The sequence below is a fragment of the Ursus arctos genome, unplaced genomic scaffold (assembly GCF_023065955.2).
Source record: "Ursus arctos isolate Adak ecotype North America unplaced genomic scaffold, UrsArc2.0 scaffold_7, whole genome shotgun sequence".
In the NCBI taxonomy this organism is placed as follows: Eukaryota; Metazoa; Chordata; class Mammalia; order Carnivora; family Ursidae; genus Ursus; species Ursus arctos.
In genome coordinates, this window is record NW_026623089.1 from 50015221 (window position 1) to 51048727 (window position 1033507).

Genomic DNA, 1033507 nt, shown 5'->3' on the forward strand with positions numbered 1-1033507 from the left:
TCCTCCATTTCCTCCCCCACGGGGGGTGGGGAGGGCAGCCACAGTATGGGCTCTGCAGCCACTGGGGCCTTGGGAAAATCTGGTTTGAGGAAAACTCAAAGGGAAATACCCACCCCGTCCCTACCCAGGTACTGCCTTACTGCCAGCTGGCGGGCAGGAGGGACCAGCTCCCAGTATTCTCCCTTTCCTCGGCTCACTCTGCTCTTCCCGGCTTATTCCCCCAGACTCTGCATTAACTTCCTTATCGATGCTTCTTGAGTGATGTGATGTCTGGTCAGCCTGGTCCTCTCTCTTCGGGAGCTGCTAGAATTTTCCCTGCTCTGAGATTTCCTATACCCCAGCTCCTATCTCAGGGCCTTTCATCAGTCCATCTGTGTGTCCTCCCTCCCTTGAAATCCTTCCCTTTTCACATCCCTGTACAGGTATTCGGGCTTTGCCTCCTATATCTTCTAGGCCTAAAATGGGGCTCCTGGGACCCACAACTGGGACCCCAAAAGACTAGCTATCAAGCTTCCCAGGACTCTGGTTCAGTGCTGCTGGCTGCTAGGGCCATCCTGACTTTGGTAGTGACTGGGGATGAGGGTTGCGGCTTAGGCTGACATGAGAAAATTCATAAATAATTTAGTACATGTTGGTTTTCCCAGGATCATGTGCATGCTTTAAAAGGAGTGCTGGGGAAGGTGTTGGTTTTACTGGAATGATGAACTAGCTGACAGGGGAACTACTAAGGGGAAACTTACGGGAGAGGTGAGGGGATGCTTCTAGTTCCTTTTGGAACACACATCACAGATGAAGATAAGCCCTCTGTACCATCCATGCAAGGCCCCCATCAGGCCAGTACCGGCATGTATTCCTTGCTCGGGTATTCCCGGTATCACACGCTCTCTACCATATGGCTCGGCTGTCCTAGCCATAGATGGGTGCATCAGGACGGGCACCTGGGCACAGGCTTCTCCTTGCTCCCAATATTCTCCCCTTTTGGTAAAGAACTTCAGTTATGAGCTGGCTGGCAACGTACCCAGCTAACATAGAACGTCCCAACCTCCCTTGCTGGTAAGTGTGGCCACGTGACTACATTCTGGGGATTAGGATATAAGTGGAATTAATGTGTGGAACTCCCGATAAATCTCTCTAAAGGGGGAAGGGGAGTGCCCTTTGATTTCTCCTCTTCACGGTGTTGCCTGAAGTGGGAGGAGCATTGGCTCATCCTGGACTGCCTCTGCCTCCACGTTTCCTTTACGAAAGAAAGAAATGCTTATCCTGTTGAAGCCACTATTTTTCAAGTCTCTGTTACTTGCAGACAAACCTGGCCTCAACTGTTAAATCTCCTCACCCACAAGAAGCCAGAAGTCTGTGGGGTGGTCTAATGTGGGAGGCTGCCCCCATGGGTGCTCTTTCTTGGACAAGACTGCTGACCCAATGAGGTCCTCTCTTTTGGAGAGTTTGAGTGAGAGACGGTAGCAGGATGGGTGGGAAGCTACCCCGAGAGAAGTCAGGAAGCAGGAGCCATAATGTAGCGGTGTCTCGAAGTAGAGAAGCAGAGGGAATCAGCTGGTAGCTACGAGAATATCAGAAGCCAAACGGGGCAAAGCCAAGTTCACTGAAAGCCAGAGCCATGGGATGAGGAGCAGCCTGTACTTGACGAGACCCCAGGCTAAGCTGGTCACCGGAGTCATGGTATAGCCTGGGGGGCATTCCCATTCTCCAGGAGAGCTTGTTTTCAAGTGTATTCTTTCAGTGAATCTCTGAGGTCACATGATTTTAAATCTATCTTTTAGGCTGAAAGAACGTCATCTATTCATTTCATGAACTTCAATCGGACCACAGGCACAGCCGGGCAAGAATGAGTCCTTTTGGCAGGACAATGGGTCAGTGGATTCAGGACTGTCCCAGAATGACCACCACACAGAGGTGCCCAGCTGACCTGCCTCACTCTCAATCCAGCTTTGTCCCTCCTGAGAAGTAGCCGTGTGTCTCGCCACAGCGACCGTAATAGATATCACTACCACCAGCAAGCTGAGCTGCCTGGGGCGGAAAGGGAGTGACGGCAAGAACAGGAACCTGGGGTATATGCGGACTGGGGTTTTCACTCAGACTCGTCCTTGAACCGCCTGTGTGAGCCTGAGCAGTTAGCTGACCCCCCTGAACCTCACATTTCTCAAGTGTAAAACCAGGGAGGATAAGAGCATCACACAGGTCTGTGGGAGGAGGAAAACCAGCACCGAGTACATAGTAGGTGCTCAACAAAAGCTTGAGTTTCTTTCCTTCCAGGGGGTTGGGAAAGAAGATCCGGGTCTCCATCCTTCCTGAACGGGGAGGGTGAGAGGGTCACACAGACCCCAAGAGACATGCAGTCTTTTCCTGCAGCTTCCCAGAACAGCAATGGGGCACAGTGTGGCGGTCACACCCAGTCTGTTTCTAAAAGGCCATCATCTGGATTTAGTTTCGCATTCTTCAAAATAAATGTGTATGATTTATAAACTTTTGCCAAGCAGTTTTACACACATAACAGGCTCTGCATTCGATTACAGGTTTCTTAAGTATGGTTGTAAACTTACATTAGGCGATTAGACTGTAATGACAAATGCAGCCCTCTTACATAAAACCCCAATTCTCCAAACAGTAGAATATTTGCTTAATGAAAAGAGTTTTACAGGCTCTCTGGGCTCCCAGCTCATCTTTATTCTGGTCCTTAATTTAGAGAAAAAGAGAAAAATTAAATGTCACACACACACACACACACACACACACACACACACACACACACACACACAAGCATGCACCTCCTCATTTTTTCAACAAAAACTCTGATGTGGTCTGGCCAAAGTCTATGAGTATTCATGCACACACACAAACACAGACACACATACATACACACGCACATGCGTGCACACACACACACATTTCTGAAGGAGGCTTATGAGAAAAATCTGGAATGTCTTGGAATTTTGCTTCTTTTCAATTATAGCTTAATAAAAATGTCCTCATAAAAATTCTAGGTAAGCAACCACTTTGCCAGCAGGATGGGGCTACCCACATCCCAGGGAGGCCTGGCTGGTGAGATTGGGGGGTGAAGGGCAAGAAGCCAAAGGTGGCTCCTTCACCATCCCTCTGCCCCCCGTCCTCAAACACACATACTACACACACAGTGAATTCCTCTAAGGAATCAGGAATAGCCTATGCTAGGAAGGAGGTGGAGGGAAGCTTTCGTTCTGAAGCCCCTCTAAGTCTGTCTAGACAAGAGGCCAGCAGGGGCTAAGCCTTATTTGGGGCATAATATTTTGAAAATTATACAGCTGTGTTTTTCATTGCTCTCTGCCATAGCCAAGTTCCCTAGAAGTAGAAGTACCAGAGAAAATATAGGACACCAGTTAGATTTGAATTTCAGATAACCAACAATTTTTTGGTATAAATATGTCCTAAATATTGCAGAGAACATACTTATGCTAAAAATTTACTTGTACATCAGTCAACCCTACCTGGAAGTCATTTTGTCAGTATGGCCCCAGAGAAATGGGAAAGGAAGGCCAAATCCTTCCAAATCCAAAGGAGGAGGCCCAGAGGATGTTCTGGTAAGAAAGGAAAAGAAGTGGATGGTTAAAGAAGAAGACCGAGGAAGGGGAGCTGGTGGTGAGGCCTACAGCTGGTGGTGACCTCCATTGTGAAAGACAGTGTCCCAGGGACAAAGTGAAAAGTGGGGCGCTTTACTCTTTCGGCATCTGGAAGAAATAATTTTGTCCAACATCAGCAGCAGCCAGGCTCAAGGGGCCCCACACCATCCAGACCCCCTCCCCACTTTGCCTCTTACAGTAAACCTTGAGGTACACCCATAATCCATGTTGGGGAAGAGAGAATTCTGAGGGCTTGAGCTTTTAACTGGGAAAAAGACTGAGATATTATTATTTAGCAAATGAAGTGTCCTGAATTCCCAGCAGGGGGGATGGGGCTTGTGGGGGAGATTAGATGAGCTAATGGAAAATAAATGTGCCTCACTTTTCTTGCATATCCCAGCGAAAAGAAGAGCAGCAACAAGAGGGCAGTGACATCATATATCTTGTTGTCATTTTCCCCTCAGTTTCTAGAACACTGCCTAGCACACAGTAGGTGCTCTATGGGGATGGGCAGAGTGAGTGAATTTTGAACCCACTGTAACCCAGACTCCCTGCAGTGATGAAGGTCTCTCTGGGTCTGGGCTGTACTCTCTCCCCAAGACTGGCCTCAGAGACAGTCTGAGACGATGTGCACAGACACCAAAGGAGTCCCAGACTAGTAAAACACGAACTTCTTTCCTAACTCCATCCATCAGCACCTTGCGCAGGGATAAGTTACGTCATCAGGGTCAGAAAGCCGTTATTGAAAGAGCCACAATACTACTTCCATGCCGGCGCCTGTGTTGGACACTGGATGTTGTTCATTTATTCCTGAACACGCACACCCCTCACAGTCAAAGTTACGAGGCGACACTTCATGATCTACCATCAAACACACCTAGAGTCCGACTCCTCACACACTGCCCCCACCATCCTTGACCAGACCACTGGCATCTCTTGCCTGAACAACCAGAAGAGCCCCTCCCTGGTTCACCTTTTGCTTTCCACATCCCATTCCCCACATACCAGTCAAAATGTTCTTAAACATGCAAATTAGATCATGCAAGCATCCTCCCTAGAATAAAATCCAAACTCCTTTACCGTGGCTGCAAGGCCCTGCGGTCATAGGGTCTCTCATCTGCTAATACTCTCTCCCTCGCTCTCTGTCGAGCAACCACACTGGCCTTCAAACGCATTAGAGCAGGTTACTGTAACACACACTCCAAAACGCAATGGCTTAAAGGGACAGCTGTTTATTTCTCTCTCACATCACTGTACAGAGGTAGGTGGGCAGTCCAGACAGGCAAGGGGACTTGGCTTCAAGAGGCCATGTAAGGACCCAGGTTCCTTCCACCTCATTGCTCTGCCATCTCTGAGAGTGTTGTCCTCGTCTGGTGGGTTGAGCACCTCTGTATTCTATGGCTCCCCAGGTGCTTCAGCTTTACTTATTTGTTCCCGTAACCCCACTCACACTCTGCATGGAATCCCTTCCTTAACATCTTTTCATGTAAACCGTCCCCGATGAATTCTGTCCTTTTTGGACTGTGATTGATCAGGGTACACGAGGGGTCAAAGTCAATCCCTTCCTAAAATTGAGCTCACTCTGGCCGATAGGATTTGCTCAAGGAACCTGTCATGACTAAATTATTATGGGTTGGCCAATGCCTGTCATTGAACAAAAATGTCCATGACAGTATGAGGTAATATTACTCTCAGGGCAACATTTATTGAGTGACTACGCGGTTCACGGATGACCAGCATATGATCATGTGACACTCCCATTCGGCCTTCTTCACCCAGTGCCAAAGTGGGTCTTCTCTGAGCATTTTTACTGAGTCTCCTGGCTCTTCTGGGCAGCACATGGCCCTTGTGCACCCCATCACAGCCGTCACTCACTGAATTCACCCCAGGCAGGGCCTGATTTCCAGCCTCCCTGTTCTGCCACCTGCTTCTAGAACAAAGTCTGGACACAGAGTAGGGTACCACCTCAGTCAATGTCTGCTAAATCCACAGGAAGATTTGGGCTCCCAACAGTTTGTTAATTCAAGCCTTTTTAAGGACTGCTTCATCCTTCCAGTGAGCAGTAACATGATTAACCAGAGTTGAAGGAGAGTGAGGAAAAGAACAGCAGTGACTAGTATGTGTTGGTTGCTTCTTCCAAGCCAAGAGCTTTACATACATTATCTTATTTAACTTGCTCACTAACCCTATAGGTGAGGTCCTGTTAGCATTTCCAATGCACAAACTCAGAGAAGTTAGGGGACTTGCACCAGCTCAGAGCTAAGTGGCAGGGGCAGGATTTGAACTCAAGTCCTCCTGTTTTGCAAGCACATGCCCTTCACTCTTCTGCTCTCCTGCCTCCCACACACGAGTAACCACACTGTCAAGCCTCATCAATGTCACTTGGATGCACTAACAGGCCGTGAAGAGGAAAGTGCCATCTATCTGCGAAATAAACAGTCCTGACACGAAGACAGAGGTGCTAATAGAGACACAATTTACCCATTTGTCGAGGTCACTGACAGACTTGAGTGCGGCTCAAATGGCATTTAACCTCCCGGGAAAGGGAGGAGTTTGGGGGACCCCTGCCACTGCCCCTGCCCTGGGTCCTAGGGGCTCCAGAGCCCCCCAGCAGGAGGCTGGCAGCAGGCACTCCCAGTGTTTTGACAGCCAGGGAGATAAAGAGGTATCGATTTCAGAGAAACATCCTCGGCCCTTAGACCTTCTCTCCAAACACAATGTCCTCACATCGCTTCACTATCAGAGTCAAGAGTGACAGCTTCACAACAGATGTGGCACGGCCAGCTGCCAGCAAACTCCGGGCAAACCACAGAAACCTCTAAGGCACCCACACCACAGGCTTCAGGACCTGGGGACGACTCATGCTGGGAGTAGGGAAGGTCTGCGGTCATCCAATGGGAAGGAGGCAGGCCAGGCCTGGGCAGAAGGACAAATGGAAGTCCCCATTCCATATTCCCCTCCCCACACCGACGTGGCTCATCCTCAGTGATCTAGACCTGGACTGTCTAGTAGGCAAGCCATCAGCCCCGCGGGGCTACTGAGCACTTGCAGGATGGCCAGTCCAAATCGAGGCGTGCTGCAAGCATAAAATACAGATTTCAAAGACTTTGTCTGGAAAAAAGAATGTCAAGTATCTCAATGATTTTTCATATTGATTACATGTTGAAATGATAATATGTGGGGTATAGTCAGTTAAACAGGATATTTTATTAAAATTAATTTCACCTGTTTCTTTGTACTCTGTAATGTGGCTAGTAGAAAATTTTGAATTGCATACATGGCTTGCGTTATATTTCTGCTGGACCGCGCTGATCTGAAGGATCAAAAATAAAATGCAAGCGAATTCGAAGTGAACCAACGTAAATATTTTTATCAAAATGTAAAGTAAGTGAAAACAGTAAAAAACTAAAATTACTTCCATGTAGATTTTCAAAAGGGTTCTTTTTCTAAAACATTAGAAGTTTCTATTAAAAATAAAAGGGAACACAGAGTTATTGAATATCAAATTTTTAAATCAAAATTACCTAAATGAACCTGAAAGTCTTCACCGACTTCTTTGAAAGGTCTTCTAAACTACTGTTATAAAAGTAAAATCATTAAAAAAATAAAAGAAAATCCTTGATAATTCTAGTTGTCAATGTAAAGAATTGGAATTATGCTTCACACTTATTACATCTGGACCGACCTAGGTATGCCCGAAAGAATAGTCTGAATCGTTTAGTACACCAACATCTTCTTCAGCTGTCCTGTAACAGCTGTGAATATCCGACACTGATTCTGGACCCGCTCCAGAACCCCGGAGTAGAGCACGGGGACACTGTGGGCGCTCACCGCTACCAGCTTTTTGTACTGGGTGGACCACTGGTTAGCCGACTAAGCCGTCTTCTCCCTCACCGAAGCACTTCCACAGCTCAGATCCTCCCCACACTCCAAGCTGAGCAGCAAGCAACACAACCCACCAACGCGCACGGAATTCAAACTCGGTTACCTTTTGTTCTGAGGACCCAGCGCAAGACTGGTATTAATCACAAAAGTGGCCAGAACTTCCTGTCACACTTGACCAGTGCCGAAAGCCAGATCCCAAGGGAAAGAGGCGCCCATGTATTTTTTTTTTTAAAGATTTTATTTATTTATTTGAGAGAAAGCACACACACGAGTGGGGCGGGAAGGGGCAGAGGGAGAGGGAGAAGCAGACTCCCCACTGAGCAGGGAGCCCTGACTCTGGCTCCATTCCAAGACCCCAAGATCATGACCTGAGCCGAAGGCAGACACTCAACTGACTAAGTCACCCAGGCGCCCCACCCATGTATCCTTTTTATTTCTAAATTTACATATAGCAAAATCACTCCTTTTGGTTTTACGGACAAATGCACTTAGTTGTGTAACCATCACCGCGACGAAGATACGCAACAGTTCCAGCGCCCCCCAACATTCTTACCAAACTATATCATTGGGTTTTTGTTTGTTTTTAGCCGTTCTAATGGGTATGTAGCAGCGTCTCAATGATTGTACGTTTGTGATATGCAAGGACCTCTAAAAAACCTCAGGGCAGGGCCTCCTGTTTCCAGGGTCTACAGATATTATTGTCTAGGGAAGTAAAAAAGTTCCCCTTTTGGGTTGATGACATAGCCAGGAAAATGCCTTGGGGAGGCTTTTGAATGAGAGAGGGAGGCCCCAGGCTTACTCAGTCTGCTTGGGAGGTTGAGACTGAGAGGGAGCACCTGTTCGGCACAATCAGAAGGGACGAGGAATCTGGAGCCCCTTGAAAGACTCAGCTCGAGAGAGGTAGGTGGGAGACCAAGAATGGGAAAGGAAATCTGTGGTAGCACCTACAGAGAGGAGCCTCATGGACAGGGCAAGGACGGGGACAGAAGTCTGTGGAGGGAGAAATTCCCTGGGGAAGGGGCCCAGCCAACAGTCTCCTTAGAACAGGAGGCTAGAGATGGAAGTTGTCTCCTGCTTTGTGCCACGGTCCCTTCTGCCTCACACAATGGCACTGGGTGGATTGTTTTTTGCTTTGCTTTGTTTAACGTGAAAGGAGAGAGAGACCTCTGGGAGAGCAGAACGCTTATGGTCATCAGACGACACACATCGGTTATGGAGATGTGCCCTTGGCCCTCTCCGGGTGGAAGCCCTCTTCCCTGGGCTCAAGCTGGATTCAGTGTCCACATAAACTCAGGTATCCACAGAGCACTTGGAGCCTCTGGATCTTTTGGACTCAGGAAAGTCATGTATTAGTCAAATCTCATGTATCGATTTCCTATTGCTGCTGTAACAAATTCCCTCAAATTTAGTGGCTTAAAACAACACATGTATTATCTTACAGTTCTGTAGGTAGGAAGTGTGACGCGGGTCTCGCTGGGCTAGCATCAAGGTGTTGGCAGAAGAGCCTTCCTTCTGCAGGTGCTGGGGGAGAATCCATTTCCTTGCCCTTTCCAACTTGGCTGTGGCCCCTCCTTCCATCTTCAAAACCAGCAACGGGGAGTCGAATCCTTCACACACTGCATCACGCCAGCCTCCCCTGCTGCCTCTCTCTTCCGCTTCTTAGCACCTTTGTGATTACACTGGATCCACCTGAATGATCCAGGACACTCGCTCTATTTTAAGGTCAGGTGATGAGCAATCTTCATTCCATCTGCAACTTTAACTCCCCTTTGCCTTGTAACATGATATGTTCACAGGTTCCAGGGATTAGGACATGGACATCTTTGGCTTAAGGAGTGCATTTCTTCTACCGCACCTTGCCACTGGACACAAGTGGGATTCTGATCCAGAGAAGTTGGCGCAAAGAGCAGTGTCTACCTGTATCTGAAAGTGGAGAAAGTATGGGAGATTCTGGGGAAAAGTTTGCTTGTGAAAAGCACACAGGTCAGAGAAGTGGTGGTGGGGAGAAACACATGTCAAATGCTGACAAATAAATTCCCAAGAAGCTACAATGAACGTAACAGCTGGTGCTACAGATCTTACTTTACTTACCTGCTAGTGCTGCTTGCTGATGCGCAGAATCCTGGCGGATTAACCCTGGAGCTTGGAATGAGTCTAGCCGGTGCTTACCTGGCTTGCTCCCATCCTGGCAGAATGGTGTGTTTGCTGAGTCCACATAAGACAACACTTGGGGGGGACTACCCATTGCCTGAGTTCTACCCTTAGAGTTGTGCATAAAATACTATTGTAGAGCGCCCAGTGGCTCAGTTGGTTAAGCCTCTGACTTGATTTAGGCTCAGGTCATGATCTCAGGGTGGCGAGATCGAGCTGCGAGTTGGAGTGGGTGCTCAGTGCAGAGTGGGTGCTCAGTGCAGAGTCTGCTAGAGATTCTTTCTTCCTTCTTCTCCCTCCCCCTCTGCTCCTCCCCCTCCTTGTGTTCTCTCTCTCTCTAATAAAATAAATAAATAAAATCTTTTTAAAAACTGGAGGCACCTGGGTGGCTCAATTGGTTAAGCATCTGACTCTTGATTTCAACTCAGGTCATGATCTCAAGGTTCTGGGATCGAACCCTGCATCAGGCTCCCTGCTCCGTGGGGAGTCTGCTTCTCCCTCTCCCTCTGTCCCTTCCCCCCATCCCGCTCTCTCTCTCCCTCTCTCTCTCTCAAATAAATAATCTTAAAAAGAAAAGAAAATGCTATTGTTTCCATCACAGGTCAGCCCTTCAGCTGCTAGAAGACAGACCAGATGTCTCCTGACACCACCACCACTCTTTTCTAATAAAATCTTCCTAGGGCTTCCTACAATTCCTCATAATTACTGGTGTGGTTTTTCCACACTTCCCTAGTCTTCTCACCCTCTTTTGGGCATACTTGAATGTGTGAAGGATTGGGGCATATGGGATGTGGGGAGGGGGTCGCCACAGTCTTCTGATCAAGTGCATGTAGGGTCTACTCTAATGCAGGGATAATCCAGCAACCCACCTAATTCTTTTCTTGCCTTTATTTACTTGAATATCCCTCCTAGACAGTGTGAAATATTACCTCCCACTCTTATCAATCATCTATCTATCTCAGATGTCTTCAGATATTTGATTTTTGTCCCCTGCTGAACCTATATCTTCAGAGGCCCCTTTTGCTTCCTGAACCCTTGACTAGGGCTGGGGTTAGGGCAGGGGCTGGGACTGGCCCTTCAGGCGCCTTAGCTAGACAGAAATCATTCTCCAACTTTTGACAGTTCCAGCATCTCCATCTCCTTCCGTTCTCGGGGTAATTGCAGAAGAGCCTTTGACCCCGCTGCTCTGACTCCAGCACTTGGCAGTGAGGACACTTGGACCCTCACATTTTGACCTTATTATGCACTCAGGTCCTGAGTCTGTGCCTTGTGAATATTCTTTGTACCAAGAAATCAATACAAGCTAAGCGTTTCAGCAGTTTCACAATGAAAGATACTGGTAGAAATAATCACCCTAAATAAAACTGGTAGTAGCTAAACATGCCAATTGTGAGGAAGAGCTGAGTTGCTGAATACAAAGTTGCAGTGGACAATATAATCACCCCAGCATAAGAAGGCTTCGGTAAGTGAAGCATATGGGGAGACTGGTGACCCCGTTACCTTCCCCCTGATCCTTCACACTTTAAAGTAAGCCCAAAAGGGGGTGCCAAGGATGCGGAAGGATAGAAGAACACCTCATCCACTACAAGGAACTGTAGGAAGCCTTGGAAAGATTTTAATAGAATATTAGAGGAGCCTTGACAAGACGATGGCCCTCAGCACTAAAAAGAGAGATCATAGTAGCAGGGCATGAGAGGGGGCTCCTGGGGCAAAGAAGCCTAGAACCAAAGAGGCAGGAGGTTGAGAGAAGGCACCACCAAGAAGAGAGACCTGGGAGTGACTTTTAAATTGGAAACATTTCTGGGCCTCCTCGTATCATTTTTAAATGTTTGCCAAGTGTTTTCCATACTTTATTTCATTTAACCATCCTAATCACAAGAGGACAGCATTATGATTATTTTCCCCACTGAAGCCCAGAAGGGTTGGACACTTGCTGGAGGTCTCACATGAAATGACATGATGCAAATGAACCCAAGCTTACAGAGTCTCTGTCTGCTGTGTTTCACGGATTGCCCCCCACACTGCAGCATCCCTTCCCTCTACCTCCCCAGAGACAGCTGCCCAAACTTCTGGAAAAGACTGGAGTGGAGAGTCCTTCTCCAGTCTGGGTGCTCCCAACCTTCCCACACGCTCTGTGTTGGCTGGCAAACCTCCCATTCCAGCTGTTCTGGACCAAAGCCCAGGGCAGGGCCCCACGGACACCTGTCCTCGTCCATCCCAAGAAGACAAAGCTGGGAAATCCCCTTGCCTGTCCCCGCCCTGGGCGGCCATGTGTCCTGCCTCTGTCACTGGGCCAGGGACAACTATGTGGGCTGCAGGTACAGGGCTCCCAAAGTCAAGGGTTTCAGGTCACACTGGCACATCATTTTGCAAGCAGATGCCACGGGTCTCTTCCCAGACTGGGCAGCAGGCAAGGTCAGCGTCAGCAGATCTGACCCTAAAAATAGGCTCTTGGATGCCAGTGGAGGTGGCCGGGTGTGCGGCTGCCACCCACCCCACAGACCAGCACCTCCTGACCCGGCCAGGCCCCAGCGCACACAGGTAAGGCCCTTTGGCGGGGAGGCTGACACCTCTCGGGTCCAGTCAAGTTTTTTGGGGGCCTGGGTGTGGGGGTTGGAAGACCCCTTTCCACTTTGTTTCTAGAGTGGCAGAGAACAGCTGATATCCTTTTAGTATGACAGGTTTCTTGTTGCCCCATCTTTCTCTAGAGGCTCCATAGAATATTCTCAACTTTCCTCCTTCTCAATCTGAGCTTCCAGTTCAATGACCATTTCTCACGGATAATCGGGTGGGTCACAGCCCCGCGGACCTTGTGAGGCATTGGATGCCCTGGATCACATATCATTTCCCAGCTAGGTTCTGCATTTGTCCATTTAGCCAGCAGAGGGGAGAGGAATCTCAGCGGGAGGGGAGAGAGAAACACTGTAGGCTGTCTCATCGTGTGTGTGGAGCAGCACGAATTACAAATATAAGACTCAGAATCCCAGGCAGGAGAACTCTTTCTGTGTTCTGGATAATGGTAAGCATTATTTGGAAAGAGTCACTATTTTTAAAGCTTTTCCCAGTCCTGGCGGGTGGACGAGGATGGGGATGACTGCCCTGGTAGAGAAGGGGAGGCTGGGTCACCAAGGGACAGAGCCACTTGACCAAGACAGCAGCATGTGTGGATAAGAAGGTGGGAAGCCATCCTGCATCTCAGACCAGGGCTCTCCCTGTAGACCCTGGTGCTCTTGTCCTGCGGCCCAATGGCTCCTCATGGGCCTAGAACCCGAGAGCCATGGGAAGTGGGGGGCTCTGACGGTTCAGGAAAGCTGAAAACATTCCAAGGGAAAAGGCTCCCAAGTAAGAAGGGAGGGGGCATGAGGCGCGTGCGTGGGGAGGCCTCCTTACTTCAGGCCCCAGCACCCGAGTGTCCCTGGTACTTGGTATTTGTTCCGTTGCCCTGATCTTCCGTTTGTGGGCCCTTCTTGTTCTATTCATGAGAAAATCATTTTGGTCCCACCAATGACATTTATAAACAATACTTGAAGGGCTTCTGAGCTGAGATATGTTCAAGAAAAGAGCCTTGGGCCTAGGTTTAGGGGGTGGGATGTGGGAGAGGGTCTGAGGAATTCGGGGGCTCTTCAGGGGCAAAAGCACATCTGTGCTAAGGGTGACAAAGGAGGCCACGGTTCGCCACCACCTGGGAAGCTGGAAGCCCATTTCAGTCCTGGGGCATCAGTGGGTTGGGGAGACTCTAAGTCCTGGCTGAGGGTGGAGTTCCTGTGGCCCTTGTCTACCCCACAGGAGATGAGGAGCACAGCAGGGACACTGAGGCTGGAGGCCTGGCTGTAACCCTGTAACCCTGCCGAGGCCCAGCTGAGTCCACCTGGGGAGGAGGCCACCTGCCCTCCACACAGCCGGGGTCAGCTCTGCACAGCCTTATGAGTCTGTACTGTTTCCTGGTACTGATGACGTATCAGGCACGGTTCCAAAAGCTTTCCTTATAAGTATGAACCCGTTTACTCCTCAGACCTGGAACAGCCCTGTGAGGGAGGTACGTCCTCATCTCCATTTTCAGATGAGGAAGCTGAGACACAAAGGAGTGGAGAGGTTTGTCCGCGTCACACAGCCCAGACAGTAGTAGAGTGTGCCTTCGAGTAAGCTGGCATAGGACTGTGCTCTGGGGCCCCTCCGTGGGGTGGGGGCAGGGGTGACATCGTACTCCCCTGCTTCCCTTGATGCCTGAGCTCCAACCTGGGCCTGGCCCCCAGGGAACAGCCACTCCGGGTCGTGGTGCCAGGGGTCACGGCTCCGCTCGTCCTCAGCAGCCTGACTCCAGAGCAGACGGTGTTTGAATTTTCGCCTCCAGGGACCCCTGATGGTCTGGACCCCCTACTTCCACAGTAAATAGAGGGTCAAGTGTCATAGCAGCCTGGCATGGCCACCAGATGTCAACAGGCTGGAGAGAGCCCTTTCTCCTCCTCCCCAAAGCCTTGCTCATACTTTGCACATGAGCAAATGAGCCCCATCATCCATAGGAAGATGTTCAGGCCTTTTTATGCCCCAGCCCATCACATCCTCCAGAAACCCTCGGCCCTGGCCAAACGGCTCTCCCTACTATTCCCTACTTCCGGCTCAGAACTTAGGTCCCAGCACAATTGGGAATTCCCCATCCGGCCTCCCCACTGCTTCCTTATCCCCTTTCGGGGAACATTTTCTGAGCCCCATCGATGTGCCAAGGACTTATACCATCTCATTTAGTCCAACAACCAGTGAGGTGGATATGATCCCCATTCTACAGATGTGGAAGCCAAAGCCCGGGTTTGTTAGACTCCAAGGCCAGCGAGAGCTCTTCGCACGACTGCACAGCACTCTGGGATGCACATTAGGGAAGGAGGCACAAAAATGAAGGGCCCAGGCCTGCCCTCAGGAGTGCAAACCCTGGGACCAAGAATACAGCGACCTTCTACTGACACGGGTGGGGGTGCCTGGCTGCCTGGGTGGAGCCCCAGCCATACCACTTGGTGTCCTGTTACTAACTCTGACCTTCATTTTGCTCGGCTGTGAAGTGGGGGCAGCTAGTCACTGTCTAACAGGTTGGAGAGTAGATTATCACGGGGCACACGATACAGGTAACAACTGTATGATTATTTCCCTGGGGCCTGCCAGGCCTTGATTACTCAGTGAGCTTTCGTGGAGCTTTAAGAAGTGAGTGCTTGGCCCAAAGCCCTCCCAAGGCCCAGAGCCACCTCTGCACAGTACCGAGACAGGCCTAGTGAGTAAGCCTAGACGGGGAAATGGAGAGGTGGCAGGCCCATGGTGAGGGCCGCATCCCCACCATCTACCCCAGCTCGTCTTTTCCCCATTCACTGAAGCCTCGTGTCCTGGGGTGACGCACAGTGGGAAATAGCTCTTGGGAGTTGTGGGCTAAGAGGCCATCTTTTCCTGAATTCACGAGCTGTGAAATCTCCTGCACTATTTCCACACAACCTCAGAGAAGGCAAAAGCCCAGCCACTTAGGAGTCAGGAACCACAGCTGGCCTGGTCAGACGTCATGGTCTCTTGTCCCCTGAGCCAGAGCCTCTTCTCCCCCACCAGGGTCCAGGCCGCAGAGGTAGAGTCCATCCCAGCCTGCTCCCACGTCTGAGGAGGAAGCCGAGTGTGGGCCTCCAGCCTCCTCATTGTTTCTGGGAGGCTCAACTCTGCCAAACCAAGATTGGGGACATCAATTAGGAGTTCATAAACTACCACCCTGAAGTGCTTTGAAACCATTTGAAGAGTTAATCAAACAAGTTATGACATCAACACCATCACAGAAGGAATATTAAATTACCTCTTTAAATGAAGGTTTTTCTGTTTTTTTAATAAAAGGATTTTCTATTAATTCACATAATTGCCTCCTGTTAACATGCTTGCCAGAATCCAAAAGAAAAAAAGTCCGTTAAACTTGGATGTGTTGGATACGTTAGGAATTAAATTATAGACAACAAAAAATTCCCCGGGTTTTCACATCGAGGTTTTAATTTTTTAAAAATCCGCAACTTTTCCTAGTTGGGATCGTTTTTATGGGTTTGAGATGCGTAAAGACAAGCACTGACTTGCAGTAAATTAAAAGTATGTTTATTTATATACGTACATGGCTGCCAAATTCCAGCCCTTCATATACCCCAGCAGAAGGCATTACTCTCCTAATAGAGTAACTTATCCAACCACAGTAACATTTTTACTTTCCCTCTTCTTTCAAGGCACATTCCAAGCCCAACTTGGGTGGTGTCATGGAAGAAGTTTGGTGTACATGCATTTAAATACAGACTAACTTGCCCCCCGAGATCCCGATGCACTAGGAAGGTGAATACCCAATGTACGCATACGCACAGATACCAGAATGACTTCAAAGGGAGAGGAAATTGTTTTAAACTTACTTTAGAAACTGCTCTACTAGACCAAAAACTTCTAGAGATCTCTCTGGCCCTGGCCATAGTGGGTGCTTAACAGAGGGATGTGTGAGGAAAGGCTGGGGGTGGAGGGCAGGGCCAGGCCTAACTTAAGAGGTGAATTCAAAAAGAAAACGAGGCCACTCCTCATGCCCATTTGTGACCCCCCGGAGCACCCCTGATGTTGGCTGACTTAGGCTAAAGCAAGACCAGGTAAGGCAAGTCGAGGATGTTGGCTTGGGCACCAGGGGGCAGGGAAAGGGTGCTGCCCTCTTCGCCTGCGGTCTGTCTCCAGTCAGAGGGGAAGGAAGTTTCCCTCAGAGGTGGATTTACCCCAAAGCTTCAGAACCCCACATTTACATGGGCCTCTTCCAAGGCCCTATACCTATTTTGTTTCCCTTTCCTTTTCCTATTTATTTATGTATTTATCAGAGAGACAGCACAAGCAGGGGGAACGGCAGGCAAAGGGAGAAGCAGGCTCCCCACTAAGCAAGGGCCCGATGTGGGGCTCAATCCCAGGACCCCAGGATCATGACCTGAGCCGAAGGCAGAGGCTTAACTGACTGAGCCACCCAGGCGTCCCTAGAATGACCTTCTGGCATGACGTAGGCCTGGCTTTGCTACCAGAGGCCTCAAGGAGGGCATGCTCCCTTTGGGGAGCTCACACCTACTGGGAGGGCACCCAGTACCATGTGAGATGTAAGGACCACCTGGCCAGGCCTCGTCCTGAGGGTCACCTGCCTATGCCTTAGCCCGCAGGTTTACGGGGAGCATCTACTTTGTCCAGAACAATTCTGAAATAGAACTTTCACGGGCTTCCCCCCCACCCCCACCCCGCTTCATATACTCAAGTGATACGTGTTCAACACAGGAAGTTTAGAATACAGCATTCCTTAAAAAGAAGAAGAATCACATACAATTCCATCCTCCTAAGATAAGCATATAGCCAGTGTTGACTATTTTCGTGAATACTGTACATGCTTCATAAACTTGTGGTCTCTTCTCTCTACCTGCTCAAGCCTCTTTCCCTTTGATTTCTCAAAACCACTGCCAACGTCGCCGCCATCTGTTGCGTCTAACAGTTTCAAGGTTTAGGGTGACAAAGGGCTGCCATAGCCTTAGGGCACTGCCCAGTTCAGCACTGGGAGTCCCCGTTCTCAGCAGAATGGGGTGCGCTGGACACTCCACACCTGGCTGTCTGCGGCCCACGTCCTCCCTCCCTTCCCTCCAGCAGGGTCCTTTGCCCCTTTGGGGAATGTTCTAGGAGGCTCAGAACTCCCCTTGCTTCCTTGGACAGAATAATTTAGCTCTTTGTTTCGCGCTGCCATCTTCCCGGTCATACTTCAGGACTTACTATTTTCTCAACCAAAGGGTCCTCAAATGGTATTTTTTGTTGAGCAGGAGGCCTGTTCTGTGGCTCGCATTCCATGGTTACCTGGTCAGTCTTTGCAGGCTCAAGGGTCTACTTAGAGATTTAATTTTCCCCCTGAAATAAATAACGCATCTCTCCGCCTGGCTTCTCCCAGCCTCCCCTTAGAAAGACTTCAGGTTGGGTTTTCGTTTATTTGTTTTTATTTTTTTAATTTTTTTTTAAGATTTATTTATTTATTTACTTGAGAGAGAGCATGCACGAGCAGGAGGGGCAGAGGGAGAGAATCTCAAGCAGACTCCTCGCTGAGCAGGGAGCCTGACACGGGGCTTGATCCCACGACCCTGAGATCACAGCCTGAGCCGGAACCAAGAGTCGGACACTCCATCAGACGCCCCTATTTGTTTGTTTTTAAAGCCATCTTTACCCTTCTTGTTACAGCTCCATTTCATCAAGAAGAAAGGGACACTCAAGGAGGAAGCGATGCACAGATCTGAGAGTCTTCAGGGATTGTTGGGGCTGTGAGAGCAGACAAGGGCCTCAAGCCAGTGAATGTAGGGAGAGAGGGACAGGGAGGCGGAAGGGCCCCAGGAAAGTGCCAGGTCCTGGGAGCAAGGAAGACAGAGTGGAAATCACAGATTAGAAGTTGCAGGCAGCTTCCTGCTCAGCTGTTCTGTTTGGTCAGCACAGTTTAAAAATATAGACATGGTGGGGCGCCTGGGTGGCACAGCGGTTAAGCGTCTGCTTTTGGCTCAGGGTGTGATCCTGGCGTTATGGGATCGAGTCCCACATCAGGCTCCTCCGCTATGAGTCTGCTTCTTCCTCTCCCACTCCCCCTGCTTGTGTTCCCTCTCTTGCTGGCTGTCTCTATCTCTGTCAAATAAATAAATAAAATCTTTAAACAAAAACAAAAACAAAAAAAAATATAGACATGGTGATTTATTATAAAATATGATTATTTATTTGAAGAATCCCAAAACAGAAAACAGAAAAAAAATTCTCCCAGAGTCCTGACACTTGCTCACAGCACTGACATTTTGATATTTTTCTTCTAGTTAAAAAAACAAAACTAAACTAATAAGGTGTTTTGTTTTGTTTTTACATAAAGTCAAATTATGGTATTGAAAGGACAGTTTTGAATTCATTCAAAGCCTTCCCTCATTGGTCAGGGGACACCTTTAACCAAACGTGAGCTACACCTCAAAAATTGTGAAATGGAGTCAGAATTAACAAGGGGCCCCTGTGTTAATTATTCCTGGAAATAGCACCTCGAAGTCCAGGCCACTGTTTCACAGAGGGAATGCCACTCTAGGCCTTAGTGGTCAAGTGTCACTTGGCCTCTGAATTTTCTGTGATCACAGTGTCTTCAAATGTTTTAAAATTAGCAGTAAGTGTCTTAGTTTGGTTTCCCTCCAGAGCCGACCTTGAGACCAAGGTTCGGGTTCACATTATTTGCAGGTGCACCAGGAGTGTGGTGCAGAGCGAGGTGAGTCTGGGAGGAAGGAGAGGCAGAGCGAGGTGAGTCTGGGAGGAAGGAGAGGCAGAGAGAGGTGAGTCTGGGAGGGAGGAGTCAGCACGGGGGGAGCACGAGCAGGTCACCATTCTGGGCTGCTGGGGCTGGAACTCTCTGCGGGGCCTCCAGGAGACTGTGTAGAACAGACTTCCCACTGCGGTCCCCCTGAGCGGGGAGGATGCTGGGGTGCCTATTCGCCGATGCCTGCCCCTCATTAGCAATAACTTTTGAGGGTAACTCCTCATATTTTAGGCCTGACCAGCACGAAGCCCAGAAAACACCCTCCAGCAGGGAGATGCGGGGGCTTGAGGGAGGAAGTCTTCTGTGTAGCATAAGGGGACTGACCACTTCCACAGCAGCCATCTGAGCTGAGGAATGGGACAGGGCAAGGATAGCATCTCCGTCAGCTGCCTACACGTAAACAGCAGCAGATTTCTCACAAAACTCTGGCTTTCTGACTTCTCATAAAAACATCAGATAATCTGGACTCGCCTTCCCACAGGGAAGGGCAAGCTGCTGTCCCCTTCAGGGGAGCATTGCTATCGTCACTGCCGCAGTCCCCACCACTCCCTATTCTCTCCTGCCCAAGGCCAACAGTAAGGGGGTTTTGTCTGTGTTATTCTCTAACACCCAACCCACTTCCCTCCTCTATGGTACCTGCCTGGCCCCTCCAGGAAGGAGCCTGAGTTTGCTAGCCTTTGAGGAGGAGACAGGCCAAGTAGCCTTCAGGCTGGCATTTGGTTTCCTGGGACCGAACCTTTAAATATGAAGCTGTAACAGAAACCTGGAGGCCTCTCTTGACAACCTGCCCAGCTCTCATTATGACATTTAGCCTGTGATTGATATTATGTGTGTCATTGAGACCTTGGCAGTTAATCTCTGGGTCGAATCTATGGAAACCAAACAGAACAGATTTGTCTTCCCCTTCCATTTTGGCTGTGGTCTGGGAAACAGACGCTCTCGGCTGCTCTGAGATTCAGAAATTTGGGAGCCATGCAGAGAGGGATGCACACAAGCCGCCTTCAGGATTTGGAAAGATTACAGGTCTGTGGTTTCTGGACTGTTCTGTGCTTTGTTCTCTTCCCCCATCAAATCTGCACACTGGAGGATAATAGATCCCAGAGCTCCCTCTGTGTGCCAAGCTGCTCCGGGGAGACCGCACCACTTCCTCTTCTGTCTGGAAATCCAGCCGAGGCTTTCAGCACGGAGATGGGGATGGGGATGGCTCCTTCCAAGTCTAATGAAGGAGGAACAGCCTCAGCAAGGCTGAGGTCAGCTTCAGTGATCAAAGGAGGCAGGCGGAGCTTCCAGAATGCAGTTTATGCCAGCATCTCCCTAAAATCACCTCTCTAAAGCCTCCTTTAGTGGCAGACAGGGTTGCTTGGGCTGGTTCCCGCAACAGAAGTTTCTGGCCATCCCTGGAAACAATGCCTCCCTTTGAAACTGGAAACACCAGCAGGCAGGCCCCCACAGCAGAGTTTGGGTCTGAGAACCACGGGAGACTATCCGTCCTGCACAGTGCCCGTGGCTCACCTTTGCCCCTCCTCCAGTAGCCGAAAGACTCAGTCCTGCCCACTCATTTCTGGCTGAGTCCTTATTAGCACAGGCCATATTCTCCCTTCCTCTCAGCCGTTCACTCACTCATTCCATTCATTCACTACCTGCCAGACACTGGCGCTCAAGAAATAAACACCAAGGAGCCATCGTCAGGGAGTCCCTGGGTGAGGTCATCCAGCTCTTCCCTCCTCCCAGTCCTGCACCTTATTCGGGGCTAGAGACGTGGCCTCTCCTTCATTGAGAAGACAGGAAGTATACTGAACACCTGTTATCTGTCTCTGTCCTTCTCTTGACTCACCAGCTCCTTGACTCTTCAGCCACACTCTTGGGCAATCATTGTCGATCTTCAGTGAGCATCAGACTCACTTGGGAGCTTGTGAACATACACACTCCTAGGTCCCTAGCCCCAGGCCAGGATGTAACCCAGGGATCTGTATTTCTAGCAAATGCCAGATGATTCAGACAGAGGCGGTCTTTAGATCACACTTGGAGAGAATCCCGTGAAGGGTCGCCTCTGTTGCCGCCATCCCCAACTCAGGATTTTGCAGGAGGAAGTCACAGATCCTGGCTTCCCATGATCCCCAAAGACACACAGCTAGCTAGTAATCCTTTAATCCGTCTGCTGTGAACTTAGGAGAATCCAGGCCCTCAGAGCAGTTTCAGCCCTTTCCTTTTCTTCTTAACATTTTTTAACGAAAAATATCAAAGACACATGAAGAGAAACCACAGATACCCTGCAACCACCATCCAACCCCAACCACCACCACCCATGGCCAATCCTGCCTCTTACTTAACCTCCACCACTACTCCCCACCCCAGACACAATATATTGTTACATTTTTCTAAGAATATTATTTTTGAAGCAAATCCCAGACATTATATCATTTCAGCTGTGAATATTTTGATATGTATTTCTAAAAGGTAAGGACCTATGGTATAATTTAGCTGTCCTTGGAATCTCCTGCAAATTGGTTGTGAGGTCTAGACTCTGAGGACTCTGCTAAGATTCAGGTTTTCCTTTGGCAAGACCCTCATGGCGATGGTGTATTCTCCCAACAGAAGGTCCGTAATGTCTGATTCTCTCTTCTTGGGTTGTAAACAGAGTTGACTGTCTATAACCAATCGTCCATCAGGTGTTGTAAAATGGGGCTTTCTTCCATCTTTATTATCTGGAATACTTCTATAAAAAAGCAAATTTCCCTCATCTACCCAGTAGTACAGTTTGTATCAGAAAGGGACAATAAATGCTAGATTTTTTCCCTTTACTTATCTGTCTTCAAAAGAATGAACAGATCCTCTCCATCTTCCAACAGCGAATAATGTTTTAAGTATCATTATGATTTAAATGTTTGATGCTTTTCAGTCCATTGCAGTTATTTTTATTATTCATGTTCAAATTGTCCCCTTTGACCAGTGGGAGCCTCTCTGAGTTGTGTTCTAAGTCCTTTGACATGATCCTAGTGGTCTTGGAAGCTAGCAACATCTTTTCTTTTTAAGATTTATTTATTTGAGAGAGAGAAAGACAGTGTGCGAGTGAGTAGGGGGAGGGGCAAAGGGAGAGGGAGAGAGAGTCCCAAGCAGACTCCATCCTGAATGTGGAGCCCAGCGCAGGCCTCCATCTCACAACCCTGAGACCTCGACCTGCGCAGAAACCAAGAGTCGGAGGCCTAACCGACTGAGTCACCCAGGCGCCCCACACTAGCAAACTTTTTTTTATGTTCTTCAAATCCCTGGCCTGCCCCCCCTCACTCTGCACCCCCACCTCCCAGCAGCTATTTCTTTCTCAGAAGATTAAGACCATGTGTTACAGACATCCTCAACTTACAATTCTCCTGGCCGGTAAAACAGAGATAATAATAACAATGTCTACCTCAGAGCATTGTTAAGAAGATTAAATGAGTTAATACTTGTAAAGCACTTGGAACAGTGCCTGGCGCAAAGTGAGTGCCAGATAAGTATTTGTTAAATAAAGAACACTCCCTCTCCATCACTCACCTCCATATTTCTCAGTCTTGCTGCCCTTTTCTCCTCCCCTCCAGTCTCAGCGCATAACTTCCCGTCGGGCTGTCTGAGTGTAGATGCATCAGTCACTGAGCTCAGGGAACAAATGCTGCCCAATTCCACAGCGAATTCCTTTCCTTGGGGACAATGGAAACTCTTCTCCCGTATTCCATTTTCAGAGCCTCACAGCTCTCCAAATATGCATTTTAAATCTGCAAACGCAGCTTTCCAGCTTGGAACATCTCTTCTGACCCCTGGTAAGTTAGCACGACTGCCAACCCCCTAGTGTGAGAGCTGCCAACATTGCCTTCAACTGTCCTAACACGCTGAGCAACCCTCATACAGCCAAGCCTCCTTCCGCCCGAGGGCTGCTGAAGCTTCCAGAATGTGCATGGCTGCTCGGATCAAAGAGGCTCTGCATTTACAGGTGTGCCCTCTCCACTGGTGAAAGCTCCCTGCAGGCGTGGAGAATCACAGGCCTGGAATGGCAGGAACCAATGGCCAGAGCCAGCAGGTTCCGATCAGATAAAGGAAAAACTAGGCACCAAAGGAGGGCTAAAAGCTAAGAGAAAGGAAGCAAAGGACTGGCAGCCTACAGGGATTTCTGAGGCTTGAAGCCTGTCTTAGGTCTGCTGCAAACCCTCCTTGGCCCATGCCAGAAGGCCGCCAGCCCTCTTGGACCGAAGAAGACTGGAATGTTGGTGAAATGTGGTTTAACTGTCATCATGGTCCTCCTTGGTTACCCCTGTGGCCCGGGAAGAGGAAGCGGGAGCACAGCAGGCAGGGGAAATGCCTGCTGAATCTTCAGATCAGCTTATTCCCACTGCTTTTTGTAAAGACCAATCCCTACCTCTGTCCCCTGCTAACCCAAATTCTGACCCTCTCTCATGACCAATTGCAGAAAGGAAAGAAAATCTGGTGGCTCCAAAATGACATTGAGAGAACCGAAGACAAGCATCCGGAATGCCTACCCATCTCCCAAGAGGCTGCTGCCACAGGTGGAGGGGGAGGCAGAAGCAGACGACTACTGTACCCCGGGAGCCTTCGAGCTGGAGCGTCTCTTCTGGAAGGGCAGTCCTCAGTACACCCACGTCAACGAGGTCTGGCCCCAGCTCTACATAGGTGACGAGTAAGTGTCCAGGCCAAGCCCCACCTCCGACCTCACCCAGGAGAAGGCAGCCCGCCCCTCTGCGGGTCACACCCTTCACCTGCTCTTAGCCTTGGTTTGTTGCTTTTTAGGCTAGTTGTGTTGTGAGAACTCAGTTAGGGCTGGGTTTATCTTCATATTATAGAAAACCCAGAGAAGGGACTTATGCAACATAGAGGTTTATTGCTCTTTCATATAAAAGAAGTCCAGAAGAAGGCGAACTGGGGCTGGCATGGCGACCCCAGGGTCATCAGTGTCTCAGGCTCCTGGTGCTCCTGCCCCACCATCCTGAGGGTGCGGCTTCCTTCCTCGAAGTTGTGATATGGGCCAAGAGTGCTAATAGGGCTCCAGCTACCGTCTGTGGGATGGATCCAGGCCATAGAAGCATGGAGAGAAAGGAAGAGCAAAAGGGCATCTTTCCAGAGGGAAGGGTCACCCAAGACCTCCCCTGCCCCTCGCTGCAAGGGAGGCTGGGAAACGGAGCCTTTTACTTTAGCTGGGTATAATACCAGCAAGAACAAAGCCAGTTCTCAGACTGGTGGCACAGGAACACATCAGCTGATGAACTGGGAAGCATGGTAGGCCTGGCAAAGTTGAGGTCATCATCCCCTCCTCTAGATGTTTGTAGCCACCCTTCCCCACTCCTCCAACAACTGGGAAGCATCTAAATAATATTAATAATAATAATGCCTATCATTTATTGACTACTATGTTCCAGGCACTGTGCTAACCATCTCGCATGAATGATCTCATTTCATTTTCACGACAGCCCAATGAAAGAGGACATCTAATTACTCCCACAAGGCACAGGGCAGTTAAGCAACTGGCCCAAGGTCCACAGGTCAGCAGGTGGTAGAGAGCTGGGATTCAAACGCACTTCTGCCCTACCCAGAAGCTTTTACCTTGAGTAGCGCTCCTACTCCTCCCTCCATTCCCCAGGATTCCCACTCAGGTTTCATCTCTTCTGGGAACTGGTGGTGCAGGAACCCTGAACGCGCAACGTTAACATCTTGCTGTTTAAAACCTAGAGATAACTGTCTAGTCATGGGAAATTCCGGGGGCAGCATCTCCTATCCTTTTTTTTTTCTTAGTATTTTTAAATTGAAAAAGTTAGAAAAATTACATGCCCTTTTATACTGCATTAAACTAAATAGAGGGTTGTAAAAACAGACTGCATAATTTCCCTCTGTCCTCTCTCAATTCTTCCATTAAGCAGTATTAAGTTCCCTTGCATACTTGTATTATTTTAGGTACACTTTTGCAAACATAAGGTAACATATACACACACATAAAGGGTCTTCATTTCTTTTAAACAATTTTTAAGGAGAAAAAAAGGAATTGTACTATCCTGTACTTCTACTATTCCATAGTGGGGCCGTCCTGTAATTTATCCAATCATTTCCCAGTTGTGAACATTTAGGGAACCTCCCTGATGGGTATATAAGATTCTCTGTACTGATTTCTTTTTTAAATAGCTATATTGAGAATAGTTCACATTCCATAAAATTCACCTTTCTAAAGTGCAAATTCAGTGGCTTTATTACATTTACTAAGTTGTGTGACCAGCACCACTCATTTGAAAGCATTTTCATCACCTCAAAAGGAAACCACCTCAAAATTCTCCATTCCCCATCTTCTTACCCATGCAACTGACCCATCTGCTTTCTGTTCTATAGATTTAAACTTCTTCTGGGCATTTCATATAAATGGAATCATAATGCATGACTTTTGTGTCTGGCTTCTTTCACTTAGCATAATGTTTTCAAGGTTCATCCAAGTTGTACCATGTACTAGTATTTTATTCTTTTTTATTGCCAAATAATCTCTGTACTATTTTTGTGCCTTTTCTGTAACTCTAAAATGAGTTCAAAATTAAAAAAAGGTACACATATACTTTGACCCCAATATCACTTTAAGAAATGTAATTCACCAAAATAAGAGTATCAGGACATAGGAAATATGCAGAACAATGTGTATTTTATCCCTGAAGTAGCAAGAAAAAGGGGGGGGGATCTGAATCTCTTATCTCTTAATTATAAAATATTACATAAATGCAGTAAATACAGGTTTTCCTATACAAGTAATACAAGTATAAATATAGAAGTCTTACGTTCTCTATTTGGAGTAGGTTAACAAGAGGACCTTCCTCATTGGTTGTATGGGTTAAGGGAGATAGTATATGTAAAATATTAGTGCAGTGCCTAGTACATAGTGAGCGCTCAATAAAGGTTGCTCTAGTAATAGTGGTCAATGTAAGGAAGAAAATTTAATCTCAGAGCAATCACCAAACCCCATTACTCTGAGGCTACTCCTATTAATATTTCCTCCTCGACTTTCTGTGTATTATTTTGATTTGGTTTGAGTTGATCGATTGATTATTTTGGTTTTAAAACTTGCTTTTATATAGTTGTAACCATATTGATTATTCATCTTATCTTTTTTCCCACATAGGATCATTCATAAACTTCTCCCTTACTACATATATCTCATACACTTAATTATAATATAATACTATATATCAGATAATACTGTATCCGGTGGGTATAAGGTCACTTATTTAACCACTTCCCTACTGTTGGACTTTTCAGTTATTTCTATGTTCTCACTTTTATAAATACTTCAGTGGCCATCTTTATGGATAAAATCTTTCCATATTTAGGATTATTTCCTTAGATCTGACCCTAATAATGGTAAAACTGGGGGAAGAAGGATTAAGATTTTAAGCCTTACACTGTCTGTCTTTATCTATGCTGTTCCCTTTGCCTAAAATGCCCTGCCCATCACCTCATCTCTGTATGCAGATTCTATGCATTCTACAATGACCACTCAAGTCACTTCTGCCATGAAGCTAGAGTTCCCCAATCCCCGTAGTGAGAAGTTTTTTCTCTGTATATTATATACTATATTTACATTTCCTACAGCTAATAATAATAACAGCTACATTGTGTCGTATACATCTTACCATGTGCCCTGCCCTGTGCTAGTTAACCCTATGAAGGAGGTTCCGTTATTATTCTCATTTTACAAACGGGCAAACTAGGGCTCAGAGAGTTCATCCATTTGCTTAGTCAGTATTTACTGGGCACCTTGCTAGGTGCTGTGGGGGATACGAAGAGGAAATTGAGGCTCAGAGAAATTAAGTGACCAGCTCGAAGTCATACCAACAGTAAATGATAGAATTTATACCTAAACTCAGATCAAGAAAATGTGGTCAATCAGGTAAAGAAGTACTTTTATAGCTGAGGAGAAGAGAGGTGTAGAAATGGAACAGGGAACAGAAGAAGAATGGGTAGTGGAGTGGAAGGAGCGTGGGGTTCGAGTCTTGGCTCTGGCAATCACCAATTCTGTGATCTTAGACAATTTATTTTACCTCTCTTCACCTTACATGGCAGCAGAGATAGGGCTTATTTCATGGGGTGAAGATGAGATGAATTAAAACAAATAGAGTGCTAGGCACATAGTAAGTAAATGCTTCTCAGTGTTTGGTACGATTATGATTCTGAGAAAGTGTCACAGAAGGGGTGAATTCCAAGCGTGACTCTGGAAGATGCATAGGACTTCAACAGAGTTCTGGGCAGAGACAGCAGGATGAAGAAATGAATGCAGGTGAGAATAAGCAGGGTGGTTTTTCTGGAACACAGGTGATAAATGTGGTAGAGGTCCACTCTCGGGAGGTCTAGAACTGAGACATGTTTGACCACCATGCGTTCAGCTCAGATTTAGCCGTGCTACAGTAACAGGTGACCCCAACGTCTCGGTGGCCTACCACAGCAATGGGTTACTTCTCAGGCACGTGACATATCCATGGTGGGCCAGGTCTAACTCTGCTCTACATCCGTGTCCCTCCAGGACTCAGGATTCAGGCTGACAGGGCAGCCCCTATCTGGGATACTGCCAGTCTTCTGGCAGCGAGAAGGGCCGTGGACAATCACAAGCTGACTCAGAAGTGACACGTGCCACTTATGCCCACACATTTCAGTGGCCAAAGCAAGTCCAAGCCAAACCCTCATGTTATTAGGGCAGAAAAGCTTAACCTGTCCCTAGGCAGGGTAACACACAGTCCACTCCAGGTGTAGTGGCTTTGGCCAGGTGCTTTTACCACTGTGTGCCTATGTCCTTATCTCTAAAAATGATTACTAAAAAGATTCAAAGAGATATGGAATATAAGAACATTTTGTGTAGACAAATACAAGTATTATCATTATTGCTACTTAGTGACAAAGAAATGTGGGAAGGTAGGTCAGGGCCAGCTTGTGGAAGACTGAATGCCGGCCAAGGGACTCTCTTCAGGAAGCCACTGAGTGTCTTAACAGGAGAGGCAAATTCTAGTTAATAGAGTGCCAGACAACAGGGTGTGATGCAGTGAGATATGCCTGCCTCCTTGACATCTGACCACAATCTTGCTTCCTTCAATCAAGAAAATGTCACCGCCCTTTCAATTCATTCCAGCTCTGCCTGGTTGAGCCCCAAAACAAACACACATACGGCCAGTCTAGGCAGGCTCCATAGTCAGTGTGTATGCCCTGCGTGCACCACAGGGCAGGGCTAACGTCAGCATGGCACAGGGCTTGTCCTCAGCCCTGTTCAGGGTCCCTCCTCGACACCCATTTACAAGGGTAATGAGACTCACAAATGCTTATTGAGAGAGCAATTCATTCCACTGCCAATGCAACCGCATGGAGGCTACGACCCTGCTGACAGCAGGCAGGGCTGCCTGTGTTTCTTGGTCTCTTTGCCCAAAGCAGCAGCAAAAAGCTCACAGCTGGCTCCTTGTGCACAAAGGCTCAGTTTTAATTTCATAGTTGCATTTAGGTTGAACTTTTCCTTTCCTTAGAAGCACCTAAGATTTTTGAAAGGCAAGTATGAAGGCTCTGGAAGTTAGGGCGGTCAGGATCCGAGCGTGAGGATGGATGTCCTGGGGTAGCCAGAACCACTGGCCTAGACCAGTGATGTCTGGGGCCCGCTGGTGACCAGACTTAGCCCAAAGAAGCAGCTCATGTTTTCTCCCTCCTCTCTATGCCCCTCAAGGGCTTCTTTATGGAGACGCAGAATGGCTGAGCATCTGCTCCAAGGCCACCGTGCCCAGTCAAATACTGGTCCCCATGTGGCCTTGTGCACGTCACTCATGCTTTCTGATATTCTATTTCTTTACCTATAAGAGATGGATCCAATGAGTTAATACACCTGCCACTCAGCACAGTGAGTGGCACACCCAGTAAGTGTGAACTATGACAGATCAGGCAGGTTCCTGAAATTCAACTCCCCATGTGCGACAGAGGTAAAGAACAGTCACTGTGCTCTGTCATTAAGGGTTGCTCTGTGCTAAGGGCAGCCTTGAGACAGAAAACACCCCTGGCCAAACTTCTCCCATGGGATGCTATCAGGAACCCAAGGTCAGGTTGGAAGGAAGGTCCCTCCTAATGGGCTTTCTCTGGCTCATGTACCAACCTCCTCCACAGATACTGTCCTGGCCTTCCAGAAACCCACGTGGCCTAAGCCTAAGAAGGCAGAGCCACACCAAAACCCTATCGGCCTGTGGATTTCGGAACTTCTAGAACATTTTCTCAGTCTCGGTTTATTCCAAGGGGATTTACCAAGTGGAGGCCTGGTAACTCTACGTCCCCATGGCTTACCAGCTCAGGGAGAGCAGAATGGATGCCACCACTGAGGCCTGGTGAGAAGAAGCCACAGACAGGAGGGAGATCTGGTTGGTACTGAGTGTGCTGGGTCAGTGGAAGGGGCTGGGCCAGGCCAGCTGGCCACCTATCAGGTATTCTCACCAAGAAGTCATTCTGGCTGGCTCGAGGCACAGCCACCCTCTCCCCACACATTTCCCACAGCTTGGTAGGGGGTCTGAATCTGCCACAGGCGGGAACTGTAGGGTCAGCATGGAGTAAAGCAAAAAGCCTCAAATGGGATTCAGGGCACAGAGTTCAAGCCCCCAGTGCAGGTGGTCCTTAGGTGCTGCCTAGAGCAAAACATTTTCTTGTTCTGGGACTCAGTTTCTTTATTTGTAAAATAAAGGGATGATTTCAAAGGTCCCTTCCAGCTCTAAAATGAAATTCTTTAAGAAATGTGCTATTAAATAAATTAGGCTTTATTAGGTTCAAGCACATACTTGTTTTATTACTTTAAGTCATTCAAATTAGATTCAAATTAGGTTAACCAAGTGTTGCCCTCCAGAGAGCCAGGGACTGGCGTCAATGATGAGATAAGAATAATTCATTGCCTCTTATCAATCAGCAGTCCCTAAATGGGTGCTTCAAAAGTGCTTGAGTATGCTTGAAAGCACTAAGTTTCTGTAATTTAAATATTCTCCCTTTAATCTTATTCACATCTTTCATTTGCTTAGCAAAATCTTTTTTCTTTTTTCTTTTTTTTCCCCTGCAGTCAGCAGGAGGGGAAATATCCTGGCTACTGTCAAAGTGATTGCAAATTCTCAGGCAGGACAGCCTCCCACAGGCTTGGCTGAAGCAGGAAAATTGAGAAATCGCTCTTCTTCCTCCCCACGTCAGCATCCCTGTGAGCCAACGCCACCGCGCTAAGCTGCTCTGTCGCTTGAGTGGCAGGGCCGCTAAGCAGCTCTCCATTTTTATTAAAATGCAGTTGCCTCCAAGGTCTGGCTTTTGGGGGTCATCAACAGCCAGCTGCCTGTCCCCATAAAGCCGGACTCCTCCCTGTGGCCATCCCGACTCAGCCTGAGCATGCTATCGGGGGGTCTTGCTATCTTGCCCTTTCTGTTTTTCTCCTCCCAACCAGACCAATAGCCTCAAAAGCAGAGCCATCTCCAGGCCTCACTTGTAGTCGAGGAGGCTGGAAAGTGAGGTGAAAGCAAATCAGCCAGCTGAGATGGCCCTCGGCCTGTGAGAGGGCCTCTCACCGGTGCACACGGACAGCTGCACCCTCTCCCCACCAAAAGAAGGAACTAATTCAGCCTTAAGGCACCAAGCAGAGTTAACCCTTGACTGGCTTCTCCAGGGTGGGCCATGACTGCTTTAGGACAAAATGAAAACACAGCCAAGGTTCACAATTTAACAAGCTGAATGTTAATGGAAAGAACTAGAAAACCTGGATTCTGAACCTCCAAGTACCAAAGGTGACTTAGATACAACCGGGCACCGGTCATGGGCAGAGTGAACGGGGGGGACCGGGCTGGACATTTCCAGCTTCTCAGCAAGGGTCTCAAGCAACATCAACTACTTCCTTTCATGGGTAGCAAAATGCCTGGTCTAGTTAATAATACAACATCATTTCTTAGTTCTAGGCCTCCCAGTATTCTCTTTCCCCTTTTAACCTCCATCCCCGGGGCAGATGATGAAGAGGTTTCTAACAAGAGTTAAAAATGCTGGGGCCACCTTATACCTTTGAGTAGCCAGTGTCTCCGGAGAACTAAGGAAAACATCAATAAAATCATGGTATATGCTTACTTATTAAAGGAATATATGACATATTCATTACCAAAATTTACAAATGAAAGGAAGAAAAATTCTCTATAATCCCCTTACCCAGGGATAGCCAGTGGTAACATTTTGTTGTACATCTTTCTACTGCTTTTTTCCCTTGAATTTATCTTTTAACCTTTCAAAGAAACTAGAGTGCTGCATCAGTTTACAAGAATCTTGTAAGGAAAGTACTGCCAGAGTAATTGGTTCTGTTTAACAAAGGAAGAAAACTGGAGGTCCCAGAGGGTCGGCTGTTTCAGCTCGTGCAGCAGTGTGTAAGCTTACACACTGCACCTGTCAGCCCTGTGTGTTTGGAGAGGACTCCAAAGCAAGCAGCTTCCTCGTCAGCATGTAACAAGAACACCCAAGAAACCAGAAAGCCAGCGAATCTCCCTTTCCTATCAGGGGAATTGATGGAGATCAAAAGCTAGAAATGTGCCCCTTGTTTTGAAATCCACCTGCAAGGGGCCGGGATGGTCAAGACTCCAAAGGAGACGGTCCCCATCAGGGTCATGCCCATGAAATGACACGAGGCCACAAGTGTCAAACACACCAGAATGAACAGGATGCCAGACTACAGTCAGGGGCAGGAAATCGGCGGGTCCTCACAGACACAAGGGTGTGGAGACCCGGCCGATCATTAGCGGCCTTTCTTCAGTGCCCAGTGCAGAATGCTGGCAACAGGGCAGCAGCTGGTTTCCTGCCGGAGGGAGCTGGGGGAGGGCTTGTGGAGATGTAGACATGTGTGTCCCCCAAAATGGGCTTTTGGGCAGATGCTGAGGTGTTTGGGCTGGGAGTCAAGGGGGCACCGAGAGGTCTGGAGAAGTGGAATGTCAGGAGTGCTGCCTAAGGAGGCTGCTTCCCCAGGAGTGCTCTGATTCGCAGTTCCTCCAGGGTGGTGGGTTGAAACAAGCTTCCGGGAGGAACTTCAGAGGGGCTGGAAGGAGGCTGGGCCAGGCCAGATAAGGAGGAAGGGAGGGGAGGTCTCGGAATGAGGAAACTGGTCCAGACCAGAAGGAAGTCATTTCCCTGGCCCTCCAATCTAGAGTAAGAACCCAGAGCCAGGTCAGAGGTTTCACAGGGAGAGGAGACAAAGGGAATTGGGTCAAAAACAGAGATAACGGCAATGTTCTTCAAAAGTAAATTGCGTGAGTCCGACGAATGTGTGAGAAAATTTCCAACCTTATTGCTGAAAGGAATGAAAAGGAGATATCTTTATTTATTTACTTATTTTTGCCTATGAAATTAGCAAAGAATAAAAATCAGAATGTAAAATGAGCAAGCTTTCTGGAGGATAATTTAGTAACACGTATCAAATGTGTTAAAAATGCTCATACCCATTGACCCAGCAATTCCACTTTAAAAAAAAACAAACCTCTCCTAAGGACATAATCAAGAGATGTGCCCAAAGAAATACAGCGAAGTTGTTCATTTATAGTGTTTCCTATAATACCCGCCACTCCCCCTTCAGGAGAGAGATAAAGATAGAGACAGAGCGAGAGGGAGAGAGAGGAGACAAAGTCCAAAAATAGGAGCTGGGTGAGGTAAAATTGAGATTTCCCTGCAGAATGGAACAGCACACAGCTCCTGAAGGCTGTATGTTGACAGAGGAAGATGTTTGCAATATATCACCATGTCAAAGTTTTTGAAACTTACATATGGTATCATACCCCAAAACAAATCTCTATATAAAATATATAAATCTATGCATAGAAAAGCAACTGGAGAATCTTACATCAAAAAGCAAAAGACTTTATCTCTAGGGGGTAGAAATATAGGTGATTTTCCTGTGCGTATGGGAGGTGGAATCTGGTTTTCACATTCTGCACTGGGCATGTGTTATTTTTATAATTAGATGACATATTTTGATGACATATTATTCTTTAAATAAACAAACTGCTTATATTAGGATTTAATTTTTTTTTTTTTTATTAAACCTCCAGAAACTAAGGCTCCTGCATCATCTAGGTTCTAGAGTAAATTCCTAAGTCTGTTTTTCTCTGGAGCTTTTCTCCTCAGCAGAAGCACATTTTTTAGTCTCTCCCACATAACATATCTAAGCAGGTGGGCCTAACATTTAAGAAAACCACAGTACAGGGCTAGGGAGCCCCCTCTGACCCACTCCACTCCCAGGAATTGCTGAGCCAGGCATTTGGGCCAGTTGGGGCCCTGTGTCCGTCACAGCTGCTATGTACCAAGAGTGCTAAGAGTTTCTCTGTCTGCAGACCCCCATTCTGCCATGGATACTCTTCTGAGCTCTTAACTGGACTGAGTGTCAAGCTAGGGGGAAATCCCCAGAGTGGTGTGTAAGGACACCCACCACCTCCCTTTCCTGGCTCAGGCAGCCAGAGCCCATGAAAACCTGCAGTGGGCCTCAGACACCCAGCAGGTCTGATTTCCCCAGGGGCCCTTTTCTCTCCCTCAGACACAGCTAAAGCCAGCTCTGTAGGCTGACTGTGGAGGTGTCAGGCAATGAGTCTTGTCACATATCTACCCTGATCCTTGACCCCCTAAGCAGCAAAGTGCAAACTGGTATTTATTCAAACTGCTGTTTGATCATGTTGAAACACAGTTGCTGAACCCAGAGAGAACAGTCTTTATGGTGGGTAGGGACTTCCTGTCAAGGACAGTTAATTTTCATTTTTCCACTGAGCTCAACCTCAAAGTGAGGTTGACTGCTACTCTGCAAGATGGACTGCATTAGTGGAGGCTTTAATTGAGCGCAGATCTATGTCCCAAAAGCATAATGTTTGTTGTATACATACTTCGGGACAAGAAGAAAAATGAAAAACAGGTCTTTCTGAGGAAAAATTGAAAGCAGAATGTAGTCCATTGTCAGGATGGCAACACCAAAGGCCAGCTGGGGGGCTTGGAGGAACTCTCCACCATCCCATGGCTCAGTTCCAATGGGCTGTTTGCAAATGTTTCTAAAAGCTCAATGCCTGTGTTTGGGTCTCTCTTTCCCAAACACTGGACTCCATCGTGGTTCCTCTCATGACTCCAGGAAAACAGCAACAGACGAGGGGCCCTTGGCCAAGGGGCCATGGCATATGTTTCCTGCCACAAGGCTCCTTTTGGCCCAAGGTATTGATCAATGTTGGCATTCAATATGGTGCCTCTGTCTACATCCTTTTATCAGCGACCTTGAGATGAGCCCTCAGCTGGAGCGCAATGCTATTTCTGGCCTCTTATTGTTATGGTTCCAGACCCCTTATCTCTTTCCTGAGCTATAGAACTGGTCTTTGTGCTGTTGAGGGGAGATGTCATCTTAGAACCTAGTTAGGATCTCCCCTCCTCAAACACTATCAAAAGCTGTCCTTGAGCCCCCCAAATAGAGATCTAAGCAGTTCCATGATCCAACCCCACACTCCCTCTCCAGACCTTTCTCTCCCCTTGTCTCACATCCTATGCTCTAGCCAAATCAGCTTCCTCCTCCCTGTCCCCTTCCCTATCCATCAGCAAGGTCTGCTGTGACCCCACCTGCTCCAACCGCCTTCCTGTCTTGGCTGTACAACTGCAACAGCCTCCAACAGAGCTCCCTGCTTCTATTCTGTCCCCGTCTCCAATCCATCTCCACACATCTCCAGACTGATTTTTTAAAAAGCAAACAATGCTCACCCCTTTCTTCAAACCCTCCGTAGAAAGGAACACCCTCAGTGTTCCACCACACTGACAGTAAAATGCTAGCTCTTCCCTATGGCCTAGAGGGTCCACCATGACCCGGCCCCGTCTACCTCTCCCACTTGCTCTTGTGCCACTAGCCCTCTTGCTACTAGAGCCACATGTGTTTGCATTCTCTTCTTAGCCCTTGCTGTATCCTCAGCCTGGATGAGACATTCTTCCTCCTGCTCTTCCCCTGCCTAGCTCCTCACCCCTCAGTCTTAGCTTAAATACCACCTCCCAGCAAGGCCTTCGCCAACCACCTTACCTAAAGCAGGACCACAGCCATTCGGTGCAGCTCGTACTGCTATCTGAAATTGTCTTCTTTCTTTGTTTGTTGTTTATATGCTCTCCCTATGAGAATCTGTGCTTCCCAAGGGACCTTGACTAACCTGTTCACTGTTGCATCATCAGCACCCAGGACAGTGCCTGGCACACAAGAGATTCTAAATCATTATTTGTGATAAATGATTGATTACAGGAAATAATAAACATTTCCTGAAGGGCCTTCATTATCTCCAGCCTCCACCCCTTGGGCTGTGCTACTTCCTTGCCCTTGCCTCCCTCTTCCCCTCCATCACCAAGTGCTGACATTTGTAGTAAGGCAAACTCAAAGGGCCTTTGCCCAGGAAGTCTCCCCTGGCCCCTCTAGACATAAATAGCTCCTGCTGCTTCTGACAGCCTGCCTCTGCCCTATATTCCAAGACCACCTACTTCGGTAGAACTTTATTCTTTGTTCTTGGAAATTCTTGCCTAGAAAGATAAGGCTACAAATCAGAAAATCACAGTTGGCTCCAGGAACTTCCTGAAATGAACTCAAAAAATAGACAGCTCAAATAGCTCTCCTCAGAAAAATGCTTTGCCCAATTAGGCAATGATTCACCTATCAAAGCAAGAGTTCTATACTGTGTTCACCACCCCTGTGGACAAAAATGTCAAGAATTTTGCCCAATCCCAATCAATTCCTTGCACAGAAACAGCATCTTAAATCATTCATTCGAGCCCCAACCCACCAAACCCCACAAACATCTAGAAGGTTCAGAGGAGAGGCCTGCTCTAAGGCTGAGATGAACAGGTTTTCTGGTGGCCTTTAGGGGATTTGGCAGGTGCCAGTGCGTAGTGTCTAGCACCAACTCTTCTGTAGCTGGTGAATGATGAGAGTGAAGGGACCAATGACTAGCTCACCTACCCCACCCTTCATTCTCTCCCTTCTCAAAGCGGCGGAACTGGGAACATGCGCCAAGGGGTCCGTTAGAGCAAGGCTTTGGACTGGGAAGTCCTATTTCAGTGACTAGGCCTTACTTCGGAATCGATGGCAGAAACTCACCGGCAGCCCCCGAGTTGCCTCCTGATCCAGGCAGGCCAAGCCACCACGCAGCCAAGCAGCCTCTCCCCTTGTGCCCAGGGCGACGGCGCTGGACCGCTACCGGCTGCAGAAGGCGGGCTTCACGCACGTGCTGAATGCGGCTCACGGCCGCTGGAACGTGGACACTGGGCCCGACTACTACCGCGACATGGCCATCGAATACCACGGCGTTGAGGCCGACGACCTGCCCACCTTCGACCTCAGCGTCTTCTTCTACCCGGCGGCCGCTTTCATCGACGCTGCGCTCAGCCGTGACCACAGTAAGAGAGCCGTCACCCTCGGTAGCTCGACCCCAACAAAGCTGCCTAAGGCCCCGCCCCCGCCCCACGAAGGCCCACCCCCAACCCATGAGGCCCCGCCCCTCGCCTTGGCTGGAGGCGGGATCTGCGCACTCTCAAAGCCTGTTCTGCGGTCGGGGGATGTGTGTGATTGAGCTGGGACTGTCTGAGCCCCAGGAGGCTGGGAGCCACACCGAGGGTGTTGCTAGTGGGCTCTGGGCCTTGATTGCCACTGTGAGGAATCGGGATCGGGAGGGTTCAGAGGAAAGTCCTTCTGCCTGAATCCCAATTTCCTAAGGCTCACCAGCAGTCCTTGGAACAGCAGGGACGTCTGGATGCCCTCAGACCTGGGACTACAGCCCAAACGCTAATTGTGCCTGGATCCAAACCTGACTAATAGCTAGGGGCTTTAATGCCAGAAAACCTTCAGGGAGCTGACTTGACTGGGAATCCATTGAGAGACTTCAAATTCTCCTGCCAACCAACCGAGCCCGTGGCCTCCCCCAACTCTCCCCGACACACACACACACACACACACACAGAGTCTAGTGAGGCCTCCTATAGAAAGCTTACAACCTAGCCTTCTAAGTGTCAAACTGTATTTGAGAATCTGAGTTTTGCGTCCGTGATGTCCAAGTTTCCAAGGTTAATTATCCATTTTTAAAATCACAGTGCTAGTCCTTGCACTCAAAATGCAGTTTTAGCTGTTTTAATCCAGGTAAAGGCTACAAGGCTCTTTTGGAGAGAAGCGTTTGGCTTAGGTCTGATTTGAGGTAAAACAATACATAGTTATTGCTGCAAGGGGGTATTTCAGGGGCATTTCATAGAGGCCAGAGGGACTTCTACTCCCTACTCTGTGCTCTGACTTTAGGCCCACTTGCGGTACCTCTTTATGGGGCCATCACATAACTCAGGGTGTCCAGTTACTGAAAGCCTTCCTTGCCACAAGCGGCTGAGATTACGAGGCTCAGCGACTGGCTGATGCCTGCTTGGGGAACTTGCAGTCTGCCGCTGGGCCCAGGCAGAGTCCCAGACCTTGATGGCTGTCCCTTGGTGGTCTTGGCCCCACAGCTAGGCACCAACAGTCTGTCATAATTTTGGTTCAGAAAGCAATGTCGCAATGAAAAAGAAAAACACCTCACAGAGCTGAAGGGCTTCTATTAGGGGATGCCTCTGATTTCAAAGTCATGCTTTTATGAGACTATTTATGGACCATCTTTGCATTCTGCACATTCTGGGTTTCTAAGCAGTATCGAAAAGCAACTGCACTCTGACTCATCAACATGAGGTAAAATTCACCTCTGATTATTTGAAGTTAACCGAAAACATATTTGACAAGAAAAAACAAAAAGCTGCCACAGCCCAGTCCTTCGGTTTCTGTTTAATGTACTCTTTCGCCATTACTGTATCTCCAAACTTTCTCTTAATGGAAGGGGTCTGGCAGGCCTTGGAGAAGACAGGGCGGGGTTCAAATTCACGCCATACAACCTACTAACACTGTGATTTCTCTAAGCCTTGCTTTCTCAATCTGGTGATGAAAATATTTACCTTGAAAGGTTATAATGAGGGTCAGTAACCCACACAGAGCACTTAACGTCGAACCTGGTGCACAGCGGGTTCTCAGATGTGTTTGATAAAGAGAGGTCGTGCACCATGAAACACATAACCACACTAGCGTGTGTGCATCATAATAATGAAGTTTCCAATCCCAAAAGAAAAAAAAAGGAAAAAAGACATTCCAACTTTGAACTAGTACAGTGACTCACATGACAGCTTGTTTCAGTTCCTGGCACACCATTTTAGGGTCCTCAACCCTCTGCTGAGTTAGGAAAGAATGGGGCCGCAAGTCATATGTAGGCCTGGGGAGATCGCAGAGCACTGATGAGATGTCAGGCTGGGGTGGGACCCGACTCCTGGGTCATATGTTTGAGAGCACCTAGCAAAGAAAAGGGAGGGTCAAGTGAGAAAAGTACGTGCTCAAGTCTGAGAACATGCAGGGGCTAGAATCAGTGGGCGGGGGTGTGGGGCTAGACCAGCTGGCTGGGGAAGGGGAGCAGTGCATGACCTCATGGCCAGGTGGGAGACTGGGGTCCCTTCTCAGTGCCTTTGCGCTTGAATATCTTCAAGTCTGGGGTTCAAATCGAATGTGAACCCCGCAGAACCTGGCAGGGAGATGAAGCTGGACCGCGTGGGGGGTGGGGAGGGCGTGCTTGTGGCCAGGTGGAGAGTCCCATATACTCTCCAAGGGGGCGCCTGCTACTCAGTCTCAGCCAACATGAGTCTTGTGAGAATCAGTGCAAATGGGGTAGATCTGATTTTTCGGGAAAAGTCTTCAGTCTGGATTTTAACGTGAAATTGCCCAATTTTTAACTGTTGGCAACACCTTGAAAATTTCTTAAAATACTACAAAGGCCACACAAAAGAAATCCAGTGGCTGTCCGTTTGTAACCTAGGCTGAGTCGTCCGAGTAACGAAATAAAATGCTCATTAGCCAGCAGTGGCATTGTCGCAGGCTCCATCCAATGGGGACGGCAGGTGCTCAGCCTTCATGGGGCATGCGGTGGGCGGCATGGTGGGTCTAGTCACTCAACGGAAGTCTAGGGGACACGACTCGAGCATATTAGAGCCAGGCTCCCTCATGTGCTTCTTATTATACTCGTGATGTAAGAGGTGTTGATGGACAGCCTGGCCCGAACACAAGGCATCTCTCTCTCCCCTCTCTTGTCTTTCCTGTCTTCCTTGGCTGGTTTCAACCGAGGGTACACTGTTTCCCTCTGCTGCCCCTTGCGTGCAGTCTTGCTTACTCTTGTTGAAAAGCCTTGCTCATGGTGTTGCAGAGCTGTACCCGTGCCTGCTGTGAGCCCCATGGGACCCACCCCTCTCCAGTCCTACCCTGACCCATCTCTTCCGAAAGAACTTCCCAGACAACTGTAGTCACCCTTGCAAAATCTCAGAAATAAGCTAGTCCGGTGTCTGGCCCTTAGAGCTGGGGAAACAGAGGCCCAGAGAAGCCAAGTCACGTGCCCAGGGTCACAGAGCTAATGAGAGGCCAGCAGGAATTCTTTCTGTCACCCAGGCCTCTCAGAAGAGTCCTGTGCCCTTATTTTGAACATCCAGTGACTTCTCTGTATAAGAGGTCACCAAAAATCATGAAAAAGGTGAGGCATGCCAGCTGGTTATAAGATCTGAAATAGCTGAACGTGTCATTCTTCAGCCGAGAAAGAACTGCGGACAAAATACTGCCGCGAAACCCCGTTTGGACGGCCTGCACCGCTCCCGGCGTGGCCGCTTCGGAGGCGAAGTCACGCGGTTTTAATTTACGAAAGCCCGGCGCAGATACCGGGAGGCTCTAAGGATCAGGTTTTAGTATCGCCACTCTCCTTTTGTTCTTTCTTTCTTTCTCTTAAACAGTCCATAGCCTGCTTTTGAAGCCTTCTTAAAATCTACTATGGATAAGGCGGGTATGAACCCTGGCTCTCCGGTGTTTCTAAGCTTTACCCAGACCAGACTGTCAGGGTATTTTAAGGGTCCCCTGCCCCACGGCAGCACACGCAGCCCTGCCCCCTCGCAGTTCAAAACACCGCATGCACCCTTTTCCAGACGCCTTCCACATACCCAGAGCTGTTGCAGGGGGAGTATGAACCCCGCCTCTGCGGGGTGCTGAGGAAGGCAGGTGAGTGAGAGACGCGCGAAGAGCATTCCTCCAACACCAAGGAAGGAGGTTGCTTATGAGAGAACACACCTGGCAGGGGTGGGGTTGAATTGAGGGTGGGGGTTGGTGGGTCTGGTGGGTAACAGGCGTGGCCTGTATATCTGATTTCAGTGACGGGGCCTATCTTTTGGTCACCAGTGAAAATGTGCAATTGGGGACTAACAGAGTTCTGGATATGGGTTTTCTTTATATGATTGTGGGACTTTACCTTTTGGTAAAGGCTAAGGCAAATTATTGCATTGAAATCACCATTTTTGAAACATAGATTGGGACCTCTCAGTGCATCATAGAAATCAATTTAGTGGGTGCAACCAGCATTTCTTTTAAGAAAATGAATAGATTAGAAAAGAATTGAAAATATCAGCATGTATTGCACGTAGTAAAAGTTCCTATTACCTTGTGGAACTTTTGTCTGATATACACACACTTGTGATGCCACCAGCATCGAAGATCTCCGAATCGGCATCAGGTAGCCTGGGTGCGAATCACGGTTCTGCCACTTCCCAGCTGTGCAGACTGGACAGACCAGCTCTTTGCACTTCATCTCCCCTGTAAAGCGGGCATGATCATTGTATCCACCACATCCGTTTGCTGTGCCGATTGGCTGTGGTGAACTATGTACTTAGATTCGGGGGTGAGGTGAGTAAGCTGTGAACCGTGGTGTGCTGCAGGGGGGTGCACTGAACTAGGAAATGCCAACCCCGACAAAGCTGCCTTCGCGAGGGGCCCTCACCCTGGCTGGTGTCTAACAGAGAGCCTCCCAGAGTCTCTGGTGTGGGCCATGCCCGGAGCAGGCCCCATGCAGCTTTCCTTGCCCTTGCCCTTGTCTTTTTTTTTTTTTTAAGATTTTATTTATTTATTTGACAGAGATAGACAGCCAGCGAGAGAGGGAACACAAGCAGGGGAGTGGGAGAGGAAGAAGCAGGCTCCCAGCAGAGGAGCCTGATGTGGGGCTCAATCCCAGAACGCTGGGATCACGCCCTGAGCCGAAGGCAGACGCTTAACGACTGCGCTACCCAGGCGCCCCCCTTGCCCTTGTCTTCTGAACCCTCCTGGGAGCGTGCTCACCACCCCACCGGACGCTGGACCCCAAGGGGTGGTGCTTAGCTGAGCCACGGAGCAAAGAGGGAGCAGTGCCCTGGGGGTGCCGAGACAGGCCCTTTAACCCGAGGGAGACCTACCGAGCTCACAGGGCTGATGGCATTAATGCTTTTGTAAAACCAAAATTCAGCTCCTGGAGCCTCTGCCGGAGCCAAGTGCGCCGTTCCCTCCCTTCCCCCTTTCTCTTCCAACCCCCTCCATCTCCCTTCGCCCTTTTTCTCCCCTCCCCTCCTCCCACTTAACAGACTTCAGGCTCCCAAAAGACTTAATGAACTACAGCTTTCGTCTGTTTCAAGCATTTAGTCATGACAGAAAGAATTACCCTTTTTGCCAGGAGAGGAAGAAACGCTTTAGTTATCAGCAGAGCTGGCAAGAGGCCAGGCAGCCTCTGGAACAGTCTGTGGGGATTAGAATGCCAGAGGTACATTCCAGTCCAGGAGCAGTCATGCCACGCAAGAGCCAGGGCCGGCCTCCCCCAAACCCGACCCAGCAATAAAGAAGCCGGCCCTGCTTCTCGCCTTCCTTTCTAGCCCGTGTGCACAAGGAAAACGTTGTGTACTCACGTTCTTGTAGCTCAGCAACATGGCGGGTGGGATTGAGGGCCCCGGCTAGCTTGTGGAGATTCGTGAAAACGAATGGTGATAAAGAGAACAGTTCTTATGACGCACGTCTCTGTGCCAGCACTGGGTGTGCAGAGGGACCAAAATGGAGTCCTCCCTGCCGGGCAACGTGTGCGGGCCTCGCCAGCCGGGGGAGGAGAGAGAATCCCCGGGCCTGGTGGTCGGGGCCTCCTGGATTTCTCATGCTGCCTGGGCTGCTGACCATCGCCACTGTCCTGGGCATGGTCCCCTGGCAAGGTGAGGGGGTGAGTGTGAGAAGGACACGGGGGAGCCACACCTGCTCGGAAATGTCCTTTAGCAAGCTGTTCTCGTATCCTGCTGACGTTCCACAAAGCCAGTGACGTCCCTAAGTCTTCTCTGTCATCCTTCTGAGCTTCAGGTCCGAGACTCAGGAATAGAGACATGGCTGGGGTCACAAGTCACACAGCTCAAACTGCCCCAGCCATCTCAACCCCAGCCGAGCTATCCCACAGTGACAGGGCAGCGGCTGGGGCGGCCGTGGTGGGGACGGGCGGAGAGCTGAATCTTCTTACTTTCTCTGTCCACAGAGCACTGAGGCCAGTGGTCAGCACACAGAAGGGCCTCAATAGCAAGTTGCTTTAAACCATTTCTAGGGACGGCACTTGCTTTTTAGGTGACCTCTGGTATGTCATTTCACCACGCTGAGCCCATTTCCCATCGGTAAAACAGGGACGATGATAATGAAGCTTGAAGGTTCTGGTAAGGATAAAATGAGATCAAGCACGCTGACGCTGTGTGAGCTCCAGAGCGCTACCAAATTCTGTCCTGAAGGTCGGACAAGCTGCTTCACCTTGTGGCTTCTCAGCCGGACTCAGCTGACGCCATGGTCGTGTCCAAAGGGAGTTTTTTGGTTTGTTTGTTTATGGAGATTCTTCTAGATCTCTGGTTCTCAAGCTTTCTAGTCTCAGAACGCTTTGACACTCTTAAAAAGTATTGAAGTTTTCATAGAGCTTTTGTTCCTGTAGGTTTTATCTATCAATATTTATGCTATTAGAAATAAAAACTGAAAAACTTAAAAATATTTGTTCAAAATTTGAAAACCCATTGCATGTTAAAATAATAACATGCTTTGATGAAAAAAATTGTATTTTCTAAAATAAAGCTAGGGAGAAGAGTGGCATTATTTTACATTTTTTGCAAATCTCTTCAATGTTAGGCCTCTTATGATTCTGTTCGATTCTCATATCAGCTTCTACATTCAATCTGTTGCGGTACGTTGTTTCGGTTGAAGTATATGAAGAAAATCCAGCCTCATTCAGACATGTAGTTGGAGAAAGGAGGGTTATTATTTTTTAAATTTTTTTAGGGAGGGATATTTTAATAGCTTTTCCAGATAATTGTGGATATTCTTCTTTAATACTACACCAAAGCTTGACAAGTAATAGTTTGTTTTTTTATAATAATTTTTTATTATGTTATGTTAGTCACCATACAGTACATCCTTAGTTTTTGATGTAGTGTTCCATGAGTCATTATTTGCATGTAACACCCAGTGCTCCATGCAATACGTGCCCTCCTTACTACCCATCACTGGGCTATCCCAATCCCCCACCCCCCTCCCCTCTGAAGCCCTCAGTTTGTTTCCCAGACAAGTAATAGTTTTTTAAAGGCTAGCTGTGATGTGGCAACTGAAACATATTGATAAACTTCATACATACTCTGTTATATGAAAATCCATTGGTCTGTCTCGCACTTTGAATGGATTTTTTTTTACCCATGCATGATTTCATAATATTGGTCATTTGGAAAATATCAGTTCCCTAAGTTATGTTGATCTTTCAATTGTTGACACTTTTCATTTTACATTATCAAAAGAACACATTTATTAATATCATCAGTATTAGGAAACTGTCAACCTCACAGTAATAGATAAAAGTTTTCAAAAATTCTAATTTTGTGCTCAAAAGCTTGGATTTTATCACTGGCAGCAAATACCATTGGTTGTTTTCTTTGAAATGAGAGGCTTACTTTGTTCACTTTTGAGACAGAGCTTGCCAAATACCCAAGTGTGAATTATCCTGGTTTTTCTGTCATTTGTTCTTTTAAGTAAAAACAGTGTTTCATGAACAGTGGCTAACTCAGCTTGCAACGCGATCTCCCATGTGTTTTCCTTGAGATAACCATCTTACTTTGGTACTCAGCCAAAGCGCTTTATGGGAACGTACCATTTCATCACACAGAATATTAGGTAGAAGTGTAACCCAAAGCTGAAATTTGATAAAATTTATTTTTACTGCTTCATCAAGGGTGTTCGTAAGGGCAATGGGCACTTCTTCCCCCGAGAGTGCGTGGTGGCAAAGAACGCAATGACTGCTAGTATAGTTTGGTGCCTCTTCTCCCCACTGCATTTCAGGTAAGATCCTGGTTCACTGTGTCATGGGCCGCAGCCGGTCGGCGACCCTGGTCCTGGCCTACCTGATGATTCACAAGCACATGACCCTGGTGGACGCCATTCGACAAGTGGCCAAGAACCGCTGTGTCCTACCCAACCGGGGCTTTCTGAAGCAGCTCCGGGAACTGGACAAGCAGCTGGTGGAGCAGAGGCGACAGACCACGCACAGCGACAACGGTGAGAAGGCTGGTGAGACGGAGCCGTAGGGCCCCTCGCAGGGCACGCAGAGACCCTCGGAACGGAGAGGGAAGGCCGAAATCGCCCTGCCCTGGGGCTTGGGACAGTGAAACCAAAGCTTGACCTCCTCTTAAACTTCCCAGGTGCGCGCTGACGAGCAGGGAGGATTCAAAGCCGCCTCCTGGATGAGCGCTTGGCTTCCCGGCAGAGCGAGGCCGACAGCCTTCAGCAGAACTGGTTACAGATGAGCACACAGCTCTGCACCGAGGCGCCTGTATTTTTTTAATTTTTTTTATCTGGTAAGATGGAAGCAGAAAAGGATTGGAAAATGTGTAGGCATTGTGCTGTGATTAAATGTTTTGCCTTTGTCTGAAAGTCATACTTTTTTTTTTTAAGATTTTATTTATTTGTCAGAGAGAGCACAAGCAGGTGGAGCAGCAGGTTGGGGGGGGGGGCAGAAACAGGCTCCCCGCCGAGCAAGGAGCCTGATGTGGGACTCGATCCCAGGACCCTGGGATCATGACCTGAGCAAAGGCAGATCTTAACCGACTGAGCCACCCAGGCATCCTTGAAAGTCATATTCTTAAAAAATAATTTTAAAATATAATTTTTTATTTTTCTAGCTGCAGGAAAGTGCCCTGGGGAGTTGTGTTACAGGAGACTTGTGTTACACAAGAGTTTGTACAGCTTATTAGCAGGCCCCCTCTTTGGGGCATCCGTACTTTCTCACCAACTCCTGCATCCTCTTTTCCACGGAATCCCCAGGCTTGGGTCGCCCCCCGTAGACGCTGCTCTCTGCAAGGTACAGAGAGTAACTCATTTATTAGGACTGGGGTGGGTGTCCTGAGTCTCTGTACACAGGCCCCTGCCTGGTGTTCTTCCTCCTTCCTCAGGAGCCAGGGCTCTTTAGAATCTTAGCTAGAGCTGCCGCTACCCAGAAAAGTTCCATGAATTGTGGACAAGAGTTTGACTTTACAATTTCGGAAAAAAGGAGGATACTACTTGGAGAAGCTCCTTTCATTTTGATTCTAGTCAAAGTAACAAGGGCTTGTTTTCAGTCACACCAGAAAGTATTTGCAAACGTTGTTTGCTGTTTAATGGGAGCACAAGTCAGGTGAGCTCAGGTGTGGAATTTCCCTGCCCCTGAGGCCTAAGCCAGGAGCCACGAGTGTCTGATTTTTATTCTGAAGGAGAAAACAGCAGGAGGCACCAAGCAGGTAGATGGCTTCTGGAACCAGGAACCCTAAACTAGACAGAACGCACAGAGAGATGCCGATGGAGATGCCAGAGGTCAAGGACCAGAAAGGACCAAGATCAGGTCTTCATAATGACTCAGATTTCAGTGTGATGGGAGCTGTACACAGGCTCTTGGGAAAGATATACAGACCAAAAGGGGCTCCAGGGTCACAGAGGTGCCTACCTCGACTTTCCTGTCACAGGATCCCAATAACCCACTCAAAACTCATTTATCTCCTATGTCTAATCTATTCCTTGTCCAGAGAGAAATTAGTATTTCCATTTTAATGAAGTATTGTATTTAATACATCATAATGAAATACTTACATTTAAATGAATCCATTATGTAGGAAGGATGTAATGCTGGTGTTCTCTTGAGCTTCTCCGCACCTTCCTACATGCTCCCACCCCTTTGTGGGCTACGAATCCTACCGAGGACAGCAGAAGCAGAGAACTTTAAGGTTGGTGTACTGGTCTCTTCAAGATGGCTCCCGGGCACCAGAGGTAGGAGAAAGTAGCAACAGAAATTTTTGCAAAAGCATTTCAAGTCTTCAGAGGTAAATTATTTGGTCAACAAGTATTCACTGAGAACCTACCACATGCCCTAAACTGGGTTAGGAAGTCAAAAGTCAAAACAAAATGGCATGTTGTGATCGAGTGCAATGAGGAAACGGGTACTGAGGTGAGGAACAGTTGGGCATGGGGCAAAGACCTCTCTGAGGAGATGCGGTGAGCAGAGTCTTGAAGGATCACACCTTCCAAAGGGGGAGGGACCACTTTAGGCCGGGGAACAGAACAGCACAGGTGAAGGCCCCAGGGTGACAAAGAGGTGTCTTTGAGGAACTGTCCCTCAGTGAAGCTGGAGCTCGTGGGTGAGAGGGGAAGTGGAAGAAGAGGGTTATAGAAACTAGATTTTATTTCAAATGCAGAAAAAAACCAGAGTGGTATTAAGCAAGGGAATGGTATGACCTATGTTTTAAGGAGATCACTCCTGCCGAACTATGGAGAATGGCTTGTTGGGACTTAAGAAAGGAGGCAAGACGACCAGTCAGGAGGCTGATGGAACTGTGGACAGGAAGAGGAAGGTGGCCTAGACTGAGACAGCACCAGGGAACTAGTCCTCAAGATTTGTTTGGAATTACTCTGGAATCAACAGAACCTGCTGAGAGGGGAGAGAAAAATGAAAGATACTGATTTGGTTTCTTGCCTGAATATGGAGATGGGGTTTACTAGAGCAGAAATGGGGGGAGGGGGCTGGAGATCACTAGTTCTGTCAGGTTGGTAAGACATACAAAAGGTGTCCCATACCATTTGACCTTGAATCTAGAGGGAGCTTAGAGGAATGTTCACAAATGCTGATTAATTCTGGGTATTATCTGTATACAGGTGGTGTCTGAGCTCATTGTAGGACGAGGTGAGATGAGAAAAGAGAGGAAGCCCCAGGCCTGAGTGCTTCAACATCCATGTTTAAAGCTGGGCCTGGGTGGCAGAGGGAGATCCAAGGAAGGGGACAGAGAAGGGAGAAGGAAAACCAGGAGTGTGGAATTATGGGCACCTGGGCACAAAAAAAATGGAAGGTACTGCTTCACAACATAACAGAACTGGTACTCTGAGTATTGACTGTAGACCGCTGGAGACAACGCTTGCTCGTAACAACCAAGTAAACTATATTCGTATGGCACTTACCAGTTCCTATAGCATCATGGATTTGTTGGCTAAGCCTTTGAATCAGAGAGAGGACTATGGCGTTTTCACAAAGTCAGGTGTTGTAGGAAGAGCTGCCATTTGGAGAACCGGGTTTGTTTCAGCTCACAAAGTTTAGCTGAGGGAGTTTGGGCAATCGAGTTGGCTCCTGGGAGCCCCATCTCCTCACCTACACGCCAGAGACAACTGCCCCACCTCAGGCTGGGCGTGTGGATCACGTGGAAGCTGTTTGTGAAAGCGTGGCAACAACATTGAGTCATTATTTCTAAAACAGAACGTCGGTGAGGAAGGCTAATGCTTTCACACCTGGGAAGGAACCGCTTGAGCTATTCAAAAGTTAACGGTTGACAGCTGACAGCCACTAGACTCTTACAAGGTAAATGAAAGAACACATTTCTGGTCTTAAAAACGTGGCTTGTTAACGCATCTCAACCTAATGGTGACTCCATGTCACTCCTGACGAATCCAAGTTCCTGTTTTCCAGGATCCTTGGCATCACATTTAGGTCTGAACTGCTTTCTCTAGTGAGAGTGGGTAAGTGGGGAGGAGCACGCAGGGTGTTCTGAGGCCACTCTGACCCGCAGCTCCTCTCCTCCCCAAAGCTTTCTGTCCTGCCCGTGAATGTTGGAGATTGGGCCTCTACCTGGCTATGCTGCAGTCGCTTGGGAGCCTGTGACACAGGGTCCCCAGTACTGGTATCTAGCAGGTCTGGGGCAGTGACCACAACTTCCCCACGAGCTCCCTGGAGGACTGTGAGGCAGGCAGGGTGTGGGGGGTGACGGAACCCCAGTTTCACACAAACCATAGGGTGTGATTAGCAAGCCACTGCGAAAGGGAAACACAGGAGAATCTCAGTCCCCAAAGAACCTCAAGAGAAGAGACTACATAGGTGAAGGTTTCAAGAGGGGGCCTGTGGAAGCTTCCAGATCAGCTCGTTAGCAGGCCCCGCACCCCAGCTCCTGGGCTCAAGGCAGCCTCTTGCCTGACGGGCACACCCACTGGGTGGCTGAGATTCGAGATTGCAGCCCAACTGAGGCTGTAGCGGATTCGAACAAGCGGCACACCATCACCTCCCACTCTGGAGGTGGATTACTTTCCTCTCAGACCAGAACAGCACCCAAAGTTTCCTTCCCTTTGTGACAACAGCCCTTGCAGAAGCGTCCTGGAAGCGCTCCCTCAGCCACTGCAGGTATCCCCCCCACCGACTGCATCTGTAGAAGGGAAAGACCAAAAGACAAGGTCTTGCCACTAAACCCAGACGGCTTTGTAACTGTGACAGAAACATAGGGTGAGAGCACAGGGCAAAAAACCCAGCGGGCATCCTCCCTCTGCAGGGCCTGCGACCCCGGGCTGTACGAACTAGCCTGCCTTCTCCGTTTTATTCTGAGTCGGCTTGAGGTTTGTGTCTACGATCTATGAAACAGGTGATTTTTTGTGTTGAACCACTAGTGGAAAAGCAACGCTCTCCCTCAAAGAGGTCTACAAGAAGTGGCGGGAGAGTAGTAAGCACCCACATTTAGACATGTTGCGAGCTTAGTGGGCCGTTTTCACATGGGTGCCAAGTCAAGCATTTATTTCTATGTCTGTAGCTTAAACAATAAAATATTTGAAGGGTCAGACAGAACTTTCTCTGAATGCCATAAAATAATGTTTGTGAACAATGACTTTTTTTGGGGGGGGGTCTAAACTTAAGAAAACATCCAATCACTCATTCACAACAGAACAAAACTTTCACACTTTTTTTGAGAAAATGATTTTTCAAATATGCAGTCCCAAATTGGGTGCTTTTGGGTATTAACTTTTATAAAAATGAAGTTTGCTACCACTGTGCTGAGGCCCTGAGGGGTGTTTATACAGACTGTACAAATGAGGCAAGTGGCTATTTGTGCAGGGTCCCTTTGCAAATGAAGATCAAAGTCAAAAAGAAAAAAACAAATTCACTTTATTTTAAAGACAATGATTGGCATACAGAAGGTATGCACCAGCATAAAATAAACTTTCATGAAAAGCATTAAAATCCATTATAAATTAATTTATTAAATAGGTATTTGGTATATGTGATGGTTTTATTAGATATTACTCTTATTTATTGCCAACCCCCTCCCCCAAAGTCAAAACAAATCAGAAAATCTCGTAACTCCAATTTACACTAAATAATTTATTTTCCCAAAATGTGTATGTGTTCTGAGATGTGACACATGATACAGTTCAATTGGTCATTCTCTATCAATCATAATATGACAGGACACAAGAGGCTAAAAATGGCTCATCATAATTTATTTTATGTTAAAATGTACAGCTTTTTTTTTGTTTATTTTTTTTTTCTTTTTTTTGAAGTGACTGACTAAAAAGAGAACAGATAAATACAAGAGTGTCGCTGGCTCCTATTTTATACAAGGATTACGCCTCTCCTGCTTGGCCCTCACAGTCACCCTGTACAGGTACAAAGGCTACAAAAAAGGAAGCAATATAAACAGACACAAATAACTTTTTTGCTTTTTTACATGCGGTTTGTAAGCTTAGTTTGAGCTATTCACAAGCTACTTCTCTATTTTTCCTTAAAAAATAACTCCAATATTTTATAAAGATAGAAAAATCTACAGATGGAATGAAAATGTAAAGTTAGAGGCATTTCCATAAAATAGCAACTTTACACCAAATTCACTATTTTTTTTTAAATCCTGCCAAGTATTTGGACATATATGAAATGTTTCAAAACCTGACAGATAAACACTGAGATATGCTTCATTCAATAAACAGAAGTCTGCATTTATAAAACAGAAAGCTGCCTTTTTTCCCCAAAGAAATCTGTCACCAAAATGGAAAAGGGTCTCAACTTTACACCAAACATTTAGCAATAAAACCCTTTTGACTAACCAAATGGGAATAGCTTTTATAGCTCTTTACAGTTTTATAATTAACAAAAATATAGTTTTTTTTTTAAACCCTCAAATCAGGGCACCCTAATCAAGGCAAAAAACTTAAGAAATGGCTTACTGTTAGCACAACACTTGTACAGTACTACAAAATGCACTGTCACTAACAAAGACATTAGCGGCATGCTCAAGTGTCACCTTAAACAAAATATACAATAACTGAAAGGCTAAAGGCATTTACATGGAGTGGACAGGGAAGAAAAAAAAAAAGTTCTCGGTTCAGTATTAAAACAGATAATTTGGTGGGGCGGGGCTTGCTATCCACATCGTTTAATGGAAGCAGGCACAACAAGTGGCTGCCTTCAAACTGTAGTCCAGAGAGGCCTTCCTTTGCAGAGAATTTCATATAAAAGTAACAGAAACAAAGATACCAAAAAAGAAAAAGGAAAAAAAGAAAAACAACTTGTATAAGGCTTTCTGCTGCATACAGCTTTTTTTTTTTTTTTTTTTTTAAATAAATGGTGCCAACAAATGTTTTTGCATTCACACCAATTGCTGGTTTTGAAATCGTACTCTTCGAAGGTATTTGTGCAGATTCAATCCAATAGTGATGCCCGGGGGATCCCGTCACTGCCCCTGCCGCCTACCTTCTCATGTAGGAGCCATTGAGAGACTGTTTGGACATGCCCGTGTTCATGTAGCCGTGATGCCCGGGGGCCGTGTACATCATGTTACCGTGGGGCGGGGTCTGCATTGGCTGCTGGGCATATGGCTGCGTTCCCATCATGCCCATCTGCATCTGCATAGGGTACTGGGGTGTTTGATTCATGTAGCCATGATTGCTGTGGTAGCCACTGTTCATCATCGGCTGGGACATGCTGTACCCATTCATGGCGTTGAGAGTATTCATGTTCATGTTCACAGAGTTGACATTGTAGGCTGGGGCTGGCATCAGGTTCACACTCATGTTCATGCCTCTCTGCATCGTTAAAGTCCGCGCGGGACCCTGCATGGCTACCGTCTGGGAGCGCCCGTAGATCTGCGACTGATGGGTGGCAGCGGCTGGTGACAGAGACGCCGATTTGGTTCTCATGGAGACGTGGCCCTTGCTGGCGATCTGGGTTTGCAGTCTTTGGCTGTGGGAGATGCCAATATTTGATGCAGCCATGTTCCGTTGCAAAAGAGGCGGTGGCAGGTTCATTGGAGGAGGAGTCAGGTTGGGGGGTGGGGTCATGGTAGCTTGTGCTTGGGGTCCCCCGGGGACAGAGTGCGGAGACTGAGAAAGCTGAACAAGCCCTGTGTTACTTAATGGTGTGGACAAAGAGGCACTGTTTGCATAGGAAGTTACAGCAGCGGAATGGCTGTAAGGCAATGAATGATCAATAAGTGTATTAGTTAACTGCTGTAGTTTGGCAAGGCTGAAGGTGGCTGACGGCTGTGGGTAATGCCCAGCCCCAAAATCACTCTGACCCATTCGCTCGTATAAGCCAAGGTTGGCGTTGCCGGTCTCGGGGATCTCAGCCAGCTGCATGGGCGGGGTGAAGTTGGCAGCCATGCTGCACTGAGCCAGCTGCTGGCTGCTGCTCGGGGGCCTCTCCACCACACAGCCTTGAGGAGACTTGACCCCGCAGGTCGGGGGGGAGCTGATGCTGGTCTGCTGCAGCATGCTGCAGCTCCCACTCATGTTGGACATCTGCTGGGTGACAGCACAGCTGCTCTGCGTCAGATTGCTGGAGGTGAGGTTGCTATAGGAGCAGCTGTTCTGTGAGGAGCCGTTTCCACAAATGCTGCCACCCATAGTAGAATCATAGCTACTCGGGTTTTCGTAGTTCTCGGTTGTGCTCTCAATACTGCCCAGGTCACTAAATCCGCTGTCCACGACTTGCTGTGAGTGGTCTGACACTGACGGGACATCCATCATTGGACTGGTTTCCATGTTCTGCAAAGATGGCACCGAGATGGCACTTTGATCTGGGCTGATTTGGGCATAGCTGTTTTCCAGGGCAGGGACGCTTGGGCTGTTGACAGAACGTACTGACTGGCCAGGATGGGAATGGACGGATGAAACGGGGCTACTGTGGTCTGACTGCTGGCAATCGTCCAGAGTGGCGGCGATCTGTGGACTTTGGTCTGCGTGGGTGTAGTTCTGTAGGCTTCTACAAGCCTCCTGAGTCTCGGTGCAATCCTGGAAAGTGTCGTCCTGTTCGCTGTTCTCCTGGGTTAAGGACTGAACTGCCTGAACGGTCTCAGAGTCAATTTCCAGGGTTGCGGTATTTCTCTCTTTGAACCCAGCGTCCACTTCTTCGCTGCTCTTTTGGTCCTGCTTCTGTGCCTGTTCTTCTGGGGATTCCTCATCAGACTCAGGTGCAGCGTCGGTGTCTCCAGCAAGCTCCTTAGGTTCACTGTTACAAGCAGCGGCAAGGTCAACGCCACAGTCCATTAAGACTTCTGAGTTCGAATGACTAGGCTGGACACTAAGGTCTAAAAAAGCCTCCTGGTTTTCTAGTACTTCTTTGAAGGCTTCTCTCGGGCGTTCCTCCTTCTCTGCTTCTGTGCACTCCATGTGACTGTCATCCTCATCATCCGCATCATGGCCCTCGTTGTGAGATGGCTCTTCATCCTCTTCCTCCTCCTCCTCATGCTCATCCAAGGGAACGGGCTCTTCTTTGTCCATGCAGACTTCTGGTTCCTCTTTCTCCTGACTTTTAGCACCACCTGGGTCTTTGTCTACATTTTCTTCTTCTTCCTCCTCCTCCTCTTCTTCCTCCTCCTCCTCTTCGTCATCTTCCTCTTCCTCCTCCTCCTCCTCCTCAGGTTTGATGAGATCATCTTCTGGTTTTTCACCCGGTGATTTGTTTGGACTTACAGGTGCACATGTTTCGTCCCTTCTGTTTTCGTCCCGAGGCAGCAGGGGCTCCACGGTTTCCTTGACCTCCTCCTCAATCCTGGTGGGAGTGGGGCTAGTTTTGTCTTCCGGAGTCTCCTTCTGTTCTTCTACTGTTATCTGGTCATCAGGTTCCATGGGTGTTTCTGGCGGGGTGTACAAGTTCAGTTTAAATCCGGTCTTCCTCTCTTTGTTCGGCCTCCACTTAGACAGACCACGTTTTGTTCCTTTTGGCCACACTTGTTTGCACTTTAGAGGTTCGGGATTGTCTCTACTGCTGTCTTTCAAGTTATCTGTGTCGTCATCCATATTGTCTTAGCGAGGAGACAGAAACAGGAGGAGAAAAACAAAAGTCTTAGAAAGTATCACCTTGAACAACTTGAATTCATTCTTCTAAATTACTTAGTATGCAAGAGTCGATGATAAAGACACAATCAAAACTAATACAGAATCACATTGTGCCATAAACCAAGTAAATCACCTAAGTCTGGGACAATAATATGTATCTCAAATAGTCCCTCCCTCCTCCCCCAACAGAAAGTTGTGCTTTTTATAGAAAGCACGTGGATGCAGACAGCTATAATAAACTGCTTTGAGTTTAACAAGTAAGACGTTCGTTCTCTGACGTAAAAGCCCAGAATTCCGCAATGTAAAAAAATCAGTTTGAATACGTACGAATTAGAACCTACAGGGGAAAAGGAGTTAATGCTAGCTCATCTCGAAAGCACCACCGTCCTGGAGAAATGAACAGAAGCCCAACTCACACACCTATCCTGAGAAAGTGAACTTCTGTTTGTGGACATTTACTGGATTTAAATAATCTCAGATGACATTATTTACTTTGATTCGAATGTTCTCTCTGGCATAAAAAGAAACTGTGCACCTCTGAAACAAATGAAGAGATGCCTAAGTGTCCCGATCAGATGCGTCTGTAACGTACTAGAGGGTCATCATTTCCTGCACGACACGAACGATAACGTATTTACCATGAAATGAATATTTAAACTACAGGTATTCTCTCGACTGCTAATTCTGTCCACATTGTATTGAGGATCAACTTGCTGCTCGAGTGTAAGGTCTGAACGCTACAGTAAATAAGAAATAAACCATAATTGTCACGTTCATTTTAACTTGGCTAATCTTATTTTTACTGTACCTTTCTGCACATATGATTATAAAGAGATTTGTAAATATATTTATCTAAATATAAGCAAGCAAACAAATATACGAATAAATACAAATATAAAACACCTAAGTCTTCATGAGATCTTTAGAAAGAAAGTTAAAGTTCACACTGATCTGGAAGGGTCAATGTAAAGGAAAAGCTTTACAAAGAAAAATAGCCTTATTACAAACACTACTTTGGAAAACAGACATAAGATCTCACATTCAATGTGGAACTGAGATCCTTTTTGCCAGAATGGAGTGATTTCTAATCCAATCAGTACACAGCAGGGTAAGCTCTTAGTTCATTTATGTAACAAAAGGATTACACATAAACTTACCTCCAAGTATTACATTCAAATTGGCTAGCTGAGAAGAACAGGTAAGTGAGGCAGACTGATTCCTTCAGAAGTACAAAGTACAATACCCAATTAACAGTCACTCCAAGGTGTCCAAATGGTTTTATTTCTAGTCACACGGGCAGGTTAATAGCCATGCCAATGTGCCCATATTCCACATGCTACTGGACCTACCAGCTTTTGTAGGAACACCTCTCTAAATCAGAAGATGAGTTTTCTCATAATTAAGGAGATCCTGAAAGGAACCAGTTTAATATGGCCACTTAGAATTTTAAAGGCAAATGGCCCTAGAGTGGAGAATAAAGGTAGTGATGATTCCTTTACAGGCTCCTGAAAAGAAGCAGAAATAAGGCTCAATGTCCACAAACAAAAAATGGTATTTTACTGCAGTTTGTTGTTGCTGTTTGTTTGTTTGTTTAAAGAAACTAAAGAACAGGGGCGCCTGGGTGGCTCAGTCAGTTGGGAGCCTGACTCTTGGTTTGGCTCAGGTCGTGGGACAGAGTCCCTTGTGGGGCTAGCGGGGAGTCTGCTTGAAAGATTCGCTTCCCTCTGCCCCTGCCCCTCTTCACCCCTCAAATAAATAAATAAATCTTAAAAAAAAAAAGAAGAAGAAGAAAAAAGAAAGAAAAGAGAAACTAAAGAACAAGGCTTGGATTCTTTATACCCAGTGTAAGATGTCATTCTCTCAGCAAACGACTGTATACAGCAATAGTATTCCAGCTAATTATGAAAGTCAGGAAGATGCTTGCTCATGCCCTTAAAATTGTGGCTTTTCTTTTCTTTTCTTTTCTTTTTTTTAAGTAATCTCTATACCAAACATGGGACTTAAAGTCACAACCATGAGATCAAGAATCTCATGCTCCACCCACTGAACCAGGTGCCCCAAACCGTGGCTTCTCAAAAAGCAAGAGACACTAGCAATTCCCAGGGAAATGAGATGGCCTGTTTCTAGATTAGAAGAGATACTAGATTAAGTTCTTAAATTGAGTCATTTCAGCTGCAGAGCAGAGAGACTGTCCGCAGATCCTTATGATTCAGCTGGGAACTCAAGAATCCAAGCCAAAAGGCAAGGAATGGCTGCTTTTAAACACAGCATCAAAGATGATTTATTGGTGCTGGTATTTTTTTTTTTTTTTTTTTAAGGAGATGGGGTGGGGTGTCCCTGCCAACAGCAAATTGTAAAATAGTAATTTAAAAGGAAGGACAATTTCCTGATTTCCACATTATCCTATATTATCAAAGCTAATACTGATGCTGTGGTGAGTTTAAATGATTCTTGGTAATAATGTATCCTAAGACACCACTAATTACAAGCTGCACCATCCATTTACTAAATTCATTTTTCAGGAAGAAAGAAACTACTGCATTCGATGCTCACATTGACAGGAATATAAACCCTGATTCCGGAAATACTAGATGTGAAAAAAAGTACCTATGAGAATCAAGGAAATGCAGTGTGTTTCTTATTGAGAGACTTCAGAGTTTTTGAGGACAAGCCAATTTGTGGAAAGTAAGATGAACCCACCTAGAAGAATGTTCTGGCCTTAGAAGTTGTTTAAAATAAAATCCAATTCCAGGAAGAAGGGATAGAACCTTTCATGAATGAGAGAGGACAGATGAGCACTGATTCCTGGTGGGCCGACACAACCTCAGAGCTGCCTCTGGGCGGTCATATACGAGACATGCACAAGGATGAGATTTGTATAATCCCTCCACTTACTTCTACAAGGGTCAGCATTCTTAAAACAATGATTGTCTTTTTCTTCGTCTTCCTCTGTTTGTCTTTTCTTCCCAGGCTGATGTTGGAACACTTTTCTCAGGACTGGCTTCCCGCCGTCTTCCTCCACTTCAATCTCACAGGTAGGCTCCAGGTGCGGCATTGGCCTCTCTTCATCTGAGTTGTCAAAGGGCTCGTTCAGGACTTCTGTCGTCTCAGAAATGGTCTCAGTTGTTACGCTGCTGTTGATCCTCCTGCGTTTACGACCCCTTTTCTTCTTTAGCACAAAAGGCCTCTGAATTTAATTCCAAACATAATACATAAGAGCTCATGAGAAATTAAATGGTTGAGTCGATAGGCAGCAAACATGTACCAAAGGCCTGTCTGAGAATCTTACACGTAGAGACTTCTGGAACGCCTTTGTACTTAACCTTCCATCTGATGTTTAACATCCCTCTCGGGCTCTAACTACACAGGCAAGTGTCTTCCAAATAAAACAGCTGTTTACTCAAGAAGATGCTTTGAGAGGGAACACTGCCTCAGCTTAACTGTAGATTTTAAAAGCTAAGGTTTGCTTTTCTAGCATACATCTTCCAGTGGTACCTGCAGACTTCAATATCCTGTACATCATCGCTATTCAGTCATCACCAACACACGTTTCCGTAAATGTTGCAATAATCGACTAGCCACTGGGTCACTCATTTAATACTTGATAACTTCATGGAGCACCTGCTATAAGCAAAGTGCTGTAAAGATTAACCTACTTGTTCCCCGTTTCACAGGACTTCAGAACGATGAAAAGGGGATGAGGACAGGGTACTAGAAGAAAGGATTATTCTACTGCTTAAAATATTAAGACAGTCATGTACTGATGACTGCAAGGATGTCAGCAACTGGTAATTCTATAAAATATTTTATTATAGAAGGCATCTAAAGAATGGAAAGACATGTGAAATCTGTCTTATTTATGTAAGACAGGAAACTTTTTTTTCCCCCCAACTGCACCACAGGCTGGCACAGAGGACTCTCCATAATAGCAACTATAAAATACTTCTGCCCAAGCAACAAAGTATTTAATGAAGCAAAACTAAAACACAGGAGTAACACTTTTGCTGCTAAAATGCAATCTGTCAATAAAGGGCCTGAAAACTTATTTAAAATACATTGCAAAGAAGGTTCAATATGCTTGGTTAAAACTCTATACAAACTGTATCCAAGAATTATTGTTGGCTCACATTAACTCTCTGAACGTTCACCTATAAACCTGATGACCATATTCTATAATTTAACATTTATGGTTATTAACAGCCCCAGTTGGCCTGCCCTCCCTAACCCACTAGAATTTACTCAAACGTGAGTACAGCTGATATAAAGAACTGTTTTTTTCCTGACTGAATCCATTTATATGATGGGAATCCATATCATGCCTTTGATAATTCTGGTTTTGATGTTTTTAAAACAAATTTCTTTTATAGTATATACATAATAACTGAACACATTTTCCTTGTAAGCAATCAAAAGATTACCCACAAACCTGAAGTGTGCTTTACGGGGTGCTCTTTTCTACCCCCTTGCCACAGCTGCCCTCCCACTAACAGATGACCAAGCTGGGGAGTAGAACAGCAGGTTCTTTGACAGGCGGTCCACCAGACAACCTTGGGGCAGAGCCTCAACCTGCGTTATTTCTAGAAGTCTTGGCTAGACTAACAATAGCTGGTCCCTCACTATGTCACAGATACTGAAGACAAAGGTATCAGATCTGGGTTGAACAATTACCTAAGGACAAAAATCAATTTTTTACTTTCTGCACAAGGTATATCTAGAGAGACCACCCAGCTCTGAGAAATTTCAGCAATGTGACTTGGCCACAAAAACGAAGTATCAGCATGAACATGGACAGCCTGAAATACCTTCTAACAATTCTGTGCCAAGAACAAGAAACAGACACAGTTACCAGGGGCGCTGGGCTTGAAATCGGGGTCCTCATCTTGTTCTGGCTCCATCTCTAAGGAGTTGTGTGACCTTGGACAAGTCTCCTGGCCTCCTTAGGCCTTGGTATTTTCATCCAAATGCACTGAAGGGTGGCTTTAAGTGCTCTCCAGGACCCTTTTCTGCTCCCATAGCCTGACTTACTCTAGTCCCACACACCAGCAGGTGGCAGTAACTACTAGGCGAGGAAGCCTGCCTGTCTCTGTTTCCTGTCCCGGCACTAACAAACCTCACAAAGTAAACACAATCATGACTAAGAGAAATGATGATGATATATGATCAGCAGGACTGAATACAAATAAACTACATCTAAAGAACTGAGAATGAAACAAATACTAATAGACTGTTTGCAATGACAAGATTTGATTGAAACGGATTCAGAGTGCAAATCTAAACAGACACATACCTTTCTCTTTATGGCAACTGATTGTGGTTTAGTCAATCTTGGAGGAGAACTCTGAATATTTTCTTCTTCCTCTTCCTCCTCCTCCTCCTCCTCCTCTTCCTCCTCCTCTTCCTCCTCCTCCTCCTCTTCCTCCTCCTCCTCCTCTTCCTCCTCCTCCTCCTCTTCTTCGCTGCTATCTTTAGACAGCTCCATCAGCTGCCCTCGCTCCCCTGCCACTGGCCGGCTCTCCGGGGAATGCAAATATTTATTTTTCGATTGTACTTTTGCAGGTGATTGCCTACTGTTCGCTCTAGAGGACAGGATTTCTTGCTCCTCCTTTTCCCAGCAGCTAGCTTGTTCCATTAGCCGCTCAGCCTAAAGTGGGGGAGGGTAAAAACGGTGGGCCAGTGAAAGGGCAGTTAAGCCAGAGCCTCTAAGGATCAAAGGCAGAGGATGTCTTAAGTCGTTTCTGATCAGGACAGTCAGCCAGGCAAGCAACATTCCAGCTGCATCATCTCAGGACTCTTTTGCATCAGTTAGGATAACAAATCAAAGAAGATTGGGTTTCATGGGATATTTAGCAGTATTAATGATGCAGCGAATTGATTTGAGTCCTTTATCACTACATTACATGCTCGCTGGCATGGAGCACTTTAAGCAAGTTCATAAACACAAAGAATCGATTGACACTGCAGCCTTGGAGCTCAGCACCAAATGTGATCTGATTACATGCTGTCAGTAGTGAAAAATGCTGCTTTGTGATCAATGATAAATGTTTCATTTTTCATACTCAATTCAATAAAATTATCATGTCTTACCATGCAACCTCAGTTAGGATAAATTAGTGCCATATCATTTCACAAGCTCTCTCTACATAACCAAGCCTTTGACAACGACGGTAATGACTTTCTTAGCTTAAGAATGCTGTGACACTGAAGTCACACGACTTAGGCAGATGAAGCCAATCATTACCTCTTTCTCAGCTTCCCGCTCTTCTTCAGAAACTGCAGCATTAGAAATTAAAATTGGGGTCCACCTTAGACTTTCTGGATCAAGTTCATTGGTCCGGGAACAGGTTTTCAGCTTTTCCATGTGGCCCAATATCAACTTTTCCCTTCTAATGATGACAAATCTGTGATGTGATGAGGCAGAACAAAGCACAATCAAAAGCTGAAATTCCATTTCACCTTCACACGTTGACAAATGCTAGTGCTATTTCCCGGGGTACGACTGATGAGGAAGCTCATCAATGAAAAAGTATAGCGAACTGAAATCTGACCAGCAAAAAAGTATCATTTCCTGTTTTCTATTTAGAGGAAAGGTTCTGATAATACCTTTTATCAACCTCTTATCTTAAACTGGAATACATTCCCCTAACGCCAGGGACCCCTCCTGGTGTGAGATGCTTGAGAGGCAGCCAACGACGCGCCGGCATTGGTACTCACCTGCCATCCCTCTTGTCAATCATATGGAGGTGCTGCAGAGTGGTGGCGATGTCATGTGGGCACATGCCCGTAGCTCTGCTGATGGCCTTGATGCTGATGTGCCTCTCCTGGTGGTGGTAGAGATATTCTAAGATGACGCTCTTCCAGTAGGCCAGGTAGGAGAGACGGCCCAGATCAGAGAGTGGCTTTTCAGGAGACCCTGCTTGGCCTTCTCTTCTAGAAAGCAAATAGCCTAGGGCAGAAAAAGCCAAAGTTGACCTCACTGTGGTGTTTTTAGACATTGGAACAGGGGCCACTTGGAAATAACGTTAAGTAGCAATACGGTAAAAACAGTGTGACTTTATGTCTGTGGTCTCTTCCCAGTTACAGTGATTTGATCTCCATGAAGTTTACGCTTTTGTACCTTTTATAGTAGCACTCCAAGTCAACTCACATAGCTGGCGGCAGCATTCCAAACACACGTCACGGCATATTTAACAAAGCTAAGGTTGAGGGACGTTACTTCTGATAAATTTCAACATCCAAGTTTCCCACCAGCTTTAGATTAATCTACTTTCAAAAAATGAAATGTCAGGCACTTACTCAGAAATCCTGTCGAGGGACCACCCCAAACATTAATGGGCAAGTTGTTTTCCACAGGAAGGACCTAATGACCCTTTGACAGCTGGGTCTTAATAAAAGAGAAGGGTCTCTGTTGACTCAGATTCTATATTGCTTGTTACATTTAACTAGTCGGCTGATCTGAAGCTTTGTTTGAGGACTAATAAAAGAATGTCTTTTAAGTCAACTGCTGCAACTCACATCAGCTCCACTAGCTCTATTTTCACCTCTTTCATGTAAATTAATTTATAATCCAAACCCAGAAAACTGCCTCTACAAATTAAAACAAAACAACTTCCTTAAAATAAACTGTTTCATGTATTTTCAGAAAATCCCTGGGCATGGGTAAGCTTTGAATGTGCATCTATAGCATTATACGGTGAAGGTGCCTTGGCAAAGGGACTTTAAAATGATTTAAAACTTTAAATCCACTTGAAGGTAATGAATGAAAGCTGGCGGCGGTCTTGGTAATTAAGAGCCACTTATGGAGCAGAGAAGAAATGCTATAAACTAATGATGGCTACCTTGCTCTAATTATCGATTTCAATAGCCTCACCTTCATGAACTTCCTAAATTTAAACAAACATCACCCACGTACAGTAGGTGGCAGCAATTACAAAATCATGCTGCTCTGTACACCACCCGAATCTTCAGCACTTTTCTTCTTTATCTGCATTTCCAAAATGGCTGCATTCTCAAGAATTTTCTCAATTTTGGATTTTTTTCTTAGAAGGAGAAATCATGCCTCTGATGCATTTTCCTGCCTCTCAAAATCACTGTGCATAATGCAGAAATAGAGAACAAGAAATCCACCCTGACCCTAGAGGGGTGTAACCACAGCATTTTGCATTTTGACGGTTTTAATCTGAATGTCATTATAAAGAATAAGCATATATTTAACTTTAGGCTTTCCTGAAGTCTTCTGACTTATTTGTCTCTTTAACTCATGTTTAAGTGTAACGTATTTGATCAAATGCAAACAAGCACCACAAAATTTTGCAGTCAAACCGCTGTCGACACGTCATTCAGCTGCATACAGAGGCTTTCAAGAGCAGTGTCAGGAATGCTAACAGTGATGACCACGGTGCTCAATCTCGCCCAGATCATGCCCTGTCAGTTTGGAGAAGAGCTCTCTGTCACTCAAGTACAAACAGTGCCCAGGCCTCACGACGACACAGATAATTGGCACATCCGTCACCTGCCTCCTAAGTGCTTGGCACATGCTGAGAAATTTACTCAGCTGGCTGGAGGACCCAGCTCTGTCCCCTCTGTGCTGGGGGGGAGAGGACCAGAGTATCCAGGCTATGCAACTATCCTCTGGGGACCATGAGATCCCACAATTAAAAGTCCCCTGCAATGCCCGTGAAATTCCCTAGTCCCTCACTGGTTCTTATCTGAACCCCATAGGTAGGGACAGAAAGCCCCACTCCCACAGCCCAGCAGCAAGATTTCTGTACGACCTTAGTCAGAAGGTGGTAGGTGCCCTTCCTACCTTCTGTTCTCCACTCCTATGAGCAACCCTAGCCAGGAAGCACATGGATTTCTTTGTTCTGTCTTCTCTTCCCTTAATCCCTACCCCGGGCTCAACCAGAATCCCCCCAAAACATATTTTACACAGCTGTTCATGTTTTCACACCCTGGGGCAGTACAAACACCTTTATCAGGGCCTTAGCCTGAACTGGTCGGGCCACTGCAACTCTCAGGCAACATGGGGTCTGCGGAGAGCGTTTAGGCATGAACTGAAACTCAGCACCTGCGATTCCCATCATGGTAAGCGAGGGTGTCCTGGGACACTCCCTCGGACACAGTGTGCACTCTGTGACTGCCACTGCCACGGGAGAGTCCTGGGGCCCAAGGTGGGCTGGGGAGGCAGCAGCAGGGCAATAAGCCCCACTGAGCGTGCATACTCTGAGCCCGCTGAGCCCACTGGATTTTCACAGCAAGCACCCCACACCGCACCAGCGAAGACTACAGAGCAGGAAGGCTACCAACATCCGCCAGCAAGGGATAGTCTCCTGGGTGCTGGGGAGAAAAAACTGCCAACCAGAACTCCAACCAGAACACATCAAGCAGGTTTTCAGGGATGCTGTGCACCAACATTCCAGACCACACGGTGCCACTGTCTAAAGGCGTCCCTGCATTGCCTGAAGCTAGTTTTTCCTTCCCTGATTCATGAGACCCTCCAAGAGCTTATCCCAACGGAAGGAACTTGCACTTAAGCTGGAAGCCAGTAAGTCCACAGTCTCTTTCTGAAGGAAAAATTTTTAAATTAAATGGCATCCATTTCACAATCAAAACGACCAAAGGTAAATTTCTGATTCCTTACTACTTAAGTGAAATCACTTGTAATATGTTAAAATGCATAGCTTAGAAGAAAAAGCTGTTGTGTCTACTCTATTCCACTGGTGACCAGGTTGATACAGAACTTCACCTGCAGGAGGCACGTTCTCTCGAAAAAGCCGTAGCTGGTAGCACTTCACTAATCTGACTTTTTAAAAAGATTTTATTTACTTATTTGAGAGAGAGAGAGAGTGTGTGTGTGTGTGAATGAGAGGGACAGGGAGAGAGAATCTGAAGCAGGCTCTGCCCTGAGCACAGAGCCCAACATGGGGCTCGATCCCACAACCTCAAGATCATGACCTGAGCTGAAACCAAGAGTTGGATGTTTTACCGGCTGAGGCACCCAGGCGCCCCCTACTCTGACCTCTGTAACATGGGATGATTTAAATAATGAATTTCTTGCTACTTTTGTTTCATTCTCCTTTTTCTAGGCTCCTCAAATCATAATTACTACATAGCCAATTGACAGAATAATTTTTGGTAAGAACATTTAGATTATTGAGTAATTATAGCAACGTGGTGGTTTAATGTTACAGCTCTTACATTTAACTTACCAAAAAGATTCCAAATAATTGATCTAAGATGAGGGAAATAAAAAGCACTTATCTTGGAAGCCGGTGTATTATCCTGAAGATCTGAAACAAGTACAACACACCCCTGGTGAATAGATTCCCATGGTGCTTGAACACCTTTCCTTAACTGAGGACACTTTCAATCAGAAAACCTGAACTATCCCCTGGGGGAACCTGACTGTTCAGGCTAAAAACAAAGTGGTGTTTGGAGGACAAATCCCAGTAGCTGCAGTCTGATTAATTGCTGGTGAAATTATTCCCTTTAAAAGGTCCGTGAGCCAGAGGTGCTGGTGAAGAGCACTTACTCTGTGATCAGGAGACTTGTAATTGGAAATTGACTGGCTCATAAGCCCCTCACCCGCATCAACTATCTCGATACTACTGAAAGCCGGCTTTCTCTTTTGCTTTACTGGAACAACTTATTCAAAAGAAGACGAGTCTAACTTTCAGTGTATAAACCACACACTTAATTCAAAAGATTACCAAACTGTTTGCTTAAGTGGAAAGGTAAGAACAATGTGATATCTACAAAAAGTAGCATTTCTAAGCTGTACTGACTGCCTGGGACCCAAATTCCGTTAAGGCTGACCTACTTGTAGTAAGAGAATCAATTCTCATGTTAACTAGCCCTGATCCCTTGTGTTTGAAATGGTTAACTCTCTTCTAGGGAGAGGGGAAAAAAAAAAAAAAAAAGATGGTAGAAAGTTGCCTTTTTTTTTTTTTTTTGCCTTTCTGTTGACAGACAGATCTATTAGGATAAAGAGGGAACTATCTAGACAAGGTCAAGATTTGTTTTTACAGACCTAAATTCCCAAATTAATTGAGCTCCCAGCATATTAGCTGCAAGGTTAACCCTTGTTTAATATGAAACATTCCTTCCTTTTAAACTAGTAATATTTCAAAATTGTAAACTGGACCAGAAGTGGAATAATATTCATGGATAAGGATTTCCCCCCCCAAAGGCAGCCACCCCTCCTTCTGCACACCTTCATCTTCTACCATCTGGAACCAAACCATACGAACTTTCTCAAATACAAAGTGTGAACTTTGGCAAGCTACTCCCAATTCCCATCTGTCTGGATTATGTGAGTCTGGGGTTACTAGCTGCTTCTAGGGGAAGATAATCTTCAAGGATTACACACCTTTCATCAGACACCTGTTTAGCTCAGCAAACCTTGCTAAAAGTTTCATATCACTAGACAGCAACTGGGTTTGCAAGCCTGGGAACTGACACCAGGCCAGAGATTTATGGCAGCTCTTGAGCAGAGGAAATTCGATGGCTCTAACCATGTATCTCGTGACTAGGGACTGAAATTCACTGGTCTGTGCTCATCTGTTACTGGTTTCTGGGGTTAAGCAGCTCTGTGACCAACTGCATGAATGGCGTGTTATCAGTTTAAATAGTGATAAATGAACCTGACAGGCTATTTATGTCTCCTTGCTGAAATCTTGTGGTGATTTTGCAATTAGGAAGGAAGCTGAACCTTAGTCTTCCTACTGTTTTCAGAGAACTGGAGTGTTCCAAATGACCCATGACCTGCCAGATTTCTTACTACTTTCCATTTATTAAAAGATGTAGATGCATCCCTAGCAAAAATGGAAATTTCGAATTTTTGAATTATTTTATAATTTAAGAGATTGGTTTTGAAAAGGTGAATGTGATAATGTTCCCATAACTCTATGGGCTCGAAAAAAATATTGTTTGACTTTTCTACAGACTTGCTCTACTTCCTATGGACCAGTGGTTTTCAAAGACTGGTCTCCCAGACTGGCAATATCAGCATCACCTGGTAACTTATGAGAACTGCAAATTCTCAGACCTCCGAACCAGAAACACTGGGGGCAGGACCCAGCACTTCTGCTTTAACAAGACTGCCAGGTGATTCTGATGCACACAAAGTTGAGGACCACTGCTATAAACTCTGCTACGGAGCTGCTGGTTTTGACGAGGATGTGAAAATCACCTTTTGCAGGAGGAAAGCCACTAGGTAGACAGTGGGACTGAAGAATCTCGATGGGTAAAGAGACCTCACCCAGCAACTCAGTGGTAGAGAACTGGGGACAGGAATCTCCAAAGCCCCACCAGACAGAAATTTAGCAAGAGGTCACTGATTTGCTGAGTGGCTTTGTCCATAAATTTTATGTCTGTGCTTCCCAACCTTCACTGTGCAATCACCTCTTGTTACAAAGGGGCTCTGAATTGGCAGGTCGGGGGTGGGGCCTGAGATTCTGCATTTCTAATAAGTTCCTATGCTATGGGCCACATTTGAATTGTAAGGGTTTATACACTCAATCTGGTTCTCAAGTTTTTTGGTCTTGAGACCTCTTTACATTTAGAAAAGTATTTAAGAGCTTCTGTTTGTAAGAGCTATACCTACTAACTTAACAGAGAAATTTGACAAGTATTTATTAAGAACCGATAAACCCATTATGTGTCAACATTTTTTTATGAAAAAAATTGTATTTTCCAAAATACCAAAAAAAAAAAAAAAAGAAAAGTGAGGAGAGACACTGTTTTGCATTTTTGCAAATCTCTTCAATGTTTGGCTTGAGAGAAAAGCTAGATTCTCATATTTGCTTTGGTATTCAATCTGCTATGATATCACAGGTCATGAAATTACTTGACAACTCCAATGTACACTTGTGAGAGTGAAAAGGACAAGCAGCATCTTAGTAGTACTTTGAAAATAGTTATGGCCTTGTGGACTCCCTAAAAGGCCCTTAGGGATCCCCTGGATCATACTTTTGAGACCATCTGCATTATATAAAAAATGACAAGAATTTTTAAAAGTTGGGCAACAAGGCCATAGGTATTTTAAAACAATATGGCATTTATTAAATACAGTATGACAGGTCATAAAAGGGACTACAGGCTGCTTAAGAGCAAAGGTGCTAGAATGAGACTGCCTGGAATGGAATCCAGGGTCCACTACGAATTAACTATGTGACCTTGGCTGGGCAAGTTATTTAACCTCTCTGTGCTTCAAGTCCCTCTCATCCATAAAATTCGGAGAATAACCATACCTATCTCTTAGGGATGTCATAAGAATTAAATGAATAAATACAAAGCATGCAGAACCATGCCCGGCATGTTACCGAAAGGCTACGCGTTAGCTAGTATCATTATTCAACATACTGAATGAATGGAATCTCAAGGGGATCATTTGGGTGACTACATACAGTTAATGTAGGGGAAAGACAGAAAATGTGGAAGAAAATGTGGACAGAAGGAAGAAGACAGACTGCTCTATAGAATCAGACTGAGAAGAGTTACCTCTCTTTTCCTACTTCTGCCTTAGGCACCTGAAAATCATTCCATTTACTCCAATGCCTCAGACAAAAGTTCTCCTCCCCCTACCCCCCAGCTAACCACCCAAATATAAATTTAATTAAAGAAAGAAGCCATGAAAAAACACACACACAACATATTCTGCCTCAGGAATGATCTTAAGAAACTGACGACTGCAGTTCACAGTAAGCACAGTTCTGTGCTCCCCAAATTCCCTTTGGCCCTTAAGTCCTTAACTTCAAGGACTATCCTCAGAAAACAGCAAGGCCTGCAAACCACAAAACAATGATTGCTTGAGGGCGTCAGAAGAACCCAGAGACAGTCCCAGGACAGATGAAACAAAGACCCAAATGTTCTAGAAGACCCAAGTTTGTCCCTGCGAAAATGGTCTGAGCCAGCGAAACCCAGAGAAAGGAGACAGTGGGTCTTTGGGGGAAGGCAGGCTGGCTGCTCTGGGTCATATACCAGACTGTGTCTATCTAAGCCCCCTCTTAAGATCTCCCTTCTCACAAGCTCTTCAGCACACTGCTCAGGACGCTGAGCTCTGGCTCAATTATATGGCGGCAACACTGGACTTTCTTACTGCACGCGGCACCCGCCTCCTTCCTGGCCATGTCCACGTGGGAGAGGAATGATGCTCCTTCAACTCCCCCCCACCCCCCCAGTGGAAGAGGGTATGGTAGGGGCATGACTCCCCTGCTGCTGTTTGTGTAAGAACCTACAGACCATGCTGGAACTTACCAGAAGAGTTCCACGATTCCGTGACTGGGCGTGAAGGAGGTGGTCACATTCTGTGTGTCAGTCACCCAGGAAATACATGAACTCACCTACTGTATGAACTCACAAATAGGGCAGCAGGCAGCAGGGAAGGGAATGCTCCTCCCTCTGCGGTACCCTTGTGTTGAGGAGCGCGAGCCCCTGTGAACGAGCTTCCGAGCTGGGGATGACCAGGGCCAGAGACAGACCTCTGTGAGATAGTCACAGGCCAAAAACAAGTCAATGGTATTTTTATAACTGATAATCTAATTCACTGAGAATGTCTCTAGTTCTCCTTTCTTTACCCTCTCGTCTAGCCCAATGCTTCTCAACCCTGGCTGTACATTAGAATCACTCAGGGGCTTTTAAAAATTACAGATGTCCGTACCCTACCCAATCTCAGCTCATGCTTATCTTGGGCCAAACTGGTCATAGACTTATTATGGGTTATATTAAGCGAGGGGCCTTGAGGACTATCCCATGGCCAGAATGTTAAACAGGGGTGGAACACCAGTCCCACTCCCCCACTACTGCTACCCCAAAGGGCTGTGGTGGTAGCACTGGTGCCTGATGAGGGAGCTACGGAGAAGGGGAACCTTGGGGAAAATGTAGGCATCTAAGAGTTGAAGCTAAAGGGAGGAGATGGTCACTTGGTAAAGAGAGATCTGTGACAGACTTCACAGGAGTTTTCTTTCTTTAGACATTTAACTGAGGAATATTTGTTTGGCATGTCACCATACCAGCGAAGTTCTGGCCTGGTGTATTAGAAGAATGTAATTTTTCTTTCTGAGAAGATGATCGTATATAAAATAGATTCAGCCTCTCAATTTCTTTGTTATGAAAATGAGGCACCTCTGATAAAGGTTAAAATGGTCATGGAGCAAGAGAACTGTCAATATCACTTATTCCCAAACTAAATCATTTGGGGAAGGATTTTCAAAAATATCTTTCCTTAAATATAACTGGGAAGTAACCGCATTCTTCATGAAGCCCACTGCTTAGTACAAATCTAACTTGAAGCTTGGATCCATCACCCAGAGGCACCTCTGGTTAGGTAATGATAAAGCACTAGGATCATGGCCCTTCAAGAGACAGAAATTAGAAAGACATGTCAAAATAATGTCTTCCCTCTTTGACCTTTTTGATTTTCCACAGTTCAAGTCACTTTTAAATTCTGGCAAGTTTTGAGAAAAACAGATTTACAAACACAAGTCATTTTTAAGATGGAGTAATTTGGCATTTTAAAATTACTTCCTCTTATAAATAGGCAAAAAGTCCAGACCGGCAATTCAATCTGCAAAACTATTTCAGAAACAAATTTAATTCTCCCAAGTTAAAACCTGGATAAAATTTTCACACCTAAGTAACAAAACCTTGGTAACAAGAATTCACCACTGAGAAGTTGTAAGACTTGAAACATTGCATTAAACACATATGCACTTCCAATAAAGCATCCGCTCCAAGCAAAGAACTGCATGTACTTTTAATGCCTCACCTGTAAGACCGCTCTCCAGTTGTCAGAACACTACAATTAAACCTGTGGCAGCGTGGACACTGCCACTGATTTCAGAACCAAGCTCTGAGAGTCAGAATTGATAGAAGAGCAACTCTCCTTTTCACTGGCTCTCCCACAACCCACCCCAAATTCTGTGTGTGTGTACCAGCTATAATTTTCTAAAACAGAACAAAGAAATGTAATTCTAATTCTGAGTGATAAGCTCTCACTCAGCAAACACAAATCTCCAGCAAGACTGAAGAAAGGAAAAAGTGGGGAATACAAATCTCTCTAAAAGTTTTGTCTTCCAATTACATTTCAAAGGGAATCTGTCAGTTTTTGGGGATAACATTTGAAAATCAAAGCACAGGTCACCGCCCAATCTGACTGATCAATTAATGTTGAAAGCGTAAGGTAGAGAAACTATCTCTAGTTGTCCTCAGGTCATTTAGACAAACAGTCCTATCCCACTGTTCTGCAGAAGTTGAAAACTTCTCTTTTCACTTATTTTTTATTTATTTCCCATACGCTTTCCAACAGGAGTTGAGGTAAAAAGCCTCTGGCGATAAATGGTGGTGTCCCCACTGAGTTACTGTCGAGCCCGTTCTGACAGACACGTAGGCTGGGGTGGGATGAAGTGTTCCCTCAGTGTCTGGCTGCTTTGCCAGCAGATTGGTGTCATGTAGGTATCTAGCCCTTAATCCTACAGGAATCTTAAAGTCCAAAGTAGCTAGAGTTAGATGCTAGCTGTTGGGAAAACAAAAATGTATGAAATATCATCACTGGCAGTATTTATTAAAAGATGCCAGTTACTAGCCCCCTCAGTTAGTAGGTGACACCTTTCTCGAAGTGCACTGTTTACATTGCCTCCCTAATGCCAGCAACGCTTAGTGAGCCTTCAGTAACAATATATTAGTATCAGCACCGCTTTGGCCACAATATTATCCCCATGAGCCTTTTACTGCAGGGTCACTGTTAATCAAAGAAACTCCATTCATCTTTCCAAGGACTGAAATGGTTTAGTCCTGTGTTCAGCAGTTGAGTGCATCCTATGTTTCAGGCACTTTTCTAGTTAGGGTGTGCACAGACACTCCATTTTCTAAATTTAATAAGGAAAAAAGCTCTGGGAGTTTAATTTCTTAACTACTATGCAACTGCTGAACGCAAGAACCACAAACTACATAAATAACAGGAACTCAAATAGACATGTTAACAGCTCAAGTTCATTTTTAAGAATCAATTCAATATGCTACATTGCAAGCAATCAATCACCCTGCAATCATCATTTACAAATCAAAGTACAAGGCAGATACTCATGGGGGTATATACAACTAGGTGGAAGTGTGTGATTATGGACGAGCAGATTGAAACTGTAAATTATGTAACTGTCTCTTGTAATTACCCTGCTTGAGAACCAAAAGAAACTTCCTGTATAATTTTGCAGGAGAATGGGGATGGAGATACAGAATTGCTTTTTAGTTGGTTTTAACCCTTCAACAGCTATTTAATTATGTGTGATAAGGTCAAAGAAAGTTTATGCTTAATTTATGAAAAGTTGGCAGGGAGGTATTTCAAAGTAATCCTCCGAAAAGCTCCAGATTATTAATGAAACCTGATGATTTCGCTTCCTCCTCAGGAAAGATTTATCTAAATTATTTGGTAAAATAAACATTTAAAACAAATTCACAGATGTCATTCATTTTATTTTCTCTCTAACAACATTCATTATGGTCTCCAAGTTTTTAACTGGATGCAACTCGAAAAGCTGCAGGAGTACAAGGCTGTCAGAGTCCTCAGACATATCTTCTGCTTTGGTAGGAAAAAAATCTCATTAACTTCCTTAAATTCATGGGGAAAAGCTCCAACACTGGGCAAACCACAGGGCAGGACTTCTAATCTACGAACAGAGGACCATCATCTTCTTAAGAAGAAGGGAAGCCTGTTTTTTGCAATAAATAATCAGTAAAACTTCGTTTCAGGACATTCTAGCCCTTTTCTTTCCCTTTCTTAAAGTCTAACATTTAACACCTTTTCTCTTCTGTAAGCATGGTTTCTGGTGCCTAAAAATTTGCCCCAAATATCAGAACTCTGAATGCCCAGCATTCTGGGAGGAAGGAAGTTACAGTGGTGCTTTCCCTCATTTTAAATCAAAAAAGAAAAGGGAGGGAAGAAGGAGGGGAGAGGATAAGAGGGGAGAGACAGACAGACAAAGAACATGAGAAGTTCCAATGCTGCTGTGGCCTCTCTTTATTGCATTTTCTCTCCCATCCACCCCTATCCTCACGGCCATTCTTTGTCTGAATGCACTGTTTTATCACCACTCTGTTAACATACAACTCTTCAAGTATGTTTCTCTAGGTTTAAGAGTGGAAACACAATTTACAGGAATGCAGTTTTCTAATGGACTAGACTCAACACTTGAGAGGATATGATTCTGGTACATTTCAGTACATTTCCTTCGCATAAAACTAGTTTTGCAAAGTCTGATGTGGAGAAGCTCCTAATACACCAAATACCCATGTACTCGCATTTTATTTAAAACAGTAAAGGTGAAAAACTGTTATCTCTTTTATTTTACTTTTTATTTTATTATTTCTTTGAGAGAGAGAGGGAGAGAGAGAGTGACTGCTAGCAGTGGGGTGGGGTGGGGGGCGGAGGGGCGGAGGGAGAGGGGGAGAGAGAATCTTAAGCAGCCTCCACGCCCAGTGCCTGATGCGGGGCTTGATCCCACGACACCAAGATCACAACCCAAGCTGAAACCAAAAGTCAGAGCTAAACCAATTCAGCCATCCAGGTGCCTGAAAAACTGTTATCTCTTTTAAAAACATCACTAACATAATGCCACCAATAAATCAAAAAGTTTTCACTTTAAGAGTTACAAAAATCTAAGCTCCAAAACAGATACCGTAGGGCGTGAACTCCCATTTTAAAACCATCACTTTCTTAAAAAACAGTAAAAGGCAAAAATAAAACAGATTTAGAAAACGACATTAAACAAATATATGAAAGGCAACCACCTTTGTAATCATCAGCCAGGATCAAGAAATAGAATGTTTGCCAGTCACCCTGAAAAACCTTCCATTTGTCCCATCCCAGTCACCCCTTCTTTTTCCCTCGCAAGTAACCACTATCCCAACTTTCCTAGTAAATCCTTGTGTTCCCTTATGCTTTTATCACCAACATAGCCCTAGGTACTACAATACGGTCTTGTCCATTTAAAAAAATATGTATCTTTTAAGTCTCTTTTAGTCTATGCGTTTCCCTCTCCACTCCCTTTCTTTTCCTTGTAATTTATCTATTGATGAACTGGGGCCATCTGACCTACAGAGCTTCCACAATCTGGATTTTGCTGACTGCATACACGTGATGCAGTTCAATTTGTTCCTCTTTCCTCTGTGTTCCTGCAAAATGGCAGCTGGATCCAGAGGCTTGGTGAGACTTTGGGTTCCATCCTCTGGATGGTATGTCCCTTGATCAGCAAGCACGTTAATTTCTGGCTGTGTCCCTTTTCACAACGCTGTTGTTGTTGAAGTTCAAGGTCTAGATCAGTTAGTTCATTGGTAGAATCACAAAACGGCCATGTTTTAATTTTATCATTTCGTTTCATTTGTTAGCTGGAATATCTTTATAAAAAGATGTTTTCCCTCATTAACTATTTGTTTACCTAGTGGTATAGTTCATATAGGAAAGGCAAGTTAAATGCTTTATTTATCCATTTGTAAAATAATGAACTGGTTCCTATCATCCTCTAAATTCGTTTTTAAGTGTCATTATGAATGTGTGAGTTTAAACATTTGGTGAGTTTCAATCAATTGCAATTGTTGTCTTTACTGTTATATTTATTGTCCCATGGGAACCTCTTCAAGTTAAATTCTGAGCCCTTTTGACAAAACCCTGATAATTTTCACCTCCCTGCTACCAAGTATGAAAGAAGAAATATTCCAAACACTCCTTTTTACAGAAAGAACTCTCTACGTCATTTTAAATGATTCAATCAGCCCCCCAAAAAGGAAATATGCAAATGTATTGCATACAGCGAGGTCTACCTGTATCACATTTCCTCAAGATTTCACCGACACGTTTTCAATTCTTTTTGCTATATAATCACACTGCGTATTTTTTCAATGTGGACAAATAGTTACATGCATAACTGAATCGCTTTTAATCCACTCAACTATTTTAAAGCACTTTATAAGCTTTAATTTAAAACAATTTTATTGAGGGGCACCTGGGTGGCTCAATCGTTAAGTATCTGCCTTCGGCTAAGGGCATGATCCCAGGTTCCTGGGATCAAGCCCCATGCCCGGCTCCTCCGCTGGGAGCCTGCTTCTTCCTCTCCCACTCCCCCTGCCTGTGTTCCCTCTCTCACTGGCTGTCTCTCTCTGTCCAATAAATAAATACAACCTTTAACCCCCCCCCCCAAAAAAACAATTTTATTGAAAAAAAGGAGCTCCTCTATGATGTTAACCCAAAGCAGGACTCAATAGAAATAATTACAAAACAGAGGCTTTTGGATTAGTGAACATGAACATGGACCACTAATACCAGAGTAAAGACAAGCTAACCACAAATTGATGGGGGAGGGAAAAAAAAATCAGATTCCTAACTAGTATTTTCCTACCAGAATGCTGAACAAATGAGAGAAAAATCTTTTGCTTTACCCAAAACAAATTGATGTGGGGGGGAAAAAAAAAACCCCTACTACCTCATAGACAGCTGAGATTATAAATGTGCTGGTTAGAAATCCTATCATGAGAGGATGTTATCCTAGGATATTGTGCTACAAATATAAGACTACAAGCTGGAAAATATATTTAAGGGGACTGGGTCCCTGGAAACCAAAATCAGGTATAGTACTAATCTCAACCAATCAAAACAGAATCTTCCTTGATCCTGTTTTGGGTAACGTACAAATGCTTCCCTTGCATGTACCTGAACTGGGAAAACAGAGAGTTGCAGGCATTTCCTCTCTGGTCCTGACACAGCCCCATGTGCCACCCAAACATTCAGCATCGCACACCTGGGATGAATCCTTCGTGCATCTGACTGCCCACTGACCTGTGGGCAAGGCCGAGACCCTTTATCCTTATGGTCTCACCACCTAGGCCAGCCCCTGGCACAGTCCACGTAAATAAAGCATGTTTACTGAAGGAAGTGATGAGGGAATAAAAAAGGGGAAAAAAACAGACTGAGAAGACATCTCCGGTCAAGCATCAACTGCCATAAGCCAGCCAGGTGAATGTGGCAGGTGCCGTCAGGAACACAGAAGAGCACTGATGTGACGTCGGCATTCCTCTATTCACTGACTTCCACAACAAACCCTTTTCTGGCTCACCTACTATGTGCATCCCGCTGTGCTCACGGCTTAGAGTTCAGCAGTGAGCCAGCCTGGCCCTCATGATAGTACTGTCAGGCTTCCATTTACTGCTGAAGATAGGTTTTCCTGTACTAATTACGTGAACACAATTTGCCCAGTAGTAGGGTTCCAAAATGACTCACTACAAATGCCGGTCAGTGCTAGAAATCCAAACAGACCAAAGGTCTCTAAAAACAATCCACCTGCATGCCAAACCTTGGAAAAATTCTGAGCTACATGAGGCAAAATGGTAGCTGTGGACCGTATGTGTCTTACTTACAATGTTTTCATTGAAGCAATGAATACAAACTATTCTATAAGACCTATTTATTTGCTCTGATTTATGACAAGCTTTGTTAAAAAAAAAAGATACATAAATAAATCGTTAGCTGCACTGCCTTGTGCCACTTATTTCTAGGCATTTGGTAACAGTCAACCTCTGAATGAATCACCGAGCTCAATTTTCAACCTTGACGTTATCTTCAACATATTAAAATATATTGCACTTCAGTCCAATGTCATAAAACAGTCATGACAAAGGCTTTTAGCACAACATATTGTAGTGAGAAAATAAGGAAAAGTAGCCATTTTCTTTATTATATTATAAACTAGAATCCTATTAAAATATATGTCACCATGATACTTATTCTTCTGTAAGTCAAAACACATCTTCTAAAACCCAGCAAAAATCTGAGGACACAGCCCCCAGTCCTATCTTTCCACACGTGTCATGGTGGAGGTGTGGGGAGGGTATATTAGAAAAGGCTATAAAGGACTTGAGCCCCATTTCAAAAGCATAACTGATTATTCTTTAATGACTGCCTTGGCTGTGCCCACCCAGGGAGGAGAGTTGCCAGGAATGCTCTGCAAAGAAAAAAAGCTTTCTCGACAGTTCCTTAACACCAAAGTTGGAATTTTCCTTCCAAAATAAATGCATAAGGAAATGAATTATCTGATAAAAGTCAGGAAAAGATAAGCTTCTCTTCAACCAACTGTGTGTAAATGTGAATTTTGTCACAGCTCTCATCTCTCAGCCCAAGGGTTATGGTAGATAATGGCAATCTTCTTTCTGATGCAGCTTAAATGATCTTAAGACAGAACAAAAACACCAGCCCTCAAAAGGAGGCAGGGCACACCCGACATCATGTGTAAGTAAGTAAACCACAGCTGACTATGTTCTAAGAAAATAAAATTCTTCTTCCTAAGAATCACGTGTGAGGAGAGAAAGTACATTAAGAGAGCTCTTCTCATAGTAATTCATTCAACATTTGGTCAGCAAACAATAAGGACCTACCAAGTGCCGGGCTCTTTCAGGAGGGAGACTGCCCCAGCGAACAAAGTCTCTACGCCCAGGAATCTTACTTTTGGTGAAGGAAATGGGCAATAAACAATAAATATACAAAAGACACATGCAACTTTCTAAATGACTTTACACTTGCTCAGTCTTTAGCTGTTTTAATAGTCAGTGCCACTGAAAAAAGAGAAAACTATTAACTACAAGCTGCATAAGGAAATACTTACAGGGAATCAGAGGGTTTCAGTCCTATAACATGTCCCCAAGAGACATTGTCACAGTCCCTCAAAACCTTTGATGCTCGGCTTGTGGGGCTCAGAAATGGGGGAAAGTGAAATATTGACACTGCAATCCACCGAACTGAGGCCCCAAGTGAGTGCTTCATGGCCTCTACCCCATCATGGAGGGGACAGAATTCACATATCTCGCTGGGGTAAAAGGATGAGGCTGCTCAGAGTGAGGTGACAGGCGCCAGAGTTCTGGCCACCATGGGGCTGAAGGTAGTGCTATTTGTGCCTCCCTGTAACCATTCTTGGGTCACCCACTGGGAAGGGTAGTGATGCCCAGAGACCCTTCCTAAAGAAGTGGGATGCCTCACCAGGACCTGTCAGGCCAGGACCCAGCTCCTGGGAAGAATGTGCTTACCCTAAAATTATACTCAACTTGCTGTCAGAGAGAAGTCAGTGACCCCTACACAGTCTCAGCAACTTGGACTTAACCACCAGTCAGGTAAAACATGTCTTACGAGAATACAACCAACTGGATTTCTAAATAAAAACTCCTACTCAACTGGAGAGAGGCCTGTCAGTATCAAGAATTTACTCCAAAAAAGCAATTTTCATGTAGGATGAAACAACTCTAAATCTCTGGTTAAAAGTCGTCTTAAGTTCTTAAGCTTTACTTAAATTGTGTTTTGCAAAGTTTGTAAGTGGCAGGCCTTTTAAAGTAGTCTGCTGAAAGCTGACTATTAAAACTCCAAGTTGCTAGCTGATGACGTCAACTACTATGACACGTATTCCTGAATTCAGGAATCATATATTACAACATTTAAGCCAGTAGCTAGATCTAAGATACGGGGGAAGAAGCTGTTTTCTTTGAGAGAGTGGATATGGTTACCCTCTGAACATCACACTCTTCTAGGTTGAGATGAGGTATGCGGCTTCTTTCTTTCTTTCTAATTCTGCTTCATGGACCTAGAAGAGCTCTGAGAAGTAGGAAGTGGAAACCAGACAGAAGATGCTTTCTTGTTCTAAGGAGTGCTTTTTCAGGAAACCCGCCAAGAGTTATAAGGCGGCTAAGAAAGACAAGCCTGGGACTCTCTAGGTACCTGAGAGATCCCTGTCATCAGAACCAGAAGGGGGAAAGAATGAAGGTGTAGAAGATTAACCCACCAATTCTCAGTGAGAAAGAAACAAGATAGTAAATTGTACCAAGAGGCATCTTTCCTCCAAAGTTTCTTTTATTCCTTATTTTTCTTAAATCCAGGTATGTGTGTGTATATGTGTGCCATTTTTAAGAAAACAGAAGTCAAAGGACATTGCTGACTACACTGACAACGTGACCAAGTCGTAACTTGCAGGCACAAAACTGGGTCATCTGCACCCATCTTCTAGCAGCACTTGCTAAACACAGACTCAGTTCTTACATGGTATACATTCCTCATGAAAGCCACAGAGAAACCCCTCAACAGAAATCACAGGAAAGGTCAGCAAAGGGGACTTTCTGAAATGAGTGCTTAATTCAGTCAATCACTCCTACTTCCTCTCAAGTTCTATTCCATGAGAACAGTCCTGAGACACTGCACAATATTTTAATACTGAATAAAGAAAGCCAAGAATTTAATCTGCTTACAAACTTTCATCATTAGTCTACAAATAGACATTAATTTTAAAAAATGCCTAAATGTACAGTTAATGGACCATTTACGTAACTGATAAACTTACTGCAAGACCAAAGGTGTAAGTTTGTAAACTTTTGCACCTACTGTCATCTACCCTTTATAAAAGCTTCCCCAAGGTTATGCCAAGGCTGAAACTAATAAGAAAGAGGATTCTTAAAATTCTCGTATGTTTGATTATTTAAAATTAGGAAAGAAACTGAATTTCATCAAATGCCTTTTCTGAATTTGCATTAAAAAACCCATCTAGTATCACTTTTTGTTTTTCCCATCACTGCTCCCTGGCCTTCTTTCTACCAGTGCTCTAGCCTCTGTAGTTTAAAAAACAAAAACCAGGTTCCTGTGCCCCAGCCCTTGATGGTTGAGCTTTCTGAATTCACTTTTTTAAATTCCACATACACCACGGTCCTCCAAAGTATACTTCTTAGACCTTATCTTAATCTTCTTCTCTGGGGCACTGGGCACTGAACACAGGCTGGGGAGTGATTCTGGACAAGCTTCTCAGTGGTAACTTAACCAACCTCCTGAGGTCTTTGCAAGGATGAAGCAAATTAACCTGTGTAATTCAGGTGACGGGGCCTGGCACACACTAAGTGCTCTAGAAAGGTCAGCTAAGATTACGACTATTGTTGTTGCAATGCTGACGTCTTTTGGCTTCCCTGACCTCTTTCTCCCCTGATCCTCTTCCTACTTCTGGACCCTTTTCAGTTGCCTTGATAACTTCCTCATCCTCGATTAGCCCTTAACATGTTGGAACTTCAAGCACTCCAGCCTCAGCCCTGTCTCCCTACACCTCCCCTGGCTTGTCCTCATCTATACTTATGGCGGCCACCACTACAGTCTGCCCACCACTCCCAGCAGCCCCGTTTAATGCACTCCCCTGCTGAGCTCCAAACTCCCAAGGAAAGCCGCGCGTGGATGTTCAAAATCACAGTGAAGGCAACACAACCAAAGCTGCACTCACTACCTTTCCAAGCTCAGTTCATTCAACCATTCGCCTAGGACCTACTGAGCAGCTCGAGGTGCCAGGGAGAATTCTACCTGCTGCAGAACAGGGAACTACCTGCTTCATTTCCACGTGTCCTCATTGCCACTCCCCTAGGTCAGGCCTTCGCGGAGTCTGAAATTAGTTTTCTTTCTATTTATAGCAAAAAGTATGAAGAAGAAAATTAAAATCGCCTATGATTCTAATTCGAGAGAGAATCTGGAAGTGTGTTGCTTTCCCTTCTTTGCATATACTTTTCATGTAATTGAGAACACATACATATACAATTTTGAAAGCCATGTATTCATCATAACCATCTTCCTATTTTATTAAAAATTCTTTAGAACATAATTCTTAACAGCTAATAATATTCCATTATATAGATGTACCGTAATTTTCTCAGGGGAATGGTTCTGTTTTTTCTGAATGTTGAGATGGTTTCAGTTTTTTGTTTCTACTATGAACAATGACACTGTGACAGACAACTGTACCATTGACTCTCTGAGTAAGAGAAGTGTGGGGGATTTAATTTTCTCTTGTTATCTTATCTGTTTTCTAATTTTCCACTACGAGTTGTTATACTGCTGCAATTGGGGGAGGGGGTGAAGGGAGAAGGGAAGTCCACTCTTTAAAAAACTAACACAGAACAAAACATGCTGTTACATCAAATATGAAATTAATGCACAGTGATTAAAGTATACTGATTTCCTTAGAATAAATTCCTTTCTGATGTTTTTGATATATACTGTCAAAGTTCTGGAAAATGCCTACCATTTTACACCTTCTCCAGTGTAAATGTAATAGCCCACCTATGTCAGCTTAGATTTGGCTGTATTTAAAAGTCTTTACTAATTTGGTAGGCAAAAAATTATAATCTTGCAGTTATTTGAATTTCCATTTTTAAATTACCAACAATTTTTTTTCACATTTTCATTAGCCATTTGTACTTGACAGACTTTGGAGCATTGTGGCCAAGAGTCCAAGTGCTTGGACTCAAACGAGAGCGGTGCCATGTATTGTTTGTATAGCTGTGCCTTGTTTCCTCACCCATAAAGCAAGATTAAAATGTCTCAACCCGTGTTGTGAGAGTTGAATGAGTCAGGACTCTTAGGAAAGTGGTTGGCACGCAGCAGGCACTCAGCAAATGTCAGCAATGTTGCTGCCACCAAGCAGTTTCCTTTTCTGTGCATTTCTCATTCATGTCCTCTGCTCATTTTTCTATTAAGGTTTATGCTTTAACACTATCAAACCTTTCCTTTTAAATATGTTTAAATACTACAGCTGTCAAAGCTTTGCCTGGCATGTTTGTTGCAAACATCTTTCCCATTATATTGACTTTTAAATATTAATACTTTTTACCGTACAGACATTTTACCTTTTTATACAGTCAAATCATCTGTATATTCTTCTGTGATTTCTTTCGTTGTGTTAACACTTAGTGTTAGGATGTCCTTGACCATTCAAAGACCTGATAATTGTAGAGCCTTTCTTCTACTTTTTACAAGTTTTTGTGTTTTCATTTTCTGTTAATCATCTAAACCTTTTTTTCTTAAAGAGAGTGAGCGAGCGAGCAGGCGGATGGGCAGAGGGAGGGAGAGAATCTTAAGCAGGCTCCACATCCAGCATGGAGTCTGACACACCAGCCCAAGATCATGACCTGAGCTGAAATCAAGAAATCAAGAGTCGGACACTTAAACGCCCAGGGGCCCCAATCATCTAAGTATTTCATCTACCTGGAGTTTCCTTTGTAGTTATTCAAACATCTAACATGTTTCCTCCCATGGTCATGATTCAGATTCTCTCAGTCTGGAATGTTTTCATTCAACTTCTTATGGGCTCTCAATGTATACTTTACAAACATACTATCTAGCAACTTTTGACTTAGTGAACTTGACCACCCAGAAAGAACTATGTCTTCTTCAGTTCTGTCACTGCTGTTTGGCAGAGTGCCAACGAGGGTGCCCCCAATCAACAAAGGTTGCATGAAGAGGTAAAAAAAGAAACAGTCACACTTTGCTATCTCCCTCTGCTATCCAATTTAAAATCAGATAAATGCATTTACAACAAACACACCAGTAAGTTAACGATGATGCCACCTTCTTTCACAACTATCTGGCACAATTTTCTGCAACCTACTGCTCAATCAGTTTGCTTTCCTTAGGTCAGCTGAGAAGGATGGGTTTTGCATCCTGCTCCCCAGGTGGGTTTCTGGCTCTGCAGGCTCGAGTAAAAGACAATTCATTATCAGCTTATCTACTGCCCAGCCAAGCAGAGTCCTGAACAACTAAAGCATATATAATAAACCAAACCTGCTACATAAGTATGTATCAGTCAAAATATGCCCAAGGCTACTCACTACAGCACTTTTAAAACTGTGAAATATTGGGAAACATGCTATGTGCCCATACCTAAGAGAGCGGGTGGATAAACTGTACATCCACACACTGGAGTACAATGCAGTTCCAGAAGACAATAAGATCGTTAAGTAGTAGTATGGAGTGATTTCCAGGATATATCGTTAAGTGGAAAAAAGCAAAATATAAAAGACTATCTATAGTATGCTTCCTTTTGTGTAAGAAAGGAGGAGAAATTAGAAAATACACAACTTCTCATTTGTACAAAAAGGAACCTGGGAAGGATAAATGAAAACCCAACGAGGTCAGTGACCTGCAGGAAAGGACTGGGGATGGGTAGAGGGGATGGGGGAGGGGAATGACACTTCTCTGAGGGTACCCTTTAATATAGTTTCAACTTTGAAAATCATGTTTTATGTTTCAAAAACAAAAAACAAGGATATAGGAAAAACTAAATGGGTAACAAACAGAAACAAAAAAGCCTAACTGTATTTCAAATGAATGATATAACCACACTGAGGGGAGAAAAAATTAAAAAGAACTAAGCCAAGTAACACTCGAACACAATATTTTGACTAAATACACTTGCGATAAAGTTAAAAACAAATATATACAAATATTGACCTCTACTTAGGAAGTCTGATTTCTAGGTGGTGGTGTGAGTATTTCTGAAACTACTTAATGTGTAACCTAGGGCTGAGCATGTCAGGAAATATATTGTGGATAACAGAAGTCAGATTTCTCACTGTCAGAGAAAAGAGTTACAAATATGGAAATGTGGAAAGACAGAATAAAACCCTGTGGTGTTGCTGATCTGGAATGCAAGGTTCCAGTATGAATTCAGGACTGGGGTGTGGGGTGTGGTGTCTGTAGACAGAGAGGAGGACGACTTAATATCCTGACTGAAGAAGAGAAGGAATCTCAGATTCCAGGAGAGAAGGGATGGGGTATCAACTTCAACCTTGACAGTCACTCCTTCCACTACCCATTTAAGTTCTGAGCAGAGAGTCATAAAACCCATGAGGTGGTTTATGAACGTGCTGGGAGTTGGTACCGTTTAGTCACTTTGGCCAAGCTCCACAAATGACCCCTTGGGGAGCTCTGCTCCGACAAACCCCAGACAGGCTGTTTCAGGAAGAGTAAGACAACAACTTATTCCAAGGGCAGCATTTGGTCCCATGGATGACCATTCCCCCTCTGGATGGTCCTGGAGAACAGTGCTCAAAGTTTTGGGATTTGCAGTTCTTTATATACACACACTTCACACTGTATGGCACCCCTGTCTCTAATCCAGTGTGCAAGTGGAAGGCTGGGCAGCTACAGCTTTCTTCCTACTGCTCCTGTCTCAGCTTCCTAAACTGGCAGTTACTATAGACAGAATGTCTTCCTGCCTTACAACTTTATTTGAATTACTGAAAACACATCTTTTGACCAAAAGACCCTCAGGCTCATGTACAAAACAGAAATAAAATAAATCAAACCATTAAAAGGTCCCTTAAAAAAAAAAAAAAAAAGCACAGTTTAGAAAACCAGTAACCTTGGTTATCTGATTTGCCCTGAGTTCTGAATTATAAGGTTAACAAGGATTATGAGAGGTCATGAGGTTTATCTTCTTACTTTGCAAGATCGGATCCAAATCATTCTAGAAAGATATTTATCTACTATTATTTTAAGTAACTCCAAAGGAGAAGATGTTATCAATTTTTTCAGCAGCCTACTCTATCTTCTTTAAAACCTTTGTGGCCAAGGAATTTTTTTTCGGTTTTAAATTGAATTTCTATTGGGTTTACACCAGTTCCCATTTTCATTGAGTATTATAAAATTCTTCCCCCGGTTTCCTCTTCTCTGAAGGAGTAACACCAAGCCCTTTTCAACTTTATTCAAATCATTCACCACATTCCTTAACCCCACCCCAGCGTAGGGGCAATGTCAAGTGTACAGGAAAGAGAAAATCTAAAAATTATACCCTCAGCGCTGTACTACCCAGGCACACCCTAATGGATGGCATTCATCACGATGGCCCTGAGCAATCCAGCAACGTTCCAATGGGCTCCAGAGTTCTGGTTTAAAAATACAGGGTAGACTCAAATACAGTTTTCACTAAAACGGTTAACATAAAGATTCAGCATTTGAAGGGAACGTCTTTGTTGCTGGGTTGATCTCTTATGTAGGAGGCCTTAATATCAGATCATGCTGTACAAATAAGATGCTACTGTATTTAGAGACTTGCGTTTTTATCTGTTAAGTACTAGTCCCTTTAAAAATTTTAGATAGAAAATCATTGTGGGCAGTACCGTGTATCACTTTGGAGATTCCATTCAAATCAAGAAAAATACATTAAATGCAGATCACTGATCCTACTGACCTACTGAAAACAAGAAGGTATCCAAGGAATTCAGTCAGTTGGAAGTATGACACATCAGTTATCAGCACTAAAGCAGGCGCTAAGTCTAGGTGCTACGCTACAGAGATACGGAGCCAAGAAGGGAACGAAATCAATCTCCAGGAGGGGGGATCAAGGAGGGGAGATCAAACAGGAGAGATTCTTGAGCTGGTTCTTAACAAGGGGCAGGATTCTGAACAGGAGGAGGATGGGGAAGGAGGAACTGGTCACTTCAGGAGAGGGACTGCATAGACAAGAATGGAAATATGGAAACATGCTCAGAAAATGTGAGGAAAAAGAGATTAGCAGATGAACAATCAGCTGGAAGTAGGTGTGAGGAGACCTTCAATACTGAGCTCAGGAGTTTGCCGTATTCTGTAGGCACGAAGATGCTAAAAGTATCAAAAGGTTAAGGCTTGGGGGCGCCTGGGTGGCACAGCGGTTAGGCGCCTGCCTTCGGCTCAGGGCGTGATCCCAGCGTTACGGGATCGAGCCCCACATCAGGCTCCTCCGCTATGAGCCTGCTTCTTCCTCTCCCGCTCCCCCTGCTTGTGTTCCCTCTCTCGCTGGCTGTCTCTATCTCTGTCAAATAAATAAATAAAATCTTTAAAAAAAAAAAAAAAAAAAAAAAAAAAAAAGGTTAAGGCTTGGACCGTTGCTATGCACATCGGAAACCATAATGTTTATGAACAACTTCTATATGGTGGCCACACACACAAAAAAGGGATTTGCCCATAGAACCGATTACACCTAGAACTCTGTAAAATAAAAATGGTGACTTCCTGGTAAAATGGCCCTCCATGGGAGAACTAGATCAGGAAATGAAGGATAAGACTAAGATAATAAATTAATAACTGGAAATGTTAACTGAAAATATAAAAGTCACTAGATAATACTTCAAAAAAAAGAACAATATCCTCAATGTCAATAAATTGCTTAAATCTGCCCAAAACTGCTATACGGTCATTTTTTTACCCCAACTTTAATATTTCAATATCTAGTAATACAGATTTGGACTCAACGTATTTATTCATTATTTTCCTTGAGCACATTTATATTGTGGTTTTTGCATTTGATGTACCTTATGAAGATTATGCAATCTCCTAAATTTTCCTTCTTTCAGTTTAAAATCAGACAAACTACAATCTAGTAATGAAGAAGCACACAGTTCCCAGAAATTACTATTATCATGGATACTTGGCTTTTGTGTTATCTGGGTATTTTGAAATGAATTCTTCCAATGTAGCCTTAGCACTCCATTTACACACAAGGAGGAAAAAACCTACCCATATTTTTTACATTAGTGTGCATACTTTTTTGTATTAGTCCAATTTTAATTGAAGAGACTCTGAAGATACAAATGTATATAAAAAATATTTCTTGGGCAACCTTCTAGATAAAACACTGTAATAATTTCCGTAACAGAAAAAGGGAAATTAACAAAATAAGACATTTTGTTATTTCTACTAGAAAAGACTCAAAAGGATAAGCCACCAAAAGAATTGTTTTCTAGGTAGAAACATCCCTTTCTTGCTCTGTACTGATAAGATTATAGGTAAAATTTTAGAAAGCTGAAAATCCTTTTAAATAATACTTCCGTTAGCTCTAATCACAAATAACTGCCTCTTCTGGTGCTAATGAGCATGAGCGCCATGGAATGGAATGTAATTCTGCCGGTTCATTCAGGGTAATGGCTTTGTGAGCTAGTGACACTGCCGAGAAATCTAGTCTCAATTTCCTAGAGCACAGTAAGTGAGCAGCAGTAAATTTTTCACTTGAGGAAGATTTTCTAACCTATGTAAATATAAAAAGTAAGCCTATTATCTACTGATAAAAACAACAAAGTACGTTAAATAAAGTTTTATGTGTTACTCGTTTCCTTTAACAGCCATCAGCTCCCTGGGTCATGAAAGTAAGTAAAGCACTTCACTTACTGAAATCAATGAGAAACCGTCCAAATCCTTGCCTTTGGTGCTGGGGCATGATCATTATGCAGGAGACATTATACTTCTGCTGGCAAAGCTTTTCCTGAGGGAAGGAGAAACAGATCAAGTATGTCAGAGCTCTGCTGAAGTGGGCAATTCCCTGCACCTGCCACCATCCTTGCACGACAGTCCACTAAGGTGAGCCAATGTGTTAGGTCGGGATCAAGCAGATTAATCCCATTGTGTTGATCAATCAAACTACCTGCTAACAACAAACCATCAACTCCAGGCATGCTTCTCAATTACACCTTTATGCCTGAAAGTTGGGAGAATAAAATACGAATAAAGAATCCAAGTAATGACGAGCCAAATGAAACAGAACACAGACAGTATGCAAGAAATTATTTCCTTGCTCAAACAACTTGGGAGATGGAGGAAAAAACCCAAATATCCAGAGAGCCACACAGCGGGCTAAGGTAGGACTGTGCTGGCTACCTTGCTAAACAGCTTAGACTCTGCAACAGCAATCTGTCTTCTGCCTTTGACCAAATGCCCCAGGGAAACGAAAACGGTGCACGTGTAGGCAGATCTGCGCAGATACATTTCTCTTATGGATAAAAAGTCAAAGTAAAAAGCTAGAGAAGTAATTAATCTCATTTCAAACCGGGAAAACAAATCAAAACAAAAAAGACCAGGGCAATAGAAACCTCAAAGCCTCCACACAAAAGTGAGGCCAAAATATTACCAACAGTATGAAACCAGGAGGGGAAGACTGGGAAGAATATGGTGGGAAACCATCCTTAGAGTTAGGAAAAATTTGCAATTTTCATGGGATGTGGCATCAGAGCAGCAATATTTTATTCAGAGTACACAGAAGCAGCCAAAGCCTACACAGAGAAGATCTGGAAAAGGCTTTTGAGGTTGTGAATGCTCTGGCCAAATATAAACCACAAATAAGACTGACCACAAATGGTACTAACCACATGAAAGAATTACTTCAGAACACCCAGATCTTTAATGAACCTATTTGAAAGATCATAGGAAATTGTTGTGGAAAAAACCCTACAGGGCAGAATTAGAGATTTCTTTGTGAAAAAGATGTGCTCCCAACATTTCACATTTATAGCTGTCCTTGGAGTCTCTAAGAAATGAGAAGGAAGAAATAATGTGTGTCAGTTTCCCTAAGAAACTGGATTGTCCATCACTGGATGTGCACATCAGAGGGAAATGTTCAAATAATTAGTCTTCTCTGCAAAGTTAGACAAATGGTTCACTCTATCTAAAGAGAGATGTACTCTGCGTTGAAAGGAGTCATCCTTTATGCCATTCTTTTTTTTTTGGTCCCAAGCCATTCCTACCTTTTGATTTTGTAAGCCACCCCAACCCTCCCCTCCACCCCACTTCCACCTTTAACACATGTTACTACAGCTTAATTCTAATCTATGGATAAAGTAACTGTTCCTGCTTTCCCTCCTGTGTAGTCTTCTATTATCTGCCTGCAAAGTCATATGCATGTAATGACTTACAATGAAATTTTCTAGGTCATCTTGGCCATTCTCTAGCTATAAACTCTAGTATGGCTGGTTTAAGTATAACCCCAAAGGGCCACAGTCCTTCACACTCCAATTGACACATTAGAATATGGTTTAATTTGCATGTATCTAGACTTCTAAAATGGTTTTTTTAAGATTAATTTTTGTTTTACTACACTGCCCAAAAATGAGTTTTCCGGGTAGGAAATGACAGTAGCTGCTGCCATGCTATAAAAGAAAACTGTGGCAAAATGAGAAAAGTTTTGCTTGTTTTAAGTAAAATGCTGGGTTCCCCGGAAGAAGATAGGCAGACACCAAAACTATAAGAGTCCCCATCAACTGTAGACCCAGAGGCCAATTTGAGACAAGGACCATAGGCACCATTAAGCATCTACATTTAAACAGACTAGAAACATCATTCTTTTTTTTTTTTTTTTTTTTTTTTTTTTTTAAGTAGACTCCACGCACAGCATGGAGCCCAACGTGGGGTTGTGGGCTGACTGAGCCATCCAGACACCTCAAGAAATGCCATTTTCTAACAGGAAGGACAATCATGACCACTATTCCTTTTTTTTTTTTTTTTGAAGAAATTTCTACCCAACGTGGGGCTCAAACTTACAACCCTGAGACCAAGAGTTGCATGCTCTACCGACTAAGACAGCCAGGCGCCCCATGACAACCACTCTTTTTAACTCATTGGAGAAAAAGATCTTTATAAACCTAAACAAAAGGTAAGATGTTTACATTATATAAATAGATTTCCTATTTATTGTTTTTTTTGTGTGTGTGTTAATTCTCTGTCATCTTTTTAACCTGTTATGTGCAAATTAACTTTTGTCTTTTTTGTTTTGGAGCCTTACCAAATATGTGTACTAAAATACTGATGCTGTTTCCCATGAATGCTATCACTTATTTATATTTTTGTTTAGGACCTTTGGGTTGATTCTAAACTTTAGAAAAACTGCAGTTTGCAATGGACCTTCACATATACTCTATCTTTTGATATTCCATGAAAACGACACTTCCATAAGGCATTCCATTTACATTATTATGCAAGAGTAGATTCACTAAAATTCATTGATCACCTAACACACAAAACTGTATCATAAAATAAATAAAATATAGGGTTCAGCTCATTTACTGTGTGCATGGAAGTCTTATAATTACCATCCTGGCACATTAAACTATCTCCTAGGTGTGTAAGAAAAGTTAAGCTCATTACCTGGTAAATATCTCCAAACTCAGTTTTTCCTTATTGCATATGAGTTATTATCAGAAGCCTTTGAACAGAGGAATGTGAGTATAAAAGACAAACTATAACCACTCAGTATGTCACGGGCTTCCCTATTAACAGCTGGAGATACTCAGGCTTTCTAAAGGTGAGGCTGCTTTAGATCTTAAAACAATAGCATAGAGAGTAAGAGACAAAAGAGTAAACCTAGTCATTATATCACCTTGACTGTCCAAATGCCAACCTTCCAACTCACTGAGATACTGATGACCACAGAGGGAATACACTGAGGAGAAATGAGAACCATCTCTTAAATGCTACACTACACTGAAACCTTCATGTTGATACCACTGAGAGGGGGCAAGGGAAATAAGCTTAACATTTAAAAAAATCAAAGATGCTAGGTGGCCCAAGGCAGCAATTATAATGTTACATGGTTGCTGACAGTTAAGACAGCAAACACTGCTGAGGTCCTTTACACACTTTCTAGGCATGATGTTTACTGTTTTTTTAAATTAGCTCTGAACAAGAACCTGAGCTTTCAGAAATATGTATCACTTATTCAAATTATAGTCATTAAAAAAAAAACAACAAAAACCAACACTCTCCAAAGAATTGGGCTCTACCAAAAACATTTTGAATAAGAAAATGAAGGTCATACTGGCTCTTGTTTTACCTTAGAGAAGTATCCAACCAGATGACAGCCCTTTTCATCATTTTTTGTAAGGACATAAAAAAGGAATGGCTCGACATCATAATACAACGTTTTGTGGTCCAGGAAGAGCTTGGCTAACAAGCAAAGGTTTTGGCAATAAATTTTGCTCATATTCCCATCAACCTAGCAAAGAGAAACAGACATTATTTAACATAAAAATGCCACTCAATATAAAATTATTTTTATATGGTATTTTTGGAACGTATATAATTTTATTTCCAAGTCCCAAACTGAGAGATTGAACTACTCCATTTAACAAGTATAAAGTCAACCAGAAAACAGTTGTCACCTGGCAAATAAGAATTCCACTTTTTCTCTTAAATTAGGGTAAATTTAAGTTCGCTTAAATCTCTTTAAGCTACCTGAAGAAAGCCGAAACCACTAATGAAAGAGTCATTCTTGTTTGCAATTTACTACAAGTAAAACAATCAGGCATGTCCTCCCTGTTTGAACCAAGTAAATCTGAATTGAAGAAATGTAAACACATCAAAATACCGCTCAAGGAAGTTAAACTTTATGTTGTTTTCAAAAGGACTTCATATGAAAATAAAATAAATGCACAGTATTATTCTGATTCCTCAGAAGTGTAGATTAGCAAAAGAGGATTCCATTTTGGTTTTATCCCAAGCATCATTTGCAATATAATTGGAAGAGATAAAATTTCTATGTTGGGAATACTTACAGAGAAAGTGAGATGAATTTCAACCTACAATAAGTACCATGATTACAGTCTACTTCTCTTCAAAATAAAAGAATCAAGCTGTGATACTGATGGTTATAGACAGGAGGCTAGGCACAGATGCCAATTTCTTTGATCAAATGTAGTTACTTGTTGAAAACCAAAAGCACAGCAGATTCAAGAATTTCCCTAGCACTATTCTTAAGGGAAATGGGTATTTGCTAACCAGAGCTCTGTAACAATGAACTTGACCGTTCTCCAGTCTCCTGTGGACCATACAGGTTCTCATATTGCACAAATTATTTTTAGACTTCATATAACTATTTCCCTTGGATGAAACCTAGGTCCCACGCATAGCAACATAATCAAATATGGGCAATGGACACAGAGGATACAATTCTCTCTTTAATTAAAGGAAGTTTTTATGTATTTGAGAGTACGGTCCTTTCGGAAATGATAGTTCATTACAAAAAGGAAAGACAGAGATGTAGGTGTTGACAAACCAGAAAAAAAGAGGATGCTGCTGAAGCAAATTCTTATCAGCTGTGTAAGGTCTAATATGCACGCTTTCAAGAGGGATAAAGACAGGAAAGTATTAATTTATGATTACTCTTCGTTTACTATAAAGGTTACTTAGGAGACTGCTGAGAGAAAAGTTTCCTATATGCTATTCTCTAAATATTAACTCAGACTCTAGAATAGGGACTTTGGCACAGAAAATCCAATTCTTTCAAATATTTTTATGCATGCATTTTACTAATTTGTTTTCATTTTTCCCCTCTGATCTTGGTGATTGTTCAAAAGCACCTGCCCTGAAATAGCAGATCATTGTTGTCAGACTTCCAAAATTGACTCTCTTATCCCTGAGAGGACTCTGCCAGGATTTATGAGAGCTTAAACCCCACAAGCAGGTTCATGACGATTTAGTTCACCATTACTTAAAGGCAACAATGTGTTTTGTCCTTTGGGAAACAGAGACAGTGATTTTCATTTCATTTCGGTTTTAAGAAAGGATCCCAGGCATGAAGGAAGGAGCCAACAGGAAAGTTGAACTTGTGACATTACTTAAGCCTCCAATGAGAATAGCTCTGTTGTCTCACCTGGTTGGGGCTGACTGAGTGACATCCCAAGATGAACTTAATGACTTGCATTCACTTTCCCTCTAGCCCAGGGGGCCTCAAGGGGAGTAAGTTTGCCTCCTAAGCGACACTATGCCTGGAAAAAATTGTGCTTGTTACAGCTGGAAGCAATGTGGTACTACTAGCAGTTAGTGGGTAGAGGCCAGGGATGCCACCGAACACTCTACAATGCACAGGATGCTCCCTACGCTAAAGAACTATCTAGCCTGAGAAGTGAATAGTGCCCAGGCTCAGAAACCCTGCCCCTATCCTCTGGTAAGTACTAATAAATCATTAAATCTTCCTAGCAACAATACCCTTCTTCCTTCAAGCTTACCAAAAGAGCCTGATATAACCAGGAAGAGGGTCTTTAAAAAAATCCTAACACGCAGCTGGAGTTACTGTGCTCTCTGATTGGCCTTCAGAAAAAGCAGCGGGCCCTGGCTTGTCTGCAAGAGGTAGCCTAGTCAATGAGAGAAGCCTATGTGTGACCGTCCCCTATTCTAAATATAATGCAAGACATTACACACCAAAACTAAGGTGAAATTTGGGCAGAATAATAAATTTCAGTCTGACCAACTCAAAAATAGAGAAATCTAAAGTAAAACTGTATTTCAGAGAAAAAAAACACATGTCTGCTGCGCAGGGAAGGCTTGTTCTGAACACCCATGCATGAAAACAATGCACCGAGATGGGTAACAGAGAAGGGAATTAGGCAGGGCAATGGAAGTGCTCAACTGGAGGAACGAGAACAAAGTAGAGAATGAAGAATCCCTGAGAACAGGCAAGAACACAAAAGAAAGGCATGGTCTCTTCAAGGTACAAGTGACACAGCTAAACTGACAATAGAACATGATTAAACAATGAAACGATATGCAGGCAAAGACCTTTTGCTATTAAATCAGTTCTGAAAACACAAAATGTCTTTAAGAACCCACAATGACAGACACATGGCCACAAGGGGTTCCTGTGAACAGCAGAGTTCTCCAGGGGTGGCCATCAACCCAGATGAGGGGGGCAGTCCCAACATCTGCTAGGGTCTCACCAAAAGGATTATCCACCCTGCCAAGAAATGGATGGAAACACAGGTGGTTGTGTATTGAGGAGATATGTACAGCTGCTCAATTCCCTGGAAGAGTGAGCACCTGCCAGACATTGGCTGGAGCTGCTGAACAAAGCGAATTTCTCTTGCCAAAGAAAGTAGAATTTACAAAGAGTTGAGAAGATCATAAATTCACTGGTGAATATATCTGGTGCAGACAGGGATTTGGGGGAAGACAAAAAAGTTAATGTGATGAAGTAGGAATTCATCATCAATCTAAATGGTTGCTCAATATAGTTAAACATTCCAAAACATGGAGATATTTTAAAGAGCAGTCTAAATTTGAAGCCAAAATCGAATACACTGTGCACCTTCTAGAAACAAATGAGAATGTAATCAACAATTGGAAGTAGTAGGTCTCAAAAGCTGAATTTTTTATTTACACATGCTTACCTCAAATACTGAAAGGTCTTTCCTTCGGTAAATTTCATTTGCTGGAGGATGAAACCATCCACATTTCTTTGAGTGTCTTAACAAAATATTTTTACTTTTCATATATTTAAGACAGAATTCACACAGGTAAAGCTTTGGTAATCTGTTAAAATTTTAAAATCAAAGAATCTATCAGATTGATTATACTGTTCAGGAAAAAAATATTAAATATTGTTCGATTTTCTCCAAGTCATAATAAGGCTGTACAACAGTATTTGAAAGAAGTGGTTTCAAAAAAAGAAAAAGAAAATAGAAAGCCAATAGTAAAGAGAATGTACAAAGCTTACGTTATTTTTCAGTATAATAATATTTGCTGCCATTATTTTGTGAACAAATCATTTGTTTCCTTAGAAACACTGTACAGACAAAAAGGTTTTCAGACCTAGAACCACTACTTGAAAAATCAACAATAAGGATGGCCTGCTGTCAGGTAAACATGAATATTTTTCAAATTTCAGATTTAATGTCATAGTGTCAATAGTATGTATGGTCAGTGGTGTAACTAGTCATCTTTTACTCTGAGGGAAGTACATTCATTATTTTAAAAAATGATCTGTGTACTTATAAGGCAGAGAAGTCCTAGAATTTAATTAACATTTCTATTGATGGATGAGGTAACTTTAAAGTCTTATCACAATTACATATACATCTAAAGCAGTAAATGTAGAAAAATCCAAACATCTTATTTCTACAAATTTCACTGACTCTGAGTAACATTATACAAACAGGTTTCTCTTCCATGATGACTTTTTCTTCACTTTTAAAATTATAACATTTTTAATGTGTGCCCGATCACACTTAAACATATAGTTAGTATCGTTAAGAAAATGTTTAGAAGCACTTTACAGGTCTTTGGGGTATAAGAATGGGTAGAACGGTTTTGGGGAAAATTAGCTACAGACTCAGAGAATAGTAATTTAAAAATCTTGGAGTTATATACAAATTGTACTCAAAGCTCTCAGAACACATGACTTGTGATTACCCATACCAATTGAAGCTCATAGGTGTTTTTAAAAGTTGTTCAAGAACACACAGCAGAGTCATATAAGCTAGAAAGAGAAACCGAGACTCCTGACTCTTACTCTGCCACTTAACTTCTAAAACACCCTCCCCATTTTCTCCAGTAGATGATGGGCCAGACACCCATGTGGTGGAGAAAAGGACAATTATCTACTGTAGAAGAAAAGCAAGTTTGTGATTACCAGAAACTTCGCAGGCTTAAAGCATTTGAGAAGATACTAATCAAGTATATCCTGGTGTACCTGAAGGAAGAGATCTGGTCACAGGATAGCCACTTCTAGATACCTCAGTTCAAGACAATTTCACAGCTAATCTTAGTTCAAGACAAAAAGAACTCTAGATCATTATTTTCTCTTCATTTTTAACAAGTTAGTCACAAATGGCTCTAAAAGTAAAGATTTGGTGAAAGGTCTCTTAAGGCTACCCACTCCCACCTACTTTCTTTCATTTTTCCTTCTGCTACTTTTCTGTAAAAAACTTGAAAACAAAATGTCAGATATCAGAGATAAAACGAACAGGGCTAATTAGGAAAATAAACAGGGCAATGAGAAGAAACCACCAATTACTTTACAATGGTCAGTGTTTTTTCTCCTTATTTGGTTTCATCCACAAACAACATTTGTCCAATTAACCAGAGAGAGAAAGCATGATCTTAGAAGCTCAAAGGCAAAATTTACAATGCCTGTGTAAGTAAGGAGTGGAAGGAGTCTATGCAGAATAGTAAATACTACTATAAAAAGACACTGACAAAAGTAATAGTTTGGGAAGCGCTTAGACTTGACTATTGAAATTTATGTCCTATAAATCATCTAATTCCTGCTTCAGAACTGAGAAATCCCCTTCCTCACATATATGACATTCAAGTTATATGCCTTCTGGGCTGTTCCATTACCTTGCATATTCCTGTGGGTAAGGCGAGGAGTACCAGGTTTGGATTTCGTATTTCCCGAATTCTATTACAGAAGGGTACCGGCCACAGTCTTCCACTCCACTTTCACACTCTATTTTCTGTCAGAGAAAAGAAAAGGAAGGAAATAAAATGTGTGTATTAGAAGAGAAATTCTTCACTTACCTTTTGGTTCTTTCACCAGTGGATATGAAAACCTATCAAGAACAGACACTAATCTTCATGGGGAATTTTCATGTTGTTGAAAACACATTAGAGGATCTTGGTAAAATAATCAACTTTGTGTAAGATTCATATATGAACAAACTAATACCCTAAGAAACAGTATCACCAAGACAGAAAATGAGTACACGGTAAATACATACAAATGTCTACTGAACTGAATGAATTTAATGACCTGGTGCAATGCATTAAAACTGAGTAAATGAGAAGATGATCTAGCCGTTAGACACTCTCACAGTCCCCTGTTCCTCCATGAAGTTAACAGCGATCCCAACTGTAATTATATCATCAACTGTGAAAGGCTGCAGTTTAATAACCATCTCCTCTTTCTCCCCTTACTCGCAAGCAGTACACTCCATGTGGTTAAGAAGTTTGCCTGCCTGATACAGAGAAGAAATGTTCTTGAGTGAAATGCCTGTGTTACTGTACTGGAAAGAAAGGGCTTAAAATTTAACAGCATTTTTCAGATAATGGCCTACTGTTCATCAAGTCTGTCTATGAATGCCAGAAGTACGCTGAAAATGTGATAATATTTAAGGACTTCAAATCTCAGAAACTGGGAGAATTTCTGACATTTATTTTAGCCAAAGGAAAACAATACACAGCATACTGATGGGGAAGAATGAGGAATGGAAATATCCAATGGCTCCTTAAATTAGAAACTGTCAGAAGTATTTAGCCCAAGTGGCTGCTACTAAAAATAAAGCTTGAGAGCCTACAGATAGCTCCCTCCCCACACCACAAAAAGTGAGATTAGGTAGGAAGTCTCTCTGAATAGTTTGCCATAGAAACTGAACGTGCTGTACTGACGTAACACATTCATGCTCCATAATAAATCTGACCTCGAAAAGCCCAAAGCCTTGCCTGTCACCTGTTTTGGTGACAATAAACTACCTGGAGTTACTATTTTAAGTGGAATCATTTAAACAAATTACTGGACAATGAAAATAAAAGTGATTATAACTGATTGTGCAACACAATATTGTCTTAACGCCAAAGTGTTAAAATTACGAGACATTTTTCATATGGCTGGCCATCTGTGTTGGAAGAACCATTGGTAAATTTAAAAGTGATGTTCTTTTTAACCATTTAAAACTGCTGTTTTCTACAGTTCCACAAAAATCGTAAGAAATCTAGTCCTTCATACCTAGAAGCATTTTTCCAAATCTGCTTCAACTATTGCTACTCTGGTCTATTTTTTGAGACCAGCTGAGCCCTTATCAACTTTTGAGAGTGGAGACAATTTTATAAAGACACTCTGCTTTTGAAGCTAGAGTCAACACGAACAATCATGTAACAGTTAAAGGACCACAAAGGATTCTGAGGGGGATTCGCAATAAAAGCAAAGCAGTAATTTTGTAATAGTCACATACAGAAAAATCACATCTTATCCTTGTTACTATAATGTGGTATCCTGGCCTTACCTCCCAAGAAAGTTCCTGGGCCTGCTTAAAAACATCCAAATCCTCTTCAGTAACGGTATCCTTGTTTCCAATCACATTTATATCTGTACTTTCTTGTTTGATGCTTATTTTGATTTCAGTATCTGTTATTTAAAACCAGCAGAAAGTGCATTCACTGACTTGAATCATGAGTAACCACCATATATTACCAAAATGGCACCAAATTAGCATAGTGGGCAAATAGGGATATTTTTCTAAGCTTTATAAGCTTTTATATCTAAGCACTGCTCCAAGATCCAGCAGTACCCTTTCCCTGCTGTACCCAAATTTTTATTTGAATTACCACTATCATCTTTTTATAGTTTCAACAAATAAATGAGGGAAAGTAAGAGCAATACAAAGCAAAATCATATTTTTCAACCGAGATTAGAAGTTATATCAATGTTTAGTTATAGAATTCCCATTATCCCTTTTGAGATTAAAAAAAACAAACAAACTACCGCTTTGTCGAAATGACACATTTTTGTTTTTTGGTTTTTTTTTTTTTTTTTTTTTTTTTTTTTGGTTTTATAAAGGGTAGCAAATGTAATGGGCCAATTTGTTAAATGAAATCATGAAATCCGTTTTCTCCCTACGGTGAATATACACACAGACACACTCACACCCAAAAGCACACTTCACAGAATCACAGATCAGGCTTTGTGGAGAAGGAAGCAGGATGAACTTGGTCATGAGAAAGCAATGGAGCAGAGGGAGCGGAAATGAGGAGCTGAACCCCCCCTGCGGGAAGCACTGACGGCACGGAAGCAAGCGGCGCCGTGGCTGAGGGGGCGGCATGGCGGAGGACATGGCAGAAGCGTGACAGTGGCTACTCATGCGGGACTACAAAGCCAGAAGCAACACTATGGAGGCATCTGGGGGTCCTAGTGTCACTACGGATGGAAATAAATAATAAAAGGTGGGAGAGTATTAGTTGGAAAAAAAACATTTTGGAGGTTTAGTCAGCATTAGAAAAAGGTCAAAGTTTCACTGCTTCTGTATGAAAGTGAAGTGAGAACAAGAGAAATAGCTAAGACCTATGTGACAAATAGGAATTGATTGATTTATTTTTTTCGGGGTTGGGGAGAAAGGGACGGGACGCAGGTTTGGTTGGAGCTTTGACCTTTTGCTTACCATCATCCTGATCAGGTTTAATCCTTCCGTCTGTCAAGCTCCCCTTCCCTGGTGAGGGGGTCCCCATCTGAGGGGTCACTTTATATTTTAATCTGCCTAGCATCCTGTGCTTTTTAAGGAAAGTTGTTCGCTTGAAGTGAGCAATTGCTTTAAAAATACGTCCTCTAGCCATCCCCCAGCTAGAGGAGGAGGAGTGAGCAATAAACCTACTTCTAATATCTCTTTTTCCAAAGAAATGGGCTTTAGATTTTGCCGTGGAAGGTAATTCAGTTTTACGACGCATACGTTTGGGTGGTGCATAACTTGGGTGTCCCTTTTTTCGAGACTGTCCCTGAGTGGTATAGATATGAGAGAGTCCATCAAAGAGTGCCTTCAGCTGGCTGTTCTTAGTCAGACTGCTAAAGGAGGGCACACTGGACTGGCTAGAAGAACTCTGGGGAGAGGTAGAAGAAGTGGAGGTGCTGGACTTTTGTGAACTGGGGCTCTGACCAGAGATGGGGGTTGGGGGTGGAAGTGAAGAAGGTGGAGGTTTTAGCTTTTGTGTGGTACCTGTAGCCAACACATGAGAAGTGCATGACTGTTTCTGAGAGACCTTTTTCCTTGGACGATAGTGCTTTGAAAAGTCTATTATTTCACCTCGTGATCTGCGACCATCAGGTGATGGTGTAAAAAACTTAGTAAGGCCATCAATGAGCCCTTTGGTTTTCTTGTTAACTTTAAGTGTAGAGGCAGAAATGTAGGTGGAGGTGGTGGTGATTTTGGTGGTGGCACCAGGCCGAGTGGGGTCTGTAACAGCCAATCTGCTGCTTGAGTCCTTCCCAGATGCAGCATGACCAGATGAAGGTGTGGTACAGACTTTAGTCTTTTGACCCCTACCAGGTGACCCCCTTCCTGTGAATGCATTCATGGATCCTTCATCACTGGTTACAGACCTAGGCAAAAATTTAGAGAATAGTATCAGCATTTAATAATAGAATTATAAAGGTATCTAAAACAAATTTATAGCAACTAGATGCATTCAATGTGCTTAAACTTAAGAGCTGAACTGCAACCCTAAGAACTGTGTCTGTGTGTGCACCTCCATTTGGTGTTTCTCTGTTCAAACGGGAAGTGGCCACTACATGTGCATGTCGTGATTCTCCCAGGGCCCTTCCAGGAGGACTGGAAGAAGCCACGTGGACCCAGGGGCAATAGAAGTAAGACAATTTTTGAAGCAACTCAAAGAACATGCAATGCTTTCATTATACTTAAATAAAAATGGTACCCCCTGTGTGGTCACAAGTCATTATGATTTCCTATGTCTTTTAAAAAGTATTAAAGGACATAAGTCGTTAAGCATTATCTAGAAGTGAAAGAATAAGCTCATCTAATCTCTAGTGAGAAGCAATTTTAACTCAATTGGAAAATTTATATAAATAGAATTTGAGTAAGTCTATAAATTAGTACTTTGTTGTTGTTAAAGAAAACACTGAAGATATCCTCTTCCTCTCGGCAGTTTATGCTTAGGATGATAAGATAACCAATAATACTCTCTAAGTAGAGGAGACAATTAATTACAGCATAAAATATTGCTGAAAAAAGGACAACAATAGCAAAAACTGAAGAAATGATTAAAGAAAAGCTACAGCGGGTCAGACATGACATGGAAAGTCTGGTGAAGAAGCAGCACATTAACCATGGTCATTATCAGATACTTGGCATCAGAATCTTTATACACTACTTCAGCTCATTTGAGGCTGGTCCTGCCCATCCAGCTGTGTGGTCAATAGAGACCAGAGGCCACTCTACAACCACAGCTGCTTAGAACAACAGCAGCTGCCTGCCTTCACCTCAGGCTAGGGCTTGGAAAGCTACCCATTTTGCAGCAGAATTTTATACAATAGAAACATTTGCATGTGAATTATGGCAGTGCTGGGGCCCAAGAATGCACTTTAAAAATTATCAATTTAGCTGAAGGCTCATAATGAAGAAATGGAAGCCTGAAAATGATATGATATTCCATTATAAAAATATCTTAATTACAAATAGAAGAGCACATTTTAGTGGTCATCCTGTACACTAATGAACAATTTCAGCAGTCAGCTGCAGCGGATTCTGGTGCAGAGCAACTGGGCGAGCTCCTGGGCTCACGTGAGGCAGCTCCGCCGCCAGGAGCTCTGCCCAACACCAGTGATACAGCCGAATCAGGTTAACACTGGAGATCTCTAGTGTCACAGTGAGGGTTACCAATAAGCAATCATCCGAGCTAAAATGTTTCCCATTAGAATGCTGCATTTGGACTGTATCTGGAATCGATTGCCCAGAAAGGATAAGATGCTTATAAAGCATGTAAAAAGGAAAACTCCCTAGACCGTCTTAAAAATTCCTAAGCTCAAAGGACAATTTTGGACAAACAAAAAGTTAGGACTGGTGCCAGATGCAATTTTCAGCTGTGTCCTTTGTTTAGAAAGTTTATATCCTAATTTGGTTTTTTTAATTGGGCCCTGAGGATACAGTCCCATTTTGAGAACAATGCTTACACAGGATGAATGCAAAAACATATAATTTCTACTTCAAATGATGCTAATATGAAAGATTTTATTCATAAATGTTTCATGTTTGCCTCGAGAAATTAACAAAAATTCCATTTAAAAATGTCCACCAGTTAAAGGGCTTTCATAAAAAAACTCTATAAAGGAATGTGCATTTTCTACTTCTCCGCTGGGAAACAGAGGTGCAGGAGAAGATAGGTTTTTCTGAGAGTAGGTAAGGTAGTGAACTGCTTCAGATAAAATTAGGGGGAAGAGTAGCAAGTAAGTAAGATATCTGGTGTTTTGTTCACAGTGTGTGCAGAGCATCTGTTCATTTCTACAGCACAATGACCCTTTCATGAAGCTTAGAGAGGCGGGTGATGGTTTTATTGATAGAACTCCTTTAGATATGCAACTCCCTATTTGAATTGATAGTCAATTCTATATTCCAAAGGTTTAAAAAAACCCATCCATTTCTCCCCTTATCTCTCCTCTACTTCTCTAAGTTAAACTCCTGCTAAATGCTCTACTGGGCCTTAATGGCAACTATACTGACACAGGCTAGTAGAAACGAGATTATCATAGTACCCGTGCAGGCCACCGCGAACATACTATTTCATATGTATGTCTGCACACATGTGCACAGATCAAATGGTTCTGTCTAACTCTGTGTGTGCAAACATGAGGACAGTCATTTACAGGTTTCTCAGGGGCTCCTATTTCATATAAGGGATCTTAAATGCTGTAATACTAAATTAGCACCAGCAAAGAGAAGTACTTTTTTCTAAAATGCTATCTGGGGTGACAAAAGAGAACTCACTCATGGATGTGAATAAATCCCTCTCGTTTTAAAATCCCCATAAAAATATTTATATAATTAAGCTTTTCTAATGCTTAGCCAGTAATAAAGTAGGCAGAATGATTGTTTCCAATTCTTACATTCTGCTTCCATCCTGCTGCATCAGATACTGCCAACAGAAGATCCCCAAATGCCAATTGTAATTAAAAATGTTATTTTCAAAAAATTTCCACAGCTTATGCAAAAGGAGAACTATTCCTCAACCCGTGAGTTTATAAAATGATGCTAAAAAGTTAATGGAATCTAAGGGGGTTACAATCGCCTATATTTTAAAGCACAACATAAAAGATTTCTTTTGATAAGATCTCAACCTACAACAATCGTTGCTTTAATTTATTTTTCGGTCGTCCAATGGGTTTTGCATATCGTCGTTTTATTTGTGCAGCTTTCTCATGAAGCAGTTTTCTTCCCTTTTTCTTTGGTCTGCAGACTTGGCAAATCCACATCCCTGAATTAATATATATATGAGAAAAATATTTTAATGTTTCATTTTAGGAGAAGATATTAAATATAAACTGCAGCTGAAATAAGCTGCCCAAGGGTGCCTGTATGCAGAACTTTATTCCAGAAGGTAGGTCATTCCCTTGTGTCATCCTCCTCAGGGAGCCGTCATTAAAGGTTAATTTCCACCCCCCCCCCCCCCGGGGTCAAGGTGATGAGAGGGCTGCCCCTATCTCCAAACCCTTCTGTGAGGCTTTTTGCAACATGTCACCAAACCTCCCTCCACCACATAAACACACAGGAAAACCCAATCCTGTCAGATATATCTTTCGAATAGAGGGACACATTTTCAAGTCAATTGGTTTTTGGAATTTCGGGGGAAAAAAATTGTTTTATTTCTTTCTGGAAATCTTCCACACAGAAAGAAAGAAAGAAAGAAAGAAAGAAAGAAAGAAAGAAAGAAAGAAAGAAAGAAAGAAAGAAAGAAAGAAAGAAAGAATCAGTATAAAAAATAATTTTTGAATTAAAACAGAATTTTTAAGTACTCTGGAGCTGCAATAATTAAAACTATACGTCTGGCATAGGGAAATAGGTAACTGGACAAGAACTTTTAGACCAAAAACAACTAAAGCCTATAGAAAAGTTGAGCATATCAAAAGGTCATATTTCAAGTCAGTGGGGAAAGGATGAAATGACTCAGTGAAGTGGTGATAGAACAAACAGCCATCTATACGGAAGGAAAATAATTACTTCTTATCCTTTTTAAAAATAAATTCTGGGCAGATGAATATTGTGACAAATTAAATGTTACAAGTATCAGGAAAAATATATGGATATTTATTTAATTTAGCATGACTGGCATTTAAGACTGAAGCCATAAAGACAAAGATTCACAGATTGGACTACATAAAATTATAAAGAGCTTCTACAAATCAGTAAGAAAAAGGTGAAAACACCAAGAGAAAAATGATTAATGGGTAAAAACAAGCATTTTACAAAGATGATATACAAACAGCCAATAACCAAACACAAAATGCTTTCAGTCTCACTGCTTAAAGTAAAAAATTATCAGACATCTTTTTTTCTATTATCAAACTGGTAAAAATTTTAAATAATAGCATTGTATTTCACTGAGTCTGAGACACTACTGACTATAAAAAGCATCCAATTTAAAAAAAATGTGTCTAGGCTTAATGAAATATAGTAACGGTGAGTGTTGGGCATAATACAGGGAAACAGGTATTCTCACACACTGGTGGTCGGTCTGAAAACTGATACAACTTTTCATGTACATAGCCTTTGATCCAGCAATTCCTCCCCTAGGAATTTATCTTAAGGAAATAATTGTGGATGGAAAAAATTGAAAACATTTGTAATGTCCACCATAGGGGATTGGTTAAATAAGTTATGGTTTGTTTATACATGGGGTTGCAAAATCAAGTTATGTTCAGGAGCCACCCAGGGATAATGCATGTGACTGAAGCAAGCTGGAATTCAAGACAAGAGGGAGGAGTGAGATTGGAGCAAGTTTGAACATGCATACTCCACCTAAAGGACGCAAATTCAAAATTTTAAAAATATTGTACCAGCTCGCCTATAATGCATTTAGAGAAGTCTTAACATAGATGTATGTTTTCTCAACAAAGCCTACCTATGGCCCACAGTCACTGGGTGTGTAACCCCTCTCTATACTATGGAGTTCTCTGCACTCATTAAAAACTGTTTAGGAGAACATTTAATGATATGGGGATGTTAGTATCATAAAGATGGAAAAGACATAAGATTACAACATGTATAGAATGTCCCATTTCTTTTTTAAAAAGTGTGTAGGGAACTGGGAAGGAATTTCTGATTATTCTTCATACGCCTTTTTGTCAATCTGTATTTACTAAATCTTCCACAATAAGAAATGGATAAATTTTGTAAAGGAACAGTTATTTTTAATGTTTAATGTATTATAAGATGAGGAAAAGGAGGCTGAGCTAGGCTTACTTACACAACAAATAAAAGACAAAAATCCATATGTCATATGGATATATCCAGATAAAATAGTTCAGATGCTCATGTCGTAGGACTTTGGAGACATCATTACAACCATTATGGAAAATATGTAATTTCTCACCTCTGACCACAGTACTGAATAATATGGAGAATGTTCTGAACTTCTGACCTACCTAATCTAAATTTATTCTAATAAGGGAATGGTTTTGGGAGAGGAATGCTCTTCTTTATCCCTGTGTCTGAATTAGAGTCTTTATTATATACATTACCCGAAAACTAAAAGCTTTTACACTCCTCTGTTCACAACCTGTGCCAAACCCACAGGAATAAGGAAGGTGGGAGGGATGGATAAAGCTCATGGAATCTGTATACCTCTGGGCTGGACAAGGCTAATGAGTATGTAATAAAACACATTTTTACTATGGTTTAAAAGTTCACCTTTTGGCATTCTGGAAAGTGGGGGGTCACAGCACTCCATATGGAATCCTCTATCACAGGAGTCACAAAAAAGCATATTATCCTGTAAGATAACATATTAGAGAGTTAATTAAGACTGAAATCAGCTATAAAAGGTCACAAATTCTTATCTTATCTGATGAACAATAATAAAATATAATGGAGGGGTAGCACAATCTCTGCTGAAATCTGGTATCTCCTGTGTTTAAATCTTTGAAAATAGCAACAGTCTACAAAGATGAAAAATCTTAACACTGAAAGCTCGCCATTTACCTGGAGGTGGACTACTGAAGGCCGTACTCACCGCATTTTTGCCTTGGATTCTACATGCACTGCACGTCTTGCATTCAATACACTGCCACCTTAAGGCCTTTACGTTTGTTGTTAGTTCAGGACAAAATTTCAAACAGGACGGGTGTCCTAGAAGAACAAAAAGCAAATTGCTTTATGGGAATGTGGCTTTAGATTTTTTTCAACTCTCATTCCCTCATACTTAATAGAGAGTGATAATGTCAGTTAACGACCTGAAGAACTTGAAAACACAAAAAAGATCAGAGAGTCTACTTCCCTTTCTGCCTTTCTTCCCCCCCCTGTATATAACTGAGTGACTATACAAATGTTTCCCTAAGAGAAATTTGGGCAATTTATACCAGTTCCCATCACAAGTCTTGGAGACCTTGAAGATAACGTGTGCTCCAACCATGTTCTCATTCCTGTGCCTTCGGCGCATCTCCTTCCTGCCCTGGCCCTCCTCATCAACCACCATTTACGCAAAGTTTGCCGGTTTGCTGGACTGTGAGGAGAGTATGAAGTTCAAATAATTCCTGCTCTGTGTAATGAAATCATAAAACTTAAAATGACAGCTAAATAAAAAAACGGGCTGCTTAACAATACAATTGCAAATGCAAAAAAAAAAATATTCTACAGCGAATATCCCATTGCTGGGATATACAAAGATGATACTGTTGCCACCTTGCCCCTGGGTCCCTGAATTTAAATTTTGGAAGTAGAGGCAGAAATCATGAATTTGAGAGTTAAGAAGTTGGCAGATCCAGGTCAAATGGAATATGCCAAGAAGCAACACCCCCAGCAGGATTCCCCCATTTTTTTGAGTGTCCAGCTTTTTCACACTGTTTTGGGCATACTTTTCATCTAGCTTCGCTCACATCACGGAGGAAAAGTGGAGATCCTGAGGGGCAACGCCATTCAAGGAAGCCACCCAGGCTACACTGAGTCACAGATTCCTCCAAAAGGCTTAGGGAGTGTGAACCTACATTCTTTGGAAGACAGTTCAGTTTAAAATGTGATGGTCTTTTATCACACAGACCTGAGATCTCTAAACTTGATTTTATTTTTCTAAATCTGGTCTTAAAATAGTAAGAACATTAGTAAATCCCATGTGAAAGAACTTATAACCAAGCTGCAAAAGAAACCTGAGGGTAATAAAAAAAGCAGATTCTGCAATTTCAAAACTGTTTTATAATTTCCTGACTTTGGCAGGCTCATTGTTTAAATATGTATTTTGGGTTTCTGCCAAAAAGGTCCTCCTCCCTAAAGCTTAACAGGTGCTTCATAAAATTCCACCCACTAGGAGAGTTGGCTTTTTGAAGTAAAAACATTCAAAATCAATCATCAATACCGTTAATAAAAGCACACTATTCCTGAGTTAAAAAAAAAAAAAAACCCAAACATCTGTATTTAAGATGTTGAGCAAATAAAATGTTGTCATAAGATTACAACCTCAGGCTGCAGAGACACCCAGGCAGATGCATTTAACCTGTGACACCATTCTTTTGTAAGGGCTCCTCTCATTCAAATGAGTAGTACAGGGGGAGGTAGTTGGAATATATAAAAATGGTATCAATCACCTCTTTCTGTTCAGGAACAGCAAATAAAGACAGCTTGCTGGTCTACTTTAAGAAGAATACTCTGAAGGGGGAGGGGAGAGATCTACTTTGATCAAGGTTCCCCCACCCTTGGCCGCTTATATAGTTAGGGGGTAAGAACTCAAGTTTTAAAGAAGAGCAATTTAAATTCCACCCTTAAAATAGGTCCCATCAACTTAAAAGTATACCATTTACTTCTCTTTTCCCCCTTTTTATTACTTCCTGTAAGTCATACATCACTAGCACATATGACCTCAATTTCATGCACTAAATTTTTTTCTACGTTTAAATCTGCTTTTGTACTCTGTAGTTTAATATTCAGTAACTAAGGTAATTCACATCCTATTATAGTTTACTATTTATTCTCACAGAGATCCTATGGAAAATACTCTAATAATTGCACATTTTGAAAATTAATGGATCTTCAGCAACTGTCAATCAAAAGCAAGGAATATTCTTCCTCTTACCACTTTCTCTCACTTTAAGCAGCATTATATCTCTAAACTACGATTTAAGCTACCTTGTCAAATTCTAAAATCTTCAGCCTATCTTTCCTTTAGGCAGCAATCTTACCTTTATTTAGCTCAAGAGAATTGGCCATAGATCCCTTCCAGCTCTAAATTTCTATGACTCTGTAAAGGATGCTGAGGGATGAAGAAACATTGCCATTTTATTTTCTCACGACCACTTTAAATTAACACAGAAGACTGTAACTGAGTCTTGATATAGCACTACACAATTACAGTGATCAGATAAAGAACAAAAATGCTACTGATAATGAAATTCCTTACCTCCCATTTAACCATTCCATAAACTCAACAACTCCCTCTAAAATGTAGGATCTCTCTGCTGACACAATTTGTGGTGGTTTGTCTTTCTGGAGTTTTACTTTTGTGACGTGCAGTTTGTCAGATCTGAGAGCATAATATGTATTTATTCACTCATTCATTGTTATTACAAACACATATGAAGCACTAGTCGCTTACAGTAGTTTTATCTAACAAAACCAAAGGAATACTGTTTAAAATTAAACAAGTACCAATGAAACCACAAACCAGTAAAAATAATTTTTGGAGGAAATACTGTGGGAGAAAAAAAAAACATAGGTTCTGTAGTAGACAGAATAATGCCCCCCAAAGATGTCTATGCCATAATCCCTGTAACCTGTATCTATATTACCTGAAACGTTAAACAGGACTTTGCAGGTATGACTAAGGGTACGACCTTAAGACAAGAAAATTATCCTGGGTCATCTGGGTAGAGCCAATCTAATCATGAGTACTTAAAAGCAGAGAATCTTTTCCAGATGGGTTAGTAAAAAGAGATGAAAAAGGGAGGATGTGAAAGACTCCACCCAGCTTTGTTAGCTTTGAAGATGGGAGAGAGACCAGAAACCATGAAATATGAGTGGCCTTTAGAAGCAGGGAATGTCATTCACCTAACAGCCAGCAAGAAACTGGGGTCTTGGCACAGCTAACATCATACTCAGTGAGGCTTTAGGGGTGCCTGGCTGGCTCAGTCAGTGAGGCATGCAACTCTCGGTCACAGGGCCATGAAATCTGAGCCCCATGTTGGGGAGAGAGTTTACTTAAAAAATAAATAAATAAAATCTTAAAAACAAAAACTGAAAGCTTTATCCTCAACATCAAGAATAAGACAAGAATATCTACTCTCATCACTTTTATTCAACAGAGTACTGGAAGTCCTAGTCACAGCAATCAGACAAGAAAAAGGAATAAAGGCGTCCAATTGGTAAGAAAAAAGTAACACTTTCACTATTTGTAGATGACATGATAGTCTATATAGAAAACCCAAAAACTCCCCCATAAAACTACTAGCACTAATAAATGAGTTAAATGAAGTCACGGGATACAAAAATCAATCTACAGGAATCTGTTGCATTTCTATATGCCAATAATGAACCAGCAGAAAGAGAAATTAAGAAAACAATCCCATTTATGGGGCGCCTGGGTGGCACAGCGGTTAAGCGTCTGCCTTCGGCTCAGGGCGTGATCCCGGCGTTCTGGGATCGAGCCCCACATCAGGCTCTTCCGCTATGAGCCTGCTTCTTCCTCTCCCACTCCCCCTGCTTGTGTTCCCTCTCTCGCTGGCTGTCTCTATCTCTGTTGAATGAATAAATAAAATAAAATCTTAAAAAAAAAAAAAAAAAGGTAAAAAAAAAAAAAAAGAAAAAAGAAAACAATCCCATTTACAACTGAACCAAAAATAAACTTAACCAAGGAGGTGAAAGACCTATACTCTGAAAACTATAAAACATCAATGAAAGAAATTCAAGACGATGCAAAGAAATGGAAAGATATTCCATGCTCGTGGGTTGGGGAACAAATATTGTTAAAATGTCCATATAACCCAAAGCAATCTACAGATTTAACGCAATTCCTATCAAAATACCAAGAGCATTTTTTCCCAGAACTAGAACAAACAATCCTAAAATCTGTATGGAACCATAAAAGATCCTGAATGGCCAAAGCAATCTTATAAAAGAGAAACAAACCTGGAGGTATCACAATTCTAGATTAGTTATACTACAAGCCTGCAGTAATGAAAACAGTACGGTACTGGCACAAAAACAGACACATAGATCAATGGAACAGGAAAAAAAGCCCAGAAACAAACCCACAATTATATGGTCAATTGATCATCGACAAAGGAGGCAACAATATGCAATAAGAAAAAGACAGTTTCCTCAACAAATGGTGCTGGGAAAACTGGACAGCTCCATGCAAAAGAATGAAGCTGGTCCACTTTCTTACACCACTGACAAAAATAAGCTCAAAATGGATTAAGGACCTAAATGTGAGGCCTGAAACCATACAAACCCTAGAAGAAAGCACAGGCAGCACCTTCTCTGACACTGGCTGTAGCAACTTTTTTCTAGATGTGTTTCCTGAGGCAAGGGAAATATAAGCAAAATTAAGCCACCGGGACTAAATGAAAATAAAAAGCTTCTGCACAGCGAAGGAATCAATCAACGGCACTAAAAGACAAGCTACTGAATGGGAGAAGATATTTGCAAAAGACATATCAGATAAAGGGTTAGTATCCAAAACATATAAAGAACTTATAAAACTCAACACCCAAAAAACAAATAATCCAATTAAAAATGGGCAGAAGACATGAACAGACATTTCTCCAAAGACAACATACAGATGGCCAGCAGTTACATGAAAAGATGCTCATCACTTCTCAGGGAAATGCAAATCAAAACTACATGAGGTATCACTTCACACCTGTCAGAATGGCTAAAATAAAAAACACAAGAAACAACAAGTGTTGGTGAAGATGTGGAGAAAAAAGAACCCTTGTGCACTGTTTGTGGGAATGCTAACTGGTGCAGCCACTGTGGAAAACAGTATGGAGATTCCTCAAAAAATTAAAAATAGAACCACCATATGATCCAGTAATTGCACTATTGTGCATTTACCCAAAGAATCAAAACACTAATTCAAAAGGATATCTGCACCCTGATGTTTATAGCAGCATTATTCACAACAGCCAAATTATGGAAGCAGCCTAAGTGTCCACTGCAGATGAATGGATAAAGGTGTGTGTGTGTGTGTGTGTGTGTTGGAGTATTATTCAGCCATAAAAAAGAATGAAATCTTGCCATTTGCAATGATATGGACAGATCTAGAGAGTATAATGCTAAGTGAAATCAGTCAGTCAGAGAATGACAAATACCATATGATTTCATTCCTATGTGGAATTTAAGAAACAAAGGGGGGGGGGAATAAAGACAGACAAGCCAAAAATAGACTCTTAACTATATACAGAACAAACAGATGGTTACCAGAGGGGAGGTGGGTGGGGGATGGGTGAAATAGGTGAAGGGGATTAAGAGTACACTTATCTTGATAGAGCACTGAGTCACTGAGTTGTTGACTCACTATATTGTACACCTGAAACTAACATAACACTGTACGTTAACTACATGGAATTAAAATTTAAAATATATATACATACAAACATACATACACACACATAATATTCACATTAGCTTCATGGTGAAAGAGCTTCCCAAATGTATGGAGGGAGATGATACAGAGAGCCTCTGGTGATTGATCCTGAGTTGAGAAAGCACATTCACAGCAGCATCAGGGAAGAAATCCAGACTGGGTTCCTGAGGAGCAGAGAGGTAAATTCTTTGGACATTTTTTATTTACCTCTACTGGATTAGATCCCATTTTATCTATCTTGTGTGTTTTTTTCTAAATGTCAAGAAACATTATCTTGGAATATAACTTTGCTATCTTTATAAGGAGATGACTTTCTGAAATGATATATACAAGCATTTGTTTAAAAAAATAAAGGAAAGAAGGAAGGAAAGAAAATGGGGATCTTGGTCCTACAAACACAAGGAAGTGAGTTCCGTCAACAACTGTGGTAATTGGCTATAGCAGAAATGGAAAACTAATGAACACTCTGACATTGGGTGCCTCAGACTGGCTATCTGACCAATCATCTGTCCATCTGAGATGCCATAAGGAAAAGGACAAACATTTCAGATCATACAGTCTAGCAGGAAAGAGACACATTAAATTAAGAATTAGAATCAATGTCTGACAAGGCTGGTTCAGAGATATAGATGAATCTAGCAGGAGATCAGAGGAAGGGCTTCCTAAAGAAGAAACCCATAGGATGAGTGGCATTAGATGGGAAAAGGTGGGAGAAGCTAGCATGTGCTGAGGGAGAGGGGGACATGGCGCATTCACAGAGGAAAGGTGCAGTATTACCAGTGTGCACAATATTGGGGGGGGGGGTTGTGATGCAGAATAGAGTTAACAGGAGCCCAGCCAGAAGAGGGTTTGGGGGCTATATTCAAGAATTTGAATTTTTCCTAAGGGTAATTGGTAGCCACTAAAATAAATCTGCGAATAGATTTTGAAGTTTAAAAAATTCACTTAGCCTGCAGCATGGAAAATGGATGAGGGGAAAGAGGGTCAAGATTAGATTTAGGTTATTGTAACAGCAGATCTGAGTGGTTCTGGTAGGAGTGTGTGGATATATTGAGGATGTGGGATATAGATTAGGACATACAATCAATATATTTTTGGTGATTTCTTGGTGTGAGAGACAGGACAGAGGATGGCTTGTGGAAATGAGTGGCCAGTGGGGTGCCATTTGCTGAAACTGGAAATCCCTAAGGAGAAGAAAGAGGTTAGTTTGCTGAGATTTCTACTGTTACTGCAGTGTTCGCTGTTTTGGGGCGGCAGACGTACTGCAAGGTTGACAGGCTGTTTGGGATACTTAACTCTGAGAAGCCTATGGGGCGTCCAAGTGGAGAAATTCTGAAGGCATTTACATCTAAGGATCTGGAGCTCAGGGGAAGCTATGAGGCAGAGTAAGAAACACAGGGCTAAGGACAGAAGCCTGAAGAAACATTTAGGGGATGGAGAGAGACAAAGGAGCAAACAAAACATGTGTGAAAGGAAGTGATGATAGAACACACAGAGAATATGGGATCACAGAAGCCACAGGAAAAGAATGGTTAAGGAAAGAGATTTTCCACAGGCCAAATAGGGCTGGGGACTATCTGGTGTGAACTGAAAGATGTACGCTAGAGTCTGATACGGACTGAAAAGTGACCTTTAAATTTTGCCACATGCACGTCACTGGTAATCCCGACCTGCACAATTTCAGTGAAATAAAAGACCGGGCGCAAGGTTTCTGCTTCCTGTTTCTCCGCTTGGATGGTCAGTCCAGTGCAGACTATTGGAAGGTGGGGCTCACCAATCCTTCCTTCCTTGACCTATGTATTCCTCTTTGGATTCCATCTTTAAGTTTCTCTCTAGTCAAGGGTCTCCCTCCCAACCTGCTCATTCAAGCCTTGTCTACACAGCGTGAAGCTGGGTAACTAGACAACCAACCCCCGAGGCATTTTCGCACAGTGACCTTAAGAAACTAGTGATTTTGTAAATATACCTATTTATCTGCATACCACACCTACCAGCTGACTCTGGGAGCAGACAGCAGGCCAGTTTTGTTCAGGGTTGACACACATATAAAGACAAACCCCGCAGAGACGTCAGGTGTCCTGAGGGCAGATTGGAGTCTGGCGCCACAGCTTCCGTTCCCTTTGCTGTATGAAGGTGTTTGCCTTACCTTCCCAGCTGCACCACAGCAGCCCCTCTCTGCCGCCGGTTTCAACAAGCTTCCACTTAGAATGATGCTGTAATTTTGAACTGTACACTTATCGTAGATTTGCTAATTTGAAAACACGCATGCATACAACTCATCTGTAAGTAAGATTTAACCACCCAGCAATCTGAGCAGCAGACACAAAATTTCATTTGGTATAATATCTAATACTTATGTGAAGCTAATTAAAGATAATTTGGTCTTAATGAGGCAAAGAGAATATAACAGTGTTAATTTCAAAGTAGGCTGATCCATGAAAGTCAAGTAAAATCACTTCCTAGGCCCAACATTTCCAAAGACCTGAATATAACTATCTGATGATTCCCACATTCATATTAGTGGTTAGAATGAATAATCCTTCACCACCTGTGTGATGTTTTAGAGTTATTGATAATCTTCGTATCGTGGTCTCACTGGATGCTCACAACAGCTCTATGGAGCAGGGCTGCAGACGTCACCCTGGACATTTTACAGATGCATGAAAGGTGCAGTTACACAGCCGGCAGGCAGGAACCTGGAAAACTGTATTTGGGGCTCTGTGCACTCTGCACCTCACCTCATATTTTTACTACCTGCAAACCTGAATTATTTTTTCAAAGGAACTTGCAGCAGGAAAAACACAGTTAAAGAAAATACTGCCCATTTGCAGCACTAAGCCACATTAAAAATAGAGACATTTCTAATTGGCTTACTTTATGATGTAAGGAGAAGGAAACATTTATTACTCACATCTATGAAATCTAAGCAGAGTTTAAATGTGACATCATACAAATGGTACTTCAGACACAGGCGACTACAAACCAACAGGCACATATGGGAAACACATTTAAGAATGATCTTCTTTATGGGCTGCCATCTATTATTTCCTATTTCTGGTTTTATACTGCTATGGGTATTTTTTTCACATAAACATTTTACATTAGAGAGTCCTTTGATCATTACAAACAGTTTCAATTCAGTCCTAGAACAAATGGACTCTTTGGAGTGTGAGATAGTGGCCATTTCCATAAGGCCAACTAGGGGTGCCACCCACTCTGTAATTCCCACTTGAGAAACTGGACTGGACCATGACCATGGGGCTTCTGCCATTATCAGAGGGTAGTGTTGGGCCATGCCAGCCTATTTTATTACCTTCCCCCTCTAATTATCAAGTGTCACAGCAGAACATTATAACTGTAAGAATCCCCCCCCAGCTCTCCAAACAACTACTATATTTGATTTTGATTCGTCTTATTTAAAGAGTAGCACGTAATAAATCTACTCATCTGATCTACCAGAGAAACTAAATGTCTACAGTCCATCTCCCTGAGGTAGGAACAATGCTTTTTCTCTTGACTAAAGTAGCTAAATCCAGGTTGGCACAGTACATTCAAGGAAACATTAAGTGAACCTCAACACTGAGCCAGATCCCATGGTGGAGTGCAGAGAAGCTCTCTCAGCCACCCACTGTCCTTAACAAAGGGATATGATGCCCCCAGGGCTTGAATTTCCACCGTGACCCAAACCTTGACTCCAAAGCCTCTGGCTTTTTCTACCTGAAAGAAGGTGGGAAAGGAGAACTGGCTCACAAAATGACTCAAAGCTATATAAGCCTTCCAAGACAGTATCCTTAGTCCATTCTTCTCCATTTGTTAAACGAGAAAACATAACATTACACCTACATACCCTGGTAAAGTAAGAAACTTTAGGGGGAAAAAAAAAGTTCGGTGACCTCAAAGTACAAAGGAGATCAAACTTCTCCCCTGGCAGGTTTTCAATCTGGTAAAGACGAAGGGAGATTGATTACATCAGAAAATCTAAGATGTACTTGTTTAGAATTACACCTTTATACCTTGTGAAGGAGGCCTTGAAGTTATGATCTGGTAGATAATGATCTCAAATTCCTTATCAACTCAAGTAAGTGTCTCAGAAGTAAGGAAATATATGAAGGGAACTTTTCTTCCCACATTTAAGTGCATTTTTAATCTGTCTCGGAGCCCAGACAAATAGATACTCAAAAAAATAAATAAATAAGTAAAACAGTGAAGGTAGTTTTTAAAGTACCACCTTAAAAATCACAAAGGGTAAACCCCAGAGAAGTGCACACCACTAAACTGATCAGGCAGTTAAACAAAAGAGTAATTCATTCAGAGTGAGCCTCGTAAGAAAACCCAAAAGATAACTCCAGAGTCAGACCTGATGAGTGAGAGACTACCTCACCAGGATAAAACAGGGCGACTGTAGGATTGAAATTTATTAAACTGAACATACAGATAATGTTTCCATGCCCTTTCGTCACTATCTATGATACCATGGGCAGGTAAAGAATTTTAATGACTCTGTAAAGCCCATCAAAAAGACTGTCAGAATGCATTTCTCAGGCAGAGTTTGAAATGTCTTATTTCCAAGGCTCCCCTCCTAGTCAGGTCCTGAGAGCTGCAGAACCACATAGAGCTTATCCAGTTAAACCTTTATAGGAGGAGGAAGAATCATTACACAACACTGTCATTCCCCAGTGAATGAACATTTCCTCTAACCAACCGTCAAGCAGCTGTCAAAAATGATGATAAGATTTGAAATTATTTGCAGCAATCAAGAACAGTATCAAATGTGCCAAATAATGACAATAGCTGACATTTATAGCACACTTACCATAGTTGCTGTAGACCCTGTGCTAGGCTATTTACTTGTGTTCTCTCATTGAACTCCCACAAAATCCAAGAGGTAGGTGCTACCATTAGCTTATTTTTCTAGTGAGCAAATCAAGGCACAAAATAGTTAAGTAACTAACTCAAAGTAGAAGAACTGGGCTATGGCTGGCTCTTGAATTTTCCTTAACTACTATACTATACTGACTTCCTAAATGATGGTATGCTATGGTATTCTGCAAGACTGTTGTTGTTTTTAAAGTTAACTGTAATTAGAGAAATACTTGGTTATGAATGTTAAAATAACACTTTGGGAGGAAAGAAGTTTCTGTAGGCTGAGAGAAGAAAATTTAAAGATTAACACTAAGAGATTATTTTTTAAAAATCCAATTAACTACCACTCAATCTTTTGTGTGTGTGTGTGTGTGTGTGTGTGTATACATATACATAGCTATATATAAAACTATATATAGGGGCGCCTGGGTGGCTCAAGACGGTTAAACATCTCACTCTCAGTGTTGGCTCAGGTCATGATCCCAGGGTCCTGGGATCGAGCCCCAAGTCAGGCTCCCTGCTCAGGGGCAAGTCCGCTCCTCCCGCTCCCTCTGCCCCTCCCCCTGCTCACATTCTCTCTCACTTAAATAAATAAATATTAAAAAAAAAAAAAAAAAAGAAACCCTACATATATAAAGCCTAGGCAACTATCACATGATTAGCAAGAAGGAAGACCAGCTTGGTAAGACAAATTCTTTTAATGTAAGCACAATTTGACTTTTTTCCACTTTAAAGGTATGGTCTTAAAATCTTAGATTGAGAAAAAGGCAGAGGTGCCAGTATCTTGACAGCATTTTAAATATTGCGATTTGCCAATGGTCAAACCAGTGTCCCCACCCAGCAAATCCTTGATTTCAACATCACCTTCTATTTGACCACTCTTTTCCTCTCTTATCCTAGGCAACTGGAATTTTTTCATGATGAATTCTAAATTCTGTCATTGCAGTTTCCAGAACATTGTCCCTTTCATTTAGAGTCACACAGAGCTAGGTTGTAAATATTACATTTCACCAGTAGGTGTCATGACCTTAAACACTATATATTCCAACTCAAGAATCTCTTAAATTGAGGCCGAGGGTTATAGAAAACAAGTGATTCTAGTCGTATTCAGCTTGAAGACTTAGAATTCTCTATACTGGATTTACCTGCAATGTAAAATACTCCATACTGAATTACCAATGCTGGTATGAAATCAAAGCTTAATTATAAATATTAATATATAGTATTACATAAACATAAATAATATCTTTGTTACTGCTAATACACTCACTCTTCTTCCCCCGCTACCTGAACTTACTTTTTAAATTTGAATACTACGCTATAACCAAGTAATTGCTTTAAAAAATAAATGCAGTTTTGATAGAGATACAAATAACAGTTCTGGAGGAGACACTGTACACACACACACACACACACACACACACACACACACACACACAAAACAATACCAACTTACCACTACTGCCACAATCTGCACAAGAGAGGAGTTCTTCTGGTTTCTTTTCACGATTTGATTCTTTAGTCCCCAAACAGAAGCTACATATTGGAATGGGATCAGCACGTGGCTATGATAAAAATGAAAAAATACTGTCAGTTTTCCACTTCAAAATTAACAACAAAACATTAGAGTCAAAGCTTCTTATATATTTCTTTAACAACAAAAACCTGCTGAATAAGGTATTCCAATCAACATTTTCTAATTTAAAAAAATCTCTTTAATTATTTGATGCTAAAGTATTACCTGAATAATGCATTTAAGATTCAGAAGTACTTTTTGCTAAACCAATGAAATCTAAGACATTTACAGATTATATAACCTTCCTAAAATGAACATTATTAAAGATTCTTTTGGGGGCGCCTGGCCGGCTCAGTCCAGACAGCATGCAACCCTTGATCTCCAGGCCACGAGTTCGAGCCCCCACCTTGGGTATAGAGATTACTTAAAAAAAAAAAAAAAAAAAAAAAGATTCATTTGAAATCTCAATTGTTTCCATAATTTATAGGCCTATAATAAATTGACTCATCCATTCAGTATTATAATTTATGAGTATCATCTAGTTGTTATTTCAACTATCAAAAGCTTTAGTGCAGGTTACTATTACTCATCTATTAAATTTTTTGACCTATAATATATTGGTAAGCTTTTAGGTGACACAACAACAGAGAACTAAGCAAGAACTTTCAAATTCTGCAGGACCACTTGGGAAGCTCAAAAGATCATGGACAAGGACTTTCTGGCACCAAGGTCTTCAAAAGTAAACTGCACCATGCCACACAAAGGAGATAAACTCTCAATCTCTGACATTCCCACTTTAATAAAAGAAACAACAAAACATTTGTCTAAGCCCCTAGTACTCTTTAGCTCTCACTGAGGAAATTGCTTTTAACAATGTATTAAGGCTGCATACATCTCAGTGTCTCCAATGTTATTTATGGCTACCAGCAATGCTAATATTCCCATTCATATGAATAGTTGACTGTGCCTACAGATCTGGTCACATTTATTCTGAACAGCCAAAACTGTATGAAAATTAAAATTTTATTGCATATTCCAAGCCTTCACACATGTTGTCTCTAGCCATCTGAATGTAACTATAACGTATTTATATTTGAATCTCATGAATCAAAAATTCAGGGCAAGAAAAGTTAGCATAATCATACATGTTTTTTTAATGTAAATTAAAAAATGAGATCTTGCAAGGTCTAACTTTTAAAATATACATCAGCAGAGAATAAACCTCATTTATTCAGCTACTCTATCCCAAATGCCTAATTAATACATTGCCTGATACACAGTAGGCACTCAAAATATATGTTAACTGAATAAATGGAAGAAACATATGCTAGTTAAGAGAAGAAACCCTCATCTCTAAGATACTATTTCAAATGGTTATAAGGCTCCAACAAATGTCTTGGTTCACTGTGAAAACATGTCATCAAAAACCAGAATTCAGCTTATGACTGAGGATTTGTCAAATGTTCAATATGATTGTTAATTTCATCCTACAACGTGAGTGTTCATTATCTTGCCCTTATTTTCAGTTTAATTTGTTCTTTTAATATGCACAGCCTTTACTTTCTGAAGTAGCTATGCAAATGTGTTTTTGTAGCCCCAGTTAAAAAGCAGAATATGAAACACTTTGTACTAGAAAAACCCAAAAAGACAAGCTACAACAAATTGGTCACTGACTCCAGCCACAATTTTTTAAATGCCAGATAATCAGCACTGCATAATTATGGATCCATAGTTATTACTTGCAACTGCTCAACTGTAGTACCTTGGGAACACTTTTGTTCCTTTAAATAGCAATTAAAAGAACAATCTGGTTTTAAAGTGACAACATTCCCCTGATAGATTTTAGCTAAAACCCAGTCCTTGTACTAATGGGATTCCTGCTTTCATTTGATATAACAATGCTCAAGCCATTGCTGCCATCCTTGCGGTGATAAATAATTTACAAAATGTCACATATCATTCATGCAATGAAACAAATCTGAATCTGCAATCCCATTTTTCTTTCCCCGATGAATTTTAGCTGTAAGAAAGACATGGCCATCAGCCAGCACTCATGCTCATTTTTCGTTTTTAACTAAAGGTAACACAAAGGACAAAGGTTGCTAGTAGTTCATGGCCAGAAAGACTGATGTCCCACACTTTGCCCAATAATAGAAAGCATAGATGCTATCACTTCACGCTACATTCAAGTGAACCCCACCACGCTGATGTATGCTCACAACCATTTATTTTAGGGATAACTATCTCACAATACTCTATAAAACCACTGCATTATACAGAAATGTCTGCCCTGCTGAATTATTGATAATTCAAAGCACTTTTTGCTAACCTCAGTATAGCCGAGTCTAATTAACTTTAAAAAATTGTCACTTGTAAGAAATGAAACTTTTACAGTAATGCATGTAAATGGGTCACAAAATTATTATGATTCACTGTTCTCAATCAGACTTCATATAAACTGTTTCAAAAAATAATCCCTGGTAATAGATTAAAATGGACTGCAGTCAGAAAGAGGTCCAAATAAATGGCAATTCAATTCTACACAAGTCCACCACAGACAAATCATATTTAAGATGTCTGAAAATGAAACCAAACATCTCCTAATTCTTAACCACTTTCTTTGAAATTTCATAAAGGCACCTAACCTGTTGATCACATTTTTTTTTAATCAACGTGACTGAGTATTTCAAACTAATCTCAAGCATTAACACCCATGATGGATAGGTTTAAACTCTGCAAGCTCGGATCAGGAAGCAACTTCTCCTCATCTCCCGTGCAATCCGTGGTCCTCATGTAGCTGCCAGGTTACACTATCTCATTTAATCATCTCAACAATCCTGCCAGGAATGTTTATTATTATACCCATTTTAGGGAGGAAACAGAGGATCTGAGAAGTGAGGTAACTTTTCTAAAGCTGCCCCAAGTTCAACTGTGGAACTGGGATTCAAACACAGGTCTGTCTTCACTAAAGCCCATTTCTCACCTTCAGAACTTAATTCCCCCACCCCCCACTTCTCTCCTCTCAGAAAAACAAACATTTAAAATTATCTTTCCATCTGTGGGAATAACTCTTTACTAATGTGCTCATAATCTTTTCCACCCAATTTCTGCCATGACCAATGGCATATTTTAAAAACGATTTTAAAAGCAACCACTACTATCCTATAGATTATGTATTAATTACAATGGTGAAAAGGTACCTTTACAATGGAGACACCTCCTCACCCAAGTGATCAGACCTATCACCAGCATGTGATAAACTGACATTATGTGTCTCCCAAGTGTGGCATTAAAGGACTCAGCACAGCCTATGCAGGATTCTTGCGGGAATTATTCACCCTGAATCTAACCATAAGGAACCAATCGGGCAAATCCAAATGGAGGGACATTCTGAAAACAACTGGCCTGGACTCTTCGAAAAATGTCAATGTCACATAAGACCCAATTACAGGGCTGAACCGATTTAGGCAACTAAAGTGGAGTGGCCTGAAAACTAAATACAATTTGTGATTCGTATATGGATTCTGGATTTTTAAAAAATTGACCCTGGGACGCCTGGGTGGTGCAGTCAGTTAAGGGTCCAACTCTGGGTTTCAGCTCAGGTCCTGATCTCAGGCTCAGCGCCCAGTATGGAGTAGGCTTAAGACTCTGCCCCACCACCCTTGTGTGCACACTCTCTCTCTAAAATAAATAAATCTTTAAAAAAACTTTACTCACAGCTAATAAGGACATTATTTCGATAATTAGGGAAATACACACTAGATAGTAGACAATATACAAACAGGGTAGAACATAAACTTCTTCAGTCAACACAACTGGGTTTATATGAGAGAATGTCCTCGTTATTGGCAATTATGTGCTGAAATATTTTGGAGTAAAGTGTCATGATGTCTGTAACTTAAGCTCAAAAGATGCTAGGGGGGGAAAACTGTGTATTTGTACATGTATTAACAGTGTTAAGGGTTGGTCAATCTATGTAAAGGTTACATGGGTGTTCATTTTATTTTTCAATTTTTCTTCATGTGTGCAGTTTTCTAAACAAAACAGTGGGGGTGGGTGTAAAATAGTACCCCCTCCACTGTTAGAAAAAGATCTACAATGGATTGGATTATTATATAACTGGATTACAAGCGTTTATAAAATAAAGTATCTCAATCCAATTAATGATTAGTAGGCAATAGAGAAGACAGAGGACTTGTCAATCCGTACAGCAAGGGGATGCAAGTTACCAACACTCTTGAGGACAAATGACCCAGTTTTCTTCAACAAATAAATTAAAAGGGAGACAGAGTGAGCAAGCAAGGAGAGAGAGCAATAGATTCAGAGTAAGAACCAACAGATTAAGAGAGACTTAAAAGGCTAATCTGCCTATCACAATGTATGGTCCTTATCCTGATAATTCTTTTTTTTTTTTTTTTTAAGATTTTATTTATTTATTTGGCAGAGAGAGCACAAGCAGAGGGAGCGGCAGGCAGAGGAAGAGGGAGAAGCAGGCTCCCGGTGGAGCAGGGAGTCGGATGCAGGGCTCGATTCCCGGGATCATGACCAGAGCCAAAGGCAGACGCTTAACAGAGCCACCCAGGCGCCCCCTCATAATGATTCAAATAAAGTATAAAATAAAACACAACAGGATGACCCACTGAAGGAACTGGGGCTAGTCAGCCTTGAACAGACTGTTGGGAAGGAACAGGCTGGATGTCTTCATCCCCGGGAAGGGCTAGATTTGTTCTTCATGGCTTCAGAGTGCCAAACTTGAGTAGGGCTTATCCTAAAGGGAGTTAAAACTTTCCAACAGAAATGTCCAGAAACTGAATGGATTGTTTTTTCCTGCTTCCTTTATTTTTCTAATTGTGGTAAAATATACATAACACAAAATCTACCATCTTAACCATTTTTAAGTATACAGTTCAGTGGCATTAAGTATATTTACACTGTTGTACAACCAATACCATTATTCATCTCCAGAACTTTTTCATCTTCCCAAACTAAAACTCTGTCCCCATTAAACATTAACTTCCTATTTCCCCCTTCTACTTTCTGTCTCCATGAATTTGATTATTCTAGGTACCTCATGTAAGTGGAATCATATAGTCTTCACAGAATGGATTATTTTTGGAAGGCCCCCTATAATCAGAAACCACCACGGGAGAGGCTGGACCAGGATGATGAGGACGTCACAGAAGACAAAGCAATCTCATACAAGCTGGGGACACGGGACCCTTCCACGGTCCTTTCCAGATCACATATTCTAATGGTTCCATAGCTGGATAACCTCTGAGCGTCTTCCCAAGTCTGCTTTAATTTTTTTATTGATTCTATTATACTTAAAAGACATTTAAAAATAAGTCTTCAGGACCCTCAGCCTCAAAATTAAATAACCTTTTCTGAGAAAACATTCTTTAATTCCAAGACCATTCATTTTGAGAAGTTTTGTATTTGCTTATGGTTACTTTTGTTTCTGCCCTGAAGGAAACATGTTGATTAATCCTGTCGGTCTAAGTAAGTGGAGAAAAATAAATGAAAGTTCATGCTAGTTTGGAGCCAGGTGCACATCCTCTTTGACAATGACACAAAAAGAGGTTTTGTCTCCATGATCTCCACTCACAATGATCAGGGACACAGCCCTCTCTTTTCCATTATCCATATGCATTCACGCCTCGAGTCATCTAGAACTTTCTCGAATCTACTTAAAAAACATACCATTTTAGTAGTTTCTAGTGTTAAATGCAGCTCACCATTTTTCATTCATATATTCATACCTGTACCATTGTAAGATCTGGATTTAAATACTGATCTCAGCCACAGTTCTCATTTGTAAAAGGGCACAGTAGTGTCCACGTTGTCTAGCTCTGGGGTTGCTAAAGCCCAAAATGTGAGTGTGTGAAAGTACTTTGTACACTGTAAAGCTCTATACAAATATTCTGATTATTGCAAAATTCACTTTGGCCATAAAAATAAAAAGAACAAACAAACAACTTCAAGTCCTTAACAAACATCGGCACAAATGAATTGTTGTGGAGCTTAGAATTATTCTATAAAAGACTTTGACTCTGTGAGTCCCCATGATAAATATTAATCTCAGAGGGTTGTTATGGTTTTTTTAAATGAATTCATCAGGGAGTCAAAGAACAGGATAGAAAATGTCTCGACTGAGAGCCAAGAGGCCTGATTTAATAAAAGGAAAGGTCAAAGAAAAAGATGCCAAAGGAAGAAAAGCACAAACAAATATAAAATTGTAAATACCACAAAAGTAAACGAAGATGAATATAAATCCTTTTTACCCAAGTATCAAGCAGTTCATCTTTGGAGAGTGTTCTCTACACTTCAGCTCAGACAACTTAATTCGCTAACTCCAAAGCGTGTTGTATAGAAGGGTTCTAAGGCTCGTCCATATGCATCTCTTCACATTGTACCCTTTTACCATCTTGTACTGCAATCTCAAGTTTAGGTAATGCTTCGCTGTTTACCAAAATGCTTTCTTCAAGTGCTCACAAGTGACAAACACAAACCCTATGAGACAGGACTGCAGCTTTTTCTGGCTCCGTTTTACAGGTAAGTTAAATGCCTCCCTAAGGTCACACAGCTGTCAAGACAGAAGGTCCCAGGCTGCTGACGGCAAGCCCTTTGCTCTTCCACTTTTCTACAGCTGGCCCCTTCGTTTCCATTGGAGCTCACATTCAGATATCACCTTATCAGAGAGGCTTATCCCTGACCATTCTCTCTGAAATTGCATTCCACCAGCACCACTCCCGATCCCCCAGGCCTTGCTGTATTTCTCTGCAAAGCATTCATCACTGCCTGGCATATTCTGTATCATTTGTCTATTTTGTTTCACTTACTGAACTATCAAAGCTCCATTCTGAGGGCAGAGACTTTGTTCACTGCTGTGGCTCCAGCTTCAAAGTGCATTTGTTGAATAAATGAACAAATGAACAAACTGCTTTTAGGTTAGGAAGTGGTTCCTCTGGTTCGACAAGGTCCCAAGGACTATTGTTTTGTAACATGCATCCTTAATAACTACAATGTGACGTGGGGTAAGCAACCATCAACGGCAAGGCGGCTTCCATCACGGTCTAACCTGAAGGCTTTTTTTCAACTTTGACCATTTATAATGAATGACCATTTGGGCATAACTGTACTTTTCTGGGTATAACCTGACAAGACAGAACCACAACTTAAATAGCAGGTGGGAGGAAATTCTCTCCACCGCTACTGGGGCTCCCTCAGTGATAGTCACTATAGGTTGTATGTAAAATACATCTGGGGCCGTGCCCAGTTGCTAGTACCTAACTGGGAGCCTCCTTACCTTGTTTCCCTCTCAAGAGAGAATACAAGTTTAAAAAAAAAAAAAAAAAGTAGGAGTAGGAGTAGGAGCAAGAAAATGAATACCCTGAAGTGAGAATAACAAAAGTATAACAACAGCATGAATCTGTTCAAGCTATTAAAAAATATTTTACAAATGTTGGTGCTCTGTTATTGCTAGTGAATCATTTAAAATCCCACAGACTTCACAACTGATAGCACGGGTACCACAGAGGTTGAAAACTATTTGTTTTTAGGGTAACTTTTTTTTTTTTTTTTTGACGCTTATCTAATAAAGAATTAGGTTTCATTTCTTGCCACTTAACCCACTCATTCAACTGATCAAGCCGGCTCCTAATTAGGATACAGATCACACACACTCAGCATTTCCCTGTGCGGCAATCTGCTGTAAGACGTAGTCTCTGAAAATACAGTTAACTCTGAAAGCAGAGACTTCCCATGATGATCTAAATTGTCTTGGATCTTGAGACCACTATCTTGTTCCCATCGGCATGTGCTGTAACTGTGGTCAGTACAGCCCTGCCTCTGCAGGAAGGTTTGGTGACTGGCTCACGCTCATGGCCGTACTACGGCCACTTCAGGTCCTTCAGGGGCACAAAAGAACCTTGTTTGTGACATGTCTGTTGCCGTTTTCTCTACACTCACGAACCCTTTTGTTTTATTCCAACGCTATTCTTACAATTCTATTATGAATTTTGACTTGAATAGATGCCTAAATAATTTCTTCCAGAAGATAATTGGAGATACACTTACTGTAAGACTTTCCACAGGCAACAATTTTACCCTAATTTTATACTCGCTGTATAGATTTTTGTTTTATCACCTCCCCTGCTCATTATACTTCTCTGTGGGTAATTGGTTCTATGAGGGAGCACTACATTATCCCCACTGGCTCTGGACTGAGTTTCCGCATTACTCTGGGCAAAAGGATTTATTATTGCTAATGTATGGAGATCTTAAATGTGACTGCTTTGTATTTCACCTCCTTGCTACAGTGAAGAGGGTTCTCTGTATTAAGAGTGACAAATAAATTAAATCTAAAAAAATAAAAATATTTAAAAACATCCCCATACATATTCATAAATATGTCACTTCTTTTTTCATTTAAAGAATCCCTTAGAAACAAAAACAGTATCAATGACCAATACTAGGAAATACCCACAGTCAGAGGCTGATTCAGAAGCAAAAAACAGCAAAAGCCTGACATCAAAGAAATAAGAAAAGGACATAAGGAAAGACTTTCTAAGAACATCAGCCCCAACAGTTATCAATTGTGTAGAGCTAATTGAAATGCTCACACTGTATCTGTACTCTAGAACTTGTTCTAATTAGGCAGGTGTGCCATTTATAAGAGTGCTGATTAAGGAAAGGGATTCTATTGGAAGGAAACAAATTAATCCGGCATACTGCATTTAACAATAGCATCTCATTTTTGTTGTTTTGTTATTTATTTGTTTTTGTTTTTGGAGATAAAGCCTACAAATTTGTGGAGGGTGGGGAAAGCCATGAAACAATTGCTTTCACCAGCATCTTTAATTTCTTATCTGGACAGGGACTTAGCTTTTAAGATTTCATCTGAACGTCTCTCCTCCACCCCTACCATTAGAAACTGCAGATACTGCATTTATCTTCTTAAGAGGGATCAAAGTCTGATTCAACACAGCTGGAAATTCAACACATGGTTACAGGAAGTCTGCTTAGGATTTACAAACTATTCTCTTTGGCAAGCATGTCACAATATTAGCAAGAGAATATAAACTCTACTCTAGGTTTTGAAAAATGGAATTTAAAAATCAATTCATATTCAAGTGTCACAAATCTTTAATTTTTTTTTCAAACTTTTATTTTTTTTAAGAGCAGTTCTGGTTCACAGGAAAACTGAGAGGAAGGAACAGAAATTTCCCATATCCCCCTGCTCCACACATGCATAGCCTCCTCCATTATCAACATCTCCCCACCAGAGTGGTACCTTTGTTATAAGTTAAGAACCTACAATGACACATCAAATCATCCAAGGCCACAGATTACATCAGGGTTCTTTCTCACCATTCCATGTTCTACGGGTTTGGAAAAATTTATGATGCCCTGTATCTACCATCATATTATCATACAGAGTATTTTCACTGCCCTAAAAAATCTGCCTACTCATTTCTCCCTCCCCTCTAACTCCTGGCAAGCACTGACCTTATTTACTGTATCCACAGTTTTACCTTTTCCAGAATGTCATATAGTTGGAATAATAAAACTGGCTTTCTTGGTCACCTGAAGGCATCCGTTTTGATCTAGATGCGGTGCCAAATACCCCACGTAGGCACAATGTGAATCGCAGCCATTCACATTGCCAATTCTACCAAGAGAAACCTGCACTAACTGCTAAGAGACACAGGCTACTGAATCTATTGTAATTAGATGCAAAAAGGGAAGTAGAACGAGGAGATATAGGTAAGTAGGTATTAACAAACTAGAAAAGTCACATGTTAGTTTCTCAATATCACCATCGCCAGCACCGCTGACAATGTTCTGCATTCAGAGATTTATGTCAGTTAAGATGCTATGTACTATTCAAGAAGTTACTAATGTTTACTCAGCACCCAACTATGCCAAGGAGAATATAATTGGTACTCCAAGTGCTTGTCGTCACAGAACCAATAGAAGTAGCGTAATTCCATTACCACACTTAATTCTCAATTGCCGTGGGTACATAAACCATCTGGTCTACAGAATTTCCATGCCCTTGACTTTTCTGCTTTTGTTTTCCTCACTTTCAGATGACCTTTGACCCTTTCAATTACAGTAGTCACAAGCAGTAGGAAAAGAGAACTGCTTGGGTAATTACTGACTTGACCTTGTTTTTTTGGACTCTTCCCCAACTTTGTTGTGGTGGAGGCTCTAAATCTACTAATGCTTTAGGTCAGGCACCAACTGAGCATTACGGACACTCTGCTCTTTGGTGCTCCAGCAGCATGGCAGGCTGTGCGGGAACTGCACAAAACAGCCTCCCCACTACAAGTGCAAGCTACAGCAAGGCCAGGAAGAGAAACACCAGATGTCACAGGTTTTCCCCCCAAGGGCAAAGGTTTTTAAGCTCAATTTCCTAGAACTTTAAGTCTTACAGAAGCCTACTAAAGGGTATTCAATAGGTACAAGAAAAGCTCTTATTTACGTGAAATCTTTTTTTTTTTTTATTTTAAGTCAAAGCTTAGTACACTGTGAGTTCTTTGAAGAAGATCCATGTTTGTTTACCTAAATTAGTGCACATAATGAAGAACTCTACACTGTAGATGTTTGATAAATATTTGCTGAATATATAACTTTAACATTGTTTCTCATACCTGGTACTTTCTCATCATTTTCTAAATTACATTTCTACTTTAGTATATAAATGGTAAGTAAACAACAATAGAACAGCATGTGGTTATGGGGGACAGTAAATACTTTTTAAATGCCTGCCCACTTAGAACCTTCACATCCACCCTCCTACATTTTTTTTAACTGTAAAATATATATAACACAATACGTACCACTTCAAGCATTTTTAACTCCAAAGTTCAGTGGCACTAAATACATTCACACTGGTGTACAACTAAGTTAACGTGTATTTTCACATATAATGAAATTGACAGTTCAAAGTTTTGAATAAATGCATATAACTCATGTAAACTCATCACATCTCTATCAACATATGGAACACTCCATAACCCCAGAAGTTCTCTCCTGCCCCCTCCCAATCAAGTCCTTTCCTGTCTCCTTCTCAAGCACCCACTACTCCGATTTCTACCACCACATTTTGATTTGGTCTGCTCTAGAACTTCATGTAAATGGAACCAAACACTGAATTCTTTTTGTGGGGCTTCTTTCAACTCACTATATTGTCATAATCATTCATATTGCTGCATATATCAATAATTCATTTCTTTTTACTACTGAATAATATTTTATTGTAAAATCCACAAAAACTTGTTTACTCTCTCTATAGGTGATCAGCATTTAAGCTGTTTTCAGCTTAGGGCTAAAATGAATAAAAAATTGTTATAAACATTCTTACATAAGTACTTTTGCAGGCATGTGCTTTCATCTCTCGGGTAAATACCTAGGACTGGAACTGCTAAGTCATAAGGTAGGAAGATGCTTAACGTTATTAAAAACCTGTAACTACTCTACAGTTTTGAGCTGTATGAATAAAGCCACTATGAACATTCGTGTAAAAGTCTTTCTGTATCTATGTTTTCATTTCTCTTTGGTAAATCCTCAGGAGTGGAATTGCTGGGTCATAATGGTAAGTGCATGTTTAACAGCTAATCAAGAAAAGGAAAAATAGTTAATTACCAAAATAAGAAGAAGGGGATATCACTACAAATTGTTAAGACATCAAAATGATGGGCAATACCAGGACAGCTTCATGCCAATAAATCAGACAACTCAGATAAACAGGCAACGTCACTGACAGACCGAATTAATCAAACAACACAAGAGGAAACAGAACATCTGAATAACTGTAAATCCATTAAAGAAAATGATTCATTACTTTAAAAACCCCTATGAAGAACTCCAGGCCCAGACACCTTTGCTGGTGAAATCTTTCAAAGATTTAAAAATACAATACCAATCTTATACAATCTATTTCAAAAAAAAAAAAAAAAAGAGAGCGAGCAAGCAAGAGAGAGAAATGAACTATTTCTTAACTAATTTTACTAGGCCAGCATAATTCTGATACCAAAATCAGATGAAAACATTACCATAAAAGAAAATTAAAAGAACCACCAGTATCCTTCATTAACATAAACCCCCATTTGTTTTCTTCTTAAATTTTACTTAAAAAAAACAACTTTACTAAGGTATAATTTATATATAATAAAATGCACCCTTTTAAAGTTTGTACAAATACATATATTTATGTAATTTTCGCAACAACAGAGAATCAGAATCCTTTTGTCACTTCAGAAAGTTCCCTTAAGGGTGAAACAGGTGAAGGGGATTAAGAGTACACTGTAATGAGCACTGAGCAACGTATAGAATTGTTGAATCACTATATTATACACCCGAAACTAAGAGAACGCTGTATGTTAACTATACCAGAGTTAAAACAAGACAAAACAAAAAACAAGTTCCCTCAAGCACTTCTGTTCCCTCTACAGACGCAGGCAACCACTGATCTGCTAACACCACACATTATTTTGGCTGTTCCAGAATTTCATATATGACGTCATACAGTGTGCACTCTTCTGTGACTTCCTTATACTCAGCATGTTTTTGATATTCATCCATGTTGTTGCTGGTGAAGAGTTTATTCCTTTTAATGCTACACAGTATCACATTGTATCAATATATCTAAATTAGTTTATCCATTCACGACATTTGCACTCTACAGTTTTGAGCTGTATGAATAAAGCCACTATGAACATTTGTGTAAAAGTCTTTCTGTATCTATGTTTTCATTTCTCTTTGGTAAATACTCAGGAGTGGAATTGCTGGGTCATAATGGTAAGTGCATGTTTAACTTTTATAGTGTCAGTTCTTCCACAGTGACTCCCAGGACTTGCACTTGGTACTGCCAGTCTTTTTAATTTAACCATTCCAGGCAGTGCGTAGGCATGTCCTGTAGAGCTTCAACTTTGCATATCCTTGACAGCTAATGACGTTAGATAGGTTTTCATGTGCTTAATGGCCATTCATACATCTTCTTTTACGCAGTTTCTGTTACATCTTCCACCGGTCACCATGGTCTACTGCAATCTACTGCCAGACCCTTTTACAGTGAAAAATCTGCTGTCCCAGCTAGTAAGAATACTACAGGCAGTTTTCAGTTGACACTCCCTTCAGGGACTGCTTCAGCTGCAGGGAGTCATGTCATCTAAGGACACGTGACATGCCCCTTCTTGGGGTGGCCCACATCCAGGTGGTACAAGTCCTCCTCACTGACTGATAAATATATAAAGGCATGCTCAACTTGACCCAACTCTTTTTCCAATTCTCTCCAACACTGAAGAACCAATCTAGCTCCAGAGCTACATATGAAGTCAGCCAAACTGTTACTGAGCTGCGTCACTGCTCTCCCTCCTCCCTCTACACGATGCACTTTGTTGCTCTTCCTCCCAATGCAGGTGATAATCCTAAGGGCATCCCTTAATAAATATCCTATACACAAAACTTTTATCTCAGAACCTGCTTTCTGAGGAACACAATCTGTAACACCTATTTTTTAACTTGGGTTGTCTTACTGAGTTGTAAGAGTTCCTTAGATATGTATACTGAATACAAGTCCTTTGTATGTATATGTATGTATAATAATGTGTATTCTGAATATTTTCTCTCATGCTATGGCTTATCTGTTCATTTTCCTAACAATTGCTTTTGAAAAACATCAGTTTTTAATTTTGATGAGGTCCCACTTATCAATTTTAATCTTTATGTCCAACCTAAGAAATCTTTGCCTATTCTAAAGTTGCAAGGGCTTTGTCCTATATTTTCTTCTAATTTCATGGTTTTAGTCTTCAAGACTATGATCCATTTTTTAGTTAATTTTTGTATGTGGAGTGAGGTAAGAATCAAGATTCACTTTTTTCTGTATGTACATCTAGTTACTCCAGCATCATTTTTTGGGAGAATTTTCTTTTTCCCACTGAATTAGTCCTTCAAATTTGGTCTTTTGTTTCCAAATTTGTTTTTAGCTATTCTAGGTTCTTTGCACTGCCATGTAATTTTAAAAATCAGCTTGTTAATTCTAGAAAAAATAGTCTGCTGGGATCTCTCTTGGGATTGTGTTGACTGTATAGATCAGTTTGGAAAGTACTGACTTTGTAATATTACTGAGTCTTAGAATTTATGAACATAGATTTTTCTCCATTTGCTTAGGTCTTCTTTAATTTCTTTCAACAATGATTTACAGTTTTGGGGGTATACCTTTTGTTCATATTTTGCTAAATTTATCCCTATATATTTTCATACTGTTTGGAAGCTATTGTAAATGATATTTCGATTTCTGAATGTTTGCTGCTACTATACAGAAATACAATGGGATTCTGTATATTAACCTTATATCGTTGCTTCACTTCACTCTACCTTTTTAGTAGCTTTCTTAAAGATTCCTTAGTCTTCTATAATATAAATAATTGTGATCTGAAACTAGAGACAGGTTTACTCTTTCTCCCAATCTGTATGCTTTTCATTTCATTATGCTGCCTTACTGCATTAGCTAGGAACTCCAGTGCAATGCTGAGTAGAAATGATGAAAGGGGGCATACCTGTCTTACTCCTGACTTTACCAAGGAAGAGGTTGGTCTTTTACCATTACTAATGGTGTTGGCTATGTTGTATTTTTTTTTTTAAGATGCTTTGTATCAGACGGATGAAGTTCCTTCTATTCCTAGTTTGCTGAGAGGTTTCTTTTGTTTAATGATGAATGGATTTTTAGTTTTGTCAACTGCTTTTCCTGTATCTATTGAGATGATCAAATGTTGTCTTCATTTTAGAGTATTAAGCCAACCTCACATTTCTGGATAAATCCCATTCTGGATAAACTTTGTAATATATTATTCTTTTTATATGTTTCTGGTTGATTTGCCAATATTTCTTGAAAGATTTTCGTGTTTATGTCATGAATAATATTGTTCCATAATTTCCCTTTTTTGCAATGTCTTTGGTTAGTTTGGTATCAAAGTAATGCTGATTTCATAAAATGAATTGGGATGTGTTTCCTCCTACTTTCTGAAAGAATTTATCTAATGCCTGCATTATTAAATGTTTGATGGACTTCACCATTTACATTCACTGCCTACTCTTAACAACTGTAGGTCTAAGGGCCCCAGAGACATGAGCTGATATACATGATAATGCCTTCAAAGTAAGAAAAAAATATGTAAGTGTTAAAAATCATCGCTTAAGGGGCACCTGGCTGGTTCAGTCGGTGGGGCATGACTCTGAATCTTGGGGTCATGAGATCGAGACCCACATCAGGGATGGGGTTTACTTTAAAAAAAGAAAAAAAAGACACGGTTTATATCACTTCAATGAGTGGGTTATCTTGTTTTTAAAATTACAGAGAGGGGCGTCTGAGTGGCTCAGTCGGTTGGGGCCTAACTCTTGGTTTTTGCTCAGGTCATGATTTCAGGGTCATGGGATTGAGGCCCCATGTCCGACTCTGCACTCAGCATGGAGTCTGCTTGAGAGATTCTCCACCTTTCCCTCCCTCTCTACCCCTCCCCTGACTCATGCTCCCTCACGCTCTCTCAAATAAATAAAATCTTAAAACTAAAAAAATAAATAAAATTACATATATACATGGCTACCAAAAATAAAGTACAAAGATATACAGAATGGAAAAGAAGTCTCCCAGCTATGTCTAATCCCTGGACATTCAAATCCACTTTTTAAACTTCCGTTGATAGGCCTGGGACATGCAAATATATAACATCTTTAAAAAGAAAAACAAAAATGAGTTACACTAAACTATTTTCATTCTAATAGAGGTTATTACCACCCTTTTGCTCCTACAAAAATGTACATAAGTGTATTTGCATGTGCAAATATACTTGTAGGATAAATTCCTAGACACGAGAGTGGTGAGTCACAGAACATGGGCCCTTCTAACTGCATGAGGTTGTGCCACTGCATATCCCTTACATTTTGTCAAATTTTCCCTTGTCAGTTTTAACTTAAATTTGTTTTTCAAATCATTTTATTAAAAAATGGATTCAAAGGTCATACTTTGAAAGAAATGAGAATTTTTCCTCATCCCATAGTATATGATAATACAAAGCTGTGCCTCTACAATCTTTCATAATTCATGGTTCATCAGTGGTGTTATATATCCTCACAACTTTTACATAGGAGGAAACCAACCACAGAAAGGCAGAAGCACTAGCCAAACAACACAGAGAACGGTAAATGAAATGCTACTCTCCCATCCAATGATCTTGCAGGATCAGCATATAAGGGACATCATCTTGACACCAAAAAGTTAATTAAAGTACAATTAAGAGAACTGCACTGTGTGTGTACGTGAGAAAAGAAGAGGTATGTAATAACTGCTGATGCTGCGAGTTAAAAGTAAACTCTCCGAAGCCAGCTTGACAGATACCAACCCATAAAATTTCAGTCTTCTTTTCCATTCAGTGTCACAACAATGAACAATCTGAAATCAGTGAGCACAGACCCATCAACAGAATTAGAATATTAGAATTGTCAGGCATGGTTCTTCTTCTCTCTTTCCAATTACCTGTCACACGTCTACTGTGAAGGCCTGGTTCACGTAGTACTGTTGGTTGTCCACTGCTCGTAGTGATCTCTAAATTATTCAGATGATTTTGAAGATAGGTTGGGGGGGAGGGTGTGACAGGAAATTATGTAGATCAGTGCTTCTCAAACCTTAATATGCAAACATACGCCTAGCGATTTTGTTAAAATGCAGATGCTGATTCAGCAGTTCTGGGATGGGGCCAAAGAGTCTACATTTCTAACAAGCTCCCTGGTGATACTGACAATGCTGATCTGCAGTCCACACCTTAGAGTAATAAGAATAAAGATACTTTTAAACAGTAACCCCCGAACTCATATTCAAAGTTGGGATAGGATTCTCCACTTCAATAAGAGGATGCACCAAAGAGCTGAAAACTCTGGAGTGAATGCCCTGAAGGGGGAGCTATTATAATAGTGTCAGTAATAGTTGGTGTGGCAGTAGTTACAGGGTTAGTAGCAGCAGCAGTAACAGTAAATGGCAGCAGCCAACATTTGAAGAGCCCTCACTATGAACAGATACTCGGGTAAGCATGTATCTAATCATTAAAATGTTAGAAGGTAGGTACTATTTATTTCCACATTACAGATGAGGAAGATGGAGTTAATTTTCCCAAGACTATTATTATGCTCCAGGACCATGCAGAACCCTTGTCTCTGGTTATCAAGTCCACCATCACTGTGTAGTAATGGATGTCATCATTTCTCAACCTGACACATAGGAGGGGACGATTGTTTAAATGCCTTATTTTTTAGTTCCTGTAAAGTCCAGCTTAGATAAATAAATAGACAAATCATTGTAACGGATCACTCTGAGTCAAGGTCAGGAAGAATTTTAAACTATTATTTGACACTACAGATAATCTACCCCGAATAATCAAGACTGGCTGTGTTCAGAGGCCGCAGAGATGATAATGTTGTTGTTTTTAAAATCTCTTGGCTCTATGTGTTAACTATAGTGTGACAGAGTGGAAGAGCTTGCTTTTGAAGTTATCTGAAGACTAACTTTGGTTACAATATGAATTCCAGCATATTTGGCTTCGAAACTACATTTTACGCTTTTTAGAGATCAAGCTAAACATACAGTTCTCAGTAAAAAAGCCCTGTAGAGTAACCTGATATGAACGGGGCGCTTTAACTCAATGCCAAATAAAAAGCATGATCTCCTTATTCCACACAAATACCATTCTCGGATAGGCCAATTAATCATGAATATAACTTTTCAGACATTACATAATTTCACATAGACTTGCTTCCAGTAGCCTGCCAAAGAAAACAGCAATTTGTATCACTAGGAATAAATCTACATTTGAAAAGAAATGAAAGTTACAAACATGATATACTGCAGCTCTGGTCACCTTTTTCATGCCATACTCTGTCATAATTTCTCTAATAATTTTGTTTTACAAAACCTAATTAATAAAACCTAAAAATTAAATTTAAAAACCTAATTAATTAAAATTAATAAAACCTAAAATGTATAAGCAATGAAATTACATCAATAAAGTAAAATAAGGAAATACAAGTAATTTTTATACCAACAAGAGTAGCAACCTCTCAGATATGAGTAATGTCACTAAATATATATATATTTATTATGACCTTATTAGTCATATGAACACTTCATACTTCTGGGTCCTCCAAGATCACACAAATAACACCGGTGCATTAAATCATTTATTGTTATTTTTAGAAGGTTCCATTTTCCTACTTAAAATGATTTTTGTTCTCTAAATAAATGTTTCACTGATACATTTCATGGCAAATCAGGAATAAGAGATTAATTTAAAAGCAACCCACCAATATCTACAGTCAACATTTTAAAATAAAAATAATCAATATAAGCTGGTAAGTATTCTACATAAATACACCCCATCAGGGTGGCTCAGTCAGTTAAGTGTCGGAGTCTTGATTTCAGCTCAGGTCATGGAGCCTGCTTAAGATTCTCTCTCCCTCTGTAACCCCTCCCACCCCGCCCCGCACGAACTTGCACGTGCTCCCTCTCTCTCTAAAGAAATAATAAAAATTAAGAAAGGGAGGGAGGGAGGGAATATACCTGTCAGCCCAGGATTACCTTCAGCATGTTTATAAAATTCCTTAACAGAATATTTATAAGCAACAAAACTAGGAAAACAAAAGCCATTAATTATCCTCATGCCAAACACAAGCTGTACTGAAGATAGATAACAGCTTTAAGGGGCATGCATAACAAGATACATATTTATCTGAACCGGCCCAAGCCATTTTCAAAGAGGATGTTATCCACGGCACTATCCTTTTTTTAAAAAGTAATTTCTCTTTCATTTACTTAAATTGGGTGATTAGGGTCTGCTTCTGAAACTTACCTAAGGAAAATCTGTCACGCTAATCATTATCGCTCAGAAGCACGCAGGGGCCTATATATACATATGGGGCTCCAGTGCTTTTAAGCAAAGACCAAACCACCAACGCCAGATCTTTAGTAGATGCGCACAAACAACCAGCACAGTGATTCCTAAACCCTTGCCTCAGCCAGGATTTTGTTAATCTTATGTTGTGTGTTTTGCATTTACAAATATGTACTTTTTCATTTCTTAAAAAAAGTTACATCACAATTCTGAAGATTTTTCCAAACTATGCAACTAGGTATGTGTATGTGCAGATGTGTGTGCACACGTGTGTATGAAATGTGGCGGTGTGCCTTTCATTCTCCCCCCCCCCCCAGGCAATAAATAATCACAATAACAGCTGATATTTACTGCCTACCTATTTTGCGCTGGGTACCGTGTGAAGTGCTTAAATTATTTCAACAATCTCAGGTAGGTGTTGTGATTTTCCCCATCTTATTAAGGAGGAAACTGTGGCACAGAAAGCTCAAATAATGGGCCCAAAGGAGCACAGCTGCAAGTGGCAGAGCTCAGATTCCAAGTCAGGCAGTTGACCTTAGAACCCGCTTTGTTCACCCCCACCCCCATGTAAGTCTCTAAATTAGGAACAGTAACCAGAACAGGGTTGGGATATACTGTTATTACACATAAGTCAAGGTCAAGGGTCATTGTGGAAGTGGGAAGCAGAGATGAGTTTATAATGGGGGTGGATATTAGAGGAAGGAGCTATGGGAGGTCTGTTACTGTGAGGAAAGATGAAGAGAAGACCATCAGCAATTCTCTGCTTAATTCAAACTGACTATTACAGAAGATGGGATTTCAGGAGTTATTCAGAACAGAAGAAAAAAGAACAAGAGAGTCTAAGAAAATGACAGTGCTTGGGAGATGGCTCAAAGACTGATGTAATGAGTTCACAAGCAAGGTGAGAGAGAGAGAGAATGAATGAATGAAAAAGCTGGGGACCTAAGTAGCAGATGAGAGTAATGAGATAATCCAGAGCCTGCCAGTGACTGGCTTTGATGCATGGGGCGAACAGCTAGAGTAGATGCGAAAGGAAATGAGAAACCATTGTAAAGATTTAAGGAAGGGGTAGGTATGGTCAGGAAGTCCTCACAGCAGGAGTAACCGCCCATTCTAGGAACTTGGAAGAGAAGGCAAGGAGAAGAGATGGACAGGTCTAGGAGCTACTGAATTTAGTGGATTCCATGATGATTTCATAAAGATTGCTGTTATTCTGGACAAGTCTGTATGTTGAGGGAAAACAGTCGGCCAGAAATGGCTCTAAATTCAATAAAATCTTCAGAAAATATTGCCAAGGCAGAAAACTTCCTAATGCCTTTGCCAGTAAAGCTAATTGCTTAGCAGTTACTGGCCATGAGCATAACAGAAATTGCAGACATTTTAAAAGTCTTACACCACGAGGAACTATGTCTCAAAGCCCTTGAAATTTTTAGTGGTATTTGGGCATGCTCTGAGCAAAGTTCTCTACCCATGTCATCAGAATAAAGATGATCATTTTCCAAAGAAAATTGTTGTCTCCTCCATTAAGTCAGTTACCCTCCGCTAAGATGTATATATGAATAATTTATACTCACCTGGAATGGTTAGCAGATGAGCATACTATTCCAAAGATACAGCCAGTTTTCTTACACTTCATATCACAGAATTCCTACCAGCCCTTCTCATTTCATTAAAGGGATAAAATACAAACACTTACGGGGGGAAAATAACTTCAGTAGCTTATTGATTTAGCTTTAGGTGTATTTCACAACTGAGTCATTTCTAACGGCATACAATCAAGGGCATATCTAATCAATACTGAACATCTACCTTGCAGTTGGGGCTCATGAATTAATCAGCATCTATTCAAACCCAAAGCATCAGGCAAAAATCAACAGTGACCTAAATCTCTTTGAATACGGTTGAATCCCCCAAACGATGTTATTGTTTACAATAATGACAGCAAACTAAAACTCCCAACCACAAGCAACAAAACCAGTACCTCTATTCATGAGTTATTTATTTTTAGGTTACCTCTTTTTTTCCAAGGAACTATGAGCAGGAATTAAGGTTGCCACTTGCAACACCTCCCACATTGCTGTATTAGCCACATCACGTAACACTACAAACCAAAAGCTGAGAAGGGGCCAGGGATAACCCCAAGGCCACGTGGCAAAATAAGGGGGTGCGGGGAATCTGGATCTCTCCAATAGATTCAATGGTCTATTGTTAGGCCAAGTAACCTATTTCCTGATCAGCATGTGAGACAATAGAGGAGAAAATGGTGGGTAAGCAGAAAGTCTTTCCTCATGAGCTGCAAATTATATAAAGAAGGTTTTATTTCTAATTATGGTCATATAATTACAGACACTTTAAGGAGAAGAGCCTGTTTGTTCTCCCTGGTGTGAGCAACTCACTGATTTAGGCTCTCTTGAAGCCAGCAGCCAAGTGGCGGTGGCACAGATCCAGGAGTTCCTAGAGGAGAACAGATGGACAGCTATCCTAAAAAAAAGAGCTCCCTGATGTCGCCCCGCAGTGAGATGTGAGAGCTTGATAAATATACCATCCTCATTCAGGTGTTATACGTATAAATGAAAAGGTTCGCAGTGTAAGCAGATATCTTTCTCATTGGGTAGCAGACAATACCATACTTGGTCTCCTAGTCTCTCTCATTTTCTAATGAGGTCTTACCAAGGCATCCTATTTGGCAAAAATCTACTTCTGCTAAGGATTATTTTTTAGTTTTTCATTAAGTTTGGTTAAAAGAAAATGTATATATTATCTAAGCTTTTAGAACTTCTTACAGAAAGTTTCCAAAAGGTTGGTGACCCACACTATAGTAAAGGAATTAAGGGCATGGAATCTGAAATCAGACTCACTAGGTTTGACTCCTAGCTTTAACATTTTCTAGTATGACCTCAGCCAAGTATCTGACTCTTTCTTTAGTTTCTCTATCGGTAAAATGGGAATAACAACAGTTGTGTGAATCACATATATAAAGTGCTTAAGACAGTGTACAGCATGTGGTAATTGGATCAAAAGATGTTAGCAGCTATGAGATGTTATTTTATTTGATGTAGATTTTTTGGCCAGCATTTTTTTCAGTACCTGCTACTTACTTCCAATGGTTCAAGAGGACAGACTCTATCCACTAAGCCAAACACAATTCAAAGAATGCGAACATATGACCCATGCCTTGAAGGGTTTACACATTACATGGGGAAAGATCATACGTATACAATTCAAGAACATGCTTTCAGACAACAAAATCCCACCAACACACGTTCCTTGCTTTCTTCAATAGTATATCCTGTGGAATGTTAGCTAGTCACATTCTAAAAGGCCAGTTCCTTGACCATGCTTTCTTTCCCCCCTCTACCCCTTTTAAAAGAAAGGTATGGTGAACAGTTTGGACAATTAAACATCTCAAGAATTGTTATGTATGTCAACTGTATCTCAATAAAGGTGGGGGGAAAGTTATCCCATTATCTAAGTTCATATGGCTAAAGAAATATTTGCACACTTATTATATACGGGACATTATACCTGATACTAAAATTCAGGTTTCTGAAGTTTTGTTTCATTAAAGCTGTATAGACAGAACATAAAATTATCAATAGAAGTATAAAAGTTGAGTCCAGTCGATCCATAGGGCTTCTATAAAGAGGGGAATTTTGATGCAAATTTTTAAATGGAGGGTAGAGAGATTTTAGTTAGAAACAAACAGCAGAGGTTAAGGATATGGATAGGAAAGGGAGGGGTGGTGACCACGGCGATTAAAATATATGCACTTAAGCAAGGATTCAGGCAGGGACTGGAGAAAAAGGGAGGTCCTTCAGATAGACAGCCAATCTGCCAAGAGCCTCAAATTAAAAAACAAACAAAAAGCCTACGCTCTCTAACTGACCACCATGTGACAGCCTCAGCAGTGGAGAGCTCTTTATTTCCCCACAAAATGCTCATCACTAGTGGCTAATAAGCTATTGTGTAGGACACCTGTGCACTTCTGCTTCCACCTGTTGAGTTCTGTGCTTAATCGTGTTTGTTTTCAAATCTGTTTATGTCAGTTATGCCTGTTACTATAATTAAATACCTTAAGCAAACACTGTTCTCCAACAGCCAATAACCTATGTGTACAACAACAGTTGTAGTCTCTACGGACACTTAGTCAAATGTTTTTAGATCGGTTTGACTAACAGTGAAAAAAATTACTGCAAGATTTGGAGAAAATTACAATCTAGAAGAATTCTGCATTCAGACTGCTTCTCAAGTGCCTCTAAGGAAACTGAGACTGAAAATCTTTGAGAAAAAAGATGAGACACTCCAGCTCACGCTCCAAAAAAAAAGCCTGGAGCCCCCACTATATAACTGGCAAATATGTTATATACATCTTATAAGTTAAAATGTTAATTACATGTTTTATAGGGGCACCTGGGTGGCTCAGTCAGTTAAGCGTTCGACTCAATCTCGGCATCATGAGTTCAAGCCCTATGTTGGGCTCCACACTGGGCATGGAACCTAATACATGCATATAAACATACATTTATATAAATGTATGTATGACTTGAAAAATGTCATTTTTAAGTAGTGTTTACATATATAACTTCTAATTCCTTTTAACACACCTATTTAATTGACCAACCAATCCTTCCACATCAAATAAAAAAGCTTCTATAATGAAAACAAGTGGACCATACAATCATTTTTGGAAAAAAATGACCAAAAACCTCACCTGTATACAAGTGGGGGAAATCCTAGTCAAATACTTAAGTTTTTATATCTATCCTCACTGTCTTGTCTCATTTCAGCTAAGTCTCCATAAGTCAAAATAACAGGTAAATTTACACAAACACTGTTAAATATTTTGCCCAGAAAACTCCCATCTCATACTAACTTAGATATTTGTATTGTGTAGCCCCATCCTTAATATGTTTTCATTTTATCTAATGCAAAATAAAATCTCACAGTATCATAAAATAATCAAGAAAGGATAAATACTGCAAGGATACTCAGTCTATGAAAAGCAATCATTTTTTAAATAATATAATTTGACTCTTTTCCTTGAGTGGGTTAAAACACAGGTAAGAATGAGACCTAAGATGTATTAATAAGAATTATTTTATTTACTATGAATTATTTTGGGTACACACTTAACTGCTTCTGAGGCTAGCAGCCTAGTAAGAGCCACACATATTTTCCCATTAATTACCCAGAGCAGGTTATTAATCATAATTGCAAACAAATTGTTCAACTGATGGCTCCTTGGTTTTTTTGACATGACCATTTCACAGATAATTAGACTATAAAACCACTAAATAGGGACTGTGTCTTGGACTATGTCCTATACATGATGATGAATACACTGGTGGCGCTCAGTCAATGTATGACTAATGATAACACTGCCATTCGTTTATTTTTCAAATACTTTATATTCACTGAAAAATATTTATCACAGGATTTCACTGTATGCAAGAGCATCTGTAACACAGGGTAGAAACGGAATGTTTTCAAAACAGAGAGCCTGGAAACATTAGCCAGAACTCAGGCGGCCAGTATTTGGGGATTTTTTTGGCAGGCACATAAAATAGATCAGACATTCCAGTTAGAAAACTAAATTCCCCAGCAATAGGTAGAAGAAACCAATTTCATTCAAGATAAATGATTACTTTCAAATTCCATTAAGAGGAAAGAATCTCTGGTAGAAACAGGCATAAAATCATGAAAGACTATATATGCGATGAGGCCCAAATCACTACCACCTCGTATTACGCAGCATTTCCCATCACAGAGCCCAAAGACTTTACAAATTATTTAATTATAAATCACTAAACAAATCCTGGCAAGGGTGAGGACACACCTTGGACAAAAAGAGTCCGAACAAAAAGAGTCTAAGTGCTACCACACAACAAAAGAGAAAAACATTCAGCAAAGGAAAACCAAGGTTCTTGGCTTAATGCTCAACTCACCATCTTGTACTTATCAAAGTCATCTTAAGAGGCATTATTCTAGGGTTACTCTACTGTTGTCTAAAATCTAAAAAATGTACATGCACTGGCCCAAGGTCAGTGCTCAGTAAATACTTGCTGACTTGATGTCTTAATTTTTCAAGAAAAGGGCTATGAAATCTTTTGAAGTTTTAACAACTATGTATGAAAACTAAAGATGTCTTTCTCCAAAAAAGGTTAAGTTCATATGTCAAGTGACATAAATAAGCTAAGAATTTTAAGCTACAGAATAAAATCCAGGCTCTCCCACAGTGATTAAAAAGGTAATCCAAGTTTTTCTTACTGAGAGGAGAACAGAAAATATTACAAATATTTATTTCTCCCATAGTAGTGGATTTTACTAAATAATATTTACATCTCATCTTTCTTCCTTCCTACACATACAGTACTTAAAACTGAAATCATGCACTATTACACTTGATTCCCACTCAAACTATCTAGCATTCTCTGTTTCACATACATAAGTCTTATCCACTCAATCACACTGCTAGTTTCTTGAGAGAGGGTCTTATGCTTTTTACATCCTCTTCAGGGCCTAATGCACCATCAGGATATAACAGACTTTCAAAACATTACTTATCTATCAGGCAAGTGATAATTTAACCAGGCAAAGAGAAAGCAAACTCTTGCATCTGGCACAAGCAAGGGATACTTGCTTGACTCAAATATCCTGGCTCATAGAAAAGGATTAACAATTTCACACATTTTGAGCAGAGTAAAGAACATGGTATTACAGCTATAGAAAACACAATTTACTTTTCTCAAGTTTTGCAATGTACACCCTTGCATTATTACCCTTGATGAAATAGAGGACTGCCAGTTAAAAGAAATTTCCAAATAATCAATGCCAGGTAGACCATTTCTTTCTCCTGGAGCCCTCTTTGTGGGTGAGTTCAGATGTCTGACTTATGATCTGGGTTAGCTGGCATAAGACTGTGGAGTCCTCTAGAGTTTAAGCTCAGAGGGTCTTTCTACCTACAAGCATTGGAAAGCAGTACGTGAGCACTTGATCTGCATGCTTCCTAGGCTGGAGAGCACACAGTCCAAGGGCAAAGATCACTGTGGAAACTGCCACACAGTCTCCAGGTGCACTGCAGTGATACTGGATGCTTGCAAACAGCCAAGGACATCAACAAAGGCAAGTGGGTTAAGAAACATGGCGTCCACTCCAAGCCCGCATGAGAAAGACACCTGAGGTGAGGGGTGAGGGGCTGCGGAGATGAGTGGCTGAAAGAACCTAGAGGTCCCTGAGCCTTCCTCATCCCCTCAATGCCCAGTGAATAATCTAGCCCATCATTACTTCCTGATATTCTGAATCAGAAAGGATTTTAAATTATCTGTTTTTTAAAAAGGAGATTTTCAATTTCCTCAACAAGTCTGTCAGAGCCAAAAAAATGTTTCTTACAGCAGGCTCTAGTCAGCCAAGAAGAGGTGCCTCCTGCTGAGCCGCTGGCTCCCCAGTTCAGATTTCCTGAATCATTCAGGCTTTCCTGAGAGGTTTCTTTATATTCACAGAAACAGTGAGGTCTCACTCCACAGGGATGTGCTCTAGGCAGTCCCTTGCCAGTTGACAGATATGACTCCTAATTCATTAGCAGTCTGTACTACTGGGGTGGGGGTTTTAAGTGATGCACAGAAGCCTGAAAGGGGCCTTGTCAAGCACCTATACTGGGTCAACACACTAACTGGTGGAGAACTACTTATTACATCAACATTTAGGTCAAACCTAGAATACTGGTGTCCTTAGTAAGATTCTGAATTATATTTCTGGAATGTGCATTCTAAGGAACAATAGTAGTGCAGTAATAATTAATGCCAAGTATGAGGATTCCACTGCCTTACATTTACTGAATATGCTTAATTCTCACTTATTACACTTAATCTTCACAACCCTGTGTAAGAGGAAGGACAGATACCCCAAAATGAAGGAATGAGACACAGAGCTGACTTGACTAGAGGTCACTCCTTCCTGGGAGAGCTAAGCAGGAGCCTCTGATGTATACCGAGGAAGCTATGGAAACAGATAACAGTCCTTCATGAAACTTCTGTCTGATGCCTCCATGTGAAGTGGAGGACCAAGGTCTAGGACTTCGTAGATAAATATAACATGGTCCTTGTCCTTTAGGAGTTGTGAGATGCTATGGAAGGACCAAGGTGGCACGTAGGGTGGGTCTCAAAGGGTGAGCGGGCATTGCTAGGTGAACATGTGAAACTTGTTCAGAGGCGTGAACCCAAGAAAGAACTTGGGTCAGGTTATTTTTTTAATCTTTTTTTTTTTATGATTTTATTTATTTATTTGTCAGAGAGAGAGCGAGAGCACACAAGAAGGGGCAGCAGCAAGCAGAGGAGCAAGGAGCCCCGCTGAGCAAGGAACCTGATGCGGGCTTGATCCCAGGACCCTGGGGGTCCTGGGATCATGACTTGTGCCGAAGGCAGACACTTAACCAACTGAGCCACCTAGGCGTCCCTGGGTCAGATTATTTTTAAGACTATGTAAAATAAGTAGTAATAGTCTACTATTCTAAGTAATAGACATCGCTATGAATAGTCTAAGTCTAGTCTAAGTCTAGAAATAGCCTATTATCCTAAGCAATTCTAAGAAACAGACATACAATGGTGTTTTGTTTTTGATCACACATTCCTTTCTTGCCTAGTCCAAATCTTCAAATGTCCGTCCAATTAGAAAATCAAATTCAACAATTATTTACTGAGTTCACAATATACCTATTATTATACATATTAGGTACCCAGTTAGACACCCACTGTGCCCTGCACCTATTACCATCGTAACTACACGGTTATCTGTGTGATGCTCTGTAGACCGGCTGCCCTGCCCTCCACCCTGCCATGGGCTATATAAGCTCCATGTGGTACAAACTGCATCTGTTCCGCTCACTGCTCTCTCACCTGCACACAAGCCACAGCCACATCCGGCACATAATGAGCACTCAATGCATTCTTTCAGTGAAGGAATAAATGTCTATCAGGCACTGTGTTCTAAAAGAATTCCCACTCTTCAAAACAGAGTGACACCCAAAAACTAATGATAACACTATGTAATGAGAGCTGTAAGAGTTATTGTTAAAGAGCTTTGAAGACACAGATAAAGGAACAAATAATCCAGTTCAGATATCCTCCTACATATCACCCTATATAGTTTCTGCCTCTTAATAATTTGCTTTTATAACAAATACTCATCTAACAGAATCTATATTATCCTGTGAAGGAAATTTAAGCAATAAAAGTGACTCAATTTCTAGGTATAGGTTTCACAAAATGCTTTATTCTCTGCCAACCACTGTGATTACCAGCGCCTTTGTAAGGATTATCAAAAAGAAATGTTATTATAAAGAAAGACTGGAACAGACTAACCCTAGACCTACTTAGGAAATCCTCTTCACTGAAAATTCTGTGGGCTAGGGGGATAGGGGTGAGGCCTAGGGAGAGGGGAAGTGTAGAATGATTATCCCACCCAAAGAGAGAAATAGAGAGAGAGGGAGATTTTACATTTTGGTTTGGATACAGAGGCTAAAAGATCTCCTCTAGCATCCCATAAATTCCAATATCAGACCTTCAGCTTTCAGATGTTAAGAAATAGTTTATGTCCCAAAGGCTCAATTAAAACAAAGTTGAAAAAAATAATTCAATAGAGCAAACTGACAGATTCCATCATCTGATTTCATCACAGAGCAGTAGGAAACATTTAACTGGCCTATGGAGAGACAGAAAAGTGGTCCTCTTGGCTGGAAGGCACACAATCCCACTTTCTAGTTTTTTGACAAAAGGATTAGGATGTCCAATCAGCACAGTGAGGAGCAAGTTGTAGAAGTTCTAATTTTTAAAAGTCAATTTCATAGTTGAAAAGTGGTGTTCACTGGTAATGAATACCTTTTCATTTTTAAAACCTGACCAGAAGAATTAAGTCAGGAACATTCAACTAAGATAGGTATTTCCAAGGGTAATGTCCCTTCCTTTCAAAGTCGAAACTCCTAATATTCACTTGGCTTGGAACATGTTTTTTAGTCATTCCCATTCTTTGAATCTTTGCCTAATACAAGCTTTCATTTGGATACACCACTCCTATTGATGTTTATAAGAATGTCTTGCTATTAACCTCTAACCCAATTAGTCACCAAATTGGCAAAATACATTGCTATTTGGAAGCCAAGAGCTTATGAACGAAGTTAAAAAAAAAAATCTGAGCAAAATGAGCTATATTATGACTTTATTTATAGTTTTTCAAGATATTCTAGGAAAACTACAGTAACAAAATCAGAATAAAAGCAAGTACAGGTCCTTTGTGTGCAATGCCCAAGGAGTGCGATTATTTTAAATAAAAATAAATTGAAAAAACTTTGAAATGGGGCGCCTGGGTGGCGCAGTCGTTAAGCATCTGCCTTCAGCTCAAGGTGTGATACCAGCGATCTGGGATCGAGCCCCACATCAGGCTTCTCCGTGAGGAGCCTGCTTCTTCCTCTCCCACCTCCCTCTCGCTGGCTGTCTCTGTCAAATAAATAAACAAATAAATAATCTTAAAAACAAAAAAAAACCAACTTTGAAGTTACAGCCTACCTTCTACCATATGCATCCTTTGCCCTTACTCTCACTACTAACTGTTCATCTCAGTAAATGATACTTCATCCTTCCAACTACTCAGGCCAATAACCTTGAAGTCTTCTTTCTTTCTCTTTTAAAAAAAAGATTTATTCATTTATTTGAGAGAGAGAGAAAGAGAGTGTGTGCACGCATGTGAATGGGGGAGGGGAGAGGGAGAGAGAGAATCTCAAGCAGACTCCCCGCCAAGCTCTGAGTCAATGTGGGGCTTGGTTGTGACCCCAGCAGAATCCAAGAGTTGGACACTCAACCTACTGAGCCACCCAGGTGCCCCAGTCTTCTCTTTTTATAATACTGTACACTGACGTCTATCTACAAATTCTGGTGGCTCTACTTCAGAACATATACACAATCCGACCACCCTCTCCACCATCAACACCAGTCTAAACCCTCGTATCTCCGGCTTGATATACAGCAGTAGGCTCCTAGGCGGGCCTCACTGTGCCATCCTACAGTTTATTCTCCACACAGGAGCCTTGTTAGAACAGTCAGTCAAATCATGTCTCTCATCTGCTCAAAACCTTGCAAAGGCTTCCCATTTTACTCCCAAACCAAGCCAGAGGCCTTCCTTCCTGACTCTACCCTCATCCCTTACTACTCTCCCTTCTTACTCCACTCCAGCTACACTAGCCTCCTTTCTGTTTCTCAAACATGTCAGAGCACACTCTATCAGGGTACTTTGTACTGGCTATTCCCTCCATCTAGAGTGCTCCTTCCCCGAGCACAGCATGCTCCTCACTGCTTTCAGAATCAAGTGTCACTTCCTCAGGGAGGCCCTTCGAATCAAACCAATTAAAATAGCAATCTTGCCTTCCCAACCCAGTCACTCACTAACCCTTCTTTATTTATCTCCATAGTAATTATCACCAAGTGACATGCTATACATTTACTTGTTTATTATGTCTCCTCCCGTTAGAATGTAGATGATTTTCATGAGGGCAGAGGCCTGTTCCGTTCCTTACTGTATCCCCAGTGCCTACAACAGTGTCTGACATACTACAAGTGCTCAAGAAATACCGTTTGAATTAATGAATAAGTGGGTGAATGAATGAATGAATGCATGCATGCTAGGTTTCTCCCACTCCTCCATATTACTTCTAACAATAGCATTGTTTGCCCATAATTCCTCAATAAAATTGTCTTGAGTTTATAATTGTCTTGAGTTTGATCTGTTTTAAATGATTAACTCTTACAATCCTGGGCCTGCACACAATAAATAGGCAGGAACTGAAGAAACCAACTTAGTTACCTTCTGGTTAGTATTAGGGACCTAAGACCTTCCAATAACCCCTGCCTGCTTCTGAGGCCCTGCAGTTTCTTCTGTCACAAGGTACAATTCAGTGTTTCCCAATTCTCAGTCATTTCCAGACCCCCCTCAGTGATTTTGCTTCATCCACACATCACCTGTGTTATTCTTTTCTGTTTAACTTGACTCACTTTTGTTCTTTTTAGAAGTGTATATAAAAAGAAACTCATCTTAAGCAATATCCTTGAAACGGCAGGTTTGAAGCATTCCCTTACCCCACGCCTCATACTATCAAAATAAAAGTGTGGCATAGAAATGAAGTGTTTGTCCACAGTCCACGACCAGTGGTACAATACCATACTCTAGGATTCACTGATACAAGCCAGAGTTTACCATGGAGCCTGCAATACCTTTAGGAAGTCACACCACACCACACCACGCCCCCCTCACACTCCCCACTGCCTGCCTTTGCTTTACACCATGTAAGAATTCAAATCACAACTGAATCAGATCATCTACGGACTTGAAATACATCATGAAGAAATGTCTAATTTTCTAGCCAGATTGATTTAGATCATCGCAACTAAGCTCCTAAAGGGAAAATCTGTTCAATTATCTGTTGGGCCCTTTTGCAAGATATCATCTGCTAAAATGCTCCGGTAGGGGTGGCTCGGCGGCTCAGTAGGTTGAGTGTCTGCCTTTGGCTCGGGTCATGGTTCCCGGGTCCTGGGATGGAGCCTACATGAGGCTCCCTGCTGGCGGGGGGGGGGGCGGGGGGAGAGTCTGTTTCTTCCTCTCCCTCTGCCCCCCCCCCCGTTCATGTTTGTTCTCTCTCCCCAATAAACATATAAAACCGTCAAAAAGTAAAAAAAATAAAATGTTCTGGTAAAGACCAAACTTGCATGTTTTTCTAGAAAAGTTCTTTGAGCACCATTTGATTCATCTATATATGTATCTATCTTCTTTCCTTCCTCCCTAGTTCCTTCTTTCCTTCGTTTTAGAAGGGGCAAAGGGGCCTTTCTTTTTTAGGGTGGAGTAAAGGTGCCTGGAAGATAGTTCCTAAACTTGATAGATTTCTTCATATCAATTTTGTTGTTTATTTCTAGTGCCTTATCAAATTTGAAGAATCTCTGATTCTTAGAAAAAAGAACAAAGATCTTTTACAAGCTAAAATGGCATCCTTATTCTCAAATGTTTTAAAATGTTGAGCAGTATTCTAGACTTGATTCAGACACCCCCTACAATCACAGAGTTATTTTAAGAAAAAGCCTCAGATGGACATGTCTACGGAAGCTAATACTAATGTGCTGTTCTTCCAACGAAAAGGTTACTGACCTATCAGTAGGAGTTGTCTTTTCTGGCAGAGATGATAGATTTGCCTTGTCTTATCTACACCCCCTGCTCTGTCCCCATAATGAGCCATGGCATACATGTGCAAGACAGCTGGCAAGGGGGAGTCAGGGTCTGTGGCCATGGGCCAGAGCAAAGCTTACCAACCCACTCAGAGCCTGGACCTATGACCCGTGTCTCATTAGCACCTTGCTCCAAGCAACTGAGCTGCCACAAAGAGCAACAGTGGCTTAAGCCATTTTGTCTACAAGTGAAACAAATCAGGTTAGACTGACAACCAATAGTTCAAGCAGCCACTAGAGAATTGCCAAAGTACAGAAGAACCAATAGTGAGGAAGAATCACAAGGGTCTTGCAGTCCTGGTTTGGGGATACCCCTCCACCCAAGCAAGGATGAATTTGGAAGGGGAACAAGAATGTAATTTGAATATACCAAGTATTCAGTGCATGTTAATGGGAGATAATAAGAGAAACAGCTACAGCTTCATAGGTAATACCCTTCTTACTCAGTGGGTAGAACATACTTGGGTAGATGCATAAAGAAGAGCAAGAAACTGTACTCAGGAACTGCAAGCTTGAAAAATCTATAGTCTAAAAATACTTTGATTATAGTAATCCGTTTACATTAGGGAACCACTTGATTTAAGGCAAAATGGAAGAAACAAAAATAAATTAACAGCAAATCAAGTTCAAAAGAAATCATTATACAAATATCTCATTAGCAAAATTTTGGATTTCCAAAACATCCAAATAATCTTTCCTTTTAGAGCACACACAAGTTAATATTAAGAAAAGCTCCTTGTGTACCACTTTATGCAAGGCTTTTAGTGGTTACTTTAATTGGGGTTATCCCACCTTGGGGTGGAACAGTAAAGGAGAGGAGAAAAGTGGATATGGCTATTTTTTTTTTAAAGATTTTATTTATTTATTTGACAGAGAGAGAGACAGCCAGCGAGAGAGGGAACACAAGCAGGGGGAGTGGGAGAGGAAGAAGCAGGCTCCCAGCAGAGGAGCCTGACGCGGGGCTCGATCCCAGGATTCTGTGATCACGCCCTGAGCCGAAGGCAGGCGCTTAACGGATGAACCACCCAGGCGCCCCGGACATGGTTATTTTTAAACTGTAACAAATCTCCTTTTGAGGAACAAAAGCAGCCTTATGAATAATAAGGAGAAAACACCAGAGGTTGGAAAATTGCTGCTTTAATCTGATTTAATCAGTCATTCAACCAAGAGATAGTTATGAAGAACCAATTATCCAGTTACCGTTGCAATAAATGCTATGCGATATGGATAAGAAATATTAACACAGAGCCCTAACCACAAAGCTTATGATGTGGCTGAAGACCTAAGATTAACAAATGTTAAAAAAACAAACAATCCAACTAAAATACTGATCTAGTTTAGGCAAGTAAATGCTGGAGGCATTCTTCTGGCGATGGCAGAATAAAAAGCTGAACAAAGTAAATATATCTTCATACAAGCACCGAAGAGCTGAGATGGGGCTGAATTACCTGTCCAAGATTGGTGAGGGAAGGAGGCTGGAGCAATAAGCCCAACACCCACGGCCACTTTTGTCCTGAGGGTATTTACAACCCCGGAAGAGAAGCTGAGATGAAACTGTGACGGCCTCTAAGGCCAAAAATGTTGGGTGTCTCTAGTAGGCTAACCCCTACTGTGAGCTGGGCCACAGATAAGGGGGAACCATGAACTGTAAGTAACTAGCCTACACCTGGATTTGCAGCCCAAATCACAACACCTGAATTGTGAACCTGGACTGAGAAGGCCTTGAACCGCTCACCACTGAATAACTGCAATCAGGAAATCAATGAATGAGTTTAATGGCAGATTAGATACAACTATAGAAAGAATTGGTAAGCTGCAACTGAGAAGAAATTATTTTGAGTAAAGCTCAGAGAGATAAAAAGATGAAAAATACAGAAGAGGGGGTAAAAGGCATAGGGCATACAGTGAGAAATTATAACATATGTTTAAGTGGAAACCCAAAGAAGAGAGAAGAAAGAGGATGAATCAGAAACAATATGTAAATAAATAATGGCTGAGTATTTTCCTGAACTAATGAAAGATACCAATCCTCAGATCCCTAACAAAGTAAACTGAATGACATCTAGGCATATCATAGCAAAACTTCAAAGATAAAAACCAAAGAAAATAGTTTAAAAAGGAACCAGAAAAAAGGCAGTTGCCTAGACTGACAAATGAAGTCATAAAACAATGGAACAGCTTCAATGTGTCCAAAGTAAATAACCACCCAGAATCTATACCTAGGCAAGAATGAATGTGAAATAAAGATAAAATTATATTAGAACTAGAACCACTGGAATGTATTAGAACAAGAGCAGGGATTTTTCTGTTTTCTTTGTTGCTATGTCCCTCACCTAAAACAGTGTCATCACATAATAAGTGTCCAATAGATACTATAAAATAAATTCATAGTCTCATTACTGAGAGAACTTTTAAAATATTAGATGCTACCACTGACTTGAAACTCCAAAAATACAATGAATTCTTAAAGTGCATTCTAGAATTAAAAACACTAATCACAAATTAAACGCCCAAGTATGGGTAACTTGAAATTAAAAAAAAAAAAAAGCCAAAACTTGCCTCATAAGTATGAGAATATATTTATCTACTATTAAAAAAAAAAAAAGGAAATCAAAGGGGCATTTGCACCCCTATGTTTATAGCAGCAATGTCCACAATAGACAAAATATGGAAAGAGCCCAGATGTCCAACAACAGATGAATGGATCGAGATGGGGGGGGGTTATGGAATATTACTCAGCCATTAAAAAGAATGAAATCATGCCATTTGCAATGACATAGATGGAACTAGAGGGTATTACGCTAAGCAAAATAAGGCAGCAAGAGAAACAGAAATATATGATTGCACTCATATGTGGAATTTAAGAAACAGATGGGGGCGCCTGGGTGGCTCAGTCGTTAAGCATCTGCCTTCCGCGCAGGGCGTGATCCCGGAGTTCTGGGATTGAGCACCGCATCAGGCTCCTCCGTTTGGAGCCTGCTTCTTCCTCTCCCACTCCCCCTGCTTGTGTTCCCTCTCTCGCTGGCTGTCTTTCTCTCTGTCAAATAAAAAAATAAAATCTTTAATAAAAAAAAAGAAAAAAAAACAAAACAGATGAGCACAGGGGAAAGGAAGGAAAAATAAGACAAAATCGGAGGAGACAAATCTTAAGAGATGCTTAACTCTAGAAAATAAACTGAGGGTTGCTGGAGGGGAGAGGATGGGGGGATGGGGTAATTGGGTGATGGGCATTAAGGAGGGCACTTGATGTAATGAGCACTTTACATAAAACTAAGCTCTACAGAGCACTGTGGCATGCTACGGAATAGGAAACTATGCCATTGATAAAACTGTTAAGATTGTAATAATACAAATGCGAGGTCAGTTTAACTTAAGGAAAAATATGAATTATCAGGGAAAGCACCAATTCAGTAAAACATTTAGAACTACAGATATAAATGAAAGTACAAAAGTGATCTACAAGACAAGTTACCACTAAGCATTATGATGTCTCACAGGGTCACTTTGATGGCAGCAGCAGTATAAAAAAATTAGAGATTTTTAAATACTACAATCACAGGGCGCCTGGGTGCCACAGTTGGTTAAGCGTCCGACTCCTGTTGTTGGCTCAGGTTGTGATCTCAGGATGGTGAGATCCAGCCCCCCGTTTGGCTCCGCTTAGCACTCATCTCCCTCTGCACGTCCCCCCACATTCTCTCTCCCTCTCTAATAAATCAATCCTTTAAAAAAATACTACAACCATAAGCAATGTAAGTTAATTTTAAATCCTCTTTGGAACATTGGTAACAGTGGCAATGGGCAGCAAATACTGGAGTGGGGGATTTGAATTGATCCACCAGCATGAGTAATCTTGTGAAACGGTTTCCATTTCAGACAAAGGTAACTAGATAATTCTTTACCTGAAAGACCTATGATGAAGAAAGAAAACACTTTCAGTCTACAAATATTCCCAGAAATTTATTATGTGTCAGGCACTGTGTTAGAGTTGGGGATACAGAAAGATACAGCCCTCACTTTACTGGGGTTTAGGAGGAGACAGTACTAGTAAATGTGATTGTGTTGTGTTAGTTATAAACAGGAGACAGTGGCGGCTCAGAGTCTAGGCAGGGAAGACCTCCCAGATTCCAGTTACATTTACACTCAGATCTAATGGATGAGTCTCAGCTAGATAAAAGGAGTGGAGGTGTGAGGTAGGGTTCCTGCAATGAGGCACCTAATATGAGAGGAAATCTTCAAGTATATGGAGCATGGCCGATTCAAGGAAGCAAGGAAAATCACAACACTAGAATGTACAGTGGGATGGGGTAGAACCTGCACTGATCAGCCTGCAGCATGATTCTCAAAAATACTGAGAGACTTACATGGATGCTTTAAACAACTGGTTCTCTTAAGCTACACATAGTAATAATTTATCACTGTGATTACCACTACTTTTGCCAAAGTAAGTATATGTTTTAATGAAAAGCTGTATTTTCAAGTATGTTTTCTTTGCTTTTAGGGAATCTGTATAAACTAGGCTTTGAATACAAAGCAGAATCTGTCAACAGAAAAACTAATCAATTTGTACTGAGTGTACACTGGAATCATAACCTAGCTATGCAGGCCTTTTAAATTGTTGAATACAAAAAAGGATGGCTCATTATTAAAGAAATTCCTAATTTCTTGAGCCAGCTGCTTGAAAAGTTACCAATTTTGGCTGAAGTCCCTTACTCATAAGATCCTAAAATTTTCCAGAAGAAATAAATTGCTTTAATCTTCGCAGTAAATAAAAATTAAACATGATAAATACTGAATTAACCAAATCCAAGTTGGTTCTAAGCATCTAATATCAGGAAAATTATGTTGAAAGCTACCCACATAACAATTTTTCAATTTAGAAAGAATTCATTTAAATAATAAATCTGATTGAATTTTATTTCTCATTTTTTGTGAGAGAACAATATCTGTTTTCTGTCCTAGGACTTTTAATTTCTGGATTAACTAATTATACTTTGAGAAAGCACAGTGATACACTGTAAGAAAAAATGCTACAGTCTTGCTAAATAAATAACATTTACAGCTCATGCTAGACTTGAGGACAGGTCTACTGTACTGGCCTGAGAGAAATGGAGAAGCAGGAGACACGGGTGCTGGGCACAGCTCTCTGCTGGGGAAGCCCTAGGTGATGCCCACAGGTCAGGTTGCTTCACGTCTCCAGAAGCAGATATATTAGTGGGCCTTGGGCATACACGTTTTCTTTCATCCTTGTGCACTCTCTCTCTCAAAAATGCAAATTTCTAAAATACATTTTTGCTTAACTCGTATCAGGGAATGTGCTTCTTTAGCATGATCGAAGTCTAATTCAATCCTTGTGAATTCTAGAAGCAATTAACATTATGAGAGTATTTAAAAATCTATTTGAAAGTTTACCAGGAGGATGCTTAACTACAGATTGCCCTTAATAAAAGATATCTGCAGACTTCCCTAACATACAAAGTAACTACACTGAATAGCTTATTACACCAACCCTCTCTAACTAGTCTGCCTACTCTTTTCCCTCTCTTTATACCCCAAATTCAAGTAATACTTCACATGACACTTACTTATCTCCAGGATTATCATATAACTACCATTTATGTTTAGATCCTTTTTTTGCACTTGACTGAACTACCCAATCAATAGCAACAAGGACACTCTGCTGTCAAAAGCAGATGGCTGCTCTAGCTGCTGGTTCCCCCTGGGTCGATGTTGGGGAGCCATGTTAAAGAGCCCCTGCCAGGCCGGCACAATGCAACACCTTCACTGTGCTCTCTCCATCACAGAGACATGGACATCAGGTAGAGCACTAAATTACGTGGGTCAATTTAACGAACTTAGCCATAACTAGGCAATGCCACAGAATAAGAAATGAGGGAACGCATCCCAATATGTGTACAAATACAGGACAGTTCATCACAGCTTCCACTGTACTTGCAATTTTGAAAGCCTAAAAATTAGATATGGCTGCCTATTTTATAAATTGCAATTACACGTGTTATAACTAGGTTAAAGAGGGAGAAATAGGAGAAAGCAAACTGCCCACATAATAAATAACCTTTCCATAATATAGGCAGAGAGCTAAATATAAGACACATGGTTGAACTTCTGCATAAACAGATTCACAATACAGCAAGTTATATATTGACTGACTATTTAATAGAAAATCTATTAAAAGTTGGAATTCCTCCTCCAACCCTTTCCCCCACCCACTTCAACCTTTAACTATCATACACATATATGCAAGACATTTGAGTAACATGCCCAAGCAGCCTAGAAATTAGAATATTTGTAGGCTGAACTCAATAGCTACTAAAGATATGCTTAGAAGGAAACCAGTCTAGAAATCTTTTGTAATACAAAAGGAATTAAAATTCTGGAGAACAATCTGCTTTTTAAAAAGTAATCACAGGGGCGCCTGGCTGGCTCAGCATGCCAACTCCTGATCTCAGTGTTGAGTTCAAGCCCCATAATGGGTGTAGAGATTACTTAAAAATAAAATCTTAAAAAAAAAAAAGGGTGGGACACCTGGGTGGCTCCGTTGGTTGAGTGTCTGACTCTTGATTTTTGCTAAGGTCATGATCTCAGGGTTGTGAGATCAAGCCCTGTGGCAGGCTACCCACTCAGTGGGGAGTCTGCTTGAGATTCTCTTTATCCCTCTCCCTTTGCCCCTTTCCCCCTCGTGCGTGCTCACATGCATACACACATGCACTCACTCTCTCTCTCAAATAAATAAATCCTTTAAAAAAAAGTAATCACAAACACTATGTTTCCCCCTCAGATTATGGACATAATACACAGTCTTTCTAGAAAATGTATTAAAAATTTTTAAAGATAATTTGAAATGGATGCAAGAATCCCAAATATTACAAAATAATAAAGATAAATCATAATGAGAAGGCATCAAGAAAAACCAGTAACATGGTTCTATAAGCATGGCATGAACAGCAGGTAGACTAAGGCCTCAAATGTGTGAAAACAGTGAAAAATTATGTTTAATCTATTAAAAAAAAAAGTCCCCACCTACACACAGTCACGTACACATATATGTAGTCATTTAAGAGCATGAATCCCAGAGGAGTTCAAACAGTGTTTATCAAATATTCTCACACATAACATACTCTGCTAGGCAACTCGTAGAAATCAAAGAAAAATATGACTTTGAAGATTTTAGAAGAAAGATATTTTACAAATAAAGTACCCAATCTCAAAATATATGTTTAAAAATGTTCTTTCAAGAATGAAGAAAAATACCAAAATCCTCTCTCAAGAATCAAAGAAAAGTATCTTGAAAATGGCCAGGTTAGACAAGATAAAGAACTCAAGCTCAAGATGGGAGAAGAAATGGGGAGAGAGGACACGACTTCTGTGTATATATGTATTTATACAGTGCCTTTGTCCATAAACACTGATGGTGCTATCTGCTTTACAGTAGTTTCCAGGCCCAGATAAACTTCTTCTTAAATCCAAGAAGACTTAACAGGGAGGCTGACGATCTGTAGTCTGCTAATTAAGTCTGAAAAGTCAGGAGGAATGGCTGAGGTGCCTGAAGTCCGAACGGGAGCAGATGGTTTGTGTGTGCATGCACGCACTCGCACACATGAAGAATAGAAACTCAGAAAATAACAGACAAGAAAATACTGCATTTACTCTCTGCAAGCACTTGAGAGAAAAGTTAAACACATTATTTCTGAGTACTCAGAAATTAAGTATCTTTAGAAGCCAACATGGAGTTCGGTAAGCACTACACCTCTCTACTTGGTAAGGTCACAGAAAACGCCACCCAAGAAAGGCAGGTAATACATTCCTTTCATGCTAGAATTATGGAGAAATGAGAAAAATTAGCTTAAAGACAGGTGAATTCACTAATTGATTGAAAAACGACACTATGACCAGAGTAGACTGATGAATAGAGGCACAACGATGGGAGGTCTTTCCTTTGTCCCATCCTACTCAACAGGTACATGGCCTTAACACAGCAGGAGAGTAAAACAGTGGAAACATTGGGGGAAAGAGACAGCAGAATAGAAAAGTGTATTAGCCTCCTCCCTTAAAGTGGTTTGGGATCTAAGTTGTTTGGGGTGGGGCTCAGAAGCTGGGCACTCTGCTCGTCATATGAATACTACAACTACTCCACACAATTTCATTTGAAACACAGAAAGGGAAAGAGCTGATATCCGATCAATAAAGAACTGGACAAGGACCCATTCTTCTGCACAATCAAGAGAGTAAATTCTACAATTGATTTTAGGGAACGGGACTGGCCTCATTTACACTTTAGTAAGGCCAAGATAACCAAATTACTTTTCACAGATTTCTCATGTCATATATATATATATATATATTTGTGGACATGATGATTAAGAAACCGTGGTTCAGAGTCCAAAAACCTGAGAATTTGGGGAACAATTCACAGCTCATCTGGGGAAGAGGAGCTAAGGCCGAATTTGAGCTGCAGTGGGCCAAATCCCTGGGGCCTATCAGAGTAAAGATAACATAAAATAATAAAAATATATAAAAAGAAAAAAGGAACTAAGAACCTACATTAAGGACTTCACAGGATGTTATTTAACTAGAAGAAAATATAAACCAGAAAAGAAGATCATCAGGAGGAAAACATTGGTCGACCCATACAAAATTGCCATTTTTATAGGTCAAAAACAGGTATCAGCAACTTCACAAGATTCAAGTGAATATACATTGTAACACATTTTGCACTGGGAAAGACTGATTTACTCCATGCAACTGCACTGGACAGCTTAGACTCAATATGAACGTTGCACCTGACAAATGGGCAGCCAAACTGGGAACTGGAGGTACGGAAACACAACAGGGTAACCCTCTCTACACTTCTGTAGTGAGTGATCTTTAAGATCCCTTCTGAATTATTCCGAAGGTTCTTGCCCACTTAGTCTAAGCAAATTTTGGCAGCTTTGGCTCTGCCTGTAGTGAGAGTGGAAGACAGGTAGATGCGAAAAGAATGCATTATGAAAAGAGAATGGGACAAGAGAAATTCAGGAAGGCAAGCGAATGACCATTTCCACCAGTTTCAGCCCACCTTCTACAAAACCTGCAGATCACCCTGCCCTCAATGCCATGAAATCTCAGCCAACATCTGCAGGCAGAAAGGAGGAGGCCTGTAAGTATAGTCAGGACTTAGCACCACTAAAATGCAGTTAAGGGGTCTGGAATGGAAGGCTTCACTGAGCTAAAGGGACTTAAAACTGCAGAAGTGTGACTGGGCAGGTTTGGGTGGTTGGGTAGGGATGGTTAATTTGGGACAAGCACAGGGGAGAGCACTCCAGGGGTTGAAGTTCTAGAAGCAGCAGAGTAGAGAGACAATAAATTTAGCTGAACAGAGAGTCCGGGGCGATGAGTCAGGGAAAGTGGGCTGAGGCCAAGACTGGAAATCATCCTGATTGCCAAGCTCATGCTTACACTCTAAGTTTGTTCACTGAAATCTTTTAAGCATGGTTTATAGACAACATGAAAGAGTAAAGGATATATTTCATGTATTCATGTACACGTCTGAAATATAAATATCACAATGTTTAGGATTCAGACATAGAGAAAAGCAAAAATATGTTTTGATTAATCAGTTGTTTGATTTTTCTATTTCTCAGGTCAGATTTTGCTACATTCTACTCTTAGTGGTTTACGATCCGTACCAAAAATTTCTCATTTTTATTACACCAATTTTTGTACACACTTCTATCACACATGTTATTAGACCATGTTCACCCAGCATTGCCTCTCTAATGAAAACAATGAAAAGGTATTAATGAAGACATCTGAGCTGAGCTCAAATGTAAGAAGGGCAATAACAGCGTACGTTTTGAACACTTACATGGAAGACAGTGGCATTTCAAGGGGTAGATGGATGGAGTGGTTTGCCCCCCCGCCATGGTGCAGGCAATAAGGGGGAACCTTGCCTATAGAGAATTTAAAAACAGTAATAAACTCACTAAAAGTCGGTCTGTTTTTTATTATCACCTGCACTGGCAATTCCAAACAATTCTAACTTCTCCCTGCTGGGGCAAGATGGCTCCCACACAGCCACCCCTCCTTGGTTCACCGCCAGTATTAGTCCTCAGCATCCTGTCAAGTGTTTTACAGCCAGTCTCTTTTAACTCTCATTTCACAGACAGGAGAAGAAAGGCTCGGGAAACTGGGGCAAATGGGAGAATGGGGATTTACTGCAAGCAGTCTGATTCCCAGGTCTGCATATTTAACCTGTAAGCTACCACCACTCAAGGAAAATGAGCAAATGACAGCAGATACCCCAAGTTCAGCTCAACTTGAGTCACAGCTAAGTTTCAATGTCATCTTCCATTAGCCTACCTCCTACCTTTTCTATCAGTCAATCAACAACTGACTCCCTATAGTTCACAGAACACTTTTTACTTATTAATTCATTGCCCGATTCTTGACAGTTTCCCTAGAGAGTGAGGCAGGTTAACTCTGCCACATTCTTGGCCACCGTGGCCCGAGGCAGTGATCTCCCACAACAGAAGGGCGACAGTAAAAACCTACCTCATGAAAACATTCTGGACTCCTTAGCATTCATTTTAATGGGCAAGGACATCTATGTTTATGTAATGTCAAAATCCCCATAATAGAAAACCTTTTCCTTAATTGCTTCAATTTTAGACTATGCCTTTTACTGGAAGTCACCACACTGAAAAATGCAGGAAATAAATAAGTAAAAAACAAGGTACTTGCATTTCTTAGATGGTTAAAAATTTAACTGTGCAAGCAACTCATTTCTTCTCAATTTCTCTATCTATTAAGTGGAATGTTAAGTTACAATCTTGAAAAGTTCAGTAAGGGTAGAATTTGTCTAATAATCTAAAATCTTTAGACCATGGAACTACAAACAGAGGCCACTGCTGTCAGGACCTTGGAAATTAAAGACACTGTCCGTCATCGCATTCCCCCAACTACTAAAGGGAGAAAAAAATAAAATTGCCTTCACCAATTTAAACTTTAAGATCAACACATTCTGAATATGAGCCATGTAGTAACTTTAGTGATGCAAAACAGCTTCCAAGCCTGGACTTCTAAGCGCTGGATGTATTACCACTGTCACAGTGGCTGCACACTCATGCAGTGGTAGGAAGGATTCTAAGATAGTCTTCTAGTATATACATCCTCTAGAATTCCCTCCCCTGAAGTGTGAGCAGAACCATGAATATGACGCATTTCACTCCCGATCAGGTTATGTTATAGGACCAAGGTGAGGGGAATTTTGCTGATGTCATTAAGACCCCAAATCCATCAATTTTGAGCCCATCAGGAGGGAGATCATCCGGGGTTGGCCTGACTTAATCAGATTGAGGTTTTTAAAAGGACCAGAGATTGTAAAGATTGGATGCATATAAGAAATCCTCAAACTGACCTGAAAAAGCAAAAAGCTATGTTGCAGAGAGGGCCATGTGGCAGAAAAGCCTCTAGGAGCACAGGGCCTCTGTCCTACAACCACAAGCAACTGAACACTGCCCACAGCCAGTGAGCTTGGAAAAGGACCTCAACCCTCAGACAAGATCACAGCCTGAGCCGACATCTTGATTTCAGCTTGGTGAAGCCCTAAGCAGAGAACCCAACTAATCCATGCCTGGACTCATGACCTATGAGGAATGAGATAATAAATGTCTTGGTTTTAGCTGCCAAATTGTGGTGACTTGTTAATATAGCAACTGAAAACTAATACAGCAAATCTACAGTAAGTTGGAAGTACCATCCTAAACACTGTCGAGGACATAGGGAAGGCATCCCTGTTCTGGTTAGATGCCATGCTCACTAATACAAGACTGGCTTCATACACAGGTGTCCCTTCACAGAAATAATATACTGACCATTCAAATTGAGAATCTTGGTCTTTGGGACAATTATTTCTCAGGCAAACAAATAAACATACTGGTCCCCTGACTTCATATATATGTTTCTTTAGCTGGACTAATGTGAGTCTGTCCCTACAAGAGAGCTCTACCCTTAACATCCAGAGAAAATCAGGATATAATCTGACAAAGTTGACAATCAGCCAGATCTAGAACTGCATTAGTTTTCCACTGACACAAATGGTGGATTAAAACAACACCCATTTATTAGTTCACAGTTCCATAGGCCAGACATCCAGACAGGTTTGACTAGGTTCTCTGCTTAAGGTCTCACAGAGCCCAAATGAAGGCGTTGGCTAAGACTGGCTCTTATCTGGAGCCTCTTGAGAAGAATCCACTTTCAAGCTAAATTTAGGTTGTTGGCAGAATTCAGTTCCCAGTGGTTACAGAACTGAGGTCCCCATTTCTTTGCTGGTTGTCAGCTGGGGGAGTCACACTCAGCTTCTAGAAGCTACCCATATTCCCCGGTACATGTCCCCTCCATGTTCAAAGCCAGGAAAAACACAATTGAATCAAATCCTACTCATGCTTTGAATCTTTCTTCCCAGTAACCAGAACAAACTCTGTTCTTAACCGGCTAATGTAATGAGATTAGCCTACCTGGACACTCTCCCTTTTGCCATACGAGGAAGTGTAATCATGGGAGTGCTATCTCAACATATTCACAGGTTCGACCCAAACTCAAAGGGTTACACAAAGGGCAAGGGTCATTTGGGGGGTCATTCTTAGAATTCTGCCTACCACACCAGACCATGGCAAATCTAACAAGATAACAAAGGCTACCCTGGGAGGGAGGCTGAAAGAGAAGAACCAGCCAGCTTCCTACAGAAGGCATCTCATACACCACATGGACTGTCAAAATTTGCATTCATCTTAGAGCAAGTAGGCTATTTCCTTTATTGATGTATTTTGAGCACAGACAGAAATCACATTAAAAAAAATTAAACAAAAAGCACAGACCAAACACTGGACAACCACTTACTATGAGGCACTATGTTAAGCATAAAAAAATATATAATATGAATATATATGGTGCGCCTGCATGGCTCAATCGGTTAAGCATCTGCCTTCAGGTCATGATACCGTAAGCCCAGGGTTCCAGCCCCTCCTTCCGCTCCCCGCTCAGTGGGGAGTCTGCTTCTCCCTCTGCCCCTCCCACTACCTGTGTGCTCAAGAGCGCTCTCAAATAAATAAATAAATAAAATCTTTTTTAAAAAAGCGTAACTACTCTCAAAGGGACTGAAAAGTAATGCAAGTCGAAGATAATATAAATTGACTAATGATGCCACGCTTAATATCAGTCAGAAGTCCAGGAACTAATAAAATCTTCACACCAAACTGCAGAGCTTTTAAAAAATGCTTATAGCCAGAAGTATTCCTACTAATGTCACTGGTGACTTGCAGATATGAAGACCTTTATAATATTACCAATATGAAGGAAAAAAATGCCAATATGATTCTAAATTTTGGGGAGTGTTTTATGTGTATACAATTTTTTTTTAAGAGTTATTTGTTTGAGAGAGAAAGAGAAAGAGACAGCAAGCAAGCACACAGAGGAGAGCGGGAGGAGAATCAGACTCCCTGCCAAGCAGGGAGCCTGACACCGGGCTCAATCCCAGGACCCTGGGATTATGACCTGAGTGGAAGGCAGATGATTAACCGACCCAGCCACCCAGGAGCTCCTGTGTATCCAATTTTTATGTGTAAACAAGAAAAAAATAAAAGAGGAAATATACCAAAGTTGTTAACTATTTGAATAGTGCTATTATAGGAGATTTTAACTACATTTTTATCAATTTTTTAAATGTTCTCATTTTTTTCAATAAGCATGTAGCATTTTTATAATACGGGGGAATTTATATACATACAAACAAATATTTATATTGAGCAAGTCATGGCATTTGGTCCAACCAACCTTTCTTTCAGGCCAAATCCTGTCTTGTACATAGCCCCTTGATCTAGAAAACACAGGCAATTTTCATATAGCACAAAAAAGATTAGCAAGTAGAGACCCCACTATCTGAAATCTGAACAAGAAAACAGACTTGTTAACAGCAAAAAACTAAAGCTGAAAGGATACAAGAGAGCTGAAACTAGTAAGCTCCACAACAAACAGAGCACAATATAACAGAAATGATGAATAAACAGACACTATGGAGGTAGAGGAAAAGCTACAAGAGCGGAGAGGGAGGAAGCAACAGAGGAAAGGAGGGAGCGGAACAAGCCATGTGCAGAGGAAGGCAAAGGCAGAAACCAGATGGGATGAGAGGAGAATGGATGAGTGGAGGGCAGACGGACCAGCAGAGAGAGGGATGGACGGACAGATGGACAGAAAGCCAGAGCTAGCTAGTGTCCAGTGTCCAGTTCTCCTAAGGTGCCTTTAATCTCTGAGAATTTTCCAGCCCCACTTTTTAATAAATGATTTTTCATTCCTTTTGACCAAAATGAGCCCAACTAAAATGACATTAAAAATATTACTTCTATAAAGCTAAAAATTAAAATAAAAGACAAGTTTTTAAGGTCTTCTAAAAGATAATTTCTAAATTTAGGGTTTTTTTTCCCTTCTTCAAATCTAGTTCCTCCCAAAAGCTGGTGGGAATCTGGGAATCTCTGAATCTCCCCACCGCCAGCACTCACAAACAGAGCAATCCCAGCCAGAAAAGGATTTGCCTATTAGCCACGCTATCTCTACCAAGACAGCAGCCTTATTAAATTACAACTGTTTGAACAAGGTCAAGCACTCAGAGTTTAATTCAAAGTGTTTCCAGGTATAATGCTGTCAGGTCAACTTAAACAAGCCAACAGAGGCTTGGAGCCTGATTAAATATTAAAACAGAATCTTTCACATCTGTTTTTACCCAAGGATGAAATTACTGTACATCACTTCAACCAGCTCATTAATACACTATCCACACATCTTGCCTCAAAGGTTACAGGAATATCAATGCTTCCGAGGCCTGCAGTGAAACCTGCTCACACAGCCAGAAGTGAGGTCACTGCATACTTTACAGGACGTCAATACCTCTTTACAAAATGTGAGAGATAATCAGTTAGACATAGACACATTTTAAATTAAAGGATGAAAACCTCCATGAAGTTAAGCCAGTTGCTTTTGATCTAAACCTTTTAATCATTCATTCAGCTGGCTTTGATAGGTAACTTGATAGCACACGTTGAGCAAAAATTTTGATTCAACAGTAATTATTTTATAAAATGGAGGGCTGTCACATCCAAATAAATGGCCAGGGTGACTACATGTTTTAACTTACAAAAGCACACATATAAAAGGCACACATAAATACTTTAAAGCACAAACATTTGGGACACTCATGGTGCATTAGGTAAAAGAGTGGCTGCAGATTTGCTACTTTTAAAACTACTATATAACAGGGAATAACACCTGGACAAACAGTCTAGAATTACTTAGACTATTTCTGTGTCCCCCATACCTGACAGGTATGTGTCGTGGTTGATAGGTATGTGTCCCGTAGAACTGAACCCAGTGAACAATTTAAAAACTGCAATACTATGTTTGCCGTCGATTGTAACACCTATACAGTGTGGCTGCTATGCACATTTCCTACCTTCTCCCCTTCCACTGGTACACCACCCCGTTTCTTCTGGGGAGTGCCACTTCATTCCTGGTCCTGGAGAGCTGTCACTCACAGTGCCCTCGGCCCCTACCCTGGATAGACACACCCCCAAACCACAGTCCCCAGGCCTCTGGTGACAGTGGCTTGTCTAAGGGTTGGGCACATCAGGCAGGCCCTTTCTATATGTTTCTATATGCATGTTGAGAGAGAAAACAGTCTTTGGTGGCTGGGATTGCTTACCTGGCAGGATGTATGGGCAGACACTTTCCCATCCCCAAGAGCGCAGATACACAAATTACGTATATAGAGGGAGCAGAGCTGACGATGCAGAGAAACAGCCCCGTCCACATCCTCTGAGCAACGGAAGCCAACTGAGCTTGGTCCACCCTCCACTTTCTGTTTTGAATATTAGACGACTCTGGATAATATTAACATTGCTATTCTGACCCAAGGTACAGTTAAATGCATGCTTGCTCTAGGAAATCCTACTATCTCTCTTTTCTTAGGTTCTACAGAACTTCAGCTTCTACAACATTACCTGGAGATTATACCTTGCACTTCCTTCTTACAGCTTCATATGTATGATTGATTTAAAATTTAAATTTCTTGTTGCTGTATATTAAGAATATAAAGGCTGCTTAAATCTAAGATATTTTAAATTATGTAGTTAGTTCAACATACACAAGGATAGTAAATTCAAGCTATGTAATATCTGACCAAAAATAAAGACGCTAGTATTAATGTGTTACTTGTGGAGTCTGTTTCACTACAATATTGCCAGACCTCATATATTAAGGTTTGTTTTCATGAAAACAAATGATCATTCACTTACTCAGAAGAAGAGATCAACTTCTCACCCAAAGAAGAGTGGTTACAGTGCATAGATCCCTTGCAATAAAACCGTCACAATCCAATTTGAAGCCAAAGAACCAGTTGCTGGATTATGGAATTTTAAAAATCCACTTAGAATGGTGATATATTGTCTCAAGGAATAATTTGGGAGATGAAAAATCCAAGGTTCATTTTCCCCCCCAAAGTATAATTACATTGGAAAATGAAGGTGACTGTAAGTAAAGAACTGCTTTATGCTCCTTTATCTGCCACAGCACAGTAAATAGCATTTTCAGTGGAAAGACCACTGGACGTGGAGCCAGGAGACCCAAAGAGGAGTTCTTGCTCTGCCAGGAGCTGATCATGCGAAGATAAAATAGATAAAACTTTTCTTGAACCTGTTTTCTTAGCTGCGCAAGAGTAATGCCCACCTTACTCACTATATAAGTGGGCAGAAGACCCAGTGAAATGAAACCCATTGACATTTCAACATCTGAAAGCAATACACAAATAGAAGTTGCTGTCTAGAAAAAATACATTAGTTAAGATGATGTGCTATGATCCTAAACCTCTTCCAATTTTATAAATGAGAAAATAAAGCTCAAAGAGGTTAATCTTAACTTGTACAGAGCCACAGAGCCAGTACAAAAGACAGGTCTGTTCAGGGCCTACACCGTTCCCCATCAAAGCCCAGCCTTCAGTGACCACAAAACAAGGAAGCTACACACCTTGACTCATGACGATCCAAATTCTAGGTCACTTTGCCTGGTTTACAAATGCATTTCACATGTGCTGAGAAGATAAGAGTTCTATAATAGGCTCTTTATTTTTGTCCGTTTTTATTAAAAGCAGTTTATTACTGACAAAGAAAAGGCCTAGCAAATAGGCCCTGCTGTGTTTTGTTGAACAAAAATTTTACAGTATCTATGCTAGGCTTGATATGGTTAAAAAGCTAATTTAACACGGCAAAAATATCTGCAACTGAGTTCTAGTTAACTTCCTATGGAATTTTCAAGTTCTAAGAAATAAAACAGTTCCCAAATTTTCAACTTTTGGAGCCAAAACAGCAACACAGATCCCTACTTATAGGTTCATAGTGTTCATTTACTGAATGTAAACCGTGATGAATATATTTACATTTTTAATAAGATGCATTTTTTATAGAAACGCTGAAATTTCCTGACTAGTGATTTATAACATGACGCAAGTCGAAATCATTTAAAAATCAAGTCCATCTTGGATGAAGATCATTGCTAAGACGCAAAATAGATGCTCACACCATCTTTTATCTTCTGCAGGATGTGACCAACACGCCTTGTTAGTAGGTAACAGAAAAAAGAGAGTCTCCGGGTAGTCATGACTCACTGGGTGCTCCCTGCCCACAGGCCTAATGGAAGTTAAAGGAAATAATCAATCTACCAGGCCAAGGGTGAGAGCTGTGGATGCCTGAGGGGCTGCCCCAGTGGGGAGGGGGCTGCAGCACAAGGGCTACTAGACCACTCTGGGTGCACAATCTGATGATTTCTTGGACAGACATTTCATGTCATGTTGGGGTGAGGAGGAGGGGAAAAAGGAAGGCTCCCTGGTGTGTGTGCCAGAGTGTCTATGCCTGGGCTTGTTTCAAGGGTGGAGAAGGATGCGGTGAAACCAGAAGGTTAGGCTGTGTAATTATAATAAAAGCATTCAAATACTTAGGAAAAAAAGGCTTTTTAAAATCTTAAACCATTAAATTTAAACACCAATAGTTAATAAAATACAAAGTAATTTGTTTAACAGAACTCCAATACAGCACAATCTTATACCACACACAAATTCATACTTGAATGATACAATCAAGCAGAGTAAACCATACTAAATGTAAAGTCAATAAATTCTTTTTTGATTGTTCAGCCCCACCACCACCACCAGAGAAGACTATAAGGAATTTAACAGAAGGAAATTAATCATTATAATACTCTGGTTCAATACTGAGCTATAGTGAAATAATTTGGGCATTAGTACAGTTTACTTGAAGTAAGATTTAAAGCAGCACATTTAAATGAAGCAGAATTCATTAAGCAACCTCTCAAAAGGATCATTTCCTCTAATTATTGCTTTTATAACAGAAGAAAAAGCAACCCAATGTAAGTTCATAAAATCCACAATTAGCTGCCAAAAATCTTACCAGATAAAATTAGAAGAGAAAGGTTATTTAGAAACACCATTGGTAAAAGTTCTGTTGTTCCTTTAAAAAAGGCATTTGCTCTTTCTCCCCATAATCATTTAAAGCAGAGAAAAATCATGGGCCAGATATTGTGGTAGGTCCTCAAGAATGAAGGGGGGAAAGGAGAAGACCAAGCGGGATGCTCCAGCAGCTCACAGTGCTGGGGTGGAAGGGAGGAGGGTGATAAAAACTCACACTACCTCCAGACGAGTGTTCTAACATGAGCTGCATCGAAGAAGCTTTGGGAGAAGGAAGCTGTGACTACCTGGTTGAGTGGAGAATCTCCACATTTAAGCCGTGTCTCCTAGGAGGACAATGAGCCTAAAAAACAAGGTAAAAGAAGAGGGAAAGTAAGGCATTCCACAGCCTGTGCAAAAGAAACAACAGTGTGTGAAAGGGTACCAAGGATGAAACAGAGTATTTGAGGGAATCTTTGGACAGATGAGGAGTGGGGGAGAATAAGAAGGCATGATATGGGGTGCACACAGCAGGAAAGAAGAGTGTTTCAGTCTAACTATGGAATTAGCTCAAGCTTTATGCCTTACTCAAAAGGGCTTGCTGGGAAGATACTGAAGACCAGATCAATATCTGTCATATTATCTATTACACTTTTCAGTATTCCAAAGTATTTAGTAATTATACTGGTTTAACTGCAAAAGACATATATGTATAATTAAAGGCAAAATGAAAAGGCAACCCATGAAATGGAAGAAAATATTATCAAACCATATACCAAATAAGGGGTTAATTAATATCCAGAATATATAAAGAAATGCTACAACTCAACAACCGAACAACAGTATGATTTTTCAAATGGGAAAGGACTTGAAAATGGCCAGCATGCACACGAATGGAAACTCAACACCACTAATCTAAGAGAAATACAAACCAAAACCACAATGGGAAACACCCTAACATCCATCAGGATGGCCTCTATCAAAAGTACAGAAAAGAACAAGTGTTGGCGAGGATGCGGAGAAATCAGAACCCCTGTGCACTGTTGGTGGGAAGGTAATTTCCTGTGGCCATTATGGAAAACAATATAGAGGTTTCTCAAAAAATTAAAAAGAGAATTACCATAGGATTCCGGCAAGCCTACTTCTGGGAATATATCCAAAAGAAATGAAAACAGGATCCTGAAGAGGTATTTGCAACACGTTCACTGCAGCATTATTCACAACAGCCAAGAGGTGGAAGCAACCGAAATGTCCATTAACAGACCAATGAATAAAAACTGTGGTATATACATACACTGGAATATCACTTGGCCTTAAGAAGGAAATCCTGCCATACGCTTCAATATGGATAAACCTTGGGGATATTATGCGAAGTGAAATAAGCCAGTCACAAAAGACAAATCTTACATGATTCCACTTATATGAAATGTCTATGGTAATCAAACTCTTAGAAAGTAGAATGATAAGGGACTCCTGGCTCATTCACTCCGTAAAGCATTCAGCTCTTGATCCTGGGATCATGAGTTCGAGCCCCATGTTCTGCAGTTACTTTAAAAAAATAAAAATATTAATGGGATGCTTGAGTGGCTCAGCTGGTTAAGCATCAACTCCTGATTTTGGCTCAGGTCATCATCTCAGGGTCGTGAGATGAAGCCCCTTGTTGGCTCTGCACTCAGTGGGGAGTCTGCTTAAGATTCTCTTCCCTTCTCCCTTTCCCCCACTCCTGCCCCGCACATGCTTTCTCTCTAAAATAAATAAATAAATCTATTTAAAGAAAAGATTTGAAAATCTACCGTACTATATACCTTAACCTTAAAAATGGCTACAATGGCAAATTTTGTCTTGTTTTTCACCACTATAAAACAAACAAACCAATTAAAAAAAAATAAAAAATTACAATGAAAGGTTGCAAAGTTCCAGGTGAATTCATAAGGAGCCCCTGAATGCCAATATGGGGACATGACCTGTATTAGCTGTATAGTGAGTTATCAAATTTACAGTGTCCCACTTATAGGGAAATTTCAACTTTCTCAGATGACACAGTAATTGCTGGCAAGCTGTATGCCTGAAATCCGCAGGGCACAGAATAAATGAAACTGCACGTACCTGTAAGACCCAGCTCTAGTCAACTGGTACTGAGATTGTTCACTGTGCCGTCATGGAAGGATTTTTCAGGGTTCAGTAACCTACAACTACTGATTGGTAGCTAGAATTTAAAAAAGAAATCATGATCTCAAATGAATATAGCCAAACTTCCAGTTATTAAAAAGTCCAATTTAGTCTAAATCAAAACTAATTGCATCCAATGTGAAGCTTTTTCCCTCAGACCAGTAGCGAGGCGAGGGCAGGGCTCAGAGAGTGACATGAGGCAAGTGTGAGGCAAAGAAAGCAGAGAAGTCTATCCACTATCTATGGTCCCCTGGCCTGTAGAAGAGCTGCCAGTTGCAGGAGTTCAAAGGCAGGCTCTCTAGCGTGACTCCTTCACTGGGACCCCCACGATGCCTGATGCAGGCAATGGGGGCCCTTGGCTCATCTCTCACCACCTCCTCTCAGCTACCGCCCCTGCAATTCACTCACAGCCTCTTTCTGCTGGGGTCCTACAGCTGGACTGGCGGGCAGTCCTTGTACCAGGGACGGTCTTTCAAGATGACTCACAGCTGCCCTCCAGGCAGACCTCCTGGCCAGCAGGAAAGGTCAAGCATTTGCCGTCCCCTCTCCACACACTGTCCCCCACCCCCACCCCAGGGTAGCTCCAGCCACTCGTTCCCGTCTCTGTGCTCACAAGACATCGCCAAACTCAAGGAGATTCACACTACAGTCTCAAGAACTCTTTCTTAGGATTCCAATCTAACCTCATACCAGCTTGGGCCTCTCTCAAATGGGCTGTGGGGAGAATACAGAGAGGGAACTCACTTCCCCCAGAGAAGAGCACACTCTACTCCTAGGAGTTCCTTGCATGGAATCCTTTCTAGTCTTCCTGACACAGCCTGGGTTATAGGGTGGAGGATATAATAGTTGTTAGATACATTTGGCCACCTCTTGACAAATCCTGCAATGGATGATTCTACAGTCTCTTCAAACAATGTGGGTACTTACCAAACCTACTGGCAACTGCTTCGGGAGCTAGGTCAAAATTTCATACAACAGGAAAACTCCCACTTAAACTACAGTAATATATCTGTACAGTAACAGGAGAGAAAAACCATGAAGACTCCATCCAACTGAGGTACTCTGTTATCAGGTGCCCAAGGTACCTTCATGAGGCCCAAAATTCCTCAGAGGACAGTCTGAAATTCAGCTCTAATAAATATTCAAATAACAGCACAAATAAGTGCGAAGACAGCAACACTACTGAATGCAAACTGCTGGCTGGCAGGCAGTGTCACCATGCAAAAGCTTAGTCACCCAATGCTGAAAGTTCTGATTATGTGCACAAAGGTGGTTAGAGATATCAGTGCAAAATGTACAAAAGTAAACACTGTATTAACTCTGATGTGTGCAACTAAGACTATCCTGGAAGGAAATCTTCATAATTTTAGTAATTCTGCCACTACTAGAAGTGCCTACATTTTAGAACATTCTCTCCAGATTCAAACTCCGTCGTAAGAGCAGTCAGGAGGCTGAGCCTAAGTAGTGCCCCCCACCCCAACTCCCAGGAGGAAAGAACAGGAAACACTCATTAGACCTAAACTGGCTTCCACGCAGAAGGTAAACCCTACCATGGCCCACCAGTGCATAACCTATAGTGAACATCTTCCTTAACTCAGAATGTAAGTCGAAACAATACTAGCAATGACAAACTATGTTATTTCTGGCAGTCCACGTTACATGCCAGTATCATTTCATCTAAAAAATAATTTATAAAAGCGTATCATCACCACAATCTGCCATCACCCGTCAGAGTCAACAAAAAATGAAAGCTCCCAGAAGGGCTAAGATCATTAATGCAAAGCTGATAACAAAGATGCCAGGAGATTATTTAATTTTTTATGTCATATCATGTTAATTGTCATGTTTAAATTTGTAAATTGTTGCTTGTTTAAAAATCCATTTACTAAAATAATAAATAATGCATGTTGTGACATATTAGTGAAATTATTATTTTTTAAAGCATCACAGGCACAGATGAATAACCATTTCAGTGCAATCGCTTGTACCATTCAGAGAAAAACAAGAGGATCTGATTAAGTTACATCATGGCAGAAAAAGCAAGAATTGCTACCACATTTCCCTACAGCAAACTGACCCTCTACATTTCAGATTCTTTAGGTCAGCTCAGCTCAGCAAGGCACTTGGGGAGCCAAAGCCAGAACCTGAAGCAGTATCATCATCAGCGAACACGGAAGTTGAGCTAGCAATGGAAAGGTGGCCAGGTTTAAAAGAAGGGCTGTAAGGAACTGCCAGGACAAAAGATTTTCCAAATCATGCTATAGCAAAGAAAGCAAGGGTCATGGCTCTGCTCTAACTTTATTCCATAAATCTTTCATGTGGAATTTTCACCTCTTCATGCAGGACTCTGTTCTTTCATTGGATAAGGGTAAATACTAGCATCTCCTTTGAAAGTGAAGTGGTTATTTGCAAATGTTGGCAGGCAGAGAGCAAAACTAGAGTGTGTAGCACAAATGTAATTTTGAAATTCAGCCATTTACAAGCAAAAAAACTCCAATGTTCTACTAACTTTTAACACAAGATTTAAACCTCTATCATAAACCCTTAGAAAATAAACTTGAAGTGACTGAATTAAATAAAAGTCAAACCAATGATGTTACAAAAATACCTGGTAACCAAAGATTAAACAGAAAACATGAGCCTACTGAGTCAAGGTCAAAGTCCCAAACCTGACATTCTCAGCTCTCTGTGGTCTGGCCATAAGCTACCTTTTTAAATCTTACTTCCTACTGCGTCCCTTTTATACACCTGTTCTATATACCTGTTTGTATGCCTGTACCAAGGAAACTACTGCTCACAGTTCCTCATATTCCCCTTTTTGTGCCTTTGTTCACAGTGGTGAGCCCTCCTTCCTTTCCTTTGTATCCCTCCTTAAAAATTCACAGGTCCAAATTCTACCACCCCAAATGACATCTTGGCCAAGAAGCTTCCCTGGATTTTCCAGGGACTGCTCTCTCCTTCCTCTGGCTCCCACAGCTCTGCCTGTCGTCTTACAATAAATGACACTCTGTGCCTTTTTAATAGTCATCTTTGGTGATAGTGTCACTACTAAACTCTCGGTGTGTATCTTCACAATGCAGCTCTCATGGACAGCGAGCCACCCACACTATGCCCTGTTTACATACAAGGAGCCCAGGGTCCAGCCTCCAGAGCACAGCAACCTCTCATCTAGGGTAGGTCATCTCCTACCTGCCTCGTTACACCACCCCCCCCCCGGTATAAAAGCACATTTACTCCTTTTACTCTTCCCACTAAGCCTTAGCTCCCCACCTGGACAATGCGTTCTCCTTTCAATGTCACTGGGTAATATTCCTTGGTTTGACCTATTTTCTGCCTCACCATAGAACTCCTTCATCCAAACAGTGGATGGGATACCACCGACCGGGTGTGCAGCAGGGAACCCCCAGTAGGTGATGGGTAACCCTGCAGTAATTACCCCTGGCTAACCAGGCACCACCTTGTAGGCTGAGGTCTTCAATCTCTTCACACAGACAGGAAAGGTTACAAAGAGCAACTGGCCCTGGTCTCTACAGAGTCCTGCTCCCTCTTTTCTTGGACCTCAGCACCCAATTCTCTCCCACTCAATCTTTACAGCTATTTAACTTCTTAATGGAGCTGAACAATCTCTCAGTCATCTGGGCCTTGAAGTTCTCAGATGAAGCAGAGTATCAAGTATAATGGCAGAGGCGGAGATAGCTCAGAGAAGTGAATTCATTTTCATCATCAAAAGAATTTCAGGGACGCCAGGGTGGCTCAGTCAGCTGGGCGTCCAACTCTTGGTTTCAGCTCAGATCATGATCTTAGGGTCGTGAGACCCACATCGGCTCTGTGCTCAGCAGGGAAATCTGCTTGAGATTCTCTCTCCCTCTTCTCCACGCTATGCATGTGATCTCTCTCTCTCTCATTCTCTCAAGAGAGAGGCTCAATCTCGGGACTCCGGGATCATGACCTGAGCCAAAGGCAGATGCTTAACTGACTGAGCCATGAGCCACCGAGGCACCACTAAAAAAATCTTTTAAAAAAATTTTCAAATAATACAGATGATACAGATGAAGTCAGTCTCTACTGACATCTCCTCAATCCCATCCCAGTCCTTCGAGTCCTTTTCATTAATGCATTTATGTATCATCTGCCATCAAATCTAATCTTATCACTTATAATATATATCATGCTTCACCAAGAAAGAAGTTTAACTACTAAACTATGCCACCAATTGCTAGATACACTGATTTTAGAAATTCTAACATGTGAAAAACATGTTTTAGAATCCATGAAGAACACCTAGAATTCAAATGATTTTATATATAGATTTCATATGCACAACACATACAGAATCTATAAAATGCAATACATATAGAAATACATCTAGTTTTGAGGAGTTGTTTTTTTTTTACATATATTTTATAATTTATTTTTCTCAATAAAAATGTATCAGGGAGAGTTTCCCACCTCAGTTGCTACAGATCTACCACATGCTTTCAGGTGTTGCGTAGTATTTCACATGGGGGCTGTACCGCTATGCATTCAGTTATTCCATATTTTACCACTACTAACAATGACAGGATACGACTGTACACGGGTGTATCTTGCTAGACACAAAATTACTGAATCAAAGATACCTGACCTTATTTTCATAGTTACTGCCAAACTGCCCTCCCAAAAAGATCTGAACAATTTATACATTCACCATATGTAAATGATACCCATTCTTCCTCACTGTTGCCGAAACAGATTATTCATCTTTTTAATTCCTGCCAATCTAATGGGAGAAAATCATACCTGATTATTTTGCAGAAGGTTCCTTATATCCTCTGCATTTATAATTTGTCTATTACACATGGCCTATTTTCTCCCAGTCTCCCATTTGTCTCTTAATTATATTTGTAGTTTTTGCCTTCAGTGATACAGACATTTCATATCTTTAAAAAGTCAAATGTACCCATCTTTTCCCATCTATAGCCAAGATTACTTACTTTTGGAAATATTTTCCTCTAATAGTTAACCCATTCTTTGCAAACGCCACTGATGTTCTGGCCTGGCAGTGCTTAGAGGGAGATGGGATATACTCCCATAACCCCCACACTGGAAAATTTCCACACAGTTATCCTGAGCCCACCTCTGACAGGGGCAGGTGCCAGTCAGGGCTCTGTAAGCCTGTGGGCACTATGTCAGGAAGGACTAGCCAGTTCCCTTCCTTAATGTCTGAAGCAGAAGCCTAACCCATTCCAGGCTATGTGTGCCAAACCATTCCAGGCTACATGTGCCAACCCAGTCAGGCTGACATCATGGCCCAAGGCCAGAGACCAAGGACCCAAACACACAGACAGGCAAGCATCCCACTATCCACGGCTGAGTTCTGAGCCAGGAGTGTCTGGACACCTCGTGTGAAGACTGTCAACCCATGTCCCCGTACTCCCTCAGTCTCAGATGTAACAGACTGCCTGAGGAGCTGTATCCCTGACCTGGCAAAAACAAACCCCAGCACACTGGGTAACTCTGCTGACTCGATCCTGATGGACCCAGCTGCCAAGACACAAGTCCATGTGACACAAGTCCCCTGTCCCAGGGAGCCAAGGGGGAAAGGCTGGCTCTTCTCCCACCACATCTGCACCATGAGATCAGATCAGTAATTCCTGTGTGTCCAGCTCACCACTGTTTACACGGTCTCCCTTTCTTACTCCATAACCTACTGTTCCAGCCTGTCTGAGCTTCACCCTTCAGGCCCTCATGACTCACCCAACTGCCAGAAAGAGAGCCCAGGACAGTTAGGTTCCGAGTTCCCTGACTGCAAACAGCATAAAGTGAACGCTGGTTAGTGGCTCAGTGGGTAACAGACTGGTAGGAACACACACCCCTCTGCTATAAGTTCATGGTTTATTTAGCTAAAAACACAGAACTTAGTGAGCAAGTAAGGTGGCTGTACAAGTAGGAGCAGATACGGCCTGTTTTTGTGTGGCTTGTCCTTGACCCCTGGGTTTCCAACTAAGAGCACAGCCAAGTGAACTCAGGTGGGGTCTTACCAGTTGGGAGGGAAAAAAAAAAAGCTGAATTCTTACTGTGACTTTTAAAAATCTGGCTTGCCTAACAATCTCTATACTTCTGTTTAAGGGAATATTTATTTCCATTATTCACTGCTGGTTGTTGAGCCAAACTCAGCATTATCAAGAATTCTTCCTCAGCTCAGTGAGGGGGAGTGTGGATGGGGAAGGGTCAATGTTCAATGTCTCTGCATCCAGCATTCCAGAGACCAGGGAAAGCCCACCTCCCGGAGGTGGGGGAGACCTGAGGGGCCTGCTCAGACACACTGGAACCCGGCAGAGCTTCTTGCCGCGCGCACCTGAAGAAGTCCCAATCCCGCCTCAAGTCTCTCTTGACTGAAATCAATCTTGCCTGTCACAGCGGACAGGCAGCTCTCTGTTCCCGGGTATCAACAGTTCCTCCTTGAGCTGTTAAGCCCAGCCCTCCTGCAAAGCAATGAAGCCAAATCCTGATGGTAATGCCCGACTTGGCATTCTGTGATCTAGAGCGACAGAGCTCACCCGCTGGCCTATCAAAGCCTCTGGAGGAAAACTCAAACAGAAAGCTCCTTGAGGGGATGACCTAATTCCACTCACCTTCTAGCCTCCATATTCAGTATACTTCTTTATACATAGGAAATACTTTCCAAATTATTTGTTCAATTCATTATATGCAATTATTTTTGAAATGGAGACTTGCCTTCTCAAAGAAGTTCACTTCTAATATATTTAAGTCCAATAAACTCACATCTTTGTTAAAGAAGTCTTTCCCCATGGCTAAGAGCAATACTATCCATTATCAATTTCAAATTTAACCAGCCTCAACTTCCCAACCAAAAACAAGGAAATTTGAAATTCCAGGACGCCATTATACTAAACGGAGTTTTTCTACGTGCTCGAGATGTCTGCTATCCAATATGGTAACCACTAACCACATGCGACTACTTAAAATTTTAATTTTAAAGAAATTTAAAATGCAATTTCTGTCTCACTAGCCACATTTTAAGTGCCCCACAGTCATCTGTGCCTATTTTACTAAACAGTGTAGATATTGAACATTTCCATCATTCTTTTGCTCTAGATGCATTATACATCTTAAAAACCCAAAGAATTCTTAGCTTGCAGCCAGTATCAGATCATCAAAGTGCCATAATTAAATTTAAAAATACACTGCTCCTTTAATTAAAACAACAGAAAGAAACACTCTCACTGATGAGTAGAGAGCTTTTATAGTAATGGATTTGTCTCATCACAATGAAAAATTTAAATGCAGCAAAATTCTCATCTATCTCTGGTTGCCAAAATTAATATGCTATGCAGAGGGCAATGCATACTTGGAGTGGCATGAATCCTGTCTTTGGACAGATAAGATTTCTGGTTAATGGTCATTTAGGGAGCTAATTTTTATATAACTCTTAAAGTCCTAGGCTGAGTAGAGTGTGTAAACATCCAGGAAATGTTCAACCCAAGGATTTCAAAATGTATGCATACAAAACCAAAACATCTAAGTCTTCTAAGAGCTCAAAATTTGAAACTAGGAGGAAGGGTGCTATGAATACGTCAAGAGAAACTATGTAAATTAGAACACAGGAAGCCTCTAGGTGGAGTGTACTCTTTCCCCCTCCCCACTGAACGCCAACATGCCTTAACAGATAAAACACACATATAGGGAGTTAAAGCAAAGGGATCTTCTATTTCTTTTATAGACTTCTAGGACACTGAGACTTCAAGGTAAAAGTCCCAGGCAGCAACGTTACAGCTCTGGAATAAAAAAGATCTTCCCCCACAGTGAAGCAATGAGAGGGATAATAAGTGTGCAATGAAAATAAATCAAAACCCAGATGGATAACGATGTACAGAAGGGGAAGCCTGGGGGTAAGACAAAAGATAACTTATCCAGGAGTGTCAAGGTATAGAACAATGCACTGGAGTCTGAATTTTACACATTTTTGTAAGTATTTGTGATGTTCTCATTGGGTTTCCACGACACTGTCCAATCAGTTAAGAGTTAAATGCCCAAGGTCACTCACCTGAAGACCACCCCAGTGGGTCACAAACAACTCTACTTTGTTTTCAGCTCAGTTTTATGCTGGATCCTAAGGCCTAAGACAGCCTACTAATGTAAAGGTCAAAGGAAATACATCCCTAAAATATTTCCAAGACAACAGCTAGAGATATTACAGGCGACAAACAACTGGGAGCTTAGTGGTATCAACTTCTAACTTTCATCTCACCCTTTCCCCTCCACACTATCTCCTGCTCCTCAAACAGTGATCATCCTTTTATACCTGACTCCAGTGTCCTTGAAAAGTTATTTGTTATCATGAGATCAAACCGTATTTTCTCCTTTGGGAACACACATGTTGTATGACAAGACAGAAAATCCTTAGACCATGATGGGTAGAACTGTATTAGACTCACATACTGACCTTGACTTTACTGGAAAATTTCAAGCGGTAAAAATTTCATCAAGGTAAAAATTTCATCAAGGTAAGAGAGGAACAAATGAGAAACATTTTTCCCTCCACTTTACATATTCATTATTTCAATTCTGTTACCAAATGTTTGTAATTTTTTTATACTCTCAGGAACTCAAGAGAAAACAGTGCATGAGTCACTCTCCCAACAGCATATAAATGATGAAAAATATATTATCATATGCACACATTCATTGAAATTTTTATTTAGTTTTTTTTAATAAAAACCCGTATGATCATCAAAAGTGTATTTTAAGCATGTTACAGATTCTAGCACAGATTTCTTAAAATTCAGAAGAAAGTATGTGGACCAAAAAGGCATTAATACATCAACCTTCAGGAAGAGGCTTAAAAGGTTTAAAATATTAAAAACAAAATGTTAAAAGCCTTAAAAGATTAAAAACAAAATGTTTTAACTAGAATTTATCAGATTTACTAAAAAATTTCTTCACTGAAACATTAGAGAAGAAATTAACGTTTTAAACAAAGACAATTTCTTACAGTAAGCAATCTTACAAAATGTTTATCTAACAGAATCCAGGCATTCTGGCTATAGCATCTCTATTGACATACCTAAAAAACCACAAATTACTATGAAATTCAAGGTCTGGAAACATGTGGCCCACGTAGAAAAGGCCTTTAACAAAGAGAGAATTCTTTCTGAATTACGTCGGTGCTCAGGAGGTGGAACAACTGGTTACAGACGAAGAGCATTAGTCACACACTAAGTAACGCCTTTACCAATAAGAGAGTATGTCCGAATAGCACACCTTTTTTTTTTTTTTTTTAACAAAACTTAATCATCAGAGGCTAGAACTGAGAAGCATAGGGACTAGTTCCAAGATATCAGATAAGAGGATGGCTACAGAATGAAATTATCGTTAAATATTAACTAAACGTCAAACATGCAAGAAAATATTAAATACACATCCCAGTTTTAGGATGAGGTTAAGGAAAGAAGCCAGTGAGCCAGGTTCCTATTAACAGTAAGAGGAGAAGTAAGAGGACTCTGTTCAAACAGCGAAGGGAAGACAGCGGAGGAAAATCTTGAAGAAGAGAACTCTGGGCTGTAAGTGAAGTGAAGGGGAGGATCCTCCTGACTCCTGGAGGCCCAGCAGACACATCCAGCCCATGTCTCAGCTTCAGGTAGAGGGGTGGAGAAGGGAAAAAGGGTTCTTTCTGATCCTATTCTCCCAACCGTGCCACCTACGAAGGGTCTACATTAGGGCTGCTTTCAAGATCAACCTCAGCAGGAAGCCTGGCGTCACCAGGGCCTCTGGTGTCTAACAGTCTACCCCACGTGCGTGCTAGCGAGTGCACGCCTGCAACAGAGTTTAACACGCGTACCCTGCCGGAGACGACGTACAGTTCTTTTCAGTATAAGCAGTCAATTAATCAAAAGTACGGCAGAATCAGGTCTAGGCGGCTGTGAACAAAGCCCCCTAGAGTTGGGTAACACTGCAGCCCCAAGACACCAGGTCAAAATCTCACAGCACTAAGCAACATGGAGCGCTGCTTCCAATCTGCTCCACGGACTCAGTATCATTTATTTCTCATTGTAAATTATTAAAATATTATTTAATAGTTCAGTCATGATTTTATATAATTTATAATTAAGTTACTATCCTATATTATTAAATTATTTTTTCAGTTTTTGTAAGCCTAGTGAAGGCGGCTCCATACTCAAGAGATGACACAGTTAATAAAGAGAATAGGACGGGATGAAGGTGACAATCATCCTGGTTTTCCTACAGACTGTCCAGGTTATGGCACTGAAAGGCTTACCTCCCAGGAAATGTCTCAGTCCCAGGCAAACCAGGACACCAGTCACCCTAGGTAAGATCCAGAAGTTGGTAACTATATCAAGATAATACTGCCCTAAGAAGAGTAGATACTACGTAGACTGATAAAAACACACTCCACCACCTTCTCCTTCGCATTCTAACCAAGAAGACTGGAAAGTTAAATTCTTGGCCTCCCTCACTACCTCAGCTAGGGGATGACCTTGTGACTCAGCTCAGGATAATGAAATAAAAGCCGCTGGTGGGAAGCGGCCTGCCTCATTTACTAAATATGAAGGAAAAGCCTCAACAGGAGAAAGCTTTTGCTGTTACCCTTGGCCCATTCCCTCTGTTCCCTGCTGGAACAAAGAACTGGTGCGTAAACACAAAGAAGTTACTTTGTGAGAAGGGCGCCTGGGTGGCTCAGTTGGTTCAGCATTGCCTTCCACTCAGGTTTTGATCCCAGGGACCTGGGATCCAGTCCTGTTTTCCCTCTGCCCCTTCCCCTGCTTGTGCTCCCTCTCTCCTCCTCTCTCTCAAATAAATAAATAAAATCTTTAAAAAATAATAATAATTTACTTCGTGAGAAGGAGACGAGCATGAGAAAAACCTCTATGCTAAAGTTGGTGAAGCTGAGACATGCAAAGGCCCTGGTTCTGGAGAGCACTATGGCAGCAAAGGCAGCTGGCGCCCCACTTCAGCGTCCTCCCCATGACTGCTGCAAGAGACAAAGAACTCCCACATGTTCAATCTCCACTGAAGGTCCCCATTATCTGAGGTGAACATATCCCTAACTTATATTAACTGTGAGACTTAAGAGTCAGCAGGTCACTCCGGGCTTAAAGTACTCATGGGAAACAACTTAAAAAAGTAAACTGTTCTCTTTTGTGGTTTTTTTGTTTGTTTGTTTTGTTTACAGCAGGTATGTATATTTTACCAAGGAAAACAAGGGGGAAAAAAAAGGCTCAGGGATGAATAAGGCTTGGGTCAGACATGGGATAGGAGCGTTTGCTAGGTATACAGCTGGGTAATTTTTTAAAAGCTGAAAGGCAAATAGTTTGTTTTCCATGGTCAGGAAACAGGTGTGAACATCAACTCTACAACCACAAAATGGCCTCTTCAAAATGTCAGGTAGCTTTCTTGGAGATATTCCGGTCTGAATTAACAAATGCTTTTTCTTTTGAAGCTTCCACAGATACTAATCTTTCCACTTTGCAGATGAGAAGACTGTGACTTCAAGATAAAGGAAAAGGCCCAGAGTCACAGAGTTCAAATGTGGAGAAGCCAGTATCCACAACTAGCATCAGCCCAAAGACTCCCCCTGCCTCTGGCCCAGGGATGCGGGGCATGGACTAGAACACCCTGAACAGTGCACCACTCTGCCTGAACGAGGAGAGGGTACGTGGAGGTTACAGTGGCACATAGTACTTCATCATGATTTCTTCCAAAAAAAAAAGTTTTTTAGATGAGTTTGACTGTATTGTAAAGAGGCTTTATTTAGTCTTAAAGACAAAGATCTATATGTATTAGATAAGGAGGTATCATGTGGTTAAAAGTAAAATTTCTGCTAAGATATTTACTAATACAGGGGGCTAGTTGGTGGCTAGTTAGCTCAGTTAGAATGTGGCAGGGAACACCAACATCATGGGTTTGATCCCTGGAACAGGTCCTGAGGGCAGCAATTTTCATATTTAATAAAAATTAATTTAAAGAAAAGATTATTTACCAATACAATTACTACTTAGAGGGAACAAAATGGAAGTAAAACAGCCCAGAATACACAGGAATAACGAACAGGCCCCCTTCCTGGGCTACTCGTCGAATGTCGGTATTCCCAGAGACCAGTTCTCTTCTCCGCAACCATCACGCCTCAGACTCCTGGCTCTCATCTCACGACCATTCAGATCAGAAACGTCTCTGCATTTTGACCCATCCTCTCAACCCACACAGTTGCTGCGCTACAGCGGTTCTCCCTTACCTCACTTAGCATCTTAATCCCCAGACCCACAATCGAGTTTCACGCTTCTACCTGTTTTGTACCTCAAACATAATTCTTTCCTCCTCTGCTTAAAAGCCGACTTACAGAATAAGGCCCAATTTTTTTTTTCTGGACACAACTCTACCATCTTCACAGCTTCGTCTCCCACACACGTCTCTGAGCCACACGCTCTGCTCGGCCGTCCGCGACTCACCATTGCTCACGCAGGCAATCTGGATGGATCACGCCTCCAAAACTCGGGGCTTACTGTTCTCTCTGCCTAGAACGCCCTCCCACTTTTGGGCTATCTGGTGCCCTCTGATACTCACTTGCAACCTGAAAGTTCCTCCCTCTGCAAAGCCTTCCCCAGCAAAACAAAATTCTCCTTTGTGCTCTCAAGGTCATTCGTCCACTACAAGCCCAGGCACTCAGCACACAACATCAGCATTAGCAGTTCGTTACTGACGCACCCACCCTACTAGATCCCAGCTGAACACTCTACTATACCCATATTAGATACTAAGTGAATAAATATGGAATATCTGATGAAATACTGAATGTAAGTGAACCCCATGAATCCTTGAGCTTCTTAGGGGAAAGAGTTCTCTTACTCATTTCTATGTTCCTAACATGAGCAAATCTGAGATGTCCAATAAATGTCTGCTAAACTTATTATCATCAAAACCCCTTACAAAAATGTCTCCACTGGGGCACCTGGTTAGTTCAGTCTGTAGGGCATGAGACTCTCAATCTCAGGGCCATGAGTTCGAGCCCCATGTTGGGCACAGAGCCTACTTAAAATTAAATGAATAAATAAATAAACAAAACAAAAAAACACACCTTCGGTGAGTAACGATTTAATGTTGCCCCTTTCTGTGAACTGAGAAGTAGCATCATTCAAGGAAACTTCATTTCAATACGTGTATTTCTGACTTGTCTGAAATCTTTCTCTTTATATAAACAGCATGCATTATTTTTACAATCAGGTGTTTCCCTTTTGGGGAAAAGGAGAAAGAAGAGTGGGAAGAAAGACTGTCAACGGTATTACTCATTGTTGACTATACAGGATTAGAATCCAAAATAAATTGCCTTTAAATTCAGAAAAAGCAGGGAAAAAATTCTTTCTTCTCAAACTTCTATGCTGCCTTGTCTGAGGATGAAAATCTTAAAAACCACATCATTCCCACATCATTCTCTTTTCTCCTTAGCTTCTAGGATATTTATAACCAAATTATTCATTCTAGACACAAGGTTTACCTATTCCTTCACCTTAATTATTTCTGATGCTTTGAAAAACAGGTTAGTATACTAAATATCTTTTATTAACCTTAGTGACGTAAAATCATTTAGGGATGCAGGCAAAGTATAACCACCATGTAATAGATGAAATTAGGCAAAGCCACTTAATGCAGCTTGATCAAAACTGTAGTACAGCCATGAAAAAAATTATTTATCGCCGAAATCTGGGCAAAATCATCTCCCCTTTTCTAAAGTATCTCAATGTATTTTAACTAGCTTTTTCATTTTGATTGGCATCTTTAAACCATTACATACTCAGACATCATTTAAAACCTTCGTTTGTACAGCATTAGACTACCCACACTGACACACAAAACCTTAGCTCTACATTATTCTGTTCCCAGAAACCCTTGTGGCTGGCTTAATTTTGCCTTGGAACAAAAGGTCTACATAAATTGAGAAATAATTCTCTATGATAACTACAAAAGCAGTAACTCCTCAAAATAAAATTCTGTCTTGGATGCCTACAAAATAGTACTACAAAAAACAACAAAAAGTGAGGATTAGCTTTAAAAAAAAAAACAAAAAACAAAAAAAACAAGTCTTTGTGTGGAAAAAAAGTAATGCCCGTCACAAAGAAAGAACACTTACATAGCTCTTCCACATTCCCTACCTAACACAGCAGACACACTCCTAAGAAGTTGAAGCTTATTTTTCTACTGCTATAGCAGAAACATGGGAGATACATTTACATTTTCAGAGCAATGTTGACATGAAGTTTCAAGTGTAAATATTTGTTCCCTTTTGGTTTATAAATTTCACGATGATAAAATTCTGTGTATAAAGCCACTAATTAAAAAGGAATCTATTTGCCTAGTAGGATGCTTGAGGTTGTATGTTTATTCGAGATGAAGAAAATGGTACACACTAGTAAGGAATGGGAATTAGAATTTTGAACTTTATTGGTTTAACAAGTTCCTCCTGGGAAGGAAAAGAGAGTTCATTTGTCAATTCAAAGAAGCTTCTTCAGATGATAATTTGTGTGAAGATGTAGCAATATAGTAAAAATTACAATCTCCCCGACCTTGAAAGTAACGAAGGATGGTATGTGAGGAAGAAACAGCAAATTAAATGTTTCAGAAAAAGACGACCATTTTCCATTACTTTGATTTTTAGGGTCACTTACTGTCACCATTTAATGGCAATCTAGTAACAAGGTCCCCTCATTGTTCAAGACTGCTTTAATATGCTGCTCAGCTAAACAAAATTGATTATCACATAACACATTCAGATGAATAGCCAGCACTACTACTATCTTTCTTCTCTACTAATCTGGAATCTAGACCTTAGGCCTGAATTGATTTCTTATAATAAGCACCACTGCCACTAACAACTCACAGTGACTGAGTTCTTACTGTGTGCCAGGGACTGTCTGAAGCACCCTCTGTGTATTAACTAATTTAATTTACTGAACAGCTCTGCGAAATGAGTACTATTATCACCAATTTATTCAATAAAACATTTTAAAATCAAAACCACATATATCTTACACAGAGGAGTGAGTTCTCAAAATCAGTAACTTTCCTTACTGCTAGTAGGTCTAGAGCTCAAAAGTAGGGAGTCAACTCTACAAAAATTAATATTAAGCACCCCCCCTCCACAAAACACTTTCTCTCCCACAAGGCTTTCCTCTTTTGTCACTGTTGCTCCTTTCTCTTACCTGTCCTGGCAATCCGGCCTCAGGCCTCTGCTCTTCTGATCCACCCTTTCACCCAGGTAAACTCAGGTAAACTCGTCAGCCCCACGCCAGCTGTATATTCATGGGTCTCAAATTTCTATTTCTAGTCCACACCTCTTACCCAAGATCCTGACTATCGAACTGACCCCAATGAGCCTCTTTATGGATGCCCAAGAGGCCGTTCAACTTCATGGCCAGACAGAACTACAGATTTCTTTTTCTCTCAAATCACATTTTTCTATCAGCCTCCAGCCCTCCCTACCAGTGAACAGCACCATTATCTACCCAGATTGATCCTTAAGTCCTTCACTCTAAATCCTACATCCAATCCATTTATTAAGTCCTGTTGGCTTTATCTCCAACAAATATCTTAAATCTGACCTCCTCTCCCTCCACTCTCCCCCGATCCCTACACTACAGTTTCAAGCACCATATTTCTGTCCTCCTAACACCAGTGGCTTCTTTGCAACTCAAGGCTTTTGACCTGGGCTGCCGCTTCTGACGCTTTTCCCTGAGGCAAAGCAGGATCTTCAGTTTGTCAGGTCTGAACTCAAAACATCACCTTCCCAGACAAGTCCTACTGAATCAAAGCACCTATCAGTTAATACAGCGGAAGGAATATTTTGGTTTTACTTGGTAACATATTTAAAGGTAAGCTCCTTGAGGGCCATGTCTGTCCTGCTCACTCCTACTGCCAAGAACAATGCCTGGTACACAGAAAGCACTCGGTATTTGTTGACTTTAAGACTGAAAGTAAAGGATGACTAAGAAGTCAACTAAGAAAACACTGACTTATAGCTCATCAATCATTAAAGAAATAAACAACATAGGACAGCCAACAGTAGCCACCCAAGTGAGTTTGTCTTTTGCTTTCTTATTCCCATGGGAACTGCAAGACCTCTGTTTACAATAATCCTCTCTGCATGTCTTTCCAACTTTTGACTCTAACTCAAAGTAAAAAATATATTTTATCTTACGACCTAGTATATAGACATATACATATTTAACCAAAACAAGTTCCATGAGACCTTACTTACACCTTTCTTACACGGAACATGCTGTTTATTCGGTTTGTTTCTTTCTTTAACGATAAAGTAGTCATTCACTACACTGATTTCACAACCACCTAATGGCAAAGAATTCAGTTTGAAGAGCACTAATCCTATGCTTGTATTTTGGCTTTTCTTGGTAAAGAAAGTAAATTTTCTAAAAAAGTAAATTTTCTGCCCGTATCTGCTGACTTCGAAGGAGTCACTTCTCCTCCCTGAGCCTCCCCTCACCTGCGAAACGAATCCCTGTGGTAACTACCCAGAGAGGGGCAGGCTGGAGTAAAACAGATTGGGGGTGAAAGCTACTGGAATTCAGTCCATAACAATCAGGGAGCCCCAAGGGGCAACATCTATGTTCCCCTCTTTCGTTGGCCACCACATCCAATCCATCAGCAAGCTCTGCCAATTCCCCCTCCAAAACACATTTCTGATCTGTCCTCCTCTCTTCCTCTCCACTGTGACACCCCAGTGCATGCAGCCATCATCCCAACAGCCTCCTGCCGGCCGCCTGCCTGCCTCTCTCGCCCCCATAACTTCTCCCACACACAGCAGACTCAGTGACCTTTAGTTTTATTTTGAAAAACTTTCAACCCAGAATATTACAATAAACACACATATGCCCTTAACAATTTGCCATCTCTGATTCCTCCTGTTTTATCCTGAACCATTTGAGAATAAGCTGCAAAGATCATGACCCTTTGCCCCTCCTAAGAATGGGGGCATTCTGTTCATAACCACAATGGATTATCAAATTCAGGAAATTTAACATTGATATAATACTATTAACTAATATCTGGTGCATAGTCTAATTCTGCCCTTTGTCCTAATACTGTCCTTTAAAGCAACTTTTTTTTCCCAATCCAGAAACACACATTTCATTTAATTGTCATGCCTCTCAGTGATGTTAAAAACACAACCCGGGTTGTATTGTTCCCCAGCTTTAAACTCTCTGCTGCCCTTCCAAGGGTCTCTCTGCTTTAGCATGAGATGCCTTTTTCTTCCTCAAACACAATTACTGAAGCCTTCCCTCCAGGAGCTTGTCAGCGCTTCCCACAGCTGACCCCTTCTCATCCTTTCATCTCTCCTCAGGAACCTTCCAGAGCATGATGTCTACAGCCTCACTCCTTGGTTTTTCTGTCTCCCTTGGCTCAAGATTTCCTTCACATCACTTAACACAGTCCGTAATTACCTTGTTGGTTTATTTGCTTATCGTCATCTGCCCGCTAGAATATAAATTCCATGAAAGCAGGGGTGTCTCTGAGAACAGTGCTTGGCTCAGAGTATGCACTCAATAAATATTTTTGAATGAACAAAGGAAAGAATTAATAAATAAACTGCTGAAAAAGAGAAGTGGCCATATGTCAATGACATCCCTGGGTAAGACTACACACTGATAGGTACCAGTCAGTAAGACCCCTTCTCTTCCACAGGAAGCACAGTACAGTACGTAGTCACAACGGGGAAGCATTCAACATTAACACTCACCCTGAGATGAGCACTCCTGAAGGTTACCACAATGAGTAAGACCAAGATGGTTTAACATCCCCGAACAAGGAGGTTTACAGTGCTGGAAAGATACACATCCTCAGCTTGAAAGGAAAGCCCACCGTGGTATTAAAAAAAGGACTAGCTCTGCGGTCAGAAGATGGGGTTTGACTCCTATTATGTGTGACCCTACCTCTCTGGGCCTCAATTTCCTCATACGTTTAGTGAGGACAGTATGCATTCTGTAGTCCATCTGAGAGGAGAGGGTGCTACAGGAGAGTTGAGTGGCAGGCCCTTTAAACCCCTAAAAGGAAAATTGGCTCCTCAACAGAAGTGAGGAGGAAGTAAATTATCCTTTATTAAAGGTAACCTAAACACCAGGGTGCCTGGGTGGCTCAGCTGGTTAATCGTCCAACTCTTAGTTTTACTCAGGTCATGATCTCAGGGTTGTGAGATGGAGCCCAATGGCTCCACCTGCGTAAAATTCTCTCTCCCCTTCTGCCCCTCCCCACCCCCCACTCCACTCTTTCTCCCTCTCTCCAAAAAACAAAGCAAAACAAAGCAAGAACAACCGTAACACCTATCATAATGAGCACTGGGTAATATACAGAATTGTTGGAATCACTATACTGTACACCTGAAACTGATGACACTGTATGTTAAATACATTGGAATTACAATTTTTAAAAAATTTTCTAATAAATAAATAAATAAATAACCTAGACAAAACAAACCAACCAACCCCCCCCCACACACACACACACAAACCAGTAAGGTAAGTGAAATGTCCAGGACTGTGTCTGGCATGTCTAGGTACTCAGTAGTTCCCTTCTCCCTCCTGTTCAGCCCTATTTGGACCCACAGCAGAGAGCAGCTCCAAATATACAAATAGACAATAACACACCCTAAAGACAAAAACTGCTTCTGGGCATAGGGGCTCCCAACCTTGCAATATTTCAGCAGACGCTACATAACCATTTGTGAGGACTGCAGAAGCAATTCAAGCATGGGTTCAGCTACATGGCCCATAAGGTCTCTTTCAACTCTGAGATTCTGTAATTTTTTAAAAAACTGAATCAAGCACGTTCCTGTGGTAGGCAGCATGGATGATAAAAATAAGTTTAAGACATAGTCTCTATCCGCAGAAAAAGCATTTGGCAAAGTACAATATCCACTCATGATAAAAACCCTCAACAGAGTAGGTTTAGAGTGAACATACCTCAACATAATTAAGGCCAAAAATGAAACACCCACAGCTAACAACATTCTTAATGGAGAAAAACTGAGAGCTTTAAACCCTAAGGTTAGGAATAAGACAAGAATGTCCACTGTCAACCCATTTATTCAACAGCATATTGGAAGTCCTAGTCCCAGCAATCAGACAACAAAAAGAAAAAGAAGCATCGAAGCCACTAAGGAAAAAGTAAAATCACTATTTGCAGATGACATGATACTATATACAGAAAACCTGAAAGACCACCGAAACACTGCTAGAGCTGATAGATAAATTCAGTAAAGTCACAGGATACAAAATCAATCTACAGAAATCTGCTGCATTTCTATACACCAATAATGAAGCAGCAAGAAGAGAAACTAAGAAAACAAACCCATTTACAACTGCACCAAAAACAGTTAAGATACCTAGGAACAAACCTAACCAAAGAAGTGAAAGACCTGTACTCTGAAAACTTATTTTAAAACATTGATGAAAGAAATTGAAGATGACACAAAGAAACGGAAAGACATTACATGCTCATGGATTGGAAGAACAAATATTGTTGAACTGTTCATACTACCTAAAGCAATTTATAGATTTAATGTGGTCCCTATCGAAATACCAACTGTATTTTTCACAGAATCCTAAAATTTGCATGGAATACAAAAGACCCTGAATAGCCAAAGCAATCTTGAAAAAGAAAAGCAAAGCTGGAAGCATCTCAATTCTGGACTTCAAGTTATATTACAAAGCTGTAATAATCAAAACAGTATGGTACCAGCACAAAAACAGATACATAAATCAATGAAACAGAACAGAAAACCCAGAAATAAACTCACAATTATATGGCCAATTAATCTTCCACAAAGCAGGAAAGGATATCCAATGGGAAAAAGACAGGCTCTTTAATACATCATGTAGGGAAAACCAGACAGCTACAAGCAAAAGAATGAAACTGGAGCACTTTCTTACACCACTGACAAAAGTAAGTTCAAAATAATTAAAGAGCTAAATGTGAAACCTAAAACCATAAAAATCCTGGAGGAGAGTACAGGCAGTACCTTCTCTAACATCAGCCATAGCAACTTTTCTCTAGACAGGTATCCTGAGGCAAGGGAAACAAAAGCAGAAATAAAATATCGAGACTTCATCAAAATAAAAAGCTTCTGCACAGTGAAGAAATCAACGACGAAGGGCAACTAAAAGGCAACTTACTGAATGGGAGAAGATATTTGCAAATGACATATCTGACAAAGGGTTAGTATCCAAAATATATAAAGAACTGATACAACTCAATACCCAAAAAACAAATTATCCTATTAAAAATCGGGCAGAAGACATGAACAGACATTTCTTCAAAGAAGATGAAAAGCTGGGGCGCCTGGGTGGCTCAGTCGTTAAGCGTCTGCCTTCGGCTCAGGGCGTGATCCCGGAGTTCTGGGATCGAGCCCCGCATCAGGCTCCTCCGTTGGAAGCCTGCTTCTTCCTCTCCCACTCCCCCTGCTTGTGTTCCCTCTCACACTGGCTGTCTCTATCTCTGTCAAATAAATAAATAAAATCTTTAAAAAAAAAAAAAGATACTCATCGTCACTTATCATCAATAATGCAAATCAAAACTACAATGAGGTATCACCTCACACCTGTCAGAATGGCTAACATCAAAAACACAAAAAACAGGTGTTATCAAGAATGTGGAGAAAAAGGAACCCTCTTGCACTGTTGGTGGGAATGCAAACTGAAGCAGCCATTCTGGAAAACAGTATGAAGGTTCCTCAAAAAGTTAAAAATAGAACTACCCTACTACCCAGCAATCACATAATACAAAAACACTATTTCAAAGGGATATATGCACCCCTATGTTTATAGCAGCATTATACACAATAGCAAAGATGTGGAAGCAGCCCAAGTGTCCATCAAATGATGAATGGAATATTATTTAGCCATAAAAAAGAATAGCATCTTGCCATTTGCAACAACTAGATGCAGCTAGAAGAGTATTATGCTAAGTGAAATAAGTCAGTGAGAGAAAGACAAATACCATACGATTTCACTCATGTGGAATTTAAGAAACAACAGAGCGAAGGGGAAAAAAGAGAAAGGCAGACTGACAGACCAACAAAAAGACTCTTTAACTATAGAGAACAAACTGATGGTTACCAGGGAAGAGGTGGTTGCGAGAGATGGGTGAACTGGTGAGAGGGATTAAGGAGTGCATTTGTCATGATAAGCACATGATTAAAATAAAAACTTTTAAAAAATTAAAAGAAAAAAAAAAGACACAGTCTCCCTTTCCAAAGAGCTTCCAACTAGCTTAGAGTGTCAAGACCCATAGAACAGAGGAGTTACAGATAGTACCAATGAGGAAGACAGACAATAAAGATCATAATGTTACAATGGTTCAGAAAAGGAGAAATTACTAGAGGCAAGGAGACTGTCAAAGGGGAGGTGAAAAAGTTCTCACCACAAGAAAAAAAAACTCTGTAACTACATACGGTGACAGACGCTAACTAGATTTGTTGCAGTGACCATTTCACAATATATACAAATATCCCACCATTATGTTGCACGCCTGAAACTAATGTAATGTTATATGCCAATTGTACCTCAATTAAAAGAAAAAAAGCAGCAGCAGAGGCAACAAAAAGGCTGCTAGGATGCTACGACCGTGGAACATGTGGCTACTTGAGGGCTGTATCCTCTGCTAATCTGTATTAGTGGTACTTGCCTTCTCGTGCTGCTGGTTCCGGCCTCAGCCTGACACACAGCCATGTGTGGACACCGCCAGGACAGGAGGCACATCTAACTGCTGGTTTCATGTTCAGCACAGGTTCCAGAGCTTGTGGTTACTTGGCAAACATTCTGCTACTCGGATCATGACATGGGACAGTACGAAGGAGAAAGGACGGACTGTGGAAGAATCCTTTGGGGTGGGGTGGGGGGGCAGGAGAACAGTGAGCTTACAGAAGAAATAAGCAGACCTTGGCAGCAGCGGTACATGGTACGAAGCCTGCAGAATTAGAGTGAAGGGTGACTGAAATTAACTCCTGTTTCCATTTGTTCTCCTAAGACTCAAAGGCTGATCTTCCACCCCCTCAATTCAAAACTCTTCTTTTAAATGTCAAATATTAAAAATGACTTTTGTTTTAATTTGACTCTTCCTATTTTTTTTTCCATCTGCAGATATGTACACATTATTCTAGTAAGATTTTTATAATACTAGGCAGCTGGCTTTCTTACTCACCTAAAGTATCTGATTTATTTTAGACTTTCCTAATAATCACTATATACCCCACAGGGTTACGTGTAACACAGTCTCTTCTTGCAACCAAATTCTAGTCTCAAATAGTGACAAATCCTAATGTCTTTTATACTACAAACATTTGCAATGCTTAATTTGTTTCACTAGTTCATAAAAGTGTTTCGCAGGAGAGAAATAGCAATTAAAATAATCTTTCAATAGATAATTTAAGTTCAAACAAGCAAAATGAAAATGGAGATCAAATGGATCTATTTGAAATTAGCTGGTATCTGATAGGGAGACCCATTGGTCATCATTAAATAGATTCTTGCCACTGTTCATCCTAAATCAAGATACAGAGTAACCCAAGTGAGCAGCTTTCGACTGAAATGCAAACCAAGGCCTGCCATTTTAATAACCTAACCTTAGGACTCTGAATTTAGGTCTCACATTTAAAATGTCTCTATAGTACCTCTAACACAGACATATGACATATGTCTCCTGATCATCTTAAACACACTCTCCAAAAGCCCTCCAAATTTGGTGAAAATCTGTCCAATAGTTTCTGGACAGATTGTGTGTTTCTATGTTGGAGTTAAGAGACAAACGGAAACCCAATTTTAGCTAATAAATAATGTAACTACTTGCACTCATTCAACAGAGGTGAGCAAAGAGATATGGTCTCTGTATTTGTGGAGCTTTTCCATCTGGAGGGGACACTGAAGTTAAAAAGTAATGAGACAAATAAATACATAATTATAGACTGTAAAAAGGGCTAATAAGAAAAAATATAGGGCACTTCCTTAGAATTACTAAAGAGACTTCATTTAGATGGGAGGTTCAAAAGATCAGGAAAAGCCTTTTTAAAGACTGACATTTAAAATGGAAAATACTGGGGGGCGCCTGGGTGGCACAGCGGTTGAGCGTCTGCCTTCGGCTCAGGGCGTGATCCTGGCCTTATGGGATAGAGCCCCACATCAGGCTCCTCTGCTGTGAGCCTGCTTCTTCCTCTCCCACTCCCCCTGCTTGTGTTCCCTCTCTCGCTGGCTGTCTCTATCTCTGTCAAATAAATAAATAAAATCTTTAAAAAAATAAAAAAATAAATAAAATGGAAAATACTGGCCTGCCTGGCTGGCTCAGTTGGAAGAGCATGTGACTCTTGATCTTGGGGTAGTGAGTTTGAGCCCCACGTTGGGTACAGAGATTAAATAAATAAACTCTAGAAATAAAATAAAATGGAAAACATTTATGAAATAACAGTGTTTTTTCAAAAGCAGAAGACAGTTGCAGATATGCTTTGATTATAGTTACGGAGAAGGACAAGCACACAGACAAATCTGGAAGAGAAAACCAAAAACCAAATAGTTGTGTTAGGGTGCTAAGATTATGGACAGGGTTCACACTTCAAAAAAGTCTTTTACTGTTGTTCTATTATTTTTACCATAATTATGACATGCATCGACACAGAATCTGAAACCCTAAAAGAGAACTTTTAGTTTGCCTTTAAGTTTGACCAAAAAACTAGCTCAGTAACAAGACTGACCTTCCTTAAAACTACAGTCGGGCAGGGGCAGGGGCGTCTGGCGGTTGAGAATCCGACTCCTGATTTCAGCTCAGGGAGGAGTCTGCTTGAGATTCTCTCCCCCTCCCTCTGCCGACCCCCACCACCTCTCTCTCTCTCTCTCTCTCTCAAACACATAAAGAAATCTTGAAAACAACAGCAGCAGCAGGGAAGAATAGAATTTGAGCCTTGGAGGCTAAGAGCCTTGGACTCCAATATGGCCCAGGTACTAATTAGCTGCATGATGCGGGACAAGTTACTTGCGCTCCCTGGGAGGCTGTTTGGTCATCTCTAAGATGGAGCTAATACGACCTGCCTCATAAAGTTGTTGTGAGGATAGAACAAAAGGACAGAGAGCTGAGTCCAGTGCCCAGTAGAGAACATGTGCTTACTAAATGTTGATAGGCATTATGATCAATCCAAATGAAAAAGTGGGCTCTGTATCAAAAGTCTCCCAGGCCCAACAGAGGAGCAAACTAGAGAAATCAGATGGCTCCTCACCAATCACTAGTAAATGATTTCTCTCGGACAGTAAATCGAGGGGCTGCATTCATTTTCTCTGAGGACACCTACACTGTACCCTGAGTAAAACCAAAAAGAGCAGTCCAAGAAAAAATTTTCCTAAAGGAGAAATGAGCCCCAAATTTTAGCAATTTACTAAAAACAATTAAGGACACGTTTATTAAAAATGAAGCCTCATGGGGCAGCTGACTGGCTGAGTCAGTAGAGTAGGCAACTCTTGATCTTGGGGTTCTGAGTTCAAGCCCCACATTTACTTAAAAAAAGAAAGAAAAAAGAAGAAGCCTCCTGAAACAGTTTCCAGAAACTGAGGTAGAATCCATATAAAAATGTGGTAGATTTACACAGCTGGAATTTGCCAAGCAATGACATCACTGAGGCATGCTTTCATTTCCAGACTATTTGTGAAAATAAACTTAAAAAACAACAAGTCCATCAGACTGTCATGCATCTTCAAACATAGACACTGTCATTAAATTAGAAGGCTCTAACATCAAATATTAGGGTATTTTCTTCAACTTAAAACATTAGGTAAAAAAAATTGGGAAGCATTCAGCCAAACACTCAAAAAACCATTACTTTAATCATTTAGTTAATTGAGCAAAAAGTAAAAACGTTTTTGTTCATTCACTTCCATCAGAACAGAAAACAGTGTCAAAAGAGAAGAAGGCTTTCACTATTGCTTTGTTGAATACCTGGATTAGACTGACCACCCTTTAAGATAGTCTTTGTGTACTTCAAAACTCAAACCAAGCCACACAGAGCAGCTGCTCACTGACCAACTGGTCTGCAGAATTCAATGAACGACAAAAGGTTACCTTAATTCAATAAGATAATCAGCACACATTTACCCACCACCCAGAGTCTAACCATCTGCAAGGCGGCAGAGCCAAATGCCTATAAAACAACTGGCAGCATGCAGACATGTCCTCGTGTCCCTCATGTCAATGAAATTTCTCTCTTAGCAACAGCTAAAAAGAAGCTGAACTTTCAGAAAATCAAGATATCATGATCCAACAACTTGTTAGTAAGTTATTTTGAGTGCCACTGAGATTTCCAGGCCAGATGGGTAATATGTTTTATTCAATTGAGTCTTGTACTGGGATAACAAAATGTGAGGCAGACTCGATCTGGATCCTTTCATTGTTCAAGAGGCAAAGCAACCTAGTGGCTTCCAAATAACAGCAGGAACAATATAGCAGGAAAGAAAAAGAAAAAGAAAAGAAAAGAAAAGAAAAGAAAAGAGAAAGAAAGAAAGAAAAAAAAAAAAAAAACGAACCAGCAAAACCCCAACCACAAGAGCAACTTCAGAGCAAAAAACCAGTGACAATTCAGACTGCAAATCTGACATCTGCCTTTGGCCAGGATACCATTCGGCTAAACATGCATCTGTAGTGATCAAAACTACCAAATGATGATGATAATTCAACACAGAAGAGCACTGTAAACAGAATTCAATACAGAAGTTTATTTTCTTCCTAACACACTACACTTAAATCAATGGAGGCAGTATTTCCCAAGTATGGTGATGCTTTGAGGTGACCTGAATCTCAGAGTGATAAAGCTGTTGTTCCCTTTTCTATTTTCTTTCATACTCTCTCATTAAGCCAAGGAGAGGTCTCAGTTTGGTGCTAATATGTCTTTAACACCTCTGTAATGTTTGCTAATGTTCCTTTGAGAGAGCAGGCCTCAGACTCAGAGCCTTGGCAGATAGAAGTACCCAGCCACATTTTAATAAAATTTTTGAAAGTAACTTTTACAGTTACCTTCTATATCCTTTATGACAAGGAATGCTTGTTTCCTACTTATGGTAATAACAGTTTCCTTTTTCAATAGATCTATTAAAGTAAAGAAAGTGAGGTGATTTAATTTTTAATAAGTATTCTAATTACATTTAGTTTTCCAAATTTACATTTTGAAAAAATTGAGTCTACAAAAAAACTGAAGTAGTACAATCAATGCTTATATACCCTTCACCTAGATTCACCAATTAACATTTTTGCCTCATATCTTTATGTACGTCAGTATCTCTACGCATACAATCTACTCACACGTATATATTTGTGTACACACACCTCTGTTATGGTTGTTGTTGAACCATTTAGAAGTAAGTTGCATCAGCATGACACTTCACCATTAGATATTTCAGAATACATATCCTAACTTATAAGCACATATCTCAGATAACCAAAATGTCATTATTGTAAGAGCATTAATGCCTTAATTTCCCCTAATATTTGGTTCAAATTTAAATTAATCTAATTATCCCCCAATATCTGGTCCAGAAACCAAGGTTCATGTGTGGCATTTCATTTGTTATACCTGTTTAGGGGGGTAATCTGAAAGAAATATGAAGAATATAATTAATATAATATATGAAACTGGCAGAAATTGTGAAGGAGGCACATTCTGGTTTGAAAACAATGAACTGATTAATAACGTGAGGGGAACGAGGGAAAGAATAATGTAAATAATTAATAAAGAAGGAAAAAAGACCTCTGCTATTAAACTAAACTCATATTGATAGCACAAAAAGCTATGAAGGAAAATATTTAAGACCTTCTCTTTTTTACAGGGCCTTGAACGAAGACAAAAGTAAGTGAAAAGATCACTGTCAGATCATACAGTTATATGCCAAATTGTGCTTCATTAAAAATTCCAGAGCTGATATATGTTCAAAATAACTAGCTCATCTTTTTTTATTGAACAGACACTGTGCTAGGGCCTTAAATACATCATCTCATTAAATCCTAATTGGCAGCCCCATGAAGAGTATTTTTTTATTCCTATTTTACAGATGAGATGACTGAAACGCAGGGAGTTTGTATGGGCCATTGTTTTCTTCCTATCACTAGAACTTTCCCAAGAAGAATGCACTCATATATTTCTTATATACCTAAAAAACAAATTTCAAAAGAACAAAAAACACCGAAAGTATGAATCTATTTTTTGTTAAAATATATATACAAATGTATACACAGTATTTATTTACAACTGCTTTAAAAGGGCTTGGAAGAATACATACGAATCACTAACTATGGCTGTCTCTGGAAGGCTGTTTTAGGGGAAGAACATACAGGGCCAATGAGAAACAACTCTTACTTTTTACTTTATACATTAAAATTTTTGACATTAGGTATTACTTTTATAGCTTCTTAAAAGTCAGAAACTAAATTTTAAATGCCCATATTCTTTCAATCATATTATGCTGCCACACATATGTCTTCAGTATTACCACCCATTAAGACATACTTGGTTTTGATTTAATGGTAAAAAAATAATTACTTTAAATTATAAATTATTACACTATAGTTTATTACAATACAGATCTGGATATACCATGCATTACAATGTATTACATACATCACAGCTTCTAAAACCTAGGATGGTGTTTTATCCCTCTTGTATGATGATGTACTCTCTTCCCCTCCTTCCCCTCTCCCTCTTTCACTCCCTCCCTCCCTCTCTCTCACACACAAACATGCCCATGCACATCCGTGCATGCGCGCGCGCACACACACACTCTGGTCCCCTAATATAAGCATAACAAAAGGACTGGCAAGAGGGAATAAGCTTACTAATAAGAACACGTCTTTACTGAATAGACATGTTTATAAAATGCTAGAGGTATATTCATTAAGACTGAAATTTTAAAATATGTCAGGAAAATTTACTACTCAAAGGACTGTCACTCATTAAATAATACACCATGAACATGTGGGATTCATACTCTGAAAGTAAGGATGGTTAAATATTAGGAAATTGGTTATTATAATTAATCATATGAAAGATTAAAGGAGAAAAATCGTATCTCCATAAAACCTGAAAAGATATTCGGTAAAATTAAAAATCCACACCTGATATAACTTCTTTAACATAATGAATGCATAAGCCAGCATCACATTTAACAGGGAGATATTGAAGTATTCCCCCAAAGCATCTTCACTATCACTAGTATTCATTAACATCATAGAAAAAACCATATCATGCAAACAGTAATGGCTACCTGAGTATCAGAAAACAGACTTTAACATAAAGTTGTTACTAGAGGGATGCCTGGATGGTGCAGTCGGTTAAGCGTCTGATCCAACTCTGGGTTTTGGCTCAGGTCATGATCTCAGGGTTGTGAGATAGACTCCTGAGTCGGGCTCTGCAGTCTGTTTGAGAGTCTCTCTCCGTCTCCCTCTGCCCCTCCCCACCTCCTGCGCGCTCGCTCGCTCTCTCTCAAATAAATAAATCTTAAAAAAAAAAAGTTGTTACTAGAAAAAAAAAAGACATTGTATAATTATGAAAGGTTCAATAAATGAAGAAAACATAGCAATTATAAATACATATGCACCTAATAGGGCCTCAAGACAGGTTAAGAAAAATGGACAATAATGAAAGAACAGACTATTCAGTATTAATACTTTCAGTAATAATCAAGGAGAAGATCAACAAACAGAAGTTTTGAACAGCACTACAAACCAACTAGATCTAACCGACATTTACAGATGTCTCTAGTCAAGAACAGCAGAATACATCTTCTTCTCAAGTGCACATAGAACATTTTTCAGTTAGAACGCAGGTAAAGCCATAAAGCAAGCCTCAATCAATGAAAAAGGACTGAAATCATACAAACTATGTTCTGACCACAATGGAATGAAATTAGAAACCCGTTTTTAAAAAGTAAATTTAGGAAATTTACAGCCCAGTGTAAATCTCTGAGCAACACTAAATGAGAGTGAGGTAGCTGGAAAGGTCAGGCAGCAGGATAGGGGCCAGAGTATGATAGGCAACAGTTCAAAGTATGCCCACCAAGAAACCCACTCTCTCCCAACCGTGTCAGATTTAATGCAGCAAGCATTTCTGACAAATGCACTTTTACAGCATTAAAGCTAATAGCTAATCAGTTAAAATAAACCCTTTTTGGAACCCTCAGTTTCACAAGATGATCATAAGAAGTTAGTGAAACAGGCTGGCTGACATACAGGGATAGCTAAGACCCTCTAGTGCCCCTTTAAGGGGCAAATGATTTCAAGGATATATCTATTCCAGCAATCCTTGGAAATGGGAATACTGTACCATGGAGGCCACTTGCATCTTGCTTCCTCCCTCCTCCCCAACATTCCAAAGGAAAACTAGAGACAGAGAGCTCCACAGGTTAAATAAGGTTAAGTGAAATAAAAGTTGGAAAGTTAATTTAATTAAAATTTTCAAAGGCAAAAGTGAAACTGTATTAAGAGAGATCTGGATTTCTGATAGATATAAAGTTACTATATAATTTTATAAAAGCATCATAAATTAGTGCAGAAAGTAAGAATTATATGATACTGAAATAATTAGTCCACTATTAAAGCAAATGAACAAAAAACGGATCCTTATACCATTTACCAAAAGAAAAATTACAATTTTAATGACTTAAGTATAACAGTACTAGAGACAAACCAAAAAAAACAAAAGGAAATATTAGTAAATGCCTTCTCTTAATTCAAGACTGGGAAGAACATTCTAAAAATAACCAAGAAAAAAACAAAAATTGGTAATAGTATACAGTATACTTCATGGTTCTACCAGAGTAATATTTACATACTTATAAAAGTATAAACACTGAATACAAATACTGTCCTAAGCAAAAATGAAAGGCAATGGGAAAGGGAAGGGAATATGTGTATGAAAGAACTTTATCCTTATTTTTGCTCAGCAAGAAGTCAACAGAAAATGTCTAAAGTTGAAACTTAAGAAATAGCATTGTAAGAATGTTGTTTAAAAATACAAAACTCTACCTTCCAGAAGAAATGACTAAATATGGTTGAAAAAGTTGACGATGGTTGCCTCCAGGGGAAGAAGGATGGGGAGATAATCAAAACACAGTTATTGAACAATGGCTATTAAACACAAAACATGTTAGAGTTATTCATAAAGAAACGCAAAGGAAAGTAACAGGGGTTCACTCTTACGTCTACCACATTAGCAAGATAAGAAGCCAAGTGGATGACCAAAGCCTCTCATACTCTGCCTACTTTTTGACAATATGTTCCAAGAGTCTTGGAAAAAGAATTCATGTTTATGCTCCGGTATACCCCCTCCAATAATTTACCCTATGGGAAATAATTACCTCTATATGCACAAATTTTTAGTAGCAATAACAAATAAATATATAATAAATAAATAAAGTAAGGAAGGAATAAATAACTAAAACTGTAATAATATTACAGTATTATCTGTAATAGCAGAGCAGTTAGGAATATCCCACATGTTGAAAACATGTCAGAGGCAATACTTCCAGCCATTTAAAGTCACACTGCAAAGGATAATCAACAATATAGAAAAAGGCTCACAAAAGATTTTAAATGTAGAAAGCAACATATAAAAGTATATAGCTAATACAGTCCTCTTTTTTAACAAATATATACATGTAGGAGGAAAAAAAAGAGTGGAAGTACATACAAAGTTTTTAACAGTGTTTATCTTTGGAGTGAAATCTGCAGTCAGGGTGTATCGCCCCTGAACCTTTCTGTATTTTTCAAAGTCTATCCAGCAAACATGTATTACTCTGAAAACATACTCTTTTTCTGACTATGTAAATAACAAGAAGTGGGGAAGCAACAACACAGAAATGTGGATGTTAGCAACTCATGGCCTATGTGAATAGAGCAAGCGTCCAATAGGAAAGAAGGTCTTCATGAGAAGGTGATACAGACATCAATTTACACTTTTCCCTCAAGAGCAGAAGGGCCGCTGCCCCTTCCACAACCTGGACTCTGCTCAGCTGCCCCTCCTATCATGGCCTAGGAAAAGCTCAGTACCTCGCTATCTGAGGGCTATGCAGTTGGAGCAGACAATCCCCATTCAGTTGGTGCTATTATCTCCATTCATCGGCTGAGGAAACTGAGGCACAGACTGAACTTGGCCAGCAGGAAAGTCAGGATCTGAACTAAGCATTCTGGCTTCAGAGCCTTTTTCTTTAGAATATCTGTAAGATCCCTTTCAGCAGAAACCAGGGCTTCACCCAACTAGCACAACCTAGACTTCCCTCAACCACCTGACGAGACTCCTGCACGTCTACAGAAGAAAGTTAGCCCGGGGAGGGATTCCCAAACTTCCACTGCACACCGGCATTTCCTGGAGCTTTTCAAGAAGTTCTAATGCCTGGCTCCCACCCTCAACATTGATTTAGTAGGTATGTGGTGTGATCTGGGCTTCAGATTTTTTTTTTTTTTTTTTTTTTTTTTTTTACCAGTCATCTTTAGTGGATGCTAATTCTGAATTAGGATATGAAAGGATTCAAGGGTGCCAGGCAAAGGTCACGGTCAGGAATGCCGAATGTGCCTCCACACTGGGCCCTCTTCAGTGGTACTTGCGTAGCCGCTCGTGTTTGAGTTCCTTGTAACAACGACAGTAGTTGAAGAGCACGTAAGCTGCCAGCACCATAGAAATCCCAGCCACGCCCCCTCTCTTCACATTGATATACTTGTTGTAATACCGGTAGTAACCTCTTTGAAATGCTCCGGCAATGCCCTTAGGGGTGAAATCCCGCATCAGTATCCAGCTAGGCAGCTCTCCTAGTTTCACATCCATGAGCTTCTTCTCCACTGGTACTACTGACGCCATTTTGGAGTCCTGGGTGTCCCGGGCTTCAGAATTTTTAAATGCTCCTCAGATGATTCAAATGTGCAACAAAGTTTGGGAACCACTGGCCTGAGTCCAACGATTTGTTGAAGGAGAGGAGAGGGGAGAAACTCCAGAAAAATAATCATAAGCTAAGCCCAACAATTTGCATAAAACCTAGAGGTTCACAACTCCCTGAAAACAGTCCTTGGAACTTAGCTTAAAACACATAAACTTGGGGTCACCTGGGTGACACAGTTGGTTGAGCATCTGACTCTTGGTTTCGCCTCGGGTCATAATCTTCGGGTCATGGGATGGAGCCCCGAGTCAGGCTCCTCACTCAGCACAGAGTCCACTTGGGCCTCTCTCCCTCTCCCACGGCCCCTCCCCGCCGCACTTTCTCACGCTCTCTAAAATGGATAAATAAACCTGTAAAAACAACACATGAACTTGGTGATCTTAAAGTTCACCTGCAACTCTAAAATCTTACTCTTTAGTTGAAGAATTATCATACAACAGTTTTACTGAATTAATTCATGGTAGACAAGAAATGAATGTGATGCTTTTTGGTTTTCTTCTCTGAACCACAAACTACAACTTCAACTAATGAATGATTTCCTCTGGGATGTGTATTTGGGAGAAATGAGGAAAGAGATCAGTTGTATAACCTTTACTTCAGCACAATCCAAACTCCTCAACCAAACACAAAGATGTCTAGACAAATGAATGGTTGTTGTGAAGAGAAAGGCAGAGGGGAGGGCCCATCATCAAACCATCTTGGGAAACTGAGGGTTAAGCAAGTTAAATATCAGAACTCCTCAGGGGCTTTGAATCTCAGAACATTATTAGCATCATGAACATCTTCCAAAGAGTACTTCATTCTACCTCAGAACATCATCTGGGAAAAGCCACCTTATGTGATGTCATACTATAAATTTTAAGTCTTTTCAGTCACTCCTGTAATGAACACTAAAAAGGCACTTAGAGGTCCAAGTTTATACAAACCTGTGTAACTCTCTTTAATACCTTTAAAAGAAGTTTTTCTTCAAGAGGCAAATAAGAGGTAGTGTACCATAGTGGTTAAGTGTACAAACTACAGAGCCAAGATGCCTGGGTTTGAATCCTGGCTCTACTACACGACAGCTCTGTGACCTTGGGCAAGTCCTTTAACCCCATGTGCCTCAATTCCCTCTTTTGTAAACTAAGAATGAAAAGAAGGACTACCTCATAGGCAAGTTAACTATATTTAAAGCACTTTAAGTAGTGCCTGCCTCACGATAAGCAATACAGAAATGTTGGTGATTTTTTTAAAGATTTTATTTGTATTTACTTGAGAGAGAGAGACAGCGTGTGCACACACACAAGCAGGGGGCAGGGACAGAGGGAGAGCGAGCAGCAGACTCTACACCGAGCAGGGAGCCTGATGTGGGGCTCGATGCCCATGACCTGAGCAGACATTTAAACGACTGAGCCACCCAGGTGCCCTGAAACGTTGGTGGTTAGTATTCATTCCTATAGAAAAGATGATCTCAATCACTCCGTAAATGAACACTACCACACTGGTCATTTGAGAAGGAATCATATAGCTGCGTGTTTTGGTATGTTTCAATTGATAATCTTAATTACCATTTGGATATCATTTATATTTTATAATTTCTATAGTGCCTAGTACAGTGCTTTATATGTTAGAATTCTGTAGATATGTGCTGATTTCATCCAGGTAAAGGAGAAGCCTAGAAAGTGATGCTGTGGCTATATTCCAACCTTTGTGCCAGGATTAAAACACCAGCTCCAACATGTCCTGTGCACTCTTGGGAAACGTACCTTCTCTGGCCTGTTTCTTCATCTGTAAAATTCCGTTAATAACAGTACTTATTTCTCAGAGTTCATATAATATCATTTTGTATATAGTAAGTACGTACAGTGTTACCTGGTACATAGTAAGCACTGAGTGTTTAATATTAGTATCTTCTTACATGTTTTCTATAGAGCCTTCCTATCTAATATGAACTGCTTATTAAGCACACTTTACCAGGTGCGTGCTTTAACCACATTCCTTTGCTTCTGTTGTGTATCAGAGACAAAATGGGGAACTTTAAAATAGTCAAAAACACAAATAATGAATTTTAGAAGAGCCAAGGTACTTCCTGCAAGATACATGGTGATGTTTATGTCAGATTAAAAACGACCTAAAAAGTGGCAGTCTTGTCGGTATCTATTTATTTCATTTTGCTCTGAAATTTTCAGGAGCTAGAAAAATACATACAATTTGCACTTGATCAATGTTCTGCAAACTGCCTGCAGGATTGTATGCATACCCCAGTAAGATTTATTGCTAACCAACATGCCATGCTAAATTGAAATCAAGATATTACACAATATTCCAATAAAGAGGTAATTTTATAAGTTGGTATAAATGCTTTGTGAGGATGTAATTGTTGGCATCTTGTTATATTTCAATAGCTGGTAGAAAATGAGATAAGTTGGAAGGTTTACAGAGGGTCAGAGCTCATCAGATGAGAAGATCATCTTTTTTTATCAGCTCTACAGAGCACATTTATAGGCTGATAACTAAACAGCTATTCTTTAACAATTGGAACAGTCATTATTTCCAAAACATTCCAACCAAGTGCAGCTACTATGGGAGATTCTACTAAAACACTATGAAATGAAAGAAAAAGAATCCTTGAGGTTAACTGCCTTTGTGAATCTTGATTTGATATTTATCTTTTCTGAGTTTTTACTAAGAACTGAAAGAATACAATATATATCCACCTGCATATTTTACTTTCCAACTTTATTCAGATATAATTGGCATAACACTGTAAGCATGACATTGTTCTTTTTAAAATGAGTCCGTTTCTTTTTCAGCCTATTTAGAGTTTTCTAATTGAGGATTCAAAGACGACATAAAATTCTTCCAATGACACTTAGTATTTAAAATGTCACCAAAGAGCCTATCTTATTAAGTATCTTACATATTTTTTTCATGCACTCTGTGGGCATTTAAAGAAAGATCCTTCTTTACAACTTTAAATGCACTTCTCAGAGAACAGTCTGGATATCCAACTCCTATTGTTAAAAACTGCCAAATCCATCTTTCAACTTGCCAGTTAAGAAACACTAAGTGGAAGCAGGAGGCAGCCCCTGTTCCTGTTCTTATGGAAATGATTCAGGATGTACCATCAGGCCACCTGACTCCCAGCCTTCAGCTAGCATTAACCCCATAAACTGTGATTCATTCTTTTCTAAGCAGATTTATAGACCGTGTTACATCATAGCCCCCAAACCCTCAAAGACTGGCAACCTCCAATGTAAAAACTGATTTAGGTGAGGATACCGAGACCACTGCGTGGGAAGCAGAATAATGCACCACCACCACCACCACCCTCTCAACCAGTATCCACTTCCTAATACCAAGAACCTGTGGATCCGTCACCTTATATGGCAAAATGATCCTACAGGTAGGATTAAGTTAAGGACTTTGAGATGGGGAGATTATCCTGGATTCTCTAAATGGCCTCAATCTAATCACATGAATCCTTTGAAAGCTGTCCAGGTTGTGGTCAGAGAGAGATGTGACTACGGAAAAATGGTCAGAGAGATTCAAGAGATTCAACGCTGCTGGTTTTGAAGATGAGGGAGATGGCCAGAGCCAAGGAATGCAGGCAGCATGCAGAAGCTGGAAAAGGTGAGGAAACACATTTTCCCCTACAGGCTCCCTATCCACGCTTTGATTTTAATCCAGTGAGGCCCATGTTGGACTTCTGACCTACAGAACTGTTAAGACAATAAATTTGCATTGTTTTAAGCTATTAAGTTTGTGGTAATTTGTTACAACAGTAATAGAAAACTAATACACACAAATGAAAAACTAATACACACCATTCACATGGTAAAGAGAAATCTAAGAGCACCTTAGTCAACTCATCAAATAAGCACCACCATAACGAGACAACCTAAAAGGATGTATCTCCTGATAGGACATCACCCACACAGTATTCTTGCCAAAAAGAATCTGATCATGAGGAACACAATCATGTAAACACTAGTTGTGGGACATCCCATAAGACAATTGTCCTAGACTTGATAAAATGTCACTGATGTATTATGTGTCACTTATACTCAAATAAAAAAAATTAATTTTTAAAAATCGTAAAAAATAATCAAAAAATAAACCGCAAAAAAAGCCACTGATGTGAAAAGCAAAAAAAGAGGGAAAACCATTCTCTATTAAAGATATAACAACCAAATGCAATGCACAATCCTTAACTGGATCCCAGATTAAAAACAAAAGTTACTGACATTTTCCGACCATTTGGGAAACCATGGTCTACTGGATAACACTCTTGTTTCACTGTTGAATTTCTTACATGAAGTAACAATATTGTGGTTATATAGGAAAATGTTTCTCAGTATATAATTATCATTATGACTTAATATCATAACATCTTAACATCTTAATGTCTGCCATTTATTTTCGTAACAGTTTGGCCAAAAATTATGACTACGTTATGTATTTGTATACACACACAGAAGAGAGAGAAAGAACAAATGGACCAAAATGTTAACAACTGGTGAATCTAAGTGAAAGAAATACAGCGCTTACTGTACTACTCTTCCAACTTTTATGAAATATTGCAATTTCACAAATTACAAAGTTAAGGGGGAAATACCTTCCCAGTTCCCTTCACTACCTACCTTTCCTAGTCCCCTCACCAGCCACCAGAAGCCTAACAGGAATAAGGCATGTTCTTCAAACCACACTCTTCGTTAGCGGATCCTGTTTTCTGCAGCGTTACATACATCTCAAGCCTCAATAGCTAGGGTTGGGTTTTAATACAAGGTAGAAGCTTCTACATGGCATTAAAATACCAGTTTTGTAAACAAGCTGACCAAGTATCAAACAGGAATCATCATTTGATGTCCTTTAATTCTAGCTTTGAGTATGAGCCTCTCTCACTATTTCTCTTACCCCATATAACTTTTAACCTCTATTTCTTGAATTTCATCATGCCCATTTATGATTTGAGACAATCAGAAGCATGGCAGTAAACCATGGACAAAAATCAGGACTGGCCACATCAGATACTACTCCAGAAACATTCAAGTGCTGCCTGCCTCTGGCTCCCAGCCCACATCACTCTGAGTATCACAGGCAGCCCAGACCAAAGCTCACCTCCTTCCTGTAGGCCTCACTGCTGTCCATATGGCAGCTTACTGACATCAAAGAAGATGGAAGAAATTATCTAAATTCACCAGGCTAGTCCCATTCCCTCCCTTGAACTGTAGAAGAGTCACTGATATCTCAATTACCTCTTCTGCAATACCTTTTCCCTTGTATGCTAAGATTTTGCAATGCTAAATAAAAGGGGGGGCATGGGGGAGGATACTGGACTAACAGATGGAGGATTAAGAACAAAAGACCTCCCTGACAGGGGGAACAAGAGCTAAAATGTTTGTATACCTACCATAATAGTACAGAGGAACAAAAATTGAACTTGTAAATAAAATTAAGTTGTTCTTCTGAAACGCCTGTCTAGCTACAGACAGGAAAAGGCCCAGCATGGTTTCTATGTATGTTATGCTGTTTCTAATAGAAAGGACACAATCAAGCCAAAACAAACATCTGTTAAACAGTTAAGTTTGTTAATGAAACAAAATTGCAGCTGGTTTTATCAAAGATCAAAAGTGAAGCAAATTAGAGAAAGGATGTCTGAACAAAGCTGGTTTCTAAAAAATAATGGCTAAAGAATTCTAAACCTACTTGTCAAATTAACACAAATCCTTCCTGGATTTTACTTAGACCACTGATTAGTATTTATTTTGTAGCTTTGTAAAGACCAGACTCACAGTTTAAATCTAGTAACAGTCACTCTAGAGCTTTCGTCTCTATAGTTCATTTTGCAGATTTTTCAAAATGCTACCTTCATAAAGCAAAAAGTTATGCTCTCTGTTAATATTCTGTGACTTAAAAGGCTCACATGTAAAAGGAAAAAACAATAGTATACAGTTTGCAGCTCCTGGAGACGGCTGTGGGAAAGCAGTCTGACCCCAAGCAGAAACCTAATAATGGATTAGCACTTCACAAGGCACGGCCATACCTCCTCTTCTTACGTGTACAAAGCCCCCATCACCACCTGAAGACCGTGAGATAAGGGCACCTACACACAAATACAAACATGTTTTTTTCATGGCCCTGCTAACTCAAAATGTCACAAACAAATTACATGGCTGACTCATTTGCTAACTTTGATTTAGTCAGCTAATTGATGTTTACGTACTCAGAAACATTAATAGATCACAGAGATCAAGGTACCTGAGAAGATGCAGACTCATGTGTGAAATGCTGGTGTAACTAGAGATGAGCAGTTTCATCAAATCTACTGCAGCTTAACGTGCCAGCCAAGAAAACAATTTGTAAGCTAAACAAAGTCTTGACAATCAAAATTTGCCAGTGCAGTGATACACCAATGACGTTTTCTCGTGTACCCTTTGTACATGATTAATGCACAAAGAAAATACATAAAAAGAACAGAGACCTTCATTCTGAGAAACCTTAAAATATACTACTTATTAAAATAAAGTAAAATAAAGTTTGTAGAGAAAGGGCGAATAAAAATCTTTGCCAGTCCAGATACAATCTGAATGAATCACCAAACAGCACTTAACCGTTAAATAACTTCAAAGCTATAAAACAAAGATTTTCTTGGCACTTCAAGTACATCAAATGTGGCTCTTGTAAGCCAAACAGGACCATGGGATACAGTAAATTCCTGAATGCTACTGAAAATATCCAGAATTAGTCAAAAACCCACCCCCTTAGCATCCCTGACGCTTGGAAGAAAATGACAGGAGGAAATCAGAAAACAGACTGATCTATACACACAGATCATCCAGGACACACGTGCTGTCGAAAAGGCAGCTCCGGTATCAAGTACATCTAGGATCCAAAGAGTTAAAAAGGACGTTTTAAGACTCATTCTCCGACATAACGTTGCTACTTTACCTGAAGCCTACTCCATTAGGAGTCTAGACAAGTCCCATCTTGATCAAAGCTCAAAAGCGGAACAAGCTGTCGTGCCTCAGAGACCAACAGAAAGACTCATTCACTCTTCATTTTATCTTTCCCTTGACCCGACTAACTAGTTTGAGACAATCCAAGTGCTCGCTCAATAACACCTCAACAACTGGTATTATTATCTGCCCACAAAGTAGTCCTCAGATAGTCTATTTGGAAGAACTACCGAAGCTTAATTATAGAACAACGTAAACTGCAAGATTTTTCCTTCCCTGACCCCGAAACAGAAGGTATTTGATCCATCTAGTCTTCCACATTGTCCACACTGTCTGACTTTAGTCCTTCTAAAACTGACTTTTATCCACACCGATTCCAAAATTCAGGTTGTACGGAGGAGTGTATTTTACAATGTTTAGGGCTCTATCCCACTTTCAGCTGAATACACAGAGCTAAGCACTCTTTGAGAAATGTGACATCTGCAATACAAAGGACAGCAATTCAAAGGAAAACTAACAAGGTCAATAGAGAGGAGGACACTTGGACTCTATATAATTAGCAGATAGAAAATACACACATTTCTGCCAAAAAGATCCAGAGTCTGAGACTATGAACAATTCCCCTAGGGCCGAGAGACTTCTGGAAGCCTGCCACATCAAAGAACAATATGGACTAGTGAATGGTCCTTCACAAAGTACAGGCGATTGGAAAAGTCCCAGAGAAAGACAAGGAGGGTCTCTCTAGGGCAGGGATAATGGGACTGGAGAGGCAAGGACAAAGTGGAGAAAACCAAAGAAAGGGAACTAAAAATAAAGTTCTTTTATTTATGGCATTACACAACACAGGAAAGTAACGAAGGATGTACACTAATCTTATATTTATGGAAATATTTCATACTAATAACATTGTCAAAAGCCCTAATAAAGTATCTCCCTAAAAGGGAGCGGGGGACAAACAGAACAAACAACTGAACGAGCCAGGACCACAAGGGATTTTTAACACAGTATGGTCTCTCAGCCCTGTTTCAGATCATCTGTGGTCCTTTTTAAACTCCTTATGGAAAGTGTCACTGTTTTTGTTAATTCTTTTTGAAGGCTTCTACAAGATTGTTATTTCACTTCTTCAAGAAAAAAAACATCAAAAGCCCTACCTGATAATAGAAGCATCTCCCTTTCCAACTATAGCAGCCTAAAATGAGAGTTCCCATATTATGTACTGTACTGGAAACAGCAATATTTGATACTTAATTATAGCAAACATTGCCAATAAAGTGAAATACCAAGGATTCTGTTTAAAATTGAACTAAACTGGGGCTCCTGGGTGGCACAGCGGTTAAGCGTCTGCCTTCAGCTCAGGGCGTGATCCCGGTGTTACGGGATCGAGCCCCTCATCGGGCTCCTCCACTATGAGCCTGCTTCTTCCTCTCCCACTCCCCCTGCTGTGTTCCCTCTCTCACTGGCTGTCTCTATCTCTGTCAAATAAATAAAATCTTTAAAAAAAAATAGAAATAAAAAAATAAAATTGAACTAAACTGATTTTATAAAAATGCTAAAGCCCAAATATTCAAATGGAATCTTAATGCTACAAAGTGTGTGGTTGATAACTCAAGTCTCTCTCAGAATATTTGACTTTCCGAAGTCCTCATAATCTGACCTAATTGAGCTTTACCACTTTTAATGAGAAACACTAATACTATCCTTTAGGAGTTCCCTCACCAAGTCAAAGATAAAAGTTTTATCTTCAGTGGTTTAATTCATTTCCATATCACCTCACCAAAGAGAGCTTTCTTAAATAAATACAAAGAAGTTATGCTAAGGAGCCAGTGTGGTAATATCCAATTTGAATTCTAGACTATCAGAAGATGTGCAATTACATTTCAGAAAGGAAGGAGCCCTTCTATTTTAACTTGCATTGTATTCCTCCTAGCAGCCATGCATAGGAATGATGATGATGTTAAATCTAATTAGACACAGATTTACTACTTTCCCTACTGCTTTCCCATATTGCTAATATTATAAATAGTACCTGCTTTAAAAACTGTAATAAGCTCACTGCAACTACCAAATTTAAAATGCCAGAAATCTATTTGTTGAGGGAAAACTGCTTCTAAACATCCAAGGAAATGGAAGAGATACTTTTACTGTTAATGAAAAGCCACCACTGTTGACCAGTAAACAGCCCAGCAGTAAAGCCGTCTGGAGTCACAGTGTCTCCTCAGAATCCTGGCTTCACCACTCACCAGCTCTAGCAGTGATCTTGCGCAAATTACTCAGGCTTTGAGCCTCAGTTTTTCATGTGCAAAATAAGGATAAAAATCCTATGGCCCTCACCATTATTGTGTAAGTCAAGGAGATAATAAATATAAAGCACTTGGAATACTGCCTGCATTTAAGTGTTAAGAAATGTTAGTTATTATTTTTACCATTTTTGTCTTCATTTTCACAATTAAATGAAACTATTCAGCAAAAATAACTAGAGTAACAGCTTCTCTGAGACACATCAGTTGGCTAAATTGTAACTGAGATGACTCCATCTCTGTACAAACAGTTGTCATTTGTATGATGAACATCCCCCCACAATACAAACACTACAGATTTCTAGCTCATGGAGAACAATGATAATTTGCCCTTTGCATATATTACAAAAGTCCTATATATACAAAACCATAGTACAAGTAGTCTATATTCAGATCCAAGTTTAGCAGCTATAAAGTAAGAATAATCAAAAGACAACAACTAGCACATTATGGTTTTAGTAAAAAAACAACAAATATTTTCTAGAGTACTAAAATATTCACGTTGGCTATTTGACATTTTGGATCCCTTCGAGAATCGGGTAAGATAAAAACAAAACAAAACAAAAAAACGAAACAGACCTAAACCTTAGAAAAATGTGTGGATACAGATGACTTTATATTCCATTTCTGGGGATTTGTGGCCTATCTCAAGCTCATTCGTGGGCCCAAGTTAAGAATTTCTATTACATTTACTTAGCAAGTCTGCATGGTTGTAAACTATTTACCACTTGTAATCTGGAAGGGCAATATTACATTTTCAAAGAAAAATACTACTGTAACATACAATATAAACAATACAATAGCTTATGGTCAAATTGATTTGATATGATTTTTATTAAGCTATATTTCTTCTTTTTTAAGAATCAGATTATGACTACAGATTTTTTTTAAGAATCAGATTATGAATACTACAACTGATCTCCAAATTCCATTGAGTAAAAATTTTAGGACACATTTCCTCTGTTTTCCTTGTTCAATAATGGTGCTAACTGGACAATATAAAAAGATCAGCATCACAGAAGAGCAGTAACGACTGCAGGCTAAGCAATAAATTACTCTGTTTTCAATCCTAGATACTTTCAGACATGAATTTTCCTTTAGACTAAAAATACTTCCATACAGATGTTGCATGGAAAAAAGATAAGGTTAGCAAGAAATGATGGGCAAGGTTAAAGAGAACGATAGGAAAGGGACTGTGATTCCCTGGATCACAAATTTATTGAAACACTGTTAAGGTGCCTAAAGCTGCCTGAATTAGCCCATGTACCTGGTAATTATAAAACCTTAACACACCTCAGGGTAATGTACAGGTTTTAAAAACAAAGATATCCAAATCCATCAAGAAATGGTTCTACATTCCCTTAAGGAATTGCCCCATGGTGTATAAGCTTTTATAAAAATATTTCATGAGAAACAGAAGTGCTTAATGTGGCTGTGTCAGATGCATGAATTAGGATTTGAGTCACTCAATATATTTTTTTGAAACAAATGTTATTAAAAATTTTTTTCTTGTAAGTTTACTTACTTCTTTCTTTATGCCTACATTTTCTCACAAAGAACTGAGGGTTGGTTACACAAACACAAATGACACCAAAAGATAAATATATTTCAGGAAAATTAATACAATAAAAATTAAAAATTAAAAAATTAAGAAATAAATGCTACGGTTTAGATTAGTCTGTAAGAGGCAAATAACCTGGTCCTACCCAGTTTCTGGAGCCTCTATCAGCTTAAACCATTGAGGAGAGCAGGGTCCATCTCCAGAGCTGGCAGCATCCAAAGAGGAAAAACAAGCCATCGGCTACACAACTTTTCCTAATACTTGTGTTTCCATCACTTCTAGAAATGTAATCAACACATACAACCACTCTTTCTAACAACAATGAAAGGCCTGAATAGAAACAATTTGCTGTTGCTCTACTTTGGTTTTAGTTTGGGAGGTAACTTCAGTAGCTTTGAAATGGAACAAAAAGCCTACTCTAATACTTGAAACTGTAGCCATTGCTTAAGGAGAAATCTGCCATGTATATATATAAATACTACAGAAATAACGTAAGACCCAGAGAAACCAAAGAGTTTAAGAAAAGACACGTATGAGACAAAATAAACGTTCACTTTCACCCACTGAGAAGTGGACAATAATAAATGACTTTAAATAGGCAGGATTTGGGTTGCATTTTAAAACAATTCCAGGAATGCACAGGTTATCAGTATTAACTAAGTCTATAGTCTCCTCTGAAAATAATAAAGAAAAAAATTTATCAATTACACCTCAATAAAGCAGAAAAAAAATAAATTACAAACAATTTTAAAATTTTAAGAAAGAAAAATACACGATGGCCTTTCCTAGATTTTTGAAATACATATGGCTTGCCTTAATAAAGGAGGATTAAAGTTATCTATCCAGGTCCCTTCAAGTACTCGCCAATTAGAGTTTAAAAAACAAATCATATAATCATCACATTTAATTCTTACTTGACCAGTGAGGAAGCCCTCAATACATTAACAGTATAGAACAATTTATATTATAAACAATGTATACATTTCAAACTACAAAAGTCTGCTCTTAAGGCAAAACAGTTGATTTTACTCAGCTTCACTTGGAACTTTTGCCCATATAAAATTTAACTGAAACTGTGCAAGTCAGAGGGGCAATATTTAGAATGTATTAACCTTCTCTTCACTTACCTGGTCTTTCTCATGGGGTAGAAGGCTGACAGGTGGTAGCGAGGATGGGAAAGCACTGGGATATTTGGGAGCCCCTTTGCCATCTAAGCTTCCATAATTGACCCTGTACTGAGGTCCATCTTTCAGTAACCTCCCGTTGTTCACTGCACGTTTAGCCCCTAGTCGCAGCCGCTGCTGAAAGGCTGGGTTGTTGGTGGTGCTTGTGAGATCACTTTGACTTCTGAGATACTTCTCGATGTTCTTCAGGGAGGAGCCATTTGGCTCCTCGAGTCCTTCAATTGCTCTCCTTAAAAGTTTATTCCAATCCACATTGCGGAGATCATTACATGATCCCCTAGACCCCTTGGTTGACTTAGGAAAAGTGCCTGGTTTAACTGATGAAAAGCGCCCAGGGTTGTCTGGGTCCTTATAGGAGGCAAGGCCTTTGTTGGTGACTTTGAGAACTGAGCCATCCTGAACACTGAGTTCCAGCTGCTCAGAGACTGTCTTCTTATCCAACCCATGGGAAGTGCTGACTGCATGGCAGATTCTCTCTTCAGAGGGCCTTTGCTTTTGCTTTTTTATTTTCTGTATAGCTTCAAGAATCCACTCTGTATAAAGTGGGTTTGCAAGTTTTACCATGGTTGACAAATGACTTCTTCAATACCAAAGTTACCCATAGAGGTTCTCCTTGTATTTAACAGAACTTGAACATTTAAAAGTCATTTACAACTCAACAAATGGGCAGAATATTCCAGACCTTATTAAGCAAAACCTCACAAACATCCATCCTTAAGAGATTAAAAACAGGACACACAGGCAATGTTGATAGTTGTCTTAATTGACCAACAGGAAAGACTGCATTCGGGTGAAGAACATCTTTAACAAGGAAATCAAGACCTTAAACGATAAAAAGGGGGAAAAGGCTCTTAATAACAGAACTTCTAAAAATAAAAGACTATTTAGTATTACTTTTCAGATGCAAAAGGACCACAGAAGTAATGACAGGCAGGTATTATGTAACAAAGCCACAGTGACTGTATTTCCTAACCAGAAATTGGGTCATAGCCTGAGAAGGAAATTTTTTTAGGAATTTCACCTGTTATTTATATGAAGTCATTTATGGAGCATTTAAAAGATCACACCTAAGTTACTTATTTAATGGATTAACCTTTGTTGAAATTAATAAAATTACATGAGTGTCCAAGATATATGTCTATCATAAATATAAAACCAACCTCAAAGAGTAAGTCTATGACACAAAAACTCTGATGAAAGTACAATCGACCTGGGGCACCTGGGTGGCTCAGTCATTAAGCCTCTACCTTCGGCTCAGGTCATGATCTCAGGGTCCTGGGATCGAGCCCCACATCGCAGGCTCTCTGCTCAGCGGGGAGCCTGCTTCTCCCTCTCCCTCTGCCACTGCTTGTGCCCCATCTCTCTCTCTCCCTCTCTGTCAAATTAATAAATAAAATATTTTTTTTAAAAAGTACAACTGACCCTTGAGCAATATGGGGGATTGGGGCATCAACCCTCACACTGTCAAAACTCTTATGTACCCCAAAAACTTAATAGCCCACTGATAAATGGAAGACTTACCAACAACATAAATAGTTGATGAACACATGTTTCGTATGTTATATGTATTATATACTGTATTTTTACAATAAAGTAAGCTTAAGAAGATAAATTTGTTAAGAAAATCATAAGGATGAGAAAATACATTTACAGTACTGTATTTATTTAAAAAAAACAAATCCATGTATAAGTGGACCTACGCAGTTCAAACCCATGTTGTTCAAGGGTCAACTATACATTAACCTTACCTCAAAAAACCCTGAACTTGGGGGGGGGGGAGGGGGAAGAGGCAATAACCTTTGATTCTTCTATTTCAGCTAGATATTATATTTCTCAAGTCTCACATGTAAGAAAATTTCCCATCCAACCACTTCTACAGAATCATATCCTCCCATCCCTCTGCAAAGGGTCTGTAACACTCTTTAACCCACAGGTTGGAAAACTGAAACTAACACGTTAACATAACCCTTCACCTTTTAAATAATATACCATTCTAGGTATCTTAATCCCTGCTCAGTATAAGGAAGGTTCATACAAATCTGATTCCAGGTGAACAGTGGTATTGCTCTCTGAAAGCCTCCTGTGTACACCAAAACCACCCTACATCACTTATCTGTACTGAGTACACCTGAAAAGAACACCAGGAGAAAGTGCCCTGGTCCCAGACTTGGGTCATATCTGGGCTCTAATCTTGCCTTCCAAGGATAATATCCACGTCTGAACTTTTCTTATACTTTCAAGTTTACAGAGTATGCTCACATGTAATTTGTCATTTAATCCGCAAGACAACTCTATGGGTAAACTGATGTTCAGGGGAAGATGGAACTCATGTAAGGTAACAGTCCACAGTAAACTTAAGGCTCAAATGCCATTATTCTAAAATCCAAGTCCAGTGCTATCTTCATCTGAGCCACAACTGCCTCTGAAATCAGACTTAATGGCATGAATACCAGCTCTACCAACATCCAGTGGAGAAACCCTGGTAAATGACTTAAGTTTCAGTCACCTTACGTGTAGGGCAATAGTTGTATATCCCGCACAGGAGTGCTGAAGGAGAATTAAGTGAATATGATATCTAATATTCAACATACAGTAGCTATAACCACTTCCCATTTATGCAATGTCTGTATGCTTCGAAAAATGCCTCATAAAAAAGTTAAATTTATCTCTGGTTATTTATTTAATGTACCTACAAGGGAAAAATAATACCTTTCCTCAAAACTTTAGCCAGATATAATGAAATATGTAACATTTGCTCTGTTGCTGAAAAACTGGGCCACTGAACTATACTTGCTCAGTCAGCCTGAAAGAGGCAGTTTAAAAAGGACCATCCTCTTTGCAGTAAATTGTAGGTTCACTCCATTTTTCCCCTCTCGGATTCAGAAACTTGAGGCTAAAGGGACTGGAGAGGTCACCCCATCTAATCTCTAGTTATCCAGTAAAAGATCCCTTGTTCAATAACCCCAACAGATGGGCCACCAAGTCTAAAATACTTCCAGTAACAGAGAATGTATAACTTTTTGAGGCAGTTCACTTCGCTGTTAGACAGTTCTAACTGTAATAATATATTCCTTGTTCCCAGGAGCCAAAATCTGTCTTCCCATAACGTCTACCCTCTAGATTGTTTCCCTAAAACAATCCCAAGAAATTCTCACTAATTCTTTAATATGACAGGCCTTCAAGTATTTGAAAACAAGCGTCTTTTGAAAACCACTAAAACTAACTCCATTCTTCCTCCCACCCTACTTTAGACCACTCATATTCCAGCTCCTTAACACTTCCACATCACATGGTTTCCAAGCACTTCCTTCTTTTGGTTGTTCACTAGTTTGGCTAATGCCCATCTTAAAACCTGGCAGTCCAGGCATTATCCAAGTATAAATGCAGTCCAAGGTTACATGAACTTTCTTAACAGCCTTGCCACACAACTGACTCATGCTAAGCATGCAGTCCAACTAAAAATCCCACATCTTCTTTCGAAAATGCTGTCAAGCTGAGTCTTTCCATTCCCTTCCTTGTGCAAATATAAATGCTGGGATTTAAAATTTATTATGGCTCAAGTTCATTTTGTTGGTTTGAGTCTATCTTCCAACCTGTTAGATCGTTTTGAATCTTGATTCTGTCATCTATGTCATCTGTAAATCTAATAAGCTCTCCCCTTTGTGTCATTATATAAATCACTGAAAACATGTTAGACTTGGAATATGGTGTGTTTAAGAATGAAATCACTGGCTTTCATAGTGCAACTACTTTCAAGATAGAACATGGGAATCATTGTGTTTTATTAAGTTTATAACAGGACACATCTTTCCAAAGTAAAATGGTTTGGGGCAAAATTTCATTAGAAGACATTTCACTATGTCCAAGTAATTATTTCATCTTTCATCATTTACTCAGGATGAATCAACTAATTTAATTTGATTGCACAAAATACAACTGCAGGAAGCAGGAGGAAAGGTCACAGAAAAGTATCCAATATTGCAAAGGTGCTCTCAGGCATTTTGATTACACAAGTAAATGAATATACCTTAAAACAAAAACTAATAAATACTCAAAATATACCTTCATGACAAGCTATTATCACAATCTTTACACACAATCAACAAAATTGTTCTTATCCATTAACAACACACTTCAATAAGACTGACATTTTGTATCTTAAAAATATAATAAAGGGAAAATACCAGAATTGGAACTCCAAATGTATCAAAAGTCCATGACAAAAAAAAAAGATTGTCCAGATCTTCAAGCAAATCTGCCAAAGAAAAAAAAGTAAATGTTAATGTGGGCATAAAGACATCCTTCAAATTCAGGAACCATCTATGGATCTTCACAACCGTCCAATACAAACAACTGCAATGAGTTTAGCACTTTAATTTTGGTGCTATATTAACTCTTTCCTACCACTTAAGGGTATTTAAGAACATGGAATTCAGGACAGGAAATGAAGCCCCAAAGCAGCACTTAAATAAAAAAAATTTTGCTCTTAAGACCAGATTTACTTTCTAAATTTTAAAAATCAGGTTGTGGGGGCACCTGGGTGGCAGTCATTAAGCGTCTGCCTTCAGCTCAGGGCATGATCCTGGCGTTCTGGGATCAAGCCCCGCATCAGGCTCCTCCACTGGGAGCCTGCTTCTTCGTCTCCCACTCCCCCTGCTTGTGTTCCCTCTCTCATTGGCTGTCTCTCTCTCTCTGTCAAATAAATAAATAAAATCTTAAAAAAAAAAAAAAAATCAGGTTGTGATAGGGACACCTGGGTAGCTCAGTTGGTTAAGCATCAGACTCCTGATCTCAGCTCAGGTCTTGATCTCAGGTTGTGAGTTCAAGCCCCACACCGAGCATGGAGCCTACTCAAAAAAAAATAAATAAATAAATAAAATAAAATTTAAAAATCAGGCTGTGATAGAGTCTAAGAAAGAATGTCATCACGGGGGGAAAAAATCTTGGTATTACTCAAATAGCCAGGCAGGTATAACATTTTGTCTGAAAACAAGAAAGTCAAATGTTGTTTGAAGCTCAGTTATTAACTTTCCAGGAAACATTCACTATTTGTCCCAAAGGTCACCTGGCATCTGTGTACTGACTGGATAATCAAGATATGGCCAGTAACTGCACCTAAGAGAAGGATGTGCCAGTTTCCACAAGATGAGTATATACTGACACAGGTCCACTTCAGGACAATAGTGATCATTTTCACTTCACAGGCAAAAAATAAATGTAAAACAAAATTGTGAATAACTGCACTTTGATCTTACACAAACCAACCAAGGAACCTTAGGTCCTCCTTCTCCCCTCCCCCAGCCACAGACACACACACACCCCACTCCTCAATTTAATCTCAAAATTAGCTCTCATCTGACACCAACCAACAGAGTTAATTAGGCAGAAGCAGATGTAACTGAGCAGCTCTATGCTATAATCAGAATCTGTGCTAAAGTGTACACACACACACACACACACAGAGCTAGGAGAGGAACAAAATCAGTAGTCACTTATCTGTAGCCAATTCTCAACTAAACACATGTATATCATCCACTTTGTATATGATCCACTGCAAATTTTTTAAATCCTAGGAAGGTTTGTTACTGACATCCCACTGCCCCACTATAAATTGGTATACGCTAAGAGAATAGACTGAAAACCAATTTAATTTTAGTCTAAGCAGTATCCAACTAGAAAGACAAGTCTACAGGAAAAAAAAATGTTCATTCAAATAGCCAAATAGAGATGCTTTTTTCCCCCGATTTGGAATTATCCACACCACTTCTCTTTTTCAGAGTACTAGGATTTGTTCCACATATAGATAGGACATTCTATCAGAAGTACAACCTTAAAAATCATTATTCTCCTTTTATTTTTTTCTATAAAATGGAAGTTGGACTAAAAGGCCATCAAAAAGGGAGTGAATCATTCCAAATTAATTCTGGGGACTCATGCGACATCAAATTAAATTATTCTATTTTCTAAGGTTTTGAATCACTTTATTTTTAACTACAAAATAATATCAGTAAATTATATGGTTGTATGGATATATTTACATCGTTCATTACAAACTATTCTAAACAGATCTAGAGAAATGCTTAGTCCAACACGAGCTTCTGGCTTCATTAGGATTATATAAATATCAACACTATTCAGAAATATTCATGTCAGCATAAGAGGAGTCAAAATACCCTGGATCATAAATATTATGTGAAACCTCCTCAATGCTTTCACTAAAGCTGTGTGCTGTTTCAAAATCAATGTCGTAACACTCGAGTCGTATCATAGATGAGCCAAAAACAGTTGTTAAAAAAAATAAAGATTAACAATAGAGTTTACTCTTTTGTCATCCAGGGTTTTACTTGCTAACAGTTATTTTTAGCTTTCTCACTTTTATATGCTCCTGGATCTTTTCACAGCCAATTATGTAACTGAGTGAGGACCCACAAATCTTCTGCTTAAGGGAAGAGACCGTAACTTTTTTCTTGTATAACCACTCAGCACAGGCTATTTGCACGCTTGCTCAAAACAGTGTCCACAGTTAACAAATACCTGCTGTCTGACAACATCAAACATTATTCAATTTGTTATCTTTCAAGTCCTGGATGTATCTACTGCCCCGAAAATCAATGCTTGAGGCTCCAAATATGTGAACTGGAAGGAGAGGATACAAATACTAATCAACGAACAATCAACAAAATTTAGCAAGATATTCCCTGTATGCAGCCCTATGGTAGGTGCTAGGGGCATAAGCAGCAGCTCAGAAACAACAAAGCACTGTTTGGTAGTTCTTCAAAAAGCTGAACAGGAAATTACCCTAAGACCCACAATTCAACAACTAGGTATATACCCTGATGAACTGAAAACAGGTACTCAAATAAGTACACATACACACTTTTGTAACAGCACTATTTACAATAGCCAGAAAGTGGACAGAGACCAAATGTCCATCAACAGTTGAATGGAAACTGGGTGATGGGCATTAAGGCAGGCACACAATGGAATGAACACTGGGTATTATATGCAACTGATGAATCACTGAACTCTACCTCTGAAACTAATAATACACTGTATGTTAATTAATTGAATTTAAATAAAATAAAATTTTTAAAAAGTAATAAAGTAAAAAGTTTAAAAACAACAACATTTGAATGGATTAACAAAAAATGGTATATCCATGCAGTGGAGTTATTATTCAGTCATAAAAAGAAATGAAATACTGATACATGCTACAGTGTGGACAAACCTTAAAAACATGTTGCAAAAGAAGCCAGACACAAAAGTCACATGTGGTATAATGCCATTTATATGAAACATCCAGAACAGATAAATCCACACATAGAACATAGACCGGTGGGGCCTGGGGAGTGGAAGGATGGAGGGAAACTGCTTAACGGGTAAGGGATTTTACTTTAGATTGATGAAAAGGTTTTGGAACTAGATAGAGGTGGTGGTACTGGGAATGTACTAAATGTCACTGAATTGTTCACTTTAAATGGTTAAATTTGTTATGTAAATTTCACCTCAGTAAGTCTTAATCTAAAAAAAGAAAAGAAAGAAAGCACTGAACTATAATACCAGCCATTTTCTGACACCTACTGTGGGCCAGGGACTTTACACAGATCATCAGTACACAAACTAGATTATAAGTAAACCTTGAAACAACTCTGTAAGGTAGCACTGTTGCCCAATTTTGCAAAAGGAAAACTGAGACATGACTTGGTCAACGTTTCAGACCACTGAGTCATGAATGATTTTACCTCAGATGTTAAAACCTGAACTCTTTCCTGTGTCTCCACTGGCTTTCAAATGGGACTCCTTGGATCTCTTGTGAGAAAGTGCCTCAGGTATCACCTACAGGCGCTCCTGTGGGTTAAACACTAGGGTTAAATGAACTCCTTGCACCCAACAAAGGAGCTCCATTTTAACTGTCCCATTTATAATAGGCTTCTCCTGAAGATTCACTACACAGAAAGGGTTCCTCTGACTACAGAAGGGAAAAAGTCTGGAACCACTGTGACTTTACCTTGCTGAGTGGGCAGAACACCCCTTGGGTGGATGGGACGTAAACTGGACCTTGAAAGACAAGGCGGAACTTGGAACACTGCCCAGTTTCTTCACCCAAATGAAATAAAAATTCAAATCCTTCATGGTCCAGTAAAAACTGACACCTTCTCAGAAGCCCTACATCTCTTTGTCTAACAGGAAGCTTTTAGCTATCTTAGTATTCTAGCATTCATTTTTCCACTTTGTATTATGCTCATTTGTGTACTGACCTCATCTCCCTTACTAGAACTGTGAAATTCTTAAGAGCAGGATTCATGTTTGATTTCACCTTTGTATGTCCCTAGATTTCTCGGGACCACTACTTGAACATAAGAGGGGTGCCGTGCCTTTTTGCTAGATGAACGCATCAGTGAATGAAAGAAGAGAATCTAGCAGAGGGCAAAGGAGCTAAGAATGAACTGCCTTAAAAAGGGACACCAAGTCCATGTGCGTGTCTAGAGCCAGCTGAAAAGAAGTTAAAGAAGTAAGAAATAAAGTTGGATGTAACAAAAACCAGGCTGAGGCGTGTGAACATGACAGATGAAGTAATAGGAAGCCAATGCAGGAGTAGCGACACAATACGGCATAGTGAAGCGCACCCACACACATGCACGAATTTGTTGAGTGTCTGAATCACTCTGGCAATAGTATCCAGCCAGTAGAAGTTGGAGGGAAGGATGACTGAACAAACAAAAGCAACCAGGACTTCATCCCTCCCAACATCAATCTTGTTCAACTTATATTTATGAGCCTAACTCAGCAGCAAGCCCAGAGTAGGCACTCAATAAATGTTAATTGAATTGAATATTTAATTCCCCATTTTTTTGGAATAATAGTAAATTCTTTCTCACTACTCATTAACATCGAGAGTTTTCAATTCACAAGCTAATAATGTTTTCCAAGGATTTCTAAGAGGCTAAATCACCATGAAAATTATCATTTCAACTAATACATATTATATTAATTGGAGGTTTAATTTTTCATGTCATGCTCTCCTAGTTGACAATATCCTTGTTATGTCATTAAACTATAATTGTGTAAATCTGCTTCAACAAACAATAACTGAACCATCAATAAACTATTATGGCTTCCATAATCCCTAGCAAAGATTAGTTTCAACATCATCATCACAAATCAGTAGAGACATGCCCCAAATCTCCTGGTGAAACCCAAGAATTAGGTTTGCATAGTCGTCCCTACATTTATGTGCTCAATAGTTTTAGCCTCTAAACTTCAATCACACTGTTAGGAACCTCACAGGAAATTTGATCCCTTGTAAAACAGAGGATTTTAGACAAGATGAAAAGTCATTTGAAGTCATCAGGCCTTTGGAGCCAGGGTACACTGATTAGGAATGATATTATAACTAAGCACTCTCACTTAAGAAATAATCAACTAAATTTAGAATGTCTTTTTTGGCATTTAAAAATTCCTATTCAACCCTAGATTTCTTCCTAATTATACATTAGCTTAAACCAGCTTTTAATGAGAAAGACTGAGAAAAATGTATTGAGGAAAAAAAACCTGACATCTGAATTTTTAAAAGATTATTTTGAAAATACAGATCATATTAAGCATATTAAGAATTCTGCATTAGCTTTACTACAAGTCTTCAAACAGGACATCCTGTATAGCCTGAAAACCAATTAGTGTTCCCCTTTGAGTCAAGAAAACGACAGATCTATTTTTTAAAGTGAACACATGTACATACAGTCATTTGCATACAATTTCAAGGGTTTACAGGACCTCTATCACCTATCCTAAAACCCCTTAAGGCCCACTAACTACTCTACTTACTTTAATATATACAGAGAGGTCAATAATTTTATTGAGTTTCAAAGTAACTATCTCTATGTTTGCTTTATTTTATTTTATTTTATTTGAAGATTTTACGTGCAGAACACAAGCGGTGGGGGGGTAGGGGGCACAGGGCAGGGGGAGGGCAGAGGGAGAAGCAGACTCCCCAGGGAGCCTAAGCAACCCTGGGGCTCGATTCCAGGACCCTGAGATCATGACCTGAGCGGAAGGCAGACGCTTAACCGACTGAGCCACCCAGGCACCCCTCTGTGTGCTTTAATGAGGACATGTTACATTGTAAGTAAGAAAGTTTTCTCATTGGTTTTGGATATTATCAAACAGGGGTCTGAAATCTTATTCAACAAGGAGGTGTGCTGTGATGGGGCATACCTAGAGAGTTCAGGGATCAAGTCCCCACTTTGCAGCTACCTAAGCTGTGGAATACTGGACATGTTAATCAATCTAAATCTTAGTTTTGTCCTCTGTGAAAAAGATTATACATCCCTGTTTGACAGAACTGTTAAGAGGAATAATTGAGATAACAAATATGAAAGAACCAAGGATGGTGGCAGACACATAGCAGGTACACAGTAAAATGCTAGCTCATAAAAGGAAAAAGGCAATACAGTCAGCTGGAGACCTGTAAAATCTAATCTGGCTGAACTTCTGTCTATATGACCATTTTCTCCTGAAAGACAGGGGAAGTCGGCACCTGGCCCTTAGTTATAGTTGCAAACAAGTGAAAATTCAAGACAGAGCACAGAGGAAAGTGAACCAAAGCAAAAACAGATTTGTAATGGCAAGGGTAGGGTCAAGAACAGTGTATTTTACTCATGATCATACATCTTTTAACGTCAATAAAGCTTTTAGAAGATAATACCGCATAGGAGAATATCTTCTTGACCTGAGGGTAGGAAAAGAGTCTTAAAACAAGACACAAAAAGCACTAACCATAAAGAAAAGACCAATAAATCTGACTCCATTAAAATTAAGAACTTCTGTTCATTAAAAGACACCATAAAGTAAGTGAAAAGGCAAGCCACAGAATGGAAGCAGGCACTTGCAACATACACACGACAAAGGATCTGTATCTAGAGTAAATAAAGAACTTGGAAATACCAATAAAAGACACAAGGCCCAATTTAAAAAATAAATAAATTCCTTGAACAGGAATTTTACAAATGAGGAAATCCAAATGGCCAATAAATACATGAAAAGCTATTCAACCCGATTACTAACCAGTTAAATGCAAAGTTTACCAGATTCGCTAATTTGAAAACCAGCGAATCTGAGACTTGAAGAGGACAAGAAGCAACGGGAATTCTTATATGTCACCGAAGGGAATGTGGTCTGGTACAACACTTCGGAAATCAGTCTGACTATACCTAGACAAGTTGAAGACAAGCGTACCCCATGACTAGAGCAACCATACAACTCATCATCAGACATTTTTGAGAATTAAAGGTGTTATATTAATGATTACACTGCGAAAACAGCCATAAGCTAGGATAAATGGTCACCCTGCCCATGAACTAGCAATTTTGTTCCTAGGTGTATGCCTTAGAAAACATATGCACATGTGTAACCAAATGACGGGTACAGGAACACTCTAACAGCTCTGTTCACAATTTCCCCAAACTGGAAACAACTCAAATATCCAACAGTAGAATGGATGATTTAAAAAAAAAAAAATTGTGCAAGATTGTGAGTCTTACAAAAAGGCGCTTAAGGGTGCTTTGGAAATGCAAATTAAAACATTTTAAGGGAAGAAAAATATCCCTTCATCACACTTCTCCCACCCATACAATAGTACCATTCTGCAAGCAAAGACTGATCACTATAGCTCACACATCCCCAACTTTCATAAAACAATTTCCTTTCTGCACACTTTACACAAATATAAGCAAGTATATGCATGTGGAAAACTGAAGGTATTATGTAGAAAATGATCTAAGAGACTGAAAAGTCACCTGTTAGGAATCCTGGCATTTAATAAAGCCAGACCAGTTGGTTAACTGGTATATAAAAATCCATGAAGTTTTTTGAAGTATATTAAAATTACTTATTAAATTCCTCAGCTACCTTTCCACACTCACCCTATTTTACCTTTCACTCACGTTATGCCTTACACCTGACAGTTTCAATCTTATCTCCACAAGAAGTGCATGAGATAAACATTTGGCGTAACGGCAATGACGGAACACCCACTCTACTCAGAGGCCTGGGTATGGCTGGTAGGTAAAACTTCTACTGACCATGTCATCACCCCCAACCAGTCATTCCCCTAAGTTCCTCCTTTAATGTTACCACCTTCCTCTATGGTCTTTTTTTTTTTTTTTTTAAGTCATTATTTCACCTCCCCAACCTTCAACCCTAAGTAGAGGTTCTCAGGTAAAAATATTATCCTTTATTGAAACATGCAATATTTTCCTATTCTTCTTAAAAACATAAAAAGATTGCCCCAATTCATTTTGATACATATGTGAAGAATTTATGGGTAAGAATGGAATGAATGGAGGGGCGCCTGGGTGGCACAGCGGTTAAGCGTCTGCCTTCGGCTCAGGGCGTGATCCCAGCGTTATAGGATCGAGCCCCACATCAGGCTCCTCCGCTATGAGCCTGCTTCTTCCTCTCCCACTCCCCCTGCTTGTGTTCCCTCTCTCGCTGGCTGTCTCTATCTCTGTCGGATAAATAAATAAAATCTTAAAAAAAAAAAAAAAGAATGGAATGAATGGAGTGTTTTATTTCAGGGCTATCCCAGAAAATCTAGGATACACAAGTAAAGGAAGAATGTACTTTACTCACAATTATACCAAAATAATAATAAGGATAACTTTTTTGGAGCACCACAGAACACTATCCCAATATAATTAATTCCCATGTGCTACTTTCACCTCCTGTCCATATACAAAAGAGTTTTTATGTACTACCTTGAATTTCTTCGTACCTCCACCCCAAACATACTTGATACTTGGTTCATTGGTTCTCTTTTCTTATTTTCCACATCTGTAATTCTTTACCACTATTCCCTCACAACCTCTGTCTAATACTGTTTATCACATCCCAATACCTTCTCCCAATTGCAGGGCTTAAACTCCTTCATGGGGCACAGGAAACCATTTGTAATCTCTTCCTTTGCCCCTTGTCTCCCACAACTTCCTGCACTCTACCCGTACTAAACTACTTACAAATTCAAAAAGACACAATGTCCTTTCCCAAGGTAGTACTCGAGCCTCCCCTCCAGACAGACACCCTGCCCCACCTTCAAGACTCCAGCTCAAGTTTCACCCAAGAAATCCAGCCTGTCAACAACCTGGTCTCCCAAACTAACACCTTTCTCTGCCCTATCCCTACTCCTGGTGCAGTCCACCACATCACATTCACCCAGCCCCACGGCCCAGCCCCACCCATTTTTTTTCACACCCACCACCTTTTCTCAACCCCCTGAATCCCCCATCCCCATAAGATCTTCTGCTACAGACATTAATGCAAGTTCTGCTCTGCTGTCTTATCATCGTTAAAGACTCTCCCAAGCATATCCATGTCATTCTTCCATGTTTTTTTAATGCTTCATAGACCCCAGACATTCTTTATAATTCCAATGCCAATTTACCCAAGGACCTGCTACCCACTACGGCAACTGTACTTGCGTCTCACATTCCCCCAATACTTTCCCCAATTCAAAATCTACTCTGCACTGCTCTCAATACCACTCCATATCCACCACACCCAAACCTATTCTTACTGTCCCCAGAAAATTGCAATCCCACCTTTCTGCATCATTTCCTCCCCTCACATACCCCTCAATTCCCCTTCCACATCTCCAATGTGGCACCTCTCCCTACCCTCACTTTGCACCTGCTTGCACACCTCCAGTTTCCCCTCGGACCCACCCCCTCACCAGTCTTTCCAGACACTCACTGGCCCCCCCACGGTTCCTACCAGGTGACTCCCACTCAGAAAACCCCTCCAAACCCCCGCCTTCCAACCACCCGAGCCCCGCCCCCACCCCGGTATCGCCCCGCCCCCTCCACCATCGAGCCCCGCCCCTTGCCCTGGAGGCCCTGCTGAGGGGCGGGGCCTGTCCCTCCTCCCTTTTCCCCCCGCCCCCTACCGTCACGCTCAGGGGCAGCCTGACCCCGAGCGGCCCCGCGGTGACCCTCGCGCAGAGGCCTGTGGGAGGGGCGTCACAAGCCCCCGATCCCCCCCACCTTCCGCCCCCCTCCCGCCCAGTCTCCTCCCCCTGGGAATGCGCGGGGTGGATGACAGACCTGGCCGCGCGCCACCGCCACCGCGCCTGCCGGGGGCGCTGCCGCTGCCTGAGAAAGAAGCCGCGGCTGCCGCCTGGAGGAGGTGCCGTCGCCTCCGCCACCGCTGCCGCCGCCGCCAGGGGTAGGAGCTAAGCCGCCGCCATTTTGTGTCCCCCTGTTGTTGTCGTTGACATGAATCCGACATGACACTGATTACAGCCCAATGGAGTCTCATTAAACCCGAGCCGCGGCCCCGCCCCGGCGCTGCTCCATTGGACGAGACCACAGACACTTATGGCCACCCGTTGGCCTGCGGGTCTGTCCGTCACCCACACACTAGCCACTCTGCAGCCCATTGGGGCAGGTTCCTGCCGGTCATCTCGCCTCCGCATAGACACACCCCTCGACCCATCATCCCCCCCCTCCGGAACCACCCTGGGGGTGGGTCCACTGCCAGTACCAATCAACAGACTGCGGGGCCCGCCCCTTCTGGGCACCTATTGGTCCAGCCCTTTTTCTCTCTCCCAGACACCGCGCCACCTCTACTTCCACCTACCCGCCCCCCCACCTCTAGAAATGGATTGGGTCTACTCGCAGTAGAAGCGCTTGGCCTTATTGGCTGCACACAACGCCAATCAGAAGGCCTTTTCCCTCTCCCCTCCCCCACTCAACCCCAAATCCCCTAGCCCGCAGCTAAAGTTTGTGTGAGAGCTGATCGCTGGCGGCGGCCGCAGGATTTAGGGGTGGGCGCGGGCGGGCGCGCGCGGGCGGGCACGCGAAGTTAAAATTCGAGGTTCTCAGTCGCCAGCTCCCGCGGTGGGGCGCGCGGACGGGCGCGCCGCCCGGAGCGTTCCATCCCGCCCCCTCCTCCACCCTCTCCCGTCCCGTCCCGGGCGACTACTCGCCCGCCCCCTGGCTCGCATCCTTACCCCCCACACACCCCTACCCTGCAAGCCCCAGGCCGGGTGCAGGCAGAACGATGTCGCTGCAGCCTCCTCGCCATCCCATGCCGAAGGGGAGCAAGCCCCCTACCCGCCGGGCGTGCACCCCCCGGCTCCACACTCGCCCGTGTCTGCAAGCACGTGCACCGTTCGCCGCTGCCTCCAGCCACCCCGGTCCCCGGCTAACCTCGCCTGCAGCCCGGCCAATCGCTTGCTGCCCTTTGTTGCTGCAGCCCGGGTCTCCCCGCTGCCTTCCTCAGCCTCCGCCTCGTCCTTTGCCAGCCGCCCGGGTCCGCAGCGCCGCGCTCCCCCCGCCCGGGACCCACCGCCGCCGCCTCCTTCTCCTCCTCCGCCTCCTCCTCCTCGGCTCCGGGCTGCAGCGCACAGAGCCCGAGGCAGCGCCGCCCAGCCCCGCTCCCCCCGCGCCGCCAGCTAGCCCGCCCGGCCCGGCCGGGGGCGCAGCCTGGACCCCGCCCGCCCCAGTCCCCGCCCCGGGGGTACCTGCCTCCGCCCTGGGGGGCTCCGCTCGCCGCCCTCGGGGGAGGGCGGGGATGCCGGTGTCCGCGGGAGGATGGGGAAGCCTGGGCCGTTTGGGGCGGGGAGTGTGCCCGCCAGGGCTGGGACTGAGAGGTGCGGTCCTCGCCAACGTGCCCCCCCCCCCCCCGCCGCTGTGGGCCCTAAACTTCGTCCTCCACCAGGGCCTTACACCCTCGGGTGATCGCGGCAGTTTGGGGGTAGGAGATGCCTCGGGAGCTGTGTCTACCCTGATCAGGAGGAAGAGGGAGCAGTGACATTCAGCGACCGCGGACAGGGCACGGCGGCAGCATCCTTGGGTGGGAGTGGGGATGTCAGACGCGGGCAGGAGGGGGAAAACTGCCCCCTCAAGATGCCCTCTCCCGGCCTGCGATGAGCTGGAGAGCTCAGAGCTGCGTTCTGAGTGCTTTCTTGGGCGGTGCAGCCGGATGGCAGAGGTGCTGGGGGCGGGGGGAGTGGGGGAAAGACCGCTGGGGGGCCCTTCCCCCTCTCCTCTAGCCAGCGCTAGAAGGAAGGCTGATGGCGAAGTTCGGTTTTCCAGGCTTCCCCTGGGCCCCCCGAGTTCCTGAGGCCCACAGGAGGGAGGCTGGGGCTCCTCTGGCCGCCCAGGCGAGGCCACTCTGACGCTGCCCACATACCTCCCAGCGCCCTCCAGACTCTGAAAAGAGCGTCCCTCGCTCTTCCCAAGGATGGATGGGATGCTGGCAGGGGAGACTTCAGAAAATAGGAAAAGTAGGCTCGAGAAATGGCTCCTACAGAGTTGGAGTTCGAAGTTTCCCTTCTGAGGCGCCATTTCTTCCGGAGGGGGAGAACTATGGCTTTGTAAAGGAACCAAGTTCCAGGCTTGGTGGCCTGGGTGGAAAACCACCTGTTGACTGAAGTCTGTCCCTGGAGTCAGGGAGATCTTGGGCCCTGGCAGTGAGAGGCAAGGTGCCAGGGAGAGGCCCCCCGGCTTCCTGCCCTGGTTGACTCCAGCATCTTCAAGCCACTGACACTGCGGCAGCATCTTCAATCCCCCATGCAAAACCACTGTGCGAACTAGGTAGGTACTTCGTTAGAGCAACTTATCTCTGACAAACAAAATAAGCAGCACAACCCTGACAGCAAATGCAGAGCACAGTACACACTTCACTTTTTAAAGATGTCTGCTCCTTCGGGGTGTGAGCTGCCCCTACTTTACGTGCTTCTTGGCAACAAGGTGAGAAAGGAGCTAAGACAAAGAGCACAGAGTTGGATGAAAGGATAGAAAAAGGGAGAGGGGAGCAGAAGAGTTGTAATACTGCACTCAAAACTGTCACCGGTTCCATTATAAACCCCTTTTATAGGTGTTTTATTACTTGGTTGTTAGTTTTTAAAACAAACCTCTTTAGATTAAATCTTGGCATTCGCAGGCTCAGCTCAGGGAAACAAAACACGGGGAAACAAAACACGGGGAAAGTTCCCCCATCCACCACTGGCTTGGCTACTTTTGAGCTACATTACTGATAAAACAAACAAACAGTGGGTTGGGTTTCCTCAGTCTATCTCTCACTTAGTATCTTCAGTAGCTGGCTCAAGGTGAATTTTTACAAGCCATTAGTTCATAATTCAGCCTAGTTCATTTAGGTATTTCAAAGAGTAGGACATTTATAAGGTATGTTCTTTTTATAATGCAGGTGCTGGGTTTTTTCTTCTCCGAAGAAGTTACTAAGTGAACTTAAGAATCTTGGCAGACACATTAGCCTTTATGTTATTTTTTTCCCCCTACGGTCTGCCCAGATGCACTTTATTTTGTAACTTAGATTTGAGTCCCCCAGACTGCATTTTATCTCAAGTAATAAAAACAAACCATGTCTTAATTAAAAACAAGTTTCAAAACCCCAAATCTGTACACGGAAACTGAAGTATGCTAAGAAGCAATCAAAGACATTAAAAGCCAAAAAGTCCACATTTAAGATGTCTTCAGCCAATGAATTGTGGGAGATTTATGATCATCTAACACATGCTATCACTAATGAGTTAGCCACATGGATTTCCAGTGACACACCTTCAGAGGAGACACCTTTAGAAAGAAATGGTCCTTATTTGCCTGAACTTGTGCTCCTGTAACCCCCGGAGCTGGCAAACAAACACAGAAGAAAGAAGTATCTTTATCCAACATCTTGATGTGTTTTTTGATATTCTTAACATAGTTCTCTAATGGGCATGGCAAGGAAAGGGAATGTGCTGCTTTCCCCTTGATACTTCCCTCTAAGGTTACTTGTCCTTTGAGAAATCCTGGCTCTTCAGATAAGTGGAACTGGAAAGGATAAGAGAGGGACAGGCAGAGATACTTAATGCCTACTTCTAAACCTTTCTCTTATCTGTGGTATCTCAAGTCCTCTGCTGAGCTGAACAGCTCAATTAAGAAGTTACCCTAGAAATAACTTTGAACTGAAAACCAAGCAACCTGCAAAATTTGCAAGCTAACTGTGCTGGAGGATTATGAATCCAGGGGCTCATTTAACCGGTCCTCCTCCCTACCCCAAAACAGCTGCCAGTGGCCACCTGGCAGAATTACTGACAAGTACATTCATACTGCTCGGTCAGGTCCATAGATAGCCGGCATCAGAATGATCTGGCAACACAGTTTCCTTGGCCTACCCAAGAGATTCTGATTCAGTAGGTTGTCAAGTAGGGCTCCCAACTCTACATTTTCAGCCCCTGACTTGACTTGAAGCTTAATGATCACTGAATCTTGAGAACCACTGGCTAGGCTGAATCCTCTTCTTCCCAAGCTGGGAAAGAATGTTTATTCTGTGACTGTCTTAACCAGGTTAAGTACATTCCTAGCACTGGGATGATTCCATGGCATGACCTATTTGTCCTTGAGTCCTAAGTAAAGATAAAAAAGAATGCAGAGGAGCTTCAGGAGCTGAAGGGAACCTGAATGGTTTGATCTGTTGGGTTTGTTTACTTGCTCTTGAGGCAAGTGAGACAAACAGCCTGATAAGAGGTATCACTTCTACCAACATCCTAACAAGTCCTTCTGAAGGATATTAGGTAAGGAGGCAGCAAGCAGGGAACCCGAACTGATTTGTCCAGACCTCAGTGCGTGATGAATCTCCTTATTTCAGTTAGTCACTTAAAAAGCATTGGTCTGCACCCCACTTCCCACTGCCACATGGAATCCTCTCTCCTCACTGACCAGACACTGCGTCCCCATAGGATCATAATGTCTAGTTTTGTCAGTCAAGGGCGGAAGGGTCCTTGATCGGTCAAATCATCAATTTTAAATAGGCTAGCAAATTTAATCTATAGCTTTGTATGAACAGCCTATACTATCCTAAATACCAGTATTCTCTACCTACATCCCCTTTGTGCTTTTCCACTTATAAACACCTAATGTTTAAAATGCATTCTGGATCAAGTCTACACTCCTTCGTTAATCTACCTCTAAGGATGCGTACATCTGCACACAACCAATTACTCATCTCTAGCTTCTCCCAGCCTAACACACTCCTCTATGCAGGGCACACACTGTTCCCTCAGCAGCCGTGCCTCCCTACCTTATCTGATGAAGACCTTGAAGGAGGAGTCCTCCAAATCCCTGCTGGGCTGCTGCCTCTGCTATGAGGTTTTTCTGGTCTTTGCAGGTAGCCCGGAGAACGGTGAGCATACCTTTACTCCAGCCCTGGCACTTATTAAGGGCACTGTTATTATTTGTTGAATTACGGAATAAATGAAAGTGCTGACCACACTCTTGTCACATTTCGCCCTTCTGTTTTCCTCATTAGCTTTTCTACTGCACAGACTAGATTGATCATCCTTGGAACTGCCCTAGTACCTGACACGTAGAAGCTACTTCAGAAACATGATGTGTACATAACTGTGGTTCCCAGGCCTGGGGGCAGGTTAAAATCACCTGAGGGATTTTTCAACCAGTCTAGCCGCCCAAGTCCCACCTGAGGCCACTTAAATAAAAATACCTGGGGGTGTGGCCCATTCATCAGGGTTTGTTTGGTTTGGTTTTTTGTCGTTGTTGTTTTACGTAGACTCCACATCTAACATGGGGCTTGAACTCAGGTCTGAGACATCAAGAGTCACATGCCCTACTGACTGAGCCAAACCAGCCAAGCGCCCCTCAGGTTTGTGTGTGTGTGTGTGTGTGTGTGTGTATATGTGTGTGTTTTAAGTACCCTGTGCCATCAGAGTAAAAAAAACATTGATTTATAGAAACCAGCAGGATTCCTCAACAGTGAGAAACTGAAAGAGGATGGTAAAAGAGCTCAACATTAGCTAAATGTTGCTAATTTTGGAGAGGGCAGAGTTTTCAGGGATCTTTGCATTTTTGTTGAGACTTGAACGTGTGGTGGCCTCTTACTAATCCTAAGAGTCTTAATAAAGCAGTTTTTAGCATCAGGCTATACCTAAGAAAATCTGAACTACCCCAATAGTTAATGTAATGATTCCCAGTTGTTTGGATTTTGCAATTTGAGGGAAACTGACAAAGTTGCCAAATTTTCATTTTGCTCATAAGGGCATTTTTAAAAAGAACTAACTGCCATCTACTATCTGCATCGTCTCATAGAAAAAAAGGCATTTCCGCTCCCCAAATAATAAGAAAAACATAATCTGAATAAAGGTTAGCCCCCCACCTCCATGAAACGAAAGTGGGCAACTTTACATCAACATGTACAATTTCTTTCTTCCTCTTTTTTCCCCCCGTTTCAATGCAGACAGTGAAACGTTATCTCAAGTCTGGCTAGCTGACCTGAGTACATTTAGAAATCAAATCACTAAGCTATACTTTTCCAGGGGTTAAGAAACTATAGATCACGCTGAATCTAACCACTAACAGTTTTCTCCAATATGCCCTATACAATGTGCTCAACTGATCAAAGGTGGTCTTCCCTTATTCTGTCTACAATACAGAAAGAAAATGCACAGCTCAGAGGGTCAGCGGCAAGAGAAGATGGAAGAGAGCACCAAGTTAAAAGTAGAACTTCAGATTTTTACCCATCTCTGCCACCAACTAATGTACGTTCTTGGCAAATCACGGAGTAGTGAAAACTTGGGTTTTCTGGGACAGTACGCCCCATGTGGGCAGTGCATCCTCAGAGCTTAACACAGGCGCCTGGTTCGTCGTAGATGCTCAATAAATATTTGTGACATTAATGCAGAGATTAAATCAAGGGGGTAGTTTACATCAAATATGTAAAATGGTCTTAGCCAAGGCCCCAAATCCTACAAGTTATTTAAATAGTAAAGTCTCTGCCTTTATTAATTATTAATTTACCCTGTAATTCCTAAAAAGTCATTATTCTTGTATGTAAAGTGCCTGAAGAATGGATGAAAGAATGGATGAAAGAATGAAACTTCTGAATAACTACGGCATTTTTAATTGTAAAATGTGTATGCATATTTGTCACAGAAAGTATGGATAATACAGAAAAAGAAGGAAAATAAGGAGAAACATTAGTCGTAGGTCCTTACACTGAAAGAGAGTATTTTGGGACATTTTCTTCTAACTTTTTATGTCAGTCAAGATTTGTATTGTTAGTGGAGGTTGAGAAAAAATTTTCAGCTAAGGAAACTAGAGTAGTAAAAAGTAACTTCCAAGAAGTTACCAGAATGTTGTGCCTATCAGAGGGTTCTTCTTCTTATCATTATTCCATGTCTGGAAAAATAGCAATTTTTCAATATCATTACAGACAGAGAGCCTGACATAGTCTCCCCAGCCATTAGGTGTTCGATGCAGTCAACCTCCCATCATTCAAGTTAGCACACCTTTTACCAGCCTCATGCCTTTCTTGGTATTAGCAACAAACTGCTTGTGGGAGAACATGGTTGAGCTTGATCGTTAACAACCTTGCCATAAATTCCTTCAGGGTTGGGATTGGGTTTGGTTTATATTCTCCAATTTGCCTTGCACACAGTAATAATAAATGATATTGAGTAAAATTAAAGCAGAGGTAAGGAATCTGTTGTCTATCTGCCTATCTAAAGCCTATGTTCTAAAATTCATAAATTAGACTGTAAACCTCATAAGCTTAAAGATTTCCTACGTAGTGTTTTACACACCATAAGCATTCGTGAAATAAATGAAGTTTGGACAGATACATTTCCTAACCACTGTAAAACAGTACTTCCTGTTACCAAATCTAAAACTACTTTTTATGTATGTTTGTTGAGGAAATGTTAAATGTTTAACATTTGACCAATGAGTGTGTTTTATTTATTATATACATTTGCTTTTTTTTTTTTCTGCTATGTATACATGTATATACATAGTCTGGAACCAGTCTCATCTAATATCAAGAGTTCCATACTTTGCAGAGCTCCTCTCCATTCCCGCAAAGGTTTTAATTCTCCCCCCCCTCCCCGCGCCCCCAGCCCAGAGTTTGTGGCCTATTAATCTGCTCCCTGTGGCTTTTCAGTGGCTGATGTGACTTGACATGTATCTATTAGCTGTGACTGAGATCTTCTGTTTTCTTTCAATTGTAATGCCACACATTGAGTGATAACCTTCAGTAAACGGTCTATAATGGCTCCTGATTTTGTTTCCTGAATCATAATAGATGACCTGAAATTACAACTTCAAGTTCAGTTTATTTGTACTTTGTAGTATCTCAATCTCTGACAGAGAGATTAATGTTCATCAAATATTCCCCACGCTCCCCTACATTTCACAGCCTTCCTTTCAATTAAGTTAGAACCATGTGGCTAGTTTCAGCCAATGGTAATGAGAAGTGGCATGCCTTACTTCTGGGTCAAGAGACTTAAGGAACCCGGGCGGGCATTCTCCATTCCTCTCTTTCCCTTCCGGAGCATCTCAGAAGCCATGTGTCCCAGATGAGGAGCCGCAGAGCCACTATTAGCCTGGACCCTTAAGTGACTCAATGGAGCAGATTCTTCCTAACCTCCTCCTACACATACCCCACCACTTGCTTTGACATGTAATAGGAGAAATAAACGTGGTTTATTTATTTCAAATACCTTTCTTAAATCTCACTGACTGTGTCACTGAAGCAAAAGCACTTCCCTTCCCACTAATCAACCCCTCCTCCAGCACCCCACTTGACTGGCCAATGGCCAGGGTTGCGATGGATACGTCAGCTACATCAAGTTATGGTGGAACTTCCCCATAGTACTTCAGCAAAACTATTCATAGATGGAAAGAACTGAAAAGTGGATTTGGTTCTCCGTGTGAATAAAGCTGGGAAAGCCTGAAGCAGTAGTGTCATCCTCGGGCGAGAATCTACTATTTTGCCCCAACGGGGGAGAAAAGCAAGTCAGAATAACCTTAGCCCTTCAGTGTGACTACATTGGCTTCCAAATAATTAACTTTCTCGCCACTGTATAAGTCGAGCTTTTGAAATATGGACATTCCTTGGGAAGACAGCCGTTGCTTCTGAGAGAGAAATTCTGTCCCAGTCCATTCAGCAGCCTGCTTCCATCTCCTCAGCCTCGTTTTGGGAGCTCCAAGAAATGACCAGTGACCTAGGAGCTGAGCTGCAATGTGGCTAGGAGAAGCACATTCTCTTCCCGCTAACTAAAGGAGTAGCAGGGGGAGGCGTGTTGGTCCTTGGGTTACACGTCTGTGGCTCCACACAAAACCTCTAAAGATAAAACAGTGTGGGAACTCGGGATGCTGAAGGGGGCTGAGAGCATGTCTGCGAACATGGCTTTAGGGTGCTCAGTGTAACTATATTATTAATAATAGCTAGCACTTAGGCAGTATTTACAGTGCTAAGTCATTTCCCCAAATTGGCTCATTTGATCATCACAACGTTTCTCTTTAAATACTGCTACTAGCTCCCATTTTACAGACAAGGAAACCGTGGCCCCAAGGTGTTGAGCAGCTGGCAAGAGGTCCGAATTCCACCTGGCTCAACATTACACTCCGCCTGCGCCCCTCTGAGGCCGCTGCTGCGTGGTGTGTGCGGCCGATGAGGACCCGGAGAGGAACCTGCCCTCCCGGGACCGCCCAGGCGGCGCCCGTGGTCCAGGAGCAGCCCTGAGAACCGACGCCCTCACCGAGGCACGCAGGCCCGAGGCCCTTGGCCAGACCGGAGACTGGCGCCACCGATGATCTGAACGAACGAAGGAGGGAGGGAGGCCAGGGAGGGCAACGCGGTGTCTGGGGCGGAAGGAAGGGGTGCTGGCATGTGACGCAAAAGAGAACGAGAAGGTGCTGGGCAGCTACCCAGAAAAGAACCGTCTCAGGCCCGGCCTAGAAGAAGCCTGAGGCCCAACCATTTCCAGGCTGTAAGGACACCGTCATAACCACTTTTTGGCTTGCAAAAACCTCTCAACTTAATTCCTGCAAGAATCCTTGTACAGGGAGAGGGACAAGGGGCGAAGACTCCACCGCTTCCCCAGGCAGCGGCGGGAGCAGGGCCTGCTCAGCGCAAACCCGGTGCCCGCCGTGCCCCCGCCCCCCGCCAGCCCTCGCCACCCGGCGATGCTCTGCGCCTTTGTCATTCCGCATCCCTCGGTGCCAGCGAAGTCACTCAGCTGTCACAATCCGGCCCGGAGCTGCAGGATACAGAGTAACTCAGCGAGACCTCCCTGGGGCGGGGGCGGGGGCCGGAAGGCCGGGCCTTCTCCGCGTGCAAAGGAGCACCAGCTGCATCTCGCAAGTTGCTAAATTAGCCGGGCTGTTGTTTTGCTTTTAATTTTTGTGTGAATTCAAGAATAGGTCGCGGATGTCTTGGCAGCGTGTGAATGAGACTCTTTCCGAAAGAATTCACCTTGCTGAAGGGCCGCTGTCAGGCGCACAAAACTCGTAGTGAGAAGCGGGCTTTGACAGAAGCCTCCTGCTCGCTCTCCCCACTTCTGCTTACTTGGCCTCCCTTCCCCGCGGGCCTGCCTCCCGGAACCCTGTGCCTCCGAGCCACCGCCTCCCCTTCCTCGCAGGGCAGTGTGCCTGCTCCCTTCCAGCCGGGAAGCCTGAGCCAGAGCCCGGCTCTGGGCCTGGCGTGGCCTCCGCACCCTCCGCAGTCCGGGGGCCCTCGCCCAGCCCAGTGGCTGGGGCAATCACGCAGAAGGTTCTGGAAACTGACAGGCTTGCTCCTGGAGGAGCTCTACTCTGCGCGGAAATGTGCGCCTGCCTCTGGGCACTCCAGCCAGCGAGTCCTGAGGCCATCACCAACCCATCAACAATCAAACGGAAGGACCATTCCAGTGATGATGGCCCCAGACGATCGTCATCATTTGTTGCCCTAGCAGAAAGGGATACATAGATGGTAACATCCTGGTGTTGGTTTTATTTAAGCACCACACCCAAGGCCTTGCTGCTACCTGTCTCAATCTGAATGTGTCCGATTTCTCCTAGAGCGGTTTGTCCCAGGCCTCCTAGACGTGGATCTCCAGCTTCAAGGCAAGAACACAGAAGCAGCACCACCCATCTGGTTGCCTCGGTGGCAGCTTTTGCCCTCACTTACCAAGTGAGACTAGATAAGAATCCACAGGCTACATTTTTAAGAAGTTTTATATATTTTTAAAGATATAGTCAACCATGAACACTTGACAAAGGAGAAAAAGTACGAACAGCTAATAAATATATGAAAAATGTTCAGACTCACTAGTTACTGAAGACCTGTGAGACAATGTTTATTTCCCTTCCAAAAGAGCAAAATGAAAATATGGAATCCCCAACACTGGTCTGAGTGAGACGAATTTAGCACTCAGTTGGGGGTATAACCTGGTATGAGACTTCTGGAAAATAATTTGACGAAGCTTACTGAGACCCTGACATATACTCCACTCAGATGAGTGGGCTCTAAGTCAGGGGCTTGGGAGCCAAGCAGATATGAGTCCTGACCACCCACCATTCCAGCTGTGTGCCCCACGACAAATGACTTTGCCTCTTTAAATCCCTTTCCTCAAATAGGAAAGTGGGGGCTGCTCCTCCCTACCTCACAGGCCTGTTGTAGGGAAGAGAAAAAATATAGGCTGCTTAACAGTGATGCTTGCTGCAATGGTGGTTATAAATTCTCTTTGGCCCAGTAATCTGGACTGTCCCAAGGAAATAATCTGAGATGTGGAGAGAGATTCATTCACAAAAGGTTTGCACACACACACAAAAAGTCTATCTACGTTACTTAAAAAAACATGGAAACCAGCCACGTACCCAGCAGCAGGGGAAAAGTTAGGGAACTATGGTATGGTCTTATATAGAAACTCTGCGATAGTTTATGATATGCACTGTTCTGTACTTTGCTTTTTTCACTTAACGGTATGACATTTTGCAAGTTTTAAGTGTGTCTGTAGGGTAAGTACCTAGCACTGGAATTGCTGGGTCAAAGGATGTGTATTTTACATTTCGAAAGCTATGGCCAACTTGCCCCACGGGGAGGTTGTCCAACGCACACTCCCAACAGATACTGGAAAGCCTGTTTCCCCAGCTCTCCACAGTAAAATGATCAACCTTTTATTCTTGGCCAAGGTGAAAGGAGTATCCCATTGAAATTTCAATTTGCATTTCTCTTATTATGAGCAAGGTTGAGCACCTTTTCATATGTTTAAGAGCCATTCGTATTTTCTTTTCACAGAATTATAGTCTCAAGTACCTTTGGCCACAGTTTCTATTGAGTAGTGGGTCTTTTTTTTTTTTTTTTGCACTGTTTTAGCCACACATATGCAAATGTATTTTTCCTCCAGTTTCTCACTTATTTTTAAGTTTTAGTGGTTTTGCCATTTGCCTTTAAAAAAAAAAAAAGCATTGTCTAGGTTCTAAACAGTTGCTTTTTCTGTGCTCTAACACTCACTATTGTCCACACCCACTGACTCTTGTCACGGTCTCTGAGCTCAGGGAAGGGACCATGACTTTCATCTAGTTCACCCGGTGAAGCCTCGAAGCCCCAGCAGGCACCCACCAGATACTTGTTCAGTGACTATAGTCCCACCTTGAGAATGAGCGCCAAGAACCTGTGTTCTTGTAGGTAAATTTACATAGTATACAAGGAAAAAACATTCTCGATTTCTATCAACTTCTGCCACTTGCCATGAAAGTCACATTCAAATTGCAACAAAAACATAGGGAATTTTCACAGTAGTATCCCAGCCTGAGATGTCAGCAGCCTCAACATCCAAGAGCACATGGGTTGAGAAACCCACCCCCAGCCTCCCACCCAGCTCAGCCCCAGCCCAACCCCTGGCAGACTCACTGCGCTCTGGGTCCCCACTGAGCGGGCTGACAGGCAAGCCCCCATCCACAGGGCCTGGGTCAGCTTCGGAAGACCCTCAACTTGTCTTCTCAGGGGACTGGGAGGAAAAGGAAACTCCTTTTCTAACAGCGGAGAGCAGGGTGGCTCAGATTGTGTCATGCAAATGATTAACTCTAATCTATGGAGATTTTGGAGCATTCCTGGCCTCACCAGGAAGAACCAAGAAAATTCAAATTTAAAAAAAGGAAGAGGAAGAGGAAGAGAATATAGAAGTATTTACAGTCTTCAGCAGAGGTGGGCCAGGCTAGGCAAGTTTGCCAGGGTCTCGTATATTATTTCTGGTCAGGGGCAAAATTGGGTAGAGGTACGAAATTTAACCTTGTCCTGGAAGCTGACTGCACTTTGGAGCTTTGCCATCAGTATCAGTTTTCGAAGAGCTGTATTTCATGAACAAGGAACGTCGTTGTGACACGAGGAGGACTGTGTTCAGGCGTCAGATCCTCTACTCCCATGGCTGAGCCCCCTCTTCCCAGAAACCAGAAGGGAGCCAACTCGAAATTATGACTCCAACCGGACCAGAGATAGCGGAGATGTTTTTATATTTTTGCATATAGTAAAGGCTTTTTTATGTCAAATTTTTTATTTTGAAAAATACATCAAATCTACAGAAAAGTTGCAAAAAACACTTCAACGAACTCCTGTACACTCCTCACCTGGAGTCACCAATTATTTTTGCTACATTTGCTTTATCTCTCTATATACAAGATATACTATTGGTATCTTTTTAATGAACTATGAGAGCAAATTTAGACTTTTACCCCTAAATATTTCTATCTTTGCTACTAGCATTAAGGACAGCCTTTTAAATAATTACAGTACAATTATCAAATTCAGAAAATTCAACATTGTTAAATTACTGTTATCTAATCTGCAGTTCATATTCAAATTTCACTAATTGTCCCAATAAAGCCCTTAATAGCTTTTTTGTTCCCAGACCAGGATCCGATCCTGGCTCCATTTAGTTGTTTTGTCTTCTTAATTTCCTTTAATCTGGAAGAATTCCTCAACTTGGTCTTTATGACCTTGATGTTTTTAAAGATTACAGGCCAGTTGTTATGTAGAATTTCCTTTAGTTTGGATTTTCTGATGTTTTTCTCGTGATTATGCATTTTTGATAAAAAACACCTTTAATTGCTCCTGCTTCTTTGTATGGTATAACCAAATTATCAAGTGAGTCACATTTTGAAAGAAGTTTTCACGATAGTTCATATTCATTTGCAGCTTACTTTCTCAAACACTATTTTCTACATTTTTGTACTATCTTGGTAAATTTTCAACTTGGTAAAATAAATTTTTTTGCATTTAGTGTTTATTCCTTTTTGTTTGTCTTGGATTTGGGATTTTTTTGTTTGTTTGTTTTCATAATCTTTTTGCCGAATATGGGGCTTGAGCTCACCACCCAATGATCAAGAGTCCCAGGCTCCACTACGTCAGGTGCCCCTAGCTAGCATTTATGGTTTTGAACACAGATCAGCGTGTCTCTCTTGCTGGCTCACTCTCTTTTCGTCAGGTGTTTTTTGCATCTGTTTATAATATTTGGATATTGACAGTTTATTTTAAAACTAAAAAGTCGTTCCCCCCCCACCCCTGCCCCAGACCAAGTCTCGTTTGTTCTCCTCTGCATGCCTGTGTCTAGCAACAGTAATACCTGGCAACACTCAGGAAGCCTTCGGGAAACGCTGGTAGACTCACTGAATTAATTTTGAGGCTGCACACTGGATTTTCTGAAATCAGGTCCTCCTTAGCAAATGGTGTTGGTTGTTCGTAATTACTGGACACACTGAGAAACAGAAGAATTCAGGGATTACAATTTTACAAAAATTTCTTCTACTGATGATTTAAGCATCTCCATCTTCCAAGGAGCCCGAAGTCCACCATCTTTGACTGAAGCCCTATTGAGCACTAGTGCATTTGAAAAGGGAAGGCTGTGGCTGGGGGTGGGGAGTTGGCGGGTCAGAAGCCAGGTTTCTCTCAGGAAAGGCTCCTCCCAGAAATGCAGGCAGAGACAGGCCAGAGGCTTTCAGCCTCTACTGAAGGACACAGAGCCTGAATGCGGAGAATGTGACCTCAGTCACTCCTTAGTCTGAACCTTCTAGGTTGCAGTATGGGTCACAGTCACGTCAGCCCGAAGCTCTGGGCGCTTAGTGGGCCAGGTCTGCCCACCTCTCCCAGCTCAGCCTCTCCCTTCCCTCTGTTCCTTTTCTCTCCTCCTTCCAGTTGTGATGTTTGCTTCATTGATGAAAAGAGGCTCAAAATCACAGAGAATTACACAAAGTTAAACTATAATGAAATATCTGTTTAAATTGATCAGACTGGCAAAGATCAGATAGATTAATTATACCCAGGAATGTGGCCAAAAATACTTTTATGGACTTTCATATATTTTATGGCATCTGTTTAAATTTAAGGGGTCTTTACCTGCGGGTCAAACCTGTCCACCCTGGGACTCTTTCCTATGGAAATACTCATGCAAGGACAGAAAGAAACATGTAAAAGCATGTTTGCTGTAGCTTTTTTGCAATAAGGAAAACATGGAAACTGCTCACGCAACTATCCACCAGGATGATAGGATGATACAACTGGCTATCAATCAGCTTAAAAAGAAAAGGTAGATCTGCATGATCTACGATGGAACATGCCCAAGATATGTAGTGAAATGGAGAAAGCAATTTGTAAAACAGATTAAATACGGTTACTAATATGGTGAAAATATTAATTAGCTTATATTTTAATATATGCACGGCTAAAAATCTGGGAAACCTACATTAAACTACAAAGAATGATTAGCTCAGGAATGTGGGATTATGGGAGGCTTTCACATTCTCTGTTCTGTACCTTTGTGGGGTTTTTTAAAAATTTTATTTATTTATTTGTCAGAGAGAGAGCACGAGAGCATGCACAAGCAGGGGGTGTGGCACACACAGGGAGAAGCAGGCTGCCTGCTGAGCAAGGAGCCCAATGTGGGGCTCCATCCCAGGACACCCCCCCCATCATGACCTGAGCCGAAGGCAGACGCTTAACCAACTGGGCCACCCAGGTGCCCCTGTTCTGTGCATTTGTAATGTTTAAAATTTTTGTAAAAAATATTACTTGAGGGGCACCTGTCTGGCTCAGCAACTTTGGGGCACGCAACTTTGATCGGGTTGTGCGTTTGAGCCCCCTGATGGGGGTAGAGATTACTTAAAAAAATAAACAGAAAAAAGAAATATTATTTGAAAATCAGACAAAAACCCACAAAGATTTTAAAAAGCCCATCAGTCAAAAACACTGGTAGTGTGTGGGACCAGGAAATTGTTGGGGGTCCAGATGTAGCAAGACTGACCGCATGTTGACAATTACTGAAGCTATGGGAGGGGTACATAGAGATTCCTTCTATTCTCTAAATTCGTATATGTTAGAATATTTCATAATAAAAAGTAAAACAACAACAGCAACGAAACAACCCACGAGAAAACCCAGACGGGTAGGACAACAGCAAGCATAGCCTGTATGTCAGCAGCAGAAGGGCCTTCTACAGAGTTCCGTAAACATCTAAGTTTAGATTTTAGTAGGTAGAGAATGAGGAGCATTACTGACTTTTTAAAAGTATGAAAACTGATTTTTAGAAAAAATTTATATTATATATGAAATAAAATTATATTTTATATTTTTATACTCTGTATAAATCAAGTTGAAGACAAGGATTAGGGGTGAGGAGGCTGACTAGAAATCACTTTGCCACAGGCCAGCAGCAAAAAGGTAGAAAAGAAGGGTCAATTAGAGGTAGGATGGAAGTCACACAGAAAAGTCGTGGCGCCTGGCTGGCCCAATCCGAAGAGCACGTGGCTCTTGATCTTGGCTTTGTAGGTTTGAGTCCCATGTTGGGTGTAGAGATTACATTAAAAAAAAAAAAAAGAAAACTTAAAAAAAAAGTCACGGTGACTGGCGGAGGGTGGGAGGGGTGAGAGGAGTCCCATCTAATGTCTCAGTCCTACTTCAGAGAACCTGGTAGGCTGGTGGGGCCATCAACAGACTCAGGAACCCATTGGTTTTTTGAGCGCCACACTCCATCTGCTTTGCCTGCACTGCCCACCCAGGAAACCGTCCCAGCCTCTCAGCTGGCTCTTGCCAGAGCTTGAGCAACTGGCCTCTGCTTTTATTCCACTTTTCCTCTCTATTCCTCCCAACTCCATTTTCCATTTCTTGTAGGGTTCCCTATTTGGCTATAGGAGTTAGCCAGAAGGTGTTGTGTGTGTGTGTGTGTGTGTGTGTGTGTGTGTGTGTAATATTCATTTATTCATCAAGTATCTTTATTTATTTTTTTTAAGATTTTATTTATATGCCAGAGAGAGAGAAAGAGAGAGCACAAGCAGGGGGAGCAGTGGGCAGAGGGAAAAGCAGGCACCCTGCTGAGCAGGGAGCCCAATGCAGGCCTCAAACCCAGGACCCTGGATCATGACCTGAGCTGAAGACAGATGCTTAACCCACTGAGCCACCCAGGAACCCCTCATCTAGTGTCTTTAAGTACCCACAAGCCCAGACATTGAGCACACACAATGATGAATAGAATGGACAATTACTGGTCTTTTGGAGTCTACCATCCATTTTCCCACCATCACATACGTAGCTTTGTTTATTTTTCTCCTTTAAAAAATTATTATGATCGTTGTAGTCAAATACACATGACATAAAATTTACCATCCTAACCATTTTTAAATATACATTTAGGCATTAATTACATTCATTCTTGCAAGACTGAAACTCTATACCTATTAAATAATAACTTCCTATTCCAGGCCTCGTCCCTGCCCTTAGCAACCAGCATTCTGCTTTCTGTCTCTATTCTATTTCTGTCTCTGATTTGATACTTATCTCAGATAAGCGGAGTTATACAGTATTTGTCTTTTTGCGTCTAGCTTACTTCACTTAGCATATGGTCCTCTAGGTTCATCCATGCTGTAGCATGTGTCAGAATTTTTTTCTTTTTCAGGCTGAATTAACATTCCATTGTATGTGTAGCCCATATTTTCTTGGGTTACTTCCACCTTTTGGCTATTGGGGTAATGCTGCTGTGAACACGGGTGTGCAAATATTTCTTTGAATCTCTGCTCTCAAGTCTTCAGGTATATACCCAGAAGTGGAATTGCTGGATCATATGGTAATTCTATTTTTAATTTTTTGAGGAACTGCCCTCCTGTTTTCTATAGCAACTGCACTGTTTTGCATTCTCACCAACAGTGAACCACAAGGGTTCCAATTTCTCCAAAGCCTCACACACTTCTTATGTTGTTTGCTTGTTTGTTTTCATAGCAGCCTCCTAATGGGTGGGAAGTGGCAGGATAGATTTTAAAATGTAAAACTGATTTGCAACTAATATTGCTCAAGGATACATGATCTGCGACTCAAAAGGTTCTTTCGCCCTGTATTAAACCACCGCAATCAGAGGCCGAAAGCTCTGGGAAGGACCAGCAGTGAGCTCCTTCTTGCAAGGTGCCTAATCCCACCATCCCGAATACAGCACACGGGAGGGTTCAAAACAGGTTTTTGTTTGTTTGTGTTGTTTTGTTTTGTTTTTATTTGAGAGAGTGAGCAAGAGAGAGAGAGAGAGAGAGAGAGCACGATTACGGGGAGGAGCAGAGGGAGAAGGAGAAGCACACTCCCCACTGAGCAGGGAGTCCAACTAGGGTTTGACCCCAGGATCATGGCCTGAGCTGAAGGCAGATGCTTAACCGACCGAGCCACCCAGGCGCCCTGGAGGATTCGATTTACTCCACATCGGGTTGCGCTTTAGATCAGTCTAAGTTTACATGAGTTAATTCATCTAAGCACTTAGAACAGGGCCTGACATAGCATAAGCTCTGTGTAAGCACTTGTTAAATAAAATAATAAAAGTGTTTTTCCATTTTTGTGGCTTCTTTGGAGGTACGGATGGAATGTTAGAATTGCGTATTATCCTGGAAAGAAACGTTAGTTTAGAAAAGCTCTGTGGAAGTCAGGGACAGTTTGAGGCACTGGAAGGGGACACAGGAGATGGCCCCGCACTACCCAGGGGCTGAGGCACACCAGTAGGAGCGGTAAGGAGTTTCTGAACTCCAAGTTTCGTCTTACCCTGAATTAAAAACATGAGTGCTCATCGACTCTGGAACAGCACCGCATGCTGGGCACGGCCCTGGGCATTTTATACGCCATTTCTAATCCTGACCATAGCCTTCTAAAGCGGAGATTAATCCCAGTGTACAGATGATGAAATCTAGACTCTGTGGGGTTCAGTGACTTGTCCAAGATGGGGAGCATGGGAGGAGAGAAGTCTAGGAAGCAAACAGGGCCAGCTCACCCCAAAGCTTGAGACCTTCGGGTTCATGAACATCTGTCTTTTACTGAGTCTTGCCAAGCCAGGCCCAGGAAGCCTTTACACGTGGGACTCATCATGGGGCTCATCATTAGAGGAAGAACTCTTCAGGGAGGGACTTTCACCAAAGAGGAACCGGAAGCAGAGTGAAGCTAAATCATCAGCCAGGAAAAAGTGGGTTCATTTCCCAGTTGCCGGACATGTGGAAGGGTGTTTCAGCACTACCTTAGAGTTTAAAAAGAGACCACTTGCATCAAAATCGCCTGGGTTGCATATCAAAATGCAGACCTCAGGGCCCCCACCTCAGGCCCGCTAAATAAAAATCCGCTTAGGATTTGGGTATTTCAGTAAAGCTTTCCCTGGAGCCTGGAAATGAGGGGAACGGCCCACTGAGAGTTAAACCATGAAATCAGCATTAAAGAATCCGGCAAGATATGCAGTCACCTCTGAAGGGACAGATCAGTCTTCCTCTTTCCTCTTAACGCTAACCAGATTGATTGTATTAACAAAATAAGGGATGGATGAATAGGAGAAAATGCTATGACCTTGGCATAGAAGAGCATTTCTTAAATAAATCCCAAAAAGTACAAACCTTAAAAGGATTCAAATATTCAACCGTATAAAAATTAAAAACTTCTGTACAACAAAAGATGTCTTAAAAAAAAAAGTGACGACAAGCCAGAGAGGGGAGAAGATATTTACATTACATATAATCAACAACAGATTGTGCATAATTGACACGAGCTCAATATCTAGAATATATAAAGAACTTTTAAAAATCAATTTTTAAAAAAGGGAGTGGGGCGCCTGGGTGGCTCAGTCAGTTAAGTGTCTGCCTTCGGCTCAGGTCATGATCCAGGGGTCCTGGGATGGAGTCCTGCATTGGGTTCCCCGTTCAGCGGGGAGTCTGCTTCTCCCTCTGCCGCTCCCCCTGCCCGTGCTTTCTCTCTCTCTCTCTCTCTCTGACAAATAAATAAATAAAATCTTTAAAAATAAAAATATAAATAAATAAATTTAAAAAGGGAGAAATCTCTTCTCAGAATATGGACCAAAGGACGTGATCAGGTGATTAGAAGAAAAGCCCAAACCACAAATAAATGTGTGGAAAGGTGTTCAGCTTTACTGGGGATAGAAAAATGCAAATTGAAACCACAGAGTGATATTTTAAGGTCCAGGGAAGCTAGGCAGCGAATGAAACTTCACACACACTGATGCCCATGTAAAGCGGGACATGCTCTTTGCAGAGCAATTTGGCAAGAACTAATAACATTAAAGAGGCAAATACCCCACAATCCAGTCATTCTTCTAGAAAAATTCTCCCACATGGGCTCAAAGGACAAGTAAAAAAAATATCCACTGTATCACTGTATACAATAAAAATGGAGACAATTCAAACTAATAGGAGAGTGAAAAAATACGTATACAAGTGTATATCCTGCAGACCACGTGCAAAAGCTAAAATGAATGAACCAGATGTAACAATAAATATCAAATCCATGAACCAACATTTCATTTTTTTAATATTTTATTTATTTATCTGAGAGAGAGAGAGCGAGAGAGAGAGAGAGAGCACACGAGCTGGGGGGAGGGGCAGAAGGACAGGGAGAAGCAGGCTCCCTGCTGAACAGGGAGCCTGACTTGGGGCTTGATCCCAGGACCCAGGGATCATGACCTGAGCCAAAGGCAGACACTCAACTGACTGAGCCACCCAGGTGCCCTGAATAAACATTTTTAAAATGTAAGTCAGATCATCACATCCCTCCTCTGCTCCAAACACTTCAATGGCTGCCCATTTCATGAGGAAAGAAAAATCTTCACAATGGCCTACAAACTTCTCTGTGACTGGCATCCTCCATCCCATCAATTGTTTTTCTGACATTACTTGGAATGTGCTCCATGACTCCCTCCTTCACTTCTGTCGAGTCTCGGCTCAGCTGTCAACTTTCACGTGAGGCACACTGCTATCACTCAATTTACAATTTATTGTTACAATTACAAATTACAGTCAAAAATGCCTCGCCACTGGGTGCTCAAGCCCACCTGCCCTGTTGTACTTTTCCTTTCTCTCTAGCACGATCTCCTTTTAAATATAATTCCCATATAATATTTAGTGCTTACTTTCTGTCTTCCCCGAGTAGAATGTAAGTTGCATGAGGGCAGAGATCTTTTTTTTTTTTTTTTAAAGATTTTATTCATTTGACAGAGAGAGAGACAGCCAGCGAGAGAGGGAACACAAGCAGGGGGAGTGAGAGAGGAAGAAGCAGGCTCATAGCAGAGGAGCCTGATGTGGGGCTCGATCCCACAACGCCAGGATCACGCCCTGAGCCGAAGGCAGACGCTTAACCTCTGTGCCACCCAGGCGCCCCGAGGGCAGAGATCTTTGTCAGCTTTGTTGACTGCTGTATCCCAGACTCCAAGAATGAATGAACACAGCTAAATCTCAAAATCATATTAACCAATAAAATCATTATGCCGAAGGTCATTTCTGGTATATCATACTACATAAAGTTTTAAGACCTGTAAAACAACACTGCATATTGTTTATATATGCATACATATAGTAAAAGTATAAAAACTTGAGGGAATGATAAATTTAGAATAGTATTTCTCTCTCATTTCAGGAGTGAGGGCCATGGATTGCAATTGATTTGTGATGTTTTGTCTTAAAAAATTGATGTGAGACAAATATGACAAAATCTTGACACTTGGCAAAGCTGAGAAAACAGTTCCAGTGTTTTCTTTGCATAGCCTTGAAATATTCCGTAACTTTAGAAGAAAAAAATAATAAATGGATTCAAAAGAAGTTAGGTGAGCCTGACTAACCTAGACAAGGACAAAGGCTTGGAGAGAAGCTGTCCACCGGGAAATCATTGCAGCTCCTTTAGCTAAGACCGTCCTATTCTGAAAGGAAGCTATCAGCTACGGAATACTGAGCCACTAAAGGCCACTAAGTGCTGGCAAGGATGGGGAGTGATTGACACTTTTATACACACTGGAAAACTCTCTGTCAGCATTATTAAAACTGAACAGATGATGTCCTATGATGTAGCAATTCTACTCTCAAGGATATAACTAACAGAAATGCATAGGCAAGACCTCAAATGACATGTATACAAGAATATTCATAGCAGCACCATTCATAATTGCCATGAACTGGAAACAACCCAAAAGTTCACCAAGAGAACAGATACATATGGGGCACCTGGGTGGTTTAAGTCGGTTAAACATCTGTCTTCTGCTCAGGTCATGATCTCCGGGTCCCAGAATTGAGCCCCTTATCCCCACATCTGGTTCCCTGCTCAACAGGGAGCCTGCTTCTCCCTCTCCCTCTGCCCCTCCACCCCGCTTGTGCTCTCTCTCTCAAATAAATAAATAAAAGATTAAAAAAAAAAAGAGATAGAACAGATACATAAACTGCAGTGTGTTCATACTGGAGTACTTAGAACAATGAAGAGTACTACAGCACATCCGGCACCACAGGTAATGTTGAATCCAAAAAGCCAGATACAAAAAAACACATGTCCTATGATTTCATCTGTATATGGTTAAAAATGAGCAAAATGAGGGGCGCCTGGGTGGCTCAGTCGTTAAGCGTCTGCCTTCAGCTCAGGGCGTGATCCCAGCGTTCTGGGATTGAGCCCCACATCAGGCTCCTCTGCTGGGAGCCTGCTTCTTCCTCTCCCACTCCCCTGCTTGTGTTCCCTCTCTCGCTGGCTGTCTATCTCTGTCAAATAAATAAATAAAATCTTAAAAAAAAAAAAAAAGCTGCTAAAAAAAAATCAGCAAAATGAAAACGGGGTGTTAGAAGCCATGAAACTTAGTTTGGAGAGGAGGGAGGAGGTAGTAGTTGGGAGGAGTCCCAGGGGGCTGGTGCTTATTGGAAACAGGAATGTTGGATATCTTGACTGGGGTGTGGTTCCAAGGTTAGGTTCACTTTGGGTTCTTGTTTTGTTTTGTTTTTAAGGTTTTATTTATTTATTTGAGAAAGAGAGGATGAGCGCAAGTGGAGGGAGGGGCAGAGGGAAAGGGAGAAGCAGACTCCCCGCCGAGCAGGGAGCCCAAACGGGGCTGGATCCCAGGACCCCGAGATCATGATCTGAGCCCAAAGCAGATGCTTGGGCGCCCCTGTTTTTTTTAAAGATTTTATTTTTTTCAGTCATCTATACACCCACTGTGGTTCCAACTCACAACTCCAAGATCAAGAGTCACGTGTTCTTCCTCCTGAGCCATGTTCACGGGTGCCCCATGAATACGATTTAGTTTCCAAGGGAGAGAAAGTGCAAGCCACATTATCTGGTTTTTCCATTTTTTTGCAAAATTTTCTTTTTTTTTTTAAGAAGTTGTTTTTTAGTAGGCTTTACTTCCAACACGGGGATTGAACTCATGACCCTGAGATCAAGAGTAACATGTTTTACAGACTGAGCCAGTCAGGCGCCCCTCTTTGCAAGTTATTCAGTCATTAATTCAACAACTATTTATAGACTACCTCCCCTGTGTTGAGCGCCCTGCGACATGGAGGATATACAATGATGAACAAAATCAGACATGGTGCTCGCCTTTGTAGGGCCTACAGACTCGTGCTAGAGACAGCGCTGATGAGCCATGCACATTAAGAGCACTATTGTTTTATGCTCTATACATAAACTGGCTTTTGGCCATGATGGAGAATGCTTTATAAAGTTAGTGTGCAAGGTTTTGGTGGGAACATATATTCTCATTTTTCTTGCTCTCTTCCTAGGAATGGCTATGTCATATGGTAGCTCGATGATTAAACTTTGGAGGATCTGCCAGACCGTTTTGTAAAGTGGCTGCATCATTTACATTCCCCCCCACAATGTACAAGAGTTTTAATTCTCTGCATTCTTGCCAACATTTGTTATTATGTTTTTTTATTATTATAGCCACCGTAGTGGGTGTGAAGTGGTATCTCATTGTGGTTTTGATTCACATTTCCATGATGGCTAATGATGGTAAGCATCTTTTCATGTGCTTAATTGGCCATATATATCTTCTTTTGTTTTTGAGAAATATCTATTCAGATATCTATTCAGATCCTTTGCTCATTTTTAATTATTTTTCTATTTTTTTAAGTCAATTTATTTTTAGTTAATTTAGTTAACTAAATTAGTTAACTTAGTTAACTTAGTTAAATAAGTCAATTTTTAAGTTAATTTATTATTAAGTCAACAATATTTTGTAGTTTTCAATGTACCATGCTGCACCCCTTTGTTAATTTTATTTCTAAATATTTTGTTCTTTTTTGAATGAAATTATAAGTCGTACAATTTAATTGTTTCCTTACATTCATTTTTGGATTGTTCAATGCCAATGTATAGAAATACAATTGATTTTGGTATATTGATCCTGCAACCTTTCTGAACTTGTTTATTAGTAATAATAGTTTTTTTGTGGACTCCCCAGGATTTTCTATATTCAAGATTTATCATCTGTGAAAGATAGTTTTATTTCTTTCTTTTCAAGTCTGGATGCCTTTTATTTTCTTTCTTGCCCAATTGTCTTGACTATAACTTCCGTCACAATGTTGAATACAAGTGGCAAGAATGGGCATCTTGTTCCTAATGTCTTGTTCCTAATGTAGGAGGGAAAGCTTTCAATCTCTCATTAAGCGTGCTGTTAGCTAAGAGTTTTTCATAGACACCCTTTATCAGAGTGAGGAAGTTCTTAGTCTGGTGAGTGTTTGGATCATGAATGAATGGTGAGTGTTGTCAAAACTTTTTTCTGCATCTATTGAGTTCATTTGTTTTTGGTCTTTTGTTCTATAAATAGGTGAGTCACACTAATTTTTGCATGTTAAACCAACGTTGGATTCCTGGGATAAATCCTACGTGGTTGTGGAGTATAATCCTTTTGATATGTCACTAAATTTGGTTTGCTAGTGTGTTGTTGAGGATTTTGCATCTATATTTTTATGGGATTTTGGTTTGTAGTTTTCTTTATGTTGATTTTGGGATGAGGGTAATACTGGTGTCATAGAATGAATTTGGAATAATCCCTCCTCTTCTATTTCTTGGAAGACTTTGTGAAGGACTGGTGTTAATTCTTTAAACATATTGTAGAATTCACCAGTGAAGCCATCTGGTTCTGGGCTTTACTCCATTGGAAAGTTTTTGATGACTGATTTGGTCTTTGTCTTTATTATGGATCTAGTCAGATTCTCTCTTTCTTCTTGAATAGTTTCAGTACTTTATTTTTTCTAAGAATTTGTTGATTTCATCTACTTTGCCTGGTTTGTTTGTACACAATTATTCATAGAACACTTCTTTGGGTACAACTAGCAATTCATTCTTGATTTTAATAATTTGAATATAATTTCTTTTTTTCTCTGTCTAGCTAAACGTTTGCCAATTTCATTGATCTTTTCAAAGAACCACCTTTTGTGTTGTTAATATTCTCTGCTTTTCTAGTCTCTAATTCACTTATTTCTGCTCTGAATTTTATTATCTCTTTTCTTCTGCTTGTGTAGAGTTTAGTTTGTTCTTCTTTTTCTCATTTCTTAAGGTGAAAGTTTAAGTCATTAAGTTGAGATCTTTCTTCTTTTTAATATAGGTACTTAAAGCCATACATTTCCTCCTAAGCATTGCTTTCATTGCATTCCATAAGTTTTGGTATGTTGGCTTTTCATTTTCATTCATCTCAAAGTATTTTGTAATTTCCCCTGTGACTTCTTTGACCCACTGGTTGTTTAAGAGTATATCGTATAATTTCAACATATTTGTGAATTTCCCAAATTGCCTTCTGTTATAGATTTGTACTTTCATTTCATTGTGATCAGAGGCATATTTGTATGATTTCAGTCCTTTTAAATGTATTGAAAAAATTGCATGGCCTAACATATGGCCTATCCTGGAAAATATTCCATGTGCACTTGAGAAGAAAGTGTATTGTGCTGTTGTTAGTATATTCTATAGATGTCTGTTAGTTGGCTTATGATGTTGTTCAATTTTTCTATTTCCTAGTTAATCTTCTATCTAGTTATTCCACCCACTATTGAAAATAGGAAATTAAGTTTTCAACTATTTAAGTGAATTGTCTATTTCTTGTTTCAGTTCTGATTGTTTTTGCTTCATATATTTTGGGGCTTTGTTTTATTTATTTATATATATATTATATTATATTATATTATATTATATTATATTATATTATATTATATTATATATATATTTCCATAGACGTATGCTTATTGCTTTGTCTTCTTATATATTGACCATTTTATAATTACATCATCTTCTTTGTCTGTAGTAACTACTTTTGTTATAAAGTACATTTTGTCTGATACTCTGTAGACATCCCAGCTCTTTCAGTGACTGCATGGCATATATTTTTCCATTTCTTTGCTTTTAATCAATCTGTGTCTTTGAATCTAAAATGTGTCTCTCTTAGGGACGACAAAGAGCATGTGACTCTTGATCTCAGGGTCCAGTTTGAGCCCCATGTTCAGTGTAGAGATTACCTAAATAAATAATGTTTTAAAAGTTAAAAAGTTAGGGGCACCTGGTTGGCTCAGTTGGTTAAGCGTCTGAATCTGGCTCAGGTCAGGATGATCTCAGGGTCCTGGGATGGAGCCCCATGTGGGGCTCTGTACTTAGAGAGGAGTCTGCTTCTTCCCCCTTCCCTCTCCCTTTGCTTCTCCCCCTGCTCATGTTCTCTCTCTCATATAAATAAATAAAATCTTTTTTAAAAAGTTAAAAAAATAAAATGTGTTTCTTGTAGATAAAATATAGCTGGGTTACTTTTTATCTTTTCTAAAATCCTTACCTATTGATCGGAGTGTTCAATCCACTTACATTTAATTTAATTACTAATAATATCGGGTTTACGTCTGTCAGTTTGCTCTTTGTTTACCATGTGTCTTAAGTCATTTTTATTCCTCTGTTCCTCCATTCCCGCTTTCTTTTTTTTTTAAGTAGATATTTCTAGCGTAGCATTCTAATTTCACGTCATTTCTGAGGCACCCAGGGGCCCCTGCAGTTCATATCTTAAATCAATGAACCTCTTCTCCCCCTGGGACAGGAGAAAGTGCCCAGCTGCCCCAGGACATCTATCTCTGCTGAGTGTTTCCCAGACTTTACAATGAAGTATCAGTATTACTGTGTTATCATTAGCTGAGCTGTACTATTATTTGTGAAAAGCTTTATTTAACTAAACTGCTCTTTTACTTCAATGTAGTCAAAACAAGTATTTTTTAAAGATTTTATTTATTTGAGAGAGAGCAAGCAAGCAAGCACATGAGCATGGGGGGAGGGGCAGAGGGAGAGGGAGAGTCTTAAGCAGACGCTGTGCTGAGCACAGAGCCAGACACGGGGCTCAATCTCATGACCCTGAGATCACAACCTGAGCTGAAACCAACAGTCAAATGCTTAACTGACTGTGCCACCCAGGCGCCCGTAACAGAAGTTTTATATCAATATCATAAGTAGAAATGCCTGTATCACTTGCCTTCATTCATTTAAATATATATGCTAATGTTTGTTAATTTTAAAAAAACTCCTTTGTGTATTCCCTAAGGTGATCTTGGGTACCATACTTTGGGAAACACCACTTCTCACTCAGCACTCTTCCTATCATCTACACTGCCCGTTTACTTGGCATGTGGAATTTCTGATTTCTCCCTGTCCTTTGGCTTCCCAAGGAGCAGAGATGCTGTGTCCGATAGAAGACAAAATGTATTTCGCTTAATTTGAATTTATCTGGGGTTGTCTCAGGATGGTCCGGCAGAGCCCATCAGGCTGTGATGTTCCAGTTTGTACCCTGCTGTCCTCCATGGTTCCCAGTCACTGGGTCCCCGTGGTGCCCACTCAGGACTGAAGCCGCCACACCCTGCCTCTGAGTACAAAGCATTAGATTTTAATGATTTGTAAATCTGATTCCCAAAAAGATGAAGATAAGGGCCCACAGGAATACCTAGAACCACCAGGAAAAAAAAAAAAAAAAACCCATGCCATTATTACACACCATGTCATAGTCTCCAAATAGCCTGGGATTCGCTTTTAGACTCTGAAACTCAAGTATCTCTAAACATGCTAGGAGAAATTATTTTTTTTGGAGAAGTTATTTTTTGTAAAATATCCTACATAATTATATCATTGCTACTGATTTGTAATTTCCATTATAAACAATTTTGCTGAGAGGTTCATAACTCTGCTTTAGTTTCCATCAAGCTCCTTTTTGGCAGGTAGATTGTTGAATTGGATGCAAATCCTCTCTCTAAATTAAGTGAAAACTTGTTAAGTCACTTTATTTAGATCAAGGAGGGACTTTGATTTATTTTTGGAGAGGGTATGGATACTTTTTGGTCCTGCCACTTCCCACAGCTATAGAAGGCTGTTTTACAAGGAGAAGCTGGGGAGGTTTGCCTTGGTTCACATTTAAGTGCTGCTGAAAACTGGAAGGCCCTTTTCCTTCTTGCATGCTAAGGGGCAGAACTGCCAGGCGACAGGGAGCTAGAAACCAGTTCTCCTGTGCTCTGCTAGGGGAGAACCCACGCCTACCGGCAAGTGTGTCTTCCTCCTGCAGGGGAGGCCCCCAAATGTCCTACCCCCAGCTCTGCCCCTCCAGCCTGGCTGTGGTCACCAGAGTTCAGTTCTGACATGACGTGGCCCCAAGTGTCAGCAGGCCTGGGCAGGCCTCCAGGCTCTCATATCTTTGGTCCCAGCCTCCTACAGAATTTGATTCGAAGAATTTGGCAGGGCAGTGGGGAGGGGAGGGGTGCCTGGGTGGCTTAGTTGATTGAGGGAACAACTCTTGATTTCTGCTCAGGTCATGATCTCAGGGTCCTGGGATCAAGCCCCATGTCAGGCTCTGCACTCATGGGGGTTCTGTGGAGATTCTCTCTCTCCTCCCTTTCCCTCTCCCTCTGCCCCCCACCCCCCACTCTCACGCTCTTTCTCTCAAATAAATAAATCTTAAAAAACAAAAACATTAAAAAGGAAAAGAAGAATTTTAGGGACTCTTCTGGCCAATCCAAGTGACTGGTTAGCTCCCCCAAACTGATAAGTGACTGTGGCAAATAAATCACAGTCACTAATTTCAGAATATAAAGTCTAAAAATTCCATCTTGGAAAGAATATCAGCTACAAGTTTTTCTTTTAAGGCTCCAGTGAAGTCAGTGATAAAGTAGTTTTTGGCTTCCCTTGTGTAGGTCTTCTTAAGTGGGTGTGAAGGGGAAGGAAGGTGTCTTTTGACACCTTCTGTTTGCATTTGTTCTTTTGAGCATTTTTGTTTCTCAGTGACAGCAGCTCGGTGACCACACGGAGAACAGCAGAGGCTCTGTCTTCGGTCTGAGTCATTCCCACGTGCTCATATCTTCATGTTCACACAGAATAATTCCTATGAAGAAGAATTCACTCTCCACTGATAACATACCAGTGATTCCTGCTTCTGACGCTAGATGTTAACATCCCCTGTGTTGGGGAGGCCGCAGTTGCCTGGGCTGCGACTTTCATCAGTCCGTGTCACCTACCTGGAAAGCCATCTATATTTTTAACTGCCCATCTCAAATGCCGGATCGTCCAAGTTGCTTTTCCATCTCTCCCTCCTTGAAACATCCATAGCACTTCGTGGGTTTCTCCTCCAGCTTCCCTCGCTCTTCCCACGCGCCGGGCTGCCTGCACCTTGAAAACAGGACCTGTGTCACCTCACGTCCGGAGTCCAGCCTGACCTCCCGGAGGAGCTGACTACATTATTTATTGAACTCAGTCAAATTGCATCTCTCTTTGCTTCTTTATTTTCTATTCTCCCTCCCCCCATTTGAACGCTTAGCTTCAGTCTTCACAAGTTTCTGTATGTATTTTCTCTTTCTATTCACTCATGTCTTCAGTCCTTGAACATCTTTGTGTGCCTTCCAAGTGTCAGGCACTGGACTAGGCACTGAGGAGGGCACGGTGAGCCGAACACTGTCCCCGGTGCCAAGAAGCCCCAATCCAAGGGGAAAACAGGGAAGAGAGGACGCACAGTGTGAGGGAGGCCACAGAGGCAGTTTCGGGAAGCCGGGAAGGCCTTCCAGGGCTGCGGTGTCTAAGCTGAGACCCCTGGCATTTGCTTGTGTATTTCCGCTGCTTGGAGGGACTCTCTTCAACCCCTGAGAGCAAATCCACATGGTTCTCTCCCCTCCAAAACCTCCTCCTGGAGGTGGTCTCCTCTCTCAGTTTTCAAGATGGTTGCCTTCCTGGTCTTCTGACATTCTGCTCTTTCTCAGGATCCAAAGGCTTTGGCAAGGTTTTGTTCTCCACCTCCTCCCCATTCTTCCTGGTTGGGCCTCATCCGGATGCAGATGACGTCTCAACGTGTGTCTCTAAGCCCTGTCTTCTCGCCTGAAATACATGGCTACCTGCCCGCTGTTGACGTGCTGCTGTATCTTCAAACTCTGGCCCGTCAAGAACAGAATGTGGTGCTTTTCTGAGTAACTGCTCCTGAGACACTCAGGTGGTTGTGGTTATTCTCTAAAGGTTTTAGGCTGGAACCAGGTAGGAGGCAGGGCGCCATTTGCTTTTATCTTTTTATGTAACTGATACAAAGTCTATCCTTGTCATGTTCTCTCCCAATTAGACACACTCTTTTGTGACAAATACAACCATACCATTTTATTATTTGTCTCTGTTCATAGGTAAGGTTTCTATTGTGCTGCCTCAAGAAGCCCAGCTCATAGCTTACTTCTCTGATGTGGCCCAGCCATGGCAAGCAGCTGCTGTGGGCTCAGCTCCCATTGGTTGTGTTTGCTTGTGGCCAGTTGTCTGAACGCCAGTCAGTGCTGCTAGTTTAGGGGGGTCATTCCTACTAATCACCAAATACTTCCAGCTCTCTGCCCTTGCAAGACATGCATTTCTCAGGTATGTAACTCGTAGCTCATGAGTCTTCAGGGGAAGTACTCTGCCTGGGCTGCGGCGTTTCATTGTGAGTGCAAGATCCTTCTGAGGTCCGTCCCTTTGCATGGCGACTGGCAATGTGTGCAGTGACAGCAGCTTCCCCAGCCTGGGCCCTGCAAGGAGGAGATGTGGAGCAGGGGCTCCAGCCAGCTCATGATAGGCACGGAGCTCGGGTGAGAAATAAACCTTTGTTGTTAGGAACCACAGACGTTTGGGTTGTTTGTAATGTATCTTAAATCGACTAGCATCCTACTAGTGTGACATGAAGTCCTATTGAGCACCTTTCACATTTTAAGCCTGCATCCTCCGATTTTTATAAGGAAATAGCTGACACATCAATTTCCATGAACTCTGTAGATAAAATTCCCCAAAGCAATAGGTTTTTCTCTCTCTCTAAACAATGGTTGAAAATATATACACATTCATAGCGTCTATTTTATGCAAACCTCACCTGGGTGAAATCAGACTATGGAGCGCACTGAATGAGTCATAAAGGTAGGCTGGGCCCGCACTTACTGGCCAGCCTGCCCTTACTGGCCAGCCTGCCCTAACCACAGCTGCCTCTGCCGCCCGCCGCATGCTCGTTCTGCTGCTCAGCGCTGACTTGGGGTCCGCAGGACCCAGCAGGTGGTGGCTGCCTCCGGCCCCTTCGTTTCCACTGTCACTCACATTGACAAGTCAGAAGTGGTGTTTCCACTGGTGTGAACCCCTGTTCTAACCTGCCACCAGAGTTTCAAGTTAGAAGTGTCCCTGTGGTCACACACCCACTTCTCGAACCCTGGAACAGAGAAAGGGAAACCAGGTGGGACCATCTCTAAGTGGCAGAGGATGAACCCCCCAGGGTCCAGCCAAGGACCGTCCTTGCAGATCCTACCATAGACCTCATTCCCTCCGCTTCAAATGCTGCTCCAATCTCTAACCCCGATGTGGGACTCGAACTCACAACACCAGGATCAAGAGTTGTATGCTCTACTGACCGAGCCAGCCAGGCGCCCTGCACGCAGGTTCTTAATAAAGAAGCTAATGTTCCATTGGGAAGACGCAGAAGACAGCTGCTTCAGCCAGGTCTTCTGACTCCGTGTTTTCCTTTGGGCCCACGTGATCAGGGGTCACTCAGCAGGCAAGTTCTGCGGTGGCCACGCCGACTATCGGATCTTTTGAGGCTTCTCCATTTCACATCAATTTCCTTCATTTTCTAGAGCATTTAGAATAGAACAGAATCTCCATACAAGGTCCACCCAGGTTTAGGCTGACCCCCCTCTCTGAAGCTTGAATCTTTCCCACAGGAGTCTGAATAAATTGTAGGCCTGTCTCTCTTTGGATGTATCCAAGGCCAGAGGAAAGTCATTGCTTTTTAAGTAATAAGTTCTGTTAGTGGATGACTTGGTGATGACGGCGACAGCAGCAGAGTTACCACTATTTCTTGTGCCCTCGCATCGAGGTCACACACATCATCTCCTTTTAATTCTTACAACAACCATCGGAGACAGTTACTATTAGTCCATTTCACAGAGAAGCACGGAGAACGGATCTGCTCAAAGTCACACTATTATTTTAATGGTGTGATCTAGGTTCAAACCCCAGGTCCACTGGACTGCGAAACCTGTGGTTCTAAGCACCATTCCCTTTCCAAATACACGCTTGTGGTAGAAAACAGATTTGAGGTTCTCTTCCCCTCTCCAGGCACACAGTAGGGCTACATTTCCCAGAACTTTTTTGGTTAGGTGGGAGTGTAGTACTATTTCTAGCCTGGAACTTCTAGGCTGAGGCATCTAAGAGCAGGTGTGAGTTCTCCATTTTCTCTTTTCCCTGTTGCAGGAACCCTGGAAGCAATGAGATAGGGGAACTATGACACGAAAGGTGCCTGGATTTAATTTGCATGAGCAGGATACAAACTCTTATGTGTTAAGCCTCTGAGAATTTAAGGTTTGTTTGTTCGTGTACTGTAGACTATCCCATCCTGAGTATTAAAGCTGCATATTATAATTGACTCCATTTTTTTCCTTTTGATTGGAGTTCTGCCTTCTAGGCAAGGATATGCCTGCCGCATAATGTCAGTTTCTGGTACCTGCTATCTCGTTTTATTTGTGTTTGTCTCCTATGTGTTGATCTCAGGGTACTGAATAGTTATGATCTTCTTAGCAGGTCAGAGATTACGTTTTATGTTTCTTCTTTATGCTAACAGCTCTAGGCACAAAATTGGTGTAGAAGCAATGCTAGTTAATTGTTTAATCTATAATACCGAGAAAAAACTATTTGTATTTACTCTGGTTTTTACAAGTCACTATTCATTAGACTTTTAAGTTCAGTTGAGGACACTATTCTATTTATAAGTCTAGAATATTTTAGCAATTTCTTTTAAGGAACTTTTAAATAATAATTTGGTCCCATTTACAGATTCGGTTAAATACTTTCAACCATTTAAAACTGCATTTATAAATGTAATATATTCTATTTCCTTTTAGAAGTACTTCAATTGTCTGACAAACGTTCCCTAAGTACCTAAGTAATTTTTATAAATCTAATAAATTAAACATGCAGACATGGCGAACCTAATTTCTCTGAAATGTTTCACTACTATATATAAACTTGGTAAGATTTCTACTTAAAAATCATAAATGTTAATCAATTATCCGATTACGTGTTTTTGATACAAATACAGATTTATACAAAAGTTGAAAGTACGGTACAAAGACCTTTTTCTTTTCTTTTTTTTTTTTTTTAAAGATTTTATTTATTTATTCGACAGAGATAGAGACAGCCAGCGAGAGAGGGAACACAAGCAGGGGGAGTGGGAGAGGAAGAAGCAGGCTCCCAGCGGAGGAGCCTGATGTGGGGCTCGATCCCATAACGCCGGGATCACGCCCTGAGCCGAAGGCAGACGCTTAACCGCTGTGCCACCCAGGCGCCCCCAAAGACCTTTTTCTAAACCATTTGAGAGTAAGTTGCCAATCCGATGCCCCGTCACCTCTGAGTATTTTAGTGTGTGCTTTCCTACAGACAGACATCCTCCTATATAAGCACCACACAGCCCTTCAAAGCAGGAAATTAACGCTGATACATCACTGTTATTTACCCTCAGACCCCACTCAAGTTTTGTCTCTTGTCCCAACAATGTCCTTTAGAGCAAAGGGCTCCTGTCCAGCATCATGTGTTCATGTAGTTGTCGTTGTCTTTGTTCTCCTTCAATCTGGAACCGTTCCTTAGCCTGCCTTTGACTTCCATGTTCTCGATATTTTTGAAGCTTGTAGGCCAATTATTCGGCAGAATATTCCCTGGTTTGAGTATAACTGATCCTCAAGATTAGGTTCAGATTACGTATCTTGGGCAAGAATATCCCAGAAGCAGTATTGTGTTCTTCCTACTGCAATCTGTCAATTTCAGTTTTTCTCATTACTTTATCATGTTCACTTTTTATTTATTTATTTATTTATTTATTTATTTATTTATTTATTTATTTGACAGAAAGAGATAGCCAGTGGAGAGGGAACACAGCAAGGGGAGTGGGAGAGGAAGAAGCAGGCTCCCGGCGGAGGAGCCCGATGTGGGGCTCGATCCCAGGACTCTGGGATCATGCCCTGAGCTGAAGGCAGATGCTTAACGACTGAGCCACCCAGGTGTCCCTATCATGTTCACTTTGATTACTTGATTAAGGTGGTGTCTTCACCCTAAACTGAATTTTTAACCCCTTTGTAACTTAACAGTATTTCAAAACTATGCAAATATCCTAATTTTGTAAAAGTTTTCTAAGACCTTTATTTATTTGTTTATGTATGCCTGTATGTTTCCTATTTTGTTGAATGGGCTCTAATCCATTGCTACCATTCTTGGTTTTGATTCTCATAGTATCTCTAATCAAGCTGGCTTGTTCCTTTTGACCTGCCACTGTAACTTTTTTGAGCATTCCTTTGCCTCATGGCACAATAAGATGTTTCAGGTTTATATTGCATCTTCCCTGCCCTAGCCCCAGAATCATCCATTTCTCCAAGGAGCCATGGAAAATAGTATTTAGAAGCCAGGACCTACCCTTCGTGTATGCTCATTGCCATTGGGGTAATGTTGCTCCCAGTCCTTCCATTGGACAGAAAACAGAGAGAAAATTGGCTTCCATTGCCCTTCATATGTTTACTTTTTGGTCAATAGCTATGTATTGATTAATTAATCAGTCTCCCATCTGGGCTGCCACCCTCTTTGCCCTGTTTGCACTCTCTCTCCTCTGAGCCTCCCCCTGCCTGGGTCTCATCCTCATCCTGCTTGGGATCTGCCACCTGCTGTGGTCCGCTGCAGCTCCTCACTCTTTCTGAAGCTCTAGCAGATTCTCATCAGAGGTAGATCTGTTCTATAAAGTTGTTGCAAACACTGAATTAGTGAATACCCAATCTTTGCTCCTAAGGGAAATAGAGAGCTAGGTTCCTGAGGGCCTCTGGCCACATTTTTGTCAACCAATCAATACATACTCTGTTTTATGGGCATTTCTTATTATTTAAGGCATCTTATTTAATAGATATTGTTGATTCATTAACATTCAACTCACAGCCAACAGCACTATAACCCACGCCTGAGCAAAGCTTATCTACCACACATATGTTCTCCGTAAGGCACATCACAGCCTTCTTGCATTTGGGAAAAGCAGACAACACTTCAGGACTACACTTGGAGGCCATCTTACACAGTGAAATCAGCAATAAATAGAACAAAAATGTGAAACACACGGCACTAAGTAGACCAAGAAAAGGACAGTATTACTCACAGTACAAGAGCTAAAACAACAAGGCAGAGTGTCGCCTTGTTCGGCCTCAGCTGGGAAGGTGTTCCTGGGGTGTCTCAAATTTTCCGCCGCTCTGTGCATGTCTGTGAATGACGGCAAAAGCACTGTGAGTATTGATTTTGAGGTTACAAATGCATTTTAGTCAGTAGGCGAATTTGCAAATATGAGATCCTCAAATAATGAGGACTGACTACGAATCTATTTTGCTCTGCCTCACCTCACGGCTTTTGGACAGACAGGGAAGGAGAGGGAAAGGAAGGAAGACGAAGGGATTGACTGCATATTTGAAATTACAGGCACAAGGCTGAGCTGTTACACTAACAGGCTGAATTCCTTTCAGCATCATAAGTACATAAAAGACTGAGGAAGTACAAACATTAACCTGAACATATTAATACTATGAATTGTCTTCTTTTCAACATTCCCATACTTAATTCTAAAATAATCATCCATTAAGGGAATGATAATGTTTCACACAATTTCTGAAGTTATCTTCACATATCATGTTTGAAGTTGCTGCGCTGACTTACTTAAGGTTGCAAGAGTGCCAGAGAAGTGGGCTGCTGATGGGATTCTGGTTGGTGACCTTGACAGGAATCGGGGAATCTGAGTGTACTGAAGCCACTCGCGTAGGATCACGAGAGACGGCGGAGCCGCCTCTTCCCAGCTCTACGTTCCGGGCCTTGTGTTAGTAATTTGAAATTGGCCATGTTGGGTGTATTTACACCATGGAAATCTGCAAATGCTACAAGTCAGGGTTTTTTTGGAGAACTGGTTGTTAAATCTTAACCAGCACACCACTGCCGTGAACCCTATTTATAGCTGCTGTGCCATTGACTCTATAACCCAAAAAGGGAATGCTCACAAAGCCAGAGACCTTCTAACCTCTCCTCGCGGAAGTCTTCAACCCTTATATTGCTTGTTCAGATACTGCATTTCTTTGCCTCTTAAGATACGTAACCTCAACTCTGAAGATTTAAATTTGATGGCATCCTGGAGCGCCTGGCTGGCTCAGTTGGGAGAGCATGTGACTCCTGATCTTGAGGTCATAAGATCGAGCCCCATGTTGGGTGCAGAGATTACTATAAATAAATAAATAAATAAATAAATAAACAAACAAACTAACTAACTAACTTAAAAAAAAATCTTGATAAATTTGGTGGTTTCCTGCATTTTTTTACCTTCTTAGGAGCACAACTCTTACAATATGGAAATAAAATCTGACTGAGTCTGGGCCCTCATTCTCAGCTTCGTCCAGTTCAGTCATGACCTTAAGGTGATTCTGTGTCCCCCCATCTCCACCCCCAACTTGATGCATGTCCTCCTGCAGTGTCCAGCCCAGAATCCTCGTGCTAGAAATTTTCCTTGTTTCTTCCTTCCTGTGTAGGGTCCAGATCCAGGCTCCTTTTGCAGAGAAGCCCCCTGGCCTCAGAGCTTGGGGTGTAGGTACCCCCTGCCCTGCCTGCAGGTCTCCTTGAGTGGGGTGAGCCACCATAGCCAGCTCCTTTAACACCTGGCACCAGCATGTGGACAAAGAACTCATGCTGTTTGCTGATCCTGGGGACTCAGGTTGTAAAATTGCAGGCCAAGCTGTTAAACTCAGAGGCAGGTAGACAGCCAAACAGGGCCACGGCTGCCCAGCATCTGGGTTTTGGCAGACAGAGCAGTTTCTCCATCTGCGGGGGCCTTGGTGTGGCCTTTCCCTCCAGGAGGCAATGCCAGTATAATTTATTGGGCCATAATTGTTGAAAGGAATAGTCCTTCAGGCCATTCATTCAGGCCAAAAATGTTTCTTTATGGAGCATTCTCAGTGTTCTCAGCCTTGTGCTATGCGGAGTGCGTGTGTGCATGTGTGTGTGCGTGTATGTGTGTGTTGAGAGGAGAGTCACCAGAAAGACCCAGACCCAGTCCCTCTTCTCTGATTTTCCAGTTGAGCAACAGTAGAAAGCAGAATATGCTAAATGTAGGGGCATCTGACTGACTCAGTTGGTGGAGCATGAGACTCTTGGTCTCGGAGTTGTAAGTTCGAGCCCCACACTGGGTATAGAGATTACTTACAAAGAAAATCTTTAAAAACAAACAAATAAAATGAAGGTATTCCTTTTTTTTAAAAAAAAGAATATGCGGAATGACAAATAAGCAGTAGAAACATGAAATGCTGAAGAATTTCAGAGGAAACACTGTTTATCACCATGACGAGCAGCCTTCACAGGGTGGGTCTGAAGGAAGGATAGGATCCGGTTAGCGAGGAGCAGGGTGAGACAGCGCCTCACCGGGAAGAAGAGCTCACAGGGTGGGGGTGGAAGGGCCCAGGACCCGTTCAGGGAGTGGCGACTTGCAGGTGTGCAGCTCCCAAGGTGGCGGCTCCTGGGGAAGGTCTCCTTAGAGAAGAGCTGAAGATGTGGACAGAGGCAACAGGGGAGAGGACCTCAAATAACCAGCAAAGGAATTTAAACTCCATTCAGTAGGAAACAGAAACCCTCCTCAAAAGTTGTTTTGTTTTTAAAGATTTTATCCATTTACTTGAGAAAAGAGAGAGCCCGCGAGCTTGCGCAAGTGGGGGGAGGGGCAGAGGAAGAGGGAGAAGCAGACTCCTCACTGAGCACAGAGCCCAGCATGGGGCTCAATCCCAAGACCCTGAGATCACGACCTGAGCTGAAGGCAGACACCTAACTGACTGAGCCACCCAGGCGCCCCTCACCAAAAGTTTTTAAGGAGAGGAGTGGCATGATCTGGTCTTTGTCAAGTGAGGTCGAAATTGGGATTTCTGTTCTTACCGTTGGAGGTATTTTCTCTAAGAGGAGCTTTAGCCATGTTCTGAGGTTGCCAGGCTGAGGAGGTCATGAGTGAGGGAAGAAAGACGGTTTCCAAGAGCATCTCTTCTGTGCTCACTAGCCTGTTCTCGCCTGGTCACCACCTGCAGTAGATGTCAGAGATAATACCGTGGTCCATAACAATAACGACAACCATAAACAACAAGAATAGGTAAAATTTACTGACGAATTTCTAGGTACTAGATCCTGGGCCAAGCTCTCTATGATGATTTTGTAAAATACTTATATCAGTTGTATGATACTATTATCTCCATTTTACAGCTGAGAAAACTAAAGCACAGTGAAGTGAAGGGATTAACCTAAGGTCACACAGACTGGAAGTGACAGTGGGAAGATGAGAACCCAGCACTGTCCGAGCTGTGCCCTCCTACACTGTATATATATATTCTCCTCTGAGATGAATCGCTTTCTCTGTGGAGCCATCCCCAGGATATCTGTGACTGGATTGTGACTGGAAGGCCGCATTTCTACCCACGCAGGTGGTTTCACAAGTGATGGACGGACCACATTCAGCAGGTGATGGAGAGTGAACTCAGATTGCCATGGAAGGTGCTTTCTGGGACGTGTAGCAGGTGTTGGCCACCATCCTTAGAGTTCAATTAGCTTAATGATGAATGAATGGGTGAATGAATGAATTGATTGCTAACTGGTGGCCCACAGGATATCTGTTCTACAGATATTTTTGTCCCACATGCTGTTAAAAAGAAAACATAGAATCAGTGTTTTAAAATCAAGTGATTTTTTAAAAAATCCAGAATCCTAAATTCTCTTATGCAATTTGGAAATCTGGCAGGAGTACGTTTGCATTTCGGTGGAGCGATAGTCCGCTGGAATGAGCAGCCACCGTCCCCCACCCCCACCTATGCCAAGGGGCTTTATTCCCTGTTCACACAGCCCACAGCACTCACACGGAGTGTGCACTTACACCAGCCCCACTGATCCATTTATGTCACCTCCTCGGTCTCTATCGGTATTTGATTTTGAAACCCTGTTGACAGATGCTTCCCTAAATAATCATAGGTGAAGCGAAAATGGGAGGAATAGCAAGAAAATGGATAACATCAAGCTCCAGAAAGATTTAATCAATAGATGTCCATCTAGTGAAAGTTTAATCCAGATAAATATAAAGTCTTATAACTGTTCATCAAATCAAGTGTGCTAGTGGGGACACAGGGATATGGCTTAACAGTAATAAACTGAAAAAAAATCCCCACAAGTTTCAGCTGATGAAAACCTCAATGTGAGTCAATGGCATGACGTAAGTGTCAAAAAAACTGTGACTTTAGGCTATATTAACAGAAGTATATAGCCAATGTTTGGCTTCCTCATAACAGGGATTAGAGGTGTACTGCATAGCCTCCCGGGAAGAGTACAAATTAATTTTGCAGGGTGGAGGCTGAGGGAGGCCAGATATTGACATAGTGCAAGGACGCTGCCCAGAGCCGCCCAGAGATGGAATAGCGGCTCAGGAGGTGGCACGTTCCCTGGGAACTGGAGTGTTCAAGCACGGACAGGATGACCGCTTGGCACAAATCTGACAGACTGAAACGATCAGAGGATGATTGCTCTCAGAGAACTTCAGGTCCGTCTTGACCCTCACATTCCATGATTCCGTGTACTAGAAGTCTCTTTGGAGAAAGAGAAATGAATAGTACTCTTTGAGCCATTTCATGGGCGAGAGCTACACATATGGCCCTAGTTCGGCGGAAAGCACTGGTTAACTGTGAAAGCATCTAGCAAGATCTTTGAAAGCTGAGGGCTCCCTGCCTTAGGCTCATCACTGGAGGGCCCACCGTGGTGCTTCAGATGTGAGTTGGGCTGAAGATGGCATTTTGCCACCTCTCAGGTTTGCGGAATGGCGAACTTACAATGGAGACGTGGTGCACACTGAGGAGACCCACAGGCGTCGAGTTATTAAGTCACAGCCACTGTATGCAGACAACCTGCTAGTTTTCAGGGTTCCCTGGGTAGCCTCAAACCAAGTCTGGAAGTTTGCTCCCTGGCACCCCGTGGTAACCAGCGGGCTGGCCACGCGTCTGTTGTATCTAATGCCCATGATTGCGACACACAGGAGAAGACGCTACGCGGCGGGAAAGAACATGGGCTCCGGAGTCAGACGGCCCGGGTTCAAATCCTGCTCCAGGTTACTCCTGCGTAACAGACGGTGGATAATCACACCTACATACAAAATATATAAAGTGTTTTTAACTTAGGAAATGATGCACAGAAATTAACCAAAGACTTGTTTTTCTTTATGAATATTTTTAACACTGGCCTGTTTTTCTTGTTTTCATCCTGCTGTGGTTTGTCTGTGGGGCTGCTCGGATTTCAGCAGCTGTGGCCCCTTAGAGAAAATGTGTGTTGAGGAAACCGGATAGAGGAATTAGAAGACATGAGCTCCAGTTACGGGCAGAATCAACCCGCCATTCACACGGAGAGATCATCAATAGCGATTTTAAAAGGAAGCTCCTGGGGTGCCTGGTAGAGCTTACGACTCTTGATCTCAGGGTCATGAGTTCAAGCCCCACGTTGGGGGTAGAGCTTACTTAAAAAAAATATTTCAAGGTAAGAACTTCAAAAATTAAAAAAAAAACATAAAAGGAAGCTCCTTATTTGCCATCTACCTCAGGATCTCCTGTAAGAGTCTCGGCGGGAGGAATTTCTGTCACTAGCTCCTCAAAGTGCCACCTGCAGGTCCTCAAAATGCCAAGCACACCCTGACGGGAGCCTTTTTGCTTACTGGTTCTTCTGCCTGGAACTCTCTTGCCTCGGATATGTGCATGACTCAGTCTGTTCTTCATTCAAATATTGCCTTGTTGGAGGAAGCTTCCCCAGCAGCATATCTAGAAGAGCATCTTTCCCTCGTCCCGATCTCTCTCTTGCCCCGACGCCACCTGACACATGGTGTAATTAGTTATTACCTCTGTTGCCTCACTAAACGGCTGTTCCGTGAGAGCAGGGACTTGGTCATAAACAGAGCTCTTTCCCCGGGGCCTGGAAGCTGCTGGTGTCTGTGAGGTCTCCACGAACATTTTCGGGCTGGGTACTTTACTGTGACTTTCTGGGTGGCTTTATTGCTTCCCAGAAAACCTCTACCCCAAACCATCCTGAGTTCACTCCGAATAATAGGTCTGTGGCCAAACAGCAGTTCTAGAGAGACAACGCGACGCCCCCGTCCCGGGCACCTGAACGGGCCTGTTGTGAGATTGGCTCCCCTACTTTTTGCCTCCCTGCTGCTGAGGAAGGTAAACAGTAACAGCGAGAGCAGGAGCAGGAGCCGGGGCTCCTGGAAGAATGAGACACTTACTCACATAAAGGGGAAGCAGGACAAAGCGCCCTATTTCTATGGAGCCGACAGAATAATCCCTGGAAATGGGTAGCACTTACCAGTCCTGTCTTTCAATGGTCGGATTGTCTGGCACCACGGAGCTGTTAAAGCTGTTTATAGATGGGCTTTCACACTCGAGCAAGGCAAGAGTCTCCTTCTGATTGTGCAGCTGAAGGTAGACCTTTAATATGTCTCATCTGTATACAGCCATTGCGTTTTATTCACGTGGAAGCTCCTGTTTACTCCTTTGGCCCTTAAAGGGCTGATGCTGTTGAAGCAATTACTCAACCAGCAGTTCACCTGCTGCCTGAACCTGGACTTCAGAGCTGTGTTTGGCATGAGAGAGTCAATTGGCTTGGAGGGGGTGTGTGTGTGTGTGTGTGTGTGTGTGTGTAGCATTTGGCCTTGTTGGGCAGGGGGAACATTTGGGCTGACAGTTCAAGGAGTATCTTCTGATAGAAAGTGGTCAGATGGGGGCACCTGGTTGGCACAGGGGTTAAGCGTCTGCCTTCAGCTCAGGGCGTGATCCCAGCGTTATGGGATCGAGTCCCCCATCAGGCTCCTCCGCTGGGAGCCTGCTTCTTCCTCTCCCACTCCCCCTGCTTGTGTTCCCTCTCTCGCTGGCTGTCTGTCAAATAAATAAATAAAATCTTAAAAAAAAAAAAAAAAGAAAGTGGTCAGATGGATATGGCCGTGGATCTGATGTGAGGAGACATTTTTGGATTTCTATGAATACAATTATGTTTTGTATGATATTGATTTAAAAAATCTAAACCGATAAAAGTAAACAACTCACAGAGTGGGGGAGTGAGGGCTGAAAAACAACATTTAGATTTTAGTAAGCTAATTAATTCAGCAATTAGCCGTATTTGGTATTCTGTATTTGTCCTTCATAACATGCAGCATATGCGGCATTTGTCCTTGTCACCAGAGCTTGCCGTAAGCTGCTTCTGGCCACAGAGAACGGACAGAGGCTCCCGCCTTTCCTTCAAATTAGGGGATGGAAATGTGGTGAGAGTATGTATTTGGTGACTCCTTAATATATTGAATATATTTTGTATATATTCAATGCCCATAAAAAATGGCCGAGGCCCAGAGAGAGGAGAGGCAGAGATCATGGCCTTTTTTAAAGGACCTTCAAGCATGTAATAAACCAACTCTGGAACAAGCATAAACATACTTATTTCCATCTCTGTGCTACTCCTCCTTGTCTCACTCAGTAAGATGGTGAGTCATTAAATGGTGGAGTCTATGAGTCATTCCCCTGGGTCTAGAAAGTGCCTGGCACAGGGTGCTCAATAATGATTGTTGAATAGAACTGAGTGATCACAGAACAGAATTTCAGAAATGGAAGGACTTCAGAGATCATCTAGGCCAAGAACCTGATTTCATAGAGGAGGTGAGAGAATTTGCCTAAGAACCCAAAGGCTGGCAGCCACCAATGACCAGGGCTCTTGCTTCCTTGCCAGACCTTTTTTGAAAAACAGGGCTAAACGTGGCCTTGGCATTTGTGAAACATCCTTCAGGTGTGTGTGTGTGTGTGTGTGTGTGTGTGTGTGTGTTTCTGCTAGTAGCATAAAGAAAAAAATCAAAAGTCATCCTAACACTTTCATTCATAGATGAGGAGGTGGAGGTCCGGATTCACCAGGCAGTTCAGGATTCCACAGTCGGTATATGGCAGGCAGAGCCAGGGCCTCCTTATTCCCTAGGAGGTAAGCCTGGGGTTTTCCTGGGTGACCCAGCACCAGGCTCTCCAGGGAACTGTGACTCTAACGTAGTGCTCATGGGGACGTGTGAGACCATGTCATCCAACCACAATAAAACCCTCCCCAGCGGCAAAGACCTTAAACCTACCGCAGTGCTTAGCACACACTAGGTGTTCAGAAAGCATTCACTGAATGAATCAACTACTAAAAGTATTTTGAAGTGGACGATGTAGAAAAGGCTATAGAATTACAGCATAAAAATTAAAAAAAACCCACTTTAACAGAACATTTATATCGAAATGAGTCTTGTCTTCCAAAGGATTCACGTTTCGAGGCTATGTACATTTATTTCAATGTGCTGCTACTGTTCAAAACTGTTGAAAGTTCTCTTTTTGGCATTTCCGTCTGAGTTCTTTAATTAAGTCATATAAAACCAATGTCAGAAAGGATAAAAAGGGGGGTGCTTGGCTGGCTCGGTCGGTAGAGCACGTGACTCTTGGTCTCAGGGTTGTGAGTTAGAGCCCCACGTTGGATGTGGAGATTACTTAAAATAAAATCTTTAAAGAAAATATGATAAAATAAAACCAGTGTCATTACTTTATAGTCACATCCTCTTTTTTGACCTAAACAGAACTTTCGCAGTCAACCCTCCTGTCATATTCATCATATTTTACTTATTGAAAGATGTTTATTAAAAGTCTTTTGTATGCTAACATATCTGACTTCAAGATTTAGAATCCAGTCATACTATATATATGAGCAGTGAACGCTCATTGAATGCCAGTCACTGTGTTTATAAGCACTTCATAGAAAATGATTTATTTAATCCTCACAATTTTATTTATTTAATTTTTAAAGATTAATTTATTTGAGAGAGGGAGACACTGCGCATGTGCACGTGGGGGAGGGGCGGAGGGACAGGGACAGGGAAAGAATCTCAAGCAGGCTCCCCACAGAGCCCAACATGGGGCTGGATTTCACAACCCTGAGAGGATGACCCAAGCTAAAACCGAGAGTCAGACCCTTAAACTGACTGACCCAGCCAGGCACCACTCCTCACAACAACTTTGAAAAGTAGATATGGAAATTGAAGTTAAGAGAGGTTAACCAGATTGCCTCATGACACAAAACTTGGAAGAGATAGGTTTTGAATATAGGTCTGACTCCAGAGCCCAATGGCCTGAACATTCTGATATTTACTAAGTCAGAACATACTCTTCAACAGGATTTTTTTTTAATTTTTAAAAAAGATTTTATTTATTTATTTGACACAGAGAGAGACAGAGAGAGAGCACAGCGGAGGCAGAGGGAGAAGCAGACTCCCCACTGAGCAGGGAGCCCAATGCGGGGCTCCATCCTAGGACCCCGGGTTCACGACCTGAGCTGAAGGCAGATGTTTAACCGACTGAGCCACCCGGGAGCCCCAGGATTTTTTTTTAAAGTAAGCTCTAGGTCCCACATGGGGCTTGAACTCATGACCCCAAGATCAAGAGTAGCACGCTGTGCTGACTGAGTCAGCCAGGCGCCTCTCTTCAACATGATTTTTAAGGGCTCTGTGGTATTCCAGCATAACTTGACTATAACCCACCAAAGCAGCTTTCTATTCAGAACATTTAAATTATTTCCATTAAACATATTTTAAGGAATTTCATGATAAATATCCTCGAACACAAATCTTTACATACATTGCTTGATCTCTTCTTCAGAAAAAAATTCTAGATACAGCATTTCCAGGTCATATCTTAAAGTCTGTTAACCGCCTTCTACAGTATAGGAAGTGCTTGCTTCCCAGGACTTATATTAGCATTATTTAAACCATTGCCAGGCTGGGAGGTATAAAAAGATAACTTATTTTGATTTGTATTTTCATGTTTATTAGTGAGGATTAACATTTCTTTTTTCCATTTGTATTCTTTTGTGAATTGCCTTTGTTCTTTTGTTCATTTTATCTGAAAGGTTGTATGTCTTTTTCCTTCTGCTTTGCAAGACTGTTTTTCAAATTAAAAATAATAAGCCTTTGTCTATCTATCATGTTGCCAATATTTTATCCCTGTTTGTGGTTTGCCTTTTCATTTTTAAAAAAATCAAACATAAGTTTTTAAGTTTTATATAGGCAAATCTATGCATCTTTTATGATTTTTTAAAGATTTTAAAATAATTTTTATTTTTATTTTTATTTTTTTAATTTTTAATTTTTATTTTTTTTTAAAAGATTTTATTTATTTATTCGACAGAGAGAGAGACAGCCAGCGAGAGAGAGAAAGAACACAAGCAGGGGGAGTGGGAGAGGAAGAAGCAGGCTCATAGCAGAGGAGCCTGATGTGGGGCTCCATCCTGGAACGCCGGGATCACGCCCTGAGCCGAAGGCAGACGCTTAACCGCTGTGCCACCTAGGCGCCCCATAAAATAATTTTTAAATAATCTCTACACCTAACATGGGGCTTGAACTTACAACTCTGAGATCAAGTTATATGCTCTACCGACTGAGCCAGCCAGGTGTCCCCTTCTATGATTTTTGCTTTAGGTACTATCCTTTGAAAAACCTTTATGACTTACGATTACATAAAACGCTTTCTATATTCTCCAGTTATTTAAGGTATTTAAAAAAATAACTCATTGCGGTGTTGCGAAGTTGGTTAACTTCTGACTCTTGGTTTCGGCTCAGGCTGTGATATCAGGGTCACGGGATCGAGTCCTGCATCGGGCTCCACACGCAGTGCAGAGTCTGCTTAAGACTTTCACTCCCTCTCCCACTGCCCCCAACCCCTTAAAATCAATCAGTCAATCAGTCTTTAAAAAAATAACTCATTTATTTGGAGCTTTGTCTTGATGATTGACATGTAGTAGGAACTCAAGCTTAATTTTTCCAAACAGAAATCAAGTATCCCAGCACTATTTGCTAGCATATTTTCCCCCTCTGAGTTTTTTAATTGAGATATAATTGACATATAACATATTAATTTCAGTTGTCAACATAATGGTTTGATATTTGTATATTGTGAAACGATCAACACAATCAGTCTAGTTAATATCTGTCACTATAGTTACAAATTGTTTTTCTTGTGATGAGAACTTTTAAGATCTACTCTCTTGGCAACTTTCAAATATGCACTACAGTGTTATCAACTATTAGTCACATGCTGTACATTATAGCCCCAGGACTTAACTTATTTTAAAACTGGAAGCTTGTACCTTTTGACTCCCTTCACCTATGTCACCTTCTGATTTTAATTTTTTAAAAAGATTTTATATATTTATTTGTCAGAGGGAGAGAGAGAGAGAACAAGCAGGAGGGGAGCGGAAGGCAGAGGGAGAAGCAGGCTCCCTGCTGAGCAAGGAGCCTGATGTGCAGGGAGCCTGATGTGGGACTTGATCCTAGGGTCCTGGGATCATGACCTGAGCCAGAGCCACCCTCTGATTTTAAATGCTACTTTTATCATATACTCAATACTTGTATATATTTGGGTCTGTTGGAAAGTTTTAAATTTTATTTTACTATCTGTGCCAAATCTCAATGTTTTAACTATTCTGCCTTTATAATAGGTTTTAATACTTAAAATATCCCGTCATATTTCTTTCTTTTCCCCCAAAATTCATTGACTCACCCCTTCCAATATCTCTTTTGGATTTTAATGGGAACTGCACTACATTTATAAATTAGTTTGGGAAGAAGTCTCATATTTATAATATTGCATTTGCTTATCCACGGATGTGACATGTCTCTCATATATTTATCTTTTTTTAAATACTATATTTTTTATTTTTGGTTTTCAGGATCATTTTGGAAATATTTCTTTCCTTTTTCCATCTTTATTGAGGTGGAGTTGACAATTTAAAATTATATATATTTAAGGTGTGTGGCTTGATGATTTGACACATGTCCACTATGAAATGATCACCTCAGTGAAGGTAATGAATATACACGTCACTTCACATAGTTAACCTTTTCTTTTTTCTTTTCTTTTCTTTTTGTGATGAGAACATTGAGGATTTACAGCTCACTTAGCAAATTTCAAGTATACAATCCAGTATTTTTTAAAAGATTTTATTTATTTGAGAGAGAAAGAGAGCACAAGCAGGGGGGCGGGGGAGGAGGAGAAGGAGAAGCAGGCTTCCCCCTGAGCAGGGAGCCTGATGCAGGACTCAATTCTAGGACCCTGGGATCATGACCTGAGCCCAAGGCAGATACTTAACCAACTGAGCCACCAGGCATCCCTACAATACAGTATTTTTAACTATAGTTGCATTGTACATATATTTATCTCCTTTTATGTACCTTGGTAAAATTTTGCTTTCCTTCAAGTAGATCTTAAAAACATTTTGTTTATTACTGGATGAAACATATACATGTACATACATAAACACACACACACACATATAAACACATATATGCATTTTTATATACTTACATAGAATTGCTATAATTGCTACTTGAATGGGATCTTTTTCTCATTCTACTTTCAAATGGCTTATTGGTAGTGAATATTCATTTAGTCATTCAGCAAATACTTATTGTTTACTGTGTGCCGGTCATTATGTTGGATACCAGGACAATGTTATGTACCAAACAGACCCTGTATATAGTATTAATAAATTGTAGAATATTCATCACCCTTGCATTTCTGGGCCAAGCCCTGCTTGGTAATGGAATAATAGTAATGTATTGTACTGATGGGTTAGATTTAGTAGTATTCCATTTAGGATGTAAGTTTATTAATTCCATATAAATAACTTAAGTGAGACTGGTCTGGTCCAGACTGTGGGGTGTGTGTGTATGTGTGTGTGTGTGTGTGTGTGTGTTTATGTTAGCTTTGTAAAATAAATTGGAAACCTCCCCATGATTTCTATAGTGTATATAACATTGGAATTATGTGTTTCATTCTTATTCCTTGACGATCACATTAAATCATTAGGTTCAAGCTGGACGACTAAAATTGGGAAAGGCCCCAGGTTTCCTGAGTCTCAGACCTTTGAAGAATTTATGGAAACAAGACAGAATGAGGATTTATACAGCAACAAGCCAGAAGGCAAGAAATGTATTTCATGTTTTGGTCCTGCCCCTTCCCTGGGGAACAGTGAACTTGTCTGTGCACTTCTTGGAAGGACTGGCTTTTTTTCCAGGGACGACACCAAGTAGGACCCCATTCTAGAGCTTTCCAGTACTCTTGGTTGGTGCCAGACTGGACTGATGACTGGAGGCAAGGGTGACCAATTGGCTTTGTACGAAGTGAATAGAAAACTCCAGTGGCAGCAAGCAAGGGGCAAAAAGCAGCACTCATTCCTTCCTCATAGAACCTCCCCATAGAAACTGCAGAGATTAGACATGAATAAAAATCCAATATCTCCCACTTATCTTTATCCTGCACCTTTCTGAATTTCTACAACTGTAGCTAAATCTGTCAGACCGGTTCCATGCCCGCTGTAGAGTCCAAAGTCAGAGCCGACTTGGGAGCCGAAAGCCCTGGTTCTGTGATATAATAGAATTCCTCTAATAATATTTTTAATTGATATCCCTGAATATGTCTTCCAATTTTAAAATGTAAGCACCACTCTCCTTGCCTTCCTGACAAAGAATTTTTAAGCACACGGGGTTCCTAAATCTTTTCCCGATAACTCTTGTATTGGTTTTTTCTACCACCATGTAACATATTGGCACAATTTAGAAGATTGAAACAAGGGGCACCTGGGTGGCTCAGTCAGTTAAGCATCTGCCTTCAGCTCAGGTCACGATCTCAGGTCCTGGGATCTAATCCTGCATCAGGCTCCCCACCAAGCGGGGAGTCAACTTCTCCCTCTCCCCTGCTCATGCTCTCTCTTGCTACCTCTCTCTCTCAAATAAATAAGATCTTTAAAAAAAAAAAAAAAAACGAAGAAGAAGAAGAAGAAGCTTCAAACAATACACACCTTAGAGTTTTTAGTCACCAGTCCAGTGGTACTTCCCTTCAGATTTCAAAATGCCCAAATCGAGTGCTCTGCAGGGCTTTTTTCCTTACTGGCGGCTTTGGGGAAGAATCCTCCAACAAGTTCACTCTGGGGGTTGGTCAAATGCACTTCCTTGTGGTTGGACGGCTGAGGTCCCGTTTCCTTTCCAGCTGGAGCCCTGGAGCCCTGTCAGCTCATTACGGTTTCCTGTATTCCTGGTCACATTGCTTCTACATCTTCCAAGCCAGCAGGGGTGGACTGAGTCCATCCCATGCTTCATACCTGCCTGACTTCTCCTGCCTCATTTCTCCTCCTTCCTGCTGGAGAAAGTTCTCTGCTTTTCAAGGCTCGCCCAGATTAGACTGGGCTCACCGAGATCATCCAGAATAATCTCCTTATTTGAAAGTCGGTAACTTTAATTACATCTGCAAGGTCCCTTTTGCCATGTTATGTAATATGCTCACAGTTTTCAGGGAGTAGGGCACGCACGTCTGTGGGACTGTTATGCTTATCAAAGCTTTCATTTCTTTTTTTTCTATACAGGATATTTCAGGATCATCTTTTCCCCTGAAAAGGAAGACAGTTCCATCCTTTTGGAAAAAATAAACTGCCAGTCATCATCATGCCCAAAACTCACAGAAACATCATGCGTTCAGTTTATGACCATCAAGTTATTTGATTCTCGCATCAAACTCAGTGAAATTCGTTCGGTGGATTTAAAGATTTGAGACAGGGGCGCCTGGGTGGCACAGCGGTTAAGCGTCTGCCTTCGGCTCAGGGCGTGATCCCGGCGTTGTGCGATCGAGCCCCACATCAGGCTCCTCTGCTATGAGCCTGCTTCTTCCTCTCCCACTCCCCCTGCTTGTGTTCCCTCTCTCGCTGGCTGTCTCTATCTCTGTCAAATAAATAAATAAAATCTTTAAAAAAATAAAAAAATAAAGATTTGAGACAGCCAAATATTGACACACCATTAGGTGGCACTTGATTAGAAAACTTGCTTCTGCCTAAACTCTCCCAAGGCAGCAATCTGCCAAGATGGAAAGAAAACTCTGATGTAAATGGAGCAGAGTGGGGGATGGCGTCCTTAGTCATTGCATGAAAATCATTAAAGACAAAAACTATCCAAGACTTGAAAGTAATTTGTACATTCAAGCTAACTTTAGAGAGCTTAATTATTACTTAGCAACTGTAAACGGGTTATTTAAACTCTTTTACACAGGATAATTTTTATAAATCCTGGGGTCAAAAAATTACCTCTAATAATTTTTATTGGCTGCAACACTTGTATTATGTTAATAATGAGGAATTTCCATGGAGTGCTTATTATATGCAGGGGAGGGATATAATGAGCACTACAATGTCCTACTTACTCTGGCCCGTATTTTGCACCAAGCTGTGTTTCTCTGAAATGGTACCGTACAACAAAAATGTAATTCCAGCCATATATGTAATTTTTAACAGCTTTTTTTTGAAATATAATTTACATGCCAGTAAGTTTACCTGTTTAAGGCATATGATTCAATGGTTTTTAGTATATTTATAGAGTTGTGCAACCATCACCATAATCTAATTTTAGAATTTTTCATCATCTCCAATAGAAAGCTTGTATCCATTAGCGGTCACTTCCAACTCTCCCCTACCCTTAGGCTTAGGCAGCCACTAATCTACTTCCTGTTTCTACAGATTTTGCTGTTCTGGACTTTTCACATAAATGGGATCATACAGCACATGGTGTTCTGTGATGGTTCTTTCACTCAGCGTAACATTTTGATGTTCATTCATGTTGTACCATGTATTAGTACTTGATTTCTTTTTATATCTAAATAATAATACTCCATTATATGGATATAGCATATTTGTTTACCGTTCATCAGTTGATGACATTTGAGTTGCTGTCATCTATCAACTGATGAATGAATAAACGAAGTGTGCTATATCCTTATGAGGTAATATTATTCGGCAGCTGGAAGGAATGGACTGCTGCGTCATGCCACAATATAGATGAATCTTGAGAAAATTAGGCTATGTGAAAAGCCAGTCATAGAAGACCAAGTCGTGTATAATTCTGTTTATACCAAATGTCCAGAATAAGCAAATCTGGAGAGAAAGAAAGTAGATTAGGGTTGCTTAGGGTTGAGGGAGGTAGTAGGGGAGATGGGGAGTGGCTGCTAAGAAGTACAGGGTTTCTTCCTGGGGGATCAGAAAAGATCTGTAGATTGCAGTGATCGTTGAACAACCCTGTGAACTTACTAAAACTAAAAAAACATTGCATTGTACCCACTTGAATGGGTAAATAGTATGGTTTGTAAATTATGTCTCATAAAGCTGTTAAAGAATCCACTTGTCATTTATATGTGTCATTTATATTTCTGTACTCTATTCCTTTCCGTTTGTCTCTTTATGCAAATGTCACACTGTTTGGATTATTGCAGCTTTATAATATATCTGGAATCAGGTAATGTGAATCCCCTAACTTTGCTCTTCTTTTTCAGAGTTGTTTTGGCTGTTATAGGCCCTGTGACTTGCATATGAATTTTAGAATCAGTTTTCACAAAAGAAGCCTGCAGACATTTTTATTGTGATTGCACAGCATCTATAGCTCAATTTGGGGACAAGTGGTACCTTCACATTGCCGAGTCCTCTGATCTATGAAGAAGGTGAATCTTAGACCTTCTTTAATTTGTCTTGGCAGCATTTTGTGGTTTCCAGTGTAGAGGGTTTTCACATATTTTATCAGATTTATTCCTAAGTATTTCATATTTTTTGAAAATAACTTTCTGATGATTTAAAAAAAGATATTACCCTTTATTTGACACAGAGAGAGAGAGAGAACACAAGCAGGGGAACAGTAGAGGGAGCTGCAGAGGGAGAGGGAGAAGCAGGGTCCCCACTGAGCAGGGAGCCTGACATGGGGCTCCATCCCAGGACCCTGACATTATGACCTGAGCCAAAACCAAGAGTTGCTTAATTGGCTGAGCCACCCAGGAACCCTGAGGAAGTTTCTCTCTATTCTAAGTTTACTGAGAGGTGTTGTTGTTGTTGTTTTTTTAAATCAGGAATGGATACCAGATTTTATCAAATGCTTTTTCCATGTCTATTAAGATGATCATATGTTTTTTTTCATGGTTTGTTATTATGATGAATTACGTTGATTGATTTTGAATGTTAAACCAAATTTTGTATTTCTGTGATAAACCTCACTTGGTTCTAATGCACTAATCTTTTAATATATTGTTGGATTCAATTTGCTAAAAAAAATTTTTTTTTTAATATTTAAATCAATGTTCATGAAGGATATTGGCTTGTTATTTTTTTCAAATGTCATTATCTGCTTCTGGCACTGGCCTCACAGAATGAGTTGGGAAGAATTCTGTTGTCTTCATCTTTTTTTTTTTTTGGAAGAGTATATACAGAATTGTATTCTTTCTTCTTTACATGTTTGATAGAATTCATGAGGGAAGCCATATGGGCCTGGGGTGTTCTTTGTGTGAAGGCTTTTTTAGACTACAAATTCAATTTCTTTAACATATAATGGCAATTTATGTTATGTTTTTGTTTCAAAGTAATTTTTATTGAGATATCATTCACATATCCTAAAATTCACCTTTTAAAGTGTAAAATTCAGTGATTTTTTAAAAAGAATATATTCAGTTTGTGCAACCACTCCTGTTACCTAATTCCAGAATATTACCATCACTCCAAGAAAAAATTCCATAACCATGAGCCGTCACTCTCTGTTCCTCCTATTCTCCCAGTCCCTGGCAACCACTAATCTATTCTCTGGCTTTATGATTCTGATTATTTCCAATTTAATTTCAATAGTATCCAAAACCTTTGCTCCTATGTAGCTTTGTCCTCCTTTAATTTTGTATTCTATGTTGTTATTCTCACAAATTATATCTTTACACATTGCATGCCCATCAACATATATTTATAATTATTGCTTTATGCCATTATCTTTTTTTTTTTTGAAGTGAAAACAGAGTTTACTGTATGTGTAATGGATACAGTACAGCAGACACAGTGTCTGGGAGACTTGGAAAGAAGAGGACAGTGAGTCTAGTCTCTCTGTCACTTGGGGTTAGGAGTTTATACTGGAAAGGGGTCCAGCATCCATGTTCCTTCAGGAATTCAGGGTAGGGCAAGGTCCAATCAAAGGCAAGTGTCCGGCAAATAATAGGTGTTATTTCATAAGTCACTGAAGATAGGGGGTGTTGATGCCAGCATTGGCCCAGGTTTGTTTGAAGCTAATGTTCTGGAACATGTTTGGGATCCGGTTCATAGACATCATCAGGCGTCTGGGGGCTTATTGGTCCTTTGGAAGAGCAACTTGAGATCTTTCACAGGTTCGCTGGTATAAACTGGTGTTTCTTCCATGGGATCCTGGGGCGCCTGGCTGGCTCAGTCGGCAGAGTGAGTCCCGATCTCTGGGTTATGCGTTCAAGCCCCATGTTGGGTGCAGAGATTGCTTAAAAATAAAATCTTCTGCTGTTTGTCAGATGTCCCAAGGATTTCTCAGCTGCAGCAGTGTCCAGGACGAGCAATGTCTAGTGAGTTGAAGCATCCTGCCAACCATGCCAACTGTCAGGGAGGAAGACCTCCCTCTGCCCTGTGGTCCTTCTAGCTGGATTTAGAATCGAATTGATATGAGACAGATTAACAGGAGAAAATAAAGTTTAATAGGCATACCTACAAGGAATCCACACAGACCTGAAATCCCCTATGCGGTTAACTTTTAAATCAGATAGGATGAGTTACAATAAAAGTACATTATTAAAAAAAAATACTCACCCATGTAGTAACCCTGACCAGTGTTCTTCATTTCTTTGTGTGGATTCAAGCTACTGGCTAGTGTCCTTTCACTTCAGCCTGAAGGACACAGCATATCTTTCGGGGCAGGTCAGCCAGCAATGAACACCCTAAATTTTTTTTTTATCTGGGAATATCTCAATTTCACCTTCAGTTCTGAAGGATATTTTTGCTGAATTCTTGGCTAATAGTATTTTTTTTTCTGTCAGCACTTTGAATATGTCATCCCATAGCTTTTTTATTTTTAATATTTATTTTTTAGAGAAGTTTAAGGTTCACAGCAAAATTGAATAGAAAGTACAGGGAATTACCATATATATACTCCCTGCCTCCCCTCCACGCCCAGCTTCCCCTACTATGAGTATTCCACATAAGAGGGGTACATTTCTGCAACTGATGAGCCTACACTGACACATCATTATCACCCAAGTTCATATTTTACATTAGGGCTCACTCTTGGTGTGGTACCTTCTATGGTTTTGAACAAGTGTATAATGATGTATTCATTATTACGGTTTCATACAGAATAGTTTCACTGCCCTAAATATCCTCTGTGCTCTGCTTATTCATCCCACACCCCCCCGTCAATCTTTGGAGACCACTGATTTTTTTTTTTTTGAGTTTTATTTTTATTTAAGTAAGCCCTACATCTGACATGGGGCTTGAACTCACGCCTCTGAGATCCAGAGTCACATGCTCTTCTGACCAAGTCAGCCAAGCGCCCCTGGCAACCACGGATCTTTTTATTGTTGCCATAGTTTTGTCTTTTCCAAAATGTCATATAATTGGAATCGTAGAGTTTGTAGCCTTCTCAGATTGGCTTCTTTCACTTAGTAGTATGCATTTAAGGTACTTGCATATCTTCTCGTGTCTTGGTGGTTTCTTCTTTCTTAGCACAAATATTATTCCATTATCTGCGTGTACCACAGTTTGTTTATTCATTCACCTATTGAAGGACATCTTGGTTGCTTCCGACTTTTGGCAATTGTGAATAAAGCTGCTATAAAAATCTGTATGTAGGTTTTAGTGTGGATGTAAGTTTTCAGTTTTTTTGGGTGGATACCAAGGAGTGTGATTGCTGGATCAATATGAGAAGAGTATGTTTAGTTTTGTAAGAAACAGTTAAACTATCTTCAAAACTGGCTGCACTATTTTGTATTCCCGCCAGCAATGAATGAGAGTTCCTATTGCTCCACATCCTCAATAGCATTTTGTGTTGTCGGTGTTCTGGGTTTTGGCCTTTATAATAGGTGTGAAGTTGTTTTAATTTGCGGTTCCCTCATGACATGCGATGCTGAACATCTTTTCATACAATTAATTTTCATTTGTATAACTTCTTTGGTGAGATGTCTGTTCAGGTCTTTGGCTCATTTTTAATCAAGTTCTTTTCTTTTTCTTTTTTCTTTTTATTTTTTTAAAGATTTTATTTATTTATTTGATAGAGAGACAGCCAGCGAGAGAGGGAACACAAGCAGGGGGAGTGGGAGAGGAAGAAGCAGGCCCTCAGCAGGGAGCCTGATGTGGGGCTCCATCCCAGGACCCTGGGATCACGCCCTGAGCCGAAGGCAGACACTTAACGACTGAGCCACCCAGGCGCCCCTAATCAAGTTGTTTTCTTATTGTTGGTCTTAAGAGTTCTTTGTATATTTTTGGATAACAATTCTTTATCAGATATGTTTTTTGCAAATATTTTCTCCCAGTCTGTGCCTTGTATTCTCATTTTGTTCACCTATTATCTTTTGGCTTTCCTGATTTCTGATGAGAAATCAGCTTTTAATCTTGAGGATTCTTGGCATGTGAAGAGACTCTTCTTTTTTGCTGCTTTCAGGATTTTTTGTCTCTCTTTTGACAGTTTGATTGCGAATCTCTTTGAGTTTATCCTACTTGGAGTGTTTTGATCTTACCGGATGTGTAGATTTATGTTTGCCATCAAACTTGGGGAGATTTCAGCCATTATTTCTTCACGTATTCTTTTTCTCTCTTCTCTCCTTTTGGGATTCCCACGATGCATATGGTGGTATGCTTGATGGTATACCATGGGTCTTCATTTGTCTGCTTATTCTTTTTGCTCCTCAGATAGATAATCTCAATTGACCTACCTTCAAGGTTTCTGATTCTTTCTTCTGCCTAGTCAAATCTGTTGTTGAACCCCTCTAATGAATTCTTCATTTGAGTTATTGTAATTTTCAACCTCAGGGTATCAATTTTTTTTTAAGATTTTATGTTTAAGTAATCTCTACACCCAACGTGGGGCTCAAACTCACAACCCCAAGATCAAGGTTCACATGCTCTATTGGCTGAGCCAGCCAGTTGCCCCTGTTTGATTCCTTTTTATATTTTCTACCTTCTTATTGATATTCTCTATTTGGCAAGACATGATGCTTTCCTTTAGACGTGTTTTCTTTTAGCTATTTGAACATAGTTAAACTGGCTGATTTAAAGTCTTTGTCCAGTAAGTCAATGTCTGGGCTTCCTCAGGGACAGTTTTATATTAGTTGCTTTTTTCCCTGTGTATAGGCCATACTTTCTTCCTTCTTGCATTCCTTTGAGTGTGGGAGATGGGACTAAGTCAAGGTAAAATGCCACAAAGCTCATCATTATTAAGATGTAGCCATTTAAAAATTTGAGTATAGTTGATGGATGCAGGCATTTTTCTTAAAAAAAGTGCTCCCTAAGTTGCTTCAAATTTTTTATTACTGTCCAGAATTCTGAAGAAGTCGATTTTCACAGTTTTTGCTAGTTTTTAGTTGCTCTTATAGAAAGGTGGACTTTTGGCATGCCTTACTCAGTTATTTTCACTGACACCTGTCTTCTAAATCTTTAAAATCTGGCTTGCTTTATACTTGCAGCCCTACTCTTCCAATTAGCCACATTTCAAGTGATCAATAGCCAAATGGGGCTAGTAGCTACCATATTGGATAGTGCAGGCCTATAAGAATATATTCATCGTAGTTATTTAGAAAATATAAATGAGAAATAAGGTCTCTAATCTAATTGCTTTCTTGTACCCGGGACAGAATTGATTTCATAAGTACTTTATGAACCATAGATAGCAAATAATAACCACCACCTCTTAAGTACTTTACTTAATGCCAGATAACATTTGAAGACTTACATGTATTAATGCTTTTATTCTTTTCAAACATAATGGGGTAGGTATTGTTGTGCTTTAAGGATGCAGAAAATAAAACAGCAATAAGTTAAGCAACTTACCCAATATCTCACAGCTAAAAAGTGGCAGAGTCAGGATTCAAACCTTGAAAGTCTGGTTTAAGCCCATGCTGTTAACTACTACTCTATGCTACTTAGCAGACCTTAAAGAAGGAATTCAGAGAAAATTATTTTGACCAAAGGAGAACAGGGTGGGGAAGAAACACCCCTATGCAGAATATTAAAAACATAATAAAGCCCAAAACACACTTGCAAGAAAAAAACCTGTTTTATTGAGTGCTATATACCTGCACCTAGCATATTACTTGACACTTAATAAGCCGTGAATGTGTTTGTTGAATGAATGGATGACTCCTGCATATTTATACATTGTGCTAGTTCTTTAAAAATGTCTCACGCGAAGTCATTTTAAAGAGCAGAAACTGAAGCTCAGCCTGGAGTAATAATTTTCCCCCTTAACTGCTAGATGGTGCAGGGATTAGACTAGAGCCCGGTTCTCAAATTCTAGCTCCACTATAGCTTTTTCTGACACGAGAAAGGATCAAGAAGTCACAAAGGATAAAAGCTTGCACCATATCACACAATCATGCTTCATTTATGTGCATGTAGATTATGTGGTTGGAATGGGGAGAGAAGGTGTTTCAGCTGTGGTACTCTGGCTACCCTTTTCTCTTGCCCACTTAGGGAACAGACTTCTAAGAATGAAGATAAATAGGAAAGACAAGCGGGTTTTAGTGGGGAGAATGTGATCAGAAATATAGGCAGACACTATAAACAATTGTAACTGTCCTGGCAGCTAAAATCCTTGGTGATTTTGCCATCCCCAAGTCTCTAATTCACCACGGGGATCTGGAGAAATGAGAGAGGACTTCACTGAGCGAACATTTATTCAGCATTTACTATGTGGCAGTGGATAGTCCTACCTTAGATGAAGGTATATACATCAGTAAATAATGATATGATTGTATAAGCTACAGTAAGGCACATGTAGGGAAATATGCAAGGTACTTTAAGAGAAAAAAGGACAGAGCAGCAACTAACCTGGGAGGGTTAGAGAAAGCTTTTTAAAGGACCTGATTTTTGGACTGGATCTACAGCTGAGTTGTCGTAGAAGGAAAACAGTAATCCGTATAGAGGCATGAGCATAGATATATGCTTGGGCTGGAGTGAGGGTTACAAAGAGGGATGGCATTAGGAAGGCTGTTAAAGTGGTTAAATGGTGGATGGTCAAGAAGTTTAAACAGTCTTGTGGGGGTGGAGGCTTCTTGACACTGAAGAGAGCACAGGATTTTAAACAGATGAAGTAAGCAACTGAAACATTTACAACCCTTCTGGGTCCATACGAACATTGTTTTTCGCTTTCTGTACAGTATTTGAACATTACATGAAATATTCAGCTTTATTATAAAATATGCTTTGTGTGAGATGATTTTGCCCAACTGTAGGCTAAGGTAAGTGTTCCGAGTACATTGAAGGTAAGCTAGGTTAAACTATGACGCTCAGTAGGTGTATTACATGCATTTTTGACTTACAATATTTTCAGCTTATGATGGGTTTATTGGGATATGTAAATCCCAATCCCAAATTGAGGAAGATCTGTGTATTTTGTGTTATGTACTGTTTTATCTTCTTCATGAGATGCTGTTGATCAAGTTTCATAGGTTTTCCTAACTACTTTATATTTTCCCCAATGTTAGGAAAAATTTCAACCATTTGGAAATGTTGAAAAGCAAACATCCATTTACTACCTAGGTCCCACAATTAACATTTTGCTGTATTTGCTACATATCTATTCATCCCTCTTTCCATTCATCTTATTTTTTGATGCACTTCAGTGTAAGTTGAAGACATCAATGCATATCATTGATGTCTCTGTTGGCATGCATATCATTAACTAGAGTTCATGATTTGCTTAGGCTTCTTTGTGTGTGTGATTAAATAATCATGGAACTTAAGTAGGGCAGTCTCTGAGTTTTGACAAATGCATACACCTGTGCATCCCATGTTATGACACGGAACATCACTGCCAGCTTAGAAAGTCCCCTCATCTCCAGTTGTAGTTTCCTCTTCTCTCTTCCACAAAGCCAATCCTTGGTCTGATTTTTTCACTATAGGTTGGTTTTGCCTGTTCTAGAACTTTATATGGATTCTTAGTCTGTGCTCTTTCATGTCTGGCTTCTTTCACTCAGTAAAACGTTTCTGAGATTGACTCATGTTGTTTCATTAGTAGTTAATTTTCTTTTGCTGAGTATTAGCCCATTGTCTGCATACACCAGTTTTTCTCTCTTCTGCTGTTGGGCAACTACCCTGTTTCCAGTTTCTGGCAACAATGAATAAAACTGCTATAAATAGTCTAATACAAGTCTTTTTGTGGACATCTGCTTTCATTTCTCTTGGGTAAATACCAGAGTGGAATGGCTGGCTCAAAGAATAGGTGTGTTTAATTTTATAAGAAACTCCCAGGCCTTTTTCCAAAATGGTCGTTCCATTTTACACTTCCACTAGCCATGTTGCTTCATATCCTCTCTAACATTTGGTGTTGTCATTTAAATTTTAGTCATTCCAGTACAGAGCTAACTCACTGAGTAATTTTTAATGTTCGTTTCTCTACAACTAATGATGCTGAATACTTTATCATGTGCTTATTGGCATTCATATATTTTCTTTTGTAAGGTCATCTGTCTTTTCACTGTTGAGTTGTAGGAGTTTTTAATCTATTCTAAATATAAATTCTTTGTTGAAATGTATGTGTTCTGAATACTTCATCCTGGCCTGTGGCTTGTTTATTCATATTCTTAATGGTGTCTTGATGAACAAAAAGTTAGATATTTTTTGGAGTTCAGTTTATCAATATTTTTTCTTTTGTGGCTACTGCTTTCAAAGCCCTCTCCAAGAAACTTTTGCCTACCCACAAGCTGTGAAAATATTCTCGTATGTCTTCTTCTAAAAGCATACTAGTTTTGGCTTTTATGTTGTGGCCATGATCCAGCTCTAACTTTTATGTATGGTGTGAGGTAAGGTTCATTTTTTCTCATATAGATATCAAATTGTTACAGCATTATCTATTGAAAAGACTCCTTTCCCCACTGGGTTTCTTTGGTACCTTTGTAAAATATCAAACTACTTCATATTTAAGTTTATTTAACCACTTATAAAATGTTTTTACATATACTTTCTCTTAACATTCTGTCACTGGGAGTGGATATGTTTTCCTCATTTTACAGGTGAGAAAACCAATGCTCAGAGTAGTTCGAGAAGTTGTCCAAGGAGATACAGAGCTGGGGACTAGAACACAGAACCACTACTGAATCATTAAAAAAAAAAAAGTTTACATTTTAAACCTATTTTTTCTAATGGAAATATTACTAAATGGACACTTTTTCTGAAGGTGATGTAGTTAACAGAAATGAGTAAGAGTGTATTTTTCTATTTCTACACTGGTAGTAGTTTTAGACTGCCAGCCAAACACATGCTTCCTTTGTAGGCTTATGTATATCTAAACCAATTTTTACATTATGCATCTTTGTTTTAAAAGGGTAAAAAATTATAATGCTTGCTTTGCAAAATTTGGTAAGAATAGCTTTTAGCCAAAGTTGCTTGGCCTTTAGTTAAGATAAAGAATGTATTTCCCTCACCCTGATCTTAAAAAAAAAAAAAAAAGGCCTTACTCTGATTTTTTTGGAGAAATAAAGCAGTATTGAAAGGTACATATCATGAAGATAGATAGGTGGAAAAACTATAAGAAAACACAATAGCTACTCTTGTGTTTTTCTTTTTTCTTTCTCCCCTACTCTGTTATATACTCGAGCACCCAGCTTCTCTTCAAATGCTTGTACTACCTTCTTTTCCAATCTCATGGAAGCAATTTTCTGGCAGCCTTGATCATTTGCTGAGACTTGGCCAAACTCAATGTGCTAATTCTCCAGATCACCTATGCCCCCCCGCCCGAATTATCAGTCTTCTGTCCTTACCTCATTTGCCCAACTGTGACTCACAAATAAATGGCCTTTCTGGCTCACTACTCAGGGAAGAGCCACCTTTCCCCATGCACCTTTAAGAAGGCAACCTTATTAAAACTTTTACTAAACCTTAATAAAAATTAAAAAAAATTTAAGATAAAAAATATATTAAAAATATAATTACATTTTAGAGACATCACAAATAAAGTATCTACATCTGGTGAATTACATAGACTAAGGGTCACATGGGTATTTGAAGCCAACCTGGGGCCAGAGCTCATGTCTTCTTGATAACTTCATTATTCTTCTCTCATACTGCATGTCCTCCTCCGAATATCTGTTAAACCAGGATGCTATAAAGCAAGACTAGGTTAACTATTCCTCACTCCAAGATGCAAAAACTGAGGCTATAGTGGGGAATGCATAACAACCAGTCAGAGCCAGGTTTCCTGAGACCAAGTTTGTTGGGCTAGCTATTACCTTTCTTTTGTCCTTTATCAAAACAGAGAACTAAAAAAGGCGTCATAAACTCAAGGACAAAATACACATATCCCAAAGACTGTCTTTTATTACAAGAAAGTTATGTGATCTGTGTGCATGTTAAGTGCTACCAAATAGCATACTTTGGAATGTCCGTCTGACAATGACTGTCAGAAGTCTAGGTAGTAAGTGGTTCCTGATCAATAGTGTTGGGATAAGAAAGTTTCTCATCAGAAAGAGTAGAAAACGTTTACCAGTGTCCCTCTTACTTATTTAAGAGGAAGACATTCTGTAGTAGTTTTAATATGATAAAGATGCCCGACCATTCAAACTAATTGTTCTTGAGAGACAAAGTTGTAGGACTTACACTTCCTAATTTCGAAACTTACTCAAAGCTCCAATAATCGAAGCAGTCTGGACTGGTACAAGGATAGACATACAGAAAATGGAATGGAACTGAGAGTCCGGCAATTGAACCTTACATTTATGGCTGGTTGATTTTTGACAAGGGTGCCTAGAAAATTCAATAATGGAGAAAATAGTCTTTTCAATAAGGTGCTGGGACAACTGGGATAGCTGGATGCAAGAGAATTAATTTAGACTCTCTACCTCACATATATATAAAAATAAACTCAAAATGGATCAAAGATTAAAATGTAAGAGCAAAAACTATAAAACTCTCAAAAGAAAACACACGTGTCATTCCTTGTGATCTTGGATTAGGCAAATGATTTCTTAGATATGAAACCAAAAGCACAAACGACAAAAGAAAAAATAGACAAATTGGACTGCATACAAATTAAAAACATTTGTGCTTCAAGGGACACCAACAAGAAAGTAAAAACAACCCAGAGAATGGAAGAACATATTAGTAAATCATATACCTGATGAGACATATCTAGAATATATAAAGAACTCTTAGAAGTCAATAATGAAAGGACAAATCACTCAATTAAGAATGGGCAAGGGAGGGGCACCTGGGTGGCTCAGTCGGTTGAGTGTCTGACTCTTGGTTTCGGCTCAGGTCATGATCTTGGGGTCGTGAGATTAAGCCCCGTGCAGGGCTCCGTGCTCAGTGTGGAGTCTCCTTAAGATTCTCTCTCTCCCTCTGTTCTCCCCTAGCTTGCATGCTCTCTCTCTCTAAAATAATCTTTAAAAAGATAAAAATTATAAAAAATGGGCAATGGATACGAACAGATTTTTCTCCACAGAAAAAATTTAAATGGTCAAGAAGCACATAAAAAAGATGTTCCATATCATAAGCCATTGGGGAACTGCAAATCAAAACCATAATGAAATATCCCTTCCTACCCACCAAGATGGCTACAATCAGAGAGATAATAGCAAGCCCTGGGGATGGTGTGGAGAAATTGAACCCTCAAACCTTGTGATGAGAATGTAAAATGGTGCAGTCTCTTTAGAAAAAGTTTGGCAGTTTCTCAAAAAGTTAAACATTGGTTTACCGTGTCACCCAGCAATTCCACTCCTAGATATATACACCAAAGAACTGAAACCATAATCCACACAAAAAACTTGTACATGAATGTTCATAGCTACACTATTCGTAATAGCCAAAAAGTGCTAACAACCCAAATGTCCATCAACTGGTGAATGGATAAACAGAATCTGGTATATCTATACAATAAACTATTATCTGGCAAATTAAAAAAGTACTGATATACATTATAAGATAGGTGTGCCTTGAAAACATGCTAAGTGAAAGAAGCCAGACACAAAAGAACACACATTATATGACTCCACTTTTATGAATGTCCAGAATAGGCAAATCTATAGTGACAGAAAATAAATGACTTGTTGCCAGGGGATGGGGAGTGTGGTGAATTGGGAGATACAGTGTCTCTTTTGGGGGTGATAAAAACGGTGATGGATATACAATTTTGTGAATACACTAAAACCCAATGAACTGTATGAATTATATCTCTATAAAAAAAGAAAAAGACAAGTAAGCATAGCATACCTTAAAGTCTTCCTAAACATATAATAAACAAAAACTTGTACACTTTTCTATGGTTTGAATTCAGTTTTATAAATGTTACCTTTTTCTTTCTTTTCAAAAATTTTTACTTATTTATTTGAGAGAGAGAGCACATGTGTAAGCGGGGGGAGGAGCAGAGGAAGACTGAAAGAGAGGGGGAAAGGATCTCAAGCAAACTGCGCACGGAGCCTGACGCAGGGCTTGATCTTACCACCCTGAGCCAAAACCAAGAGTCAGAAGCTTAACTAACTAAGCCACCCAGACGCCCACCTTTTTCCTCTTCAACAATAATCATAATGATAAAAATAGCAGGTACTTATTAAGCACTTACTAGGCATGTAGCAAGCATTTTATACTTGGTATTCTCTCTCAAATCATCTCAGTAATCTTGTACGTGGAGTTATTATCCCATTTTATAGAAAGAAAATTGAAGATAAAAGAGGCAGAGTAATTTGCGCAAGGTTATATAAAGGTAATTAAGTCTGACTCCAGAGGTTCTGCTATGCAATTCTGTTTTCCTTAAAACAGTGACTTACTGGTCTCAAATACTAAGTTATTTTTCAATGTATTATGTTGTTCTTTCTATCACCATCATTGAGTTAGGTATCATTTCAAGGCCCAATATTAAATAATGAGCTTACTTCCTAAGTTTATTGAGCACAGAGCAAGGATAGAAAAAATTCCCATATGACAAGTTTTTATTTGTATCAAATCAGAGTATCATAGGTAAATATAAGATTATAATTTGAATATTGTAATATAACATAATTTGGCAAGTTATTTAATTATCCAAAGTTTATTACATGTTTGAGTATGTGCTAAAGAGATTATTTGGCATAACTTGGCAAGATATATATTTCTGTACCTTATTTGACCATTTTTCATTTATATATGTGGTACACATATACGTATGTATGCATATACACACATACATATATACATACATAAATTCCTAAATTAAATATACTTGTATAAAAAGCTGAAGATTGATGTGTTAGAATTAATTCCTGTTTAAAAATCTATAATATTAAATTGCATCTGCATTCAAAGCAGAAATGTAAAAAAAACTGATCAATTTGCTAAATACGCATGAATTTACAAAGTAATTGAAAATGAAATAAAAATTTCCATTGAAATGTTATATTCCCGTTTAATCAACATTTAAGTGGCACTATCAAACTATGGAAATAGACATTATTTTTTAGATTGTTGAGAGAATAAAGATTCTACTGAGCATTACTGTACTCCCTAAATTAAGAATGAATATTATTATAGTAGGAAAAGATGGCAGATAATTTTCTTCTTTATTAATATGGGAATTCTCAGGAAGCAATCAGGGCAGTGTCTATACTCCTGGGCTTGGGTTTCCTCCTTTTCTATCAGTGGAAGTCTGGCTTCTCAGGAAAAGTGCAGCCAGTCCGCCTAATTATGACGCTTGCGGCATAGTGGCCAGCACGGATGCATTCGGTCAGAGGCTTCTCAGAGACCAGTTGAGACAGAAAACCTGGAACACAGACAAACGGAAAAACATGAGTACTACATAACAGCATCAGAAAGGTCATATTGGGTCAGGCCAAAAAATAGTCTATGCACCGATCGCTTTCTTCAGTGTTTATAGTTAAGTGTTTAACCTCAAATGTTAGAGCGTTCTTCCCTCAAACATTATGAGCTTCCCTCAATATTTCTTTCAAAGAGCTCAAGCTGGGACATGACAACTTATCATGAAGTCACTCTAATCTTTGTATGCCTAAAGCATCATCATGCTTTCCTTTAGTTTTGAGATTAAGAGGTTGTGAGTAAGAAGTACTGGCCAACTAATATTACCTTGGGTTTTTACAGCTGAGAAGGTATTAGTTATCCCTCTCTCCAGCTCTCTGGATTCCTTATGTGTTGTTATTTCTAGCACACTGCTTTTGGACAAAATTCTATCATCTGGATGTCTCTCCAAGTACAGATGTAAGAGTTGAAGAGTTACAAAGGACCTTACATCTCCCTTTTACTCCCAGGAGTAACAGTGAAATGATTTCTATAGTCAAACATCATGGACCAGCTTGACATTAAATACATGTGATAAAGTAGAAAACAGTGTTGAGGACTTCTGTTTCTGACCAAGAGGAAATAAAAGGAACCACATTTATCCTTTCTCCAGAAACAACTAAAATAAAGACAAAGTAAATGAAACAATGTTTTTCAAATACTGTAAAAGATCCATGAAAGAAGAGAAACAAATGGGATAAACTGTAAAATTGCTCTAGCTTACCACCTAGAGAGAGTTACTAGGCTACAGCACAAGGAGCGACAACCTAGGCCGAGCTCAACAGTGTCACTCAGCTGAGGAGATGGATTGGGGAGTCAAAGTAGGACAAAATTAAACACGTAGGCAGGATGATCAGCAAGAAAGAGAGAGAAGACATAAATCACCAGTATTGGTAATAAAAGAGGTGATGTCACTATAGAATCTACATGCACTAAAAGAATAATAAAGAAACAATAACAACTTTGTGCCAATAGATTTGACAAGTTGATGAATTGGACAAATTCCTGGAAAGACACAAACTATCAAAGCTGAAGCTCAGGAAGAAATAGATAACACGATTAGCTTTGTACCTATTAAATATATTGACTTTACAGTTAAAAAGCTTCCCAAAAAGATAATTCCAGGTCCACGTGGTGTCACTGGTGAATTCTACCAAATATTTAAGGAGTAAAAATAGTATCAATGCTATACAAAAACCTCTTCAGAAAGCTGAAAACTGAAAATACTTCCCAAATTCCTTGAGGACAGCATTACTCTGACACCAAAATAAAAAAAGATGCAAATACTTTAAAGAAAATTTTAGCAAATCAAATCCAATAGTATATTTAAAAAGATAATAAATTATTATCAGATGGGGTTTATCCTAGGAATGCAAGGTTGGTTTGACATTCAAAAATTAATTAATGTAATTTGGCATAACTAACAAAACCATAAAGATCACCTAATGCAAGAAGAAAAAGCATCTGGAAAATTCAACATATATTTCTTTTTTTTTTTTTTAAGATTTTATTTATTTATTTAACAGAGATAGAGGAGACAGCCAGCGAGAGAGGGAACACAAGCAGGGGGAGTGGGAGAGGAAGAAGCAGGCTCATTTCGGAGGAGCCTGATGTGGGGCTCGATCCCACAACGCTGGGATCACACCCTGAGCCGAAGGCAGACGCTTAACTGCTGTGCCACCCAGGCGCCCCCTCAACATATATTTCTAATAGCAACTTCAAGCAACCTAGGAATAGAAGGGAACCTGCTCAACCTGATAAAGGGAACTTATAAAACTTACAGTTAAAATTATTCTTTTTTTTTTTTTTTAAAGATTTTATTTATTTATTTGACAGAGATAGAGACAGCCAGCGAGAGAGGGAACACAAGCAGGGGGAGTGGGAGAGGAAGAAGCAGGCTCATAGCGGAGGAGCCTGATGTGGGGCTCGATCCCATAACACTGGGATCACGCCCTGAGCTGAAGGCAGACGCTTAACCGCTGTGCCACCCAGGCACCCCATTAAAATTATTCTTAATGGTGGATGATGTAATGTTTTCCCTTTAAGATCAAGAACAAGACAAACATGTTTGTTCTTAAACACCGTACTGGACACTTTAGCCAGTGCAATAAGGCAAACAAAAGAAATAAACAAAAGGCATTAAGTGCTCACTTTGGCAGCACGTATACTAAAATTGGAATAATACAGACAAGATTAGCATGGCCCTTGCACAAAGTGACAAGCAAAGTCGTGAAATGTTTCCTATTTTAGAAAAAGGCATCAAGATGGAAAAAGAAGTAAAATTGTCTTTATATGCAGATGGTATGTCTATGGTTCTCCATGTTGGATAATTTTGCTCCCCCCACTGCCCCAGGACATTTGGCAATGTCTGGCAATTTTTGGTTTTCATAACTGGGGCAGAGGGTGCTATTGGCATCTAGTGAGTAGAGTGAGGGATGCTGCTAAAAATCTTACAATGTCTATAATCTGAGATCGAGAAATCACTGGTCTTTGTAAAATATCCTATGGAATCTAGAAAAAAGTTACTAGAACTAGGAAGTGACCTTAGTAAAGTTGCAGGATACAAGAGCACTATACAAAAATCAATTGAATTTTCATACCATATACACATCATACTGTGTGTATATATAGCAACTGTATATATTAGCAACAGTTAGAAATTGATATTAAAAATACCTTGTACCATACCATCAAATATGTGTAATACATGATAAAAGTGTAAGACCTACACACTGAAAATGACAAAACGATCCTGAAAAAAGCAGTAAAAGAAACCTACAAAAATGGGGAGATAGAAAGTGTTCACAGTCCAGAAGATTCAATATTGTTAACAGCTCTAAGAAAATTTTCTGTGGATTTAATGTAATACCAATCAAAATTCCAGCAGGCTTTTCTTTTTTTTAAAAGATTTTATTTATTTATTTGTCAGAGAAAGAGAGAGAAACACAAACAGGGAGCAGCAGGCAGAGGGAGAAGCAGGCTCCCCACTGAGCAAGAAGCCCAATGTGGGACTTGATCCCAGGACCCTGGGATCATGACCTGAGCTGAAGGCAGATGCTTAACCAACTGAGCCATCCAGGTGTCCCTCCAGCAGGCTTTTCATATAGAAACTGAGAAGCTGATTCCAATACTAATGTGGAAATGAAAAAGACTAAGATTAGTCAAACATACCTTTGAAAAACAAGACTACCTGAGTTAAAACTTATTATAGAACTAAAATAATCAAGACACTACACTATTGGCATAAAGAAAAACAAGTAGGTGAATGCAACTGCACAGTCCAGAAATAAACCTACTTCTGTATCAATTGATTTTTGACAGAAGTATCAAAGCAATCCAGTGGGAGAAGAGATAATCTTTTAAACAAATGGTCTTAGAACAGCTGGATGGCATATTTGAAAAAACAAACAAACCACTTCAACCCTTACCTCACATCACCTACAGAAATAACTTGAAATGCTTCGCAAATCTAAATATAAGAGCTAAAACTATAAACTTTCAAGAAGGAAACACAGAAAATCTTAGTGACTTTGAATTTGCCAAAAATCTCTTGAGTAAGACATAAAAAGTACAACCTTTTATGGAGGAAAAAAATAACTGGACTTTGCCAAATTAAATACTTCTACACCTCAATAAGAAAGAACCCAATAAAAAATGGGTTCAAAAGAGTTGAACTAACATTTTAGTAAAGAAGATAAACAAATGCCAAATAAGCTCAGGAAAAGATGTTCAATACCATTATTCATTAGAGAAATGCAAATTAAAATCACAATTAGATACTACTGCCAACCCACTAGAATGGCTAAAATTAAAAAGACTGACCATAACAAGTGTTGACAAGGGTGTGGGTGATTTGAAACTCTCATATACTGATAGTGGGAATATGAAATGATAATACCACTTTGAAAACCATATGTCAGCGTCTTAAAAAGTCAAACATACAATTACCATATGACCCAGTCATTCTATTTCTAGGCATTTAATTCAAGGTAAATGAAAGCATATATTCACACCAAAGGCTTGTAGTGAATGTTCACAACAGCTTATTTATAATGATCCAAATGTGGATGAGAAGAGGAAGGAAGCCAGGATTACAAAACAGCACCAGAATAGTAGATATGTCTACACTGATGGTTTCATGGATGTATGCATGCCTATGTTAACATTTGCAAAATTGTACACTTTAAATATGTGCAGTTTATTGTATATCAGTTATAGTAAAATAAAACTATAAAAGAAGAAAAAAGGGAAAAAGTGTTGTAGTTACAAATAAGACAGGTCAAGAACAGAAGAATCTGGGGCTACTTTCCCTCCAGGGGAAACGTGAGCTGCTTAGCAGCACTCAAATACTCAGAAGAACAGATAATGAGAAACTGTTCTGTAGCCAGACTTCCAGGCTGTTCCCTAGGCCCTGGCAGCCTGCTGGGGGTGAAGATTAATTGAGAAGCTATGGTATAATGACCTGTAGAGAGCATTATAAGAGATTTACGTCCTTTCTTCTCTACCATTCTGACCACACAAGCTTTTTCCCTGTCAGATTTGGGGAATGCTCTGTATCTAGTAAAATAAGTATTCCCAACCAAAGAATAAAATTAATTTGGTTAATGGAGTGATATATTTTGAAGACATTTGCTTAGAATGTGAAATCACTCCCTCAAGAGGTTTAGTACGAGTATTTGATCACTGAGTTTTCAGGTAACAGTCAAAGGTCAATATTAACTTTCAGCCAAACTGTGAGACTAAAATGCTCAGCCCACACAGTGAATGGAGCAGACGCCAAATTCAGAGTCAGATCAGCTTACAGTGGAAACACGTCTATGAGAAGCCTTATATGCAACATCTGTTTTCCTCATTCCTTCTGGTATGATCTTTGTGAGAAAAGGAAAAGCTTATGTTTATGAAATATTTTTGTGAAGCTAAGTGCCAGCATCCTCTAAGAGAAGAGCTAGTTGATGTCTGAAGTGAAGTACTCTGAAGAGACATTTGCTTTGACAAGTGGAAAGCCTGAATGCAGAAAAAAGCTAAGACCTTTGCCCTAGGAGAATAACAGTTTTCAATAATCTATTTTGAAAAACCAACTGAGACAAACTACAGGGTTATACAATCAATTGTAAGTGGAACCTTCATAAAGTAGCTGATGTGAATCTTAGAAGTTGTGTAAAATGGTTTAAACAAAGGGAGCTTATATTTTAAGAATCCTAGGGAATCCTATTATAACACGAATAAACATTCTAAGATAATTTTTTATTGTGTAAAAGATATATAACCTAGTTTACCATTTTAACCATTTTTAAGTGTGCAATTCATGGCATTAAGATCATTTTGTGAAGTTGTGTAATTGTCACTTTCATCAATTTCCAGAACTTTTTCCTCGCTTCAACAGAAACCCCAAATTCTTTAAACAATAACTCTATTCCTCCATACTTCTGGCCTCTGGCAACTGCTACTCTACTTTCTGTCTCTATGAATTTGCCTGTTCTAGGTACCTCATATGAGTGGGATCACACAATAGTTGTCCTTTTGTATCTGGCTTATTTGAGTTACTGTAATGTTTCCCAACATAATAGAATTTTTAATTATTAGCTGACCAAAAGTGTATTTTAAATAAAATGCTTTATTTGGAAATAATTTCAAATTCACAGAAAAGTTGCAGGAATAAAAATAATGTGAAAAACACCCACATATCCTTTACCCAGATGCACTTATTGTTAACATTTCCTCCTTTTGTGCACATAGACTCTCCCTTTCTACAGGTTTTTGCTGTATTTGAGAACAAGTTGCATTTATCATGCTTCTTTACCTTTAAATACAGCAGGGCTTCTTTCCTGAGAATAAGACTATTCTCTTAAATATCCACAGTTATTAACTTCAGTAACACTGTTAGAATACCGTTATCTAATTTCACTCTCCATATCCCAGTTTTGACAATGATCCAATAATCCAATAATTTTTTAAGACTTTATTTTTAAGTAATCTCTACACCCAACATGGGGCTTGAACTCACAATTCTGAGATCAAGAGTCACATGCTCTACTGCCTGAGCCAGATAGGCACTCCCAAATAATGTACTTTATAGCACTTTTTTTTTCCCCTTTCAGGATAGAATCCAGTGTAGGATTTGTTATGTTTTTGGTCTTCTATACTTTTGAACATCCCTCAGACTTTCTTTGACTTTTGTGACAGGGACATTTTTGAAGCATATAGTCTTCCCCTAATTCCTATTTATCAGAGTGATTCTCATTTGGGTTTGTCTGATATTTCCTCATATTTAAGTCAGATTATGCACTTATGGCCAGAATACTAGAAAAATTACGTTGTGTCCTTCTCAGGGTATCACATTTAGAGGTACATTATGTCTAGTTGCTAATCACTGGCGATGTTCATTTTGATCACCTGGACATAGTTTCCAGTGCTTCGCAGTCACAAAGAATGCCAAAATGGATAACTTTTTGCATATATGTCTTTGTATTATTGAGGGGTGATGTATCTTCAGGATAAATTTCTGGATGTAGAACTTTTGAGCTGAAGAGTAGATAAATAAGTAGTTCTGTTAGATATTGCCAAATCCCCTTTCATAGAAGTTGAACGACTTTGTATTTCCACTAGTAATGTTTAAGAGTGCTTGTTTCCCCATAACCTCACCAACAGCGTGTACTGTCAGGCTTTTGAATTTTTGCCAATGGGTCAGAAACGGTATCTCAATGTAATTTTAATTTGCATTTCTCTTATTATGAGTGAGGCCGAACATTTTATATGTTTGAAGAACAAATCTGGTTTGTTCTTATCTTTCACCTATTCTAAAGGATTTTTGGTCTTCCTCTATTTTTAAAAGTTATTTGCATTTTGGGGGTATTACTCTAATAAATTAAGTAGGGAAAAATATCAACAGTAGCAATATGCTATTAATATATACAAATACTATGTCAGCAAGGAAACAAAGTGATTGTTCATATCTTATTCACTGAATGTGAATTTTAAAGAGTGTGGTTGGCACACACTATAACAGATAAGTAAGGCTTGCAGATATATATCAAAAAAGAAGTTTGCTCTCTTTTAGTGAAGGTTTTGGGTCTATCAGGAATTCAACAAGAAAAATCTTAAATGACTGACTTGGCATGTGTGCTCAACATGAAAAAATCCTCTAGGAGACCTTTTCGTTGATGCTTTCCTCCTGGTTCTTATATTCCTCATCAGTACATTATCTTAAAAACAAAGGGTAAGGTACTGTATATATGCCTTCCAACATAGTCAAGAGAACAGAAACAGGAGGCATAAAACTGGAGAAGAAACATCAACATAGGTTTTCAATCGGGAACTCATATGCTGAGCCAGCTGTTGCCTTTCTACTTTGGTTCCTTCTCTCTGGGATCTGAAGAACTCCTTTCTAATCCTTCTACCAATAGGCTTATCCTATGGCCTCTCTGACTTTTCTGAAATTTAGGTCATGTCATGGACCTTAGGTCTCAAGCTGTTGAAGCATATGGTGGGTGAAGGCTTCTCACTGACAATGAATTTGGTTCCTGGGCTAGTGTTGGCTGGCTCTGAATCTTGGAACAATCACAGATCCAGAGGTATCAGAATAAACCTCTGTCCATTAGCAATCAGTCTAGCTTATTACCTTCTGGTTACTTTCATTTGGATTTTTCTTTTACTGATGTTAAGGAGAGTGATCATTTTTAGCATAACTGAATACAGTATCTGAGATGAGACCTGAAATATATATATATATATATATATATATATATATATATATATATATATATTTATTTATTTATTAATTATATGTTAGTCACCATACAGCACATCATCAATTTTTGATGTAGTGTTCCATGATTCACTGAAACATGTATTTAAACGATTCAGAGAGGAGGTGCTAGGCTAGTTTCCTCAAAGCACATGTAGAGGTGGGATGGCTGGTGTGGACAAAAGACAATATAATTTCCTGACTTAATATGTCTATTTTATGTAGTTACTGTATAAGAGATATAATACCCAGAATTTTTTCAGTGTGATTTACAGAAAAGTGAGAAATATGTCAGGAGGTATGAAAGCCTTAATCAAGACACTTAAGAGCTAGGGATATTTATGAAGAAATGAACAAAGTCTGTAAGTCAATTTTTTTCTTTTCCATATATCGTTCCTTCACCAATAGTTTTCACGGTGGGTGGAGCTAAAAGTCAGTAGACTCTATTATTGTTCATTCAACAATTCACAACAAAAAGAATGACTTAGCTTTTCTGGTTGTCCTCACATAAGAAAGCTGTGCCACACAGATTTTACGAACTTGGAAGAATTAAGGTTTTGTTGTTGTTTGTTTGTTTTGATTACTGATTCAGTTTCATTGCTAGTAACTGGGTCTGTTCAAATTTTCGATTTCTTCCTGATTCAGTTTTGGAAAGTTATATGTTTCCAGGAATTTATCCATTTCTTCTAGGTTGTCCAACTGGCATCTAAGTTTTCATAATAGTCTCTCATAATTGTTTGTATTTCTGTGGTGTTGGCTGTTGTTCCTCCTTCATTTCTGATTTTATTTAGTGAGTCCTCTCTCTTTTTTTCTTGATGAGTCTAGCTAAGAGTTTATCAATTTTGTTGATCTTTTCAAAGGACAAGCTTCTGATTTCATTGATCTGTTCTATTGTTTTTTAAATTTCTATTTCATTTATTTCTGCTCTAATCTTTATTATTTCCTTCCTTCTACTGGTTTTGGGCTTTGTTCTTTATTCTCTAGCTTCTTCAGGTATAAGGTTAGGTTGTTTATTTGAGATTTTTCTTCTCTTGGTTCTTGAGGTAGGCCTGTATCACTATAATCTTCCCTCTTAGAACAGCTTTTGCTGCATCCGAAAGAGTTTGGACCATTGTGTTTTCATTTTCATTTGTACCATGTATTTTTTGATTTCCTCTTTGATTTCTTGGTTGATCCATTCATTGTTTAGTAGCATGTTATTTAGCCTCCACGTATTTGTGTTCTTTCCAGACTTTTTCTTGTGTTTAATAAAGAAAAGATAAACAAAGGAATCTAAGCATAGCACTAAAAAAAGCCATCGAACTACAAGGGAAGAGAACAAGAAAAGAAGAAAGGAGCAGAGAGGAAGTACAAAAACAACCAGAAAACAAGTAACAAAATGGCAATAAGTAACTTACGTATCAATAAGTACTTCGAATGTAAATGGACTAAATGCTCTAGTCAAAGACAGGGTGATTGAATGGATGAAAAAATAAGACCTGTGTATATGCTGCTGACAAGAGACTCACTTCAGACCTAAAAACACATGCAGACTGGAAGTGAAAGGATGGAAAAATATTTACCACGCATATGGAAGCAAAAAGAAAGCAGGGGTAGAAATACTTACACTGGACAAAATAGACTTTATTTATTTATCTTTTAAGTAGGCTCCATGGCCAGCATGGAGCCCAACGTAGGGCTTGAAGTCATGAGCCTGAGACCAAGACCTGAATTGAGATCAAGAGTCAGACACTCAACTGACTGAGCCACCCAGGTGTCCTGGGCAAAACAGACTTTAAAACAAAGACTGTTAAGAGAGACAGAGAAGGACACTACATAAAAGAAACAATTCAACAAGAGGATATAACATCCATAGAGATCTATGCACCCAATATGGGAGCACCTAAATACATAAAGCAACTATTAATAGACACAAAGGAAGAAAGTGATAGTAATACAGTAACAATAGGGGACTTTAGCACCCCATTTACATCAATGGATAGATCATCCAGAGAGAAAAATCAACAAGGAAACAATGCCTTTGAATGACACATTGGACCTGATGGATATCACATATATACAGAACATTCTTTCCAAAAACAGCAGAATACACATTCTTTTCACGTGTACATGGAACATTCTCCAGAATAGATCATATGTTAGGCCACAAAACAAGTCTCAATAAAGACAAAAGATCAAAATCATATATCATGCATCTTTTCTGAACACAATGGAAGAATGAAATTGAATAATTCACCTTTTACAAGTGTTAGCATCTTGTATTAGTCTCAAATTGTTTCTCCAACAATACTGCATAAGTACGTATCAGTGATTATCTCTTTCCTACATAGTCTCCAAAGCCTTTTAATATATAGTAGACCACAATATGTATATGAGAGTAAAACATCTGAAAGTATTTTTAGAATATATATAATTTTCTTTAAAAATCACATTTTATGCTAAATTTAAATTTTTATACGTTTAGATAGTATAGTACTTTGTTTACTTGACAATACAGACAAATGTATATGTGCTTGAAGTAGTTTTTTTTTTTTTTAAAGATTTTATTTATTTATTTGACAGAGATAGAGACAGCCAGCAAGAGAGGGAACACAAGCAGGGGGAGTGGGAGAGGAAGAAGCAGGCTCCCAGCGGAGGAGCCTGATGTGGGGCTCGATCCCAGAACACCGGGATCACGCCCTGAGCTGAAGGCAGACACTTAACGACTGAGCCACCCAGGCGCCCCTTGAAGTAGTTTTTAAGCCATATAATTTAAAGGTCAGAGAAAATTAACAAGGTGAAATAGAGTAATACCTCAGGTATAAGACTTGAAGCAATAGCTGCCATGGTCATGCATATTACACTTTCAATGACCACCCCTCAGAACTTCACTGAGAGCCTGTTTAGTTCAAGAAAGCAAGGGGAAAATTTTTTTTCCTGATTGCAAAAGTAATAACCAATAAGTGTAAAAAAAGTGGAAAAAAGTAGTAAAACAGTAGAATTAAGAAGTAAATAAAACACACGTAGTCCCATTATAAAGAATAATCAGTGCCATATAGCATGGAGATACTAACAAGAGCTGTAAGACTAAGAAAAAAAATTAGAAAGTGTAAAAAATGAAATAAATTTGCCATTATTTTCAGTTAAGAGAACTGTATATAGAAAACCTCAAATAATCTATAAATTGTTGGACTTAAGGGACTTTGGAAAGATTGCTGGATATAACAGAAATATACCAAAGTCAATTATTCATATACATGTCAGCAATTATTCATATATATATGTATCAGAAGACAAAAGAAATTTGAGAAAAGATATAAAAGCAACATAAATTATGCCAGTCTCTAATGAAAATTATAAATCCTTATCAAGCAACATTATAAAGGACCTAAATAAATAGAGAGATGTGCCAGGTTCTTGGATAAGAAGATTCATTAATGCAAAATCAAAGTCTCAACAAGGTTTTGGGGAACTGACAAGTTGATCCTAAAATCTGTATGAAAAACAAAGAATCAAGAAGAGCCAAACATTCCTGCTGAAGAAAAACAAGGTAGGAAAGACCAAATCCAACACTTAGAAAACTATAATAATAAATACAGTGTAGTATTAGCATAGGTATAGATAAATAGTGCAAAGGAAAAGAAAAGATAGTTCTGAAATGGGCCTATGCAAATGTGGAAATCTGAGCTTCAAAGGAATTAGCATTGTGAATCCATGGTGAAAGGGTCGTTTATTAGAAAATAGCGTTTAGGCAACTAGTTTTTGATTTGGCAAAATAAAATTACCTTATTCCACATTAAAAAAATCCAGATGTATCAAGGAATGAAATGTGAATGGCAAAACTAAGACTTTTAGAAGAAAATAAAGAATATACTAATGTTGTAGACGGAAGGATTTCTTAAACAAGACACAAAAAGCACAAACTAACTCCAAAGTAAAAGAATAAAAAATCCAACTATGCTGAAATGAAAACTTCTGTTTCTCCAAAGACACCTTAAAGAGAAGGGAAAAAATCAAATTTGTTTTCCGGATTCTAATATCTAATTGGTATTAATCACACATATGTGTCTCGATATCATACTTTAAATATTGTCATGTAACCTTTTTTCACTTAATATATTATCTAAACAATGTGATACCATTTTTCACCTGAGAGATTAGTAAAGATAAAAATAGTTAATACACTGTATTATCAAAGAGAGTGAACATAATTATATACTGGAGGGTAAGTTAGCACTCTTTTTGAAAGGCACTTAGGCAATATCTACCAAAACTGTAAGTGTACAGGGGTGCCTGACTGGCTCAGTTGGAAGAGCGTCCGACTTCTGATCCTGGGGTGGTAAGTTCGAGCCCCACACAGGATGTAAAGATTTCTTTTTTTTTTAAAAAAGATTTTATTTATTTATTCGACAGAGATAGACAGCCAGCGAGAGAGGGAACACAAGCAGGGGGAGTGGGAGAGGAAGAAGCAGGCTCATAGCAGAAGAGCCTGATGTGGGGCTCGATCCCATCACGCCGGGATCACGCCCTGAGCCGAAGGCAGACGCTTAACCGCTGTGCCACCCAGGCGCCCCAGGATGTAAAGATTTCTTAAATAAATAAACTTAAAAAAACAAAACCAAAAAACTTTAAGTGCACAAAGTTCAAGCTCAGCAATTCTTCTAAGAATTGGAAATGACCTCTAAACTACATATATGCATATATGTGTACAAAGGCATAAGTAGAAGGACACTTACTGCAGCATTGTTTGTAATAAAAAAGACCAACTTAATATTAATACTGTACTATATCTAATATACAGAACATATTAAAGTATCCTTGCTTGACACAGTAATATCCTTTATAGAATTTTTTTCCTGCTTCAGAATCTAATCCAGGATCACAGTTCCATTTAGTTATCATGTTCCTTTAGTCTCTTTTAATCTAGAAAAGTACCCCCTCCCATTCAGCAGTTTAAAACTGGCATTTTTAAAGAGTCCAGCTAAGTTGCTTTGCATAATATCCCTCAATTTGGGTTTGTCTAATGTTTCTTCATGGTTACATTCAGGTTTAACAAGTTTGGAAGGGGTATCACAGAAATGATGTCGTGTCCTTCTTAGGGTATTTCACTGGGGGTACATGGTGTTGATTTGTTCCATCCTTGGTGATGTTAAGTTTGATCACTTGGCAAAGGTAGTATCAACCATATTTCTTCTTAAAAATGTTGTATGATTTATGTTAAAAAAAAATCCATCAATTTGAAGAGGGGAGTGGTTAAATCCATGGAATGGAATAATATAAAGCAGTTAGCCAGAATGAGGTAGATCTTCATGTGCTGCTATGAAACAATGTCCAAGATAGGAGTAAATGAAAGACCAAGGGTATAGAACAGTAAGCACAGTATATAGTATTCTCATTTGATAAAAACTGGGATATTAATACATACACAAACTTCACACGTGCAGGATATTTCTGGATGGATTTAATAGAAACTAGCAAAGAAAGCTGCCTCAAGGAGGGGAATTAGAGGACTGGGGTAGGACCAATGTCTACTTTTCATTGTATCTACTACTTCTACTATATGCATATATCCTTTTTATACTGTTGTATTTTCTACTTATTTTATTATTTCTGCAATAAAAAGTATATTATTTTCCCATATTTTTAAATATTCCTAGAGACAATGCTTTTTAAATGTGGATATAGCGTAATTTACTTAATCCTAGTATTGGGTATTTAGGTTGTTTCTTTTTCTTTCTTTCTTTCTTTCTTTCTTTTCTTTCTTTCTTTTTACTATAAATAAACTGTCATGAATATCTCTATGAAATTCTTACAGCATTAATTATTGTGCACATTTTTAATTTCCTTAGGATAAATTTCCTTAAGGGTAATTAATAATTTTTCAGGCTTTACATACATATTGCCAAATTTCTTTTCAAAAAGATCTTATTAATGTACACTCCCAAAAGCATTCTTGCTATTAAAAATTCTGTTCAATAATTTGAAAAGTTAAAGGCAGAATCTTGTTTTACTTTAGTTATTTGCTTATTAGGGATATTGAAAACTTTTTTGTTTATATGCCTAATAGCCATTTGTATTTCTTTTTATAAACTGAAGGCAACTTTTACCCATTTTTCTGTTGGAATACTTCTCTTCTTTTATTGATTTTTAAGAGATTCCCAGTTTGTCTACTATATATGTTGCAAATACTTTTCCTTACTTTGTCATTTGTCTTTTATTTTTATTGTGATATAGATTAACCTTTTCTTTAGTAAATTGTCCACTGAATTTAGGCTGAGAAAGGTCTTCCACACCATGAGATTAGATAAATATTAGACTACGTTTTAATTCATTTGGGGTCATTTAACTCTTTATTCCATCTGAAAATTCTTTCAGTATAATGATTGGTAGAGATCAACCTTTGTTTTTTCCAAAAAGTTGTATTTTTGTTTCATTACCATGCCTTAAGTAATCCATCCTGCTCTAGTTGTTCTTAAACATTTTATTTGGAAATAATTTTAGATTCTCAGAAGAATTGCAAAGATAGTACAGAGTGCTATTGTACCCACCCTGTACCCATTTTTAGTTTTTTGTCAGATCCACGGAACACACTTTAGAAACCTTTTTTTCTTTCTTTACTTTTTTTTTTGAGAGACAGAGAAAGCATGTGCATGAGTGGGGGTGGGGTGGGTGGAGGGAGCAGAGGGAGAGAGAGAGAATCTTAAGTAGGCTCCACACTCAGCATAGAGCCTGATGAGAGGCTCGATCTCATGACCCTGAGATCATGACCTCAGCTGAAATCAAGAGTCAGATGCTTAACTGACTGAGCCACCCAGGCGCCCTCACTTTAGAAACATTTTTATTCAAAATAATAAAAAGGCAAAAATTTTATGTGTGTCTAAAAATACAACATTATCATTTCCAGATTTCAAAGATGATTTTTTTAATTATTTGCTCTTCTCATCTCCTAAATATTCTATAATAAGCAATATTACTTTATAATCCAAAAAAAGCCAATAAAAGTTATTTTAAACAATAACATGGGGATATTTAACTATTCAGATAAATAGTTAAGAATAACTCATTCAAGAATTTCAGCTAAGGATGTTTTGTTCTAACGGTTTTCCAGTTATGCCTTTAGATTTCATTAATAATTGTAGCCACTTGGGAATAGAGTTTCCACAAAGTAAATCAGTGTAAGTATCAGTATAAGTACAATGAAATTGGTCACTCTTCTTAAAAGATTCCTCAAGGACATAACGATCTTTACTACTTTCTGCATTCTTACACTTAGGGAAACACAGGCTGTGTGAGAGGGCACATCTTAGAAAGTTTCTGAGGAGACTTTAGCTCAGTCTTTCTTCCCCAAATGAAGTCTTCATCTATAGAAACTATATGCCAAGTAAATCAGTCTGCATCTTTTGAAATGGAAATTCAAGGACCAATACTTCCCCAGAAGGGATTGCTGGGAAAATTCCTGACAGAATTAAGCAGAAAGGATCACTGTACTTGGATAGAGTGGCTATTATGTGATATCAGTGAAAACAAGCTTTTTGGTAAAAACTGTGAGGTCACTGGCCATAAGACACTCAGCACCATAGGACACCATAGCTGATGAAACACAGGGTATACACATATGCCGAAGATACTAGTAAAATGAGATAGGTGGAAGAAAAGTTTTTCCACTTTGGCATTTTAAAAAAATTAATAAACTCTATTTTTTGGAGCATTTTTAAGTTTCCAGAAAAACTGAAAGGAAAGTACAGAATTCCTTTATACTCTCTCATCCCCCATCCTTCAGTTTCCCCTATTGTTAACATCTTGCATTGGTGTGGTACATTTGTTACAACTGATGAGCCAATATTGATTCATTTGTATGTTTGTTTGTTTTTTTAGAGAGTGCAAGTGTGCACAAGCTGCAGGGGAAGGGGCAGAGGGAGAGAGAGAATCTTAAGCAGGCTCCACAGTCAGCGTGGAGCCCTATGCAGGGCTTGATCTCACGGCCCTGAGACCTGAGCTGCAATCAACAGTTGGATGTTTAACCCACTGAGCCACCCAGGTGCCCCAATATTGATTCATTATTAACAACTAAAGTCCATGGTTTACACTAGGGGTCGCTTTTTGTGTTCATTCTATAAGACTTGAAAAATGTTTAATGATCTGTTTTCCACCATTGCAGTATCATACAAAACCCCTGTACTTTACCCATTTATCTGTCTCTACTCCCCACCCCAAGTCCTTGACAACCACTGATATTTTCACTGTGTCCACAGTTTTGCCTTTCCCAGAATGTCATATAGTCGAAATCACAGTATATAGCCTTTTCAGATGGGCCTCTTTCATTTAGTACTATGTGTTTAAGTTTCCTCTGTCTTTTCATGGCTTGACAGCTCACTTCCTTTCATGGTTGAATACTATTCCACTGTATGGGTGTGCCACAGTTTGTCTATCCAGTCACCTATTGAAGGATATCTTGGTTGCTTCCAAGTTTTGTCAGTTAAATTGATTAAGGCTGCTATCAACACCCATGTGCATCCATTTTAACACGGACCTAAGTTTTCAACTTATTTGAGTAAATACCAGGGAGTATGATTGTTGGGTCATATGGTAAGAGGATGTTTTGTAAGAAATTGCCAAACTGTTTTCCAAAGTGGCTGTACCATTTTGCATTCCCATGAGCAATGAATGAGAGTTCCTGGTGCTGCACATCCTTACCACATGGGCCACACCTATAAACTCAAGAAGCTGGAAATGATACGACTGAAAGAATGGTTTTTCCATTAAAAAAATTCTTGACATTTACTTAAAAAGAAAAACCTCCTCAAACAAAATGGACTGTTTAAAAGTATATATGCATTATACCAAACTCACTTATCTGTTCTACTGTTTGGTACATTTATTTATTTTATTGTATGTTTTTTGTCTTCAGAAAGCTATATCGTTCACCTCAGATTCCATTGGTACTTTCCAGGGCCTTGGCTCAGATCCTTGAGGACTGGGTCAATGATCTAATGAATCATTAGAATTCCTGACTGTTACAATACTATGATTTCCCTACTGTCTCTATCCCTTGCCCGACCCCAGCTCATTCATTTATCAATGTTCTTTATACACGAGTAATATCAAACTACACACTGTATAGTAGTGACAAGTTAATTACACAGTTATTAAGAGATAATGTGGGAGTAGTAACATAAGTTATCATGTAATTTACCTTTGTTCTTTGAGACATTACCATGTAATTAAAGCAAACCTGATATAATATTTTACAGCAACTAACAGTGCTGAATTCTATACTCTCCCTGTAAAAAATTTGCTCTCAGTCATTTCTGGGTCAATTTGATTTTTCAATTCTTTGTTTGTTTTCCACCTTTCTAAGATACCTACACTTTAGTGATGATTTATGTGCTTTCTTAAACTGGCCTGCTATACCTTCTAGATCAATAATTACCAGATACATGCTGCCACATGGCACACAAGACAGTCAACTTAAAGGCTGAATTTTTTTTTAAGGCTGTATTTTTATTGCATGTAGCTGCTTAAGGGAATAAAATACATACTAAAACTTTGACTAGTCTAATCCTCAATTTATTAGACTCATGCCACTACCACTCCTATACTTAATGTTTTATTGTAAGAAGCAAAAGAAAAGGAAGTAAAAATGCTGAATGCTATCAAAAATACTTTGATTTATTCAATCAATCAACAGCTTTCAAATGCCTACCATTACTAAACATCATGATTCAAAGATGGATAAAATATAGTTTGTCTTTGAGAATTTTATTGTTTTAGGAGAGAAAGTTATGTAAATACTTTAAAAATAATCATAGCAGAAATGTGAAGGATGAACTTACTAGGAAAGAGATTGTTGGCAGAGAGATCAAATTGGAATCTAGTACAATATTTTAGGAGTGGTTCTCAAAGTGTGGTCTCTTGGGGTGCCTGGGTGGCACAGCGGTTAAGCGTCTGCCTTCGGCTCAGGGCGTGATCCCGGCGTTATGGGATCGAGCCCCACATCAGGCTCCTCCGCTGTGAGCCTGCTTCTTCCTCTCCCACTCCCCCTGCTTGTGTTCCCTCTCTCGCTGGCTGTCTCTATCTCTGTCAAATAAATAAATAAAATCTTAAAAAAAAAAAAAAAGTGTGGTCTCCGGATCACCTAAGTCCCACCCTCGACCTACCAAATCAGAAATTGGATAGGGCCCAGCAACTGCCTTTTAACAAGTCTTCCAGGTGATCCGCATGCATGCTCAAGTTTGAGAACCACTGTTCTGGGTGATAGATAATAAGGACAGGAAGGAGAAAACCCAAGTTTAGTGATCTGACATGGGTGCTGATGAAAAGTTGAGCAGTTAAGGACAATTCTGTGGCTTAAAGCTGAGGAAACTGTGTGGACAATGAAACATGGACTATGTCCCAGACTCAGTTCATATCAAGTGCTCTTCACTAGAGATTCTTATTGCTTTCTTTAGGGAGGATCTACTTTTAACTACACTCCCACCTGTCAGTGGAGGAATACCAGCAAAGATCCTAGGTAGGACAGGACAGAGGTGCTGTTATTTGATGCACTGGACATTCACTGGGCATTCTGGTAAACCAAATATAGATATCTACAGGATGACTTCAATATATTCTGTGAAATCTTGAGTGGCGCCTCTGACCTGTATGCTACTGCCTATTGCAGCAGGAACTGATTTACAGATTTATGATCTTGAGAATTAGTTTTCTTATTTGTATTATACTTATGACAGTTGGTATTAGATGTTGCCTTCTTTCCTAACACATGTATACTCTCCATATTCACCTCTATTTTGTTTTTTTAAATAATCTCTCTGTGTAACGTGGGGCTCAAACTCATGACCCACCCTGACATTAAGAGTCACATGCTCTATGGACTCGGCCAGTCACATACTCTCCATATTTACCTCTATTTTAAGTAACAGTAAGAAAAAGGTAGCTGTGATCAGTCTCTATGTCACTGGATTAGTTACACACACGTTAGCATGGATTAATCTTTTTTTAAATTAAAAACAATTTTTTTTTAGCATGGGTTAATCTTAAAGCAAGGCGATCTGATACTAAAGTATGGCTTACTCTATTTCCTGACTCATTCCACACCTTCTGACAAAATCCTTTAATAACCAGTTTCTTAGATATATTGACTAGAATGGTTTTTATTTGATGGTAGGGTGAAAGTCTGCTTGCAGCTGGCCATGTGATTGATTGACCGATTCATAAAACTAATATTTGCTGAGTATTTATTCTATGCCAGGCACTCTGTTGGGTCCTGGTGAGTAAGACACACGGAGTCCCTGTTCTCTCGAAGCTTATATTTTAATGAGGGAGATAAAAAAAAATCCCAAGTAATAAGTTAGCAATTAAGATAACTAAGATAATAAATAAGTAAATAAGATAATTCTAGAGAGTGTTAAGTGCTATTAAGGAAAATAACTGTGTGTATCAGTAGAGAATAAGAGTGAAGGGACCCACATTAGACAGGATAATTAGAGAAGGTGAAACTGAGGATGAGAAAGAGCCAAGTAAAGAGTAGGGGAAGACAATTCTAGACTAAGGGAGCTCCATGTGCAAAGTGTATAAGGCCTAAAAGAAGAAGACCAATATAGCCAGAGCAAGAAAGCAAAGCTGAGAGCAGCATGAAATACAGATTCTTGGATAGCGGATCATATAGATCCTTTCAGGCCACTACAGGAGTTTAGATTTTTAGTCTAAGTGCAACTAGAAGCCACTGAAGCAAGGAAGTAAAGTAATTGTTTCTTTCTAAAAGAATTATTTTGGCTACTGTATAGAAAATGGAATGGAGAATAAGAAAGAGCGAAAGTATGAAGATCAGTTAGGAGCCACTATAGTAAGTAGAAAACAGGCCTGACCTAAGGTGATGGGAGAAAAGTGGATGGATCTGAGGTAAGATGATATGAGATATATTCTAAAAATTGACTCAAAGAACTCACTGAAGGTATGGACAGGTGGAAAGGAATGCATCACTTGTGCACTGTTGGTGGGAATGGAAACTGGTGCAGCCACTTTGGAAAACAGTACGGAGGTTCCTCAAAAAGTTAGAAGTAGAACTGCCCTACAATCTAGCAATTGCACTACTAGGTATTTACCCCAAAGGTACAAAAACATGAATTCAAAGGGATACATGCACTCCAATGTTTACAGCAGCATGATTTACAATAGCCATATATGGCAGCAGCCCAAGTGTCCATAGATAGATGAACAGATAAAGAAGATGTGGTGCATATATACACACATAGTGGAATATTACTCAGCCATAAAAAGTATGAAATCTTGCCATTTGCAACGATGTGGACAGAGCCACAGAGTGAAATGCTAAACAAAATAAGTCAGAGAAAGACAGGTACCATAAGATACCATAAACTCACATATGGAGTTTAAGAAACAAAACAAAATGAGCAAAGGGAGGAAAAAGAGAGAGAGAGAGAGAGAGAGACAAACCAAGAAACAGACTCTTAATTAGAGAAAAAACTGGTGATTACCAGAGAGAAAATAGGTAAAACAGATGATAAGGATTAAGGAGGGCACTTGTGATGAGCACTGGGTGATGTATGGGATTGTTAAATCACTACATTGTACACCTGAAACTAATATAAAACTATATGTTAACAAAACTGCAATTAAAATAAAAACTTAATAAAAAAATTGAATCCTAGGTTTCTAGCTTGAGATACAGGGTATTTGATGTCCCATGTACTGTGTGATAGATGGATTGTGCTGTGAACACTTTTAGGACCGTAAGTATGAGAAAAAGGGTGTTGACAGGCATACAAACATACACATTGATAGAACCCATCCATTCATTACCTTTTTAAGAAAAATCACATCCTCTCTAGCATTGCTGGAGGGGGTCGGTTGGTATATTTTGTGCATGTAAATCAATCCTTAGTACTAACTGAACCAAGGGGAAGCAATCAACGTATGGTTCTGCCAGTGTTCTACTTATGAATGGCACCAAAATTGAGCTAACCTAGTGTTCTCTTTCAGGAGCCAGAATGGAAAGCAAAGAAAGACCAGAAAGCTGATTTTGAGGTAGGAGGAAGCCCACATGCAATGGCAGCTGAGTAACATTACTGTGTAAGCACTGGAGAGAAGATCCATGAATATCTGCTGTTCAGGTCTCTAGAATTACCATCTGGCTCCACTCTCAGTGAAAAACTGTCCGGTTTTGGCTCTTGTTTGAGATTCCTCTTATTACAGATAACACTTAATGAGGCCTTATGATGCTTTACATACATTATTTAACTTTCATGATAACCCAAATTAGGTAGGTGCTCCTTCTCGTCATTTTTATAGATGAGAAAACTAAGGCTTAGGAAATGTTAAGTTAACTTGTCCATAGTCCTAGTTAATGGCAGTCCCAGGAATCAAACCTGCATCTTGTGACCCAGTGACTTAATTGCTATGTTACAATGTCTTCCTTAATGCTTGTGTGCTTCCTTAAAAAAATTCCTTATCCTGAACTAAATGAAATGGGTTTCTGTTCCTTTTGTTCAAAGGAGTCAGATGAAACAGTGCCTTAAAGCTGAAGTATGGCTGCCTACTATATCTTGCCCTTCCTTCCATGCCAACAAGCTCCCTCACATAGTTGTCTTAAGAAGACTGAATAGAACAAAATATATTGCTGTATTGTGGGTATTTTGAAATGTACATGTAAAAAATAGGATGATATGTTATAATTATAAATCCATATCCTTTCTTTTCCCTCTGCTTTTGAATACTTTAATATATAATAGAGCTATAAATACAAATGTGAAGGGGCGCCTGGCTGGCTCAGTTGGTAGAGCATGCAACTCTTGATCTTGGGGTCGTGAGTTCAAGCCCCATGTTGGGGCTAAAGCTTACTTAAATAAATAAACACATACAACTCTGAAAAACCAACGTCCTCCTCTGCCTTCTGAAAAATTAAAAGAGCTCTGGTGGTGCTCTCTTATGTAACAAAACTTCATAATCTACTATTTCATGGCTTAAAGACTTAATTAACTCAGGGCAGAATTTGGCTTATAACTACATAGCATTTCAAAGGCAAAGAACCACAGCTCTCAGGGACGCCTGGGTGGCTCAGTTGGTTAAGCGTCTGCCTTCAGTTCAGGTTATGAGCTAAGGGTCCTGGGATTGAGCACCGCATCGGGCTCCCTGCTCAGTAGGGAATCTGCTTCTCCCTCTACCTGCTATTTCCCCTGCTTGTGCTCTCTGATAAATAAATAAATAAAATCTTAAAAAAAAAAAAAAAAAAGAACCACACCCCCCCAACATCTTTCACCATCCTTTTTGACAGTCTGTTGCTTCTAGGCTTTAGAAGAGGTCATCCCTCGGATTATCATTATTTTTACGAGTCATTTAGGCAGATTGGGGCAGTAGTACCAGAGGGCATGAGAAGTTTACTATAGTGCAGTGAAGAAATGATTACAGCTATGAGAGGAAGACTAATTTTACATTTAATGGTCAAGCTTATTTTAAATAAAGTTTTCAATTTTATGTTCATCATCCCAGGTGAGTGATTTTTTTCGACTATGATGTTTTCCTAGCCATTTGCAAGAGGGCAGGTAGACTGTTTATATGAACACCTTTCATCAAATTTAATAGCTAGTTCAGTTTCTATAGAAGGTAAGCAACCCCTCAGTCTGACCTTTTCTTTTACACAGATGTACATCAACTTTTATCTTTAAGATGATGACTTATAGCTGCTAGAATATTTTAGATTCTTCTTTAATGAAGAATGGTATTTAAGAACAAGGGTGGCATTGACAGTTTTATGTGTCTAGGTCATGTTGTGCTACAAAAACATTTAAGTTTAATAAAGATGTTAATAGGATATTTTTTTTCTACAACAACATGTGTTTTAAATATTTTATAATTGCTTTACCACTTCTTTAAAATTGATTTTTCAGAAAAATCACATACTTTTTCTTCCTATGAGTGCAGATCACTGTCCCTTTACATTGTGTTCTGCTGTTAGTCTAATTACTAGAATGAGAAAAAGTCTGGAAAACCTTTACCCATTAAATTCATATATTTAACAAGTCACAACCTTGAAATCTTGCTCTACCTGAAAGCACCATTAAAAGTGCTTGACTATTGTTACTAGAGGAAATTTTTAATAAAAGCTAATTAAGCTACAAAACTCCCAAGCGGCTAACTGATTTTAGGGGCTAAATTTCTGGTACTTCTAATTATCCTCTGATGGCTTTACTTAGTGTTTCACAACCATGACAGATGACAATGAAAAGCTGCAGTGAAATTCATCCACCCTGACACTGTGCTAAGCACCGGTTTCTCCCTCTCCAAGTTAAATCAATACTCTGTTTGAGTAAACACATTTACAGCTTTATTAGGATGTCTTGCTTGTTCTGTAACAGCTACTTGAAGCTGTGGTAACAAATCGACTCAACTCAGTTAAACCTAGAGAGCTGGGTAAGAGGCCCATCGATAAGGTTGTTATAAAAATAAACTGCAGGAGATCAGAAAGCTGGAGCAAACAGTCTGGTAAATGTCAATATTTTCCTTTACAGAGGATGACAAAAACAGTGAGATCATGTGGAAAGTCTTTTTTTTCCTCCCTTAAAAATGTTTCTTGTTTCAATTGGATAAGAGCATTTCTACTTTTTGTGTACAACTCTTCTGAATGAAATTTTTGCTTCCTAATTCCCATGTGCATCCAGAACAGGAAGTTCATGTAAATATTTGGTATTTTCCCTGCCATTTCAGATTCTTTATTTTCCTTCGTATTTAGAGGTTTATTTTGGTCGTCGGTGACTTTGTAAAATGACCTTATTCAAGTTATCTGGAGTACCTGCGTGGCTCAGTTTTACCTTCTTTTTATTAATTAAACAAAACTTCTGTCATCTATGTTTGGGAGGTCATTGCCATTGTAGTATTGACTCTTGCTATAGTATCTGTGAGACCTGATGTTGTACTTTCCGAATTAGGCCTTTCGTATTTATGTATTTAACAAGACCAAACAGCGTTCGCTTTAGGCAGGCCACACAACCTCCTGACTTGTGGTAGTACATAAAAATGTCTGCTACCTATTAGGAGCAAGCTTCCATAGTGGCAATAGCCCTACCAAACAAGAACTCGTATACCCTCTTTTAGATGTTCACAGGTTGCTCAAAGGAGTAACATCTGGCAGGAAATTCCCACTTCAATTTGGCTAGCTTAGACTACCCAGATGTGACAAAGCAATGGTTTCCCCCAGCGGAAAAGTGCTCTGCATGTAAACTCTTTTTCTTTCGTTTTCTATGTGCTCTAGTTAGTAAAATTTTATTTTGTTGTGCTTTGACTCCATGTTGACTACCAACTAGTCATGAACTCAAGTAACACGTTATGACCAATATGCTAGAAAACACAGATTTTTCTGGAAAAAGAAAGTCAACAAACATTACATTTTGAAATAACTTAAAAAGCTACTTTGCCTGCCAGGGTAAGGTCTGACTTAGTAGGTATTTGCATAATGAAAACCAAAGCCTAAGTGGTGTCAGATGGTGCAGTGACTGACACGGACAGGAAGTCAATTCAGAGCAAAGGCTCCTTTGCAATAGCTCAGCACCACACATCCTCCCACACAAAGTGAGCAACCGAGCAGCACGGTGGAACATATAGGCAAGTGGCCAGTGCTATAACTATGAGGGTAACTTATTTCCTTTTTCTGGTGACTGAAAATGGAAACCTGTCAAATTCTATTAACATGGCATGGGATACTGCATGCAAATTAAAAAAACCTCCAAACCCCAAAACTTTTAAATGCCCCCAATTCAAGAAAGACCCTGAAGAGGACCACGAAACAGTATGTTCTACTCATATAGATAAGTTGCCCTTCTGCCCCAACCCCTTTCAAAATACTGCTTTAAAGATCACTCCTCCCCATGAAACAGAAATGTACAAGATCAGGTTAGAATTTGAATTTTCAACCTAATGTGTGATCTCTTGATGTGGCTCCCAAAATAAAAGTGTAGCATATGCTTCTGTTTATAAGTTGAAGTCAAACATCTTGGATACCCACATGCCAAGAAAAAGTACATCAAAGGCTTCTATCCATTTGGGATATTGACTCTTGACCTATATATTTCCAAGAGGCCTATGTAACAGATTGCTCAATGGACAACTTTCATTTGGGTTATTAACATGTATAATTACTGGACCATGAATTAACGAGTCAGGAGATCTGGCTCTTCTATTGCATATTTACAATTAACTCCCTTTCTTTGGGACTCAGTTTCCTTATCCATCAAATGGGGACTTCTGAACAGATCATGGTTTTCATACCCAATATTGTTTTGCTCCAGGAGTTATTTTATGGGCCACCAAATAAAATGTAGATAAGGCCAAATGAGGATTTGTTTAATCTCCTTTCACTCTGATTCAGATATGAGCGCATCTGAAGAACAGTTTCATGACTGAAAACAGTTTAAAAATCTGAAAACCAGAAAATGTGATTTTCAAAAATATTCCCTTCCAGGGACGCCTGGATGGCTCAGTTGGTTAAGTGTCTGCCTTTGGCTCAGGTGGTGATCTTGGGGTCCCGAGATCGAGCCCCAGATTAGGCTCGTTGCTCGGTGGGGAGTCTGCTTCTCTCTCTACCTGCTATTCCCTCTGCTTGTGTTCTCTCTCTCTCTGACAAATAAATAAATAAAATTAAAAAAAAATTCCCTTTCAGCACTAACATATTAAGTAACATAGTTAATATAGTCTTTAGGACAAGGTCATAGGTGCTAGAATGAGATGATAACAAGCTTATTTACGTGAGCTTATTTATGCCCTAATTCATAAGCAAGATAACTAATATTGTTATTATTTAACTCAATTGAAAAGCTGTTATTTGATCAACTGACAATTCCTCAAAGCAGGGTGGTTCTAAAATTTTAAGAGCATTTGATGAAAGAAACTGGTTTTTAATTTGCCGTCTGTTTCATGGACTAGAATAAAACAAACATATCTCATCTCTATAAAACGTCAATGTTAACTGGATAATTAAGTGAAAAATAAATTAAGAGCCTGTGTTCATACCACAGACTTGAGAATTCATATATCTGAAGTGAGAATAGTTGTAAACTTAGTAACTCTGTAGCTAATTTTTGTTTTATTCAGACCTGATAGTAAATAGCTTTACAATATCAGAGGTTATGTGTTACACAAATTTCCATATAAGAAGTTTGGCAAGTTGTTTCTAATGACTTATTTACCAGGACTAAGACTTCTGTTAGGTCCCTGGGTCAGCCAGGCTATGCATCAGCACTACGAACATGATTTTATTTATTTTGATTTTATTAATTATAAAGCCAATAAAAGGTACATTGTACCAATTTCAAACATAAATGAGACAAGATTTAAAACTGAATATATTTAGCTTCAAGAAAACTTACAATATTGCTTCTACCTTTTTTCATCTTGGTATTGGCTGATAAAATCTGTTAGGTCATAGATAGGCATCAGTCTAAGGACTAGTGTTTAGAAAACCATTTGGTTATTCCTCCTGCCTTGGAGAGGAAGATATACTAATAGAGCAGAGTATAACAAAAGAATGAGGGGTAAGAACTCTAGGGTCAAACTTTGAGTTTGAATCCAGGTTTTCACTGTGATTTTGGGCATACTTAACCTCTTGTACCTCTGAGACTAGAGGACTGTCCACCTGACCCTAGGCCCAGTTACCAACCAACAGATTTGTGGAGCTAAGTAAATGGTTGTTGTTTTAGGTCACAAAGTTTTGGGGGTGGTTCATTATGCATACAACTAATACATGTTATATGAATCAGACAGATAGGGTAGGTAAAATGGACCAAATCCATGTAATAGCAGCTGGGGCCACTAGTAAATTCAAATTAGTTCCATTTGACTCACAAATATTCTAGGCCAGGAAACTGATACACGTATATTTTGCCATGTCACAATTCTAAGAAAATTAATTTTGCTTCTGACATTTTCTCGGGTCCTCTGCCACTAAATATAATCTTATAAACATCAACATTGTTTTCTTGGAATTAACATTTCTTAGTAATCTTCACATATAGGAAACTTAGGTTCATATTTGAGCTTCAGGGTCTGATAGTCTGGATGGCTCAGACTATCTTTGTCTTATCAAAACCTCCACAAGACAAAGTCCTTTGAATTCCATTACCTATCTGTAATTGCCTCTAGGTGGAGGCCATCCAGGACACTAGATCTTTGAGGAAACATTCATGTTTGGAGAGATTCCAGACTTTACAACTTAAAATCATCCAGTACTCCACATGAACTAAAGTTATTTCTCTTTTTTGGTCATGGTTGGTTATTTCGCTTTTTTGAGAAGCGTCTTTACCTCTTTCAACCAACAAAGACTTGAATAATCTTAGGTAATATTCTTGAACTTTGTTGCTGGTCCCATATCAGCTTTTCTAATAGCATGTCATGAAGTGTTCTATGAATGTGTAAGGTGTGACTCTCCACTTCCATGAACTTGAGCTGATGTCTGTAGTGAATTTCATATTCCTATTGATGAAGTCAATTTTATACCTCATTGATGGTTTTAAGGAAAATTGCTGCTTAAGAGATAAAATACCAAAGATGTCCTACTTAAGACAGGGACAGATATTATAATTAAGAGACAGGATAAGGTATTATTGTTTCTTTGGGTGTGGGTGTGGGATGGGTAGGAGTATGCAGTTCTCATCTTGGTCACAATCAAATAAATCCTCTGCATACAAAGGTCCTATGAAAGTTCTGATTTTTGAGTGAATTAGTGTGAGAAATAACATATTTAAGTTATTTTCTAGTTTTCTGAGTTGGACAGCTAAGAAAAGAGGTGGTGCAGAAAAAAAAAAACAACAACCCATAAGAATTCCACACCACTTTTTTGCAGAGCACAATTTAGCAGCAATAAAGAAGAATGGGAAAGTAAGCTACACATGTTTGGGAGCAAACAAACAAGGTGAGACTAGAAAATACAAAGATAATTTAGAGAATCCCCATGACTCTCCGAAGTATAGCCATGTGCTACATGAGAAGGAAATAGCATCCTTGTTTTAGAAACTTAAATCTTCTTTAACCAAAAATTTTTTTGAAAATGAATTAGAAAGTAACATTAATGCTTCTTTTTATTAGATGGGAAATAGGATAATTATTTACATTGGGATTGCTAAGTGGCTTTAATAGTCATGTGTGTGCTGTAGGTATTATCCTTTAGGGTTACTACATTTTCCCTGCTAAACCTGTCATGAGAAACTTAAAAATAAAAAGTATTAGAGGTAGGTAGCACAGTTACTTTACTGTCATTCAAAAGAAACTGTTCTAAGCTATACATGGCTCTTAACCACATTTAACGAAGCTTTTTTAATCCTAAGAATGTTGGTCCTTGGGTGAGGTCTTCAGTCTTTTATCTGAGAGCTATATATATGTGCTTGGGTATAATCTGTCAAAGGCGTACTCACTTTAGTCTAAAGATGATTTGTAGGTCTAGTCCATATTCCTACAGCTGCCATAAAACATACAACTAAATCATATTAGATTAACACAGGCTGGTATTGACAGCCCACTGGGAACATATTGATTAGGTCCTCTTTCATGTTATTTGTTATGATTTTTCTTCTCAGTTTCATTTACTGGGAAGACACAGGGGAAGAGATTTCACCAGGAACAATGACAGTGCCTGTCACAAAATGTTCTCAATGTTTCCATTTGTTACTATGGCAGTGACAAAGAGGGTTCCAAATGAAAAGGCAGACCTGCTGTGACAAAGCACAGCAGGACAACAGGAAGAAATTTTCTCCTGACCTGGGAAATTAGGAAATCACACTTAGAGATTACAGAATTGTCTCCATTTCCAAGGGTACAATCGTAGCACTTGGGCTTTGAGGGAGAATGTGAAAAGGGTAGTTCCATCAGGCCTGGCTACGGACAAATAAAGGACAAACGTTACAGAGTGCTTAAGATCTCCAAATAGAATGAGAAGGCATAGTTGTAGAGGCTAGAGGGAATTGTCACTGTTACTGAACCCCTGAGATGGAACAATGAATTTAATTTATGTACATGTGGGGTACTCATTTTAAAATTATACGTGAAAATCTATGATGTACTATAGTTCTATATCTCTTATGTGGCTAATGAGAACACGTGGCACTCTGGTACTGGGATATGTAATTAGCACATGGTAGATGAAGTGATGTTTTATCCAAGAACTTGAAATTGAGACTGGAATACAGTTATGCAAAGTCACGAAAGACAGAAATACTCTTCAGCCAGCAAAACTTGGAAGTAATAGGAGAAATATATTCTCTATCTAAAGATAGAATGTGTCAATCAGAGAGGAGATATGTTAATCAGGCAATAAAATAGAGCAAAGAAAAAGAAACTACATAGTAAATGCAAAGTTACCATTGCCTTTCCATCCATATTCAAGGTAGAGAAGTATGTTTCAATAGCTGGAGTATTTCCAATCCTAGTAGAAAGGCTTTCCTTAGTATAGAGATGGAAGTAGGGGTTTTAACCAATGGATTTTTTAGTATTTCCAACTGATAAGACCATCTCTATTGTAAGATGGAATGCATTAGCTTGGTGCTATTAAATGGTTGATTCATATAACTCCTTGTATTTAGATTCCATGCTGACCCAGCAAGTTTATGATCTGTCTTTCTGTATCTCTGTAGCGCAATCAATTCTACTGCTTAGCAAAAAGCTCCTGGTTCAAACTCACCAGGGACTATAGTTCTTCGATTAGTTTCCCTTTCCCTTTCTCTTTTTTTCTGCAACGATCTTACCCTAGAGTCCTCAGAATCCTATCAGATAACAAAAGCTCCTGTTCAATACATGAAATCATCTATTCAGATAATAGAAAGATTCTCTTTGGCAAAACCCAGCTTTGGTTAGTAAGGCTGGTCTGTGGCTCTCAGTCCTAATGATGAGATTCCCCTAAAAGTTGAGAGAAGCAATATAGTACAGCGAGTAAGAGCACTGACTCTGGAACCAGACTGCCTGGACCAAATTTTGGCTCTGGTACTCTATAGCTATGAGCCTTTGTGCAAGTTACCTAACCCTTCTGTGTCTCAGTTTTCTCATCAGTAAAATGGGGTTATTAATAACCTACTACAGGGTCTCCTGGGTGGCTGAGGAGTGAGTTGAGTCCAACTCTTGATTTCAGCTCAGGTTGTGATCTCAGAGTCATGAGATTGAGCCCTGCTTTGGGCTGGGTCTCAGTGGAGTCTGCTTCTCTCCCTCTCCTTTTGCCCCTCCCCCTGCTTGTGCACGCATGCTCACTCTCTCAAATAAATAATTAAATCTTAAAAAAAAAAAAAAGCAGCCCTACTTCAGTGAGCTTTTATGAACATTAAATGAGTTAATGTATGTACTGAGCTTAAGATGCTTACTGGCTAGTAAGTGCTATATAAATGTTATCTATTGCTATATCGTATGGCTTGACTTACATAGAATGTGCTAAACATGCCAACGTAAGTATTTCAATGCTAAAATGACATTAGAGTCTTCATGTCATTGTATGACTCAGTCTTTCAGGATCTGATTATCCTGGAAACTGATCAGAGTAGGGTTAAAGTGAGAAAAATGGCTACCAGTAAAGTCCTGCCTAGTGTCAGCCTGCCTTCCACTTTCTCTAAAGTGATTTCAACAGCATGTAGTGAAACCCAGTGTTTGGAGCCAGGGTATGATGAAAGTGAATAAAGCTAGGAAGCTGCCAACATATTACACAAGGGGTTGACAAATTAGAGCCTGAGGGCCAAATCCAGTCTGTGGCCTGTTTCGGTATAACTGGAGAGCTACAAAAGGTTTTTACATTTTTAGAATGTTATAAAAAACCAAAACCAAAACAAAAAGCAAGCAAGCAAGCACACAAATAAACAAAACAAGAATAATATGCAATACAGCTTGTATAGGATTTGCAAACCTAAAATATTCACTATCTGGCCCTTTACAAAAAAACTGTTTGTGGCTCCCTATTCCACACTCTCCCGTTACTATTTACTTCACTATACCCCAACAATAAATACATAGGTAGATAGAGTGAGATAAAAAAGAGGCTGAAAATCCTGTAATAGAGAGCCCAAGTGCTTTGGTGAGGTAGTTCATTTATTATCCTTACCACAATACACATGGGTAGCTAGCTGTTCCTACCTTAGTACCCTAAGAATGACTTCTCTCCCTCAGAAAGTCCATATGTTCTTACATAGTACTGGGAACATTTTAGGTAGTTAGGTGTTTGTAAAGGAGTCTGTTTTTGCAAGGCTAGGTGGCCCAGGACCCAAGGTAGTGACTAATTAGGTCACCATCATATTTATGACGGCCTCACAATGTACCCTACTAAATATTAAAAAAAAAATAGAATACTTACTGTTTTAAATATTTGAACTTAAACAATGTACACACAAGGAGTAAGTTTAAAAGTTATGTACTAAGATTCCTGGTTTAAACAATTTTACACGAGAAATCCATAGTGTTTCCTTAATGTATTACAGAATTTAGCTCAATTCTGGATAAGACATTTTTAGCATACATGGATTTATAGGTCTGAAGTATGGCATAGGAAAAACAGCTGGAAGACACTCTAATCAATGATTAAGTCTTTCAGAGCAAAGACACAAAAGATACAAGCATGACAGTAAAGTAGAATGTTATCTGTCGTATGTACTATTTCCACAGAATAGGGCATGGAGCATGTCTATTGGTAAACAGCTCATTGAAGAGTAGGCATGAAGTTTCAAAGAAGGAAATATGAAAAATTTATGTTGGTGAAAAAAAAATTAAAACAAAAGAATATCTATATTTGAAATACTATGTTAAAACCATCACATAATTTAACTTTCCCATGAGAAAGATAATTTGAATTATCTTCCAAGGAAAGGAGGACAATGGTCAATTCTATTTGCCTTTGTTCCTTGTCCAGCTTGATGTTATAAGAAACAGAGAGAGATCAAGAGGGACTCTTCTGGATTATCATTCAGGAATCGAAAGCTTTCTAGAGACCACTGTCTAGCTTAACTACACTTAACTTGAAGGGCTTTAGACATATCAAAAGAACTTTTGAACCAGATTTTAGATCAATCTAATTCATCAAGCCAAGAATCTTCTGATTGTCTTCTTATTTTTGAATACTCATTCCAAAAAAGTCTTAGTCCTGATAAATTGTGCCAGTTCTTACTAAGTCTGAACCAGACAAAATTTTAACCCTTCCTAGTACATTTATAAACATTTAACTATTGTGTTAGAAACAGATGTTGCAATCAAATGATATAATCCAAACACATCATCCTTAGTTAATATTCATCACAACTTGTTTTAAACAACAATGTGTTAACATTTAAGCCTGAAGGCCTAAGAATACACTACATACTGTACTTGATACAGCTTGTTTATTCAATATTCTCGCAGGCACAATTAATTTTGTGAAAATGACCTGGGAACAGCACAACAGCAAATTATCTTTGAGCCCCAAATAAGTATTTTTCCTGTAGTAAAATACCCTCACGATACTCACAGTGATAGTAGCATATGGAAAGAACATTAGGAGTTAATTATTTAAAAGAAGAAATTATTAAATTCATAAATCTTGGCTATGTAGTAGAGGCAAGGGTTAAAGAAAATGTTTGACTTGTAAGTATGAAATAAATGAATCTGTACCTCCAACAAATGCATCTCCAGCTCCATTGGTATCAACAATTTCTTTCTGGTCTTGATCCAAGACAGCAAAAGCAGTGACTTCACTTTCTGCAAGCAGAGCCAACGAAAGGCAGATTGACTTCTCTTTGTAACACTCAATACAGAAACTCATCTAGTAAAGTTTGAAGCTCCTTCATCATTCATCATTCAAAGAGTGAGATAACATGAGTTCCATATTCTGTACATGAGTACTTGGGAACCAAGGTGCAAAGTCATCTGTAAACAATGGTTTTTTTGGGTAATTTCCAGCATACAGATACTGCATATGTTTTGTTAGAGTTATACTTAGGTAGATCACATATTTTGGGAATGACTGTAAACCACAGCAGTACCTTTTTGGACAGTATAAATACTTGCACAGAAACTACGAGTGAAAGAAAGTGTTTGTAAGGACTGGATCATGGATCTCTAATAAAGCTTCAAGCCTGACTGCATTCTTGGCAGTGAAATCTTGGATACAGTTAAGGAGCTGTAAATTTAAAATATATAAATAACGAGTCTTGGGTGTTTCTCTACAGAAAATCACAATGGCATAATAAAAACATAACTACTATTCTGTTATAATTCTTCATTCCAATGTTAAGAATTACTGATTTTACTTGGCTTATTATTAATAACCGTATCTGGTTACTTTTTACAAAGGAGTTGCTATTTCCTTTAAACTATCTGTCAACTAGCAAAAGGGAAAGCTAGGTAGAACAAAACGGACAGTGCAATGGGTTCCTGTCTTATAGCAGTCTGGACCAGGGCTTGATTGTTTTGATTATAAAATAACCTAACACAGTACTTTAAGCTTGGCACATGACAGTGGAATGGAGTTATTTGTGATGAAATTTGGCCCAGAGGACATCTGCAAAAGATTGGACAGTGCTTTTTATTAGTGGCTGGAACTTCTTTTTTTTTTTTTTTTTTTTAAGATTTTATTTATTTATTTGACAGAGAGAGAGAGACAGCCAGTGAGAGAGGGAACACAAGCAGGGGGAGTGGGAGAGGAAGAAGCAGCCTCCCATCGGAGGAGCCTGATGTGGGGCTCGATCCTAGAACGCCAGGATCACGCCCTGAGCCGAAGGCAGATGCCCAACGACTGAGCCACCCAGGCGCCCCTAGTGGCTGAACTTTTGAAATCACAAATTTGCATCCCTTATGTGGACAGAATGTGGCCAAAAACTTGTAAACTTCAGTCTCACCTAAGATCTAGAGAGAGGGAAAAGGAGATACTGAGCACCTTAGGGTCTTAATAAAGAACCTAAGAATCTCAACAAGCATATTCTGTCTTCTGTTACCTGGTACTAATGGATACTTTCAACAAGAGATAAGCACAGTTATGATAATTAAAAAAAAAATCCTACTGGAAAGACTGATATTTAAGAAGAGGATTCTTCACTAAGTGAAGGGTCAATCCCTTTTGACCATATGACTGTAGAGGTAAGAAGATTCCATATCAGAAGTATCTATTTAGGGGCGCCTGGGTGCGCAGTCGTTAAGTGTCTGCCTTCGGCTCAGGGCGTGATCCCGGCATTATGGGATCGAGCCCCACATCAGGCTCCTCCGCTGGGAGCCTGCTTCTTCCTCTCCCACTCCCCATGCTTGTGTTCCCTCTCTCTCTGGCTGTCTCTAACTCTTCAAAAAAATAAGAAAATAAAATCTTAAAAAAAAAAAAAAAGTATCTATTTAAATCCTTTGAAGTAGCTAACTTTCCACACTTTGTAACACCAGGACCTACACAGTAGTTCGCAGGATTTTGGTTAACTGGAAGTTAAGGCATAAATACCCAGAATTAAATTTTCTAGGGAGTATTCAGTACACACTGCTACACAGGCAAAAAGAAAAAAAAAAGAAAAAGAAAAAAAAGAAAAAAAGCAGACTTTATTAGAAATAATTAGGAAAGGGCTACAGTCTGATTTAGGAAAAAGGACTATACCATAAATATTTATAAAGAAATCTGATTTTATTACTTCCAAGTACAAGTCATACTATAAAGAGAATTAACAACTATAAAGTCAGAACAAACAGCCACTAAATAAGTAAAATGAGCTAAGTTAATGACGCTATTACCATTTATAATAGGGTTACATTATGTAATAATAAAATATGTCTATAAAACACTTTAGGTAATGTAAGTGTTAATATAAGAATTAATTACTGGATTATAGATTTGAAAAATAATTACATATAAATGGGAAGTAAGCCATAATTAGATATAATTCCTTGAGTTCTTTGTTTGAAAAAGTCATGGATTTTTGGTTGGATAAATCTTTATTTATGAATAGAACCTAATTCAAAATAGAACAGATTACTTGGAACTTTGTTCTTGAGATTCATGACTTCTTGGTCTAAACTATTGAAAATTCTAAATGAATGCAGTTTTCTGGATATACGTGTATATCTTGAGATGTTTTATCCTTAGGTGACATAGAAGTTCAATTTCTTGTAATAGAAAGAATTATTTTTCATCTTTTCTTTTTTTATGTTCAATTAGGCAACATATAGTACATCATTAGTTTCTGATGTAGTGCTCGACGATTCATTAGTTGCATATTACACCCAGTGCTCATCATCACATGTGCCCTCCTTAATACCCATCCCCCAGTTACTCCATCCCCCCATCCCCTTCCCTTCTGTAACCCTCAGTTTGGTTCCCAAAGTCCAGAGTCTCTCATGATTTGTCTCCCTCTCTGATTTCTTCCCATTTAGTTTTCCCTTCCTTCCCCTGTGGTTCCCCGCAGTACTCCTTATGTTCCACATATGAGTGAAACCATATGATAATTGTCTTTCTCTGCTTGACTTATTTCACTTAGCATAATCCCCTCCAGTTCCATCCATGTCGATGCAAATGGTGGGTATTCATCCTTTCTGATGGCTGAGTAATATTCCATTGTGTATATGAACCACATCTTCTTTATCCATTCATCTGTTGAAGGGTATCTCGGCTCCTTCCACAGTTTGGCTATTGTGGACACCTTTTTTTAGTTGTGTTTGTTTGTTTTTAATTTAACCTTTTTGAACAGGTAATGCATACATATAGTTAAAAAATACAAATTTATTAAAAGGTATCCTATAAAAAAAACTTTCTCACTTCTTATCTCTTGTTCATCCAGTTTCTAATTCTACTGCTTTCCAATACGGTTATCACAGTTACTGCTTTTCTGTATATCCTTCCAGAATTTCTCTATGCATATATAAGTAAACACATTCTTATTTTTTTTAATTCTTTTTTTAAAAAAAATATTTATTTATTAGAGAGAGTGAGTGTGTGGGAGGGAGCAGGAGAGAGAATCTGAAGCAGAATCCTTGCTGAGTGCAGAGCTGGATGTGGGGCTCACTCCCACAACTGTAAGATCATGACAGGAGCCAATACCAAGAGTCAAACCTAGACTCAGAGGCTTAATGACTGAGCTACCCAGGCGTCCCTCCTCTTTTATTCTTAAACGAAAATGTATCCATCTGTGCAGGCTGCTTTGGACCATGTTTTTTCACTTGGAAATCTTTCTATGTTGATAAGCAGAGAATGTCTGCATTTTTATCGCTGCATAATAGTCCATTGTGTGGATATATTATAATTTATTTAAGCAATCCTTTATTGATGGACTGTTAGGTTGTTTTCAGTCTTCTGTTATTACACACAATGTTGCAAAGCACTAATTCTTTTATTTTAAATAGACTCTAAATTTAATTATTTTACTTAAAAGCCAAGTCAATAATCATTCCTACTTTTATAGGGAACTGACATAAGAAAACCAAACTGTTATACAAAGAGCATGAAATATGCCTGTGTCAAAGAAGAGGAAAAAAGTGAGAATCCAGGAAATGCTTTTCTTTTCATTAGGATACACATACCAGGATATGAGCAAAGACACCCTGCTCAGACTGCCCTAATAAACAGGGTAATGAAACAGATGACAAATTCTACTAATAATAGAGATTTATAGAACAATCCTAATTAACAAGGACTTTTGGGGAATGAAGAGCTCTGGGTTAATTTAATTTTCTGGTTAACTAAAGAAAAAGCAGAAAGTCTTTTTTAGTTAGAAATCTTTCTAAATGTATTAATATAATAATATACCATGACACCCCTGCTTTAATTAGTTTAGTTTATTGAACTGAATGAAAATTTTCTTTGATAAGAGAGAATACTATTGCACATGTTAATGTCATTATTCTGAATATCAATTCTTATTGTAGCTCCAAAGGTGTAAGTGCTTTCATGAAAGGCAGGATAAATGGAATGGTTGGAGGAACACTGGATTAGGACTCAAAGGACCCATGGTTTTAGTCTGGTTTTGGTTCAGCTACTTTATTCAACAAATGCTTATTAAGAGCTTATCATGTGTCAGGCACTCAGAGACTGGGAATATAGATGTGAATAGGACAGACAAAAACCCTGCTCTCATGGGACCTATATTCTAGTGAGGATAGACAGTATACAAGAAACAAACAAACAAAAAATGAACAAGATAATTTGAGATAATAATAAACACCACAAAGAAAATAAAAGGATGATGTGATGAAGTATGACTGGGGAGGCAAATTACTGTAGATGGGAGCACTTCTCGCTGAGGAGGTGATATTTGCTTTGAGATTTCAGTAGCAAGAAGGAGCCAGCCATGTGAAGATGCAGGTGCAGAATATGCAAGAGCAGAGGCTCTAGGCTAGCAACAAGCTTGGTGAACTAAGCTTGTTTAAGGTTAAGAAGCCCCTATAAGTAGAGTGTAGTGAGTGTGGGGAGATCAAGAGTGTGTGTGTGTGTATGTGTGAGTGGGGGTGGTGGTGGTAGAATTTCATTCTATGTAAAATGGGAAACCACTGGAAGGTTTTAATTTTTTTCAAAGATTTATTTATTTATTTTAGGGAGCACTCGTGTGGGAGCGAGATGGGGTAGGGGGAGGGGCAGAGGGAGAGGTTGAGAAAGCCTCAAGTAGACTCTGTGCTGAGTGCAGAGCCTAACATGGGGCTTGACCTCAGGACCCTGAGATCATGATCCTGAGATCACAACCTGAACTGAAACCAAGAGTCAACACTTAACTGACTGCGCCACCCAGGAACCCCCATTGTAAGGTTTTAAACAGGAGAGTGACATGATCCCATCTTTGATTGAAAAAGATTATCTGGTACCCTTACACAAAATGGACAGAATGGTGGGGGTTGAGAGGAGAATCAATGATGCTACTTTTTAAGACCTTGCACGAGTCACTATGTTACTTACTTTCAGTTTTATTATACTAAGAAGATGAGATGAGTGCCTGGGTGGCTTAGTTGGTTAAGTGTGGAACTCTTGATTTCAGCTCAGGTCATGATCTCAGGGTCATGAGATTGAGTCCCATGTTGGACTCTGCTCAGCCGGGAGTGCTCTCTCTACCTCTGTCCCTCCCCCTGACTTGCACACATGCATGCTCTCTCTCAAATAAATAAATCTTAAAAAAAAAGAAAAAAAGAAAATGAGAACACTGGTTCTAGCTATTTTCTGTAATTCTTATATGGATTAAGTATTAACATTATGAAAGCACCTTTTCAAATATAAAGCCCTATACAATTTTTAAAAAATTATTAAATATAGTTTAATACTCTTCATTTCTAATGCATCACAACACCAAGATTTTGCTGCTTAGGATCTCTCTGTAGAAACTATAGAGAATGCAAAGGCTATGTTTTTCACCCCTTCTTATTTATGTGTTTGTATGTGTAAATGTAATACTTATCACTATATATTGATACATAATTTTATAAGGTATTCTTAGGAACTTATTTTCTTCAATCAGGTAACAAGTATTTGTTGAGCACTTGCCATGAGCTCCTTATACTCTGCTAGATCCTTTGGGGGAGACACGGGAGAAATATTAAGACATCATCTGTCTTTTGAAATATTTTATAATCTAGACAGAAAGAGAAATCTAGCACATGTGAAAGAATCTGTGAAGTATCATACAATGTAATATTCATTATAACTGCAACAGGAGTTCAAAGGAGGAAAGAAACAATGTGAGTTTAATTGACTGGAGATGGTTTCATGGAGAAGACTGAACTTAAGCTGGGTTTTATAGAGGTGGATAGTGAAGAGGAGAGGAAATAAAGGTATATATATTCCAGGAGGCAGAGAGAAAGAAAGAAGTTTATATGTTAGATAAGGAAAGAAATAATGCAAGATGGGTGGGGTCCAGTCATCTCTAGGAAGACAAACGTTTGGATTTAATACATCAAACGATGGGATGCAATTGCAGGCTTTGAGCTAGCAAAGTGACACGGAAATGCTTACTGTGCACTAAGTACTGCAGCAAGTGTTTCATATACTTTTATCATGTATTTCTCACTGCAATCCCACGAGTTAGGTATTATTGACCTGACTATATAAATGAAGACATTGAAGCTCACAGAGGTTGTCAACTGCATAGGGTCCTGTGGGAAAGGATTTTGGGACAAAAAAAAAAAAAAAAAAAGAGAGAGAGAGAGAGTAAAATGGGATTCCAAAGTTACCATTTGAGCAACGTTGCTATCATTTTTTTTTCTGAAAAAAAGGGTGATTATGGAAAAAAAACAAGATTTTGATTAAGCAGTATATAGCAGCTAATTGACATTTAAATTCCCATTCTAAGCCCTGTACTGATAACTAAATTTGACCAAATTAAGTAGATAAATACTCCTCAGAGAATAGAGGCAGTATAATATTGTATTAAGAATATAAATCAGACTGCTTGGGTTCATATTCCCAATTACTAGTAAATTCCCATTTACTAGCTCATCACCAAGTCAAACTCTCTATGCCTCAGTGTTCTCATGTGCAAAATAGGGGCAATAACAGTAATTATCTCACAGTGTTTCCTTGAGGCTAAATCAGTTAATACACGTACAGCACTTAGAGCAAAAGTTGGCACATAGTAAGCATTTAATGAATAAATGGACAAGAATATTATTAATCTTAAAATAAGACTCTTGGGTATAGGGGATTGAGATCCACACTTAAAATTGCTGCTACTGAAGGCATGGTTTTGATATGGAGCACTACTATCATTGTTTGTAGTTAAAGCCTCCCAGTTTGTTCGTGTTTTCTTTGAATTTTCTATAAATGTTTCAAGTAAATGTCAGTTAAAATCTTCAGTGCTGAATATAGACAGGTAAGAGAGTAGAAGAGTGTTTGCTTTGAATATGAAAATAGTTTTTCAGAGAAAAGTGACTGAGGGGGCATCTGGGTGGCTTAGTTGGTTAAGCATCCAACTCTTGGTTTCAGCTCAGGTCATGACCTCATGGGTCGTGAGATCAAGCTCTGCATTGGGCTCCATGCTCAGCAGGGCCTCTGCTTGAAGATTCTCCCCCTCTGCCCCTCCCTGCGCGCACTCTCTCTCAAGCAAATAAATAAATCTTAAAAAATAAAAAATCATAAGAAAAGTGACCAAGAAAACAATGATAAATGGAATTACTGTTTTAAAATCTTATTTCCCCTTTGTTTAGTGTCTGCCTCCCTCCCTCTCTTCCTCCCTTCCTTCCGAGGTTTCTGATACCTTTAATAGCTTCACTACTTGAAGCATATCTCTTTAACTTGACATAAAGCAGTTCATTCAAACTGTTCTCTCTCTGCTTTTTTCTATGCACTTGCTCCATTCTCATATCTATAAAAACTGGTTTCCTCTGTGGCTTAGCTCATATGTCCCTGGCCATCTATAGACTGCCTAACCTTGTTGAGATTCCTAGCTCTGATTCAATCAGCTGTGCCCAGGGAAGCAGCCAGGGTTCATGGCACAAACCTTGGCTACTTAGGTAAGAAGGGCTACAAGAAAGGCAACTTGTCTGATGATCTTTAGTACCCAGAACTATGCTTTGCGCATTCTAGGTGCTCAGTAAGCATTTGCTGAATGAACAGACTGATTTTTCATGAGTACAAATCTGATCATGCTCTTCTGTTACAAACCCTTTGATGGTTCTCTATTGAAGTCTTAACTCTAGGACATGAATCTAGCCTACTGTTTAAACCTTATCTTTTACCATTTCCTGAGCTATGATTGTTTCTCTGTCGTGCTCATAATTTTTCAAATGTGTCATGCTTTTTTTTTATACCTATGTACATACCAGCTTTACTGCTCAAATCATCTTTCACTATTAATTCCAAAACCCAGGTAAGGTTGTCTTCTTGGACGCAGTCCCTGACTTCTCAGGGTTTTGCTTAGAAGCAGAGCTAACTGCTTCCTCTTTTATGCCATCATTTATAACCTTCACATATCTCTAAGAAAGGACTTATCTTATTTATAGTTTTACTTATTTACAAGCATTTTTCTCTACTAAACTATGAGCTCCTTATGGACTTAATCATAGTCCCAATATGCAGTAGGTGCTTGATAAACATTTATTACTGAATGATTATTTCTACTAGATTTTAACTTCTTTATGACTGGTCTCTTTTTCATGTAGTAGAGTATGTACTCATGATGTATTTTCTGAATGATTTTTGAGTAAGTGGTACCTAATTACAACATATTTCTCTAGGTTAGTTTTAGTAAACCAAGTAAACTAACGGTTCTAGTTGTCCACGATCCTGTTTTTTAGAGTTATTAGGATCTAATCTAGCATTCTAAATGCTTGTATGAAAGGAAATCATACAAGTACTTGAAAATCAGAGGGTAATATGTTATTTCAATAGTGAATAAGTTCAACCTTGTGTAACTTGTCCTAAAAATCTTTCCAGATCTAACTGTGCTGAACACATCCTGGAGAAATAATAAAAATATATGATTGGCATACATTCAAGCAAGTTGCTATTATTCAGAAATGAAGACACTTCTATGATTCAATAAACCTAGGTTCAGATCCTGTTTAAAGATAGAAGGTTCTGATATAAGGACTTGGAGTTAACTCTTAGATTGGATCAAACCAGGGCAATCAAATGGATCATAGTGACAAGGGTGGGGTTCACCTCATGAAGACACCATGTAAGTCCAACCAACATCTATATGTATGTGATCCTTCCTTATAAAGAAATTGTAGGCTGTTAAAACTAGAACAGGAATAGGCATTTGTTACATAATCTGGACCAAGGTATCACGGTTATGAAAAAACAGAGTGACCAAATATCAACAGTGTTCTTAAATTTTGTGTGTGTGGTTTAGTCCTAATCACTGCAGTAGGAGGATATAGGACATTACTGATATTCTAAATGTACCCCTTCTTAATGTCATGTATTTCCTCTGAGTACAATAGTGAAGATTTTCAAAATGATATGCATATGCAAAGTTGTTCTCTTTTATTAAGGCAAAAGTGATCGATGCCAGTACTTCTTTCTTTTTTTTTTTTTTAAAGATTTTATTTATTTATTTGACAGAGACAGCCAGCGAGAGAGGGAACACAAGCAGGGGGAGTGGGAGAGGAAGAAGCAGGCTCCCAGCGGAGGAGCCTGATGTGGGGCTCGATCCCAGAATGCCGGGATCATGCCCTGAGCCGAAGGTAGATGCTTAACAACTGCGTCACCCAGGCGCCCCTGATGCCAGTACTTCTAATCATGGACTTCCCATCAGTAAGATTTCTGTTTGAACTGCTGACAGTGGGAAGGGCAAATGTTTATGAAATTTACAAAAGAAAAGCTGCATCAGATATAAGGGGACCAGTGTCTCCTTTTTTCTCTTCATGGATTAGAAGAAATCATAGAGTAAGAAAGCAATGCTGAGATATCACTGATGTTTTAGTGCAATCTGGTTTGCGGGGATGATAATGCTTCAAGGTAATGTCATAGATATATGCTGAAAAAATGTTTTAAAAATATTCTATACTGTACAATAAAGTTAAAGTTCCTCAAAGTATGAGGTCAATTTCATTGGGTGCCTTGACAAACATGGATAAAAGTTATGAGTACTATCTATTGTCCAATAAACTAAATTGGAATCACAGATAACTTGACTACTGGCAGTATAGCGATAAACACCAGTAAACAACCATTTTACCCAATTTAAACAGAATACTTTTCTTTATTGAGTCATTTGCCAATCTCTCTTGCACTTAAAAGTAGATTAAAATGTGTAAACGTATGGTTAATTACCTGTTAAAAAAACCCTCTCAAGTACCATATTTTATAATGCCTTTAAAGGTTGGTTGTACTTCTCATCATTCCTTCTGAACAGAAGTTGCAGCATCAGATTTTTAAAAAGTTACAGGAATAATTTAAGGATCATACTCATGCCTATCAGGATATTAAGAAGAATGGCATAACTCTATTTATGAAAATGATAAAGACCGTGTGTCAAAGCAGGCTGGCATTTGTCGTCCAAACACTGTGCCAGTTACTGCAATTCCTCTCAGAATTGGTCCTACTAAGGATCCTTAGCGGGTGCTTATGTTTCCCTCCCCAAGGTATCATTTTAAATGTCTTTTTAAAGTCACCAAATAATTCTCACCCTCAGAGAGAAGAGAAGCTGTTAGGTGTTAAGTCTTTACACTTTGCTAGTTATGTTGAACTACTAATAGTTCTTCCATCAAACAATACAAGGATCAGTATCTTTCTTTCTCAGACTGGAAGAAGGTGGCAGACAATTCAATTTAGTAACACCACATTGCATAGCTATTATATCATGTAGCTATTTATACTCTAGTCTATGTAATTGGCACCTGCTTGACTTGGCCTATTCATAGATGACAATACTATTTGTACTTCCTCAGATGACCCAGAGACAATATACAAATTGGTCAAGCTATAGAAGTCAGTGCAGCAAGGCTGGTGTTATTACTTGTGTGGTATGTGAAGTTTTAATGTTGGTTACATCTGGACAGAAGAGATTTGTGCGGTGCTAGTTAATGCTTTGAAAAGATAAAGTCTTGTACCCCTAAAGAAGTAAAATAAGCAAAAACAGCCTTACAGGGCAGATACCCATTTGTTCATTCTTTTCTTTTCTTTTTTTCCTTTGAGTGAGGGAGGGAGGGATGGAGAGAGAGAGAGAGAGAGAGCAAGTAAGTGTGAGCAGGGTAGAGGGGCAGAGGGAGAGAGAGCATCTCAAGCAGGTTCCACACCCAGTGTGGAGCTTGATGCAAGGCTCGATCTCATGACCCTGAGATTATGACCTGAGCTGAAACTAAAGTAGCATGCTTAACTGACTGAGCCACCTAGGTGCCCCATTTGTTCATCTATTTTATTTTATTTTATTTTAATTTTTAAAAATTTTTTATATTCTTTTTCTTATTTTAATTTTTTTTTTTTTTATATTATGTTAGTCACCATACAGTACATCCCTGGTTTCTGATGTAAAGTTCGATGATTCATTAGTTGCATATAACACCCAGTGCGCCAAGCAATACGTGCCCTCCTTAATACCCATCACCAGTCTATCCCATTCCCCCACCCCCTCCCCTCTGAAGCCCTCAGTTTGTTTCTCAGAGTCCACAGTCTCTCATGCTTCATTGCCCCTTCTGATTACCCCCTTCTTTATCTCTTTCTTTCCCTACCGATCTTCCTAGTTCTTATGTTCCATAGATGAGAGAAATCATATAATTGTCTTTCTTTGCTTGACTTATTTCACTTAGCATTATCTCCTCCAGTGCCATCCATGTTGCAGCAAATGTTGAGAAATCGTTCTTTCTGATAGCTAAGTAATATTCCATTGTATATATGGACCACATCTTCTTAATCCAGTCATCTGTTGAAGGGCATCTCGGTTCCTTCCACGATTTAGCTATTGTGGACAATGCTGCTATGAACATTGGGGTGCATATGGCCCTTCTCTTCACTACGTCTGTATCTTTGGGGTAAATACCCAGTAGTGCAATGGCTGGGTCATAGGGTAGCTCAATTTTTAACTTTTTAAGGGACCTCCACACTGTTTTCCAGAGTGGCTGTACCAACTTGCATTCCCACCAACAATGTAGGAGGGATCCCCTTTCTCCACATCCTCTCCAGCAATTGTTGTTTCTTGCCTTGTCAATTTTTGCCATTCTAACTGGCGCAAGGTGTTATCTCAATGTGGTTTTGATTTGAATTTCCCTGATGGCTAATGATTTTGAACATTTTTTCATGCGTCTGTTAGCCATTTGTATGTCATCATTGGAAAGTGTCTGTTCATATCTTCTGCCCATTTTATGATTTGTTTCTTTCTTTCTTGCGTAATGAGTTTGAGAAGTTCTTTGTAGATCTTGGATACCAGTCTTTTATCTGTAGCATCATTTGCAAATATATTCTCCCATTCCGTGGGCTGCCTCTTAGCTTTTTTGACTGTTTCCTTGGCTGTGCAGAAGCTTTTTAACTTGATGAAGTCCTACGAGTTCATTTTTTCTTTTGTTTCTCTTGCCTTTGGAGATGTGTCATGAAAAAGGTTGCTTTGGCTGATGTCGTAGAGGTTGCTGCCTATGTTCTCCTCTAGGATTTTGATGGATTCCTGTCTCACATCAAGGTCTTTCATCCATTTGGAGTTTATCTTTGTGTATGGTGTGAGACAGTGGTCAAGTTTCATTCTTTTGCATGTAGCTGTCCAATTTTCCCAGCACCATTTATTGAAGAGACTGTCTTTTTTCCTCCGGATGTTTTTTCCTGCTTTATCAAAGATTAGCTGCCCAAAGAGCCGAGGGTCCATTTCTGGGTTCTCTATTCTGTTCTATTGGTCTATGTGTCTGTTTTTGTGCCATTACTATGCTGTCTTTGTGATCACAGCTTTGTAGTACAGCTCGAAATCCGGCATTGTGATGCCCCAGCTTTGTTTTTCCTTTTCAACAGTTCCTTGGTGATTCGGGGCCTTTTCTGGTTCCATACAAATTTAAGGACTATTTGTTCCAGTTCTTTGAAAAATGTCATCGGTATTTTGATCGGGATAGCATTGAAAGTGTAGATTGCTCTGGGTAGCATGGACATTTTAACTATGTTAATTCTTCCGATCCATGAGCATGGAATATTTTTCCATCTTTTTGTGTCTTCTTCAATGTCTTTCAAGAGTGATTTATAGTTTCTAGAATATAGATCCTTTACGTCTCTGGTTAAGTTAATTCCAAGGTAACGTATGGTTTTTGGTGCTATTGTAAATGGGATGGATTCCCTAATTTCTCTTTCTTCAGTCTCGTTATTCGTGTATAGAAAAGCAACTGATTTCTGAGCATTGATTTTGTATCCTGCCACATTACTGAATTGCTCTATAACTTCTAATAGTTTGGGAGTGGATTATTTTGGGTTTTCCACATAGAGTATCATGTCATCTGCGAAGAGAGACAGTTTGACTTCTTCTTTGCCGATTTGGATACCTTTTATCCCTTTTTGTTGTCTGATTGCTGTTGCAAGGACTTCTAGTACTATGTTGAAAAATAGTGGCGAGAGTGGGCATCCTTGTCGAGTTCCTGATCTTAAGGGAAAGGCTTCCAGCTTTTCCCCATTGAGATTGATATTTGTTGTAGGCTTTTCATAGATGGTTTTTATGAGATTGAGGAATGTACCCTCTATTCCTACACTCTGAAGGGTTTTAATCAGGAAGGGATGCTGTATTTTGTCAAATGCTTTTTCCGCATCTATTGAGAGAATCTAGAAACAGAAGGAAAGCTACCAAACTCATTCTATGAGGCCAATATTACCTTGATCCCCAAACCAGGCAAAGACCGATCAAAAAGGAGAATTACAGACCGATTTCCCTAATGAATATGGACGCCAAAATCCTCTACAAGATCCTGGCTAATATAATCCAACAGTACATTAAAAGGATTATCCATCATGACCAAGTGGGATTCATCCCTGGGATACAGGGTGGTTCAACATTCGCAAATCTCAGTGTCTTAGATTTTATCCAGAAAGAAAAATGTTCATCTATTTTAATACCTCATTTCAGATACTATTTAGGTAAATGTTCTATGTGAGCTATAATATACAATGAAAGTATCAGCAATTACTTTTTATTCTACTATAGTGGCTGTTGATAAGGAAAGGGAAAAAAACTCCATGTTCTGGTTAACTCATTCTGGAAGTCTAGAATTTGAGTGTCTGAGGGTAAGGTCCACATTTTCTGATAGTGATGGCAATACCCTAAATACTTTGAGAGTGAAGGGAACATATACTTGACCACATAGGTGGCTTCTACTCCTCACAGCCAGGTATCTTGGTTTTAAACACAGGGAGATAGACAAAAAATTTTCATCCCTTCAGGGAATCATGAGCACAAGTTTTCATGTTCCTTAGAGCATAGATGTGGCTGGAAAATATGAAAATGTGAACATTTTATCTAGCATATTCCAACACTAGGAAGCCACTCTAGATATCAGATAACTTTTCTTTTTTATTATACATTTATGAATTTAGTGGGAAGAAACAGGGACAACTATTGAAAGCTAGAAGAGGAGCATCTGGGTGGCTCAGTCCTTTAAGCGTCTGCCTTCAGCTCAGGTCATGATCTCAGGGTCCTGGGACGGAGCCCCGCATCGAGATCCCTGCTCAGTGGGCAGCCTGCTTCTCCCTCTCCCTTTGTGATCTCTCTTGCTTTCACTCTCTCTCAAATAAATAAATAAAATCTTTAAAAAAAAATAAGAAAATAAAGCTCATTATTTTAGGTACTCCATAAACACTCGGTGACTGACTGCCAGTAGAATTTAAAAGCCTTCTAAGCTAGCAATCAAGTACATTTTCTAATAGACTAATTTTTATATACTTTTTTTTTTTTTTGAGAGGGAAAGAGAGCATGAGTGGGAAGGGGCAGAGGGAGAAGGAGAGAGAATCTTAAGTAAGGGGCAGAGGGAGAAGGAAAGAGAATCTTCAGTAGGTTCCGTGCTCAGTGTGGAGCCTGATGAGGGGTTGATCCCACAACCCTGAGATCATGACCTGAGCCAAAATCAAGAGATGGATGCTTAACCAACTGAGCTATGCAGGTGCCCCTAATTTTTATAAAGTATTCTAACAAAAGAGATAAAAATTCTGTATTCATTAGATATTTTTGTAGCGGATACTATGGGGATTACAACTAACATCCTAAATATATAACAATCTAGTTTGAATTGGTACCAACTTAACTTCAATAGCATATAAAACCTTTCTTCCTATACAGCTCCTTCCCTGCTACAGTTGTTGTTATAAATTACATCTTTATACATGTGTGCCAATTAACATATATTTATAATTACTTTCCAGTGTATCTGTCTTTTAAATCATGTATGACATAAAAGAGTTACAAACCAAAAATACATTAATACTGGCTATTACATTTACCAACATAGTTCCCTTTGCTGGAGTTCTTTCTTTCTTCATATGGCTATGAGTGACTGTCTAGCATCCGTTCGTTTCAGCCTGAAGGATTCCCTTCAGTATTTCTCATAGGGCAGGTCTCTGAGACCTGAACTCCTAGTACTGAACTCCTTTAGGCTTTTGTTTAACTGGAAATGACTTAATTTTTCCTTCACTTCTGATCGACAGTTTTGTCAGATATAGAACTTCTGTATTCTTAGGCCCATTTTTTCAGATGTTAAACTACAAATATAATTATCAAAAAAGCTAATTCACCAAGTAGATTCTCCATTATTCATAACGCATTTTAATATGTTGAAGATAAAATCATAGTGTGGCCAAAGCTCAGTGTTGAGCTCAAGACAGGAAAGCTTTTCAACAGCTAGTTGCTGATTGTACTTTGATAATTAAATATACGAACTTATGATCCTTTTAGGCTCACCTAATTAGTATCAAATGAGTTTACTTAATTACAGCTGTAAATTAAATGCACAGAGTTTGCCTCATCTCAAAATAATTACATGTGCATTGTAATGTGAATTATGGAACATTAATTTGTAGTTTATCGATTATTCCCTAAATAGAGACTGAGACTCATTAGGACAAAGTTATTATCATAGCAGGTTTGATAAATAGCTCCTAGAAAGGGTTCCTGAAAATGTCTGCATATAAGTTCTTTAAGGGAAAGGTGTATATGTGTCAGAATTGGTACTGCAGACATTTATTGCAAAGCCCCAGCCTAGAAAAATGTGCTCTCTGAAGTATTCAGGTGAAAGGCATAAATATGTATATGTATGTATATAAAATCTTCACCTTCATTCTGCATGGAGCTAGACATTTTTCAAGTTTATAGGAAAGGCTGCAATTACTTCAAGAGTCTTTTAGTGCAGTGTTAAGTAATTACAAGTCAAACTATTACCTTTAACAAACCAGTTCTTAGCATCCCTCAGATAGAGGAAATGATAGGTTAACGATCATGTTAAAAAAGCTTCTGCTATGTTCTTTATAACCAAAAACCACAAAAAAGGGGGCAAAAACTCTATCTTCCTTTACTCTTTGGGTAATTAACTATAGCAGTGCTTTCCTCCCTTCTTTCTATGATCTTTAAAAAAATCTGAGAAGGGAAGAAAAATTTTCTGTTAGAAAATGAATGGAATTATTAAAGGCATAAATACAGACTAATCAGGTAGAGAAAATATTCTAATTCTAGACTTTTTTTTTTTTTAAAGGAAATAACTATGTTAATCACTTGGGAAGAAATAGCTTAGTTCAAATGGGGCTCACTCAATTTAAGATTTTTAATTTTTTTGTGAGGGAAAGGAATCTTAATCACCAATTAAAGTATTTCAAATGCAATTTCAGAACAGGCCTCAGATTTTCCTTAAATATAAAATGAATTTAAATAAAAATGTGAGATTTTCTTGTTTAAATGGGACAAGCTTTTCAGAACAGACCCTTGCTTTACTTGCTTTAAATGCACCCATTGTTTTTCATATTTTCCTATTCCTGCTCAATGGTGAGGCAACTCCCACTGATCACACCAATAAACTTATTGAGCTTATATTATTTCCCTTCATTTTTGGGGGGATATTTTGCACTGTGTGCAAAAAAGGAACTCTGCTGCCACACAGCCTAAGGAATGCACGTGGCTGCTTACGGTAAATGCTCACATTTTTCTAGTTAGGAGTACTGGCATTATCAGGCTTCAAAAAAGCAACAAAGGTAAAGGCTGAACAAGTATGTTAAGCCTTTCTTCTACCCTTTGGAATTTCTAACTTTGGCCAGCATAGCTTTTTTCTTGCTATATTTGTAATTTTCTGCCATTTTCTCCCTTTAAATATAGAGGCTGAGGGGAAGACCTCGGCATAATAATCGTGTTTTATTTCGGCCCAATTCTGGCCTAAAGCAAACATCTCATTACTTGTGATTAATTCTTAAGAATATAACCTACTCTCATGTTCAATGGGTCTGTGTTTGAATCTAACTAGTGGCTTCCTCATTTTTTGCTGCCTTTCTTTCTTTTCTCTGTGTTAACTTAATCCCCCAAGTGACTGAGGAATCATAAACTGCCATTCTCCTGCTACACAAAATATCTGTATTATGCAATTCACATTTCAAGGGACTTACATTATTAGTCTTGAATCATGTGTTCAAATTTAGACTTCTGTAAAAAATGACAAGATGCATGAGAGCACTGTAATCTAGGCAACCATAATTATACAATTATTGATGAAGTTCCTGTTGATAAACAATGCAAACATTAGGAAATACTATTTTGCAATTAAATGATGAAGAAAGCTGTTTATTGCCTTCTATTCTATCCCCTGTTAATAAGACTGAAGTTGCAGATGTTCATGTATGCTGCATTGATGTTAAATGGTGCATGATGCTCTAGGTGGTTCCCATAACCTTGCTTTGTCTACTATGAACTGACTCAATTGATATGATAATAGAGAAAAGAGAGGGGCTGAACTGGCACAATTTGCATAGCCTTGAAATTTGCTATTATTGGACAGCCAACTGCTCCTAAAAGTTCTTGTTCAGTTGTCATTGACAACAATATGTTAGACAAACAATATTTTGAAATTAACCACTCAGGTGGGGGCATCACTTATTGAAGCTTTTATCCCATCAAACAAGGTACTCATCAATGCATTTCTAAAGCCAACAATGGGGAATTTTGTGATCTTCTTTGGAATCAATTACTATTAGATTTAGTACAAAGAAAGCAGACAACATTCAGGGGTCACAAAACAGTGGTAGCACTTGCTGCTTTTTGACACAGGAAATATATTTGGAGCATACAACTTTCCCTTTCAAAGAACCTATATTTCCATCTCATCATTAAATAAATACTATATTTTAGATTAAGAAATAATAAAATCTTCCATGTTGCTTAATATTTTACTTTACTCATGGAAAAAAATCATTATATAAGACATTCCATACAATAATAGTAGGAATTGCTCTGATTCATGAAAATGACACACTAGAAAACCTCAAACATTAAAGAAAATCCCAATACATGCCAAAAATGTTTTGAACAAGTAATAGGAGAATAGCTAGAAAAGTACCACCAAGTTTAATGGAGAACTCTGAGTTTAGAATTTATGGGCATATATAATGAATGAAAGGGTAGAAGACAGTAAATGTACCTTTGGTGGGTGGGCGATTAAAACAATTAGGAGAAGAGAGGAGAATTGCAAATAAATGGGAATAATGTAATTTAAAGTTAAAACAAACAAAATTGTTTAAAAAGAAATCCTAGAAAATCTAATATGGAAAATGTAGTGCTCATGAAAGCATAGTACAAAATGGAAAACACAACTGGGCCACTCTGTAATACCTAGAGGTCAATATTTAAGATTTAACTCCCCAAAGAGCAAATTCCTATATGACTGGTTGGATAAGAGGTGGGATAAAGGAATTTAGAGAAATACCAGATGAAAGAAACTGTGCACACACAGAATTAATGTTTTAAAAAAGAGCCTAGAGTGGTTTTTAAAACAAACTCAATTCTTTAGCTTAATTCAAGGTTTAAACAATAGTTTGTTCTGATGTTTTGTTTTCAGTTGGTTTAAATTCTAAATTACAACAAGATCTTTCATTCTAAGCATTAGTTTTAAAACAGGAAGACCAGAATATATATAAACCTGTGAAGGAAAATGGAGCCAATGTACATTGTATTCACTGTCTGCCCTTACTGGCCTTATCCCTGTGGGAAAACTGTAATCTGTTTAATTTATACTTCCTATCTGATCAATATCAGGCTTGGCCATGTGACTTGCTTCAGCTAATGAAATGTGAGGGGGAAGTGATGCAAGAGCTGTAACTGCTATGCGGTTCTTTTATCTTCCTACCTCTAATAAAACTAGCAATGTTCTGGATTGGGGCTGTCCCTCAGTTTTGGTCCTAGAATAAATACAACATGGAGTAGTGCCTCAACTAAACCAGTGTAGAACAAGAATGTAACAGAAAAATAAATATCTATTACTGAAAGTCATTCAGATTTTGAGAGTTATTTGTTAGGCTACTACCTTAGCCTAACCTGGTTAATAAACATAAAAAAGGCAACACTGTGACTTTTAATCCAAACAGAATTTACAATTATGAGATGAAGGCTATAGAGTAACTGCTTACTTGAATAATACCTTCCCTTTGTCTGAACCAAGTATAAAATCAGACTGAACATTCAAGAAGTGCTCTTAAAGAGTACCTGGATGAATGTGGTACAGATAAGATGTGTATATGAGGATGTTCTGGTAAGACATCCTGACCCTGTTTCCTAAGTATCCCAGAAGGCCAGAGAAGTATTAATATTAATTTAAGTAGGTTCTAGGGGCTTTTGATAATGGCAGACTACATAATTTAGACCAACTGTCTCAAGAAGAACAATTAGAACATCTGGGTAAAATGTATTTTAAAAGTGTGTTTGAAGGCATTGAAGGCCTAATTAACAAGTAAAGAATTACCAGAATGGGATCTCAAGGATGACAGGGCCCAGAGAGGAGTCTGGTGTTGGATACTGCTAGGAAGACAAAATTTGGAATCTCGAGTCTGTCAAGAGAAATGGCCCTGGTAAAACTTCCTTATGCAAGGAAACCCAAAGGGCTGCACCTATGAATATGGGTGAACAGGAAGGAGACAGGCCTAGGCAAAGGACAACAGCTGACTTTCCAATTCTGAATTCCTAAACTTAGATCAAGATGACTCTAGTGTGCCAGTGTTTCTGCAACTGCCAAAAGCAAACATGAATCATCCTATGCTTCACATTATTTCTGCAAGGAATTTTCCAAATACACTGTCTTGCTCACAATAAAAAATGAATAGTAAATAAATAGTAAATAAGGAGACAAGGAAGGAAATTAAAACCAGCAGAAATGATATAATAGAAAGTAGTCTCAAATAGTTCCAGATACTAAACTTATCAAACAGAAACTGTGAAATAACTATGCTTACTGAACTTCAGCAGAGGACTATGAAGTATAAAAAATTGAAGTTAAGAATCAATAGGTTTAAATGGAATTTGAAAATAAGAATTCAGTGGATAAATTCAACAGAAACTTAGACACAGCTTAGAAAAGAATTAGTGAACTCGAAGGTAGATCAGAAGAAAATATCCAGAATGCAACATAGCCAAGATGGGTAAGATATATTCTACATAGTTCCTGAAAATGGAATTAGGACCAATGGACAGAAATGATAAAATAAATTCTGTTCAACAGAAGAAAAAACTTTCTAACAATTTGGAGTTTATAAAACTGAAATGAATAGATCTGGGAATTTGATAAGATGATGTCTATTCCCTTTTCAAGACCTTAGGTTTTTTAAGAATTCAGACTTATTAATTAAATGGAAGTGTCTCATGAGATAAAGTTTGGAAAAGTACAGTATGATCCTATATATGCAAAATTATGTAATGTGTGCATGAAAGCCCGCAATAAAAAGACATCTGGAAGGATAATCACTAAATTGTTACCATTTGCTATCTCTGACTGGGGGAATTTCAGTGGTATTTTATTTATGGTCATATGTTGAGGATGGCATTGGTAGACGAGATCAGAGGATTGCAACTAAGAGTATTACATTAGAGTAGGTGTTCTCAAATTTTATAGTTATAGGACTCGTGTTATACTCCTAGAAATTGAGAACCTCAAATAGCTTTTGCTTATGTGAATTAAATTTATCAATTTATTAATATTTACTGTATTAGAAACTTAAAAAGATGTATTAGTAAGCAAGTTACACTTCAACATATTTCTATGAAAAATAATAATGTATTCCAAACAAAAATGTGAGAACAGTGGCATTTATATTTTTGCTGACCTCTTTAATGTCTGGTTTAATAAAGGACAGCTGGGTTTTCATATCTGTTTTAGTATTTGATTTGTTGCTATATCACTCATTACATAGTCCCTGGAAAACTCTACTGAAATTGATGGTCAAAAAAGCAAATAATAGCTTAATATTACTGTGAAATAGCTTTGACTTCATGGAAGAGACAACTTGAAGGAGTCTCAGAGACCTCTAATGGGTCCATACTTCGAAAACTGCTGCATTAAAGTAAGGGTTATAGTTGTCAGCATGCTGAGATGGTAGACCTGCTGACTCTGGATAAGCTGTAAGTACAAGAGTATGTCAGTTCTGTTGGGCTTACAGCTGTGTTTAGTGAAGAATAGGTCAGTAAGGAATTAATGCTCTGAAGCTTAAAAAGTAAAGATCCCAAACAGTGCTGAGATGAAAGCAAGCTGGCAAACAAGAATATTTTAGACTTCTTTAGGCAGATAATGTGTCACTGTGCTGATCCCTTCATGTAATAATAGGTCTGAATTAATTATCCCAACCCGTGGTTGCTTTGTTGTTAGAGCAAACAGAAGTAAAGTTTGATATAAATGCACTAGACAAAGTAGATTAGCTGAGGCCTGAGGTGGGAGGACTAACAAAGGTCTCCCAAATGAAGACAGACCGATTTCCACATTAGAATCCTGGTAATTTAAGACCAAGATATAAACCCAACCCAAGATAGATGGAGATCTGAAGTCTGCCTAGCATGGCAGTCACTCTGTTCTGAAACACATACACACGGGGTCTGCAGCTCACATTATCATGAAAGGCATGATTTAGCCGATTTTATCAGAAACAAAATTAACAGGCATTGAACTCTGGTCCTACTAGGCTCAAAGAATTTTGAAGACTTAAAAGAATCATTAAGTGTTGTAGACATCATTATTCTCCCTTAATCGAGAAAGCTCAGGGTTCCTCAATTGCAGAGAATTTAATACAACAGTTTAGTGACAGGATATTTTTATCCTTTTCCCATGGTGTTAAACTCAGATAGTGAAATATCATTTTATATTTGACTAATCCTTAAAAGAAAAACGAAGGAAAGAATGGTGTCACAGAAAAAAGGTTTACATCCTATCCTCCCAAAGAATTCTTTTACTTACATTTCCATTATTTTAATATCTAGACCAGGGGTTGTCCAACTGTGGCCTATGGGCCGAATCTGGCTAGTGCCTATTTTTGTAAATAAAGTTTTATTGGAACACAGCTACACCCATTTGTTTATGTGTATTGTTACATATGGCTGTTTTCATGCTAGAGAAGCATAGCTGAACAGTTGTGACTGAGACTGTCTGTACTGCAAAGCTGAGAATATTTACCATTTGGCTCTTTAGAGAAAAGTTCACTGACTCCTGATCTAGATACATAGTTCATTAGAACAGCAAGCTATATTAGAGATTTTCTAGTCAGTCCTTTCATTTTATAGCTGAATAAAATGAAGCCTAGAGAACTGAAAAAGCAGCACAGTGAGTACACAGAAGACAACTGGAAGCACCCTAGCACATGGGATTCCTTCTTTGCTATTTTCTAGCCTCCTCATTCCACACTAGGAATGCTCTGCCTAAAGCAAGAGTCCTGTGGAGTCTCTTAAAAGCCACATATGGTCTTGGCACAGAAATCGTTTTTTCAACACCTGGGTAACCAGGCTATGTAGGTCCCGGGAGTGCAGCAGTGCCCTCAGCATCAGTTCTAGCCATCCCCTGAGGAGTCAGATCTGAGAGAGAGCCACTTTCAAGGCCCTGCCTCATTAGTCCCTGCTGCCACCAATCTAGCTCAGAGAAAATTGATCCTTCCCTCATGCCTGCTGCACCAAGGCCAGTCTTGGGAAAGAGGTTTTGTTCATAGAGGATTTGTTAATTAAGTCATCACTGTACTAATGAAACCCCAGAGCTTCAGCCACTAGTTATCTATGTTACTTTAGGGTAGCTAAATTTGTTAATTAAAAGGAGTATGGTCTTTTAAAAATGACTAATAATTAAAAAAATAAAAAAAATAAGATATGGAAAACACATAGTATTTATCATCTTACCCCCTACAATAATCACTCTTGCTATTTTGATGGTAATTTTATATTCTGATTTTTTTATACTTACTGAAAAGTCCTCAAATTTTAAGTTAACGAAGTTTCACAAAATGAATGAACCCACTGTATTGGTTTACTTTTCATCTAACATACATCTAACATACAAATTGCTGCATTATTTTTAATGGTAGTATCAATAAATAACATAGTTTACCCATTATATTAAAGTTCCTTTTAATTTTTACTGTTATATATAAAAATGACACAAATACATTTTCACATGTAGCTGCTCCCATATTTTTAGTTATTTAGATTAAACTCCATTAACTGAAGTTACTGTATAAAAGGGTATAAGTACTTTCACTATTTATACTCTAGCAATATTATAAGGGCATCTGACTGACCACACTCCAAGCACCAAATAGCAAATTCTTTTGAAAGTTTCTCTTATATCATATATCCCAATTTGAACTTCTTTATTAAAGTCATAGCCAGGGCGACACTGTCAGAAAGCCATTAATAGTCTGATTCTAAAAGGAAATCTCATTAATAAAGCAAAAGTGTGCAAAGGTTAGAAGAAAGTTTTATTGAAAGTGTTTATTATGATGTGAGGCACCTGAAATACTGATCATTCTGCATCTCTCACAGGGAAAAAATATTCAAACTAATGTGATATTGATGTATTCTAAAAGCTGCTTAAAAGCCAGTTTAATGGGGTGCCTCGGTGGCTCAGTCGGTTAAGTGTCTGCCTTGGCTAGGTCATGATCCGGGGGTCCTGGGATGGAGTCCTGAGTCAGGCTCCCTCGCCCTCTGCCCCTCCCCCTGCTTGTGCTCTCTCTCAAATAAATAGATAAAATCTTAAAAAAAAAAAAAAGCCAGTTTAACATCCATTCCATACATTCCAACTTTCAAGAAAAATAATCACCAGAATCAGCATAGTGCCATATACACACGAATGTACAGCTTAATGAAGTGTATTACTTTAAGACTCTAGTTAAAAATCACTATACTCAATTCATCATAACTCAGGTAGCCTTGATTTCTTCAAGCTGTGTTTTTTGTATTTGTATTACATTTTATATTTATATTAAATAAATTAAAATATATTTTATATTTTAAAATGGCTAACTTTTCAATATGGATAATGGTGCAGGACTAAAAAATATTATATCTGACTATTCTAAAATTTTTTTTTTTAAAGATTTTTATTTATTTATTTGACAGAGATAGAGACAGCCAGCGAGAGAGGGAACACAAGCAGGGGGAGTGGGAGAGGAAGAAGCAGGCTCATAGCGGAGGAGCCTGATGTGGGGCTCGATCTCGTAACGCCGGGATCACGCCCTGAGCCGAAGGCAGACGCTCAACCGCTGTACCACCCAGGCGCCCCTGACTATTCTAAAATTTAATTAATTTTTTAATTAAAAGCTTTATTGAGGTACATCTGATATACAATAAATGGTACATATTTAAAGTGTACAGTTGGTAAGTTTGAATATGAATATATCCATGAAACTATCACTACAACCGAGATAATGAACACATTCATCACTTCTAAAAATTTCTTTGCTCTTCTTAGTACGCCCCCACTTCTTTCTGCCCTCCGGGCCCCAAGGAACCATTCATCTGGGTCCACAGTATCAAAGTTTGATTTGGATTTTTAATCAATTACTCTATAATGATTCAGGTAACGCTACCTGTACTCAGTGGGTTTTTTCCTCCATAAATGGATATGTAATTTGAATAATACAGGTTACTTTCTAGGAAAATTTCTGAGCTACAGATTCATTGGACCAATAGCAGCTTTAAGCATTCTGCTAAGTGCCAGTCTTCTGTGGAGATTGCCAGTCTTGTCATATATTAACACATAATTACAGACTTCCAGCATTAGCTGATAATTGGTGGTTCTTGAAACAACAGTATTTTAAAACAAATGAAAGAGGAATTAATTTGATTATTTAAAACCAAACCTTTGGAACATTCATAGCAAGTCTGTTTCTTCTTCAGTTGTCCTATATGTATTTAAAGATTTCTCTTTCTTCTGAGTTAAGAAAAACATTCATTCAGGTAATTTTTCTTTTCTTTTACATTCTGTAATTATTTCAATGGTCAACTGGCACAATAATCAATTCTAGGTTGTTGGTTGACTGTAAGAACCTGTGTATCTGATATTCAGACTTTCATTGATTTACTGTTATTCTTCACATATACTTAAAAAAGACCTCCTAGATATTTTATGCCCAAATCAGATGAAAACTATCTATACGCTATGTAATGTGATAACACTTTGTATTATCATCTTTCCAGTCACTTGAATTCAAAATCTTTGGACTACTTTTGTTTTCTTACATAGTCACTAAATCCTATTAAACCTTTCATGATGTCTTTTTGCCTTTAGTAATGTGATCCTTCTTTATCTTTCTAGCTTCTTGTACCTATGCTTAGCTTGCACTGTAGGCATACGAAATATATCCCCCAGGGCATGAGGCTTGACTCTTCTTTGCCTATGCTTTGGCATATGTTGTTTCTTCTGTGTAGATTTTTATTTTTATTTTTTGGCCGTCTTTGCTTGTCAAGCCTCAAATACCCATCTAATGTTAAATCTTGTATAAAGCATTTCTTAGACTCCTCCATGCAATTAATTGTTCCCTCTTCTTAGGTCTTTAACACTTTAAGCATTCATCTACTACAGCTCTTATAACAATAAACTGTGATTATTTCTTTACACATCTCTATTTCATATATTGTGAGTTCCCTGTAGGTAGACACCTCCACATATACAGTACATTACCAGTGCCTGCAATACAGTAGGCCCTCAATCCCTATATGTGAGTTATTAAATAAATTCTTTTCTGTCAGCTTTTCACTATTCTAATTCAAATCCCAAGGGTGCATATCCAAATTTTTGCTTCCAAAAGGGTCTGCCTGGTTATAACCTCTGATTCTTCCAAGTGATTTTTTTTTATACTAGCATGGAATTATATCTCCTAAAATGCTGTCTTGGATCATATTATTTCCCTGCCTAAAACCCTTTAATAACTTCCTTTCAAATCAGACCCAACTCCTTCACCAAGCATCCAAAATCTCAGTGCAATCTAACCCTAAGTTCTCTCTCTCTCTCTTTTTTCTTTTGCTTTATCATCATTTTCCTTACAAAAACTTTATACTAGTCATATAGAAGTACTTATATTTTCTGGAACATCTCGTAGTCTCTATTTTTGCTACATTATTCTTTATAAAATAGGTTCTCTACTGTTTGCACCCCCTTTGAAAGTAGACTTTTTGTTGAGGTATAACACCTATACAGGAAAGTGTACAAATTGGAAGCCTGATCCTGAAGTACTGAGTCAGACTAAATGGAGAGACAGAAAAGGTTCTAGCCATCCTTAATGAGTCCAGCCTGCAGCCAACACCTAGCTAAATGCGGTCACACTGGTGATCACTGTCAATGCCAGGAGAAGAACTGCCCAGCTGAGTCTAGCCTTGACTGCAGAATTGGGAGAAAATAAAACTGCTATTATTTTTAAGCTACTAATTTGTGGGCCGGTTAGTTATGTTGAAATACTCTCTTCTTGCAATACCAATCCCCTCCAAGGGTAACCTGACTTCTATTTCCACTGACTTTATATAAGCAGAATCGCATGGTGTGTAATTTTTGTTTATAGGAAAATGTATTAATTTTACTTTCATCCCTGAAGAAAAAATTTTGCTGGGTATAGAATTCTGGGTTGGTAGATTTCTTTCAGCACTTTAAAAAGATTTTACTGTTAAGTAATCTCCATAGTTAATGTGGAACTTGAACTTATAACCCTGAGATCAAGAACTGCATGCTCCACTGAGCCAACCAGACACGCCTGCTTTCAGCACTTTAAAGATGTTGTCCCACTCTCTTTTGACCAACGTTTTTTCTGATAAGAAATCTGTAATTGTTCATATAACCTCCCCTTTGTATGTAACATGCTATTTTGCACTAGCAACTTTCAATACCTTCTTTTTATCTTTTGGTTTGGTAGTTTGATTATAATTATAATATGTTTAATTTTGGTTTTCTTTGTATTTATTCTGTTTGTGGCTCACTGAATGTCCTGAATCTACAAGTTCAGGTCTCTGATCATTATTGGAAAACTGTCAGTCCTTAATTCATCAAATACTTCTCCTGCCCCATTCTCTCTCTCCTTTCCTTCTGGAACTCCAATTACACATAGACTAAGGCCTTTGATATTGTCCCACAGGTTACAGAACCTCTGTTCATTCTGTTTCAATCTTTTTCTTTCTTTGTTCTTCACACCTATAATCTCTATAGCTCTATATTCAAGTTTGCTGGCTCTCCTGTCATCTCTAAACTGTTGAAAGAGCACCTACTGAATTTTTTATTTCAGAGATTACATTTCTCATTTCTAGAATTTCCATTTTTTAAAGTTTACATTTCTCTGTTGAGATTTTCTAATTGTTCATTCATATGAGCAAATTTCCTTTTACATCTTGGAGTACAGTTAAAATAATTATTTTAAAATTGTGTGCTAATTCCAACATTAAAGTCATTTCACAGTTGGTCTCTACTAATTTCTTTCTTTTTTATCTTTTGATTTTTTAAAAAATTTCAGTATAGTTGACACACAATGTTACACTAGTTTCAGATGTGTAACACAGCGTTTCAACATCTCTATACATTATGCTATGCTCACCACAAGTATAGTTACCATCTGTTATCACACGACACTATTATAATAGCAGTGAGTATATTCTCTATGCTGTACTTTTTATTCCTATGACTTATTCATTCTATAACTGGAAGGCTGTATCTCCCACTCCCCTTCACCTATTTGCCCTGTCCCTCTACTCCCCTCCCCTCTGGCAACCATTAGTTTGTTCTGTATATTTATAGGTCTAATTCTGCTCCCCCCCCCGATTCTGTTTGTTGTTCATTCGTTTTGTTTTTTAGATTCTACATGAGTAAAATCATACAGTATTTGTCTTTCTCAGTCTGATTTATTTCGCATAGCATAATATCCACCAGGTCCATCCACGTTGTCACAAACGACATAATCTCATCCTTTCTTATAGCTGTGTAATATTCCTCTGTGTGTGTGTGTATGTGTGTGTGTGTGTGTGTGTGTGTGTCTGTACCCTACATCCTACTTATCCACTTGTCTATCAATGGACACTTAGGCTGCCTGCCTCCACATCTTGGCTATAGTAAATAATGCCAAGGCTGGGGCACTTGGGTGGCTCAGCCAGTTAAGTGTCTGCCTTTGGCTCAGGTCATGATCTGGGGCTCCTGGGATCGAGTCCCAATGAGCAGGGAGCTTGCTTCTTCCTCTGCCTGCCAATCCCCCAGCTTGTGCTTTCTCTTTCTCTCTCTCTCTGACCAAAACACACACACACACACACACACACACACACACACACAAAACCTTTCAAAAAAAAAAAAATGCCAAGGCTGCAATGAACATAGGACTGCATATATCTTTTTGAATTAGTGTTTTCATTTTCTTTGGGTAGATACCAGTTCCACTGTTTTCTTTTGTTCTTCATTGTGCATGTTTCTTTGTATGTCTTATAATTTTAGACTGTATCCTGAATATTATAAACGAGATGTTGTGGAGTAGGGGTTGGCGAACTACAGCCAGTGGGCAGGTCACCTGATTTGTGAATAAAGTTTAGTGGAACAGTCATTCCCATTTGTGCATGTATTGTCTATAGATGCTTTTGCATTACAGTGGCATAGTTGAGCAGCTGCAACAGAGACCACTTGGCCTATAAGTCTAAAATATTTAATTTTTAACCCTTTAAGAAAAAGTTTGCTGACCCCTGTTGTAGAGAGCAGTCAACTGTGTTTCCATGAAGAGGGTTAATTTTTTTTTCATAAAGTAGGCAGTTAATCTTTGCTAGACTCAAATTCTAACCTGTCAGTCAGACTGCATGTTTTCTATCATGTTTTAGGCATGCCACTTAATGCCAACGTGGGCTTGCCCTAGAGATAAAAGCCATAAAAGGTGGAAACTTGAGACCATTCCCTTATTTCAAATATAGATTCTCCTTCAGTTTCTGCCTAATTTTCGTTGTTTTCTAGTGTTCCCAGGTTGTTGCTTTTATATTTTGTTCAGCGTTACATTGCTTCCTTCAAGAAAGAATGGTCTAAAAGGAACTATTTTTACTGTAAGTTGGAAGTCAGGATTCACTCTTCCAGTTTTGATTTTGCTCAACATTATGTTTGTTTAATTCATATTGTTAAGTGTAGTAATTCATTCATTTTCTTCTCATTACATATTCCACCATATTAATATATCATTTATTTATCCATTTTACTGTTTATAGACATTTGTATTGTTTCTAATTATTTTGGTCATTACAAATAGTACCACTCTATTTGTTGTAGCAAAAGACTAGAAATAACCAAGATGTACATAGGAAGATCAGTAAAATAAATGATGGTGCATTAATGAAATGGAATAGTATGTAGTCCTAAAAACATGGAACGATCTCCAAGATACATTAGCTGAAAAAGCAAGGTGTGGAAAAGCATGCATAATTGACTTCCAATAGAAGTACTGGTTGACTCTGGGAAAAAGAAATTAATAGATGAGGAAAAAGATTAAGAAGAAAAATTTCATGCTTTGTAAATGTATGATACATTAAAAACAAATTTATAGAAAAGCACAAATATATTATGTATACCTTCCCATGTTAATAAAATGCTTTTGTGACTAATCAATTTCCATCTTACGGATATGTTAATAAATTCTCTATGGTTGAATATTTAGATTAGAATGAGTAAGATCTCTGTGAAGTAATATGGAGAGATTTCCTGGATATGTTACAAAGTGAAAAAACCGAAATACAGAGTACAACAGTGTGCCATCTTTCAAATAAAAAGGAAGGGGAAATAAGAAAATATTCATGTATCTGCTCATTGGGCATAAACAAATTTAGGAATGAAATGTCTTTCAACTGTTGATGGATAAACTGAATGTGGTATATTTATATGTAATGGGTAGAACAGAGTCCACTTAAAATTTATGCTCACCTGGAACCTCAGAATGTGACCTTATTTAAAAATAAGGTAGGTATAATTGCATACGTAATGAGTTAAGAGTGTCCTTATAATAAGAGGTGAGGACATACAAAAATACAGCTATAAGCCAAGGAATGTTAAGGATTGATTGCCAAGTACCATCAGAAGCTAGGAAGATACAAAGAATTCTTCCCTATGGACTTCAGAGAGAACACAGCCCTGTGATATCTTTATCACTCTAAATGCTAATATCTAGAGACTTTAAGGCTTTAGAACTGTGAGAGAATAAATTTATGCTGTTTTAAGCCTGCCAATTTGTAGTAATTTGTTATGGCAGCCCTAGGAAATTATTATACCATGCAATGGAATATTACATGGCAATAAAAAGGAATGAATTATTGATACATGCTATAAAATGGATGAACCTTGAAAGCATTATACCAAATGAAAGAAGCTTGTACAAAACACATTGTAAGATTCCATTTTTGTGGATTTCTAGACTAGGCATATGCACAGACAGATTAGTTGTTGCAAAAGATTGGCAGAAGTTGGAGAAACTGAGGAGAGAGTTTCTTTTAGGGTGATAAAAATGTTCTAAAATTGACTGTGGTGATAGTTGCACAACTCTGTGAATATACCAAAAAACTGAATTATACATTTTAAATGAGTAAATTATATGGTATGTGAATTATATTCCAATAAAGCTGTTCGGGGAAAAATAAGATGAAACACAGGCAGGATATATCAGAAACTCAAGAATTCAGTGCCTCCAAGAGGTAAGTGGAAAAAGGATAGAATGGGAAAATGGGAATGGAGAAGGGATGTGGGGAGAGGGACAGTTCACTGAGTATATCTTTGTAAATAGACACCATGGTATCTATAGAGCCATGGTAACTCTCTACATACCATTAAAAAAGTTAAAATTAACCATGGGGGGGAAACGCTGTTGTGTTATATTGGAGTAGGCAATATAAGTACGAACTCATATTTGAAAAAATAAATACGTATACACAGATAGATACAGGAATAGATATAGACAAGTAGATATAGAAATAGATAGAGATGTATGCATATATTCATTTATTTCTTAATTCCATCCACAGAGAAACCTAGGAGAAAAAACAAGCCAGTAGCAATGAGAACAGGTAGTGACAATAAAAGGAACTAGAATTTTGAGAAATGGCTAATTCCATGCTTAGGGCAGGAAAACTTGGAGCATCTTGTGTCAGAATATAAAGAAGTCAAAATATGATGGCAATATGTCAAAAGGGTGTAACAGCCATCCTGAAGGCACTTCCAATGGACAAATCTAGGACAATCTGAGCAAAAAACAAAAAATGATAGCAAGGAATTTTAATCATAGAATAAAATGAATATCCCACAAATCCATACTGATATAAATAAGTATATGAATAAGCAAATAAATGGGCAGAAGAGAAAGCTCTTCCTAACAATAGAATTCTAATTAATAATGTATAGGGAATAATAAAAATAGACAATCATTATTTGGCTAACACCACAGTAATAATTATTTTTATTTATTTCCTTTTTTTCTTTTTTTTTTAGAGAGAGAGAGGAAGAGAGCATGTGTGTGCAAGCAGGAGGAGGGGCAAAGGGAGAGGGAGAGAGAGAGAATGTTAAGCAGGCTCCACGCTGAGTGTGGAGCCTGATGAGGAGCTCGATCTCACAACCCCAAGATCATGACCTGAGCTGAATTAAATCAAAAGTTGGATGCTTAACTGACTGAGCCACCCAGGCGCCCCCACAGAATAATTATTACTGATTAATCAATGGTGTTAAAATTAGATGGCGAAAGTATGATAAGACCAAAAAAGAAAAAAAAAAAGATGAAAGACACATAATCTCAAAGTATTTCTCCACAAGATATTTATGGAGAATTAACATCATCACTATTGGTATCATAAGTGTCCTGATACGATATGCTAAGAGCATAATTTCATTTCTGTGGTATTCTTGCCTAAAATGTATAACTTGAATTTAGTCAAGCCCAAATTGAGAGACATTATACAGAATACTGGGTAGCACTCTTCAAAAGTGTCAAAGTTATGGAAATGGAAGACAAAGGTAAAACTCTTGCCACAGTGGCAAGAGAATAAGAGAAATTGACTACTAATGCAATGTGGGGTCCTGGATTGTATTCGAGACCAGAAAAACAACATTAGTGAGATAACTGGCAACATCTGAATAAGGTCTGTAGCTTTATTAACAGTATTCTTTCAATATTAATTTCCTGGTTTTGATAATTGTGCTACGGTTATATAAAATGTTAGTGTTTGGGAAAGCTGGGTGAAGGATATATGGAAGATCTCTACTATTTCTTCAATCTCCTTGCTGTAAAATGAGAAGTTAAAAATATTAAAAATTTAAGATCAATGCTGTTATGAATATCCTTGCATGTAAATCTTTGTGCATATGCTAAATTATTCCATAGGATTAATTCCTGTAACTAAAATTACTGAGTCAAAGGATATGCATATTTTAAAGGCTTTTGATATGTATTCTCAAGCTGTCACCCAGGAAAGCTGTACAAAATTTCACCCACCAGCAGTGGTTCTCAATTATTTTTCAAATTTCCAAAATGTACTAGATGATCTCTAAGGTCATTTCTAGTTCTTATCTGCATCAAAACCTCACTTATGTTGCACAAACCAGTTTACATGTCTCTTAAAAAATATACTGTTTTCCTGATCACTACTGTAAAGTGAACTCATGCTTGCATTATTATTTCTACAGCCCATTTCTTGGTAAAATTCAAATAATGTTTTCTATACATGGTTTTCTAGTGTATATCTCATCTGCTTTCTTTAAGTCTAAGCTCTCTGAAGGAAGGGCCTTATAACTTTGTTTCCAATATTACCCCAGCACAGTATATATGCTATACACAGCAGTGGTTCAATTTAGGGTTTTAGGAGTTAAGTTGCAACTTGCCTCTTGCCATAGACATGTTCAGATACCTTATTGGCTGGTATTTCAAGTCCTGTATTGTTTGCATGGGGGCCTTCCTCATTTTGCCCTCCTTCTATCTTTCCTGGGTCTTCATAGTTCAGGCTGTACTTGCAGAGGTGGGTACCCCAACATTAAGCCAGTCCTAACAAGGGCAGGATATGTTATCAAGAGTAGGGTACAGAATTCCTTTAGACTTTCAGATGCAAGCTGTGGTAGCCCAACTGGAACTGCAAAGCTTTTGTTTTACTTTAATAAATTGTCTTCTGCACTAATCAATCCTGAGAACTGGCCTGGGCTTCAGCCTAAGATGTCTATCCTCAGCCCTGAGTGATTATCCTACCCAACACTCTAGGCTCCACCTTCTAAAAACTAAACTGTTTGCTAGCTCCTGGCAACCTTTCCTTTTAGAAGACCAGTCCAGCTCCTTTTATGTAAGAATAGACTTCTCTGAATGGTATTCATTGCCTCCCGAGAAAGAACTTTTTTCCTTTTTCCACTACCACTCCTAGTTCACATAATATCTTGCTGTGTTCATACCAGAATTGCTCAGGCTGCCGTACCCTTAGAGGCTGTACTTAAAATGACTTAATGCCAGATTTGCTACCAACTCCTGTGTCCAGACACTTTATCTCAACATCTGCCTCACCTGAGTTAAGTTTTTTCCCAGTCCCTGCTGGCTCTGCTTTCCTGACCTTCCTGTTTAACCAATCTGCTATGCCTCCATCCCGGACCATTAATCTAACTTATTATAATCTACCTTATCACAGCTTTGGCTTGTAAACTATAGAAATAGCACAAAAGGTCAACACCTGAAACCTTTTTGATTGGCATGATTCATCTGGAGAAAAATTATCACCCCGATAGGATCTATTTAATATTTCCATTTTCCTCTGTTTAGGTAAAATTCAGAATAACTCAAAGGGAAAAGCTAGCTATGGTTTGAAGCTGAACCACCAAATAATACATAGTAACACATGGAAAACTGAGCTGTAAACAGATCCTAGATTAAATGTCAGTACTGTCAATGGTGACAAATGCCTTTATGCTTTATAGATAAGCTTACAAGTGGCATGCTGGGTTGGCTTCTTGCTATCACATGTCAAAGAAACCTAATGACCTCCATTATGATCCACTTCTTATGCTGGCATACCAAACAGCAGGTTTCTAAAAGTTTACTGCAGCTGAATGTTCAGTTAAGGCTTAATAGACATATTACACATATATTAACATATCCATATAATATATAATATAAATCAATATATTAATATATTTATCAAATATATTACATATAATAACCATTTATTTTTTCCCTCTAAATGGTTCTTTGTACTTATAAAAACACCCAATAAAAAAAAATCTAAATGTTGATATCTTTTACAGAGGAATGTGAAGACAGAAATGGATTAAATCTAAGGCTATTTCAAAAAAAAGCTTTTTTGATTACCCTTTGTGTCAAATTCTCAAAGTAGCTATAGCCAAGGCTCTAAAAAGCTTAAATCTATATGGATTTGCTATAATGGCTTAAGGTTTAAATGCTTTAACAGATTCCAGAATAGCTGACTGCAAAGCTATTTATTTGATCATAACAAAGAGAACTGTTGATCTTTTACAATAATCATGCTATGATCTGTAATTTATGATAGAAATGTAATGGTTAATCCTACTGCAAGTCACAGAAATTCAAGGCCATGGTTTACTTTCTAGGACTCATGGGCATATTCAGATTAACCAGCAGTTTAGACAGAAATATGAACCTTGCTAGGGATCCAAGTAATTGTTTCAGGGAACTGGACCTTTTGTCTAGGCCCCCATTCATTGTTCCTCATCCAATCTTCCTTAAGACCTAGATATACTCTAGGTATTTAAGCAACATCTAGAAGAATTAAGACCATTTTAAACCAGTTTCTTCATTAAAATGTGAATCACAGAAGGAATAGTGTTCTTTAGAAAATGCAATGACAAAGATCCACTTTGAATCATAGAATATAATCACATTATACAGGTTGTAAATGTAGACCCTTCAGGAAAGACATATTTCTACTACTCTCAATTTTAGCTGGCTCTATCATTCACTTATTAACCCTAAACCAGGAATATCTCGTGGAAATGGAGACATTTCTCTAGTGTTACCTGATGCTTCTGTATAGATTTAAAAATGGGGTGAACATAGTTTATTTAATTTTAAACATTATTTTGAACTTCTATTTCTAGCTTCCAGTGTTTATCATCAGAATTTCTATAATTTTATTAACAGCTATATTATCTCCTAATTTAGTGTCAACTGTAAATTTTATTAATGGGTTATTACTCTTTTTCCTTAAAATAAAGGAAAAAAAAACTTAATAAAGCCAGTCCAGCAGCATTTCCTTTAGAAAACACTTTAGTATGAACTGTCTCCATGACTGAATTCATTACCCTTTTGCATTAGTCTTTGTTTATCATCTTTAAACCAAACCAATCTTTATTAATTTTCTAAGGCATTTTCCCTAGTGCTCTTACCATGATTTATATATAGCTTTTCTCTACAATTTTCCTAACCCTATCAAATTTGTCTCACTCTAACCCCATGGGTTTGTTCATTACTAATACCTTTTAGAGGGATTACTGCAGCTTTTATTCTTTGGCATTTAATTAAAAAAAAAAAAAAAGATCTTCATGTTTAGTATTTGTTGATCCCTCTGAAACAGGGCTTTATAAACAAATAGAAGTGCATTATGATAAACTGATCACAAGATGTTTCTCAGCCCAAATGATCTCTTCTTTCTCTGTATGCACTTTAAGATTTTATCTATCTATCTATCTATTGGAGTGGGGGCACCTGGGTGGCTCAGTTGGTTAAGTATCTGCCTTCTGCTCAGGTCATGATCCCAGTGTCCTGGCATCGAGCCCTACATCAGGCTCTCTGCTCAGCAGGGAGCCAGCTTCTCCCTCTCCCTCTGCTTGTGTTCTCTCTCTCTGTCAAATAAATAAATAAAATCTTTAAAAATAAAAGAGAGAGAGAGAGGGAGAGCGAGAGTAAGCAGGGGGAGGGGCAGAAGGAGAGAGTCCGACTTCACACTTAGCGCAGAGCCTGACGCAGAGCTCAATCTCATGACCCTGAGATCATGACCTGAGCTGAAATCAAGAGTCGCATGCTTGTATGGTGACTAACATAATATAATAAAAAATCATTATTAATAAAAAAAAAAAAAGAGTCGCATGCTTAACCCACTGAGCCACCCAGGCACCACCCCTCCAAGTATGTTCTTTAAGCATTTAATCATGTACTTTCCAGCAAAGCATTCAAAGGCCTATCACAACTTACCATTCATGCTTACCCACAAGTCTCTCCCCAATATTTGACATTCTCTGTGATACATTATAACCTTTTAGGCTTCTTTGCTTTTTTATCTTATTATTCCATTAATTTACATTCCTTTGTAATCTCAATTTGCCAAAAATGAACTGCATTCTTCAAAGCCTAGTTAAAACACACTTCTTTGTGAAACTTTCTCCAATTCCTTGTGCCTTCTGTTCAATACAGTGTAGTTCATTAAAATCATCTACCACTTCTCATTATTGTGTATAGGATTATGTCTCTCCTTGATTTCAAGGAATGGAGTTTTTGTCTTTATTTATCTTTATAACCACAATTCTTGACACATAGTAGGTACTCAGTAAAACCATACTGATTTGAATTCATTTGTACTGTTACTTTACTGTTTTATCTATTGGTATCTTGCCTCTCTGACCTGTCCTGTTAGAGATTCTCAGATTTCTTTAAGTTCTCTATTACCTGGCATATTCTTAGCACATGATCAAGAATCTTTGAGTTGGAAGAAATGTTAGAAACAGCACAGCCCAAAAACTCAAACCAATACAAGAATTCATTTCACTAAATACCTTTGTTTAATTATCTCTAATAAGGAGCAGGACAATATGGACTGGTTTGATCAGGATAACCCAGGTATAATTAATGGCACCCTTGTTCACTCTCAAAAGTATCTGAGTTTTGTTAAGTTTTGTGGTCATCTTAATAATGAAAAACTGCTTATTTCCTCACAAGTAGTGGACAGCTGAACAGTCCTAATTATTGTTGTCTTTTGAATTCTGAACCATGTAGATATATTGCCTATTCATGGAACACTTTTAAAAATTTCCCCTTTGCTATAGGTAAGTAAGGGTAGAGTTCTCAGACTAAATGAAATAATTAAGAGTACAGGCAAAATTTAGGAGCGCCTGGGTGGCTCAGTCATTAAGCATCTGCTTTCAGCTCAGGGCGTGATCCTAGGGTCCTGGGATCGAGTCCCACATTGGGCTCCCTGCTGAGCTGGTAGCCTGCTTCTTCCTCTCCCACTCCCCCTGCTTGTGTTCCCTCTCTCACTGGCTGTCTCTCTCTCTGTCAAATAAATAAGTAAACAAAACCTTAAAAAAAAAAAAGAGTACAGGCAAAATTTAATATGATAAATACATCAGGGGTGCCTGGGTGGCTCTGTCAGTTAAACGTCTGACTTGATTTTGGCTCAGGTCATGATCTAAGGGTCATGAGATTGGGCCCTGCATTGGGCTCCATGCTGGTGTAGAGCCTGATTAAGATTCTCTCTTTCTCCCTCTCCCCCCACTTGCGTGCACAGGCATGTGCACTCTCTCTCTCTCTAGGAAAAAAAAAAAAAAAAATATATATATATATAGAGAGAGAGAGAGAGAGCGAGAGAGATAGATATAGATAGATATATATCTATATGTCTATATGATAAATAAATTGAATAGGGGTCTAAGTGCAAAATGATTAATTTGACAAAAAATTAGGACATTTTCTTGAGAGTTTAGATTGCTTATTAAACCAGAAAAGCACTGAATATAAGAACTTAAAATAGCTTAATAGAAGCAGAGAAAAGCTAAATAAACTTCATGGGCCAAGATTAAACAACAGGGAATCCTTAGGAATAGTGGCTTCTATTTTGGCTACTTCAAAGGTCAATGAATATAAAAAATGATGTATGCTTCTAAAGAAGTTTAATTAGGATAAACTGTCTTGGCTAAGGCTTAAAGGAATAAGGCAAAGATAAGTCTTCATTTAAGTATAGTTTTTAATATCCAACGAGCAAAACTTTATTCCTTTTAACCCAAGAAATTTTAACTGTTCAATTATCTGAATCAGATTTTTCTGCTACACCTCCAAAGACTTTTATCTGAGCCAAAAACATGCATGCCATGTTTCAGCCAAAATAAAATTCTGCCACCAAGCTGTAATGCTCTGAAAAATAAATTTTGGAGTCTAACCGAATTTTAGAAGAATCACTCATTGGGTACAAACAATAATTATTCTGAAAAACATTTGGTAATGTACTTCTTAGATAAATATCCATTTTTAATATATTTTCAAGAGCTTCAAGAAATTGATTATTTGGAGTTTTAAAAGAAGATGGAAACATTCTCTAAGAACCATTTAAGTTAACGTGTACATATGTATCTATAAATGTGTACGTAAATGTAGCTATCATCTAGATAGCCATTCACATATACATAATCCATTTATGGATATTACACACCTCCACATGAGAATGTTTTAACCACCTCTAAAAATTCTATCTAAAGAATTTAAATCTTTATTATTAATATTCTATATTAAGAAATTAATATCTAAAGTCTTAAAATTGGAGATTATTTGGCTGAAGCTCTGAGAAACACAGTTCACCAAATATCTACTAGATCATATGTGGACGTTTTCTTGAGTCAAAAGGTCTCTGGATGTATTCCTACTAAAATCTATTGGTATTGATCTAATGGTTAAGTGTAATGAAGAAGCAGAAAGTGATCCTTTAAATATACATTCTCAGATACAGTATAAGCCAGGGTTTTCCCAACCTTGGCATTACTGATATTTTGGGCCAGATAATTCTTTGTTGTGGGTGGCTGTCCTGTACATTACAGGATGTATAAGTGGCATCTTTGGCTTCTATCCACTAGATGCCAGTTGAATTCTCCCATTCTCTACTGCCTACCCAGCTGTGACAACCAAAAGTGAGGGGAAAAATTGCTCCTGGTTGAGAACCACTGCTGTAAATAAGTGAGGCAATGTGGTATAGAACAGATTAGACTACACTGGGGTTTAAGAGGTTGGATTCTGATACAGGTTTTTTGTCTCTAACTTTGGGATCTTGCGTAAATTACTTCATCCAGCCATTCTCAAAGTAGGTTATAGATGCCGGTATTGCTAAATCATCTAATAACCTTATATAACAGATGAATCCACTTAACTTTCTTGGGCCATATATTTTTCTATTTTATAATTAAAAATATTGACTAGGAACTTTGATTTAGGCTCTAATGCCATAGCTTGTGATAAACCACTTCCTATACCACTTCCTATACAGCTAGAAAAGCTCTAAGACTAAAAGAATAATAAATGGAGGTATGAGAGTGCTGTCAAGGTAGCCAAGACTTGATAAGACAAGATCCCGGGGAGTAGAAAACCTTAAAGAGCTAGGCTGACATTTTAAAAGTTGATTTTCCCCTCAGGGCATCTGCAAATTTTTGGCGCTTGGTTAGAGGTTGAGAATCTAGGAAAAGGGCTTTTAATAAGAGGTGGAGAAGCCAACAGCGCTTTTGACAATCTCCAGGGTTGCTGAGACAAAAATTGGAATTTGGGGCTGCCAAGGCAGTCAGAGTTGAGGTGTCATGTTCTTGAAGAGAAGGAAACATTTGGAGTAAGCCTGACAGTCAGGGGTCTTCTCTTTTGAGGTATTTGTAAAATTTGTAATGTTATAGAACAAGAAGGCAAGACACTAAGCAGAAGATCTCTAAAAGGCAGAGTAGTATTTTTAGCAGTTGTGTGGTGCCAACGTTCAAGGAGTATGGACCCTCATAAATAGTGCAGGATTTCAGGTGAAATTTCAGGAGAGCTATAGCATAGGAGTGGAGGCAAATTAGAAGCCTTACAAAAAACTGTAACCCAACCTTGAGTTGGTTCAGTCCTCAACAGAAACACTATCGTTTAGCATGGACAATATTTAGTATTTAATGAAAATTTATCAGGCAAACCAAGATATAAGGCCTTCCCAAAAGAAGTAAAAAAACCAGACTCACAGATGACTGAGATATTATAATTTTTGGACATGTAATTTATTATTACTATGATTAACATGTTCAAGAAATAAATGACAAGGTAGATGATTACAGTATGGAACTGACAGAAAAAAGAATCAAGTAATTAGGAAATAAAAAATGTGACTACTGAAATGAAGAACTCAATAGATGTGCTGAAATGCAGACTGGACAAAGTAGAAGAGAGATTCGTGAACTAAATGCCAGGTCAGTACAAATATATGAGCTGAATCTTGAAGAGGAAAAATGATAAAAAATACAAAAAAGATCATAAAAGACATATGAGACACAATAAAAAGGCCTAAGATATGAGTAACTGGTGTCCCAACTGTAAAGAGAGGAATGCAGTATCTAAAGAGATAATGGTTGGAAAATCTCCAAAACTGGTAAGAGTCATCAATCACAGATTCAAGAAGTACTAAAAACCCCAGCAGAATAAATACAAGAAAAACCAGAACCAAGCCCAAAGATAAAGTCAAAGAAAAATTCTAAAAAGCAGACAAAGAAAGTAGAAATATATCCAAAGAAGCAAGAATAAGACTAACAACTGACTTCTTGACAAAAATAAGAAAATCCAAAGATTATGGAAGGTCATCGTTAAAGAGTCAAAGAATATAATTTCCAATGTAGAATTCTATACTTACTGAAAGGCAAAACCAAAGTTATCTGCAGGGGGGCCTGGCTGGCTCAGCTGGTTAAGCATCCCTCTAGTTTTTGGCTTGGGTCATGATCTCAGGGTCATAAGACTGAGCCCTGTGTTGGGCTCTGTGCTGGATGTGGAGCCTCCTTGGGATTCCCTCTCCCTCCCTCTCACTCTGTATGCCCAACCCCCACACTCACTCCCTCTCTTTCTCAGAAAATAAAAAAATCTGCACACAAAAGCTAAGAGAATTCACACACTGAGTGAAAACTAAAAGAAGCTGTGTAGGCAGAAGAAAAATGATAAAATAATTCATAATTATCCAGACGAAAACACGGAAATGCAGGAAGAGGAGAAAAACAATGGGAAGAGTAAAATTCAACTGCACAAAATGATAACAGTATTTTGTCTCTACTAGGCATTAAAATGTAGAATTAAGGTGACTGACAACAATAATACAAAAGGTTAGAAGTCTTAAATGGAATTAAAATGTTCTAAAATCCCACCATTGTATGAGAAGTGGCAAACCTTATAGTTTATATTTGACTTTAATATGTCAAGGATACATTTTGTAATCTTTAGGGCAAACATCAAAAGGATATACAACTGCTAAGCAAATAGAAAAGGAAATGAAAATAAAAAATACTTGTTCAATCCAAAAGAAGCAGGAAAGAAGAAAAAAAAAGAAGATAAACGTGGCAAACAGGAAAAAAAAGTAAGATGTGAGACAGGAATCTAATTATATGAGTAATGTATATTAAATATAAATAGACTCCAATTAAAAGATAGAATGAATTAAAAAATAAAAAGTCACAAAAAATAATAGAGCAGTAAAAAGTTACAAAAAATCTTATATTTAAGAACAGAAAGGTTGAAAGTAAAAGGATGGAAAAACCATTCAAACACTAAAACATAAAGCTGGCATAGTTATACTAATAACAGAGACAAAAGATATTCAGGCCAGCATCATTAGAGGTAAAGAAGGATATCTCCAAATGATAAAAGTTTCAATCCATCAGGAAGATACAAGAATTCTAAACTTATAAACATGTAAGCTATATAATTGTATATATAAACTTACACATGAAAGATAGCTTCAAAATATATAAAGCAAAATTAGATAGAACCAAAAGGAGAGATATAATCCCAATCATAGCAGGACACTTTAATAAATGTCTCTCAATAACTGATAAAACAAGAAGACAAAAACTAAACAAGAGTATAAATGATCTGGACAACAAACTCAACAAACTTGACTTTACTGTATATACTAAGACTATATTTAAGAATGTTAGCATATTAAAAAAGAATGTCAGCATATACATTATTTTCAAACTCACAAAGAACGTGTATAAAATTGACCATATGATGTTTAATAAGATAAAATTATAACAAATTTTTGAAGAACTAAAATCATTCTGCATATCTGACCACAATGAAATTAAAACAAAAATCAGAAACAAAAAGATAATTAGAAAATCTCCAAATATGTTCCAGATATTTAAAACTTATGCAAAACTTCCTAAATAACTTATGGAGTAAAGAAGAAATCACAATAGGAATTAGAGAATGTTTTGAACTAAAAATAATGAAAATAGATATACCAAAATTTAGAAATTAAATGTGTAGAATATAGAAGAAAGAAAATAGTATCCAAAATTTAAAAAATAAAAACCAAACATTCAATAGAGAAAATCAACAAAGGCAGAGTTGGTTCTTTTCTTTTTTAAGGATTTTACTTATTTATTAGGGAGAGAGAGTGAGTGAAAGAGAGAGAGCACAAGCAGACTCTACGGTCAGCAGGGAGTCCAACATGGGGCTCGATCATGACCTGAGCTGAAGGCAGATACTTAACCAACTGAGCCACCCAGGTGCCCCAGTTCTTTATAAGACTAATAAAATTGATAAACCTTGTTATGGCCATGAAAATGTGCCTCTCAGATGTGCCAAGTGGAGCTATGCTTTGAAATTCACCACTGCATTCATATTGAGGCCATGCTTCCCACAAGCATAACAAAATAGCATGGAGACCTATTCCTGAGATATGTGGGGCTCCTTTGGGCAACTGGCTTGAGGACTCCACACTGGCCTTGTCAAAACTTAACTATATTGCAAACTATGCCTCTTGCTGCCCAACCATCCTTCAGTCCTGCTCTCCAACACAGGGGTCAGACCTGTACTACAATTTAAGAGGTCTCCCTGTTTCCTCTGGCTCTTAACTTATCTTCCATTACAGACATTTCCTTCAATAAATCTCCTGAATGTCTAACCTCATCTTGGCATCTATTTCTTTGAAAATCCAAATTAGCATAAACTTATAGTAACAGTGATCAAGGAAAAGGGAAAGAGCATAAATTTAATTTTAAGATTAGGAATTAAAAAAGGAAAATCAGTACAGGTTCTATAGTAATTAAGAGGATGAGAGAATATTAGAAATAATTTTATGCTAATAAATTTGAATATTTAGATGAAATAGACAAATTCTGAGAGAAATACAACCTATCAAAACTGACACAGGAAGAAATAGAAAAAATCGGACATTCCTATTCAATTAAAGAAGAATCTGTAATTAAAAACTATCCAACAAAGTATTATCTAGGCCCGGATATTTTGATGGGTGAGCTCTTTCAAATATTTATATAAAAATAAACTTAAGCTTATAAAACCCTCCCAGAACAGAAAAAAGGCACTCCTTAATTCACTTTATAAGGTCATCATAATGTTCCTACCCAAACTAACAAGGACGTTTTAAAAAAGGAAAATTAAGAAACAAACTCTTTCGTAACAACACTGCAAAAACCTGAGAAAAATATAATCAGATCAAATCCAGTGATATATTAAAGGAATATCCTGCCTATATTGGGACTATCCCAAGAATGCAAAGGTGGTTTACCATTTCAAAATCAGGCTGTAATTCACACATTAAAAAGGGGGGAATCATACAGTAATTTCTAATAGATGCAGAAAAGTTATTTGATAAAACTCAACATTCTTTCATGACTAAAAACACCTTAATATCATCGACAACGAAACTCTTTGCAAACTATTAATGAAAGGAAACTTCTTTAATCTGTTAAGGAGTATCTACAAAGAAACTGAAGCAAACTTTATCCTTTTTGATGAAATACTGAAGGTTTTCCACAGGAGACTGGGAATGAGACAAAGGTACTTATTATAACCTTTTCAATTATATTCATATTCATTGTGCTTCACTGTGCTAGTGGTGCAGTAAGAAAAATAAAAAAAATAAATACAAAGATTGGGAAAGAAGAAATGAAACTGTCATTATTCACATGCATATTTTCTATATGCATAGAAAATCCAAAAGAATCAACAGACATATTATTACAATTAATAAATGGAAACAATGTCATTATAAAAAAATTATATACCTGTGAAACACAAACAGAAACTGAAACTAAAAGGATGCCATTTAAAAATGGATAGCATCATTCCCTGAGATCTGTTCTTACTGAAACAGATCAATATGAAAATAGATAAATCTGAGCATCAAAGACCTTCCAGCCTATCTGATGCATGATCTCTGTAGTTCTGAGAAGCAAAAGTATTCAAAACAATAAGGGCCTGTATCTGGAGTTGTGAGTGTGTGTGTGTGCACCTGTGTGTATAAAGGTGACGGTGGGTAACTGAGGATTTGTTGATGGATGGTGAGATTGGGGGGTGCATTATGTATGTGTACGAAAGACTAATAAGTTCTGAGCAATGGAAAGGTGGAAAGGTTTTCTACTGACCTTTATAACTATGAAGGTTTCTATACTTGATCTGAGCTCAGAATTAAAAAAAAAAAAGGATAGTATCAAAAAACAAATAATAAGCAGGACGCCTGGATGGCTCAGTTGGTAGAACATGTGATACTTAATCTCAAGGTCATGAATTCAAGCTCCATGTTGGGCACAGGGATCACTTAAAAAAATACAAAAAACAAATGATAGGAATCTTATAAAAGTTATATATGTGAGACGATTATACTGAAAAAACAAACATTTTGAGAAAAATTAAAGACCAGCTAAATTAACAGAGAAAAATACTCTATGGATTGGAAGACACAATATTGTAAAGATGTCAGTTCTTTCCACACTGGTTCACAGATTCAATGTAAAATTCAATTCAATAAAATTCTGGTAAAAATTAAAAAAATTTCAGGGGGGCAACAACAATCTGATTCTAAAATTTATGTGGAAATGCAAAGAGCCAGGAAAAGCCAGGACAACCTTGAAGAACAAAGTTGGAAGTCTGGCATTACCAAATAAATAAAACTAATTATAAGTTAAATAATTAAGAGAATGTAAACTGGTTATAAGGATAAAACAATGGAACAGAATAGATAATCTAGAAGAAGACTCACAGATATAAGGTAATGTGAAATGTGACAAACGTGTCAATTTACTGTGGTAAGGGAAGGGATGTTCCTTTTAATAAATGATGGTGGGTTAACTGGTTATTCATATGGGCAAAAGAAATGAATTGTCCCTCTACCCCATACCATATATAAAAATTAATTATAATTCCAGAAGGACTATGAATCTAGATGAAAAGAGTAATATAAAAATTTTAGGGAAAAAAAAAGAGCAACAGGAAAATCTCTTAATGAGCTAGGGATATGCAAAGATTTTCTTTAAAAGACTATGAAAAGTACTACCCATAAGGGGAAAACATTATTAACTGGACTGTATTAAAAATGAAGAGCTTTATTTCTCAAAAGATACCATAAAGAGAATGAAAAGGCAAGCCACAAGGTAGGAGAATATATTTGCAATACATTTATCTAGCAAAAGACTTGTATGCAGACTGCAAAAAGAATTATACATCAATAAGACAATCTAATATGGGCAAAAGACAGGAACTTTACAAAAGAAGATATTTAAATTCTAATAAGCAGATGAATAGGTGCCCCACCTCACTAAATTAGGGAAATTCTAATGAAAAATACAATGAGAAACTAGAGCATACTCACCAGAATGGCTAAAATAAAAAACATGGACGGCAGAAAATGCTGATGAAAATGTATAAAAATAAAAGCCATTCTATATACTTCTGGTGGGCATATAAATTGGTACCACCACTTCGGAAAACTACAAGTGAAAAATAGAACTCTTCTCTGGTATAACTATGGTGGTGGTTGCATGATCTTATTCATTTGTTAAAGCACACAGAACTGGAACACCATGCAGGGTAAACTGTACTTATTTTAAAAACCAACCTAGATATGAAAGGAAATCAAAATGGAATATAAACTCTTAGAAACAAACCTAACTGTATTACAAATGATTAATGTAACCACATTGAAGTGGATGGAATAAAAGAACTAACCTGAAATGATTTTGGGTAACAGTATTTTGACTAGACATCAGAGGGCTAAAGATAAAAAGACTTGTAAACAAATACTGTACTCTAGGAAGTAAGTATGTTTCACACAAGGGTGTGGGCAAGTAATTCAAAACTACTTTGGGATGGAACAAATAAGTAAATGTATTTTAGATAATGAGAGCCAGAACTTTCAATGTCAGAGGAAGAAGTTAAACGGAAGGAAAGGGTGTAGACTAGAATGAACTCTGTTGCTGGAGTGGAATCAAAGGTATCAGCAGTTTCAACTCATGGAATTCAAATTTATAAATAGATAGATAGATATGGAAATAAATACAGATGGATATGTATGCATGAGTTATTATATGTACATATATTGCCAATCTATTTGCTAAGAAGGTCCCAAAGCAATGATTCTCAATTAGCAATGAACATGTCTAGCACCCAGATCTGGGTTTCTGAATATCATCTGCTAATTAAAGAAACCAGGGTTACTTGAAGAAGTGGTTGATTCCAGGACTGAAGCAGGGAAAATACAAGCACCTAAAGCATCATAGGTTGTCAAAAAGTAAGATAATGCTCAAAAAAGGATGGAGACAGAACAAGATAAAAAGTCTATATACTGGGTGATTCTATTTCAAAAAGAGACAGAACTAATTGTTAGTAGTAGAAACCAAAATAATAGCGGCTTCTAAAGTGCTACAAGTGTTCTATCTTGATCTGGTGGTAGTGACATGTATGTGTCACTATGTGACTACTATGTGACTACTATGTGACTACTATGAAGTAGTACTAACTTCACAGGCATAAAACTTAAAAACAAACTGTATAAGATGTTCTATATTTTGATTATGGTGATTATTTAGTGACATATGTGCATTTTACTATATGTAATCTATACCTCAATAAATCTGACTAAAGGTCCTACCAAAATAATGCTATAATAGGGTTAACTTTTGTCTAGGCTAGTCTCCCAGGGCTAGGTCTGAGATCACTAAACCATACAAACCACGCCCAAAGATATTCCTTTGTCAGGAATGTGACAGTTCCACATATGTTATTCTAAATTATTTTTGACCTCTTGGTTAGTTAAAGGACTTTGTCTTTTGTGGTTACAAAAATCTAAAAATGGGACATGAGTTAATAACTTAGTTGTTTATATTTCTGGTTAAGAAATATACATTATTCAAAATCCAAGGAACTTTTTTCTATGAATGTCATACATAGACATTCTGAAAGAATGCTACTCAGTTTGTTCTATCCACACCATCACCAACCTATGCCAACAAGATCATCATTTAAAATTATTTTGGCTGTAGTATAGATAACATTTTCAAAATGACTTATAACAATATTTTGTAGGAGTAGGAGCTGTGATGATGTGCTGACATTATTCTTCCATCTGCTGAAGCTGTTTTTCTTTAGAGTTTGCATTTTCTATTCCACACTTTCTGTACTTTATGTCTACCAGAATTGCAAAGCACATTGACCTTTTCTTATAGAGTAATGTACAGCACTAAGTATTATCAAAGAACATGAAAACTTAACCGGCAAATGGGGTGACAAGTTTCTTTAAGTTCTCAGCAACATGAAGACAAGTAACTTTAATAACCCCATTTACTTATAAGGAAATGACAAAGGGCACTATGATGTGACTATCTTAAATTATAAGCTAATCAAACACAGTTACTATTTAAAATAATATATGTAGATTGCTAGTAATAAATGAGTACATGACACTGATTTATCAAGAGAGAGAAGCATTCACCAAGACTTACTGAAGTACTAGATGCTTAGCTGCTAAAAGGTTCTATTTCTATCATCCCAGAAAATCATAAACCTGAGGGAACATTATCAAATCACCTAATCCAATGGTTCCTAAAGTGAAAGATGGAGGATAGATAGCATTGCTACATTACCTAAAGGATCTTTTCAACAAATACCCAATCCTACACTTACCATCCCCCAGACTCTACAACCCCCATTCTCATACATCTTCTTGAGGATATATATTCTAATACTCTTCACAGGGATGTATCAGGTTGAATCAAACATACTTCTATGAAAGCAGAACTATATTTACTAAAAGTCCACTGGGTGATTCTGACATGGCAGCCCCTGTCTTCCAGTTGAAAACCTAATGACCTAACCTATTTTCTCCGGTTGGGCAAAATTACAATTCAAACAGCCCAGAAAGAATTCTGGAAGTATTCAGAAAAGTCTACAATTTATTCTTTAGTGGACCTATTTCATTGTGTCACATAAGAGCCAGAGTGTGAAATGTTATTATTTTCAATTTAGAATAAAAATCTTATTGCTCTTTCCAATTTTTAGGGATGTATTTAGTACAGAAACTTGGATAAATGTAAACTTTCTGTAAAGACATATATATCTGTATATGTATGTATGTATATATGCATGTATATAAAATATTTTTATAATTGGTAATAAAATAAAGTGTTAATATATGAAGACCTCACTAGTAGGTGCTGTCCAGTAGGTAATAAAAATCTTTAGTGCTGGTTTTTCTACATTTATAGACACAGGAATGACTTCCTTGACCTGACTCCCATGCTACCTAACAGGTTCATTTAATATTTATTAAGAGGATCAAAATGTACAGAATCATATTTTCTTTCCTGGCGTCATTCCTGGCTTCTTACTCTTATTACTTTCCAGTGCTCCTTGCCCCACCTCCTACACTCCAAAAAAGCTTGGAACTCAATTAGCCTGCAAGCAATGAGACAATGCTTGATATGTGACAAAACCTCTGGGCTAGATGGATATACAAAATGGTTACACAACTGAAATAGAGGTGACCAAAAAGACAGGTGTTAAAGACTTTAGATTCACAATTTAGCAAAGAGGAATTCAAAGAACTACATGTATAAAATAACAGAAAGTTGGTTTATAGACACCATATCTCAAAAGGAGAAAGGTCTCTAGAATTAAATACCAAGAAAACTGATTTTGTTACATTATTGCTAAATGCCAAAAACTTAGCAATGATCATTTAAAAATACTCTACAATGTGAGGTTTAAGGAACAATGATTCCTAATTAGTGTTTTAATAAGTGTGTTAGCACTGCCTTGTGCCATTCTGGAATGTCACTTATGGTAAATTAAGGGACACTTTCCCTCCCCATCTTCCATTAGTATTTTAATGCTAGGAGGTGGGAAAAAGCTGATCCATATTCAAGAGCAAAGGAGGAAAAACAATAACAAATTGGCATCTCTTCTGTGAATTGCCCCACAGGCCAAGCATTTTTATGTTCTTAATCATTATTAAATGACTTAACATGACACCCAGAGCCTGGCGAATGATTGCATCCTGACATGAGAACGAATTACAAATGAAATGAAAGATCAAGCCGTATTAGAGGATTGCCTCTGGGAAATGAAAATCTTTAATTCTCTTTTATTATTGACATTTATTTGGCTGCCATGAATAACAACATAGCAAAGAGATTCAGCTATGCTTGTGCACTGAATAGCTTATCCCAGGGCTCAAAACTGCATTAACATTTATCATGTTTGCTTTTGTAGCTGACACCACTGAACAGATTCTCTATCCATCTTGTATTTATCATGCATTGCAGATATGGTGCATCCTCTAATTTAAGTTCATTTTCATACAGTAGGAAGAGCAAAGATTAGCCAATGTCTTTCCTCAAATAAATTCCTGCTAGTAAGTATTCCTAAGAATGGTTTAATAGATTTAATAAAGAACAAAATGAGTTGACAAAGAAATTGAGTCACGGGGGGGAGGGGGGCTAATTTTAAAGGTTTCAACTTTGGGGAAATTGTGCAAATTCACAATGAAGAAGACACTTGTATGATATATGTATCTGGAATATATAAAGCCTTAAAATAAATGTCTCCATAAAGAGCAACCAAATAGCATTTTATAAATCTGAAGGCAGTACTACAGTTCCTGTAAGATAAGAAGTCTGCATGTTTTTCACTTTTCCAAACAGTGTTCATTGCTAAGACAGGAACAGGCCACATACTATATGAAGACAGCAATCCAGATAGTTATTATCAATGCAGGGATATCTTTTCATGACATTTCTTTTCTCTCTTGCACAAAGTAACAGTGTGGCTTTTTCTGTCATAACAATAAAAGATTATATGGTACCTGATGCCTTTGCTCATATGATCTTCTTTGCTCATATCACTGGATTGCCCTCCTTTCTTTAAATCCTTCATAGAATTCAAGGCTCAGTAAGGATATCAATGTATCTTGGGAAAATCACTTAGTATCTCTGATTTTTTTTTAAAAGGCTTATTTATTTTAGAGAGAGAAAAAGAGAGAGCATGAGCATGAACATGGGGTAGGGGGGCAGAGGGAGAGGAAGAGAATCTCAAGCAGACTCCCTGCTGAGCACAGAGCCAGATGTGGGGCTCGATCCCACGACCCCGAGATCATGACCCAGGCAGAAACCAACAGCTAAAATCTCAACTGACTGAGCCACCCAGACGCCCCTGTACCTCTGATTCTTGATTAAAGGTTATTTTTTAGTTTTCTGTCTTTCTGTTTTATAATTTTAATCATGGAAAACTTTAAACATATACACAAGTAGAGGTAATAACATAATGACCACCCCTCATATACCCATTACCCAGCTTCTACAATTATTAACTCAGGAAAAATCTCATTTTATCTATAACCCCACTTCACTATTTGTCACTCACTGAATCATTATGAAATAAATATTTTTGGAAGTAAGACTTTGAATCTTGCTTTTGACAATTCTAAAGTAAGAAAGTTGGAATGAATTAATTCTAAGGTTCCTTCTCCCCAGAATTGGACAATAATTTCTTCTTTGACCCTTTCCAGGCTTATAGATTTAATTCAACAAAAATTTACTTAATATTCACTATAACATCTTTCTTCAGGCTTAATCAATTGATCTCCTTCTCTGAGTCAATACAACCCATATAGTCTGTACCAATAATGAAGAAGTATAATTATACTTCTTTGTATTTATATTTTTATGTATATTAATTTTATTTCCCAGTTAGATGTTTAAGGCTCATATCTTAAATTTCTGTTTAGCAGTGTACTAAAAAAAACCAAAGATAATTAATCGCTACTGTTTATAGTAATTATTAATTAACTGATGGGTTTTAATCTTAATGGTTCAGACAGAATTAACAGGTTGGTATTTGGCTTTAATAGTAGGTAGCATCATACTGACAATATTAATCATTTTAACCAATAAAATGTTTGTTTACTAGATGAAATTCCTATTCTATTTTTCTTTTTTTTTTTTTTTTTTAAAGATTTTATTTATTTATTCGACAGAGATAGAGACAGCCAGCGAGAGAGGGAACACAAGCAGGGGGAGTGGGAGAGGAAGAAGCAGGCTCATAGCAGAGGAGCCTGACGTGGGGCTCGATCCATAACGCCGGGATCACGCCCTGAGCCGAAGGCTGACGCTTAACCCCTGTGCCACCCAGGCGCCCCCCTATTCTATTTCTGTGTCATAAAATAGATGACTGAGTAAAAACAGAAGTGAGGTTTTCTTCTAGAAGTGTAAAGCTGAGGAAGTAACTTATCTCTGGATTTTATTTGCTTATAATTAGATATATTCATTTAAGTTAAGCATAGGAATTTGCTAAGTAAATTTTTTTTTTCAGGAAAGACATTACAAGCTGATGGTATCTCCAAAATATCAGAGTAAATAAACCAAATCAAAGTGGATTTACTCAACTGAATTTTAATAAATTACCTTCTTGAAAATGAAATCTTTTCTACTGAGATAGAAGGTTGGTATATTTACTAAAATAAAAACACTACAAAAGGTACATTTTCACAGAAATAGAATAAACAACTCTAAAATTTATATAGAACCACAAAAGACCCCTAATAGTCAAAGCAATCTTGAGAAAGAAGAACAAAGCTGGAGGTATCACACTTCCTGATTTCAAACTATATTATAAAGATACAGTAATGAAATCAGTATGGTACTGGCATAAAAACAGACAGACACCTGAAAAGGACAGTGTCTTCAATGAATGGTGCTGGGAAAACTGCTACATGCAAAAGAATGAAACTGGATTGTTATTATGGATGCCCAACAGGTACATGTAAAGATGCTTAATGGTAATCATCAGGGAAATGCAAATCAAAACCAGTGAGATATCACCTCACACCTGTTAGAATGCTTATTATCAAAAAGATAAGAAATAAATGTAAGGTGAGGACATGGAGAAAAGGGAACACTTGCGCATTGTTGTTGGGGCTCTAAATTGGTAGAGTCTCTATGGAAAACAGTATGGAAGTTCCTAAAAAAATTAAAAATAGAACTACCATATGATCCTCAATTCCATTTCTGGGTATTGATCTGAAGGAAACAAAAACACTAACTCAAAAAGATATCTACACCCCCATGTTCACTGCAACATTATTTATAATGCTAAGACAATAGCTAAGTGTCCATTGATGGATGAATGGATAAAGAAAATGTGGTGTGTATATATATATATGATAGAATATTATTCAGCCATAAAAAAGAGAAAAAAAATCCTGCCATTTAAACAATATGGATGAGCCCTGAATGCATTATGCCAAGTGAAATCATTCAGAGAGAGAAAGACAAATACTGTATGATCTTACTGGTATGTGGAATCTAAAAAAACAAAGCAAAATTGAACTTATACACAGAGAGAACACACTGGTGGTTGCCAGAAGTAGGAGTTGGGGTGGGATAAGCAAAATACATGAAGGTGGTAAAAAAAAAAAAAAAAAAAAAAAGAAAGAAAAATATGTTGTTTTCAAATAAATCATAATATAAAGAATATAGAATTCAATTATAAAAATTAATCTTCATTATACCGGGCTTTGCATACAATTTCCACACATACCTGTAGCCATTATAGTATCTTCTCTCCCTTGGGTGAAAACTACGATTCGCTGCCTCTTTGGGTTCACCTTTGGCAGAGCTTGTGCCTTTCTGGCTATCTCTTTAATGTCTTCAGTCTATCAACAGAGAGGAGGAAAAAGTTCTTATAACCAGTACAATAAAGCAAAACTTACTAAAGATTTAGCTTGTCGTGTTCAAACTAGGAGAGACACACACCCCTATTATAAGAGTTATTCTTTTAAAATTTTAACCATATACAGAAGTAAATAGAGAGAGTACAATAGCCTCCAAGGAACCCACCATCAAGTTGCAACAATTTTAAATTTATGATAAATTTTACTTCATCTGTAGTTTCACCTATTTGCCTTTCATATTATTTTGAAGCAAATTCTAGATACAATATAATGTTATCTGTAAATATTTTATTATGTACCCCTGAAAGGTAATGACTTAAAAATAACCACATAACTACTATATTCTAAAAAATTAACAAAAATTTATCAATATCAGCAAATAGCCAATTTTCAAATTTCCAGTTACAGAGAGATTTGTAAAAAAAAAAAAAAAGAAAAGAAAAAGGAATATTTAATTATTTTAGAGGTCTGGAGAATTATACTGACTCTGGAAATAATGTTTTTAAAACGTCAAATTTTCTAAAGAACTAAAATGAGAGGAGGAGATGCTGTTTCCTATAGACTTAATTTTATTTTAAAAAGATAAAGTTGAAAAAACCTAGAAATTAATTCTAGAAACCTAATGCTATTTTTCATATTACATAAGTCACCAAGTCTTACATCATAAATGTTCTGACTTGAAATCTAACTCTTGGGCTATTATTAGTAGGATTTTTAGAATCATGCTTTCAACAATTTTAGGTAACTTAAAAATCTATGTCTGAATTTTGTGAGCCTCTAATCCATCCATGGTTTGGGCTTTATTGGTACTCTATTGTTGTGCAGTTTCAAACAGTTATGGAGAGAGACACATACCAGAGGAGAAATATATCTGAGTGGTATCGAGAAAGTTTAAATAGAATATATAGGACAGAAAAATTTAGGTACTCAAGGTAGACAAGTCATAATGGTTACAAAGAACATCAGAAACTATGACAATTTTATTTTTATTATTTATTTATTTTTAAAGATTTTATTTATTTATTTGAGAGAGAGAGAGAGCACGAGCGGGGGGGCGAGGGGCAGAGGGGCAGAGGGAGAAGCAGGCTCCCCACTGAGCAGGGAGTTCCACATGGGGCTTGATCCCCTAGGATCACAACCCCATCTGAAGGCAGACGCTTAACTGACTGAACCACCCAGGCACCCCAGAAACTATAACATTTTTAAAGGTATGAAAATCTTTAGTGAAATATTTGTATATTGCTTGTTCACTACATATTTGTATGTTGTTTGTTCACTACATACTTAAGAAATTCCAGGTGATACATGAAGCTAAGCTTCTACTACACCTAACATGATGATTCCAGACGACCGTTGTTTCTCAAAAGAATAGCCATGTGTGGTAAGACAATGCTGCTGACCTTTCAAACACGTTGACTATTTCACTTTTGGTTGCTTATTTTAGAACAAAACTAAGCCTGAACTCTGATAATATAAGAAGAGAAATTCCCTCAGTTTTTGGGGAATGACTATTAGAAATGACTAGTAACAGCTGAAAGGACCAAAAAAAAATTTTTTTTAAAAAGCCACATAATGACAATGTTTTCACTCTCTCAAATAAATGTATACATTTAATTAAAATGAATGACATATATTCTCCCAATCTCTTTACTACACTTAAGTTTTACAATTGTCAGAGTTTTGCTCATGTTGGGGTACATTCATATTTAATAAAGATAAAGGGGTAAAGCCCAGAAACACATTCACTTTATCATCTTGGGAGCAGAATACCATGTATGTAATGTTTTTTAAATAGAGGTCTTTCTTCAATGTGGTATTAGGAATAAATTAAGAATGACAATCTACGGTTGTCTTCTACCAAGCCAGTGGGAAGATATATATATTTTATGGAAGTTTTGGTAACCTAATCAAAGAAAACTTTCTTATGTCTCAAATGAAAGCTTATAAAAATGGCAATTCAAGATTGAAATAAACTTCCCAAATATAAAACACAAATCTTTACAGGGTGGTTAAACTTTATTCTACTTGTATCCATGTCCACAGTTCATACAAAACTCCTCTGTCACTCTGGGATCACTGTCAGTGATCACCAAATCTAAATTTCTTACTATGCCTTTGAGTAGCCATTGTTTCGGCCTCAATAGTTGACCCCCATCTAGTATGAAAACTTTTCTTAAAACCTCAATTCTGTCTTCTCAAAGCTAAATGTTTCTAGTTCTGCAGCTACCTCCACCTCCCTATAGATTCTTCTCCCTTATACTTGGGCTAACATCTTAGCAGAATTATGAAATTACAAGGGACTTGAGAGTGTGACACACCTAGATTTTTGCACCTTGAGCAGGTAAATAAACCTCTGTGCGGCTCCATTTCCTCATCTACAAACTAAGAAAATATTTACGTTAAAAGACATTGGGGGGCGCTCAAGGGGTGCAGTCAGTTGAGCATCTAACTCTTGGTTTCAACTCAGGTTGTCATCTCAGGGTCATGGATGGGGTCAAGCCTGGCCTCGGGCTCTGTGCTCAGAGTGGGAGTCTGTTTAAAGACTCTCTCTCCCTCTCCCTTTGCCCCTTTCCCTGCATGTCTCTCTCTCTCTCAAAGAAAATCTTAAAAAAAAAAAAAATGAGGTTGGGAAAGAAATATGCCCAAATAGTGGGCAAAAGTTTGAAAACAATCAGGATATTTGCATAGTCTCAAAGTATCTCCCCCAAGATACTCCTCATTACAGATTAGTAGGTGAAATGAGATATTTGCATAGTCCCCAAATATCACCCCCAAGATATTTATTAAATACAATGAGAAAATAGTAACTTTACAAAAAATAAACTGGAAAACATCACCTTGACCCAGTGATGAAAGTGAACATCATCAACATTAAGACAATGGGACATCATATACCTCCCCAAGATCATGCACTGAGAAGGGCAAATCGCTTCTGCGATATTTCTGGCAAAATGCATAACCTCAACTTAATTAACAGAAAATATCAGAGAAACTCAAATTGAGGGGCATTTATAAAATGATTGGCAAGTACTCTTCAGAAGGATCAAGATCGTAAACAAGGAAAGAATGAGAAACTGTCACAGATAGGAAGAGACAAAGGAGACCTGACAAATAAATGCAATTTGTTTTCCTGGATTAGATTCTCAAACGGAAAAAGGAAATTAAGGAGAAACTGGTGAAATCAGAATAAAGACTGTAGTTCAGTTATTGGTAGCATACTAATGTTAACTTCCTTGTTTTGATCATTATACTTTTCATTTGTGTAAGATGTTACATTAGGGAAAGCTGAGTGTTTTCCCTATTTTTGCAAATTTTCTAAGTCTAAAATTATTTCAAAATAAAAGTTGAAAATAATTGTTGTGAGGATGAAAGAAGATGAGGTAAGTGAAAGACCTTAATGCAATATTTAGCACATGCTAAGTACTTAATAAATATTAATTTCTTTCCTCTAATGACCACCATTTTAATACTCTCCAAAACTGCCATATCCTGAGGTTGCCCCAAAATCTCTAGAAAAGGCCTCAAGAGTTTTGAGTATTGGGAATTCAATTATGTTATCTAATAAGGGAGGAGAGAAAGGAAAAAGGGGGGAGGAGTAGAAGAAAGCTCATACAATTTAGCTATGAGCCATGTATATAGCTCTGAAGTGCTCACTAAATCTTAACTTCTACAAGCAGTAGGTATTATTCCTATATCCTCATTTTGTAGGTGAATAAACTGAGTCACAGAGAAGTTAAGAAGCTTCCCAAGGTCATAAATATACTAAGTGGTGGAGGCAGGGCTAGCACCCACAAAGTCTGACCCCAGAAATTACACTCATAACCAATATTCCATGCTATGCACAGGCTGTACTGCTTTTTGAATTCCGGCAGTGTGCTTTCTGTTGTTATCACAAAACTATAGCATGTTCAACTGAAATAATTTTTCTACCACATGCACAAGTCATTACTGATCTTGTGTTTAAGTTTCCTGTTTTTTTTTCTCTTAATTATTCTGGCTTGTATTTTAGCCTAGTGATTTTCAATTTTTGACTTCCAAGATATTTCTCATTTTCCAAGGTCATTTGGAAATCTAATCTCCTCCTCCAATATGTTAGGATGTGAATGAGAAAGAAGTGTAGTATATAAAGAGTATGAGACTTAAAGAGCTCGCCCTGGTTCTGGCTCTATGGTATATTAGCTATGTGTGACCTTGAACAAGTCATGTAGCCTATTTTTTTATCTGTTGAACTAAAACGGCAATACACGCCCTACCTACCCCCAAAAGGTGTGTGTGAATATTAAATGTATTAATCATATGTTGGAAAAGGTTTTATAAACTGCGAGGCATTTTATAAATGTTAAATTATGCTTTTATTGTCACTGCTGATCACACACTTAAATTTAGCATTGTCTTCCAAATTAAAGAATACACTCTCTTCATTCCATTTTTAACAAGCTGATGATACAAATGTTAATACTGTCATAATCTACCTACTCCTATAGAATACCAATTGTGGTGTTCCCACACATTGCCTCACTTAACCATATCACACTCCTTTGTTTTCCAAATAGAAACTCCTATAATAATTATGGTGTTCACATGGCGTGTCAGTCTCCAGTCTTATCTCCTACTACCTCCTCCTCGCTTACTTCATTCCAGTCACATTGGCCTTCTGTCAGTTCTTGAAGTACATAGTACATTATGCTCTTTCCTCTTTGGGGGCCTATATACTCTTGTTCGTCTGTTTGAAATTTGTTTCCCTGTTGTGTGTTTGTTTTGCTTTTTTCTGTCAATGCTCTATATCCGTATCTTTCAAGTTTTACTTTCTTCAGAGAGTCCTTCCATGGCTATCGTATCTAAAAAACAGGAAACCCTCCCATGTTCTCTTTCACAGTATACTCTCTGGTTATTTCTGTCTTGTCTTCAGGGTCTATCAAAGTGTTAGGCACAGAGTTAGTGCTCAGTAAATATTTATTGAATGAATAAATGACTAAATGCAGAGAATTAAAAGACTACCTTTCTCTTTCTGTTAATTTACTCTCTTAAAACTGTCCTCTTTTGGGACTCAGTCACCTAGAAAAGCAGCATTGTACTCTCTTAGTGAGCACGACCTAACGTAGTATCTTATTTCCAGACACTCTGGGTGATCATTCATTGTATTCCTTGTATTTGTGAGGAACACAAGAACCTTAGAAAAATCTTGGGAGAATTCTTTGGGAATCAATACCTCCTGAATACTCTGTGGACCTTCTATCCAGTGTTGATCAATGGCATTTTCTGTGATGATGGATATGTTCTATATCTGCACTGTCTAGTATGGTAGTCCCTAGCTACATAAGCTATAGAGTGCACTTGAAATGTCCTGTTGAGATTTAGGAACTGAATTTTAAATTTTATTTAATTTGAATTAATTTGAATTTAAATAACCATATGTGGCTAATGGATGCCATATTGGATAACACAATTCAATACTTTCCTGCCTTGGTGGTACAAGATGATAAAGTTATTAATGGTCAGAGAAAGATTACAAGTCTGAGATTCTCTGGATAGAGTCAGGGGCTGTGGGAAAAGTTGGAAAAGGGAAAAGGATTGCTTTGTTTCCTCTATGGTCAGAAGTAATATATCTTAGAGATCTAAAATAAAATTAAAATTCTTTGCTTGGAGTAAACTGAATAAATGACCCAGTAGAGAAGTTATGAATTACCTTCATCATTTGGCATAGAGTCCATTGCACAAAGAATGAAAATACAAAGAATATTATATTTAGGTTTTGGAGGTATTTATTTAATTTAAATCAATTTTCAATACAGCTTTTAAAAGGTTTCATAATGAAACATTTTTAAGTACCTTATTTTTATTTAGGTTCTAAAAATACAAACCTTTAATCGCTTCAGTTCAAGATAAAGTAGATTTAAAAACACACTGCAGTCTGAACTTATTTTCCAGAATAATAAAAGGCCTCATGAAACTTTTTACCTCAAGAATTGTCATTTTAAATTCTTAGCAGGTCTGTCACTTAAATCAGGCACTATGCAATTTTCTATCATATATATATATATATACACATATATATATATCCTCTCCTGCTTTGTGCTCTGCCCAACTCCAGTTTTTATCTCACTCTCCAGTGCCCTCCTAAGCTGCCTCTTCTTACTAAAAATTGCCCAATTCATTTTAAAGATTAAAGATTTTTTTAAAAAGAAAGACTATCTAAAATTTGCAGAGAAGCTAACCAGAATATCATAAACAATGCCACTGAAGATATTTCCTGATGAATAAACACTGGTTATTTTTAGAGGCATTTGGACTGGTCTGTTAACAGACATATCACTAGTGGCAATACTCAGTGGCTTTGGGAACTGATTGGGATTTATAATAGAAAATGAGGATAGGACAGCAGAGCTGGTGGAAAGAAAAAAAAATGCTCACCTTTCTTTTTAATCTTTTCATTTCTTTCCTCATTCATGTCCCAATTTAGAGGTAAAATTAAGGTTGAGAAGGATAAAATGTAGATTTTGTCTATTTTGTCACAGACCTGAGAGCACTGACACATTTCTATAGGTATTAAACCATTAAGATAAAGTGATTTATTCTTGTTTGAATCTTTAAAAACACCAAGTTTCAAACCTAGGCTTTCCTATTACTGTCTAATAGACTAAGGAAACTTTAATGACATTTAAAAACCACTGAATTCCCCTCGATAGCATTCCATATATGGATTATATTTATAATAACAAAAATATTCTACTCATGGCTCTTATATATTTTGCAATGCTTGTAGTATTTTAGGGAACCCATGAAGGGACACATCAAGACACGGTGTGCTTTACCTAATCTAACATATCACTGTCAACATCACCAACAGAGTAGTTTTGCTATGTTAGAAGGTAATAAGATATACTATTATAAACATCATCACCTTGTTTATATGCTGTAATCAATTACAGCAGATTTATGGTAAAAAAAAAATTCTAGAATCGGTAAATAAGAACAGAAAAGTTAATATGTGCCGGTTAGTAGAAAATAGAAAAAGTAGTTTGTCACTAAGACTGAATTTAAACCAAGCATATTCAAAGCATGTAGCTCAAGTGGGCAATAAAAGTATGAATTTGGGTTTAATAAACTATTTAAAAATTATTATCTGCACGTACTACAGAGTCATGATCATTTGTTAAGCAACATGTTATATTTCTAAGCATATACAAAACCAGTTATTTTCTAGAACTAAAATACATTTTTTAATGTTAGCACTGAAAACAAGCTATAAATTTACATTTGACAAGTTCTTATCTATGGAGAATACTGATGTAACAAAAGAGAGTATCGATTGTTAATATTACAACTTAACATTATGAAACCTTAAGACATGACTGCAAACATTTACTTAAATTCTCATGATCAAAACATTTGACATTTAAATTGAAAATTACCCTGAGTATATTTACTTGTGAATACCAATTACCAGTTTGGGAAATTACAAAGTGAAACTTAAATTAGATTAAAAAAATACTTGGAAATTTTTATTTCTTCTACATGTGAATCAACCCTACATTTATAAGAATGTATTAAAACAATAAAAGAAAACTCCCAAGCAGCTATCATAGTTCTAATAATCAAGTATTTTGAAGCAAGCTTTTCTGCTCTGAATTGATTTTTTCATAGAACTTATACCACAAGCTACTGACTTCCTCCAAGAAGAGGAAGCTTTATGTCTGGTTGTCAAGTCCTATGACATGTATTACTTTGTTGCTTGATAATGAATCTGTCTTTAGTACATTTAAATAGTAGTTCCATCACAAATTCATATAACACTTTTCTCTAAAGAGTTCAAAGTGAGCTTACTGATACATCTAAATCAATGCTCACAGCTTCTGTAGATGGTAGACAATACTGAGCATGTAAATAAAAGAGTTTCTATATTCCAGCTCTAGTCAGTTTAATTTTTAAAAATTACTACCATGCAACATTCCAAGTTGCTGTACAGAACACAGCATTCTACATAGCTCTGGCTCTATAATTATGATGCTTATAAAACTTATAAACTCAGTTTGTGAATTCTCTTTCACTTAACCTGGGTTCAGATTAAAGTCAGTGTTCTCTAACAATCAACTAGAAAATGGATATTATATAGATAAAAACATGGTCTTGTCTGTTATCATAATTTTGCCAACAACAACAACCACATGAAGTTTTGAATCTTGACAAGTAATACTTCCACTAGGAAAACAGAATTAGGACCTGGAAATTAAAGTCAATTATTGATACTTGGTTTCAGAAAATTTATATGTTTTATGCTATCAAAAAAAAAAAAAAAAAAAAAGAAGAGAGAGAGAGAGAAAGATGGAAAAAGAAAGATTAAAACAGGAAGTTTATATGAGCAGGATTTAAATTAATCAGTTCATAACAACTGTTAAGTACAACCTTTTTGAAATTAATTTGCATAATGATAATCTACATGTGGTAGGGGTGAAATTATTTAAATGACATTATATTTCACTATTTAGTCTTGCTCCACCACTGCTTTAGCAGTGAATCCTTATGAAATGTAATACAGCTAATGAGGTAGCTTTTTAACTGAACAAACTGACAGGCCCCATATCTGCAGAGGCAGCTTGAAACCGTGCCCAACCTCTTGGCTTCCCAAGAGGCTTTTCAAAATTCAATAAATAACATCTGTAGGCGATGTTGGGTGCAGACCTAGCAGAGTGCGTCATAACACTGTGCTGGCAGAACAAAGAAACCATGACGACTGCCAAGTTTCCATGGCAACTGCTGCGAGGCTCTGAGAGTATAATAGCACATCAATCACTGTCCAAAAGAACTTCATTATCAGCTAGAAAAAACCTTTAGGATCTGTTTAGTGTGCAATTGTGGGTTAACTCACCTCAAAGCCTTGCTCTCTAGCAAAAGTGGCAGCTTCCTGAAATAAAAAAAAAAAAGAACAGTTAATTATAAAGTGCTAGGTAATGAAGAAATAATCCATTTTGAAACTCATTCAAACAGTCTTCTTTTTACACAATTATCTCAATATACCCACATAGTTCAATTTTTATTCTTACACCAAAAAAGATTTCTTCTTTTCCTTGGCATGAAAAAAAAAGGCAGCATAATGTCAACACACTTCACAAGTTGGAATAAAGAAGATGTAGTGCATGTTTTTACTGTAGCTGTCACAGTGAGTTCAGGTGTTTTGACCCCAGCAAAGAAAGACAATCATTTGAAACCTAAGGAACATACCGGTGGTTGTGTTTTTAATTGAAACAATACCTTTCAGAAAGCTCTTCTGCAGAGAAGAATGTCTGCTAATAAATGTATAGATTCAGAAAATCACCATTTTGCAATCCCTGATGAAATTTATTCAGGCAAGGATCATCAATGGATGCTAAATTTATTAGATAAAAGGATGACGGGAAGCTGGGTATTTCATGGAATCAAAATATCCCAGATTATATGCCAGTCACGAGGAGCAAAGTATAACTTTATAATGGAAGGATCAAGCTGTCATCACCTTAACCCAGTGATCGATCTTATCAGTTTTCATCATTAATAGTGGAATCACTAAATATTCTGTGCCTGTCATTCTGATGCAGTATAAAGGACACAGCACCACCTATAAAGTTTTCTGACCACATTTTTAACATTAATTAATCAAAACTTTAATTCAATAACTGCAGTCTACAGAAATATAGAGGATAGGAGAACAAGTTAAATGATACAATGAAAAAGTAAATGGGGAAATCCAGAAAGTAGGCCATTCTACAGGACAAATAGCTTGGTCTCTTCAATAAATCAATGTCATGACAACTTGGGGAGGGGAAAAATGACCAAGAGCAATGTATAGACCTTAACTGAATCTTGTCTTTAACAAACTATTCAAGAAAGGCATTTTTTTGGACAATTAGAGAAATTTGATTATGAAACAGGATTGAGATAACATTAGGAATTATTAATTTGATAATGTAAATTTCCTTAATTTTAGGTTTCTTCTGAAGTATTCAGGGATAAAATGGCATTATATATGTACCTTATTTTAGAATACTAAAAAATTAAAGTGAAGTAAAAATGGCAAAATGTTATTAACTATTAAATCTAGATGTATTTTATCACTGAAATTTTTAATATATTGTCATCTCGTTTGTTAGCATTGTCTTTGTTATTTAATGCTCATTTCAAATTTGTATTTTGTTGCCTTTTTTCCAATCTAAGTTTTTCATGGAGCTAACTGTTCAAACATACCACTTTTTGGGATATTTTCTATTTTCCATTTTTTCTTTCTCACTGAGGTTATTCAGAATTATATAGTCAGATTTGGAGAAGGTTTTCCTCCAAAAAAAATCTAGATGTATTTAGTATTTTTACTTTGTGTGTTTGAAAACTTTTATAGCACATAGTCTTCCTTCTCCCCAATTTCTCTTTTATATAGATGACAGGGTAACGAAAGTTGAACATTAAAAAAAAGTTAAAATTTTTATTTTTATTTTATTTTTTAAATATTTAATCTATTTATTAGAGAGAGAGAACGAGAGGGGGAAGGGGCAGAGGGAGAGAGAGAATCTCAAGCAGACTACATGCTGAGCGTGAAGCCAGACATGGGGCTGGATCTCACGACCCTGAGATCACAACCTGAGTTGAAATCAAGAGTCGGATATTTAACCAACTGAGACACCCACCAGGCACCCCTATTTAAAATTTTTAAATCGCGGTTTTTCTAGGTTCCTAAATATCTTAAGGGCACAATCTGATGAACATTACTATATCCACTAATGCTCTTAAAACAGGCTATCAAATGACAAAAACACATCTGTGTAACCAAATCCTTTCCCTTTCTGTACTCTCTGCATATATTTTAATTTTAGGACTGATACAGAAAATAGAAGCAATATTACTTTTCAACTCAACTTCCCTCTTGAAAATGAAAAAAAAAAAAAAATACTGCAGACAACTGTCAAGAGCCTCTACATCTTAACTTACATTCCTCCAAAATTATCTTTGCCAAGAGATATTAATAGAAGGATGGGATTTGAGCCTGAGTAGTGAGCAGATCCAACTCAACTGAAACGACTGCTGCACCAAACCATGTAAGGCAGAAAGTCAGTGTCTCCAGCACAAATTTGGGTACTATCTACGTGTTAAGGAAAACACTGGGAAAAGAAGTATGTATGCACTTATGGTCCAATATACTAAAGACATATAGATTTAAAGACCCATTGTGAGGGCTTGAAAAGGTCGAAATGGATGATTTCAGCTAAACGCTGAAGTTAACAGAGATAAGCTGAAAGTACAATTCCTCAGGCTGTTTGCTAGAGAAGCATAAGGCTGATTGAGTTAGCCTTGGTGATGTAGATTAATGAAAAACTGAATTATGATCGTAACAATAGGCATGAGCAAGGTTAGCCTCTTGGACAACTTACTTAAAACAGAACTTGATATACCACATAGTCAATAATATTTGCTGGCCTGAATGTCAAGGAAAAGGTTAAGTTTCAAAAGATATCAATGTAATATTTTTCCAAGCTGTTCAATCCAAGAATTAACCAAGCTAATTCTTATATCAAAAAAGATAACTGAAAAGCTCTGCTAGAATTGCTTATTTATATAGTGCTTCATCAGAGGCATGAAAGAAGCCCAGAGAACCAGAAGACAAAATTAATATGAAGAATCTGTATGACTAAAACTGCACTAAGACACAAAAAACTCAAAATTCAACATACAGTAGTTAAAATGCTTTTTTAATGTCCAGTTTTGCTCACACATTAACTGTGATCTGTTATGGTATAGTGGAACTGACTAATTGCAAGAAGACACATACATAAATGTCAGATCATTATTCTTTAAGGAAACCAGGCCCTAGGACACTTCCACATCTGTAAACTATTTGAAGTGCCAACATATTTCTGATTGAGGAAGGATACGCTGAAGAGAAGTCAACTCAATTTTTTATCTTAGCGCCCCCTCACTCAGGTTTGCAGAGCTGTGCCCTATCACTGAAAAGCTAAGCACTTGTTCTATAGCTTAAAAAGATCTTATCTCCTGACTTCCTCCCACCTTCTTTTGATCTTGAGCTGGTGCCCCCAGTCACTCCATTAGAGAAGGCAGCTGGCTCACATCATTGCAGATTTTCCCACAGCTAACCTCTGATCTGAAGGTGTTTGTAGATACAATGATGGTACAACATTTATTTTTTCCCTCCCAGCAAAACAAATAATAAAACAACATAGGGGAAACAGTCTGACCTAGTAAGAATTTTAACCAGAACTTTAGTCCTCAGATTCACTGCATGGAGGGACAGAAAGAAGAGGCATTAGGTCTGAAAGTAGGGAAGGAAAAAGGGGTATAGATGGTGGGCAGAAGAGTAAGGCAGGTTCCAAATATCAGGGTTAATTCCAAGTGAACTGATCATACTAAATTGAAAAGGACTTTTTAGTGTGTCTTTGCAGCAAAAGTGAGAAAAGAAAACAAGCACGTCCCCATCTGTGCTGCCCCAGGGCGCCACGTACTGAGTTCACAAATCTAATGAAGCAGTCAGGTTAAAATCCAACCGCAGAGTGGATGTGACGTGCGGAGAACAGCTAGGGTTAGAATAGAGAAGCAGGGCGGTTCCTAATGCAGGTGATTATCCATGTGATAATCATTATATTTACAGGCTTTCCATTTTAGATCTGACATCAAAAATCACAAAGGAGGAGGGATTAAGGAAATAAACAACTGACAGAGGCTTTCCTGTTCCCCTGAGAGTGTAGCACTTTCATTCATGCATGACAAGCAACAAAAGCAAAACCAAACAGGCCAGGGAAGAGTATTTCTGAGAGGGCTGGATTTCACATTAACACTTCTTTCCATTTTGATAACTTTCACTATTATTCAGTTTCCAAGACAGGTCACATTTTCAGAATTAGTTCCCATTGTTGTCTATGCTCTAATACAGTATCATTTTTGGTTTACAATGAATGATACTCACATAATATGTCTTTTACGACAGCAAAGACATTTTTTTCCTTCCTGGAATTGAGTGTTGTGAATAAAATGACATATAATTAAAGTCTCAGACTCTCATCTACACCACGTTATTTAGGATTTGCAGTAGGCTTGCTGCTTCATCGACCAGGCTAAAAGGGTGCTAGTGAAACAACCACCACGTATGGGTTCTGAGGTTTACAAAAGAAAGAAGCTGAAATTCATGGTTAATGAAAACTATGGAATACTTACATTGTGAGCTATTTAAAGGGATTAGCAAGCCATTATTAGAAAGCACAATCCTTAGATTATACAGAAAGGAAGGAGAAGCTCAGGTGCATGTTTGTGTGTATCAAAGAGCTATTTCCTTTATATTCAATTGAGGAGAAAACTGTTTTCTCTGCAGTTTGTCTGATAACACCGCAGTTTTAATTTATAAAGGGGAATGATCTGTAATCAATATTAAACTAAAATCATAAATTGTCCATATTCTTATTTCAATTCCAATTATTTGTTGCTAGTTATAGGGAAATACAAATGATTTCTGTATCGACCTTGTACCCTCTGACTTTGTGAAATTTACTTTTTAGTTATAGGAACTATTATTTTGCTTCTGTAAAGAAAGATAGTTTTCTATGGTCCTATTAAACATACTACAAAGTTATTTTGAGAAGTTAGAAAATGCCTTTAAAAACAAAATTTACCTCTCTTTTCTCCAGGGTTATCTGAAGAGTATGACTATTAACGACCATCACTACCACAGCTCATAACCCTTGCCCTTGCACTTCTTGCTCTGCACTTGAAGGCACTGAGCCCAGTTAGAACCATCATCTGCTTGCTAATGTTACCACTCTATTTTTAATCTCAGACATGAGGGGTCCTGGTATAGGCTGAAACTTCATGTAATGAAATAAAAATGCAGAAGATCCAACTCAGGACCAAACAAAGGTAACTTCTGACTATCCACAGAAAGGAGCCCATCCAACCAAAACAAATTACTTTGCTGCTCCAAAGTATGGAGGAAGCAGAAAATTCACGGCGGGGGTGGGGGGTGGGTGGGTGAGGGGGGCATGGTCCACAGTCAAGTCACAGGAGTCCAGAGCTTTTGGAAAAGCCAAGGGCGAATGGAGCCACCAAACCACTAATGTTGTTTTTACTTTGTTATCGCTCCATTTAACAAGTATTTATCTCCTATGTATAGTTTAAGTTAATCCTTACAAAAATCCTCACAAAAATCAAATCAAATCAAAGTAAGTCCAGTCAACAGATGAATCACAGGGTGAGCAAATTATTAAAAGATAATTTAAATACATACTATCTAAATGGTTTTGTATAACTGATTATGGTTAACAATTTCTTCTATACAGATAACCAGGATATATTATCTTTTACATAAAATTTGCTTTTTGGCCTCAAGTTTAGTTTCAATTTACAATGTCCTTCATTATTCTGAAGCAATGATTACCTTACTGAGAACAGAGTAAGGTATTTAAGTAGTGCCAGATCCTCGGGTGAGAAAAATATTATTGAATCAAGTCTAATACTATTATAAGGTCTGTGACAGCTGTAGCAGGGATACACTTCTAAATCATTCTAATATTTAATGATAAAGAACTACCTGTTGCTTATTTCTTTTCATGTAATATATCATAAAGACTTATGTTGCTTAAGCTTTTAAATATTTCCTCATGCTGTCCTTCAGACTAAGAATTACCTTTTCTTTATGCTATCTAAAAAGTCATTTATATACTTTTTATGACACTGCATTAATGTTATACTATTTTTAATACACTGATTTTGATGAAGAAAAGTTTAAATTTGAAAATAAAGTAAAAGGGTAGAGAAAAATCAGTAAGTAAATTATGTGTCTGGGAACTGCTTTTTAAAATAAATTTTATTCACAAAAATTTCTGTGCTGGCTTCTCCAAGGAATATAACACACAACTTTTTGGGGATTTTCAACCTGTGCTCTGACATTTATTACCATATGCTTCCTGTCTGCAGAATGCTGAATAGAAATATTATTTAACATTTATTGAGTGCCAAAAACTCAGTGGGGCAAAGTATAAGCTATAAAGACATTCATGGCCCCGATCCAATAGGTTTATAATAAAAGTCACATAGACAGTATATAAATTATACCTCAATAAACATGACTGAAAAAAAACATTAGGCAGCCAAAATACAAGGCAAAAAAATAGTTTTAGCTTAGGACATACCTAACCCTTCCACAAAGTAGTTTATTAGCTGATGAGTCTATTATAGCAAGGAGAGTTGTTCATTCCCACCTTTAAGCATATTTAATGGTGGTAACTAAAAGAAAACAAAGTTAGGAAAAGTACTTCAACGAAATTGATTGATTAGCTGTTTCGGTAACTTCTAGACTAACCAAGTTTTTCAGATACTGAAGAAAGAGGAGAGATGATAGTATAAGAAAAATCTCAGACCTGTTATTGGGCCTCTTATTGGATATTATATGTCCATTTTTAATGAGACAACACATGCTTGACACAAAGGAAACACTCAACAAATGTCTATTATTTTCCTTATCTCATTTGATCCTCATAAAAATCCCATAAAATAGATTCCTCATCTCACAGATGAGTATCTGAAGGTTCAGAGAAATTAAAGTATGTCCAAGACCATATAGCTATAATTATTATAGGTAGCACTTGGATCTGAGCCTTCCTAAATGGTTTGTGCTGGTCTTCTACTGATGAATTCTTTCAGTTTTTATGCCTAAAAAAGTCTTTGTTTTGGTTTTGGTTTTTTGAAAGGTATTTTTGCTAGGTATAGAATTCTAGGTTGTCAATTTTTTTCTTTCAGTGCTCTATGCTTGCACTGTTTCAGATTCTAAGACTGCTATTATTCTAATCTTTGTTTCTCTGTACATAATGTGTCTTAAAAAAAATTAACCTGGCTGCTTCTAAGATTTTATCACTGATTACATGCAATTTCATTGTGATGTTTCTTGGTATGGTTTTCTCCTTGTTTTTTGGGGCTTACGATTTGTTGAACTTCTTGGATTTGTGGGGTTTATAGTTTTCATCAAATTTGGAACATTTATGAATTCAAATATTTTCCTTCACTCTCTTCTTTCCTAAGACTCCATATATGTATATTAGATCACCTGATACTGTCCCACAGCTCATTCATGCACGGATCATTGTTTTTCAGTGACTTTATTCTCTCAGTGTTTAATTTCAAATAGCTTCTGCTGCTGTGTCTTAAAGATCACTAATTACTATTTTTTTCTTCTGCAATGTCTGTTTTCATCCAGTGCATTTTTCCTCTCTAGAAGTTGTCTTTTTTATGTCTCTTCTTAACAGGCTTATGCTTTCCTTTACCCTCTTGAGATACAGAATATATTTAGAAATGTTAATCCTTGTCAAATAATTCTAACATCTGTGCCATTTCTAAATCCATGTCTATTGATTGATGCTTGTTCTCATTTTGGGTTGTATTTTCCTGCATCTTTACATGGCTCAGTAATTTTGACTGGATGTTGGACATTATGAATTTTATGTTTTTGGGTGCTGGATTTTTGGTATTACTTTACACATTTTTTGACGTTTACTCTGAAATTCAGTTAGGTTACTTGGAAATAGTTTGGTCCTTTCTAGGTTTATTTTTAAGCTTTGGTAGGTGAAATGACAGCAGCCTTTAATCTAGAGCAAATCTGATATCCTACTGATGTAATATCTTTTTGAGTACTAAATAAAATATCCCATTTATTAGAGAGAGGTTTCTCCACTCTGGCTACTGGAGACATAAACTGCTATCACTCTGTGTGAACTTGGGGGAATGTTCCATCTGGTTCTTTCCAGTGGTTTCATCCTTCACCTTGAATACTCTCCTCATATACACGTGCTGACCAGCGTTCACCTAAAGACTCCAGGGAACCCTCTGCAGATATTTAGTGTGTGTGTTTTGTGTCTGTGCAGCTTTCTTCTCTGGTATTCTTTCCTGTAAATTCTAGCTATCTTGGCCTCCTTCAGTTCTTAACTCAGTTTCTGTTCAGTTGGACCTCTGGGTTTAGGACCTCCCTTCCTGCACTGTAGACTAGAAACTCTGTTTAAACAGAATGCTATGGCAATTGTAGTATTCTCTCATTTGTTTACCTTCTCTGAGGGATCACTATCCTGTGCTGGCTATTGTCTAATGTCTGGAGACTGTTGTTTTATTTATTTTGTCTGGTTTTACATTGTTTAAGGAGGGAAGATAAATCCAGTGTCTCTTACTCAATTATTCCAGCAGAAGTTCAGTGTGGGTCCATCTTAAAGTACAGATTCTAAAATATCCTGGCACATCCAACAAATCTGTAGTTCTCTATTTAGTGGTTAAAAAAGCCAAAGACAAAACAGATTGATCATTTATCTTAAGCATCTCATACATTGCTTTTTGCATCTTATTGTACAAAGGATACAGTTCCTATACTTAGAGCTGCTGCACTAAATCATAAACACTCTACTTTATCAGTAATCTATATCTGAAATCCTTTGAAGAATAACTCTAGTTCTAAACCCTTTTTTACTTTACATGTCCTATATAATTGTCATTTTCTTGCTTTTTATCTTACCAGCTAGAAAGCCCCAGATAAGTAGCAACATCTTTCCTTTTTAAAAATTTTTTTTCCCTGAGCCTCTCCTTCAACCAATAGTGGGCTTTAATATAATGTATGATCAATACATTATGCCCAGGGTCAGCAGCCTACAAGACCAATTGGGCCCACTGCCTATTTTTATAAATGAAGTTTTACTGAAACACAGCAATGCTCATTCATTGACACATTGTCTATTATTGCTATCATGTTACCACAGCAGAGTTAACTAGTTCAATAGAGACCATACTCGCTGGATTTCTACAGAAAAAGTTTGCTGACCCCTAAATTATGTTATTAGTAGGGTACTTACATGTTTCAAAACAGATTTTTTCTTTTTAATTAAGTTACCAATGAAGAATTGAAGGCCCTATGAAGAGTAGGCTTCAGCTTGTTAGCCTTGAGGAAAGTAAAATGTGTATCTTTTGACAAGTCTTATTTCTTTCATTTACTGGCAAAACAAAAACAAAAACAAACAAACAAAAAACAAACCAAAAAACAAAAAAGCCAAAACAAACCAAACCAACCCAAAACACTAAAACCCAAATCACTAACGTTAAAAAAAAAAAAAAAAGACAGCAGAAGTCAGATAAATAATCAATTCTTATGAGTTTAGATACATATGTACTCACGACAACAAGAAAGGCACTATGGACCAGTGCTAAGTATTAGACAAAGGGAAAATCTCAGATGGGGAGAGATTAGCATTCTGTTAACTGCCTAATGATTCCTTTCTCTCAGTTTAAAGATGTACCAATATCCTTTATATTGTCCATATTCCATGCATGATCCTTCCCAAGTTGTCAGGGTGTGATACCACTGCCACCATAAAGCCCGGAGGCCACTCTAATGACCCAACTTATTCTAGTCTGGAAATCATACAAAATTAACTTTAAGAAAATAAGGTAAAAATAAAATGAAAACAATATGTAAAACACAGAAATGGACAACTGCACAGGGCAGAGTTGTTTTTATAAACCTTTCTGTGAGCAAATCGGCAAGGGTAAGGCATAAGATATGGCAGAGGAATATGGATTTTACAGAGATCACCAGTTTCTAGTTGTTTTGACTCTTAAGTTCAGATCTATCACAAAAGCTCCTCTATTCCTTAGGTCTCTTGGTCTTCTGAGGAAGAAGAGAGAATATTAATATTCACGGTCCAAAATGTTACTGGACTAGTAAAAAAAGGAATTTATAGGAGTACATTGTGATTTAATAACGCAACAAAATATAGTAAAAACGAAAAAGCATCTAGTCTCCTACCTTTAGTAAAAAAAAGGAAACAAATAAGAAAAAGCTAATTTCTCCCCAGTCTGAATTTTGACCTATGGATATATATATATAAAATACCACTTTTTAAAAAAACCATTTATTTATTTATTTATTTATTTATTTATTTATTTATTTATTTATTTATTTATCAGAGATAGACAGCCAGCTAGAGAGGGAACACAAGCAGGGGGAGTGGGAGAGGAAGAAGCAGGCTCCCAGCGGAGGAGCCCGATGTGGGACTCGATCCTGAAATGCCGGGATCACGCCCTGAGCCAAAGGCAGACGCCTAACGACTGCGCCACCCAGGCGCTCCTAAAATACCACTTTCAAAAATCACCAATACCAGTATCACTTCCTTCTTCTTGCTAGCTAATAATAATCACGTACAGAGTGGATTGTAACAAGTCCAACGTATAAACAAACTTAAGTTCACGATGGCCAGTGGGAAGTAGCAAGGATAGCCATGGAAGTAATGATCAACACAGGTATCCTCAGAGAGAAGAAAAAGAAGTCAAAGAAAAAAATCCAGTGAAAAAGAAATTAGCCAAATGTACAAGTCAGGCTATTAAAAAAAAGTCACAGAAAAATGGTAGAAAACACCCAACAGAGCAAGTAGCAGGGTACTCAATAAATGTCAGATGGAAAGCGTGATTTCACTTACCCTTGCTGTATGAAAAATAGGTTTGAAAAGATATTAAATATTTCTGAAAAGCTCATATTGCATTTGATAATGAAATGGGAGCCAATCATTTTAGTCTAAAAACTAGAATTCAAGAAATGTCTATCTTTCTACTTCTTGTCAGAATCTGAGAGAACACATTATCCAATCTTAGTGCTTGCCTGTGGAGTTTTGGAGTCAAAGGATGAGTTTTCATTGGGTATCAACAACACATGGGTAATTGAAGGTAATACAGCACAGAGCTAGTAACAAAATACTGGCATTTTTATTGCACTGAACATTATAAAGTGATTGGGCTAACAGATGGGATTTTGCTAACAGCAATTTTGACTTATTGTACATTGTATTACAAGTTGGCTTCCACCTACATCCATTTCAGAGACTGTGTTCTCACCAATCTTAGCCTTTCCTCTTGACTTTTTTGAATAGGACTTAATTGCTTTTCTTGAAGGAAGAAGGATTTCTGCATAGTGTAAAATTTAGGAATAATTTTTAAAAATAAAATGAGTACTCATTTCCTTCTATTCTTTCAGAGGTTTAGTTTCAATCTCCAAATTTCTTTGCATTGCCAATTACTCTTCATTTCTTGAATAAATATTTTCCCTCCTTTGGGTCTTTGGACAATTTTCCCCAGCTTAATCCTGTACATTCAAGCTCTTTTGTTTGGATTTCCTAATTCCAGTGGATAATTTAATAGGTGAGAAATGAGACTTCACTGATATTTCAGAGTTTGAATTTCCTACCCATTCCTAGAAACTCTCCTTCCTACTTTTCTGTTGTGTATCTTCTTTCCCCCACCCCCATTTTTTAAAAGATTTATTTATTTGAGAGAGAGAGAGAGAGAGAGATTATGGGGGGGGCAGGGGCAGAGAAAGAGAGAGACTCTCCAGCAGACTCCCCACTGACTGGTGAGCCTGATGCGGGGCTTGATCGCATTACCCTGAGGATCATGACCTGAGCTGAAGTGAAGAGTAAGAGGCTTTTTTTTTTTTTTTAAGATTTTTAAAAATTTATTTATTTGACAGTGATATAAAGCCAGCGAAAGAGAGAACACAAGCAGGGGGAGCGGGAGAGGAAGAAGCAGGCTCCCAGCAGAGGAGCCCGATGCGGGGCTCGATCCCAGGACCCTGGGATCACGCCCTTAGCTGAAGGCAGATGCTTAATGACTGAGCCACTCAGGCGCCCCAAGAGTCAGAGGCTTAACTGACTGAGCTACTCAGGCTTTTCTTTCCCTTTCTTTTCTCATCTTTCTGTTGCTTATCTTCTTTCTCATTTGTTAAATTACCTAAAGACAGTCTTTCTCTAGAATTCAGCTACCAATTTTCTGATCTGTTTTCTCTTTACATTTTGGGAGGGTAATTTCCTCTATTATTTTTATTTGCTATCATCACCATATATCCTGTCTAACTTCCAGAGTCCCTTTGACACTTTCTCTTTGTATCTGATAGCTTCAAAGTTCTGCCAAGAACATTTTATAAGCATAAGGCCTGTAGTATCTGTAGCCTTGTTTCCATTCCTACCAACAAAACCCTAGGTCAGGCCTGTACTACCTCTTGCCTAGATTATATAGTCACTTAACCAGTCTTTGGTACCAGTCACCCTCAGCTTGAATGCATCCTTGCACATGACCATTAGATTGACCTTCCTAAATATCAACTCGATTAGCTTTTGCCCAAAAAGCTACCTATTGCTTCCTGATTACAGTCCTAGTTCCACAGCCTGACTTTCAAAGGTCCTCCATAAAGCGCCCCTACTTTTCCTTTCTAGCCTGCTCTTTTACTATTCCCTTATACATGTACCAGATGCCACTCAAACTAGAATACTTGCTATTCTCTGAACATGCCCCAGGCTTTTTTGTCTTCATGCTACCTTGCACATGTAGGCACTAAATGAATTAGAATGCCCTTCAACCACCCTTGTCAAAATCCTACCAATCCCTCCAGGGTTAGTTCAACCATCTTCTGCTTAATGGAAGCCTCCTTGAATTGTTCATGGTCTCTCCTTTCCCTATCTCCAGAAGTGGCTTTCTGCATTGCAGAAGAGTTTTGCTCAATTTGTAAAGGTTTCTCTTATGGCAATTATGTGCAGACTGGAAATATAGTTATTTGTATAGACAGTTTATCTCTCCTACTAGATTATAAATTTTTAGCACAGAAACTCTTTCCCACTTTGTATCCTCAAAGCATCTAACATATTGCTCTGCACAGAATCCTTGTTGATTTACCAAATGATAAAGACAAAGCACTTGCCTACATTAAGCAAAGAATACCTCTGCAGTAGATTTATATTGACTTGATTTCTTGTGTTCATACTTTATTTTTGGGATCAGAGTTCACTAACTTAGTGCTGTGTATATGCCTCTATTATGCTATTTCTTGCTCTGAATTATAATTTATTTATATGGTCTCTTTTTTCCCTTAGCCTATGAGCTTCTTGAGAACTGGGTTTTATATCTTATCCTAGAACTTTGCCTTGCACATAGTGTGATTAGATAAATGTGCACTGGAATGAGTTAAACTGATCAAAAGAATGTTATTTAAAAAGGCAAAAGATCTTTGTATATCGGGGCGCCTGGGTGGCACAGCGGTTAAGCGTCTGCCTTCGGCTTAGGGCGTGATCCCGGCGTTGTGGGATTGAGCCCCACATCAGGCTCCTCCGAAATGAGCCTGCTTCTTCCTCTCCCACTCCCCCTGCTTGTGTTCCCTCTCTCGCTGGCTGTCTCTATCTCTGTCGAATAAATAAATAAAATCTTTAAAAAAAAAAAAGATCTCTGTATATATGAGTATTGAGATTTTCTAAGATTTGGTTAAATATTTCATAAACTGCTGGTCTGCTGTGTTCTGTGAGTATTTATGCAATCCACATCTTGGTCATATTGGCAGTTCTGCTCTGGAAAGTTACCATAAAGGTTGTTGGCATTTGCCTCATTTCCAAGTAACATACAAATAATCACTCTGGACTCCAGAAGTGTGGGAAAATAAATTTCTGTTGTTTAAGCCAAAAAACCCCAAAACAAACAAACAAACAAACAAACAAAAAACCCTTACAAATAATCAGGGTGATAGCTTTTCCCAAGATAATACTTTATTCTGAATTTTAAAATTATAATTATATTTTCAAAGATACATAGAGTCCAGACATCACTGGCAGATACTGGGTATCAAAGAGTACCATATAAGGATAAGTGTCAAAGATTTACGATAGAAGCAGCAAGAACAGCAAAAAACAAACCAACAAGTTAACTAAACAAAAACCATAAGACACCCTACATACAGATTAAATAATAGGGGTAAATAGTAAACACAATTCAATTTGAGGACCAACTAAGCACTTTTATGACAAGCTACTATTTTACTTTGCTGACCTGCAAGATAATTAGAAAATTTATAGCATGTGGGATAAAAACAGAAGTCTAAATGAGCTTATAACCAGCAATAAGTGACTTTGGTACACTTCACGATTTAAAAATGAAGCCTTTCTTTTTTCTCTAGCAAATAAATACTAATATATACTTGTAGGACTTCTCTTGGTTGTGATGATTTAAGCAAATTTTTGATTATCTGTTGTAGGAATAAAACGGGGTAGCAATAACTTTCTTACATCTGTTTCAAGAACTTTAGCAACCAATGAACACATTAGATACCACTTATTTCCAGGGTTATATGGAACTCTGCTAGACTCATCTGATTAAATAAAATAAGAATAATTAAGATAAAAGCAAAAACTAAAGTCAGAGTATAGTAGGTTGCAATTGAAATTAAAAGGAAAGAGAACAAAAGAAGGCTTTAGGGTGAAGGGAAATTTTTTTTAAAGCAAACCCTACCCCCAACATGGGGCTTGAACTCACAGTCCCAAGATCAAGAGTTGCATGGTCTACTGACTGAGGCAGCCAGGTACCCCAGAATTTGATATAAATCTAGAAGCACAGGTAAAAATTAATGTGAAGCTATAATAAGGAAGGACACAGAGGTACGGAAAATGAAAGATATATTCTGAGAATAGCAAGTGGTCCATTTTGGCTGGATCATAAGGGATGAGTACAGGAGCAGAAAGCACTACAATTTGAAAGGTAGAGTTAGTCTTTAATAAGTTCGGGCAATGGATTTATTAATTGATTTCACGATGTAGTAAGTAGATGGAGAAGGTGAGAGATATTAAGGTTTTTGAGCAGGTAAGTGGCATAATTAGGACTAGATTTTAGAAAGATTAGCTTACTTAGCAGCATTATGTAGACTGGATAGAGAAGGGAAGACAAATGAAGATTCTTAGATGGCAATCAGAAAACAGATGACTAATGCAAAATATTTTAACTCAAAGAATAAAGTATAGAAATGACAAGTTCTGGGGCACCTGGGTAGTTCAGTCAGTTAAGCCTCTGACTCTTGGTTTTGACTCAGGGCATGATCTCAGGGTTGTAGGATGGAGCCCCACGTTGGGTTCCATCCTCAGTGAGGAGTAGGCTTGAGATTCTTTCTCCACCCCCCTCTGCTCTTCCCCCTGCTCACGCTCTCTCTCTAAATGAATAAAATCTTTTTTTTTAAAGATGTTATTTATTTATTTGACAGAGAGAGAGACAGCCAGTGAGAGAGGGAACACAAGCAGGGGGAGTGGGAGAGGAAGAAGCAGGCTCATAGCAGAGGAGTCTGACGTGAGGCTCGATCCCAGAATGCTGGGATCATGCCCTGAGCCAAAGGCAGACGCTTAACGACTGCGCCACCCAGGCGCCCTAAATAAATAAAATCTTTTTAAAAAAATTAAAAGAAGAAAGAAATGACAAGTTCTAAGATATACACAATATAATAAATTTTAGGTAAACAATCAGCTTGCTTTCCATGTTCATAAAATAATGGTATAAAAACAATCCTAGAGTTGGAATCAAGAAACTTGATTTCCAATTCTTGCTTTGCCTCTTACTTTGCCTCTCATATGACTTTGGACAAGACACAAACTGTCTTTCTCAGATTCCTCATCTCAAAAATGAGACACTTATAATATTGTCTTAAGTCCTTCTAATTCTAAAATTCAACGACTATAAAAATGACTTTTGGAAGGTCTCTAACAACCAGATAACCTCCTATCAGGGAGGGTTTCCTAAGCAAAAAGTCCAGCGACTTTGGCTTAAATCAGTGAGTAGATTTAATTATCTGTCATTTTCTACTGCTTATATCTTTTTGTAAAAGGTAAAGTAACTTTTTAGAAGATAGGAAAAGATTCATTCCTTCTTTAAAAGCCAAAATTCAAGAAACCTTTCGCCTTATTCATGGATACTTAAACCCTTGCCAAGAAAAACAAATTGTAAAATATGGAGGTTGGAAAATGTGAATCATCACTGGTATTAAAACCTACAGTTAATAATTATGTTGCAGTTTCAAACTACTGCTGAATCCCATTAGGTTTTTAAGCATAAATTCAATAAGAATTTATGATTTTATAAATGGCATTTAAATGTATTCAGAAGTAGAAACAAGAACCATCTGATAGAGAAGTGATTGTGGCTAAAACGAAAAGAAGGAGAAAATAAAGACATAAGGAGGCCAGAAGGTGAAGGAGAGGAAGGAAATAGAAAGTAATGATTCTATGGCTAAAGTCAGGCAAATGCTTATAAATTTATCTTTTGCGTTATTCATTTTCTTACTTGATGGAATTCTGAATTAATACTACAGTAAAAGATGAGGCACCTGTCATTTAAGAAGCAGAAATTATTTCAGCAGAACTTTGTGCCAAGTTCTTGAGGATTTTCAGAACATATGGAAATATGCACCACATGACTGAAAATAACAATTTGGCCTTTATTCCACATCCAATTTGGATTTTATTTAACTGTCTTCTAAAATTTTTATTCCATCTTAATTTTATCATATTCATTAATCTGAAAACTAGAATTGCAAGTGGGGTCTTGTAACATTGTTCTTCTTCCTAAAACAAGGTTTATGTCTTATTTTTGATATGATCACTTGTTTAAAAGATCACCAGTGTCATAGGCAGTAATCTTGAATTGTTAAAATCTTTAACTCGTAATTCAGTTGTAGGGAATAGTTTTGCAAATACTGTTTCATCAACTCAACAAGCACATATTAAGGATACAGTAATGTTCCTGGAGCATTACTGGAGCTAGGCTGAATTCTAAAACCTGTAATTTGACTTTCCAGGTTGTAACTCCCCTTTTCCCAATCCTTTTACTTTCACCCAATCTTCCAACTTCCAGGGCTTTAAAACCATATTTTAAAAAATTTAGGGCCCCATATTGTCTATATACCTTTTCTGTCCATGCTACTAAGCAATTTTCTTAGGGTCCTCAAGGACAGAATAGCGAAGGGAAGGAGTAAAATATCAATCCGTTTTTTAAAAAGGTTTTATTTATTTATTTATTTGAGAGAGAGAGAGAGCGTGTGCATGAGGGGAGGGGCAGAGGGAGAGGGCGAGAGAGAATCTCAAGCAGATTCTGTGCTGAGCACAGAGTCCAACACTGGGCTCGATCCCACAACCCTGAGATCATGACCTGAGCTGTAACCAAAAGTTGGTCACTTAACCAAGTGAGTCACCCAGGCACCTCATAAAATGTCAACCTTGAAGGACCAACAGAAAATACCGAACACAGGAAGTTATATCTAAGCTACTATAGCTATCAGCCTTGGCCAAGTTTCTCACACTCCAAGAAGGAGCAGAGCCACTGGACTTGAAGGGCTAACAGTGGGACTCTCAGTAGAGCCAATGGGGACAGAAGATTCATTGGAAGTGGGGGGGGGGGAGGGGCAGATGTTTTACTTTGTGAGAACCTTGAGGAGGTGAAGGAAAGTACCCCAGTAATGACTTATATTTAATTTTTTAGGAAAGGGATTTAAAATTGTATTTCATTTAATTCAAGGAAAATAAGATTAAAGTGATTTGGACAGTGTGTGTGGGTCATGTGAGATTAAGGAGCAAGAACACAGCAAACAGGGGCGCCTGGGTGGCACAGCGGTTAAGCGTCTGCCTTCAGCTCAGGGCGTGATCCCGGCGTTCTGGGATCGAGCCCCACATCAGGCTCCTCCGCTATGAGCCTGCTTCTTCCTCTCCCACTCCCCCTGCTTGTGTTCCCTTTCTCGCTGGCTGTCTCTATCTCTGTCAAATAAATAAATAAAATCTTAAAAAAAAAAAAAAAACCACAGCAAACACACACACACACACACACAAAGAGGCTACAATAAAAAAATAACGTATATTTGACTGAATACATGATAGTATAGTGTACAAAAGCTGAGAAATATATACTAACATGGTGAAAAAATTCAGAGTTCCAAAAAAAAAAAAAAAAAAAAAAAGGAAGAGGGTTAGTCAGGAAAAGTTTATTAGAGAAAAAAGGATTTCTGAGTTGGATCTTGAAAGAGCATCTTGGGAAGAAAAACACTAAAAGCATAAAAGCAAAAACTATTACAGGATGCTAAGGAAATCACAGGACTGGGGCACATGGGCCATCAAAAAGAATAGATGAAATACCATTAGTTTTCAGGTTTTGAAAATTAAAGGTAGAATGTAATATATTTTCTTTTCTTTCAAGTGGCTTTCCTCCAAATCTTGATGGACTCTTTTAATTTAAATGGTCTTTTCTGGGAGATTTCAGAGATTCTGACTTTTGACTCCAAGCAAAGAACTATTAGAAGCCAAAGATACAGACAGAAAGATGCTTGGGGAAGTTTATATGTGAAACAGTTTTTTTTCCTAGACATATTTGTTAGGCAATTATTGCACAACAGTATTCACTAAAGTAGTAGCTTTCAAGGTTTCTTGACAGCAACCACAGTAAAATATTCACTTTACTTTGCAACATGCCATACACAAACATATGTACACATGCATTTATATAGATGTATATACCCTTATATCTTTCATACTTATTTCACTCAGAACTGCTAATTTTGTCCCCTAAAGTAAAAGTAAGTATATCATTTACAAAGTAACATGGACCTTTGAAATTCAGACTTGAGAAAGTTCCTTGAGAGAATTTTATAGTGACTAGAACATAGTAAGTACTCAATATATTAATCTATCCTTTCACTTCGCTAGGTGCCAGGGACTGTTAAGAACTAGTAATATAGTAGTATTAAAGGGAATGTTTAAAACTGTATTTTAAAGTTGGCTGTGGTTTGCCTCTACCAACTAAGAGAATGGTAGTTGAGGCTTAAAGAATGTATAAGAGTTAACTGGGTGAATAATACTGAATAATGGGGTAAAAATAGGTCAAGGCAGAAGGAAGAGCATTTGCAAAGAGCCTGAGAGGACAGGAGAAAGAATTCAATGGTTTTTTAAAACTGAAAATAGGCCAGCGTGGCAGGAGAATGTTAGTGGAGTGACAGTGTTATGGATTCTGAATTTTGTTCTCAGTGAAAAAAAAAAAATAAATAAAGCAAATACCCATAACACAATATATCCAAACAAAGAAAAAATGGTATTTGTTCAATATAAAACTAAATCCAGAAACCAAATTTAATTTTGCCCTTGACCTGGTTTGCAAGGACAGTTTTAAAGTTATAGAGCATAAAATATAATGCAAGTGTACTTGACACAAAGAACACTGATTTAATTTCTTGCCAAAGCAGGCATTTATTGAAAGCACATGTACTACACTAAAAAGGATCCTAAAATTTTATGTGCCACATTTGATAAGGGATCTAATTTATATTCTGGCATTTAGCTGGAAGCCTGGATTAGTGATGCAGTAACATAATAAGGACCTAATTTTCTCTGTTCTTTTATAGATATGTCATATTCACTTGGTCACTGACAATTCCAATCAGCACAAACTGATGCACTAATTTCAAACAAAGGTTAAAGGTCATGAACAAGGAGAATAAGACCATCTCTAAAGAAAATGAAACAAATTGCTCATCAGTGGAAATGGATTTGTACCCATTCCAATATACTCTAGTCCTTGACTCCATCCCCAAATCAGAACTTTTTATGGCTTTTCTACCTGCTCTACTTACCCTAGTTCTGTACAAAGTACCCTATAGACCTATATTTTTAAAAAGTCTATATTCCTTTTAAAATGCCATATAGGCCTTAATTACTCAAAAAGCATTTATTAAGTACGTAGTATGTGAAGGCAGTGGGCCATAAAGAAAAGACATGAATCATAGCCTTATACTTCTCCTGTAATGGTATTTTCCACAATTAATGCTGGTGTTTCCCTGTCTCACTTTTCTCCTAGACTATCCATCTTGCTCACTGTTTTATCAGGAGAAGTGCTTGGCACCCAGAAGGCAATTAAATATTTTCTGAATTAATAAATGGTTTTTAGGGACCTTTAGTGGTGAGAAGTTTGTGTAAATGCTCCAGAACACCAGATAATAGACGACTAAGCACCAAAAAACCCTCCCGATTAAATGTCACTTGAACTTAACTCTAGACGGTAATACCAGAGGTCAAACTTTAAGGATCCATTATAAAAAATTATAAGGTAAAGTTGGGAGGCAAGGCAATGGAGAAACAGTAAAACTGTGTCACTAATCCTTACAAGACCTTTTAGAACATATTTTGGACTCTCCAAAGAGTACAAAATTCATTCTGATAAAAGCCACGTCTATAAAATTCATTAAATATCCAGATTTTCAGTCTTGTACCCTAAGGAACACATTTTGCATATGCAGATATCTCATATATAATAGCAATATAAAGTGGCAAGTAGTTTAATTGAACTGTAAATGGAGTACTTTCAGTGTCCCACCTACTTTCTTATAGGGCCTTGGGTGAAAGACTAAGTCAAGTAAAATATATTCCTAAATGAGGTATTTCCTTTTGTAGTATTAAAAAACAAAAATTAACTTGACAGCCTTTATGGGCTTCAGATTTTACAACTGTAAAATGAAAGGATAGATTCAGATGGCCTCTTAAGGGGACCCTTCTAGTTCTAAGTCTTGTTTTATGACCAGTGATGAAGCTTATTTTCTGAGTGTGACTGGAGTTCTCATAGTATGATTATATTACATGAAAATATTTGTGGAGTTACCAGTCGTAGGGGAAGTATTTTTTGTGAATTACGATCAAGAAAATAATTATTTAAATGACGTCTAAAGGATTACAATGGCTTTTTTTTTTTTAAATGTGTCAACTTGGTTAGGCTAAACTATATTCCCCAGTTATTCAATCGAACACTAATCTAGCTGCTGCTGTGATGGAATTTTGCAAATGTAATTAGAGTCCCTAATCAGTTGAATTTAAGTCAGTCAAAGGGAGATTATCCCAGGTGGGCCTGACTTAATTAGGTGAGCCCTGTAAAAGAGAGCTTAGGCTTTCCCTGAACTGAGAGACTAACCAGCTTATGTCCACAGGAGTTCAAACTATTTATGATCCTCCTTTCCTGAGAGGATTTTGGGTTTATTTTGCTACTCTCCAGAACTGTATACGCCAATTCCTTGTAACAAATTCCTATATCTGCATCTACCGGTTCTGCTTCTCTGTCTTAACTCTGATTCATATAATGATGCTTCACAAATTATAAACAGGGAACACCTTAAAATATTTTAATAATTCCAATCAATTTCAATAAAATGAGTGAAGCTGAGGAGTAGACACATGCATATTGGATGAAGTCTATATTCAGAGGAACCTCTGAGGTGTTCCAAGGTTACCTTTGATGTCCTATCCCCAGATTCACACTGTTCATCTTCTCCCCTTACCTCAGATACCAGTCTTCTCATTGTCTCTTACCTTCCATACTGAAAACTGAGATGAGGAAAGGCTCTTAAACTTATTCACACTGTGGTGTTAATACTTGACATTTCGAATGCTAAAATTTCCGAAAGGTACATCAACTTTAATAGAGTAAAAGCTTTAACACAAAGGAGTAACTGGCAAGTGGTGGGAAAAGCAGACTTAAAATCAGAAATTCTCAGATGAGTGTGTATTCTGCCTACTTGTAAACTGGCCACGTTCAGTTTTTTTGATGATTTCTTTTTTTTTTAAACACCATTTTATTAAAATTAAAGTTTGACTGACACACAATGTTACAATAGCTTTTGGTGTACAACACAGTGATTCAACAAGCCTGTACTTTACGCTATGCTCACCACAAGTATACCTACCATCTGTCACCACACAATGCTATTACAATATCATTGACTATATTCCCTATGCTGTACCTTTTATTCTATATTTCACTTATCTGTGGAATCTAAAAAAAACAAAACAAATGAATAAAAAAAAAAAAACCCAACCAGAAACAGACCCCCAAATACAAAGAACTGATGGTTGCCAGAGAGGAAGGGATGGGAGGTGGGCAAAATGGGTGAAGGAGAGTGGGAAATACAGGCTTTCTATGATTTCGTTATTTTACATTCTAGAAATGACTACAGCCAAAGCTTCCACACCAGTGACATTTTCTTAGCAGACAGTACTGCTCCAGAAGAGATAAACAGTGTTTTCTATTGCTTTATTTTTGTTTTGGGAAGGGGTCTTTATACATCATTGGATAATTGTAATTTATTTAACCATTAAACTTTTTTTTTTTTTTTTTTAAGATGGGAAGGAGGGAGAGGCAGAGGGAAAGGAAGAGAGAATCTTAAGCAGGCTCCATGCCCAGCACGGAGCCCAACACCGGGCTTGATCTCACAACCTTGAGATTATGACCTGAGCCAAAATCAAGAGTCAGACACTTAACTGACAGCCACCTAGGCACACCTATCATTTAACTTTTAAAGTACTTATGCTACATATTCCAAACTAGATCACCACAAGCTCTTTGAAGATAGGCTAAAAAACAAAACCAAAAACAAATACATTCTAGGGCACCTGGCTGGCTTAATTAGCGGAGCATGCGACTCCTGATCTCAGGGTCGTGAGTTTGAGCCCCACATTGGGGGAAGAGATTAAATTAAAAGAAAAAAGTTCCACCACTTCTTTTTCTTGTAAGAGCTAGCAATTAAACAGGTACCCAATAAATATTTGTTGATTTAATAATTTCTAGAACAGTATGTAGAATGAGGATAATTGTGGTTTGGCTTTTATGTAAAGGAATCTTTTTTGCTCTCTGAGAAATGCCAGTAGCCATTTCTTTCATAATAATACCATAACTAGGAAAGGTGTAGATGTATTAGTCGCAAAACTAATAGTAAATACTAAGACATATAAAGACTAAACTAGCTAAATTTCAAAAAAGGACAGACTACTTGTTTGTTATATGTAGCTTCTAACTTTTGCTTAACATGTTACACATTATTTTCACTTTACAGTAATATTCAAAAGTAGTTGCTAATAATTCTAGAGAATTTGGTCATGTTATGTGTTAATTTGCTTTACAGCAATATTCAGAAGTACCTGCTAACCATTCTAGAGAATTTGATCTGTTGCTACCCTAAGACATTGTTGCAAATATGATTAAGTCCTTAGATTGTACAGAGTACTGACCCACCATCTAGCAGACACCTGCTAGGACTCAGATAATTAGATTCTGTAAACAAGTGAATGAATATGTACATGAGACCCATCTGAAATGTACAATTCAATTTTAATAAATAAGGGATAGAAGTTATAAAAAACAAGACTAACTATATATAAATTAAAAACCTCCATACACCAGAAAGCACCAAAAATAAAGACAAAAGACAAACTGGAAGGAACATTTTCAAGACAACTAGGAATTTTTTCTAGTGAACAAAGAAAAGGAAACACACAAGAAAAAAGTTAGTAGGAAAAAACTGAACCATCCAAAAGAAAGTTGGACAAAGAATTAAGGAGAAAACAGAAGATGAAAATACAAATGGCTTAGAAACATGAAAAGATGTGGAACTTCAAAGTAACTCCAGAAATACAAATTAAAATGAAGAGATGTCATTTAAAATTTATCATTTCAGCAAAGCTTAAAAACACATTTAAATTGGAGATATGGTTTGGTAGAAATTCTCAGGGCAATAGGCAAATTATATCAAAATTTAAAATATTCACTTCCTAAGAATCAGCAGTTATAGTTCTAGAAATCGAGCCTATAGAAAAATTTACATAAAAGTACAGAAACATATATTAACATAGCACTATTACAATTACAAAAAATGGAAAACACCCCAGTAGCCTTCAATAGGAGAACAAACTATGGTACCAGTCATATAATAATACAACTATTATAAAAAATAAGGAAGATAAAGTCTATATTAACAAGAAAAGCGATCTAGGTTGTTAGAAAAAAAGCTGCAAAGCAGAAGTATAGTATGCTCTCAAAATAAATGTTTTAAATACTTCTTATAATAAAAAATAATCTGGAAGGGTATAAGACATTATCTCACTATGAGATGTGGTGGGATTACAAAAGAGTTTCCTTTCTGTACTATTTCTGTAGTGTACAATCTTTTTTCTTTTTAGAAAGTCTTGTTTATTTTTAATTTAATGTTTTTTTAGATTTTATTTAAATTCAAGTTAGTTAACATATAGTGTATTACTAGACTGAGGGGTAGAATTTAGTGATTCATCAGTTGCATATAACCCCCAGGGCTCATAACATCAAGTGCCCTCCTTAATGCCCATCACCCAATTACCCCATTCTCCCAATCACCTCCTCTCCAGAAACCCTCAGTTGATTCCCTATAGTTAACAGTCTCCTATGGTTTGCCTTCCTCTCTGTTCTTATTTTATTTTTAATTTCCTTCCCTATGTTCATCAGTGTAGTGTACAATTTTTAAATAAGGACCAAGAAAGGGATGCCTGAGTGCCTCAGTCAGTTAAGCATCTGCCTTCGGCTCAGGTCATGATCCCAGGGTCCTGGGATGGAGTTCTGCATTGGGCTCCTTGCTCAGCAGGGACCCTGCTTCTTCCTCTGCCTGCTCTTCCTCCTTGTGCTCGCTCTCTCTCTCTCCCTGACAAATAAATAAATACATAAATAAATAAAATGTTAAAAAAAATAATGACCAAGAAAAAAAATAAGGTTCAAGTACAAGATTATAATGACATCTCCAATCACTTGTTCTACTTTGTTGTAAATTATCTGGATATTAAAGCACCCATATTACATAGGTTTTTTGTTTTTTGTTTTCGTTTTGGATTTATTTATCTGAAAGAGAAAGAGTGTGCGTGTGCTCGCGCATGGGTGTACGAGCAGGGGGAGGAGAAGGAGAGAGAGAAAAACCTCAAGCCGATTCCCTGATGAGTACAGAGTCTGACGTGGGGCTGGATTCTAGGACTCTGAGATCATGACCTGAGCCGAAATCAAGAGTCCGACAATTTACCGTCTGAGCCACCCAGGTGCACCTATGTGGTTTATGTAATACTAAATCACATGTTTTTTAAATTATAAAGGGGATGAAAAAGCAAACACAAATATTAAACAATCAACATATATCCCCCATTAGTAGTAGCCAGCCAGCCAAATACATATGCTTAGTTAGCTTCTTAAATTGACTAATTAGTGTGTGAAGACCTGTGATTCACCTTTACAAAATTTAGTCAAGAGTATAAGGTAATGAGGAAATAAAGCACTGGAGTCCTCCATTATCTATAGTGTAGCTGTTTCTAGTAGTTTCAATACATAATAATAAAAATTTTTAATTTATAGTTCTAGTGATAACTGGTAGCTCAAATTGAAATTTATTTCCTTATTTTATTCCAGTGCTTATTTTATACATGTTAGAAACAGTTACAGAGTAGCATCATTCACTGACATGTCATAGCCCTTGGACTATTTCAAGTAAATACGTAAGATCCACAGTAATGGGGTATGCTGTTTTATTTCTTGAGGTCTGACAGTCTACCACATACTCTAAAAGAATGCAAGAGTAAGGCAGAAGTGGGGACCTGACAGCACCAATCACGAAATCTGCAGCCCTTTTCTATCCATACACTGCTGTGTAACCTATGCTTAAATCTTACAGAGCAATAATGGTCCTAAAAGGGAACTAATAGCGTATCTCCAACTGTGCCTGGCGTCCTCCTCTCCTCAAATTCTCAAAAGAATCCTATTTTTTAAAAACTGGATACATAAAAGGAAACAGTAGGAGAAAAGCTAAGATTGGTTAAGGATTGGTCAATAAAACTGAGAAAATGTTTCCATCAATGGTATATATGCCCCTCCCATCTAATCTCCTGAGTGGTACTGATATTCCAGTAGAAGATGTTTGGTTAAATATATAATAGCAGAGTCCCTGCTGGTCAAAGCTAGTAAAGCTGTCCTTTTAGCTCAGTGGCAAAGAATACATACCATATAGTACAAGAAAGGTTGGAGACTTGATATGTACTCTTGCCAATTGCTTTTTACTTTAAAAGCTTTCTAAATCAATGACAAGCTATCTGCACCGAGAAGGGTATGGAATAGCCTCAAGTTGTATATGCAGTCCTTATGTAGAAAATAAGCATGGCTCATATGGCATATTGCTGTTCTCTATTTTAGAACTAGCACAGGAACCATGTGATGTGTTCATTGCTATGGTAACTACATTTTAGTAGTGAACAGGAGAGCAAACGGGCATGTAAAACATGTATAAGTTGTCAATATTTAAGTAATTGCTATCCTGGAATTGCGATAACTTAAAATGTCCTTGCTGCATGACTTATTAAAATAAAATTCCACCTTTTACATTTTTAAAAAATGAGGTTAATAAGCCTTCACTCCCCATATTGCCTTCCCCATTCAAGAAAACAAATGCATAATGTCTTTCAGACAGGGTTTCAGTTGCTTCATAGAGAACTACTGTTATTGTTATTAGAGATCTAGGCTTCTAAAAAAGTATGTGAAGTGTACTATGTGATGTAAAAACGAATGGAGTCATAGCCTGGTCAACAGAAAAACAGTGTTCTATCTTCTCTAATGTGTTGAGTCTACTGTTAGGACCAACTCAGTAAAGTTTTTAGGTTGATTTAGGGGGAAAAAAAATCTCTCATTTGACATAAGAGTTATTTCACTTCTATGTCCTTTCTCACCAGAGCAACCTAGAAAGAAGATTCTCCTAAGACTTGATTATCTTTGATTACCTTTAGATCAGTCTCTGATTGTCCTGCATCTTAATGAGATACTTACAATACTGCATATTTAATTTTAAACTTCCTGTATGATGCCACTTAGGAATAGAAATCATAACAAGTTTCTCTCACAGTCCTCTCTCTCCTCCAACCCCTCCCTCTCTCCCTCTCTCCCTCTCTTTTGATCCATGATTCTGATTTGTGGAAAAGTAAAAGGAATTTCACACCAATGACTTAAAAAAAAAAGTTAATTAGTTGAATGAGTTAAAAATGTAATGAGGGGCGCCTGGGTGGCTCAGTCAGTTGAGTGTCGGACTCTTGGTTTCCTCTCAGATCATGATCTCAGGGTTGTGAGATTAAGCCCCAAGTTGGGCTCCGTGCTGGGCGGGGAGCCTGCTTGGGATTCTCTCTCTCTCTCCCTCTGCCCCTCCCCCCGCCCCCGACCCCCGGCTCACACACACGTACTTTCTCTCAACAAAAATATGTAAGGAAAAAAAATCAGCCCCTAATACAAATTATATTAAAACAAATTTATACCAAATTTCATATTATCTTAAGCCTGTGGTTACATTAATAAAATGGCTTACCACAATGACTATAATACTATGGTTATGGGGGTGCCTGCATCTCCCTCTCTCTCTGCCCCTCCCCACCACTCATGCTCTTGCTCTCTTTCTCTATATTAAATAAATAAAATCTTTAAAAAAATACTTGGTTATGAATAAAAATAAGCTATACCTGCATGTACACAAAATTACGTTTTTATGTAAGTACTTTAGGGTTCTCTTATAAAGGACCATATTCTGTGAGAAATAAAACACTGTTTCACTACAACAAATATTAATATCAAAATGGACTACTAAAAAACCCATCAGGATTATGGTTATTCTTTATAGTGAATGACAATGTTCTAAGCTTCATATCTTATAACTTGGTATTAACTTTGACCTGCAACTTTTTTTTGTTACAACTTCCAAATTTAGAAAACATAGTACCATTTTATTGGAAAATGGAGGAAAATCACACCAACGTGTGATAAAGCACATTATATTTACAGTCAATACATTTTATACATATAATTATTCATATAGAAATTTAGCTGAAAAGATGATAAGTTTGTATAAAAAAGAGTAATTCGTACTCTGTGCTGTTTCAGCAGTAAGAACAATTTCTTCAAACTCATTGGTTCAGAGGCACCATATGGGGCATGTGGATCTTCAGATACCAAAAATGTCTCCAAGATACATTTCATTCTACTGTGTTAAAACTTTCTACCCTGCAGCTGTCATTATAGCTATATAATTCATACCCTACTATAAAAATGCAAATCATATAGCTTACTATGCTTATAGGAATAGAAGGAATTTCTAATGGTATCTGTATTTCCAAGTCATAATCACAACTCTTTGTTAGAAGCATTCCATACATGTGAAGTCACTGATAATTTTCCTGATTTAACAAGCGGGTCAAAGGATGAGAAAGGAAATGGGAGCAAAAAAATATTTCAACAATAGAAAATTATATAGCAATGTAAATTAATAAACTTTAGCTATGTACAGCAACATGGACGAATCACAGAAACCTATTATTGAAGGAAAAGACCAATACCGTAATACACCACTTCTATAAAGTTAAAAGCACATAATATATTGTATAAAAATATATATGTATATGTACACACATATGTATACATACACATATATATGCACATATGCAAGGTATAGATACATACACACACACAAGGAAATGAAAATACAAAAGTCAGAATAGGCATTAGCTCTGCAAGGGATTGCTAAAACCTTTAAATACTTCAAATGAAGAGGGAGGCAGAGGCATCTGCTTTGTAACGTATTACATATATTCTTTGATACATATTAAATATTTCATTATAAAGAAAAAAGAAAAAATATAAGAGAAGGGAAAAAGAGCTCATCAATGTATAATTACCTTTCCATGGCCAGAACATTATAGTTCACATTTTACCACAAGAAATGGTAAGAGAACAGAATACAAGAGCCTATGGTGGGAAATCACCTTTTCCCCTCAATATAAATGCATATGCAAGAAGGCAAAATATTCACCCTTTTCCACAGGTAATCTTTAGTCCATTTGTTTAGATAATATTTCGTAATTTGTATGCCAGATATAAGTATATAAAAATAGCATTAAATAAAACTGTTTTCTTTCTCTGGGAACAGAGAAGCAGGACTTATTTTTTTTATTAATAGAATCGTTTGGTTGGCTTGCGATCAGCTATTACGTACAGCATTTTGTATTTACTTGTTATTGAGACATAATAAATGTACGATATGATGTACAGATCTTAAATGTTCACCCCAAACAAGATACAGAACATTTCCATCATCCCAGAAAGTTCTCTACTGTCCCTCACTAGTCAATCCCTTTGCCTCTGTAACAAAGAAAAAACACTTTCTGACTTCCATTACAGATTGTTTACATGAAATATAGAACACAAATATCTTTTGTGTCTAACTCTTTTTGCTCAACATAATGCTTTTTGAGATTTATCCTTGTGGTTGGGGATATCAGTAGTTCATTCCTTTTATTTTCTAGTAGTGTATTATAATATGAATATACTATAATTGGCTGAAAAATTATCCTGTTGATGGACATTTTGGTTTCCTGCTATGAATATTTTTATGTAATTTTTTTTGTGGACATATGTTTTTGCTCTTCTTGGGTAAATGACTTGCTGAGTCATAGAGCAGATGTATGATGAACTTTATAAAACAAAATAATTCCCAAATAGTTCTCCAAATTTGTGGTCCCATCAGCAAAGAATGAGAGCTCCAGTTGTTCCATATCCTTGCCAACACTTGGTAGCTCTATTAACTTAAACCACTGAAGTGGGTAGGCAATGGTATCTTCACTGTGGTGTTTATTTGTATTTCCCTCATGATTAATGATGTTGAGCCCCTTTTCATGTGCTCATTGGCCATTATATTATTCCTTTTTTTGAAGTGTCCAAACATTTTTCCCAATTTTTTTTATTGTGCTGTTTGTCATCTTACTGATTTGTAGGAGTTCTTTATATATTCTGTATATAATCCTTTGTCAGATATATGAATTGTAAATGTTTACTCTTCGTCTGTGGTTGGCCTATTTATTATCTTAGTAGTGTCCTTTAAAAAAAGTAGCTTTATTAAGGTATTAATTTATACTCTACAAAAGTACAGTATGAGAGAGGTTAGTGACCCATGTCAAGCAGCAGATATTGGCAAGCAGATATTATTTAACTGCCAAGAATATAAAGTCTTTAAGAAATGATTGTGCTACCCTGTTTCCCTACTATTATGCCAAGTCAACACACATTTACTATGCCTCTATTAAACATAATGTGGCCATGTCAAAGCACAGAGATTGTAATGCTACCACCACTGCTCAAAACCTTCCGATATCTTCCTTTTGTTGCTGCAAGCAGGACAACACCACGGAAGAGCAATTATGAGGCTATTGTAATAATCCAGGAAAGTGATGACAGGATCAGGAACCAGAAGGAAAGCAAAAGAAGTGGTAAGAAGTAGTCAGATTTTCAATATATATTGAAGACATTCAAAAGCAACTGCTTTGATTAAAGTTAATGTGTGACAATGGTTATCAAAGCTCCCTGACTGCCAATCACTAGACATCTATTCCTGACCTAAAATTGCCACTCAAGGTCTATAAACTAAGAATGACATCTAGACACCACAAACTTCTTCAGGTTGCTCAAAGAATGAAGAAATAATCTCTTAGATGTATATGGCATAGCTACCACTATCAAAAGCTCACCCTATTCTCAACTTAGGTTTTTAAGAATATACCCTCATTTTATGTGATTTCAGAACAAAGTATTTTCCCCTTATAATGTGTCTGTTTGTAATTATAAATGAATGAGTGGTTTAATTAAATAATGTTTGTCACTCTCACTAGATTCTAAAATCCATGAGGGTAGAAATCATGTCTATTCTTGTTCACTGAAGTCTCCCTAAAATCTGATAAATGGTAGAAACTTAATGAATCATTATATTTCTTTTTAAAAATTTCTTTATATTTCACATTTCTATTTCAGCTGAATGAAGGAAGGCAGGACTTCCAAATTTGTCTGCCAGGTATTCCAAACTCATGGAAATTTGATTCTTATCAACTTAGATACAATGAGTAACTTTTCTCCAAAAGGCCTGATTTTGTTCATAGTGCAAATAAATTCATTCATTCATTCAGAAAATATTTACTGGGTATCTACAGTGTACAGGCACTGTTTAAGGGGTTGGGGATGTAGCAGTGAATGAGACACAAAGTCTTTATCCTTATGGACTATACTGCATAGAAACTATATTCACTCTTGCTTCAGTGGCATTCTCAAGCCATTCATTCTATGAAACGTTGTCTTCACTTCCTCCATCACTATCATGAGGTTTTTCTGAACAGTCAATCCTCCAACAGGGTCGACAGACAAAATACAAAAAACTTAGCTAAATTTGAATTTCAGCTATGCAATGAATAATTTTTTAATGGATGTCCCAAATATTGTGTGTCCCATCTGAAATTCAAAATTAAATGGATATCCTGTATTTCTATTTCCTAAATCGGGCAACCTCATTATCTGGTAATTTCCCCCGTTTCCAAATTTCCATTCTAATTATATTCAGAATCACAGAGATTAACATTTAATTATTGTCTTCTATAGGATTTTTGTTTTATTGCTCCATGTTGTAAGCACTTAACAAACACTTGATAGATGTATTCAGAAATTTAAATTACAATGAAGATTTATTTATAAGATGTTCTTCCCAACTGCATTAGTAATACTAAAAAAAGAGAAACTGTAAAAATGTCCAATAAAAGACTAATGAAAATAAAAAATACATAGCCACCCAAAATGGTAATCGAAAGAGCAATTAATGACACTAGAAAATGCTAAAAATATAATACTAAATGAGAAAAAGGATATAAAATTATAATGGAAATAATTTCAATTTCTTGAAATTTTGCATATATAGAAGAGCTGGCTCTACTCTTTAAAAATGCCAATGTCATGAAAGAGAGAGAATGACCAAGGAACTGTTCCAGATTAAAGGAAATAAAAAACTAATGATGTACTGTATGGTGACTAATGTATCATAATTAAAAAAAAAAAAAAAAAAAAAAGGAAACCAAGAGCTATGGTATGTAAAGGCAATGTATGCTCCGGGATTGGATTTTGGAGTAGGAAAACAAAATTGCTAGAAAGGGCATTCTTGGGAGAACTAGAAATATTTGAATATGTACTGTGGTTAGGTGTATATATGCAGAGAGAAGGAACGCTCAAAGCATAGGGGAGAAATGTAATTGTCCTCTTCTTACAACTCTTCTCTAAGTTGGAAATCATTTCAAACTAAAAATATGTTTAAAAATATGTATGGAAAAAACACTGTAATAAAACACATGAAAAAATTTAGAGTTGTTAATGCTGGTTGATGTGATGAATGTTGATTTTAATTTTTTCCTTTGCATGTTTCTATATTTTTCATTCTCTACAATGAGCATGCATTATTATTATAGCTGGAAATTTTAAAAAGTCATTTAAAGATACATCAATGAAATACATAATTCACAATTCATTAATTTCTCAAGTTTATCTATTTGATGTCCCATGCTGATATTTTATAAACTTCCAGGATAAGAAATTATTTTAAACATTTTACTAAATGATCATTGTAAAATAAATTACAGGATGAATATATTCTCAATTACTTTCCTAAGAATTAGAGGTACCAAAAATGAGTGTCAAAACAGCTTGTTCATCTACTAGTGTAAGTCTACTCTTTTACCCCACTACTCAGAACATTCTATTGTCTTGTAATATAGATAATTTTTTTTTAAATACAGGTAATTTTTAAAGGCTCTAACTTGAAACTGATCTAAGTATAAGCAACCTTTTCAGACATATTCCCTGTACTCATGTTACTTATCTTACAGAGACAAAGGCAATCTGAAACTAAAATCAGCAATGTCTTGGGAATATTTTTCTATTGCTTAGGGGAAAAAAAGAAAGAAATACAAATCCTGAGATAAGTTAACATAAATCTGAGAGTATCTAAAGAAATTGAGATGAGAATATTTCTAGAAAAGGCCCACCTCTTCCTATGCCCTTGCCACACAGTAATTAATGCATTAAAATCACATTTTTAAAGGCAACCCTGTCTCATATATCTTCCACTTCCTCAATTTGTTATTTGAAAAACAGTACTAAGTACCATTTAGTTGTGATAATGTTGTTTGGTAAATTTAAATCTTTTTCATTCATTTTGTAGCTGTTGAAATGTCCTCAACAATAAGCAAAATTTCTGCTAATTTATTTTGCAGTATTCTATTCCTTGTGGTGATTTCTAATCCACATAACAAGAAATATAAACTCTGACTTTAGCATAACAAAGGTGAAGTTTGATTATGAAGGAGTAAACAATGTTCCTCCTGAAAGAGGTAGGTCATTTTTGTATTAATGCCATGCTGAGAGAAAGAAAATATGTATTTCCTCATATGTTAAGAAATTAATTTTCTACAACCTTTCAACCCAAGTTGGCTTGATGCTGTAAATAAAAGATTCTATTTATCAAATTAAGAATTCTACCTTAATTTGAATAAGTGATTGCTAATATCCACTCTATTAACTGTCTTCATGTTTAATATTAGTTTTATTCAGATCAATTACTGAAAAAATACATTGCCTCTCAAAACAAATTATTCCTTATTGCTTATAAATAGCTCATATAGCTCAAAAGGAATAGTAGTTTAACAGTAAACAACAGTAACGGAAACACCACATCTGTTGGGCTTGAAAACATCTAACACAAATCCTATGAGCAGTCATATTTCTGAATGAATATTAAAACACCCTTCCAAGGAAAAGGAATTAAAAATAGGAGGACCAATCAGCTCTTGAATATAGGAAATGATGATAGATTTAAGTCTTCTGTTATTTGGGTAGCAATATTCGACAACTGAGAGCTAAAGTCCTAGTCCCCTAGCCTTCTCTATGTTATGGATAAAACCAGAGAGGAAGAAAGCTGACAAAATGCTTTTAGTGGAAACCAGAATCCCTGGGCTTGTTAAATTAGTACAGGGTTACCACAAAACTGAGGCTTTTTAAACTATTTATATTAGCTGAGACCCCTAAGTTGGACCTGAACTTAATATGTGAAAACATATTGCAGATTCCTATTCTGAAAAAAGTTGAGAAGAGAGACTGTGGTAAGTAATTGACTGTATGTAATAGCAGTGCTAAACATTCTTAAGAAGTTTTAGAATACCTAGTACAGAATACCATGCCTGACACAGAATATGCTCTCAATAAATTCTGTTTAAATTGAAGGACATTAAATCTCTAAGAGAGTACCTTAAACTAAAAGGAAGAAATTAAACTTTCAACTCTATTTCTTTCAAAATCAATCACCCAATCACTCTGTTTTCATATTGATCACTTTAACAAAGTATGAAAGATATTCTTTCATACTTATGCCTGTGCTCCAGATCATACAGATTCTACTTTACTTTCATTGTATTCTGCAATAACAGAGAGAAGTAAAATAGAATATCACTGACTTGCTTTTATAGAACATTTTGTATTTCTGAAATCATGTTAACATATTTTACTTAATACTGACAAAACTAGAGTATGCTTATTACCATTTTTCAGATGAGAAAATTAAGGGCTAGAGAAGTTAAATGGACTTGTCATTGCCACACAGCGTAATTGGCTAACAGATGAGAGGTTCCACTGACTCCCAGGCTAGCACTCTAACAACCATATCATACTGGAGAGTACATCTAGCAAAGAGATAAAGTATTAATATATATATATCAATACCATTAGTTCTTGAGGAAGAGGCTAAATGTAAATGATATAAAAACCGGGAAATCTATTGTTTATACTTGGACTCAGGTCCAATGTAGATGAGCAAGCCCCAGATACCCTGCTTCATGATATCCTTCTGACTTTGAAAAGGTGAAAACTGAAAGTAATATACAAATCTTAGTCACAAACAGTAATCATCTTCTGTGCCATTTTAACAAGAAAATGTTATCCTTGACCTTTTCTTGCTTTCTTCTTTAAAGATTTTATTTATTTGAGAAAGAGAGAGAGAGAAAGAGCACGAATGGGGGGGAGGGGAAGAGGGAGAAGAACAAGCAGACTCCCTGCTGAGAGCGGAGCTTGAGGGGGGGGGGGCGGCTCCATCCCAGGACCCTGAGATATGACTTGAGTCAAAGTTAGACGCTTAACCAACCAACTGAGCTACCCAGGCGGCCCCCTGACTTTTTCTTTCAATCTATTAGTAAATCTAGTTGGTTCCATCTTCAAAATTTATTCAGACTTAAACAATTCTCATTACTGATACCACTGACACCTTGGTTTAAACCTCTGTTATCTTTTGCTTAGATTATTAGTATAACCTGACAATGAGTCTCTTTGCTTTTGCCTTTGCCCCCTTTCTAGTGTAGTCTTTCTTAGTGAGGTATCAGTTTAGGAAGGTGGGTATTTTTGTGTTTTGATTCTCAGCACTTAGCACATAAGAGTCACTCAAAAAGTATTTAATTAATAAACATAGCAGTCAGAATAATTCCTTTAAGAGGTAAATCTTACCATTTCACTCCCCTGTTTAAAACCACACCCATTTCCCTCCTATCTATATAAAAGTTAAAGTCCTTTAATCGGTCACCAAGACCCTGAATAACCTAGCACCCTATACAGTCTGACGTCATCTCTTAACGCTCCCCTTTCTAGCCACACTAATCTCAGTCTCACTTAAGTCCATTTACTGTCCATCTGCTTGGAATGCTCTTCCCTCAGATATGTGTCCTCCAGATCTCTGCTCAAACACTAATTTTTCAGTGAGGTGTGCCCTGATCATCCTACACATATGTTTCAGATACATTTTTTTAGTGTCTAAAATAAAGATTATTTTTTAAAAAAATGAGTACAACACCACTACCTACTTAAAAAAAAATTAACAGTATTTCCTTAGCAACAAATAATCCAATCACTGTTCATATTTCCCCCACTGCCTTGTACGTTTTTCTGTTTTTGATTTTTTTTTTTTAGTTTGTTGAACTGGGATTGGGACACAAAGTCTGCTTTGTCATTGGTTGACACATCTGCTAGGTTTCTTATAACCTATACATTTTCTCTCTTCCTCTTTTAAAACAGTGAGTTATTTGTCCTGTAGCATGTCTCTGTGTTGAATACATCTCTGTGATGTTATTTAACATGCTTCTCTGCCTCTTATATTTACCATTGTAGTTAGGTTTTGAGAGTTTATAGATTAAGGTTCAAGTTTGTTTTTGTTTTTCCTTACATAAGTGGTATTGTCTAGTTTTGAGAGACGGTGCATAATGACTGAATAGGATAGAATTTCTAAGTATAATGAAAGCATGCCAGAAAGACTGTTCACAAAATAGACTAAAATTGTAATTTACTATTTCAAAACAATCTAAAAGAGATTAAGAAAACGATACAAACCATGAAAAAAAAAACACGTTAGAATGAGAAAAATGCAGAAATGAAGTAACAGAATTTAGGAAAGAATTACAATTTAAAAAAAAATTTCAAAAATGAAGAGTAAACTAGAATGGACAAAATAACAATTTTTGTCTTAAGAGAAAAAGAAGACAAAAGGAGAAAATTTAAAAACAATTATATGAAGACACAAAAATTTTTGAGTAAAAGAAACAAATCTTGAAGCCAGGCAAAGAAGATCCAGCATATGGATAAAAAGAGTGCCTGAAAAAAGAAAACCAAAGCAAGAAAACACCACAAATACCAAAAGCTGTATTTTAAGAAAAATTTCCTGAAAAAAACCAAACAAACAACAAAATAACATTTAAAACTATGTATTGAAAAAGCATGCACACTATGTTTCTGAGAATTTAAGACCCACAATGAACAACACACCAAGACATGCTCTACTGAAATTAAAGAAAAAGAAGACTGCAAAAAGCACAAAGTACAAGTGACTTGTAAGGGGAAAATTAGATTATTATCAGACTGTGACAGCAAAGGAATGGAAGCAATATGTTTAAAACACAGAAGGAAAAAAATAAGGCAAGAATTTTATATCCAGCAAGACAAAGTTTCATGTATAAAAACTACAAACTATTAGCAACATGAGACAACTCAAGGAATATTGTTCCCATGAGGCTTTCCTGAGGAAACCACTATATAATAAGCTTTAGATCAAAACTACTAAAGAAACATCAACACAGGATAAGGGGAGTAATTAAATACATAGTTATTCACAGAACTAAGAATAAATGAGATTTTAACAGTGAGAGAATAACATATAATGACTATATAATCTAAAAATGTAGTACAACTTGTAAAAATGGGAGAAAACATAGAGATCCAAGTAAAAAAAATAAGAATATATATATATATATTTAAGATTTTATTTATTCATTTGACAGAGAGAGACAGGCAGCGAGAGAGGGAACACAAGCAGGGGGAGTGGGAGAGGAAGAAGCAGGCTCACAGCGGAGGAGCCTGACGTGGGGCTCGATCCCATAACGCTGGGACCACGCCCTGAGCTGAAGGCAGACGCCTAACCGCTGTGCTACCCAGGCGCCCCAAAAATAAGAATATTTTTGGTAATCACATTGGCAATGGTGGCATTAAGAATATTATTATGAGACTGCTGTATATGTTCAATGGAATAAAGTAAATGAGCAAGTATGTGGATTTCTACACCTATCATGTCCTGTGTTCTAAAAAACCAAGATTCTTAGTGTGAAAAACAGGGAATAAAACATATACTATAGAGGTTAGGTAAAAAGCCTGTAGCCTGAAAGTTGAACTGGAAGTAACAGCACAAATTCGTGGGTTAGTTAGGTTAACAAATTAAATACACATACAGATATATATGTATATACATTTATAAGTATGTGTGAGTGTGTGTGCATATATAACACCCATATTTCCTAGCTCTATCCACAGAAGAGGACTATAACAACAAAGAAACAATCTTTAAAAAATTGTTTTAACTTATTTTTAAAATTCCAGTATAATTAACATACAGTGTTATATTAGTTTCAGGTGTACAATACAAAGTGATTCAACAATTCTACATATTACTCAGTGCTCATCACAGTAAGTATACTCTTAAGCTCCTTCACCTAATTCACTCATCCCTCCACCCACCTCCCCTCTGGTAACAAGTTTGTTCTCTATACTTAAAAGTCTGGTTTTTGTCTGTCTTTTCTTCTTTGTTCATTTCTTTTGTTTCTTAAATTCCACATGAGTTAAATAATATGGTACTTGTCTTTCTCTGACTTATTTCACTTAGCATTATACCTTTAGATCCATCCATCTTGTTGAAATAGCAAGATTTCATTCTTTTTAATAGCTGAATAATATTCCACCATGTGCATACACACACGCACACACACACTATCTTCTTCATCCATTCATCTATCGATGGACACTTGGGTTGCTTCCATTTTGGTTACTGTAAACAATGGTGGAATAAACATAGAGGTGCATATATTGCTTTGAATTAGTGTTTTCATATTCTTTGGGTAAATACCCAGTAGTATGATTACTGGATCACACAGTAGTTATATATTCAATTTTTTAAGGAATCTCCATACTGTTTTCTACGGTGGCTGCACCAGTTTGCATTCCTAACAAAAGTGCATGAGGGTTCCTTTTCCTCCACATTTATGCAAACACATGTTGGTCCTTGTGTTTTTGATTTTAGCCATTCTGACAGATATGAGGTGATATTGTAGTTTTGATTTGCATTTCCCCGATGATGAGTGATGTTGAGCATCTTTTCATGTCTATTGCCATCTGTATGTCTTCTTTGGAGAAATTTCTGTTCTTGTATTCTGCCCATTTTTAAGTGCACTATTTGTTTTTTTGGTGTTGAGTTGTATCAGTTCTTTATATATTTTGGATACTCACCTCTTATTGGATATGTCATTTGCAAATGTCTTCTCTCATTCAGCAGGTAGCCTTTTAGTTTTTTGACTGTTTCCTTTGCTGTGCAGAAGCTTTTTATTTTGGTGTAGTCCCAATAATTTATTTTTGCTTTTGTTTCCCTTGCCTCAGGAGACATATCTAGAACAATGTTGCCATAGCCAATGTCAAAGAAATTACTGCCACTGCTCTTTTATGGGATTTTTAGTTTCAGGTCTCACATTTAGGTCTTTAATCCATTTTGAGTTTATTTTTGTGTATGGTGTAAGAAAAGTGGTCAATTTCATTCTTTTGCATGTAGCTGTCTTGTTTTCCCAACACCATTTGTTGAAGAGACTTTTTCCCATTTTATATTCTTGCATCCTTTGTTGTAGATTAATTGACCATATAATTGTGTGTTTTATTTCTTGGTTTTCTATTATTTTTTCTAATTTTATTTAAATTCAATTAATTAACATATAGTGTATCATTAGTTTCAGAGGTAGAGTTCAATTATTCATCAGTTGCATATAACACCCAGTAACATGCCCTCCTTAATGCCTAGCACCCGGTTACCCCATGCCCCCAACCCCCTCAACAACTGTCAGTTTGTTTCCTATAGTTAGGAGCCTCTTACGGTTTGTTTCCCCCTCTGATTTCACCTTATTTTATTTTTTCCTCCCTTCCTCTATGATCCTCTGTTTTGTTTCTTAAATTCCACATGAGTGAAATCATATAATTGTCTTTCTCTGATTGACTTATTTCGCTTAGCATAATACCCTCTAGTTCTACCCATGTTGTTGGAAATGGTAAGATTTCATTTTTAATGGCTGAGTAATATTCCAGTGTGTGTGTGTGTGTGTGTGTGTGTGTGTGTGTGTGTATGTATGTGTGTATACACACACACCCCACATCTTATATTCATTCATCTGTTGATGGACATCTGGGCTCTTTCCACAGTTTGGCTCTTGTGGACATTGCTGCTATAAAGAGTGGGGTGCAGGTGCCCTTTCAGATCACTATGTTTGTATCCTTTGGGTAAATACCTAGTAGCACAATTGCTGGGTCATAGGGCAGTTCTATTTTTAAGGTTTTGAGGAACCTCCACACTGCTTTCCAGAGTGGCTATACTAGCTTGCGTTCCCACCAACAGTGTAAGAGGGTTCCCCTTTCTCCACATCCTCACCAACATTTGTTGTTTCCTAACTTGTTAATTTTAGCCATTCTAATTGGTATTGCACTTTCCATTCTGTTGCATTGATTTATGTGTCTATTTTTGTGCAATAACCATACTGTTTTGATCACTACAGCTTTGCAGTGTTATCTTGAAATCTGGGATTGTCCTACCTCTAGTTTTGTTTCTCTTTTTCAAGATTACTTTGGCTATTTGGGGTCTTTTTTGTTCCATATGAATTTTAGGATTATTTGTTCTAGTGAAAAATGCTGTTGGATAATCTCATAGGAATTGCATTAAATCTATAGATTGCTTTGTGTAGTATGAACATTTTAACAATACTCGTTCTCCCAATCTTTGAGTATGGAATATCTTTCCATTTCTTTGTGTCATCTCAATTTCTTTCATCAATGTTTTATAGTTTTCAGAGTACAGGTCTTTCACCTCTTTGATTAAGTTTATTCTAGGTATTTTAGTATTTTTGATGCAACTGAATATGGGATTGTTTTATTAATTCAATAAAAAAGCAATCTTGTAGCCATGAGTATCCCTATCACCCATACTATGTTCTCAAAATAAACTTTCTAACAGATTTCTCAGTTTTCATTATTTACCTCTGTCATTTCAAATTTCGTGTATCTGTACTTAATCTCCTTTTTATGGATTACATTATATGATTCTATACTCCCTTACCCAATTACAAAGCTTGTGCAAATAATAATCTATTCAGTATAGCCTTAATGTGGTATAATAGGGAATGTATCTGGTCCTTGTCCTAGGTTCCTGGTACTGAGTTTAAAAACCCTTGAAATTCCCACCAACAGTGGAAGAGGGTTCCCCTTTCTCCACATCCTCACCAACATTTGTTGTTTCCTGTCTTGGTAATTTTAGCCATTCTAACTGGTGTAAGGTGGCATCTCATTGTGGTTTTGATTTGTATTTCCCTGATGGCAAGTGATGTGGAGTATTTTTTCATGTCTGTTGGTTATTTGGATGTCTTCTCTGGAGAAGTGTTTATTCATGTCTTCTGCCCATTTCTTGACTGGATTATTTGTTTTCTGGGTGTTGAGTTTGGTAAGTTCTTTATAGATCTTGGATACCAGCCCTTTATCTCTATGTCATTGACAAATACCCTCTCCCATTCCGTAGGTTGCCTTTTAGTTTTGTTGACTGTATCCCTTGCCATGCAGAAGCTTTTATTTTGATGAAGTCCCAATAGTTCATTTTTACTTTTGTTTCCCCTGCCTTTAGAGACATGTCTTCAAGAAGTTGCTGCAGCCAAGGCCCAAGAGGTTACTGCCTGTATTATCCTCAAGGATTTTGATGGATTCCTGTCTCATATTTAGGTCTTTCATCCATTTTGAATTTATCTTTGTGTATGGTGTAAGAGAATGGTCCAGTTTCATTCTTCTGCATGTGGCTGTCCAATTTTCCCAGCACCATTTATTGAAGAGACTATCTTTTTTCCATTGGATATTCTTTCCTGCTTTGTCGAAGATTAGTTGACCACAGAGTTGAGGGTCCATTTCTGGGCTCTCTATTCTGTTCCATCGATCTATGTGTTTTTGTGCCAGTACCATGCTGTCTTGATGATCGCAGCTAATACAGCTTGAAGTCAGGCATTGTAATACCCCCAGCTTTGGTTTTGTTTTTCAACATTCCCCTGGCTATTTGGGGTCTTTTTTGGTTCCATACAAATTTTGGTTCCATACAAAGAGATCACTCTTACACTGTTGATGGGAATGCAAGGTGGTACAGCCACCCTGGAAAACAGTATGGAGGTTCCTCGGAAGTTAAAAATAGAGCTACCCTATGACCCAGCAATTGCACTACTGAGTATTTACTCCAAAGATACAGATGTCGTGAAAAGGGGCACATGCACTCCAATGTTCAAAGCAGCAACATCCACAAAAGCCAAACTGTGGAAGGAGCCAAGATGTCCTTCAACAGATGAATGGATAAAGAAAATGTGGTTCATGTATACAATGGAATATTACTCAGCCTTGAGAAAGGATAAATACCTTCCATTTACATTGACATGGATGGAACTGGAGGGTATTATGCTAAGTGAAATAAGTCAATCAGAGGAAGACAATTATATGGTTTCACTCATATGTGGAATATAAGGAATAGCACAGAGAATCATAGGGACAGGAAGGGAAAAGTGAATGGGAAGAAATCAGAAAGAAACCTTAAGAGACTCTTGGCTCTAGGATACAAACTGAAGGTTGTGGAAAGGGAGGTGGGTGGGGATGGAATAACTGGGTGATGGGCATTAGGGAGGGCACATTATGTGATGAGCCCTGGAGGTTGTATGTAACTGATCAATCATTGAACATTACACCAAAAACTAATGATGTATTAAATGTTGGCTAACTGAATTTAAATAAAAAAATAAAAATAAGAACCCTTGAAATTTTCTGACTGATAGGAGTGTCTTTCTTATGAGGGGACTCATTATGGGTCCCTAGATAGCTTCCAGATTGGGTTGGAACTTTGGGTCCACCCATCCTCCAAAGATGGGGGAACTAGAGATTGAATTTAATCACATGGCTAATGATGTAATCAATCACACTTATGTAATGAAACTGCAATAAAAATTCTGGACACTGAGGCTTAGTGGAGCTCCCTGGTGGGCAAACACACTGATGTGGTAGGAAAGTGATATACCTTGAGTATAAGGGTAGAGGTCAGAGAAGCTCTGTCTAAGATCCTCACAGACCCTTCCCTATGCATCTCTGCATCTGGCTGTTTCTGAGTTATATCTTTATAATAAAGTTGTAATTGTAAGTATAATGCCTTTTTGGGTTCTATGAATCATCTAGATGAATTATTAAACCTGAGAGGGTTGTGGGAATCCCTGAACTCGTAGCCAAGTTGGTCAGAAGTGTAGGTGGCTAAAGTTCGGCTGGAATCTTAAGTATGAAGAGTTGAGCCCTTAAACCTATATAGTCAGATGTTAAATCTGGGTAGTTGCTGTCAGAATTGAATTGAAGCCCACCCTGTTGCTGTGGAGACAAAACTAATGTAAAAAGTAATGATCAAGGAAAAGAAAAGTACACAAGCATACATTGTGCATGTTGTCACCTAGTGCTAGTGCCTAGAAGGCAAGAAAAATGTATGCATTTTTAAACTATAAAAATGATAGGGCTCAGTATTTTTCACTTTTACTTGATACATATCTACAAAATATTTCTTTACACTGTTCCAAGAGTTATGAATTTTAGGGCTGCCATTCAAATTCAAGAGCCAACCTAATAGCCCATGTAATGTATAACATTCTATTTTATGAAGGGAAAAGAAAAGTATGAGTCAGCAGTGAAGAGAACATTCAAAGTTTATTTCATTACAGGTTAATTTTAATTTTGCATAGTTTTAATTTTATGTTACATAGAATACATAAAACTATCAATGCAAGGGTCAATATTTTATTCTAAAAATATTTTAAATGTCAAATATAAAATAGTTACAAAATTTAGTTTGGTAGATTCATATTTAAGATCAAGTCTTAAATCTTAGATCTTTCTAAGATCAAAAGTAGTGATTAAGTAGGAGCATAAATATTTGTAAAGGTAACTATTCTCTATAATTTGCAAAGATTTAAATTCTCCTTATAAAAGAAAAAATTCATTCACTCATTTATTAAATATTTAATAATTACATATATGTTAGGCAGTAGGACTCTAATGAAGAATGAAAGTGTGCTGTGAAGGAACACATTCTAGTGTAAAAGAAAACCCATTAAGATGTCATTACTAAACAATGTTAAGTTGTATAATGACACACAAAATATTACAGAATCACATTTTAAAAAAGACTAGGAGAGTAGTGGTGGAGGGGGTAGAGAAGGAGGGGAGAAGGTGTGAAGGAAGCAATATATGAACTGAGATTTTTAAAAAAATATTTTATTTTTAAGTAATCTCTACACACAGAGTGGGGCTCAAACTCACAACCCCAAGATTAAGAGTTGCATGTTCTACTGATTGAGCCAGCCAGGCACTCCAGTATATGAACTGAATTTTAATGGATAAGTAGAAGTTTACCAGATAGAATTAAATTGGAGAGGAATGAGGATAAAGACAGAAAGAGTGGCATATGAAAGGGCACGAAGCCAAAAGTGGCCATACTGCGCTCTGGAAAATAGTTATGTAGTACAGGAGAAAAAGGAACTTGTGGGATAGAAGTAAGAGATAAAGATAAAAATAAAGGGCCAGAAAACAAAACTAAACAGTATATAATGGGGATTCATTCATATCCATCTAATGTTTTTAAACAAACAAGCAAAAATGAAATGAGTCTTTAAAGTCTATACCTTAAAGAATGATCCCTTTTTAGTTCTTGGATTATTTTACTGTGCTCAAATGAAATGGCTAGTAGGGCTAAATCATGTTAGTCAATTCAGTTTAATTCTTGCAGCAACTAAAAAAAAATTTTTTTTTAAGTAAGCTCTACGCCCAACATGGGACTTGAACTCACGACTCTGAAATCAAAGATAACATGTTCTACCGACTGAGCCACTGAAATAAGACTAGAATTTTACCCTTTTAGTGAATTGTTATTAGATGGCAATGTCTTATAAACATCTGATAACTAAACATTAAAATAACTCCATTAGAAAAAGGCATTCACATGCATTGCTGTTGGGAATGAAAATAGTTATAATTCTTTTGGAGAGCAATTTGGCATTATCTAACAAAACCACATATGCACTTATCCTTTGACCCAACAGTCCCACTTATAGGAATTTACGCTGAAAAAAAAAAAACTTCTACTAACCTGAAAATATGAGTGCATAAAGTTATTCAATTAAAGACTTTTAACTGCAAAATACTGGAAACAACCTAAATGCCATATACAAGAGAGTGACTGAATAAACTCTGCTACATTCACACAGTGAGGTAAAATGCAGCTATTAAAAAAAGTGAGGACGATCTCTCTGAGCTTTTATAGAATGATTTCCAAGATATAATTAATAACAACAAATAAAAGCTAAATGCAAAGAGGATCTACAGTGTACTGCATTTTATGTAATAAAGAAGGGATGTAAGAAAATAAGAAAATACACCTGTTGCTGCTAACTTACGCTAAAAGAAATACAGGAATGTAAGCCAGAAACTAATGAGATTACCCAGAGGGCAGAGGGCAGGTGGGAAGAAAGAGAGTTGCAAGAATGAGAGGAGGAGGAAAGAAGTAGATGAGAAATGAGGTCCTGGGGAGTAACACCCACACGTAAGCTTTCTGCACAGTTCTGGTGTTTAAAACCCTGTAAATGTTTCACATACTTAAATTAAAATAATTCAGAATGCTGGGGAATCCCAGTAGAATGCAAATAGTAGCAAATGAACCTATTTGTAATTAAATATAACCACCCTGAGGGATTGTGGGAAAAAAGAACTAACCTAGGTCACTTAAAAAAGAAAAGTATTTTGACTACAAAAACAGCTATACATAAATAGTGGAGTTTGGGGCACAGTCAGTTAAGCGTCTGCCTTTGGCTTGGGTCATGATCCCAGGGTCCTGGGATCGTGTCCAGCATTGGGCTCCTGTTTATCGGGGAGCCTGCTTCTCCCTCTCCCTCTGCTCCTCCCCCTTGCTCGTGCTCTCTCTCTCATAAATAAATAAATACATCTTAAAAAAAAAAACAGTGAAGTCTAGTTCTTAAATCTCTTTTTCACAGCAAGTATTAGTTATCTATTATTGCATGAGAAATTGCTCCAAAACTTAGTGGCTTTAAACAACGAACACTTATCTCATAGATTCTATGGATAAGGAATCCATGGCTGGCTTAGCTTAGGTGCCTCTTAATCAAGGTTTTTCCAAAGGTTTCAACCATGGCGTAGGCCAGGGCTGCAGTCATTACATGTTTAAGGGAGCATGTGCTTCAAACCTCATTCATATGGCTGTTGGTAGCACTCAAGTCCTCCCTGGCTACTGACTGGGGACATCAGTTCCTTGCTATGTGAGTCTGCCTTTAGGGTCACTCAAAACATGGCAGAGTGAGGGCTCCAAGAGTGAGAACGAGAAAGGGAAAATGAGACAGAAGTCACAGTACTTTTGAAATGTAATTTTGGAAAAGACCTGTTATCACTTTTGCCATAGTCTATTTGTTACAAGTCACTCTAGCTCCACGGGCAAGGAGAGGAGACAACATAAGATCATGAATACCAGGAGGTAGCGATCAGTGTGGGACATTTTATAGGCTGCCTATCACTGTCTTCTAGTCCACAATTCATGTCCCTCCTACATGCAAAATATATTCACCTTCTCCCAAAGGTGATTTCACAATTCTGCAACTACTTTATATATACTTTAGATCTGAGCAAATAAGTCATTAAATTGTAGATAATAAAAGTCAGTTTTCTTACTGCCAAAGAAAGGAAATACGAATAAGGAAAGAAGGAAGGCTAGTTTTAACTCTGTGGTGTTGGACTGCAATCTGAGGTATCATTATGGTGTCATTTTTTTTCTTTTTTTTTAAAACTCAGTTAGCCAACATATAGTATATCATTAGTTTTTGGTGTAGTGTTCAATGATTCATTAGTTGCGTGTAACACCCAGTGCTTGTCATATCATATGCCCTCCTTAATTCCCAACACCGAGTTACCCCATTCCCCCACCCACCTCCCTTTCCACAACACTCAGTTTGTTGTCTCAGAGTCAAGAGTCTCTCATGGTTTGTCTCCCTCTCTGATTTCTTCCCATTCAGCTTTCTGTCCCTTTCCCTATGATCCTCTGAGCTATTTCTTATATTCACATGTTTTGTTTTTAAAGATTTTATTTATTTATTTGATTGAGAGAGAGACAACAAGAGAGGGAACACAGGGGGAGTGTGAGAGGAAGAAGTAGGCTTCCCGCTGAGCAGGGAGCCCGATGCAGTGCTCAATTCCAGGACCCTGGGATCACAACCTGAGCAGAAGGCAGACGCTTAATGACTGAGCCACCCAGGTGCCCCAATACATGTTTTTTAATATAAACAGAGATACAGCAGATGGGCAGATATAGACGTGTATATTCACATATACATACTTCTTAGATCTGTTTGTTGAGAGGACCCAGAAGTAAAGACAACCAACTAGTAGCACTGAGCACATCTAGTTCATAGCTCTTGGTTTCTAAATGTCAATTTCTAATAAATCCGTCTCCAAGGAACCAGGACTCTATAGAGAAATGGATGATTCCAGAGCTGAGATAAAGAAAATATAACATGAACTTGGAATGACTTGTGGTACCAGACAGTTAAGTGCTCAAAAATTAATGAAGGTACATCAAAAGAACAGAGGAGCCAACATGAAGAAGCTCCCAATGGCCAAAATCAGGACAACTGGAGAAACAACACTATAACCCATAGAATGAAATAAATATCCATAAATTTTAAGTTAAGAAATTAATAACTGGGGGAGAAGGTGCAGCACAGAAAAATCACCTTACATGAAAAAAATCATCATTTGGCAAATATCACAATACATCTGAATCAAACTGAATAATTATTAGAGGCAAGAATCATCAGATAGATGCTAAAAGTAGTGGGTAAAATATAATGAAAGGACAAAATATTTACACAGTCTCTTGTATTTTCCCATAACTTACTTATTAATTAAATTACAAGAGGAAAAATAATTTTAAAATAACTGGGTCAACATCTCCTTAACCAAGTGTTCAAAATATGACCAGTAATGAGAAATGTTGAAATCCTGATACACAGTATGAAAAACAGACACAATAGCATTTCTGAGATATTCTTGCCAAAAAAAGCATTAATTAGAGGAACTATTAGTCAATCCTACATTGAAGGAAAGTCTATAAAATAACTGGCCGAAACTCTTCAAAAGTGTCATGGTCTTAAAACACAAAGAAAAACCAAGGAGCTGTTCCAGATTAAAGAGACCAAGGAAACATGAAAACTAAATGCAATATAGGATCCTAGGTTGGGTCTGAATCAAAAAAAGGACATTAGGAACTTTCCAAATATGAACATTTTACACAACCACTGTAGAATCATCAAAGTTCAGAAATGACTGTTGATAAAATACTATTACTAATTTACAGAACCTATTTAAATTTTGCTAATTAACCTCCTAACATCCAAGAGGAAAGGCACAGAAAAAATTCAAGCTGAATCAAAAACCAGATTTTCTCAATAAAGTCCAGTGCTCCTTCCATTGTCATATAAATTTACTTTTTATGTACAAGGATAAGTCCATTTCATTTAATAATCTTAATAAGACACTTAAAAATTAATAAGAACTTTAAATATTTGCTCATTACTTTTATATCATGGCATACTAGATAGATAATAATAGTCACAAGTTTGTAGTACAGTAACTGAATCAAATAAATAAAAGATTAATTGAAATACCGAGTAACACAGTATATATGGCATTAGAAAAAAATATGATCATCTCCAAAGCCATTCAAGCTATTTCAAATTACTGTTTTTAAAAGTTTTTTTTTTTTTTTTTTTACCAAAAATGGATGGTAGTCTGGGAATGACTTAAAAAACTTTCCTCTTTGGAGAGGCAATGGAGTTGGTAAGGGGACAGAGAGAAAGGGACCAAGAAAGGAATGGTATATTGCTGGGGATCAGAGAAATGGAGAAAAGGAGTTAAGTAGAGGGGAAGGAAGGGAGATGTAATTCACATAGTTACAGCCTTTGGCTCTTTCTGAATCCTTTCAATAACACATCTTTACAACATGCTACTGACGACATTAGGAGCCTCCCTTGTGCTACAGTGAATCTCATTTTTTCACTAGATCAGTAAAATATATCAGAAAGACCCCAAGGAGAAAGTTAAATCCAGGAACTAAATAGCGATCTTATGATGCCATAGTCCTGTCTTAATTGAAATTTCATTATCCTCAGCAAAAAAAAATGTCAGAATTTTATAAGAGTACCATAAGTTTTTATTTATTTTTTTGAAGGGGTTATGTACTGCAAACATCTCTTTCCACCTTCCTTGACTGATCTTATAACAACCTTAGATTTTGTCTATATCAAAGGCTCTTCTCACTGCTTATAGAAAAGAAAGAGGAATGGAAAGATCTGTATGAAGTTTTAGGAAGGTGTCTTCCACTTTTCCTTGGAAGAAATAAGGCACTTCCGTATACTTAAAAGGGTAGCATTGCCATTTTAGATAATCCACATTCATGATGGGAATACCTCTAAACAAGGAAAAAAAAAACCCCATCTCTTCTACTGTCGGAATATGGATCTGGTGAGAGGTTGGCTTTCTGCAAATGTTTGAAAATCATGTATCTTAAGGACTCAGATTTGACAAAAAGATATAAAAATTAAAAAAAGAAATTCTCTTAGAATAAAACATGCACAGACTTGAGAGACAAAGAACTTCCAAAAATTAAAAATAATAACTTTACAAAGAACAGAAAGTTTCCTAACCAAAGAAATTATCTGAGTGAAGATGTATTCATGTACAGCACTTATCATATGTGGCACACATAATTTGTAGATTTACAGATTTTCATATTGAAATAGCAAAAATCTTCCATTTCACAGTTGCACAAAAACTGACAAAATACTTCAGCTAAAACAGAGTTTATCAAAGGTTAATTAAAATTAAAAGCACTATTGTTGCTTTTAAATTATTAACTTTTGTCATTTAAAAAAGAATCAATGGCTATTAGATCAAAATGGACTTAACAGTGTAAACAATAAATACCAATAAAATCCCCACCCCGACCCCCCAAATAGGTAAACAGAGAAGAAAAACCTAACCTATTCCATCTGGTTTAGTAAAAAGATGATTAAGAGATTACTTATAAGGAGACACAGCCATTAGTCAGGTTTAGAAAACATGGATTCAAATACCTAAAGCCAATTTCACATTTCTTTCAAAATGTCCTGATGCATTCCTCCAAAGCAGCATTCTTGCCTGGGGCTGCGTATCACTGTCCTAATGAGATTGAAGGGCTACTCAACACCACCACCACATTGACAAACTGCAGAATTATGATCGCTGTTTTGTGACTCATTCATTGATAAAATAGCTATTTTTTTTTAAAGTTAAATCATCACTTAGGAAAGAGTAATTTTAGTTTTCCTGGTCTATACTAGACATTTTTAATATAGTGAATCTTCTGTAGGGTCCAGAGATTTAAAATGGATTTCCCTGCAAGATAACATATAATATGGGAACATTGCCAGCAAAAGGACTGATGAAACAGAGTAATATATAGTCTTTATAAATAGAAATCATCTGTGAGATTCAAAATACTAGGTACAGGAGAGGGAGTTTTATCTAAAATGTTACCATTCTTAATCTGTCTGAAATAATTAAACTGCATTCTTCTGCCTGATTTTCAAGCTGTATTTTATTATTTAAACTATCTTAAAAGTGCATTGTATGGGTGATGTGACGTTTCACTGTGGAATTAACTGGTAATTCTTGACAAAGCAGTTATTATCATGAGATAATTGACCTTATTTGAGAGTTAAGCATCCTGAGGCAAAGTTGAGTGTACTTAATCCTGGCAGGTTAATTATCTAGTGATTATGGAGCCTTGAAAGGTATTACTCTTAAGAACCATTTGCAAAATGACACTGTTCAAAAAAAAATTTCTTAATTTAATAAAAATGAAAAACAAGAATAATCAAGTTCTTTAGTCATGTATTTCTACATAATGACTACAAAGCAGCTTGCATTAGCAGGCATCAATGGATATAATTACCTGCATGTAGAAAGTTCTTTATTAAGCTGATTACACGTGATTCCAGCTAACAAATGTTTGTTGCTGAAGGGAAATATTTTAAACTTTGGCAATTTCAGAAAAAAATTAAAAATAACAATATAACATGTAAAGAAGTTCTATACCAGAGTAGTTTCAAAACTACCTTAACAAGAGATTGTTAAATTCAGGTGTGCAGTTTAAAAGTACAAAAATACAACGTAACCAGTCATCAAAAAATTTTGAGGTAACAGAGAAATTTGTTTCTATGCATTTCTGAATCTCTGTTAAAAGCTAACCACGCAAATCAAAATCACAAAGAGATGTTACTTCACATCCATTAGGATGGCTAGTGTCAAAAAAGGGCAAAATGATAAATTTTAGGAAGGATACAGAGAAATTGGAACTACTATGCTTTGCTGGTGGGAACAGAAATGGTGCAGCTGCCGTGGAAAACAATTTGGTGGTTCCTCAAAAAGTTAAATATAGAATTATTATCATATAATCTGGCAATTCCACTTCTAGGTAAATGCCTAAAAGTCCTGAAAGCAGGTACTCAAACAGATGCTTGTGCAGCAGTGTTCACAAAAACCGAAAACAAACTGAATGTCTATTAACAGATGACTGAATAAATAAAGACAAAATCCTGATACATGTTACATGGATAAACACTGAAAACATTCAGTTAAGGTGAAATAACACACACAAACAGATAACTACTGTGTGATCCTACTTAAATGAAGAATCTAGAATAGGCAAATTCAGAGAGACAGACAATAGAATAGTGGTTATCAGGGATGTGGGGAGTTATTGTTTAATATGTACAGAGCTTCTGCTTGAGATGATGAAAGGTTCTGGAAATGGATACTGATGATGGCTGCACAACATTGTGGTTGTATTTAATGCTACCGAATTGTACACTTAAAAATGGTAAATTTTCTGTTGTGTATTTTTTACTACAATGAAAGAAAAGAAAGAAAAAAAGTAAGTTATATCACTTAATAATTATAGTTCATTTTTATCACATTAATGCAGTAATGGTATTCCTGTGGACACTTCTACTTTGTGTCTGGATTTGCCCAACCAAATATTTTCAGATATTCCCTGGAGAAGAATATCATTTTCCCTGGGCAAATCAGATAAAAGAAATAGTGAGGATGAGAAATGGGAAAAATCTAGCTTGAAAGGTACTACAGTTGAGCCTGTAATACTAACAATGAAAAAAGAATAACTATCTAAAGTTAAATATGGTAGGCATTTTATTTTAGATTTCAGAACAAGGACTTTCCTGATTTAGAATAAAATTGGTTAGTGTTACTGAATATTAGAATATGTGAGAAAATGAATCCTTAGGTTTTTAAAAACATTTTAAGCTCTAAGAAAAAACTTAAAGAATCATCTAGTATTTCTACATAAATCCCTCACTTAACACATGAGGAAATTAAAGGAATAGCAGTTGACTAATAAATCAACAAGTTGATTAAAATAAGGAAAAATTATGCATTATATTAATACCTAAAATATATCATTTGCTAATATTTAAAGTGGGGTCAAAACTTTGAGTATGTGTCTGCTGACTGATATTCTAGAATCTTTCTTATAGAACCAAACCCATAATTCATAGTTTCTGATTTCCAGTTTTAGTTTCTTAAAAGCAGAGTGAAAACTTGTAGACATTCATAAAGCTACTCCTGAGTGTAGATATTTATAGCTTTTCACTTCTTTTAATATTTTATAATTTTCATGCCCACATCTAATTCAAGAGCAACTTTTAAAAGCAATTTATCTTTATTGCATTTTGTACCCCAAATTAATTCATTAAGCAAATCCTCATTCTATTTGTACTCACATTTTATCAGATTATATAATAACTAAATAATTAATAATGAAGACAAACTGCATTAAAAAGGTTTAGGAATAAATAAATTGACTCTTGGTAAACAAAAAACATTGTGGGAACAGAAATAAGGTGGTATAACAATGAAGAGCCTAATATCCACGAGTTCTCCCTCATTTACTTGTGACTACTTGTTATGTTTCATCAAGGAAATGAGGTGTGCATGTTATCTAAGCAAGCTAGTTAAGCAAAAATTAATAGAGGAATAAGATCAACATTCCTAATAACACTACCAATATCACCTAACAAAAACTGAGTACTTTCTATGAGTAGAGCTGAAATTTTATACACATTAGAAAACCAGCCACAGATTGTGTAGATTAAATGATTTTTAAAAACATTTTATGTATTTATTTGAGAGAGAGAAAGAGAGACAGAGAGAACATGAGTTCTTGACAGCACAAACTAGGGTGGGAGGAGAGGGAGAAGCAGACTCCCCACCATGCAAGGAGCCTGACACAGGGCTCAATCCCCAGACCCTGGGATCATGACCTGAGCCGAAGGTAGAGACTTAACCAACTGAGCCACCCAGGTGCCCCTAAATGATGGTTTTTGTAACTTTAAAGCATTACTCAATGGTAAGGTATGATAATTTTTAATAGTCTGTGAAGTTAAAACCCAGGACTATCAAAGCACTTCTCCTTTGGCTTGATAATACCATGGAAATTAAGGAAATCGTTCATAGAAATAACAAATTTGATACAGGGTCAACAAAAAAATAAATTGGTAATTATTCATTTTAACATTGGTTCTTTGGAACTTTTTATTTGAGAGACTCGATTAATTCTTCCTACTTTTAGACTTCTATAAATGGAATCACATAGTATATTTTTTAAAAATTTTGAGATATAATTTTGGAGACAATAATTGTCATATAATAATCTGCACAAATTAAGAGTGTATAAGTAGACAGGTGTTGACACATGAATCAAGTTCTGAAACCATAACCACAGTCAAGATAAAGAACATATCCATTACTTCCAACATTTTCCTAACGTCTGTTTGTGTGATCGTTGCCTCACAGTGCATCTCTATCCCTAAGCAACCATGGATCTATTCTCTGTCACTACAGATTAGTTTGAATTTTCTAGAATTTAATTTAAATAGAATCATACAGAGTGTACTTTTGCCTGGCATCTCATCTTTCACTCAGCATATATATTCTAAGATTCATCCATGTAGGTGCATGTATAAATAGTTGACTTCTTTTATAGTTGAGCAGTATTCTACTGTATGGATATGTAACAATTTGTTTATCCAGTCACCAGTTGATGGACATTTGGGTTCTTTCCAGACATTGGGTATTACAAATAAAACTGCCATGAGCATTTGTGTATGTCTTTATATGAACATATGCTTTCATCTCTCTTGGGTAAATACCTACGAGTGGAATAGCAAGGTGATACGGTGGGTGTATATGTGACTTTCTAAGAAACTGGAAAACTATTTTTCAAAGCATTTATACTCTTTTACATTCTTACCAGCTGGATATGACAGTTCTAGCTCTATATTTTGCCAATATTTGGTATGGTCACATTTTTAAATTTTGGACACTCGAATAGCTATACAGTTGTATGGACTCAAGTTTTGCTTTTTTGGATATAGATATTCAATTGCTACAGCACAATTTGTTAAAAAGACTACTCCCCATGGAATGACCTCTGAAACGTCTTTGAAAAAATCAATTATGGGTCTATTTATGTAAATGACTATCCCTTCTGTTTCATGATCTATTTGTCTATCTTTAGGCCAATGCCACATTGTATTGATTACTGTAGCTTTATAGTAAGTATTGAAACCATATAGTATAGGTCCTATGAGTTTTTTTTTTTTTTTTTCAAAGTTGGCCTGGCTGTTCTAGTCCAGGGCTTTCCATATGAATTTTAGAATAAGTTTGATGACTTCTACCCCAAAAAACTGCTGGGATTCTGATTAAGTTATGTTGGATCCATACTCCAATTTTAGAACTGACACTTAACAAGTCTTAAAATCCATGAACATGCTATTTCTTTCCATTTAATTCTTCTTTAAGTTTTCTCAACAATGTTTTGTAGTATTTAGCATATACAAACTTTGCACATCTTTTCTCAGGTTTATTCCAAATATGTCATACATTTTTATGATATCAGAAATAACATTTTTAAATTTATTTTTTAAAGTTTTATTTAAGTAATCTCTACACCCCACGTGGGGTTAAACTCACAACCCTGAGATCAAGAGTAGTAGCATCCTCCTCCAACTGAGCCAGCCAGGCACCCTGGTATCAGAAATAGTATTATAAAAAAATTAATTAATTAATTGTTATTTATTTATTTCTCTCCAGGAGAGATAAAATCCCAAGCAGACTCCTTGCTGAGCGCAGAGCCTGATGCAGGGCTCGATCCCATGACTCTGAAATCATGACCTGAGCTGAAATCAAGAGCTGGACACTTAATTGACTGAGCCACCCAGGCACCCCAGAAATAGTATTTTTAAATATCAATTTCTAAGTGTTTGCTGCTAATATATAGAAATACAATTGGTTTTTGTATGTTTATCTTGTATCCTACAGCCTTGCTAAACTCCCTTTTAGTCGTAATAGCTTTTTGCAGATTTTACAGAATAAAAAAAAAAAATAATGGTGTTTGATAATAGAGATAATTTTACTTCTTCCTTTTTAATCTGGATGTTTCTCATGCCTTACCAGCACTGTACAATGCTGAACAGAAGTTAAGAGTTTTGTTTTCTTCCTGATCTTATAAGGAATATATTCAGTCTTTCATCACCAACTATGATGTTAGCTGTACATTATTTGTGAATGTCTTTTGTTGGACTGAAGAAGTTTTCTTCTATTAGTATTCTGAAGGCTTTTATCAGGAAAGGATGTTGGATTTCATCAAATGTTTTCTCCATCTCTATTCAGATGATCATGTTTTCTTCTTAGTTTTACTAAGGTGGATTATATTGATTGATTTCTGCATTCCTAATCATGACAATTATCCTTTCTACATATTGTTGGATTTGATTTGCTAAATTTATCTTAAGAATTTTTGGATCTATTTTTATGAGGGATATTGGTCCACAGCTTTTTAATTCTTTGATTTTTGGTACTATTTCTTATTCAATAGTTTGTATAGAACTATTATTATTTCTTCCTTAAATTTGTGCCAGAATTCAACACAGCAGCAATCTGGCTCTTGGATTTCTTTGTGGGAAAGGTTTTAACTAAAAATTCAATTTCTTTAATAGGTAACCTGAATAGTCCTATTTCTATTTTTTCTTGAGTGTGCTTTGGTACTGTATGTTTTTCAAGGAATTTGTCCATTACATTGGAATAATATTGTTAGGAGAGGAACCACAGTATCTTCTACTCTAGTCTAATTTGCTCCATTAGTGTTCTGAGTACTCTATCTGGAGCCCCATGAATTATGAGGTTATTTACTCTGGCTCACAGAACAAGAATGATTACAGGTTCTACATGTACTCTGAGGATTATTCCCTCTAATCTTTTCAGGTGGTTCTCAGCCTTCACTAGTTTCCTGACAAATATGCACTGATTAGTTCTCAGCTGAAGATTTGGGTGGGACTCCGCCAATCTGTGTTTTCTGTCTATGCAGCTCTTTTCTCTCTGGCACTCTGACTTGCAAACTATAGCTGTCCAGCTGTTAGATTTCCTGAATTTTTAGCTCCGTCTCCTCAGTTCAAAAGACTGCCAAGAGGGTCCCCCCTTTGTGCTGTCGCCTGGAAATTCTCTCCAAGCAATAAATTGAGGTAATCATAGGGATCACCTCATTCATTTCTTGTCTCACAAGGATCAGTGTGAAGAGAGAACCTTGGTGGACAAGGCATTTTTACATTTTTAATATTAAGGTTATCAGGAAAGCTTTAAAGCATCATTAGTAGTGTATAACCTTCTGAAAAAGGGAAGGTGGTATCAAGCAGAAAATAAGAGCCAAGTTTGTTTTGTTTTGGCTAACTGCTAACATTTTGAAAATTTATAGTAAGCACAAAATTTTTTTAAAGATTTTATTTATTTGAGAGAGGGAGAGAGTGCACACATGTGCAAGAGCACAAACTGGGGTGGGGGGTGAGGCAGAGGGAAAGGGAGATGCAGACACCCCACTGAGCAGGCAGCCTGAAAAAGGGCTCAATCCCATGACCTGGGATCATGACTTGAGCCAAAGGCAGATGCTAAGTGACTGAGCCTCCCAGATGCCCCAATAAGCACAGACTTGGGGGTGAGGCGGAGAAAGAAAGATAAAACAATGCCATATGTATTCTCTGAGGAATATATTTTACACCTCATTGCATTTTAGAAATAAAATGTCCCTTTTTCTCCTGGAGACCTAAAGATAGTTTATGATTACTAAAGTATTCAAGAAGAACAATGAGAGATGAGATTAAAGAAATAAAACAATACCACACTTGCCTTTTATAATCAATATGGAATCATTTACATTTATCCTTATTAAATTTCATCACTCAACTGATATTTCCAGTCTATTAAAGTTTTCAAAAGTCTCATTTGACATTCAACTTACTTGATATTTGTTAAAGTATTGCATTATTTGCATTCTCTGCATTTGCATTATCTGCAAATACAGCTTTATCTGAATCACTGATAGCTGAGCAAAGCTCAGAGTAAACACCGAGGTATATCACTAGAAAACTATTTATTTATGAGCAGACATTTTGAGACTGGTTCAACAAAATACCAAATATATCTAACTGCCCTGTATCCAATATTTATTAACCTATAATCCACATTATGACAGATGGTCTCAAATATACTATACATCCATTGTTTATTGGTCTGCCATAATAGGTACTACATATCTACTGAAATGAATTCAAATGAATAGTAATTACACCAACAAAGTAAAAAGCTATCCTGACAGCACTTGTAGCTTGTAATTTTACAACTTCCTCTTCTAGGTAGGAAAACCAATTCCTTTAATTATATATACTATATATAGATTATAATAGCATAATATTCTCCAAGTCCTAGTCTAACTTTACTGGTTTATAGAAACAATCATTTCAACAACATAGCAAAATAAATATAAGACAAAATTTTACCATTTTAAGTGTTCAAATCAGTGACATTAAGTGCATTCATAATGTTGTACAACCATCACCATTATCCATTTCCAGACCTTTTTTGTTAGCCCAAATAGAAGCTTTGTACCCATTAAGCACAACTCCTAATTCCCCCTTTCTTGCAGTGCCCGGTAACCACTATTCATTTGTTTCTATGAATTTGACTATTCTAGGCACCTCATATAAGTGGAGTCCTTAGAGGAAAATCCAGTAGTTGTGTATGGCTTATTTCACTCAACATAAGGTTCGCAAAATTAATTCATGTTGTATTATGTATCAGAGTTCCATTTCTTTTTAAGGCTGAATAATATTCCATTTTACGTACATATCAAATTTTATCTATTCATTTGGCTACTGGAAATAATGCTACCATAAATATTGGTGTACAAGTATTTGAGTCCCTGCTTTCAGGATTTTTGGATATATACCTATTAGGAGAACTGCTGGATCATATGGTAATAATTCTATGTTTAACATTTTGAAGAACCACCAAATTGTTTTCCACAGCAGCTGCACCATTTTACATTCCAATCAACAAATGCAAAAAGGTTTCAATTTCTCCACCTCCTTGGCAATACTTTTTTTCCCCTCCGTATTTTTGAAAATAAGCATCCTAATGTGTATCAAGTGGTATCTCATTTTGGTTTTTTAATGCATTTCAGTAATGAGTAGTGACGGTAAGCATCTTTTCATGTGCTTATTAGCCATTTATATATCTTCTTTGGAGAAATGTTTATTTAGGTCCTTTGACAATTTATGAACCGGGTTGTTTCCTTGTTAAGATATATATTCTGGATGTGAATACCTTACCAGATATATCATTTGCAAATATTTCCTTTCACTCCATGGGCTTTCACTTTTTTTTTTAAGTTTTATTTAAATTCAGTTAGTTAACATACAGTGTAATATTAGTTTCAGGTGTGCATTATAGTCATTCAACACTTCATAGTGGCCTCATAGAATGAATTTGGAAGTTTTCCTTCCATTTCTATTTTTTGGAATAGTTTGAAAATAGGGATTAACTTGTTATTAACTTTTCTTCATATATTTTTTAAGATTTTATTTATTTATTTGAGAGAGAGAAAGAATGAGCAGAGACACAGAGGGAGAGGGAGAAGCAGACTCCCCATGGAGCAGGGAGCCTGATGTGGGGCTAGATCCCAGGACCCTGAGATCATGACCTGAGCCGAATGTAGACACTTAACCCACTGAGCCACTCAGGCACCCCTTAACTTTTCTTTAAATGTTTATTAAAATTTGCCTGTGAAGCCATCTGATCCTGGACTTTTGTTTGTTGGGAGTTTTTTGATTACTGATTCAGTTTCCTTGCTTGTTACGGGTCTGTTCAAGTTTTCTATTTCTTCCTGTTTCAGTTTTGGTAGTTTATATGTTTCTAAGAATTTACCCATTTCTTCCAGGTTGTTCAATTTGCTGGCATATAGTTTTTCATCATATTCTAATTGTTTGTATTTCTGTGATGTTGGCTGTTATTTCTCCTCTCATTTGTGATTTTATTTATTCGGGTGCTTTCTCTTTTCTTTTTGATAAGCCTGACTTGAGGTTTATTAGTTTTACTAATTTTTTCAAAGAACCAGCTCCTGATCTGTTCTATTGTTTTTTTAGTTTCTATATCATTTATTTCTGTTGTAATCTTTTTTTTTAAAAAAAGATTTTATTTATTTGACACAGAGAGAGAGACAGCCAGTGAGAGAGGGAACACAAAGAGGAGGAGTGGGAGAGGAAGAAGCAGGCTCCCAGCGGAGCAGGGAAACTGATGTGGGGCTCGATCCCAGGTCCCTGGGATCACACCCTGAGCCAAAGGCCAACGCTTAACGACTGAGCCACAGAGGCGCCCCTCTGTTGTAATCTTTATTATTTCCTTCCTTCTGCTGGCTTTAGGCTTTACTTTTTTGATAGTGTCCTTTGATGCACAAAAGTTTTTAATTTTGATGAAGTCCAATTATTTTTTTTTGTTCTTGCTTTTGGAGTTTGTTTTTTTTTTAAAGTGAAGACCATTTTGATATCATCGGCATTTTCTGCGAACCTAAGAATCTTGTACCTCTATTTTTTTCTATTCTTCTAAATCTTTGCCAAACTTTCAGCATTATTCTCTGGTTCTATAAATGCTTTCCATCTTTTTTTTTACACGTGTTTAACAAATGAGCTCTTTTTTTTCCTTAGATTTTTAAAATTTATTTTGAGAGTGTGCATGCATGCATGTACAAGTAGGGGGAGGGGCAGAGGGAGAAAGAGAATCTCCAGCAGACTGTGCTGAGCATGGAGCCCCATGTGGCTCTATCTTACAACTCTGAGATCATGACCTGAGCTGAAACCAAGAGTCAGATGCTTAACTGAATGGGCCATGCACATGCCCCAAATATGAGCTCTTATTAAAACATTTTCTGTGTGCTCTGCAATATTTTGCTTTTAAGGCCCCTCCCCATTTTCTTCCTAATTATGGTCATTTGATATTATAAAGTCAGAACTGAATTTTTGATGGTATTCAATTCTCTCAAGTTATCCTTAATTCTAAAATCTCATTCTTTGGAATGGTATTTATCTTTTTAGAAGTTTTAAATATTTGTCTTTTTAAAGTACAGAACATATATTTAAGTACTACCAGTTTGATTTTTCTTGACTACAAAAAATCTCTGATTTCAAATATCAATTTCTCCCAAGGATTCTCAGACCACCATACTGATGACCAATTCTCTCATGTTATTTTAAAAGGCCAGATAGCACTTTTCCTAGTTACTTCCTTTTTCCTTCAGAAAATAAAACCAGCAATAAAGGAAATGTGAAATGTAGATTTTAATCAAATGAGACTTCCAGCAGATACTCAGGAGTTCAAGGCCATTACCACTATTTCTTGCCATTATGTCAGTTTGTAAATCATCAAGAATGTAGCATTTCCTTCAAAGTGTCTTTGAAGATACTCATACCATATTATTTCTACAAATCACCAAGGTGATCTCATAAATTATGTCTAGGTCTAATTTATGTTATTCTATACAGACAACAAAGTTATCTTATTTGGATATTAAATCAGTTATATAATCAAACTGTGTTACAACAATATAATTCAAATCAAAATGGACTTCTGGGATAGTACAACATGTTCAGTTTACACATAAAGACTCTGAGATTCATGAAAGTTAAGTGATACTGCCTAGGTCATTTTTATTTTTTTAATCTTTTTCATGGATGTTTAAAATCTACAGGTTAAACAGAAGCTATAAATATTATATGAGCAAAAAAATTATTTTCCACTAATTTAGAATAAAAGAAAGTATAATCTTGGTAAAAAGGAAAAGCTGTGAAAGTCTTAAAAAACCCCATTTTATCAACTTCAAATACAACATACAAATATTAGCAAAAATGATATTAATAAAAATTTAATACAAATCATAATATACCAACATTTACTCACAATTTAGACTCACACTTCAAATAAATAGTTAAATTCATAAAACTAATTGTCCTTTATCTTAATCCATGAAAATTTCAGGGGAAAATATTATTTTACTGGTCAGAAGACAAATCAGTTGATGTGAAGGGATCAGGATAAGGGGATGGGTTGACTGAAAGGGGTGACAGAAATGATTTTTATTCTTGATTGTGGTCATGGCTACATGTCAGGTATGCATTCTCACAGAAATGTACATTAAAAAGTTAATTTTACTATATGTAAATTATAAACCTCAATAATCTAACCTTTTAAAAGACCAAATTTTTACTATGAAAGAAAACTAGTATATACTGAAGGAAATACTAAAAATACTGAATTAGAGGGGTCTAAGCTGAGGTAGTTTTGTTGTGTAATTTTCAATTATATTTATGCAAATATTTCAGTTTTTATCTCTAAACTTACACACAAACCAAAAAAACAACCCAACTGAAAAAAACACTTATTGTTTTAAAAAGTAACTCACCGTCTCATTTCCAAAAAGGATGTCAATATAAGGCATAACTTTCATCAATGGTTCCTTGTAGAACTGACTAATGAATGGTGCAGACAAATTCAAAGTGAAAACTCTGTTTTTTTCAGAAGCATGTTTAGCCACTTTTAATACCGACTCGGGGGAAACTGTAAGAAAAAAGCCCTGGATAAAGAAAAAAAGGAGGGGAAATTAAAAATGCCATCTCCACAGAGTCATTCTCAGTCAGAATAAAAGACACCTATAAAAAAATACAATCATCTATATAATACAAACTTTAAAATACAGTTATAAAACGCAAGGCAGAAAACAGCAGCATTTGATTAGGAAAAAATCTATCATATGAGTACAATATGCTTAGAATGTGCCATTATGTCAGAGTATAACACATCACTTATTTCATATTAGATTTGTATACTCAATGCTGAAAGAATTTCGGGAATCCACATAAGAAAGAATATTTCAAAGGTCACATCTGAGACAATAATTACACTTAAATTAGGGAAATAGTAATAAAGGCAGATTGGATCCTTTCAGCTTCTTATAAACAGTTTGGATTCTTTTTTTTTTTTTTTTAAGATTTATTTATTTGTCAGAGAGAGAGAGAGTGAGAGAGAGAGAGTTTAAGCACTCACAAGCAGGGGGAGCAGCAGGCAGAGAGAGAAAAAGGCTCCTCGCCAAACAAGGAGGCTGGTGAGGGACTCGATCCCAGGACCCTGGGATCATGACCTGAGCCAAAGGCAGACGCTTAAATGACTGAGCCACCCAGGTGTCCCAACAGTTTGGATTCTTATAAGTGACATACCACTTATTAAAAAATGAAATTAGTTTACTAAAATCATTGCTTGTTAACTTATGCTGGAAGTGAATTTTTTAGGAAGATTCTGATTTGAAATTTTCAAATAATGAAAAAATAATTCAGTAATAATAGAAAAATATTTTAATTACAATTTTATGTCAGGAACGCTATATTTTAAAATGCTATTTATCTACATCTTAAATGTTAAAAAAAGCCATTTAAAAATAGACTTGTGTTCACAGCTTTGTAGTATAGCTTGAAATCAGGTAACTTGATGCCCCCAGTTTTGTTTTTCCTTTTCAACAATTCCTTGGCGATTCAGGGCCTTTTCTGGTTCCACACAAATTTAAGGGCTGTTTGTACGAGCTCTTTGAAAAATGTCATTGGTATTTTGATCGGGATGGTATTGAAAGTGTAGATTGCTCTGAGGTAGCATAGTCATTTTAACTATGTTTATTCTTCCGATCCATGAGCATGGAATGTTTTTCCATCTTTTTGTGTCTTCTTCAATGTCTTTCAAGAGTGATCTGTAGTTTCTAGAGTACAGATCCTTTACCTCACTGGTTAAGTTAATTCCAAAATACCGTATGATTTTTGGTGCTATTGTAAATGGAATCGATTCCCTAATTTCTCTTTCTTCAGTCTCATTGTTCATTAGCCATCAGGCAAATTCAAATCAAAACCACATTGAGATACCACCTTACGCCAGTTAGAATTGCAAAAATTGACAAGGCAAGAAACAACAATTGCTGGAGAGGATGTGGAGACAGGGGATCCCTCTTACACTGTTGGTGGGAATGCAAATTGGTACAGCCACTGTGGAAAACAGTGTGGAGGTCCCTTAAAAAGTTAAAAATTGAGCTACCCTATGATCCAGCCATTGCACTATTGGGTATTTACCCCAAAGATACAGTTGTAGTGAAGAGAAGGGCCATATGCACCCCAATGTTCATAGCAGCATTGTCCACAATAGCTAAATTGTGGAAGGAGCCGAGATGCCCTTCAATAGATGACTGGATTAAGAAGATGTGGTCCATATATACAATGGAATATTACTCAGCCATCAGAAAGAACGATTACCAACATTTGCAGCAACACGGACGGGACTGGAGGAGATAATGCTAAGTGAAATAAGTCAAGCAGAGAAAGACAATTATCATATGGTTTCACTCATTTATGGAACATAAGAAATAGCAGGGAGATCAGTAGGAGAAGGAAGAGAAGAATGAAGGGGGGGTAAACAGAAGGAGGAATGAACCACGAGAGACTATGGACTCTGGGAAACAAACTGAGGGCTTCAGAGGGGAGAGGGGCGGGGGATTGGGATAGGCCGCTGATGGGTATTAAGGAGGGCACATATTGCATGGAGCACTGTGTGTTATATGCAAATAATGAATCATGGGACATTACATCAAAAACTAAGGATGTACTGTATGGTGACTAACATAACATAATAAAAAATTATTATTAAAAAAAAAAGTAATTTCCCCTAAATGTGCAATAAAGCATCAGATGTGACCTATAAAAAAATGACTTAGGCCTTCTAGATAAAAGTGCAAGCAAAAACGTGGATGCTTACATGGGAAATTGGTTTGAATGGTGCACGAGTGAAGGAATACACAAAGAGCAACAGAAGATAAAGTTGGAAAGGCCAGTTGAGTCAAGAATGAAAAATGCCTCGAGTGGCAGGCAAGGAGTCAATTATGTGGGGTGGGGATATATGATGGGTAATGAAGACTTCCTTGAAAGAAAGGAATAACAACTTTGTGTGAAAATTTAAAGGAAAGTTAATCTGAACAGCAACAATTCAACAGCAGTCAAAAGCAGAAAAGAAAAATGTAAAGGAGAGAACAAGAGGAAGGCAAATGAGGACAGTAAATGATGACAGAGAAATCTAACAAGGAAATTTTAAGAAGTTACGTAAAGGTACCCAGTGCTATCAATGGATAGAGAAAGAAAGGATGAGGAAAAGCCACTGGATTTGATGATTAAGAGAAAGTACTTATGGGATAAAGGTAAAAAAAAAAAGTCAGCTGTTAAAGAAAGAATGGTGAGAAAGCAGGGGTAAAGATTACAAATTATTTTTGGAAGATTTATTAATGAAAAATAATAGACCCATCTGAAAATTACTGAGCAATTATTGTGTTCCAGGCACTATACCAAAAGCTTTATGTATCTTAACTCAGTTATCATTTTTTTTCCTTATATCAAACCTATGAGGTGAAGACTGCTATTCTCATTTTATGAATGAAAAAGGCAAAATAGGCAAGGGAAGAAATGTCCACCCAGGTCATACGGTCTCTATGTGATGGAGCTTAGATTCAAATAACTACAGATAATGTCCCTAGTTTGAATAGGTAATAGAAAAGAGCAAAAAGATATTTTACTGGGGGAGAGAAGTGTGAGAGTTGTTTTTAAGAAGAGTGTTAAATCGAAGGATCTACTGGAGAAAGAGAAGAATGAGGAAACAAGACAAGGAGGATGATGAGAAAGAATAAGGAACCAGAGAAGTTAGGGCAGTGGGAACCAGAAGGAAAGAAAGTTAACTTATAAACGGAAGAAATAACCTTGAAAATGTAAAGGAAACTTCTTTTAAAATTACAAAAGGGCTACTGAAATATTCAACTACAACTAAGGGACTAACCACTTCCATCATGTAAACTTTAAAAAGTTTAAAAAGACAAAAACACATTTTTTTCTATTACTTTCAAATTGAATATTAAAAGACTATTAAAAAATTAACTTTGAGGTACGAGTCATGTATACTTGGATTTGAAGGGTTCAGTGCCCTTATAAACTCTGAGATATTAAGAGAGAATTATACAGTATAATTGTTTCTTATTACTTTAAAGTATTGTTAATGAAATTCTAATAAAAATGTTTCCTTATTATAATAACATAATATTTTCTCATTATTTAAAAATCCCAATCCATTAATTCTTTACCAATATTCAACCGTTCTAAAAGGTAACAAGTCTTAGTCTTAGGTAACGTTCTTTTTTTAAATGTTTTCACCTTACTCTTTTAACCAACTACCATGTCACTTGCAAACTATGAACATCCAAGCTGTTTCCTTTGCTATTTTTGTCACTTGGAGAATTAAAACGAACAGTTTATATAGCATCTTGTCTCCATAGTAATATGTATGTACTTGCTTTTTAGTCTTTCATTTAATGAGGAGCGTTTAAAGCTAATCCCCCTCCCATTTCTCCCCAAACTATTCCAGCATGAAATAAAAACCTCCCAGAGCTAGTATTCTGCCAGCTGTGGATTAACCACAGACAGCCATAGAATGGTCTACACAAATAGTAACCTGGTCAAATAATTAGGCTTCTCACCAACTTTGGACTGAAAATTTGATCTGTGCTAAAATACATCTGATTGTAATTTAAGGTACTGAACAGTATGCCCCTGGAGTCTAAATTTGGCCTCATTCCAAATGTGTGTATGTGTGTTTTACTTTAAAACGCGACACAAGAGTATTGTGATGTGGACAATATAACTTCCATTTTGTTAATTTTATAAAGAATACACAAAGAACTATCAACTTTTAAATGAGGAAAATTCACAATTTAAATTAATTCCATTTTTGAATAGTCTCTTGTTTTACATTAAGTAAATATTTAGTATTTAAACAATTTAGGATTTGTATTTCGTTATAGTGCAAAGGCTTAAAGTTGATGCCAACCATAATTTTCCTTCCTAGATTTATATCCTTTGCTAGGCCACACGTTCTAGACTGTATTATCACCAAAAATAAAAACAGTGCCATTATAAAAAATTTTTTTCAAGTGTCAGGTTTGCAATAAAAATATGCCAATAGTTTAAATGGCTATAGTTTAGAAAAATACTCTATATAATCAACAAACTCTTGTGATTTTTCTAATCAGGAATTTCGGTCTATACAACAGTTAATTCTATTATTCTTTGTCCCTACGAGCACCAGAAAGCAAAGCAGATTCTAACACTTAAGAGATCTGGTAATATTAATCAGCACTGAGAGTGAGGCAAGATGATTTTATCCATTAAAATGGTAAACAAAACAGAACAAAAAGGTAAGAGTAGGAGGGATGGGGAAAGACTAAGGCAGAGCCAAAGAACCATTTTAGCATAGCCAGACCTAATGTTTAGAAATCTCAAATACATGTGTTCGAACTGCGCAGGTCCACTTATGCACACATCTTTTTGGATAAATACAGTACAGTCCTATAAATGTATTTTTTCTTTCTTATAATTTTCTTAATAATATGTTCTTTTCTCTAGCTTACTTTATTGTAATACGTATTTAATAGACTGTTTATGTTATCGGTAAGGCTCCTGGTCAACAGTAGTTAAATACTATCAGTTAAGTTTTGGGTGAATCAAGAGTTACGCTCACATTTTTGACTGCGCAGGGTTTTGGCCCCCCTCAACCCCTGTATTCTTCAAGAATCAACTGTAAATAAATCGTCATCCAACTACTCTAAGGATTTCTTCATGTGACTTATTATTTTTTTTAAAGATTTATTTATTTATTTGAGAGAGAGACAGAGCGAGCATAAGCAGGGGGAGTGGGAGAGGGAGAAGCAGGCTCCCTGCTCAGCAGGGAGCCCCATGTGGGGCTCAATCCTAGGACCCTGGGGGATCATGACCTGAGCTGAGTGCAGACGCTTAACTGACTGAGCCACCCAGGAACCCGTCTTGGTGTAGCTTAAATGTCACACAGGAGGATGTAAGAAATTAAATTGTTTAATATACTAAAAGATAAGGAAAAGACTTGCTCTTCTAGCTCTTTACCAGTATAAACTTTAATTCAGGAAAATCATTTCGGGTTCTTTTTAATTGTCCTTACCTAAGAGTACAAATTCTGTTTATTATTTCCATTAACAATTATCTAAAGAACAGAAGTGCCTGTGTGGGCACGTGCGCGCGTGTACATTGTAAATTTTAGGGATCCTGGAAGTCTTGGAAGTATAAAAATATTGATTAAAAAGAGACTAAAGCTACACAGAGTATCATGCCTTATAATTATCAAACGTAAGTACACAGTGATATTGGGGGAGAAAGGACCTTTTATTTAGAAAAGGACTCTAATTAAAATATAACAGGGTAGAAATAGATCATGTTATTTTGAAGCATTCGAACCAATCTACTTGAACCTATTTGGGTAAAATTTCACACACAGTAGCAGGAGACATAGGTCAGTAACCTTTTGAGTTTTATCTACAAGTAGTAAGCTCTGGATTTTGACTAAAGATTAAGAACTTGTAATTTAGTTTTCTTTCTTGCAAATACAGAACTATATAAATTCCAGTTTGATTAAAGAGTTTCCTTTTTCTTTTTTAAAAAAACATAGACGATCTATAATAAAATGAAGTAAATATCAAAATTCTGGAGTAGAAATGACTTTTGAGCCTAAACAGAGAAAATTATCTAAAGATTTGCTATAGAAAAACTAACCTTCAGATGATTCTCTTCCAGTGCTAGGAGAGGTAAACAAAAGCAAAGAAAAGACCAGGAAAAATGTCTATAGTAAATATGATAAGGGTTAATATCTATAATCTATAAAGAGCTTTAAAAATAGATTAAGAATTAAACAAACATGAGGACACCAACAGATAAATGAGCCAAGAACATGAAAAAGCATTCCATTAAAAGCAAAAAAGAAATATACTAGTAAATAAATATATAGGTAAGTATTTCTTTCTAGCAATTAAAGAAACAACATGGTGAAGAAAGGTTCTTCAGTGATGAAGAAAGGTTGGTGAAATTAATATATTAATACTGCCGATGGGAGTGCAACTGATACTGTTTCTCAGAAAATAATCTGAAAATACACATGAGGAGCCACAAACAAATTCATACTCTTTGACCCAATAATTCTATATTTGAGAATCTGCTTTAAAGAAATAATCTAAAATATGGGAAATATTCTTTCATGAACACACCAGTATAGTATTTATTTTACCGAAAACCTGGAAACAGTGTAAATACTTAATGACTGAGAAAGAAATAGTCAAGAAAGAATTGGCATATTCTTTCTACTTTTCCACTCTAAACCTGGCTGTTGATCATTTAAAATGTGGCTAGTTAAAAAAAAATGTGACTAGTTCAACTGAAGATCTGAATTTCAAATTTTATTTAATTTTAATTTAAATGTAAGAACACATGTAGCTAATAAACATGTGCAATGCGGCTAGTGCGACTGTGGAACTTGGTTTTAATTTAATTTATTTAAATTTAAATAGAAGCTGTGGACAATATTTTTCTGCTAAACATAATTTTATTGTTTTGGTAGGGCTACATTTCATTTTGATCACTGACAATTTAGTGACTGAACTGACTGCTGTAAATTTAAGATAGACGTGCATGTCTTTACCAATTTTAAAGGCTTAGTATGAACAAAAGAATGTCAAAAATATAAATAGTTTTATATAATTACATGCTGAAATGAAAAATCTAAAATATTAATTTTAGAATTAGAATTAGTTAATTAGAATTAGTTAGAATTATGGGGCGCCTGGGTGGCACAGCGGTTAAGCGTCTGCCTTCGGCTCAGGGCGTGATCCCAGCGTTATGGGATCGAGCCCCACATCAGGCTCCTCTGCTATGAGCCTGCTTCTTCCTCTCCCACTCCCCCTGCTTGTGTTCCCTCTCTCGCTGGCTGTCTCTATCTCTGTTGAATAAATAAATAAAATCTTAAAAAAAAAAAAAGAATTAGAATTAGTTAGAAAATTAGTAATTAATTTTACCTGTTTCTTTTTACTTTTTCAATGTGGCTACTAGAAAATTTTCAATGATATGTGACTTATATTTCTATTGGACATTGCTGTTCTACAGAATACTTCGAAAAATTTAAAAATTATGATTATGGTAAAAATTATGATTATGAAAACTAAATGGAAAAGTGGAAAATGTTTACACCATGTAAAAATATTAAATAAAACATACAGCATACAAATAGTGTGTACAAAATACAGTTATAAACTACACTAAATCAAAAGGAAAAAAGTGGAAGAGAATACACCCAGAGTAAAATGGTTAAATATGAGCAGAAAAATTATGGATAATTTTAATTTTTTTATTTTTCAAATTTTGGTGATGCCATTCAATTCTCTTCTGATAAAAATTATTTAAATGACAAAATATTTTGTTACCTGAAGTAAATCTCTACACAAACGAGATGTTTATAAATGGAGAGAAGCTTAATTCGGTAAACAAGAGTAAGAGCAGATAAATATAGAGAGTAAGTCTATTTTACTTCTTCAAGTAGATGGCAGAAAAAAGGAAAAAACTAAATATGAGACTGGTGACTTTGGTAAACCTAAATCACTATTCACAACAGCAAAAGAGAAAATTAAAAAGGAAATGTAGTAACAGAAAAATCTTTAACCAACCAAAGAGTGCCCCCAAACCTAGACTACCAATGATGAGAGGGCTGAGTGTACCAGACGTGTCTGAGGACATACCACTGTTGTCTGTTCTAAAGAACACATTTATTAGTCTGTTTTCCATAGCATGATGAAGGTGCCATAGTAATACTCGGCAGAGAATGAGGTTGAAAGAATGAATAAACGAGAAGCCAAAAAACAAATACAACAACCAAATAGTAATGTTTTCTTCTTAATAGGATCTACATGTTTTGTAAAACTCCCAGAGAGTGTAAAATGTATTTCCTTACAGGAGAGGGAGGATCAAATATGAATTATGACAAAGCATAGTTCCTATGTGCTTGTAAGGAAAATACTGACTTTGACAACCATTAAGATAATGTATAAATCATCTACAATTACCATGTTATGATATGCACTACTTCATACCAATGACAGCAATGGAATCACTAAAAGAAAAAAGCCAGAACAAATGCACTAGCAAATACTTGTTACCACTGACTGAATGTAATGCATTAATGGAACAAAATAATTTACTCAGGTCTTCCTGCCTATGCGGCTCCTTTTGGAAGCATCAATGAAATCACTCATTCCACATATATTTTAATCTTTTTAGGGATTAAAATACCTGCAATCTTAACTGTTCTATGAACACAGAAGTTAGCTTTTCTTCCATCTGAAATAATCTCCTGAAAAAGCATGTAACAGGAGGCAGCAAGACATAGTGGAAAGAAGATAGGTTTTAGGGGAACATACATAGGATATTAATCACAGCATTGCTGGAACTGAAAGGCAGTGTTAGGCATCCTGCAAGTCCATTTCTAGGGGGAAAAAATAAGGAAAATGTGGTAAATGCAACTATTATATAGAGATTAAAAGCAATAAACTAGAAATATATACATCAGATTGGACAAGCTATATAGTTCATACTTTTATATATTGTGTATAATGTAAACACGCATCTAAAAAAACTATACATTTTTCAAGGACATAAAACTCATATCAAACACATTAGAGTTCCCATGGTGAGAAGAGGAATGGGATTAGGGATCAGGAATGATATGAAAAATAAAATAATAAGAGAGGAGCCATGTCTAAGCCAGATGAAAATAATCTGACAGGATTCACTCAATTCTCAGCACCAGAGAGTTTAAACAAACCAGTATACTTATTTATTTATTTATAAGCAAACTCTACACCCAACATGGGGCTTGAACTCACAACCCTGAGAGCAAGAGTTGCATGTTCTACTGACTGAGCCAGCCAGATACCCCGATAGCATATTTATTTTTAACAGTTTTGCCAATCTGACTACTATTTAACTGTGATTTGGGGTTATATAACTTCCCTAGGCCTCGCCTCATTCTCATCTAAAAAATGGGAATGGTAATATCTATCAAGGACACTGTAAGAACTAAATGAGTGCTTAATACAGTGTTTGTCATGTTATATGTGCTTCACGCGTTTCCATTTTATTATTATTATTTCTGAAGTAATACAAAGAACATTAGAAAGTTTTGTTTTTGCATGAATGGTGAGTTCTACAGTTATGACTCTCAGTTACAATGTTGAACAAAAGTATGCTCTTTAACGTCATATACAGTTTGGTATTTCCTTTGAAATATAAATACATAAAACAAAATCCATCATTCCCTTTCCAAAAGCTCTGCCTCCTCTCTTTCCCTGATTTAATCATCCTATATCCCGCTGACAGATTAATCACCCTAATCACTCTTCTTTTCCTAGCAAATTAAATCCAAATGCCTCACACCCCAGCATTCAAAACTCTCCACAAAATACTCCAACTTCCACAGTAAACCAGCTGTAACCTCTATTACTCCACAACGTATGTCCAAATCATACAGAATGATTTGCTTCTCCCAAAATAAGTCTTCTGAGTCTTCATGTTGTTCTTTCTATCTGAAATATCCACTACCTGTTGGAATTTACCCCTCCATCAAGGCCCATTTAAATCTGAATTTCACCCCACAAAGACTTAACTATGTTCCCACCAAGATGTACTCATTCTTCTTTGAACCTCCTTAATATGTAATAGGATGAAATGACCAAGAGAATTTTATTTTATTTTTAAACAGCTTGCATTTGCCTTATCGCCCTTACCTGACTGTAACGAACCTTAAGGGCCAGTGTACTTTTTTAAATGTTTGCTCCAGTACGAAGCACATTGTATATGGTGTATAGATAATTTAAAAATATCTGGTTAAATTTTTGTTGAGAGTCCACCTAGATTCCCATGTAACTGAAATGCTATTTTGAAAAAAAGAAAAGAAAAAAGAACTGCTGCATTTTCACATGTTAAGAGAAGAGTATATTCATTTCAGAGTTGGACAACTCTTTAGTTCAGAGGATCTGAAACTTTCTCAGTTCCCAGCACCCTAAGGGTATAAGTAAAGGTGCTCTAAGGCCTAACAGTTCTAGGTGTTTTTGTTTGTTTGTTTGTTTGTTTGTTTTTAAACAGGTCCAAATAACCTAAGTACTGAAAATCCTAACAACTTAATAGCTGGTTTAAGAAAATAATACATATAAATTTTACAAAATATTTTTTACTTCAAAAATAACCATAATACTTATTAATGGGATATGTGCACAACTCCTTAAGCCTTACATTCGAATGGAATAGTGTAACTCTCATTCCCTGTTCTACACTGATTTTCAGGAGGTACTTGCTTTTTTAAATCACGGCAACCAATCCCAAAATAGGATATCATCCTAAGGAAGAAAAGGAATGTATAGCTATCTAATGTTGAAATTGTGTATTACTCTGACATAAAATATTCTATAGCACTCTTGTGAATTTGCTGCAGTACCCTGGGGTGTCTCATTACACAGTCTGGGAACTATGGATCTAGTTGAAGAAAATACCTTGATGAACATTTTTATTTGAAAGACCTAAAGTCCTTCTTGGGTATGATTCAGATTATTTAGAAAATGGAAATAATTTACTCTACATGAGAGAAATAAATCTGAGTATAAGAATAGCATTCAGGGGAGCAGAGGTAAGAGGATTTTACAGAGATGGACCCTGAGTAGATGATAGCAGTGGGGTACCCTGAAAGTAAAATACAACCAATGAAAACTTGCCTGTGGCTGGGATGCCCTAACAACTTTAGTAATGACGATACTTAGTAATCAATTTTCATTTGTTTTCTAACCTCCGTAGTGTTATAATCACTCTCTGCTAACTTAAACCTTCCATAAAAATTAGCTTTTCAGGGGCGCCTGGGTGGCTCAGTCATTAAGCGTCTGCCTTTGGCTCAGGGCGTGATCCTAGCGTTCTGGGTTCGAGCCCCACATCGGGCTCCATGCTCTTCTGGGAGCCTGCTTCTTCCTCTCCCACCCCCTCTGCTTGTGTTCCCTCTCTCACTGGCTGTCTCTCTCTCTGTCAAATAAATAAATAAATAAAGTCTTAAAAAAAATTAGCTCTTCACTTTCCAAATACGTGTAATTTTTCATTTTATGCTCAATAAAGTCTGAATTTAAGAATTATATTACCTTTGTCCTCAAATCCGGTGTTTAATTTCCAGTCAATTTTTAAAAAATATTTTATTTATTTATTTGAGAGAAAGAGCAGAGTTGGGAGGGGCAGAGGGAGAGGGAATAGCAAGACCCTGGGATCATGACCTGAGCCGAAAGCAGAAGCTTCACTGACTAAGCCACCCAGGCACCCATATCCAATCAATTTTTAACTCTGTAGTAACTCTTCCAACTATGCCATCTTTCTCATTAATACAACATTAGTATTAACTTCCCATTAATATACCTTCATTACTTTGTAAACACTGCTGCAACAGTTTCCTGTTTTGGCAAAATTCCTTTGCTCAAAGACCTTAAATGGCTCATTTCCTAATAATACATTTAAGTTCCCGACACGGCATTAAAAATCCTCTAATCTATCTTTCCTGCATTACCTGTGATGATTCACCTTCATGAAACTCTTATTTTGACCACATGGGTCTTCTAGCTAGCCTAAGCAGAAATTCTCTATTTTCCTACATACTTTCATTTGCTGGTGATATTTATTCACTCTTTAGAATCTGTTCTTTACCTTCCACTTAGTCAACAAAAGCAAGGGCTGGCAAATGTTTCTGTTAAAGGCCCAAGAGAAAATATTTTAGGTTTGTGGGGCATATGATTTCTACTGCAATACCCAAATCTGCTATTGTAGCACTAAAGCAGTTATAGACAATACATAAAAGACAGCATGGCTGTGTTTGAATAAAACTTTATTCACAATAATAGGCAGTGGGTGAAATCTGCCCCAAGGGTCATACTTTGCTGACTCTTGAACTAAAGGAAAAGAAAGAAATACACACTACTAAGTGGAAATGAAAACAATCACTAAGATAAAAAGAAAGTTGGTAGAGAATATTAGCAAGAAATCCAATGTAAGGTGGTAATGAGAGTTCGCTTCCTCTTAATAATAAAGAGCATGAAGAAATTGAAGGTTAAAGTGGGTTTATAGAGAGAATGAAACTATAATTGCATTTCCTAATGTCCTATCTAGAATTGAGAACATCTGACTAGGCTTTCTGAGGCTAACACTAAAACAACACAAATCGCTTACATTTAAATATTACACCAATTTCCATAGGATACCGATACCCTGTTTTAGTTGTTGCTCCCCATCTCCACCCCTCAATCCCACCCAATGCTTCTCCCTAGAAGTAGAGTTAGTGGTGGAATATGTTAATAAAGCTAACCAATGTTTTTGAAGACAATTTTTGAACTTTTAAAAACAATCATAATTGGAGTGCTTGGCTGGCTCAGCCAGTAGAGCATGTGACTCTTGATCTTGGGGTCGTGAGTTCAAGTCCCATGTTGGGCATAGAGATTATTTAAGAAAACAAACAAATCACAATTGCGGTAGAAGCTTGGGGTTCACAAACCAGGCAACTGTAGACCACAATGAAAATACAGAGTGGCTTCTTTGATTGCCAAGGTATTAGAGAGGAGTGTTCTTCTAATTCAAACTTTGGCCTGCTCTTGGCAATTTACTGAAATAAACACTGCTATTCTCACCTTTTTAAAAAAGAAAGTGGCACAAATGAGCTATCTTTCCTCGTCTTTATTTTTATGGAGAAGTAAAAACTAGAGTAGTATGTTCCCCTGCAATGTAAAAAATAGCAACAGATAATATAATAGCATGCTATAGTTAAAAAAAAAAAAAGAAATGACTGGACTAGAAATTCTAGTCTAGGTTTTAGACAAGCTGCTTTGAAACATTTGAGCAATATATTTAATCTTGATGAGCTTTGGTTTCTTCAATTATAAAAAATAGAAAAAGGTTGGGTGGATGATCTTCAGAGCCCCTTTCATCTCAAAAATAGAATTCAGGGACACCTGGCTGTCTCAGTCGGTACAGCATGCAACTCTTGATACTGGGGTTGTGAGCTCAAGCCACACACTGGGAATAGAGTTTACTTAAAATAAATAAATAAAGGGGCACTTAAAAAAATAGAACTCAGGTTTAAAATTAACAACTGTTAATTGAGGTGAAATTCATATAACATAAAATTAACCATTTTTATTTATCTTTTTAAAATATTTTTTTATTATTAGAGAGAGAGAGAGAGCATGCATGTGCGGGAGGGAGGGGTAGAGGAAGAGGGAGACAGAATCTCAACAGACTCCCTGCTGAGAGCAGAGCCCAACTCAGAGCTCAATCCCACGACCCTGAGATCATGACCTGAGCCAAAATCAAGAGCTGATGCTTACCAACTGAGACACCCAGTTGCCCCCAAATCAACCACTTTGAAGTGAACAATTCAATATCATTTAGTACATTAACAATGTTGTACAACCATGACCTCTATTTAGTTTTGAAACATTTTCATCACCCCGTCACTCATTAAAAAGTTACTCCTAGTCACTGGCAACCGCTAATCTGTTTTTTGTTTCTATGGATTTATGTATTCTCGGTTTTCATATAAATGGAATTATATATTATATGATCTTTTATGTCTGGCTTCTTTCACTTAGCATAACATTTTTGAAGTTCATTCATGTTGAGGTATGTTGTATATTTATTACTTTTTATGGCTGAATAATATTCCATTGCAAATACATCTATCTGGTTTGTCCATCCATCTGGTTAGGGACATCTGGCTTGCTTCCATAACTCATTCTTTTTCCATAGTATTTTCAGAAGCAATAAATAATATACATGTACATATTAAAAGTGCACTTCAAACATAGGAAAGAGCTAAACTGCCAACAAATGCACTTACATTGACCCTGACATTTTTCTCCTTTGTGCTGCCAGCATGTCAAAGGGAAAGGACTGCTTTTAGACTTGAATAATTTCTTTATTGCTGAAGCCAACCTTGACTGCTACCTGATTAGTATCCAGCCACTCACAACAGTAGCACAGGAAGTCAAAAAGGTATAGATAACTCATGACACTAGCTATGAAAACTTTATGACGTTGAAAGCTTGTATGTTAACGAAATACTATTTTTCAGATAATATATTACTTAGATATTATCTTCTGGCTAAGTTATATGATTGATATAATTTTTAAGATAAGAAAAGAGCCTAAAATGCATTTTTAATACTGATATAGGACAGTAGTTTACTCTTCTTCTTCTTCTTTTTTTTTTTTTTTTAGGATTTTATTTATTTATTTGACAGAGAGAAAAAGACAGCATGAGCAGAGGAGTGGCAGAGGGAAAGGGAGAAGCAGGCTCCCCGTGAAGCAAGGAACCCAAGGCAGGGCTCGATCCCACGACCCTGAGATCATGACCTGAGCTGAAGGCAGCCGCTTAACCAACCCAGCCACCCAGGAGTCCCTAGGACAGTTTTCAAAGTGTAATTCCTGAATCAGCAGCTATCGTATCACTAGGAACTTGTTAAAAATGAAAAACCCAGGTCCCATCCCAGACCTATACGATCAGAAACTGTGGGTGGGCATAGCAATCTGTTTTCACAAGCCCTCCAGGTGATTTTCATGCATATTAAAGTATGAAAACCACTGATCTAGAATAACAAATGATCCACTCATTATCCTTAAGACTCTTATCCAACATAGAGAAACTAAAAATCTTTACGAAGATGGCAAAAAGGGGACCCACTAAAAATATAAAACCTGTCTTAGTGGAGGAAAAACATGTTGTACCTTTTTGTTCCAAAAGGTAGCTCTAACATTATCTAGATCAAAAATTAGGATTAATTCTAGATATGTCTCCTGAGGCCAGGCAAACAAAAGCAAAAATGAACTACTGGGGACTACATCAGAATAAAAAGCTTCTACACGGCAAAGGAAATAATCAACAAAACTAAAAGACAACCTATTGAATGGGAGAAGATATTTGCAAATGCCATATCTGATAAGGGGTTAGTATCCAAAATAGACAAAGAATTGATACAACTCAATACCAAAAAACCAAATACAATTTAAAAATGGACAGAAGACATGAAGAGACATTTTTCTCCAAAGAAGACATACAGTTGGCCAGCCAACACACACATGAAAAGATTCTCAACATTACTCATCATCAGGGAAATGCAAATCAAAACCACAATAAGATACCACCACACACCTGTCAGGATGCCTAAAATCAAAAACACAAGAAACAAGTATTAGTGAGGATGTAGAGTAAAAGGAACCCTTGTGCACTGTTGGTGGGAATGCAAACTGGCACAGCCACTGTAGAAAACAGTATGGGGGTTCCCCCCAAAATTAAAAATAGAACAACTGTATGATCCAGTAATCACATTACTGGATATTTACCCAAGGAAAAACCTAATTAAAAATGATATATGCATGCCTATGTTTATAGCAGCATTATTTATAATAGCCAAATTATGGAAGCAGCCCAGTGTCCATTGACAGATGAATGGATAAAGAAATGTGGTATATATACACAATGAAATATTATTCAGCCATAAAAAAGAATGATATCTCACCATTTGCAACAACATGGATGGGTATAGAGAGTATAATGCTAAGCAAGATAAGTCAGTCTGAGAAAGACAAATAACATATGATTTCACTCATATGTGGAATTCAAGAAACAAAACAAACAAAGGGGAAAAAAGAGACAAACCAAGCAGACTCATTATTATAGAGAACAATAAGATGGTTACCAGAGAGGAGTTGGGTGGTGGGTAAAAATGTGAAGGGGATTGAGAGTACACTTATCTTTGACCAGCACTGAGTAATATACAGAATTGTTGAATCACTATATTATACACCTGAAACTAATATAACCTCTATGTTAAATATAGTGTAATTAAAATAAAATAATTTTTATCAAAGTTAGTTTGCCTGTAACTATGACATTAGCCTGAACACAGCCATTCTTCTATTATTTGGTCCATATGTTGGGCTTCCAAGTTATTTCCAATGAAAAGAGGGTTCTGCAGTAAAATATTTAAAATTAAACCTCAGAGAGGTTGCTCTAGTAATCCGAGGTCATACAACTAATGATCTTAGGAGGCACTAGAATTCCAGTCTACTGTCTCACATATCTGCTTACTTGTTTATATTCACCCCTGCCATGTTCTATAAATAATGAGACAGCTTAAAAAAAAAAGATCAGGGAGAATATAACTCAGATTAGGTTAAGTTTGGGGGTAAAATGAAATACATGGCACAGGAGTCTTGAATTAACTCTGAATCTGGTTCTACATTTCTTGACAGCCCAAGCAAAAAGTAAGACATCCAGTTATCTGGCTTTCATTCTTGAAGAGATGAAAAATAACATTTTTGTATGAGAAACATTTTTTTTAAAAGATTTTATTTATTTATTTGACACAGAGAAAGAGAGCACAAGCAGAGGGAGCAGCAGGCAGAGGGAGAGGAGAAGCAGGCTCACCGCTGAGCAGGGAGCCCCACTCGGGGCTTGATCCCAGGACCGTGAGATCATGACCTGAGCCAAGGCAGACACTTAACTGGCTGAGTTACCCAGGCGCCCGAGAAACATTTGTTTCTAAAACATACTTCTCATATGGTATATAACATATAGGACACTGATTAATATAGAAGACTATGCTGTCTGCAACAACTTCTCAATAGCAAGTTCATTCTATTTACTATAACATTCTTTGGTGAAAGACTATGGCCTTGATATCAAAACAACTCAGTGAAAGCAATGCAGGTGGGAGTAAAGACCAAGTAAATAGTTCTTTGATGTCCGAGCATAAAACTTTGTAGTTTTTAGAGAAAAGGATAGACTCTATGTTCCTTAAATAATCCTCTATCAATATCAATTCTCTAAAGCAGGGTGAGAAAACAGTTGAAGAGTAGATAATTTGAGGTTATACCTTCTCTAAGAGTCTTCTCATTTGGTACATGTTCCATATACCATGCCATCCGCTCTATTATATAAAGAATCAAATTATTTGTCATGGAAATCTTCTCAGTGGTAAAATCTTTATGATTTCTATAAGGTAAATGGCAATATAAGAAGATATACATTACTGTTCTATAACACAGTTTGCTCAAAGAGATTTTCACAAACTATTCTAGGTAGTACTGCAATGTACTCAAACTTGTCATTTTTATACAGCTTTATTTATTTTTAAACACAGCATTCATCACTACCTAACATTATGTTATACATTCACTTATTTATTTTATTTGTTCTCTCTACGATTGGAATGTAGAATCTAGCAGGGCAAGAACATCTGTTTTATTCATTATTGCACCCGTAGAGCAATGCCTGGCATGTAGTTAGAAAAATATTTTAAATATTTTTTGAATGAATGAGTTTACTTAGACTGGAGAGAGAGTGGAAAAAAAGATGGTATTAAGTTAAAACAAATTAATTTGAGAATACCAGGTGGCTGAGCAACGGCTGCCACCTATGTCTTATCTCTCTCCAAAACAATACAGAACAAGGACGGAAAAATAAATCTACAAAAAACACGCCCGTAGCATAACCTGAAGACAAAAAGAATGCCCAAACATCAAAATAACTACAATTAAAAAGAGAAAAACCACCAAGTTCCATTGTAAGATCTCTTACATTCATGACCCACCCCCACTCTACCACGAGGCCTTGTGAAGAGCAAAGGCAGTTTGAGAAAAACTGTTGGGTAAAGAGAATTTGGTAACCGGGCCTAAGGTCAAACTAAAAACTATGGTCAGAAAGGTGATTTCCATCCTAAATATGAAAATATTAAACAGGTATCCAAGTAGATCAGAGGAGGAAATTAAAAGTACACTACTTTAAAGGGATGTTCTTTCAAATGCATATTTCCTGAGGAAGAGAAAACAGGCAAGAAAGAAGCCCCTTCAGCAACTGAGCAATAAAAATGAAAAGAAGGAAAGGGAAATTTTAGGATTTTGAAAGCGAGTACAAAGTTAAGAACTCACAATCCCTAACCTATCCCAGAAGAAAAATATACTGAAAACAACTCCTATCCCCACCCCACAAAACAAATCCACCAAAGAATCTGCATTTTGATATATTAATGGAAGGGGGTACTGCTTTTTACTAGGAATCACTTAACGCGCCATAATACAGCCCCCCACCCGCCACCATCACATACACATACTCACACTGACCAAGAGAAAGAATAACAGATAGCTACCAAACATCAGAAATGAAAATCAATACATATCAACGGAGGAAAACTCCATCAAGGAAAATCAATCAGAGGCAGAAGAAAATAACAAGGCAATACCACAAATGGAATGAAATATAGTCAAACAAGCATTTGAAGATATGAAAACCCATCATGAATCTGAAATTCCAAAACTAAGAACAGAAATAAAACAACAGAAAGAGAGTTGACTGAACTCAGCAAAGAGAAAGGAAGACAAAGATAAAATCAATTCAGAAATGAAGAATAAATTACAGGGTGCCCAAGGAAGAATAAACTCAAATGAAAATTTAATAAGGGACACTGAAGAAAGGCAGGAAACTAAAAGAGAATGAAAATGAGATAATAAGGAGGTAAAAAGAGTCAAAGAAGAATAATGGAAATAGGGAAAAGAGGAATAACATTCACACTGTTTGAGCACCCCCTCCCCCAAAATACAAGGGAACAAAGTTAATATTTAAAACTACTATCCCAAAAAACTTTTAAAGAATAAGAAACACTTGAATCTAGACACTGAAAGGGCCCCCTGGATACCTGAGAAAATGAACCCATAATGAGCAACCTGTAGATGTATCAGAGTGAAACGATTACATTTCAAGAATAAAAACCACACCTCCAGGTACAACAATCAAATAATTTATAAAGGCAAAATAATTTGACTGGTATTAGACTTTTCAAAACCAACGTATGAAACAAGGCAACAATTGAGCAGCAAATTTTTAAAAATTCAAAAAAAGGGCAAACCAAAGATTTTTATAACCAAACAAGCTTTCCTTTAAATATAAAGACTAGAAAAACAGATTTCAATACATAGAATTTAGGTAATTCTGTGCCCATGAGTTGTTTTGAGGAGTCAATTAGAGGAGGAGTTTTGAAATGATGGTAAACATTTAAAAATACATACATGGACATCTATGACTAAAATAAAAATAGAGGTATGGATAAAAGAGTAAGGTACAAATTTTATATGTTAGGAAAAGAAGAAATAATGTATATAAATGTAACTAAATATGATACAGAAGGAAACAGAATAAAGTAAAGGACTGTTATATACACAATAGATAAGAGTTAAAGCATACCAACCCCAAACAGACGAACCACACAGTAAAAGGTTAAGTAAAATAACAGGGGACTTAGAAAAGATTATTTAAAAAGGTATAAGTAGGGGTGTCTGGGTGGCTCAGTTGGTTAAGCGTCTGCCTTTGGCTCAGGTCATGATCCCAGGGTCCTGGGATTGAGCCCCTATGTTGGGCTTCCTGCTCAGCTTCTCCTGCTCCCTCTGCCCCTCTTCCCTGCTCATTCTCTCTCTCTCTCTCCCTCGTTCTCTCTCTAGTAAGTAAATAAAATCTTTTTTAAAAAGGTGTTAAGTATAAAGGTAACCATTAAAACAAAAATATAAATCTTCCTCAATAAACACAGACCACTTTTTCAAAGTTTTATTAAAAACAAAATTGTGTTTTTCACAGGCAAACTTGATGAGTCAACTGAGAACATTCAAAAAGTCATTTCTCTTGTCTTTAAGAAGGACTATATTTGCTTAATGAGCAACAAATACCTCCATTTCTGGCAAATAGTACACGATTAATAAATGTATAAGAAATGAGATGAATCTTCATTTTTGGCGAAATGTTGGTAGTATGCTATTTTTATTTAGAAATGCTGCTAAAAGAAATGCCACGCTCTTGTTCTAATGAAATAGAATATTACCTATCTCAGACAATAAAATATTATTCTTAAATATTTATTTAAATGGAATAGATTATTTAAAAGTCAGATTAAGGAAAACTTCATTTATTAAAACTATTTCTAACTACTGAAAGATTTTAATGAGAAATCATTAAAACATGTAGAGTTGGTTTTCAGATAGCATTTCTGATGCCAGAGTATAGACATTTCTACACATTCTCTTCTCAAAAATCACCTCAAAATAATACAGAGAATGAGAAACTAAAACAGAACTCCTTTATAAATAAAACTAGAAGATACTGACAATCATGGGTTGTGATAGCTGAAGGCAGAAAGTATATGGAGAAGCGGTGACAAGATTTGCAGAGTAAAAGAAGCTGACGTATAAATGCCTAAGATTCCAACAAGAAACAAGCGTCTTCACCCAAAGAACCTTGGGAAGCTCAGAAAACGACAGTGCCAGGTATCTACTGGAGCTGAAAATTGGGGAAGATAATTAAGAGTAAACTTTCAGATTTCCTTTCGCACCCCACATAGCCAGACACATATCCTTCCCTATCTCTGCAAGAAAATGGAAAGAAGGTAGGCTGGGAAAGAACTGGAAAGGTTTCAAGCTCAGGAACTCTGAGCATAATGGAAAATAGAGTTCAAGACCAAGTGCTGAAAACAGGCTGGTGTGGTTATGTGAAAATCTATATACCAAATAGCCCTTCAAACCCTTTTTCCTGACTAGCATTCTGGCTTAAGTTTAGTCAAGCAGAATATTGGAGGATCCAATCTTCTCTGGAGAAACTAAATAGCCCTGAAGTAGACCTTCAAATGATCTCTCCCATGAAAAAGCTGTCTTTTATTCAAATACCCCAAGAAGTTCAAAAAAGTCTCGTTTTGTGCATAGTCTAATCAGGTAATCATTCAGTGCATCACTCCAAAATATAAACAATCAGCAATACCAGATATTGCGAGAGTCTCTAACAAAAAGGAAAATACAAAAAAGGAATTCCAACAAGACAGAAAAACAGATCAGAAAAAGATCAAGTGAAAAATAAGAAAAGTAGAGCATGAATCCAAGGAATCAAATTTCTGACTAACAAAAGTTCCAAAAGGAAAGAACAAAAAAATTTGTAGGATGAAAACTATAAAAGAATGACATTAAAAAATTCTCCAGAACTTCCTTATTGTCTAGATTCATAGGAACCAACAGTTAATACAACAAATGAAAAGACCATTATTATTGGTCAGGAAAAATTTAGAAAACCAGAGATAAAGATTCTAAGTGCTTTTAGAAAAAAAATCAGGTCACACACAAAATTTAGGAAAAAAAAGACTTCCCAAAAGCAACATTTGAGGTTAGAATATAATACAGCAATTATTGCACAATTCTAATGGATTTTTCTTCCTAGAGTTCCATATGCGCCAAACTATTAATCTAAAGTGAGAATAAATGATGGTTATATTTTGAAATATTTAGGTCTCTAAATATTTATCTCTCTTGTATTCTCTCTCAGAAAGTTAACAGAGGATGTGTACGTTCAAACCAAGAATGTAACTAAAGAAGAATCCATGGGATTCTAGAAACCATGTATACAACACAGAGCAGAGATGAAGGGAATTTCAGGATGATAGTGAAAAAAGGCATTGTATAATCTTTATCTCAAATTAGAACCATCAAAGACTTTTATAAATAGCTTAAGTTAGGTACTAACAGATTTTTTTTCTAGTGTCCATTTTAAGCTGATACAGTATTTAATATTTAATTGATAAATGCTTGCATATTATCAAAATCTTACTTATTAGAATTTTATAGGGTCATTATTTTGGGTGACTCAATGTATCACACTTTTGAAATAAAAAGATGACATTCCATTCCATTGAGAAATATATAATTCTTCCTATAAATAAAAGATAAAAATTAAAATGATCACAGATGTATAAATACAAACCTAATCTAACACCTGATGCATGAGTGTGTACAACACTATTTCTACCGAGTTGCAATCTGTGAGTTACTAAGAGAAAATCAATGGAAGTTTCAAGCTAAAAAAGCTTTTGGGATCATCTTCTTGAATCCCACTAGGAGAAAACTAAGACAAACATCAACCAACTGACTTGCCCAAGGATCAAAAACAAAACAAAGAACTGTGTTATTAGGCAGAGATGAAAGGTATTGAAATCTTTGGCCTTTTGGATTCTTCTGAATAGGAGACTGAAGCTGGAATACTGGATCAAAGATTTATTTTTCTCTAGCATTATGGAAATAACCATAACCATTAAAGCTTAAGTTAGGCTCTGAAGCTCTGTTCTAATTGTGGCAACGTATTCTGGAGATCATATGCTGCATTGGGATATAATATGGTACCATCTAGATATAAAGAAAGAATGTAAAAAGACAAAAAGACTACATTTTCAACTGCATAATTAAATTTGTGGCTGTTGGTAAATCCCTGGCAGTATTTTGTGGGTTAACATAGTTCTATGTTATCATTAATTACATAATATATACCATATGTTGAACCTATTTAGAGTTAGTAGTTAAGTATCTTTACAGAAACACACTGATAAAATCAATATTGCAATGAATGCATAAAGAAGTTTTTATTTCCTCATTTTTATTTAATTTGGAAAATCTCTTCTAAAACATTTAAAACATGCTTATTTTTTTTACTATTGAAATATTTTCCAAATTCAGATTTGAATTTGAAAAGAAAGAATAAAGGGAAGGAATTTTAAGTATATAGATTATGACTGGCAAAGTGATTCATTTTCAGAACTATTGGTTAAATGCTCTAATGCTTTCAAAAATATGGGCTCAAATATTATATTAAGTTAAAAATGATGTGGGCTATTTGGATTTAACAAATTTATAAAACTCAAATCATTTTACATGATTTTATAGAATTTCTTTAAAAAGCATTTCAAACCCCACTATATTATTCCTACTTACACAAGACTTTTCTCTACCTGACATTTAGTGGTTTCAGTAAATTAGATATAATATTGTGTCTTAGGTCTAAAAAAATTCTTTGCATTCCATTTTAACTGGATAAAATGGAAATTGGTTTAATTTAGTGAGTTAGCATTTAGTAGTTATACACAGAACTTAGGTTGAGCCATCACACTGTGATCCAACTGGAGAATAATCAGAAAATTATCCCATCCTGCTCTGAGTCTGGCATAGTAACAGCAACGTTCTTAGAACTAGATATACCCCTATTTCAAAAAATGCCATCAAAAACAGGGTGCAGAGGGAATGATTTCATAACATCAGAATTTAATTCAAATTTAAACATTCTGAAGATTTCTTTCTCATATATGTACACACACACACACACACACACACACACACACACAGTCTAGTCCACTGAATATACTACATATATTCTAAGGGTAATTCTACCCTTCGTCAAGTCATCCTCAAGTCATTATCTCAGCTGGGAATAAGTCTCCTTTCCTCACTTCTCTAATCTCTACCCAAAATTGATGACCTTCCTTTACTGATACAAATTTGCTGAATTTATATGAACAGTATTTTTTTATGCTTATCATACAAGCTTTCTCCTTAGTATATTCTAATGTGTCTTTTGACCTGAAATCTACCTTTCACATTGTAAAACTTGGTATGACTGAAAAGATGAGTAAGCATATAAGCAAAGTGTTCTTTTTTATTTTATTTTTATATTTTTAGAGAGAATGAGGGAGTGAGGGAGGAGGGGCAGAGGGAGAGGGAGAGAGTCCCAAGCAGGCTCCATGCCCAGTGTGAGCCTGAAGCAGGACTCAATCTCCCGACCCTGAGACCGTGATCCAAGCTGAAATCAAGAGTTGGATGCCCAACTGACTGAGCCACCCAAGTGCCCCACATATAAGTGAAGTGTTCTTTATGAACTTTCTTACTATAAAATGTGTAATTATCATCTCTGTGATTCAAACTATTACGTTGTGAACTCAGTGGCAGTTCAGTCTTACACTGGTACCCTATTAGCAAAGATCCAGGTAATAAGATCAAGAACTGTAACGACAGCAGCAGCTATACTTTTTAGCATATTGTATGTGCCAGGCTCCTTCCTGGAGCCTGCTCCAAGTATATTAACTCATTTAATCATTACTAAAACCCTAAGAGATAGGTACTATTATTATTACCCCATTTGATATACTTTAAAATTAAAGTATAATTAACATACAGTGCTGTATTATTTCAGGTGAACAATATAATGATTCACAGATTCTATACATTATGAGGTGCTCATTAAGTGCATGTATATATATACTTTTTTTTTTTAAAGGAAGTGTACTCTTGATACCCTTTATCTCCATCCCTCCTCCTCCCCCCTCTGGCAACTATCAGTTTGTTCTTGGTATTTAATAGTGTTTTTCTTGTTTCTTTTTTCTTCCTTTGTTTGTTTGCTTTGTTTCTTAAATTTCACACGTGAGTGAAATCATACAGGATATATCTTTCATGGACATATTTCACATAGCACTATAACTCTAGGTCCATCCATGTTGTTGCAAATGGCAGTATCTCATTCTTTTTTATGGCCGAGTAATATTCCATTATATACACACACACACACACACACACACACACACACACACACACATCTTCTTTATCCATTCATCTATGGATGGATACTTGGGTTGTTTCCTTATCTTGGTTATTATAAATAATGTTGCAATACACACAGGGGTGTGTATATTGCTTTGAATTCGTCTTTTTGTATTCTTTGGGTAAATATCCAATAGTGTGATTACTGGATCAGGTGCTGGTTCTACTTTTAAGTTTTTGAGAATACTCCATACTGTTTTTGACAGTGACTATACCAGTTTACAATAACAACAGTGCACGAGGATTCCCTTTTCTCCACATCTTTGCCAAGACTTGTTGTTTCTTGTGTTTTTGATTTTAGCCATTGTGACAAGTGTGAAGTAACATTTCATTGTAGTTTTGATTTGCATTTCCCTGATGATGAGTGATGTTGAGCATCTTTTCATGTGTCTGTTTTCCACCGGTTTATCTTCTTTCAAAAAAGTGCCTATTTAGGTCCTCTGCCCATTTTGGTGTTGAGTTGTATGTCTTTATATATATCCTCTTACAAATATCTTCTATTCAGTAGGTTGTCTTTTGTTGTGTTGATGGTTTCCTTTGCTGTGCAAAAGCTTTTTCTTTTGGTATAGTTCCAAGTTTAATTTTGCTTTTGTTTTGCTTGCCTGAGGAGACATATCTAAAAAAATGTTTCTACAGCTGCTGTCAAAGAAATCACTGCCTATTTTCTAACCTAATAAGTATTTTCAGAAAATTTCATCCCCAAACAGTAGAATATACATTTTTTTCAAGTGTATATAGAACCTACTCCAGAAAAGATCAAATGTTAGGCCAAAGAACAAGTCTTAATAAATTAAAAAAGACTGAAACCATGTCATACATATTTTATGACCACAATGGTATGAAACCAGAAATCAATCACAAGGAAATATCTGGAAAGAACACAAATTCATGGGGGTTAAATAATATACTACTAAACAATGAATGGGTCAACCAAGAAATCAGAGGAAATAAACAATACATGGAGACAAATGAAAATGAAAACACAATGATCCAAAACCTTTGGGATGCAGCAAAAGTTGTTCAAAGAGGGAAGATCATAGCAATACAGGTCTACCTTAAAAAACTAGAAAAATTTCAAACAATCTAGCCTAACACCTAAAGGATAGAAAAAGAAGAACAAATAAAGTCCAAAGCCAATAGAAGGAAGAAAATAATAAAGATTAGAGTGGAAATAAATGAAACAGAGACTAACAACACAATAGACCAGATCAATGAAACCAGGAGCTGGTTCATTGAAAAGAGCAACAAAACTGATAAACTTTTAGCCAGTCTTATTTAAAGAGAGAGAGAGAGAAACAGAGAATGAGAAAGAGAACTCAAATAAATAAAATCAGAAATGAAGAAGGAGAAATAACAATCAACAGCACAGAAATACAAAGGATTATAAGAGAATATTATGAAAAATTATATCCCAATTGGACAACCTAGAAGAAATGGGTAAATTCCTAGAAACATGTAACATCCCATAGCTGAATCAGAAAGAAATAGAAAATCTTAACAGAACAATTATTAGCAATGATATTGAATTGGTAATTAAAAAACTCCCAACAAACAAAAGTCCAGGACCAGACGGCTTCACAGGCGAATTATACAAAACATTTAAAGAAGAATTAATACCTATTCATGTCAAACTATTCCAAAAAACAGAAGAGGAAGAAAAACTCCAAATTCATTCTACAGGGCCAGCATTACCCTAATACCAAAAACAGAAAAAGACACCACCAAAAAAAAAAAAAAAAAAAAAAAAAAAAAAAAAAAAAAAAGAGAACTACTGGCCAATATCTCTGATTAACATAGACACAAAAATCCTCAACAAAATATTAGCAAGCTGAATCCAAAAGTACATTAAAAAGTGTCATTCACCAATATCAAGTAGGATTTATTCCATGAATGCAAGTGTGGTTCAATATTTGCAAATCTATCAGTATGATATATCACATTAACAAAAGAAAGGATAAAAACCATATGATCATTTTGATAGATGCAGAAAAAGCATTTGACAAAGTATAACATTAATTTATGATAAAATCTCTTAGTAAAGTATGTTTAGAGGGAACATGCCTCAACATAATAAAGGCCATATGAGAAAAGTTCACAACTAAAATCACACTCAATGGTGAAAAACAGAGAGCTTTTCCTGTAAGATTAGGAACATGACAGGGATGTCCACTCTCACTATTTTTATTCAACACAGTACTGGAAGTCCTAGCCACAGCAATCAGACAAGAAAAAGAAACAGGCATCCAATTGGTAAGGAAGAAGTAAAACTTTCACTGTTTGCAGATGACATGATACCAAATACATAGATAAACCCAAAAGACTCCACCAAGAAAACTACTAGGACTGATAAATGAATTCAGTAAAGTCATAGGATAGAAAATTAATATACAGAAATATGTTGCGGGGTGCCTGGGTGGCGCAGTCGTTAAGCATCTGCCTTTGGCTCAGGGCGTGATCCCAGCATTCTGGGATCGAGCCCCACATCAGGTTCCTCCGCTAGGAGCCTGCTTCTTCCTCTCCCACTCCCCCTGCTTGTGTTCCCTCTCTCGCTGGCTGTCTCTGTCAAATAAATAAATAAAATCTTAAAAAAAAAAAAAAAAAAGAAATGTGTTGCATTTCTATACTCTAATAATGAAGCAGTAGAAAGAAATTAAGAAAATAGTCTCATTTACAATTACACTAAAAATAATCAAATATCTAGCAATAAACTTAACCAAGGTGGTGAAAGACCTGTATTCCAAAAACCATAAAATACTGACGAAAGAAATTGAAGAGGACACAAATAGAAAGATAATTCATACTCATGGATTGGAGGAACCAATATTGTTAAAATAATCATAATACCCAAAGCAATCTACAGACTTAATGCAATCCCTATCAAAATCCCAACAATATTTTTCACAGAACTAGAACAAATAATATGAAAATTTGTAAGGAACCGCAAAAGACCCTGAGTGGCCAAAGCAAGCTTGAGAAAGAAGAACAAATGTGAAGGTAGCACAATCCCAGATTCCAAGACATAATAAAAAGCTAGAATAATCAAAACAGTATGGTACCTGCACAAAAATGACACACAGATCAGTAGAACAGAATAGAGAGCCCAGAAATAAGCCCATGTTTATATGGTCAATGAATCCACGACAAAGGAGGCAAGAATATGCAATGGGAAAATATAGTTTACAAATGGTGCTCAGAAAACTGGACAGCTACATGGAAAAGAATGAAATTGGACCATTTTCTTGTACAATACATAAAAATAAACTCCAAATAAATTAAAGACCTAAATGTGAGACCTAGAACCATAAAACTAGAAGAATACTCCATTTGATATTTGAGGAGTGAAGCTCAGACATGTCAAATAACTCATCTAAGATCACACATTTGCTAAGTGGTGGAATCAGGCTATAAATCTGGACAATCTTAGCCTATAAGATTAGCCATGGTGTTATTTTTCTAGCAACTATTCTTTCCTAAACTGAAGCATAAATTCACATTAGAAAATATTCTTAATAGCAAATAATACCTTTAGCATGTACAAAATTAGGTTCCAATCAGTTTAATTACTATAAAATACTATAAGAAATGGCTTACTATAAAATCTGTACACTTAACCCTTTTCTAAACCAAACTGCATTATTTTCAAGAATATTAGTAATTTTGAGGGCTTTTAATTTTTCATCAAGCTATGATAATCAACGTTTACAAAACCACTTTAAGAATATAAGGCAAAAATTTGAGACGCACGGATGGACCTGGAGGATATTATGTTAAGTGAAATAAGTTAGACTGAGAAAGACAAATACCATATGATTTTACTCTATGTGGAAACTATAAAAAAGAAATGAATAAAAAAAAAAAAACAAGCTGAATCAGACCTGTAAATAGAGTGAACTAATGGTTGTCAGAGAGGAGGGGTCTGGGTTGATGGGACAAATGGGTGAAGGGGAGTGGGAGATACAGGCTTCTAGCTATGGAATGACTAAGTCACAGGAATAAAAGGCACAGCACAAGGACTATAATCAATAACACTGTAATAGTGTTGCATGGTGAAAGATGATAGCTACACCTGTGAGCATAATACAGTATAAAGTTGTCAAATCACTATGTTGTACACCTGAAATTAATATAACATTATGTGTCAACTACACTCAAAAAATTAATTTTAAAAAGTATTAAAAAAACGAATACAAGGCAACAGTAGGGCTCTTCTAAAACTGTAAAACTAATCCTGATTAGGAAGCATTCTGAATAAGGAGTTACACATTAAAAAAAAAAAGCTCCAATGGCAACCATGACATAAGGCACAACTTGATAAGCTTAAATATAATAAGTAGTGCATCACAGATTTGTGAAATGTGAATTCTTATCAGGACTAAAAAGTGTTTATTGTTCCTGAGAAACATAATAACAAGGATGCATTATCAAGGGCATAGCCTGTGCTGGCAGGATTACATTTGTTATTTCTAATTGTCATCCAAATCCTGAGAGGGAAAATTTATTATTTCATGTTAGAGATAAAGAAACCAAGAACCAGAATGGTTAAATAATTGCCTTCTGACAAGTAGCTAGTAAGTGCACGACTGAACTGGGAAACTCGGGTCTAACCTCAAAGGCCATAATCCAATCACTCTGTCTGTCTCTCAAGGCAATAGATTTTGATTAAAGGAATATACACATATTTATGATAAAGTTTCAAAAATGTATTGAAAGCAGCTTATGTTTAAAACATATATCATTACCTTCAACACACTAATCAAAATGTAAGACTGGTATCTGTGGGTGTGCTTCTGATTCTCTACTCACTTCCACTATTTATCATAGCACCACTGTGACAATATCTTTATTACTTTTATTATAATTTTATTGCTCTTTATATACAGGCAACTAACGTCTTCCATTTTCTTTGTCTTTTTTTTTTTTTTTAAGATTTATTTATTTGAGAGAGAGAGTGGGGGGAGGAGCAGAGGGAGAGAATCTCAAGGAGACTCCCTGCTGAGGGCAGAGTCGGACACCGGGCTTTATCTTACCACCCATGATATCATGACCTGAGCCGAAACCAAGAGTCAGATGCTTAACCAATTGGGCCACTCAGGCATGCTCATCTTGTTTGTCTTTAAGTGGATCTTCAATACTAATGATTCTTTGAATGTCCAAAAACATTTAAGAATCTATTTGTCAATTTACACATATACACAATGCTACTGTTAGAATTTTTACCAGAATTCCATTGAATCTACAGATCAGTCTGAGAACTGATATTGGATCTTTACAAGATTAAGTCTTCTAACCCATGAACATCTTAAAGATGTATCTTTAAGTTTAGGTTTATAATTTTTCATTATGTTTATCTAATCTTTTGTACAGAGCTCTTGTATATGGCTCATGAGATAAAGTTTCAAATATCAGATACAATTAGTGTCCAAAAGGAACAAAATTTACTGGGCTGTAGGGAATTCATATCTTTGACCTTAAAAAATAATGAAATAGTGTTTTCCAAAGTATGTAAGAGTTATTAAACTTAATCCTGGGAAGCATTTGGAAGTGTTAAACTTTAAAACAGTCTTTTCCTTTATGCTTTTGGTGTCCTGCTCAAGAAATCATTCCTTACCATATACAGATATTCCTCAACGTTACCTCCAAGAAGCTCTTTTACTTTACTTACATATTTAGATTTACAGTTCACTTGAAACTGTTTTTTGTGTATGGTATACAACAGGAATTTTGGTTTTTTTCTTTATAAAAAAATAATTATCCAGCACCATTTGTTAAATAATCAACTATTTCTTTGCTGAGCTTCAAATGCTAGCTCTTTCATAAACCAAGTTACTATGTATGAGGGGTCTGTCTTTGTCCTCCCTATTTCAATAGTCTGTCTAACGCTGTGCCAACAGGACACTGTCTAAATAAAACAAATGTAAAATATTTGCACATATGGTAGGATATGTCCCACCTCCCCTTATTGTGCTTCTTTAGGAGGATCATAATTATTTTGACTTTTTGCCATTCCCAAGAATCTTATTTGCATGGTCACTGGAATGGCACTGACTTTATGGCAGTGTGTGGGATGAACTGACACTTTGAATGACATTAAATTTTTCATTTTATGAATGTATTATAAGAATGATATTTTTGATATTAGACTTAAAATTTAATAACCAAAAACAAGAGCATTTCATCAATAGCTGAAAGTCACTAGAAACTATGGCAAATTTTCCCTAGATGTCACCAAAGTTTAATGAAAAGGAAATGTGATATAACATGCTTGAGGGTGGTCACAAGAAAACATAAAGTTAATTTGTATTTGCATTATGACATTCAGACCATTAAATAAACTGATGCATATGTATGATAAGGAAAAATCCGGCTAGTAGGGAACACATTCCTAACCCCTTTCTTATATGAACTTCCTGTAAAATGGCTTAGAAAAAAACACACCTTCTTTGAACACAGAAAAATCAGAAGGGGGCCAGCTGTACACAGATTAAAAAAAAAAAAAGTAAACTCTCAAAATAAATGACACATGAAAGACAGTTAGTTACCAGATATAGATATAGATATAGATATAGATATAGATATAGATATAGATATATATATATATATATATATATATATATATATATATATAAATGGAATATATAAAAATTCAGAACTGAATATACAAAGACAAATTTCATGAAGCAAGATCCCTATTAATCAGAGATATGAAAGCATAGAGAAGATATAATTATAGATATTAACAAGGGATATATAAACTGGGTTCAAAGAGAAATGTAAAAAAAACAACAACAAAAACCAGAATAGAAATGGACAAAAGACATTAGTAACAATGTTTTAAATGAAATAGAGACAGGATGGGGTGGGTAAAGTAAGCAAAATGATTTGGGAATTAATGAAAGTAATAAAATAAGTTAGTAAGGAATTGGCAGAAAACAACTGAGGATATTTAGGGCAGTGAAAATACTATGTATGATACTATAACGATGAATACATGCCACTATACATTTGTCTAAATCCACTGAATATACAACACCAAGAGAGAACCCTACTATAAACTACGGACTTCAGGTTATTATGATGTGTCAATGTAGGTTCATTAATTGTGATAAATGAGCCACTCTGCTGGGAGATGTGGATAATGGGGGAGGCTATGCTTGTGCGAGGGCAGGGGTATATGGGAAATCTCTGTAGTTTCTTCTCAATTTTGCTGTGAACCTAAAACTGATTTTAAAAAAGAAAATCTTTAAAATAAATAAGTGCAGAATTTACAAAAAACCTGTAAACACAAAACAAGTAAATCTATTATAACAATGATATTCTTAGAGTAATAAAATAGATCATAAAAATAGTAAAATAATGTATTTGAAGATAACTGCATTGATCTTAAATGAAATTTCTACTCATATCCTTTTTTTTTTTTTTTTTAAGATTTAATTTATTTATTTGATAGAGAGAGCACAAGCACGGGGAGCAGCAGGCAGAGGGCGTGGGAGAAGCAGGCTTCCTGCTGAACAGAGAGTCCGATGTGGGGCTCAATCCCAGCCTGGGATCATGACCTGAGCGGAACGCAGAGGCTTAACCGACTGAGCCACCCAGGCGCCCCTACTCCTATCCTTTCAATAAGCAACAATAACAAGGAGAGCAAATAAAACAACACATTACCATTTCTTCAGCTTTATGTAAGGTGAAGAATTCAGGGATGAAATGAAAGAAAAAGATAAAACTACTGCAGAAATAAATTGCAAAATGTCCAAGAGAGATTACATTCAAATAAAACTATAATATTAGACACTGAAGAAATTAAGGCAAACAACAAAGAGAACAAAAATGAGATAAGAAAGAAAAAGGACCAGAAAGTGGATGAAACGGAAGACAGGCAAAGAAGATCCAACATATGCACGGTTATAGTCCCAAGAAAGAGAAAACAACTGGACAGAAATAGTATTTCAAATATCAGAAAAATTTCCAAAATTAAAGAAAATTGAATCTACATATTTAAAAGACTTAAGACTGTGTACCTAGGAAAACTGACCACAAATAATAAAATGTGAGACATATCCTGGTAAAATTATTAGACTTTAATGACAAAATATTCTCAGAGCCTCTAAACAAAAAGATATAATTATGCATAAGGGTAAGAAGATTAGGCTGGTATTAGAATTCTCAAGAGCAATATACAAAGGAAGACAATAGTAGAGCAACTAAAGTCAAAGATTTTGTATCCAGCCAAGCTGTCCTTCAAATATAAAAGTTAGAGAAAAAAACAAAACAAAACAGTGAACAGTATCTATATGTGCTCCTTCCTGAGTAATCCATTAGAAGATAAGCTTCATCCAGGCAAGAGATAATTGGGGGAAACTACAAGGACTGTTGAGGAGGATTCACTATATGTAATTATACAACTACAATTATAAATTAAAAGGATGGAAGGAAGAATCATTTATAAATATGATATACTCTGAGAAAATAGAAATAACATAATTTAAAAACTGAGAGAAGGGAGAAAGAAACAAATAGAATAACATCTGGGACTACTGTATAGGTACTAAGTGGGGATCAAGGGATACCATTTAAAACTGGTAGAGTAGATTATAAAATGTTAAGAAAAAAGAGGAATAAGGGTATATAAGAGGCATAAATAAAAGTTCACAGTAGAAAAGATACACAAACCTTTCAAAATAAAAACAGCAAAGGAAACACACCACACGGAGAGAAAAACACCATACAAAATACATTCAGTAACTATCACATAGATAACATGACAGAGGTTGAGGCTAAACAGTGGCCTATTAAAAGAAAATAATTTTTTCTTTTCTTTTTTTTTAGAGAAAGAGAGTAAGCATGCACATGTGTGGGGTGGGGAAGGGGAAGAGGGAGAGGGAGAGAGAGAGAGACTCTTAAGCAGCCTCCATGCCCGGCCAGAGCTCCATCTCATGTGACCTGAGCAGAAATCAAGAGTCAGACACTTAACTGACTGAGCCACCCAGGCGCCCCTGAAGGAAAATAATTTTCAAATTGTTTCAGGAAGAAAAACCAGACTTTCTGCTATATAGCAAAGACACACGATCAGAGTGATTCAAAGTAGCTAGAAGAGATAAAGATAAACCAGGCCAATGGGAACAACAATAACAAAAAACAAAACAAAACAAAACAAAACAAACCCCTGAAATTGCAATCCTGTTACAAAGATATATTTGAGAAAATTCTGTAGAAATAAAACGTAAGTCTGGAGCTGGAAAGAACCTAACATTGACATGTAACGGTTAAGAACAAGACCTACCCTCCTAGTAAAGGTAAGGAATTCAAATCACAGAAAGACGACTTTGGTGAACCAACAAAATGATCAAGTAACATTATCATATGATTTCTCTCATCTGTGGAACATAAGAACTAGGAAGATCGGTAGGGGAAGAAAGGGATAAAGAAAGGGGGGTAATCAGAAGGGGGAATGAAGCATGAGAGACTATGGACTCTGAGAAACAAACTGAGGGCTTCAGGGTATATGGGAGGGAGATGGGGGAATGGGATAGACCGGTGATGGGTAGTAAAGAGGGCATGTATTGCATGGTGCACTGGGTGTTATACGCAACTAATGAATCATCGAACTTTACATCAGAAACCGGGGATGTACTGTATGGTGACTACCATAATATAATAAAAAAATATTAAAAAAAAAAAGGTCAAGTAACATATAAGGAGGGAGGATGGGACAGAATCAGTCTATTCTCATTAATGCAACAAATGTTTATTAGATATATACTACGTAGTGAGTCCTAACCTAGATTCTCCGAATTCAGCAGTAAACAAATGAGACCAAATCCCTTTATTATTGATTTGGCATTTAGTTGGATAGAGACAGACAACAAAGAAATAAAACAAGGAATATACCTATCAGGTGGTGGAAGAAAAGTGAAGCTAGAGAAGAGAACAGAGTTGCCAAAGAAGAGGAAAGAAATATATGTGAGTGCTCGGACTATTCAAAGCATCACATAAAGCCATAAGACAACGAAGCAATGCTAATCATCTCAAGGAAAATCTAGCTAAGAATTTCATATCTGACTAAAGTGTCAAGTAAGTACAAATGAAAAAATAAAAACTTCTGAACATAAAAGACCTTGTGGTATAATAGTTCCTACATGGCTTTCTGAGGAAATGACTGAGAATAAACCTTAGCAAAACAGAGATGAAGTGACTTTATTATAAAAGCCTTGACAATGAATGTTTTCAACTGTTAAGAAGACCAAAAAGTGTGAGTGGGTCAGAGTGGTTATCATTATAGAACAGAATGTCAATGTTATAAACCAGGGCAATAAAGATATATATAAAATACAGTAGTTGAGAGAGGAAGGTGAGAGAGTATGAGATTTCCTTATCTTTTAGAGCCTGGGGTCAAAGAGATTCTGAAAAGTTGATAAATCATGTAATTGCAGTTCTAAGTATACTTAGAAGTACAAAGGGAAAGAAACATTTTGTAAGAAAAAGGAATGAAAAATTCCTCATAAGAATCTATAGCTAATATCTTAAAAAGCTTTATTTTATATAAAGTTACAAATCTAAAGGTAACCATTAGAATAAAAACACAAGCCTTATAAATTATTGGAAGAAACACAAACATGAACCAAAGGAAGGGGAGACCATTGCAAAAGATAAAAATAAAACCCCCTTATAAAACAGAAAGCATAATAAAAAATGACAGAATTCAGCCCCCCAAATATATTTTACATAATAAACACGAATTCTTGATTCATACAGCCTGAACGAATCTGAAATGCATTTAGCTACAAGAAAGAAGGCTACATACTATATGATGATTCCATTTAAATGACATTGTAGAAAATACAAAAATATAGAGATGAAAAACCAATTGTTTCCCAGGCGTGGTGGGTAGGGGTGGAGGTTGTCTAGAAAGGAGCCATGCTCTTGAATTTTTAGGATAATAGTATCTCTCTGCACTGGTGTATCCATGACTATTTGTTAAAACCTAGAGAACTGTATGTCAAAATGAGTTACTTTTAGGGAATGAAAATGTTAAAATATCAATTAGGATGCTGGGAAAACCTAGGACGGAATACCAACTGTGATAAATTAGTCTAACTATATTACATATGTATGATACAATCTTATTGAAGGTGGTAGGGAAGAAAGGAGTTAGCTTAAATTGAACAAAAAGTACTTTGCTTAGATACTATAAGCCTAAAGACAAAAAAAGAACTGTATATCAACACTGTACTTTAATTTGTAAATTGTTAATCAGAGGAGTATGAGAGCAGCAATTCTGAAACTACTTTGCAGGTATACCAAGGTTGAGCAAGTAAAGTAAATATATGTCATTAAGTACCAACTTTCTCACTATCAGAGAAAAAAGTTACAGATAAGCAAAAAGAAATGCCACACACACATACACACACACACACACACACACACACACGTATATACAGGAAATAAATATACTGTGTAACACATGAGCAAATACACATAAATATATTTCCTAGCTCTACTTGCTGCCAGAAGCAATGACAACTAGTAGCCAACCTAATGTCCAGATATTGGTTTTTAAATACCATTCTTCAATAAATGGAACCGGGAAATACAGAAATGGGAAAATAAACAGGTGGAGGTAGGGCAAGTACCGAAAGGTAAAGAAGTGCTAAAAAGGGCAGGAGGACTGTCACAAGGATACAGAAGCCAGCCTAAGAGAGCTCCCAATAGTCAAAGCCAATATCTGAGCAACAAAATTAGTGGAGTATTGGATTATAACCCCCAATCTAAATAAACATCCATTATCCATACTGATACATTTTTATTGAGATATAATTGATACATAACACGTGTAAGATTAAGTCACATGACATGATCTGACATACATATATATTATGAAATGATTACTATAAATAAGGTTAACAAGTATCACCTCACAGTTACCTTTATTTAATGTGGTCAAAAACATATAAAGGTGGGTAATGGGTACACAGGGGTTCAATATGCTATTCCATGTATTTTTAGGAGTTCATATTTTCCATAATAAAATTGTTCAAAAAACTATAGGTTTTTAGAGCTGGAAGAGACTTAAAAAATAATCTATTCATCTTCCAGTTTAAGTAGTATAGGCCCAGACATTTATTAAACTTGAACATTAACAGCAAAACTATGATTAATACTTGAAACCTGATTTGCCATCTAGTGCTCTACCAATACACAATACAGACTCCTTTATGAAAGCTCTAACAATGAACACAGAATATATATCATAAATTTTACTGCTACCTCTATAGCTAGCTAAAAAATTAAAAAGCCATGCCATTAACAATTATCATTAAAAATCAACATGACAGCAATGTCATATTTGAAAAGATCACTAGATCTGTAGGTTTGGGGAACATAAGTTTATTAAAATTGTGTTGAATCACTACATTGAAATTAATATTACACTGTATGTTAACTAAGTGAAATTTAAATAAAAACTAAAAAAATAAAAATAAAAGTAAACTAAAGGACATTAAAAAAAAGTAAAGGACCTTTTGGTTCATTTTTATTTGAGTTTCTCACCTTAAAAACATCAAAAATACTCCAAAGACATCCCTATTAAGTGGCCTCAAAAATAAGAAAGGCAATAAGTCAGTTAAGGCACAGCCTTTGTCTGAGAAGGTGAGGGGAGCCTCTCTTTAAGAGTCGTAACTGTACATCTATCTACTTTCCTAAGGGCCTTTTAATACCACTAGCTATAATACCACCTTCTCCCTCTCCCCAGTCAGAATCATTGACCACCTGGGACCCTTGAATAGAAACAGTACTGAATGGAAAAGGGCACTTGAGAAGAGAAGTATAGTTGTACTTTAACAGTGTAATAAAATACAAAAAGTTAAGAGGAGGAAATTGCCTATACAGTGTAGTGAGAACTAATGAGGAAATGTGGTATAAGGGAAAAAAGACGGGGTAGTACCTGAGCTTGAAACTGGCTGTCAGAGCCTAATGAGGTACGTGACCTCTACCTAGGTCCATAAAGATGACAGTTACCTTATTCAATCTAAATAAACTGAGAGTGCAAACTCAGCTATCATGCAAAAATAAATTTTTATATAAATTGTGATTGTGTGGCACTATAAGATAAACTTTAATATACAGTTGTAAATAAAAATGAATAATGAGAATTAATATTGTCATTATGAAATATGTTATGAAAAATTCAAATAGAGAAAAACAGTGAAAAGTTACCTATAACCTATTTCCTAGAGATAAAAATGAATAGTTTTACTATTGATTTTTAACTACCATAAAAAATAAAAGATTTAATACATTATTAATCTGCCATGAAATTATCTGGATAATTTCCATTTATGGTAATGCAGCACTGAATGTAGTAAGTAAAAAATTTCGCCTCATTCTTTTGGATTCTAAGTCTTAATGACTGGCAATCTGGACTGTGAAATCAAAGACACAAGGAAAGCCCTGGAGATATAAATAATCCATAACTCCAGGTTAACACTTGCTGCAACTTTATGTACTATCCGCTCAAGATAGAGGCGTCCAGAAATGGCAGTTGTTTTTCACTGCACCAAGTCTCAAGTACCATAGTAACTCACAGTTTCTTTGATACAAACTTACAACAGTGATATAGTGTTAGGTTATTCAGAAGGTGAAGGGACCAGTAAAAGTACCCATAAATTTTATTTTAATGTTAAAAGATAGCCACGGTTCTTTCTTTGAGGTCATTTACCTTCACTGAAATAGAATACTAGATAAAATAAATGAAAAATGAAAAAGAGGTGAGTAATTACAGTGCTGGATCAATTAATATTCTATATTTACAAAAGATAAAATTTTGATCTATATATTTTCCAAAAGTACCTAAAATTAATCATCTCAAAAAATATATATACATATAGAATAATACAGCCACATATATTCATTTATCATTTTACTCTTCTTGGGAAGATGTGCAATTTCATAAAGTAATTTTTTATCTAGATTTGTTAAATTGGATTGATGATTTTATTTATTGCATGTAAATACTACTAAATCATTAGATGTCTCATGTAACATATTAAATGAAGATATGACATTTCAGCTAATGAAGCAAAGCCATTTATCTTGAAATTTTCTTGCTATAGAAAGAGAAACCTTTAAACGTGGCCTTAAGTTTGCAAAAATCAGCAACTTTAATCTATCCACTTTCTTTTGACCTTTACACTCAACCTCAAAAAAATGTTCAGCAACATAAATTCGATCTCAAAAGGCTGCTGCAGATCTCATTTTCTGCTGTTTTTCCATTAGGTATTTATGGGACTTGCTAGTGTTACAAGGGACTAGTAAAACGCCAAAGTAATCCTGCAGTTCCTGTGTATGAATTCAGCTTTTCCCTTTGAGATGATAACTTTTTTTTTCCCTTGCCAAGGTCTTTTCAGAATTGAGTATAAAACTAAGACTATAGGTGTAATGTTCTTTTTTAAGAGGTAGGATGGGTGACTCCAGACAAGGCAGAGGGAAAGAACATTAACCAGGTTTAGCAGTTAAACTATTAAAACAAAATAATTTTTTCAAGCCATTAAGGTAGCTTGTTACACATTTGTACTAATTGAAATCACAGCATGATTACATAGGACAGAAACTGAATCCAATGAATCCTGAAGTTTGAAGATCTCAGCTGTGTGCAAGCCTTCTCTTAACTGCACAGGAAACCAGCTGCTTCCATTTACGAACTACACTGAACACATGTGCGCCAGTATAGCCATGACATAACATGTAACACTATACTTTCAAACAAGTTTGCCAAGAAGGGGGAGGGTGTACAAATATGTTAGTGAGACAAAAAACATTATATATGCTTTTTAAAAATGTTATTAAGGAAAGAAAAGAACTTCAAGTTGTATTTCCATTAATGTGCTTCATAATTCATTATAATATAAATAATGAAATCAATGAACTTACAAAGAAATCAGTTCACTCATTATAAATACAGAAGTGTATCAAAGTCTAAGTCCAAATCAAGTCTGAGACAAAGAGAAATATTAAATTAGTCAATCCTATCCCTCACTATGGACAAGGGACTATATTAGCCGTAGGAACTGGGCTATGAGACTAAAACTTTCCATAATTTATATAAAACTAGACCAAATTCTCCCCATTTCCCTCATCTCAGTTAACAGAAGCTCCATCTTTACTTCTTTCTCACATACCTTACTTCCAATCCAACAGGAAATTCTTTTATACCTAGTTGCAAACTATATTCAGAATCTAATTGTTCTTTCTCACCCCTTCCACTGCTAATGACCTAATCCAGTCTATTATCTCTCTCACCTGGATTACTGCAATGGTCTCTAAAGTGATTTCCCTACTTCTATTTTTTAAAAAAGATTTAATTATTTGACAGAGAGAGAGAGAGAGAGAGAGAGAGAGAGAGAGAAAGCATGCACAAGCTGGGGGAGCAGTAAGCAGAGGGAGAGGGATAGGGAGAGGTCCCAAGCCAAAGGCAGACGCTTAACCTACTGAGCCACCCAGGTGCCCCGATTTCCCTACTTTTATATTTGTCCCATTCATTTCCTTGTCCACATAGCAGCCAGAATAATCCTACTAAAATATACATCAGGTTACTTTTCTCCTCTACACAAAGCCCTCCAAAGTCTTTTTATTTCACTCAGGGTAAAAAAATAAAGCCTTTACAATGGCCTATAAAGTCTTATTCAACATGCCCCTCAACTCTTTCCTTCTATAATTACATCTCCTACTATTTTTCCCATTGCTCACTCCACTCCAGTCATATTAGTCTCCTTGTTTCCTTTTCGTTTGTTTGTTTTGTTTCAAGTTATTTAAATTCTAGTTAGTTAACACATAATGTAATACTGGCTTCAGGAAGCCTCTTTGTTTCTTAAGTATGCTATACTCCTGGCATAGAGCCTTTATACTTGCTATTTATTCCCTGTATCTTGATTGTTTTTGTCCCTAATATGTGTATGACTGGCTCTTTTAGCATCTTCAAATTTTTACTTAAATGTTATACCTTTTTGGGTAACACTCTCCCCTTAGTCCTATTTGAAAGTGTAACCCCTCTCTCCAAGCCCCAGAAATCCTTAGCTTCCTTTTCTGTTTTATTTTTTCTATAGCTCTTATTATCATATAATATACTTTATATTTTGTTTAAAGTTTTTACCCACCAAAATATAAGTTCCCTGGGGATAGTAATTTTTAATGTTCTTGGTCACTCCAATATTTTTAGCACAAAGAGAAATAGCAGGCACAAAGTAAGACTTTAATAGAAATCAATTAGGCATACAAAACATTCAAATTTAAGTACATTTCTTTTTTTAAAGATTTATTTATTTGAGAGAGAGAGAGTGATGTGCGAGCAGCGGGAGAGGAAGAGAGAGAATCCTCAAGCAGACTCCCTGCTGAGTGCAGAGCCTAATGTGGGCCAATCCCACAACCCTGAAGTCACGACCCCAGCCAAAATCAGGAGTTGGATACTTAATTGACATAGCCACTCATGCCTCCCTCCCTTTTAAGAGAGAAACAGTGCATGCGCATGAGGGGCAGGAAGGGGGCCAAGGGAGAGACGGACAGAGAATCTTAAGCAGGCTCTACACCTGAACCGGCGCCTCGATCTCATGACTTCAAGATCATGACCTGAGCTGAAACCAAGGGTCAGACATTAACCAACTGAGCCACCCAGGCGCCCCTAAATATAAGTACATTTCTTTTGAACTTTCTTTTGAACTTTTGCTTCTGTATCTTTTGAGTAAAAATGATTAAAGGCTCATGAAATATTCTTTCAAGGTATGATGGAAACAACTATACAGTAAAACTCTAAAATAGTAGCATTCCATGAATTTATAAATTCTTATTTTAATTGACTAAGCAAGAGCACACTCTCACCCTGTTCTCACAAAGATGAAAATTTCCAGAAATCAGAACACAAAGGATACAGAAAAAGTTGAGTGTTGTGTATAAAATGTATCTTACGTATATTCCTGAAATTTTTCTTGGTAGTCCTTGTTCATTAATACAAATGCTTCACGTGTATACTTTTGGAAGCATACAGAAAATACATGCGGTACGGGAATCTTTGGGTGTCCAAGAATACACCAATTCAGATTAATCAAAAAAGCAACAGTCCTTTCTAATACAGTAAACATCACTTAAGGAAGTTTTGCTTATAATTTTTCTCTCCTAATACATTTAGGATCTATATGTTCTCAAATAATAATGTAGGATCATTTCCTTGAGTTTTATTACTATTTTATTTACAGTTTGTCTAATTCCTTGAGAATTAAGGTGATTTAGAAGGATGTAAAAAAGATAAGACCACGACTAAAAAGAGGAAAACAGAATAAACCTTAAATGAATGCCATAAGCTACACAAAAGAGATTTGCTTTTTAGCCTTCTAATAACCATGGGAAAAGGAAAAATACAGAGATACAACTGAAAATGTACAAAAGATTGGCATTTGGGTAAAGAGTATATGGAGGTTCTTTCCTTAAAAAATATACAAAGATAAAATAATCACATTACATAGAAATTTCTCGAGAACTTTAGTTGTAGTTTAGTTGTTTAGTTTTTTCCCCCCATATTTATTGATGATATCGGAGTCTTCATCATCTTGGAATTCCAGAAGACAACTGAAAAATTTCACAAATCCTTACATCCATTAAGTAGGGATGTGCTAACTAAAACTTCTGTTTTTATCCTATGTGAGAGTCATCTTTCCTTTACGTGTATATCTAAACCTAAAACGAATCAGTTTTTTAGCCCCACTATAGCTTTCCCTTCTTATTTAAAGGTAATTTTTTTAGAAAGAATCCAAGTTCTTATCATTTCAGAAGGACAACTGTTATTTGATAAACTGTAGAGAACCATAAAATATGTCACAACGGAGGCTAAAGAGTTGACTAGGTTCATTCATTACCTAAGATCGTGGCAAATGTGAGCCAAGCTATGAAAGCTAAATTCGTGAATGGCAGCGAACGATCTTGTTCCTTCATTTCATGAAGTGGATGACTCAGCTATGACTAAACTATAAGACTCTACCTGATGGCAAAAACACAAAAATTACGTGTATCTTTGAAATTAGATATGAAACATATATTAGTTATTGAATTACTTTCCAAAACTTTAATAGTTGGTTTTAGGAGAAAATGTGGTCTCTATATTTTTTAGAACTTTCTTTCCTATACTTTTTTTCTCTACAGGTTGACCTACAGAATTTTATAAAAGCTCTTTAAATGTACTCTCATAAAAAGGTTATATTTTTGTGATAAATGAGTTTTTTCTTAATATGTTGTACAACTCCTAATTTTTCCAAATTGTTAAAAATATTTTCATGTTCCCAATAATAGGTGAATAATTTTAAAAATATATTAATGATATCATAAAATAACCAAAGCAGTGTTGTATGCAAATTTGTTGGTGCTTAGAATTTGCAGTTCTAGTATAAAAACAAAACAAATAAACAAAAAAGACACACAACAAAGAGATTAGACTGTTCTCAAAACCTGTAAGGCATTTGTGTAAGATTTAAAACAGACATGCTTTTAAAGTCAAGAACTTTCAAATGCAACAGTTAATCCACATAATAATTCAACAACCAAGATAGGTTCAAAGTTCTAACAAATACCATATGCAACCTGTAATAAAACCTGAGTTAAGATATTTCAAGCAACAGGATAATTTCATTTTCCATTTTAAGTACCCATTTATTTTTAGTTAACAGGCTATGATATAGCACATGAAAATGCTGTAATTACTGTACAATAAAACCCTAGTACAGATAAGATATTTTATTAGTCAGGAAGCTAAGACTTGGGGAGCAATATTTCAGAAACATTTTTCTATGGTTACTACAGATAATGAATACAGAATTTATCATTAATTGTAAAAAGTAGTGAAGTCTAGGAACTCTTAAATCTAGCTAAGAAAGCTGATGAAACAGCAGGAGAGTTATATTTGCCTTGAAAGTGTATGTGTTCCAAATCATCATTCATTATATTGAGCACCTACTGTAAGTAAAGCTCTATGTCAGTCATAAAGGGAATACATGTTTGTAAGACGTTCTACCACTGCAGTGGTAATTACCAACCCCCCCCCAAAAAAAACAAAACAACAACAACAAAAAAACAAAAAAACCCCCACTGAGATACAGAAGGGTCAGTGATATATTTAAAATTTTCCACATTTTAAACTGGAAGGAAACAATTAAATGAAGTGCAAACAGAATTGTCAGGACTTTTCTCCAACATACAGAATCTAAGTCTTTGTCCTGACAATCATAACAACAGAGGGTTGCATAAGCCATTCAGACTAGGAAGGTGAGAAAAGTTTTAAAATGTAATCAATGTGCAGATAAAATCAGATGTCAGCTGAGTAAAGGAAGAAGTATATTCACTGTTTTTTGCTAACAGTTTTTGAGACAAAGGAACAAGTGTCTGGCAGCTGAACCAAGAAAAGTTGGGAACTTAAACGGCATTGTTAAAAGGAAATATCATTTTTTATTTCTGGCTTCTCAAGTTTATAGTTGGTTTACTCTAAGGACTTATTCTAAGTATCCCTCAGTTTAATCACAGAAGATGTTCTGTAAATTTAAAGACAGAAAACTGGCAACCCTCATCAGCAGTATTTCAATATTACAATAGTGTCTTTTATTAGAAACTCAGTACTCCTAATTCATTCATCTGCTAGACAGAACTTCCTGGCTAAGAGTCCATTGTGATGACATAACTTCTGACAAAGGCATTCTCAGTAAAATGGAGACTACCAGGACTAAACATTATAGTTTTACTTTAAATCTTTTCTTAAGCTGTTTGTAATTAATGGAATAAAAGGAACACTTCACTAGAATATACACAGCACATCATGTCACCCTGAAGAAGTAACTTCACAGAGCAAAAGGTATAAACAGACAAAAATCTCATAGATTTCATGTTCTTTAGGGACAACTGTGCTTATCCTATAGCGTTCGCAGCACAGTGTATAAACTGTGCATAGTAGGGATAAGACAAACAGGACAATCTGGCACTCTGAGTGAAATGGAAATAGTTACATTGAATATAAAATCCTAACGGAAATTTTAGGAAAAACTAAGCATCTTTGAATAGGAATCTCTCCATTATTTGCATTATAAAAAAATAAAATGGAATTAATGAACATCTGATAAAACTACAATCTTTTTAACATTCATGTAACTTTTTTTTAGCAACAATACTATACATGTGAGATAAATAAAAATACAACCCACAAATTGGATATACAAATGTCTGAAATTTCACAATTGCAGAGCAGCAGAAGCATAAACACAACAAATGAAATAAGCTCTACCCTCCCCAACAACCAAAATGACTTCGTGTGTGTGTGTGTGTGTGTGTGTGTGTGTGTGTGTGTGTTAGTATCGCACAGCTTATGTCAAAAGGACCTTTTGGTACACAGAGGTATCACAAGGACTTTTTTGTTTTTCCATCAAAAACTGCTTTATCTGGGGTAAGCTTGAGAGAATAATGTTCAAAGAGTGCTCAATAGCAGGTGTTCTTTCACAGTATTTTCCCCTTGGGGTAGAGGAACAGTTAGGTAGCCAGAGAGAGAGACAAGCTTCCAAAACCAAATCTCTTTCTAATTTGAAATTTGAAAACAAAACAGACTGTCTTGTATTTCTTAAAGTGTAAGTGTAATTACGGGGAGAAATACTCTTACAGGGACTCTAAAAGCAAGAAGTGCTCATGGGGGCGGGGGTGTGGGTGGGAACATATTTAGATATTTTTTTCTTTTTAAATCATTGGGAGGCAAGAAAGAACCAGTAAAGGTTGGCATGGCAATTAAGCAAGGAGGAAAAAAAAATAACTGCCTTATTTCAGCAGTGAAAATGCATGACTCCTGACTACAGAAAGCTGACTTTTTGTATGAGTATTTCCAAACTGTGTCTTATTAAACCCTAGTGTCCCCTGAGATATAAAAAGATATTTTATGAAAAAAGGGTTTTGTCCCCCAATAAAGAAATCCGTTCACTTTTTGCCTGTCCTTACATTTGCCAGCTAATTTGGAAACGAAACTCTTTTCTCCTGGAGTAGAATTTGGGAAAAAATCACATTTCAACACATGTTAAGGGAGCATATACATGTGCATATTTAAAGAAAAAAATCTTTTAATCAAGTTTTGCTTAATTATTTCATGTTCTTTTCCATATTAAACCTTTACTGACCAAAAGAACTCTATGGTTAGGGAAGAAAACGAGATGGTCTGCGGGCTGGTCCTAAGGGTAAGGTAGATGAGAAATTTCGAGAACAGTATGGCAAAGAAAGGTATTTATTATTGTTTGTTTTGGCAGCTGAGATGAGTGGAAGCTGGTAGTACAGGTGAAATGTGTAGAATGTCTATACCAAACTGGATCTGCATCACATTACTAGAAGTATGGAGCAATAATAAAATTTTCAAAGCTAAACTGAATGAGAATACACAATTTTTCTTTGGAATAGGTCTCAGAGTACCCACACCTGAATGACAGAAAAGAGGAGTAACTTCAAACTAGGGTGCGAGTGGGAACATGAGGGATCTGAGGAATAAATCTGAAGTTAAAATTTCTTAATCACTCATTTTTTAAAAATCATGGAAATACTGCATTAAAATGTTTTCATGTAAAATTTTAAAAATTACTCCCAATTTTACATTCAAGAAGATGTGGCATACTCCCGATATTTTTCAAGCCAGTTTGAAAGGCAGGGGCTTAGGTCAATTAAGAAAACAGCTAATAAAAAACAGTTTGCTTGTTTTGCCAAGAGAATAACACAATGATCTGGGCCAATATTGCAAGCATCAGTTTGTCATTCAATAAAAATTTACTGATCACGTTATGTGCTAACCACTGTTTTTAGGGCCACAAAACATCTTCTCTTCTCTCATGACAAATGGTTCTTGGTCCTCAAAAATATCTTGCATTCTTTACTCTCTGTTCCACCTGTCTGGAACACTGGTATTTTAGACATATACACGACTTCCCCCTCAAATAATTTCTGCCTCTGTCAGAAGTACTTTTATCTTTAAAGGGATCTTCCAAGAACACTGTTTAGAAGAGCATACCCCTATTCCCTGCCAGTTAAGTTCTAACTGATTTTCCTGGTTTATTCTTCTATAAAGTACTTACTGCCACTGGACTTCCATAAAGTACTTACTACCACCTAAATATATTCTACATAATTGTTTATTATACCCTACTCCTTTCCTTTGCTTCTCTGAAATGAAAGGTCCTTGGAAACAAGGATTTTTATTTCTGCAGTATACCTGGTATCCTGCATATAGTATGGACTCACTTAATATTTCCTGTTGAACTTGAATGCCAAATGGATTAAGGAGAGAAAGTATATTAAATGGAAGTGACCCAGTTAGGAAGTGATGACTGAGACAAAAGCTGATGGAACTATAGAGTTAACTAGGTAAAGGAAGGTGAGAATATGAGAGTTGTTCCAGCAGAGAAGAATGAAATCTAGAAATTCAGTGTGGCTGGAGCTGGGAGCACACTGTATGAAGACAGGCAAGATAGGCAGGTAGAAACCAGACAAAGAAAGGTCTTTTTAGTAAGTCAAAAAGATTTTAAATTAAATTCTCCCTTAAAGATTTGCTTAGAGGAAGAGGCAGAGGATAGTTTTGTGTGTTGTAAAGCCAGGTCATTGCAATGTACGTTAATAAAAAAAATCATTCAGAAATATTCATGTAATTTAGATGAAGCAATATTTTTCAAAAAGAAAGTTAAATATTTCCTATGTTACACAAATGGAAGTCACTTGTGAATCATGAAATCAAACCTGGCAGATGCTATTTACTCAATATAACTCAACCATAAATGCAAAAGTTAACCACCTTTTCTGAACTGTGAGGTTGCTTTGTACAGAGTTCTGTTCCAGTGAACTATAAAGAACTGTCATCATACCGAGTAAACTACCAGCCAAATGTGTTATTTCTTTTACAGTTAGATTGTCTTTTTATTGGGATTCATCTTCTCTGGTTGGCATTCCTTTGACTTAACTTTGGAATAAACATATATAAAATCTAACACGGAGTCTGGCAAATAACAAAAATATCTTCGTAGCAAACATTTGGTGAGCGTTTCTTGTGGGCCATGCACTGCTCTGACAACTTAAACATGTTATCTCATTTTATCATTATGAGGTAGGTATTATCATCTTCCCCTTTTTGCAGATGAAGAAAGTGAGGTTCAGAAGTTAACTTCCCAATCATACAGCTAGTAAGTACTGAAACTTGATTCTACATCCTGATAGTTTAACTCCAAGGTATACCCTCTTAACCAGTAGAATATTCTTGTCTTAAAATAGGAGAAAGTTAAGCTCCTAATAAAAATTCAATATAATTTTTATACATATTTTAAAGGAAAAAATATAAAATATCAAGAACGTTTCTATAAATTATTTACATTTCATATACTCATTGCAGTAACTTTAAAACCTCCCCAAGTTACCTCAAATGTACTCTACTGATGGTTTCTTCAAAATAATCAAGTACACTAATGAAACAAATTGAATCAAGTACTGTAATTGAAACTATGCCACTACAAACACCAGGAAAACAATTCTGATAAACACTTTTTTAAAATGGGGAAAGAATAAAGAAATGGCACCAATGATTCCCATTATATATAAATTAAGCCAAACGATTTTTATCTAATCAATGCTGTAGCAGTCCCAAAGACTTAGGTGGTCTTCATTTAACATTCTTACTTCTGATGTGCTAAAGAAAGGTCCATTCACTGCAAAAGTTAAGGAACTAAACATATGAGCATCTGCTCCCTATGAGAAAATTTTAAGATATTAATAAAACTTGAATTTACAAAGTGTTTGCCTTGCTGAAAGAAAAAGTGTATGTATATATATACTTTTTCAGTTTTTTGGCAATTACTAAATAATTTTTAGATTCAATTCTTGTCATTGTTTTCCAAATTCATTATGGCTTCTATCATTAATACCCATAAGTTTAAAACAGGTCTTATAAAACAAAGATAAAAATTTCATTAGTCCTTTAAAAAATTGTGTTAATTAAAATATTATTAAGTTATTAAATTACAAGTTTATGAGTTGTTACTTTTTACGAAATCAATCAATGAAATGGTTGTTTCAGTCCTTTTTTCTAGAATTTTATAGGTTGGGGAGGGGAGAGAAATGAGAAGAAAAGGAAATAATCATAAAATGATGAAGTAATTTTTAAAAGCAAAATCACTGAAAGACCACTAATAACTTCAAGTGAAATGCCATATAAAAGCTTTTAATTGCCTTAAATTTGTGAAAAACTACCCAGGAGATCAACAAATTCACATCAATGAACTGCATTATACTAATAAGAGACCCCTGGCCTCTAGCCAGAGAGAACAAACAAAACGAACCATTCTCACATGGCTGCAAATTATCCAAAAGGAAGAGAAAGAGACAGTCAAAGTAACATGTTTGCACGGTGGGAAAAAGATCAAATATTGATCAGTCCAAGCTGAGGTAATTAGAGCCATAGTCAAGGAGATGGGATGCATGTTCTTAGTCCTAAGAACTGCATCCTAAATTTTGAGCAAATTAGCTGTTCACTAGTTGGACTGTCCTTAAAAAAAAATTCCATGAAACATCTGCATGGTACCAGGTAGCCATACTTTTAAAATTTAATAACTTCTTGACGCTTTAAGAAATCATCTCATTTATGTGATTTTCAGAAAAATTTATAAGATTTGCTTGAATTTTATCTCTGTTACCATGAGACTAATCACTTGCCCATATGTTAAACCATGGGTTGTCAAATAACCAGAAAGTAAAATAACTGCAAAACGAAGACAATTTAAAATCACTACATCTGATTAAGTGTCTGTCTATAAACAGTTATAAATTATGAAGCTTACATAAGTTTTTCCAATTTTTATTATAGTAAAACCTAGGCACTTCTTTTTTTATGAGGATATTACCATTGAAAACTTCAGTGGTTATCATAACCTAAAAAAAATGGAAAAAATTCTTAATAGTCTGTGGCAAGAAGCAAACTAGAAATTTGTCTATTACTTGTTCCAAATGAATGTTTTCATTTTATGAGCTTTTCTAATTATAAGCACAAAGTGCATAAGAGAGTTAAAATCAAATATCTGTATTAAAAATTTGTGGTCAGGGGTGCCTGGGAGGCTCAGTCCGACTCTTGGTTTCGGCTCAGGTCAAGATCTCAGAGTCATGAGATCAAGCGCCGCCTCCCCCCCCCCCCCCCCCGCCCCGCCCCAGTCGGGTTCTGCCCTCAGCATGGAGTTGCTTGAGATTGTCTCTCTTCCTCTGCTCCTCCCCCAGCTCAGGCTCAAGCTCTCTCTCTCTCCCAAAATAAAAAAAATCTTCAAAAAAAAAAATTGTGGTCAGTCATGACATAAACTAGAATGAAAATGTTCAACCAGAATCAACTTGCCACGAAAGACTGTTCTCAAAAACACCAGAAAAAAAGTCTTATTACTATTCTGCAGTAATATGAAGCTCTCATTTATAAATTTCCTGACATATATCCAAAGGATTGTGTTTCTATATCTATTTATAAATTCACGGTTTTATAAAGTTGAAATAAACGTAAAGCTTGTAAATCTAACCTTATTTCTTCCTACCACATTCATGTGTGTTGATAATTAGACTAATTTTAAAAATTCTGTAACAAATAGCAAATCATTAACAGTTCTAAAGAAAGTAGTACCACAAAGCTTTTTTTACTATAAATTCAGTACTTCAAAAGTAGTCAATAAGTGGAATGAATGCCTATTTCCACCTTCCCGCTAACGACATAATTCATATGCAGATTAAATTATAGGTAAATCTGAAAATTTAAAATTCATTTATCTAAAATATATCTTTCATGTTTTCTTGTCAACCAAGTCTATTTCTTAGTTGTAAAGTCACTAAAATACTATTTGTTCAAAATAAGGTATATTGTTCTTCTAATCACACATGATGATATTTAATTTTTGTGTAACACATCATGTCTACACCACGAACAATTAATTATAGATGGTCCACCATGAACAAGCAAACAGGCAATTGAGATATTTAATCAAGATACTTGTTCTGATCAAGTTCTTTCATGCCTCTTTTCCCCAAAATACCAAATAGAGGAAAAAGTAAAAAAATCCTAATATAATCATCATTTTATATTACGAGTTATGTTAATATTTTTTCAAAGAATCGTGTATTTTTTTTCCCCTTTCACACTTTCTAGCATTTTATTCCTTCATTTTAGGATAGTTTTGTTCTATCATTTACTTCTTTATAAAGAGAATGAATTACATCTATTTGCGCCAAATTCTTAATCTCAGTGAAGCTTTCACAGATGGAATAAAATATTCAAATAGTCACTTTAGTAGCTTTGCTATACATTAGCCCTTCCACCCCCACCTTTTTTATGAAATGCTGGAAAAAGTGGATCAGGACATGTGATGAAAATGAACTGCTGATCTAGATGTCACCTCGGAAAAATAGGTTTCATTTCTAAGTTTTTCATCACATTTCAAGAAACAGATATACTCATCTTTCATCATTAGCATTTTTCACCATATCTATAATCATGATAAAATCGTGATAAAAACTACCAGTACTCCCCAAGAAAGAGTGCAGTTAGCCAACTGTTCCACAGGAACACTGCTTTTATCACCTCTTTGGGAAAAAGTGAAAAAGTAAATACACTGCTCTGCATTTTGTTACCTAGCTTGCAGATAACTTTACTGGCGAAAATAGATAATAAAGCAGTGTTTGTCTAGTAATAAAATCACTGAGAAGCTATCAGAGTAAGATATCCTTTGCTCCCTCCCACTCCCCACAAGGAAATGTCTGCATCTTATTGGTTGGTATTATAAAATTAAGATCAATTGAAAAAAACATAAAATCTACAGAAGAACTATTACTTTACCTTTTACATAAAAATCCCAGGAAAAACTAATTTAACTATGAAAGAAAAAAAAGCAGTAGAGCCATAGTTCTTACAAATTTTAAAAGCACAAGAAAGAGAAAGGATGTCCAGTTGTTCCTTTGACATTTTTCTAATACTTAGTTAGAAGTGGAAACACAGTGGGAAATAAAGCAATTTCTGTGTATTAACAGACCACTGACCTACAAATGAGATAGGAAGGTAAAAAGATAGCACAGTTAATTAATCTTTAAACCATTTATCTCATAAACCTTTAATCCCCAAACAAATATTTGTACTCAGTAGGATAAAACTATAGCAGCTTTCCTTTATATTCAATTGCTTTGCCTTGTTCCACAGAAAAGCTATAAAGATGTCTTGTTCATTGAGAGATCCCAAACCTGAGAAATTTTATAATACTTTAAGACAAAATAATTGAACATAAACTTTAAATACATAAAAGTAGGAATAATGAAAAAAAATCAGCTTACTATTCTTCAATTACATGATATATTTCAATTACATGATGTATTTCAAATATTTTGGTTTCTTTTAGTCTCAAAGGAGATATATTAAAAAACTAAGTTTGGATTTCTTCTGTGTGCTTTTTTCATGAATTCAACAAGCAATATTTATTAAGTATCTTTTAAATGCAAAGCAATAAAACACTAAGATGAGATCCAAAATTGCATAATAATTCTTGCCCTCAGAGGGTTCACATTCTTGTGAGGGAAGATGTGTTAGAAAATGGCTTTCTCCAATTTAGGAATTGGGGCTGTACTGATTCTTCTTCTTCTTTTTTTATTTTTTATTATGTTATGTTAGTCACCATACAGTATATCATTAGTTTTGACATAGTGTTCCATGACTCATTGTTTTCGTATAGCACCCAGTGCTCCATGCAATACGTGCCCTCCTTAATACCCATCATGGGCCTATCCCAATCCCCCACCCCCCACCCCTCTGAAACCCTCAGTTTGTACTGATTCTTAACTAAGTTAAATATGGTGCTTTGATTTCAAGTTCAGTCACCTCTGAATACATATGATGGATCACACTATAACACAGACAGGTTTGAAATTATCCTTTTATTCATTATTTAATCCACTTAAACAACAAATAATTGCTGAACACTTTTTTCTAGGTATTGTGTCAGGCCAGGGTGATACAAAGAAAACTAACATACAATACGAGCTTTTAGAAAGCTCATAGTCTAGCTATACTCTTGATATTATTAACTCTTTATCCTCTTAGTCACCAAACATCTTCCCGCCTCAATCTATGCTTAATCACACATTGGAACAGATCACTCCTTTTCTGTCAGTCCAACTATATTTATGATTCAAGTTTTACCTCTTCTATCAATCCTTACAATGATTTCAGGCAGTGTTTGAATGAACTAAGATTTAAAATTTGGAAAAAAAGATATCCTCTGTTTCCTTTTAAAATCTCAGCAAAATACTAGGTATATATATAATGGATTCTTAAAAAATTTAGAGTTAAAAAAACCCAACGTGATATAACATGCATAATACATAAAAACAAAGACCAAATACACTGACTGAACTTGCTATTTCTTTCACAGAAATTTATCCTCTCTGATGTTTTTGATGGGACAACTTGGGTAGGTTACAAACTCCAGTTATTCAATCAAATACTAACTTAGGTGTTACTCCGAAGGTATTTTTCAGATATAGTTAAAACCCCTAATCAGTTGACATCTAGTAAAGGACTATCTTTGATAATCTGGGAAGGCAGACTGAATCAGTTGGAAGGCCTTAAAATCATAGTAAAGGTTTCCCTGGCAGAATAAATTCTACGTGTATAAGACAGTTTCAGCCTTTGCCTATGGAGTTTGAGTCTGCTGGTGATCTCCAAAGAGACCTTTGTGCTGGTGTCACAAAGAAAGAGGACATGGTTTTATGTAGAAGTTGCTTAACATCCTGGGGCAAGACAAGTGGTCAAGCAAGTCTATATGGAGGAGGAGGTGACATAAAAGGAATATTTATTATAAGCCAGATTTTATTTATATATAAATAAAATTGTTTATTTTATTTATTGTTACACACACACACAGCCTCATCTAATCCTCATAATTAAATGACGTAAACATTATTTCCATTTCCAGATGGAAAAGCTGAGGCTTAGAATTGTCCAAGGTCACATAGCTAATAAGTAGCAGAATCAGCATTTGAACACAAGCCTATTTTTAAAGCTCCAATTTTTTCTTTTTCTTTTTTTAAAGGTTTTATTTATTTATTTGACAGAGACAGACAGCCAGAGAGGGAACACAGCAGGGGGAGTGGGAGAGGAAGAAGCAGGCTCCCAGTGGAGGAGCCTGATGTGGGGCTCAATCCCAGAATGCTGGGATCACGCCCTGAGCCGAAGGCAGATGCTCAATGGCTGAGCCACCCAGGCGCCCCTAAAGCTCCAATTTTTTCATCTGCATTGTAGACTCTTAGAAGGAAACGATTCCCTAAGAATAAAAAGAATCATTCCTCGAGCACTTATGATGTTAGACCATTTTATTAAACATTTAAATGTATTTTAATGACACTTTTAAAAAAGATGTATTTATTGTAAAGTGAGAGAGAGCAAGTGCATAGGCATGCACGAGAGAGGGAGGGGCAGAGGGAGAGAATCTCAAGGAGACTCCCTGCTGAGTGCAGAGCCCCGCATAGGGCTTGATCTCATGACCCTGAGATCATGGCCTGAGCCGAAACCAAGGGTCAGACTGGATGCTCAACTGACTGACCCACCCAGGTGCCCCTTGACTTTTTAGAATCTTTTGAGGTAAGTACTATCATAACTTCCATTTTATAAATGAGGGAATTAAGGTGGGAAATTGACAGAGAGTAGTAGGATATTACTCAAAAGTTAATCATCTTAATTCAGTGCCCTGGGAGTAGTCCACAGCCAATTTACATTCTTCTGGGGGAATAGGAGATATTTAAGTAAATATAGCAAATATTATAGACGCTAATTTAAAAATCAGTGTGAACATAATAAAAAATGTTTGATAGAGTGTATTACTGGAAAGGTAGATGATTTGAAATGCTTTCAGTAAAGCATTACAAAAATAAAAATCAAAACCCAAAGCTTCCTCAGTAAAAATCAGTGAGTGAGGGGGCACCTGGGTGCCTCAGTGGGTTAAGTGAACAACTCTTGGTTTCAGCTCAAGTTGTGATCTCAGAGTCATGGGCCCTGCAAGTGGTCCACACTCAGCAGGGAGTCGGCTTGAGATTCTTTCCCTCTCTCTCTGCCCCTGCCGGGGCTCACCATCACTCTCTCTAAAATAAATACACACATACATATATACATATATACATACATACATACATACCAGTGAATGAGGAACATGGGTTGCTTTAAGACTAATCATATATACTTTGGCTTACAAAATCAAAGTAGAAGTTTGCTTAAAATCATTGTAATACATAAACTAGAGCAAATACAGTTGATGAAATAAGTTTATAACCGTCTCAACATATTTCAAAGTTCCAAAATAACAAGAAACTGAAGACTATTTGAATATCATTGTCTTCCATATTTCATTCACTTTATGTACCTGAAACCACTAGCATAAAGGGTTAAATGCAAATGTACAATTACCAACCCGCTCACTACCATTCTTCCAAATTATAGTCTCTTATCACACTCCTTCTTAAAAGGATTTTATGGTTCCCAACTGCTTACAGTGTAGAGTTCATACTTCTAAGCATGGAATATAAGGTCCTTCTGACTTTTTTACATTTCTACCATCATCTGCTACCATTCCTCCACATGCAACCTAGCCTTAGTATTTCACAATCTGTTCCACAGGAAAGGTTAATAAGTTCTCTTTGAAAAAAGCTTGAGTGGCAAATAGATTTTTAAAAGCTGCATATCATATCTTCCTCTGGGAAATTAAAAATGAACATCAGCCTATTAAGGGCTGGTTGGGGGAGGGGGCAGGTTGGAAGGATTTGAGAAAATAAGTAAATTACACAAGGGTTACACAATTAGTGGCAGAACACCCCCCCCCCAACAAAGTTCAAGTAATTAGAATAAGGAGATAAATTACCAGTCTTAAATCAGTACAAAAGGAAAAGTTAAAGCCCTTTAAAGTACATACCACCCACTTTAGTATTTACCTGACAGAACCTATTCCCAAATTATTTACTTGGTTTTGGCTAACCTACTATTTAAGTGTAATAAAAAAATAAGTTTAAGCTGAATGTTTTGATTAATTCAAAATCACTACTAAAGTAACAAATCAAAACACTATATATATTCATTTATGTATTCATATTTAAACAGCTCTTAATTTTTAAAAAGGTATAAGTTTTAAAAATGATAGAAATTCATTGAGTGAATTGCAATCCCTGAGAGAGATGAGAGCAGTTATAACTCTTTCATTTATACTTGACATTTTCCATTACCCTTTCTTAGAATTCTCAGTAAACAATTACTTGCACTCACTTTATGATTTAGGTAAGGCTCAACAGCCACTTCCTCTAAATAAGGAAACCAAGGTTAAGAGAGGTTAAATGCCTCAGAGCAGATCAGAGGTGGAACCAGCTATATAACTGTGGGGTTCTCAGGAAATAATTTACTCTTTCCTTCAAGCAGGTGTAAACATATAAGACATGTGATATTACTGACATTCCAAGAAGCTTCTTTTACATTTCAACCACTTTCTTTCACTCAAAGGCACTTAAAAAGTATTGTATAATAATAAAAAAATATATATAGAAGAATGAATATGAAAGCAAGTTATAAACATATAGGAATTATTATTATGATCAGCAGGACTTTATTCTTTATTAAATAAAAGTTATATAATAATTGCTTAGTTAACTGGAAAATTCTTCATTTAAAGAACAAATAATAAGAAACATAAGGTGTTAATGAAATTGTATTTACATTAATGACAGTCACACTTGTTATTAACATGTTAATCACTAAGTACTCAAGATTTGTCGAGCCAGGGGCAGCTGATTTTAACAGAATATCTTTTCAGCAGTATAACCATCTGTAAATTTCATGTCAGAATAGGGAAAGAAAAAAAAATTTAAACTACTGCAAAAGTGTATAAAAATTAATTGTGCATGTAATGAATTAACTCTTTATGAAAATACTGAACAATCTATTTATAGCCTACTATTTACATTTATTTTTCTAAATTTGTGATTATGACATTAAAATAGAAATTCTACCAGAATGTTTACTCTTAATGTCTTCTTTTTCTTTTCTAACCTGTATCTTTAATCTTCTGAGTGTATGTGTACTATAATCAGACGCTGTGAAAATTATTATACTGTCACAGGAAATGGATTTTGTGATTTCTGGCAAGAAATACAGCAATCAGACAAACGAAGCATTAGAGGGAAAAAAACTGTATTTTTTATGAAAAATAATGGCTCAAGATATTAATGACCACCACACCTAAACTCATTACTGGATGCTGAAGAAAAAGAATCTAAGCCCCTTAAGGCTGAATTAAGAAGGAATGGTTCTTTAAAAGACAAAACCTTCTTTATTCCACATTATAAATTATATGTTTATACTATAGTCATGGGAGAGATGTTGCCAGAGGAGAAGCTGCCTTAGAGGATATTCCCTACATCCCTCATTGCTTTCCATGTCTGCTTACTGAGGTTAAGTAAGAACCTCTTTATTTTTAACAGGGAAGACTAGAAAGCAACTGAAAGATGTTTACTCTTTAAAGGTTCCTATCAGTTATATAATCACGATTAAAGAGAAGATAAGTGAGTCTACTAACTCCCAAATATGTGTTCATCACATAACGGACAAATATGCCCCATTAACAGTACAAAACCTCAGACAGGATTTACCTCTTCCTCGGCTTTCACTACGGGTCCCTTGCTTCCTACCTAATTAATGCTTTAATTTAGCTACATTTAAGTGTTAAGCATTTACAGAGTAGTGTGGGAAATTAACCCACATTTGTACATGGGGTTAATTTCTGTGGGGAAACAAATTTTAAGCTCAAATAACTAAATTACACATAAACTTTGGGCATGTTTCTCATTTGTTCACACTGGATGTTCTGATGAAGTGCCCAAAGAGATAATCATGTTAATTGGTAGGTCAGTTGCATATACCTGAAACCGAGAGGCAAGTGATAGGTGATGCATAAATTTCTGATATCAGTTCTTCCTTACTGGATTACCAACATTTGAGTTTCATTCTAAATACTGTAATATATTTAACCAATAAGGACTATGATGAAACGAATAAGTTAACAACACCATGATGTATGATAAAAATAACAAATAAAACAGCAGTAATAATACTTTTACATTATAAATTTCTTTAAGGCGTCCCTCTCTAAATTTATGCTTATAACACTACAAATAAATATACTTCTAAATATTAATTTCTTTGTTCTTAGGTATGCCAAGGAGTCTAAGTAGTGTAAAAGTTCTGAAACACCAACTTTTTTTTTATAACGAATTTATCGAGATCTAATTCATATACCATACAATGCACACATTTAAAGTGCACAATTCAGTGGTTTTTAGTATATTCACAGAGATACGCAATCATATGACAGATCTACTTTTTGGATATTATAAATAATGCTGTTACAAACATTCATGTACAAATTTTTGTGTAGCTACAGGCTTTCATTTCTCTTGGGTATGCACCTAGAAGTGAAATTGCTGGGTCCTATGGTAACTTTATATTCAGCCTTTTGGGGAACTGCAAACATTTCTACCAGCAATGCATGAGGGTTCCACTTTCTCCACATCCTTGTCAATACTTGTTATTATCTGTCTTTCGTTTATAGCCATCTGTAAGTGTGAAGTTGAATTGCATTCCCATTTTGATTTGTTTTTTTCTGATACCTAAAGACTCTGAGCATCTTTTCATGTGCTTATTAACACCTCTGTTTTTGTATGTGTTTCAGAAAGTGGATTTAAGGACTTGAGTTTGTAAGGCTACAGAATTAGCACAAAGGTGATAAAATTACAGTTGTTGCCTTTGACAGCTTAGCTGAGGAAACCCTCACATATACTAAGTAAGCATTTACCACTCTAATTTATATTGTAATAGATCTTATCCTTCCTAAGAAATTGGTAGTTCAATAAAGGCAGAACCCATGTTTTCTTTAGGTTGGTATCTGCCACATTACTTAATAGGATACACAGAGTAGGCAGTCTCAATGAATGATGTTTAAACTAATACATTTAATGTCTGATCTTACATTACTTCCACAAATCCCTAAGATAGAATGGACTGGTAGTATTCAATCCCCTTTAGAAAAATAATGATCATAAATAATTCTGCTTTCAATTAGTGAGATCATTACAAAGCTCCAAATTTCCTAATCCCAAGTTTAGTACTCAGTATGCCTTTGATTAGGCAAGAGACTCTTTATGTTCAGATGATGCAAGTTTTAAAGTACTCATTTCTATGATAAAGTAATGTCAGTTTTTTTTTTTTTTAAGATTTTATTTATTGATTTGTCAGACAAAGAGAGCACAAGCAGGGGGAGTGGCAGGCAAAGCAGGCAGAGGGAGAAGCAGGCTCCCCGCTGAGCAAGGAGCCCGATGAGGGACTTGATCTTAGGACTTTGAGATCATGACCTGAGCCAAAGGCAGAGGCTTAAATGGCGGAGCCACCCAGGCATCCCAATATATATATATTTTTAAGTAGGTTTCATGTCCAGTGTAGAACACAATGTGTTGCTTGAACTCAGGACCCTGAGACCAAGACCTGCACTGAGACCAAGAGTCAGATACTTAACTGAATGAGCCACCCAGGCACCCCTAAAGCAATGTCTTTATTTTGGTTTTTGTACACGAATAAGTACTTCACATATATTAAGCAAAATTTAAAAAATACCACCTCATTAAAATATGATAAAACTTAATTTTCTTATTAGTTGTGAAATAAGTGATCAATGGAGTCTTTTGTTCCTCACAAGTATAAGAGGCAAAATTGTGGAATCTTGGTTTACTTTGATGAACCTATAATGAGGGCTTAAATTTTAGTCCCAAATCTACAACTTATGAGTTGGGTAACCTTGACCAAATTATTTAACTTCTCTGACCTTTAGTTTCTGCATTTTTTTAAGTGGAAAACAGAATTTAACTCCAAGAGTTATTGTAGGGAATAACTATGTAATGTACTAGCATGTGGCAAGCATGTATTGAAATAAACTATCATTATTCAAGAAAACATTGCATATATATCCAATGTGGAATCCATTTCCAAATGAAAAAATTCTTTAACCTATAACAAGCCAGTAGGATTAATCTAAATAGCTTGGTGGGGAACTAGGTGACAGAGATGGGAGAGATGAACCTGTACCATTTGAATTACATATTATTTGCATATATTATATATTCAAATTAGCCAACAAAACAAATAACCAAACAGCTTTAATTACTTAATTATTAAAAGAAATAATCATGTTATGAAAAAGCTATTTCTATATTATATGGCCTAATAACGTGGGTCACTAATACCAAATGTATACGCTTATAGGAAATTACACATTTCTATATATTGAAATTCAGCCATGTTGGTTTGTAAAGCAAATATGTGATTATTTCAAATTGGGACTTAATTTGAACATTAAATGAACATAAAATGGTTTAACACTAGAGATTTAATTTTATGTGATGCACTGAGTACATTTGCTTGATTTATTATATATTACATATTTTATAAACATGAAAACCATATTTACTGATTTAAGTAAACATTTTTAATATAAAGACAAACTTTCTTTTGGAAGCCAAGACAGATTATAATCCATTAATATATCTTTCAACAAAAAGGATGAAATCTTCCACTGGTTAGGCTGATAAACTCTTTCATGTCAAAACTAAGCCTCTTTATCATGATAACCCAGAATAATGGTCGGCTGCTCTAGGCACTTTATCTACTTTACAGATGAAAAATCAGCTCTACTTTCATGGAATTAGATTAATGCCATAACAGGAAATACTTCTGGGGCTGAACTTGCTTCATGCCTTCAAAGCTGCCTGTAAATTTAAAGTACTTCCTGAATTCAAAAGATAAGACAGGAGAAGGAAAAAGAAAAACAGTACAGTGACCCTTTTACTGAAGGAAAATATTGCTTCCTGAAAAAGCTGTTGAAAGCTACTTGCTAAGGGCATTATGCTCTAGAAAGCCTAGGGCAAGTCTGTTTTAGTTGAACATGGGGATTCTGGTTATATATCAGACAGTTGTTATAAATCTGCTCTTTCTATAATCCTTTTTGATAAACTTTCTTCAAGTCATCGCAGTGAAAGCTGAAGTAATAACTTTCTCAGCTTATAGTACATAGAAAATTGCTCACTATTTTACATATAACATTTTATAAAGGATTACAGTTTAACACATTTGGAAAAATGCTGACCCCAAGCTCTAGAGTTAAATTTTGGTTCAGAACATGTACCAAAGGTAGCAGATCCAGTTAACACTTATTGGTGCTCTACTTAACATTAAAAAAAAAAAAAAAAAAAAAAAGCATTATGTGGAACAAATATAATAAAACAAGTGATTATATGATCTGAAACAGAAGGGAGAAAGGAAGAAATCGGACCACAATGAAAACAACAAAGAAAAGCAACAGAAATACAACAACTATCTATCTATCTATCTATCTATCTATCTGGCTGCTTACAATGTGCTCAGCACTGTGGAGTGTACAAAAAGAAAAGCATCAGGGCCCCTGGGTGGCTCAGTCGGTTAAGCGTCTGCCTTTGGTGCAGGTCATGATCCCTGGGTCCCAGGATCGAGCCCTGTATCAGGCTCCCTGCTCAGTGGGCCTCTTCTCCCTCTCCCTCTGCCCCTACTCCCTGCTCGTGCTCTCTCTCTCTCTCTCTCAATAAACAAAATTCTTAAAAAGAAAAAGGAAAAGCATCTATAGATGCATACTGAATGTACATTAAATACTGGGCACTATACTAAATGCTAGAGGTTATGTGCTTATTAAGACAGGCAAGGACTTACTTTACACCTTCTCATCTAGCTAGCATTTGAGGAGGGACTAGACAAAGTAATACCACATGAGATAACTAAGGCAACTAGCATGGTTATATGACAGGTAGTGAGTGGGTTGAAATTGAACAATGACAACAGTTCACAGAAAGCCAGATAAGCAATTTTAGATAGATGACCAGAAAAAGTCTTGCTGAGAGGATGATACTTGAGTTGAAAGCCAAAGGGTTTCAACGAGTCAGCCCTTAGCGTGAAGGACCTAAGAAGGAAAGCTCTTGGATATTTAAGGAACTGTCAATGAGGGAAGGAATAGAATAAGATGATATGACTTCTAAGAAAAAGACATAAGACATTTAGGGTCTTACATAAATATCATTGCACAAAGTATGGACTTTATTCTGTGAGCAACTAGCAGCTATGCAAGGGATTTTAACACCAAAGTGTCTTATGCTGATCTGCATTTTTAAAAGATCACTCCAATTATTCTGTGGAGAATAGCCTGAAAGAGTTAAAAACGTAAAAGTGAGGAGACCATTTAACGCAGTAGGCCAGGAGTAAAATAATGATGTCTCATAATAAGATAATAATTACTGATAAAAGAAGAGTAAATAAATTCCAGATATACTTTAAAGATTGAGACTTCCTGAAGAAAAAAGGATAATCAAGGATGATTCCTATGGTTTGACCAGACAATCCTGAGCCTTACAGTAGTACCATGTATAGAGATGTATTAGACATAACGTAGAACCAGGATCAAAAGTGAACATCAAAATAATATACTACTAAACAATGAATGGGTCAAACAAGAAATCAAAGAAGAAATAAAAAATTACATGGAAACAAATGAAAATACAACAGTCGAAAACATTTGGGATGCAGCAAAAGTGATTCTAAGAGGTAAGTTTATAGCAATACAGGCCTACCTCAAGAATCAAGAAAAACCTCAAATAAATAACCTTACACATAAAGGAGCTGAGAAAAGAAAACAAAAATACCCCAAAACCAGCAAAAGGAAGAAAATAATAAGATTAGAGCAGAAATAAATGATATAGAAACTAAAAAACAATAGAACAGATCAATGAAATCAGGAGCTGGTACTTTGAAAACCTCAATAAAAATGATAAACCTGTAGCCAGACTCATTAAAAACAAACAAACAAAAAAGAAGACTCAAACTAAATCACGAATGAAAGAGGAGAAATAACAACCAACATCAGAGAAATACAAACAATTGTAAGAAAATATTATGAAAAATTATATGCCAACATATTGGAAAACATAGAAGAAATGGAGAAATTCCCAGAAACATAACTTACCAAAACTGAAGCAGGAAGAAATAGAAAATTTGAACAGACTGATTACCAGCAATAAAATTGAATCAATAATCAAAAAACTCCCAACAAACAAAAGTCCAGGACCAGATGGCTTCATGGGTAAATGCTACCAAACACTTAAAGGAGACTTAATACGTATTCGTGTCAAACTATTCCAAAAAGCAGAAGAGGAAGGAAAACTTCCAAGTTCATTGTATGAAGCTAGCATTACTCTGACACCAGATAGACTCCACTAAAAAAGAGAACTACAAGCCAATATCTCTGTTGAACATAGATGCCAAAGTTCTCAACAAAATACTAAGAAACTGAGTCCATAAGCACATTAAAAAAAAAATCATTTGCCATGATCAAGTGGGATTTATTCCCAGGATGCAAGTGTGGTTCAATATTCACAAATCAATCAATGTGATACATCACATCAATAAGAGAAAGGATAAAAATCATATGATCATTTCAATAGATGCCGAAAAAGCATTTGACATATTACATGATAAAAACGCTCAACAAAGTAGGTTTAGAGGGAACATACCTTATATGAAAAACCCACAATGAACATCATACTTGACAAAAATTGAGAGCTTTTCCCCTAATGTCAGGAACAAGACAAGGATGTCCACTGTCACCACTTTTACTCAACATAGTACTGGAAGTCCTAGCCACAGCAATCAGACAACAAAAAGAAAAAAAAGGTATCCAAACTGGTAGGGAAAAGGAAAACTTTCACTATTTGCAGATGACATGATACCATATATAGAAAACACAAAAGACCCCACCAAAAAACTATCAGAATAAATGAATTCAATAAAATTGCAGGATATAAAATCAATGTACAGAAATCTGTCCCATTTCTGTACACTAATAATGAAGCAGCAGGAGAAATTAAGAAAACAATCCCATTTACAATTACACCAAAAATAATAAAATATGTAGAAATAAACAAAGAAGTGGAAGACCCGTACTCTGAAAACTATAAAACACTGATGAAATAAATTAAAAATGATATAAGGAAATGAAAGATATTCCATGCTCATGCACTGGAAGAACAAATAATGTTAAAATGTCTGCTACCAAAAGCAATCTACAGATTTAATGTAATCCTGATCAAAATACCAACAGCATTTTTCATAGAAATAGAACAAACAATCCTAAAATTTGTATAGAACCACAAAAGACCCCAAACAGTTAAAGGAATCATGAAAAAAGAAAAATAAAACTAAAAGTATTAAATTCCAAACTTCAAGTTATATTACAAAGCTGTATTAATCAAAACAGTATGGTACTGGCACAAAAACAGACACACAGATCAACAGAGTAGGATAAAAAAACCCAGAAATCAACCCACAATTATGTGGTCAATTAATCTTTGACAAAGGAGGCAAGAATATGCAATGGGAAAAACACAGTCTCTCAAACAAATGGTGTTAGGAAAACTGGACAGCCACATGCAAAAGAATGAAACCAGACCACTTTCTTACACCATACACAAAAACGAACTCAAAATGGAATAAAAACCTAAATGTCAGACCTGAAACCATAAAAATCTCAGAAGAGAGCACAGGCAGTAATTTCTCTGACACTGGTCATAGCAACATCTTTCTAGATATGTCTCCTGAGGCAAGGGAAACAAAAGCAAAAATAAACAACTGGGACTATATCAAAATAAAAAGCTTTTGCACAGCAAAGGAAACAATCAACAAAACTGAAAGGCAACCTATGGAATGGGAAAAGATATTTGTAAATGATATATCTGATAAGGAGTTAGTATCCAAAATATATAAAGAACTGGGAAAACTCAACACCAACCCCCCAAACCCCAACAACACCACCACCAAAACCAAACAACGACCCCCCCCAAAAAAAATCCAATTAAAAAATGGGCAGAAGACATGAATAGACATTTCTCCAAAGAAGACATCCAGATGGCCAACAGACACATGAAGAGATGTTCAACATCACTCATCATCAGGCAAATGCAAATCAAAACTACAATGAAATATCATCTCACACCTGTCAGAATGGCTAAAATCAAAACCACAAGAAACAAGTGTTGATGAGGATGAGGAGAAAAAGGAACCCTCTTGGCACTGTTGGTCGGAATGCAAACTAGTGAGCCACCATGGAAAACTGTACGGAGGTTCCTCAAAAACATTAAGAACAGAACTACTACGTGATCCAATAATCACACTACTGGGTATTTACCCAAAAAACCCCAAACACTCTACTTCAAAGGGATACATGCATCCCTATGTTTACTGCAGTATTGTTTACAATAGCTAAATTATAGAAGTGTCCCAAGTGTCCACCAATAGATGGACATTCATCAATAGATAAATGGATAGATGAATGGATAAAGACTAGTATATATATACAATGGAATGTTATTCAGCCATAAAAAAGAATGAAATCTTGCTAATGTAATGACATGAATGGATCCAAAGAGTATAATGCCAAATGAAATACAATAGCCAAAGAAAGACAAAACCATATGATTTCACTCACATGGGGAATTTAAGAAACATAACAAATGAACAAAGGAAAAAGAAACAGAGACAGAGGCAAACCAAGAAACAGACTCTTCACTATAGTGAACAAATGGATGTTTACCAGAGGGGGAATGGGTAAAATAGATGATGGGGATTGAAGAGTAGGCTTATCATGATGAGCACTGAGTAATACATAGAACTGCTGAATCACTGTATTGTACACCTGAAACTAATAGAACATTGTATGTAAACTACACTGGAATTAAAATTAAATTTTTTTAAGAAGTGTACATCAAGACTCCTGTTTGCATATAATCAAGTAACCAGCTGGACATTACACTTGGAGATCAGAAAAGCGGTATGCACTAAAACATATATCTGGAAATCATCACCTTATGAATGGTATTTATAGCCCTAAGTAAGGCTCAGATCAAATACGATAATGCATATATAAAAGAGAAAATTTTTGAAAGTGTCAAACTTTTCAACTTATTGGTCCAAATTTCTTCCTGAAACTGTTTACTTTTTACACATTGTTTTCATTTCTAATATTGCCGATTTGTGCCTTTTCTTTCTTCACCTGATTAATCTTACCAGTACTTTGTCTATTTGATTAATCTTGTTTTTAAAAGATTTTATTTATTTATTTGAGAGACAAAGTGAGTATGAGTGGGGTGGGGAGGGAAAGAGGGATAGGGTGAAGCAAACTCCCCTCTGAGCAGGCAGCCCAGTGTGGGGCTCAATCCTAGGACCATGGGATCATGACCTGAGCCAAAGGCAGACACTTAACTGACTGAGCCACCCAGGCACTCCTATATGATTAATCTTATTTAAAAAGCTAGGTTTTATTTTATTTTTTAAAATTTAAATTCAATTAGTCAACATATAGTAAGTACATCATTAGTTTCAAGTATAGAGTTCAGTAATTCATCAGTTGCATATAACACCCAGTGCTCCCCCATCAAGTGCCCTCCTTAATGCCCATCACCCAGTTACCCCATAGCTGCCCCCCCATCTCTCCTCCAGCAACCCTCAGTTTCTTTCCCATAGTTAAAAGTCTCACATGGTTTGTCTCCCTCTCTGATTTCTTCCCATTCTGTTTTTCCCTCCCTTCCCCTATGATGCTATTTCTTGTATTCCTCATATGAATGAAACGGTATAATTGTCTTTCTCTGATTGACTTCTTTCACTCAGCATAATACCCTCCAGTTCCATCCATGTAGATGTAAATGGTAAGATTTCATCCTTTCTGATGGCTGAGTAACATTCTAGTGTGTGTGTGCGTGTGTGTGTGTGTGTGTGTGTGTATACACACACATACCACATCTTCTTTATCCATTCATCTGTTGATGGACATCTTGGCTCTTTCCACAGTTTGGTTATTATGGACATTGCTGCTATAATCATTGGGGTGCAGGTGCCCCTTCAGATCACTACATTTGTATCTCTGGGGCAAATACCTAGTAGTGCAATTGCTGGTTCATAGGACAGCTGTATTTTTAACTTTTTGAGGAACCTCCATACTGTTTTCCAGAGTGGTTGAACGAGCTTGCATTCCCACCAACAGTGTAAGAGGGTTCCCCTTTCCCTGCATCCTCGCCAACATCTGTTGTTTCCTGATTTTTTAATTTTAGCCATTCTGACCAGTGTGAGGTGGTATCTCATTGTGGTTTTGGTTAGTACTTCCCTGAAGCCGAGTGATGTTGAGCATTTTTTAATGTGTCTCTTGTTCATCTGTATGTCTCCTTTAGGAAAAACGTCTGTTCATGTCTTTTGTCCATTTCTTGACTGGATTATTTGTTTTCTGGGTGTTGAGTTTGAGAAGTTCTTTATAAATTTTGGATACTAGCCCTTTATCTTATTATTTTTTTTTTTTAAGATTTTATTTATTTGACAGAGAGACAGCCAGTGAGAGAGGGAACACAAGCAGGGGGAGTGGGAGAGGAAGAAGCAGGCTCCCAGCAGAGCAGGGAGCCCCATGTGGGGCTCGATCCCAGGACTCTGGGATCATGTCCTGAGCCAAAGGCAGATGCTTAACGACTGAGCCACCCAGGCGCCCCACTAGCCCTATATCTGATAAGACATTTGCAAATATGTTCTCCCACTCTGTAGGTTGCCTTTTAGTTTTGTCGACTGTTTCCTTTGCTGTGCAAAAGCTTTTTACCTTGAAGTCCCAACAGTTCATTTTTGCTTTTGTTTCCCTTGGCTTAAAAAGCTAGGTTTTAGATTTAAGTCTCCTGGCCTCATTTTCTACTTCACTACTTCCTGTAATAAGAGCAATAATCCCACTCATGAGGGCTCTGCCTTTAAGACCTAATTACTTCTCAAAGACCTTAACTCCAAATACTACAACACTGGGGATTAGACCTCAGCAAATGAATTTTGGAGGGACACAGTTTATAACAGATGGTTTTACTACTTTCTTATCTAGATGTCTTTTATTTTTCTTGCTTAATTGTTATGGCTAGAACTGCCTGTACAATGTAGAATAGAAGTCTGCTTAGCTCTAGATCCAGATTTTCTCCCATGTCTTTTTCTAGAAGTTCCATAGTTTTCATTTTACATTTAAATCTGTGATGTATTTTGATTTGATTTTGTATTAACTGTGAGGTTTAGGTCAAGGTTCATTTTTTTGCCTATGGATGGCCAATTGCTGAAGCAACATTTTGGAAAAGACATCCTTCCTGCATTGAATTGGTTTTCTACCTTTGTCAAATATCAGCTGAGCATATTTGTATGGGTTCTTTAATAATTTTTAATTATTACTTTTTGGTATTTTCTCATTGGTTGTTCTAAGGCTTACAATATACATCTTATCATAATCTATTTCAGATTCACATAAACTTAATTCCATTAATATACAGAAACTTTATCCTATATAGCACTATTCCCTCCTCTCTCATGCTATTATTATTATTACACATATTAAATCTATGTTACAATATACATTAAGTCTACATGAATTGCTATTACATATTATTTTATAAAATTTTATGCCTTTAGGGAAATTATGTATTTACAGAGTTTGTTACATTGACCTTCTTATTTATCATTCTGGTTCTGAATTTCTTCCTGTGGATTTAGGCCACCATCTAATGTCATTTTCTTACTTCAATACAGCTTTGTTGCCACTCACCTCCTTTGTGCTATTGTGTGTGCCACTCACACCTATTGTTACGTATATTACATTCTGATATGTTATACAGATAAGAATACGACTTTATATATAACATATAAAATTTATACTACATATAAATTTATATATAAAATGTTTATATATTTTAATTTATATATATTTGTATATACTTGCTTTTAAATGAGTTGAGAAAAAGAAATATGCAATAATACTTTAAAAATTACTTACATAATTACCTTTATTGGTACTCTTTGTTTTATTGTGTATAAATGTGAATTACTGTCTGTTGTCACTTTCAGCTTGAAAAATTCTCTAGCATTCTTTGTAAGGCAGATCTGCTAGCAACAAATTCTTTAGATTTGCTTATCTAGGAAATTATTTTACCTTCATTTTTTAGATCTTTCTGCTGGACAGAAAGTTATTTATTGACAATTTTTTTCTCTCTGCACTTTAAATATGTCATCTCACCTTCTGGTCTTCACTGATTCTGATGAGATGTCAACTAAAAAATCTTATTGGTGTTCCTTTATGTGATGACTTTTTTTTTTTTCCTTGCTGCTTTCATGATTCCCTCTGTTGTCTTTCAAAAATTTAACTCTTATGTGTCTTGCACTTATCCTACTTGGCATTCCTTGAGCTTCTGAGATGTGTAGATTAATGTTTTTCAATAAGTTTGGGAAGTCTTCAGCCATTATTTCCGCAAATATTTTTCTGGCCTTATTTCCAGACCTCATAGTAGATATAGTATAGAACTAGGCATGAAAATATTTCCATCCTCTCACCATGTGATCATGGATAAGACACTTAAAACTTGTTGTCTCAACTTCTTTACATGTAAAGGGGGATAAATTATACCAATTATATTCCATTTAACTGACTGGATTCCTCTGAAGATAAAATTGAATGGTATCTAGAACACATAAAATATTGACTAAGTGTACATTTTTTTCCCTCAAAGATAAAGCCGTTATATGCCTTTGATCTAATTTTATCCATTAGTTATCATTTTCTATATTGTATCATTATACTCTTCTGTTCTATCATATCTTTCTCAGCCAATATACAACTGCCAATCTCTTATGTCTTTAAGTGAAATTTCCCTCTCACCAGCGCTCATTAACCTTATGCAATCTGCTACTATCATCATCTCTCTGGTGTAGTCCTTCTCAAACTCTGTGGTAAAGGACAAATTGGTTATTTTAACCCATTCCAACCTGAACCCATATATGGAGCTTTGGTGTATGACTCATGTACAGATTATACCAAAGGAAGCTCATCGCAGGTGTTTCCCACCATTGAATCTGTCCATTCCCTGTTCAATGAGGAATCCAGTGATAATGCACCTGGATACTGGGGGCAATGTCAACTCGCTAAAAAGCTTCTAAATACTTACTCTCAATTTCTGTATTTAATTCACTGTAGACTGGGATCAGATCTTTCCCAGACCATACTTTGATCCAGTGATTTTTTTTTTTAACTGTCACCAGTGGTACAATCAAGGTCTACCACTTAGTTCACTCAGTGATGAACTCTTATCTTTCATAGCCGCCATTGTCTCTCTCTCCTCTGTTGCTTTTAATTTTTCTTCTCCATTTAGGAAACATGGAAAATATTCTAGAAGCTTTACCAAATCCATCATTATAGCAGACGCCCAAATCTGTGCCTTTAGCTCTGACTCACTTCTAAAGAGCCAGAGTTACATTTTAGGTTACCTATGGGTAATTTGGCATTTCTATTTCGACATGTCCTGAAACAAACTCATTATATATCTAGACAATCATTTCTCCCTCTGGATTTATTAACAGAGCCATATTCTCTCAACTTATCCAAGACCATAACCTCTAACTTGTTTTACTCTGCCATACACATTCCTTTCCAAAAGCTCTTGAATTCTCTCCTTTCTTACTGGTATCTTAGTTAACATCCTTATCTCTCTTGCCTTGACCTAGACTAAAGTAACACTTTTCTATTTAGTGTTCCTCTAAGTAATCTCTCTCAACCCAGGTCAGATTAATATAGCCAGTACAGTTCTGATTTTACTACTTCCCTACCTACTCAGAACTTTCAAAAAAACCTCATTGCTTTAGCACTCCATGACATAGCACTAATTTCAAATTTTACCACTAACTTATATAAATAAGTTTGACAAGCAACAATTTCCTTAACACACCAAGCAACTGTAAACATCAGTAAATAGCTATTTAATAACTTAAATGATGAAAACATTTAGATTCAAAATAATTCAGATTAAAAATCACTCTCTCTACTGTTTATATGATTATATGCTTTTATATTACTATTCTTTTTACCAAAACCATCCACAACCAATGCTATTTTCACATGTCTAATAATATTGCTGCTGGTTTTACTTTTGGATGAACTACATTCTAGCCTCCTGCTGTTACTGAGAAATGCATTAAAGCAGGTCACGTGGTTTTCCTCATGTCAACAAATGATGGCTCAATTAGGCAGATAAGTATCTACAGCCCTCAGCAGAATCTTCAGTCCATTCTCAGCAGTTTAGAAAAGCACTCTGGTTAGCATTAGAGCTAAGGAAAGGAACACTTGTAATTCTTTAAGCATTCAATTAAATTTTTAAATTCAAGACTGGCTATTGAATGTTTCCAAACACAAACAGTGTGGAAGTAGACTTTCATCATGAATGAGCACTCTAAAATCTGATGTGTATGTAAATTTCTTAATGAAATGAGATTATGACATTTCTGATTCACTGTTTGCAGTATAAACACTTATGGATGATCCATTTTGCTAATTTTCTCATCAACAGAATAATTCTATGTTGGATTTCTAATTAATGGGCAGTGTTTGCTTGCAATGAAGCAAAGGACTTCCAACTAAAAAATACATGGAACTACTGACGAGTCACCTCGTTGAATAAAGCCTTACAGTTAATGAAAGGAAACCTCAGGAATGCAGAGTACAAATGAAAATCAGGAAGCAGAAAAGGTCCCAGAGTAGTCAAAACCCAAAATATTTAGTACTTGACTTATTCTTTTCTTCTTCTTCTTTTTTTAAAAAGGTTTGAATTATTTATTCGTTTATTTGTTTATAGAGAGCAGGAACTGGGGAGTGACAGGGGAGAGGGAGAAAGAAACTCAAGCAGACTCTGTGAGGAGCTCAGAGCCCAACATGGGGATTGATCTCATGACCCTGAGATCATGACCTGAGCTGAAATCAAGAGTTGGATGCTTAACTGACTAAGTCATCCAGGTGCCCCTATTTACTCTTTTCTAAAACTGATACCTAGCTAGTAAGATTTTTCACACCCTAAAAAATTAGAATAAAAAAAGAAGTTTGTTAATGATGATACATGATACACACCAGCTCTAGAAGTGGTAAAATTATTATAAAATATCTATATGCATTTAAAAGACATAGCAGTTTGGAGCTAACTAAAAGGAAATAAATGTACCAGAGAATAGTCCCATAAAAAAACCCAATAAATAACAGATACTGTAAATGATGATCTTTACATATGAAGAAAAACTGATTATATTCATGGAATTGATGAAAGAAGACTATGAATTTGAACCATTTATATACAGCTACATTGATATCTGAAAGAATAGGATGTAGAGAAGTTTCTACTCAATATATATTTTTTTAAGATTTTATTTATTTATTTGTGTGTGTGTGTGTGAGAGAGAGAGAGAGAGAGAGAGAGAGAGCAAGCGCACACAAGCATGGAGCGGCAGGCAGAGGGAGGAGCAGGCTTCCTGCTGAGCAAGGAGCCCGATGCGGGGCTGGATCCCAGGACCCTTGGATCATCACCTGAGCTGAGGGCAGATGCTTAACCAACTGAGCCACCCAGGTGTCCCCCACTCAATATTTTAAGATTCACTACTGTCCTTCACAATTCTGGATGAGTATCACTAAACAAAGTTTTAATAATACTAATAGCAGTGTTGAATTTATCCCAATGAAAAAAAATTGTCTATAGTTATTTATGACAGTTGCCATTCCATTTATACAGTTGCCAGTAAAAGAATGCACTGTGAGACATCCCTCCAAGACATGGAAATAAAGGGGTGCCTGGCTGGCTCAATTTGAAGAGCATGTGACTCTTGATCTTGGGGTCATGAGTTCAAGCCCCACACTGGGTGTAAAGCTTAAATAAATAAAATTCAAAAAAAAAGTAAAAAAAAAAAAAAGGATATAAGGAATATTAATACCGTCTTTTAGTCAACCATAAAACAACAAAATAGGATAAGACATTGAATTTGGCCTCTTTGAATATATTAACAAATCTGGAGAAAAGATTATGCTGAGGTTAGGCGTAGGGTTAATGTTGCCAGGTTGTGAAAGTGGGACAAAGCCAATGGTTAAATACTACCTATTAAAGAAGAGCTCAAGAAGGCTTGATCAATGGACATTTTATCTTTTAGGTTCTTAAGGATGAGATAAATGTAACATACTCAGATGCTATTAAAGTTAATTTATTCAAGTCCTCTTATTCTGACTCCACAGAGAAAATATTTAGCTTCCAACTTAAATTTACCTACAGATAGACAACGTGCAGATTAAGTGGACACAAACATTTGGGTTTCTGTGATAATTCTATTTTCTCCTATGAATGAATAAGGTGACCTACTGGTTTTCACATATAATTTTGAACTTGCTAAACTGAATCATCGTTGCCCCCTCTCCTCTCATATCCAACAATCAACCCATCAAAAAATTTTGTGATATCTACTTCAAAGTATATCCAAAAACTGTCCCATGTTTAACACCTCCACCACCAGTGTAAGCCACCACCACGTATTATGTGGACTATTGTAACAGCCCCTAATTGTTTTCCCTTGCCCAAGGGTGATTTATTTTCTACACAACAGCTACAATGATTGTAAAATATAATAAAGAATATGCCACTCCTTTACGCAAACTCCTCAATGGTTGCCCCTCTCCCTACAGAAAATGTAAAACCTTACGTATCTTATAGATCTGACTCACAGGTGCCTTTCAGAGCTTATCTCCTTCCATTCTCCTTGTTGTGTGCCTCACTGTCCTCCTTACTACGTCTCAAACACTCCAGGCATATTCCTACCTCAAGGCGCTTGCTCCCTCTGCCTGAATCATGCTTTCTCCAAATAGCTACATGGCTTTTTCCCTCACTTACTTTAGGTCTCTTCTCAATGTCACCTGAGCAGCAACCCAGTCTCTATTTATTGAGTGATGGTAGAATGTGATGGATGACGCTTAGAAGCAGATCAGAAATATGAAAACAAATATAAACAAATGTTTATAGCAGCTTATTTGTAATACAAATAAGTATTTGTATTGTAATACAAATACAAATAAGAAATTTGTAATTTCTCAACAAGAAACAACCTAGGTGTCTTTTAATGAAAGAATACTTAAGTTGTGGCACTTCCATACCATGGAATACTATTTATCAATAAAAAGGAATGAACCACTGATATATGGAACAATCTAGATAAATCTCCAGAGGATTATGCTGAATAAATCTCCAGAGGATTATGCTGAATAAAAAAAAGCCAATCTCAAAAGGTGACATACTGCATGATTCCATTTATACAACATTCTTGAAACGACAAAATTATGTACATGGAAGATGGATTAGTGGTTGCCAGGGATTAGGCTGGGGGATGGGTGGCCTAGGGGTAGATGGGAGGAGGATATAGCTGTAAAGATGCAACACAAATACTATGGACTGGCTGTTCGGTTCCCTTCAAATTTATATATTTAAGTTCTAATCTCCAATATGATATTTTTGAAGGTGGGGGTATTTGAAAGTAATTAGGTCCTGAGAGTAGGGCCTCATGAATGGGATTAGTACCCTTATAAGAAGGGACAAGAGAGATGAACCCTTCTCTCTACAATGTAGGGCTACAGTAAAAAGACAGTCCTCTGAAAACTAGGAAGAGAACCCTTATCAGAACTCAAACATGTTGTCACCCTGATCTTGGGCTTCCCAACACTGAGTACTATGAGAAACAAACTCCATTGTTTAAGCTACACAGTTTACAGTACTTTGTCATAGTAGCCTGAACGAAGATAATGAGGGATCCTTGTGAGGGATATGTTTGGTATCTGGATTACATCAGGGTCAATATAATGGTTGTAATATACTACTATATGGTTTATACAGGTGATCTTTGGGAAAACCTGTGTAAAGGGTATGTGATATTTCTTTGTATTATTTGTTATAATTGCATGTGAATCTTCAATTATCTCAAAATAAAAATTTTGTTAAAAAAAAAGACTGGGGGCACCTGGGCAGCTCAGTCAGTTAAGCATCTGCCTTCAGCTCAGGTCATGATCTCAGGGTCATGGGATCGAGCCCAACGTCGGGCTCCCTGCTCAGCAAGGAGTCTGCTTCTCCCTCTCCCCGACTCATGCTCTCTCACTATCTCTCTCTCAAATAAACACAAATTTTTAAAAATCTTAAAAAAAAAAAGACTGGACACCAGAGCCAACCCAATGAGTTCAAATCTTGGGTTGGCAGCTTACCAGCTGTGAGACCTGGAGCAAGTTAATAACATCTCCATGCCTCTGTTTCTTCATCTATGAAATGGAGGTAGTAATAGTAGTGCCTACTACCCTCATAAGGTTTTTGAAGTAAATTAATTAATACATTTAAAAATATTAGAATGGTATGTAGCACAGAGTGTTACATAAAAATCTACTATTAGTAACAATTCTTCAGAAAATGTTGTCTGTTTTATTGTCCATTAAAATACATGATCTTTATTCACCGCTGTATTCTTAATTCCTAAAACTACCTGGTACATGATAAGCACTCAATAAATATTTGTTGAATGAGCAAATGAATGCTCTTGAGAGATGTGCCTATAGTATACTGATAAAATCATTCTTCTGAATCTCCAAGTTTAAGAACACCTCTAGTCAAACTTTCTTTTTGTTTTTGTAAAATTGATTATGGTTGGCAACAAAAAATTTCCCTCTATATTAAAGAGTTCCTCCTTCTCATGAAAATTTTCTTGGCTTAAAATACATTAATATTACACTCAAAATGACTAAAAGAGCTGATAGACATATTTTTAATCTCTTCCTTCCCTACTTCTACTACAGACATGAACTATGGTAATAAGGACACTTGTCTGAAGAATTAGGTATCTTGTCTGAAGAAGTAGGTATCTTCAAATAATTCTAAGCATATTTTACATGCATATAAAAATAGTTTACAATTAATGGAAAGAACACAGATATTTTATTGGGAGATACAATTATATACATAGAACTATGTATAAACCACATGTGTATATATTAACTATAATATGCATATGAACTATATATATACAACTACATATTAAACTACTATCATGTGTTAAATCTGAAGGTGATTTTAGGTAACATAATTTAGTACTGTAAGAGGCATTTAGTCCATGTAATAAGACATTTGACAATTAACACAAAATCAGCTTCCTAAATGAATAGTTTAAAAAATACTCTCTTAGAAAAGTGGCTGGAAGAAGGGTGGCCCAAGACGGTGGCAAAGGAAGATTCTGAACTCACCTTTTCCCATGGCCACACTGAATCTACATACGGAACTACATATGGAATGTGTGTGTGGAGCTATATATAGAACAACTCCATCTGAAAAAGGCCTGAAAACTAGCTGTACAACTTTTTTGCAACAAATGGTAACAGAACACACTGAGAGAGGTAGTAGAGGCAGAGATGCGGTCTCACTAAAAACCCCATCCCTGATGTGGCAACCAATGATCAAGAGGGATTTCAAAAACAGATTTTCTTTCAGGAGTGATGGTTTTGTGGTCCATAGCAGGCACCCCAATGCCTGACCTACAGAGGAGAGATGAGTCCCCAAAATATCTGGCTTTGAAAACCATTGGGGTTTACATCCAAGAGACTCAAACTGCAATAAAGGAACTTAGATGCTTTTCTTAAAGGGCTCTTCTTTACATTGGAAACCAGGGATGTACTGTATGGTGACTAACATAATATAATAAAAAATCATTAAAAAGGGGGGGGGGCTCTTCTGCAGACTGATTTGCCCCTGTAACCACTGCAAAACAGTAGTTTCAAAGTATGTAGACTATATGTAAAGGAGATTCATTTGCCAACCTCAGGGTGTCTGCTGGAGGAGCAGGGGCTTGTTGGGACTCTCTCCAGGATGGAGGCTCTAGTAGGTGCCATTTTTGTGCTCTTCGTCTTCAATGACAGCGTCAGCAAGTGCATCCTGGCCCTACGTTTTCCTGTAGACTAAAAAAGCTAGCAGGTGAGTGCAAGCCCTGCGCTTTACTGCTGCCTCACTAAAATTAGCAGGCATGAGCAGACAACACAGGGGACACTCCTTGAACACCTGGCTCTGGTGGCCAGGGAGGTTTGCGTTCCTGGGTTCCATGGGACTGCAACAATCAGAAAGACAGCTTTTGGCAGGCCACCACACCCAGGGCACTACACAGGCAACAGACTGAAACACATCCCCAATCTTTCTGTGAAAAAGGTTTATTTACTTACCCTCGAGTTTCAGCCTGAGGGGCAGGCTTCAGTTTTGCCACACATCTAGATGCTACAGAGGTATTCTCAGGGAAAATAGGCCAGGGGTCCCCATCTTTCCACTGTCTCTTGGCTTGCTAGTACCTCCCCAAAAGGAGCTCATACACTCATCTAAAGCCACAGTTTTTTGCAACTGTCACCCCAGGGACACTTTCAGATAAATTGTTCTGGAGGACAGCAGGATTATGACTGTAGTCCCAAAGGACTGTATATAATTGCATACTTTAAAAGCTGCTGCCTGAGGGTCTGGCTTCCAGTCTAGGTACTGACTGAGATCCTCCCTCCTGAACACTGACAGGTCCAGGCACACCCTCAAGAACTGGGACTTATCAAGAATAAACCAGGCTGCTTACACAATCACAAAGGCTTGAGAGACAACCACAAGCTAGGGCAAGGTTCAAAGGTAAGTTTCATCTCCTGCAGGAAGTCACTCCCTCAAGACCGGAAGAGGAAGCTATTTCAGCTAACACATAAAAAACAACAGAGAGTCAAGTAAATGAGGAAACAGAGCACTATGTTCCATACAACAGAACTAGATAAAATCTCAGGGAGGAAAAAAAACAACCTTAATGATAGGGAGGTAACTACCCAATAAAAAGTTCAAAGTAATGGTCATAAAGATGATCACTGAACTTGGGAGAAGCATGAATGAATGAATGAATGAAGCATGAATGAACGAATGAAGTGGCAACTTCAACAAAGAGAGAGAAAATGTAAGAAAGTACCAAACAGAATTCACAGAGCTGAGGAATACAATAATTGAGCTGAAGAATAAACTAGAAGAAGCAAAAGAAAAGATCTGTGATCTAGAAGACAGGGCAGTAGAACTCACCCAGAGTATCAAAAAGAAAAAAGAATTTTAAAAAAAGTGAGGACAGCTTAAGGGAAATATTGAGTGGGACATCATTTGCATTACAGAGTTCCCAAAAGGAAAAGGGAGAAAAGGGGGGCAGAAAATTTATTGAAAAAAATAATGGCTGAAAACATCCCTAACCTGGGGCAGGAAACAGATGTCCAGATCCAGAATCCCAGAGAGGTGCAAATAAGAATCCAAAGAAAACCACACCAAAACACATTCTAATTAAAACGTCTAAAGTTACAGATAAAGAGAGAATCTTAAAAATAACAAGAGAAAAAACTTGTTATGTACAATGAAACTCCCATAAGACTATATGCAGATTTTTCAACAGATTTGCAGACCAGAGGGAGTGGCAAGATATATTCATAGTGCTGAAGGGAAAAAACTTCCAACCCAGAATACTTTATCCTTCAAGGTTATCATTCAGAATTGAAGGTAAGATAAAGAGTTTTCCAAACACACAAAAGCTAAAGGAGCTCACTAACATTAAACTGATGTTAAAGAAATGTTAAAGGGACTTCTTTAAGCTGAATGGAAAGCATTAATTAGTAATAAGAAAACATATAAAAGTAGAAATCTCACTGGTAAGTGTAAATATACAGTAAGGTAGGGGATTAATCATTTATAAAACTATTATGAACCTTAAAATACAAAAGTAGTAAAAATAATCATAACTACAATAATCAGTTCAGGGATACACAAGGAGATGTAAAATGTGACATTGTTGTCATAAAATGTTGGGGGGGGGAAGGGAAATAAAAACATAGAGCTTCAGAATGCATTCAAACTTAAGTTGATATCAAATTAAACTATTATGTATATGTGGGCTGTTACATGTGAGCCGCATGGTAACCACAAAGCAAAAACCTGTAATGGACACATAAAATATAATATAAAGTAATCTAAGCAAAACACTGAAGAAAGCCATCACCAGGAGGGAGGATAGCAAGAGAAGAAAGGAACATGAAGGAACCACAAACATCCAGAAAACAATTAGCAAAATGGCAGTAAGAACATACCTTTAAATGTAAATGGACTAAATTCACCAATCAAAAGACAATGAGCAGCTGAATGGATTTCAAAAAAAAAAAAAAGACCCAACTATATGCTACGTATAAGACACTTACCTAAGATGTAAGGACACAAATAAACTGAAAATAAAGGGATGGAAAAGGGTGTTCCACATTAATGGAAACCAAAAAACAACTAGGGTAGCTATACTTATATTGGACTAAATAGACTTTAAAACAAATAATGTAATAAAAGACAAAGAAGGGCATTACATAATTATAAAGGGGTCAATCCAACAAGAGGATAATACATTTGTTAGTATTTATGCATCCAACATAGGAGCACCTGAATACAAAAATCAAATATTAAGACCTATAGGGAGAAACTGGCAGGAATACAATAATGGGGAACTTTAATACCTCACTTAAATCAATGGATAGATCTTTCACAGTGAAAATCATTAAGAAAACATCAGCCTTAAATGACACATTAGACCAAATGGACATAATAGATATACACAGAACATTTCATCCAAAGGCAGTAGAATACACATTTTCTCAAGTGCACACAGAACATTCTCCAGGACAGATCATATGTTAGGCCACAATACAAGTCTCAATAAATTTACTAACACTGAAATCATATCATGCATATTTTCTGACCACAATGGTGTGAGACTAAAAATCAATTACAAGAAGAAAACCAAAAAAGATCACAAATATGTGGAGATTAAACAATACACTATTGAGTAACCAATAGGTCAAAAAAGAAATCAAAGGAGAAATCAAAAAATGCCTGCAGACAAATGAAAATGGAAATACAACTTCCAAAATCGATGGGATGAAAGAAAGGCAGTTCTTAGGGGGAAGTTCACAGGCCCACCTCTCAAATCAAAAAAATATCAAATAATCTAACTTTACACCTGAAAGAATAGAAAAAGACAAAAAATGAGCTCGAAGTTCATAGAAGGAAGGAAATAACAAAGATCAAAGTGGAAGTAAATGAAACAGATGAGGAGTGCCTGGCTGGATCAGATGGTGGGGCATGTGACTCTTGATCTTGGGGTTGTAAACTCAAGCGCAATGTCACACGTAGAGATAACTTCAAAAAATGAAACAGATGAAAAAGATAATAGAAAATATCAATGAAACTAAGAGCTAGTTCTTTGAAAAGATAAACAAGATTGACTACCTTTAGCTAGAGAATTCACAAAAAATAAAAGCATAAACTAAAGACAGATTACAACTGAAACCACAGAAATCGAAAGGATCATGAGAAACTACTGTGAACAATTATAAGCTAACAAATTGGACCTAGAAAAAAAAATGGATAAATTCCTAGGAACATTCAATTTTCCAAGACTGAATCATGAAGAAATGTAACATCTGAGTAGACCATTACTGGTAAGGAGACTGAATCAGTTGTCAAAAATCTGCCATCAAACGAAAGTCTAAAGCTAGATGGCTTCACTGGTGACTTTTACCAAACATTTATAGAAGATTTAATACCTATCCTTCTCAAACTTAAAAAAAAAGGGGGGTGAGGGGAAGGAAATATTCAAAACTTGTTTTATGGGGCCAGCGTTACCCTGACACCAAAACCAGACAAGAACAACACAAGAAAAGAATTATAGGCCAATATTGTTGATGAACACAGATGCAAATATCCTCAGTGAAATATTAGCAAATCAAATTCAATATGGCATTCAAAAGATCATACATCATGATTAAATGGTTTTTATTCTGGGGATGCAAATATGGTTCAACATCTACAAATCATTAAACATGACACACATTAACAAAATGAAGGATAAAAATCACATGATCATCTCAACAGATGCAGGAAAGGCATGCTGACATTATTCAACACTGTTTATTACAAAAACTCTTAAAACAGTGGGTAGAGACAGAATGTACATCTACATAATAAAGGCCATATATGACAAGTCCACAGCTAACATCATAATGATGAAATGCTAAAAGCTTTTCCTCTAAGATCAGAAACAAGACAAAGACATCCACTCTCACCACTTTTATTCAATAGTGTTGAAAATCCTAGCCAGAGATATTAGGCAAGAAAAAGAAATAAAAGGCAACCAAATCCAAAAGGAAGAGGTAAAACTGTTACTATTTATAGGTAACATGATATTTTATATAGAAACCCTAAAGATTCCACAAAAAACTCTTAAAATAAAAAAATTCAGTAAAGATGGAGGATACAATATCAATATACAACAATTTGATTCATTTCTATACAGTAATAATAAACTATCCAAAAGAGAAATATAATTATATATTTACACAGATATCCCTAATATAATCCATCTGCTACAGTGTTCTTTCCTGTGTTCTCCCACTTCACATTGCATGTCCTTTTTTCCACAGTGAGAACACAGCTCCCAAATGATATCAACTCATTTACTCACATGCTCAAAAAAGTTTCAGAATTAGTTTGCCCATACCACTAAAATAAACAAACGTACTAAAAAGAGTTCAGGATTTATTTTTGTAATAATTTCCTCCTCTGCTACTCTGGCCCAAACTGAAGATCTATATACTCCAATGTTGTGTGTGCTCAGAAATTACTTGGATTAGTCCTCCCTTCTTTCTTCCCTTCTTTTTCATCTTCACCGTGATTATAGTATTCATTTCATTTTTGCCAATTAAGTTCATTTGTTTCAGTTTACTTACAGTTTCAGGTCCCATATCCTACTGATAATATTTTTACTTAACCCTTTGAATAGGTAGGATATTAATATGCTATCATAATTACCCAAAAATATACCCCCAAGAAGTGTCATGCCCTCCCATATCTTTTCTACTGCACTTTCTTTTCTACCACATGAAGTTACTGATTTTATTGTTTTTTGCTTTATCCTTCTTGCACATATGCATGTTTTATTTTTCCTTTTTCTTACATAAAAGGTAACACTATATATGCTCTTTTGTGCTTTCCTTTTGTGATTTCCTAACATTTCCTGGAAATCACTCCATAATGGTCTATTGTATGTAGTACCATAGTTTTATTCAACCAATCTCTTATGATTGGTCATTTACATAGTTTCTAGTATTTTGTAATTATTAATAGGCTTCAAAGAATATTAGGAAAATTATTTTTATATGCTGGAAAGATTGGATTCCTGGATTAAATTAATTCTCATGTGTGCAGACTTTTTATTTTACTCTCATGTGTAACTGGTGTGGAGGATATTGTGGAGGAATATTTAATGACATGAGCAAACATTCATTAAATATAAAGAAATAAAAATCATATTATGAAATAGTAGATACAGTACAATGCAAATTGTATAAAAACTCAAAAAGACAAAAGTATTCACAAAATATAAACATGTATGATGGGACTGTGGGGGATTTTAACATTCTTCTCCCTTTTTAAAAATATTTCTTAAGTTTAATGTAATCAACATGAATTATGTTTACAATTAAAAAACAATAAATTATACTTGCAAACAAGAAGAAGGAATTCCATTTCTGACAATAAAGCTGACAAGTACCATAACACAGCCCTTTACTAAAAATAACAAATGATAAGTTAAAAATAGAAAACAAAAAAATCTTTTTAGTTTTAAATATATTGCTTGGTTGACACAGAATACGCAGAAAGCTAAAACAAAGTAAAATGGAAATCCAGGGAGGTAAGCAAACACTCAAATGTCTTTCATTCAGGAGATATGGCAAACCCATGAATTGAGCTTCAGTTTTCGCAGCCATGTACAGAGAGCTGGCAGTGGTATCCTGCAGCCAGCTTGTGAAAACTAACTATACATATCTTTACCCAAATTCATGTTCAGTGACTTCACATTGGTAGTGTGAAATCAGCCACAACACAAAATTCAAAAATATTACAAATAAGGACTTTTTCCCCTCCAGAGAACTGGTTTTAAAATATTTACCAGCATACTATTGAGCCCAAGATTGAGGAGAGAAATCCTAGGTATACTAAACATAGGGAGTCTAATTGGAGATCTCCATATAAAGCCGCATGTCTAGTAGAACTTAGCAGAACTACACCTATCCCACAGAAAGAATCAGCAAGGAAATCTGCCTGTTTCAAACTTGGCGGGAGGTAAAAATATCTTCCCTGAAAATGTTAACCAGAAGCCCACCTTCATGAAAGTTTATGCATCTGGAACTCATGCTATCTATGCAGCCCACAAAACTTTAAGCCTAAAATCTATTTCAGTATGTTCCTAGGTTGACAGTATCCCCAGGCTCTTGGCAGATTCAAATGCAAATCCTCTCTTTGGAAACATATCTTCATGTCAGCCTTGGAAATTACCACAAATAACGAACATGAGCTCACACACAAAAAGTGAGGCAGCTTGAAGTACGAGCTAGCAGAAACAACAGACAACAAAATCAGAACTGCAAAAGTTTTAAATATCAGGCTAGGCACAAAATAGAAAATAATAAGTTTAATATATTTTTTAAATAAAATGATTATAAATAGGAGAAAGCAAAGTTTATCAAAATGATAAAAGAAGCAGATTTGAGAGAAAGAAGTGAAAATCTTAAAAATAGAAATGTATATTAAAACTCAATGGACAGATAAAACAATATTAGACACCACTCTAGACAGCCAGATGATAAAGTAGATCTGGATAAAGTTTCAAGAATGGAGCAAAGAAAACAAAGATACTGTAACTATGTTAAGAGGTGAAGAGTTGAAGAGCCACAATAGAATGATCAGGGATACATACGTGGTTAAGCTATAGAGTATGTTAATAATAATCATACAATTCCAATCATGCTTACCTCTGGAGTGGAAAGAAACATGGGATCATGAGGAGCACATAGAGATTCGAAGATACTAATAATGTTCTGTTTCTTGAGATAGGTGGTAGATACACATATTTTTTATTTTAAAATAATGTTTTATTTGGAAGTAATTTTAGATCTACAGAAAAAACTCCAAACATAATAGAGTTTCCATATACCAGTTTGCCCTATGTTAACATATTACCATGGTCCACTTGTCCAAACTGAGAAAACAACTTTGTTGCATTACTATTAACTATAGTCCATACTTAATTTAGATTTCACCAGTTTTTACACTAACATCCCTTTTTTTTTGTTCTGGATCCGATCCAAAAAACCACTTTGTATTTAGCTGTCATGTCTCTTTAACCTTCTCTTGTCAGTGACAAGTTCTCAGTCTTTCCTTGTTTTTTATGACCTTGACAGTTTTGAGGAATATTCTTTAGGTATTCCATAGAATGTCCAGCTGTTTGGATTTGTCTGATGTTTTTCTCATGATCAGATTAAGGCTATGGGTTTGGGAGAAGTGTATAAGATGCTCCATGTTCGTGCTGCACTTTCCCTGCCCTAGCCCTAGAATCAGCCATTTCTCCAAAGAACACTAGATCCTTTTATTGGAGAACAGTATTTACAGACCCAGATCAGGCTGTTATAGGTATGTTTGTCACTACTGGGATATCACTGCTTCTAAGCCTTCTCAGTGGACAGAACTAGGAAATATATGTCTGTATCTAATCCATGTATAAACATGTATCTGTGATTATTTCTGCATTTATCCATTTATATATATTAAGCTAAACATAAATTCGTAAGATTATCTCCAACTCTAATCCAGTACGACAGGGTTTTACTCTAGCTCTTCCCCTTGCTTCTCTTGTTTATCTGTAATTTCCCTCTCTGATAGTGAGAAACCTGAGTCACAGCATTCATCATTTATTTAGATATTTGTCCAACCCCAGTATATAGACAAAGCAGGTTCAGAACTATTAACTCATATCCTTACAAGAAACAAATTTACCTACTAAAATACAGTGCTTCTGTAATGTTCTTTTGTCTTCAGCTTCTCATTTTCCAGTCTAGATACCATTTTCCCGAAGTTACTTAGATCAGCTCCTTTTTTTCTCCCACCCCCTCAGTGAGGTAATGTCATATAGTTGCAATAGAGGCAGAGTCATTTGTGACAGACTGCATCACATCCTAGGATTCACAACATTTAAAAAAATTTGCATATTTTAAAGTTAACTCCTTGTGCTATACAGTTCTATGGGCTTTAATAAATGCACATAATCAAGGATCTACCCTATAGTACCATGCAGAACAGTTCTATAACCCTAAAAATTAACGTGTGTCCTCTTTGTAGTCAACCATTTTCCTTACCCGTCTTTTGTAATTTTAATATTTGAAAAGATTAAAAATCAGAGTGTAAAAGTAAATATCATGATTCTTCACAGAATAAACCCTAAAATTATATGGAGAGTCACTGCTTAAAAGTTATTAGCACTGAGAGCTTATAATCTTTCACTTTAAAGTTCTAGACTGGAGAAAAGTCACCTAAGTTCTTTAATTAGCTTTTCCATGGCATTGCTATACAACATGTGAGACTATGAGATCAAGTTTGACATTGTTCATGGTTGAGAGTTGGGTTCTAGTCCCAAGCACCTATTTTCTACATTTATAAAATGTTCTCCAAGGGAAGAATCCACAGTCTTTGCTCACACATTTGTTTAGGATTGAATTGTTAATGGTTTACTACAGAGCTATTTAAACACAGAACTATATTGCAATGACAATAATCTAGAAAACTATCTTACAGGCTATTCAATGTTGCTATATTAATTATGTGATTATTTCATCTTAATAGATATGCTCTGATAGCTGCCCAGTATCACAGATCTAAAGCATTCAATTTCAGGAGGACAGCTCCTCAAATAGATTGACAGATAATACAAGAACAATACAAATCTTTAGGCTGCTTATTTGTACTCTCTCTGTTAAAACAATACAAAACAAAACATGAGGTAGGAAAGTTTCCATTTTACTTACACTTAAACAGTGTGGTAAGTCTGTACAGATTTCACGTACAATTTTAGAATAATGTCCCCAAAGGCAGGTGTCATCGGGTAAGGTGGTTAACTATATCCGTCTAAGCAGTACAATCTACTTGCTGGCAGTAACATCAGTTAAAGACTTTAAGTTTAGCTTTCTCCCCCTGGTGGTAGTGTCTGTATTGATAACATTTTAAAAATATTTGTATAGTATCTTAATGTTTATGGCTGCTACAGTCAATTATAGCTAGGCAATTTTGGGATAGAAGTAGATTTAAATGAAATCGAAGCAGATATCAAAACACTTCTGAAGGAAGCACTTGTCTCCTATAGTTCCTCTTTTTTTTTTTCCAAAACGCAATTACAACCATTACATCATTGTAAATTACATGCTGGGGTTATCTCAGTAGGTAACTGCCAAATGTAAAACTTACAGAAGGTCTTCAATGTAATAATGATGTTTTATCATTTTAATTACAAACTCTTTAAAAAACTCCCTAAAGTGTACCAATTGGGGTGGTCTAAATTAACACTATCTTAGTAGCCCAAGGGTAGTAAAAATAGATTGAACTACCAAATTTCATCATACTTATAGCAGCTGTCTTCCTGCCTCTAGGAAGCTAAGTATTTAACAAAGCAGACAGCTTGGCATTGGCATCTGATTAGCAGTGTGTGTATTGTCAGATAGAATGTGCTTGGCTCTTTTGTTCCAGGGTTCGATTAGAAATCTGGAGAGCAGTGGCATCATGTAACTTTATTCTTATGGCTTCCGAAAGGTAAATAAACCATGATGCTTCCCCTGGTATTGTACATGAAAACTAATCAATGCTTTTCTGGTAATATGCTTTATCAAATTCCAGAAAATTTAAATAAAAGAATTATTTTTTAAACACATCACAGACTGATTGAAATAGGCAGATCTTAATTTCATTTTAAATATTTTATGTATTAAAAATATTTTTATAATTGAGTGCTTGGAGTCACATTGAGTCCCGTAATTAAAATACTGTTGGTGGGGAGGAAATGATCGTTTTGGAGCACATAAATAGAAGATTCTATTTCTAAAAATATCAACAGTCTAAATGGAGATTCAGAAAAAAAAATTTAAAACGGCTATGAACATCTTACTGGAAAAACAACAATCCTGTAAGAATAGTATTGTTTTGATGCAGGTGCCCAAACATTAAACTATGAAACGGTGACTCTCATTACCATCTCCCCACAAATTTCTTTGAAAATTTATTACAAATGATTGTGCTTATTGGCAAAGTTCAAAATCAGTAGAGTCCATGCAAACAATCTACTTCAATGAGAAGTACATTCTTTTACTCTATCAAATCCATCGGAGGTAATCAGACTGGATGTTTTATTCAACAGGGCTGAAGAAAATTGTTCTACAATAGGTTAATTCAAAATGGCAGCATAGAAAATGCATCTGTCAGTGGGGATCAAATTACAGGGCAAGCTCCTCTCAATGCTTAGAAAAACAAGTCTGCAGTTCTACAGATCATGTGCCTGTGTGTGTTTAAAGGGGTGGGAAAGGAGCTAAATATCTGAGCTAACCTCCAATTAAAGTCAATCATAAAAACAGCCAATTTAATGAGTGCGGATTTCTTTGGGTAATTATAACACCAACCACTTTTTTCTCTTTTAAATCTGTAATTCTGCCTTCTTGTTATTGCTTGCTTTGTCATTAATCGCCTCAGGACCTTGATTTCCTAGCAACAGACTGCCACCAAACATTTGGCTCCTGTTCAACATTTTCTTTGTGAAAAATGGCACTGCTGTTGCCGCCTGGGCTGCTGCAGCTAGACTGGCTGTGTAAGTGCTCTAATAATGTATTCCACTGGAAAAAAAAATCACATGATATGGGGTGCAATGACTGAGCTCAGTTAATTACTGAGCTGGGAAGTTTATCTACAATCTAAAAGCTGTGTTGAGGGGAAGGGGGACATACGGATTAAAAAGGTGCTCCTTCCATTATCAATAATTTACAGGTGAGAATTTACAAAGAAATATTTTATTCTTAAGTTGACAGGTTTCTGTTTATTTAGAAAAGGGTACAAAAGGCCAATGTCTCTTAAATGTTGCTTGACAAATTCTTTCTCTACAAAATAGCCCAAACACACAAAAGAATCACAGAACAACTTGCTGCAATTTTAAAAAGCAAATTAACCTATGTATCTGTCAGCTGTTTCTTTTCTACTTAAGGCAAAAATCATGTGTATATGTAAATATGCTATGAAATGGCAGAATGAGGTTTTCATTCACAATATGAACACTAGACACAATGAAAAGAGAATAATTCAAAATACTGTGTTTTGATATACTGTATACTTAAATAACTATTTTATAATCCATGATAGCAGAAAAAAGATGTTTATCATTATTTTTGAAATGAGTCAACTGAGCTTGAAGGAAGTCATAATTGGAAACCTAATGATAAGGTAGGTATTTTACCATTTTTTACTTGGTAGGTTTATTAAGATTTTTTATGTCTTATAAATATTACCAACCCCAGTAATAATAGTTATGGAAATTAACATGGCATGTCAGATATGGTTCGCTAATACCTTGCTTTAGTTCTCAGAAATATGGCTATATAAGAATGGCATGTTTCAGGATTGCTGTCAGGATATGATAATTTAATATACCCAAGAGTACACTAAGTATTATGGAAGCATCTGTGAAACTAATAAGTCAGTGGACATTCCGATTCTTAGCAATGTCTACAGACTTTATAAAAAACTTCCCACAAAGTATAGTCCCAATTCAGCTCATTTGACGAAGAGAAAATGCTACAGGTCTACCTGAAAATATCACAATAACCACCATGACAGGCCGAAATAAAAACGACATTCAGGAATATTTATAAAACAGCAATGGCATTAAAAGGCTGTTGGTTAATTAAGGTAGTTAAAATATACACATATTTTTAGGAGAGAGCAAATGAAGATATTTGAATGATGTTACAGAATTCTGTTTATCACTGGCCTGAAACCACATCATCTCACCACTGAGTCTGACTCCCCACTTTAATATATTTTTACAAAAATCAATTCTTAATTGATATAAGAAAGTAAATACACATTCACAATTGGAAAAGTTTTAGAAATTCAGAATGGACATTTTTAAATAAGGAACTATAACTGGAATATGTATCGATTTAATTCACTATTTGCCATGACAGAGGTTCTTGACCTGGGCTCCAAGAATTAGCAAAAAGTCTTTTGAAATCTATAACTTCCAAAAATTAAATGAAAAATTTGTGAGTAAATAAATTTTTCTGGTAGGGTTCAAAGCTAAGATTAAAAATCACTACTCTAAGAATATCAATCTACCTGAGAAATGCTAGCTATATTCCCAAGTAAAGTAATACTTTAAAGATTTCATTTAGTTTATTATAGCTGTCAAATTAAATAAATGTTAACATTACAAGGAGCTATGTAAGTGTAAAAATATTTTTGAGGAACGAATAATGGAATACATGGCGCTCTTTAACTTTATTACATGTGTATCTTTCTGGAAAAGTTGAACTAAGAAGGTTTTGGTGGGTTATTGTACATTTTATATTTTATTTGATTGTGACTGTTTCTGTCATATCCCCTAAATTTAACAGTACTATAATAATATGATGTGGTCTTAAATTCTTTATAGAATGAAGAAAGAAATACTTTGAAAAAGGAATATACAAAATGACCAGAAAAACTGGTGGCAGAAATCTCTATAGAGAACAAGAGGAACGTAATTTGAAAAAGCAGCAGTCTATCTTTCATACCATCTTCCAACTATGTAGCATTTGCTAATATCAGGACAATGTCAGAGAAAAAGATAGTATGAGTATGTCCTAGAAGTCTAGAGGGTTCCCTCCAGCTTCCAGAAGCTATTTCTAAGGGGTAGAGAGAAAACACATGATGCACACAAGAGTTTAGAGTCAAATGAGTATACTAAGCAGCTGAGAAACCTGTGTTAGTCTGAAACTGGGTAACAGTAAATATGAATTTATATATGAACTTGTCTTCCTGAGTTAATTATTAGAAGGAAGAAAATGGTTTTTTATTTTTTCATCACACTTTACCAAATATATTTTTTTAAAAAAAACTTCATCTACTGTATGTCATCCATCCAAATAAAAAAATTGACACTTTAAAGAACTGACCCCAAAACATAGTTATATTACATCTAGAACAAATAAATAACAAAAGCTTGAAAGACCTTTTTAAAGTGCCTGCAAGAAAGAAACAGGTAGCAGCAAGAAATCAAAATAGACTTATTACAACTTCCATTACATATGTCAAAGAACAAAGACATAAATTCATTATGTGTCTAATTAGGAACAATTGTATCATTTGTAGCCATAATACCTGAGTATCACTGAAATTATTATGAAAGATGTAGATATAAGATTGAATCCAGGGGCCACAGGGAATAACCGCTAATGGGTACAAAGTTTCTTTCTATGGTGATGTGAATGTTCTAAAGTTAGATTATGGTGATTGTTACAGAACTCTGTACATATTCTAACAATCATTGAATTGTACACTTTAAACAGGTGAATTTTATGGCATAAAAATATCTCAGTAAAGCTGTTATAAAAAGATTAAAGCCAATTTTATCTAGGATAGACAACAGAACACATGGGTTAAGTTATTTAAGATTTAAACCTCTATAATGTGTACAGAAAAATATGTTGAAAAACAGACTTATGCATACAGATACGAAACTATTTATGTCCAGCTTACATAAAATTTCAAAGATATGGCAACACATAAAAATGTACACGGCCATCATGTTTATAAATTTCCCCTCTCTTAATCATGTTTATTAAAGAGATTTAGTAAACATTTCATCTTCTTAATCAGTTGCTGACTGGTCTGAAATACATAAATAAAGTACATGGAAGTGGAAACATTTCAGTAGATGGTTTGTTAATTCATTTGGGGCTCTATATAAGGGCCTACTGTCTTAACAACTAAGTGCTATACACATGTTTATTTTCTTACCATTCTAAGGCAATTAGCACATAGTGTGGTTTCTAACCTCCTATAAATTCCAGGGCTTCATTATAATGCCACAAGACCAAAACACAAAAATCTCCAATCTTTATCTTTAGAGCTCAAAACTTCTTTAACTAATATATCTTACTTCTACAAAGTGAAAAGATTATTCTATTTAAGTAAAAATAATCTTACTTTAATATTCCCTCCCCGTATTAGAGTTCTACATTTGACAACATGCCAAAATAAGACTTAACGAAAATTACAGAAATTCAGGAGTAAATTGCACAACTTGGAGAAAACATTTATCTACAAAAATCGCAAAGTATTAGCCTAAAAAAGTGATAACGTTATTAGCATTTAATGTGCCCCCGCAAAAAATCTAGAGAAATTGGAAATGAATACATAAAGAATTTCTTCAAGGAAGAAGTAAAAACATTAATCATTTGTGCAGCTCCCAGAACATCAATACACACACATGGAAAATTCTTTAAAGTTAAATATTGAACTCTAATGCTAATGCTTAAGAAGCCACATAATTAACAGTCTTTTTCTTGTATCTCTCTGTATTATATCTGAACTTTAAAAAAATGTCTTTACCACATAGTTTTGGACTTTACTTGAAAGTATACCAAACTGGCACATAAAGTTTTAAATCACTGTATGACAAAAATTTGGGTATACTAAGTGTCAGGAATTATACACAAACATGAAATGCTCAACAGAAGGAAAAAAAACAAACCCTCTACATATTTCTTCTCTTACATTTTTTTTTGAGTTTATAATATTTAAGGTAACCTAAAAGTGTATTTTCAAATAAAGACTAAACAAGTCATATTAACCCCTAATGAAGTTAATGAAGCAGTGCTGAATAGGATGGTCAAAAACTCGGGCAAAAAATACAGAATAAATCCAAATGAGGATCACTGATTTGACCAAAATAATCAGAGTTCTAATATTTAACAGTTGAAAACTGCATTTAGAACACAGATAAAATGAAGAGTCAGTGGTAGTTCAACCATCCTACCTCCTTAAGCAATAATCTCAGAAGAATATTATAAAGATTAGTTTATAAATTCCAAAAAGTGTTTTGAATTCTATCTAAATGTTTCATAAAGAATTGTGATATCATAAATCAGATGTCATTTACAAAATAACTTAAATTTTTAAAAAATTCCATTAGTTTACTTACTCTACCAAAGTATATTTATTTTAAAAGTACAGCTTTCAAAAGATAGTATTACAAAGGTTTTTTCCATAGTCTATTATCATTTAAGACAATAAGTTTAAGTAACTGTCCACAAGTTAGTAAAACTTTCCTATCTTCAACTGTCCAGATTTTTTGGGGGAGGGGTGGGGTATAAATCATAAACATACATATTAAAGTAATAGTTACCTTACATTTTTTACATTACTCCAGTTTCTATTAGGTTACCATTACAAGACAAATTCACTGACTTTCACTAGAACCTTTTTCAAATCTTTTCACAACAGAGCTAAGAATGTCAGATGATACATACTACATTTTGAGCATAATCAAAACAAACTTTAAAATTCCTAGCCAAGTTTTACTTGTAAGTATATCTTTTGGTAAATATTATCAAAAGATAACCAAATCCTAAAAAAACAGTAATTACATATTTTATTATACATTCATTCCAATTTGGAACCACATTCATAGAAAACATTGCTAAAAGAAAATTTTCAAATATATGATCTCTTAGACTATATTTCTTACAACTTATCACAACACCTCATTTTAAGGATGTTAGTTACTGCTTTCAAGCAACTGAGAAAGATATTTAAGTGTAACTGAGTCTAAATAACAGTTCTTTTTTTTTTTTTTAAGATTTTATTTATTTATTTGACAGAGAGAGACAGCCAGCGAGAGAGGGAACACAAGCAGGGGGAGTGGGAGAGGAAGAAGCAGGCTCCTAGTGGAGAAGCCTGATGTGGGGCTCGATCCCAGAACGCTGGGATCACGCCCTGAGCTGAAGGCAGGAGCTTAAGGACTGTGCCACCCAGGTGCCCCTAAATAACAGTTCTACTAAGATAAATTAGTACTCGTGGCATCATTAAAAATTTTAGTAGAAAACCCAAATAGGCCAAACGAAATGTGAGATGTAAAACCCAAACAGTAATTATTACTTGTCCTTCATATACAAATACTATTTCTTTCAAAATATAAACTCTAGTCCGTTCTTCCAAGGTTGTACAGTTCTCCAAACCATGTGTCTCCTACTCATCTCTAATTATACCTTCTTTTATTCCAGAAGTGAACATTAGTAACACCTTCTTGAACACCCTACTCTCACAAAAACCATATTCCTCAAAATGGTAGGATTCTAGGCTGAAAAGAGATAAGCGGTCAAGACAGAGTTATAAAATAAGCATAGAGAGGGGAAAAGAGATCCGTAATCAGCCATGGGAACTGGAACAATCACAGAAAGAAGAAAATAAACATAGTTGCCAAAAGAAAATTACAACTGCAAGTCCCATAAACTCAGACAATGATCGACAAACTATGATTCTCTGTTCTTTCATTTAAAGGGCTTAATTTTCAATCAGTAAAAAAGGGAACAGATCTAGCTAAATCTATGGAGTAAGTTATAAGATACTGAAAGCTTTTGATAATCCTATTTCTTAAATATCTGTTAATATCTCAAGTTTAAAACTTTCCCCATGATAAGTCTAAACTTCCAAGGTGATTAGTATTTGAAACTTGGAAACTTTTCTCAAAAAAAAAATACATTAGAAATAATGCATAGATTTCTATGCAAAATCTCACTGTATTCACAATGTAGTCTAAAACACTATAAAGGGGTGACTGAAAATATTAGAAAAAATTACTATAACATTAGTAATTATATACAGATGAACAGCTATATATTTACTAAGCTGAGAATTTTAAAAATTATTTTTAATTGATAAAATGTTGGTAACTAAAGAATTTTACAGAATCTAAAATAATAGTTTGGGGAACTTATGAGGCTGAATCAACCTCAAGACCAATTTAAAACTCATTTCTCAGGGCGCCAGGGTGGCTCAGTCATTAAGCAATGAACTCTTGATTTTGGCTCAGGTCATGATCTCAGGGTCATGAGATCGAGCCCCATGTAGGGCTATGCGCTGGGCACGGAGCCTGTTTAAGATTCTCTCTGTCTTTCCCTCTGCTCCCCAACTCCCTAAAAATGATAAAACTCATCTCACCAAAACTTGAAATTTTTGCTGTTACTTGATTGTTCCCTCTAACAGATTTATGAGTGATGTTTTTTTTTCATTCTAGCTTTCAAACAGTTCAAGAAAGAAAAAATAAAATTTGGGGACAGGAAAAGAAAAAATTAATGAGGTTAACTGAGAACTAAATCTGCATTTTGAAATAAATACCATGTTCCATGAAAGTCAGTATAGAACAATAGACACAGAGATAAACCATGGTTAAGTTAATAATAAGTTCAAATTCAAAGAGAAAGTTAGCTAGGCAATCTTGCAGAAAAAGACAGTCATCTAAGAAAGGTAAAGAAAAATCAGCCTGGGGATTTCAGCTTCCAACCAAGATGGAGTAACAGGAAATGGATTTATGCTTAAACAATTTAAACTTAAACAATTATAAAAATGGAAAAAAAAAACCCTGTATGTAACAATCTTCAGACACTGAATAATAATCATACAAGGAACAATATCAGGTGACTCCTACAATTGCTCAAACTTACTCCCTGAAGACAGTTTCCAAGCTGCAGTTCAGACAGAGAGAGCCTTAAGTAGAGTCATTCATCTCCACTTGAGGAGGCCACGGTGGCCAGCACATGCAAGGGCAGATACTAGACAAGACAGAGGTGACAGAAAGAAGAGATTTGAAATGAAAACTTGAGATCTGCAGGGGTTTCCCACTGAGTCTTCAGCACATGTGCATAAGGCAACAACCCAATGCCAAAGTAAGAGCCAGAAAAAACAAAAAACAAAAAACCACGTGGAATAAAATTAGTAGGCAAGGATATTAAAACAGCTGTTATAACTACATTACGAAAGTTAAAAATGAGAGACGGCAACATGAGTATGTAAAGTAGTCATGGCAGAAGTGAAGAAGGCCCAAATCAAATTTCCAGGGATGAAAACTGTCATGTCTGAGGTAAAATCTACACTGGATGGGATTCATGGCAGATTAGACATTGTAAGAGAAATGACTAAGTTTAGGACACAGCTATATTAATTATACAAATTTGAAGAAGAGAGAGAGAAAAAATGTAAAAAGCATACTAAGGTAAGGGACATTCCAAGGGGCTTATTAATAACTGGACTTTCCAAGAGGGGAAGGGGATGGAGAGAGAATATATTTACAGAAAAATTTTCAAACCGAACAAACCACATTCACAAGAAATATAAAGAAAACCATACCAAGGTACATCATAGTAAAATTGCTTAAAACCAGTGATAGAAAATCTTAAAAAGCAGAGAAAAAGAGATAGATATGGAGAAACAATAAGGATGACTTCCTTTCTAAAAATAATGCAAGGCAGAAGACAGTGGAGAAACAGACTGTATATATCTTCCAACAGGAAACAAAAACAAACATGGTGCATACAACAATGGTTTTTAAAACTATGGACATCAAGGATGAAAAATAGTGATCTTTGAGAGATGGGAAACCATCCAGGTGAGCCCTAATACTGAATCAGCATACTGCTTGTGAGAGTTCCCAGGCTACAGCAAACAGACGCTGAAATGGGAATGACAGAGCCCCGGCAGTCAGGGAGACAGAACTGAGGGTGGGAAGAATGGAGCAGTTAGAGTGCAGAGGCTAGAACAGCAGAGAAGAGAAAATGTTAAAGAGAACACTGGAAATCTGCAGATTCCTCTTGAACATTCATCAGATCAGAACTTAGGAACGAGCCATCCAAAAGAATGAGAGGGAAAAGGATTAGAGGAAACAGTACCCAGGGCACACATAATTCTGGGAATAGTGTCTGTTTCCACCATCTAGAGCAGAAGAACTCACTATTAACGGGGCATTGAGCAGAGCACAGGAAAGCCTTGCCTCAGTAGTAGGGAACATGTAGCTTTAGACCAGGGTTTCTTAACCTTGGCTCTACTGATATTTAGAACTAGATGATCCTTTATTGTAGAGTGCTGTCTTATACACTATAGGATGCTTAGCAACATTCTTGTCTTATACTTACTAGTATCAACATTCACTCATCATAATAATAAATATCTCCAGATTTTGCCAAATGTCCCTAAAGGGGAAAATTGTCCCTGGTTAAGAAACCACTGCCATTAAATAAATAACACTCTGGACTCACCTAACAAGACATAAAAGCAAGATCAAAATGCATCAGACTTGCCCCAAGTAACATAACTGCATCCCAGAATAAACCTCAAGAAGATTTATCAATGACAGCTAATGATTACTAAACCTACAAAGAGAAAGGAAAACATAATCTTTAATAAGGAGGATAACTAAACCTTAAAACTACCCCAGAATCAACACAGATATAAAGACTAACAGAGAAAGACATCAAAATAGTTCTTTTAACTGTATTTTATGTGTCCAAAGTAGAGACAAAGAAGAAATAAAAGACCCAAATCAATCTTATAGATATGAAATTAACAAATGAAATGAAGAATACTCTGTATGGGATTAATGACAGTTCAGATATTACAGGAGAAAATATTAGTGAACTAGAAGGCATACCAAAAGAAACTATCCAAAGTAAAAAACAAAGGAAAAAAAAAAGAATTCAAAAAAAGGAAAAGGGTGGCATCACTGAGCTATGAGACAACTTCCTGGGTAATTTGAGATGCAAAGGTGGGGGCAGCTGGGCAGAATATATATTTAAAATAATGGCTGAAAACATTCCAAACATAATAAAAATTACAAATCAACAGCTGTAAGAAGTTAAGCTCCATATACAAGAAACATGAAAAGAATACACTAAGGCACAATATAATCAAACTGATCAAAACCAGTGATAAATAAAAAAAATTTTAACAGCAGCCAGGGATGGGGGCATGTGAAATGTTTCGTCCAAAAGAACAAAGGTATGGATGTCAGATTTCTCATCAAAACCAATTCAAATGAGAAGACAGTAAAGCAATGTTTTTCAAGTACTGAAAGACAAAAAAAAACTGTCAACCTAGAACTGGCAAAAATCTCTTTTAAAAATAAAGGTGAAATAAAGAAGTTTTCAAACATACAAAAGCTGAAAACATTCATCACCAACAGACCCAAATATATGAAATGCTAAAAATGTTCTTCAGGCAGAAGGAAAATTATACCAGATGGAAATCTAATTCTAAGCAAAGGAATGAAGAGAACTGGAAGTGGTAATTAAATGAGTAAATATGTTTTTTAATTGTTGAAATTTCTTTAAAAGGTATTTGACAATTTAAACAAAAATAATGTGTTACAGTGTTTATAACATGAGTAAAAGTAAAATTTGTCTGTTGTATGGTATGTCAATTATATATTAATAAAGCTGTTTAAAAACTTAAAATTTTAAAAAAGGAAAATGTGACAATGACAGCATAAAGGCTTGGAGAGGTGAAACTGAAGTATGTTATTGTAAGATTATTATACTATATGTGACAGTTGATAATATTATGTAAAGGCAGACATGGCTCAGTTGGTACAGCATGCATCTCTTGATCTCAGGGTTGTGAGTTCGAGACCCACACTGGGCAGAAAGCTTAGTTAATTAGAAAAAAAAATGAAGGCAGAGAGTGATGAGTTAAAGATGTATACTATCAATCCTAATGCAGTCACTAAAATAAAAAAAAGGAGATATTAAGGAGATATTAAAGATATTATGGAAATAAAAATACTGGATTAACCTAAAAGAAGGCAGAAGAGCGTAAAACCAGAATGAAGGACAAACAGAAAACAAATACCAAGATGAAGAAGTAAAATCTAACCATATCAATAATCACATTAAATGGGAATGGTATAAACATCTGACTTAAAAGGTAGACATTGTTAGGTTGGACAAAAATTAAGATCCAATGATCTGCTATCTACAAGAGATGCACTTTAAAAATAAAGACACAAATAATTAGTAAAAGGGTAGAAAAAGATATACCAACATATCAATGGGAAAAAAAAGTTGGACTGGCTATATTAATATCAGAGTATCAGACAAAATAGTTGTGGGGACAAAGTATAATACCAGGAATAAATATTTCAAAATGACAAGTGGGTCAAGTAATCAATTCTACACCTTTAAACACACTGTTTAAACACACTGAAGAAAAATCTGACAGAACAGCCAAGAAGAATATACAAATCCATAATACTAGTAAACGGAAGATCTCTGGGAAATCTTCGTATTTAGAAAATAAATGACATGCTTCTAAATAACTCATGAATCAAAGAAGAAAGTAAAAGAGAAGGCAGAAACTTTTACAAGCTGAATGAAAATGAAAATGTGACATATCAAAATTTGTGGGAGGTAGCCAAATCAAAGCTTTCATAGCACTACATGTCGACAGTAGAAAAAAGTGTCAAATCAATGAATTATTCTTCCACCTTAAAAAACAAGCACAGGTGGAGCAGGAAGGGGGAGTGAGGATGAAGGATGAGGAGTAGAAGAGGAGCAAATTAAATTTAAAGTAAGCAGAAATAAGGAAATAATAAAGAACAGAAATAAAAAATCAACCTGGGCTCAGGTTTCCCATAAAAAGTTGCTAGAAAATGAAGCAATATTTACAAAGTAGTACTTTGTTTCACAAAATACTACAACAAACAAGTTGTCATTTTTGCATAAAGCAACAAGAAGTAAATAAAATCTCAAGAAGAGAGAAGATGTGAGTCCTTCCTTGGGGGGAAAATGATGACAAAATGCAGCCAAATGAGGGATATTCAAAATAAACAATGAAGGAATGGGAAGACAGGGTAAAATAATTGGTGGTGGATAAGCATTTAACTCATTTAAATGTAGACACAAGACTGTTAAGTATTATGGTTATAGAATAGAATGCAAATATTTAAATCCTAATGCTAACATGAAGAGCACCTGAAATTTATTTTTTCAGAAGCATAATTAGCTATCACCATAACCAGTAATCCTTAATCACATACTATCAAGGAGTTTGGGAATTTGGTTTAAACTTCATTGGAGGTGAAGGTAAAAGAAGATGTAAACATTTATTTAAACCAAAAGAAAATGCTGGTATATGCATATTCCATTTCAGCTTTTTTTCAGCAAAGTTTTTGATGTGAACTCTGCATTGCGGATTTACTGAATTATTTGACAGAGAAAATGATCAAGGTTTGGGATTTTCTCAATGCTCATGACCATTACTAATTTATGGAATAGTGGAAAGAAGAGCTGAGTATGTAGATCTGGTTTACATAATGCAGACAGATGTCTTAATTATGGAAATTTTTTGAATAGATATACTGAGCTGCTTCCTCAGACCAAGAAATTTTGAAATTAAAGAGCTCCCAGAATTTCAACTTGTTGAACCTCAGTAGTTTATATAATGAAAATGTGAGAAGATTGCTGACTCTACAGAACCAATATGGAGGAGCCCAACTAATTTGTTCAAGTATTGATATATCTACTCAATCTAAACTTGTGGTTTGAGCATATGCTAAGAAAAGACTACACTGGATGTTCTGACCTCAAAGGAAATTAAAGGTTTAAAAGAATGTAGAGGTATTATATATAAGTGATGAACCACTAAATTCTACTGAAACTAATATTACACCATATGTTAACTAGCCAGAATTTAAGTAAAAACTTGAAACATTAAAAAAATAAATTAAATTAAAAAATAATAAAAGAAGGGCAGAATATCTTTGCACAAATATCATTACATTTCAGAAGAGATTTCAAAGACTTTAATGAGTAAGGATTATGCTCTTAGTTAATAGGAAAATAGACAGTTGTAGAATATATAGCATCCAAGGTATCCCATATGACTCTAATATTTTCAGAACTATTTTAAAATAGCTAAACTACACAAACTATTGTTTTACCTGCCAATGTAAAAGACCATTCTTTTTACGAAATTGCTGAAAGAGAAACTAAGAGCTAACAACTCACAGATATTAGCTGGAGTCCATTTTGATATTTGTTTCTGGTTGTTTTTGACAAGTTTCAAAAATAATTCAATTTTCTTTATTAATTTGTCCCAAAACGATCACTCTACATTTTATATAAAACTGGACTTGTATAAATAGTTAATACTATTATAAAAATTCCAATTTACCCGAAGTTGGCTAGATGCATTACAGTACATAACTGTTAAAACTCTGAGTTGTTTGCAAAATGGGTCTATAACTCCTATAAAAATTCCTTTCATCCAGGCTTGGCCAATGTTAGATATACATAACTGTTAAAACTGAGTGTTTCCACTCATAATTTGGAGTCCAATAGATCTATATAGAAATATAATTGCCTGGTAAATGTAGTTTTCCACCATAATATATTGTCATACTTCATAGCCAATATAAATAATATGACATAAATAATGTTGAATTTTAAACCATGTGTTCTAAGAAAATCAGACTTTCAAATGTACAATGGTTTGAAATAGCACATAAATCCCCCCTAAAGAACCACACTACAAAAACATGCTCCCAAGATACTAACAAAAAAATTAGACCATTTAGCGAAACAGAAGATAATCAAGAGGGAATTTTTTTTTTATTTTTTGAAATGTTTTCTCACACACTGTCTAAAGAGCTAACATGACTTTCCTCTATAAAATCCTCTCAATGTAAGCATTTACTTGACATTATAAAGGGGCAGGATTTGCCATACAGAAGAATCAATAATAACCTTGTAAAGCCTAAAGCAGTGAACATAAACATGCTGTAGGAGACATTAACACTAGACTGAAAGAAATAATTATACTTTCAATAAACATGCTCCTACTGGATAATCAATTTTTTACACGTCTTTGCAGCTGTTTCACAGCTCAGGTAGTGAATGGCAGCAGCTGTTATATCAAAACCATATATTATATGCATATGAGGTACTTTTAATTTTTCATAGGTATCTAACTTATTTGCGATCAGCCACATTTAACTCATATTAAATAAAAACAAGGTGTTCATGGGGTGATTAATTCAGGAGGATTTTTAGTACCATCTTATTTTAGAAGTGAATTCTTAAACCAATTATTTTTATGTCAGAATATTTAATAATTCAAATTACATGCTGCCCTTATTCCTAGATTTAAGAGATTTGTCACGATCAATGTTTCTGAAATATTAAATTAAAACGTGTCATGGTAATTACTATGCAATAAACAGCAATTAAGATTTTTTAGGCAAATAAGCTCAAACTGTTTGCAGTGCATATTTATATGACTAATATTTTCCCACACAAAGCATGCATCATTCACAACAAGTAGCCTAAAAATATAAAATGTAAATTTGTAGAATTATTTCAAAAAATCTTAAGATCTTTTGATTTAATATGGAATTTGATACTTAGTTAAGAAATATCTATGTATAATGTATCCAAAAAGAGGTAGACTTAAATGTTAAGGAATACAAATAATGTTAGCACAGAATGATGTTTTTTCCTGTATTTGTAATAGAGAACCTAACACATGTTGTAAATAAATATTTAAAAATACATATCTACTAACAAACTATAATTAATAGTATAAATATGTACCAGAAATTTGAATTAGGTAAATACTTACTGCTATATAATAAACGCTTGCTTTTTCTACCAATGTCCAGTTTTTCTCTATATCAAGATGTTTTTCCTTTTTATAACAATTGGCAGCAGCAAGATTAGCCACAAGGGACCTAAATCAACAACAAAAAGCAAGTAGGCTTTAATACTATAGTTAAAGTTGTCGTGTACTTCCATACAATTAATTAGCAATATTTTTTGCAAATTGTTTTTTATATTTTAATTCTTAATTTTTCAAAATTGCTATACATTGATATTAATAAATGTAAATAAAATTAAATTTGTTTTGAGCACTTTTTGAGACTTCTATGTTGCCTTTGAGATAAAGAGATATCAATCCTTGCTCTAAATACCACCTGGTATTTTGAGAAACTGAAATTTATGTTTCCTTTGGTACTAAAATGATAAGATTATCTATTTTCTGCATTTAAATAGTTCAAAAATGCAGTTAGGAAATTAAACTATTATGTTGTTATACAAAAAAAATATGCAAAAAAAGATATATACACACACATACATATATACAACTAAACACTTATACAGTGTTTAAGTATCAACATACTATATACATTGATTATTTAATCTAATGCTTTAAAAGCCAAGTATGGGATTAACTTCACAAAACACACCTATAAATGTAGGCCCTATTTGCAAACCAATACATTTTAAAGACTGGAGTAAAATTAGTATCTATAGTTGAAAACTCCTTATTCTGGTCCAGTTGTGCAGCTGAAAAATCTAAGCAGGCTACTGCATTTAAACTCTTCCTACTCATGCCAGATAGGAATTTTTTTAATTGCCCAACAATTAATCAAATAATTATTTATGTGAAATACAAATTAATAAAAATATTTTTCTCATTCTGACTCAGAAATTAAAAAATAACTTGCCATTTTTTCACTCTTTCTAATCAAAAGGAAACAGTTACGGTTAAAAAATGGATACATCACTTCATCACTTGAGATTTTTATAATATGGTTGTTTCCTCTGTTAAGGAAAAAAAAACTGATTCTCTTCCAAAGCATATTTCTACTCATCCATATGCCAATTGACTACTAAAGGATATCAATTCAATTTATGCTCAATTAAATGATTAAAAATAAGAACAATATGAATCAGTATATTTATATGCAAGTATTACTATATTACCAAGTTAATTTACAAAGTCAGTCATCATGACTTTAACAAAATTTTGACTGAAATGGTTATATATAAAAATAAAAACAAACACTTCTGGCACCAGTTACGAAATTCTATTTTGATAATAAAACTACTCTTTGATAGGAAGCTACATTGTTTCTCCAAAATATAAGTATTCTCACTATCCAAATGAATGCGGTTCAGAGTTTAGAAAGAGAACCTGAATTAAGAAGACTAATGCATTATCCTAATTCTTTGATTCCTGGGTTTTGGAGAGTGGTGGTAAGAGTTACCAGCCCTGTCTAAAACAATTTATCCAAATCTTAGGTTCTATAATTTAATTGATAATGAATTTGATAGTGGGAGTTTCCCCCCAGTTTTTGATTTCCAATATTATCTGAACATTACTGATCACCATAACCATAATATTATAAATTAAGTAAATTAATTAAGCTTTTGACATCTAGGAGACCTAATATTATCATAACTGCTCTTTTAAAATAGCAATTTAGCACACAAAAACAATTTAGCGATTTTACACTAGACTGAGAGGTAGCAGAAGCAAAACTTGATCTATTTCTTGATCTACTGAGAAAAGTGCACCTGCATATTACAGCTAGTTTTAGGAAAACTGAAAAGGGAAAAGGTCTAAATAAAAATGAAATATCATTTCAGTATTTGAACAATAATGGTTTTATTTATTAAAACCTTAAATGATAAAGTTCTCCTATTTTAAAATGGTTTAAAAATGGTTTTGGCACTCTAATTAAACTCTCCTGGTTTAAAAATGGTTTTGGCACTCTAATTATTTTTAAAAGCTACATTTTAGTTATTTAATGACTACTGGCCAGAAGAGTGTCAGGTCCTTAACATACATCTGCTAAAGGTCAAGGAGTGAGCAAAGTAAGAAAGAGGAAGGGAACAAGGGGAAGAGAGAGAAAGGAGGAAATAAAGGAAGACAAGAGGCAAATAAGAAAGGAGAGAAAGAAGGGCAAGGAAGGAGACAGGGAGTGGAGGAGGATACACTAAATATTTCTAGCTATAAGGAAAGTAAAATTTCTAGTGAATCACTATTTAGAAAGAGATATTGTTGCTGATTTTAATAATATAATAGCTAGATAAGTTATTTTGTTTTTCCCTTGCAAAGGAGAAAAAAGGATGTGCTGATGAGCAACATAGTGTGTATTGAAGAAAAACCTCTATGTGGCTGCAAAAGGCGTGAATACAACCAATGTATGGAAAGTCCTGAGACACAGATTTCAAGTTCATTGAAAGAAGAATTTTCTAAAAAGTAAAATTGTATAGAAATGTAACGAATTGTTTTCTGAGTGGTGCATTACCCACACTGAAGCTGTTTGATATGGATAGAAGACTATTTGCCAGAAATGCTTTGCATGACCTAATGCATACGACAGTGGATATAATGCAGTATTTTATATATGTTACAAAATACATGAGTCTTATCTGTCTATGTATCTGAATATTCCAATCTCACGATATGGTAAAAAGAGCATTCTTTTCATCCCAGTTTCAGCAAGAAACTACAAGCACTGAAAAGAATGTTTTCCTGGGGCGCCTGGGTGGCTCAGTCGTTAAGCATCTGCCTTCGGCTCAGGGTGTGATCCCAGCATTCTGGGATTGAGCCCCGCATCAGGCTCCTCCACTGGGAGCCTGCTTCTTCCTCTCCCATTCCCCCTGCTTGTGTTCCCTCTCTCGCTGGCTGTCTCTCTCTCTGTCAAATAAATAAATAAAATCTTTAAAAAAAAAAATGTTTTCCTTATTTCCCTTTTCTGATCCTAATTACAAAAATTAGAGCCAGGGATGGATAATCTCAAAGCTTTCCTTCCACATGCCTCATGAATACAAAAGCAGGTACAACAAGGGCATTTTTTTTAAAAAGAAAAATGACATAAGAAGAGTTATTAAAACATTGAAAGCAATTAAAAACATGAGACCTAAATTCCAAATCCAGATTGGAATTCAGATTTTAGGACTGTTTAAATATCCAGTTGGAACAAACCTTTCCTTGGAATTACACTGACCTGTTGCTACCAGTGATGCACACAGCACAAGTCCCCGTTGTTTGCTCATTTTGCTCATAGTAATGAGCATCCACATGGGCTTCAGCTGCTTTTTTCTTCAAGATCTCTCCAAATGTATCTGTCCCAATGCAGCCAAAGAATGTTGCTGCTTTGTATGGCTGCTGAATCATCCACTGAAAAACAGGAACACAAATAATTTTAATGGCTTAGAAATATGGTACACATAGAATGGTGGCATAAAAGGGATGCTTTGGTAGATGCTGTGGCTGTTATGAATGGAATTCCAATCCTGTACTAATGCTTAGGATAACAAATTTGATACAACAACCCCATAAAATCTTATTATACTGCTTTCAGGGAGAGAAATAGAGCATAGTGGGGTTAAGAACTCAGGATCTAGTCACATAGACTCTAGGTCAATGCTAGCTTGATACAGAAAAATAATAGTGAATCCCAACAGAGGTAGAGTAGCATTGTCATTAAAAGCCCAGAATCTATACTGAAGACTGTCTGGGTTCAAATCTTGCCTCTGCTAATTATTACCTATCTGAGTAAGAGCATGTCACTAAACATTTCTATACCTCATTTTCCTCACCTATAAATGGAAAAATATATAAGTACATCTCATGAGGTTGTTGAGAATTAAACTAAATAACTTAATGTATATACACTGCTGAACACTGTATCCAGCACACAGTAAACGATATATACTAGCTGTGGTGGTCACTATTATTTTCATACTTGTTGTAATTCATATGTAAATTAAGCTAAACTATGCTTAAATCTGATAAATTGTTTTAAAAATTCAAGAATAGTGTTAAAAATTCTAATATCTCAGTCTTTCAGTAGTATCAAACTTTAATTTCCTTGCTATAAATTGGCAGTGGGTTGCTTTTAAAATGTGTATCTTAAAATATACCATGAACGATTATCTTTCATAATTACCTCAAATTCCTGAGATTTCTAATACTTACATTAACTACTCTAAAACCGTCATCTGTTTTGTTTGTTTCTAAAACCTGTATGAGCAAAATACCCCATATACTAAGTCAAAAGAAATCACAATCTTAACCACATTCTCAAATATTTGAATTATAAAAGAAATGCATGTATATTTGAGAGTTAAAGGGACAAAGAAACAAAAAGTAACAAAGAAAACTGTAAGATAAATATATAATAACTGTTAAGGAATTTGTTCTGAAGATACATGTCCACAAATATGAAACAACATATGCATAAGTACTCACTGAGACATCATTTGTAATGCCAAAAAGTTAGAAACAACCCAAATGCCCATCCATAGAAGACTGGTTGAATAAACTGATAAATCCCCTCAGTGGAGCATCACACAGCAACTTAAAAAACAATCAAACAACGATAAGCTATACAGAGTAGTCCATTTATATAGAGTAATTGCCAGGATCTTTTCTGAAGATCAAAAAAAAAAAAAAAAAAAGACCAGAATTCAAAAGTGTGCCTGTATGTGTGCATGTATGTTTTAGGAGACAGCGAGAATTAAAATCATATATATCCTTTTAGTACATACACATACTCTTTGAGAATTTATACATAATTTTAAGTTTGCTTATTTTATAAAAAGAAACACAGAGAATAAACCATGAACTAATGAAAAATGGTTTTCTATCAGAGTGGGCAGGAAAGGAATCAAGAAACTGAAACAGAAGAAAGGTTCCTCTGAATGTGCCACTACACATAAAGCAGCACGTTGAAATGCTAAAATTGTAGATTTTTTGAAAGTGCAAATCAATTTGAAGTTTAAATTCAGTGGAAAACAGTGATAAAGTTGAATGCACAGAAACAAATCAAAGAAAATATAAAATTGTAACATAATCCAATAGAAAAAATGCAAATAACTTTCAATATACTATTACTCTTCAATATACTAATATAAGGAACAAAACCCAAAAAATATTGGAGAATAGAACATTCAAAATTATTGACTCAGAAGAGCAAAAGGAAAGAAAAGAATGAAAAAGAGTGAAAAAGAACTTAAATAACTGGGTGCCTGGGTGGCGCAGTCGGTCAAGCATCTGACTGTTGATTTCAGCTCAGATTGTGATCTCATGCTTGTGAGATCAAGCCCCATGTCAGGCTCCGTCCGCACTAGGCATGGAGGCTGCTTAAGATCCTCTTTCTCTCCCTCTCTTCCTGCCCCTCCCCCTTTCTCTCGACAAAAAGAAAAGAAAAAGAAAGAAAGAATTTTCGCATTATGAGAATTCCAGAAGGAGAAGAGAAAAAGGACAGAAAGAATATTTAAAGCAATAATGGCCGAAAACTTCCTGAACACAGAAATAGAAATGGACATCCAGATCCATGAGGCCCTCCAAAACCCAAACAGGTTGAATATGAATAGGGCTACACTGAGACACATTACAAGTAAATTGTCAAAAGTTAAAGACAAAGAATTTTAGAAAGTTATATACAAGAAAACCCCCATATGAATATGGGTGGATTTCTCAACAGAAACTTTACAGGCCAGGGGAAAATGAGATGAAACATTCAAAGTATTAAAAGGAAAAAAAAAAACCTGTTAATCAAGATTTCTATATCCAGCAAATCTGTCATTCAGAAATGAAGGAGGGATAAAGACTTTCCTAAACAAACAAAAGCTGAGGGAGTTCATTACCACTAGATCTAGCTTATAAGAAACATTAAATGGAGTTCTTTGAGTGGAAAGGATGCTAATTAACATCATAATAATATAAGAAGGTAGCATAAAACTAACTGGTAGTGGTAAATATGCTGTCCAAGTTAGCTTCTGTAATTTGGTAATTGTGCATAATTCACTTAGAACTTCAGTTTAAGTTTAAAAACATGACTGTAGTAAAAATAATCATAAACACAATAATCTGTAATTAGTTACACAATATAAAAATATGCAAATTGTCCAGGAGCCTGGGTGGCTCAGCTGTTAAGCGTCTGCCTTCGGCTCAGGGCGTGATCCCAGGGTACTGGGATCGAGCCCCACATTGGGCTCCCTGATCCACTGGGAGCCTGCTTCTTCCTCTCCTACTCTCCCTGCCTGTGTTCCCTCTCTTGCTGGCTGTCTCTCTCTGTCAAATAAATAAATAAAATCTTAAAAAATACATATGCAAATTGTAACAGCAATAACCTAACGTGTGAGGGGGAAGAGAAGTAAAAGTGTAAAATTTAGGAATTCTAATGAAGTTAAGTTGTTATTGGCTTAAAGTAGTGTTATAATTTTAACATATTTTATGTAAGCCTCATGGTAACCACAAGGGGAAAACTTGTAGCAATTATACAAAATAACATGATAAAAAAGTCAAAGCATACTGTTACTGAAAGACATCAAAACATGGAAAATGACCAGAGGGTAAAAATAAGGAACAACATATCTACAAAAAAATTAAGAAATAATTAACAAAATGGCAACAGTAAGTCCATACCTATTGATAATTACAGTAGTCTCCTTTTTTCTGCAGAAGATATGTTCCCAGATCCCCAGTAGATGCCTGAAACAGCTGATAGTACTGATCCCTGTATATATTATGATTTTTTCCTATACATATATATCCATTATAAAGTTTAATTTATAAATTATGCACAGTAAGAGATTAACAATAATATAAAATAGAAAAACTATAACAAATATATTGTAACAATAGTTATGTAAATATTGCTTTCTCTCTCTCAAAGTATCTTACTGCACTTTACTCTTCCTTCTTGGGATGATGAGTGATGATAAAATGCCTAGATGAGATTAAGGTGAATAACATAGGCACTGTGACACACAGCATTATGCTACTACTGATGTTCTGATGACATGACAGGAAAAGGATCATCTGCATCCAGGCCATGGTTGACTGTAGGTAACTGAAACTATAGACTAGGGGTGGTAGTGGGGTAATACTGTGTTTCAAACATAAACATATTAAATTCTCCAATCCAAAGACATGGAATGTCTGAAATAAAAAAACAAGATCCAACAAGATGCTGCCTACAAGAGACTCACTTCAGCCATAAAGACACATATTGGCTGAGAGTGAAGGGATGGAAAAAGGCATTTCAAGGAAATGGTAACCAAAACAAAGCAGGGGTAGCTATGCTAATATCAGACAAAATAGACTTCGAACTAAAAATAGTACAAAGAGACAAAGAAAGTCATTATATAATGATAAAGGGGCCAATCTATCCATAAGGTTTAACAACTGTAAATATTTATGCACCCAACACTGGAGTACCTAAATATATAAGAAAGAAACACAACTAAAAAGAGTAATGAAAATCAATACAATGATAGGGACTTTAATACCCCACTCTCAACCATGAATCATCCAGATCATCCAGACAGAGAATGAGAGAATGGGAGAATGAGAATAAGGTAATAGTGAATTTCAACAAAACTATAGAACAAATGGACCTAACAGACATATATAGAACATTCCATCCAACAGCAGCAGAATACACATTTTTCTCAAGTACATATAGAGTATTTTCTAGGCTAGTTCATATGTTAGACCACAAAACAAATCTTAGCAAATTCAACAAGGCTGAAATCATACCAAGTATCTTCTTTGACTACAATGGTATAAAACCAGAAAACAATAACAAGAGGAAATATGGAAAATTCACAAATACATGGAAATTGAACAACACTCTCCTGAAAATCCAATGGATCAAAGATGAAATTAAGGGGAATAAAATATTTTCTTGAGAAAACTGAAAATGGACAGACCAGAATTCGAGGGATGAAGCAAAAGCAATTCTAACAGGGAAGTTTATACTAATAACTACTTACATTAACAAGCAAGAAAGATCCTAAATTAACAATCAAACATTATGCCTTATGAAACTAGAAAAAGAAGAACAAACAGCCCAAAGGTAGATGAATAAAGGAAATAATACAGATTAAAGCAGACATAAATGAAATAGAGAACAGAAAACAACAGAGAAGCTTAACCAAACTAAAAGCTGATTCTTTGAAAAGATAAGCAAAATTCATAATCCTTAGCTAGACTAACCAAAGGGGGTCAAAAAAAAAAAAGGGGGGGAGAACACAAATTATCAAAATTATAAACAAAAAAAAGGAGGCATTACAACTGATGCCACAGAAATAGAAAGGATCATAAGAGGCTACTATGAACAACTACATGCCAACAAACTGGACAACCTATAAAAGGAATGAAAAAATTCTTAGAAACGTGTAATTTACCAAGACTGAATGAGGATGAAATACAAAATCTGAATAAACCAATTACTATTCAGGAGATTGAATAAGTAACAAAAACTCTCTAAATGAAGAAAAGCCCAGGGCCAGATGACTTCAATGATGAATTTTACCTAAGATTTAAATAGAAATTAACATCAATCCCTCTCAAACTCTTCCAAAAAACTGAAGAGGAGGGAACACTATAAAATTTGTTTTATAAGTCAAGCATTATCCTGATACAAAAGCCAAATAAGGACACTGCTAGGGGAAATAATGGCAGGCCAATATCCTGTTAAACACAGATGCAAAAATTCTCAACCAAATACTAACATATGGAAATCAGCACCACATTAAAAGGATCATTCACCATGATCAAGTAGGATTTATTCCAAGGATGCAGTGATGGTCCAACATACACAAATGATAGAATGAAAGAAAAAAAAATCATATGATCTTAATAGACACAGAAAAAGTATTTGACAAAATTCAACATCTGTTCATGATAAAAACAATTAAGCATAAAAAAATATCTCTACTATATAAAGGCCATATATATTAAGCCCAAAGCTAACAACATCCTCAATGCTGAAAGATTAAAAGCTTTTTCTCTATGATCGGGAAAAAGACAAGAATGCCCACTCTCACCACTCCTATTTAAAACAGTACTGAAATACCAGCTAGAGTAATCAGGCAAGAAAAAGAAAAGGCAGCATTACTGGAAAGAAAGAAGTAAATCTCTATTTGCAGATGATGTGATTTTATATATAGAAAATCAATAAAAAAAAAAAAGCTAGAACTAATCAATTCAGTAAAGTTGTAAGATACAAAATAAACATACAAAAATCAGTGGCATTTGTATACACTAACAACAAATTCTCTGAAAAAGAAGTTTAAAAATCAGTTCCATTTACAATAGTAGCAAATAAACAATAAAATAGTTAGGAATAAAGTTAATCAAGGAGGTTAAAGATCTCTGTTCTTAAAACTACAAGATATTGATGAAAGAAATCAACAAGACACAGATAAACATAAAGGAATCCCATATTCAAGATTCCAATGGCCTTTTTTTACAGAAATAAACAATCCTAAAATTTAGATGGAATAAGAAAAGGCCCCAAATACCCAAAAATATCCTGAGAAAGAAGGTCAGAGCAAGAGGTGTCACATTACATTTTTTTTTAATTTAAGGCTACACTATAAAGTTATAGTAATTAATACAGCATGGTACTGGCCTAAAAACAAACCAATGGAACAGTACCAAGAGCCCAGGAATAAACCCAAACATATATGGCCAACTGATATTTGACAAGGGAGCCAAAAATACTCAAGGGAGAAAAGACAGCTTCTCCAATTAATGGGGCTGACAAAATTTACTATTCACATGTAAAAGAATGAAACTTGACCCCTAACTTACACACTCAAAAAATTAACGGGAAGTGTATTAAAAGACTTAAATGTATGACCTCCAGTCATGAAACTCTGAAGAAAACATAGGAAAAAACACCTCCTTGACATGGGTCTTAGAAATGACTTTTTGGAAATCACAACTAAAGCACAAGCAACAATGTCGAAAATAAACAAGTGGGTCTACATCAAACTAAAATCTTCTGCATTGCAAAAGAAACCTTCAACAAAGTGAAAAGACAACCTATGGAATGGGAAAAAATATTTGTAAACCATATATCTGATAAGGGCTTAACATCCAAAACATATAAAGAACCCATAAAACTCAACAGCAGAAAAACAAATAATCAAATTTAAAATGGGCCAAGGACCTGAATAGACATTTTTCCAAAGAAAATATATAATTGGCCAACAGGTATATGAAATGATGCTTCATTCAGGTATATGAAATGATGCTCAACATTGCTAATCATTAGAGAAATGCAAATTAAAATCACAGTGAGATATCACCTCATGCCTGTTAGAATGGGTATTATTGGTGCGCCTGAGTGGCTCAGTTGTTAAGCACCCAACGCTTGATTTCAGCTCAGGTTGTGATCTCAGGGTTGTGAGACAGAGCCCCGCCTCAGGGCTAAGGATTCTCTCTCTCCCTCTGCCCCTCCGCCCTCCCCTGCTCTTAAAAAAAAAAAAAAAAAGCCATTATCAAAAAGATTAGAGATAACAATAATGGTGTGGATGTAGAGAACTCTTATGTACTAATGGTGGGAATATAAATTGGTACAGCTACTATGAAAAACAGTTTGGAGTTCCTCAAAAAATTAAAAATAGGGGGCTCCTGGCTGGCTCAGTTGGTAGAGCATGCAAACCGATCTCCTGGGTTCATGAGTTTGAGCCCCATGTTGGATGTAGAGATTACTTTAAAAAAAAAAAAAAAGAAAAGTTAAAAAAAATTTAAAAATAGAACTACCATATGATCCACCAATTCTATTCTGGGACTGTATCCAAAAGAAATGAAAACAATAATTCAAAAAGGTATTCGTAGCCTCATGTTCATAGCAGCATTATTTCCAATAGCGAAGATATGGAAGCAACCTAAGTGTCCTTCAAGGGATGAATGGATATATATATATTTCTTTCAGATAGAAGGCATGGTTAAATGATCAACCATGTCTGTTTTATGTGGTAAAATACAAAAACAAAATCAATAACAAACTTTAGTATGATTATTTAAATAACAATATGCCATCAAAATAATGGGAAACTCCATTCAGTGAAAGCAAAGCCATTATAATGTAATTAAGCCTAATTGAATGAAAGTTTACATGTTCAAACTGTAGTGTAAAAAAGGGGTGATATCCAGGCTTAAATCTGACTTGTAACTCTTTCATTACCAATCAATATTACTTAAACCTGCAAGACAAAAAATGAAAGATAATAGAAATATTCAGCAGGTTTTGTTATAATTCCATCATGGAATATTTCATCAGAGGAAATTGGCTAACATCTTATTTCTGATATTAGTATATCGGGACACTGACAAAAATAAGAGAACTTTACTCTTGATCAGTGATTTCCATTTAAGTTTGTCAATCCATTGTGAATGTTTACTAGGCTGAGTAAACACCCAGAACTAATAGAAACCAGATTCACTGCTTCAAAGCACTTAATAACCTAGCTGAGTAATTAAAGATGTTATAATCAGAAAGCTGAAATAAATTAAAAATCATTTTTTAAAAGTTTATAAATTACTTTGATGAGTTTTATTAAAATTTTAAATTCTCTTAACTTTATCTCAAACACAATGTATTACCAATACCTCACCAATCCTACCATTCTGACAACCAGTCAATAAACATTAATGCATGTCTAGTAGAGGATAAGAAGAAGAAAGTGACAGTGTCCCTAATACAGTCACACCACTACATTTTCAGATTCTCCAGAAAAGAGATTCAACCCTTTTCATAACCTCTTATTATGCTGCTCCTTTTAGCTAAAACAAATTGCTCAGCTTGTCTTTGTTTATGTATGTGTAGTACATCCTTAAACACCTATCTTTATCTCTCCTAAAAGAGTCCAGAATTGCATGTATGTTGTGAATAACTAGGAAACAAAACCAAAAGGAAACAAGCACAGAACTTTCAGACACAGGACAAAGGCAAAGCAGGGCTGTGATCTCTAGTAAAAAAGAAACAAGGTAGGCCCTTACATCAGGTAGGCTCTCTGCAGTAGGCAATTTCCAGACTGTGGTGCAGGGAGAAAGAAGCCAAACAGACCCAGGCATTCTAGTGAAATGAGGAGATGGAGATAAGTGTTCAAGGAGAGTCAAATGACTAGAAATTGTGAAAAAAAAGTTTCTGAGAGTAGTGTGCTAAAATCATAACTCTTGAGGCTCTGGCTGAACTCCATCCAACCTGTGCATATTTAAAGAATATATGATATCACAAGGAATCTACATAAATGCCTCAGGATTAAAAACTGAGTTTATCAAGGTCTCAGGATTCGGTAGCAATATACAAAAATCTAATGTAATTCTACATACTATCAAGGAACAGTTGAAAATTAAAATTAAGAAAATACTGTCATTTATGATCACATTAAAAATGAAACACACTGGGACAAAATTTGAGAAAATGTGTGAAAGACCTATACATAAAACACTATAAAGTTTGCTGAGGGGGGAAAAAACTATATAAATGGAGAGCTATACTAAATGCATAGATTAGAAAACTCAATATTCTTAAGAAAGCAATTCTCCCCAACCTGATTCATAGATCTGCTGCAACTCCTATCAGTACCTTAATAAGATTTCTAAAGATACCAAAAAGCTGGTTCTATAAATCAACAGTAAAGGAAAGGGAACTAGAAGAGTCAAAGGTTGGGAGGTATGTCAATGTGAAATAAGCCAATATTGCTAAACCCCAATTTCTTCAAATATAAAATGTGGATAATATAATCTATGATCTTATAAGGATGTTTCAAGAATTAGAAACAATATAATCTATGATCTTATAAGGATGTTTCAAGAATTAGAAACAGACTAACAACCCATGTAATTTAGTTCAGTAAATGATACTTATGATAGTGGGATCTCTTTTACACAGAATGAAAGGCCTCACACTATGTTGTAAGTACACTTAAATGGAGATCAAGAAAGCCACAGTCATAACTGGTAACTTTAAATAAACATGCGAATTAGTTTATTTCAATTTTAAAAGCAACAGTAAAGGCAGAATGTCAACAGAAAAGACCCAGGAGGGAGATTAACTGCAGTTGAGGGGATCAGAAAAGGCTTCTGGAGACAGGTGACTTGATCAATTCATGTATGAAGAATGGGTATAATATTCAAAAATGGCTATAAACTGGAAAGAAAGTAGAGGCACTGAGTACATGCCTCCTTTCCTATCTTAGGAATTTTATCATGGTGTTCCTAAGGTAAAAGAAATTCTGTATATTAAGTAGTTAGTTCCAAACAACTTAATAAGTTATTTATTTCCTAACAGTTTAGCACATGTCACGCACCGTAAAATTCTCAAAACTTGGAATCAGATTCAGGGCCACCAACTCCATTTCCTGTTTCACACTGATTCTTGTCCAGTACTTAAAAGATTTTTTTTCCTTTTTACCACCCAAAACCCAGTTTTGTAGAGTATCTGATACCACCAAAGGAATGTAGCAATTCTAATGTTAAAACCGAAATATCTGGAGCTAGCGGTTCGTATTCTTTCTGATAGGTGTCACTGTTTCGCTAGAAAATTTAAAATATCCTGTGGACCCAATGTGGGTTTGTTATAGAACCCAAGGGGCCTTTAGCATACAGATTGGAAAATAAAAGAGTATAGTGTCAACAAAAACAATGAAAAAGAGAGATAAAGAACTATTAGGAATATAATGACAGAGCACTATGTGGGAGGGATGACTATGAGAAAAGATGACCCAGGCCAGATCATTAAATGCCACTTTAAGAAGATGAGGCAGCAGGGGCACCTGGTTGGCTCAGTCAGCAGAGCACGTGACTCTTGATCTAGGGGTTGTGAGTTCGAGTCCCACGCTGGGTGTAAAGATTATTTAAAAAATAAATTAATAAAATCTAAAAAAAAGAAGTTGAGGCAGCATTTTGTAAGTAGAAGGGTGCACATGAGGGGTTTTGAACAAAGGAATAAGAGATGATGCTTCATTAAGGTAGGGAAGCAGAAGGAGAAAATTTACAACTGAATTTAAATAGGTGCTGAATAAATGACACATTAAAGTTTCATATCAACAGTCTTTAACAACTTATAGAAAGACTTCTAGGGGCACCTGGGTGGCTCACTTAGGCGCCCAACTCTTGGTTTTAGTAAAGGTCATGATCTCAGGGTCCTGGATAGAGCCCTTGTTGGGCTCCACACTCAGCAAGGAGTCTGTTTGAGGATTTCTCTCCCTCTCCAACTACCCCACCTCCCCCCACTGGTACATGCACGTGCTCTCTCTCTACAATAAATCAATCTTTTTAATAAAAAGGAAAAAAAGAGAAGGATTTCTAGTAATATTAACTTTACCTTCCAGAAGAATTTCCTTTTTGCCACCTAATGCAGTATTTACGGCAATACACCTGACAATGATGCTCAAGAGCCAGTCACTTCTAAGATAATGCTTATGTATTTTAATTCAATTCATAATAGAATAATGAAGAATGACACTAAAATAATGATACTAAAACAGTTGCAGACTAAGCCAAAGATAAGCAATTTTGTATCAGAAAACCCAATGAGGAATTTCAGGAAAACTGTAAACCACAACAAAAAGAAATTAAATGTCAGCTGGGAAATAACAGCAACAAGCAGATTGCAAAGGTTTATAAGGAAATCAAAATTGAAGTAGTTGGTTAGGAAAACAGCGTTTATCACATGGCTTAAAGGGCTGATTGTGTCAGATGACTGCTATGCTACCAAGTGACACAGTGAAACAAAATTTTCATAAATATTATTAAAGAATCTATTCTCTCTCAATAACTAGTACGTTACACTCCTTTCCTGACAAAACTGCTGTTTCCCTTGTTAGCAGGTGTCCTATTAATAAAAATTGATTTGTGATAGTCCTACTATTAGCCCCAACAATCTTTACTTTTCTTTTCTTGTTAAATACCTATTAACATTTTTCTCAGAAGAAATTTTAGGAAACTTTGGCCTAGTAAGAAAAAAGCATAAACGTTAGACTCAGCTATATATAAATTCATCCAGTTGTGTGACAATAAATTATATACTCTATCAGAGCTTTACTTACAGAATTATTGTGAGAATTAAATAAGATAAGCCAAGTGCCTATAGTAGTGCCTGTTAAATAGTATTGATGGACATTATTATAGTAAATAACGGATAAAGCAGCATTTCTCTATCTCTTTTGTAGGCTTCCTTTCTTTTCCCTATCCCTTGGTATGTTGCAGGCCTGCATCCAAGGATTATCTGCCCTTTTCACCCTATACCCTTTTCCTAGATATGATCTAATCTATCCCCACGGTTTAAATTCCCATCTATACACTGAGACTCCTCACCTCTATTTTTAGTTTAAACCTGTCTTCAGATTACTGACCTGAATATCCAAATGCCTACGACCCTATTTTGCCACTAAATCTGGACATTTCTACTTCTATGTCCATTATTACCACCTAAGTGCAAGCCACCATCTTCTCTCAATTAGACTACTGTTAAAGTTTCTTTAAAAATTTTTGTTGAAATATAGTCACATACCATAAAAGTTACCACTTGAAAGAGTATAGTTCAGTTGTTTCTTATACATTCACAAGGCTGTGCAGCCATCAGCACTATCTAACTCCAGGACATTTCATGTCTCCCCAAAGAAACCTGTGTCCAGGGGCCCCTAGGTAGCTCAGTTAGTTAAATGTCTACCCTCAGCTCAGGTCATGATCCCAGAGTCCCAGAATTGAGCCCCTGCTCAGTGGGGCGTCTGCTTCTCCCTCAGCCCCTCCTCTCACTCATGTGTGTGCACGTGCTCTATAAATTAATTAATTAATTAATTAATTAATTAAAAAAAAAAGAAAACTGTGTCTGTTAGCAGTCATGCTCCATTCTTCTCCCCACTCTAACCTCCACGACCATTTGTAAAAGGTCCCCTCTGCCTTCCGTTCTTACGTGTGCGTTTCTATTTATTTTATTATTTTTTAAATTTTTTATTGTAATTCCAGTTAACAGTGTTGTATTAGTTTCAGGTGTACAATATAGGGATTCAACTCCCTGCCTTAAGCTCTGCTTCCTTCCAATGCACTATACTTTGAGTTATAGTTCAAAAATATCCTTCAAGCAGAGTTCAAAATAAATAATTTTAGGACTGAACCACCAACTGCCTCTCCAAGTTAATCTAAAGGTATTCACTCTCTGGAATGCAATGTTCTAGCACCATTCCATTCATACGCTCATTCCATTCATATTTTATCTCTTGTTCTTTCTAGGTTAGATTATAGGTCTCACTGTCTTGGGTAAGCTATTCTTGAACACTAAATGCCCATGTTTTATTTTGTCACAGCAAAGTGTATCAATTCTACTTAATTATAATTTCCTGTTCAACACACTTGTTTTCCTGGCTTCTGTGAAAGACCTATAGGGTACATTTCTATATCTAGAAGGGTGACTCCATATTCCATGTACTTAAGTATCTGTCAAATGAATGAATGAACAGAAAAGGCATAATCCTCTCTTCTTCTAAGCTTACCGTTTAGGGTTATATAAAAATTACCCAAAAAAAGGACATTACCATTAAGGAGTTTTGGGGAAGATGACGGAATAGGAGGATCCTGAGGATCTTAGAGACAAGAGCGCATTAAAAAGGGTAGGAGGGGGCACCTGGGTGGTGCAGTCAGTTAGGTAACCTGGTCCTGATTTCTGCTCAGGTCGTGATCTCAAGGTCCTGGGACTGAGCCTTGCATCGGGCTCCATGCTCAGTGGAAAGTCTGCTTGAGGATTTTTCCCCTCTCCCTTTGCTCTTCCCCCACTCACGCCCCCCCAAACAAATATATCATTCTTTTTTTTTTTTTTTTAAGATTTTATTCTTTTATTTGACAGAGAGAAAGAGAGAGAGCACAAGCAGGGGAGGCGGCAAGCAGAGGGAGAGGGAGAAACAGGCTCCTGCTGAGCAGAGAGCCTGATGTAGGGCTCGATCCCAGGACTCTGGGATCATGACCTGAGCTGAAGGCAGATGCTTAACTGACTGAGCTACCCAGGCGCCCCCCCCCCCCCCAAAAAAGTGGGAGAGGTGGTTGGTAACCAAATCCCCTGTGTGACTAGCCACAAATAAGACGGATGTCACAAGCATGGCAAAGCAAGCAGACCACACCTCACACCAGGCACACCCAGCACTGGGGACCTAACCTGGGAAGACAACTCCCCATAACATCTAGCTTTCAAAACCAGTGGGCCTTAACTCCAGGAAAGCCAAAGGGCAATAGTTAACTGAGTCCACACCCTTAAAGAGCCAGTGTACTGAAGAACTCAGCCCAGGACACAGCACAGAAGCAGCAGTCTGAAAAGCACCTTGAAGGAGATATGACGACTAATGTTAGAATATATGCCTGAGACACAGGGACCTTCAAAAGATTTCCCTCACGCACCTTGTCTCTCCCTCTCTCCTCAGCCTGGATAATTGGGGGCTCTCAGAAGCTAGTACCAATACTCTCCATCCACCTTGCTAGCACCTTGTGCCCCCAACCCAGTGTGTTCCCATAGAGATGGTCCTACCAAAGTGACTCCTGCCCCCACCACACCTTGCAGGCAGGCCTTGCCTGGACAGGCAACACTCCAAAGTGGCTCCTGGTCTGGGGAGGGGAAAAGATAGGCCCACACACCAGTGTACCCACACTTCTTGCAGCTGAGCCTCTTAGCCCGCTGTGCAGAGAGCAAGCCCTGCCCTACAGTGCAGTCATTTCTTCTACATTGGCCTTGGCAACATCTTTATGGATATGTCTCCTCAGGCAAGAGAAACAAAAAGAAAAATAGACTATTGGGACTACACCAAAATAAAACTTCTGCACACACAAAAAAGAAACCATCAACAAAACAAGGAGACAACCTACTGAATGGCAGAATATATTTGCAAATGATATATCCGATAAAGGGTTAATATGCAAAATATATAAAGAACATATACAACTTGACATCAAAAAACCCAAACAATCTGATTAAAAAATGGGCAGAGGACCTGAATAGTCATTTTTCTCAAAAAAGACATACCGACAGATGACCAACAGACACATGAAAAAATGCTCAACATCACTAATCAGGGAAATGCAAATCAAAACCACATGAGGTAACACCTCACACCAGTCAGAATGGCCAGTATTAAAAAGACAAGGAATAAGATTTGGCAAGAATGCCGAGAAAAGGGAAACCTTATGCACCAATGGTGGGAATGTAAATTGGTGCAACCACTGTGGAAAACAGTATGGCAGTTTCTCAAAATACTAAAAATAGATGGGGATCTGGGTGGCACAGTCGGTTGGGTGTCCAACTCTTGATTTCAGCTCAGGTAGTGATCTCAGGGTCGTGAGATGGAGACTCGTGGTTGGCTCAGCTTAGGAGTCTTTTTTCCCTCTCCTTCTGCCCCTCCCTCCTCCTCTCTCTCCAAAATAAATAAAACATTTTTTAAAAAAGATTCATTTATTTATTTGAGAGAGAAAGAGCAGGGAGAGAGGGGTAGTGGGAGAGGGAGAGAGAGAATCTTCAAGCATACTCCCTGCCAAGCCCCATGCAGTGGTGGATCCTAGGACCCTAAGATCACAACCAAAGCAGAAATCAAGAGTCAGACACTTAACTGAAGAGCCACCCACGTGCCCCTAAAATAAATAAATCTTTTAAAAAATATTAAAAATACAAATATCATATGATCCAGTAATCCCACTATTGGGTATTTACCCAAAGAAAATGACAACATTAATTAAAAAATGTATATGCACCTCTAGTTTTATTGCAGCATTATTTACAATAGCCAAGATACGGAAGCAACCCAAATGCCCATCAACAGATGAATGGATACACATACACACAATGGAATATTACTCAGCCATAAAACAAATGAGATCTTGCCATTTGCAATTACATGGATAGACCCAGAAAGTATCCTAAGTAAGTTGGACAGAGTAAAACAAGTACCATATGATTTCTCTTATATGTGGAATCTAAAAAGCAGAACAGATGGATAAGCAAAAACCAAACTCTTAAATACAGAGAACTGGTGGTTGCCAGAGGGGACAAGGGTGAATGGATGGGTGAAATAGATAAAGGAGATTAAGAGGTACAAACTTCCAGTTATAAAAATAAATAAGTCATGGAGATGGAAAGTACAACAAAAGGAAAAGAGTCAATAATATTGTAGTAACATTTTATGGTGACATGTAATGATCACACTTCTTGTGGTGAGCACTGAGTAACATATAGAATTGTTGAATCTTAAACGTTGTACACCTGAAACTAATATAATATTGTATATCAATTATACTTCAATAAAAAGTACATTACTATTTATTATAAAATATATAGAGAAAGCTACTGCAGCACATAGGAGTAGCACCTATCTTAGACTTTGGGGAATGGCCAAAAAAGATTTCGTAAGGGAAATATAAGAAACAATGTCCAAGCTGAAACTTGTAGGAATTAAGGGACATGGTAGGTCTTGGGGAAGGACAGTTAATTTTCACAAAAAGAAGGATGACAGAAGCAAAAACAAAGACTATTGGCAGTAGAGAACTAAAACTAAATTCAGTATTCCCAAAACATTTTGGTACCTTGTAAATGCAATGAAAGAAAATGAATAAAAGGTCTTAAAGAGAATCAAAATGCATACAATCTCCTTCAATCTGTACTCTAAAGATACAGTACTTTCTCAAGCACACAATAAATGCCTACTGAATATATTCTACATAAAGATGTCATTAATATAAACATTAATCCACATTAAAGGTTCAGCATAGGACCTGACAAAGTTGGCACAGAATAAATTTCAACTATTATTATAATTACTACTAATATTGAAATTATAATGTTGGCATCAATAACACTATTGTTATTTCAAAGACAAATTGTTAAATATTTAGAATACTAAGAAGGAGTTTGAATTTTATTTTCTAAAGAGATCTGTAGCCTGAGGTCCATGGGCCCCTATCAGGTTAAGGTCTGTGTGGGAGGAAGGGAGTAATCTATGAACTCCCAGAAATTGTGAGGAATTTTTTATGTATTTTTCAGAGGAAAGGATTCACAGATTTCATCAGTTTCCCAAAAGGGACTAGGCCATCCATACCAACACGGAGGGTATGGGGGGTACAGGGAAAACACAACCACAACCAGAGAGGAATCCTTTTTCTTTTTAAGCAGAAGAGTAACAAAGTTACAGAACTGTGCCAAATTAACCAAGAAAACCATTTAATACAATGCTATTAATCTAGAATAAAAAATAATGTATAAATTACGTTTTCTAATTAACATATTATCTGAACCTTATACTTAATCTCTTTAACTATCAAAAATAAATAGCGTGGGGCACCTGGGTGGCTTAGTCAGTTGAGTATTTGCCTTTGGCTCAGGTCATGATCCCAGGGTCCTGGGATGGAGTCCTGTGTTGGGCTCCCTGTTCAGTGGGGAGCCTGCTTCTCCCTCTCCCCCAACCCCTCCCCCCCAGCTCATGCTCTTTCAGTGTGCTCTCTCAAATAAATAAATAAAAATCTTAAAAAAAAAAGTAGCCTAGATTTATTTCAAAGGTCTCCAAAACTAGGTGACAAAAAATAACACAGTGCCTAAATATGGTGTTATAAAAAGCTTCAGGTTTTTACTCAATCTGACTTCCACCAGAAGGCTTTATGCAACAAGATTTCTAACAAATGGATAGTACACATTCTACTTCTATATTCTCCCAAGATTTTAAAAATCACACATACTTTTCCTTTAATTTCTTGTTTACACACACTAAAATCTTTCTTTTATGTTAGAATAAAAAGAGATATCTTAAGGAAAAATCTGATCTTTTAACGAAAAAGTCTGGAAAATGTCTTCAGAAACAGAATTCAATACAGCATTTGCACAACATTAAGTGAAATTACTAAATTTCCTTATATAATGAAATGATGTTGTAAATATGTGGCAATATGCTGATGGGGTTCAGGACACGCTACTCCAAATTATGGCATGCTGGTTGAAAATTTGAGAAAATAGCAGCAGCAGGACAGTCACTCTGATCTTCCTCCCCTTCTTCCCTGAAACAGGTCATAAAACCTTCACGTGAGAGGTTCTCCCTATATCTGGAGGAAAAGAGCACCCTCGTCTCCAAAGACAAAGGGACCAAAAGAATTTTAACAAAAAAGCCTTGCTAAATTCCCCCCAGTTTTACTACATTGGCCTCATACTCTCATTCATATTTCTACCAAATTTCCCACTATTGGGATACCTGGGTGGCTCAGCTGGTTAAGCATCTGCCTTCGGCTCAGGTCATGATCCCAGGGTCCTGGGATTGAGCCCCATATCGGACTCCTTGCTCAGCAGAGAGCCTGCTTCTCCATCTGCCTACCACTCCCCCTGCTTGTGCTCTCTCTTCTGTGACAAATAAATAAATAAAATCTTTAAAAAAAATTCCCACTCTTCATCAGACCCAGCATAAAAATACTCAGGTCAAACTGCTTCTTTGGGCCTTCATTTTCTAATGAAGACCCTGTATTACAACAAACTTGTATTAAATAATCTGTATCCTTTGTCAGTTTAATTTTCAGACTCAGCCAGGGACCCTGAGAGGGTTCAGGAATACCTTTTCCTCCCCTAATGCCCAAGCAGCTTCAAATTAAAGGAGATGGTATGGATAGCTGCTGTGGGGTTTAAAGGACATTTTTATTCACCTATATATTTATTATAATTTAAAATTAATTTCTAAAATCATATTACGATTTTTTGCATATATTCCAAATACTTTCCCCTAGCAACTTAAGAAAAACTGCACTAAAAACCATATGAAACCAAAGGTTAGCTAAAAACCACCATAATTAGCCAATGGTGAATTAGAAATAACAATATACTAAATTTCTCTGGTTATCATTGTCCGTCATAAAATTATGGTGATTTTCTAAAAGATCCATCACTTCAAGCTATGAAAAGAACTGAAGAATATATGGTATATACATCAAAGAAAAAATCTAAATAGAACTTTATCATGGCCAATTAAAACTAGGACAGAGAGGTAGGACGGTAAGAAACCTTTAGAAAGAAAGCACAGTGGTCTTTAGAGGTAAGATTGTCACTCAGATGCATTTGCCCAGAAATTCTACAAAATCCACAGAGAAGTATGCCAACTAACAACCAAAGAGCAAGAAAAGAATTGAGAAAAATCCTTCTCCTTTACTATTTCTAACATACATGTTGTAAAAAGCAAAATCCCTCAAGGCAGTAAACATCTGCCCATCAACACCTATCAGCAGCAACATCAAAAACATAAGGCAAAGGTCAAGTCAAAGTTTATTGACAATGATGAACTATGACAGCCTCTATTAAATTACCCCTTCCTTCAAGGTGTATGTGATCAAAGCAGCAAAGATATTTTCACTCAGTCACATAACAAGCTATTTGTTGAGATTGAAACATCTGGTCAATATCTCCTAACACTGCAATTTCATGCACAGTTAGCATTAGGGCACATTTCTTCTCCTCTTCTTACAGGGTCCATAAGGGTGGCACATATGGCTGATCATTTCATTCAAAAAGGATTCAATTCAGGGCATTACACACAATCGTCTGTGCTTTATGATGTTTTAAGTCTACCTGCCATCGTTTTCCATCACCATTGCTCACTGCTGTTCTCTTCTACTATAAAAGCCTGCAAATATGACAGAGCACTTAAAGCTTAACAGCTTTCCTCCACCGGAGTTAGAAAGCATTTAAAGCAAAGGAATCTATAAAGTGGCAAGTCGTTTTCCATTGTCAAAAACTCCCAATACGTTAAACTGTTTACCACTTTATTTACCATTTAAGCAAAGATCTAACACAGACTGAAAAAATAATTTTTAATGTCAAATCAAATGCTTAATTTTCTGCATGACAGAATTGTGCAAGTATATTCTTTTGGTATAATTTTAAGTTACAATAAGTGACTTGAAAACGATATCATAGAAACATTTAAAAATTAATTTTAACAGGGGTTTTCAGAATATATTTTTTAACTTGACAAAGAGCAATTCTATACTAAGAGAATAGGATTGCTACAATTTTATCAGTACCATATGCTGAAAATTTTCCTCTTGAAATTCATGCATTTGTTGTCATGGTAACAGGGCCCTTTCTTAAACACTTATGGTAGTAAACCTGAACTCACACCATAGATTTCTCTTTTTCCCTTTCTTCCTTTAGGATAAGGAAAAAACAGGGTGGGGGTAGGGGATGTCTTTGAAGCTACTGTTTCGTGTTTCCTTTGACCCATCTCCCTGACAAGTAGCATAACTGTATGAGTAGAGTTGTCTTCTGAAATATAAGAATTTGCATAGACAATAACCAAATGAATTTCAATAAGGAAATATTCTTCTAGTGATAAAGAACCACTTATGACCACCTTACAATAAGCAATATGCAATGGCTGATTAAAGAAGGAGAATATCAAAATAACAAGATTGAACTAAAATCTAAGTTAGGTGTAATGTCCAGGACTGTTACCCTAGCATATAATGTAAATACATCGTTTATTCATTTGTTCATTAATTTCATCAGTCAATCAAATCTAAAGCTATTTATTGAATAGGTCTATAGGCCAGGTGCCAAGCTGGCACTGGAACACAAAATTAAACAAGTCAGACATGTTGCTGTCTCGTGGAGATTCCACACAGAGCAAAACAAAATGCATAACAAACAAAAACTTTAAACAGAAAAATAACTGCAAGAAATGCTATGAAGGAAAAAAACAAATGGCTGAAAAGGACAATGGGTGAGAGAGGGGGCAAGGAAAAGTATCTACTTTAAATAGACTGTCTAAGGACATTCCAATTGAGACATAAAATATGCAAATGAGCTAATCAGGTACAGAGTGAGCTTAGGGGTTGGGGAAATTTTCCAAACAGAAATACCAAGTGCAAAATCTTATGAGGCAAGAAAGAGGTTGGCATATTCAAAAAACTGAAACGCAGTGTGGCTAAAGCTCAGTGAGGGAGATGGAGAGCAGCTAAGATAAATTTGGAAAAATATGCAGGTTTCAGATTATGCACACCTTGCTGACGATGGGAAGGAGAATAAATCTTATTCATAGTACAGTAGGATGTCACAGAAGGGTCTAAACAAAAAAGCAAAATTATCAAATTTAAATAAGGATCACTTTTGCTACTATATATAAAAGGATTTTATACTGTATATAAAAGTAGAAGTAGTAAGATCAGTTAGGTGTTATTCACATCCCTATCCAGTCCTTTGAAAAAGCTTACTGGTTCTATCCTTAAATTATTTACAGATTTTAACCACTTTCTTTCCAACCACTTTTCATTAATTCCACTGCTATCAATCATCTAAGTTACCATAACCTCTTGCATGGATTGTTGCAATAGTTTCCTAATCTCCTTGCTTCCAACCTCGACATTTTCCTTTTAAAATGTTAAATCAGGGCGCCTGGGTGGCTCAGTTGTTAAGCATCTGCCTTTGGCTCAGGTCATGATCCCAGGGTTCAGGGATCGAGCCCCACATCGGGGCTCCCTACTCAGCAGGAATCCTGTTTCTTCCTCTCCTACTCCCCCTGCTTGTGTTTCCTCTCTCGCTCTCTGTCAAATAAATAAACAAAATCTCAAAAAAAATGTTAAGTCAGTGAATGCCATTCCTTTGCTCAAATCCTGCAATGCTCTCCATATCATTCATTAAGAAGCAAATATCCTTACATTAGTCTATGAGGCCCTACAGGGTCAAGTCACTCTCCTTATCTCCTGCTGTCTCTTTAACCTCATCTCCTGCACTTGTCGTATTCTGCTCCAACCAAACTCAACTCCTTGCAGGATTTTGAAACATGCCAAGCATGCTCTCCCTTAGCAACTGCTGACATCTCTACTAGACTGGATTTCCCCAGCTAGCCAGATGGCTCTTCCCTCATCTTGAAAGTCTGTATTCAAATTTCCTCCTCAAGGAAACTGTTCCCATACATCCCATTTAATATTGTAAAATGCCTCTTTGTTTCCAACATTCCCAATACCACATTCTCCTTTTTATCCCTATTCTAACTCCTTCCTATATTACATTCATTATATTTCTCCCTTCCACTAAAATATGAGCTCTATGAAGGCAGGAAATTTTTATATTTTGCTCACCAATGCATCCCTAGCACTTGACACGTAAGTAGATACTTAATAGGTATTTGATGAATTGTAGCTTAATAACAAATCAAGAGATAGCAAAGGGGGGGTCAATAGATATCGAACATTTATTTATAAGCTATCCATCACATATTCCTAAAACAGCATATTTATTTTAAAATAAGAATAAAATGAGAATAAAATAATGCTTCCAAAAATATTACCTATTAATATTACTGAAGGATGCATGTTATCACTGCCATTATTTAATAGTGTTATGGCCAGTATAATTATATCCTAAAATTAAATAAAGCACTAAAAACACTGAAGAGGTAAAAACATAATGTCACAATCTGCAAAAGTAAAGGAAAATTTACAAACATTCTTAAGTTCTGCAATATTATGGAAAACAACTCACTCTTCATTATAAACCATGAGGTAGGTACACTTATAATTCCCCTTTTACAGATGAAGAAACTGAGGCACAGAAAATGTAAATAACCCAGGACTTGCATCTAGACATTTTTACAAACAAAGCCCAAGTTTAAACCACTATACTATAATGATCCCTGAAGACGATCCACTAAAAAATTATTAGAAATAGTAAAGAGAGTTTGGTAAGATGTTCAGTTACTGAAACATGTATTTAAAAACTTTCTCATATATTATTAATAACCTACTATAAAAACAAGTAAAAATTTCTATATAAAATAGTATCAAGAAAAAACCACACTGAACTCACTGATCAATATTAGCAACACTAAAAGTGCAACAAAAAGATATGATGCGTTACAAATGAGATATAATAAAAATAATAGAGTAGCAGTTTTAAGATTTTTGCCTAAGGAAACTAAAAGTGCATCTTAACACACCTCAAGCTCTAACAATAAGCAAAGATAAAATATGAAGCAACTAATGAAATACAGAGAGTAAGATTATTTTACAAAGAACCCCATTTCTCTTAAAACATTTTTTTAAGAGGGAGAAGCAGGATTACTATCGAAATGATGCAAGTATTAATGCAATGTTTGATTCTTATTTAGATCCTGATCCAAATAAACCTACCACAAATGTGTACTTTTGAAACAATTATGAAAATCTGAATCAGAACTGGATATTAAATAGCAGTAAGAAATTAATATTTTCAGGTAATAGTATGGTTTTTTTTTTAAAGCATCATTCTTGGAAAGGCAATCTGAGGCTTTAAAGATGAAATGACCAGAGAACTGGGACTTACCTCATGAGAAAAAGAAAAAAGCTGGGCCAAATGCTGATACTTTATTGAAGCAAGATAATGGGTAAATGGGGTTCACTATACTATTCTTTTTTTTTTTAAGATTTACTTATTTATTTGAGGTGGGGCAGAGGGAGAGAGAGAATCTGAAGTAGACTCCCCACTGAGCATGGAGCCCCACGTGGGGCTCAATCTCAGGACCCTGAGATCATGACTCGAGCCGAAATCCAGAGTCGGAAACTTAACTGACTGAGCCACCCAGGCTCCCCTATACTATTCTACTCCTGTATAGGTTTGAAATTTTCTGTAATAAAAAAGTAATATAACAAACACAAAGTAGGAAATTAAAATTAAAATCTTGATGTAGAAAAAAATACTCTAAAAAATTTATTATAAAAATGTTATTTTCTCTCCAGTGAACCTATAAATTCCAATGTGATATTTTGAAAACATCAGTATGATCCTTAAATTCATCTGAGGGGATAATAGGAAAGTACATTCTGAAAAGAATGAGTAATAATGATAGTGGAGGGGTACCTGGCTGGCTCAGTCAGTAAAACACATGACTCTTGTTCTTGGGGTTCTGAGTTCAAGCCCCACATTGGGTGTAGAGTTTACTCAAAAAAAAAAAAAAAAAAAAATCACGTGGAGATGGCTGAGAGGGAAGGATTTACTACCAGGTATTAAAATGTATTATTTGGCAACCGCAATTAAAACAATTTAGTACTGACACAGAAATGAATGAGAAAAGACAGAATTCAAACACAGACCCAACAGCAATTACCTAAGGCAATACAGTATAGGGTATAGATGAAATTTCATAAAGATGACAAAAGAGCAAATTATTCAATACACTGAACTAGGATAAGTACATAGTCATTTGGGGGGAAAAACTCCCCTCACCAGTTAACCAAAAATGTAAAAAAACCAGAAATGTAGAAAATTCAGCAACTTATTTTAAAACCTTAAAACATGGACAGATTTCCTAATGAATGCCAACTAGTATTAAGGAAAATACTGGTAGTTGGGACCAGATATAAACCTAAGATCACTACCCAGGAAAAAGTGTGCATATGTGGCAGGGAGTAGAGGGTGCACAGGAAGAGGTCAGTATTCTTAATATATGAAGCACTCTCAAAAATCAATAAGAAAAAGATCCAAAAATTTGTCATAAGGATGGCAGGGCTTGAGAGAGTAATGACCATAGATACAAGCAATAATACACATACTCTTTTAATTTAGGTAAAGAATATAAGCATTTAAAATCCCGAGAAAGCTATAACACAGAAAAACTGCAGCACTTTGCAAATACAAGAGCAATCTTCATTGGCTTTCCAATCTGTATTAAGGATGTGTCGATGCTATTTCCTGTTCAGAGGGAGGATGCCATATGTCTTTCAACAAGCTCCCTTTGCCTTTCTCATCATACTGCTGAGGTGCTTATACTATTCTGGCTTCTCCTGATTGAATCTAAGAGACATTAGCTTTGAGCCTGCCTACCCACTAAGTGTAAATAAGTGGTAATAACTACATCATAGTACCAAGTGTTAACTGCTGAGTCACAGGACAATTTCCCAGGCATATCCGTACCTCTGGTGGGCCCACACTTTAGCCTGTCTGTATCTATTCTTACAATAAAATAAATAGCAATGAACAATAATCATGTATATTTTTTGCAAAGTAATATCAGATAATTACACAGTAACATCAGACAATTAAAATATATAGCGTTCTTTTAGGAAAAAGATTTACATGCAAATAATTCAAGGAGAATCTTATCAGTAGCTCAATTATAACATCATCAGAATAAAAACGTTACTGGGGACACACCATGGAATTATATACTTGTTAATCCAATAAACTTCTATTAAGCTCTTATTATATCTAAAGTACTCTGTGAGGGAATACAAGCTCAAATAAGACCTTAAGGAGTTCACAGTCTACTGAAGAGTCAGCATGGAAATAATTAAAATACAATGAGCATTACAAGAGAGACGTGCACAAAATATTCTGAGAGCACCAAGAAGTTTGAGAGTAATGAAAATGTCAAAGAGAAAATGACAAGCTGGTTGTTGAAGGTTGAAAATTTGACCAGGTTGAGAATAAGTAAAAGAAAAGTAAATTACACAGAGAGAAAAATATGTGTAAAAACACAGAGGGATACTACATTCAAAGCTTATCCAGGGAATTAGTAAAGCACAGGGTCCATAATAGGGTATTTTATGATAGACTACTCATCCATACTACTGAAAAACAGGCTGGAATCAGAGTTACATGATAAAAATGTATTTTAGGTAGATAATTTTGGCAACAATGTTCAGAAAACTAACCAAAAAATGTTGGGAGACAATTCTCCATGGGTCGATCATGTCTCTATAGGTCTTTATCAAATTTTTTTTTTTTTTTTTTTTTTTTTTTTAAATAGCGAACAGCCTTAAAAGATAAAGATAGTGACTTTATCTCAGGGTAAAAGTTGGGCAGGTTTCTAAGAAGCACCTTTAAAGACTGGGGTTTCTTAAGTTCGAGATTACTCAATTGCGATATAAACTGCGAACACAACTTCCATCTGGGTCAATCTCCACATTGCCCCTGAGTGACTGGGGAGACAAGCAGAACCAATGGGAATATGAAACTCATGCTTCCTGCTGTGCCTTGAGAAAAGTTCATTTGTCTCTGACACAGTAGGCTCTTGTCTTCTGTCAACATCTATGAAACTGTGGAAGACTAATTTGTTAGTTTGCAAGTGGGGTAAAATCCAAGACATTTCAATGTTTTTGACAAAAACCAGAGGAGACCAGAGCAGGTCACAAGACCAATTACCAAGCTATGCAGTATTACAAAAAGAAACAAAGATCTCAACATTAAGAATTATGAGGAAATAAGGAAACAGATGTAAGAAACATTTTTTAGAGGCAAAAAGGACAAGATTTGGGACTGATTAAATGTGGAAGGTGTGGGAGAGTGTAGGTTGAGTATGACTATACTGTCTCTAATTGGATGACTGGTGGATGGTTATGTCATTAACAGGAAAAGATAATATAAGAACACAGGAGCAAGTGCAATGTAAAAAGCCACAGAGTTTGAATATACAGAATTAAAAAGATACTAATGGAGAGATACCTACTGGATTATTGCAAATTAGGTTTGTAGTTCCAGAAAGAGGTCAGGAATAGAGAAAAATCACTGAGAATCGGCTACTGAAAAAGGATCAGAAGCCCCTTGGAAGCCCCTGAGAACTTGTCAGGGTATCCACAAAGTCAACTTTTTAAATTTTCAATTTTCACAACATTGAGGTGTTATTTGCATTTTTACTATGTTGACATTTGCTTTCATACTGCAAATTCAATATGAAACTGCTGGTACCCAAGAACAAAAAAAGGGCAGTGGAACCAAGTTGTAGTAGTAGTCACCAAATTTAACACAACCCTGTGCTCATATTAAAAAGATACCAAATAAATTTAAGAATAGTTTGGAGAAGCTGCAAAAATCATTGATTCTTATTAAACAATGACCCTTAAATATACATCTTTTTAATACTCTGTGTACGAATGAAGTACAATGGTTTCCTGAGGAAAAGCACTTGCGCAGTTGAGTTTCTACATGAACTGCTCTTTTTATTTAAAAAAAAAAAACACTTTTTATTTGAAAAAATGATTGACAGACAAATGATAGTTATTCAGACTTGGGTATTTGGCAGACATTTTCTTGAAAACGAAGAAAAGGGAAGACTGTCACTTAAAAAAATAACTGTCAGGAATATTGCTAATAATAAAATTTGAGCTTTCAACTGAAAATTATAATTGTGTAAAACTCATATACACCACAGTGAGATTCCTAATACATAAAAGACCATTTTCTTGAGATTGGTAGTGATATTGGCAAATGAGACATTTTACAACATTTGCAAGATCTGCATAATAAACAAAAACTTTGCAAATGACCAGTACACCACAGTGAAAGTCATGTATGGCCAGAAGAGTTAAATAGACCAAAAGATTTTTTTAACATACAGCTTTGTTGAGATACAATCCACATACACTACAATTTATATTTAAAGTATACAATTCAATGGCAGCTAGTATATTCAGAGTTGTTCAAGCACCACTACATTAATTTTAGAATATTTTCAACACCCCCCAAAAAACCCCTTAACACATAGTCGTCACACCCAAACCCTTGTACTCAGAAGCCCTGAGCAACCACTAATGTATTTTCTGTCAGTATAAATATGCATATTCAGGACATTTCACAGAGATGGAATCATAAAATATACAGGCTTTTGTAAATGGCTTCTTTCATTTAACATAATGTTTTCAGGGTTCTTCCATATTGTGGCATGCATCAGTGCTTCATTTCTTTTCATAGCCAATATTCTATCAGATGGATACTCCACATTCTACTTATCCATTCATCAGTTGATGGGCATGGGGTGTTTTCACTTTTCTGCTATTATGACCAATACTGCTATGAACATTCATGTACAAGATTTTATGCACTTTATGCACTGATGTGAGATTCTATGCATTTTATGTTTTCATTTCTCTTGGGTATATTCCAGAATTGCTGGATCATACAGTAACTGTATCTTTAGCCTTTTGAAGAGTAACCAGACTATATCCCAAAGCAGATGCACTATTTTTTTGTTTTTTAAAGATTTATTAATTTTAGAGAAAGCGAGTGTGTGAGTGGGGGGAGGGGCAAAGAGAGACTCTTTAAGCAGACTTCCCACTGAGTGCAGAGCCCAAAGTGGGGCTCATCCCACAACCCATGAGATCATGACCCAAGGCGAAACCAAGAATGGGACATTTAACAACTGAGCCACCCACGTGACCGACAGCTACACTATTTTAAAATCCCACCAGCACGATTTCTCAACACCCTAACCAAAATTTTTGTATATGGTGTGAGGCAGGGGTACAACTCAATTTTTTTTGTATGTAAATACCTCATTTTCTCAGCATCATTTGTTGAAAAGGCCATCTTTTCTTTATTGGACTATCTTGATATCCTTGTCAAAAATTAATTGACCAAGGATGGATGAACTGCTGGACTCTTAAACCTATGACAACTAAATCTGACAAAGGTGCAAAAGTAATTCAACAGAGAAAGAATGGCTTTTTCAACAAATGATGCTAGAATTAATGGAGAGTCATATAAAAAAAATCTTCAACCCATTCTTTATAATATAAACAAAAATACTTCAAAATGGATCAAAACCTAAATGTAAAATTTGAAACTATAAAAATTCCAGAAAACGGGAGAAAATCTCTGTGATCCTGAATTGACTTTGATCAATACATTTTTAAATACCAATTTAAAATATATAACTGACATTAACTAAGTGCTAGTGGTATCATAACTTTTTATCTTGGTCACTTAGTACTTCATACATAGATACATCATAATGACTATAATTTCTCCCCTGTTGTTGAACATTTAGATTGTCCTCAGTTTTCTAAATTACAAATACTGGCTTCATATTTTCAGTATTACTCATGCACATAACTTTTTTTATTGGATAGATACTTAAAGTAGGAATTACTGGGTCAAAGATTATGTGCATATTAAATTTGTAAAGATACTGCCAAATTGCTCTACCATAAGGTGTATCTTACAGAAGAGTATAAAAGGGTATAAAAGAGTTCTTTGCTTTTTATCTTCCCTAACACTGAATTCTAATCAGTTTATTTTTAAAAATGTGACAACAAATATGGCAACTTTTATTTTAACTTGTATTTTTTATTGTTAATTAAGGTGAGGAGCTTTTCATTTACTTATAAACAATTCATATTTCTTATATAAATTGAATTACTCATCCTATCTTTTGTTTACTTTTCATTTGGGTTTTTCTTTTCTTCTTAATGATGCCATCAATCCAAGAATCTGTTTTCATATTAGGTACCTACTACCTCTTTGACACATTTGGAAATATTTTCCTTGTTTCTTTTCATATTTGTTTATTTCCTTTCACCCAAAATCTTTTTGGCCTTTTAATGTATATCTTCACAGTTTATGAGATTAGAAACAATAAAAATTGACAGAGAAAGGTAAGCCAGTGAAGGGTACAGAGAAAGGACATCAAAGAATTAATAAGCAAAGAACGAAGAGTGTCATTTTTCCTGAAAGATAAAGAAAGTTAGGTTTCAAAATTGAGAGAATAAGCAACAAATTAAACAACCTCAAGTAGGCCAATTAGGGTCCAGATTTTTAAACAGTCATTGGATTTAACAATTTTATTATCAGTGACCTCTGTAAAAAAACACGTTTCCAAAGAGAGATAAGATTGGGTGTTATATGCAACTAATGAATAGTTGAAACTACACCAAAAACTAAAGATGTACTATATGTTGGCTAATTGAACATAATAATTAAAAAAAATTGAGATCCCAGATTGGAGATACTGAATAAACAATGAGTGGGAAGTGGACCAGTGGTGATAATAAATGTATAGTACTGGGGTGCCTGGGTGCCTCAGTCAATTAGGAGTCAGACTCTTGATTTCCACTCAGGTCATGATCTCAGAGTTCTGAGATAGAGCCCACCGTTGAGCTCTGCACTCAGCAGGGAGTCTGCTTAGGATTCTCTCTCACACTCTCCTTTTGCCCCCCATGTCTCTAAAATAAGTAAATAAATCTTAAAAAAAAATTTATACTATGCTATCTATACATCTGGTAGTGAAGGGAAGGGGAATAACAGTTTGAGGTTCTAGAGAATGAAAAAGACAACAGAATAGAGTTAAAAAGACACGATTATACAAACAAGTTTGAAGACAACAGGGAGAAAAGGTAAAAAAGTTGAAACCTGGTGATTTCTATTATATTTACACAGTGGGATATGAAGTTGCTTGTTGAGGGTACGGTAAGATGATACAGGAAATAAAGATTTGAACAAATACACAGAAAAATGACAACAGGAGAAGAAACGGAAAGTACTGTAGATGCAGACATGTGTCACTCCCTTATAATGCCTAGAAAAATGTCTTGCACATAGATGGACTCATTGAATGGGTTTAAAATTTAATTTTAGATAATTAAAAAATATACATGCTTTAGGAAATTTAGTTTTCATATCAGTTTTTTATATAAATTTTATGTAACCAGTATGCTAATATAATAACTACACTGTGATGTGATTTCCCAAGGAGAATAAGTAATTCTATTTATTTAATTTCTACAGAATTACATAAAGTTCAGATTAAGGGGTTGGCAATTTGATGAAATGACAGTAATTGAATTTTATATCTGAAACATAGCATGAAAGATTTGCAAATGTCACTAAAAATGGAATGTTTAAAATTTCTCTAGGTATTTAATAAATAATAATATTTTAAATATATGTACAACCCAAGAAATAAGGAAAATTTAAAATATTATAACATAAAATGTGAGAATAATACGGAATCAGTCAAGTTTCTATCTGAACTATATTAGCGGGAGTAACTATCAAATCATTTCCAAAATAAAAGGAAAAGTAAAAAGTACTAAAATTGTTAATCAATGGTAAAGCTTGTATCTAAATAGAGTTAGAATGAACACATTACTAAACGTATTCAGGTACTAAAGGTATTCTGAAAATGATTTTTTAATTAATAAACTGACATCAAGGGGGAAATTAGGTAATGATTACATGGGAACTCTCTGTACTACCTTTGAAACTTTTCTGTAAACCTAAAATTATTCCAAATAATGAGTTTATTTTTAAAAACTAACAATGAAGCTTTTTTTTTTCACCTTTTTACTTTAAAATAATTTTATACTTACAGAAAAGTTGCAGAAATAATACAGAGAATTCCCATACACCTTTTACAAAGATTACTCTAATATTAGCATGTTATATAATGAATATTATCAAAATCCTGGAATTGCTTTCACATTTTGAAACGTGTATCCTGCATATCATAAAAAATCTCTGTGTCATAAAGCAGTATTTTTATTACAAAATTTCTTTGACATGGCTTGTTCTACTCATCTCAGGTGATAAATACAAGAACACATTTCTACTTGTAAGCAGAGTAAAAGAAAGTAGTGTTTTCACCTATCAATTGTATTTCTCAACTTTCTAGAATGTATTCCTATTTTGGAAATGAATATCCTGTAAGTGGATGAATAATAAAGTATTTATAAAATTATATATGACATATTAATTTTCAAAAGAATTTCCAGAAAGAAATCTACAATTTTCAAAAATGTTACAGCATGAGCCAAGTGAGGGTTTGAAGACCAAAAATGTGTAAAAGGACCCACCTGTATAATATTAGTATTATGATTTTCACTTAATAGTCTCAATATCCAAGGTATAAAAGAGTAGTGGATGGTAAGTTAGACTGATCTAGAATTGGTAGATAGGTGAAATAAAAGGACATAAAAATTGAGAGAAAAACTTAAGTGAGGTCGGATGCATTATCCAAGTGCAATGGAATGGCAGATTTGAAGGCAGTGAAACTTAGAGGTACAAGGGGTAGGAGAATTCTATGCAATCAAAGAGTGAAATTACAGGAGAAAAGTCAGGGAAAGATTACAAAGGATGAGAAGCTTTAGTCCGACAGTAGAATATTAGAACTTTAGATTTCATACATAGAACTGTAAAGAATGATGATGTACAGCATGGCCAACATGAGAGAGTGGGGCTGAAAAAGAACCAAGTTCAACAAACTCTGAAATTAGGATGATTACTGGGTTACAACAATGAAGTCAGGGGCACCCAGGTGGTTCAGCTGGTTAAGCGTCTGCCTTCGGCTCAGGTCATGATCCCATGATCTCCCTCTCCCTCTGCTCATGCGTATGCTCTCTTCTCTCTCTCTCCCAAATCAATCAATCTTTAAAAAAAACCAAACCAAAACAAAAAACAAAACAAAACAAAAAAAACAACAAAAAAACATACCATGAAGTCAAGCCACCACCAGGTAGATTATTCCTTACCTTTCCAGCTTCAGAATCCTTGATAGATACCGATATGTCACAATTAAATTCACTTAAACATCTTTAGACTATAAGGATATAAAAATTATTAAAATGTGCATTTTATCTGGCTTCTGTTGGACCCAAATAAGTAACACAATTAAAAAAAGAAAGACTGCCAAAGAAGAAATGTTAAATTATCCTGAGAAGGGAGTATTAGAGCAGAATTGTCATTTCACAATTTTTTCCTAGTTTTTCAAATAATGCCTCCTATTATTAACTTGAACTGAAGTAATATAGTTATATTCATAAGAGTTTTATTTCTTAAAAAAATAAAATCAGTCATTTGAAATATTTTAAAATTCAAGAAATGTACTCTAAATCAATGCTATAAAGAAATATTAAGCATTCAATAAACGCCTACTAACTCAGCATGGAAGGATCTGAAGTACATGTAAAAATCATGCTGAAATTTAATATAAAGTCATTGTTCTGAGGAGAGCAAGAAAAAACAATGACCGAGACTATAACTGATGTGAAAATATGAGTGGAATTTTTATTAAAATAAAAAGTACTGATTATCATAAATGTCCCATTTATTAGAGAGTTAGGATTTAAATAACCACAACAAGTGATCACAGAGGCACTAAGTAACAAAAAATATAGTTAAAAAACACAGGCAACTATTACTTCAAAAACTGTAAGCCTTCATTTAGTTCACTTTTAACAGCTGTAAACACTATATATAGACCCCAGGAGTCAACTAGTATCAAAAATTACAAGTTACTAATACACACTCAAAAAAGTTTATTATTCAGAGAAACTACTACTTTGTGAGGTCCACAAAAAATAGAATATTTCAATTCCAAGAAAATTCATTACTCATTTCTAAGAAATAATTGGCACACGATGGAAATTCCTTGATAGCCAAGATGTGTATATAATTAAAGCATGTAATTAACTGAATGTATAAATTCTCTCTTGCAAAAAACAATCTCTTTCATACATTGATTATCAATGGATGTGTCAGCATTATGGCTAAACCTTCCAGTTTTTCCTGAATGTAAGTAAAAAATAAATACACATCATTTCAGAATGCATATGTTAGAAATCTAAACCATTTCAGAATGTTAAGGGGAATTGACTTTATCTTTTGGTGTGTGAGGCAGCAACCTTTACATTATGATTTTTCTACTATATAAACATGACTGATTTTACATTTTTTTCAAACCCCAAATTTGCAACTGTGAAGACACACATTTCATTGTGAATTTTTCATTATAGTGTATTGTTTGAAAAGGAAACATTATGATTAAAAATGTACTAGGTGATCAGTAAAGTTACCCTGAAACGAACAGTTTATCATACCTCCACATAAGAATTTCAAGAATATTTTGAAATACCTCAACATTACTCCATATGATCTTTAAAACTATTAATCAAAGATTCTTAATAGTAAGTAATTCTTAAATATTTTCTACTCTAAACACGCATATCCCAAACTCATTTCTAACCATAATCTACTGGACCAATTGTTTATCAGAAGAAACTGAAGAAAAATGTTCAAAAGATGTTGCTCAGATTCTGGAATGCTAGTACAAACATTGTGGTAGGCAAATGTATTTTAACAAGTAAACAAGTTGGTCAAGCCTATGAATACTTAAGCTAGATCTGGTTTTCAAAGAAATAATGTTAATTGATATCGAATAATCTATACCACACTCATTAACTTTTTGTTTAGTGATGTTCAATCATTTTTAGAGATTATCTTCTGATTAAAAATTGAATGGACTTCAGACAACCCATTTAGTGTAACATGGTCATAAACTCCCTTAGTTTTTCCGTCTGTTGATTTGTTTTGATAGCTTTACAAAGGTTTAAATGATGGAAAATTACTTGTACAAATTTAAGATATAAAATTATGTAAGGTTTGACCTAGGTATATACCCAATGTACAATTAATCAATATTTTCTTTTATAGATTATTCTACTGGTTACGTATCTTAGAAATCTGTCCATGTAATTTCATTCAGTAATGTTTTATAGTTTTAAGTATACAAGTCTCATATTTTTTTTGTCAGATTTGTCCCTATATTATTGATGCTATGGTAAACATAGCTTTTTAAATTTCAAATTTTTAATTGCTAGAGAAATACGCTCAATTGAAAATACTGATCTTGAATCCTATAAATATACTAAACTCAATTATTAGCTCTAGGACCTTTTTGTAGATTCTACAGGATAATGAACATAGATGGTATCATCGGTGAATAATGACAGATTTGCTTCTGCTTTTCTAATCTAGATGCTTTTCTTTTTATTGCCTAATGACTGGCTAGACCTTCCACTACAATGTTAAATAGAAGTGGTGAAAGCAGACATTCTTGTCTTGTTCCTAATCTTAGCGGGAAAGCATTCAGCCTTTCAACAACAAATACGATGTTACCATTGGTTCTTCATAGATACTATCTGTCAGGCTGGGGGTTCCCCAATATTCCCAGTCTGCAGAGTGATTTTATGAGGAATCAATGTCAGATTTTGTCAAATGCTTTTTCTGCATCTATAGACATCACTTTTTAGCTTTTCTTTTATTATTTCAGGTGGGAGGATAAATCCAATATTTGTTACTCTGTCAGAAAGAGGGAGTCTCAAATTCTTTTACTTTTGGATAATGAAAAATACACTTTGATTCACTGAATGTAGTCACTTGACTGAATGTAGTCAAGTATGCAAATATATAGCTCATAATAATTAGATAAAGATCTGTTTCTAACTTTTCATCTATTAATAAATTAGCAAGCCCTCAGATAAAATGACTAAACTCAGTCTAAACATGGTTACCAATATCCTATAGCAAAATACGGTATTATATTCCAAAATATGGCATAATGAGCAGTAATAACATTTCAGGCAGAAACCTGAAGCAGACCAATGAATTCTGGCAGAGCTACAAAGTAAAAATATGAAGTCCACTTAAATCAACAGCAGTTATGGTTATGTTAGAAGCAAGTGATGTGAGGTAGTAAGAGATGAATGCTGCATAGCCTGATTTAACGTCAGTAAATGTTCACAAAAAGCAAATCAAGAAATACTAAGTTTAAAAAGACAGACTTCAGTGAAATGATGGCAATCATCTTTCAGGACTGACCTGAAATGAAAAGAATACTCATTGCTGATCACTTGATTATTTGGGCATAATTAATGTTCCAAACGGAATACACGATGTGAACCAGAAGTTGTGGTTTGATGTGGGATTGGTTAAATTAAAAAAAAAAAAGAAGACTTCAAAAGGTCATTGAGATTAGCCTCCTTGGCTCTAATTTGTGAATATGGAACCACTGCTCCTAGGGGAAATACAGGGTTAGGTTCCTGTGATGCCCTGGTTACATTCTTTGTCAACCAGTTAATATCACTACATAACTTTGTTTTTTGTGTCTTGTTGTTTAGAGGGACATTTTATTTATGTTTATATATACACATATAAAAAGCTATATATATCTATATCTATGTATGAGTATATATACATATATACATTAATATTTGATTCATTAACATTGAAATCATGATCAAAAGCACTATAACTCATGCCAGAACAAAGCACGTCTAACAAAATTTTCTCTAAGGCACCTCACAACCCTCTAGCATCTAGGAACACTAGACTGCATTTCAGTACTATGCTTGGTGGCCTTTTTAAACAACAAAATCACCAAAGAAAAGCACAAAAATGAAAAAAAAAGGGGGGGGGCACTAAATACCATGCAAAGGATACTTGTTTATGAGTGTAATGAAACAAGGCGGCCAAGTGTTACCGGAGATGGCAAGGTACACATCACTTGACTTTTTTCTTTTTTTGCTCCTCTGTTTATATCTGTGAATGACTGCAAAGGTACCCTGAATACTGATTTTGGATTTGCAAGTAAATTTTTACTGAGTAGGTGAACTTGAAAATATAGTATCTACAAATAAGGAGGATTAACTGTATATATAATAGGACCCCCTGTGGCCTTTATCAGTGGTTTTAAATCAGTGGTTCTTAACCATTTTTGAAGTCTTGGATTTCTTTTTTGAGAATATGATAAAAGTTAAGTATCCTCCCAAAAAAATCACACATTAAAAGTTATGATTTTAATGGATTTACAGACCTCCTATACGTCCATAGACAGACCTCCATTCCAACTGATAATCCATGAGCCATGGTTTAAAAATGATAGCTTTAAAGGTTATAGGCAAATTTTTAAAGCATCCATTGATAACTATTTTAGATTTCAACTAATGCTTAAATCCTCATATTTACAAAATAGCCATCGTTATACCTATCAGCTTACATTTTCTGAATGCATAGTACAATAATGATTATAGTTTACCAACTAGATACAATATACAAGTGTCATAGAACATAAAATGTATTTGCAATTTTCACTCTTTCCAAAAGAAATTTTCCTTGCCTTTCTTGCAGAATTACTATTTTAAAAAATCTATAGAATATAAGCAGAAAAGCAACACATGAACTAATTTGGAGAGCTCTTCATGCTTCTTAAAACACTCCAATTTGGGGACATGAACATATAAAGTGTGAAGTTTCATAGCACATTGATATTTATATTAACTTTATAATTTTATTTGGTTCTCTACATACGAAATATCTGAAAATGTTGATTGTAATCCAGTATCCCTTCACTCTCAAAGAAAAAGTTTGACTGCCAAAGACACTTTCATTTAAAATTTTTTTTTTCAAAAACAATTTTATATCTGTTTTACAACTGACACATTAACTTGGTAAATGTAAAGTACTAACAAGAAAGCAAGTGGTATTTTTTATTTTATTTTATTTTTTATTTTTTTAATAATAATTTTTTATTATGTTATGTTAGTCACCATACAGTATATCCTTAGTTTTTGATGTAGTGTTCCATGATTCATTATTTGTGTATAACACCCAGAACTCCATGCAATAATGTGCCCTCCTTAATACCCATCACCGGCCTATCCCAATCTCCCGCCCCCTCCCCTCTGAAGCCCTCAGTTTGTTTCCTAGAGTCCATAGTCTCTCATGGTTCATTCCCCCTTCTGTTTACAGAGGGGCAAGTGGTATTTTTTTTTTTTTAAAGAAACAACAGAGAAAACAAATATCAGCAATTACTACAGCATTAAGCAATAACAGTTAATCAACAAAGAAAATTACACCCTTGCCATAATTATATATTAGGGTATGAAGAAGGGCTAAGTGGGAATGTTCTATATTAAAAATTTCAAAAGGTACTGGATATTTAGTACAAAGACTAAAAAATAACTTACTGCATTTTAGGTACAGAGGGTTCAGACATTGAGAACACTTCTAAATGACTAAAGTGAATGCTTAGCAGGAGAAGTTGAGAAGTTGTCTCCTGATAAAGGGAGAGGAGATCGGTCAGGGGTCTGAAGCTAGGAATAAATTATTCAAGTATATTCTGAAGAAAATAAGAAAGAAAGGTGACTGAAAAGCAAACAAAAGAATTGAAAAAAGGTTGAAGGCCCAACTTCATCTGAAAAACTGGGTTATTCTGCCTCTGTACATACAGCATGATTTTATGCAAGTTTCTATCCATCCCTTATTCTGTTATCATCTTGATTTCTTCTGGCATGATATGCAATTTGGAATAACTATGATTCAGAATATCCTAAGTAGTCAATATTTACAAATTATGTATGTTGCTAAATTTTTTTCATAATTATCCATATCAGACAGTTCTAGCTATACTTCAGGAAATGTGGCTGTATTTATGAACGGATATGTAGAGATGTAGTAAGTATCTGTTGATGTATCTGTAGTGTTTGTTGATGACAGCTTACGTAAAAACAAGAATACCTTCATCTTCCTCATGTAGGCAAATACAGGATAAAAAATTCCTAGCTCTGGGAATGAAAGGTTTAGTCAGTTTCTTACCTCCTATTGTGAAATATATATAATGCAAATTACATATACATGTAAGTGGATATGAAGGGTTTTTTAATATAAAATTATATTAATAAAGAACTAATCCATATGCTTTTGCATAAACTATTTTATATTCTTTATATATAGAAAAATTTGAAATAAATGGACAACAGGTTTACATTAGACACAGATGTTAATGTTAAATCAACTGTTATATACATCACATAGAAACCTATGTTAATGCTAAATGAAGGAATTTCCCTTAAATGTTCCATAAGCTCAACTTACATTATGAGTTACTCCTTAAAACACAGGATTAATAAATAATACCCAAAGTATTACATCAACCCCTCACTTGAAATCAATATTTATGGATACAAGGCAATCCCATAACAAGTAATATAGATATACTCTAATTTTGCACCTGTCACAATTAGGAGATTTAGTTTTTAAACTTTTATTATAAATAAATGAGAAATTAAGTCCAGTTTTTTAGTTTGCATTATAATTCTAACTACTGAGAAATATGTTAACTTCAAAAATTCTAGAATTATTTTTATTCTCTGGGCATGAAGTAGATTCTTTTAATTAAACTTATTTTTCAATGTACTATGAAATATATGTATATATTTATACAAAATTTTATCCATATAAATAGAATTTCAACCCTAGATATCCCAATCTCAGCCTACCACCTTTTTTTAGTTTAACAGAGAGGTGTGGAGAGAAAAATATTCAGAATCATAGATCATAAACGTGCATATGTGACAGAAAATATGTATGTTATCTGCCTATGCCAAATTCTAGTCATTAGCGCTATATTTTCTAGTTATGTTATCCACCTATGTAAGCCTTAAGGCCAAACTGCAGTTCTGCTACTTACTAACTGCACAGCCCTGCACTTCCTATAAACAAGTATTAATTCAGAAACCATCAAGGGTCTGATATTTAATCCTACTTACATTAATAAATTAGCCAGTGTCTGCCTGTTTCTTTCTTTTTTTCTCTACACACACACACACACACACACAGTGACATAAGGACATGAGACCTCTGGATCAGAGACAAAGACAATTTATTGCTCATGGCAAAAACAGCAGCCAGAGCAATAACTTAGTGCTATTTCCCTGAGTTCCAATCCTCATGAGGCAATGCAATGAAAGCTGGATATTACTGGCACATGTAGGAGAGAACAGCACAGAAGAGTAATCCCAAAACTAAGAAACTTTGATCTTTTAAGGTTTCTACTCTGCTCTAGAAAGAAAGATTACCCATTATTCTAGTAAAGAAGCAAATCTCCTAAAGGAAGGGAAAGGTGAGGGTCTTTTATTTTAATTTTAATTTTGGGATGTCTCTGATGTCATGTTACTACTAGTTTGACTATCCAGGAATTTCTCCTCATACAAAACACTGGCAATGCAAATGCCTTTGCTTAGAGACTGTGCAGGCACGTGAAAAATCTATGAACTATCTCCCAACACTCAGTTTTCCATCTCCAAATGAGGATAATAACAGATGCAATGAAGTATTATAAGGTTTAGATGTAAGGTGTCTAATGAAGTGACCAGCATATAGAGTAACTATTTGAGACAGAAAAACCTGAAATAGGGGATGCCTGGGTGGCTCAGTCGGTTAAGCGTCTTCCTTCAGCTCAGGTCATGATTCCAGGGTCCTGGGATCAAGCCCTGCCTCAGGCTCCTTGCTCAGTGGGGAGCCTGTTTCTCCCCCCCGCCTGCCGCTCCCCCTGCTTGTTCTCTCTCTCTCTAATAAAGTCTTTTTTTTTTTTTTTTTTTTTTTTAAGGAAAGACTTGAAATAGGCTTGTTAAAGATGTACTGACCAGTAGGGTTCTTGATTCACTAGATACAAAAGTTAAAAAATAGGAAAACCTTAATATTTATAACAAGATACAAACCATCCTATGAAATGAGTATGTTACAAAATAACCCAATAATATCTACTATGTGAACAAGATTGAGAAGATTCTTTTATTTATACTAACCAACATCTTTCAGTGATTTTCAAGCAGTATTATGTGATGCACTAACAGAGGATGATAATTATAATGGGTCACAACCATCATTTTTTTAATCTAATAGAACAGAATAAAAAACCAAAGTACAAGGTACTAAGGGTAGAAATTATTTAGTGAAAAATTTCAGTTAAATAAATACACACAGGCACCCTTAGAAGTGATGTAAACTGCATTTCTTAGTGTGGATTAGCAGACATATGTATTCAGTTATATGATAAATAAACAGTTCCCAAGAATTGGGAATTTATAAATAGTACCTAATATTTACCAATAAATAACTGCTTAAGAAAATAAAATTGAGGAAACCTCAGTTTTAAACATAATGAAAATAAGAAAGAACATGGACCAACTGTCCAATTCGAACTGAAGACAAGATAGAAGGAACTGACTAAATTGCAACAGAAAAAAAAAATTAGATGGTCCTGAGTGAGAAGAGCTAAATATCTTAATGAAAAATTTGAATAATATTAAAAAATCTTTTAAGGACAATATGCTTTTCTGTTCAGCTTCCAAAAATTCTATCTGTAAATCTTCCCCAACTCATCTGGCCCCACACGCTACATTTCTAGGAATATACTAAGCATTAAAGAAGATAAAAGCCATATTAAATAACCACTACCCCAAAGGGGCTTATAATAAAACAAAATTTAGCCTAGTCTACATTGTATCATTAACTCTTGATTGCATTGGACTAAGTATATACTTTACATATTATCTAAGATGTTTTTCTTCCTTTTTTTGGGTCATTTTATTATTCCTTCAAGTGACAGAGAAGTTTTTAAAAAGCTGACATATACATACTTTGTTGATAATTCTAAAAAGTGAAATGATGGGGGCGCCTGGGTAGTACAGTCATTAAGCGTCTGCCTTCAGCTCAGGGCTTGATCCCGGCGTTATGGAATCGAGCCCCACATCAGGCTCCTCCGCTGGAAGCCTGCTTCTTCCTCTCCCACTCCCCCTGCTTGTGTTCCCTATCTGGCTGGCTGTCTCTCTGTCAAATAAATAAATAAAATCTTTAAAAAATAAAGTAAAATAAAAAGTGAAATGATGGAAAAGCAACTAAGTGGTTTAACTTGTAGGAATAAATTGAGTCAGGAAAGCTGGGCTTGAACACTTAGCCTTACTTATCACAGCATCTAGCCACGTGAGCTTGGCCAAGTAACAAACTCTCAAGATATGCATATAAAATTCGAAAAAAATTGACCACAGTACAACCAAATCCACAGAGTGAATAAATACTTATAATGAAGTTTTGGTGATTTACCACAGTCCTCTGCTTGGACTACGTGCATTAAGTGCATATGGCTTAAATAATCATAATCACACACAGTGGAAGCAGTGAGTGAAAAGTGAGAAGCAATAAGATATCTAGCAACTCAAATTTAATTTAAGTGCTAATAGAACTTTCCCTTTGAATATGATATGGGTTTTTTATTTAGATTTAAAAAAACAATATAATTAAAAATGGAGAGATGCCGTGAAATTTTGGAACCATAATGAGTCTTAGTAATCAAGACTAAAATAATCAGTGAATAGATTAAGAAGCTGAAGCACTTCCCCAAGATCACTTACCTACCTGATGGCAGAGCACAGAGAAGACCTTCTATCTCGTGAGCTCCCACCATAACCTGTCACTTGTCATGACTGCTTCTATCATCCAAGAGGTTTACAAAGTTTTTCTTAAGACTATACAAAAAGATGTCTTCCTCTAAAGAGCCACAAAACAGTTGAAGTAAACATGTTTTTACATTACCAGTATCCAGAGGTAATACTCATTCAAAACAACAGATGTTTTAATAATAATAATAATATTCAAGGACTTCATGGATAATTATCAAAAGATCTTAAGGTTGAAGGATCAGTGTTGTGGGGCAATTTTTACCGTTTATAAAAGAATTGTGTAGGAGTCAAAGACACGCAATGTTTCCAGCAAAAGAAATTACACAAACACTGGAATCTTTCTGTGAGAGTCAATGAGTCTGTACATGTGATTCACTTCAGGGCAGCACAAGGTTTGCTATACTGATAAAAAGATAAAAATTACTATCTTGCCTCTGGCAGAAACTTATTCCAGATGCTCAGGGGAATGATGAGTTCACTTTTTCCTATTCCCATATGAAACTTCTTACTCAACAGCAGTAATCAGTAGAGAAGACTAAGTAAAGCCAGAGATTTAGTTGCTTGTATGATAATCCATACACCAATTTGTTGAATACATATTGTAAGCACTGTTTTAGAGTGATGCTTTTTAAAAAAATGAAAACCATTTTTTTAATGCAAAAGGATATAGCACATTTTTAAAACTTTATTTCTGTTCTATGCCTTTTTTAATTCAGAAAAGCATTTTTTTTAATCCCTAAGGAACTTTTATATACAAAATCAAATAAACTGAACATTACAAAAACAAGATTGCTCTTTTTTTACATTATGGAATATGTTTAACTTTGCATTTGAATAATTTTAGTGTTTTCTTTCCACATATAAGAGATTTTTAAGGCAAAAAAACAAAATATAAAAAATATTGATTCAAGTCAGATTGATTAGAAACTGAAAATCAATAAAACTTTAGACTAGTTTGCATTAATTATAAGCTAATTAATCAATTATAGCTGAGGCCCACCCATATTATAATTACGTTTTATTGTAACTGTAAATCACTTATCAATATCATTAGTGGCATACAATTCTCAATGGCAATAAACTTTCAAAACAAAAATTTATCAGAGAAAAATGTTATGACACATAAATTTAATTAAAGTGTTATATTTAATACTTGTATCTCCATGACAGAAGATAACCTTATGAAATATATAACCACTACTTAATAAGATTAAAATCTCGTATTCATGAAACTCCAAGTAACTCTTTCTGTTTTTGTGATCTGCACCATGGCATGAAAATAAGGGGAATAAACATGAACTTTTGAATATTAGATAACAGGAGTTTTTAAATGCAATGAAACTTTAGCTTATTCAAATGTTTTTCTCAAAGGCCTTAGTAAAAATTAAGCTGTGTTTTATATACAGAGCAGAAGACATTTTATGGAAGAGCAAACTGACTCCCATGCAAATAATATAAAGGGGCAAATTTCACACTGTCATATCAATAGTTATGATAACTCTATCTAAAAGACATGTATGGGGTGCCTGGGGGGCTCAGACGATTGAGCATCTGACTCTTGGTTTCTGCTTGGGTGGGGCCCCAAGGTCGTGGGATTGGGCCCTGGGTCGGGCTCTATGTTCAGTGGGGAGTCGCTTGAGATTCTCTCTCTCCCTCTCTCACTGCCCTTCCCCTGCTTGCACCCACACACTCTCACTCAAATAAATAAATCTTAAAAATAAATAAAGACATACATGTATGTCTACAGAAGACATACTTTAGACTAAAAGTTACAAATAGATTGAAAGTAAAAGGACAGAAAATATACAGAAGTTTCTGAAAGTGGAGTGTTCCTATGAAATCTTTCAAAAGCCAAAATGGTGGGGTGCCTGGGTGGCTCAGTCATTAAGGCGTCTGCCTTCGGCTCAGGGCGTGATCGCACAGTCCTGGGATCGAGCCCCACATCAGGCTCCTCCACTGGGAGCCTGCTTCTTCCTCTCCCACTCCCCCTGCCTGTGTTCCCTCTTTCACTGGCTGTCTCTCTCTGTGTCAAATAAATAAATAAAATCTAAAAAAAAAAAAAAAAAAAAGCCAAAATGGTAAGAAGCAAAGAGTATTCCCTACTTTTCTAAAGTTTGTGTTACACCACTTCACTTTTATGAAAGACCTACGTTAGAAACTGTTTTTGCTAACCAAAACAGCAGTTTAATTTAGGGAAAGGGAGTTTATAGATGGTACCAAGGAACGGTGACATTTGTGCTAAATATATGCTTTACATTTTTAAAATCTTTAAACATTTGAAAATACACATATAGCCAACAATTATCCACAACAGCACAAGCCTGGGCATGCTGCTCTTGCAATGCATATTTCTGCACTAAGAAAGTTCATAAATGAACAACTGTCAAAACAATTTTCAATACAATGACAGCCAAATAAATATATGAAACTCCAAGAACAGTTATTTGTATTATGTAAGCAACTACATGAGCGCCAACACATGGTGGATTTTGGATTGAGGACATCCAAACATAAAAAAACTTGAAGAAGCCATAAGTAGAAAGCAAAAGAAAACAAACGAACAGAAACAGAAAGAGCAAGAAACAAGGGTAATGATTATAAAAATCCATTTGAATATAGACTATGGCAAGTATAAGAAATTTTGGTGGTACCAAAGTAAAAATGAATTTAAATGTGAAAGAAACAAATTGAGGACATCACTGAATACACCTTGGTAGTACACTATCAAGGAGAAGAAACATAACTGTAAGTAGGAAACTAACTTTTGATGTCACAAGGTTACATATAGCACAAGAAAATGAGGACAAATGTTCACGGGGAAGGGCAGGCATAAAATTTGTCTCACTCTAAATTTCTGACATAAAGGACAAGGGTGTATGTCTGAATTAGATATTAGATGCAAAGGATGTGACAAATACGACTTACTGAATGACCAAGAGTTAATCTTAACAATCACTAAGAAATGTCTGTTAGAGAAGAAGTTTGTGGTGTTTTCTTTACAAGAATTTGAAAGGCACTGTCTAACGTTCTACATGTTGTACTATTACCAGTCCAATTATATTCTGCAAAATGACAATAATTAAATATTGATTAAACAAACTGCTACTGCATAAACATGCCAGCCATTTTAACTTTTCAAAATTACGTATTTATTTAAATTGATAATACATGGCACATTATAAAAATGATTAAAACAGTAAGAAAGCACACTGAGTGGAAAATAATTCTCCCCAAATACCAATGCCTCCTACACTGGTTGCCAGTTTTTATATACTCTGACTGAATTTCCATTTCTATTCATGTTTATTTCTTCACTCTGTTCTGATCCCCTAATCTGTCAATCTATATATCCAGATGATATATATACATTAAAACTACATATCCTAAATTTTCCAGAAGAGTCCAAACTTCTATTCAGTTTATCAAAGCAAATAGTACTACCCCTCATTTTCACAAAACATCTACTGCCTACTGTTTTGAATAGTAACATTAAGAGTTCCCAAACTAGAAATCGGAGTATATGATCTGAAATCTGGTTTAGAAAATATTTTAAGAATGAAAAGTCACTAGGTGCAGAAATGAAAACTGTCACATTACTCAAACTGTCAAATAGTATGTGGGAATATAGGAAAACAAGTGAGTTTTTCTCATATAATAATATAAACAATGCAAAATGTACATACATGGTCAAACACTGAAAACATTTCCTTAGATTTTTAGCCAGTATTCTACAACTTTTCCTTCCCCTCACACTCCCCCACAAAACACTATTTTTCTGGTCTATAGAGTTGAATCTTAAAATTATGCTAAACAAATATAAATCAGTAGGTATTTTTAAAATCAAGCTAAAGACTATTTATAGTAATAGAATACGTTAATATCAGCTCAAATATTTAAAATTCTCTCATATGTAGGAGAAAAATGGCCCTGCAAAATGGAAAAGAATTTCATCAACGGGTTTTAAAATAACAATGAAATGAAGAGCAGAACAGACAAGACTACTATTGGCCTCTGGCTTCCTTCAATATAGAAGTATTATAAAGGGAAGAGTAAGCCAGCATTGATATAATAAAGAAACCTCCACTTTAATAAATCATTTTTTCAGGAAAAGGAGAAGTCTGCAAAATCTGTGAAAGTGATTTATCTTCAGGTGAATAAAATGAACAGCAATTGATCTTGTACCTAGGGAGTGATTCTTCTTTCACCAGTTACAAATATATCTCTGTTAAATATCACTAGAATGGGTTGGGTGGTCTCATGTTTTGAATAATTTATTTGTACATTTAAGATTTAGGATGTATTCTGAAGTTTTACACTGAATGCCCCTGTTTCAGTTGGGTGATTAACTTGCCTATTATTTGGTCATTTTGTGCATCTGTAAAATGAATGTAGCCTGGTATAAGAACGTACGAGTGGCACTAAACATAGATTTGAAGAGGAGTATCAAAGGCAAGAACTCCATGAGAAAATGATGTTTAACCTTGAGACACATTAAATGGGTACAAATTGGTCAAATGAAGGAAAATAATTTTATAGGCAGAGGAGATTTTATGTTTATGCCAATGAGATAGGTGACCAACAAAAGTTTCACTTTATAGCATAGAATTCAGAAGAAATCATGAAGACCCTCTAGTTTTGTCTATAAAGTAGATCATTCTGCAAACAAAACTACTTTATTTACATTTGTATCCCTGGAATTTTGCGAAGAAGGTAAAAAATAGACAAAGGAGAAATAGGTTACAAAACTGATTTTCGTGCAATTAGTTCTGAAGTCTTTTAAGCCCTTGTTTTGTACTAAAAAAAAAAAAACACACACACATCATGGAATTATTCTGTCATGGAGAGAGAATTAGCTTAGATTTAAGATGCAAATTATGTGAATAAATGGGACTTACTCAATGACCACATACTAATTTTAGATTCACAAGAAATTGCAAAAACAGTACAAAGGGCTCCCATGTCACCTTCTGCCAGCCTGCTCTAATGATAACATATTACATGACCATGGTCCATTTTCAAATCCAGGAACCGGCCACTGGTACAGTAGTAAATTACTAAATCCATTCAGATTTCACTAGATTTTATATGTACTCTTGCTTGTGTAAGTGTATTTAGTCTATGAAATCTTATCAGCTGTACAGATTTGTGAAACAACCAGCACAATCAATATATAGAACTGTTCCATCACCATCACGAAGACCCCTTGTGCAACAACTTTATATTCACACTCTCCTTCTTTCCCCTTCATCCCTACCCTCTGGCAACCACTATTCTGTTTTCCAAAACTATATATATGTTTTAAAATGCAAGAACATTCTATTTTTGAAATCATATAGAATGCAACCTTTCAGATCGTTTTTTTAAACTCAGTGTGATGCCCCTGATATCCATGCAAACTGTTGTCTGTATCAATACATTATTCCTTTTTAAAGCTGAGTAGTATTTTATTGTATAGACAGATCAGTTTGTTTATCCATTCACCTGTTGAAGGTTATTTGGATTGTTTCTAATTTGGAGCAATTACAAATAAAGCTGCTATAAATATTTGTGTATCAAGTTTTTTGTGTGAACATAAGTTTTCCATTTCTCTATGATAAATACTCAAGAATTCTGAGTCATATGGAATGTATGTTTAATTTTATAAGAAATGCCAATCTGTTTCTAAGAGTGGCTACGTCATTTTACATTCCCACCAGTAGTGTATGAGAGATTCAGTCATTCTAGATTCTCACCAGCACATGTTATTGTCAGTATTTTTAATTTTTAGCTATTTAAATATATATGCAGGGATTTTGTGTAGTTTTAATTTGTACTTTTCTGATGGCTAAAGATATTGAAAACATTTTATATGCTTATCTGCCATCTTATATATCCTCATCATTTAACATTTTAAAATATATGATCTGAAAAGGGAATACACTATAATATCTCTAAATGTGCAGTTAGGAAGCTCTTCTAGGTAATTAAATAGTATGACAACAGGGATAAATGTATAAAAAGTTAATGAAGCTGTATGAATAAAAAGTAGAGAAAAGCATAAGTATAGAAAATTTAATCTAAATTATTTAGAAAATATCATTACAGGGATGATCTGATTAAAGTTATTTATTATAATAATCCAGGAAGGGCACTTAAAAGCCATAAGGTATGCATCAAATGCTGTCAATGTCCCTCCCATATCTTTTGGACCTAACCATTTACCCTTGCTCTGGTTACTTCTAACGGCTGATATCTTCCTGTTTATGCCAAAGAGGTTTTCTCCTAAACTGGTGAAAGCTGCTATGATCACCTGAGCACCAGACAGGTGAACAATTCTCTGGACTGCACTCCACAACCATTAACAGGAAATACACTCACACCTCCTGTCGGTTCATTCTGAAAGCAATTTTGACATTGATTTTTCTCAAAATTTACCCACAGGATAAAGCTCCAGCAACCTATCATGGTATCTGGCTTAATTACCTTTTATTAGTTGCACTGCCGTCCCTGAATCACCTTCCTGTCACCCCTGCCGGTGTAACCTATATCTCTCATATAGACCATTTGTTCTAAAATCTGTGTCCACGGTTATGTTGCTGGAAAAACCTATAAAAATCAAACCACTTAGCACAACAAAATAAGTCTCCTTTAAGAATAAATATTTAAAACAAAAAGGTAGTGACAATAAGATGTATAAACTCTCCTTTTATTATTTACTTTTTCTTATTAGTCCTATTATTTCAAAATCCCCTTCAACTAAGTTAACAGCATTTTCCTCTACAGTATCTGAAAACACATTTTCTAACATGTACATTATATCAAAATCCAACAGTGAAAATTTATAGAAGACATTTTCAACCTATAAAATGTAATAATTTCAACTTCGACTCATTTTTAACATGATTATAGAGATAAAAAACAAAAAACAAAAAATCCCAAACACATCAAGGATTACTAGGAAGCTGCAGGAATCAGTACAGCATGATACTGGAGAAAGAATAAATATACAGATCGATGGAATAGAATACAGAGTACAGAAATACAACCATATAATTGATTTTCAAGAAATGCACAAAGGCAATTAAAACAATTTTTAAAAACTTCAGGAAAGGGGATGGACTAGAACAACTGGATAGCCATATGCCAAAGAGGGAGAAAAAGAGGAACCTTGTTCCATATCTTATCTTACACACACAAATATTAACTCAAATGGATCAGAGATGTAAATATAAAAGGTAAAATAATAAAATCTTTATTAGAAAATACAGGAGAAAATCTTTCTGACCCTGGGTTGGGCAAAGAGTTCTTAACTATCACATAAAAGCGTAATCGATAAAAACAAAACTGATAAATTGGTAAGACCTTCTGCTCATTGAAAGACACTATTCAGAAAATGAAAAGATAAGAACAGATGGGAGAAAGCATTTGCAATCACATATCTGATGAAAGACTTGTATTCAGAATATAGAAAGAACTCTCAAAACTCAGTAATAATGAACATACAGTACAATGTTAACGCAAAAACTTACACACAAATGTTTGTATCAGCTTTATTCACAATCGCCAAAATGAAAACATAGGGATGAACAAAGAAGCTGCAGCACATCTATATGATGGAATAGTAGTCAGCTGTAAAGGAAATAAATTACTCATACACAACAAATGGATGAATCTCAGATGCACTTATGCCAACTGAAGGAAGCCAGATTCAAAAGCTATACACTGTATGATTCCATTCTTTTGTGTCAAGAACTCCAGTGAGCTGGAGAGAGCTGAGCTGCCAGATTCTGTGGTAGTCAATTTAGACAAGACAAAATGTATCACTTACTATGATACAATTAAGAGGCTAAAGGAGAGGTAGTGCCAGCTCTCCACTTCTATTTTCCCTCAAGGACCAGCATACTGGTCAAGGAGTATCAGCACAGATGTGGGGGTTGTTTGTCCTGGGAGACCCCAATAAAAGGGTCCTGCAGTTTTATGACCCTGAGTCCCAGGGAAGGTAGAGAAGGAAGAACTAGGAGTGGAAAAGCCTGACTACTAAGTTACAGCAGAGAAACGGGTCTTCAAAGTCCCCCTCACTCCCCTAGTAAGCAGCTCTTGACAGAGGCATCTGAGGCAGGCCTCTCTGAAAGCCTCAGATAAAGAGGCTCCCAAATGAAGATGCGTGGGCTAGGAATGCAGATGTATGTAAGAACACAGCTGCCCAGGGGGGATGAGTCCTTGACTGAAACTGCCTTCAGAAACTGCAATGTACTGGCTTTGCACCAGGCTTTCCCACTAAAACCAGCTACGTAAAACCTTTGTAAATGCCTCTAATTGAGCCTGAAAAATCACAGGAAAGTTTTTGGCCAGGACCTGGATTCCTCAATATGAAACACTGAAAAAGGCAGAACCATAAGAACAGAAATACATGAGATATGGGATTTGATTTTACCCTGTTTAAAAAAAGTCGGTTACTAAATTCATAGATGAAGGCAGAAGACATAAGACTCGTGGGTCAAACACAAAAGACTTTATTACTCATGGCAAAGTATAAGAATGCAAGCCTATCTGCACCAATTACCCTTCCCCCCATCCTATGGAGGTGAGACGATATGGTTCAAATAGATGCTATGTATGCAGTGGGTTTGCACAGGCAGGTGAGGAACATCAAGCCTGGGGAATCCACCAATTTTATAGCAAACAGTAATGAAGTCTGTTACCTCATATCTTAACTCCACCAGCTGTATAAACAATGCTCAGAAATCTCCCAGGAAAAAGAGCAGTTAGAGCCTTAGTCTTGGCACACCAAACAAGGAGCACTATCCCTACCAACAAAAACAGAGTAGTGATTGCCAGAGCTTAGGTAGGGGAGGGGTTGACTACAAAGGGCATGGGGAAATTCTATGGGGATGGAACTATTCTGTATCTTATTTCTGGTAGTGGTTACATGACTGTGTGCACGTGTCATAATGTTAGGGAACTGTGCATTAAAAAGGTCAACTTAACTGTATGTAAATTATACCGAAATTTTTTAAATGGGAAAAAAATACCGAAAGAAAGAAAGAAAGAAAGAAAGAAAGAAAGAAAGAAAGAAAGAAAGAAGGAAGGAAGGAAAGAGAGAGAGAGAGAGAGAAAGAAAGAAAGAAAGAAAGAAAGAAAGAAAGAAAAGAGAAGAGAAAAGAAAGAAAAGAAAAGAAACGAAACGAAACGAAACTTAGGACCTTGTGTTAACATCCCCCTGTAGCCCTTTCTGTATGTCCACTTTCAAATGCCAACTGCTTAAGTGTTTCCAACATTCATTTAAAGTTAATTGATTATACTTTTAGATATACTTAAACCACCTAAACTTATTGAATCTGGACTCGGTTTCTAAATCTCTTGTTTTTACAATTCTTGAGGAAGAAATAAATTCGCAAAACAAAATAAATAAAATAGTAATATAGTTTGCTGTTGCCTTTCAACTTTCTAAATTAAGACATCCAAAATACAATAACATTTGGCAAACTTCCCTTCACCCTCCCTACCACCAATATTAACTGACAAACAGAATAAATTTTAAAATCATTAAATTGCCATTGTTCATGTTTCTCCTATTGACCAGTGATCTAAACATTCATTTTAGTTAAGAAGGTTTTTAATAGAATGTAACATCTGTTTTATGTTACATGAGAGACAGCAAAATTCTTCCTCTCTGACTGGATTATTAATGTTCATGCCTTCTATGGAGTTATTCTCTTCATTCAGCAACCCCACACTAGCTCTCTAAAGTGCAACATACCCCCTGATGTAATACATTTTCCTGCTAACTGCACAATACCGTGGATATCATAACTTTAATGTGACATGCTGGTATTTCTTTTTTAAGCCACAAATGCGTTTCTTATTCTCAATCACAAATTTAAATTTCCTGTATATTCCCAGCCCACCAGGCTTTTTGTTTTAAAACAGCTGAATAAAAATAGATGATTTCTATTTTTTGATTTGTCATTTCATTTTTTATAGACGTTTCCAACTCTTAGAACGGAAAAGTGAAAAGATATTTGTTTTTACACTTTTACTATTAGATCAACTCAAGCTTCAGAAAAATTTTAAACTAGCCCATGACATGTAAAATTATTTAAAATAACATCTGCATTAAATTCATAACAAATACCTTTCAGAGAGGCATTGTCCCAGTGTTCAACTCCAAAATTATTTTAACATGAGTTTTTGTTTTCATTTTTAAAAGTTCTCAAAATTTGGTATATATTCGTCATTTTGTTTCGAGATTTACACCAAGATTTATCTGAGGCCATCTTACATTTCATGGATTAAAATGAAGGTAAAATAATAGGCCAAATGGAGTTATTATTGTATTTATATTACCATTAGCCTTCCTTGTTTTGCAATATTTTGTTCATTACGAATAGATTCTGACAAAATTGAGACAAACCACATCAGTACTGATGATTCTCAATTAGTTCTTCAGTTCATTTCCCCTGCCTAACTCTAAGAAAACTACATATGGTTTAAACCACTGGTATTTTTTACCTTCTGCCAATACACAAATCATGCTTTTTTTGTGTTGAAAACATTCCCATGAATAATTATAATAGTCTCCAAAGAGACCAGATGGTAATAAACTCTAGAGCAGATCTGGAAGCTAACCATAAATTTACCTTTTCATAGTCTCCCCACCATAATACAGTTCTTTGTGCTATGCCATTAAAAAAAATACTGGTGATAGAAACAATATGAGTACACTTTGCACTTAAATAAAAAGATATACAATCATGTTAGGGTCTTTCATAACTATACACCCCTCATCTTATATTGTTAGCAACAATTTTTAAGAGAGCATCAACTTGATAGAGTTATGACACTACTAAACACATTACAGTGATATTTACATTAACAAAATCACTATTAAAGTAAAACACAAGAAATATGATCCAGTTAACAGCAACAAATGATTTGAAGTTAAAGAAATAGAAATACATATATAAGCTAAAGTTAATATAAAATTGCCATTGATTTTTATTTTGTTATTCTTCTGGGAAACATAATTAAATTATTCTGGCCATGCTTTCAATTTAAGTAAAATGTCTTGTATAATCACTTATCACTCCAATTATTTACGAGTACAACATTTGTGAGAAATAAAAATAAACAGTGGTTTGCAAAGACAGAAGCATGTTTCAAAATTTTTAAAACACACCATGGTATATAGATTTAGATTTCAGGCATGTCCCTGCATCTGTAAAAACTAAAGTTTAGCCAAGAGCCAAAAGTTAGTTATTTTGTACTTTTTGATTTAAGCTACAATACGAAAGTACAATATTTCCAAATTCATTGTAATATATAATCTGTAATGTTTCTGTTATTATTCTTATAGCTTAAAACAACAAAGATATAAAATTACATAGAGAAAAAAAAATAAAACAGGAGACAAGAAAAATAAAGCTTAAACAGGAAATATAAATGGGGGGAGCAGAGATCATAGACAACAGGGATAAATATAATAATAGCTCGCTCAGTCAGTGGAGCATGCACCTCTTAATATGGGGGTCATGAGTTCGAGCCCCACGCTGGTTGAAAAGATTACTTAAGTAAATAAATGCTAATAATAATAATAATATCTGTTCAAAAGTATTTTATCTTTTGTTTGCTATTGTAAATGAAGCTTATACTTTGTACATACAGTCTATTAATTTCAGTACCTTGATACGTTAGTTTTAAATCTAGCTAATTTATTGAGTCTCTGTTCATAACTTTTGACTTTATTTTTTTTTTTAAGATTTTATTTATTTATTTGACAGAGACAGCCAGCGAGAGAGGGAACACAAGCAGGGGGAGTGGGAGAGGAAGAAGCAGGCTCATAGCAGAAGAGCCTGATGTGGGGCTCGATCCCAGAACGCCGGGATCACGCCCTGAGCCGAAGGCAGACGCTTAACGACTGCGCTACCCAGGCGCCCCACTGCGCTACCCAGGCGCCCCAACTTTTGACTTTATTGCACTGGAGTTTTCCACCATATAATCAACAAAGATAGTGTTCATCTATTTTCCCATTTTATCTATAAAATATGATGCTGGCATTGGAATTGAGAGAGATAAAATCTATCATGTTAAAGAATCATATATCTATCATCATCAATAGATGCTGCTTTAAAATCTCCATAAAAGATTCTATTACTCATTTGTTTATTGATATGTGACCAAAACGATAGACTTTGTATTACTGAACCATCCTTGAATTTCCAGAATTAGCCCTACTTCCCAACTTGGTCATATTATTAATGTGGTACTAGATTCTATTTCCAAAAATTTTGAGATTTTTTACAATAGTCGCAAAGAGAATTAATCTATACTTTTCCCTTAGTTTTATGCTCACTTATTTCTTTTTCTTTCTGCTATCCATGTTGGATTATGGAATTGATGTGAGACCAGCTTGGAAAAAAAATAATCTAAAAGCTTTTTTTCTCCTATGGTACCAAATTATTTAGAATTTTCTCAGAATTATCTACCCACATAGGTTTGGTGTATTTTCCTAATGAAGCCAACTAGGACTATTACTCTTGTGGAGAGAAAGTTCTTTGATAACCTGCTCTATTTCTTGTATGGGCGTAATTCCATTCAACATTTTCATCTCTTTCTAGAGTGAATTTTGGTGATTTATTTCTCTTGGAAAATAGTTTACTCCATCCAAGTACTTCATTTCATCCACAGAAATGTAAATGTAAACTTTCAATGGGATATTATTTATCACACATCATATTGAAAAGGAACATTCTGAATAATATTCTGAATTAGTAAGGCTGTATTAAAACAAACATATTCAGGGCACCTGGGAGGCTCAGTGGGTTAAGTATCCAACTCCTGATTTCCGCTCAGGTCATGACCTCAGGGTCCTAGGATGGATCCGGCAACCCCTTCCCCTCTTCCCCCCCATTCGGGGACTCCCCGCTTAGTGGGGAATCTGCTTGTCTCTCTCTCTCTCCGCTCATCCCCTTGCTTGTGCTTGTGTGCACACGCTCTCTCTCTCTATTAAATAAATAAATCTTTAAAAAAATGTTCATTTAGCTCTGGTGGAAATAAGAATTGGTAAAATTTTTACATGGAAAAGGCTGGCAACTTCTAGAAACGTGCCACACCTATGCTTTTTGAGTCAGCAATTCTATTTTTAAGAATAAAAGGAAAAACAAAGCTGGGGGCATCACAATGCTGGATTTCGAGCTGTACTACAAAGCTATGATCACAAAGACAGCATGGTACTGGCACAAAAACAGACACATAGACCAATGGAACAGAACAGAGAACCCAGAAACGGACCCTCGGCTCTTTGGGCAGCTAATCTTTGATAAAGCAGGAAAAAACATCCAGTGGAAAAAAGACAGTCTCTTCAATAAATGGTGCTGGGAAAATTGGACAGCTACATGCAAAAGAATGAAACTTGACCACTCTCCCACACCATACACAAAAATAAACTCCAAATGGATGAAAGACCTCGATGTGAGACAGGAATCCATCAAAATCCTAGAGGAGAACATAGGCAGCAACCTATACGACATTGGCCAAAGTAGCCTTTTTCATGACACATCTCCAAAGGCAAGAGAAACAAAAGATAAAATGAACTTGTGGGACTTCATCAAGATAAAAAGCTTCTGCACAGCCAAGGAAACAGTCAAAAAACTAAGAGGCACCCCACGGAATGGGAGAATATATTTGCAAATGACACTACAGATAAAAGACTGGCATCCAAAATCTACAAAGAACTTCTCAAACTCAATACGCGAGAAACAAATAAATCAAAAAATGGGCAGAAGATATGAACAGACACTTTTCCAATGAAGACATACAAATGGCTAACAGACACATGAAAAAATGTTCAAAATCATTAGCCATCAGGGAAATTCAAATCAAAACCACACTAAGATACCACGTTACGCCAGTTAGAATGGCAAAAATTGACAAGGCAAGAAACAACAATTGCTGGAGAGGATGTGGAGAAAGGGGATCCCTCCTACATTGTTGGTGGGAATGCAAGTTGGTACAGCCACTGTGGAAAACAGTGTGGAGGTCCATTAAAAAGTTAAAAATTGAGCTACCCTATGACCCAGCCATTGCACTATTGGGTATTTACCCCAAAGATACAGACGTAGTGAAGAGAAGGGCCATATGCACCCCAATGTTCATAGCAGCATTGTTCACAATAGCTAAATCGTGGAAGGAACCGAGATGCCCTTCAACAGATGACTGGATTAAGAAGTTGTGGTCCATATATACAATGGAATATTACTCAGCAATCAGAAAGAACGAGTTCTCAACATTTGCTGCAACATGGATGGCACTGGAGGAGATAATGCTAAATGGAATAAGTCAAGCAGAGAAAGACAATTATCATATGATTTCTCTCATCTATGGAACATACTAGGAAGATCGGTAGGGGAAGAAAGGGATAAAGAAAGGGGGGGTAATCAGAAGGGGGAATGAAGCATGAGAGACTATGGACTCTGAGAAACAAACAGGGCTTCGGAGGGGAGGGGGTGGGTGAATGGGATAGACTGGTGATGGGTAGTAAGGAGGGCACAAATTGCATGGTGCACTGGGGTGTTATACGCAACTAATGAATCATCGAACTTTACATCAGAAACCAGGGATGTACTGTATGGTGACTAACATAATATAATAAAAAAACATTAAAAAAAAGAATAAACGATAAAGATATACTTACACAAATGGAAAATGTTATGTATATTAAGGTACTCATTGAACATCTTTGTAAGCTACCTAAATGTCCAAACATAGGGGATTCATTAAACAGTGATAATGCTGTCATAGAATGGGCCATTATAGCCATTAGAAAGAATTAGCCATATCTATTTTGTATGATATGGAACAATCTCCGATACATGGTAAGAAAAAAAACCAAGATACAAAACTACGTATATAGTGTAATAAATGCAGATAACACACATTAATAGATATACACATAGATGTAAAGGAACAGAGTATTTTTGGAAGCATGTACAAAAAACTTATTACAGGAATTACATATAATGAAGTCAACTGGGCAAGTAGAGTATGGCCAAAGGAAAAAACACTCTACTTTCCAGTATACACTCTTATGTACATTTAAAATTTTGGATTTTTTGCATATCAGTTATCTGCTGCTGCCAAACATAGTGGAAATATAATCTTACATAGTTTTTATGGCTCAGGATTTTGAGATTGGCTTAGCAGAGCAGTTCTGGCTCAGTGTATCTCATTAGGCTGCAGTAAATAAGTTGGCCAGAGTTCCAGTCATCTGAAGATTTGATTAGGGCTGGCTCTTTCATACGGCTAGCATTTGGTGCTGGTTGGTGGTGGGAAAGCTTTAGTTCCTCCCTATGTGGGCCTTCCCATTGGCTGACTGAGTGTCCTCATGACATGGTGGTTGACTTGATGGGCATTTCAAAAGAAAATAATGTGGATGTAACAATGCTTCTCATGATCTAACCTTAGAAATAGCACACCGTCATTGCCACACTTTCTGTTAGAAGCAAGTCACTAAACCTGGCTCATAATCAAGAGCAGGGAAATTAGGCTCCACCTTCTAAATGAAGGAATGTCAAAGAATGTGTGAACGTACTTTTACATAACCAAAATGTACATATCCCATTTTGGAAAATACAAATAGAATAATATATGAAATTAAAGCAAAAGATTCACTTAGTTTTATTAAAGACAAGCTTTTATCATTAATAAAAAGAATGATGGAGAGGACTGGGGGATTTAACTTTTATAAAATGATAACAAACATTTCAATCCACGATGAACATATGCTGACATCTAAAATTCAACCCATAATATGTGCTTCTGAGAAGTCACAGTAGGCAGAGCAGCAATTTAATAAATATATAACTAAAAATAGAAGATTCTGGGAATATGAATACAGGACTCTTTTGAAACTGGCTTTGTCCAGTGTAATTTATCCATGTGCCCTACCTACTTCATATAAATATTCATATGAAAATACTGAAGAATTAAATCACATAATCTTTGATGATGATGTGGACATGGAAATATAATAACATCTATCATAACAAAGTTTTTATGTGCCGACACTTTACCTACTATTCATACCTTTACTTTATACTTTACTCACACACCCCCAAATGTACAGTGTACATTTTAGAGCGTACAAATGAGCAAAGTCAAGCACAGGAAGGCTGTGTAAATTTGCCCAAGGTCACACACAGCAAGTAAGAATTCTGTCATATATTTTAATTGTAAGTTTCCCAGAACTAAGCACCAGAGTCAAGAAATATATCGTACTAAGTCCATTTTCTTTTACCTGGAATACTATTTTTACATTATTTTCCCTAAGATTGTGTTTCGGTGGCTCCCTAAAACTACATGAACAAACTAAATTTACTTTAAAAAACAAAGCAAAATGTTTTCTCCCCCAAACAAATATAAAATTGTAGAACTACATAAACACACACGCTAACTTACATACAACTGGAAGAAAGCAAAACAAAACAAAAAAGGGTTATTGGTCATTTTTTCCTTTCTTTACTTTTCAATTTTCTAACATATTATAAGTTTAACAAAACCAATTTAAAAAATTTAAGGAATACTCCATATTTGTGGGTGTAAGGATAAAGAATAAATCTGCCACAACTTCTGAGGTGCCAGGTTTAATTACAAGTAATTAACAGGAGCCCAACAGCAGAGCTTGCTTCTCTACCTACCAGATAATCTCTCCAAAAATATAAGCCCTGTCAAATCAGAAGCTTTGTACATGTCCCAAGTTCTGTACATTACTTGTAGCCAATATGGCTACAAAATTAAGATTCATCTCTGAGGGACATAAAGGAGATGGTTAAGAATCGACAGTTGCTGCTTTAAAAAAATTGCACCACTAACTACACTATTAGTGACTATGATCTTTCACATTTAGTAGAATTTTCCTCAGGGTAGGATTAAATCTGTAAGTTTTGGGAAGGGAAAATGACTCATTTTAAATAATTTAAAGAAGTGCTCTACGTATTTAAAGTTTTAAAATTTTTCATCATTTAAGGCACATGACACATTTATATGAATGCTTCATGGAGATATTACTTCTCAGTACCCTAGTATTTTTAAATAACTCCACGTTTCAAATATTAGTTTTCTGTGTTAGTTACATTAATCTACGTGAAGAACATTTCCTTTGATTTTATGAACTATTACATAAAACACAAAACCCTGGTGGTCAATAAATATGAATAATTACTATTTTTAACAGAAATGAAAAGTAATTTGATCTTGTTAATAAAACATATTATTGTAATTCTTCATATCTACATAAATGGTATGCCATCTTCATAAAGGACTGAACGAACTGGTATTGCTTTTATAAAACCAAATATAAGTTTAATTTTATCAGATCTCTAATTTCTAAAATCATCAATATTTTCACAGTTTTCTATTATATGTTGTGAAATCACTTCTAAATAAATAAATAGTAAATGGCAAAGGTTTTGTTTTGTTTTTAATAGCAAAGTTTTTAAGCTTAAGTATACACCATCTACAACCAACCTCTCTCTACTCCTACCAAGAAGAGTTTCTCAGTGGTCAGCTAACATCTACCCAATCACCCCATTTTCTTTTCTTTTATTTCAAGTCTGCTGCATAGCTGCTAATTTTCATGTACAGACTTCTGAGAAAGAAGAAAATTCTGGTCTATGATGGAATGAACAGCAATTACTACCAGGTAAAACCTACCTTTGTAATTATTTCAAATTTCATTAACAAAAGATCAGGCCTTTTATTTCATAATAATATAAATATTAAACAAGTACATATTTAAATAAGCTTAAAAATCAGTGTGAATACATTCTCTTGAAAATGCCAAAGATGGAATGAGACTCTTAAATACTAAAGGAGTAAAGTTAGAAAATAGGAAGTCTGAACTTCAGTACATTCAGGATTCTGAATGCAAAGCAACAATGCCTCTGAGGGGGAAAAGGAGAGACAAGAAAAGAGATGGGGGTTCTGAGTATCTGGTTACCTCTATGTAGCAAAGCACAGGGTAACACATATTTTCACAGTTAAAGAGGAGCACGAGGCAAATAATAGAACTTGGAAAGTAATACCACAGATTCTGAATTAGACAATTCACTATTACAGATTACAAAATTTGATATTATACTACAATACCCAGACTATATCTATGAAGAATGAAAGAGCAATTTCCTAAGACTTAAGGCAAACTCTAATATTTTAACAGATGCACAATTCATTTACTATTCAAGATTTTTATCAATAAGCTATTATATTCAAAAGACTAATCATAAAGTACTGTTATAAAAAAAAATCTGCTGTAAGGATTTTTGATATACTTAGAATTTCTTTCCCAGTGGAATCACAAGAAAGTTTTATAAAAATTCTCAGCTTAAAATTAGAAAAACACTATTTCCTATACATTTTGTCCTGGATACTATCAACGGAATTCCATGGCTAAATGATGACCTTAAATGAGTAATATCCTAGAAATGTCTGAAATTTCCACTTTATGTAACACAGAATGTGTTCAAAATTCAAACCTCTGGCTTAACCCTCAGAAATCAGGTAATTGTCCACTGTTCTAAGGTACCAAAATGAATCTGGACATTATTTTCCTAGGTATGGTGAATATCTTATGATAGCATGTATTCAAAAGAATGTAAAAATCTCTCTTTTTAAAAGTTTTGTGACCAACTGGAGTCTTTGTGTTTAAAATGTAAAACACAGTGCAAATGCAAGACATAAAATTTCTTTTCTATTGAAGTATAATAGAACTAGAACACTATTATTTCAGGTGTACAACATAGTGATTCAAAATTTGTATATATTGAGAAATGATCATCACAGTAAGTCTAGCTGACATCTAGATGGCATATGTTAGTTACAAATTTTTTTCTTGTGATGAGAACTTTTAAAATCTACTCTCTTGATGATTTCAAATATGCAATACAATACTATTAATTATAGTTACCACACTGTACATTATACCTCCATGACTTATTTTATGACTGGAAGTTTGTACCTTTGATCCCCTTAACCCACTTCCCCAATCCAGCCTATGGCAACCACCAATCTGTTCTCTGTACCTATGAGCTTGGTTTTGTGTATGTGTGTGTTTTAGACTCCACATGTGAGATCATATGTTGTCTTTCTCCATCTGACTCATTTCACTTAGCATAATGCCCTCAAGGTCCACCCATGTTGTTGCAAATGACAATATTTCATTCTTTTTTTTTGGCTGAATAATATTTCATTCAATATGTGTGTGTGTGTGTGGACACGCACACCTACACATCACATCTTCTTTATCTATTCATGCCTCAGTGGACACTTAGGTTGTTTCCATATCTTTGCTATTATAAATAATGCTGCAATGAACATGAGGGTGTATATAACTTTTTGAATTGGTATTTTCATTTTCTTTGGAGAAATACCCAGAAGTGGAATTGCTGGATCATACGATAATTCTATTTTTTATTTTTTTTAAGGAACCTCTGTAGTGTTTTTCACAGAGGTGGAACTATTTTACATTCCCACCAACAGTGTACAAGAGTTCCCTTTTTTCTACATCCTTGCCAACACTCGTTACTTCTAGTCTTTCTGATAATAGCCACTCTTAACAGATGGGAGGTGGTACGTGTTGTGTGGTTTTGATTTGCATTTCCCTGATGATTTGTGGTGTTGATCATCTTTTCATGTATTTATTGACCGTTTGTATGTCTTCTTTGGAAAAATGTCTCCTGTGATCTTCTGCTCACTTTTATTTTTCAAGAGAGTGAGCAAGAGCAAATGGTCAGGGGGAGAGGGAGAGACTCCCAAGCAGGCTCATGCTGCTTGAACTCACAACCCCGAGCTCATGATCTGAGCCAAAGTTGGACCCTTAACCAATTGAGCCACCCAGGTGCCCCTCTTTTGTTCATTTTTTTAGAAAAATTTATTAATTTATTTTAGAGAAAGAGCCTGCACGGGTGAGGGAGGGACAGAGGGAGAAAATTTCAAGAAGACTCCCCACTGAGCACAGAGCCTGATGCAGGGGTCAATCTCATAATCCTGAGATCATGATCTGAGCCAAAATCAAGATTCGGACTTAACTGATTGAGCCACACAGAAAGGAATTTGGAAACATGTTTCTAACACAGTCGTCTTGGTCATTTCTGGTAACCAGAGACAGTTGAAGAAAACACCCCATCCCTTTGTGTTCCTGAAACAGTTTACTGCAAGGAACCATTCTTTCTCGTATGACTAGAAAAGACTCATACATAACTCCCTTGCTTACCTTATGACAAGGCCAGACACAGACCCTCCAAATTCCCATTCTTTGCCCAAAAATGATTACTTGAACTGGTTGTACCCAATGATCAATCTCAACAAAATACCTGCTACCCTTTTTAACTAAATGTTAGTTAAAAAACTTCTCTACTTCCCTGAGACCCCTGAACATTGACCGAACCTCAGCATGAACCAACATACAACCTAACAGCCCCTCCTGAGGATGGGCTGATCTCAAAGTAAAACAGTCTCTGTACTATCCCATCACTCCACCTCTACCCACCTACATCTATTAATTCCACTTCCACACACCAGGTTCTTTCTAGCTTCATTCTCTCTTCCTTCTGACAGAAAAGACTTTTCTACTTGACTTTTGAGACCCCTGCAGATCTCATGGTGGGAGCATTTTCTTTATTGTAATAATCCCCAACCCCCTATTGCAAAGGTCCCTTTCCCCACTCTTGCAATAACCCTTGTGACTAAAACCTCCCTTTACAGGATTTTGGATGTGTTTTTTAATTTAACAAAAGGCTCTACTTCTGGTTCAGATAATAAAGTGTAAGGGTAGGCATAATCTAGGATCGACTTGATTAGAAGTACAAGTGTTCATGATCAGAGGGTCAAATAAATAATACAAAGGGGTGTAGGGACTCATTATTTGCCCATTATATGGTAAGTATTGTGTTATGGAAATTAATCCAGTGATGAATAATGGAAAAAAACATGATCAATGATTTCTATGCAGTTAAAGGGGAAGATAAAATTACTGACAGAATATCATAAACAAATGCACAGACTCAGCTGGGCTAAGCTATATAAAGAGATACATATGCTCCTGTAAGAACTTTTAACATGGGGGAAATAAAAAGTCAGAAAGATCATTTATCTCTGGAAATGACAGGTGAATTCAGAAGGGATGAGAAAAAAATGGTAGGTAAACAGCATTTTAGGCAGAGGAAAGTACATACAGGAAGGTGAAGACTAACAAAAATTTAATAACTAAATAGAACAAACAGGTTCACAGGACTTGATAAAAAGTGGTATTTGGAGTGATTCATTGATTCACTGGCATCCAGAGGCATCAATACTCTATATACTTCTAGTGGCCTATGCCGTGGGATAGTAAGAGGCTGATTAGAATTAAAAACTGGTTTCAAGACTGTGCTCTGAGCTTTCTGTGATGTCTACTTAGCTTAAGTAAGACAGAAGCTTAAGTAAGACAGACATGAAAACCAAGAAAATGTAAGGAAAATTACTGAATATATACTGTGGAATTAGGAGTGTGGTATGGAAGATAAATACTTACAAAACTGACTTAGATGCAATAATTACAGATTATTATCTTGTTCTTTAAAAAACTGTTCTTTTACAAAGGAATTTACTATAAATTTCACTAAAGAAAAACTTGGGGTGTTTAAGTTAATATTTAACACAAAATGAATGTAAACTACATCTTTATGTAAGTGCCATGCTCAGATATGAAGAGACTTATTTATTTTCTTTTGCATTCAATTATCAATGAATAATCCTTATTGATGTCAATCAACCAATAAATCTTCCAACAACTGTAGACAACAAAGAATTTCCAAATCACTAACCAAAACAATCTAGGTAACCAAGTAAAGCATTCAGGAGCTTAGAACAAGATTAAAATTTATTCAACTTTTTTTTTCTTTTCAAATTTCTATTTAAATTCAGTTAGTTGACATATAGTGTTATATTGATTTCAGGAGTAGAATTTAATGATTCATCACTTACATATAACACAGAGTGCTCAACATGACAAGTGTCCTCCTTAATATCCATCATCCGTCTAGCCCATTTCTTACCCACCTCCCTCCAACACCACTCAGTTTGTCCTCCATCATTAAGAGTCCCTTAAGGTTTGCTGGGGCACTTGGGTGGCTCAGTCCGTTGAGCAACCTTTTCTTGATTTTGGCTCAGGTCATGATCGCAGGGTCATGAGACTGAGCCCTGTATTGGGCTCTGCACTATGCATGGAATCTGCTTGAGATTCTCTCCCTCTCCTTCTGCTCCTCCCCCTACTTGCACACGCATGTGCACATGCGCTCACATTCTCTCAAATAAAGAAATTAATTAAAAAAAAATTCTCTTATGGTTTGCGCTACCCTTTTTTCCCTTCCCATATGTTCATTTGTTTTGTTTCTTAAATTCCACATGAGTGAAATCATATGGTATTTGTCTTTCTCTGACTGACTTATTTTGCTTAGTGTAATACACTCAAGCTCCATCCATGTCATTGCAAATGGCAAGATTTCATTCTTTCTGATGGAGGAGTAATATTCCTGTGGATATATATACATCTTCTTTATCCATTCATTAATCGATGACATTTGGGCTCTATCCCCGTAAGAACCAATTCACTAACCAATTTTAGGTCCCATTTTTCTAGTTTTGAAAGAATTTGTTTTGAGACAAACAGGTGTGAAGGAAGGAATATCTGGTATATTTTATCGCTTTAAATACATTCTCATCAAATTGCTGGAATTACACATTAAGTTTAATGTCTGTCATATACATACAGCTATAATTTATTGAGCTCTCATTATGTATAAGTACTGAACTACATATACTGTTTATACTATATCATTTAATTCTAACACCACACTATATTGAGTTAGATAGCATCAAAGAAAAAAACTGTGAAAGATTTTGAAATGGACCAAAAAGACTGCAGATATTTGTGGAAGCCTATGCATTTTTTTAGAGCATAGCCTTCTAGATTTCTGATTCTATGTGGTTTATACCTTTTATCATCTTTAAGCTATTTGATAAGTCTATATGTTACTTACGGCAGTAATTCTTGTGTATAAATCAGTAAATAAAATTTGACCCTATAGAGAGAATTAAAATCTGTCACCCCAGCAAGAAGTCATTTTTATAATACTTGTAGATTTCTTTCATCAACCACACGTCTCTGGACTTTGAATTTTCTTTTAAATAAACTGCAACATCTTATCTGTTCATTCGTTAATTACATGAATTAGATAAAATTGTTAACATGTTCATTTTCTATGAGATTCATGACTTTACCCTTTTGAAAATATTAGGCTATAAAATTATTATAATTATTTCCCCCCAAAAAAAAAGAAACTGAAACTTGAAGAAGTTAGCTGACTTGCCCAAGTTTTTGCTTGCCCAGCTTTGCTTAATTCCACAGAATATCCTCTATAGCCCTAATCACCATGCCTTGCTAAAATTTAGACTATTTGGTTTTTTACTTTGTTATCTCAAGTATCTCATCATCAAAAGTACCAAAGAACACAGAAATACTCTAGAAAAGCTTTTCTTTAAAAAAACAGGCAGCTTGATAGTACCACTATATAATTTAATTGGCAAAGACCATCCTCATTGTCCAACCAACTAAACAAATGAGACTTTTTTCTACCCAAAGAGGTCTGACTTTATTTTTCAGTTCAAACAAATGAATACATTATCCATAAGACATTTATTTTTCAAGTTTCTGAATTCTAACTCTAAACCAGAATGAAGAGGAAAGGAACCAAGGCAATAGTTTTATCCCATGGATGAAATTAGAAACTGTCACTTGTAGTATTTCTTACAGAAGTCTCTTTGTTTTGCTCTCAGGCAGGAGAAACACAATCTCAAATTGTACCCATATTTAACATCATACCATAGAACAATGCACCACACTGAAATTTATAAGGTTTATACTGGTAAAAGAATCTCTCAATATAAGGTATAAAGTTTAAGGGAAAAAAAACTGAAAGAAAAAAAGAAGGAAGAAAGGAAGCATAAAGAGGAAAGGGAAGGACTGAGGGGGTAAGGAAGAGAGAGAAGGAAGGAGCATATATATGAATAGGAGAAGATGAATTTTGCTTTACATTAAAAACCTGACAGCCTTTCTCCACCCATTCCCAGAAGAGGAGAAGAGGAAGCACAAGAGTAAGTGCGCAAAGCCCCAACTCCTCCTTTATGGATGTGAAGTGTCCAGGATGCTATAAAATCACCACCATCCTTAGCCATGCGCAAATGGTAGTTCTGTGTGTTGGCTGCTCCACTGTCCTCAGCCAGCCTACAGAAGGAAAAGCAAGGCTTACAGAAGGATGCTCCTCTGACGGAAGCAGCACTAAAAGCACCCTGAACTGAGATGATATCCCAATAAACAGATGTTGGATCAATAAAAAGATAATAATAATAATAAACAAAAATAAATTTTAAAAAATTAAAAACCTGACATAGAAAAATGTCAGGAAAACAAAACACTGCTTTTTTCACCATATTTACCTATTCAAGTCTCTCACAATCTCATCCAACAAGGAAAAAGGATTACCAAAGAAAGGAGGTATTAATTCATATTTATATTTTTTTCAACTGCAAAAAGAAGTATTTTGAATAGTCAACTGTATTTTGTAAGACCCAAATTACTTAAAATTATTCATTAATCTAAAATTGGCACCAATAGGAACCTCCTTTTTAATGACCTGAGGTTTGACAAGCCTCTGTGTTGCATCACCATCTGTCACATCCTGCTCTGATATTTATATATACAGTTGTGCTACTGACGTTTCTACAACTGCTCCAGGTGTAAGACATTAGAATGGTGAATTCTCTTTGATCACTCCAATGTCATTTCTTCGTTATAAATGTAAGCAGTCTGGACTGTTCCCAGATTCCCGGAAATACATCTAGTAAAAAGCCTTTTAATCTCTAACTGGTTTTTTCAGGTAAGACAGGTCACAAAAAAAAGAGATCATCAGAAATATATATTAATACAGAATAACCACACAGATTAACTGTTTTTTTTTTAAAGAAAAGAAATATGAAGGTCTTGATTTTCAATTTTAATTTCTAGATACTATGACTCAGTTGGAAATGCTACATGGTTCTTGAAATACCAACTTTACAATTTTTGGTTCAACATGTTTCTATTCATTCAAATAGAATTCTTGAAACTTAAAAGGTTTTAGGAACTCAATGTACATAGTTAGGGAAAACTTTAAAACACAATTCTGGAAACTGGTTCATAACATGATATTTGCATCAAAGAAAAAAACAATGCACTCCCCTTCTCCTTCAGGTGAAATCCTGTATAAAAATATAAACACAGGTACTTGGTTCTCTCAAAAATTAATTAAAAACAAAACAAAACAAAAACTTGGTTAAAGTTTCATTAGTAGCTAAATATAAATATGGAGGATTATCTAACTAGGAAAAACATGAGAAATTGGAAAACTGGAAAGTTGATGATCAGAGAACTAGGTTAGGAATTAAAAGAAATAAGGATCTAAGAATTCAAGAAAAGACGAAGCTAAATGTTTAATGCTTCTGTGAAGAAAAATTCAGATCCATTACTGATGGTTTTGTATATATGATTAAGGAAGAAAACCTGTAATTAGAGGCATAGTGTCAACTCTACTACTTAAAGACAAATGGAGTCAGAAGTTTAAAGAGCATATATTCACAAATAAAGTAGTTTCTATAAAATTATCTAGAGTACAACAAAGAAAGAAGTATTATTTTATCCCAAAGATCTCTGCCTTAAGTTGGAGAAAAATACACTTTATTTACAAAGATGGCAGTTACTAAAGTAACAGAAAAATGGTTACTCTTTATTATTGAATAGACAGTCATAAAAATCCACATAGCCTCAACATTTTGGGGGATGACAGGAAGAAGTAATAATTTATTCTGTTAAAAAGAAAACCACAGGTCCAAACTAAAGTCACTTATGTCAAGAGCCCCACATTAGCAAACCAAGACTTAATACCTAACCTAACTACAATTTCAATACCCCCAAGAATGTAACCTTTTAACCAGTCAACATGGAATTTCCTGGTCAGCACTAGGAAATGTACTGATAGGTTCCCTTCATTCCCCTTAGAAGGGCAACATTCTTTCCTAATAATTTCCTTTTTTCAATTCCCATTCTACCTTTAAAAACTGTTCATTTTTGGCAGCTGAACAGAGCTTTCCTCTACTTGTAAGATGGGATGCTGCCTGATTCACAAATCATTTAATAAAGCCAATTAGATCTTCAATTTCAGTTTTGTTGTTTAACAATTATAATGATGACCTACTTATAGTTCAGTTGACAAAGGGTAAGACACTTACAAGATTTGATTAGATACCCAGAAAAAACAATGACAAACTCTTAACAACTACAGAATATTAGAAAAATCAGTAAATCAATTTGCAGGAACATAAAAACAAGTGAACTTACATAACTTAAAACTAAAACGACATAGGAATACCACATGTAGCTGGTCATCAGGCTTCTGAAAAATTCAATAATTCAGAAAAAAGCATAAATGTCCAAGAATCAAAAAGGTACCTAAACATCAAGGAAAACTGCTGTCCCTAAGAAGCATGAAAGAAAGAATTGGTTTACTCAGAACTATATTTAAAATGATGGATACTTGATTTTCCCTGACAACCTCCAATTCTTCCTAAATTGTAGCTGACTGCAAGAAGTGCAGAGGGTATGTGAAAACACTCAAAACCTCAAACATATAGACAAGTCAAAACGGAGTCTTCTAAGGAAGAGGAAAAAAAATCTCTAGTAAGGAGGGCAATCAGAAGTTCCAGTTAAAACACCTGAGTTCTAATTCTACTTTGCTTAGTTATTCTCATCAAGGCATTTTTGTCTATCTTAATCAGAATCTTTCCTTATTAAAATGGAGACCACATTGTTTTGTCTATCTCATAAGCTGTTGTGAGGATCTAAAAAATAAGGATCACAAAGAGGTAATATAAGTAAGTTAAGTAGGCCAGGTTTAAGAAACCCAACAGCTCCAGTGTGGAAATAGAAAACAATAGGCCACTGGCCTTAATGTACAGTAACCAAGAGTTTAGAATGCTAACCCAAGAATGGACATACCAGACAAAATATATATAATGTTATAACAAATAATTATGGAACAAACTGGTAGGGTAGATAGCTCCAAACTCGTTCAACAGAAATATCAAAAAGAAAAAACAATCACCAAGCAGACCAATGTATGTATTATAGAAATCCAAGGAGAAAGAGAGAGAGGCATAGAAAAAAAAATATCTGAAAATAGGATGGCCTAAAACTTCCCAAATTTGATGAAATACATGAATTTACACATCTAGAAGCCCAATGAACTCCAAAGAAGATAAAATCAAAGAGATCCATACCAAGACTTGACCAAATTATCAAAGATAAAGAAAGAAACTTAAAAACACAGAGAGAGAAGTGACTTTTTATGAATAAGGGGTCCTCAATAAGATTAAAAGCTGACTTCTCATCAGTAACCATGGAGGCCACAAAGCAGTGAGATGACATATAAACTGCTAAAAGAAAGGTCAACCAACAATTATATATCCAGCAAAACTATCCTTTGTGAATAAAGGAGAAATTAAGACATTCCCAGATAAAAGCTAAAGGAGTTTTAATAGATTTGACCTACAAGAAATGATAAAAGGAGTCCTTGAGACTGAAATGAAAGGACACTAGATGGTAACCTGAAGACATAACAAGAAATAAAGAACACCAGTAAGGTAACTGCATAGATAAATACAGTAGTATTATCACACTTTTGGTTTGCAACTCCTCTTTTATTCCTGTAGGAATTAAAAGGCAAATGAATAAAACAATTATAAATCTATATTAATGGGCACACAATGTATAAAGAAGTAATTACTGACGATAACAACATAAAGGGGAAGGATGGAAAGGCAAGGGAGAGGAGTGTTTGTATGCCATTGAAACTAAGTTGGTACTATTTAAACTAGGTTGTTATAAGTTTAGTATGTTCATTGCAATCCCCAAAGTAACCACTAAGAAAATTACTAAAACACATACACAAAAGGAAATTAGAAGAAAATCAAAATGGTACACTACCAAAAGTAAAAAACATACAAATGAGTACTTGGAATGCTCTGAATTGTGTCCTACCCAAATTCATATGTTGGAGCCCTAAGACCCAGAACTTAAGCATGCAACTGTTATTTAGAAACAGGGTCTTGAAAGTGGTAATTAAGCTAAAATGAGGCCCTTATGGTAGATTCTAAGCCAATCTCACCATTGTCCTTATAAAAATAGATACAAATACATACAGAGACACCAGGGGTGTGCAGAGTGAAAATTACGTGAAGAGACAGCAACAGGAGAGAGGACTCAGAAGAAATCAAAGCTGGGATGTCTGGGTGGTTCAGTTGGTTCAGCGACTGTTAGTTTCCACCTGGGTCATGATCTAGGGGTTGTGGGATGGTTGTCCTCCACGTGGGGCTGGAGCTCCATGTTCAGCATGGAGACTGCCTGGGATTCTTCTCTCCCTCCCCTTCTGCCCTCTCCCTGATCCTGTGCACTGGCACATGCCTGCTCCCTCTCTCTCTTCGTCAAATAAATACAATCTTAAAAAAAAAAAAAAAGTAGAAGAAATCAAAGCTGCTAACACCTTGATCTTGGACTTCTAATATCCAGAACTCTGATTAAATAAATTTCTCTTGGATAGCCACTCAGTCTGTGGTATTGCTACAGCAGCCTGAACAAACCAATACAGTACTTATTTGAAAGTATATATTATTCTGTATTATTTACTTTTCTGTTATGTAAGTGCTACTATTTAAACAAAGGAGAACACTTAACAGTGGCAATTAGTAATAATTAAAAGTAGGACTAATTAAATAATGTGTGAGAAAATACAATAATCATTAGTTTCTTTTGTTAAAATAAATACAGCAATTTATTTTACCTTTTTTAACTCTTTATTGGAATTTAAATTTTATAGGCCATATTGTATATTCTTAATGTATACAAATGAAAGATTTTTTAAAAGAAGAGTAAAAACAGTTGGATTAAAAAGATATTGCCAGTATTTAGAAAAAATAACGGTATGTTTCTTTTTGTCCCATGAAATAGAATAGTTTTACTCTTTGTGTCTCCCTTCCAGTAATACTTCTCTGAACTGAGTAGAACCATTTGGATAGCCTTTTTTTTAGTGTGGTAATAATCTAGTTAAATGTAAGCTTCATTTTGACTGCTCTGCCTGTATCAAGTCCATATTCTTGGTGTCAGTCCTGTGATAATATTAAGCTAAATACCTCTCAATGAAAGCATTCGAGCATGGAATACTTAGGATTGTACTTACTAGCAATGGCAAGTATTTAGATATGTAAGAACTGGTTTCAAACTCTACAAAATATCCATCTACTTTGAATCTAAATGCTTGTTTTGGTATTCCAACTGTTTATCAATCATGTCCTTTGCATTGATAGATTAAATTATACATGCTTTCCATGTGTAAAATGAACATCATTTCAGAAGCACATTGGTAATTTCAATTTATGCTGTCAAAGTTGCATTCCAAATGAGTTACAGTTTTAGTAAAGAAATTGAGAAGGTCTTATTTAACTTGGCTGCCCTTTTGTGGTGACTTTTTTCCCCCCACCTTGAGTTATGAAGCAGTCATATTACACAATAATGAGACATTTGTTTGTTGTGTAAGTTTTTTCTAGTCTCCGTATGGCTTCTTCAAATATCATCAAACACTTTTGGAGAAATGGCATATAAATTTCTGTTTTAGTAAAATCTTTTTCTCCATTCTCATCCTCAATGTATTGCCAAATTAGACAAGGACATTCTTCTTGTCTCACACTTTAAAAATATTTTACTGCAGGATATCTTTTCTAAGTCCAACAACAATTATAGCCATTTTTAAGGCACATGTCCAAGGAGGCTACCTCCTTCCATTTCTTTACAGTCAAAAATCACATTAAGTACACTCATACATATTGAGAAAATTGAAGTATCCCAAAACCTTCACTATGAAAGCATCGATATCACAGGTAAGCAAATCATACCACTTTTTAGCAGTGCTGTATACAAACGGTGTAGAATACTTTTTAGATAGACTTTTAAATTTTCATTAAAAAGACGTTCACACTGAATGAAATTTTACAAGATTTAAATTTGCACCGTCAAACATGCAGATGAGAAAAGTCTAGGATTGTATTTGGATATCGCAACAATACTATTTTATGTTGCCTGTGGTTACATTAAAATCTCCAAGAACCTAACTTAACAAATCAAAGTATTAAAGAACTAATGGGAACACTTTCTTGCTGACATGATTTGCCACATCAATTGATACATCAAAGTATGACTGTTCGTCAGATCTGACAGAATGAGCTCTACACTGATTGTAAAGTGTTAACATTTACTCGCTGTATGACTTTTAGCTCTTCTTTCATAGAAGTGATGATCTTTGCAAACAATGCTCCCTTTCAATGTTTCTGCATATTTTTACATAGCTACCACGTAAGGTATTATTAAACCATGGAACAAGGAGAAATCCACTTAAACCTAGTATTGTGTGGGGAAATTACCTTGAAGCACTAGTAGCCTCCAAATATGTAAACATGCCAGCTATCCCCGAAGGCAAAGAAAAAAAAAGGCTTACCAACCAAATTAAGATGTTGATACTACACATTTATCCATTAAAAAAAAAAAAACAGCAAGGAGAAAAGCTAAGAATCACACTGTAACACGTTAGGAGGCAATCAAGTTATAAGGACCTCACTATAGCTGAATGTTCAAATGCCCTGTCTATTCACCTCATCAGCCTTCCCTGATGATGATGGTGTACTTATGAGAAGAGGGTCACAGTTCAAGCAAGAGGACCACAGACAGTAGGGCTTAGGATCACACATACACACTCTACTTGTTCTCTGAGAGAAACTCAAGAGCAAAGACGTTAAAGCTTTGAAAATGGCCTGCCGAACAGTCAAGGTTTTATTTGCCTTTCCTGGGTAGTGTGTGTGGGGCCAGAATGAGAACATACTAACTGTCACTAATGAGTGGTCAATTTGGGGTGATATAACTATTAGCCCAGTGGTACATGCTGACGATATTGTTTTCCATCCCTTTCTATAAGTAATACTCTTACTTGTTACAACAGTTTTTTTTAGTCTATTCTTAGCAGTCTTACAGGTTACAAACTTACTTGCTATTTATATACAGCACATCAGATTTGCCTATTTCCTAAGCTACTTAATTATTTACGGTCTACACTTTTAAAAAAGTCCTATGACTTTTGCTTCAATCTTACAACCTATTAGTTTACTATATATGAATTCCATCCACCCGTTTTATATTACATAAAACACATACAGATATAGAAAACACATATTTCACATGGTATATATACCATCAAGAAATATACAGAATTAAGTGGTCTACGAAAACTCAGATGATCACTGAATTTTTACCCTTAGAATAGATCCCAACCTATTTCATATCTACAGTTCCCAGCATCTGGCAGACATTCAGTTATTGTAGCTCTCCTGGGTTGTTAGTTGCTGCCCAATACTTGTTTCTTTAATAATGTAGAGTGATAGAAAAAATGGAACCTGTAATCCAGTTGTTTGTGGACTAAAGGAGAACTCAAATGGATAAGAAAAGCCCCAAACCAACCAATCAAACACACTAACACAAAACAAAACCCAGTACTTTTCCTGGTGGGCTATCCCTATCAACTCCTTCCTATTGTATTTGCATAGACTTTTTAAACCACTCTAAGCTCAACCTCAATGTCCTCATTGAACAAGACTATATCAGAATTAGATACAACAAAGACTGTATCAGAATTGCTCACTCTAAGACTCTATTTTTTCAGATTTTTCTTCAAATTTGACAAGAGAGCTTAAGTTACCAGTTACTACCTAGAACAAGGACTAGCACATAGCAGACACTCAATAAATATGCACTTTATCTACAAATGAATCAGTTCTTCCTATTATTGTCTGCCAAGGAAAATCTGAGAAGTTGTCCTTCTAAAGGAAAGTACTTCTAATGTCCTATTTTTGAAAACTGTGTGGCTATCCTAGAGATAAATTATAATTTGGCAATTATGTAGTTGGATCATCAGTCAGAGGGAAAGGAAAAGTAGCCTCAAAATATTAGGGGAAATGAAAAGCAAAACAAGATGTGCAATTGAGGGCTAGATTGAAATTACTATTTTCAAGTGGATGAGAGCCACAATTCTGGTTGTCCTGTCCATAAATGGGTAAATTTAAGTTTTGTTAAGATGAAAAACATACAGAAAAATGGCAAAAAAAAAAAAAAAAAAAAAAAAAGCCTTCAACCTCAGTGGTTTCCAAGCTTTCTTTTTAAAAGTAGTATAATTTTTATAAACATTATCACATTAATCCTTACAACTTCCAAGATAAGCTTTAACCACCACATTTACAGATGAAAGACCCAGAAAAGCTGAATAAATTGCTCGTGGCTTCAAGGCCAGTAAAGTGACAAAGCTTGAACTCAATCCCAGTTCTAACGTACTCCCACGGTCCCAAGAATAAGCCCATGCTCTTAAATTGTTACACTGCCTCACTGATTGGTGAATAAGCAAATGAAATCTGTAACTTGAATCACCCTGATATCATTGCCCACTGAAGCATTTCTAGAATCTATTTTTAAATTTACTTTTTAATTGTGGTAAAACAGACATAAACTTTTTTTTTTTTTTAAAGATTTTATTTATTTATTTGACAGAGATAGAGACAGCCAGCGAGAGAGGGAACACAAGCAGGGGGAGTGGGAGAGGAAGAAGCAGGCTCATAGCAGAGGAGCCTGATGTGGGGCTCGATCCCATAATGCCGGGATCACGCCCTGAGCCGAAGGCAGACGCTTAACCGCTGTGCCACCCAGGCGCCCCCAAAATTTACCTTTTTAATCAGCTGTATGTGTACAGTGCAGTGACATTAAGTACATTCACATTGTTGAAGAACCATCACCACTAACCATCTCTAGAACACATTTCATCTTGTAAAACTGAAACTCTATAATCATTAAGCAATAACTCCCCCTTCTTGCTAACCCTTGGCAATCACCATTCTACTTTCCATCTCCATGAATCTGACAACCCAAGGTATCTTACATAAGGAGAATCATCAGTATTCAGCCTTTTGTGACTAGGTTATTTCACTTAGCATAATGCCCTCAAGATTCATCCATGTTGCTGAAGGTGTGAGAATTTCCTTCCTTTTAATAGTTCTATGTTTTCCTTTTAGCTATTGTGAATAACGTTGCTATGAAGATGGGTGTATGAATATCTCTTCAAGACCCTCCTTTCAATTCTTGTGGGTATGTAATCTGTCTTAGTCTGCTTAGGCTGCCACAATTGAAATACCATAGACTGGATAGCATAAACAACAGAAATTTATTTCTTACTGTTCTGGAGGCTTGGAAATCCAAGATCCCAGGTGCAGTCAGTTTGGTTCCTGGAGATGACTCTCTTCCTGGCTTGTAGATGGCCACCATCTCACTGTGCCCTCATGTGGTAGTGGGAGGGAGGGGCAGTGCAAACTCTCGTGTATCTTCTTATAAAAGAACTAATTCTTCATGATTAGATAACTCATGTCCTCATCTAACCCCCTAATAACGGCTCCATCTCCAAATACCATCACATTGGGAGTTAGGGCTTCAACATATAAATTTGGGGGGACACAAACATATAGTCCACAGCATACTCAGAAGTGGAATTATTGGATCAGATGATAATTCTCTTTGTAATTTTTCTGAAGAAACATACTGTTTTCCATAGTGGATACACCATTTTACATGCTCACCAACAGAGTATGGGGTTCCAATTTCTCTATATCCTTGGCAACATAAACATAAAAATCTTTGATATGACAGTAGCCATCCTAATGGGTATGAGTGGGCAGTGTAACTTAAAATAATTCAATTTTATACCAAAGCTAATATACAAAATATAAAGCAGAACAGCTCTGCTTTTAAAGCAACAAATCTAGAACAAATCAAGCATCACCCTTGCCTCTTTCTGGCAGCTTCTGAGAGGTTCCACAAACAGTCTGAAAAAAATCTTACAAAATAGACTGATAAGTCAGTCTTACGCCAGGGGAGGAAGGGTTCAAGTTAGATAGAGAAAAATTGTTTTCATGGGTATCTCTTTTAGTTTTCCTAGTTCAAATTTTAAACTTCCTAAAATCTAGAACATGAGGGGCGCCTGGGTGGCGCAGTCGTTAAGCATCTGCCTTCGGCTCAGGGCATGATCCCCGCCTTCTGGGATCGAGCCCCACATTGGGCTCCTCCGCTAAGAGCCTGCTTCTTCCTCTCCCACTCCCCCTGCTTGTGTTCCCTCTCTCGCTGGCTGTCTCTCTCTGTCAAATAAATAAATAAAATCCTTAAAAAAAAAAAATCTAGAACATGAGATAAAAAGCCTGAGAAAATGGGAATTGTCGTGATTCAGCTAGTAACTGAGTATCATATTGGAGGTGTACTTGGGAAGATATATAGAGTTTTGCCTTCAGGTTTCCAGAAACTCAACATACATGAGTACTGATGTATTTTTACTCTGGTTCTTGTAAATGGGTTTGTTTATCTGTCTTTTAGGGGCAGAGAGGATTTTTCCTATAACATTATATTGTACTTAATAGTTTATCATTCTCTCTCTGCACCCCACCACCCCTTTCCCCATCCGTATTTTGATTATAAGGAAAGCTTCAAAAATATGGACCGAGTCTATCATTAACATCTGACTAACATCTAACAGACTACCTGGCACACAGTAAGAATTTAATAAGTAATGAAGAAAAAGAGAAAGAGCAGAAGAGGAAAATTTAGGATAGTGGTTAAAGAGAAAAGAAATGTTAAGTTTCCCAATATAAGCAAGAATTTTGTAAACAAGGAACATTTCTTGTTTATTGATGTGTCTATCATATAGCACAGAGCTTTATACATATCAACACATGTTGGTTGAACTGCTTTGCCTATGATAAAAAAGAAAATGGATAGTCTGGCAATCAGGATAGGATGTTAACCCCAAATTTACGACTAATAATAATAAAATAAAAATATCGTTTGAATTGCCCAAAATTTTAAATTCCATTTCTTCCTTTTTTAAAGCTAAGAACAATACAGTATTACTAAAATACATTGTTACAGGGCACATATAATATTATGAATGTTGCAAAATAATAAGTTAGGCAATCACTGATTTACTAATGAGACTAACATTGGGTATAAATCCAATGGAGAGGGGCGCCTGGGTGGCACAGCGGTTAAGCGTCTGCCTTCGGCTCAGGGCGTGATCCCGGCGTTATGGAATCGAGCCCCACATCAGGCTCCTCCGCTATGAGCCTGCTTCTTCCTCTCCCACTCCCTCTGCTTGTGTTCCCTCTCTCACTGGCTGTCTCTATCTCTGTCGAATAAATAAATAAAATCTTAAAAAAAAAATAAAAATAAAAAAATAAATCCAATGGAGACTTTGATATTTTTTAAGTATAAACTTCGGAAAGGTAGAAATTGATGAAGATCCTCAAGTAAGGAGCGAACTTATTAGTGGACAGCTAGTATCCTCCCAGATCCAGGAGAAAAAAGACTGAAGAGGCAGTAGCACATGCTTTGATAGATTGAGGCTTTAAAAGAATTATCTGTTACAGAATTATCTGGACAGAACGGTGCTCCTCTCCCCAAAAATTCATATATTGAAGCCCTAAACCACAATGTGGCTGTTTTTGGATAGGACCTTGAATTAAAGTTAAATAAGGTCCTATGAATGAGGCCCTCATCCCATAGGAGTGGTGTCCTTACCAGAAGTGAAACAAACACCAGAGATCTCTTTCTGAGTGGACACAGAAGAAAGGCCACGTGAGGACAAAGCGAGAAGGCAGGCATTCATAAGCCAGGAAGGAGTCCTTACCAGAAATCAATCCTGATGGCCCCTCAGCCCTGGACCTCTAGCTTCCAGAACTGTGAGAAATAACTTTCTATTGTTTAAACCACAGAGTCTGTGTTATTTTGTTTCGGCAGCTCAAGCAGCTAATATATAACCTAAGGACAAAAAGTAAATTATCCTCTTTCTGTTAACGGGAGCTCACGAAGTGACCAGCAGGAAGAGGTTTTACAGAAACAATACAAATCAATCGATAAATGCAAGGACATTCTCCCCAGGCCACTCCACACAAATGACCACACTACCTTAGAAATTAATTTTTACAACTGAAAATATTTTAATAGTATGATGAAATCTGAGCTTTAGAAGTATGTGGGATAATTACACTGTATGTCTAAGTCAACTAAGACTTAGTTCAAAAATTCAGAAATTGCTCAACTTTTGTCAACTTTCCACTTCTCTAGTCTTTTAAAGTTACTTAAAATTCAAAAGAAAAGCATTTATCAATGAGAACTCAAAATGACCTAAGTCCATCAGAGTTGACCTACAACTGCAGTTAAGTAGGATTTTGAGCTAATTTTCAAATTGCAGAGGTAAGAACCAGCGGTAGTGGTAAAGCTTTTTCATGTCCCTCATAATTAGAAGTATACACAGAACATTAACACTCTCATTCAAGATTAGGTTAGGCTGTTGACTTGAAGAGTATATATCAAAATGAATTTACCCAATTATCCACCGGAAGATACAAATGGGTATAGATACAGAGATATGAATTTACACATACAGGTAATACGTTTATGTATGTACATATGTATAAAAGAGATATGCCTATATAGCTGCATTTAACACAAGCAAATGGCAGTATCTTGTTACAGGAATGTCCTTTCTATATAATATATGAAATACCAGAGCCATAAAGTTTAATTATAGTTTAAAAAAACTGAAAACTAGGGTTTCTGGGTGGTGCAGTCACTTAAAGCATCTGACTCTTGGTTTTGGCTCAGGTTTGATCTCAGAGTCATGACAGCGAGCCCCACATCAGGCTCCATGCTCAGAGAGGAGTCTACTTGAGTTTCCCTCTTCCTCCCTTTGCCCCTCCCTGCTGCTTGCTCACTTGTTCTCTCCAATAAATAAATCTTTAAAAAAATAAAAACAAATCTAAGAACTCTGGCACAGTAAACTAATCAGAGTTAAAGTACAAATAAGAAATAAATACTTCCAACTGATAAAGGGAATAATATCCTCAAAATATGAAGAATTCCTATAAATTATTAACATATGAAATATAAAATAAAGTCAATAAATTCAACAAGTAATTAAGAAGAAATATAAATGAACAATAAACATATTAAAGGATGTTCAAGCTCACCAATAATGAAAGGAATAACAAAATAATTTTTGTTGATTAGATGGGCAGTGATTGCTAAAATCCCAATTCAAAACTGACAAAACTATTCTATAGCAATAAAATAGCCTAGAATAATTCTGAATCCATTTCTTTATAACTTTTAAAATAATTAACCAACCTGTGCCACTTTAATTGAATTCTGGGTAGAGCCACCAGCATGATATTCAACCTTGAATTTTTTTACAAGTTCATCAAACCTACAAGGAAATCACAGTAGAAAAAAGTTAGCATCTGTCAGTCATGACAATGCAAATTTTTCTGATTAGAAGTACACTAAATCGCAATTACTAAAATATTTTGAATGACATAATTATGTTGAATGAATTGAAATATGAAAAACAACTTTGCTAAATTCCAATACTTACAAAATTTTTTCCACAAATGTACAATTATAAAAATTCAAAATATATAAGCTGTCCATTTTTAACCATTAAACCAGAAAAGGTAAAAATAAAATTCATAAATTATTATAAGCAATGCATATTTTCCCATATTAAGTGATTGTACAAATGTATATTCTAATAAGTTTAAAGTTTTAAATATCATAAAGACAATCAGTTTATAATTTAAAGAACTGGGGACGCCTGGGTGGCTCAGTCAGTTAAGCGTCTGCCTTCAACCCAGGTCATGAATCGAGTCCTGCATCAGGCTCCTTTACTTGGTGGGGAACCTGCTTCTTTCTCTCCCTCTGCCTGTCACTCCCTCTGCCTGTTCTCTCTCTCTGATGAATAAATAAATAAAATTGAAAAAAAGAAAGAACGAACGAGAGAATGAAAGAAAGAAAGTGAGGGAGAAAGAAAGTGAGGGAGAAAGAAAGTGAGGGAGAAAGAGAGAAAGAAAGAAAGGAAAGGAGGGAAAGAAAGGAAGAAAGAACGAACGAACTAGGAAACTACACTGAGTTGTATGATTCTAAGCAAGTTGCTTGGTGACATAATTTCTGTATCTGCCAAATAAAGGCATAGAGAGAAATGCTTTAAAAGCTTTGATACTTCATTATTTTGGCATCTGATAAAAGCTATAGAACTTCTTTCCAGGAAAATAAATACATTCACCACACATGAAGCTTTTCATTTAAGACAATCCATGTATACCCCTTCTACTACACATATGCTGCCAAAGGACTATGGACACTGATCTGAATAAATCTCAAATTAGATGGCACTTATTAATCTGGATCTCAAATCAATACTACTTATTACATAGCTCAGCATGTTAGAGTCTGTGAGAGAAATCCAAGGGGCATAAGTACGTAATTTAATTTCAAAGGGCTAACAAGCTTTGGAGGGACAAAAGGATGAATACACGAGAAAATAGAGAAAATTAGAAAACATCAAATTATCAAATAACAAAATATATGCAATGTAGGCAGCAAATGCTACGGGAGGTCAGTCAAAAAAGAGAGAGATTGGGATATGAGCAGAATATTCAAGGAAGGTTTCAGTTTTGAAAAATATTTTTAAACCTTTAAAAATTTTAAGTACAGAAGTAGATCCTTTCACTAAAATAAAACATTTCACAGAATCTCAAAATAAAAAAAGACAAATATAGAGATGGTTATATCAGAAATAGGAAAAATGGAGTTATACCCACTCCCATACCTCCAACTGCCTTGGGATTATATCTATAATACCCTGAGATGCCAATAAACACAATTAGCAAACCTGCCCAGAACACTGACAGCGGTATCTGTATACCACTAACAATACTAATATAATAATAAGAGTAGAGAAGGCAAAGTAGATAGGCACAGAAGCAGAGGTGGGTAGTTGCAGTAGTTCAAAGAAAGTTGTCTTCTACTTACTTTCTGAACTAGGTATCAGTTAAGAGTGATGTTAGAGATTAGAGAAAGGAAGAGTGAATGGATAAAGTAAACATACAGTGATGAATTGCCAGGTGCATTTGAAGTCCCTCCACTTTCAAAAACCAATTCCTCCAAAGGTTTTGGATGATATTTGTAATGAGCTGAATTACAAATGGGTGGCCTCCAAAAAGATATGCCCCCCCCCAGAACCTGTGAATGTAATCTTATTGGAAAAAGAGTCTTTGCAGATATAAGTTAAGGATAAGACCATTCCTCCTGTATTACCCAGGTGGGCCCTAAATCCAATAACAAGTCTTCTTAGACAGAAGTGGAGACACAAAGGTGAAGACCATGCGAAGATGGGGGCAAAGACCAAGTGATAAGCCAAGAAAGCCAAGGAATACCAACACCCATCAAAAGCAGGAAGAGGCAAGAAGGATTCTCTCCTAGGCTCTTCAGAAGGAACAAAGCCATGCCAACCCCCTTAATTCAAACTCCTACCCTCCAGAACTGTGAAAGAATAGATTCTGTTGTAAGCTCCCTATTTATGGTAGTTATAGCAATACCATCCTTTCTCATTTCCTCAAGAATCTCTTTCCTTAAGTTATAGCCTTCTTTAATCCATCATCAATTTCTCCCTTCAAACAACTACTAATGAAATAGCTATAATATTTTGGGGGGAAATGAGATGGGCCTAAATTTGTTATAGATACCAAAATCATAATAAACCAACTACAGTACATTTCTAAGAACTTGGGAAAGTTTAATGAAAAATGTAAAATGAATGTCTGTTTTGGAAGGCATACACATACTGCTCAACAGCAATCTGCCTACAGACCAGAATACAAATTGTACCACTTCCTGTGTGTTCTTGGCCACATCTATGAATCCTTCTGTGTTTCACTTTCCAATGAGGAAAGTAAATAGGAGCTAAATAGTACCCACCTCATAAACTTGTGGTGAGCATTTAAAAAATTACGATTTGAATGAAATGTTTAAAACAGTAACTTTAGGCATAGAATAAGTATTATAGAAACGTTAGCTGTGGAACCAAACCCTAAAGCCTCAGAGAGTCCTAAGTACCCGTAAGTTTTAGGAAAACTGAGTGATAGTTAAATAGGGTTCTTTCTTCAGAATATCTCAAGGCCTCTGATATGCTGATAAGCATATTAAAATTTAAGATGGATATAGTACACATACTTCCTCAGCTTATTTGGTCATATAATCCTTTTTCTCCAGATCATCTAACAAAATTAGTATTTTTTAAACCAGAACAGTCTAGAACCATATTGGTCTAGTAAGGTAGCTACTGGTCTCCTACAGCTATAGACATTCAAATTTAAGCTAATAAAGTTAAATAAAATTTAAAATTCAGTTCATCGGTCATACTAGCCACGTTTCAAGTGTTCAACAGCCACGTGTAAATAGTGGCTATCATATCAGATACACAAATAAAGAACATCCCACTCTTACAAAAAAGTACTATTGCATGGTGCAGGGAGAGTTCAATAACAAAAATAAAGTGAAAAACAGAGTAAACATGATCAATTTTAGAGATGAAATGGACCTAAAAGAATGCCTTCATTTAAGAAATGGGAAAAGTTGGGGGCTCTCAGCTGGCTCAGTCAGTACAGCTTATGACTCTTAATCTCAGGGTCATGGATTCGAGTCCCATGTTGGGTGCAGAGATTACTTTAAAAAAAGAAGACAGAAATAGGAAAAGTTAGACATGAAGTTTGAGTAGATTGCCAAACAGAGGTCACATATGGCACACTGGTGAATCAAAATCAGAACTGTAGTATCAAAATGACTTGTTAATTACAAACACGCAAAAATCAGTGTGTGTGTGTGTGTGTGTGTGTGCGTGTGTATAAATCAGTGTATATTTCTCCTCATTCCAGCCAATGAAGAGAGTTTTCTATAGAAACCAAAATTTTGTTTATTAACATTACTTTTGGAATCAGTTCAAGAGGTACAAAAATATCAGGACCTCACATGTCAAGATGGTTGATGAAGCATATGTTTGCTTCCTCTTCCAAGTCTTACTGGATGTCAAAAAACATGTTTTATATATATTTATACATATACATGTATATGAACAAATGTGTAACAGCACCACTAAGCAAGCAAAGAGGCCACACACAGACCACAAATTTGAGAAATAATAAATCTAGCTTAAGAGAAAGAAAATATAATAGAATTGACAAAGCAGTGATAGGAGACATAAAAATAAGAGTAATTCCTTTAAACACTCTATTTGGAACACACTCCTACCTTATCCACAAGAATAAAATGTGTTTAAATGTTCCAATCTGCTGCTGTAAAGTCTTCCATATACTGACAACTGTGCAGCTTCTTAGCCTACCTGACAACTTTTTTCCTTTAAATTTTTTTTTTTTGGTAACAGCTTTATTGAAATGCAATTCATATACCACACAATTCACCCATTTAAAGTCTACAATCCAATCATTTTAAGTATATTCATAATTGTGCAACCATCACCACTATCAATTTTAGAATATATTCATTAACTCATAAAGAAACCTCCATATCTTTAGTTATGAAAACCAAATATCCCCATCCCTAAGTAACCACTCATCTACTTTCTATCTCTGTATTTTTGTCTATTTTGGACATTTCATATAAATGGAATCATATGCTATGTATATGATTTTGTTGACTAGATTCCTTCACTTAGAATATTGTTATCAGTATTCATACATGCTAGAGCATCTGTCAGTACTTGATTTCTTTTTATGGCTGAATAACATTGTGTTCTATGGATGTACCATGTTTTTTCCATTCATCCATCCCTGGAACAGGTTGTTTTCATCTTTTGGCTATTATGAATAATACTGTGATGAACACTCACATACAAGATTTTGTGTGGACATACTATTTTCATTTCTCTTGGGCATATACCTAGGAGTGGAATTGCTGGATCAGTTTAACTTTTAACTGCTAACTTTCACTGTTTAACTTTCTGAAGAACTGCTGCAGTATATTCCACTACTTGCCTATTTTTTTTCTCAGAGACAATACAGGCATATCTGTCTGCCTAATTATATGAAAAAGAAGCAACCAGGAAATAACAGAGTTTCTATAAATTAGCTTAACCACTGTTGAAATTTTTACAAATATCAATTGTTGAAAGGATGACCTGAACAATAAAAATGGACGTGGATAAAAAAATAAGATGAGGTAAGGGAGCTGAAAACACCCAGGAATACACCCAAAAATCCAAAGGAAATCCATAAGAAATATAAGAGATGAAAAGAAAAATTAAGAGGCACAGAGAATGGATCAGGTGGCCCAAGATCCATTTAAGAAGAATGATGGGAGGGGCGCCTGGGTGGCTCAGTCGTTAACCGTCTGCCTTCGGCCCAGGGCGTGATCCCAGGGTACTGGGATAGAGCCTGTTTCTTCCTCTTCCACTCCCCCTGCTTGTGTTCCCTCTCTCGCTGGCTGTCTGTCTCTCTGTCAAATAAATAAATAAATAAATAAATAAATAAATAAATCTTTTAGAAGAAGAAGAAGAAGAAGAAGAAGAAGAAGAAGAAGAAGAAGAAGAAGGGGAGTGATGGGGACACTAGAGATAATGAAGAGTAAGAAAAAAATACTAGAAAAAAAAGTATTCAAAAGAGAAAAAAATATAATCCTCAGATTTGTCCAAATATGAAGCAATTCTATTAGGGAGGGGACTAGGATCTATACTTGGACAATACCTCGTTCAATTTCAGAACTTTTCATATTAAGAGAAAACCTTAAGAACTTCTAGAGTGAAAAATAACAGATTATCTGAAAAGGAATAAGGATCAGAATACACCAGACTTCTTAAAGAATACAGGATGCTAAAAAAAATATTATATTCTATGCTAGAAGAAAAAAAGATTTCCCAAATAGAATTCAATATCCACCCAGATTAATAACCATAAGGGAAAATACAAGCCTCACATATAAGTGTTGTTTTGCCTTGCATTTATAAAAGAAAATTACTAAGCTGGAGGTATAACAATCAAAAGGAAACATAAGAAAGAAGGCAGCATGGGTTGTTAAAAAAAAAAAAAAGGAAAGGAAAGGAAAGAAAAGAAAAGAAAAAGTGAGAATGTATGTCCAAAGTGTATGACTTTGGAAAAGTAAAGGAATCCAAAAAGAAATTTAAAGAGGGCCCATTACATCTTATTACACATGAAATTCTCCCTTAAATAGCAAAAGCTTTAATAAAAAAGGAATGTAGTTTGTGTTCTATGAATCCTTCCAATCACGCTACTTGGTTCTACAGAGAACAGTTACCTAGTTGTTCGGTAATGAAGTTTTGTTTGGTTTTCAATTTTAGAATCTATGCTGAGATACAACATATAACATTTAATTACAGTTGCAAACATTTGTAACATTTAATAGCATTTACAAAATGTAAAAACATTATATATAACACTGACATTTTGAAGATGGGAAAAGGGAGAGATGAAAGAAAAAGTTTACTAATTTTCTCTCCTTCAGTTAAAGAGTCCATAAGTATCTCAAATGTTAATAATCAACTTTTCAAAAGAGGTTCTAAGTATATTGTTTAAAGTCATAAAATCAATCATTAGAAAAATTAAAATATATAAAAAGCATAAAAGAAGGCAATGAGGAAAGAAAAAGAAAAAACAGTAAAAGTGCACTATATTCTTCATCTTCCAGAGGAGAGTCAATAGACATGTAAATTTGTTAATTAAAGAATGGGGCATAACCATATTAAGTAAATTTATAATGATAAACTAAAAACATTAACTTAATATTTGTAGCCCTATGGAGTGGAGAAGGAGGGAACTTACATTGTTGGGCTTTCTTTAGTTTTGTTTTTTTAATAAATTTCTTAAGGGTATCTTAAATAAATATGCAATTTTAAAAAGTTATAAAGTGAACAGTGGTGTAACCTCCAGAACCATTATCACTATAGATAGATAGATAGATAGATAGATAATGATTTATGCATGCTTGACCATCTTTGGGTTCTTAATTCTGATTCATTGATATGTATATCTCCCCTGCACAAACTGCATTTTGTCTTACTTACTATTGCCTTATAAGTCTTAATGAAAAACAAGTATCTTCACCTTGTTCTTCTTCATGAGTGCATTGAATATTCTTGTACCTCCATATAAATGTGTAACTAGATGTCAGTTTCCAAAAAACAATTTGCAGAGATTTTGACTAAGATTGCATTAAAGATAGATAGATAGATAGATACAGATACAGATATATATGGGAAAGTGATAACCTTTCCAATATTAAACTGTCTAATCCTTGATCACACTGTACATCACAATATATTTATTTAGGTCTTTAATATTTCTCAATTAGTTTCATTATTTTCCCCATAAATCTTGCACATCTTTTATTAGAGTCACTATTCCATACTTTGTTCTAGTACTACTGTAAGTGATATTTGTTTAAACCTAATTTTTACTTGTTGATGGTATTTAGAAATATAATTCTCTTTTTAAGATTTATTTTAGAGAGAGAAAGAGTGAGAGTGGGGTGTGGGGGGGAAGGGGCCAAGGAGGACAGAAACCCATGCAGACTGCACTGAGCATGGAGCCTGACGTGGGGCTCAAGCTCATGACCCTGATATCAGACCTGAGCCAAAACCAAGAGTCGGACACAACAAACTATGCCACCCAGCAGCCCCAGAGATATAATTCTTTATATAACAAGTTTTTTCTATTCAAGTTGCTAATATCTCTAATTAATTCCAATAATTTATCTGTTTTTGCCATACATACATAATCATCATTTGTGAACAATGACAATTTTTTTTTTCTTTTCTTTTCTTTCCTCACTTTTTCTTGCCTTAGTTCAGAGACTTAGGACCTCCAGCATAACATGCACAGATAGTAGTGGGTAGTAATATTAGTAAGTGCGCAAACTTAGTCTTACTACAAATTTTGACCTAATAAATTCTAACAAATCCTAATGAAAGTCAGGGTAAGTCCATTTCCCAAAGCAAGAAGTCTTAGAGAAAAGTGTTTAATTTTTCACTTTATTTTTACTGTGTGTATGCACTGCCTCTACTAAAGAGTTAAAATTTTTAAAATGTTAGACTTGAATCTGTTGACATTACCATATATTTCAATTTAAAAATATTAAGTTACCAAAACAAACACACAATATAATCCAACAAAATTACAATATACATGTGTATATTACAAACAAAATTACCCCATACACACACACACACACACACACACACACACACACACACACACACAGAATCTGGAAGAGTACAACCAAGGTGTTAACAGTGGTTAGCTCCAAAGTAGGAGCAAGTATGGATATTGTATACATTTATTTTGTCTGTGTAATAAGCATATAAACTGCTTTGCAACAAAAACATTTTTAATCTATTTCATTTTATAATGGAAGAACATAACAATTTTCCATACAATTATCTAAAAAGAACTACATATAGAACAAAGCCGAATAAAAAGCATGGAGCAGAGAAGTGAGTGATTCTGAATGAAAGAGGCAGGGAATATGTAACATATGAACTAAATTTGACAGATAAGGGAGAAAAAAATATTCAGGGCTGAGGGTACAACAAAAACATGACATATTCAGAGAAACTATTTAAACACAGACTAAAATATAGGCCAAAATCAAAGCAGTAAAAACTGGCAATGAAAAGGAAACTCTCTCTGCCAGGTTAATAAATTTAGACATTATTCAGCAGGCAAGCAGAAATTACTAAAATCTGTTTGCTAATAGTGTGAAAGGCAGACTTGTTTTTAAAAGATGAAGACAGCACTGTTTGGAGGACAATGTAGAATAAAGAGAGGCAGATTGCCACCTTTCAAATAGTTCATACCAAAGATTAGATGTTGAGCTAAGGCACTAGAGAAGAATTATTAAACTGAGGAAGCATTTCTGAGTTGAAGATATAACATGTGATAAATAGCAGGAAGTAGAAGATGTAGAGGGATGACAATCCTGAGATTTCTAGTTTGGATGACCAGGTGGATGATGTTGAGAAAGGAAATACAAGAGAGAAGAAAACTTGTACCAAGCAAAGGGAATTCCTACATAGTGACAAACCAAGAAACATTCCTATTTAGGGAAATGATTGTAATGAGGTAATATTTGTTTCTTTTTATCTCTTGCAGGGAACGGGCACATAAGTTATATCCTGATTTTCTCTGTATACTTTTCCAGCTGATAGAAAACTTTCTGTTTGTCTGTGAATGGTCTACCTTGTCTGGGTCAAAACTATCAATGTAGCCAATGGAAAATGCTAGGGAAAGGTGAGTATCTTTAATGAATGAAACCAAAAATTCAGGCTGAAACATTAATGAACTTCAAAACTAGGAGTATAACTTGATAGGTAAATAATCTAATCAACTGTGTAAAAATCTTAAGTATTTCCTAAGTTTTTTAGAGATGAAATTGTTTAATAGCTTTACATATTATGGGAAACTTCAATATATTTCCATTATGTGATATATATATATATTTTAGGCGGGGGATAGAGGGAGAGGAAGAGGGAGAATCTTAAGCAGGCTCCATGCCCAGGGCAGAGCCAGACATAGGGCTCAATCTCATAAACTGAGATTATGCCCTGAGCTGAAACCAAGAGTCAGATTCTTAACTGACTGAGCCACCCAGGTGCCCCTCCATTATGTGATTTTTTCCTACAGGGAATAAAGTGTGGCAATTTTAGTACTTGATAAATTCATTCTTACTTTCTCCTTTTGGTTAAATTTCTTTGTCTGAATGGAATGGGCATATCAAACACTTCAATCAAATGACTGACAGGAGTGAAAGAACAGTAGCTGATCCATTTTCGTACTAGCACTCTATTTGTGAAACCCAAATTAATAAAATATACAGCTTTCATAATGTTTAAAAACTTCCAGAGGAAATGTTACTTGAATAAAATGCTAGAGGAAAAACTGGATTCAGTACTTATCAAAGTTATAGATGACAGTTTACAGATAATGGAAACAAAAAAAGAATAAAAACAAATCTGATAATATAAAAATATTTAAAACTTTTCTATATAAAAGCAAAACAGAACAAATCAAAAATTTTAAATATAAAGATGTTTAGCAATATGAAAAATGGTTATTGCATTTACTTATATATTTTTAAAAATATTTCAAAATATGATTTTATACATTTTAGTATTAATTTAATAAATTAGTTCATTTCTTTTTTTAAAAAAAGATTTTATTTATTTATTTGACAGAGAGAGAGAGAACACAAGTAGGCAGAGCAGCAGGCAGAGGAAGAGGGAGAAGCAGGCTCCCCACTAAGCAGAGAGCCCAATGTGGGGCTCCATCCCAGGACCCTGGGATCATAACCTGAGCTGAAGGCAGACACTCAACCGACTGAGCCACCCAGGTGCCCCTCCATTTTTAAATGTTATTTTAATATTCTCATACAGATGAGAAATAAAAATGTTAAGGCTCAGACAACTGGACAAATGGACAAAAAATAAAAAAAAAAAGATAAATGTTCAAAACAGAGATGAATTTAATGCATTCATTGTTTTTCTATAAAAATTATTAACAAAATGACCAGAAGAAAATACATGAACATGCAATGGTATTGTTATTTATTTATTTTAAAAATTTTTATTTATTTGAGAGAGAAAGAATGAAAGGGAGAGCCTGAGCAAGGAGGACGGGCAGAGGGAGAGGGAGAAGCAGGCCCCCTGTTGAATGGGGAGCACAATGTGGGGCTCAATTCCAGGACCCTGGGATCACAACCTGAGCCCAAGGCAGATGCTTAACCGACTGAGCCACCCAGGCATCCCTGATATTTTTTCTATAAGCCTTTTCCTTTTTATACTTCCTACAATTTGATCATATGCTTATATTCATTTTATAATGACAGTATTTTTATTAAAGAAAACTTTTACATACAAGTTAATGTCACTGGAATATAATTCAGAATTTCTTGTGGACTAACCTTATGGAAAAAAGCAAAAAGCAACATGCCACATACCCCTAAAGAAGTCTTAATACTTGTTCTGATACTGAATAGGAGAATTTAAATTGTAAATAATGCTTTCCACTCATATCACATATTATTAAATACTTTATAAACAATTGCTAATTCCTGACAATTAATAAGATAGCTATCTTTTTTTTTTTTTTAAGATTTTATTTGTTTATTTGACGGAGAGAGGGAAACAGCCAGCGAGAGAGGGAACACAAGCAGGGGGAGTGGGAGAGGAAGAAGCAGGCTCCCAGCAGAGGAGCCCAATGTGGGGCTCGATCCTAGGACCCCAGGATCACGCTCTGAGCCGAAGGCAGATGCTCAACGACTGAGCCACCCAGGCGCCCCTAAGATAGCTATCTTTACATCTTTTTTGCTCTTTGAGAAAAAAGTAAAATACAAGGAAGGAGAGAAGCTGTCAAACACTAATGCTTGGTAGGCACAGCTGTGACTAACCACTAGTTTTCCGATGCTAGGTTTAATAGTAAATCTTTTGAGATACAGTATCACCTCAGCATGGTACTATACACAAGGAAAGGTATCAAACGAAATGATCAAATACGGAAATTTAAAGTCTACGAAAAAATAGCACTGACTTCTGGTAAAAATAAACATAATATTGATGATCGTAAGCATGCTACTATCAGTAGCACACAGCTTCCAGCCGCGGAAAGTTGGGCAGTAACTAAATGACAAACTTAAACATAAGCAAAGTAACATAATTTGTCCATTAGAATAAAAGGCCCTTTAAGCATTAAAATCAAGGGACAATTATTAATAGAAATAAATGTATGAAGGCATAATACAAACAGATTCACCTTTTCAAAAGCAGTAACTGTACTAAGTACAACATGAGCAGAAAGTTATAGGAAGGTCAGTAAATGAAAATTTTAATGGAACAGAATTAATTGATGCTATACTGAAAAGAGAGCAGCTAGACTTTGCTGCTTGTCATTAAAGTGGACTGATTGTTTCCTAAGACTTCCTAATAGTTTCCACTTTACAGGGTGAGGAACAAGCAGTAATTGATATTTCGAGTTTTAAGAGGTAGATCAATAACAGCATAAACACATGCAAAGTCTAACACAATAAATATAATGAAATAAGCCTACTCTGCTTAGAAAATCTAGCACTCACGAATAAACAATACCCAGTACACAACAGTAAAGAAAATCAGGGGTCTGAAAGGTAAGGAGGACAACATTTGTTAGATGATAATGAAACAATGTATATTCACTATACTGTAGAAAAACAATCCCAGGACTCTTAATTCCAATAACTATGAGCCACACAAAAAAATCTAATGAAAAAGTAAAGCCCTACTCCTATAATCTAAGGATCAAAATACTCCTGTTCAATTTGAAAGATTCAAAGAAAGTTTCAAAATCTATCTTCAGTTTTTAAAAGGTTAAGAAATTTCTTTCAAATAACCTCTTTTTTTAAGCCTAAATAAATTACCCCGGCAATATTGTAAATTGCCAAGACAATGGCAAAGTTATATAAATGTGAGAAATTCAATAGGAAATTTTACAAATACAAACTTTTTATTTTCAGACATTCCTGAAAACAGTGACTTACTACCAAGTTATGACATTTTTTTATGTTACATAACATTAATTCCTGACAAGTCTGACAACCTATGTTCACTCTAAACAGGTCATAGTGAGTCTAACAAATAAGGGTACCAAAACACTGTTCATAATTTGACTTAAATATGATTGACCTAATATTTCAAAAATATGCTTATTGTTATAGAAGTAGGCCTTTTAATATTTATTATAAATATTTACTTTGAGAAGGATATACTATCCCAAAAATATTTTTTAAAAACTCTCAGAACTCAATAGTGAGAAAAAAAATCCGATAAAAATTGGGCAAAAGATTAATAGAAACATATCCAAAGAAAAGATACAGTTGGCAAATTAAGCATAGACTTCAATATCATTAGTCATCAGGGAAAATCCAACTGAAAACCATAAGGAAATACATCTACTAGAATGGCTTAAAAAAACTGGCAATACTAAGTGCTGATGAGGATGTGGAGCAACTGAAACTTCCATAAATTGCAGATGGAAATAAAAAATGATACATCCTTTTTAGAAAACAATTTGCAATTTCTTAGAAAAATAAACATACACTACCAGACAACTCAGATACATGACTATTTAGAACACCCTCATTTATAACCACCAAACACTTGAAACAACCCAAATGTCCATCAAGTAGTAAATGCATAAACAAATTATGGTACATCCATGCAAAGTTAAGCAACACAAACAAACAATACATTCAAGGAACTTGGATGAATCTCTAAAGTATTATGCTATGTGAAAGAAGCCAGACAAAAAGCGCTACACAAATATGAATCCGTTTATTTGACATTCTGGGTATGGAGTATATGCAGGCAATTTAAAAAAAGAAGAATGAACCATCTAGAGAAACAAACAAAGAAATTCCAAAGACTATCCCTCTCTGCATGTATGTGTGTGCAAATCTATCGAGCTACCTCCCTCCACAGAAAGATATACACATGGACACACAGAGATACACGTGAAACACACTTGAAACTCAAAACAAACCTAGGAGACAAGATTCGTGTAAACACCCCAATTTTCTAAGACACATATTTAGAGTTTTAGTGACTTTTGTTTTAGAAATAATTTCAAACTACGGAAAGACTACAAGATAATACAGAGAACACCCGTACACCTTTTACCAAGATCCACCAATTTTTAACATTTTGAACATTTGTCCCTTTTTGTCTATTGTTAACATAGACATTTAGTCTTTACAAATTATTTTGGAGTAGGTTATATATATAATGCACTTTTATTATGTATAATACCTCAATGAAAACTTCCTAAGAAGACAAAGTTTGTATCTGTGAATTCACTTTTATGGGCTCATATGGTTATCTCCAATTCCAATCCAACACAATTCAAAGCCGTTGTCTTCTCCCATTTGTTGTCATCTTTTTTTTCATTATGTCTCTGTCCTTCTTCTTACATTAAGATCCCTTGCTCTGAGGCCCAGGACATGGTTCACTACTTACACTGGACAAGCCCCTCCCAGTGTAAAAAAAGAAATCTAACTGGAATGGATTGGGGATGGTGCACCAGGAAGAGAGCCTGCTTGATGCTGCTCTATGTCCAAAGTACAGGTCCCAACTTTTTCTTTTAAGGCGTGATTGTGTCTGTTTTTGAACTATATTCTCCACATCTCTTTCTTCTTCTCTCTTAAGCACCCCCACCAAATCCCTGCTCTCCAAAGGTACAGAAACATAGAAGTAGTAAGAGCTCTACTGGAATATGATGTTTATTCCTCTACTTATAAGAAATTTGATTTCTAGTATATTCTATCTCCTAACAATTTTGTAGGTGCAGATTATGTGTGATTCTATTTGTATCTCTAGTTTTTTCTTTTTTAAAAAAGAATATTTATGTATTTATTTATTTATTCGAGAGACAGAGAATGAGCATGAGCAGAAAGGGCAGAAGGAGAGGAAGACAGAATCTGAAGTATACTCTGTGCTTAGCGCAGAGCCCAACACAGGGCTTGTTCCCACGGTGAGACCTGAGCTGAAACCAAGAGTCGGACACTCAACCAACTGAGCCATCCAGACACCACTGCATCCCTTGTTTTAAGGATGAGGAAATTCAGATTCATTATCCTCCAAGCCCAGTTTAAGTGACTTTTGATGGATTTCTCACAATTGTTAAGTAGCACACTAGGGACTGGGAGATCCATCCAATAATTAAGAAAACATTACAATCGTATATAATAAAAATAAGAATATTTAGAATAAAACATCTCATGGACCAAAACTGAATGAATCTCTTTGTAATTAAAGGTAGTTGTGGCTTAATTATTTTTAAGATGCATCCAGAAGATGCATTCTATAAAACCAGAAAAATGAAAGAAAATGAGAATGATGACGAAGGAAAAAAGGAGAGGAGAAATTAAAAAGAAATAGCTCTTTAAATTTTAATGTGCCATTTTTTCTAGCTATCTGATTTGAAGCAAATACTACTTGAAATGAGAATGATTTCGTGACTAGATCCTGTAACTGAGCACCAGTTATCCTTATATGGAAAAAACTGTCCTTATAAAAAAGATATAGTAAGAATTATGAACAGGAAAATGTCCACAAAAGCACCCTTTACAACTTCTAGTTTTAACCTAGTGTAACTGCTTCCCACTTTCACAGTAACTAAAGCCTCTTTTTTTCTCACTCTTGAGAGAAAAAGAGAAGTCATCATATACCAGGAGATAAAGATCTCACATTGTGTTAACATCACCATAGCACAGAAACAAACATCAATGATTTTGAACATTTCATAGAGAAAGGAAAATAAGACAAGTAAGTCCTTTACAGAAAAACAAAAAATTTAGCTTCCTTAAGAAAGCATTCACAACAGCCATTTGGGTTTTTGATGAAGTCCTTTCTTAAACTTCTCATCTAAACAAATAATAAAATGAAAAAATCAGTAATTCTAAACAGATTATACTTATTAAGACCAAATGTTAATAGAATAATGCAGGGGAGGGAGTAAATCCATAGGCAAATTGTAAGATTCAAAGCTTTGAAATCTTTTACCACAAATGTTCAGTAAGTTTGAAAAAAATCTGCTTAAATGTCAGTCTGATAAAAGCCAAAAGAACATTTCCCACATGTGTTTATATTTAACCATATTTTTAAAAGATGGAAAAGTAATAGTCATTCAAAACTAAGGTTAAGCTATTAGTTCATATGAATTGTAATTTAAGGGTATTTCTCCAACCTCTAACTTTATTTTCTTTGATAAGAAAGCACTTTTAAGCATGTATCGCTTAGGTAAATCTTTATTCCATCCTAAAATGTTTAAAGGTTTAATTCTTTTCATTTATTACTCTGAAGATTTTTTTGCATGTAAGATAATCAAATATCAGATGCATATGTATATTCAGTTTCTACCCATTATAAAAACACAACAAAATTTCACTAAGCCAATTTACGATTTTTATTAAATAGTAAAACTGTCTGACATACAGTTTTAAACCATACCAAAAAAAGCCATACGAGAAAAAGAGAAATAGTGCAGGACAGTGGTTCTCAAAACGAAACACACAGCTTCCTGGTAAACCTAGAGTGCCATCCATATGTCCACAGGCAGTTCCAAAACACAAATTATACTTTTTCTCTCCTTTATTGGTTTGGTTCAGCTGTTACTTCTGTCACAGAATCCATAGTTTATAAGGGGTCTTAGATTATAGAAAAATTCTAGAAACATATGTAACAGACACAAAGAGAAGGTATTCATGCAATAATTAATCATTTTTCTCTATCAAACTTTAAAATATATCACTCATCAGAAACACTCAAACACTTAAATCTCTTATCAAAACATAACATATGGAACTTCTGATTCTGAATAGCATATAGTGGATGACAGCCAGCATTCATACTGACAACAACTAGAAAAGTCATATAAATTATAAAATATAAATCATAAATCATTAAAGGTACCAAAAAGCTGCAGAGGGAAAAGGATCAAATGAATACATTTCCAAGGTGGTGAGAACTGTTCGGAGGGCAGCCTAGAACTGGCAGATGATTGTCCAACCTGCCTGAATTTGTAGTCAGTAGCATGGAGTTACACAAAATCTGACATTTGAGGGACCTCAAATACACAGTTGGTTTGTCCCATAACACATTTGCTGAATTCTGAAACTGAATGGTAAGCTAAAAAGGTTAACCAAAATCACCTGAAAAGCAGAAAGTTTTCCAAGTCTGGCAGGGCTTAAAAAACGAAGACAGGAATAGAGAAAGAACTAAAAACACAACAGGCAAAAAATGAAATCCCTAGGAGGAATGGAGAATAAAATCTAAAGATAATACAGATACTTTTTCCCTGGGGACTGGAAGAGGACATCTATCTATAGTGTTTACAACTAGAAGCTGCAAATTCAGACCTTGGACTTAAGGGAACACTGACAAGGGGGTGGAGGGCAAGGGGGTAAAAGAAAGATAGGGATTTCAGCCACTATTAGTGCTAAAGTGATAAAATTGGAAACAGAGGGTCTAAAATAAAAGGTCAGTTTTCCACTTGAGGTATCTGCCAAATTTTCAAGTGGATTAGGCTTAAGGATAAAGAATTAAGCTGGAAATCTTTAAGAGCCATTCCGTTGCCACGTTTCAGATCTGATGAGACAGAGACCTAATGGCCTCAATTAAAAGTCCAAGAGGGTCAAGCAAACAGGGTAGACTAACCTATCAAAACTGAAAATCAACTCTGACCTACCTTAATCTTTGATTTTATTAAGATAATCAACCCTTCCATCACTTCATATCAGCCTGATAGAGAAAAGGGTAAGCATTCTTGTAGATGATAAAATCTAAAGGATCTATAGCTCTTACAGAAATAATAGACAGCTGGTAGTTATGCAAAGAGGCAAAGTAATTTAACTACACACAAAAAGGAAACAGCAAGAGAAAAAGTTTCAGAAATATAGACAAAGGAAATAAAGGGACTTCCGAAAAACTATGATTAATATTTTCAAGGAAACAGAAAACATAAACTAGATAAAAGAATGGAGAATTGCAACAGAGAATTAAAATTACAAAGAAAACAATAAAATAAACATCTAGAACTTAATTTAACACTTGAGTTAAAAAATTCATTGAGTAAGTTTAATATTTAACACAACCCCCACAATATACCAACAGCATTTTTCACAGAACTAGAACAAACAATCCTAAAATTTGTATGGAACCACAAAAGACCTTGAATAGCCAAAGCAATCTTGAAAAAGAAAAGCAAAGCTGGAGGCATCACAATTCCGGACTTCAAGCTATCTTACAAAGCTGTAGTAATCAAGACAGTACAGTATTGGCACAAAAATAGACACATAGATCAATGAAACAGAACAGAAAACCCAGAAATGAACCCACAACTATATGGTCAATTAATCTTTGACAAAGCAGGAAAGAATATCCAATGGGAAAAAGACAGTCTCTTCAACGAATGGTGTTGGAAAAACTGGACAGCAACATGCAAAAGAATGAAGCTGGACCATTTAATTACACCAAACACAAAATTAAATTCAAAGTGGATTAAAGACGTACATGTGAGGCCTGAAACCATAAAAATCCTAGAGGAGAACACAGGCAGTAACCTCTTTGACATTGGCCACAGCAACTTCTTTCTAGATATGTCCCCTGAGGCAAGGGAAACAAAAGCAAAAATAAACTACTGGTACTTCATCAAAACATAAAGCTTCTGCACAGCAAAGGAAATAATCAACAAAACTAAAAGGCAGCCTACAGAATGGGAGATGTTTGCAAATGGCATATCTGATAAAAGGTTAGTATCCAAAATACATAAAGAACTTAAAAAACTCAACACCCAAAAAACAAATAATCCAATTAAAAAATGGGCAGAAGATATGAACAGACATTTCTCCAAAGAAGACATCGAGATGGCCAACAGACACCTGAAAAAATGCTCATCATCACTTACCATCAGGAAAATGCAAAACAAACCTACGACGAGAGACCACCTCACACCTGTCAGAATGGCTAAAATCAAAAACACAAGAAACAACAGGTGTTGGCAAGGATATGGAGAAAAAGGAACCATCTTGCACTGCTGTGGGGAATGCAAACTGGTGCAGTCACTCTGGAAAATAGTATGAAGGTTCCTCAAAAAGTTAAAAATAGAACTACCACATGATCCAATAATTGCACTAGTGGGTATTTAACCAAAGAATACAAAAACATTAATTCAAAGGGATACATGTACCCCTATGTTTATAGCAGCATTATCTACAATATCCAAATCATGGAAGTAGCCTAAACGTCCACAGACTGATGAATGGATAAAGAAGATGTGTGGGGTATGTGTGTATATGTATTACTCAGCCATAAAAAAGAATGAAAACTTGCCATTTGCAATGACATGGACAGAGCTCGAGAATATAATGCTAAGTGAAATAAGTCAGAGAAAGACAAATACCTTATGATTTCACTCATATGTGGAATTTAAGAAAACAAACAAGCAAAGGGGAAAAGAGAGAGAGAGACAGACCAACAAAACAAGAAACAGACTCTTAATTACAGAGAATAGAGGGGAGGTGGGTAGGGGATGGGTTAAACAGGTGATGGGGATTAAGGAGTGCACCTCTGATGAGCACCAAGTGATGTATGGAATTGTTGAATCACTATACTGTACACCTAAAACTAATATAACACTGTACGTTAACTGGAATTAAAATAAAAGCTTTTTAAAAAAGAATTCATGAATAAGTTTAAATTTAAACTATTCTCCCTGAATCTTCCTACTACTTAGCCCCAGACATGGTATCAGTCATGGAAGGATATAGCACAACTGGGAAAATAAAACCCCAGTTCTCTGGCTAGAGGACCAAGAAGAGAACTCCAGGGAACCACAGAGTACTAGGGCTCTTGACACATCTGGAAAAAACAAAAGATTAAACAAAGATGCAGAAGATATAAAGAAAACCAAGGAAAAATTTCAGTAATTGAAATTTTAAAGCCCGTTTGCTGGGCTCAATTGCAAAATGGAGAAGAAAGAACTAAGACTCCATATGCTTGAAGATAGATCAACAAAAATGTTCCAGTCTGAACACAAATATTATTTTTAAAAAATGAACAAAGACTCAGACACCCATGAGATAATACTAAAACATCTAACATTTATGTCATTAAAGTACCAGAAGAAGAGGAAAAAAGAGCGTGCAGAAGAAAATTTTGAAAAAAATAACAGCTTAAAACTTTCCAAATTTGAATAAAGACACATTCCTACAGGCTCAAGAAGTTCAGGAACCCCAAATAGTATAAACTCACAGAAATTTATGCCCAGACACATGAGAAGAACCCATGAGAAGAACCCAAAGGGTGGAACTGGGTGATATATCAATATTTAAGAGGAAAAGGACCAACAGAGAGGAAGAGAAACACCCACCTACCCTCTCCCCTCGGCCCCCCAAAAAAGAGCCTGGTAAGAGTGAGATATCAAGAAGGAAGGAAGGAATATTCAGCACAGCCAAATTCCATACTAAAGGACATTAAAGGCAAATTTGTTATCAATGTGATCAAAATAGGATTTCATATTGCAAGTCATTAGGGTAGGAAGCATTCCTTAATCGTTTAAAGCAAAGGCTCTGGTGTCAGAGAGACCTGGCTTTAATTTCATGTTCATCTAATTATCTGACATAGCACAAGTAACTTAAATTCCCTGAGATTAGGTTTCATCATTTGTAAAACATGGTATTAAAGACCATATCTGTTTTTGCATTCTATGATATTTAAGTACAGTGCCTAACAGATACTGGGTATATACACGCTGAAAAAAAATTGGTAAATAAATGAATGAATGGATGGATGGACAGAGGATTATGGAAGGATTAAATGACAGTCTTCTTGCTGCTGGCTGCTGCTTTTGGGTTTTTAAGAAAGTGCAGACTACCAATCTGTATACATTTTAACAAAATTAAGTTTTTCTTAAATATTTTTTAGAAGAATTTGGCATTGATTTGAATTTCGCCTCTAAGACACCTACAGGACACCAGATTTAAAAAAAAAAAAAATCAGTGCAAAAGAACTTTAAAAAAAACAAGAATGCAGAACATTGTTATTAGTGAAAAATTTAAACAATAAGACACAAATTTTAGGTTAATAATTAGACATCATATTATCTAGTGAGAAAAAACAAAATCAAGGTATTTCTGAACAACTGAGATTAGATTAAGGTGCTCTGAGCTGGTCCTCCTACAATAGGCTCAAGATGAGAAAAAGTGTGTGTGTGCAGTGTACTATTTTACTTTCATTTCATTTAAGAACTTATCTTTCTTTCAATTAATACAAAGCATTACCACTCAGTTGTGGTATGCAGTGCCTTGAATATAGTAAACAATAAATGTTGCCAACTATTTGTCTAATTGTGGAGGAACAACTTGCTGATTTTGCAGAGAATGTTCAATTTGACTATCATCTAAAAAAACTAAATGATTGACATCTTTACAACTTTAAATTCAAACTATCCAAAATCCTGGAAAACATCTGATGCAAAATATTCTCAATCTTTACTTCATTAAATAAGAAAAAATAAAACCTACTGCATAACCAAATGTTACAGTTATACAAAACCAATACCAACCACATAACAATGTTGATTCAAAAGCACAAAGAGCGACACAATATTGTTTTTTACATTACTGTTAATGGAATTCTCGTTTTGGTATTACTTTTTAAAAGCAAGGATTTTGAAAATTTATCAGTATGGAAGTTTTATCTTATGCATGCCTTTGCAGCAAAAGATATTAAAACCAATATGAAAAGTGTTTAGATACTAAGGAGATGTTTTCTTTCATCTTCCCAACACTACAAACAGAGATTCCAATAAAGAAAACCACAAGTTTGCTGAAGTTTAAAACATCTGGGGAGTATCTTAAGATATTCATTCTTAAGAGCTCCAAGTTAAAGAACAGCCTGAAGGGTAGATGATAAATCTACTCTAAAAGTGGAAGTGTGTTTTTAATCCCTTTGAATATAAACAGACTTTTTAAAAAAAAGAAAAAAGGAACTATAATTCTAAAGCAAAGTGCCAAGAGACAAAAATGCTCCACAAAAGGAAACTTTAAAAATAAACATTAGGGTTCAATTATAAAATAAAAAGAACTTAATTATTAAATAATCATGAGAATATAATGATTTTAGGACATTAGCGACCAGAAAGTAACTGTCAATAATCCTTTGTAATTGCTATTGAAGTGTATTGGGTGATGGGTTCAGATTACAAATATTCTTTTGTAAAAGATGTTTCCCAGCTGTAAATTCTCATATGATAATAATAAACTCTCAGAAAGCTATTGTAAGAAAGAAATGAGATAATTTATATTTTAAAAAACTGAAGATGTATCTTCTACATCAAGTTAAGATAATATTAATACAAAAGTCTGTTTCATAAAAAATTTGCCAAAATACACAATATAGACCATATTGAGGCATGATACATAAGATCCTAAAACTCAGATATAATTTTAAAGTAAGCTCTATGCCCAACACGGGGCTTGAACTCGCGACCCTGAAATCAAGAGTCATATGCTCTACTGACGGAGCCAGCCAGGCGCCCCTAAAACTCATTTTTTTTTAAAGAATTTACAATAAAACTGCCCATAAAGTTTATTAATTTGAAGAGCGTATTCATGTTACTTTTAAAACAACCGCCAACACTGGACTCAATACAATGTGAAATACATTCTTTTCAGTACATACTGAATTTCAAAAGTAAAAACTTTGAACAAACTATCATCAGCCAATTTGGAAGCAAAAGCAAACAAGACAAGGTAAAATAGGCAAAGCCCTAAATTTCAAAGTTATTTGAAGAAGAGTGTTAACCCTACAGGAGATACTGATATATAATTTATAGGTAAATTTGTTTCCCACGTTTCAAAGATTTAAATTACATTACTTTGATAATAAACTTCACCAAATTTCAACATTTTTAGTACTTTCTAAATGCAGTAACTCTAAAATGAGAATAAAGAAATAGGAAGATCGGTAGGAGAAGGAAGGGAAGAATGGGGGGGGGGGTAAACAGAAGGGGGAATGAACCATGAGAGACTATGGACTCTGGGAAACAAACTGAGGGCTTCAGAGGGGAGGGGGGTGGGGGATTGGGATAGGCCGGTGATGGGTATTAAGGAGGGCATATATTGCATGGAGCATTGGGTGTTAAACGCAAATAATGAATCATGGAACACTACATCAAAAACTAAGGATGTACTGTATGGTGACTAACATAATAAGAAATTATTATTAAAAAAATAAAGTAAAATGAGAATAAAGGACAATTAATCCAACACATAACTGATTTTTAATTAGACATACAATTATTCTTTCTGGAGGGGAGGGGAGGTTGGAAAGCTTTCTCTATAAAAGGCCAGGTAGTAAATAATTTAGGCCTTTGTAGGTAAAGAGAAAACTCAAGGATATCTTTTAGGTGGTTGGAAGATAAGAGAGAAAACAAATTTCCAAATAAAATTTTTCCTGATAAAATTAAAAATATAATTGAATAGTGTTTTATTTTTTGCTTGTTAGTCTGTTTTATATTTCAGGTCTACTAATAAGAAGAATATAATTCTTTTGAGGAGAATAACATTTCATTTAATTGGTGTTCAACGTTACTGTTCCCTATCATCAAAAATGACTGCAAATGTTCATCTGTTAACATTGATCTATTATGAGATTTTACATATTTCAACTTTGAAAATGTCTTTTCACACAAACAGATACTGCCGAATACTGATATCAATCCACAAGCATATGATTTTAATTGAGTATATTCATCACGTAGAAGGCATTTATAAAATTCTATTACGGGAGCCTCTTGATATTTGTCTTTTAGCATGTCACTATCTTGTAGATTAATCAATTCCGACTCAAAATTAGATAGATGCTCCTCAATTACATTGTTAGAGGATTTAAAATAAGGAAGCACCCTTTGCACTACCATCAAGGTCTGAAAAATACTCCTGGAACTATTGTTTCAGCCTGAAAATTCTATCTGTTATAAATAGTGTGAGAATGGAGATATGACTTCTTTTTTAACTTCTAACACAATGAGACATATATAAAGTAACTTGACATTATTCATGATTCAAACTACAGTAGTTGCCGTGAAATGACCACCATGGTATACGTTTCAAATGTTTAAGTGCTATAGGCCTAACGATTAAGAAACAATATCAGGATCATTAAGAAACAATATAAAGACTGAAAAAACAGGTAATTTTCAAACCCATTTCATGTACTACAAAATCGCTTAATGGAGCTTCTTATCTCAAAAACTTTGATTCTTTTTTTTTTTTTTAAAGATTTTATTTATTTATTTATTTATTTATTTGACAGAGAGAGAGAGATAGCCAGTGAGACAGCGAACACAAGCAGGGGGGAGTGGGAGAGGAAGAAGCAGGCTCCCAGCAGAGGAGCCTGACTTGGGGCTCGATCCCAGAACGCCGGGATCACACTGAGCTGAAGGCAGACGCTTAATGACTGCGCCACCCAGGCGCCCCTCAAAAACTTTGATTCTTGACTGTGAACTCAAAATAATTGCAGCAATCAAATGGTAGCTCAAGTGAAATAGCTCAAATTTCTGACAAAAACTTATGAAACTATCTCTTCATGAGATCAAATGAAGCTCACTGCTTTTATTACTAGTTCAATAATAAATGAGAGATCCAAATATTTTACACAATTTTGTAATTATAATAACACAATGAATAACCATAGGCTTGAAAACCTTACATTTTTCCAAACTCTGTAAATGCGTCCAATTAACTCTTTTTTCTGTTCCATATGAATTTTTACCACCATCAGCTATAACACCTCTTAACAGATTACACTCACACTATACACTGAAATTGTGTTTTCTTAACTTCTTTGAAAATAGTCTTGCCTCCAGTTGTTTGATCGAGACTTTTCATGGAGGCTAATTAATTCTCCAATCACTTGAAACTCAGTATCACCTCTTTGAATAAAAAACAACTGAACACTGTCAGTAAATACCTATTGATTTGCCAAAAGCTAAGGAAAACCACTCAAAATCATGATCTTCTTTAATTGAATATTGATGTTGCTACCAATGTCCTCAATTGTTAAAGCAACTATTGCCACCAAAAAACTGATAGTCTTATATTTATTTTCTCTTAACACATTTCTTTGGCTACTACAATAAAACATCGTTTAATTAAGTCACCATTGGTAAATGGCTCTTATTACTTGGCTTAGAGACTTTGGGTGTAGCCTCATTTTGATTTTTTTGTGTGTATGTGTGAAAAAATTCTGTTGTGATAAGCTATTATACTTTAAATTTTCTAATTGTCATCTGAATTGCTTTTCTGTGAGTCTGGAACACTGTAAGTGCCTAGAGCCTGGTAACGGCGTATACAGTAGACTTTTAATAGAGCTTAATAAACCTAATGTTTTACCATCTAATTTAATTAAATAATCCATAGTCCCCTATTCCTTAAAAACCAGGAGATTCAAAGTCCCCTTTTCTCTCCTTTTCTTGTTTCGACATGATGGGCATGCAGTAGAAATAAAAAATAAAGTGTTATGTCATAGAACACATGTGACACTTAAAACACCCGTGAGTAACTATTTCACTGGTATGTGTAGTATGCCAAGCAGCAGTGTGAAGCAATGAGAATGACACATCAAATCTTTTGTAACTAGTCAACTCTGCCATAGTGGTGGGAAAGCAGCCATAGACAATACATAAATAAATGAGCATGAGTATCTTCTAACAAACTTTAATTATGGACAGTGAAATCTGAATTTCAATAACTTTCACATCATAAAATATTCTTCTTTTTTTTACTAATCATTTAAAAATATAAAACCCAGTTGGTTGAGCGCCTGACTCTTAATTTCAGCTCAGGTCATCATGATCTCAGAATCCGGGGCTCAAGCCCCACATGGGGCTCCACACTTAGCAGGGAGTCTGCTCAAGGTTTCTCTACCTCTCCCTTTGTCCCTCCCCCAACTCATGCATGGGCACACTCTCTTTATTCAAAAATAAATAAACAAACCTTTAAAAATATATATAAATATATAAAAAATACCATACACGCGCACGCACACACACACACACCATTCTTAGCTTACAGACCACACAAAAAACAAGTGGTGGACAGATCTGGCCTACAGGACGTTGTTTGCCAACCTCTGCTTTAAAAATGTCACATACTCTCTTGGGCTCAGTTCACTCTTCCACAATAGGTAAATAAAATAATGATTGTTATACCTATTTACCACAGAGGGAAATGAAAACGGTCATCAAAGAAAATATGTGAACAGGTTCTGAAACTATAAAACAAATGAGTATCCACAAATTCTATTTTACATTCACAAAATATTGATTATACAACATTCAATGTACTATCCAGTCAATTCAATTCCATAAAGATAACAAAACAAACACTAAGCATTTACCCATAAAATACACAGGCACTTCAGAAATACACTATGTACACACAAAACACAAACACTTTACTTACAAACTCTCTTGATAAATGTTTTATTTCAGCAACCAGTCTTTTCTGGAGCTTGTTTCATACAAGCAGCACCTAGAGTCTACCTCATTTTAGCGGGTTCAGAGTTTTCCATTGTATAGCTACAAACTTAATCTCTAGAATAAACATTTAGGTTTTGTCTAATTTTGTTTGCCTTTACAGGTATTACTATAAAAACAAACATCCTTACACATATATACAGTTTATAGATCAAAAGGCATTTAAGACTAAAGATTTTGATAAATAATATAAACTATTCCTTCAAAAAGGTTGTGGTAATTTATACTCCCACCACATTATGAAACTGCCTATTGCCTATAATCCTTGTCAATATAAGAATTATAACAGGTTTATTTAATTCCTCTTATGTACAAGGATGAACATCCTTTCATATGTTTACATACCATTAATATCAACTTTTCTATCCATCATCACTTCACATTGTTCATTATTAATATATAATTGTTCTTACTGATTTCTAGAAGCTCTTGGACTCTGATGTACTTGGCAATTATTTTTATCAGTTGGTAAAATGTCTTCTGACTTAATACAAACTTTTTTTGCCATGTATAAAAAATAATATTTTTTAAAGATTTATTTATTTGTCAGAGAGAAAGAGCACAAGCAGGGGGAGTGGCAGGCAGAGGGAGAAGCAGGCTCCCCAGTGAGCAAGGAGCCCGATGCAGGACTCGATCCCAAGACCCCAGGATCATGACCTGAGCCGAAGGCAGACGCTTAACTGACTGAGCCACCCAGGTGTCCCCAAAAATATTTTTAATATGGGCAATCATCCACTGCAAGAATGTAAAAATAAAAGGAACTACAAAATAAACCCAAAGATTGTAGAAAGAAGAGATTAACAAGGCACTGAATACGTAGAAATAGAAAACAAGCCTGCTCACTCTACAGGGAAACAATAATGCCAAAGTTGGTTCTTTGAAAAGGCTAGTAAAATTGATAAGCCCCCCCCCACCAAGAAGGAACAAATAACCATTAGCAGAAATGCAAAAGGATACTTTCTCCATTGATCATATAAATATTAAAAGATCACAGAAAGATACTATGAACATATGTCTATGTACATGTTAGACAAAATGTAAAAATATTTATAAATTCAAATCTTACCAAAGCTGACATAAGAGTAAGTGGAAAAATCTAAAAAGTCCTTAGTTTTTTTTTAATGGAATATTCCCAAGAAGGAAAACTCCAGGTCTACATAGCATTATCAGTGAATTCTACCAAATATTTAAGGTATAGACAAACCACAGGCACAATAGTCCAGAGAGTAAAAAAGGACAGGAACACCATAAAGAGTATCCACATTAACATGATGAAGTCTATTCATGAAATGATATCATGAAGAGAGTGAAAAGAACCAAGTCAGAGAAGGCATTTACCAAATAAGTCATAACCTGAATATGTAGAGAATTCCTATGAACTATTCAAAGATTATTAATAGAAAACTGGAAAAAGGAACTTGCAATTCACAAAGAAAGTATATCGAAATGGTCAATATACAAATAAGAATATGCTTAACTTTATTAGTGGTCATGGTCAAGGAAATACAATTAAAACTATAAAGAGATACCACTAGTCACCCACTCACCAATATGGCTAAAACAAAAATTTTAAAGACCATAAATACCAGTACAACTACTGGAACCCTCAGCCCTGTTGATGAGAATATAAAACTTAGGAAATCTCTTTTGGTAGTATTTAGTAAAGTTTAGGACAAGGACACCTAGTGACCCGGTATTTCCATTCCTACTTACAATTCCAACAGAGATTGTGTGCACATGAACACCAAAAGACACATACAAGAATGTTCATTACTAGCATTATTTGTAACAAAGCCAAACCCAAAACAACCCAAATACACATCAACAGTAGAATACAAAATTAAATTGAGACAGATTTGTACAATGGAACTGGATAGAGAAAAGAAAATGAACAAAGCACTACCACATACAAGGATGTGGATAAATCACACAAATAGAGATGAGCCAGAGAAGCCAGAAACAAAAAATACGCACTATATGATTCCATTTATTTAAAGTTCAAAACAGCAAAGCTAATCTCTGGTGTTATAAGTCAGGATTGTGGATACCTTTGGGGAAAAAAGGAGGGGGGCCAAGGGTGCTTCTGGGCTCCTGGCCAAGTTCTATTTCTAGAACTGGTTGGTGGTTAAACAAGTATGTTTACTTTGAGGTAATTCTTTCAGCTGTACACTTATGATTTGTATACTTTTCTATGTGTGTTATATTTCAATTCATAAAAAGTTAATAAAAGAAGAATGAATGTTGAGTTTTGCAAATGCATTTTAGCATCTATGAAAATAATCATACAAAACTTCTCCAAAAATCAAATGGTACGTTGGTCTGTGTCCAATCAAAAGATTAAAACCACACAATAAGTTAAACAGGGAAATTTTAACATAAAGAATTATTAACTATGATAAAAAAAGAAAGATCCACATGGTACTCCAGGGCTGACTGAAGAGAACCCAAGGAAGGAAAAATTTATAAAGGATCAGACCTGATTTGAGAAAGTGTGGCTCAGCCACCAGATAGCAGAGTTCATTGGTTTAGCTGGTCTAGCGTTGTTAAGCAAACAACAGAAACCCTCTGGGAAGCAGTTGGAGAAGCATGGTAAATCATATTAATAGACTGCCTAATTCTGAACTATCCTTTCATTTTGGAATAAACCCAACTTGTACTATTCTCTTGATATCTGACTGTATTCAGTTTATATTGCTCTTAATTTATCATTTGTGACTCTTTGTATTTAGAAAAGTACTAAAAATATATTTTTGTATGTTAATTCTGTAATCACCCACCAAGTCAATGTTGATTTCTAATTATTTTTCACTTGCTATTTTTTGTTTTACAAAAATACAGTAATTTCATCTGCAAATAATAGTTCCCTTCTTTACCATTTCTATACTTATTTTTATCAGAGTATCATGATCTGACTAATGTTATTAAAAAGTCAACGCTGAGAATATAAGGAAAGCAGCAAGGGTGGATGGAGAGAGACTAGGTAAGAAGCCATTGTAATAATTCAGGCAAAGGATGATAGCGACACAAAGCATGGAACAGAGGATTACAGCAGTGTAGATGGTAAGAAGTGATTAGAATTAAGATATATTTCAAAGGTGGTCTAGTAGAATGTGTGAAGGGCTAGATATGTGCTATAAGAAAAAGAGAAGGATCAAGAATACCTTTAAGGTGTTTAGCCTAAACAACCAGGATAAAGTTGCCATCAAGTGAAACAGAGAAGCCTGCAGGTGGAACACATTTGGGGAGGGGGCAAGGGAGATAGGGAGTTCAGTGTGGATTTGTTTAGAATTTTAAAAAAAAAGCAAATTCATTTTTTTAAGTTATTTATTTATTTATTTATTTGAGAGAGAGAGAGAGAGAGAGAGAACAAGCAGGCAGAGGAGCAGAGGGAGAAGGAGAAACAGACTCACTGGTGAGCAGGGAGCCTGAAACAGGGCTCGATCCCAGGACCCTGGGATCATGACCTGAGCCCAAGACAGATGCTTAACCAACTGAGCCACCCAGGCGCCCCCCAAGCACATTCATTAAATAAATGCTGAATGAACAAATCACCCAATCAATCTCTCAAACACAACTGATCCTCCAATTTTCCAAAACTGCTATGATTAAGGACACAAAGAATTACGCCATAGCAAACACTCTATTTCATTACAAAGAAATGATTCTTTGAGACCCGCAAAAAGAATAGACTTCACAACAGGAACCATCCTCCCATGGCAGAAACTGGCCTATATAGCCTGATGTCATGTGCAAAAAGAACCAAAATGCAGGCTTTCCTAAGGCAGAACCAAAAGGTTGAAATTCCCCTCCAGTATATTACACATGATCTTTGTAAATTAAAAAAACAGGTAAAGAACTAGCATTCTTTGTATAGCAGACCAACAGCAAGCTAACAATAGTTCTAGATAGAGAATGAGGAGAGACAGACATACAGATCCATGCTAAATAAATAAATTGGTAGGAGAAGGAAGGGAAGAACGAAGGGGGTTAAAAACAGAAGAGGGAATGAACCATGAGAGACTGTGGACTCTGGGAAACAAACTGAGGGCTTCAGAGGGGAGGGGGGGTAGGGGATTGGGATAGGCCGGTGATGGGTATTAAGGAGGGCACATATTGCATGGTGCACTGGGTGTTATACGCAAATAATGAATCACGGAACATTGCATCAAAAACTGGGGACCTACTGTATGGTGACTAATATAACAAAATAAAAATTATAAAAAATAAAATACATAAATAAATAAATAAATAAATAAATAAATAAATAAATAAATCTGAGGAAAAGGGGGGAAAAATCCCATAGTTCGTGGTGGTAGTGATTTAGTCCTTTTGTGACCAAGAAAAAACTGGCAAAGTTCACCTCAAAAAAGATAATTAGAAACAAAAATCTGAACTATAATATCTTCATATTTTTCAGTATGTTATACTTTTCATTATTCCATGCTACCTCCTTTCATTCCTGCAAAAAAAAGTCATGAGGAAAAAAATACTGTGCAGATGAGAAAAATGAAGTAAGCAATCATTGTAACATGTACAAGGGAAACCAATATTAGAACTGGTATCTCCCAAATCCCTTGCCAGTTACCCACTTTCAAAGAATTTCTAATTTTGTAAAGCTGTAATACTCACTTAAATATGAGGTAACAAAAAACTATAAAAATTTAGCACATTATCAAAATTCCAACGACATCTTCTGCAGAAAAAGAAAAAACACTATCTTAAAATTCATATGGAATCTCAAGGGACCCCCAAACAGCCAAAACAATCTTGAAAAAGAAGAACAAAGCTAGAGGACTCACACTTCCTGATTTTAAAACTCAGTGCGAAGCTACAATAATCAAAAGTGTGTACTGGCAAAAAGACAGACACACAGGCCAATGGACTAATATAGAGAACCCAGGAATAAACACTCACATATATGGTTAAATGACTTTTGACAAGGATGCAAAGACCATTCAATGGAAAAACAAGAGTCTTTTCAACAAATGGTGCTGAGAAAAGTGGATATTTACATGCAAAAAAATGAGATAGGACCCTTATCTAACAACATAAAGAAAAATTAACCCAAAATAGATTAAAGGTATAAATTTTAAGAACTACAACTATGAAACTCTAAGAAAAAAACATAAGGTGGTAGAGTCAGTTGAGCCACCAACTCTTGGTTTCAGTTCAGGTTGTGATCTCAGGCTCATGAGATCAAGCCCTGGGTCAGGTTTTGTGCTCAGTATGGAGTCTGCTTCAGATTCTCACACCCTCTCCCTCCGCCCCTCCCACTCATGCTCTCCCTCTCTCTAAAATAAAGAAATAAAGTTAAAAAAAAAAAATGGGGCGCCTGGCTGGCTCAGTCAGTTAAGCATCTAACTCTTGGTTTCGGCTCAGGTCATGATCTCAGGGTTGTGAGATCCAGCCCTGTGTGCAGCTCTGCACTCAGGAGGGAATCTCCTTGAGATTCCTTCTCTCCCTCTACCCCTGCCCCTCTGCGCTCTCAGTCTCTCTCAAAATAAATAAATAAAATCTTTAAACAACAACAACAAAAAAAAAAACAAAAGAAAGCAAGAAAGAAAAAACATAAGGCAAAAGCTTTATGACATTGGATTTGGCAATGATTTTTTGGATATGACACCAAAAGCATAGGCAACAACAAAAATAGACAAATTGGACTTCATGAAAATTAAAAACCTTTGTGCATCAAAGACAGTACCAAAACTAAAAAGACAACCCACAGAATGGGAAAAAATATTTATGAATCGTATATCTGATAAGAAAATAATACCCAGAATATATAGAGAACTCCTAAAACTCAACAACAACAAAACAAACAGCCTGATTCAAAAATGGGCAAAGGACTTGAATAAACATATCACCAAAGAACATAAACAAATGGCCAATAAGCACAAGAAAATTTCAACATCACTCATCATTAGGAAAATGCAAATCAAAATGACAAGATACTACCTCACACCCATTAAGAAAACTACTATCAAAAAAGTGGAAAACAAGAGTTGGCAAGGACATGAAGAAATTAGAACCCTTGTGCACAGTTGGTGGGAATGTAAAATGGTATAGCCACTATGAAAAACAGTATAGTCGGTCCCTCAAAAATTAAAAATAGAATTATATGATTCAACAATTTCACTTCTGGCTATATATACAAAAAAAAATGAAAGCAGGGTCTCAAAGAGATATTTGTACATACATGTTCAAAGCAGTATTATTCACAAAAGTGGAAACATGGAAGCCACTCAAGTGTCCACTGATGGATGAACAGGTAAGTAAAAATGGTATATATGTACAATGCAGTATTATTGAGCCTTAAAAAGGAAAGGAATGCTGACACAGGCTACAACATGGGTAAACTTGGAGAATATTATACTAAGTAAAATCACCAGCCACAGAAAAAGACAAATACTATGTAATTCCATTTATATGAGGTACTTCGAATAGTCAGAATCACAGAAACAGCAAATAGAATGGCTGTTGCCAGGGGGGAGAGGAAAGAGGGGAGGAGGAATGATTGCTTAATGGGTACAGAAATACAGATTTATAAGAGAAACAGTTACATAATGGATGATGGTAATGGCTGCACAACAGTATGAATATATTTAATACCACTGAACCTACACTTAAAAATGGCTAAGATGGTAAATTTTATGTTATGTGTATTTTACCAAAATTTAAAAATGGGAAAAAGTTAAGTGAATATAAAATAAAAATACTTTTAAAAAAATTAATATTTCAATAATCATAAAACTTTACCCAGTTACTAAAAATTATCATTAAGATTTGACCACTGTGAGCTTCCTCAAAAAATTAAAAATAGAATTATCATATAATCCAGTAATTCCACTACTGGGTATTTATCCAAAGTATATATGGAAACACTAATTGTAAAGATATATGCACCCCTATGTTTACTGCACCATTATCTACAATAGCCAACTTATGGAAGGAACCCAAGTGTCCACTGATAGGTGAATGGATAAAGAAGATGTGATATGTATACACGATGGATTATTAGTCCACCAAAAAAGAATGAAATCTTGCCATTTGCAACAACATGGATGGATCTAGAAGGTATAACGTTAAATGAAATAAGTCAGTCAGAGAAAGACAAATACCATATGATTTCACGTGTGGAATTTAAGAAACAAAACAAACAACAACAACAACAAAAAGAGACAAACCAAAAAAACAGACTCTTAAATATAGAGAACAAATTGATGGCAACCAGAGGAGAAATGATGGACAGATGAGTGAAACAGATGAAGGGGATTAAGAGTACAGGTATGAAACTGATGAGCACTATTATGGAATTGTTGAATCATTATATTGTACACCTGAAACTAATAAAACACTGTATGCTAACTATACTGGAATTAAAATTTTTACATACATACATACATAAACTTTTTAAAAAAGATTTGACCACTGCTATTTATCCTGTATATAAGAGAATTTCATTGAGCTTATGCTAGCTTCCCACTTGCCTGTAAGTCATAACAATCTACACAATGCTTTGGTAGAAAATGCTTTCTTTTTCCTATATGTGACATCAGGATTATTATTTTTTTGTTTTTATCAGCTGAAGATAATAATGAGCAAAATGCTTCTACATCCTTTAGTGTATATTTTACATATGGGCAATAAAATGTATTATGAAACAGTTTCCATTTTAAGTTTGTTATTTGGCAGAAAATCTCCTACAGTGTTTAACTTATTATTATTATTTGCTACAGACTCTTCCTAAAAGCAAGAGGCAGCCCATTTTCTCCAGATGACTCATTAACAAAAGTCACAGTAGAATGAAGTGTTCCAACTTGAAATACCAACAGCTAAATATAACCTCTTCCACAACATTAGAAAACGCAGTGCCTCTCTTTAGTCTATAACAGCAATCTTAAAGGGTCACCTTAGCAAAACACATTTAGCACATTAGGTGATCAACCAGAAAAGCCTGAAACAATGCATAGTTTTTTAAAAAGAAAGCAAAAATTGGGAAAAGTTGGTAAATCACAAAAAAATAAAACTAATTTTTCTCCTTCTGTAGGTAAAACACATCTCTTTCATAAAAGCATTAATGCCTTAGAGTATGAATACTGGTCACAAATATTAAAATTTACCTCCTGGTACGTAGTGTTAACTGAAAGGCTTTTTTAGCCATTAAACAAATGACAATCTTATCAGAGATGTTTCATTTGAGATTACTCTTTTGAGGAAGAAGAGTGAAATACATTGTAAATCTTATAAAAATATTAAACCAAACTATTTTGCTGGATATTCATCTTGCATATAAAAATATAAAAACAATATATGAAATTACTAGCTAATGAACAGTACTAATAATTTTTCAAAAAAGCAAGAAGAAAAACTAGCATAAAACCAAGAAAACACAGTAAGTCGAAGTAAAAAAAAAAGATGAATTTAAAAAAGGCAGTTTAACAAACTGAAGATAATTTTTCAGAGACAAATAAAGGGAAGAACTGAAGAAAAAAAAATCTGACAGCTTTTGAGTCCTTAGATTTAGTCATCTCTAAGGCCCAACAGTACCCATACTTTTGTGTGTGTGCATTTTAGTGACTTGAGTTACTGAATTCGTTTTTTAGCCTAAGCTAGTGCTAGTTAGTTTTCTTGTCACATGCACCCAAGAATCCTAACAGAGTTTAGAAATACTATTTTAAGAATAAGTAAGCTACTAATTGTCCATGTATCTACAGAAATACATCAATTTTCAGGTATACTATGACATCATACACTTCATCTTCTCTCCTTTTTCCATAAAAGAGAATTTTCTTCCCTTTATTTTAGGGGGTAGAGGTCGTTAAAACATCACCAAAAGAAGATTCATTACAGGAGATTGCTTTAGAGACAATTTTTTCAAAAAGCACCAATTTAAGAAAGTAAACTGATAGCAAACTTCCCTGAAGTACTCACCTCTTCAAAAAATGTAGCACACTTTTTAACAGAAAAATTAGTTAAAAGGGAATACAAAGTGGTAATCTTATTTTATTCTCAGTGGAATTACTGATGATCTTTATATTTTTCATTCTATTTTTATGTATTTTCTAAATTCTTACCACTCAGAAAGAATTATGTCATTTTTTAAATAAGGATAAATCTTAAGTAATTTTAACCTTCATCACAGTTCAAAGGACATACTTGCTTGAGGCTTCATCTTCACACAATTCAACAAATATATATCGAATACCTACTATGTGTAAAGCAGAGTGTCATAACAAAAATAGTATGTAGTTCATGAAAGAAGCCATAAAAAAGACTTCAGTGAATGTAGAGTTTATGTAGTATAGGTATGTGTTGTATTTGTATATGTGTGTGATATCTGAGTTGCAATAAAGCCTAATCCAGGCTCTATGTCACAACCTCATGGTTTAATTCATTCTGCGATTTTCATTTCCTAGCTACTGACATAATTTTCAAAGTACCCATCCTCCCCCGTTAGTTGCAATACAAGCTTTTAAAACATTACTCCCTATAAATAACCTCTTAAATAATTTAAGGCAAAATAACTTCCATGGAGAATAAGAGAGTGAGGTGACAATGTTACCCAGGTTCCATCCCGTTTTCCACTGTGTTAAATAGTTATCAAGGTTCCATTCCACAGGTATATAAAGAGATAACTCTAGTATAGCTTAACCTCACTATAATATTTTAACAGTCAATAAATAGGCAAAAAACTATGATTTTTAGATGAAAAATTCTATAGTCAAGTTTTTAAAGTCTACTTCTATTTACTATGGTCACTTGCTTTAGAAGCCACAACACTGATTTACACGACTCCCCAGCCAAAGTTTGTTTTCAGTGCTGGAGAATGTGAAAACTGAAAGTTCGGAAGCTATTTAAACTCAAAAGATTCTACTGCATGGGCAAGTTCTAGAACTTCCACTGTGCCCCCTTCCAGGAACCAGAATGTAACTGAGCTGTTGGGCATTCAGGTAAAGCTTGATAAATGAAAAGGTCTCCAAGCTCAACATTTGGCCAAGGTGTTTAAAAAACATACTTCAAAAAAAAAAAAAAAATCCACACTTAAAAATAAATAAATAAATAATCACACACACACACACACACACACACACACACACACCTACATCTATATCTCTCTATCAATCTATATCTTGGATTGGCACAACTAACTCTCCCAAGTTGAGTATAACCTGAGAAATCATTCCTCTTACTCACTTTTAACACTACTAAATCTGTTGATTCCACCTCCCAAAGAGCCTTCGAGCTCTACCTTACTTCCCCGTCAATCTCACTGACACATTTCAGGACCTCCTTATTTCTTACTCAGGCTATTCCAACAAACTAAAAGGCCTTTGATTTCAGAAAGGCCTTGCTCTAATCCATTCTTCACAATGTTTAATCAATTAATTCTCCTACTTAAAATCATGCCCATCACCTACTAAAAACAAATCTAAACTCATCAGCGCGTATATATAATACCACCTGATTGCCGTTACATCTGCTGAACCCACTCTCAGTTCCAACTCTGGCACTATGGTTCAGTCATATTGAGGTCTTCCCATAAAATGTTTTCTTATATCTCTGCACGTCTTTTGCAAAGACTGTTCACAAGTACAACCATGCTACACACATACCTTCCTATCTGTATATCGGTTTTTTTTTTTTAAGATTTTATCTATTTATTCATTTGAGAGAGAGCAAGAGAATAAGAGAGTGACTGTGCACATGAGTTGGGGGAGGAGCAGAAGGGGAGCGAGAGAGAATCCTCAAGCAGACTCCCTGCTGAGCACAGAACCTGACACAGGGCTCCATCCCAGGACCCTGAGATTATGACCTGAGCTCAAATCAAGAGCCAGCCACTTAACTGACTGAGCCTCCCTGGCGCCCCTCTGTGTATCTTTTTTTCTAACTAGCATCACACTTGCCTCGAAAGACTCCACTTAAGGAGTCTTCTCAGTGAAGCCTACTTTAATTGTTAATCTTCCAATCTTAAACTAGATATCTCTCCTCTATGTTCTCAGAGGTCCCTTTTCAAGTAATTATCATAACACTTATCACTTGTTTATAGAATCATTAGCTGTGTGATTGCTCAGAGTTCTCTGTGATTCAGTTTGGTCATCTGTACAATGACTAACAGACTGAAGGACTTTTGTAAGAATAAATCCAGGGGGTGCCTAACACTTAACAAAAGTTCTAGTAAATGACAGATATACCTAGTCATTAATATTTTTCTCAAAGGCAAATACCTTAGCATTCATCTTCCTTACTCTAGCAGCTAATCCAGTACTTGGCAAAAAGTAAGCTGCTATATATTTGCAAAATGAATAAATCCATGTTTCAGAAGGATGACTCCTATAGCACTATAGAGGGTGGAATTGAGAAAGTCCTGCAACAGATCCTGCAGGACCTCAGGAAGAAGGAAGAAAATCACTTTGAGGGTGTTTTCAAAACTAAATACGCACTACAGAGACTCAATATTTGGTGCCTCAGTTGAGAATTACTACTGAAAGGACCTTCTCTTAATTAAGGGGTGGAGATGGGTGGATGGGAATCCAATTACCTCATATGTTGATGGGGTAGAAAAGGCAGAAAGAAAGAGCCACCGGAGAAATGCAGCCAGAGAACAATGGACAACAGGACTCAATGCAAGAGATGATATAGGGGCAATAAACATGAGAGTACCAAAGACGGGTGAGATCTGAGAGACATTTCAGATGATAAATAAGAGCAGGCAAATAATCTGCTTGTGAAGGTTTAAGGAGTAGAACTAAATATGACTGAAAACACCTACTATGACAAAAAAAATTGTGATATAAAGTCAAGAAGCAAGGCATACAATTAAACTGACCCAGGTTCAGAAACTGGCAAGGTCAGGGAAGCCTGGGTGGCTCAGTCGGTTAAGCATCTGCCGTTGGCTAATGTCATGATCCCAGGATCCTGGGATCAAGCCCCATGTCAGGCTCCTTGATCAGCAGAGAGCCTGCTTCTCCCTCTGCCTGCTGCTCCCCCTGCTTGTGCTCTCTCTCTGACAAATAAATAAATAAAATCTTTAAAAAAAAGAAGAAGAAACTGGCAAGGTCAAAAGGGAGAGAGAATTGAAGGCAATGTCAAAATGTAGTTGAAACAACCAACCATGCCACTCAGGCTAAATAAAGAGAATAAAGTAAAAATAAAAGGAGCTATACAGGAAGCAGACACAAAAAAAATTTTTAAAGCAGTCAAGGCAGGGACTGAGTTCAAAATGTGGAAATAGTGTTACTCAAGTGGAATTGATATAAAGCTAGTTATAATAGAGGAGTTTAAGGAAGTCTAATAACTGGTGCTGGAAATATCATCCACAGGAGAACTAAGAAGACAAGAGAAAATAGAATATTTGTAAAACAGGTACCAAAGTTTTCTAAGAACGTGAAGGGGTCTAAAAGGATTAAGCTTCCCAACAACCTTTCCTAAGCGTGATCTAATGTTTGCCTTGTTGACTTAAGAAGTTAATTAAAGTTTGCTTCTGTTTCCTCTAACTTACCACTGTCTTCCAAAACAAGACTTCCCTAACTATTTTCCGGTATTTTTTCGATAGAAACTTCAGTTTGCCATGGCCAGAGACTACATTCTACATGAGGAGACTTTCACACATTGTAAAACAAAAATAACAACAAAAAAATCTGATTTGACACTGAACACTTAATAATCTTATAGTATAAGGTATCAATGAACAATTATTCATTCTACAGGTTCTGGTAAGAGAATGACTTAAATGAAAGCAAGAAAAAAACTTCATGTATGTATTTGAGACAGTTGTGAACACATATAAAAATACATGTTTTCTGGGAAACTTCAGCTTGTTATCATCACACATCAATGATTATTCTTATTGTTATGTACAGTTTTAAAAGCGACGAAAACAATTTCTTAAGATGGTCAAATCCAACAAGGAATAAAACTAAATCTTGCAACCCTTAAAAGCTTAAGAGAATTATTACAATTTAAAGCCACTGATAATATTTTAGTACATTTTAAATGATCCAACTACAGTGTCTTTTCATAAGTACTTGGAATCACCATGCAATTTTAATCCATATGCTTAAAACCTCTTTCACAGTTTACAGGAACAAAGCAGTTTTGATTCACAAACAATGCCCTGCAGTCAAATACGCTCATGAGGTATTAATTTACAACTTCATCTGTGATCAGTTAAACTCCATGTGAAATCTTAAACATCCTTAAAAAGCTCACCACAAATAGTTCAATAAGAGATTTTTTGGTTAACATTACTTTAACAAAAAACATATAAGATTAAATTCTATTGTAAAATAAAACCAAATGCCACTGCTTTTAAGGATAAGCCACTAACAAAACAATCTTTTAAACTGTCACCTTTTGCATCTAAAATATTAATTAAAAATGTAATGCCAGTATCAAAAACATATGCTTCCAAGTTTTGGCAAGACAAGTCACAGATAAAAAGAAAAAACAATTTCATGAAAAAAATGTACATATTTCAACAAATAAGATGTTTCTTTAATCAGTCCTAAGAGCCAGGCTTATTAAAATGTCAGGTCAACCTGAATCATACCAAAACAAAAGATTAAAATTACCAGTTTTACCAAATAGCTAAAATGTCAGATGCATAAAAGTTATGGACAAAGACAACACTAATGAAAGAACATGATATAAATAGCCAATTCAGCTTATTTTAGTAAAAAACAATAATTACTAACTTCTCAGAAAATGGCAGTTTTGAGCTTTAATATTTATGTAATTTGAACTTGAGAACATTTATTTACTTAGGATTTCTTTTAGCTAGATACAAGTAATATTTTATTTTGATTTTTTAAGACAATCAGAGGAATTATTACCACATATAACAAAATATCCAGGGCTAAAACAGTTCTGGGATTAATTTACAACTCAACATCTTTTGAGGCCTAGGTTCTAGCCGCATTTTCCCTGTGCCATCCTTAGTGTGATGACTTTGTCCCTTAATGGTTCAAAACCAGCTACAACTGTTGCCAGTATCACTTCACTTAATGTCCAAAGTTCAGAAGAAAGACTGCCCCTTCTTTATATCTAACAAAAAAAAAAAAAAAAGAAAGAAAAAAAAGGGAAAACTTTCTCATTAAACTTCAAGTGTTGCTGACCACTTAATACTAAATCAATCACTGGGAAAGGGAATTAAGTAGCCATGATTGGTTTAGATTAATTCAAATTCAGCCCCTGAAGGTAAAGAAGAACCCAGCTTCCCATAAGGCCCATCGTATCTGGTAAGAGGTAAAAGCTGAAGTATCGAGTTAACTGTATCAAAAATGAAGGATCAAATCAATGCTACTCTCATACATTACGTATAATACACAAAAGTCATTATTTCCTTCACATGCTTCAAATGAGTATTACATATGCCAATGTGCCCAACTTTTTCTGTAACCATTAATATCTCAATTCTGATCAACTAAATATCTCACCAGGAAACTATTACATAATGCAATAATTTTCCACCTAAATTAAGAAAGACAAAATAAGATAAAAGCAATAATGCAAAACATGTCACACTTTAAAAACCAAGGGACTGAAACTTCTGATTCCTCCTGAACCCCACTAAAACTACTCTCAAAGACAAAAAGGAAACACTGGTGACAAAAATTTAGATACTGTAAAGCAGAGTGAGGAACAATGATTTAACTCAACAGACCCAAGAAAGCTGAATCCTAAACAGAAGTGGAGAAAGGCAGAAGAAAATTGGGAAGCAATCAAATTTACACTGTCATACCCCCAAAAGGCACTGACTGACATCGGGAATCTTTAAGAATGGGAATGAAGGCAGGACATAAGAGTTTAAGATGCAGGCAGACTTCCAGATCCCATCCTGTACTCAGCACATCAAGGCAAATAACCTCTTTCTTAACCAGGCAGAAGACTAGAGGTCCATTTTCTGAACAGGATAAAAAGAAAGCAAAAAAATATACTGAAAATATGAGGATTAACTGAAAGCTGACACACTAAACTTTGGGACCCCCCAATTTTTTTTTTTTCTTTCTTAATTCCAGAAGGCAGTTAGGAAAGTAACCTTCCTATAGTTGAACTAGTTTAAGAAACAACCTAATGATATCAACATGGAATTCAGCTACAGAACAGCCCAGCCAGATCATTTAACAGTGATACAAACAGTATGCAACTCCTACACATCCACAGTACATTTACTGTCTTTCAATTTCCCACCCTTAAAAAAAAATAAGCAGAGACAAATATCACCAGATACTTAAAGAAAATCTCTACTGTGAAAGACTGAGGCCAAAATAAACAAAAATTAAAAATGACAACTTGGAGGAAAGGGAGACATCTGATAGGAAAAAAGCTTGAGAAAAACTTTATCTTATTAATATTCTCAGAGAGATGACAGGAGATATTGCATCCATGAGACAAGAACAGATGCTACTAAAAAAAAAAAAAACAAACAAAAAAAAACACTTAAATAAAAACCCCTTGAAATAAAAATAACAGTAAATTTCTCAAAAACAAAAATAAAATTAGAAAAGTAATTTAGATGTCCAATGACCAAATAATTGGAGTTCAAAAAACAAAGAGTGAGAGAGAGAACAAAGAAAATAAGAAGAAATCAAATAAATGATTCAGGAAAATTTCTTAGAACTAATGGACATGATCCATGTCAAAAGAATCCATCACCAACGTGTCCAGCAAAATCAATGAAAAGAGACCCCTACAAAGACATTATCAGGACAAAGAGCCTAAAAGGCTTTCCCTTTTGTAGAATAAAACAAATGTTTCAAACAAAGGATCAAGAATCAGAAGGGCATCAGATTTCACCACAGCAACACTGAAAGCTGGGAGATAATGGAGCGCTGCCTTGAAAATACAAACACAATTTTGACCAAAAAAAAAAAAAAGAAAGAAAGAAACTTAACTACTGAGACTTAAAATAGCCTTAAAACAAAAAAAGATCTGCGTTAAGTAAGTTTCGACAGCCGGGACCCTAAGAGAGGAGTAGCATCACTCAAATCTGAGTAACTCTAAATATTTCAATTCTACGCAAAGTAAAAAAAATGGAATTGTAGTTGAAATTCTGACAAGAACATCTATTGTTCATTAGACACTTTCTTCCTCCTATTGGAAATCATGCAAAATCAAGGAAAACGAAAATAGCACTTTATTTTCAGTAAAATTAGGGACATATCAGAAGGTATTGTAAATTAATCAGGAGAACATGGAATAATCAATGACGGTATGGGACAACCATAAACATACACGGTAAGCTCTGTCAGAAGCAGCTGCCATGCAGTAGGAAGAAAAGTACAAAGTGGCCAGAGTCCAGTGATAGAAATTCACTAAAAAGAACCTACAAAATAACGCAAGGGGAGTACCATGAAATCCATAACTATACTACTAATTTGCCAAGCGAAAACTAAGACAAGAAACTCCACTATCACCACTACCATTTAGCATCACACTGGAATACTAGCCAACACCATTAATGAAGGAAACCAGAAGAATAAATATTGGGAATCAAGAAATAAACCTACTACTACTTAAAACTGTTATTACTGCACAGCTTAAAATTCTTCAAAAAAATTTAACAAAAAACTTAATAAAACAGAGAAGGTGATAAGGTATATGGGTAAGAAAAATAATGCATTAAAGTCAGGAACTTTCATTTATAGAAACCAAATAAAAAGATCTTGATTCACAAAACCAATAAGAGATAAACTTTAAAAATATACAATACCTATGAGAAAATAAACTTAAAACACTCCTGAAGGCATTAACATAAGACTTAAAGCAAAAAACGTACAAATCATGCTCTTGCATAGGAAGACTCAATATTAATGTCAATTTACCTTCATTTAATTTCTAATTTTAACATAATAATCATATCAAGAGCAACAGGTTTCATTTTTTTGTTGTTTTTGTTTTTGTGGGATGAGTAGTACAAATGAAAAAAGATAAAATGTTGAAAAATAAGCAAGGATAACCTAGGAAGCTCTAAAAAATATATATATATAATGAAACGAGGGACAACAGCCCAGCTGAAAACAAAACTTCCATGATGTTTCAATAATTAAACTGGCACACAAGAATGAGTCATATCCATGGAACTTGAGAAAAAGTCCAAAACAAACCATAATAAACACATAAATTGGGATATGATGATAACATATAGTTAAAGCAGTATCTCAAAATAATGAGAAAGAGATGAAGTAGTCAATGAACGGTATGGGAAAACCAAATAACCTACTATAAAAAATAAAACGGGGGCACCTGGCTGGCTCAGTTGGTAGAACATGCAACTTTTCATCTCGGGGTTAGAAGTTTGAGCCCCACGTTGGATGTAAAAATTACTTAAAAATAAAATATTTTCAATAAAATAAAATAGGGTCCATATCCCATACTGTGTATGAAAATAAATTATAGGATGGATCAAATAAATAAGAGTAAAAAAACTAGAGTTAGAAGTCTTAAACAAATTCCATTATATAATAAAAATAAAATTAGCAAAAGAAAATCCGAATTATAACCTTGTAAAAATGCTTGCAACTCATATCACAAAAGGACTTACATTCCTAGCATACAGAAAAGATCCCAGAAATCACTAAGAAGACCAACAATTCCACTAAAAAGTTAAGTGTGGTGTAGAAGATATGAACAGACGTTTCACAGAAAGAGAAAAGCAAATGGTTTTTAAATAAGATTCTCAACTTGTTAAAAAAAAAATACAAATTAGACATAGGCTAAAACACCACTATTTAATGATTAAGCTGGCAAAAAACAAAACAAAAAGCACACGAAAATCAGAAGTTTGAAGTTTAAGAAATCCACTGGCAAGGTTCCGGGTAAAAGCACTGATTTTTTTTTTTTTAAAGGCAAGAAAGGAGGAAAAAAGGAAAGAGGACAATTTTTAAAAATCACAATTATGCTAAAAGAGATTTTAAGATGAGATTTTTAAAATCCAACTAATGGCTGTTACAAAAGATACATCAGAAGCATAAAGACACCTAATATTCTAAAGTGAAAGAAGAAAAAGAATATGCTGGTCAAATGCTGAAGAAAAGAAAGAAATTGAACTGTAATTACTATTAATTAAAATAGAAAGGGATATTACATAATAATTTTTTTTAAAGTTCAGTATACCAGGGAGATATAGTACTTCTAAAAGTATATGTGCTTAATAAGTCTCAAATATATTAAGCAAAAGTTTAAAAATCTTAAAAAGAAATGGACAAATCTAGCATTCCAGTAGATTTCTACACACCTCTTTTCATTATTGACCAGTCAAGCATATAAACAAAAATTATATGCAAGAAATAACAATTTACAAGCCAGATCATGAGAGGATCATATAATGACCTAATTAAATATATGGAATTCCTCATCTAACAATTACAGAGCACATATTCTTATCAAGTACACATAAAACATTACAAAAGATATTAGAAGAGGAACAACAGATTTAACCCAAAGAATGTAAAAGGAAAGAAATAAGGGCAAAAAATCAATCAAATAGAAAGCCAAGGTACAAAAGAGATCAATTTAAAAACACACACATGTAACTGTAGATATAGTGGAGATTAAAGAGATAAAAGACCCACGAACAACAGCAAGCAAGCAAGCAAATGGGGACCTCAATCCTACAACTCCAAATAACTGAATTTGGCCAACAACTTGAATGAGCGTGGAAGCATACATCCTTAGAACCCCCAGAGAGGAATATAATCCTGCCAACATTTGGAATTCTGCCTATGAAACCTCAAGCAGAGAACCAGCAGAGTTAAGACACACTGTACCAACTTCTGACAGAACTATGAGATTATAATTGTTTTAAGCTGCTAAATTCATGGCAATCTGTACAGCAACAACAGAAAAATACTATGCCATCCTTGCTTAACGGTTAAGTGCTGCTCCCCAGCTTTTACTACTCCAAGATCCTATCATTCCCCTTGCTACTAGACTCCAGTTTCGTAAAGGCATCTTCTACCATCAGCTTCCATCTACAGTAAATAACAACTCTTGAGGCTTCTCTATGATGCCGGTGCTCCCTTCACTCTACATTTCCTTACTGCATTATTGACAGACAAAGTATCTTTCTGGTCTTAATACAGTAGATCCATTCTAGCATGCTCGCTTCTCTGAGCCTTTTGATTCCTTGCTCTACTATCTGCCAGGCAGCCCTGACATCCCTACTTCATTTAATATAGGCCATCACTTCTCCCAAGCTTCCAAGAGCCATCACAGCAGCATATTACAATCAGCTTCAGTGGCCTATGCCAGGAAGTTAATTGCCGTGTCACTGGAGAATGCTCCCACATCAACAGAGCTTTTGGCTTGACTGCTGACCAAAATCAAAGGTTTACAATATTTAGTTTGACCCTAAATCCAAAAAAAAGAATCAAAAGCCTTTCCTTCTTAAGTCTTTGATGAGAAAGACATGTAGTTTTCAATCTATCCTTAAGAATATTGTGAAAGCTATAGACCGAATCAGAATAATGTATATCCACGGGGGCAGGGAGGGGGGAATCGCATAGAATTTTACAAAAGATTTAAAAAAAACCTCCCTATTACAATCTGGATTCTCTAAAAACAGACACTGAGATAGTTTGGGGTGCAAGACGTTTATTAAGGATCAACCCCTGTGAAAAGGGGGGAAGCAGGACTGCAAAACAGGAAGTCAGATTACATATAGACCTCACGCAGCCTCAGGCAACCTGGCAGGGATCTCTGGAACTATATTATTTGTCAGAGCTGTCTCAGGTATGCACAAAATGGCTGGGCCCTTATAACCTCCATCTTGATCAGGGGCAGGATGGGAGCGGCCCTGGGAGGACTGGGGTTTATTTAGGCAAGGAGGCTTTTGGCAATAGAGGCAGAGCCTGAAGGGGCTGAAGATGAAAGCTTTCTGATTACCTTCCTCCCCCAGCCAGGCTGCAATTCCTCCCTGAAGGAGGATCTGAGCAGCACAACTCCACATCTACCACACTTTGCCTCAGGAACCTATTTTATCCATTCTAAAAATCCTCTCCTCTCTTCTAGTTTCTACTTTTACTCTTTTCTACTTCTGATTATACCAGTGTGCTTTCTTAAGAAAAAAGCCCAAGCATTTGTGGCCAGGTCTGCGCACTGTAAAGACTTCACAAAAGAGGTCTACTATAAATCATGGACAGACTGAAGCTGGATATAGGTAGAAGCCCCACTCGGAGCAAGAGAACCTCAATTTATTTGTAAATTGCCGACTAAGACTGTAAATGAAATAATTAGATAGGAATACTGACAAAATGATCTAACAGCAAACCAAGTAGGAGACTTCCAACAAACTGAACTGGAATTAAACACAGGATGGCTTGTAATTCATCCATCACAATAAGAAGCAATAAGATATCACTATTTGAAGGCTATAAAATTAAGCATTTATAATAGCATCTTTTTTATTATAATTAGAATTAGAAAATAAGGCATATTTTTAATGTTTTCATCATACACTGCATTTAAATACAACCTTCCTTCATACAGTAACATTTAAGTTCCTACTGTGTGTCAATCGCTCCTAGCAGCTAGATATAGAAGTCAACAGGACAAAGCTCCTGCCTTCAAGGACCTTCTATATTCTAGTTAGAGGACCTGGATAATGAACAGTGAAACAAAGTCATTTCATATATGACTAAGTGCTATGAGAAGTGTCATTTGAACTGAGAACTGAAAGAAGTCCAAAAAAACCATAAGGAAGAGCATTCCAAAAAGAGTAGACAACATATGCAAAGGTCTCAAGGTAGGAATGAGTACTTGTTGAAATAACAAGACAAAGATCAGTATCACTGAAACATTATGCACAAAGGTACTCTTACAGGAGGTAAGAGTTATACTCAAAGTTTCAACAACAGGATCAATCATCCTTCCTCCTACCTAATCTGTTTATTGTTGTTTACTGTTAGAGAATTATGAAAATGCTTGAGACTGAAACCTGATAAGTAAACACTTCCAGATCTTGCCAGTAACTAGTAATGCTTCCCATATGTTCTATTCCTCTTATATTAAAAAAAGATAAATCTACATTTTCATAGAAACTGAAGAAACAGAAATAAAGAATGAAAAAATATCCTACATCCCTTACAAGGAAAATTAATTTTGCATGTAACATTCTGTAATGCAAAAGATATTAGAATACTTCCCCTTTATGCAAATTATCTACATAGATTTTGACTGAGTCACATTAAAGACAGTAAACAAATCATTTACACATCATAACATAAGTATATTCTGAATAATTAAGCTTTCCCTACATGTTAAATCTATGCAAATAATGTAATATCAATGGATCTGCAGTGTCAGTTTGTTTCTACTCAGAAGAAACAAGTATTTGTTTGCTGGACTTAACAAAGAGGAGGTGAAGCTAAGTCTGATAATACCAAGTGGCTTTGTCATACCAAATAATTAAAATTATTAGAACAAACAAATGATATATTTAAAACAAAATTGCCTTAAAGTATATCTGAATGAAAGTGTAAAACAAATATTTTTAATTTCTAAGCATGAAAACATAAATGGCTAATGTACGTGATCAATAGAATTAGACCTAAAATTTCCAACATTAGAAATGACAATTACTAAAGATACTGTCTCCATGCTTCACATTAACAACTGTCAATGTGGAGATATCAAAAAGCCCTCAACTTGAGGTCAGGGTGAATATATGGTATACTCAATACAGAAAGAAGTCCTATTTATAAGTAGGCTAAATCATTTGTTCCATAATCTAACATAATCAGTCCCTACATATAATCCTGCAGATAGAAGATTACAGTGTTATCCTCTACTCCTAAGTTGATGGTACATGCATTCTACCAGGCTTCTTTCTCCAAAATACTACAGCTTTGCCTACACTAAAAATTGGTTGTGAGAGATAATTTCTCTCTTCTTGATGATCTCTGCACAAGTGTTGTAAGAAAATTTTACCAGCTATGGTATCCAAAATTGCTGCTCTGTCACTTACGTGGTTATCACATGGACTTGAAGGGCCTTAACCCCACAGAACTATCTCTTGCTGTGACAAGATTGATTGTCAGCACCAACACTGCTTTAGACTTTAAACTCTCAAACACTCGGACTTTTAACATAAAGTCAGTAGACATCTACAACTATAATTCATGATGCTCAGCCATACTCAGACTCTGCTGTAAATTCAAAAGAATTTCTACGAATATTTCTTATTGATTATTTTCAATTGTATAGACCAGCAGTTCTCAAAGCATGGTCCATGAATCACATGGGTCTCTAAAATTCTTGCAGGAAACCCACAGGTTAAAATTGTCTGCTTTTTTCCAATGTTATTTTTGTACATCTGTCCCGTGAAGTTTTCCAGAGGGTACATAACAAAATAACATCATTCTGGTGGCTAATGGAATGGATGCTTGTGTATTTGTTTTGTTCTGTTTTGAAAAATTTTTAATGTAATGCATCAAGGGTATTAATATGTGTTTTCAGAGATTAATTAAATTTGTTTTCCAAACTTCTGTCCTCTTACTAGCTATACCTGCTATAATCTAAGTATGTGTGTGAGGCAATATTTTATTCATATATTTCAATCAATATCAATATTTAAACATACATATTTATATCAGATATTTCAATCAATATATTGCAACAGACTGAATGAGGAAACAGATGAGACTCCATCTGCCTTCTATTAAGTTAGACACTAAAGAGATTTACAAAAATGTAAAACAATACCACTCTTTTTACAATATTTTTAGTTTGGGAAAATATAGGTATTTTTTACAAAACTATGTTACTTTCATTACTCATGTTAATAATGGGTTAAAAATAACAACTATCTTTAAATGTATTAATAAATATTTCAAATGTCTCAACTTAAATTTTTAAAAAAATTTTTTTACGTAAACTCTACACCCAACATGGGTTTTCAGTGCACAACTTCAAGATCAAGAGTCACTATTAAGTGAGCCAGTCAGGTGCCCCTTTTTAAATTTCTGATATGGTAAATAACAATAGATATAACCATTAAGCAATACCTCTGGGGCATTGGCACTCTACTATACACATGTTTAATCACTGTTTTTTTCTTCAAAATAATTCCTGTTGTTGCACAAACCAATTTTCCACCATTTTCAATTTTTAAAAAAAAATTCTCTACTTTTGATTACCATCAGATTGATACCTCTTCGCCTTATTAGCATTTCACATTCCTATTGCTTTCACATAAATACAATATTCTTAAAAATGAATTGCAATTAAAACACAAGCAAAGCAAACATAGTACAGAATAATAAACACAATAACCAACAATAAAATGACCGGGGCACAGCTGTTTACAACATCCTTTGGTCTGATGCGACTTTATTTTGTTTACAAAACTTTATATGGTGAAATCTGATAAAAAGAACTTTTTATCTTTTATATATTTATATATAATATATAATATATATTTAGTATATATATATTATATATATAATATAAATATAATATATATTTATCTTTTATATATTTATATATAATATATAATATATACATATACATAAATATATATACTTATTTAAAATATATATTCATATATATATTTATGTATATATTAACCAATTATGAATAAAAGATACTAGTATAACACGGCTTATAGCTAACCACATTTAAATATGCTATGAGTCAAATAATGATGTACCATTATGTTATTTTATAAGGAAAATTAATAGTTCTATGCCATCACTATCAAGAGTGTCATGTGTATTGCTGGCTACTGGAAATGTGGGTTACCAAATATCTAATGTTCAAATAGTTTAAAAACCATTATAGGAGTTCTTTCCTTGAGACTATACACCAGTGAACTTAAATGAATTACAAAAGCCTTATAGTTGGTGAAAAAAATTATGATAAATATAAGCAATATTTTCTAATAAAGATAAATGGTAATTGAAAAATTAATGTTACATTTAAAATACATTCCAAATATTGTACACAGCAATGAAGCACTTTAATTAAAAAACAAGTTTAAACAATATTTAATCATTCATCTTTCTCTCTTGCTGCCAACTTCCTTCTATTCCTAAACACATGAAGCTGTTTATATTATTTGCCCAAATAATAAAACCATTTATCATAATTTCACTATATTTACTGCTGTCTTTAAAGATAATTTATATTTTCCAACATAGATTAATTACAAAAATCTTGTATGAATGAAATCTACACATTCAATACAAGTATAAAAATACAAGTAAGTCATGAACAGGACAGTATCTTTCAACTGTCATACAAGCGCCTGAAAGTAGTAATCAATAAATTAATGACTTTTAAAAATTATCATAAAAAAACTACCAAATTTGAAATATTGACAGAGTACAGACAAATATAAAATACAGCAGTGTTGATAAAACTCAAAAGTGTCTGGCTCATAATCATGCTCATAGGTAAATTAACATTTCTAGAATATCTAATATATGCCAGGCACGAGGCTAGGTATTTCATATGCATTATCTTATTTTATCAGCACAATAATTACAATCCCAATTTGCCAATAATGAAATGGATTCTTGGAAGTCACATAACTAATAAGTAGCAGGAATGGGATCTAAGTAAAGACAAATTCTAGTGACATAAAATCAAAAGAATGAAAACAGTTTTAAGATAACTTTCTTAAACAAATGACTGTCATTTTACATCCATTCTTTATTTCCAAAACAAGACTCCAAATTTGCTTTTGGGGAACCATCTCCCCAAAATTCTTTTTTTCTCTATAACATTCTTAATCTATATATTTCCAGCAGTGCTAAGTCTATCTCCAACTACAGAAGTAGGTAGGTAGCTCAAGCCAAGCTAAACAGACCTAATATGATCAAATACCACAACTTTTCTTGGAGCCACTAGAACAGATGCAAGAAAGTGAAAAGGATGTAAACTGATAGCTGCTGGCAGCTACCCTACCTCCAGGAGATGCGAGCCTATTTGCAAAAGGAGCCAATACCAAGATAAACAGAGGGAACGGTTGAAGAGGGTCCAAAAACATTATTTGAGCCACTGGATCAAGCTTCACCTGAAATTGGCCACACCATGATCTTTTAAATTATGTGACCCAATAAATTTCCATTTGCTTATGCCAGTCTGAGTTGGGGGACTTCTGTCACTTTCAGTGTACCTACCAATAAAAATTTAATGTAAATCATCTGCAGAAATCAAATGATGTACTTAATTATTCTCAATCTGGAACCTAAAAAAAATTAACAGAAATCAAGGAACTAGTTTCAGTGTTTCAAAAAGCTTAACGGAGCTGCACAGTGACCTGGAATAGAGTGCCTAAAGCTTAATGAAACAACTAAGTTCTTTCTGACTACATCATTTCAATATGAAAACTTCAGTTATTTTGTTTTAATGAGTTCTAAACAGAAATAGATTTTTATATATACTTTATTTTTAAATTGGAAACAAATTGTTACTTTTAAAATGCAGTTTATTTAAAAGACAAACTGTTTTAAAACAGGAAATTTTCCAAAATGATCACTGGAGAAGAAAACATGAAAAACTATATTACTTCAAAATATACTTAATAATATAATTCACACCTTTAATATGTCAGCAATTCCTGACTAACCCCTTAATTTCTGAATGCCTTTCTGTCTCTCTACCCTGAGGCTATTCAGCCCCATGAGGTATCAAATAAGCAGTCTAGGCTAATGGCACCACCTAGTGTCCTGTGCTGGTCACTGTCAGACTCACTGTTTTTCATTGTTGTTCTCATTTATAAATCTTCCCAAATCCAAGTCTTTCTTATTCATTTGTACATACACATTGTCTTAAATATCCTCTCATGCCTCTCTCAACAACAGTCCATTACTTTAGAAACAACTACTTAACAGGCGCTTGATATTTGCCAGGTAACTCGTGCTTAATGTGAGCTAGCAGAGGCACTTGCTGAAGTGACTACTATGAGGATCCCATTCACATGCCAAAGCTCACAGATCACTGGACAGGCAGTGATTTAAACTTATATTCATAATTACTATTCATAAGGCTCATGCTCCTTTTTCTTAATTCTTCATTTCATAGTACTACCAAACCACTTAAAAAAAAAAAAAAGTAATCATTCCAGTTCTGGTCCAAGATGGCGACATAGGAACACCCTGAACTCACCTCCTTCAAGGAACACAAGAAATTACACTTATTTACAAAATAACTCCTCCTGAAGAAGAACTGAGGGCCGACTGAACAACTTCTAAATAACCAGAGACAGAGAGAAAGGCAAAAGAGAACAGCAAGAGAGATGGAAACATGGTCTCCAAGAATGCCACACCGGATGCTGCAAATAGCAGTGGGGAAGGATGGTACAGAGGGACCAGGAACAGATTCCTCTGTCCTTGGGCACAGGAAAAAAAACAAAAAACAAAACCAACCAAACAAACAAAAACCCTGGTTTAAATAAGTAAATACCCATTTTTTAAATTCTTCAAAGTTAAGCCAAGCTTTCCTCAAATACCATCACAGAAAAAACTGTTTCTGTTCACATCCATTAGTTGTATTAATATCATTTGCTAATATTTTGTATTATGAATTATAATCCTCCAGCTTATCATCAATTAAATCATTTCTGGGGGGAGGACATAGACCTAACCACCACTTTATCTTAAGAAAATTCAATTGAAATAATGGTATAGTGATAAAGAGACCAATGAAACAGAATTAGAACCCAGAAAGAGACTCCCACACATATAGAAAACTCAACATATCACAGTGGACTGTTCAAAAAAAATGGCAGGATAATTGGCTATCCATGTGCAAAGTACTTCAGTCTCAAACTCTACCTCTACACAAAAATCCTATTCCAACTGGATAAAAAGATCAGATCTAGAGAGCACATACAGGAAACTCTTTGACTTTGGGATAGGAAGGAATTTCTTAAGGTGTAAAAGCATAAAAGAAAAAGACTGATAGATTTGATTATATCAAATTGTAAAAATTGTATGAAACAAAAGACACCACAAAGTTAGTCACACAGAGAGCAGATATGTGCAACAAATACCAAGAATTAGTATGCATAAAATATAAAGAACTTCTACAAATAGTAATTTTAAATATTCCAACAGAAAAAAATTAAGCAAAGACACTAAGTGGCAATCACAAAACAGGAAACTTCAGGCAAATAAACATAAAAAAAATATGTCCAGCCTCACATTCTTAAAATGTAAGTTAAAACCACATGAAATACATTTCACACCTACCAAAACTGAAATAAATTAAAATGTCTACAGATACCAATTCTTAGCAAGACAACTAAGAAAGGGAATGCTCAGATACTGCTAGTAAGAACAATTCTAAAATCTAGTAAAATGTAAGAGGTACCTGATCAACAATTCCACAGGCACATATAAATCCCAGGCAGCACTGTCCTATACAGCTTTCTGGAGTAACAGAAATACCCCTTATCTATAATACCCAATATATTAGCTGTTAGTTGCATGTGGCTATTGAGCACTTCAAATGTGGCTAGTGCAACCAAGGAACAAAATTAATTCCATTACATTTTAATTAACTTAAATTAAAAAACCCACATGTGGCTAGCAGCTACCGTCCTGAACAATACAGCCCTAGAAAATCACTCACATATGCATATAGAGATAAATACAAGAATTTTAATTACAGCAGTGTTACTAATACTGAAACATTTGTAAGTCCTTAACAGAATAAATTGGCATATTCATACAGTACCATAATAGGAAAAAATAGTTAATAATTACATTAAAAATATATATTAACATACAGAAATCCAAGAATATAATACTGCATTTAAAAAGCAATGCGAAGATAGACAGAGTAAAAAGCATTTAGATAATATTCTAGAACCTGCAAATCAATCTCTCATGTTGTTTATGGATACACACATATATAGCTTAAGCACTAAAAAAAGTATTATAGTTACAACAACTAAAAATACCAGTCATCTTTGGGATAAGGAGGAGAATGGAATTGCAGAGAAGTAGAGGGCCCCCACTGTATCTGTAATGTTTTATTGCATACCCCCATCACACTCAAACCTTCAACAAATATAGCAGTGTTAAGACACTGGGTATGTGGGTGCTTTGGTATTGTCAAGTTTTACCATATACTTAAAATATTTCTTAAGGAAGTCTAAAAACAAGAAAATTCATGCTCCAAACTGTAGAACACAACCACCTGAAAGTTTTAAAGTTCCAGTTTACTCTTTAATTTCTCTGACTCTCATTCAGTTTTCTAACATCCACTACTAAAGACAATGAAATCAAATTTGTGAAGGCCTAAAATACCCAATTGTATTTTCATGATGAAGCATAGCCTATCACTAAAACTGTTTTCTACTTCCTAGTAAAAGCAGTAAAAATGTAAGGTTTCTCTTTTTTCTTATGACTTTTTGACTTCTTATTCAATTCCCCTATGTAGTGTTTGTGGAAATCAAGTATTTAAGCATGAAAAAACAAAAACCAAAAAACAAAACAAAAAACGTTGCCATATTAGAATTACCCTTGGGATAATTCATGGATTCCTGAACCAGGCCATTTAGCCATGAGGTCAACTAAAACATATGTTTTAAATAACATTTAATCTACTTTGCTGAACCCCTTATTGAATGTTTATGTTTTGCAACAACTGAAGAAACTCATAAGGATCACATATTAGGTCTTTCTGCCAAAACATTCTGCTCTCTTCCAGTTTTAAAAATCAAAAGCTAATAAATGTGTTCATGAAAACAGAAACAAACATAGCATTCCATTTAAAGAAAGCCTGTCTCTGAATTCGAAAGTTTTCTTGAGTTATTCAATCCCATGGTTGAGAAGCACAAAATACATGTTTTATCAATTAGACTCCCACCAATCCCTGGGACTGTAAGTTCCATGAGAGCAAGTAGTGTAGCCCCAAAGATTAACACAAAATGGATGAATAAATGAAGACTCAATGAATAAAACTACCTATTTACATTTATCATGAGTATCTAATGTGTTCCACATTGGTTTGTTAGACTTCATCACTTGGTAAAATGAAAAATTGGATATAAACTTATTTGAAAAAGCAATTCTAAATGTTGAAGCTTCACACCAGAATTTGAAGTTCAGGCAGGAGAATCTCAAAACTCCTCTCTCCCTCCGCCTTAATGGAACCCACTGTCCTTCCTCGAACAGAGGAAGCACTGACAAACAGGATGAAGGCCAAATCCCAATTTTAAGGTTAAAAATCTCTTGTCTTATGGCAAGGTTTTCTCTTAGTGCTCCATTTGGCTGGGAACAAGCCCCTTTGTCTACAGAATGACAAAGCCAGGAAAAAGGCTTGGAGTGGATGGCTTAGGCCAATCACTGTCAGCCTAAAGGAAAAGAGATCTTTCCTTGATCCATTAACTCCTGAATTGATTCTCTTCATGCTATGTCTCTCCCATTAGAATGCTAAGATTGGAAAGACAAATATTAGGGATGAATGTAGGAGAAAATAATTCTGTCTGCAGAATGAATACAAAAGGAGCCTTTGCAAAATATATTACAAATGGCCAATAAAACAAAAATGCTCTCAACCTCAGCAATAATCACAGAAAAGCTTATTAGAGCTATTAAATGTCATATTTGCACCTATCTCATTGTAGCACGTGTAAATAAATACTATTATACTCTATCATAAGTAACTGATACAACTTTTATGAAATTTCACATCTCTCAAAAGTTAAAATGTGTATTCCTTTTAGTTAAATCTTATTAAAAACACTGGCACAATTTTTTAAAGTCCATGCAAAAAGATTATAAATGTGAGTAGTTTTGGTAGTGAAAAATTAGAAAAACCCAAAGTATTCACTAGTAGGAAATGGTTAATAAAAATAATTCACAGTTCTAGAGAGAAAAAACAGAGAAAATGGTGAAGTGGAAATTATCCAAAACGTATAACAAAAATGGCAGGAAGGACACTCAAGTTTCCAGATTGTAAGTGCCAATCGCATGCTCAGCACAGTGAAAAAAGAAGAGCCATCCTAAGAAAAATCACATAAAGAACTCTTAAAATACCAAGGGAAAGAAAAGATCTTATCTAAGACATTCCAAAGAGAAAAAAACGAATCACATATAAAAGCTCAGAAATCAGAACATCAGTCTTCTCATGGGCATCACTGGCTACTAATGGAGCAAGGCCTTCAAATTTTTAAGAAAAGATTATTTTCAACTTACAATTCCATACGCAGTTGAAATACCAATCTAATGTGAAGGTAGAATAAATACATTTTATAGGCTTGCAAGTACTCAAAGTTTTATATTCCACCCTTTCTTTTTTCAGCATCTCTGTAGGATATGCCTTAGCAAAATGAGGGAATAAACTTATTAATAAGAGGAAAAACAAACAAAAAGCAATTTATCCAATAAAAGAGCAACAAAGGGAAGTGTGATCAGAGCCGTGGAAACTGAAAACCAAAACCAAACAAAACAAAAACTGAGTGAAGCAAGATAGAGGATTAAGGGAAAGAAATCGACAGAAAAATATTTATTGAGCTTTGGGGCCTACATTTAAATACTTGAAAAAAAAAAATCAATGAGCAATGCCTGAGAAAGCTGCTGAAACAGAGAGGGAAATTAGCAATATAGCCCACAGGAAACTAAGCAAATGAAGAAGCAAGGCAATAAATAATATGGAATGGGGGAAAGGACAAAAAATGTATTTAAGTAAATAAGCATAATATAATGCATTATGTTATTTAGTACTTACATCATTAAAATATAAAGTATAGATTGTTTATAGATTTAACCAAAATTATAACTTCCCAAAACTTCAGCAGGAGTAGATAAGCAATATGATCTGAATCCCAAACTGCTATAAAAAGGTCAACATATATCTAAAATTGGTTCATCGAGGGGCGCCTGGGTGGCGCAGTCGTTAAGAGTCTGCCTTTGGTTCAGGAAGTGATCCCAGCGTTCTGGGATCGAGCCCCACATCAGGCTCCTCCACTAGGAGCCTGCTTCTTCCTCTCCCACTTCCCCTGCTTGTGTTCCCTCTCTCGCTGGCTGTCTCTCTCTGTCAAATAAATAAATAAAATAAAATAAAATAAAATAATAAAATAAAATAAAATAAAATTGGTTCATCAAGGAAAGCTGAATAAGTATACTATTAGACACAAGGTAGTATCAGAAGGAATAAACTAATACATTAAAAATTGTTCTTTCTAGAGAACTGAGAGTGTTACTGAATGATCTATCACAGCCGCTGACTCAGGAAATGAAAGGGTAAAGCTCTAGAGTGCTGCCAAGGCCAACTCCTCCATCCTTGTGAATCTCAAAGGGGCTGGTCAAATCCAAAGCACAGCTCCTGGCCAGGTTTGCCAACCCTGTTCCCAAACAGAGGATAAACTCATTTCAAGAAAAGCCAATAACTCGAGAGGAGTTAAGATGGCGGAGGAGTAGGGGATCCCTTTTTCAGCCGGTCCCCTGAGTCAAGTTGGATAGGTACCAGACCAGCCTGAAGATCCACGGAATCAGCCTGAGACGCAGGAAGATACATCTGGATCTCTAACAAATGAACACCCCAGCACTGAGTACTGAGGTACGAAGCGGGGAGCCGTGAAACCGTGCACAGATATCGGAAGATAAACGGAAGGGGGAGGGAGCCGCCACGTTCGGGCGCCAGAAAGCAGGAGCCACCTGCACGGGGGAGCCCGCGGACTCCCAGACCGGCACCCGCAAGAGAGCAGACTGAGACCGTGAGCCAGGGAAGGCACAACCAGACTGAAAACCAGAGCTCCGGTGTGCTCACTGGAACCAGACTGAGACAGGGAACTCCGGAGCACACGGGGGCAGCTGGCGGCTGGCAGTGTTAGAAACACAAAGGACAGAGACGCGCCGGCCCGGCCCAGGAAGCGAGGAGTGGGACGCCAGGTGTGGGGCGCACATCCCTGGACGCTGCAGGGTTGAGCAGCACCAACAGAAACAGAGTAAAGTGGCCAGAACATCAGTGGAGAACGCTCCGCGATCCCTCTGTTCTGAGACAGAGGCTGAGATTCGGCCACTGCTGCTCTGACTCTCAGAAGAGGCACAGCAAACCACCAGGGAAAGCCGCCAGAGAATAAAAGCCTGGAAATACTAGCTCACAGTGTGCCCACCCCCATTCCCCCTCGCAGGGGACACAGAGACTCTACCCAAACAGGGTTGCCTGAGTATCGGTGCGGCAGGCCCCTCCCCCAGAAGGCAGGCTGAAAAATCAAGAAGCCCACATCCCTAAGATCCCTATAAAACAAGGGCGCACAGCCTGGGTCCCGGTCAATAATTTGGGCTCTGGACAACCCCGCAACCTCTCCTCATCAGAATGACGAGAAGGAGAAATACCCCCCAGCAAAGAAAAGACAATGAGGCTGTGGCCTCTGCCACAGAACTAATGGATGTGGACATAACCAAATTATTAGAAATGGAATTCAGAGTAACGATGGTCAAGATGATGTGTAGACTTGAAAAAAGTATTAATGAAAATCTTAATGAGAATATAGAATCTCTAAGGGCGGAAATGAGAGTGAATCTGGCAGAAATTAAAAATTCTATGAGCCAAATGCAGTCAAAACTAGAGGCTCTGATGGCCAGGGTGAATGAGGCAGAAGAACGTATCAGCGAATTGGAGGATAGGTTAGTAGAAGAGAAAGCTAAAATAGAATCTGGACTTAAAAAATCCACACTCAAGAATGTAGGTTATGGGAGATTACTGACTCAATGAAACGTTCTAATGTCAGAATCATCAGCATCCCCGAGGGGGTGGAGAAAAACAGAGGTCTAGAAGAGATATTTGAACAAACTGTAGAGGAAAACTTCCCTAATCTAGCAAGGGAAACAAACATTCATGTCCAAGGGGCAGAGAGGACCCCTCCCAAGCTCAACCACGACAAACCTACGCCACATCACGTCATAGTGCAATTCGCAAATATTAGATCCAAGGATACAGTACTGAAAGCGGCCAGGGCAAAGAGATTTCTCACGTACCAAGGCAAAGGTATCAGAATTACGTCAGACCTGTCTACACAGACCTGGAATGAGAGAAAGGGTTGGGGGGGGGGCATTTTTAAAGCTCTTTCAGAGAAAAACATGCAGCCAAGGATCCTTTATCCAGCAAGGCTGTCATTCAGAATTCATGGAGAAATAAAGACCTTCCAAAATTGCCAGTCACTGACCAATTTCATAACCACGAAACCAGCCCTACAGGAGATCTTAAGGGGGTTCTATAAAGGTAAAAAGGCTCCAAGAGTGATACAGAACAGAAAGTCACAATCGATAGAAACAAAGACTTTACTGGCAACATGGCATCATTAAAATCATATCTCTCAATATTCAGTCTCAATGTAAATGGACTAAATGCTCCCATAAACGGCACAGGGTTGCAGATTGGATAAAAAGACATGACCCATCCATTTGCTGTCTACAAGAGACTCATTCTGAACCTAAAAATACATTCAGACTGAAAGTAAAGGATGGAATACCATCTTTCACGCCAATGGACCTCAAAAAAAAAAAAAAAGCTGGGGTAGCAATTCTCATATCAAACAGATTGGATTTTAAACTAAAGACTATAGTTAGAGATACAGAAGGGCACTATATTATTCTTAAAGGATGTATCCAACAAGTGGATATGACAATTATAAATATATATGCCCCCAACAGGGGAGCAGCAAGATACACAAGCCACCTCTTAACCAGAATAAAGAGACATATAGATAAAAATATGTTAATAGTAGAGGACCTCAACACTCCACTATCAGAAATAGACAGAACACCCATGCAAAAAATCAACAAAGAAACAAGGGCTTTGAATGCCATACTTGACGAGTTGGACCTCATAGATATATATAGAACACTACACCCCAGAACCAAAGAATACTCATTCTATTCTAATGCCCATGGAACATTCTCAAGAATAGACCATGTTCTGGGACACAAAACAGGTCTCAACCGATACCAAAAGACTGAAATTATTCCCTGCATATTCTCAGACCAAAACGCTCTGAAATTGGAACTCAACCACAAGGAAAAATTTGGAAGAAACTCAAACACTTGGAGACTAAGAACCATCCTGCTCAGGAATGACTCGATAAACCAAGAAATCAAAAATCAATTTAAACAATTTATGGAGACCAATGAGAATGAAAACACAATGGTCCAAAACCTATGGGATACTGCAAAGGCAGTCCTAAGGGGGAAATACATAGCCATCCAAGCCTCACTCAAAAGAATAAAAAAATCTAAAATGCAGTTTTTATATTCTCACCTCAAGAAGCTGGAACAGCAATAGAGGGACAGGCCTAATCCGCTCACGAGGAAGCAGTTGACCAAGATTAGAGCAGAAATCAATGAATTAGAAACCAGAAGTACAGTAGAGCAGATCGACAGGACTAGAAGCAGGTTCTTTGAGAGACTCAATAAAATTGACAAACCGCTGGCAAGACTTATCCAAAAGAATAGAGAAAGGACCCAAATTAATAAAATTATGAATGAAAAAGGAGAGGTCAAACCAACACCAATGAAATTGGAAGGATTATTAGAAACTTTTATCAACAGCTATATGCCAATAAATTAAGCAATCTGGAAGAGATGGAGGCCTTCCTGGAAACCTATAAACTACCAAGACTGAAAGAGGAAGAAATTGATTTTTTAAACAGGCCAATTAATTATGAAGAGATTGAGTCAGTGATAAACAACCTTCCAAAAAACAAACTCCAGGCCCAGACAGTTTTCCTGGGGATTTCTACCAAACATTCAAAGAAGAAATATTACCTATTCTCCTAAAGCTATTTCGAAAAATAGAAACAGAAGGAAAGCTACCAAACTCATTCTATGAGGCCAATATTACCTTGATCCCCAAACCAGGCAAAGACCCCATCAAAAAGGAGAATTACAGACCGATTTCCCTAATGAATATGGACGCCAAAATCCTCAACAAGATCCTGGCTAATTGAATCCAACAGTACATTAAAAGGATTATCCATCATGACCAAGTGGGATTCATCCCTGGGATGCAAGGGTGGTTCAACATTCGCAAATCTATCAGTGTCTTAGATTTTATCCAGAAAGAAAAATTCAGAAATCATATGATTCTCTCAATAGATGCAGAAAAAGCATTTGACAAAATACAGCATCCTTTCCTGATTAAAACCCTTCAGAGTGCAGGGATAGAGGGTACATTCCTCAATCTCATAAAAACCATCTATGAAAAGCCTACAGCAAATATCATTCTCAATGGGGAAAAGCTGGAAGACTTTCCCTTAAGATCAGGAACACGACAAGGATGCCCACTCTCGCCACTATTATTCAACATAGTACTAGAAGTCCTTGCAACAGCAATCAGACAACAAAAAGGGATCAAAGGTATCCAAATCGGCAAAGAAGAAGTCAAAATGTCTCTCTTCGCAGATGACATGATACTCTATATGGAAAACCCAAAAGAATCACTCCCAAACTATTAGAAGTTATAGAGCAATTCAGTAATGTGGCGGGATACAAAATCAATGCTCAGAAATCAGTTCCATTTCTATACACGAATAATGAGACTGAAGAAAGAGAAATTTGGGAATCCATCCCATTTATAATAGCACCAAAAACCATACGTTACCTTGGAATTAACTTACCCAGAGACGTAAAGGTTCTATATTCTAGAAACTATAAATCACTCTTGAAAGACATTGAAGAAGACACAAAAAGATGGAAAAATATTCCATGCTCATGGATCGGAAGAATTAACATAGTTAAAATGTCCATGCTACCCAGAGCAATCCACACTTTCAATGCTATCCCGATCAAAATACGGAGGACATTTTTCAAAGAACTGGAACAAATAGTCCTTAAATTTGTATGGAACCAGAAAAGGCCCCGAATCGCCAAGGAACTGTTGAAAAGGAAAAACAAAGCAGGGGGCATCACAATGCCAGATTTCAAGCTGTACTACAAAGCTGTGATCACAAAGACAGCATGGTACTGGCACAAAAACAGACACATAGACCAATGGAACAGAACAGAGAATGCAGAAATGGACCCTCGGCTCTTTGGGCAACTAATCTTTGATAAAGCAGGAAAAAACATCCGGTGGAAAAAAGACAGTCTCTTCAATAAATGGTGCTGGGAAAATTGGACAGCTACATGCAAAAGAATGAAACTTGACCACTCTCCCACACCATACACAAAGATAAACTCCAAATGGATGAAAGACCTCGATGTGAGACAGGAATCCATCAAAATCCTAGAGAACATAGGCAGCAACCTCTATGACATCGGCCAAAGTAACCTTTTTCATGACACATCTCCAAAGGCAAGAGAAACAAAAGATAAAATGAACTTGTGGGACTTCATCAAGATAAAAAGCTTCTGCAAAGCCAAGGAAACAGTCAAAAAAAACTAAGAGGCAGCCCGCAGAATGGGAGAATATATTTGCAAATGACACTACAGATAAAAGACTGGTATCCAAGATCAACAAAGAACTTCTCAAACTCAATACACGAGAAACAAATAAACAAATCATAAAATGGGCAGAAGATATGAACAGACACTTCTCCAATGAAGACATACAAATGGCTAACAGACACATGAAAAAATGTTCAAAATCATTAGCCATCAGGGAAATTCAAATCAAAACCACACTAAGATACCACGTTACGCCAGTTAGAATGGCAAAAATTGACAAGGCAAGAAACAACAATTGCTGGAGAGGATGTGGAGAAAGGGGATCCCTCCTACATTGTTGGTGGGAATGCAAGTTGGTATAGCCACTGTGGAAAACAGTGTGGAGGTCCCTTAAAAAGTTAAAAATTGAGCTACCCTATGACCCAGCCATTGCACTATTGGGTATTTACCCCAAAGATACAGACGTAGTGAAGAGAAGGGCCATATGCACCCCAATGTTCATAGCAGCATTGTCCACAATAGCTAAATCGTGGAAGGAACCGAATGCCTTCAACAGATGACTGGATTAAGAAGTTGTGGTCCATATATACAATGGAATATTACTCAGCAATCAGAAAGAACGAGTTCTCAACATTTGCTGCAACATGGACAGCACTGGAGGAGATAATGCTAAGTGAAATAAGTCAAGCAGAGAAAGACAATTATCATATGATTTCTCTCATCTATGGAACATAAGAACTAGGAAGATCGGTAGGGGAAGAAAGGGATAAAGAAAGGGGGGTAATCAGAAGGGGGAATGAAGCATGAGAGACTATGGACTCTGAGAAACAAACTGAGGGCTTCAGAGGGGAGGGGGGTGGAGGAATGGGATAGACTGGTGATGGGTAGTAAGGACGGCACGTATTGCATGGTGCACTGGGTGTTATATGCAACTAATGAATCATCGAACTTTACATCAGAAACCAGGGATGTACTGTATGGTGACTAACATAATATAATAAAGAAAACATTAAAAAAAAAAAAAAAAAGAAAAGCCAGTAACTCAAGAGACAAGGGTTCAGAAAAGAGAAAGGAGAAATTTATCTCAGGTACCAACAGCAAGAGAGGTGGCCGGTTCAAGCCTTAACAACAGACCTCTCCACTGGCAAGAGGAACACCCAGAGGTTTTATGAGGCGAGGTCAAGTGCGTACAAGCAAGAAACCAGACAGAGGTCACATGATCCTGGGTGGGGGTTGATGTGTGCTCAGTGGTGATCATGGGCAGGGAAGGGGATGTGGTGGGGTGTGGTCTTCTAGGAATTCTATTGCTATCAGGGCTTTTCTGGTGTGGTGGTTGGAATGCTCCAGTCATTGCAAAGACCTTCATCAATGCCTAAAGAAAATGTGATAAGAAATAAGCCAACAAAGGGTTTTAGTTCAGCATGAGTTAAGCAGTCGTGTCTATTTCTTGTTTTAGTTGTTGGGGTCTATTGTTGAGCAAGAGGGCTCACTAACAAGAGGAGGGCAGGAGACTGCTCTATCATATTGTAAACCTTTTGACAATAATCTGTTTTTTTTTCCCATATGCAAGAATTACTTTAATTAAAAAAATTCTTATGTCCTGTTGGGGCTACATGAAAAAAAAGCAGCTCCTTGTATAATCAACTTTGATGATGCTAAAATTAAAAGAAGCTGAGAGAAAACAGGGAACACAGTTAATAAAACATGAAATATATAATTTGGAGATGTAAAATAACCAATTTAGGAACTGAAACAGTGATCAAAACAGGGTGAAGAAAAGGTAGAGATGGTGTGAGATGAAGAGTCACGTAATCATAGAAGAACACAGCAAAGCAGAAACATCAAGAAATATTATATAATCCTACTACAGGTAGAGATAACCACAATAAGCAGTCAAATCAGAGTTAGTTAAAAGTGGCTGCCTTTGGGGGAACGGCAATGGGGAAATGTGGAGCTGGATTTCTCTTGTTTTTCATTTTAAGACCGTCTGTTCTATTTGATTTCTAACCATGTACATATATCACCTTTGAATTTTTAAAAAGTGGCCCTGAGATATAATGGATCGAAGGCCCATGGGGTTCCCTGAAACTTGTTACCAAGAATAACTTTCTCAAAAGGGTGAAATGCATTTAACATAGTCTTCACAACTGAGAAAAACTCCATCTAGGACACTCTTATAAAGAAATACAAGATAAGTGAACAAAAGAATACTATTTTATTTAGAAGAAAGCTGGGTAGGGCAGGGAGTACTCCCAATAATATGAACATGTAGAGAGGAATGAATACTGAAATTTAATCTGAATCACTTAATTCAAAGAGATTATTTGAGATATATTATCAGAGTTCGTAATTCATTCCTAGAATTCTAAGGCACACTTAAGTCACCACCTAAACAAAAATAAAACCTTAACAATAGATCACTTTGCTAAAGATTTTCAAGTTAGTTGTATCTAATCATCTTATTATAATTCTGAAAAAAAATATACTTGAGCACACGTTTACATGTTCGAAACAAACTACTAATAAATATTCTGTGTTAGTCATGACAAGGAACAGGTTGAAAAGCAATGAATGAAAGTATATATATCCATATGATATATTATATATACAACTATGCTATTGAAAACAAATTTGGTAACCTTTAAAAAAAAGGTAAAGGCTGGCTCAGTCAGTTAAGTGTTTGACTCGTGACCTCAGCTCAGGTCTTGATCTCAGGGTCGTGAGTTCAAGCCCCATGTTGGGCTCCACGCTGGACATGGAGCCTACTTTTTTAATTAATTTATTTACTATTATTTTAGGGGCGCCTGGGTGTCTCAGTCATTAACCGTCTGCCTTTGGCTCAGGGCGTGATCCTGGCGTTCTGGGATCGAGCCCCACATCAGGCTCCTCTGCTGGGAGCCTGCTTCTTCCTCTCCCACTCCCCCTGATTGTGTTCCCTCTCTCACTGGCTGTCTCTCTGTCAAATAAATAAAATCTTTAAAAAATAATTATTATTATTTTAAAAGCTAAAAATTTAAGGGAAAAGACAATAAAAAAACTATATTATTAATATCTAAAGATATTACATAATCACCATCTCATACCACAGTACTCAACAATGAACACAAATGGCAGATGCACATCTTCATTTTTTAAAAAGATGACTTAGTTTATCAGAGCTGATATGTGAATTACTTGACATTAGGATCCTTCAATTTTTCTCTGCTAAATAAAATGCTTCAAATTTTGATCATTTCTAAATCTGTTGTATTAAGGCTGAAACCAATTAATGATGCACTGTACCCAGATAAGTAGAATTAAATTAGTGTATAATTGATTGGTGTATAATTGAAGCAGTTGTAGATTTACCAACTTTAATTAGGATGGCTTATTACAGATAACTTACACTCTAAGAGAGAAAATAGAATCAAGAAGGTCATCAAAACCTTAAATTAAGATCAGAGATACAATATTATAGATTAGAAAGGGCTATACGCTAATACCAAGTACTCTGAAAGTAAATCATTGTAGTCCAAAATCCTTTAACAGAAGAAAATTAATTATTAACCTTTTAGCCTAGATTTTTCAAGTTATTACACTATTTATGGTAATCTAATAGATGATGCTAACTTACGCGAGTAAATGAAAGCATACCAATAATACTGTGTCTACCTACAACACTAAAGACTAAAAAGAACACATACAAAAATACTTAAATATTTCTCATAACTCCTTTAAAAGGTATTCAAGCAAGTGAAAAATCCCGTAAGTCTTACCCTAGAAATAAATAAAAACTAATTTACCAACAAGAAGCAAGTAAGGAGAAAGAGCATCCCAGCCACAAAACACAGAAATAATGTCTGCAGTTCTCTCAATACCCTTGTGGGTGGTAACTACAGCCCAGAAAGTTCCACACATAAATTGCTAACTCCCCCGAGTTTAAAGCCATGGTAATTAGGTTCATTATCTTACATGCTAATGACACAGAGATAATAAGTTTGCAGTGAATAATTCATATACTACCAGCTCTCACTGCGATGCTCATTGCTAATAGTTTATTTACAGTACAAGTTACACTGCATTTTTTCTATAGTTTAAATTTATTGCCTAGATAAACAGGAATCATTTACTGTGGAAATCTAATTTACTATCAGTAAACAGTAACAATCTTAAGCATATATTTGTTTGTATATTTGTAGTGTGATTTTTACTCATTATTCCTAATTAGTTATGATAATAATCAAAACACCAAAAGAGTATCTTATAGAAAGATTAAGGTACTTATATCTATATAGATGATTATTCTTATGATACTGGATAATGATGATTACTCAAAACAATTAACTGATGTCAATAAATTGTGAATTGCTTTAGTAACTCATATTTTCAAATAGTAATATCAACACACTCCTTATCAAAAATGTACATATAGATTATTTTAGAACTATGAATATTAAAGTGCAATGAAGCACTTAGGTTTCTTATTATATAAATACTTACTGTAAAATAATATGCTAATATGCAGTGTAAGATTAATCAGTGACCAATACAACAGCAGTTGTCTTCAATGTTTATTTTGTAATGGATTCATATCACTATCACACTTGCTATATTTATGTCAACAAATTAAAGGTAATTTTAATCTCTTTCAAAATGACTTTATAGATACTTGCAATAACTCATCTCATAGACTCCACATATTACAAAAACTTTTCTATTACTATATACACGAACTACTATGGTTTCAATATCTCTAAATCAGATTAGGTAAAAATTTTTCTATAATTTTTATACTTCTACATGATTCCTTCTAAAATAACTTTATTTCCAAGCTAAGACTCTTTTAATATGCAGGCCGCATCAATGAAGACAGGTGAGGCAGGGTTCAGGTAATATTTATCAGGTAACAAGTACAAATCTCAGTGGCTTAAAACAAAGTCTTTTTCTCAGTTACAGTAGATGTCCATGGGTCACCTAAGGGTTCTGCTCCATGCCTTTTTATTTCAGTTCCCAAGATGATGGAGCAGTCATTATCTCAAATTCCACCAGTCATCACAGCAGATGGAAACAGAGCTCTGGACAGTCTTGCACTGGTCATTTAAATGTTCCGACCCAGAAAAACACATTTCACTTCTGCTTTTAATCCATTTGTCCAATTATCTGAGAAAGTAAAACCCTGAAAAAGTTTAAATCTTTAAAAAAAATTTTTTAAGATTTAATTTTTAAGTAATCTCTACATCCAATGTGGGGCTACAACTTATAACCCGGAGATCAAGAGTCTCAAGCTCTGCCAACAGAGCCAGCCAGCTGCCCTCCCTCAAACTTTTTCAAATCTCTCTTGTTATAACACTGGGTGCTGTATGTAAGTGATGAATCACTAAATTCTACACCTAAAACTAATGTTACACTGTGTGTTAACTGGAATTTAAACAAACACTTGAAAGAAATTTCTCAAAGACATCTACTTCACTAAGTCAGTTATGAAGATAGGTTAGATAGTGTTCATAAAGGGTTTTGAATACAAATAGCACTCCAAATTCCTTTTTGTATTACTTCATTATCATATCACAACAATCTGTTCTTGCCAAATCTGCCAAAAGTAGGGTAATTATCAAGCAAATTTGAACAGACCACCTGCTTAAAATCCTCTAATCACCCTCCATGAAACGATCCCTGCCTTTTCTGTCATCTCAGAACACTCAATAAAACATACAGAATGCTCCAGGAAGACAAAACTAATAAATATGCTGTACTCAGGCTTCTCCATCTTTTTACATGCTGCCCATGTCAGAATCCTTTCTGCCACCTCCACCCAATGAAACCATACTCCTTCTCCAACTAAGCTTAAGCCCATCTCCACACTGAAGCTTCACTTGAGTCTGATCCCAGCACCCAGTTTTGCACTCCCTCAACAGTGATTCCACATCTCCACCATGACTGTTCATTGGCTACACACTAGATTATGAACTCCTTGAAAGCAAACTGTCATATTTACCTCTGAATCGCTAGCCCCTGACATTTACTGGCTAATCAACAAATAAATGTCTAGAAAAATAACTAACATCCCCTCGTCTCAAATGAATGATCTGAAAGGAAAGCAACATGTTTTGATAAAGAATAAGGGTCCTGTCAGTTCATGAAGTTATAACTGCAAAAATAATTTTGCCCTATGAGCTCCTTGCAGTATCTAAATGATGGAGTCAGTTTGTTGGTGGCAATTCTGATAAAATTACCTTAAAGCTATAGGACATTCAGTTCATTTTTCCTTCATCCACTCCCCAGCCTTTAATTTATTCAACTAAGATTTACCAAATGCCAAGAATTGTGGAGGTTCTAAAGATGGCATTAACTGTAAGTGTAGTTATTGTCATCAATAGGAGACAAAAACAGGTCAGTTCAATATTTTGCTCAGTGATGCCTCACCTAATTTTTTCACAGTTCACTTTACCATCACCATAACAGGAAGGCTAATACTGCACAGTGTAATTTTATGCTAACATAATTCACTGTAGTTATCAAAAATTTTGGAATATTATCCATTGGCCATAAGAGTGTCAACTATCTTTAGCTTAAAAATCTTTTTTTGAAGTGTATTATAGAAGAACTTCTTTCAAGTTCACAATTTTAATATTAAACACCTTAGTTAAACAAGAGCAAACCGTTACATTAAAATAGATGGGTTTATTTTTAGAAGCAAAATGAGGTAGTAAAAAAAATGAAGGCATGTTCAAATTCAGTTGCTGGATCTGAAAGGGTAAATACTGAAAATGCTGCACACAAAAAATTAATAAAAATTATAAACCGAGTATTATTTGTAATGATACCTTACAAATGCAAGATTAAAATCTTCCAAAGTAATAAGACACTTGGAAAAACAGCATGCTCTACATTCCTGAAATATTTTCAGAGAAAGAAAAAAGACAAAGTTATCAGTGCAGTACTTAGTCATTCTAGTTATCACCATTTAGTTGCCTAACACATAGCAAAAGAAAGTGACTCACACAGCCACTGAACATTTTTTACAAGGCATTGTGCAGAGAATGTATTTTTTTAAGAGCATATTTGTTTTAATAATAAAAGAGCTGACGAATTAGAAACTGTATCTTTTGGTAATGATACTATTACATAACATCTGTACTACTGCACAAATAACAAGAAACAACGTTTATTTCTCATTTTTTGTCATATAAATTTCATAACCTAACTTGATAGTAATTTTTTCAATTTATGTCAGATACATGTCAGAAGACCATTTAATATAAGATTTTCTGTAGTGTAGAAATTTTAACCTCTTATATAACTGGCTTAAATATATTTATAGAATTATGAAGTATGCTCTTGATCAATATAAATTGATCTAAAAAATTTACAACAATTGTAAGTGATAGAGCAACAAAGAATCATTCTTAAAAATTAGGAGGCTACTAAAACAGTTGGTTAGATGATTGTTTTATATAATAAAGCTCTAGCACAGAAATTCCACCAGATCTCATGGGTAAAATGTAATAAAAGCTGTTAATGTAATGAAAGGAAGCTCACTGAATAGCTGACTTTCTAAAGTATTTTGTTCAGAGACTGGAACTAACCATACCCACTTATAATACAATATTAAAGTGCATTTATTGGTTTTTGAGAAGAAAGAATGCTAAGCAGAGGAAATGGTATGAAATGCAGGAATAAGATATACCTTTTTATTCAAGTGAATAAAAAATCTCAACTGGCACATACTGTCAAAAAATGACAAAATAGGCATATTTAATTGATTATTTTAAACACTCTAAAAGAAATAAATGTGAAACTATAGGTAATAATGATATATTTTAATACATCAGACATATCCAAGGATACCAAAAGACATTAATGTTATAGTAAATAAAACTTAAAATTAAAAAATCTAGCCACTGTATATTCCCAAGCTTAATGAAGAGATTATTATTAATAAAGACAGGTTTGAATTAAATGATAAATACAATATATTGTAACTTCTAATCTCCCTGTGTAAAACATTTCATGATTAATTTCTGAAAGAGAAACTTGAAACATTAAAGAAAAACATTTGGATAAAAGATCCAGTTTTTAGACCATGAATCAATAATTATATTAAATTTGATGCCCAACCAAACAGAATGAATTATTTTAGATTAGGAAATTTCTACTGCTAAAGAGAAAGAGTATATTACCATAGACAACAACCTACTAATACAAATAGGATTCCAACTGTGACTTAATGAAAAACATAGAAAATCAACAGGCTCAACAGTGTACCAAATAAACACACTGCTGTTCTATACACAGTTTACTGAAATGAATTTATGAAGAGGCAAGATTACACTTCATAAAAATTTCCAAAATTGTATAAATATTTCCAAAACAAAATATTTCTAAAGATGCATGTTTGTATTGCTCATTTTAGAGATTGTTAAACTGTATTTGTTATTATTTCTTATATTTTTATTTTATTATGTTTAGTAATAAAAGTGCTATTTCCTGAAATCTGAGTTCCAATCAGAGGAGGGTGTGTTTGTATATGTATGTGTGTGTGTGTGTGTGTGTGTGTGTGTGTGTGTCTATAGGGGCACTTCAATGTAAAATGTATGTATGTATGTGTGTGTGTATTTATTTATTTATTTTTAAAGATTGACAGAGAGAAAGAGCACAGGCAGAGGGAGAAGCAGGCAGAGTGAGAAGCAGGCTCCCTGCCTAGCAGAGAGTCCGATGCAAGGCTTGGTCCCAGGACCCTGGGATCACGACCTGCGCCAAAGGCAGATGCTTAACCAACTGAACCACTTAGGCGCCCCGTAAAATGTATTTCTTGCTGTTAGTTGCAGTTGACAGTATTTTGATAACCACTACCTGAAACAAATCCTTGCATATGCACAAGAGGCACTATAAGAATGCTCATGATCACAAAACAATTGGAAATGACATAAGTGTCCATCAATAGGTGAATAGAAAAATAAAATGATACATATTCACGCAGTGGAATACTAGTTTTTCAACAATGAAAATCAATGAACTATAGCTACATGTATCAACAAGGATAAATCATAGAAATACACAAAAATGTATTAATCTTATACATTTTAAAAACAAAACTGAAAAACATATTGTTTAGGAATATATATTCATGGTAAAACTATTAAGAAAATGAATTCTATTTTAAAAAACACACACCAAATCTATAGTCAGGGGGATGGTTACTTTTGTGGGGAGTTTAGAAGAATGAGATCTAGGCAGAGTACAAAAGGAGTCTCAAAACTATTAATAATATTAAATTTCTTAAATTGGGTGATGAGTTCATGAAGTTTAGTTTCATTGGTATGCTTTACAACATGATACGTATTTTTTTGTTTATATCAAATACTCTTTAAGGAAATGTTGGAAAAATATATACCAAATTATTGGTATTAGTTATCTCATGGGAAAGGAACTGTGGGGAACACTTCTGCTTTCTACATATTTATGAATCATTTTGATCTTTCGTAAGGAACACAAACCAAAAAGGAACATGGAACCAAAAAAGGATGAATTTTTTAATTTTGAAAATTTATATTAACTAAAAAATATGAAATAGAATAATAGCTTACTGAAGTTATAGCCTCCAGAAAAAGAAAGCTGTTAAGAGTTTTATTAGTTATTTTATTAGATATATTAGTATTTTTAAAATGTATAACAAAACTTTCATGTACATGTTCAGTACAAATGCATTTAAAATAAATTTCAGGGGCACCTGGCTGGCTTAGTTGCTGGAGCGTGCAGCTCTTGGTCTCACGGTCATGAGTTCGAGCCCCACATTGTGTGTAGAGATTACTTAAAAATAAAATGTTTTTAAAAATAAAATAAAATAAATTTTATAAAATTATATAACATAGTTAAGTGGAACAAAGCGACACAAAAGCCCAGATTTCTTAAGGAAAATTACACTTTTAAATATTTAAAAATTATAGTTCTTTACATATTTAGGCACACACAGAGAAAGCAAGAGAGCACGTGATGAGTGACAACAGCAGAAAAACGTTCACTTTAAGCTCAGAAGGCTGACCTATAGTCTGCATAGTTTTGATAAGGATCAAGTAAGTGCTGGTTGCTACATTCTTAAAAGTCTCATGACTACCTATAGATCTCACCAATAGTTGTTATCGAACTGAATGATAAACAACAGAGAAATCTTGTGAAAGTAGTTTTACTTGTAGAAACTCGAAGAAGACATTTATGATCTAATACTCCCTGCACGTCTTGCACTATGAAATGTCTCAAGAATTCTTTCTTAACTGTTGCCCTCAACAATCCCACAACATTTGTGCATGTGAGCACACTACATTAAAAAATTTTTTTCCTTTAAATGTTTCATTATTTTCAGTAGAGATGAAAGAATTAAAACACAGTTTCTATCTTAAAATAATATACAATTTATAGGAAATGGCAAATCAAAAATAATTTTAATACAGTGCAAAAAGTACTAACATGGGAGCTCAGGAGAGGTTAGCACGACAGAGAGAGGGGGATCACGAAGGCTCTCAGATAACGTTTTAAGGAATCCTGAATTTACCTGGGGCTAACCAGAAAACTAAAGCCTGAATTAAAAGGCTCAGGGAGAAACTAGATAGGGGTTCTCAAGTCATCCGAAAGACTATCCTGTTGATCCTCAATACTGATGTTACTGGAAGTTAATCATTCCCTCCTCTAAGCTAGCTCTGTATCTTACTATTTATTTAACGAAAATTCATAAAGGGAAACCTCACTAAAATGGAGTCAGGAGGACAGATGAGGAGCCCTCATGCCCTACCACTGGTCGTCACCTGCAAGCCCAACAGGAAGAGATGCGCCTTGCAAATCCATACTACTTTATTTTTTTGAAGATTTTATCTATTTATCTGAGAGAGGGTGAGTGAGAAAGTGAGCGAATGAGAGAGAGAGAGAGGGAGAGAGAGAGAGTGCACAAGCAGGGGGAGGGGCAGAAGGAGAAGGAGAAGCAGCCTCCCCACTGAGCAGGGAGCTGGATGCTTGCAGGACTCGATCCCAACACTGGGATGGAGAAGACCTGAGCTGAGGCGAAGGCAGATGCTCAACAGACTGAGCCACCGAAGTGCCCTCACACTGCTTTAGCTACTACATGACTAACCAGCAGGAGGAAGAGAGGTTTTCCTCCTCCCCAGACAACAGCCCAGTCAATGAGAGACTGTCACAACTCAGCCAGTGAAAAGCACTATACTTGGAACTCCCAGTTTACTCCAATGGATTTTTTTGTTTATAAAAGTCTTCCCAACTTCCCCCTTTCCCCTATAAAAAAGCGTAACTCTCCTTTGGTCTCTGGACTCGCCTACGGTTTTGCCGCACCTTGCTTATCCCGAATTCCAATTTTTTATTCCCAACTAAACCCATTTTTGCCAGTAAAATAACTGGCAGTTTTATTTTTAAGGTTAACAGTTTGAAGTAAATTCACTCACGGTTTTCTGATTATAGCATCATAATTATCATTACTTTTGCTACTAATCTATCCTGGTCAGAAATCACCTCTATCCTTCCCCAAGAGAAACCACTATTTGAAGCCTACTACACATTGTTTTACAAGATGCTTCTTCACACATTAAAAACTCCATAAGGTCAGGGACTAGGTCTGTTTTATAGACTAAGAACAAGACCTAGTATAAGACCTAATATGTCTTGAAGTCACCATAAAGTGGAAGTCACCTAAAAATGGAAATCAGCACATAGAATATAGAGCCTCAGTTCCCATGACTGTAAAGCCAACCTGGGCTACCAACTTCCAGACTTCTATTACATCAAAGAAAAATAAAGTTCTATCTTATTTCTGTCACTGTGATTCTGGACTTTTCGCTGTATGCAAATCCAACCTAAGTGACACTAATCCGAATTAGTGATTGACATCTCCTGATAATGAAACACTGGAACACATGAGAGGCCAAAAAGTAAAATGTTCCACCTCCTATGAATGAAGTTGAACATCCCCATATGTGAGTTTGTCCATATATTTTGTTGAGTGCTATAAGTTACCAAGTCCTAAATTGTGTTCAGTATCTTGGCAATTAATTTTAGAATTTGTCTTTCCAGAGGTCTTCTCTTCCAACCTCAACTAGTGTACTGCAATTAAATTCTGGTAATAATCACCCAGAGTTAGCAGACCCCACAAGTCAATGGACTCAGTTCACAGCATGACTCCTTCACATCAGACCACCCACACTTCTGATTGCCTACAAATTTGGGGGTTTCTATTACCCCTCCATAGGTTCAATAATTTACTAGAATGACTCACATAACTGAGAAAAGTGCTATACAGTTGGCACTTGAATGACACAGGTTTGAACTGTATAGGTCCCACTTACACATGGACTTTTTACAGGACAGTACTGTATTTTCTCCTCCTTGTAGTTTTCTTAATAGTATTGTCTTTGCTCTAGCTTATTTATTGTAAGAATACAGTCTATAATACATATAGCATACAAAATATGTGTTAATCAACAATAGTAGGCTATTAGTAGTTCAATTTTGGGGTAGTCAAAAGTTATATATGGATTTTCAAATGCATGGACAATTGGCGCCCCTAAAACCCTGTGCTGTTCAAGGGTCAACTGTATTTATAATTCCAGTTTTATTGTAAATGATACAACTCAAGAACAACCAAATGAAGAGGCAAATAAGGTGAGGTCTGAAAGAGTCCCAAACACAGAGCTTTGATGCCTTCTACCTGTGGAATCAGAGCACAACACATTCCTGCCAAGTATTTTGTTCATTAACAAGGAACTTTCACTGAGCTTCAATGTCCAGAGTTTTTATTGGGATTTCATTACAATGATTGACTGAATCACTGGCCGCACAACTTAACTCAATCTCCAAACCCCTTTCGCAGAAGCTAGGCTGGCTCCAAGTCCCAACCCTTTAAACAATCACATGATTTGATCTTCCTGGGTGACCAGCACCCCTCCCAAAGTGATCTAGGGGCTCGCCATGAGTCACCTAATAAGCATAATGACAGTGATAGCACAGTGATCCAAGTAGCTCATAAATAACAAAGACATTCTGTCACTTGGGAAATTCCAAGGGTTTTAGTTGCTCTGTACCAGGAACCCAGGGCAAAAACCAAATTCTTTATTATACAACAGGGAGTCATTCTGTCTGTTCTTCATCAGCTAGCACATGGTAGAGGCCTTTGTTCCCCTCATCAAATCTCTCCCATTTAGTTTCTGAAGAACATTAATGAAGAAAATATCATCAAGGTTACCACAGCCATGTACCAGAAGGAATCTGATAAAATTTTAAGGGAACCAAACTGTAGATGTTAAAATAGCTACATTCTATTCTACCCCAAATCTCTGTTCATTTCAGGTTTTTTTTATCTTTATATGCTATCACAACACTGAAACATGGGACTTCCCTTAACTGTCACTTAACTACTTCAACACTTACACAAAACAAATCTTAGCTTTTGTTTCCTTGAAGAATGAATCCAGGTTTTGTGGACCAGTATCTTTTACAACTTAGAGAACTCTCTTTAAGGAAAAGGATACAAAATTAGATGTGAAGCAAACATTTATTTAGAATATGATAAATAAACCACAATAAATTACAAATTTTTAAAAGCTGACAAATATAACATCATAATTCCAGAAAGACTGGCACATTTTAAATCAACTGCTTGACCAACCTCTATAGTGCTCTTATTTTCCTACACTTCTGGCTGCATACTTTTGATTGCCTTTTCATATAAAAATTTTATAATATTAAGGAAATACAAAGATAATTCAGTCCTTCTGCTAGTAAGTTTGATCGGTTTTTATTATTGATAGTTTAGAAAAGTTATTTGTCAGTTTTAAAAGTTATTACTGATAAGGTCATATACATTTTTAGGAATGTTGTCAGATTTAGGACAACTCCTATTCAGTTTCTTTCATATATGAATTCTAAGATTTGGAAAAATTTTCCAGACTAGCTTCTGACTCCATATACTTAAACCATGTTTTATCTCCTCTGCCTAAATATTTCTAGTACCAGACCCACAGAACATATTTAGATTGTTCTAAGACCCCTGGTCTTACATCTACATATCACAAAGCCATCAGCACAGTGGACAATAAGAATATTCCTGGGGAGCACCTGGGTGGTATAGTCAGTCGAACATCTGACTCTTGGTTTCAGCTCAGGTCATGATCAGGGTCCTGTGATTGAGCCCTGCCTCAGGCTCTGCGCTTAGCGCAGAATCTGCTGTAGACTCTCTCTGCCAGAGTGCTTGGGTAGCTTAGTCGGTTGGGTGTTGGACTCTGGATTTCAGCTCAGGTCGTGATCTCTGGGTCGTGGGATCAGGCCCAAGTCAGGCTCTGCGCTAAGCAGAGTGTCTCCTTGTCCGTCTCCCTCTGCTTCTCCCCCTGATCATGGCTCACTCGCTCTCTCTCTCTCAAATAAATAAAATCTTAAAAAAAAAAATAAAAAAAAGATTCTCTCCCTCTACCCCTGCCCCCACGCAGTCGCTTGTGCGCTCTCTCTCTAATAAATAAGTAAATCTTAAAAAAACAATAATATTATTCCTGGAAGTCATAACTATGCCAGAACAGCTAGTAAGAACTTAACGATACACAGAACCAACTACAAACCATGTACCCCATCTCAACGTATCCCCTTAACCAGATCCCAAAAATGCCTCTGGCCACTCTAATGCCACCCAACATGAGAGTATGATAGAGGGAAAGTCAAAGTGAAAGAAAATTTTAATTGGTTAAAATATCTAACTCTTGAGGGGAAATATCTAACTCTTGTGGGGCACCTGGGTGGCTCAGTCAGTTAAGCATCTGCCTTCAGCTCAGGTCATGATCCCAGGGTCCTGGGATCCAGGCCTGCATCAGGCTCCCTGCTCAACAGGGAACCTGCTTCTCCTTCTCCCTCTCCCTCTGCCTGCTGCTCCTGTTTGTGCTGTCAAATAAATAAATAAAATCTTTAAAAATATATGTATATCTAACTTTTGTACACTTAACCCCCCTAAAATATAGCTATGTAAACAAATTGCTTGGAATCCTCGCATGGCCTTGGAGGGGTCTACATGAGGAGCCCTGAAACTTGTTAACTGACTACAAATTAAACCCCTATCTATTTCATACCCTAATTTGAAGACTGGTTTCCTATTCCTTTTACCTATTTAGCTATTATCAAAATAATCAGACTTATTTCCTCAATGGCACTTTGCTACTTTAACATATAACATCTATTTTCTAGAACATGATCATTTCTAGCTTCTACCCCAATGAACTTAGACGCATTGATACTAAAATTGTCTACTATTCCTGTTTTAAGTGTATCTTAATAGTAATGCAAGCCTTGCAATGGCTTTTTATTGTACCTCAGGTCAAGGGTAGATACTGTAGACCCCAATTAAGTTTCTTTCAGTCGTAAATATGAAAAAAAAAAAAAAACAATTCAAAATGGCTGAATAAATTTCCTCTAATTTCACATACAACTTAGTCATTAAGCAGGGTAGCTTTAGGATTGGGTAATATAGCAGCTCAACAAGATCACTACAGATCCAGGTTCTCTCCATCTTTTCACTCTGCTATACAGTGTTTTGATCTCATACTCAACTAGCCCTTATATGGCTACAAAGTAGCTCTCACAATACCAAGCACCAACCTAGATGGAGAACATCCAGAAATAGGGGGGAAAAACCTTTCCCAGAAACTCTTCATCAAACCTCCCCTCATGTCTCAATGGCCAGATATGAGTCACCTGTCTATGTCTTAATTAACTAGCACAAAAAAAACGGGACAACCATAATTGAACTGGACTGACAAGTACTTACTCAACTCACATGGTAGAGGGATAAGCCAACACACACACACATTCACACATTCACACATTCACACATTCACACACACACACACACACACACACACACACACACAGAAGGTTGCCTCAAGGACAACAGCAGTAATGAATGGTGCTGGGTAAGCTTTTTATTAAGTAAACTGGATAGCTAATTGTGACTAAAATTACAGATTTCAGCTATGACATATATTTAATTATAGGTCATGGCTAGATGTCTTCAGATCCATTTCAGCTCTCACGTTCTACAAGACAAACAGCATAGTGGTTAAGAGCCTAGGTTGTAAAGTCAGACTGACGGATTGTTTGAATGACCATTCAGCCACTTATTTGCTGTAAAATCTTGGTCAAAATACCTTCTCTTATGAAAATCCAGATAGTAATATTTAATTTACACTGGTATGAGAATCAAATAGGAAAATGAATGCAAAATGTTTAGCATTTTAGCTAAGCTTCAGAGCAAGCACTCAAAAATTTTTAACTAGTATTATTAGTTTATAACATACATAATTATTATGATTTCTTTTTTTTCTTAAAGATTTATTTATGTGAGAGAGAGAGAAAGAGAGAAAGGGACAGTGCCAACAGGGGGAGGGGCAGCGGGAGAGAGAATCCTGAGCAGACTTCCCACTGAGCACAGAGCCCGACTGGACTGGGGGCTCAATTCATGACCTGAGCCAAAACCAAGAATCGGATGATTAACCGAATGAGCCACCCAGGTGCCTCATGATTTCTGCACTACTAATTTAGAATTTGTGATAACTAAAACATTGCTCATCTCCAAACCAGAAAACAATGATAGATGCCACCTCCCATATACTCTAAATAACAGGCTGAGATATACCTTACAGCTACCTCTCTCCTAATTATTCTTTCTCTTGAATAGGCATTTCCTCTACCTACAACTTAAACACCTCCATTGTGCCTTTAGACTTACTCCTCCACACTCAACATCACAAAACCAAATTCATAACTTCTCCCAAATCATGCTGCTTTTACTTTCAAAGTTAATAGCACGGCCATTTATCTATAAAGATGCCAAAGATAAAATTTCAAATCTTCCTGGATGCCCTCTCTCTTCATTGATCAGTCACTAAATCTCATCAATTCAAACCTCTGAATTATATTTTGAATTCACCCCCTTGTTCTAAAGTCACCACTACCTCCTTACAACAGATCCTCATTATCTTATTCATCCATCATGAAATTAGGATACCTGAGCCAGCCTCAACTTCTACTTCATCCTATATTCTATCAACTGTCCTAGTAAAATACAAACTAAACATGTTTGCTTGCTTAAAAACCTTCCACAGATCTGAAATACCTCCCACATAAAAACCTAACTACTTCGCCCAGTATATAAGACCTCACACGATTGGGCTCCAACCTACAAGTATAGCTTCTTCTCCTACCACTCCTTTCATGACATACCTAGAGTTTTACCCAGACTTTACAAATACTTCATCATTCTCCAAATACACTTTACTCACTCATGTTTCTGGGTGTTCATGCAGATCCCTGTAACGGGACATTGGGTAACTCCTCCTTTGTTCATGCTGATTCCTCTGTTCCCAACTAATTCCTATTCATTCTTCAAGTCCCAGCTCAAATATCAGCTCTTTGAGATAGCTTTTTGTATCCCTCACAGCTAGAGTAATCGACTCCTCTTTTAAGATTTATAATTTAATCATAGCAGTTATCACACTGTGTGATAGCTAGCAATTGTCTGTCTATAATCCTGAAGTGACTGAATTTTTAAGGTAGGGTTATATCTTACTAATCTCTACATTTCTGGCATATATAATAAACATTTAATACTAATGTTAACCGGATAAGAAATCGAGTCATTAGACTCCATGTTGTAAGCTATTTTACTTTACATGTTACTAGAAACATTTATTGAATAAGAAATTTAATACTCAAATCTGTCTTCCCTGTTAGACTGTGAACTCTATGAGTGAAGGAAAACTTTTGATGCTCTTTATCCAATGTCTAAAGTGATGCTTTATACATAGTTAAGATTAATAAATATTAGTTAAATGAATAAATACATGAATTAATTAATAAATAAAAGAAAATCTCACTATACTTACAAAATGGGATGATCACTTTATTTGTCTAATGACGACAGGTTAACCAGGAAACCCTCTCATTCAGTTCTGGTCTAATTTCTTAACTATTTACATATCACATATAAAAACCTTATTTACATTGTATAACTGAAAGCAAGATCCTACAGTGCCATGGATCTTATTTTGAAAAGAGGTTATAATGTATCTATCAATCAATATATATTGCTTCAAATTGGCTCATTTCACTCACTCATTTCCCACCTGAACCCTGTAGGTAATTGAACTTAAATCCTATGCCAGGACTTCAATAAATGTCTGATGAACAAATAAAACCCTGTGTGTGTATGTCTGTGTACCAGAAGACTTTATAAGATCTCAAATTCTTTTTGGAAGTATTAAGAATATAAACGATATATAAAGACACATGCGTAGACACAGAATCACAAACACCTACTCCCAAATGAAATAAAGCCAAATATTTTTTTAAAGATTTTTATTTATTTGAGAGAGAAAGAGTGAGCACGAATGGGGTAAGGGGCAGAGGGAAAAGCAGACTCCCCACTTAGCAGAGAGTCCAGTGTGGGGCTTGATCCCGGGACTTTGAGATCATGACCCAAGCCAAAGGCAGACAATCAACCGACTAAGCCACCCAGGCGCCCCAAATAAAGCCAAATATTTTATTATTATCCATTTACTTCTAGTAATAGTAAGAGTATATATTTCCCTCTAGTGCACCAAGAAAAAAAGAGCTAAAAATATTAAAGTAGACACTTCTCTCCTCTTCTTCCAAAATACTCTGTTAAATTAGGAAGTTACACAACATGTTTTAATGCGGTCATCATTTTAATGATTATATTACAAAGGACCCTACTACTTAACAAAATCACCACCAAATGAGAAGAATTGCATACAGACACAGTTATAAATAGTTTAGTTTGTTGGAATTTAAGGAAAAGAAACAGATAAGAGTGGTAACAAGAGGCAGAAAATATCTGTGATCATAAACAAATTAGGAAATAAAATAAACCCCAAAATATCAACTCAATGTACATCTTCAAAATGGCTTTTATCAGGGAGCCTGGCTGGCTCAGTCGGTAGAGCATATGACTCTAGATCTCAGGGTTATGAGTTCAAGCCCCATGCTGGTTGCGGAGCCTACTTAAAAAAATTTTTAAACATGAAAATATTTAAAATGGTTTTTATCTTCCTTTCTAGTGCTTATCATCTTTTTCTCTTCCAAATTTTTGCTACCAATCAATCATCTTTTCAAGTGGCTTGCAATGAAAGGAACAAATAAAATACACCCTCTTGGGAAAATCAATTACATTGTTTATGGCAAAACCATAGATTCGTAAAGTCTTCAGATTTATTGATGAGTTGATACAAGAGTAGAATATATCTACTAAACCAATTGTCTTTTTAAAATTAACTCTTATTTTAAAAATAAAACTCTTATAAATTAAAAGTTATTTTTAACAAGTATACCAAAGTACATAAAAATACAAAGAAAAAGGGTCATTTAACCCAATTAATTGTATCTCCTTGACTCACGTGCCAAGTTAGCTAACTTCCACCAAGTAATCTGGTCTATACCTTAATGCCTCCTGAGAAAGGGAATTCATTACCTCTAAAACAAGCTTATTCTATTTTTGTATTTCTTTACTACTAGAAATTTTTCCTTTATTGAGCTAAAATGATTCAATCTATACCATCCACTCATTGGTTTTTCTATCCTTGAGGTTTCACAAATAAATCAATAGACCTAATCTCATTTCCACATGAAGAAATCTCATCAAATGAAGGAGGGTTATCATATATGTCCTGGTTCTCTTTCTTCCAAGTAAAAACTACCCAGCTTTTCAATCCATCTTCATGACATGATTCTAAATTCCTTCAACAATGAACAAAAGGAATGTTTTAGAATCCACCCTCTCAAACATGAGTTTCAACATGAGAAATAATACACATCTAACAAAAGAGCAATACAAGATTATCGTCCTCTTAATTTTTGAAACCTAACGATAGAATACTTTGTTCTTGTATGAATGGAATGCCATAAATGTCCAGGGAAGTTTGTAACCAATGTTTTATTGTTGATGAAGGAGGAAAAAAAAAAAAAGTAAAGAAGATAGTCAAAGAGTCTCTAAAATGCAAGAGGCTACCTCTTTGCCCTCGACTTTATTTTTTTTGACACTAAGGCTACATTATTTCACGTATCAATTCCCTTTTCCTACGAGAAAGTTCATAGTTTATAGCAAGGTTATACTAGATATTTCATCTGTTAAAAAAAAAAAAAGACACCATTTTATTGTAGCTGAAAAATCAGGTCAATGTTCCCAATTTGTTCATGCATTTAATAAAGTTAAAAAGCTAAACTAAAAAACAGTTTAAGGAGCTCAGAGTTGGTATGAAGTTGGAGAATATTTACATAGTAAAACAGTTAATAAAATAAATCAAAGGAGTCAAAAGTCAGGGATGCAAGTATCAGCTAAGCCAAACATGACCGAGTATACTTGACTAAACCATTTAACCCTTCTGAGCCTCAGAGAACCATCACTAGTGAAACAAGGATAAAGCATTAGGATCAGAAGATCTCATATGCTTCGATCTCAGCACCTCTCTATACTTTAAAAAAAGTACTGAGTACTTCAAAGAGTTTTCATATACATCCCTGTTTACCACATTAAAACTAATATTTGTTATTTTTTTAAATAACAGAAACATTAAATGTCAACATAAGTAACATTTTATGAAAAACAAAGCTAACCTAAAAAAATTTAGTGAGAAGAGTAACACTGTTTTATAATTACTGTAAATCTCTTTAATGTCTGGCTTAATAGAAGACAGCTAGCTTTTCATATGCTTACCCATTTAATCAATATCGCATATCATGTAACCTCTGGAAAACTACTTTATTCGTGAGAAAATGAGAATGAAAGGGACAAGCGATGCCTAAGTATCATTTTGAAAATAGTTCTGCTTTCATGGACTCCCTGAAAAAGGTCTTATGAACCCTCCCAAGAAGTTCTGTACCACACTAGATCATCTGTCATTCTCAAGATCCACATGAAGCCAGACTGATGACAAGATTTTATTTTTTAAAAAATGAAAATATACCTAACTTCCTATGATAGAATGCATCACTATCATGATTCTAACATATTTCAGCAAGATGACCCTTTTTAAGCCAACTATAAAAAGCCATCTCAGAAAAGAAGTATAAGATAAAAACAACAGCATATAGAATACTATTTGTTCCTATGGAAATTCCCACAAGGAGGAAAAGCTATCTAAATAATTTCCTCTGTATTACAATACTCCTAATACTTGGCATAACAAAATTACTCTTTTTAAAATATTTATTTATTTACTTATTTATGTAATCTCTATACCCAATGTGCGCCTCAAACTGATGACCCCAAGATCAAGTCACATGTTCTGCCAAATAAGCCAGACAGGTGCCCCCAAAACTACTCCTTATGTAATAAATATATACAGATCATCTACTATATGTAAAGCACTGTCCTAAGTAGAATGAGGGGAACTAAAGCAGGAAGAACTTTATACTCTTACAGGAGGTATCTGGATTCCAAAACTACAAGACAAAGTAAAAGGGAAAAAAAAAAAAAAGACAATGTTGTAAGATAAAGCAGTATGGTGGTTCATAATCTTAAGAGTATTACGAAGATGATGTTAACATAATTATGATTTTTTTAAAGATTTTTAATTTATTTATTTGACAGAAACAGGCAGCGAGAGAGGGAACACAAGCAGTGGGAGTGGGAGAGGAAGAAGCAGGCTCTCAGCAGAGGAGCCTGATGCGGAGCTCGATCCCAGAACTCCGGGATCACGCCCTGAGCCAAAGGCAGACGCTTAACGACTGAGCCACCCAGGCGCCCCAATGTTAACATAATTATGATTAAACTATTCACAAAGTTTAGGAATACAAGAAAATCCATCTATATTTACTAGCCTACAGTGGTATGTCTTATTCACTGAATTCACAGTAACACATGTACTTTTCCAGAGGAAAAAAATCAAATTTAAGAAATAAAAGCAACTTCAATTTCTGAATTTCACACATTCCAATAAAATCATTTGGGCATAATCAACAAGGACTTTGGCAAATAGTTATAATAGCACCTACATACTTTCATCCTTCAATCTCATAGCCAGACACAAATAAAAACAGAAGTGATAATAAGATCAGAAAAACTAAGTCAACTAAAACCCTAGGAATACTAGCTGAATCTTTTGTGCTTCACTAAGAAGTATAATTCATTAGCTATTTTTAACTATATAATGGATAGTCACTCAATTGTAGCATCTAAATGAACAGTACACAACATACTCCTTTCTTCCTAATACGCAAATTAATTTAGAAGAGTCATCCTTTTCTTTTGTAAAAATAATGAATTCAAGCCTAATTTTCTCTCCTTTATTTAGAAAATGTCAAGATTACATAAAATAATCAAAATGTTTCCCTTAATTAGTAAATAACCATGTAACTCAGATAGTAATATTGCTTACTTGAAAATGTAAAGAAAACTAAAACATAAATTTTGGTAATATACAATTCCTTTATAAATATATTTTTCATGCATTTGGAATTATGACAGTTAATAGGATTTACATTATGCCAATCTTAAGAATATCTACTTAATTTTAGACTAAATAGAAGTTTCTCTGGCATATAATTCTAGCAATAGCTTCTACCTTTACAATAAAATTCAGTACTGAATATAAGTTATGTTTGAATACTTTCCACTGAGCTCGCTATCCCCAAAATATGTCCTAAAAATATCAGAAGATCTTCCATACACTTTTTAAAAGTTCTGTATTCATTTATCCTCTGTATTTGCACAAACAAAACAGGCAAAATAGCACCATCTGGTGGGTATCACCTTAGTTTTAAAATAATTGTCTACATTTACCTTATTAAGACTTCTTTGAAAACAATGCCTAATAGGGAATCATTTTAAAGTACTATGAATTAATGATGAAAGTAGCTTACTTAGCAACCAAAAGTATACTTTAAAATTGAACCAAGGTTGCAGGATTGTTTCTTAATTACTAAGAAGTTAACTGTTTCTGTGATGCCACTAAGGATAAAAATCTCCTCAGAACTTAACCTTGTTGTCTTCGCTTAGAAAGAAGTGTTCAGGGGCGCCTGGGTAGCGCAGTCGTTAAAGCGTCTGCCTTCGGCTCAGGGCGTGATCCTGGTGATCTGGGATCGAGTCCCACATCAGGCTCTTCCGCTATGAGCCTGCTTCTTCCTCTCCCACTCCCCCTGCTGTGTTCCCTCTCTCGCTGGCTGTCTCTCTGTCACATAAATAAATAAAATCTTTAAAAAAAAAAAAAAAAAAGAAAGAAAGAAGTGTTCATATTCACTACAAAAATACGTCTATAGTATTCAATGAAAATGTTGAGATGTGAACATAATAATGTTCACAAAAGATAGTATGGTCTGTTATTTACACTTATTTTAGAGTTTTTTTTAATTTTTTTTAGATGTGTGTCTAAATTATCAGCTGAAATTAGTGAGGCTGGTTTCAAGGTTTATTAACAATAAAAGCTTTCTGTGTACTAACAATGTACTAGATAATGGTCAGAACATAAGTTAACTCCCAATTTTTGTAAGCCAAATAAACAACTATGGAAAGTATTATAAACAAACAGAAGACAAAATCAGAAGAAAGGTGGGGTTTTTTTCTGGTAATTTTCATATCAGGCTTTCAAAGGTGAAATGGAGAAGGAAAGCAGGATCAAAATACTAAAGCCAAACAAAAAGACAGCATATTTCTTAGATGCACTTTTTTCTACAATGATAAAAATTACAAAATATGTCTTTCTAGTAACTAGTGGTTAACCACGTATTACCTCACACTATACAAGTCACTGTTTATACAATGGGGTGCAAATACAAACATACAAAAGATACAAACCCATTCTCTTATGGAGCTTACAAGGTAGCTGCTGTTTTTCCCCACTCTCTGAGCACCTTCCAGGTGTACCAATTCTTCCCCATTTTAATTACACTGTTGTTTTCTAATATAACAGACTGAACATCTCAATATATATAACTTTTAACACTAAAAATATGCTGACCATTATTAACTTCTGCTTCAACACAAAAGTCTTAAAGTTTATCTCTGTTCCTTGTACTAAAATGACTAAGAACTCACAAGAACAATATTTTTGGTGAAAAATATCCATAATATATTGAAGTCCTTAAAGTAACAGAAATACTAATGTCTGAACAAGAAGACCAGAGAAGGAGGAAGGGAAGAAAGAAACAAGAAGCAAATAAGTTTACTTGCAGAACTACCAAAGAACTCAGAAATTTCTGGAGACAAGGGCTATGTATCCATATTAAAAAGCAGAGAGATTAAATAAAAGTCTGCACACAGAAGAATAAAATAACTTCCCCCCACTCAAGCACACACTACTACTCCCCTGCCTTCCCCCTTTCCCAACTCTTCCTCTCCTCCTTCCTACTTCACCCCTTTCTCTCCCTTACCTGACAACAAATAAGGTGGTAAGATGACATCAGCATGGGACTAAAGTAATGATCTGGAATGTTCTGATAATTAACTATAAAAAAAAGGATTATGGATCAAAATCTTTTTCATATTTTCCCAGAACATTCAATACAAAGAAATCAGAATCATTTTAAATTATCTAACAGTCCTTCTATAAACAAAAAAAAAATCTCATCATTTTGGATTAATGATTTGAAAATTGATCAATGCTTTAAAACTAACATCATTTTCCTAAAATTCCTGATGTACCATTTTCTTAAAATTTAACTTCCAATTCAAATAATAGTTATTCCATAAGCTACAGACATTCAGTTAGCATCATCAGCATCAATAAGCAGATCTATGTACTACAGACAAGCAAAATTGGATATTAAATAGTCACAGGCCCTCAAGAGGTTCAGTCTAATACGAAAGATAACACAGACAAATTATAGTACAACAGAAGCAAATTTATTAGAGGTGATGAGGGAGCTTTCTGGAAAAAGCAGCTAAGTTTTGAAGTTCCCAGGCAGCTAAGATTTGGGAGGGATAGAACAGCACATGCAAAGCCACAGATAAAATAACAAGCAATTAATTCTTACTAAGGCTAAAGGTCGAAGGCTGTTGGCAGGAAATAGTGCCAAAGGAAAAAGAGTGACTGATCTGCTTCCAAATGCATGCTATAGTAACTTAAAATTCATCCTGTAGGCAACGGGAGAACTATTAGTGTTGTAATAACATGGTCAAGTGATGGGACAAATTAGTGTCTTAGAAAGATGGACAATCAGTAGGACAGACAACAAACATTAAAAAGAAGAACGTGAAGTAAGGACAGGAGAAAGGGTGAGATTGGAGGGAAAGTTATGAGGTGCTACTATAACATCCCGGGCAAAAACTATGAAAAAAAGAACAGATCGGGTTGGAGAGATACAGGCATGATATGTATTCATGTACTGAGTTCCTATAATATGTTTGGTATAGTGCCAAGCCCTGATGATACAAACATAAAAGTATGGAGCTCATACTTTTATGTAGCTCATACTCTATAGGAGACAAAAGAAAACAGGGAATTACAAAATGATCTAATAATTCCACTAACATAAAATCTGCATATAACCTAGATTGAGCAGGTGCTAAAAAGAATACAACAAGTCTAAACTGAAGTCAATTATGCTAAGCCCCACAACACCAAACCAAGATTTAATTACAGTTTCAGCTTTCCCAGAAATGAAACATTTAACCAATCGGGAATGGCCTGATAGTACTAGTTTGGTAATCTGCCTAATTAGACCCCTGCCATCCCCTAAAGGAAGCTAACTGCAAAACCAAACTGCTTTTTTGTCTAATAAAACTTTCTTGTTCCCACTCCCTTCAGCCTAGAAAAGTCTTTCATTTTGTATAGCTCCTTGGATCTCCTTTCTTTATGCTAGACTGGATGTGGCCTAGTTCATGAATCACTAAATTGTTAAAAACAAAACCACAAGACCAAAATGGAGTCACTTATTGCTAAGCCACCACATCAGCAAACCAAGACTTAATACCAAACCTAATTGGAGTTTAAAGAACACCCCTCCTTGCCTCATCCTCCCCACCAAGAATGCAACCTTTAACCAGCTAACCTGTAGTTTGCATTGTTTTAGGCAAAGTTGTCCTCCTGCTGAGAGATACAAGAAAAATGTTCACCTTTAACCCAGAAGACTGACCTATAGCCTGCATAATATCGATAAGGATCAAGTAAGCGCTGGTTGCTACATTCTTAAAGGGTCTCATGACTGCCTGTATATTTCACCAAGAGTTAATATCAAAGTGAATGATAAGCACCAGAGAAATCTTGCAAAAGTACTTTTACAAGTAGAAACTTGATTAAGATATTTATGATCTAATATTCCTTGCATGTCCCCTCCCCCTTGAGCTCTAAGCATGTAACCAACCGCCAGCTTCACAGAGCGAAAGTGCACCCCTTTCCACCCACAAGTCCTGTCCCCACGCTACTTAAATAAACTTACTAAGTTGCACTGCAAAATGTTTCAAGAATTCTTTCTTGGCTGCTGCACTCCAAGATTCCGCAACATTTTTGGCGGCCACGGGGATTACGGAATAAACGGGGATTACGGAATAAACGGGGATTACGGAATAAATCTAAGAGCCTCGAAGTAACTTGGTAAGTCATCTTTGCCCCAGTCTTTGTTTCTTACCTATTCTTTTTCCTTTTTCAGAGATGTCCTGAATAGTATGACCCTTCAGCACATGCCTTCAGAACATGTTTTACTCAAGTGTTCAGGAGAGAGCCTCTTGCCCGCGGTGGCTACACTATTGGCAGGGAAGGACTACGGCCACACTAGTACCTTGGCCATAATGGCGTTGGACTCAGAAATCAGACTCTCCTAATTTTTCCTGGTCTTTTAATGCATATATTCTTGCCAGGCATAGGACAGCCACCAATCCCAAGACTCCCATGTGTAAGGTTTCCTCCTTAACCGGGCATGATCCCTCAATGAGCATAAAATCCAAGTTACGTCTGACCGTGTGCTTCCTAAAAGGGACAAGAGCTGTTACCCAGTTGGGGCACTCACCCAGTGGGGAACCATTCCCTTAGGACTGGATCATGGAGAGAGCTCCCAAGAAAGTTGCCTGCATTAGACAGGAATTCCATACTTTCATTTTTTCATGTCTCTTATTTATCCTTACCCATGCATGGGCTGTTTGGCATTCTCGGTCCTGCTCTCAGAATGAAAGTACTTTTATGGGGCTCCTGGGTGGTGCAGTCGTTAAGCGTCTGCCTTTGGTTCAGGGTGTGATCCCAGTGTTCTGGGATCGAGCCCCACATCAGGCTCCTCCGCTAGGAGCCTGCTTCTTCCTCTCCCACTCCCCCTGCTTGTGTTCCCTCTCTCACTGGCTGTCTCTGTCAAATAAATACATAAAATCTTAAAAAAAAAAAAAAAAAGAATGAAAGTACTTTTAGCTTAGATATATGATCCTTAATACAATATAAAGTAGCTGCCCCTTCTTAACAAAGGCCAGGACCTCTACCCCATCCATTAATACTAGATCCAGAGGGTTTCAAAGGGTATTATTATTGGTCACCAAATATATCCACTCCCTCAAAATGGAAAGAGGCAGCCCCAATCTCTGCAGCAATTCAGTCCACTTACCAGCACCTGTTGTAGGCTAGAATGCAATGGGGAAGCAAAGGGAAGTCAACATCCCTTCTCAGGTGGTACAAAGGTACCAAAGCAGTCAAGAAAGAGAAATGCCTCCCACCACTGTGAACTCCAGGAACCTGTGGAAATATTCCTGATGGGATGCCATTCAAAACCAAGGGGGATTTTGGTAATGGACTCCTAGGTAGTTAGTGTACTTTCCTCATTTTATAGGAATTGATTGTGGCTCAACTTCCTCAATCCCAAAGGATTTCCTTTGGGCTGTCTCCTAACACACTGAAATCAATTTGGACAAAAGGATTTAAAGAAGAAGTGCCTCATCTTCTTCTATAATAATGCCTGGCCTCAATACTCTCTGGAGGATGGTTTAAAAAAAAAAAAAAAGGTCCATTAATGGGTCCTTAAGCTTCAATACTATTTAGCAATTAGACTTTTTTTGTGAGTGTCAAGGAAAATGGACCAAAAACTCTTAATGTCAGGCCTTTATGGCCCTGTACCAAAACACTGATCTGTCACATAGTCCTCTAGGGGGCCTAAAGACACCTCTCCTTATCTTCTACACTTCAACCCACCATCAGCTCAGCTGCCTCAAGCCTTTCTACTGTTAATCTACAACCTTACCTGTGTTCTCTCCTATTCGTTATGTGCACCCTCCCTTTGTTTCTCTTGTAAACAGGTTGCTGCCAACATCCTGTACATGCATCCCTCTGTTTTTCCTGAGTCACTTGTCTCCTCTTTCTTTGCTTCTTCTTTTGTGTGTCAGATCTGAAATATTTCTTGACAGGACTAGATGAATGTGTCTGACTCTTGTTGTATGTGGGGTTTTCGCCATCATTCATTTCCGGGGTTACCAGCTGTTAACCCAATTGCCTGGTTAGTGTGCTTCAGGATGGGGACTTTAAGGAATATTCCCAAGCAGCTGCTGAAACTCGTTCTGTTTCTTGGACTCCCCAACAACTGTGCAACTCAACTATCACCTTGACAAACTTTATGTGGCTGGGATAATAAAACTGCTCCTTAAAGCCAGAGGGTACCCAACTCCATAGGGTTAGCTATGAACTTGTACAGATAATGGATAGCCCCAGTATCCTTTTTTTTAAAAGATTATTTATTTATTTTTAAAGAGAGAGGGAAAGAGAGTGTGCGAGCAGGGGTAGGGCCAGGTGGAGGGAGAGCGAGAGAGACAGAGAGAGAGAGAATACTCAAGCAGACTCCCCACTGAGCGTGGAGCCCAACACAGCTTCACCCCAGGACCCTGAGATCATGACCTGAGCCAACATCAAGAGTCAGATGCTTAACAAACTAAGACACCAGGTGCTTAGTGGTGCCCTACTTTCCTTGTAATTGGATTGGAGAATGCACATGGGGATGCCCTTATCTCCTCAAGACAAGTCATCTTCTACTTGCCAGCAATTCCTCGTAATTAGGATAGTGTTAAGGCTAGACATCAGGCAAAGAAACTTCTTAATGGTTTTATTCCTTAACCATATTTGTCTTGGGAGACATCTCTATTGATGTAAAAATTACAAATAGCTTTAGTCAAGCATACAGCAGCTACCTTTAATAGAACCCAACATGAAGTCACCCACAAATTCGAAAAGTGGCACTCCAAAACCTCATGGCCCTTGATATCCTGACTGCAAATCAGGAAAGAAGTTATTATGCTAATATTGAGACTAAATGTTGTATATGTATCCCAGATGACTTTGCTAATGTAATCCAAAGTTTTAGCTCATACACACCCAAATTAAGGCAATGTCTAACTCTTAGTTCTCTCAATTATTAGTTTTTAGTTGGGAGGTGGACTGCGGTCTACCTTAAAGGGTCTTCTTATCACATCTCTTATATTTATTATATTAATCCTGAAGTGTTGTCTCTTTTGTTTTGTTCTCTCCTAATAGCAAGATACATGCAAACAGTTCCTGATTCCTTCACCCAGCCAACAGATGATCCTTACTACTCAAAACCAATTCACCGCAATGTCCATTCTAGATTCTACAGCAATGGCCTTCCATAGTGATTACTTATAGGGACAGATAGTAATCAATTTCAGTCCATAGGTAGGAACATCTCTATGACCCCTGTCAGCTTGAAGAAGTTACAGAAGATGAGTTTTTTGCCCTTCAACAACCTTAAAGATTTAAGAACCAAAATTTGGTCAGGGGGAAAATGATGAAGGATAGAAGCAGGAAAATGTTCACCTTTAGCCCAGAAGGCTGACATATAGCCTGCATAATTTCAACAAGGATCAAATATGTGCTCGTTGCTACATCTTTTAAAGATTTTATTTTTAAGTAATCTCTATACCCAACGTGGGGATCAAACTCACAACCCAGAGATCAAGAGTCCCACATTCTACTGACTGAGCCAGCTAGATGCCCATTCTTAAAGGGTCTCATGACTGCCTGCATATTTCACCAATAGTTATCGAACTGAATGATAAGCACCAGAAAACTCTTGCAAAAGTAATTTTATAAGTAGAAATTCGAAGAAAACATTAATACTCCCTGCACATCCCCTCCCCCTTGAGCACTAAGCATTTAACAGCCAGCTTCATACAGCAAAAGTGCAGCCCTTTCTGCCCATGCGTCCTGTTCCCATGCTACATAAATAAATTTACTAAGTTGCACCATACAACAGGTCAAGAATTCTCTCTTGGCTGTCGCACTCCACAATCCAGCAACACTTCTAAGGTGAACAGAAGGGATCTATCAGTGGATTACTTTAGCGTGCTGATCAGGATTCTCTGCTAATAATTTCCTTCTTTTCATTCCCTGTCTACCCTTAAAAAACCTTTCCTTTCCTTAGCTCAGTGGGGCTCCTTTCTATTGCCAGATATGAGATAAGGAAACTAAAGGGACCCCATGAAAAACTGCTTCCCCTCATCCCCACTCCTTTTCCTGCTTCTGTTTTTGCTAGGACCGACACCTATGCTTTACAAACATCTTATAGAAGAGATAATGTATGTCCTCCTTGTAGAGATAAAGGATTTAATAATTTCTTTGGAGTCTTCCAACACAATACGTAACATCTAAGGAGTGACCAGGCGGGGTCATTATGAACTTTTCAAGACCACTGACTCATCAAGACCCTGACTCCAGGGTTCAAGTAATTTATGGAGCACACCAAAACACTTCTCTGTTCCTGGATTACTGATAAGACACAGGGCACCACCCTCAATAAAAACCCCAGGCCCCAAGCAAAGACAAGACTCACTCTTCTTTCTTTTCTGAGTCTTCCTGACACTCTGTCTGTATCTACACTCTTTCTATGTCTTCAAAAAATTCTGCTCCCACTTCCCCTTGGCTTGCATTTGATTTCTATCCTCCATGAAGCCATGGACCCTCTTGGCTGGTCCTGTGGGTCACTCGTCTGAGTCTCTGGACCCAGCCAGTCTTCATCAGATGGGGTGATGCAAGATTCATAAATCATCAAATAAAGCCAAGTTGATCTTTAAATTTACTCAGATAAATTTTGTTTTTTAACAGAGATCGAAGTTTTCCAGATAAAGATCTGAAACTTGAAAAGGATTTGGAGTGGTGAGAGACCTAGAAGGAGGAGGTTTTTAGAGAGCCAAATACATATGCAAATACATGGACAAGAGGGACATGTTCAATGAACTGCGAAAAGATGCCAAACCTAGCGATTAAAAAGCAAAGAAAGTTCTTTTGGTTTCATTATGCAGAGAAGTCATTAAAAGGTTTTAAACCTGGCAGAAAGAAGATCAGATTTTCAACTTACAAAAATTATAAAAGGCCAAAGATAAATAATGTACATATTTGTGTGTCCCCACACTTGAGAACTAGATGATTCACATGAATTACCTTACATTAACAATACAAAGGGTGACAAAAGAGCCGAAGAGCTACAATTGATCTAAGCACTCTTGATTCGACACATACACTGTGACCTTGAACAAGTATGTTCAATTTCTAGTCCCCTATTCTTAAGAGGAGGAAACATTACTATTACTTCAAAAGAGGTCATGACAATAAAGGATAGAATACTTAATAACTGGGTAACTAGGTAACCCGAATTCAAACTAAAAATCCACAGTCTGAAAATAAAGAACAAATCTGCTGCTTTTCTGAAAGGATATCAATTCAAAATGCAATGTTTCCATAATGCATATATTGGGAAAATGACTACGATTTGGTAAAATGCAAAGAACAATGGACTAAAGAGAAGACCCAGTTACAGTCTTTTCCTTGCTTATTTTGATTTCTATGCCTCAGCTTACTCAGTACTAAAATTAAAGGAATGGTACTAAATGTTTTCTACAGCTGAAAACATTCAAGAACCTGAGGGACATTTTAATTACTGCTATAAGAGAAGAATGGCATAACCTAAAACATTAATACCTTTTGAATAACTTCGTGGATGGGAAATGGAATCATTCATTTTAATCAATCATTCAAGATAAAACACAAATTTACCACCAAAAAAAATTGTATATAAAAAGGCCATAAGCAGACGGACTTAAAACCGTACCACCCTAAGTCTTTTAAAAAATTTTTTCCTAAATAAAATACCTACAGACAGTAAGCTGTATGCTAAATCACCCCTGGAATTAAACCTGTATAATGGCTTTATTTATTCTGCCATACAAACATGGACATAAGGGGATAATGACTAATAACGATGATAAACTGCTAACAATAACAACATCAAAGTCAATGTCATGATCCCCAGAATCCAACAGAACCTCACAGTCTTACTGATAAACTTTGTTTTACAGTATCAATAAATCATTCCAGACAGAACAAAGAAGACCATTAATAAACCTACACCTTCACATAGGGGTTTCCCAGTGTAACCTGAAATTAGCAATAAAAAGAAGTGCTTCACCTCATACAATATTCATTTTTCCAAGTCACTAACTTGGGTTTACAAGGTTAAATTACTACAGTTTTAAAATAAATATTTGATTTATGCAGGCCCAGGTAAAACTTACATTTTATATAACTTCACAGTATACTTTTACAGACCACAAATCTAAGGTGAGAACAACAAAAAAAATCCCTCCATTATACAAACTAATGGAAGACAATGAAACATTATGCACATTAAGTTCTCAATCAAGTCAGTCAACAAATATAATGGTCTATGAGTCGTGAAAACACAAATGAGAGTTTCTACACCTAAAAAATGTTTAATCACCTTTAAATATCTGATGAAATTTCCTATAGACAGCATTGTAATGTATAATACGCTTGTAGGCTTCCAGTTATGGAATAAATAAATCATGGGAATAAAAGGTACAGCATAAGGAATTTGCTCAATGGCACTGTAATAGTGTATATGGTGACAGGTGGTAGCTACACTTGTGATGAGTATAGGAAAACATATAGTTATCCAATCACTATGTTGTACACCTGAAACTAATATAATATTGTATGTCAACTACACTCAAATACAAACATTAAATAAATAAATAAATTTATACTATGCTAACTCCCGAGGGCATAATTAGAATCAACAAGGGAAATAAGAAACATGCAAATGATAACAATGACAGTTAAAAATAATATGAAAGTCTTGAAGAGCAGCTGATAATTACCCATGTCTCAGGAATATTGTAAAATTAGACACCACTATAATCTTTAAGGAATTGCAATACTATTACTATTATTTTCCAAGTTTCACATTAACAAAAAAAGCTTTGCAGAGAAATGAAAAGCATAAATATATATAAAAATTATGAAAATTAAGGCAGAGCTTTCTACTTTAAAAGTTCTTCACATGCAAGGGAAACTGAATTTTTGTAGTTTGGCTATTACAAACTGATTAAAAGATACCTAAATTAGAATATTTTAATTACACAATTACCTACTAATAATAAACATTCTCACATATAGTACTAGAATGACAGCACACCTTGCTTTTTCCAGAGATGATTCAATTCTACTTTTATTCTTTCTTCAAGATGGACTGAACTCAGTTATTGCTTTCATCAAAGGCTAATCTATACCTCTTTGCATAGGAGTTAATATTCTTATATTATGGAAACGATCTAAACCTACCTTTATCAAGCGACTCAGTAAAATAATTCTAAACAAGTTACTGAGTAATGATTTATAGTAGCCTATAATAAAATCCCCAAAAGTACTAAGATATTCAACTCCCCCCCAAAAAAACTATACCATAACGATATTTTCAGGAGGCAGTAGAAATGTGACCAGCTTCCCCACCATGATCCCCTAAAAATATGCAGCATCTCTTTTCAAATATAAAGCACTAACAAAAGCAGCAGTTTACACTGTATATCATTCTTCTGAATGTATTTTTCTACCTTCCCTGGTTTAGAGGCAGTAAATAATTTTGTTTCCTTTTAAAGTTTTCCTGCTGGGTTGCTATGGATGAAATTGAGGAAAAGGCTTGAAAATTATATCCAGAAAGAAAGGGCTTCTTGATGATGTTCCTGAAGCACTGAATTAACCAACCTTTACCTCCAGATTTATTGTGTTAAATAATAAAATCTTCCATTTATAGGTTAAGTCATTTTGTTTTGGGTATCTGTTACTTAACAACCAAAGACACAAACACTATAAATATCTCCTGATTTTGGAGAGAATTAGTTCTGGAAAAGCTCATGCTCTCATCTACCAAATATTTTTAAAAAGGAAAAAAATTCTAATTAAAAAAACCTAAAATTGACATTAAAAAAATTATCTCAGAATCCAGACCTATGGGGGCAGTCACACAAATTATTCCAAACTTAATCACCAACACCAGCTACCTACTAGAATTAGAGGCACTTATATACAAGTCAATCCAAACGTTAGAGTAAAAACAGAAACTTGTTTGCTCTCTACTAAGAAAACTTAGGTTGATAATATTTAAGGACTAATGAGAAAAGCACTTAACTCAGGATTTTGATTTTCATAAGAAGCCTGCTGTTAAATTTGATTACATTCACAAAGACAAAACTTGGAAAACAAAACTGTTTCATTAATCATCAACCTTGTAGTAAAACACAAACAACCAAAATTACTGTAAATAAGCCCACTTAATGGTAAAATACACAAATAAACATATGAATTGAAAGCATCATAGATACTCTGCAGACTAAAATAGTCTGTAAGTATTCACAAACATTTACTAAATCTCTACTAGGTGCTAGGCACTGGGGAAACAAAGATGAACAAAATAGGAAGCTTGTGCTCAAAGTACTGAGTCTAGAGGAAGGAAAACAAAAAATAAATAAAAGTAGTAGTAGTTATTCACATGCCGGGCATCACGGAATTCTCTATATTGCTTAAACCTCACAATAATTCTATAAGGTTAAGTGTCATCGTTCTTATAATTTACATGAAAAAAATATTTAAAGGAATAAGTAACTAACCCAAAGTCTCACAACCAGTAATTATCAAAATCAGGATTTTAATTCTGGTCTGCCTGATGGTTTGCACCAAACTAATCCCAGAGTACAGAAGAGTGTACAACAGAGAAAGCTACCAGATAGAATTAATATCTGAGTTAAGCCTTAAAAGATGAATAGGGGTGGGGCGCCTAGATGGCTCAGTAGGTTAAGCAACCAACTCCTGGTTTCAGGTCAGGTCATGATCTCAGGGTCCTGGGATCAAGCCCCGCATCCGGCTCTGGGCTGAGCGGGAAGTCTGCGTGTGGTTTCTCTCTCTCCCTCTGCCCCTCCTCTTGCTCATGCCTGCTCTCTCCCTAATAAATAAATAAATCTTTTTAAAAAAATAAAAATGTTTTACCTGTATAAAAAAGGTACTTACTATAGCCATTACTGATCCATATGGCCAAGTGAGATACTTGAGACTATTTTTTTTAATTTCTTATTTTGAAATGATTTCTAACTTACAAAAAAAGAAAAAAGAAAAAATTGTACTAACTCCTGTATACTCTTCACGTAAATTTACTTAACATTATACCATGGTTTGATGCATCTCACTATATATTACTATTTATTATTACTCATAGTTATTGCTGAACCATTTGAGGACATTGCAGACATCAACGCTCTTTATCCCCAAGTATCTGTGTGCTATTTCCTAAAAATAAGACTACTGTCCTTCATAACCACAGTACATTTATTAATTCGGGATATTTAGCACTGCTACCATACTATAATATACAGTCTGTACACAGCTTTGCCAAGTGTTCCAACAACGTACTTTAAAATATCCTTCCTTTCCTCTCAGGATACAATGCAGGATCATGTATTACATTGACTTGTTACATTTCCTTGGTTCCTCTCAATCTAGAAAAGTTTCTCAGTCTTTATCTTTCACAACAGTGACTCTTTTAAAGAATAAAGACCAGCTGTTTTGTTGAATTTGGGTCTGATGTTTCTCTCACAATCAGATTCATGAATAAATTTTGTAGGAACACTACACGTGATATTCTGTCCTCCTCTGTGCACCGCATCAGGAACCACATGAGGTCAACTAGTACTTGAGACAATACTGAGTGGCAAACATTTTTTCTTTATTAAGTTCTATAATTAAATGTATTAAACTCATAATTTCATGAGTATTAACAAGATGAGGCTAATTTTTTAAGTTAACATTAAGAAAACTTTAGTACAAGAAGTACTAACAATGGAAAGCACTTCTACTATACATGTGACCCACAGTTAACCAAATTCAAAATGACATGGACTTAAAAGTAGCCAGTAATAATTATAAAGGAAGCTCACTCCAGATTTCTTCCAAAGACTAATGGGAAATGAGTTAGCTATCCTTAAAGACTGAGAAGGTAACTGATTAAAAGATAAAAACTAGGGGTGCCCGGGTGACTCGGTCGACTGAGCATTTGACTCTTGGTTTCAGCTTGGTCATGATCTCAGGGTCGTGGGATCGAGTCCCTCCCTGGCTCTTTGCTGAAGCTCAGCACAGAGTCCGCTTGAGATTCTGATCCCTTCCCTCTCCCTCCCCCTCACTCCTCCTACCCCCTTGTTCTCTCTCAGAAAGAAACAAACTCTAATAACCCCCAGCAAAATATTTATATATTGATACAAAATTTTTACTGACATAAGAAAACATTATTACTATTTCAAGGACATAACATATGCTTTAAAGATAACAAAGGATGGATCTGTTTTATTAATAAAACTAGTTCAATTCTATTCTTTTAAATAATTATCTGATCAATGAAGGTCAACAAATATAAAAATGAATAAAATGAATTTCTTTGAGCCACCATAATGCATGCCTGTGTTTGTGTAAACTACGTTACACTTTAACAGAATAATAAATATTTAGTCTAGTATTAACGAAGGGTTCAAATACAATTATCCTACAAAATTGTTTAAAAGCCTGTTCATGCATAATCCTAACAATGACCTTCAATCCTACTTAGTAAATAAAAGAGTACAGTTAAATTTTTATAAATTCAAAGAGCACATACACTTTAGTGCTTTCCTATCTTCATTACTTACATTTCAGTCCCTAGCTTTACAGTTGATATTGGTTTGCCCATTTTTCTAAATTCCATCTTGGAAGCCAATCATATTCCCTCTGCCCTCATTCTAGAATGGAAAATATCTTTGAAAAAGTAATTATACAATTTAATATTTAAATGTAAAATAGTTTGGGAAACAAAGGAGAAAAACCAGTGGTAGAAGAAATATACACACTCTTGCAAAGAGAAATCAGTAGTAGGATTTGATAAAGAATTTTCTTTACAAGAGCATAAATTTACAGAAATTATATATGGAAAAGATATTTCCTATATTTCTTTGTTGAATTTTGGGATCCTACTAAGATATATCTCTTTGCTCTTTCTACCAAGCACAAATTTTGTCTCTTTTCAGTAAGTCCAAAACAAAACAAAAAAATCCTTCAATGAACATTTCTCACCCAATTCAACACTGAAAAACTAAAACAAAACAAGAAACAAAAAAACAAAAAACAAAACCAAAAAAAAAAAAAAACCCATAAATTCAAACTTCAAACTCCAAAACATTTTTTTTCTAACTCTTCCATTAGGCTTTTTTTCTATCTCCTGTCTAACCTAACACAGAGCTATAGACTTAGAACTTGCAAGTATTTCTGGAATTCCCAAACAAAAAAGCACATAAGTCGTAGGAATGTTTGAGGAAGGTGGTTTCACTTTGAATGTGCTATTAAAATTCAATATATACAAGGTGAGACATTTCTATAAAAGTAACATTTCACAAGAAAAATACTGGGAATTATTAGGATACAAAGTAAAATTTTACAAGAAAAATTTAAAATCTATTCTAAATGTTTCATTTTGCTAAATAATCGAAAAAGTCAAGTTGCAATCATAACAAAGTTCCACAGAGGGAGCTAGCATCACAAAGAATAACTTTATAGCACATTGAACTTCAAGAAACGACCTAGTCTATTAGAAATACTGGATTTCCATTCATCAACATGAGCTCAAATTATCTTCTAAGATTTTACCTTAGACATTAACCACCGCCCAAAATACAGTATTACCCACAGATTATGGCATAATTCTACTAAACCGTATTAAAACTTATGAAATGTAATATTCAGCACAAGTACATTTAAATACTTTGTGAAGTAGGTATGTTCATTTTAAATATTATTATTTCTCCCAAAAAAGGTAGAAAATATTCTTTCTCCTAAGTCACTGAATTTAGCAAAGTACAAAGCCATAAAATACACCTGAAATCAAATCACAATCTATCCTTTCCTATTCTAAGACAAGTCATGAATTGTTCCAAGCCTGTTTCTCATAAAATGGGAATAATTATATATTTACATTCTAGGATTGCTGTGAAGATTAAATTAAAGCATAAAACTGAAATAAGGCCTTCTTTCCTTGTTTTTTAACACATGTTATTTAATCGTTCACACTTCCCAAAAATAAATCAATAAGTATAATTAGTAAAGAAAACATTTTCAAGGATTAGATTAGCTGTTAATAAATACTAAAAGTTCCCCAAAACTCCCAAATCCATATCCTTCCCAAGAAGTCTGCCTCAATCCTTAAGGGAATATAGAGAGTGTTGGCATAACCCTCACATTATTTTTCAGACAGAAATCTGTCTTCATTCTCAAAATATTCCTGTTTGGTGTAGACCAAGGAAAATAAGAATTCAACATATCAGCAGTTTCTGCTGTCTCCATCCCATACTGGCCCTAATGAATATTTGCCCCATAAATATTACATACTGAAATACTGTCAAGTAAACTGTTTGCAACAAAGGGTCCACGAACTACACTTACACTAAAACATTCTGGGATAAAGTTTCAGGAAACACCTCACCCTTCCACCCAAAACATCAGAGAAATATAGAACAAAATTAATAATAATAATAATAATAATAATAATGAGGAGGAGGAGGAGGAGAATGATAATACATTTAAAAAAACAGAGAGAAGAAGTCCGTTAGCATTTTTTGCCTAAAGAACTTCAGGCTAGATTCAGGAACTATACAACGGGATTATTGAATAGGCTAAAAGAAAAGTAGCGAGATTAAAGAAATCATTTGCTTAATGGATAATAATAAAATAGCAAAGCACTAATCTAATCCCACCATATCTGAGAGGCAGCTACTTCAAGAGCAGAAGCCAGTTCGAGTTTTCATGATCATCAAACACAAAAACTTACATGACACAAATTACTTCATATAACCTTTTCATAGTTCAAAACTTTTTCACATATATAATTTCATTTAACTCTCATTAAACTTAATAAGACACACATGGAATTATCACCATTTTACAAATATTAAATTCAGAAAATTAAATGATTAATCCGAGTGTGGCAGGTTTTATACTGTGTCAACTAGAACTGGATTTCCCAGAATTTCCTTCTCTGTATGGTTTCAGATTAGGATTAACCACCAAAAAAAAAAAAAAAAAAGTACAATTTGGGGGGGTCCAAGTGAAGAAGCAGCCATTTTACTGTAGTTATTGGTTACAGGTAGTGAAAGACAGAGAAGTAGGGGAGAATTCCGGTTGGTCCTTATATCCTCACTCCACCTCCAGTTCCCCTTCCCAAACAGTCCCAAGCCTGTCACCAGACGTTTCACTGAAAATTCAGAGGTGATAGCTGCGAAGAGCCAACAACCTACCAGCCTCCTTCACAGTTTACTCCAGGAGGTGAATTCTTGAAAGCTTCAATTCATGAACCTACACCAGGACTGGATTTTTCTGATTCTTTGTGGGCCTTCACTTTCCTAGTTTTCCCCACAATTGAATAAGGTTTAGTTCCTATAATAAATTCCTGATTTCTTAATACTCATAGTGGCACTGACACACCAAGGCTGTAGTCTATGCAAAATTCACACGTAAGTTTCCTCTAATGCTAAGTCCAAGGCAGCACACATTTCGTCAAAAGCAGAAGGTAACAAGTTAGGATTAAGGTTTCACCAATAATATCATACATTTTTCATTCATCTATCAAACATACATGAATATAAATCCATTTTTTTCTCAAGATTTTACTTATTTATTTGAGAGAGAGAGAGAGAGAAGGTACAAGAGGGAGGAGGATCAGAGGGAGAAGCAGGCTCCCCACTGAGTGGAAACATGGGACTTGATCCTGGGACTCCGGGATCATGACCGGAGCCAAAGGCTTAACTCACTGAGCCACCCAGGCGCCCTAAATCCAATTTTAATCCTAAAATTATCTCTTGTAATGACTTCTTTATGACAGGGTTAACAGTTTTGTTCCAAACAATAAAATATTAAAGCAAATCTTTTAGAAGTTTCATTAATCCAGGTACAACAACAGATAAGAAGAAACTATGAAATCCTAGAATTTTAAAGTGAGAGCAGTCAAAGGTTCACCAAAAAGGATAAACTCTGCTCACAGGTAAGGTGAGAACCATTTGTGGTTGCCTGAAATAAATTCAATCAATGCGAGTTTGGGATTCTCACAGAAGACACCTGATGGTATTAGTTTTAAAAAGGAGCAAAAAACCTAACAGAGTTTGTATGTATTCCTGGAGACATAGTTTCATAAGCACAAATGGTAACAGTTATAGCCTTTAAAGATCAATTTAGAAAGCAATATAGTAGGGGCACGGAGGTGGCTCAGTCAAACATCTGCCTTCAGCTCAGGTCATGATCCCAGGGTTCTGGGATCGAGCCCCACTTCGGGCTCCTTGCTCAGTGGGGAGCCTGCTTCTCCCTCTCCACCCTCTCGTGCTCTCTCTCTCTCTCTCAAATAAATTAATAAAATCTTTTAAAAAAGCGTTATAGTAAACAGTTACTTTACAAGGATCATGACTATATATCAAAATCAATTTAAGAAACACTTTTCTCAAGTAAGAGGCATTTATAACGTAGGATGAAAGGTCTAATGAAAGTATCATACATGGAATCAAACAATTTAGATCAAAGAAGACTAATGTGTCCTAGAGAAAAACATTCTAGTGGTGACAAAGATGTTGATGATGAAGATTCTGAATGTTCAAAGAAATCAGAGTAAAAAAAAGAAAAAAGTACTTTAAAATTATTTCACATAACATGTAGATTGTGAATGTTCAAAGAACTGAAAAGTAAAAAAGAAAAAAAATTTTAATTATTTCACATAATACGTGGTTGTAAATATATGATGGAACTAAATTATAACTATAAATTTGCCTTATTTCATAAACATCTCCCAAAGCATTTAGAATCAAGTTAGCCAAAAAAGCTTTGTGGTATACCATTTCCTTGGAAGAATGAGAAGAGCCTTGCATTTGGAAGTCAGGCTTACATACATTTGAGTTTCTTCAACTCACTCAACAGTGGCTACTGGTCTGAGCTGATTTTTAAAACCATAGTACAATACTAGAAAATTAATCAATCATTGAGTCTTGATAAAGCTATTGAGTTCTTCATAATCAGTTACCGAGTCTTGCAATGGATATTAACCCCTTTTTATCGAAACAAAAAAATCACTGTATACTTAGGGAGCTGCTTGGTGTGACAGAAAAAGCACTTAAATGGCAATCAGGAGACATGGGTTCTGGTCCAGTACTGTCAGTGAGTAGCAGTATAACCTGCAGCAAGTCATTTTATCATATAAATCCCATCCAACTCATTATAAAAAATGGGTATTAGTTCTAGGGTTTATTTCTAGAATCAAAGTTCTGTAATTTAAAAGATATGAAAGAAAATGGCACTTGAGAAAGGGGCCATGGGGGCACCTGGGTGCTGCAGTCGGTTGGGCCACCGACTCTTGGTTTCAGCTGGGGTGGGGATCTCAGGGTTCTGGGGTTGAGCCCCGTGTGGGCTCCACACTCAGTTGGAGTCCATTTGAGACTCTCTCTCCCTCTCCTCTTCCCCTCCACCCTGTGCACACGCGCCTGCAGGAATGCTCTTTCCTTCAAATAATTAAATAAATATTTTTAAAAAATCCATGATACTTAAAATGCTATACCTTCTTCATGAATGTTGAAAAAAATACAAACCGTTTACTTAACCTTTTGTTGTTGGACCTAGATATTTTTTCACATTTTAATAAGTTTTAATAGACATATAGTTGACACTAGTTATTTTTTTTTAAGATTTTATTTATTTATTTGAGAGAGAGAGAGAGCACAAGAAGGAGGGAGGGGCAGAGGGAGAAGCAAACTCCCAAGGAACAGGAAGACCAACCTGGGGCTCCATCCCAGGACCCTAATATCATGAGGCCAGCCAAAGGCAGACAGACACTTAATCGACTGAGCCACCCAGGCACCCCAGATGTTATTTCAATTTCAACTTTTCACTTGCTAGTTTTTTTCCTCTCTACAGGCATCAGTTCTTGTGTTATTCTTACAAAACAATCTTGATGTTTTCAAAGAACTACTAAGTCACAACATTAATACTGGATTTAAGAGCATGTTAATGATTGTCTCTAAGGGCTCTGAACATGAATTTTTTGTTTTCGTTTTAAGTAAAATCTACCCCCAACACAGGGCTTGAACTCAAAATGCCGAGATCAAGAGTCACATTCTCTATCAACTGAGCTGGCCAGGTGTCCCTGAACATGCTCTTGAACATGTAACTTAAATACTTACAACTCTCGCCTGCTGAGAAATTGGGAGCTGTTCTCTGAGACATTATAATACTTTTACACTGAACCAAAGATCAAGGTATAACAGCATTCTAACACTGTGCTTCATACCCCTTGCATAACTCATTTATTTTCTCCCATTTCATCATAATCTGAATTGACTAAAACTTAAATACAATATAATTCTTCTAAGATAAAACTTAAAAATTTAAGGGGGATATTGAGACAAAATAATTTAATCCCTGACATAAAAAATAGTCATTAAAAAGAATTCATTCAATATGAAATGGGAAAATACCCTTCGCATCTAGAACAGCATACAGTGTCTGTAAAAATTCACCTTCTATCTTGGCCGCTATTTTGAAAAGTCAAGTAAATAAACGTGAATCTCTTTTAAACAAGTCTTCCCCATGTCTTACATAGTACAGCAAACCGACAAAAATCCTCAGATCAAGTTACTTCTGTCTATATGTAAGTGGTAATGAATACTTGTGAATTTATGTATATTTGCCTTCAGAATTTGTCTCTAATTCCTATTCAGTTTTTAACTTTACTTATCTGAATCTTTATGCTCTTATATCATTCTAGTCAAGGTAATATAAAATTTAGATATTCATAAAATGAACAAATATTCATAGAAACAAAATAGTCCTATTCTTCTATAACTGCAGATATGTCCAATAATAAGAAAATCCAGTATTACAAAATCTCCAATTTATGAAACTGTATTGTAACATAAAGTAATATTAAACTGGAGAGTAAATCTCCATTCAAAAATGAAGTCAGTATCTTTACTGTAAATAGGACCAAGCAAAGTGACAGGTAGGCAGGTGAAAAAATATTTATTGGATGAAATAGTGATGTTTTTCTTATTTATTTTAAATTATTTCATTTATAAAACTAAAACTATGACAGATCGAGAAAAATCTATATATAGAAGACTAATGAAACCATTCATTATTGGACCATGTATAGAGCAAAGTATAAATTCCATAGCTTTGGATTAATCACATCCCAAATACAATTGGTTGGCCTTCCCTATTTAAAATCATCTTCCAGAATCCTCAGTATGTAGAACATTAAAAAACAGGAATTTGAGAAAGAACATTTGCTTAAAAAAAAACAAGGGTCACGGACATTGTTAACGACTCTTCCCTGTTTTGTGGTATGTCCAATTTCCCCAGACAGAGAAATAAAGGGTGTATCTGTGAAGCATAAGTGATTAAGTTTATACAAAATGTGAATCACCACAGTTTGGGAACTAAGAATATTTTAAATGAAAATACAGTTAATATTTACCACATAATGTAATACTAAGATAGTGTTATCATTGTACTCACTTACTGGTCTACATTAAACAACATTTTCAAAAAGCTGGCTAATATGATGGTGCCAATGTATTTTTCAATGTCGTGATGAATCAAAACCATCTTTAATGGATTAAAATTAAGAAGAAATAATGTTTTATGAGAATAAACCATGGAATTATTAATTGGATAATTAAATTTTGTTTTATATCTACATTTGTTATGGTATTTAAAAAGTTGGTCTTGAGCACAAACAGATCTTGGTTAATTTTAACTGTAAAGACAAAAATAAAATTATTTATGAGGACCTTCATAAAGGGCTAATGTTGAATTCTTAAAAATTAATAGTGTGCTCTAACACTGGAATATTCAACTGAGAGTTTTCTATAGCATGTAAGTCAAAAACTACAGGGCAGAGAGCCAACATCCAAGGAATTAAGATAATGAACTAATGCCAAAACAATAAAGTGACAATACTATCAAGTTTAATAAGACCTTGGTTATATATATACTAGTTATTCAGAAGAAGGAAGACTTCAAGACATACACACTTTTTTTTTTAATTCAGGCCCTCTCAGCCCTTTAGGCCCTCACTATGTTTGTTTACTTAGTTCACCAATTATAATTATACAGTTGAAAAAGTGCATCCTGTAAAAGGTAAGTATATTATTAAACAATTTAATTTAGGGGATTTATCATCTCTTTCATTAAGTTCTTTTTTTCTTTTCTGGTCATAGAAATAACACAACCCATTAGAGAAGATTTAAAATACACATAGGGGTGCCTGAGTGGCTCAGTCAGGTAAGCATCTGACTCTTGATCTCAGGGCTGTGAGTTCAAAGACCCCCACATTAAAAAAAAATTTTTTTTTAAGATTTTATTTATTTATTTGACAAAGAGAGAGAGTGCGTGAGCACAAGCAGAAGAGCAACAGAGTTAGAAGGAAAGGTAGAAGCAGGCTTCCTGCTGAGCAAGAGGCCTGATGTAAGGCTTGATCCCAGAACCCTAGGATTGTGACCTGAGCCAAAGGCAGGCGCTTAACTGACTGAGCCACCCAGGCATGCCAAAATTTTTTAAATAAATAAATAAAATAAAATACATCAAAAGTACAAAGAAGAAAATAAAATTCACCCATAATCCAGTTACCCAAAAATCTACTATTCTGAAATTTTATTCTAGGATATGTATAAGCAAGGTTTTTCACCTACTTAATCATATTAAATCTTTTCCAAAAAACATTTTAATAACTGCATAATATTCCAATAGAGTTCATTAATTGCATAGGAAAAAAACATCATTTAAGACTAATCCAGTTGTACAGTAGCTGCCATTTTTAAATGGTCAACAGAATTCGTGTTTTCTGTAAAATGTGCATATATTAAATGTTAAGACACAAGTCACATGGCCACTGATAAGATTCTAGACCCCTTTCTATCACTTTTTAATTGAAATAAAATAAGTAAAGCAAAGAGTACTCTAGAGAATATGTCATTTTTTATTGCTTTTTAAGCAGTGATAACAGAAAAGGTCTAATAATCTAAATATCTGCTCCAATCATTAATAATGTATTTTTCTCATCAAAACACTATATACAATTTTCTTTTCCAAAGCAATTACATTAGATTAAAAATGTGAGCTATTAACCTACCATAAGGCTACATACCTTGAAGAGAATTATTGCAGGTTTAAGTTAAATATCTACCTTTCTCTCCCAGTCCCAGTGTGACCAATGATACCCATTTGGATCACAGCTGGCAAAGATTAGGGACAATACTCATTCTCCTCAGAGTGAACGTAAAACACAGCTAAATAAATGTGGTTTAAAAAAAAATGTATACACACACACACGCATATATATTTAGTAACTCCGATATAATCTTAGTGATAAATATTAATTTATAAAATAATTGCTATATAGCGTATTCAAAGAGAAATAGAAATCTGCAAGAAGAATGATAAGAACAGGTATATAATAACCAAATCCAGAAGATGTTCAAGTAGCGTGAAAAAAAAGAAAGAAAATTCTGGAAAAGGACAGATTATTGACACTGAACCAATATGTTTTATACTTGATACTGTTAATGAGACAAGACTGCCCTAAGATCTTTTTTTTTTTTTAAGATTTATTTATTTGAGAGAGAGACAGTGCGTGAACGGGGGAGCGGCAGAGGGAGAGAGAGAAGCAGACTCCCTGCTGAGCAGGAAGCCTGACCCAGGGCTCAATCCCAGGACCCTGGGATCATGACCTGAGCAGAAGGCAGTCACTTAACCAAATGAGTCACCTAGGTGCCCCCTAAGGTCTTTTATAGTATATCCAGAAGAGGTAGTAGGGCTGTATTCATTTGGCCAAAGACATGCAAAAAAACCTTCTTCACTGAAAAGGACAAAATACTGCTAAGAGAAATTTAAAAAGGACTCAATATTGTTAAGATGCCAATTCTCCCCAAAATAGATTCGATATAATCCCCACAAGAACCCCAAAAGGTTTTTCTGAGAAAACTGACAAGCTGATTCTAAAATAAATAAAGGGTCTAATACATCCAAAGCAATCTTCAAAAAGAACGAAGTTGGAGGACTTACACTAACTGGCTTCAATACTTGCTAAAGTAGGTCACTGGTCCAAACAGTGGCAAGTGAATCAGTGGAACAAAATAGACCCACATTTCTATAGTTATTTTATTTCTACAAAGCCACCAAAGCAATCCAGTGACAAGCAAAGTCTATTCAGCAAATGGAGCTGGAATAACTAGGTATCCTAGTTATCCATGCAGGAAAAAAAAAAAAAAATGAACCTCAACCTCTACTTTACATCGTACACAAATACTGATTCATGATAGACCATAGACCTAAACATAAAAAGTAAAACCATACAGCTTTTAACGAAAAAAAATGATGATCTTCATAAATTAAGATTTGTTAAACCAAAGACAGCAATAATCATAAAGAAAAAAATTGATAAATTAGACTTCATCAAGATTAAAAACTCGCTACTCAAGAAAAAACTTGCTACTCAAAAAAAAATTTTTTTAATTTAAAATTTGCTTACCAAAACACCATTAAGAAAGAAGGTAAGCCAGGGACCAGGCAGAAAAAATTTGTGCAACCTACCAGACACAGACTGGTATCTAGAATACATAAAGAATTCTAACAACTCATCAGTAAAAAGAAAAACCCCAATTTTTTCACATCAGCAAAAGATGTGAACACACTTCAAAGTAAATACGAATGGCCAATACACAAATGTGTAAGTGTTCAATGTTACTAGTCATTATGGAAATAAATGCAAACTAAACCACAATGAAATACCACTACGTGCCCACCAGAATAGCTAAAATTAGAAAGACCAACACCACCAAACGCTGATGAAGATGTAGAGCAACTGGAACTCTCACATATTGCTGGTAGGCATGTAAAATGGCACAAGTACTTTGGAAGAAAATCTAGTAGTTTCTTATAGAACCAAAAACACTACTACCCTATTGACTCAGCAATCTACTCCTAATTACCCATGAGAAATAAAAATATGTTCACAGAAAAACTTGTACAAAAATGTCAATAGCAACTTTATTCATAGTAGCCAAAAACTGGAAAGGAAACAGCATAGGAGTCCATAATAAGAGAACAGATAAACAAATGGATTATTAATAAGCAATGAAAAGAAATTAACTGATACATTGATGAATGTCAAAAATATTATACTGAGGGAAAGAAGTATTATATAAAACAGGATATACACATGATATCATTTATAAGAAATTCTAGAACAGAGAAAACTTAATTTGTGGTAGAAAAAAAATCATAACAACAGTAACCTCTTGGAGTGTAAGAGCAGAGATTAACTACAAAGAGGCATAAAGAAACTTCCCAGGCTGGTGATAATGTTCTATATCTAGAGGTTTGGGTGACAAACATTTTTTTTTTTAGTTGTTTTTTTTTTTTAAGATTTTATTTTTAAGTAATCTCCATACCCAACATGGGGCTCGAGCTTAGGACCCTGAGATCAAGCATTTCATGCTCCACGGACTGAGCCAGCCAGGCACCCCAGGTTACAAACATTTATGCATTTGTCAAAACTCAACAAATGTACACTTATGTGTGCATTTTATTGCGTGAACTTTTCACGTAAAGGAAAAAAGCTCTATAAAGTATTGACCTGTAGTTGATGATACGCATGTTAAAATATTTAGAGGATAACATACTGATGTCTGCAGTTGCATTCAAAACACTGATAAAGAAATGGATGGATAGAAGAATGAATATACATGTGATGCTAATGATAAATCTAGTTGCTAAGTATATGGGTGAATATATATTGCATATTTAAAATTTTTCATAATAAAATCTAAGTAAAAAAAATCAGTCTACCCATAGAGGTGAACTATATCATAGACAGTAAATGAAATTTTAAATGAATTAACACACTATACCAAAAGAGCTCTGTTATCAGACCTATAAATAACAAATATCCAACCAATGGTACAGTGACAATCACTATCCTCATTGATTATACTTGGCAGTAAAGAAAGAAACTGAATACAATTTCTTGACAATATACTTGACAACACACTATGAAGATCATAATCAAATGAGCTTGAAAAGCTGGCATAACAATGGGATACATCAACTGTAAGAACTCTTAAAGAAAACATCTTCCTACACATTGGTCCTACCATTTTAAGATTAACACTTATTACAATGTCTTCGATATGAAAGAAAAAAATAAAATAACTTGGGAAAGGTTTTTAAAAAGCAGTTTTAAAAGTACTTTAAAAAATCACTATATAACCTTGAGAAAAAAATATTTTGTGTGTGGACTTTTTGAGTATAATTGACACACAATGTTACATTAGTTTCAGCTGTACAACATAGTGATACAACACTTTTATATGTTTTTCTATGCTCACCACAAGTGTAGCTACCATCTGTCACCACACAATGGTATTACAATATCATTGACTATATTCCCTTCGCTGCACCTAAAAAAAATAGTCTTGAAGAACTCTATCAGAAAGAGTGATTCTCCATACAGATGTATACCAATTGAAGACTGCATTTAACTAAACCATAAGGGACCTGAGTCCAATGTTAAAATATCTTTAACATCAGGAAGTGCCAAACATTAGGGAAATCCCCAAGAAAGCATGTGAAATTCACCAATACACTTATCAATTGGATAGAACATTAAGTATTATCAAGAATAAGTGTGGTCCAACCTGAAGGTGTTTAGCCAGCCACAGATTCCTCAAATTCTTAATTCTACAGTATTATTTGACATTAGGTGTTTGCATAATAATTAAGGTCATCAGAACTTTCTTACTGCACAATGGGAAAAAGAAAGTAGACCAGAAAATAGAAGCATATAAATTCTTTTTTAGCTGTCCTCCTTGGACAATGTCATGATACTGAAAAGATTAAGATGAATTTTTTTAAATTCCCAAATCTGTCATTTTTAAAGAAACCTCAAAGTTTCCATGAAGCAATAATCTTTTAAATACTACAAGAGAGCAGAAAAATAGCCATGGAGGTATCCCAGAATCATATGTTCAAGTTATTTTTACCTGAAAGAACACTAAAATTTTAAAAGGAACAAAATTTTATTCATATTTCAAATTTCACATTTAAAGTGTTTTGCCCTGTGCCAATCACTACCAGGCATTTACCTTTTCATAAAGAAACAAAATTATATTTCACTATCTTAAGCACGAAGGCGGGGAAGTCAACTGAATAAAAGCCAAAATTAACAACAACTTAATATTTTATGTGGAGAAAGATCATGAAATTACATATTTCCCAGTATGCCCTTATTCTAGATGATAGAATACAATACTACATGTTTTAACGTCCATGCAGGAAGAATTATTTCCCATGTTAACCGTATGTAATGTAAACTATTCTAATCTTACCAGGATTAAGTTCATAGTGTTAATTACATCTTTATATTTTATACAATTTTAAAACAGATGGTTTACATACATCTCCATAGAAGAGTAAACTATGTACCATCTAGTGTTTAATGTACTTACAATTCCTTGTGTTTGTCTTCAGCCAAGATTTGGTCATTTGGCTTAAGAGAATACCTGTAACACAGAAAACAAAAAAATACTGGTCATATAATATTTAAGTACGTTTGCCTCATGGACATCTCACTATGGGTATCGACATACAGTCAGTTAACCCCTATCAAACAAGCACTACCACACTGTTACAAGTCTCTGTCCTCACTGATAAAACATTAATGCCTAAGTTCTTTGCTGTTCTGTTAGTCACTTCCACAGATACCATCCAAAGAACTTCGAAAACACAAGGTATCTCCAGTAGTCCTCTGTAGTGAATAATCTGCAATGTTACATTCATCCAGCAGTTCAAAATTCAAGAAACTACCCGCAGAAGTATTTAAGAGTTCACAAAACAATATGCAGTTATTTATTCATTAAATACACAGTAAAAATCTGTGTACCACACTGTGTCCTGGGTGGTGCGACATGGAAGGAAAAATAAGTCTTGGAGTTCCTTGTCTAAACCATTTATTTAGCTTAATGACCACAGGCAATTACTTCATTTCTTTAAGTCTCACCTTCCCTGTCTATAAAACAGAGGTTGCTATAAATATTACAACAGGTATCTTCCAAATTACCACGTATTTGTCGTGCTAAAAGTAAACAGAATTCTGGGGAGTACCCAGAAAAAAATAAACAACAGATGGCAATTCCCGGGTCTTCAAATTCCACTTGTATTCAACCCTTCCCTAAAAACTAAGCTGCCTGACAATAGGTCAGAGGTCCAAGTGGAAACGTCATGTAGAGTCTCCTTTCTTGCCTCCCCTCTCACAAATGCCTTTACCCACTTTACAAAAAGAATGGCATCCTGAATAGAACTGTACCGCAGTGGCTGGGGTATAAAAACCTCTGAGGCACTAAACAAGAAATGGTTCATAGTATTTTGGTCTGCAAAGCCTCTTTAAGTGAAGTACCATAAACTGACTATAGAGATTACTGTTTGATACATTATTTCTGTAAAGAATGAAGCTACAAATTATAAATGGGGAACCATCTGTCACGGGATGTTCTATTTTCAGATACATTATGGAATGGGGCCCAAGTTGATCACTTTTCTTTAAAAAGTTTATCTTTTCCATCCCATGTACAGCATGAAAGAATGCATTACTTATCAGGAAGAATCCTATGAAGCAAAGCTAAGAGAGTTTCCAATAAAAAACAAGAAAGAAAGTGTCAACTTATTCCCCCAAGCAACAAATTTTTAAAACAAGGTTCCTTGTCTTTCATTTATCTACTGAGGATTAAATATCAGAACATGGTTGTCACAGAAACACAAGTCAAATCATTTATTTGAACTGAAAAATGAAGCCAGACTTTTTTTATCATGAAAGTAAATCTGATTTGTTTGACTGCAGAACAATTTTACCAATGATTCCAAGGCAGACAATGGTCTTCAAATAAATGAACGGTTTTGACTAAAACATGTTTAAGGCACTCAATAAAAAGATTTTATCAAGAAAAATCCTTTTGACATAGGTATATTGAAATTAACAATATTTAACTTACCCTAGCATCTCCTAAAATGTTTAGGTAAACATATGCCTATAAGTAAAACACTAATAGGTATAATTACTAGCTATTCAGGAAGCCTTACTACAGCCTTTTTTGGTGTATTTCCTAGAATTGCATGTCTCTAATGACTCTAATGACTGGAAAGTCAGGTGGTTTCTAATGATTTGCTTCTAACAAAACTGAAAATGGACCTAATAAAATAACCAGCTGACAAATAAAAATAATTTTTGATGATAGATAATTTGATAATAGAGAAGCTCAAACAACTGAGTGATGACACTGAAGTAAAATTCTGCTCATTACCATCCAGTTAATTATGTGAACACATCTCTCAACACTTCCACCTGTCAGGGAGCAAGAATTCCTCATCCCCTTCTCAGGGAATAAGAACTCCTGTCCCCTTCAAGGTCCTTCTAACTGGACTAAGAATCAAATTAACAGATTAACAGGAGAAAATCAAATTTAATAAGCATACATATGGGGAATCCACATGGACATGGAAATCCGAAAGACAGTCAAACAAAGTGAGGTATACGTATCATTCTGAAATAAGGAGAAGGGGGTAGGGGCCTAGGATTTCAAGCAAAGGAATGCACTTTACAGGACGATAAGAAGAGATGTTTGGGGGGCACCTGGCTGGCTCAGTTGGTTAAGTATTTGACTCCTGATTTCAGTTCAAGTCATGACCTCAGGGTCCTAAGATGGAGCCCTGCATAGGGCTCTCTGCTGAGCATGGAGCCTGCTTATTAGGTTTCTCTCCGTCTCCCTCTGCCCCTCCCTGCTCTCCGCCTACCTCCCATTAAAAAAAAAAAAAAAGAGAGAGAGAGAGATGTTTGGTAATTAGATATTTGCCCTATCATATAAATGTGTCGCTCAGATATAATTTATCTCTGTTAACAACGCTTTTTCTGGGAAAGATCCCCAATTTAGATTCTTCTGTGTGGTTAAGGGAGGGACAGTAGTTTCTCATGAGCCCACGGGGTCTCAAGTGCCTTCAACTCAAAATAATCCACATGCCAAAGTAGCACATTCTGAGGGGGGCCTATCCTGAACCTTTTCACATTTTTAAAGAAAAGGGGGAAATAAAAATGATGCTGAACATCTGTCTTATTGCAGCATTGAGTATTATTTATCCAAGGAAGTTTGAACTAAATGAAAAAAATTAGTTTCACCCACCTCATTAAAAGACGCATTTCCAATAAAATGTTTTCTTGTTTATTATTTAACAAAATTTTAATACATCTATGCTGTTGAACTAACTATATGTTAATTATAATTTAATGACTAGGAGGTATTTTTAAATTCAATTTACATGCATAAAAATATATTACCTTCATAATATATGCATAATATATTACATAAAATAATTCATGCACAAAAATACATTATATAAGGATAAAATCTGTTGGCAAAAAGTGTAATAGGTATACAAATTTAAATAGAAAGGAGTATGAAATTTTTCAGTAGTAAGGAAAGAGCCTGTTTGTGTCTTTTTACAAATGGATGATGGTAAAAAAAATTTTATTTAAATAAATGGATGATGGTAAGTATCAAACTCCTATGGTATTTAGAGTCCACTAAAAGAATGTTTATCAGTTTTATTTAACATTACAATAAAAAAGTCATAAATATTAACCTAATGAGTGAGGAAGTTTATTAAAATTTATTAAAACATTTTTATGAAAATTGAAATGTTTGAAACCAGTGGATTTGATGATATCTATGTCTTAGCAAGGTGTTTTGTACATATACAATAGCAACTAAATCAATGTTACTTTCCCTCTCCAGCTGGCTGGTGATAGAGAATAACAAACATTTCTTGCACTTAAGGACCTTGAGATTCAGTAAGTGAATCAGAATAAAAATAACTGCTTGTATGATAAGGTTACAATAAAGTGAAGCACAATGTACAGTGTTCAAACAAAACATTGAGTAACAAGTCTCCTTCCTAAGAGAGTCTAAAAAGGGGCAGCTTTTTAATCTGTTCCCCAACTTTCCTTTCCTTCCCCACTTCATCTCTCTTCTCTGTTCCTTTCCCATTAAAACAAAAACAAAACAAACAAAATGCCCTTTCCTTTTAAAGTCTCAGGATAAGAATTTAAAGGGAATGGTGAAAGAAGCCAGAGGGGGGAAAAGGGTCCACATAGGCAAGAAGCAGGCAAGGAAGGAGAGCCTGATTTTGATCAAATCACCAAAAGGGAAATATTACTCTCCTAATTCACAGAGTACCTCTCCAGACCCCAAGAATAAATTTACAAGAACCATTCTGAACTATTTTCTAAGTAAATTAGTTCTCTAATCCCAAACGTCAAAGCAGTCACTCTTCCCATAGCATTTCTTTCTCTCATCTGATTTCCCCCTACCCCAAACCAGGTAACTTTTCATATCTCATAACTTTAATTTTTCTTCATCTTTGCTGTTATCTTCCTTATCTCTTGCACACTGCATTTTAGGAAACTGCACGATACGTAAATATCCAAAGTCAGCCAAAATGCAACGTTTGAGGAAACAGTACCCAATACCCAACTGCAAGTTCAGGAGGTTCCCCAAACCACCCTCCAATTCAGTAACTCACTAGGACTTACAGAACTCACTGAAAACTATTATACTCATGGTTATGGATTACAAGGAAAGGATACAGGTCAAAGTCCAAGGGAAGAGACATATGGAGCAGTGCCTGGGAGGGTTCCAAATGCAACACTTGTCTTGGCATCAGGACAATACAGCACATTGCTGATATGACAATGTGGTATGCAGTATTGCCAACAAGGGAAGTTCACCCGAGCTTCAGTGTCCAGATTTTTTATTGGGGCTTCATTACATAGGCATGATTGATCAAGTGACTGCCCACGTGGTTTAACTCAGTCTTCAAGCCAACTGATATCATATGACCCAAAGCCTAACCCTAAATCATGTAACCGGTCACTCCGTGGGGTGTGGCCAGCCCTGTCCTAAACAAAAAGACACTTCCATCAGGTATGATATAGATTACCTCCCAGACAGCTCTTTGGACAAGGCCAAAATCTTTACTACACATACCCTTATATGTGTTTATTTACTTACATATGTCCATAAATATGTGTATGTATGTGTATTTCTTTATTCATAAACTTCTATCTACTTTTTTCATAGAACTTTCCCTTATTAATACTCACTTTACCAAATTTCAGTTGGTTAATAAATATATGAAATGCCACTAATTAATACTCTAACTTTTAAAACGGAGCATTGATTTAGTCTGCAAATTTTTAAAAAAGGCACTTGTAAAGAGAGGTAATTTGTTTCTCTATGCAACTTAAATACATTTCCAAAGCTCATAAACTATGACCAAACTATTTATATAGATGGTTATTCATAAGAGAATAAAAACTTTATTTTAAAGTGTTTACAGAACACCTTTAAAATGTACACAAAAAGTAGTATACACCTATAATTGTAAAAATTATGTTTTAACTAAGAAATTCCCCAAATTTATTTTAAAGTAAGTATAAATTATAAATGTACAGGTAAATATATCATCAGGACCATAACCCCTACTAAAGAAATGGAGCTATTCTCACTGAAATGTACAGCTGAATGTTTTTTTATATGTGGAATTATAGTTATATGATTTCTCAGTTTCATTTAGTATGTCCTGTTCTGCCAATCTAACTGCTGTTGACAGAAGGTATACAGTGTTTTTAATCTATCACATTTAACAACTCTCTGAACATTCAGTTTTATTTTTTTTTAAGTAGGCTCCAAGCCCCATGTGAGGCTTGAACTCACAACCCTAGGATCAAAAGTCACATGCTCTACCTACTGAGCCAGCCAGGTGCCCCCTCAATGTTTTAAATTAGTAAATGTCAAGGGGAAAATTCAACGTAGTAGGAATTAGAAAGTAGAGAGCTATACCTCAACTTTCTACCATGTCCCTCTCTGAATGATAATACAGCCTACTCTTTAGTTGGGTTTTGTTTCCTAAAGACATGATTAGATAGATGTTCTGCTTTTATATCCATTTCTTAAATTCAAACATAAACATGGCCCTTAAGAAGCCAGAGACCACAGAACGGTATAGTGGCCGTTCTCAATCATTTTTCTGCCTGGATTTACCAGACGATAAAGACAAGCACTTACTCTAATCGGCAGAAGATAAGGAAGCTGACCTTCTTCATCTGCCTCTAGCCTCCACAGAGAACCTCTGAGTGAAAGAACATTAAACTGAAAGTCTAAGACCTGTGTTACTGTCCTGATTCTGCCATTAAATAGCTTTCTGAAGTGGGCAAGCCATTTAATTTCTCTAAGAAGCATAAAACTACCTACACCACAGGGTTGCTATGTGGATCAAATAAGATAATACATGAAGTGTTCAAGTGCCAGCACATGAACGTGTAATAAATACTCATCTCTCCCCCCTTTCTTGTAATGCTTCCACCTCTGTAAAATGACTAATTCAATTAGCTCAAATAGGGAGGGAAGGAAGTTTAAAGTGGTCACGTGTTTTGAAACAAATGCATAACTACAAATTTCCAACAAGAAAACATCAGAGTGTTGTATATAACTGTCAATGAGAGCATTATTTATGGAAAAGTAAAACTGTAAGAAAATACCGCAGAAAGTAGCAGATTTATAATTAGTAAATTACAGCACGTTAGGGAAATGGTTCAAGATTAAGTTTAAAACAAAGCAGGGGCGCCTGGGTGGCACAGCGGTTAGGCGTCTGCCTTCGGCTCAGGGCGTGATCCCGGCGTTCCGGGATCGAGCCCCACATCAGGCTCCTCCGCTATGAGCCTGCTCCTTCCTCTCCCACTCTCCCTGCTTGTGTTCCCTCTCTCGCTAGCTGTCTCTATCTCTGTCAAATAAATAAATAAAATCTTTAAAAAAAAAAAAAAAGTTTAAAACAAAACAAAACAAAACAAAAAAGGCAATATACTCCCAAAAATAATTGGAAACATAACTTCAAAATATTATATAGATTACAGATTATTTTTATTCTCTTCTTTGTGCTTTTTTGAGATGTAAATAATAAGCAAATTACTTTTGAAATTAAAAAATATATATTAAAAACAAATACATATAGCACTTTACAATGCGGTCATAATATTCATCCAGATGTAGTTTTCACTTAAATTTTTCAACCAATGAACATTTAAGCTTCCAAAGATTAGTTCAAAACTTTTCTTGTATAAAGTTTTTTAAATAAATTTAAATATTTTTACTGTATAAATATGTATAGCAACAGGTGACAAGTAGATAGGAAGAAAGAGAGAAGGAAGGAAAAGAGGAAGTGGAAAGGAGAGAAATAAGGGAGGAGGGGAAGAAGTAGGAGGGGAGAAGGAGGATTAATTTCCTTCATCCCTGCCTGAGTTGTTAAAGCAAGACACACTTGAAGCAAAAAAGAATAAAATCCAGTAATGACAGTCCCACCATGGGTAATGGGAAAATGGTACTGTTACTTAGGTTTATAATTAAATATCAGAATACATAAGTAAAATGTATTACTACATGATAGATAACTATTAAGATACGCTAGAACAGCAGTAGTGTGCAACTAACAGTAATAAAGGTTGGGCCTTGAGACTGAAACAAACATTATTCAAACGTGCTTTCCCTGAAGATTAGCAGAACATAAAATTTCAGACCTAGGAAGGTCCTTAAAGATACTGTAAAGCGCAGAAACAGCCCAATCATAAATGAAATGGCAAACACGGCATCACACAAATAGTTAATGCCAAGTTAAGACTCACTACATAGCACGACGACAATAAAATATTCCATAAATACTTGCAACTAAGATTGCCCTCTGAGAATTACACAAGTAAAATCTCAAGAAATCTATAAATATTACCACATGGTCCAAAGAATCCTAATAGTAGCATGCAAAGTTTTATAGAATTAGCAGATGCAATCAGACAGTGTGGCAAGAACTTAAACAACATGTTTAATTAGCGCTAGCAATTAAAAAATAAACATATCAAAATATACTCAAAAGGGAAAAAAAAGGAGGCTAAAAGTGTTAATCACCACAGCAATGTTTCAGACTACAGCTGAAATTTAAGAGGCTTATAAAGAAACAATTAAAGGGTAATCCACAGGGTTAGAATGAAAATAATGGCAAAAAGTTACAAGGTTTATGAAAATAATATTTTAAATTCTCATTAGTAAACTAAATGAGATTATAACTCAATACAGAAGGCTGAAGAAAAAGAATTAAACCAGATTTACACTTAAACAAATAGAACGATACTCTGTATTGTTAAAGTTTTCTCTTATGTTTTTATTTTTAAAAATCATTGATAATTATTCAAAATGACTAGCCACATATTTTCATTAAAGGAAATTTTAACATTTGGCTTGTAAGATGTCACTGCTTGCTTGGCTAGTGGACCATGATGTGAAATGTTGGGGTTCAGAAGCAAACAGTCAAGAAAGAATTCTAGAGATGTCTTCAGTGCAAAACAGGTGGTTTTATTAAAACACAGGGACAGGACCAAGGGAAAAAAGCTGTACTGGGATTGGGAGGAGTGACTGATTATATATTTTTAAGTTGGGAGGGAGTCAGGGATAGTGTAAGTCTCTAAGGAATTTGAAAGCAAGGTTTCCAAGACCTTAAGGGGCCATTTACTACTGTCTAGTAAAACCTTAGTCATGAGACCCTTCAGATGTGTATCAGTGAGCCATATGTTTGGAGAATGACTGCTAATATATACCTTCCGGAGGGGAGGACGGGGAGTAGAAACAAAGGAAGTTTCCAAAGGGATTTTTATATGTTAAAAGAGACTTACAGGATCCTGGAGGTCCAGCTAATGTCAAGCTAAAGTTGCCTTTTGCCCTTAGCAAAGTATTAACCTTGAGGCAGTTGAGTTCCTGGAGGAAGGTCACCCTTCCTATCTTAAGTACAATCAATGGGCTGCCAAGGAAATTTAATTTTTTTTACATTTCTTTTTCCTTTTTTCCTCTAGATTAGGCCATATTAAAAAAACTGCCCCGCTTCACATCACACCTCCCATTTCTTTCTTCTTTCTTTCTTTCTTTCTTTTTTTAAGATTTATTTATTTATTTGACAGACAGAGAGAGAGAGAGAGAGAGCACAAGCTGGCAGAGCAGCAGGCAGAGCAGCAGGCAGAGGGAGAGGGAGAAGCAGGCTCCCTGCTGAGCACGGAGCCCAACATGGAGCTCAATTCCAGGACCCTGGGATCATGACTGAGCCAAGGGCAGATGCTTGACTGACTGAGCCACCCAGGTGCCCCCCATTTATTTCTTATATGTTTCAATTTGACTTCTGTCCCTACCATTCCACTGTGATTTACCTAGCTGAGCTCACTGCTGACATCCTATCATAAAATCTAGTGAATTCCTGTAGGCTTTATGTTACTAGGCATCTCATCTCTCTTACATGTGATGTTATTAACCGCTCTGTCATACAAGCTCACTATACTTCATAAGACTGTGTTTTATTTAGTTCTCCTGCTAAAAACTTATTTCTTCTCTATCTCCTTCTATAATTCTTTTTCATTTACCCATCTATTCAGTGTTTTATCTTCCAGACCACCTCCTTTACTTTTACCCTTTCTCTAGAAAGGCTCATTCATTGGTTGCTTTATTTTAAGTTAGTTAGTTACTTAGTTTATGTACGTATGTATGTATGTATGTATGTATGTAATCGTTACACCCAACTGTGGGGTTCGAACTCATGACCCCAAGAGATCAAGAGTTGTACATTCTCACAACTGAGCCAGCCAGGTGCCCCCACTGATTGTTTTAAATACCACCTATTTTGGGGCGCCTGGGTGGCTCAGTCACTTAAGTGTCTGCCTTTGGCTTGGGTCATGATCCCATGGTCCAGGGACCAAGCCCCAAGCCAGGCTCCCTGCTCAGTAGGGAGCCTGCTTCTCCCTCTCCCTCTGCCCGCCGCCCCCCATGCTCTCTTTCTCTCATAAATATTTTTTAAAAATAAATAAATACCACCTATTTTAATGATGACGATGATGATGTAATAATAACAGCTAACATTTATTGAGTGGCATTGTATCAAAGTAAAATTAAATACAATTCTGATTTATTATATACCCCTTCAGTCATGAATTCTCTACCTACCAGAAACATGTATCAAATTATCTTCTAAATGGGTCCACCTGGATATCACATATTCATCTCATGCATGAGCAAAACTGAACTCAATCTCGCCACTCTAACATGTCCTCCTCTCATACTCCCTAACTCAATTGTAAATACCACCATCTACCCAGTCACCAAAACCTAAAGTTGGAATGTCATCCCTGACTCCTTTGCCCTCTTCGTTAATCAATCATTAAACTTACCTTTATAAAGCTAAAATACTATTGAACTTTCTCCAAACCATCATTTCCTAACTACAATGATCAGGTCACCATCCATCAACAATCTATCACTACAGCCTCCTCTAATCTATCTCCTCAAACCCACTGATTACTGAAACACATGCTTTCTGTAATTCTAAATGTAAATCCGACCAGTCATTCCCCTGTTTAAACTCCCTCAAGTGCTCTCCATCGCCTACAAAAAAGACATGAAGGACATTCCAAGCTCCCTAGTAGCCAGTAACATTAGCTAACATCTGGCAAATACATAAATTATCTCATTCAATCCTCACGTTATAACAGTCCTATTTTAATATTCTTTTTTTTTTTTTGCCACAAGAAAAGTGATCTTCCATAGATTAAGAAACATAATAAGGTCATACAACTGCAAGTGGCTCCAAAGCACACTTTTAATCTCTACTCTATAATGCCACACTAATGAGGTGATTTCGCTCTACATCTGTCTTTTCAATCAGACTTGCTAGCCGCTTAAAGGCGAGAAACATCTAACTCTGTACTTGGCAAAATGATGACCACAAAGCAAGTGCTCCAAAACAGTTGTACTGAGCCAACACGAACTACTAAAAATGAATCCATGTTAGGTAAGCCTGGGGAATACCATCTTCTCAATATTCTGAGTCAGGTCTGAACATCAGAGAATCCATAAGGAACACCATCTTATGATGTATGGGGCAAAATAAAGGCTCCATAAATCATTCTGTGTTCATTCAGTTTCCATAATTTAGATCTTATTTGAGGAAGCCTCAGAGCAACTCAAGACTAATCACTTAGTAGGTGAAATAATCTAAAAATTCAGAATCAAATGTCAGTTTATCCCAAAATCTAAGAATCTAGAATTCAGAATAGTCAAAGACCATCTTTCTTTCAATGCAGATAACAAGGTAACTAAGTTAAAGAAAATATTCAAAATTCAGTAGCATTTCCAAATACCAGCAATAATCTAAAAAATATTTTTGAAAAAATATTCTACTCACAATAGCAACAACTTTATTTTTAAAATACCTAGAATAAACCTAACAAAAAATGTATACCTATGAAGAAAACTATACAATTTTGTAATAAGGCCTAAGTTGCACTAATATTAGTAACAACTCATCATATATGACTATTTAAATTTAATTAATTAGGGGCACCTGGCTGGCTCAGTCAGAGGATATGACTCTTGATCACGGGGTTGTAGGTTTGACCCCCATGTTGGGTGCAGAGATTACTAAAAATAATAATAATAAACTTTTAAAAAATCAATAAAATAAAAATAAATTTAATTATTTTAAATAAACTTTTAATTCAATTCCTTAGTTGCAATAATCACATTTCAAATACTGTTCAAAGCTAAGACTACTGGTTACCCTATTGGACAACACAGACACACAACATTTCCATCATCACAGAAAATTCTAGTGGACAGTACTGCTGTAGAGATAATAACTTACTCCAGATTTTGTTTTTACTTTAGTCACTTCTACATGGTTCGGGTTTTTTCCAAAACAGAATTATTTTTATAATTTTCAAAGCTAACAAATTTAGCAAAGATCATACTATAAGATGTTTAAGTCTGGAAAAAAAAAAAACTAACCACTTTGTAACACTGTATTTAATGTACTTAACTCTATGTGTTACTAAAATATATAAAAGAATACCTTAAAAAAATTGAGATGTAAATGCAAGATATATGGTAAAGATCTCATTTTTCCAAATTAATCTAAAAATGCAATGCAATCCTAAAGAAAATCCCAGAAAGAATTTTTTTAGAACTTGACATACTCATTCTGAAATTTATGTACAAAAGAGCCAAGAATAACCAAGAAAATTCTTGAATACGAACCAAGTGTAGGGACTTGCCCTACAAGACATCAAGATTTATTATATACCTTAACAAAATAAAGACAGAGCTGCATTAGTTCAAGGACAAATGACAAGCAGAAAAAGAATTGGGATAAATAAAACAGATAAATAAAAATTGGCATTGAAGATCAGTGGGTAAAGATTAGACTATCCACAATACAGTGATGTAACAGTTGATTTCCCTTAAGGAAAAAAAAAATTTCTTTTAACTAGATCCCTACTTCACATCATAAACAAAAAAATCAATTCAAGTCAATTAAAAATCTAAATAAACAGATCATAATTTTAAAACTTCTACAAGAAAATATTGCAAAATAGCTTTATAAAGAATTAACTACAAAAGTGTCAGAGCATTTCATAATTAGTTTTAAAACAAAACAATTACAGCTTTTAACCTTACATATGGAGTATCACTCGACACTCCAAATATTGTTTTACTTCAAACCTAATATACATTCATTCATTGAAATAATTCATCTTAATTTATACAAATAATCCAGTTGTAAATTTTTGGTATTGAACAATTAGCACTGAAATTCACAACCGTTACTATCTTGAGTATTTTTAGAGTGAATATTAAGTAATGTCTTTCATTCATGCTTACATTAATCAAGGCCTAACTAAGGTTTATACGACTGCATTATTAAAGATTTAGATTGGTAAGAAAAACATATTTCCTCAACCACTCTAACCTCCCTTCTTAAAATTGACTATTTTCTTTTCTAATGATGGTTTTTACTTCCCAATTACCATGTCATTAATTCTCGTCATACCTCTTACTTCTGTGGTATTTATCTAGTGTCAAGAAAAATCAAAACAAACCTGTCATATATTCTTTCACTTCCCTTTGTATATACTTCTTCCTATATTCTTCATAATTAGGTCAACGCTCATCTGGAAGTATTTATATGTTCCACATTTTCTTCTCTCCTCACACCCAATGTGTCTCTTCAATATGCTAGGAAAGATTATTTTCACTAGCCTACTTCCTGCCTCACATTTTCCTACTTATTTTCAGTTATTACACTTTGGCAAATTGGACACATCAAAATCAACTAATTTAATTCTGCTTTTCTTTCAATTAGATAAAGATCCTACATTTTTTTTTATTCCAGGGAAATAACTGGCTTTATAATCCTTAAATAAACAACAGGATATTCTAGAAAAAGTTTAATTTTTAAATACAAATAACGATCTAATTGTTATTTCAGAATGATGGCAATGCTTGTTCTATTCCGGAAACAGGTCAATCACAGGCAACATGCCAACTCTCAACACAAGAAGTGCATTGTTTTTGAAAACTTAGTCAAGAGAATTGAGTGGTTCAATCTCTCACACAGGATTTATTAATCTACTCTAATGAACTAATTAAAACTAAATATTAGGGCACCTGGGTGGGTTAGTCGGTTAAGAATCTGCCTTCGGCTCAGGTTATGATCCCAGGGTCCTGGGATCAAGTCCCACACTGGGCTTCCCTGCTCAGTGGGGAGTCTGCTTCTCCCTCTACCCCTCGCCCCTGCTTGTGCTCTCGCTCTCTCAGCTCTCTCTCATGCTCTCTCTTAAAAAAAAAAAAACTAAATATTAATAATTTTTAGAGCTAATTATACACATTTTTCTCACCTATATACTACTGAAGGAAAACACAATTTCACTGAGTTTATAAACCTTCACATATCTACCAGAATTTACACCAAAAAAATCCAGATATATAACTGAATTTTTCACTTCCAAATTAATACTTTCATAGTAAGGGAGCAAAAAATAATGAATACAGATTTTACAATTAAAACAAACCTGTATTTCAAATCTCTGCACAATGACATGTGTTCTTTGGACATGAACAAATTTCTTAAGATCTGAATTATTCTTTATGAGATACCTACCTCATAAAGTTGTCAAGAGGACTAAACTGATACAATGTATACATAATACATGCTGAATGTTATTTTTATCAGATAATAATTCTTAAAATTTATTATATTCTTGTTTTTCTCATACTCTTTTTCTCTGAATGTTTTCCAGATGGATTGTCCATGGTCCTTCTTTATATTCAACTCTTTGTGGTGCTCAGTCCAATGTGCAAAGATCATTAGCATATGATGGTTCTGATTCTTTAGAAAAACTGCTCTGAAAGCTGGACAAACACATTATATGAAACATATATCTAAAGGCAAAAAAATCAATTCCCTCATTAACTTTAAACACTTCAAATCCCATTTTATTGCTTTTTAAAGATTTATTTGAGAGAGAGAGAAGCCACACTCAGGGGGAGAGGCAGAAGAAGGGAGAGGGAGCATCTCAAGCAGACTCCCTGCTGAGCATGGAGCCTGAGGTGGGGCTCAATCTCATGACCCTGAGATCGTGACCTGAGCCATAATCAAGAGTTGGCCGCTTAACTAACTGAGCTACCCAGGCACCCCTAAAATCCCACTATAAAAACGACTTACCATAAGAATTTTTTTTCAGGCAGATGCTATTTCCCAAGTACCTAACATGTACCCAGGACTATGCTATCGTGTACCGAAAATACAGTGTAGTTCCTTTACACCAAGAGTTTACTGTATATATAACAGATTTACTAAGATACTTTCCTTAATTGTGTCTCTCCCCAACAATGTTTCTAAATCCTACATGCAAGGCTTATACTATGGATATCCAATTATAAACTTAGTATGGGGTCCCCTGGGTGGCACAGTCAGTTAAGCGGCCGACTCTTGATTTTGGCTCAGGTCAAGATCTCAGGGTAGTGGCATTCAGGCCTGTGTCAGGCTCTGTGCTCAGCACTGAGTTAGCTTGGGACTCTCTCTCTCTCTCTCTCCCCCTCTGCCCCTCCCCCCTGCTCACGCCCAAGCTCTCTCTCTCAAAAATAAATTAGAAAAAACAAACACAAAAAAAAACCTAGTAGCAAAAACAAAACAAAAAACTGAACTTCCTTTCAACAACAGATTAGGAAGCAGAAGAGAATAAGTAAATGAGAGCCAAGAAATCAAAGGAAACTGTAAATTAAAGAAAAAAGCTCTGTTTTATTCTGACACTACTTGTTTGAGAAATTATAAGATCGCATAAATTATATACATTATTAAATACTTAGGGAATAAAGCCAGCAATCAAAAAATATATATATAAAAGATTTGAACCTAAGAAAAGATAATCATTTATTTATCCAGTGATTGCTCTATAAGGTAGCAATGAGGCCTACTCATTTAAAACCCCAAAACCTGGCATGTAGTTATTATTAACTCATATGTTTTAATTATCTATAACTTAATAATTCTTTTGTGGTTAAGAAATAAAGGTCGTTAGTGTGGCATTGTGGAAAAGGAAACGAGTAACAGTCAAGAGATACAGATTCCATCTGAGGCTTACACTGCTAACTATAATCATGGGCACAACAGGGACCTTCTCTGAGCCTGTTCCTCAGTTGTAAAATGAATAAAGAGGATTAAGTTATCACCAAATTCCAATCCATCTCAAAAATTCTACGAATCTGTAGTTATATATTTCCTGCCACTGTACATATAATAATTGTGAAATATTATACACATATACTCCTTGGACTTCCACTTAAATATGGCAGAAAGACTATCTACTCTTCGTTCCAAGACTCTGTTAAAATAATAATAAAGGTACAAAAAAAAAAAAAAGATGAAGATCTACAGGATCTAAAAGAATAGTGATGTAAGCATTAATGGCCAAGAGATTTCTACAAATCTTCAGAAAAAGGAGAGCAAGGTGGGCCTGGCTTGCTCAGTCAGTGGAGTATGCAACTCTTGATCTTGGGGTTGTGAGTTCGAGCCCTATGCTGGGTACAGAGATTACTTAAAATATAAGAACCTTCAAAAAAAGAAAAGAAAAATGAAAGCAAATGAGGAACTTAACTGAGCTGAAAAAATTAAAATCTCAATTGCAATTGATAGAAGCTATACATATATGATAGGCAAGCCTTGTCTACTAGGAGAAGCCCTAAGTCTCAGAGGAAATGGATAAGACACGGAGCTAAAACTAGAGAAACAGACTACCATCTCACCAAAACACCTTACAATTCCTAAAATAAATTAGAGATTTATTCTCTGAAGAAACCAAACAGAAGCATCTCTTAACTGACAGACAACAGGCAAAACAGGAAAGATAGGAAGGGACAGATCAAACCATCTACTCAAATATGGTACCTTTAGCTCTCTTACCCTGTCCAACTCTAAGAATAAAGCAGCCACGCTTGGAAGACTTTTCTGTGAAGAAATTGAACAGATTCAGAGAACAGCCTTCCAGATACTAATACTAGGGGTCACCCCCTAAAAATACGCTTTCGGTATAATCAAGTATAATCAAGCCACAATAAAGCCCCATTAGTCAACAAGCCCAACTTATGTATACCAACCTTTCAATGAGGTTTTGAATATGGGGTATGGGCTGTGTATGTGCACACGCATGTGTGCCTGTGTATTTGAAAAAAAAATTTTTTTTTGCTTTATTTATTTATTAGTGTTCTTTGGCTATGTAACAAATTCACCCAAAACTTGGCAGATTAGGGGCACTGGGTGGTTCAGTCAGTTAAGCATCCGACTCTTGATCTTGATTCAGGTCATGATCTCAGGGTTGTGGGATCAAGCCCCATTCTGGACGCTGCACAGAGTATGCTTTAGATTCTCTCCCTCAGCCCCCCGCCCAAGCTCACTCTCTCAGATAAATGAATAAATAAAATCTTTTTTTAAAAAAGTTTAAAAAGGGGGTTCCTGAGTGGCTCCAGGGGCTTGGTAGGTTAACTGTCTGCCTTTGGCTCAGGTCGTGATCTCACGGTCCTAGGATCGAGCCCCACGTTAGGCTCCCTGCTCAGAAGGAAGTCTGTTTCTCTCTCTCCCTCTGCCAGTTGCCCCTGTGCTCTCTCTCTCACTCTCTCTGGAATAAATAAATAAATTTTTTTTAAAATGCTTTAAAAAAAAGAAAACTTGGCAGATTAAAACAATACTCATCATCCCACACAGTTTTTAAGGGTCAGGAATCCGGGAGTGGCTTAGCTAACTGATTCTGGCTCAAGCTCTCTCATGAGGATAAAATCAAGCTGTCAGCCAGAGCTGCAGTCATCTCAAGGCTCAAAAGAGGATGGAGAATCCATTTCTAAGCTCATGTACAAAGCTGCTGGCAGGTCTCCATTCCTTACTGGCTGTAAAGCAGAAGCCTCTTATCTCCAGCCACTTGAGTCTCTGCACAGGGTGCCTGATTGTCAAGACATGGCAGCTAGCTTCCCCCAGAATGAGTAATCCAAAAGAAAGAAAGAGAAAAGTGTGCGCACAGACAAGTCAGAGAACCACCAAGATGGAAACCACAGTCTTTTACAACCTAATCTGTCAAGTAGCTTATCACCACACTTCTGCTGTATGCCATTCCTTATATAGCTGAGCCCTGGTACACTAATGGAGGAGACTACTCAAGGGAATACCAGGAGGAGGGGGATCACTGGGAGCCATCTTGGAGGCTGGCTATCACAGTGTGTCCTCTGCCCGCCGCTCCCCTGCCAAGGATCCCTGCCTCTTGTTTTTCATATTCATGTGTACTGCCCTCCCCCACATTATACCAGGTTTGGTCTGTATAACCAATAGCATATGGCAAAAGTGATAGCATGTCACTTCTAAGATTAGGTTATAAAAAAGACAAGTTTCCATCTAGGGAAAATTATTCTCTCTCTAAAATCATGTGTTGATCCATGAGTTGAGGAACGGAGGCCCTCAGTTTAAAAACTTTTAAGAAACTGAGGGCAGCCAAAAATGAGTCAGCTGGGAAGCGAATCCTCCAGCCATGGGTGAGCCCTGAAATGACCGCCACCCTGGCCAAGAGACTGACTGCAACTTGATCAGAGACCCTAAGGAAGAATCACCCAGCTACGCCACACTGTCTCAAATTCCTGACTCTCAGAAACTCTGGGAGATACTAAATGTTTGTTACTTTAAGCAGCCAACTTTGGGGGTAACATGTTACACAGCAATAAATAACTTAATAAAAGTTATTTTTTTAAGATTTATTTACTTGAGAGAGAGAGAGTACAAGCAGGGGGAACGGCAGAAGGACAAGCAGACTCTGCGCTGAGTGGGAAGCCTGCTGATCCCAGGACCCTGAGATCATGACCTAAGCTGAAGTCGGACACTTAGCCAACTGAGCCATGCAGGTGCCCCAAATGCTTTTTAAAGAAATTATAAAAAAAAAACGGGATGCTTGGGTGGCTCAGTCATTTAAGTGTCTGCCTTCAGCTCGGGTCATGATCCCAGGGTCCTAGGATCGAGTTCCACATCGGACTCCTTGCTCAGGGGGAGCCTGCTTCTCCCTCTGCCCCCTGCTTGTGATCACTCTCTTTCTCTCTCTCTCTGACAAATAAATAAAATCTTTTAAAAACAGTATAAAAAACAATTCAGAATTGTTATAAAAATCTTAAACTGTACAGAATGTTGAAATAAAAATACCTACCCTAGTCAATCTACCCTCCCACAACTGTTATTGTTTACAACATACCTTTCATATTTTTTCTTATTCCTATAGAAATAAATGGAATGATCTTTTTAACGTCTTACCCTTAAATATGAATAGATGGCCAAAATCACCAAATATTGGAGGAAAGTCTCCACTGTGAAGGAGAAAGACTACAATAAACAATGAGAAAAGAGCAATCCACAAAAAACTGAGATAAAGCAGGAAACAGAAGATAAACCTTCAAAAAACAAATGAAACCATCTCTAATTAATATGCTTAGACAGGGAAAAAACTATATCCACAACACAAATAAAACGTTACATAATAATAATTTACTAACAGCAAGGAAAAAAAAAACAATACTAAAAGCTTCCACAGAGAAAAAGACTGGTGATCTACAAAGGAAGGAGATGCATTTGATGCACTGGTAGACAACGGTACATGCCTTCAAAATTTGCAAAGAAAATCCTATCTAACCAATTAATAAGATATGAAGGAAAAAAATTTTTAAAGATCATCACACATATGCAAGGATTTAAAAAAGTGTACTATATATGTACTCATGCACTCTTTCTCTTAGGAAGCTACTGAGGCTATGCTACACACACACACACACACACACACAGAGGAAACCAATTAAGACGATATGAGGTATAGGAAACAAGAGATCCAAAACAAGCAGACGCAGCGAAGTTCGAGGAAAACTCCTGTTTAAAAAAAAAAAGAAAAAGAAAAAGAAAGTCTTAATACCACAACCAATTCAGTATGGGGCACAAAGATGGAGAACTCTAAAAGGGAGGTCCACCAGAGAAAAAGAGGTTGACAGACTAACTGATTTTGAGGAATGAGGAGTCAGAGGGGGAGGGAAGAGGTTAATAGGCATGTGACAGATTTAATAGAGTGGTTTGAAAATTTCAGTAAGTGTACAAAAAATGGTGCAAATGAATACAAGACACAATAAGTAACTGGAAGAAAAACAAAAAGTTTTATAAGTAATCACAGTCCACAATTTTGTTCACAATGATTACTGATTTAACATAATTTAATAATATGGCAAAGATGAAGAGGAAATGGTGGTAGGTGAAAGAAAACTCAAGCTTTCACAAGCTATCACAATAGGGAGTCAATACACAGTATCTAAGACTGACAAACTCAAGGGACTTCTAGCTGGCTAAGACAGTAGGTAGAATATGCGACCCTTGGTCTCACCGCTGTGATTTCTTGAGCCCCACCTTGGGGGCAGAGTTTTAAAAATATAAATAAAATTTTTTTTAATTTTAATAAGTAAATAAAAACTGACAAACCCAAGAAATACCTAGTAATAGACCTCAAACAGTCCCTAAGCTTAGGACTGCCAGACAGATTGTTTGCATGAGAAATTAACCTTCAATTCACCTAGTGTCACAGTAAACATTCAGGAATGTATACCAGTTTTTACCAATTACTAGAACCTGGTCAGCAAGTAGGTAAGTAATCAGAGACTCTTCAACAATTAAACATCAAGAGATTATAAAATTCCTGGTAAGAATGGCAAAAGCGAAATTCTCAGAAGGACAGAGGAAATCCTCCCCACTATCATCAGGAACATGATTAGGTTATCTCTTCCCACAGGAACTTGAAGACCAAGTGTGCCCCTCCAGCAGAACACTGTGTTCTGGAAACCATCCTAATGGAATCCTGATCTTGTATCCTTTCCCTACATTAAAGGAACATTTATTATTTGCCTCTCCAATCAATTATCCTTGTCATTTGCCTCTCCAGTTAACTATCCTTATCAAAATCACACACAGCAATATTACCGTATTATTTAGAAACAAACAGATACCAGGAAAAAACAGCTAATGGAATTAAAAATGGTTTCTTTTGGAAAAACAGCATTTACGAGGGATAGGGAAAAAGCAAGGGGAGTGGTGGAAGATGCAGCAAAGGACTAACATTATTCCCTAAAAACCTTCAGTACTAGCTTATTTTTTAACTAGCCTTGATAAGTACTTTTTTTATTGAACAGGCCAGAAAGTTTTCTTAAAACTCAGAATCAGAAAATATATTTTATCAAAAAAATTTGGATGGTTAACTCATTTTCATATTGTAAAATACTAATAAATACATATTTATTTCATTTGCTCTGTACCTATTTCTGGAAAATTTATATTTACACAGTTGGAATGTAAAAAATACTTAACTAAACATGGTCTGAAATGTAAATTAAACACAGTCTACTGAAATAATAAGCAACACTTTCAAAGTATATTTTGGAAAAAAATGATGAGGGATATAAGAATAGAGAAGTCTCTACATTTATGATTAGGGTCCAAAAACTTGCTTTTTATCTCTAAGTACTAATTCAAAAATCAAGGTTAAAAATAAAAACCCTCCCAAAATAAAAATATTAAGTGTCAGCTGGCCAGTCAGGATCAGCTGCTAATGAAACAAGAAGCTACTTGAGCTCCCTGTAGTATCAGCACACAGCTGCCAGATCATCATCTGCTCACGTTTGCATGAACTTTTAAAAACAAATAGCCAGGGGCGCCTGCCTGGCTAAACTGGTGGTACATGCAATTCTTGATTTCAGGGTTCTGAGTTCAAGTCCCATGCTGGGTGTAGAGATAACTTAAAAAAATAAAAAATCTAAAATAAATAAATAGGGGCGCCTGGGTGGCTCAGCCATTAAGCATCTGCCTTCTGCTCAGGTCATGATCCCAGGGTCCTGGGATCAAGCCCTGCATCGGGCTCCCTGCTCAGCGGGAAGCCTGCTTCTCCCTCTCATACTCCCCTTGCTATGTTCCCTTTCTCGCTGTCTCTGTCTGTCAAATAAATAAATAAAATATTAAAAGTAAATAAATAAATAAAATAAAAATAAAAACAACTGGGGCGCCTGGGTGGCATAGCGGTTAAGCGTCTGCCTTCGGCTCAGGGCGTGATCCCGGCGTTCTGGGATCGAGCCCCACATCAGGCTCCTCCGCTATGAGCCTGCTTCTTCCTCTCCCACTCCCCCTGCTTGTGTTCCCTCTCTCGCTGGCTGTCTCTATCTCTGTCGAAAAAATAAATAAAAATCTTTAAAAAAAAAAATAAATAAATAAAAATAAAAACAACTATCCAAAATATAATATAGAGTAAGAAAAAAGCAAATTACCTAAAACTATACATAGTATTATTCCATAAACACAAACACGTACTTCTAGGTTGTATATTCCTAAGAGATGTCTGGAGGCATGTTCATCAAAATAGTAACACTAGTAACACACACCATAAAAAAATTTTTTTTAAATATTTTATTTATTTATTTGACAGAGAGAAAGAGAGACAGCAAGCGAGGGAACACCAGGAGGGGGAGCAGGAGAGGGAGAAGCAGGCTTCCAGCTGAGCAGGGAGCCCGATGCGGGGCTCAATCCCAGGACCTGAGTCAAAGGCAGACACCTAACGACTGAGGCACCCAAGCACCCCAAAATTTCAAATTTCTTACTTTCTCCTTGTATTTTTATATGCCATTTCATTTTTTAAGTAGTGACCATTAATAAGTTGATTTCCTGAACAAAACATCTCACATTAAGCAAAGAAGGAGCTCTAACTTCAAGCTCATGAATTCATGTTCAATTGATTTTATTTTTATATTACTATTTAGTTTATAAAGCTTTGAGGTATAAATGATATATAATACACCATATATATTTAAAGTGTACAATTTGATAAGTTTTGATACATATTTATACTCATGAAATCATCACATAATCAAGATAACGAACATACCCCCAAAAGCTCCCTCCTGTCCCCTTATAATCTCTCCTTCCCACGTTCCACCATACCCTGTCCCATGCATATGAAACAAATGATCTGCTTTCTCTATCATTACAGATTAAATTGCATTTTCTGTAATCTCATATAAATGGAATCATACAGTATATATTCCTTCTTGTCTGGTTTCTTTCAATTAACACAACTATTCTGAGTTTCATCCAGTCAATACTCCATTCCTTTTTCATTTCTGACTAGTATTCCACTATGCAGGTGAACAATCAGCTTTATGATTCACCTGCTGATATTTAGGTAATGTCCAATTTTAGCTATTACAAACAAAGTTACCATGAACATTGGCGAATAAGTTTCTGTACGGACATATGCTGTCACTTCTGTTGGATAAATACCTAAGAACACAACAGCAGGATCAAATAGCTGATACACGTTTAACTTTTTAAGACTATCAAACTCAGTGCAGCATTTTACATTCCCATAAGCAGAAGGTTCCAGTTTCTCCACATTCTGGTCAACATCTGGTATGCTCAATTTTAAACTTTAAGCCATTATAAAAAATGTGTAGTAGTATTTCATCACAGCTTTAATTTGCATTTCCCTAATAACAAAAGAGGTTGAGAATCTTTTCATGTGCTTACTTGTCATCCATACCCTCAGTGAATGTTCGTTATCTCTTGCACATTTTTTAATTTGGCTGTTTTTTTTCTGATTGAGTTTTGAGAGTTCTTTATATATTTTCATCAGTGGTCCTTTGTGAGACATATGCTTTGCAAAGATTTTCTCCCAGCTTGTGGTCTGTCCTTTCATTCCCTTAACAGTGCTTTTCCAATAGCAGATATTTTTCATTTTGGTGAAGTCCAAATCATCAGTTTTTTCTTTTACAGAACATGCTCTGGTGTTATGTATAAGAAATAATGGCTCAAGCCATAGTCAGAAAGATTTTCTCCTATGTTATCATCCAGAAGTTTAATAGTTTTAGGTTTGACATTAAGTTTTATCTGTTAATTTTATATACGGTGCAAAATATGGGTCCAAATTGGGGTTTTGTGCATGTGGATATTCAATTGTTCCAGCACCAGCTCTTCAAGAGACAATCCTTTCTCTACTGAACTGCCTTGCACGTTTGTCAAAAATCAGTTGTCCATTTGCGTGTGGGTCTTTTTCCGGATTTTCGATTCTATGCCTATAGTATCTTTATGGCGGTATCACCATTTTGATTACTGTAAATTTGATTATAAAATTTTACTGTAAAATTGATTACTGAAAACTATTAGCTTTATAATAGTTCTTGAACTTAGTAGTAGCTTTTTTGCAGATTTCATTAAATAGTCTGTATGTCTTTTATTTCATCTTGCCTGATTGCCCCACTTAGAATCTTTAGGACCACTGTACACATTTTGAAGTGTTAAGAATCAACATCCTTAACTGTTCCTAATCTTAGGGGAAATCATTCAGCATTTCACCATTAAGTGTTATGTTATTTATTAGTAGGCTTTTCCCTAACCTAACTACTTCAAAACTTACTACAATGCTACAATAATCAAAACAAGGTGGTACTGGCTAAAGGACAGACATATAGATCAATGGAATAGAACTGGGGATCCAGAAATTAACCCACAAGTCTATGGGCAATTGATTTTCATTAAGAGTACCAAGAGCATTCAATGGGGGGAAGAACAGTCTCTTCAAGAAATGGTGGTGGGACAACCAGATTTCCACATGCAAAAGAATCAAATGAACCTTTAACATGTATCTTCTACAAAAATTAACTCAAAACAGATCAAACACCTAAATTTCAGTGCTAAAACTATAAAACTCTTAGAAGAAAACATACTCATGAATCTTTATGACCTTGGATTTAGAATGAATTCTCAGATATGACAGCAAAACCACAAGCAACAAAAGAAAAAACAGATAAACTTTTGTGCATCAAATGAAACTACCAAAAAAGATTTTATTTTTTAAGTAATCTCTACACCCAACATGGGGCTCAAACCTACAACCCTGAGATCAAGAGTTGCAGACTCTACTGACCAAGTCAGCCAGGCGGCCCCCCAAAATAAAATCTTTAAAAAGAAAGAAAGAAAGAAAGAAAGAAAGAAAGAAAGAAAGAAAGAAAGAAAGAAAGAAAGAAGGAAAGAAAGAAAGAACAGAACAAGTTTTGGCAAGAAAATGGAATTCTCATACAACACTGGTAGGAATGCAAAAGGATGCAACCAGTGTAGAAAAGTTAGGTAGTTCCTCAAAAAGTTAAACAAAGAACTACCACACTCGGCAATTCCACTCCAATGTATGTATCTTAGAGAAATAAAAACATGTCCACACCAAACTCGTACACAGATAATAATAGAAGCTTGATTCATAACAGCCAAAAAAGGAAACAACCGAAGTGTCCATCAATCAATCAAAGGATAAATACAGTGTGTATGTATATGTATGTGTGTATAAAGATAAAGATACAGATATAGATATCCATACAATGAGATATCATTTTGCCATAAAAGAAATAAAGTACTGATACATGCTACTTGGATAAACCTTGAAAAACATCATGCTTAGTGAAATAAGACAGACATAAAAGGTCACATACTGTACGTTTCCATTTATATGAAATAAAATGTCCGGAATAAGGAAATCCACAGAAACAGAAGGTAGAATGGTAGTTCCCAGGAGACCAGGGCACAGGGAAGAGATGGGGGAAGGGCAGGCAGGGATAGTGAAATGATTCTTTTTGGGGTGATGAAATGTCCTGGAATTAAGATAGAGGTGATGGTTGCACAACACTGCAAATGTACTGGCAGTCACTGAATTATATACTTTAAAATTGTTAAAATTATATATTTTAAGTGAACTTTACCTCATTTTTTTTAAAGTGATTGCCCCTGGGCACAGAACTTGCTTTCTCATGATTAATCCTTTTTTTACTACCCAATTTTCCCTTGTACCAAACAGTGTCAGACAGCCAGAAAAAGAAATACAAACTGACTTCTCAGCTCAGTTAAAAACATCAAAAGTTACTATTAAGGGAGAAATAATAAAGATTCCTGGCCTCTGAATTATGTCCTGCATATTCTTCTTGTCCTCTCTAATCCTATTTCTTCTCCCATTTATGTTATAGTACCATGACAGATGGAGTTCACTGACAGCAATCTAAAAATTTGGGAATTAAATCATTAGGTAAATCATATATACTTCTTCTTGCACAGAATAAAATATAAATTTCAAGTGAAACTAGCAATAAGATTGAACAAATTGTACATAAAGTTTTCCCAGGGAAAACTGTGGTCAAGTAATAAATAATGATAGTGCAACTTGCTATTAATGAGTTTAAATTTCCTGAGTTTTCCTCCAATTGAAGGTGCTGGAGTCCAGAGTATTCACTAGTTTTCTTTAGATATACGTTTCACATAGTGGGGCACCTGGGTGGCACAATCAGTTAAGCGTCTGCCTCGGGTCATAATCCCAGGGACCTGGGATGGAGTCCCACATTGGGCTCCCTGTGCAGCGGGGAGCCTGCTTCTCCCTCTGCCTGCCGCTCCCCCTGCTTGTGCTCTCTCTCTCTGTCAAATAAAGAAATAAAATCTTAAAAAAAAAATAAGTTCCACATGGTACATACAAAGAATTTAATACTTACTTATCAAGGAAATCCTTATCCACTACAGCAGTGATGTCAAGAAGAGGATTTCCCATTCCAAAGAGAATATTTTCACTAAAAAAAACACACACACAAAAATGCAAGCATAAGTTAGAAATACCACTGAAAGTAAGCTGATATATAAAACCCACACAAATATAAAAATAAATACCTTTATTTTACCTTGAAATTAAACCTAACATACTAACTAGTTTATTAAACCTTTGATTTGCCTTTTGCATTTCAGATAACATTTTAGAGGTAGCACAAGCCATTTAGAAAAGATGATGACTTTTAAACTGTATGAAATAATAGAGGAAACCAGATCCTATGATCTTTTTTCATAATATTCAAAAGCTAATCACTGAAGCTAATTAATTTCAATGTTTTTTTTTAAAACGTTCTATCATAACAAAGTTCTGTACTCAACAAACATGACAGATAATTAACTCTTTCTAGCTAGTAAGATACCCAGCTAACCAAAAGTTATTGGGGAGGTTGCAGAAAGTCTTACAGCAGTCCAGCCAAGAGCCCCATCCTTGACAAACTGGGAATGACTGTTCAGTGGGTATCAAAAATCGTGTAATTTTCAATTACATTTAACAGACTTTGAAGAAGTCTGTTTTCACAATGATCACAGTATGGATCAAAACCAAGGGAAAGCTAGAACTCCACCACAAGCGATACCTTAAACGAGAGCCCAACTGACAGCAAGAAATGGACCAGTGGCCATGGTTGGGTCAGCCTTGACGGGAGGAATTCTTCTAGGTTTTTCAATGAAATTTGCTTCTGTGTCATTTCCCACTGATCTCCAGTTTGCTGAAGATCTCTTCCAGTTGCCTTCAAACCAGTTACCATCCTCACCATTTGGAGATCAGAAATATCAATAGGACTGGTACCCCAGAGTTTAAGAGAATGGGATATAATCTATGATTATAGTCTATCATGATTTAAAAGACTGAATTACAGTATTGTATTAAAACCACAGACTGGGGGCGCCTGGGTGGCTGAGTTGGTCAAGCATCTGCCTTCGGCTCACGTCATGATCCCAGGGTTCTGGGACTGGGCCCAGCGTCGGGCTCCCTGCTCAGGCTCCCTGTTCAGCGAAAGAGTCTACCTCTCCCTCTCTCTCTGTCCCTCCCCCCTGCTCGGGCTCTCTTCCTCTCTTTCTCTCTCTCTCAAATAAATAAAAATCTTTTTAAAAATAACTAAATAAAATAAAACCACAGATTGGGCAACTATGGCCAAATATACAATGTTATTTGTCCCTTTTTTTCTTTTTAAAGAAAGCTGAATGGGGGAGAGTTAAAACAAAATACATTTATCTATTCAGACTTAAGTTGTATTTGTAATCAGAATAAAAACTTAATATAAAAAGAAAATACGTTAAGTGCTTAGGAGATAAAGAATCAACAGGCAGATACAGTAAAACTTGAGGATCATTTTATTAGAAACTTCTCTTTCTCTGATTTATGTAGTTACTCAAACATCAAAAACTCCTAGAACTTGATTTTTAAAAAAAGTATGGGGTGTTACTGGGATGCCTGGCTGTTTCTTTTTATTCAGTCTTTTTTATTTTTTAGTGTTTGGTAAATGTATACAGTCATCAAGCTACCACCAGAATCAAAATATGCCACATTTCTAACACCACAAAGTATCTTGCTACCTTCATGTCAATCTCTCCACCCCAACTTGTCCCCTCTTGGTTTTAAGGACTATAATTATGACATTTCTTTTTCAGAAGTCAATGCTTTGAACATCTCTTGCATTCCCAAAATAGTTCATTGCACTCTATTTGAAAATTTAGTATAGTATTAATAGGTCAGTGCACCCTCTCTGGCCCTAAGGTTTCTTTTTTTTTTTTTTTTTTTTAAGACTTTTATTTATTTATTAGAGAGAGAGCACAAGCAAGGGGAGCAGCAGGCAGAGGGAGAAGGAGGCTCCCTGTTGAGCAAGGAGCCCGATGCAGGACTCAACCCCAGGACCCTGAGCCAAAGGCAGACACTTAACCAACTAAGCCACCCAGGCATCCTGGCTTAAGGTTTCTATAGTCAAATTAGTATAGGGGAAGAAATGAGCACACAGAATCACAGAACCCTGTTTAAACTTATATTCCTAAACTTATTTGTCTAGCAAAACTTTTTCCTGAATGCAAATGGATAAGAATACATTTACACAAAGAACAAGGATATGCTGGGACTGAATCGCTCAAATTTAAGACTAGAAGTAATTTTTTATATATTATCAAGAATAATGACTGGGTGGGGAGCACCCAGGTGGCTCAGTTGGTTAAGCATCTGCCTTCAGCTCAGGTCATGATCCCAAGGTCCTGGGATCCAGCTGTGTGTCAGGTTCCCTGCTCAGCACAGAGTCTGTTTCTTCCTCTCCCTTTGCCCCCCCTCCCACCCACTCATGCTCCCTCTTACTCTCTCAAATAAATAAAATCTTTAAAAAAAAAAACGATTGGGAAAAAATTTAACTGGTAACTTGTTCTTTCATTATTTGTTAATAAACTAAATGACAACCTTTTCCTTGTTATTGCCAAATAATATTACAATTCAGTTAAGGTCATTTGAAGCCATTCTCATAATAAACTAGAACTGTGTGCTTGTCATCTATTCCTTGTCATCCTCCTACTTTCACCCCAAATTTCCTCGTTCAAGAGATCTGAGTGAAAGTGATCCACTCTAGTTCATGGAGAATGAGAGTCTGATTGGCTTAACCTTGAGGCACAGCAAAGCCTAAACAATCAGCACAATCTATTTCTCTACCCTTACTGATCAGAGATAGGCACGTAACCTAAGCCATTCAAATCAAAATGGACCCCAAGATTTTTTTCTAGGAGTGATCACATCTTCCTTCCTATATAGTAGATATAAATGCAGAAGGTATTGGCACCTTTAAGTACCTCTAAGTCCCCAGGTGGGCTACCTTGGGAAAAATCTGACATCACAGAGGGCAGAATGGAAAAACAAAAAGAAACTGGGTCATAGATGAAGTTGTTGGACCAGTTAAGCTTCACCTGAAACCTATACCCTCTTTGGACTTTTCAATTACATATAGGTTAGTTATTTTGTTGATTCCAATCTCAAATTCATTTCCCAATACTAACAGATACAAATTGTTACATTCATTTTGGAAATCCGCTTTATTTTGTAATTCATTTTTATTATAAAGCCATAATATAGACAAGATTGTTGAGATTTGCATTACAAATCCACGTTCCATTAAGTTCCTCTTAAGATAAAGTCTTAATTTATTCTCAGGCAGATCTCTTGGGTTTCTTTTCTTTCCCTCTATGGGGAGGGTTATATGGATTATACTTTTACTGTTATTGAAACGGGGCTTGAAAAAAATATGTTCGACCAACATTTGCCATTTTCTTTGTATATTTCCAATAAATGGTAACAGTAGTTTCATATATTCAAATAAATTCTACTTATTCACATATAGATGCTGCTTTGTGTCTTAACTTATAAAATTATTTCTAATTCTTGAACTGTACACCTAGACTACTTCCCCAAGAATAATTCAATAAATATACTAGAAGATGCCAATCGAAATTTTAACATAAATCTTAAAAACATAATAAATTAAGATGGTGTAGAAGTTTCTAGGTGGGTGAACTCAACCACTGGGAGGGTCACACTGACCAAGGAAGTTCCATTTCCCCACTCCCATACCATTCTTTGATACTGTGGTTTAGAATAAGAAATGTATACTTGGCCTTCATCCTGGTCCCTGGCAAAGAGCTCCTTGAAACTTCGGCATTTCCCAAGAGTGGGATAAAGGTGTTTTGTTGTATTAATGAGGTTACTATTGGAAAACTCCTAGGTAACCTAAGGATATGGGGGGGGGGGGGGACCTCAGGTGACTAGATGATTAGAATTTTCAGTTCCAACCCCACCTCCAGGGAGGGGAAAGGGGCTGGAGACTTGTTCAATCATCAACCATTTAATCAACTGTGCCTTTGTAATGAAGCCTCCATATAAACCCAAAGAAAACTTCCAGGCCGGTGAACATATGTGGAGATTTGGGGAAAGTGGCTCATCCACAGCGCATGGAAGTACCTGTCCTTTCCCACATATTGACTTATGCATCTCTTCCTTCTGGGTGTTCCTCAGTTATATCCTTTTGTAATGTTAAAATAAATTTCTAGGCCCAAGATGGAGCCATCTCCTGCCCAGAGTGCCCCATCAGCAAACTAAACTTTTGTCTTCCTGTAAATGGTCCAACTGACCAGAAATGTAGTATATCCAGTCAGCTACTACCCCAACACCAGCCAACCCTACACTTACTTCCTTGTTCCCTGATCTTTCTAAATAAGGCCAGATATGCAACCCGAGGCAATCACACCATTCCCAAGTTGCCCCTTTTAACACTTTATAAAGCACACTCTTGACCAAAATCCCCTGGGAGGAGCACTGCACTGCTTGTAAGGCACTGTACTCCCTGAATCCATCAGCTTTCCCTTGAAAAAAGGACATCAAACTCGTTACCAAATTGTTTTGGTTTTGTTATCTGACAATAATAAACCATAATCTAGTAAGTAAAATGCTTCTCTGAGTTCTGTGAGCCACCCTGACAAATTACCGAAGCCAAGGGGGGGGTCAGGGAAATCTCTGATCTATAACTGGTTGGTCAGAAGTACAGATAATAGGGTTGCCTGGGTGGCTCAGTTGGTTAAGCGTCCAACTCTTGGTTTCAGCTCAGGTCATGATGTCTAGGGTCATAACAGCAAGCCCTGCTCGGGACTCCATACCCAGCACAGAGTCAGCTTGAGATTTGTCCACACTCCTTCCCTCCCCTCCCCTCCCCCCAACTCGCATGAAGCTCACTCTTTAAAATAAATAAATAAAATCTTAAAAAAAAATAAAAAGAAGTACAGATAATAACCTGGACTTGTGATTGGAATCTCAAGTGTGGGAGGGGACAGTTTTGTGGGACTGAGCCCTTAACTTGTGGCATCTAACACTATCTCCATGTAGATAGCGTCAGAATTGAGTTAATTGATTGGTGGTGTTGGAAAACCCACATATTGTACTGCCCATGCATCTCATCCATTTGGCTTTATACTTTATGATAAACAAGTAACAATAAACAAGTATACATTATATAGGTAAACATTAAAAATATAATAAATAGGTAAACATTAAAAAAATAATAAAATGGTATCTTAGACTAGAGCCAAAAGCAGAGCCTGAGACAAGGGCTCATAAACAGGGCCCTTATTTGAAAAGTGATTCCAGAAAGCAGAAGTGAGAGATGAGGGACGATACAAAAAAAAGTAAAAGTCTGTGAAGATGTTACTGAGTTGGCCATGATTAGAAATGATATCACTCAATCCCAACACTACAGGTGACTGTGGCTCAAACTTTTCAGGAAAACTTTTAAAATGTGATTCAGAGATCCCTGTCTAAAGGACAAAAGAGAGAGCATTTATACAGTGACTACTCTCTCCCGTTACAAAAGTACGAAGCATGGACCCTAACAAGAAATGCCACTAGGCTGTAATTGTCCAAAGTCTGTGTGGAACCTGTTGCAGCAACAATGGCTAGTCTAAGAGGTGGGGACAAAATGTAAAGTAGCACATTAAGAGGTGTCTTCACACAGTAAGTTAAAATTATACAATTACTTCTTGGGGCACCTAGCTGGCTCGGTCAGTAGAACACGCAACTCTTGATCTTGGGGTTGTGAGTTTGAGTCCCGTGTTGGCGGTAGAGATTACTTAAAAAAAAATTATACAATTATTTCCAAAAGCAAATACTTTAAACTACTCTCCATCATTGTATTATTAATATGACTTCATTCTAGTATGACAAATTAAAACTGTACTAAAAACACCAATTCTTCAAAATGGCCCACTTCTTAAATACAAACACACAGAAACTAGTGTCCAGGCCAGTACATACTAAGACATGCATTACACTTCTTAAATGGCAAAGAACCTATAGAAGTAAGCATTTATTGTGATCTTGTTCTACTAGGTGTAAAAGGATGGTGTCCGGTCTGTGGCCAAAAACTATGACTGACCCACACTAGGATTACTCTTTTGTTCCAGATGTTATTAATGTCTTTTTCCTGGAATGCATGCTAAGATGAAAGATACTGAATGTAGTTTTGGTCAGTAATTTTCAAATTCCTCATAATTTAGGCCCCCAGACAACATAAACCTGTCCTCTAATTATTATCTTGTTTGACAGCCAACAAATTTTATATAATAACACAGATATCAGAGTAAAAGTTCCTGAGAATAATTTATCTAGGCTATTGATAAATTAATGTTGATTAGCCCTCTGGCTAGCAAAAATGTTTAGTTGCACTATCGTGCCAGAATGAATACTAATAAAGAGTGTCCTTAACTGTTCTACTAATCACCGTCACTTTAAATCCAGAAACCTTCGCTTTATATGTCAATTCTCTTTCCACCAACAAGCACCATCTTACCAGTAACTATATTTTCTCAGTTTTATCAAATGGTTCTTTTTTTTTTTTTTAAGATTTTATTTATTTATTCGACAGAGACAGCCAGCGAGAGAGGGAACACAAGCAGGGGGAGTGGGAGAGGAAGAAGCAGGCTCCCAGAGGAGGAGGCTGATGTGAGGCTCAATCCCAGAACGCTGGGATCACGCCCTGAGCCGAAGGCAGACGCTTAATGACTGCACCACCCAGGCGCCCCTATCAAACGGTTCTTAAACCAGAAACCTCCACAACATCCCACTGGCATTGCTTTTAACTAGGCCTAAATTCTATATTACTAATTATTTGGCCACAATAAAATCTATACAATATCACCAGAATTACATTATTTAAACAAATCTATTGTATTTTTCCACTTAAAGTCAGTCTAGCTTCCAATTATATATAGGATAAAATCTAAAAGACTTAGCCTTTTTAACATAAAGGACATTGAATCTAGCTGGAACCTACCATAATTCATCAAATCTAAGATGCCATGAACCGTAATATATATTCCAATTTCTCATGGTGATTGGCAAGACACAATCAGTTATAAAACACATGCTAATTTCAGAGATACTAAAATGGGAAGAATTGTGCATATTCAAATCACTGCAATACAGTGCCTAACTTTATCTCTCACCATTCTAATACATACACAATCTATTTGCTAATCATAACACTTCACTGTTCCTGAAAAAGACTGACTGCAGTCCTTCCCCTACTTCTTTTGCCTGGCAAATTCCCACTGATCTTTCTAAAATTTCTCATATGACACCTCTTTCAGATAATCTCTGCCCAACTCGTACCAAAAGGTTCCCATGTAAAGGTGCACAAGCCGTCCCTCCAGAGGGTGATGTTTACAGAATGGATGATAGCTTCTGGAGTTCTGTGTTAAGTACTGCTACCCGTCCTCCCAAAGTTTTATTCATTCTCTCCCCCTAGATTCTGTAAGTTCTTTGATAAATTTTTTTAAGAGTGAAATGACAGAACACTAATTCAAAATAGGTTGTAATAAGTTAAAAAGGAATGTTGTGCTCCCTAGAGCAATCACTAAACAATAATACAACAAGGGGCACCTGAGTGGCTCAGTCAGTTAAGCATCTGCCTTCAGCTCAGGTCATAATCCCAGAGTCCTACGATCAAGCCCCGCATAAGGCTCCCAGCTCAGTGGGGAGTCTGCTTCTCCCTCCCTCTCCCTCTTCGTCTCCCCCTCCCCCACCTCATGTGCTCTCTCTCTCTCTCACTCTGTCTCTAAATTAAATAAATCTTTAAAAAAAAAAACCAATACAACAAAATCAAATAGAGGATATAAAATGAAAAACTACAACATACTCGACTTAGAAAAGAAGGCAGGAAAGACAAAACAACATAAAGGATAAATGGAATACAAAAGGATGGTACACTAAAATGCAACCATATTAGTAATTATATTAAATGTAAATGGATTAAACACTCCAATTAAAAGATAAAGATTGTCACACTGGATTAAAAACATAAATTAAATGGGCGCACCTAGGGGGCTCAATCAGTTGGGCGTCCAACTCTTGATTCTGGCACGATGGTGACCTCAGGGTCATGGGATGGAGCCCCACATCAGGCTCCATGCTCAGCGCAGGATCCATCTGGGATTCTCTCTCTTCCTTTCCCCTGACCCGCCCCCTCCCCCACTTGCATACACTCTGTCTAAATAATAGCTAAAATATTTTTAAAAACAAAAACAAATTAAACATAATTTACTAGAGATACACTTTAAATATAAAGGCATAGAGAGTTTGAAAATAAAAGAGTGAATAAAAAGATATTCTATGTAAATGCTAATTATAAGAAAATTGCAGTGGCTACATTAATATCATGCAAGGTAGACGTTATTAAAGTATAGTTGACGTGTAATGTTACATTAGTTTTAAGTGTATAAAATAGTGATTCAACAACTCTATACATTATGTTATGCTCACAAGTGTAGCTACCATCTGTCACCATATAATGCTACCACAATACCATCAACTATATTCCCTATGCTGTACAGATTTTAAAACTAGGTAGACTTGAAAACAAGGAGTGGCACCATAGAAAAAGGATTTCATATAAATAAGTCATTTCATTAAGAAAAGAAAATAAATGGCTTCAAAATACTTGGGGAAAAAAACTTGAGAGAAACAAATTAGACAAATGCACAATCTTAACACCCCTCCTTTGGTAATTGGTAAAACACAAAAATAAGGAAGGAATCACACTATTGGACATTTATCCTAGAAAAAGGAAAACTTAAGTTCACACAAAAACCTGTACACAAATGTTCACAACAGCTTTATCTGTAATAGCAAAAAAAGTTGAAAATGACCAAATGTTCTTCAACAAGTTAGTAGGTAAACAAACTGTGGTACACACCAATAAAATAGACAAACATGGAATAATAAAAAGAAATGAACTATGATACAATTTGGATGTATCTCAAAGACACAGACTGTGTGAAAATAAAAACCATATATATGTGTTAGATACTGTATGATTCCATCTATATAACACTCTCAAAGTGACAAAATTATATTGTTGAAGAACAGATGAGTAGTTGCCAGGGCTTGAGGGGAGGGGATGAACATAAAGGGATAACACAAAGTGGTTTCTTTGTGGTGACAGAACAGTTTAGGACCCTGTGTTAATGGTTACACTAATCTGGACATGATAAAATTTTACAGAACTATACACCACCACCACCCCACCAATAAAAAACTGTGTGCAAAAACTGGTAACATCCTAGTAACATCTGTAGTGAACTTAAGAGTCCTGTATCATTAGGGGAAGTTGGGTGAAGAGCAGACAGGAACTCTCTGTACTATTTCTGCAATTTCTTGTGAGTCTTAATGTATTTCAGAAGAAAAGAAGAGTATATTAAAAATGTTTTAAAAGACAATTAGGGTGACATTATGACAAATAAGAGCCTCCAAAAACCATCTCTTCCATTAAAGCAACAAGACATCAAAAGAAAAAAAAAAAAGTCAAAAATCAACTTTTTCAGAACTCTAAATATTAACCAAAGGCTTACCAAAAAAAGGCCAAATATCATTAAAAAACATCAAGCTTTGTGCCATTTTAACTTGCCCTATTCCCATCCCCCTCTTCCCAGCTGCATGGTAGCCTTAAAAAGCAAAAGCCCACACACACAGTGAAAACCAGGAGCCAAGCACCTACTGGAGGGGTCAGAAGAGGACTGGAGCTCTTTCAAAGCCCTATTTTCAGAGAACTTGAGCTTACAGGCAGTTCCCTGAAAAACTCCACTCCTGAGGCTTCTTATTATTTGACCTGACTCAGAGCTTGCCCAGCTCTAACAGCCTTTTCTCCAGGGGAATTTGTCAAAAACAATCAGCTGCAATTGTTTAACATCCCAGCTTCTGAAGCAGTTGGCACAAACAAGAAGCTAACCAAAAAACTTAAAAGGAAAAGTGGGGGCATGAGATAGGGTTCTGAAAAGTTCTGAATATTCCTGAGAATCTAGAAGGCCAAATACATGGGCCCAGAGCTGTGGCATGCTCAAGAAAGACCTGAAAGGTCCTGAGCAATCATCTCTGAACCATAAGCCTCTGCACAAGCAGGAAATAAAGGTTATGGCAGAGTTGAAAGCCTGCCTGAGTGTTAAATACGTGCTTCTGCAAGCACACAGAGCACTCAGCAAAGACTGGGAGACAGTAACAAGTATTGGCAAGAATGTGGAGAAATTGGGGCACCTGGGTGACTCAGTCGATTAAGTAGCCAACTCTCGATTTCAGCTCAGGTCATAATCTCAGGGTCCTGGGACTGAGTCCCCTCCTGTTGGGCTCTGAGCTCAGCAGGGAGTCTGCTTAAGGATTCTTTCTCTCCCTCACCCTCTGCCCCTCCCCCCTGCCCACATACCTGCATGCTTTCTCTCTCTTTAAAATAAATAAATATTTTTAAAAATTCTTTAAATCTTCTATCCTTTTACCCAAAAAAACATTCCAGGCCCAGAGAGCTTCGTTACTGAATTCTATAAAAAATTTAAAGAAACAATACCAATCATACAAAACTACATTAAGACAGTGTGGTACTGGCATAACAATATGCAAAAAGATCAATGGATCAAAATAGTGAGTCCTGGAAAAAAACCTGCACCAATCTAATCAATTGACTGAGGACTTTTCAAGAAACTCTTACACCACAGCAAGAATATACTTTAAGATGGATCATAGATACAAATGTGAAAGCTAAAACTATAAAACTTTTAGAAGAAAACATAACAGAATAGTTACACAATTTTGTGACAGTGATAAGGAAAGATTCCTAAGAACACAATAAGTAATAATCATAAATCAAATCTATTAATTTGACTTCATCAAAATTTAAAACTTCTGCTCCCAAAGAATACTAAAATGGAAAGACATGGCTCAAAGTGGGGAGAAAACATCTGCTACATATTTAAGTGTATGTGTGAGAGTGTGTGTGCATGTGAGTGTGTATGTAAAATCAGACAAATAACTTGTGTCCGAAATATAAAGAGAACTACAAATCAGCAACAAAAAACCCAATCAAACTCTAGGTAAAAGACTTCAACTTATAGTTCAAAAGCAAAGATAAACAAATGGTGTATAATTACATCATCATTAGTCATCAAGCGACCGAAAACTAAAACCATGAAATACAACTACAAATCCACCAGAATGGCTAAATTAAAAAAATGCCAAGCACTGTTAAGAATATGGAATAACTGGGGGCACCCAGGTGGCTCAGTCAGTTAAGTGTCTGCCTTTGGCTCAGGTCATGATCCAGGGTCCTGGGATGGAGTCCAGCATCAGGCTCCTTGCTCAGTGGGGAGTCTGTTTCTACCTCTATCCCTTCCCCCTTCTCATGATCTCTCTCTCTCTCTCAAATAAATAAATAAAATCTTAAAAAAAAAAAAAAAAGAGTATGGAATAAGTGGGGGCACCTGGGTGGCTCAGTTGATTGAGTGTCTGTCTTCAACTCAGGTCATGATCTCAGGGTCCTGGGATCAAGCTCCGTGTTTGGCTCCCTGCTCAGCAGGGAGTCTTCTCTCTCTCTCCCTCTGCCCCTCCCTCAGCTTACGCTTTCTCTATCTCTCAAATAAATAAGTAAAATCTTAAAAAAAAAAAAAAAAAAGAATATGGAATAACTGGAAATCTTATAACACCACTAGTAGGAATGTGGAATGTGTTCAGTTTTCCATTTTGAAAAAGCTTGGTGGTTTCGAGTTAAACAGGCATCTATCCTAGGACACAGCAATTCCACACCTAGGTATTTACAAAAGTCCATACAAAGACTTTAAAAAAAAAATGTTCACAGCAACTTTATTTATAGTAACCAAAAACTAGAAACAACCCAAAGTCCACCAACAAGATAATTGTTACTATCTCTGTATAATGGAATATTACTCAGCAATGAAAAGGAACAAACTACTGATATACACATCAAAATGGATGAATCTCAAATTATTGAACAAAAATAATCAGATAAAAGTAAATAGACACAAATAGTACTTACCATATAATTCCATGTAAATGAAGTTCTACAACAGGCAAACCAATATCTACCAATAGAAGTCAGAAAATGGTTGCCTGGATGGGACAGGGAGTAGGACTGATCGAAAGAGGCAGGGGAAATGAACTTGTTTTATATATTGACCTGAGTTGTATTTATACAAATAAATATATATATATTCATATTCAAAATTCAGTGAACTTAGGATCTGTGATTTTACTGTATGTAAATTATATCACTGGCATTTTTTTCATAAGCCAAGTGAATAGACTAAGGAAATATTTGTGTCCCTTAGGCTCTGTAAGGCCAATTCTTGCATTTGTATTCTGAATATGCCTTCTTGCATACTCAAGAAAATGATCTCTGATACAGTAACTTATTTAATAAAACTCTTTTTTTGACAAAAAGATAAAAGTTTATAGTCTTCCCTACTAATGAGACACTAATTTATGTAGTAAATCTCTCTTTTTTTTTTAAGATTTTATTTATTTGGCGGAGAGAGAGAGAAAGCGTACAAGCAGGGAGAGCAGTGGGCGGAGGGAGAAGTAGGCTCCCCGCTGAGCAAGGAGCCTAATGAGGAACTCGATCCTAGGACCCTGGGAGCATGAACTAAGCCAAAGGCAGACACTTAACCGACTGAGCCACCCAGGCATCCCAAGTAATACATCTCTTTTTGACCAAAAAAAAAAAAAAAACTCTTCCCTCTGTCCAGCATCATCTGTTTTTTTGCTTCCCAAAGGATCATTCTTTTCAGCATACCAATAATGTTGAAATTTCAGCCCTCCCCCCCAAAATATCTCCATATGTATCTTCACCTACTATTAATTCCCTGCTGCCCATAAGAGTAAAACACTTCTAAAAGATAGTCTATGCTCTATTAAATAGTAAGTTCCCTTAAACTAGATAAAATTGTTCATTTTATTTAATTTTTTTAGTTATCTCTACACCCAACATGGGGCTTGAACTCATGACCCCGAGATCAAGCTGGATGTTCTTCCGACTGAGCCAGCCAGGCACTCCAAAACTGTTCATTTTAAATTCAATTTTCAGAAGTACATATGTGACATGACTAACCCTTATAATTTGTAGCTTAAACATTTTTAGGGGCGCCTGGGTAGCACAGTCGTTAAGCGTCTGCCTTTGGCTCAGGGCGTGATCCCGGCGTTCCGGGATCGAGTCCCACATCCGATGGGAGCCTGCTTCTTCCTCTCCCACTCCCCCTGCTTGTGTTCCCTCTCTCGCTGGCTGTCTCTCTGTCATGTAAATAAATAAAAATCTTTAAAAAAATAAATAAATAAACATTTTTATATGTTCCTGTCTTTATTTTTTTTTTTGTTATTGTTTTTAAATCCTCACAATAGCCCCATAGGACAGGTATTGCAATTATCTCTATCTAACAGAAATAAGGGGTTCAGAAAGGTTATATAACCTGCCAAAAGTCAAACAAATAATTCCCAACTTCAAATCATGTGCTTTCGTGTTTTATATACTTACATCTGGACATCCAGAACTCTCAATACAATAAAAATGTCTGACCAATGAAAAATACCAAAGTTCAGCCAAAATATAGGCTAATATTCCATTATCTTTTGGTCCTATTTAAAATCTACTACAACAAAGTTATTACGGTGCATAAGTAGATGACCAGATAATTTATTACCCAAATGGGACACTTGTGAGAATAAAGGAAGAGCTATTAATAATTATGCCAGGATAACTAGCATGATCCAGGATTGTCCTGGGCAAACTGGGACATATGGTCATCCTATTTATAAGCTAGCTTTGATATTTGAAAATAAAAATCCATACTTATGTTTTATTATAGTATTTTTTAAATAACAATTTAAAATCGAGTAGGCATGAAGAGGTAAAGAAACAAGACTGTTAACCCATGTTACAGGAAAGGGTTAACATCAAACAGTCTAGGCAATCATTTTGGTTCCCTTTTATCTTTGACAGTTCTTAATGTAGCAATACTGTGGCTGGGAAGATTTGTAGCTAGAAAACCTTGTATGCTTTTTCAAACAAAGATGACCTATTTACAAATATACACATTAACAACTGACAACATTGCACAGTTCTGTATGAGAAGGATGTCTGTTTTCATTCTTCAGAATATTTCATAAATGAAACAATTACATTTTATTTTAAAAGCTCATCTGCCTAAGAAGTCCCATAGCATAAAAAAGGTTGCATAGTAATCTGAAATTTACAATTCCTATAAAAGACACTGTAGGTCCTGCAAGGAGTCTGAAAACTCTATTTAAAGGCTCCAAAGAAACTAACTCAACTAAGCAAGGCAGTTTCAATCTTAGCCACATTTTAGTCTACATATGAATGTTCACCATCTGAGTGGCTTGGCAGATCTTATTGGACGCATTTCAGAAGTCTTGAGTGTTAGGAGAAAAATACCCTAGGACCCAACCCACAGCCCACATAAATTTTCCAATGTAGGCCTAACCCACAAAAGTAGTTCCAGAATCATCATGTAGGGCACAGTCATGTAAAGTCCCAGAATAGACCAAATTTGACCTGTCTGGACAGGCCAAAGAATAGGGTTCCTTAGCTCTATAGCAAACACTCTGTCTCCCTACCTCATTTTCCTAGTCTTCCCTGGCACAAAATCAAGCTCTAAAGCAATGTCCAAAACCAGTCTAGGCATTGAAGTTAGGAAAACAAGGCAATATTCAGAGCAGCATTTTCAAACAGTGTTGCTCAGTGAAAAGTACATAAAGTAGGAGACCTAAGTTCTATCTTAAGCTCTACCACTGCCTAACTAGGACATACCCTTCACTTTGAACCTCAAGGTCCAGTATAGAGAAAGGAAAAGGGTAAAATGCCCTCTAAGACTTTTTTTTTTTAAGGGTTTTTTATTTATTTAATTGAGAGAGAGTGCACAGGAGCAGGCAGAGGGGCAGAGGGAGAGGGAGAAGCAGACGCCCTTCTGAGCAGGGAGCCCAATGCAGGACTTGATCCAGGCAACCCCCCAGATCATGACCTGACCTGAAGGCAGATGCTTAACCGAATGAGCCACTCAGGTGCCCTCTAAGATTCTCATCTAGTCCTGACACTGCACATGAACTTCCAATATCTCCTGAATTTAGCACAAGCATCAACTTTCCTATCGAGCCAATTAAAAATGACAAAAGCATCAACTTATCAAATATGTTCTATCATTTCCCAAATAAAGACCAGCTGGAATCTGATGCATAAACAAAAGACAAAAGTTATTCTTCAAGGATTATTGGTTTTAGAGGCTGTAAATTTAGACTCTTCATCAGTAATGATGTCGCAGAGTAGAATACAAATAATTAGTCGAAAAGACAGTATCTCCAGTCAAATTCATTCAAAGATCTTAAGTTTTTAAAAAATGCTTTTGATTTAAATTATTTATGAATTCCTAATAGGTGAATACTAAATTGTAAAGGGCAATGAACCAGGGGTCTAGAGATCTGGATTCTAGTTCAAGATCTACAATTGTTTGGTTGAGCTAAACAAACAGCAGTATCTCTTAGCTTCTTGAAGTTTCTTGAAATGGAAAATGAGGGAATCAGATAGTTAAGTTTGCTTCCTATTTAAAAATTTAAAATTCAAACTTTTTTTTCAGACAACACTATTCTCTAAGAGATTCAAATTGCTTTGAGAGAACACTGCATTTACAAAATGCCCTAGAATTTAAAAGCACTTTCACACCTACCCAACAACACTGTGGGATACATATTAATATCATTATCACTGAGTATTTCATTAAAAAATGTCCAGGGGCGCCTGGGTGGCACAGCGGTTAAGCGTCTGCCTTCGGCTCAGGGCGTGATCCCGGCGTTATGGGATCGAGCCCCACATCAGGCTCTTCCGCTATGAGCCTGCTTCTTCCTCTCCCACTCCCCCTGCTTGTGTTCCCTCTCTCGCTGGCTGTCTCTATCTCTGTCAAGTAAATAAATAAAATCTTTAAAAAAAAAAAAAAAATGTCCAGAGAAGAAAAGAAAAGGAAAATCAATTAACTCAAGAAAAATGACTCAGTTAGAACCCAGGTATGCTGACCACTATTAGTCCTCACTGGTTTCCAATCTTACATTCTGTCATTGCCAAAAACTTACATATTACTATATTTAGCAACAATTATTTTAAGTATAGTGTAAAAAACAACATTGGACATAAAGTCAGATTTGGATAATTTCGTGATCTTGATCACTCTCCTCACCAGTAAAAGCCGATCAATAATACCTACCTTTGGGCTACTGTTAGACTTGGCACAAAATGGGAGCAAGCCTAATACCATGTTTGCGGAAACTAAAACTGACAAAATTCACTGAATGCAGTCCTCAGTGGAAAGTGGCTGGTATCTGCAGGATTACCAACTCATTCAAAACTGCCAGCATCTATAGAGAGAGTTGCTTCAACTTCAGTAAGTCTCCCTGCCTACTCGTCAACCTAAGTTCTAAGTTATCAAGTTCCTTAGAGGACTAAAGCAAAGCAAAAGAGTTGCTATAATTGTTTCTCACAATACTTGACAATTTTTGTCCATAGAAGCAGCTTTTTCAAGAAATTTACTTCTTCTCTCTCCCCCTACCTGCCGCTCCTACTGCTTGTGCGTGCGTGGACTCTGTCAAGTAAATTAATAAAATCTTTAAAAAAATAAAAATAAAAAAATTGGGGGGTCATCACTATAATTCAAGACTATGTAAAATACAAACAAATATCTGAAGAAACAACCATAAAATTTAACTATTAGCAATTATCAATCCTTCCATAAGTCAAATAAGGCTGATGTCAACCTCTAATTCAGTCTTGAAAACAACAGCCATTCAACCCCTACACTGAAACACCCATCCGGTTGTCACTTGCCAGCAACAGAAGCTTTAGATTAGTGTTTCTCCACTGAAGAGCAGCCAGGAAGACAATGGTCAATTAAAATTGTGTCCACGTAAGAACTGATTCTTAACAAAGTATTTGACCCACACTCCTAATTAGCAGCAGGCTGCAAGTATGGAAGTGGAAGTGGGAGTGAGGTGAGGAGAGATTTACTTGACAGCATAAAGTTAATTCATCCGAAAACACTCTTGGCATTAAAAGCTAGACTCTTATGCCCCAACATAACTTACTGTGAAACCTTTCCATGTGGGTCTCCGAGTTCAGCACAGTTGCATCTTACCTTATCTTACCTGAGGATTAGGTTCCCAAGTCATCTCTTAAATATTATATTGTCAAAATTAGCACTGAGATATCATCAGGGCTTAGATTGTGGGAAGCTCACAGACCAAAAATTAATTTAGTTTATTCTCTTCAGTTTATGCTAGAGCCTTCCTTTCCCTGGGACAATGAACGCCAAGGTCTACTTTAAAAGAGGCAGTTCAGAACACTGGGTAAATAAAGCAATTTATCTCTTTTTATAAATAGTCTCATTAGCATAGTTAAATATTCAGTCAATGCTACCTGCAGAAAGTGGAGCAGCCCATTAAGCTGTCACCATTAACAAAACAAAAACAAAAACAAAAAAAAACAAACCTTCACAACTTTGGAAGAGCAATTAGGAGTAAGTCTCCTGTTCATTGCTCTCACTATATACCTACTATCTCACAAAAGTCATTTCACTTGTGACTCAGATAAAAGTAGGTAAACAGATGGTACCTTGGGGAACCAGAGCACTAATTCCAGTCATAAGCAAACATTTTAGGAACACACAATTTTGCAACTTAGGGGCTATGTATCTGCATCAGAGAAGGGCGAAATATGTTGGTCTGCTCATGGCCACCAACGAAGTTGTCAGAAGGCATGACATGCAGGCATGGCCACACACGGTCCACGTCACACTTCCTCAGGCGCTGGGTCACCCCCGGGGGGTAAAGGTAGCTGCATTTTTTTTTTTTTTTTCATGAGAAATCCACTACACACACAAGCAAGCTTCAAACCCTGGAATCTGGGCGAGGGTCACCTCAGCGGTGTGGCTAGTTACAGGGCTCCGCCATGTGCCGGAGAGCCAAAAACTTCTGAGAGCAGAAATGACCAAACGAAAAGTGCAGAGAGAACCTCCAACGTAAAGGGGACCCGTGCCATGGGGAGGCTGCAGACCACTCAAGAAAAGGAGCGACAGTTCTCAGCAGTCGGGAGGCTAACGCCCAGCAGGCGAGCACTTTAGGCTGCCGCCCTCTCTCATTACCTGATGGACGTCATGGCTTCACTTTCCTGCCCCACGCACCAGCGCTCGCCTCAGATGCTCTGCGTCCGCACCGGCGGCAGCAGCAGCAGCAGGTACCACGGCAACTGCTCCTCTGCTCAGGCACTCGGCGACCGGGAGCGCGTCCTCACACACCCCGCACGCCGGCGGCCCCCGCCGAGACAGCCCCACGCGCTGATTGGCTGCGCCGGGAGGGGGCGGGCACTCCGCCCACGGCCGGCGGCCGGAGATGAGCCCCGGGCGCCTCCGGCCGAGGCGAGCCGCCCGCGTGTCTCGTGTCGGCTCCCTGGCGCGCTGGCTAGCAGAGTGGCTAGCGGGCGCGGTGGCCATCTTGAGTCTTGGTAACAAGGTTCCCCCTATTCCCGGCTTAGGGGGCATGAGGTTGGGTGCCCGCCTCAAAAATGGCCGCCCCAACTGGCAACCGGTTTGTCAGTCACATGGCCACGGTCTACCTCTGCAAGCTCAGGTCGCTTTAGCAGGACTTGGGACCGGGGCGCTGTCAGGGCAGTCTTCGGGGATGGGGTTTAACAGCCTGGAAAATCCATCTGCAGAAGAAAAGCAGCAACCTCCAGGGAAAACCTGAGCCCGGGAAAAATCGAATGCGTAACAACAGCAGCAGGATGTGTTAAATTCGAACTCGCAGCCTTTAAGAATAAGCTGCTGAGTCCGGTCGTCTCCAAACGTTCTTGGACTTGAGAAACACTTAGAATGGCTTATTTAACATGGAAGTGTCCAGGGCCCACTATAAACTTTGTGCATCAGAATCTAGAAAGGTGGGGCCCAGATACTGGTATTTTTAGCGAGTACCAGGTGATCCAGGTACGCATATAAAGCTTTAAAGCCTCTGGGCCAAATTAGCCCACTCATACTATACTGCTTACCACACTTTTCTGAAAAGTATACAAAGCTCTGAAGCAAGCATCGAATGCCACCGGGTGGGGGGGGGGAGGATGGAAGAACCCTAACTCCTGGCCCTAACCTTACAATTTAGTGGGGCTAAAGGGTTAAGAAACTGATTCTAAACCATTAATAAGACAGGTAAATTTCAACTGCGGTAAGGATAGGAGGGAGTAAAATCATTATAAGCTTTATGACCTACATAGCTTTTCTTTATTCCCCCTTTATTCTCTGTAAAGTATTATTTATATTAACATATCCTCCAGTGGCATTCACTTACTGGCCATATAGGGTGTGATCAATTCCATAGGTCTGAAACCAGTTATATTAGAAACACAATCCAACATATGATACTGAAATGTGCCCAATGTGATCGAAATAACAATTTTTTATTTTATTTAATTAAATTTTAAAACCAAAGCAATGTAAAATATTTTCCATCAAACACAATTTTGTTTTCATTGGACTGTATTTCACTTTTTAACTGTTGAAAATTTAGCACCCAAATTGAGACACTGTAAATATAAAATACCAAATTTTTCAAGACTTAGTACAAAAAAATAATTTTATATTGATTACATGTTGTAATAATACTTTGCTACACTGGGTTAAATAAAATATATTAAGATTAATTTAAACTGTTTTTTGCTTTTTTAATGTGGCTAATAGAAAACTTAAAACATACACATCTTGCATTACATTTCTACTAGACATTGCTGTTCTACTGTCCAAGTTAGACTTCCTTCTTTTCTTACCTATCATTGCTCCTCTGACAGAATAATTATGTTCACAAAATGAAATTAGTAGGGAGACCAGTTTATACAGATCTGTGGTTCCTTGCTAACCATCTAAAACAACAAATATTTCCAGTTTCATTCAAAAATGCTTTTTTTTAGCATTGTTCTCTTTAATTTGGTAAATGACTATCCAGAATGAAACCTATGGACTATAAATCTGGTGCGTTTAGTCCATGACCAAAGACTGTTAAAAACAAACCTATGCTTGGCTGAGTGAGACTTTGACCAAATGTCCACAAGCAGACAAATCAGTTGTTCCTCTGGATTAAAAAAGATCTGAATCAAAGAAGCTGCAGAACAGCAATCTGAAAGTGGGGGAGACATGAACAATTCAACAGTTTCCCTCCTCCTCTTAGGGAAAATGATAGCCCACATGAACTGAAGTCAAATCAGGAATAACCCTTAGAAAGGATTTCAAATCCTCAATGTAATTTTTAATATACGATGTAGTATGGTGCTTCTTTATTACACATACACATCATTTGAGGGATCTTGTTAAAATAAGGGTCTAACTCAATAGGTCTCTGTGGCCAAGATTTTGCCAGTTCTTTATGCACCCAGATCTCATCAATTGCTTCTGGTCCATGGGCCATGTTAAGTAGCAAGGTAGCAACACAGACAATGTTTGGAACCTCTGCTTGACTCCCTACTAGCTGCATGACCTTGGGCTGGTTCTTAACCTATCTGTCCCTCAGTTTACCCATTACATGCTTTTCAGGGCATTGTGAAAATTAAAAATTAATTCTAATAAAGTGTCTATTGGAGCCCTTGGCACATGAGGTAAGTACTACTTCATTAGAATCACACTGGTTAAAATTAGATCTCTGGGAAGCATGACATGAAATGAACATGAGGGGCGCCTGGGTGGCTCAGTCGGTTAAGTGTCTGCCTTTGGCTCAGGTCATGATCCCAGGGTTCTGGGATTGAGCCCCATGTCAGGCTCCCTGATCAGCTGGGAGTCTGCTGCTCCCTCTTCTCCCCGATTTTGCTCTCTCTCAAATAAATAAATAAAATCTAAAAAAAAAAAAAAAATGAACTTGGCCCTATGAAAAATAAAGTGCACTTTTCCTCAGGTCTAAAATACTTCAGTGATTCACAGTTTTGATTTTTTATAATAAAAGTTTTTTTAATTAATTTTGGTACAAAACAGCTAGACTCGAAATTTTTTTTAACAAATATACTGAATTCTGTGTCATTAAGAGTCTGCAATATTCAAATCTTTAATCAAAATAAAGCCATATCACATCCTATTCATCTAACAATCAAAACTTTAAATGTTTTTTACTCATAATCAGTCAATGCAACTTTCAAAAAGCTTATTCTTTTAAAATGTATTTAGGTACCAGTTCATTTCAGCAGGTATAGACATAAAAATGTTATTTCAGCAAACAGGGCTAATGTGTGATTGTTCTTTCAGAGTCCATCAGGTAGGGACAAAAGTAAAGATATGTTTTTCCATGCAAAAGCAGATCTTTATTCTTTCTCTCCTAGGCCTTTTATTCTTTTTCTAATCTTTCCTATCCTCTCTTCCACCCAGTTTTTCCCACTTCTCCCTTTTTCCCTCCCTCTCTCTCTCTCTCATACAAATACACACACACAGCTGAGTAACTATTAAACTTTTTTTTTAAGATTTTATTTATTTATTTGACAGAGAGAACGCCAGAGTGAGCACAAGCAGGGGGAATGGGAGAGGGAGAAGCAGACTCCCACCTGAGCAGGGAGCCCAATGTGGGATTCTATCCCAGGACCTGAGCTGAAGGCAGACGCATAACACCCAGGCGGCCTACCTAAACTTTTTTGATCAATTTTTTAAGTAACTTATTTCAAATGTAATCTTTTCACTTTAGGGAAAAAGCAGACAACTGAAATTTCTAACTTTCATTAACCTCCTTATAGCTTAAATCGTTGCATCAAGATAAGTGAGTCAGAATAGTTTGCTCTTGGGTAGATAAATAAATATTCTATTTTATTTAACAGTTTGGTTAGTCAGCCACTATAAAAGCAAATAGATAACTAACCCCAAAGAGCTAAGTGCTTCCGGGTAGCCTAAATAAATACGTAGACCCACCCTACTGCATTTTTTCAACAAATGCTTCAAGCCCCAAAATGATAGCAAAGTTCTCTTCAAAAACAACCAGTTTGCTGTTAAGGGTGCAATAAAATAAGCACTTTCATACATTGTTAGTGGAAGTATAAATTAATACATTTCTAGAAAGCTTTCTGGCAATATGTGCCACCAATTCCTTTTTTAGGCAAATATCATAAATAAAATAGAACAATGTGAACAAAGATTTGTACACCCATTTATTCATTTCAACATTAATAACAGAAAAAAATTATGATATTCTAAATAACCAAAAATAGGGTAATGGTTAAATAAATTGCAGAAGAATGTTATGGAGCTATTACAAAATGTTTTCATTGACCTTTTAAGGATGTAGGAAAATACTCATGATATGTTAAATGAAGAAGCAAAATAAACAAAAGGAATGTAGAGTATGATCCTGACTGTTTTTTAAAAAAATACATGCCATTATGCAAAGAAAAAAGATGGGAAAGATATATACCAATGTGTCATAATGGGTTTCTCTGGAAAGTGGGATTATGTGTAATTTTTACTTTCTTTTTCATATTGATCTACCTTACAAACGTTCTACTATATATTGGTTTTATTAATGTAAAATTTTCATATTATTAAATTTTAATTATCTTTCTGAAATATTTTAAAAATACAAAACTTATTCCTCCTGTTTTTTAAAATGTATTTTTTAAATCACAACCCATCAAAACTACACTTTATTTTTAGAGGAACTGGGCTTATTTTATACATCTCATCTTTTCATGTATGAAGATCATTTAACACAGGAATAACAAAAACAAAATGTCTTTATGATTTTCTTGGTTAATTTCAAATCTTAACTTGGCAAAAATTAAAAGCATAAATACCACTTTTAGAGCTCTGCAGAGCCCTTATAAGGCCAGCTGTCACAACACTGGATGTGGAATGCCTTCCCTGCATACTACTTAAAAATACATCTCCTCGTTTCCTATAAATTAAGAAGCTAATAAAATAATACTTCTAAGACAATCTATATCCTACTCCAAAAACAGAAATTTCTTAAGAAATAAAAATAAGTAGTGTGCCACAGCATAAGGTTCAGAAACCTGGGGAAAAGGAGGTAGGAATTCTAATCCCGGACCTAACAAAGAATGTTATAACCTTAAGCCAACAGTTTTCTTACCTGAAACAAAGGGAGTTTGTTATAGGTGACATCTTAAGTCCTAAAATTTCAGTTTTTATTAGCCAAAGAAAGAAAAAAGTTCACTTGTGTCTCAATACAACTTGGGTTGTTTCTTTAAAGAGTTGATCAACTCTAATGCAATTTTAGTTACCTTCCATTATGGACAAGATTATTCCAAGAAACATGGCTAAATGTATTAACTCTTCCCCAAAGACATTATATATAAAAGGTCTACTATTTTTATTTTCTTTTAATTATTAGCTGTAGATTCGTATGTCACATTTTACTTAAACATTACATATTCAAACAATATGATCTTTAAATGGAACCTGACCATTTAGGGGCGCCTGGGTGGCGCAGTCATTAAGCATCTGCCTTCTGCTCAGGGCGTGATCCCGGCGTTCTGGGATCGAGCCCCACATCAGGCTTCTCCGCTGGGAGCCTGCTTCTTCCTCTCCCACTCCCCCTGCCTGTGTTCCCTCTCTCGCTGGCTGTCTCTCTCTGTCAAATAAATAAATAAAATCTTTAAAAAAAAAAAAAAAAAAAAGGAACCTGACCATTTATTTCCCAGGAGAATGTGAAGAATATTAATAACATTTGATTGATGGAACTTTATTTAGTAAAAATTCTTAGCAAAACTCCCTCCCAGGAACACTTACCTACACAGTGCTTCTCTATTTCCAGTGAACTACAAATCTCTGAAACTCAAAGAAAACCTCTAGTCTGACGTACAGGATAACATGCTATCCAATTATTTATGCTGCCAAGAACACATTTTTTAATTATACAATTGGATATCACTACCATTTCATTAAAGAAAGGGCATTTTAACATAAAAATGTATGAAGGAGGGGTTCCTGGGTGGCTCAGTTGATTAAGTGTCCGGCTCTTGATTTCGGCTCAGGTCATGATCTCAGGGTCATGAGATCCAGCCCTGCGTTGGCCTCCACGCTCATCATGGAATCTGCTTGTCCCTCTCCCTCTGCTCCTCTCCCCGCTCGCTCTCTCTTTGTCTAATAAATAAATAAACAAAATATTTTTTTAAATGTGTGAAGGAATCACAAAATAAGAACAGCTCTTCCCAAAGTATTGTTGGAATCTTACAAAGTATAGTTTCTATAGAATAGATTTTTCTTATTTTTATTTCACCACAGATCTGGTCTATGGTACTTAACAAACAAGCTTTCAGGAATCATTCACTCATTAACAAATATTTACTGAACAGCTACTCGACTGCTTAAGACACTAGAGATGCAACTACAATCAAGAACATGAACTGCCTTCACATTCTAGTGAGGGGATGTGGATGAATAATCCAACAGTAAGAACATCAAATGATCATAAGTGCTATGCACAGAATTAAAACCAGCAGATCAATGTAAAGAAGGGGTCCTTTTAGATAGTCAGGGAAGGCTTCCAGCAGGAAAGAACTGAATGACAAGGAAAAGCCAGGTAGAGGAAGGTCATTACTGATAGCACTAAAATGCTGGCTAAAAGAGGAATGTGAAAAAAGGCAAGGGAGAGAAGAAACGTTGTGGTGGGAGCAAGAAGCAGATTATGTTAGCTTTTATGAGCCTATGAAGTTTTGATTTTGTTATAATAAGCATAACAGGAAGCCACTGTTTTAACATTTTAAACAGATGAATAACAATTATCTAATTTTGTTTTCAAAGATCATCCTAGGTTATTGTGTAGAGGATGGACTACAGAAGCACGAAAGGAGAAAGACCAAATTAGAAGGCTATTATAGTAATAGAGCTGACAAATAATAGTGGTGGACATAGAAGAAGATGGACATTTTAGAGACAGAATGACAGAACCTGCTGGTGGACTTAGATATGAAAGACTAAGGGAAAGGAAGGAATCAAGAGCAACTCCTAGATTTTGGAATATATTGGGTAAATTTGGACTAGGTAAATGGTGCTGTTTATTAAAATGGAGAAGGCACAAGAGAAGCTCAGAAGACTGGAGCTCTAGAAGAGGTCAGAGTTGGAGAAAGACCTGCCAAACAGATTTTTCCTTCTAATTTTTCTTACTTTGTGGTGCCAACCGTTTTCTATTGATAGACTACAAACAAATGTCCACAATTGAATAAACAGTTTTACTTGAACAACACCCCAAGAGAGGAACCATTCTTGGAATCAACTGCTAGCAGTCATAGGTCTATATATAAGTAGAATAATAGGTAAAACTTACTGAGTGCATAGTATACCCCAGACACCATGCTATATATCTTTCAAGTACTATCCCACTTTACCTCTCAAATATGAGGAGATGTTTTATTATTGCCATTTTACAGATGAAGAAATTGAAGTTCAGAGTTAAACAACTTGCCCAGTCACACATTACAGAACAGAAATCCTAACTCTAGTGGTATGACTCTAGAACTGGGGCTAATGACCACAGTACATACACAGTGTCACAGGAATAAACCCAAAAGTCTGCTACAAGTCTGAGACTTTTATAAATATCCAAATTTCAGAACACCACATTATGATGTCACGCATAAGATGCAGTGATCCAGTGACAGCTTCCCTATTAGCTGGAACACCATCTGGAGTATTTTCAGAAATTGCTTCCTTTGTTCCCATATATGCTTAAATAAATTAAATCTATTTAATGAATGAATGAAAATGCCAATGAATTGCCATTTTAATCTTTAATTTAACCAAGACTCCTAATTAAAACCAAGAATCATTTCTTAGGTCTCTCAATTTTTCAAAATTTCAACCATAATTTCATTTCTGTCAAAATCATAAGAGTGATTTTTGACAAAAAAAAAAACAAAAACATGTTTTAACCACTCTGCTAGAATTTAGGGTACACAATGAAGAACAAGTGGCTAAGTTCACTACCAAGCTAAGTAAATTTCCCATCCTAGACATTCAGTTCTGTTAATCTAATTTAGGCCTTACTAAGGCCTTGCTTATCAAGATCTTTCTTGCTAGGCCTTGCTTATCAAGATCTTTCAAGATCTAAGTCTTTATCAAGACTCAGAAGTCGAAATCACAAATGTTCACAACAGCTTCCAAAACAAATTTACTTATATAGCCCTTAGGTACATCTTTTTTCTGACTCCTAGTCCCTACCATTTTCTTTAAAAGAGAAATATAAATATGGTCTCAAATTGAATATGCACTTTTATCTGAAAAATGTCCTAAGAAATAATCTTTTCTACTTGGTTGTTTTATAAATATTGGAACGGTTTTCTAACGTTTTCTTTTATTCAACATTTTTGTTTTCTTTACTGAAAAGTGGTGGAATGTGTGTGGGGAACAGAAGCAGATTTCTCACCCTTTCTGTTTTCAACAAAAACATAACAGCCTCAGCCTGTATGTGAAGGGAGTTATTAAATCCAAATGTAATCTTTAGGCATTGTAAGAAAGCAGCTCCTTTTGCATGCCAAATAGACTTTTTAGGTAGTGTCAGATAGCAAACATAAGACTTCACAGAAATTTTTGAATCTTAAATCATTTCTTCAAAAACCAAAAACACTCAGTATTTCATGGAAAAATAATATATACATTTAAATTAAATTCTGAACTTTGAAACCAAAACTAGATATATTTTCCAATGGGGAATTGGGGACTATAAAAAGTAATCATCTTTCAAGGGGCAATAACAGAATTAAAAGCTTGGAAATATAATTCAGTCATGTTTTCCAAAATTATTTTACCATAATTGTAGCAGATTAAAAATGGCCTCAGTTTCCTGGAGACAAGAGTCTATATTCCGTCCTCTGACCAATAGAGTATATGATGTGATGCTATAACAGATTCCAGGCTATCCTTAAGAGGACTGCCAGCTCCTTCTTGGTCTCTTGGAGACCTGAACTGCCAGGTAAGAAGCCCAACTAAGAGGTTGAAGAAACCACACAGAGAGATTCACGAACTACGTGGAGAGGAAGAGAAGCAGAGTTGAGCCAAGCTTTCCAGCCATCCTCAACAAAGCATCAGACAAGTAAGAACAATCTCAACACTCCAGACCAGACCTGTTGTCAGCTAAATACCTCCAAGTGATACTAGTCAGTACCACACGGAGCAGAGGAATCAATCAGACAAACCACGTCTGAATTCCTGATCCACTAAATCATGAACTCTAATAAAATGGTGGTTATTTTAAACCACTAAATTTGGGGATAGAAAACGAAACTCACTGTGAAAAAGACGTTTTGTATTGCAACCTAGTATGCTATACTTATACCCAGTTGAACAATGTTTCACAAAGCAATATTAATGCTTACCATATTCAATGCACTGAAATTTTCTATTCTATTTTCCTTTTATAAAATACCAGTTGTGCTACAACCAAATTGAGTCATGGTGTAGTATGAAAAGCATTTTAGTCTATACTACTCACTTCACAGGTACATACACAAAGCTAGACAAAAACCTTAATAGCACCTAGTTCATAACAAGAAGTTTCTCACAAACTCCCATTCACAGCTCAGAGCTGAGTGAAAAGCTGAAAAGATGAGGTATCTAAGGTTGGAGGCTATACAGAAATCAGAAATAGCTAAACGGAGTTGAGCCTTTTTCTTTTTTATCACATCCCTTTACTTCCCCCTTCCTGTTCACAGATCTCTATTACCCTCCCCCCACTTCTTTTTTCCTATGATTATCAAGCATTATGAAATTGAGGTTTTTAAATATCATTTGAATTTAATGAAATGTTGTGGCCCTATTCTTAAAAGTAGGCTAATGGAACATTTCATTTCTTTTAAAAGGTTGCCTTTATTATTATTTATATGAGGTCCAAGGCTAATCATGACTGCAGGTCATTTTAAATGAAAAGGAGTTCTCATCACTACCATCTCAGATCTGGTAGAACATTTTCATAGGATTTCAAATTACTAATAGTATTAAAAGATTAATAGCTTTTTAGAGGATTAGTAGTACTTGTTTCAAATATAATATAGGAATACTTTTTGAAGCAAAGGGTGTGCTTAATTTTTTAATCATACAAATTACCGTTGATTCCTGTTGCTGTTGGTTATATAATATTTGAATATTATAGCTAATTAAGAAAAATCTTTAGTAAGACAGATTCAGGTTTGAATCCTATCTCTGCCACTCACTAATTGTGTAATCTTGCGCAGATTAAACTTTCTAACCAATAATAGTTACCTCATTTTATTATAATTGATAATGATAAAGACAAGACTGAAATCATTAATATCAGGGGAAAGTGCAAAATCTCCAAAGTAAATTAAAATTACGAGAAATTGCTCTCTCAACTGAACACTTCAGCTCTTAAACATAAGCAAAATTGGTTTGCTCAAGGCTTTTTAATTAGAAATCTGCTTCAAATTCAAGTTCAAGGAGTTAATCCATTTGCAAAGCATACCATTAAGTATATCCCACAAGGGAATACAGTATTTATTCTTGGGAAGAGGGGAAGGGCTACATACGTGTCAAGAGAACGTGAAAGACAAAAATCTAAAGGTTACTAAGCACAGTGCCACAGAATTTATTTAACTAATGTGCTTATCTAGCACACACAGAATTCACTTTGACAAGTTCTCAATTTACAGCTTCATAAGTGTAACATAAACAGCAGGAAATGTGAGTCCTAGGTCCTGAGTGTGAACTGAGAGCTCACTACTTAGGGAATCTTAACTTCTCTGTGTCTATTTCCTCAGCTGAAGACTGTTACCTTCATGTGAGGATCAGTAAGAAAAGGTAAGGGAAAGCATCTGATAAAATCTTTAAATATGTTATTCTTATCTCAAAACAAACAAAAAACTTCAAGGAAAACAGATACTTCATTTCTTGTTCCAGAGGATAAATACAATGGAAAGTTATAGGATTTGGGATCAAATCTCAACTCAAATACTTCATAGCTTTAAGTAACTAGCTGTGTTACCTGACTGGTATCAGTTAACCTCTCTAGGCTTCAATTCTCTCAACCGTACAATGTAAATATTAGACTGATTTTAAGTACCTCATCAGGCACTAACAATCTAAAAATTGTAAAACATGTTCAAAGAGTTTCTAAAAATCACATGAAATTGTAAATTAAAATTTCAGAGGCACATCTTGGCTGAGATACGCTATTGTTTTCACACTCCAACTCCATAATTTGCAGGAAACCTCAGCTCTGGGAGGTACCACCCTAACAGGGAATTTGCACTCAGTCATCACCTCCCACCCCTGTTTCTACCCCCCACTCCCATCAGCATTTTCCAGCAGTCTCTGGAAACACTTCCAAAAGGGAATAGCTAGAGAGCCTGCTAATGAGTATAGACCCGTTTTATAAGTATAAAGATGCAACATCTTGGTCAACAGATCATTTAAAGAGCTCTGAATTGGACTTGATATCTACAGGATATTAGCAAATCTTCTCAGGAATGTAGTTTATTCAAGCTTCACATAAGTCAAAGGTCTCTGGTGTGTATGTGTTTCCATTACTGGAAAAATGTACTCCTCTTCCCTTATTTGTGCTGAATCTAGGGGAGGAATGGTACACAAGTAGGGGAAGAGGAGTGCTCAAGAAGGGATTCTTGCCTAATGTAGTAGGCTGGCCAAGAAAACTTAGTATCTCTCCCAATTCCAAGGACCTGTGAGTGTAAATCTAAAAGTTTACATATTTTTCTTTTTTTTTTTTTTTAAGAGTTTATTTATTTATTTGACAGAGATAGAGACAGCCAGCGAGAGAGGGAACACAAGCAGGGGGAGTGGGAGAGGAAGAAGCAGGCTCATAGCGGAGGAGCCTGATGTGGGGCGCGATCCCATAACGCCGGGATCACGCCCTGAGCCGAAGGCAGACGCTTAACCGCTGTGCCACCCAGGCGCCCCAGATGTTTATATATTTTTCTACAGAGCATCCTTATAATATTCAAACACAGGGAAAAACCCAAAGAAGTCAAACCTACAACAGAGAGAAGAACCTACACTTCCCCACACACACACACACACACCCAGAAAGACAAATGTTTTCCTTTCTTTTTTACTAAAATATTATATTTAATACTATACACTGAGTACTACTTACTGAATTAAATAGTGTAACTATGTTTTATTTTAATATTTCAAAGGCAACTACCCAGTTCTATACCTTTGGATAAGAAAGCGCTAAGTAAAACAAAAAAGACAAAGTAGAATTTTGTCAGTATGCTTTCATGTGTGTCAACATGCTATCCCATGTTAAAACAGAATATACTCCGTTCATCCTGAGTGTGTGAGAACAGAGACAGCACTGAGGTTGTAAGCCTGCAACACTTCTACAGCTTAACGGCTTTAATCTTCAACAAAACTAAGAAGTAAAAATGATAACTAAGGTCTCATCTCTCTTTAGGGAAAACAATTTTTTGAAAAACTCTATTTTAGGAGGAGCCTAAGACTTCCCTCAGTCATGCCTATAAAACAAGAAAATGTTCAAATCTCTAATGTGGTTAACTTCAAAGACAACGTATTTGAACTGTTTATTTTTGAAGGAAATAATTCTCTTGTATTTCTACTTGTTTACTCAAAAACTGACATGGTTTTTCAGACTTCAGCTCTAGGGCTCAGGGAGTACAACAGTTTATATTGCTATGTCAAGCTTAAAGGAATTCGAGAAAACCTAAGACATCTGAATTTGATTCTTTTGCTATATTTGTTTTCAAGTGACCCCTCCTAGATGAGTCAACGAGACAGATTTCTTTAAAAGACCATTTTGTGGTATTATCCATTGGTTACATAGCACATTATGTTACACAGTACGCTACAAAATTAAGAGTGGTATTGCTAATCCTCAATGTTTTTAGAGTTCTGAATACATTGCAAATAGTCTTACTAATTAAGGACTTGCTAACCCAAAGGAAAAAGATTAATCATTCTGATAGGTGACTGAGACCTTTGTAAATCCACTCTTTAAGAAAATTTATTCCTCCACCAAATAAGCAATTCTGCATTTAAAAAAGAAAGAAAAGAAAACACTGACCACAGGGCCTTAATAAAATGTTACTGTTTATGCAGAAGTATATTTTTTACTTCCGAAGGAATTTTCCCCATGGACAAAAGGAAGAAATTATTATTATAATCGAAGTTCACTACAGTCACCAGAAAGAACAAAAATGCAATCTAGGGGCTTTTCTCTTGCCTCTACTGTCCTGCGGTATTGGATTTCTTTTGTACACAAGCTCACTACCTATAACAAGAAAAATGAAAGGTCCAAAAACCATCAAGTGTTCCAGTAAGGATTCTATCAACTCTTAGAAACAGGTAAGAGTTTACCGCTAATACATGCAACCACTTTGCAACACTGAGCACTACAAACACAATCATAAAACATCTTTAAGGAGTTACTTAAGAATTTATTTATTCAACAAAAGTTTAGAGCCTGTTATATTGCAATGAAGTAATTAACTATGAGGCACTAAGAGTTATTCAACTAGCTTCCTGACTTCAAGCAGCAGTAGGCGAGATAAAACATGCACATTATACACAGCAATAATACGAAGTATAAAGTACAAACAGCCAGAGGAGATGTTTCCAAGCTGGATGATTAGGAGAGTTTTATAAAGAAGACAGACTTTGGCTGGACCCTGAGGAACGAGATCATCAGTAGGGGGATGGTTCCCTTGTTTTCACAAATATTTTCTATACATGCTATAGAAATGGGTTTTTTTATGCTATGGATTTTTCTCATGCTGAAGGAATGACACCACCTCCTTCACTCTACAAGGCCCTGGCGGAGTTATTGATTAGAGTGTCCCCCTGAATCCATCTACTACCCCATACATACAAACACCACTGGCTCACACACCCACATCTACACGGGCACACATGACACACAGGATGAAGAATAAGAATATATCCAAGGCTGGCCAAAATCCCCACCTCTGATATAGTAACTGGCTCAATAGCGGGTATGTAACCTAGGCAGTTCCAATCAAAGTATTTTCAAAACTGATACATGGATGTGGAAAATCTCTTCCACTGGGCTCAGGAGATTTTGGCTTGGGGTTGAGAGATACCATATTTCTTGTTATATTAAGATGGCCTATGTGAGAAACAAATCCAATATACCCGAGGACAATGGGGCAAGAGATGCATTCCTATAATGAGTCATATTTGGCTGGGGTTACCAGTTATGTTAGTTCACTGAATCTAAGAGACTTAGAAATGGTTCTACTAGGGGCGCCTGGGTGGCTGAGTCGTTAAGCGTCTGCCTTTGGCTCAGGGCGTGATCCCAGCATTCTGGGATTAAGCCCCGCATCAGGCTCCTCCACTGGGAGCCTGCTTCTTCCTCTCCCACTCCCCCTGCTTGTATTCCCTCTCTCTCTGGCTGTCTCTCTGTCAAATAAATAAATAAAATATTAAAAAAAAAAAAAAAAGAAATGGTTCTCCTAGGGATGCACTAATAAAGCCCAGCCTCAGCCTCTAGAAGGCAAATAGCCAAGTAATCACTTCAATATCATTTCTAATCATTCCTAATTTTGTGAGTGATCAATGATCACATCCACTACCTTCATATATCTACAATCCTGCATTTGCAGGTAACAGCAAAATAGGATTTACTAGCAACTAAATGTGGCTAAAGAGCCAGAGCCTGTTGTCACAAGTAACCAAACTGATGTGCCTTGAGAAGGTAAGAATTTCTTACATGAAAATTGCTGTACACATTTTCTTACTCTATTCTAGAAAATATATTGAAATCAGCATGCATGAGATGAAAGCCAAAATGCAAATGGAAACTCACATGTTCAGATAGTCCTTTTTTTTTTTTTAAGATTTTATTTATTTATTTTGAGAGAGAGAGAGCACATGAGCAGAGGGGAGCAGAGGGACAGGGAGTAGCAGACTCCCCACTGAGCAGGGAGCCTGATGCAGGACTCATTCCCAGGAACCCGGGATCATTACCTGAGCTGAAGGCACACTTAACTGACTGAGTCACCCAGGCACCCCTGTTCAATGTTCTTATGCTGAAAGCTAATTCCATTGCTTACTAGATGAACACAAATCATACAAGGCCATAAGTTACAAACAAGTACAAGCAAAAACATCAGAAATAAAACAAGTAAGGGCAACAACTTTAAATCAGCTTTGGAAAATTTCAAAAAGTATCTTTTTCAAGCAGTATGTGAAACTTCAGTTTGTGAGGCTTGTTTCAGTGAAATAAGCCTTTCAAATCTTGAGGTCCAGAAGTTGAAGAAAAATCTTTAATCAGTATTAGAGAGGAAGAAAAGCCTAATAATTCAATGACATAACCAATACCAGTATTATGAAAGATTTTATTATATATATTAGTATTATAAAAGAGATCTTTGAAATAAACATTTCTTTAAAATCACAGATATGTAGAATGGGAATCTTCGGAAAAATGCAGTAACTGACTGATGAGAACTTAATGTTTCTGAACAATGGCAAACTTTTAAAAGCAATTAAAAATTTTAATAAAGGTCTCCAATCCTCTTGCTGACTTCTTTGGGCAAGATATATTTTAGGGCCAGAATTTTATGAGACTCCAAATTTTACAGCTTTTAGGAAGATAATACACTGTATGTACTATATGTTTTCTAAACTACCCAGAGTTTCATGCAGCATGCCATTAACAAACGGACTACTATTTCTACAACAAAACATATACATTTGTGTAAGGCAGATAAACACTACAGAGTGCCTCAAATCAAGTTTTGCTGCCAAATTAATTCATCTCAAACTTTTTTTAAAAACTTCCAGTTTTCAGAGCTTTTGAAATTTCAGAAATATAGATGAAAAGATTACAACCTATAATAAAATCATACTACTACTTATTTTATAAAGTTCCAGATCTACTTAGTATCCCAGAGTTGCATTCTGTAATGGTAATATCTAGCCACTCAGCACTTGCCCAAGATACGTATTTAGTGCACATGGTTTCTCCAGCTTAAAATCCAGAGTGCCAATATACGCACACATGCAGTATAGGAAAGTTGGAAAATACAAAAAAATAAAAATAAAGAACATGAAAGTAACCACCATCCTTCCACACAGAGATAACTACTATTAAATTTTTGGTGTTGTCTAAATGTTCAGATTCTTTCTATACACATTTATAATTAGGATCAAAATCCTACAATCTTATTGTGGATTTTTGTTTTTATCTTACTATGTACCTCGAATACCCTTTCAACCTGAGAACAATGACATTAAAAGTCTGGAAAAATTCTCAGCCATCATCTCTTCTAATATGTCCTCTCTACCATTCACGCTAGTTCCTCTTTTTGGAACACCCAGTTAGATGTTAAGTTGTTGCCTCTCAATTTATATTCATATCTCTTAATTCCTCTTTCTCTTTGCTACATCTGGGTGAATTATTCAGTATTATCTTCCAATTCACTAATCTTCCCTTCAAATACGTTTGGTGTAGTTTGATCACCCTAGTTTTTTGTTTTAATTTCAATCTCCATTTAGTCTTTTACATAGGTATTTATTTCATATTTATTAATTTTTGATTCATAACATGTTTTTTAATGGCTACTACTTTATCTTTTAAGGATCTCTGAAGTAGTCATTTTGAAATTGCTGAATAATTCCATTTGATTTTGAGTGAATTTATCTCCTGAAGGTTGTGCTTATTTTCTAAATAATGTTCTTCCTCATTATGGTTGCAGGCTCAAACTTTCCTTTCCTTTTTTCTGGGGGTTTGAGATAGATCACCCCCCTTCCAGATCACATGACTCCAAGCTTGGTGCTCTTGTAGCACGTGATAGTGTGGAAATTACAGTCCTCAACTCTGAGCTATCTGGCAGCTCAGCCATTTCCGTGCCGCCTCGTCAGGTCCACAGCTTTTTAAAGAACAGACAGGGGCAGAGGCACTTCTTTTCACCCAGCCCTGCCCAGCTCCTAGTTTCATCCATTGTATGACTCCAGTTCCCCTACACAGTTATTTCCACCAGCTCCTGAACCCGGAGTCTAATTGCATGTTTCCCTCTTGTGTTAGTTCCTGGAGATGTTTATCTTGTTCTCCAATATACCATATCTTTCTGTTTTCTTTTTTAATTTGTAATTGCTACATTTGGAGCAGAGTAGGGGTCGACAGTAGGATAAAGAGTATCATAGTAATAACAGCCAACATTTATTGAAGACTTATGAGCTGCCAATTTTATATGTATTTTCTCATGAAATCAACATTTTGAAGTACGCACTATTATTATACCAATTTCATAGGTGAGAAAACAGAGGCAGAGGCCAGTAAGCAACTGTCCCAAGATCACCAGCTAGGAAGGACCAAGAGTCAAACCAGATGTCAGATTCCAGAGACCATGCTCTTAATCACTGCTCTACTGATTTCCATCCTGATTAAAATGCTCTGTGTGATTCTCTCTCTCTCTCTCTCTCTTATTCATTTAACTGTGAACATTCTGCACACAGGCAGAATTTTAATTGATGGAAGGGAAGTGGAGCCATATTCCAGGTAAAAAGTAGCATATCTGCCTCATGTTTTATTTAGTGTTATTCAGTCTAGGCCTACACCTAAAATCAGAAACACAGTTTTCAATGCCTCTCTTTTTCCTAGAGCCCTTTCCACTTTCCCTGAGCTCTAAGCATTTCGCACTTGCCCCTAGACACCCAGGACCAACCACGCAGGCTTTCCCCTGGCTCTCTCTCTACCTCCTTCACTCTGTCCTAGCATATAATGCCCAGGAGAGCACCTTATTAGAACACTCATGCAAAGTACCTCAGGAGAATTTTGTTTTCCACTTTCCTTGATAGTGTAAACCTTTAATCTTAAAGAATTACATTTGTGAATATAAGAAAACAGCTTGTAGTATCATCCAAAAAAGAACCGCCAACTTCAATTTTAGGCTGTGTTATTAAAAATACAAGATGTAGAAAAGTGAAGGTTTTCAGTCCCACTCTATGCTGTGCTAATAATTCACTCAACAAACATTAATTGAACAGCTCCTAAGAATCAAGCACTGTACAACACACTAAGGACACTTGATCATCCTTGCTCCTTTCCAGTCTGCATATATTCTCCTCATTTAATCCTCAAAACAGACCACTCCTGGAACAGTGTGCTCAGTTTGTAAAAATAATCTTCCAGAGAATTTTCTGAAAGAGAAAAAAATGTGCCTTAGAAGAACGGGTTACTAAAACTGTTACTTGGTCACCTAGGATACTTACAGAGTTTTCTTCCTATATTTACTATACAATTTTAAAACACAGGGTCCATAGTGAGGTAGGACACACAGAGAAAGAATAAAAGGAATCCAGGGAAGTGAAAGGGTTACGAAGCAATAATTTGAGAAAAGTCAATATTTGCTGATTGGAGAATTGCAGTTTGTTTCCTTTTTAATATTACTAAAAGTCATGACCTGGAACAATCTTTAATTGCTAATGTCAGAGAATTATGATGTGGGCTCTTAGGATTCAACCCTCCTAACATCAACGTCAGAGCTTACAAGTATTTGCAATGATGAACAAGTAGAGCTACACCTGAAGAAAATTAGGAAGAACTTGATACTGGAGGTAGACAGACTAGTTAGAAAGCCAACAAAGTCTAAGCAAGATAAAGTTTACGCCTGAATTGTGGCAGCAGGAATGGAAAAGGAAAGGTATTTATGAAACATCACTGAAGAAGAAAAGACCAACTTTGATAACTATATGTGGATGGAAAATGAAGCAAATACCTAGGTTCCAAACTTTGGAGAAAGAGAAGTTAGTGGAGCCATTGAGAAACACAGGAACCATGGAAGAAGGTGCAGATTTAGGACAACAGATAGATGTAGTTTGATATATATGACTCTGAAGAGTCAGCAAGACACTCAGAAGGAGATGTTCAGCAGACAGTTAAAATTAGGTTCTGAGAACTTAAGGATATAGGGAAAGATCACCCATGTGATCCAGTACATATCCAGAACAAAGTCTGGATGCCCTCTACTTTCTGCTCCAGTCAGACCAAACCATCTGTAGTTCCCCTAGAGGCAGCTCTTTCCCATCTCTACCTCCAAACCAACTTCCCTATAAAGCCAGACACCCTACTTCATACTTGGTTAACTCCTTGTCATCTTTCAGAATGCTCAGGTATCATTTTCCCAAACCTTACTCATTTCCCACAAAGAGTATGGTACCTGTGTCTTACCTCTCTACATATTAGCACCTAATTTTTAGCACCATGTCTAAAATAGCAGCCATTTAAAGACAGACTGAAAAAAACAGACTTGGCATGTGTTCAATAAGCTTTCGAAGGATCAGGATCCTCTTAGAGGTGACTGCTAAAGAATTAGGATGAGATTTCCAAAGGAGAGAAAAGAAAATGAGTGGTCCTAAATACAGTTATTCATCATGGAACATATTCATCTAGGGATCAGTTCTGAAAATGTTTCTCAACTTCTTTCAGCTCCAAATACCTCATCTGTAACACAAGGATTGTCACCTACCTCACAGGTTGCTGGTAGATTAAAGGGGATAGCTTATACAAGGCACCTACTGTAACAATGTCTGGCGCTCAATTAATTATGTTCCCTTCTGTTCCCCAACCCAACGTGAAAACATGTTAGAGCCTGCTTATTTCTTCACAACTTTAGTAACTGCTACAACCTGAAAATCAAACCAACATAGAGAAATAATGGATATTTGAAAAAGGGAGGCTAGACTCGTCAGATGCTCTTCCTTAGTTTTTTTCTATCTCGACACTATTGTTAATTTTGGCTAGATAATTCTTTTTTTTTTTTTTTTAAGATTTTATTTATTTATTTGACAGAGAGACAGCCAGCGAGAGAGGGAACACAAGCAGGGGGAGTGGGAGAGGGAGAAGCAGGCTCTCAGCGGAGGAGCCTGATGCGGGGCTGATCCCATAACGCCAGGATCACGCCCTGAGCCAAAGGCAGTAGCTTACCGACTGCGCCACCCAGGCACCCCTTGGCTAGATAATTCTTCGTTGTTGCAGGGAGCTTTATGTGCATTGTAGAAGGTTAAGCAGCATCCTTGAACTCTACTTACTAGGTGCCATTAGCACTCCCTACCAAAATGTCCCCTGGGAGGTAAAATTTCACCTGGTTGAGAACTACTACCCTAGAGCTAACTGAAATTCTCAAAGTCCTAAGTCTTTTCAGTGACATCTACAAACATGTCTCATACATTTATTTTTCCCCACCCATTGATTCTACACATTAAATTTTGCTTAGGCTTTATAAGCCGTTTCCCTTAAAAATCAACCAAAACTGGTAGCTAGCCCTTTAACTGTCAAGCCAGTCATCATAGATAACGCATGCAGTCCAACCACTCAGTGCATTATCACACTGCAACCCTTAAAGACAAATATAATAAAAGTAGGAATAGCTAATCCCAAAAGGCCTTCACACAAAATTAAGAGATTTGTTCAAGTACTCAAGTGTTTAATCTTTTAACCTCATGTCTACAGGTGGCACCAATAGATATTACATAAAATGAGTTTTAGTTGCCTAAGGACTTTTCCAAGTTTTTCTGTTTGTTTTTAAGTAAGCTCTTTGCCCAACATGGAGTTTGAACCCATGACCCTGAGATCAAGAGTCACATGCTCTACCGACTGACCCTCCCAGGCACCCCAGGACTCTCACAAGTTTTAAATAAACACAATGACACATACAACACATTCTGTATATTTAAGTATGATATGACTATATATTGCAACAACAGAAAAAGTTATGTACATTAACAACAACGACCAAAAAAATAAGCAAAAGTAGACAAAAACTGACTTAACAGTTCACAAGGGTTTTTGGATAACTGTTTGAGGTGAGTTAAGTATAGCATGGTAATTAAGAGCACAGACCTGGAATCAGACTATCTGGATTAAAATCCCAATCCCACCATTTACTAGATGGGTGACCTTGATCAACTTAACATCTCTATGCCTATTTCTTCCTTAGTAAAATGAAGATAATTACAGTATCTACTTCTAGGTTGTTGTGGGATTGAATGAGCTAAAATAGGTAAATTGCTGAAGCAGTGCCTGATACATACATACTTAAGTATTAAACATTATTTATCATTGTTTTTAAGGATACATAAGCAGAGAGAAGTGTTTCTTGGGTGGTTATATAAAAGCAGAAACAGTAGAGTCAAACAATTGACTTGCACCCAGACACTCTGGATTCATATTTCCTTAACTAACTGTTTGATTTGGGCTTCAATTTCCTCATCTGTGAAATAGGAAAGTGCTCTGAAAATGAATTAGCATAAGGGAAAATCTAAGGGCCATATGTTTAGTGGGTTACTGGGGAAAAGTTGCATCTGTCTTCCAATTTGGTAGAGGAAACTTTGTGAAGGACGTACCTTTTAAAGAAATAACTCTAATAATGGGCAAAGTAGGGAAAGCACATGCCTTGAACCCAGGTAGGTCTGACTCAAAAGGCCTTTGCTTTATTTACTCTATGGTTTGAAAGCTTAAAGTAAAAATAAAACATCCTGAGTTGTTACAAGAAAAAAAAGTTTATTTTTTTAATAAGGTAGGCACACTAATTGATAGTAGGAATACATTAAAGCACTGGCAGGGATTTGATCACCATCCATTCAAAACAGCATGAAAACACTACCAGGCCCCTAACTGACCTTTTCTTTTCATTTACAAATGCTTTATTCTTTTGGGGGTGAAGAAGGATGATGTTGGAAAAAATGAGACTTATCTTGTATCATCAAGGAAGGTCCCAATGGTTTTAAATCAATTTATGTCTAATTTTAGATAGAAAAATCAACGCCTTCCAACAAACATTTCAAAATCATCCAGGACTGTGCATGTTGTACTTCATACTTAGGAGGGAATATTTTAACAAACAACTTTTATAAGTTGAAACGTCAATCACATGTGAGGCAGGTCGGTGTTAGGCGCAGAACTGTTTCAACTGCTGCCAAAAAGTGCAGAGAAAAGAAGAATCAACATTTCCTATCTGTTCAGCCAAATTCCGCCCCTGCAAAGCCTCGGAGGCGGGGTATCTGGGTCCCTGAAGAGGGTCTTTAAAGGGGTCAACTTGCAGAGTAGGTACAAAAACGAAGGTCAAGGAGCCCTTCCGCAACACTTGACGAAAAATCCCCAAGAATTTTGTCTTTGCCCCAGGGTAGAGCAGTTGCTGCGCCTCCTCCTCGTTACCCCACCCCTCCACCCCCACCCAAGGAATAGGAGGTGGCTGCATTAAACTGCTCTGGTCGGGTCTGGTCCTCTAGGGTCACACCAGCCCAGCCAGGCGAAGGCTCCCACGTGGCGCCCTCAGCCTGCCCACAACCGGCTAGGTTCTCCCCAAGCCGGGTTCTGATTGGCCAAGAGCAGCCGGAACCGCTGCGGAGCAGGCAGCTACTCCGCCAAACTGGGCTGGCGCCGGGCGAAAGGTCACAGCCTTGCGGGCAGCTCCCCGAGCAGCCGGTCCTCGAGCGTTGGCCCCAAGCCGGCAGCGAGAACACCATTCGCTGCCGGAGCAGCGCGACCCCACGTGGGCCCTGGTTAGAGACAGTCGCCGTCACCCTCAACCCTACATCGAGGAGCGCTCACCTCAGCGCTCGGGGCGCCTCCACCTTCATCTTTTTGGGCTTCGGCTCCTCCTCGGCCGCAGCCATCTTCGTGCTCCCACCCCACTTAGGCTCCGGCGTGCGCCCCACCCCTTCTGCTCCTTGACCCTACCTCCTCTCCTCATCACCGCCTCCTCCTCCCCGAACCCCGCCTCTCCTGACTCTCCACTCGCAGTCTTTTCCTTCCACAGCCATTGGCCCAGCCCCTTTCTGGCCCCGCCCACCCGACTGTAGGGGGACCCCAGACTGAGTTAGGCTGCGTACGAGCGCCTGAGTCCACATAGTGTGAAACCCCCCTTTCTTCTAGGTTCTGGGTGATCTAGAAGATTTAGATCCTAAACCTCAAGAGACGTCTTTCTTCTCATTCAACGTCTTTCCGCTTACTTAGCTTTCCAATACGGTAGCCGCAGTCGGTTTCTTTGAAGCTGCTAGTCAGGCAATCTATCGGGCAACCCAACTGCAGGGTCCTCGCGGCCTTCTCAGCGGCCTCACCCTGGGTCCGAGGTGGACCTGGCGCCGAATCACTGGCTGGCCCAGGTGTCGGGGTGAGTGTGGGGGGCGGGGAGTCTGCGGACAGGGAGCAGCTCGAAAACTGGGGAGCAGGCTGAATAGCTGGGACTCCGGACTCCAGCCTGGGCTGCGGGAGAGCCTCTGATGCTGACCGCGCCTCTCTCTCGGCCTTCCGGGCTTTATTGCCGGCGGGGCCGGAAGGGAGAGGTGCACCTGCAGCCCGGCCTTCTCGGGTCCCAAGCCCAAGAGGTTCAGACTCATTGGGGTCCCTTTCTGTGCTTCGGCGCGGGAAAAAGATCTTGTCACCCACGGTGAGCTGGAGTACCCACAACTTGGACCTCAGTCCCAGGCTTCTGCTTTGGAAGACAAAACCCCTGACTAACCTGAACAGACATCCTGTTAGAGGGTGGCGCCTGGATGAGCTTGGGGTAGGGAATACCGCGAGGAGAGTGTTCCAGTTTTTCAGGAGAGGTGACAGGAATCTAAACTGAGTATGGAAAAGTGATGAGCGCTGTGGCTGGTTGGATTTGGATTGTGCCCGAAGTTGAAACGTATAGCCTGTGTGATTAAGAAGGTGGTGCCATTAAAATTAGGAGACCTTACATGAGGAGGAAGAATTTTGTGGAACTTGGGATATATCGAGTTTGAAACAGTGGCTTAGGTGTGGATGGTAGAAATTTTAAAAGGGGGGGCGGGGGCTGGGAAGTAAGCCGAAAAGAAACTTTCAAGGTGAGAACCAAATCAGGTGAAGTTTCACGTAATAAGGTAAGAAGTATTTGTTTTGGTTTGGGGAAAGTTACCAATGACATGAAATGCCCCAAGGGTCAAAGGAGGAAGTTGAAGTCTGAGGCTAGGTGGCTGGATTTGATCATTAGGAAGTCATTATGTCATTTGAGAGAGGTGCTTTGATACAGCCAGTAACTGGTAGGAGAAACTGCAAGTGTAAACTAATCCTTCATCATTTGGAGCAGGAAGCAAAAGATTATTGTGGATGTCAAGTCCCTAAAAGGATCGGGGTTTGTTTTAAAGAATACGAGGCACATTCTGTTTTGGGGCAGAAAGCAAGTAACCAATGTGTAAGATTAAAGATTCAAGAAAGAGGAGATAAGACCCAGAAGAGAGAGAAGGGAGTGGGATCAAAATTTCAAATGGAAGGATTCGTTTTGGAGAGAAAGGAGGACACTTTCAATTGAGACTATAGAAAAAGCTGGGGAATGAGGTGAATGAGGAATTACCTGAAATTTGCATGTCTTTGGTAGGAAAGCTCTCTTTGCAGTAAGGTTAGTTTTTCTTACTAGATCTTAGGATTCTTACAATATTTCTAAACATTCACCATAATATACTATTGGAGTTCCCTGCAGAATATTTTTAAGTAGCCCAATAATATCTCAATGCATGAGTAGCAAATAGCTTTTATAGAGAAGAGGAATTCTCTCTCCCTCTACAAATGATGTCTCCTATTACACAGAAAAGATAGAAGCAATCATCTTCCTACAACCAGACATACAAACCTCCTTCCCTTTTGTTTAAAAAAGAAACGTGTCCAGAGGCACCTGGGTGGCTCAGTCAGTTAAGTGGCTGCCTTCAGTTATGGTCATGATCCCAGGGTCCTGGGATAGAGCCCCGAGTCAGGCTCCCTTCTCAGCGGGGAGCCTGCTTCTCCCTCTCCTCCACTTGTGCTGTCTCATGCTCTTTCTCTCTCTCAAATGAATAAATAAAATCTGGAAAAAAAAAAAAAAAAAAAGAGGAAAAGTGTCCCTTATTGAGGAAGGCAGATCCTTTCATCTAGTTTCCCAATACCATCCTCACCTACTCTATCAGGATCCTCTTTTTTTCAATTATTTCCTCTCTCCTACATTATCCGCCTTTCCCCTCCTACACACACCTTTCCTTCAACAATTAGAAATATTCTTCCTTAACTGTGTGAAATACTCCCATTTATTTTCATGTCTTTTCATCCTCTTCACAGCTAGAGTTCTTGAATGTATCTACTCTCCTTATCTCTAATTTTCCCACCTCTTGTTATTTATTTCTTAGCCCATTTCAGCCTGTCTTGTTTCCTGCATTCCACTGAACTATCACTAAAACTACCTTTACTAAGATCACTAATGTCCTCTATGTGTTAAATCATAAATTCTCAATAGGGACAAAAATTGCTTCTTGTGAGGCAAAAAATAATAATACTCTTTATGTATTAAACAGTATATTTACAGTACATAAGGAGATATACAGATATCTATTATATAATATTAAAATTTTATGGGGGAGGGTGTGATTAAGGGGAGTCTGAAAAAGCCCCTCAGCAGGTAATTTTTAAAAAAAGATATTTTCAGGTTTTTTTTTCTTTTTTTGTTCAGTTCTTCTTGTAGCTTGACCTCTTTGTGCCATTTAAAATGTTTAGTATTCCATTCTTCTGGAAACACACTAACATACTCTAGTTACTAAAAATCGTTACCCCCCCCCCCTTTTTTTTTTACTGCTCTTCAGCCACATCTTCTCAGCCTTTTTTTAGGCCCACTTCCTTGACCTACTTGCTATTCAGATGTTGTTCTTTCCATAGGCTCTCTTCTTACTATGCACATTCCCTCTTTGTAGTTTTTTTTCTCCTTGTAGCTATAATTCCCATTAACAAAAAGGCATGTTTACTCATAAGTGTGTCTCCAACTTGGCTTGTCTCTGAAGCACTAGACCTACATATATAATAGTCTTTGAATATATCCATTTGGGTCAAATATATCCAGAATTGGGTCAATATATAGGACCAGGGCTAAGTGCCTCATTTTTCCTCTCATCTCCACCCCCCAAATCCACCTAATCTTTGCTCAAGCCTAAACATTTCTTTTACCTTTTTATTTTACTCCATCCCTGCTGTCAGCACTGTAGCCCATGGCCATCACCATAATTCATCTTAGAACTGGTGTCCTATTATTCAATTTACACAGTGCAATTTCTCTTACAACTGTAAATCGAATTTCATGAATTCCCTTCTTAAAACCATTAAAAATTGCACTGAGAATTAAGTAAACCAATCTCTGCTTATCTCCTTGCCAGTCTCATCTCGCCACTTCTCTTCACCTCTAAAATTGCTAAATTTGTACTGGATTTCTTTACTTGTGTTCTCTGTCATCTCGAAGATTTGTGGAATTTTGAAGGACAGTGTATTTCCCCTGTCATAATAGGAATTGCATCTTACTGTGTTAAGTTGTTTGCCTTCTTTGCCGAACTCTATACTCTGAGTTCAGGGACTTTTACTTGGTTCACCTTTCTATCCCCATTGCTTACTACATAAAACATATTCGGACTACTTGTTGAATGAATAAGTGGTCAAAATACTGTCTGAAAATCAGAGAAGCTAGATTCTTGGCTGGTCTCATGTTCTTACCTTGCATATAGGCCCTTTTATGCCTCTATTCTATGTAGAAGGAATACATTTTCTTTTTTAGACATTATTCCAAGGATATTTTGACTACCGTTCTTCCTTGACTTATGTTGAGGTTATGTCCTGAAAATATTGTAAGTCAAAGATGCATTTAATATACCTCAACCTACTGCGCGTCATAGCTTAGTCTAGCCTACCTTAAATGTGCTCAGAACACTTAACTTTAGCTCACAGTTGGGCAAAATTATCTAACACAAAGTTTATTTTATAGTTAAGTGTTGAATATCTTGTGTAATTTATTGAATGATGAAGTGAAGAACGGAATGGTTGTAAGTGTATTTGTTGTTTACTCTGGTGATCTGGTGGCTGACTGGGAGTTGCATCTTGCCGCCTCTACCCAGCATCTCAAGAGAGTATTATATCGCTCTCCTGGAAAAAGATCAAAATTCAATGTATGGATTCTAATGGATGCATATCACTTTTGCACAGTTGTAAAGTAGAAAAATCTTAAGTCAAACCATCGTAAGTTAGGGACCATCTGTATTATAATTGCATGGTTTGTGAATCATCAGGTTGACTGTCCAACATTGGGTAAAGAGGATTTATGAAGTTAGCAGTCAAAGTTCTGACGGAATTTTCTCAAGTGGCTTTAAAATAAGCTGGTAGCATTCTGTTTTCTGATTCAAAAGTCACTAAGAACAAAAAGATGGTTGTGGTTGTAATGAGTGTGTAGCTTTCCCAGAAAGTTTATTAGAATGATTAAAGGAGCAACTGCAGCTACTAAAAGGATAAGTAACTAAAGAAACAGGCTAAATTACACTGTCGCGCGTGGCAATTATTGTTATATCCATTAGGCTCTTGATCGTAAAGGAATAGAAGAAATAAGCTCTCTCTTACATTCTTACAGTAGAAGGGTAAGGTGGGGTTACAGCTAAGCACTGTTGAGAGCTCCAAGTGTTAGGCTTTCATCTCAGCACTAAAGATAACAATAAATCCAAATGGCCGGTTTAACTTACTGTATTCTTCTGAGATTAGAACTATTGCCAACAAAAACAACTTTGTGCAAACTTCCAGGAAAGAATTTTTCACCAGTTTAAGAGGATGAGTAGGAATCTGGCCTCTAAAATAAAGGAACCATGAAGTCACTTCAAGAACAAGCAGCTCTTTTAGGGTGTACTGTGGCAACAAACTACCACAGATCCATATGAACTCTACCTTCTATAAGGTATAGTTAAGAAGATAACTTATGTAAATATAATTTCTGCTCTAAATAATTTATTAGAACACATTTTGGCTTCTGACTAAGTAAGAAGCACATCCTTCAGCTCTTCTTAAATTATAACCTCAAAGAGCACATTTGCTGCTCAGTCCGGTATGGTAACCACCAGCTACATGTAGTTATATATATTTAAATTAGTTAAAATTAAAACTTCAGTACATCCATTGCATCAGCCACGTTTCAAGTGTCCAGTGGCCACACATGATTAGTGGATACTATATTGGACAGCACAGGTGTAAGACATGGCCATCATTGCAGGAAATCCTGTTATACAGTGCGGCATTAGAGTATGTTCCTAATAATTAGTCTCCAGGAGTCAGGTAAGAACAGGAGCCCAAGATTCACCCAGACCTAGGTTTGAACCTTAGCTGATACTTATTGTGTGATCTGATTTAACATTTCTAAGACTTTACTGTCTTACCTGTAAAACGGGGGTAAGCGCAATATTTATAACATTGAATTGTGAAGATTCAACGAGATAATGTAGGGAAGTGCCTAGCATAGTGCCTGGCCCACAGTAAGTACTCAGTACCTTTTAGATATTATTAATGTATTTATTCTTAATGAATAAAAAGCTTTGAATAGAGCTGAAAATTTAGTTTTGTGAAGAGTACCATATTCCATAGCTGGCTCACTTACATGCTCAAATCTGAGTCTCTGAGTGGATTACAGTGTTCTCCTTTCAGCCACACTATATTTCAGATGATGATTTTATTCTACAAAAAGGTGTCATAATACAAATTTAGTTGCAGATCTTATCATTGGATATTCCTGTTTCTTTTTCTTTTTTAAGTGTATCAGCAGGGTTAGAGTTAAAGTCAGTAAGTTCTGTATAACAAGTCTGTATTCCAGTGACACTACTTAACACTCAAATAGAAATATACAGCTGACACAAAGCAAACCTGTTAAACAAAGCATCTGACTGTATAATTTCTTTATCTGACTAGATAAAGTAGAAAAATTTAACAGGTTTCAGTATTAATCCAGAAAAATTTAGTAGGTCCAAAACCTCAGGGTTTATTGCTGCCAAATCACATTGATTGCTTGGCTAAATAGAGATGGCTTTGAACAAAGAAACATTTTTTTGTTTCTAATAATCAGGAACCGTAAAATGTTAACAGCATTCATATTTATTAAAACAGTAATTACTAAAACACATCTTAGTATTTACATAAAAACTTCTGAACATGTGCCAAATGGGAAGGGGAAATCATCACCAGGTAGTCCTTATATGTCAGCTGCTTTCATAAAATAAATGACTTGCTCTCAAAAGAACTGGTCAGGTTGGTGTCATTGTTTTCTGTCTCAACAGAATTGAATAAATCCATTCTGGAAAATCTTCCTTTCCTCTTTGGAATTTATCTTCATGCAGAGAAACTGTATGTATTCATTTTAAATTTTTTATATTTGGACTACACTTACACAATACTATAATTTTGAGTTAGTGACCACTAGACTAAACACTTGGTAAGTGATGTTACCTACATAAAAGAAAGGAACACGTTAAGGTAATTAGGTATTTTTCTATTGTCCCCCATTTGCAAGGATAATAAAGTTTTTATCTGAAGTATAGTTAACACTCAGAAAATTATATGTCACAATATAAAACCCAATGCATTATCACAAAATGAATACAACTTGTAACTATCATGTAAATCAAGAAATAAAACATTACAAGCACCTTAGGAAACATCCCCCATGCCCCTCTTAGTCACTACCCCCACTCTCCATAAAAGATAGCACTTGATTTCTCAAACCATAGATTAGTTTTGTCTGTTCTGGAACGTCATATAAATAGAATCATACTGCATGAATCCTGTTGCATCTGGTTTTGTTTGTTCAATATAGTTTTCATAAGGTTCATCCATATTTGTTTCATGTAACAATAGTTTGTTTTCATTGCTATATAATATTTCATTTTAATAGTACACTATAGTTTATTTTTCCATTGTACTATTAATAAATATTTGAGTTGTTCCAGGTTTTCACTATAACAGTATATTTTTATACATGTTTTTGGTGCACATTTGTATATATTTATGTTTAATCCACCTGGGAGTAGATTCGTGTGTCACAGTTATTAAGAATATTTTTTTAAGTGAAATACAATTCACATACTACAAAACTCATCATTTTAAAGCATACCATTTAGTAGTTTTTAGTGTATTCACAAGGTTGCACAACCATTATCTCTAATTCCAGATTTTTATCACCTTAAAAAGAAATGGCAAACCCATAAACACTAACTCCCCATTCTTTCTCTTCCACCCAGCCCCTGGCAACCACTAACCTAATTTCTGTCTCTGTAGATTTGCTTATTCTGGACATTTTATGAAATGAAATCATATAATATGTGACCTTCTGTGTCTGGCTTCTTTTACCCAGCATAATATTTTCATGGTTCATTCCTTTTTATAGTTGAATAATATTCCATTGTTGGAAAATTATGTACTCATTCATCAGTTGATAGACATTTGAGTTGTGTCCACTTTTTGACTATTCTGAATAATGCTGCTAGGAACATTTGTATATAAGTTTTTGTATGGACATCCATTTCCAGTTCTCTTGCTTACATACCTACGAGTAGAATTGCTGAGTTATTTGGTAACTCTGTCTTTAACTTTTTGAAGAACTCCGTTTTCCACCCCATCTGTACCATTTTACATTTCTGCGAACAATGTATGAGGGTTCCAGTTTCTCCACATTCTTGTGAATACTTGTTATTGTCTGCATCTTAATTATATCTAGCCTAATGGATATGAAATGTTACCCCATTGTGATTTTGATTTACAGTTGAAAAGGTGTTGAGCACCTTCCCATGTGCTTATTGATCATTTGTGTGTCTATCTTCTTTGAAGTAATGTCTTCAGATTCTTTGCCCATTTTTTTTTATTATGTTCTTTTTATTATTCAGTGGTAAGCATTCTTTTTATATTCTGGATAGTAGTCTCATAAGATATATGGTTTACGATTATTCTCTCATTCTGTGGGTCATCTTTTTATTTTCTTGATAATGTCCTTCAAAATACAAAAGTTTTAAATTCTGATACAAGTCCAGGTTATCTGTTTCTTCTTTTGTTGCTCGTGCTTTTGGTGTCATCTAAAAAAAAGTAATCCTGGGGCGCCTGGGTAGCGCAGTCGTTAAAGCGTCTGCCTTCGGCTCAGGGCGTGATCCCGGCGTTCAGGGATCGAGTCCCACATCGGGCTCCTCCGCTAGGAGGCTGCTTCTTCCTCTCTCACTCGCCTGCTGTGTTCCCTCTCTCGCTGGCTGTCTCTCTGTCACATAAATAAATAAAATCTTTTAAAAAAATAAATAAATAAAAATAAAAAAAAATAAAAAAACGTAATCCAGGGTCATGAGGACTTAATGGATACATTTTTTTCTAAGGGTTTTTAATAGTTTCAGCTCTTACATTTAGGTCTTGATACATTTTGAGTTACTTTTTATACATGGTATGAGGTAGAGGTCCACATTCATTCTTTTGCATGTGGGGATCCAGTTGTCCCAGCACCATTTGTTGAAAAGACTATTCTCTCTTCCACTGAATGGTCTTGGCAATTTTATCAAAAAATCAATTGACCATATATGTAAAGGTGAATTTCAGAATTCTCCATTCTATTCCATGGATCTGTACAACTGTTCTGCCAGTACCACATAGTACATTTGTAGTAGGTTTTGAAATCTAGAAGTATGAGTCCACCAGATTTATTCGTTTTCAAGATTGTTTTGGCTATCCTTGGTCTCTTTCATTTCTGTATGAATTTTAGGATCATCCTGTTAGTTTCCACAAAAAAAGGCAGCTGGCACTATAGTAGGGATTGCATTGAATCTTAAGCCAATTTGGGGGGTATTGCTCTCTTAACAATATTACGTTTTCTAATCCATGGATGTGAAATGTCTTCCCATGTTTTAGATATTTTTAATTTCTAATTTCTTCCAGTGATGTTCTGTACTACTCAATGTATACTAATAATGTTCTGTACTATTCTATATTGATGACATTCTGTACTATTCAGCATACTTGCACTTTGTTAAATTTAGTCCTAAATATTTTGATCTCCTTGATGCTCTTGTAAATGGAATTATTTTCTCAATTTCGTTTTCAGGTTATTCATTGCTAATGTGTAGAAATACAATTGGTTTTTTAAAAATACTAATCTTGGATCCTGCAACCTTGCTGAACCCGTTTATTAGCTATGATTTTGTGCATGTGAGCATGTGTGTGTGTGTTCCTTAGGACTTTACATATGCAAGATTGTATCATCTGCAAATTGAGGTAGTTTTATTTCTTCCTTTCCAATTTAGAAACGTTTTGTTTCATTTTCTTGTCTAAGTGCCCTGGCTAGAATCTCCAGTACCATACTGAACAAAAATGGTGAGAGTGAACATCATTGTTTATTCTTGATATTAAAGGGAAAGCTTTTAATCTGTAGTCATTAAATATGATGTTAGTTATGGGATTTTCACAGATGCTCTGCTCTCTTGGGGTTAGGAAGTTTCTTTTTCTAGTTGAAGTGTTTTTATTGTAAACAGATGCTAGATTTAATCCAATGATTTTCCTGCATGTTCTGAAATAATTGTTTGTCTTTTATGTATATTGTATGTTACATTGATTGATTTTCATATGCTGAACCCATCTTCCATTCTTAGAATGAATCCCATTGGTCGAGGTATATAATCTTTATGTGTTGCTAGATTCAGTTTCTTAGTATTTTGTCAAGGATTTCTACAGCTATTCTTAAGTGATCTTGGTCTGTGGTTTCTTCTGTTGCCTTGGTCTTGTTTTGGTGTCAGAATAATACAAAGATAATTTTTGATGTACACTAAATTTAAACTTTTTTTCCCCCCAGAAAATGATCCACAGTCTATTTCTCATAAACTGTTCCGGTGACATATTTCTTGAGAAGCACTGGAAGAGTGTTGTGAGCCAGTCTGTCTGTGATTATTTCTTTGAAGCTCAAGAGAAAGCTGCTGATGTTGAAAATGTACCACCTGTCATTTCAACACCTCATCACTACCTCATCAGTATCTACCGGGATAAGCTCTTCTTTGTGTCTGTCATACAGACTGAAGTGCCACCTCTCTTTGTAATTGAGTTCCTACATCGAGTTGCTGACACTTTTCAGGTTGGTTATTCATCAGGTTTTTTTAACTTAAACTACTCAAGTTAATTGGGGATGGGACACATAATTACATTCTTTAATTATCCAGTTTTTGATATGTCTTCTGTCTGTCTGTCTCTCCTTTTCAGCTAAGCATAAATTCATAAACCCTTTTTTTGGGGTGCACAGCAGTACACATGGCTGCTCCATTCACTGTTTCAGTAGAACACAGTAATCTCGTGGTCATGGAAGCCATATTTTTTATGTGTATTACATATTATGTCATCAGGAAACAGTAATGCCCTCTACATACAGTTCTCTGAATGGTCCCAAGATTTTTATTGGTTATGTAATCTTCTAATATTTACATTTTATTACTTGCTAATTATACTAAATAATTGAAAACTTATCTGTGTTTTGGGGGTTACCTAATCAGGGCAAATTAAGTTTATAGTACACATCCTAGTTTAATGTTTCAATGTACTCTCTGGCTTAATATGTAATAGGAATTCAGTTCAATCTAAAAATATTGAGGAATAGAACTATAGAGGGTTTTTTCCCTCTGACTTACATATTTTCAACATCTTAATGAATTATGCTACTGTAAGTTTATTCTTCTGAACAGAGTATTTAGAAAGCCTTTCTTCATGCCTTCCATTGTGCAATATTGTGTACATTTTGTTAAGGACTACTTTGGTGAGTGTTCGGAAGCTGCAATTAAGGATAATGTGGTCATTGTATATGAGCTCTTGGAAGAAATGTTAGACAACGGATTTCCACTGGCTACTGAATCTAATATTTTGAAAGAACTGATTAAACCACCAACAATTCTCCGTTCTGTCGTCAACTCTATTACAGGTAAGGTGAAAACGTGCTGTATTAGGAACTGAACAATTAAAACTTTATAAACAACTCCTTGTTGCTTATGATCTGGCAGATTATTAAGGTACTCCAGTTTGGCCAGAGTTAAAGTTAGTAGTATTGTTAAAATGAATGTGTATTTCTTTTCATGGGGAAACTAGGTCTTAAATGGAAAGAAAACTTGATTATTACCCTTTTATTATAGATAGGTTTTTCTATAAGACCACAATAACATTATTACTGTTACTTAACACTAAATAATAAGACTGAATAAATTTTCCCAGTTAATCCTAAAAAGCCAGTATAGTGAGGCTATAAAAGGGAAGACTTTATGTGAGGCTACTTAGAAGAACATTTAATCTATTTATAGACTGGCATTTTAATATTTAAATTAGCGTTATTTTATGTGATGTGATGAAGATGTCAGCTAACACTATACTGGGTAATCATTGTAGTAGATAAGTGTATCAAATCAACATGCTGTATACCTTAAACTTAACACAATGTTGTATGTCAATGATACCTCAATAAAAGCTGGGAGAAAAATAAAAATTAATAAATAGCATTATAAAACTGGCATTATGTTGCTACCCCAAATTACTAGGAAATAGAAAATTTAAGACTCTTCACCACAGAGTACATATTGTCTCCTCCAAGTCTTTGTTTTAAACATGCAAAAGATTTATTAAAACAAAAAGAGATAGGAAATTAGTCTACTTTTGAGATCTCATGCATTATGGGCCTTGTACTTGTGTTATTAATTTTTGTTTATTTCTTGAGTATAGCTAGAAATTAGGTACATCCAGATGACAGTATTTTTCGAGAGTATTGAAGTCTTCTAGAGAAAGATTTCCGTGAAATATTACATGCCACACCAGCTATGCTGTCTACCATTTTAAATCCCTCTCCATGTGTATTGACCTAAAAAATGGGGCAAGAGAAGCCTATGAAAAAGCTATATCCATCTTCTGTATAAGGCTGAGTGTTAGCAGAAATTCACGAAAAGATAAAATGGAATGTATGTACCTAGAACTTATGCTCTGGATGGGAGATTGGGAAAAAAATTAAAGTGCATAAATAATATAAGATTGTAAAAGGCAATTCCAGACTTTACAAACAATACAATGACACTGGAAAGTACACATGATATAGTATTAAATAGAAAAAAAATCACAAAACTATAAAAATTTCTCTTAATTACACATAAACATTGATACAGACAGAAAAGTTCTAAAATGTTTTCAGTGACCATCTCCAGCTAAGAAGCTGCATACTGTCTTTATTTTTACTTTATACTTTATAATTTTTAAAATAAACATGTATTTTATAGTAACAAAAAGTAGAATGAAAATGTATAGATTATTAACGTAGTGTATTATGAAATTAAGGAGAATGGTTCAGTAGATAAACTGTGGTGCTTAGCCCCAGTGCAGGGCCCTAGAGAATCAGCAGAATTTAGGGAGAGAGGGAGGAATAAGAGCATTCTATAGATGGAATTATATAAGAAAACACACATAGTGAAAAACCACGAATTGTATTAATTCATTTATCAGGAACAGAGCTGTTTTTTTAGCTGAGTAATGAGGTTTAAAACTTAAAAGTTGAGGAAGTTCTTGAATGCTAGGCTAAATATTTAGTTTTTATCATAAAGCCAGTGTGGAAACATTGAAAGTTTGAACAGGAAGGTGAAAGCAATGTTTTTAGAAAATTCTGGAAACCAAAAGGTTTGGAGACACAAACACCAATCATAATTAGACTGTAAAGTTATACATACAGTATGATCACAATTGTATTTTAAGGTGCAGTCAGAAAAAAAGCAAACCTATCAGAATAGAAAAAAATAAGTACAACCTATTTATGAGGGAAATGTTTAAAGAAATATACCAAAATGTTAATGGTAGTTGTATTTTGGTACTAGGAAAATGGATTCCTTTTAGCCACTTTTCTGAACTTTCCATGTGTTGTTGTTATTAAGCATGTACTACATTTGAGTTGGAAATGTAAATTAACCAAAATGTTAACTATGTCACAGCTCAAGGGCATGTTTTGGAGACCAGACTTATTTTCAGACATATGTCAATTTACCAGTTAATTAGCCAGATATTAAACATTAGCCATATTGCAGCCATTTGGGTGTGCCGACCTTAAAATGGGAAAAGGCCAAAGTGTATTCTTCATCCAGTTACTCCGCTGAGGCCTGCTTGGCAGTATCCCATGTAGAATTTAAGCTGAATACCAAAGGCCTACTTACCACTCTGTATTCTCAGTGGAGACATTTTATCGGCAGAAGGTTTTGAAACAACTAGCCTCTTTTCTTCATCAGTGGCAGCAGGACGAGATTCTGTTGTTGAGCCACTGGAATTAGGTTAGGTTACTGTTAACACACAGGAAGCAAAAGATAAGTAAATGAATTTAACCTGGTTTGGCACATAGAAGACCACATGGCCTATTTCTGTCTTCTAGAAATTTGATCATGTTGGTATGGCTGTATCTCCAACAATTCTGGAAACTATCCACAACTTCAGTGAAGGAAAACCCAAACATTTAAAGAAGCAGCTACAGCATTCTTTTTTTTTTTTTTTTCTGTTAATAGCTTTTCTTTCTTTCTTTTTTTGTTTTTAAAGTAAACTATACACCCAATGTGGGCTCAAACTCACAACCCCAAGGTCAAGAGTCGCACACTCTACCAACTGAGCCAGCCAGGAACCTCTGTTAATAGCTTTCCTGATCACCATTTTATGCATTACCTTTGCTTTCTCCTTTTTCGACTTCTAGGCAGTAGTAATGTTGGGGACACACTCCCCACTGGGCAGCTGTCCAACATCCCATGGCGCCGGGCAGGGGTAAAGTACACAAACAATGAAGCCTATTTTGATGTCGTTGAAGAAATAGATGCAATTATAGATAAATCAGGTAATTGTGTGCATGTGGTCTTACTTGGGAAGAACAGTTGAGCTGTCATAAGCTGAATAGAAAATTCAAATCCCTTGGTAGTATGGTTTCAGCAGAAAGGCATTCATTTCCTAATAGCTTAAAAATCTGTTTATTTTGCCCAGAGGTTACATATAATTTTCATAACCACTAGCTGAGCTCTGCCAAACCTTTGTAAATCAGATCTCATGCTGCCTTACTTTAAACCAGTTATTACCCTGTATGCCTCTCCCTCTTGCCATTTTTTCAACATTTATTGTTTTCTACCATGCACCATACTTTTGCTACCACTGTATATGCACTACTTCTACTAAAGACCCCAGACAAGACAGTGGTACTGTAATTAGAAACATAAAATTTTATTAAAAACATCTAGTCTAACCCTCACATTTTATACATAAGGAAACTGAGGCTCAGAAGGGTTTAGTAATCTGCTTAAGGTCACACAGCTAGTTGGTGTGTGAAAATGAGCTATTGTGAATTAATAGCCAATATCTTTTCTTCATTGAGTGCCCTTTTCATTATAAAATCCCATCATACAGAATAATAGCTGTATTATTACAGAATATTGGCTCCTATTTCTTAAAAAGTTGACAGCTTAGTCCATTTCAATGAGAAATTCACCTCATTTTTAAATTCCATTAAAAATATTTTAACTTCAAACACTTTTTTTTCCTAAGAGGGAAAGAGTTGGGGGAGAGGACAGAGGGAGGGAGAGAATCTTAAGCAGACTTCACACCCAGCATGGAGCCCAAGGCAGGGTTCAATCGCATGACCCTGAGATCAGGACCTGAGGTGAAATGAAGAGTCAGACGCTTAAGCAACTGAACCACCCAGGCACCCCAGAAATACTTTAATTTCATCTCCAGCAGTCTTACGAGGTTGACTCTATCAAGATAGAGGCAGGTTTGATATTCCTTAGAATTTCCACAGTCCTACCAGAATTAGGTGTGGGCTGTGGCACTTAGCAAAGAAGCTGCCATAACCAATGTAATGGATCCCCTATCCACTAACTTGTTAGTAGATGTGGAAGTTTCATTATGTCTGACACCCAGGAGCTGTCTCCATTACTTCAGATACAGTGATCGCTCTAGTAAAGACTCAGATTCCGGTGATGTTATCTCTTTCTTTCTTTCTTCAGGATCTACAGTCTTTGCAGAAATTCAGGGGGTCATTGATGCTTGCATTAAGCTATCTGGAATGCCTGACCTTTCTCTTTCTTTCATGGTAAGTTTTGTTCTGTCCTATAGCTCTTTGCATGCCTAATATATATGAGGTACTAAATGAAATGATAAATACTGAGAGTTGTTTATCTCTTAGATTGTAAGGATTATCTCAGAAATATTGTAAAATTATTTATTTATTTATGTGTTTATTTATTTATAGAACGTGTGTGCACATGAGTGAGCAGGGGGAGGGGCAGAGGGAGAGAAAGAGAGAATCTCAAGCAGACTTCATGCTGAGCCAGGAGCCCAACATGGGGCTCGATCTCACAACCCTGAGGTCATGACCTGAGCGGAAATCAAGAGTCAGCCCTTAACTGGCTGAGCCACCCAAGCGCCCCCATCTCAGAAATACTCTTAACCAGCTTCCCAAGACAGTAGTTTATGTGATGAGCATGGTCTTTATGGAAGGCTGAGGAGAGGTCTTCTCCTGGGTGTTTTAGTGGCTTAAATGGCTGGCTGGCTTGTGCAAATCTGTAGTCTCACTTACTAAATTAGTATTTGCTTTGCTGGTATGAAAAGGCATTGATCTTTTGCATCATTTTAGACTCAGCATGATCTACTACTAAGAAAAGAGAATGGAGTTCTAATGCTAACTTAACTTGTCCTGCCCCACATATAAAATATTTGTGGGGCACCTGGGTGGCTCAGTCGGTTAAGTAGCCGGCTCATGATTTTGCCTCAGGTCATGATCTCAGGGTTCTGGGATCGAGCTCCATGTCGGGCTCCATGCTCAGTGGGGAGTGTGCTTGAGGATTCTTTCTCCCTCTACCTTTGCCCCTTCCCCCACTCACGCACATGCACGCACACGCTCTTTCTCTCTCTCTGTCTCTCAAATCAATAAATCTTTAAAAATATATTTGAAAGCCTTGTGAGACCATTAAGTTTGTGTTATTGTGGTCATAGTAACAAACTCTTAACATGACTGTTTTATCCTTAGGGAGTATATTAATGTCTCATAATATCTGAGTAGAGTTGCCATATTGCATGCACTCTATGAATATTGCTGTCTTGTTTTCCTGGCAGAACCCACGTCTTCTAGATGATGTCAGCTTCCACCCCTGCATCCGGTTCAAGCGCTGGGAATCTGAAAGAGTTTTGTCATTTATTCCTCCAGATGGAAATTTCCGACTCATATCATATCGTGTCAGCTCACAGAAGTATGTTGATACATCAGCTAGAAATCTGTATCAGTGTGATGGGTATTCACCTTACCTTTTTCATTCTGACAGTCAGATACTTGAATTCGTCACTGCTCCCTTTAGCCATAGCTCGCCAGGAAACTCAGGAAGAACTGGTGAAAATATTTATCTAAAATAATCAGCATACCTTGAATATGAGAATGTAAAAGAGACTAGTAAAACATACACCTAAGAACAAGCATTTTGGACTGTGCATAGCCCACACAAAACCTTGAACCCATGCCATAATTTTACTGTGGTCTGTAGATTTCAGAGCTGACGGGAGACAAACACATCTCTAGCTCTCTAGGCTATCTGCCAGCTAACTGGCTTCAGGTCACTCTTTTGTGTACTAAGGTTTAAATGAATTGGCATTGTGAATTGTAAATGGTTTGTCCCTTGAAAATATTAGAAGGTATTTGGGTAATATCAGATGGGACTCAAAAGCAGAGAAATTATTTCGTGGCTATTACCACATAGGAACTGTTTTATTTAGGATAATTTTAAATTATCTTTTCTGTGGGAATTTCTTCAGACGAGGGCTATTTGTCCCAGTTGTTTATACTATCTTGATTCCTGTCTTGATTTGTATACTTACTGCTCAGAAATTGTGTAATTCCTCGTGCAGTGGTACTCATACCCTCTGGTGAGTATCACTGAATGCTGAATCGCCAGGTCTGGGGGGTAAATGGCCCCATAATGGAGTCAAAGGTAGGGTAGGAAACTCTGGACTTAGGTTTCCAGGCTACCTCTGGAGCTGTCTCACACCATTAATTATGTTTGTGGTTGTGTCTGTCTTTCTCTTCTCAGTCTAGTGGCAATACCGGTGTATGTGAAACATAGCATCAGCTTTAAGGAGAACAGTTCTTGTGGTAGATTTGATATTACAATTGGACCAAAGCAGAATATGGGAAAAACTATTGAAGGAATCACAGTAACAGTTCACATGCCAAAAGTTGTGCTGAATATGAACCTGACACCAACACAAGGCAGCTATACATTTGATCCGGTTACCAAGGTACAGCCACCTCTAATCAAGAGTGAGCAAATGTTTCTGCAATCTTTATTTTATGATGGCAGGGAGGGCAGAAGGAAGGGTTTGATGTCTTGGTTAAAACTAAAGTTACTGGGGTGCCTGGGTGGCGCAGTCGTTGGGCATCTGCTTCGGCTCAGGGCGTGATCCCGGCGTTCTGGGATCGAGCCCCACATCAGGCTCCTCCGCTGGGAGCCTGCTTCTTCCTCTCCCACTCCCCCTGCTTGTGTTCCCTCTCTCGCTGGCTGTCTCTGTCAAATAAATAAATTTAAAAAAAAAAAAAAAAAAAAAAAAAAAACTAAAGTTCCTAACGAAACCTGGAGAGCGTACTGTGCTGTGCTCTCGCTACTGACTGTGGAGGGAATCCCACATCTGCTGCTGCAGAGACAAACCAAAAAGTGAGACTCATTCTGTTCTCCTTCAGAGTGTGCCTTTCCTCATCCAGCGAGATGCACTCGCTGAGGAATAAGATGTAAAAAGCCTTTTACTAGGATGATCGGTAGGGGAAGAAAGGGATAAAGAAAGGGGGGGTAATCAGAAGGGGGAATGAAACATGAGAGACTATGGACTATGAGAAACAAACTGAGGACTTCAGAGGGGAGGGGGGTGGGGGAATGGGATAGACCGGTGATGGGTAGTAAGGAGGGCACGTATTGCATGGTGCACTGGGTGTTATACACAACTAATGAATCATCGAGCCTTACATCGGAAACCGGGGATGTACTGTTTGGTGACTAACATAATATAATAAAAAATCATTTAAAAAAAAAAAAAAGATGTAAAAAGCCTTTTAAAAAGAGAAAAGCGTTATCTGGATATAAGGAGTTAGTATTGTAGTCTGTTAATTGTTAAATTTTCTGTAGAAATTGATCGTTAAGACTTTTCTTTTTAATTTAAAAGCACTGTTCCATACTCTTCTACAGGGGATGCTGGCTAGGAAAGCAGCTTCCTCACCACACATAAACGTGTCTCTAGCAAAGGGTTTTCAGGGAAACTGTAGAAGATGGGTTTTCTCTTAGCTTCTTGCTTGGGGAAAAAGTATGATTAAACAGCAGAGTCATTGAGCCGCCTGATACGTGAAAAGGCGTATTTTTAAATAAAATCTTTGAATGTTAAAGATCATCTAATCCAGTCCTAAAGATTTGAAGAACCTCCCCAGAGACTACCCAGGCCTGAGAAATGGAGGGAGAGTAGCTCCAGATCCCTGGCCCTTCACCTTGGCTTCAACTGTAATAGCTTCCTTTTCTTGACTATTACTGAGCTTCCACACTAAAGATTTTATTGGAACAAAGAAAGCTAAAAGTTTAAGCAGCATCAATTTAGGTCCATTTTCTCATGTCACAGGAAAGTAAACTGAGGCCGGAGGCTTACAGTGAAGGTGGTATAGTAGAAGGAACATATGAAATCCGATTAGCTTCAAATTCTAGCCGTGCTTTTAAACTAGCTGTGTGACCTTGAGCAAGTCATTTGACCACTGAGCCTCAGTTTCCTTGTAAAAGAAGACAAAATCTGTATCACAGGCCTCTTTGAGATAACGTATGAATAGTGCTAAGCACAGTGCTGTATCCAAAAGTAAGTAGATTCTCTACAAATGTTGGTCCTCTGCCCTCACCATTCAGAGTCACAGAACTGATTCATGGTAAAGTTCCGTGAAGATCCCAGGTCTGTTGTTCCCAAGACACTGTGCTTCATTCTGTACGGAAGTTGATGGTGTCTTTGAACATTTGTCTTTAGTAAATGGTTCAGATTGTATTTGTTTTCTATGTCTTTTTAAGGTACTAACATGGGATGTGGGAAAAATTACTCCACAAAAGCTCCCAAGTCTTAAAGGACTGGTAAATTTACAGTCTGGAGCACCCAAGCCAGAAGAGAATCCGAGTCTCAACATACAGTTCAAGATCCAGCAGCTTGCTATTTCTGGTAAGGAGAAGTTTTGACTTGTGTTTAAGTGTGAACTGAGTTTTGCTGAGGTCAGCTCTCAGGAGCTCAGAAGGGTACGAGCATACCCTCTTTAGAGAGAACAACAGCTCCAGTTTGCCTGTCACACTGGGCTATGGGGCCATCCTCTCAGGTACGATGATTTTGCAGAGCACCTTATTTCACACAGCTTTCTTCCACGGCACCCTCCTCCTCCAAGCACAAAGGAAGGAGTCATTCATACTCAGAAAGAATTATCCTTAAAAGACATTCCTTGCCCACATGGGAATCTAAACTAAAACCATCCCCCCACAGTGCTGTAATTTGTGAATAGAAGAAGGGAGATTGCTTCCAAATGGTAGAAGGGACACTTGGTTAATGTCACATTTACTGGGTAGTGTTCATTGCTAAACAAATACTTGTTGGTTGGTGTGGCCAGGAAAATAATTTGTCCTTTCCTTACCTATTCTTTTTGATACAGGCTTAAAAGTAAACCGCTTGGACATGTATGGGGAGAAATATAAGCCATTTAAAGGAGTCAAATATGTCACGAAAGCTGGAAAGTTCCAAGTGAGAACATGAGAAGAGGCCAAAATTCCTCAAGATCTGTTTGTTTTCCTAGTGTCATTATAGTTTATTACTGTTAGGTACCAAGTGGGTGGGAATACATATTCTAGTCCAAGCATTCCTATTGAGCTACACACAGCTACCGAAGTTGCTTAGTAATCAACGTAGGGTTCTGAAGAGCTTTAAGCTAAGGAAACTTTGAATGACTTAGCTTATTTTGTATCTTTTCGGTTAGGAAGATTCTGGAGGTGATTGCCTCCATAGGGGGGCATCAGCTGGAGGCTGCACATTATCACAGTAAAAGGCAAAGGCTGCAGTGATGACTCTCCCCTGAAACAAGTGACCTGGTCTCAGCAGGAGCTGTCTTCATCTGTAATATGATGTATCAAGTGCAGCCAAACGTCACACCTGTCCCGAATCAGCATCTGTCCCAGCAGAGGAAGTTCCCCCCACCCCAAGAAGTTTACAAAAAACTGCCTCTTCAAGTGTTTGCCTTATTCAGCTTTTCACTTGTGCCATTAAGCAAGCACTGTAGCAAAAGCCACTTCCACTGGCCCTGGCACGGAGCCCCACTGCTCCAGGCTCCATTCTCACTGTACTTGGTCTTGTATTTTTTATAAATAAGATTTTTATGTAGAGCTCAGATTTTGATTTACAGGGACCTTGCTGCAGGAAGTACTATCTCAGTTTTGTGCCACTAGTTTAGCTGTTAGATAGCATAGCAAAAATTATTTCTATCAAAGGGGCGAATGCTTTATTAAGGCAATAAAAGGGAACACTACTGCTTTTAGGAAGTTATTGCAAGCACAAGCATTTGAGATTTGAAGCAAATTAAAGCGTAAAAGAGAAACTTAAGTGAACTTTGCCACCTTCATGTTTTATAAAGCTTATCAACACCCCTTAAACCATTGTTAGCCTAAAGGCCTCAAGCCCTAGTTCAGCAAAAGAAAGAAGATGTGCCTGCTTCACTGTCCTCACTTTTTGTTAATCTTTTATCTTTTTTATTGTTGTTCTTAAGGTCTTGAAATTACCTGCATCCCTTGTCTTCAGGGGGAGCTCCCTTTTCATATAGTGTGTGCTTCCCAAGGCTACAGTGGTCAATAAGTTCCTTCCTGAAGCTGTTGTCGTAATTGTTACTTGCATGTCTCTACTGTACTGACAGAGTACTTGAAGTACACGATATTGAGGCAGTAACAAGATCCTCAGTAACACTGATGAAACCATATTGATCGTCTTGGTTGGTAAGCCAGTCTAGAGTTGTATCATTTCACTCAACTTCACTGGCTTTGAAGTCCTTGCCCAGTCATTTTGCCTCATTAGACCTAAAGAATGGAGAAGGGCTGAGAGATACAAGTACTTGTTCTTGATGGTTCCCACTTGTTCTTGCTTATGCTGTTAGTTTTCCTCTCCTGTTCCTCTATTCTTTTCATTCCTCTAGGCTTATAAATCTCTTTTCCTTAACCTGCTAACAATGGCCCTTAAATTCATCCCATTCTGCTGTCAAGGGCTAGTGGTCGATGCTGCTACAGAGAGCCCACCAGACAGCAGCCTTCTTACCTTTGCCTGCCTGGGGATCCTAGCCTTCCTTTCATCTAATGGGAAATGGCACTTTTTGCAAATATGAAATTTCTTGGGTAACCAATATCAGCTTGGCAGCTAAAATGAAGATGTTGTCAAATATTTATTCCCTTTGCCTAACATTGATTACCCAGTCCAATTGCTTTTATTTTCAATGTCTTTTAATGTCCTATCTCAAAAGAACAATCAGTACATTTGTTTTTCTTTCTGCAGAATCCCTAATCTCAACCATGTATATCTGGACTGTCCAGTTTTCTTTCTGTGCTATCTTCTCTTATATATAAATAAGCAGATTATATGCAAAGAGTTCCTTGTCTCTAGCAATTTCTGCTAAAACTTCCAAGTAGATTGTTTCCTTTTACAATTAAATTATTGTATTTATTAATTTGAATCCAGTAAATCCTTTCTCCAATCTGGCTATACTGTCAATAAAAAGATGAAAGCAACGAGTTGATTTTTTAGCTCTACTGTTGATTGAGGGTTCTCAGATGGGCACGCCTCAGCGTCAGAGCAGGCCAAGCATGACCAGACTTTGTTCTGTATCGTCCCATAAGGTGTCAGGGTTGCTGCAAAGCATTAACAAGTGCTCCTCTCTTAACCTCAGTGTGTTAACAGCCATGGATACTTTCTCTGAACATTACCCTCTGGCCAGAGACTAAGCAGTAAGTGATCACAGTTACTCTCCCTGTCCCCACCCCCACCTACTAATAATAAAGATCCATGAATACTTTGTAATAGTAGAATGTTTTTCAAACACAGAATCCAGCTAATCTCAGAATTGCCCCATTTTATAAATTCTTAAAGGAGATCTCCTAAGAGCAAATGAAGTAGATGCTCATTTTCTGCATAAGGAAGTTACCATCCGTTTATTCAAAGAGAATTCATGGGATGGGTTCATTCCTAAAGTGGTGCCACAGAACAACCCTTGGAAGATGCTGGTCTTAACTGTTCTGAGAGTCCTCTGGTTTGAGAAAACAGCTAAAAAATATAATGCAGCAGGAAGGCAGCACCCATGAACATATGGTGAGTAACAAAAATGAGACCATGAATTCTGTTTTCAGATATTGCCGATCTAATTCCGTAGCCTTGGACGCTTCTCTTTAATTCCGGCAGTCTGGAATCTTGCCTCCCTTGTCAGCAACACTTCTAAATCAGCAATAAATCCATCTTTAATGATCCCCTTTCAAATCCCGAAAATCAGGCAAAAACAGTGATATGTCCACTCTCCCAAGTACCTACTCCTACATTTTAGTCAGTGCTTCCTCCCTCAAGCAAGAGGAACGTGTCCCCCAAAGCTAGCTCTGCCTATAGCCCTGGTGGATCTCTGACAGCCCTACTGTTCTATAGTGGGCTTCGAAATATAAAGAAATAGACCTGTGGCATTCCTGCACGTGTACAGCTTCGGCTTCTTAGGGGTGAAGGTTTCCACAACTAGCAGTTTTTGAGATGAAGACAGACTCCTTCAGCCTGAGGATGAGCCACGTCATCTGGCTGTTTTCTTCCTGTTGTTCATCCCGGTCACCTCCTTCTAGTGTAAAATCCCCGGAGTTGTGCTTTATTGTGCAGACCCTTGTTAAGTCAACACGCTACTGCTATACGGGAGTAGTATACTGTCATCCAGTGCCATACTTGGATTACATAAAAGTCTTTAGTTTCCAGATCCTGAGGATTAGTTTCACTGGCTATTTTTCAAAACAAAGGAGAAAGCTGATCAAAACGTTTTGCTAAAATAATATACCCATCATTTAAAGCATTATTTATACAAATGCACTTTATTGTTTTAAACAGAACAAAAGAAGATGCAGAAAATATTTGCGTATAACAAATCCTAGCTTATAAATGTAGTTTTTTAGTGGTGATGTCTCTAATCAGTCTTCAGGGATTTTTTTTTTCTTTTAATTTGCTTCACTGTGTCTTGAGCACTGATATTAGAGAAAAGCACATCAGCATAAAGTGTAAACCAGTGTCTCAAAACACTGGAAGAACCTGGAGAGCAAACACGATTTTTCTTATTTCCTCTAAGTAATCTTTCATAAAACAAAAGGTGATCTTTGGCATAGATTCATACTTTAAAGGCATTAATATTGCATTTATATCAGGTAAGCAACTATACAAATATGCTGAGGGCCTTGAAAATAATATTCATCAGTTAAAACAGAGGAAGCCTGAGTGTACAGTACCAACTGAAGACAAGTTTCACACATTCGATGCTGGGATTTGACACACACTGGAGGTGAGAAGAGAGGACATTCAGGCAACGGTTCTTACTCCTTTACTCATCCAGTTCTGGCTTTGGGAAGAAGTAGGATTTCGTGTGCTGGGCAATGCTTAGACAGCAGTGATAAGTGCAAAAAAGGAGAAATTCTTCTCACTTTGCTAATAGGAAACTTACGGTGATAATTAAATATTATACCCATTACTCGCGAGCATTCGTACTTGGGAGGGAGGAGAGGATACAGGGGCTTGGTTAAGGGAGGTAGGAATATACTGAGGACTATTTCCCATTGATTCATCCCCAACAGCGCCAGAATTCCAGTCTGCAAGTACCAATCTCCCTTAGGTAGGAAGTGCCCTTCAGACAGGATTGCCTTTCTATTAAACATTCCTGGGGGCAAGCACCAGTTCTTAGGACTGAATTTCAAAAGGATAAAAAGGATCTTTCAAAATTACAATGAACAAACACATATCTTTAAAATCTTGTTGAGGAAGGGTATGAAGGAAGAATACAAAAGCCAGGATTGGAGACATGATTTGGTTAAAAACTAAATGCAGCATTTCAGCTCAGAAAGAACAGTAGGGCTAAGAATGAATGGTAAGGCCTCAGCACAGACCTCTGCAGGCAGTGAAGACGGGCAGGGCCGCGCCCGGCTACTCCGCCCCTCCCGTGGCAGAGAGCACCAGGACACACAGTGTGTGGGATGGCTACCTTGACAGGCCGAGGCGGGCTACAGGACGGGAAGTTTCCCTAGCACAGACGTTGCTCAAGGGCAAGGTAAAGACAGAATCGCGTGATTCTGTGATTTCCTCCTGAGAGTGAAATTTGGTTTTGCACTGTGGGAAATGCGAAGGGATTAAGCTGGGGAAGGGCAAGAGGTGAACCCAGGCCCCACACGCTGGGGCTCCCCAGAGGCCACCTTCCCTTGTAGCAGCAAAGCTCACTCCTGAAAAGGACCCAGATAGCACAGTCAGGGTCAGGAACAACACGGAAAGCCCAAAACAAATTTTGGAGGCACAGTGATTTCCTTCTTAACTAACTTGCCTGGACCCTGGGTCTTGGGAGCCTGGTGGGGAGAATGGGGGTGGGAGGGGCGGGCGGAGCAGTGAAAAGGAAGCAGAAGAGGAACTGTCCCCTAGGGAACGAGGGCAGAGCAGGGTGTCTGGCTAGTGTTCAGTCTTGGATTCTGAGCTTACGTGAAGTCCATGGGCTAGAAACCCAGTCTTCCTATTGGGATAGAATGTGCACGAGTATAACTGTGTTTGAGAATACAGGCTTTATACGGAAAAACATTTCAAAGTGTCCATGACAAGAGTATAAATGGTTTCTAAAGTGAAGAGGCCCCATTCCTTCTGTTATGTCAGGCCGGGATGTGGCTTATAACCCCCTAGCAATTCTCAGCATCTTCTGGGACTCAGATCATTTCATTCTGTTTAGTAGGGGTTTCTGTGCCAGCCAGGTTGGACCAGGCGCCTACTGGTACCAGGGAGTCTTTCTAACCCAGCGCAGTGTAAATCCAGCATCTGTTCGAATTTTGATTGAAGCAGCTTCTGCTTCTCGGACAGTCTCCTTCACGGACTGCATGAGGTTCTGCGCGTTGTGAACCAGCATCTCTGTGGCCTGCAAGGAAAGAGAAACGCTCTGTTACCCGTTGTCCCTGATGCGACCCTTCCTCCAAAACCAGCCTAAGCTAGGAGTGGACTGCAGTCACCCTACCTGCAGCTGGCATCCCCGTACTTGTCACATCACTGGTGGGTTAGGGGGGAGCACCAAAAAGAACCCAAAAAAGGACATCCATGATTATGACTATACCCACAGCCGGCCTCTAGCACATACTCTTTCCTGGTCTTCAGACAAGCTCCTGCCTGGGGCTCTTGCTGTTCCCTCTACTTGGAATGCTTTTCCCTCACGGCTCAGCCCTCACCTCTATCAGATCTTTGCTCAGATGTCACTTTGGTGAGGCATTCCCTGGTCACCTTATTTTAAATCACAAACACCTTCCCAAGTGACAGCATTCCTCATCCTCCAATTCTTCATTTTTCTCCATAGAACCCATCATTACTACTGATATGCTTTATGTAAATTTTACCTAGTTTGTATATCTTTTCATTTTATTTAAAGTTAAAGTTCCACAAGGGCAGTGATTTTTGTGAGTTTTGCTCACTGCTGTGCCCTGTGTTAGAACAGTGCCTGGCGCACAAAAGTATTTCGTAAATATTTAATTTTAATAATAAATGAAAAAATAACCAAATGAACAAACCAATTATCTTCTAAATCCATGAAAATCTAAAGAAGTAAATGTCCTAAACACACAAACTTACAGGACTGGGATCACACTGGTACTCCAACATAGAAACTCAAAGAACTTACTGATCCGTTAGCTCAGTAATTTTTTTTTCAATTCTTCACTATTTTTGAGCCACCAAAACACACACACACACACACACACACACACACACACACACACACACACAGTTTTTGAGCCACAGACCCTTTGAGGATTTCGTGAAGTCTACAGATTCTTCCCTGGAAAATGCTCACTTGTGTCAAATTTGCCCATGCCATTTCCGAGGGTTCATCGGCTCTGAGAGGCATAACTGTGGGCTTAAATTCCTGGTCAGCTGATCTTTTCACCCAGTCAACAAAGAGGCTGAGGCCCAGATAGGTTCAGAGATTTGCAACAAAACTCACACAATAATCAGGATGAGGACTCAAAACTCCTGACTCGCAGCCCTGTGTTGTTGCATTCTACCACACTGTCAGTTTCTATCTTTTTTTATTGGAATATGAGGTGGAACATAGTCAATATTCCCAGAATACATTTGTGTTGGTTAATTAAATGATATAGTCTGAAACTATGCATCCTATCCTTCCTTCTCTGTTTCTTCCACTTCCTTTTCTTGGGGCAGATGAGATCACATGACAGGAAAACAGCCCAGTGCCCAAATCCTGCCTAGAATACACGGAAGTTAGGGGTGAAGCTCCAATCCCCACGGTGTACGAGGAGGGTGAGGGTGAGAGCTGTTGGATTAAAACACGGCAGTGAAAGCAGCACCACTGGACCAGATGGTAGCCTCCCTGTCTCCTCCAAGGTGCTCCTGGCCTGAGATCAGGGATGGTCTCCCAAACTACCTGTGAGTTCCCCGAGGAGAGAAACTGTGTCTATTTTTTTTTTAACTCCCCTATACAGTAACAGTGCCACACACATCCCCATGTCTGCTGAGCCTGTCTGGGCAGTTCAAGAAAAGACGCCCACCTACTGTAGGACGACATTGGAAGTATGGCTCACAGCAGGGCCTACTAGAGAGGAGATAAGGAGAGGAAGAGCTGCTCAAGGAGGGCTTTCCCAATGGTCCTGGGCCAATTTCCAGGAGGCAGCAAAGGAGGACAGACTCCAAAGAGTGGTTGCCAGCCCTTAAGAGAACCCTCCCGCCATCCTTATTTCAACGTCTGTCAAAGAAACCAAGAGAAGCACGTCCTCTGAGCTGGCATTTCAGCCTCAACACACGCCCGTCTCATGCCCCTGAAAAGCCGACACTCTTCACCCTCCCCGAGGTACTTCTCGCCCAGTGAGCTGCGAAACACAAGTGCTCTCCAGCCACGAAGACACAATGGGCAGGAGTGAACAGACACTGGAGGCCTCAAGAGAGTCACCCCTGTTCCACGGAGACAAAGAATGAGCAGAGTCCCAAGGGTTACTGGCACTTCACCCCAGGCCTCAACTTCCCATCTGTGAAGTGACAAAAGTTGCACAAGAGCTTTCCTTCCCCCTTCGAAGTTTCTGATGCATCTGTCCAACACAGATGCCCTTCTGAGAGTTACAGACTCCGTTCCACGTACTGAATACTCAAGACACAGGTAAAATTTCCCCCAAAGCTGAATTAAATTGCTATGAAGTGGCACCGAAGCTGCTGGAAAAAAACCAGAAGCAGCAGACACATACCTGCTCAGACTCCTCGTCACTGATGTTGGTCCGGCCCAGCATGGTGGCCTTCACCGTGGACAGGATCTTGAGCTGGGTGCTTATGGTCGGGATTCGCTCACATACCTAAGAAGCAAACTTAGTTTAGCATGTTTCTAATGTTTTCCTTGCCCACAAACTCTTTGAGGGCAAGACTTTTCCACCTCTGTGTTCCCAGAGGCTGGCATGCAGAAGGCACCCAATAAACTAGCAGCAGGGTCCCGCTGGCTTTCTCCCTAGGACCAGTAGAGTCCCTTTGTTCAGAAAGGAAGCATTATAATGTTCTCATTTGATTAGGAAAGAAAGGTTCCTGATCTGTCTTTCCCAAACATATATATGTATTCCCCCTTTCTGCTATTTCTTCAGAGCTCCTCCACCTCCTCCTTGCTCATCCAGTTTTCTCTCTTCTGCTTTCTCCCTCCCACACCCCCGAGAACACACACACACACACACACACACACACACACACACACACGTGCACGCTTCTCTCGAGTACCTGTAAGAGGTTGGTTCTAATCCGCTTATCTGTGCACTGCTTGGCAACCTCCTTGGCCAGCCGCGTCACCTCGTCTGAGGCCTTGGCAATGTCCTTGGCACACTGAATCAGTGCCCGCTTGGTACCACTGCCCCCTCTTACCAGCCGAGACATCTCAGCCATCAGCAGAGCCATGCGCTTGGCTGCTGCAATGATGTCATTGCCCTAGAGAGAGAAGCAAAGATATAATGTGAGCTCAGCCCACACTGTGGCCAAGTTAGGGAAGGAAATAGAAGCACAGAGAAGAGAGGAGGGAGCCTGCTGCTCTAGCAGGGTGAGGAGAGGAGAGAAGAACTGCTCTTGAGTGATACGGACAGTCCAGGAAGACAGGAAGAGTGAGCGAGGGCACTCCTCCCAGTACTCAGTGAGAGAGAGAGAAAGAGACGACCCCACTGAAAAGAGGAAGACCTGTAGATTAGTCTGGAAGGAACATGTGCGCCCCTGGCATAGCACTGAACAAGCACTTCATCTCCAAGTTAATCATGTCAACAAAAATGAGGACGGGGCCGAGACGTTGGTTAAACAGGCATTTTCCTTTCTAACGGGGGAAAGCAGGAGAGCTGGCTTGAGGGGAAAAATACAGAGGAGCCTTTCCAGACACTGAAATCATCCTTTTCACCCTAACCCTTGTTACAAATAGCAGCCAAGGACTATTGCTGCTGAGCTAGAATTTAAACCAAGTACTATGATCAGCCTTGGTGAGAAAAGATCTATTTTCTCACCTAGACTGCTCCTGCCCTCCCTGCTACTGCCTCTTATTTGTCCTGTCAGCCTCAGGGAACACGTTATTTTAATTTGTCACATTTAGAAAGGCCAAGAATCAATGCTTCAGTCCTCTCAGCTAAGTGGCTTCAATTAAAGAAACCTTCAGCTAAGAGCAGAAAAATAAAAATCACGAGTCAGGTGTACATGGAACCCCCACTCCAGCTCATAGCAGTTACCTTCGATGGGGCATTCGGGTTCATTAAAACCTTCGTGGATCATAATAAAGAAATGTATAAGGAATTAACTTTATGCCCTCAAAAGGTGCATCTCTTGGCTGCTAACAATGAAAAATAACAACGGCAATGTTCAAAACTACCTAAAAGGTCAGGCCCTCCTCATTTTTCCCCTCATGCTTTTCAATTTTCTTACAAGGCAGTGAGGCGCACACAAACCATGCCGCTGCGGGGCTCTCCGTGAGACACCCCCACAGGCATCACGAGGTGGCGGATCGCTATGCTGGGAGGCGTGTGACATCTCAGGCAGTCACTGAGGCCAGAGAGAATACAGGGATGGGAAGAAGTCACGAGAACAGGGGCAGGTTAGACAAGGCCGTCTGGGCCCATCTCTTCCAGTGCAGACCTGGGATCATTCCAGGATTCATAAACTTGATTAGAAGACAGCGTAGAGCTGGGGTTAGTTATTACCCATCACTCTGCAAACCCTTTCTTCTTGCAACATGCTACCTTCAAAGGGAAAACAGTGATCACCCTCTTCCTCCACTCCCCACACTAGTGCTGGCGCAGCCCCAAGGCCAACGCTCTGGGCTGCCCGTCCTGCAGCCCTGAGTGCTCTGCGTTCCCCACCCTCAGCCCCCTCCCCGGAACACCTGGACAAGCAGTCAGTGAAGCCCCTTCCCTGTGGGTTCCCACTAAGGCAGCATCTGCCAGGCAGCCAAGTGCAGGGCAGCAAGCAGTCCGCCCCAGAGACCCTGCCGTATAAAGCCGCTTCTCACCCTGGGCCACTCTGCCTGAGCCGTCCGTGACGGGTCAGCAGAGGAGGGGGTGGCAGGCAAAGCTCAACGGTCAGGCCAGGTGACCTCTTAATGGTCTACAGTGGTTCCTGACCCGCAAGTCATTGAGAGACAGACCCACGGCTTCCCAAGGAGTTTAAGGTTCCAATCGTGGCCCCGAGGTCAGTAAGAAAAGGAATCCTTTCAGAAAGTGACCCCATCTCTCTCCCCAACAAAACATAAACGCAATCCAATTAATCTGGCATTAGCAGACCTATCAAACTTGTGAAGCCAGTCCTAACAACAAGGTGCAGACAGACAGATGCCCGCCCCGCTCAGACTCACAGGACTCGCACAGATCATGAGTGATGCAATGTGTCAAGGCTGCACATGGCCGGATGCATATGGAGCAGCCCCACCGGGGGTGCTAATCAGTACCTTACTAGACCACTTGGTAGCTTCCCGATGCAAGGACTGAGCCGCGGCCAGAATGGGCTGGTTGACCGGCTGATTGGATGGCATTAACAGCAGCTCAGGTTCGAAATCGTCTTCCATGTCAGGGGGGACAGGGAACCCAACAGCATCGGCCGCATCTGCCTCAGCTAGAACACCTATACCCACCTCAGCGGCTCGGTTACCCGGCTTTGTCGATGGCAGGAAGGATGAGAAACAGGGACAGTGTTAGTAAGAGCAGTAGGACGGGGGTGGGAAAGCTGAGCATCAGCTGGTTTAGTAACCAAAGCTTGTCTAGGATGGGAAAGAAAAATGGCATCTTTCCAGAAGCCAGATGAACCAAACTCCACAAAAGGGGACTTCCCAGCCTCCAGCACCAGCCCAAGCCCCCCCTGTTGTCAGTGAGGGGAAGAAAAAGACTCACTCACTCCAGTGGCAAAAAGTTTCCAGAGAAAAATTTAAACCAAGAAAGCAAGTGGCATTCCTTTTTTATACACTTACCACCAAAGTTAAATTTGCCAAGAATAATTTTCATGTCAGAATATTTTTGAGAAGCCAAACAACCAAACAATGGTAGCTGATTACCTTTAAAAGGGATCCAGAGGGAAAAAGTCAATGCAGCCACACAGCCTGCTTTGAACCAAACAAAGCGATCCCCCCCTGCTGGCTTCTATGGACACTGTTCTAGATCTTCCAGGACACAGGAAGTGACCTGGATCAGCTCTGCAGTTGCTAGACACAGATCATTATTTCCAGCAGGAGTTAAAAAGTCCCAGAGTTTAAAATGATACAGCAGAGGCCACTGACAGCAAACCAGCAAAGAGGCAAAGAAAACAAATGCACTGGTGAGTGAGGAGGACTTATCAAATAGCCCACAACCAGCCAGCTGAAAGAAGCCTCCGGAATGTGCCTCATCCAGCTTCCCATCTTGGGGAAAAGCCACACTTCAGACCAGCTCTGTCTCTCCCCTCGAGGCCTTCAGAGACAGCACCTCCGCAACCTCCCCCTGCATCCACTGCTAGTACTGACTCAGAAGGCTGTTCCTTGGGTACAACCTAGCTCTCTCCCGTTGCACACTAGGCTTCTCACCCCAGCCTGAACTCACATACTTCTCAGGTAACCCAGGAACATAGCAACTGACCACGGCTGAGTTGAGAGGAGCCCAAATCAGTGCCCATGAGAGAACAGGACCCATGAGGGGGAGAGAACGGATTTAATACCAGGGATTCCAAAAGCCCAGGGCAAGAGGCAGTGTGATCAGATGCTGAAATAGGCAGAGGGGAAAGAAAATAAGAGGAACTGGCTCAATGAAGCCAAACCACGTATATGAAGAATAGTGAACCCAGGTTCTTCTTTAAAAAAATAATAACAATTTTTTTTTAATCTCTATACCTACTGTGGAGCTCGAACTCATGACTCCGAGATCAAGAGTCACATGTTCTCCCTACTGAGCCGGCCAGGCATCCCTGAACACAGGCTCTTTGTATCATACATCTCTAACCAAGAGGAAGTAAGAGTTTACCTGGAAGTTTATTTGAGGTTGCTATCACTCCTCAAATTCTTATCCTGCACAGGAAACCTGTCTCCAAAAGGTGATGACAAAGTTGGAGAATTCAGGGCAAACGAGGGGTTCAGGTACATTCTAAACCCTTTCCCTAAACTCTGTCTCAACCAGGACTCATCCCCGTTCCTTAGAGGAGAGGCCAGCTCACTGCTGCTGGGGTGCAGAGTCTCAAAGTGTACAAAGACAGACCAACAGACACACAGACACATCCCACCCGCACCCCCCAAACACACACGGGTCAAGGAGCTCCTGACTCACAGCTCAAAGTCAGCAAGCCCCTGATGCTCCAAGCCTCCAGAGAGTCAGACCTAAAGACTTCTGGCCACAAACAGCAGAGCGGGATAAGTATGCAGGCCGATGCTGTCTGCCCCTTAAGTTTGTTTATAATTCATGCATATTTTGTGTCCTGCTACACAATATATCTGGGTTTACTGTAATGAAATTTAAATTGCGTTTTAAAATCTTTGAGTAAAACCAACCCCTGCTGTCACCTCCACCCCACTTTCCACACGCCCTGGGACTCTGCGGACGGTCCTGGAGGTGTGTGCGCCCAGGTGGACAGATAAGATAATAAATAATTCCACAGTCAGGCCCAGCACCAGCAAGGTCACTATTCATTCCTTCTTAGAACCTAGGCTCACAGCTAACGGCACCGAAACATACAGAGTTAAAACCCAACGTCGATTTCCCAGCCTGGAAAAACCCAAGATCAGCTGCATGCAGAAGGTCCCTGGGGGACTACAGTCAATACAAGAGCTGGAGATGGCCGAGGGCATGAAAAGGCAAATAAATGGTGGGAATAAAGATCTAGAAGAGAGGGTCATATTACAAACAGTTGAGAACTGAGAACTGTATTTCACTGCCAAGTTAACAGTAATATTTAGCTCTTATCTAGAAAAGCTGCCACACACTTTTCATCATTTAGGGGGAAATAGGCAAAAGGCATTTCACAGGGCCTAACTTCTGCAACATCCCCATCTTCACCGACCACGTGAATATTTACACTCTCGGATGTGTCCAGCTGGAGTTAGCCTGCAGCGGTCTTGAACTAAGGGGTAAGATGATCTGAGAAAAGGGCAAAGCACATGGCTCCTAAGACATCAATCTACCTGCTTTCATGAAAAAGAGAAGGAAAATGCAAACACTTCGTCTAACTCTAGCAGAGCCCACAGAAGACTATTTCACCTCTGGAGTGCTGGTAATTAGCAAGAGAGCATCTAAAGACATTCAGCAATCCCGAGAAAGAAAAGCAATTTCTAGAAGACCCCAAATCTCCAGCGTCACAGGAGCTGACACTCGTATGGACAGAGGAAAGGCACCTCCTCTCAAACATCTTACTAAATCACAAGTAAGAAGAGGGTCATGTTATTGGCAACAGCAGGAACCAAAGCAGAGAGAGGGTAACTTTCCAATCAGACTCTACTTCCTGGGCTGCGCGCCCTTCTTCATCCTTTTCCAACAAGAAAAGCCTCGTTACTTACCTTGCTGGACCATTTGCGAGCTTCATCATGGAGCTGCCTGGCAGCCATCATCATCGGCTGGTTAATCACCTCCCCGGCTTTCTGCTCGGGGAACTCTTCATCCTTCTCCTCTGGCGGTGGGGGCCTGGGCGGAGGGACCTCACCCTCGGGCAGAGGTGGTTTGGGAGGAGCAAGCTCATCTGCCAGCTAAGAAAGAATCGCCGGGTTGTAAGTAAAACCCTAGGAACGACTCCCCTCTAGAATTCTTTCCTTTCCTCTCAAAAGCATCCCCAGAAAGGCCACCCACATTCATTCTATGTAAGACCACCCACATGGAGCACAGCGACCACCTGCTTCCATCTCAACAGATGCGTATTTTCTTCCTTGCTTCTCCACAAGAAGCCAGCAGCTACAGCTTGGGATGTATCCCAGGGAGGCGCACACAGCACTACTGGACAGTTCGATCTAATCTGTCGTCCTGACGGTTGAAGGGCAGTTGCACAGGCGACTAACTTCTCCACTGGGCCTCAGTTTCCTCATCCGTCAATGAGGAGTAGCTAAACCAAATGACCTCTAAGATCTTGATTCTAAGTGTCATGAATCTGTTGATCACATAAGAAGCCAGGCCCCAGAAAAGCCCTCCTGCTGGCCCTAACCAGGCACCAAGAGCCCAGCTACAAAGAAGCAAAAGAAGTTGGAGCATTGGAGGCCAGGGAAACACTGTGCCTCAGCTTGGGTAAAGGGACCCAATTCTGTCCTCAACCAACTTAGAAACTTCCACCTTTTACTGACATGAAACATGGGAAAGTAAGTCAAGGAAAGTAAATCACATTTTTAACTTGATGAGCTATTCCCAAAGTCCAGCTATTTCCAATACTGTTAGTTTGAATCATCACTATTTCCTATTCTAGAATTTGTATCTATAAGATATTGCCCAGCTAAGCCTCCTCCGAAACCATTTACCTATGGAAGAATAAATTTATGGTACTTTGGGGTACATAAGAAGAGTTTAAATTATACTTGGAGAAAAATAAATTTAAGAAAAAAACTATTACTTTTGCTACTTAAAAAAAAAGTCAAGTAAAGAAAGAAGAATGTACACAAGCCCAGCCACCTCAGTTTTGCTATTGTCAACTGGGAACACAAAAAAATTTCCTCACCACCAGATCATTTTCCCACTCCTCGTTAATTCGTTCAACGACCTCATCACTCATCACATCCACACTTCCCAAAGCCAGCTCCTCTGCTCCAGTCAGTCCCCGTCACAGCAGGCCAAGGCCACAGCCAACCCCCCCACCCCCCCACCCAGCACACCCCATGCATAAGCACGGGGGTAGGACTCTACTGATTTTGGAATGAAAGTCAACTTGTGCGCCTAAGCTTCAGATAAAAGCTAAACGAAGACACCTCGTCAACGAGGCTCCAGAGCAGAGCTTCCTCTCTCTTGCTACAGTCCCAGCACCCTCTGCTCTGTTCTCCCCACCACTCTGAATTTACTTACACGGAGCTGTTCAAGATCCGGAGGAGGAGGCGGGAAGTCAGGCTCCTGAGGTTGGAAGGCTTCTCTGACCTTGGCCACAGCTCCCAAGATCCGATATCCTGAGTCCAGGAAGCTCTTTTGCAGGCCTAAACATAAGACGCCCTCACTTTCAGCTGGGCAGGTCAGTGCCCTGGAGCACTGTCTGTCCAGCGCAGAACTGGTTTCTATGAACAAAAGCTGGATGTGGAGCTGCCAGGAAGCATCACAGGCAGTGACTGGAGGGGAAGGGACATTAGGGCACGGCAGGTGCCATAACGCCCACAAAGAGTCACGAGTGTCACAAACCAGCTCATCTGCCTTCTTGCCTGTAGTGATTAGCAAGTACTCAAGACGTTCCTGGGCGTGGTCACTCTGGGCTCAGGTGGTGTTCACCACCTCTCTTGTGATGACGCAGTCAAGAGATAAGCCTGCCCAACTCAGAACAGGGGAGATGTCAGTTTCAGATTGGGCAGACATCCTCCACAGTACATCTCACCTTTCTCCCGACTCCTTTGCTCAACTCGTCATTAAGTGTGTTAACCCCTAGGTTGAGCTGCCGCTGCTACAATGCCCAGTCACCTGGGATTCAGGAATTCTACTTGAACCACTGGAAACTCCAACTGGGAAACAGAGCCTGTCCTTAGTGACAGTGGGTTGAAGATATGAGAAGGATCCTGCCTGGACTAGGGATGAATAGGGCAGCCCTTCCTTCCCAGTCCCTTACGCTGCCTGGATTCTACTCATAGGCTAGACACACTGGATGCTCAGAACAGGAAGGACTTCAGATGTTTCTCACCAAAGGAGTGGTAACATCTTCAGTAATACTGAAAACGTGCTCACAATTCAGTTAAAGAAAATCCAGATTCTTTGGTGTAAGATCAGGATATTCACCAAGGAGATCTACAGGTTAATTTAAGCCCTCCAGATTTGACAGAAACAGAAAATGTCTTACAGAGAAAAAAGCATTTTAAGAAAAGCAGAAGAGAAGTTATGCCCATTACATAAGCTAAATGGTTGATAAAATGTTTTCGTGCCTCTTTTGAACAATTTCCAAAATAATGACTAAACAGAGACAGGAGCCATCTAGTCAAACAACGCAAAGAAAGCACAGAAAAGATGGTCCAGAGAAACTAACTTGCAATGAACCTGGCAATACTGCAGAAAATATTCTGTGCCATAATTTTTTGTGGACATAAAAAGATTAATCTAGCATTCTCAAACTAAGGATCTGCACTGTTTGCTCCCAGACGCAGAATGTGGTGATGGCAGGGCAGGGGCACGTTGTCTCGGCACCCTGTCGGCTTCCTGCGGTAACCTCCCAAGTGAGGTGAACCACACCAGGCACTGCTTACCAGGGTCAGAAATGTTTCCAGCCACAGCCTTTGCATCCATCACCATTGGGGAGATGGTTTTGCTCAACTCGTCAGAGGCGGCTTTCACAGCCTCACGGAACTTGGGATCCTCCGAGTTCTCCACCTCCCTCTTGGCCACCAGCAGGATACGGTTGGCCCGACGGGCGATGCTGGTTGCCCCGGCGACCAACATCTGCGGCTGGATGTTGGCCATGGCTACTTTACACTTGTCCAGGTCTTTTTTAATTGCTTCTTCAGAAGCATCCAACAGAGATTTGGTATCAATAGCTTCGTCCACCAGCCCTGTCAGGAGAACAGAAATGGAATTTCATTTCTATCTTAGAAGAACAGCGACTCAAAAACCCTCTTGTCTACTCAAGGTTCTGAGGTGAAAGTAAAACACCCAGAATTCTCTCCTTCAGCTCTAAGCCCTTCCTAAACAATCAAAAGCTTCCAGGTGATTACCTGAGTTCAAAAAAAAAAAGTGAAGATGTCGTCCAGGAGGCCGTAGAGCTTCACAAGATTCATACCCACCGTGGTCACTGGCCCTCTCATGTCCACCACAGCCCGGCCGGAAGAGCAGCAACAACAGCGGGATGGCGTCTCCGGCCTTTAGCACATCTCCACAGTATGTGAGTAACACTCTCCCCCTTCCCGGCTCACCCCACACCCATCTGTTGCTTGTTGGCAGCCTGTCGTGCCCAAGATGAGCCACGAGGAGGATTCTAATAACCCTGGCCGCCCGCTTGTCACCTCTCTTCCGACACCGCAGCAGCTCCGCTTTCATCTCGGGCTGCTGTGGACCCTGTCACAGCAGGCTCTGCAGGGAGGCCGAAGAGCCCGCGTTCCTCATCGCTTCCCTCCTCTGCTATCCCGCCCTCCACAGAGCGCCAAGAAGATTCAGAGGTGCCACTTCACTAGCACAGACACGCGTTTGTTGGCGGTTGGTTTCTCCTTTTTTAAAAAAAACTACGTAGTTGATAAGTTGGAGGAAACTCTGAGACAAGTTGTATTAAATGGTAGCTATTATGGTTCCTTGAAATACGAACCAACTGAAAATGACAGGGACGCTTACTGTATCCACAAACACCGCCTCCCAGCCTCTGAAACCAAACTCTGGCTCAGACTGGGCAAAGGCACTATTCAAAGAGAAGATAGGAGCTGTAACAATAAGCATCACACAGGGAGGGCAGCATTAAAATAAAAGAAACTCAAAGAGCCTCTCTTCAAACAAAGTGGCAAGGCTTGAATGAGAAGCCGCTGCTGCTTCAAGGGCCTTAATCAGGGCCAAGTACACAGTCGGGCACATGACCGTCCCTTCATCCAATTACAGCTGAGTAACATAACCGGGCCTGCTCGAGTTTCTCAGAACTCATTCCTCAAGGACCAGACAGTAAGAACTTCGCACACAACTCCACCTGTCATTTTTTCGACATTATCGATCCACTGGTTCTTCATGGTCTCAAAATGTTCATAAGCAGCTTGATTTCCAGGATTCCTAAGTAAGATGCGAGCAGCTGAGACAACCTGTCAATGAGAAAACAACCTTGAAACCCCAGGGCACCCTTCCACTGGAATACAAACCTCCAGCAAAGCTTTCCCCTCTCCACCTACAGATGGCACTAGAAAGCCAAAAATGGACAAGTCTTTTCAGGCTGAACACAGGAGACTTGGTCTCCTAAATAGTTCACCCAAATGGGCCGGTACAAAAGGTTTTACAGTCACTGCCTGATTTTGAGAAGGTCACAGAATGACACAGGAAATGGCATTCACTTGATACTTCAGAACATACACAAAACTGACATATGTTTAAACCCTTAACGTAGACTCTTCATCTTAAAAAGCACCACCAAGAAAAATACTAAAAAAAACCTTTAAAGTGAAATTCATGAATATTTATAAAAAAAGTACTGCCTACAGTTAATGAAGTACTTTCACATCCATTATCAACTGACTCCTCACAACAACCCTATGAACAGGATGGGTAATTTCTCCAACTTTATAGACACAAAAACCAAGACTCCGAAAATGTAAGTGACTTGCTCAAGAGCTCCCAGAGAACCAGTTACAGCAGTTAGGGAAGCAACTAACATTTACTGAGTATTTGGTTAAGTTACAGGCTATACACATACCCTCTTAACCCTCCAAAATATCCATTAGGAAGGAATTTACAGATGAGGAAACTCAAGATCACAGAGGATTCAAGTCCAGATCTGTCTCCAAAATCCTTACTCTTGCTGTAGTTGGTATCTTTAGTTTTCTGTTTCTCTTTTTTAGAAATCTGTTTTATACAGAAATACCTATGTTCTATGTTGCATGTTTTATGGAAATTTTTAAAGAAAGTTACACATGTTCATATTTTGTGGAAGCATTTTTTTAAAAGTTGGATATGTATGATTTTTCAAGTGAATCTAATTTGTTAACATGCCACGTGGGCAAAAGATAAACAATAAAGAGGTGGGGGGGGGGTTCCATCCTTTCCTGCAAGTTCCCACCAAAGCCAGTATCACAGATGTGCACAGTCTAGCAGGTTCCTGATGTACCACAGGTACGTAATACGTATCGGCTGAATGAATCAATTTAAAAAATGAATTTTCTATAATTTGATTAGAAAAAATGTACAAACATGACACTAAATGATGCTGAACTGGTATTTTTAAGTACACCTATCACATATTAGAACTTTAATTCCCGTCCCATTTGCTTTCTTTTGTTCCCACTCTTCCAGTATACTGTTCACAGCATACTGGCTATAACTTGGTTATAGAATGAAGTAGAAAAAAGAAAACAACTATGAACACAACCTCAAAGAGACGTGGGGAAATCCATAAGCTGTACAATCAAAACAGACTAACCTCTCAGAATTATCCAAATCTTTCCCTAATTATGGGTACGTGTGTGTAGGGGTTGCTTTACCAGTTTTTTTTCTACTCTCAAAAGTAATCTACAATCATTGTAGAAAACCAAAACATTATAAAAGTGAGGTTGACACTGTGTGTTTCTTTCATGACAATGTACAGAAACTGTTCAAAAATGCAGAGAAACTGTTCTGTAATTGACCTTTACTGAACACTATATGGTGAGGGCTGAAACAATGAAGCGTGAACAAAATTCAACCTGGGGTGTGAGTTCTCGGGCCGTCTTCACTGAGGCCTGAATGCCTTCCACCGTGGATTTATTAGCAGTTCCAACAGCAGCTGCCTTCTCCGCTGTGGCACCAAGCCTTCCCGAATGGTGCTCAAAGTTAGCTGCCCTCTCGTCAAATACCTTGAGGAAAAAACAAACACATTAGCAAAACTTATTTCAATAAAATGAGTCAGGAAGCCTAAGGAAAACATCTAAGTAGAGGCAGCAACTGCTCAAGCAAAGACTTCAGAGATGACGTCAAACCCTAGTTAATACGACAACAATGTGGCGATTGCCAGGTCTTGGCCTTGTTCCGTCTCCTCAGAGGTCGGCCATAGCATCACGTGCGTACACGCGCACACCCACAAACCGTTGAATTTCAGTTCCATGATGCTTACCAAGTGCAGACAGGACACGCAGCACTGTGTAGTCTGCAACAAGGAGTTTACAGAATGTGAAGACTTCAAAAATCCCTATTCCCGAAAGTCTTATCCTGTGGTTTGAAGAAGACAGACAAACCCACTCCGGGCTCCAGTGTAGGTGGCTGGATGCATGAAAATCTCAAGAATATCGACAGTCCTAAGCTGAACTCCAGCCTCCTCAAGCAGCATCCCTCACATATCCATTACCATTAATGTTGTAAAAACTCTCCCCTGACCTCCATGGGAAAAACGATAGCTGGTGCTCACTCTCAGGCCTGACGCTAGGGCAAGGAAGGCTGATTTTTAATACCCTGAATACAAAACCATCTACTGAATTGTTCATTCACCTCTCAAATTTAAAAAAAAAAAGTTAGCTTTTCCTTTGACGCGGTTATTATGCAAGGCGGAGTACAATGAAGGGGACTATTTAACTCAGATAAAATGACAAAAGCCCTTCTGTCACTTGTTTGGATAACAATACTTGAAAACGCAAGGCATCCCAAACCATGCTGGGTCAGGTTTATACTCTACACAGAGCATGTCAGAAAGTACCTGGAGGATCCATCCTCTCTTTGCCGCCTCCTAAGGGTCTGCCTGCGCTACTCGGGGACCAGCTCGAGCTCCTGGCAGACCACGTCTAAAGCTCTAAAGGTCTCCTGGCCCAAGAGCAGGCTCCAGTCGCATTGCCAGGGTGCTGTGTTGACCCACTCAAGTCTCTTCCCCACATTGGCCTCCTGTTTCAGCTCAGTCACCTGGGTTCTTGCTATTTAATGCTCAGAATCTCCGTCTAAATCTCTGATCGCCGAGTCCCCTTCTCCTAGCCTCAGTCCTTGTTTCTTATCTTGGCTGGCCTCCCACACCCTGGATCTACAGGGCCTTCGCTTACCCTACTTAATCACCCCAATTCCGGCCCTGTCTGCTGCTCCCTTTGGTTTAACTGGCTGCTTAGCCTGCTTTTCTCATCACTCAAGTCAAAATTTACTGAGCACCTACTATGTGCTAGACCCTGGAGGAGGCGCTGAAGATACAAAAATGAATAAAGCACAATTTCTGCATCTCAGGAGTTCGCATCCTTGAGATGTAAAAAAGGCCCATAAGCAGATACTTACAGTAGAGTGTACTATGTAGGATCTAAAGCTAAGCACTGTTATCATGGGAACATAAGGAAAGGCGCTTAAACCTATCCCGGAAGTAAAGGACAAAAGGATAAAGGATAAATAGGAACTAGCCAAAAAAGAAGAAGGGAAAGATGATTAGACAGAGACAAAAAGAACAAAGACATGGAAGGGCGAGGACAGAGTCTACAGGAAACTATTCGTAATTAAGTACTGCTGGGCATGAACTGAGAGGCCGGGGTTTGTGGGAAACAGGTATAGAGAAAGTATTGGGAGCAGATTCTAGCACTCTGGCTTTATCCTATGAGAAAGGGAAGGCCCGCTGAAGGGCTTAGCAGTAAAATAGGGTCAGATCTGTATTCTTATTTTATTGGTAGCCTAGTGACAGATTCAAAGACGACCCATCACAGCTGTGTAGTCATTAGACAGCAGGGGACAAGGATCAGAACTAGAGCTGGAGCAACGTGAATGGAAGATGTAAAGGATTCAAGAAACGTTTGTAAGATCAAATTAGCTTGCCTTAGTTATTTATTGGTGTGGAAAGACTCAATGGCAACTCACAAATTTCCGAGAGAGAGACCAGGAGGACAACATATGCTAACGTACCAATGAACCAGCAGAGACTTTGCTCTACTAGTCTCAAACTCAGAGCAGTCTGGAATGAAAAGAATAGCAAATCACCCTAGTCTAAGGGGACCATAAACTGAACTGTGCCGTGACCTAGGCTACAGAAAGAAAATAGGGGTCACCAGTAAATAAGAATTACACAAACCTCCACCCACCAATTCTACCTGGTCTTAGGTGCCTGACCCAACAACCCCTTCTTCTTTCCTGCCAATACTTGCTTTCCTAGATTCCACTGCAGCTGGAGCAGCTTATGAAACATAAGCAAAAGTCTCCTGGAGGATTTCTGGGAAAGCCTTCACTTTCATTTATTCAGCACCAACAATGTGTCAGGCGTTGTTTTAAGAACTGGGAATATTCTTTCCTGCTTTGTCAAAGATTAGCTGACCACAGAGCTGACGGTCCATTTCTGGGTTCTCTATTCTGTTCCATTGATCTGTGTGTCTGTTTCTGAGCCAAGATGTCCATCGACAGATGAATGGATAAAGATGTGGTATAGATAGATAGATAGATAGATAGATAGATAGATAGATAGATAGACAGACACACACAATTCAATATTACTCAGCCATCAGAAAGGATGAAATCTTACCATTTACATAGACATGAATGGAACTGGAGGGTATTACGCTGAGCGAAATAAGTCAATCAGAGAAAGACAATTATCATATGGTATCACTCATATGAGGAATATAAGAAATAGCACAGAGGATTATAGGGGAAGGGAGGGAAAAATGGAATAGGAAGAAATCAGAGAGGGAGACAAACCATGAGAGACTCTTTTTTTTTTTTTAAAGATTTTATTTATTTATTTGACAGAGAGAGCCAGCCAGCGAGAGAGGGAACACAAGCAGGGGGAGTGGGAGAGGAAGAAGCAGGCTCCTAGCGGAGGAGCTTGATGTGGGGCTCGATCCCCGAACGCCGGGATCACGCCCTGAGCCGAAGGCAGACGCTTAACGACTGCGCCACCCAGGCGCCCCACCATGAGAGACTCTTAACTATGGGAAACAAACTGAGGGTTGCTGGAGGGGAGGTAGGTGGGGGGACGGGGTAACTGGGTGATGAGCATTAAGGAGGGCACGTGATGTGAGGAGCACTGGGTGTTATATGCAACTGTGATGAATTACTGAACTAATCTGAATTAATCATCAGAACTAATGATGTTCTATATGTTGGTTAATTGAATTTAAATTAAAAAAATAATAAAAATTTTTAAAAAGAACTAGGAATAAAGGGGCACCTGGGTGGCTCAGTTGGTTAAGCATCTGCTTTCAACTCAGGTCATGATCCCAGGTTCCTGGTATCAAGCCCCAAGCTGGACTCCCTGCTCAGCGAGGACCCTGCTTCTCCCTTTCCTTCTGCTCTCCGCCTCCCCCGCTCATGCTCACACTCGTGCTCTCTCTCTCACTCACTCTCAAATAAATAAAATCTTTAAAAAGAACTGGGAATTAGTATGACAAAACAAAGTCCTTGCCTGCGTGGCCTTTCATGCTAATGTGAGGAAGAGAGACAAACAAGAAGTGAGGTAAACATGTCAAATGTTGAAAAATGCTGAGGAGAAAAGTAGGATATGGAGATTAGGAAATCCCTGGGGCTGGGGGTGGAGTTGTATCTTGGGCAGTGACCCAAAAGTGACATTTCAGTAGGAGCTAAAGAAAGGGAATGAACAACACAAACAATTCTCTATGGGAGGAACAGAGAGAACAAGCGCAACGGCCGCAAGGTTAGAACACAGTGAATATACACAGGGCAGACAGGGAATACAACACAAGCCATCAGTGTAGACCAAGGAGCGTGACGGGTGAGGATGGCAGGACCTGAAGTCAGAGAAGTAGGAGGGAACCAGATGCAGTGGAGTGCTGAAGCCACAGTCACAACTCCCGCCAGGCCCTCAGAGCCAAAAGTGCCCATCTCTTCCCAAGTCTGCGTTCAGTGACCCCACATGCAGACAGCCACCATGGGAATATTTACATCATGGAAATAAACAAACATGACAAATCAGGGCTTTTTGGGGTTTTAGCTTTTTTTCCTGGAGTGCTGCCCTAAGCACATCACTGGTCTTATTGTCATTGTAAGGACCGTGGCTTCACTCGGGGACAGGAAGGAGCCATCAGAAGGGGCTAAGTAGAAGAATGACATCAGATCATTTGATGAGAATGACTTCTGTGTTGAGAATAAAATGTCCTAATAAAAGGGACAGTTGGGACTGGAGTGCCCTATCCCTGTTTCTTACTGCCCTGAACACGATGCGTGGGGTTATAACAGCTATCTCACACCATTATGAAAAGACCAAGAAAATCGCAGACATGCCAGCTCTCATGGTCTCAAGCTGCCGAACCTATCAAGGGCTACCCATCTCCACGTTTCTTGTTACACAATAAAAAGAAAACCCATTTGTCTTCGTCTCTGAGAGGCAGATCTTCTACAGCTTACGACTAAAGACACGTCCTACAGACATTCCTGACTGAGTCACTTGGTGACTAAGGAAGAGGGAGCAAGGCCTTCCCTCCTCTACCCTTCATCCACAATTTCCCAACCACTGCCCCCAATGTACACGGAAATCACATTTTACCTTTACAAATACACAAACAGATTGGGGGGGGTACACATGTCTGGCCAACAGACGAAATGAAAGATCTCAGATACTCACTTCCTCCCGACTGGGAGCATCAGGAGGTGCAGTGGCCGCCACTGCCAACAGCTTGATGGGAGTTGTGGTATCACTGAAAACATCTGACACCTCCTGAGTCATCGCCTCCTGCATCCGGGCTTTCAGATCCTTAAAAACATTGTTTACAAATAAAAATTACCAAAAATGTCCAAAAAGCACATCGGCCAATGTCCTCACTTCAGTGACACATTCATCCATTCATTCACTCTTTCATTCAGTAAGTATTCACTGTCAACTCTGTACAAAGTACTGAGCCAGCCTGGACCAGGTGTAAGATATGAATCCTGCCCTCTAAGAGATTCGCCTCTAATAGGAAGGGTAAGACAGGAACCACATTTCCCTGGAGACTGCTCCACCCAACAAGAAATCTTACTTCCTTTCTTGGTGGCTTCTAAGAAATGACACTGAGATTCACGGGTTAGAACCCAAAGAAGACACTGAAATGAAAGAGAGTTTCTCACCACTCCCAATGCTGGAGGAGCCTGATAATAACCACAGAAATGGTAAGGATTGTTTGGTGGATGCAGTGCCAAATTTCTAAGCATCTTCTCACATTAAGAGTAAAGAAATTAAGGATGGGAATTTTTTTTGATACATGTTTTTTCAGTTAAGTTTCTAGAAAAACTTTGATAACTAGTCCATGTATCCATTTCTTAACATGGGTCTAAAGAGGATTCTTAGAAGTTATGAAAAGGCTCCTTTTCATGGTTATCATACTTAGCCCAATCTAAGTTTTCTGGATTTATACAAAGAAGTCTCAGTCACTCCCACTGTTTCTCAAGGTGTGTGGCTCATGATACCTGAGATGATTTTAGGTGTTAGGCCAATATTCTTATTTTAATAATTACATGTTTTCTTTTAAAGAATATCAGGAAAAATATAACTAGCTCATCAGGCTCATGATTTCAGGATTATTATAAAGTGTTCTTTTAAATAGATCCACTTAAGTTTAAAAGGGGAGTCCATTTTAAGAAAAATATGGACCAAATAAAGAAGTACAGGTGACACATGGTGGAGCAGATATCACAAAAGAGTTCCCTCTGGACTGAAACTTGAAAAACTTCAGCTGTTGTCAAACACAGGTGAGCTTTTTTCCTAATAAGCTCTAGACTTCCTTATATTCTCCTCGATCCACTCTTCACTTGCCCTAGACTCAAGAAATTACGTATTTTTAAAATATCTCTCCCTCCCTAGTTTGTCAATAGCAGTTAAGTAGAGAAATGTCATGATACGTGCTCCGAAGTTCTACCTTTAAGGAGTCTTGGAGCTGAGAGGCAAGCGCTCTCGCCTGAGGACTCTCGCCTTCCCCTCTGGCAGCAAGGTCAGCCAGCTGTGCTGTCAGCTGGTCCACGCGGTCACACTTTGCAAGAAGATCTTGGCGATACGGCCCCATCATGACATTGGCCAGACGATGCCCTTCGGCCACAAGCCCCCGGATGGCAGCCTGACCTGGATCCAGAGGAAAACACTGTAAGTCCCATAGACCCAGAGAAGGCAACTGCAGTGCCATTGTGCTAAACTATTGCGTTGTTGGGTTTTTCAAAAAATAATAACATTTAGTGGGGTTTTTGTCCCTAACAATAGAAAAATTTAGGAAACTCAGAAAAGTATAAATAAGAATAGATAATCCACCCATAATCCTCAGAGATTGATACAGTTGAACATTTCCTTCCTGTCTTCTGAAAAATTATTCTACTGTAATTATTCACTTAATTTTAATTCCAGTATAGTTCACATACTGTTATATCAGTTTTAAGAGTACAATATAGTGACTTGACAATTCTACACGTTACTCAGTGCTCATCTCTGCTAAGTGTACTCTTAATCCCTTTCACCTATTTCACCCATCCCCCTACTCACCTCCCCTCTAATAACCATCAATTTGTTCTCTATAGTTAAGTCTGGTTTTTTTGGTTTGTCTCAATTTCTTTGTTCGTTTGTTTTGTTTCTTAAATTCTACATATGAGTGAAATCATATGGTATTTGTCTTTCTCTGAGTGACATATTTCACTTAGCATTATACCTTCTAAATCCATCCATGTTATTTGAAATCTTCCAGTCTTTTTTAATGCACTGCATATTCCTATACAAATACACTCTTTTACAAAACTGAGATCATACTTTACATTAAATTTTATTCCTCACTTTTTTTATTTAATGGGAGCATTTTTCCACATCACTGAATATTCTTAAAATATCATGATCTAAAAATCTATGTAGTATTTTATCATATTAACTACAATTATTGATCATTTACTTATTATTAAACTTTTATGTTGTTTATATACATTCTTGTATGTAACTTCTTAGAAAATGCCTAATTATTTCTTATAATAAACTCCTCGAAGTCAAATTGCTAAGTCAATGAGTATGAACTTTTTTAAAGCTCTTAACATGTAATACTAAATTGCTGTTCAGAACATTTATACCAATTTATTCCTCCCCCAGTAAATTATACATCTGTCTGATTTCCCAACACTGGGAATCACCAATTTAAAAATTTATCTTTTTATCCAACAATACAGTAAATAGATCTTTCAGCTTCAGCTGGCTTGCTATCATAAAATGACCTAAATTCTTTTAGATTCATCCCTAAAATCTCCCCAAAATCAAAAGCCTAGGTTATCAATTCTACCGGTGACTGTGTGACGCAGGAGCCCTTACAAATGAAAATAACCTTGGCAGCTAAGTGCCTCTTATTTTCAAAAATTACATTTAACTGGGTATTTTCTAAGGACTGTAATCAAAATACAATAGAATGGCAGTATACATAGACTGGAAATAATTAGTTCAAAGTTTCAATTCCAACCTGAGGACCTTTCTATTTGCCGACAGCAAAATCATTTATTTGCTAATTCTTTTTGATTAAATCACAAGAATCATGTTGGCTACATTTGGATAACGAGTCCCACTGTAGAATGACTTACTCACCAGTAGATGAAGAACCCCTTCTGCACCTAATTACAGATGAACGAGATCTCTATCAACAACTTGCTTATTTTCACTGAGACCAGTTTAATGAAGATTAAATGCACTTATGGCCTTACCAACGCCCCGGTCATCAACTGTGGGATTATCAATCCACCGCTGTGCCTGCTCAATCTTGCCCTCCAGGTGGACAGCTGCCTTGGCGGGCCTGCTGTTGGCCACAGCTCTATTCGTTTTGGTCTGCAAGTTCTGCAGGGCTGTGGCCACCTGTTTGGCCAATGCTCGGGCCTCTGGGGAATCTCCTTTGCCCCTGAAGAAAAAAAAAGCCATCCTGTCACAGACACTATTTACATTGAGATGGTTTTAATTGCTATACAAATGCTAATGAGATGACAAATTGCTAATGATTATTATTAGCTTAGTTTGGAAGGAGATTGGTTTATTTGGCACTAAAATAAGAAATTAATAATTTAAATTGATTGTATTATTCCAGTTAAAACATTAAATATGGGGGCGCCTGGGTGGCTCAGTCGTTAAGCGTCTGCCTTTGGCTCAGGGCGTGATCCCGGCATTCTGGGATCGAGCCCCACATCAGGCTCCTCAGCTGGGAGCCTGCCTCTTCCTCTCCCACTCCCCCTGCTTGTGGTCCCTCTCTCGCTGGCTGTCTCTCTCTCTGTCAAATAAATAAAATCTTTAAAAAAAAAACATTAAATATGAGTTTGAGTCAGTCTGTCTCAATCAAGCTCAACCACTTGGTTAGCTGAGCTCAATCAAACATCACGTAGTCAGCCATCGTGGAAAATGCTAGTTCTCTCAAGAACTAGGTGGGCCCAGGTAGCCATGTATGTTGTATAACAGTAGTTGAAGTAGTTACAGAACTAGTTATTGTAGAACTAGTAGTAGTACAATCTTTTTATTTTTTTTGAGAGAGAGCGAGCGCACAAGCGAGGGGCGGGGGTGGGGGGGAGGCTCCCTTCAGCAGGAAGCCTGGCACAGGGCTTGATCCCAGGACCCTGAGATCACGGCCTGAGCTGAAGGCAGACACTTAACCCATTGAGCCACCCAACGCCCAGGAGTACAGTTTTTTGAGTCCCAACTCTGACAGGTACCATTGCAAACACTCTTATATTATTTAATCCTCACAACAACCCTATGAGGTAGGTACGAGTATTATTCCCATTATTCAAAAAGCAAAACTGAGGTTCTTAAAGGTTGGACAATTTACCCAAGGTCCTGTCACTTCTTTTGGTGGACTCAGGATTCAAACCCAGGCATTCTGTCTGACCTCCGAGTCCTCACTCTTAGATACTTACATTGCTGTCAAGTAATTCCCCAGTCCTTGCCATAACTGATTGAACTGGTTATCTAACTCAAAGACAACATGGCCACAGTCAAGCAAGGCACCTACTTCCAGTGTGTATAAAAGTCACCTGGGATCTTAGTTTTAAATGCAGATTGTTAAATCCACCATCAAGAGATTCTGATTAAGTATGCTGGTGTGGGGTTCAGGGTACACATTTTTTTACTACCTTCCCAGGTGATTCTAGGGTAAGCTGTCCTTGGTCCATACTTCAAAAACACTGCATAGTCAACTAGTGGTGGATGTGGAACTAAAAGTCCTACTAAGCCTGGGACATGGTAGGTCAAAGCTAGATGAAGAACCCAAATAAACAAAGTCAATACACAGAGTGAAGCAGACGGCGTACCATACAGCTACTAAGAGGTGGAGGGAGGAACTTGCAGCTGCCACCAGCCCTGGCCATACTTCAAATGATTCAGTTCCATTAGATGCCTCTACATATTTCTAATAAACTTCCACTTTTTACTTGAGTTAGTTCCTTGCAACCAAAGAACTTCAACAAGGACATCAACACAGAAATAAAAAGAAAACCATACTAAGAGAGATTACTGCCCCCAAAATCCTACTCCAAAGACTTCAGATTCTAACCATTATGAACATACAGAGTCTGACACATTTTATATCTCACGTCCACTTAGAAAGAACTTCAAGCTAATCTTATCTGTCTCACCAATAAAAATGAAAATACTAGTCTACCCAACAGAATGACTAATTTAGATACTCTCTAAAGAACTGCTTTGTGACTTTAAATTTCTATACCTTCTCCATTATAAAGCTGGACAAAAAAGGTATTTACTATGGTTCTGATCATGGCCGCTCCTACTGCCAGGAAGCTATGTATATGTCTATTACTATGTTATAGTAATACGTAATGATGGCATGTGACCACACAGGGAGGCTTGCCGTTAACACCACTACCATCAATTCTCTCTTCATTATTAAGAAACATTAATGAGTACCTGGTACATACATGGAATTGTGTTAGGGTCTTTAAAACAGTTTTCTCCTTTGAGTATTTTTAAACTAATAAGAATGTAAACAGATTATATACATGGGTTAATAGTAATGAACACAGACCTAACTGCATAGACATTATATTTTACAATTGTCAAATTATTTATTTTCTCCACCTAAACAATTCAAGATTTGGGGTATAAAACAGTGATCCCTAGGGGCGCCTGGGTGGCACAGCGGTTGGGCGTCTGCCTTCGGCTCAGGGCATGATCCCAGCGTTATGGGATCGAGCCCCGCATCAGGCTCCTCCGCTATAAGCCTGCTTCTTCCTCTCCCACTCCCCCTGCTTGTGTTCCCTCTCTCGCTGGCTGTCTCTATCTCTATCGAATAAATAAATTAAAAAAAAAAATCTTAAAACAGTGATCCCTAAATGATCGAGCTCAGTATATAATCAAACTTGAGCTGTTATTTAAGTGGCCTCCATCACAACCTCCTGCCTAAAGTGTATCTACTCTGTTCCCACCCATCTCCTATTTCACGGTCCTAGGCAGGCAGGAATGTGCCTTCTTAACCAACATTGTCCTCTTGGTCAATACAAGACTTGAAAGAACTCCAAGGTACCAGTCACTGAAAAAAGGCTGGTACTCCCCCATGAAAGAACAGGAAATGAAATGTACAAGTTACATGAAAAGCCAAATCTCACAAAACACTTGACTATGGTTATCCATGGAGAAGTGGCTGGAGGATTGAGGTGGGGAAGAAGCAAGTTTTACTTCTGACATTGTACTCTTTTTTTAATGTTTTTTTAGCATGTACTGCAGTTTGTTTAAGAGAGAAAAATATCGATCAAAAGAACAAAGCAACACTTCTTTTCTATATAATCGAAGTGGATGCCACGAAAGTCTTTAAAAGCAGCAGCTGTGGTGAGGACATTGTATTTAAGGATCTTTTATAATTGTTACATAAGAAATAACATTGCTAGGGAAAGAAGAAAGCGTCTTCTTATGCCTACCCCCTACCCCCTCCACAGAATCTTTTCTTAGATAGCCACAAAAATTTTTTTCCTCATATGTCTGGGAAACGGTTATGCCGCGAACATGAGATAGCAGGAAAAGTCCCAGCTTAGAACGTAAAAAGTTCTCAAGAGCTCAAAAAAGGAGTTCTTAGCATCCTAAATTTATTCATTTAAAACCATGTAATCAGCAATGAATCATTAAACCTCAGTTACGTCAATAATAAAATAGAAGTAGCATCTGACCGAGCCATGTCACACAGAATCAACGAGAATATAGGGGCAGAGCATCTTACAGGCATTTAACCTACAGCATTCAACCATTTATGTGCCTGAGGAAGAAAAGAGAGATTAAAGGGCAATATCAGAAATTAAATACATACTGTCTCCGCAGATCTGCTAATTTAGAAGTCAGAGCAGATATTTCCCCAAGAGAACGTAGAATGTCATCTCTCTCTTTAGGATCATCACATAATTCGGCTATTTTCCGAGCTTCAGCCAAAGCCCCTCGAATCTGTTCTTCTCCTTCGGGTCCACCATTTGGATCTGCAAGCCAATTCTACACACACAGGTACAGAAAAGAAGCACACTGAGATCTCCTCATAGACCACATTTCTTTAAACTTAACAAGGCCATCAGAAAGATTTCAAAAGTAATCACAAGAAACACCAGTGATTTTTTATAATGCTGATTCTTATTGCTTGTTTGTTTTTTTTTTTTAAAGATTTTATTTATTTATTTGACAGAGATAGAGACAGCCAGCAAGAGAGGGAACACAAGCAGGAGGAGTGGAGAGGAAGAAGCAGGCTTATAGCGGAAGAGCCTGATGTGGGGCTCGATCCCATAACACCAGGATCACGCCCTGAGCCGAAGGCAGATGCCTAACCGCTGTGCCACCCAGGCGCCCCTGTTTGTTTGTTTTTTAAACAATTTGCTTATCTTTTTTTTTAAAGATTTTATTTATTTATTTGACAGAGATAGAGAGAGACAGCCAGCGAGAGAGGGAACACAAGCAGGGGGAGTGGGAGAGGAAGAAGCAGGCTCCCAACAGAGAAGCCTGATGCGGGGCTCAATCCCAGAATGCCGGGATCACGCCCTGAGCCGAAGGCAGACGCTTAACGACTGAGCCACCCAGGCGCCCTTGATTCTTATTGTTTTATACAGGTTCTTATCTCAGGTAAAGTCAAATCCATCCTTCGTCTTCTCATAAGTTATTTTTTTTCATCCCCATTAGAACAAATATTTTCACAAGCTTTATCTTATCTTTGACTTAATCACACCTTATTAATTCAAACTCTCAAATATTTGTGTTTCTCTGTGACATGCTTGAAAATCATTTTACAGGAGAGTAGCATCAGAAAACTTTAACCCTTTAACATCGCTATGACCAAACCCAGTGGGGAGTTCCAAGATGAAGAACAGTTTTTATATACTGTGATCTATAACCAGAACTAGTAGTATTCTCTTGGTACTCAGAGTACTTCCTTTTAACTTAATTCAAAATAAAGATCCCTATTTCAAAATATAGATAAACATGAGTCTAAACCTGTGGTGGGAGGAGAGGTGTTAACACGGTAATTGCTGGGAATCGGTCATCACTTAGAAACGCCCGTTGTCCACCCACAGTCAGAGAGACAGACAGGGATGCAGGAGAGCTCTGGAGCACTTGTCTTCCACTTCCCGCCCCTCCCGAAAGTTATCGTCACTACCTGAGCAGCATCAATCTTCTTGGCAATGCTCTGCTTGGAGTTGGTCATAGCTTCCAGCTTGCGGGCTGCATTTTCCACTTTGGCTGTGAGTACATCCAGACCCTGCGACACCTGCTGGGCTTTCTGCATGGCCACCGGTGAGGCCCCTTGTCCTCTGCTCAAAACAGATGTTGTCACTGTACTCTCTCAGATACTTACTGACAAGATATCATGAGACACACAAATATGTCATTTTTATTAACCTGCTTGTCTTTTTCCTTTCCTCCCGTAAATCTGGGACAGCACGAGAAAACACAGAAATAAAGCAAAACACCTAAACCATCTACTTTCCCCCTTTGCTTTTAAAAATATGCAGTAGCTTCCCGGAACGGCATAACCACTTTAAAGACCAGCCTACAAATTTTGATAATAATGATTCTCCTCTTGATGGTGATTACATAATCAAGTCTGAACTTCAGGGAGAAAATGTGCTTGTGATCTTCTTGCTATGGAGGGTTTGTTACCATAGTAATGTGTGCTTTAGAAAAAAAAATCCCATTAGATTGTCTTATTTATGGGCAAGTATACACTGAAAATGTTTCAGGAGGTAGCATGCACAGTGTTAGTGAAAGCACACCACACTGGGACCAAGCAGATCTGTGTTCAAATCCTCACTCCTGGGGCCTGTGAACCTTGTTTATGATGGACTTCAGCTTTCTAACTTATAAAATGAGAGGTGGGTAGGAAACAGTACTTTGCTTGCTTACCCAACAGAGTGGCTTCAAGCAAAAGGATAAACTGAAAACACTATGGCAATAAAGCAATACAAATATATAACTACTACTGTTATTGAATTGTCATTATTATTATTATAAACCTAATAAGAATCTTAAATGTCTACCTTCCACTCCTATGCAATCTATAAATATCAAAACCAGTTGGTACGGAGGGGAAAAAAGCACTGTTGATAAGAAACTGTTTGGTTTTTTTTTCCCCATCAAATTCCTGAAGACCTAATTTTACTGTTTGCCTCTCTCAGAAGTGGTAGGCTCCTAAAATGACATACATTATTAGACACTCATTTTCGCTTTGGAAGAGACTTTCCAAGTCATAACAAAGTAAGATTTGCCACCTTTTCACAAGATCAGATTTTTCTTAATTCACTCAGCCTGGTAAACTCTCCATGATGGGGTGGTAACTTTGTCAGCTTGTAGAATGGCAGGGCTTATCTTCCTAACCTGAGCTTCTGACTGTAGGATGAACTCCAAACCATCATTGCTTCTCTTAATAGTAGCATGGATCTGTCATTCATTTATCTCTCCTCTTAAAATTCATCTTTATTTTTCATCTATACCAGTATCTGAAATAATGAACTCAATAATATTTATAGCCAGGTATATAAAAGGTATAGATACCTTTCATTTGTACTTGAGGCTTCCCTTTTATGTGCAGAGGAGCGGAAGACTTTTGGGACCTTTTACGATTTAATATGCTTTTTCCTTCAACGCTAGTAACTCATGATGAGACACCTTTTTAGTATAAAAGTCCAACTGTGAAAATGTAAAAATATTTACGGGCCACATAATTTTTCACTCAAAATAAACGCTTACTGAGTCCCATGGGAGGAAAAATCGATCCTTACAACCTAGAAACCGTAGGTGACTGATAAGAAGCTTATCAATGAGGAAACTGTTGCTGAGTCTCAGCCACTGAAATGTTAAATAGCCAGGCATATTTAAGAAAGGCTAACAGGGAGATAGCTTTCCAATCTTTCATCAGGAAAGGACACTTCAGGCTGCAGTGTGAAGCAGGCCCATAGCTCCTCATCACTGTTCCAGCCTTTTCTCTTTACAGACTTACGGTCGATCCCATACAGCAACCACCTTGTTCTCTTGCTCAAATTCATCTTTCTCTAAACACATACAACTGTGTATTCGAGAATTCCAAGTGAGAACTGTCTACCACACTGTGAAAAGGCTGCAGACAAAAGAGCCAGCAGTGAGAAATTAGAAGAGCCAAGAGTCTTGTCAAGCTGCATTGGCATTTCTCCGAACGGGAACAGAACTTCTTTTTGTCCTTTCTGTAAAGTTCTTGTCATGCTCATGACAGGGGAGACTGTTTCACAGCAGGAGAAAAAGGCTCACTGAGCTCAATGCGATCACATTTATTTATGCAGTTCCTTCTCCCTACAAGGTAGAGACTCTTGACCCGAAACCCCTGGAGCTTCCAGGGCCACAGTGAATCCACGAACCTCTGGAAATTATACGTAATATTATATGGGCACGTTTATGTGCATCTTTTTACATACAGATTCATGGTTTTCATCAGACTATAAAAATTATCTTGACCCAAAAAAGGTTGAGAACCACTCTTTTAAGAACTATATTCTTGGAGCACCTGGCTGGTTCAGTCAGTGAGGTGTGCAACTCTTGATTTTGGGATCGTGGGTTTGAGCCCCACGCTGGGTGTAGCAATCACTAAAAAATAAATAAACTTAAAAAAAAAAAGAACCACATATATATTTTTTAAGTAACCTCTACATCCAACGTGAAGCTCAAACTCACAACCCCAAGATCAAGAGTAGCACACTCCACCAACTGAGTCAATCAGGTGCCCCAAGAACTGTATTCTTAAGTCTACTCTGTTAATACATTTGAAACCAGGTCTAACAGTGTACAACATGTCAAGGGGTGTTTCTGAGGCCTGTTTGTATGGAGACCCTGTATATTCCAATTATCTCAAGATGTTTCATGACATTCTTGAAGCCAAATTAAACTTCATCTACACTGGTATCTCAGCACATTTCAATTCTTCCCTAATGCCCATATTATAAAATTGCATAAAAATAAGGATCTTTTAGAACTTCCTTGACTCTATGGACGAGTTCCAAAGAAGCCTATATTATACTGAGTTTTCCTAATAGCAGACTATATATATTTAGTTTACAGGGGGGATAGTTTTAAAAGTCAAGTCCTGAAGTAGGTAAAAGAATTATGAAACCAAATGAATAATGATGAAATACAAACTCAAAAAAAGCCTAGAAATAACCAACTTACATGATAACCTACTTAACCAGTTTTTTAAACAATGTGAAATAATTCCAGTGTTTTCACTCTTTATGTTTCTTTTTACCCATTCTTCATAGAAGATACGCCTACCCATGCCAGACTTCACCACCACCCCTTATTCATCATAAGCCTATGGCTAGAAACTAAGATATCAGATTTCAATTTCAATTTCAACTTTCCTATAAAACATCTGCCTATTTTAAGAGTGTATCAAAGGAAAAGTTCACTTCAATCTCAAAAGAATAGAATATAATAATCTGTGTTATCCTTTAGTCAAAAAGAACACAGTAAAATTGGCAGAGACTTGCTCTCTTAATCACTCTATCAGGAGTTCCATCCGATCCGTTACTTAACTTGGGTAAGTGCAGGGGAACTTTACCTGGCTCGGAGTTCAGCCACCTGATCAGTCATCTGCCCCAGCATTTTACAGGTTCCCAGGATCTCCCTGCGTTCTTTGCCTGCACAGAGTTCACCAACTTTTCCAGCTTCATCTAAGATCTGTCTGATGGCCTGCTCACCAGCATCCCCTAAAATAAAGAGATACTCAATATCTACACCGTTGACGCATTAATTATTTAGGAAGGATGCTTTACAAGTCATTTCATTCATGAAGGAATGGATGATTTTAAACGACAAGTGAATAGAAGACAATACATCTGATCACTAACAGCCAAGCAGTGCCCTTAAACCGGACGGTGAGGTTTCAACCACAGATTCTTCTAAAAAAGATCCTTGGAATCATATCCATCTGGAGACGATAAGCAGCTTGTGGTAAGAATATGGACGATGAAAACAGGCTCTACTCACTTAGTACTACTTAGCACCTCTAACCTCCATTAGGCTTTTCACATTCATTCAAATATTAATCTAAAACTGAATATTAGATTAGAAAATCCATAAAAACTAGCTCAATAACCCATTTGGGTCTTTACATAAGTCAACTTCGCTTTCCAATTCTTATTGGCATCATCATCATTTAATCTGCTTAATTAAGTACTTTGTTGACATAAATGGAAATCTGCCCAATGGGAACGAGAAGAGTTTTTATTCAAAATAATTACCTTTCTGATTCAGAGAGGTGAACCAATAATCTGGCAAAGAACGCTCGGTTCAGCTTGGCTAATTCCTCCATGATAAGAGGTGTTTATCTTTGTCCTTCATCCTTTTAAGGACCAGTAATGCTTCAATTAGTCAAAACTATCAGAATACGGAATATGCCCCTAAATGTTGTAGGAGTTACCTCAGAATTATGAGATTATGGGAAGATTTCTTTCTTTATTTCTTTTGTTTGCTTGATTTTTAGCTTTTTATTGTATCCATCAGAAAAGCAGAACCAGAGGATTACCTGGGGAGGCACTGGGATCACGAAGCCAACCTTTGGCCTGGTTCAGTTTGGAGTCTATGGAGGCCAATGCTCTCTTCATGGCTTCAGTGTCCTTTTGAAGAGAAATACAATTATTTTCTTTGCAAAAATGGAGATACCGTGATACAAAGTAAGACAGAGAAAAAGTTACAGCACTTAACATACAGTAGCTAAGGTAGTCCTACAACAGTCTTAAAAATACTCTCATCACACCAGAATGCTTATTTCTGTCAAAAATGCAGCATCGTGCATGCAAATCTTCAGTTAATTCTATTTTGTTTTCTGGTCTCTCTATTGCTAAACTGTGCAAACTGGTAAAAATCACTCAAGCCAAGAGATGCTTCATGTCTGCAGCAGGAAAAAGCCCTGTTGTCACATGCCTCATTATCAGCCTTCCACTCCACATTCATCTACGGCAGCCCTGGCACAGCCTTCCCTGCATCCGGGAAGCCTCATTAGCACGTGGCACCACAAATCACAGTTCTTTTACATCTTGCTCGGAAATACACAAACACTGGATGATGCTTCGCTATACTTAATTAATCTGAAAAACTTGGAATTACTGGTTGGAAAAAAAGTGAAAATTTTAATCTAGCAATTTAGTTTTAATTCCACAAATAAACTGCTCCATGTAATGCAAGAAAAAAAGTGTCATTCTGGCCTTCCCTGCCGTCCTCCTCATCCTCCTCATTCTGAGTTCCCTTACCATCCTAACCCGGGAGAAGAGGCAGGATAAACAAAGTGGGGTCTCAGTTTCTTGTTTACAATCAGGATTCATAATGGCTAGCATTAAACCCAGGACAGAGCATGAAAAGCTGAAGCAGACTAAAAATACACCAAGTGTTTGATGAAGTTTTTAAAATATAGAAAAATGTAAAGAACGATATAGTAAATACCCATGTGTCCACCCTCACAACTGACAGGCTGGCTATCTCATAAGTCTCTATTTAAACACCTTAAAAGACAAATGAGTGGGTGGCTCAGTCAGTTAAGCATGTGACTCTTGATTTTAGCTCAGGTCATGATCTCAGGGTCCTGGGGTCGAGCCCTGTGTCAGGCTCCATGCTCAGGACGGAGTCTGCTTGGGATTCTCTCTCCCCCTCTCACTCTGCCCCTCCACCCACTAATACTCTCTTTCTGTCTCTCTCTAAAATAAATAAAATAAAATAAAATAAAATAAAATAAAATAAGAAATAAAAAGACAGCCAAACTCCGTTTTGCTCTAGGGAACTGGCTCTTACGGCGTTCCATGGACCAAAGCACAGAGTTAACCTCTGAAATTCTAGGCAATGCCCTGAATCCCTAACTTTTTTTCACTTTTCAGTCCTGCAAAACCAGGGTTCTCAAAGGTGTTGTATCACTACTCTTCCACACGGGGGCACGAGGAGCAACCCCACTTCTAATCCAAACAAAACCCAGCACTAGGACAAAATAAGGGCAGACAGCACTCAGAGGCATAAGGTCAGCAGCCTGACCACAGCTTTTCCAACGCACCTATTGAAACTCTGAGGACTCTCAGCTTAAGGATTTCCTCCTTCCCAATCTAAACAGATATAGACTGTTCTACTGTTTTTAACCTCGGCTATCAAAGGCTCTAAATAGCAAATTCTCAGTCACGGCAACTGAAGAGAAACGAATTACTGAAAAAAATGTAAATAAAATTATTCTTTATTATCAAGTTATATGGAATTATGGAGGCTATCTCTCAATAGAAGGCAGGGAGTATCTATTTTGAAATCCATTTGTAGTTAGTACAAGTAGACAAATGGCATTTTTTAAGTGCTTTCATTCTCAAATGGCTTAAATATCTACTCTTCTTCCATCTTCTCCTGCATTAATCTGCACAGCAAACCCTGACTTTAAAAGTCAGCTTTAGCTTGATTCCAGATTAGCAAGGCCCAAATCAATACCTGTTTAAAGAGAGGCTCATGCAACTCCCAACCTCAGAGAATTAGATAGCCTTTAGGGTCTAATACAAGTTACAGGACTTTGTCTAGGTACAGGAAAAAAAAATTCACCATCTCTTACTAGGGAAGTATGTGCATACTCTAAAGAGATATTATATCCATGTAAAAATAATTTAAAATCTATTAACATTTCTCTAACACATTTTTTAGAGTAAAAAAAAACCTGGAGATTGATTTCATTTCAAAAATACGAATTCAAGGGGAACAAAGATCAAATATTTTCTGTGTCTACTCTAGCATTAAAGGCTACTGTTCGGGGCGCCTGGCTGGCTCAGTCGGTAGAGCATGCAACTCTTGACCTCGGGGTCATGAGTTCAAGTCCCGTATTGGATGTGGAGCCTACTTAAAAAAAAAAAATCAAAAAGAGACAAGGCTACTAGTTTGGAAACTAACTGAAGATTTCTTGCATATTAGGTTCTGTTTTAGGTATTGTTCCCTCATTACTTCATTGAACCTCAAATTTAAATATAATTTCATTTTATAAATTAAGAAACAAGGGCCCAGTCCTACAAACCCAACTGATCTCAGGTTTGCTGACATCAAACTTATTTTTCATCAAACTCATGAATTTTTTCTTTTACCAAAAAGAGTTACTGAAGATATTCTTCTAACCTCCTGTAATAGTCAGTAAGACTTTGCCTTGTTGATTTTGGCTTTGGTTAATACTGACCAGAAAATAAGCTCTAGAAATCAAAATCCTAATCCTCACTACCCAAAATGACTTATTTTTTTCTTTATTGCCAAAAAATGATTTGAAACATGATGGAAAAAGTAGCTTTGCTCTATTTAGTATCCTCAAAAATCATTGCTTTTTTTTCTCCCTAATAAAGTATGAATGGCCACCACCCTTCAAGGGAAGAATCTAATTCTTAGGAAGTGAGTAATTTACTCCTGAGTGGGAGGTGATGTGACGCCAATAAGTTAAAATTAAGAGGTGCCCCCTTTCCCCTAAAAATGACCCATGGCAAATTTGAAATGAAGCTGCGCTTTTTAAACTGGGCATTTCAGTTAGTTACCAAAGTTTTTAATAGCATGAATTTTAGACAATTTTGATAATTTAAAACAGTAATTGAAAGGACCACCATCGATTTTTTCTGGAACAGAGCAAGTTTTTAATAATCATTTAACCATATTACACTTTAATGTCATATCTATGAAAATAAAAAATGTCCATGGCAACAAATATTTTGGTCTTTTAAGAATCTTGTATATACTTCTTTAGAAGGGCTGTTTTATTATGGAATTGACAGAACTGTCATAAGCAGCGTAAGAAGTACATTAATACTGGATATGCTGTGAACCAATTCACTGAACAACCAGGACTAGAAGTCAATTTTGAGGTACATTTATAAAAAGTAAAAATAACCATAACCCTGTGGTCAACCATACAATGTACCACAAAGCTTTCAGTTAAACCATGTCACACCTAAGGACCCAGAGTACAATCTGGGTATGAAACAGAAGAGAAATAAATCTTCATTTGAGTATTTTCTCCATAAAATCTCAAATTTGGGAAAGAGAAAAGTCTCCACCAATCTCTATCCTAGGTTTTTGTTATTGTTCTTCTTCTTCTTCTTCTTCTTTTTTTTTAAGTGTAAAAAAGACCATATCTAGGCATGCACCTTTGGGGACACCTGGCAGGGACCTGGGCACTTCCCCCAAAGTCCCTAGGAGTAAAACTCTTAGGAGTTCAGGTTTTAAATAAAAAAACCACACTGGCTTGGCACTGTCCCACAAACACACCAAAAGGTGGAAGGACAACTTTAAAAGAACTCCTTTTTACATGCTCTCCCAGGAACCAAAACACTCCTAAAATGCAATATAGTTAGATCTAAAGAACACTGAATCGTACTGAGAACCACGGAGTTCCTCCTAGAGATAATCAAAAGGAACTTCGGTAGAAAAAGTGAGGTCCTACAATGCCAGGTTCTAGAAAATTTTCAGTATGGGACTAAGGACTCCATTTTGTTCGCTGCCCAACGTACGCTCCCTTTTCCCACTGACACCTCCCCTCCCAGACTTCAGTTGCTCATCTTTAAGAATACCTTCACCGTTCTAAAATTCAAGGCCACCTATGTGCATAAAATCAGATGTACCAACTAAAAGATCACTTGAATCAGAAGAGAAATGTCAATTGTTTTAACATTTTGGGCCGTTCTCCAATTTGAGGGGAGGGGCCAAAATATCATAAACTCGTGAATAAACTATTTATTTGAAACTCCAAGAGATAAGTCCTTTATTGCATTAGCTGCTAAAATAAAATAAGACTCATTAAGAAGATCACATATTGTCAAATCACTATGTGTACACCTGAAACTAATAGAACATGGTATGTCAACTATATTTCAGTAATAACAATAAAACACCTAAAGCAGAATCAGTGTAATTAATTGATTCAATCTTAAATCGTGTTTCATATTCATAGTAGACATTCTAATAAAAAAAAATTCACATACAACCTTATTTTTTCAAAAATGAAATAAGAATCAACCCTTAAACCTCAGTTGTCTGTAGTTAAGAGCAAGCATTATAGGCTCACATGCTCTAACCAATATTTCCCTCTTTGGTAGAGTACGGAAATCTTCTGCGCAAGACATCTGAGTCAGTCACTATATCCACCACCAGCCTAGGCCCACAGTGGCAGGAATCCACCACAAGAACTAATTCTGAAGAACAGCAGTAATGACTCAAAGTGAGGTTTGCAGAAGCGCCTACATAGGGTTCAAAAAATTCTTAGCTTAAAATTTTTCTCACTTCCTCTTAATTCTCAGCATGCATCAAGAAACAAGTAATAAAATACCAAAAAAATAAGAGAGAGATTAAGTATTGATTGCTAAATTTACAAAGGGCAGAATTAGAATTGTGTTTAATTCACAAATTCGTTTGTTTCATAATGTACACTAAATTAATTTTTAATGATCACTATACGATGACTACTGATTTCAGGAGGGGAAAATTGTTATTTTCAAAACAAAATGAGGTGTTTAAGTACTTTCAAATGTGTAAATCTGCAATTTGAATGTAGGTATAAAAGGTAAAATAATCAGTTACTGCATTGCCTCTTTTAAAACTTAACTTATTTGGCAAGACGCACTTTTACCAAAAATTTTTTCCACTTACTTTCTTCCCCCACTTTTCTAGAGGAACCATCACTTTCCAGGAGAAAACTGCACCAATGGGGAAGCATGAAACAAGTATGGTAAGACAAAGTTAATTCTTAATTGGTAGGGTCGAGAGGAGGTAAAAGATACCACGTATTAAAATAGAATGGGGACCCAGTGGCCACAGACAGACACGAGGTCTGATTAATTCACCGCTTATGGTCGAGCAGTGAAAGATGCACAATGCTACTAACCTGAAAAATAACCAAAATTCTAGCTACCAGTTTCCATGGTCAAGGTAAAAAAATTTTTTCTAATTATTCTTGCAACTAATGAACACAATCACTCTTAAGGGGTAGGGAGAAGTAGAGTGGATGGGGATGGGGTTGGAAGTAAGCTTTGTCATGTATATCTTTTTATAGCATTTTGATTTTTGAACCAGGTAAATGTATAACAAAAGCAAAATGAGATTTAAAAATAAACATTTCTTGTTCATTCTGATGTCATTATGTACTTAGCTTCTTTTGGCTGAACTAATTTTATTTACTTTCTTTCATTCTGAGAGTTAAGTTTTGCAGCACCCGTTGCAGTCTGGTTCCTTCCAGATGAGCATAAAACTGAGACAGCTACAAGAATGTACACAGTGGGGACCAGGTCCATTTCCCTTGTATTATCTCCCCCGGTGCCTCATCCTTGTTCTGAAAAACTCAACTGACCACATTTTTTTTTTTTTAAAGAAGCATCTCCCAATGGCACTGGCACAAAATAAAGCTCAGCAGCCCCTATTTACTAGATGATGGATAACTATTCCCCTCCAAACACAGAAAAACACTGAGGTTGTAAGGCCTGCTCCTCTTTTTTGCTATTTCTCATCTGCTAGAAGCAAAGGAGGGAGAATAAGGAAAGAGATTAGGTTAGAGGAAGGTGAGGTCATGGAGAACCGTGGCTGATTCACAGCTGAGCAGAACATGCAGTGAACCCCGGACTGAAGTTAGGAGAAACTTTAGATACACTTAACTTTTTCCCTTTTGAGTTTGAAGGCTAGGGTCATTGTGAAAGACAGGTGCCCCATCTAAACTCCTGAGCCTATTCATTTTTGGGTTGAAAACCTCAATGACGCATCCCCAAAAGCAAAATTCCAGAGCCTGCAAAGGAGACCGGAGGAAATGCAAATAGAGAGATGACGTCGCTGAGGGTTTCATTCCCAAGAGCAGGCTCCACACAGGTCACCTGGAGGTCACCCAGCTGCTGAGAGAAACTTGCCCCTCAAATGAAGTCAGTGCGAATGACCAGGCCAAAACGGTTCTCAGGAGCCTGTTCAAAAAGATGAAAGCACCCACCAAATATAGAAAGCCTGATATCCCATAGGAATGTCTTTTCTTCTGCTTTCCCCAAAGAAAGCGCTCAGTATGAGCCGGAGTCAGTCCGCCTAGCACAGCCCCAAGTCCCGTATGAAATGACATTCTGACGAATATTCGAGCACAGTGTTACACACCGGCACACGGAAAAAGGCACAGCACACAGCACAAGAAAACCTCACAGACATGCTGTTTTTCTCTTTTGAAGCGAAAAAGAGACTAGAGGGCAAGAGAAAGCTTACCTTCTAAATGTGAGAAAAAGAATATAACAAACAAGAGAACAAAAAAAAAGATGCATAAAGAAGTCATAACAGGGAAGTGAAAGTTGTCAAATATGCAAAAGCAAAATTAAGTAAAATCCCAAAGACTTAAAATGATTTCACCGTCTAGATTTAAAACACAGTCTTAAAACTCGTTAGAGAATTTTGTGCCTCTGTGAACAAATCCAGAGTTAAGAGAAGCTAATTTCCTTCTGCATATTTAGATTCACTTTCTGGGCAATGTGATTTTCAGACCCCAGCTTTGACCTTACCTTATTGGTGTCCTGGAGAACAAACAAGCCCTACTGGATACCCAATGGAAGGCATACTACAAATCCCCTCTTTGCTACCAGCCTGCTGGGGGGCCCTGGAAATACCACTTGGGTCACATGTGGGGAAGCTGGATCCTGGAGACAAGTGTGTTTTCCCCACTGCTCGAATCTTGGGAAGGTGTAAACCCAAGTGCTTCTGTTCTCCCAGGCAGTCACTAGACAGGGAGAAGGAGACCAAAGCAGCAGCAACATAAGACCACTGCTGTGAGGCTCTAGAAGGAATCCACCAACCCTTTTGGAGGCCAGGAGGAAATTCTAGAGAAAGGGTGAGAGGACCCCTCAAACTCACTGACGAATGTGAAAACTAATATTTTAATTAACCTTCCTTAAGGAAAATGGTATGACAAATGGATGCACCTAGAAATCCCAAGAGCTTCCTCTGTAGACTTCTTAGGTCAAAGGTTGGTTAAGGAAAAGTTTCCACAAAATTCAGTCACAGTTATATTCTGTATCTTACTTATTAGTCACCTAGCAACAACCACCCACATAAAAAGGCAGGGTTCCCACCCAGGGGAGTATACACCATACAAGAATTCCTCCACCAGCCCAATGAGTGTCCAGCTTGAAGAAAAAGCTACACATCTTAGCCTTCAACCCCACATACCTATTTATTTGTTCTAGTTTGGGGCAAAGGAAGTTTGCAAAAGCAGCAAGTAACCCATGAACCCCATGAAAAGTGAAGTAGAAATTATTTCATAATATCTGAGGGGTCTTATGCTACCCACAATTACAAGATAAAGTGTGAGGGGAGAATTCAGGACTTTGCTTATTTCTCCTCCAGTAACACTTACCTTGCTGGCCCAGGCATCTTCATCCCAAGAAGTGAGTTGTAATACCCGAATGATCTCATTAATTTCAGCACTCATCTTCTCTACAGTAAAGTTGCGGTTTTTCAAAGCTTCTTCTATGCCTTGGTTTTTTGAATTTTTAGTTGTTACAAAAATCTTCATAGCTGTAAAAATAAACAAACGATCAGAAACTAAGCTTGGAATTTAATCTTGCTATATAACAACATTCACACAAGATGTTCCTCACTTTGAGTACATGCTTTGGGTTCTTAAGGTCTTAAAAAGAATATATTAGCCTGGCTCAGTCAGTAGAGCATGTGATTCTGGATCTCCAGGTTGTAGGTTCAAGCTCCACACCGGATATAGAAATTACTTAAAAAAATAGAATCTTAACAACAACAAAACAAACATATTAAAAACAAAACAAACAAACACTGCAAGTCTGCCAATGCAGTTCCAATAACAGCCACCTTAAGGCACAAAACATCATTAAAACAGGATCAGGGAGCTAATTTAACATGCATATACTGATGACCTACAATCACAAAATACCCAATACCTTTCTAAATCAGTTATCATCCCAGCCCTGACAATGGCCCCATCTAACACACACCTATCAGGACAAGATGAAAACAGTCAGTAAGACTGTAACTGGCACATCCTGCTGCCCCCAATCCTAATGGAAGATGCCAAAGTGTTGAGTTTCTCTTCTAGAATTTCTCTCAACATGTAGCAGGAACTTTCTAACCCCCAAGAGTAAAGAAGAAAATAATAATAATTTGAAGCATGGGAGAAAGAGAATATCTTCTCATAAAATAATTGAAATTGTTAAAACAAAGATTAATCAACATTTTATTGAGTTACGCAGATTAGAAAGAAATCTTACTCCCAAAACCTTTCCACCACATGGAAGAGCTGGCCTCAAAAACATATTTCCCATGGAGATTTTAAGACTCTTCTTACACATTTTTTTGTTTTCTAGTTCAAATAAGGGCTTTCTGAGCTTTTACCCTCACCTCTCCTTTTCTAGCTACTACCTGAAATGCCCAAGCAGGAAGGCAGGAGCTGGGGGTGACAGTGACATGCCTCATTAAGATTTTGAAAATAGAGCTGCCCTCTGCTAGTTAAACTAATTAACCCATAACTTGATTAAGATAACTTATGTAAACCATAAGGTGTCTGGTACATACTAGACACCCAATGAGTACAGCTCCCTTTTGCTAGCTGAAAGAGCAGCCACCAGGCTCTACCCAGTGGGGGAGTGGTCCCATGTGGTCTAGACCACCAGCTCTGTAATGTAGAGAACAGTTAAATTTCTTCTAGGAAAAACAGTGTTAGGGTAACACTGAAAAGGGCTTTTGGTTCACTTCTTTATCCTACAGTGCTCTATGATATCCATTCCAGCTCCTAATTTTTTTTCATAACATAAATAAAAGTGTAAAAAATCCTTATGTCCAAGGGGCATCTGGGTGGCTTAGTCAGGTGAGCGTCTGCCTTTGGCTTGGGTCATGACGCCAGGGTCCTGGGATCGAGCCCACATCGGGCTCCCTGCATAGTGAGGGGCCTGCTTCTCCCTCTCCTGCTCCTCCTGCTTGCTCTCTCTCTCGCTCTCACTCTCTCTGTCAGATAAATAAATCAAATCTTAAAAAAAAAAAAAAATTCATGTCCAAGACTAAAGTTTCTAGATATTTCACCTCCCTGCAAAGGGGCCAGTTAGAGCTTCAGAACAGAGCAAGGCAACAGGAAGGGCAAGCTTCAAGCAATGAACAGGAGAAGGAGAGCATTCGGGAAGATGAATACTGGTTCTTAGCCAATCAGCTGCAGCCATCAGGTAACAACCTGATCTATCAGGCCTCATTTTTCCCAGCCTGAAGGACATGCAACTAAGCAGTAAAAGAAAATTAACATCAGAGTTTAGAATACACTGACTTTTTTTTTTTCCCTGTAAGATCATGTACAGGCAGAAAATACCTGAAATGAGAACTGGCAGCAATTCTTTCACGGTGTTCATGGAGTTCACCAACATCACTCGGTGCTCCTGGTGAGTCAGTTCCTGCTGCCTCTCATCGATCATCTTGGCCATCTTTGTCATTCCTGGGGCACAAAGAATAAATTGTGCAGGGTGAATAGTGAAACGCTCCAGACTCTGGCGTTCTGAGGCTAAATCCGTTATGAAGGACTATGAAAATCCAAGCTGATTGCCCAGATAACTATCACTGAACTGTAGCATTTATGATATAGAATTTTCTAGACAGGTCTAACTTAATGCAACTTCATTCATTTCAATTGAAAGTAATTTATTAAATGTGAATCCTAAATATGACATCATTTTCACACGTTTGACATAAATACATTCACAAATACAAAAACATGCTGAAAAAATAAATATATATTTGTAAAAAACAAATAAAAATATTTTTCCTGGTTACCACGCATACCAAGTTCATGTCACGTATCTGGCCACTGTGCCTGTGTAAGCATCTCATGCAAGCCTAGTACTGAGAAGCCAGTAGCTGAAAAAAATCTTAAGAATTACAATAATGTGTTTTGTTTTCATCTTTATATTTTTCTGTTCTTTCCAATTTGTCCAAAATAAGCATGTACTATCTTTATAATTAGAAACAAACAAAAATATTATAAAAAAAATTATAGTTAGGACAGCAATCAAAAGCATCTGGTGTTTTGGAATCAGCCTGCTAGCTAGCCCTTTTTGTTTACTTTGGTTATTATTCAAAGGTACTATGTGATTCTCTAAAGCTTTGGTTTTCAAACTGCTCGTAAGATTTTAGTAGTTTCACAGATCATCTAGGGGTACCAAAGGGAGGTGGAAAAGGAGGGGTTACCCCTGCTCCATTCAGTAGCTCCATTTTTGTCTTTCATATGTTGGGATTCTGCATAAGATTGTATTTGAAGAAATAAACTTCTTTTCTCAATGCTATGAGAAAGCTTAAAGAACGCTGCTCTAAAGGCATTTCCTGCTGATCTTCAATGATGGCTCAGAGAAATTCTTAAATGCCATCAGTTTACAGAATGACTGTATGGGAACCTCATGAAAATACTGTTAATTAAGAATCATTTTACCTAAGACAAGACTCTTATGAGGTGGTATGCGATCTTTAATACTGACAAGTTAACCATGTGTCTTGTCATTGGTCTCAATCATACTTTAAGAACCCTCCAGGTCATGTTACATGCCTCTAACAGAAAAATCTGGTATCTGTTCATGTATTTTGAATATTCAATTCTCAGGTGACTAAATCATTTCAAAATGAGACTTAGTCACAGTAGCTCCTCTCTCCTTCTAGGTCTGATTGTATTATGCAGCCTCGGGCTGGGGCATGAATCCATAATAGTAGGCGGGCTAATTAACGAGCTAAGAGGTCATAAAGAGCTACAGGCCAGCTGGCAGAGAGTGAAGGAATACTGTATAATGTGGAATGGAGAGGTCAGAATTCAGGGTGGCCTTAAGCATTACAGTAATAGAAAAGTATTTCCTACATTCTCCAGCAACATTTGCAATGTCTAGTTTAATTCATTAGGCAGGGCCAGGGTTTGTAGAAAGCATATTTAGCTTTCAGAAACAATGATATCTCCTCAGCAGAAACACAGTATCAGCTCCATCAACAGAGGAGAGACACCTAAGAGCCCAATGAATGCATCATTACTTATCTTCTGCAAAAAGCAGGAGGGATCAGACATGGACAAACCATAAAAACATTTTATTATAAAAACTGGACATGACTAACCTGGTCCAAGATTCTTTGTGTAGGTGACCAAATCTTCCATAGTTTCCACCACCTCTGCCACTGTAAGATATTCCAAAATTCCTTTGCAAACTCTAATAATTTTACGAACCTGAAAATATATTTCAGTTTTTAGTCAAGTGAGCGAACAAGAAATAGAAAACATGCTAATTGAGCTGTGTAGCTATTCAACATTTTCTCATCCTAAATCATCACCAATTCTCCATTATTACCTTTAAGACTATCTTTAAGACTTTTGTCTGGAAGAGGTCTGCATGGGCCTCAGATTGCCTACCTCAGCCTCATCGAAGGTGAGGAGCAGGTCTGATGTGCCGGAGAGGATGCCCCTTGACCCATCGATTAGATAATCTCGAGCAGGCACTGAGTAAGGATCCGACTGAAGCATCTGGGCTGCCTGGACAAGCTTGGTGCAAGCATTCTCAACCCTGTGGGGAGGAACATGGACTTAACTCACTGGCAGAACCAAGCAGAAGACGACGACATGCAAATACAAAGAACGTAAATGGACATATTCACATTTTTTTCTGACACAGAAAACAGCCAAGACCAATTTACAACAGGACTCAAGTTTTTAGCTTTTAAAATCTACAATTAAGGGCTACCCATCCATTCATCCATTCATTCATTCATTCACCTCATTCACTGCACTAAGCCCTTGCTCTTTGTTATTTCCTGGCAACAAAAAAATGATGACAAAATGTTTTAGACCTTTCACTTTAGGTTGCTATACATCTCTACAACTCCTTTGTTTTCTTCTTCCTCACCCTATACACACTGCCATTAAAAGACACTACACAAAGAACGGAAATCCTTGACAACAGTTTCAGATTTAATATCTGGAACTAAAATGCCAAAGCATTGTGTGAAGTGAAACTTAATAATCAGATAACACAAAGGATTAGGAGGAAACAAAAAGTATGAAGTAATGCATAAATTTCCCATTCATCTAGCTAAATGGATTTGACAAATCCACTGGACTGTTTGAAAACAACCCTATAAAACTGTTTTGTTTTGTTTTTTTTAAAGATTTTATTTATTTGACAGAGAGAGAGACAGCCAGTGAGAGAGGGAACACAAGTAGGGGGAGTGGGAGAGGAAGAAGCAGGCTTCCAGCAGAGGAGCCTGATGTGGGGCTCAATCCCGGAATGCCGGGATCACACCCTGAGCTGAAGGCAGACGCTTAATGGCTGAGCCACCCAGGCGCCCCTATAAAACTGTATTGTTAATTAACATGTCACTAGCATTAATAACTGAACCAGTTATTAATAGTTTAATGTTAATACAGTTTAATAATATAGATAACCTGATCATATGTAACAATGAATGAATGAATGAATGAATGAATGAATGAATCAGTGAAGAGCAAGACCTCATGGCTGTGGCTTTGGATCACTCTTAAAGGACTGGTTGTTTATTGTTCCTTTTTAATTTTTAAATTAAATTTTTAATTTAATTTTAACTTATAGAATATATATATTCATATTTATGACACAGCGAAAAATCACCTTCTTTCCACTATGTCCTAAGCATTCAAATTCCATCTACTTGCAACCAATGTTATGAGTCTCCTCTGTATTCTTCAAAATAAGACACTTTATGCATACAGAAACAAAAACAGGCTTCCACCTTTTTTATACAAATAGGATCATACCAGGCATACTCTCTGCATTCTGCTTTTTCCACTTAATTTAACTTAGAGATGTTCTAATAAAAGTACATAGAGAGCCTCCTCATTCTTTAATATAGCTACACAGTCCATAATTTATTAGCCCGCTACAATAAATCACCTTGAATAATATCACTGTGAAATGTATATATCTGTACGATACAGGCCAGAAATGGAACTGCTGAATCAAAGGTGTAGACATTTACAATTTTGACACATGTTGCCATATTGCCATCCACAGAGGTTACTTACATTCCCCCCACAGTGGATGACAGCAGTACCTGTTTCCTCAGTCTTAACAACTCGGTATATAATCAAACTTAAGTTTCTCTTCACCAATATGATAGACCAAAACTGAATCTCAATATAGTTTTTTAATTAAGGTGAAATTCACATAACACACAATTAGTTGCTCTAAAGGGTACACACAATTCAATGGTATTTAGTGTATTCACAATGATGAACAACTACCACCTCTCTCTTGGGTCAAAATTTTATCACCTCAGAAATGCACCCTGGACCCATTATGTAATCACTCCCCATTTCCCCTTTTCCCCCATCCCCTGGTAACCACTAATCTGCTGTCTCTATGAATTTGCCAATTCTGGATATATCATATAAAAAGAATCATGTGACTACGTGACTTTTTGTGTCTGGCTTCTTTCACTCAGCATAAGTGTTTTCAAGGTTCGTCCAGGTTATAGCACGTGTGAGGAATTTGTTCTTTTTCATACCTGAATAATCTTTTATTGTATGTGTATATGCAAAAATTTAGAAATTTGCTTATCCATCCAGGTACTGATGGACATCTGGGTTGTTTCCACCTTTTGGCAATTTCGAATAATGCTGCTACTCACATTCAGACACAACCTCCACGTGGATTTAGGTTTTCATTTCTCTTGGATATATACCTACAAGTGGAAGTCTATGTTAATTTTTTGAGGAAATGTCAAACTGTTTTTCACAGCAATTGCACCACTTTACATTCCTACCAGCTTTGTAGAAGGGTTCCTATTTCTTCACATCTTTGCCAACACTTGTTGTTTTTCAGTTTTTACGGTTTTGGGAGGTTAAAGCCATACTACTGGGTGTGAAGTGGTATCTCATTGTGGTTCTTTACTCACCAAAGATGTTGAACATCTTTTCATGTGCCTGTGGGCTACTTGTATATCTTCTTTGGAGAAATGTTTATTGAAGTCCTTTGTTCATTTTTTAATTGGGATGTCTGTCTTGTTGCTGAGTTGTTAGAATTATTTATCTACTCTGGGTACTAAATCTTTATTAGAGATATAATTTGCAAACATTTTTTTTCCCTATTCTGCAGGTGCTTTTTACTCAACATAGTTTTAATTTTCATTTCTTTTATTATTAATGAAGTTAAGAATATTTTTATATTTTTAAATTGCAAAATCAAATTACACAAAGACTGTATGACCACTATGCTCAAACAAATACCATATATACAACAATCATACTTCAGAAATGAAATATTACCAAGCACTGTAGAAGACCCACCCTAACCAAATGTTCTTTATTTCCCAGAACTCATCATTATCCTGCATTTTGTTCATCTCTTCTCTCGATTTTTTGTATACTTTCAGCACCTATGTGTCTATACATACCTAAACAACATATCATTTAGTTTTGTCTATATTAAAATCTTAAATAAGTGTAATTATACTGTTACATATACTTATGTGTGTGTTCTTTTGCTCAATATTATGATTTTGAGATCCATCATGTTGAGGACAATAGCTAATGTGTCATATTCCACTGTATGGATAAACCATAATTTGTTTACCCATTTGACTTCTGATTGGACATTAGAGGTACTGTAGGTTAGGGCTTCTGGTTCACGCGAACAGTATATTTAGTAGTGGAAAAACTGAGTTGCAGAAAATGCATATATTGAGCTCTACCGAGGAAAGCCAGACTGTTTTCCAAAGTGATTACACCAATTTAATATGTTGACCAGTAGTATTCACAATTGCTCCACAACCTTACCAACAGTTGGCATTGTGAATTTTTAAATTTGCCAAAGTGGTCATTGTGAAATGCTAAATTATTGTGAATTTAATTTGCATGTCCCTGTTACTAATGAAACTGTTGTGGGTGGGGTGGGGTGGTTTTGTTGGTTTTTTTTTTTTATGTTTATGGGCCCCAAGAGTTTTGACAGGTAGCATTTTTGTTGTCATCCAGCTCTAAATAATTCTCATTATGACATCTTTCACAATGAATTGTTTGGGTATTTTAAAATATGCTTCAAAACATAAGGGGCTTTTCTAGTTATCTTTTTGCTATTGATTTATCATTCACATGCATCGTGCCGGGGAACGTGGCCTGTAATATAACAAGGCTTTAAAATGTGTTGAGGCTAACTTGATGGTTTAATTCATGATCAATTTTTATAAATTTTCTACGTGTACCTGAAAAGAATGAGTATGCTCCAATTTTTATGTGAAATATTTTACATATTCCATTCGCTCAAGCTTGTTAATTAAAACTGCTCAAATTTCCTATACCCTTGCTGATATTTATTGTCTGTTTTATCTATCAACTACTGAGCGATGAAATCTCCTACCATAATAACAGATTAGTCTACATCTCCTTGTAGTTCTATTTGTGTTTTAGATATACTGAAGCTAATTTTTTAGGTACATATAAGTTTACAATTATTATATAACGTGAACCTACTTATCATTATGTAACACCTCTCTATATCTCCAATGTTTGTTGCCTTAATGCCTATTTTGTCTGACATTAATATTGCAAATCAGTTTCTTTGACTATTTTCAATCTCTCTGTCACTATGTTTAAAATGTATCTTTTTAAATAACATGTAGCTACATATTTTTAATCCAGTTTAGGAAATTTTAACTTAATGATTGAGCTCATTTAAATTTATTAATATTAATGGTACATTTAGAATTATTTTCTTTTTTCCAAGATTTTATTTATTTATTTGAAAGAGAGAGCAAAAGCAGGGTGAGAGGCAGATGGAGAGGGAGAAGCAGACTTCCTGCTGAGCAGGGAGCAAGACACTGGGCTCAATCCCAGCACCCTGGGATCATGACCTGAGCAGAAAGCAGACACACCCAACTGGTTGAGACACCCAGGCACCCCATCCTTTTTTTTTTTAAGAATTTTTTTTTCTTTTTTATTAGAGAGAGGGAGAGGGAAGAGCAGAGGGACAGGGAAAGAGAGAATCCTAAGCAGTCTCCACACCCAGCACAGAACCCGACTCAGGGCTCAATCCCACAACCCTGAGATCATGATCTGAGTGGAAATCAAGAGTTGGACATTTAGCCAACTGAGCCACGCAGGCGCCCTTAGAATTATTTTCATATCTTATTATTTATTTTCCACATGGCTTATAGTTTTAACTTATTTTTTCCCTTTTCTTTATCTTTTTTGGGGGGATGGGGAGAAGATTGCTAGTTTTTATACCTTTTTCTTGTTCCCTTTACTAATTTTAAAGGTTATACACTCTGTTCTTTTTGTGGTTACCTTAAATATTTTAGCATGCACACTTGGCATGTTAAAAATCTAAAATAAAAGCTGACCTCTTAACACAGTTGGCAGTTCATCAGTCTCATAAAAATCTAAAATGAGTCAATATTTTTACCTCCTTCCCAAAGAATGATCTTAGGATAGTTAATTCCCAGTCATCCCTTTCCTGACCTTTATGCTATTATTTTCAAGTTTTGTTTTATGTTTACATTGTTTTCATGTATAAAATGTTACATCTTTCATTTTAAACCTTTAAATCTTGTTAGATATTACATTGTTATACTATATAAGTCAAAGTTTGTTTACATTTACCAACAAAGTGTCCCATATTTTGGCTAATCATTCCCTCTTATATCTCAGGCCTTACATCTAGAATCATCTGATTCTGTCTGAATTACATTCTTCAGAATCTCCTCTACTAAGAGAATGCTGGTGACAAAATGTAACCATTTTTATTGTTTGAAAATGTCTATTTTGTCCTCTACTTCAAAGACCATCTCAGTAGTACAGATTTCTAGGTTGACAGCTACTTTATTGCACATTGAATGTATTCTTTCCCTATGATGTAACAAAAGAAGCAGAGGGGCGCCTGGGTGGCACAGCAGTTAAGCATCTGCCTTCGGCTCAGGGCGTGATCCCGGCGTTATGGGATCGAGCCCCACATCAGGCTCTTCTGCTATGAGCCTGCTTCTTCCTCTCCCACTCCCCCTGCTTGTGTTCCCTCTCTCACTGGCTGTCTCTATCTCTGTCGAATAAGTAAATAAAATCTTTAAAAAAAAAAAAAAAAAAGAAGCAGAAAAAGATATGATGACAGAAGCAGAGGTAAGAGTAATGCAGGGTTACAAGCCAAGGACTTTGAGCAGCTTCTAGAAGCTGAAAAAAGCAAGAAACAGATTCTTTAGAATCTCCAGAAGAAACACAACTCTATTAACCCATTTTGAACTTCCGAACTCCAGAATTGGAAGACAAAACATTTGTATTGTGTTTGTTATAACAGTAATATGACACTGGCCTCCAAGTGAAATTTGCCAGGCATACAAATACACATGAAAACACCACCCACAATGAAAAGAAAAAACAATAACTCAAAAACAACCCAGAAATGACACAGATGACAGAATTAATAGACAAGAACACTAAAACCATTATTATAACTATATTCCATATGTTCAAAAAGGAAAGTTTCCATTTATTAAATAGACAAATTAAAGATATAAAAACAAGCCTCAAACAGAACAACTGGAAATGTGTCTCAGATATAAAAATACACTAAATTTTAAATTACTAACACATAAGATATTGCATGAAAAAAAAGATTAGTGAAATTCAAGTCATGGCAATTAAAATTATCCAAAAGGAAACAGGGAGAAAAAAAAGACTTAAAAAAAATGAACAGCTCATCATTGAGCCACATGGTACAACTTGAAGCAGCCTGATACATGTGCAATTTGAGTCCCCAAAAGAGAGGAAGGAGGGAGACAGAAAACAATATTTGAAGAATGATGGCCAAAATTTTTCTATATTTAATGAACACTGTAAAGTCCCTGGTCCAAGAAGTTCAATAAACTCCAAGCACAAAAAATATCCAGAGAACTACAAGGCACATCATAAATTGCTTAAAGGCACATTAATAAAATTGTTGAAAACCAAGATTAAAGACAAAATATTAAAGTAACAGGAGAAAAATGACACTTTATATACAAAGGAACAAAGAATAACAGACTTCTCATTAGAAACAATGCAAGCCATAAGACAGTGAAGCAAAGTACTGAAAGAAAAAAAAAACCTGTCAGCCTCAAAATCTATACCCCAAAAAATATACATTTCAAAAATTAAGGCAAAATAAAGACTTTTTCAGATATGTAAGAGCTGAAAGAATTCATCAGCAGCAAACCTGAACTATACGATAAGTGAAAGGAAATCCCTCAGGAAGAAGGAAAATCATATCAGATGGAAACTTGGATTTACAGGGAAAAAAATATGACAACTAACAAACAATAAAATGTTATAAATAACAAAATGTTAACTCAGTGAGTAAATATAAAAAAAATTCTTATGATTTAAATATGCTTAAAAGACAACTGACTAAAGCAAGAACTTTTTAAAAAATGAAGTTTAAAAAAAGTAAATTTGATTCAGCTGGCTAGATACACAATGAGGACTGGCTTTGCCAATGATTATGGCAGATGTTTTCCATAAATCAAATGAACCAAAATTACATGGAAACATATTTAAGACAGGAATATGATACACAATATGGCAGAAAATACATGCTGTGAAACTAGTTTCACGATTAAAAAATGTTTCTGGAATTTAAGAAACAAAACAAATGAGCAAGGGGGGAAAAAAGAGAGAGAAAAGCCAAGAAACAGACTCTTAACTGTTGAGAACAAGCTGATGGTTACCAGAGGGGAGGTGGGGGAGGCGGGTTAAACAGCTGATGGGGATTAAGGTGTGCACTTATGATGAGCACCAGGTGTCGTATGGAAGTGTTGAATTACTGTATCATACACCTGAAACTAATATAACACTGTATTTTTTTTAAGATTTTATTTATTTATTTGAGAGAGAGAGAGCACGGAAGGAGAGGGAGAGGGAGAAGCCGACTCCCCACTAAGCCAGGAGCCGATGCAGCACTCAATCCCAGGACCCTGAGATCATGACCTGAGCCAAAGGCAGATGCTTACCTGACTGAGACACCCAGGCACCCCATAACACTGTATGTTAACTATACTGGAATTAAAATAAAATAAGATCAATAAAAATGAAACTTTAAATGAAAACTTTAAAATTGAATTCAAAGGTATTTCAAAAGATCTTTAGGAATGGCCAACCACTCATTGAAGACCATTAGTTGAAAGAGCAATGAAGTCTTGCTTCAAGATTTTTTATATCCATTCCCGCTAATTCAAACATCTCTCTTTCCCCTCTTTTGCTTGACTAACCACTACTTATTCTCTTCGACTCTGCCTTTAAATGACTCTTTCTTCAGGAAACCATCCCAAATCTACAAGTACCTCTCCTACATGCTCCAGGAGACTTATCACCCCCTCTCAGTTTAGTTTTCTCTATTTTCCACAAAACTCTAACTTCAGCAAGGTCCAGAACCTTGTCTATCTTGTTCATTAATGTATTCACAACGCAGAATGCCTGACACATAACAAATGTCCAATAAATATTTGTTGAATGAACGAATATATGAATTTTCACCCAGTACAGGCCCATAGAAATCATTACCTTTAAAAAGTCACAAAACTTGATTCTATTTCCAGGTAACACGAACACTGATGAAATTAAAGCAAGCAAACCTAAGAATCACAAAATGCAATGGTTGTGCTACCCCTACTTGCAAGGATCTAGTTACTGCATAAGTGTTTCAAATGTGGAAAAAAACAAAAAACCATCATGGAGAAAAGAAACAGAAAAAAAAAATGAAATCGAAAAGCTCTGCAAGAATCAATTTGATTCTCCACTAATGGTTCCCTTGTGTGGTAAAATGATAGGGCTAAAACAGACACTGTACCATTTTTTCTACAATAAGACATCTGATCTGTACATTAAAACTTAATGGCATTCATAAAAGCCAAACAAATCCCACCATGACTAACCAGTGGTTAGAAACAGATAGGAGTCTGTTTTGTCCGCGGAAAATGAGATTTTATTAAAACATTCAAACTGCCTCACTTCTTAAAGTGATCTTCTACTTTTTAACACAAATCTCAATTTTTTAAAAAGCATTTTAGAGAATGATAGTAGGGAGACGGTCTGTTTCCTAAATAAATATATATCTTGACTATATCCTAATACTATTGATTTAGACACTTCAATCGACTATCACAAGTTGAAAGCTTTAGTCTGCCTTTTTGAGTCTTTAACTTAAATTAACAGAAAAGTCTTATGCTTTAGATCAGTGGGCCAAAGACAGCCTCACAGGACCCAAAATATGTTCACTCATAACCCACAAATCCATTCTTTCCAGGATTACGTGTGATATAACTTGATACAATTTAAGATATATAAAAATCCCAAACTATGCGGTCCCAGGTGATTTCAATTATCACTAATTAAGAAGCTTAAGCTTATGCAGAATTTTTAATTTAAGAAATATAAGAGAAAAACAGATCCAGAGATGATAAAGACTGATTGCCATAAGTTATTTTTAAAGGTTCTACTAGACCGCATCCAATCTTAAATTCCTTTCATTTAATTCTTTCATGTATTTGTTCATCTAACTATTGAGGACATGCTACATGCTGTAAGAATCCTAGGAATACAAAGTATTTGTAAGTCCTTACCTTCAGAGGGTTACCACCTGAGTAGGAGAAGGCATACATGTAAACAAATATCCATTTGTATTTGGTAGTACATCCAGCACATGCCAAGGGGACGCAAGAGTGGGAACAGTCATTGTTACCCGAGAGATTAGGAAAGTGGTGATGGAGAAGGTGGAGGCAACATTGCTCCTGCCTCAGAAGCTCAGCACTGCTTATAAAGATGATCCTCTGCATAGCATCTGAGTTGTTTTTATAATAGAATAATATTCTCTCTCAATCACACACACACAAACACACACACACACACACACACACACACAGTCCTTTCTGTGAAAAGTAACATGCATTTGCCATAGACCTGGTTTGACTAGAGAGGGCAGTCTACTATCACAAAGTGCAGGAACTCATTCACCGTGAAGCCAAACAATCTCTGAAGGCCCCTGTAAAAATCAACCAGCCAATCCCAGCTCACTGACTTAGCAGAGGGAAGAAGAGAGAGCTCTGGAACAAAATAATGTAAAGGAAACAGTGTGCTGGCCTATTTAGACATATACTGCTCCATAACATAAAACTGAAAAGCTCTCTGAAATATTCAACAAGTTAAACTTCACCCCACCACAAAAAAAAACAAAAAACAAACAAACAAGCAAACAAACAAAATCATGTTGGAAAGTGGTAGAAAGGGTCCTATAACAAAATCCCTGTCTTAAAAAAATCTGAAGTTAATCAGTATAGCCATTTAGGCTATTCTCTCTCTCCCTCTCTCTCTCTCTCTCTCTCTCTCACCCACACACGCACACACACACACACACACACACACACATTCTGTCTGCTAAAGACTGAGGTGGAGCAGAACACCTGAAAATTTGATTTCATGGAAGTCAGATTACCCTGGAGCACACCCAGCAAAGCAGGTGTTTACATTTTGGACCTGTCCTTTCAAGAGAGAGTTGGTCAGGCCACAAGCATATCCATCACACAAAACAACATTTGGAAGATAGGAAGGAAACAGGCGAAAGAAGGAGAACATGATCACCTGGTCGGTGAGGCACTCCCCCCTGTGCACTGCGCCCAGCACGTCCATCACTGCCACTTCCCACCAGACTGGCCTTGGCATAATTATTTGGCAGGCAAAATGGACTGTCAAGGCTATTCCTGCTCTTATCTTAACCTTTGTTGAGACTTCCTTTCCTTCCCATCTGTGTAGGGTCTCTCAGAGGTCAAGAAAGACCCAGATCACTTCCAAGTTTGAGAAGCTCATCATATTTCAAAATTAAGAAATGCAAAAACGAGGGGCGCCTGGGTGGCTCAGTCGTTAAGCGTCTGCCTTCGGCTCAGGGCGTGGTCCTGGAGTCCTGGGATCGAGTCCCACATAGGGCTCCCTGCTCCACTGGGAGCCCGCTTCTTCCTCTCCCACTCCCCCTGCTTGTGTTCCTTCTCTTGCTGGCTGTCTCTCTCTCTGTCAAATAAATAAATAAAATCTTAAAAAAAAAAAAAAAAAAACACTATTATTTAAAAGAAAAAGAAATGTGAAAACGGGGTCATAAAAATGGTGGTACAGTTAGTGTTTACATTTAATAATTTTAATTGCATGATAAACACCTTTTTTAAAGATTTTATTTATTTATTTGGGGGGGGGGGGTTAGGAGGAGGGAGAGGAAGAGGGAAAGAATCCCAACCAGGCTCCATGCTGAGCCCAGAACCTGATGCAGGGCTCACTCTCACAACCTTCAGATCATGACCTGAGCTGAGACCAAGTGTCAGATGCTTAACCGACCGAGCCACCCAGGCACCCCAACACCTTCTTTTAAGACTCCCTCTTTTTCTCTGACTACATATATGGTATCATTTCAAAATAATATTGAAGTCCAGGCCTGAGCCTGAGAGAGAGGCCAGGGTGTGGGGTCAGGGTCAGGCCCTCAAACTCTCCCTGCTTTCCCAAATTTAGAGCCTAGCCTCAGTCAAATGTATGATAAGTGAAAATGACTGCTGAGACCTCAAAAATTCTCCCTTCACCAGGCATTTAAGCATTTAAATTGTTAACCTGAGGAATGAGCTCCAGGGAAATTTCAGGCATCAGCAACTGACAGTTCAACCTTTCTAGTGTTCTTCCAATAGGAAGTGCTGCTATAAGTGATTCATTTCATCCTCAGATCTTGTTGTGTATATACACAGGATTAAAAAGTAATAATAAAAATAATACATGTGAATGGGATGCCCAGGTGGCTCAGTTGGTTAAGCATCCGACTCTTGGTTTCAGCTCAGGTCATGATCTCAGGGTGGTGGGATAGAGCCCTACATCAGGCTCCACACTCAGCAGGGAGTCTGCTTGAGGATTCTTTTTCCCTCTCCCCCTACCCCTCTCCCCACCCACACTCTCTCTCTCTCTCTAAAATAAATAAACTAATCTTTAAAAAAAATTATAGATGTGAAGATCACAAAAGTCTCAGGGAGATGTGTGAAAATAAACATTTCTTTTATATACTAGCCATCTGGCACAAACTTTTCTTTGAAATAGCAAAAGTAGAATCATTCTATGGCATCCCAGGACTAGGACTAGCCAATACGCTTTGGTCCTAGTGTTGCCATTCTGAGAAAGGTCAAGGATCCTCAGCCATTAGTCATCTAGAAACCTGAGTGAAGGCCACAAGAATAGTTACAGTTTTTAGGAGGGAGCTGGGAACATAGAGTACAATGACAAACTTTAATCTAGTTCATGTAGAAAGTACACAGTAGCAATTCACCCACATGTACACTGTGATAACACTACAACAGGCTGTTCCAACCCCGTGCTCCCAGATTTAAAGATCCTATAAGCCCCATCCACCAATTATTCTTTTCCCTTTCCTAACTCAGTGATAGTATAGGACACTGCATGTATACACCCAAAACTAAAATTAGAAACCACAATGAGTCATATTTAAAACATTCAAAGCCTTTTAAGGGCCACACCAATCTCTTTCTGCTGAACATGTACACTGAGATACTAAAGCTAAAAGATACACAGAAACACACAGGCTCACTAAATTCTTTTTTTTCAGATGAGAGTAGGAGAGTATGGGACCAGTTCTAACTTGGTCTTCAAACAAAACAGGATTCTGCCAGAGCCGAGAAATTAACTGAAGAGGAAGCACCATGTTGGGAAGGAAGGTTAGGGGTGTCACTAATGCCCAAACCACATGCTCTTCAAGTCTTGGTAGACCGCTTATTGGAAAGGCAGAGTATGAGTCATACCCTTTGAATCCTTTAAAGCCTGAATGATTAGTCATAGTCTTTCTCCCCACTTCCTTCACCCCTTGTTCAAATCTGGCATCTGTGAAGGGAGAAGAGATTCGAGCCTGCAAGTTTCAGGCAAGAACTCTGCTACCTGTAGGTCCATTGGCTTCTATGGTCCTTCCTCCCTCTCATGGTAAGATTACAGCAGAAACAGAAGAATATAGATGCAAGTGTGTCTTACAGAAACCAGCAGGTTTTTAATGTATCTTAAGGCTGATGTGATGAATAAAACAAAATTTTATTTTGAAACATTATAAAATCGTTGTATCTTTCGTTCTTATCCATTCTTAATCAAATAATAATAAAAATCTCACTATTATTATTTGAAGGTCCTTATGCTAAAAAAAAGTTGACAATCACTGTTCCATGGCAGAATGTAACAAATGAGTTAGGGGTATAAATATCTAAACACAAAATGAAATGGAATAGACACAGCAGAAGAATATTTTTACTTATGAAAAAAAACTGCCAAAAATGAAGATAGGGTTTACGAAAATATCTGGAGATACAAGTCAACAGGAGACTAACATCAATCAAAGTCATTCTTTTAAAAGGGCAATAAATGGGCACCTGCATGACTCAGCCAGTTGAGTGTCCAACTCTTGATTTCGGCTCAGGTCATGATCTGTCAGGGTTGTGGGATCAGGCCACATATGGCTCCGTGCTCAGCCGGGAGTCTGCTAGAGATTCTCTCTCCCCCTCTCCCTTTGCCCCATCCCCTGCTCATGTGCACAAACATGCTCTCTCTCTCTCTCGCTCTCGCTCTCTCTCTCTCATGAATAAAAAAATCTTTTTTAAAAAGGGGTAATAAATAACAAAACAACTGACAGAATTTAGGATGCAGGAGAATCATAACCTTGCAACCACTTACTACTAATAGTATTGCTTTGAAATACATAAAGCTAAAGCTGACAATTATGAGAAAAACTGACAAGCCTACAATTATTATAGGAGATTTCAACATACTTCATCATAAACTGATAGTTCAAACAGACAAAACAGTAAGGCAATAAAAAGTTTGATCAGTAATATTTAGGGGCTCCTGGGTGACTCAGTCAGTAGAGCGTGCTACTCTCGATGTCAGGGTTGTGAGCTCAAGTACCACGCTGGGTGTAGAGATTACTTAAAAATAAAATCTTAAAATAATATTTATATGTTGACCTAATTGATATAAAGAAACCCTAACCCAAGCAAAAGAGAATATACTTTCTTTTCAAGCACACATAGCACACTTACGAAAACTGACCATATATCACAGAACAATTTCCAAGAATGGATGTTGTATTAATCATGTTTTGGGCACAATGCACTTAAATTAGAACAATAAAAAGATAATAAAAGGAATTGTGAAATTTTTAAAACGGACTCCTCAATAAAGCATATTATTAAAGAGGAATTCACAACCAAAATTACAACTATTAAAGTTTCTATAGCTGGAAAATCCACAGTCTCATTTACAACTGCATCAAAAAGAATAACAAACCTAGGAATAAATTTACCCAAGGAGGTGAAAGACCTATATATTGAAAACAACAAAACATTAATGAAATAAACTGATGACACAAACAGAAAGGTATTCCATGCTCATGATTTAGAAGAATTAATATCATTAAAATGTCCATCCTACATGAAGCAATATACAGATTCAATGCAATCCCTCTCAGAATTTCAGTGGCATTTTTCACAGAAATAGAACAATCCTAAAATTTGTATGAAACCAAAAAGGTCCCAAATAAACAAAACAATCTTGAGAAAGAACAAAGCTGGAGACATCACACGCCCTAATTTCAAACTATGTTACAAAGCTAAAATAATTTAAACTGTATGGTATTGGCTTAAAAACAGACACATAAGTCAATGGAACAGAGAGTTCAGAATAAACCCACATATGTATGGTCAACTAATTCATGGCAAAGAAGTGAAGAATATACAATGGTGAAAGGACAGTCTCTTCGATAAATGGTGTTGATAAAACTGGACAGCCACATGCAAAAGAATAAAACTGGACCTCTATCTTTCTTAAGTAGGCTCCATGCCCAACACAGAGCACAATGCAGGGCTCAAACTCCCAACCTCAAGATCAAGACCTGAGCTGAGATCAAGAATCAGATGCTTAACCGACTGAGCCACCCAGGTGCCCCAAAACTGGACCCCTATCTTCCATCACTAACAAAAATTAACTCAAAATGGATTAAAGACTTGAATATAAAACTTGAAACCATGATATTCCAGAAGACAACATAAATGGTAAGCTCCTTGACACAGGTCTTGACAATGATTTTTCTAACCTAACAACAAAAACAAAAGCAACAAAAGTAAAAATAAGTAGGACTATATCATACTAAAAACCTTCTGCACAGCAAAGGAAGCCATCAACAAAATGAAAAGGCAACCTACTGAACAGGAGAAAATATTTATAAATCATTTATCTGAGAAGGGGCTAATATCCAAAATACATAAAGAACTCCTATAACTCAAGAGCAAAAAAAAAAAAAAATCAATCCAATTTAAAAATTGGCAGAATATATGAATGGACATTTTTCCAAAGAAGACATACAAATGGCCAACAGGTATATGAAAGGATGTGCTATATCACTAATCATCAGGAAAATGCAAATCAAAACCACAATAAGATATCACCTTACACCAGTCAGAATGGCTATTATCAAAAAGACTAGAAATAACAAGTGTTGACAAGGATGTGGAGAAAAGGGAACTCTTGCACGCTGTTGGTGGAAATTCAAACTGATGCCGCCACTATGGAAAACAGTATGGAGGTTTCTCAAAAAACTAAAAGTAGAACTAGCGTATGATCCAGCAATTCTGCTTCTGGGTTTTTATCCAAAGAAAATGAAAACACTAATTTGAAAAGATATACGCACCCCTATGTTCACTGTAGCATTACTTATTACAATAACCAAGATATGGAAACACCTTAAGGGTCTACCAATGGATAAATGGATAAAGAAATTGTGGTATATATATAATTAAATATTATTTGGCCATTAAAAAAGAATGAAATCTTGCTATTTGTAACATGGATGGACCTCAAGAGCACTACGGTAAGTGAAATAAGACAGAAAGACAAATGCCATAACATCTCTCTTATATGTGAAATTAATCAATCAAATAAATGGATGGATGGATGGATGGATGGATGAGCAACCAACCTCATAGATACAGGGAAGAGATTGGTGGTTGCCAGAGGCAGAGGTCAGGGGTGAAAGAAATGGGTAAATTGTTTGTGTCCTTTTCTTTAGTTTAAATACATTGAATAATAACAAAACATACCAATAGCTGCTTCCAAACTTGTAGAACTTAGGACAAAATTAAGAGCCTAAAATATATTTATTTAAAAACAAGAAAGCTTGAACATAAGGACTGAAATATTGAAAATAAGGTATTTAAATAACAAACTTAAAATGGAATGAATAAGCATAGGAATAAAATGTATAGCATAGGAAATATAGTCAATGATGTTGTATGGTGACAGATGGTGCTACACTTGTAAGTCCAGTACAACATATAAACTTGTCAAATCTCCTATGTTGTACACCTGAAACTAATATAACATTGTGTGTCAACTCTACTTCAGTTAAAAAACAAATAATAAACTTTAATAAATATGACAGAAGAATTTAATGAAATGACCATTGAGGGAAAATAATAAAACATAAATCTCTAAGATTACTAGTGACGAAAAAAGGCAGAAATAAATAATGCTGAACAAAAAAGGTGATATAACTAGAGGTGTTACAGATGAAAAATAATAGGTTACTATGAACCTCATACTAATAAATTTGTGAACTTAGATGAATGGTTAACTTCTTAGGAAAGTATCAGATTAGCAAAGTTGACTCAAAATGAATTTAAGACCAGAATTATATTTAAAAAAAAAAAAAAAAAAAAGGACACTGAATGAGTAATCAAGTTTCTTCTTCCAAAAGATACTAGACCCAGAGTTTTATATACAAGTTTGGCCAAACTTTCAAAAAACAGATAATGTTTATGTAAACTGTTTCAAAAACTAGAAAAAGATCCTATTTTATGAAGCTAAAATAACCTTGACACCACAACTGGATAAGAACAGAACAAGGAAATTATAGATCAAGATACCTCATGAACAAAGAAGCAATATCCTTTTAAAATATTAGCAAATTGTGGGGCACCTCGGTAGCTCACTCGGTTAAGCATCTACCTTCAGCTCAAGTTATGATCCCAGAGTCCTGGGATCAAGCCCCACGTTGGGCTCCCTGCTCGGGGAGGAGCCTGCCTGTCCCTCTCCCTCTGCTCCCCACCCTGATTGTTCGCTCTCTTATCTCTCTCTCCATCAAATAAATAATCTTTAAAAATATATATTAGCGAATTGAATTTAACACTGTATTTTCTTTTTTAAAATCACAACCAAGTAGAGTTTATCCTAGAAACGCAAAGATGGTTCACCATCACAAAATCTATATTCATGTAGTAGACCAGTCTATCTCAAAAGGATAAAAATTGCATTACCATCTCAATAGATACAGGAAGAGCTTTAAATAAAAACAAGCAATCATGTTTTGTTTTGTTTTTTTAAAGACCTTACCATAGGAGACAATGAAAATGTTCTCTGAGAAAAGCTTAAAAAGCAACTGATTTTATTTGAAGAAAAGGACTGGAAAAAAATGATTGAAAAGCTAAGGACGGAAGCTAATAATCACCAATGTCTTTTTTTTTCCAGGTACTTTCACATACATTATCTCACTCATTTAAGCCTCACAAAAACTGTTAGGCTATAAGAGGTTATTTTAATGAAGAGGGAAAGAGTCTTAGCATACTGGAATGAGCACAGCGTGGGAGTCAGTCCAGGGTTTTTTGAATCCTGCCTCTACCACTGATGTAACTGAGAGACTTTACAACAAGTTCCTAAGCTTCTCTGGGTCTTAGCTTCCTCACTGCAAGATGAAGTGAATTAAAGAATACAACTTAAAGTACCCAGTTCATAAAAGGTATTCAAGAAATGGAGCTATTTTTATAAGGTTCTTTTGCTGTACTAAGGAAAGAACAATAAAGATTTTAAACAGATGTGGGGAAAAACTTTTAATCTTGAGAATTTCCTGATTTGGGACTTGACCTATATAGGAACAGTCAAGGTAATAATTAAGGGAATACTTGTGTCTAATTATTTATAGTGTTTCTGTTTGGTTTGGGGCAGTAGGGTAGACATAGCCAATGACCTCCATTCATCTATAAAATAAAGCAGTTGGAGTAAATAATCTCTAGGATTCCTTTTAACCTTAAAATGTTATGACTTTAACTTCTTTACAGCTTAAGAGTTGCAAGACACTGCAATATATCACAAACTACATCTGCAACATTCCTTCTGCGAAAATGCTTAGGAAAAGTGTAAACTGTTATCCTCTACGAGTGGTATAAAATTAGCACTGCCTGAGAGAGAAGGATGGACTACATGATTTCGTGGAAGGTCAGACGGTGGAAAGAACATGAACTCAGAAGCCAAGAGCCCACCAACAGGAACCATGTCCTGCCATATAACAAGCTGATCTTGGGTAAGCTAAAGTTTGTCAAACCTCAGTTCTTTACCTGTAAAATGAATGTATCGATATACTGAAGTTGATGTTATCAGTAAATGAAAATATGTAAGTACCTGGCCCAATAATATGTACTTTATAAATGTGAGTTCCCTTGGTCCCTTGATTTCCTTTCAATCATATGATTTTGATTACTCTGTAGAAATAGAAACCAAAGGATTGCACGTTTAAAGTTTTGTTTATTTCTTAATCAGAAAGGGTATACAAACTAAACCAAGGATCAAATCCCTGCCAAACTGTTTGGAACTCTTCCGCAAACTAATAATACTGACTCACAGTTCATTATTGAGAAGACTTAAAAACTTAAATCATTTTTGCTTGAGAATGTCTGTGAAAAACAGTAGTACCCAATTATGTTTAATGTGGCAAGTTCAAAGGTGAACTATTTAAAGTCTGAGTGTTTGCTCTAGGTCAAGAATGCAGTAAGTCAGCCAGCAGATGCGAATAACTGTCTCACAGAACCTTGATCATCCATGTTAAGAGACAAAAATCTTCTCTTAAATAGCAATGGAAAGGATCACAAAAAACTCAAATTAAAAAATAGAACATTAGAATCACATATGAGCCCCAGATAAGCAAAGTGCATTGAGTGGTATGATCAAAGAATTAATTCTAAAAAGAGAGAGACTCTGGGCACTTCCACTGAGAAGAGTGTTTAAAAATATAAATTTCACCACAGATTATTTTGAGGGTTCAAGATCATAAGCAAAGGAAAACCTAAATATAAGGGCTGGTGATCTAAAAATAGGGCACCACTATTTTAGGTCTAAAGAGATCTAAATTAAGTGTAAGCATGTTTCAACCCTTTTCAAATTTCTTCTTTGTTGTACATGAATATCAATCAAGGTAAAACCATACAAATATTACTGTAATTGGGCCTGCCTAAGAAAGTTTAAGAGTTAAAACAAGGCAGTTTTCTAGGAAATATTTTTAATGGTAATCACGCAGATTGTTAATAGTACATAAACCCTTTTGCAGAGTATTTTAGGAACATTCTTTTATTCAATAGGCCTAGACATTACAATATGTTTCAAAAAATATTCCAAGCTGGTGAATCAACCCAAGTTTTGATGATTTCAAGCAGACTGTTCAGAGCAGCACTAAACGGAAAGTGGCAACACTTCGCGGTTCTAAATCAAACTATCATTTGCCTGCCAACAGACAAAGCCACTGATGCCCTTTTTAAGGAGCTCGTACCACAGGGCCACCTCACAAGTGACACGTTTTCATACATTCAGATACTGAACACCCTTGCATAAGGTCCAAAAACCACCTCCCTTTTCATTTCTGCCCCACTGCAGAAATAAGAATGAAATGCCATTGTACACTACACAGCAATTTTTCCAACGCAAATAAAACAGTTTGCCATAAACATCTTTTACCTATAAGGAATCCAACTGAAGCAAATCCACACTGGCAGAAAATGAATCTGGTAGGTTCACATGGCTTACCCTCCTTCACTAGCCTTTATTACTCAGCCGGTATTTGGCTATGAATTGTGAAAAACCACTTTCAGCCTGTCATCTTACTGCTCAAGAACTGCAAGAGTTTGCCCAGTTCCAAATTCCTCTGCCTGGCTTCCAAGGGCCTTTATCACCCAGCGGAACCTACCTCAGCTTACTTCCTACCACTCCCAACATGACTGTCCCTCTCCTCCCAGGCCCCACGACTTGCTCCTGTAGTTCATTCTAACCGCAGTATTTTCCTTTTCCCCACATCTATCTTTACCAAGTCCCACTTCCTACATGCAGCCTCTTTCTACTATTCCTACCTACAATGATAGCACCTTCTCTGAATTCCTATTATATAGGGAAAGTCAGTCTGCAATACAGTTCTTTTTTTAAATTTATTTGAGAGAGAGAGCACACAAGTGGGGGAAGGGAGTACAGAGGGAGAGGGAGAGAGAAACTCAAGTGGACTCCACGCTAAGCGAGAGCCGGACACCAGGCTCAATCTCACAACCCTGAGATTTCAGACCTGAGCCAAAACCAAGAGTCAGACACTTAACCGATTGTGCCACCCAGGTGCCCCTCCGCGTTATAGCTCTTCAATTTAAAACTTCTTAAAGCATTTTTTTTACTTCTTTTTTTTTTAAGTTGTTTTTTTTTTTTTTAAGCAATCTCTATACCCAACATGCTGGAACTCATAACCCTGAGATCATGAGTTGCATGCTCCACCAAATGAGCCAGCCAGGCACCCCCTTCTTACAGCATCTTAAAAAAATTTCTCTGCAGTAGAAATTTGTTCCTCCATGATACAAGAAGAATAAAACCCACATAGGGGGCGCCTAGGTGGCTCAGTCCATTAAGCGTCTGCCTTCGGCTCAGGTCATGATCCCCAGGTCCTGGGATCAAGCCCCCAAATTGGGCTCCCTGCTGGTCTCCCTCTCCCTCTGCCTGCCACTCCCCCTGCTTGTGCTCTCTCTCCCTTCCTCTCTCTCTCCTTCTGTCAAATAAATAAAAATATTTTAAAAAAAGAATAAAACCCATATGTATGACATTCCCCACGGGTATATCTGGGATTATGCACAATTTCCAGCCATAACAGCTATAATTTCATTAATACCTCTCCTACTAAAAAAAAAAGCATAATATAAAGCAAGTGCCTATATTATACTTCAATAAAAATTAAAAGAAAAAAACAATTACCTACTAAACAGGAATGAGAGGGATGTTATCATACACATGACTTTGAATATGCTCAATTTACTTTAAAAAATAAAGCATTTGCAAATTTTGGCATTTTATTACTACTAATAAATAACTTACAATACATCTTACAAGTGATCATTCATAATACACTGGTAAGAACTGCCATCCTATGTAGCACGTGGTGCGCTGGACATAATAGAAGGTAATCAATAAATACTTAACTAACCAATTAGTGTGTCTAGCTCATTAATCAGTCAATTACACATAAATATTACTGCCGTTGCTGCCTGATCATGAAGATTGACAATGATGCAAAATACTCTTCTGCTGACAGTCTCCAAAGGAACAAATGACTTCTTACAGGGAAAATCTAACCAATATTATGCAAATCTAACCAATATTATAACAGCACAGCATGACCGTTACACTCCTGAAGTTTATGAAGATTGAGACCGTTTCTGTAGCAATCATCTTGCAACCCTACACTTCCTGTGCAACAGTGTGGCTACTATTACAATCTTGGGTAAAATTATTAAATTGTAAACTCTATATGCTAGGGCAGTTAGAGATCAGATAACTTTTGCTCCACCCAAAAAAAGGAATTCTGTAACAATGCAAATTTTGCTCTACATTAAAATGTTCTCATTTCTACAATAAGGAATTGCCCAAGCATTAGAAGCCCCTCATCAAAAGTTTTAACTCAAATATATAATCTTTAACTGATATTAAACCCATTCTCCAACATATCAACATGCCTTTAACTGCCAGTCACTCAAATAGACTAAGATTTGATTTTGATAACCCCCAAATGCTAAAAATGTCAAAAATCCTGAAAATACATCTTTCCCTGAAAAATCTCTAAACATATATCAGATTGCTTAGGTATAAATCTATCTAAAGACCAGGATTCTGTTTTCTCTAGTCCTGACATTCTAACATTCTAGGAGCAGAAATTATTCTAAGAATAAAATTTTAAAACATTTTTTTTCTTTAGTGTGGCCTAAGCAGGCACTATTTAGAAGTCTTTGTAAAAGTGGATGACAGAGGAAACTCTGTCATGCCCTGGAAACCTCCAAACATCAACCAAACAGCCCAAAAGAATGTCCTACTCAACAGTTCCAAGGATGTCATTAATTGCTTCCATCTGTTTCCCTCTCTGTCCCCTCCCCCTTAGAGTCAAGGCATCTACTAAAGTTATTTTCTGCTTCATTTTGCATTCTAAAGAAAAGCATGAAGAACCATAACGTTTTAAATTGTGGAATGTTTGCCCCCCAAATTTGTTTGACAACCACAGCCATATTGTTTATACTCTATCCTATTTTCAAGTAACATACTAAGTTATGTACTTTTTAAACATTGCTCAGTAAATTTTTCAGTTGATTGTAACATAGTGTTTTTCCCTGATTCTCCATGGAGACCGGGATTTTTCCCTGTGGTGGAATAAAGATCAAAACCTCCCAATGGTTTCACCTATTGATGATGCTTACCTAAATCAACTGTTTAAAATTGCATAATTTTATTATGCATAATTAAAATGGCATAATTATGACTTTCTAATTCTGCCATTAATTCCACATTTGTTGGAATTCCCCTCATCAACTAGCGTTATTAGGCTACTCTGAGCTAGTCTGTACACGGAAAGCAAGATAGTTACAATTTTGGGGGAGGGGGATGACAACTTTAACATCTATTCCCTTAGCAACTTCCAAATATACAATACAGTATTGTTAACTATAGTTACTATGCTGTACATTACATTCCCAGGACTTATCTTATAAATGAAGTCTGTACTTTTCAACCACCTTCATTCACTTCCCCCATATACACACACAAACATATCATATTTTCTTTATCCATTCATTCTCTGATGGACACTTGGGTTGTTTCTATGTTTTGGCTATTATAAGTAATGTTGCAATGAACATGGGAGTGCAGGTATCTTTTTGAGATCGTGATTTTGTTTCCTTTGGATAAATATACAGAAGTAGAATTGCTGGATCATATGGTAGTTCTGACAGCACAGGACTCCTCTTAATATTACCATGTGGATGAAATGGCACATAAACAAAGTAGGCTCACATTGGTTAGAGCTGGAAGAAACCTTGGAGGTTACCAATTCCAATGAAGGCAAATCAGACAAGATACTCCCACAAAACAGGCTCTACAAAAAAACACAGATGCTTCTGGCCCCTTACTTCCTGACACATGAACATTTTGCAGAATTAACAGAAACACCGTTATGTAGAAGCACCCACACAAGTAAGTTAGAAATAAGAAGACATCAATATGGGTGAAATTTTGCATCTGTTCAATGAAAATAGAACATAAGGAGGATAAAAATAAAGGAATACTTCTCACTTTATTTAAAATTGTGATATGTAACATACATACAGAAAATTGTATAAAACATATGTATAATATAAAGAATAAAACAACCACCCATATAACTCAACACTTATGTCAAGAAATACATTACCATTTTATTTGTTTGTTTGGGTTTTTTTTTTACATTATTACCATTTTGGAAGCCCCCGTGTGCCTCTCCCCAAGTATAGCCCTCCTCCTTCCTCTGAGAGGTACTACTACCCGGATTTTTGCAATCATTATTTCCTTACTTATCTTTATCTCTTTACCACATAAATAGGCATCCTTAAACAACACAGTTTATTTCTACATATTTTTGAACTTTAAATAAATGGGACCTGCCTACATATCTATCATTCATTTCTCTCAATTATTTTTGATATTCATTCATTTTTTTAATTAAGGTGAAATTCATGTAACATAAAATTAACCATTTTCAATCCTTTTCATTACTGATTAGTATTCCAATTTATGACTATACCATAATTGTTTTCATCCATTCTACTATAAATAGATCATGAACAATGTTGATACCAATATTTTCATATATAGATCCTAGTGTGCATGAGCATTAGTTTCTCTAACAATTACCTGTCTTCTACTTTACTAACACCAAACTGTTTTCCAAAGTGGCTGCACCAATTTACATTACCAATAGCAGTGTTTGAGAGTTCCAATTGCTCCACATCCTTATCAACAACGGATATTATCAGACTTCTTAATGTAGAGGTTATAATAGAATAATTTGCACTGATGACTAATGAGATAGAGCACCTGTTCATAATTTTTTGGCCATTTGGGTTTCCTCTCTTTTGAAGTGCCTATTCAAATCCTTTGCCCTTCTTTTTGTAACTGAATAGACTTACCTTACTCTTGACTTGTAGAGGTTCTGCATTTTTTTTTTTGTCTTATGCGTCAGCCTTTACTTTTACATGGTACTTGACTGCCACAGAATAAAGCCATTGAGCGAAGACAACATAATCAAGAACTTTACAAAGTTTTAACTAATCAAAAGTTAGCATCTCTGCTTTTACTCAGGATAGGCCAAAACACCTGCAAATTATTTGTAGGAGTTTGGGTGATATGTAAATATAACTGAAATTTAAAATGCTACTGAAATACATTGTAATTAATTTTTTAAAGTTTGTATCTATTGTTATTCCCTTATCTCCGAGCAAAGGTGTTCAGCGTATTACTCAGATTCATGCCTGCTAAGGTCAGAATGTTTCTGAATCCCTTCCATTCCAGACAATGAAACTCAGAAATTATAGTTTTATTAAAAATTATTATGTCAAAAATGCCTAACAGCAGTGAATACAATCAACAGTAGGAAACCAGAGTGTTAAAAGATCAAAAGTCAAAATTTCAATTGTAAATACTTTAAAAAAAAAAAAAGCTGTTCCTGGAATCATTAAATTTTCTTTCCTAACAAGAGGATTATTCTGCTTAGCAAGAGAAGAATGTTTTAATTACTCACTTAATAAATGCTGGTGGCATATCTCTCTTCAAAATCTGATCCTCAGTGGTTTGAACAGTCTCTTTTCCAACCTACAGAAGAAAAAGATTCACAATTCAATAATAAATTCTCAGACTTCTAAAAACTATTACTTCACTATGGACTCTGAGAAACAAACTGAGGGCTTCAGGGGGGGAAATGGGGGAATGGGATAGGCTGGTGATGGGTAGTAAGAAGGGCACGTATTACATGGTGCACTGGGTGTTATAGGCAACTAATGAATCATGGAACTTTACATCAAAAACCAGGGATGTACTGTATGGTGACTAACATAATATAATAAAAAAATATTATAAAAAAAAACATTACTTCAACATATTTGAAACATATACTTTACATATAATCTATCATTGAAGTTTCTGGATTCAAAGAAAATTTCTGGATTTATGAAATTATCAAGATTGTTCCCATATATGCTTCCACAATATACTTGGATAACAATATGGAGTACAAACATAATGTATTGGGGCACCTGGGTGGCTTAGTCGTTAAGCATCTGCCTTCAGCTCAGGGCGTGATCCCAGAGTCCTGGGATAGAGCCCTGCATCAGGCTCCCTGCTCCGCTGGGAGCCTCCTTCTTCCTCTCCCACTCCCCCTGCCTGTCTCTCTCTCTGTCAAATAGATAAATAAAATCTTTAAAAAAAAAAAACCCACAATGTATGACACCTTCTTCAGAATAACTCATTTGAAGGCACCACTGAGCACAGTAAAAAAAAAAAAGAGAGAGAGAGAGACAAATTCATCACTGAGATTTAAGTGTATATGTTTAATTGGCAAACTGCTATATCTCTTTTTTTTAAGATTTTATTTTTAAGCAATCTCTACACCCAATGTGGGGTTCGAATTCACAACCCCAAGATCAAGAGTCGCATGCTCTACCAACTGAGCCAGCCAGGTACCCTATATCTCTAAAACAATTCATGAAGCACATGAATTAAGCAAGGTAAGTAGGCTAAAATGTCTACACAGAAAAAAACAGATGTTACTGGAACTGAAAAAATATGAAGCAATTACGATGCTGAAACTAGAAACCAAACATAAGAAAATACGCAACTTCACCAGTCATCTAATAAATTCAAACTAAAACATGATTTTTCCCCTAATTATAGAGCTACTTTTAAAAAAATAATATAAAATGCTAAATTCTACAATGGAATAGTTTTATATCCTTCTAGTGGCAATGTAAACTGGCATACTCTCTTTAGAAAAGGATTTGCTAATACGAATTAAGAAATATAAAAAAATGTCATATCTATGAATTCCACTAATGAGAATATACCCTATAAGCAATAATACTAAATGTAGTAATAACAATATTCACAAAAATATTCACTATCATGTTAGTTATAAAAGCTAAAATATTTTTTAAATAACTTATCCAACAATGAGGAACAGTTAAGTAAATTAAGATATATCTTTAAATAGTGTACTATAGGGCCATTAAAACAATCATTATAAAGACTCAACACTACAGAAAGATGTTTATGTCATTATATTTCATTTAAAAGGAATAAAAATAAATACAGAATGATTACAACAAACCAAAAAAATCCATATGCATGAAGTAAAACACTGGAAGAATACAAAACGAAATGTTAACAGTGGTTATAATGCTGCTTAGGAAATTCTGTATCTGTATATCCTTTATTCTAATTTTCTGAAATGTGAATATACAATTTTTTTAATTTAAAAAGTAATATTAAAATGTTACTCTGGGTTATTTAGATGCAACTATTTTCTACCTAATAACTGTAATAATTATGTCATTTCATATAAATCTTCCAAATAGTAATAGCTTTATAAAAATATATCAAAATATTAAAAGTCACACTAACCAGATTGTGTATATGTGCAGATGTATTTATTATACCACAAATGGTACACAAACTCGCTTTCTTCAAGATTACTCCAATGTAGGGCTTAGATGTCAATTTTTCTTTCACTACATTTATATCCCATATTCTACAGTACTTTAAAAGAGGTTAAATTTGAATACAGTAAATGGGGAAATTCACTCATTTTATCAACATAAAGCTACACAAAAGTGCTAAATCACAAATATAAACCACAGCTTGATACAGAAATCGTGAAAAATTTTAAAAACCAGAATGGAAAGTATCTCAATCCTACTATTTAACCATTTAACTTTCGATTGAGTTTAAAGAAGAAAAATGAGTAAGAGAAATCCCTAAGTGCACAGTAAATCAGCTAAAGAAAAATAATACAATAAACTATTCTCAGGGACTACAAGTCATGCATAAGTTAATGAATACAAGTTTTTTCTCTCAAGTTAATAGCTCAGAAAAAAGCAAAACACATATAACACTGTGTAATACCCAGGGCTCTTGTAGACAATAGACTGTCTGTATCATAATAAAAGACTTTCAAATCAGCAGCTGATTCTCTAGAAGTTTCTCAGATCAAAACATGACAGAATATTTCCAGATGTATTGTTCACTATATTTTCCAACTAAAATCAACCATTCAAAAAGCTGTGGGCCATGATTTCATGAAGTAAAAAATGAAGTTCAGCAACAAAGTCACTAGTTCATACTAAGTATGAAGGGCCTAGAAGGATATTCACATTTAGACACATGGAGATTTATTTTACACACACAGAGACAGAGCAAGGGAAGAAGAGGAGTGAGTTCCTCTTATAACTCCTTTAGGAAACATCCAGTTATTCAGCATTATTAAACATTTACTGATCACAACTACATAAGCCAGGCGCTGTTCTAGGTACTGGGGGGTAGAACAGGGAGTAAAAATAAGTCTCCTGCCCTCGTGGAACTTATATTCCAGTAGTAGACAGAGAGTATACAAGTAAATAAATAAACCAACAAAATTCATCCCAGATAAGGGTGATGCCATAAAGTGTACGGGCAGGAGTAGGGGGAGCCTACTTCAAGGAGAGTGGATAAAGAAGGCTTCTCTGAGGAAGTTACACTGGAGTTGAGGTTCTGAAGCTGAGAAGAAACCATTCATGCAGGAGCTGGGAAAGAACACTCCAGAGGGAGAAACAAGAAAAAAGACCCCATGGCAGGAAAGTTTGAGTATATTTAAGGAAGTGGAAGGAGGTGAGAGCGGCTAAAGTTCAGTGAGGGGAGAAGGTGTGGTGATAGGATTGGATAAAATGGCAAGGGCCAGATCACAAAGAGCCTTTTAGGCCAGGTTAAGATGTGTGGAATCTGGGGCGGGCGCCTGGGTGGCACAGCGGTTAAGCGTCTGCCTTCGGCTCAGGGCGTGATCCCGGCGATCTGGGATCGAGCCCCACATCAGGCTCCTCCGCTATGAGCCTGCTTCTTCCTCTCCCACTCCCCCTGCTTGTGTTCCCTCTCTCGCTGGTTGTCTCTATCTCTGTCGAATAAATAAATAAAATCTTAAAAAAAAAAAAAATGTGTGGAATCTTTTCTAAATACAGTAAGAAGCAGGAGTGTTAAACAAGAGATTGACATGATCTGATTTTCTTTTTAAAAAGTCATTTTGCCTGTTATGTGGCAAAGTGATCTTAGCGGGCAAAGGGAAGCAGGGTGACCAGTTAGGGTCTATTGTGGTCGTGCAGGAGAGAGAGGGCAGTGCCTTAAAACAAGACATGAAAGCGGAAATGGAGAATTAGTTCTTTTGGAGGAAGAAATAGTAGGACCTACTCTTAAACTGGGAGGTGCAGGGGGGTGAGTAGATTGAGGGGTAAAAAAATCGGGAATGACTTCTAGATCAATTAAGTGAAAGGTCTTTGAAGGCAGCAATGCCAGAAGGCTGATATATGGCAACGATTTTTCATCAAAAAATAAAACAATCATGAGTACACCTAACAAAACCATTAAAACATTTTTGCAAATAGCCAATATTCTTACCCTGGTGGAGGTAATTACTAAAGAATGAATTTTATTTAATTATTTTATGTCTCCATTTTAAGGGTAGGGGTAGGTGGGGAAAGAAAAATATATAATAAAAATATACTCAAAGGCGGGCACCTGGGTGGATCAGTCAGTTAAGCATCTGCTTAACTATTTGACAAATCCATAAGGACATGTATCCATCATTATAGTATCATATAGAGAACTGCGCTAAAAATCCTTGGGCTCTGGCTATTCATCCCTCCCAGGCCCCAAATCCCTGGCAACCACTGATCTTTTTCACTGTCTCCACAGTTTCACCTTTTCTGGAACATGATACAGTCAGAATCATCCAGTATGTAGACTTTACAGATTGGCTTCTTTCAATTAATTTTAATTTAAATTGCCACATGTGGCTAGGTGCTACTATATTGCACAGCTCAGGTCTGTGGGACTTTCACTGTCTCCTAAAACTGGCCTTCCTGCCTCCAGACTTCCTTCTTCTAATTTACTCTTCACACAGCTGCTAGATTAACTTTCATTTTTGCCTTTGCTACGTGGTCTCTTCACAGAAGAAAGGAGCTAGGCCTGGAAAGGCAGAGGTTGCCAGATGGAGAACAGAGGGATCAGACAGCCCAAGCAGAAAGGAGAAAACAGGCAAACGCTCGGATGTGTTTGAGCACATGGTTGACTAGACAAGAAAAACAGGCTGGTTGCGCCTCAGCAAAAGAAATGAGGCTAGAAAGGAAAGCTCCAGTCACCCTGGGAAGGGCTTTGTATGTCAAGCAAAGGCAGAGAGGATTATGTAACTTAACCTGCCTATATATTCAAAGGTTGTCATCCTCTGTTCTAGATCTTTCCAAGTCAGTGTTCTATCACTGAAGGATCAACTCAAGAAGTTCCAAAGAAGACAGCTTCTAAAGGTACACAGGACCAGAAAGGCATCTTCTATTTGTGATCAACTGGCAGAGTCTATCTAGGAAAGCCAAAACAAAGCTTGACATTTTTAAGCCATCAACCAGGAAATGACAGGAAATGCACTTTCCTCCTCCTTCTTCACACTGTCTAAGCAGAAACAGCTTTTTTAGTACCCATCTTTTCCAAATAAAAAAAGTAGAACAATTAAGAAGCGGATTAATTCACAAAATGCTTTTTGTTAACTAGCAAGAATCTTCTGTGCTGAGCACAGAGCCCAACCCAGGGCACAATCCCACAGCCCGGCATCATGATCCGGAGATCATGACCCTGAGAACTCAACCAGAGCTGAAATCAAGAGTCCGGATGCCTAACCGACTGAGCCATCCAGGCTGCCCTGGTCAGTAATAATCTTAACAAATGCTTCTCGAACCTGTGCAGCACCAGTCACCAAAACACCTGACTAGTTAAGACATACGTGTTAAGAACACATGCATAGGAATTTGGTGATTTGGTTTCTAGTTCCAGCTTAGCTAATAATGGTCATGTGACCTCAAATAAATCATATAATTACTCAATATTTCTTCTAAGTTATGTGATCCCTTTAGGTATCTCCTTACTTGTCTACTGTACGTTGGCCAAACTTCCTTTTAACTCTCTGATAAAAGGAAATTTACCTTTATCTTTTCTACCTGAAGTCCTCATTTATCACCTCAAATTCTTTTTAGGAACAAGGCAAGGTACGAAACGATTAACAAATGCAAAATTTAAAAGCTCTCACTTCCTGTATATTTTACCTATACATTTTATGATTGTGAGATTAAAGTAGATGCCTGATTTTTAAACCTTAAATCTTATTCCCTTTGAAAAAAAGACCCACAGTTAAAGGGTTAAAACAGGGGGGCAGGGAAAAGAATGACAAATAGTCTTAGTTATAGTTTAAGTTCTGAGCAGTTTTCCCAGATCGGCATTTAAAAACAACCCTTTCAAAGTAATCTAACTTTAGAGTAAATACATTTTATTACTTCCAAGCTTTATTCCATTGCTGAAATTCAGATTCGTTGATTCTATTCACTGCTAAAACTATTTCTCTTTTATTTTTTTCTTCAGAGAATTGCCTCTAACTCTTGAGACCCAATTCCGCTCAATTCAATAAACAGGCAGTAAGTGCCAACTATGTGTCCGCTAGGTGGTGGGAAGAGAATGAGATAAGAAATAAAGCATCCTTAGACAGATAAACTGAAATAATGGTAGTGAATGAGTAAGAGGCCTGCGGGCATTTTTAGGGGGCTTGGCAGGAAGCCCTGTTTCTTTTGAAGAGCTCTTACTTTGTTAGGTAGTTAATTTAAATATCTTTTGTTCAATATGTGACTTTAGTTCAAAATTCCATGTGAGAGGCCTTTTGTCTTCTGCTGTTGTTATTATTACTCCTTTTATCACAATCTACTCAATTTGGTTCAGTAATGTAGAGAGATTTGGTTTCTTTACAGAAAAGGAAAAAAAAAATCTTGGCTGGTTCAAGTCATTACCCAGACTAAAAAATATGTTAACGTAGATGTCTCCCTTAGCTAAACTAAGAAAACAGGAAGACAAAAAACATCAGGGAGGACTTGGGATACAGATTTGTACAGTACAAGTGTATAGAACATAGAAAATCTATAGAACATCACATTTAGGGGCGCCTGGGTGGCTCAGTCGTTAAGCGTCTGCCTTTGGCTCAGGGCGTGATCCCAGAGTCCCAGGATCGAGCCCCGCAGCAGGCTCCCTGCTCCGCTGGGAGCCTGCTTCTTCCTCTCCCACTCCCCCTGCTTGTGTTCCCTCTCTCGTTGGCTGTCTCTCTGTCAAATAAATAAATAAAATCTTAAAAAAAAAAAAAAAAAGAACATCACATTTAAAAAAAAAAGAACATCACATTTAAAGGATGCAGGAGATGGTAATCAACACAAGTTCCTAATATATTTGGACAAGAAGATGCAAATGATGAAAATGTGAGCCTAATGTACAGTTAAAGTTACAGTAGGCCAGCTATGGAGCCAACTGATGGAAACCAACTGACTGTGACCTGACGAGGGAATATGCACCCATCTGCCTGTGGGTTTGGCTCAAATCACTGTTTCTACAGTGTAAGTATTAGGCTGATCAATCCACTATACTGAATAGCCATTATGATACACAGCTGTGTCTAGTACCACATCGGGATCATACAAGGATGGTAACAACATATGTGCCCACCATCAGCAACATTTTTGGTTGTTTTCCTGCAGTGGTGATGGACTTGTGATCCATCCACCCCTATGGTACCTTCTGCATCATTCACAGATGATATACTAGAGTCAGGTATTTAAAAAGCCATATACCCAGAAAAACTAGGACTCTCTAACCTTCTCTGATTTCCAACTCACTCATTTAATCAAGAACTTATTGAGTACTTCCTATGTGGGAGGCACTGTGTACAACACTGTGTGTGATGGCAATACAAAAATAAATGAGACTCAGTCTTTGTCCTTCACGGAAAGACAAGACAAATGCTTAAACAAATCACTGTAACACAGTGTAATGCATGCTCTAATAGAGTTACATCCAAGCTTCAGCTCTGCATCAATGAGGTAGGAAAGGTTTCACAGAGGAAAAAAAAAACTCTAGAAAGGCTAAGAGTTCTCCAAGAGTAACAGGAAGTGAGGCAGCATGTGTGAAGGTATGGCCAGTTCAGGAACACAGATCCACAGGGAAGAAGTATAGAGAGGACAGGAGGTTGGAGAAGCAGAAAGGGACATTAGGGAGGGCCTTGTATGCAGTGGACTTAGACTTCATTCTCTAAGCAATGGGAAATAATTTAATGGCTCTAACCAAAAGACATTATTAGGTTTGCATTTCAATAAGAAAAATTCAGCAGCAAAAATGGACCAAAGATTTAAAAAATTACAATGACAAGTTCATGTGTTAGTTCATTTATTTAATCAAACATTTATATAACATACGACGTGCCAGGTATTATAGACCGTTATGAAGAAAATACATATGGCCCCTGACCTCACAGAGCTCAGTCTTCCTGAAAGATAACTACAGATGAGCTAAAGCACCAGCAGTTTGGATGGACAGGAGGGCAGACTTAAGAGCTACGTCTACATGACACTCCCGTGTGGAGGGTAAGGGAGAAACCTAGAATAACTCCCAGCCTCCTGACTCAAATGGACTTGGGAGTAGAGGTAATACAGGCAGAGCAAACCAGATCTGAGAGGGAAACTCATTACTACCCATTGGGGTTTTTAGACGGAGATAAGCAAATGTTCCATAAGCAACTGAAGAGATGGTTCCTTGGTTTACATGCCTGGGCTGAAGAAACAGATTGCAGCTGGTAGAAGAGCAAACTGGTGAAAAGAGCTGAGAAGGAAATGTCTGAGAGCAGTGTGTGGGGATGGCTGAACGATGCCATAAAAGCCAAAGGAATCGAGTTTCAAGGATGTGAGAGAAGAGTCATTAGTGTCAACTGCCAGAGTTAATGGTTTCTAGAATAAGCAGAGAGTTGTGCAACCATCACCATAATCAATTTTTGAACATTTTCATCATCCCACAGAGAAACCCAACAGCAGTCACTCCTTTCATTTACCCTAACCCTTCTCCAACCCCATCTAGCCGTAGGCAATCAGTAATTTATCTTCGGTCTCTACAGATTTGCCTATATTTGATACAAATGCGATCACACAATATATGACCTTTAGTGACTGGCTTCTTTCATGTTGGAGTATATATCAATACTTCGTTGCTTTTTATTGACAAATGTGGCTATACCACATTTTGTTTATCACTCATCGATTGGTGGACATTTGGATTATTTTCACTTTTTGACTCCTATGAATAAGGCTGCTATGATCATTAGTATACATGTTTTTATGTGGATATTTGTTTTCATTTCTCTTGGGTATATATATATCTAGGGATAGAATTGCTCAATCACATGGTAACTCTATGTTTAAACTCTTGAGAAACTATCAGAATGTCTTCCAAAGAGGCAGTACCATTGAACATTCCCACCAGCAATAGCAAGGTATGAGGGTTCCAATTTCTCCACATCCTCAGTAACATAATTATCTGTCCTTTTTAAAATCATAGCCATCCTAGTGCAATGGTGTCTCACTGTGGTTTTGATTTGAACATCCCTGATGGCTAACGATGTTGAACATCTTTCTATGTGCCTATTAACCATTTGTATATCTTCTTCAGAGAAATGTCTATTCAGATCCTTTACCTATACTTTAATTTTAGTTCTGTGTCTTCTGCAAATATTTTCTCCCAGTCTGTGAGTTGTCTTCGCTTTCTTGATGGTGTCCTTTGTAGGACAAAAATTTTCAATTTTGATGAAATTCAATTTACCTATTTTTTTCTTTTGTGGCTTGTGCTTTTAGTATAGTATCTAAGAAGGCTTTGCATAACCAAGGTCATGAAGATCTACTCCTATATTTTATTCTAAGAATTTTATAATTTTAGCTCTTAAAAAACAAGCATGTTGATAGGCTGAAGGAAAGGAAGCAGGAAACAAGACACTGGTTATGAAGCAAGGTCTCTGAAGAGGCAGGGAAAGAACCCAGAGAACAAAGTAGAGAGACTAACATTTACCAGGAGGAAATCACCTCTTCCTCAGAGAAACAGGGATGGTGAGGTAAATGAGTAGAACAGAGATATTAACTGTAACTGTGAAGTCTATGAGCTATATCTTCTTAGGAATTTACAAAACGTTAGTTTAAGGATCTAAGATAAACTTCAGTCAGGAAATGTTTAATTTTATTTAATCCGCCACTTTACAAATTCTTTATTTCTTAATACCTACTAACCTATGATGGAATTAGGATTTGTAGAATACACTTGGGGAAACAGTGATCCAGGCCATGAGTTACAAACTAGTGGAATTTGGACCAAGGGTAATTTTACTTTCGGCCACATTTTTTTTGAAATCAAGAAATTTCATAAAGATACAAATTTCTGACATTTCTTGAAATATCAAAAGATGTGGCCACATCAGATCTGCATTTCAGCAAAGAAACAATCTATTAGAACCCAACTGTCTCATATAGGAAATATACTCTCTGCACCACTCCCTATAATCTTAACATCCAGACCATTTCATTCATTTATGTCACTTCCTGGTCCCTGTGGGTACCTGGGTTTATCATTTCTACAGTAAGCAATCCTTTCAGTGTCTACACAGAGTGAAAATTCCTGAAGCCACTCTTAGACATTCCTTATCCAAGTCCTCTAAATATTTTCTATTAAAAAGGTGCTCTTCTTGCGAGAGCTATGAGAAAGACCAGGAGAAGTATTTATGTCAGGAATGACAAAATGTTGGTGTATGGGCCAGGTGCAATCTACAGCCCTATTTTGTTTGATCTGCACAGTATTTTTTTGAATGGAAAACTTCACATTAAAAAGAAATATAGGGACACCTGGGTGGCTCAGTCAGTTAAGCATCTGCCTACAGCTCGGGTCATGATCCCAATGTCCTGGAATAGAGCTCCATGCTGCTGAGCAGGGAGCCTGCTTGTCCCTCTCCTCCCTGTTTGTGCTCTCTCTCACTACCTCTATCACTATCTCTTTCTCTCTCAAATAAATAAAATCTTTAAAAAATACATAAAAAGAAATACAGATTTCTAGATTTTATTGGATATCAGGAAGATCTGATCTGCAACAATAACCTAGAGATAGTAGCAGTTTTCTTCAGTCAGGTCCTGCATTTTTCAATTTACCACAGTCTCTACCACTCCCCATTGTCCTCTAACTGGTCTGATTCACAATTTACCCATTTGGCCATGCAGGCATTCTGAGTTTGTGCCACCCAATTTAACAAAAAGATTCAGTGCATGAGGCAAGATTCCCAGCATCATAAGTGTCATGGGAAATTCTACTTATGCCTTGGCTATCTCACTAATGAAATATCCCACTCTCCCTCAAATACATATCCACATTAAAAAAAAAAAAAAAAAAGACTGGAAGGAAACACAACACAGAAAGTAGAATTTCACCTGATCTCTATTTTCTTCTTAATATTTTTCTGTACTTTCTAGATTTTTAAAAATAGACTATGGGGGCACCTGGGTGACACAGTCAGTTGAACAGCTGACTCTTGGTTTCAGATCGGGTTGTGATCTTGAGGTTGTGAGATCAAGACCTGCATTGGGCACATTTGGCCCAGAGTCTTCTCTCTCCTTCTCCCTCTACCCCTCCCACTCATGCTTGCTTTCTCTCTCTCCCTCTCTAAAATAAATAAGTAAGTCTTTTTAAAAATGACTACATGTTGCCTTCATAATCAGAAAAATATAAACTAAATTTCTAAAATGGGTCAACAATATTCTTGGTAAGTAATAATCTATAAAGTAGTGAGAAATCACCAGTGCCTAAAAGGCTCAAATTTTGACCAACTGCCAAAAACTGAATTTAAATGTGCATCGATGATAACACAATCACATGAGATAAACAGTAGATGAACCATGTCAGTGGCAAGTTCTAGTGTCAAGCAAGCTTATTTGCTGCAACATACTTTCCTTAGAACTAGTGTTAAGTTGCCTTAGCAGCAGCTGTTTATTGTAACCCAACATAAGATTGACTGTATCAATTAAGGCTAGATCCATGTTAGCAGAGCAGCCTGCTCACCAGATTCCTATTTATGAAGATACTGTGGGCAGGCTTCCAATTGCAGATACTATACTTCATTCTTTCCCTCAACTCAGGATTCTTCTGTACACCTGTGCTCTGGATGGCCACTAAGTTAATAATAAAGCACATCATCAGCACAGGGAACTTCTTCCCAAAACCCAGTTTCTCCTGAGCCCTCTCAAATGAACACAAAATATGCTCCTTCCCATTTCACAGAAAATTTCAGAGTAAAAAAGAATTTGGGGGGACACCCAGGTGGCTCAGTCGGTTAAACATCTGCCTTCGGCCCAGGTCATGATCCTGGGATCGGGCCCAGTGTTGCGCCCCCCCGCCCCCCCGCCCCGGCTCAGCGGGGAGTCTGCTTCTCCCTCTCACTCTCCCTCTGGGCTCTCTCTCTCTCAAATAAAAATCTTTAAAAAAAGAAAAAAAGAATCTGGCAGTCTAATCCAAATGCATCACATCAGAAAGCTCAGAAAGGTAATTCCTCTAAGAAAGTTGCAGGACTTGAAGGTGAATCCAAACCTCATGGCTCCATTTCCCATGTTTTTAGGTACACTTTCTAACTTGCGAGCATGACATTAAATGACAAATATTCCTACACACATTTACAGCATGCCGATTCCTACTTAAAATGATTTCATTTTGTTTTGAAACATACAGAAGCAAATACTACATCACATAAAGATTCGCCAATTCTCACCCTTTCGTCCTACATTTAGTAACAGGAAAGCAAGCAAATATTACGGGAAAATAAAAGGATTGTTTTTCATTCAATCTGCTTTAATTTTTCTAACTTTTTTAGTTATTAAAAAGATAACTTAAACCGGAACTCAGCAGAAGTCACTCTAGTCTTATAATTAAATAACTATCACGTATTCATGAATATTGGTGGGTAGGAAAAGATCATCACATGATCTGAATATAATCTTCAACAGATGCTTCATGTAAAGAACGAATTCCACTGGGGTCAGGTCTGGATTGTTCTTTCCTCATGGCCATGATACACAGCGACTGACAAAGTGCTCAAAATGTAGGGATGCCTGGGTAGCTCAGTCGGTTAAGTGACCAACTCTTGATTTCGGCTCAGGCCACAGTCTCAGGGTCCCCGGATCCAGCCCTGCGTCTGGCTCCATGCTCAGCAGGGAGTCTGCTTGTCCCTTTCCTTCTCCCTCTCCCCTCCCCACCCAGGTGTGGCCATGCGCAGTCTGTCTCTCTCTCTCTCTCTCTCTCTCTCTCTCTCTCGTTCTCTCTCAAATACATAAAATCTTTAAAAAAATTTTTAAAAAAGTGCCAACAAAAACAAAATTAACATTTAATTCTACCATTTTCATATCTGCCCACATATACTCTTTATTCCCTTCTAATTACTTCTATTTCTACAATTAACTAAGGAAGACCTTCATTCTTTTATTTTCATTCATTCTTCAATACACTTACAAACTAATCTTCTATTAAAGTGACTAGCTAGGCTCCTTTAAAAAAAAAATCATGGATTAAATCACAAAAAAAGAAAGCTAACTATTGCCAAGGAAAATTAGGTCGACTCTACCACCTGTCCTATATGCCTCATACATGATTATAAGGAAATAATGCATAAGAATATGCTTTGTACATCATCAAAGTGTTATCAAATATAGGCTGTCTCTGTGCTATAAATATTTAGTCCTTCAAAGTATCACACAGGCCCCACCAGCATTAAAAGTCTCTTCTTCTTACTGCTCTCTAACCAAATCTGCTTTTCGCAAAGAACTACTATTCCACAGAATTTAAAACATACTTTTTTTTTTGTTTTTCTGCTTTAATAGCCAGAATTGCAAATGCATTTCTTCTTAACAGTTTTAGTTCATAAATATGCATAATTTCAATAACAATGTAGCTTTTGCAGATAAGTCTGGGTATGAAACCACCATTTGTAATGTCCCTATGGAAAAATAACTCCAATTTGTAGATGAATTTTCAAAATGCAACCCATTTGTAGGTAGGGAAAACTGGGGACCTCGTGGAAGGTAAAATGGAGCAGTGGAAAAAGTACTGGGGCTTTCGAATGAATCTCTCCTCCTGCTCTGCTATTATTAATATTCTGTATGTCCTTGGGCAAGTAACTTAATCTCTTTGAGCCTCCTAACCAGTAAAACGGGAAAAGCAAAATCTCTCTCTCCCGGCTAAAGAATGTAATACATTTGTAAATTAACTAATACATATGTATCTTCCAAGGCCTGGAAGATAATAGGTACTAAATAAATATTAGTCCCTTTTCCCTCTGCCATTGTGGTATTCATTTGTGACTTCTGTTTTCTCCTTTTTAAAAAGTTTTTTTTAGGGGCGCCTGGGTGGCACAGCGGTTAAGCGTCTGCCTTCGGCTCAGGGCGTGATCCCGTCATTCTGGTGATCCTGGCATTCTGGGATCGAGCCCCACAACAGACTCCTCCGCTAGGAGCCTGCTTCTTCCTCTCCCACTCCCCCTGCTTGTGTTCCCTCTCTCGCTGGCTGTCTCTATCTCTGTTGAATAAATAAATAAAATCTCTAAAAAAAAATAAAAAAATAAAAAGTTTTTTTTATAATTGAGCATATCCTGTAAGTTAGGAACTCTTTATTACCTCACTAAATCTTTACAACAACAACCCTATGAGGTAGGTACCATTACCATCTCATTTTACAGATGACGAACAGAGGCACAGAGAGGTTCCTTGATTTGCCTAAAATTACTCAGATAATGGTGTTGACTTCAGCATACGCATGCTCTAATTCTAACCCACTCAACTGTGTATGTGTGTGTTTTTTTAATGAGGGTGGGGGATCCAATGATGTGTAATGTTTCCTATTGTTATATTGCATGATTCTGTAACTCTATGGAACTATCAGATGGCAAGGACAAGAAAAACTTCAGGCTCACAACAGGCAAATATAAACTATCAGGCCGCAGTCTAATCAACTCATACCCAATTGTTCCCATTTCCCCTCCCAGAAGCTGGAAGGTTTCCACAGACAGGATGGGTTAGGCTCGCTAGGGCTGCAGCTGTTTCAGCTCCATAACTGTTATTTGGTTAGGATTAGTTTTTTAAATTGAACCAGGACTGACAAATAATGTAGACTTTTACTTTTTTTTTTTTTTTAAGACTTGTTTATTTAGAGAGTGCACAGGAGCGGGGAGAGGGGTGGAGGGGCAGAGGAGTAGGGGCATAAATGAGCAGAGGGACAGGGAGAAAATCTCAGGCGGACTCTGCACTGAGCACAGAGCCCGATAAGGGGCTCAATCTCACAACCCTGAGATCACGACCTGAGCCAAAATCAAGAGTCAGATACCCAACCACCTGAGCCCGGACTTTTGTTGTTGTTGTTGTTTTTTAATTACAGGTGTGGTCAAAATTTGAAATAGTAACCTAATGGCAAAAGTTGTTAAGTGTCTTTACTAACGGGAGCCATCCTGCTTGCTAACTGGAGATCATTCAGAGTCACTTTTACAGTTTAGTAATTAAATTTGGCTCCAGGCTGTAATAGACACTCTGACCCATTAAATTAGGGCCAGAAGCAAAATTACTCTATTTCTCCGCTCAAGCTACAAACGCATTTCTTAAACAGCCAGAACTGGAAATCCAATGTTCCAGAGCATTCATGTGGCAAGTGGTTAAGCCTGACGATTTAAAATGCCCATAGAAAAAACTTGTTTAATGGTACCTATACTAAATAAACCCCCACTGTTTTACCTGTAGGCTTTTGTTTTTCATGTTTTTACCTCTTCTTCTCAATGACTACAAACATATTCAGTGTGACTACATACGGGCTGAGCAAGACTCAATTCTAAACTTGCTGAAAAGTGAAATAAGAGCACAGACCAAACTGGCCAAGATGTACAGACAGAAAAGAAGCTGTCAACCATTCCCAGAACAGTGTCTGTGGTTGTGCCTTTGGCAGATTGTATTTCATCACTGCTCCTCATGCAACATGAACAGAGTAGACACAGCCTTGGTTTAATCAGAAGACTTTTACAGGAATATTAAGTTTATTCCCTTTCATTTCACTTGCTTACTAATACAAAAGATCAGTACTACATACCTGTTGAATAGTTGCCACAGACAACTAAATCCTTTAGTAAGTTCTGGCTCTACCATCTTAGATAACTTATTCCCAGTTGGGCAAAAGGAAGAAACAGAATTGGTCAGAACTGAGAGAATTACACTATCATGAGAGTCCATTCACACCTATTTTTTTTGTTGTTAATGTTGCTTTAAGCGAAGTTTAAAAGTCAATGCTGGCAAAGCCCCTATATACTAAACTACAATCCTTTTGTCTTCATTCACCACTAAATACTAAGTTCACTCCTAATGGTTCATTACAGAACAATACAAGGCTATATTGGTTCATAATTGGAAAACTTCCCAAATTGAATTTACATGGAAGATGTAACAGCAGAGAATCCCTGGAGATCAACAATGCATAAGGTTATCACTGTTGAATTTGAAGTTAAAGTGTGAATTCCTATGTTAGCAGGCAAGTTTCTATAAGCCTGGTGATCAATAAATATATTCGTGTTGGGGCACCTGGGTGGCTCAGTTGGTTAAGTGTCTGCCTTCAGCTCAGGTCATTAATCCTGGGGTCCTGGGATCAGGGTCCTGGGATAGAGCTCCAGATCAGGCTCCCTGCTCATTGGGGAGTCTGCTTCTCCATCTGCCCGTCCCCCTCTGCTGGTGTTCTCCCTCTCTCAAATAAAGAAATAAAACCTTTAAAAAAAATTATATTTCTCCCTCTCCCCCTCTCCACTTCTCTCCAAAAAAAAAAAAAAAAAAAAAAAAAAAAGTAAGTATATACACATACATACTCATCTTAAATAATAATCACATAATTAGGTGACCTTCCTTAGGACAAATCCAAGTTCTCCCTAGGGTATACATCATCAATTGCTAGGTAGATATTGTGTAGGTAAACTCACCATGAATTCTTCTATACAGCTTATCCCATCAAAAATATTAGTGGTGCTGCATTTTCTTCTTTTTTTTCCCATAATAGACATAAACTAGAGATGTTGAAGGCATTTCTTGTATCCTGACATTTTTAGATTTATTCTTTAAATAATGTCCTGAGAATTCTATGTGTAAGGCAATGTGCAGGTGACACAAAGATGCAGTTAGGGAGTTTATGGCCTGGAACAGCATCATGACTACATGAATGCCACCAGGGAGGTAGAACTTGGCACTACTGGGGATAAATGGACAGACAGTACAACCAGTTGTTGAGATTAGTCTTCGGTATTTGAGCTGAGCCTTAAAGTGTAGATATGATTTCTGGAGGGAAGAGGTATCTTAGATGGAAGGAAATGCAGTATATGCAAAGAAACAGAACTGAGAAGGACCTGAATTTGCTCATGAAATGCCAAGCAGTCTCCCGGGGCTAGTACAGCCTTTGAGGGAAGGGCACTACGGTGGGGTAGGATCAACAGTGGATTCTGATTTTGGCTTTTCCACTGTTAAACGTACCTACTTCAGACACCCTGTTGATCATGCCTCAGAACACATTTTCTCATTTTTAAAATGAGAGAGTTGAGGGCATCTGGCCGACTCAGTCAGTAAGAGCATGAAACTCTTGATCTTGGGGCCAGGAGTTCGAGCCCTATGTTGGCCACAGAGCTTACTTACAAAAAAAAAAAAAAAAAATGAGAGAGTTGGATTAGAACATCTCTGAGGTCTATTTCCCACTTTACAAATCTAAGGCTCTGGGTGGGGGCTGGCAAACTTTTTCTATAAAGGGTCAGATAGTAAGTATTTTAGACTTTGTGGATCATATGGCCTCTGTCTCTGTCACAACTTCTCAACACTGTTGCAGGGTGAAAACAGTCATAGAAAATATGAAAATGAGTGGGTAGGGCTGTTCCAATGAAGTTGAATTTATGGATATTGAAATTTTAATTTTATATAACTTCATGTAACAAGAAATATTTTTTTTATTTTTTTCGAACATTTAAAAATAGAAACACTATTTTAGCTCCTGGGTAGTCCACATTTTGGCCCACAGGCTGTAGTTTGCTGATTTCTCCACTCCAAAGAGAAATAAGAACAGAAAGGGGTTGGGGGCTGATAGCCCTCAAGAATGGGGAAGATGGGGATTTTGCATTCCCATCCCTCAGTGCCATTAGTACATGACTGCAGTAGACTGAGGAATTTGCTTGTGTATGGAAACTTTAGAACAAATAGCCCAAGTTGGAGCTTCCAGTTCAAAGATGAAAGTTTTCTGGTCTATTTCAGGTAAAATGTAACATTCATGTTTCCGTGTTAGAGATGCAATAGATACGGCAGTTTTAGAGATGATGTTTGTTTATTTATGGCTCCTTGTTCTCCAGGGACTTTTCAGCAGCCTTCTCAAATTAGGAAACAGTATTCATCTGGTGTATATAGATATATCATTGCGCTCAGAATTTTAAAATCACTCTGCTGACTGTGACTTGGAATTTATATCTATTTCTTCTCCCTCTGATGGAGATAAAACTGCAGTGCTGCAAACAAATGGATTTGGCATTACACTATCTACCAAGTGCAAGTAATCCCACTGTATGAGAGTCCTGCATGCCTTCCAGAACTCAAATTTGTAAGGTGGGTGAGGATGGAGGGAAGAGGAGGACAAACACACATGCACAGAAGTAGCTCCAATTCATGACAGTATCTGATAAGAAAAATAGGAAGCCTTATGGAAAGATTAATTTCAACTGAGCAGCCTGGAAAGGACTTCATGGAGAAAGTGACATCAACATTGGGCCCATTTCAACAAGAGAGAAAGGGTGATTCCCAGCATTGAGAACAGTGCAAACAGTAACAAGAAAAAGATATGGGAAAATACTGGATTTATCTTTTTTACTTCAAAAGTGATACATGTTCCCTGTTAAGGGAAAAACATGAATTGTAAGAAAAAAAGTGTGTAACCTGAAATCCCACCACTCAATCCTACCACATTTTAGCGTATGCTCTTCCACACATAGGATAATATGAAATGGGATCATTCTAAATATACCCCCCTACTGTTTTTTGCCTAACATCTTAGCACAGATATCTGTCCATGCCAGGCTGGAATACATACTGGAGTGATTAAAAATCACTGGCATACCTGAGTTCAAGGCCACATATAGCCCTCTCCTTAGAGCTCCCACTTCAATCTGATCTTTTTCTGTTTTCTTCCAAGATCTCTACAGGTGGATCCATGCTATTAGCCACTGTATTTAACTTTTCATTCTTCCATATGAAATCAAAAAGGTATGGGTATGACTTACTTAATAAAATAATTCATAATTTTTAAAACCATTTTTGGGGGCGCCTGGGTGGCTCAGCCGTTAAGCGTCTGCCTTTGGCTCAGGTTCTAATTCCAGGATCCTGGGATTGAGGCGGGAGGCCTGCTTCTCCCTCTCACACTCCCCTTGCTTGTGTTCCCTCTCCGCTGTCTTTCTCTGTCAAATAAATAAATAAAATCTTTAAAAAAATAAAATAAAACCATTTTTGTTTCACCGATGCATTTCTGAAATTGAGAACACTATGAATCCAAGTGTAAATTATGTAATAAAGAGTTTCTCTAGAATTTACCCCCTCTTTCTCTATTTGCACTCCCCCAATGCCTGAAGGCAGCCTTCACTATCTCTTGGATGGATGGCTCTCCAACAATGTGGGTCTCACTCTCCGATCTATTTTCCTCATCACTACCAGGGTTATCTTTCCCAAACCCAAAACTGTCCATGTTATACCTCAATTTAAAATCTTTCCATTGCTGGGACCTGGGTGGCTCAGTTGGTTTAGTGCCCGGCTCTTGATTTTGGCTCAAGTCATGATCTCAGGGTCATGGGATTGGGCCCCATGTCGGCTCCACACCGGCTATGGAGCCTGCTTAAGATTCTCTCTCTCCCTCTCCCTCTGTCCCTCCTCCCCTTCCCTCTTAAATAAATAAATAAATAAATATTGTTCCATTAACATCCACTGCTTGGAATGGTCCCCTTCTAGAAATTATCCTATAAATATACTTGCACAAGCATAAAATGACCTAAGTGTGTCATTCATTGCCCCAGTCAGAAATAGCAAAAGATCACAAATAACCTAAGGTCCTTCCATAAGGACCTAACTGCATAAATTATGTTATAATCATCAATAGATTATTATGGAACTGTCAAAAGACTCAATATAAACTGATCAAAAATGTTCTCCAAAGTATGTTAACGGAAAAAAGAAAATCAAGGAACAGGTACGATAGGTCACCATTCATATAAAAGGGGAAAACATATTGCCTGAATATGCATAAGTTATCTCTAGAAGCATACCCAAGACATTGGGTTTCCTATGTTCATTGGTTTCCTACTGAAACCATGGCTGGAGTTCAAGGGTGGGAGAGAGACTACTTACTAAATCCCTTGCCAAAACTTTTAAATTTGGAACCAGGTTGGGGTACCTGGTTCAGTCAATTTAGCATTCAGTTCAGGTCATGATCCCAGGGTCCTAGGATGGAGCCCCGAATCAGGCTCCCTGCTCCTCCCTCTCCCTCTACCTCTCCCCTCCCGCTCCCCCGCTTGCTCTCTCCTCTCTCTCTCTCTCTCTCACAAATAAATAAATATAAAATTTGTTTTAAAAATTTTTTGAACCAGGTGAGTTTTTTACTTATTCAAAAATTAAAGTTGGGTTTTTTCCTGATTGGTTAATAAGGCACATAAGTCCCTTCCCAAACTAGCACAATCTACCTCAGTAGTCTCTTTACTAAAGCCGCCCACTCCCTCTCTTTGCTCATTCACACTCCTGCCCTGCACAGAAGGCTTTCCCATTTTTCTCTGGCTGGCAAACTTCTTCGTGCTTCAAATACTGCCTCTCTAAGACAGAATGAACTTCCCCTCCTGTCTTCCTGCCATACTGTGCATAAGGGCCTTTGGCCTGATTTGATTACGTGTTTGCTCCCTGGCATCAGTGGCTGGGTTCACAGTCTTACCTGACTCCATGAAGGGGTTCTACCACTCAGAGACAAAGTCCAGACTTCAGAAGGCAATAAAAGAGTGATGAAATAGAAGCATTATTCACAGTAGCCAAAAAAAAAAAAAAAAAAAAAAAAAAAGGAACCCAAGTGTCCATCAATGGATGAATGGATAAGCAAAATGCAGTATATACATACAATGGAGTATCATTTAGCCTTAAAAAGGAAGGAAATTCTGACAAAAGCTATAACACGGATGAACCTTGAAGACATTATGCTAAGTAAAATAAGCCAGTCACAAAAGGACAGATACTGTATGATTCTACTTATATGAGTTACCTAGAGAAGTCAAACTCAAAGCAATAGAAAGTAGAATTGCAGTTGTCAGAGACTCAGGGGAGTGAGAAATGAGAAGTTAGGGTTTAATGAGTACAGAGTCTCATTCGGGGGGCCATGAAAAGGTTCTAGAGGTAGAAGGTGGTAATGGTGACACAACAATGTGAATGTCCTTAACGTCACAGAACTGCACACTTAAAAATAGTTAAAATGGTAACTTTTACGTTATGTATAATTTTACTGCAATAAAAAAATTAAAGAAGGGGCCCCTGGGTGGCGCAGTCAGTTAAACATCTGACTTTGGCTCAGGTAGTGATCTCGGGGTCCTGGGATTGAGCCCTGTGTCCAGCTACATGCTCAGTGGGTTTGTCCTTGTCCTTCTGCCCCTCCCCCTGCTGGTGCTCGCTCTCTCTCTCTCTCTCTCAAATAAATAAATAAATAAAATCTCTTTAAAAAATTAAAGAAAAAAAGAAAAGAATGAGAGACTTCTACAGTCTCAAGACAGTCATATTACCCTGGCATTTCTTCGTATTTCTTTCTTTCTTTTTTTTTTTTAAGATTTTATTTATTTATTTATTTGACAGAGATAGAGACAGCCAGCGAGAGAGGGAACACAAGCAGGGGGAGTGGGAGAGGAAGAAGCAGGCTCACAGCAGAGGAGCCTGATGTGGGGCTCGATCCCAGAATGCCGGGATCACGCCCTGAGCCGAAGGCAGACGCTTAACCGCTGTGCCACCCAGGCGCCCCCATTTCTTCATATTTCAAAAGTACCTTTCTATTCTCATCCTGATATTAGCTCTTATAGGTTCTACACTCCAACATATTTCTTATTAAACCAAAAAAAAAAAAAAAAGAGGGAGAATATAAAACATTAGAAAGGTCTGATGAAAGAACAAGAGACTATCAAAACTGCAAGCAGATTTTGAGAAAGATACAAACAGAATTCTAGAAGTAAAAAATAGTCATTTAAATTAAAAATGAAGGAGATGTATTAAATGACATATTAGACACAGCTGTGTAAGAATTAGCAAACTGGAAGATCTGAAGAAATTACCAAATGGAAAATACAAACTGAGAAAAGATAGGAAGGAGAATGAGAAAGTACATTTTTCCAACTAGAGTTCCCAAGGGAGAGAATAAAATGAGGGAAGAGGTAAAAATTCAAAGAGATAATGGCTAAGAATTTTCTAGGATTGGTTAAAAGAAATCAAACCTCAAAAATCAGGGAGCCCAAAAAAATCCCAAGAAAGATAAATAAGGTGTTAAAACCCCCAGGAACAAAAGTCATAATGTAGAGCAAAACAACAATTAGACCAATGGCTGATTCGAATGCAGAAATACTGGAATAATATTTTCAAAGCGCTGTAAAAAAATTACTATCAGCCCTGAATTGTTTATCTAATGAAATTATCTTTCAAAAAAGAAGACGAAAGATATTTTAGACAAATAAAAACTTAAGAGAGTGTACTGCCCAAAAACCCTATTAAAGATACTAGTGTGGGGGCGCCTGGGTGGCACAGCGGTTAAGCGTCTGCCTTCAGCTCAGGGCGTGATCCTGGCGTTCTGGGATCGAGCCCCACATCAGGCTCCTCCGCTATGAGCCTGCTTCTTCCTCTCCCACTCCCCCTGCTTGTGTTCCCTCTCTCACTGGCTGTCTCTATCTCTGTCGAATAAATAAATAAAATCTTTAAATAAATAAATAAATAAATAAATAAATAAATAAAATAAAGATACTAGTGTGGGGTGGACCTCAGGAAGTGGAGATATACCTAGAAAAAAGATCTATTCATTTCTCTTATAGCTCATAGAAAACGGTAAATGTGAGTAAATGGGGGGGAAAGCAACAGTGTAAGACAACAACAGTATCTAATTTATGGGTGAAAAAAGAAGACAGAAACAAATCTTAGACAACAATATATAAAGGGACAATGGAACTAGAGGTATTTTACAATCTTTACATTACTCAGGAAGACAGTGAAGATGTTAATTAATTTAAGACTTTGAAGTTAAATACACATGTTAAAAATTTTCCTGAAAACCACCACAAGACTAGAAATAATAGGTATACTTTCCAAACTAGCAGTGTGACCACCATGTTCGACTCTTAACTCTCATGCTGATAGGACATCTGAAAGAAATTCTAGCCCTCCTTTCAGACAAGAGATACTAAGCCCATCCAGTATCTATCACAGTATGTAGTCATTACATATTTGTTACATTAATTTGGCTGTTCCAGAATTAAATGAATTCTATTTCACAGATTATACTTCTCAACTCTACCTAGAAGGCTGATTCCATCTTATTATTTTAGTGAGTGACCTAACTATCCCTTCAATATTTTCTTTTTTAGAAACTAGGACAGTGAATGCTTGGGATAAAATACCAAATCCTAAGCCTCATTTCTTGCTTCTAAGCTGGGAGGAAAAAATATTTATATATATGCTTTTCCCCTTACTATTGCTCCAAAGGAGATATCAATCAAAAATTTAAATGTCTGATTTTAATCATGGGAAAATGGCAATCAAAAGCTCAGGCACCTAAACTGTGAGTGGTATTTTCCCCACAGTTGGTAAAACTGTATATTCCACAACATATGGAATTCTACTGAAAGCTTTCACTGGCACTTTGCCTTGTTAAGCAAAAGTTAGAAGTTATGCTAAGACATTAAAAAAAAAAAAAATGAACACTGCCTTTTCATTAGACTAACATTTGAAATATGACTTAAATACCATGGAAAATATATTAATTTATCTAACACTCACTGAGCTCTTAACTATATGTCAGGCATAGTTCTAAACATTTTTATGAACTCATTAATCCTCACAAAAATACATGATGAGTCAGGTAGTACTGTGAGTAGCTCTGCTTTACAGAGGAGGACCATGAGAAAGAGATTAAATAATTTCCCCAATTTACATACCTCAAAGGTGTCAATCAATACTGGGATACAAACCCAAGGAGTTTAGATCTGGAGCTTTTACTCTTAACCATTACACTCTACTGCCTCCCAAGATTCTTGTCATGTTTATATGCTTACTTACCTTGTATCTATTATCTAAGTCTGACTTTGGTATTTGCTAACTCATACTAGATGCATTTTGCCAAAGTTGTCTATTCTGTTTATTTGCAAAGGATTAAAAGTAAAAGAGAATTCCAAATCCATGTTATATTTTTACTTACACTTACGAATTCTGCATATTCCTGTGTTGGGTGGGATTATTCTCATCTGCACCCCAGGACTTCATGCCTGGAGTTTCTTCATTCAGGAAACAGGAATTGGATGGTCCTACTACATGCAATGCCCTGTGCTAAGCAACAATTTACAGCTACTTCCTAAGTGGCAGTTACATTTCACCAAGATTCACCCACAGCATGATATATATTTTTCCAAAGCATAAAACCATTTTTGTAGGGAAGCAGTAAATGGTCTTCCCATTTGTTCACTCAACAAATATTCTTCAAGACTCTACTATGTGCCAAAACACTATGACGGGTGCTGAAAATTCAAGGGCAAACACAGCAGAATCAATATTTGCCCCATAGGGCTCCAGTGAGGAGAAAAGACGTTTAAATAAGTAATAATCACACAAATAATTACTTATAACTGTGATAAGCAAAATAAGGAAAAAAACATAGGAATCATATGATAGACAGACCTAACTCAGTTTTAGAGGTAAAGTCAGGGAAGGTGTCCCTAAAACACTGACATTTAATATGGAAGTTGAGGATTCGTAGAAATTACCCAAATAAAGAAGTACTGAAGAGTAGTTCAGGCAGAGGAAGAACACCGTGCTTTGGAAGAACTGAAAATCAAGTGTGCCTGGAGTACCGCAAGAAGACAGCAGCTGAGGCCAATGCTCAAAGGTCTTTTCCTCACTATGAGGCCCACCACCTGCTCATTCTGCTGCTGGCCCACTCATATTTTCTCCACAGCTCCAAGGAAGAAAGTATTTGCAGTACTAGTGCGCAACCCTTTAAAATGAATAACTTAAATTCTGCAAACAATTTCACTGGTGGAGAGGATGTGAATAAGATAAATCTTTTGTAAGACTATAAATTTCATCTGTATTTTAACAACTTGGGGCCAGAGACCACATCTTATATATCCTACTATCATTCAGAACACCTAGCAATGTGCATAGCAAGGGTCTGATAACTAATTTTGCTATTTGGGGAGAAGAGCTGTAAGATAAAAAATTCAAGTGTTAGTAGTCTCAATTTTTTTCTATGTAAGAATTACTTCCCCATTCACATATCAATTTTTTTCTATGTAAGAATTACTTCCCCATTCATATATCCCTATCTCCTTTAATTGTATGACTAAAAACATGTTGTCTACCTTACAGAAAAAAGATGAGCCAGTTCTTCAGAGATGGGTTGGATAAAGAAAGAAGGCTTAAAACATAGGGAGCTAGATAATAGAGGTCCCTCACCTCCCAACTCTAAGAACAAATGTGCTATTTCTCTTTTTTCCCAGAAAGCTTACTTGTGGGAATAAGTTAAACTTATTTCAAAAGAAGGAATGACTTTTACTTGGATTATGGCCAGCTGCAATGAAATTCAGCCACTTTCCTCTTAAAAGTCATTCAACTGGAAATCTTATCTGTGGGAAATTCTCTAAGGGCCAAAGATTCTATTTTCTGCAACTTAACAATATCTGTAAAACATTTTTAGTTCTAAGATTCACTACCTCTCATCCTCTGTACACACATACATCCCACATTCATACCAATCCAATGAGCTGACTTCTAATAGAAGTGACATAAAATTTTTTGGACTCTAAAAGTCCAAATATGTAACAACACAATATAACATCATTTTTGAATCTTTGTTCCTCTCTGTGATTACATTACATTTGTATACAGCAACATCTGAGGGCAGGAAAAGAGAAACACCATGCCTTCCAAAGGAGGCAAGAGATAGTGAGCTATCCTCATCAGAATGACTAGCTGGGATAGCAAGTATCAAAGCACAATACACTTATGGAAGGAATACCATGAGCAAGGGACTGGGATAAGAACAGCACTGGAAATATCAAGAATATAGCCCAGTCCTTGCCCTCCAGAAACCAATAGTCTAAAAGGGAGATACCCGGGGGCAGGGGGCAGAAAAGCCACAAATCAATCATCAAAGATTAATGATCAGCATACGAGGACACAAAATCTACTAAGGGACTGGAAAGAAGGCAACAAATCCCCAACTTCTTGTGTCTAATTATCCAAGTCCCCTTTTATCCATTACTCTATCAGATTCTACCTATCTCTCTGTCTGTACAAAATGCACGTACCTAAATAGATTTAATCAGACTAAAGCCCCCATATCTTTAACAAGCATGTCCAGATTAGAAATTCTAACCTAACCTAGATTAGATTAGGACCTAGCCCATTATTTTGAAGTCATCTCACTTCACACTTACTGAAACAAGCAGTTAGCTAAGTACATCGTGACTCCTTAAACTGCACATGACAAAGTCCTGGGATATTGTATCAGACTCAGTCTCCTCACTTTTCTTTGCAAACTTTTAAACAGGAAAAGGGAATTACAGGGTTGGGGGGGGTTAAATGGTGAAAAAGAATAAGAACTGGTACATATATATATAGTTTAGTTTGCATTTATATCCAGGGAAACACAAATTGGTTTGGAGTAGAGAGAAAAGAAAAAGAGAGAGTAAGACAAATCAAATTCAAATAGACTGAAAAGGGCTGAGAAAACAGAGAAGGCTGTGACTAAAGACAGATTTTCTAAATTTCAACAAGGAAAATGTAATACTTTTGTAACAAGAAAATTTTGTTCTTTTTGAAAGACTATATGAAGGCTCAGCATGATAATAGTATACAGTTCAATATTATTTATATTATTATATGAAGGATATAATATTTTAATTATGATAAAAATACAAATGAAAAAAATTCCCTACCTACATATTAATCTCAACCTCGTTCCCTAATAAATCTTTCTACAAATTATTAAGAAAAACCGAGGGGGAGGGGGCTCTTGGTGGCTCAGTGGGTTAAGCGGCCAGCTCTTGATTTTGGCTCAGGTCATGATCTCAGGGTCATGGGACCCCACCTGGGGCTCCACACTCAGCAGGGAGTCTGCTTAAGGATTCTCTCTCCCTCTCCCTCTGCCCTTCCCTCCAGTCTCTCTCAAATAAACAAATAAATCTATTTTAATAAAGAAAAAACAAGTAAGACAGTCTTCCCCTCCATAATCATTCCCAATGAAAACTAAGTAAGTACTAAAATGGCTGAAAAAGATAAAGAAGCAGACACCTTGATCATTCAAAACTTATGTTATCTGAACCTAATTCTGTGGCCCAATATCCCAAACACCTATTGCAAGAATCCTACAGTTCCAATGTACAAGGAATAGGAAGACAGATAAAAGCCTCCAATGGGAGACCTACCTCCAATACACCAACTTTCTTCTCTGGGTGTCTCAGAGTCTTATTATATAATCAAACTTTACTCCTTAAACCTCACTTTGACGTATTTATACTACATATATAGCACTGAGGCTGCTGAAGCTTAAAGAAGTCAAGGCTGAAATAATTTATGTTTTCTCCTTCTAGGCCTGTCTATATGGGAAGTTTAAGGGCAGACCTGCCCAAAAGCAACTTGAAGTAATTAAATGACCCTTCCTCAGCAAAAATACTGAGTATATAGCATTATTCTAGAAAGAAATCCTGCTGTGATATCAGCTAATCTCTGACATTTGCTCATTAAGGACTGCTATTTCTTTTGATACTGCTCTAATGCTGGCTTATTAGGTAAAAAGGTACCCCACTGTCACAACCATGACATAAGGTTCAGTGAAAAGGCTGGGTCAGATCAGTCAAAAAGCAAAAAAGAGGCAGTTCAACTTTATGATAATCGTTGTCTCCTGCCATATGGTTCAAGGAAGCAAGGATCTCTTAATAAGGAATTCGTGACCCATAGTATGTTCCTACACTGTAATCAGCAGGACTCCAAATAATGTATGAACACCTGGTCTAAATTGTTAAATTTTAAAAAGACACTTCCAATTTTAAAAGAACGCAAGATCCCAATGCCTCTTTCAGATAGGAACATATTCTCACATTAGGAATTTAGTAAGTGGCCTGCGTATTTGAAATGACTCTGAAACAGAGAACCACAACCCAAAATAGCCTGAACACTTTTGTTATCTTAACCAATGGGCAGTTAGCCATTCATGCCTTCCTCTTACTATATATTCTACTTGTTTCAGACAAAGCCCACAATAAATTCAATGAGACTGTTAAAATTCAGCTATATCAGATGTTTAAAGCTGGGGATAAAAAATATTCATTGCACAAAATTCCTATTACAATATTTTGCACATAAAAAATAAATACTATGTGTATGTTCATTTAGTAAAAAAAAAAAATCCTGTTGTACACCTATGGTCACAGCCTGACACTGGAAATAAAGTAATGAACACAACAGATGTGGTCCCTGACACTGAAGAACCTACAATCTAATGGAGAAAACAAATACTGAGCAAGTATGGTGAATGTCACTGGACCATGCATATACATGCTATGCTGAATTGTAGTAAAAACACCAGGAATAATAAGACCCTCTCAGTCATGATACATATAAAGCATAAGCATTTTATATGTATATAAATGACCAGTAGTTAAATAAGTATATAAAACCAAACTCCTTTTTTAACAAATATATAAGAAATATTAAGTTCCAAGTAAGTCCCATCCCCATAAAAGTAGTTGCCTTAATACTGCCCTTAATACTCCTGGACTGTAGCAGAAGGAGGCAACTTAAGATACTGTGGTTAATACCACAAGACTTTTACTCCAACTTTTATTCTGTCCACTTAAGAGTTATACCAGTGCTATTTATAAAACATCTTCAGAAAAGCCCAACTTTCTACTGTGTAGATATATAAACAAATATTTTTTAAAAGATTTTATTTATTTAAGAGAGAGAGTGAGTGCATAAGCAGGAAGGGCAGAGGGAGAGGGAGAAGCTGACACCCTGCTGAGCAGGTAGCCCAACAACGACTCCCAGGACCCCAGGATCATGACCTGAGCCAAAAGCGGATGCTTAATCAACTGAGCCACCCAGGCGCCCCTAAACAAATATTTAAATTGAGGCTCTACTAAAATAAAAACATGGTTATAAAAACATTATAATCTTCAAAACTCTTCTGTTCTCTCAATCACATGAGTAAATGGTAAGTATTATTGGAACAAAGTTCACAATCTGACCCATTCATTTATCTCTTTTGATCCAAGGTTTTTCATTTCTCAAATGAAACTTCATGATTGCCCAAAGAATCCACAAACCTACCTTAAATGTTATGTAAATACAGAAATCCTATAAAAATTTAATACTTTAAATACTATTAATTCTAACAGGCTTTCAAGCTGAGCAGCCATATATAGTATAAAAAGCCTTTAACTGTTTTGCAGGCATAAATACTCCTAGGCTGATCTGTAGCTACTCTTTTTTTTTTTTTCCTAAAGAAATGCTGCAAAATGGAATGGTGCTGTGAAACAGAACCCTACCTTCACATCATTCTTTTCATATATAGGCCCTTCATGCAGGCCATGCCAAAACCAGGCTTTAAACAGATAATCTTGCCAGGCCCAGACATATGGAAACTCTATGACTAATGGCATCCTTGTTGCTTCAAATTCTAGGTGGAAAACTTCCACTGATACTCAACAACTTTGCTCTAAGTGGACACAGAATAGTGCAGTAAAGAAAGCACAGGATACAGAGTAAGAGAAACAGAGTGTTTGGGTTCAAGCTCTACCACTAATTAGCTGCATCACTATGGGCAAGTTACTTAAATTCTCTGACCTACAGTATCCTAATCTGTAAAACTGGGACCATCGCAATACCTACCTTAAAGAATTACTATAATAGTATATAGGAAAGTATTTTATTAACTATAAAGGATTATACAAATGTTCTTTTTATTCATTTTATTTTTTCCTTAATTTAGTAATTATATGTTCATTTTAAAAATTGGAAAATACAGAGAAACATTAAAGAGAAAAAAAATCACCCACAGTCCTATCACCATTGTCGTTATTTATTTATTTATTTATTTCTTAAGATTTTTTTTTTTCTAAGTAATCTCTACAGGCAACATGGGGCTCAAACTCCACAACCCCGAGATCAAGAGTCACATGTTCTTCCAACTGAGCCAGCCAGGTGCCCCTGTTGTTATTTATTTTAACTGAAATAAATCTAACATCAACCAAGAAAAAAAAATTAGAGCAAAAATAATTTCAGATGCTAACATTGATCATTTACAAATGACAAAATTAATTGCGGATCTCTTTTTAAGAGCAGAACAGTCTTTCCCATCTATCAGGTTAAAGTAAAGACAATGCTGCTATTTGTACCAGAGCTGGTCTCAAGAGGGTATGATATATAGGTGAGGCTCATAAAAGTCAAGGCCACAAAAACTCCCAAAATAAATATTTCATGAGCCCGAGGAGTAGTTACAACACATGCCCTCAGATGCAATGGAGAAGGCAACCGGTCTGAAGCCCCATTAATAAAGCTACCACAACTGTAGGGTCACAAAGACTGACAGCCCATGGGTCACTCCAATAGGAAAAAAAAAGAAAGAAAGAAAAATTTATGTACCTTTCTACAAGACAGGCAGTCTAAGACTTCTAACTTTTTCACACTGCTTACAGAATCCCACCCTTGGAACTTCTTACCCCTCCTCTGTTTTTCCTTTCCCACCCTTCTTTCTCTTAGAACCCCTTCCTTGTTTTATTATTGTATTAGAATCACCCTCTGTGTTTAAAAGGGCCTTATTCCATACAGTGGAATATTATTCAGCAACAAAAGGAATGAAGTTCTGATACATACTATACAACACCATGGAAGAACCTTGAAAACATTATGCAAAGTGAAAGAAGTCAGACACAAAGACCTCGTATTTTATGATTCCATTAACACAAAATGTCCAGAATAGGCAAATCCACAGAGACAGACAGTAGACTGGGAAGGTGGGGGGGGATGGAGAGAATGAGTGACCAGGTGACGAGATTTCTTCTTGAGGGACACAAACTTCCTAAAATTAGATTGTAGTGATGGCGGCACAACTCTGTCAATGTATTTTTAAAAATACACTTAATTGTATACTTTAAATGGGGGAATTGTATGGTATGTGAATTATATTCCCACAAAACTGTTTTTAAAAAATGGTCTTGTTCAGGATCCTGAGTTGAAAAAAGGACATGTGAATAAATACTCCCATCCTACTCCTCCCTAAGTGCGCAGTAAAAGTGATGACTCAGTTGCGATAAGATATGTATTAAGTGACCGGACTACTTTTGTTTAACAAATATACATGAAATTACAAATCCAAATGAGTCTTGCCCCTCCAAAAGTAGTCACCTTAATGATGCCCTAAGTCAAAACCTGGTCCTCAGATTGTATAATTCTATGCCTTTGTTTGGGTAGTAGTTTCCGCTTAAAATGCCTTTCTTACCATGTCTTTAAATCAAATCCCACCTGTGTCAAATGTTACATTCCCCCATGAAGCCTTCTGGATTCTCCCATCAAAAGTAATCTCACCTTCCTCTGAACTTCCAGGGTACTTCACTTCCTTAGAGTCACTTAACACTTTCAATCCAGTATTGTACTTATTTTGCCCAGAAACATACTTACTGCTTTGACATTAAAAGAGGGGTCTCAGTAAATACCAATCTTGTAAAGGAATGACTATGCTTAACAATTGAGAATTTCATCTTCATCTGGTAAACTTTAATTTTGGAAATATCCAAAGGTCATTTAGACTCAAGAATGGCACATAAAATAGTAGGGCTAAGGAATGCCTACTGCAGATAAAATTTTCTTGACTGATTTGACATATGTATGTAAATAATCTGAGAGAAATTCTCAAACAGAAGCACTGGACTAAAAATATAACCTCCCAAGGTAACTGAAAGAAACTGAAAGAAATCTGAATTATGTAAGTTCCATAGTATTTGTTCAAAAATCAGTTTCCTTATTTCAAAATAACACCACATGTTTTTTCCTAGCAAAACCTGAGAGTTCTATCATCAAGTTCTATTAACTCTTCTTCTACTATATTTCTAATTAATTCCTTTTCCATTTTCTCTGCCACATGCAAAGTCCAGGGCCTCATTATCTTCATGACCAACCAATTTAAAAGGTCTCCTAATTTATCTCCCCTCCCATAGTTCCTTCTTTCCTTCAGGAATACTTATTGGGCCATCCTGTGTGCCAAAGTTGAGGGTAGGAACTGGGGAGCACATAAAGAAATATCAAATGAGGCTTGTTCTCCAGACACAACCTAGTTGGGAACTTGACACATGTACATAATTCATCACAATACTCAGTAGCATATATAAAAGGGCCACAACTGGCATTGAGAATTTCAAGCAGTGGGCAGGTTCTCTGGCCTCCAGAGAATACAACCTACAGTCTCCCTCAAACACTATTCTCATCCCCACACCTCCCGCCACTGTCTTTGTTCATCTTATTGGATAAGGATTTCTGTTAAACTGCCCATATGTCATACACTGACTTCGTCTCTAATTTCTCACCAACTTACTTTCTGAGTTAGTCCAGACAATATACTTGTTATAACCTGGAAAAGACCTACCAGTACCTTTGTTCATTATTGACTATCAGAACAATCCTCCCAACTTTCTCTCTGCTAATTCAGATCTACCACCAATCCCAAGTCCCTTTTTTTTTGGTATGTATTGGGATATAACTATATGTAATTTTTTTTTTCAGCTCCCGCCTGGGCTTATTTCTTTTGTATTTGTCTCACAATGTCTTTGCAGTGTTTCCTAACAAAGCATGTATCACAACCACCTATGGAGCTTCTTAAAAATACAAAAGGCCTTGAGACTGCCCCATGAAGAGCTCCTCAGTTAAGTCTGAGATGGGAGTTGGACATCTTTATTATTAAAACGCCCCACCGGTGATTCTGACGCACAGCCCAACCTGAGAACCACTGATTTATTACAATGCTCCCTACACAGCATTCAATTCTTATTAATTCATACAATGAAGCTCATAAATAACTGTTCTCTAAATAGCCTAACCAGATATCAACCCCTAGACTAAACTAGTTCTGTTCCAAGTGCAACATGTGGTTTTAAGATTTCATTTCCTGAAGTACTCCATGGAGGGACACTATTACCCTGTCTCTTTACATTGTTTCCTATTTGTTGAAAAATGGAGGCCTGGAATGCAGCCATGTTAGACAACACTACATAAGAATGTACTCTGGAGTCTTAGATTAAAATTAGTTATAAAAAGAACAAGAACAATGTAGAACTAGATATTCTGAATGAAGACAGTATTCTTACTGAATCGATTCTAACTAAATTTATACAGAAGGAAGAAGAGGAATTTGGTCAGTAAAGTTCCCCCCATCTTCCTAATTAACAGCCTCCTGAACTGCCTGAGAAGGGCCCCCAAAGACTGAGGAAGACTTTCAGCAGCTACAGTGCCCCTGGTGCGTTCAGTGCTCTAATCAGATAAGTAACCCAAGCCCCACCCAGACCCACAGTTGCCTACCAACCTGCCAACTACCCTGACACAAACTATTTACACAGCTCGGTGGGGGAGCAGTATGAACTTTTTCCAAAGTTGTCCCTCACAGGCAGCAGCGGTCTGAGTCACCCGCCCAGGGTGGGAAAGAAAGCGTGATATTAGTCAGGGGAGTGTTAGGAGACTGGTCACAGCACCTCTTTTCCCATTTCGGGAGTGAGCTCCGCCTCCCCTAGGAACCACCTAAGTTATTAGTCACAGCTGTGGGCTACAGGGGTCTGCAAGGGCCACTCGGCCACCCACAAAGTTGTGGGTCGGGGAGGAGACGCCCCGTCCTTCTCTCCGGCAGGGGCCGCAGATCCCAGATTCCACAGGCCTCTCCCAGCACTCCATCTTGCTTCCTGCCAGGAGGAGGGGCCGAGGAGGAGGGCCCCCCCGAGTCTGGAAAGGCCCCAGGGGGCGGAAGCCGTTTGACAGCAGGTAAAGCCAGGTGGAAATCTCCACGGGAGGGAATAAAATGAAAGGCGGCAGGGTGAGACGAAAGAGCAAAGAAGACTCGTGGTCATGAATTACTGCATAAAGAAATATAAAGAAATCACCCGGTGTTTGAGAGTGCCAGAGGTGTGAGCTGAAGTAGAAATGCCTAGGGAGAAAGGAGGAGACCGGGAGACGAGTGGCCAGGAAGACAAGTGGACAAAAGAGCCAGCCTCCGGGAGCGCGGGGGAAGGGTGGTCCGTGAGGCAGGTCTCAGGGTGAGGGGCAGAAGTATTAGAAAGGTGAACAACGCGGCTCAAACAAGAATCCCTGGAAGGAAAGGCGGGGAATCCGTAGGGGAGCGCGCCAGCCCATAGGCCAGACTGGGGAGGCCTAAAAAGGAGCTGAGAGCAAGGCTGTCAACGTGAGGGGCGACAGCCTGCTGAGTGAAAGGGGCCATGAGACACCCTAACAACTATCATTTACGGAGCGCCTACTATGGGTCATACGCTGCGCTAGGCACTTTACGAATACCACCTCGCTGAATCTTCACAACAAACCCGCAAGGCAGGCAATACTATGATTGCCCCCATTTTATAGATGAAGAAACTGAGGCCCATAGAAGCTGGGGGGCTCGCTCAAGGTCACAGAGTGGGGGAATCGGGATTCGAACCCATGGCCATCTGGCTCCAGAGCCCACGCGCAGAGCCATAGGCAGCTAGCCGGCGAAGGGGAGCCACTGGGATGTCTCCGGACCCCGCTCCCCATCCCAGGCCCAGCGCGCTCACCCGGACAAGGTTGCTGACGGCCGCCTGCACGGCGGCCACGGGCGCGGTGAGGTCAGGGATGGCTTTGCCGTCCACCTCGCCTTCCTCGTGCATGATCACCAGGTGTGAGATCTGCTGCGCCACCGGCTCCAAGATGCTCTCGATCGTGCGCGTATGAAACACCGGCATCGCGGCGGCTAGCGGGGCGGCGAACCGCGGGCTACAGAGAATTGGGAACGGCGGGGCCGGGAACCCGCTGAAAGGCGGACTGCGAGCAGCAACTACGGAGTCCGGGCTTCCCTCGGCGTAACCAGCCTCGCGGGCGCCCCGCCCCATCGCGTCGCCGCGCCCAATAGCAGCACCGCTCAGACCGGTGTCGCCACTCCTATTGGTCCCGCTTCGAGATGCTCCGCCCCCGCTACCGCGCCGCCAAGACCCCGCCCCGCCCCCATTCCCAAGGGAGGGGCCTGGGATTGGGGCTGCGCCGCAGGGATTGCAACCGGATTCCGGAGCCCTAACGCTGGGCGCTCCTTATAAGGGCATGGTGGGAGAGGAACGTGAGGCTGGAATCAGTGGCCCCACCCCCAGGAGCCACCTCCCGCCTGGGCTCTGCAGAGCTCCGCCCCTCTGCAGAATCACCTCAGTGGGGCGGGGTCTCCTCACCTCCGGCGGCGTTGGAGTCTCAAGAGACCAGGGAGCCATAGGTCTCCCCGCCCCCTCCTCAACTTTTTCCCTTTGCACAATGCCCTCAAAACAGTCTTTCCATTTCTTCTCAGTAATACATGGAAATGTTTTTGGTAAAACATTCGAATAACAAGTGCATAGAGAAACATGAGTGTCCCATTCATTCACACAAACATTCCACCGACTCCCTTCCTGAGATACTCACTGTTAACAGTTTAGTGTGTAGTCTTCTAGACTTTTGCCTATTCATTTTCTTGTAGATATATTATTTCTAAGTGGGGTTTAACATTTCCTGGAACTTGATATTTTTCCCCTTAATTAAAATCCCCTGGTTATCTTTCACCATTGATAAATATAGATCTACTTCTTTTTTAGTGGCTGCATGGTAGTGCATTGCATGAAATCAAACAATTTATATAACTAATTTCCTAGTAGTGGACATTTAGGTTGAATTCTGCTTTTCAGTATTTAAAAAACAATTCTGCATGAGCATCATTGTACCTGCCTCTGTATTGTGCATGTGCGTAGTTTTCTAGGACAGATACCTAGAAAGGAAGTAAAAATGAAAAAAGTATATACATTTTACATTTTGATACGACCAAATTACTAATCCTCTCACAGTGCACTTTGTGTACATCTTGTGAATGTCTTCCTCATCTCATATTCTCTATTGCCCAAGCTTTCCGGTGCTGAGGTAACACTTTCACTAATACGTCCAAGCTGAAGATCCTCAAGTCAAATGAAAATATTTCTCGAGATGCCTGCGTGGCTCACTTGGTTAAGCTTCTGCCTTCGGCTCAGGTCATGATCTCAGGGTCCTGAGATGGAGTCCCACATCGGGCTACCTGCTGGGGGCGGGGGGAGTCTGCTTCCCTTCTCCTTCTCCCTCTGCCCCTCCCCCTACTCATCCTGTCTCTCTCTCTCTCAAATGAATAAATAAAATCACTTGAAAAAAGGGGGAAAAAAAGATTTCTCAAGGTCCCACATTTTGCAAGAGGCTAAACTATGTGTGTGTTGTCCTGTGCAGTTTTTTTGAAAAGATTTATTTATTTAAGAGAGACAGAGAGAGCTTGGTGGGGAGGGGCAGAGGGAGAATCTCCAGGAGACTCCCACTGAGTGGGGAGCACAGAATCCATCCCACCACCAGAGATCATGACCTGAGCTGAAATCAAGAGTCCCACGATTAGCTGACTGAGCCACCCAGGAGCCCCTGTCCCGTTCGGTTTTTAAGCTATTTTTGCCTGGTGATATATATCCCTTGTTTCTGTTGTGCATGTTGCCAAATCCTGCACTTTTCCTTCTCACAATACCTTCACTTTCTTATTACTGCTTCCATATTCTTATATGGACAATGGAATTCTCTATCCCTCTATTTTAAGCTAACATTTATTTAGTACTATATAAGTTCTAGGCACTGTATAAGCCCTTATTCAAATTGAGGTACATGCAGTATATAGTATTTTATTCTCCCCCATTCTACAGATAAGGAAACTAAACTCTGTAGTTTATCCAAAATTTCACAAGGGTCAAGCTATCCAATTTGTGGGACCCAGTGCAAAATAAAAATGTGGATTCACTTGTTCAAAAAGCAGGGAAAACTGCTGTTAGAGACACTAAAATAGGGGCACCTGGGTGGTACGTTGTTAAGCATCCAACTCTTGGTTTGGGCTCAGGTTGTGATCTCAGCATTGTGAGATGAAGAGTCTGCTGGAGACTCTCTTTCCCTCTCTCCTTGCCCCTCTCTGCTCTCTAAAATAAATAAATCTTTAAAAAAAAAAAGATTCCAAAATATAAAATTTGTTCCCTTCTTTGGCAACCTCTCTCTCAACCTGTAATGTTATTTTTTATTTACTATTTATTGTCACATTAACCTGATCAGAGAGATACCTTTTAGGTGAATATAGACACCCCAAAGGAACATGAGGGCCCATGCAAACCACTGGCTGCCTGATGCCCCCTCCTGCCAGCTGCTAGACTGACATACTGTTCCCAGCTAGAGGGAGGAAGCCAAGCCAGGTATCTCCCCTTCCCACAGTCCTTCCTCCACAACCCATAGCAGATGCGTGACCTCAAAAGGCATCTTTCCCTCCACACGGAGGCTTGCTCAGTAACTGGACCAAAGGAGGGAAAGAGGCCCACTGCCACCTAACAATTGCCAAACATGCTTTGGCACTGATAGCTTGAGTTGAGAATGGCCACCATAATGCGTCACCCCTAGACACTATTGAGAGCACACTTGAAATCTTGCCCAAGAGCAGAAACCAGCTGTGATCACTGGACAGGAGTGGGGAGGGGGAGGTGACGTGGGGTGAGAATAGGGGACCAAGACGTTGGGGGAGCAGACATATTCACAATCTCCAAAAATCACTGGTGGAGTTTTTCTTTTAAGCTTTTGCCTACATTTCTTTCCCAACTAGAAAGCTCTCTCTGCTTGTCTAAGTCGTACCTACTGTGGTAGGTAAAATTCTAAGATGTCTGCCTAGATTTCCTATCCCTGGTATCGTCTGTAAGACTTCAAATGTAATGGATTTTACCTCCATGGTGATGTTTGATATAGAACAGTTGACCTTAAAATAGGGAGATTATCCAGGCAAGTCTGACCTAATCACACCAGCTCCTTTAAAGCAGAGAGTTTTCTTCAGCTGATCACAGAAGAAGTTAAAAATTAGGACCACAAGAAGGATTTAACAAACTGTCCCTAGATTAAAGATGCAGTAGGCCACATGTCAAGGAATGTAGGCAACCTCTAGGAACTGTGAGTGGACCCTGGCTGACAGGCAGCAGGCAAACGTGGACCTCATTCCCACAGCTGCAAAGAACTAAATTCTTCCAACAAGAAGAATGATCCTGAAACAAATTTTCCCCCGGAGTCCCCAGACAAGAACTCAGTCCATTCGACACCTTGATTTCAGACTGTGATACTGAGCATTGAACCCAGCCACACCATGCAGGACGAACATCTGACCTTTACATTTGTGAATACATGAGTGCTGGGAGGCATTTGTTACATTGCAATAGAATACTAATGTACCTACCTTCAAGGCCTATTTCTAGTCCTTTCTATATGACTTCCCACCACAAAACTCTGGCATAAACTATTGGTATAAATCCTTTTTCCTTCATAACACTTGTCACAATTGTCCTTTTATCACATGACCATTTTACATTTCTTTCCTGTCTATTACAGAGACTGCTAGATGCCCTCAATATTTGTTCTGTTCTTTCTCCACAGGAACACAAGCCCAGATTTATAGCTGAGCATTTAGCCACACCATCCAATTTGACACATGGCAAGTTACAAAGCTTTGGTTTTTCTCGTCTCCAAAACAGGGATAATAATATTTTCAATCTTTTTTAATACAAAGGGCTTAGCACATAGTCGGCACAAGAAAGACATTAACCGAGGTCAATTCACAGCTGGGACTGGACTAAGAACCATGATGAAACTAAGTCACAAATAATGTGGTGAAGACCAGTGGTCATGTGCCAGCCAAGAAGAGATCACCATGGCCCTAAGGATAAGAAAGAGTTTATGGGACAGTGGAACTAAATCTGGCCTCAAAGGAAGAACAATGTTTGGTTAGGCAGGCAAGAGGCAGATGGTCCAGACTGAGCAAGGCCTGGAGGTGGGAGCACATTCCAGGACAGTGATTACAATACAGTAGTCTACCCTTACTCACCGGGGAATACGTTCCAAGACTCCCAGTGAATGCCCAAAACTGCAGATACTATTGAACCCTATATACACTGTTTTTTCCTACAGGTACATACCTATGATAAAGTTTAATTTATAAAATAGGCACAGGAAGAGATTAACAACAATAACTAACAATAAAAAAGAACAATAATGACGACATACTACAATAAGAGTTTGTGAATGTGGTTTTTCAAAATACCTTCCTGTACGATATTCACCTTTCTTCTTGTGATGCTGTGAGGTGATCAAATGCCTACGTGAAGAGACGAATGAGGGGAATGGCAGGCGCTGTGATGAAGCGCAGATGACTATCCCACCTTCTGCCGTTTGTCAGAAGGGAGATCAGCTGTTTCGGGGCCGCAGTGGACTGTGGATAACTGAAACCCCTGAAAGTGAAACTTTGGATGGTGGGGACTACGGTCATCTTACTACAGTGAAGGTTCACACAGCTCAAAGATAAGAATGAAAAGGTAAATTTCCACAAGATTATAACCTACCGAAGTTAAGGACTGTGTGACATTTTCTCGTGGTCACAGCCAGCTCAGCAATGCTCTGCCCTATAATTAGTCTGAAGGCCACTAATGATAGGGAACCTTGTAAGAGATGTAAAAATTTAGCATTTCTCAGTTAAAAATAATTGGGGAAGAGTTCTGGATGGTGGCAATTATTTTATACAGTGCCCATTGGCATGAGGAACTTCAGATTCTTCTGAGTCTACAGTGGTTCCCTGCGACAGGTGGAAAACCAGAAGTACAGCTCTCTTTTATGACACAAACTGGGAAATTGAGACATAGTAGCGACTGTCAGTAGGAATACAGTTTGTGGACATTTTAATCAAGGAAAGAGCTGGATTTAAAATCCGAGTCTTCTGTATTTAGTCGTATTTATTTGTTTCGTTTCTGTGCTCTCCTCCTGATTAGCTTTTGGGCTGCTCTACTTCAGTCGTGTGTCCAAGGACTGGCTTACACCTTCTCGGTACTCTCTGGTATACTTCACACCCACATGAGCAAGTCTACAACTCACACACACACATTGCATCCCCCAGTTTGCACAGAAGGACCTTCACTATTCAGACCACCTCAACAACCTCTTCCCCACACTGTCGCCACATCAGAACCACACAGTAGCTCAATTAGAACTGCTTCCTTTTCTTCCCTAAATGCTGCATATACACACCACACCCGCCTCCCGCCTCCCACCCCCACCCCAAACCACAACCACTTCCCCCATCTCTTTGAAAACAGCACGGATCTTCTTCTTTTCTTTTTTACCCCATCTTGTATTGTGTTCTTCTTTATTGCATCTTTAACAAAACTTTTTATATACATACACATATATATATACACACATACATAGTATACAACATAATGTTTTGATAAAATATACATTGTGAAATGATTACTACAAACAAGCTATTTCACACATTCGTAATCTCATACAGTTACCATTCTTTCCTGTGTATGAGAATACTTAAGATCTACTCTCTTAGAAAATGTCAAGTATACAATGCATTATTATTAACTATAGTCACCATGCTGTACATTAGGTCTCTAGAACTTATTCATCTTATAACTGAAAATTTGCACCCTTTGATAAACATCTCTCCATTCTCCCACTCTGCCCCACACCCCATCCCCTGGTAATCACCCTTATTTGTTTTTTCTTTTCTTTTTTTTTAATTTTTAAAATTTGAGTATAGTTGACACACAATGTTACATTAGTTTCAGGTGTACAACACAGTGACTCCCCAAGCTTATACATTATGCTATGCTCACAAGCGTAGCTACCATCTGCCACCATACCACACCGTTACAATATCATTGACTATATTCCTTATGTGTAGCTTTTATTCCCACACCCTTTCTACTCTGTTTCTGAGTTCAATTTTTTTTAGATTCCACATATCGAGTAGTATTTTATCTTTGTGTGCCTGGTTTATTTCACTCAGCATCATGTCCTCCATGTTCATCTGTACTGTCACAAATGAAAGAATTTACTTCTTTGTTAAGGGTGAATAATATTCCACTCTATACATATACCACATTTGCTTTACTCTTTGACAGGCAGTTCAGTTGTTCCATGTCCTAACTATTGTGAATAACGCTGCAATGAACATGGGAGTACAGACATCTCTTCAAGATCTAGATTCGTTTTCCCCCAGAAGGGGGATTGCATTTTCCAAAGACATCCAAGCAGCCAACAGGTATACGAAAATCATCAAAAAGTCAAAAAATAATAAATGTTAGCAAGGATGTGGAGAAAAGTGAATCCTTATTCACTGTTGGGAATGTATATTGGTACAGGCATTACGGAAAACAGAAGGGAGTTCCCTCAAAAAATCAAAAATAGAACTACCTTGTGATCCTGCTCTTCTCCTTTTGACCAATTTTTCTTAAAAATTCAATGTGGATTTCAATCGTTTTCAGCTTCACACTTTTTCCAGTGTTCTCACTTTTTTATTGCACTTCGACCTTCTACATTGTGTGAGAAAGCTACAAAGACGGATATTAAATACTATGTAAAATTTCAGCTCTCAGAGATAACTACAAATAACATTTTAATATATTCCCTTTCAGCCTTTTTTCTGCTCATATATATTTTAATGTATGTGTTCATTTTTTTCTCATACAAATTTTTTACTGAGATAATTTACACACCATAAAATTCACCGTTTTAACGTATAGTGTTCAATTTTTATTCCTGCTATTTTCACCTTACCATTATTATATCAAGAACATATGCTCATGACATTGAATATTCTTCAAAACTTGATTTTTATATAGTTAGTTTATAGCCATATTACATTTAAAGTATGCAAGAATCATAATTTATTTAAATATCTTCTTATTGGACTTTTAGGTTGCCTCCAACTTTTCATTATTGTAAATATTGCTTTGAAAAATAGCCTTGAGTTTTTATTTTTATAGGCATTGAATTATTGTTTTAGCACATTTGTTACTTATGAGATGGGCAAGCACCATTTGTTGCCCACCCAATAAGCATTCTCTCCTTCATCCTTAGCTTATAGAATCTCACAGTTTGGAGAAGTATATTTGTTATCTATTGTTGTCTATAAATTACTCCAAAACAACAATTCTTTATTCTCTCTCATGTTTTCTGTGCCTTAAGAATTTGGAAGTGGTTTGGCTGGGAGGTTCTAGCTCAGAGTCTCTCATAAGGTTGCAGTCATCTGGAGTCATCTCCAAAGTTCTTTCAGTCACATGTTTGACACTTGGACTGGAAAGATGAAGAGAGCTGGGAGCTTAAATGGTAGAGCCTTTCGAGAATCTCTTTCTATGTCTATGTGGTCCCCCCACCATTATCTCTCAAGCATGCCAACTTCAGGGTAGCCAGACTTCTTTTTTTTTTTTTTAAGATTTTATTTATTTATTTGACAGAGAGAGACAGCGAGAGAGGCAACACAAGCAAGGGGAATGTGAGAGGGAGAAGCAGGCTTCCCGCAGAGCAAGGAGCCTGATGCGGGGCTCGATCCCAGGACCCTAGGATCATGACTTGAGCCGAAGGCAGACGCTTAACAGCTGAGCCACCCAGGCGCCCCCAGGGTAGCCAGACTTCTTATACAGGACTCCGTACTACAAAAGCATATCTCTCAAGATCAAGAGCTAGGCAGAGACTGTATCACCTTTTCTAACCTTGTCTTGCAAATTACAAATAGCATTTCCCACCTGAGTAATGCATAGGCCTACCCAGATTTCAGAAAAGGAACATAGAGAAGTATCAATGTCACATTAAGGAGAACATTTGGAAAACCTAACCTGCCAGAAGAGGCAGACGTCCTCAGAAAAAGTGGAACCCAAACTTAAGGGATGAACTGTGCTTTGTCCGAACCAAGTATGCTAATCCTACTCTTTGTTGTTAGTATAAAAGACACTGCAAGCCATCTACCCAGCTAAACATACTAAATTACCAGGCACTCTTGCAGCTAGGATAGCCAAGTGATAAATTCAACCTTAATGAAAGTAAGCTAAGAGATCTAGGAAAACTTTCATTTTCCTGATGTAGGTCCTTGACCCTTTCTGATGCGCAAGAATACAGCTTCAGGGACAGTGCCTGATAGGCATGGGCCAATCAGTACTGTCTATCTACCAGCGCAGAGTGATTGGTTCAGGAAAGAGCATTTGATCCAATTTGGCCCAATATGAGAAAGAGACTCCCAGGTATACAAGCGCCTACAGACATGCTTTCTTTTTCCCTCAAGGCATGATATGTGAAAATAGGAAGCATCTGCAATCATTTTGCTTTCATTAGGTGAAAGTTTGGAGCGCTGAGGAACACCGTAGGAGCCTGAACTTGAAGGCAACGTCAAGAAGGGAGAGAGAGGCAGAGAGAGAAATATGCCTGCAGTGAAATTTTTATTCTGGACTCAATCCTCACCTAAAGCCAGACTGACCTCAGGATTTTGCAGTTACTGAATGTATTAGTCAGGGCTCTCTTGAGAAACAGAGCCAATAGGAATGAAAGAGATTTATTATAAAGAATTGGCTCATGCCATTGTAGAGGAGGGCAAGTCCCAAGATCTTCAGGATGATTGGCAAACTGGAGACCCAGGAGAGCAATGTTTTAGTTCTAGTCTAAGTGTGAAGGACTAAGAACCAGGAGAGCTGATGGTGTAATTCCTGTCAAAGGCCGACAGGCTCAAGACCCAGGAAAAGCTCATATTTCAGTTTTAGTCTGGAGACAGGAAACAAGCTAATGTCCCAGTTGGAAGGTGGTCAGGAAAGAAAGAATTCTCTCTTACACCCAAAAACCTCAGCTTTTCCCACCCAACGTGAGGCTCAGACTCACAACCCTGAGTTCAAGAGGTGCATGCTCTACCAACTGAGCCAAGCAGGTGTCCCTTTTAGGTTTTTGTTTGTTTTTTAAGTAAGCTTTACACCCAGTGTGGGGCTTGAACTCATGACCCTGCAATCAAGAGTCGCATGTTCTATGGACTGAACCAGCCAGGCATCACCCAGTCTACCAATTTAAATATTAATCTCACCCAAGAACACTCTTCCCAGAAACACCCAGAATAATGTTTGACTAAATATCGGAGCACCCCATGTCCCAGGCTAGCTACACAAAATTAACCAACACACTGAGCAAATTAATTCCTCTTGTGGTTTAAGCCAGTTTGATTTGGGTTTTCTTTCACCCGCAACCAAACAAGACTAAAATTGATACAGGGAAACTACTGTGTGCCAGACTGTGTCAGGTGCACGAGAACAGTGACTAAGACAGATCTTCCAGTCTAGCAACATGTGTAGGGAGAGCATTGCTTTTTCTGTTTTTTATTTGTTTGTTTGTTTGTTTTAGTTTCCCTGAGTAATCTCTACGCCAAGGTGGGCCTCAAGCTCGCAACCCTGAGAGCAAGAGTTGCACCTTCCACTGACTGACCCAGCGAGGGGTCCCAAGACCACTGCTTTTTTTTTTCCCCAGAAATGGTATTAAAGCATAACATTCAGATGATCGCAAGCTGGTTGACATCTTGACTGCAAATATCATGAGAGACCCCAAACCAGAACCACTCTGATAAGCTGCTTCTAAGTCCTTGACCCGCAGACATCTGTGTGAGGTAATGATCATTTTTGTTTTGTTGGTGTTGTTGTTTAGAGATTTTACTTATTTATTTGATAGAGCAAGCGACAGAGCATAAACGGGGGGAGCGAAAGTGGGAGAGGGAGAAGCAGGCTCTCAGCTGAGCAGGGAGCCTGATGCAGGCTCGATCCCAGGACCCTGGGATCACCACCCAAGCCAAAGGCAGACGCTTAACCGAATGAGCCACCCAGGCACTCCTATTTTTTGCTGTTTGATGCCATTAAGATTACACGTAGTTTTTTACACAGGAATAGGTATGTAATACACCCCTTCCCCAGGCGTATGCACTAACCTGACTTCTACCATCATCATAGGTTAGCTTTGCCTCTTCTTGAAATTGATATAAAGGAATTCATACAGTATGCTCTCTTTTGTTCTGGCTTCTTTTACTCACCATCATATCTCTGAGGTTCATCACATGCTTACGTCTAGCAATAATCTGTTCTTTGTTATTGTCCTATAAATACACCAAAATGTATCCTTTCTACTGGTGGTGGACATTTGATTTTTTCCCCATCTTGACTGTATAAAGAAAGCTAATATGAACATTCATATAAGCCCTTTGGTTGGATACATACATATTTGTTTTTCTTGGAAGTCATTTTTAAAATGTAATATTTCTTGCTTCTAACATTCCCATACTACTGCCTACTCTGATATTTTGTTTATTAGCTTGTCCCACTGTTCTTTTGAAAATGAAAACTCAATCTCCTCTTTTAAACATCTCCAAACAACCTTTCATTTGTAAATCTTAACTACTTATAATGGCACAGGAATACTCAGAGGACACTGTTTTCTTAGCTGTGTGGAGAATGAGTTCTATCTCCCTCATTCCCATGGGTTTTTGTAATCCATCAAATGGAAATTTCATTCCTGGATTTTTATGTATAGAGAACTACTTGCAGCAGTGTTTTTGCAGATCCCAGAATTATGCTAGTGAGTGAAACTAGTACATACCAAAATTGATGAATGGCTCATTTTGCGTAGGCCAGCAGTTCTCAAATGTTTTGGTCTCAGAACGTCTATACACTTCTAGAAATTATTGAGGACCCCAAAGATCTTTTGCTTATGTGATTATATTTATCAATATTTACTGTTTTAAAGTAACTGATAAAACTTTTACATATTTATTAATTCATTTTTAAAATAATGATAAACCCATCATGTGCTAACATAAATAACCTATTTTTATGAAAAATAATGTGGACCCCATGTAAGTGTCTCCGAGACTCAAAGCAGTCCCTGGACTGCACTTTGAGAACCACTGGTCTGTGCAATGAGTTCTTTGCCCCTATCATATCATTTTGTAGCAATCATCTTTTATTTTGACTTTCTAGCATCACATCTATCTTTATTTGGTGACAAAACCCTTCTTTCCTTTTTTTTTTTTTTTTGAGGTTTTTTTTTTATTATGTTCAGTTAGCTAGCATATAGTACATCATAAGTTTTTGTTGTAGTGTTCAACCATTCATTAGTTGCGTATAACATCCAGCGCTCATCCCAAAAATTGTCCTCCTTAATACCCATCACCCGGTTACCCCATCACCCCAGCCCCTTCCCTTCTGTAACCCTGTTTGTTTCCCAGAGTCCAGAGTCTCTCATGGTTTGTCTCCCTCTGATTTCTTGCCATTCAGTTTTCCTTCCCTTCCCCTGTGGTCCTCCGCTCTATTCCTTATGTTCCACATACGAAAACCCTTCTTTCCTAAAGAGAACCTATTCGAGGTGGTTCAGATGAAGCTGACCACACCCCTTTTCTCACTCAGTGATAAGCATGATTGGCTAGAGGTTCTTGGGAACTCTCATGCTGAGTTATTAGAAAATCATTTCTCTCTCAATCTCTGTCCCTCTCTCTTTTTCTCTCTCTTTCCTTCTCTCTGTCTTCCCTTTCTACCCCCAGGTTGCAAATCATGGCCTAATAACAGCTTTCTTCCCCATTAAGTGGAGAGAGCCTTCTAAGAGATGGACCAAATCCCTGATGACATCGTTTGAACTATTGGAGCTAGTCAGGACTGAAAAATCTCTCCTCCCTTTTCTCAGTTGTGTTACCAGTTTGCTTAGGTTAGGTCTTAGTCACTGGCAAGTGAAGAAGCACTGGTTGATACACATTGATAACATTTGTACATCAATTATAACCTTCAGTATTTAAATGTAACATGAAAATTTCAGGATAGCGGTAGGACAACAGGCAAACATTTAGGGGCATGAAGTCTTCCAGTCATTTAGGTCAGTGGTTCTAAAATTTGGGTGTACCTCAGCAACAACTAGAGGAGCTTTTTCAAAATACAAACTTTTTTAAAAAGATTTTATTTATTTATTTGACATAGAGCAAGAACACAAGCAGGGAGAGGAGCAGGCAGAGGGAGTGGGAGAAGCAGGCTCTCCACCAAGTGGAGAGCCCAACATGGGGCTCAATCCCAGGACCCTAGGATCATGTCCTGAGCGAAGGCAGACACTCAACCGACTGAGCCACCCAGGCACCCCAAAAATACAAACTTTTAAAGCCCTCCCAAAATACTCTGACTCAGTTGGTCTGTGGTGCAGCTAAAGAATACGTATTATTAGTAAGGTCCCTTGGTGATTCTGACAAAATCAGTCCAAGATCTAGCATTTGATAAACACTAATCTAGGAAGCTATCCATTCCACCTATAAGAACAATATTTGCTACAGTGTGGATTTCTACGCTTCTATAAAGAAAACTTCCTTGGCTGGTACAAGAAAACCATGATTTCCAGAAATTCACTTAAGAGAAATCCTGAAATTTATAAATTTAGTAAAATGTTCACACGAGGCATAGCACCCATGTACTTCCCATTCCGTTTCAGCCAAGATCATATAGAAGTTCCTTATAGATTTTGGATACTAAGCCTTTGTCTGATACAACATTTGCAAAAATCTCCCATCCGTATGTTGTCTTTTGGTTTTGTCAACTGTTTCCTCTGCTGTGCAAAAGCTTTTTATCTTGATGAAGTCCCAATAGTTCATTTTTGCCTTTGTTTCCCTTGCCTTGGGGATGTGTCTAGCCAGAAGTTGCTGTGGCTGAGATCAAAGAGGTTGCTGCCTGTGTTCTTGTCTAGGATTTTGACAGATTGCTGTCTCACATTTAGGTCTTTCATCCAATTCAAGTTTGTTTTGTGTGTGGTGTAATAAAATGGTCCAGTTTCATTCTTCTGCATTGGCTGTCCAATTTTCCCAACACCATTTGTTGAAGACACTGTCTCTTTTTCATTGGATATTCTTTCCTGCTTTGTCGAAGATTAGTTGACCATAGAGTTGAGGGTCCATTTCTGGGTTCTCTATTCTGTTCCATTGATTTATGTGTCTGTTTTTGTGCCAGTACCATACTGTCTTGATGATTACAGCTTTGTAATATAGCTATAAAGAACTTATCAAACTCAACACCCAAATAACAAATAATCCAGTCAAGAAGTGGGCAGAAGACATAAACAGACATTTCTCCAAAGAAGACATCCAAATGGTCAATAGACACTTGAAAAAAAGTGCTCAACATCCCTCAGCATCAGGGAAATACAAATCAAAACCACAATGAGAGACCATCTCATACCAGTCAGAATGGCTAAAATTAACAAGTCAGGAATCAACAAATGTTGGCAAGGATGCAGAGAAAGGGGAACCCTCTTACACTGCTGGTACAGCCACTTTGGAAAATGGTTCCTCAAAAAGTTGAAAATAGAGCTACCTTATGACCCAGCAATTGCACTACTAGGTATATACCCCCAAAGATACAAATGTAGTGATCTGAAGGGGCACCTGCACCCCAATATTTATGGCAGCAATGTCCACAATAGCCAAACTATGGAGAGAGTCCAGATGTCCATCAGCAGATGAATGGGTAAAGAGGATGTGTTATATATATACAATGGAATACTACTCAGCCATCAAAAATGAAATCTTGCCATTTGCAAAGATGTGGATGGAACTAGAGGGTATTATGCTAAGTGAAATAAGTCAATCAAAGAAAGACAATTATATGATTTTATTAATGAGTGCAATTTAAGGGGCGCCTGGGTTGCCCAGTTATTAAGCGCCTGCCTTTGGCTTGGGGCGTGATCCTGGTGCTCTGGGATCAAGCCCCACATCAGGCTCCTCTGCTCGGAGTCTGCTTCTTCCTCTCCCACTCCCCCTGCTTGTGTTCCATCTCTCGCTGGCTGTCTCTCTCTGTCAAATAAATAAATAAAATCTTAAAAAAAAAAAATAAGTGCAATTTAAGAAACAAAACAGAAGAGCATGGAGGAAGGGAAGGAAAAATTAAAAAGACATAATCAGAGAGAAAGACAAACAATAAGAGACTTTTTTAAAAGATTTTATTTATTTATTTGAGAGAGAGCAAGCAGAGAGAGAGAGAGAGAGAGCACAAGCGGGGGGAGGGGCAGAGGGAGAGGGAGAAACAGACTCTCCACTGAGCAAGGAGCCCAAAGCGGGGCTCAATCCCAGCACCCTGAGATCATGACCCGAACCAAAGGCAGATGCTTAGCTGACAGAACCACCCAGGGGCCCCAAACTTTAAGAGACTCTTAACCATAGGAAATAAACTGAGGGTTGCTGAAGGGGAGAGGAATGGGAGGATGGGGTAACAGGGTAAAGGGCATTAAGGAGGGCATGTGATATAATGGGCACCAGGTGTTATATACAACTGATGAATCGCTGACTTCTACCTCTGAAACTAACAATACACTATATGTTAATTAATTGAATTTAATTTTCTTAAAAAATAAGTTTCTTCCTTTCTTCAAATTTCTATCTTGTCCACACCTTTGCTAATGAAATTGTTAACTGTATGTGTTAACGTGCATATATAACATATAACTCTGCACAGTATCAGGCAACTCAGCCTTTTGCCAACCAATAACAGACATCATTCATACATGCCAAAAACAACTAATAAGGACAGCAACTTGAACACCATTAGGTTGGGCACCAAAGCAAAATTTAGGCACAAGAGTTTCTAATAATTGACCATTATCAGACTTGAGCTGATCTAAAGTGCAGGGTAAATTCTGAGAGAAAATCTTCAAATCCTCATTCTCAGAAATATTTCGAAACTGTATTTGCAAATAAGAATTCTGTATATGATAATTATAGAAGTTTTGTTTTGTGTTCCTTCAATAAAATGTATTGTGGTTTTCAGAGATGAATTATCTTATTAAATTTATTTGTAGGTATTCATAGTTTGTTGATAACTGGAATGGCTTTTTAAATTATCCTTTCTAGGGAATTATTTATAATTTAAAGAAAGGTTATTTTTAAATTTGCCATAAGATAAATTCTCTTAGTTATAAATAAGTTTTATTTTTGGTAGTCTCTTGGGTTTTCTTATTATGTCGTCATATCCTTTGAAAAATCAAATTCAAGTTGTCGCTTTATTTCCAATATTTATTCTCTTATCTTTTATTTTTTTCTTTTATTTTTTTCTTATCTTTTTTTTCTTATTTTATTTTCTTATCTTACTGCGTTAGCTACAACCTTCGGTATGTCAAAGGTAGTGATGCTAATAGTCATCTCTTTTTCAATGATAATAACGTTAGTATATCACCAGTTAAAATGAGTTTAACCTTTGTTTGATAAACAGTAAAGATTATGTTTTAGTAAGAATATAAATTAGCCACCTAAATGATTTCAGAGAGGCAGGTATCCATTAAGAATGCTTCAGCTGCAAATAACAGAACCTTAAGACTGGCATAAACAAATAGGAAATTAACTAAATTTTGACCAAGACAGAGTAACCGGGACCAGATTTGCCCTCTTGCCTAAAAACTAGAAAAAAGACAAAATATTTGAAACAATCATTTTCAAACATTGGACAATAGGCAGTGCATGGGAGTGATTGATCCCTGAAAGAAGGGAAACGAGGGGTGCAAGGCTTTAGGATTGCCCTGGCTTCCCGCTGGGAAGGAGGAACTCAGAGTCCACGGCGCCCCTGAGTTGAGGAGGTTTTGCTGGGAGTACAGGCAGGTCAAGGTGAATCAAAACTTAAACAAAACAAAAAAAAGCGCCATGTTTTGCACAGATAGAAGAATATCCGAGGATAAGATCTGCAGCCAGCCTCATCAGAGACAGAACAAAAGGAATCAGGGAGTGGTCAGATATAGTAACTGCTGCCTTCTGTTTCTGTGTCTTTTCTGGGGCCCCTTGTTCTCTTGGGCACCTGCTTCATTCTCCTCCTTCTGTAGTCTTGAGTTTCTTTTTCTTTACTTTTTCTTCCACAGTCTGGAAAATGACTGTCCCAACTCCCTTTGTTCTCTCTCCATTTTCTCTCACACACATTTCCCCTCATTTCTTGCCCATTTAATAGCATCTTGATTTGCTTTTCGGAGGATCCAAGCTAACAAATGAGCATCAGTACATTCTGGTTTATTCAGTCTTAAAAGCTATCATGTGGGGGTGCCTGGGTGGGTCAGTGAGTTAAGCTTCTGACTTCGGCTCAGGTCATGAACTCAGGGTCCTGGGATCAAGCCCTGCATTGGGCTCCCTGCTCAGTGGGGAGTCTGCTTCTTCCTATGCCCCTCCCCCTACTCGTGCTCTCTTCTCTCTCTCTCTCTCTCTCAAATAAATAAATGAAATCCTCAAAAAATAAAAAATAAAAAAACTATCAGTGGAATATGGCAGTAGTCCAGGGCTACCATCGTGTACAGTCAATCCTCCAACATGAGATGAAGTTCACACCTGTGGTCCCTCGTGCAGTCCTCAGGGTTCCCTCATGAAAAAAACAGCAGGAGAAAAAAACTTACCTACTCTCCAGGAATGAGTAATAATTATAGGCATAGGGCAGCCTAATTCATGGAAGAAAAAAATGGAACCTTCCTCTTCTGGGTCCTTAAAGATACCCCCAATTTACATAATCAAACACATAATTTCTTAATTGAAAAAAATCACTATATTTTAGTTTGTTTTCTGTATTCAATTTCTCTCCTAAGAACAAAGGGTGAATACTTTGTATTTATTTGTATATTTTTAAAACATAGTCATGGTTTTTCCAGAACAAAGGGCAGTCAACTTTCAGTGTGTATCCAAATCTTCAGTTATTAGCAAGAAGGAACTGCATATAACTTTTAAGTAATGGTTTTTATTTGACTTTAAAAATCTCAAGATCCAGTTTTTATCAAGGTAATCCATTGTAAATATGTTGTTTTATTTAGTCCCCAAAACAATAATGTCTTCCATTCATCTCCATTTTACAGAAGAGGAAACTTAATTTCAGAGAAATTGGGAAATTTACCCAAAGTTGCTTCACTGAGTCGTAGAGACAGAAGTTAAACTGAGTTCCTTCTAGTTCACAATGTCATTCTTTTCATTACTTGCTGAGATGCCACTGAAAATCTAGTTTGCTAAAATCTTTGTTAATGATAATATATGGATCTTTAAGCAAACCTGCTTGTCCTTTTTCTTCTTTTTTTTTCTTGAGAGAGAGTTCGTGGGGGGGCGGCGGGGAGGGGGTGTGGAGCAGAGGGAAAGAGAGACAATCTGAAGCAGGCTTCATGCCCAGCATGCAGCCCCACACAGGGCTCAATCTCAGAACCCTGAGATCATGACCTGAGCCAAAATCAAGAGTCAGATGCTTAACCGACGGAGCCACTCAGGTGCCCTGCCCTTTTTGCTATTTAAGAAAATGTGAACTCCAGGGGCGCCTGGGTGGCACAGCGGTTAAGCGTCTGCCTTCGGCTCAGGGCGTGATCCCGGCGTTATGGGATCGAGCCCCACATCAGGCTCCTCCACTATGACCCTGCTTCTTCCTCTCCCACTCCCCCTGCTTGTGTTCCCTCTCTCACTGGCTGTCTCTATCTCTGTCGAATAAATAAATAAAATCTTTAAAAAAAAAAAAAAAAAGAAAAGAAAATGTGAACTCCAGGGGCGCCTGGGTGGCACAGCGGTTAAGCGTCTGCCTTTGGCTCAGGGCGTGATTCTGGCGTTACAGGATCGAGCCCCACGTCAGGCTCCTCTGCTGGGAGCCTGCTTCTTCCTCTCCCACTCCCCCTGCTTGTGTTCCCTCTCTCGCTGGCTGTCTCTCTCTCTGTCAAATAAATAAATAAAATCTTTTAAAAAAAAATGTGAACTCTGAACTGCTTGGTCAAAAAGTTGAATATACATAAATGTTTGCTATATGTTGCTCAAGTTTCTGACACATAGAAAGAAAAAAGCCTTTTCTTTTCCTCTTTCCCTTCATTGGGGCTGAGCTTTCCACTTGTCATGTCCAGGGTTAGACAAATAAAGAAATACAGATTTCTCACTATCAGAGAAAATTATTACAACTATGGAAGGTAGGAAGTCCAGAATATATACCGGAGTGTTGCATAGGAATTGGAGATATCAGTATTATGGCCTGATTAGATAGACAGGCAGATAAATATAATTGTGTGTAGGGCATCTGGGTGGCTCAGTCGGTTAAGCATCTGCCTTTGGCTCAGGTCATGATCCCAGAGTCCTGGGATCAAGCCCCATGTCTGGCTCCCTGCTCATCTGGGAGTCTGGTTCTCCCTCCTCCCCCACTCATATACATGCGCACACATGCTTTCTCTCTCTCTCTCTCCCCCTTTCTCAAATAAATAAAATCTTTCAAAAAAGCTATAAAAATAATAATGATTGTGTATATATGTGCCTGTGTTCTAACTCCGTTCACTAAGAGGGTCTAGACACAATAGCATTCTGATAACATGAGTTTATTTAGATCTTGGTTTCTAGATAACATTATCCACTAAAAGGAACCAGTTCTCCTTGCCAAAATGGCCAACTCTAGGGGAAATATAAGATGTATGTGTTTAGAACATTTATGACACTAGAAAGTAAAAAACAAAACAAAATAAAACAAAACAAAACAAAAAACGCTTGAAAAATGATGGGGACATGTCGATAAGACATAGCAACCAGCTTGAAGGGGCTCCCACTGATCAAGTCTGGGACAAAGTGTGTATCAAAATAAATAATGATAGTAACAGATTATAACTCTATGAGTAAGAGAGAAATCCCCCCCAAAAAAGAAAAGAAAACCTGAGTCCATACTGACATTAATTAATAAAGAAAGGAAAGTTCTATCCTACCTAATAAATCTAGAAGGAATGATAAGTTTAGAAAATAGCTATTTCATAATCATCAGAATAATAATTTATTCAGGTTAGAATCATTAATCAATGCTAAAACTGTTGAAAATTTGATAAGAAACAAGATATTCAAATGATCTCAAAGATTCTTGCTACAAAATAATTATTAATTATGTTACAATAGAGAACCTGGCAGACACCATCTTAACTAAGTAATAAAAGTCGACAAATTGACATCATGTGCCTTCTCATACGATTCCTAGAGACTAGCACAGCGTTAGTTCTGTGAGATTCCTGACAAAATAAATACATTATAAAGAAATAGCAGACAAGTTCCCATAATTGAGAAACGTTCTCAAAAGTAATTGGTTTGGGCTCTTCGAAACCGTCAAGATCATGAAAGATAACTAAGAAACTGAAAAACTTCCAGATTAAAGAAGGCTAAAGAGATATGACAACTAAATGCAACACATGATTCTAAATCGAATCCTGGACCTATAAGGGACATTACTGAGACCATGGGTAAGATTTGTGTGGGGTATATAGATTAGATGATATTATTGAATCAAGTTAATTTCCTAATTTTGATTGTTGCACTGAATCCTTGCACTCAACAAATACAAACTGGAATATTAAAGGGGTAATGGGGCATCATGCCTACAACTTCTTCTCAAATGATTAAGAAATAATAATAAGTCGAGGATCAAGATGAAGGTCTGTGTACCATTTTGTCACTTTTTTTGTAAATCTGAAATTATTTCCAAAGAAAAGGTTTTTAAAATGAGAAACTATGGCAGTTTCTTCCCCCAAAGAGCTCTAAGAACAGCAGAGCCACAAACACCTGTGGGCTGATTGGAAGAATACAAACCAAAAATATTCACTTCAATTATTTATGGCTACATAATAAAAACACTCCAAAATTCAGTAGCTTTATTGTATTATCTGTCGCAATTCCGTGGATCAATCGGCCTCAGTTGGGAGTTCTGCTTCATGTGATGTCAGATGAAGCTGCAGTCATTTGGGTCTCCACTAGGTGGGAACATCCAGGATGGCACACTCCCATGTCTGGAAATTTGCTGAGGTTGGTTAGGAGGAGGAGGGCAGAAATGGGCTGCTGGGATGGCCTCTTTCTCCATGCAGTCTCAGGGTCTCACCCTTTCTACCTGGCCTCTCCACGTCACTTTTCTGTGTGATCCCTGTAGGGCCACCCTATTGGGTAGAAGCCAGTAGTGTGGGTGATGACAGAATTCACCCAAGGCAGAACAAACGAGATAGTTTACTGCCTACACTACAACGGAACATCGAGCAGGACAGTAATGGAGAGACTGTCTGCTAGGAAGCAGTGGTGGGGGGCTGCAGTTAAGAGTGGGAACTAAGTGTGGGAACTGTGGAATTTTCTTTTTTTGGTCCCTGTGTCCAGGTGTAAGTAACCCGTTGGTCAGCTAAGGCTAATGGATACTTTGAGGTGGGTCGCCTAATGGGCCTGTTTGTATTCAGCTAGAAGGTCACTGTGGGTACCCCACCTACGTTTCCGTTGTTTAAGTTGGTTGTCTAAAAGTGGTCTCTACGATCTCTCCAGCAGGATAGCCAGACTTTTTACATGGCACTTCAGGACACTCCAAAAGTGAAAAAATGGGGCACCTGGGTGGCTCAGTCGGTTAAGCATCGGACTCTTGATCTCGGCTCAGGTCTTGACCTTAGGGTCGTGAGGTCGAGCCCCACCAGGAGCACCCCCATCCCCGGGTGCTGGGCTGGAAACTGCTTAAGATTCCCTCTCCCTTTCCCTGTGCCCCTTACCCCCTACCATCCCCCCCGCCCCCAGCATGCATGCTCTTTCTCCCTCTCTCTAAAAAAAATATGCAAAAGCAAAAATTGCCAAGTACTTGTAAGGCTTAAGTCTAGAACTGATCTAATGTCATTTTCACTGTGTTCTACTGGTTAAAACAAAACAAAGCAAAACAAAAAAGTAGAGAAACGTTCAAACGTAAAAGAAAATATGAGTGTTCACACACCCATCATCAAGCTTCAAAATTTTGTATGACACTTTAAATCTAATTTAAATTATTACTAATTTAAAAAAAAAGAGTGGGGTCAATCCAGATTCTACATGAGAGGGGACCATACAAAAGCATGAAAAATAGGGAGTATATGAGGGATCATCTTTGGAGCTTAGCTACCATGGCATCACAGCTACCTGTCTCCTTTGCCAGAAATTTGTCATATTTTAAAATCATGTTAGGGACACCTGGGTGACTCAGTTGGTTAAGCGTCTGCCTTCAGCTCGGGTATCATGATCCCAGGGTCCTGGGATCGAGTCCTGCATTGGGCTCTCTACTCAGTGGGGAGCCTGCTTCTCCCTCTGCCTGCCACTCCCCCTGCTTGTGCTCTCTGACTCTCTCTCAATCTCTCTCTCTGAAAAATAAATAAACAAATTTTAAAAATATAAATAAATAAATAAATAAAATCATGTCAAAGAAGTTTTTAAATTCCAAATATGAACCAATGCAAACTAAATCAAAGCTGAGACGTGCTATAGATTCTTGTACAAGTTTTCTTTTCTTCCTTCTTTCTGACCATTTATGTAACTTTATGATTGCTACTTGTGGTTTTAAAACATCTGCTTTTTCTTCTCATTAAAACCTTGTCATATTTGAGCAACAAACTACCTTGATTTATGAAGGTGTTCTTGATTATATTTTTATTAATTCTTTAGGTTTCAAGAACAGGTAGAAATAACCAATGGATTTTGATCATAATGTTCTTTCACTGTCATGAAGTTTCAGCAGCTTTATTAAGATTTACTTTAAATGATATAAAATTCATACATTTAAAGTATACAGTCTAACGGCTTTTAATATATTTTAGAGTTGTGAAACCATCACCACAATCAGTTTTAGAATATTTTCATCATCCCCAAAAGAAACCTAGCTTTTCTCAGTCACTCCCTATAACACACCCCTAACCCCAGGCCTAGGTATCACTAATGTATGTTCGGTCTCTATTGATTTACTTATTCTGGAGAATTCACATAAGTGGAATTATACAGTATGTGGTCCTTTATGATTGCCTTCTTTCAATTAGCATGATTTCAATGTTCATCAATAGGATAGCATGTATCAGTACTTCATTCCTTTTTATTGCTAATAATATTCCGTTGTGTGAGTATACCACATTTTGCTTACCAATCAGCAGTTTATGGGAATTTGGATTGTTTCCAATTTTTGACTATTATGAATAATGCTGCTATGAACATTCACATACATGTTTTTATGTAGATATGATTTTTCATTTCCCTTGGGTTGACATCTGGGTCCATGAATATTTAAATATATTTTATAATATATTAATTCTATATATTTAATTAATTTTATATAATTAATTAATTATATTTAATTACATGTATACATTTAATTAATTTTATATGTCTTATACTATATCTGATTCATTGATATTTTTATGAGAAAGCTAATGGTTATTTCCAAGTTACTAAACTTTATCTTTCCAATCTACAGTGAACAGTAAATAATAGTTAATTTGGGAAAGACGATTAGAGAAGTTGATGGGACCTTTACTTAAAGGGTAAAGGAGGGGCGCCTGAGTGGCGCAGTTGTTAAGCATCTGCCTTCCGCTCAGGGCATGATCCTGGCGTTCTGGGATCGAGCCCCACATCAGGCTTCTCCGTTAGGAGCCTGCTTCTTCCTCTCCCACTCCCCCTGCTTGTGTTCCCTCTCTCATCGGCTCTCTCTCTCTGTCAAATAAATAAATAAAATCTTAAAAAGAAAAAGGGTAAAGGAGTCTAAGAGCTTAGACGTTGAATGCAACTGCATGGTTTAAATCCTGATTCTAGGGGCGCCTGGGTGGCACAGCGGTTAAGCGTCTGCCTTCAACTCAGGGTGTGATCCCGGCGTTGTGGGATCGAGCCCCACATCAGGCTCCTCCGCTATGAGCCTGCTTCTTCCTCTCCCACTCTCCCTGTTTGTGTTCCCTCTCTCGCTGGCTGTCTCTATCTCTGTCAAATAAATAAATAAAATCTTTTAAAAAAATAAAAAATAAAATAAATAAATAAATCCTGATTCTAGCTCACTCCCCGCAGCCAGCCCCCACTCCGTGTTCTCGCGCCACCTTCACTGACCACAATGGAAAAGGAGATCCCAGTGCTCCTCATTGACAATGGCTCTGGTAGGTGCAAGGTGGACTTTGCTGGGCATGATGCCCCCCGAGCCCTCTTCCCATCAATCTCCTGGTAACCCCGACATCAGGGCATTATGGTGGGCATGGGCCAGAAGGACTCCTTCGTGGGCAATGAAGCCCAGAGCAAGTGGGGCATCCTGACCCTCAAGGACACCATTGAACATGGCATTGTCACCAACTGGGACGACATGGAGAAGATCCAGCATTACACCTTCTACAACAAGGTGTGTGTGGCCCCTGAGGAGCACCCCATGCTGCTGACAAGGCCCCCCTGAACCCCAAGGCCAGTCATGAGATGACTCAGATCCTGGAAACCTTCACCACCCCAGCCATGTAGGTGACCATCCAGGCTGTGATGTCCCCTGCTATGCTTCTGGCCACACCACTGGTATTGTCATGGACTCTGAGGATGAGGTAACCCACACTGTGCCCGTTTACGAGGGGAACACCTTGCCCCATGCCATCCTGTGTCTGGACTGGTTGGACAGGTCATACCTCCTCAAGATCCTCATGGAGGGTGGTTACAGCTTCACCACCACCACCGAGTGGGAAATCGTGCATGACATCAAGAGGAAGCTCTGCTACATCGCTCTGGATTTCAAGCAGGAGATGGCCATCATCTCGTCCTCCTCCTCCCTGGAGAAGAGCTACGAGCTGCCGGGTGGGCAGGTGATCACCAGTGGCAACGAGGGATTCCCCTGTCCCAAGGTGCTCTTCCAGCCTTCCTTCCTGGGTATGGAGTCCTGTGGCATCCTCGAGACCACCTTCAACTCCATCATGAAGTGTGACATCGACATCCGGAAGGACCGCTACACTAACACGGTGCTGTCTGGTGGGTCCACCGTGTACTCCGGCATCGCAGACAAGATGCAGATGCAGAAGATCACAGCGTTGGCACCCAGCATGATGAAGATCCAGATCATCTCTCCTCCTGAACACAAATACTCCATGTGGAGCGGGGGCTCCATCCTGGCCCCACTTTCCACCTTCCAGCAGATGTGGATCAGCAAGCAGGAGTATGATGAGTTGGGCCCCTCCATCGTCCACCACATATGCTTCTAAATGGACTGTGGGCAGATGTGTAGCATTTGCTGCATGAGCGAATTCCAGAGTATAAATGTGCCCCGGCAAATGTATACACCTCCTGCTGGCCTCAGGACCCTGGAATAAGCCTTTGAGAAGAAATCTGTCCTTGAAGCTTGTATCTGATATCAGCACTGGACTGTAGAACTTGTTGCTGATCTTGACCTTGTATGCAAGTTAACTATTCCCTTGGTATATTTTTAATATCCTGTACATATCTTTGATTTAAACCCTAGCGCATGTGGCTCAGTCACTCTGTCCTGAGGTTGAGAACATGTTTATGGAAGAGAAATCTATTGACTTGAGAATCTGCGAGACCATGAGGTTCTTGATCTGTGCAGGGTATTAATGTGTAAAAGCTGCCTATTCCGGGATTTCTCTAGAGGCTGGCAGGAGTCCTGAACCAGTTGTCATTGCTGTCTTGCCGGTCTGACAGGGTTGGGAAGGTCTGAGCCTTAGGTAAACCCACTTTCCTTTCTTACCAGTTGTTTTCCTGCCAAAGCACGGTTCTTTAGTTGCCTCGAGCTGGAAAATGATTTGTGTTTCCTACTGTAAATTTATTCATCCTTTTAATTTATGTAAAGTTTTTATACACAATTCTCAATTCCTTAAGAGATGTCAACAAATTTTGGGTTTCTACTGTCATGTGAGAACATTAGGCCCCAGCAACGCCTTAATGTGTGAGGAAAATAAAGTGCCGCAGTGAAAAAAAAAAAATCAAATCAAATTCAATACTGATTCTACCATTCACAAGATGTGTGACCTTAAGGAAGTTACTTAACCTCTCTGAACTTCACTTTCCTCATCTGCAAAGCGGAGGAAAATATCATAACTACCTTATCAGGTGATTGTGAAGATTAAATCAGATACCTCTAAACCCAGGGCTGGGCACTTGGTAAGCATGCATTAATTGTTAGTAATTATTGGTAATAATTTATATACTGCTGCATTCTTACATTTTAAAAATAGAGGTATTTATTTATTTTAGAGAGAGCAGGGGGAGGGGCAGAGGGAGAGGGAGAGAGAATCTTAAGCAGACTCTGCCCTGAGCGTGGAGCTGAGATGGGGTTTGATCTTACGACCCTGAGATCGGACCCTGAGATCGGGACCTGAGCGGAAACCAAGAGCCAGTTGCTTAACTAACTGTGCCAGCCAGGCGCCCCTGCACTCTTATATTTTTATAATGAACATGCATTGCTTTTGAAATTCCAAAAACAATTTTTAAATGTGTGAAGTCAACCTTAATTTTGAGTGTTTACTAATTTAAACACATTCTTAAATTATCAAATCATGCTTTGAGCTGGAAAATTTCACCCTGCTCTCTTGGTGTTTCAGAGAAGATGGAGGCGGCTGACAAGGTCTGAATTGTGCTTTATTTATTTGTTTCCATTTTATAAAACAGGGAGGGAAAATTTCCTGGGCACAAAAATTCATGAAGTCATGATACCATTCTTACCAAAATCGATCCTGAAACAACCACTAGCAGTATTAAATTTCCTAATCTACAAAGAGTTCCTTTTAATATTCCATTGGTCATTTAGATTTTGGAGCAAAGCAATTCCAACTAAATTTCATGTTGACCCCTAACGCTTTTTGTTTTAGTGCAAAAGAACTCTGTTAATAATCTAGCATCTTTCCCAAGATCCTGTCTCATTTCCCTTTGGCTGATTTGAGCATTCCATTTTAATTCATTGCCTGTGGATTTAGTAATTATATGATTTCTCTTGTGACTCCAATCTTAAATAATGATATCCCTTTAATAAGGCTTGTTCTATTTATAGGGCTTGAAGAGAAATTTGATTTTTAAGAGAAAACAGCAGCAATACTAGAAATAACTGTTTAAATGTATTCTAGAAGCCATTTTCTGGGCTGTTTTTTATTGCTTTATTCATGTTTCTGGTCAAAAGAACCAGAGGTTCTTTTGTGAGGTTCTCAACCCAGCTCCTCCCATCAATGCTTGGACTCAACTAGTGGCCACTCACTAGATCTCCAAATGGATACCAGGGCCATTTTCCAGACCTCAGGAGTCCTATAGCCTTTAACCAACCAATCTGTAAGTACCTACAAGGTAACAAGTACTTTTCTCGAAGCTATCTTTCTCTCTCTCTCGCTCTCTCTCTCGCTCTCTCTCTGTGTGTGTGTATAACAGCTTTGTTGAGATAGTTTACATACTATGCAATTTACCCATTTAAAGTGTACAATTCATTGATTTTTCATATATTCACAGAGTTGTGCAATCCTTAACCACAATGAATTTTACAACATTTTCATCACCCATAGGAAGCCCATACCCATTAACAACACTCCCCTTTTCACATAATGACAACAAAGCTTACCAAAAATGTATTCAAATTTATCCTACTAAAGCAAAAGAAACAGATCAGAAAGAAAGCTCAAACTGAGCGTAGTGGTCTAGTTTTTAAATTCTGTAATTGTGTTTTGTCCTATCTCAAATTGTGGAAAGAATATTTTTAAGGATTTTAATATTTTTTAATTTGGGAAATTTATACTTTATAACTCAAAAAATTGAAACTAGGAAGATACAGAATTTTCTAGCATCTAAAATTATTAAAATGGGCACCTACATAGCTCAGTCCGTTAAGCACTCGCTCTTGATTTCAGGCCAGTTAATGATCTCAGGGTGTTGAGATCAAGCTCTGCGTCCCTCTCCACCCTCAGCATGGAACCTGCTTACGATTCTCTCCCTGTTCCTCTGCCCCTCCTCCCCCGCCCCCTGCCCGCTCACACACAAGCTCAATATCTGTCTCTCTAATAAATAAATGAATGAATGAATGAATGAATAAATAAATAAATAAATAAATAAATAAATAAATAAATAAAATTGTTAAGACAATTAAAAGAATCATAGAAAGAAAACAAAACAAAGAAACACACAACTCCCCTTTTCTCCTAGTCTTAGGCAACCACTAATCTTTTTTCTGTCTCTGTGAGTTTGACTATTCTGGAAATTTCATGTGAATGACATCATATAATATGTGGCCTTTTGTTTCAGACTTTTTCATTTATCTTAATGTTTTCCAAGTTCATCCATGTTGCAGTGTGTATCAGCACACATTTCTTTTTATGGCTGAATAATATTCCTTTGTATGGGTGTACCACATTTTGGTCATCCATTCACTAGTTAATGGACACTGGGTTGTTTCTACTTCTTAGCTATTATGAATAATGCTGCTATGAACATTCATGTGCAAGTTTTTGTGTAAATATATTTTTTCATTTCTCTTGGGTGTATGTATACTTAAGCGTGGAATTACTGGACCATATGTTTAACCTTTTGAGAAATTGCCAGATTGTTTTCCAAAGTGGCTGCACCATTTTACATCAAGGCTATCTTAAGATCTACTTGGTCTTGGGTTAATTGTTGTTCCGTTTGGGTATGGCCTTGGAACAGGCCCTTGTTGTTCAGGTAAGAAGCTTCTGTCAAAGATTCTCACTATATTATTATCTGAACTTAGCAGTCTAAAAGAGTACGTGTTTTTCAACATTTTTGAAAATATGATGATGAACATTCTTCTATCTAGAAGGGGGAAAAAATGATCCTGTTTATCAAGTTTCCAGAATTGTATAGACTCTTATGGAGCACTTGCCCCTTCTCACCCTAAACGGCTGAGTAGGCGTTAGGGGCAGGTGGAGCAAGGCATAGTGGTATAAATTAAGGACCATTACAAAAGAAAATATGTCTTCATTACCAAAGGAAATTCTTCATTTCACTTACAACATCCCTGGCTACAGAAGTCAGAAATTCATATGGGCTAATAAATTTTTATTGTAGTCACTCACACCTTAGCACAAATTATTTTAATAATCACACTTTCCTCTTAACCCTTGGTTAAGCACAGATTAAGGTGTTCTGGTAGCAGAGGAGGTACCTTAAAAAGGATGGAAAACAAGTAATTTTAGAGCCTAAAAAGGGGAATTGGGACATACTACATACATTTATCAGGTTATTTACTGCTCACAACGCCATGAGATAAGCAGTATCATTTTTACTTTATTTTTATTTTTTTAATTTTATTTATTTATTATGGAGAGAGATAATGAGTGCACACAAAGAGGGGGAAGGGCAGAGGGAGAGGGAGAAGCAGGCTCCCCACTGATCGGGGAGCCCCACATGGGGCTCAATCCTAGGACCCTGGGATCATGACCTGGGCCAAAGGCAGACGCTTAACCGACTGAGCCACCCAGGTGCCCCTCATTTTTACTCTAAAAGAAAGGGAAGAGGCTAAGGGCACCTGGGCTCAGGTCATGATCTCAGGGTCGTGAGATCAAAGCCCCCTGTCGGACTCTGTGCTCAGTGTAGCGGTCTGCTTGGGATTCTCTCTCTCCCTTTCCCTCTGCCCCTCCCCACTCACGCTGTCTCTAAATAAATAAATAATCCTGAAAGAGAAAGAAAGAAAGAAAGAAAGAAAGAAAGAAAGAAAGAAAGAAAGAAAGAGAAAGAAAGAAAGAAAGAAAGAAAGAAAGAAAGAAAGAAAGAAAGAAGAAAGAAAAGAAAAGAAAAGAAAAGAAAAGAAAAGAAAAGAAAAGAAAAGAAAAAGTCTAAAAAAGTTCAGTAACTTACTAAAGGTCACGTTATATGTGGAGAGCCAGGATTTTAACTCCTATCTATCTGATTCCCAAAAATCAGAGCATCCACTTTGAATAGAGAATAAACACTTGGAGGATGCTGGGGCTGGAAATGAAGGAATGTGGAGAGCAGGGGTGTGCTGAAACCAAACTTTGCCTTCTCTACAAATTTTTTTTTCCATGTCCCTGGTTGCCACAACCACCTGCTGGCAGCACCCCCCACCTCAATGGTTCAGCGTGCAAAAGTGCTAACGGGTCCCTAAACGCTTCCTGGCTTCGTGGAGAGTGGAGCCACTGTATTTGACTAGGCTAGGATGGCAGCAACGGCTGCTGCCTGAGCCACACACACTCCAGCAAAACTTCCTTATTTGGAAAAGTCTTTTTTCCGTGCTATCTGGGTAGAAAGAATACAATCTCACATTTAAGAAAAACAAAATGCTTTGACCTACATCAGAAGGGGCACTTGAAAACACTAAAACACAAAAAAATGACGAAATGATCAAGTGTATTTCTTTTTTTTTTTTTAAGGTTTATTTATTTGTTTGAGAAAGAAAATGCAAGTGCTTGCAAGCAAGCAAGCAAGCAAGCAGGGGGAGGGGCAGAGGGAGAGAAAATCCTGAAGCAGACTCCCCAGCCCAGCACAGATCTCAATGCAGGGCTCAATCCCAGGACCCTGAGATCATGAACTAAACTGAAATCAAGAGTCAGCTGCTTAACCAACTGAGCCACCCAGGCGCCCCATGATCAAGTATATTGACTTTGGTCAAATGGAAGGTAGGGGGATGCTTCATCAGATAGCTAAAAGAACGTTCATAAATCCCTTTTTCTTTACCCCAGAAGCTGTTCTAGTTAGCAGTAAGCTTTGTGTCTCAGTTACACAAAATTTAGCATACTTCATACTGGAACAAAGAAAAAATACATTTTGGATTTATGCTGTGCAAACCAGGAGGGACCTTACTGGCAGGACACTGTAGTTTCTCAGATAAGGTTTAGCATTGCTTCTCCTCCCCTGTGCAGAGGTTATATTTGAAAAGGCAGGACCAAGTGGATAGTTGGAGGATGGGCCAGTGAGGTCAGCCTGAATGTTAGCTCCTATGGTTTCTGGAGCAGCTTGGTAGAGCGATGAATAGAGGAGACTTAAGTCTCAACTCTGCCACTAACTTGCTGGGTGAACTTGGGCAAATTACTTAATCTCTCTGGGGGGACCTCAATTTGCTCTTCTTTGAAGAGGGGTTGGACTAAATGACCTCCAACAGCCTTTCCAGAATTGACTTTCTATTTTGTGATTTCCATGATTTAGAAAATGGCTTGTCTAGGCTAGAGCGTGCAACAGAAACCATGGGTTTCCAATGTCCTCTAGACACACCCCTCATTTCCTAACTTCCCTCCTGGTAGTCCCTCCCAAAAGACCCATTGGTATGCAAAGCACGATAAGCTGACTATCATTCCCAGTGCTTATCAAATTTTATCTGTCCCATGTTCCATTCCAGCAGAGTCTGCTTTCAGCCACCTGGCCCTGAGTGATGATGGCTTAAATCAGATAAAATAACCCTCGTTGAGATTGGCTGACATGTAATCCTCCTCATAAAATAGCTTAAAAATAATAAGAATATACATTCCCCCTCCAAAGTTCCTAATATCTGCATTATTCACTTATGTGGAAGGAGAGTATTGATGGAGGCGTCTTCCTGTGCCCCTCAAATTGCATTAAGGTTGGATTGCCTTCTCTGATCAGTGACACTTGGAGAAGTTGTCCTATCTTGGCAGGAAGATTGTAAACTCAAGATGGAGATTTTGTTTTCCTCTGCATTAATCTGCAGCTAATGCCAGTGAACATTATCCCTGTTTAATTACATTCACTAACCAACTGACACAACTTCCCCTGGGAAGCAGCTTATCCGACTCTGACTCACGCTTTACAGCATGTTGGATTTGAGGAAATGGATAATATACGCCCCGCTGGCTTTGGAATTTTAAACAGAAACCCACATGCCGCCAAGTCTCCAGCTTACTCCCAAATATGGGAGAATGTGTGCCACAGCCACGGTTGCAAGAGACATGCTCAGTGTGACAAAAGGCAAAACCCACGGTGTGTGCTGAGTGCCAGGCCAGGCGTGGAGAGTCAGAGCAAGCCTGCACTTAAAGGAAAAGGAACCACCCCGGAGAAGGGAGGGAGGATGCCACCTTTAAGGACGATGTCCCTTTTCTGGAGCTATCTTGATGATAACGTAATAGCGAAGGTCTTGTTAAACGTGAAATGAATCACCAGCACCCAGGGACTAAAGAGGTGAGATTTCAAGGGACCAAGCTTTAGATAGAGGTTTTTAAAGCAGTACTCACAGACACAGCATGTCAGAACAGGAGATGAAATGATAGGAGCTTTGTGCTGAGCTGGTCAGGTCACACTGTACCCAGATCATGGCAAGAAATCCTCTGGTAGACGGTATGCACCAGGATTCTCTAGAATCAGAGACGTTGCCAGACTAGAGCTAATTGGGACAATTGCTCTTGTGTCTGAGCTTAGGGTACAGGGAGCAGTGACCCAGCACAGAAAGAGATGGTTCCTCAGCTGGAGGCCAAAAAGAAAGGCTCACGGTCCAGTTCAACCCCTAACCCCAGCTCCATGGTTGAGCCCCTCCCTCCTTTGGCCCGCAGCCCCTAAGGCTCCAATGCCCTCCTACAAACTCTTTTCCTTTTCAGGACTGCCCCTGGGGTTTTTTTATTTAAAAAATCTTTATTATTTTTATTTTAAAAATGTGTTTGTTGAAAAATATCGAACAATAGAGAAATATAACAATAACTGCTTCCATTTATGGGGTATTTTCTTTGCATAAAATACTGTAGGAGAGCACTTAATGTGCATCATTTTACTCAGGTAGGTTTATTATCGTCCCCACTTACAGATAATAAGATGAAAGTTCATACAGGTGAAGTAACTTGCCCAAAGTCACCTAACCAGTACACAGCAAAGCTGAGGTTTGAACCCAAGTGCTTGCTTTCCAAAGGCCATGTGTTTATTACACAGGCTGCCTTAAAAAGTACAAGAAAGAGGGAAATATCAACCCTAATCCACCACTCAAAGATAACCAGTGTATTATCTTTCCAGGCCTCTCTTTACAGAAATGTTTGTGGTGTTTATTTTAACCTGATTTTAGGAGAATAAAATCTGGGGTTGACTGGGCTTCCAGGAAAAGGGAGAATGAGTCACCCACTATAATTTATTCAGATTTCTCTTCCCCTTAAAAAGCTCTAGTTCAGGGAACCTGAGTCCTGAGCCCTCTGCTGGTCTCCAAGAGGCATGGGTATCTTGCTGGGAGCATCATGCCAAGCACACAGTAGGTACTCAATTATTTCTCTCCAGTGGTATTATCAGGGACGGGTTTTTCTATGATCCTTGGCCTCTGCTCCAGTGTAGGTATTTAAGAGCTATGAGCTCCTTCCCTGTCCAGATGGTGCTGGTGTTGGTGTTGGAGCCAAATAACCAACTGCCCAAGTGAGCTTAGAAATGCAGACATGTCAACGCTCTGGAGAGCAAAATCGATGTCACTATTGCTGTCCTGGGACTACCCTTTAAAACCTTGCTGAAGGCGCCTGCGTGGCTCAGTCGGTTAAGTGTCTGACTCTTGATTTTGGCCCAGGTCATGATCTCGGGGTTGTGAGGTCAAGTCCCACATCGGCGTGGAGCCTGCTTAAGGTTCTCTCCCTCTCCCTCTGCCCCTTTCCCCATCTCCCTCGGATAGATAAACAAACAAACAAACAAACAAACAAACCTCTTACTGAATTTGTAATCCTGGTCTTTCTCATGGCTGCTGATGAAAAGAAGAGCTTCAGGGGTAGAGATAGTCACAAGTGACTAAATGTGTGTGTTAAGGTAGTCAGGCAACAGAGTGGGATCTAGAGTCAATGACACTTCTAGAGCTCATAGGAGCTCGTGTCATCAGATCTTGCCTGACCTCAGGGGGCTGGAGGATCACCCACAGCGAATGGACTGATTCCAAGTGGCAGTGAATTACCCTGCTTGGTCATGAGACCTTAGCTGAGCAAGCAGAGTGAATGACGGCAGGCATGACGGAAGCTGATCAGGGACACAGGAAACCTGTCTTTCCTTCTCAGTTCTCACTAACCAGCACCTTCCGTGCAACACATACACCCACATATTCTCCTAAAAAGAAAACCAAAATCATTAAGTAATAATTTTATGTTACGTATATTTTACTATGATTAAAAAGAAGATACCAACCCAGGTTAAATATTCTCTCTCCTTATTCCTATGTCTATGTATTCCTCAGGGTTTTTTCCCCAAGCACTGTAATCCACATTATTGCATCTGAATCCCCTCAATTTGTGATATAATAAGAGTAGTTATCTAGTTTCCTAAACCAGAATTACTGATTTTTTTCTTTTTCTTTTTGTTAACTTTTTGTGGAAGTATAACATATACAGAAAAGTGCACAAATCATAAATATACAGCTCTATAAATTTTCAAACAAACACCTTCTTATAACCAAAACCTAAATGAAGAAACAGAATGTCCCCAGAGGCCCTCCCTTGACCCCTTCCAGTCCTAGTCTCTGAAGCATAATTCCTATTCATAAATTAAACGCATAGATTAATCTTTTCCTGTTTTGGAACTTGACATAAATGGAATTATAGATATGTACTTTTTTCTGTCTGGCTTCCTCCACTTAACTTTATATTTGTGATATTCGCCCTGACTATTGTATGTAGTTATGGACTGTTTTTTCCCACTGCTGTATAATACCCCATTATATGAATTCACCATGATTTATTTATCCATTCTCTTGTTGGTGGACATTTGAATTGTTTCTGGCTTTTAGCTATTACACATAATGGCACCATGAGCATTCTTGTACATATCTCTTAGTGAACATGTGTTTTTCTAGAAAAGTAATTGCTTATCATAAGGTATGCATATGTTCAACTTCAACAGATATTGTCAGATGTTTTTCCAAGATGGTTGTAACCAATTTACACTCCCACTAGCAGTGTATAAGAGTTCCAGTTGTTCCATACCCTCACCAACATGTAGCATTGTCTGTCTTTTTTATTTTAGCCATTCTGATGAGATGTGTAGAGATATCCTATTGTGCTTTTAATTTGCATTTTCGTGCTGATTAGTGAATTGAATATTTTTTCATGTGTTTATTAGCCATTTGGATATTCTAGGGACTTTTTAAAGTTTTGTTTTCCCAGTTATTAAAGTAATACATGCTAATCGAAGAAGGTTTGGCAAATACAGAAAGCAATCACAATGGCTTTGTACTATGTCGACTTGGCTAAACTGGAATTATGTTTTTCAGAATTTTTTTCCTTGTCTGGTCCTGGGCTAGGGTTGGCCACAAGAAAATTTGCATAAGACTTGAAGGGCAGGGGCGCCTGGGTGGCACAGTGGTTAAGCGTCTGCCTTCGGCTCAGGGCGTGATCCCGGCGTTATGGGATCGAGCCCCACATCAGGCTCCTCCGCTATGAGCCTGCTTCTTCCTCTCCCACTCCTCCTGCTTGTGTTCCCTCTCTCGCTGGCTGTCTCTCTCTCTGTCAAATAAAAAAAAAAAATCTTAAAAAAAAAAAAAGACTTGAAGGGCAGACATGAAGCAGTCATGTTTCTGCTCAGAAGGTCTGTATAGAGGCAGGCACCATTGCAACTCACACACGTTGTCCCAGATCTGCTGGCTGAGCTTGTTGGCATGGGAAGGCAGTTGGACCCACAGTTCCCACCAGATCTCGTCCTTCAGCTTATTCAACTCCTGGCTCACATGTGTGTTTAGCTCATGCCAAAGGACCCAGCTCCTTTTGCAGGTCCCTGGCATCACTGAAGTTGGAGGTTGTGGAGGCAGTGAGAGACTGATACAGGATCCACCTCACCCTTGCGGGTGCCACATTTTCTTGCAATTTCCGATTTGTCCTCACTCCCCCATATGTCATGCTTCTTTATTCTTCCTGACTACCTGCCCTCCTGACTTCAGGCCCAACACCAAAAACATAAGCAGCAAGTGCACACAAGCTGTTTAACCAGCTCCCACAACCGCATAACATCAAATCCCTAATAAACCCCTGACTCGATGTCATTCTTAGAAGTTCTGCATCTCTAATTAAACCCTGATACAGGCATTGAGAAGAAGCCAACTTTACCTGGATTCCCACACCCAGCGTGGACCACTGTCAACATCTCAGTGTGTATTTTTCCTGCCTGGACTATTTTCATTGAAGAGAATGAGCTCTGGAGAGGTTAAGGGCTGCTCAGGGTTTGATTGGGAAGGTGGCAGAGCTGAGCAGCCAGAGAGCTGGTTTCATCCCTGCCAAGGTGGTGTTACTTCCACTGTGTCTCAGAATCCCTGAGTGACCCTTTACTCCTCCAGCCTTCCTGGGGCCCTCTAGCTCTGAGCACGAGATCTGCGCCTGGGAGAGCAGCTTTTGAACCCATCTTCCTGGGCTTTGTGGCCACCTGCTTTTACAGCTTCCCCATTTTGTTCTGACCAAATTATAGGAGTTCCACCTTTCTGTTCCTCTTTAGAAGAACAGTCTTTTAAAACGAGAGTCATGCCGTGTCATACACATCCGGAGAACCCACTGAGAAGTGATGGCCACCGGGGGGCCAGAGAGAGTCCTGAGGCCTTCCCCTCCCCACCAAACACAGCTCCCGTAAAGTCATTTAGAGATGGAGTCCTTTGATTTAAGCATTACTGCCTTGAGAGTTCTCTTTTTAAAATATAAGTACTCCTGAGAGAGGCAACACACGAAATCCATAATTCTTCAGAATGAATTTCCCAGATGTCGCAGTAGGTGACATCATATCACAAAAGCTTTGGTAGAGAATGGGCCGGGCAGGGGACAGCCAGCTGGAGGCGAAGCCAACGACAAACTGCCTATCGTGCAATCTGGCCAAGAGCTTCCTGGACCCTGAGTTTTACAAAAACAAGAGTCAACAGGGCTTTCCTGCTCAAACCTGAGACTTGGGCCTGGGCTCTGCTCCTCAGCTGGACGGTGGACCCACTAGGACAGATTTGCTTCCCTGAGAGGAACAGAACCAGAAGGAAGCATCGTAGATGGAGTGCAATTTAGAAACTAGTGATGATGAAAAGAAACTGGTGACACACACTCTCCCAGCGTGTCAGTTCTGCCTGGCTGGTTTCTTGAAGAACAAAAAGTGGATGTTGTACTTAAGGTTTCTTGGTTTGCTTACTTTTCTCTTCCAACAGCAATCCCTCCTGTGGGCTTTATTCCTGATTTTTTCCTATCACTGCCCCCCAAGTAGAGGGGACAATTACCCTACAAGTTGGCCGCTTAGCTGGGAGCCCCAGGAAGGCAGGGAGGCCACAGCCTGAAGCAGGAGTGCCCAGGGGTAACATTATCCTGCCAGAGCTAAACAAGGAACTGAGTGTTTAGAATAACTTCAAGAAAGTCGTGGGTGTTTCCTCTGTCAGAGAAACAAGAAACCACAGTGAGATAATGGATGGCTATATTCAGTCAGAGATTATCAGCTGCCATTGCTGCTTCCTGCTCAGAATTCGATGAAACTTCTTTCTAGTCACTGAAGCCTCATGGATTCTGCAAGTGACAGCATTTAGCGATGTGGGGTTTGGGAGCACTGCTAACCAGAGGTGGAACTGGGGTATTTTTTGGCGGTGGGGAATGAGACTTCAGGGGCCTGTTCCTGGTAGAGTAGGCGGTGAGTGAGGGACCAACAGTGAGAATAATTTTTGCCAAACTCTTGGTATTTTTCAGGCTTTTAGACTTAAGAGATTTTTGTGGACTATCTCATTTGACTCTTGTTTTTTAAAGACTTTATTTTCAAATACTCTTGACACTAGAACTCACAACCCCAAGATCAAGAGTCACATGCTCCACCAACTGAGCCAGCCATCATTTGACTCTTAAAACAAGTGCTATGCAAAAGACAAATGTTGGTAAGGATGCGGCGAACCTGGAACCCTTGTACACTGTTAGCAGGAATGCAAAATGGTGTAGCCACTATGAAAAGCAGTGTGGAGGTTCTTCAGAATATTGAAAATAGAATTAACCCACAACTATATGGTCAATTAATCTTCAACAAAGTAGGAAAGGATATCCAATGGGAAGAAGACAGTCCCCTCTTCAACAAATGGTGTTGGGAAAACTGTACAACAACATAAAAAAGAATCAAGCTGGACCACTTTCTTACACCAAACACAAAAATTAATCCAAAATGGATTAAAGACCTAAGTGTGAAACCCAAAACCATAAAAATCCCAGAGAAGAACATAAGCAGTAACCTCTTAGGCATCGGCTGTAGCAAATTCTTTCTAGATATGTCTCCTGAGCCAAAGGAAACAAAAGCAAAAATAAACCATTGGGACTTCATCACAATAAAATCTTCTGCACCGCGAAGGAAACAATCAACAAAACTAAAAGGCAACCTACTAAATGGGAGAAGATATTTGCAAATGATGTATCTGAGAAAGGATTAGTATCCAAAATATATAAAGAATTTCTCAAACTCAACACCCAAGAAATGAATAGTCCAACTAAAAAATGGGCAGAAGACATGAATAGACATTTTTCCAAAGAAGACGTACAGATGGCCAACAGACACATGAAAAGATGCTCAACATCACTAATCATCAGGGAAATGCAAATCAAAACTATAGTGAGATATCACCTCACACCTGTCAGAATGGCTAAAATTAACAACACAGGAAAAAACAGATGTAGGTGAGGATGGGGAGAAAGAGGAACGCTCTTACACTGTTGGTGGGAATGCAAGCTGGTGCGGCCATTCTGGAAAACAGTGTGGAGTTTCCTCAAAAAGTTAAAAATAGAACTACCACATGATCTAGCAATTGCACTACTGGGTATTTACCCAAATAATACAAAAATATTAATTATAAACATATAAAAAGGGATACTGGGGCACCTGGGTGGCTCAGTCAGTTAAGTGTCCCACACTTGATCTCACCTCAGGCCTTGATCTCAGGGTAATGAGGTCAAAGCCTCTGTTTTAAAAAGGGGGGGAGAAACAAGCACCCTGATGTTTATAGCAGCATTATCTATAATAGCCAAATTATGGAAACAGCCCAAGTGTCCATCAAGATAAAGATGTGGAGGGGCCCCTGGGTGGCTCAGTCAGTTAAGTGTCTGCCTTTGGCTCAGGTCATGATCTCAGAGTCCTGGGATCAAGCCCCAAGTCAGGGTCCCTGATCAGTAGAGAGCCTGCTTCTCCCTCTTCCTCTGCCTCTCCCCCCACTGATGATCTCAATCTCCCTCTCTCTCTCGTGCACATGCACGCATGTGCAGATAAATAAATAAAGTCTTTTAAAGAAAGAAAAAAAAAGATGTGGTACACACACACACAAATGCATGTGCATTGGAATATTACTCAGCCATAAAAAAGAAAGAAATCTTGCCATTTGAAATGACATGAATGAAGCCAGAGAGTATTATGCTAAGAAAAATAAGTAAGTCAGAGAAGAGCAAATACCATATGATTTCACTCATATGTGAAATTTAAGAAACAAAACAAACAAGCAAAGGGAAAAAGAGAGAGAGGCAAACCAAGAAACAGACCCTTAACTACAGAGAACAAACTGACGGTTACAAGGGAGAGGGTGGGTGGGGGGATGAGTGAAATAGGTGACGGGGATTAAAGCATGTACTTGTTGTGATGACACTGAGTGTCATATAGAATTGATGAATCACGGGGCGCCTGGGTGGCTCAGTCGTTAAGCGTCTGCCTTTGGCTCAGGGCGTGATCCCGGAGTTCTGGGATCGAGCCCCACATCAGGCTCCCCCACAGGGAGCCTGCTTCTCCCTCTCCCACTCCCCCTGCTTGTGTTCCCTCTCTCGCTGGCTGTCTCTCTCTGTCAAATAAATAAATAAAATCTTTAAAAAAAAAAGAATTAATGAATCACTATATTGTACACCTGAAACTAATATTATGCTGTATGTTAACTAACTGGAATTTATTTTTTTAAAGATTTTATTTATTTATTTGACACAGAGAGAGAGAGAGCGCGCACAAGCAGGGGTAGCCACAGACAGAGGGAGAGAGAGAAGCAGGCTCTCTGCTGAGCAGGGAGCCAGTTGTGGAACTTGATCCCAGGACCCTGGGATCATGACCTGAGCCCAGGGCAGATGCTTAACCAACAAAGCCACCCAGGCACCCCAATTAATTGGAATTTAAATAAAAACTTTTAAAAAATTGAAAATAGAACTATTGTGTCATCCAGCAATCCCACTTCTGGGTATTTATCCAAAAGAATTGAAATCAGGATCACAAATCAATATTAGCACTTCTATGTCCATTGCACCACTATTCACAATAGTCAAGATGTAGAAGCAATCTAAATGTCTACTGAAGAATGAATGGATAAAGAAAATGTAGGGGCACATGGGTGGTATAGTCGGTTAAGCCTCTGACTCTTGGTTTCAGCCCAGGTGGTGATCTCAGGGTCCTGGGTTTGAGCCCCATGTGGGGCTCTGTGCTCAGTGTGGAGTCAGCTTGGGATTCTCTCTCCCCTCTCCCTCTGCCCCTTACGCCCCTACTCCCCCACACATGCACTCTCTCTCTCTTTCACTAAAATAAATAAATCGTTTAAAAAAAGAAAGAAAATGTATATATACATACAACAATATTATTCAGCTTTTAAAAAGAAGGTAACCCTAAAAATATAGGACAACATGGTTGAGCCTTAAGGACATAATGCTAAGTGAAATAAGCCAGTCACAGGACAAATACTGTATGGTTGTACTTATATGAGGTATCGAAAATAGTCAAACACAAAGAAGCAGAAAACAGAACAGTGGCTGCCAGGGGCAGGCTGGGGAGTTGCTAATCAACAGGTTTAAAGCTTCAGTAATGCAAAATGGATAAGTTCTAGAGATCTGTACAACATTGTACCTATAGTTAACAGTATTGTGTTGTACACTTAAAAATCTGTTAAGAACAGATATCATCTTAAGTGTTCTTACCACAATAAAATAAAAATAGAAACTTAATTTAAAAACCACCCTATGAGGGCTCCTGGGTGGCTCGGTCGGTTAAGCATCTGCCTTTGGCTCAGGTCATTATCTGGGATCCAGTCTCATAGCAGCTTCCTGCTCAGCGGGGAGTCTGCTTCTCTCTCTCCCTCTGCCCCTCCCCATGCTCATGTTCTCCCACGCGCCAGCTCTCTCTCTCAAATGAATAAGTAAAGTCTTAAAAAAAAAAAAAAAAACCACCAGGGCTTAGCAAGATGGCGGAGGAGCAGGAGACTGAAATTTCATCTGGTCCCAGGAATTCAACTAGATAGTTATCAAACCATTCTGAACACCTACGGACTCAACCGGAGAATGAGGAAAAGAGTAGCAGCAACTCTATGAACAGAAAAGCGACCACTTTCTGGAAGGTAGGACATGTGGAGTAGTAAATCTGAGGCGAAATATGGAAAGATGGGGGGGGGGGGGAGCCGCCGTCAGCCGGCTACGGGCAAGTGCTAGAGACCCAGAACACAAAATTGGAACTTGTAGAAGTCTGCTCCAGTGAGAGACGTCGCTCCAGTGGCTAAGCGGGGTGGGGGGACCCTCGCTGGGACAGTGTGGTCTCAGGACTCTCGGGGTCACAGAAGGACTGAGGGTGCCTGAGTGCGGTGGAGCTCCCGAGTGCGGTGGTAGCGGGGAAGCCAGCTGCAAAGAGTGAGCCGGGGAGTGGGCGCTCAGCTTGGGGTGGCCATAAACCGTGATCAGCAGCACCGCGGGCGAGCTCTTCGAGCAGTGACCCAACAAGCAGCAGATCTGGGGAGACTCCCCTTCCTCCCCCTGGAGGAGCGGCATGGGAGCGCCCGCAGGAATCTACTGAGTTTGGACAGTCCAAACGCGGTTGTGCGCCAGAGTTAGAAACGCTCAGTCACAGGCCAGGTGAGCACAGAGTGGCCAGAGAGCAGGGAGACAGGAGTGACTGACTGCTTTTCTCTGAGGGCACCCTGAGGAGTGGGGCCCTGAGCTCTCGGCTCCTCCCGGGCCAGAGATTGGGAGGCCGCCATTTTCAAGTCCATCCTCTAAAGCTGCGCAGAAAAGCCTTCAGGGAACAAAAGCTACCAAGAGCAAACCCAAGCAGATGACTTAACCTGGCTGGCGGCAAGGGCGGTACAATTCCACCTCCGCAAAGACACCTGAGCCTCACTGCAACAGGCCCCTCTACCAGAAGATCAGCAAGAACGTCCATCCAAGACCTAGTTTGTTGATCAATGAGAACTGCAAAACTTCAGTGCTGGGGAAATACAGCACATAGAATTCATGGCTTTTCCCCATGATTCTTTAGTCTTTCAAAGTTAATTTTTTAAATTTTCTTTATTTTGTTCTTTTTCTATTTTTTTTTTGAATTTTTCTTCTTTCCTTTTTCAACCAACTTCTTATCTTATCAACTCCTTTTATAAAATCTTTTTTAATGTTCATTTTTATAGTCATATTCCATCCTTACATTGTATTTACCCTTATTTGTGTGTGTGTGTGTGTGTGTGTGTGTATAAGCTTTTCTTTCTCTAAAATTTTGGGAGGCACTTTCTTCTAACAGACCAAAATACACCTAAAATCCAGTGTGAGGCTCTGTTCTATTCACCAGCCCGATCATATTCTCCCCCCCGCCCCCAGTTTCGGGTCTCTCTGATTTGTTTAGTGTATCTTTTTCTGGGGTCATTGTTATCCTTTTAGCATTTTGTTCTCTCGTTCATGTATTCTTCTTGGGACAAAATGACAGAAAGGAAAACTAACCTCAAAAAAAAAAAAAAAGAACAAGAGGCAGTACTGACTGCCAGGGATCTAATCAACATGGACATTAGTAAGATGTCAGAGCTAGAGTTCAGAATAACAATTACAAAGATACTGGCTGGGCTTGAAAAAAGCATAGAAGATACTAGAGAACCCCTTTCTGGAGAAATAAAATCTAACCAAGTCGAAATAAAAAAGGCTATTAATGAGGTGCAATCAAAAATGGGGCTCTAACTGCTAGGATAAATGAGACAGAAGAGAGAATTAGTGATATAGAAGATCAAATGATGGAGAATAAAGAAGCTGAGAAAAAACTGAAGCTGAGATTAAAAACTACTGGATCACAAGGGGAGAATTCAAGAGATAAGGGATACCATAAAGCAAAACAATATTAGAATGATTGGGATCCCAGAAGAAGAAGAAAGAGAGAGAGGGGCAGAAGGTATATTGGAGCAAATTATAGTGGAGAACTTCCCTAATTTGAGGAAGGACACAGGCATCAAAATCAAGAAGGCAGAGAGAACCCCCTTCAAAATCAATAAAAATAGGTCAACACCCTGACATCTAATAGTAAAACTTAACAAATCTCAGAGACAAAGAGAAAATCATGAAAGCAGCTTGCTACTATAACCTACAACGGTAGAAACATTAGATTGGCAGCAGACCTATCCGCAGAGACCTGGTAGACCAGAAAGGATTGGCATGATATATTCAGGGCACTAAATGAGAAAAATATGCAGCCAAGAATACTATATTCAGCTAGGCTGTCATTGAAAATAGAAGGAGAGATAAAAAGCTTTCAGGACAAACAGAAGCTAAAAGAATTTGCAATCACCAAACCAGCCATACAAGAAATATTGAAAGGGGTCCTCTAAGCAGAGAGAGAGCCTAAAAGTAACATAGACCAGAAAGGAACAGAGACAATAAACAATAACAGTCACCTTGCAGGCAATACAATGGCACTAAATTCATATCTTTCAATAGTTACCCTAGATGTAAATGGGCTAAATGCCCCAATCAAAAGACACAGGCTATCAGATTGGATTTTAAAAAAAACAAGACCCAATGATATGCTGTCTGCAAGACACTCATTTTAGACCCCAAAACACCTCCAGATTTAAAGTGAGGGTGTGGAAAACCATTTACCATGCTAATGGACATCAAAAGAAAGCTGGGGGGCAATCCTTATATCAGGCAAATTAGATTTTAAACCAAAGACTATAATAAGAGATGAAGAGGGACACTATATCATACTTAAAGGGTCTATCCAACAAGAAGATCTAACAATTGTAAATATTTATGCCCCTAACATGGGAGCTGGCAATTATACAAGTCAATTAATAACAAAATCAAAGAAACACATCAACAATAATACAATAATAGTAGGGTACTTTAACACCCCCTCACTGAAATGGACACATCATCTAAGCAAAAGATCAACAAGGAAATAAGGGCTTTAAATGACACACTGGACCAGATGGACTTCGCAGATATATTCAGAACATTCTATCCCAATGCGGCAGAATACACATTCTTCTCTAGTGCACATGGAACATTCTCCACAATAGATCACATCCTGGGTCACAAATCAGGTCTCAACTGGTACCAAAAGATTGGGATCATTCCCTGCACATTTTCAGACCATAATGCTTTGAAACTCGAACTCAATCAGAAGAGGAAAGTTGAAAAGAACTCAAATACGTGAAGGCTAAAGAGCATCCCAAGAATGAATGGGTCAACCAGGAAATTAAAGAAGAATTTTTAAAAATTCATGGAAACAAATGACAATGAAAACACAATTGTTCAAAATCTTTGGGATTCGGCAAAGGCAGTCCTAAGAGGAAAGTATATAGCAATACAAGCCTTTCTCAAGAAACAAAAAAGATCTCAAATACACAATCTAACCTTACACCTAAAGGAGCTGGAGAAAGAACAGCAAATAAAGCTTAAACCCAGCAGGAGAAGAGAAATAAGAAAGATCAGAGCAGAAATAAATGAAATAAAAACCAAAAGAACAGTAGAATAGGTCAACAAATCAATTAATAAGATTGATAAACCCCTAGCCAGACTTACCAAAAACAAAAGAGAAAGGACCCAAATAAATAAAATCATGAATGAAAGAGGAGAGATCACAACCAACACCAAAGAAATAACAAACAATTACAAGAACATATTATGAGCAACTATATGCCAACAAGTTAGACAATCTGGAAGAAACAGATGCATTCCAAGAGATGTATAAACTACCAAAATCAAACAGGAAGAAATAGAAAACCTGAGCATACCCATCACCAGCAAGGAAAACCAGCTAGGAAATTGAAGCAGTAATCAAAAATATCCCAACAAACAATAGCCCACGGCCAGATGGCTTCTCAGGGGAATTCTACCAAACATTTAAAGAAGAATTAATACCTATTCTTCTGAAACTGTTCCAAAAAATAGAAATGGAAGGAAAACTTCCAAACTCATTTTATGAGGCCAGCATTGCCTAGATCCCAAAACCAGACAAAGACCCCACCAAAAAGGAGAATTACAGACCAATATCCCTGATGAACATGGATGCAAAAATTCTCACCAAAATACTAGCCAATGGGATTCAACAGTATATTAACCACAACCAAGTGGGATTTATTCCTGGGCTACAAGGGTGGTTCAACATCCACAAATCAATCAGTGTGATACACTACATTATTAAAGGAAAGAACAAGAACCATACGATCCTCTCAGTAGATGCAGAAAAAGCATTTGACAGAGTACAGCATCCTTTCTTGATTAAAACTCTTCACAATGTAGGGATAGAGGGTACATACCTCAATATCATAAAAGCCATCTATGAAAAACCCACAGCAAATATCATTCTCAATGGGGAAAAACTGAGAGCTTTTCCCCGAAGGTCAGGAACACGACAGGTATGTCCACTATCACCACTGCTATTCAGCAGGGTACTAGAAGTCCTAGCCTCAGAAATCAGACAACAAAAAGAAATAAAAGGCATCCGAATCAGCAGAGAAGTCAAACTCTCACTCTTTGCAGATGTTGTGATATTTTATGTGGAAAACCCAAAAGTCTCCACCCCAAAACTGCTAGAACTCATACAGGAATTCAGTAAAGTGGCAGGATATAAAATCAATACACAGAAATCAGTTCCATTTCTACACACCAACGAGACAGAAGAAAGAGAAATTAAGGAGTCGATCCCATTTACAATTGCACCAGAAACCATAAGATACCTAGGAATAAATCTAACCAAAGAGGAAAAGAATTCGTACTCAGAAAACTATAGAATACTCATGAAAGAAATTGAGGAAGCCACAAAGAAATGGAAAAACATTCCATGCTCATGGATTGGAGGAACAAATATTGTGAAAATGTCTATGCTACCTAGAGCGATCTACAGATTCACTACAATCCCCATCAAAATACCATACTTTTTTTCACAGAAATGGAACAAATAATCCTGAAGTTTGTATGGAACCTGAAAAGACCCCGAATAGTGAGAGGAATGCTGAAAAAGAAAACCAAAGCTGGTGGCATCACAATTCTAGACTTCAATCTCTATTACAAAGCTATAATGATCAAGACAGTGTGGTACTGGCACAAAAACAGACACATAGATCAATGGAACAGAATAGCGAGCCCAGAAATGGACCCTCAACTCGGTGGTCAACTAATCTTCGACAAAGCGGGAAAGAATGTCCAATGGAAAAAAAGACGGTCTCTTCAACAAATGGTGTTGGGAAAACTGGACAACCACATGCAGAATGAAACTGGACCTTTTCCTTACACCATACACAAAAATAGACTCAAAATGGATGAAAGACCTTAATGTGAGACAGGAATACATCAAAATCCTTGAGGAGAACACAGGCAACAACCTCTTCCAACTCAGCCACAGCAACTTCTTCCTAGGCACATCGCCAAAGGCAAGGGAAGCAAGGGCCAAAATGAACTATTGGGACTTCATCAAGATAAAAAGCTTTTGCACAGCCAAGGAAACAGTCAACAAAACCAAATGACAACCAACAGAATGGGAGAAGATATTTGCAAATGACATATCAGATAAAGGGCTAGTATCAAAAATCTAGAAAGAACTTATCAAACTCAACACCCAAAGAACATATAATCCAATCATAAAATGAATAGAAGACATGAACAGACATTTCTGCAAAGAAGACATCCAAATGGCCAACAGACACATGAAAAAGTGCTTAACATCACTCGGCATCAGGGAAATACAAATCAAAACCTCATTGAGATACCACCTCACCAGTCAGAATGGCTAAAATTAACAAGTCAGGAAATGACAGACATTGGTGAGGATGCGGAGAAAGGGGAACCCTCCTACACTGTTTGTAAGAATGCAAGCTGGTGCAGCCACTCTGGAAAACAGTATGGAGGTTCCTCAAAAAGTTGAAAATAGAGCTACCCTATGACCCAGCAATTGCATTACTGGGTATTTACCCAAAAGATACAAATGTAGTGATCCGAAGGGGCACCTGCACCCCAATGTTTATAGCGGCAATGTCCACAATAGCTGAACTATGGAAAGAGCCTAGATGTCCATCAACAGATGAATGGATAAAAAAGATGTGGTATATATATAATGGAATGTTATGCAGCCGTCAAAAAAATGAAATCTTGCCATTTGCAACAACGTGGTTGGAACTAGAGGGTATTATACTAAGCAAAATAAGTCAATCAGAGAAAGACAATTATATGATCTCACTGATATGTGGAATTTGAGAAACAAGGCAGAGGATCATAGGGAAAGTGAGGAAAAAATGAAACAAGATGAAACAGACAGGGAGACAAACCATAAGAGACTCTTAATCTCAGGAAACAAACTGAGGGCTGCTGGAGTGGAGGGGGGTGAGAGGGATGGGGTGGCTGGGTGATGGACATTGGGGAGCATATGTGCTATGGTGAGTGCTGTGAATGGCATAAGACTGATGAATCACAGACCTGTACCCTTGAAACAAATAATACATTATATGTTAATTTAAAAAAACACCCTGTAAGAATGGTACTGTTATTATCCCCATTTTATAGATGAGGCAAGAGGATCATAAATGTTAAAGTAATTTGCCCAGGGGTCACAGTGGTAGAACTGGGAACTAGAATCAAGACTTGCTTCTCTCTCTCTCTCTCTCTCTCTCTCTCTCAGTACTTTATTGAACTATCACATACACCCAGATTAAAATTAGAGATTTATATCATTCTGAAAAGTTCCCCCATGCCCCTCCCCAGCAAGTACACACTCCCCCTAACTTCCAAGGTAGCCAATATTCTGACTCTATCCTTATAGATTCATTTGACCTATTTTTGAACTTCATAGGAGTGAAATCATACTCTTCTATCTGGCTTCTTTTGTTCAGGATAGTATGTCTAGAATTGTCCACATTGTCATATGTATCAACAGTTTACTCCTTTTTATTGCTCAATAGTATTTGATTTTTTTAATAAACCACCCAGTTTACTTACCTATCCTCTTGTTGATAAATATCTGGGTTGTTTCCAGTTTTAGACCCTTTTGAATAAGAATGCCATGAACATTTTTCTTTCTTTTTTTTTAAGATTTTATTTATTTATTTGACAGAGAGAGACAGCCAGCGAGAGAGGGAACACAAGCAGGGGGAGTGGGAGAGGAAGAAGCAGGATCCCAGCGGAAGAGCCTGATGTGGAGCTTGATCCCAGAACACTGCCCTGAGCCAAAGGCAGGCACCTAACGACTGAGCCACCCAGGCGCCCCGATGAACATTTTTCTTAGGTAAGAATAGGTTTTACTTTATTAAGTACTGCCAGTCTGGTTGCTCCACATCCCTGCCCACACATGGCATTGTTGGTCTTTTCATTTTAGCCATTAGGATGAGTGTGAGAATCAGCTCTTTCAGATTCCAAAGCCTGTGCATCATCCTAAAGCTCCGGATCTGAGCTCCTGCTACATCCATGACTCTCTGTCTTGGGTGGGAATAAGTAGCCTAAGTACCACTTATATGCTGGCAGCAAGGATGGAAAGTGGCTTTCCAGAACAGCTAGGTGATAGGAGATCTGCCTCCTCCATCATTTCTGAGGCGTGCCCGTCAAATTCAAGATTGAGTGAATGTGTGCATGCCATTCTCTAGGAAAAGCTGTCTTAGAGAAAGCTCTCCTGCGGCTTCTGGGACAAGGGTGTGCCAAGAGTGTGGCCAGTGTGGTCAGAGCCTACTGTGATGTTGGGCCTGTTCTTTGCTGCTAACAACTTGGAGTGGTTCAAGCCAGAACATTAGAAGACTCTCAAGGATGTCCTGGCCCAGGAAGCACTGTAGCCTGAAGCCTAAGAACTCTAGAACCATTTTGTAGCTTGACCTTATCCCCCAGTGTGGCCTTGAGCAAGTTATTTAACCTTCTGTGACTCAGTCTTGTAAATTATTAAATGGGGCAACAGTGCCTGTACTACATCTCACACAAGGTTCTTCAAGGGCTTCTTACTATTCTTAGAGTGTCTGTTTCTCCAGCCCATCTTTCCCCCACGTCCCCTGTGCTTCTACCACACTGGCCTATTTAATGTTCATGAGCAGGATATCTTCTTTCACTCCTTCACAGTTTTATAAAAGCTGCTCTTATATGGGGTGTTCCCTTTCTCTGGAATACCCTTTCTCACCTAGTCCAACTGGCAAACTTCTCTTCATTCTCCAACACTCAGCATAAGCAACACCTCCTCTGTGAAGCCTTCCCTAGGCATTCCTTGACTCTTCTGGCAGATGGATGGCCCCATAACCCTTGGTGGTATACACCCACTCATATCACATGGTTTTCTTCCGAGTCTTCCATATCAGACTGTGAGTTCCTTAAGAAGAAAAACTCCTAGCCCTGTGTCAGGCTGAGAGCAGTTGCTCAATAAACATTTACTGAATTAATGAATAAATCTTGAAAGAAAAGGAAACGTGGAAGTAATTTTTTAAAAAAGGAAATTAAGCCTTCATTATTGTCTTCATTCGTTAAAAAAAGAAAAATTTCGCATATTATAAAATACTAAAGAAAGAGAAGTAGAGTTTCCCCCTAACCCACCCCACATCCTGGGACAACCCTATCAGCAATTTGCTTTCAGACCTTTTTCCATATGTATACAATTTTTCCTCCAAAATGGGGTCACATTGTTCAGAGCTTGTTGCTATTTTGGGTTACCTGGGTGGGTCAGATGGTTAAGTATCTGCCTTCGGCTCAGTTCATGTGGGATTGAGCCCCATGTCGGGCTCCCTGCTCGGTGAGGAACCTGCTTCTCCCTCTCCCTCTGCTGTTCCCCCTGCTTGTGCGCTCTCTCTCTCTCTGTCAAATAAATAAAATCTTAAAAAGAAAAGAAAAGAAAAGGAAAGAAAAGAAAAGAAAAAGAACCTGTTGCTATTTATTATATTATGAACACCCTTTGGAAATGTCTTCCTTTTTTTTCATTATTATTCAGATATAAGTTGGAAGGACAAGTCTTAGACTCTGTAAATGGGTCAGGGATAGAAACTTAAGGACAGAGTTTCCTTCTCCATTCACCCCTCTAAGAAATCAAAAAAGTCCCTATTCATTCATTCCTTTGTTCCTAATTTTTTGCATGGAGCCCAGTGCAAGATGAACTCACAACCGTGAGATGAAGACCTGAGCTGAGATCAGGAGTTGAATGCTTTAACTGACTGAGCCACCCAGGTGCCCCAAATCCTTTGGTTTTTTTCATTTTTAAAAAAAAAATTTTAAGGGGGGGTTGGAAGGAGAGGGAGAGAGAGAATCCCAAGCCAGCTCCATGCCCAACACAGAGCCCAACATGGGGCTCAATCCCACAACCCTGAGATCATGACCTGAGCCAAAATCAAGAGTTGGACACTTAACCAACTGAACCACCCAGGCGCCCCAAATCCTTTGCTCTTTTATTATTATTATTATTATTTTAGATTTTATTTATTTATTTGACAGAGAGAAAGAAAGAACACAGTCAGGGGAAGCAGCAGGCTGAGGGAGAGGGAGAAGCAGGCTCCCCGCTGAGCAGGGAGCCCATGTGGGGCTTGACCCCAGGACCCTGGGATCATGACCTGAGCCAAAGGCAGACACTTAACTGACTGAGCCACCCAGGCACCCCTCCTTTGTTCTTTTAATTACAGAATTAACATGCGTGCACTGTAACAAATTCAGACAAAACAGAAATGTATAAATAAGAAAGTAGATGTTTTCTATATATGTATGTATATAGGTGTATGCACAATTTTTGAGAAGAAAAAGAAGACTGTACTATATGTGTTGCTTTTTTTCACTTAATAGCTCATGGACGGCTTTCTATATCAATCACGTTCTTTCTGATGCTTGTATAGTATTCTTTTGAACGATGTACCATGATTTAGACGTTTTCTAACCCTCTGTTGATTACAATGTATCCATTCAAAAAATACCCATGGAGTACCAATAGAAAAAATTAAATATCAGGGTGGAGCTCACTATGACAGGTTTATCTGAGGATGCCGAGGGAGCCCAGGGGAGACACAGCCTGGGACCCCTGTGTCTGATGGCACCTGCAGCATCAAGAATGGAACAGAAAGTGTGAATCTAAAAGGCCAGCTGCCCAGCACTCCTTCCCATCCAGGCCTTGCATCTCACCGGCTAGAACAAGACAGGATCCAGGACCCCCAGAAGGAGCTTCCAGAACATGAGCTGAAAGGAGCAAGCACAGTTTGCTTTAGATGAACAAATTGATTTTGCAGAAACAGGAAATTTCTCTCATACTTTAAGTCCTAAAATAGAAGAAACATGCTGGGATGCACAGGGACTTAGGGAATTTGGTTAACGTTGTAAAGCAAAGCTGACGTGCATTTTGAATCTGACAATCTCAATGTGAGCTATTCCTCACTTCTTGGAAAGGCTTTTATTGAAAATCAAGCAATGGCAACAATCAAGGAATGTTCACACAGTCATAGAGTGGAGTAAGAGAACACTTCTAAGTATTGCTGGTCTCTAAGGTGCAGGAAATGGAGCCCTTCATGCTCCACTGGGGAGACTATGAATCAGGCAGTCTAGAGGGCCAAGTGAGGCCTGCCCCAGCCTTCCTCTTCAGCCTCGCCTGCAGATTTTCTCCTGACACTGGCCCTGGTGTTCCTCCAACTCAGCACACTGTCCACCTGAGGGCCTCTACACAGGCCTTCCTTGTCTGGAAAGCCCCTTCTTCCCCGGTCATCCACCAGACCCCTTGTCTGTCTAGTCTTCCTGTTCATCCTTGAATTCTCAGCTTCAGGGAGGCTGTCTCTAAACCCCTAGTATCAGGTTCTTCTGTCTACATTCTCTGACATCCCTGTTCTTTTTCTTCAAAGAAGTTACCGCAGTCCCCATTATATATTGATTTGTATGATTGTTTGTTGAGTGATCATGTTTGTTTAGTGACATAGGATGAGGCTGTGTCGGCTTGCTCATAGCTGAATTCCTAGGGTCTCCTAAATGCCTGACCCAAAATCATACCCAGTATATTCTTTTTGAATAAATGAGTGCTTTTAGATGGCAGTCTCTATCAAAAGTGTAAATGTGATACTGTGTGATTCAGCCATCCTACTGGAAGAATCTATCCTGTGGAAATAGCAAAACTGCACTAAGACATTGGTGTAAGTGTCTCTGGGGATGCTTCATGGGTACCAGCAGAGGTTCAGAAAATGCCTCATATGGTACATCATTCAGTGGAATACTACATAACCATTCAAAGGAATGACATATATATATATACTATTGAATTACTCATATGAAAAATGTCAAGGGAGGGATGAATAAGTAGAGCACAAAGGATTTTTAAGGCAATGAAATTACTCTGTATGATGCAAAAATGATGGATACATGTCATTATATATTTGTCAAAACCCATAGAATGGTCAACACCAGGAGTGAACCCCAGTGTAAACTCTGGACTTTGGATGATAATGGTGTTTCAACATAGGTTCATTGATTATAACAAATATACTACTCTGGCGGGGCGGGTGGGGGGGATGTTGATAGTGGGGGAGGGCTGTATGTGGTTGGGTGTAGGGAGTATATGGGAAATCTTTGTACCTTCCACTCAGCTTTGCTGTGAGCTTAAAAATGTTCTTTTAAAAAGTCTATTTTTTAAAAAAGAAGTCTTTGGGCCATATATGGAGGGTTTCTACCTTTTCATTTACACATTTATGTTTTCTGAATTTTTTACACTGCACATATCTATCAAATACCTTTGTAATAGAGAAATACTAAAGATCAAAAAGAAAGGAAAAATAAATACTGTCAGTCTATATATACAGTCTATACAGTACAATTGCATGCATGCGCAGTAACAAGCAGACGTGCAACAGGCTCAGAGCTCTCTAACCACCAGTAATAGTACCCAAGCTTTTCCCTGACAATTGCAGGGCTATGCATTTTCATTCAGCATAGACCTTGCAGTGGGAGAGGAAAGCTGCTCAACTCCAGGACGTATGATCAAACCTGGTCCTGTGAGACGATGAACCTGGGACCCAATGGAGGTTGGAATCTGTGCAAGACATCCAAAGAGGTGTCTTCTAAGCCCGGCACCTGTTCTTTCAGGGAAGCCCAAATGAGGTTTCTTTTTTTCCTCACACTTATAACATTTACATATTTTTTAAAGATTTATTTATTTGAGAGAGAGAGCGAGCAGGGAGGGGGTGCGGAAGGGAGGGGCACAGGGAGAGGGAGAGAGGATATCCCAAGCAGACTCCGAGCTAAGCTCAGAGCCCAACATGGGGCTCAATCTCATGTCCCTGAGATCATGACCTGACTTAAGAGTCAAACACGTAACCGACTGAGCCACCCAGGTGCCCAAACATGTACATATTTTTATTGTGAAATTTAGACAATTCAAAAAAGTACAAAGAAAAGAACCAACAACCTATAGCTCCACATCCTAGTAATAATATGACCTAGAGATAAAAAATACTTTGGTGTAAATTCTTCTAAACTTAAAAATTCGCACATTTATAAACGTGTGTATGCAAACATCTTATATATGACACATACCTGATTGATATATTTCCCTATTTTCATTTCTTTTTATATGCCTTTGCACTGAAGCTTTTACTTTTTTTAAAGAAACTTTTTATTCTGGAATAATTTTAGATTTACAGAAAAGTTGCAAAGATAGAGAGTTCCTGTATAACCTTCATCCAGTTTGCCCTAATATTAATACCTTACATACACCTGAAGGTGGTTGATCATCAAAACCAAGAAATTAACATCAGTATAGTACTATTAACCTAAATTTAGACACTGTTCAGATTTTACCAGTTTTTCCACTTTTGCCTTTTTTCTGTTCCAGCATACCAAACTGCACTGAGACAAATAAGTTTTCGCAAATTTCACCTGCTTCTTAAGTCACTACTGCATGTAGCACTAACCTGGGTTCAGAGGGCCCTCCTTCATTTTTCTGTTTCCTTGCTTTTGGGCCAGATATTTACTTTTCTTATGTGTTTCTCCATAGACTGCCTTTGGGAACCCCACAAACATGAGGTCTCCCTAAAGACTCCTTTGGTCATACAAATCCTGCTCACTGTCCTTTCTCTGAGAGGATAATTCTAGCCAGGAGGTTTGCCCATAGGAGGCATCTCACCCAGGACTGGATTGGATCCTCTGTGTTCTGGCTTCCCTCATTGTGCACCTTCCCTATGCCTTCCTTTGTAAGTCTAACACCATGACTTCCCTGAGTGTGTCACCTGGGAGCCTAAGCCTTTTCCTTCTTTCTCACTCATACAATTCCTATGTCACTTTTAAATGCCTCCAAGGGTGCCTGGGTGACTCAGTTGGTTAAGCGACCAACTCTTGGTTTCAGCTCAAATCATGATCTCAGGGTGGTGAGATGGAACCCCTCGCTGGGCTCCATGCTGGGCGTGAAGCCTGCTTAAGATTCTCTTCCTCTTCCTCTGTCCCTCCCACTCCCTCTCTTAAGATGATAAGATAAGATAAGATAAGATAAGATAAGATAAGATAAGATAAGATAAAGCCTCCAAGATGCCTGAAACATTTTGTGATGACCTTCATGGATCTTCCTTTGAAATGTCCTGATCCAATTTTATATAGCTGCCAACTATTCCAATCATTAAGGGAAGCTCCAGATGCCCTTATAATTGACCAACTTTTGGGGGGATAACTTTTTTTTTTGTCTCTGGTACAGAAAGTTGGACAAATCTCTTTAGTTTGTTGTACATTATTTCATCATCAGTAAGTAGGTACCTTCTTTTATTTTTTTCCCCATTTATCCCCCTACACACTCATCCTTCTTCTCACCCAATAAGGGGCACTTGCTATAATGCATTTAATACATGCCTTGTGAGGTGCCTGGATGACTGTCAGTTAAATGGCCAACTCTTGATTTCGGCTCAGGTCATGATGTCAGGGTCATGGGATGGAGCCCCGTCCCCGTGTTGGGCTCCCCACTCAGCGGGGAGTCGGCTTCAGGATTCTGTCTCTCCCTCTACCCATCCCCTTGCTTGCTCTCTCTCTCTAAAATAAATAAATCTTTAAAAAAAAAAAAAAGGAAGTTACAAATCATATGTAATTCTTTTTTAAAAAGATTTATTTATTCATTTGAGAGAGAGAGAGAGCAGGAGCAGGGAGAGGGGCAGAGGGAGAAGCAGACTCCCCTCCAAGCAGGGAGACCAATGCGGGGCTCAATCCCCGGACCCCTGGATCATGACCTGAGCCCAAGGCAGACCAACTGAGCCACCCAGGTGCCCCTATAACTCTTAAAAAAAAAAAAAAAAGAAAGAAAATTGTTATTAAAAAATACATGTTCTTGGGTATATAGGCATTCTTAAAAGACACATAGTGTTCTTGTTTGGGTAGATGTGATGTTAGCCTACATAAATGGTATTATACCATAAATTTTAGTGTATTTCTTCCTTATATGACGTATATTTTTAATATTGTTGTGTGGCTGTAAGTACATTTGGTTCACTACATCTGACTGCTGCGGAGTACTGCAAAATGGGCATCCACACATTTCACTTCATCATTTTTCCAGCAATGAACACCTGGGTTGCCTCTGCACACAATCCTCTAACAAATATGCTTGTTTACGCTCCATTAGGGACTTGTTTGTGACTTTTTTTTCCAAGGCAGTATACCCAGGAGTGGGGTTGCTGGCTCTTTGGGTATAGCTTATTTAAATTCATGAAACAGAGTCAGATGGCTTCTAGAATGGTTCTTCGAGTTTATACTCCCCCCCTCCCCCCGTGGTTCCCTTTTTCCCACATCCTTGCCAACACTTGTTAGGTAACATATGACTTGTCTAACTTTCGCTAATCTAATGAGCACAAAGTGATATCATGTTTAAATTTGCATTGCTCAGAATACTCTTAAGGTTGAGCATCTCTTCACACCCCAGTGAGCCATTCTGATTTCCCTTCTGTGGTTTCCTAATCTATCAATTGTTCACTTTTCCATTGGGTTTCTGGTCTTTGTCTTGATCTGTGGTAGTTTCCTATACGTTCCAGATAGTAGTCCTGAGTCTGAGCAAACTTGATGCCTACACACAGCCTGCTCTAGAAATGGGTTTTTTCAATTGTTACAAATATACTTTTCCTCTTTACTGTCCATTGATATAACACCAACCATCATAATGTGGTGGAGCCAGAGTCTCCGTCCTGTGAAATCCACAATCATGACAAGGGTCTGTGCCGTGACCAGTCAGGGCTGAGCTGGGCGTATGAGTAGAGGGGGGCATGATTTCAGGGGCTGCTGAACCTATATCATGACGCTGGGTAATAGACAAAACAAGAAAGAGGATGGAATTGGGGGCCACTGCTACCACTATTAACTTAATGACCCCAAACTTCATACAGAAGTGTTCTTAGTCCATGTGAAACTGAGCTGTTTTCTTCTATCAAGTTTCCATCTGCAATATTGGATGAGAAACAGGGTGAAGGGGGGAAAGCAAGCTGTGGTGATATAAACTGCTTTATTCATGATGACTACAAGCTCTGTCTTGTTGAAGTGAGCCTTCACTAGACCTAAAAGGCTCTATTTTCTCAATAACCTGATACCAGCTTCCGTCACTAGCCACGGCAGCTGCAGTAAGCTGTGGGCTCCCGTGAGTTATTTTTATCCCACTTGGTCACGAGTATGTGCAAAGATGGGTTTGGGGGCCTGAATGCTTCCATCTACTTCACAGGGATGAATGCCACATGGGCAAGAAGAAGCATTTTTATTAAGTGGCTGGGTAAGGATCCCGCAGACCCTCAGAACAAGGTTCTTCAGTAAAAGCTGGATCAGAGAACTCAACCGTGGCCAAGAGACTTCAGCAAGGCTTCCTGTTCCCTCTCTCTGAATCAGAGAGTTCATGACCCAACCAGTTGCATGGAGGAGGTCTACCCTTCTCAGAGAGGCCAGGCCCTTTATGGTCCATATGGAGGCAGGAATCAGAAGAGAAGAAATTGAGTCATTAATCCCCACCCAGCCACAGACCATTTCTCTCCCTGGGCTAAGCCATCTTGCCCTCAGACCTGGACTTGCCTTCCTTCTTCAGCACCACTGTCAGAACGATTTCTAAAACCCAGAGAGTGCCATAAACAACCTCAAGGTAGGCAAAGCTTATCTTCTCTGAGCCGCCTTTGACAGCAAGGTCCACTCACTGACCATCAGGCCATCCCACCCATACTTTCATCCCAGCCTGTGTTCTGGGCGCCACCCCATCCGTGGACGCTTTCACCCCCCAGCCCAGCAGAGGCCGCTAGAGGAATGCAGATGGAGCCAGAGTTGGCAGGAGCAGGGAAGGAAGGGCTCCCAACAGGGCCTAGGGGCTGGCATGATAGTCTGTCCTTCAGGAACTCTTAATCCACGCACCCAGTTGGGACAGCACTCTGAGCCTTCTGCTTGGAGCTCCCCTCATCCCTCTCAGAAGTGAAGTTAGGGCCAGAGTACTTCCATCTTATCATTTTTAAAAATACGTTTACTGTTTCCATTTTTGTGGCTCCCAATGTTTTTTTTAATGCCCCCCAAATTACTAAAATTGTGGTTTATTTCAAATGTTCATACTTAGCAAATTAAACCTTGTGATTCACCCCCTTACCCCCCCTCACACACACATACTGCAACATAATGGTACCATTCACAAGCTGTATGAAAACAATTTACAGCACACTACAGTGGACATGGTCTAGTAATGGGACACGTTTGGGTTGCATGTTTTCTTTTGATCCCAGAGAGTGAGACTGGGTGTAGCTCTGTGATGCATGCATAAGCCCCACATTTTAGGTCTGTATTTGAGGCCCCTCATAAATGGGAGGCCCTAGCCAAATGGCCCTTCTAGTCCACTGCCTACTCCCCACCCCTACCCTCCAAGGACCAGGCCACAGTGAAATATTACACTTAGTGCAGAGTGGAGAAGAAGGGGGGTGTCAGAAGATACTGGTCCCCCTCTTCCAGCTCCCAACCTATCACCTTTAGGTGAAGGAAAGCACTCGGCAGGCTTGAGCCATATAGCTGGATGGTAAGAGGGAGGCTTCCCTGCTCCCATTTGTTCTCTCTACAAGCCTCTAACCCCCCAAAACCTCTACTCTGGGCCATTATTCCCACCACATAGGCCCCAGAGCCTTTTCCTGTGGTTGTGTTGTTTTTCTTAGGGCAGGAAGTCTTCCTGGAAATTCTCCAGGAATCCAACATCCTCCTTCTTACCCAGGGGACACTGGCCTCAGGCCTGCAGCCCACCCCACCCACCCCACCTCCGCTCCGGGCTGGGACATGAGGCCTGAACAACAGGAAGTCATCTTCCCAGAGACCTAGCATCTTGCCCTCAGAGTGCCCTGGGCCTCTTCTCCTCAGCAACACTCAGAACAACAACCTTTTGCAGTTGAAGAGAAAACGACAACCTGTATTTCCACAGTGCTGCTTGTCTGTCCCTTTTCTCACCTGGGACCTGGAGGCTGAGAACCATGAACCCCCACACCTTGCCCCCCCCCAAAGATCTGTGGTTCCTGCTCTGGTGCTCAACACTTTCAACCTCTTCCTCCTTGTTCAGCTGTCAGAATCCCCATCTCATCTGGTTGGCATGGGAAATGTTAGGGCTAATGTGAATGACCGCCTAGGACCCCAGTGTGTTCCCTGTCCTGGGAAGGTTGTATTATAGACTAATAGCTCAGGGTATCCTAAAGAGTCTATGCAAGACTAGTCCTGCTGGATGCTTTTGGAAAATGGGGTCTGTGGTCAAATATGTTGGGGGGACCTTATTTACATACATATGTGTAAATATATATACATACATATATATATGTGTGTGTGTATATATATGTATATATATATATGTATATATATCCATGATCATTTATTCACAATGTTGAAGTCGAAAAAAGTCCTGAAAACAAAGGTTTTCACCACTCAGGGGTAAAAGCTGACCTAAATGATGTGTAGCTTTTCAGATTCTTTATTTAACCTACTTGGTGTGACTGTCCATATGTTTTGCAGCGGAAGTATATGACTACAGAGCCTGCTCCACTCTGCTGGGGATGCTATGGAATAAACAGCATATTCACTATATTATTAAAATATGAAAAATTCCGAATTCTGAATACATCTGGCCACAAGGGTTTTGGATACTGGATTGTGAACTGCGTCAGTCCCCACTACTGGATGTTTATCCCATCCATAGCATTTCAAGGCTCTGAGAAGCCTTGTAGCCAAGAAACTAAACTTAGAGCATTCCCCAAATTTATTTGGCTACAAAATGCTTTGTTCCACTTCATATCTATTAATACCTCACGAAATTTCCATGTGGACACACGAGATGTTTAGAAGAATTTGACTCTCTAACAGTGGACTCCTAGATGTAGGAAAAGGTGGATCTTCCCAAAAGCTCTTAGATCCTAGGTCCTAGGGATAGTTTTTTCTTATTTTCAGGGCTAATACTGTGGCCAAGACAAAAAACTGGAATAGGGCAGACTGAGGCAAGACTTTGATGACTCATGTGGGCCTGGGACAGGGACAGGGCCTGCTAGAAAACCCAGTTAGGAGAGACACATGTCAAGAGTCAAACCAGAGAGCCAGACAAGAACAAGGAGGGAAGCAGTTAAAAGTTCAGCTAAAGATCAGAAATCAAGAGATACGCAGAATTTAAAGCACTCGGGAGTCCATCTACCCAACATAAAAATCCTGGAAACTAAGGCAACATTTTGCCCCATCCTGTGAGCTTTTATATGCCTCCTAGAAAGACACACACCCATTCTAGAGTTGACAGGTAGAAAGGTAAGTGAATGCTTCTGGCTGGTGTGTTAAATCAGTGATTAGGCAGCTAACCCACATAATGTTCTCTCCTGACCTAGGTGGAAGGGAACTAAGGGATTTGTAAGAACAGCAAATTGAGGCAATAAGGACTTCCAATATATTTTTTGTATCTCTGGTCTCTGGCTGCTGCTGGATGTTATCATTCTTTAAAATTACAGATTGGTAAAAAAAAAAAAAAAATTGGGGCTCAGTTACCATGTATCGATAGGACCAGATCTGGGAGCTTCAGCCCGTCAGAATATGCTAGTGAGGAGGTGGCCATCCCCTTAGCAGTCTTGAGTCTGTTAGGTGTCAGTAAACTCTTCAGAGTTAGCTCTGGGTAACTCAGGATCACTCATTAATGACTGTCTCCGAGCTCTTAAGGCTGGTGCTCTGGGGCGGCAGAAGCACGCTGGGAAAAAGATGTACCAAACCCATCCCAGGCTTTGTTGTAGCTGACCCCTGCCTCTTGCTACTGTGAGTACAGTATGTTCAAGGCCTTTTAAAAATATCTCTTCCAAAAGTCTCACACTCACCTTCTGGCTACCTCCCTGTGCCTGCCCTTGATGGCTTATTCTCAGTCTCAGGATTTCTCAACCTTGGCACTATTGACATTTGGGGCCGGATAATTCTTTGCTGTGCACTGCTGTCCTGTGCATTGAAGGATGCAAGTTACCCACTAGATGCCAGTAGCATCTCCCCAGTTGTGACAACCAAAACTATTTCCAGAAACTTCCAAATGTCTCCAGAGGGGCAAAATCACCACTCCCTGTCGAGAACCACTGCTCTATATGAATGAGGAGATAGCATGGCAGACTGAGTGCCTGGGTGAGACCCCTGTTCTGCCCTGGGCTAGCTGTATGCTTAGAATCTATCCTATTTCCTATATGACCCTATAATATTTCTGGCTGAATTTAACCTCTCTGATCCTCAATTTCCTCATAAAAGAGAGACAAAATGATAATAAATATCTCATAGGCTTGTTGGGAGGGTTAAATGAAGTAACTCATGTAAATAGATTAAAGTGCTTGGCACAAAAGAGCATTCCAAGACCTGTGGGTTATTATTTACCTCTGTCCCCCAGGGCTCAACACCTGCTTTCAGGGTGACCACTAACTGACTTTAAACCACGTTATAAAACATTTCAAAACATTTCATTCCGACCTTCCCTCTCAAACTTCATTTCTTCAACATTACCTCCAACTCAACACTCCAGACCTACTGACTGCTTGCCATTCCAGGGAAGCAGCCAACCTTTTTATGGCCCCTGTGGTCCTTGTAATGCATGTATGTTGCTCCTTATGCCTGGTACTCTCCTCCCCTCCCCTGGCTAACGGCTACATACCTTTCAAGTCTCAGTGTGGGAAGCACCAAGTCCAGAAAGGCTGCACCTCCCAAGTCAAGGCAGAGGAGCCTCCTTTGCGACTCCCATCATCGAGCTTCTGACACTCGCCTGGTCGTTGCCCGGTTCTCCGAACTCCTCTCCTGACTGGGATCTCTGTGAGGCAAGGGATGCTGTGTTGCTCTACGCGGAGTCTCCAGAACCTAGCTCCGGACCTGACGCCCAACAGGGACTTTGTAATGTGTTGCAGTCAATGGCCAACTTGATGAACTGCTTCAGCACTAATACGGAAAAAGCTTTTCCTCTTCCTTCACAGATAACCATGTATTATTCTTTCCATTTCAATAGGTAGTATTTGAAAATGGAACAAAATTCGAGTTAGCAGAAGGTATAGAGGGGGCGCCTGTGTGGTGCAGTCGGTTGAGCATCCAACTCTTGGTTTCGGCTCAGGTCATGATCTCAGGGTCTGGGGAGCAAACCCTGTGTTGGGATTCACACTCAGCAGGGAGTCTGCTTGATATTCTCTCTCTCCCTCTCCCTCTGCCCCTCCTGCTTGTACGCTCTCTCTCTCTCTCTCAAATAAATAAATAAAATCTTTAAAAATAAAAGGTATATGGAGAAAAGTAAGGCTCCTTTTCCCATCCTCCAGCTACCTAGTCTCCCTACCTGGAGGCCACTATAGTACCATCCAGCCTTCCATTGATGTCCCACTATGTACTTTACATGGAGCCTTTGTAATTTAGTACCAGGCTTTCCTATGTGCTACCCCACTGTCAGGACTCCAGTCCAGGCAGCCAACATGAGTTCTCCCCATTCCCCAAATCCCACTTTCTATATTCAAGAAAATGGTTGTGTGGGGTGGGAAACAAACTTTTGACCCTCTTCAAAGGCAGCAAGGTAGGAGGTGGCAGAGGGCAGAGGTGACATACAGCAAAGGGGAAGTCTGGGATCTATCAGATCTAATCTCCTAGACTAACTACACACAGACACACACACGCACATACATACACATACCCAGAATAAAAGCAGAAGCTGTGGGGACACTCCAGGGGACATCCCCTGGAGCACTGTCACCTGCAAAGCCTCACCCTCTCCCTCACTATCTTGAGAAATTTGAGGGAGAGAGAGGGTTAGGCCCAGCTTCAGGCTTCCTCCTCCCTCCCCAGTAAGAGGAAGCAAACTTCAATGCTTAGTCATTTCCCATGGGGTTGGGCTTTACCTGGGGGTCTGAGTCACCACACAGGTGCCAGTGAGGGAGAGGTGCTCTCCAACATGACACATCTGCTTGCCCAGGAAAGACGTTAGCCGTTGGGGTTGCGGGCACCACTACAAGTCTGACCCTGGATGCTAAGAACCCATGCTGTTCTGTGAAGAACTTCGGTGTTCCAGGTCAAGGGCAAGGCCTTAGGATCCTTTGCTTGTCTAACACCTTTTCCTTTCTCCCTCTGATCCCCTTCCACCCATGGGGAACCAGCCATCCTGACCTGCAGCAACCAGCACCTCAGTGGGTAAAGCCACAACCTTCCTGAGAGGGCAGGGGTAAAGGGCCCTAGAGTCCCAGGCACTTGGTGGGCCTTCAACAAATGCTATTTGCCTTTTCCTCTCTCTGAATTGAAGAGAAAGTCCAGGGCCTAAGGGGTACCAATATGCATACTGATCCCAAAGTAGCCTCAGCACCTGACCAAACATTTCAACCATGCCAGGGCTTCCTGGAACTGGCCAGAGGTAACCAACCAAACCCTGGGAGAGGCTGGACTCTATCCTGGGAAACTTCACCTTGGCTTGACTTTCACTGTGTCTATAGCAACTGTTTCCACTCCTATTAAGCTGTACTAACTGTAGTGGGCTAAATAATAACCTCCCAAAGATGTCCACATCCTAATCCCTGGGACTTACGAATCCCACCTTACATGGCAAAGGAGACTTTGCAGATGCAGTTGAGTTAAGGATCTTGAGATGAGGATATTATCCTGGATTATCTGGGTGGGCCCAATGTCATCACAAAGCTCCTTGTAAGAGGGAAACAGAGGAACCAGAGTGAGAAGAGGAGATGTCATCATGGAAACAGAGGTCAGAGTGATACGGGACCATGAGCCAAGGAATGCAGGCAGCCTTTAGAAGCTGGAAGAAGCAAGAAAACATTCTGCCTAGAGCTCTGGTCCTGCTGACTCATTTTGGACTTTTGACTTCTAGAACAATAAAATAATACATCTGTGTTATTTTAAGCCACTAAGTTTGTGGTCCTTTGCTACAGCAACAGTAGAAACTAATACAGATTTTGGTACTAGGAGTAGGGTGCTGATATAACAAATACTTTAAAAACCAAGTGGCTTTGGAATTGGGCAGTAGGCAGTGGATGGCAGAATTTTAAGAAGAATGATAGAAGAACTCTAGGTTGCCTTGAACAGACTTGTTAGTAGAATTATGGATGTTAAAAACTCTGCTAGTGTGGAATGAGAAGGAAGCGAGGAGCACAGTGAGGAAAACCTATGTTTTCTTAGAGAATACCTAAGTCGTCATAAACAGAATGTTAGTAAAAATACGAACATTAAAGGTAATGCTGGTGAGGGCTTAGAAGTGAGGAATATTTTATTGAAACCTGGAGGACAGAGAGGAGGGGTCTCTGTTATATAGTGGTAGAAAACTTATCTGAATTGTATCCTTCAGTTATATAGAAAGCAGAACTTCTGAGGAATGAACTTGGGTATTTAGCTTGGGAGATTTCCAAGCAAAGTACTGAAGATGCAACCTGGCTTATTTTTGTTCTTTATGGTAAAATGTGAGAGAAGGATATAAATTGAGGGAAGAACTATGAGCAAAAAGGAAGCAGTACTAGTAATTTGGGGAATTCTCAGCCTATCCGGTTGGAAAGGATGCTAAATTAGGAGATTCACTGTCAGAAAGGAATACTCTGGAGAGAAAGCCAAAGGTGTGACTAGACAACCTGTTGTTAATGCCTTGAAAGGATCAAAAGGTATTCATTTACACAGAGGACTCTTCGAAAATACTAGGCATGTGACTCATGAATCCCCACAACCATCTCAGCAGAATCCAGAAATAGAGGTGGGATCATCTAGGAAAAGTCTGTGGAGGAGCCTTTTGTCTAATGAAGTCAATGCTTGTGACATACATTGGAGACCCACAAGGTTCTTGTTAATTTTATACCAGCAGAAACACTGTCAACCTGGACTGAAGGGGACAGAGAAAAAATAAAATGAGGGAAGGATGACAGACTCCCAACATTCTATGGGCAAGAAACAAGATGATAAAATTACTCAGCTGCAAACAGAATTACCCTCCAAGAAAAAGGTAAGCCCAGAGGTTAGAGTCTCGAGCCACAGAAGATTATTCCCAGGCCTTGAAACCTAAAAGAGTTTGCCCAGCTATATTTTGGAATTTCTTAGGACTGGTGACTTCTTTTTTCCTCCCATTTTCTCCCTTTTTTGAGTGAGAATGTCTAGAACTATTATTCAGTGCCTATCCCTTGAAGCTGATAACTTGTTTCTTCAGTTTTACAGGTTCACAGATGGAGAGAAAATGGTCCTTAGGGTGGATTGTATCCAGTGTCTCACCGTATCTTATTTAGAATATCTAGATGGTGAGATGTGAGGATTTTGAGCTGATGAGATTTAGATCAGATTTTAGACTTTGAGTTGATTCTCTAATGGATTGAGGTTTTGCGAGAGATTGGAATGGAGTGAATGTATTTTGTATATGAGGTAAATGTGAGTCTTTGGGGCCCAGAGGGCAGACTCTGGTAGGCTGAGTAATGACTCTCAAAAATATCCACATCTTAATCCCTGGAATCTGTGAAGATGTTAGCTTACATGACAAAAGGGACTTTGCAGATGTGATGAAGTTAAGGATTTTGAGATGGGGAGATTATTCTAGATGATCTGGGAGGGGACAACGTAATCACAGTGTGTAAGGGGATTCTTATAAGAGGGAAACAGGAGGGTCAGAGTGAGAGAAGGAGATGTGACGACAGATGGAAAGATTGGAATGATGTGCAGTCATGAGCCAGGGAACGTAGGCAGCCTCTAGGAGCTGGGAAAAGCAAAGAAATGGATTCTGCTCACCTAGAGCCTCCAGAAGGAACGCAGCCCTGCTGACTCATTTTGGACTTCTGACCTCAAGAACTGTGAAACAATAACTTTGTGTTCTTTTAAATCACTAAATCGTGGTAATCTGTTGCAGCAGCAGTAGGATACTAACACACTAACCCTCTTCATTCACCAAGCTCCATACCGCTCAAGCCAACCTACTCACTCTTCACCTCAGGCACTTTCCACCTTTCTATCTCCTCTAGACTTCCAACTTGACATTTATAACTAATTTCCGCCCCTGCCCCCCAGGCTTCCACCAACTGTTTCCTTGGCACTCCTTCACATTCTCCTGTTTCCTGACCCTTCCCAGATATGCATTATCCTTTAACTGGATGGTTTAACCCTAACAATAGATTAAAATCATGTGGATGTGGCTGGATGGGGTGGGCCTGGGGGAGGGGGAAGACTTGTAAAAATACTGAAGCCCCAGCCCGGATGGGTTAAAGCAGACCGTCAGGTATGTCATTATTAAAGCTACCAGGTGATTCTAATGTGCATACTATCATTGAGAACACCTGCCAACTTGTTGCTCCAGGGTTATCAAACTTTCACATACATAAGAATTACCTAGAGAACTCTGCATGTAAATGCCAGGGCCTCAGGCCCAGAGAGTCTGCTTCAATACTCAGATAGCAGATCCTACTCTTCTAACAAGCTCCCCAGAGGGTCAGATGCAGGTGACATTTGGAACTTTAAGAAACATTTCTGCAGCCTTCTGTCTGCTCTCTCCCCAAGAGACTCAGTAATTGATAAGATGAATTCCTTAGATCAATGATTCTCAATCTTTGATGAATATCAGAATCACCTAGGGAGCTTGCTAAAAATACAGTTTCCCAGACACCAGTCGGGGTTTGTTTAACCAGGTTATGGTTAACAAGCTCCCCAGGTGGTTTGGGTTTATACTGCAGTCTGAGAATCAATGCCTTAGATCAGTGATTCTCAGACTTGGGTATGTAACAGAATCACCTGCAGGGCTTCCTAAAACTCAGATGGTTGGGCTCCATCTCTAGAGTTTATGATTCAGTTGGTCTTGGGTAGGGCCTGATAATTTGCATTTCTAACAATTGCCGGGTGATACTGAAGTTGCTGATTTGAGAACCATACTTGGAGGACCACCACTTTGTCTGTTCTTTAAAATAAGCTATATGCCCAACATGGGGCTTGAACTTAAACTCACAACCCCAAGATCAGGAGTCCCATGTTCCACCAACTGAGCCAGCCAGGCACCCCCGGAGAACCACCACTTTAGAGTGATGTTCTAAGCAAAGTGTTTATCTCACCGTGTGCCCCTTTCCATCCTTTCTCCTGATTCTCTCAGCCATGAAAGAGTCTAGCCAAGTAGAAAGAAAGGGCCAAGGCAAGTGGCCAAGCGAGTCTTGACTTGAGGGGGCTACAAGAAGGGCTATCAGAGGACTTCTGGTAAGCTCACCAGAGGGGCATCCTAGCATAAATCTAACAGGTCTCCAAGGCCAGGGATGGTAGCCAAATTCCAGTGGAAAATAAAAGTGATATGATCAATAGCTGTTAACTCCACATATACGTTCGGCCCCACTGGGAGTCAAGGCCTTAGAGCTTCCCTGGCAGAGCCTCTCAGCCTGGGATGGTAAAGGTTATGCAGGTATAGTGAGTTATAAGAGAAAATCTAAGGTCACCTTTGTCACCAAAGTAATGAGAGGAAAAGCCAAGCTGAGACTATAGAGTCCCTCTCACCAGTGATATTGACCTCAGCTTATACACATGCTCTGAAGAGGAGTGCTAAAGAGACCAAAAAGCAAAAGTGGAAAGAGCCAGGTGGGAGAGGAAAGTCATTCCCTGTCCTTTTTCTTAAGAGGGAATGAAAAATTAAAGGCACTGGCAGGCCACAACTGGTAGGGGGTTGGAAGGATTGGGCTGGAAACCCAACCAGCCAAAGTTCTTACAAAATGCACTTTATTTTCACACTCTGCATGCAGAACTTGGCTATGTGCTAAGTGTACATGACCTGCTCAAACACCAGAAGTCACGTCTCAGTTTCAGGAAGCCAGAGGGCAGACAGCTAGTTCTAGTCTGCATATCCCCTTATATATACCACAAGGCCATCTACTAACTCTCTGACAGTGCATCACGGGACTGGAGGTTTTGGAGAAGTTTCTGGAGTCAGAACCACAGTCACAGGGCTGAACAGACTTGGGATGTTTAGGCAATGAACATCAATGCCTGCAGGTTTGGGTAACGTCACTACTTAGTGATTTTGGTGATCAGGAAGTTCTCTAGTTGGGTGGACAGAGTCACAGAGGCCTCAGCAGGTCTAGCCTGCCCTATAGATACTGATCCCCCAAATTCCACCAGTAATAACTCTAGTTCGTTCAACTACTTACTAGATATGGCTTTAGGGAAATCACTTATGGTAGAACTTCAGCTATAAAATTATGCAGCATCTTACCTGTCTGAAGGCAGGAGACTAAGCCACGTGATACCTCCTTCTCCTTCCACGCCCCCAGCCATGCACCAAGTTAATCCTCTCTTCACAAAATCTCACATATCTGCACATTCTCCTCACACCCCACTGCCACCGCCCTGGTTCAGACCCTCCTCAGTTCCCACTTGGCTCAGCGTAGTGGTCTCTGAACCGGCTTTCCTTGTCCATAATACCATCTAGGCTAAGAATCTTCTTTTAATCCATCGTTCACACTGCTGTCACATACTTCAAATTTTTTACTAACTCTCCACAAACTGGCTTTATACCCCAGCCGCTTGAACCACCTGCAGTTCCTTGAGTGTCCCCTTGCTTTCTCCTTCCTCTTCACTCTTTTTTTTTTTTAAGATTTTATTTATTCATTCGACAGAGATAGAGACAGCCAGCGAGAGAGGGAACACAAGCAGGGGGAGTGGGAGAGGAAGAAGCAGGCTCATAGCGGAGGAGCCTGATGTGGGGCTCGATCCCATAACGCCAGGATCACGCCCTGAGCCGACGCAGACGCTTAACCGCTGTGCCACCCAGGCGCCCCTCCTTCCTCTTCACTCTTGCACATGCTGTGTCCTCTGCTCAGATTGTCATTTCTCCCTTCCATATTTGCCCTCCAAGACTCCACTCTTAGTTGTCCATGACCATCTTGCACATCTTCCTCATAACTATGCTCTCACTGTACTCCATTCGTTTGCTTGTCTGTTTCCCCACATGATCTTTTATCCCCCTGAAGCTGAGACCAGGGCTTTCACCTCCACACCCAGTACACAGCACAGTGCCAGGCCTACAAGCAACTCTCAACAAGTGTTTGTTAAATGGATGAAAGATGAAGCAATGAATCAATGAATATCCTGAGTCCCCTCCTACCCCACTAAACCTCATCAACTTGGCCTGAGTGTCCTTTTAGAAGTGCTTTTAAAAAACGCAAATGTCCTTGGGCTGGTAGCATATAAAAGTTAATGAGTTATTTTAGACTTTAACTAGGTGATCAGACAGAACAAGGGCACCAAAAAAAAAAAAAAAAAAAAAAAGGAAAGGAAAGGAGTATGGTGGCAAGGGTGGGGAGGGCAAATACGTTTCCTTTTACATGCAAATAATACTGCCTCATATGTATATACAGTTTACAAAGAACTTTCACATACTTTATCTATGATGCCTGAATCCAGAAAGGTAGGTTGGATAAGTGTTATTAGCTACATTGTACATACAAGGCTTGGCAGTATTTGTAACACCGTAGGAAAAGGCTTATGACAAAATACTCAAAGGAAAAGGACAAGATACAAAAAATTATATATAAGCTGTGAACACAACTCTGTAAAAAAGAAGCAGATAGGGAAAAAAGGAAAGAAATACATCAGAATGCATTCATTCAATAAAGACTTATTAAATGTCTGCCATATTCTAGTCATCGTGCTAGGTGCTAGGGTTACAGTAGTGATCAAAAACATCTTGTCCCTCATGGAGGTTATAATTTGATGAAAAAGCAAACACTAATCAAATACTGATGCAGCAAAGGTAGGACTTGCAGCAATTATAAGTGCATCAAAGAGGTGGTACTTATCATGAGACCATAGACAAAACAGAGGGATCTTACATAAATATAGGCAGCCCAGCAAAGACTCCCTTGAGGAAATGATCTCTGAAGCACAAGGAAAAACTTAATTAGTCAAAGAAAGTCCCAGGCAGAGGAAACATCATGAACAAGGGCCCCGTGGAAAGAGAGGGACTGATGAGTAAGAGAATGGTGCAGTAGGGCAAGACTGGAGAGGCTGGTGCCAGGTGGAACTGGAGAGGGAAATAGGGGCCAGATGTTGCCCCAGATAGCCAGCCAGACGCAATGGGAGCCATTAGGCACACTTGAATTTTCAAAAGATTTCTCCAGAATGCATTGGGGGTGAGGGAGGAAGTGGGGGTAGGGATAGAGTCAATGGGGGAGGCCAGCTGGGAAGCTATTGTGGTAGTCCAAGCAGAAGTAGATGGTGGCTCAATAAATGGTGGTGGAGCAAATGGAGAGAAATGGATGATTTCGAGAGCTATGAGGCAAATTGCCAGGATGGGATGAGGGGAGGTAGAGGAGAGAAGCATCAGGATGACTCCTAGGTTTCTGGATATGAATGGAGGTGGTGCCGTCACCTGAGACGGAGAGTGATAGAAGAAGTCCACCAGGTTGGGGCCGGAAGACAGGGCCAATTTGGGGCAGGTTGAGTTTGAGGTGCCCTGTGACAGACAAAAGGGGGTGTCAAGTAGACAACAGAAAATAAGGGTAGGTCTGGCTGGAAATAAGCATTTGCAAGTCACCTATTTATTGGTGGTAATTTAAGCCTGGGTATGAATGAGACTGTGTGAGAGAAAGTTTAGGATGGGAAGAGGAGAAGGTCTAGGATGAGGCCTTAGGGAACCCAATATTTAGGGCCAAGTAGAGGATGTTGATTGCAAAGGAGACACAAGAAACCAGAGATGTTAAGAACAACTATGACATGCTATGGAAGTAATATATTCTTACAGTTTTATAATTGGGTGGAATTTTTTTTTTTAAGATCCATCCATTTATTCTGGGGGAGGGGAGGGACAGAGGGAGAGAGAGAATTCCAGGAAGATTCCCTGCTGAGTACAGAGCCCAACAGAGGGCTCTATCCCACAACCCTGAGGTCATGACCTGAGCCAAAATCAAGAGTCCAACATTTGACTGACTGAGCCACCCAGGTGCCCCTATTTGGGTGAAAATTTTTATTCAAAGGGGAAAAAAAGAACTTTCTATGGCTCTTTGACCTTAATTAACTTTCTGGATTTTGAAAAATAGTCCCTGAGGGCAAGAGGTGATATCAAAATATTTAACTAGTAGGACTTCAGAGTACCAACACTTGGATGGCAGCTGGAGAGGGAGGGTCTCAGAGGCTCCTGTTAGGGAGCACTCTGCCCAGCTTTAACCCTATGGTTGCTGGATCATGAAGTGGAAAGAGGCTAGGTGGCAGGAGGACATATTGGAACAGTAGTTATTTCATGATGGCTACTGATTATCAGCCCTGCCTAAGGTTCCTCACCAACTGGATCCCACCAGCTCCTTCCCCCGCTGTTCTCTGCCTGCTCATTGCCAACCCCCAAACTCTTTTTTCTAGCACAGCAGTTTATTCATCATTTCTTCCTTTTTTAAAAGTAATCTCTATGCTCAACATGGGGCTTGAACTCACGACCCCGAGATCAAGATCAGAACCCCAATGACTGAGCCAGCCAGGCACCCCTAGTCATCATTTCTTGAGACTGCCTTGCCTTTTCATGTCTTCATGATCTTCCCTCTGCCTAGAATGCCTTTCTCCTGGTTTGGCAAATTTCTTTGCATCTTTATAGGCCCAGGTAAAATATCACCTCCTCTATAAAGTCTTCCATGCACTTTATACATACTTTATTATAGCATTTATCACACTGAATTGTGGACTTGGTTCTGTCTCCTTCGCAAAGTTGTGAGTTCCTTGAGGACTAGGACTATGTCCCATTCATCCTGTACCCCAGCATCTAAAATAATGCCTAGTGTCCAGGTACTTAATTGTCTTTAATTTGTTGAATGACTCTCAATGGGACTGCAAGGTCAGAAGGGGGCCTAGACCATCTTTTCTCCCAGTTTGCTATTTAAAACTCAGCAACAGTCCTGATACGCAGTACATCAATGAAACTGGAAAACATTATGACAAGCAAAAGAAGTCAGTCACAAAAGACCACATATTATATGGTTCCAGTTGTATGAAATGTCCAGTGTAGGCAAACCCATAGAGATAGAAAGCAGATTAGGGGATTGAAGGGATGGGGAGAAAAAGGGAGCGACAGCCAATGAGTATGGGGTTTCTTTTTGAGGTGCTAAAAATGTTCTAGAATTGGTTGTGGTGATGGTTGCACACCTCTGTGAATATAAAATTCATTAAGTTGTTCACTTTAAGGGGGTGAATTGTATATGAATTATTTCTCAATAGTACTGTTTTTTTAAAAACACCTCAGCAACTTCTCCCACTGTGTCTGATTTAAATGGAAAGTTCAAATGTTTGCTGCTGAGGAGGAAGATGGACACGCTGGGAGTGAGCGTGGAGGGTAGGTGAGGTGTGTGGTTGTCGTGGGTGGTTGGCATAAGTGGAAATCAAGTTGAGTCCTCGTGATAGAATGGGCCACAGATGGGGCGCCTGGGTGGCGCAGTCGTTAAGCGTCTGCCTTAGGCTCAGGGCGTGATCCCGGCGTTCTGGGATCGAGCCCCACATCAGGCTCCTCCGCTATGAGCCTGCTTCTTCCTCTCCCACTCCCCTTGCTTGTGTTCCCTCTCTCGCTGGCCGTCGTTCTCTGTCAACTAAATAAATAAAATCTTAAAAAAAAAAAAAAAAGAATGGGCCACAGAATATTTCAGAAGGAGGAGTTCTGGTGAAAACGGAAACCACTTCAATGAAATCAGGTTTCAGCAGAAAAGGATGAGGTTAGCTTGAGAAGAGTGAAATTTTACTTTGAAGCTGGTGACTGAGTATGGTCTCCTCACATGGCTTGGGAATCTTTAAAGAAGAAAGAGTTATAATATATAATATAGTATAATATATAATATAATACATAATGTTTTATAAAATATCGTATAGGCAGGGGTGGAAATTCTGATACACTTAGCCTAGAAACCCAGCATCTCCAAAGTAGGGAGCTTGAAAGGGGGCCTGTTCTCCTTTTCCCAGGTTGGGCCCTGCTGGGAGGTCACGTGTCACAGTGCTGGGCCTGTGTCCTCTTGAAGCCAGCTGAACCCTGGCTCTGCCACTTACCAGATGTGATGCCTTGGGCAAATCACTCAATCTCCCTCTGCGCTTCCATTTTCTCAACTTAAAATGGGGTAATGATAGCACCTTCCTCATAGGACTGTTGTGAGAATTAAATCAGATCACATATGAAGAACTTAACACAGTGTCCATTACAGGGGACCTGGCTGGCTCAGTAGAGCATGTGACTCTTGAGCTAGGGGTCATAATTTCAAGCCCCATGTTGGGCATAGAATTTACTTAGAAAACAAAACAAGAAAACAAAAACAAAACACAGTGCCCCGTACATAGTGAGGACTAGAAGAAGGCAGATCCCAAAGTGAGTGCCAGGTTAGTATCTAGAGCCACGATTGCTGGAGAAGTGGCTGTTCCCTGGATAGCCTTGAGAGAGATTAGGAAAGAGGTAGCAACCGGGGCTGGTGGCTGGTGGTGGCTGGGGCTGCGGTGGTGGGGAGGTGGGGGTGTCAGGTCTGGGTGGTGGCTGGGAAATGATCTGAAAAGAGTTAGCAGTGTCATTGCTCAACCCAGCCGGTGGGGCTCATACTTCCTGTTTTCAGTGTCTGTGAGCCCTGATGCTGGAACAGCTCATGTTGGAACAAGATCTTTCTTGGCCCCTGGGGGGGGGGGGACACAGAGGCTGAGAAGCAACTCAGCCTGGGCTGGGCCCCTTAGCTTCACATCATGCCTTTTCTTTCCTGGCAAGTTTCAGCTCCCACAAAACCCACTAATGCAATCCTGGGTAGAAGAGAGGAGGGGGCTCCCACTCGATTCTGTAAGAATTTACAGTTTTGTAATAACAGCCATCGTTTTTTGCCTTTACTAGGTGCCAGTATTTGTGAACTCATGTATCCTTATAACATTCCTTATAACATTATTATCTCTTTTTTACAGATGGGGAAACTGGGGCACAGAGAGGTTACGAGTCTTTCCCAAGTCACACAGCTAGTGTCAGAGCCAAGATTCTAGTCCAGACGACCCAACTCTATAACCCATGCACTGTAGCACAATAAATAAGACGACATGCTAGATTACAGGGATTAAAAGCAGAATACTCTGGGCCCCTGCCCTCCAGGCGCACATGGTCTAGGGAGCATCTGAACAGGAAGCCCAGAATTTGCACCCCCAAACTCCATTCCAAAAACTATTCATGCAGAGAACACATACTGACAATATCTTGAAATTACTTGGCCCTTCACATAATCTGGCCAGTTGTCCCCAAAGGATCTCAATCAGGAGTGCTTATCAGAAACACCCGAGGAACTTTTCTAAACTCACGATTCCTGGCACCAGCCCTGAGCTGAATTATAATCTCTGTGGGTGGAGCAGCAACATGTATATATTTTTAAAAATGTTCTCAGGTGACTTGGTTAAGAAACACCGCCAAAACCCATTAACATGGCTTGGAAACTCCAACATTTTGGCGTCCAGCTGTATCTCCCCACCTGTCTTCTTCTTCTTCTTCTTTTTTTTTTAAGTGTTTATTTACTTGACACAGAGAGAGAGAACACAAGCAGAGGGAGCAACAGTGGGAAAGAGAGAAGCAGACTCCCCGCTGAGCAGGGAGCCCGATGCCAGGCTCGATCCCACGACCCTGGGATCATGACTGGAGCCGAAGGCAGATGCTCGACCAACTGAGCCACCCAGGCGCCCCTCCCCACCTGCCTTCTACACCCCAGTTCTTCAGAAATTGATGTTTGGTTCAAAATGTGTGGTCACCTCCATTAGGATACCCTAGCTTTAGATTCTGAGTCCCCTGATATTGGGGATAGCAGTGACTGATCATGAGCTCCATTAACACACAGAAAACTTAGCACCAGTCCCTCACACGGATGTTGGGAAATTGTTTTCCGTTCCCTAAATGCCACACTCAAGCTGGGCTGGGTTTTGGATCAGCAGTTTTCACTCATGCAGGTATTCTCCTTGGTTGAGGTCAGCCCCAGGATTGTTATGGGCAGAGTGAACACAATATGGCGGGACTTATCCTATGAGGATCACTGTGTACAGCTGTACAAGATGTGCGCTGTACAAAGGCATCAGGCTAAGGAGGGAATTGACAGTTGATATGCAGTTTCACACCAGACTGTACCTTATGTGCTATGGAGGACTTATTCTACAACTCTTCTAGCCTCTACTTTCCAAAGCCCCATTAAGTCCAGAGATTCAGCCCTTAAGAACTCTGGGGTAGATGCCACCATCATCATTTTCCACTTTTTATCCTCCCCAACTCCCTCCCATACAAGTACTAAGAAAGAACTAAAGTCTTCAGAAAAATCACATTTTATTGACCTTTATTCAAAATTACAAAAATAGATATAAATAAAAATAGCAGAATATAATTATTAAATATTCAGTGTATAGGAGTGGTCCTCACCTCATCCAGTGAGGATTGGATAAACTCAGATGAAAGGTCAGAAGGGATAACTGGCCAAGAAAGAACATCTATGTAAAAGTGAAACTGAAAATTTAGTGCTGGTCACATGCCATGCCCCAGAATGATGCATTCATAGGCATGATCACATGAGAGACCCAAGAGGCCCTAGGAGTGACCCAGGACCTCTTCAGACAGACCCTTCTATGTGGCATCATAGTCCACTCAGTTTAGGGAAATATCTAGACTTGCAGTCAAACACAGGAACACCAGCTGTTACTCACAGACACAGCCCGTGCACAAGTGTGCAAACATATACACACATATATAATATTTCCTGATACATTCATGGAATGTCAGAGCCCTTCCCTCAAGTCAGTGTCTCCACTCCCCAAGAGACCAAGCTCCCTCAAGAGACCTCGATTCTGTTCTATTTCCTAATTGAGAAATTATTCATTTCCCAACAGTGGGCCTCATGAATGCCCACTGTTGGGGGTGCTGGCTCTCCTTCTACCCATGCACAGGAAATGGCGTTTTTCACTCCAGGAGGCTTTCATTCAGAAAAAGACAAAAAACTGGTCAATAACCATCCTGGGTCAGGGCCATCCCTCCGTCCTGGCCCCAGGGGATCTGGGCACTCAGCACCCAGGCCTGTATCTGAGGATCAAGCTATTGTTGCTCACCCTGGTGGGTGGGACAAGCAAAAGCATCTCTGCAAGAGCCTGTCTTCCTCAGGTTCGTCCTTATACAGAGCTGATGCAGACGGTCCTCCTGCAAAAACGACAGTCAGCATGGAAGTGGGTGGTACCCCTCTCTTCCCTTGGCTCCCTGGGGAGCCTCAGAGGGTTCGACCATTCTGTTCCCCCGTGTGCCTGCTGATCCAGGTCAGGAATTTTGAGACCCTTGTGTAGACGCCTGGCTTATCCTTCATGGCACATCCACTGCCCCAGCTCACAATTCCAGTCAGAGTCAGGCGGCCTTGGACAGAGCAAATCAGGGGGCCCCCGGAGTCTCCCTGTTAAGCCAAAGACACAGAAGGTGAGCCCTCGGAAAAGGGAGGAGGGGGCCATCTGATCCAATCACCCAGTCATGAGAGAGAGAGAGAGAAGTATTTCTTAGAATCAAAGTCCTTAGTGGCTCCCCATTTCCTACCATATCAAGTTTAAAATCCCCTGCCGTCCACCACAACTCCATCTACATTCTCAGAACCTTTTCCTCCCCATCCTGGAATACGCCATGCTCATTCTCATTTTTGTATCTTTCAACTGGAACGGTCTTTCTTCCCTGCGCCTCCTCAAATTCCTCCAGTCACATTCTCTTTAAAGCCTTCCCTCTGTGACCACCTAATTAGTATTCACCTCTCGCTCCCAAACATCTGATCATTTACAATCCATACCACACCCTGGGACTGAGTTGTATTGTTTTCTATTGTTTTCTTCTTTCTTATGGTCTTGTTCCCTTCCCTTCTCCAGTCTGAAGTGCCTAGCACAGAGCCAGGCTACCAACAAATGTCTGGTAAACACATGAGGATTAATTTAAACTAAGACCTGAGCTCCTAATTCTGACTTTCTGGGGCTTTGGCTGGACAGAGGCTCCCCGAAGCTGGCAGGGACAGGCCCAGGAGAGATTTGGGGGTGACAGGAAGAGAGGCTGGAACTCTCACCTGGCAGGAATCTGTTTCCCACTGTGGGTCAGCAGCACACAGCATTTTGGTGGTGACTTCGGAGCCATAGTAGTGGGGCTGCTGACACTCCCGGTGGGAAACCAGCTTCACGACGGTCATTTTCAGCTGCTCTGGATAGAGGTAGTCAGCTAGACGGAGGAAACAAAGAGAAGTTTACACTAAGGTGTGTCTGCCCAGCCTTCCTACTGGGACTCTCTGCCAGGAGGGGACCAAACAGTGTCCCTACCAGGGAAAGCCTTTATTCTTTCCCACCCAAATCTGAGCCTTTACCCCATGTATAGCCCCTTACCCCCCATCTATTTACCTTTATGGCACATAACTCCCTAAACAGTGCTCCCCACTCCATCCCTGGACCCATCTGCTACCTCCACAATGCTCCCATCGCTATCTCCACAGTCCTCTCTTGATCAAGTTGAGCTTACTTCCAGGTTACAACACTCCCCCAGGACCCTCTCAGCCAGCCCCAAATGTCACTTACTGGTATTCTCTTTTCCGAAGCCAGCGATCTCACAGCTTGTGCCAAAAAGAGCATCGCCATCCGATGGAGGCAGGCAGATGGTCTGTATGGACCTGGATGGCTGTGCACACTGGCCCGTGTTGGAGCGGATCTTCAGCAAGGCTGGGGGAAGAGGGAAGCAGAAGAGGTCAGGGGGAAAGATCTCTACCTGACCAGGTGGTCACCATCTCTCCCCTCCAAATGCTGAAGGACTGGATGTCTATCCCTAAATCATTTAGTGTCAGAGATCATCCTGGAGGTCTGCTGGTAGCTTATTACCTGAAACAAGCCTCTCCTGTCCCATGCCTCAAGGGCTTTGTTCCAGCTGCTGACATAGGGCTTGGCCAGCCAGGGCTGCTGTATACAGATGTATGGGTGGCTGAGGTAAATGGGCTAAATTCAGCCCAATGCTCTAAGTTCCAGATCCTGGGACAGGCAGAAGTTGTAGCCAACAAAAGAAGGGGCCTCCCAGCCCGCGTCCTATACTCATGGGGCCATTGCCATCTAGGGGAGTCTAAATGTTTGGAAATTCAAAGACTCTGCGGAGGAGCAGTAGGCCCCTCACATATGTCCCTTTGCTATACAAAGCAGGATCTTCAGTTCCCCTACAACCTCAACCTCCCATTTGTGTCTCTTCTTGGACCCCTCTTCCTCTAACCATCATCATTATGGCAGGTAAGGGTTTTCCACTCACCAATATCATTGTGGTGAGCCAGGCTGTCAGCATTATAGTCCTCATGCAAGATGAGCTTTTCCACTTCAAACATCACCTCCCCAGGTGTCTTGGAGTTACGCTTTGACCGACCCAGGTAGACAATGTAGTCCTCCTTCTTCTGGTAGTTACTGTGGGAGGGGAGGCTTGTCAGATAGTCTGATCTCATGAGATCTTGTCACTTCCCCTCCACAGCGACCTCAGAGCATGACTTGCCCCCAAAGCCATGGAGTGCATGGAAGGGGCCTAAGGGGGTAAATTTAAGTGGCATCCTTTGCTGGGAAGGAGAATGAGATGTGTTTGGGGTAAGGCAGGAGGGTCAGGGAGAAGAGACAGAGGACTTACATGAAGCAGTGTGTGGCGCTGGCCACCCAGCAAGGACTGATGAGGCTGCCACCACACTGGTAGGTGACAGAGCCTCCACGGTGCCTCCTATAGATGGCTGCAAACCAAGGCTGGTTCTCAATGGTGGTGAATTCTCCACCAACAATCTTAAAGCGAGGCCTCAGAGCCTTCTGGCCACACTGAAACTCTTTTTCCGAAGGAGAGAGGGAATTTTTTCCTGGAGAAGAAAGAGAAGGATGTCTCAGGGAGGCAAGTAAGATAGTGTCCTTCTCTTGTTCTCTAACCTCCCAGTTTTTCAAGGCCAGGCAGGCCTCCCTCCTCGACCCTCCTGTGATGGAATAAAGGGACATATGAAATTGTCCCCTTCCACCCTACTGTCATAAACAGGTCAGTGACACTCACCAAAAGAGCATTCTTGCACCATGCACTCCCGGACAAGCTGCTTTAGGCCAACCTGCACATAGCACCATGGCCTTCTCTGGTTGTCTGGGTTCCTGGGAACACAGGGGGGGAGGGTGTCATTCCAACCCAGAATGCATCTCCTTCCCCTCCAGGGAAAACTCAGCCAGAGGCCTTGCTTTTCTCATGCTATGGACAGCACTCTGGAAACACGGGGGATGGTAACAAGTGTTTCTGTGGGGCTATGAGAGGGTCTTTGCTGCCTCCACCTCACCTGCAGTAATTGTGTTTGCCCAGGCCCAGCTGAAGGGCATCAGGTCTGAGGGCATGGTACTGTTTCAGAAGAACGGTGGGAGAGTTCCAGGCCAGGCAGTTCCGGCCGTTGATATCGGTGTTGGCTTTCCCTCGGTAAGAGTGACCATTCCCCTCATAGCAGGTTGTCGATGTATCTAGGGAAGAATGTGAGGATGAGAGATATTAGAAAGAAGAGGAAATTCAGACAGGCATTTTAGAGATCCTGTCAGGCCTCACATGATTTCAGGCCTGGCAGAAAACACTAGATAGGGTCTCCTTCCATCCCCATCCCACATTTGTGCAGCCAGAGATTCATGAAACAGTATGTGTTTGTGTTTGACTGTGTGTCTCACACAGGGATGAAGATGTCCCCCGCTCCACCTCCAACTCCTAACTCTCGCCTGCTCTTGTACCCCGCCCATCTCTTCCTGCCCCCAAATCTCTGGTGCCCCTTCCTCCCCAGTTAGAGTCAGGATCCCCATACCTATCTCACAGTGTTCCCCTTGGAATTTCTTTGGGCAGCTGCATCGATGAATGTTGGAGAAGTACTTGTAGGACACACATGTTCCTCCATTCAGACAACCGCAGTTTGCTGGAGATCACAAAGGTGGCATTACGTAAGCAAGGAGCCTAGGAGGAGGCAAGGGGGAGCCAGCCCTGCAGCAGGGTCAGGGAGGGGCTGCCCCCTGAGTCTTTTCCAAGAGGGCTGTACAGTCAGATATTGTGCAATGGGTGGATACTCACATGCACTAGACACTGGATGAAGTTCATGGCTGCCCTGGAAGAGATGGAGGGGAGGGGAAAGTTTATCAAAGGTCTCATGCTCCTGGAACTCAAGGCCGGGCGGTATGGACGACAAACTGGCCCCAATCCCAAATCTCACCCTTTCCTCCGGCTCCCTCTCTCTTCACCTCGTTCATATCTAACTAGCCCTCACATGGAAGATCATAGGTTTCAAGCAGGTAGAAACGGATTGACTCAAGCAAGCTTCACATACAGGGTGCAAGAAGGCGGGGGGGCGGGGGACAGTCTCTGAGGCTTCTTCCTCCCTTGCCCGAATGTGCGAACTCCCTTGGTTCTCAGGATTCCCACTGCCACACCTGTCCGCCTCCCCCCTACCCCCCCACCCCCCGCCGATGGTCTGGCCCCGCCGTGGATGGAATCCAGAGACTCCAGCTCCCAGGGCAGCCGCGACTCTCCCACTCCCCGGCGCTGTTCGGGATCCTGCAAGCCCCCTCCCGCCGCCGTAAGTCAGAGCGGGAAAGCCACTTACTTCAGAGTCGCTCACCACTAGGGCATAGAGGAGCAGGCACGTCACCAGGACTCTCATGGTGGCGAGGCTGGGGCTCTAGACAGCGGGTCTGCAAGGGAGGGAGAAGTCAACTTGAGGTAGAAGCGGAGGAGCGAGAAGGTGGGCCGGCTGGGTTACCGCAGTTCGCGGCGGGAATCCCTAGGTCTCCTGCGGGGCGCGCACGCGCTGACCAGGCTCCCCAGGCCCAGCCGTCTGTCCCCGCTGGGGGCTCAGGCGTCCGGGCACCCACGGGGGGATGCACAGGCACCGGGAGCGGTGACTCAGGCTCGGCCGCTGTTGCCGAGCCGGGGCCGCCGGGGCCGCCGGGGCCGCGGGAGTTGGGGGAAGGGAAGCCCGCAGGACCAGCCCTGCGCAATTAGGGTGGCCTGCACTCACCAGTAGCTGCGGCAGGAGGGACACAGAACCGGGACGGCGGGACAGGTTGACCCTCGGACAATCCGCGGGGCTTTGGGGCTCCAGTCGCCGCGCTGTGCTGCGAGCCGGCTGCGGGGCTCTATATCAGGACCCGCCCCAGCCTGGCCCCGCCCCAGCCTGGGATCTCCCCAACCCTTCCCGTCCCTCAGCTTCCCTGGGGACAGCCGCGACCTGTACCCGTGGGCTTCCACAGCCTTGACTCAGAGTGAGGGGCAGAGCGGTCCCCAGCGGAGGGGACGAACAGAGAGCTCCAGAGGCATCTAAATTCCTCACCCCCTCCTCCCATTCACCTGGCCTGGGGCCCACCCCAGGGCAGAGGGCCTCCAATCGCGCTAGAGAGACTGTCCTCTGTCCAGCTCTACTGTCTCTTCCCAGGTCCCCTAAATCAGCTCTTCTCCAGTCTTTCCACCTTCGGCCCCCAACTGCCAAAGAGAGTGATTAGGAACCCTGGGTATAGGGGCATAGTGCGCAGCCCTTAGAGCTAAGTCTCTTTCTCAGCGTGAAAATGCACTTGACAGGGGCCTCCTGGCTGGCTCAATCCCGGGAGCACCCGACTCTTCTGCTCTGGGTTGTGAGTTCCAGCCCCAGGTTGGGTGTAGGAGATTACTTAAAATAAAATCTTTGAAAAGAAAGAAAATGCACATGACACACGCTGGCTAACTCCTGCTAACAGGAGCTATGAATACTAGCTCCCCAAAATTCATCAACACAACCAGTGGATAAGACAAAGTTGAGTTTATCGCTTACCAAGGTAAGGGCCTTTGGTAGTGGCTGGCCAGGGCAGCGTGTAGGCAAGATCAGATGTTACTGAGAATTTGCCATTTGGTTTAAGGGTGGTCTTTGAAAGTGAAGACTTGATAAGGATTGGATAAAGATCATGGTATATTATAGGATTGTGAGAACAAAGTCTAAGGCCACAAACTATTGATGCTTTCTATTGGATTATTGATGGATCTTTCAAAACGTTCCTATAACAAACAATCCCTTTATTTGCCTGGGCCAGAGTATAGTTAGGTAATAAAGACAAAATAATAGTAAAGCCTTGTTAACATAGGCAGTAAACTGTGGAGAGGTAGGAAGTTCTGTTTTCACATCTAAGGAGAGGAATTGGGGAACTGGAGGCCAAGAATGAGATTTATTTTTTACTGTATGTCCTTTTGCGCTGTTTAAGTTTTTGAAAGCATACCTTTGTATCACCCATTCCAAAAATAAAATTACAGATTTTTTAAAAATGCGTATGTATTTAGTATTCTAGACTTCATCATAAAGACTTGCTTCTAATAAGGTAAAATAATTGTTTATCCAGCAAGATTGGCCTCCAGGAAGACAGACCATGTGTAAAGGACTCCACCCACTCTTCCTGCCTGAGGGCAAGCTCACGTAGTTGTATAGACACGCACTGGTACGTGTTCCTCAGACACAGTTGAAGGAGCACAGCAGGGACCGTGAAGCTCGTCCATCCCAACCCTTTCCCCTAGTGTAGAGAACCAGGGCTTGGGGGTCACTTCTTTCTATACAGAAGGACTGTCCCCCCTAATGGGAGGAAAGGGGGCTGAGTCCCTGTAACTCACGAGGGCCCTAAAGCCAGGCCCACGGCTCGGTCCCTTTTTCTGCCTAGGCCTATGACATTTTGTTGCCTGGCAAACCTGGACGTTGGGTCTGGATCTACTTGAGAGAGGCAAGAGACTGCCAGGAGAGTAGGGAAGAGGAAAGCTTCTTTGCTCTGCTCCTGTCAGAGGTCTCAGGATGCCAGCCTCTGCCTGGGGAAAGTGCGAGTTAACCATGCAGCTTGCATGAGGAAGGCAACCCATCACCCTCTGTAGAGAGTTTTTCTGTGGCCAGCTGAGCTGCCAGCATCTCAGGGAATGGACTGAGTCAGAGGTGCTATAGGTCCAGAGCTCGCCTCGCTGCTTCCTCTAGAAGACTGTAGCATGTTTTGTTTGGATTTAGAACCCATAAATTGCAAATAAACGTGATCAAAATGTAAACAGAAATGTTGCAGCCTGAGGACTTACCCCGAAACTACTAGGTTAGGTATCAGGAAATTCCCAGCACACTGTCATGATTCATAGAGCGCCCCCAGCAGCTCTCATGACTCCAGATTACTTGGCTGGAGGCTGTCATGCTGATTCTTGAGAGCAGGATGACCTCATTTCCTCCTGGACAAAGAGGCTTGGAGACCGTTATGCAGCTGACACTCTTCTTCCCCTTCCTTCCCTTTACAGTCCCTTCACCTGGTTGAACAACCCTGAAGCCTCCAACTCCTCACTTTCTTTCCACTCTGCGATCTTTGGTGCTCCCTGAAATCTCTGTGTCCATTTTTTGGTGCCCAGCTGTGTTAGTCTTTTCAATTATTTGAGGACAGGGACCATATCTTAAATATCTTTGTCTCTTCCTCAGCACTGGACACATGCCTTGTTCACATAGGTGCTTAATGGGGAATGGATCAGTAAACAAGTGGGAACAGAGAGCTTTGGGGCACCCTGTTAGTTTTCCTACTCTCTTTTCTTCTTACCGTAAAAAAAATAGTACTGGTATTATTTCTGTCTTGTGCTAAAAAGCTCTTTGATACAATCTATTCCTCTTTGTGGCATAGCTGGAAATCATTATTCTCATTTTGCCGATGAGGAGAATGAGGTGGAGAAAAGATACAGACTTGATGAGTTGGCAAAGGCAGCACTAGGACCCAGGTTCCCTTATCCTTGTTCCCGCGCTCTATACCTCACTGCCTCCATGGAGAGGGGTACAAGAGGTGTACAAGACAGAATGCTGTGAAGATGAGGGCCAGATGACATACCATGTTCTGGCTCAGGGGAGCCCTCTTGCTGGTTTGAGAGACTGCCTTCCAGAATACTCCTCAGCCTGTGGGTTCCTAGTTCCTGAAACCCTTAGTGTAGGGTTTAGTTGGTTGATTGATGATTTAGTTGGTTGACTGAGTTCCAGGAGCTAACTTGGTGATGTAGGCTATCTGAAGTTTTTATCAAGGGTAAGAGAATAAGGAACATAATTTCAGAATTTCATCCTGTTCCTGTCTCCCAGAGTCACACCACCAGCCAAGCCTCTGTGTGTCAGGGGGCCAAAGTTCCAAGTCAAATGTGGCAACAGAGACTAATAAAGAGGCCCCCTTTCTTGAAGCCTCTCTAAAGGAGCAGGCAGATGCCAGGTGTCCAAAGAGAACCAGGATATCCAAACTTGGCCCTGAGACTATGTCCAGGAAACTGGGCCCCTGAAAAGGCTATTTTCTGACCAGCGAGACCTAAGTCACAGGGTATATTCCTGGGTTGCTACACCAAAACGTTCAGCATGATACTATAGAGAGAGTACAGCGTCTAGCCCCAGGTGGGCCACATCCAAGTTGAATAACCTTAAGCAAGACACTTAACTCTCTAGATCTCAGTTCCTTATCTGCAAAACAAGGCAACACTTGCTCTGCCTATGCCTGTGAGATCATGCTTGTGTGGGAAAACATCCATTTATGTACTCAGTACTTATCATGGGCCTACTATGTGCCAGGCACAGTTCTAAGATACTAGAGATAGAAGGATGAACTTTCGGAGCACCTGGGTGGTTCAGTCGCTTGCGTGTCTGACTCTTGATTTCAGTTCAGGTCATGATCTCAGGGTCGTGAGATCAAGCTCAGGTCCACACTGAACGTGGAGACTGCTTGAGACTCTCTCTCCCCTCTGCCCCTCCCTCTGCTCGCACATGCATGCACACATGCTCTTTCTCTCAAAAAAAGAAAAAGAAAGAAAAAAAGAAAAGAAAAGAAAAGAAAAGAAAAGAAAGAAAGAAAGAAAGAAAGAAAGAAAGAAAGAAAGAAAGAAAGAAGCATGAACTTTGCAAGCTACAATTCCTACCCTGAATGCCTGCCTTGCCTTCTTGACTATGGCTGTACTGGTCCAGAAGACCAGCAATTCTCTGGAGTGGATCCCAGAATTCCAGTTAAGTGGGGATGCCGTGTCTTGAGCCAACAGTTCCCAGCAACTGGCCAGCTGCATGTGCTGTTCACCCCCCATAGCCCTGACTCCCATTCCCTCCCCCTCTTGTCCGCTGTCTGTGGCCTGAAGCTCTTCTCTTTTTCCCCCTACACCCGGGGTAGACGGATTCCTCTGCAGTTCTGGGAAGGAGGCACTGAATGCTGGTCACAGAGCTTCCGTGGGTCTGATGTGTCTCCCTGTATTTAGCTTAGCGCTCAGGGAAAAGATGCTGTTGTCACAGCAGGCACTGAAATATGATAGGGAAGTGCTGGAACTGCTGGGCCCCCAGCAGCCTGTGGAAAGAGTGGAAAGAGTAGGGCAGAGGAAGCCACATACTTGCTTCCTTACTCATGGAAAGCAGAAAGCCCAGGGGCTGCACCCTGGGGTTATACTCTGTCGTCAATAATGCCCTGAACAGGGAGGCTGAGTTGGTCCCTCCAGCTTCAGCCTCCAACCCCTACTCTTTCTCACCCTTCCCGGCCTCACAGTCTCTGGCCCAATTCCTAGCCCCACCCGACAGTTAGCTCAGACCTCTGCATGAATATTTTGAGCCCTGGCCAAAATTTTCTTTGTCGTTAACCCAAGCCCAGTTACTTCCTCAGTCAGGAACTTGTGGCCTTAAAGGAGTGTTGGTCATCGGTTTCCAGACCTAGATCTTGAGTTCCCTCCAGGAACCAAAGCTAGGTCCTGGTCCTAGAAGTTCTGCTTGCGTTACCATGCCGGCTGGCAATGGCTGCTTACTGGAAGCAAAAGGGTATACCCAGGAGGAAAGGACTGACAAGGCAAACTGGAAACTGGTAGGTACTGCCAAGAAGTCAATGATGTTTAAGGCAATACATTCAGCCAGAAGCTAGTATACTCAAAAATTTTGCTCAGGAGAAAACCAGTATAACATCGATAGCCCGCATGATGTATAATTTCATGTGCTCATGACTCCCCCAAGCTGGATTCTATATGCTCCGCTGTCTTTAAAGCAAGTGCAAGCATTTCCCTTTCCATTACACAGAGAGGAAAATAGAGGGCTAATGAAGGGAAGTGAATCATCTGAGTTCATTCACTGAAAATGATGAGATTCAGAATTCACCGATTTTGAGGAAACTCATGACACATTCCACCCTCTCTCCTCCTAAGTCTAAATCCTTACTCCTCCCTTCCTGACCACCCTCAACCCCCACACTCAGTCTCTTCGTCTTCCTACCCACCTGCAGAAGGTGCTTCCCTTCTCCAAGCAGTGATTGATAGTGTGATGAAGAAGCCAAGTCCTAGGAGGGATGGGGGAGGTCATTTTCCTTTCAGAAGGTATATAGGATGAGATGTATGGAAGTCTGTGAGAGGAGGGAGCAGGGCCACGGCACGGAGCCCTTGAGACAGGTGTGTTTGCAGAATGAGTGGAAGAACAGCATGAAGGTAGTCTAACCAGAAAGCTCCTCTTTACTCTGAGAGCAGTGATGGTGGGAAGTGTGACAGCAGTTAAAGAAGAAGAAGGCTAGAGGTACCCAGCTGGCTCAGTGGGAAGAGCATTTGACTCTTGATCTTGGGGCTGTGAGTTCCAGCCCCACGTTGGGTGGAGAGATTACTTAAAAAAAAAAAAAAAAAAAAAAAAGACTCATTAAAAAAAAAAGAAGTAGAAGGCTGCTCCCCACAAGGGGATATTATATTCTATCCTCTGTTAAAGATAATGATAGTAACTGACTTTTATTTGCTTAGCATTCGTTTTTTTTTCTTTTTTTAAAGATTTTATTTATTTATTTGTTAGAGAGAGACAGCCAGCGAGAGAGGGAACACAAGCAGGGGGGGTGGGAGAGGAAGAAACAGGCTCCCAGCGGAGGAGCCTGATGCGGGGCTCCATCCCAGAACACCGGGATCACGCCCTGAGCCGAAGGCAGACGCTCAACGACTGCACCACCCAGACGCCCCACATTCATTTCTTTTTCAATCTCAGCAACAACGTTTAAGGAAGGTACTATTATTTTCCCCATGCTACGAATGAGAAAACGGAGGCTCACAGAGTTTAAGCAGTTTACCCAAGGTCACGCTATCGGTAAATGGTAGACTTGGAGCTTACCCCGATACCTGCTTGATTCCAGGAGGTGGAGAACTATCTCTGATGCAGTAGCGCATTCTGTCGGGAAGGTGGGGATGTTTGTTCTTATACCTGGGAGTCTTCCTACTTCTAACCCCTGGTGTCATCCCAGGGTAGCCCCAGCTGTCCAAGTTATGTCTGTGTCTGTTCCTGCCTACCTAGCTTGAGCCACAGTTTACAAAAATGTTCTTCCTTTTCCTCAAGATAGCCAGCCACAGCTGGGTCTGGTCCGAGAAGTGATCACTGTGCTTACATATCTATGTGGATCTCTGGGAACATCAATAGCCAGTCTTCCCTTTTTGCAACCATTGTTCACCCATATTAAATGATGAGGATACCCTAGGGTTCTTCTGTGGGGAAATAACAATAGCACCTCTTTACTGAGTGTGCGTTTTATTTAGCAGGAATTGGGAAATAGTCATGTGCGTTATCTCATTTAATCCTCAGTGAGGGAGATGCAACACCATCCCCACTTTACGGAAAAGGAAACCAAGGCTCTGAGAAGTTAAAGTCACACAGTCATGCCAATACCTGGCAGGTCAAACCTAGATTTCTGACTCCAAAGCCTGTGTTGATCATCACTACGATAGCGTTATCTCCTTACCCCTCTCTGAGGGAAAAAATGTACCCTGTTGAATGCGTGCCTAGGAACCTGTAATAATAAATGTTCACTAATGTTATGTTTTCCGGCCTTGTCTGATGATAAGAATCACCTGGCTTTGGAGTGCCCAGATGGCTCAATCGGTTAAGCATCTGCCTTCGGCTCAGGTCTTGATCCCAGAGTCCCGGGGACAGAGCCCTGCGTTATTGTCTGTTGCGGGGCTCCCTGCTCAGCTGGGAGTCTGCTTCTCCCTCTCCCTCTACTCCTCCCCATGCTCATGCTCTCTCACTCTCACTCATTCTCTCTCTCAAATAAATTTCTAAAATCTTAAAAAAAAAAAAAAATCACCTGGCTTGGAGGTTTAAAAAATATAGGATGTCAGGTTACTTCCTTGGAAATTCTGATTCATTAGGTCCAGGATGGGGCCCAGGAATCTGATTTTTTTTTAAGATTTTTATTTATTTATTTGACAGAGAGAGAGAGACAGCCAGCGAGAGAGGGAACACAAGCAGGGGGAGTGGGAGAGGAAGAAGCAGGCTCCCAGCGGAGGAGCCTGATGTGGGGCTCAATCTCAGGACTCTGGGATCACGTCCTGAGCCGAAGGCAGATGCTTAACGACTGAGCCACCCAGGCGCCCCATGGAATCCGATTCTTAATATGCATCTTAGAAGACTCTTACCACCAAACAAGTTTGGGGACAATGTCAGTCAACATATCTAGGGAGTGTTGGTTGACTTTTTTACCTGGGAAATGCCCAATTAAATCACAAACTTTCTAGCTACTGGGGCTTCTACTCCAACCCTGTGCTTTGAAATGAGGGTCAGTATAGAGGTGGGAAAGATCCAGGGCTGGAAGGCCAACTTTTGGGCAGAATTTCTCAGACAAGGATGAATCAAGAAGGAAATGTACTCCTGGCAGTCTTGTACAAACCCAGCCACCCTGAGGCGACTTTTCTAAAGAACCTATTCTCAAAAAGTTAATTGCTTCGGCACTTTTGTACTTGTTTTTTTTTTAGATCCTAGTGATCATTTCATTTTTAAAATGCCAAATGGATGGCTAATGGAGGGACATTTCCATATAGAAATTGAGAGAGTTTGGGGAATGAGAGTAACCCTCAAAGTCACGGCAGTGGATGAGAAATTGGTTCCAGAGGACCTCAGGAAAATTGGGAGAAACTGGGTAGAGGTGAGAACAAAGCAGAATTGAGAATATCTGTACTTATTTTCTGTGATAGTTCCTGATGGTCCTTGTGCTGGCACCCTTCTGAGCTTCTCAAATCTTTTTTTTCTCCCCAGGATCTTCTGGTTCCACCTGAGTAAAACTGGGTTTTCAGAGAACTGTCCCTTCGCAGGGAGGGTGGGAACTATCCTCAGGAACAATGGGCCCAGCAGCTTGTGGGATGACCATGATGTTTGCATTTTTAGTCAGGAAGGAAGCAACAGTGACTTTCTCCCTGAGCAGACCCTCTGCTCCGTGGCATAGTATCCTAAGGATTTATTCAGTCTGTCACAGCAGTCAGTTTGTTATATTTATAAAGAAAATTCTAGGGGGCCTGGGTGGCTCAGTTGGTTAAGCGATTGCCTTCAACTCGAGTCATGATCCTGGGGTCCTAGGATTGAGCCCTGCATCAGGTTCCCTGATCAGCAGGGATCAATAAAATCTTGAAAGAAAGAAAGAAAGAAAGAAAGAAAGAAAGTTCTACCCAAATTTCAGAAATAAAAGAATTAAGCTCAACTCAAGTGGTTAATTTCAGTCAATCAACCAAAAATTACTTTTAAATACCTAAGGTGGACCTAGTGCTGTGCTGGGCCCTGGGGGTATGCAGAAGAATATGCGTGATCGATACCCTGAAGAACTTTAAAATCTGGTAAGGAAGACAAAATGAATATACGTGAAACAATTAAAATGCCATTAAGCAAGATGGTACTATAAAAAAAAAAGAAAAGAACAAGTGTTGGCAAGTTGTGGAGAACTTGGAACCCTTTGGCACTCTTGGTGAGATTGTAAAATGGTGCAGCTACCTTGGAAAACAGCAGGGAGGGTCCTCAAAAAATTAAACATAGAATTATCATATGATCCAACAATCCCAATTCTGGGTATATATCCAAAAAAATCGAAACGCAGGGTCTCAAAGAGATATTTGCACACTCACGTCATAGCAGTACTGTTCACGATAGCAAAGAGGGAGAAGCAACCCATGTGTCCATGGACAGATGAATGGACAAGTAAAATGTGGTCTGTACACATAAAGCAATATTATTCAGTCTTAAAAAGGAAGGAAATCTTATCACATGCTACAACATGGATGAATCTTGAGAACATTATAATAAGTAAAATAAGCCAGTCGAAAAAAAGCAAATACTACATGAATCTACATATCTTTAGATACAGAGGTTTCCAAAGTAGTCAAATTCTTTGAAACAGAGAATGGTAGTTACCGGAGAATAGGAGGAGGGGGAAATAGGAAGTTGTTGTTTAATGGGCATAAAGCTTCAGTTTTGTAAGATGAAGTTCTGGAAATCAGTTGCACAAGGGGAATATACTTAACACTACTGAACTGTACATTTTAAAATTGTCAAGATGGTTAAGTTTTATGTGTGTTTTTGTCACAATTAAAAAAAAAATCACAGGACGGCTGGGTGGCTCAGTTGGTTAAGCATCTGCCTTTGGCTCAGGTCGTGATCTCAGGGTCCTGGGACTGAGCCCCACGTCGGGCTCCCTGCTCAGCGGGGAGTCTGCTTCTCCTTCTGCCCCTCCCCCCTGCTCCTGCACGGGCTCTCTCTCTCTCTGTCTCACAAAAAAATAAATAAATAAAATCTTTAAAATTTAAAAATAAATAAAAATAAAAAATAAAATAAAATAAATTACATTAAACACTCTGACCACTGACCAAAACTGCAGTAAAGACAGAGAACAGACACACTGAAGTTAGAGTTTTCCCAGGCCTGAACAAATCCTAAAGGATGTGTCATGTCGGATTGGTAGAACGCAGGGGAAAAAAGAAGTTCCAAACAAGAGTCCTGCAAGACGACAGAAGCTGGAATAAACATTGTATATATTCTGGAGAGTAAATTTTATATGTCCTTAACTGCAGGGGTGTGTGTGTGTGTGTGTGTGTGTGTACACATGTATACAAGCCATGAGAAATCTGGTGCAATTAGGAAGAGTTTACACTGAAGAGTAGTGAGAATGAAGCAGAGCTAGGAAGAATGAGGTCTGATTGTAAAAGGTCTTAAAAGCTGGGTGGAAGTCTGTACTTGATAGACTCCAGGAAGGCACTATCGGTTCTTTTCTTTCTTTTTTTCTTTTCTTTTCTTTTTTCTTTTCTTTTCTTTTCTTTTCTTTTCTTTATTTTCTTTTTTTTTTCCTTTGAGAGAGAGAGAGAAAGAGGAAGAGAGAAAGAGTGAGAGGTGGAGGGGCAGAGGGAGAGAATCCCAAGGAGACTCCACGCCAATCGGGGCTCTATCTCACGACCCTGCGGTCACGACCCTGCGTTCATGACCCTGAGGTCATGACCAGAGCAGAAACCAAAAGTTGGACGCTTAACCAACTGAGCCAGCCAGGCACCCAAAGGCAGTATGGGTTCTTAAACAAGGATGTGTATAAGGTTTCCGGTTAAGGCTGAAAATTCCCGGGTGCCTGGGTAGCTCAGATGGTCAGGCATCTGCCTTCGGCTCAGGTCACGATCCCAGGATCCTGGGATAGAGCCCTGCGTCCAGCTCCCTCCTCGGCGAGGAGCCTGATTCTCCCTCTCCCTCTGCTGTTCCCCCTGCTTGTGCTCTCTCGCTCTCTCTGTCAAATAAATACATAAAATCTTAAAAAAAAAAAAAAAGCTGAATATTCCTACCAGTCTCGATTGAAATAAGAGAAGCAAAAGAGAGTGACTTGGATTTTGTCTGGGCTTGGGCTGGAGGGAATGGGGGAATGATAACCCCCCAGGGCTGGGTGCTGTAGCGGAAGGGAGAATTGAAATGAAATGACCGCAGAGGGGAAGTGAGAATGCAAGGAAAGAGAGGAGAGAGCTACAGCTCCCTCCTCATTCTTGGTCTTCAGGAGCTTTTGTTTTTCCAAACTTGCAAGGTCATGTGTTTTGCTTTAGAAAGAGCCTTAGAAAGTTCCTTTCAAGGGCTGTACCATGAAATCCATATTTGAAGGTCAATACAATAGTCTTATGGGTTAGAGTGGGGAGAATGAGGGTAGAGAGCCCCACTGCCCAATCCCAGTGGCACCTGTCAAGTACAAAGGCCCTATCTTGGAGCATAAACTGAGAGCTTTATCTTGAGGAAGAGGGTGACTGCCAGTGGTGAGGGCTGTGGTTTCAGAGTCAGAGAATGGAGTCCCGTTCCCAGCTTGGTTGCTGACTCCATCGATGCACTGGGGTGAATCACTTCCCTCCATAGGTCTCTGTTTTTTCCACCTGCTTTCACAGAAGACAGAAAAGACCAGAAGAAAAAGAAATGTACCTCAGGCACCTAATTTGGGCAGAGGTAAGGCCTGGGCTGTAGCAAAGCTCGGGATGTACGGCCACATGGGGGCCAGGTTTGACGTGCTCTGCTCTTGACATCAGAAGTCCACGGAGAGGACGTAAGTATTAAACAATACAAACAAATGTTGCCCCAGAGAGTCTGGGTTCTGGGAATCTGCACTGGGAATCCCAACCAAAATTCCAGGTCTCCAAGTTCCCCTCAAGGAGTCATGAGGCTTATGCAGGAGGTGAATCACCACACCCAGGATCTGTCTTGGAGACCTAAACCACCGAATATGAGCCCCAGCGAAGGAAAGGGCTCGATTCAAATAGCTTGGGGGTTGTAACTAGAATATAAGCGGTTCCCTTGGGTCCAAATGAGACCAAGAAACAATTTTGCCCAAGGATCTGTATGCTGTTCTAGTTCTGAGGTCAGTGGCAGGTCAAAGCCATAAAGTCAGTCCCCATGGAGTCCTATGGTCTCTGGCCTGGAAGACTACATGAATAAAAGAGCTCAGAACACTGTGGGCCTAAAGTTATTGAATTTGTATTCCTCCCAAAGCCTGTATTATTTCTCAGTCCGACTCTCCATAAGCAAAAGGCAGAGAAATGGGCAGCAGCTTGTCAGAGTTTAGAAAAAAGACCAAAGTGTATAAGGAGAAGAATGTGTGTTGGCTGCTCATTAGCAATGGTGGTTTCTCAGCTACAGGGAAATGCTAATCCTCACAGCCAGGGGGAGGATGAGGGGGCCCAGGGGGAGGAGTGGAAACCTGGGAATCTGGCATACTTGAAACAATGTATCCAAAAGGGATTTCACATACCGCTTCGTACCCATTAGGATGGCTGTTATCAAAAAAGTGGAGAATAACAAGCGTTGTCAAGGATGTAGAGAAATTAAAACCCTTGTGCATTGCTGGTAGGAATGTAAAATGGTGCAGCCACTATGAAAAACAGTTTGGCAGGTCCTCAAAAAGTTAAACATAGAATTACCATATGATTGAGCAATTCCACTCCCAGGTATATACCCAAAAGAATTGAAAGCAGAGCCTCAAACAGATACTTGTACACCATGTTCACAGCAGCATTATTCACAGTAGGCCAAGCCAAAAGGTGAAGCAGCCCAACCGTCCACCAACAGACGAATGGGTAAACAAAATGTGGCCTATACATACAAGGGAATATTATTCAGACTTAAAAGGGAATGGAAGTCTGATATATGCTACAACATGAATGAACCTGGAAAACATTGTATTTAGTGAAATAAGCCAGACACAGAGGTCACATATCATATTATTCCACTTCAGGGAGGTACTTAAAATAGGAAAATTCATGCAGACAGAAAGTAGAATAGAGGTAACCAGGGTTGAGGGGAGAGGGGATGGAGAGTTATTGTTTAACGGGTACCAAGTTTCTATTTGGAAGGTGGAAAAAGTTCTGAAAATGAGTAATGATGATGGTTGTACAACAAAGTGAACGTACTTGATGCCACCGAATTGAACACTTAAAAATGGTTAAATAGGTCGCTATTATGTATATGTCACTATAATAAAAATTAAGTCATTAATATTTTTAAATGGCTAAAATGGTCAATTTTATGTTACGTATATTTTACTAAAAAACGATTGCCAACAAAGAGGGGGACACGGGGATCTACCAGGCACTGAGAATAAGAATCAGAGAAACAGGACATGGGAAGGTGGCAGGAGCTGAGCTGGGGATGGGGACTGGGGTGGAAACAAAGAGGCTGACCACGAAGGAGAAGGATAAAGTGTGAGAGTCAGAGGGGCACCTGGGTAGCGCAGTCGTGAAAGCGTCTGCCTTCCGCTCAGGGCGTGATCCTGGCGTTTCGGGATCGAGTCCCACATCAGGCTCCTCCGCTATGAGCCTGCTTCTTCCTCTCCCACTCCCCCTGCTGTGTTCCGTCTCTCGCTGGCTGTCTCTCTGTCACATAAATAAATAAAATCTTAAAAAAAAAAAAAAAGTGTGAGAGTCAGAGATGAGAGACAGAAGTTGACCAAAATGGAGTCCTGTGAGGGAATAGAGATGAATATGGAGAAAGAAATGGTGATTGGCAGGTCTAATTTTTTAAATGAGTCTGAAGTCCGGTTCTTTTCTTTGGCAGGCATGCAGATTTCCATGTTTAACCGCTGCAGGGCTTGTGGTGGATGCTTCCGGAACCTTCATCCATTCTACAGTGGTCATCTGGCTGTTACCCTCTGAGGCTTCCTGTCTCCTTTTAGAGCTGACAGACACCACAGTGAGTCAGTTCTACCAAGACTTGACTCATTTTTGACCCAGTTTTGGTGATCAAACACAAAACCCTGGAATTTGGCACTACGGCTCAAAAGGTATGGTGGGTATGCTGTTGCAAGACCCAGGTTCCTAGCTGCTTCCTGTTGCCATCCCATTTCTTTGTAAAGGTTGAAGTGAACTATGTTTAAAGATTTTATTATATTTAAGTCATTTCTACTCCCAACGTGGGGCTTGAACTTATAACCCTGAGATCAAGAGTTGCATGCTCCACGGACTGAGCCAGCCAGGCACCCTGGAAGTGAAGTACATTTAAAATCAGAGAGACTTGAGTCCAAATTCTGGGTTGCCTCTAACTAGCTATGCGACCTTGGGCAAACTCCTTAACCTCCGAAAGCCATGGTTTTGTCGTTTGTAAAATGGAGCTCCAGAGCTCTGCAGCCTTGTGGTGGGGATTAGATGACATACTGTATGAAGAGCTGCTCAGGACTTTGCACATCAGAAAGAAATTGCCCAGTAAGTTAGGGTTATTATTATTATGACTACTATTAGTAACTCGAGGTCTTTGATTATCTAGGATTGCTTTGCCACAAAGGCAATGAAGACTTATATCTGGAGAGTCAATAATCCAGACTCCTGTAGCCCTGGATTTAGAGCAGGAAGACCTGAATCTGATCTGGGATCCCCAATTTACTAACTGTGTGACTTTGGGAATTTTCCATCCTCTTGGTTTCCTTGTTTGTAAAATGGGGATGCTTACATAGAGTTGTTAATTTCAAATTAAATACTATGTGTAAAGGCTTTATAAATAACAACAACCACCAAAAAAGCATGGATGTATACTGTACTCAGGATCAGCAGCAAGCTATGTCTGGACCAAGGTTAAGGTCAAGGTGGGAATCAAGGTTGGGATCGGCACAAGAACTATAAAAACAACCGTGATAGAGATCAGTGCTGGCATTGGGGTCAAAGCAAACTTCTGGGCTAAAATTGGGAGAGAGTCATGAACAGAATCACAGTAGGGGGTTGGGTGGAGTTTTTAGTTTTGGCTAGGAATCCACCGGGGATGGTGCACACTGTCTGAGCCCCGAGGGATACAGCAGTCCTGTGCAGTGACTCAGAGGCGGCTGCACTCCCTGGGATAAGGCTCTAATCCAGAGAATTTGGTTTGGGGGAAAGTAGGGTACAGAACTTAACAAATCCTGAAAGACTTATAGAAGAGTAGGCCTTTAGGCAGATAGTCCAATTATAGTAGTCCAACGACTTCATCTCACTCATCCTTCTCCCTGCAACCTGCTAAGTAGCTAAGTCATATTAAGTATCATCCCATCTCCAGCTGTGTCCTGCACAGTGCTGGTCCTCACAGCTCTGATCATCCCTCCTCCATTACCCATCTTTCATCATCCACCACCTACCCAACATCATCCATTCAACAAGGATTTATTGAATACTTACTATGTGGCCAGTACTTTGCCAGACCCTGGGGATCTAGTAATGGATGGAGGCAAGCATGTTGTCTGTCCTCACGGAGCTTCAGCGTAGAGGGAGAGACAGATAATGCAGTTGATTCCCACCTTCTACATTTGTGTGCATTAGTGGGTGGTGGCAGATTCTAAAATCAGTGCATGAGGCAAAGATTGCAAAATTATTCTTGAAAATACCTTACGTTGCCAGGACCTTGGCATTTAGAAGCACAAAAGCCAAGAAATAACATCTATTTCTCTTTGCACCTTGGGTGTCACCCTGAGATAGTAAATGTCAAGATCTGGCTTTAATGGTGGAGCGTGACTTTTAAATGAAGGAATTTCTTTGTTTCTTGCCTTTTCAGTTAAGTGTGGTTAGTTGGGTTTGCATAAGTTAACTTCGTTAATGATGGGACTCCAGTGTAAATACAAATTACACCAACATGTATGTAACTATTATAAATATGTAGAGGAGGAATACAGTGCACTGTGAATATGTACAGTGGAGGGACATTACCTAGTAAGGGGTAGATAAGTGAGTGATATGGAAGGCTTCACTAAGGAGGTGACATTTAAGCTGAGTTCTAAAGGGTGGACATGAGTTAGCATGTTATAAAGGGAAAGAAAGAACTTTCCAGGGAGGGGTATTGACCTGAGGCAGAAAGTTGCTCAGTGCATCTTAGGAACTGAAAGCCAATTAGGTTGATGTTGAAGAGATAACAAAGGGCCTCCCTAAGTCAGCCCCCAAAGTGAGGACCTATTCTACATGCTCTGATGCAGTGTGTATAATAGCATGGAGGTAAGGTGGTCTGAGACTCAGAAAATTAAATAATTCGGAGTACAGGGCTAGAGAAACAGAAGTAATCAGTCAACATCTTTTGGAATCACTGGGCGAGCTGCCCTGTGAGATGCAAAGAAAAATAAGAAACAAGTTATTGGAAACAGGGACAGTAGGATTCACAGCTATAGCTCTGAAGAGCCTATATATTGACATAAACCAGGGGACACAAATGGTAACACCCCAGAGGCTAAATAAAGAGTAAAGCAGGTGGAGTTCGGACAATGTGGGGAACGGAATGTAAGGACTATGGCAGACAAGGAGCTCTTGTATTTTTTGAAGGGGTACCTGCCATTCAGCTCCTGCTAATTGTTGCCGAGTGAGAACTGAGGACCAGTTTTGCTAGGTCTTCCACATCGTAGCAGATGCTGTCAGTTCCAGCTTCTTCTGGCTGTTGGAGCCCACTCATCTCTACTGTACCACAGGCTCCTTATGAGTTAACACCACCATTGCCCCTTCCCCCATCACACTGTAGCAGCTCCCAGCCAGTGACCACTGGGTTTGGTGGATAAATATGCCTTTGCCTCTCGGGTCACATACTTTGGACATGTATCCTACACTGTTTCTCTGAGTTCCCCAGGAGAATTAAGCTCCAGACGTCCAGATGGTAATTTCCTTGGTAACCTCACCCTTATCCCTTACCTTCCCTGTCCCACTTCCCCACTCCTTGACTGGAGTTTCCTAGGATCACCTTCCAAATAAACTACTTGCAACGGAAGACTTGTTCTAGGAGAAACCAACCTGGACCCAAAATGTTAAGAAATATTTGAAATCTGGATTTTTTAAAAAAGATTGATTGATTGATTTTAGAGAGAGAGCACAAGTGGGAGGGGCAGAGGGAGAGGGAGAAAGAAAATCAAGCAGCCTCTGTGCTGAGCACAGAGCCCCATGTGGGGCTCGATTTGATGACCCTGAGATCACAACCTAAGCCGAAACCAAGAGTCAGACGCTTAACTGGCTGAGCTACCCAGGTGCCCTGAAATCTGGATTGTTTTATGTTAAAATGTCCCAATTGAAATTGTGCAAGTCAGCAAAAACAGGTTGAAGGGCTGGATTTAGCCAACAAACCATCAGTTTGGGATTCCTGACATAAACTAAGACTTCATCTTTCTTACAGCAATCACCCAGGAAAAGAACACACTGGCTAGAGAAAAGTGCTTCAGACAGAGTTGGATGAGAAAGTTCTAAGGGTGAGACTCGTGCTGCATGAAAATGACTGCTTAAAATATGGGGAATGAGGGAGGTCTCTGCGATGAGGACCTCTGCTGTGAGGTCGGCAGCTCCTGCCCAGGGCTCCCTGCATGCCTCCTCGTTTGAATACACCCAGGCCCCATGCAAAGTCTCAGAGCAGACGCAGGCCCAGCAGCCGCCTCTACCAAACTGGTTCTGCCGCAGGAGTGACAAGCCAGGGCCTGCTGGCTGCAGGGTCCTCAGAATCAGACTCTCCTTGTTCCCAGTCAACAAGCTTTCCCGGGACTACAACACAGCCGCTGTTCTGCATGATCTTAGCCCAGCTCGCTTCTTGGTGCAGGGAGAGGCCCCAAGAGTGTGTGTGTGTGTGTGTGTGTGTGTGTGTGTGTGTGTGTGTGTGTATGTGTGTGTGTGTGGCCA

The 1033507-nt window shown here is 38.2% G+C and overlaps 7 protein-coding genes, 1 long non-coding RNA gene, 4 other non-coding genes and 1 pseudogene across 31 annotated transcripts; 7 read left to right on the forward strand and 6 right to left on the reverse strand.

The window, feature by feature from the left end:
- The first annotated feature begins 12008 nt into the window (after positions 1-12008).
- Positions 12009-44794, forward strand: DUSP29 (dual specificity phosphatase 29). 4 transcript variants are annotated; one of them, XM_044386207.3, is made up of 5 exons: positions 12048-12188; positions 23405-23632; positions 36158-36378; positions 44204-44419; positions 44563-44794. In XM_044386207.3, the coding sequence occupies exons 1-5, from the start codon at positions 12103-12105 to the stop codon at positions 44571-44573; spliced, it is 762 nt and encodes a 253-aa protein (XP_044242142.2). In that variant the 5' UTR covers positions 12048-12102; the 3' UTR covers positions 44574-44794. The 4 variants fall into 4 exon arrangements, with proteins under 4 accessions (XP_026359787.3, XP_044242142.2, XP_044242146.2 ...); XM_044386211.3 differs by adding an exon at positions 22683-22760 and having other exon boundaries at positions 12109-12188; positions 44204-44794; XM_044386210.3 differs by lacking the exon at positions 12048-12188 and adding exons at positions 12559-12666; positions 22683-22760 and having other exon boundaries at positions 44204-44794.
- Positions 44795-49619: 4825 nt separating this feature from the next.
- Positions 49620-227886, reverse strand: KAT6B (lysine acetyltransferase 6B). Of its 7 annotated transcripts, none has more exons than XM_044386202.3 (18): positions 227794-227886; positions 216461-216531; positions 212220-213098; positions 115408-115516; positions 103530-103645; positions 103208-103289; positions 100643-100775; positions 96959-97890; positions 95807-95928; positions 94146-94261; positions 92195-92336; positions 88864-89025; positions 85434-85527; positions 60179-60410; positions 59706-59865; positions 58755-59108; positions 56363-56654; positions 49620-53433 (listed from the first exon to the last, which is right to left on the reverse strand). In XM_044386202.3, exons 3-18 carry the CDS (start codon positions 212838-212840, stop codon positions 50879-50881), a joined length of 6222 nt encoding a protein of 2073 aa, XP_044242137.2. In that variant the 5' UTR covers positions 212841-213098; positions 216461-216531; positions 227794-227886; the 3' UTR covers positions 49620-50878. The 7 variants fall into 7 exon arrangements, with proteins under 7 accessions (XP_044242137.2, XP_048075239.1, XP_026360292.2 ...); XM_048219282.2 differs by lacking the exon at positions 227794-227886 and adding an exon at positions 227480-227603 and having other exon boundaries at positions 97835-97890; XM_026504507.4 differs by lacking the exon at positions 227794-227886 and adding an exon at positions 227480-227579.
- LOC113259202 (ATP synthase subunit f, mitochondrial-like) lies at positions 199853-200278 on the reverse strand. The gene has a single exon (XM_044386206.3). It carries the CDS (start codon positions 200218-200220, stop codon positions 199957-199959), a length of 264 nt encoding a protein of 87 aa, XP_044242141.1. The 5' UTR covers positions 200221-200278; the 3' UTR covers positions 199853-199956.
- Positions 227887-290881: 62995 nt separating the features above from the next.
- On the reverse strand, positions 290882-809265 carry ADK (adenosine kinase). Of its 7 annotated transcripts, none has more exons than XM_026504502.4 (11): positions 809158-809258; positions 768647-768721; positions 743072-743125; positions 631092-631170; positions 552117-552289; positions 548939-549047; positions 447250-447420; positions 386020-386055; positions 377021-377135; positions 324070-324156; positions 290882-291705 (listed from the first exon to the last, which is right to left on the reverse strand). In XM_026504502.4, exons 1-11 carry the CDS (start codon positions 809220-809222, stop codon positions 291581-291583), a joined length of 1089 nt encoding a protein of 362 aa, XP_026360287.1. In that variant the 5' UTR covers positions 809223-809258; the 3' UTR covers positions 290882-291580. The 7 variants fall into 7 exon arrangements, with proteins under 7 accessions (XP_026360287.1, XP_026360288.1, XP_057164783.1 ...); XM_026504503.4 differs by lacking the exon at positions 809158-809258 and adding an exon at positions 786771-787058; XM_057308800.1 differs by lacking the exon at positions 324070-324156.
- Positions 293881-293986, forward strand: LOC113259297 (U6 spliceosomal RNA). The gene has a single exon (XR_003317545.1). It is a non-coding gene; the product is annotated as a U6 spliceosomal RNA (small nuclear RNA).
- Positions 368306-368383, forward strand: LOC113259321 (small nucleolar RNA U2-19). Its single transcript, XR_003317562.1, has one exon. It is a non-coding gene; the product is annotated as a small nucleolar RNA U2-19 (small nucleolar RNA).
- On the forward strand, positions 368544-368617 carry LOC113259320 (small nucleolar RNA U2-30). Its single transcript, XR_003317561.1, has one exon. It is a non-coding gene; the product is annotated as a small nucleolar RNA U2-30 (small nucleolar RNA).
- Positions 587227-587295, forward strand: LOC113259323 (small nucleolar RNA SNORD2). Its single transcript, XR_003317564.1, has one exon. It is a non-coding gene; the product is annotated as a small nucleolar RNA SNORD2 (small nucleolar RNA).
- A 38-nt stretch (positions 809266-809303) lies between the features above and the next one.
- On the forward strand, positions 809304-831182 carry AP3M1 (adaptor related protein complex 3 subunit mu 1). 4 transcript variants are annotated; one of them, XM_048219284.2, is made up of 10 exons: positions 809421-809995; positions 815655-815721; positions 819194-819469; positions 820132-820303; positions 823082-823219; positions 824379-824464; positions 825487-825620; positions 826452-826659; positions 828450-828594; positions 829073-831182. In XM_048219284.2, exons 3-10 carry the CDS (start codon positions 819197-819199, stop codon positions 829171-829173), a joined length of 1257 nt encoding a protein of 418 aa, XP_048075241.1. In that variant the 5' UTR covers positions 809421-809995; positions 815655-815721; positions 819194-819196; the 3' UTR covers positions 829174-831182. The 4 variants fall into 4 exon arrangements, with proteins under 4 accessions (XP_026360284.1, XP_048075241.1, XP_026360286.1 ...); XM_026504501.4 differs by having other exon boundaries at positions 809421-809719; XM_026504499.4 differs by lacking the exon at positions 815655-815721 and having other exon boundaries at positions 809304-809719.
- On the reverse strand, positions 815452-822858 carry LOC130543064 (uncharacterized). The gene is made up of 2 exons (XR_008958090.1): positions 822558-822858; positions 815452-817618 (listed from the first exon to the last, which is right to left on the reverse strand). It is a non-coding gene; the product is annotated as an uncharacterized LOC130543064 (long non-coding RNA).
- A 1310-nt stretch (positions 831183-832492) lies between the features above and the next one.
- On the reverse strand, positions 832493-937173 carry VCL (vinculin). Of its 2 annotated transcripts, XM_026504498.4 has the most exons (22): positions 936693-936994; positions 902217-902287; positions 877685-877835; positions 877393-877501; positions 875618-875740; positions 873650-873810; positions 865823-865913; positions 864857-865004; positions 861431-861584; positions 860105-860280; positions 856515-856705; positions 854717-854916; positions 853447-853575; positions 848627-848776; positions 846928-847036; positions 845510-845812; positions 844140-844264; positions 842660-842845; positions 839600-839803; positions 837409-837612; positions 836895-836999; positions 832493-834571 (listed from the first exon to the last, which is right to left on the reverse strand). In XM_026504498.4, the coding sequence occupies exons 1-22, from the start codon at positions 936858-936860 to the stop codon at positions 834425-834427; spliced, it is 3405 nt and encodes a 1134-aa protein (XP_026360283.1). In that variant the 5' UTR covers positions 936861-936994; the 3' UTR covers positions 832493-834424. The 2 variants fall into 2 exon arrangements, with proteins under 2 accessions (XP_026360283.1, XP_026360282.2); XM_026504497.4 differs by lacking the exon at positions 839600-839803 and having other exon boundaries at positions 936693-937173.
- A 22664-nt stretch (positions 937174-959837) lies between these two features.
- On the forward strand, positions 959838-960954 carry LOC113258920 (actin, cytoplasmic 2-like; annotated as a pseudogene).
- A 49502-nt stretch (positions 960955-1010456) lies between these two features.
- PLAU (plasminogen activator, urokinase) lies at positions 1010457-1016322 on the reverse strand. The gene is made up of 11 exons (XM_026504496.4): positions 1016181-1016322; positions 1015767-1015854; positions 1015238-1015271; positions 1014978-1015085; positions 1014474-1014648; positions 1014203-1014294; positions 1013801-1014017; positions 1013438-1013586; positions 1012726-1012866; positions 1012227-1012375; positions 1010457-1011578 (listed from the first exon to the last, which is right to left on the reverse strand). Exons 2-11 carry the CDS (start codon positions 1015821-1015823, stop codon positions 1011402-1011404), a joined length of 1299 nt encoding a protein of 432 aa, XP_026360281.1. The 5' UTR covers positions 1015824-1015854; positions 1016181-1016322; the 3' UTR covers positions 1010457-1011401.
- Between the last annotated feature and the right edge of the window lie 17185 nt (positions 1016323-1033507).

Excerpts from the sequence above, each read along its gene's own strand:
- ADK (XM_026504502.4), bottom strand. The coding sequence starts at position 809,222 with ATGGCTGCGGCCGAGGAGGAGCCGAAGCCCAAAAAGATGAAGGTGGAG. Across the intron at positions 768,722-809,157 it reads GAGGCGCCCCGAGCGCTGAG|TGAAAATATTCTCTTTGGAA; the intron begins GTGAGCGCTCCT and ends TGTTTTTTTTAG. Across the intron at positions 324,157-377,020 it reads AGATACTATAATGGCTACAG|AAAGTGAAGTCACTGCTTTT; the intron begins GTATGTGTGGAA and ends CTCTGCTTGCAG.
- PLAU (XM_026504496.4), bottom strand. The coding sequence starts at position 1,015,823 with ATGAGAGTCCTGGTGACGTGCCTGCTCCTCTATGCCCTAGTGGTGAGC. Across the intron at positions 1,014,649-1,014,977 it reads AGGGGAACACTGTGAGATAG|ATACATCGACAACCTGCTAT; the intron begins GTATGGGGATCC and ends ATTCTTCCCTAG. Across the intron at positions 1,013,587-1,013,800 it reads AGCGCCACACACTGCTTCAT|TAACTACCAGAAGAAGGAGG; the intron begins GTAAGTCCTCTG and ends CCCCTCCCACAG.
- KAT6B (XM_044386202.3), bottom strand. The coding sequence starts at position 212,840 with ATGGTAAAACTTGCAAACCCACTTTATACAGAGTGGATTCTTGAAGCT. Across the intron at positions 94,262-95,806 it reads CCCAGGAACTTTCTTGGGAG|AAAATAGAGTGTGAAAGTGG; the intron begins GTAAGGCCAGGA and ends TTTCTCTGACAG. Across the intron at positions 89,026-92,194 it reads AAGACCTTTCAGTATTTGAG|GTTGATGGGAATATGAGCAA; the intron begins GTAAGCATGTGT and ends TCTCTTTGCTAG.
- VCL (XM_026504498.4), bottom strand. The coding sequence starts at position 936,860 with ATGCCGGTGTTTCATACGCGCACGATCGAGAGCATCTTGGAGCCGGTG. Across the intron at positions 873,811-875,617 it reads GCTGCCAGTTCTCATTTCAG|CTATGAAGATTTTTGTAACA; the intron begins GTATTTTCTGCC and ends TTATTTTTACAG. Across the intron at positions 860,281-861,430 it reads AGAAGATTGATGCTGCTCAG|AATTGGCTTGCAGATCCAAA; the intron begins GTAGTGACGATA and ends CTGTGTGTGTAG.
- DUSP29 (XM_026504002.4), top strand. The coding sequence starts at position 12,025 with ATGCCACGGGTCTCTTCCCAGACTGGGCAGCAGGCAAGGTCAGCGTCA. Across the intron at positions 12,189-23,404 it reads CCAGGCCCCAGCGCACACAG|AAAGGAAAGAAAATCTGGTG; the intron begins GTAAGGCCCTTT and ends GACCAATTGCAG. Across the intron at positions 36,379-44,203 it reads TGCGCTCAGCCGTGACCACA|GTAAGATCCTGGTTCACTGT; the intron begins GTAAGAGAGCCG and ends ACTGCATTTCAG.
- LOC113259202 (XM_044386206.3), bottom strand. The coding sequence starts at position 200,220 with ATGGCGTCAGTAGTACCAGTGGAGAAGAAGCTCATGGATGTGAAACTA.
- AP3M1 (XM_026504499.4), top strand. The coding sequence starts at position 819,197 with ATGATCCACAGTCTATTTCTCATAAACTGTTCCGGTGACATATTTCTT. Across the intron at positions 823,220-824,378 it reads TGCAATTATAGATAAATCAG|GATCTACAGTCTTTGCAGAA; the intron begins GTAATTGTGTGC and ends TTCTTTCTTCAG. Across the intron at positions 825,621-826,451 it reads TATCGTGTCAGCTCACAGAA|TCTAGTGGCAATACCGGTGT; the intron begins GTATGTTGATAC and ends TTCTCTTCTCAG.